The sequence below is a fragment of the Bombus pascuorum genome, chromosome 13, assembly GCF_905332965.1.
Source record: "Bombus pascuorum chromosome 13, iyBomPasc1.1, whole genome shotgun sequence".
Taxonomy (NCBI): domain Eukaryota; kingdom Metazoa; phylum Arthropoda; class Insecta; order Hymenoptera; family Apidae; genus Bombus; species Bombus pascuorum.
The window spans coordinates 7,390,035-8,543,467 of NC_083500.1; the positions used below are offsets into that span (position 1 = coordinate 7,390,035).

Here is a 1,153,433-nt window from a genome sequence, read left to right on the forward strand (position 1 = left end):
CCGCAAGCAGCAAAGAGTCAATGGTCTCTATTGTATCGATCTTTGTACAATCCTACAGAACAGGTTTTGCTCGATGTTATATATTACGTCTAGTGAGTCGAAATTCCTTCAGGATACTTCAATTAAAACATTCCACGAAAGCATTCGCAATCTTTATTGGGCAGGTATTCTTACAAACGTAAACAAATTATCTTTAGCATTTGTTTCTGCGAACTAATTCTATTTTCGCCGAAACTAGCTATTACGATCCACACGAGTCGCAAGTTACAAATCCAAACGTGGAAATATGATAAATGTAATAAGATGTATCGCGTCTGGCTTATTGTTAGCACATAAAGTTTAATAGCGTCATAGTGTGGCTTGAAATTTTATATCACTTTAGCCTAAATACGTCAGCATCGTTAATAATCTGGCATTCCTACTTTATCGAGAAACATGCTGCACGACTTCTCGCCAATTTAATTGTATTAAACGCATAATTGTGCAGGTGATTATGACGGTGGCGTATGCCATATATTTCTCGTTTCGTTTGACGCACGAACTAAATTCTGTTTAACGACGCAACAACCAACTTAATCCAACGGTTCAATTTCTACTAATTTGTCAAGATGATTTCGGATTATTACAATGTAAATAGACGCGACGCGGAACGAACGATACATTGCTTTTAGATTCTTAACTCAGACCATTTCCATAATCACCGGTACAATTATGAACGCGAATAAATTTTACGAATCGGCGAACTTTCTCAGTCTCTGATCAAAACTTTAAAAATCTAAAAAATTTCATATGTAAGGTATACAACATTGCATTGTTACCTAGTATATATGTTACCTAAGGTATATAACTGATAACTTGTAACTAGATTGTATATCGAAGAGCTATATAGCCGTAAATAAATAAATATTCTCTACCAATGACAAACTTAACATAACGTTTACTATAACTATGATTATTCTGTTTACTTTCAAAGATTTTGGAATAATTTTGCATAAACAGGACATAAACCTGTAATCTTGGAAGATCCCAACTGTTGTGTTCTTATTCTTAACGGTTCGAGAATTAGCACGTTTTTCGCAGGTAAACCGTGTTTACAATGATAAGCGACATGAAACGGAATCTGGTTATAAATCAATGACGACAAGAAGCAGAGTCTGTCTGATCGTTGCAAATCACGCTCGTACGTCCTTGCTGGGTTTGCACGACGGCGATGTTCCTCTTCTTTCTACGTTACAGCACATGCACGTTACTTTTACACATGACCGCCCGGCAACAGGTTCCGCTATTAATATCTCGATCGACATACGATCTGAGGAAAAAAAAAAGAAAAAAGAAGAAGAAGACGGTCCCTGCCGAACATTGTCCTACAGATCGTCGTTTTACGCAGATCACCTGCAGATCGTCGAGACGAGAACAATATTTAATTTGTCAATGTCAGATAGTCGGCTGATAACAATGAAAAATTCTTATATACGACGGGACGTAAATAATTTTCTTGTTTTTGACGAAGGTACATCACGTGAAAAGCCTTTTTCGCCGAAATTCTTCGTAATCAGATCACATCCGATGCAATCACATTTGTTAGTCTTCGGTAATATTATGTTAGCGTTTCGTCATAATCTGTTCGTGCAAATTTATTCGAGGATTTTAAGGAATTGCAGAGAGTTGCAATGTACATTCATTTTCAGCTGAAATATGAACATGGGAGGACGGTGCGACGCTGCTAGGAGCATTAGTTATTCTTGAAGATTTAATCGGTAAATATGATGTCGGAGAAAGTATATTTCATGCATTATGTAGCTTGTACTAGCAATAAATTGAGACACCTGCAACAGAGATCGTTTTCATAGCTGTTGTGGATTTTGATAGTACGTTTAGATCTTTAGAAAATTAGTTAATAAAGAAAGAATAATATCTAGAATGAGAGTCGAGGAGAAGAATGTTTCGATAAAATGAAAAATTCCACAACGACAAGATAAAAAAATACCTAAATATGTGGAAGACAATCATAAGTACAAAGACAACGAAATAAAAATTTGATAAGTTCGCCCGTTGGTTTCCTGATTTTGATATTGCGTGACACGTTAATACGACCCGACCAAAAAGGGAAGATCTTCCCCAAATATTTAATAAATCCACGAGATTCTGGAACCAGCCAATGATATAAATAGTCTCAAGACCAAACATAATAAACCATTTGGAGCGATCAAAATAGTCGCAAAAATATTGAAATATTGAAAATATTGAATTTGAAATGATCCAATTCCAAAGTCAATTAGTTCAATCTAAGATCTTTTTGTATTACCTTAGAAACTAATTAAATAGAAATGCCTACTAAACCCTAGTCGATCTCTCTTGTGTCGAAGAAATACGAAGAAACCATCTCAACACCCGAATATTCAACCTTCGCGATAAAAAGCTAGACTTTCTCAAACACGCGCGATATGAAATTCACTGAACCATTGTTGCTTAACAAAACACATGTTCTAAACATCTCGGGCTCGGCCTTCCAGTACAACGCGTGGTTTATTACCTCACCAATTGTTATCCAAATTATAGGTTTTAGGAGAAGGGTCAACGCTTCTTAATGAGAAGTTCGTCGAACTCTGAATCCGTAGATAAAATTGCTAGGCGACGAGAAGCCGGAAGAGAAGATAGAACGAAGAAAGAAAGGAAGAAAGAGAGGGACGCATCGATCGCAATTTTCGGTGAAAAGGCTTGCATTCCGCTGCGTTTGCTCGGCAGGGTCAGGGGCCATCGATTATCAGCAATTATCAGCGATTGTTCTCGCGTGTTCGTTCCACGCGAATTCCGGAATAACGAAGCGACCCGTGGGAATTTCGCTATGCATTCACCGTTTCCTTCCTCTTCCTTCCACCGTGCAAGGATGCTCGTGGACAACAACGCCTTGTCGGTGGAGAAACGATAGAAGCATTGAACTTACTGGCTAGAGAAACCTCGAGGGACCAACGCGCAGTATAACATAGGTTTCTGCTGCTCTGTGGTAACACTATAACATAATAAATGTACTGTGGTAAACAGAACCCTTAACTGGAGATCCTCGTTCCTCGCGTCGTTGTTATTTTGAAGCAATAGGGCTGCTGTAAACGTCTCCTACTAATATGCGATTATGGGATTGCGTGCAAGAGACGTACGCGTAACTTTAATCTGCTCTCAGTTTTATTACCTGGTCATTTAATTCGATGAATAGATATCGAGAAACATCAAATGCTTGGAAGAAGACTCGCATAGATTTTCGAGGTAGTAACATTTTTTTTAATGGTTTTCGTAACGGAATTAGGTAACGGGATACTTTTAAAGATCGCGAGGCACGTTAACTTTGTGGCGTATTTCACGGAGCGAACGTTTGCCGATCGATAGAAAACGAAGTTCTTTGAGGATGCTGGCCTATTCGAATGCAAACGATTCCATAGGAGTTAGCTGTTAATTGTATCAGCGTGTTAAAGGAGCGAGCGAAGAACAGAATGGCCTGCGGCGTGGAAACACGAGTAGAAAACTAGGTAGTAGAATACGGTTGCAATGGGCAGACACAGAGAGCCGGTGCATCAGCGTGCATACAGAAAATATACGATCGCAGCGAAAGGAAATACAATGGACCGTATTTCAGTTCTCTGTAACCATAAATGTCCGAAAGGAAAAATCTGCGCGACTGTCCGAGCGATTATAGCTGTCGTTTTACGTTGGATTCCAGTAAGGGAGGAGGCGATTCATTCCACGGAAAAGTCTGTGAATTAACGAGCAGCGGAATAAAGCGCGGAAGTGCGGCTCCTTGGACCGGGCGTCCATGTACCAGGCCTGATCCATGAATTATTCCGCTACGAACGACTAACTCGATTCTCCTGTCTTGCAGATTTTTCCATCAGAAAGGGATAGAACTCACCGAGACGGGGTTTGTAATCTCTATTTAGAGACAGGCGACCAGTCTTTGTTGGAATTTCCATTCCAACCGTTGCATCCGACTCGTTCAATTTTCTTGCTTATCGATTCACTTAGCCGACAACGTTTCTATTTTTATTTCATCGTATTAAACCCTGATAAAAATACTATACCGCCCCGTTTATTTGTTCGTTAAGCTTTCTTTCACTTTTTCTCGTCTCCGCGTTCCTTCTGCTACAAAGAGGAAAACAAGATGATGGCGGGCACGATTCAGAAGACCGGAGAGGCAGCAGAGGCGCCAGGCGAGAAAGTGAACAGGGTGCTGCACCTGTTACCACCTTACCGTGCCCGAGCATCGGACGAATAATGACGAGGAATAATAAAGATCGCCCATGAATCCTCCTTGCGTTTCCTTTTTGTCTTTTCTCCGGTACCGGCCGGATAGGGAGCGCAAACGAGAGGGAACCCTTGCTTGGAAGCCTTCGAAACCGGGCGCAACCTATAAATAACCAACCGCCTCTTTGCATCTCTTTGCGCTTCTTTTCTTTCTCTTCTCTTCCCATTCCAGCGCGCACCTCCGACGCACACGTTTTCGCGTTCAGAGACCCCGTAATTCAGGTTCCTTCGCACGTACGCGCGTACAATCGACGCAATTAATGTCTCCGACGAGAAAGCCCTCCGCTGTATTAGTTGGAAAAATATATTCAAACGCGGGGGATAAACGCGCTTCTTTTCTTTAGAAATCTCTTCGGTCACTCGATTTAATTCGATGCGGATCGCTACGTTTATTTCGATGTTCGCGGATGAACGAGCTTGGGAGAAATGGATAAATTTACTCGTGCTGTTTGCGTCGAGACAGATTTTGACATATTTGTAGAAAAAGTCTGTTTTTTCCTGGAAAGGTTTACCCTGGAAAAATGGACTGGAAATTTACGAAACGTCGGGACAAAACGTAACGCACAGTGGAGTTCCGTATATCTGTTTATTGGATTGGAAATCTCATTTAAAATTCTTCCGGTTGGATGAACTGAATTTTTGCCATTTTGGTGGCAGAGGCAGTGGCAGAGGAAAGAAAGTGTACCGAAATAAGAAGTATGAAGGTACATCATAATTTTACAAAATGGATTTGTACCACAGAAACCGCGAATCTAATGATACATGTAATATACATAGCACAGAATAGATGACTATTACTAATATGGTAAGAAAATTTGCACAAAAATTACTAAAGTAGTTCATCAATTTTAAGCTCTCTTTTATCCGTCGCTGTATTTGAACATTAGCTCATATTGTGCAGAGATAATAGATAAAGAAGAAAGTTGTTAAACTCCTATTATGAAGTCCAACTGTATAAATTGTTTGTCCTTCGATAAGGCCAAATAAATGAAATTTTATATTATACTAACAACACGATTGAAACTCGAAGAGATACACGTCATCCGATCATCATGAGAGTTCAAGATCTAGAAAACTTCTTGCTTTTCTTGATTTTGTTAATCTTCGTGCAGGAACACTTGTGAATCAAGCATCGTGCTGCTTGGAAATATCGTTTAATCGCGATGTAACCGGATGAGGTTCGAAAGCCTTTCTGGGTAAGACGAAAAACCGCAGGGCCCGCGTCAAAGGTATGTTTAAGTGGAGGTTGCTCGTTCAAATTCATTACGAGGGCCGATTATTTATTAGCCCAGATCGCAGGGAGAAAACGCGGCGGTTTAATGCGAGGTTTAAGACAGAGAGCGAGTTTTATCAATTTCTTCGAATTAAGGGGAACCACGATGCAAGATACTTCACAAAGGCGAATAACGTCCAAGAGAAGCAGCCGTGAACAGATAATGACTTGCACACGTTTTTTAACGACGCTCCAAAGAGGATCATACGACAGATTAATAACCATCGAGGATGATACGTTCAATTAATTTAATTTCACTTACTTCTGAAAAGACTAAATAAATGTCGCTTATAAGCGGAACAAAATTGAAAGTGACATCGAAAGAAACAAGGAAGAGATACAACGTTACTAAGTTCCAAAGTAAGTGAGCGTAATAGGTAAATATATTGAAGTAAATATACTTCCAGTATGTATACGACTATACTACAGTGGTTCAAACTGTTAGCTGAGAACGTATAACATGAAACCGTTAAAGCGTAAAATAATCTGTTTAGCTCCTTAACACTTCGCGCTGTGTACGTTTCGGATTCTAGCCGGTACATATTTTACGATACGCAATATCGTGATACCAATTTAGATATGAGCAACGAATTAAAATTCTCGAAATTTTGAAATCCACATATCTAAAACCCTGCAATAAAAGAAGTAAAGATATAATATAAAAATTATTTGTTAGGATACAGTTGAGAAATTTCAATCAGCAAACGAAAGTACTCATATGTATGCACGTGATTTTAATTTAAATACGAGCGGTGAATTTATCTCAAAATTTGTAAACCTACATATTCAGAACTTTGTGATAGAAAAACTTATTTATTTATCAAAATATAGTTAGAAAATATCAATCAACAAGAGAAGATCGTGATACCATGTTGTAATGTTTATAAGATCCTATAAGTAATGAACGTGTTAATAAGCTATTTCTATCAACGATTCGAGGTCCACGAAACAACGAAGAAATTGTAATATCTCAACTCGAACTTAAGCGTGACGAAGAGATTTACACATACTTAAAGTATCAGGAGAAATTTTTAAGGGCTCGAAAACGAGCAACACGCAAATAGAATGCGCTCGTGAATCAGACAGAAATCGGTAATAATTTTTTCGGCTCCCTAATTTGCTACCTTAATGACTGGACATGATATGCAAATAGCAGGGTGCGAGCATTCGGGCGTTATAACGTGCAGGCGACACGATTTGCCGATCAGGTATACTTTTTGGGTCCGCTGCACTCGTCTACAGGGTGGCAAGAATACATTGAGTGCTATGGGTCAACGTTCCGATGGATTATCTCCGCGTAATGGGACACACGTTCGCGAGATCTGGGAAAGAAGCAAGAGTAGAGTTGAAAAAGAGACAAGAGGAAAAAAAGAGGATTGGTCACGGGATCCTGGTTGAATGTCTGAAAAGGAAGCGGCGAGTGTTGGGAACAAAAACCTTTTACCCAACCACGAATCTATTCTACGAGTTAGAAACGCGAATAATTACCAGGTTAGAGGAAGAGGAAACGGACGGTCAGCCAGCCGTTGAAGTCGAGGCCATCGATAGCTATCGACCAACGTTTCCAAACAATAATTATTAATGATGCCAGGGAAGTAAAGTAACAGTTCATTGATAACATGATGAATTAACGTAGAACTCTAATAGAGCTGTAAGATAACGAATGAAAGATATTTGCAAACAGATACATCATATATGCGCATAAAGGCTGTGAATTATAGGGTTGATAGTAGAAACGTAAGAAATTATCTTAGGACGTATGGAAAGAGCAAAGCTAATAAATTAACAAGCGCTATAATAAATGATCGATGGCGGAGATTGTAGATGTTATTCGCGATCTTATTCTTCACGATGAAAAAGCAGTCGTTAGAATTAATTCTTAGGAGATTTGTGGGAAGAAATCAATTCTTTCGCGTTAATGGGTTTCCTGAAAGTCACGTGGGTACACATTTCGCTACTGATCTAAATTCTAAGCAGATCACATGAATTGCCTTGGAAATAAATGATTATCGTAACTTTTAATTAGACGAGCCTTCGTGTTGGCTTCACGTCGCACAAAAAAGAAATTGCGGAGGAACGAAAACTTGTTGAAACCGTAGAAAACTTCCATGTTAATTTTGAGATTGTTAAAAGTCGATGTCCAGATAGAAAAGAATTTAGGTCGAGGAGCGTTTAAGAGGAACTTGAACCTCGAATGACCGCTTCGCATGAATGCAATCATTCGCATTTCACGCACCGAAGAAGACAAGAGCTTATGTAAATTGTTTTCCCAACTTTTTGCTTCATTGTACACCGGACGGATGTCCATCCGAGAAAGAGTCTACCTTCCAACCTAACGGTTCCTCCGTAAACGTTCGTAGATCGAAAAGTCGGTGACAACAAGAAAACTTTATAATAAATTATATTTTACGATACAGCAAACAGAATTGCTGCAGAGAAATGTTTCGACTTTTATCTCGCAGCCTAAGCAGCTCACATAGAACTGCCCGGATCATACAATTACATATTAACTATCGATAATTACATCTTTATGAGTAACACACCGCGTCCATTGCCTTCATCTATCGATTATTCTATTAATTACGCGGTTGATCGTACTAATAATTTATATCCTCTTGTAACAAACGACGAGCTATCGCCGAGGAAAATCTAAACGAAAATCCTCCGCGTCTGCTAACGGGCCCTGAACAAACCAGTAGAAAAATGAACGTACACAAGGACACGCGTTTACGAGTGCTATAGGTAAAAGTGTCACCAGTCGATTCTTCGGGTCGCGGAGTTCTTTTATTCATTTATTCCGCGCACACCGAGGCATCCTTCTTGAAAGATTCATTCAACATTCTCAACATTTTTACGCGACAGAATCGGAGGCGCGATCGCGATTCTTCCCTGATCAACGAGTAACTCGAGACCCGATCGTCGTCCTCCTTTTCGTCATCGCTATGACGATATTCTATGCTGGCATACGCGCGCATCGTCGATCGAAGGTTTGTTTTTTTCTCTTTTCAAATTTCTACCGATCGATTCCTCGCTCGGAACTATAAATAAACTTAACATTCTTCAGTGACGCGAAAGCAACTCTGTTAACCGCAATAGGCTGTTACATACAGAGTTCGGCCGAGTAACAAGAAACGTAATTTTGTAGCGCGTATCTTTGTAATATGGATGATCGGTTATTTGATCGAGCCTAAGGCTAGAATCAAAGATTTAATCGGATATTTTTCTTCGAAACGATTCGTTTGAAAGGCTAAAACTTTGTAGAAAATTGTAAAAATAATAAATAATAATAATAAATAATAATAATAAATAATTGTAGAAAATTCTCGAACCACTGATAAACAATGACAAATTAATAGCAGAAACGGATGACATTTTTATCGGAACGTGTCCTGTCCAGGGTTTGATACGCACGCACAACGATTTCACGATGATAAATTGTTTTTTTTTAAATAAATTGTAAATTTCCATGAGCTGATACGAAGAAGCTGTTATCAGCGGCCTTGTTATTCCTTTTATCTTCGTTATTCTATTATACTTGTTCTTCGGCGGTTCCCTTTTCGTTATTACCCAGGCTATTTGATCCCACATCTTTAATCGGGTCAACGAGCCGTCTGAATAACGTTGCAAGAATCTTCGCGATTTCAGATATCCTTAAATTCTTTCGATTCCCACTAGCTCGTTCCTGCTTCAGAGGAGACCAAACGTGGTAGAAGAAGCGTGGTCGAATATTCTTAGATATCGTCTGTATTGAAATATCACAGTTGGATATGGTTTCATAGTATTAACATTTTCGTCTGTTTTTATGCCAATACTGTTTCATTATCTGCTAACAATGTTTGTTGAATTTCACCGAGAACGGAGGTCGATCGAATCATTGCCTGACGCGTGTATCATTAACATCGATAAAATTCCAACGGATGTAAGTACTTGCACCTTGCAAGTACGTCATCTCAGATCGTATTGGAAATCGATTACGTGCATCCTTGACTATTCTAATTTATTACTAATAACATCGTGTAGGGAATAACGAACTAGGATTATAAACAGCGTTAATCCTCTACCGGTTTAGGTTACTTAATTTTAATTTAAATTCTATATCTCGCGCGATGAACACTATTCGTAGGAGTCCTGTTGCATAAAATACAGAATACTAATTAAATTTTTATTAAAAATTGCAGCAAGATCATTTTAAACTCTTATCATATATTGTCTAGATGCGATATCAATGGAGACAGAAATTGTTCTTTTAAATGGAAACAAAATTCTTTTTCGTAAGAAACAAGTTACTACATCGAGCCTAGGTGAGAAACTGTACATACGTACATTGTTTCGCGTGGAAGGTTATCCTTGACCCAGAAAGTAGCTAGATTCCGTGACCGAAATTATTGATCACAGCTCTTTGGTATTTCACGGATGAGGCTGAGATTAATCTATATGACGTATTCTTAAGTCGGCTTTTTTGCATACATTTCAAATTCTACAGAAAATTTTGCGTTTCCTATCTCTTATACTCCTGCACGTCGTTAAAGAAACATCGAAGAAGCATCGATAGTATACCGCAGTCGAGAAATGTTTCTGTTCAAAGATACCAATAACATAAATACCGACCGTTGCTGATACATCTGATTAATATAACGGGCACGAGACCAGGTTTTGGGTCGTGTTGAGTCATCGTCGAAAAGGATCGTTCGTTTCGCTGCGAATAATGAACGCTTTCCTGTAGATACTTGTTCGCCCTTTTCTTTTCTTTTATGCAACATTCTATCGAAAAATCCTGTATCAACCACCGTATCGTTGTCAATAAATGAATTTTATGTCGTTATATTTTCTTCAGATTTTTCCTTCGATATTTTTCGAGTCACATAAAGTGACTAAAAAAAAAACAATATTTCTGGAATTCTATGAAAATGCTTTGTCTAAAATATTTTCGTACCTGTGAAAATTCTCGATATTTCAATTTGTACCTATATTAACTTATATTTTGGAGTTTCCTGTATTGTTGTTAGAATTCTGTGTCATGCATTGATTATGAAGGAAAACACAGAGGCGACAGGAAGGGAGTTGTAGTAGGTTGAAGTAGCTTTTTATCATAACTTTCCGTATTTTGATTTCCTGAATAAACTAACGGTATTCTCCCAAACTTAGAGGCAGCGATTAATAATATTCGCTGTGTCGAACATGGAGGTGTATCTGAAAACAGGGTCATTAATCTTCCTCTGGAGCCGATCATAATCAGTTTTAATTTTATATTCCTAATTACGTACATATATGGTGTTTAATAATTACCCCTGACTTCATAATAATTGAACATCTATTTCAAGATCCTAAAATAAGAAATCAATAAAATTAAGAAGTTAATAAACTTAAAGACGTATGAATTATCCTAAAATTTGATTTACGATAAAAATGGAATAGAAGAGACAGTAATGTGATGTCGTCAACTGTAAATTAACATTTAGACGTGTAATTTTGTAGCCGAGTAATTTACGATTATGGAGTTTGGTGACAGACGAAACGCGGTGCAACGATTTAAGGAGTTCGAGCACGAATCTGCATACTTAAACATCCAAACAGTGACGTCCGAAGGAACCCCGTTGACTGAATATCAGCACGCGGAATATGGAAGCCCCTGATTACTTGCATCAAAGTTACAAGGAAGAAAATGTCACGGTATCGGGATTAATCTCTGCTGCGTAATTGGATACTTGACTAATATGGAATTCACACGAGAAGTACTTCTTCCTTAACTCCAATTATTACCCTGTCGTATCTTCCTTATAATAATTAACACGTCGAATGTGTAATCTAATGTCTAACATTCTACGTAATTAATCTAATTCTAATTCCTTTTTATCTGCTTTCAACAGCATCCAGTCATTTTCCTACGCAATAATTAAGGCATTGAATATGTAGATCGAGATCCAACGTAGTAACCCGTTTAATTTCCATTACATGAAACTTCCAATTCTTTATCTCCATTCAGTAACGTCCAATAATCATCTTTTTCTTGTAATTAACACGTCGAGTACGTAGATAGAGATCTAGCCATTTAATTTCTAATAATCGAAACTTCTAATTACTACGAATGATAGAACGATCGATGGTCCGCTCGTATATCATTGTTGTTCGCTACTTTAATCTTGTTCATACACAAAATTGTTATCTTGGACACATGTAAGTATAATCTTCGAATATTTACACACATATTCCTCCGTGTTTCATTATTCTTCTCGACACGGCGGTCTATGCGGTGTCCTAGTAATCGTTTCTTGTATACAAGATCGTTTCCTCAGCTTCACCCGATAAATCTTTTCCAAGGTTTGCCTCGCCGAAAAATACTAACGGTAAAGAGCTGACGTATCCTGACTGTTTGTCAAGCATAAAAAGATACAAGTGTGTAAATTCAATTTGCGTCGTGTAAAAACTGATATTGTTATTAACAACGTACACATCGTTCCCTTAAAACTTCACCGGAATTTAACTCGAAGCTCGTGGCCTCGGGTGTTACACTTGCTACCTTAAATTACACGAAATTATGGTGATTCCGACGAATTTATGCTAATCGACCCGTGAAGCATGCGAAACACGTAATATACTCGTAAAATACGACGTTAGTATCGTGAATCTAGCAAAAATTAGCTCTGCTGCGGTCCTCGAATTTTCATATTTAATCTTGTTCTAATTTTATCAATCAAAAAGAATCTGTAATGGTTTAAGAAGATATTTGACATATTATCAACGGGAGATGCGTGACTCGATGTTTTACATTTTGTAACCACTGACATATCTTTCCAAAATATGCGGGAACTGCGGTAAAATTTGTTTCACAGCATGCCATAAACAACAGTAAACAGTGTGTTAACATACCGATAGCATACCGATAACAATTTTTACGCATTTTGTTCAAACCAAAGATAACTCTTAACGTTGAAAAGATACAACTGATATTACATATATAATACAGATTACAGAAAATAGCTAAAAGAAGGCGGTAGAATAAATCAGTGACAAAATTACGATCAAATAAGCGGTGTTAACATTCTTCTTTGTGAGAGGTGTCGTAGAGAATAGCAATGACGAACGGTTGCACGATTTGTCGTGGAAAAACGTGCTGTTAACGGTATAGAGGGGTAATACTACAAGGCAATAAAGAAATGTACAGAGGTGTGTAAATTATCCGACTACACGTTTCCTCGTACCGATTTCCTCGCCCGCGTAACGTTACTACGGGATTCTTGTCTCCCGTAAGATCGCTCCTCGAACGTTGCAACGGTCGACTGAATTTTTTCGATAGGATGCAAAGACACCTTACACCTTGCTAGGTGTGGAATCTAACCGTGGGCACTCGATACTCGCTGATAGAACTTTCTTTTTAATTCGATTACTTGAAGCTACCTAATCGTATCGTGACTCAGTTGATTATCTGCAACATTATTAATACGATGTTTGATTGGATAATGGGATTTTATCAAATAATGTAACGCAACGTACTTATTAAAATTGAAAATATACTTGTGGGTCGTCGGTATACTTGTTTCAAAGCGACGTAATTTACACATGGAAGCTTCTGTTTTTACAATTATGCGATATCAGAGTGTGACATTTTCAAATCTTCATAATGAAATTTAATTTCTGTGTCTGTAAAAATAACTATGGTATTTGAAACACAGGATTGTTGAAAGAGTCATTAATTTCCATTTTTAGATTTCAAACTTTCACGATGTTTGGATCACATACTTGTAGTTCTTTAAGTTTCGATCTTTATCGTGTTAACAAATAATCTTTGTATGAAATCTATTTCTTTGTTATTTAAAAATGTACACATCTCAAATTGATAAGACAAGGAAATTAAATATGCTGCGCGTTGTTCTGACGTTTCGTGAACGTTCCAGTTCATTTCTTCAGGGCAGAACCGAATGAAGAATTACTTTTTATGTACATAAGGAAAATGAGCGAATTCGAAATGTACGTAACTTTTTACCATCGAGAAGACATAATTAGTCCTGTGATAACTAGAGTCAAAGTAGAATCAATAGTAAAATCAATATCTTGCGTACATCCTGAAGATAAATACGTCGTCACCTCTTTATACCATATCTAAGTAATACATTTAACTTCATAAAAGGTCCCGTTTGGTACATTTTCTCGATTTTAAACAAGCCTACTGTTGGTCACAAGGCCGTCCACAAACTAATAAGGAAATTCACGAAATCTTAAGCTCGAATCGTCCGGATCGCGGCGCCAATTTTACGATGGAGATACAGTTAACCGTTGATTTCGTCCTCCTCTGCTCGCGCCTTACATCCAGTTATTTCCTCACAGCGCCGGATTTCATTACTAAGTCCCGTGTCATCCGATATCCGTCATAAATTCAAGGACACTTCATAACGCTGACAAATTCCATACGATTCGGCCTCTCTGATCCAACCGAAAATGTTCTCCGTATTTTTCTGAAATTTCTTAATTCAACAAGACGTTTGCTCAAGACGGTAGCTCACTCGACATTGTTTATGTCATCTTGATCCCGTCAAAACAATCCAATAAAATGCTGGCTAATTACACGTCCAACGAGGAAAGGAACGACGTAATAAAGAGTCAAATCGTTTACAAGCTATAGTAGGTAGCCACGTTGGGAGCATGTAGATCGAAGATAAAGGACACTGAAATTAGGCGAATTCAAATTTTTGACAAAGGTCTTGGCCCAAAGAATCTGCCTCCAGGAAACCCTACCATTCTCTAAAAGACCAACGATCGATCTGTCGTTCTTGAACTTGATCTTCGGCAGCTTTACCTTTCGCTTCACCGTTGATTCGAGATACTCAATAAATATAGTAGCCTACGTGGGCAGCTGGAATTTATTCGCTGGCGCGAACGGGTCGTTAACCAACGTAAAACGTGGTTCAAGCATCGTTTTCATGAGAGAAACATGAACAGCGAAAGAGAGAGATAAATAAAGAAGCGGAGGATCGACGACTTTGGCTCCTTGAAAAATAACGAAACACGCTGTAATGTCCCCGCTAAATGCTGTTCCATTGGATCTCCATAGCGTCCTCGACTTCCCGACCATGATTTCTTCTTCGCTTACAATTGCGCAATTCCTTTCGCGTTGCTCTCGCTTCGACATTAAAGTTGCAATAGCTAAAGTAAATACCTTAAATACCTTGCATTGTAAATTTTGTCGTTGATAATTTCGTCTGGGTACAATCTAATCTAATCTTTTTTCTCAATTGTTTACTGCATGTAGTCAATCTCTTTAATTGTTTCCACAGTGAAAAATTTCCAAAGAATACTTTGTATTTTTTCTCCTTTCAAATTGATGCATGATCTCCCTGAAAGAAAAGAAAACTGGTTAGTACAAACCGAATGCGTGTTTTTTTGATCTAGAAATTAATTAGTTATCACTTTTTGAGATTCTTTTTTCGAAACTGCAATACGAAACGGTGTAATATCATTACTCTGGAAATATATGCAAATGGCACACGCGATCGTCGCCCATCCTTTTTCTTCATTTTCATGCTGTTACGCGTATTGAGAAAGCAAACTGGTCAAAACTCTTTCCGCATATAATACAATTTGTGTTTTCAATTTTCAAAAGATAGATGATATCTTATATACTTGTTATTAGGAAATAGCAGTAAAGTTACAGAGAGAACTTAGAGGAATAGTGTTCATAACAGCGTTTTTCTTCATTTTCATTTCCCGATCGACGTGGCTTCTGAAACGTCCACGTTCGTATTTAACATCGCGCGCTTCATTATAATTTCCCATTCGAGTTTGGAAATCCCGATAGCCTGGCACTTAGCGCAGTGGAGTACCGTAACACGAGGAAGTTTCAAAAGTAAATAAAGACTGTAAAAGGAAAACGGCGTACGTGAGATACAAGAGCAATCTTAAAAGATTAAAAAGAAAAAAAATAGTAAAAAGGAAGAAGAATAAAGGGCCAAGAATCCAGGCACGAACAGCAGGTTTCTTTTTCACAAGAAACAGCACTCGAGGGTTCATGGACACCGATCTGGAGCTGATAAAAGCTTCGGTTTTTTCCTCTTCTTTTGTAAGCCATTTTTGGCTGTTCCTTGACTCCGACACGCTCCACGAGTTGCTTTTTTAGCAGCCACGTGTTCCGTTAAGAATATTACCATGCGGAGATTCCAAGATGCGGGAAGCAAATGCAATTCTCTGAACTTCAACGACCTTGCAAGCGGGGAATCCCTGCAAGAACGCACTGTCATTGAACTATTAGCGAAATTATTCCTTGAAACAAAATGGAAACGAAAAATATGTTCGGGATTTATAATTTGTGACTTTTTGCAACCAACCAACATTTGTCGCAATTATTAATCATTAGATTGCAAATTTCTGTGGGACTGATACATTTGTGGAGTACCACGACAAAGTGTGAGATTTTTATTATACGAACATTTCTAGACTGCGGGTTTTATACTAATTCATATCTTTATGAATGCTCTTAAATTTCCTATAAATACATAAATATCCATAGAAAAGTTCAATACATATTTTATGCAAATCTTGCCATTATTTTGCGTATTTCCAACAGTACCATCTTCCATTAAACAAATTCCACGTAGTTGCAGTAATTTCGCAATTCTAGATGAATCAACCATACCAAAGTATTGCACGATTAAGTCTCTTTTTTTCGGTTATTTATAGCTCTTCCATTCTGATGGACAGGTGGACAGCGAGAATGATTTCGCTGTCTGTCTTAAGCGCGATGGTACCGGAAGCAAGCTTTTATTCTGTACGTCCGAATGCCCGCCAAAAAGTTACGTAAAATCGGCGGATCTGCGTGATGTAATATAAAACAAAACGAGTGCCAGAGGTTTGCCCTTTACGATGAATCAGCATTTGTCATTACCACGCAACACGTATTTTTCTTCTTTCTTTCGCTCGTTAAGCCATGCCATTCTCAGTGAACAGCGAACAATTCTTGAATTTCTACCTCGTGTGGTCGTGAAGAGGTTCCTTCTGATTCGGATCTACGAGACTGAGTCGTCGTTAAGCGAACAAATAAGAAAGACCTGAAAAAAGGAATATGTATTTCCTTGGCCATATTTCGAAGGAGATTTCTACTCAATGGACGCGATACAAGTAATAATCATTATTGATTTGCGAATCAATCGCAATTCTACAAATTACGGATTTACTGTACAACTTGTAATCTATGGATATCTATGTATTTACAGAAAATCTAAGTGCATAGAAGGCGTAATTTTTTTTATCAAAGTTAGATTAATGTGTTCTATGTTAAGAAGACTGGAAGCTGGATGATTGCATATAATGATATAAAACAGAAAGGAAGAAAGTCAGTCCAGTTCACAAGATATAATTACAAACAATTCACAAATGGATCTTAACTAATATCTTTTACGAATGAAAATTTCTTCGATTCATGTGTCGCGAAATGTTATCGTCACTAAACTATATCATAAAAGATATAACCTAGCAAATACGAAGATGGCACCCCGCTGGGGGTAGCCACCCCATGCTATATTTTATTTTCATTTTTTTTTCCCAATAAATAAGATATAATACTTTACCAAATGTCCTTCAGGACAAATTGTAAAAAGGAAACAAAATAAACTATAAAAAAAAAAAACTAAACTATATATTTGTGTTCGTTGCGCCCTTTGTCTGCGACCAGTATATCTGTTTTTGTCGCACAGTAGTACGATCCCTTTCTAGGTGTGTGCTGCCATCTATCGGTTCGAAATGGAAACTCGAAGTAACAGAAATCACTGACTCGGTACAGGAATATAAACGAGTACATAGCAATCCTATTCTTAGTCAGTGGTATCTCATATTCTGAAATACCGACCTTGAAAAGTTATTAAATAAAATAATATAAGTAAATAAATTAATAATTGAACTAAAACAATACCTTGATATAATCTTAAGCTAGAAAGTAGAATAGAATTGTAAAATATAGTAAATTTATGTAAGATCGTATACACCATGGATTTATCAAAAAAAAATATATTCTGCTTTGAAAATGATTTTATTACATGTTCAAGGAGTTTCTTCCTTAACGCAGCTATGTTCAAAAAGTTATCATAAGAACAGGTACATTTTTGGAAACGATTGGACAACTCTTTGCACATCTAATAAAATAATTAAAAGCAGAATACATTTTTTTTTATATCTTTCGACATCATCACGAAGCTCTCTTTGTGTAAGGTATTTTCTATAATTCTTCAAATATGCAAGATAAAAAGATGGTATATCACTAGATATATATACGGAACATTCGAAAAGAAAGAAAAACAAAATTGAGCTTCATATCCTTTACGCATCCTCCTACAAAAAAAATAAAATAATCAAATTATATCCTGCTCGAAACATCTAACTTTTATGTGAAACACTTTTTATTAAAATCATCATCATACTTACGAAGTAATCCAAGAGGTAGAATCCAAGCTACGTACATCAACCTGCATAATTAATAACTGGTTTGAGAATACAAAAGTAAAAATATAAAAGATTAAAAAATACACATTTTATGTTTGAGTTATATGAAATTACATTTTTCTTTGAAACTAATTAAACGAATCGTTAAGTATTATCGTATTGTAACCTAAGTAAGTTAGATATCTGAATAATTGTAAAAGTATAAAATGCTTTTCAATGTTTCTTTTATTTCTGGGAATGACTATCTTTGGCGGAAATTGTTTTTCAATTAAATCTGCTTGTTTCCTATTTTTCTAATATTTATCCTGATATCTATCCTGATATCTATCCGGAAATTTAGTATATATATATATGAAATCCGCACAGGTAGATATTACGCGTTTACTACACAAACATCCTAGCTGCATCATTTTGCAAGTCAAACGAGCGACTGCTTTTTTTCTTCGAGGACACTGTGGTCAAGTGAAAGCTATCTACCAGAACAATAATTCGGTATAAGCCGAATTTATTTGTTCTCAATAATGAAGGTGTACGCGTTCCTATCTTTACTTGCAATATTGCTCCTCAGTAGCAATGGTATTCTAGGTGAGTACCTATTAAATTGAAATCATTTTTTTAACATTAATACGATAAGGCATAACTTAAATTTCAAAGAGTCCATATTCACATTCAAAGAGGAAAGTGAGAAAAAGACAAATTTATATTCCTTCAGACATCTAAAATTCTAATAAGGCATCATTCTATAGGTCCCAAGATATTACAAAAGTATAATCGGTGAAGTTGCCAAATAGTTACTCCTAGACCTAGAACTAGAAATATGTTGTTAAGGTCAACATTCTGAACATCTTTTTCCTATACATATGTAGCGTGGTCGGTTTTAGTTTTCGGACTATACACAAAAGTATGTTTGATATCATATATGTACTTTGTTTCTATATTTTATACAAAATTATAGATGAGATGTGTGATCATTGCCTGCGTATGCGTGTGTGTCTAAAATATAGCGTATGTGATATAGTTACACTATTATCTTTCTATAAATTAATTTCTATTAATTTCTATTAATTTTTATTAATTTTTTCATTGTTCGTACGCCACTATGAAAATATTTAAAAGAATCCTATCAAAATTCACGAGGAGGTAATACATCGAAAGGTTCATTGTATGATGTCAAACATACTTTTGTGTATAATTTGAAAACTAGAACCGGCCACCCGCTATATACACCATATATATACTGGAAAAAGTTGTTCAGGATGATGGGAAAATTGTAAGAAACCATAAATAAAATTGACGGGATGTAAAATCCAACATATATGGGTAACGATTTTCGTTCACAAAATAGCGCTTCAATTTTTATATTTCATACATTCATTTCGAAATTATGCACATTTCAAGTCGGAAAATTGCAATTAGCAAAAATGCTCCTTTCGGGACATTAAACGTCGACTACCATTCATTCTATGATATCAAAGATAGATAGCTAAGGTATCGCGGTATTTCATATAACGTTTTCTCAATAAAAAAAAGCCAACACCATAATTTATATCTTAAAACAATTATTCTGCATTTGCTTGATAAAATAAAATAAGATAGCAGTTTTTGTCAGCGAAGCTACTATTTTTATCAAATTCTCTATCTACAGAAATATATATATAGATATAAAAATTATATATCTATGTTTATTCGATTAGATTAGGTTTTATTAGATTATATACATATATAGATTTATATGGACATATATAAAATCTTTATGTATAAAGAATGTTTATATATAATATCTATAAATAGATCTTATATAAAATCTTTAACAGATTATACTATATAGAGATTAATCCGGCTGTAGATTACGTTTCTATTATATAATGATACACTATGCAACAAGAAGGGCAATTTAGAATAAGTTTGATATTTTGTTTGATAGCTTATGCAATAGAAATCTGACATTTCGATGAAACCTTTGTTTCGCTTCATTGCTCAAAGACATATAAATAACCAAAAGTGGTACCATATTATTAATGACTTACTAGAAAGTTACCTCGATGATTGAACGTTTTTCATATATATTTACATTAGATAAATAATAATCGTATTCTATCAATGAAAAGTAAATAACAAGTTTCATCGTTCGAAAGATAATCTATTACACATATATACATAGAAATAAATGTTTTGCGAAAAAAAGTTGGAATAAACTTTATATTAAAGCTATGTTTCTTTTTTTATCAAGCTCAAACAGGACCTAAGCATAATAAGGTAGTAACTTGTTATGTCGCTTCCTGGGCCACTTACAGACATAATAATGGAAAGTTTGATATTTCTAATATTGAACCAGAACTTTGCACACACCTCATATATGCATTCGCCGGGCTGGACAGCACGACATGGACCATTAAGAGCCTCGATCCTTACTTAGATGTTACCAAGGGTAAATACATATTGCAAATTACTCGACACGATTAAAAGTATACCTATATATATAAATGACATTTTTGTTCTATGTAATATTCCAGAGAATTACAAAAAAATGACCGCACTTCGTGAACAGTATCCACATTTAAACATTCTAATATCAATTGGAGGATATAACGAGGGTAGTAAAAAATACTCTGATCTTGTTTCATCACCTATACGAAGATCTACGTTCATTAGGAGTGTAGTAGACTTCCTTAAGTACGGAATCAAACATTAAGACAGTTTAATATTTATACTTTGCTGATTTGTACTATAATCTTTAATTTACAGGACATACAATTTTACTGGTTTGGACATAAGTTGGGAGTATCCTGGATCACGTGGTGGTAGTGCACTAGATAAATTAAATTTTGTCAGGCTTCTGAAGGTAAATAACGTAGCGCAAAGTAATTTTATCGAAACTATAGTTTTGCCTGAGCCAGAAATTAATCGTATTCTCTGTTCTAATAGGAATTGAAAGAAGCATTCCAAGAGTCGAACTATCTACTAACAGCAGCTTTAGGTGTTGGTCTAGACACAATCGATGCAGGATACAATATTCCTGAACTTTCCAAATATCTCGACTATATTTATTTAATGGCCTACGATTATCATGGATCATGGGATAGAAAAGTGCTGCCGAATTCACCATTAAGAGGTGGAGATAATCTGGACGTGGTAATGCATTTGGATGGACTACAATAAGTATCGAGTACCGTTGATGAAATATATAGAATGAATAGAATGAAATTTTTGTTTAGGCGGATACACTCAGTTATTACTTAAATAAAGGTGCAGCAGCAAATAAACTAGTATTAGGCTTGCCTTCGTATGGCAGAACTTTTATATTGGCGAACGCATTAAATTCTCCTGAAGAAAGTCCAATGAATCGAACGATCGTAGGAAACGGGTTTCAAGGGCCTTACACTCTCCAAGATGGTTTTATGGGATACAATGAAGCAAGTTTTACTTTTTTAAACTGATTTGATACGTTATCTATTTCTTTTTTATAAAATAATTGAAACGTGTATAATTCCAGATTTGTGAAGAATTAGTGGATTATGGAAGTTCATGGGTACATGGCTGGGATTATGGTAGCTCTACACCTTACATCGTTGATCAGGAATTCGTTATAGTATATGATAACCCCAAGAGTTTGAAAGAAAAGGTTGATTAATATCTATTACAAATGATGATAATAAATGATAGTACTACACGCGTTACATTTATGTTTTACCAAAATTTTTAGGTCGAATATGCGTTGAGCTTAAATTTGTCTGGTGTAATGGTTTGGAGCATCGATACCGACGATTTCAGTGGAAAATGCGCATCTCTGCAAGACTCTCTAGATCCAACAAGTGGCAGATATCCTTTACTAAGATCGATTAACGTGGTCCTATCTGAAAACAATTAGGTAATTAGTAATAAGGATAATGGTAAAGAAGACAATAAATCATTTTCCATCACATAATCTCCTCATAGTCTTATTTTAATAATATTCATATCTTTTATATATTATATCTGAAACGGTTTGGCAATGACGAGTTGGTAATGAAGAGACAGTATTACAAATTTTATAAAGATAAGATTGATGGACTGATTTTTCTCTCTTTATTCATTTGAAAATGTTCCTCTAAAGCTGTTATTATCCGTAATGGAAATATTGACTAATGGCGGATTTTATGTGACAATAAATGAGACTTTGTGTCTACGCTGAGCAAAACTACAATCGCGATCGCAAACAACAACCTCGTTTTATTTATTATATGTATAATTCATAATTATGTATTAATAATTGTATATCAAATGATACGATTGCCCAGGTTTCATCGTGTAAAGGTACTGCAAATGGAGGAGAATGGAAGGATCCACGACACCATCTACCTTACTCTTATGAACAAGCATTTAAACTGAAGTTGAAACATTAATGAATAAGCAAATCGTCCTCATAATATGCGTTTGCAATATATTCAACTTTTAGTTCGTTATACAAAACACACAATAAAAGAAGATTTAAGGAAAATCGACGCGGGAAACTAATCTTAAAATAAAATTTTAAACTAATCATATGGATGTATGCGAGACACTGTTTCGTACATTGTCAAGTGAATTGTAGAATAGCTGACAGTTAAAGAATGTAAAATGTAAAATAGAGAAATATATCTTGCAAAGAATTATCCTTACGAAGAACTTGTCAATGTGTTAAATATCCAATGAAATACTAAGATCTTGATTAAATGTTACTAATTATTAATTATAAATAAGGCTCAAATGCATCCTTCTGAGCTATTTTACTACATTTTATTACATATTAATTTTACTATGAAATTATGCATAATATACAAGCGATGTTTGTTCGTCCAGTCGCGGGGAGACGCGTCTCCGTTAGGTGCGTCAACGGGAGTCGTAAATTCCCGTTACGATCTACGGATCGACACCGCGAGCAGGGCGATCCCCTGATTTCAGTTACGACAATAGGGGTGGTTATATTGAAATAACTGTAGTCTTCAGTTATATATTTTTATTTATTTCGCCACTTTTCACAACACTTGGAACGTATATAGAAATATGTTGTAATGGATACCGGTTAACGCGATGAATCCCGATATCGTGTGAAACTATTAGACTAGCTTGCCGAATGAGTGCAAGAACCGTCCGAAGTATGTTGACGCCAAGAATCGACTGTCTCGTTGGCGTGAATTGAAGTTAGTGCCTCGATGGCTAGAATTATACTTGAATGACTTGCTTAGTAGAAGAGCAGAGACTTGACTGTCTGCGTGGTAGAAGAACAGAGACTTGACTGTCTGAGGAGCAGTAGAACAGTGAGTGACCCATCTCGTCTTATTTAGGAGGAAAGCTCGGTGTAGGTGTACCCTTGCTGAACTAAGGACGCGGATTCGTTGTTCACACTTTTCGGTAGAATAGTGAGGGTAACGATCCGCGATGCCCATTGGTTTTTGGCCAATATTAATACACATAATGCGAGGAGAAAGTCTCCTGCATATTTGGCTCATGGGTGTCCTTGTTCTTGGGAAAAACCCGCCATTTAACGGGACACATCTGCTTTCCCCGTAATTAACAAGAGAGTGCAATAAACCTAATGACTGTTCAAATGACCATCCATAAACCGAATAATATTTGTATGAATCGAAAGTAAGTTGAAAAGATTCGGTTTATGGTGGTTCCTTAGGTTACTGCAGGTCAGTTTGATGAGAGATAGGCGTCGGCGGTCAGACCGAAAGGTACGTCGCACTGACCGTCTAGCGCGCCGTAACAAGCGATATCTTACAATTGTAATATGAATATGTCTAATAATATAATTGTTTATCGTAACACTTATGCACTTAACTACTATCTTCTACACTTCAAAAAGACAATGATAACTTTTAAAATCTTTCTGCATAATATTTTACTCAAAATACGATACCGCGCGAAATGGTGTAACTTTAAGTTTTAGTTTAAAAATATACCACCAGAGTGCGCTTGTTACATTTCCAGGTTCAGGAACGTATTATATTCTATCAGTACCCGGACACCATTCGAATTTTCTTGAAATTTATTTCGATATCCACCTATTTATGTGTGTGATATAGATTGGTAGATGTAGACTTGGTTCCGGAATCGTAGAAGCTGAGAGTTGATTGAACTGATGTCGTGTAAACCGTTGAGATGACTGCCCTAATGTTGTAGGAACAGTTGAGATGACTGCATTATTAAGAGGACTGTTCTAAGGATGTAGGAACAGTTAGATGACTGCTCTAAGGTTGTAGCAACAGTGAAGTTTGCTCTCGTGTTATTACGGAGGAAAGCTCGGTGTGGATGTGTCTTTTGAACTAAGAACGCGGATTCGTTTTTTCACACTTTTCGATAGTGAGGATAACGATCCGTAATGCCCATTGGTTATAGCCAACGTTAATAAATGAAAATATGAGGAGGAAGTCTCCTGACAACGTGGCTCATGGGTGTCCTTGTTTATGGAAAAAACCTGCTTTCCCATTAGACAAACATCCGCTTTCTTCATAATTTGTAAGAGCGTGCAAACCTAAGGATAATTTAAAGACTATCCATAAACCGAAAATATTTTCATGAATAGAGAGTAAGTCAAAAGGATTCGGTTTGCGGTGGTGACTTAAGTTCGTCTGTATCGAGGGTCTGTGTAACGGTGCGTGGGCCTTGGCAGCCAGACCATGAGGGACGTCACACAGATCATCTCACGCGACGTAAGAACAATATTAATTGCACTTAACTTACATTATTATAGAGAGATTTCAGTGCAGGATTAATTTTAAATTCAATAATATTACTGTTACGCACAGATATCCTGCACGTTTTATTAGATACAAAATTTTAGATTCCTAGTCAGAATTTCTTCTTATGCTCATCTCATGCTCAGGACATCTATGTTTTTATCTCTTCTAGTTATTTATAGTTGTACACGTTAATATCTCTATATGTTTATAAGCCTAAGAAGCCTTCCTACCACCAATAACTTTATAGTCCAAAATAATTCATACAAAAATTCCATTGTAGATTTTCCACCTTCCTTCCAAAGGAATATTTGAGAATTATAGTAATTGTACTTCGTTAGCAAAATTCACATCGCTCATCCAGAATTAATTTAGCAAGTTGGGAAGTGTCCTTTTAAATATCTCAACCAGAAGCGGTGCTATGTACAGCGAAGGCTGAGTCACTTTTAACTCGTACATATATTTCAAATTTATTATCCTGTAAGTTACATTTATGTATTATTATTCTATCAAAGTGACCGATTTTATCTTTTAAGTAATGTTAATTTTAAATACGGGGAACGAAAGTCTTTCCATTGGATTTTTACTTTGTCGCTATAAAATATAGTAATAAATATAATATAAATAATACATAAAGTATAGTGAGAGACAAGAATGTTAATTTTTATTCATTTTCTGTACTTGAACTTCTTGAGAAAAATGCGCCTTACACGCTGCATCACGTCTTTCATCGATGTCTATTTTGTCTGTGATCTGTTAGATGTACTGTTACTTTCTATTAATATTCCCGATCGAAAAGAACACGTCGTCCTCATTTTTCAAAAAATATTTTGCTGCTTTCTCTTCTAAAAAGGAGACAAACAATCAGAAATGATGTTAAAATTATGATTCGTACAAAACAGAAGAACAAAACGAAATAGACGAAGAAGAAATATTATACCTTGAAAATTAAAATGTAAATTTGACTTACGGGTACGAAGGATCTCTCTAATCTTAGACAACCCAAGATCGCTCTCTTTTTTGTCAGCCAGTAATTTGCAATCGGGAGCCTCGATTATTTCCAGGAATATCCCTGATTAAAGAGTGGATAACGCCATGAAAACATAACATTTCAATTTGTACCAATCTATCCATTCAAATGATCAAATATGTTACAAATTCTCTATTATTACAATTTTTGTATCTTTACCAAGACCTTCGTTGACTTGCGACGAACAGGTTATGAAAATAAAGTTAATTACATTGATAATTTGAACAATTACTTTGATTTACATGTTTGAGCTATGACGGAGCACAGATAATTTTAGAACGTGTGAGTTTCCCTGCAAATAAAGGAAAATATAAACATAGTCTGAAGCAATGGGCAAGCAAGTGGACTATGGAAAATAGAGACACATTAGAAAATTGGCGAGACAGAGAAATAAAAACTGTGTAAATTCCAAGATGTATAATGAGACGATAATATGACGTGTAATGTGATTATTTGATGTTTTGGAAACAGCGTTAACTCGAGTGATAAAATATTTTTCTACACTTTTATCGTGATTCTTGTGAACTTTTAGTTAAGAGATTGTAAAAATAAAATTATAATAATTACGGCTTTAATTTGAAAGCAAAATCAAATTGATCGCAATTAATCATAATTTAATTATTTTACCCAATGTTAAATTATGATTAAAATTAAAAATTAAAAAATTATGATTTTACCCAATGATCTCAATTCATACTGTTCGCAAGTATCTTGGGTAATTTTAAATTCAAATTTCAGTCATTAACAGCTGTGTACATATTTTATGATATTTTTTAAGATATCCAAATATTATATAAATAAATAATTAATAATATAATGTAAATAAATAATTGTATAAATAAATAAATCCAGATTTTTGTCTTTGGAACGAACACATTTTATATTTGTTCCAACTATTTCTTATTCAATAATAAAACAAAATTGGAAGTTTCATCGTAATAAATATGATAGTAAAAATTAACAACCAGGCAATTATTTTCTATGTTCAGATCGATATGCGTTCAGTTGTTGAATACAATACTAAGAACATAATCCATAATTTTTCCTGTCTTTTCCCTTTCCAATTGTCAAATGACAATTGATTTATTGCTTACAGCTAAACGTAGTCTTGTTCAAGCTGTCTCAACATGAGTATGCGTATTTCAAACATGTTCTAACGTGAGACTACAATTTCGTAATATTCACAAGTGTAGACAAAATTATTTCCTTCGTTATAACGTAAATATTAGTTGTTGTAATTACCATGTATAAATTCTTTTGCTATTTCGAGATACTCGTTTACAAGCATCAGAAATAACATACATTCAATTCAATTCACCGGTACAAATTATTTTTCTTTTCTTATTTATTTAAACTTCGAGCTAATACTCGGTCTTGAACATTTTTTATTTATTTATTTATATAAACTTTATACTAACATTAGTCCACGAATATATTTTATTTATTCATTTATTTATTTAAGCTTCGTACTGCTTCATGAATATTTTAAGCACCTTTTTCGATAAAACAAATTATCGTTCAATCGTTGCTTCAATTTTTAAGAATAATATCATCGACCAACATTATATATATTAAAGATGCGTTACGTTTTGACTTTGGTAATAAATAAATCTAAAAGTTAAAATGTTTCGTGCTATGTTTTCCCATAAAACATTGATAATTTTTGCTTTACTTTCATGAATTCATCGTTACACTCGTCGCGTTAACATGCAAAACATATCGTCGTTCAAAACCACGCAACGTCCTTGTAATTACAGGCATGCACACGATGTGTCGCGCTCGATGATAAGAATTTCAACCATTCTCTCGGGACAAGAAACTCACCGGTAAAAAGGACTCTACTGAAAAAACAACAAGAAAAGAATCGTGAAAAAGTGTAGCAGAACGTATCTGTTGTCGATTGACAATGTCCACTGACACATTCCGCGATAATGCGCGGAAGGAATTCCGTGCTGGAACAATCGGATGTTCACGATTGCTTGACGATAGTTTTTTGTAACAATTTCATGTTTATTTCCGATTGACGTAACGATGTTTCTTTCCAAAGAATAAGCTACCGTCATACTACGCTGCAATGATTGGAGTGCCTTGATCACTATCGTTTGCGACGAATCGTGGTTTTTGTACATCTTTTTTTTGTATTTTATTATCGCGTGAGACCAGGTGTAAACTAGAAATGCTATTTCGTTGCGGTCCTATACATTAAAAATACAACAAAAATATAATATATTATAAATCTTGATATATGAGTAAATAAGTAAATTATTAATTTTTGTATTAATACAAACAAGCGTAGAACTTATTCGATGGAGACTAGCGATGCTGCATCGTTGCAATTTTACATTTTACAGCTACTTACAACAAAATACTATTGATGGCACATATGAAAAGATCTCCATATGATACTTAAATAATATATCTTGATAAAATCAAATAAATCTGCGAATATGTTAAACGATCAGATGTAAATGATCGCATATGAATATAAGTATGAATTATATAAAATACAGGATGTGTGCAAAAAGGGCTAGTTCAAAAAATAAAGAGAAGAGCAGATGATTATCCGAATGGAGAACAACCAACGGGAAGCTCAAAAGAATGCTGAAAATCCGGATATAGGGCGATGGAAAGAACGTCCAACATTTGTTAGGTAAATTAGCGACAATCTGCGTTTGCCAAACCCAGTGACAATTTAGAGAAGGATCGACGCATGCGTTCAAATTCTGACGGACGTATCGGCAGTTCCAGACTACAATGGTGGGAGAATCAGGCACGTGTGAAACAGCTGTAGATTCAATCAGTGTACAGAACAGGTACAAGACGATACATCAATCGGTAGGTTCCTTCCGTCTAAGAAACGTTCCATTCATCGATATCCATTTTCTTTTTCTTTTTTCACATTTTATGGCGAACCACTTATCGCGATACGTTATCAGTGACAGAGAAAGGTGAAACTGAAATAAAAGATCCTGAAGAACAGCGCAATAAAATACTAAGGTGGCACATTCGTGGTAACTGTTAGATGAAGAAATTGGTGAATCACGTGCTTAAACGTTTTCACGTGAGCATCGGTCAGGTGATTGTAAATTGTGTCTTCGCACGTCAAACCGTTTGCTATACTTACTAATTGTCCCTCGAAGATCCGTTAATTGCCGGCTCATTTCGTCGACGTTGAATGGAAAGGGGGTACGCGTTCAATTAATGAGACGATGCAGCTCGCATAGCAAGAAGACACGCCGATGGAGTACGACAGAGAGTCGGTTGAAGCTCAAACTCAAAGTTCTTCCTTCGTCGTGGTCTGCCATTCAAATTGAGTCAGCGGAGTGCGTCGTGTTTTCAGGATTCCAAGTTAAAATGTGCTGAAATTGTTTGGTTCAGGTCAAAGAAAGACTGGCTGAGGTGAAGAAAATTTTAGTGACATGACTGGATTCAGTTTCAAAAAGTTATTGAAGAACAGAATTCCTGTTCTGAATTGGCTACCCCTGTACAGAACAAAGGATGCATTGGGTGATCTGGTTGCGGGTTTCACGGTGGGCCTGACCCTGATACCACAGGTATTTTCCAAAGTTCATGATCTTATCGTCGTGAATTAAAGTCTTATCAAAGTTTCGCGATGTCTATTTCATAATCCCATAACCGATCCGATTCGAACAAGCTTGATATAATTTCAGGCGATCGCGTACGCTGGATTGGCAGGTCTGACACCGCAATATGGTCTTTACAGCGCGTTTGCTGGCAGTTTCGTTTACATAATTTTTGGTACCTGCCGAGAAGTTAATATTGGTCCAACTGCGTTGATCTCTTTGCTAACATACACATACGCGAGGTAAGCTGTCCACGTTCTCGCGGAAACATTATTCCTTTAGACTTAATTTAAGATTCAAGCCTGTGAATGAACCATCTCAATTGACTAACACAATGGTTGAATTTGCGTATATCATAGCAGACAATTGGAGCCATCATATAATATAATAACGGCTGAAAAGATGCTGTTATCCTTTGAAACGCAGTTATCTTACTTTGACTTCCTTTCAGCCTTAGTCTTGAGATCCACCTACTTTAATAATGTTGTACCTTCTTTTATCATACGAATCACGTTTAAAAATACTTGCAACTTTTGACGAATAGCCTTTCACTTCTTACTCTTTGATCCCGGAAACGCGAGGCCCCAAATTACTTCTGTAGCTTTGGCAATCACGGTTCGTTTGTGTTCGAACGTTTAATATTTCTGCTCTTATGGTATTCCAGAGGTATTCCCGAGTACGCTATCCTCCTGTGTTTCTTGTCAGGGATCGTTACGATAGTTCTCGGAATCCTTCGACTGGGATTTCTGGTGGAATTTGTTTCCATACCTGTCGTATCGGGATTCACGTCAGCCGCCAGTCTAATTATCGCCTGCAGTCAAATCAAGAGCTTACTAGGCTTGAAGATACACGGGGAAAGTTTCATCGAGATTTGGCGGGAATTGGTTAACAACATCCACCGGACCAGAATCCCTGACCTGATCTTGTCTTGCTGCTGCATTCTAATTCTATTAACCTTGAAGGTAATTCACCATGGACTCTATCGCTAGCAAAACGAGTTCGTGTGCGCTATGAATACGTAAAAAAGAAAAAAAGAAGATAGAAAATCAACGAGAAAAACGAGCCAGTCATACATACTCATACAACTCCTTTTTATTTCCTTCTCGTTCCAGATACTCAAAGATGCCAAGGTCTCGAATAAAATTTTAAGCAAACTGATCTGGTTCCTTGGAACTGGTAGAAACGCCCTCGTCGTAATTCTATGCGCCGTGGCGTCGTACGTCTTCGAAAGTCACGGTGGAGCACCTTTCATTCTTACAGGTCACGTCGAGGCCGGACTACCCTCCATTACTCCACCACCTTTCTCGATAAACATTGGAAATCAAACCGTAACTTTCCTCGATATATGCAAAAATTTAGGTACCGGTATTATAATCGTTCCTTTGATCTCGATCATTGGGAATGTTGCCATCGCGAAGGCGTTTTGTAAGTTTCCAAGCGATATTTCATTTTCCGATAGCTCTCGATACTCTTCGAAACGCTAATTATATTTTTAACAAAAGCACGAGGAAAGTCGCTCGATGCTACTCAGGAGATGTTAACTTTGGGTCTGTGCAACGTTGTTGGATCATTTTTCAATTCCATGCCGGTCACTGGTTCGTTTTCCAGAAGCGCCGTGAACGATGCTTCCGGCGTAAGGACGCCCTTGGGCGGTATCTACACAGGTAACGATGAAACGTTCACGGTTATAAACGTTCGCGAATATGTGATGCAAATTAGGTTTCCATTATAGGCATTCTAGTCATTCTTGCACTGAGCTTATTCACACCGTATTTCTATTACATTCCAAGAGCGACCTTAAGTTCCGTGATAGTTTGTGCGGTGATATTCATGGTCGAGGTGAAAATGATACGACCTATTTGGAAATGCAGCAGTGAGTAAAAAAAATCACTCAAACTTAATATAAAATAATAATAATAAATGAAATTAGTAGAATTGTAACTTACAATGGGGTGAAAGCTTACAGAGCTATATCGGGGTCATTCGGAGAATGTTGATAACATCGTTATAAACCGTTTCAAAATATACTGATTCAGAAATGTGATTCCAGAACGAGATCTGATCCCGACTTTCACAACATTCTTCGCATGTTTATTCGCCGGTGTTGAATTGGGAATTTTAATAGGAGTGGCAATTGATCTGGCAATATTAATTTATTTCAACGCCAGGCCGACAATATATATCGAATACAGAAATGTAAGTACATAACAATGATTGACAAAGACTTGATAAAGAGATTGCTATTGTTTTAAAAATATCCCCATTTTATTTTCTTTCTCACCGCAGACTCCTACGTTAAATTACATCCTCGTGCGTCCCAGCGCCGGGTTGCTGTTCCCAGCGGTGGATTACCTGAGGATATACCTGTTAGAGAACTTAGCTAATGATCATCATAAATTACTGAAAAATTTCAAGAACACGAAAATCGTCGTACTAGACTGCAAGCACATCGATAAAATTGATTTCACTGCGGCGCATGTATGTATAATAATCTGAAATAGCGGATTAAGAATTTGGCCTGGATTTTACTTCTTCGAGCCTGCTTCTCCCGTTTCTTTCACATCCTTCTTACAAAAAGATTTTTTTTTTTTTTTTTTTCTTAATCGCGTTTACAGAGAAAATAGCAGAGATTTTTATATTACGATGATAATGGAGAAAAGATATAACTCGATTGCTCAACAATCGCTCAAAGATGTAAGATCTAGGACAGATTTGAACACAATTCGTTAATTTGTTCAAATTCCTCGATTTGTAACATTTACAGGGATTAAATATGGTAATGAGAGACTTTAAGGAACAGAATCATTTCTTGATATTGCTACAACCGTCCAAGGAAATCGCACGAAGTATCCAATCGCTCTCCAAAGAAACGATCGATGTGGTCAATACCGATGCCGAGCTCGTAGCTATTTTGAAAGAATTGAGCACGACCAAAGTAGCTAAAGAAATTGGTGCAGAAGTAATAGATATGTCGAATGGGATAGCTATCAGTGCCACGAGAAGTGAACTAACGAGTACGAAGCTTTGAAACGAACTCTAAATTTAAGGCATGAAAATTAAATAGAGATACCGATAATTGGATCTTCAACAAAATATTTGCAATTTCTACAGGCTCCTCTTTTTTTGTTCCTTTTTTGTTTTTTTAATATATATATATATAATATAATATTGAAATTGAATTGTAAGACTATCAACGATATCGTATAAAATCGTAATGAACATTAACGTATGTTTATGATGTATATATGAATTGTATGATAATTCGCAAGTTTTTTTTTTTAACTTTTTATAAAGATATACGAATCGACCAGCAATGATATAATTCATCAGAAATTACTTCATTTTATCTATTTCAAAGAGATTCTATTGACACGTGCATTTCATAATACAGATGAAAGAATAATACTGTGGTTATAAATGCATATCAGAATATGTCGAGGGATTATAATATATTTATATATATATATATATATAACATCTACCAAATATGGCAAGTTTACGTTTTCTTTTGTAAAAACTTGTAAGTCCTCGAAAAATAAACTATATGATATTTCTTAACAATATAAGCAATATTTAAACAAAAATATATATATATTATAAAACTCTTTGCCTCCAAATAACACAGAAAGAAACAATGAAGTAAACAAAATTATTTGCCAATATTAGGTCGTAAAAACGAAATTATTTAACACTGTAACCAATTAGAGCATAAATTATCATCGTAACGATATCACATGTACCTACCAAGGAATCGAATTCAAGAAGAAAGGAAAGAACGAAAATATTTGTAATGCGAACTAAACCCTAAGTCGCCATAATACTTTCGATAGTAGGAACTTAAAAAATGTTTTGCAAATTTGCATCTAATTACACATCGTGTATCGTGCCAATTACACGACGTGAAACGTCTCGTAACAAGCGCTTGATTATTGTTTTAAAAGTACATAGAATCGAAGTAACGAGTAACATCAATGTCTAATAATCATGGTGGATATAAATATCTGAAGGAAATCTAGAAAATAGATTTGCTACTTTCACACTGTTACGTTAGGAAACAAGATGAACTATCGCGTAATATTTCCAACAAATGGCAGTATCATATAAACTTCTTTTTAAAGCTTCTCAACTTTGAAAACTATCTTCTAATAGTGCGAGACATCTAATACGATGTATGTGATATTATATCTAGATTAATTAAAAAACTGACTTGTACGATATACATACATGTACATACATATACATATATAAAGATAACGATGATACAAACAGATGAAAAATCGTAAGGTAAATGTGCAACCACCTTTTTTGTACCGCATAACTGTAATTATCTATCGAAAACAAGAAATAAATGTATATGCATGGTACTGTTCACCATTTTTCTAGGCTTACTGATCCATTGTTTTGCGCATGTTACGCCCCGTGTTTAGCCTGGTTGAAACCTCTTTTGAAGATGCGTGGTAAGTCGTATTTTTTTGAAAATGAGGGATGTAATGCTGCGCGTTAACAGCGTGCATGTTGTAAGTTGCGGATTTCATATCCGACTGTATGGATGAATTTTGCATAGTATCAGTCTTCCGCGAATAATTAATTCCGTAATACATACATTCTTTTGGTGATACCATAGGTATACATTCGGAATTATTTTTCGATACGTCATCCTTCCTGTTGTTAGAGTCCTGATTATTGTGGTACGTAGGGTAGGTCTCTGGAATTCTTTGATAACTAGTAGAATTAAAAGCGCGTGGCTCGTATTTCTGATTCACCTGCATGTGCATATTCGACGGACCATTCTTCGCAATAGGATCCATTGTAACTGCGTATGAGAACGGTACCATTAGCTGACTATCTTGAGAACAATTTTGATACTCATTTGGCACAGGTGTTCGATATTGACTAGCTCTTATGTGAACATCCATAGTATTAGCCTTCATTCTGACACTGTTCGTTTTACAACCTTGCATATAATTGTCAAGTTTTACAGGGACAGAAAAGCTCGGAGCATTTTCCAGAGGTTGCATCGGCTGGAAATGTTTATATAAGTTGCTCTGTACGGACGTCGATACAGGACAATTCATAGAATCCGTCAAATTGTTAGGTGGTAATGCTTGATTTGGAAATGTGGTGCAATTGCTATATGGAGGATTTTGGAATAATCGTGCTGGATACTGTATCATTGGATTCCAGCTTTGCATACACATTGGTGGGACATAAAATAACGGATGTTGCAAGTAACTCGTTTGTTGGATGTTGTTGAAATCCGCGTTGCACATGTGTCTGGAATTCTGAATTGGGATGTTCAAAGAATGGGCAGGATTTATCACATTTCCAAAAAGAAACATATCTGGAAGAGGCAAATTCCACTGATTATGCTGTGTAGTTATAGGATGATTATGAAAACCTGATGGTGGTAGAACTGACGTTTGAGTATTATGCATCAGAATATTAGAAGGATCAGTTTGCAACATGTTTTGGTTTTCTATACTGTAAGAAGAGGTACTTGGAATTAATATATTTTGAGGGATGATTGTACTGTCAGCTGTTTTTCTTGGTACAGTTTGTGCATTATTATACTGATTTAGATAGACAGCAGGCATATTTTGATAGGGCAATCCATTTCCCATAGCGATAGCTGGATTTGAATTATTCTGTGACAATATGCTTTGTGGTGACATATGCGATGTTTGTTCTGGTTTTTGATGTACTAAATCCATAAGATGTAAATCTCGTTCGTTATTTTGACTGCTGGTGGTTGTATTATTATATTGAGCATTATTATTATCGAAATAACTTCTATTTTGTACATTTTGGTGGTTTTCAATTTGTTGAGCATTATTTGTATGTGGTGTATTTTGTAAATCAGAATAAAATGAATTTGCTGGAGGCTTGCTTTGATGCATAGAATTATCAGAATATGATGTTACAGAATGATGTGCCATATTAAATTCCTGAATGTTATCTAAAAATTTAACTGATTTCGTTTCTGAATTACTAGTACTTGTTTTATTATTGCTATTATTATTACTAGTATCTTCTTGTTCAGTCTTCACAAATTGTACTTCAGTTTCATTACAAGAAGCCTGTGAAATCTGTGATTCTTGTGGTGTATGACATGATGTATATATACTTGTGCAATCTTTGGTACTACTTGGAAAAGAATTTAATGATTTTATAGACTGTACATTATTTATAGCAGTTGAATCTAATGCATCAGTCTTTATATTACTAGCACCGTTACTTGTCTTATGTGAGTATACAGTTATCTTTGAGCCTTCAGATTGAGAACGCATCTTTGTATCTGCTGAATTAATACGATTTACTCTATAATCTTTTGTTAAGTTATTATCTGTAATATTCCTTTTATGATCATCTGTTTTCATTTTCCCATTTACATCCTTGATAAGCGTCTGAAATATACCGGAAGATCGCCTATAAATATTAGAATCTTTCTTAAATTTCTGATTGTATGCCTGATCATCTTTAATATTTCGTTCATTGTTGTTCTTTGCATTAGTTAAATTTGCGTAACTTCGTTTGTTTGATACTGGATTTGTCTTTATTAAACTTCTTTCATTTATATTGCATTCTGTGATACTTGAATTCTTTGTACCTTTTCCAGAAACATTCTGATTGGATTGTATACTGCTAATTTGTTTAGTTACTAAAGGTTGTTGAGTTTCGCACTTCTTTCTTGATACGTTCTCAGCTGAATTAGACACGTTAATACTGTTATTAAAGCCAGATGAATTATTAATATAACCATTTTCTTCTGGCTTAGTTGCATTTTTTGAATATCGTTGCTGTGACTTTATTAAAGATTTATTTCTATTATAGTGGACATTATATGATTGAGTACGCGTTACATGAATCTTATGACATTTTTTTATGTCATCTATTTCATTATTTTTTTTGTCTGATTCATTTTTACTTGGTTTTAATTTTGTTGCAACAGATTTGCTTTTCTCATCTAATCCCTCTATGGATCTGCTTTTATTACCACTATCATTAAATGTAGAAAAATGTTGTTTAAAAAACTGTTGCTCCTTCATTCGTGCTCCTTTTCCCGTGATTAAATTTTTATTGTAACTATTGACTTTGCTATATTTATCATTAAGCTTAGGAGTTGTCCCTACAGCTACCTTTTTTGAATCCATAGAAGTTGAAGTTATATTATCATTACATAAATTTAATAAGTCATCCTTAGATTTAGAAGTTTGTTTCGAAGGAGTCCAAGATTCTTTCAAAGAGCCTGCAAGCAGAAGACATTTTTTTTACTGCAAATTCCTTACAATGATATTCTAGTCAGTTTAAGGAATTTTATTCTCACCTGACTGTTTTTTAATCTTTTGATCATTCAATCTTTTAGTATTAATTTTTTGAGTTGTCTTTTGTATACTTGTCTTTGTGTCCAATGGTGACTGACTTTTAGATTTTTCATTATTATTGTTATTATCATGACACTGCTTTGAGTTTACTTGATTATCCACATCACTGTCTGATTTTGGTAAGTTAGATATATTATGATGACTATTATCCCTGATTACATAAATAATACAGATACAACATAGAGAAATTCACAATAAAGAAAATAAGTTCTTAAATTAATCTGTTACATACCATTTGCTATCAGCTTCATTATGTAATTTGTCAGATTTATTATCTTCCTCTTCATTAAGTCTAAATTGCTCTAATTGAACTGTAACAATATCCTCTGTCAAAGACGTATTGATTACCTCCTGTTCATCCAGTCTTTGCATTACCAAAGATTGCGAATTTGGAAATAGTGTATTAGTTACATTAACATCTTCGTTCCAAACAGTCTCCATATCTTTTTGAGAAAAATCAACAGTTTCTAAAGGTGATTGAGATGTATCTTTGCTTAGAGTATTATTGTTTTCATTAATATCTTTATTTAAAATAGAATCAATCTTATTTAATTCAGGACTGTTTGAAAGATTGTTAGTTGAGACAACTTCAGTTTTTTCTTGTGCTCCTTCATTTACTTTAGTTTTGAGTGTGTTATTTACTGTTTCTTTTCCATCTGGAAGTGCCTTTATGCTATAATATAAAAGATGAATACAGAACATTAGGAAATACGGTTATGAATAATTTCCTAATATTTTATGTTTTCTTTGGATATAAAAGATTCTACTATTGATTAATATCACTTGCTTGCAAGGTTATAATTTTAATTGTATAACAAAGGACATCACAATAGCACTCAACGGTATGATTAAATATAACATCAATAGAAAACATCCCACTTGTTTAGATATATTTTATTGAAGTTTTTACAATAAAAGGTATATTAATAACCATTAAAGTAATAATATGAAATGATATAGAAATAAAGAAAACCTAAATAAACCAAAATATATAAAATAGATATAAACGTACTGGCCTGATAACTGAGAATTACTTTTTAGCCACTGCATATTATGCATCTTGCCGATTAAGGCCATCTGCTCTGTATGAAATTTCTTTTCTAAATCTGTATCAGTGGAATCCATTCTACCTATTACAAATTTAGTTACAAAAACAAAATATAATTCTTGACAAAAAAATAATACATTATTTTATTCAGAATTCAGATTAAAGGAATACATGCTCATAAGATTGTAAATGATATATGAATAACAGGTATGATCTCAATATTGAACGTAGGTAGTCACAATCAATAATATTATGAAACAAAATAATAGGACGATGCAAAATATTAAAAATAAAATATATATAGAGTAAATAGTTAAACACATTATACCTCTAATGAATCGCCAATGGGCGATACCTTCCCGCATGTCCTATTGACACAAATTACATTCGCTAAATGACCTAAGATCAGTAGCAAATTTGAAGTAATAAACAACAAAAAAATAATCGTTCGATATAATATGTTACTTCACATAAAGTTCTGAAATTATCCTACGAACAACATACAAAAAGCACGATAAAAATTACAATCACTTTGGTCAATGAATTTGTATCAAACGCATGTTATACATAATTAACGCGAACATTAAAAACAATTACAATAAATACAATTACGACGCAATTGAAATCGAATAGGTACGACATCAATCTAAATGTTAAACTTGGAAATAATGTGATGGTTACATCTACGATAATGATAATTATCCGGTTACCGTATAATTAATCTTCTGATGGCAACCAAAGCATTAAACCAGAAATTTCAGCAGCGTAAGTTTTTCTTCCACTTAATTTACAGACATTAGGAGGAACAACCGACCACAGTAAAGGACGCCATAATACTGATGGACAGGAGGATGCGTAAATGCAAACGAAAGAAAAATTTTCAAAGTGAATAAGAAAAAAGTCTCGTTTATATAGCCCTTTCATTGTACATATTTTTTTGATACTACGACGTTCGATTATCTTAACAATAATTATCGTATATGTGAAAAATTTGTTATTTTAGAATCGTAATAAGCTTTCGAAATTCAAATAATGCCCCCCTCGAAGGACGTTTCGAAACACTAGAAATTTATTGGTTGTCACTCGATGAAACGACAAGCCTAACTTGTTCTTCCTAAATTACCGACTGCAGTAGAAATGCAGTCCCTCTATTGATAAATATGCGAACTGCACTTTCTCTCTGACCATCCCCAACAAACGAAATGCCGATTCTCAGGCTCAGTTTATATAAGATCGTGTTCGGCGCGTATACGATCTTGTCGTAGTCGTAGGGAAAGTAGTACATATGTATTTACCATTTTTACATAAATTTGTTATAAAGCTGTAAAAATTATGATATCGTGTTAACTCAGAGCCTGTAATAGGTTATACTCAGTTTCATAGGCAATCAATATCTCTATCAAGAAAATGACACATACAAATATAATAATTTATAATAATTAACGGTGTGCCCTGTAACACTTGCATTCGACAGAAGTATGTTATCTTATTCACTGTACTACATAATTGGTATGTATTTCCTTTTCATATAACGTTTGTAATCATATAATGTTTAAAGTTCATATTGATATAACAAACAGATATAAAAATTAAATTCGTATGACCGCGTTTATATACTTTTTTAACGCGTGTCCGATTGTTGTCAATGAAAAGGGTCAAGTAGCTATGGCCCTTTAATTAAGTCGGTGGAGTTAAATGGTCTCAGAAGAATGTTGTGAAATATTGTATCGGAACAGGATAAGTGATCAATGATACGTAAAATGGCAAAAAAAGCATCTATAGTTACTGTAACCTTAAACACCGGTGAAATTGAAACTATGCCATTTTGTAGATATGTTATTATCGTTGATAATTATGTATCGTGTGAATAATATTCTTGAATAATTATGATAACGGTGCGATTGCTACCAATGTTATCGTTCTTTCGCTATATTTTAAAATATTAGCAAAAATCAGAAAATAATATTTTCTATTTTCAAAAAGTAAGGCACATTATTTTTTTTTGTTTTTCTACATTTGATTTATCATTTATTTAATCATTATTTTTGTCGACAAATTTTTACAAAAAAAAATCTCTATATGGATACAGATAAATCTGTTTTTTCGGAGAATTTATATTATCACACTTGGAATTGTTTTAACGTTGAAATTATCAATATACATATATTCTTACTTTACATCGAATAAGAATTAGTATTGTTGGCGATTGGTGCAAAAAGTACGAAGGCTAGCTGAGATTTTTCCTTCGGTAACGTGAGATAAATTTTGCACTGTGTCTGGGTATATAAGCAGCCAAAAGGCCTTCGGTTTCTTTCAGTTCCTCGTTAAATCGTGAAATGAGAATACCGTTAATTTAAATACATTCTAGATAGGTTTTTCTGTTGCATTATGATATTACAATTCATGCTAACTCAACAATCATTTGAAAAACATTAGTGAGCGTAAAAAGCTGCGCTTCGGTGAAAATCTCAGCTTCCACCAGTAAGAATTTTGTGAATTTGAAAAGGATATTTGAAAAATAATTTGAATTAACTAATTTTTTGGGCATTCAAGTAAAGATTACTATTTTAAAAAATTAATTAATCTGTTTAGTGTCTAGATTAACCGGCTTCCTATTTTTTATAAAGGTACATAATTTACAATGGCTCTCGATGCAATAGACAAAAAACAATGGCATTCAAAAGGCGGACAATTAAATAAATTTGTTAAAAAACGTATACCTATTACGGCATGGTTACCAAATTATAATTCCGAAAAATTTTTGAACGATGCTATCGCTGGCATTACCGTCGGGCTCACTGTTATGCCACAAGGTCTTGCTTATGCCACTTTAGCCGGCCTAGAACCTCAGGTAAATAATTATTTCCTGAACAAAAATTTACAATTAATTTATTTTTTTAATTTCGTTACTTTTAAAATAACAAAATATATGTGTGTGTGTGTGTTCTATAGTATGGTCTTTACTCTGCATTTATGGGAGCTATGGTATATATAGTATTTGGTTCATGCAAGGATATCACAATTGGACCCACTGCTCTTATGGCATTGATGACTCATGAATATGTCCAAGGTAGAAATGCGGATTTCGCAGTATTGTTAGCCTTTTTGTGTGGTTGCTTACAAATACTGATGGCTTTCTTACGGCTAGGTAATTTGATTATGTTACTCAATATTTATGCAGTATAATATTATTTGATATTTACTTTAAACTGCAAAATGTTTTCCAGGAGTACTTATAGATTTTATATCAATACCAGTCACAGTTGGTTTTACTTCTGCAACATCTGTTATAATTGTTGTTTCTCAGCTAAAGGGACTTTTGGGATTAAAAATCTCCTCTCAAGGGTTTTTAGATACTTTAACAAAAGTATTACAAAATATTCATGAGATTAGTTGGTGGGATACTGGGATGAGTTTCTCTTGTATTACTATTCTGTTATTATTTAGGGTAAGTATTTATTAGTTACATTATTTAAATAATTATAGGAGTAAATTAAGGTGTCTTTATTGTTTAGAAAATGAAGGACATCAAGTTATGTTCAAATAACGAGAAACCAACTAAATATCAAAGGATACTGATAAAAATGATATGGTTATTATCAACAGCTAGAAATGCTGTCATTGTTATAATCTGTTCTACCATTGCTTACAAATTAAATTCTACTGAATATGGTTCTCCATTCATCCTTACTGGTCCTGTAAGATCTGGTCTTCCATCTTTTGGGTTGCCTCCTTTTTCTACACAAGTAAAAAATGAGACTTTAAGTTTCACTGAAATGTGTTCAGAACTAGGTGCATCTATAGCATTAGTACCTATAATTGGTGTCCTTGGGAATGTAGCAATAGCAAAGGCTTTTGCAAATGGTGGTAAAGTAGATGCCACTCAAGAGCTAATTACTTTAGGAATTTGTAATGTTCTTGGATCTTGCGCAAGTGCAATGCCGGTTACTGGGTCCTTCAGTAGATCTGCAGTGAATCATGCTAGTGGTGTAAAAACACCAATGGGTGGTTTATACACTGGAATATTAATATTGCTAGCTCTCAGCCTACTTACTCCTTACTTCTACTTTATTCCAAAGGGTAATGCCATTTTTCTTATTTTATTCATGTTTTATGTATTAATATCTCTAAATTAATATTATTTGTCTAGCTTCCTTATCTGCAGTTATTATATGTGCAGTAATATACATGATTGAATATCAAGTTGTAAAGCTCATATGGAGAAGTAGCAAAAAAGATCTGATTCCAATGTTTGTTACCTTTTTGTTCTGCTTAATTATTGGTGTCGAGTATGGAATCTTATTAGGTGTGGGGACAAATCTTATATTCTTATTGTATCCTTCTGCACGTCCTACAATACATGTTGATAAGTGTAAAGTTAGTAACAAATGAAAAACCATTTAGTAAAATTACAGAATCATGTATTTCTAAATATATATGATTTGTGTACATTTTAGACTAACTCTGGGGCCGACTATCTCTTAGTAACACCAGGGAATAGTCTTTATTTCCCAGCTGTAGACTTCATTAAAAAATCAGTCGGCAATGCCGGTATAAAACAAGGTTCTTGTCAAGTTCCAGTTGTAGTTGATTGCAGATATATCTTAGGAGCTGATTTTACTGCTGCAAAAGTAAGTAATTTAGTAATAAAATTTTATATAGTAAAGTAATAAACTGGTACCTATGGTAATAAGTTTTGATTACAGGGAATAGCAACATTGATAAATGAATTTAACAATCGAAAACAAGGTTTATATTTTTACAATCCACGATCGGATGTTATTGCTGTACTTAAAGGAGCCTGTGGAGAAGATTTCCAATATATTTCTACCCAGGATGAATTATCGTACTTATTATCGACGCACCAAGGTAATATAAATATATCCACCTTAATATAGGTAAGATGTTCGCACGAGAACTTATATTTTTTAATTGTTTTCTATTTTTAGAAAAAACATCACAACAACTGTTGGAAATAACACGAGATAAGTCGCACGAACCATTAATGTTAAGTAGTCCTGAAATCACTCACCGAAGTAGTCGTTCATGCCATGAGCTTAATGAAGTTACAACTACATTGTTACATGCTACAGCTAGTTAAACAGTAAAGAATATTTTCAACTTTTTGAACTTTGCTTTCAACTCCTTTCAAGAAGTGAAATTCAAATTGATTAAATAAGCACTTCATTAGAGTAGTGACATACACATCTCAGAGCGTTGTTGGATAATTTTCAGTATTATTAAATTAAATTACAGAAAATGAAATGTTTGACAATTTCAGTACCAATTAAGATGTAAATATATGTGACTTGCTATACATAAATGAAGTATGTTATATTTCTGCCTTTTTTACACTTGTTATACCAATAAGAAATAAATAATATATTGTGTAAATATTTATGTGTTATAATTTGTACACGCCTATGTAAACGTTTATAAATTACAGTCTTTTCTTTAACGCAATTAATTAATTACAAAGATACATACTTATTTGAAAGAAAGATATATTGCACACCGTCCATTAAAATCGTGTAATCGCTCCATCACCAAAATACTTATTTTCATACTGAAACGTACATGTTTACCAGATTTATCAACAGTATTAATTACAATATAAATTAGATTGTCAATTGGCCAATAATACGTAGCAACATTGGAGTAGTGTGTTGGCTGAATTGCGAATTAAGATAAATATTACAAACAACGATATTACGTTTTAATTTCGATGTCGTCATGTAACGAGTGTGAGGAAAGAAATACGAAACGTTTATGAAATATTAAGTAAAAATCGCTTAAAGCTTTTTGATAACTCTCTCAAACCTGTACAAGAATATATTCCAATCTATAATACAATGTCTTCTGTGAGCATATGAGCAGAATCAGGAAATTTGAATATATTCAAATAGTTTTAATAAAGCCCTGAAACAACATCAGTGACTTTTCCACGATTTCCACTTGCAGAGGAAGTTGTGTTTCTTCTTCCAATTGGACTTTCTTTCATCTGTTGATTTCCCGAATATTTCCCAGCATTAAACCGATTTTTTCCTAATCCAAATGTGTCGTAAGTTCGTCCAGCGAAAATCCCGGAATCCATCGATTTATTCAAGAACCTGTTACCAATATTCTCATTCTGACAGAATGAATTATGTCTGACGCCATTCTTCATCAGTATCATTGGAGTACAGTCAAGATCTAATTCATTTTTCCTGGAAGAATTAAGCTCGTTCCATTCTCGATTTCTCTGTTCCTCGTATAGCTCGTCACTTCTTAATTGCTTATTGCTCACATGCCCAGAATAAAATTCATCGCTTTTTAAATGTTTACTTTTTGATTCTTCTTTCCTCCCTTTGGATGTCAGTTCGAAGCAACTCTTCGAGTCTTCTAATCTACTTGACTTCGATCTAACTAGTGCCCTCTCTTCTCGACACTTTTTCATCTTGGATTGATATTTACTAGAACTCCATTGAGTTTTCTCCTCCATGATTACAATATCGATCATCGAGTCTAGACCTTCGTCGATCCTATCCAAAGATTTGGTTAGTAGATTGGGAGATTTTGGAGCCTCGATGGATCTGGGTCTCCGCGTTACCAGAGGTTCAAGGTTGAAGTCCGTGACATAGAACAATCCACTGTCACTTCCTCCTTGGGACGAGCACTGATCCTTTCTAGCGATATGAGATACGTGATGGAACGACTCTGACCTGCGCATCCTACTTCTCGAGTTTTCTTCTCCGAAAAACTGCTCCTGTTTGCTTAAATTCTCCGAGCTGCCGCGTCTTCCGTAACTCTGAAGACTTCGATGCTCGTCGAAAGAGTTCAGGCTCTCAAACTTTCTAATGTGATTCTCCACTCTACTTTTACTGGATCTTTTCGATCGTGGGCTGGAAGCACTTGATTCGAGGTAATCGTGACTCGCAGATCTACGAAGAAGTTTCCTCTTTTCCACCTCGCTTCTATATTTCGAGCTATGTCTGTGGGAAATTCCGTCTGTTTGTCTGTTACTCGATTTCGTCTCGTTCGTCGTTTTGTTCTTCGTATTGCACGATGTTTCGTAGTTCCTGATCGTTTTTTTCTCTTTTATTTCGTTTTCACTGAAACACCGGAGATCGTCGAAGCTTTTCTTCATCTTACGTTCACTGGTATTTTCTGTTTCCTTCCGGTTGCACTGCTTTTGGAAATGATCGACCTCGGTGTTTTTGATTTGTTCCTCGTATGCTTGATTCTTGCCATTATATTTCAGTCGAGAAGCACTGAGAAGGGAATCGCTACCATCACCCAGTGTTTCGTCTTCGATATCTTCATCGTGAGAATTGAACGCCTCTTCCTGGTCGATAAAGTCACAGTGCCTCACTGCCATGATGGCCGACAAACAAGGCGGTGATTTTCTAGGCGGTTGAGGATGTAGAATAGTCGGAACGATCGCTTCTTCCACGTCAGGTCCCTTTACAACGATCTTCACGCTTCCTTCCACAGAAGATTTCGAAACTCTGCGTGTTTCACCGTTCAATCTCCTGGTTCCACCACTGGAATCTGTACTGTAATCCCGATCATTACCAAAGTAAGTCACCTGTTCACCTTTGATCACGCTTTGGGACACATTAGAACCGGTGTTGGACTTCAAAATCTTCGTGTCCGTTTGATGATCTCTCTTCAAGACTTTTTCGTAAACGTACGTATCGGAATTATTTAACGAAACCTTCGAATTAGTTCTATGTAGCTTCGTCTTGGAAGAATTCTCGTTGTAAAAGTCCTGATCCGCATGATCTATCCGATTCTGTTCGTGGTTCTTGTCACCGATCTCTTGCTCCGCGTCCTTCACGATAATCCTCAGTTCCTCGATCACGTCGTCTATCGTCGTTTCCTGATCGTTGTCCGGAGACGTGCTGACTTTCTGATGATTGGTTCGCGATTGGTGCTTCGTATTCTCTGGACTACTCGATCTTTCTGACGAGCTGATGCCTTCGTCCTCGGCGTTCGAGGACATTTTCGGCGACTGTTTCGTACTAAGCACTGTCATCTTCTCACGATCCTCCAGGTTGTAATTGTTCAACTTCTCCAATTGCATTTGCTGAAGTTGCGTCTGCAGAGCCGAAACTTTTTTACTGAGAATCCTACAAGTTTCCTCGGCACGTACAACTCGTCGCTGTAGGGCGTCCACGTCCACGCAGTTGTGCGACCATTTCTGAACTTCCTTATGTAGGAGATCGTTCAAAGCGTCCTCCTCCCTGCCGTCCAATTCTTTCAGCCATTCTTGAAGGACCTGCGGCTCCAGTCCAGCTTCGCAGGCTTCAGCCTAATGACGAACAGATCAACCGGTTATTCGTCATGGAAATTGTGAAGATATCATCAAAGATTCTCGAATATAATTTATAATTTCTAATCGTAGAAATTCCCTATGAAGCTATCAGTTTTCGATCGATATACGTTACCTGAATGTACAATCTGGTTTGCGTTCGCGATGCAGATTTCAGGAAGGCGTTTAGGAATGAAACTCCTGCGACTCTCAGTGCAATCGCTGCTCTGGGAGCCAGGAGAGCTCCAGCGAGGAAACGGAATCTTCCACCCTCGCCATATTTCAGCCTAAGAGTAGATACAGCTTCCGAGACCACTGCGTGACCACCCGGTGTCTGGCAGACCTTTGTCAGTAACTGGAAGAAGCAAACAATCTCAGAGAAACTTGTAATAAATTCTTGAGTCTGCCGCTTAAACAGCAACTCGTTCCCTTCGTCTATCGCGATCGAGAGTTGCGCAAACTAAATTTCTTGTGAGAATGAAATTAGAACCAGCACGTAATTAATAGTTACGTATGATGGAAAATAAGAATCGCGAGTTTTCGTAGCATTGGTCGACAGGATAACGATCTCTTTATTCTCATTATATTCTCGCTGTGCCGTAACTCTGTGATCACGTGCTGTGGAAGTAATTATCCAGTTCGGTTAGTCAACATCTGATCGTAACCGCGATGCTTGGCAAGGTGCACTTCCTCGGACGGTGGAGGAAATAAAAAGTAGCGGAGAATATAGGGGCGTGTATGAGGTTGCAAATGAAGCCGGCCGAATAACGTTTGGATAGACGATAAAAACTGGTTCTCGACGGCGTACACTCTCGAAATAACGGGGCCCCAGCCGTCAAGTGGACCGAGTTTGCTGGATACGCGCGCTTACGATTATCTGAATGGGTCAGATATAGTACATAAGAGACGATCATCTTGCCAAGTGCCAGAAGCTTGACCCACTCTATCCCCATTGGGTTTGCTTTTTATTTTTCCTCTCCTGTTAATCACACATTCCGTCACAGCTCGGATGCTAACTTTATTGCGCTGGTTAGTAGTACATTTTAGAAGAGATTGCACGCGAATCTATTTGCTAAACGGTCAGAAGGCGATAAAAGCGAACGATAAAGGCACGCGATAAAGCATTCGGCGAAAACTAAAGATATAATTATTATCTATATACGTATATATACTTAATTCCGAGATCAAACCTAAGCGAAGGTTGCGGCGAACTAATCGGTTCAAATAAATAAAGTGTCCAACTTTCGAACTGTTAACACTTGTTAACGTTATGTGACGTTAATATAAGATACATGTACTGTGAGATGATAGGAAGATATGCAAGAATTATGTTCTGAGAGAAGTACGCGATATGTGAAATATACCACACGTACGATTCCAACTGAATTCGTTTTTGATTAACAGTACCGTGGTGCTTGGAACGGAAGTGACGATTGTTACCTGGAGAGCTAGGACTCGGGACCGGTTCAAGCTACTAGTCAGACAAACTGCCAGAGCAAGAAGACCGGGTTGGGCTTGCACTAGGAGCCTCGGTGCGTCGGTGCATCGTTCGGTGCAGGCAGCCAGACATTCGACGCAACCCAACTCGTCCAGTGCAGCTCTTCTGGTACCCACCCTTGGACCCGTGTGACCGGAAGACGGTGGTGAGCTTTGGGCTAACTGAACACCGCGAAGTGTCTCAAGTAACAAAGTTATCCCATCAGCTGGCGGTGAAGCGAATTCCTGAACGAAGCTGAAACATAATTATTTCTTTCAATCGACGATATAATTCATTCGCAAGCGTGATATTTTATTTTTTAGGTACAAGCAGAATTATTTGAGACGTTAGATACTTTCTTCGTTATTTTAACGATCTTTGCTAAAGCCAGAATCGTTAGTAAGACATTTTAAATGAAGTTCTATCGTACGGAAAGCGGTACATGTACTACAAAGTGATACATCGTTGATTGCATATCCTAATACATCTATGGTATCGGAGACCGGAAGTAACGGTATGAACACATTTACCTTGAACACACGCATGTGTTCAGTATCTATCGTGTGCAGTTACGTGTATATATGCAATATAGCTTGCGGATATCATGTCACGTTTTCTACAGTGTTGCGGTTCAACTCCACCCTATCAAGTCCTCGGACTACTAGCATATGTTTCTTATAGTTCTAGAATCCTTATTCCAGGAATTTGGAAGACGTTCTTCTCGTGGATTATTTTCTATTATCTCAATTCTGTCTTTTCGTATGTATGCGTTTCTTCTTCTAATTCTCATAACTCTAGATATCTTTTAGACACTGTTGCGTGATTCTCGCTCGCGTGATGCGCACTAATCATCGCGGACATCGCATTATCCGATTTCTATAACGTTAAGCATATAATTAATAAGGTGATAAATAAATCAACATAAATCGTTCAGGTGTTAACGCGGGTATTTATTTAAAAAGATAGAACGTAGTGTGTCACTGAGCTGAGTGTCACTGCATCAATCAATTCCGCTACTTGATGCTTTAATGTTGAACCTCGGTATGTTGTGGAGGCTACTGTAACAGCCATTGAACCGTAGGCAAGGTGAAAAAAGGTATAATTACATAATTATGGGACCTTACGATTAAGAGAAAAACCAATCCGGTTTTATAAGCGCGCTATTAAGCAAGTTCCTTCGAGGTTGTCAACGGAACGATTATCAGAGTGACGGCGCAAGAACCCGATAACTATTAATGTAATAAATACGAGGAGGTGGACGAGAAAATATACTTCAATTAAATTACACGCTTCTCAATTTATTCTAACATTATTATTAAACATAAATTCCTAGATACAGGCTGTATGAAAAGAAATCCGTTAATCTCACAAATAATTATATGAAATTTCTTTCTTCGATGTGGTTCCTTCCTCTTTCTTTTTTTTTTTTTTTTTAATAAATTTTCGTCGCTTATCGCATGTAAAAGCACCGATGATCGACTTTCGCGTAGCTTCGAGTATCGACCATCGTCATTATTAGTACTTTATACTCGATTATCGTTCGTCTAGAATTCTTGTTAAGATATCACTTTACCACATATCGGATTCATCGATCGTTCGACCAAGAAGAGGAACAACACGATGGTTTCCCTGTACAACCACATTGAACCGGTAAGTATACGTGTGATGGCCTTAAGGTAGACAGGTGCGAAGCCAAGGAAATAGATATTACGACTGTCAAAGTATGACGTATCTACGAAGAAAGTTCGTTTCGAGACTATGTACCGATTGCGTTTCTTCTTTCAGTTGTATGGGATCTTTTCCAGTACGAGTGGGATCTGCTTAATGGACGAGAGTTATCTCTGATCGTGTCACGTTAATTTCCTTAATTATACAGCTGAGACGCGTGTAACATGGTGCACCGGCCATTCCATCAGCTTTATACACCTTGTTGTAGACTGCCTCTTCCGAGTCGTGAGAATTTCCTTGCCAAGAACACTTTTGTCACTTTCTACACGCTTCAGTTATTACGCAATCGCGTTATATTTCGCGAGAACTTTGTAAACTGCGGTAAAATCTTCGTTCTTTAAGACATTGATTAAAAAACGAGGGAATTATCCAGATTTACATAATTAGCGGTATACTAAATTTCGCACGTTCACGAATAACAAGCAAAACAGCTGATTAATCCTTCATAATGTCGACAATATCGCGCGTTCCGTTATTCGTGACTGGCCAAAATGCAGGAAGACAAAAAGATAGGTGCGAGCGATAAATGGACCACATCGACTCACACCTTTTTTCGACCAACGAGAGAGAAATTACGTCAATTACGTATTCGTCACGGTTGCGTATGTCAGTGCAAATTGTCAGAAATTTCTGGTTAAAGTTCAATTCCATTGCCTCACCGAGATAAGAATTTCTATTGCATAAGCATAATGCGTATGTAACGTCATTTATAAAGCACGACAGTGCTGCATTTTTGTTTTGAAAATGATGACTTAAAAAATTGCATACCATTTGATTATTCTGCTTGACTCAAAATCGTGAAAAGGAGATCTAGAATTCAACTGGTTTGTAACTTGACAATTCCCTAATATTAGTAACTGATAAATTATTCAGTAGCTGATACACAAATAACAGCTTAGAAGATAGTTCGTATACGAGTAACAGCTTCGTTATTCGCGCACGGAAATATGTTCTTAAAATTCCGTCGCACGCTGCATTCTCTACGAAATAATGAAAACACGTGTTCTTCTTCATCGGATGACTAACAAAGGTAATTATTCCCGGAGGAATTCCGCGTCCAGAACGTTACCCTGTGTTCCAAATTTTTACCCAATGATTGGACAAACAGTCGTAAATCATTCTGTAGCTCGCACCTACGGGCTTCTAAAAAGAAAAAAACCAGGCTATTCAAGATGAGGAGACGTTCTCGTCTAGACGGTGATTCTATAAACACCGTATATAAGCGCCATGTACGCCGGTTGAATGCATGCAAATGAGTATTAAAACGTTTTCTATGTAACCGCCTATGTATATGCGATCGTCGCCTATTTACCTTAGGGTAAACAAGAGTGAGAAAGAGAGAGTTCTCTCGTCCAACAATAGATGCATTATGTTAGCCGTCGTATTATGCATACCGTGCAGGGATATCGTGGTACGCACGTGTGTAAGTGTACTAGTGTACGTGCGCGAAATACACCGCGGCATTACGATTCTACGGCGCGAACACCGTGGATAGCCTTTGTTGGGCTCGTCTTAAAAATACACCAAGGCCCCCATTTGGATACTGGAGAAAATGAAAGCTCGTGCGTGAACGAGAGTGACGGTAAAAGATACGTAAGGAGCGAAACGTGACCGCAGACCACCCTATGCAACGTTGTTAAACCGATATCAGTATAAATTTCATGATACTTTCCACCGCTGTCCATAAAGTTCGAGACGGATGAAAGACATCGATGATACTCTTCGATGTTCGTTTCATTCGTTTAAATTCACACGAGAATTGCGGTTTATCTTGCAGGTACTCGCAGCTCTACGATTTTAAGAGTGAGTTTTTATTCCGAGATAACGTATTCATAGGCGATCGGAAAGAGTCTCACGCGAGGTAGAAAAAAGAAAGACTAAGGGGACAAAGAGGAATTCGTTCCAAGGAGAACGACTTCGCTATCGAAAACACGCGTTCCGTGAAGACGTCATGCGAACTTTCGGCCAGCAATGGGTGCATTATATTACACCCCGCATTATGCAGACCACGGTGTACGTAAGAATACCTTCGGCGGACGCGGCATGAATACCAAGTGTTCCTTATTGCCTGGTGTGTGGGCACACCCTAAAATTTAAGGCAATGGACGACACAAGAGCAAAAGAAAACGAAAGCCACCGTAACTTGGGACGTTTCTCTTTCGCGCGATATTTTTGGCCTGTGCCTACGTTGCGTAATTCACGCTCCGCATCTTCTTTTTACTGTGTCTTTTTTTTTTTTTGTATTACATCGGAAAGCATCGACGAACAAATCGAGGAAGTTAATTTCACTTAGGAAGCTACATCTTCTATCGTTTTTATTGTTACTCCAAAGACAATAACCGATGAAAGATAACGTCTTATATAACGGAGGCTAATTTAGAGAAGCTATACGTCGAGGTACTACATTACGTATATATTTTAGGAAAATATGTGCTTACAATATGGATAAACGCACGAAGGAGGTAAATTACGGAATATGTATGTACATATAATTCCTATTCCTGTAGGCACCTACAGTAGCACCGGCGATAAAGGCATCACGTTTCTGTCGTAATAAATTATCGTCTATTAGCATGCATGGTGTTACGTCGTAAATAAAGGGACGGATGGAATATAAAACGTTTAAGAGGATTACGCGTGCACGTTTTGAAAGATAAATATCTCTTGTCACCCAGATATTAACTAAACGCACTGTTGCAATTAAATTGAAGTCACGATTGTTGTAAATATAAAAGTTTCGCACGACATAAATCGCGATTCGTTTCGCCTTCACTGTGTCAAAATACTTACTTCGTCATATCTATGCGAAATTTAATTATTTCATTGATGATTGCTGTTCAAGGAAAAGCGAAATTTGGGTTAAGAAAGTGAATGATTGTTCCTTTGTTGAAATACGAAGAAACGGGATTTGATATCGCGCGAAATAAGGAGACTTCCTTGGTTTCCATTAAGTAGGAAGCAGTTACGCATTCTCTGTTACGTGAAACGGAAGCATCGTGGGGTATCGTGGGTTCGGTGGCCGGTCGAGGCTTCTTCGACGCGGTTGATATTCCCCCACGTGGAAGAAGAAGAAGAAAAAAAGGAGGAGAACCAGGCTGGTTTATAAGAAACGTACTGTATAAATTTTACGAACCCTTTTTCTTTTTCTGACGAGGTAATTATGTGCTTCTAAGCGAACTGTAATCTCGAACGTTAATACGAGACACCCTTCATTAGGCCTTATCATAAAATGCAAACGCTTCTTTGCATAATCTTTAAATAATGATCTAGGAGTTCGTCCAAGGCATCATCGCTTCCTAACATTCTGTAAGAAAAATGTAAAAGACTGTAGTACTTTATCGATGACCTGTAAGATATTTTTGTAATCGACACTGAGTTTCCAAATGAGCAAATTTGAAATGTAAATAAACAAATAAATGTAAATAAAAAATTCAGCGTACAGATATGCATTCCAGAAAATAGAAAAATTAATCTGCAATACAAATAAAATCCTGGATGTAACTAAACAAACGTCGAAGGTAGATAAATAAATTAAAAAATTAGACAAATCGTTAGGGGGCATTTGTTTATTCGTGTGGTAGCATTCTGACAAACCAGTTGTGAATATTTGGCAGATACGAAATTCAACGCACAGTATCTTTCATTCTAGTGAAAAGATTCGTTCCGTGAATACAAAGAAGTTTGGTTTTATGAATGGACCAAGGAATCCTTTCAGTGACCGCTATCCGAAAGGCAGGTCCTTTAAACGAGTAATGATTGACGAAAGAAACCGACGACACGGAATATCAATGAAAACGAAGCCTGATTCGCATAGTAAGAGCCAAGACACGCGAGGCTTTGTAGAATGATGAAGAATTCTCTTTTAAAGTTTCCGATATCAGCGTTTCACAAGAGAAAAAAAACGTCTCGTGCTCAGGGTGCACTGGTTATCTCGAACAATTTGTCTCAAATCGCAAAGCTCTTATTTAATTAGAGCAATGCGAACGTCTAATTAAACGCCCGGTCTCAACAGTTAATAGGTGATAATAACTCGTTATGCCTCGGCAATTCTTTTCTTTCTTTCTCGCTCCGCCGAGCATACGTACACTCTAATAACACGTTTGTTTCATTGACGGCTCGTTTCAAGGCACACGCGAATCCTTAAACCCTGCTGATCCCACAACGATAAAGATAAGAGACCGTTCTCGATGAAAGTACATTGCGGCAATAGAAAACTTGGCGGATGGAAAGCAAAAATTCCATTCGACTGCTTGCCATTAGTTTCGTACCAATGATTACAAAGTCAATTATTCCGGCATACCATGGAATAGAATCCTCCGACTTATCTAACCTGTGGATTTGAACAAGAACGTGGAAAAATTCCAACTGTTCGTTAACCCAAATCCAAAGACCGACTATTACCGAGATTACGGATATTCTGTAAATTCTTGCATTTTCGATACGGTTATCCCGAGAACCGTGAACATTCTACGAATTTCACGCCGATATTACAAAAACGAAGGTTGTTCCTTCGCTGTAGATGATTCTTAACATCGTGCGTCCGTTTCTTCGCTCCACATAACACGTACATTTAGCTTTGTAACGAAGTAGAAGAAAACGATAACCTAGCCGATAACGTAATCGATCTTGACGGGCAATTATTACGATCGGTTTCAAAATAAATCGATTCCGCCAGCCGAGTCGTCGGCGGGCAACCTGGGATCACGGTAAAAACGTCTGTTAAACGGTCTAATAAGATCCCGACAAATGATACGAAGGTTCGATCTTGGAAATCGAGGATGCGCCTCATCCAGATCGATTTGCGCATTGAGCACGGTAACCCAGCCACTGTACAGTTATCCGTAATATCGGCATTCGTTTATCCGTGGCCGCTACTCACGGGTTATCTGCTCGCCTCTGCGGTAAGAAGCTTGACCATATTATAAGTCATCCAGCGAATGTGGGACACACTCGCGTCGTCCATATGGCCGTTGAGGTATGGTACCGTTCGTGTAACATCCGCGATCACGCGCATCAACGGATCGGTGACAGGACAAACCGGTGAAAATTGTCACACCAAGGTTGATTCGGGAATTCACGTAACAGGTTGTCGAGCTTGTCGACAAAGTTACCAGCGAAACTCGAGATTTCTCTTTAGACGAGACTAGGAGAAAATATTGGAATATCTGGTTCGAGATAAAGTTTTTTTTCTTATCTTCAATGAGAAGTTACCATGTCTTAGGATCAAAGACATGACATCCTTTCTCTTCTTACAAAGAGACATTGTCAAATGTTTAGGTCTGATCAGGATGAAATTTGGTAGGTTTGGAGAAAAGTAAAAAGTGGTAGATACGTATACTTTCTTAGTTAGTTGTGCTAACTTAAGTTTAAGGGCTGAAAACATTCTCCGACATTTGAGCTCTTAAGACTCCACAAAGGATATCTCTTCCGTGTCTTACTGCGAAAAGTTTTCAATCTCTTTGGCCCATAATGTAGTACCGACTATAATCTAACTTATAACATTCTTCGCTCAAACCTCCGCTCAAACCAATACCTAAATCTCTACAAAGGAGATCGAATATTTTGCAGTCAGACAAGGAAAAGATATTTTTTGTAGAGTCATCGAAAGAGACGAATACCTAAAGGAGAGATAAGTTAACTTGGAAGTACTTTGCTAAATTTTTCTATAGTACATAATTTTACAGAATAGTTCGTCGTTTTCCAGGTGTAACGCGATAAAATGATCACACGTAGTATGTGGTAACTTTAATTTTAGAACGGCTGCAGGGCAGCGCTCGCAAATTACCGCAGTCGCGTGGTTAAACACGAGGAAAAGGGAGACTCGATGTTATCCTTCGCGCATCCTTTTTACGAGAGCTCCTGGACGCGACTGGCATTCTTGCCTCTCTGTCCTTTTACACTCGTCGGGTTGTGTGATTAGAATCATTCTCATCTATGCACGATGCTTCTTGCCGCGCCGCTTCGAATATCCGTTGGCTGGAAATTGTGCGGCGATGCACACGGTGAAATTGCGCTTAATAAGGGTAAACGAGCACGTCGATCGGACAAGAATTAGTTCGAGAATATTGCCTGGACGATTCCTGCATTTTCGCCAGCCTGCCGTTCCTTTTCCTGCCACGTTTCTCCGCGACCTAAATTATAATACGTCCCTTGGATTATTCGTAATCTCGTTCGATCCAAGTTCAGCGATTAATGGTTGGTCTAGAACATAAACTACGAAGCCGGAAGCCAGTCGAGATTGAATTCTGCCCACGAAAAATAAAGTCGCGAATGAAAAGCTGGCGCTAATGGATTGACCAGTGCTACGCGAGTGTGATCCAATCTCGCTCAGTCTGATACGAATCTAGATAAGGAAGAGAGCATTGAAATTGTAACACTAGACGAGATATGGTGTACCTATCGCTTTACTGAATCTTCTATCTTGCGAACTGATACAGATCGTGGAAAAATCAGTGGTTTTCTTAAGTCTTCTATTAACTTCGCTCGCATTCTACTCTATAGAGATGATGGTACTATGGTAGATGTATAGGTAGCTTTTGATTGACTTGTTAATTTAATAATTTGCGAAAGACAGAAATTTATAATAAAAGTATAAAAGTTAATAAATTATACACTGTCAGGATGGAACGACGGCTGAATGAAGCAACGACAGCGTTCGCGTGTTTCCTTGCTAGTTGTTCTATGTGAGACTCGCGACGTCGCAGCTTGAGATCATTTATTACTCCCATTACGTATTAGGGATGTAACAATTTCGACTAGGCAGTGATATAACGGTACGATGATTGAGAAACAAAATTTCTACGATTTATCTTCCCTATACAACCTTGTTAATAGGCACAGAATTAAATATAATTAATCTATGTCTTTTAAATTTTTCAATCCACACTTCTCTAACGACAACAGTAACCAGAGTTGTAGCTTCGTTACAATTTATAAATGTTACAACGGCGCATTTTTAAAGATTTGAATGAATTTCGATAAAGTACAAGGTTCTTTACCTTTCGTTACGCGTCTTTTTACCGTCTTTCGCTTTGATTTCTTTGGCAGGAAGTTTAATGCTTCGCCCCGTAATTGCAGCGTTAAACTTTATTTTCGAAGGAAGTAGGACTCGTTGTATTTGCTTTTTGATGGCAATCAAAAACGGCGAAGCTTTGAGACTATCGATGCAGCCAATTACAGACGCGTGTCTAGCGGCTGTGATTACACGCGCTATGAATGAATAGCAACATACACGCTTCGGGCACTTCGAGACAAACATCGTCGATCTTGCGCCGAGGTATAGCATGAGCCACCGACGTTCATGAACAAATCTTAGCATTTACGTCCGATCTTTAATCACGTTGGCGCCTAACGGGGACGAGACTATCATTTAGCCCTTCGTTGAACGCGATACCAGGAGGAGCTTGATTCGCGTTAATCCTGCTGTGATCACCGTGTTGTCTTAGAAACACGGAGGAAACCCGTTTCTTTGTTGCTCCTATCCGCGGCGAGGTAATATCGCAAAAAGCTACCACATCACAGGAAACCGAGCGAATAACTTTTTCTTTAATGATTTACACAGAGATGAGAAATGACGGATGGATGGTTTTCGCGGCTCGTCCACGCACATGGTTAATTCAATCTTCGGACGAAATGAAATACGGCTATCGAAGGTAGTTAACAGTCGAGACAAACGTAAGAAACGCAAAAAAGAAAATCATCTTTCGCGCGTGCAAATTTCCAGGAAGTAAAGATATTTAATTCATTAGACGCAGATACTTAATTCGTTAACACTGGAATTACCAAGATGGTCAAAGCGATCAATCTGTAATTTTTCACAGGAATTTTTGAACATTCGAATAAATTTGAATAAAGTATATAGAAAACGTAGTTTTTTCTCTTACATTATGTATCTTTATTTTAATCGACTGTAGCGCAATGTTGGTAGAAATCAACAAAGTATAAATATTTTATTTAATCGTGACTAATTGCAAACAACACAGTTAAGTGTTTAATTCGGATATGAGTGATTCCATGAAAGTGCGTGATCAAGGTTTATTTTGCTTCTTGAGGAGAAAAGTTTAACGACCGTCGGCTAATCGGCAACCAAATCGGGAAGGAATTTTTACGAGTTTCAGGGAAGGGGGACTCAGCCATATCGAAATGCTTCTCTTAAAAATACGTATAAAAAGTAACTGTAAATCCGGCCCCGTTCGAGCCGTCCTTCCTGTTCAATTAGTATCAAGTATTTTCGTGGTGTTCTTGTCGTTAGTTCCAGCGGGAGAGCGTAAATCCAGCCGTACGAACGTTTATTCTAATTGTTCACGGACAATCAAGCGCACGTGCTTCCGGGTGTCATGTCGTGCGCCATCGTTCGAAAGTGAAGTTTTTCACGCCTGTACTCGACTCGCAACAACGATTCCCAAATGAATCTCTTCGACGAGCTATCGTGTCAGGAAAAAGTTCCGTGAGCTTAATAACTATGCCTGATAATTAACAGCGTTGTTATTAATTGTAAACGTCCTGGCATTTTCACGAGAGCACGAAAGCAACTTTCAGATACGCAAAGTAGAATAACTGTTTAAATTTCGCTCAATTTGCAATTATAATGAGGCGTCTGATTAATTTAGGAAGTCGGCGAAGATTTTGTAACTGTTATGGAATTCCAAGAAACTGTAGAACTGTACAGTCGTGTTGGAATTTTTCAAGAAAAACAGGTTCATCGTCGTGACAGAATGTTGAACTTTTACCAAAATACTTCTCTCCTTCCGTCTGTTTCAATTTTAAATATTTTTCAGTCTTTGATTTAGTGTTATACAGTGAAATTTCAATGAAGTATATGAACCCATCGAACATCGAGCAGATCATGTACGTAACTAAAGTCCACATGATAGAAGTTGATTGATGCTCTGCCCATATCTATGATTTTTCGTTGATACAATAAAAGTTCAGACAAATGGAGTCACAACAAGTTACAACAAGTATAGTTCAAATAGTATCTTTGTATACGTAGATAATATAGTGGAAGAAAGTGGCGAAAGAATTGTTCGTTAATAAACAATTAAGTCGAGCAGGTAATATATGTCTACCAACCTTGGAAACGCTAGCCTCAGGTCAGCTCTGAGCTTGTTCAGAAGCTCGCTGACCGACGTGAATTGTCTCAAGGTCATCTCGCCGCTTCCGGAAGCGTAACCGGAACTCGAACTGGTTGTCGACGGCAGGGTACCATGCGAGTCTTGAACGCTTCCTAATGGACGCCTTCCCCATCGTCTGAGGGCGATCGCGTAGTCCTCGGCGTTGTACGTAGGTGGTCTTAATCGCTCCTGCAAAGAAAATCGCAAGACTTTAGACATAATTGCTCGTCCGTCTGGCTCTGTATCGGGGCGAAAGCCAGCATAATTGAACAAAGACAGTAGCCTCGAGTCCGCTTCGTCCTTTTACGAGCTCGCCGTGTTTTATTTCATCGAGCGTCGTACAAACATTCGCCGTAATTAAACGCCAGTGATTGAACTACTATCGCTTTCGCAATAACGTAATAACGAAGTAACGACAAACGTTTCCAAGCAGAAAATACGAGCGCGGAAGATCGAATATCGAATAATGTTTCTATTTGTACAGAGAGGGAATCGAGAAATCGTGGAAGTTACAGCCGCCACGAATGAAATATTCATGCGAGGGAGTAGAAGCCAGGCTGAAGTTAATTTCACAGCGCTTCAAACCATAAATCGATAAGATTATAGTGATTATCGCCTCGTGGCCCATAGGTTACGCTGCCGTAGGGACCGATCCCTCGTTGAAATGCGGGATCGATCGTGGAAATTAATTTACCGCCTCTGACTCACGGAATCACCACAAGTGCCTAGAGCCGCCTCTAAATTACGCCTCTAAGATAATTAAAACCCGTATTCTCTTCCTAACTTGCTTCATCGCACGCCTTCGGACGTATTTCGGTCCAGTAGCACAGAATCGAGAACTCAGGTACGATTCATCGGCCGATTTGCTTCGAAGGTCGACCCAACCGCTTCCTAAACGACGATCCAGGGATACGAATACTATTTAACACCGAACAAAACCGCTTGCTCGGTTGTGGTTTTCTATGCGCGGTTAATTGGCCGGTTTTAAACGTGAAATCGAGTTTCTATCTCGTGGTTACCCGCCGTTTGTCCGCGAAAAATTAAGCAGAACCGCATCCTAACGATCCAACGACCCTCTTTCTGCGGAAGATTTCGAGCTGCACCTGGAATACAGAATTTATTTAGATGTAATAGACGATGTTCCAGGTCGTCGACGGTCGCGATCAATCATACGCTCGTTCGTTACTGAAATCGACGGAGGACGCCGATGGACCATCATCGTTTGATGAATACGGGGCTCGCTGGTAACGATGTATCCTTTGAAAAACGATAAAGTAATTAGAGTTCCTTTCCGGGATGCGCGATGCCGCGCGGACATGCACGTAAATCGTCTAACGACGATCATGATTGAGTAGAGGTGTGCATAGATCAATCATGGCTCATGTTTTTTTCATCCGGATGAACACGAAACGGGATCTCACGAGAAGGAGATCGTTAGGGTAGGAAAGGGTTTACTCGTAAGCGTAGCAATTATGCGAGTAATTAGATATCTCGACGAAAAAGAGCGGTGGGTTACTCTGAATACTTGATGGCCTTAGAAGGATTCATGCGAAACAAAACAAACTCACGTACGTAACCTACATACCTGCACGAGGACGTCACGCTTTCCTGATTCGCGTAAGTACTCGATGAGTACTCGCTTGTCAATGCGTTCGTGTCGTTTACTTGGTAGTAATCCACTATTTCGCGTAGAGGGAAAGAAATTCGTCGCTCGTAGAGAATGGAGAACGGCAAAGTTCGTGAACAGAGAATCTCCTTTATACTTGATCCAATTTCAAACTGGCGCGTATGCACCGCGTTTTTCTCAATTAGAGTGAAGACTTCGAACGTTGGTAAAAGTCGCGACTTTCACGAACATTCGAGTACAGTTTCCAATGGGTGTCTAAGCGAGGAACGCTCGACTCGTCTCGTTAATCATCCTATTGTGATGACGTAAATCTCTCATTAGCGGCACCACGTTATTTCTTTTTTTGCAATATTAAGAAAAGAGAGACAACGAGGTCTCTCGATAATTAAGGTCAGGAGTCAGTCGTAACACGAATGGAACACGTCTCAGGAATAAGATACTTTTTTACGCAACCTTCCCTCTCTTCGCTGTAGATTTCTTGAAAGATAAAAAAAAGTCGCATCGCCTTGGATTATCTTCGTTAATCACGTGCCACGCATTTGTACGGGGCACAAAAATAAGGATTTAACTTGAGTGTAAATATGTGCACCTCGAAGGGGTTAACGCGATGCACCGTGGCCTCTCCTCGATATTAATCATATTATCCGTGACTTATTACCTCCCTCGCAGTTTCACGACGCGTATAAATGCCGGCGGAGCCATTACGAACTGCAGAATTCAATGCATCCGAGGTTGGCGCATGTTAATGCATGCCTGCGTATTAAAAGCGTGGCTCGGCTAAGTATAAAGTGAATGATCGGCCCGACGATTCGGAGGCGAGCGCTAATAATCAAACGGTTGACAGGACGACAGCTTGACAAAACCGCGTTTTATAAACGAGCAGGCTGGATGGTATGCGATGCCCACCATTCATCAGCGAAACTACGCGAACGTTTATATTTATGAAACTGTTCGCCTAGTAGATTGTTCCATTTATTTTGAAGGGAAATCGCATTCATATTATAAATCAGCATTCCATGTTTCAAGAGATGCAACCGGGAGAGATACAAATTCGAAGAAGGAAATACTTTTGAACATCAACGCAAGAGAGTCTCTTGGAAACAGAATTGAATCCGATTAAGTTCAGTAATCTTTCTTTCTCGTCGATTTCCCCGATCGTACATCTTCTACCTTTAGTTGATCCATAATTGTAGCGAAAAATAGTGTACAGGAACTTCAATGTATGCATAATATAGCTATTTGCACTTACTGGTTACGACAAATAGATTGGAAGTGCACGGATTATGATAGAAAACAAGCTGTTTCCACGGGCTTAACGACTCATAATTTCCTTCCTTTAACACATTTCTGGGTCGTTTATCGAACGCCAGTTCTCACGGCGTCGTAAACACAAAACGACCGACAAGCGAAATATACGCCTACCTACTTATAGGTACTGTATTTACTGACCGAACGTTGAACGATAAATCGATAACGTTAATCAAAAGCATCCTGTTCATATTCTAATATGCGTCGTATCATCGTCCAGGTTAAACGATTAGATCCTCGTCTTCGTCAGGCTAATCCTTTCGATTCAAGACACACTGACATACCTTTTCCGGTTGTGGACCCCACGGCTTTACCACCAGCAACTCCTCCTCCGCGTTCGGAGCCATGTCCGTCTCGCTGAAACACATAAAAAGAACGAATTTTATTTTTAGACCTATGTCAAGATAGATATCTTCGTTTTTAAGTCTATCCCGAGACAGGCAGACCTTGATACGAGCAACACGAAGAAGGGATTAATGATCTTTAAGATAGTTTGAATTGCTCATTTTAATCGTTTGCTTTTCATACGAAATAAAGTGTTTGGAATTATTAAAAATTGGTATCCGAAATAATTCGGAAATTAGAAGATTAAATTTGCATTGAAATAAAATCTTCAATGAGATATAATTTCTTATACTGGAACAATTAGTCATTTGCCCAGTGCATTAAATTATATGGATCGAATCACAGATTCGCGAGAGTGAAACTTCGATAAAATAAAAATCTGCGAAGCGTGAAATACAAAATCAGTTTGTTACAATCGCTTTTGTTCCTTTCCTTCTTCATTCGATTCGTCGCACATTTTCTCAACAATTTGGAACAATATTCCAGTGTAGCGCTGAAAGAGATAAACTATCCTTTTCGTCAACGTTACGGTTAATTGGCAATTGATATTCTGTATCAGGTGTGCCATACGTTATATGGAACGACTCGAGAGAATCTTATTTGCGGAATTCTTAAACGGTACCTCGCTCATTCGTTCCGCCGCGACGGAGACGAAGGTATGCAGAGGCTTCGTCGTTTCAATCACACTCGTATCGCGTCCGGCCTAAACTTCAGTTCCGCTAGATCATGCCGGATTACACGGTTCACGGCTGCCGCCGATGCAATTTATTATAGGAAGTCGTCCCGGCCATTACGAGGAATTCTTATCTATCCCGGTCCGATCCATCCGTCCTGGACGAGCAACTCGCTTAAGCATTGCCAATTAGCCTAACGAATTTACAATAACAATTATTGTTAATTAATGGCTTTCGCACCTCATTAAGGGTTCACGAGCTGATTAGACTTGCATTAAATCGTACACGACGTTGCCATGGAATAATCATGTTGTTCCGGAGGGTACCTTGCGAATTAGCCTAATATACTGTCACGCGTCCCTTGAGTTTGCTAATCAACCTTCTATGTTGCTAGCTTTAACCATTCAATATTCATCTAACCTGTGTTTGTTAAGTAGCAAGACTCCTTTTCACGGAAATATTCAAATGGAACTCGTAGATTACAAGATTATAATACAATTTTTAATTGATAAATTAACCATTTTTTGAGATATGCAAGAATCTCCTGGGTTCTATCCTCTGATCAAATATTACTAAGATCATACTGTATGGAGAATATCTCAAACATACAAATCACACGTTCTGCATTTAGTACAACTGTTACGTAAAATTTAGACTTTAGAATTTGACACTAGAACATGTAGTTGTACTACCTTTGCTCTTTGTAATTTAATGTAATGTGATTTTGTTCGTAGATGTGAAACTTTCGTTCAATACGCGTGTTTATCTGTGACACTGTACCGAATCCATCGGAAATAAGTGATCAGACCCGTGTCTCCTTCGAGAACCGGTGTCACAGCTCCGTACAGTACTTACTTAGGGATAATTTCTATATAAGTATGAAAAATAAATGTCCCACCGGTTACTGTCTCTATATACTGTAATATATCAGCCGAATCTCTTCAATTCGACGTCACATGGCTGCGCGACAGCGTTGCAACGTACGAGCGAATAATCATCCATAATGGACCCTCGTGTTGACAGGTGAACGGTAAAAATCGGACGACCAAAATATGTCTCTTTGTCAGTCACCACGGACGTTACTTGTTGCGCTCAAGTAGCACGAACATACTAATTTCAACGTAAACGTCTCTCTTACGACACGATGAAGCAACAAACCTTGGACACCCTAGAATTTTCTCCGAAAATAAACTCGTCGGAGCTATTGATCGCGGGCTGGTTAATCGTCAGTGGTTGAAATTTAATAGATTGAAGTATTTATGGTCGGGCCCAGAGTGGCGATAACATCTAACACGCGCAGCCTGTTATTCAGATAATCTTTTACCTGGACGAAAGCGTGGATCGTCGTTTCACGGTCGGGTGCGACGTAATGCAACGCGATTCCGCTTGGAGAAGGTGCGCGATACAGGGACACAGACCGCGCGGATGCTTCGTTTTGTGGGTTAGCCACGATAATAATAGGAGTCACGATCTTCTGTGTATATGTGTGTATGTGCCACGGTCACGAAGCAGTGTACGATTGCGTATCGAGTGATCGAAAGCGGGCCGGTTGCTACTCCTTCTTCATCATGCTGGATCAGAAATATCCTGGTGATGTTCGTCGAGAGCTCGTCCTGACCTTATGGGTTGCCTGAAATCGTGCCGATTCAGGTAATTTCATCCATAAGTATGGCTATCAGTGATAATGACTTGGAAGTATTATAATACTTATAATCCGGCCGGTTGAAATTGGTTTTCAGTGGTTGGATCATCGGTGCGAACGTGTGTCGCCTTTCTGAAATTGTTAAACGCTTTTTTACCAGCTTGATGTCGAATGCATTGTCTGAATATATTACATATTGTAGATGTATTGATCATGCCCGTATTCGTCGTGATTATGCACTGAGTGAAAAGTTAATCATCATATTAAAAATTTATAACATTACTTTTACGACTATTTCAGAGAAATGCTTCGGACGAAGATTAGATCATTCTTGTGCAATAAGTAATAAAATGTGTTTCTTAATGATGCCAGCGTCGTGTGCTTAAAACTCTTTAAACTCGCAGTTGCTTCATCCCATTCCTTAGCCAGGTTTATCGCGCCGCTATATAGAGCATCTTAAGAGAATTAACAATCTCTGGTTTAATATTTTAATGCACGATAATTATCGCAAAACACCAATTAAATCGCACGACGTTTAATTGAATCCAGCGCGCGCGCCATATTCGCCGACCTGTCGTTGTACACGTGTTAACGTAATAACCACATAACTATAATTGTGAACAGGAGGATACCCAGGGTATATCAGCGGGAAATACGAGTTCACCAAACTTGGAAGTGGTTAGGATATACGATTCTACGATTGCTTTTATTATCAACAGTTTATGGTGTGATCCTCAATTCCTGTTACGTGTTAAACAGGATTAATTTATTTCTCGAATTAATTGACAGGGAGTAAAATACCGAGATTTAGTATCACAATCGGCAACCATCGCCGAGGATAACTTCAGATTCTTCACCGTAAATCGATTAGAAGAAAACTCCGTACACGATGAACCTGTCTAAATCAAATTAATCGCGCTGCAGTCTTTATTGTTTCCATTAAATAACATTCAGCCGTTCCTTTTACGATCCGATTTCCAGAGATCGACAACCTTCCTGCTTTAATTTCTGTTCGCTTATAAAATTCATACGTTAGAATATGATTATTTTCTCCTGGTAAACCAAAGAAGAATTCGTGCGTTGAAAAGCCAATTTCACTGTAGTCGCAATAATTCGAAAGATTAGGTGAAAAGACCTAATCTTTACTTCAGCGTCTCTTTCACTCTCAACGAATGATCAAAGGAACATCAAAGTCATACGAAGATGCAGCTTCGAGATCTAATAAAAATTCCTGCAGGTTACAAGTGCCGTCCTGGCAAATCGCAGATTTGATTTCCAGAGGCCGTGCAGCGTCAGCAGCAAGTGCTGTCAACGAATCGCGGCGGATCCAATCCGGCCGTGCTCATCACCATTAATCTTGAAAAACGTTGTTTCACCGGGGTTCTGTACGGTCACGGGCGATTCTTCGCGTGTCAAAGGGGGCCGCCTCGCGGAAACGTCAGCCCCGTGCATACGGAACGCGCGGTTGCGAACGCGTGCTCGTCAGCTCGGCGATCTTGAGCGGTGGTGTACGAGCATAACGTAGTAGCCGAGGTAGCTACGGAGTAGATAGATACTTACTCGAGGAGGACAGCCGAGGCATTGACCCGCGCGCGAGCGGTTAGACACGCATACGCACGCACTTTTGCACGCTTCTCGCTTGCGCGAGCTAGCTTCTCTGTGCGCTTGCTACGCAGTCACGGTGTCCTTTAAGGAATTCCAGCTTTCCGCCGGGTATTCCCCGGCGCGGCGATGTAAGAAAATTGGAGAAAGTAGCGAATCATGGCGACACGAAATTGCGAGACGATTCGCCATGGTGCACACAGAGAGGTTCAATGGCACGTAGCTCGAACAGGGCCAAGTTCACCGGTGATATCAACCAATTCTACTTTAGCGAGCCAGCGGCGTGTCCCTGATGAGGCGAACGTGTTTCTGGAACGCAGGCTTGGAAATCGGGTCGGCGACGTGGAACAGTTGCAACAATCGAATCATCGCCGATGTGCGAGTGTTTCTTTCGCGCGTAACAGTAAAACGCGATTGATTTAACCGATGATGCAGCCTGATTTATAATGACCCTTCGTTAGAGCGACTCTGCACTTTGTCAGACTTTTTCCTCTCGTTTCAACAACGTCGATAAAATAAACTGTCCGGGGAAGGAAACGTTCTTGGTAATTGTCCGACCGCTTAAAATGTCGCCGTGGTGCAATTTGCACCGCAGCGTTCCTTCCAGCAAGCATTCCTAGCATTTTAATTCCTCTAAAATTGCGAACACCGCCAGGATCGGCCCGTTATTGCGAAGACTCGTCTGCCACAACACCATGGCCGGCTCGCCGTGTACACGAGAGGATGATGGTCGCGTGCACCATGCGAGAGCGCACGTTCCGCCCGTGAATAGGTAATGCAATGCTCGAGGAGGCGCCATGACTCGTTCGAGTCGGTGTCCTCGTAGGCTTTTGCCGTGGATCTGCACCGCGAAAAATCCACCGATCGTCGATCCCGCGTCGTTGATCTTCGAGCAGGCCATTAGCGGGATATGCGAGAACATGGAATTTCTTCCTTCCCTACGTAAAGTTCTGTCTTTATGATGGTATACGTTTCTTTTCGAATCGATTGTACTCCGATCGTCCAGATAAAACACTCAATCTGATACGTTCTCTATTATGCCTCTTTTCGTTTCTTGTCTCTCTATTTTCTAGGAATTCTACACCCTTGATTTGCCGAGTTCTTTCATTTTCTCTCACTTAGTAGTTCCACTACTTGAACAATATTCTAGTTACATATCGGCATCGGCATCAATGCTAGTACTCAATTCTATTCTCTAATTAAATACTCGAACTAACATGAAATTTTTCTTCGTTCCCCAAATATAAAAAGAGCAAAGTTTCTTACGAGCACAAAGATCAGAATTAAAACATTCGACAGAATTTACCCAATTCACCATCTTTCTTAATTCCAGAATGCTCCTATATTCTACTTAAAATAAAAATTCTTGTCAATTACAATTTAAAGAAGTAATAATTCTATCTATATTCTTTGGAGCCAGAAAGCTAACGAGTTCCTGGAAATCACGATCCGAGAATGTAATAATCTCATTTATATTCTTTCAATGTTTACGCGTGGGTAATTGATTTGTTTTATCAGTCAATATTTCTCTAGAGAGAAATAAGATAAAGGAGTGGTCCGTACAAGAAGTAGTTCTCCCTCGCAATTACTTGGCGAAATGAAATCCATTCGGCGCACGGTGTTTCCTCGGGCTATTACGACGAAGGTCGCACGAACTGGGGAAGTACAGTTGAATCCATAGAGCCGAGCACATTGTAAGCATCACGGTACTCGTAATGCTTCCCGTCGGCTGTTTGCTCGAGGTATCGGTTATCTCGGGCCAGGAAGGATGAAGAGAGAGAATGCTGGAGGAGGCCGCGCGCGATCGGCAAAAGAGGCGCCACGACTCGATGCGGTTACCTTTATCCGCTTCGAATCCTCCGGAAAAATCACGTCGATCGAGACTTCGGATCGTCGATCTTGACGACCATTAGCGGACTACACGAGAGAGTCCAGAGAAATTTTTTCGCTATGGCACCACGATTCTCCTCTAGACGGTGGAATGCTAACCAACGCCCGGAAGTATAGTCGATCTTCCATAGCTGATCTTCCAGCGACCGAGAAAGAAGTCAATTCGCATTCCCGACGAATTCCCTGTTGGAAAAACATTGTTGGATATTTTCAAAGATGCTCTGCAAGTTTGTCTAACGTAAAACAGACCACGTATAAGTATGCCGTGTTCCGTAACACCTCTTCCTCCTTCCTCTATTTTCTTCTTTTTTTTCTTCCGTCCATAGACAATCTTCGTGAGAGGCAATTCGTAGTCAATTAATGGACCCCATTGAATGCTAATGTGGCGTTAATAACCAAGAAGGATGTGTCGAAATAACCGGGGATCCGTTCCTATCGCAGTCACGATGTCTGAAGAACGATGTTTAAACGTTCAAGATCGGTTTCGGTATTGAAACCGTGATATAATCCTAGTCACGGGGCATTCGAACACTCTTCGAGGTTATGAAACGTGACTACGTAGAATGATGCGGTCCGCTGGAGTTTTTGTATCGCTTTTAACGGGACTGTGACCAGAGGATCGATTGTAAAGAAAGAACGAAAAATAGCGAGTGAAAACTGGGAAAGAACACGGGGAATAATTACCGTTTTAAAAAGAAGTCGTAATATGAGTCGAAGAATCGGGGGTACGTGAGACTTTTCCGTCAAGGAACAGAAACGAAACGTTCGTTACTTGGAACACTGTAATTGCTGAAATTAAGTAAACTGTAAATACAACTACGGGAGTTGCATTCTCCCGGGATACGAAAATGGCGCGTAGAAGTGTTCGCCGCTCGGTAAGAAAAGAACAAGATCCTTAGCTGATGATAATTAGCCCGGCAACTACTCTCTTTGGCATAAAAGGCTAATCTACGATTAACCCAGCCATTTTTTCTGGTCATAACATAATGCTCGCATTGCAGCTCTGGTAATTGTTCGCCATTTTTTAATTCCCACTATCTGCAAATTTAGATCTCGCGGTAGCTGCATTTAACCACCGGTTTGCGCGTCTCGACTATCCGTAATTTCCACTTTCTAAAAGTTCGCAGCCCGTCTGTCCAATTCACAAACGAGCAAACATTATCTCATAAGAATAGGTAGCGCACTCGTCTTTCCTTAATTCTACCTTCCTTTAGAATCTAAGCTCTAAAATTCCATAAAATTCCAGAGGAATTAGGTTTCAAATATTTCAGATACCTTTCTCAATTCGATATTTATTTAGAATCTAATCTACAAAATTCCAAATTCCTTTAGAACTTAAACATGGCACAATCGCGCTTCGATCGCACTGGCATTCTAAATACCTTTCTCGATTCGATCTTTTTTGGAACCTAATCTCTATAATTTGATAAAATTCCTAAAGAACAATCGCGTATCGATGTTCCGATGTTGATATTCTAAACCCGGACGGTCGTATGTCTCAATAAAACGTTTATTGCAAACAATATGTTGCCGAGAGTCCTCCGATGACCGCTTTTCGCGAGGCTGTCACGCGTGACGACGAGCCTGGTGGAAAAAAATTCTCTCGATGACCTCGATACGGAACGAGCGCGAAGGATGTTCCAGGACGCGTGCACCAGGATCTCGGATGGTTGTATTGATTACAGTATTCCGCGACTCGCTACCGTGGTCGAGACACGAGGCGAAGAATTGAAAAAACGAGAGAAAAGAAAGCAGAGGTAAAGGACGATGGGTGGAAACGAAAGAGAAGAGAAGCTACCGCCGCCGCCGCCGCCGCCGCGGTTCAGGATAATAAATGTGAGATTGGATCTCGCTGGTCATCTCATTGGCTTCGACTCGCTCGAGCGAGCAATGATCGAGATTATTTGAATATCGTCCGGTAAATACTCGCTCGGCCAACTGAAAATGACGACCGTAAACACATAGTTGACGATTATAAGCAAGCAAGTCGGACCTCCTCGGGGATCACGTTGGAAACTACGAAGAAAAGTAGCGCAACTATGTGTTTATTTCTCATGATTTTCTTCTTGTTTTCCCAAGGAAAAGTTTCGAGCAACTTCAGCGAGGATTATCTATTCCGGATGGAATCGAAAGTGCGCACGAACAGCGAAATTACCTTGGCGAATGTCGATCGAGATATATTCGATCGACGCTGATATCGCTGCTTGTAAGGATGTCTGAAGCGCGACAAGATTTTTACGTTCCAGATTCGAGCGTGTCTGACCAGTCACGGCCGTGTCTACTGAATTTATCGTCACAGCTTGTGAAACTGAAAATAACAGAGGCGTTCCTCGCTTTCCAAAATTTCTCCCGTTTATAATTAACGATGCATTGTCCAGTTTATACATCTTGTGTGTTCTTTTCTTTGATTTTTTGTTGAACTGGAAGTTGGTTCGAACGAAATCCCGCCACTTGAGGCACGATTGTAGCTGGACCGGGAAGGTAACACTTTCCTCGACGGTGATTTTCATACGCGCGTGCGTAGACCCGGCTGATTGTTAGTTGTTATCGCATTAAACATGACGAGCGAGAGTCTGCGCAACGTGAAATGATACGTTGTTCGTATACGTGCAACAAAGACAAGAGAAGAATTACGACTCCGCTAAGGCTAGACCGTGGATCGTCTAAACATAGAGACCGTGCGCTAACTGCGTTTTTACCATGGTAATATCAACGAGTCAACGATGAATCCGCGTAAACGCTGCCCTCGTCCCGATAAATTATACATTCAAAAATGCCCAGCCGTGCCTGTTTTTAAATATTTTTAGTCCGTTAACCCTGAACTGGACACGCAAATATCCAACCTCAATGTTACGTTTCGAAGAAAAATGTCGAAAGAAATTCTAAATGGGAAGATTGTGTTTAGTGTTTGCAACGGTCAGTGAGCAGAGATATAGAAGACATCGTGATAAAAGTCTTTGTAACAGAAGACAACTGGTCGAGGGTGTGTCTCGTTGGCAATACGAATCTAACGTATGCTATGAATCATAAGCGCAGTAAAAGCGTGCAAATAACCATGTCAATGATCTCGCTACGTGCCGACAAGACGCGTTTAATAATTCGATAGCGTTAAAAATTAGTCCGTAATTTATAACTGTAATTTCGCAAATAAGAGAAGTCTAATAGAACCAAGCTCGTTGTTTGTGTGTTTTCTGTAAAATTTCGTGATAAAAGCGCGGCCCGCAAAGTGTCTGGGCATTGTCTAAGGCTTGATTTACAATTGTGATTTGGCCACGTGAGATCGTGGCTGGCCAAATATTATACAACGCTCCTTAAGTGGGTTGTTCGCGTTCCAGCCCCAGTCACGCTCAAAAAGCTGAATAACATTTGAATGAATTGTATCCGTAGCGTGACCGGTTGCTGGTTGCCAATTAAGTCGATTTCCAGACACGAACTCTGCCAGAAATTTCAATAGAATGTTCATCCGACTAGTCGATTAATTCTTCGAATTCCGAAAAATTGCTTTCACACGTATGTTTCAATACCCATAGAACACTGTCAATAAAAGAATTACACGAATACATGTAAATACCGATGGAAGAAACTACCGAGCAGAATAAAGCGTATCGATGTCTACTCGAACGATCTGAAACCTCTGACGATCTTGAAAATGATTTTCTATCGTTTTCCTAGAACTGGTAGACTATAATCCGTTCCCGACGTGAATGATTCGTGTCCTGATGCTAGCCGCTGTATCCACAGGAAATTGAAGTCATTAATGCTCGACCAAGAGACGAGATACGCCCATTGGTCGTCGCTTCTTTCCACACGAACACGCCACTTTCTACCCGAGGGGCCGAAATGCTTTCCACTGGAATCGCCAGGCGGAAGGCGTTACTATTTTTCTTTTTTCTTTTTTTTCCGAAGATATCGTCGATCAAGGAGGATGGTCCAATAGAGGGATTATCGTTATTAACCCATTAAGATGCGTGAAACTAGTGCTTTCTACCCTGTCGTGTGTCTCCGATCGCGTTTCATGGCAGTTTCTAACGGAAGGCCGTATCTGTTTTCCACAAAAAGATATCGACCACATGGATAATTATTTTTTCCCCGCGGTGAAACGACGAGCCGACGCTTCGTTTTACGCCGGGACGATTTGCAAGACAACTTGCAGCTCCGAAAGGGGAAGTGGTCGTTTTACTTTTGTGACGAACCAGCAGTGCGCAACGCGTTCGTCGTTGTCCTCGCGATTCCTCGCCTTAAGAAGGAACTAATAAATACGAGACTCGGCTCCTAAGTGAAATCTCCACGTTCCTCCTGTATATGTGTAACGTTTCATATCTTTTTCGTATCGCGTATCATTCATTAACGTCAATTAAATTCTATTTCAACGACGCGATGTTTTTACCGATGTCGGTGAACGCGAAGAAAATGGCACTGCTCCTCGTGTTATTTCTATCCAGTGGAATCTTCTATTAAGTGTTTACATAAGATGTTTTCCTTCATTTCTGTGATCGATAATGGAATTTTTCTAGCAATCGTTACATACAGCGATTACAAATATTATTTGCGAATACTCTTATTTTCTAACGAACCGTTTTCTACGAGACTCTACATTTTATCTTTATAGGATCAAATGTCTGTAATCATATGGAAGTATTACTAAATTTAATATACTTTGATCTAATTAATTAATATGTAAACGCTATAATAAATATTTACAATGTTGTACAAATACTTTCTGTAGCGTCTGTTCAAATATATAATATACTAGATATGTGTATGTATTATCATTAATAATTATTATCGATGCCATTAATTATTATTATCCGGTTATCTCAACCAGTTATGCAATTAGCTGAATAATGACGCGTGTGTATATTTAATGCACACACGCTGTTTTCGTAATTATTTTAACTCTTATTAGTTCCTTTTATTGTCCAAATAATTCTCAAACATGGTATATCGACGCTAAATTCTTTCAATATCCATTGAACATCCTTATGTATATTTTGCGTCGATTTCCAAGAAACCGGTCTGAAATACACGTTTCCCGCTACCAGGTTTAGATACGCACACGCGTGTTCGCCTATCCGCGTCTATCCGCCGATGCTTTCGATTTTATACAAAGCTTGGCAGTCTAGTTGAAACGTTAGAAAAGACGAAAACCATTTCGACGTTGATTCTTATTCGGTCTTTAATACGTAGCATTAAAGGCAACTCATATTTATGAGATTAGAGGAAATCCCTCAGCGTGAAAGATATATAATTTTTAGTAAGAAAAGACGACGAAAATAGTTCAATTCCTAGGCATATAAAATCTTCCATACAACATTCACTTCTATGATACTTGATTAATACAAAAACTTCAGAGTAAAAGATATCATTTCCAATAAGAAAAGGAATGGAAAAAGTAACTCAATCCTATGCTATCCAAAACCGTTGATACCACATTGGTCCCTTGTTGATTGGTTTTTAACAATATGCAGCGATACGTAGCTCGTATTGAAAAGATTGAATGCAAAATCTCCCGTCTAGGAAATGTCATTGCCATCGAAGGAAAAAATGAAAAAAGAATAGCTGAATCCCTTGGTGTCAGTGTTTCCACGACGTTAGTAGAACGGTTCGGTAAGTGGTGGTTGGCGAGAGACATCGCTCGATCGGACTGAGCCATTGGGCCCGTCGCGTCGTTGCCTGGCAGCTAGTGTCCATTGTGAGGTCGTGTGCCGTTATGAATCTCTAGTTATAAAACGGATCCTCCGTCTGCCGAGGTCCCATCTTCTCCTCTCGCCGTGAAACGCATAACTGTATCCTTTACACGGGCACACGTGCACCACTGTGTCGTCTGGCGAACGGAAGAGGATCGAAAAACAGAAGAACAAATAAGAACAGTACGAACCTAAAGTGACGTTTGACACTCGGAACCAAGAGAAACCTAATTTACAGCACCTTATAAAACGTTCCCCGGGTTTCGTATCGCTGTTGCACCGTTACGTGCTTCGATTCCTCGCGTTTTGCCGCGGCGAACGTTTGTTCCCGCGGCGACCTGTCCACGGCCGCGCTTCTTGCGCGATTATACTTGCTTGCACGGAAGAAATCTGAGAGAAAATGTGAGGCGGGAAGTTCGTTGAAAATTTTAAAGAAGTCCTTGACTCTGCGTGACAGACATCATAGATGGATATAACGATTAGGTATGATGCCTTTTGATATATTTTCGTTGTTTCTACGAGGGGCGATATTGATAAATAGGAGGTCACGTTGGTAATTAATTTTCGAGGTTTGAAGTTTCGTTAAAAAACCCGTCCTTTGAAATAGAGAACAGTATCATTGATTCGTAAGTAAATGCGATATATCTTTTCTTACGTATGCTTGAAAAATGGAATGGTCTTAACTGAGAACATTTCATAACTTCCACATTCTAATTTTCTATCAGTTAGAGGCAACTGTATAGAGAAAATCACTGATTTTAACGCCCCCACTATCCCATTGAAAAATATCTGTTCACTTAGTATTCGTAAAAACGATTTCTAACTCATTACGTAACATTGAGATAGAGTGTCGCTGTCGAAGATCATAATAATTTCACGTTACTCCTCTCAATGCCGCTTTATCCTGCGCTTTATATTCCTAACGACGCGATGCATACATACTATTAGAAATATAAACCCGCCAAATCACGATATTCCTTTAGTGTCATACAAAATCTCAACAACATTTTATCGTTCGTTTGCCTCAGACATTAAAACTCTAATACGTAGCTATTTTCTTGGCTAGTTTCCAAGTCTGACAATAAGACTGGAGAACATCAAATGACTGCATTTGTCGTGGCGTAACGAATCGCGGCGGGTCGTGAGAACGTTTCCCTGGGACAAGGGGAAACGATTTCGCGTACAAAATCGACACTTCCGCCGGCGCGAGTGTGTCTTTGTTCTGGCCAACAGACAAAGGAACGCGAAGTCACGGCTACATCGACTGTGCACGGCTTGGCCAACCTATGCACACTGTGAACGAGGCTTTAGGAACTCCGTGGTTGGAATGCCGAGTCGCCGTGTGTAACGGGCATGGAATGCGCGAGAGGAAGTCGTGCGCGCTCGCAGAAATTCACGTTCGATCGGTTGAAATTCAGGCACGCCAGCCTCATTTCCCATGCAGGACGAGGGCCACGGCATTGCTACACGTGCTCTTAACTACGTGACGTGTTTACATGGACCACTAGGAAACGACATATACGCACCGTGATCGCGTGAAAAGGTAGCCTAGCGTGATTTATAGGTATTTCGTTATAGGAAGATCCTGCTCTCGGAAGATGCAGTGGAAGAAATAGTTGTCAGAGGAAAGATAACTATCCGAAGCTTGAGCCATCAGAATCTCAGAGTATTTCATACTTTGAATCGCCGGAGAAAAAGTCGTTGGAAGATTGATCGGACATCGATCGATCTCTGACAAAATATGGCAAAGTATAATTTTTCATTACTAAAAAGTGCCGAATCTAAAGCGTAAGCGAATGATAAACGAAACTAATCTGGTTGTCATTGTAGCGTAACAGCTTCTACAATGAATCGTTGGTACAGTAGCAACTAGCTAGCGTGAACGGATCATTACCTCGTTGCCGGTTTCCGATCGTTCGCGGGACGATTTAATGGACCGTTCGCAGACCGTTTGCTCTGTTACAGCAAACCGATCATCGTCCGTTTCTTTCGCCTTGAGAATCCTCTCAAATGCTTCCGGAAGCCGCTGGATAAATAACGTCTCGTAAAAACGGAGAACCTCTACCGTGGTCCATGGCGTCGATCCGCTTACATTTTACATTGATGCAGCAAAAACCAGATACTTTGATTATTCGCTCAACCAGCAACAACGTACACATTTAGGACGCTGCTCTTTCTAACATTCATAGCGATTACACGCTCCATTTTCACGTCTATCGACATTGTTTCGCGTGGAAAAACTGAAAAGGGAAGCTCGAAGAATCGTTTAGAACCGTGACAGGCTCGTTCGATATTTTCTTTCCTCTTGAGGAACGTGACTAGAATTACTTGGATAGAGTAGTATGTATAAGAGACTACTTAATCCATCAACGAAGAAAATGCTTCACCGATGTAGTTAATGAATCACTCGAGCAGACGCACGTCGGTTAAACATCGCGGATCTGCATAGAAGACAATTAAGAGTCGTTAAAATAATTCCGGTTAATTAAATGTTTCCAGTTGACGGACAGACGTCGCGATGGAAAGTCGGTTTTGTTCGCGACTTTCATCTAATTAATCCGACTGTCCCTGTTTCTCGGTGATATATCGCAGTGTGGGTGGAAACACGGAAATAAATGGTTCGCGTATGTTTAATAATGGATCTGAGGCTGCTCTAGCTTGAAACGGTAACGGTGAACGGAATCGAAAATAAGCGTCCCTGGGTGAGAGAAAAAAAATGTAAAGATGTGGCAGGTAATTGGACGCCGGTAATTAACGGATGATAATCACGATAATGATTACGGCGATGACGACGATAATAGTGGTATCGTTGTATTATGCTCGTAGCAGGTAAGTTTACGCGTAAATCGCCGCGTTTCTCACATTTCTTTCAGTCAATCGACTAATTTATGGTTACCGTATCTTCTATATTTTCAACGTTTAGATCATCTGGGAACTTGTTGCAGATACGTCAGTACCTGCTGCTACTAGCAACGGAAGAAGAAAAGAGAATAAGACGACGTACATGAACAGGAAGAAGAGGAAGAGGAAAAAGAAATGTACCACGTTGGATCAATGAGGGGCACTTTCACGATAATAAATATCTCACCATTTATCACGTCAACTGATTACGCCTGGAAAAACGTTACCGATTACCATTTTCAATCATCCTCGGACAGATCGATTTACGATTTTAGTCATTTTAGCCGGTCGATCATTCATCGTGTTAACGGCAGGAGACACGAAGTGAGACGTGCCATTCGAATGGCACAACCGCGTTTAAGAGCCGAGGCGAACGCGTTTTGTCGCGGCAATTAACGAGAAGGAACTTTCTTATTAACTTTCCTCGAAGAAGAGCACCATGGTGAAACTTTTACGCGGCCGCCGTGGCAAAGAATAGAGAAAGAAATTGTCGCGTGCCGGCCGGCTTCTCCAATCGTCACGGTCTATATATTTTAATTTTTAGTCTTACTGTTCGGGCAATCTCTCAAGGATGAACGACAGTCGCATTTGTTTGGCGTATCATCGCGTGCGCACGTATCATATTAGTTTCTAACAATTTAATCAGTAATTTCTTGATGTTACGGGAAAGTGATCGGGCTCGTCGAATGATACCGTTTCGGATAGTTAAACGCCGAGAATTAAACAAGCTGAAATACGCTCGCTAGCGCCGAGATGTCCCTGAACTACTTTCCAACGCGGAATGCGAGGAAACTATCAATTTAAAGAGACATGCTTGAAAAACGGAAATTTATGCAACCGCATCTGATGAGGATGCAAGTGTTTGATAATACAAATGAGTACATTTTAGAAAGTTCGATAAAAATTAAAAATTCCCCTACATTTAATAAACATTTAATTAGTATAACCGACAATTTAACGGCCGTGCGAATACGTAAAGTTCAAGTACCCCAGAAAACTGATTGTAATCTTGCCTCGAAATCATATACAGAAATTTATCATCGTTACACCCGTTATTTCATATCCGGATTATTATAAATATAATTGATGCGTGTTCATTAACTCGACTCGAGTAATTTACATTCCTAGATCTCGATTGCGTTGTGCGTAGAGTAGTATTTTAATAGAGTGGTTTCTTTTTCTTGGTTTTTTTACAAGTGCTTTTAGTGGAACTTGTTTAGTCGCTTTGATTAAAGTTCGTATTTGTCCTATCACCTCCGATCTGAATCAGCGCGCTCGTACTTTTTTCTAAGCGCGATTCCCCAGATATACGTGCGTGTGTGTGCAACCGTTCGTATACCAGAAATTTAATCAATGCGACTGCATGCAATTAAAAGTAAAACGTGTTTTGAACTTGTCTTATCGTTCTCATTAAAATTGGAAGAGCATCGCTGTATTTCTTTACGTTTTGCTTTGGTTAACGTCCGTAGGAATTAACGAGCAACTTATTCTCTCCGATGTGGTAAAAGAATCGTGTTTCTTCAGCCTATCTCCATTAATATTACACTGGTAACATACGGTGCTAACATACAGTGTAGCGGAAGTTCTCATGGAAACAATCCGACGTTTCCAAAATATTCATTACTCGTTTATCTTTTACTTATTAGCATCGAGTATCGTGAAAAGTGTATTCGTACGATCAGTTGAAGCGATTTGTACTTTCAATCTCTAATAACACTCGAAGGAATGTATACCATGAATTTTAATATTCATATTTCAATTTCTCTCTGTCGGATAAAGAAGATAGCAATTAGAGATGTGATACGTCTCTCCGTAAATAAGATACTCTCGTTACCACTTTCTACGATCGTTTAATCCGTATGATAGCTATCTTCCGTTCCTGTATCTGTAATTACAAAGGGGACGATTAACATTCATTCATTAGCAACAGTGTAACAGTTTGCAACCCCGACCTGATCTACGTATTAACATATGTTAAATAAATATAGGATAGGACCGATCGAACGAGTTTCTAGTTTCAACCCTTTTCCGGGATTTAAATTCTATTTGCTCTATTTTACAAGCTTCCCTCTTTTATCGATCGTTCTGCTACACGAAAGACGTGGCTTGATGGAAACTGTACGTTTTATGATTAGCTCGGTATAACGTATGTTGGTGGTAGAATCTGTTTATTAGTATCCGAGGGCATTAAATCGCTCCGTACATCGTAAATTGGTACCAAGTTACAAGTTACGTTTAACGAGTGACCGTCAAAGGAGTCCTCCTCGTGGTCCGTGAAACTACAGCTGCACGAGCACGGAGGAGAAAAAGTGGTCGGTGCGTATTTACGTAAATTGGTGCGTATGCCGGCCAATAAAATCATTACGTTGAAACGGAGAATCTATGGGCACGAAATCCAAGCACCGTTATGTATCCAGGATGGACATCGAGCGGCTGATTTACTTAAACCCGGAATGGCAGTCGTTCTCATTATCGGTCACTTTATTCCACGTGGAAAAGGATGTTGAACCGTACACGTGTATCCTGATCATTTCCAGGTTGCTACTAGCTATATCAAAGTTACAGAATCTCATAATGCTGCTAGTGAAACACGAATATCTGTTTCTTCTTTTCCGTCTAGACAATTTGTTTTCGTTAAGATAAGATATCTATTAGGAGGATCGATTCGTACATGAAATGTCCGTGACACGATTCTTTCACCGTGACGTGATTGATTGGTGAACATTGAGAGGTGAATGTTCTCCGCCTTGTGCCGCAAGGAGGAGAACGATCACGTAAGAAACGCCTAATTTATTATGCCTGACTACTCCCGTATCATTAATTTCTCCCTGCCTAAATAATTACTCGAGTTCGCGTTAGTGGTTCGCACGACTTCTGCGTGTGCACACCCACGCGGTTATGTAACAGCCGTACCCTGAGTTATTAGGCACCGATCCACGGCTAACAAAGAAAGTAATCGCCGCAAAGATACCGCGACAGAGTTAATTGAATCGGAGCAAGGAATTTAGCCGCGTTTAAGGCCTCGCCTCGAGACTCGTAATTCTCTTTCGTCGATTTGCCCAAGTTTCCATTGTCCCACGGACACGTTTCATAATTATTATTCATCGCGAATAGATGGTGAAAGAATAATAGTCCCGATTCCACGGCTTGTTTTTCGAATAGACTCGTTCCGCCGTGCAAGGGTTTTCATTCAGGAGAACAATAGTATTCCAGCATGTTCCATGATTGTGTATGCAACAAAGAGCAGAATATAATAACGTCGGTGTAATCATTCGCGAGAAAACGTGCCGAGTGATTTTGCATTAAGAAAAAAGACGCGGTATTTTATAATTGCCGTAATTGGCACAAAACTAACGATCATCGGTCTTTTTCACGGTGAACATAGACGCGTTCTCGTGCGCTGGTTTATTAGCAGCAGCAGCTCTTCGTCAGGTGTGCGTATGTGTGTAAAGACTAGTTGCCTGATTCGTAGTGGTTTGCGTGTTTCCTTTTTACAGTCGACCGTGTGTGAATGAAATTGCACGACTCGTTAAGGTTTTTTTCACGGTCGAAAATGCATTAGAAGGATCGTCAGAGTCGGAGAGATCCAGAACCGGCGTTTCCTTAAAGGGACGAAGCGAGGAAGTTCAAACGAGATCCTGTCGTCGTCATCTTCGGGAAATGGTCAAAAAATAAAGGACATTAACGTCCTATGTTCGCGTGCATCAAGACATCTTGGATAACATGTCTTATCGGTTCTATGTATCAAACGTAACATCTAATTTTTAAATCAAAGTTTCTAAACAAACCTGTCCTCACAGATATTTCACCACGTCCAATTTCCAAAATTTCCACGATAGTCTACCTTTCGATTATCGCACAGAATCGGATTCGATAAAAATACAAAATGCAGAATGCAAAGAGGTTACCTGAATTTCCTATGAGTCACACGTGATCCACGTTCAACCTTCCCGATGCATGGTTCGAAGCGCACGTGAAATAAAATTTATTCACGAACTAGCACGATGCAGATGAAAATTAATTTTCATTGTTGAAATCGAATGCAACTGGCACGACTTTCGTTCACCGGGGTCTCGTGAGGGAAGAGACATTCGTTGACGCGATCCGCTCTTTAAGACGACCGGAGGTTTACTGACACCGGCGCCTCCACCTGTTCGTAATGTAAGCCAGGTTTCAGTTTATCCTGTGATGCGTCACGTAGAGGGGCAGAAAGGACAAACGTAAAGAGTATGTGGTCGATATTCAGTCGTTTTCTTACCATATATGCGTGTAAAATAAGCACGAAACGGACACTGAATGGTAGATCTAGGTTTTAGAATAGGTAATCTTCGTCACGGACGTAAAACGATTGCAACGGTTATTGCATGAGTGTTATCGCAGAGACTGAATTCACGAACAAGAACTTACTGCTGTATCAAACTGATTTTTAACGTCATTTTCGATCACATTTATTCTCATTCTGTGATGTTTACTTGAGAATATAAAAAGATGGCGATCGTAAAATTTGAAAACGTATGAATATCGAGCTATTATAGATATCGAACTGAAAGAACATCTTTTGAAATAGTTTTATACCTTTATTGTGTATTATTGTTGTACTTACAGCATATTAAACGTTAGAACACGATGACGAAGTAGGAATTTCTAAATAATCAGATGAACGTTCGAAAGAAAGGAATTTTTAACTTGATCTTCGAATTAGCGAATGCATTAGTTTAATACTGAATATGGCCACAAGATGGCGGATGTTACCACGACTTTGATTTGGCGGGAACAGAGATACGTAGGTGAGAAATACGTAATTTTGATCGACGAAAGAGACGCTACTATAATATTCAAATATCAATTATAGACGTGCGAATACGTCGACGAATGTTAAGATGTTGAGATAGAAGTACGAAACTCTAGATTTTGCTTACGATTACATATAAAGTATCTATATCTTGTTTGTAATGTTATACTACAATCTAGGTTCAATTCTACTCACTCTAAATATTGCAATCTTATCTATTCTTGAATCGGTAACGTTGGGACTGACACTGAGATGGTAAGGAAGTTTAGCAAAACATGTGACATACGACACGAAACTTTGCATATCAAACTGTATATATTAATTTATGTGTACATGATTAACTATTAATTATGATTAATGATATAATTATGTGTATGTAATTTACTTGCCCTTTCTTTTGTCTCTTTGTTTCATCTCTTTCCTCATTTTGTCTCCTTTCATCTTTCTTTTCCTTTTTATACCTGTTGACTTCATTCTTCCTCTCCTCTTCCTGTCATTATATTTCTTTCATATCCCTAATAATTCTTTTCTTATCTTTTTTTTTCCTTTTCCTCTTTTGTTTTTGCTTTCCCTTTTGTTTTTTTTTTTTTTTTTTTTTCGTACATCGAACTGTGACTAACGAGATACAATGGTATACGAAAGTATTCGAACTTACTATAGGAATTTTTGTATGAATATAGAACATATTATGTTCGTTGTATGAAACTTCTTGAAAATTCGTTGGCACTGTAATGAGACACGACAATCGTGATCCAGGTGAAAACCTGGAATCAACTTGAAAATATACAAGACATTTACTGCAAAACGTATACTTAGTGAAAAAATAGTACACAACGTGAACACTAGTTTTAAGTGTAAGATTAGTGTCAAAGATGATCTCATAATTGGTGTGTGTATATCATAGTTCATTAATGTACTGTAATAATTAACTGTTTAAACACGTGATGATTTTTGCGAAGTGTAGTGTTTTCAATAAACATCTTGTAATTTTTATATACATTATCAGGTATGTTTCAAATTTTTCCAATCACTGATTATTAATTGCGATAATCATATCTTGTTACAGTGCTAGTGAGATTTCAAAATGTTTTGTATAATGTATATAGTAAAAATTTCTAAAAAGGTTAGTAGGATTTTATTTTAATCTTACTTGCCAATATTATAACCTTACTCCACATTAGAATCATATTTTATTTTGTTCTATGTTCATCGAAAATAATAAAAAGTGATGATAAAAGAATTTTCAATGTTTTAAAACATTTATGAATAATAACAGCAAGTATAAATAACATACACATAGTTAATGAAAGTTGTTATACGAATAACATATGACAGAGACTTAAAACATTTAGCACTTATAACATCTATACGAATAATTGATTATAATCGTCAGATTAACAATAGCATTAATGATTCATAATAATGTATGAGTAACATATAATTAATAAAAAATTTTCATACGAATGAAATATAAATAAAAGAATAATAAATATGTATATACAGGTCTTCTGTATACATATGTATGTGCAAGATATAAACTAATCACAGTTCTTTCGGCCCAGATATTATTTTATTTTGAATTAAAATTTATTTTTCTTCAGCTTTCTATCTACTAATCAGTTCTACGTGCATCTCAGTATTCAATCTAATATGTTATTTCCTTTTTTTTTTTTTTTTTGAGACATAATATGTTTATTGCTGAAAACATATCCTTGAGCATAGATCTTTCAGGAATTTGACGAATCCTATTCGTGCATACGCATCTAACTAGCGACCACCCTCCCCCACTCTTTGCCAGCCGAAATTCGCGGGATAAATCGCGGTTCGGAAGTCAGTTAAGCATGGACAATCAGAGAGATTAGACGTACATTTATTTACATCACTTCGCGATAAATATCTTTGGTACTTTTATAGACATTTCTTTACCTTCAAATTCACGCTATCGTTATTTTCACTTAATTGTAAGTTTTTCTTTAATACTTTATTATAATCTATTATTTAGTTATCTACTTTTTTTATCGTTTTTTTGGTTACCCCATTTGCCGGTAGTTTGTCTAATGAGTTTTCGAAAGACAATTTGACTTTGATCATTGTTTCATTTTCAAATAATTTGCTCTTTTTATACATTTGTATTAATATTTTGTTCTTTTTTTGCGCAGATTGCAATTATTTGATTCCGAGGGAAGCTTGAAAGTATTAGAGAGATGCTGTGAAATTCGAAAGGATGGGATGAAAGTCAAAAGGACGCCATGGTAATTAACGATAAATTTGATAACTTTTCGTCGAAATGAGGTAATATTTCATTTATTTTAATGAAGGCAAACGTATTTATATGTTTGTTTTCTTTTATTAGTTAGGTAATTGATAATATTTATTCACTATGCGATTAACTCCATTTATTATAAATATTTTGTGGTATTAACTTAATTAATATCTAATAAAACAAATTCTAAATTTACGGTTTATTAAGAATACCAAGATGAAAAATCAAGATTAAGGAAATTACTTTTTTCTTTCGAATATATTAAATTATGTTTCCGAAGAAATTGAAAAGATTATTTAATATAAATTTGACATAGATTTTCTCGATTCTGTTTCATTTGAGTAAAAAATTCAAATAACTTTTTCATTTTGTTTCATTACTCGAAAATTGTCTGTAATATAATATTGACTATTAATTTTGTCATTTTCAATAACTTCTATTACATTCGAGAAAGTACGCTATCACAGACAAGTTTGAACAGGTTCTGCGCATCGCGTTTTTTTTCGTATTGCGCAGCTTTGTTTAACGGTTAGAAAAAGTACGCCATGTTACATTAGAAGGAAGTCACGTAATGCATAAAGTATTTGTAGCTGTAATAGCGGACATTCGATTTGGCGGGTAATTTTTACAAATTAATCGTATTATGAAATATTCACATATATATACATATTTGACAATAATGCTTTGAAAAATATTGTAAATAAGCTAACGATATATTTTCTTTCGTATTTTTGGTATGATATTTCCATGTATATTTTCATTCTCTTGATATGATATATGATTCTACCTATTGTAAATAAATAATAATTAATTTGTAGTTCTAAACAAGCAGTATTTTCGTAAACAAACACTCGACAGAAAAAAGAAATAAATTTCTTTTCCCTATGCCCTACCTCTTATAAAGTTTTTCTTTCAGAATATTTTTGTGACCGCGCGCAATGCGGTTGGTAGAATCAGTGCTTGCTGCGTTAAATCACATTTAATATTGACTTAGAGCATAACAACTTTCATTAAATTTAATTATAATAATCAGACGCGAAATTAGAGTCAGTGTGTTCGTCGATTGTCATTTGACTTAAACAGACGCGTCAATAGTCTATTATTCTTTTTTTTTTTTTTGTTACACATTCGTTTTCGGTAGTAGAGTCGCAGGTCTCGCAAGAGGATAAAGCCTTTCCTGGAGCTCAAGAATGTAAGTTTTTCGCACACTGCATTTTAATTTATTTATCGAACTAAAATCTTAAAATTTTGCTATTGAAATACACAACAAAAATGTTTGATATCGTTCAGAAATTGGTAGAGACTCAATTTCTAAGTCTGTTATTATTGTGTTAAAGTTCCACTTTTTATATAGTAATTAAACTTTATTAGAATTTCAAATCTTTTTATTATTAAAATTTCACGTTTGAATAGAGTTTTATTTTTCATTGTTTTAAGTTTTCTAACAATCACAAGTACGTTTTCAAGAACAACTTATAATATTTAACATGTTTTGTTACAGGTTTTTCATAACTTCCATCTTTTTTCCTCATCTTTGGGAAGGATGTAGCGGTGTTTTAAATTTATACATGTAAGAATCTTTGCACATTGTATTTTATTAATTTTTTCTTGTATTTCGCTGTAATTATTATTAATTAAAAACTAAAATCTGGTTTTAAATTTTTATATTAGAATTTTTATTTTTATTCTAATTATAGTTTCTTTTGCTGTTAAAGTTAAATCTTCATAGAATTTCATATTTTATTATGTTAAATTTTTTGATCAACCTTCGCTGTATTTTTCAAAATAAATTATAATAATTCATATTTTGTTAAAGGTATGCCACTTCTTCCCCTTCTTCCTGTTCCCTGGAAAATACCTAGCGGTGTTTCAAAAGCCAAAAATGTAAGTAACTATCTATTTTGTATTTTATTTAAGCCGATTTACGAGTAAATTAAAATATTCTATGCTTTGTTACAGTTTTCGTCCATTGAATTCGACAATTCCAATTTGATGATAGCTTGATGACGAACTCCCTTGGATCAGAACAACATCGAAGGCAATATTCTTCATATCTAACCGTGAGTCGCATGTATTTGTGTTCCTCCGGTCACTCAATCATGTCGAAGGATGAAAGGTCCGAATCGACACGGGTGATTGGTTGTATACGTAGAATTTTTGACGAGCATAGTGACCGCGGGTATTTATACCCGTGAGTAGTAACATTTTTTCTCTATATTTTATTTATTAGTTCAGGATAGGTTTTCTTGCACACCGCGTTTTTAAATGTTGATGATAATATACATAATATATACATAATATCAGTATGATATTTACATACTGTAATATAAAGTATTTTGTATAAGTAATATAATGTTGATAATAATATAATAATATATTATGTTATGAGATATAATTAGTATATATATGCATATGATTGAAAATTTCACAATATATTCATTATAATTATTTATAAAATCAAAGTATTTTGTAGTGAAGAAGTCTGATACCCTCAGACTTCGTTAATATGGGAATTCAATTATGATTAAAGTTATTATAATGCTAATAAAGACTATAAATGATATTTATTTTAATCTTCTACTTTACGATGGTAAGGAGTTTTATTATGCAGTTTTATTATTTGGGTATACACAGTATAATTTCAGTAAAATTCGGAATATGAAATACGAAAGTATATGTTAAAGTATAACTTTGACTCTCCGTTATGACGGATGTTATCAAATTTTACGTGCAAGAAAACACTTCGCGGCAGGCTGATATCAGAATCAAAACAAATTTCGAACGTTTTTTTGTGTTTTCAAAGATGTGTTTTGATAAAAATATCGCCTGAGGATATTTCGAGTAATAGAGTTCATTTAGAGTCATTCATTCATTGATATAAATATTACTTGCATTGAATCTTAATTTATATTTAATAAATATCTGTATTTTTCATTAATTTCCTTCATTTTAGTTTAATTGTTCATCAAAATAATAAAGTAAAATACAATATAGAATTATTAACATTTGAAATGAAATTAGATTGCAAAATCAAAGAATATTAGCCCGTTAGACAGAAAATATAATAGATAGGCTAATCATATTTTTAGCATAGGATTTTCAGATTTAACCCCTTCCATGTTCCTTGTCAGAATCTCATTCACGTGCCCAGGTGCTTCTTGGGTGGGAGGAAGGTAATGGGCATGATGAGTAGTCTATAAGCTTAACAATTTTTTCAGCGACTGACGGTGCGTTAGCGTATCGTGCACGACGTATTTTCCACTGTGTGTGTATGTGGTTAGGCTGTGGAATTGCGTCGTTGTTGCTATTCATTATAATTTTGAAATAGTTATGGATTTAGAAATATGAATCCAATTACCAAATATCAATTGGAAATAGCAGCGTTAATAAATAGGTATAGTGGGTTACAAACATTGATACTACTAATCTCAGTATTTTATTAAACTGCAATGATAATTACATTGATTAAAATACGATGATCTGTTCTAGACAAATTATTTCTTTATATGATATGCATATACATGATTATATACGATTATGGATATTTAATTAAAATTGAAATTTAAATATATTCGGATAATTAAAGTTGAAATATGTAGAATATTTTTATGCAATGGTCGCTAACCATCGTCAGTCGATTTCAGGAAAATGGTACGTACATTAGAGTGTGAAAGTTGTATGCGAAACTCGGGTGTCGGAGGCGTCCCGGGACGTCTCTCTAGTGTAGACCTTTGCTCCCGGGTTATGTGTGAGAACCGTGGAGTGAATGTGTTGGTGTGCTTGTTTTGCCATTTTTTCAGTTTTAAATAGAGGTTTCCGGGTAGGATAGGTAGCATATTTTCTTGTATGGATGTTAACTGTAAGTAGGTAGGGCCGGGCAGGTTGGCACAGTCTTTCGTCGGGTAGGCGCGTTTTCGCGTGCCCAACCTGTTTCAGGAAATTTGATTTGAAAAATTGACGGTGAAGCTGGCATCACGAATGGAGCATACCATTTGTCTTGAGCCTTGCCTATCGATTTTTCGAATATCGCGGTCGTGGTCGCGAATGGGTTCCGAAACGAACGTTTATTGCTCGAGCTTGCACATGCGAACAGACAGCGGTTGCTATGATTGTTGGTCGTCCATGTACACTGGGAATAGCATCCGCGATTTATCTTTTTATTTTACCTTTATAAGTTATTTTTTATTTTGCGATTAGAAAGACTCGAGCCTAGATTTAAGTTACAGCGGGCATTGCGCCCGAAGAAAGAAGAGGCTATGAGCTGAAGAGGCCCGGCAAACTGTCATTCAAGAGGGCAACTACCAATGGTTCTCCATCCTCTGGGTCATCCAGAACATGGAAAGTCATTCTCGTTACTACTTTGTCACTATGCTCGCTTTTAGTATTTGTAGTAGTAGTAGTAGTAGTTCTTTTTTTTCTTTTTTGGCCGATGTATATATCGGTCCACCACCACATTGGGCAAACCACGGTTTTTCTTATTAGTGTCGCGAGAAATTAATTACGGGTTGAATTAGAGTTGCGAAATAACATCGCGGCTTTTTATTAGTGTTGCGAGAGACTGATTACGGTTTGAAATAGAGTTGCGATAAAATGATAATCGTGTTTGCGTTAGAGTTGCGAATTACGATATCGCGATTTTCTTTTGCAATTTTGATTATGAATTTCCATAATTTATAAGAGAGTAATACATATTAGTTTTCTTGTGTCCTTTAAAATTTTTCCTTCATTTAAGATTAGATTTAAAATTGTTAACGTTTCATTAACTTTATAATATTGCAATTTGTACTAGCATAGTATAATATTTGAACTACCTTTTTCTTCATATATGGATATTAGTTTTATTTTTGTTTTAAGAATTAATGTTGCGACCTTCCATCGCGATTGTTTTAATTAGTTTTCTAGTTAGAGTTGCGTCAATGAATGATCGAGTTTTTTAAAGTAGCGTTGCGCTTATATCATGCCCAATCTTCTTCCACTGCAAGCACGTTCCTGCTCCTGTATCATCAGATGCAGTTTCACCTGTAGCCTCTTATATGGCTACGCTGGACCGTTATTAGTGTTGCGAACGTTTAGATCTGAGTGCATAGATTAATAGATATTAGTGTTGCGCAAATAATTCACACGGAAATATTCTTTTCTTCTTCTTTTTCTTTCTTTTTTTGCCAATAGTGAATTAGTTAATATTGCAAATATGATGAAGCACTCATCGCGATTTGATTTTGAGAATTTTCTATTTCATAATTACATATAGTAAATTAAAGTTTGCGAAATAGAATGAATATTCCACTCACGGTTTATTTTCGGGGATTGTATTGAGTGGATATTTTGACGGCCCTTCTGGCTTTTAGAGTCATTTCTTTTTCAGCTCCTTTTATTACTAGAGTGTTTGTGATTGAAAATACTGCTAAGATATGTTTGCTTAATGATAATGAATATTTTTGCCGAGGAATACTATTATTCTTGAATGATGTTATTACATATAAAGTGAAATAGATGTAGTGAAATATTTGAATATCATTTCCGTATACTGTTGTATTATTAATCTATTTAAAAGACATATATAAGTAAGAACTTCCAGTTTATCTTTCTAAAACTAATAACAGTAAATGTCCGTTATTATTGCCTTATTTTGTAATAACTGATATGAATTTATTAGTTTGGTGAAAAAATTATTGTTGTCTTGGTTAAATGAAAAGTCATTTGATGGTTTAGAAGTAAATCACATGGTTCTAATTGCGTTTTTTCATCTTAGTATTTCAATTCAATCTAAGTTCAATTTTTTCAATTCAAATTTAAATCCAAATTTTTATGTTCAAATTGAGGTTTTGATGATTTGATATTTCTTGTGCCTAATGTGTCCTTCTTTCAGCTGCTTTTTTTAAAGTACTAATCCAATAATTAAGTATGTTCCAGATTTATTAATTCGTAGAAAGTGTAAATTATATATGGACTTTTAATCACTATTGGGAGATACATATGAACAAACGACTCAAATACGGAATAATAGGTATTAAAAGAGAAGAAACAAATATGAAGAAATGTTTAATCATTGGTAGTTAATTACATATATCTCATAAAATTGAAATAACTTTTTTGTGGTTTGTATCTGTTTCAGGATTCATCGTGAGATCGACTGAAGAACAATTATATCATGTATCCCACACAATGCTCCAAACAATTTCTCGTTCCTTCCCTTTATGACATTTAAATTTTTGTGTAGATAGGTTTCTTTTATATGGGATCCCTATAAATAGGCTTCCAAATTTTTCTAGTCAGGACTCGTAGAAAAACTGTTGAGAATTCTGATACGTAGGATAAATAAAAGGACCTCTAGATTTCTGATGAGTAGGGTTTAAAGAGATCTCTAGGTTGGTGGTAAGAAGGTTTCTACATATAAAGACCCTTTTAGACCCTCATAGGTAGAGCTTATACAAAATTTTTTATTTTATTTTAATCGATTTAAATTCAAGTTTGTTTCAGAAATGTCAACAGGTACAGTGGGAAGAGGAAGTAACAAGAGTATTTCAAGCTACAAATACGATACGCTTTGGAGGAATCATTTCATAAAATACCCCTTCTCCCAGCCCCTTTATTATATTAAGATATTTGTGTAGTTAGAACTCATGAGAGCTTTGGGTTTTTATTAGGCAAATTAAATTAGATTATCAATTAAGTAAGGGTTTTCTTGAAATTAACAAATAGGATGCTTTCAATGCTTTTAAGTTGCTTTTAATGCTTTCAGTGCTTGCGGTTAGTTTTGGGTTAAATGCATGCATAATTAAAGTACTATTTAGTAATAGTAGTAGTAGTAAATAGTGCTAGTAGTAGTAGTAGTAATAGTATTTAAGTTTTATATTTTTTACTGTCAGATTTAGCTGTTCGCGTCGGTTTTTAAAACGTTTCTTTTGATGTTCCTTTTGCACGACGATCAGAGGTTTGAATGTTTTGCAAACGCATATCAAAAGAAGAATTTTCTTAAACTTTTGAATATAAAATTAGTCAATTTTTGCGTTAAAGGAAGGGTGGATGGGATCGTGGTTAGGGAGGGTCTCCACTCGCAGCAACCTCCACGTGGTGAGACCCGGGTAATCGGCATTATTTCATATATAATTACTAATCGCATTACTAGACATGATACAATTATTAATTATATAACAAATAATACGAGCTGATTGGCTGCGATCGCGATTGTAGTTAAATTATTTATTGTTATTATTAAATATTTATTAAATAGTCCTCATTGATTTCTGTATGGGTAAAGACGACATAGGTTTTCATTTTGTAGTTGTTTTTGAGTAAAAATATGTTCAATAATTTAAAAAGTTGTATTTCTTGAAGTTTATCCTGCAATACTAAACATTTCATTTAATTCTATGTTAAACTGAACAATTATTGCACATATTCATATTGTAATTATAAGATATGACCGCCTGTATATTATACATATTATATTATACCTCCCTTGCATTTATGTACAGTTTCTTACTTTCCTTCATTATCCGTGATATAATAGAAAACTGACTTACCTGTCGAAAGTAAGACTGTCTTGTCCATAATCACACGTGTTGCATCCGCTGCACCTCGATGATAAATCAGATTCTCGATCGGCATCATCGGAGCGACCATGTTCCTTTCGATGATCAGTTACTATACTCCACGTTCTATGGATAAGGTAGAATAGGTAAAGCGACTTGCTTCGTTGGCAAGGTTGCGATCTTGCGTTTCCCATTTTATCAGTTGTCAGTATTTTCCAACGTGTAATTTTTTATTTATCTTGACTTTTATTGCCTTAATCAGTTCTCAAAGAAGGTTTGAAATTTCGATAAAAATAAACTTTCACAATTTGCGATCATACGAAATAAGGTAAGAAAGCTCCTGTTTCTAGTTTCTTCTTATTTCATACCTTTAGAGAGTTTCTTCTATTCTCTTTATTTCATTCCTTTATAGTTTCATAGATTCCCTTCTATTTTCTCAGTTTAATTCGTTTTAACGCTACGAGATACATTAACGATATGCACCGCGTACAGAGTGCTTTTTGTAATCCTCTTTGCTCGCAAGATTTTTCTCTTTATCGATCAGATATCTTGCGTGATACGCCCACATTCCTTGGACAATGAGGAATTTTTCTCGCGCGATGTCTCACCGATATCACGCTATCTCCTGCATTGTCTTTGCCTCCACCAGCGTGTGTTCGTACTTGCGTAATTACAGGCTTGGCTGACCCCTCGAAGGGTGCATTTATAAATTAGCTGCGTGTGTCTACCCTTCTTTCTCCATCGGCGGAAGCGTTAAAAGCACGTCCTCGTAACTTTATTAACATATCTTGACATGCAAATCCATAAATTATCCCCACGACTTTAACACGTGATCGTTTAAGCGATTTCTATATCGTTATTTGTACATTTCTATCGGGTGATATACGTACAGCACCTTGATTGCATAATGTCATCGATGCATTTGCACGTGCACCCTTGGATCGTTCTCGGTTGAAACTTAATTTTCGCTTAATTACGACTCCATTAATTAGAGTAATTCGCTCTACGGGTACAATTATAGTCTCGTTACTGATACCGGTACACTCGTCCTTGCTACGATTCACGCGACATATTATCTTCGTGTCGTTAACGTCATTAGTGTCACAGTAGCCGGTGGCTCGACGATTCCCATACTTGTTGCTCGTGTACTGCCATCATGTACGGCCCCCGTTGGCGCACTCGGATGGAAAAGAACGAGTTCCTTCGAAACGCGTCCTGTCGCGAACGTCCACAGCCATTCATCTTATCCAGTGGCACATTAGACCTTTCGTCGTGCAAATTTCTTTCAAATCGATATAACGGCGTCCCGATGGAAATTTCGAACGATTCACGATTGCACACGTACCACGCGGAACGAATCGAGACGTCTTATCGTTCCATGCCGATTTACAGCGATAAGAATCTAATGAACAGTTGGACGAATCAATTTGTCTGAAGAAAGTAAACACTGTTCGCACCAAGTGTTAAAAGAGGAATTGATTAATCGATGAATGACGAATGACGCGACGAGCGGAACCTCTGTGAACTTTTGCAAAAACCCAGCCAGACGGTATGGCTAGAAAACCTAGTGATCCACTGACACGCGAAAAATCGTTGAAACCGTTATTACGCTGCATTACGAGCTCATTCCGACGCAGGGAGCATTTTTCCTCCGTTTAAGGCAATCGATTTCTTACGCCTTTCTTTCTTTCTTTCTTTCTTAGAACTGTTATCCGTAGTACTGTTCGACTTGTTTTCTCTCAAACGACCGAGATCGCTAACGATTCTGTCTCTTTAGTAAATAGATCAGTCATTCTTTTTATACATGAATCCGATTCATAATAAATCAAACTTCATGGTATAAATATGACGATATCTCCCGATCCTATTTGTATCGTAATATTTACCAATACAACAAGTCGTCAAAAACTGTCTAGTTGAACCATAATCTACGCATTTCGATCGCTCGAACGGTCTCGTACGAGGTCCTCGCCGATGCGTGTCGCCGTTTTAATTGTACTGAATTTCTCCCGAACGCGCGTGTGTGTTAAACGTAAAAAACGTTAGCTCTAAAATCGAATGAAACTTGTTCAATGCTCGAATCCTTCTTATAACTTCCTGTCCACTGGAGAATCACATTTCACTTTCTTCGACGTCTGTGTCACGCGTCACTGCCGCCGACGTTTACCACACACTTGGTTTTCAATCGTGTTCCTCCTTTCTCGAAGTGGCGGGCATTCGCTAATTATATATTTTCTGACGTAGGTTGGAAATTGGCGCGTGTACGCGAACCCCATAGGTATGTATCGAAAGGTCGGTAAAAATCCTTGCACGAGAGGCTGCGGAGGCATTCACCGGGCGGGTTTCAACAGCCGACTGCCAACTCGTGAATGCCCCGAGGTGCACGTGTGAGCATCGCCTCTCTCCAACGAAGCTCCTCTACATCCCGCCTCGCGGTCGCCACCGACGTCCAGGAGAATTCGCGAACCGCGTGTGGGTCAAGCCACGACCTACGTCGCACCGGTGCCCTGTAGGTCGCATAGAATACGCGTAAACAAGGGATCGATTCACTGGGTCAGCTTCCTCGATCTATTAACCCTTCATAGTCGTACGTCGATCTGAACTTTACATTTCGTTCCGCTCTTTCTACTTTCGACAGTTATTCGGTCATTAAAACGAAATTAACTTATTAATCTTTCGTGATTCTACGTACATCTGAACTTTACATTTCGTTGCATCCTCTTTTTCTGATATATGGGATATACACGTCTGCAGTCTTTTATACTGAAATTTTATTCGATACGAAGGTACGTATGGCAATGTAGGTTATTTCAACGAAATTCTTTAATCTATTTACTTTTTATGGCTCTATGGTCGACTGAGTTTCACCTTTCGACTTATTCTTTTTTCTTTTTAGGTACAAGATATATGTACTTTTTTATACTGAAGTTTAATTGATTACAAATACGTTGATATAGATTATTGAAATGATATTGATGAATCTATTAACTTTCCGCAGTTTTGCGTAGATCTGAACTTTATACTTTGTTTTATTCTTTTAACATATGAGAAACGTATACTCTTCTGTATCGAAGCTTAATTCGATACAATTATGTCAACGTAGATTATTGGAACGAAACTGGTTAATCTATTAACCTTTCGTGGTTCTACTATGATTCTACTTTGATATGAATCTTTTATTCTTTTATTTCCAATGTATAAGATATATTCTTTTGTACTGAAGTTTAATTTGATACGAATGTATCTTTGCAGGTTATTGAAATGACATTGGTAAATCTATTATTAATTGATAGATCTATTAATCCTTTGTAGTTCTACGGCAAAGTGAACTTTGGATGTCTTGTATTATTCTTTCCGGTTTTAGTATTTCTTTTGCATTAAAACTTGATTTGATACGGAAATATGAATCACTTGCGATCTTACGTCAAGTTGAACTCTGGACATTGTTTGCCCTATCACTTTTCCTACTTTCAGAATGTAAAATGGATTTTTTGTTGTATGAAAGTTAAACCTGATAGAAGCCAGTATGTTATGGAATCTTGTTTTTTAACGTCTGTCTACGACAGAGGATTCCAGGAATTTATTTAATATTCCTTTCGTCACTGTTTCTCTTACCACCATAATTGTGCAATTACATGTTTAAAGAAATTGGAAGACTCATAGATAAGTTCATCTAGCTCTTACTTATTCATACAATTTTTTGCATATCTCTGATTGATGTAACGAGCTTCTGTAAAGTATCTACAATATTGCGTTTGCGCAATTTCTGCACATTATTTCACTGCTAGATCATTAACAGAAGAAATGAGAAGCAACTGATAGAAATTTCTGTGGATCTTACTGAAGATCGACAAGCCTGATAAGATCGAGATAAACGATCGAGTAAATTGCCGTGTGATTTTTTCAGTGTTCATGAGTTTGTAATTTTCATTGGGGAAAAGGAACGCGATGGGCGTGTAATAGGAAACTGATTTCAAACCTGGTGGTTGGATTAAGGGTGAAAGTAAATTGTTCGTTGGTTTGTTGAAGAATGTTTATTCGAAGAGGAAGCCGGCGTCGATCGCGGTTCTCTCGATTTACAGGCATCGCCTGAATTGCGCTGGAACGTCGAGGTAAAAGGTGAAATTCCAAACGAGTCTTCTTCATCGCGAAACATCCTTGGAACATTAATAAGACGGCTCGCAAAATAGATACTTCCTCGCTGCGTAATTCGCATCCTGCGAGTGAGTCGGATAGATTCGGCTCGTTTTAATATGCGAGAGATTATCCTTACCATCCTCGAAGTGAATTTACAAAAAAAAGAAAAAAATGAATGTTACCGCGTTTGTTGGTTTTCACCGAAGATGAAATCCGTTAGTACCCAGGTCGTGTTGATTTTACTGTGATTTTCTAATGAAAGGTAATCAAGTACCGGTGCGGGATAGAATTGGCAAGAAACGTGGTTTTCACGACTGAAAATGGGTCTGCACTGTAACAGACACGCGAGAAAGACCCCTTTAATCAACGAAGCAGGAAAACCCCGAAGAAAAAACGTTATTTTCACTAAGCGATTTATTATTGTTTGCAGAGACTGTCACTTATTAGTCAGTAAGATCCATCAATCTTTCCGATTCACAATATCGAACGTGAAAGGGCGATAGTATATCGTTTAATCTTTCTCGACAAGTGTTTCATCTTTATCGCTGAATATTTTAATAACTTCATCTTTTAATCTTATGCCATTTTGCTTTCAACCTTACGCTCAACCTTGATGCCATTTTGACTTCGATCAAAAATTGATTCTTCAATTTCGCGCTAACCTAGTTGGATTCGTGCGATGTTCCTTCATCGAAGATCCTCGGGAAGCTAATAATTTACGGTAATTGCACTGCTGTGTTATGCAATCGAAGATTATAAGATCGACACAATCTATTTATATAAATATAAAGTAATATCCGTGATGTTAGTGACTATCGTGACGGTACGTCGAATTTTCTATTTGACGAGTACTAATAACCCGTGTAAATCTCATAGCGGGACCAACAGGTTTTTGGCTGAAATACCATATTTTACCGTACAGTCCTAACACCGAAAACGTAAAATGGCCTACTTATATTATCGTTCATAAATATTTTATAAGTATAGGTATAAGTATATGTTATATAAAACATTTTAAAGTTTCCTTAACGCTATAGTGAGAAACGAATGCCATAATTACATTGATCAAACTTGAAACCAGTACGAAAATGTATATAGAAATTACAGGATATTTACTGCTAACATTGTATTAATAAAAAATTAGTGCATATTAACTATGTAAATGCTTTTATAGTCTCTATGAAATATATATACTTGTATTAAGTATCTTATAACTTTCGTGTACATCTTTAGATTTGTTTTAAACTTTACCAATATAATCTTGAGTCTCATTACAATGCCAGTGAAATTCCAAAATACACATGAAATTTCAGACACACGTATACATATTGATAAAAGAGGTTTCTACGAGTATTTGAATGCTTTTGTAAGTTGTTACAATGCAATAACTTGAAAGTATCGAAATACTTATGGACAGTAGTGTATCTCTAGATTGAATAGAACGTTGCGAATCTCTAACCAAAACAGATCAGTCCGTGTTCGGTGCACAAGATAAGCGATTGCACTCGTGTATCATTCGGTGAAAAGAAACCGTACCTACTTCCGGCTTCTTGTGCAATGTCGGGAACAAGGAAACGCTCTGAACGTACTAATGAGATGGGTCTTGCAATTATTATCGCACGTCGCAGCGATTTGGCTCGTAAAGTCGCATTGCAACTTTGATTCTTTGTTTTCTTCTATACGTTATCGTTCATCGTTTTTCCATTCATTGCTGCAAATGTGTGATCGTAATTATAGATTCAAGTGGTCGCATTTTTCAACTCTGTTACATTGTTAACAAGGTGGAACCGGAGCTCTTGATTATTTATATGATCCACTTAGGAATAATCTAAAAATTTCAAGGCTTCTCTGCTATTACAATTGTATACAATGCACCGTCAGATTTATACGACTGTACGCAATATTTTTAATCGTAAAATGAATTTTATGTTCTTTAGAACCTGTTATATTGATTTCCTCCATACGTATTTAATTTGTTTGGTTGCTTGATCGTATACAATAGAACATAAGATTTATATGATTATATGCCTTTTTTATTGTAAAGTGAATTCTATGTTTAAAGCCTGCTATACTGCGTTCATTTATTTGAACAGGTTTTTTGTTTCATAAATTTATAAAGACAATTGTCTATAAGAGATTTCACTTTTAAGTCACGGTTAAGTAGTAATTTCAAACGTCAAACGAAAGACTGAAATTAAGAATTCCCTATAATTTAATACATTGAAGAAAATTACAGGCACTTAATGTTCCCTTTATTCCGAAAGGTTTTTATACAATTCTCCTATAAAGTAGAGGATAAAATAAAAATTAAAAAAAAAAGCAGTCTTGACAGCCAGTCGTTAAATTCCAGAGAAGAAACATAAAGCAAAGTCGGAGTACAGATCTAAGAAAAGTAGGCATACCGAAAAATACATGAAAATGTAGCACTTCTAGTACGAATGAAATTCAAATAAAAGTTTTTAAGGAAACGTCGTTTTAATCGTGTTAGATCAAATGGAAATAGCGTAAAGACAGAACCAGCATATTGATTCTTCGTATTAGAATCGCGCGAAGTATGTCCCCCAAGCTAAACTTCATTTTCATTTGATAACTGATCGTAACCTTTGCGTAATCGTGTCGTGAATGAAAGCTCGATCCTTTCACGCGAGGTAGTGACCTTTCCGGTTGCGAGAGATCGTCTCGTAGGAAGCGTAAAACGTGGCTGCTGGTTAATCCATGGGTCAGGATGGATCCACCATGTACGGTGATTCTTCTGGGTCAGATTCACGCTTGACCTGGGCTGAACGGATACTTGTAACCATGTATCAAGCGGCAAGAACACTGCTCCTTCCGGATGCTTGCGCAATGTAGGGAACAAGGAAGTCGAGAAGGAAATAATAATTATTACCGTCTTACAGTAGCAAATCGTTGTCCGGCGAACGAACGAATCGTTGGAGCATTCACTGAAACTAAATCGAAGCTTTTGCTTTCGAATCCTCGAATAACAACAACAGATCCTCTACAGCAGAACTATACAGTAGAAATTTGACTTTGTCAGGAAACAAACAGTTTATACGTGTGTTATACATGTATAATTACAGTTAATATTATTATGCTCAGATGAGTGAATTCTACCAGTGAAAGTTCAAATAAATAGAGTTCTATTGTAAAATGTAATTGTTATAATGGCCCAGTAGCAAATCGTTGTCGTATTAAGAAACCATTGGAGCATTCATCGATATACTTTTTTATATTGAAGTTTAGTTCCATACAAATACATCGCCATAGGTTATTGGAATGAGATCGGTTAATCTATTAAATTTTCTTGGTTCTACATCGATCTGACTTTTACGTTCCGTTCTATTTTTTTGTTTTATCTTGCTATTATCATGCTGGTACAGTAGCAGATCGCAGTCATGCAAACGGATCATTGGAGCATTAACTGAAACTAAATGAAAGCTTTTACCATCGAATCATCGAGCACAGATCGCTTCTGTATTAAAACGCGCGCGAAGAAGATCGCGTTGTTGCTTGTTTTGTAACGTTCCCCGATGGGATCGATAGCCTTTCACGTCGATCGCTTCGGAACGATCGATTATAAAACGTTTCACCGTGGTCCATTTGGAGAGTCTGCGCGGAGCTTCTTACACGCGATTTACCTCGAACGTTTTCAAAATTATCACGTGATGAATATCGTGAATAGGAATCCAAAGATTACAAGGTTTTGTACCGGAAGCATAGTGAATCGGCACCATAAAAAGATATTGTTCGAAAATTACAGTGGAAGACTTAGCCCGATGGGCGTTCCCCGCGAGCTTACGTAAAATGAAGATACGATTCCATGAGAAGAAGCGCATGCACAAAAAGGATACGTAAACCGTACTATAATATCTATAATACCCGTGTGACCGTGGTTTGGCATCGCTATGTAGGCAGTACACGGGGAGATCGTGGCTGGGAATTACGTAAGCTTCGCGAGAGAAAGATTGTCCGCTAGAAAGCATGTCAATGTAGCAATCTGGCCGTTTTTATATAGTTTTCTAATAGCCTGTCTCTTGTTCACTGTAATTCTTTGTCGTCACGCTCCGACCGTCGAAACTGGAATAAATCGATAGTTTTCATTCAATAAAATCCCTAATATCAGTTGAAAAGTATTATGGAATTACAGAGTATCGGAAATATCAATTTTCCAGCACGTCGTTCAACCTAGATTTTTTTCAATCGAACGACAGAGAGAAAGAGAACACGGTGAACGGTTAATGCATCGTCCTTCGCCAAAGGCAAAGAATTAAATCGAGTTAAAAAGTTGACGGAGCAGGATCACCGTTAAGTGGAACAAGGTGTCGCCCCGTATTACCTTCGCCGACTGACCTATAAATTTCGCATACATTAAAATATGTTTAGTCCAATTTTTACGAACGAACACACCTTACATCGTCAGGGTACATACGAAAGGCCATCGAAAGGCATGTTAATGGTTTTAAATATCCAAGTTCGTTCAACTATTACGAGGATAGAGACAGCTAATTTTTCAACTTCTATATAAACGTTTTTAATGCTCTCTGCATATGCCTATAAATCACTTCATAAGTCTGTCGATAGATTTCTCGTTATCTTACGATATACTCTTTAACTTACCTGTTTTGCATCGAAACTGTACTAGTATTAATAAGAAGCTAATGATATAATTTGACATAAGTCGTATACATATGCATATTTTCCGTAGTATTTTTCTTTTGCTCGTCGAGACGAGCAGTAGCAAAAGATGGATAACACTCGGTCTAGTGATTGAAGACGCCGATCGTATCGTCGAAGAAAGGTGATAAAACACGTCTTCCCAATAAGCACCGACAGGCGCAATTACGGTTATCTACAGTTAAGGTCAGGGAAAAAAGGAGTTCGGGTCTCGTCGGTCTAGTTTGCCATGTTAGATCGATGCGCGATTGCACCTCTGTACTCGTTCGCTTAGAAAGATGTATCCAACGCGTATGCGGCGATGGCCGAGCTACGCCCATCTTAGACGGTATTATATACCGTTATATTATTTATAACGAGGAAACATATTTTGCCTACGCTTATGCGCCTTCCCGCCCTCTATGCCTGTATTTTCTTCGCTTCCTTCATTCGCCACGATCATACGATCGTACTTTCGTTCCAGTGTTAATTGCAGTTGCAAACACGGTATCGAGTCGACCAATGTTATTTATAAAGCATGACAAGTGTCTCCACCGATTAGTTTATCAACTTATATCGCGGATTATTAAATATCTTTGAATGCGCCCGCCGCTTAATAACAGGGACCCACTTTATCGACCTTCATTTTAATGGTCTCGTTAAATGTACCTTGTCTGTGGTTAAATCTATACTAATTCCTCTCAGTGGTTTGCTGGATTGCCTTTTTTTTGTCAAAGATTTTATATCGTTTTAATCCATTCTTTCCTCCTTCTATTTCTGAGATTATAGATCCATATGTACATGGCATGCAAAGATTTCCGATCAGAATACATTTTTAATTTTATATTCGAAAAATGATATCTAAAAGAATTTTAAATAAAATTTGAGTATAAGAGTATGATTAAGAAAATATTATAATACACAAGCACAGTTAAATGATTGTATAACATTACTTAAAATTCTTTTTAATAATAATAATAAAAGAATATCACTTTTAAAGTATAAAGTGAGAAATCTCTCTGGTCAGAAACTTTTATACGCCACTGTAGCGTTTCCTTTCTAAATCTTTTAATTTCTTCATCTTGTGTCCTGCGTTCAATTACCTCTCACTGTATCCACTGTGACTGAACCTATTTATTATGCTAATTAGAGTCTGCCATGTATGGATAAAACAAAAGAAAGAAACCCAGGAAAAGGAAACGAGGAAAAGCACCATGGACAACTTTTTTCGTAGTCGCCCGCTTTTTTAGCTTACTGTCCGGAATCGCGTTTAAAACTTCACGGGGATACCGTAAGATGGCGCTAGTGAAATTCAGACGGCTATATGTGGTGTGTACAGGCTTTTCAGCTGATGGCTTGTTGTAGTCAAGATGGCTTCCGCGGAGCAAGTCGGTCTGAACAAAACTTGGGAATTATCGCTGTATGAGCTTCATCGTACGCCTCAGGATGCAATTACTGACAATACAGAAATCGCAGTCAGTCCACGAAGTTTGCACAGTGAGCTTATGTGCCCAATTTGTCTGGATATGCTTAAAAAGACTATGACTACCAAGGAGTGCCTGCATCGTTTCTGTTCCGATTGTATTATTACGGCACTTAGGAGCGGTAATAAGGTACGTGCATGTTCTGGAATCATTCTGACGATAACTATTAAATAAATAATCACTCTCGTGACGAAGAGTATCTAGATACTTCTTGTTTCACTAAAAAATTGATGCTATCACTTGGTCAATATCCCGTCACTGTTCCTTTTTTCCTATATATTACGCTTTTATGTAAATACTACTATGTCTTTTTATATGTAGTCTTAGATCAATTATGCAGTCAAATGCTGAGGTAATTTTTTAACGAAAAGTAGTTGCGATCGTATTTTCAATCTATTTTTGTCAAATTCGATGATTTTAGCGCGCTTTTTCAACTGCACCGTAAATAACGCTTCATAATGTGTGTGTAATGTTTGTATCTTTATTTCGATGATGTTAATTAAAGTAGAATGTTCTGTTGATTGTTGAGTTTAGATTCCTGTTTTATTTGATAACGCATAAAGTTGTGTTTATCCTTTATTCTCTAAGATAGTTTATAAGTTATTAGTTTTGAATGTCAAATGAAGTTGATTTGTTTTGTTTATTGGCCTTTGTGAGTTAAGTTACTGGTAGAGGTTAGGTTGGTTTTGGGAAATGTGCAAGATGTGAAATTCTGTTTATAGGAATGTCCGACATGCAGAAAAAAACTGGTATCCAAGAGGTCTCTCAGACCAGATCCTAATTTTGACCTATTGATTTCTAAGATATATCCCAGTCGTGATGAGTACGAGGCACACCAAGAAAGAGTACTGGCAAAACTAAACAAGTCGCATTCACAGGCTGCATTGGTAAATTCTATTACAGAGGGGATCAAATTACAAAGCCAAAATCGTTCTCAGAGGTCTAGAAAGAATGCTAACGAGTCAGAGAATGCTAGCAACGCAACATCCTATAACAATTCACAAAATGCAAGTGCCCCAGCAACACCAAACGCTACAAATGCTGCGAATCAAAGTGACTCGTCTCAAAGTACAACAGGACCTTTAAATAATAGTAGTGGAGGTAATTTAAAAAATTCTAGTCGCACGTAGTTTGTAATAGCTTTACTGTATCTGCTTGGATATAGTGAATAGATGGGCCCGTAGTGAGTAAAATCGCCAATTTGCAGGTACAACATCCAGAAATTCTACCACGCCATCACCAAATCCAGCAAATCAAATTCCCAAACCTCCAAAACGACAGAAAAGTTTACAAAATTCGGAGAATGACTCATCTAGTGCAGAAGCCGAAACCGGTGGTGGTGATTCCATGGTAGACACAGAGGGTGAAGGTCCGAGCGAACCTTTAATGCTTAATGAAATCGAACTCGTCTTCAAACCACATCCTACGGAAATGGCTGGAGATAATTCACTCATAAAAGCTTTGAAGGAAAATAGTATTCGGTACATCAAGACAACGGCGAACGCGACAGGTGAATATTCGAAAAAATCATACGGATCTAAGAAGGCTATCCAGAGAAGATCAAGAAATAATCCCTATTAATTTTTATAGTGGATCATCTGAGTAAGTACCTGGCTATGCGGCTAACGTTGGATCTGGATACAGAATTATCAGAATCGGATAGGCTATTGAATTTTTGCATCTACATAGCACCATCGCCTGGTCAATTAGTGGTTTTAAGCGGATCTCAAACGTTAAGACAGGTGAACGACAAATTCTGGCGCGTCAATCGACCCCTGGAAATGTATTACTCGTGGAAGAAGACCTAGGGAAGGCCTCGAAAGTATCAATCTGACGGGAGCTAACCCATTAAGCTCTAAAAATAGAAAATAAAAAACAAGAAAAAGAAAAAAAATCATTCATACTACGTGAAGTACAGAGAAATACAGAGAAACGTGTATTATTACCTATCAAAAGTTGATGAATATATTTTACTGTACTTCAGTAGCCTTGGATTATGTTCAAGAATCGGGAGAGGTACGAGAAAAACAAGTTTCTCATGATAGTGGGCAGTGGTGCAATTTTTCTCTTTGTGGGAGTGGTTGCTCGTACATTTCCTTCGTGGGGAACAATAGAAGAAGCGGATAGATTTTTAATTGAAGCTTTGTATAACAATTTATTCTAAATGCAACAGAGTTCAGTCCCTCGGATATACAAACTGCCATTCACCCAATTCCATTGGATTATGAATGGATTTATGGATTTTCGTGACGCTGAACCGTGAAATGCGTATAATATTCACCAGACTATGTCCTTTTTTCGCAGGTGTAAATTAATCCAATACGCCCAATTATACAATACTTGAGCAAATTGATGGCCTCAATGGTTAAGTAACTTATTTAATATAAGTCTCCGATCTGCTGTGGACCATTCTGTACAGTTTCACGAAAAAATAAATTAATGTATATACTACTACTCTTGTTAAAACAGACTATTTGAATCGTAGGAGACACAAATCACGTTTTCCTCTTAGAACTGCTCGAAAGTTCTTCTTTCTTGTTTCTTTATCCTTTTAATTCATCGAAGTATGATTGATCAGCTTTACTTCCTTATCCTCCTCAAAATGCTCTTTGATACGAAAATCTAATTTTCGATCACGTTAAAGGTACATGAAAAGCGTCTTTGGCTTAGTAGGCGGAATAATCGATAAGTGCCGACCCCATCCTGCGCCCTCTTGCAATTCCACTGAACCGAAAACAATGCGAACACTCCGCTCGGGTTATGCTACCCTCTTTTAGTAAACGGGAAACCACGTCGAATCATTCGTTATCCTTATGATACCGTATTGTATTATTTTTTATATCAACTATAATTCTTCACTGTTAAACGTTCCCATACCTTTTTCTCTATTCTTGTTTCTTTTAATTCATTTTGACAAAGCGGTAATTTTGATGAATATTCCCTTAAGAGGTTATTGAAAAATATTCTGCGAATGTTAATTTTTATTGCTATTATATCACGATAATACGTAAAAAAGAAAACGTTAGAATTGAGAAGATCGGAATAGACAGAAATAATATACATAATAAAATACACGTAGAGTATCCGGTAATTCGTCACCTAGTACATTTCTCGTTCTTTCGCAAGATCCCCATCATTAATTAATGAATTCATGACAGCGTTAGATTCACACCAATCTACTAGCCCATAATTACAAAGTACGCAACCAAGTAATAATCAAGGCTTCTAATTAGCGTTGGAAATGAATTTCTAGACATATTCTCTATCACGCTTTAGACCTTGTGATAACGGTAGAATCATTAATAGCGAAATGCTAATTAGTCTATTTCTGTCTAAGAAGACTGAATACTGGTAACGAGCGAACATTGTTACGAGTTCTTGGACTATTGCATCGCCTGAGAATTCTACTTTACGTCTTGGTTGCGCTCGTTAATATACAGGAAATTCATGTTTCTATTTATATTCAGAATTGCTTTTTATTTTTCACGTACTCACGAGCAACACCACTTTACAGTTTAGCGTTGTTAGAACGAGACTAATTTGCTTGGTTTCTTATCGAGAAGTATTTGATTGCTTTCCTTGGAGTCCGTGTCCTTCGCTTCTGTTACAGAAGACGATCCATTAGACAGTAAATTCATCGAAGATCTTTCTCTCGTTAGAAAGCTTATCGCTCCGTCGTCTTGGAAATTTTCTCCATACCCTGCTTCTTCGTCTTCGCTCCATTCTTCCAATGAACTTCTCTCAGAAGAATCCTCTTTGAAAATATCTCTCGCCTTCCCTTCCTCGGCGTTATCCAACCTCTCCTTGAGAAGTTTGTAAACCTCGTCCGAGGCGAACCTAAAAATTCAAGTCCATTAGAATATTAGAGTATTAGAGTAATAGAAGACAGTATCGATCCAAGCCTTCCAGGAATTCTTTTTCGATCCTATTATATTGGATATCGTCCCTCCCATTTAGCGTCACGTGTTATTCATTTTCAACGGAGAAAGAAACTCATTATAGTGGTTCACAGTCTATCCTATTTTCTGGTAATGCGTGCAATCCCACCGGTAACGAAATAGATGGAATGACGTAACCAATTGGAGGAATACTAACGGCATTTTATAAGGTTCCTTGTACCAGAGCGGGAATCCCGTGGGATTGTATCTTCCATCCGGAATCGAATTCTCGGTCGGCAATGAATGCAGCTTGAAATGCGCCGGTTCGACCGTCTCCTCCAATAAGGCTGACACTTGTCGCGCGTATTCCTTCGTACCAGCTGTTCGTTCCAGTCTGGGAATTAATCGCAATACAATTTTCTCATGCTTAACTGAATATATAGCGGCACACAAATGTATTTATGTACTTTCTTACTTATCCTATTATAGAAAATTGTTACGTACATATTGTATGTGTTAGATAAAATATTTTGAGATTTCATTAGCACTATAACGAGGCACGATTGTCATGCTAATATTGATCAAACTTGAAACCAAGTTGACGATGTATATAGAAGTAGTAAGATATTAATTGCAAACATATATTTAGTAAGAAATTAACATACAGTATGAATACTCATCTTGAACATATAACAAAGGTAAAGATAATGCCACTGAATGTTGAGGCATACTAATATAACTAGTAATGGACTGTTTAAATACTTTCTAAGTATGCGTCTTGTTCAAGTACTAAATTTTTGCAAAATATATACTTGCATCAAATACGTATATTCTACGAACATTTTCGGGTTTGTTTCAAACTTTCCCAATATTATCACGACAGTCGAGTGTGAATCGATGTCGCCATTTTTAGAATTTAATTTGGTCACTAAATTTCATCGTGTTTCCTCATTCACTTACTTTTGTACCATCTGCCTGGTGAATTCTAGTCTCGGCGTTGGTTTGTAGCTAGTTGATGATGGACTAGTAGAATCCAAAAGACTTCTCACTCTGCCAGCTCGTGGCTTGTTCGATTTTTTTTGGATATCATAAAAGTTTCCAAAGTGCACCGCAGCATCGTCAGGAAGGTTCGTGGTTAATCTAGTATCTTTAGCAGCTTTGTTCTTCTTCGCTAATTCCTTGTCTGCGGCATTGGTCGAGCTTTTCGAGAAGTTGGACTTTTGCTTCCTTCCTTGAGACCTTGGAACGATAATGATTGCGTGTTAAAGTAACAACGGTGTCGTTACGCCGGATGCGTGGATGCGTGTTCTCCACGGACTCGTTTGTTCATCGTTACGTTCGTTGAGTGCCTGTTACTTTGCTCCAATCGTTTACAGGGATCGCGTTTAACCCACTTATACTTGAAATTACACGGCTTGACATTTTAATAAATCTGGACTAACTGCAAGAAGTTACTCGAACGACGTGATAAAAAAGGATAAACTGGAGAAACGAGTTTTCGAAACATCGATTACGCTACTTGAAAACCGCGAGCCAAAGTTTCTGCGATTATTTTGCACGATATAGTTTAAGTAAAAACCGTGACGGTGGAGGGCCATTAATTGACGATTACCGTGAAAGCACATCGTCCAATACAGAAGCTACTTGTTCATGTAGAATAATTTCGCTGCTCTTATAATTAACTTTGTGGATAAGAACGTCAGAAGAAAACAGGACGTGTGGCACAAATGGGTTGAAAAGTACGAAGACATGAAGTATGAAACGAGCCTTTTAATCCAGTGCTACCGTTTGATCATCCAGGATTGACATACGTACCGTTACGGAACATTTATTTCCGTTACATCGGTGAAACGCGCGTAAACCGAGTGGTATCGGTTAATTCATCGTGACAAGCAATTTGCGAGAAATTACAGTGAATAGAGGGAACGTTGGCCGAACACAGGAAAAGAACTTTGCAAGAGTCGCGTTAACTGTTTCGGCGACAATCGCGTCGAATTGCATGAATTATTCATTCGAACTCGAATTACGGACGTCGCCTATGTAGTCAGTATAATGAAACTTTACAATTTCCTGCCAATATGCAGCCGGATTTATATGTAACCTGGGATGAATCGGAATGGAGTAACGATGACCAAGAAACTCGATGTTGAGGTTTAATTCGTCACGCTAATCCATTAGCTGTGGTTTCCATTTGAAGGATTATAACGATTCTTGGCATTGATAGCGGTTTAGGTTGAAAGGCAACAATTTATAGGATCAGCGTCTTAAAAATTTTATTCTCAGAAATGGATAAAACTTTTTGTACGTCGTGTCAGACACGTTTAATGAATGGTATTTTATGTTTTGTGAGAACTTGTAATTTGAATAAGCTAACTTTATTCGCTTCTTCATCAATCATATCTGAATTCTCAGATAAGAATATACAGTTTTACATATTACATTGGTGCACGTGATACGCGTTTCTTTCAAGTTTGAACTTGATGAGCCGAACTTATCCATTTACTTTTAATCTATCAACGCAGTAATTATCAACCGCATCAAGGAGGAAGAAATTTATTATAAATCACGTATATTCAGTATTGGGGAAATTTGCGATTAAAATGTAACTGTACCTGTAATAATCAGAATATGTTTGAGATTGTTATGAGATTTCTGAAGAAAATGGCCTGAAAGATGTTATAAGCGTAAATTTAATATGTTGGGAAGATTAAAGTCTTTCTGTATTTCACCTAGATATTTTTTAATGCAGAAATTGTTTTAAAAGAAACTGTAATAGCTCCATTTCGGGAATTCTCTAATGTTAGAATCTTAGAGCTAATATCTCTTATAAATCTGAAGTAACGAAACTAGTTCACCGTTAGAAAAATGCATTGATTCATGCGGAATTTACTTGGATTTACTTGGATCGCTATCGAAGCAACTACGGGATTAAACTTTTATTCTAAAAAACGACATTTCATATGCACCAGCCTAATAATAAAAGAGCTATACGTAATCCTATAAAATTAATTTGTACAACAAGTACAGAATGAACTGGTTCATTTGTGCCGCTATTAATGCCAGGAAGTGGTAAGAAGAAAATGTAAATTTTGTATCATCGATCACGACCTCCAGATGAGGATTCTTTCATATTAGGTATTTTAAAAATATCTTTTGATTAAATACACTGAAAGCGATTAAAATCTATGGAATTATATGTATAAGGAGAAAAGGGTTGACGCTTGATGGGTTAATTACAGTAATTTTCTTCGACTTCCGCTGTCTTACTCGTGATCACGGTAATTCGACGCGGTTAATTTGAAATTCTTTATCGCGTTTGACATATTTTGATTTATATACGAGTCCTGTAACTCACTTTTGAAATTTGCCGATCAAACATGGTGATACGTACAGGTTATTCGACGTGGTGAATTTCTTTCGACGATGCTCGGAGATCCCTGTCGCTGATTTTACTTCAGATTTATGGAACATATTTTCCTGCAACGACTCGACGAATTTATCCCATTAATCGGATTATAGTCATCGATAAAATGTCCAAAACGTTGATTTTTCCTTGTTTATGGACACGTCATCGTCTTCTTGTACAAATTACCATTCGTTCGAGAGAAAGATTCCCAATAGCCAAGCTTTGCAAGGGAGACGCGAAGTCATGGTTACGAGATTAAGCCGGGGAAAACACGTAGCAGAAGCGTTTTAACGGAATTAGATTGGTATGCGTTGCAATCGTTTTAATGGTAGCTACATCGATAAAAGAGGGTTACTTTATTTTCACGTCGCAAACGCGGTGTACTGCTGACCGCAATTAATGAGAATACTCCTGATCCAGAATCGTGATAGATATTAAATAATCGTAATTTTATCTCGGAATACGATGTAGAATGCGATAATCTAAGAATATATAACCACGAAGAAACGAGACACAGGGTTTCTTTACGATTTGGTTATACAGGGGACTTTCTCGATTCTTTTCTGTCGTGTTCGTCTGATTTATTCGACCTATCAGCTGATTTCTTTCCATCTGTATCGTAACGAATTACACGAGGAGTGAAAGTGTGAAAGAAAGAGAGAAATCATAGTAGCACGAATGTTAATAAGTGTTTCTCCGCGGTTGGCGTAGCACGTGTCGCGCAGATATTCTCGAAACAAAAAGATGGCAAGCTCGTAAAGTACGTTGTCTCGTTTTTATGACGCGTTAAGAAAGCACCATGGAGCGACTGGTCAGTCTACAAGAGGGGGAAAAAAGGCGACAAGGGTGTACTGGGAATGGGGAACGGTCGGGCAGAAAGCTCGTAGCATGTAGTCGAATGCATCGCGGCTTAAAAAAGGGGAATAGAAAGCGTTCGCTTATTTACGATCGAAAAGAGCGAAGGCTCTCCTCGAATTCGTGCATGGCGCGCGAGAAAAGCGAGCAAAACCGCCGCGTGATGCATATCTTATGCACGTGCCTTGGAGAAAAAGAAAAAAGGACCATTGGTCCTGACTCGGCTACAAAATTATTTACTGCCCGTCACATCGAGAAATGCTAAATATTTCACAGGTTCAAAAGGCCTCGCACGACCCTTCTATTCTTATATACAATGGCACTATTCGACTCCTTAGCTTAGATTACACGAAACTTTTTAAAATTTCATGAATACCGTAACAAGACACGACTATCGTGATTATGTTGATCTAATCTGAGGGTAATTTGGAAATGTATGTAGGAAATGTATGTATGTAGGAAGACATAATTTCTTGTCTTTTATAGAAGAACAATTTGAAAATTCAATATTTTCCAACTAGTTTCACGTCCGAAATGTCTCTTCTTTTGATCGTGGAATTAAATGTGTTTTTACGTCTTTTTTAAATATTTGAAAAATTTTTAACAAGACGTCATGAATTTATCACCTATTTGCATAAAGCTCTTGTAGCTTCGTATAACTTTTATGTGTATGCATTTTTAGATTCGTTTCAATATAATTGCGTCTTATTACTAATGGAATTTCAAAATGTTTCATATAACGCACTCTCAAAATATCTCAATAAGTATCTGTAGCGGCACATGAGTTAGAGGACAATTCAGATAATGTTGTTTTACCTCGGAATATCAAAATGGTTAGGATACACGTAATGTAAAAATAAATAAATTCCGAACAAAACAATGTTGCCGCTATATGCAACCGTCGAACAAAGATGAATTTGAATTTTCCGACTCTCCCCCGACTAATATAAATAAGCAGAAGCGATCGTAAGGAAATGAATTACAGTCAATTGTTGATCAGTTATCAACCAGTTATCAACGAATTATCAGCGATCTAATTAACGAGTCATTAGCGATCCTATTTTACGACTTATACACTTTTTTAGCGAATCGGTTAGTACGAGCGTCTTTGCTAATTTATCATTTTAAATATATTCGGCGGTTTCAACAACGAGCAATCTCGTCCATTAAACCTTACCGACCAACCATCCTCTACATATCCAAATACCTTCATGAGCCACTGTACCATTTTTCTTTCTTCCTCCTCTCTCTTCTGAGATTTTGAGGATAGAAGAAACATGTTCGATTGCCATTCTCTACAGATCCCACTCCTTATTGTGAATATTTTTACAATGAAAACGGCTATGGTAACTGTTTTTCCTTCACAGATAATCTTGAAGAATGTGTCTAACCTCACCATCTCGGTTCCAACCGTGTGGCCCCGTTTTCATATCTCTTCCTATCCTAGGATTACGTAAACCTCCTACAACATATGGCGCGTGGAAAAATTTGATTTACACATAAAGGGTGTGTTTGCATAAAAGATATGGTCGTATGTATGGTGCTTATTTCCTGTTTGTCGTTGAAGTTTAATTGCCTCGTTGGCTACAGCGCACACAGTTGGTCCTCGACGCTGGGCAACATTAAATGTTACAACAGCTTGAGCAAGAGATTAAGGAATTAATAGGTTTCCCTTCGCTTTGAAAGATGCTCTGAAAGAGAGCGTTTGATCAGAAGAGGTCGTTTGATCGAGTTCGATGGAATTCGTCGGACAAATATTCGTTCGGGTAACGCCTTGAAAAAGGAACGATATCCGATACGTGGTGATTGGATCCGCGGTCGACCAGCATCCCTACGGGTTCATTCGTTGAAAAAGTATAAATTGTACTCGTTTTTTAGCTAGTTAAACTTTAATTAAATTTCCGTCTACTCTGGAAAGTTCCTGCTTGCGTTTTCCGTCCCATACTTTTACCGATTCCGTGATGCATGAATAATAATGAAATCCGAAACAGTTTGAATCGCTTCGAATCTGTCCATGTATCTGTATGGGTATATTCACATCAATTACGTTGAGAGTGTTCAGTATGAATTCTTAAAACTCGCTGCCAGACATAGCGTTATGCCTTTCGGCTCTCACAAATACCACGTAGTGCTAAATAATCTTAATCTTCCGACATTGAGTAATAGAAGGAAATTTCTTGACATCATGTTCGTAAGTAAGGTAGCCAAAGGTCTTATATCTTGTTCCGCGATCATTCGATTGTTCTTTCTTTACGTAGCTCCTAGATCGTTGAGAAATTACTCCCTTGTGTATACGGAGCACTTGTGGCTATTTTAAATCCATTAATGGAATTGTCCACTTTGTTAAGTCATTATGCCAGTACATTATGATATCGATCTTTTTGGATAATTCAGGTTATCCTTGAAGTATTTCTTAGAACATATACTTCAGTTTTTATTGTATTTATTTCATTGCTACTTTCGAATCTCTGTGTATGTATTTCTCTTTCTCTTTTCTTCATATTGCAAATATTAGTGTGTAATCTATTTTTTCCCGCATCACATCTTTGTTTACCTTGTTAATAGTAATCATAATAATAATAATATGGTCAAAACGAACGTGACTCGAAGCTTAAAACTCTTGGAAGTTCTGATAAGATCTCGATTCTTTAAAATCTTGATAGCCTTAAAAATGTTGATCGTCTTGAAATAGATGTATGTATGGTAATAGCTCAAAGCTTCCGGATTTTCTTTAATATTATACGTCAAAAGTACTGTTCGAACAAAAGTGGGCAAGAAGCTTGTAATATATTCAGTACTCATCAAGCTTTCGAAACCTATCGAAACTCTTGAGAGTTTCAAGATGTTCAAGACTTTGAAGACTTTCAATACTTCGCAGGCTTTCAATATTTCAAGAACTCAAGACTTCTCAAGACTTATCAAGACTTCCAAGAGTTTTAAGCCTCGAATCGTGTCCGAAGTGATTGGGATTGGTTGCCACATATACAATACAGATTTCGGGGCGATTCAAAGTGTTGTAGGTCCTATCAGTATGCATGAGGTGAGCGTTTTTCGCCATCGACATCTGTTCAAGTAGTTTTTTATCGTAAGCCATGCACGAAGAACCGAGGGAAGTACGTTGTTCTACGTTTATGAAAATGACTTGCGTCAACAGATACCGTTTCGAGGAAGAGTGATTCGTTTCACTGTATACTCAAAGGGAAGCGTGTTAGCATAGACATGTTATCGTGGTTTCTGGTAACGCACGTTGAGAGATATTTTTGAAAGGAAACGCGCTAGAAATATCGGTCTGTATGTTAACACGTGTGGTGGAATTTGAGATATCTCGTCGATTTAAACACACCGTTGTTAGAAAGGATATATACTCGTTGTGTAGACAGCATCGGTCGCAATAAAGACATCATTGAATGCTGTGTCGTACGTATAATTCATGTTTTACGAGTGCAACGGCATCCTTGACTCGGTCGCGAATGCACACGGGTATGCAGAACCAGTGTGCTGCCTGATGCGAACACGCTCTGTGGGAAACGATCGGCCCTCCTTTCATATGTTACAAACTATATCGCGTACCGCTGCATCGGTTAATACAGACGGACATTCTTAGTTTCCTCGATGGTGTACCCCAGTTGCAACAAGTTTACAGATGCATAAGTACCCATATTTTTTTCTTCTTTGTGCGTTAAGGGCAACAACAAATCTTCAATTTTACTTTCTCTTATTTCAACAATCATTGGTATTAGTTTCTAGCGAGTTGGAGGAAAGATTCTTAAACTCATTTACTTAGAAGATTTATTAAAGATTTAATTGGAACAATATCTTAATTCATGATAATATCTTCGAGATCCGTAATTTTATGAAATCTGTGAGATTTTCCAATTAAAGATAAGAATGTTATAAGTTTCTTTTCTCAAATTCCACGCTTTGTATTTTAATAATTATGTTTCTCATTAGCGCGGTCCAAAAGTTTTTAAAACTTGTTTGCTTTAAAGACATCAGGCTTACCTTTGAATAATTTTCTAATTTCTACTTTCATTCTACATTCAGCTGGCAGTAGTTTTACAACTTCTGATAGTCAGAATTTTCGATTAGACAACTTTTATTTCAAATATGACACATAGACAATTCTACATTCTCAAAATTTCTGATAGTCGATCATCTCAACATCACCTTAGCTTTTATTTAATTGTCATCGAAGTACATAATTCGACCACGCCTATGCACGAATATCTTAAAATTCTTCAGATAATATTTTTGTAAAACGCTTCGACGCGTTTCTCGAGAAATCGCAAACGATAGAATTTTACTGGAGGGATCTGACACTTTCGTCGTGTTTGCGCGCAAGGTAGCGGTACGTACGCGACGATGCATCTGCAAAAGTCAAAAGTCACCGGAGACCTGTGTTTACCAATCTTAATTAGGGATAAAACGAAAGGGTTGAAAACGGTAGGGTCGCGAGTTGACAAGAATCGGCTTTTCGAATGCGACTTCGGGCGTCTTCGGTGGTTACCGACACTCTTCGTACTACTCTTAACTCGTGCTCCCGCTGCCTCCACTCAGTCGTTGTCGCGCGCTCGTTTGGTTTGGTTCGGGTATTAATGGTGCTTCAACATTCACAAGAGAACTTGACGATCCAGGCCCAATATAAAGGAGCTTGTGCTTGACCTGCATTTCATTCAAAAAGAAATACCATCGCAGCATGTGCTCGATCGCAAGGTAAGATTCATTTGATAAACTTTCTCTTTCAAATATAAATATCTGCTAGTTCTTCGGTTTATTCCTATGAAATATCACTTTCACACATTTTTTTTCGATTATGAATATTTGGTAATTCAAGTCTTAAGTTTTCTTTACGTATCGTGGGCAAGGATGTTCCAGAACAACATGGAACGTTTTCAGGTTCGCTAGACGTAGCAAGTGATTCCCGTTGTTCGAGGAAACGACAAATCGAGCCACTTCCTGTCTCGATCTTTCAAATTTCCTTCGACCACGTTCGTGTCTCGATAAGATATGCGTTTCAACTCTTCTTTCCACGTATTTCGATCGGACAGGATATCGCGTGGAATTTTCGGGGTCTAAACCACGAACGTGCTTCGTGACGCGTTGCCAAAGAATTAACTCGAAGTTCATTCAGTGGCGGACGGTCGAGGGAGGAGTAGTTTTCTCCTGTCGAGCAGGAAATATCGAAAATCCATAATGGCCGGGTAGCGTAATAAATCTTGGGGTCTTCTCTTGGATTTCCCCGATCAGTTTTAACACCGTAATAATGGTCTATCTTTGCTCCTGTTTGATCATCGAAATATATATTGATTGGCTCGTCCGGTTGCGTTTCGAAAGGCTCTTTTCACCCTCCTTCTTCATTTTTTTCTCTTACCCTTTCTTTTTCCACTTTATCCGGCAACCGAGAGAAGCGAACTGGAGAAAGCAGCGGCAAATATTTAGGGATAGTCTCTTCTCGATTGAATTTGTTGTAGGCCACGACGAACGGCGCCGTAGCCTCTATCCCAGCTCGGTCAATATTGACTCTGGCTCGAGCCAAAGCCCATCGTAATAAATTATTGACTTCATGGAAGCGGAGTAGAAGCACGAAGGTCCTGCAGTGATCTGCATTAATCGTTAAGTATCCTTCCTTTATGGCGATATATTTGCTACAGAGCTAGGGAAATTACACGGGACGCGTAAATCATTTTTACGACGGGATTATCGTCATCGCGCAGGACGAGGCAGTCGCGAATATTGATAGCGACACAGGAATTGATTGGACTGGAAAAAGTGGGTGCGTTGAGTGCGTTATGCCCCAGTTTGATGCACCATATTTCTGAAAAAATTTGCAGGATGATTTTACCAGGCTAAATCAGAGATTCGCTGAAATACACCCATTGTTGGTATAATATGATTTCACTTCACTAGGACCTTTGCATATCTTTTTCATCAGAGATATCTATTAAGTAATAATGTTCACTTTAACCTCGTTGCTTACTGTTTCATTCATCTTTCCAGAGCTTTTTATCAAAATATGTAAAAGTAAGTATTCAACAGTTTGGTCTATGATCATTACCAGACATGATGCTGTTTATGTATTTATAGGATATTTAAACGCATAAAATGTATGATATGCAAAAATATACAGAACATTGAAAGTAAAGTATCCATTATGACATTTGAAGGATAAGACAAACGTAAGTTTAGTTTTTCTAGTTATGTTTATAAAAATATTTTTTTGCATCAATTAAGTTGTAGTTGATTAAATCAACGTAACGTTATACTTCAGTAGCAGGAAACGTATTTAATCAGGTACTGAACGTTTCTGAATATCCATTTGCAAAGTATATAACTCGCGTTCCAATGAGCATCTATAGTATGGTGTAATTGACTTGCCGGTGGAAATTCCAGGCGTTCGATCGAAACTCGTTACAAGTTGAAAATGGGGTAGTTAAATTTTCATAAGTGTATCGTAATTTAAGGCTCGTCTTGAAGGTGTAAGTGCACTATGCACTTTTTCTGTTAGTTCGTCGGCACTCGATACGCGATTCGGAGGGGTCGCCCACGCAGTGGAACACGTATACACACGTATACGAACACGAGCCCACCACACACCGTGTGCTCTTCGTTTCTCTTCTGTGTGCCGGCGATTTACGGTAAGGGCACCGTCTGCTTTGTGTGTTAGTCACCGACCGTAGGGGGTGAGAGAGACTGGCAGGACTCTGTTCTAGTAGAGGGGAAAGAAAAAAAAACAAAGCAAAAGAAAGAAAAGGTGGCACACGCGTATACGATCGAACGTGTTTAACACGTATGCTGTGAATTGGATTTTCATTGCTGGATGTTCAGTACCTGCATTGCTCTTACAGAGTAATTATTGTAGCGAAGCTTTTTGCGTATTTTACATGCGCTCTTTCAATATGAATATGAATTATTAACTCTATAAGATGTTATGGATTCATGTTTCCAATAATAGAATCACTCGCTAATATGTGTTACACGTTGTATCGTTAGAAATATAAGATCTAGCGCTGATTACGTTTCAATGATGAGAACTGTAAGATGGAAATCTCGCAATCTTTATACCTGAGTGCATACGTTATTGGATATCTAATAAGTATGTCAAATAACATAGCGTTAACCTTGCAAAATTGCAACACAATGCTAATTGTATCACTGATTTGCATCCATAATAGTGTTATTCAATAGCAATATCGGCATAATAAATATTGTGAAACTGTTTTGCTATTTGAAAATCTCTTTATTGTTTTCAGGGTAGTCAAGTTAATCGTTGAATTAGTACGCTAAATAAAAAAAGGATTTTTCTAAATTGATACCAAGAGTGTTAACATTATATGTCTAATTTTTATTAGGTTTACTAGGTAATAGGCTTTATTATGTATTAGGCTTTAAATTTGTAGTCTTTTATCTCCATAAGAAGCTAGTAAATACTGCTTCTAGTTATTAAATACACTAGGTTGTACATTTTAATAACATGCATATAGATACTACTACTATAAGTCTAAAAAGTATCTGAATGCTTATGAATGATAATATATGTACCTTTCAGAAGTCACATTGATCAACTCCATAAATTGAAAAGTACAAACGATGGTGATACAAATACTGTGTTTCAGATTTACCATATAGGTCATCTTCTTTCAATGAATTCGCTTATGAAAATAACCTGTTTCTTGACTCTTGTAAATTGTTCCTTGAGAAATGAATATTAATCGTGTATTTGCGCGATGAAATTAAGAGAATTAATTGGCTTCTGAGAAAGTCGTATACAACAGATTATACGCTAACAATTAACAGTCCTCTAGTGTATCTCCGTAGTGTTAAGATGTATGGTTATTTTCATCATAGATTATTACATCGAGAATGGGTTCTTCGGCTCCATTCTCGTTTCCTCTTCGTCCCTCTTGCTCTTTCGCGGATTCTCTTGTTCCCGCGATGATTTTCTTAATTGCGCTTAACCAGCCTGCTTAGTCAACTGAATCGATTCGAAGGCTACCATTCCGAGAAGAATAGTTGCCGCTCTGGTAATTGATTGGAGAAAGAAACGGGAATGGATGATTGCGGTTGAAGGTGGGAATCGGTGAGCCGTTAACGTTGCCAACAAACGAAGCGGCGTTTGTCCACTTTATTTGTAATTACTTGTTCTACTTGGATCGATCTGGTCGATCGCCGATCACGAGCAGGATACACTTGAATCGAACGTGCAATTATCAGAAGATAGCGTTGATCGGCTGTTCCACACTATAAAATAAGATTGTTACCTTTGCGTCTGAGGTAGAATAACTAAAATGTAAAATCGACTTATTCTCTCGTTTGCCTTTCAAACTTTATATCCTTCCAATACGAAAAACTCACGACGATATCTGTAAGACTATTTAGATTCTTAGAATATGGAAATCATAATCGTGTATCCAAATCATTTGTGGTTAACGTTAGGTGATCATAATATGTAGAGTTTCTTCTTTTTTATGTGAAACTTCAAATAGAATTTAAACAAGTTTCATTAAGAATTAGCCTGGTACATGCATACTTAAATTTTCAAATTTGATTTTCTTCAGAAGTAAGTTTCAAATGAAAAGATTTTATTGCATACTTCCGATTTATTTTCACGTATAATAGAATATAGAATTAGCATAAGCTCCTGTCGATAATGTATTCGTATTCAATCAGGAATTAGTCAAGTACGCACATTCAATAAATTTTCAAATTAAAAACTCCTGTAGGTATCGAAAATGAAGCTACGCATAAATTATATAAATTATCATTCCATATTTCGGACGTGTTTTTTATATTACCCGAGAAACTAACCACTTTCTTCTTGCACTACGATTTTTGATACATCGTAAAACCTCTTATGTCCACTAGAATTCATTAGAATAGGTCCAATAATTGGCATATGCCGATACAACGAGCAAACATTCGATATTAGCCATTTGAAGACTCATTTAACCACAGGTTTCTCGTATATTTACCAAAAGAACGACAGAGAAAAGGAACAGCGATGGGCGTAAAAATAACACGATCTTCGAAACGGTCGTACGTGTTTGCTCGCACAAGCTACAACCATTTCCAGGCGACGCGGCAGGTCTATTTGTTGAGAGACCCTCGCTTCCATTCGTATAGGAAAGGAGAATGAAGAATAGAAAGAGAGAGAAGTTTTAGGGTGGCAGAGTTCGATTGGGACACGCGATATATTACGTGCTCGGCACGTACGTGCTGACTGCTTCGTACATAAGTAGACATAGGCATAAATAGCAGCATACGATGCGTGTGCAAACGATCTGTGTACACGCCGTCGAAACGAGAAAGTATCGGGGAAGGGAATACCTCGGTGAAGGAGAGAGACGACGAGACATGCGAGTAACGCGAGCATGCACGTTTTAACGATTTCTATGGTTCTAATTCTTCTATTTCTTTTCACTTACCTTCCTGGTTCAAGGGAGTCGAAAGAGCGAGAGGAGTCCCTCTCGAGGCTGTAAACGGCCTTTAGTGGCGAGTGATCTTACCCTTTGATTCTCGGAATCGTTCAGCCCATCGTCAATTCTTTTTCTCGGACAGAGTCAACCGACGAACACGCTCAGTTTCTTTTCTCTGGCTATTAGCATGATGAGGAACGCGTTTCCTTCGTTCGAAACTTGATAAGACCGGCGATTGGTATTGTCAATTTAATCACTGCGCAGGATATACTGGTATTTCCAGAATTACTGGATATCCCATTCGTGCATTTCTTTTATCAACTAAAAGATTTGCACCAATAAAGAGACAGTATCTAAATAGCGTTTATCAGAAGATGGCTTCATATGAAAATATAAAAATTTATTACCTCGAATGTTAGTCGACTACAAATTTGTAGCATACTTGACTTTGCTTCTCGTCGACACTCAAATTACTAGAAAGTGAAAATAGCATCTTATTGCAACAGACCCTTCGATTAGAAAGTGAAATTATTGGAAGTGAGCAGGTGTTTACGATCGTCTGACTGGATATCCACGATTCGTTTTCGATTGTTTTACCCTGTGATGTCTTTGTTTCCATTGTCAATGAATTTTCTAGTTTTCCTTGCCGATGGATTTCTGGCTTATTCTTTATTGATTGATAATTGAAAGATTTGCAGTAACAAGGAGACAGCTCCAATATTTAAATCATATTTATTGGATGAGGGAAGAGGTAGGAGTTCCATATTCAAAAGTGTAAATTTTATTGGAAACTACTACTGAAGAGTAGAACCGTTTCCTTCGTATACCATTCTTTGAATATTTTTACATTGAAAATTGTATAAAAGTTTAAAATATAAAGATTGGAATTTAATTGTACGTTTGTTGGATTACTAAGGATTAATCAACAGATACATATTCAAGTAGGGCGTTAGACGTCTGTGATTCAACGTCTTGCGTATCGTGTGAGCGATTGCGCCAGGAATTTCTTGACAGACGTTAAGTACATACACTCGAGGTTTGAGAAGAGTGAAGGTTACGAAGTCATGTCTTTGAGAGAAATTGGACACCTTAGACGTCTCGTGGCAGTACTTCCCTCTTTCCCATGAACCGGAGTCAAGCAGTGATTACTGCCAATTAGTGTAAAGTAAACCGGGGAGTGTATGCTCCGAAACAGCATGAAGTTGCAAGTAGAGGAGTCTTTCGGTACGAAACGAATCGCAAATAACAGGTTGAGGCTGCGATTCCTGCTACCTTTGAGCGATAAAAAAATTACATAGTAGCAAGGATTATCTTTGCTTTCGGAGTTGAATATAATTTAAGCCAGATGTTGCTATTCTTTAGCTGCATTGTCCAAGAATTTAGTTAGATATGTCCCCGCCTTTGTAAAATTCCATTTATTGTTCATAATTAATTTTTATTTATTTATTTATTTATAGCCTTTTTATCATTAGATACTTGTAGAATATTTTTAGTAAACATGGGGTAGACAGTAGAGAGCAAACTCACAGCTTCAAACTAAAAAAAGGCAGAAGAAAGCAGATTGAATATTAACATGGAAATTTAAATAAAGCTATTAGGATAGTAAGCAAGCAACCCCAAAAAAGCGAAACAATATGGGTTGCCCCTGAACTTGACAGTGATTTTCTTATGGTAATCGGTTCCACCCCTCGAATAGGGGCTGGTATCGATGAATCTGTCAATAATATAGTCGTACATGCTCGGTTCAGTATTAAATTTTATTTCGAATATAAATCACGAAATAGCTGTGTGTATACTTGCAAGCACATTAAGAGGAAACATGAGAAGCGGTAGGAATTCAGTATGAAGTTTGATAGGCCGTAAATACTATGGGTACATCCTTATGATGAATCTGTCCGTTATTGCATAGGCTAGAACTATATAATACACATGCTGTTAAAGGAACATCAATAAAATGATTTTATAGTAATTTTTTATCGTTTCTATCAGATAATATTAATAATTGTTATTACTCCTCGTGATTTTATGTATTTATGAAGAAACGATAATAAACATAAAATATTTTTCAAAAATATAGGTGTATTATAAAAATATACATCATCTTTTTGCAGCACAAGTACTTAATACCTATACTTACTCTAATCGATACGATACCGTATCTTTTTTAAACAAATAATTACACCGACGATTAAGATATTTGAACATACCGTTTACAACAGCATCCCTATCTGTACGTATAAAACAATGGTGGCACGTATTGTATAATTTTATCCTATACGATAAGTCAAAGTTTCTGAAACTTCTGAAGGCACGGTTTATTTGTTTCTTCGTCTTCTATAGAATTCCATTTTATGCCGTAAAGGTAGCGATCGTGCGCGGATTCGGAAAATTCAAGAAACTTCTATCCAGGCTATAGTTACGGTACACAGCATCCTTTAGCGAATATAGTGACATAATAGGCAAACGTCCAGGCCGATGCACCGTTATGCAGAATGGTGCTGAGGTCAAAGAGCCGGCACGGATGGGAGGGAAGAACTGGAGTCTGGGATGCGTTCGGAGTGCATCGGATATGCTCGTTCGGCTGGTTCACTCATGAATATTTGAAGAGCCGAGAGATCATGGGATACTCTGAAGTGTGTCTGAACAAAATTTCGCGCCGCAAAACAAAGCTTCTCGATCGTGAGATCTCTTCACCGGATCATGAAGTTCCTTGCGTATACGTATAGCGTATATGAGTTCGGAGTTCATTTGGACAACAGCAAACAACAATCTCTGTAATAAAACGTAGCAAAAAAAGAGAAGTACAGAGAATTGTAGAGGATGAAGAGGCGGGCTATTTATACCCGTTTAATTCCACTTGCAATTATACCATAGCATTTGAGATAATTGCGATTTATTTTTACCAGTATGAAAATAAAATGGAAAGTTAACTCTATAGAGAGTTAACTAAATAACATTTCAAAGGAACTATTCATTTCCCATTATTCGTAACACGTTTAATACGAAGAGATTTCTAAGATTCTTATCTTCCATGATGAAAAGAATTGAAAAAATATTTGTTTAATTTACTTTTCCCTAGAAAATGACTACAACACACGTTAGATCGTTGTGCAATATTAAAAGTTGAATAACGTTGTCACTGGAGGGCTGTCTTCTTCTTAATACACGTATCGAGTTTGCACCGAACCGATTAAAATTTCACTCTCGTTACGGAATAAAACATCGATAATTTGATGCTATGTTACGAGACGCTACGACAATTCCTTTACAGATTTATTTTCACTTGTTATGCATTATGCAACCGCGACTTCGAAATCACGTTGAAAACGCGCTGCTCGTATTATACCAACGGCGAAACCCGTTTCGCTGGCGTTTCAATCTTGGCCATTGACACTGACCTAATAAGGGTTAAATGGATTGTTCCTGAATGTCCATTGAACGTAGCACGCGTCTCCATTGGGGTGTTAGCCATGTATGCACGCATTTAAATCGCAGTGCACGTTGCCGTTATCATCGTTGGGGGGCGTGTAATGAATCTCCCAGAGGATATCTTTCACGACTGTTAACGATTGATCGATAAATTTCTGTCATCGACACACACGCTCCAATATGGAAACCAGGTGTCGTTTTACGGTCCACATTCGTTGGTATCTCTTTAACCGATCGTATTTTATGGCATTTTATTCTTTGAACGAGTTTTTCACAACGATGCAGCTAATGATTAGAAAAGATCAAGTTATTTCACGATGTTTGATTCAAAATGCTTCAAACGAGTAAATTACATTCCTATAAGGCTTGCGTGGTAATATTTCCACAGTACAGAGGGAATATGCACGTTTCCATTGGGAATGGAAATTATATATTCAAGCGGCGTCGGTAGTCGCCAATCGGCTTCTTCCTTTTCACTTACCGCTATGCAGTTACTTTTGCGCATAATCGACTGTGTCTGGTATCCTTTTCATTATTCCGCTGTGGAATATCGTAAATACCTAAAAAGGAATAAACGCGATCCGCGCTCGCAGCACTTAACACGCCCAGCTCGGTGAAATAACATCTCGCGAGGAAGTCGGGCTATCGTAAAATCTAACATATCGTTAGAGTTAAAATTTATCCAGGAATTGCATGGAAACTACGAATAAGGGGGTCTAATTTGGTATATTTCGGGAGGAAGCGGTTTCTAAATTACGCTGTTTCGTAAATTTCGGACACCTTCTCGGTACACTGTTCTATAAATTGCAGACACAGCTTCTTGCGTTCAACATTACACGCCTACCGGATAAAATATCTGCAATCTGTGTGTACTAAAACAATCGTCAGGGACTGTATCGTCAGTATGATAGAACGATACTTTACTGTTACAGACTACCAGACAGAATAAAATTGAAGAGATAAGTCGTACGAAATCACATCGTAATTTCACAAATTATATTTGACAAGATTAATTACTAAATGTAATACATATAGCCTTGAATAGGTTACTCTTACTAATATGGCAGAAATTATTTAAAAGAAAAATTATTTACACAATAGAGTACCGATTTGAAACATTTCTTTGTTCATCACTGTAATTCAAATTTGTTCAAAATGTGCTGTATACCCTTATTCAAGGTTCCCATTCAATTTTCCTAACGTCTCGTATATATCTGCCTCTTATTAAACGTCTGGTCCCTGGTGCATCGTTGGAGAACGTTTTTTCGGCGATTTACGACGGTTTCGCACGTGACCAGCATTCGCCTGTCTCTCTATCCGTCAATCCTGCTCCCAGCATCGATAAATCACGTTTCTTTCGTTTTGTTTCCGCGAGAGCCACTTGCAATTGGGACGTTTCATGCGGGAGGGCGGCACACTCTCTCTTTTAGGGGAGAACGAAGAGACGAATAAAGGGAGCCACGCCAGAAGTACTCCTCAAAATAATTGATTGTCCTAGAGGCAATCGCTGCGGATATTTGAGGTTAGTAGAATGAATGTTGCGCCTGCTGTGAATGATATGCGTTGTGTGTTGATTCACTTGCATTCGTTCTGGTGCATAATGATCATAGCACTTGAGTGAATAGTGCAGAATGATTTAGAAGAGTTAACTCTCTGCTTTGTAGTATCGTATTGTAGTACATTCATAGTATGAATTGTAGTTACAGAATTTGGTTTCAATTGTAACTTCAACTTCATTTTTTCACAACTTAATTACATCCTGACTGCTCGAAGTTCGAATAAGGGAGACTGGAAAATTACATGAAATATATACAATATGAGAAATACGAAGAAATTCTATTCCTTTATCTTTACATCTTCGCGAACATATCATCCAATAGAAAAAAGCAAGTGCTTACTCCCATTATATTTTACTAGAACACGAAGAACGCCTTTAAATGATTTTTTCGCGTTATTAGATTATCGTGAGAGCACGGAGCGACGTGACTTTGAGTATCAGATCAGTGAACGATCACTGAGGTAACTGCTAGAAAAATCGCGAAGGAACTAATTCGATTACACGAACGAGAAACGGCGACCGCACAGAGAGAAAGGGAATCCATCCATGAAATGAGGGTGAAATTTTACGATCGAGGTGCCATGGTCGGTTACGAAACGTTCCCATGGTAGGTAATAGTTAATTTATTAGACGAAGTTATGGTAACGGTTGTTGGATCGTCAGGGTCGACGAGGTATCAGCTGTGCCACTGTTAATTAATCGACGAAAGTGATTAGTTGATAGGCACTGATTTTCTTAAAAATCGCGGTTCGCGCATTTGCGACCGGTTACCTGTAAGCTGTATGCTGTACACGTGAACGTAGCCAGATTAATGACCAGGGCCTATTAAGTGAGATTGACGAGCGTAAGTTTAACGGTAACCGTTTGACGCGTGAAAAAAGAAGCCAGGCATCGTTGCATTACTCAACGCGAAAATTAACCAGTCCTGTTTTACGCCCTTCCTGTCCAGTACCGCGATTACGCAATAAAAAGAGCCACGATCATTTCCTTGGCTCGGGTTAACGCGCTCGATGCGTGCCACGTTCGCGCTCTTCCACGTCGACGGCTGTTTACTCGAACGATGTTTAATGATTCCGTCAGTCATTACGCCGTCCGTCTCGAGAGAATAATATTTGTATAACTGGAATTACGCAGCTCGTTAAAATTCAACGGAAGCCACTGTACCGTGTAAACTACTAAACGGAACTGCAACCAGGTGGAAGGTTATCAATGTGTAATTTACATAAGGTGGAAATTTTGCGAAGTAAAATGTGTTTGAAGTTAAAACAATCATATTTGAGCGTCACAGAATCCACACTCAAGGAAACGTGGGGATTTAAACAAATAGGTAGTTAGTTCACAGTTAATGAACTTTACACGATATCATAATCAATTATTAATTATCGAAACAAAAATATTATCTTATTTTTGTAAATGAGACATAATCCACTAAAAAGAATAATTTTAAGAAAAATGAATTTATCGTTTAGTTTGTCGTTCTTCAAAAACAGGCTCACAAATCTAGGTTACTTGCATAAGTGAATTCTATAAACATTAATGTCTCTTTAGACACGAACAGATCTCAAATATTTGAAATAATAATTAGAATTTACAGATACTCCGCTTGCAAATGAAATATCGTTGGACATAAGGCGAATTTTGTTGTATCATATGAAACAAAAGAACACTACCACATTAGTCGACTACCTTATTCTCGAGAATTTAGTCAACGATCTCGCTATAGTTTCACTCTTAGTAAATTTGGGAACCGTTTACCACGTTGCGTGATAAAATTAAATAAAGTTAATTGTAAATGGAAACATTACACGCGGCTTTCGTTTCGTAATCGTTGTCAAAAATTTCAGAGCATGTACAACCTTCATCGATTTTTTCCCTCTTCGATTATTACGAGGGATCATTATATAATGCTCGGTACGTGGCGCGTCGCGTATATGCTCCGCAGAGTACTTGACGCCGGGCCTAATGCTTCGAAAATTTGGCGGGGGAAAAAAGGGTCGTTTACGCGCAGCGTATACCGCCATACGCGTCCAATTATCGATGGTAACGCCGTTTTCGGCTTTGCCCCACTCCCTCGCCCCTCTGTCAAGCTTTTTTCCCTCCGAATTTCTTCTCCCTCCGTTTGCACGAAACATGTAATCAAAGTTTACTGCCGAAGATACGTAATGACAGGGTTAGTGCTAGCGCGGAATTAACGATCTGGGAATGGAGGTTTGGGGCAGCGCACAAATTTCGTGGCCTTGCAATTACGTTTCACGTGCCCTTCCGCCATAAAGGCGAACCGACTGACGTAATTCGCGAGCTTTTACTCTCATCTTTTATTCCGTAATCGCCGCCATCGATCTTTATTTTCGTCGGCATCTTGCCGAGCCGGTAGAGAACCGGGCAAATCAAGTCGATTACGCTGCCTCTTGCCGATCTCACTTTGTCATGAGCGACTCGATTAACATCCCGGTTGTTACGCAATCCGATGATGAGACAACGTACGTTTGTTCGGAGTTTCTTTTCTTACCAGTTATATTAGTCTCGATTGGAAGTTAAGATCGTCACAGCATCCGCGATTCGGTATAATCCGACGATTCAAAGAGAAGTACAAATGGCTTTTGTTGATCGTGATTGGTCGGAATAGAGCTGGTTTCAGCTGGTGGCTAAGGTGAGGCTAGACACTCGAAAGTCCTGTGCCTCGTTTTTCTCCACGTGATGGCTGAATGGGGCTCGCATTAGGTCCTGCGGCAGGAAGGCCTCTCTTACCGACGAGGGTAAGAGAGAAGAAAAGAAAGCAAAAGGGAGGATGCTTGAGACAAATGGAGGGGGCGGGGATGGAAATAAGGGAAAAAAAAAACAGGCAGCGGATGTTTCGGACGCGGCTGGTTGCTTTAAGTTCAGCCCCTATACATATTCTCTTCCTCTTTCTCCCGAACGATGGTATTCCTTTCGATTCCTTTTACTTCGAACCGACCACACAGTCTCTTTCTCTTCGCCTCTTTGTTTCTCGCTTCTGTCCATTGTTTCCACGTCTTACTGGCCCGCGAATCGATTCATCGCGCGCGGTCTTCTCTCTGGCCATGAGATCGAATCGGTGGTCGGTCGAGCCACTGCGTCGCGATTCGCCGCATTCTTTCCTGCAACCAACCGCGCGTGTAGGTGTTAAGTATCAGAGACTCTCTCTCGCAGGTATACACCTCGAAGAAACGATTCTTCGCGGTTCTAATCGCGATCCCATGCCGGAGGATACGTTTTGAAAGGAATTCGAGCTGAAGAATGCGTCGCACGTGTCTTACGTTCAATAAGGAAGTATCACTATGGCTATGGGAATGGTTAGAAGACAGAATAGGGTGGGTCGTACCGGCGGAGAATTGGATTTTCAGGTTTAATCTAGCGGCATCTACGGATCGGTTAACAGGTGCTCCATTATGGAGCGTTTCCAATCCCGTTTTCGCCTATCCGCTCCCGGGGACAATAATTTCCAGTTAAATCTTCCGCTATTATGAGGGTCAGGTAGCGGCACGTGCTATTTCGGAGGCGTAATATATAGGAAGGCCGAAAGGTGTAATTTTAGGAGTTTGATGATAAATTTAGAACGGCCCACCAGTTGATGTCTCACTTGTCTTGAGATACTTAGCGATAGCTGCAGCGATAAATGGGTGCTCCTTTGTGGAATGGGAATTGCCGGAATCTGGATAAAAGAAAAGCACCGACTATACATATATTCTGATAATACGATGTATCGTGTCAACGTAATTTATTATAGCAGGGATTTATAAAAGGGTTTAGCTCTGAAAAGAATTTTAGGAAAGATATATATACGATCGGTTTGAAAAGTATGCACCCAATAAATTATTTTAAATTAACTAAATATTTCGTATACAGTTTTTAAGATATGTATAATCGTTCGCTATAGATTCTATTTTATCTTCAAACGATGAGTTCACAACTGTGAAGTACAGTACAAAGTATTCGTTGAACATAGATCACGAATTATTGTTTTTTCTTCACTGGCGTGTAATTTTATACAAAATGTTATACATGTATTTGAAATAGATTGAATACCTAAGATAATACATTTGTGTGTAACTGTAGTAGAAGCTTTTAAAGAACACGGTTAATTTAGTTCTTAGAGGCTAATTAGAGGAGATACAGAAGATGTAAATTCAGACTTTAAAGCGTTTCTCAATAAAACGATAAGTAAACTGAAACAAATTAAACTATCATCTGCTTAGCATAGTTTCAGGATTCAATTTTATCAAACGCCTAGTTATCTCGTATACACTGGTAATAATTTTCATGGTATATCTCGTGCTTTAATCGATTAAGGAAACGCGAATATTCGAATCGCGCCAAGAGAGACATAAAACGCGCGTTAAATTTTCTTATAATGCCATAAAAAAAGAGCAACCGTCTCTAAGGAAATAAAAACGACGTTATATTATCTACCAAATAACTTTCGAAGATATTTTTGAACTTCATTAGTTCTATTTTCGCTGTTTCCTTGTATCTTCTTGCTTCTCGTTCATTCTATGGTTTCTTTCGTTGCTCCAGGACATCGAACGTTGCTCGAGACTTTTATAGAGTTTATACGCCTTCCACGGAAGATATTCCAGGTACAACCCGTTCTGCTTCCTGTTCTTCCATTCTCTAGATTCTAGATTGTTGTTACACGATTTCTTGAAAAGGCTCGTCGACGTTGCTCGGTTTTCTTCGATTAAATCGTCAAACTCAAACTGTACGGAACTCGACACCACGGAGCAAATTGAGTTAGTCTCGGGCGCTTTACATAAGGAGATACTCGTGGAGGATACGTAAATGATTTAGTTTCTAATTATGCAGTTCAAGGTCTCATGAGAAAATGAGGTTTCTTTATATTGCCCTCCTTACCTTGCTTCAAGGGAAAAAGACCTGGGAAGTTTTAAATATTTCTATCTATCTTAAAAAAAGAAGAAAGACGTTGGATAAAACATGTTAAATAAGAAACCGCACGAGTTTAAAGATTTTATCTTCTCGAACCGGAAATCGTACAGCTGTAGCAACCAAAAATCTTGTACTCCCACAAGGGATAAATTGCCTGAATTTCTATGAATTTCTGCCAGAGACACGTGTTTCATTCGTAAAAGTTGAATCGCACACAAGTTGTGTAATCCACGAGTAAGACTATACAGCATTGTGCGATCAATGTAACAGAATGATACACGAATACACATGGAAAAACTAAATTTCCCTAGTATACAATGAACTACATACCACTGAGGTAACTTGACTTTCTTATCATCCCTCGTACGATCCATTGCTGGGATACTTCTATTAATTACATGTGGCTGGTAAAAATTCCTGGTATTTCATTGGCCGTGTCGAGAAAGTGTTTGGAACGAGCTGTCGTACATTGAAATTCCTGGCTTTGTGGAACGAAAGTGCATTCCCCTGGTTCTTTCTTCGCTTTCAGCATTCCTATCGGATCGCTGTTCTGTCACTCGTCGGAGGGAATCATCGGTGTCTGAATAGCGTCGAATGGTCGTTCGAGGAACTCGATCCTGGCCGGCAGTCGAGCGAGAAAACGGAAGCTCTCCTCGCCGAGAAAGAAAAAATAGAACTGACACGAGAACGAGATTCCTGGGATCGTTGCTGCTTCCTCGTTTTATCGACCCAGCCCGACCACATCAGATTCCGTTAACAGTGTCGCCGGTTCTCGATGCACTTCTAGCGATTATTGATATGGAAAGGCCTTTGCCTTCCACTATACGCAATATTCCCTTCACGCGCGAACGATCTTTTTTCTACCTTTCCTTCTATGCACCCCCCAGACTTTACTCATAGCGAAGTTAGCAAGCGTGAACCTTCTCTTCACGATGCTTCGCTGTTTGACAGTGTAATTCAGGAAATAATTGTTTTTATCATCAAAACTTCATAGACGTGTAGTGGTTTTTAATTTTTTGCGTAAGCTTTCTACAGACACTTTGTACTTTTTATAAGAGATAAATGTTGCCAGCTGTGTTAGGTATAATATTTAAACTTTAATATTACAGCGTATTCGAATTTTTCTGGGATTGTCGCTATAGAAGGAACTAAAGATTAGATACTAAATATCCTATGTTATCAAAGATAAAATAATTGCCAGCTGGTAATGATTCGTCCTTTTTTTCGTGACAGAATCTACCATCGAAACGAAACGTTATGAAAGGATTGAAGCGAGAAGTACCGTTGCGAGATATTATAATACATGATAATCGTTAATGCGATCGAATGAAAAGAAGCAGTGGTTTAAAATTTAGAAAGGCGAAACGACGAGGAACGTGTTTACGCCAAATGTACGTGAAGGAATCCTGCGGCGCAGGTGCTAGGATAGAATTTTGAGAACCACTGTTACTCCGTTACTCGTACAAGAAGACACTTCCTTAGTAGTCTCGGAGCCGAAGTGGAGCCAATTACAAGACTTGCGCCAAGAGTCTCGTTGCCTCGGAGCCGATCGTCTGGCGAACAAACTTGCTTCGCCAATTGCTCGCGCCAACGCTTTGACAAATTCTCTCGGCACGGAATTATCTTGTTCACTGAACAAGTACAATAGAATCGACGATCGTTTCGCGATTGTTCCGTAATTAATAGTCGATCGTCGATTAATAACGTCTCTCTACCGTGTCGTTATCCGTATCGTTGAACGCAATGTTGGGAGCTTTGGTTTATCATCCGGTCGTATTAATTGCTTGCAATTAGCTAATTAGCGAATCGTAGGCCCTATAAGTGCTTAACTACGCCAATTAACGTGCTCACCGGTGCAGTAGGAGAAGATGAATAATGCCGGATGAAAAATATGCTCCGGTATCTGATACCTGGTTATGTAACAGGTTCCTCGAAACGTTCAGGATGTTACACACGCTGGATGAATGCGTCAGATACAACGGCGATAGATACTGCGGACTCTTATAGAGCAGAGAAGGGAGAGAAGGGCTACGTGACCAAAACAATGGCCCCCATAGACTGGGTCTCTTCCTAGAGACACAGTCGTGTATTGTTTGACGTTTAGTGTATCCCCTTATTTTCCATCCTATCCTCGTTTCTTTCAAACTCTTTGTATAGTCTCGTCTTTCTTTTCTTTCAGATCTTTTTCTTTTCGATCGTGTTTCAAGTTTCTTCCTTATTTTCCTCTTTTCCCCTTTTCTTATTTCGTTTCGTTTCGTCGTTTCCACGCTTTCTTTTCTTTAGGAAACTACAGGGTCTCTATCGTATATCGCTTTTGATAGAAGCAATATCGGTATATTTTCCATCGAGCGACCACTTGCTCCCTTTGAAGTCTTGGAAGCCGTAGATTCGCGCCCGAGTTCTCGATACGACGTTTCGAGCCACTCCAACCAGCTCTATTGTGCCTGTTTAGGGTGCGCCAGCTTCGGGTAAATTACCTTCAGGGGTTTCTCTTCAAGGAACTCGTGTTTCTTAATGATAGCTTAATTTCGTGCCGTTTGGGGTGCGCTTTTTTCCACGGAATCAGAGGGTAAATCGAGCTGTATATTATATTTCAAGTATCGAAGGGAACTCGCTGCGATCAATCTCTGCTACCGTTCTCGGAATATTAATCGATAATTTAATAGGAATTCCTAGGGGAGGTTTTAAGCGTATCTGTCTGTTGGATTGTTTAGGGAAAGTTTTCCTTTAGTAGTTATTAAAACTTGGTTTTGATAAGATTGTCTTTTATATGCGTAAATAGAAACTTGGTTAAATATGTATTTATTTCATAATATCAATTTAATTATAACAGAAACACATCGGAAAAATACATGAATAAGTCACATTTTCTACTTTTTATAGAAAAGCAGTTTTAAGATTCACCAATTGTCAATCAATTTCATATTACCAAAATTGTATTTATATTTGTTTTTGGTACTAAACAGGCGATTTTTCAATTTCTTAACAATATTTTAAACGTTGCACGATATTACAATATCGAAGAATATTGTTTGTCTTTGGCCTCCATGAAACTTGATTAATTCATCAGCTACTGTTTAAAAATATATACTGAAATAAGTGTAAAGTGTAGAAAAATAAAGTAAAGTATGAGAGAGTTAAAGAATAACCACGTTTTAAGGTAACGGATAGAAATGACAGAGGATTTTTTTAATTGGAGAATACGCCATAATAAAATTTTACTCGTCTTCGAGAAACGTTCAAAGGCAAGTCTGCATATGTCAAGTGGCAGTAATTGATGTCAGTGAAACCCCTCCGTACGTACACATGCGATGTCCTCGAGAAGCGTGCGACGCGGGTGGTGCGGAATCTAATGGCGAGATATACGTTTATGGCTGGTGAATTTACGATCGATGTAAATGCGGAGGGAGGCCCTGTCCCTCTCGAGCTCCTTCTTCCGCAGGATCGTTGTTTGCAATTCGCCGCACGTCACTTTCACGGCAGACAGGGTCTAAAGGCTCCTTTATCGCTTGAGATTCGACGTAGATATCGTCGTCGATATTATCGTCCAGGATATCATACTACATCTTCACGACTCTGTTAATCAAATTATTATGGAATCTTGCCGATCATCACTACGATACACTCCTCGTAAACAAATTACTTGGGAATTTCGATTTTTATGCAGATGCTTTTTTTTCTTCTGATAGCTATCTTTTTAAACACTTTTTCCAATATTTTATAAGCAGCTGCTGCTTCGTAAAAATCAAATGTTTTAAAATTTGAAATTATTCATTTTTTGACAGAGCATTGAAATTTGGATAAGAAACATTAAAATCAACTGTATTTTATAAATTTTGGATATTTCGAATATACAACACTGGCTATAATTATTCTTCACAAGCGAACTGATAATTAGAAGTTCATAAATTTTATAAGTTTTATAAGCTTTTACTATCTTGCTGGCTTAGCTGCTGCGATCCTTAATAGGTAATACGATGGTCAACTAGACTTCCTTTGGATTTTGAACATTAAAGAATAAGCATAAGACTGATATTTATTTGTTAATAAATCTGTAACTTGCATCATTCACAAATATTCACACTATGTGTACAATAGCCAATACCTTTCTTCTTCTTTTTCTTCTTCTTCTTCTTCTTCTTTGATATCCCAAAGAAGAAAAAAGGCGTTGACCATTATGTTGTAACAAATAAACATAAAACTGCATAACCAATTATTTCCACGGAAATTCATAACCGTAGATGTCGCGATCACATAACGTTAAGTTTATGTTCCAACAATTTCATTATCCACATTTTCCGTGTATCTTTCTTTCTTCCAAGCAATTTCTTAGTGAGGTTGAACACGCAGAAGAGGTGGTTTTGGTCGCGTTACCCGGCATTCGCCCATAGAACGAAATACATATTCCGGGATTCGTGGCACGTAGTTGGAAAGCACAATCCGTGACCGCCGGATGCTTTCAGACGGTTTTCCACGTAGCGAACAATTTTACATGACGAATAAGTCGGCGGTTGGTGAATTGCATGCCTAGTCTCGATAGTAAATCTTTGTCGCGTCCAACGAAGGAAAAGTTTGGAGAACTTGCATTTCTCGTACATTACACTATAGGAAATTTATTTCTGCCACCATCCAAATGGCCGAGCTAATGAACTTCTCTCCCTTACTCCTTACGATTCTACATCGAATTTCGTAGTTCGTCGAATACGCGCAAAATTCAATTAAACGTTTGATTTATCGCCAACTGTGCCTGTGTTCGTTCCTTCGTGCTCTTTCCAATCTTCTGAAGTTGCAACGAAGCCTCGTGTATCGAAATTGCTTTAATCCTTTGCAAGACTAATGGGACAATATGTCTTGAAGCAAGTTTTCGAACGACTGCTGGCTTGTTAGAATTTTCCTCTCTTCAGTGAGGTCTGTGGAAACGTAGAATACGTAGGCAAATGAGATTGCAGATTTCGTTTGAAAAATCAGATTCGCAGTATTCGCGTGTTCTGGCATAATATAGGTATTTCAATTACATGTTACAACAATTTTCTCCTTTCTATATCTCGCATAAAATTCTCTACTTCTTTCTTTTAATGTGTTTTCTTTGAGTACAGGTTTTACAGTAGTGCCTAGAGGATCCATGTCTCTGCATTTGACGTATTGTATTTAACCTGCATCTGACATACTGCATTTAACTTGCATTTGACATATATAGTTAGTTATTTTTATACCGCTTGTGTTTTTATACATCATCTTTAATGTGATGTCTAGGAAAGCTTTCAAAGTACGAGTTTCACAGTATCCGCGGTTCTTTGTCCCTGTATCATACATTTAACATATCTGCTTCCTTATTTTTATATCATTTGTGTTTCTGTATATTACGCCTAGTGTGGCGTATAGTAAAAGCTTTCATGAATCTATAATATACGCTGTGAAACAGCTTTTGTGTTCTGATAAAGTTAACCGTAAGAAGTACCATAAGAAGATGGTCATTTCTTCCTGATTCCTGAATTACGACTTGGAGAACCGGGAAGAGATCGACTTACAAAAACGTCTGCATGCAGAGGACACGATCGACTTTTCCATCTCTTCCTATTGCCTCTCCTCTTTTTGTCTCCATCTTTCTACGACTTCTTGGCAATGCGTGCGGATTTAATGGGCCGTAAGGGAGGGTTCACGCTATATAAGGCGACGTCTGCGCTACGTAGAATCGATGATGCTCTCCCACGGTGCGTATTCTTACTTCTTCTCACTCTTTTTTCTTCCCTCTCATTCCTCCCACTTTCATTCTCCCTCGTTTCTCGACTCATTAATCAATGCTGGCGTAAAATTACTCTTCATTTCTGATAGCGACCTTGTTAATAGCAGCGAAGCACGATCGATCAGCGCAGATCGTCACCTGATTAGGGTAGATCCATCGTAACAAGCCGCATCGAAGAGAGCCCTTAATAGGTTTCCCGAGCATGAGGATGCCTTTTCCCGACGCTAATCACCGCTAGATACCTTTCCCGGTTACTATCCTTTCGCGATACACGGAAAGCCACCAGAACTCTAACCAGTTACCAGCGAACATCGTTTCTTTTGGGTTTGTAACGTTGTTACGTTCTTGACCGTAGGTCTCGTGGCAAGAGCGGTTGTTTGAATCGAAATTTATGTACGTATCTTCGGCCGTCGTTGAGAGAACTATCCCGACCATGCCTTCGAACAATTCCAATTATATGGAGAGTTGCCGACCGCCAGTCTTCTCGTCAATTGTCACAGCTGAGTCGATACCCTTACGGACCACAACGTTCGTTAATGCATTTTCTCGAAAAGGGGATGTGATTCTGCTCATGGACATTAGACCGAGTCTCTCGATTCGCCACCGATGTCCAACGAAATACGTGGAAATCTTGAATTCTCTCTAGAACGATCGAACCGGTTGTCGACCGGTTTGCCGTTTAAAATATATAGATCCTGTCTACGTGCAGAGGGGAAGAATTCTCGTTTTGCTTATGTTTGGCAGGTGACGAGAACGTACAGTGAACTCGTGACATACTTTGGTCACGGTCATGGTTACCTCGATTGTTATTTTACCGAAAGCACATAAAGATAGTCGAGGTATTTTCAAGGACGTTGCATAGAGAAACGGTGAAAGAGGCAGCTGAATGATTTACAGACGTCGCGGCGGCTCGATGCGATGCAGTTCTCGGCGGAATCGCGATCTCTCGCGTGGGTAGAAACTATCGCGAGAATTATTTCACGACGTGCCTCCGCTCGACCCCGCGACACCGACATAATTGAAAACTGGTGAAACGACGGTCCAAGAATTTGCATGATAATTCCATCCCCTTTGCTGCTTGTGATTTATGTCAGCCGTTTAGGTGGAGAATGCTCGCGTGAGTTTTGCATACCAGAGAAGTAACGTCGCCTAGGGTAGATTCTAGCCGGTGACTTCGATGCCTCGCGAAACCCAGTTGCGACTTTGTAAGAATTCTTTTGTGTGTTCATTGTCAGCTTCACGGAGGTATTTTGGCTTTAGGGGAGAGAAAAATTCGAACGAAAGTTTGCGATTTATTGGTCAATGATAAATTCGTGTAGAACAATTTTGGGGTAGACGGATGGTTGTTAGAATTCTCATTATGTAATTTAAGTCTTAATAGCAATTGTAAAAGTTATTTGATTTTTTATTTGTTCTAAAATTGCAAAATTCCAAAGGAGGATTAATTGGTGAATTATTGCGCAAAAGCACCCGGATAACGAATAGTTTTCTAATCATTCCTAACCTATAACCTCGCCATCTGTAAATATCCTAATACGTACAAACAGGGATGTAAATCCGTGCTTCTTACAAGATGGTCGGCGAAAAATCATCATGGTTCGCTACCCATACGAAGTGCATCACGAAGAGGTTAAGGTTAAAGGATCTATTCCACAGTCGGAAGGAAGAAGTTAATCGCTATAAAATGTTAGCCCGGCGCGGTCCAAACAAATTCGGTGCATTGAGATTTATGGACAGCACGTCCGCCTGTTTCCCTAGCCGATGCACGAACGCGCAGCGCGGTGTTCGCATATGAGTACGTGCACGTTCGAAACCATGCTCGAACGGAAACCAATAAATTATTTCAGTCACGTTGAATCGAAGCTGAATTCCACCGTAGCACGCATTTACCGATCACTGTCATTTGCCTGTGGCGAGCCGCTTCCACTTGGACATCTATCAAACCGCGATCGCAATTAATTTTTTACACGTTGCCCCGCGTGATTACGGGTCGTCGGTGATAATAGGTTGTCTGTGATTGCACGAGTCACAGGAAGAGGACGGTTTCTAATAGACACACGAGAGCCATTGGTACTCACACACAGTGACGACGTACCTGGTCTCTCGATACTTTGTAACAATCAAGCACTTTTCCGACCATGGTTATTCCGTGGTGAATAATGGCGATTCATCTTCATTGACTCGCGATTGCCTTCATCGTTTCTTGTATTCATTCGGTTCTTTTGCTTGATCTGGTTAGATAGTAAATTGTATCAAGATGAAGCAGCGTAAAATCGCTTATCCATCGCACGAAATCCTTAACTAGCTTTCGATGGCATGCGTCGCGGTTTCGATAAGAACTAGGCAGCTGACCAAGCCGCGGATCAGGGTAATTTGCCACGATCGAACGATCCACGCGAAGCTATTCGATCCTATTACCTTTATAACCTGTGTTTCTTGCTTAATCTCGTCACGTGCGTACAGATGATTTAGTATTTGTTTGGAAATCCTGCGTATCTCCTATCGAAATTGCAGCCAGCACGCGGAATTCTGCGCGATAACACGTAACTCGCATTACCGCGATATATATCTTGGATCTTGTTCCATGCAGTACTCTTCGAATCATCCTAATCTCCGTTTTCGACGATTTTATCGCACCCTGTTCTTCGTTCCATCGCTTTCCTCCTTTTCTTCGATTGTGCATGCGTACTACGACCGCTGAAGAGTATAGGGACACTTGCTTCATTTTGTTTTAACGTAATCTAATTTAATTACAGAAACAGATAGAAAGACTTTATTAGAACCGACATATATGATATTATGTCGATATACGGTAGAAGATTCGACATCTGTAAATATTAAACATTATGATACATTTTTGTCTTTTATAAACATAGAAGTCTTTTTTTAAATTGTTAGTGCGAGCTATCATGGGTTATTCTAAGAATAATGTTTCAAACATTCGAACACTTCGACAAGTCGAATATATTTAATTTTCATATATCGTTGATAAAGTTTAAAGTAAATAATTAAAATTTCATGTGATCATGTTACTTCCACAAGAATTGATTATTTGGGGGTCGTATAATAGGAGTCTATTGATTTTTTCTCCTACATATGATTTCTCGTTTATATAGTAGGAGTCCACGTTCAAATAAGTGGATTCAACTAGCAAGAGATCGGATATTCGCTAAAGTTTGATTTAAATAAATGGAATTTATGCGAACAGAGTTCTACTGCATTGTTAATCGAGCAAAGTATCACATATTTATGAACAGCAGTGTAGAAGCATCGCTTTCTACGACACGCGTGTGGCTGTGTCTGATTGATCATGTGCGCTTGAGCCTCACGCGCAAGCACGTGTGCCGTTCGCACGAACTCCACGACGAGGGTGCACACTTGATACGAGCCTCGTGGACACGAGTCGGAGTCTTTGTAGTCGACTATGGTCAGCCTCTCTGCACCGAAGATCACCAAGGTGAACAAACTCCTTTGTCCTCTCTCTCTCTATCTTTATCACTCTTACACGCTTTTGTTTCTCCGTCGTGCCACGGATTAATACTCTGTCGGGACCACCGAATGATTCTCTCTCAACCACGGGATTAACACGGCCACGGTACGCGCCGCCGACGAGCGTGAAACCGCGTTCTCGTGTCGATGACGAACATCGTCGTGGTTTATAGTCTGTTTCACGCATCGCCATGGAATCTTGTGAATTATACTCGAAGTTTTTACTCAGCCTGCAAGTATACAGCTGGTCGAACGCATTAATTTCACAGCTTGATAATTACACGCAGTAAGGTTTCGAGAAATCTACGAGTTAAGCCGGAGATCCACCAGAAAGCTAGGCGGATGATCTATGCTATACTAAGTTCAAAAATATTTCTTCGATACATACACGTATATTAGTTTATTTTTTGGTGGAAACGGTCCTACGCATATTGTTGGGAGTGAAAATAAGTGGGCAAGTAGTAAAATAGATATCAACGAAGTTTCATTAAATACGTCTTATTTACAGCAAAAATTAAGTTACGCTATACGTTAAAAGTATTTGGTTCAATAGTTCCATACATAAAGTTGGGGACAAAAACAAGTAGACAGATAGTAGATATACGTACAATGGATAAAACTTACATACATGACACTTGTATTAGTTTGTTTGAACTTCATTTATACTACTTCCATCACCTGTCCACTCACTTTTGTCCCCGACTGTACGTATTGAAGGGGATATTTGTCAACTTGGTCATAGGTTCAGCTTAGCTTCCCAGTGAATCTCCGGCTTTACGCTTCCTCCTGAGTTAAGCTCCGTCAGTATAATCGGAAGGAAACCACCAGAGTCCGAGAAAAGGAACGTCCTTTTCACGAACTCGGCATTTCTGGAACGGAGAGACGGCTGGGAATCTCTCTTGCTAAACTCTCCAGGAATCTGAAATATCCAATGGAGCAAAAAGTCGTTTCCTGGGACGAATCGTTCTCGTTTCACATAGTTTGCTACCGTAAAATCGAAGTTCTCGAAATCGTACCCCGGAGCGTTTCTCCCTGTAGACTGTGGCTGAGCAATTAGTCTATCCGTGTAGCCTGAAATCACGAGATTAAACTCGGTTCACAGTGAGGTTGACAGTGAATGAATGACAAGGGACCTCGTTGCTTGTTCAGGGATAACTCGTTACCGTTTTATAGTCGGTTGGACGAAACGTCTCGATGGATACAGCAGGAAGTTACACTCTTGATCCTAAATCTTACGATAATGAAGTAAAACTGAAAGATCATTAGGAAATTATTACTTTAAATCTATTAATTTCGATCTAACCTCCCATTTAGAAGAGGTATATCCGATATAATCTGCTTCGGCAATTTGATCAATTATGTGTAATAAAATTAAATTCTTTTTACTCGTTCACATCCGCCGCAATTACTGCCTTGATCAGTTTTAGTACTTCTATAATTATTGCTATATGTATTCGATTCTTCTCACTTTCCTGTATAATTATCGGCAATTTTATCAGTAGATTCAGTTTATTCGTCAGAACATTAAATGAAAGTAAATACATTATTATTAGTTCATTATCTTTTTATAACTCTTGGAAATAGTATTTGCACTAAATCAAAATACAAAGCATGTATTCACAATTATTTCAGGCTGCTGAAGTAGCTACAAAAACAAGACGAAAATGTGCTATAATACATTTTTTAAGAGCTACTATCTTTCTCCATACTTGATCACCGTACCTTTCATATCTTGATAAGTTAGGACTCGCGACGCGTATCAAGAATGGCTCGCGTGGATGCGTTGCATCAACTCGAGCGAGTCATTCAAGGCGAGATGAAGGAAACGCGGGACGTGTACGGGTGGCGAGTTGGCTTTTCTCGCAGTCGAATGTTAACTCGACCAAGACAGAAATTACAGGCTTGCCGGGCCATTACAATCCTGCGGCAACCACCGACGTCTCGTCGTACCTGCCTACTCGTTCCTCTTCCTCTTCTTACCCTCTCGCGCCCGAGCGCAAACGCATTCCGCCTCGCGGTCAAACGAATCGGCCAACTGCCGTGTTATTCTCTCGTTTGAGCTTTCACGTGATCGTAAGCAATTTGTTCTTGAAAAGTAGCTCTTAGAAAAAGAGGTGATCCAGTCAGGCTTATATCGCGAGAAAGTTACTTGGTATAGACCACGGTCGCGTTATTGAATCAATCAACCAAGTCTAACACTTATGTGGAAGGATCTCGTGTTAAATTTTACGTTCGATGTACAAAAGCGAATAATTGGTGTCTGTGAGAAAGAAGACACAGGAAAGTTAGGTAGTCGATGAAACGGGTCGATAGGCCGGTAATTATGTGGTAAATTACAAGAGCGCCTAACAAGTACACCGAAAGAGAGAGTCGACGTTAGTATGGTGCACTTGGTCGGGTGTCGGCTAATGACTCGAGCTTTCATCTTCTCTGATGGAAACGTTACGGTTCGCTAGAACGAAAGCGTCGTAGATTGCTTCATCGGTTTATTAATAGACCGGTATGGTTCTCCAAATCTGAATATCTATATCCACAATCTTCGGAATTTTTGCTGTCCAAATCGGGTTGAATGATCATGTAACGTGTTGCAAATGAGTTTTTTTTGGCAGTAGGAAGCGTCATAAATAATTTCGTTAGTTTATTAGTAAATCTGAATACGTTTTAAAGTTTTTGGGTTGTTTGTTTGGTTTCGAATCTTTTCGAGTGCTTTTGTAACATGTTACAGATGGGGATGTTGGAGATATGAAACTTTGTAGATTATTTTATCTACGTTTTAGAGTTATTGAATTCTCTGTAGACTTGAAACGTCCCAAATGCCTATGTAACACGTTACGAATGAGAATTTTGACGATACGAGCACCCTTGAAAATCCGAAGATCTACATTTTAGAATTTTCGGAATCTTTGTGAACTCGAAAGACATCGGATGACTTTGTAACATGACTCAAATTGGAGAACTTAAATAAAGCGTAAACTCGTAGATTATCTTATCTATTCTTTAATAAATCTCTATCCTTCTTGAAATCTGAATAAACATGTATCTTCGTAGACTCGAAAACCTTAGAACAATTGTGTAATGTGTTACAGATGGGAATCTCGGTGATACAAAGCGCTGTTCGATATCCCATCTCGGCTGATCGGGTCAGGTTGAGAAGCCAAAGTGAATAACCCGCAAAAGCCGATCCGGCTGATGATCATGAAGATTAATCTCGGTTCACCGCAACATGCCAGTGTTGTTGCTCCTTTTCATTTTTCATTCCATCGGTACGACGACGTTGCCCCGTGTCTCTTTTTCCGTTTCCCCCAGTCGTTGCTGTTGATGCGTATTGAATCGTCGGTCTTTCTCACGCGTGTACAATATACACTCGTATGCACACGCACGTGCTACTCCGCCGATTGCACGCCGCTTCTCCACCTTCTCCATCGACCTGTCTTCTTCCACCTCCGGTTCTCCTCCTTCCCCTCTTTCTCCTCCTCCTCCTCCTCCTTCTCTTCTTCTTCTTTTCTATCCTCTTGCCAGTTCTTTTTCATCTTTGCCTCGCCTCGCCCGTTCGGGTCGTGCTCTCTTCACCACCGTCGATCCTCGACGCTTGCTCTTCCGCGTTCTTCTAACCTGCCAATCGTGCGCTTTCGACGAATACGTCCAGAGGTAATGGACTACCGATCGGCACACACTCGCTCGGTCATCTTCCTGCTGCTAAGCGGAATCGTAATCGCGACTGAAAACTTTTTGCCACACTATGCTGCGAGTACGATTCGAGAAGAGTAATGATGATCGCCCTGTTGGGCATCATCAGACCTTTTGTTATTGTTACTTACTTATCGATGAGAGGATGTTGTCTTTTAGGCCGTCCTTTTGTGGCAAGGTGATTTATACACGTCGCTATTAATAGTTAAGCTGAACGCAGATCGATTTTACAATGGTAATGTTGTACGTATGATTTGATAAATTAATATTTGTGATGATTCAATGCACAGCAGAGTGCGGTTGTGTTATTAGGAATATATATAATACTCGATGGTTTATGGTTTTAATAACCATAATAATAATTATAAATGATGCGAGTTGGACGCGATTCACGTCATTGATGTAAGAAGATCCTGCAGTAGGATCACTCAAAATTTCTGATATTTTTCAATCTTTTTCATGCGTCTGTGCGATTGTGATTAGAATTTATAGTCAGAATATGTGTGTATGATTATAGTTAGAAATTATAATATTATAGTAAGAAAAGTTAAATTTCTACAAGTGACAGAATTCAATCAACAGGGATTATAGCTATATCGATACTCCTTAGGGAATATAAATTCATCAAATCTCACAGCATCGCCATTGTAAAATCGCATCAACTTGAAGGACGCGCAAGCTCGCTCCAATTCCCCTATTGCATTTGCTAAATCTTCTGCTTACTGTCGGGACGATGGCCCCTTATCACTCTCGCAGGCGACCTCACTTATTTTTCTCGAACAATGAGTTTCATTGAGGAAACAGCCCGTCCGCTCCAGCCAGAGTACGTCCTGCGTGTTTTTATTATACTAAAGATCGACGCAGATAGAGCTAATAAATGTGACGAGAGGCTCGAGATTCGAGGGAATCGTGTGAATGGAGCTTTGTTACGAACGCAAACTCGTAGATCACCCGAGACAGATATATTCGTCCTAATGAAAATCAGTTAACGAGTCTGTCGACTCGGAACGTCTTCGGGCTTGTCTCTAGATCAGGATTTCTCAAACTTATATGAGTTAAGATCCACTTCTGAAAGCGGTAATTTTCCGCCATCCAGTCGGAGATTGCACGAACTCTAATTTCTGTCGAGAGTTGATTAATATGGAATTTAAATTTAATTTGTCATAGATCCGTGAGCCGAGAGAAACTGGCCAAAAATATAACATATTTGTAATCCTTCGTGCTTCAATCGTGTCATTAATATGTTGAGTTATTTACACAACGTATTGTTTAGTTATCGTGAAAGTTAAAAATTTGTGATAGATGTAAATAGTAATTCTCGCGTGATTTTTATCTCTATAGACTTGGAATTGTTCATCTGACAATTCTTGGTGAGTAGAAATCTCCTAACGAACACGCAAACTACTCTCATATTTTTATACTTAACGCGACCCTCATTTTAGGAATTTGTGTTATAATTCGATAAGGGTAGGATGCTCGTCAAACGATACATATTTCTTACTGTCGACGCCTATTTCGCCTGCTTGTCTCAGATCTCACGATTTCCTCTCTTACCTCTCTGATTCGCGCGCGTGACACTTGGCTCACGTGCACGAGCGTCTTAAAAAGAACGTGCACAGTCGAGAGAATAATTTTACAACGAGGGAAATGCCTGGCTAGCATATTAATTTCGCGTGACAGGCGTTCCTCGTGCTTTCCTCCTTCCGAATCCATGAAAAGTCAAAGAAAGGAATATTTATTAACTCGTTTTGGCTCCTGTCAACTTGGTCGAGCGAAAACTACCTTTGTTTTTGCTCCCTTATCCATCATTTCAGATAGTTTGTTGAAGAATCGGTCGGTGATTCGTTAGGGAGACGTCAGTATTTACTGAATAATGCATGAGCGGTGTCGCTGGATACGTTTGAAATAATAACAGGAAAATTGCACTGGCGTCAAACGCGCAACTTAAAATCAGTAAAAATATCTCGACCGATATATCTAAACGTAGGAATATATTTATAAACGTTCGAATGGTTACCTTTTTCGTCGAAACTAGATAGAAATTAACAGGCAGAGGTGAACACAAAACACGGCGATACTATTAGTGGAATGGAAGGCACGTTTCTCGATGCTACGCGCGAGGCATCGGTTTAGAAAAAGAAGAGGAACGGCTGGTGAATAATTAGCAAGGTCTTCCCCCGCGTGAAGCGAGTAATTAAGAGGAAAAGGTGATTTATCGTTGGCGTAGCCGCCGTACGCGACAGGCAGCCAGGCCACGGTGTCTCGATGGTTTAAGAAGCATCGTGTGTTGGTACGCGAGCTCTGCCGCGGAACATCGACGCACGTCGTCGTTTTTGTCCGGACGCCTCTCTGCTCGTAAAATTTCAAGTCGTCTCGTTGCCAGAGTCGTCACTTTTACGGTCAATGAAATTCTTCTTTTGCTCCTTTTTTCCTCGGACGTTACACAGCGAGTTTAATTTACGATCTGCCAGGTGGCTAGCTTAGGGGACTAGTTTCGTTCTTTCTAGCTTTTTCTCAAGAGAGAAAACGTTTCAACTGATAGACGAGGTCATGGCTGCCGAGCCGCTTTTTCCTCTTTTTAGATCGCGCGACTTGCTAGCCAGTGATGGATTGTCTTTTAAGCTGACACGGGTCGGAGATACGTCGCGAGATCCGCTAGTCTTTGATATTCTCCAGGCGTCTTCTATGCGGCCGTATCGCGTACCGGAACTCCAGCCACCGCTTTGCTCTGTCTTCCGTCCGCCAGACTTTTAGCCCCTTTACATTTATGGAAAGCGTATCTCGCCAAGCGTGGATGAGATATCTTGCGTGTACTTACATTAAGATGCACAATGGCGAGTATGTAAATGGGAAAAGTTCTTGTATCTAATTCAACTTAACTTAGTTTGTACATTTTACTCGAAATGAACATTTGGAAGTTTTATATTTATAGCACTTCAAAGTACAAGAAATGTAATTGTAGATTTTATATCATAGGGAAGAAATAGATATAAGATTTTGTAATATATTAGGTTGCCCCAAAAGTTTCTTTTCTTTCATAAGGAAATAATAGATGCACAACATTTGTTGTTTTATATTATTTTATTAAATTATCTATAGTCCATTTTGTAGTAATAGGACAACAGATGTTAACAAACGAACGGTAAATATTGAAAAGTTCTTCCTCAGTCATGTTGTTTTATTTATAACATTACTATATAAAATGAAGTATTTTGGGCTAATTATCTCAATGCATCCATCTATGCAAAGCTCTGGAAACAGTTGGTTCTCGTCTTAATTTTTGCTACAGTATACTGCCGACTTTGACGTTCCAGCATATGATTATCAAATGCTCGTAACAGCATTTCATACTTCTAAAATCAATTTGGTTTTCATCACCTTTATACATGAAACATTCAATCACAAACATTAGAAAACGAACACGTGAAATATGAAAAACATCTCAAATATATCGCCCATAAACGCAAAGAAGTTAGTTCGAAAATCTCGTAAAAGGAAGATTCATAGCGGTGTCTGCCGTTCTGGTCCGCAGATACGAGATTTAATAAACGCATAATTACAGCGTAAGAACAGCATAAATCACAGGACTCTTTTCATTCATTTTATTACGTTTTTGTCGACAACCACAAGATGGTCCACCGCGTACTTTTCCAATTACGCTATAATCTTTCAAATCCTCTCGAAGCCAGGTTTTTACGCAACGATATGAATATTTACAGCGGTTCATTTGAAATTGTAATTGACCATTCTTCTCGTTTCAGATTGCTGAGCTGTGCGCTGCTGCTCTTTTCGGGCACCATCGTCGTAATCGCATCCGAACAAGCGGTGTCCAACTTCGAGACGGTTCACACGAGCAACGCGGCGATCTTGAATCGGCTCGGTCTCGCGCCGCTTCAGATCCCCGATGGACATCATAAGAAACGTCTGGCTGGTCCCGAGCCGCCTGGACTCGGCTCCCAGACACGGATCCACCAACCTTACAGCCGTCGACACGGACATAGAGACAGCCACGTCTACATCGTGAAGCTTCCTGCCAGTCCGCCATACTACACGATCACGAAACCGCACAAAACGGCGAAAGACGACAAGATAACCAAGACTGGGCCCAATTTCCCCGTAGGATTTCAAGGAAACGGGAAACCAGCGAAGATCTATCACTGGAATCTTCCTGTCGTGAAGAAGATCGGCGAGAAGAAGAGATTGTACTCTCAGCTGAAGCTGGAGCAGGCTAAGAAGAAGATGGACGTCACCAAGAAGTATCAGAACTCGAAGAATTTTGTAGAGACTCGGGGCAGTTCGAAGATCAGTCAGGATCTTCCTCGTCAAGAGAATAAGAAATATTTTGATAACAACAACGATAAGATTAACGTTCGTCAAAGTAGTGACAGTCCATCGAAACACGTAAGAAACAATGATAAAAGGCTCAACTATCCGGATCACGAAGAGAAGAAAAACGAATCGACGAAGAAAAACGAATCAACGAAGAAAAGCAGCACCAACTTAAGTAACAAGACCTACAGGCTGGATGATTCAGGCGTGCACAGGATTCACCTGACGAACGAACTTCACGGCTCGAGGAACACGGCAAAGGTGAAGAAACACCGGAAGAAGGCAGCCATGTCGTACTACGCGCCAATCACCGGCAAATCCGGCTCCACGAGCATCCACAAGAACTTCCCCGGAAATGGAAAACCGAAGGCGTTCTACGTGATGGAGAAGAGTCGCAAACCCGTCTACTATCATCCCTTGTTACCTTAATCTCGCGTCGCGACGCCAAGAATCTGTGTAATCACGTGTTAACGGCCCGTGAGCTTGTTAACTTAAGTTAGTCGCGACATCGCGATGAAACAAGAGCAAGGGCCGTCGTTTCGTGGGACGATGACGAAATTTTCAAAGGACTGAGAGAGAAAGAATGATCAAGAATGCGTGTGTGAGAGAAAAAGAACGAGGGATGTTCGGATGGAGTCGTCCTTGCTCGAAGCCACGCGTATCCTGCAAAAACCGTTCCACTTTTGTTACAGTTGTTAGAAGTATTAGATTAGGTTTCCCGAGACTTTCTTTGGAAAGGACTTAAATTTAGGATAGTTTAAGGAAAGTTTTGCAAACGCCTGCGACTGAGTTCGGTGGTACGCTCAGAGATCTAGATTAAGTCCAGGGAAGTGATCGCTGGCGCTTCTTCCTCTTTCACGAGCCAAGCACCGACGATCGCTTCCTGTTGCTACGTTTAACTTGTATAATATATTTTTATAAGTTTTAACAGATACTTTTTCTATCGTATCGTCGATGTGTGCCGTTTTTTACAACAAAGGAGTAAGCCATCATGACTGGTTGTCTTATGAGATACGTAAAAATTATGTTAACAATGGAAACAATAGAATAATGAATTTGCAGTCTCGTAAAGCAATCGGTCACGAGCGAATTTTTACGAAAGACTGGACAATATACCTATATATACCCCTCTCGATGGGATGCACATGCCTTTTTCTACGTATAATCGCGCAAGGATTTTTACTGGTTCTTTTTTTTTCTTTTTCTTTAATAATGAATTGCAGAGGCGCGAGAGCAGCAGACATTTTTTATATTCTTATATCGTATGTTATAGAAGGAAGCTCAATTGTATCGAACCATGGCATTCAGTGTAGTGTAATAAAAGTATTTATAGTACTTTGTACAAGAATGCGTTGGCTGTTGTGTGTGCCCGTTGAGAAAAAATGAAAAGAAGAAAATCGACGAAGAATAGTACTGTTTATGCCGCGAGTGTCAGCCGTTTAGATTCTTGCTTAGAATGAGAACCGCTCTTAACCCGTTACAGCACATTTGCGATAATATCGAGCCAACAACGAACCCTTTGCCCCGAGGGCCACATTTTTTGATAATTGACCATCTAACTTTGAAATGACCAGAGTGCCTATCTTCCTTCGTCCAACATCTCTTTTTTTTCTCTCAAGCCCTTTAACCAACGTCTTGTTTGTCATCCGTGACGAGAATTAGCCCCTCGTATTCTGATCTAAGAATCATGTAGTGACTCGTCGTAAAAAATTAGTTTATCCATAGGTAATATCATTTCGAAAATAGAAAGGTTTAAGAACGACAAATCGTTTATTTCAATGTAAAAGGTTTAACGTGTTACGTCCGTATTTTTTAAACGATATGTTCTATGCAAATAGGAAATTTATTTGAGAAAAGATACGCGAATTCCTGGAAATATCATTGAGGGAAATCGCGAGATTGTATTGAAATTCCATTTGAAGCCGGCTTTTCCGGGATGTCTGGCGGTAGTGTTATCGCGATCTTTGAATTCAATCTCTTTGAGCAAGTAGCATAGATCGTGAGGCATCCCCGTAACCAGACAGGATATAATCCCGAGTAGACTCGCGTCCCAAGTCAATATTTGTGCTACGTGAGAAGGGGAAACATATGAAACGCGTTTTCTGGTCGACGCAGCCGACTGGTAAGAATTCTCGAAGAACACCAACATTCCGCTTTCTTTGGTAAAAAGATAGAGAAAATGGAAATTATCGATTGGAACTTTCGTATATTTTTCACGTATTTACAAAGTAAAAAAAGGAGGAAATTTTTGTAAAAAAAGTTTAGAGATAACGGCATATAAATTACGACTTTACAAATAAATATATGCGATTAAGTACATTATGTTATAATACTAAATGCTTTGTAATATCATGGTTTCACTCAAGATATAAAACAATGGGTAGTTATATATTAAATTATTCTAAATGGTGCTTGAGCAAATAGTCATCATGATTTCTTCTGCATAATCAGCTAGCTATATATAAATTATATATACGCATTTTTTAATTGATTAACGTATAGATAGACGCATATAAGTATTGATGTTCTATAAATAGAAACTATACACTTAAGAGTAACAATTAAAATTATACATCTACTCGCAATAGAGTCTATATCTCGAGCAACCACAGCGATAGATCTTAATTATGCAGAGTGGAATCAATACCAGCATACTGAATTAACGCAACATGAAAATCAGAAGACATTTAACTGCAAAAACGAAAAACTTCACGGCCGTTATGTTTACGTTTCTCATTACGTCGTTTTATCTTCCACACTGGTCTTTATCGTTCATTTCTCGTTTACCATACAGGGATATTTCTCCTCGATCTTTTCCCCTCTACTTTAAAACGCAACTTCCACCACTGTACCTTGTACAATCAAGGCATCGAACTTGAAAGCAACGTATAAGGAGAAAAAAAGATACAAATCTCTACCAAAGAGATCGCATTAGCTACGCCAACGACGTCCATCATCGACGTGATGAAATTTTTTAACAGTCCGTCTTAGGGAACTGGCTCCACGGTTCCCGCATAATCATACGCGTAATAACCTATACTCTTAGATGTAAATGTAACACGGTATAAATCACTAGTCAGCCTATGTAACTTCTGTATCAAGGCCGTAAATACGAAAGCTTGTCGCTGTACGAATATACATGTTTCAAATCCCGTTCAGACCGACCAAGTTTCTTGAATTCAGGCGATTCAATGAATAAAGAACAAGCTTAGAAACTTGAAAGAACATTTCAAGGAGGTATACTATTTTGAAGAAGCTACGGTTTGAGAATCTTTTCATAAATAACTACAAAATGAGGAATTTAGATCTTGTAACTTTTGGCAGCGCGGAGATTTCATAACGATCGGGTCAAAGATATAATTTCGAGAAGAACGTTAACAGAGGTTTCAAGATAATACATTCGTTCTAGTAACATAAGTCAGTAGTATGACGCGTTAACGCGATATTTCGCGCATCTAACATCGTAAGAAAATTAAAAACGAGGCTTTGATTTCTGAAAGTCCAATAGTATATCCCCTGAAATCTAGCATACTACAAGTTCAGACGAGGAAAACAACTTCAAGTTGCCTGAATTCAGATAAATGCACTAATCTGAACGAAGCGTAAGCGCGAGTGTAATTTCTAAGCGTTCGAGCATCACGATTCTCTGGCACTCGCAGTTATACGATTCGAACGAGAATAGCGAATCGATTCCTCTCTCGTTTCATATTTCTCGTGCATACGCTCGTCGCTTCTCATCTCTTTCGCTCGAATCCATCATCATCCGGCAATCAAACCGACGATTTGTAGGATTCGAGATAGCCGTGGTTCGTTCCATGTTTCGGTAGCAACTAGCTGCCCCGTGTCTTCAATAGTAGGAATTATCTTGCCGGTAGTCGGGGTACCGGAAAGCCTGATGTGCCCCTGCGGTTCCATCAGACTTCAACAGAAAGAAACTGGTAGGCTTGCCATTAAACGTGTACGGGCCCTTGTCCAGGTTGTTGACCAAATCGTCCGCTGGTTTCTTGGTCGGTTTTAAATTGCCCTGCCATTGATAAATCGATGTTGGTTTCCCATTGCTCACAAAGTCCGCCGAAACGCTGTCCAGATTGGTGATTGGGCTGTCCGTTGGTTTCTTGTTCGTCTTCTTTTGCCATTGGTAGACCGACGTCGGTTTCCCGTTGCTCACAAAATCGATGGGCAGCTTGATGAACGGGTTAACGGGTTGCTGGTAGTTTGGTTTCGGCCTTCCGGGTCTCGTGTACGGGACATGCGGCCGAAGGCTGGCTGTGGAATAAGTGGGCGGTTGCGAGATATAGCCTAAACCTGGCACGAACATGTACGGCGTGGGCGGTAGCCTGATGTAAAAGATGTTGCTTTCCTCGTATCTATTCGGATCCGACATGGTTCGTTCTTCGGTATCGAAGTTGTTGCTGGGATAATCGATGTCATAGGGGACGTTAGAGAATGGAAGCTGTGAAACGAGAGGATAATTGACGAAGATGGCTTTATGCTTTCGATTCTTCTTAGTTGCTTTGACTTCGTTGGATTGCTTTGAGAAACGGCCAACCTCAAGCTTGCCTTGATTATTATCTTGAATCGAGGCTAGCAATGAGGATTTCGACTCTTTCGTTCCACTGTCGGTCTTCTCTGATTGCTTTTTTGTCGACTGATTCGTCGCGTCCTTGCCGGTGACAATCCCGGGTTCCGTGGAAACTGGAACCGCGTCCTTGTTCCGAGGGAACAATCGAGCGTCATTCAGGGTGTCTTGGAGCGGCACCGCCGCCGCCGATGCCACCGCGCAAACCAATAAAATCGCCGAGATCTTCATGATGACTGGAAAAAACCAAACGATTTCATTGTTTTTACCTTGAACAACTAGCGCGATTTGTTGAAAAAATATGCTTACAAAGCAAATTTAATAAGAGGTATTCATGGGAAATGTTTAAAAAATCATCATCGCATGTTATGAAAGAGTCCACGCTCAAAGTATATGTTAAAACAACATTGAAAAATGATATTCACGCAAAATATCTGAAAAATCATTTTCGCATCTGTTATTGGAAAATCTACGCTCGAAATATACGTCAGAGAACGTCTGTTCGATTCTCATTGCCAAACGATCGTTCGATGCAGCTATTGGAAGAAGAGGCATTGGAACTACATCGACCATTCACCAAGCATCGAGCAAAGGCACGTATAATCCGGCTTATGAGTACTTACGAGTTGCCTTATTCCCGAGCAGAGAATCTGATTAAGTTATTATCCCTGAATACTTTTTCGCTCTTAAAATATCGCGCTAAGCCTTTCATACGGGCAACCTTCCCAACAGTAGATACAGCCATCACAAACTCGCATCCTAAGAGCACGCGTTACCTCCGAATTAAACCGACTAATCGTTTATTTGGCGGGTTAACGCGACAAGCGGATGACATTAAGCATGCAAAACGCGATCCCGCTGAAAGATAGGGTGGATGCGAGCGAATCATCGGCGAACGAGCCGAAACAAATCGTCGGCTCGTCCGGTTGAAAGTGCCCGAGGACAACTCGTTTTCTCGGGAACGGTGTGCCGCAGTATGGAAGCTCTTCCTCCTTCGTTGCGCGGCACCGGCTGTTCCCCGTAATCGACATCGAATAAATCACGTAGCCCCGTGGCGGCAGTAGGGAAGCGCATATAAGCGAAAACGTAGAAAAAAACGAGACACTGGATGCGCACGCGGGGAAAGAAAACACCGCCGCGACGGGGACAAATTCCGCGCGCGTGCATTCCCCGCGTCAGGCTTTCTTCTCGCGGCGCAACCGTAGCGCGAACCGAAGGGAGAAGAACAAGAGCATCAGGAATGATAATTGAAAGCGGGTTATAAAATCGTCGAGTCACGCATTCCTGACCAGAGAGAACTCCTCCTCGAAGACCTTGCAGAAGGTCGGACGCACGGAGAGAGAGAGAGAGACAGACAGACAAACAGAGATGGAGATGGACCGAAACAATCCATTCAGTACGGATTTCGTAATAGGGTTTCTCGTACGCGTCGAATGTTATTTAGCAGATAGATTTGGCTATTTGATTTTGCTAATTCTTAATTGCTAGAGATTTGTTACCGCGATGATTTTGATTTAGCATCATGCGACTTGCTGATTGAATCGCCTCTAATTGCGAGAGTAACCGCGTAGTAGCTTCTGCCAAGTGTAGGGTCCGCTATTTCTTACCGCGATGACTCGCGAAATATCGCATGTACCGGTTGTTTATTATTTCGCCACGTTGAATCAGTCGGTATCTTCTTTCTTTTTTTCTTTTCTTTCTTTTTTCTGTTTATTAAACTATACAGGTTTTGTACGAGAGCGTGTAATCGAAGTGGCAGGGGTTGGTTAATAGTCTTGAATTAGAACGTTTTATCCTCGGTTCTGCTCTCGCGTTTCCATCTTAAACGGGTGTCGAGTCGATTGATTCTCATCTTTCACGCCGCGCCAGATGGATATTAAAATCGAGCAATTAAAGTCAAGCTCGTCGGCCCTCGTGCAACGCGGATTTATGAGCGTATGGATGGTAGAGCGGCAGTGCGATGTAATTTTCTCGGGAGATATTCAGATTCCAACGAGTATAATTAACGGTGTGACTGATCGATTTAAAGGATAATGGCGGCCCGTCAGCATTTACGATTAAGTACCGGTTGATTGTTACGCGATACCTCGTTATTACCAGCGTCGGGTTCCTTTTTCTCGAACCGCTGTTAGTAAGGTAAACCAACTACCTTTTCCCTGGCGGATGATGCAGTCAGCCTACAGAGACCTGTGTTATCCGCCAGTGGTCTTGTTTTATACCTGTCTTCGCTCTGTACACGGTGGCAACACGCTCCATCTAACTTCGCTCATCCCGCCCAGGTTTTGCATAAAATTTCAATTCATCATTTCCGCAGGAACACCCCGTCCGATAGAATTTTTCCTTTTTACATATGCTCTTTTATACGGAAAGTCCTATGACATCAGCGGTTTTCGAAGCGTCAGATACAGGACGGAAGGATCTTCGAACTCTTGCGTCTTATCCTTTCTTATCATCCTTGCCTCCTGTCCTCTTATACCATTCTTCCTACCCTTCAAAAATGTTCCAGGTGATTTAAGGAGGCCCTGGGTACTTATTTCGAAGAGTATTAAGGATTCTCGTCGATCATCGAAGATTATGACGACGAAAATACTACTAAGCCGAATTACATACGAGATTCAGACCTGTCTAAAGTCGAGGACTCTTTTGGAGACTTCAACGTCCGCACAGGTCGTTTTTCATCGCGGCCATTTCGAGCACACCGTTATTTTGCCGAAATGAACTGCCCGAATACACAGATGCGCGTATCTTTTTACGGGCATCTTTGTCAGGAACGATACAATGTGCTCGTGACAGGAAAGACGAAACCAAAGTCTTCGCGTGCACATGTGCTCGGTGAGAACGTCCGCGGGATAAAGGTTCTTCGACATGGCGTACAGCTCGTACCTTCGTCACGTATCATTAGGACTACTCTTCGGCCTTTAACTCCTGGTATTGGATAAATTCTCTTGTAATTCTTTTTGGAACTTCGAAATAGCACGTTCACTTTATATGTTACGCTTCATTTTATATGTTAGGAATTGGTAAAGCAATGTTGCTTGGATAGCTTCTATAGCTTTAATGGGATTTATGGAACAGTCAATTATCAATTGGCCACTTTTATAATGATTAGCGATGCTTCGTTTTTTCTCCGAATTACATTAAGGAGTTCTTAAGATTGTATAGTGGTAATGATATAGGATTGTACGATGACCATTATCGTACACATTTGTATTGTAGCGAAGATACAGATAGTATAACTGAAGATGTTGGATAAATTCGAACTCTTTTTGAAGCTGCGAAATAGTACTTCCGCGCTTCACTTTATCAAGTTAAGAAATTTATAAATTGATATTGTACCGCTTAAACGGGATTTATGGAACAGGTAACTATAAAATGGCCACTTTTATAATAATTAGCGATGCTTCGTTTTTTCTTCGTGTTAAATCAACCAGTTTTTCATTTTATACAGTTGACCATCATCGTACAGATTTGTGTGATAGTAACGATCTAAGTAGTATAGCTGTAGATGCTGGATAAATTTTCTTGGAATTCTCTTTGGAATCTCGAAATAGCTCGTTCACGCTTCACTTTGCAATTTATAGAGTGATATTGTACCGCTTCGATGGGATTTATAGAACAGGTAAAGCATAAACTGGTCACTTTGATAATGATTAGCGATGCTTCGTTTTTTCTCTGAGTTAAACGAACGATACTACTTGGATGATGTACACCCGAAGATATGCCATTTCCGCAATTTTAATGAAACTTGGAGACATCTGCACGTGCTCAGGATTTTGACCTAGCCAGACGGATTCTCCTCGTTAATCGGTGGGAACTGCAGAGTTGCAAAAAGTTAGAAAGTGGTGCGGTATGTAAAGTCACCGGGTAAAGTGGGGATAAACGATGCGTTATCAGTGGTAAATGGGCGTAGATTATATGGAAGGAGGCTGATTTTATCGACTTTGTCGTGCCATTACGCGCAGTCGAGCAATTAATTTATCGCGTGGAAGATGATTTGGCATTCCTCGATATGCCGTCGTACTTTCTTTAGGAAGATCGAGCTTCTCCTCGCCGGCCATTCGCTCCTTTTTTCTGTTGCTACTTTCTCCCTAACCCTCAATTTACGTGGACGAAGAGAGAGGGAGCAATGGCGAAGTAATGGCAATCCCATCGCATTGTTGACCCGAATAATTGCATGTTAATCGCAAATGCGCTCTTTGAAGCGGAAATCAGGCCATTTTTTCCATGGATTTTGACAAGCGAACGTGTACATGCATCCGGTGTAAGGATAGCTGTCTAATCATTGTCTAAGTCATTAAATCAAAAATACTGCTGGGTGACTCTTAATTATTCGAGTTAATGTTGTTCATTTTTGCAGATCAGTTTGTATAGTTTTCAGATGTAGTATAACATAGTAATCGAAGTAGCTAAATGACAGAAGATCTAAAATTAAATGACAGAAAGAGTTGTGTCAAAATGTACTTGTTTTTTTTTATGAAATTCAAAGAAGTAAGTCCGAACTGCAGGATGGCGGTGAAATTCTAACCAATCCCTGTCAATTTATGTAGTTCTCCTTAATAAGACATATTATTCATTTTTCAGTGTATGTACTTGGAAGTTCCATCAAATTAGAAAAAAAGAAGCCATTTGTGTACTCTACCTTATTTAAGTATTTTTTATAGATAAGCGACATTCTCCCTAAGTAAGGATCCTTAAGAATTTAAAAACGTACTACCCCCATCAAAGACTCTTACAAATTTCGAAACTTAAAATTCTAATAACAAAGAGCCCTTAAGAATTTGGAAATTGTAAAAATGATTAAAATTATGACTTTTTTACGGTTAGACAGTCCTTTATAAACACTGTACGTCTCGGTGGTGCGCTGAACTTTTGTTTTACGGGTTACGGGTTATTTCTGACACTGGCTACGCGAGTTAGGGGGCTCGTCGAATGGAAATGGACATGGAAAAGTGGCATGTATGCAACTGGAAGTTGGTTCCGCGATCGAGCGCGAAAGGCAGCTTAAAAAGGAGATACTTAAGCTTTAACGGGTTTTCGAGGGAATCCATAAAGTTGGATCGCGCGTACGCCTCTTGCATTTCTCTCCTCGCGGCGATTACGCGCTCCTGTTTCGGTTTGATTTTCATCCGGTATGAATTTTCGCGCAATTTGCGAAGCTCTTAATTAGACTTCGACGGATAACGGTGGGTAATTGCAGTAAATAATTTTTAATAAACAACCGCGGCGTGTTTCTCGACGCAATTCTTCTCTTTTTTAAACGTGGCTAAGACTCGTTTAAACTGGTCAAGTAATTTGAATTATGTATAAAATATATTCATATAAGTAGAACAGAATCAGGCTTGAATTGAAGTGAATTGACTCCAACCAATAGATGTGTAAGATTTTTATCACACACTTGCTAAGTTCTCTTATACGTATAATTTGATTAGTGAAATTTCACAAGCCAGTGACAAAGTCACGAATCAGAAATTAACAGCACCAGATGGGTAGATCCTCTTACATAATCAGAACAAGTTTGATACAAAACAACTGACATTTTAAGATTACATCATACAAACTGTAAATCACTCGATACTCTACTTTGTTCAATAATTTTGAAGTTATAAAAGAGAAATCTAGAATCTATATACAACTAATCGTTTATCTTAATTTAATAATGTTATTAATAAATCATTACGTAAGAGGGTTCTGGAATTAGTAAAAGTTAATGAAATTCGCTACGCAAACACTGTTTAAAATACGTACATTTCGGGTGTCAAAAAATAATTGAGAATATCTTAACTTCACTTGTCACTTGTATTTTATACTACTAGTAAAAATATTATTATCGAATTAGGAAATTTTATGAAGCTTAAAAGCACGACATAATAGAAAACTACTGTTAATTCTAAAATTACCAAACCAAACCTACTTATATCCAGGCAAAAACGTAATTCCATACTCTTATTTATTTTGCTCGTATCAATTTAATTTTAATTAGCTGTATATAAACTATCTAGGCACACGTTGACGGTTTTAAATGTTTGACATGTTAAAAGTATTAAAAATAATTTATTGTAATTACCTAACGAGAATGATAGAAGTCGTTGCTCCGCTCTGTGGCTCGCGATAAATTCGTTGAAAATTAATCGAGTTTATTCGAACCTTCGTCAGGAGGTTCACGCGAAAGAACGACCCGTATTGTGGTCCATCATTCTCGTCTCTGTTCGCTCATGCGTTTCTAATTAGCCAATTTTACGCTACTGACTCCTAGTACGGTAAATATTCTCGCGGCGCACACATCAAACTCTGGCAGGATAGAAATTTTCATACTCTGATTCGTTTGATGCTCGAGCAAATGTGAATACATGTTGTAACAAAGTCCTTTATTGCGACTATATCGCAAACAACCCTGTTAACATGTTTTGTTCGACATAAAGAATTTATTTCTTCATTTAAAAGACCTGCCAACAAAATAATTCACCCGCGATAAAAATGTTGGGCAAAAATTCTACTCCGTTGAATGTTACGGTATTCTGTTTGTTCTTAGTAATGGTTCCGTTTCTTAACATGAGATTTTCGAATTATTTATTAACGCTTGATCCTAATCGCTACTTCTGAAAGTTAATTCAAGGGTACTCGGGTAACTATGCTATCCTGTTATAAACTACACCGTTAAAAATCGTATCGATATTTCGTTACTAGATCGCGTTACCGGAATGCAGGAATTTTATATCCGTATTTCGTTTTTAATATTCGAACTTCATAGAAATTTGATAGATTTATAGTGTTATATTTTAAGGAATGTTCGAATGGTTTTTGGTAAAAATATAATATATATTTTTTTTTTTTTTGCGTATGTATATCTATCATAAATATCCACAGTCTACTTATAATATAAAATAATACACAAGATAATGTTTCTTAAATTTCTTTAACAAATATAACAAGTAAATGAAAATGAAAGCTTCTTTTCCCCTCATATTACGTACTTTTTCATATTGCATTTTGATTTCTTTGGTAGAAATTTTATACTTCAAAAGATAATAGTTCTTAGCGTTAAGCAAAGTCTTACAGGGAAGACTGACAATGTAAGTTAGAACCATGGAAGGAAATAGGAAATCGTAGGATTAAAAGCATCGTGCTAGCGGAATTCGAAGTGTTTGCGAGGTACAAGAGGTGATAATTTAAGTATCGCCAATTTGAGCGTCATCGAAGGTCGCACGTGGCTCTTCTAACGAGCGAGTTTGCTAGACTTTCTCATAATTGCACCGGCAGTCACGAAGGCTGCAGGTGATTCTCGCGAGATCCCAATCATGTGAGTCAAGGTATTCTGACTTTACACAATGCTCCCCTCTCCTTTACGTTGTCTTACATACACGTAAATTCCGGATTTCTGAGACTCGGTCTAATTTCCTAACTGTACACGATTGTTCTTTTCGGAATGCAATCCTTCATCATCCTGCCATCAATCTATTCACGCAAAATATCCGTTAGAACGATCGGATCAACTTCTTCTGACGAGAGCATGTGTGTAGAGATTCTGACGCCGATTTAATCTTTGCACAATGTGACAGAGTAAAGAAAGACTCGAGCAAAATATAGCGCTGTTAATTTCACATTTTCACAGATTGCTGTGGATTTCCTTCCATTTCTGTGGGTTTCCATTAACTGAACGTTAACAAATAATTTGCTTTTCAACTGTATATAGGTAAATTGTAAAGTTTTACGTATGTATTGGATATATATTGTGAAAGATTTTTTCACATTGTCGTGATTCATTGTGAGACTTCGCGTCTCACATTCAAGCCGGTACCGCGCACATGCCCTAAAAGCTTGTATATTCGGATCTATATCGTACGTAGCGAACCTGTTGGATGTTACCACACAAAGCAATCATTAACATTCTGACGCCAGAAATACAAGGAATCTTGAGGTTAAAGAAATAATTATTTTCTCCTTTATTTTAACCTCTTCGCTTTATTATTACACCGTAGGAGGGTTAATATCTTAATAATGCAATACTTAATATTTATTACCTATATAATAGTACATATAGTACATATTGCAAGGAATCTCGAGTACAAGGAAATAATTATTTTCTTCTTGGTTTTTAATTCTTCGTTCTATTACACTGCAAAGGGTTGATGTCTTCTCGATAAAGATCAAGTATTTCGTTAGAAAATATAAATTTCTATAGAAGATCTAAGTTAGGTTTTTAGGTATCTCTTTAAATTGTCAAATCATGCTTGCCGAATATGCAAGCATGATAGAATCCAACTATCTAAAAATCATTGGATATCTAAACTCGCGATAAGATCGTTTCGGTAGATGATCCTCTAATTATACTTTGAACAGGATATTATTAAATAAACTCAAGGTATTGTCCTTTTTTTTCTGTCCGTTGTGGATAAGTACCGTAAGGAATCCCTGCTCGAAAAATTGGTTATCCTCTAACTGTAACGAGATCGTCGAACATTTCGACGATGTAATAATACAGTAGTCTCAATACACAATGAGAGCCTGGACCCGATCACGCGTTACGAAAACCGAATTAACCTCTTTCGAGACCTTAGCAGATTCCGGTTCTTTCGCCGATTTGTGTCCAACAAAAAGCCTGTTTTCATCGATGATGGCTCTCCTATTATTAACGTGGACATTTACGGTGTCCAAAAAGTTAAAGGTTTAAAGAGCGGGAAATATCAATCCGATGCAGGTGTCAATTATTTGGCTGATCGATGCATGTAAAAGATTTCTCTGGTCAATAGCAACCGTTAAATCTTGTCCTATTATTATTAATTGTTTTCAATCACATTGAAAAAGAATCATAGAAAAATTAAAACTTTGTCAGCAGTCGCTATAAATAATTTTTATACAATAAAATATTTGATATTTGTAGGAATAGAATTTTTATTCATCTTTAATGTCTGTATAATATTTTCCAAATTTTTCGACGAATTGTTTCAGAACGAAATTATTGTAAGAGTTGCGCTGGAAAAATTGTTTTACTTTAGAACCGATGATTTTGATGAATCTGGAAGAATGGAATTAGTTAATTATTCTGAAAATGTATAGAATTATATGAATGTTATTTCGATTATATTACGTTTTCATTAAAAATTTAAATTTTCCTCAATCGCAGACACATGATCAAATCAATAGACTAGAATACCAATATCGACCATCATGATTAATCGGAAGCTAAAACAGTAGAAGTTTAGAAATAATTTGCATACCTAATTAAAAGATTCGACGTTAGAAAGTCCAGTTTTGATATAGTGCATTGATAACCTCAGTAGAGCGAGACGCAATTAAAAACAACTGGACTAACACATTCTCACTGCGCACTCGCTTCAATTAGTATTTACGGCGAAAGCGTGTCGCAAAATTCAAATGTGATTAAAACGAACGAAGTATATACTCAGAGAAATTAACGTCTGACAGATTACCAATCACGGTGAATTTCTAATGACATCAGGAATTATGGGGAAATTATACAGAAACGAAGGATCGTCGAGATAAATTAGAAAAGCAACGTGACTAAAACAAAATCACTAACGAACTCAATGAATCGATTTCTTGAAAATAAATGATTTTAGCAAGAAACGGTTATATCTATCAATTGAATGCAAAATCAAACGGGTTTTCATGTGGCTATATATAGACTCCCCTTATCCGGTCACGTTTTCATTCAGAGGAAGACAATGAATCACATGTCGTATTTATCCGCCGTTCATAGCATTTATTGTAGAGAAAACTTCACTCTACACATTTACTACCGAAATACTGCTCTTCAAGAAATGCATACTATTTGTTTAGAAATAAATCGAAGAAATTAAATAATATTGTTTGTTTTAACACACTGTTTCTCGATTTATTTATTTCTTTCGTCCAAGTACGCATAGAAAACGTAACTGTTGCATTAACAGCGTTACTTACAATTAGATAAACCAATCAACGATATGCGAATTAATGAAAGAATATCGATGAACTTCCATGTAACTAATATTTTATCACATCGAATATTGTTTTCGGATTAACCGATCGCCCGTTTATCCGGTTAAAGGGAGTATCCTCTAAATTACCATCGAACAAAGAGTCTTTGGACAAACACAGTCGATTGATCTTTTCATCGTCAAACCACGTAAACGCACGTCCCGTTAGAGTTGGCATAAAAATGAATGCGATTCTTCAAAATGTTGCATCACTGTGAAGAGGCAACGGTATGCTTGCAAATTGTATCGCACATGGAACTATTAATTCAAATAACATTTGGTGTATTTACCATCCTATACATCTTAACTCTCATACGGTCGTCATTTAAACTAACGTTGTGAGTCTTCATGCTTTTTTTGATCATTTACATTAAATAAAAAGAAAACATTCGAAGCAAGTATAGAGATATTAAAAATATATTATAATATTAAAAATTCATTTATCACAATAATTAAATGTCTCTCGGAAGCATATTTTTCGCAATGTGCATGTTTAAACGAGGTTTTAATATCTTTTGAAGGAAATTTAAATCGTCTCCTTTTTTATAGTCTGTGAGATCCAGCCACGTTTAAACATCTCGACGAACGATCACGTTTTATTTGTTCATTGCGAATTTCCTAGTAGTCTGATCCTCGATTAAACGTCATTTTTAATCCATTAGATCGTCAGTACGTGTATTTCATCATCGTCATTCTAATGTCCACGCCGATTTTTTCCTATCTCTAACGATCTCGAGAATCGTTCGACCGGTGATTCACTTGCGGCTTCTTTTCTTTTCCAGAGGTTGCACAGGATAATTCTGGAATCGCAGAGTGTTTCCTCGCCGATTGCCTCCTTCTTTCCTCCTTCCTTCCTGTGAAGCACGAGCGACCGGCTCTTGGGTGTGTGCTGCCATTTGTATTCGGAATCACAAGGAAGTGAAATCTTAAACCGGTCGGATGCGTTGTTAGGCTACGGGCGTGCGAAAATTGTCCGCCCATTGTCAATCACCTCACGGACCATCGACAAACTAGGAACAACCGATCTTCTCCTCCTACCAGATTTTTCGACGAATAAACGACAACGGAAGCCGCTTTCGAATTTTTTGATGGTTTTCGATTTACATGGCGAAAGCGGAGCAAAATTTTGGAGGGAACTGGGTTAGGTCTTTTGTTCCGATTTTCCTTCTCTTGTCATGCAGACGGTGCCTTTGTTATCTTGGAATCTTTTTTTTTCGAGGGTGGACATAGGATCCAAAATGACGGTCGTTGGTTCGTACGACTTTTCAAATGTTTTGTCCTTTCCAATTGAACAGTTTGTAACAATAAGAAGTCAGCTCTAATATTTAACGTTGCATTAAAATTCTGATCTTTAAGGTATTTTATCCTGTTTACTGCTTTGTATCTGACGCGATGATAATTTTTATCATATTCTATACGCGTGTTTTAATATTCAATGTTCTAATGAGTTATTCTGATCATCTGTAACTCGATATCAATTTAGAGATAAATCGTATTTATTAGAAAAGAGAGAAAACTGTAATTTCATATACCTTCTGCTTTAATATCAATATATAAAGGCGCAAAAGTTTATTATCGCGGGTATCAGTTGATCGTGGATATGTCGCACGTTTCAAAAAGTGACTCGTTTCTGATCGATTTTAAGATTGGTGTTCGTTGACTTACTCACAGCAATTACTTCGATTTTTAAAAGAAAGCAATTGTACTTAAGAATAGAAACAATGTCGTGTTAAGTACCATTTTTTTACAAAAGCCCGTAAGTACAATGCGTTTACGACTTCACGGTGCTCGTTGCCTCGCCATTCTCTAATTACGATCCTCCAATTATTTTCAACAGCGTTAGCGGATGTTAGAGATTGTAACGAGCGGCTATAATTCAATGGCTCCCGTTTTATAGAAGGAAAATAACGTTTGACTGGCTGCTTAGAAATATGGTATGCTCGTAAGGTGTCGATGGTCTAGTCAACGAAATTCTTCGCGTTTTTCCCATGCCATACTCGCTGCTCGAATAACGTTCACGGTGGCTGCTCGTATCGGAATACCAATTAGTAGCGGTGATAAAGTGATCGTGATCGTCACGCGCAAGCTGCTCGAGTCGCTTTGAAAAACGTTACGTAATCATCGATCATACTTTTCTTTTATTTGTTTTCCTTTTTCCTTTTTTCATGATCTGTTTCTTTACTCTCAAGTTGATCTTCTTCAGAGAAAATTGAGACATCGTATGACATGAGTTTCATTCAAGTCTCATCTCGTACGTTGATCGACAAAGGACTCGGGTTAAATGAATCAGCGATTTGCCTTTTATACGGATATTACCATCGAACAGATTGCGTACTTCTCCGTCGGCACAGAATATATTATCTCTCGAGGAAGTAGACGGCGTCTGGTTTAATCGCCATTGAATATTTAGAGGCGAGCTCCTGCGATTGTCGCTTAACGATCCTTCATATTAATCCACTAAGGACCAAGGTTGCATTGGTTGCAACATTTTATTTGTAATTTCTTTTTAGCCAATTCACATTACTGAACTCTATTGAACTCTGTTGAACTCTATCGAACTTATATTGTAATTATAAGAAGGAAGTCCAAGAATTTGCTCGATATTTTTTTATTACTTCTACTTCCTTCTAGATTCTAGATCCTCCACCTTTATGAAATTCGAAAAAATTGAAGTATTTTATAGCGCAATAAAAAGCAATATCTCTCTTCACATTATAGAATTTCCTTTTGTACCTGTGATTCTTAGATCAGAGATTCTACAGCTTCTGCTTTGCTACTGCTATTATTCTGTATTTTTTTCTTACTTTTTCTTTCTCTTATTTTCTTTTTATCTTGACGACTATTAACTTACTTTATTTGTGTTTTTTTCCTAATGCTACTTCTACACGTTACACGTTATTTCGTATTGTCCAGTCCTGAATGAATCAAAGAAGTAACATTGCGCGTGAAGAAGAGGAAGATAAATGAGGTCTTCTCGTATCGTAGAATTTCCGTACGGTTTCTCTGAAATGGACGTGGTACTCGTGGAAGTTCCAAAAATTACGAACATTCCCTCTTAACTCGAGCAACGAAACCTGTGTCCGGCGCTTCTCTACACGGCTTTTCAATTAGTCATTAATCCTTACGCGGTTGAATGTAAATGGGACCGTTATACCATCTTCTCGAGTGCAGACTAATTTATACTGTTGGTAGAATGGATAAACGATACAGAGCGGGAAGTTGGTGCAGAAGCAACCTGCTATATTTTTGCGTTATTTTTTTGATGATTGATGAGGTCTGAAAGATTCCGCGAGAATTTCATAAATTTTACATCATGACACCTTTGATTTTTCTGAATTCGTAAAGGTTGAAACGAATAAATTGGGCCTTGGCCAAGGAAGCGGTAACCCATTGGTCGTCTCATACATTTCAATTAGCCGTCAGCTATTTCATAAGCGCCACTGGCGTGCAAGATAATCGGCACGTCTCGATGAACAGACCACCGCGTTACGTACATTTACCGCGGCATCGCGTTTGAGTGTAGCGGTCTTCATACTTCATGATCAAGCGAGATTTTATATTAAAAGATCGAGCAAATGATATATGATGATGGTTAATCGTTAAGACAATTATATATACGATTTATTATCTATCGGAATTTATTTATTTATAATTCAGTGTTTATCTTTTTAATATTAAAGATTTCTACTAATTTATGACTATTTATAAGGATTATATCAGATGAATAAATAAATTGTAATAAGTAGGTACCTTGAGGCGTGCGTCTTATTTAAGATAAATTAAAGTATAAAAGCACCGCAAAGCAGTTGTCAAGATTCATAAAACGGATGGGTCACCGATTTTTCCAAAATGAATGAAATTTCAATTCATTAGCCGAATTCCATATGGATAGTATTGTTAAATGCCGTCAATGGTACTGAAGATCAGTTTCTTCAAATTTGTACCTGGCAACTTCCTGACCTCTGTGAATCTGCTAAAGCTTCCTTTTGATAGCGAATTTTCTGGTAGACCAACCTGATCTACAGACAATATCCAACCCTTATTACTAGTGTCCATAATTTGTCACCTCGTGGACATGGACAAATTTTCCAGGAAGAAGATCCTAATAATGGAGAAAATTCAAAAAACATTCCAAAATGGAACAATAACAAATAACGAAGAACCAATAGTGAAGATCAACGCAAGAGTACCAAAGGAGGAATTTCAACGATGAAAAAAAGACATCGCACAAAGATGATAAAGAAGAAGTTCTTAAAGATAAAAAGAAGTTTGGAAAAAGGGACTAAAAGGAATATAGAGAAAAGAAGTATTGTAAGGACATAAGAATTATAATAGAAGGACAAATAGCAACATAAGGAATCAGAAAGGAGACAAACAAATAAGGAATAGAGTCGAATTGAGGCAATAAAGAGAAGAAACATAGTGCATAAACACAAAAAAATCTAGGAATAAAAAGACACAATACAAAGACACAAAAAAGTTCGGACAATAAAAAATAGACTCTCTAATATGACATAGAAAAGGAATAAGAAGAAGAAAAATGACAGGGCACGAGGACATCAAAGAAGTAAGGAAGATTACTCAAAGACACCAAGAAAAGAACGTTAAAATGTAATAAGGCTAAAAAATGGATTCCAATGATAAGAAGGTGTACATAGCGTTAGACGTCAACAGTTACTATCTAACATAGCAGCTTGAGGTGTGATTGGAATACTCATTAGTACACGCCATGTAACCAAACTACCGGTATATCAAGTTTTCAAGAAGTTTATACCGCCCCATTTTACTCGCTGCTTGGATCTTTGGAATTCAAGAAAACGTCGGACAGTTAGGTCTAGCCTGACTGAATCGTAAAACTATTCTTTCGTTAACTGCATCGGGACTCGAGAGAGAAAGTAATAGATCTGGAGCTTGTATAACATCACGTAACAACCTATATTTCGTCGGAGAACCGTACACTGTAATAATAGTAACATGTCGTAAGTATAACATTTTGAAAAATTACGGTCTTAACTATTTTCATGCTGGAAGCGTTTTGTGCGCACAATTTGCATTCATTCGGTTCTCGGCGGCTGTTTAATTAGAAATACACGCGAAGCTTAAAAACTAGAGAGACCGTTCAAGACCATCGATTCTACCGGTCATTTTCCTATCACGTAATGTTCACAAAAATGATAGTCTCGTCGGTTTCATAAATTCGTTTGGACGATATCGTTTCCGCGTAACACGTGTAGAAGCGGTTGTTGAGTCGATACTTTCGTGTCACATCGTAATTTAATCGACGATTTTATCGGTCGGTGCGCGAACAACCTATTTCTAGACTTCGGTAATATCACGATCTTAATTACGAAAAGCTCGGGCGATTCCCGCGACTGTAATCCCGTCCCATTACCGTTCGGTTGATGCATTCGTCGATCGAGTTACGTTTCAATGTGCGCGAACTGGTTCCGCTAACTCCCGTGGATAACTTTAGACATCGACGTCATTAATGTTAGACTGGAAAGCACTTTCCGTGACGCACAAGTAGCGCAAAACGAAGAAGAGAGTCGCCTTGGCGAGCGAACGAACGTCCTTGCCATCAAAGTCCACTCGATAAAGCTAAATCGCCCGCAAAACTATCTACCGTGTCGACCATATACGTACGCGTTCAAGTAATACTTCAGTGACAGAATATGATTCAAATTTCACAAAGATGTTTTTTGAAAGAAACGTTTTCCAAGAATTGTCGAACGACAGTTAGACGAGCACGTGAAATGGCTTGCATTACCGGATCGTGGACGATTTTACAACTGTTATTCGGACCTTATCTCAACATTCACATCGTTGACGAAATTCCACCTTTCAAAACCAGTGCTTGATGCGATCTACAGGAAAAGAGATTACTGGGTTTTCAGGACAAAAATTTTATTCGAAGACTGCATGAAACTAATTCTTAAACTCCATTAGATAGATTTATCAATCTACTGGATTGTATGACGAAGTACATTTTGTTAGAAAGGCTTAAAGTCGATGCAAAAAGTATTTTCACATTTTTTATCAGCTTCTACATTTTATTCATGTAGTATGCAATTTTTTTAATCACATGAAAGTACTTTTGTAGCCACTGTAGATCTTTCACAGATAGAGTGCAATATTGACGTGAAAAGATGCAGCTAACAGAATATCTTCAACCAAGTTCAACTGATTGGCCTACAAAAGTGAAATGGATTGACGGTATAGACCATACTTCCTCGGAAAGTTTGATGAACCATATTCTGTTCTCAAATATATGGAACCCTTAGTAACGATGAACACACAATGTTATGCAGTCTAAATCATAAATAGAATCATAAAAGTCCAAATCATAAAATAAAATACACCTAGTAATCTAGTACATTGTTGAGATAGCGAATATAATCTAGCATCGAGCATTAGGCCTTAGGCTATGACTACAATGGATACGTGTTCTAATAAATACAGGTGCAAAGATGATAAATCACATACTCTGTCTTTTATAGAGGAGCAATTTTAAAATTCAATGTGTCGTCAATCAATTCTATATGAAACCTATCTTTTCACTTATTTTGGGATTAAATACGTGGTTTTGTTAGCTTCTTGAAAATTGTAAAGATATTAATAACATTACAGTTATGCAAATCAACATTAGTTAAATTAAACTAACATAACAGTCAAACTAATATTTGTTTCTTACAAAACATTATCAGATTTACCAGCTATTTTAAAAAGGCCTATATCATCTGTCGGATGATCCCCTGCTTCGTCAAAAATTGTCAAAATACTTCTGCTGAGCCACCAAGTGACATAAAACTCAGAAAACCAACACAATTGGATTTATTGCGTTTCCCGTACGCGCTGTTCGTATAGATTCTCACGAGTACAAGCATTTCTTCAGACATATTTCGTTAGTTCGTCAAAGCACGAATTCGCGTAACAACAACCCTAACCCGGTAGACAAAAGAGCCATCATCTTGTCTCCGATCGAGTCAATAATGTCAATCTATTGAAAAAGCCTATCGTTCTTTTTTCCATCCAACGTGGGATCATAAACGATGCACCGTGTGCATCGTGATGTCCACGCTCGATTATCGAACTCCGATTATGGTAATCGTGCGCACGGTGCTTAATGCTCAGGCCGCGTCTCTGGGGAATTTTTAGAAAATAAACAGAGAGGAAACGTTTCCTGAAGGAGCTCGTGTAAGGAAGCTCGAGGCCGAGCGCCAACGTACTCGAAAGATGCGCCAACCCCCCGTCATCTTCTGCTTCTTGTAACCTCTTCTTGTCCCGAAGCGCGTCTCGCGGATGCTCAGCTCACGGGATCCTCGTGTAACATTGTGGCAACAAGGAAGTCGCTGTTGCAGTCTCTGAGAATTACCGTTTCGCGATAACGTCCTCGAATCTCGAGTGGTGGCAACATATCCACCCAAACGAAACGCAGAAATACACGGTGAACAGTAAATCGAGCCGGTGTGCGAACGCGCGGCGTTAACTTCCGATAATCGCGGAAACTTTAACGGAACGGATAACGAGCGTGGTAAAACTGCAACGATTTAACGATCTCCGGTGGCGATTAAACGGCGCGGCTACGCGTATTCTACACTCTCTTTTGTGTTTTCATTGTTTACGATCTGAAATTACAAAGTGCGCTTTGTAAACGCATCGAAGAAGAATGTTTTAATAATAATTGAGAGATGAGATGGGATTGCGCGATTTTGTTGAGAAAAATTAAACGTCGCGGTCGATGGAAACTGTTATAATTTCCTTATACCACCTGAAACGATTCTTTTAAATTATAATGTTGTAAATTTTCAATGTTCTTAACGAACTGTTATAAGTTTACTATTATTATCAAGACAGATAACATAGTATTTCCGTTTCCTAGATTGATCTTTCTATTTTTAACCATGGTATTTCATTTAACTGTAATTAAATTCGATCGAATTGTGGAAGGTTAGTAGATGTTAATGACTGTTGGCATATACTCGATGACTAACGATTTCGATAATTATTCTATCCTTCCTTTAAGAAGGCTCAAAGTCGTCTCTCCTCCGGGAGGAAATCGTGGCCTTCGACTTACGTAAACGAACGCTGTTTGGCCCAGCGAGTCTTTCTACGTATTCGCGCCGTATCGCGTTGAGCAATTACTGTCGAGCAAAGTTTGTTCACACTACCCACCTCGTTTGCCTTTGGAAGAACAGCGGGATCCACAGAATAGTGTTTGATCTATAGAGGTTCGATCTCTCGTGTCTCTTGTAGAAATTTCTGAAAAGTGCACCCGTGAACGATCACCAACGCGGTCGCGATCTCATAGGTCTCGCGCATCGAACGAACTTTTATCCCGACCGAAAGCTTCCTCTCAACGCTATCAAACCTTTTCTCCTTTCTTTTTATTAATTTTTCTTCCGGATTTTCGTCTTTCTTGCCTTCACACTCGATCGCTACTTTTGGTCACTGGCTACTTTTGACCGCGTTTTACAAGTTCACCGACTCCGTGAATCGCGATCTGCTATCAGAATGAAGGCTTTTCTTAAGGCCGTCTCGTACTTATGTCGCTGCCCCCACTATGGGGCAACGCGCCGCGAGCACTCCTCAAGCTCTTCAGCTTGTCGGGGCCCGAACAACGATGCCCCCCTCTGAACATAGAAAAGGAAATACGTGCCAGAATGGACGACACACTTTCGTTCGTTCTTTCGTTCGTTCGCCATCGCTTTTTCGACGGTTCACTCTTCCTCCTCCGGACGCTACATCACGTTACGGTCTTTGCTCCTCGACGATAGGTATCTTCGTTCGGCGACGAAATTTCATTTGGCAAAATTGCAACGTTTGTTCACTCGACGTTACTTAACTTTTAGCCCTTAACTTTTGCCTTAACCCCTACATTCTTTTGCAAATGTGAATAAAAAGAAGCTAACACCTCCGTATGCAAAATCAAATAATTTTCTAGACACTACCTTCCTCAAAAACAGGTGACTGATCTTTAATCAATTCGGACGCGATTCAATGGTCCTTCTTTTTTTTTTTTTTTTTTAGAAAACTTAAGTTATATATAGCATATGTAACACAGGGAAGACTTCTTTTTTTTACGAACCGAGGATCGCAAAACAATTCCTCCCATGTGGCTCATAGTTCATTGTAAGTATTCTTATGATTAACAATCAGATCGTCTAATACGTGCTGCGTGCAACATCCGTAAAATGCCGAATAGTTGCCATTCTCCGTTGATGAAGGTCCATGATAAGCTGCGAAAGAAATAGATCCTCAATCTTTGATGTATAAACGTCTTTGAAACCTCCATTTCGTTATTTTACGATCCATCGTTAAATCGAGTCTTCGATCGAGTTATTTTCAATCAGAGAATTTTCAATCAACGAATTCTCCATCAGAAAATTTTCGATCAAGGAATCTTGTATGAAAACCACTTTCCGTCCGATCGTTTCGTTTTCATTTTCAATATCCCTGTGCGTGCACGCGCGTCATTGAAGACCGCGAACGATTTTTCTCCTGTAACGATCAATCACGTATGATCCGATGAATTATTCGCGGTACTTTCTCCGCAGACCTGTTGATAATCTAGCACAGTTACGCAGCGTGCAATCCGATGGTGGCACGAACGCAGTAAGAAACATGTGTGTCATGTCAGATTGAATATCTGCTCGCGTGAAATGGCTATTCGCGGGGAGCAGCCGCGAATCCGCGAAACGATCAGGCTAGGTTCAGCGAAATGGAACAATATAGAGCCTTGTAACGCTTTCTAACTGCACTTGTTCTTCCTTTCAAGAATTCCGATGGGTGACTTCGCCTTTCGATTGTTGTTTTTTGTCCGCTTGATTGGCTTCGACTGAATTATTTAATTCTGAATAAAATATCTAGCTTTTAAAAACCGTGCATGTAATATCAAAATGATTTTGACAAATAGAGTAAGTTTGAAGAAGATAGACGAATAACAGAACAAATCACAGTTTTCATTCTTTATCAGAAGACCAATTGTGTGATTAAAACAATGTTATTGTACCAAGTCGTATTTTTATTTACATTTTTATTTCGGGATTAAATATATTTCTCTTTGAATTTTTGAAAGATGAACAAATATTTATTGTTATTACTAGACTGCGAATATTCGTACAAATTCATATTTTTGCGAATATAATTAAAAAACTGAAACTGGATAAGAGATTGTTTTATCCGTTAAATATTATAAAAGGTACTCTACTTTGATTATTTTATATATTTTTTCCTATTATGCGCATTCTGTAGAATATTACACTTTTAAATTTTTCATAAATGCATAAAAATCAGCAATGTGGTCACTACATTATTCGTCATCTTATTGTGTAATAAATTTCAGAGCTTTTCATCTGACTTTTCTCTTCAACAATTATTTCTCCATCTAGTTTAACTCGTATCAATTCCTCGTAACAGATAATTCTACTACGTGTATATCAAAGTAAAATGAACAAAAATAATATTTTTCTGATATTTTTAGCATAAATCTAATAAGTAACACAATCGAAGGAGAAGTCGTAGGAAAACACCCAAGGAATAACTTTCGAGGTTCCAATATTCGCTGGGAATTTCGTCCGACATTTCTGTAAAATGAGAATGTCACGGTTCGTTAATGCTTCACGAGGGTGGTGAGCCCGAGGCAGGTCGTACGGTCGATCCACGTAGCACAGTGATAATGATGATGATGATGATGAATCGATTCTAAATCGGTTTCGTTGCGTCTCTAGCCACGATTTCCTCGCTCCTTCATTTTATCGCTCAACGAGGGAAACTACTCTTAGAAACTTTATAGATTCTTACGATCAGGTAAGAAGATTGTAAATTATTCGCGATTTCCCCCTTTTTCTGATAATTGCTGATTATGCGGTACAAAATGGTTAATTCTACGATTTATGTTTTCTTTCTTTTTTTTCCACGTAAAAAGATAGAGATCGTGGAAAGATTCATGGTTAATCGTGAATTTCAAGAAAAGTCAACGACTTGTCCAAGTGTTATTCTTCCTCTATGTGCGCTCAAGATCACGGGATTAATCTTTATTTCTTTGACCCTCCACTTAAAACGGAATGCGCCAGTACTCCAAGAACGATCCAATCTTGCAGAACCGCCAACGACAAATGCCAATCGCAATGGTACGACAACATTCCGCTCCATATTCGTGATCTTCCTGGGATTCAATATTTTTCATTAATCCAGGTAATATTTTTCTTTGATTGCTTCTGAAAAATTGTATCGTTTATGAGTCGTTAACGCTATAAGCCTGAATGTGTACTCGTCAGACGGCGTCGTGTGCGTATGAAAAATTTAAAGGTGCAAGAATTTATAGAATGCGAGAAATATGAAAATAACATAAGGGAAAAACAATGATAACTCACATTTTTTTCATATAAGAATTTTTTGAGATCTGGTACCTTGCCAGTCAATTTGTCAATTTGCCAAAAACTTGTTTATGACGTTTCCTTAAGGAATATTTGCATTAAAAGTATTTCGCGATTTCAGATGTGTCGATTATCATACTTCAGATATTAGGTGTCCTATTAGTTTATTCACAAAACTCCATGGTTTTGTCATCAGTTGCTAAAAGAATTATATTTTTAAACAGAATAAATTGATCCCCTTTTCAGCTATGTTATATTTAAGTATATCATTTTAACTACTAAATAACATAAAAGTCAGAAAATTATTTAAACGAAATTATATAATTATTTTAAATTATTTACAATTATTATTTTAATTATATAAATTTATACATAATACAATTTTCTCTATAATCTTCGTATGAGATATCATAATATTTAGTAAGTGATACAGATGCTTTGATACGTGGCTCTTATTTCTTTAATCATATTCACAGAAACACAAATTTGCATAAATATCCTCGATCTGTTCTTTTTCTTCCTTGTTTTTTCTAGATCAACTAGTTTTTAGTATATTTTCACGCCCTAATTTAAATTTTATTTGCACCTCCTAGATGTAGAAAATGGTTGATAAAAAATATAGATTAAATATTCAAGTGTGTCATCAAGATTAATAATTAACAACTAAAACAAAACCTCTCGTGCTAGTACTTGACTGGTGAATGACTGGTTTTCAGCTTTCCTTCAGGTTTATCCACACTTTCCACATATATTTCATCCCGTGCTTGGAAATCAGCAACAAGTAGTCGAGAACGAGGTCTTTAATTACACGTTAGCACCGTAATCAGCGGCGGAACAGTTGTAATTGATTTTCGTCAGCAGCGTGATTAACCGCGAACGAGCGTGGTGTATTTAATTTTGGTTTACAACAAATCACTTAATAGCCGGGACGACCATTTCCACTGTCGCTGGATAAAATTACACAGGCAGCCATATGATTCCACTTAATGCTCTGAAAGCTAATTGATTACATCGCGTGTAGGTTATGTAACGGGTATATACCATTAATTCTTCTCCCCCGTGGATTTGAATCCTTCGTCAGGTTCAGGACGTGTTTCAATGATTCGATCAAGATTTCGGTAGTTTGCGTTCTTATGAATTGTTGTGCCCTCGAGCACGAGTGTCGTAATTGTAAGAATTGCAGGAAGTGAGATCATTCTATAATAATTGATTTAGCTAATAAACTAAATTTAATATAAAAGTAATTTAATTTTGCGAAATCAAGTAATTTAGTCTTCGGTGAAATCTCTCTTCATAAATGTGTCATCATGTTTTTATCATCTTCATGCTCGAAAAGCAAATATGCAAAGCTTCGGAAACCTTTCAAAGTCCACACAGTACCTTTGATACAGATACAGGTAGATATGTATAATTCACGGCTAGATTTTAGTTATACACGTATTTAGATCGAAGTGTATAAGAACTTCGTCTTGTAATTCTAAATTTGGTTCTAAACAAAAAATAAGCAAAAAAAATCGAGCAATATGTTTAAAACCAGATAATTTAACTAGTAGGATGTCAGTGGCATCCCTACAGTTAATATGAACAATTTCGTTATTAATAAAACATATCGTGTATATTAACAGTTCGATAACCATAATTTTCTATGAAATTATTTTTTGTTTATTCTTTTTCGAACTATTCTCAGATTGGAGATAAAACCAGTTAAATTGTAAAATTTATTTCTAAGACCTCTTTACGTTTACGACTTACTTTGGTATATGCAAACGAAGCTTATCAAGGGTTTGCTACAACGTAAAGACCTATCACACGAATAAAATGATAACAGTATTGAGCGGAAACATTGAAACGTTTAGGGTGAAAATAGGACTGGTATTTTTCTTAGACTGCTAAAAGGCTAAGCGAAAGCATTGGTGATAGCATCAAGAAATTGCCGTTTACGGATGAAAGCGTCGCATATTCTCCATAATAACGATAGCATGACCACGGAGACATTAGAAAATTTACGACGAACAAGAATTTAATAACGACTATGTGTATAAATATGATGCTAATTAAACCAGTCGCGGTGACGCTTTGCTTCCTTCGTTAGTAGTCTCTTAGACGCTGTGGGAATGTATTATTCTTAAAACGACAAAACCATTCTTCTTCCGCATAGAAACAATTGAGATTCAAGATGTTAATTCAGCATGTAAAGTAAGTCTTTCGTCTTTCTGTGAAAGTTGCGAGTTGAAAAATTTGAACGAGCATTATTAACAATTCCATTATTAATTACAAATAATATAAAAAATATTTTTAATAAATTTTAATATGTAAGAGTAACGCGGTGAACTTAAATTTCAGAGATAAAATTTGAACAAAAAAAAAAATAAAAATGTTTTTAATAAATTTTAATAGGGCAAGAGAGAACAATAAATTGAAACTTTAGAAACTAAGGATCTTGCTTTCTACTGAATTTCAAATAAAAATTGCATCTTTGTTTGGAGATTAATAGAAATATTATTCAGAAGAACGATTGTACGATGGAAATTTCAAAGTTCAAAGGCAGTATATCAAAGAGAAAATTCAGAGAATATATGCAATGTTTTGTTACAAACGAGTACTTATCTTCCGTGTGTCGTACATAAATGGGGAAATATAAGTTGGAAAATTGCTACCTTCCTGAAAAAGAATGTGTATCAGCATCAGGGAATCTTCGGAGTGACTCGGTACCGCGCAAGTACCGTGATTACACGATGAACAGATCTACATATCTGAAGCTATAACACAGGTCTCTATTGTGAGTCAGTCTCCGTGTAGGTTTGTGCAATTATGCGAGTCAAGGAAAGTGGAGAGCCGCTTCTATTCATTTTCCTTACGATTGGGATTCCACTTTTAGGAAACTTCCTAAGATTCGAAGCGAATTAGTTTTAAAGTTTTATTTATTCTTCTATTCTGACATATGTCTTTATTGACAATTAATAATACAGCAGTACACATGCCTATGTAATATAATATCTTGACTGGTAATTTCCAAATTAAAGATGTTATTCCATTTATACAGACATTTTCATTTAAAATCATAGATAGTCAACATAATTCGAGTTTATTAATTCTCTCCACTACCTATAATTTTTCATACGTATTTCACGGTTAGATAAATGGATTTAATAGTCAACAGTTCATTTAATCTGTCGCTAACTAAGGATTTAATTTCAATAAATGGATCTCTACCGTATTGTCGGTTCCGTAGGTGCTGTAGAGAAAGTATTAATCTTTTGAACCCCTAATCGAGCTTGCCTCGATAACACAGATATTTCATGCTATGTAATCCAACATTTTATAAGACATCGTACTATAAAAATTCTTTCTCGAAAATGAACAATTTATAAAGAGTGCAGATTAACAAAATAATTAGCAAAGAAGATTTATCACTCATATTGTCTCGATATGATTCCTTCAATTAATACATTAATTACCATACGAATTATATATATACATATCTTGTCCCAAGACCCGCCATATGTATAATAATACTACATTATAATATTTAATTTTTACAAAATGTATTATATTTCTTCTCACAAAGTACTAAATTATTCAATGTTAAGTCCATGAAATTTATCTTACTGTAATCACTCTATAAAATTTAATAACATAGATTATTGATGGCCACTGCGGCAATGTGTTGAAATAACCATCGATTACGATCCAGCGATCTTGTAGCATTCCGTACAACGCGTCGCGACGCTTGGATCGCTGTTTCCCTCTCGAGCGCTGTTCACGGCCAATTTCTATCCGTAACGCTTGGAAAATGATCACGTTCGCACGCGAGTCCGTCGTGCTCGTGCACGCTTGCCCACAGTAGATTCCACGCGTCGAAGAAACAGGAGCACCGGCCACCACGCGTTATAAATATTGATCGTGCGTGCGAGGACTGCCCGCTCGGAATTATCTCGGGCATCACCAGGATCGATCACGTTTGTTAATCACGTTCTTTCTCACCGACAGGTAGCTGCTGTCGAACGCTACACTAGCCAGATCCTCTAGTATATGCCACCTGTGCCAGTCTCAATGCACGTCCTCACATTTCATTCTCTTTCTTCCTGTTTCTTTCCTGAGACCTCCCGCACAATCCATCTAAGTTATCAATATTAACAAGTTTAGCGATACAATGGAATTCCACTTTATCTTGATGTATGCATCTTCGAGGAAATCGTTCTGTCGGAGAGACGAACGCGATTCTAATAGTTTGGAAAATACACAGTAAGGGATCGTTTGTTCGATATATAGTAAATGAAATGTCAGCTATTTTTTTATTAAATGATTGGATTCACTTATCTGAACCAAAGATCATAGTTTGTGGGGAGCATTTATGGGAAGCACAGAACTTCAGTTCTATAGGAACAATTTATTTTTAGATAAATGGATTCAGATAAATGGAGTTCTATCGTAAAGTAAGTAAAGTTCCACAAGCTGATTGCGTATGATCAATTGTAATTAGTATAGCTTATATTGACCAGATCGTATAGGAATTCATTAGTAACTAATCAATATTTTTGAGTTGAAACAAACATTATTAGTCTTCCAAGCATCATCAAAATTTCACAAACAATCTGATAATTTGACAATTTATTTATTTATTTAAAAAATTATGCGACAAGGCCGTAGTAGATCAATCGTTTCTCGGTGTGCTTATAATAATCTGAAACTTCTACCAATCAACTTTCCGAGATCAAGAGAACTCGTCTAGTTGCTAGAAAATTACCATACTCAAGCGAATAGGCTTACTCGAAGTTGGTTTCCAATTTTTAATCGCAGTTTGATAAATGAAGTGACTACGTAACGATACTGCGAACTATAACGACTTGCAAGAAACGTGGTTCTGTGAGAGAGTCGATATAAAAGCAATTATTCAGAGGCAATGATTCCATCTTAATAAGTCGCTAATTAGCCGGTTGAATATGTCTTCGAGACGATTTTGCTTTCGTGAGAAATACGTATGCGCGTTTCGTAAAAGGAAACGGTAGCCACGTCATGTAAATCGTTGTTTACTTTCTTCTCCGCGCCGTTGCTTGGAAATTAATTAAGACCGTGAATGAATACGCGGACGTCGAATCGCTCAGGTAGGACCGTTTTTCGTTTACAATGGACACGACTATACAAAAATGTGTTGCTTTGAAATAGGGCTCCTGGGAATTAGGTAATTTCGAGCAATTAACGAAAACGGAACATTAACATGAGTCGTGCATCCGACCTAACGGTAATGAGGAACCCACAAAAAAGAAGAAAGGAATTTATGGGAGATGGAAGAGGCATTGTTGTTTCCACGGTTTGAGTTCGAGTTCAATAGCAACTAGAATTTCAACCCTTTACAATTCAAGTTATAGTTGATATCTTGTTCCAACAGATTCATATCCAATAAGTTATTTTTACGGTAACTACATTTACATCGATGCATTTTTATTAAATTTGTAATGAACAAAAGAATGTATTTTATACGTATATTGTAACTGAAGAAAATTTAATTGAAATAGACTAGACTAACTACGATTGGAAAATGATAAATGAAATAGATTAGAATTGAATGCAACAGGGTCGAATCCAACCTATAGGGAAACTTAAGAAAAATATAAAGGCAATTTCTACAGAATTAATGTTTTATCAAATAGATTAAATTTTCCTTCGACTCTAACTTTTATCATCCATCAAATAGCTTCACAAATCATTTTTCGAGAAATCTTCCTGTTTTTCTGCATGAATAAATTCCTTCAAGTAATTTTTGCACATTTTAAAGGTATTCAGTTTCTCACCATTAAAAGCGTTTTATAATGACCAGAATAGATGATAGTGAGATTATATATAGCATATGTAGTGAATGGGATCTGAACATTCCAACTATGGTCTAACATTTTTTGTCTGGTCTTTATCGATACATTAGGTTTAATGTTGTCCTGTTAAAAAACGACGTCTTCCCCATTGATCAATTCTAGATGAACCTCTTTGATACAGGTAGGTAATGTCCAATTAGAAACAGTATTCACAGTTTGTAATAAATAATTCTCCAAGTAGTAGAATAGATTTCTAGGAATTCTACAAACTTTCTAAACAACCCACCATAGCTTCATAGAGCCAGTAGAACAGAAAGCCTCATTAGCAAACTACGAATATTTAAGTATTTATGGGAAAATATATAAACGTGAAAAAATGTACGAAATCTGCATAATACTATATAAAAACCTATAAAATACTCAAATTAATGTAATAATATTTAAAAGATGGAACACAGCTCCTTAACTTGTGTTCGTAATATTGAATTATTATATTAATATCTATATCTGTATTAAGATTGACGTATCACTTGTTCAATCACGAACCTTTCTATCTCATCACGCATGTATTATCTCAGATGTTTAATACGCACATATCAAACCTAACTAATTATTCAACCAATATTTATGCCGATTTTGTACGACATAATAAGATTCCATTTTCCAAACATTCAACTTGTGACAGAATCCACCGGTGAACTAATTTCGCTGCGTGGCGTGTTTAGCAATGAAAAGCACAATTAGTTCGAAAGCCATAGAAAAGTAAAAGTCACGAGTGCATCACCAAAATAGATTAGAAACTCGCGATGGAACGTTTATCCCCGTTAGAAAGGATAATTAACCCGCGTGTTGCGTTTACGCGCAAAAATTACCAGCGTATTATGAAAGTGGAAAGAAAACGCGCGGGATACACTCCGTAGGCGTGCTGTATACGCGTTGTATTAAATTCTCTATAATCGAGCACGTCGTTTTACCATTTTTTCTTTACCATCGCTCCCGCTAATCAGAATAACGCCATAACTGGTTCGTGTAATCGCCGCGAGTAGATCGTAGCCAAGGAGACGCAATGGGGCCTCCCCAGCGACTACTAATTATTCTATAAATGAACGGTTCACGTCAGACGATTTGCGTTTAAACGATCGCATTACTTCTCTCGCGAAAGCGCCGTGGACGTTTCTCTTCGATTACTTGATCAAACAACAGGCAAAAATGGCCAAACAGAAACGACACGATATCTCTCATCCTCGAGAAAGAAACGCCTTCGAAACGTAGGATGTCTTGGCATTGAAATTTGCCAACTCGAAGATTTAAAAAAAGATAAGGTTTTATTACTGTACATAGATTTTTTAGATTCTTAAGCTAGCTATTTTCCATAAAATGTCCAAGTGCGACTATGGCGCAACTTTTGCCTTTCTGCACCATTTTGGATATTATATATTCCTATGATTATTTCTTCTTCATTGCTAAACTCTCTTACGTTGAACGTAGACCTAAATGATTAATTTTAAACTTCATTAATTGAACAGCTCAGAAGTCACGTTGCTCAACTGCGGAAATTAAAAAGCACAGAAAAATGATATTACAAACACTGGTTTTTAAATTACCTTAGAATTTCTCATTATTTGTGACATCTTCCTACGATAGACGAATTTATAGAAGTAGATCTTTGTTTCTTGAAGATTGAACATGAATCGTGTATTTATGAAACAAAGTTCAAATGAAATTAAGAAAGCGGAATTAATTAGTTCTGGGAGGCTGAATTAATAACTTAATAATACAAGAATAATAATAATAATTCATAATAATAATTCTAATAGGTAAAAAAGATAATCTTGTATCATCGTATGAAGATTATAAATTTTATGCCGTATTTTTCAATAAATTGTTAACATTGTACATTAGTACTCAAAAGAGAAATATATCTTGATAATCGTTAACGAGTCTCTTCTAAGTTTGTAGCAGTAATGTATTCTGGATGAAATAATATTGAATATTAAAAAGGACAATTGGGTATATTGGGATATTAGACTCTGAGAATAATGGAACATGTCACGCTGACCCATTGTGAATCGGATGGATTTTCGCAGATGGTGCTAGATTTCACCCTAGTTTCCGCAAATCGTTTTCATCGATACTAGATCTTTCCTAAAATCTATCCTAGATCTTTCTTAAAATCTAGCCTGGATCTTTTCCTCGTAGCCGTGCTCGACGGAACGAACGTTTCTCTGTTACGCTTGCAATCAGATAAAATCGAGAGCATTCCGTACACGCGTCACGTTCGCCAGGCTTTTAATCTCTTTGTAATCTGCGGGGTGCTCGAGAGGCTGGCAAGGAAGAGGCAACTTGCTAGTCCGCTTACACGGCTAACTGTAAACGGTGGCTGCACTTGCGTCCGCGTGCATCTTCATTCCACCATAGGATGGAACTATCGTTTCTTCGTCCACCGTGTCCAGGAGTAACAGGTTTTATAAACGACGATTTATCTGTGCGGACGGATTCTTAATTCCGAATTCTTCGACTCCTATACATACGTCATAGGTAGATCGATTGTCTCGCTAATGAGGTGCCATGAAGATTAATTTCGATCGATCGCTGTTTACCGATCGGCGATGTTTTCACTCTGCGCAACTATTTTCCGATTGGGATCGATGACGATGGAGTTGATACGTTCAATCGTTCGCTATTATACGCTTAGAATCGCGACCATGAAAGTAGGGATATTAGGAGAAAGTACGGGGTTCTGTTTGCGTTTGTCGTTAAGCCATTCGCGACGGTATGTATCTTGCTCGCATAGACCTAAATCGCGATCGATAGACGAACGTGACATGTTTTGACGGTCGACTGAAACACGAAAGGTACGGTGCCTGCGTGTTTGAGCCATTTTAAAGGCAAACTGATCGGCTCAGAATGATTGGCTCTAATTTTTCAGAAAGGAAACAATTAAGGTCCGATATTATTTAGTCCCTCGGAAGCTAAATTGGTCACCTTCACTTTCTGTTCATTTCTTTCTTGGTTTTGTTTCTCATAGAACAAATTACTTACGTTCATAAGTTTACTTATTGCATGAGAACGATATAAACAATAGGAAATTAAGAATGAAAATGTTTAATACATTTAGAAGAATTCAATGGCAAAAGAATATTTGTAACATCATCGTTCTCTGTACTTTTCAGCTTATGGAATCGACCAATGTGAATTCTAAATGGCTCGTGTGTAAACGATTAAATTTTATCGCACATTATATAGAAAATTATATAGAATTATATATATAGAAAAATATTCGTAACGGATAAAAATTAGTTTGTAATAACTGCATATCCTAGTTATGAATAGAAGACTGCATTACATACGTCTGTCGAATAGTTTTAGATACGATACTTCGAGTATTGGGTCAAAAAGGATTATGAAGACAAAAGAATCTGAAGATCTCGGGCCATATATACTTAAACCAATGACGATTAGATCGTCAACGTTAAGAGTTACGAATCTCTCACGATCGACCCACATACACGTCGATTGATGTTTGAAGGAAACATTGAAACGAATGAAACATCTAAGATGATCGTTTATGGTCTCACGACCGTACCGATTGCCACAACGAAAGAAGTTAGAAGCCGTTCGAACGATCGGGAAGTGAGTCAGTGGCTGATCAATCGCGACACATGCCGTAAGAAGAACCTATCCTTTCTCGAATCGAATCGAATTCGACGAAGGAGATAGGAATGTCGATCTAAGGCCACTTTGAGATTTTCTAATAAATCAGGGACATCTGGATATGTAGTACTAGTAAGTCAGGAGCATGTGGACTTGTGGACACTTGCTTGCTCTTTTAACAGAATGCAATATTGTTTCGAAATTATAAATAGGAAGGAAGAGCCAAAATGATTTATCCTTATAGCACGATAAAATGTACTTCAACAGTTTTATTATTTAAGGAGTCCGTTATTCTCAGATCGTTTCAGAGATTCTTCCAAATTAATCCAAAGGCTATCGTGACTCTAACAATAATATTTAATATTAATTAGTTGTATACTTAACTTTAACATATCATCGATAAGATTTTAGATGATCAATGTATATTTTGTAGAAGTTATATCCGAAGAAGATAAATAATTTAGTTCTTTCATATAATAATAAAAATATTCGTTATCGATGAATGGTTGATAAATTTAATTGTATTACCTTATTGCGTATGTATGTACTAAAAATTTTTTGTATGGACATAAGTTTCTTATTTCGCCGTTATTTTATATATCTTAACAATATTCATTCATTGCTATAAATCGATCAATTCCGTGACCGATGGAAAGTATCCAGAAAAGTTGAAAATGGATTATCGCGTGGAAAGAAAGTTTAATCTACTTCTACCGAAGAGGAGGTGCTCTCGACCATTTGGTCACAGTCGATTAGTATCGTAATTACCAACACTGGTTCTCCATGATTTTTTTGTTCTTGAAGGTAGCCCACGGCGAGTAAACTTCACTAATACGTGGATACCGATCTATTCGAACAAAAAACACGTTCATCGCGTTCGATTCGCTTTCCATCGTGATCCACCCACCTCTCGGGTGTGTAATGGATACGAGAAGGCAAAAAGAAGACGGTTACTTTCTTGTCTCTGTGCACGGTACTGTTTCTATTCGTCACACGATGAATCCTCCGCGTCAGTGATCGCGAATGAAAAAGCTGCGGAACGATCGAGTTAAACGGGTCCCTGTACGTGCCGCGATAAAAAAGAGAAGTTGGCTTGAATCGTAACTCGATGAAGAAGTGAATCTATTCGGCAACGTGGATCTCGTTACCAACCTGACGAATCGCGCCGATTTCGCGAGAAAACTTTCACGATTTTTAGGTTAAAGTTTTCTGCCCCTTGGGACGCGTCGCGTTGTGCACTTTCGAATAACTTTCGTGAGAGACAGAAGAAATTGTACGAGTGCAGCAGGTATGAAAACGATCGAAACGAAGTCGTAAACATTCGTTGGAATTTTCAATATTGCGTGCAAACGAAGAACTACACGGGACGTATTACATTCTGTCATCGAACAACTGAAAGTAAGATCTTAGCCTCAAGGAGAATGATTGCCGTTGCGTCTTACGAGTCGATCCACGATACCAGCTACCTATGTACTTACTTTCCTCGACACGCGAATTGCGTAATTATCGTTTGCTCTTACTACTAATGCCCCGAGATGAGATTTCGAATCGGATTCACAGGTTATTTCTGTCTATGAGATCCATGTGGTGGTTCGATGAAACCCTTAATTTTAATAAAAAGCATAGGATGAGAAATGATCTTAGAATTGATCCGTTGCGTGACCACCGAAATTTAGCGGGCAAATGGAAGAGGAAGAAAAAAGGATTCCAGCTGATGAACCAATGCTTAGAGAAATTCGTATAACTGTGCTCCGCAATCTCTTATTCCAGATGAAAAGAGAATAGACCGAACTTTCATTAAGGAAGAGGGTATAAATTACCACTTGGAATTTCTCTCGTTTAGGATGTTGGCGATCGTATCGGGACGGGCGTTAATGCGAGCGTGCCGTTTTCGGCGAAAACGTAGAAAAAGTGTGAATAATAACAGAGAAGAGCGGAGAAACGAATCGCTCTAGCAACACCCAATTTATTTAGTCTTGTCCAGAAGAGCGTAATGACTGGCCGCGTATTTTGAAGACAATTAACCTATTTCTTCTCCGATCTCTTTCTTCTAGGTGGCTAAAAACACGTACCATGAAATGCTTGTCGTAATTGAATCGCCACTCGTCGCTCAGAAATCGTAACGAGAAAGTCTGTCTCGTAAATGGTGAAAACTGCCTGCGAACGAACGTAAAACGATTTATCTATTTGGGAATCGTCGATATGCAGCGTTCGTGACATAACAAAGTTCTTGGAATTAATTGAGATTCGCGGATGCAAACGATAGGTATTTTTCGTGCGAATTTCTTCCATGAACACTCATCAATATTTCCATGATGACAAACGTTTACTTTCGTCGAAGGAAGGATCTATGGTAATTTAACTGAAGAAATGACAAAAACTACAGAGGAAGAACACGATAAGCTACCTATTCCTATTTTTTCTATTTCTTTATTTTCCTATATTTCTACAGGAAAGTAGTTTTAAAATTTGGCACTAAACGTATGTTCTTTCATAAAAATTTTCAAAATATTGCTCGTCACGATATTACAACATTGAAGATATTAAAATATCATTTATTTTAAACAATTACACCTTTGACTCTCTCAAAATTCGACCAATCTATCAACTATTTTTAAAATACTCGAGACTCTTATCTTTGAAAGATTTACATCTTTAGATTTGGAAGGTTATCTGCATTTTCGATCATATTATCTTAAGAGTTTTCTGTTTAATCATAAAATGACATTGGAATCAGAAAATCAATAAAACTATACTTGTCATGTTTTTCTTGGTCATATTCTTCGTGTAATCGTCATATTATTTCTACGGATATATGATTCTTGTTAACCGCGTAGATATTAGACAGAGATGCGAAAATATCGAAACTGGTTACAGTTTCTGCGAATGGCCTTGCTTCTCATTACACTCGTGCCAAGAGAAGCTGTTTATTGAGTTAAGAGGAGTTCAATAGGATTCGAGAGGCCAATGAAAGAATCATTGCACGTTAGTGCAGTATTTCACATAAAAACAAGAAAAAGTACAGACAGACTCAGCTAGAAACGCAAGCGGGGTGAAAGTGATTTTTTTTTTTTAGAAATCTTGGCAATCGATCTCGCCAATGGCAAACTGTCAAGCCGATTGTCTGTAAGGCGGTTTATCTTGGCGTGAGAAAAGCAACTGTATGAGCAAGCCAGGGAATCGCAATTGCATAATTGATCACCACTGATTGCTTGAGTTTATCTCCTTGAATTTAAGTTCTTTTAAACTTGCCGCCTTTTCTATTAGTGTTATATACTTATTCTGAAATCTTAGTAAGGAAATTATTCACTTAATATCAAACATTTTTGGAATCAATATTTAATTTTTAATTAAAATTCATTAGTCTTTTCTTCGTAAGATTTGCATAAATTTTTAGAACGTATATTTAAAGAATCTGTAAATTTACTGAAAGTTTGGAGTTTAAAAGTAACACCATAGTATGTATCCTAAAAAAATGTTAGTATGGTACTTATACTCAAAAGCTTTATAAAGTAAAGAGATTTATGGTTATCTTTTTTATATACAATTTGAATAAAAGACAAAGCTACGTATTACGTATTCTATCGGTACATACAATCCTGTTCAATAAATTTTTCAGGACGTTCCCAAGTCTGCTGCGAATTTTTTTTATTCGATATAAGATCGTAATCTTTATGTCAGATTTGGCTCATGCTAAAGAAACGGTATATCTAGTATGCATGATTGTATGAAGGAATTAAAAAAATTTGTTGTAATAATATAACAAAATAGTCAAGTTGAATCAACAGCACTAATATTTTTGCATAAGTTCAAGAGCAGTTTTAAAACGATCATTTATAATAAATCATTAATAATAATCAAAATTAAAATTGTACATGATATGTATATTGGATGTGTATACATAATTTCATATGAGATCTCCAGTTTGCCAGTCTATCTTCCTTATCCTCGCATATCTGTACTTTCTCATCCTTACCTACGTTCGATTATCATGAAAACATTATACGTTCGAATTCGAAATTCAAAGATGCGCACAAATGAAATAATCCTGGCTTACGAACGTTTTTCGAAAATGTATTTAGAAACGTAAAATGGGTCACTTTGTGTAGCTATCTCCTTTTTATAGTGTGGTCTGGACAGTCTATATTGTTTTCTTATTTACTATGCACATGATAAGTTACCGGCTGCATACACAGCATAGTCATTGACTGATTGACTATGAATAATTGATATTATTTTGCGAAATAGAAGATCTGTTGTTGTTTTACGCGACCATTGCCAGCCACTTCGTTGCGTGTGAATTGAAAAAGCTAAACCCAACCCACACCAAATATATTGATGATATTCATTTTTAATTGAGTTATAATAGGTATTTCTTACAGCCTCACATATGCAGTTGTGCACGGGGCTTTAAGCTTGTTAAACTCTTATTTATATACATATATGTATATATGCATGGATGTATTGAGTTCTTCGTTTTCAATGATGAGTTGAATATTAATTCCTATGTTCGCCGTAGCAAATCGCAGAAGACTTAAGGAACACTGATTTTTCTCCAAGTCGATATTTCAGGAACTCAGATACGAAGTCTCATTTCATATCACATCTATCCTGTTTGTTGTCAGTCAATGGATTACCACCACGTGTTTAGCGGTAATTTGGCGCTACTGTAGAGCCCAAAAATGGCACTAGTTCATCGTATTAATAGTAATTTTGGTTTTGTATTAAATACATTATATTGTAAATCTATAATAAATATAAAGAGATTTGTAACAGAACACAATGTTGTGGGATGTTCCGATAAAACTGGTATGCTTTCAGAAAGATAATTTTATAAAAAATTATATTTCTAATATCATAACCTTACTTGCAAGATCATAACTTTCAATGATCGTATTATTTTCTCTCTTGTTTTTTTTTCATAAATGTGCCTTCAACTCTATATTAATTGCTTCTTTTCCTTCATTATAATTTAGTTATTTTTTTATTCGTTTCTTATTTCATTTATTAAAGATTATCTTACTAATTGAAGCCTTAACATTCATTTGTATAATATAATATAATTGATAAATATCTAATATTTAATAAAATAACTTAATAATATTTTATAAATAACTTGACACATATAATATAACTAATCTCACTTAGTTAAATAACATAACAAGTGTTATCAGCATTGTTATATGTATATTGTTCAATAAATATCAGTATTTAAAGCAGTATGAAGTAACAAATATATTTTGTAGGTACAAATAAACTTAAAGATTATAAACCATTTAACGAAATACTTCAATTCAGACAGAATGAAGCAAAAAAATCTATTTTAATAAGGCTATATGATATGAGATGTATTAGTGATCTTGAAAGTTTTTGTAAATCTTATGCGACTATTGTAAACATTTTTCCTTATCGTACATCAAATGAAAACGTAAGTGTAGACATGTAAAATTTTTATTTCATAGATCTTTATTTAAACATTATAGTACAAAATTTAATGAACTTTATACATAATTACTCTCAATGTAGCATGATTATTTATAGAATTTTGTATTAATGGAATTGAATTCAGCTGAAGATGTGAAAAAATTTCAAAATATAGCTATCTCTAAAGCAAATACAGAATATGCTCAAGGTGTGACACCATTATTTTCATTTAAATCACGGAATAAATTACATTTAAATAAATCAGAACACGATATTAGAACATATCCTAACTTTCAAGCTCCAAAGCCAAATGATATCAAAAAATTACTGGAAGAAGTAGATTCTGTAATATATTAACATATTAAACTAAATTTAATTTTATGATTATAAATTATATATAATAATAAAAAATGTTCTAATGTTTTAGGTGTCAGATCAAATGATATCCCTATACAATATTTCAAAAATTACAGATTTAGACATAAGATTGAGATTTTATACCGCCGATCAGATTTCATATTATTTATCTAGGTTATTTACCAATATAGATGTGGTACCATTTGGATCCTCTGTTAATGGATTTGGTCAAGTGGGATGTGATCTTGATTTACTATGTAAAATTGTTACGAACACTGATCAAAACTTTGTAAATATGAAGGAGTAGTTTGACATATATATAATTATGTTATCAGTTTTGTATATCTTTGATAAAAAAAATTGCTTTGTTTTCAGAACTTGAAAAAGCTCGTTTTTATATCACAAGATATCTCTCTTGCAGAAAGGAATGAACAAAAAGAATTCTTAGATATAATAGGTACAACAATGAAAATATTTATTCCTGGAATCACTAATGTAAAAAAGATTCTTGAAGCACGGGTCCCTATAATTAAATTTTATAACATAAATACAAATATGAAATGTGATCTTAGTGGCACAAACACGTATGTAATAAATATATATTTTTCATCTTCTTAGGGTGTTACAATAGTTTTTGAAACTATTTGTACAGGGTTGCATTACAAATGTCCGAGTTGTTATATGTGTATGGACAATTGGATTGGCGCATTAGGCCACTTGTTTGCACCATTCGTAAGTGGGCAAGAGCTATGGATTTGACAAAGGAATATCCAGGTCAATGGATAACAAATTTTTCCCTTACTTTGTTAATTATATTTTATTTACAAAGGAAAGATATATTACCATCTGTGAACACTATAAACTGCTTTGTAGGTAAGTGTGAACATTAAAAAAATTCTTTATATTCATTTATGGTATTGTACTTTTTATTTCTCTGTTTGCAGAACTCAGTAGGAATAACAAAAAAGTAGTAGACCCTAATTTTAATTGGTTTATAAGTTGGGTAAGATCCATAAAGCGTATCAATAATGAAAGTTTGCGCGATCTTTTATTTAATTTTTTTGAATATTATAGTACTTTCGATTTTAAAACGCAAGCAATTTGTATAAGAGATGGAAGATACAAACCGAAAAATGATTTCTCGCCTCTTTATATTCATAATCCATTTAATACAGCATTAAATGTCAGTAAAAACGTTAACATAAATGAACTAATGCGTTTGGTAAATTCCTTTCAAAAAGCATTTAATATGATGTTAGATTCAGATGAAAGAGACACTCTTTGTAAACTAATTAATTTAGGACCAAGAACAAAAACTAATTATAGTTTTAACAATCAAAAAACAGAGATAGGACTTGAGGAAAAGCTCCTTCCAACCGTAACTAATATTAATGGTTTGGAAGAAATGCAAAGGAATATAATAAAGTAATAATAAATATGACATTTCATTTTAAATTAATTTATTTGTATCTGATTTTTCTAAATTTCACCTGTCCTGTAAATATAATTTTGATACTAAAAATTTTGAAATTAGGAGATGGATAATGCAAGAATCATCATCACGTATTTATTTTTAAATTTAAGTAGATGTACGAAAAATAGAATAAGTATTTGATAGAAAGACTTTGATAGTGAAAAAAGAAATGAGGAATGTAAATTTACTTCTATAATACTATCATAGCTAATAAATCGTGCGTTATATACTTTATTAAGATACAAATGACATAATTCAGATTACAATCTAAATACTATATATAATATAATATAATATAATACCATAAATAAATATATGTATAATAATATATTACCATATGTATAAAACGGATATATTTTATCGAATAGTAGTCTATATAAAATCAACAAGTTTTTATACTCAAGCAAAAAAAAATTGTATAACGTCTTTATTTTAATATTTTTTATTATACCCCCATATCTTTTTCTTAAATCTTATTAAAATTTGGAAATATAAAGCAAACTGTGCTGGAAAAACGTGTTGCGCCAATTCTACAAAAAATAATTGTATAAATAGCTTGTTATAGTAGTATAAACTGTACATACAAAATTGTAGGACTTGTAATCTAGTAGGAAAAAAAAATAGAAGGATACGTAAAATCATGTTAGTAAATTCACTGCATCGGATAATGGAAATATCTATCGACAATTAAACGATTTTTATACTTCATAACTTGTATATTTCTCTATATTATCAGCAATTCGATATTTTTCATATATAATTAATCGTGTACACTTACTATAATTATAACTCATGATCTGTACGAAGACCGTGATATCTTAATTTTTTAACGATTGTATTTAACTTTCACGAGGAACCTTCGTTTTTCGTGGAAGCTGAGTATTGTGTATTTCTAGTGAAACAGTCACTTCAATATTTGACACGTGTATGTAATTGTAAAAACATTTATCGCAATTATACTCCTATATAATTGAAGTACAATTGCAAACGATGGATCCTCGTGTGTTTGGCAAATTACAAGTACACTTGTAATTAGGCTGTCTCTTCTTATCAGGACAAAATGCTGTCACTTCGATTTTTCATGTACAATCGATGATTCGTTCGTCGTTCAATTAGAGAGATTAAGTGTACATTATATAAAGTACCTTGAATTTGTTATATATAAATTCTAATTCTATCTGTTTTTACGATTCAATTTCAATCGTTCACTTTACAAAATCCATTCCTCTTAATCCAATCTTAATTTCAAATTAAAGAAAACACATGATTTGAGCAGTATGGGAAATTATTTCCTTCATTTCCACTTTCCTTCTTCTTCCTCTGCTTCTTGCTTATTTCCTTCTTATACTTTTTCGTAGTAGGAGTAGGAGTAGTAGTAGTAGTAGTAGTAGTAATAGTAGTAGTAGTAGTAGTAGTAGTAGTAGTAGTAGTAGTAGTAGTAGTAATAGTAGTAGTAGTAGTAGTAATAGTAGTAGTGGTATTAATTAAATCGTAACTGTATGTATACCCACATATAGTTTATCGACGTATCCCTATAATCCTATTTTGAGCCTCTGAATGTTTATGCACCATGTAAGGATTGCATCAACAGTAAGAGTATCATTTATTAATTTCTTTTTTTCTCTTTTATATACGTATATGTAATATGTATACTTTTTTTACGTATTATTTGACTATTGGCAGCAATATTATGACCTTCGGCGCTTTAAAGTGCAATCAAAACGCTGTTCGATAAAAAATTGAAGACTGCTCTACGTTGAAGGCTGGTTGACCCTGAAACAACTCTGACTAGACATACATGGGAGTAGAAATTACTCGATCAATTATACAAGATGATTATATAAACGTTGAAAACACTTCTTGGTCCAGACCGAGAAATAAAACATTCGAAAAATTTACAATGTCTCGTAAAAGTAAAAACATGCACTTGTCGAAGGTGCTTTAATCAATGGCAGTTTATAGCGATAAACGATTCCTAATTCGTAAGATCATCTTCGTCTGTGGTATTATATACATCACACGAAATGCCCTTTATGTTTATTATAATACCTCTAATAAAACGCTCAAAATACTTGGAACAAAATCCTCGTAGTACCATTTTGCGTAACAATGTATTATTTTCTTTCTACCAATAACAATGTGTTATCGATCGAAAAAGTACAGTCCTTCTGTAATACTTTCCCCGATGTATGCTAGGCATTATTTTGGAGGGTATCGATTCCTTCCCGGATAACCAAACGCAGCCTAACTACTCAGAACAACCTAGTAAATACTTTTATTTCGATATAATTTTCCTTCTACTTAACATCTACTTTTGCACTTTGGCCATCCGGGCTGGATACCTCTTGAAAGAAAGCTTCTTTGAAACCTTCACCATGGGTTCCCTTGAATCATTTTAATTTGTCTTGCTCTTTCGGTGATGACGATGATGATGCACGTGACGATGATGCAGGTGTGACCTTGTCTCCTGTACGGCCGCCACCAGTGTTCTCACGGTTTCCTCGTGCCCCTCGAAACTGTCCGTTTTCTTCAGCTGGCTAAGAGATGAGGTTCCCCCCTCGCTGGCCGTTACACTGCGTTTGCTTTTTGGCCGAGGAAATGTTTCCCAGGAACGCTGCTTCTGCACCAGAGACGACGACTTCGGTGTAGGCTCGATCAAAAGAACCATTGTTTTCCTGGGATCCTGCGCGGATTGACCTACCGTCCCATCGATAATACTCGATCGCCTGCTTCCCGAGCCGGTGGTACTTAGGCTGTCACAGCTCGCACGTCGACGTCTCCTCACTTCCGTCGAGGCCTTCTCATCCGCGTAGAACACATCCTCCGAATCACTAGCCGGATACACCTTGGTTCTCTTGCCTGCAGGAATCGATTGCTCGTCGGGAACCGCGTGTACCTGAGCCTGAACTCGTTTCTTCACCTCTCCCGTGCTGGACGCCTCCGAAATTCGTTGATATTCTCCTTCTTCCCCTGCTAGAAGTATGTGAATGATTTAAATGAATGAACTAGGATGATAAAATTGAATATGTCGCTTCATGCATCCTTCTTTGAGAAATTAGTTATATTAATGTTTCGGAGAACCGATGTTGTAAAATTAAAAGAAACAATGTAGCTAAAATATATGGTTTTTAAATGATGTTTGATATGAAATGTTTGTTCTATCATGTGAAAGAATTTGAAGAATTTGGCATGAGAGATAGGTAATTAAATGATGAATTGAATTGAACCGTGCATTTACACACACATTGGTTTAATTAAAATTTTCATGATGTGCATCGAATGAAAAGAATACTCGAACTGTAACTTGGAATTCATCCAACTCATCCATCATCCATTAATACCCATTACATTGTTTTAAGTGGAACAGTATGTAATAACCGCATCACTTGTCAGTACGTTTGCTCCGAAACGAGCCACTCTGTGCATCAACTTATACCTTAATTAATTAGCCGGCGTGACTTTGAATGAAAGCGATACTTTGCCGCACTCGTTCCTGAATTGGGCGCGATAGTACAATAATTCTCGTGTACATTCATCAGGGTTTTATTTACATCGATCATAAATGCTATCTACATAATCCTCTGAACTATCGTCAAATTTATAGCATCAAATTCTTTCTAGCAACATTATTTACTCGTGCATACAATCCTCACAGATCTATTCTTACCAGTCGTATGCGACTGTGGTTGCTGGGAATCCGTGCACCTTTCTGGTTGATCGAGTCCCTCGGCAGAATTATCTCCACTGCCACCCTTCAGAGATCGATACAAAGATCGTACTTTGCTGGCAGACCAGTGACCAGGCGGTGTTTTAGGCTTCGTACTATCGGGAGACTTCCTTGGTCGTCGGTTCTGACTGCGATCACGACTTTCCTCTCTTCCTGGCGATTTCTTACGATCTTCTTTACTTCTAGCTTTTTCGATCAATTGGCTAAGCATTCCTCTTTTCGAGTCCGTTGACTTGGCCGTGCCATAGACAACAATGTTCCCACTCGAATCCAAGACAGCTTCGACATCAGCGGAAGGAGTACGGCAACGTGTTGGTAACTCCTTCGTTTCTAAATAAAAAATTCACGTGGATCACGTGATAATCTTGAAATTGGAGTATATTGAAATTAAGATTAAATTAGATACCTTTCATGTAAAGCGCATTATCTGCACTAGTTGCAGTAGTACGCGAATGTCGATGATCCTTGGTCGGGGCTTGGGTTTGCGGTTGCGGTGGTTCCTGCATTTGTAAACGTGCCAAGTGATCCAATAACGCCTGCAAATGCTGATTACTAGCTGCATCAGAGGCTATCATGCTTACTTCACCAGCACTAACTCCGGTTGCAAAAGATTTTATATATGGTTCTAATTGTTGAGCAAGATTCTGCAATTGTTTTACCTGACTTCTCAATGATAGGATATCGTTCATCTGAATGAACAAAAGAATTCATTAATCGACGTATCTTCAAGACGTTCAAGCTTTGCCAATAATAAAATCTAAATAATACCTGAGAATGGAATATTTCTTTTTCTATGTGAATTCTACATAACTGTTCATCCCAAAGTGTATCGAACACGTTTCTAAGACGTTCTAGTTCCATCTGATAATGCTCTAATTGTTGCTCTAGCACCCGACAATCCCTCGCCACCTGTTCGTAACGTATGCCCAACGGAGGTGTGTTAGCTCTTCTCAGAACTGCCACATCACGATGTAATTCTTCTAAACGTTCCTTCACAGTGAGCAACTGCTGATTCAATTCCTTCAGCTGACTATCAAACGTTCGACAGTGACTGGAAAACGGTCCACCGTCGGTCCCGCTCTTGGTTGGAATCCTCTGAGCAGACTTGCTGCTCTGCTTGGAAAAGAAATATCTCACGTAAACTCTGAGCCATTTCTTCCCAGAACGTCAGACGTGTATATAGATATATACGGGTCTGAATAAACTGTCTGATACTGACTACCACATCATCGGCTAAGAAACTAACAAGAAACGAAACGTTTTCACGTCTGCCGAGAACAGTCAATTTGCTACAAGAATGACTGTATTCTAATCTGGCTACTAACTACCACCATACGATTAAGTACAAGCCACATCATATATCGAGTAAAATCCTGTAAACAAAAATACTTACACAGAAGTGTGCGCGAGAAATGCAATGAAAAAGAAACTTGTAATATGAACGTAAAGATGGAATTCGTAATCGAGAGGTGGCCAGGCTAAATGTATCTAAGTACCTGAATCACTGGCGGATCCTGTTGAGCCGTCGTGTGAGTTTGGTCATATAATGATTCCTTCTGGGACTGACCGACGTATGGTTGCAGTGCGCGAGCAAATTCATTCTTATAGTTAGTCTTCAGATGCGCAGTCAGCAGAGGCGGCCTCGATGGATATCCTAATTGCGCGACTCGACTTAGTCGTTCCAACATTGGATGGGCTAGCTCGAGAAATTGATATTTCGTCGCGCCGCTAGTAAAGGCAGTGCATAGCATTAAATGCATCTGCAGCACAGGAAGTGCGCTACCTAATGAAAGCAATTGGCTTCGAACCATCCTTTCCTTCGTTTCAAACTGTCGCTGCAATTCTGTCAGAGTACTTCCGTGCGTCTTCGTTATGGCCTCCTGCATTCCCTGACAGAAAGAATTCAATGTCCTTTTTTCGGAATCCAAACTATGTCGTAGTTCATCCAATTGTGATTTTAAAGCCAACACTCCGTCTCGCACACCAGCTTGCAGCTCACAAATGGAATTAACAGCTCGTTCCATCTTCTTCGAAGCCTGTTGCCAGGCACTTTCAATATCAACACAGTGAAGCCTCGCATCCGCAGGAGTGTCGCGAAAACAAGTAGCACAGAGCATGCACTTGGCACTTTGACTATACATTATGTATTGTTCTCCATGGGTCGGGCAACGACGTTGTGTATCCTTGGTGCATTTGCTCATATGTAACACCTCGTGTGTGGAGAACATCTTTGCACGATGGGTATTCTCCCTGCAGTGTGTACACAAAGCTTGTCCTATATTCAAAAATAGTTTTAAGTTTCAAGGATAAGATAGTAGGATGCTTATTGTTAAATTTATTATTGTTTGCTACTTACCACATGTTGTACAAAAAAACATAGTAGACTTATCCCGTTTATCACAGTTGGCACAAGGTGGATTCTCAGAGTTTGCCAACTCAACTAGCTGACGTATCAGCTGATCAGGAGGTGGTTGTTGTGCTCCATCTTTCAACTGTGTCTGTTGCCTATGAGCAGTAATGTATTGTAAATTTGTGGTAACAGGCAATACAAAGTGTTAGGAATGATATGAAAGATACTTTAACTCTTGCAAAAAAATATTATCATAAACTATATAGAAAAATTCTCACAAAAGTCATATATAAAGAGAAAAGGATTTCAAAGAATCATTACAACAGAATAAACAATTACAATAAGATGAATCTATAGAATTCCATTCTGAACGATAAATCAGAAACACGTACACTTTACAATAAAGAAATATGTCTAAACAAGTACTTGCAAAACAAACATAATTTACAACTTATACAAATAATAAAAATAAGTTTATCTATATGGATTTTATTTCATATATATTTCAATGAAGTTAAGCAAAACTTATCGTACTCATATATTCTATGCCACAAACATCAAAACAATTAGGAAATTTCATTCTTTAAACCCAAGATTATTGAAACAAAAGTGTACGAAGCAAAAGATCATCGTGGAGAAGGAACTGACAAAGACATAACAAATTTTGTCATTATGTTAAGACACAAAATTTACACAGAGACAATAGAACTAATAGGAAATGTAATAACATGCACATAGTAGCCGAACCTAACCCAGACCTGGGATCGTCACCCACCCTAAGGACGCCATGCAATAACAGTCGTTGTTATCTACCCGCAGATGGGACAGGAGACTTTTCCCTCAAGATGAGGGCCACAGATGCAGCGGGCACAAAAGGTGTGAAAGCAGGACAGCAGACAAGGCTCGTTGTAATAGTCATGACAGACACCGCAGATGAGAGGATTCCTAGGACCGCCACCGGTTACACCTGTCGTACCGTCATTCTCGCCGACGTCGATGCCGTCGACCGTCGTCCCCGCCGAGTTCGCCATCGTCGGCCAAACCAACGGCGGCCACCTGGAAACCAGAATCCAGAACGTGCTTCACCGACCACCACCTCAGTACCCTCCTTCATTTTTTTCTTTCTTTACGGTTACTTCACTATCAAAATTAAATCACTATTTAATAAAATCAAATGAAATGCAACATGCAACTACTTGAAACGATAAAAAGAAGGAATGTTTACCCTAAGACCGTTGGCCCGCCCGCCGCAGAAAAACCTGATAGGTAGTTTATCGGCTCGTCATTCTGACGTAGTATGGTGGGCGCAAACCCCCAGTTTGCGCCTGACGATCGACTCTGACGTCACTGAAATGGCACCAATCTCACCCCCTCCACTAAGGATGATACATACACGTAGAAAAGAGGACGGGCTGCTGCTGCTGCTGCTGCTGCACGCGATGCTACGTGGTAAGGGTGCACCGGCCTGCACACAAGGTAACTATGACGTAAGTGTGCAGGGGTAGTGATGCACATACATGCATGCACTCACAATGGATATTTAACCCTTTCTCCTACAAATTTTCAAATAATTTTATTGTTTCTATAAAAAATATGTTTGAAAATTTGGAAAATCTGTTTATGTAGAATCTTATTTAAGCATTGAACATTTTTAAGAGCTATCTTTGCATATAATGGATAGGTGAGTAGTGATGCACGTATGTACGCCCACTGATAATGGGTATTTGACCCCTTTTTCTACAAATTTTCAAATAATTTTATTGTTTCTATAAGATATATATTTGAAAATTTGGAAAAATTATCTACATATAAAATTGTCTACGTTCAAAATCTTATTTACACATTGAAAACTCTTAAAAACTTTCTTTGCATTTAATAGATACTAAAACAGATGTGTATATAAGAACAGAGAATTTAAACTCTCTGTTAATAATTATTATTATTTATTATTATACTGAATAATAATTCATAATAATCGCTCGAAATTTACAACCTGTAATTTAATAATCGCTTTAAATAAAATAATAAATAATTATAGATATAATTTAAATAATAAATAATTACAAGTTTCGTTATCATCTACAAAATTCTAACATTTTCAAACACACGGTAATCATGAGACACGATAAAGCAATCGATAATGCATCGTTCGGTGATATAAGATACTGTAAAAGTTGTAAATAGCAAAACTTGTAATAAACGGCATTTTTCGCGTGTTCCAGAGCTTCAGAGTAATATCTTCTGCCCATGAGCAAATATGAGTACCATATTCATCTTCACTCATAAGTAACAACTAGGGTTACACATGGCAATAAAATAGTGCTGCGTTAACTGGCCGGGATTTTGCTTTGTTAATTGGCCATCGCTATCCCCACTAGTTCTTTAAACTGATTCCATGCCTTTGGTTTTAACATATATGTAAAATAAACAAATATGTAAAAAATATATATGGTTATTCGTATCTCAGTTGTCTTCTATCAAGAAAAGAGATACTTGAGATTTTCTGTAACTAGTTAAATGAAATCCTAACCTATGACCAGAGTCAACTACTGTATACATTTGTAGGCTGGATCTATATGGGTGAAAGCAGCACCTCGACGTTCTCACCCCTCACCACCGCCATCATTCGTTTTCTGCACTTCTGCAGGGACCTACATACACATTGATATATGAGCCCTTCAGAAACCACATTGATCAACTGTATAAATGGAAAGCTACAGAAAAGTAACGATTAGTCTACTAACACAACTAATGAAGTGTAACCTAAGTAGAGATTTGTTTCATTCGCTAAGTATTACAACGAGTATCATATTTTGGATATTGTATATATATTTTTTATGTTATATATATTTTGTGCATTTTTATAGTTTTAAATTTTCTTTAAGTAGATCAAAATTCGCAGTCTACCGATAATATTACAGATACTACCTTCTAAGTTCACCTTAGAATTTATTTACATTTATTTTTTGAAAATTAAACATTGATTACTTATGTAATGGAAATAGGAAATCAACAAAAAACAGAGTTGATCAATCTGACTTCTGAAAGATTCATATACAGTAATAATAAGAAGAGAATCGTTCAATCCTCATTATGTATATCACGACAGACTGCGACTATTCAGATACAGTTTGACGAACGATGTCCGATAATGATTATGCATTTGAGAAAAATATATTTTTAGCGATATCACGATATCTTTTTTCATCGTTATAGTAATCTCATTTTCATGAAATTATTGTGAAATTTATGAAATACTATCGAAACATAGCGGTGAAAAGGTGAACTAATTTCTCTATCTGTCCTTGTCACACACTAATGCCACAGACGAGGTACAGAATAGACGTGATATTCAATGCATTTTCGTTTTGGAGGTCACTCTACCCCCCTAATATGTTCTAATCGCATGCGACGTTATCGATTCAGTATAATAGCGGTTCCTATGACATTACAAGTAGGGTGTATAGGACAAGACAATTTACTCTATTGTACTCCAACTGTATCATCATACAACTGATCGAAAAGGTAATTTCGTGCAAAAACTATTGGCGAATTAACGCAAACCGCTCGTCTGCACCGGTCCAAAAATTAGGCTCGCAAATGCGTCGGCAAACGCGCGTTCTTTACACCGGACATTACAAATATTTTGTAAATAGCTTACAAATTATAATTTATACAGATTATAATTTACGATTCGATTGTGAATGATTAATTGGATTTAAACAGCTTACAAATTATAATTTATACAGATTATAATTTACGATTCGATTGTGAATGATTAATTGGATTTAGCATGACTAATCGTTTCTTTGACTAATCGTTTCACCGATTCTATTATCCTAGATCTTATTAGGCTTGAATGTCACTTGTTCATTTTGAAACAAGTCCCTGTCTGGAGGTTACACTGTCTATAAATGCATACACCAAGGCACCAAACCTTCCACTTCGACCGTAAAATATTGAAAAATCACAAGAATCATTGGAAAATCCAAGAAACGACAGAATCCTACGAGTTCTTTCAATCCGCAAACACTACATTCAAGTATAACATAGTTTTAAGTAAAATAAATGTAAATTTTATAGTATATTATTTCTATTACATTGCCTACGTATATATAATATTTTGTCACATACATAATATATACGGCATTATAAACGATATAAACAATACATCTACAATATTATATACATTTAAAAGTGTTATACCATCTAATATAGCATAGCTTATGGGTAATATATTACGCTATATTATAAAACTAAATTTAATGTAAATTACTGTATATTCTCACAATTTCATTGAAAAAATCAATATCACAAAGAGAATCCTCCTGTTTTATCATTCGCCTTTAACTGTCGTCACCCTAAGCCCTCATCCTCGCCATCTTCACAAATTAGAAGAAGGGAACATACAAAAATTTCGAAATATATTTTTGTTTACATATTAGATGTAAATGAACATCCAAAGTAGGAATAAACAAGTAAATGTTTATAACTAACGCAAAATATTTAGAAATACGAAAAATTTTCAGAAACATTTACAAAAACTTATATAAATTAATCAAACAGTCTTCCTCTCCCATTTTAATGATAGTCATATCGTCTATATTTGTCATGTGACACATCAGCCCCTCTGCTTCTATTATCAATCGTACACTCTGCCTTTGTCGCACACTGTGACGGTATCTTTCTATTGCCTCCCCTATCGTTTGTTCTTGTCGCACGCTATCATCCTTCCTGTCTGCGGTCGTCATGTACTGCCATCTATTAGGTAGTGAAGGAACTGAAACTTGGAGCGTTTATGGATAGATGGCAAAACGTGGCATGTCCGAACACAAAACTGAAGCTTCAGGATCTGAAATGTGTGTTGGATAAGCCATGTTGTGCCATCTATCCAAAAACGACCTAAGTTATAGTTCCTTTGTTATGTAATAGATGGCGGGACGTGGCATATCCGTAGACAAAACTTGAGCTACTGGGTCTGAAACATGGGTTGGACAAGCCATGGGGTGCCATCTACCTTAGAACGCTCTAAGTTTCAGTTCCTTTGTTATGTAATAGATGGCGGGACGTGGCATATCCGTAGACAAAACTTGAGCTACTTGGTCTGAAACATGGATTGGACAAGCCATGGGGTGCCATCTACCTTAGAACGCTCTAAGTTTCAGTTCCATTGTTATGTAATAGATGGCGGGACGTGGCATATCCGCAGACAAAACTTGAGCTACTTGGTCTGAAACATGGGTTGGTCAAGCCATGGGGTGCCATCTACCTTAGAACGCTCTAAGTTTCAGTTCCTTTGTTATGTAATAGATGGCGAGACGTGGCATATCCGTAGACAAAACTTGAGCTACTTGGTCTGAAGCATGGGTTGGACAAGCCATGGGGTGCCTTCTACCTTATAACGCTCTAAGTTTCAGTTCCTTCGCTATGTAATAGATGGCAGCACATGCCTTGATTGCAGATAAGGAGGGTGATAGTGTACGACAAGGACAAACAATAGGAGCGCCGGTAGAAAGAGAGGGCTACAGTGTGCAACAAAGACAGACGACACAATTGTAGAAACAAAGAGTACAGTGCGCGACAAAAATGGACTATACGGAGGAAATGGGCAGAGCTATGGTTGATGATGAAAGTGTGGAATTCCTTTCAAAAATCTATTTTATCTAATAATGTTGGGAAAATCTACCGTATATATCGTAATATCCAATATAATTGACAATTAGTTTTAACTTTTTTACAATACGGATATTTATATAATATTAACAAAGGTCTACAAAGAAAAAATAAATAAAAAATACAAAGATATGATATAAAGATATATACTACTTACAACATATATCGCATCGAGGAGGAAACCATTACTACATTAAGAATAATGTGCAGTAATAAAATAAAATATAATATAGTGTTTCTTATTTTTATTATATAACTAATATGCTGTGACATATATCGTATTCGAAAATATTAAGGTTTGCGTTGAAAAGCTGATATGCAGTGGTAAAGTAATAAATCGACCTATCCTTAAATCTAGTTTCAGTTAATTAAGGAAATTTGTTTAATTTAGTTTATTTTTTAAACCTATTTTCTCTGTATTAATAATAATTGAAATAAATCACAATATTTATCAGATTAATTAAACTATAAATTTATGCAATATTTATATAGGCAACCACCATTTTATTATTAGATAAAATAGGTTTTATCGAACAAAACAAAATTAAACTACAAAGCGACAAATGCTTTATCTATCCTTGCCTTGCTATTTTATACTCTGGTTAATAATACATCTCATTACGAAATTAAGATTTAAATTAACTTCCGGAATTGTAGAGAAAGAAACGAAGGACCAATAAGGATCAATGACAATTACGACAATTTGTCATTTGCAATTGATCCTAAATGCATATATTAACCATAAAAAGCGAACTTTCCAACTTGATTTATTTAAAAACAAAGAATTTTTTAATAAAATATTTATCATTTCACTTTTCTAGACATCAGTATTAAAGACTAGAAATTAACGTTATTACAACGAGGATACTGATTTTTTGCTCGTATTTCCTACAATACCTATACAAATTTCCTAAAAATTGAATTACAACAAATTGGTACTAATCAAACAAAGAAAGAACGTGTTATCCGTAACTGATAGTATATCCCATGGAAATCATAAGTGTCTCTTTAATAGCGGGATGTAGCTGTTTCTCTATGTATCTGGTCAAAGCCTGGCTGGCACCGCGTAAAAACACATCTTCCATTTCTCTGGCGACGTGTTCTTTCGACTGCCAACTTCTACTATCGTTTTCTAAGTCAATTGGGAAAATATTATCCAACGTTTCATCGATATACAAATGTCTGGTTTCTTTCGGCGCATCGTTTTCACTTATGTGATAGCTATTTTCTCTTTTAACGTTCGCCTTTGTTCCGTTGTTGTCGTCTAAATTTTTCGGAAGAATCTTCGTTATATTGTTCAAGTTGCTTTGCTTCGTTTCATGTTGTTCGGTGCAATTGCCAGTTTCGTTGGTTTTTGACCGTTTACTGGTCAATGCTGTTGCGAAATCTTCAGGAGTAATTGTCTCCGTAGATCGTAATATCTTTATGGGATGACTGCTGGCTTCCTGACCACTTTCGAAAGATCCTGGAAAGCGGCGAACGCTCGAGGAACTTACGACAACGTCAGATTCAACCAGGGCTCGCTTTTCTCTTGGTGGAGATTTAGTGAGCCAAATGTTTTTTCTCCATATTCCTAATTTCGTAAGAGGTGCGCTTACGATACGAGACTGACGAGTTTCGTTTGGTATAACGATATCTACTTCTTTTGAAACACCCACCAATTGACGTGGTTCCGCTGCTTCATAGTCATCGTGCAATGTTAGTGGCAGAAGCCCATACTGCAAAAGATGAAATGTTTTATTCTTGATACAGCAAAAATTAAAAGTCAGTTATAGGATAACTTATCAATTCCTGAACACTTACAATGGCTATAAAAAGTATTTACATATCATTGTATTTATTTATTAAGTGCAGAGTATATTAAATTCTGCATCATTTGGTAGTACTTTCGTATAAGTACAGGACTTGGATATTACAAAGATGAAATGTAGAACTTGATAAAAAAACGCTCCAGTGGAAAATAAGGGAATGTACCCATAATTTTTGTAGCCACTGTATTATAGAAAACTTTTATGGATATATTGTATGTGTATTTCTAATACATTATAAAATTTCATTCTCTCATTTCATCTGTGAAACGAGACACCACTTTTATGATTATATTGGTAAAGTTTGTTGCTAATGAAATTTCCAATTTTTTCCTATAACACAAATAATATATTCAGAAAAGATTTCTATAAGTGTTCGCGTGTCTTTTTGAGCTACTATAGACTACAGATATTTACGCAAAGTCATAGTGAATTATGAAAAAGATTAAAGAAATGGAATCTAAGCAACAATATGTTGTTACGTATTGTATGTAATCTCTATATTTTTGCACTTTTAAGTTTCCCATAAATACATCAATATCCGCAGTCTACTTATTAGAAGCGAAATAAATGAATTACCTCGTCTCGAGGTGGATAAAATGGAGGCCACTTGTCTTGTCTTTTAATTTGCTTGTCTAAACGCGTAGGGCGACAACCGTAAGCGTAGATAGAAGCAAATCTGGGCTCTAAGAAACTGGACTCCGTTCGAATGCGCATCTGTCCTCTACCACGAGCGATTGGACTTGTTAAAAAATCAACACCTGCTCGTCTCAATCTTAGAGTCATCGTACAAGATTCAGCCGGTATAGGTGGCTGATGATCCCGTGGCATTAACGAAACTGTCCCAGAGACGGATAAATCATTAAACATCACCCGAGTCTGCAGAGAATTGTTGCTAGGCTCGTAAATACATTTCTCGACCCTGGCCCACGGATTTCCGGTGTTTCTAGCACCTTGTGGCAACTAAACAGCAGAGAACTATGTTAAGGAGGGATCAATGTTTAGAATTCTTTTTTAATAATAAAGTTTAAATATAAGTTTCCCCCTTAAAGCTTCTGACAAATCACAACAGACAACTATTCCGTGTGTATAATTTATTAAAGAAAAAAAATTCAATCTTTCATCCGAGATTTCTTTTAAACTCCTATCTTTGATGTAAATTTAAATGCAATTCGCGTAATAAATATTACTTTAACAGCAATCCGGGAGACTGACATCTCAAGTGGTACAGAACGGAGTTCTTGTTGATAAAACATTCCTGCTTCCTCCTCTTCAAGTCCTTTCCTTCTGCTCGAGTCTTTGTGAAGTGCATCTAGGGCACGTTCCAATCTTCCACCGCAGGCTTCCCAATTGCCGATGTTCGAACGAGCAGAACTGATCGATGAATATGTCAGTAGCAAGATCACTGATACCTTAAAGGCTGACACCATCTCTGTAAACGACGGAAGAAGCGAAGTAGCAAAATTATAAAATAATTTCGAACATTTATGCAATTTTAATGTCACATAAATATCACTGCATACATTTCAATTTCAACATGATAAGACTGCAACCGTAAATCGTAACAAAAAGAAAAAGATCTGCAGATTGCCAAAACATAAAATACTCGAGGCGAAAACTGATAAAAATTTAGCATTTAAACGAGGAGAAAAGTAGCCAGGTCATTGTCCTTTCTATGTTTCTGTGATAAAGACAACTGCAATGACACTTTAAAGGCTCATAAAAAAGCAAGAAGGCGCATCTACGTGTGGTGGCATCATTAAAATATCTCAGTAGGTATATCCTGTAGAAACTCAGTGAATTCGAGCCGCTGAAACAGAGCATGAATGCGTCTTCCTTCCGTCTATTTCAGCGACAATCGAGTGAAACCAGGAAGCACAATTTGGACGCGAACTGCCTCTATTGTATTTACCGATTATTATTAATTCTTCCGAGTAACTATCGGATTAGTCGCACTGATATTCCAAAACGCTAGAATGTATTCCAATTTTTTCCTTAATATCTAGTTAAAAAGAAATACCATAAAATAAAAAAAAATCTACGAAATTTTGTAAAATGTTATCAATTCGTGAAAATACGAGTTCCACAAAACTTGCAACTGAAAAATCTTACATAAATTTAATGCTATCAAACGCTTCAATATCTGCAATATTCCTAATCCATAAAAATGCAATTTTCACTTTTGCCAATTGGGAAATCTTATACAAAATCAATGCTATTTAGTATTTCGTACAAAACACGTTGGCTTTAGTCTTACAGATTGTTGAATAGTGGACGATGTTATAACACGAAAAACAATACGATTTCCCAGCACAGATGCAACACGAGTTTCTCAATTTCCTAATTGACCGATATTGAAACGCTGTAGTGTACGTAGGCGTAGTGTTTCATTCGGGTACACGCAACCTTTTTACGGGATCTCAAGTACGAAATCTTATTGTTTAGACGGAACGTATGAATCTTGGTTGGCAAGGTGAATAAGGCCAGCACCACTATTTTCGTATGCTAATGCGCGATTCGATGTTGATTTCATCTGCTGGTGCTTTCGCGCTCCGTTAACCGGCATTCTAATGTCGATTTTGCAATTTTTTTGCCAGGGAGTATTCGTATCTTCGTAGTATCATCTTTTTTACCTTATTTCCTGTGCCATAAGCTGTATATTTCTTTGACAAAACTTTGAAGAATCCACTTTAGAGAATACTATTATTGTAAATTCTAATTATCTATATGAATGATCAGTTCCAGAAAAAGAGAGAGAAAGATTCAGTAAAAAAAAAAAAAAAATAGAACAAACTTGGACAATTATTTTCATCCAGATTTGTTCTCAGATATATTCTTTATATCAGATAAAATTGTTAAAGTATACAACAACAAATGCAATTTTTATTATCTGTAATTAATGTATAATATTATATATAATATTATTATATTAATTAACATAGGAATAATTATTAATTATTTCTGTAAAAATTATATACCGATAAATATCAAATGACATCGAGAAAGAGTAAAGTAAAGTGTAAAGGAAAGTGCAAAGGTTTTCTCTCTAATATAAAGTAAAAAAAGAAAGAAAGTATATACTTTGATTATTACCAGCGAAAAGTAGCAGCTAAAATAGTGCATGTCAAAGTAGTAAGAAGTATGAATTAAAATTTATACATATACGTATGTACTTACTGAAAACTCGATATTAAATGACGAAAAATTTCGTACAAATTTTCTGATTATTCCTTCAGGAGATGGGAGTACTCAGCTTGCACCTTTGGTGTAAGGCAGATCGAATAACAATGAAAGTGGCTAGATACGCGAGGCAACTCCTACTCTTAAGTCTTTCTTTCTTTCTTCTTCCGGTGATGCGTGGAATACACTCGAAAGCAACGAGCTTGATCGCAGCATCGCGTGAGATTTATTCTGTAAATTAACGATTTCATAATTCACAAATGAATCAGTAATTATGGCATGGTGATCTTTAAATAAATAAGCATTTATACGCTTTAGTATCATGTAAACAAATTCATATGTCAATGCAATGTAATATAATAAATAAAAATATTAACATATATACATTAATTATATTGAAATGTTACTCAAATTTTTAAAAAATTGAACTTGCGATTTTTTAAATCTACGGTTTGATATTGTATAATATCGTATTCTGATTATAGATATCAAACTCACATTAATACAAAAGCATAAAAATAATTTCGTATTGTATTTCATATTTCATACTTCAAGTGATTATAGTGAAATTAATCGGGCGAATTATAAATAAATTGAAATTGAAAGATACGCGATCGATGCGACCTCAAACAGTCTATCACGGTATCCCTCTATTTCTTAATTGAGAATGGAAATAAACATGATGCATCAACTTGCTTATTACGTGTGCGATAGTGCGAATTATGCTGCAATTACGAACATTCGTTAGATATCATGTGTTTATAGGAAAACGTCCAAGTTACTTGTGAATTGAATCACTTTCAAATTCCTAACAGAAACACACGAACAGTTTTCTAGGTTATGTACATAAAATGTTTTTTTCTAAAAGGAATTTGTGTTTACTTATTATAATTTTAGGTGAGATATACATATATTTTATTGCACTTTCTATCATAATACAATTTCAATCTTCCCTATCTGCTTAGTTCATGTAATAGGTGTTTTCGCACGAATGGACAAATGCGAGATGCTAGAAGTAATTTCGTTCAAAAATTCTGATCGAGAACCTGAACCTGATACTGGAAACATCAAATATGAAGAAGAGAATAAAATTATCGAAGCGAACGTGACAATAAACAATTCAACTGCTAATGTGACTAAAGTCAATTGCCTAACGGATAAAATCTATGGACCAGTAGAAGTAACATAATAAAATATTTGAGAATGTTAAATTTAAAATGGAAGGGAATAAATTACAAGCATTAACTATTTCAGATTGTTAATGCAACCAGATTAATGAAATTATTAATCTTAGAACCTGGACCATCAAACAAAAGTAGAAATGATAAAGAAGGCAGACTTTTACCAGGAACTTGTGTGATAGTATTATTTTATGCTAGATGGAGTATATTCAGTAGTCAAGCTGCACCGCACTTTAATGCATTACCACGTTCATTTCCACATATTAAGACAGTGGCACTAGATGCAATTAAATACCAGAAGTAATAAGTATAATAAAGTAAAACAATTTATTTATATGATTAAAAGAAGTCTATAAACATTTTGCGTTTTCCATGTTTTTAGTTTTAATGCTCAATATGGAATTGTTGGAGTCCCAACATTAATGCTTGTTCACAATGGAAAACCTGTAGCAAAATTTAATTACACTGTTTATACATTGGAAGCTTTTGCAAGATTTATAACACAAATAACTAATTTGCAACCAAATGGGTCATTATATGTTACATCTTTGGATTTTGCTGGCCCTGTTTCTAGTACACCTTCTAATGGGACGGATTATTGTCTAGTCCTTTCATGGATCTTCATTACTGCATGTGCTTTATACTTCACATCTCAAAGCAGGTGGTGGCAACAGTTTGTAGAATTAATTCAAAATACATGGCGTGAAAGTAATGCTCAACACGAGCATGCTGATTAGAATATAAAAAGGGACTATCTTATATTCCATACAAGAAATTACGATATCAGATACAAACATAAGATCTTATTATTAATTCGCATGATATTCTATGCGGTATAAATCTTAAAAGAATGTAAATATACTTCGATAAACAAGTAAAGTGTATGTTATTAAAAAAAAAAACACGTAATTAACAATTCTTTTACCTTCTTTCAGTATTCATAAAATTATCTATGCTACAAATTTTGCATTTTGCACATGAGTAATATATATTACGATCAATTTATATATTGTAATAAAAATATTGCAAAACTTAATTTTTAGTGATAATAGAAATTATAAAATAAGCTACGGGAAGTTTCGTAATTGTGAAGTTCAAACGGAACTGAACACACCGCGCGCCTTTTGTCAATTGAGCATCTAATTTATTTCCAACAGTTTTCAATTGTTTTAACATATGTCTACAATTGCAAATGGTCTGACATTCTCAAAATAGGAAATACAATAATATTATGGTAATTCGTGTTATATAATTATAATTACTATGTTGTATATGATAAAGCTTGAATTTGACTTCGATAGTTCTATACCGAAACTCGCATGTAATGGCCGACTTCGCGATTCACTTATCACATCCCTAACTTCATGATTGTTGTGTGCGGCATTTGTTTGCGCTGAAGTTCGTCTCTAATGAGTTTTGTTATCGCTGTTATTATAAGAAATAGATGCTGTTTATTTTTATGTAATATAATTGATCATACTTGAGTAAACATCCTATGGAAAATCAAGTCTCCTGAAGAAACATCATGACATTATTCTGTATCTGGACACAATTAAGAGATTTTACTGATTTTTGTGATTCATCGTCAGGTTAGGTTCTTAACGAGAAGCCGGCTTTATTTTTTAATTAAGGATAGGGATAGGAGAACGTAAAAAGACCCAGTTAAGTTTGTAAAAGGAGTAGAGGGTCAGGTTAAGGTCAACAAAGACCCTCTACGAGGTCGGCAGTAAAACGATAAAAATAATGGGCTCGTTGAATCTCATTTGCCCGATGTGCTGCGGCGAAACGTTTAACAATCCACAGTCATTAAAGTATCATTTATTAAGCATGACGGACAACCTATATTGTCCTAGTTGTTCGCAGCGATCTGACTCAGTAACGGCACTCATTCAACATTTGGATCGATGTGGACAAAGCGTTGAATCAGAGGCATCATCTGAATCAAAGTATGAGCCTAAGGAAGAAACTCAACAAGAATCTCAACCGGACACAGAAGTGCTAATGGTTGGCACCAAGTAAAACTATTTTTATAACTATATGTGTTTTAGTATTTGCTCAATAATTTTAATTTTAGGACACAAATGTCGAAGGGATAGATCAAAGTTTTCTAGCAACTGTAAATGATAGTGGAATTATGATAGTTGGAGGACCTCAAACTATACAAGTTGATGAAAATGGTGTGTAGAAATTTTAATTTAATCTATGTTAATTATATTTATTTGATTATTGTTTCTAATAAAAATATCAGGAGATATTAAAGTCGTAGAAAAGATGGAAACTGAAGAGACACAAATGGAGCAAAATTCTCTGGAATTTAAGATTACAGAAAAAGTTCCTAATATCACAAGCAAAGCAGAAGAGAAATCTTTATCTCAAGATCAACTAGTAACAATTTCAACCACTTCAGAGACAGATGATAAAAACAGAAATAAAAATGTAATTACTATTTTACCTGATGGGTCAGAACTTTTAGATGGAGAAACTGGCGCTCTGATAAATATGGATCATATAAATGATGTAGGTGAATTAGATGAAGATGGACTTCTACATGTTAAACAAGAACTTTGTGAGGTATAAACAAGGAAGGCATTATTTATTAGCATGTTTACAAATGAATAAATTGTATAATAGAGAGAATATTTAATTATTATAGATAGAACCAGAAGCAGTTTATAGTTGTACTAGTTGTGATATGAGCTTTAATTCTGTTGTGGAACATATAAAACAATTTCATGATGGACAAGAAGTATTACTTGAAATAGCTGATCAGTTAGATGATATACCTACAGTACCTGCAACTAACACCTTACATTCAGAATCAGGAAATGTAATCAATACTAGACAAAGACAGAGTATGAATACTCTGCGTACAGAAGAGTGTGTAGACAGTGAAGGAAGATTATATACAAGAAAAGTAGTACAAATAGAAAGATTCTGGGATAGAACTCCAGCACAAACATCACTTCAATCTACTAAAGCACCAATGATTGAAAAGTTCTTTTCTAATGTAGAAGGAGTGAAAGTATGACAAATATCTATTTCTTTTTATAGTATAAAAAAAATTTTATATTTTTTGGCATATATATATTGATTATAGGTACGAGAAAAAAGATTAGCTGCAACACCAATGAGAATGTATAGATGTAATCAGTGCCTTCAGCAGTTCTCCAAATTAGGAAACTTCCGAGTGCATGCATGTCTTCACGGCAATAATCGTTGCGATAGTTGTGACCAAACTTTCGCAACACCGAAAGCATTACAACTACATGCAAAGGTACACGAAGGTGAACCTGATCCAAATCAAAAAACTTTCATATGCGAAACTTGTGGTACAGAATTTTGTTCGCACAAAAGCTTGCGCTTGCATTCTCGAATGCACGCGCCGGTCAGAGCAAGGCACGTTGATGCACCTGAAGGAACACCTAATGCAACATTTACGTGTCCCGAGTGTGGTAATATTTTAAATATTTAGTTTAAGAATATAATTGGTTTTTTCATCTTAAAACACATTTTCATTTAGTCAACTGTTAATTGTTCATAGGTAAAACGTTAGCGGAATCATACAAAGAAGCACACATGGCATTACATTCTGGTGACTCTGTAACTTGTACTGTATGCAATAGAAAATTCGATTCTGCTGATAGTTTAGCAATGCATGCCGCAGTACATACAGAACTAAGCCAACCACATTCGCCAACACCACCTACTACTGAAACAGCTACAACTGCCGAACCCACAGAAAATCAAAAGCCTTATCAGTGTCAACATTGTGGTCGAAGATTTACAAGACCTCACGAGAAAGTGAAACACGAACGTATTCATACCGGAGAAAAGCCACACGCATGTGAAGTAAGCATAGTATAAGTAATATAATTAAGATGTTGTGATTTCTATTATAGTACTATACAAATACTTTATTATTTCTTAGGTTTGCGGTAAAACTTTTCGTGTTTCTTATTGTCTGACTTTACACATGAGAACTCACACTGGTGTCAGACCATATGAATGCCAACATTGTGGTAAAAGATTTAAAGCTTCTTCTGTGTACAATCATCATTTACTTACACACGGGGAAGAACGTGCTTACACGTGCCCTTATTGCCCAAAAACTTTCAAAACACGTGTTCAATTAGCAGGACACAAAAACAGCCACACTAAACCATTTCGATGTACTGAGTGTTCCCGTCCATTTGCTTCCTTGTACGCCGCACGTGCTCATATACAAACTCACAAAAAAGACAATAATCTAAAATTCAGTTGTTATATTTGTGGTGCATCCTATGGTAGAGCATTTGCATTGAAAGATCATTTGAAACAACATGGTCAAGATGTGATAGCTCCACCGGAGCCGGTAAGAGAAGAAGAAATTCATGAAGGAGAAGATTTTTTACTTGCAGAAGAAGAGGTTGAGGATGATGAACTAGTTATTCCGTCACCGTTACCCGTTGCGCAATCATCAGAAGCTGATGACACAGAATGAGACTATGAAAACTAGTCAGATATTTGTTACAAAAATTGTAGTTTAACATTGTTCAATATAGCAAAAAAAGGATAGTGACGGATAAATACCTATTTTCTGTAGTGTTCAAAGAATATCAGCAAAATTTGTATCCGTGCATTGAATATTATAAAATTTTAATTTTTATGAACAAATGACATTCTAATATGAACTGCTACTGTGACTAAGTATGATAGTATTCATTTGTAAATAACATGCTAGGAATTTGTATATCCTTGATGGTATTGTGTGGATAGAACTTGTTAAATACGAATAACGATTGTATGAGAGACTAGTTTTATTATGCCTGTTTAATATATTAAAGTAAAAAAATCTATATTATTTAATTTATGATATATTTTAACAATTCAGTTCCATTATTAGTTGTGTTCAATACTTCAGACCTTTCTTAATTTTTATTTTCATTGTTATTTATTAGCTATATAAGAAAACATATAATAAAAAGATTACAAAATATTACTTTATTCTAACTATAAAGGAATGAAAATCTGATGAGAGAGAAGGAAAGAAAAGATCAAAGATTAATTTTAGAATTAATTTAAGTTCTAATGATGTTAAAATTTGTAACAAGAAATATAAATGTATTTGTAAAAATATCTTATGTAAAGATTAATAATTTCAATTACTTTTATTCTTTTACTATTGAAAATCAAGTAAAATTATTTGCATAATTAAACTACTAGCCTACTTTTATGTATTTTTTCTATAAAAAAGTTACGAATCGTAACGTTTATCTAGATAATTCTAGATATGACTGACTGGAAAATAATCTATCAAGTACAAACTATATAGAAAGTATGATAAGAAATATATAATACAATGTTCTTCATTATATTATATATTGTTATGCAATTACATAAAATGTTGTACGAGATATCTTTATTTAAGTGTGCCAAATTTATATGCTTATAAATAAGCAAAAAGATGAACCAATTTATATACATAAAAAATTTATCACGCATCATTATATAGATATTTACATAAAATTCGCGTGTACTTATATGTACATCTTCGCAAGCAAATAAAATACGATTATAAATCGAAATATGGATCAGACGATAAATAGTCATTATTTTTCATAAAAAAAAATATTCTTTTAAACATTAGAATTTATCAGAAATTAGTTTGAACCAACATGACATATTTTGGATCTTACTAAAGAGCTAAATAAACAAGCTTGCTCTTAATGTTAATGTACCATCTGTTGCATTTAGATTAAACTCTTGGAATTATGATTAAACCCTCAGTACCTTATTAGAATTCATATAGTTCTTATACCTTAGTATATTAAATGATATGGATTTTTTACATCTGTTGAATAAGACTTGCATATTAGACATACAGTGGAATTATCATATGAAGAATATCTACGAGTTTATAACTACCAAGTCGGAAGTATGATTTTGTGTTTTAAAAATCATCCTGTTATTATATTCACTATGAGTGTAATTGATAAATATATAAATTCTTAGTGGGAAAATGTCGACACTAGTAAGCATACGTTTCCTTCAGAAATTTGGGAAATACGACCTACATTGGAATTAATCGGAAAAGTCATCAGTGTTTTACCAATTATCATCATTGGGTCCTTAGCTAACGGTGGATTAATCTATGTGGTGCTCAAAGAAAGATCATTACGCACTACGACAAATCTCTTGATTGTGAACATGTGTATCGCAGATTTTGGTACGTGTTTGATTTGTCCGTGGATGTTTCTTTGCATTGATCTGTTCCAAAATTATATTTTGGGAGATATTGGCTGTCGAACGGATGGGGCATTAGTGCATGCTTTAACATTAGTTGCAGTTTTTAACTTGAGTGCAATCAGTTATGATCGCGTTTCGGCTATTGTTCTTAATTGTTCGGGAAAATTATCAAGAAGGTGATAAAACGAAGTACTAATAATATCAAAAACATACAAGAAATTGTATACATTTTTATATTTCATTATTGAAGGATGATGCATATTTTACTTTTCTCCACTTGGATTTGTGGAATATCTGTTGCTATCCCTTTAATCTATTTTCGACATTACTACGAAAGACAATGGAAAAATTATTTAGAAACGTATTGTACTGAAGACACTGTGCTTGTCTACCCCTATTGGCATATCTTTGCCAGTTTAAGCGTTTGGGCACCATTGGCAATTATGGCAATATGTTACTCAGCCATTCTTATAAAAGTATTTAAATAATAAATATTCCTTACATGTAATATAAAAATATAGATAAAACTCCATTTTTATTTTCAATTTCTAGTTAGATCGCTATGAATCACAAGCTCTGAGAAGTAAGTATCCTATTGTAGTAAAATATAAAAGAAGAGTAGCACGAGTACTGGCATTAATAGTTCTAGCATTCATTGTATGCCGCGTACCATTTACTGTGTTAATAATTCAAAGGGCACAGTTATTAGAAGAAACGCCTAAAATAGGACAAGCAGAATCTATGTACCCATTATGGTATTTATTTCAAAATCATTTCATTAATAAAATATTCCTTCAGTGTAGCGTATAATATTTGTATAAATTTTCATAGGTATATCAGTAGATATTTAATACTGCTTAATGCAGCAATAAATCCTTTATTATATGGTTGTAGTAGTAGTTCACTAAGAAAGGAATTAGCATTGTGCCCAGCTACATCTTGGTTAATCCACAAGAAGAAGGAACGAAAATCGAAATCGTGCAATGTTTCACGATTAAAGACACAGAATTTCCATGATCTAAGACCACGATCTCCTTGTGTACGAACGAATTATAATTACAGAGATACGATACCGAATATTTCATCAACTACTATATAAGTAAATTTAGAAATCAATCTACTTTAATTTCGATATGCCTTATATATTTTATTGAGAAATATAACAAGGATATGATGAGCAGCATCTAATATATCAAATCCCTTATACGGATGCTCTTTTTATCTATTCTTATGTTGCATACTTACATTTCAAAAATATAAAATAGTAATGCAAACAGTTAAACGAAGTAAAAATGGCAGTTTTAAATATAAAGCACTTCTCGATCCAATCGAGATTCAATCTATTTTTGCACAAGTAGAAAATAAAAATGCATGTATACCTAGATATCTGAAGTATTATTATTTAATCGCTACATTTTTAAGACTGTCAGCTGTAAGTTTTCCACCACTGGCAGTAAGTAAAACGTTTCCACTCCAAGATGCCTCTCCACTACCATTTACTACAAGATCAACCTGTATAAAGAATTAAATTCTGCTAATTTAAAAATATATAATCCTTTTTACTTTATTAAATAAAAAATAATAAACGTACCTGTAATTTTTCCCACACTTTTTTCTTTGGGTTAAGTACATCGTCTGGCAATCCATCTTCGTATCCATCAACAATGACTTTTTCACCTGGTTTACTATCAAGTGGAGGTCTCAATGGTTCAACTCGCCTTACTGGTTCATCCCTACATATTAAATTATGATTAGAGAAATTATTTATGTAATAAAAGAAATTTATTGAGTCAACTGAAACATACACAGAAGCACATAAAACCATTCCATGAGATTGGACACCTCTTAAATTTGCTGGTTTCAAGTTTGCAAGGATAACTACCATTCTGTCTTGCATCTCTTCTATGGGTACATAATTTACAAGTCCACTGATTATTGTACGAGGTCCACTAGCCTCTCCAATATCAATTTTTTCTATATAAAGTGAATCAGCATCAGGATGTTTTGATACTTCAACTATTTTTCCAACTCTGATGTCTAACCGAGCTGGTGTTAATTCCTCTACCACTTCTAGATGTTTGATATAAATATTATAATATTATATAAATTTACAATTTGCTTAATGTTCATATTTCATATAAAAAATATTACTTGGTTTTTGTGGAGGATATGCTTTACTCAACAAACTTTTTAATTTTGGATCTGCTTCAAATTCTTTCCTAATTGGATCTAAAAGTCTATTAATATAAACCTCAATCGCACTTTTCAAATCTCCAGGATGTATTTCTTCTTTAGCAAAGGCATTCTCTAGATCCTCAAATGTATCAAATGATATATCTCCACCTAAAAACAATAAAATTTATATTACAATAAATTTACTAAAAATTCCAAGAATAATAAAAGTGACACAAACCAAATTCAGCTGTCCTTTGTATATTAAAGGTTTCTCCCTCTTTTAATAAAGGGTATATTACATGTTTAGCAAATGAAAGAACTCCATTGTCATTCACATTACCAGGTTCACAAAATGCTTTTTTTAATTTCTTTTTAATAGCTGCAGCATTATCCAACAAATCAATCTTTGAATCTTCTTCAGAAGAAGACATTTTTGATCCTGCCAAGCCAGGAACTAAAATACAATTTCATATATTGTATACAGTAATCTTAAAGTTGTTATATTTAATGGTTTTATATTGCATACATACTCATTGGATTCATTAAATGGATACGTTTTTCATATCCAAGCAATGGCAAATATTTTTCTGAGAAGGTAAAGATCTTTCTTTGATCTAACCCACCAAATTGAGCATCGACTTCCAAATAATGTTCATCTAAAGCTTGCAAACCTGGATACAACAATCCAGAGAGCAAAGGGTTTGCAACTTGTTTAACTACTTCAGCACCTGCTTTTTTTGCATCATGCTCAGTTACAACAGAACTTAAACGATACACATCTAATGTATATTCCCTATAATATATTTGATTAATAAAAAATGATTAATATAGCGCGATCATAGCAAATTATACATGATTATTTACTTAGATAACTGATAATCTGTTCCTTTAACAAACTTCAACTTTTCCAGAGGTACATCTATAGACCTAAGCATAGCTTTGATTATTATTTCATAATATTGAGTACGAAGTTCTAAAAGTTCCCATGGTGCTTTCATGTTATCCAAATACGCATGAAGATCAGCAAATAATACAGTAACCTCTGCACCAGATTTTAAGAAATCTGCTATTTTAGATATTGGTGTAAAGTAGCCAATATGAGGTTTACCAGTTGTAGCAGTACCCCAATAAAGCTTCAAATCTCGTTGTTTGAGAATACTTTTAAGTTTCTCATCACCAAGCCACTCAGCTAAGTTTCTGGTGATGAATTCATACTTCTCCTCCCATTTTAATTCGACCATGTTTGTTGCTCTAAATAAAATACGAAATTAAAATATTAAAATTACGACAACATAATTTAAAATAACAATGTAACAACAATTAGAACAATTAAGTAAAATAACACACGTGTTTGGCCACGTGTACAACACGTCAAATTCTTAGATTTAACCTCGTAATATTTTATTACAAGTTTAATTTCAATATTGATTTCATTTCGACATTACATAATCAGACATAATCATTACAAAATCAGATATTATTAAGTAAAGTATAACAAACTAATACCAACAGTATAACCTGATAGTGACAGATAATTGTAATTACTTATTTTACAACTATTCGGAATGAATGAATTAAAAATAAAAATTAAGAAACAATTTATCTACTTATTATAACCTATATGTTTTAATATTACAATTAAATTAATTACATCGCGTAACTTCTGCTAAAGTACCGGAATTTCGCGACTTGCAAAACTGGAAAGAACTGATAAATCGAACGCATGCGACTGAATGCGAGTGCGACTGACACTGACACTCGACATATGTACAAGTAGGTTGTACCCTACTCTTTAATATGCGTATAATATATAGGCAAATGCAACTTGTAAATTCGCGATAATGTTACATCATTTATTTCTTTTTAATATTTAATAAGTGTAATACAATAAACAGCAAAAATGTATAAATATTTAAACGATTAATCTAATATTTCAACTTTCTTTATTGTCATTTCCTATCAACCTAAATTTTTATATCTTCTTTCTCTTGACTAGTTTCATTGCTTTGTTTTGACGTACTTGGTTCCAAACTAACATCTTTACTACTAATACCTAATTTAGTAATGAATTCATATCTTTCCTTAGCAACCTTTTCCAATCTTTTATAAAAAGTTGATGTTACAGTAAACATACGTTTGAAATCACGGCGATCTAAGCGCAGTAATTCACATACTTCTAACGCAATTGCACTTTCTAATCTTCTTCGATCGGGATATATTAAAACTGCTTCACCGAAATAACCTCCATCCTTCTCGTGACATATCTTACGAAAAAAATTAACAGTTTTTCTTTATGTATCTGTCATATGAAAGAAAAACGATTTTTCATAATCTATGTCAATACTGAATTTTATATACTTCTTTTCCATTGAATGTAATAAGAGCAACGGTTCCACTGACTATAAAGAACATACAGTCACCGTCAGTTCTACTTTTATATATGATATCTTCATTTAGATAAATAACCGGTTTTAAAATTCCTATAAACATTATTATAATCATAAAAGAAAATCAAACAATTTTCAAAATAAACACACAAATAAAAAAACATACATATGTATATATTTTTTTATATCTTACCCATTAAATTTCCAATAATGCCGCGTGGTAAAGAATGTAAAATGGTCGCTATATCTACTAATCCGCGGCTACCATGGATCATGATTTCTTGATTCAAATGATCTAAATATGAAAATGCAAATAGCAAATGAAATACAAGCTATATACAAACTATAATACAAGCTATATGTATGTATATTAACTTGATAAAGTTCGGGATATAGCATTCTCTTTAAAATAACTGCCCTGAAAACGATACTCATAATAAGCAATAAGCTTTTTCTTAAGGTTCTCTGGAAGTTTCTTTTCGTGAATATATTCTTTCACTTGACGCATAATTCGTTGATATTTTAATTCTGGTTCAGCAGCCGATTGAACTAATTGTAAAACTATGACTGTTATAATATGAAAAACAATTAGATATTTGTTCTCAATGCATAATTAAAAATTTATTATGTTACAAAAAAGGATTACCCATAAAATATATTGTACATCCTTTTCCAAACAATAATAAGATACAACGTATTATTGTATCCGATTTACCCAAGGAATGGAACTCTATGAAACTTGATGCAAAGAAATTGCTCATACCTATGTGATAATATGTCAGATAAATATCAAAGTCGGATTTCTGATACAATCCGGTAGTAATCAGAAACATATCTGAATTCTGTAATAGATTGTAATTTTACAATAAATCAGTCATTGAAGAGATAAAGTAAGCTTAAAGTAAAAATGAATTTATACCTCTTTAGTAACGCCAGTTATATGTGCAATAATAAATGGAAAGATGTGTGTTATACAGCTACACCAATGAAATATTAACAGTACGAAAAATGCTAACCAGATGGACTTCTCTTCAGCGTGAGAAATTGCAAAATTCTGAAAGATATTTCTCTTTGTGTATCAACATAATAATTAGGTAATATATACACACACACACATATATATATATATTTTTCTTTCTCTTGTGCAAAGTTTTGTTCACACTTATGACTATTTCTTACTGCAATAATTTGTCGCACGTAAAAACGCAATGTATAAATACGTGCAATTTTTATAAGCGGCAAAATTTCAGGAATTAATAAAATAGAATTTGAATTGGGTCCAGGAGGTAAAATATGATCTTTATAAAACCAAATGTATGGAACCGACGATATAAAATCGATAAAAAAATATCCTTTCACGTAATGCCTATATAAAAACAATAGTTTTAGTATTTCGTTAATTATAGTAAAAAAAGAATCTTAATGGATTACCGGATTATTAAAACTGGATCTAGAAAAATTTCATGACCATCTTGTGATTTGAAACCTGTTATAAAATTAAGTACAATATCAAATATGCAGATAATGTATGCAGGATGTACTGGATCCCAACTTTCTGGACTAGAACTTTTAGCTACTCTCTGAAACGCCAAAATGTATGGTACCATAATGAACATATACAGGTATATAAATGTCATTAGGAGGTCCCAATAATATCTACATAAATATAAATACACGTTACGATTGTATTTCATCGCAATTTTAAGAAAACTGTTTGAAAAATTAAAATTACCTTAAGTCACTACAGGGATGTATTACCCACCATGTTAAAGAACGTCCATGTCTTCTCTTTTCAAAAGCAATCGCAGCTAGACTGCGTAAGAAATTTCGTGTTAACGGATGATCCACAGAAACAAGAAAAATTTTCTGAAAGCTTCGTTTCCAGCGGGTATAAAATCTTGCATTTGGCGGTAATTTAAGTAAATTACTGTCGGATGTTTTTGGTAGTTCACAGATATGGATGTCTAACAATCTCTTTGGTACTCCTCGTTTAATCTTCATCTCATAATCCTTTTAACAAAGTAACGTGTAGTGCAATGATATAATATGATTTCTACAACTATAATGTATCTTTATAGAGAAGTTACTTTCAAATCCAAATGTAGACAAAAGATAATAGCTTACTTCTGTCTCTTTTTTTTTTCAATAAAAGAAATTGAAATATAAAAAAAGGTAACATGTCGGATACAGAAGAAATTTTATGTAAATTATTTGATATTCGAAATTGGATTCCTGAATTTTCAATTGGTAAATCCATTTTCTTTTTCCTCCTTTTAATAAATAGACAAGTAAACACATTATCGCAGAAACGTACAACTTCTTAAGCGACGTAAAAAATTTATATATTAATTATACTTTACACATTATTATTGTTCTACACTGCAACTTAGACAATATTTACATGGAGACCCAGATAAAATATCTTAGGTATAGATGTGATATTATGGATAAATCGTGTACTCATAAAATCTCTTAATACCACAGAACACACACCAAAATTATTTTATACAATGATGGCACCTTGTTGTACAAAATACAGAATATTATATATCGTAACAATTTGACAAACTTCTTACTGTACATATTAAAGCATAAATCATAATGTCCCTACGTTTTATTGTAAAATAATTTCATTCTAAAGTCGTAATCTATACGTTAGTATGTACAATAAATTATGAATTTACGATCGATCAGTTTTGAACAAAACAAGTAAATATTAATGATGAATCTGTTAAAAAATGTTCACAATAATAAAATGTTTGCACCCCATATCCTATTAAAATAATTCGCTCTAACTAAATTTCTCCAACAACGAATAAAGATATTCCATAAATAAAACAAATAAACGTCCATAAAAAAACGGTATGTAATAAAATATAGTATAGAAAAATATCTAATGTACAAGTTAGTAAATTTATTCGCTGCTGGTGAAATGGATTGTATGTGGAATGTAATTTTTTTGATACCTATAAGCTATGTCGTTTTCACTATTAGACAGTAAATTCTTTTTTGAAAAAAATATTATGCTGTTCTAAATACTCTGCTTCTTTCTTTTTGTACTTCAGACGATGTAAATCAAGCAGATTTATGTTTCCGAGAGACTTTAATAATTTCTTTAAAAAATGAACCTATGAAGGAGACGGAACCAATAGGCGGTTATTGTATTCTGGTAGAATCCATCGGGCCCAAAGCTCGGGAATTTTTAGTGCATGTGCAATCTTCAATGTCTATTGATGGTCATTTCGGTGGGTCAAAAATTATTAGTTCAGCAACGTCGAAATTCCACTGCCTGGAAGAAAAAAGGACAGAGTTAGTTAATTTTAATAATAATTTTAATAATTTTAATTTAATGTGTTTCTATAATAATATTAATGTTCTATAATATTGCAGATTCGTATACGAAGATGGACTGCATGAAAAAACAATTTTTATAGGCATTGAAGAGAATTGTTACTCTGTAAAATTGACACGCACTTGTCTGTGCGATAAATCTACTGAAACTAAAGATTTATCCTTTTGCGCTAACAGAAATCTAATAAGTGAAGGAGTAAATATATTACTTATGCGATATTTGGCACTTATAAATTATGAGGGAACATTAACTTTTGAAAGCATTTCCATAGATGGAGATCTTGCTGAATCTAACTATGTAAGAAAATATGAACGAGTACCGATAAATTTAAAATAAATAACGAGATACTTTCTCTATTAGATATGTATTCCTGCTGAACGTATGGAATTAGATGGACATTATTTAGATGTTTATACAATCGAACGTAAAATATGTAAAGAAGATGGAACTATTCATACTATAAAAACTTATTTAACTCCGGAAGCTAGAATACTCCGACATAATTGGTTGGATGTGCCATATGTATTGAAAATTAATCCATTAGCTGATCCAGATGTCCGAAGTAAAACAATAAGGATAGAAACGCCTCTAAGAGATTGCTGGATAGAAGATATTGAAATGTTTTCTAAATATTTAGATATGAAAGTAAGAAAGTAAAATATTAAGTATTTTTCCTGTGGAATAATTTATCAAAATAAATTGCATATTTTACACTATCAATAGTTTTCCAAAATTGCTGAACAAACAGAATATTTGGCTGACCATCCAGAAGTGAAGCAATTGATCGCAGATTATGTTCAAACACTATTAGTTGGTAATCATTTTTTCAACTGGGGAAACATTGTACCAATACTTCTCAAACAGGTCAAATGCACAATATTTTACGATAATGTATTAATGTTATTTATAAATTACTGGTCTCCACAGTAAAACCTGAAAATGTGATAGACTTTACAATACAACATTTTAAAGCGTTTGCAAAGAATCCAATGACCTGGGAGACCAGTACATTAAAAGAAGATTATGATAGTAGTGTAACGTCACAGCTAGCAGAAAAGAAGTTGGATACATTTTGCGGTATCTGTGGATTTTATATAGATTATACCACATTGAAGAAATTTTCTTCCACATCTTTTATAGAGGAATGTCATGAGATGAAGGCAAATACTTTTAATTATATAACGAAGACAAGCTCATTATTAAAATAAACAATTAATTTCAGAGTTCTGACGGCTTTACAAAATCTATCTACTCGGAAGATTCAAATAATACTGTATCTGATAATCAAGAAAAATTTGATTTATCTACTCCAATAAATTCTATGCCTGATATCTTACCGCAATTAAAGAGAACTTGTGATCAATGTCAAGCTATTATTCAAGTTTGTGGAGATCATAAAGTAAATTTTATATGTATTTATAGTACAATTTTATATCGGTATTATATTTATAAAACAATCATATAATTCTTTAATTTTCAGTCTTATTCGATATGTCCTGGATGTCTTAAAGTATTCAAAATATGTACTAAATGTGCTACTATTGATCAAATACTACAAAAGCTAAAATAATAAAACACATAGTTACACATTATATCTGAATTTATAAAGAATATTTTCTATTAACATTAAAGTTTACCTGTATCATTTTCTGCTAGGAGATATATCTTTTTGCGAGTTACATATAACACAATTTTCCTAAAAAATAAGATTGAAACATTAAAAAATTGAGAAACTTTTTTAAATTACTTAAATTATTTACTAAAAGTAAAATACTTACCACTACCTCGAAATTTGGTAGACAATCTTCATGAAACGAATGTTTACAATAAAATACAACTAGATTCCTTGGTTCTGTAATGAATAATATATTGAAATTAAAGTAATACTAATAATATATTTGAATAATTCATATTATTTTAATAGATACCTCTTACAATTATTTTCCTATGACAAGCTCCACACATTTGGTCATCTAAAGAATGTGACCATAATCATTAACATAAATGAAATTTTTGCAATCGTTTTATAATTACAATTATTTAATACCAACCATCTATAAATATCCCTTTTTGATAACATTTAACTAGCCTTTCATGTAAATTGAAATAATCATTGGATAACATTTTTCTACATCCTTCTTGTACTGACACTTGGAGATTGTAATCACACATCATCTTAACTAAAGCTTTCTTTAAACCAGGAATTTCTAAAGACGGTTCTATTCTTTGTACCATAAGTCTAGGATCAACATATGTGCCTATTTTTTGCAACAAAAATGTAATAGCCTCTGAAAGAAACAAATCAATTTAGTCTGATTAAAAAAATATAATTTTATTATTTAATAATAATTTTATGAAATGTTAAAAATATTAGCATTTCATTATTACTTACTGGGCTTATCCAGAGAATAAATAATCAAATCATTCCACAGTTCCTCGTCATCGTGTTCTTGGCAAAATGCGATCGCACTCTGCATATCGTTTAATTCTCGAGTCATAAGTGCTAAAGCTTCAGAAGTGTTTCCAATTCTACCAAGTAGATATACCATTTCTGGATAAAATTTTCGCTGACTACAGATATCTAGTGCTTGTTGTATTGGATAATTATTAGAACGACGTAGAAGAGGTAACAATTTATCTCTTGAATAATTGGCATAAAGCTGGACTAGTAATCCATGATATTTATCTTCTGTATCTTTTTTATTTAATTCATCTAAATACTGTTATAAGTCATCTTTGAAATGTAGTTATTATGAAAGGGAAATTATTATATTTATTTCACATCTGTTTTTTATATCTTACCAAGTATAAATATCGATGATTATGCTGCAATTTTTGTACAACGATATCAGATGGTACTGCATCCTTTTCTAAAAAAAATTGTATAGCACGTTCCGCATCTAGATCCATTAAACCTTCTATCATGTCGTAAACGGTATTATACAGATGGTATTTTTTAATAAGCTGAAATACATCCTTATGTCTCAATTTTAAATACATGGCTAACGCTTTGTCGTATTTTTCATCATGAATATATAGGATAGCTAAAGCTTCTAACAGTACATTTTGTCGTTGATTATCAACGATAAGATGTTCCAAAACACCATTTACAACAGCTGCAACTTTATATAATTTAGGAGACCATTCTTTGACTAGTTGAAGAAATCCATCAGGATCCATTTTCAAATATTCATAAAGAACCATTTCGTAAATCAATGGATCTAACGTGACATCGCCTCTTGGGAGATAAGAAGAAATAGACCTCAGTTGGTGAACCCTTGCAAATTTATATACCTGCAATGAAATAGTAATATTCAATAGAACTATGAGTGAAACTGGGACATTATAATGTAAAACATGACACTAACTTCTTCCTCCCATAATTTTTTATCTTTTCCTAAAATTTTAGAGCAGAGTTTTCCTGCTTCATCATATTTTCCACAAGCTAACAAATGATCTAAATATATACGGCCAACATAAACAAAAGTGTACTTCTTACAATCTTTGCCATTATCTAATGTTACTGCCTCTAATGCTTGTTCGAATTTTCCATGACTCAATAACCACTCAATTCTGTCATCCGCATCATATAAACTAGCTACAACAATATCTTTTGGACTGACAATAAAAAACCTAAAAATAATCATATAAAAATAACATCAGTTTTGATATAATAAATTTAGTAGAAATGAACTAAATACCTGTTTTCCTCTTTCAAACAGTCTAAATGATAATCATTACAACTATATTCTTTATAACCACGAAGTGTAAGCGAATTTGCACACACAAGAGTAAAATCATGATACTTTGGTTCAACAACATGTAATGTGGGCCTCTGACTCTTTCCATCTTCATCTAATTCTTTCAAGCAACCTAGTAATACTAACTGATTTTCTAAAGGTGCAATACCGGAAATGTAAAAGTCCACTTGGAAAGTTGAAACTAAAATTAAAGTTTTATCATTATTGTCTACCATTTCTTATATATTTAATAATATCTTTTTTATTACATATAAAATGTATACCTGGATCTACCACAAATTCCGGTAGGTCTCTGTTAACCATTTCCTGTATCGACCTCTTTCTAATTTGACAAATTCGCACTATGTCAACCCAACCAATTAATAGTGTTCTATCATCTGACCATCGAAGATTACATCTGTAGTGTTCTGGTAATGCACTGTATAGAATATGGTTAAGAATTAATTTAGCCTCAATAACATATAAAAATTTTGCATACCATTTTCCTACTTACTCAGTAGATCTAGTCCACTTAATGAGACCTAATGAACATTTGGCATTTAAATCATAGATTCTGACACCAGTATCAGATGCCCAAGCCACAAAATGTCCAATCCATGCAATTGATCTTACTCCTCCTTCCGCATCGCACAATACAGTTAGTTTCATTCTGGATAAAAATGTTTTTTCATACAAAACCAATTTATCATCCCCTAGAAATAATTTTCATCTCTGAGAAGCTAATTTTTAAATGTATTTAAGAACTAAATATATAAAACAAAATAACCACCTGTAATAAATCTCCTTCCGCTACAACTTTTATAATAATTTGGATCTATAGCTATACTTTTAACTAATCTACCCATGCTTATGTTATGATTATTCTCTGTGCTATAAAGACCATATATAAAAACTTTTCCATCATCACTACAGGATGCAATGAAATCTCCATTATGGTCTATAGAAATCTGATTGACAGCAACTGTATGTGCTTGTAAACTTTTAGACTGTATATTATTTCCTTGATGATCTAAAAGATGTATCATACCCCAGTGTGAACCCAGACATAGGAACTAAACAAAGATTAAATCACTGTAATAAGCATTAATGTAGCGATAGTAGTATGTCATCATGCAAAAGATTAACCAAGATTTAGAATTTTGACTATATAATGTATACATTCTACTATGCTTAACCTTCATAACATGACATTATTTTTATCATATAATGTTTACAAGTAGTATTAATTATATTTCACACCTTAGGATGTACTGCAATGCAACTAGCTGCATCATTTTGTAATATATGTTCTAAATCGTTTCGTACTCTGACGTATTTGAGTCTAGGTTCTACCTCGTCTACCTCAGAGTCTGAATCATTCTGATTATTTTGTTCTTCCTATAAAATATAATTTTACACAATTAATAATCTCCACAGCATTTTATTAATAAAGAATCATAAATAATACCTTATTCGAGGTATTTTCCATGCCCGTTCCTTTAATTTTTTGATTATAAAGAAGCTTACTAATGTTCGTAACCACGAAATGTCAAATCTTCATATACAGTTATATATCATAAACTTTCTTTTTTCTAGTTTCGTTTCGTTATTTTCACTTTACATTAATTTACATTATGAAAGAATCATTAGAGGAATTAAAAATGTTCAAAAATACATTTTCAATAAATAATTCTGTAAAACGATAATTATACAACATACTAATACAAATACAGTGGATCTTTTCTAGTAAGGTTAGTTTCTATATTACCAAATATTAGTACAGTTTATTTCACTATGATGAAAGATCAATGTCAATTAGTGTTGGGTTTGAAGATTGTTATTGTATACAAAAATAACGAAAACACTGTTTCTCCTTGTTAATTACTCATTGTGTTCTGCAAATATATTGTCTTTCAATAGAAAATAACTCAAAATGTCCAGAAATAGTAACAATTGTAACGATAGTACGTCGTCTACACGATCACCAAAACAACGCAAAGAGATTCTAAGGAGGATTATAACTAGAGCACAATCTTTACGTATGACTTTTAATAATATGCATTATAGAAAAATTAAATATTATACGCAATGTAAATTTTTTAGAAGATGCAGTCAATGCTGATACTATATACACTTTGGAATTATGTATGGAAGAGACAGATAATATAAACTCTGAAACAACTTTAGAAGAAAAGAGTATATAATTCTTAAACGTATTGTTCTTCATTTGATTTATTTTGATTTTTTCAAATATGTTATTTTTTAGTGCATAATCAAGAAGAGGTATTAATGGATTCAGAAATGATGAGCATATCTTCTAACATTTTAAAACAATGTACAAGATCTTTGACAAAATTTGTATCTTCATATAATCAAGCAGAATTTGCTGAAAAATTGGTATGTGTTGCATCAATAAGTATTTTTCTTGTTAACAACTATTGTTCTTAAATAAGTTATTTATTAATTTAGGTGGAATATATGAAGAAACGTTCTGATATTACATCAGAAACACCAGATTGGTCACTTCTAGAATCACAAGTTACAAAATGTTTTAAAAGAACACCACATTATACCACATTATTAGGTTTTTATCAAATTTTATTGTTACAATTTGTATGACTAATATTAAGAAGATATTGTATTTTTATCTTTCATATTTCTAGGTACTTTGGTACCATTAGAAAGGAAAGAAATTAACAAAAGAAAACCAATAGTTAGAGAAGCTCAAGCACAAATAAAAAAACCAGATAAAGTAGTGGCAGTTGAAAAAGAAGAAGAAAGTGCAGAACAAACTGTAAAAATGAACAAAATCATCTCTAAATATTATAAAACCTACTCCAAACCTCTTGATTTTTTTAAATTAATTTTACATCCAAATGATTTTGGAAAAACTATTCAAAATATTTTACAAATGTCCTTTCTTGTCCGAGATGGAAGGGTAATAGTAACAAAAGGTAATATTAGTTTTGACAATTACAAACTATGATTTCTATTTATTAAATTCTACTTTGTCAACAGATGAATCTGGAATACTTGTTGTTCAACCCTGTTCTAGAGACATGACAACTGAAGTAATGGCAGGAAAAAGGTCTAACATTCAAAATGTGATATATCTAAACATGGAACAATGGAAGGTAATCACAACTTCATTCATGTTTACATACTCATGTAATTAAACGTTGCTCTAAATAATTTTATATTTCAGATTTTAAGGGACACTTATCGATTAAAAAAGCCGATGATTAAATCTGACACTGAAACATAATAATAATTACTCTTAAAGAATAATAATTTTTTATAAAATGTAAACTATCCCCATAATTAAACTAAAAAGATTATACTTCTTTCTGTGTTTGGAAGTAAACTAATTTCCCCTCCCTAATTGGAAGAAAAATGCTTTATAAAAACGGAAAATTGTTGAACTGTACATTTATCTGTATATTTTTGTAAAACTTTTATTAATTCCTAACATATCCTATAATGTTAAAGTAAATGTTAAATAACAATATTGATTTCATTTGTAATGAAAACATCTGGAACAAAATTATAAAATTTATATAATATTTACGATTATGTTCATGATGTTCTCGACAAGTTTCTATACTTTTTATGTATTTTTGAGCGAAAAACAATCTTCTAATCCCCTTTTTGTAATGTTCAAAGATCCCAATACTTTTGGATGAAAGCCAATATTTGTAGATAAAAAAAAACAAGCCTCTATTATTAGAAGATCGTTTTAATTATTTCTTAATGACATGATTATGATGACTGTGAATCAAGTTTATTATTTTGCCAACGATTCTGCTTTTGCTACTACTTCTTCAATCGGTCCGACCATGTAGAACGCGACTTCTGGTAAATGATCGTACTCTCCACCAAGGATTTTTTTGAATCCTTTAATAGTTTCTTCTAGCGGTACTAATTTGCCGGGATGACCAGTGAACACTTCAGCAACCTACACACAAATGATCAGTTAACAGAAACAATACATTATGGAAGATTAATATTATAAATTATAATGTATGTACATACCTGGAATGGTTGAGACAAGAACCTTTGGATCTTACGAGCACGCGCTACAGTCAGTTTATCTTCTTCCGATAATTCATCCATACCTAAGATAGCAATAATGTCTTGAAGTGATTTATAATCTTGTAAGATTTTCTGCACACCGCGAGCAACACTATAATGTTCAGCACCGATAATGTTAGGGTCCATAATACGAGAAGTGGAGTCGAGTGGATCGACAGCGGGATAGATACCTATAGTATTGAAATAATTATAAATTTTTATATAATTTATTTTTATCAGTTATAAAAGTAAGCGGTTATAAATACATATACTTACCCAATTCGGCAATAGCTCGAGACAATACAGTCGTAGCGTCCAAGTGAGCAAATGTGGTTGCTGGAGCAGGATCTGTCAAATCATCAGCAGGTACATAAATAGCCTGTACAGATGTGATAGATCCTTTTCTTGTTGTTGTAATACGCTCCTGCATGCTACCCATATCAGTTGCCAATGTTGGCTGATAACCTACAGCAGATGGAATACGACCTAACAAGGCCGACACCTATAAAAGAGAACGATTTTAATAATAATAATAATAATAATAATAATAATAATAATAATAATAATAATAATATTCAAATTATAATACATACTTCAGAACCAGCTTGAGTAAAGCGGAAGATGTTATCAATGAACAATAATACATCCTGTCCTTCTTGATCTCGGAAGTATTCGGCAACGGTTAAACCAGTTAAAGCAACACGAGCACGAGCACCTGGTGGTTCATTCATTTGACCATATACCAGAGCTACTTTGGAGGTTTTATCTTTCAATGAAATGACACCAGACTCAATCATTTCATGATACAAGTCATTGCCTTCACGGGTTCGTTCACCTACACCGGCAAACACGGAATAACCGCCATGGGCCTTTGCTACATTATTAATCAGTTCCATAATCAATACAGTTTTTCCAACCCCGGCACCACCAAACAAACCTATTCAATTAGCGATAAAAACCAGTAACAATTATATATTATAAAAGTAAATCAAATTTTGAATGATAAAATGTAAATCTTACCAATTTTTCCTCCCTTAGCATAAGGAGCAAGAAGATCTACGACTTTTATTCCAGTTACTAAAATCTCCTGTTCGACAGACATTTCTACAAATTCAGGAGCATCTGCATGGATGGCAGCAAGTTTGTCAGTAGGAATAGGTCCACGTTCATCAATTGGTTCACCAATAACATTAATAATGCGACCCAGTGTCTCAGCACCAACTGGAATACGAATTGGATATCCAGAATCCAGGACAGTTTGTCCACGAACCAAACCTTCAGTACCTATATACATATAACTGTGTTTCAGTAAAAGTAAAAACTATTTATATGAAATATCTTTTACTAAATTATTTCTTTTCTAAGTTATAAAATTACAACATGAAATTACCATCCATAGCAATAGTGCGCACTGTGTTCTCTCCCAAATGCTGAGCTACTTCAAGTACCAGCCTGGGGGTACGATTTTGAACTTCCAAAGCATTAAGAATTGGAGGGAGATCATCATCAAATTGTACATCAACAACTGCACCAATGACAGCAACAACTTTTCCTTGTGCACCAGCCTTGGATCCTGCAGCTTTTGCATAATCTCTGCCTAATTATAAAAAATTATTTCTTTTAATATTTGCTTTGCATATAATTGAATATTGCTTATATGAAACTTTTGAAATTATATAATAATATTTTATAAATTAGACAATGACACAAAAAAATCATAAATGAGGTAATCTTTACTAAAAGTTTAAATAATATTAGATAATCCTTATGAAGGTAAGTTACATAATACAAACTACATGTGAGTGCTTCATAGAAAACCAAACTATTTTATATTCTTCATTATTTCTTTATTTCAGATCTAAATCTTATAGTAAGTACTATTAATTGTTTACATGTAACTATTTAAAACAACGTATCAAGACACCAAGATTCCCTCTAATCCACGAGATATGACTGCCTAAAGCAATCAAAAAGACAAGAAAGATTTCTTATGATATAAAATAATAAAATGCATCAACTAGAATTCGAATAAGGTTTAAGTAATAATATTAATAATAATCGTAATCGAACTAATAAATAATTTTGATGTCGTCAAAAATTAATCGATGACCTTAATGCCGCCATGTTGCACAGTAGAGTTACCACTACAGTTTGATCAAATAATATGTATTATATAATCAATACAATACCTTTCTTTTTCAATATTTAGCTGTCAATCGAGCAAAAAAGAATTACTTTCCGTACAAGCATGAAGAAGGAATAACGAACTACGTGAAGTAATAATGAATAACGAGTATCATCAATAACAAGTAAAATACAATTCGGTGAAGCACAGTGTTGTGATCTGAATAAAAATGAATATTAATGAAACTTAGGAGATAATTTTTTTGTACTCACTATTTACTGATAATGCCCCGGAGATTCTAGCAACTTCATTTTGAAGAAGAGTGGGTTTGACGGCCCTTAAGGCGCCAGCAGCTGCTTTCGATACGACGTTCAACATTTTAACCGGCCAAGTGAACAAGAGCGACCGGAATGGTCTCTGATTCGTATGGACCGTGCCCCGTACTAACGGCGTATGCGCATACACAAAATTCTACCTTTGCGCATGTTTCTAGCGCAGCTTCATTGCACGATCATATACACAGATCTAACAACTCCCGTGGTGGAGTAAGGCTCTCAACGTCATAAGATGTATTTTACAAATCAACTGATAGTTATAGAGCGTTGCAATCTAAAAGTAAGAACAACATATAAAATGCCCCGCAGTTAGCGTACAAACTTTGCCAGTATGTACTATTTAGTTCTATAAGTAAAAACAGGTAAAAATGAGACCAAAATGAAATATGGAGAGGCGAAGACGGTGAAATTGGAAGTAAACGAAGTAGCAATATAAAAGTAGAATGCTTTTGAAAACACCATCTTTCGCTGTAACATTAATAAAAGATATAACTCAAACTCAAAATATAGCAAAAAGTCCATAGATGCTTCATTAAAAAGTTATAATAAATATATAATGTTGATATAATATTTGATATAATCGATATAATTCTTTGTTACAACTTTTTAATGAAACATTTATGGAGTTTTTGCTATATGACATTTGAATCTTATTTTTATTTATAGAACACAGTTGCAAAGCTTGTACAATAAATTATGGAACACTTTATATAGTTATACGCCACGGTCGTGTGTATCCTACCCATATGTAATTTATACAAATGTATTACATATACGTAATTCAAATTCTTGACTTGAACCGCCATACTGCTTACCGAACAAATTGAGAAACATTTGTCGTTCACTAACTCACATTTCCATTCATCACAGGAGTTGCTCGATCATGATTCACTATCAGATTGTTCTATCCTCTCTTTAAGCCGTCTTCTTAAAGAAATATAGGTTTCCCTTTTTCCTTTAAGTTACAATATAATTGGGAGAAATTATTCGTTTAATAAACACTCGACTTGCATTATGTAACTACACATGCGCTATTAGCAATCTGACTTGTATTCTATTCACTGGATCATGTGGCGTGTAATTTCGTAGGAAGCCGGTTAAATTAAGTTTAGTTTATTTTGATATTAATGAGTTTTTAGGAAAATAAGTACAAAATGGTTGAAGAACAACAGAAACGAGTCGAAGAACATACTAGCAAAATAGTCGAAGAAATTGATAAATCAATGAGAAAAATGAAGGTGCTTTGAATTTATAGTATTTTTAGGTTATTTATAAGAATATTTTATAAGAAGAATTTATAAAGAATGATGGGAAGAATAAATTAGTAGACTATATAGAGAATTTGGTATTCAATTTTAGGGTGATGCATATAGATGTGCTGCAATTTGTTGTGATAATGAGACCTATAGTATACAACGAGTGCAGAACTGTGTAAAAAATTGCAATAATTCACTGGATCAAGCTCAAGAATATGCTAGAGAAGAACTGGAAAGAGTTCAAGTACGTTTTGTCGCCTTTTTTCTCTAAATGAAAAGTCTGCAAATCAATAGAATATTTAATGAATATTATTTTTTAGAATCGATTACAAAGGTGTGTTATGGATTGTAATGACAGAATAAAAGATGCGGCAGGTCCAAATCCATCACAGCGTGATTTGGAAAAATATAGTGAAATATTTGATAAGTGTGTAACAAAATGTGTAGATAATTATTGTGAAATATTACCTACCTTACAAAAAACAATGAAAAATGTTTTATCTGAGAAGAAATATCAACAGTAACATAAATAAAACTAATGAATTGCAATCTAGAGATAATAAAGTTATTAAATACTAAACTGCCAATATTTTATGTATATTGCATAGAATTTTTTTTAATTATATATAAATACAATTTTTAGTACTACTTTATAAAAATATCCGTTTCAATAATATGTACTTTAATTGCTTTTAAATATAAAAGACAACTATATGTAAACAATATTTTGTACACAAGGAAATAGTGAACATAATGAATTTTATGATTATTGTATTTATTAATTAATACACTTGATGATTGCAGTGGTACATTTTCATTTCTCTTTTTATTCTTTTCTCTCACTCGCTTTCACTCTCTCTCCCTCTCCCTCCCAGCCTTTCTATTTTGTTAAACGTAATAACAAATTCTGTGTTGCAATTAATATCATTTCTTTATTGTTACAATAGACATTACGCTTATTGCACACTTTTTTCATGATATAAAACCTTTACACCACTCTCGCTCAAAATACAAAATAATCGGTCAAAATGTGTTGCGTAAATTTTGTTCTAAACTGTAGGTAATCTGCGAATAAATTGTTTAAATAATAATAATTTAAATATAAATATCAACACAACATAATTCAATTGTTTCTTCACGTGTACAAGTTCCTATAAAATTAGCCATTGGGCTTAGTATTCATTTTCTTTCGTTTTTCTTTCTGAATCATTGTAACATTCAATTCTTATCATAGCTGCAAAGATTAAGGTGGCTCAGTGCACTTCTTGTGCAATGTAAGGTATGAGCGAAGTGCCTCATTTTTTTGCAATAAACAGCCCTTTGCTGATATGCAAACTCGCAAAAATTCGACGAGAGTGATTACATTTCAAGTAACGACACAACTTCTCGCTTATCACCTTTTTTTGTCTTTTTTTATATTTTTTTTTCTTTTTTTTTTTTTAATACGCGTCTCAAATTCCTAAATGCGACTCGTACATGTGTCGATTATGACTCAATGTCGTCAAATGGAATGGCATGAGTGTTTTTTTTTGTTTTGGAAAATGTCAATTTTCTCAGATGTCTCGAGGTATAAGTGAATGCTGCGGTATTTATTTCGCACCTGGCGTCGCACGGATTGAGAAAAAAGGTCTATGTAACATTTTGTATCCCAATCAGTCAGACTCTTCGGACTAGATTTTTTTTTCTTTTAATAAGATTGAGATTACGCGCTTCTTTATCAAACGCTGGTCATATGTGAATAACTGTAGGTACATCTGGTAGAAAAAGAATTGAAGGTACAAGGTGAATGTAAGTTATGGCGCTGTGGCAACAAATTTGGCCAGTGCGTTTCGCCCTTATGAAAATTTGAATTCCAATCGTTCGCGCATTATCCTCTTTTTCTTCTTTTCTTTTCGTAGAAACTCAATTAAATTCGACGATGGTACAAAACAAGACAAGTACCTACATATTCTGCTTTAGATTTTGAGGTAATCAGATATCACAAAATACAAAGAACAGTAGTTAATTTTTTTAGGAAGTTCCTGCTTTTTTTAACGGTGCAAAAATTGGAAACGTTGGATGAATTTCGTTTTTGAAACCGATACATAATTTTCTCCATACGATAAACTTGATTCATAAAAATTTAACTAATAGAATTCTCAAAGCAGAATAGAAATCACTTTGATTCACCGTTAATTAAATTGTAACTTATTTTAATCTCAATTAAAGAGCAAAAAGTTGCTTTTGTTTACATCACAGATAGGTATTTGAAAATACCCATCCTCATTAAAGCCCAATGCGAAACATATTAGAGTACTGGTCAAGTTTGCCGGAACACCTATTCGAAAAATTCTAAATAGAACTGCGTTTCTTGGTCCTATCCTAAGCTATCACCGATTGTAAATTAGTTTCTTCGATCTTCATTGCTTAATTAATATCGTGTTTAATTGTGCACCTGCAGAATGGAACATTTCAAGTATCCTATCAGCAGGTTCACCGTACTATATGCCTATGATCGCGGAGCAAAACAGTCGTTTTCGTAGCTGTGTGCAACTAGTTATTCATTTTTCACAATCTTCAAGATTTCTGTGTGTCTCTTCGTTCTTTGAAATAGATCTCAAGTTTCTCAGAAAATAGTATGTAGTTGTTAACAACATTCTGCACTGTATATTAAATTATAGGCATTACGAACTCGCTGCGTTGCTTACCGTATCATTACCGCAACATCGCCTAATATGGCTGACATAAGGCTTGACCCCGTCGTTACGAACTTTCCCTCTACTTACATGGATATTCAATTTGTACTTTGAAATTGAGTCAACTATTTGTTTCCTTCGTGAGCTTTGGTCGAATTCAGTTCCCACATAGTTACTATGCAACTTGACACGAACAAAGAAAACTTGGATAATGCTTACAATGCTTACGGAGAGGACGTACTTATATACTATTTTTTGGATATTACACATCGATCAGTTCGAATAGTTACACAGGTGCTTATTGAAAAGGCAAAATAACGTTTATTGGGGAATTTCAGTCACTACATGGTAACTGTTTCAATCAAAGCACAATTTTAACCCGCTTATAGAAATTCGAACGCCGCGGGCAAGCCTTTCATTTCAATTAAATAATAACTTTGTTAGCCGACCTAGCTAATCTGCATTTAAAAAAGAAACATCAAACAACTAGGAAGAAAAACTACTGATTTTAAAGAAGAGAGTGCGTACTTTTAGGTAGAGTAGGTAAGTATCTTTGAAGTCGATTGAATACGTGAGAATCTTCGGTATATTTTATAATTTTGAACTTTGTCGTTTGGCACTCGAGCCTTGAACATCGCTTATACATATTTTATAATCATAAAATGCGTCAAAATTACATAATGATTTTAATGACGTGAAAAAGGAACCATTTTAAACATTTCTTTCTCTACCACCTTCACTAAAATTTTTATCAAAAAAAAGAATAATAAAAATTTCCTATGTACTACTAATTGTTCGCTAAATTACAATTATAATGCGCAGCAAATAACCTCATCAACTACGACGAATGACTCTCACGCATTCCTCAGGCTCCTATCACGAACATGTTCTTTTTTTCCTAAACGTTGGGGCTATGATGACCTTTTTTCACGTTGGAAAAGAAACTTCATTGGAGCATTAAAAGCTCCAAAGGAAAAAAATATCGAAAAAAAATATAGTCGTCTAGAAAGTAACAGAAATAACGCGAGCAACCCCTTTGCTCTTCGGTTTACTTTGCAGAAAACCAAGTCGCGCTTAAAAAAAGGCTTAGAACACACTTTGAATATCGATCCCTGTAGGCGAATGAGACAACTCGCATCCACTAGTGCATGTATTCACCCGCTAACTCTAAAAAGAAGAACAACACCGTGTTCCCTACTCTCGCTCGCGTTTAACATCCCTTTTATAAAATAAAAATGGAACATCTCGTGCGTTTTGAAATGTATCGTTAACTGCGTTAAATACGAAAAGATAAAACATTTTTTAGATCACATAATTGAAATTTACCATTTTCAAAAAGAATTTTATAGCATTCGTAATGTTAAACGTACGGATTCTGTTATATTAATGCAACTTAACGTCGTGTGACAATCGAGTAATTTAAAATAATATCTTGTATTTTTAAATAACCATCATCTTCTTAAATTTTACTTTAAGTACGTCGAGGGATCATTTGTCATTTGGTCGTTACCATCAAGAGATAACGAAATATAATCGAAGACCTACAACTTCACTTTTACGCATCATTAGTTTACAAAATGTGCTTTTGGTTTCTTTTCGAGTTATTTCAAATAGCTGCTTTTTTTTTTTTTTTTTTTTTTTTTTTCAATTATATAACTGGTGCCGCACGAGTCTTCCCTTCTTAATGTTTTTCTTAAATCTCATAGTATGTTGTATGCGCCGACCGATAGCTAAAATTTGAAAGTCACATTGTGCACCGATAACTATACATCACATATAAATCTGTGACAAGAAAAAACTAACGAGCTAACAGAAAATATACTAAGCACTTTTAGAATATTAGCGAATTAGAAAGTGCTATTTTTGCGATCGGTCCACGCACAAGATATACTAATTAATAGCTGCTCCCAATGTGAAAATAGTAGAATTCTAACATAAATCAGATTTGCCTACATGGATCATCTCGACAACAATGCCTTTGTTAGACTTAGTGTTTCACAAAAGGTTTAATGGTTTACCAAAAGGTGTAACCGCCTTCTGTTCCCCCTCCTAGGAAATTTTTCTTTTGCGATATAGCCACGCTGTGACTCGCCATTGCAGCTAGTTGGGCGGCATTTGGAACTGTTGGGGGTGGTGGCAAGACAGGTTGTGAGATACTATCAAATCGATTAGTAGCATCGAATCCATTCTTCAAAAGAATTTAACAAATTAGTATGCTTATATTATATATATATATATATATAATAAATATAATATATATAATAACAAATAATATGGAATAAATTTTAATTACTCACAGGCATCACAAGTGTAGGGGGCCTAACTGGAGGCTGCATTGCTGCTGCAGGGTAATATGCTGCAGCTGCAGCTAATGGTGGGTAATATTGCAATGGTCCATATGCAGGATAACCCGTTAAGTATCCTGGGTATCCTTGACCATACATTGGTTGATACATCTATACAAATTAATTACAAAGTTCTGAAGAAAATTTCTAATGTATCAACACATTTTTCTTAGATGATGAATGCAACAAAGTCCTCACCATCGGATGAGTAAGAGTTTGATCATACGTCGGCGGCGGTGGTCCTTGCGCTGCATAAAGTTGTGGTTGATTAGGAAATACTCCATACGGTGCGGCACCTGCAACTATATTGTAAAATTCGCATGTAATCGGATCATTAAAACCTGACGGAATCGACACATCGAAACACAGAGATGATTCTCTTACGTGTACTACCGTAGGTAGCAGGCTGTGCCGGCGCAGGGACAAAACCTGTTGGTGGATGAGGTGTCACCGGGTATGCTGTAACACATGCAATGGAAAATGCAAGTCCGTTCAGTTTGTTGGCCGTAGGTTCGATCTAAGCCAACGGTACGTGGTACCACTGCCAGAAAGGATAAGAGAGAACATGAATTATCAAACAATAGGAAACATCGGAACTCTTCATTCACTTTCAATCCTTTCACGCTATATACTTCACAAGTTCCTTTTCTGTCTCTTATTGATCGTATAACTCATATCCTCAGCATCGAAACGTTTTTGACGCTAATCTTTTTCTATTGTACATTATTACTAAGAAACTATTCTTCTTCCATCTTTGATTAAAAATTGAATTCTAATGTATAGAATGCGTCAAATACGTCTTGATTCCAAAAGTGGTACTCCCACACCCAAGTATATCTTACACATGACATACACCGTTTTTATCAAGGTACTATTCAAAGCTCAAACAATGTTAGTCACTAAATAATGGTGAAAAGAAATAACCGAAAAAACGGTATCGTTGCCTTCTTGTTACCTTTAGAGTTTACAGCAGTTTTCGCGGTCTTATATATTCATACAAGTGGAGAGCAAACGTTGCAATCGAAACGTGTCAAGAAAAAAAGGAAATCAACGAAGAAACTAATAATGCATGTCCGCGTAAACTTCAGTGGTACAAGACAGGCTTCGTAGTAAAAACATTTACGACTCTTTCGAAAATCCATCATCCATCAGTGCTTCCCTTTTTACATAATATCTTGAATAATATCAGCGACGCATAAAAACACAGAGGGTTGTAGAAAATTTGAATTTCAGGGATTCTCGAAAGAAGCGTAGTTGAAAGCGAGACACTTGAGAATAGCTTAGCAAACTATACTTCTGGTACCTTAACTGTGAATAAATAAACAACAGCACGTATATATATATATGTATATATATATACACATACATATATATATATATGTTTGAAATTTTACATGGAGCAATCTGTGGTACATCTTGTCACTAGTATAATTAAAATGAAAAAAAGTCTCGGACAATGTTTTTTATTTTCTGTTTGTTCTTTTTCTTTTTAAAGAAACAAAGAACCGCGTTGAAAAAAAAAAGAAAAATAAGAGAAGAACGGGAAGGTTCTTCGTCGAATTCTTTTCACCTTCTTGAAACATAATACACAGAAAAGTTATACAAACAAGTCTAACAATACAGCCACTACGGGTGTGATATGTAATGTTCGACAGTCAAAAGAATCGTCAGGCAGTCAGTCAAGAATTTAAAAAAAATTAAGAAAAAGAAAGAAGAAGAATAACAAGAATAAAATGAGAAACTATTCTCAAATGAAAACTCGCGTTAATCGACCTACCTTTACTTCTAAACTAAGATATACGAAACCGATCTCAAAGCAAATAGCGTTACGCAATCAAGGTAAAAGCCAAATACATTCGTCTAAATAGTCGAACCTCTGAATATTCATGAACTGATATTAAGTGTTTGAAGAGTTAAATGCATCAGATGATTTCGATTGAAAAATGTTACTTTTCAGCATCTGTCTCGTATCTCATAGGAAAATATGCAGGGGAAAAACCTTAATTTCTTCGATTAGTTCTCCTGATATTGAAAAGTGTCATAAAATTTAAAAATAAAGATATAAAGTTCTCGACAAATTCACAAACATGTTTGAACACAGTTATGAAACATTCTGGTTCGACTAGATCAAAAAAGGAAATAAATGACAAAAAACAGAGCTAAAATAAAGCCAGGAATAAATAGGGTAAATGGATTGTTCCAAAAAGTGATGTTAAAAAACAAGCCCAGTAATTAAAAATCGATTAAGTGAGACGGAATTTCTTTTTCTCTTCTCGTTTTTTTTTAAAGGTAACGGTATAAGTAATCCAATTAAATTGAATTCTCATTCGAATTAACTAAGAAATCGTCATTGCTTTCGGGCGGTGAATGTGTAATTTATACAATGAGTACAGTGGTACGATGAAAAAGGTATACATATATATATATGTCCGTAATATGTACATATATATATGTATATGTATATCAAGTTCCACACATTCAAAAAGTTGTGACAAGATTCAGCAAACCACAAATTTCTGCAAATATCCATAAATAAAGATCAAACATGATTAAAAGTTCTTTATAATTGCGTAATATATATTATTAATTGGGCGCTGTTCGCGTAAACATTGCCACGAGCAGATTTTCGTCATCGGCCACGTTCAACTCTCATTTTCGTAAGCAAACACGAGAACGCCCAATTTTCATGTTTTTTTAAAAGTAAAGACTAAATTATGCCCTGTTCCATAGCCATTTAACATACGCAAAGCACACACAAGAAATATGTTATTCTCTTATTTCTTTCTTTTAAAGCAATAATTATCTCCATATTAAAAAGACAAATGCAACGCATATGTGCTTCATTTGGCGTAGCAATCGTTCATTTGTCATTCGAAATTTCTTGTTAATGCAACAAATTTTGAACGTTAACGTAGATCTAGAACGCGTATGATAAATAGCTCAAGCCCAGTAGCAGTGGATGGACATGTTGTACTCTAACATAGACGTCAGCCCACACCAAATTGTCCATGATAATTGAACACTGGTCCAACGCATGGAAACGAGCACTCTCCTCAAATTATGTTATATTGCACTTTATACAAGCCTATGTGTAGGATGATACCGTTTCCTTCATCCTCCGCGTAACTAGAAGCATTCATACAGTTTGTGCATTTTCCCATTTGTAAAAGATGAGGCTCGTTATATCCATTACTTAGATCAGCCTTCAATCGAATAATAAATTTATGTGTCAGTGCCACGGTGCAAACAATCATCGAATCCAATAACAATTGATTATAATATTAATATGCTAGTACGAGTTTACTGGGTAACTTGAACAGTGTTCTTTCTTTTTTTTTTTTTTTGTTTCTTTTCTTCTTTTTTTGCTTTATATTCACCTAATTCCTTTCTTTCCCTTTTCCCTCTTTCTGCCTCTCCCACTTTTTCATCCCTTTTCTTTCTGCTCTTTATTCGACCCGCCTTTCTCTCGTACACGCACGCATTCCCTCTCATCTCCTGCTCTCTGTTATTACTTTCGTAACCTAATTTGTCCCAATGAGCATATTCGACCTAATTTGCCATCAGAACCAAATGGTCTATCGCGTTTTACCCGCTCACGCGAGAAACTGGGCGAAACCTGCCCATTTTGTTTCGTTATAATCGCGATTCATCTATTTCATTCTTTTTTTAAACTAGACGATTTTATTCATCGAAATGCTTCGGTGGAACAGTTTTTGTGCCTCAGAGAACCCAGCGACCGAGGAATGATCGAAGATTTCACTTTCACTGTATTCACATAATATTTAGCAGAATCTTCAAAAGCAAATATTTTTTGAGAAACAATAACTATATTGAAATTATTGAAAATTATATTAATAGTGATAGCTTAATTATTGTTATTCAATCTCTATTAATTGGTCATTTTCATAAAAGAACATAATAATGTACTAAACTAAGATTATTTTCAATATATAACATGATCTAATTTTATTAATCTCACTTTTCCATGTTTCTGTTAAAACAACGTGTATTTAAGATCATTTAAAAATATTTCTATATTTTGCTCAATATTTTGATATTTTGTTCCACTTGTTAATGTTACAAGCTTTATCATCAGGTGATATCTATTCATCTGCTATTCTTCCCTTGGTTTCTAGTCTCGATATAGATTTAATCGACTTTTTATCGAACATGTCTAGACCGCTGGGTTTAAGAAGGTAGAGACATTCTTATATTCACAACTCTCGATGAATATCGTTGAATACTATATCATATTTAAGCTCACTATTAACAGTATACATGATATATTCTGCCAAACATGCACATGCAACTCAAAAACGCTCGAGAGATTCCTATGACCTTGTAGCAACAATCCGACTGGACCAATTTCTTAATAATTTCTCAGAACTTTCGTTGAAGGAAGAAAAGCAATTTTTAGAGATGTTAATGAATTCGATGGTTTGTTCACGACAGGAATAGGAACGTCTCTGTGTCGTGTCTAAAAGACCATTTATAAAATTCCTCAACTACACGATTAAAAACCGACGAAAATAATTCGTTCGATTCCTTCTTAACCATTTTCTATTTTTCTTCAGAACAGAATGTTACAGTTTATTCGTAAGAAAAGCTTATATCTGCAAAAAAGAAAAGACATCGACCATTAGAAAGTTAAGAAGGCAACGAGCGAAGGCAAACATAAAAGATAGAATTATGAAAAAATCTACAACATGTTATGAACATGCATTACGTTAAAACGTGCGAGCAACTTCTACATGAAAAAAAAATTAAATAAGATATATTTATATTCTTTCTTTTCTCGATCGTTTTTTGATCGGATATGAATGAAGGAATAAAATGACTGTCATCGAAGAAGCTCACACGTCACGCGTCTTTCTAGCAACGCATTCCAAGCATGCAAACTAAAATACAAATATGTAAAAAATGATCAAAGCTATGTATATATGTATATATTTGCACACAAAGTAGGTAAGGAGGCAAACAAACATAATTTCGCTCTTGAAATTTTTTCGTTACATATTACATTCATCTAAAAGATATCTATGAAACACGCTTCATCGTTTTGTTTCTGTTATTTTTAATCGACGAAGCATGTTTTTATTTTTATGTCATTTTTATCAACTTTTCTTCCTTTTATAATTTGATCGTGATTTTATTACGTTCCTTTCTTTTTTACTTTTAAAGTTATTACCGAGAGAGACAATGTTTATTTATAAGTTACATATATGAATGTATACATACTATACATTTTTCTTTCTTTTATTTGTTTCTTTCCAATTAAACGGAAATAAACTAATGCGCTACTATTATCGAAGAAAGTATATTTTTCCCTTGTATATCAACTACAAGTAAATACGTGCAAAACTGACCACAAGTTTCATCTTTCATATCATTAATTAACTTCTGATTTATTTCATCATATTATTAAAGGAATAGAAAACGATAATTATCAAATATTTTAACAAATATGTACTTATTTTGTGTTTCTTTTCATCTTGAGAAACTTGTAGCCGGAATCAAAGCAACATGCACTATTGTTAAAAGTGAGCTACCAAGTTTCTATTGAGTAAAAATATTATAAATACGCTGAGCTTAAATACAGCATTCGTGTCCACCCCGTTGACTCACTGTGAAATCTTGCGACGCATCATTTATAAAAGAATTTATTTACTTTTTTGCATTCTTAATTTATCCAAAAAAAGAAACGAAACCAAATATTGTATATATACTGTAAGAAACTTGAATTCTCTCTTTAATAAAAGCCACAAGAGATACAGTGAGTATTGAAACAAAGAAAATAAAAAAAAAGAAAATATAGAAAAAGAGAAAAATAAGCAATCAGCCAATACCACGATTTCATTACGAAATAATTGTACACCCATATCAATATCTTACGTTCATATTGATTTGGATATATAGCAGCCGACGTCTCCAATTCAAAAAGTATAACTCTCTGATCATGTGTTAAAACTCATTCACAAAAAGACTTACAAATACCATTGATGATCCTAAGCGATCTCTGTTTACGAGGGTATTCGTTTTCTAATATCGCGAGATGACAGTTTCGCTCAAAACGCCTGCGATAAAACTTTTTACGCGGTCGGAAGAGTACGTATCGTTGTTCAACTGTATACAAGTGTGCGGTACTCATACACTACGCTTCTGCTTTCTTTAGATCGGCAGATTTTCAACAAGCAATCTCTTAACACATGGAACGGATTTTTCGATCCTTTTAATACCTGATGATCGTGGATTAATAACCAACGTAGGCCTGGAAAAATGAGGAAACTGGCATTAGTCTATCAGGGATTGATTTTAATTCACGCGGCATTCCCACAATTTTCTCACGATATTTATAAAATATATATTCTTCACATGATTTCCTTTTATAGTTTTACAAACCAGGCATTCCACGATCTCTTGGTATTACGGTTAGCTAATAAAGAAATTAGTGATAAGAGGAATATTGGAAGGGGTTGGAGACAAAATTTGATCGCTTGAAACATCGAAGGCGGGAAAATAAGGGTGATTCGATGTTGAATATTTTTGTTCGCTTTCTTTTCACTTTTTGAATCAGGAGGCGCACGGTGCGTTTATATCTTCATATATATATTTGGTAGAATATATATATATGTGTGTGTATGTGTGTGTGTATACGTAATATATGTTGGTATATAAACACGTAGTGAGTTAGGTAATATATAGAGTAAGGTGAGGTTAGATACGTGGCTTAGGCTGCGCGAACGCCGGTCTCCGAAGCTCCACCTACTGACTGGGATCAAATCGTCTTTGTAATGGTCCGCTGCAAACATATTGACAGCCACAACTGTAGGCGCTATCCTTCGGTTTTTTAGCGGCTATACCGTCACGGTAATATGCTCGCAGATTTGCACCAGTATAATCCTCAATTTCTCGTCGTAATCATTAACGGTGTAATACTGATCTACTTACAGACTAAACTTTTACACATCCCTTAAACGCTATTGCTCTGTAATCATACATTTGCCTTAGGAACAGAGCGGACTGAATTAGGAATAATCACATAAGTGTCCGAGCTGTTAATTAAGTACAATAGTAGATTACTATAAAATCATGTAGTCATGGTCCAAGCTGTACGTCAATTAAATATTTCCATCAGCACGTAAAAGGCTTGGAAAGCCAGTAGTAATATTAAATTACATACCTCACTCGTACGAGTTATTAAACAGCATCTTTATAAAAGCTTCTACTGAACATTATAAACAATCTATATATACTGACACATTTTTGGAGGTTATGGAAAAAGATAACTTAAAACGCTCCTCTATGGAATCTATTTTATGATATATCAATTGAAATTAAGACATCTCATAGATGTTAAAAAATTATAATTTGAAATTAATGTTTGATGACTCTCTTAAATATATAAAATGTTTTTTAAGGTATAACGAATCTTAATTCATCAAAATTATATCATTCATGTATTTTAACTATAAATTAGAAAAATAATATAATTGTGTCAGAACAAAATTATCCATTATTAACCTTAGTATATCTATAAGCACTACAAAATAAAAAAGATATAAATGGCTTCCAGAAGTCTGTTGTATAATATTACACAATCTAACTTTATCTTTTACCTTCTTTTCTTAAAGCTTCAATCGAAACTGAATTATTTAGGGAAAATTAAATTATAAATTACAATATTAATGTAGATGTATATCATAAAAAGAAATATTATTCTTTCTTTGCCATGGCAATGTTACCAATGCTTTTAAGTTCCAATTACCAAAAAACATAATCTCTAATAAAAGGCTTGACACAACTTTTGTGAAATATGAAAAATATTTATATTCTTCTATTCAGAGCTTGATAAAATGTAAAATTTTTGTTTTCAGTAAGAACGCCATAATACATGATAAAATTTAGTAATAATGATATTTTTGAGCTCAATAAAATTTTTCTTGAACGCGTAAAGCGTACATTATTCGTACATGTATACTAAATTCTTGAATACATACAGTAGTTTGTGGAATGTAACATAGAAATAAAGTTACATGTGATACGAAATTAATAATATTGATAATATTTGAATGAAATTATATCGTTTTAGATAGCATACGATTTTTAATAAAGAGTCATCGTGAAAATTATTCAAGACGAACTTTGGAAGCCATTTTGTATTTCCCACACACAATGCGGTATTGATTTATCTGTCACTGGGCAGAAATTCAAGTTTCTCTCATCGCATTAAAACGAGACTTTATATGTGTAATAATGGTACGAGTCTCGATCGAATTTAAACGTGCACCATTCTTCACAGGTGTCGGATAGCATTGCTAACATAAAAAAAACTCGTCGTCGTACGAGTGACAAGTGGTATTCTCGACTTGAAAACACGAGATATTCTTAACGTGTATAACACATATTGCTAGTCGTATTACACGATTACGATATATAGTTACCTTTCTTGTCGGTCATTATTGCTTAATGTTTCACAAATTCTAGAAAAAAAATACGTTATTCTTAATTAAATCACCGATTTAAATTACAATACTGAGGAGACAAGCAACGGCTGTGACACTTGACGTACACTAGCGCCCTTTATTGAGCCTTCCCGTGGCTCGCTCGATGCTTCGCTTCCATTGGCTTGAATCTTACATCACGCTGTCCAATCATTACAAAATAACCCGCTCATAATTGGGCGGTAAAAATTCAATACATTTTATTGTATAATCATTTTTCCAGTAATTTAATATTAAAGCAAAAATGACTTGGACATAAGCCTTTATATCTAAATCTAAGTAAAAAGATTTCATAATAACTTTTGGAATATCTTTCGCAATAATTTTTTAACACGAAATATTTGAAATTACACTCGATCATTTAAAAATAATTATTATTATTCAAATGTTCGAAATTTGAAAAACAAGCATTTTTATTCGTGTTTGTCTTCATTTTATATTCCATAAATCTTGAACAATGGCACTAATTCTAATTTAATAAAACAATTATTTCCTTTGTTTAAATATACTATAGCTCACATATATTATACCAAAAATTGTTTACACTAGATAGAAAATTACGTAAATTAAAGATTAATATTTTGTTAGACAAGAACAGAGGATAAAATTCCTCTCTAATGAAAACTATGAAATTATGTCGCTTGCATTGAAAAGTTAACCATAGTCGTTATACTTGTGAATGTGTAAATTGTATACAGCTGTACAAGTGTAGTTCTTGTGTGCAAACTTATTTGATTCAAAGAGAAAAGTTGTTATTTTTCATTTAGTAAGAGAAATTTATTCTGCTTCTATTTATATTTTATAATTTAAAAGTATATTTAACAACTTCATACAATCTGATTATATCACGTATACTTTATTGTGACATTTGACAATAGTTTGATAATACATTTGATAATAGTCCAAGTATTATATATTTATTATAAGTATTTATAAAAAATGGCATTATAGAGAGTAATTATTAATATAACGATATATAATGTTTATTTTGTTATCTATTTATTATTAAAAAGATAAGGAATATTTATGGCTTTAGCTGTATAACCTCTCAAAGTAGTTTATTAATCACTTGTGGATATTATTCCAATTAATCAATTCAAACACAATTAATTTGTAGAATTTTCAATGGCCCATGATAAAAAAGCTGTAAGACGAAGTCGATCACGTGAACGAGATCGCGAACGTGAAAGAGAACGAGAACGTCGAGATAGAAGACGTTCAAGAAGTAGATCAAAGGATCGGAAAAAAGATAGGAAACGTTCAAGATCGCGTGAAAGATCAAGGGAAAGGGATAGATCACGTGAAAAAGATAGAGATAGATCAAGGGAACGGCGAGAATTTAAAGACAAATCAAAGGATGACAAAAAGCGTAAACCAAGTCCTATATTTGTCATAGAAGACGAAAGTAAGAAAGAGAACAAAACTGAACCAAAGAAAGAGGAGGAGGAAACTGATGAAAAACCAAAGCCTCCTCCAAAGAAAGAACCATTGAGTTTAGAAGAATTATTAGCTAAGAAAAAGGCAGAAGAAGAAGCACGTGCTAAACCAAAATTTCTAACTAAAGAAGAACGTGCTACTCTAGCATTACAAAAACGACAAGAAGAAGTTGAAGCAATAAGAAAACAACAGGAGGATATACGTAAATCTTTTCATAGCGAAAATGTTGGGAAAGATAGGGAGTGGGATGAGAGAGACAGGTATATATATATAAAATATTTATTTATATAAATTAAATTCATAAAATAACAATTTATATTTCATTACAACTTTTCAAACAGACGTAGAGATGGTCAGCGTACAAGAGAGGATGAAATTAAAGACAAGGATAAAGAAAAAGAAGTAGAAGCTATTAAGGAACGTTATTTAGGATTAGTGAAGAAAAAACGACGTGTTAGAAGATTAAATGACAGAAAATTTGTATTTGACTGGGATACCTCAGAAGACACATCTGTTGACTACAATAGTATATACAAGGAAAGGCATCAGGTACAATTTTTTGGTAGAGGGAATCTTGCTGGAATAGATATTAAAGCACAAAAACGAGATCAAAGTAAATTTTATGGAGAATTACTAGAGAAACGAAGAACAGAAGCTGAAAAGGAACAGGAAAAGTATGTATTCTTTCCTAAAAGTACAATTTATTCATGTAAAAATATACAATTCTTTCATTAATTTGTATGTTCTTCTTTTCTAGAATGCGATTAAAGAAAGTGAAGAGAAAAGAAGAGAAGCAAAAGTGGGATGACAGACATTGGTCAGAGAAAGCTCTTCACGAAATGACAGAAAGAGATTGGCGTATATTTAGAGAGGATTATAATATTACAATAAAAGGAGGACGTATACCTGATCCAATTAGATCATGGAAAGAATCAGGATTTCCAAAAGAAATTCTTGATATCATTGATAAAGTGGGATATAAAGATTTAACACCTATACAGAGACAAGCTATTCCCATAGGACTTCAGAATCGCGATATCATTGGAGTTGCTGAAACTGGATCTGGAAAAACGCTAGCATTTTTAATTCCATTATTGTTATGGATTACTAGTTTACCAAAAATTGAAAGATTAGAAGAAGCAGATCAAGGTCCTTACAGTATAATTTTAGCACCAACTCGGTACGTTTATTATCTATATTTTTAATCCTTTTAATTTACCAGTAAGTATTCTATAAATTACATTTTTCCAGTGAGTTGGCTCAACAAATTGAAGAAGAGACTAATAAATTTGGGCAACCATTGGGTATAAGAACAGTTGTAGTTGTAGGTGGTCTCTCAAGAGAAGAACAAGGATTCAGATTGAGAATGGGATGCGAGGTACTATTTATATATATTTATAATATAAAAAACCATTTTCTATATCTTAAATTAACTTCTACTATTACAGATTGTTATAGCCACACCAGGACGATTAATTGATGTATTAGAAAATCGATATTTAGTTTTAAATCAGTGTACTTATATTGTATTGGATGAAGCTGATAGAATGATAGATATGGGTTTTGAGCCAGGTATGTTCTTCAAACTACTAATTCATCTTGTGTATAAGGTAAGTAAATATTAATTATCAAAATCATCAATTTTTAGATGTCCAAAAAATTCTGGAATATATGCCAGTTACAAATCTAAAACCAGACAACGAAGACGCTGAAAATGAAGAAAAACTTTTAGCTAATTACAATACAAAGAAAAAATATAGACAAGTAAGAAATAATATCTAATATTACATTTTATCTAAATCCAAATATATATAATGAACAAAATTTGTTGTCTTTTTAGACTGTTATGTTTACAGCAACAATGCCACCTGCAGTAGAACGATTAGCTAGAACGTATTTAAGGCGACCTGCTGTTGTATACATAGGCAGTGTAGGAAAACCAACAGAAAGAACAGAACAAATTGTACATATAATGGGTGAAGCTGATAAGCGCAAGAAATTAATGGAAATACTTAGCAGAGGAGTTGAACCACCAGTCATCATATTCGTTAATCAAAAGAAAGGAGCTGATGTTCTTGCAAGAGGTTTAGAGAAACTGGGCGTATGTTTGAGTTTTAAATATTTTATACTACCCTAAATTCAGCAAGAACATATGCTATTTATATTGTAAAACTCGACATTTGGTGAAATATTTTATTTCATTTTTCAGTATAATGCTTGCACTCTTCATGGTGGTAAAGGACAAGAACAAAGAGAGTATGCACTTGCTTCTCTGAAAAGTGGTAGTAAAGATATTTTGGTTGCCACTGATGTGGCAGGTCGTGGTATTGATATTAAAGATGTGTCTATGGTCATTAATTATGATATGGCTAAGACTATAGAAGGTAAATATACATTATTAAAAGAAATGGAATTGTGTGGACAGGAATATATGTTACTTTTCACGTGTTTGTAGACTACACGCATCGTATTGGTAGAACTGGACGTGCTGGAAAAGCTGGTCTTGCCATTTCATTCTGTACCAAAGACGATAGTCATCTGTTCTACGATCTGAAGCAAACTATTCTTGCAAGTCCTATATCTACTTGTCCACCTGAATTACTAAATCATCCAGATGCTCAACATAAACCTGGAACTGTGGTTACAAAAAAACGTCGGGAAGAGAAAATATTTGCCTAAAAAGAAAAAGAATGTATTTGTAAGTATTTGTTTACCACTATCATGTACGTTTATTTCTTATACGCAAGTACATATTTTTTCATAGAAAATAAATAGAATATGGACAAAGTATATATGTAACAGAAAAGTAAATAGATAAAAATAGAAATAAATACATTTTAGGAAAATAATTTTTGTTGTTATTACTAGTCAGTTTATGTAAATTAAAAAGTTGTTAAAGTGTATATTTTAGGATAACAATTAAAAAATAGGTATCTTCAACTATCGTTTTGAAAAAATAAATATATTTATTTTACATGCATTGTACCCTTAGATAATTTTAAAAATATACATGTTTTCATTTATTTAGAGTTGTTAAATTAATTCATTTTCTTAAATGAAATTATTAATCAAATAACTATAATCAAGGAAGCGGGGCAGGTGGAGGAGTATAGTCTTCATTGACTTTACACTCTTCATCCCAATTATCTGGAATCATTGGTTTTAAAATCTGTACGAACTTTTCAAGAGGACATACTGTTGTACATCCAGGAACATTCAGAGGATATGGTTTATATTCAGTGCTATTTTTTAAGAACATCTAAAAAGATAGATAGAATGTAAACCAGTAATAAAAATGATTTTTATATTTAAGATTTGTTATGCTATAATTTACCTGAACATTCCATTCACCGTTTTTTTCATGCAGCTCAATCATTACCATAATATTATAATGTGGGATTTGATTGTTCCATACATGCATAAGATCCATTAAAGTTACAATAGTACTGTCATGACCAACATACATAAACATTTTTCTTTCTTCAGGTTCCAAAATATTATTTTTTTTCGCTAACATATCGGTAACAATCTTTTTTAGAAAAGGTCCTCCTTTAAGTTTCTTAAGATCATCATTATACACATTAAGTTGAAAATCGTATAATGTAAGTGGTATTAGTTTATCAGGATAATAATCTTTAGTCCACTTAGGAAGAGTCAAGTTCATATGTTTCTAAAGCAATCAATTTGCGTTATTAATACAATTTTTATAACGTATAATTTCCCATTTTTGTTAGAAAATCAATACAAACCTCTGCTGTTAATGTTCCGTAAAGTGAACTCACATCACCAGGAGTTGAAATCACCATACCCGTTAAATTCGTTAATTCTTCGTAAAGTTGTTTATTTTCGTCTTGAATTCGTTGAACTTCTGACAAGTTCGTAATTGTATGTCGTAATTTAGTATATTTTGGACATGTATCCCATATTAACATTAACTAAAAATATAAAATTGTATAAAATATATAATTATTTAAATATTTAAATAAAATGTGTACCCTATCTTCTGAACGTGGTTGGTAAAATAAGGTAACAGGTTGCCAAGCTAAATCACATTTAAAAGACTGTTTCTCAGTTGGTTTCCACAAAGCTGCTGCTTCTAACATGGCAGACATTTTTGTACGGTCAACAGCAGTGGATTGCAAGTAAAATATGTTAGGGTTATAAACTGGACCTAAAAAATTATTGTACTGTTTCCTTAAGAAAACACCTTGATTGTATTGATTTCTTCTTCCTTCCTATATAGAATTATTTATGTTAATAATAAAAATGTTGATATAGTAATAGAAATCGTATAAAGCATTACATTTGTTAATTGACCCCAACCATAAGGCTCCATGGAATTATTTATATGAGGATCATTTGGATAAGTGTCTTGTGGTGCTCTGTCTCCGTGCCTCATTACCTGAAAGTTTATTGCCATAGTCAGAGATTTTATATCCCTTTTATTGATTATGTGATAACATTAATCAAATTGCAAACAGATTTGGCTCAAATATGGAAGAAAAAAGAAATGTTCTTTTTCATTTAATCTTTTTATATTTACCACTGTTACTAGTCGAAGGGTATCACTTTCAATATCTTTATTATCTTCATCATTACTTGTCTCAACGTTTTCAACTGGTGTAGGCAATTCTAGAAGATAAGAACATACGATACTTTAAATTATTATTTCAAGGACATTCTGAAACTAAACATTTAAACACTAAAAATAGTCACAATTGCAGAAATATCGATAAATTGCAATATTTTTCATGTTTCTTGTCACGTTTAAAGACAAACACATTCGTTCACAATTTGATACGCGATATTTGGAAATTTACGAAATATGATTCGCATAGGTATAAAAAAAAAGATTACCTAAAGTTAAGCAGATAACACTCAGGAAAAGAAAGAGTTTAAAAACAATCATTATCGAATTATAATTTTTTTCCCAAGATTTCTATTAACATTTGAACCTCCACGAGCTATCCTGTAAACAGAACGAAAGCATACTGGTGCTTAAACAAGTGTCAGCAGATGAATCCTATATCCCCACCATGTGAAAATCGGTATTATAAAGTATAATGTTACTTGCAATAGTTTTATGTTGTATACTCAAATGTTCAACATTTATTTCATTCATATTAACTATACTATATAAGTGTAGAATATTCCCCGCACGTACTTCAGATACTTCACGTATCGTAATCACTTCGTGAAATCTAAAAAAAGGCATAAATTAGTAATATGTTAAAAGAAAATCCTACAATTATTTTTTAATAAACTAAATATTTTGGTGAAATTACGAATACGAAGTACTGTTTTCACTAATTTACTTTAATGAAGTTTAGTCAGCGAATTTTTAATCTCGTTTGAATTTTTTACAAATAATATATACATTTGAAGGAAGTACAAAGAAAACTATGCGTTGTTATGCAATAAGCACATTGACTTGCAATAATTTGTATTGTCATGTTATACTATCTTATTCTTGAATTTTATGTTTTATGAAGAACATGTATTAATAAAAATATATTGTAATATATCCTTGAAAGTGAATAGTATGAAATTAGAACAGTTTAAAAATATTAGAATATATTATTCTATTGTATGAATTGCATCGAAGCATTGGAGTAAAAGGTGTAGTTTTCGGGTGCTGTGGATTTAATCTTACTAAATAATAAATTAAAAAGTAATTGTATAAAAAAGAACAAATCCAATACTCGAAACCGGTACTAACCCGTTTTTAATGAAATGTAAATCATAGTGTCATTATGGTAACTGTTAAACACTGCTGACTATAAGAAAATATTTTAAAAAACATTTTATACATAATAGAATCGATACTCAAACATGCGAAAAAAAAACATAATTGTCAAATTTATTAGAAAAGTACGCGGATAATGTTAATAATTGTATTGTAACAATTGTATTGTACAATTGATAATTAATGATAGTAGATACTTATGTAATTCTTGATTAGCAATTGTAACTTTCACCTTGATCGTAGTTAATGACTATTTCTTGGTGTTAATATTTTACGAACGTTAAAAATGACTTTTCAAACTGTTAATGTTTGAGAGAACGAAACAAAGAAAGAGAAATGTTAATCAGAATATTCCTTTAAAGTTTAAATACATTTTCAAAGAAAATGAAAGTTCAAAGACTGAAGAAGATAAATTAAAATGTTATGCTCGTTATAAAAGGAGTACCGATCGAAAAATTATATTTTTGAAATTTTGTTCATTGGAGTATTATTATATCAACATATGTAAGAAAACGAAAAATACATTAATGCGAGGATATAACAAATGTTAAATCATTGTATTTGAATCCGAGAGACCTTGCCTACTCTCATTTTAGCGGAATTTGTCTACTACATCAGTCTCTTGTCATTTTTTATTGTCAAGGCAACGACATAATCAACCAGGATATTCATTCGTTTTACCGAAATATCTTCCAACCGCGTTATCCTCTGAACAAGTTTTTATAGGCATCTACGAGGATTGATTTCCCTCAGCGCGATCTGAAAATTCTTAATCGCTAAGTAGAAACCTTTAAAATCAAAGTTACGTATGCAAGCGTCTTCGTGAAGTTAAGAATCATCAGAAACGTCGAAGACGTGATCTCACTGAAAGGACCTGGACTTGTAGATACGAAAACCGCTTCAGCCGTGGATCGCATAAACGAGGGTAGTCAAACGGCGGTGTCGAAACCCCGGAAATCCCGTCGCAAGAAGCCAAAAAACGCTACAGCCAATTCCAAGGTCTTTTTTTAAACTTTTTGATCTATTATTTTTTAATCTTCAATTCTTAAATTATTTGTTGATCGAGTTCATTCCCGTTAACTTCTTTCAATATATATAATACGAACGATATATTACAATACAATAAAAAGATTTGTTTCTCAATATAACATTTATAGAAATCGTTAGTGGAGTTGAAGTATCTATCTTTCTTTCATTTTTTATTAATTGATATTTAGATGATTTTTATTATATCATGTTAATTAAAGGCAAAAGCTATGTCAACTCCTTGCGGCGAATATCGAAAGGAGATCCAAAAGTGTAATGTCCAAGCTGGAACACAAGTGATAAATCAACAACCATGTTCCATACCAACAATTCAAAATCAAACTACCTCGGCGGCACCGATGCGACCTAGATCTGTCTATACGGCACATAGTTATCACGCACAGACAGATGAAACTAATTTCCAGGTACTTTACATAATAATTATGTAATTGATTACTAATCATTAAAGATAATTTTCATTCTTTAAAATAATTCATCTTTCTTCTTTAGCGATACAGTGAATTTCCCAAGTACTTTGAAGCACCACCGTCGGAGCAATGGGGTGGATTAGCCGGTACAACAGCATTTTCTAATTCAACAGCACTTTGGCGACAACCACGAAATTCTAAAACCATTGCACCATATTATGAAGAGACGTGTCTCTACGCAGAAAACTGGAGAGAACATGATACTGATGCTGCTATTGTAGCTACACCGCATGGAACAATTTCATTGAGACTTCACAACAGAATTCGGGTTGATATGACGATCGATCGTGCAGTTAGAGTAATTAATTTTAAGGTATCTTCTTTTTTCTATTTTATAACAAAATTCCTGTTTCAAGCAAATCTGAATAACATAATTAAACCATTTGTATAAAAACAACATAATACGAGTTCATAGTAGTGCAGTAACACAAACGGAAAGCAATCTCTAATACCTACATGATTATTATCTGAATTGCATTTATCGTCAGCGTAGAATAATATTGTACTATCGTTGAGCGGTTCTGGAGCGGCTGCGGCATTACTCCATCCAAATGGAAGAATATATCAGTATGGATCAAGAGTCGAAATCCTGGCCCATGACGCCCATGGCAATAACAAGTCAGTGGTATCTGTAACATTATTAAAGTATCATTAACAAGTATTATTATCCTTCATCAGATACGCGAAGATGTGGTATAAAGGGGTGAGCTTCACTTCAGAGCAGTGTGCTCTAGTTTATTTAGTTGATACGGCGGGGACAAGAACAACTACGGATTCATTTTCAGATATGGGTCAGGTATGAAAAACAGATATTGTAAAACTGTATAACTGTACTAAAAGGAAATGTTTAACTTTTAGGACTTTTCCCTTAGTGTTTTTTATTCTCGTTCTCGACATGGTGCAGCATGCTTACAAGAAGCTGCAGCAGCTTTAAGTGCTGCTCAATACTGGTTAACTAATGAGGGTGTAGAAAATTGGATCATTAATAATGTTAGAGTTTCACAAACACCTGATGGTCTCGTCAGGTAATTTTATTCATGAAAATTGTAAGAAAAAGTAATTTATACAATAGCGCATAAGTCAATAAGCACATAAATCTTTATTTATTAGGATTGCACGAAATAGTAACAAATACCAATTACGAACATCGCCTAGTAATGGAACAGCTTCATTAACAACACCATTTTTACATTGTACGGCATCTCTTGGTCAAACTTCCCATCTTTTTGTGCGTCGTGGTGAACGACGTATGCATTATGATGGAACTAGTTTTATTGTACGAAATGCGGGTCACAGTGCTGGATTCGATGATAACAATCAATTGAAAGTTTATTAAGAAAATTTGACATGAACTTATTACCGTAAGCTTTAGAAATGTTTATTGGCGGCAATAATGACACTTACATTCAGTATATAGATTTAATTTTAATGCCGTAAATATACATAAAGCTACATGAAAATGAAAAGTTACATCTTTGAAAATTAATCTCTGATAAAGTAACTTCTTCACGAAATCTATAATACATTTTACTCAGTTTTTAAGTTTAGAAATTTAATCCATTTTAAAGACGTTTAGCCATTTAATTGAATTGTCTTTACTTAAAGTCTGTGCAAAACACAGTTACAGTAAGGTAGAGTACAATATATTCTACAAAAAGTTTTCTTAAAATTTAGAATGATTGATATTTCCACTGACTTGTTCCTTGTACTTATTTTGTATACTTCCCAATAAAAAATAATTTATCAAATATCATTTAGTTGTTATGCTTTTTACATAAATTATGAACATGCGCATACTGTATTCCATACTATTATAAAATAATACACTTACGTATGAAAAATGTATACTTCATATCTTCTTCTCTTCTTTGCTGTTATGAATCTATTGGTAACTCAGAATATGAATCATCACTTTCTAATACTTCACCTTCTTCAGATTCACTTTCAGGTTCAATACCATCAATTAATGGTCGCATTTTGCGTTTGGCAGGCCCTCTTCTAGAATATTGAAACATGATATAATACTGATATAATAATTTAATAAATATACAATAAATGTATTATTTGTACAACAAATGTACATACAATTGAAATTTTGTATGCTCGTTTGAAGATTGTCCTTTTAAAGTAGAACAAGATGGTTTTTCAAAATCAATTGTATTTTTCTGTTGATCCCTTCTCTGTTCTTCAAACTCTTGAATATCATTAATGATTTCCTGTGCTATATTTGAATTGAATAATTTTAAACTAGCATCTGATAGATTTATTAATTTTGATGCTTCTTTTTTCTGTTCATAAGCTTTACTAAGTTCATTAATTTTTGACAATATTTGATTCTTGTCACTTAAATCTTTTAGTGTTGGTAATATAGAATATGGATTAAAACACTGTGAATTCTTTACGATATATGGTTTTTCCATACCATACTAGAAATACAAAATTATATGTAATATATACATATAATTTACAAGCACTATTTATATATATTTAAGAGTTTTCATCAAATTTACCTCTGAATCAAAAAGACAGAAATGAAATGCATTACTTGCAATTAGTTTACACAATATATAATTAGCATCTAAATGTTCTGCTTCTTTTATTTCTGCATGAAGTTCCAGAATACTTTTCCAATCATCTAGTTTAATTTTAATTCTAAATTGATCTATTGGCATTTTGAAGTATACTCCATATAAAAGATATAATCCTCCAATACGTTCTTTAAAACGAGGGGGTAGAAGAATAAATTGTTTACATATATGTAATGCTTCTTCGCAAAATTCTAATAGCTCCAAAAAGGATGGACGGCCCCTAGAAATATAAAGAAAAGATTTATACAATTTTAAACAATTATCATTTACTTCAATGATTCAAAATGCATATTCAAAATAAAATTATAGCAAAAATAACCATAACAACCAAATTTAGTGAGATTTAACCTCAACTTACACAAAGACCAGTGAAAACTTCATTGCTTTCCAGATATCGCAAAAAGTTTCAAATCTAATGTTATCTGCACGTTCAAACCGAGTAATTAATTGTTCGCAGTCTTCTTTGAAGCCGTTCATAAACAATGATTTGTTTGTTGCCATTTCAGATCTTGGTAACACAACTATTATTATGTTTAATGAGTACGATAATAAAAGGAATATTTTCTTAAAGACTATAAATTATTATTTTAACCTTCTTTGATACGAACTTCAACTTATTTGCATTTGAAAACACTTCATCAACATACAGTATTACTTCAAGTTATGTGTGATCGAAGATTTTACCTTGCATTATGACCACTGCTATTGCCTCCATTTCTTAGAACTGCCTTCGTGGAGCATACACTATTGTACGTATACTATACTATATACATATATACATGCATGAAACTAACATAGTCGCACCCTTGCACTACTACTTATGACCAGTTTCGCCCCGAACTGTGATTAGAATATAAGATATGTCGTAATTTGTATGTAACATATATATAACATCTGTGAATATTCATAGACAGTTTATTTAAAAAATGACATAAAATGGAAAATAAGAAGACCAACTGATTACAGAGTCGTTTTCAGTCTTAGACACCACATCATTAGTGTATATCGAGAAAACTGCAATACTTTTTTTATTATTATTACAATTTACATATACGATATATTATAAATCACTATAGACATTATACCTAATTGAAAACGTGCTCAAAATGTCTGTTTAATGCTTTTTTTTTAATGATATAATAATTACAAATTATACAAATGTATTCATTATACATTAATATATATGTACTGCACGAATTATTTTAAAGTTGAAATTTTATGGCGTAATACGTTTAGGATCACGAGGGAACATCGAGACTTTTCTAATGTTGTCTAAGCCAAGATATAACATAACAACACGCTCCAATCCAATACCGCCACCAGCATGAGGAGGGCAACCATATTTAAATGCATCAATATATGATCTTATCTTTTCTATGTCTACAATTAAAAAAAATATGTTACATTATTACTGCAAACATATAAAAATATAAAATATTCCTACCAATTTCATGATGCTTTGCACGTTCTGTAAGAAGTTCAGGATCATGAATACGTTGCGCACCAGACATAATTTCTTCACCGCGCATGAACATGTCGTAAGAATTTGATGCTTTCTATAATAAATGTAACATATTTAATGTATTATTGTAACGCATTATTCTAAAAATGGGTATTCTAAGAGCTTACTGGATTATTTGGATCTGGCATGGTATAAAACGGTCTTACTGCCAATGGATAATTATCCAAGATGTAAAAATCCGTATCATACTAGAAGTAAGACAATATTGAGAAAAGTAGATTCATACTACAAATAACATTTTGAAGAAAAACCCACTTTTGCTTTAACAAGTTTGCCTAACAATTTTTCATCCGGCGTAGATAAATCGTCTTCTTCGCCCAAAGTTACACCAGCTTCCGCTAATAATTCAATAGCATCCTTAAATTCTAATTTCAAAGGCGGATCTAAAAATTTAAATGGTTCGATATTATACTGCTGACGTACAGCCTCGATTTCGGCAGCGTAACTGAAATTAAATATAAGATTAGTATTTTACAATTACAGAAAAAGCCTTTTACATCTTTTAGTCTACTTTACTAACTTGTCACGAAGACCTTTAAACATCTCTACAAATAACTGTCCAATAGTATCAACTACTTCGTGATAATGGTATTTAAATGCCATTTCTAAATCGAGACCGACGAATTCTGTCAAATGTCTATGAGTATTTGAATCTTCAGCTCTAAAAACTAAGAAATTCCCATACATAATATATCTTCAAAAAACGAAATGAAATTAAATTTTTTAAATTAAACATTACCTGCTCCTGTTGTAAAAACTTTATCAAAGTCAGCAGCTATTGCCATTTGTTTATAAAGTTGTGGAGACTGTGCTAAATAAGCATTTCCTTTAAAATATGATACTGTGAACACATTTGCACCACCTTCACTTGCAGCAGATATAATTTTTGGTGTATGAATTTCAACAAATCCCTATAAACAAAAATGTGTAAATAAAATTCTATATGCTGTTTATGATTTTGCAGAATTTATTACTTTACTGACAACCTACTTTACTTGTAAGTATATCTCTGAATAATTTACAGACACCTGCTTCTATTCTATATATAGCCTGATTAGCAGGAGTCCTTAGATCCAAGACTCTGTTATCTAGTCTAGTATCTTGATTCACTTTTATGTTCAAAGCATTATCATCGGCTTCCCCTACAGATCTTGAAGCATCTTCAATTTGTAAAGGCAATTGTGGTTTTGCAACACTTATTACAAAAACTTTTTCAATGTGAACTTCAACATCTTTTTGAGTACATGACTCAATTTGGGAAGGAACACATTTTACAACTGCTTCTATATCCACAATAGATTCTTTGGTAATGCTACAAAATAATTTTGTAAAATAAAAAGTAACATTAATTTTTATTAACTCATTTACACCACTTACTTGGATATAAATTTAATCATTTGTTTGCTGACTTTTTCATTGACTGCAACTAAACCTTGTATTGTATAAGATTGCTGTCTTAGAACGATAAAACACTGTTTACCTATAAAGGAGAAATATTTAACTTAATCATATAAATATTAAATGTTCATGCCTTATTTTTAAGTGATATACCTTTAGCACGACTAGTATGTAAACGTCCCCTTAACCATATAGTTTGATTTTCTAAATTGGGATTCAAATTTTTAACATCAGTAAATTTCCTTTCTGTGTGTTTTTCTTTACTCTGTATCAATCCTATTTCTCCATATTTCCCAACTGATATATCCTCTTCCTGAACTGCACCTTGTTGTACTTGCTATATATAAATTAAAAATGCTTTATTAAAAGCCTACACATCAAATTTTAGAAAATAATTTTTTTTATTAAAATATGTAATGATTTAACTTACAATCTGAGCTTTACGTTCAGCTTTCTTTGCTGCTTTTTCTGCCTCTCTTTGCTGTTTCTTAAGAGCCTTCTTAGAAAGCTCATCACTTAAGAAAGAAATAGAGAAACTTAAAAACATAATTTTGAAATAACTGTCTTTTAAAAATAATAATTTATCTTACCTATCTGTGGTTAAATTAGCACGTTTATCTTCTTTCATCTACAAATGTGATGCAATACCATATTAGTTTAACAAAATATATGGTTAAGTATATTATATAAAGAAAAAATAGAATAGATACAGAATGAGTAAAAATAAACGTTAGCTTAAAATTACAATCTGAAATTTATTAAATTGAAAATACGCACCTTTATTTTATTCAAACTTGAAAGTAGCACGAAATTAATGACAAATTGACAGTACTTTTCTTATCATATAAGAGTAGAGGTTATCTACATTGACTATATTAAATACACATATACTTATTCAAAAATTTGCCGGAAGTGCACCTCGCAAGTGCGTTCCGAAATTTACCATTTTTTAAGGATAAGTTTTAAGTAACAAGGATACAAAGATATTACATAATTCCGAAAAGTTGTTCATTTAACATTCACGCTTTCAAATAAATGATTAATTAGAATATTATATCATAAAATTTTTATTATAGATGTCCAGACGAAGATCATGATTGTCGAATATCTAATGATTTATATTTCTAAGAATAAAAGAAGGATAAGGGGACAAACTGTAAATTAACTTTATTTTCTTATGTCAGTAATTTGCAATGACGTCTTGTTAAAAAATTATTAAAATATGGATTCCTTAATGTAAAATAAAAAGATTTTTATCTAGTCTATGACATTAACAAGATTTAGGTGAGGAATATGTTAGAGAAGATGAGCTCGCATCGCAATCTCTTTTTAAATAAGGAATTAAAAGTTCGAGTTCAAGAAACAATCATTTTTGCTCCACCATCTGCAGAATCCAATAAAATAGATACTTGTTCTTCTGGAGATATTGGTACAGAATCTCTAATTAATGGCCTTTCATTGGTTTTCACTGTTGCTTGTTGCTCAGATTTTAAAGTTTTCACAGCACTTTGCATAGCATCATTCCAGTTTCCCAAGCCCAGCCTTTTATCACCTGAAAAAACAGGAGCTCGAGATTTGCGAGCGAGCATCACCTTACCACAGGATATTAAAACAAATAACAAGAAATAGGTGCAGTGGCATTTTTATATCTACAATCATCTAATGAATTTTTTTAATAATTTCTTTTGTTATCTACATATATAACGTCGAAAATCATATTACATATGATAGGTATGAAAAAATATTTTGTCGTCTTTATTTCTTACTTTTCAGTTTGTCTGATGAATCATCAAATGATGGATCTTGAATATTTAGCATCAAGCCATTACCACTAAGATACAAACGATTGGGAGAATTAGCAATCTAAAACAAAGATTATGTTTATCATATAATTTTTCGATAATTCATTACAAATACAGAATTTTTCTATAATTACCGTGCGAGAAATGTTTTGTGCTGCACGAATTTTTCGTAATTTTAAATAACCTGGGTTTTGACTAAGAGCCAAGCCAAGGTACACTGGAGTTAAGGATATTTCCATTCAGAAAGAATATATGCAACATTATAATTATTTATATTGTTTTTTAAAGGATATCATTTTGGCAGCTTCTGCTTCACCCTCTGCTTGAACAATTTTTTGTTGTTTCTCCTGTTTTGCTTTTTCTACGAAAAACGCAGCTCTTTGCGCCTCCTGTTGAGCAACTTGCTTAGATTCTACAGCAGCTGTATATTCTTTACCAAAACTTAATTCAGTTATTGACACATCATCTAAGACAATATTAAAATCTCTAGCACGTTCAGTTAATTCTTTTCTTACTAAATTTGAAACCTGCTGTCTCTGTGTAATTAGCTGAGATGCATTAAACTTTGCTACAACTGATTTTAATACTTCATTACAAATACTTGGCAAAACCTAAAACACAAACGATTATATTTCAATAACAATTTTATTGGAATTTTAATATAAAAATATTTTGATATTTTATACCAACCTTTTCATCATAATCAAGACCTAAATGACGATACATTGCTGGTAACATAGTTGCATCAGGACGAGACAGCACACGAAGAGAAATATTGACCATTTGTAAATCTTTGGATCCTGTAGGGGAAGATAATTTCCTAGGCCTACTTCTAATATCATAAATAATTGGCCAATGAAACCATGGAATACGAAAATGAAGACCTTCAGTTAATATATCTTGTTGAATTCCTCCCAAACGAGAGAATATAATTGCTCTATGACCAGCTTCCACTGAAATAAGACATAATCATATAACTACAGATGTTTAAAAGCAAATGCTTTTTGCTTTAAATTTTATTTTTTTCATTAGTTTCTTATCAAATTTTATATATATATATATATATATACATATCGATAATAATTTGTATATATTACTTATAATATATAAATACTAATTTTTTCTTTTTTCTTCAGTAAATTATGTAAACCAAACCTGTATACATAGATTTCCAAAATCCATAACCAGTCACGCCGACTGCTGCGAGGAATGAAGCCGCAATTCCCATACCATTAGGAGCTTTAGGCAACTTAAATTCGTTCATTTTATTGTATAATATTATTTACTGCAATTATATCTATATTTTCTCACGACGACCTAAAAATTAATAATTTCTAAAAAATATATTTTACTTAGAGATCAAAAATGCAATAACGACCTGTGAATGAAAAATACTAGGCACGAGCCGGGATTCACAGTGAAGAACGATACCACAGAGAGCTTACATACTTACAAACCATAAGGTGGCTATACTATATGTATATGATTTGTCCCCTATGAAGCCTTATTTTCAAGTGACGATGACGAAGAATATCTTCGTTTATTGCAATAGATAAAACACTAAATTTTCTAGTCACTCTTCTCTACTGTCTCATTAATAAAACAATTTACTTAATAATAAGTAAAAAATAATATCGATATGAAAGACATATATAATCTATTACTTGACTGACACTAGTCAGCAATAGTTATAGTCGCAGCAATCAAATTTTGTTTACGTTTACTACCTCGTCTTGTTAGACAGACTATAAAAATCATATGTCCTAATATGAGATAATTTTTTTAACTTTTATCTAATCGAATTACTTATATTACGCAATTTTGTCTAAACCAAATAGCCAGAATAAATACTATAAAAAGACACATAATTTATATCTCTGTTCATATACTTCAACATCTATGTATGTACGTTTAGAATTTAGAATTACGAATATAGTCACATGAACATGGCGCTGTGTTATATGAGGTAGTGAACTGTCGCTGAACTTTTTTAACAAATTTTGTTGTATTTAATAAGACTAATGTTAAAAATTGTTTTTGTTTAGATTGCTTTGCCGGCGAAGCATCAATCCTTGTACTTTTCGGAATTTATATACCTCCAGGTAACTTATTACATAATGTGTAACCTTCGCGGTATTTAAATGTCATTTATGCTTTTTATAAATGAAATTATGAAAGTAATTTTTTAGCCCACGAAATGTTGCCATATCTAAACCACTGTTCACGGGAAGTACAATTTGCGAAACTCATGATGAGAAAAATATGCGCCTTAAGAGACCCATGTCACCACATTTGACCATTTACCAAATTCAATTAACAGCTTTCCTTTCAATTACACATCGTACAACAGGCATGATATTATCAAGTTATGCCATGTTGCTTGGTATAGGTAAAATTATTATTTATCTCTGCAGAATAAAGCTAGAAATAAAAATCTGTAAACAAATAATTTTTGTTGTAATTGCAGGAACATTACTTATTCCAGGTGGTATTCCTTGCCTCATAGAAATCATTACAAATTTAGGTTTGTCTGCACCTGTTCTTTTCACGGGCAAAACTTTGCTCGCTTTACCTGCTACGTATCATGTATTTAATGGATTTCGTCACTTGGTAGTTAAAGTTTCTTAAAAATTATTGGATTTATATATGTTTCTAATTAATATTTTTTGTTACTAATAAAATCTTATTTATAGGCTTGGGATTTAGGAAAGTTTCTTTCAATTAAGGAAGTGTATTGCACTGGTTATGCGGTAATTGCATTATCAACAATTTCTGCTATTGCTCTTGCTGCAATGTAAATTTAAATAATTGTCACATTGTGATGTAATTTCTATTGAAAATTAATTGTACTGTTAGATTAATGTGTTCCATCTTGTACTTTCGAAATTATATCTAATTTATGACAACAACCAAAAGTAGATATTATTAGTAATTAATTTATAATAGTAAATACAAAATAATTTACGAATGCATGAACTGATTTAAAAATTATATTTTAATATATGCAAATATGTGAATAAATATATCACACAAAACCTTCAAGAGATGAATCAATAAATTTTTTGTAAATTGCCATAAATCGTGCGACAAATGCCTCTAAATGGAAAATTGGTTTTGATCCTCTGTGCATTCTATGTTCATATTCTGCTGCAACTGTTGCAATTTCAATTTTTAGCTGAAGATCACAATTTTTTATACATTCTTGTAAAAGACCCTTAAATATTAAATCACATGGTATAGCATGTGTTAATAATTCATAGAGCCTGTTTCTTATTGTAAGAAGCTTTTTTGGATTCTGTTCACTGACCATCATATTTGCTGTATTACGAATATACACTTGCCAATCTGGTTCTGTAATACTTTGGTCTGCAGTAAATGGATATCTAAAAATAAAAAGTGAATAAAGTGATATACTGTTTTAGTTAAATGTATCAAAACAAATTTATCGATGGATGAATATACTTACTGCTCAACTTTACAAGCTTCAAGCATTAATATCGCTCGTCTGAGATTTCTGCCACTACATTCAGCCAATCTTGTGGCCAGTTCATCTGGTAAAGTTAAACCTTCGCGTTTACAAATTGAATGCAAAATATCTTTTATATCTGATATTGACGGTGCTGGAACTCTAATCCCCAAACATCGTGATCTGATAGCTGGCAGAACACGAGATGTTGAATTTGCACAAAGTATTAGCCTACATGTAGTAACATATTTCTCCATTGTTCTTCGAAGAGCATGTTGTGCTTCTTTTGTAAGTTGATCCACATTAGTCAGTAATACCACTAATAAAAAAGAATGGTTATTAAAGAATGCACAAAATTAAATAATGATCAATTGTTAAATGAAACTTGAAAATTTACCTTTAAATTCTTTTTGTCCACTGGGATCTATTTGATGAGTTTGAGCTGTTGTTTTTACCAAGTCCATCACTACTACCCTATCATGTATACCAACATCGCTTGGGTTTACTTCAATGTGATAGTTGCTACTTATTGTTGTTATCTCTAGCTTCTTCTTGGAAGGTGTCTGAAATCATAAAGTTATCATTTTCAGAATCGGACTAAATATATAAAAATATACCTTACTTCAAATGTCATAGTTTCCATTCTTAATCTGTCAACACCACTTCCATATAATTCTCTTATAATACACATTATACGGGTCTTCTTTCCTGCCCCTGATGGTCCATAAACTAATAAATGTGGAAAATCTCCTTTTTGTATCTAAAATTATAGTATAAGTTATTTGAATTCATTTATATTTAATGATATTACAAATAAGATAAATAACATCGTACTTGCAGTATAACCTATTTTCTAACTTACTATTTACTGAACATACTTTAACTATATTTTGAGGCAATATTACCATGTTTTTTAAATATTCTGCTTGTTCTTTATGATAATCCAATTTTCCAAGTGCTGTTGGACGATATTTATCTACCCAGAGACTCATATTTGTTTGAAGAATGTAGGAAAACAAGTGTTGTTATTTGAATTCTACTTAATTGAAGACGTAATAAATGATTATTAAATATTATATTAAAAGTATAAACACATTTCGAACATTCACTCGATTATTTAGCAGTAATTTTTTCTTTTACTTATGTATATGTGTGTAATTCTAAACAAAGGATTAAATGATCCCGGTAAATATTGCTTCTACGACGCTATGAAGTAACGAATTAAAAAGCGCGCGAAACTGTGAGCTACTGTTTTACACTTCTTACAACCCTATAATTAGGGTATATACATTAGATGTCTTTTTGTTTAATTAGATAGATCAATAGATTCAAATAGATCACTAAACAATTCCATTTCAACTTTTAATTAAATTTTATCTTTTATTTGTATATTTTATTATACAATATATGTTTATTTCTAATAAAAAATTAACACACTTTGGTAGACACATTGTAAAAAACAGATCAGTATTATCGACAATGAAATAATTACATACTCCAAGAGTATGTAGATTTTGTAAAAATGAAATTACATACGAAGTAAACTTAATCATAATATCATACTTAAAAGATCATTACTAATAATGGCAGTGTGAAGATGCTATGATATGCACTAATAATATAATTTATATGCACATATAAATCAATGAAAACTGTTATCATGTAAAATGAAGTGAATTTTTCATTTAAAACTACAATCAAATACAATCAAACACAATCAAATTTTTTATATAGGGTTAAGTTTGGTTGATAAAATAGAATGAACTCAATTTTGAAATGAGATTTGAATAGTAGGTTCTTAAATGTTTAGAAATAAAGTTGAAGTAAATTAGCATACTTCAGCAGAAGATAGAGTAGAATATTTCAGACTTCATTATCACATGCTTTCAAGGATATGTACAAGATACACAATATATGTGTACTACATTAATATTTTAAGTGTATAGTGCACCAATATGTAAATGCTCTTAATTCATAGAATCATTTTGATTATAGAAAATATATAATCTTATCTCAAGTAATAATTCCATGAAATTTGCAACAATTTATAAGTAAATTTACTTAAATTATATCATGCAAGCAGGTCGCATGATTTATAATTGTGACACTTTGGATAAATGTATTGTCCAATATTTTTTCCTTTGTCTTGGATATATACAAATAATGTTTAAGACTATTAATATGACTTATACTTATTACTTAAGCTTGTTCAAAATTATATGGCCAGTAGATAAAAACAATTAGTGTATACATAAACAGTATGAAAGTAAAATATCTTATTCACTTACATTGATTTTACTAGGGGTGCAAAATGCACATGTAACCCTACATGAAATATTTAATTGCTTATTGTATTAAAAATAAAAAATATTACGTTCGATATCTCAAAGTATATCGAATAATATATGTTTATACCCAAACACCATGTGGATTTTTACTCGTAGGTACCGCAGTCTCCAATTGTCTTGGTGAACCTATCATTTTACGCGTACTACCAGGTTTATGGGTACCTATATGTAGAAATCGATAAATTAATTAACATTTTCAGTTATATTTTAATTTAAGCCACAAATACCTTCAAATAATGATTTGACTTGTTCATCTTGACAAGCAACAGCAAGACTTTGTAAATTAGCTTCTTTCATATCCGCTACTAATCGTTCTACTTGTAATTTTTTCTCAACAATTGCTGACTCTAAACTTACTACTTCCAATTTTAATGTTTCCGCACATTGGGAAGCTAGTTCAGCAGAACGTTTAGCTTGTTCTACTTCATTTTGAAGATGTTCGACTTCAGTAATGATTTTACGTTCCATTATTTGTCTTTCATCTGTTTCACGACTTATATTATGTTGTTCTATAGCAAGTTCTTCCATAACTAATCTGCAATGCAAAAGAACACAAATAACTTTGTGCTATATCAAAAAAGTTAAGCTTATAATCTTTTACCTAATTTTATTTTTGCACTGAAGTAATTCTGTCTCACAATTCGCAAGTTTTGATCTCAGTAAAGTAATTTCTGATTTTAATGTCTTTTCTTGTTGTCTAACTATTTCACTTTCTTCTTCGACGTGTGCTAGTTCTTTTAGCTATAAAAACAAACACTGTTACAATCATGATAATTATACAAAGTATTTTCATACTGTATGAAATACATACCTGTTCTTCAATAAGACGTCCTGTAGTTTCCATGCGATTTACTTCCTGAGAAATGAAATCCATCTGATGCATTTGTTCTCTATTTTTAGTTTCCCAATACAATATTTCAGCATCAAACTGAAGATAAATTATGAAATATATGTTTAAAAATTTTGTCACGATTAAATTATTAAAAATATAACTAAATATATAATTACGTAATTCGTACTTTAGTAAGATCCGCTTGCTGTGCATTAATAGTATCGCGTTGTTTATTGACTAGTCTAATAAGTTCAACATAGCGTTGAGTGTAAGCAACTGTAACCATATTTTGAGCTTGACCAGATAATTGGTTTACAGATTGAGCTTGCCCTTTTGTTTCTTGAAATTCCTAAACATACAAGAAAGATTAACAGCATTAATTGCAGTAACTATATTATTGTTATCATTATACTATGTCTACACCAACATATTGATCTAGCTATCTATATCTGTGTATACCAATGTATTGATCTATCTATCTATATTTGTGTATATATTTAAAAAATATCTTGTCTGTAGAACCTGAATAAGATTTCTCTTTAGTTTGACAGAATTACTGGAAGATGGTTGATCTTCTTTATGAACATGAGGACTTCCAATATTTGTACTAGATTGAAACTGTGATCTTCCAGGACTATTTAAATTAGGTGGTGGAGGATCTCTGTATGGGGGTAAAGTTCTTAAAGGTGGTGAAGCTGGACCTGGAGGATCCCTATAAGGGGGAACTTCACGCACTTTCTTTTGTGATAAATGTGTGTTACTTTCACTGCTACTAGCACGGGTAGGAGACTGAGCTGGTTTTTGCATATTTTTTCTTATATTCAATTCCTTATTTTTTAAATGCAATGTAGGTTGAACTATGGCAACATTTTCCATCTGAATCTAAAATATAAATATAAAATATGAAAAGATATTATACACAATTAGTTATGAGAATGCACAATATAATTTAAATACTATTTACTTCTGTATTATTTTCCATAACATGTCCATGTAATCCTCCAAATGTTAATGATTTTCTGATGTCACGATTTCTATCAAGACATCCTTGTAAGTCATCAAATTCGGAATTTGGAGTTGTGGTATTCTTAGCATCATCTTGTGCACTATTATGATCTGAGGCAGAACTCATCACACCATTTGAACGTGTACCATGGTTTAAACGAGTTCCTAATGAACTAGAAGCCTTATTATTTTCTGGGGTAGAACGTCTTAATATCAATTGAACTTCTGAAGAATATTCTCCCCATTTCATCAGAATCTTATTAAAGAAGATTATATTATTATACAAATCCTATATAAGTTATAAATTAATTATTTAAAAATTGAATGCATTAATACCTTTAAAGGATTCTCATATGGAGCTAAAAGACGTTCATTAGTTCTCCACCTTTCTATTAAAGTAAATCTACCTGTTTGGCCCGTTGCATGGGCAAGAGCATATACTACATCCTAAAAGTTACATTTTATTATACAGACTATGCTTCTATTAAATTATTAAAGTATGGAATTCAGTGTTTAAAATTATAAATATTACATAATCCAACGCAATTGTGATATTTAAATAAACATTGCTAACCTGACATGTAGTGGTTTCTGTAACACCACATACAATACGCTGTATTCCTTCTACCCATACTTTTAACTCCATAACGTCACCAATTTAGAATTCCAAGATTAAGTCTTTGCATTGCAAAATTTTGTTCCTGAAAAATGATAGACCACCCGTCAAACTTAAATTTACGTCGTATCATTAGAGTGAATATTTCACGCAATAAGAAAGTCAATGATTACATGCGTTCACTGATAATTATTATCAAGCTTCATTAAACAAACATGCTTGATAAAACTTAAGTAATATTGCAATAATTCGTTGCTTATAACCTTAACTATATAATTATCAAAATGACAGATTTACGTCCATGTTAATGCAGAAGATAGGTAAACGTTTTTCTCTACGTTCATTAACAGTTTGGCCACTTTGTTAGAAAATTAAGCTTTTTTAAACGATAATTAATCGATATGCACCTTTAACAGACAAATGCATTTCTTTTACGTATCCTCACTTATACAATTCATAATATTTGATACTAAATAATCAAAGAAATTTGATAAGAAACATTCAGCAGTACACGTAATTCTAATTTTACTACATCACACAAGAGGGAGTTGAAAACATCCGTATAGAGAAATGAGTTATTCCTTTCATATCACAATCTATTCTAATTAAGAATGTGGTTTTCCTCGTTCAATGTTTATTGTTGACATGTGATGAATTTTATATGATTAACTTTTTTATAATACCTTGTATATAGTTTGAAATATATAGTATAAATAAAATGCCGAAAGTACGCAAGGAAAAAACAACTCGTATCCATAAAGAAGTCGCAAAACAGGGTATGATATATCTATAATATGTATTTTTCTTATGAAGCGATCAATTTTTAATGATACATTAATTTTCCAGGAATTTTATTCAATACGAATATTGGACAACATATTCTAAAAAATCCCCTTGTTATTCAAAATATGGTTGAAAAAGCGGCAGTTAGGTCAACAGATGTTGTATTAGAAATAGGTCCAGGTACTGGTAATATGACAGTAAAATTACTGGACAAAGCTAAAAAAGTAATAGCATGTGAATTGGATGTTCGAATGGTAGCTGAGTTACAGAAACGTGTGCAAGGTACAATTTATCAGTCAAAATTACAAATTATGATAGGCGATGTCTTGAAAACAGACTTACCATTTTTTGATTTATGTGTTGCCAATATACCATATCAAATATCATCACCTTTAGTATTCAAATTACTTTTACACAGGCCACTGTTCAGGTATGTTCAGTTTGTTTAAAAATTTATTTATTGATGTTTAAGAAATTATAAATTTTTAACATATAGAGAAATACAAGCAGAAATGGACTTAGCACATTATTTTCTACAGATGTGCCGTACTTATGTTTCAAAGAGAGTTTGCTGAACGTTTAGTAGCTAAACCAGGAGATAAATTATATTGTCGTTTAAGTATAAATACTCAGTTGTTAGCACGAGTGGACTTGCTTATGAAAGTAGGGAAAAACAATTTTAGACCACCACCAAAAGTAGAGTCAAATGTAGTTAGAATAGAACCACGTATTCCACCACCTCCAATTAATTATCAAGAATGGGATGGTTTAACACGAATTGCATTTGGCAGAAAAAATAAAACTCTCTCAGCAGCATTTAAGCAAACTACAGTCTTAACAATGTTGTTGAAAAATTACAAGATTCATTGTAGTTTGAATAACAAGGTAATCATAGATGTAATAAGTATTACAAGAATATTAGTTTAAATGTTACAAAACTTCTTATTTTATGATATGTAGGAAATTCCAGAGGGATTTAATATTAAGGAAATGATAAATGATATTTTACAAAAAGTACATGCAGAAAATAAACGTGCAAGAACTATGGATATAGATGATTTTATCAGGTATGCAAATGTTATATGAATTATTTTAATAATCATAACTATGAGATTAATTTTTGTATTAAAATTTTTAGCCTTTTACATGCGTTTAACGCGCAAGGAGTGCATTTTACATAAATAAAAATTTGATTAATGTAAAAAAATTGTGTTATGTTTTGAGAAAAATATATGATGTAAGGAAAATACAGATTTTTGAATAATTTAAAAGTATTATTTTCATTCTCTCACATTTTATACCTCGGAACATTACTTAAAAAAAAAAAAGAGGAAACAATATTATCTGTTATAAACTAATTACTTTATGATTCATACATAACATGTATAATTTTACATATAGCACTTCTAAATCTACATACTTTACAAAAAATTATATCTGTGTAAAGTTTTAATTAAATTATTAGCTTATAACATACAAATATATTTACAAACATTCTTTGGGAATTAAAGTCGTAGGGAAATATAATAAAGATTGTTGTACCTTTATGAAAGTAATAGTGATATATATATATATACATACACATATACACACGCACATATATATATATCTAAAATTATTCAATATATATATATATATATATGTTCGTACGTGTTTATTCAGAATATTTTCTTTTCCATATATTGCCAAAAATTTAACATAAATTTTAACACATAAAGTTTGGTCGCATCTTTTATGTAAACAATTTATACATTAGAAAAAATTATAAATAAAGCCTGTAATTTTACGTCAGTACTTTATACACAATTTCCATATATTTTACAACACATGTGGAAGCCATTTTCATTAAAAATATAGAGAAATAAAATAATATTTCATATAATGCAGTATGTTTTCATTTAAAAATGTTAAATGTCTCTGCACCCTTATAACCATATTGATGATGATGAACAAATGAATATATTCAAAATTGATGTGAATTCATCATGTTTTATCGTTGTTGTATTTCGCGTGCACATGATAGTTTAAAGAAATTCATTAGTAACTTCCAATTAAATAGGTAATCGTTAAATGGTTTTAATTAAATTCAGTGATATCGTTCTGAATCCAAGCCAATTAATAATCAAATGCATCGTTATTCTCATCGATTTTGATTTGGCGTTACCCTGAGATCTTTTGTAACCCCTTGCAAATTTTGTAGGAGTTGCACACGTTTATTTCTTTTTCTAATTAAATCATTTTTCGAATCGGAATGTTTCAATATTGTATTTCAATTTCAAGCTGGATGTCGTCGAGTTAGTCGAGATCGATTTGATGAACTATGTGTTCTACTGCTAGATCGTTTCCTCTTTTTACTTTTATGCCTATCTTTATGCTTCGATTTTTTTTTACGTGCATACGATTTACTTGAATAATTACTGCATTGACTGTGCGACCTAAAATCTCCATCGGAATCTGAACTACTTAGAATTACTTCTCTTGTCTTGGATTTAAATTCACGATCTTTTCTTAACATGTCTCTGGCTGTCCAAGAGCTGTCATTATCACTCATATCTCGTTGAGATTCTCGTCTTCTAGAACTATCTCTTTTTTCTTTCTGGGATGCGTAAGAAGATACACTGCTACTTCTAGATTCAGATTGTCGATCACTCTTGTATCTTGACTCTTTTCGGTGAGCTTCTTTTGTATCCGATACTTGCCTGGTTTTACCTCTTGTTCTAATTACCTTCTCACTTCTGTTTATATCAAAATCACTTGAACTAGTGGCGTATTTCCTTTTAGATTTTCGCAGTGTACGAGATTTCACATTCTTCACAACTTCGTCCGAATCAGTACTATTACTACTGAATGATTCATCGTCTGAATATCGAGTTTCTTTCTTAATTAAATCTTTACGAACCCGTACAGTACCTTTCGTAGAATATTGTAAAGTTCTCGATTTTTTTTCATCCATAGGTTTTGATTCGATCTCGTGAGAACTGTTGTCACTACTACTACTACTTAATCTTCTTTTCGACATCCGTTGAGTATTCCTCTTCGATGTCTTTTTTCTAGCGTCACTTTCGCCTGAACTGGATAAATTCCTACTCGTTCGATTACGAACTCTTGTTTCTATAGATCGCTTGCGCTTTCTACTAGTTGTACTTCTTTTCGTATGTTTTCTAGTGCGACTTTGATATTTTCTGCTTCTTCTGAAATTGTAATCGCTGTCTGAATCAGAATTACTTTCATTAGATGATGATGCCAATGCTCGGTTCTTAATACTGTGAGATGTACTAGGTTGGACAATATCTTCATATGCAGCAGGTGCTGGAACTCTAATAATAACATTAAAATAACATAGCTATGATTTCAATTGATGTCAAGTGTTCTAAAATAAAATATTTTCACTTACTGAGCGTTATCATTTGATATGTGAGAAATGTTTATTTCTTCAGGATCGGATGAAAGTAATTCTATAATTTCTGGAGTTCTTTCGTGACGAGGTTTCACATAACCAATCACTTCGCAATCATCATCTGATGTGGAGGAATCAGAGGAAATAGTTAATACATCTGGTACATTGTATGGGATTTCCAATTGGAACGTTTGTGTTACAGTACTTGGACCTAATTAAAAAAATATTTTACATTTTAATTTCATGTAAAATAACGATGTGAAACAAAGAAAACCAAATGAGAGTTTTACCAGGCATATTAATTGTATGTGGTCCTACACTAGGCATATCTGTGTTCATTCTAAGGTCGATTGCTTCATCTAGAACTCGGACATCTGAATCATCAGAACTAGTGCTAGTACTGCTAGATGCAGGTGACAAAATATGTGATACATATTCATTTGACAAACCTATAATGAATATTACTAATTTTAGAAAGAAAGAGTGTAAAGTATCACGTATGATATACAAATAAGTAATGGAACTATATCACGTACCCTGTGGTAAATAAGTTACGGATTGATCATAGCCAACTAAATCGAAATTAGTTCGCGCATAATTAAGTAATTCATGTACAAAGTGATCTGTGTATGTGCTGAAATGAGGGCGTACTAATTCCCGAAATTCTGGGCTTCTGATATCATAGTGACTAAGAGCATCCAATATGATACTTAATACATATGCAACAAGTGAAGAATTGTTATTGAGTAATACTTGCAATTCTCTATTTAACCATGGTATAAGTCTGTTTAATTCTCTCGGTTCTCTCCTTTGACGGAATAAGAAAACGTTATATTGATTTTTCATGCAAATAATGTATAGATAGTACCAAGTATTAATACTTACCGATAAAAATCGGCACTACATTCGCGAAAGCGGCCAAATACATCTGGTAATGCAGTAGCCCAAATTCCGAGCCTATAAATGGTGCGACGATAATCGGCTGGATTTACACGTCTACGTAAACGCTCTCCTATTGGAACTTGTGGTGCTATGCTTGGTAATTGTTCTCTTCTTGCAACCTGTTCTGGATTAAGCACTATTTCATGTGGACGCCTGTGATGTCCTGTCATAGTTGTTCTATAATGATTTAATTTATTTGTTTATGACATTGTTATATATTTAATATTAGATATTAATCTTGGATTAAGATTTACATGATACCTATAATGAAAACGATGAGTGCCAACATCCATAGCATGACCCAACTCAAAATTAAGATCAAAAGTGGCAAATTCTCTAGGTACATGATACTGGTCATAATCTTCTTCTGATCTAACATTGTGTATGATGGATTTGAATGTTTGTTTACATAATGGACATTCTGTCTTTATTTTAGACCACTGAAGTAAACAAGTAAAACAAAATTGATGAAGGCAACTATCAGTGAATGAGGTATTCACTAATTTGCCCAAACAAATGCTACAATTTGGCGGAGGTGACACTGCACCATCACTCCGATCACTGCTATCTGGATTCTGTACAGGTGCTTCTGATTTAATAGGTTCTTCTGCACCTGCGGTCGAATCTTTTACTTCTAATGGACCTTCCATTATAGATTAATATATTTGTCCATTTATTAAAAGGAACTACCCTGAAATACATTAAATCATATATGAATCTAACAAAGTTAACATTAATATACTTGTATAAAAAATAATTCCATCTATAATATAAGATATTACATATAAATTAAGTATATACACTATAAAGTAAAATTAGTAAAATTAAAGTAAAATAAAACTGTAAGTTAAATAATGTAACTAGTGATATTAATAATTATCCATTAATTTATGAAGTCTATACAAGATATTTTACATATATCTAATTGTTATTATTATTACAGTTTATAAATATTTACTGACTACGATAGGTTGTTTAAAATGTTACATAAATAATTTTAGTTTACGATAAAAATGAATAATTAACAAAAATACAAGACTGTATATAAACTCTATTACGTCGACGTAAATGTCATACGTACGTGTAAAAATATCAAGATAAAAATTTTTTTCGTCTTAAAATTCATTGAAAAAAGATAAGCTTGTATTAACCTTCAAGAACGTATTTCTATTAAAACAAGAAATAAAGTGAAGAAAAAGACGTCATACGGAAAAGAAAGAGGCGTCATAAAGCTGTTTTATAATCGGTATGTTTCCATTTTATTCAACTTGTTATTGATTATCGATGTCACTATTTTTTTTTATAAATCATACGGTTCTAGAAGTGTGAGTTCTTACCTTCGAGAAACGAGAAGGAAATTTTAATGTCGGCGTTCAAACGAAAAATAATTAATATTTCGACGAAACTATCTTTTCTCAGGAACGGTACTTTTACAGCAACCCATGATCGCAGAACGGAAACTGGTGTAGCATAATGCTATGAATGAGATATTAACCGAAGGTAAGAATTATTATCATCAGTGATACCTTCTTAAAAAAAATTCCTAGCAGGATGAAGACAGCACATAAATACACGGTCTGGTTGAAATAATATTTATTTGTTCAAACTTTATCTTTAATATTTTAAGTTATTAGTATTAACTACTTATATTGTTTATTACCTCATTTATAATAATATAAAAATAAGTAATAATACATATAACTGTAAATTTTTGTTAATTTGCTTTAACTGTATCGACTAACTTAATAGTAGTGAAAATTAAGTAATACCAATAGTACCAACATTTCAGTATCGTCAAATAATTTATTGCACAAAGACAAAAAAGCTTGAATACTTGATGCTTCTTATTCAATTTGATCGTGATTACGTAGAATTACCAATCATGGTACAAATAATACTTTTATCAATTTCTTTTATTTATTATGTATATTTGTTATTTCTAAATATTTGAAAAATCGAATAATATAAATACTCTTTATACGTTGTTTTAATGTACTGTTATTTTTCTTATACATTAATAATATTATATTTTAAACAAATGGTTTACGTACATAATTTGTCAGAATCAACTGATAACTATAACCAGTTTATTTCTTAAAATATTATGTTGTAAAATGATGGAGATAAAATAAAAATAATTCTTCAATTAAAGAAAACCTTGTACGTATCATGATTGTAAGATAAAGCTGCTATGTTAGGAGATTATGTTTCATATCATTAGCCAAAAAGAAGAATGGGAGACATACATATATAGTTCGCAAATAATGCTTTATAATGTCATTACTAAATCATTCCAACTGTCTTACTAAGATATGTATTACTTAAAGAACCGTAGTTATTTCACTATTGATAATATATAGATTGCAGATTTTTATGCAAATTCATTATTTTGAAAATATAATTAAAAAGGTAGAACCACGGTAGAAAATTTTACCTACCAAATATTATAGAAAGCATTATACTTTGAATACTTTATATATATTTTCATGCGTATTCTGTGTAATTTTGTACTTTCAAATTAGTAGTTTAAGCGTAGTCTAATAATATAATACTCAATAGATTATAGAGACAAAATGATGAATATATTTTTACGAATATTTTGTTAAAATTAATTAATCCTTTTGGTACAAACTGTAATGTCTCCTTAATTATCCCTGAACCTACAATAGTGCGTTATTTGACCGAAGTTTTGCCTTATTCATTGACCGTTGCTATTCCTATTAGTTTTTGGAAGTAATTTCGTTCAGTAAAACCGAATATGTCTGTTTTAATAAAATGTCAATTCCATATTTTGTACTAGGGTCTAAGGTATTACACTTGCACATAATGAGGAACACTTAAGATTTTCTGGAACTCTATTTTTCTTAAGAACTGGTTAGATATGGTCCTGAGCCGCGGTCAGTTAACGTGAAATTACGGTGACTCTGATTTCGTGAGGTAAAAATAGCTTATTGTTACATAGTCGAGGAGTAGCGATGTTCATTAATATTACCGTAAAAATATCCTGTATACAAATCTAAATTTTTTTATGTAACAGGTACATTAATGTGTGACAATAACGGGTATTTGCGTCTTACCGTTCAATACTAGCCATAGTTATGTTTTAATCTACATATACATACATATGTATTTTTATGACAACGTTATTCAATAAAAAAGAAAGAGGATGGAGAAAGTATTACATACATTAAATACAAAATTAATTGCTGCAAATAAACATCAAGATTTGATAAATAAATACAAAACATTATGTACAGATGAAGAACGTATAGTATTTACTCTTAATGTTATGCTAGAATATAATATAATTCCACAAGCTTGTGGTGATATGAAAGATGCAAAGGAATCTGAGAAATTGAGAGAACAAGGTAATAAACTATTTGTTTCAACGCCATTGAAAAATTATACATGTGTGGACGCATTAAAATTGTATACAAAAAGCATAGCTTATGCTCCTTATCCATCTGAACAACTTGCTGTGGCATATGCCAACAGATCTGCTGTTCTAATAAAGTTACATAAATATGAGTTATGTATTCAAGACATAGATAGAGCATTAGCACTCACATATCCAGATAATTTACGTGCTAAGCTTTGTATAAGAAAAGTTGAGTGTTTAAATGCATTGGAACATCCTCATATGGAAGATGCCATAAAAGAAGCACAATATTGGTTGGAAAAGATGTCTTCAGATGATATCAACCAAAAAAAATTAAGTGAAAAACTAAATAATACAAAAAACAACTTAGCATCTCAAAAATTGAAGAAACAGAATACCATAAAACAACCACCGCTTCCTAAGATAAAAACTCATAATATTGAAGTTCCTTGTGCTTCTGATGCAGTAACTATAAAGTATAATGAAGAATATGGTAGACATATTGTAGCTACTCGTAAAATAAGACCTGGTGAAGTAATTGCAGTAGAAAAGCCATACTCATTAATATTAACACCTGATAATATACATACACATTGTTCAAATTGTTTGGAGGTGTCTTGGGCCAATATACCTTGTGAGCACTGTACATATGCTATGTATTGTTCAGAGGAATGTAAGGTTATGGAATGGAAGAAGTATCATGATGTTGAATGTGCAGTATTTCCTTCTATGTTAAAGATGAATTTTGTCAAATTAGATCTGTTTAGTTTAAGACTAGCTATTCAGGCTGCGAGAGAAGCTACAAATATACAAGAACTAAGGAAGGAGTTAAAAGAAGTTGATAGTTGTGTTGGTAAATAACTATACACATTACCGTGATGAAATTAATATGAGTGTAATTTTGTATTTTCTTACATTCTTTTCAGCTTCTCGAACAAAAGGTTTTTCTAAAGATGGAACTTTTCCTAGTGATAAATATAGGAGTTTATTAGGTCTTGTGACTAATACTGAAAAACGTTCAGTACAAGATCTCTTTAGAAGATCTTTAGATGCAAGCTTTATTTTATATTTTGTAGCAACATGTACTAATATGTTTGGAAATCCATTAAGCAAAGATTTATCTGTGTTAATAAAAAATGCTGATGTTACATTTTTTGGTGGTCTTATTTTAAGACATCAGCAACTGATTCCTAGTAATATTCATAGTGTATGTGATATTCATATTGCTTTAGTGCAATTACTTTTTTGTCATAAATTATTAATATTTGGTTACTCGGAAAGTTCGTGCCGATTTTCGGTAGATGACATTAGGACATAATAGATAATTAATGTAAATGACTATTTGCAGTTCTCTGAGGAATGTGGATTAGAGGCAGTTGAACGTGGTGTTGCAGCTATGCCATTCTGTAGCTTAATTAATCACAGTTGTAATCCAAATATCTTAAGGCATTCAAGGTCTAAATATATTGTTATCTATGCTATATATCCTATTGAAGAAGGTGAACAGGTATATATATTTAAGTGACACATAAATAGTACATTATGATACTAATGTTTTGCCATTCACAAATTTTTTATTCTTCTTTTTAAGTTATATGATATTTATACTCAACATTATGCTATTACACCAAAAGCCATGAGACAAAAAAAACTTTTGAAACAGTATTATTTTAAGTGTAATTGTCTACCATGTCAAGAGGACTGGCCACTATACTATAATCTAAAATCTTTCAGAGTAAGTTATTAGTTAATTAGGTATATTTTAAAGTATTACTTTGTACTATTATTTACCTCTGCGATTTATTATTTTATAGAATTTAGTTAAGAAGGAGGAAGATAAGAACAGGATTAGGCATGTGTTAAGAAAATTTAATAGATATGTCAATATTGCAACAGAAGGAAATATATCGGATAAACATATCGTTGATGATTTGTTAAAAATGATTGAAGTACTATATGAATTGGTACCAATGCCGTGTGAAGAAATGAATAACGTAGTAGAAACTTTGAAGCGTGTCTACGATTTAAATGGAAATCGGCTTGAAATTCCTGAACTGTAACATCTTATATGATAAAATTTATACAAAACAAAATTTTAATATGTTTTTACAGAGAAAATAAATGTGCGTTTTAAACTATATATTTATAATAATATATACTTATATTATATATTTGTATATATTAAAAATATACGTGCTATGAATACGACGTCAATGTGTATTTGATGTCAATAACATTTTATATATTGACATAAAATATGTATTGTATTATTTTTATTAAGTACAAATTGACAGAGATCGAGAAAATAAAATACCTGTAAAACTATACAAATGTTATGATGTTTAATTGCCGATAAGGTTGGATAGTAACTAAAATAATGATTAAAGTATGTTCATTGAAACCGAATAATTATATAGATATTGCAATAGTGTTCTTACTGAGCTTCAAAGGGAACAGTTTATAGCATATATTTGAGGTAGTGAAAAAGGTAGAAAGTGCATAAAAAATTGGTATAAATTATGAACTTTCAAAATACTGAATGTCAATTCCTCAAAATATATCCTACGTATTAGGATCTACCTTGCTAGCAACCAACTGAATATTGGTAATAAAATCGTTAATCCTATTGAGTGATATATACTATTTGTACCACTGCAAGTGGTACAAACTGCTTGGAAATGATTATGGAAGTAAGTAATTCTCCATTCAACAGCAGGATGTACAGGACTATGTTTTTCTAAATACATCATTAATATATTTGATGTACTGACACCTATAAAAAAAAGTGCGTTGTTACATTGTTTATTAAACAGCTTGTTAAACGATAAGTAACTCATTTAAAAAATTATATTTAACAAAATTTATATAAATGTACCGAGAGATGTGGTTTTGAGATCCTTTAGCATAGAATATCCATCACCACCGCTTTGCAAGAAGTCAGTTAGAAGTACATTATAAGTTTGATTTTTTTCAAGTCTGTTATATGTTGGAACATCACAGGATGCACACAATACTTTTACTGAAACTACTCTTGAATTTTTTGGTTGAGTTAAATCATAGACCACCTGTAGTCATTTAAATAAAGTAATATGATTAATTACTGTTTAACAATGTTGAATTATTGATTTATAATAATAGCTACAAAGCTATGTATATTTAATCACATACTTGAAGTCCTGAAACTTGCAAAAATGCTCCAAAGAGATTAGCAGTATTATCCTTGTCTAGATTGTAAACGCTCCATTCTAATACAGACAATAACAATTCTCCAGTCATTGAAGCTTTTACGATAGTGTTATGAAAGGGTAGCACGTTAAGAACATCACCCATGGTGACTTTATCTTCATTGCCTCTTGTGATAGAACTTCTGATACTGCCACCATTATGAATAGCTATTGCAGCATCCGTCCAACTGGATTGGTCTGCATATTCACCAACATTGTAATCAATCATGCTATCTGTGATTAAATTGCCCAGGTTACACTCTCTTAGTCTACAAATTTTACTATCTCCTTCGAGAAGGACTCGTGTATTTCCGACTATTCTTAGGCTAATATTATCGATAGCATCTCTCATCTGTTCTAATTCGTTTAAAATATCTTTCGCCTATTACGAAATAAAACAAACAATTATATAATTAATATAATTTCTAGTTTGTTTGATGTTACTGGTTCTATTTAATTGATGAGTGCACATTGTTGAATGTATTGTATAACATGGTTTTTCGATAATAACAAGCAATAATTATTATTAATCTGCGGATTTGTTATAGATCTATAAGGAGATTCTACTCTTTTAATCATATTCTCAAGAATATGAATTTGCATAAAAATTCATAGTCTAATCATTATTATAAAAGTACATTGCGAAAGTCATGATATGTTAAGAGGAGCATAGAATCCGTGTGAGTAAAAAGATGTAGCCGAAATCCTTCAAATAAAGTCAGGAACAAGGAAAGTAAATGTTTTGGGAGAGACAGAGAATATAAACCACCTCCTCTGGTTACATACTCCTAATACATACTTCCTATAGCCTGATTAAAGAAAAATAAAATTTCCAAGGCCGAAGAATGGTAGTAGTAGAGATGATTAAAATAAAATCGGTATAGAAAATGAACCAATTACTTGATTTTTAAATATAATTTCTACACTTTTTTTAGAATCACATTGTAGAGATGATACATCTATTTAATATTCAAATATAACTTAAAAAATAATCTTTTATTTTAATAATTGCTAACAAAAAATTGTTCTACAATATCTCTTAAAGAAGTTATAGCATATGGCAACAATAATAGCAGAGTTAACAAAATTTTATGAAAAACTATCGCATTCTATGTATGATGCAATGGAATTTAGAATAGTTTAGCGATGAATTTTTCTTGTCTATAATATTCTGTTATGGACAGGGCTAATATATTAGGAGCATATCTAAATCGAATTGGTAACTTCTATTTTCTATCTTTCTCATATAATAGTGTGAACCTTGTCTGTGACATCACACTAGAAATTCAACGACTTCCTCGAGTATTCTATGTTCCTGTTAACATTTCTCAATTTTCGAACTAAATTCGAACACTCAATAGATGGCACTGATCTCTAATTCTTTCTTATCGTTATCCTTGTACAGTTTATCGGGACGTGTGTATAAAGGTATTGCTGCATTAAGGAGCTATAGATCTACTTTTCAATAATTTGAGAAAACTAATAAGAATCAATTCAATATCAACCAAAATCAAATTACTTTTTGAAATGTCAATTAATTAGTCAACCATCGGTTAAAATGATAATAATAAACTTGTGTTCTTTTGAATATGAAATCTTCCTTCTTCTTCCAATAAATATAATTAAAATATTAGAGCTGCCTTTTTATTGTTACAAACCTTACATACCTATGTTACCATATATATATATATATATATATATATATATATATATATATATAATATAATATAATATATATAAATATATAATATATATATATTTGCATCGATAATGTTGTCAATTTCATTACAAGATATGGATTTATATAATTGCACATCAAAAGAAGATCCGATTTCGATATCAAATAATGTAGATGACAATAATTTCTGTTATATGTATACAAATTTAACGCTCACCTGTTCAATACTGCTGTCTACAAGAATAGGATTGCCATTAATATTAGTCACTTCTCCCTTGTCATCGAAGGTCACCGTAAGATTGCCAAGATACTTAGTATAAGCGTAAGCTTGAACCACATAAACCTTTCTTCCACTTTTCTGTATTACTTCTGTTGGATATAAACCTTCTGGTATCTCCAAATCCGGTTGTATGCCATTATAAAGGAAAGTATTCGTGTGTCCACCGATCACTATATCGATATCTTCCACTTCTCGACCAATCTTCTTGTCCATCTCAAATCCAGAATGTCCCACAGCGATCAATATGTTCACACCCTGACTTTTTAATTGTTTTGCTTCTCTACGAATGCTCTCCACTTCGTCTAAGAAAATCACGTTTTCCGTGCTGGCAATTATCTTAGTATCTGGTGTTAGATAACCGATTACGCCGATTTTCACTCCATTTACGGTTAGAATTGTACTGTTTTTTAACTTTGTAGCTGCCAGATCTGGTTGTTTGCTTAAGTCTAGGTTGGAAGTGACTATGGGGAATGAGGCGTTCTGGATGAAAGGTATCAAACCTTCCACGCTATCGTCGAACTCGTGGTTTCCTAAACTCTGTAATTTTGTGACAGAAAAAAATAGAGAACGATAAAAGATCGACGGTATGGATGGATAGTACGGAAGTATTTTCACACGAGATACTCTACCGTGACATTTGGAGCTAGAAGATTCAAGAATTTGGCTACAATTTTCCACTTGTACACGCTGAACCACATAGATCCTTGATAAGTATCGCCAGCGTTGAGGAAGAGACATGGGACCGACGAGTTTCTGGCTTGTCGAACCAGAGTAGCTATTCTCGCGAATCCACCATAGCATTTGTTCTCCTCTGCTTCTTTCTTCGAGCAAATGCTTGATAATCTTGATGTTTGCTCGAATCTGTGAACATTAATCGGGCAATTTTTTAGGCTAATTGACAGATTAATAGCGTAATTAACAGGACATTTGTTCAAGTTAAAAGAATGTATCTGAGTCAAACTGATAGTCTAATTTTCCTTGTAATTGGCTAGATTCAATTATGAATAATTTATAAGTAATCTGCATTTGAAAACAGACTACTCGACTCGTTATTAATGGTGTGATAAACAGTGGAATATAATACCAAGTATATTAAAACACAGTACTTTCTAGACTGAGAGATCGAGTATCATCGAAATTAGAAGATCATCGCGAAAACAAACTGACTTTTTTTCGTATCGCCTTCATACGCGAAAGTATTTCACTGGATAATTAACGTGAAAACTAACGTTTAAGTCGCACGTGGAGTATTAGTTATCGTTACGTTGTTCGTAATTAGCGTCGATGCGTTGCGATTGCGTAGTACCGATATTTTGACCATTTGAATATTTAGCTGAAATAATTTGCGATGGAGCGTATTGAAAAATTTACTAAACGTAGCAAATAGCGATAATCCGCGAAAAACAAACAGACTGTTAGACTGGGGATATTTACGCAAATGCGCGTCTTATTCGTATTTCTACGTCTGGAAATTTTTAGAAGATGGACGAACATAAAATGGGACGATCGAAGTGAAACGATGGAGAAATACGGCGATAAGAATGCTACTCGATGTCTGTGCATCTTGAAAACCTTTCGCAACATCTATCTTTTTATCTTATTTCTTTTAATTGCGGAAACAACAGAGTTTCCGCTGTTCGAACCAATATAAAAGTCGACTAATTGCGATAAAATCAATCTCTTATCTTATTCTTTTTCTTTTTTATAGAACGATTTTTACAAAGATAAGTCTGATAACAGGGAAACGTTGTGGCGAAAGCGAATAATTTCCGACGATTATTACTATGAGACAATTTGCGACTGTAGATGTTTCTTATTTTTACTCGTTCGTCTTTTTTAAAAATAACGAAAATAAAGAAAGAGGCAAAAGTAAGAAATTGTGATAAAAATTAATAATCACGCTAACTATTAATTTGAACAAATTCAACATATACGTACGCATTTTTTTTCTATACTTCTTCCTCCTGTAAAGATACGAAACGTATCCTCTTATGATATCCATATATTCTTTAGAAAATCAAAGATATCTTTCCTCTCGAATTCTCCTTTTGTAAAAAGTAAAAAAATAAAAAAAGAAATAAAAAAGAAAGAGAAGCGGAAGAAGAATATAAAAACCAGTTACCTCGAATGCATATCATTGGTGTGAACGATTCGAAGGGTGAGTCCCTCAGATTCCTGGGGTTCCGTAGGCATAGGGTTGCCGAGGACTTCACTGGAGAACGCCAGAACGGTCGTAATCATGATCCAAGCGACGAGCATTTTGTCACACGGCTGTTCACGCTTCGGCTGCATTCTCGTCCAATTTCACACTGTTCCGTTAACCGGTTGTTTTAAATGTAATAAGGCAAGCGACTTGGGTATCGTGGTGGCTATCAGCCAGAAAGAATGGAGAGGAAGGGGATAAATTGGTTCACCAATTGCGACCTTGTCCGATTCGTAGTTTCATCGCTGACTAATATTCCTTTCTTTTCTATTATTTGTCCCGTTTTTCTCCTTCGTTTTAACGATCAGCCGTTTCGTTTTAAGACAATCCATTCATTTTCCGGATCATTAGGTTTCTCGTTTTCGAGGAAGTCGCCAGGATCCTTTGTCTGGATTTTCTATTAAACCAAGAAAAGAAAAAGATGCATCATGACTATCCGCTATCGTCTAGCTCGTTAATTTTTATTGTAAACGAGATTTTGTCATTAAATTACTTCTCGTTGAATACCGCGCAGAATTCTCACGTAACGAGAAATAATCTCCACTATTTTAACGAACTTACATCTCCTGAGGACTGTTACAAATTATCCATCATGTGTTTCTCGGAAATATTATTTTGCGCACTTGTAGTTTTGTCATAAACGCAAAAAATCCTAGAGCCTAATCGTTGATAGTAGAGGCACAATTTTTAGGATGGTTTTGTAACGAGGACATAGCGTACGTATTATAATTTGCGGACAGTATTATCGAAGATAGATTCATTTATGGTTTAGCGAATTAATTAATGTTAGTTATTAATTAATAATAAATGAAAGTGTTAATAATGAATCAGCTGGATCGAGGGTACTTGGGAGGAAAGTCGCGAAAAGAAGGTAAAGGACTTAAAAAAGTAGTTTACCGAGGTGAACGACGAGGCAATAATTGCATACTGTCATTCACGACACGGGTAAATATAATTTCCTTGCACAACACTCCTTGCACAACGGTAAATGACTAAAATGTCCTTTCGATAATCAATTACTTATATTCCGATTATCCGTGTGAATGCTTTACTATCCAATTCTGTTATTTGTCTTCTGACTGAATCGTTTTCAACCGATACATATTTTTCTATCTTAGAAAAAGCGTGGCATTTTCGTCAAATTCTTGCATATTCGAAGATCTTCAAGTTCGAGAGAAATATGAAAGAACCGTTTCGATAATCGTACGATAATGATTTCTTAAAACATTGACAATTTTTGTTTCTCACCGAAGTGAAAGCGAGATCGAGACAAAAAATTCGAAGATCGAAGAAGAGCTAATTTGTCTACTTTTAATTTTGCGATACAGAATTTAGACGAAGCTCGATAGAAATTTTCTAGCCGTCTAAGCTGTAAGTTGTGCCGCTGACAAAGCAAGTATTGATTGCTTTATCGGATCCAGAAATTGTTTAACGATACCTGACATTTTTTGAGGTACCTCGTCGGCATGTATTTATTATTTATACTTCTATTTCACGCATGTCGAGATTTTTGTCGTGAGTAAGCAAAAATTCCACTCACACGCATTATGCGTAATATACACCACCGCTGAAAAGTATCTGGGTGTCGGTATATTCCTGACATGATGCATTTTGATTACAGAATTACGGCGAATCAATCTGCAATGATTTTATCCTCTACAGTTATCGCAGCTACGTGTAATAGTATTAGGCTATCCTATAAGTAACGTCGGCTTTTGATTAATAATTTACAGCGAAAAGAATTTTGAGTCAAACAACTCATTCAACGCTGATTCTATTTACCTACTACCATTGAATATTTTACTAGACAATTTTCTTTTAAAAATGTGTCTTTGATATTTTCTCACGCTTAGGATACGACCTGTATTTCAAGAACGTTTTTAAAAATATTCTTGGTTGCACTGGCTTTTTAAAATTCGCATAGTATGCAATTTTGTAACTGATACACATTTTATAAATTCTATTAATATGAAAATATTCGATTGCTGCTTTCTAAGAAACAAAGGAAGAAGGCCTTATAAAATATATCGGCATTATCTAAGGTAAAATAAGAAACGATATTACTTATGACGGTTGGATTAAACTGATTTCCGAAAGCCAATATGTAACATTACTATTGATGTTTGTTATTGTAAAACCTTGTAAAATTCCGCCAACAAGTTGTTTGTCTCCAAATTCTTCAATTTTTGAATTGTACATCAGATTAAGAAGGTCTAAGACTAAAATCACTTTCAGAGATATGGTGTGGAGTGCTGATAAGGAATATTGTAAAGCAAGTCCACTTTATGGTCTCACGGAGGCTGGAATTACAATAAATTTATCTCCCTCTTTCTCTGTCTCTTTCTAAAACGATTATTGATTAATTATGCTATATAATTATTATACAATTAATATACTATATAATTTTTACATATATTACACCATATAACTACACATATAATTATATAATTTTACATACATGCATTATATAATTAAACACTAAATAAGTTTTTAATTTTTTACTAAATATAATACAACCGGTGATACTGAAACAACAAATTTGACAATTTCAAAAGTAAAGTGAAAGGTAAGAGGAAAACGCAATTTAGCACTGTAGTCTGATTCGCAAATTCGAAGTTTCATAAAAAGGTAGTGACTGTTGTTTCTAATTATTGATTCATAGTTAATTTGCACGCTTTGATACGGTTGCTATTACTAGACTGCTAGATTTTTATGCAAATTCATACGTTTGAAAATACTTATAGGTAAAAAAGTACAGACTGTGTAGAAAATTGCTCTATCTACCACAGTACAAAGTACACCATGTTGAATATTTTACATACGTTCTGCGTACTTATCATGTACATTTTGTGCAATTCTGCATTTTCAAATTCCCTCTAAACGTACATGTAAAATGCATTTCCTACAAATGTATACGAGGAAACGATTGACCTCAATTAGCTATGAGCGTTTCACATTTAGGACTTCGAAAGGTGGCACTTGCGATAAATACGGTTACATAACGAGTTATTTAGCGTTGCATTAGAAAAATGATAATGGCAAATCACCTACACAGCCTTGTTTTGTTTCACGTCTAACTGATACGCTGTACTGTCTCATATTGGAAAAAGTCGATCAATTATACCCGGTTTGTATTAATTTAACGAATGTAACTTCTGAATGAAATGACCTTCGTATCACTCGATACGATTTAAATACGGCAGATGTCTATCTATTACGCGTTTTCTATTTCCTCATCGAGTTCCGTTCAATAAGAACTGGTTTTCATTTGAACAAACGAAGCCTCCGTTATTTCATTTAATTGCTACAGATTAAAAAACTGGATAGCATAGCTATATATAACTATGTTTATCTTCTCATGGGATCACAGAATAGAATCTATCATTAAATTTTCAAACGTAGAAGTTTCATGAAATGATTTGAATATTTACAGAAGACTTTCATGAATATATCATCTGTTTTATACGAAACGTTTTGAAGTCTCACTGGCATCGTTGTGAGACTCGAATACCACAGTTAATACTGGGAAAGTTTGAAACAAAACCGAAAGTATATATAAAAGTACGTGAATAATTGATTATACATTAATAGATCTCGATATTCTGTGCGAACATATTTGATACTTGTAATAACATATTTAAATACCATATTTAATATTTGTAATAACACATTTAAATACTATATTTGACAACTTGTAATAACATATTTAAATACCATATCTAATATTTGTAATAACACATTTAAATACTATACTTGACACTTGTAATAACGTATTGAAATAACATATTTAGTAATCGCAATAAATATCTTGTAATTTCTATATACGTTCTCATATTGGTCTCAAATTTTACCAACATAATCGTATTTCATTACGGTATTAATAAAATTTGAAAATGTTTTATATATAACACATACACAATATGGAGACAAAAGTTTTCTATAGCAAGTTCTTTCCTAGTATTATACTTTCGTGAGCCAGCGAATATCACGCAAATCGGAAAGAAATTCTCGCTTCGAGAGCAAGGTATAATATGATTTTGTTTTCAAGTCAACAATCAACAGTCAGCAGCGACAATCTAAAATATAAAATGAATCGCGAGACAGTTTAAACTAACAAGCCATTAAAACCACGGTTGATAAGAATTTCGACAAGTGTCTACGACGGAAAGCATACTATTAGATTAAAGATCTTAAAATATTAAAGCGTAATAAAGATGTGCGTGATGCCTCATGACAAGTGATAAAGGGTGTTCTTTATCATTGTTAGATGTGTTCGGGATTTGGAGTGGTCGTCAGTTTATGACTCGGACATCACATCTTTTTTTGGGAAAATCCGAAATGCCTATCGCCCCAAGCTGTAAATTTTACGATGCAGACCTCATTAAGGGGCTAAAGAATGTCTTAAGTGCCCGATGGGTCAAGGAAAAGCTAAACAGCTGGCAATGCCAGAGGATATGCACCCACAAAAGTACAATTAAACCATGGAAAACCAGGGGACGGAAAGTCAGAATATAAGGGAGAGACAGAGCTTTTGGTGAGAGGAGCAACAGCATTCTACTACAGTATTCATCAGAGTGTCGTACTGTTCTTATATACTAAAACTCTTCCTATATACTAAAAGTGTAAATAAATTACCAAACCATACTAATACTCGATATATTTAATTTACCTCCACCTTGAGCGTTAATCTCATTCAAGGTTCGCGATATCAACCGATCGGTTGAACTTGATCGATCGCTATTTAGTCGAGAATTCGTAACAGAGTGAATGTGGAGATCGAAGGGGCTAGTTTCTAACTATACATACAAAGATCACGTAAACAAGAAATAAGCAATTTTTTAATTTAAAAATCAATTCTATGTTCCCAAAATTGTCATCTCAATTGATTGTAGAATTTAATGTGTATTTTTACGTCCTATCAATACACGATACAGGAACATTTAAAAAATGATTCTTCATTCGATTGTTTATAAAATTTCATAGATTTGTTAGTTATTTTCAGGAAACTTATATTTCTGAATTATAAAAAAATGTATTGTTCGAAATGAAGAAATTAATAAAAATGTACTTGTAATGTTCCTTTCGCGTGCTGTTCATATAATACTAGATCTATCTAAATGTATTATATATACAAGATTATAAAAATAAATATGTGTACATAAACGTATCTCTGCCTAGATAAAATTCCACGTTAATTCTGTTAGAAAACCTTGAATGTTTTCAGCAATCGCGAAAGATAAAAATCTGAAGCCAATCGTGTCGATTGACATAAAGACCTAATTGATAATATAATTCTGACAAATGCTAATCTGTCTATTAAAGTTTCCTACGGTAAGTACACAAAGTTTTTCCTAAGCCGCTGTTTGTACCTTGAAAAGTGAAAATATACTAGTTAGATATTTTAACTAAAGATAATAAAAATACCGCGCCAATCATACCGCGTTGAACCACATGATCGATTGGCATCAATCACGAGTCACTCGAACGAAATTTTAAAAGGATCCAAAGACGTACTATATCTTACGACGTGACAACGATAAATCTTCACAAATCACTCGATGTCCATGTACCACCTGTCATCTTCGCCATTGTTCAACAAATTTCCAAATTTTCACCCCTTTTGTAACACGTAATTCGATTTCGTCGTATACTGTACTGAATAGAAAAGATTTAAAGAAGAATGCTCTATCGAGGAACGATCAGGCATCCGGTGCGCGCTTATTCGAATGCATCCGACTGTCGAACTAAAAATATCTCACTCCTCGTAACGAGGAGAGATCCTGATGCCAATCACTTACCGATGGATCTCCTCTGAGCGATGAAAGTTGGCCGCTGGTTACACAACGATCACACGGCTGACTCGAGCACGACGTCGAGTGCACGACGGCGATGAAGTTGCGTTTCCGCTAACGAACCGATTTTGCCGAGCGACCGACGTCGACTGAACACGATCGTCGACCGAAAACCTCGAGCCGCCTCAGTTTGTCCCCCGATCCATCCACGAATTGCTCCTCCGGCTTGTGGATTTCAGAGTAAACCGGTTGAGACGGTGGCAAATTCTGCCGAGTGCACGTGGTTCTTCCTCGACGCGGAGAAGATGGGAATGCAGTTTTTGGAAAAATCTGTTTGACGTGCAGTGAACGGTGAACGATAAACGACGAACGTGCGTGAAATTTGAATTTTTCTTGTATTCTGGCAGTTTTTAATTTTCACCTGTAAATTGCGCGTGGTTGTCTTTTCAAGGGATTTTTAGAATCACGGAATTCAAATTTGATAGGGAGAAATTAACTTCGGTTCTGACTCTTAAAAATGCGAAATTAGATAAGGGGATTATTATGGCCAAGAGAGTGGCGATCTAATTAGCTTGATTTTCTCGATTAACAGGCTAACTTTCCAATTCTCGTAGGCAACTAGAAGTTAGAAGTTAGAGCAGTTAGAAGTTTAGAGGCTGAGAATCGTAGTGATGGAAGTTCGTCTATCATAGTTATTATTCTATGAAGAGAATTCACAAATTGCCGATACATTATTCATCGATAGATACCATAAAGCTTTAACGTTTTGAAGTTACATATATTACGTATGACATTATTTAATTTAAAAACAATCTGTTAAAATTTGTTTGCTAGAGCTGGAAAATATACAAAATCATTAGCATAATAGTTTTCGTGCTGATTTTGTGAAAGTTTGAAAATTATCCAAATATATATATACTACATAATTTCTTAGTACCTTCCTTTCGAACGAGCGATCGATTGTGTCAGTTCAGCGCTGTAGTTTTTGGCAAGCTGGTTGGTTGGTGATTTTAAAGTTCAATGGTAGACTTGCGAACGAGTTTGTTTGATCGATTAGAGGTAGTTGAGATCGTCTTGATTTTATTCCTTTTCAGAGCTAAATATATACGTTCGCATTTGACTTTACCTCGTGAACACGACGTGATCATAAACTATGCATAATGCATAACGTATAAATGTAATGGAAATATATATGGAATAAAAATAGAAAATGAAATAAATTGACCAGCGTACGAGCGTATCTATTCTGTTGGCACATGGTCTTTATAAAAATCGCTCCGATTATTCTCAACTTAATTGTCGTATGCATACGATCTTATCCATGATAAAGCGTCACGTCGTTCGATACGATCGCAAAAATATTTCTGGTTGCAGAGTAAATATGCGATAATATCATTAATTCTCGTATTTTTATTTCGAGTATTAAAAATTTTCCACTTTATTAAAGATATATCTCTCCTATTGTTCGTGTTATCATCTCTATAGATACAGAATAATATCTCTCTTCTATACTATTTTTCATTGCTACTTAATTTTGAAAGGAATAAATAGCTTCTGACACCATTTTCTTTCATCGTACGGCTTAAACGAAAAATAACGGCCGTTTTATCTCTCGATAGCTCGTTATCAGATCGTTCATTAAATTTAATAAATCTGGAGGCAACGAAAATCCAAATGATTTGTCAATAGATCTCACACAGAGTCGTCACGCTTCGGATCGTTTTCTGTCTTTCTTTCGTATTTCCTCACATTTCTTATATTCCTGTCACTTCGACAACGTTAAACAGGAACTTGAACAACTTGCATTCGTCTGTTTCGAAATTTTGCCATTTTAATAGAAATTTGAAATTATATCAAAGAGTCAAGGAGAACTTTTCTGTGTTTACGTAATGCCACTTTTTGATCAAACAAGCGCATCAATAACACCTTATTGTGAATTACGGTACACGAGGATGATAATGCACTCATCTTCCGGTAGAAGATTCGCCTTACGGATCGTTACTCGATCACAGTCGCTGCTTTATTAAGCGACATGGTCAGAACTCGAATATAGAACGATTTTGTCATCGCGCCAGGATGCGCGGCATCGACTAGCGACGTTTCTTCTCTTTTGACTTCGTCTCTTCTCACTTCGCCTCTTTGAGGCAAACAGAGGATAGTTAAAGATCGCGGCTGAAGATACGACGAGTGGCAATTCTCGTCTTTTGCGAAGAAGTAATTAAAAGATTATTTCCCTCAGGAAAGCAATACTCTAGCATCTATCACTTTTGTTCGATCCACTATAATTTTTCAAAACGAAATATTCATCGTACTAAATAATTTTTGTCAGTATCTTGTAGCTATATATGGTAGAATTTTTTTCGATAAATATTTCGATCTTCGTAAATGTTCCCCGTGTATGTTCGCATAATCTTTGTTCAACGTATTCCAATTTCTTTAAACGAAATATTCACCATATCGTATTGTATATAACGTTATGAAAGTTATTTAAAGATTATAAATTATAAATTTTATCATGAAAGGTAATACACGAATAAACTGATTGCTCAGTTTGATACGTTTGAATCTGTCAGATAATTTTTCAGTTGTATGTCGTATTAAAGTACTTTTTCTTGTTCGTCAAAATGGTTAACCACGTAACATAATCACATAAAAGTGATAAACAAGTCACCAGATATGGAGGTATCATATTTTTCCTGTATGATTTGCATTTGCCAACTTCGATTAGGGTATATGTATATATTTCATCAATGCGACTATCTCAAAAATGACATTTGAGTATGATAGGGAAATCGATGAATTGGATGTGTGACGTTCAAAGGAAATGACCTCGTTGGTTGCTTAGGCGTAGCGAAGAAATAATAGAAAAAATAAGAAATAAATATACATTAGCAACGATAACGTTGACGATTGTAAAACCTACTGATTGTGTTCTTATCGATAGTAAAGCGTGACTGTAAAAAGCTTCGTGTTCTCGCATTGATATACTTTATACGTACATACATATTTGCATGAGGAATACGCGAAAACACGGATTTTACATTACTTTTAATCGAATTTCTGTTAACTGAGTTTGCCAGTGTACATTATCGTCCATAACGCTATGCGAATTTTACCTGAGGAATTAATGGTAAATTAATAATCGAACCAACGTTTATTACGTTTTTATGGAAATAGCAGAATATAAATTTGAATTGTTAACGTTTGATATTAAACATATATTTATCATTAAAATAATGATGCGTACATTAAGGTAGTTGTTAACACGAAAGAATTTTCTTGATTCGATTAAAAATTTATAAAATTACAAAATTTGAAATGATAGACGTTGTCAAGTTACCTAATAGTTAAACAAGATTTCGCAATAATTACATCGGTTTCATTGTTGTATATTGTTCTTCAAAATTCAACTTAATTGTTATAATATTATATTTTATGTAGCTAAGGCGATTACGAAGAATAAGATCATTGCAAATTGAATTATTTGAATTATTTTAACTGTATGATCAACACACTTATCGTTATTAAAATACCACCTGTATTTCTTTTTTATCGAAAATGCCTTCGTTCTAAATAACGATATTTGCTCTGGTACCGCTTTTGTTTTATATGTTCAGTCATCTTATCGAAATATTTCAAATACCAGTTGTATCAGCAGCATTACTTAAGCATGTTATTAAACAGATATAATATATGCGTAGTAATGAATGTTAAACTAAGTACATTTTTTTGCAAAACAAGTAAGTGTTGGAATATTTTTGAATTTGTAATATACATAGCGTTTCTCAAACGTACATATGTAGATCTTTAATCGATCAAAGACATTTTAAATAATTGAATTTCTTCTTCCTTGATATATTAAAAATTTATTATATTATATATTATATTTATTATATTAACATATTTATTAAAAATTGTTAGTTTGTTTAAGCCAGTTGAATATATATATATATTACTGAAGCAAGAAATCGATTTAAATCACGATAAGGGAAAACGCAATAGCGAGCGATTTTGCAAGGGTTTCAAAGTTACAAAGTTCGTTAGTTGGTTAATTGGGCCGAGTTTTGAAATATACTGTCTGATGTATGGGAGATTTTCCATGGATATAATTTATCGAGGTCGTTTCGCCATCTGTTTTATACACGGAGTTATCTTTTCTATCGAACTCGCAAAAAAAAAAAAATCGTACGAATAACTTAACAACCAGTTTCTACATGAGTAATGAAACACGCGATAAAGAGTACATTAGTAACCACGTAAAAACGCATTGACGTAATAGACTCAAGCTTATACTTCAAGAGCACCGTAATTAGAACACGTTTACACGGTAATCGTTAATATAATGCCTAATTGACTGTTCGAATAGTTTTCTATCCCTTACGAAGCGTATATTTTCAACAAATATCTTGTCGATTAAATCTTATCAATTTCGATGATGACCATATTATATCATGTCGTCTCCTCCTCTCTCAAATCTTTCATATAACTAGCAGAAAGTTCCTACAAGTGTCCGAATACTTTGGCGATACGTGTAACTGCGAGGACGGGCAAGGCTGATATTTCTCATTTCGATTTTTTCTGACGTTAATTAACTTCGTACCGTTTAACGATTAACAGAGGCATCATTCGCCTCCATTCGGCGAGATGATCGACGAAGAATCGGGTTGTTAGACACTTCGCTTTCTGCTACGAGTGATTTCAATTGCTGGGATACTGCTTGTACAAAGAACAAGAGCAAACTGAGCCAGACAAAAAGGATTCCTAAGGTAAGAGAGCCAATTGTTCGAGGGCCCGTTAGTTCGAAATTCTTTTACCTGCCACCATTCTCCTTTTATCCGCATTTATCCATATAAGTCAGTTTCTTTTTGCCCTAAACTAGTTAATCTACCTTCGACGAAGCCTTCGTGGAATCGTTGGTCAGACTTCAATCGAGGCAAGAATGTAATCGTGTAACCTTGATCTTCACGCGCAACAGCCGCTTCAAAATTTATATTCTTAATTCTTCTTTGATACACTTCGTTGTTAATTGTAGGATAAAGTTTCAGCATGTTTTGTGTTTCTTAGTTTTAGGATGATGTTAATCTCGGAACGCTACAGTAGCTACACTGTACCACTTACTAGCTTTTGTTTTACCCATTTTCTGGAGAAGCTCTTTGTTACTTATACTTCCTGTATCCTTTTTGCAAGTATACGATATTATTACAAATTGTTTTACAGGTTAAAAGTTATCAATGTTAATATACCATTTTGCAGTGATATTCTATGACTAACAGTTTTGACAATAGAATTTCAGAATAGGTATGTTTGACGCCCGATGCGAGATGTTTATGGGATACATTTCATTACTCATATTTTACATTCATTTTATTATACAATTTGTTATTAGTCAGCTGTAAGTCAATAATCTTACTATGAACTCTTGTGAAATGTATTAATGATATCAGAGATTAATTTGTAACGTATGGTAAAATGGTAAAAATTGTTTATACAATAAGATTCTACAAGCTATAACTTGTAACTTGTAAATTTACCAATGTTATTAAGTAATAGCTTGCCATGCAAGAGGATTCTGAGAAAGTAGAATATTTCAAGATTAATATATAGTAGATACAAAAAGAATCTGCATGTCGCTGTACATATTACGGAATTTACATAATTAATTAGTTTATATCAAGTATAATCGAATTTTGTGTCAACTAGTAGTACTTTCATGTATATTATAAAAATTTGATACTACGAAAATGAAACGCAGAACTTGTTAAAGGAACCTTTCACTGGACGATAATGGTACGTGCAAATCCTTTTTATAGCCACTCTAATTAAAAAATATTATTCGAATCTTACTTATATATCAAACACACGTATTTTCGACGTTTTCTGATGATATTTAATCGACAGAGACGTTAACGATCGTCACTAAACAATGTCACTAAGCGTATTTATCTCGACGAAACGATACGGCAATACGCTAAGCATCAACGAATAAGACTGTCATCCAGGATCCCGAGACAAATAATGTGTTTCTCGAAGCATTCCACGTGACTTGTTAAACAAGAAAATCCAATTGCAATTTAATTAACCTACCTTCCACTGATTCTATTGATTGATAAGAAAAAGAACCTTGAAATAAAGAAACACAGCAATCTATATATACGTTGGCGTATCACGCAAAGACCTCAACTTCAGAGTTTTAATCGCTAAGAACAATATTAGCGATCTTAAGTAAAAATTTCGAAAAATTTCCGTGTTTACACCGATACGAACGTTCCGAGTAACACAAGAGACGCGGAATTTTTTATTGTGTTTGTTGTATAACCAGCATTGTATTATCCTGATAGTGAATTTGTCTGGTCGTGGAAGGAATGCAAACGTGGTCCCTTTCGTTAGCTAGACAGTTGAGAACGAGCGTTCACGACCGACAGGTGCGTTGCGTGATTGTTAAATTTTCTATTAATCGCGACGCGTTTTACGGCTAATTATGGCCGCGTTTCGGCAAATCGACCGATTGCGCGGCAAATTGCGACATTTCCGCCGAGAAATTAGATTGTGTCAATTATTTCGCGCTCCCTTCCGTAACTCTGTTCCCATTGTTTTGTCATCTGGAGTTTTTCTTCTATCGTTGCCCGCTGGTTCAGCCACAAATTACAACATTCGCGTACGATGAAATTTATACTCGTGCTTAATATTAGGTTGCCGCATACAGTTTGCCCGCCGTTTCGTTTATATACAGAGTGTGTCCTGGGTGGTTTTGGCAAAACGAAGCTGTATAGCGTGTTCTACGAGTAAAACTAGGAAACGGATGTCGTATAAACACAAGTTCATGAGTTTATTAAAGATGACTTTATTAAAGATCAGAAAAAAAGTACGAAACGAGTCTCTCGGAAGGCAAACTGATCAACTCCGCTTCTCGTAAGTTTCTCGATTTCATTACATGTTTGGACACGTGATTGATATTGGACTTGGCAAGAAAAGGAGCTGTTTGCTTCCACGAGCTTATTTATTGCAAGAAAATATACATAAATTAGCGTGAATCGCCGGATATTAAAAAATTGTAACTTTAAAAGCAATTTCCTTCGCTTCGTAATTTATGGAGTTAATCAGTACGGCTTCCGAGCGGTTGATATAACAATGAACTGATGCTTTATTCGATCGATGATATTTATGTTAATGATGTTTATGTTAATTTCGCTTCAATTTGTGATACCTGGTATGAGCAAGTTATCAGTATTAAATATAGAATTGTTATCTAATTCTCTAGAGCTGACAGAAGATAACAGTGAAATATCTTAATTGTAGATGTTTATGCATTTATGGAAAATTTTCAAATATGAAAAAACGCAAAATGCAGATAAGAAATTTCTATTTAGGTGTTGTTTGTTTGGTTACTTTAGTTTTACTCTTGTTTAGTCTAGTTCTACATTTGTTTAGATCTACGGTTTATCGATCAGATATTCAAAACATTGAATTTTATAATCATAGATCTGGTAACCAACTTTAAGCTTTTCTTAAGCATTGCAAAACGGTATAAGTGGAGAAGATTAAGTAACTTTGAGGCTGTAAAAAATATAATATACATCTCTTTTTTAATAACGGATCCGGAAACGTTTGTAAAAGATATGATAAAAATATATCTAAATGGATGAATGTAAATTGAATCTGTAAAATATACTTCTGCAGCAACCTAATATTTAGTATCTTGTACAGATAGCATAACGATCTTTGTAAGCTATTATTACATCTCGTAAATAAGTCATCAAGTCACGTTGCTGTTCAGTAATCTAAACGTTTTATGGCCGAGTAGTCTATACTTTTCAAGGTAGAAATTAATTGTTGAAATTTGTGGAATGTAGGAAAAAAAGAAGAATAATACGTTGCCTACAAATATGCAGAGCGTCACACATAATTGGGCTAAGCCACGGCGTTCAAACGGTAGAAGATAAAAAAAATATTAGAAAAAGTTAAACGTGAAAAGTTCCAGTGAACGGCGCAATTGTTTCGTCCGAAAATGGAGACGTTTTAAAAATTTCAAAGCCACCTCTACCTTTTTATATGGAACTACAAATTTTTTTATACACTATTCGACGCATTTTTAATTCTCCACAGAAATGCATCGAGGTACATCCAAGTCAAAAAATTAGTTTAAAGGATATCTTAACTTTAACTTGTAAAACTTATCGTATAAAAGACGAGGAGAAACGGTACAGTGCTTTTATGTTCGTGTTTTCCTTGTCTTGCATACGCCCAATTTGATGAAATCAACATCGAAATATTTTTTAGACTATCATTTTAAATATAAATATCTTTTGAAATGGTTCTTTTGCGGATAAAAAAATGTATGCATAGTTCCATTTTAAAAAAACGTAGGTGACCTTACAATCTTCGACAGGCCTTCACTTTTGAAGAAGCTAACCGCACCACGTGATGTATCGCTCGAAACTATTTAATTTTTCCTAATCAGGTCCGCTTCTATTTTCTGTCGTTTTAACGCTACGGCTTGGGTCAGTTTTCCGAGACACTTTACATACAATGTTGCGATGAATTAGACCATTAATCATTCCGTCAATTGTCCCTCCTAGCGAATTAATTAATGTCAAATTAGTTCTGTCAACGGCGAATGATAAATTCGCTGTACTGTTACGAAACAACGCGATAATGATATCGCGATTACTTTAACCTAATTACACATGAAAGGCGGTTGTTGTTTCCGAGGATCTGAAAGGATTGAAAGAATAGGCTGCTTGTCCACTTTATCGACGTTTAATCTTTTCAGAAGCCAAATTGATCGCCACTGTTTCTTCTGCGTCCTTCGATTTCATTAAACAGGTATCATTTTCAATTATTTTAACGGTTACTTTTGAAGAGTTATTAACGACACACAACGATCTAATCGCTCGAGATTTAATCTGAAGCCAACATCGTTGTTTCTCTCTTATCATTATTTTTCAATTTATCATTCAATTTGGTTTCCGAACAACTTAAGCGTGACCAATAATCAAGATTGTATCTTCTGTTTATGTATTTCAAGAAATATTTGTTTTGACAGTATGTGTATCTAGAAACCACTTTACACACAAGTAGCCATTTAACAGAAGACTTAAATTAAATGAATATACCGATAATATCATTTAGTGTTCCTACTTGCTAGTTTACATAGGTTATCTACTTAGGCTATTTACACCATCGATACGAATTCATCCTTTCATTAGCTTTGACAACGCAATGCACCCCAAAAAGGAACTTAACATTATGAGAACCTATATAGCCTGAATTGCCACGTATTTTTGCACAATTTTTTTTTTATAGTTTATTTTGGTTTTTACAATTTGTCCTGAAGGACATTTGGTAAAGTGTTATATCTCATTGGTAATAAAAAAATAAAATAAAAATAAATATAGCATGTGGGTGGCTACCCCCAGCGGGGTGCCAACTTCGTGTTTTCTAAGTTATATCTTTTATGTTTTGTACAGTGATCGAAAAGATTCAAAAGGTTGCTCGGAAAGTTCGTTGCGATTTACATTTCTATTCGATATACATTTATCGAATTATATAAATGTCATTTCGTTCCATAAAGTTTCTCCATCTTTCGCGCAACTCCAATATTCCATCCTTCCAGAAGGTCTCAGGTTTTTTGGCGAAAAACTTCCCAATATGATTTTTTATGTCGACCAAAGAATTGAAAAACGAAACGAACTTTCCGAGCAGCATTTAACACGTGTAATATATTATTAAAAATCAACAAACATATTCAGAGATGTTTCTAATAATGTTTTTCGACGGAGAGGTGCTAGGCAAAATTTACTATTTTATTAAATTCCTTAAAAATCCGAACGAACTTTCCAAAACAAACAATATTACGTCTGATATATTGATAAAGGTTTGGTATTATTCAAGCATATAATGTAAAAAACACATTGATAACGCTTTGTTTATAACATCCAATGCTCCTTTTTATTGTTTTATTTAACAGTAGTTAACATTTTTGTATGTAATACGTGAGAAAAGGAACCTATAGACAAGCTTAAGACAAGATATATACAATTTCTATTGTCGAAAGTGTATCCAAACACTATACAACAACAACTATTCATACCGTTTAGAATGATTGGATATGTATTCTTTGATTTTCGTTCGTAAGAAGGTCGCATAGATCGACGGTCCAAACTAATATTGGTTAACGTTACGTTCGAACGTATTCCTTCCAGATTCTCCTTTCTCTTAAAAGTCGTTGAATAAGACTCGACGAAGTTTCACGTTTCAATGTGCAAACTTGAAAGCTCGAGCAGTGATCGCGAGAGTCTTCGTCGTAGTGCCTAATATCGTCTAAACCGTGGTACGAACTAGTTCTCAACTATGAATGCAGGACACGTTATTTCGTTCTCGTAGAGAAACTCGAGGGAAGCGACTTGGATGCGGTAAAGAAGATTCCAGAGACGTAATTCCTGGAGGAAAGCCGCGACGTTCCCGATGCACGAATTCAATCCACGATGCTTCCGTTTTTGCTGTTACCGTTTCTACTTCAGATATGTTACGGATTCACCGGAAGGGGACTGTATTATCCGGGACGATCGGATTTATTCGAGTTGTCGGTGATACACCTAAATGATTTCCACGCGAGGTAAGCCGCATGCTTGTCTTTGATAACACGCGTTTTAATTGTAAAACGAATTAAACTTAGGTGATTTCTTTTTTCTGGCTATTTTATAAAATTCATTCAATTCAATTCAATACTGTAGGAGAGCTTGAAGGAACTTGAATAAAATATAACGAAACGTTTTTCGCGAAGCTATCTCTAGGATATCTGCCAAAAAGTCATCGAAAGAAATTAAATATGGTTGATAAGATGGCAAACTGTTTTTAAATTTGTTTGTTAAAATCGTCATATTTAAACAGCAAGTTTGTATAGTAGAATATGTAGTAAATGGTAAGATGCGTTATTCCTATGTCTTTTAAGAAGTAATTTCGATTTAATAATCTGATGATTTCCCAGGAAGGTAGTGCGCGTTTCTTCTAAGTACTGATTCAACCTTGATTTCCAATTATTTTACAAAATCCATATACATAGTTACTATAAAAAAACCGAACAGCAGAATACATATTATATATTCAATGAATGATAATTCAATGAGAACGTGAATGACGTTGCGAATCGAGAATCGAAAAAACTGGGTCAATGGAAACGTTTTATGTTAATTAATGTTAATGTTGCTGTTGTATACATACTAAGTTTATTATTCTTGGTAATTGTTTGCACTGTTAGGATGTAGAGGAAATAGCGTATTAAGTATTGACAGGGAAGCCGAATTTTTCTCAGATCTGCTAGGATTAAGTTAGTACAAATTAACTAATTAAACGATTTATAAGTTACAACTTATACTTAAAGATATGTAATATATTATTGATATATCATTTATATATTAATGGTATTTGCAATGTATACTATTGATATTAGTGATTAGTCTTGAACAGAGAAATTAATATTATAACGTATATTATATTCCGTATATTTCACGTTCTATTTTTGTACACTGTGTGTATTCTCTGCATTTTTACGTCAAAACATAGACATCCATATCTACAAACACGACATGAAATTTTATTACACTTCCACAAACAATTCCAGATGATTCACGGTAATTCGCATCGGGTGATGTTTTCAATACAAAATGATTTGTTGGATTGATCATATTGATCGATTGTAAACACGTCGATGGTTAATATACGATGCATAAATAACATCGATAGCTGACGTAATTAACAATTTTATGATCGAATGACGATTCGCATTAAAAGAGAGACACTACGCAGAAAAGGAAATGAAAATTGGTTACATAATCGACTGGTCGATCAACAATGGAAACGGAGTTCTAAAAGCGTGAGCTGCTTGATTTCCGAGGTCTTAGCAAGTGAAATCTCAAGGTCAGGGACGCGATGATTCGGATTAATCATGACAACTCTTTTTTACTGCGTTCGTTTTTCTATCAACGAGCTTCGTCTTGCTCAATATTGACCCTCGACGCGAGTTTGGAAACATTTCCATTCTGTTCGAGTAACATTTGTACTCGATTTGTACATTTATATTGTATTTGTTTTTCGGAATTCAATTACAGTGTCATGAAAGTATTGCGAAAATATCTGAACACTCGCCATGGAGAACTTTTATCGCCATATTGTACGTATTGTACATTGTACGTATTGAAACATTACGTAATTTCATTGCCACTATAACGAGACGATATTGTCTGTTCATAAAATTTGAATCAGTTTGAAAATGTGTACAAAAATAACAAGATAGTCGTTACAAACGTATATACGGTAAAAAATTAGTACACAAGCTGAATATTTATTTTAAGCGTATAATTAGCTTCAAGGATGATCCTGAATATAGCGATTTACTAATACGATGAATAATTGGCCGTCAAAGATAATAAATAAATCATGACATTAAATATTTTGTAATTTTTACGTACATATGGAAATTGCTCTGATATTTGATCGATATAACGATGACAGTCGAGTCTCATTACAATGCTAATGGAATTTCAAAATGTTTTACATAACACAATATACGCGTTAAAGCTTTCTGTGGTAACTATTAAAATACTATTAAAGTACTTTCTATCTATCGACATCATCTTTTGCGAACCACTGTATTGCTCAAACTTATTCACGAAGGAAAATATTTTCTAGGTTCGAGCAAACAGGTCCTCGATCCGAAGCGTGTCACGAAGGCGAGGAGAAGGATTGCGTCGGTGGAATCTCAAGAGTCTCCACGGCAGTGAATCGTTTAATGAATGAAAGGCCGAATCCAATTTTCTTGAACGCTGGCGATCACTATCAAGGGACACTGTGGTACAACGTTCACCGTTGGAACGTGACTGCTACCTTCATGAACATGTTACCGCACGATGTTATGGTAAGACGGCCTCATGAAATAATCACGCGAAAACAAGTATGTTGAGGCCGAACTATCGCCAATTATCAGTACGAGAGAAGAGATTTTAAATACGTGATAAGGAAAAAACATTTTGTTTTTTTCTATTGATTCGAAACGAAACTTGAAGCGCATCGTGATAACTAAAGACAACTAAAGTAACAAAATGATAATCATCCCAGGAAATAAATGACAGAGATGAAGATAGAGTCTTTCGAAGAACGATGTAAAAGTGGAACGAAACTGAAGAGACGATAAGCTGGTAAAAAAGAATAGGAAAAGGGGTTTCTTTCCGCCGTTGATCGGTCGATTGGTTTAATTGGGTCAAAAAGTTAACAATCGATCATTCAAACGTGGCTCGTTCTCGTCGTTAAACGAAATTTAATGTTTGAAACCGATGGAGCTGAATTTATCGTGTCAAATTTGGTTGATGAAGCCACGGGAAAACATGGTTTCGCTCATCATCGTGTAACAGTCTGTTAATTAAATTGATCCAGATATTGAGTACGAGGATCTACGCGACCGAGTCAGTAAGTTCCTGACGATCATGGAAGATTATAGTTTTGTTGTAAAAGAAGGTCGATTGATTGTAATTGATGATAATTGCGGAATTGGTAAATGGTAACTTATAGATAATAATAAAATACTAAAATAATAATAAAATAGTGATAATAACTACGTAAATGTTGATAACATATATCTCTGTATTTGATAATATAAAATCTGATATGTAAACGTGACATTGTTGAATCGTACCGATAATAATCGATATCAATGTTATCTCAGTTTATTTAGATTTCGAAGATAAAACCATTTAATAAAATAATAAAATAAATCGTAGATAGAATTCGTACTTACAATTATTAGAAGAAAGGATTATAAAACGATTAATTTTTCAGACAATAGGAAACCATGAATTTGACGATGATGTCGAGGGTGTGGTTCCATTTTTAAAAATGGTCAAGGCACCTGTAGTAGTCACCAATATCGATGCAAGTGAAGAACCAACGATGCAGGTTAGTACATTATAACTAGGATTTACATTGAAATTTCAAGCTTAAAGCGCGAGTGTTGCTGAAATATTTTTAGGGACTCTATAAGAACAGCACGATCATCGAAAGGAATGGCACGAAAATCGGAGTCATCGGCGTTATTATATCGACTACGGACGTTCGTATCGAATTTTAATTTCACGTTTGATTAATCCTTCGTCGACGTAATCGAGCGAATCATGAGTTTTTTTAAAGGATAGAATGCACTTGCAACATTAAGGTCTCGTCATCTCCCAATATTGACCAATTAACTGAAGATATTTTGTTTAAGATCAATATAGAAAATAATAATTCCAAGTATTTTATCGTTTAACAATACTAAACTAATAAGACTAAAATTTAATCGATGAATTTAATCGAAATTCCAAACAGAGGAAACGCTATGTATTTTAAAAAGGTACTTAAAAAAATTCAAGAATACCTAGATTTCGTTTTTGAAAATGTTCCGGAAAGAAATTTAACAGAAACGAGAAAGAAAGATTGTTTTGTGTTAACTGGCAGATCATTCCGATTTTTACTTTATGCTAAATAGAATAAACAAAAGTTTGATAATTAAGTAACGAAATAACTGAAAGAAAAATTGTTTGCTTATTTAAATAAACTAATACAAACGACATCTTCAAAACAACATCTGATAAAATAATATATTAGTTAAATGACTATTTTCTAAATATTTTATTCGACTAGTCTAACATAATCGAATATGATCTATTGTATTTGAATAGTTGAATGATCTAATAGCTGAAACTTATTTCACATTTAACCAGACAAACCATCAGTTTTATTCTTAATCTGTCTCCATATTGCTTCTCTTATGACCTTATATATGAACGAGATAAAAATGTTCATAAAAGTCACTATTAAACTATATTTTAATTATCGATACGTTTAAACGGATTCCAAGAAGCACGGAGATAATTACACGAGACAGAAAACGGGAGAAGATTACGTTGACGAAGGTTTAACCGGAAGAGTGATTCGACGTTACTCTGGTCCTTAATTGAAACTTACAAATTACCAGACAATTTCCATTACCGGGAAATTAAAGTTTCTGGATGAGGTGGAATCGGTGAATGACGAGGCACGGAGATTGAAGTCCCGAGGGATCGACATTATTATCGTTTTAAGCCATTGTGGATTGGATGTGGACAGAATAATGGCAGCCAAGTGTCCTCTGATCGACCTTATCGTTGGTGGACATTCCCATACGTTTCTTTATTCAGGTAATTATTACATTTGCAAGTATTCGAAAGTATTCTGTTTATCTCGATTAAGATAAATATACTTTTGCTTTTTGTTAAAACAATAAATAAATAAGGATGTCAAACTGAAGCTTGGAGTTTTATTTTTTTGTTAGAGGCTTTATAAAATATTATTTTATTACTATTATTATCGTTATTTTACCTTCAACTACTACTCTGAAAAAATTTTAAATAGTATTACTATTAGTATAGTTATAGTATACTATTATTATTATTAGCATATTATATGTATATTTTATCAGACCATAGCGATCATTTGCTGGAAAATCTTATTTCTATTAATTGTTAAGCGCTTGCGATGATAAAATACTTATCATTTAGGACCTGCCCCTTTCATTGACGAGCCAGAGGATGAATATCCCGTGGTGGTGGTTCAAGAAGAGACCAACAGAACGGTGTTGATCGTTCAGGCAGCTGCTTTCACAAAGTTGGTAATTTGTTCTCGATAAAAAAAGAAACTGCCTGTTGTTTCGTCTGCTTCTCTTCTAGAAAATGAGGAAGTGGTTTCCTGTTTGCGCCAGGTACCTGGGGAACTTGACGGTGTGGTTCGATGCGGATGGCGAGGTGGTTGATTGGGACGGAAATCCGATTCTCCTTGATTACTCTATCGAGGAAGGTAAGAATAAATCTCTGCTTTCATTATATGTACACATTATACTAAACATTTAGGGGATGGTTACTGTAAACGGTCTTTTTGTATTAATCAAGCGAATGAAAATAAAGGAATCTTATAATCTTGATGGATTCGCGTACTATTCGTATAAATTATCTATACAAAATTCCAGTTCGTAATTTTAAACAATTATTAATTATTAATTAATTAAATTAATTTTTCATTAATTGAGAATGTGTTCTTTTGTGAAACGTAATTAGACGATCACTTATCAAAATTTTTCTCCAGATCCTGAGATGCTGAAGGCTTTGGCACCATGGAAAGTAAGGGTGGATGAAAAGGCAGGAACGAAGATTGCTCGAACGAGGGTTTTCCTCGACAATAAATGTCGCAGAAACGAATGCAACCTTGGAAATTTGATCACAGACGCCATGGTCGATGCTGTATGTCACAAATATTTCGTTTGTCCCCTGGAACTAACGATTAAACAATTATTTTGAGACAAATTAAAGTGATGTCTATACACGGATTTTCTAATGAAATGTGTTTGCTAAATGATCGTAGTATGTGGAGAGAGCAGAGAATAAAACTGTGTGGACATACGCTGCAGTTGGTGTTTACAATCCTGGAGGAATACGCGCTCCTATAGACTCCATAGGTCAAGATATCACTTTTGCCGATCTGATAATGGCTCAACCTTTCGAGAACACTTGGGACATTCTCGAATTAAAAGGCAGCTGCATTCTGCAGGTATAACATTTTATCTTAATTCACATTAATTTGAAGAAACTTAATATCGGTCGGAGCATGTACCGTAACTGGAACTGCTTCAATTACACAGCAATTAATTCGGTGAAAAATATTTCGAATAAAAGTCGAATGGTTTCGAGAAAGTATAATTTCACTTAATTAATTTGTTTTGTAAGTAGACACGTGAAGTGTCCATTTACGGAGGCGTAATCACAAATCGTTTTTGAAATTATAATACAATAAATTGTTAATATACGTACGTATGTAATCTTCTGCTAAATTTTCTAAATGGAATTCTATTGTAATTATATAAATATATAATTTCACCGAAAAGGTTCTTCCAATTACGTGGTCCACCCTGTGTGTGTTCATTATTAGAAAGCTGTGGCTTATTTTAGAGAAGATCATACGAAACAAATGAATTTACTTTTTACAGAAAGCGTAATCAACTTTTACGTTTTTATGTTTACATACTCTTACGTTCCAGCTCCTATCAACGAGCACCGTTTCTACCGATGTGTAATAAGTGCTGCCATGCGCTAGGCGCTCCTTCTCTTTCCCCTGTGTTCTCCTCAAAGCCAACTAACTTATATATAGATATCTGATAAATATTTTATTAATATATACCGTGACACTATATATTTAATTTAACCATTTCAGATCCTAGAAATGGAAGAAGATATTTTAATATGGTCAGGCCTAAAAGTGGTTTATAAAATAAAAGGAAATTCCAGGAAGGTGGAGGATGTCAAAATAAGGTGAGTACTTAAATTTTCACCGATAACTTCGACAAATCTTCGTAATTCGCGTATTCTTCCAGATGTAGAGCCTGCGAGGTACCAAGGTACGAAGAGCTGGTGTTAGATCAGTGGTACAGAATTGTACTTCCAACCTTCTTAGTCCAAGGCGGGGATGGATTCGTCCCATTCGAAACCTGTGGTAGAAATCACGAAGTCGGTTACTTGGACTGGGTAGTATTGTCTAAATACATGAAGAAGATCAGTCCTATACTAACTGGACAAGATCGTCGAGTGATCTTTTTAGATGGAAATAGTTCTTAGTTAGTTCGGTAAATATTCATTTTCCTAGCAAAACAATAGGTAAGAAAGATTCAAAGACTTTCTAGAATCATATTTCGCAAACTGATGTTAATATCACAGTATTGTAAAGTGCATTTAATCTAAAATGAACTTGTGCAATATAAATGTAAATTTAATAAAAATGCTATTTCATAATCTCTCTTGTTCATTCGCTTCATTCCTTCGATAATACACAGGATGGCTAGCAAGGTACTAACTGATAAGGAAATTTAATTACTTGAGAACGCTAAACAGATAACTTTAATCTACTTCTTTTTCATGTTATGAAAAATACGTTAAGCACATTAAGGGAGAGAATTAATGATAAAACGATTCAAAATGTCCAACATTCTTGGCAATCACGGTAGTGAAGCAATTTTTGGAATAAAGATTTAAGATTAGATTACTTAATTTCGAAACTTTTAATTTTATCGAATTTCATTACTAATTAAACTAAATTATCTTAAATTTTGGCAATCTGATATAAATTATCATTTATAACTCGAACGATACTTAATATTTACGAGCAATAGTCCCTAAAGGATAATAAATCTTTAAACAATAATAATGATATGAATAAAAAATATATAAAAGTAGAATAATAATAACGATTATTACTATTAAATACTCAAAGAATACTTAAGAGCTAAAATTAGTCAGTAACCGGTGTCTTGTCGCTCACCCTCTATCTTTCAAAGCTGGAGAAAATCGAATTACGACAGATCGATCAATTTCGTTCGATTTCAACGAGGCATTCGCTAAAAAGCTTTTAATGAAAAAGCGACGACGAAGAGGTCGCGATATCGTGGTATCGTCGTGAAAGCAGGAAACGTCCGCTCGCTTATCTCGCGGTATCTGGACATCGCGGCAGGTGAAGCATTTAAATAATATATCGAACAGGTGAAATAGCAGCTGTTCGTCTGCATCGCCCTCCGCCAGCACGCGTGAACAGCTTTGTAGTGCCGCGAGAACTCTCTTTTTTCGCTCGAAATTCGCGTTCCACGTTCTCCTCTTACTGTGACACAGTTTCTTCAGAGTCCAGTCTTTATCGTCTTCAAACACGGTTTCCAGGAATCTGGGAAAGATTATTAGCTTCCTACATTTAATTCATAGCATCACGCCAGTTCATACAAGTATTAATAATTCACTTGTACATTGCATAAAAATTAATTTCAAGGCTATTCCAATGTACGATTCGCGTAACAGTAATTCGCAAGATAAACGTCAAGAAACTAGTACTTGTAGCTTCGTTGCTTTGTTCCATTTTCCCAATTTACGAACCTGATCAATATCCCATTCTAACACGCGAATATCCTCTCTTATCGTAATACGTAAACCAATCTTCCACGAACAAGAACAATACAACAAACTAAATCTCGCAACTTGGAAATGTTCCCCAAGTTGCTCGAGTCCGAGCAACCCTCCGATCGTTTACCTCCAGCTAACCATCATCCACTCTGCTCGCCAACCAATCCCATCCCGCGGCTCAGCCAAAACACGTTGTCAGTTTGAAATCCGCGGTCAGATCGAGCCATTTGCTTGCATCGTGTCGCGATTCATCGGTAGCTGAGTTCCTCTTAGGCTCGACTTGGCGCAAAGAGGGGATCGCACGAGTATCCAAAGAAAGGAGGAGTGGAGCCAGTAGCTATGTATCTACTTATCAAGCAGAGAGGAACGGAACCAGTATCTGGCAAGTGGTAGGAAAATGTAAGCTGGACGACCGAGTAGAGGGGAATATAGAAGAAGATGGTATTAAGACTCTCGTGTAAGAATGAGAATGAGCGAGAGAATCTTTAGTTGAAGGGGAACGCAGAGGGTGAATTTGAGGAATAACGCGGAGGAGGGGCCGAGAAAAGAGAAAAGACGAAGAGGGTTTCATCGAAGAAGAGAGAGAGAAGAGAGAGAAGAGAGAGAGAAAAGAGAGAGAGAGAGAAGAGAGCGAAAAGGAGGGGATGGTCGGTCGGAGGGGAGGAAAGGCAGCTGCAAGCAGTAGTCGGTGCAAGGGAGAGATCGCGTGAGGGTAGAGGGAGACGGGACCAGTGTCATGGAGGCAGGTCTGCCTGGTGGCTGTCCGTCGACCTGCTCCCTTGCTTTACCTGACAGCGCTCGCCAGTGTTTCGAAAGCCGCGTTCACCGATGGGTCGACTCGCGATCCACTCGTGAGCTCGTCAAGCTCGCCACGCTCGGATCGTCGACCCCTTTTTTTTTTTTTCGAAAGAATCAACGACGCCGGGACCCGTTCGTTCGTCGTCTAACTCCAAGTGGAGCCCGGTCGAATCGACTTGGAAAACGGAAGCTGTGCGTGTCTGCCGCGGGAGAAGAACACGTTCGAGGGAAACGGAGTGGGTGAACACGGAGGAGCATATAGAGGGCAATACAGAGAGGGAGAGGTAGTGGAGAAAGAGGGAGGAAAGTGACACGTTGCGATACGATCGATCCAACGACCAAGTTATACGTGCGTTTTAAACGAACACGCTCCGAAAACACGATCGGCACAATGTGCTCGTGACAAGAGCGTTTTTTGGAGTCTCTCCTGTGACCGATCGTGTTCCTTTTTTTCTTTTTTTTCTTTTTTTTTCTACAAATTAAGTTAGAAACAGCGGGTCTTTTCGTTGCTTGTTCGTCGGTTAGAGAAGTTTGAGAATATTAGAAAGAGTGGAGGAGAAGAAGGAGGAAGAGAGGAACGTATAACAGAGACAGTGAAAGATACAGGCCCGGAGGAGGAAACGGATAAAACGTGGGCGTTGAGTGATTGTTGTCGGTGCTAGTTTCCATTGGGAGTCATGAGAGATACCAGCGATATGATGGAGGACTCCTTGTCCGAGGTATGTAATAGCTGATAAATCAGTCTTGTTTCGTTTTCGGTTCCCTCGTGTATATACCATGGTCCTGAACTCGTGCTGTGCTGATTGAAATTAGAGGGATTCTGTGGCACGAAATAAGAGGACAATCAGAAATAACAAAATTGCCCCGGAGGTTTCAATTCCGGGAAAATCGAGTTTGAAAAGTTACCAAGCGGACGTGCATTTGTCTAATCCCACTGGACAGGAATGGAAAATTGACAAGGAGATTGTTCTACATGCGACAACTAGTCGGGTATGTAGAACGAAGCTTTTTCGTTTGAGGCTTTGTTTTCGAGAAGATAACGTTCGAACGTGTTTAACCGAGAATTAGCCTGGTACACGTGCATTTTACAAATTTTCGGATAAAGTGATACATGGAATTCTGGAAGAAATTTCGAACATAGCTTTAGTTTAAAGCTTCGTTACGCAGAAGATAAAGTTTGAATATGTTTAACCGGGTTCGAACTAGTCGGTTTGGACGAGAATTAACCAGGTACATGCTACTTGACAAATGTTTAAATTCCATTTCCTCGAGAACGAAGCCTGACATAAAAAGATCTTATTCTACATTTTCCGCTTATCTTCGCATGTAGAATAATCTTCCATCGATGGTCCATTCCTATTCGGAATTAGTCAAATACACGTATACTCGACAACTTTTCAAGACACAGGATTTCTAATTTCAATTGTACCGAATTTCTAAATAAAATGTGGAATCACAGCGTACACATTGTTCGCTCGTTTTTTGGCTGTTACTCGTTTTATTTAAATTATCACTTGACTCGATATCATTCTTTGACATCGCTAATCCAATCAATTTCTGTCTTTTGATCCGTATGCGGGCCACTAAATGATTTTGTCCGGAGTGAAAAGGTTGAAAAGAAGATAAGGTTCCTTACATAAATTGTGTATAACGATCGTGAGGTCTTGGATATAAAATAGAAGGTAAAATGATCCAAGATCGCGGGACGTTCGCGCGAGAATGTGTGGACGTAACGCGACGATTTAGAAACACCTTGTGCACCGTGTAGTGGCCCGTTTATGGGGTCCCGGAAAGGAAACGCGTTCCAGCTCGGCCTGTACGCTTCAGAATTTCGTTTGTACTGGTGCTTCTACTTTATCCGGAGTTTAATGCCGCATCGTGGAAACCTCGAGAACGCTTATTTGCATTTTACACGAAAATTCGTAGCTTCTTTTTTCTTTATTCGTGTCTCTATTCGTGACGGTTTCCACGAAATTCTGCGAACATTTCCTTGGTTGTTCTTTTTTCCATTGTGGATAGAAGAAGAAAAGAAAAGAACGAATAGTCGATGAATATTCCTTCGATAATTGAAATTTAACTCTGACCTGGTGGTTCTCCAATTTTTTATGTCTCAATCTTTCTTTAGTTTCAAGAGAGAAAAGCAGTTTTAACATTTAACGAATAAGCGTTCTTTTATATTTTTCTAAAATTTAAGAAATTATCTAGTGATAGGAAAGTGCGATTCAAAAATGGCCCGAAGAACACCAACTTGAGACATCAACAGTTTCTAAGCATATTTTCGTACACTCTCGCAAACACAAATTAACAAACAATGACTCTTTAAATTTGTATTGATACGTCAAATAAAATGTGACGTGTGCACTTGAATGATATCAAGCATTTTGAAAATCACTTTGCGGTAAAACCAACGTTCACTGTTGCGGTAAAGAATCGTATCTGTCAACAATGGTAGGAAAGGTTTACTTGATTGTTTCAGTACAAATGAAATAAAATATAAAATCTGCATCGCGTCAAATAATTACGAATAATTATGTACATCCGACCTATGATTTTTCAGAAATCTAACAAAAGCGAAATCCTTCATCTGTGAAGGAATGTTAGAAGATTAATATACATATACTATTTTGTATAATGTATGATGAATAGCGGATTATCATTGCAGATTTATACTTTTATGAATACAGCTGAAAGAATTTATAAAATATAAAGAATACCGGATATTTTATCTATATTTTCCCGCGTATTATGTATATTTTTGCGTCTTTTGATTTTCCTTGAACGCATAAAAATTCCCGTTCGGGCGAATAAATGTCAGAGTAAATTACGGCATCTGTATATAACTCGTCCGTCTACAGCTTGTCTATAGTTAGTCGAAATTTGATTTAATTTCTCGCTGTATCGTGCCATGAAATTTGCTATGTATCCGCGAGATCATGAATCCAGTGCCATTATCGGTTATGTTCTCTCGTGTCTTCCTCACCATACGTATGTAAATTTGCATTCGTTTTATGTTCAGACACTCGTCCCCGTTTTCTATAGCTTCCCTTATATGCGCATTTTATTGGACTCTTTCTCGCCGTCCTTCCACCCAGGGGAATAGAATTTGCTCTCAATTTTCTCGACTCTACTTCGTCGAAGATGGAACAAATTTTCCTTTGACCAGATTGCCGGATATACAGTGGCTCACGAAGGTATTTCAACGCGTTTGGGAATATGTTACGTGTGTTGCAGGAAATATTTGGAAGTTTCATTAGCACCGTAACGAGTACACCGTGGATTTTTATGAAAATTTATATTTTTATGGATACAGCTTAAAGATTCGTTTCACGCGTTAAAAGCCATGACCAATACTTTTGTTATTACTCTACTTTGGATATTTTATATATCTTCGTTTACTGCAGGCATCTTGTACGTTTTTACAACTTCGGTTGCAAATGGATTTTGCATAAATGCATAAAAATCCCCGGTCTAGTAACGAATTTCAACTGTCGTGATTGTATTGGTGAAATTTGAAAGCAATATAAAAATGTGTATGAAAACTGTAAGACAAGTTATGTACGATAAGTTGGGTTTCATATTTTCCTGCATCAGCAAAATTGTCTCTTTATTTGGCTTTGAAGCTAAATAAAATTTCCAAGCTGTTTTCGTCGTAGCAATAAAATATTTCGAACGCATCGAAATATTTTATTAAATGTGTCTTAATAATTACGGCATTGAATTTCGGCAAAATTTCTTCGTCTTATTAGCCGTTCTTAAAAGACATACGTACGTACAACCTAATTGAATCTCTTCATCTTCTATTTATATATATCTTCATCTTCTATTTATATATAAATTGTTCTGTGTACTCGTTAAGCGGCATCGAAATCAGAAAATCAACATTAATGGACTTAGCATATTCTTCGTACGTGATCTTTATTTGCGATCGAATGCACGAAAAATACGGGAGCAAAACGGTTCTCGTTTGCTTCACGAAAACCGTGTACCGTTAATTCCCTTCAACTTGTTCCGTTGTAGAAAAAAAAAAAGAAAGTGGGTTCGAGAAGCGACGTTATTTTTAAAGCTCGCGACTAATTAAAAAGTTCAACCTCGCGGCGACTTCTTTCCAGCGTGGCTTGCCACGCGAGAAAGCACTGGATCAATTAAAAAATTTCTAACGTTGCAGTAAACAGCTTCTCTTTTTCTCGACGAAAACCCAGCTGAAAACTCGTCATTCAAGGAAAAAACGTTTCAACGCGACGACGCGAGTAACTTTCCTTTTTCCCACAAAACCCTTCTGCTGTAGCAAATCACGATGTAACACAATCTTGCTTCTCATAGAATATCCTGTAGAACGTTTACAATCGCTTCCATTGAAAACCGAGTAACGATTCTCGCACGAGTAACAATCGGGGAATGTGGAAAGATAAGACGAATCGAGAAAGACAATCTAGTCCCGGAGCAGAGATTAAGCAACGTGTAATGGACAGATTCTTATGCAAATTCGTATATCTCGGAATGTAATGAAAAAAAGCAGAAGCTTGGTGGAAAATTGTTTTACCTACAGTTACAAGCATTGTAGGAAGCACTGTACTACGGATTCTTTATATACTTTTTCGTATTATCTGCTCCTCCGACAGTCGTTAGATTTCCTTCAAAATTGGAAAAAGTTAAGTTGCAAAGTAGGAAGTTTAGTTTCGTATTTCGAACGCCTACGTTCGCTTAAAGGTATTTTGTGAATGCTTACAGTTATGCTCGAGTTACTGTTCCTTGATGGCACAAAAAATAATTTCTTCCCTCTAACGTTTCGGTCGAATCATTATTCATGAGTACTCAACGAACCTGCGAATAATGCAACAGTATGCAAACACAGAAAAAAAACGGGGCCACTTTGCACGACGACAGAAAATATTTCGCCAAATAAGGTGCACTTTAAACACGAATCCGAGTTTCTTTATTTTCGTGCACTGTAACTTTGCCTTTCTGGAACTTGTTACGTAGACTACGGATTTTTCAATTTTCAATTTATGTCACATATACAAAAGATTTTTGAATAAATGTGGTGCTGTCGGCGCATGTGTACGCGTTTCTGACCCTGACTATACGTACGTGTAAAGAATAATAAAGCTACAAAAGGGTACAAAATAAATATACGAATAAATAGTATGGAAATATATGTATAAAATATTCAAAGTAATTTACTGGGGAAAATATTGAAGGAAATTCTTTATTTAAGATTTTTAAATTCAATTTATAGTCGAGGACTGTAGGCTGTAACACTGTAAATATCAAACATCGAATGTTTTACGAGAGAGAAAAAAAACTTCCTCATCCTAAAATTATTTTCGAAATTTAATTTGTTTCCATTACTATAAAACTTTATGCGTATAGTAATTTACGCGCGTCATAAAATGTTCTATTTTTGCGCTAGTATAGACCAAGTTCATCGATAAAAGAATTAATATCTGTAGAAAAGCCTGCGTGTACCACCTCTTAATTGTAGAGGAAATTGAATGTGCCATTCATTTAAATTTGCGAGCACTGTAATAAGTAGCAGTCCTGTTTGTTTCTAAATAACTCGTATAAAGGACGAAAAATATATTTTTCCAAGATGATTCTTTACGTTTCTTTTTCAAAAGAATATTTTATAATGTTTCAAGCAAGAATTGTTACAAAATCAGTGATATTTAATGTCCATGTGTTCGGGCATATTTATCGCTCAATGGCACTTACATTGCATGGCACATCGTTTTTCAACATTATTAGTAATTATTTACAAATGGAAATTGTTTTTAAATTTTTTCATTTCTGCTCTTACAGCGTTCCCGACAAGCAACCCTCGTTCCAATTTAGTTATTTTCTTAGAGATCGTGATTCTTCGTTATTTGTACGATCTTTCGTGCGAATGGTCCGATATCGCGAACAAAATTTTACAATTCACGCATTGGGAACGGTTTTCAAGACTGTTTGCTCGATAACGTAATAGTTGCATGTTAAGGGTAGAAAATCGCGTTTGTTCCATAAATAGAATGTTAACGTTTAGCGGGTAATGCGACTGCATCGATCGCGAACGCCGAAAGGAAATGTCGGTCGACGTGTATCGGGCTTGTCCGCCGCTAATTAAAACGTTAATGGTACTCGGCGCATACCAATTAAAGTCGATGCATTCGCGTCGACTGTATTAACAGTAATTTCGTGCGTTTAATAATCGTCCTGTGCCCGAAGCTATTCGCTCTCTCTCTCTCTCTTGCTCTCCCTCTCCGCCAAGAGAACTGTTTCCCTCGAAATTCTCTCCTGTTCACCGTCGCTCGAAACGCGTTCTGTCCGCTCCCAAAACGTTCCACTTCTGTACGAAACTTGCCCCGTGCTGCGATTCACAGTGTGGCGAAGCTCGTTACTCCAGACGAAATTTTAATTAAAGTCGATGGGAATCACGCGGGCCCGTTAGAGTGCTACGAATTGCTAAATAATTCGCTGCCAGTTATTTCCGAGACGCGAATGCTACGAGATGATTAACGTTGCTACGGTGGTTTTGATTAGGGAAAAGAATGGAGACGAGGTCTCGGTTGAGCTTTTCGAAAGCCAAATTAACTTCACTTGGTCGAATTTTCCAATTTCATCGTCGAATTACCATCGACTTTTTAAAGAATGTATGAGAGACTCGTCGTTGTTCATGATCGTTGTTCGTTATCATCTTCGAAGATGTAGAAGGACAAGTTGAGACTTTATGAATCTGTTATTTTTACTTAGACCTTATTTCTCGCCGTTGGCGATTATTACCAAACAAACGCGATTTGACGTAAGAAATTATGCAAGCGCTGTCGTGAGTGACAAAGTTCGAAAACGCCTCATCGTCCTAATTAGCAATTCAATTAACCTAACTAACTACGCTTTAATCGCGTTACGATCCAAACAATCTAGCGGAATGAACGAGCAACGTTTCTTTATCAATTTCCAACAATTCCTAGCCAAAATCTTGTCATTCTTCGGATATAATAATTAATAAATCTTTCCTGTACATCCACCGCGTCTTTCGATCAATTACTGTAACTGATTATATTATTAATTTTTCCAATAGTCTTCAACAAGCTTTTCCTCTTTACAAATATAACATCCTTTTCGATTAATCGTTCTTTTGGCAATGAACAAATTAGACTCACATCTCGTATGAAAGCAATCGGTGTCTCGATACTTACGAACACGAGCCGTGTACGTCTTCATAGATTTCTGCGCAAATTTAATTGAAGGCCAAACAAGTAGAACTAATGCATTTCTTTTTGTTCCATTTTACCGAAAATAAGCCCTCTACGTGTACGAGATATATTTCACCCTCTTCGTCGTTCGCTCACGGGAAGACTTTTTCGCGGAATTAATGCCGGGATTATCCTATCTCGCTTCGTACGAAACAATTGCGCCCGGTTAAATTACACGGGACAAAATCGCGAGGAAATTTAAATCCCAGAGCGAGCGATGATATTCTTTTCTTCTTTTCGTTGGATCTTTGGATTACCTCGAGCAACATCGTGATACGGGGTCGCGCTAATTAAAACCTCATTTCGCCTGGAAACATTCAGTGCTTCCAATCTTCTCCAAACTCACCCTTTCGTCGAGGGGTGGAAAAGGGAGAGAAAGAGAGGGAGGGAGAAAAAAAAAGATAGTCAGGTCGACGTGTATTTTCTTCCTCGTCGTCGTCGTCCTCGTCGACGTCGTCGCGGTTGGTCCACCATTCTGCAATTTCCAACGGGGAACTTTTTATCCACAATTTTTCTATATCAGGCCTTGAGCGAGCGTCAAAGGGGGGGGGGGAAAACATTTTCTTCGTCGTGGACGTTTTCAACGTTCAAAAAGAGCTTGCCCGCGACGGCGGAAGGGAAAAAGCGCGTTGCAATTACATAATTCACCGTCGCATCAGAATCCTGATAAGATATAAAGCGCGATTACACGCCTGCTGCGGCGTAAGTTCGCGCTGCCAGATATTACTTTCCGCCGCGCACTCTGCTCTTTGAACTTCTCTCTTCCGGCTAGATATAGTTATACAGAGTGACCCAGTAATCGCAGTACAATCTTTCTCTATGTGAAAAAATACGCAGAAAACGTGGAATAAAAATTCACACGGTACTTCATTTTCGACGAAATCGAATTCACGTATCAAGACCAGTGTACGAAGATTATTGGCAAAAATATGTCGTGTTGTAACTATTTGTTGATTTTGTAATTTCGACGTTGTTCGATCGAAGTTGTTCTAAGCTAGAAAGAAGTACTTTAATTATATTTACGTAACTGGAAAGAAGACTAGATGCAAAGATAAAGAAATATAATTCTAGAAACAGCTGTTGCATTTATGAAATTCTGTAATAAATTGGTGTCCTAAAATTGTGACAAACAATATTTACGAGATGTTCATAAATATCAGGATATACAACGTTTAGTATCAAGATCGAATAAGAAGAGGTAAGTTGGTAATATAAAATCGATTGATAAGATATTGCATTTTAAATTTGTGCCTCTGTAAAACATGAAACGTGTGATAATGTTTCGAGTTTATACGATTACGAGCACGATGTTTTTCTACTGTGATTTCTAGGTATGAAAAGAAACAAATTTTCAAATTCCATTTTCTCGAGAATGAACCTTTTCGAACGAGCAAATTTTATTTTATATTTTCGACATTCTTTTACGCAGAATCGCTCTCTTGCCAATTGTACCACGGTTTCTGGTCCACCCTATATATACTCGATGTCGATCTTTGGTTAGATTGCGGTTTTCCACGTAGTTGAAAGTTTAACCAAAGTCACAATGCCTCCGACTGTTGGATCGATTCGAATTTTCCCAGTGTCTCCTTTGCTACGGGACCGTTCTTTTCCGATATCGGGATAGAAATTGTCTAAATGCGCCTGGCTCTGGGCAATAATGTTTCTTTACCAGCGTTTCATCCGCTCTCATGGTGGAAATGTAGCTATTGGATGAATTGATTTCCATTGGCTTTGAAAATCAATTTCGTTTGAAATTTCAATCCCGTTTCATTCTTTTACGATACTTTAGAAGACACTTCAGTTGTGATCTTTTGTACAATAATTTACTAACTAGTAATATCAATAAATTGAGACAATTAGAATTAATAGACAAATTACAATTACAAATTAGGAACAACTGAAATTTATGATCCACTAACTCTAAAAGAAAATAAAATAAACTGTCTTTAATTACTAACTTGTTATTAATTCGTACATTTTAATAAAATTTATATATAATTCATGTTCATTATATAATTGATACATATAATTCACATAATATATTGTTATCGTAAATCCACTAAAACGATCAAACATTTGCAAACAATAGGGTGTATTATCCAACCTTCCAAATTGTCAAGTTAGAATCAATTGTGTAAATCGTTCAGGTTCGTTACAATTTGTAAAATATTTTACAATTTCAAGGAAGTCTAGTGACGGTCCCCTTTGCCTTTTCTCTTTCTAAGAATCGTTAACGGTTCCCTGGATACGGCGTGGAATCTAAATTTCAAATGGAATCTTATTTCGCGATCGAAAACTTTCCACCTTTTTACACGGCGCGAGTATCCCTTTGAACTTTGCTCCCTGTTCCATCACGGAATTGTCTCGTGAATTCAATCCGACTACTACAGCTATCTTTCACCGCTTTTAATTCCATTTGCTCTTTCTTAAATACAAAGAGACCATTTCAAAAATTGCAGCATGTATAATTTAATTGTAATTTTTTAAGCAATGTTTTTCGTACAGTTCGATAAGACATATTTAATGTTAAATAAGTGAACCTTGTTATAGTAAGCGAAATTTCAAAGCATAAAATTTGTATCAAAAATATCCTGATATAGGCGAAAGATGATTTAAGCAAAAAATATATAGGAAAGATACAAAACGCGAGAAGAAAAGTATTGTACGTGTAGTCACTTCTATGAATTTTTCCTAATTTTTTCAGGAAATTCTACGAAAAACTATGAATTTGTTACTTTGACCATTCTAATGTCATGATTTTGATATGTAAGACCTGGCTTCTAAGTAGATATGTAATTACTTACAAAAATATAAAAATACACCTTATTTTATCGAGAACAAATTGCGTTGGAATGTCAAATGTTGCTCAAACCGCAAAAAGTTAAGCAAACCAAATTCCTAAATTTGAGGTATCCTTTAAATTTAATCGAGGTCAAATAAAACCTCCATTCGATCAAAGTTTCAGTTTGCTCGATGTACAACAAGCCTGCAAATTTTTACGATAAATGCCCTTCTCTTCTTCTTTCTCTCTTTTTTTTTTTTAAATTGCTGCCGTATAAAGCCGGCTATTTGTCGAATGGATTTCTCTGCCTCTTTCACCAACCCCTAACATTTTCTCTTGCTCTCCCTCTCTCTCACTCTCTCTCTTTGTGAACTTTCTCTCTTACCGTGAAGAGTACATTATTCGAGATACAACAACGATCCTGTTAAGCGTCCCGTTTTATCGGTTCTCGGTGTAAAATCGATTTATAACATGCAAAACGCGGACGGCCCGTATCGGTATCATATTTACGATGTATGAATATATCGTTTACGAGCCGAACCTCCGCGTTTTGTTCGCCTTTTTATGGCCACCTTGCACATCCGCGCCGCGTAAGAGTATCGATATTCGATATTGCTACCTGCCGATAACTGCGTTTCAATAAAACGGGCAGCGCATAAAAACGTTATAAGCGAATTATACGACTATAAGGGAAACACGTTTCGTGCCTTTATTTCCATCAATTAGTCGATTATCAGTCCGAAATAGCGATTCTACGTTGCGTTACGACCTTCTGTTCCATTTTACGCGCGCATTCGTATTTCATCGTTTAACACGTTGGCTATCGTGCCAATTTTATTCTTATATATTATTATATATTTTCGCACCCTGGCAGCCGCAATAGATTAAAATATATTACAAATACTGCGCCATAATGGCCATCTGAAAGTACAGAAGAAAAATAGTACCGGTGTATGGCGTAAAGATGATGTACGACGGTAAAGTGGAAGCCGCAGGCCATTCAAAGCCAAAAGAGAGTAGATTTAATAAATAGTAATAAATAAAATAAAATACTACGTGATAACGTTTAATTTTTTCAAGATGTCATATTGCATTTTTCCATACTGCTTTTTCCTCTCGACATTATCTAAAATCTAAGTTCCTGGTAGCGCGTGCTTCGCTTCTATCTCGTTGTGTGAAAACTGTATCGTTCACATTGCTAGTAATTTTGGAGCCTAAGACATTTATTTTATCTTCACCGGTCTGTATAATTTAACGTGGGTTATCGATGACCACCGGTGGCGGACAACGTGTTAAGCAGAATTTTCGTCCGTGTTCGTAATTTCCTATCTCTGCAGGAAATCCTTTACAATAACACCGATGGTAGCCAGTAATTCCTGCTTTTATCTCCTCTGTTTCTTTTTTTCCTTAGTGTTCTATGAATTTATATTTTCATCCAGTCATCCAACTATTAATTCAGCACGTCTTCGTATTATCGCGTACACGTATCTTCCACGTCTTTTTTTAATTAACCTTACAAAGTCCGCAATACGCATGAATTTTTATTTTTTCTCTACATCGCGGAAGACCGTTTCCTACTTCCGTCTTGTATTCCTTTTAATTATGATTCCCGCATATCGGTGTTCGTAAGCGTTAGGACAGTTGAGAAGATGAAATAAGCTTGAAACGTCATTAACAACTTATTGAATATTACATTAAATCTTTATGATTCTATATATAGTACGTACTTCATGAAAAATCCATATATTCTATAATAAAAATCTCATAAATGATAAGATAAAAATTCGCATTGGTGTTATTAGATTTCCCACTGCGCTTCTTATTAATCTACAATTCCATGAATTCTATAAATGATTCCATGAGAATCAGATTTTCGAATCTGTGCGAACTTCGTTGAATTTCCTAACGAATTCGTTTAAACATTTCTTAATTAGATTCAACGTTTAACATGCACCAGTCTAATGATCTTTTACTATAATATATACACGTTTGCGATAGATGTGTGATTTCTATATATATTTCCAGATTGGTTTCAAATTTAATCAATGGTAGTCGAGTAACGTTACGTAATTGCGTTAATGAAATTTCACAGTGTCTCATAAAGCATAGATAATAAAGTTTATAAAAATGTTCTATGTTTGACGTCTAAATACTTTGACGAGCCACTCTACGTGCAAATATTTTTAGAGGACCGATCTCATTACTTTTCTGACGAACTTTGTATATACAGACACGCATGTAAGCACAAATATAAGCACGAGCACACAGAGGGAATAAAATTCGATAATTCAACAAGAGGAAATACAGTGGTCGCCGATAGGATCGTTTATTGTATCATGTCAATATTTTTCCACCCCCTCTTCCGGCTTATCGTTCCGCTACCTTGCCAGCAAAAATATCGGTTTTCGATAGCAGACAGTGCACCGACCTGGCAGCATTGTAGTTACAAGAATTAAACGATACGGAAACGCGTGAATAAAAAATCAAAATCACACGCCCGCGCGCTCGCTAACCCTTCAACGATCGAAGCCTTAAATCGCCATTTGAAAATTGCGAAACGGATATATAGAATTAATACAATTAATATATATGTATAATATATATTTTTCTTATTTTCACCATTTTAACATATAATAATATAATATAATAATAATTTATTGTACTCTAAACTACATGTCTATTACACGAAGATTATCTGGTTTTTTATCACACAGTTTAAACTTACAGACCTATGTACAAATAGTTATTTATCTACGACTTTTAATGAGGAGAGAATATTTTGAATAAAAATAACCTAATTAACCGTTGTTTTTTTACGATTAATCGATGAAATCATTAGCACTACAGTGACCTGACTATATTGAAAACTTAATTCTTATAACGAATCATAGAGAATTTTAAAAGAATGCCCGAGATATTTCCCTGCGTTAAATATAGATCTCATCGATCCTTACGAAATAGTACTATTTTACCGCAAAGCTGAAAATTAATAGACTTTGTACTTTACCGTAAAGATTATTATGTATAAGAAATTTCATAAAATTCAGCATCCAAATATATAATTTGAGTTCCTAATAGAAGGTAGAATTGAAAGGAGAGTGAAAGAAGGCAAACAAGAGTTCGCTGCAATTATAAAATCATTGTGTTACGTTAATATAATAAAGATGAAGAGTTAAGGGTTACCGACTCGCTAATTTATTAACTGGCGAATCTGGAATTTTTCAGCGATATTTATTAGGAATTTTTCAATTTATTCGCGTCAATGGAGAAAGTATCAATCCAATTTCACGTTGTATTAACGCGAGTTAATTTGTTTAATTTATATTAATGTTCGTCGAGTGAACGACCGGAGCGTTATTAAAATTCCTTTTGTATTTGTAATTTAGATCGATGACGGGCGGAGAGGTGGCCGGAAGTAATTTGCGCCAGCATTTTATGGACAAATTAGTCGCGTTTATCGGGCATTTATGCGCGTTTAAAATTGATAAGTCTGTCGAGGGGTTGTTGGCCATAACGAGGCTAATTTGTGATTAACGTTTCACGGATAAATTAACCAAGCTGCGTAACGAGCAGAGTGGAAACGGAGATTGAATGTTTTGACGTGTTCCATGAAAGTGGTCCCGGATATTTGCTTTTGCAACAACGAAATTATTATCGAAGATAATAGGGAAAAATTTACGATAAGGACAATCATGCATTTACGTTTACGATATACATTTTTGTCGATTTTTAATTTTAATATCACTAGATGACTAAAGAGAAGTATTTCAGTACGAAATAGGGAAATGATAGGGTAAATTCGAAGATGTAAAATTATTCAAAATTAGACGATAAATTCACAACGTTTCGTAAAAAAATAATTTAATATTAGTCCATTAATTAACTTCTTAAACGTTCAATATGACTACAATACATAAAAGATAATTTTGAATTATCAACAATCTTGATATTAATAAAAAAATTGGAAACGTAACAAGCATAGTTTTGTTACTTCTTTTCGCTTTATAAGCGAAAAAAAGGGATATTTTAAAATACGTAGAAAAAGAAGCTGCTTAAAAGAACCTGTTAGATGCAAATCTGGCGAAGTTTTAACGATGAATTTTAAACGATATTTTTGTAAGAGGACAATTTTAATAACATGATATTAACACGCCGAAGATTAAAATTGCTTCTTCATTAAAAAACGAAGACTGTAACTTATCAACGTTATTCAAATGGAATCTTTAATTAAGGAATTAACTGAGTCTACAATTAAGAAATTGAGAAAAACTACAGGCACACGCGAGATTGCTGTTCGCTCATGTAGAAAAGATCAATCGACGCTCGTGACTAATGGAGTATCGCAAAAAGCGAACGACTGCAACGGCTTGTTAGCTTATTAGCCTTTTTCTTTTTTCACTATGCTAATCTATCTTTCCGTGCGTTCGTTTTCTACCTCGTTTCAGATTTTTATTTAACGAGCCGCGGTTTGTTACTCTTCACCCTTTTGTTGTCTCGTTGTTTCATCGCGAAAACGTGTCGGTTTATCGCGTGAAATATGGCAGAGAGTTTTCAACGTTGCTCTTGAAAACATTCGACCACCGCGACGTGCCTTCTTTCGCGTGCTTATCGACGATCTTACATATTTCGCGGTGCATGATTTCAATTTATTCTCGCGCGCGATCGTAGTAATAATCGTAGCAATAATCGGGCGAAAGTTTCCTACGAGATTCGTTCGCAAATACTATATTTAGTAAATTACGTAACTGGCAACATGCTATTTAAACCTAACTTTCACGTGATTCGTGTTTTTATCGAATCAGATACTTTCCAAGATTTGCAGATTCTATCGAGTTAAGTGGTTCGTTCTACATTTTGTCTCGAGATGGAATATAGTTCAGACTAATGCAAATTGCCTGCCTTTCTAAAAATAGATCACAAGCCACTGGTTATATTATCGTCCGCAAGAATCGGAATAGTTTGGTCGATTCGTGGTAATAAGTTGAAGAATCTGGAGCGTATCCTCTCCAATCGTATTCTTTGTTCCTTAAAATCGCATTTCTGATGTAGCTGCATCTCTGTCCGTGTCAAGGCCACAATTAACTACGGGCTCTGAAGCGAAAACCGGGTCAGAGTTTGCAGAGGAGCTTTATTTACTCTGCGAATCAATATTGCGGATGTGCTATTAATCTTCCGAGCTGCTAACACGGTCTTGCCACAAAGCTGCCTCTAAACTCAGTTGAAATTAAACGAAGAAACTGTGTTCTTAACAAAGAGCCGCGACTAAAGCGAAGGAGCTTTGCGAGATTGCAAGGAACTGTTCTGTTACCCTCGTGTAATAAAGAGAGACGAAACGTGGTGAGAGCGAAGAAAATAAATTTCCTCGAGTTTCCATCGCAAACAAAAGTTTGCTAGTTTTGCTTTTTAAACGCCTCCATGGGCGTTACTCGTCTATTTTCTATTTCCTCCACGGTCTGCTTGATCGGCGTTTATTACCCTCGTTCCGCGAATAATCTCCCCTTCGTTCGTAGCTGGTGGATGAAAATATTCTTCCGTCGTCCTTTTTCCACATTTTTTTTTTTTTTCTTATTTCCCTTCGGCCCCGAGCATTCTCAAAGGGACTTCTCTTTTTTGAAATTACAATGAACCAGAGGCTTTAGTACGTGTGTATGTGTGTGTACGTGTATCAGAGCGTACGATCGATCCGATTCTCGTCCGCGTTTAATCGCGCATAAATTGAGCAATCCTCTTTAATTGCAGCCTGAACGGACCGTGGAAGTTGTTCCCGCATCGCCAGGATTTACATATTCGAAGCTACTTTATAGGAGACGAAATCGCGTTTCCTGGTCGGGCAACGTGCTGCATACGCTTTTCACGCAAATCAGATTTTACCCCTTTTTATCTCCTTTTCTCTACGCCACGAATCGCTTATTTTTATTGTCGTTTTCGAGAAAGAGTCTTGCGTTCATCGCAGTTTGATGGGATTCTTCTTTTTCTCTTTTTATTTCCTCTTCTTCTATGCGAAGAATTATTTTCATTCTCGTTTCCCAAAAATATTTGCGTATCCCTGGTAATTCGACGGGATGCTTTCTTTTTCTGTTCTTTTCATTTTTCTACGTGAACATTGATTTGTTCTCTTTTTCGAAAAGTATCTTTGTATTCCTTTTGTATTTCTTGATGGGTTTCTCCTTTTTCCCCCTTTACCTCTTTTCTTTCGTACGCGAAGAATCATTTTCGTTAGTTTCATTTTCGTGTTCGAGAAATATCTTTGTATCGCTTGTAGCCCGATAGGGTTCATCTGTGTGATTAAAAACCGACACATTTGCATATGGAGATTTATATACGATGCAGGTAATTTGACGTCCTAAAATCACGTGCTCGGATCGATTAAAATGCATGCACCTCGAGATTCCACGGTCTTCGTGCACGATCTTTTACCTCGTTGGTAAAAGACGATGACGAGCATCATCAAATTTTTTGCGCTGCCTTTGAACCTCGTAAACGATCCCCTTCACGATGGTTCGCGTGGAACCACCCCTTTATCTCCCTCTTGGATAATTATCTTGCAAATTCTTCGCGTCTTCTTCAATGTAGAAGATACGCTTCTAAGCTTTAACCCTTTTCGTTCGTTATTTCATAAATTTAAGTGCGTCTTGTCGAGTAAAATCCGCCTTATAACTGCAAAGGTTAAGAATTTTTATTATCAATTTACGAAAACTTTAATACTTTGCTGTTGTAATATTACTTTAGATACGAATGCCTTGCTCGTTGAAATTAATTTTGTTGAAATTGAACGAACGTTAATTAAAATTGAACTCTGTCACATCTTCTACCGAATGTATTAATTCACTCTAATAAATTACATTAATTATACAAAAATGGAAGAATTCGTTTCTTCCAACTGTAATCCAAACAACGTGGTAAAATCACTTGTACTTATGTACTGTAATGATTAATGCTGATTTCTCTTTATTATATCGGTAGTTAGTTCGTGCATGTATTACGTAATCACAGTCATATTTATACTTCTTCGATCGTAACGATCTAACGACGTATATCGACCATTTCCGTGAGTGTCTTAAATTATTGTAATTCGTTCTCTGCAATAACGAGATAACGCTCCCGCACGCGAAATATGAAACATTCCAACATTATGATACCATATGTTTTACTGCATACCTTAGACAGCAAATTATTCAGTTCGTCGAGCATTAGGGTTGGTCCATTAATATCTATATAATTTTGCATATAATAGAATGTTCGATTTTATTATGTGAATCTTCCAATCTTTCTTTCCTTTTTTCAATAAATGTTTTTTATCTTTGCACGTATATCGTCAGATATTATTCTACAGCTGAGAATTTTCTCTTTCATATGTGATATTGATTCAATACCTACATATATGAATTTCCTTTCATTGTGTTTAAGATTCAGTGATGTTGAAATAATTAAACATCGATCGTTTTATATACAGACAACCTAGCAGAAAATTGAAAACTATCCTCGTGGGTTTAATTCAATGATCAGAGACTGTGACTCGAATGTCCACCAAAAAAAAAAAAAAAAAAGAAAAATGTCGGAGAGCTTGGAATTGCTTGAAAATGAATATTTGACAATTTCTATAGAAGACTATGGTCAAACGGTTCAAGTTTTATTTCTTTTCGTTTCGGTCCTTGGAAATTTACAGGAAGCTGTTTTTCAGTTACCGAGTGACCACTTTATGACTAACCTTGGACCCTAAATTCGGGAAATTTATTGCGAGCACAATGAGGGTGCGCGTATCTGGGAAAATGCGTTCATACCCAGTGACCCAGAGAAACCGGACAATAAAGAAGAAAATAGTCGACAGTAGTGGGTTACTATGTTGCATCGTTGGCACCAAGTGACTTTTCCTTTCTACCGATAACCCTCGCCAATTTTGCTAGCACAATATGGCTACCCTTGGTCACCAAAGCAAAGTACCTTCCTGAAAATATATTGGACTGGGTCAACACGTTTCAAACGTACACACTAATAGCTATATTTATTACTTATATATAAAATAAAACGTTATATGAAACTGAATAATTGTTAAAAAATTATCGATATCTTTAAGAACTACAGCCTCGTTTGAAATTCTATATTATAAAGAATTTACATATTCAATGGTATAATAGATTCATCAATTTTGTGTAATTAAATTAAATTTCTCTTCTATTTATGCAACAAATAGATTGAGTCTAGTATAATCTATATATACCTATTTATCTATCTACTTTCTATCTACATTCATAGTTACTTGTATCCATCAATGTTATTCAGACGAATACCCAAAGAAATCGACATATATATTAGAGGCCTTAATATTATGGGGTCAACGCATAATTATCAATTCATTATTTTTGTATAACTCTTGCAAACTTTTATTTCGATCATTATTTTGCACCAATCCGAAAATTCCGACCCATCGATCGTTTTTCTAATCTAACTTATCACCTAGAATCTAGCTCTGAGAATTTGTGGCAAATGTACATCGTGTGTTCAAATGTTTATGGTACATACGATTGTGAATATACTCGAAGCTGTTGAAAGCGTTTCAAATGTCGTGACTAGACCCGTTCCGTTTAATCTATCCACAGATGTGCTCGTACTTTTATAAAAGTAACACGACAATTTCCCTCAGAATGTCGCCGCTCGGTTAGTCTTGTTCTTGCAAGCGGTCTATTTGGTTTTCTTCGGCTTTCTCTTTCTTCGTACCCTTTCTTTTTGCGTTTTTGGTCAGCTTAAGAGATTTCACGAGCAACGTTTAACTTGTGCCGCCTAACGAACGGACGCTCCCACGTATCGGCGGCTCTCGATGCAAGGATCGAGGGATTTTATGGTAAATGGAGTGGATAATTAAGCGTTTACCGCCGAGTCAATCGGCATCGTGGAATTTTCTTCTAAATAAGCGTTATTTCCGCGGCGATAGTGACAACGTACGGTCGTCGATTACGAAGTACTACATTAACGAGACCGCCACACCGGTCGACCGGTTTCTCTGCGCCTTTGCACGTTTCAATTTTTAAAAATTATCAACGTTCTGGAAGACAGGAAGCGCCGACAACCGCGCGCAATCTCGTTAAACCCCCTGACGGATATTACTTTTTTTTTGCAACTGTCTTCTTCCCTTTCATAACGAGGATGTCCTTTTTTTCTTGGTTTGGTACAAACGTGGTCAATTTTCGTGCGTTTCACGTCTCTGTTGCATTCCCTCGGGGACGGTTCATCGCATCATTTATTTTATGTCCGTATTAAACAGCAATCTCGTCCGAGTTTAACACTTTTGCGTATAACGTTAAATTCTTCCTATATTATCGCGTTTTCAACGTGAAATATTTATATTACGAAGTGGAATGTTGTAGTTTATTATTTTAAGCTATTCAGAAGCGAATTTTCATTAAGGCCTCAAAGAGAAATGATTTTTTCCTATTTATTTATTTTTTCTTTTTTTATTTGAGGTAACGTACGTGAATATTGGTAAATTAGAATGTTCATGAATTTATATAAAATTTGAAATTGTAAAAATGCACAGAATACACATAGTATATACAGTGATTCCAGAAATGTTCAAATATATTAAATTTTTGTAATCACATGTATTATCCAGTCGCATGAAACTTAATGTGCTTGAACTTAATTAATATATAGATGTAATTAGATATTAACAATAACGTACAAGTACATTTTGTGCTCTCTGTAAAAGTCTACATATAAAGCACCCAAAGTATAGTACTCGTTATAATACTTGGTGGTTTCATTTTTAAAATTGTATTCGCAAAAGTATATCATTGAACGTTAAAGTTAATCCTGAAAGGATTTTTAGGTCTAGCATTGAAAATTTAGATGATAAATAGAATGGAATCGACGAACCATAAAAAGAAACTTTTGATTTCAGGAGATGATGATGGACTACGAGGGTGACGGAGGGGAGTTGGAAGAGCTCATTGATCTGGCAACCGACGTAGCGGATTCATCCCCGACAATTCGAGGTAATTAAACTTTCATTCTTCACCCCACGTTTCCCTCTCCCTTTCCCTCTTCCCTATAGATAAAGAAGAGACCGCGGTTCAATGAACAGGATGTTTTCGTTTAAATAGGGAAGCTTTTCAAGGGGTCGCAATTAGGGGTGCAATTGAGTAAAATGTACACGAATCTGAATTTTCCTCCAACAATCGTGGCACTAACAATCCAATTAATTAACAACGACTGAAAAGTCACTCTGATAATACTGATCTTTCATAAAATAAACTTATAATAAATTGTCCAAGTATAATAAATTGTATAGTAAATTGTTCATGAAGTTCACGAAGTCTATTGCTCTGGTTCTTTAAAAGTTTCCATTTCCTTCAAGTAAACGGTTGATTTTGGAATATTCACAACTCTAGATAAATTGTGAATAAACTTTTCATTTTATACGTGAAATCCCAAATTGCATCTTTGTTTCCTCCAGATGAAATCCTGAAGCTCCCTTAAAAACTCCTTCGAGTAAATACAGTGACGGATAAAAGAAAGTTTAAAATGATAAAAACATTATGAATTTTGATAGCTTCTGTACTGAAAATTCTTTGCCATATTGATAACAGTGAACCATTCTGTGTATCATATATATATATATATACATTGCTTTTATCAAATATAAATCCATTTTGTAAAATTATCGTGTCTCTCTATTGTCTTCTTATTTTACAAACCTTATCGTGTACTATTGTATAAAGCTACAATACATTCCATTGTTTTATCTCCTTTATATCACTCAACGATTGAAGTTTCAAAATGTTTCATACAACGCGCATAATATATTCATAAAAGGTGTCTTCTATTGTTCAAATACCTATACGAGGCTGTGTGTGTTTCGTTCGAGAGTTCTCTTCACTTCAGCTAACGTTATTATCCCTCGAGGCATTCATAAAGCTTGCAAACAAGTTCCTTGCAATTCAAATGCTCCTTCGAATATCCTCGTTTCCATTTCTATTCCTAACTACCCTCTTGTTTTACACCCCCTTTCCGTCCCGGTGAAACCAGTGCATTCGTGCAGTTTATTTGCTCGTTAATTAGATTGTCGTAGAATAGCGGGGTAGAGAAAACGGCATTAAGAGAGTAGGTTCGCGTGTAACGAGGCGGAATAACGCCGAGACCTGTGCGGTGGATAGGCTGGAGGAAGAGGGTGGATGGGTGCTCGCGGGCGTAAGGGGTGGCTCTCGAAAATTGTTAAGCTAAATAAACGTTCAGCTGCGGAGAAAATTGGTAGAAACGCAATTACTGTGCTATCCAGCACAAAAGGGGAATATTTTCACCCTAATATTCCCGAGACAGAATAATTATTTACAGCCGCAAGAGAAAACTGTTTGTCATGGTCTTTCACTTTGTGCTGGCATAGTCATAGAGAAAACCACTTCCAGGTAGCGTCTTGTAAGTGTATCGTTAAAATGTTTCGTGTCAGACCCTTGATCGGATAGGTTCATTCCTGGAGACGAGAATGGTTAGAAAGAGGATAAGTATTCTTGCGTGGAAGTCTGTGATGTAAGAAAGAATGTGACGGTTATGGTTAATTACTTTCGGTAATGTTGGTCGAAGGATGAAAGATCGAGGAATCTTTCCTACCTCTCGCCTTGTAAGTAAATTCTTCTTCAATTTACAAAATTTAAAAGTCATCACAGTAATATCTCTTCGACATAAATATATGCAACATTAGGATCGATCGATAAATGATTTTTGGAAGTATCTTTTTCAATATCTTTGTAACGACTATTTCAAAACAGCGGCTATAATTGCAACAACTCAAAAACATATAATCCTTGTTCTTCTTCCGACATATTGCGTACAGTTCATCAGTATCAGTCGTCGAAATTTTTCATCGTCTACAAATATTTCTATCCTTTTACAAATCCTATTTTATATATATCTTTCCAAAATTGAGAATCTTCTCTTTCATACATGATTTCAATGTCTTAACTTTCCCATATAAAAATCCCATTTCATCGAGGGATTCAACGAAGCACGACCTATGTGTCAGTCACGGTTTCTTAATAGCAGTTAATTACTATAACTCCAACAATTTCAGCCATAAAACAAATCCCAAATAAGGTGATAAAACTATTCTAAAGCTCGCTAGAAACGGTTGCCCGAACGAGAATGGCAATTTTCCACAATTCTACAAAGAAAGAAACTCAAAGAAATCCGTTCTGGACCGGTCAGAAGGGACGCAGAAGATGCAATAACATCGAGATTGTCAAAAGTGGAGCCGAGCTTCCGTGTTCTCGGTCAGAAAGAGTCAAAGTCCTCGAGTCGAACGGTTAAGGGGCGAAGGAAAAAGGAACGAGGCGATTCCCTTTTTGGCGAAGAAGAGATTTTCTCGCGCGATTATTTCGAGCAGGCGAAATTGTCCGGATCCCAGGATTCGTGTAATTACGTCCTTGGTTCTCGCGCGATGACTTTACGACAAAGTATACCTTTGGTTTACCACTTTATAATCAAGCAACCTCGCCTGTTCCCCTTCCGCGATTTGAGCTGTCCACTTAAACGCGTTCGGTAATCGCTCCTAATTACCCGGTCCTCCTGCTCGGCCTGTCTTTCACTTTCGAATGGTGGCTGGTGGATTCCTCGAGGCAACGTGGAACGTTCGGTCACGCGATCTTCCCGAAACGATCGACGATCGTATCGATCGCGACTACATAACGTTGGAACTGATACCGGATTGACATAGCAAAATAGAGCTGCTTGAACATCGCTAAACGTATTCAATCTGGTATCGACGGTAACATCTGGTAACATGTATCGACGTCAGCTTTTAAAAAGTATTTCTCAACGACGTAACGAATGTTCTGAAAAATTTTCAAGTAAAATCAAGTGAAAATAACTATTGCCAATGTTAGTCTTGAAGATAGGAATCGTGGAAATTCTTTTGCAACTGAACGTCCTAGGCTTCAACGTCTTAAAATTCGATTTTCAACATTGCACTCGTTGCGTATTCCGAGACACATCGTTAGTCTTAGATGTAATAACAAAAGAATGAGAGAGGGTCGTATATCATACGTCCGGCAAGAGAAAATAATCAAAAATGAGCGAATGACTTGAATAACCCTATGATAGGATTATTTGAGTTCACAAAAAGGTATTACGTAAGAATTAAACTTCATTGAGACAATTTTAAACGAATAAAAAATGCGATGGGGAATTTAGTAGAATATTTAATAGAGATGCCAAAATTAATTTGATTATTTATAGGATTGTTATTGTAATAATTTTTGATGGGCCACTATACAGTATGATATACGTCGTAAAGATTTTAAGAAGACCCCAATGATTTTATAAACTTATTTAATTTTCTGCAAGTGTTTTAATACTGATAAATTGCTTGAGTATCAATATATATCGTGTCACTCCCATCGCTAGTTCCAACTTCATTCCGTTTCACGACGAGCTACCAAAAACTTCTGTTTTTTTTAGATTCTTTCTGGTTGCTTTTAATTGCTTCTACCGGTCTCTCCGGTCCATCGTCTTCGATCGATAATTTGTAGGGTCGACAGGGATTGCGATCGAAATTTCTTTCTTGGTTTCTTCCAATCGTCTTTAATTGCCTCAAACGGTAATTATTTCAAGCTTCTCATTTCAACCTACCGCGACAAGCTTCTTTTATGCCCTGTTTTGCATATACAAAAAATTGTAGCTTAATAAGGTATGATCCAATTCAAATTACTATATTCCAGGAATTAATTTTAGTTTTATTTAAAACTGATCTCTAAAATGATCAAACGAGATATGCTTTTAGCGTTAATAAAAGAAATTGATAAAAAGAAAGCTTTGTCCGACAATCTTCGAAAGCTCGGTCTCGAGAGGACTGGAACTTTTACTTTCCACGTGATATAACCAGTCTAAAATTACCTTTGCGTCGCTTCCTTCAGCATAAAATGATTATTAGCAATCATCTTGCACATCAACTCTATCAAATCAAATTTATTTATACGATTCTCGATTCTCTGCCAATTTACGAACGTCCTCGTGAATTTCGTTCCTATGGGCTTCGCCTTGTCACGTAAATAACTTATCGATGCGTCTGTAGGTTTGCTGTTCGTGAGCTCACGGTTCGTCGTCTCGGCTCTTTTGTCAAAGAACAAAGGTAATCGAGTTTCCCCAGGAATATGGGAAATTTGTTGCTCTCCAGTAGTCTCACGCGAGACAGAAACGTTTCTCGATCCCTTTTCGAACCGTACCTGCTTTCGTAGGATGCGCAGAAATCCTAGAAAATTTTTATTCCAAGGGCCACGGGGAAGGGTCGTGTCTTTTCTGCCAATAATTTCCCCCCCATCATCAATCTGCCTGGGAATTTCGATGATTTTTCTTTTTCCGTGTTTTCTATGGACGGCTCATTATTTCCATATACGTTTGATAATATAAAAAAAGAAAGGCATGAATTTTTTATAACTAATTTCGATAAGTAGAGGAAGATTAGTAGAACTCCTCTCAAAAATAAAATTTTCGATTCGTTTAGGTGAGTTGAGTTTGATAAATTGAAATTCAGAATAGTCGAAAAGAAACATCGATCCATTATCAAGTTCTTACGCTTCGTTAGAATAATCGAAGCTCGTCTGTTTTACTGAAATTAATCAAACAATCGCAATTTGATTAATCTGGATGTAGGACGTCATTTCATAAAATTTATATTGAGTAAAAATAAAATAAAATATATTCCGATTTTATTTGAAAGTTTAATCTATTGTCTAATTAATATACTTCACTAGAATTATTAATATTTTATTTTTCATTCAGCTAGTCGAACCTAAACAACTTGACTAATCTAAATCAAGATTATTATTATACACCAAGGCCACCGTATATTAATTTATCAAGATCTCGATAGCCTGCAACACAGAATCGATCGACCTGATTCTAACACATCTCCGCCATTAATCGTTGCCCCTTAACCGCCTGAAATAAATTTTCAACTGGCTCGATCGGGCTTCTTGGTCTCGTTACCATCTCGGTATCGAGAGTTAAAGCGGCTCCCAGTTTCCGGGACAACATCAGGACACCAGATAACGACATCATCTTTCTCTCTCTTTTCGACTGTTTCAAAGTCCATTTATAAGATTCATTAAAGTTTTGCCGGTCGTTACCATTAATCACAAAGCGGTGGGATGCCTGTTCGTGCGCTATACACGGGGAAAATAACTTTCCGCTTACGGGCGTACGAATCTACTGACCCCTTTTTGAAATATGAATTTTATATGCTAATGGCGGCTCGCTTCGGCGAGTTACTTCGGCCGCTTACAACCGTAGGCGTTTCAATCTTCCGACGAAAATTCCGGCAGCCGAGCAATTTCTGTTCCAAGGGGTGGCTGAATAATAGAAAGAGCCGTACGGATCGAATTCGCCGCGATTTACGATCTATAAATTTCGTTTCTCTCTTTCTCTCTCGCTTATTTGTAATCCGCGTCGAAATTTGTTTGCGATGAAAGTTTTTTGGTAGAGGCGAGACGTTAGAAAGACGAAAAGTCTGTGAAGCCGAAAAGAGCGCGGGAAAGTCAAACCTCCGTTCCATTTTTGTCATTCGAATCCCTCGAAACTCTGGCAAATAACAATTCCAGAGTATTGCTACGATATGAATTTGTCTTTATTTTAATAACAGCAACAATATGGTTACGTTTGCGTTTACATTTGCTGGGTTGATCGTTTAAACTGCTACGATCTTAAGACTTTAAGATCATTTTACGAACGAGCAGGGAAATTGAAGTTTTATTAATCGAAAAATCAAGTTTCAACCCATCTCTACGTCTTGCTTTTCCCAATGGAACCGCTAATCTTTCCCGAAGAACGTTTTCTCTCACCCTAGGAGAATTTGTTCCAACGGTCTTTACGTAATCTTCGATAGTCGAAGAATCTTTAAGGGTGTCATAAGTTGACAGAAGACGTCCGGGCTTATTCTTCTTTCCCATCAGGCTATCATCATCCGTCTTCTTGACTTCCTAACGATGAGTGGAAGAACATTTTACATGGACCTTATGAAACTTTTATCCATGGTACACCTTCCTTCTTCGCGAAAAGGGAGATCGTTCCTATTATTATTCAAGTTTGCTATACACATAACTCGAGGTAACCTTTATATTTTTATTATGTGGGTTGATTTGGGAAGCGTTTATTCATGAAAATCTAATTGATCTTTCTATTTTAATGTCCCTTGACTTGAATCAATAGAGTTCAAATGGGAACAACTCGTCAGTTTCAAAGTCAATTACAGCCATTTTTTAAATGTTCGATAGTACTCGAGGAAATTTTGAATTTGATTGTTTATGTATGTATGGAAGCGTCAAAGGAATTTTTATGTATTATTTACAAGAAATTTAAAAGTGCAAGAATGCACATAACCCTTGTGATAATATCTAATAGATAAAACAAAAGTATAAATTCCAAATATTCGCAGTCTAATAACGATTTCAGTGAAAAATATATCACATGAAAGTTGAATTGTTTCAATGGTGATGTAATTTGATTTGCTTGAAACTTATCGATTTACCCAGTCTATAGAATAGTTTCGTTCTTGTTCGCCTGTTCAACAATAGAACGTTTGATAGACTCAGTTGGTAATAGAACCGTTGAAGGAGGTGATCCTATAATTGTTTTAAACAGTATAGATCATATCCGTGGGACATGGACACGTTGTTTACCCTTCGAGCCCTTTAAATCTCTGACTAACCTAACTCAATCCATACAACTTTTCCTCGTCTCAGAGACCATAGAAAGGAGACATTTAAATCTGGCTATCCCTGTGGGAACGTCCGGCGTCCACGTCCCGGGGGTTTGTCGTCCGGTGGGAAAAAAACAATGAACTCGTTTCTGACTGGTCCAGACTCCGCTCTGGTGTCGATCGTATGAAAGGAAAAAAGAAGAGAGCGACTAACGTTCGAGGCTTTTTAAAAAACCAAAAGGAAAAAAAGGGAACGATTTACGTATCGAGAAAAAATCGTTTGGTTCGTGAGACATGATCTCAACTGGTTCCTCTCAAACAATTTTCTTGTTAATCCACGTACGCGAATCGAGATTGTAATTGGGACTCGTTTGACCGTTGCATCGGCTTGCCTAATTAATGTTCGTCTAAATTATAATTAAAAGTATTATTTACATATATAAAAATATAATTTTAATTTTAAATTGTCATCACTGCACTTTTTAGTAGTAAAGTGATATAACTTTTTGTAGTTATTGTATACATTTTGTACTTATTGTAGTTATATGTTGTTACAGTCCCATAACTTAATTTCAGTATGTTTACCGAATCTGAATTTAATTAATTACTTTCCAGTGTGTATTTAATTAAATAATAATAAAACTTTCATTCAATTTTCAAATTAAAGGACAGCAAATTCTAGTTCAAGTAGATTATTAAAATCCTTGGCTTCTGTGATTTGATCAATTTTGTTTATCAGATCTGACTATGTTTTGCTGGAAATGGTACAAGTGCAATTTCCAACATTCGCCAAGGATATTCCCTCCACCCTCTCGTTTATCAAAAGCAACATCCTTTACCGTGCAGGAAAATACGATATATCCATACAAACACCATTTCCCTAAACGAACGCAAATTCTGCTTTCCAACTATCCTCCCAACCCCAACACGTTGTTACATAATTCATAACAAGAACAGACTTTCTTGTTCAATCCTCTGGCTCCTCATCCCCTGGAAAGTAATAATTCTCAACTTATTTAATCTCCCTTATTCAGATATAATACACTTTGTAGACTATCTTTTTAATTCTACGAACTCTGCGTAAATATTTATATCTAATTTAAATAAAATTTTATTTATACCTTATCGTTGCACACTCCTAAATGTGACATTTTCAAACATTCGATACTCCCTACCCGATGTTCACTATCAGACTTGATCTCCTTTCTACCACTTCGTCCTCCTCCAAACACCAATTCTCCCATAAATTCCCAAGGAGTATCACCATGATCGTTTAATCACGAACGATGCTTATCCCTAAGAGTGCTTTAAAATATCGATTTAGATTCACAAATTATTTAATTTTCAACTTAGACCCAACAATTTTGTGATCCAACTATTCACCTGTAGAAGCACATCTGTTTAGAAGTGATTTCTTAAGAGTCAAGAATCTCATATTAAATATCCACTGCGAAACCTAATTTCATTTTTTTCATCATTCCATTCTCCTCGAAACATCTACCAACTCTCCCATCAGTTTCCCAAAAGGTATCCTATATCGAAATATCGTTTAATCGAACACCATATTCCGGATGTCCACGGTATCCACGTTCCCAGGAATAGGTGAGCAACGAACTGGCCCTACCTGACGTCTCGTCGAGGGTTCTCAGAAGGGTGTACTCGTACAGGGGTGTGTGTGTGTGTGCGTATATATATATATATGTATATATACGCACAGAGTATCGTTGGGCACTATTACAACGAATAAGAGAGAAGGGAAGAGAGTAAAGGAGGCTCGTGCGAAATTCGATGATTCGCAGGAACGGATGACGGGGTGTGTAGCGACAGGTAGTTCCCATGGGAGGTTCATGGCGGAGGATTCCCACAGGAACGAGACGCGAAACCGGGCCACGAGACTCGAGGCGAATTCCGGTCGGCGATTCTCTTTGATTCTTTCGCGAGGCTCGCTTTTATCGAGTCGAGAATCGAGTTCTATGGCTTTTCACGTATTCCGCTTCATTTATGTGTTCTCTCTCTCTCTCTCTCTCTCTCTTTCGATCTCTGACAAAAATTTATCGGCAAACTAAGGATTTTTATGCATTTATGGGAGACTTAAAACTGCGAAAATGAATAGAATCGTATAATCATAGAATCGTGAAAGGACATACAAAATATCTTAAGTATACTTGCTCGTTGTAACATTTAGCGAGTGAAACAAATCTCTGATTAAGTTTTATTTCCTTAGCTGCGTTGAGAAAACATTTAATTTGCATAAACGTTCGCAGTCTACTCATCACGAATGTTTAGCTGTCCCTCAGGAAGTTTGTTCTGGTTTTGCATAAATCATTTAAGCGATCGTTCTCTTTTTACCTTCCTCTCTTTTCCTTGCTTTTTTTAAAATCAACGTTTGCGAACTGGGGAAAAATTCTCTTCTCTGTATAAACGATAATTCGTGGAAATTTGCCAGAGGAACGACGTACAGTCGCTCGTGAAAGCACTGGAACATTTAACGTAGAAAGTTTTTATCCGTATATCGTATGTGTTACGTAAAAAGTTTTGAAGTTTCATTTCGATTTATTGAAATTTCTTCACCCGCAGTTTTCGTATATATTTATAGATTGGTTTCAAATTTTATCAATACGACCACGATAGATGTCACAACTAATTCGACTGCAATCGACAGTTAATAGACTGCAGGAAAGGACACAATAAATCAAATTTCATATCTTCTACGGGGAAGCAGTCAATCAATCCCTTCTTAAGGCGATTTCCAAATTATCTTTTTATTTCGTGCTCTAGAAAATTTTCAAGTTATTGCTGATCATAATAATTACACCTTTGGTATCTTCCAAACTTATCAGTTTCGTTTTCAACGGTCTCACCTTTTAATTCAACAGACTGTTTTCTTTCGAGATTACCATATCAATTAAAATCTTTCTGTTTAATCATAACTTAAGACCAAAGTCAGGAAATTAACAAAACTGTATCTATTACATGTTTCTCCTGCGAACCTCATATTCATATAGAACTTCATAGAATTTTCCTGCAAACGACATGTTTGTGATTCTTCAGGATCGCGTTTTTAATGACTGGTTGCGCTTCCTTGAGAACAAACGTTTCGTAAACATAGCAGTACAACGAAGAACCACAAACACGTCATCTAATAACTATCCTGAAGCTTCAAAATCTAAGAAAGTTTCTACAAGTGTAATACTTTCACGAACCACTCTCGAAAGACAAACTGCAAACTGGATTGCTAAACTTTCAAAATCCCATACTTCGTCACTACTTGCCCCCGTACCTTTATACATACATACACACGCAAATGCATTGCTGAGTCTCTGCGCAGATGCCGCGGAGAGGTTGCTGACGTTACTGGGCGTGGACGAGGATTTCGAGGATCTGGTGTCTTCCTCCGAGGACGAAGGTGTCGAACTGGATGATCTCGACGAGGACGAGGAGGACGAAGACCAGCGCGAGAACGTCAGGCTGTTGCATCAGTTGGCCGCTTCTTTGGCCGAGGAATTGAAGCAATCTCATCAGAAACAGACTTCGAACAGGCTCCTGGCCAGAGGTGATCCCTTTGATAGGGATCGAATGGAGCTGATTGGGACGAGTTACCTGGAACACAGTTGCCTTGATGAGGTCGAAGACCCGAAAGGAAGCAGCTGTTATCGAGACAGCGTGGCCGATAAGTGTCAGAGACAAGATTCGTCTCGTTCGTTTGGCAAACAACACGCGATCTTCGAGCCTTATCAATGTTTGGAGGGCCGTTTGAGGATGGACCAGGAGAGAGATGAAGGCAACAGCGACGTCGAGCAGGTTCCAGCGTCCTGGAATGCCGGCTGGGATGCCTGTGCTACGGAAGCCCTCAGATATCTCGTGGAGGACGAGGGACTGCCGCCTCATCATCCTACGGTCTTGGCGATGAAGGATCATCTGGAACTCCAAAGGGAACGCGCCTTTGCTCGATACACCACGTAAACGAGTCGCTCTGATTTTTATCGGATGAGGTACTTGTTTTTTTTCTCTTTTTTGTTTATTCTTAAAGGGAAGCCCGTCTGGCTTTTACCGATAGGAACGCTCCCACTGATGGAGAGCAATCGCGAGCCGAACAGAATGGAAACGAGGGGGTATTTCCTGTTCGGAAATGGAGGTTGAAAGATGAATGTGGGTATGGATGATCGGAGGTGGCCAGATTCTTGTGGAATTAAGGAAGTCTTTGGTAATAGGTATAGTTATGGGTCCGGGGTGAAGGAATTTATAAGAGGATTAATAACTATGTACATTATCGGTTGGGAAGTATTAGGCCACTTACTGAGTGAATTTGAAAATTAATTGGAAGATTATTAAACGATGAGATTGTTAACAAGTGATTAGTAAAGCGATTAGCTTTGAAGATTGTTATTTGGTTTGGAACCTACGTAGACATATGAGATATTTTTCTAAAGTGCAAAATTATCTCAAGTTCGTTTCGTATATAACTTTTTTCTTAATAACGTGTTAAACATGTCCTTAAAATATTACGTACGTATTAAAATGTACTTTGTACGAATATTTCTTATAAATTCTCAAGTACAAAATCATGATCAATTAGCAATTTTCTTGATAATTTGAACCAGCTATCGCATCTTATATCGAACCATAAAGTGTCCTAATATATTGATCAACTCCATAAAATGGGAACTATACAAAAAAATAATGATGTTACAATCGCTGTCTTTTAAGTCATATTATTATTATAACATCTTATAATAAATAACTAATGGAAATAAGTCGTTTATTTTTCGAAAATCAAATACTAATCACGTATTTGTGTGACAAAATTGAGATATTTAAATTACTCGATTTAAATAATTTAGATAAAAGCCGGAGTTGATCAGTTTGGCTTTCAAGAGGCTCATTTATGAACAGGACTGTATTTACCTACTTTTCAAGAAAAACTTTTCAAGGAAAATCTAGAAAAGGTTAAAACGTTGATATTCGACTTGTGAGATATCTTGAAGTTTGGAGTTCAGCAGCGAATTTCAATGGTTATACACTGGAAGCCTCGTGTCCCACATTCACTTTTCAATCATCTCGAGTGGAAGCTTCGTGATCGTCCGCACCTTGGCGATTTTGCTCGAGCAGAGAAGTTTCTGTCACAATAAAAAGAAGGAAACATGACGAAACGAAGAAGGAGAATCTCTTTCCATTCAGAATAAAATGCATTCACCGTGTGTTTGTAAAGTGAACGACGCTTTCATACGGCGCACCGTGAGAGAGACACTGTGCTCGTCAAGTAGATTCGAACTTCTCCATAGATTTTTCTGGAGGATGTGGCTGTGGCTTCGTTCCGGGCAACTTTTTTTCAGGACGAGTTTTCTCGTCGAGCAATTACCGTGAGAATGTCGCGCGACTGATTTCTTCATAGCTTTGTCGCACGTCAAAAGTGAACGCCCGCTCGTCAATCCCTTTCTACGACCTTTCTCCTCACCTGAAAATTAAAAATTAAGTGTTAGATCGTGTAATAAGTTCGTTCGCATTTCCTTAACAGAGCACCAAACTTTTATGTAAGATTACTTTTATATAAGAGCTATTTAATCGCCGATCTATCCTTTGCAATTGAATCGAGCAACTTATCATATTCATGTAGTTATTTAATAACTGATATTCTACTCACATTCTTGATGTTATTTAACGATTAGCTGTGAACAAAATTTTCCGAGCACCGAAATAATAGAAGGAAACAGGAATAATTTCACGAAGATCCAAGAACGTTGTTCTTCCTTCGTTACTATCGTTAGATAATAGAATTATAAGCAATATTTATATTATATCACTTGTCATATATCAACCAGCTAATATAGATAACGTTTATATAAAATTCCTGAGAATATTCATCAGAAGACAGATGAACTTGTTACACGATTTAATAAATAATCAACCAAAAATTCTAAAAACTCTAGGCTAATTAATACTAAGTACTATACTCTTTGAAGAGTTGAGATTCACGTTTGACGAAGGCTTCCAGCGACAAAACGATTCCGTTTTTTACTAGGCATTGTACAGTCACTGATATATTCCGTTTCTGGCTAAAAGACGATCGTGGATCGATAGATCTGCGATTCCTCAGGTTCCTACATCGATGATACAGCAGAAGGAGGATGAACTTAACATCCAATGGCGCGTACAGATTCACGTGTTTGCATTCAATTACCAAATCAGCATACTTTTCTTTTTCATTAATTCGTCCAACTATAAAGCGAGCCACTTTTTTTTATCATTTTTTTTTCTTTAGTAGCACAATTTTGTACTGGTTTTCATGTATTGTCGTTAATAATATTATAATCGCCATCCTTACTAGCATTATCGATTATTTTTCTTTTCCATTTTTTACTATTATTTTTTTTTATTATTTTTTTATATTATTTATTGTACCCTTATCGTGTTAGGCTAAGGAAATAAAGTTCTCTCTTCTCGCACGCTTTCGATCCATTGGACGTTAGATTCACTCCACGGAAAACGAATGTCAATAAACGATGTCAATAAGAAGGGGTTCATACGCTGGATCGATATGAACGAGAGAAAAAAAGGGCTGAACATCCCATGGGGCAGAATTTCTTAATTAATGTCGACAAAGAGAAACCTGTAGATTTTTATCGTGTATCGCTTTCGACTTTTTAACCCTTTAAAGTTGCAAAGAATGAAATATCATGTTAAACAATATATTAAAGAGTTAAATTATTTTTAAGGATACGAAAATAATTCGATCGATCGAATGATCAGGTCGATTGAAGAAATTTTAAATTTGATAAAAACGATTCTCTTTTATATTTGTCTTTTTCCAGAAAAGTGAACAGATACATTTCATATAGTGTCATGCACATTTCGACTATTTTAAACAATATAGTGATCGTGTTATGTTCTTTCTATTACCGCGGATATTTATATACATATGGAAAATCTTAGTGTTCAAATATGTACATAATGTTCAAAAACATATGAACTATACAAAGTGATATTTATTATGATATTTATCAAACTATATAAGTTCTATTCCTTTGGCTTTATTGCCCAATCCAAATTTGCTTGAACATCTGCAGTTTAGTGCGTCAGTTTTATCGATATCGACTGATCTTGCACATTTGAAGGGTTAAAAAGCGAGGAGAGACGTCCGTTGAAATCAGAAATAAATACTCCTAGAACAAACTTGTAGGTTATTTTACCGTAACCGTGTGATAATTCGAAATTATCAAGTTTTTTAATCGTTCGAATATTGTATCGCATTTGTGCCTGTTTTCTCAACATTTTCACCAAAAGTTTACCAAGTGCCTCCGTTTAAGTCAGGCTCGTAAATCTTGACTCCATAAATAGACGGTGGATTTTTATGCAAATTCATATTTTTGAAGATAAACATGAAGCAAGTAGAACTCTCGGTAGAAAATTGTTTCGCCTGCCAAATATTATAGGAAGCAGTATACGTTGAACATTTTATACATTTTTTCATATTACGTGCACTCCGTGCAGTTTCCATATAAACGTGTAAAAATCTGCGTAAGCTATAATCGTAAAACTTACTGTAAATCCTAATTTCAAAACAGAAACGCTCAAGAACTTACGAAAGAAAAAGGAAAGGAAAAACAGTGCAATGCAATGTTCGATCGATTCCGATTAAAAATTCGTATACGATCGAGGGATCCAGTGTCGTCGATGGAGCGACGAAAATATTTAACGCTAGCTAATATCGAATTCTAAAAAGACAGTTCGTCGATTAGATAGGTTTATAGAATATTTCTAGGTGATTAAGTCAGCGACGAATCGTTCCTGGTGTACGAGGACAATTGTTAAACGTCGACATTGGATCGATGAAAAAGTCGTAAATCGGAGCATAAATTGTGGCGAGTGATTTTCGATCGACGATCGAACCTCGATCACGAATCACTCGTTCGAAGAATCAGAGAGAATTTTCTGCCACGACCATCGATCTCGTGGACACGACGTTCCATTTCGTTTATTTTTACGCTTTAATCTTTACGATGCTATGTTTCACTATAATTAAATAATTACTGTGCATGCAGTTTCATTGAAAAATTCGATTTCAATCTATTACAATCCGCTATAACTAGACTGCTAGAATACTCGTGCAGCTTTATACTTTCACACACATGATTTAAAAAATGAAATCGAAGAGAAGAGATCTTTTCTACTTATTAAATATTGAAACAAATATTTATACTCTTTATGTATCTTTACTATTTATCGTACATTTTATGTATTTTTAAATGCTATGTGTATTCTATGGACTCGTGCACAGTTACATTTTTTATATATACGTCTACTTATAATTTAAGTCCACTTATAATTTATATTTTTCAACGTAAATATCGAGGACGACTGGACGCACTATTATTTTTGTAACTAATAAAATTGCGAACGAATATTTCATGTAAAAGCAGTTTGATTCCATAATGGGTGATTTAATGAAATACTCGAATGTTTTTCAAGTTCTTAATTACCATTTTTTTTAGAATAAAATTATTAATAGCTAGTTGCACATTCCAATACGAGTTTAACAATATGTGTAATATAGCATTGAAACCATTGAAGATGGCAATTAAGAGAGAAATTCAGATCTTTAATTAAATTAGCTTTATGAAATCAAACAACTTTCACTTTCATCGAACATTTTTCCCTATCTTGGATAATTTGAAATATTGTGCGAATATTAAAGAATCTGTTTTTTTCTTTAATAATCGAGATTATTCAAAAATGGCTGGAAAAATGAATCACGCAGCGTGAAGATGAAATCGCGTGCCTCCTCTGAACGACAACTTCCTTTAAATATTCGCGATGAACACGTTTCCACGAGATCGAGCGAGGATCGACTCACCACTTGTACATATGTGTAATATATCGTTTTAACTTATATACGACTATTGTTACTTTTACAATAAATCATTGTAGATAACATTGACCAGTAAATAAACGAGCGCTAAGTTAATTAAACTCTTTTTTCATAACTCCATTCCACGGTGATTAATCATGCATCGTTATTAGACTACAGATATTTATGTAAATTTGCATTTTTATACACATAATTTACAAAATGGAACTTACGTAGAACATTGTCTAATTTACTGGATATCGTAAAGAGTGCTGCATCGAATATCGAAAAGAGTTTCAATGTTTTCTACATTTTTTCATATTACGTGTACTCTATGCATCTTTGTATGCTCAAATTTTCTATGAACGCATAAAAATCCGCGGTTTGTTTTCTACAGTGCTAACAAAACCTCAAAATACATACACTGCTGACTATAAGTATTAGAATATTTATTCGTTATATTTATCAGAAAAATTAAACGAATTTTATTTCACGTAGTATTCCACGTTGCAAGACGCGTATGTGTGGCACGAATAAAATTACAGATGCATAATAAAATAAGTAGAAAATAAAAGTGAAAGGCATATATGTATTTGTATCAAATATCATCAACTGACCTAATTCTTATGGCCGTCGGTGTACACAAAAGGTTTTCACGGTAAGTATTGAACTATCATACCTTTCTCAAGCAGAGTACCTCCAGAAATGACATTGTAAGCAACGATCCCTTGTCGTCGAAAAACAATTTTCCAGATAATTTGTCTTTTCATCTGCCACAAAGGGACAGACGAAGAGAACGTCCTTTCAGGTTGTCCAGCTCTCGAAGAAGTCGAGAAACGTGTATATTGTACATTATCGAGATTTCGAAGGGATCCAAGAGAACAGAGAAATCCAGGAAGCTTCACGGAGGCTGTGGGCTGTGGACACTAGAAGAACCCATAGGAAGGCTCTATCTGGCACGCGACCAGGTTGAAAAGGATCCCATGGGCAGGTTTATCGTGGCAGCTTGCCTCGGGGATCTCTCTACGCCAATGGGGCATCTGGTGTCGGTTCGTAGCACATGCCATGCATCTGCTCCGTCGAGGTACTTTTGTTGTCTTCGACGTTCGTTCGGCGAAAATAAGTCCAAGCTGCTGTTACCAAGGGAATCTATGCTCTTTCTCACACCGAATCGTTCCTCCATCAAAGATTTACCGATGCTGATTTATCTTCACTCGAGATTTTAATTAGCGATCGATTAAAGAAACCGTTGGTCTCGATTTGAATCTCCCGCCGATTCTAATCGATGACCACCTTCGTAGCATTTTCGAGCAGCAACGGTTGTCAGATGAACGAGACTGATTTTGTAGGGTGGCAAGGAAAGATCATATCAAGTAATTTTTCGTTGAAAATTGGAAGATCTCGTGGATATATACGAAGATAAGAATTTAAGCTCTCCTAATTGGACACGTTTCTTGATTCTCTCGAAGGACATCGTATCTCGTATCTCGAAGATTGAAATTCTCAGAGGACGTTCGATTTTTCGATATCGCTATTCCGAAACTTTTTATTATCGTTCGAAAATTTTCGTCTGGCGATTTCTGTTTCAAAAATTTATAAATCTTACGGGTACGCTTTGCGAGAGTTTTAAGTTCTTCTTTGGAATATAATTGGACATGTTTCTTCATTTTCCTGGAGAAGACGCAAACTTACGTATCTAGAGGATTTAAATTCCCAGAGGGGACAATAAATCCAACGTCCAAGTTCTCGGAATTGCCATTCCACTTTGCAATCTTCATTGAAAGTTACGAACAACCACTTCTGAAACTTTCTGCTATCGTTCGAACGTGGCAATCTCTATCGAGACTTACGAAGTCCGATAACATCACTTTTTCCACTCATCTGACATTCAATGTTCAAATAGCCTGTTTCATAAATATTTCTCCGAGACGCGAATTCGAGACGCGAATTCGAAACGCCTTCTGCACGATCATTTACTAACTAATTCGATTCGATTACCTATAAATAAATATAAATCTACGTGTCTCCGTGTACTGTAAAACGCTGTAGCTAACGCTATAATACCATGAAGGAGGATTTACGAACCAATTGCATAATTCATTCTATAGCGTACCCCGCTATAGTCGAAAATCCAAAATCGAATTATCCAAAAGGGTGCTGATCGTTGGCCTATGCTTCTCGCGAGTTTAATTCGCCCCCTCTTAATTCCGACGATCTCTAATCATCCCCGGGAACATCCTGCCGGGTGTTCGAGCTGGCTGATGCCTTTTTTTCCACACGAGATCGTTTCGATTTTTTCGACTGGCTACAGTGTGGCCGTGGACGAGAAGGCAGAGGGTGGTCGAGAGGGGAGCGAACAGCTGTTCCTGGTTGAACCGTCAGGTGGTATCCCCGTGTTCGTCAGCTGCGGGGGTGAAAATACGAGAAAGGGTTGCGAGTAGACTCGTTTCTGCCGATCGGCCACCGAATTCCCCGAAATAGGTCGATTGGAAAACTTGAGACACGAATATTCGTGGGATCAGGATTCCTTCGTTTGTTTTTTTTTTAATATCTTTTTTTATATCGACAGCGGTGTAAAGTAGCTGGTGGCAGATGCCTGGAACCTGGAAATATAGAGTTTCATGGGCTCATGAATGAAACGGAGTGTGCACGTTTAAATTCTTTAAATATTCTTGGATACTATTTGTTGGTTGAAACGGTTAGGGGATTGATTCTGTTAGATCGATTATTTGAACGATGGTAAAGACATTATGGAAATATCAGGGTCTATGAGTCAATAAGCGAAATGCTACAAGCTTGGATCCTCTTAATAGTTTTGGAGATCACATTGATTGAAACGATTAGGAAATTGATTTCTAAAATTATTTGAATGAAAGCAAATATGAAAACATAAAGTTTCATGGGTTAATAAGTGAAACGGAGTCTACAAACTTGGATTCGTTGAATAATTTTGCATATTACATTGGTCGAAACGATTAGAAGATTGAAATTATAAAAGGATTCTATCGGCCCAACTATGTATATTTGATAAATTTGTATCAATTCATTTATATCGAATTAACACTTTTTACAAAGATATTCGAACAGACCAGAAGAAAAATAGTTTCAAAGGGCATCGAACAAGAATATATGAACCGCAGCTACGATATATAATCCCGTAATTATTTCAATCAATTTACATTCAAATAAACAAGAAAAGATTTTTGGGAGTGCAAACCGACCAATGCAACGAGAGATAAATTGTTTCTCCTGATGAACCTAAGATGTTGAAGAATTGTATACACTGTTTTACAGGTGCAGCACATACTTAAACATTTTTTCTCCCATCTCGAGCAGTTGTCTCGACAATTGCGTTCATTTATCTTCCATGGAGGGACGAAGATGTTTGTGGCTTCTGGAAAAAGAAGGTAAATACTATCGCTATGAAACACGAAGAAGCAAACGATAAACTCCTCGTCGTTAACTAAAGGTAAATTCCATCAGAAGCTTGGTAAGGAAGTTTGTTTAAAAGATCGAAGGCAGATCTGCTGATGCATTTACCCTTGTAATGTGCTAATTAAACTTGGGAACCGGTTACCAACATTCTTTCCAAGACCAATTGCAGTATCAGGACTGTCGATATCGAGTTGGTTTCCTTGTTCGTATCGCATTTGACGAAGCGTGCGTGTCTTCGGCTACATAAAGTTAATTAGTTCAATATTTGATAGCGGACACGCTGATAGCCAGAGTAATTGAATGCGTTATCTCGCTTCTCAAATTTTTTCAATTTTTTAAATTCCAAGTTATTTCGTTTGATGTTACGGAACTTGGCAGATCCTTTGTGTGGAATTTTTGTTGCCTTTCACCGAACGTTTCGAGCTTCGTCAGCCAAGGATCGAGGAGCCTAGGTGTGTGGCACGAGCCAGGCCCTAATCAAAGATCACTGTTTCCTGGCAGATGTTTCTGATTTTTCAAAATGTGAGAGGGGGAGTCACCTTTCTTCTTTCTTGATATTTTCAATGGTGATCTTCTTATCGCTTTTCCTGGAAATATTGGGCATAAATTAGCTGTGGAATTTTTAAAATATTTAAAGACGCTGTTGAATAACATATACACCGTTTCTTTTGATGGCTTATATATATATAGCGTTTTCTCCTTTCAGCGATGATTTCCTTTTATTTATAGTAGTCTAATAGCCTACGACTTTTCATACTGTATAAAGGTACACATTTAATAAAATCTGACCATCTATTTTTATGTAATATGAATTTCAAAATATATCGATTACCGAAGAACGCTGTCCATAGACCGCAGATACCTATGCAATTTTATGTTTCTACAAACACAATTTGAAAGATAAAATCTAAGCAGAAGTTTGTTCACCTGCTAAATACCATAATGAGTACTGTACTTTGGATGTTTTCTGTATTTTCACATGTTATGTGCATCTGCCACAAGTGCATACGAATCCACAGTCTATAGACTATTATGGCAATGAATATTTCGAATAATAATGCCGAAAAATAAACGAAGCAACCAGGAAACAATGTTGAAAAATGCCACGTTGCGGTGGAAAGGTGGGCCAAGCTTCACGACACGGTTAGTAGAAACTGGCAGCAGATGTATACTTCCGGCAGCTGTAAGAGTGGTGTCGTGTGCCTTTATGTTGCACGCGCCGATTGGCCATTAAAGAATAGGCGCAGCTGGGGGATTTGATGATTTCGAATGGAATCAATTTTCTGACCCAACTGATCAATGTATCGTCCTTCGTCTGTAATTTTGTTTAAATTATTACAAACATTCCTTCCGAAATTCTACACGCTCGCGATGAGAAGTATGTCGGTATAAATTAACTTCTCAAGTTTCCATAATTAAATTTCAGACGAAATAATTTAGCGCGTGGATGCTACACGGGAAGAGAGAGGGAGGGAGAGAGAGAGAGAGAGAAAGAGAGAGAGAGAGATAATACAATATACGGATGGAAGTTTGTACAGAGACACACGTGATAATTTATACCGGGTTTTTATCGCGCCAATGGGAACGTCCAACTTTTTTTTTAATATCTTGCAACTCGCTGCACATGCTGGAACCATCTGTCGTTGAACAAAACTTTTCACTTTCGTAGTTACGGCCGCGAGACTTTTATTGCCGGCGTACGCATCACATTTTGTGTTTTAACATCTTCATGCTTTGCCTCTTTTCTCGAGCTGCGAGGGAAATAGCTTTCGCGTTACATTCAAGACCTGCAGAAATATGTCTGAATTGCATATTAAGCTGGAAAATGATTGTAGTAGTGAATCAGAGAATTTTTACTGGATATAGAAACTTTTAGTTGTTTTCTTGGTAGGAATTATCAAACTCGGTACAATTATGAATCTGTTGTTCTTATAATTGCTACAAATATGCAGTTGTTTAACGTTAATTGATGATTGCTGACAGATGATTAATGTTATCCTTCGTTGAAATGTAGATTCGTCGATACTAGAAAATTCAATTATTTGAGATTACAGGTAAAGTACTAAAACTTGCACCAGAGAAACTATAACAGAAATACACGAAAGAACATGTGTATCTGTTTAAACGTTTTGCCAAGAAAAATCGTGCAAATCCTCAAGAATGTAGTCTCGTAACTCTACAGAAAGATTACAAATTAAAACAAGAAAGGGAAAGAAATTTTGTAAGAGAAAATTACGAAAGTGTAATTATTTATTTTTAACATATTACTTACTTTTATAATAGTCTATGTTAATATACACATTTAGATGCACGTGTTACAAATCAGTAGTCATAGTGTTAAATTCTGCTTCTATAAAATTGGTTGAGACGACTAATATAAATTCATATAAATGAATATGGAGGTACGAGTTAAGATCACTATTAAATTCCTGTAGATATAGGGACATATAAATTTTAACTCTGTTGGAATAAGCTTCAGAAGCAACTTGATTCGCCTTAAAAAAATCGAGAGAATTAATTTGGACGGTTTCTCTCACAGAGAAATGGCTGAAAGATCCCGGAAGATCCGGGCATATTGTGCATGGAAACAGCAGCATCTCTGTCCAAACTATTCTACGCTGTAATTCGAGTGATTTTATCTCGTGTCTGCATCGACGTGTTACGATTCTCGGACGTGGCAATTCAGCCAATTTACTCGATTCCCCCGACGTTCCACAATGGCTTGCCAGAAGTCCCCATGACAATATCGTGGACATCGTGGAATGCAGACAGATCGAGCTGAACCGACACGTTCTCCACGCGAATTCACTGCCTTTTGTCGCAATATATCACTTTGCGGACCGCTTGGACAGTAATAGAAAAATTATGGCTGCGCAAATTACGTAGTATTATAAATGAAGCAAATATTTATGAGATATCGATAGAATTCCTCGAATATTTTTCTAATTTTTCATAGACGAGATAATTAATATTTGAATGTTTGATGATTCAGATCTTGGAGATGAGACAGTGATTTTATGACAAGATATAAATTAAAGAAATGTTTATAAAATATCCATCAGAATACTCTTAAAATATATTTCTGATTGATCACTAAATAAGTTATGATTTGAAAATGACTGTCTACCGTGACTATGACTTTCATCTAATGATCCAAGTTTTCATTATACATTGATTCTGCTTTGCATTTGCGGATGCTTGTCACGTGGAATTAATGCACGGTACGTGTCTCGAATAGACGCTGGTTGCCCTGAAACCATAGAATTAAGCAACATATCCCATCGTCCAAATTGTATTATATTATAGTGGCTATAAAAAATTAGCATATACGTTTGTTTTCCAAGAAAGCGACTTTTTTAAACAGGTATTACATACCATTTTTGACAGCATTTCAATTTTCTCTAGTCATATAGAAGTACTAAATGACACGAAATTTGATATATTTGAATCTAATTAATTAATAATATCAATGTTATAATAGATACAACAAAGTATAAAAGACTTTTTAAAATAAAAATGCTTTTTTGTAACCACCGTATATAGAAAATAAAAAATTTGTCCAAACGTTTGTCACGTTCGTCGGTAAACGTAATTCTCTTTCAGAGTTTTGATTGATGGTAATTCTTGATTAAAAGATTAGCTTGCTTGTTACGTAATAACATTTAGAGATGAACCTGGGTCGATGTCCGATTCAGAATAACCTTCTGTGCAGAACTTCTGTTTGTTTAAACTGCCATTTGGAGCTGCTTTGCTATACTGGATATCGGAGCCTTTAATTAAACTGTCTGTAAACCTCGTCCTTCCTGTGTTTGCATCGTAGATGCGCATAGATATACTTATGCAAGCGAGTTATCGGCAAATCGACGTTAATTGCCATTTGGCTTAACTCAGTGACAAGACGCGCAATAGTTGGAATCTTCAAGCACGTTTAATGTATGATATCTTTTTTGATTTGTCAAATGAGATTTTATATCTGTTATTTATCATTCTAATAAATTCTTTGCACCTTGATGAAGTAATATGCAATTATGCCTTCCACTAATATTTATGTAACTCTTATTCGTTATTTCCCTGCTTGATCCTTAAATTCTAATTAATGCAATGATTAAATCCACTTATGTAACCTCTATCGTGGTATTGCTCGTAAGAAATGACTTTTACCAATTTTTGCAGTAAATGTAATAAAAAGTATGTGAATCAATAACGAATCAGTAATTAGAACAATTACTACGCTTTTACGAAGTCTCTAGAGTATAAATGTAAAAAAATAACTTAAGCGTGGTTCCTTTATATTCTAAGCGTAACTAATTGATTTTGCATACCTTTAATCAAACATTATTGTGTCGTATCATATACTTTTTCTATTATCTTATACCCTGTGTAAGAGCTAAAAATTCAAGTGCAATTTTATAATTATTAAAGAAAAAATGCATAAAATATCTAAAGCGAAGTTTCAAATAGTATTAAACATATAATGCTAATACCTATTAAAGATTTAATGCAACGCGGTATAATACTTAATACGTAAAAGAAATTCCTACTTAAATATCATTTAATCGCATTGATGAAAATATGAATTAGCATAAGCATTCGCAATCTGGTTATGAAACACGATACATCGATTGTTTGCATCTCCATGGACAGGTAAGTGATGAATTCCACTGTAACACGAAGCACCGAGGAAATCTTTGCAAGTTTAAAAAATCGTTGGCACGCGCGTAAAGGCCGGAAGCGGGGGCTCGAAACCGAGGGTGCAAACGAAAGAGGTGGACTCCACGTTTGTCTCTCGAGCCCTCCACTAACTTTTTCCCCCCATATGGCCGACACATGTGGGTTCCCCATGAGCTACGGAGGGGGCAAAGTAATCGGGAAACCAGCTGATGGTCGCCGTTTGTTGGCCTTCTTCAGTTACTCTTGGACCGTGCTGTGCTCCGAATCCGCTTTCGCGGCGTTCCATCCAACCGTCTCCGATTTCCACGATAAATTGCGGCAAGTATCACCGTGAGAAACGACCTTAACCCGTTCCCTAACTGGATCCACGAGAGGAAAGACGGGACAGAGCAGCAGCAGCAGCGCAGGACGCCGATATAATCGAGGTGAGTTCGATGAAATCTCGACGACGCCATTCAATGCAGAGCTTCGCTCTCTGATCCGCTATTTACTCTGAGTCAAACTCTGAAATTTAATTAATAGTTACTTGACAGTTTCCATGTTAATATATCTTATACTCAAGTGAACGTAGAAGTTGGATAATTGGTAGTTGTTTCAGCGAGGCTTCAATTAAATCTGAACGTTTAATTTCCTGCTAGGTCGGCCGATTCGATCGATGTTTTTGCTGTCGGTATTAAAGATAAGAATACGCTCCAACGTGCAGAGATCCTCCATCAAGAGTCGGTATAGTTCAAAGCTTAATTGCTAGCCGTTAGGCGGTTTATCGAGGTTTTTCACTCTCGATAGCGCAATTAGCGCTAATTAAACTTGTTAATTGCTGCTCGAAAGTTTAAGACTGTGCTACGAAGGCGTTGGGATACGACACTGGAAATATCGTCTAAGAGAGAAATAGGATTTTATCGTTCTGTTATGAAATCTCGATAAATAATTACTCTTACAAGTTTTTTCAAGTTACCTTCTTATAATTGTACAATGGCTAGAAAAAGTATTTGCACTGTATATATACTTATAACATTTATTACAGCAAATAATTAGCTACAAGTTTATTAAATTTCGTATACGTGCCTATAAAAGTTTGGTACTGCGAAAATGAAGTACATAAATAACGATAGTATATTCCTGATAAATATTTTATTTTATAAATATTGTTCTATTTGAAAATAAGTATAGGTGCAAATACGTTTCATAGTTATTATAAATTGATTTTATACTGTTACCATTTCGGTTACGTGGTCTTACAAAATTCCTCAAGTCAAAAGCAAAAGTATTTTTAAAGCGTTGATAGATTTAAATTAAATCTCATAATTCTTAAATTTGAATACCGTTTAGTAAAGAGCTCCGTTTTGCTCAATGATTTATGAGGCCGATGATCGTAAAAGCCAAAGAAGAATATCGTGTATATCTTGGCAAATTAACTGATATTATCAAAGTTTATCACGCACTTGCAAACAATCGTGTATCTGTAAATTGACACAATCATTAAACAAATATATACAACCATAACACTCAATTCTCTAATTATTTCAATCAATTTACATTCATACAACCAATCAACGATATTGGAGGGACCGAATGCTCGAATATAAAGCGGAGCGAAATAAAAATGGAATAGAGTTTACGTAATAAATGAAGACTCAATGTCCTATTTTAACTCGTTCGTGTGTTTCGTCGACAATATTCTAGGAATTTGGCGAATAACTGTTCTTCCATGACTGTTAGCCAAGTTAAAACGCTCGTGTTCGCGAATTTTCGAAGAAGATAAATGTTTATCGTTGCTCAGAGCGGAAGTGGAAAAAGTTAAAGTGGCTGCCAGAGTCTTTCAAAACTTCCTATAGCCCGTGCTTAAAACTTCTCCAGTATAAATAGAGGGGGAAGATATTCCAACTTTTTTCCAGTCATAAAAGTAGCAATTCCTGGGCTACAAGCTCATCAGAATTATTGTTCCATCTTATTGACGATCAAATAGAAACTTTGACGATATTTCTACCATAAAATCACAACCTTCCGGACGTTAAACTATTCTCGTTTCTTTTCAATCTTGACAAATCTGGGAAGAAGAAAACGTTTTTAATAGAGGAATTCTTATTAATATTCAAGCACTATAGTACTTGATCGTATTTAGATTAACATACCTTTTGTCTTTTGTTATGTAAAGGCACGTATTCTATTTGACAACAATGAGAATTTTATTTATTTTTCGAGTGTGTAATATGACATAGTACTTTATGGATATTTAATTCAGCTTGTATTAACAATAGATAAATGTTGCTAAACTATGTGTCATAATAGGAAGGTTATGACTAAAAGTAGTATTCAACGCCTTCTTCTGACATTTATAAGAAGCTTTAGAAAGCTTTGTATCACGAGATACGACTGTAATAAGAACGAATGATAAAATCGTTGCAGGTCAATTATTCGTAATCTTGTAACGAAATTATATTCTCTTAGAACTAAACGTGAGACCACATACTTTTGCAAAGTGACGTACGCAATACGTAGAAGAATTAATGTTTGATAAATTTTTTTACTATTACATCGTACTTTAATGTTAATGCTACTCGCCTGAATGAGAACTCGAACGTTAAACATTAAAACCGCTTTTCCAAAAATTATGCACTATAAAATTCAATCTAGAATTCTAACTGTACAACTGTCCTATTACAGCGATGCGACTAAAACGAATAAGTTTAAAAGAAGACAGCGAAAGAAACGACTACATTTTCATTTGCGATAAAAAAGGTAATAAAAAGAGCTACTCGAAGCTTCATTGTTTTCGACTGTCCATCTTACTCTGTTCCAGCGGTCAGCGAATCGAGGAACAGTGAAATGCTTTTTAAAAGTTGCAGCCGTCGAGATAAAGCAATTCGCTTTCAGCGCTTTTCCACGCAATCGAGTCGAGTTGTTCTGAAAACTCTGAATGGTAAAAAAGAAAGGAAGAGAAAAGAAAAGAGAGAAACGAAGACAATTGAAGGGTAGTGCGCGCACGCGCGCGTGTATGTGTATGTTCGTTTTCGAAAGTGTAACACGTTCGAAGGCCCGTATTTTGGCCATTGAACCCCGCCAGTGGTTGGCACACGGGGGTGAATCTGGCGATGGGGGATGGGAATCCTTAGTAACAGTGTAATCCCGAGTATTGATTTCGAGGGGCTGGCTTTAGGCTTGTGTTACATCTGTATACACGGCGTCCTACAAACATCGGTCAACCTGAGCAAGCGACGAGAGATCGAGAGGCGTGATCAAACCGACCGCTTTTCCAGCGTGTCGAGCAAATTACAGTAGCTAGGAAAATTGCTAATAATTAGCCGAGCGATCCGAATAATAGCGGAGAATTTGTTAGGGAATTAATCGCTGCCTTAAGCCTGGTTCAGATTAGCCGGCTGAGTTATACGAATTCAACTCGTAGTCGAATAATCTTCTTCTTCAAGAGAATACAAGTTAAGTTGTAAATTGTAGCGACATTACATTACTCAGGGAATAATTACAGCGTAGCTCGTCAAAGTATTTCATTGTTTATCACTGAATATTTATCGATCATTTATCAACTGAATATTCGGATACATTATACGTCTCATGCAAAACTTTTTGAAATTTCATTAGCATCGTAGTGTAATACGACTGTCATAATCATATTCCTAGAACTTTTTAATCAATTTAAGATGTATGTATAGTTAGAGAACGTTCGAATATACACTTACAAACGTGCAAACGTATGTTCAGTAAGGAAATTAATATACAGCATGAATAACCATTTTGGATGACAATTCTAAGCCAATAAGGAGAATGCAAGTTGCTGGAATTTAAATTACGTGGATTCAGGCGAAGTAACTTAACTAATCTGAGAGAGACTTTGAATTCGAGGAAAGTCGAGAGTTTCGAGAGGATCGTCCGCCGAGAAAGATGGTAATTGGTAATACTTTAGCGTATTCGTTGAAATAAAGAGGGATAACGAAACGAGAACGTTAAGAAGAGAATAGCGAGGATTTTCCAGGATTAACTGGGACGATTGTAATACAATTGGGCTCGTGTTTGCAGAATAAAAGTGAATTTTAATTGGGGCTGAGACGTAAAAAGAACGGCCCGGTGATTTAGATTCCCTTTCGGCCGATGGAATAATGTCTGGCGAGCTTAAGAGCTTGCACAATTTAGCAAATGAAAGCAACGAGCTTTTAAAATGGTTTGCAAGAAAGAACTCTCTCAAAGATGAAACCTTAAATGAGAACAAAAGACGAACGAGCGAGTGTATATACTTTTTAAAAGAGAGTAATCGTAATATATACTGTCGCTTAAAAGTGTCTGGATACCTGCTTACTCTTGAAAAGATACTTTTACTACGCTTTGACTGCTACAAGCTGTAAGGATTTTATGTTTTATAATCATCGTACCTAAGTACAACAGTATATTATAACCAGATTTAATTGATTTTCCAAGTCAGTACACAGTAATAAAAATAACATTTGTAATTGTCAATCTTTATATTGAACTGTATTTTATTGCTTGACAAATTGTTTTCGTTTAGATTCAGAGAAGAAATTGGATAAAACAGGATGAAATATCGAGTTAAGGAAATTTCGTTAAGAGAAAAGAATTTTCAAGAATGCTAGGTTGTAGGAAATTATTAGACAATTTAAAAGTGCAAAAATTCACAAAATCCACGTTATGTGTAAAAATATACAAAATATCTAGAGTATATATCTATTAGTATATATAGTGAGCGAAGCAAATCTTTATGTAGATTCCATTTCCAGGGTTATTTTAATAATAATATAACATTTAGAAGTTAGAAAAATCAACTTTAAAAATTAAATAACTCGTGTCAAAGTCTTGTGAGCGATTTACGATCCGACGATAGCAATTGTGAGTTAAAAATGTTTTTTTCTCAAATTTCAGATGATACCGGATTCGGAAAGCATTTGTCAGACTTCCGAGGCTGCGGTTAGGAGTACAGACGTATATCACAAGATTAAGAACACGCCGGAAGGGGAAGCGGCCTCGGTGACCGCCTGGAAGCGATATCAGCAACTAGTGGCGATCGTCGAGTCCAGGGGAGGAAAGTTCAACCGGAAGTCGATGATCGAGGCAATCTTTCGCGGAAACGATCTCGTCTACGCGAGCCATTGATCTCAGGATCAATATCTACGTAGATCTACGTTGCAATGAATTTTTACCAAAGCGAGCGGATTTATATTTATACAGTGGCGTGGAACAATTTGAGTTGTAAAGATACGATTTGTTGCCTTGTAATATTTAGTTACACGATATCGATAATTGCACTGCGGATCATAAAGCGTTCGTGGCAATTTTCAAAGTACAGCATAGAATGCATGCAATGTGCAAAAAATATATCAAAGATACGGAATATAATTCCTAGTAGGTGACACGAATCTCTACGCGGATTGTTTCTCAGTAAGTTTCGTAGTAGACTATGGATGTTTATGCAATTTTAGATTTTTATAAAAACACGATTAAACGAACCCAAAGTAAAGGTTCTTTTTATTCGGAATACTTTACTTTGGGTATTTTATACATCTTTGTACAAAATGCATAGATATCGGTAGTATATACCGTGAGCTATGTTCATAAAAATATAAAATTGCATAGAAAATCCGCACTCTGTGGATAATATATTGCGATATTTCTTAAAATACTCGAATAGTTTAGACAGCGATAAGTTAATTGATTGCTCGCTAGAAGTGTTACTTTCAAAGCTTTATCATAGTCGTTGTATTTATAACGATATGCTCTAATTAATCGTTCTCTGATTATATACTCTAATTAATTGAGACCATGGAACCAGCGAGCATCGACGAGCGTTTCTCTGACAAATTGACACAACGATATACGTTCGATTCTCTTCGATATCAAAATGTCGAAAATCAATTAATCGACGTAGCAACGTGACAATAACGCGATCTCAGCTTCAACACATACTCACGTATCTCCTTTTTACTCGAATGGATAACCAATCACTACGCCACTGGCGAGAACAATTAGAGATACGATTAACGATGCCAAACCGTGTATTGCTAGTCAACGTTAGAGTAATAAAAACACAGTATGTATACAGGTTAATTAGTTAATTAAACGAAGATTAGGACCTATCCGAGGGCGCGCACGTGTAATCTCTGCAACAAGTCAGGGAAAAACAACTATACTGCGTACACACGTGCCATGTAATTGCAGTCAGATTGCTGTGAGATTTCAGGATCGCCTACGATTTTAATCACTAGTTAAAGCTGTGGAAGATATTTATCTACTCGAAGATCGAGACTCTATCGTAATTTTGTAAACTTTCGTAATTCTTTTTTCATTTTTCCGTATTTTTATAAGAATTCTATCATAGAAATAAATTCTTTCCTTTATAAAGAATTATAAGGGTAAATTATGAGATCTTCTATTTATTATGTTCTACACTACATATGGTTTTTCTTTCATCTTTTGTTATTTTTTATACGACAAGTTTGACGAACTTAAAAGTTATATCAATGCTGCGTTTTTTTGAATTATCTAGATCCAATCGTGTCTTTTGATTGTTTTAACGAACATCCTAAGTTTGAAGAAGTTGATTGGATCATAAAATTTCAAGAGTTGTCAACAAAACTATGTCGAAATACTTTAATATTTTCTTATAGAGAATAAAATAAATGTATCGATTGGTTTATGACAAAACATCTAGTCCCCTCTAAGAAGACATCTAGAATATTGAAAACCTGAAGCCAATGACTTCATGGTAAAAAATCATGAATTACAATATTCTTTATTTTCATTCAACTTTGAAAGATTTTCTTTATATCGATAAAGGTAACCAAGATATTTAGTGATCCAAGATAAACGAGATTCGCTCTCTTTATTCTCGTTATTTTTTGTCAATTTATTATTATTCTTTATTCTCTGTTATGTCTGTTATGATCGTTAATTATTCTCTGTATCGGCCAGAGCTGGGAATTAAACGGGACAAACGCACCTGCAAACACACGTGTTGCCACGTACACATATATGTATATTTAATGAATTAAATAATACCGTACAAAATGTACAAGATATATACAAAACGATCTTTATACAATAATCGAAGGCGTTGAACATGTTGTTTTCAAAAACATCTCGTGTTACGTAAATGGCCGATACGGGATTGTGGGAACAACGGGAGCACATATTTTACACATATTTTACACCATTCCTGTTTAGACATCGTCTCGTATCTATACGGATCGTAACTCAGCCTCGTTGCAATTTCGATTCCAGACCCATAAGTTATTACGTCGGCCGGTCGTGATTTATGGACAGATGACGCACCGCAATGTATCGTTCTATTAAAACGCAGAATCACCGTTTCAAATCAGTTTTTTCGAATTTTCCTTTCCATTTGTTTCCCCGTATCGCGTACATGCTTTCATACGATTTTTTAATCGAGTTTTAATCTATCATCGTTTGAAATATCATTCAGGCAATTACAAGAAAACCTGCGAAGGTATAAAGGAATCTTCTTGCACCCTGTTTATATTAAGCTTTGGAAAATCGATAGTTATCGAACAGAAAATGGGAAACTCACGATTTAATTAATTTTCCTTTCCATTTGTATCTCTATATAGCGCACACGCTCTCATACGATCTTTAAATCGAACTTCGATCTATCCTCGTTCAAATATCGGTAATTAGCTGCTGGAAAGATTTAAATGCGTCCTTCCGCGTCCTGACTGTATTTATTCGAACCTTGAAAAGCCAATAATTATCGAACGAGAAAACAAGAAACTCACAATTGGATTAATTATCTTCTTTAACCGCGCTGACTACATTCTTGCAAACTTTCCAATCCGGCTACTTCCGTGTGGTTGTTATATAATTTTCTAGATCTTAGGCTTAGAGGAACTGCGGGAGATTACCTCGCGATTTCTACTTAGGCACGACCCTCGCTTTCGTAAAAGAGCAAATTTTTCTACAGCCTTAACGATCTTCTTGTATAAAGAAAAATTCTGTACATTTTACAAAATCGATTCTATATATAAGATTTCTAATGCAAGATCAGTCCTAATTTTTCTAAAAGAAGAACACGTCTCTTTGTGAAAGAATACTTTGTACAGTCTTTCCATTCCTCTCGTGCCAAAGTCTTACGCTTTTCTTCAGAAATGACTCGCCATTGTTTTGTACAAGATATACCTTAGCTTCTTAAAAGAAATTAATTATAATATTGGCTTATATTACAATGAACACTTTGTACAATCCTCCTTATCCTCGTCTTTCACTCTATTGTTAATTCATCCAAGATCTTCTCCAACCTACTTTACTAAGATCATTGGCTATCATGCTATCATTGCTTTTAATCATTGACTTCACCTCGGGGCACTGTAAACTTTCCATTAACTTCTGTATGTTTCGATAGCGTGTTTGTATAGTAGACCTGAAGAAGTTAGTTTCAAGCGTAACAATTAGACTACCCTGATTATGATGTAATCAGTCCTAAATTTAGGCTAAAGATGCCACCCTAAATTTAAAATTGGTATCCTTTTTAATTTTACTGGTCAAATTCTATCAAGAAAAGAAACAAACAAAAAAGGAAAAAGATGAAAAATAGGTCAAAAAATTAGAGTGCACTAAAACGCAGATCGTTCTCTTCAAAGAAATTTCCACAAATTCTGTCCTTCAGAATTTTCATATAAATTCAGTAACGAAGATTTTCTTGAAGTCAGGTGCAGATCCGCCAATGTCGTGCCTGCAGATGTCCCCATTGTCCAGGTAGCTGACGTCCGAATTTTTTAGAGTGCTCTTCAAGCTCTCGATCGAAAGATTCGGCATCCTCCGATCGACTGTGAGCTTGTCGAGATCGTTCATCGAGTAGCCGGGCCCTATTCTCGTTTTCTTCAAATGATACGACTGTATGCTCGGCTTCGTGTCTATCAGGTTGTTCCTCCTCTCTTCCGTCCCGTTCTCGATGATCCTCGGCGTGAAAGATCGCATGTTGACCTTTACCTCGCTGGCTCTCTTCGAGGGCAGCAGCTCCACCTGCAAAACAGCACGTTCTCACGATCCTCCATTATGCAATCGATGAAAGGCCAATCATGTTCTCGATGAAGTAATTCCAACGATTCTCGCACTTTTCGCCGACAATGTGCATGGGTAAAATGGAGATCGTTTTATTGGTTTGTTCGCGATGGATTTTTCAACGAGGTTTGGTGTAGACTTTTAGGTGATAATTGGAAACCTGGTGGTAATGTGCGATGTAGAAGATTATGGCAGTTTGGTGTAAGTCTAATGCGTTCGTTGTTAAGTTGCTCCACTTTTGGAATTGTATATTTTTTAATGTAAAAAGTGACTGTATCTTAGATCTGGATGATAATGTTGGTGTCGGTAAATTTTCGTTGCCAATTATGTTTAAGCGTGATTTGCTTGGAATTTCAGATGATAAATGGAAAGTTGATGATTATGTGCGATGAAAAAGACTGTGACTGCGCTATTAAAATGTTGGGAACTCTACTTTTAGGGGTATACATATTTTTTTCTTATATCAGAAACATTTCATCATGAGGTTTATTTTAAGCTAGTGTTTGTTTCGGCACATTTTCGCTGTGAAGTATAATTCAACGTGGTTTGCGTGGAATTTCAGGTGATAAATGGAAAGCTGGTGGTGATGTGCAATGGAGAAGACTATAGCAATCTGGTGTATGTTTAACGAATTCATAGCGCGCTGCTAGAATGCGGCTACTTCGCTTTTGGAATTGCATATTTTTTCCATTAGAAATGGCTTTATTTCAAGCGGTAGTATTGTATTTGTTTCAGCACATTTTCGTTGCCGACTTTGGCGTGATGAATGGAAAGTTGTGGCGGTGGTGTGAGATGAAAAAAATCATGGGAATTCGGTACAAGTTTCACATTTACGGCTACTAAAATATAATATATGGGCATAGTTTTCACTTCAGGAATTGCACCTTTTCTCCCATTAGAAAAGTGTTGAATTGAGTTTGAGTTTAACCGATGATGTTCCTTTTAACACATTGTTCGTTACTTTTGCTATGAAATTTTGTTAAAGCAGATGTACTAATTAAATTAACAGTTCAAATGACGTATGTGTAAATTGCAGCGAAAACGTTACATGGACTTTGGTAACTACGACTTCGAATTCATCCCTTTGCACTTCAACGAAATATATAACAAAACTTTTTGAAACTAAAAGTTACGTTTTGAGAAGAAGAAAGCTATAGTACCAATATAAATACTAAATCCAAATTGCAAAGATTATTATACCTTTCTTTTATTCCATTTCCTAACTTATATCAATGAAAATAAAAGGAGATAAAAATTAAAAAGAGAAAAAGGAATAGTGTTTTCAAAAAATGTAAAAATAGAGTACAAGTTTATAGGTCGCTCAAATTTTCGTTTATGAAAATTGTAAGACGCTTTAGGAAGTATGAAAGGGTGCTGCTGGAAATGTTACCTTAGTTCCCTTACGTTGAAAGTATTCGAAATCGTCGTTGGCCACGGTGGTAACGGAGCAACAGCTTCTGCTTCGACTCCTGCAAGAGCTCATGGTATCGAAATCTCCATTCTCCAAATCGCAGCTCTCATCATCGGAAGTCTCATAACCATCGCCTTCCTCCTGAGTCTCCTCTCTCTGAATATTCTGCTGTTCTTTCTTCTGATCTTGCTTCCTTAAGTCGTACGTCCTCGAGTCCAGCGCTGATCGATGGTACCTGAAACATTTTCCATAAAAAGTATTCATGCTATTCTTATACAGATCCTCTTGCACGATAATTTAGAAAATGATAATATTAGCGAATTGATAATTTGCAAGTTTCTGCATGATTTTACAATATTTCAAAATAGGCAATAGGTGATTTTATAAAATATATTTATAGAAATATACTCGCATTATTATGAAATAAAATTCATTATTAGTACTGATGATAGCTCGTAGCTAGATGATTTGTGAATATTTACTAATAATGCTAGGCCAATTATCCAATAGAATCCTAGGAAGCTTTTCAAACTTTTAACATTTATATCAAACAATCTTTAAAACAATCATTAAACATTTGTAAATAGTCTCATGAAACTTTGCTTATTCCATTACTAAACTTGTCATTAGAGTTTAAGAATTGTTTAATATTGGTAACTTGTAAGTTGTAAACTTTCGCTAATAATATTACTTGAACAGTGCAAGAGAGTCTCGATAATACAATTTTCAAAGAAATCAATAATGTTTACGATTGGCATTTAGCATGATCGAAGCTCTGATTTCTCCTCAGAGCGATTCTAGGGCAACGTGGCTCTTCCTGCAGATTGTTATCTAAGCCAATGATCAAATTTTCCAAGCCAAGTGCGCTCCTTGCGTGCCTTCTCGGAGGTTCTTCTCGAATCTCATCTAGACTCTTCGTAAACTTCCTTTTGCTGCAAGGATCATCCAGCTGGACTAGGTTTTCCATATTCTGACCGAAGACGTCGGTACTACCAATTTTTCGACGACTGCCGGGTAGCTCCTGGAAAATCTCATTTGGTCTTGGACGTTTGTTCTGTTGGTCCACGGTGCTCTTTCTCGTTGTTTCCACAACGTTTGCTTCTTGGCGTGGCTCGAAGGTCGAGCTGGCGTAGGAAGAGAGTTCTGCGGGGAGAGAAGCGTAATTATTGTCCTCGTTGAGAGATTGTATTCTTGGGTAGTGCTGTATCCCCATCGTTATCGTACCAGTTTTGCCTGCAACATCATTTCCATTGTCTTTTTTTTACCCTTCCAGGGCATTCGTCGATGAATTTTCTTATTTAGGAATTTTTTAGGCTACACGGAAAGATTTATTTTAATTAGAGGTTGCTCTTTGAAAATAAATTTCTATAATTATAAAATTGAAAATTATTGAAAATATGGCAATATCAGAGAGATTGACTTTGATTCTTCTAATATAACTGTGTTACGTATTATCTTATTGTCTGGCCTTCGGTGGTTCTTCAATTAAGATCATTATATAGTCAGAATGGAAGAATTCAAAAATTGGGAAAGTGTGAAAGACTTGACGCATAATCTCACTAATTGGCTTTACTGATTCTTAAATTAAAATCAGTATAGAGTTAGGATAAAAGAATTCAACGACTGGCTCACTCACAGACCCTATTAATCGACTGCATAAATTGAAAATTACAGAAAAATAATGATTCTTTATCATCTAGTTTATCATTATTTATGTCATCTGCTTACGAACTCGTTTCATCGAACAAATCGTTCTTATGAATTGGATATTCGTGTACTTATGCGACGCAATTATAAAACTAGTAAAAAAGGTGGAGTTAATTAGTTTGTGTTCCGAAAGATTCGGTTGAAAAAGTACGAGAGAATTGATTTTCAAGGGCAGGAGAAAAGTGTATCGTCAGAAATTCTAGAAAACGTGACCGAGAATATCGATTTCCTACTTGCACAGTGGCCCATAATTCAAGGTATTTGTGCTATCGTTCGCGAGGAAACGGCACTTTCTATCGGCGACGGATTATCGTCCTACGAAATTCCTAACGCGTGTTAACCGGGTCGTGCGATGGTTCCCGATCAAAAATTCAGAGCATGTTCCGAGTCGAGAGATAGTTGCCTATAGGCAGCTATTTGTCCCTGGTATCCAATAAAATGGCCCCTTCGGAGAATTCGTGATTCTCTAAAGATTTTTCAAAGTACAGATAATGCGCAAGAAACCATTGTCGGAAGATTCAGGAATTTTTAATAAATATTCAGCGTTGCAACAGCACCGGCATTGTTCGCTAGATCAATATGGCTGTGAAGCCTTCGCACATTTCTATAAATAGGAGTGGAATCCATTGGTGGAAGTTGCTTCGAAATAATGAATATTCATCAGAATGAATGAATTGTCTAAATCATTTTGGAAAATGATTTTGGAAATGTATGTAAATAAGGAGACTACATAAGTGGAGTACTCTGGCAGAGTATTGAAATTTGGACTTGTCACGGATGCGTGCGGATACATTCACGTAAAGACAATTTTTAAAAAATTAACCAACAATTATCCTTGTTATCATCCGTAAAGGAAATTATTAATTTCGTAATAATAATACGATACTTTTAAAATTATTCGAATAAATAATAATGAAACACTCGAATAAATAGAAAGCAGAATTTTAACGAATAACGAACGACTTTTATCCGGAAAAGATTATTCTGCCCGGAAAGAATTTGATAATTATTTCGACTAAATATTTATTCCAAAAGGATCGAAATAATGTTCTAATTAAAAGTTGTACTCTTAACGCTTCGTAAATTAATTTAATCGCGATTAGTTTGATACACAAACCGTATCCTCGTTTCAACAATAATTAAAAAATATATTCTTTGCTTTTGAAATTATACTACGAACCACATAAAGTGTATTGTGGTCACGAAAGTATTCGAACACTTGTACCCACTTTTTATAAACATATGTGTGTCATACTTCCATATTTCGTATTAACTGTAGTTTTTATAACATATAATAAATCGCGATAGCCGGACATAGAGCGTGTCAATGGGCAACAAGCGTAAATGTCAGCACTAAAGAAATCCTACATAAGCTAGCTACCGCTAAAAACAACGAGAGAAAGAGAGAAAGAGAGAGAGAGAGAGAGAGAGAGAAGAGAAGAGAGAAAGAGAGAAAGAAAGAAGGAGAGAAGAGGCAATAATAGAAGGAGCAAAGGAAGCGTGTCAAAAAATTAGTGTACACTCGCCTCTGTTCTGATGATTGTGCAACCGGCCGTAGAGGCTTCCGTTAGTCAAGGGGAACTTGAGTCCGTGGTTCAGGTTCAACTGCAGCTTATACTCGGCGTCCTGCTCGAAGTGACGAAACTTCCCATCAATGCCGCCTGGAAGCGTAACAGAAATTTTTTCGTGAAATCGTCTAGAAACGGGCCGTCAATTTCTCTTCTGTTGTGGCCGTTGCGCAAAATTCGCTCACCTCGCGATCTATATTAGTGGAGCCGCAAAAATGAAACACATAGTGAAATCAAGCGTCGTGGTTCGACGTTGACCGGCTATAAATCATTTCGCAGACAGAAATATCGGGACGATCGACGATCGAGAAACGTTCGAAGTATTATTTTATAGGAAACGAGAGGAAAAAAAAAAGAAGGGAAGAACGAATAAATGGCGCGAGTAAAAGAGAAATTAACCGCGTATCGCGCGGTTACCAGGATTGCGAGATGACGGGCTGTCGCGTAACTGATATTTCTCCTTGACGATTACGCGTTCGATGCAGCTCGTTCCCACGCGTGTACTCTGGGTCAACACGTTGCATTTTTCATCCTACAATCGATACCATCCTCGCAAGAAAATATCGTAAAATCGAGTTATCGTGTCTTGATACAAGATTTCTTGTAAGCATCAGCTGTACCATAAGTACAGAATTCTATTGGAACACTCGCTGATCTCGTAGAAAATATGATAATTGGACAGTCGATATCTACAGAGATTTATATATTCTTATCTATATAATTAAGGATTAGAAAGATAATTGCTTTACTTATCAGTTACGCTATAAGCATTAGGATACCCACGTACTTGTTATATTTATTGAATTCCAAATTTCATTTTATTTAGTATTCTATACGATGCAAGTGCAATAATAGATTTATAATAAAATAATTAGAAACTAATGACAATGAAAAGCATTCAATTTATATCTGCTAGATATCAATAATATTTGTGATCGACGATGTACCATCTCATAATCTATGCATTTTAGCACATTCAAGTCCCCCATAAATGTATAAAAGTCCACAGTCTAGCAATTAAATTAATTTAATTTATCAAAGAAACGACTAATCGATTAAAATGTTACATCCGTGCATGATCGTGATCCAATAAGCTTGCAGAAAATCTCACCTGAACTCAATTTATATTAGAACAGAGAATCACGTACCGTGAGATAATCTCCTCGCGTGATCCTGTTTCGTGTAGACCTTCGCCACGTAGCGACAGAACATTTTGTCGAACAGCGCCAGAAACACCGGCAGCAGGGTGTCCTTTACCAGAGGCAACCAAGTCGCCAGATTCTGGGTTGTGCAGAAATCCCTTAGCAGACCTGGCTTGATAGATATGACCTGGTAGGAGAAAGAAGATTGTTCTATGTTATTACCACGGTCCATTGTCTCCAGTGTCTCCTACATTCCTTTTTCTTCCAATCTCCCTCTCTTTTCTACACGCGATCATTTATTTCTGACTTTTGTTCAAAACCTAGAATTTTCTTATTCGTATCCTTCACTGGTTATCCCAGCAAACGAATAAGCGTAAATATTCAAACCTTTGGAAGTGTTCATATAGTTCTCTTATCGTACTCATCGTACATCGAGATCGTGCTCATGTACTGTTATCATAAATCCACTAGAGTGTCTTACGTTATGTTTTTATTCTTAAATAAAGGTTCAACCGATCTATATTTATACAACATTTCTTCTCAGGTACAACCATAACATATATCAGCATCGTTTGGAAAAATTGGAAAAACACTCCACACACATATTTCACCCTGTCGCATTTTCCTCGACTACGAATCTCATCTAAGAAACTTAAATTCTTCTTTGAAACTTCCATTTCGTCGTGCGATCGCGAGAAATATATTTCCAGGATTTCTCTAGGATTTTCTTAAGCCACGAAGGGATAGTTTATTCTCTCGATCGATGAGATTTCGCCAAGAAATCGTGTCAGGAACGCTACACCGTGGCTTTCGCCGAGCGAAATATGCAGTGGAATGCAATTGGAATCGCGCGCGGCTAATTACTCGGCTCGTCTGCCCTCGACGCGTCGATAAACAAGCGACGCGCACGCTTCTGTAATTTCGCGGCCATGCTAATGCAGCCGCGGAAAGAGCAAGAAACCGAGAAAAGGGTGCGATGGAAAAAGAGGGAACGAAGGAAACGTCGAAACGCGTCGCCTTATATGGCCGGTGTGTTACTTTCGATTTTAGCCAGCCGCGAGCGGGAAATCTCGCAGTGAAAATTGCGTTCGGTCGCGCTTTCAGAAGCGCGTTTTTTTTTCTTCATTGCGTGGCTGGCGCGTAAATAAGTATGCCTTGTATACCTTCGATACCTTCTCCGCGTAATAGCGCGTGAAGGAGAAACAGGGTTGCGTTGCAGTGGAACTCTTTGTTGAAACAAGATTCTAAACCTACTGCGATCCTTGAATTTTTATATTTCAATTTCGCTCTCGTTTCAGCAAATAGACAGTATTTGTAACGTTCGGAGCATATTCCATATAAGACTGAAGCGAGAAATCATGCACACCGACGAGAGTTTACAAGGTCTTCACGTTTTATTCAAGCCGCGTGGAAATATTTTTCGATATTAAGAAAATACAATTGGATTAAAAATAAGCGGAAATGTGATATATTATTCTAAACAATCAGACTAACGTTAGACCATGTGCGCGTGACCATGTTGTATAATCATCAAATAATCTGAGAATCAATCCGTATCGTGTATAATGATAAACATTTTTAATGCGGCACAGGAAATATATAAAAAAATAGTATTTCAAAAGATAATTCTAACCTAACGTTTTAATATCTTTAACACGCTTAATATAATCTCGGTAGTTTTCCATAACATATTTTACGATCTCCTTGTATCGTTTCTCGTTTCGCATTTTGATTTTTATATCCACTTCCTATTTTCCTATCGGATAAATAAAATTCTATCTTGAAACGCAACTGCAAAGAATAACAGAGCTTCTCCAAAGATCCTGAGATCCCTGAAAAACAGATGTCCGCTATTTTCCAAGCTTCCACCAAACAGTTCCAATACGTAGCTCACGTTAACAAACGCAGCACTCGTTGCAAAAATGAGAATGGTCGAGCGACTCATGAATATTCACCGAGCTTCGTTCCGCGTTAACATTCGAGTCGAATAGTTCGCGACTGGATAAAACAAGATATACGAGTACGACCCTTCGTACGTTCGACAAGAATATAACCGCGAACAGCTGTGGAAAAAGCGGCAAGAAATCGTGGCCGATTACGCAACAATGAAAGTTCATAGTCGTATTTCGTATCTCTCGGCCAGTGCAGAAGTTAATGACAGGATCGACGTAAGAAAAGGTTTCTAGTCGCTTGGGAAATCGCGCCGCGATTCTAGACTGGATTTACATGGAATTATATGTGCGATATGAATTGCACGTGGTCACTCGTGCATACTGGTTAATTTGATGAAATTACACGGATAAAATAAAAATAACAAAAATATCGAAAACGTTTCAAAAATGATTCCGAATCAGTAAAATTCTTCTAAGACACATTTTAAAAATTGCACACTCGTTATTTCTTTCGTTCGTCTAACTCTATGTAAATTCTCACATTATCTAGTTAATCAATTTCTCAATTTTTCTTAATCTAAATTTGTCATTATATTAAATCATTTTTGTTACTATAATATACGTACATATTTGTATCGTCGTTTCCCTGTAAATATACAAAGGAAATAAAATAATTTTGAAAAATCTATCGAAAATATCGCTCGATAAATTTGCTCACTTAGATTATTGAATTTGGCGACGCGGCGAGAGAGTGTCTCTAGCGATTTGAATTCTGCGCGGCTATTACGCGCGCAATAGCTGATATGAAATCGAAACTAGTATACCTTAATTAGATAGAGGGGAAACGTGCGTAGCGTTGGGCGCACCGAAAGCGACTCTCCCGTGGAAAGGGAAACCTCGAAATATCGTTCTATTAACACAGTGAAACCGTTTCATGGACGATATAATTGAATTTCGAATTTCACCCGGGAAACTAAGATTTCCTTCGCGTGATTCTGTCAAGAGGAAAGAAAACGAAGAAAATAAACCGCGTTGCTTTTTATGATACTTTCAGGGTTACGAACATCCTTATTTGGTTTATTGTTCTTATGTTCAGACTTTCTATCGGGCCATTTAAGAATCTAGTTGTTCCTGTACGATAATTCGATAATTAATGATTATCATATGTATGTTTCCATTGGCTGGAAAAACTAATAACTCAAAACCAATAAATCAAAAACTCATCGTTTCAACGAATTTATTTTCTAGTTCTAGCGCTGAAGCTACTATGTAAAATTCATCATATTTTTTTAATGAAATATTCTAAATCTCTTCTAGAATTTCTCTTTATCAGAAGATAAAAGCAAAGCTCCAACAGAAAGACGATCGAAAACTGGTTTCCTATTAACAGGATTAATCCCAAGTTAATATTGCTATCTAATAATTATCACCTGTATGTTCCCAGTAATTGAAGAAACAAAAAACCAAAAACTCGTTTAGGATAGAACAGGTTATGTCTAGATTCAGAAAGGCCACACGAAGATCACCGACTTGTACATATTATCAAAAAATCCATCTCCAACGACTGTGACCAGACAATTACAGTAGAATAACCTCTTCTATACTGCTCGACATACAGAAGCCATCGTGCCTCAAAATCAACAATACTTTAGCGAGCTACACCATAACAATAACAAAGATAAATTGTCTGATAAACTGACAAACTGGTTAACCGAGTAGTTACTATAGTCGCTAATAGCCAAAGTAGTTGATGCGACTATAAGCAACCCAATTAACCAGCTAACTGTATTTGACGAGTATACTCGTCGTCGCTTGCATTTATTTATGCACTCCATGACCTAACCCAATGAATGCTTTTCACTATGTCAGTAACGATCATTTGGTCTAGAATATTTACTGTCCTTGTGAAATAGAATCCTGTTTTCTAAAATTATGATAAAATTACAATAAAACAACTTTATAAACCTTTTCCCTCCTACGCCGCAATATCGAACATTTACCCTATTTCTTGTAAAGTATTTTAAACCGTTTCTCTACAATTTCTCTCTGTCACAAAATAAAAAAGAAAGCTTCGGTAGAAAGACGATCGAAAGCTCGTTCCCCATAATTCGATCACGCCCCTGCTCTTCAACCTCCATTACCCGACAATTACAATACCCACGCAATCTCGAGCAACAGATTTTCTGCTCCGAATCTTTCGAAGAATACTCGTTGGCGTACTTTCGGCTTGTGGCATATATTTAACACGTAACTAGCGTCGTTGCACGCGTGCTGCACAAGCGAATCGCCCCGGTTCGCGCGATTCCACAATGAGGGGCGCGTCGTATACTTCTCTCTCTCTCCTTCCTCTTATCTCGCAATCATTATCTTGTCTCTGTCCATGAGCAACGCGAGTTTCTCCAATCAATTTCAACGGTGATTCGCGTTGAATCCTGAACGAACCTTCCAAGCATTTTACGCTATCGCTCAAGAGTCTAGATACCTGCTTACTTTTGACAAGATACATTTTTAATTACAAAATCACGAACGAATCATATTACAACGATTTATCCTTTATAATCAGCATAGCTACGGTAACGCACAAAAATATTCCGACACCTGTAGAAATCTTTTATGAATACGTGTATTCATTAGTATGTTCATTAATATATTCATTAATATGTTCATGTATATATTATACGAAGCATTAACACTGTAACAAGACTATAGCTTGGATAATAAGTTCATTCACGTTTTCTTAAAAGAGTACATGGACATGTTATTACATTCGTATAAATAATCTATCTATATAATCTATCGATATAATCAAGGAGTAATTCATTTATCCCATTTCTCTATAAATATGCGTTTCATAATAAATTTCACAGAAATCTCGTATCTTTAAATCTTTTTAGATAATTTTTATAACATCCTTCGAAATGATGGATTGTTCCAGTGTTCAAATACACTTTCGCGAATCGCTATATGTATGTAGTAGTAGATATACATACATACGAGTATGTAGTAAATATTAAAACATATTGTTGCCATCTTTCTAATAGGTGATCTAGATTTAAAGCCATAATAAATACCATAAAAACATAATAAGCATTAATTCATCGTTAATTTGTACACTCTGATAAAATTCATATATTGTTACTACGAATCGAGCAAAGTAGCCGGATATTTATGAGTAATAGCGTACCTTGCCTTTTAATTGTTCGACGAAGAACGCGGGAGAGTCACGGTGCTCGACTCGCGTAGAATTCGAGCGAATATATCTCTGGCTTTCTCGTTGATCGAGGTCGGTTCGGTTGACAGCGATTTGCTTCGCGCGGGGTGTTTGAAAGGAAAGTGCAACGCGAGTAAAAAGACCGAAGGTCTGAAAGTTGAGTTTATTCTGTGCCAGTGTCGCCTGGTAATCGCTTATGCTTCCTAGTCATCGTGAGACCGAATATTTCCTGATCGATGCGCTTAGAATTCTTTTCACGTTCGTTTTGGAGAGCGTGTTGAATTCTGACATGAAAATAATATACTTGTAACACTTATTTTATAATAGATTACAGTGGCGAGTATATTAATAGATCATGGTAAATTTAATGTAATTTGGTTTATGACTATTAATTAATAATTCTTGACAATAATCCAGTAATTATTATTGAAAATATCGATTTAGAAGCTGATCTATATTAAATATAGATTTTACTAAACATTGTAATATAATTCTATAGTAAAGGTTTGTAATAATATCTTATTATATTGTAAATATAAAGATCAATGAACTTTAAAACATACCGTGAAATTTGTTATATAAAGCAAAAAGAAAATAATAGTGCTTCAAAAGTACGAGAAATGTATTTTTAAATACGCTGTTACAGAGAAAGAAATAGAAGTAAAACTTACAATATAATTAGTTGAGTAATTAGTATACGTGTAAGCGTTTCCTATTTATGTACTGGCCACTAAATATCGTGGATGCGTTTATGTAACGCACTACATTGGAACGTTCAAGTATTTGTATAAAATCATTCGGAGAGATACGATCGTAAAAGTTAATGAGAAAAGTAAAATCGGAACAACGTAAATATTCGTCGACAGCAATAAATTGTTACGAATTAACGTATTAACGTTATTAGTAGCAGTTAGACTTCGAAAATGAAATTATGGAAGATTCTTAACGAGAAATTACCACAAAAATTTTTTTATACCTTATAAATATATTTTAAAAATCTCATCGGTTTTTATAGAACGAAACGATTTTCGTCGGTTTTTATGAAAAATAAAACGAAACGATTTTTCTCTGGACGAAAGAGATAGAGAGGTATGGAGGAGATTTCAATGCATGGATCGAAGCAACCTAATTCACTGTTGGTCGCTGTAATAATCAACGAGATACGTCACACGAGCGATTATAAATATTAATGAGTAAGGTCAGGAGAAGTTTCTCTAGCGACAAGCTTGCCATCCAACGAATCATAATCGAGTCTGATATCGAGGTCGTAATCCATATTAAGCTCACACTTTCGAATATACTTATACATTATCGGTCGTGTGTAATGATACTAGTTTTTTCTGTTGCTCCTCCTCGCGTTCCTGTACTGCTTTTTTAACGCTGGAATTTCCTTATTGATATGATTTTACATGGTTTCTTTTATTTTAGTGAAACTACTTCTTTAATATCCTTAACATTATTCTTTTTACTGTCTCTCTTTCTTGGTGACCTTGTTCTGCTTAAAATTTTTTTATCGTTAGGAAATATTCCACCTTAGTCTTCTTGCATTATTCTTTTTTTCATTGCTGGAATTCTTCTTTAACGCTGATTTTTATTATTACTATCTCCTTTTCCCTGCATTTGTATCGCTTTTTCACTACCAGAATTTATAGTTTTAAAGTCTCCAATGTTCTTCTTCTCATTGTCGCATTTTATGTCTCGATACTTCTACATCGTGCACTTTTATTGCTGGAATTTCCTTTTCAAGAAAACTAAATATTCCGCTTTTTTGCGATTACCAAGGATATGAACTCCTATTTCTTTCGAATGCCGTGGAATATAATTTTGTATCTAATTTAATAAAAACTCATACATGCATTCGATACGAAAGGAAAGTCTCGGTCATTTGTCTCCCTTTCTGAAGTGCTAACTTTCTCAATGATGAACGGAATTCCGGTGTGAGAGGAAGAGAATAATACCGGAGACTCGTTCACTTCCGGAGGAAGGGAATTCGAGCTAGGTTCCGGTTTTCAAGGGTACCCTTTCCTTTTTGTAATCCATTTAAACATAAAGAAAACATTTTTTGAAGTATTTCTGCTATCTAAAATAACCTAATAATTTTAATATTCCTGACTCAATCATCTTAATAAATTCAATAATAACTAGAAATTAAAGATATGTTTAAATGTCATCGAACAAGTAGATCATCATAAAACGACCTCTATAATCGAATACCAATTTACCAGGCTGATTTAATGAGCGAATTAAACCAACGATCTGCTCGTGTAATCGCAAGTAGGTTTTTAATAGCGCGTGACAAATAATATAATCGGAAATAAGCCAAATCATGCCCATTACGAAATCATGCCCGTTACAGTCAATAATTCAACTCACGCTACTAATCGGTCGATAGAAAGATAAATTGAAAAATATCACTTATTAAATCAGACAGAACTTTCTATAATTTTTAATTTCCTAACTCTGCTGCAATTCTTGAATTTCTATATTTCAATCTTACTCTTATTTTCGAAAACTGCTTTCCTTGTCAATAATAATAAACGTTCAATAAATAATATTTTTGCAAGCTTCTAAATAGTTCCTCGCCTTCTCTGAAAACCATTTTCGAGTTGCGTCACTTTTGAAATACGTGTGCCATACTTTCTAACGTTAAAAAAGTTACAATTACATTTAAAATAACTAAAGGTACGCAGCGAAGTTAATCCGAGTCTACACAAAAGAAAAAAAGAAGATAAAATGTAAAGCAAAAGGATATTTACCAAAACTGGAAGATATTGAAAGACATAGCAAACGAAGAGAATGCTGTAAATCGTTGATCTTCCGCTAGCTTCGTCTATCTGGACTCTCTTCTTTCGTAAACAAGCTCTGCTGTTAGTGGATCCACTGGTGCACGATCCACTCGAAGGATCCCAATGTTGAGGATGGCATTCGAAGGCTCCTGAAGAATTCTTCGAACTCGTTTCCGATAGATCCGACACTGATTTCAGCAACTCGGCTTTCGGTGTACGACAGATGTTCCTGACCAAAGCCATCAGCAGGCTGACCACAGTCGTCATTGCCAACAGACACCGTAGTGAATTCATGAAAATTCCATATTTCAGAGAGATCTCCTGCGCTAGGAAGACGCAGAGATCTGGTTCGAAGTTGAGGACTCCAGTGACACCAACGCAAGCGCTGATCACGCTTAAACTGACCAGATGATACTTAAGATGATTTTTCGTAAGATTTAATGCTTCGTCGCCCATGCTTATCGCGGTGAAAATTGCGATTGAGGTCAGTGTCAGTTCTTGAAGGATGCTAGACGAGTTTAGCACCCAGACTAGGGTCGAGCAGAATTCTGTGAAATAAAATAATAATTATGTAATTTATTAATTTATTAATTAACTCTGTTTACATTAAATCTTATCTCTTTTCACTTATGCTTCCACTTTTACCACATGTACCTACTTAGATACACGTGTTATATTTAAATCCTCTCTCATTCTTACTTCATCCTATTTACACCTTCTCCTCAATCCCTTACTTTACTTAATTTGCTTTCTACTGCCCGTAGCCAATTAACTACCATCTCATTTTCGCTTCATCCTAACGCCTTCCCTAGTGCTCAAGTGACACTGGTAATTATGAAACCTTACAAAATTGTTTTATCGCGTAGAAAGCACTGGCAACGTTAAAAAATCATACAAATTGTACTTTTTCGTTGTGCAGTTTTACATAAATCGTGTATTTAATTTATTTTGTGTAAGTATTTACAGTCCAATTAATCGTACAATGAATAAGCAAAGTTTCCTAATGTAATAATTTCAATAAAAAGTTTCCTTCACCCCACGCTTCTAAACAAAATTTTCTATAAAAACTTTACATAAAAGAATACTAAAAAATTAGAACGAGTTTTAGAATTATTTTGCCGAGTTTCCAACGCAACAATTACCCGTTTCCAAAGCTTTTATTATATTTAGAAAGAATGCATTTAAGGGATAAGATTGCCTATTCTCAAGCCTCTTTCAATCGCTTTCTCTTCAGACACTCCTATCATTTTCTCTTCCTACAATAATGATAGAGCAACAGATGCGTAACTTCTTGTTTCATTACCTCCAAAGTGATTAGTTGGCCGAATGAGAGTAAGAATGGCATACAACAGCAATCCAAGCTGGTGAACCAAACTCTGCGAGAGAATGGCTACCGTGAACACGTCGATCTTCCGTTTCGCCGAGGATGGCTGGTTCTGATAAATCAGAAGCGACCAAGATAACAGCAGGATGCATATCGGAGAACCTACACAGGTGGGCAGCCATTCTCCTACCTCGCTTCGCATCTCTGAAATAAAAAGACAACCTTTCTTTTAATACCAGTGCGAAAAGGAAAGAGAAAAATTAGCATGCCATTTTAACAGAAGATGTAAATAATTCACATTTTAATAAGATGAAAGGGAAGTGAGGTGGAACGTCTATTCTCTCTGTCAAGGTTCTTTCCATTGACCCACGGGGAAAGTATAGAATTTATTGCCAGACTTAAAAGAGGCTTTTGAATATATTCAAGTCTGAATTTCTTGTAGTTTCTGAGAAAAATTATTTCTTTTTATTAACTGTTATGTTTTAGACTGCGGATATTTGATTATATGAATTATAAATACACAGTGTCGAATAAAAGAAAGCTGAATTGATACCGACACTATAAATTTTAGTAACCTTTTGTATCAACAATCTTTTATCATATTGATGATAATCACCTATTGCATAGTACTATTATATTTATTCGCTCTTTAATTAAATGTAGATCCACTTTGTAAAATTATAGATACCATCTCTACATGTATTATACTTCTCATACTTTTTATTTTATAAACTTTCTCTTCTCTCCCATTTTAATTAAACACATGGAACCCAAGTGGACGAATTGCGTTACTTATATTTTTGTGCTTACGTATCTTATGTACACTCTCTGCATTTTTGCACTTTCAAATTTTTCAGAAATCAATAATAAGTAGTGATTTCTCAATTTACTAATATTATCGATAAATTAGTAGACAAGATATACACATGCGTAAACGGATATTTAATCGAAGATATGTGTACATATATAGAATTTACATTCGAATAAGATGAAAGGAAAGTGAGATGGAACGTCTATTCTTTGTTAAGATACTTTTCATTAATCTACGGGGAAAGTATAGAATTTTCTATACGAGGCTTCTGCCAGGCGAAAGAAGATCGAACGAGCCGAAAAAAGAATCACTTCAATTCATCCAATTAAGTCTTTCACGCGAGGTAATTTCGCGCTAATCGTCCGTCTCGATCTCTACTCCCAGGAGGAGGCTCGAAACGGAACGAACTTTACAACCGGTAAAATGAAACGAGCAAACTATTCATTAAAATGTACTCGATCTGTCCCAGTTTACCAGAAGTGGAGAGATGATCTCGGATATTCGTGTGATTTTAAATTCGAAAATAGTGCCATAAAAGGCACAGGAAACATAAATTTAACAATCGAGGAAGATTAAAGATCGCATCATTTACTTCTCTCAATTCTCTCACTTTTCAATAATTTGGAAACCAAATTTATCGATGAAGAACCAACTATCTAGGTCGTTTAACAATTTTCTATTATTTCGATGCTTTCCAATCCAACAAGTATCCTGCATGAAACCAATAAAATCATCATAACTAATTTTACGACTTTCAGTACTTTCCAAATATTCAGGAATAGATGGATAGCAAGAATACGTATTTAATCCTGAAATCAGGTAAAACAAAAGTTACTTGATGGTATATTGAATTTTAAAATTGCTTCTCTGTAAAAAGCGCAAGACTTATGTTTCTTTTTTATTTTTCATTTATTTATTCGATTCTTGCTTCTCGGCTTTGAATGGTACGCCATACACCAATACTATTTTTCTTTCATGCTATGACATTTATCTCTCTAGTTTTTAATACTAGTTTAACACCTGTTAATTATCCTATTATATCACGTTTCATCTTCCCTGCAAACGAGGCTAGAACAGTTAGCTTCCAAGAATTTGGTTGAAAGATGATGAAATGATTGGAAAATGCCACAATAATCGACGGATAGACAGAGACAGAGAGAGGAAATAAAAAAAAAAAGAAAAAAGGAAAACGCAAGGGAAATTACAGGTGGAAGGAAAGGCTGGTTTCTTCGGTTCGTTTCAGAGGCAAGGTTCTCGTCAGTGAGAGTGGCAATGCCTTAATCTCGATGAAAGCTCTCGCAATTAGCGTCGTACGCGTCGAATTATTACATCCTCGTGCTCGAGGAAGAATGGCGAGAATGATCGTTAATCAACGAAGTTATTATCGCGAGAAGAAGGAAGTTCTTGATTGGTTTCACGTAAAATGTCAACGATAGTAAGAGAGAAGGATAACGCGAAGAGACACCGGGCAGATTATGATTTTTCTTCCTCGTTTCAAGTTCCAAGTATTCAGCCACGGACTCTGCTTCTTCTTTCGTCTCAACTCGGCTCCGCTTTGTAACTTTCTATTCCGCGTGTGGCCGTGGTCTAATTTATTATTGGAAACGAGTCGAATTTTAAAAGATTCATTCGACATTTCCACCGAATCACATCGCTGAACATTTTTCAGTTCATGAACTTTATCTTATTTCTATCAATTTTAAACAATTCAGTAACGTAAATCATCGATGACCATCGTGTTGAAAATCACGTTTACTAATTAACTAATCAACGTGTTAAGGGAGTGTACGAACAACTTGAAGATACGAGCCAGTAAAAAATAACTTTAAAAGTATTTTAAACAGCGTGGAGAGCAATATTCCCAAGTTGAGTAACTCTCTCTTTAAAAACGATGAAGTGTTCAACGATTAGTTGCATAAATTCCCAAGTTTTGCGCAAGTCGTGCTATTATCTTTTTTATCGTCGCTATCACGTAAACTTCATAATTTTACCGGGTTTTCACCAAGTCAGAGATTTTCAACGATTGTTACGCGACGAGGAAATTTCACTTTGGAGCTGTCAGTCAAGCTGAGGCCTCTTCGAGGCAATTTCTTGACGGAAAGACTTTACCGGGATCGCGGAGGTTTCCAGGAAAAGAAAGAAAAGAATCCCAGCGAGGATCGAATCGAAACACGCGAATATGAAGCGAATGGCTCGTGAAATCTTTCCACACCCTCGGTTACTTTCTCGTGGTCCTTATCTCGTTGATCAAAAATTGTAAATATGTATCTTCCATCTCCTGTACCTCCGAGTGACCGGCTAAATACCTTTTCCTCTATATTAGTAGATTGGCAAAGAAAAAGCTTGAATAAGGAAACATGAATGTTTTTCCCGACTGACGACCACTATCACCCCTTCCACTGTTCAAGCCTTCCATCACTTGTCTTGCTGGCTATCACCCTTTCTACTTCTCTTCCCAACCCCAATCTTTTATGCTAAAGATTTGTATAAAATTTCATTCATTTACCCTTCAAGATACCCGCACTGTTCTGCGGATAATTAACAAAGAGGCCTTTAAGGGAACAGATTTTGTCTATAGTGGAAGCGTAGCAACTAACAAGTAAATTTCCACTCCTCCCTCTTGTCTTTTATAGTTTGCACAGAGAAGAATTTTGAATAGTATATGAGAATAGTTAGTAAAATTGGTACACTAAAAAGTGCAGCAAGAGAATAGCAGGAGTAAGAAAGTATGAAATTTGGAAGCAAAGAATGCTTTCAACATTTATACGTATTCAAAACAGCATGAAGCAGATTAGAAAGGTTCTCGTAAGCTTATGAGTCTCAAATGTTCGTGGAGTAGGTCTTACGTTTTCATACTGAAAATTTACGAGACTGCTAACATCATATTCGTGCAACGTGCGATATTATAAGGCGGAAAATTTCGGTTATCCTTGTAAGAAATCGCTAAGGAGAACCGATGCAATAATCTTAATGCGTTAGTTGCGTAAGTAAATGAAGAAAATAATTAGCGAGGTGAAAATTTCAAGGAAATCTGGCTACTGGGGAGTTTAGTTTGTATCAAACTTGATACAGAATATTTAATAATTCTTTCAAAGTATTTAAGTGTTGTAATATTTAATGATCGTCTTTCATATGTATGCCTAAATATCTTGTATGTAATTAATTTATAATTAAAGTTATATAACGATGATAAATATCTCTATGTAACCATGCCTTTCTATTAATGAAAATGAATATCAATATTGACAAAAACATTTGTTTAGAATCAAACCTGTTAACATTATGCAAAAAAATTTATTATTATTGTTAGTGCGTGAAACTTGTTTCTTGTAAAATTTCGTCAGTAATAATGTAGTACAATTATGCAAGAAGAAAAATAACGTCTTTTTTATAAGACCATCTTAAAAAATGCGTTTCTATTACTAATAACTTGTAAAAAAGTAACTTTTAATAATAAAAACAAAAAGAATCTGATACCGGTAATTTTAATTAGTTTGATGGTTGAAAAATTTTAAGTGGCGCTTGGACGAAGTGAAATTAGATTCAAAGTAGAAAAAGTCACGGAAACCAGGTTAATTTTCCTTCTACTGATAACAATGTCGTTCGAAGGAACCAGTCTGAAGATCTTGTCTCCATTATACTCGGTTCTTTAGCTCGATGTGAACGTCATTCTTCCTGCTGTTTCTGCCGGAAGTAGGTTACGCCGAAGAAAGTCCGCAGAATCGCGCGCGTCTGTATGGTAATGCCATAAAAAGGATTTACTTTCGCAGGAATTTGGACAGATGCCTCGAGATTTTCGTTTAGTTTTTGTTTTAGAGAAGAAACAGGTATTTCTTATTCTATTTTCTCCATCCTTTCACAACTGAGTCCTTTTTAGTCTGCAATAAAGACCGTTTTTTGATTATTCGTTAATAATATAAAAATAATGTAAAAAAAGAAGACATGGTGTGCATTACAATTTGAAAATTGGATTATGTTATAGAATTATATTAATATTATGGCAGAAATCTTACAAATCGTAAATTTCCAGTTACTAACAATAATAATAAAAACATTTGGGATTTATAATGTTATGGAATCCAAGATCATAAAAATACATATAATATACAAAAATATATAAAATTTCCAAAGTATAGTTTTGTTATAATATTACTTATGTTCCATTTCTTTGACTATATTCGCAAAATACAACACATATATACAAATTTGGATAAATATCTATGGTCTCATAATAAAACTTTCTCGTATAATATTAGTAACAGGTTTAGTACTAAAACTGGTGAAATTCTACAAATATATGAATTACAAATCACCTGATTATTAGCCTGATTATTGTATTTCACTGATTAAAATTCTGAACAAGAAGTCTATACGCTATACATTACAACCAACAACTAATGGTTACTCTATTCACTTTTATTATTATCAACAAGTTATTCGTTAATAAATTACTGTTCAAGAGAGTCAGCTTTACCGAAAAGGAATAGATTTATAGTTTAGCTAATAAATGACTTACTAAAACGCAGTGTTGCGTGCACGCAAGTACAATGAAGCGTGAAAGGATTAAAATTCTATGTTCAGAGAAGCTAAACTTTTAAAGAACTTTAAACTTTTAAAGGAAAACTTACAATTCTATTTTCGTAGAAAATTAAGTTTCCGATAGATAATCTAAAGAAAACGTAAAAAATTCCATTTCCGTAGAAGAAAGTTAAAATTTTAAAGGATTTAGAAAATAGACAGAAAAACGAAAGTCCAAAGCACTCAGGATTCAAATTCTTTCGTTAAAACGATAAAAAAATACTTCGAGGTTCATCCAAAAAACCAGTTTATAGCCTAGGATTCCTCCTGAAAGGTTCAAATGTTCCTCTCGAAATGTTAAAAAAGAAAACATCCATCGAAGAAGCAGTACAAGTTTAAAAGCCACCGCTTCCTAATCACGTGGATTGTAGCACACATAGATAGAGGTACACGTTTATGACCAGCATGCCGGTCCATGGACTACGAGAAGCAGCGGTGAGAGGTGTGTCGTTCGATTAGACTGGAATGCTGGGAGGTGTGTAGCATCGACCAAGGTCAGAAAAAACGCTCGTCATCACGAAGCCACATGAGATCATCGAGGAAGACGTTAATATCTGCTAAGCTTGACCCTATTCTGACCGAGAGACAACCGGTACTAACAAAATAAAATTCTTCTCAGAGATCTATAACTATTCTAATAAAATATCAAAACGCGAAAGAAGAACATTCTAAAGAGTGGACATTCGTTAGGTTTTTCACTGTTATTTTAAAGCTTGGCTATGAAAGGTGCGATAAATCTGAATCACGCGATCTCTGTCAATTTCTCCTGGTCGCGAAAGGCATCACTGGATAGCTTGTAGAAGTACATAGCTAACACTTGAATGCCATAAACGCGTATTAAATTTTTAGTAGCAGTATCCTCCAAGTTAAAGATATCTTTGGTATACGAGTTGGTGCAGCTTTTTATGGTAAATAGAAAGATGTGTCTGAATATTTAAATACTTTCTATAATCTCTATATGTATAATAACGTGCGATGAAAATAATTGTATAATCATAATGTCCTAAAATACAGGAAGTGTATTTTTAAACTCTATGGGTAGTACAGAGTTTAATATAATAAAGTAATTGAATTTTCGCATATATTACAGGAAACGTATACGTACACTTCTTATAAGACAATAACTAGACTACCAACTAAAGACATAATCGTAATTCAATCTACATCAAAACCACTCTGCATTTCCTGCTAATTCCGTTACTCATTCGAAACTACTATTACATCAATAGTAATTTCCCCTATTTTTATAGGTTTTACGTAGAAAAAAAACTTCTGTTAAAGTATGAAAATTTTAAACCTAATATTTTTTAAATTCCTGACACCCACGAAGCACATAATAATTCTAAGCTCGTTTCGTCTTCCCAAGAAAAGTATCAGCCTGAACTTCGCAAACAAAAATAATTTTCATTTCAATCCATCTTTATCTTCCCCCGCGTCGAATATCATCGAAGAACTTGGTCGACCAATTTAACTTCCTGAAACTCCAATAGACGTTCCTGAATAGCGCAATTTATCGGTAGCCGTTCGAGATTCAATTCGAAGTATCACACGCAGCATTCGCGAAGCCAAGGGAACGGCAATTCCCGCAATTACCTCTAGTAGGATGAAATTACGTTTCATGATTGTGACCTCTGGCCAATTAGGTCTTCTCTGTCGAGCAATCAACCAGCCTACGTGAAAACGATATTTAGTGTCACGAGTATCATGCCCCCGGCAAAACTGGATGCTCTAACTCGGTCATGTGAAACTCTGTCGCCCACTCTTTCACGGTGTCTCCCGTTCCTCTATGCTTCTTTATCTCGCGTAAGGAATGCTCCTTGTCTCTTCTGGGGCTTGAAAAGGACTCTGGCCTCCACCTTGAAACCGTTTCTCACGATGGTTATGCGCGATCCACCCAACAGGAATTTTGTTTTGCCAGGTAAGACGAGAAGAGGTAAACGTATGGCTTCATCCATGTACGTACACGCGTACGTTTCTGAATTTGGTGGTTCAGGTGGAAACTGGTTCCCAGAGAATTTCTCTGTCGATTGGATGAATTAATGCTTCGACAAAGAGTCGACTTGTTTTCGAAGGAATCTTGATTTCGATGAACTCTTTCCGAAGAAGAATAAAAATACAGGCGAATCGGAGGATCGTGTACTAATTTCTAAAATAGCAAGCAGATAAAGTATGCAGCTGCCGCGATGCGTTTAAAGATAATTCCAGCAAATTAAACAATTAGTTCTTAGAAAAATTTCTCCGCCGATTGGATGATTTGACGCATCGATGAAGAGCCGCCGTGTTTTTAAAGAAATCTTGATTTCGACGAACTCTTTGGAATTTGCAAAGAGAAATGAAAATGTACGGTATAATCGCCGACCGAAAGCTTGTCTTTCTAAAGAAATTTTCATCTCGATAAATTCTTGCGAATCGAAAGAAGAAACAGAAATTTGGAGGAAATGACTCTAGCGAATTGTAAACTTGATTTCAAAAATATTTCTTTGCCTATCGAATGCATCTATCGAGTTAACTTCTCATCAAAAAGTTTTTATCTTGATCAAGTTCTCCCTTCAAGATTACCTAGCAGAAGGAACATAAAAATACAAACGAAGATCCCAGGATCACGTATCAACTTCCAAAATTACAAGCAGACGGAGCTGAATGCTCAGGGACTGCGACATCAGCTCCAAGATAATTCTAGCGAATTAGAACCCTTCTAATTCGAGTTGTTGGCACCGGCACATGGGGTGACTGCATCGTGGTCGAAAAGTAGGTTACGAATACCGGCGAGAAAGTAACCGAGAACCGATCTGTCGTATCGTCGAGAAAGATTAGGCGCGGCCGGTTTGCATCGGCGATCATATTATCGGTTGAACGTGGCTTTGGCCACTTCGTTGGCCGTCTCCGAAGATTCAGGACGGCCTCTGTACGGCTTCGACTGCTTTGATGCATCGATACTTTTTGTAGCTCGAGCCACCGTCAAGTACGTGCGTGCCAAATTCCATTCGGCCAAACGCAACCGCACTGCCTATGTTCCGCGTTGTTTCGAGGTCAGGGAAAAACGGCTATTTCGCGAACTAGGAATCTTCTCCACACATTATCGAATTTCTTCGGATACTTCTTGTGAAATTCCGTTAATATTATTAGCAAAATTTTACAAGTCACAACCTACAAATTAGAAATAAAATGAGAAAACTATGATAATCAGTTTTTGTAGACCTTTCCAATTTGAAAAGGAGGACTTAATACAACGTGGTTGAAAAAGAAAATAATAGCCGAGTTGAATTGAGAATACAAAGAAGACCCTTAGGATTTCTAAAAAAATATATCATCTCTCCTGCTATTTTTCTGTTTAAGTGTGCACATAAAATTATTTTACTACCTCAGAGTAGCTATTCAACGGTAGAAGTCGTAAACCATAGAATCGTCGTTAAGAAAACAAAATTAACATTTACTAGAATAAGATTTTATTAGAATTGGATAATCAGGTGACTTGTAGTTCTTGAAACTTATATTTGTAAACTATAACGAGTAAATTATGTATATGTGTTGTATGAGGGAATTTATTGACACAGTTAATTCAATTGTGTAAGACAGCTCTACTATACACGTTAATGCAAAGACTGTCAAAATACTATGAAAAACGTAGCTAATATTAAAAAGCTAGTACTAAAATTTCCAAGGCAATTTATTCAATTCGCCATTACGTCTTCCTTTTACCAGAAAGCTCTTCAATTGACGGCTTCTAATTGTAAGTATTAATAGATTAGTGAAAAAATTGTCCGTATGAATATTTTACGAGGTTGATTCGCTATTTACGTGGGATTGTACCGTAAGAAAAACTTGTTTCTGTCTCGTAATAGGAGCTAACAAGAATATCTGATTACTTCCTTGTTATACTCTGCGAACTACACGCGATTATTTTTAAAGTTTCGCAAATCCAAACTACAAACCCTACGAGCCAACCAATTTAAAATCAGACCGAGATAAAAAGCTAAAGGAGTAATATCCTGCGAATCAGAATTCCGGAATACGACCGAATTAGAATTTCATCGCGGAACGAGCATAATTTCGAAATTATAGTACTAGGGTCGGCGTATCCGATTGAGGACTGCATTTACATTGTTATGCTCATTGAGCGAATTAATGCACCGTCCATAAGCTGACGCAAGGACGCGAGGCGGAGATGTCCTTGATATTTTACAAATCATTTCCGTCGTTAGCCAGAAATAATCGAAAACTAGGAAAGAAAAAATATATCGGAAAAGAAAGATGTAGAATAAATAAAAATAGGAGAAAATAATTTGGTACTCACTGCAGAGTGTCAGTGATTATGCGGAACTATCGTTGCCGTGGAATGCAACCGCATCGCTATTCAGAGCCTGCGGATGCGCGCGATCTCGATCAATCGGATCCTCGTGGCCGGTGCGACGCGATTTCTACGTTTTTGTTTCTGCCTCAGGCATCCTCAGCCTCCACTGTTCTGGTCCAAGTAACGCGTGTTACGATTATATCAAAGATCGTACAAAGTATTTACAGCTCGATGATCACTTCTAATCCAGGAAATGATACTTCTCTCTGTCACACTTTCTCTGATAAAACTTTACACTAGAACAAAAATACTCGAGTGTCCAATTTAAAGAATTGTAAAAAAGAGGAAGAGAGTAATAATTTTTTGAAAGAATAATTCCCGCCAAAACGCGACCAAATCGGTTTATGCACACCTATTGTCGGCTCTTGATGTCAGCACGGAGTACGAACACTGCGGAACATTTTTCCAAAAAAACAAACTATCCAAAACAGTCACCGTATTTGTTTCGTGTATATCAATCGATTGGAAACTTTCACTGTTTGGGGTACCTTTAAAATTTCACTGGACCATCAGATTTTCGCTGCAATATGGGCACCGACCGTTAAATTAAATTTCCAATTAAATCGCCGATCTTTGTCTCGTGATCGACGACTGACCATTGACACGCATGAATGACAAGTGAAATTGTTTGAGCTGTCGTTAAACGTGGTATGTAAAGAACGGGCGCGTCTATACGATACCAGCTGTCGAGCGAGCAATATTGCCGCGAAGAAGCCCGGACCGGGACTGACTGGCCATAGGATTCATTTGGGTCAGCAGCACAACGTAGTATAGCGAAGGCAGGGCTCCGACTATACTATCTGTTACACGGCGAAGTGAAGGTGCAGTGCCGTGTGTTACTATAACGGAGCTATCCTCGCGGCGCGGTTCGATTCTTCTTGCGATCCCGCGATTCGACGCTTGCCCGTTTCTCGCGCTAATAACTATCACGTGAAATTCGACCAACTTTCATTAAAAGAAGAAGAAGAAGAAGAGAATAAAGAAACAAAGAAGAAGAAAGATTCCACTATATTTTAGACGATTTCGTCATGTTACGAGAACCGCAGCGTTTATTCACCACGGTTCTGTAGTTGTTAAAATAAAGTTACATAAAACGAACAGTTTTTGTCTTACGTAAAGGTAGAACTTTGACTCAGACTCCTTTCAGATGTGCGAAGACGCGGGATGATACAGGAACGACGCAGGAAAACGAAGACATGGAGCTGACAGGAACGTAGTTAACATTTTATTTGTATTTTACTTCTAACTGTTTAACAAAGTTGCTTTGGCTCACTTCGACGAGTCATTATTTTTTAAAAGAAAAATATATATGTATATCATACATAACTGCCTCTCCCTTTGGAAAAATATTCTCTGCAATCTCGCGAGGTATCTTCGATTTGTCACATTTGATCAGTCGATCGAACATCTTTAGGATCGATAGTTAAGGGAAGTCTTCGGCTTCAGCTCGACGTAATAGGAATAATCGAGCTGCAAAATAACGTAACGATTATTTACAAAGGCTCTTTTAAAGGGGTAAGCGTTTCCTCGATATAGGATTGGACATAGGGGTTGTTTCCCAGCTGCCTTCGCGGTTCCATTGTCTACTAGATCCCATAGATCGATCATTTGACACTCTGCTTGCCTGAAACACAAAATTTTTATTTGTAACATTAAAAAAACATGATTATTAATTTCATCGAGTTTTAAAGTTATTTCATTACAGGTTTGCGAAACCAAAGCACAGCGATTCCTCCAACACGACGTATCCAACGTGAAGATTCCTCAGAGTGAAGTACACGGATGTGACATCTTTTCTGCTGAAGATCTCGTAAACTTTCATCGTCCGATCTCTAGAACATAAAACCGGTGATAATAAATACCAAGGCAGATGTAACGATCCAGGGAATGGCAAGCTTATGCACCTCATCTCTTTGCTCTCGTAGTAAGGGTTATTGACTATAGGCCTTCCCGTCGAGAGCATTAAGTTTGCCATCAAAGACATCTTGCCGGCGAACACAGCGTGTTCAGGCGTGTTCTTCTTGATCCACTCAAACAGTTCCTCTTGCTCGATGTCGCTGTACTCGCCTTATTACATATATCATATTTTATACGATGAAAGATTAAGTAATAAACAGCTTGTTTATTAATCTTCAGAGGCTGGGAAAATTTTGACTCACGCGGATAATTCACATTTATTGCTTTTCATAAAAATTATACTTATATATCGTTATTATTCTGTCAAACTATATGAACGATTTTATTTGTTAAGAAAATATATTTATTACTAGACTACGGATTATTATGCATTTATATTTGTATTTCCTATATATTATTTTATACATGTTTTTTCTTGTCATAACTTTTAATAGGTAAAATAAATCTCTATATAAGTTCTATTTAATTGTGCTCATAAAAATATAAATTTGCATAAAAAAACTGCAATCTAGTTACCACGTGCAGGTAAGAAGCTTTTTTTAGTGGGTATTTCGTTTTTTTTTTCGTTAGGAAATAAAATACATATTTAAGTAGTGAAATAGTCTGTAAAAGTTGCGAAGATCAACATTAACAATCACAGTTTAGTTGCAATTTCTTTCTAACCAGTTTACATTATTAAATTACGTTATTAATACGTACGTTATTACGTAGATAACCATGTTCTTTTCAATTAAAGAAATATTGTCCGTACCTAACAAGTTTCTACAATATATCTGTTATATCAATATATTTTTTGTAATTTGAAAAAATAGTCTTGTTTTATTTATATTTTTTAATAATGTTCTTATACATTTTTACACACTATTTCATTACTTGATCGTTAATTGTCCCGTAGAGCCTGATAATTACCTATGATACTTCGTTCTTCCTGCAGTCTCTCTAAACCATGATAAGACATCGCGGATATCAATAGAAGAGTAAGAGCAGTCTTAGTCATCTCGTTCTTCAAACCAAGCTTTTCCAAGTATCTATTCGCGCAAACAGTGCCGGCTATTATACAGAGATGAGGGTTCATGAACAGCTTGAGTCTCATAATGAAAACTGCCATGATGATGAAAGCTCCGGTCTGCAGGCCGTTGTAAGCCATATCCGCCTCTATGCATTTAGGGTATCCTTTGATTTTGTAATTCCTGTACCAGAAATAGACCGCCAGCATTCCAGCCAATATAGCAGACGGCAGAAGCAACGTTTTTGTGATCGCTTCGAAGCTTCTGTATTGGAGGAAATCGAATTCGGGAGAGCACGTGTACAGCATCGTGTGGAAGTCTTTGTAACTGGTCAGTTTCGCTTTGAGTAGGTCGAACACATGCGCGTTGTCCTCGGATAACGAGGCGGAAAACGATTCTAAGTACAGCGTGCATATAATTGTGAGAACGATCTCAAGAATCGTTTGGAGCTTTATGCCCATGAAACGAGTCAGCCTCTCCGTTAAGCATACGACGTTACTGATGAGTAAAAGATTGAAGTACAGAGAATACAGCAAGGGGAAACCATCTGTGATTCCCGTTGCTAATAAAATTGACCAACCATGAACTTTAAAAATACATTTGTAAAGGTCGTTTGGGATTATTTTCATCCATTTTAATATCAATAGAGCAACGATTTGTGTAGTGAGTACAAAATGTGAAAATTGCCAGCAACATAAGCTAATTACCGTCGCTATACCCATTTTCTGAAAGAAATAAATTGTTTGTTACTTCATACAGAATATTTCAGTCCTGTGAGTGTTTGATTAATATTTCTCAACACACCTGAAGTAAATCTTTGGGTACTTTCTGAGAATCTTGCAAAGTGCCCGCTCTAATAATTAGAGTCAATCTATACATTTGAGAAAGTAATACAGGGTATGCGAAACTTTCTCTCAGTGGTGGAGTCCATTGGACACGGGTACATTCGTTATGATTATAAAAGAATAGAAGCACTGCTATGATTCCACTACTCAAACTATTACCAAGGAAGGCAGCATAGTAGAACAGTACAGCTGCCGTAAATATAGTAAAAATCCAAACGATTTGTAAATAAAAATAAACTGGAACACCAAGACCCTCGCAACTAGTCACTGGTGGCAAACCTTCTCCTCTTTCTATCTGAAAGTGATTCTTTTCTAGTTCTTCCGTAGGAAATGACACTCACATTGAATTTCTCAATGCATACAGAGTCTGTGTACCAAATATTCTCTATGTATTATTATAGTATTTGACTCTGTATACAGTTCTAACAAACATGAATCTCACTTGCCAACACTGCTCTATGGATATAATCCCCAGATTCTTGGCACAATGATAAAGATATCCAGTTACCAGCTGTAAATTATCAATTCTGTTTTATACAAGTCGACTTTTTTAACCCTGCTACGACCTTAAAATTTTTATTTTCCTATCTTGCTTATATTCCAATAAACAACAAGATAATGTTTTGAAATGAACTTTAACATAAACATCACATAAGACATTTTATATTTTTTAACCATAGAAAGACACGATTATGGCCTTCTTGCGCAATTAAACTAATATTATACGATTATAAAAATATGTTAGATTAAAGTAGGGATTAATTAAACCAAGACTAGATAACCAATTATATATTGGTACAATAAAATGATTCAAGAATTATTGTACAAGAGAGTCTAGATAAGAAAATAACTGGAAGGACGCAGCAAAGTTAACCTAACCGAAGAAATAGATTCATCGTCGAATACCGAATAGAGAATAATACCTCTGGCAGCAAGCTATACTTTCTAGCTGCATTAATGATGTTTCCATATTCCGAGATATTATCATGACTGATTTTTCTAAGTCCATCCATGAACGTTTTCGATTCCGCGATAGTCTTGTAATACGAGTAATACATCCCCTGAACAGAAACAAAAACAAAACATACCTGTTATCTTCGTGAATAATTTGTCAGTTTCTCGAAATCGTTCGAATCTCGTACCATTTCCGTGCGGAAGGACATTTCTCTCTCGATTTCGGACAGATGCGAGAAATGCCGGTCATTTTCGAACAGCGTCGACACATGCCACCAATGGAAAAAGCCAAATGCCAAACCTGTCACGGCACACGAGATGATTTTATGATAACGCTGACCAGGAAACCACACCAATTAGCCTTTTCCCTTCGCAAGGAGGCCTGTACCTATCAAATTCACCGCTAACTCGTACAAATTCACTGGTTTTCGGCGAAATTTCTCGCCGCTTTTACGCTTCCTGTCACTTTCCGTCGCCATCTTTAAGATCCGACTAAATTCAGTCACGTGACTGCATGGAACTATCAGCGCGCCATCGATCGGAAATTTCAAAATGCCTGTCGATCGGTCAAAAATTAGTTTGACTTTAATCGATTTTCTAATAAAGAAGGTTACAAGGAGAATGTCAACTTTAATTTCAATCTCTTAATAAAGTTATAAGATGATTATGGTAGGTGTTTATATACGCGCGGCATATATATTAAATGTAGAATATTTCAATAATAGTGGTAGAAATTTATACGTAACTAGCTGCGGTTTGTTATTAAGGAAATTAATTTACTATATATTTATATTGTTAAATTAGTGTTGCATGGTGAGATATTGAGGATTTTGAAGGTTATTTAATTTTCTAAAACGAAAATGAATTTCCCTTGTGCGAGGCAGTTTCTACGGCCCTGGATGCGCGCGTACAGCCAAGCGTGCATTGGCACTCCCGTTATCGATCAGTCGCGTGTTAGTCCACCGTGACATGGAGGATCTTCTGCTGCAGATCGTCCGAGAATCAAGCAATGCAAAATTACAAAATTTGCGGAAGTCTGCGCAAGAAGCGTATGGTGAGTCGATTTAAAAGATTCCTTTTATATATTTCTTATGATTAGATGGTCATACTTGCTCCATAAATTTAAAGCTGATCGATACTTGTAATAATTATACTCGCCCTACAGTACCTTATCCACCATTGACTTGTCAATTATAATTCTCATATTAAGATCATAAGTAAGATTCTGAAACAAACGATATATTTTACTTTATTTGTTTAATTAATTTAACATGTTTGTGTAGACTTTCTGGACAAACAGCAGGGATTACTACGCGATCCACCCCACGAATTACGAGCAAAATGTCTACATACCTTTCAGCTAGCACTAGAAACGAAGAGGAGCAAATTCGTTGCATTTGGTCTGTCGGGATTACATGTAAGTATTTCATTGAATTCCTCTTTCTTCTTTTTGTCCGTATTGTGCCAGTTTAGTATCGTATACATGTAAATGACGCATTCACCCGCGGGAAGGAACTCTGCGATAAAGGGTACGATATCAGTGACCAGCTGTAACATGTTATTTCTTTACTGTTCTTCGTTTTAATCCGAGACACATAGTTACTTCACAGTGCTGTTTTTCAATAGACCATGGGTATAAGTCTAAAGTCAATTAGAATATTTTATTCAAATTTCGTCATAATTGGACCGCGGGTTTTTATGCATTTATACAAAATTTAGATTGATATAAAATATGCAAAAATATGTAAAACACTCCAAATATATTATTCGTAATATTTAGCGAGTGAAATAAATCTCGACTTAGATGTCTTCCTTTCATTCATAAAAATACACATTTGCATAAATATCCGCAATCTACTCAAAGTAAATAATCTGTAATTAATATAAACGTTTTGAATTCAGAAAATGTTAAGGGACGATAGATTCCAGTCACCGTACGAGCCAGAGGATGATTCTCTTTGGCTACCCGCGCAAATGTTGCACGCAATGAGTTCCATGTTATCCCAATCTGACGACACGCAGACGGACATGCTAAAAGTGAGCCTAAATTTAACCCTTTTTTAACCCTGCTGCGTTCTTTGCGTTATTTTTGACGCATTTTTCTATCGGTAATAAATTTCTTAAATCCGAGGAAAAAATAAGATAATCCTATTGATCCAATCTTTTACAATCTTTTAACCAACGATTTTGTTGAAGTATTAAATGTATTTTTGTTTATTAAAACGGGAGCGTGGCATTCAGACACAAAAATTCGAGGACTGCAGCAGGTCTAACACTCAACTGGTATCGTTACTGAATTTTAAGACATCTAATTTTATTTTTTATTTTACACTCTACGCGATAATGGCAATCAATGATCTTTATCGACTAAAGTGCAAAATAGAAATTAAAATTAAGTAAGTTGCGATTGTCAGTCACGATTCTGGTCGAGGATTAAAATTCATCGAAACTAATTAAGAAATATTCCACGACATATTAATCTGTATAGGTTCTGTTACAAGTTGCCTGTTCCTCTTACTGGACGATGAACGGTCGTTTAATAATCGCCATTCTCACTACTTGCTGCGAGGCTTTCGAAAATGGGAATCAAGCGGTGAGGACCGCGGCTCAAGCTGCAACCAGTCAAACGTTACGGTCTTTTTGCCTATTCCTAGGTAATTTCATTCAATGCTATTATCCGTAGTACGTTCTAGAATTTCGTGATTGTCCTTGTGATTATTTCTGGGATTTATCAGATACTCCATCGTGAAGTTCAACGAAAGTTTGATCAATAAATCTCTGCTCGCGTGACTAGTGAAACGTTCTTTGCGAATTCCGTGATTGATAAGCTGTTTCCTTTGAAACACTTTCGAGGATTTTTTCTTGAACGTTAGTAAAACTCATTAATAGGATGTTTGCTTATGTGAATTTGCATTTTTACGGATGTCGCTAAACGATAAATCAAACTTGAGCAAAGCATTTGAATATTTTCGATATTTAGATATTTTAAACACTTTGAATATTTGTATATCTTATGCTTGGATATTACTACACTATATCTATACATACTTTGGATATTTGTTTGTATTTATATTTATATTGAATATTCTATATATTTTATATCATTTTTTATATTTATGATTTGAAATTTTTTAATTTAAATGTATAAAGATCTACTCAGTATGCTATCAATCTTCGCTACTAATTAGTAAAAATATCTTACTTTTCACAGACGAGGAATGTCAAGAAATGGACGAGAATGCAAAGAAGAATAAGAATTTATGGGAAAGAGGTGTCTCCTGTTTCAACGAAGCTCTGCCAATTCTTCAATACATCTGCAGCAAACTGGACGAAGCTCAGAAGTAAGGGAAAAAAATATTAATTTTATTTGAATACACATCAATTTTAGGAAACCTTATTACAGTAATGGAAGAAATGGAAACACCGTGGTATTTCTGTTGGAATGTCTGCATACCTTGATATCCTCCTTGCCGCAGAAAATTCATACGAACGCACATTTTACCACCTTCCTCTGGCAGAAATTCTGTCCTGCACTGATAGCTTTCCTAGGTACACCGAGGGTCGACAAGACGTTCACGTCTAGGGAAGGAAAAGAGAACGAAATTGGAAGAGGATCTGGATACTTGGCCACTTCTTTGAGCTTCGATAGTCACCAGGCTAAAACTGTTTATAGGTACATAATTTTAGATACAATAGCTATAAAATTTAATATTATTACTAGACGGATATTTATACAATGTTACACTTCTCTATTACAGTGTTAGAATATTTACTATGTCATTGATATTGGAATACATTAGTTGCTTCATATATTAAATAATTTAAAGAATGTAAAAACACACACATATATATATTACATTAAAGATTTTTGACAAAAGAACAAAAGCTTTAAAATAATAAGATAAGTAAGTTATTTAATTCATTTGCAAAGGAAAGTAGAATAAGAATGTACTCACTTTATATTTACATCTTTAAACTTCCTATAAATGTATAAATATTCGCAGTCTAATTATGATTCATAAAAAATTTGATGTTTAAAATAACTTGAAAGTGAAATTTGACAATTTTTATACTTATAATAGCATTGGAACAGAATTAGTTCGATTAGTGGGCTGCGTGGGACCCCTTCGTCCAGTTTTAGAATCAGTATTTCACAGAATGTTACTGTATCCTCCACCTCAGCAACGCTTAGAATCTTTGAAGGCTTTGAAAGAGCTTTTACGAAGTCCTAGTCGAATCGTTGACTTTGCCGGTCCATTATTGGTGGAAGAAGATAAATCTAGTCATATTCAGAGCGACATGGCCTTGATGAGATTGTGAGTCACTATACACTAAAGTCCTTCATCTAAAATAACAGGAGTTTATTAATTTGATAATAATTAAAAATATAGATCAATGGATTCTATCGAAGAATCAACAACTGGTGGTTTAAGTACATTGCACGCTAGTGTATCGTGCGTGGTTGCAATGCTCTCCGCTCTTCAGGAATTATGCGAGGGGAAGGCTATTAATCACACCTACACGTGCACGATCAATAGCTTGTACGAAGACTTGGAATCCTGTGACTACAAAGGACCTTTGACTTATCAGTGCATGGCACGGTTGCCGAAAACATACAGGTGAATTTTAATACTGTAAAATATTGTAAGAAACACTGTGCGATTTAAAGGATCACTATCTTTTTCGTAAATTCTCTGCCGAATAATCACTCTGTGAAACCTTATAAAGTATAAATATTACCTAATGTAAGTAATGTAAGTAATACCTAATGTTCTTCAATGATAACCAACAAGTAATCATAAATTTTTCCCTCGTAAATTGCAATTACACGATTAATTTCACAATTTTACATTTCTTCATAGAATTACTAGACAGACAGATGTTACTACGTTCCGTAAGCACTAAATTAACATTGAATAGGTTGATAAAGTGCTTCGTAGATACATTGTTAAAAAATGTAATTAGAAAAGCCCATAAAAAGCTCTTTGATTTGCTTTCAGAGAGCAATTGGAGCTCATGAAGAAGGGAATAGGCTCCGATTCTGACTCCTCGGGGCACGGTCCATCGGAAGATGGTGATTCCACGGACACAGAAGGTCCACAGAACGAATCTGACGAGGTTCAGGAAGAAAATAGCTTGGAAGACAACGACTACGCGATAGAGAACGAAAGGGAGAGATTGAGATTAGAAAAATTACCAAAGTGTCTTCACGTGGGTCGTCAGGTGGCTGATGAATGCAACGTGGATATGGAAAGACATAATGCTAGAAAGTTCGTCAGGACATTGAAAAGCGACTTGATTCCTATGGTTTTGAGTCTCAGAAGCAATATAGAAGTCGACGAAGCTCTGCAGAATTTTGCTTCGGAATATTGTCAAGGTACGATAATAGTATACACGAGAAATTGATTCTTGCCCAGAATAATGTTGATTTTATCGTATTTACTGACGGATAATGTATTGTCTGTTGCTTCCCGAGACCATGTCCCAACTTTTTGGTAATTCTTGAATTCTGAATTGTGCTTTCTTAGAAAAGTATTAAGATTTTGATGCGAAATATTTGGTTACTGCTTTGAGAGTTTTCATTAGGCAAAATTTTCTATTCTTTATAGAATTTTGTAGCGACTGTGATAAATGAAAATTTGTCCGTGTTAAGTCTAGAAAATAGAGTGGATGTCGCAATAATTTTTTATATTTCTTTATTTTATCTAACGTTGTTTTTTCAATATTCCTTTTCGTCTTTAGTAAATTGTGGACGTTTACGCATTTACGAGAAATTTCAAGATATAAAGACGCACAAAATGCACCAATGTATTAAAATATACGAAATATTCAAAGTACGATATATAATGTTACAAATTCTTATAACATTTAATGACGAATGAAAGAAATTTCCGCTTAAAGATTCTATTCCCTTAATTCTAATAATTCTATTCGTAAAAATATAAATTTGCATGAACATCCACAATCTTATTATTATATGTGCTATTTATAATTCTTCTAATTGCTACTTATAAGCTTCGTCAGTTATCATTTAATTCTGCTTTATAAATTCCAAAACCAAGAGATGAGACGACATTGCGTTTACAGGAGTTTTCACAGCACAACAAAAGATGCAGGAACAGACGGACACCAGTACAGATTCATGTGCCTTGATTACGATCATGAACGCCGATGGAATTTACTTGGCCACCTATGCGGCATTATTGTTGAACTTGAAGTTGATTAGGATTAATTACTATCACGAGGATAATCGTCAGGTCCCCATCAGTGAGGTATCAATGACGTCTAGCACATAGTTTAAATGTTTTTCTGCAAGTGTGATAATTTCTCAAAAGCTCCTGTCGCATTTTCTAGGAACAATTTGTGGAAGAAGTACACGGATCTGGAGTTCTAGTCTATCTTTCGGCAACCTGGTTGTCTGAACTTTACCAACAAGTTCTGGCATGTAATTTACTCGAGAAATGTGGCTATAATCCGCACTACACGGATAACAGTGCTCTGATAAACGTATTAACTGGTATAAATCAATTTTCTATAATCTGAAACGAGATTGTCTGGCCATCGAATTAGGACCATTAAAAATTTCTAACAGAACGAATAAGAATCTTGTAATGATAATTTAAGAATTTTCTAAATATTTTCTTTATATATATGAAACAATGCTTTGTACCAAGTATCGTTTTGGTAAGTATCAAACTTATTTCCAACCCAGGACAATTTACTCTTTGCGATATAATACTAAAGTTTGGAGAAGAGAAATAAAATTTTGGTACGTGTCCTTGATTCGATGGCCGAAGACAGTAAATCCTGAAAACTAATAGATACATTTACTTTCGTCAGATGTTGATGGGATTCCTGGAAGCCAGAGAGGCGGACAGCTTTTGTCTGACTACATACGATTAGAAAAAGCTCAGCTATCTCGAAGCGAACCAACACCGGAAGCGGAAGCAGGAGCGAAGCTTTCGAGAAGAGTATTGACGTGTTGTTGGGGAAGCATGATGACTGTGTTGACGACAGGATTGAATCCTCCTAAGGAACAAAATAACAAGGGAATACTGAGCAGAGACGGTGGTAGACGAGGTATCAGGGATACTGTGATCTTGTCGTTGGAAGGTCTTCATAAAGCTGCAATTTTGAGCAATGTACTTGGTCAGTATTATTTCTTAATAAACTGTTTAATAAATTACTCTAAATATCTGAGGATGTACATACAAATGTTCCCAATACATATAGCGATTCCAGCTTTTATTTCTTCCAACTTTCATTTCCGGTTATTCTCAGCCAAATTTATTTTCTCGTTAATTAGGCCTGCAGAATCGTTGTGGTTCTATCTTCGCTCTGCTGGTGAAAGCAGCCTGTACAGAGCAGTCTATTTCGAAAATCACGAGGACGAAGGACGTTCTGCGCCTGAAATTACAAAACAGAGCAACTAATATTCACACATCACACGCGTTGAGTATGGACGTACTTCTGGGCAAGGGTTTAGAACTTGGAAGTCATGGCAGCGATTGCTGGCCTCATGTTTTCACGTAAGACATCGCTAACAATTGAAATATTTTCCAATTTCTATCCAACCTATCGAATTTATAAAGTACTGGTTAATTTTAATTTATTAAATATTAACGCCAACTGATTAAGTAGCTTTATACTTCAAAAAGGTGTTCTTTGTACGTGAGCAAATTGGAACATGATTTCTTTGGAAAAAATCAGAATCCATCGCTTCCTAAGACTCAGCAGAAGAAAGACAAGAAAGATAGTTCGAATGGAGATCCAAAGGGAAGTCAAGATAGGCTAAAACTTAATTTCAACATCACCGAGGAAGAAGAAACTTGGTAAAGCGTATAGAAAATTTTGATTCTCGATGAATCGACTAAACTCTTCATTACTAAAAGACAGTTTATTATTTTAGTGTCGATGTCTATAGTTTTCTATCCAGTCCATACACACAAAACTCCAGTACAGACACAATCCCAGAAATAATCCAAGAATCGAACGCGGACAGTCAATTTAATGGAATACTTCCTGCCGACTATGCCGCAAAAATTATCTGCGTTTTATCCCAACAAGTCGACAGGCTATTTGAAAATGCTGCGCTAAAGTTGAACCTTAAAGCGTTATGTCTATTCTTGTCTGCTCTTTGCAGAGCTAGCAAAGCTCAGTTATTCAAAACCACGGATGGTCTCAAAGACAATAAGAGGTTCTGGTGGAGAAGAAGCAAACCCAGAGAAAACGAAATGAATGTGCTGCTCTTGGCTCGTTTAGGAGAAGTTATGTTGAAGTGCGTGAAGAGTGGAAGGCCCCTGATTCATATAATGAGGGTGAGAGAATCTTCGTCCATCCTTTAAGAGCTGTATTTTTGTGTCGTTCTCGACAGAATCGTATTTTCCTATTTGCTAGAAAATCTCTTCAACTTTTAGTTTCGTGATTAAGTAGAAATCCTACTTAAGAGGTGGTTAATAAGTTGAGATATCAAAAGTTAAGTCTTTATAGGTTGAAACTAAAGCGAGATTGAAATAGTAAGAAATAAAATATTCAGGAATTGCAGCAGATTCAAGATTTTATAAACAAGATGTTTCTAAATTGGATATGCGTATTTCAGGTTTGGAGTATCCTAGGGCCACACTTTATGGAGGCAGCTTGTCACAAGGACCGTGGCATTTCAAAAAAAGCAGTACAATGCATTCACGACTCGATGGCAGCTTTGCTGAACGAGCAAGTGGAATTGCCTCATTTCCATTTCAACGAGGCTCTTTTCAAACCTTTCGAGAACCTATTGTGCCTAGAACTATGCGACAGTGACGTTCAGGATCAAGTGAGTCATTGTTTATCTTTAACCTTATCATAGTGTAGCTGGAGAGAAATCTCAATATAGAGCAACAAAGTATTATTATATACATTCAAGTACATTGCTATAAATTTCAAATCCTAAATGTCATCATTAGACTGCAAATATTCATGCAAATTAATATTTCTCCAAACATCATTAAAGAAATGGAACCTAAGCAGGAATTTGTTTCATTTATTAAGTATTATAATGACTATACTATTTTACACATTTCATACATTTTTGCTATTCTATGTATATTTTGTGCATTTTAGTATCTTTAAATTCCTCACAAATGAATAAAAATCCACATCTGATCATCGCACCTAATATTAATATACATCTTCTATAAAAAAATGGGAAAATTACATATTTTTTGTATTTGATACCAGAAATGCAAAGGGTGGGTCCATGACAATAAAGAAATAATTATTTCCTAAATATTCTAAATTCCCCGTTATTTTACATTATTACAGAATCAAAATGAAAGCGTTATAGATTTTAAAAAATCGGTGAAAGCAATTTATTAGAAAATAATTATTTCTTAGATAGTTCATTTTCAATATTTGGTTACTTTAATGTATTACCAAAGCGTTAAGTCGATCCAAAAGCTCTTCGCCATAAAGAGAGCGTAATTGTTTTCCAAATTCTTCGCACTGAATTCCCCCTCATTTTATTAAATCAGCAAAGGCTTAAATCGACGCAAAAGAATTATAAATTCCTTCCAGATCGTCAGTTGCATCTGTGAGTTCGTCGAGACCAACAGAACCGAGATTCGATCAGGCTGGCGACCTCTTTTCGGAGCGCTACGTGTAGCTTCAGTTGGTAATTCAGATTCTGTCGAATCTGCGCCACTCCTGGAGGTCTTCAGGGTCTTCCTATCCACGGACAACACGCTTGTATTCGCCAATGCGGCGCTAGATTGCATTCTATGTCTCTTGAAGCACGTCCGTGGAATCGGTGACACGGAGGGTCACCAGGATGATCAGGATCAGATCGACGTTGCAGAATCCAGAAGAATGAGACTCTGTGTCGAAAGTTTGAAATATCTTCTCAGCTGTTCTGACATTCTTGCATCGATGTATGGCATGCCAGCTTGCCCGATTTTCCATTCAGCTCAAAGAATCCAAGTTTCGACCATTCCTCAATACGTCGATCCTACGATACCCAATTCCGAGCTGATCAGATTCGATAAACACGCTGAATCGATGCAGGATACCATACCTGAAAGACCACACGATGTATTAATGGATAACGTTCATACAATTACAACTTTGCAAAGTATGGACAAGCCAAGTGGCATTCTGAGAGTCTGGTACATTTTGATCGAAGGCCTAGCAAGCGCTACCATGATTTGTCCTAAACGTTATCAACCTCACGCGTTGGAAACCTTGTTCCATTTACTGAGAGACACGTTGAATGTTCCTGGGCCAACGTTTGGTTTATACTGTGTCAATCACCTGCTTCTGCCTATGGTGCAGAACTGGTTGAGGAGGACGTCGAAGATCTTCAGAGGATGGGACAATTTCGCGCCTAATTTTAAACAATGCTGTGGACTGACTACGGATTTGGTTGTTGATTACTTAACTCATTTACAAGGTAATTAACATATCATCTACCTTGTTACGTTCTCTCGGTTATTTTCTAGCCGATCTCATTTCGCTCTGATCAAAAAGTATCTTGAGTCATCTGGAAGTGTCTTAAAGAATAAAAAAGCTGTCGTTGATATGCAGATTTGTAGATTTCTCGTTTCAATTTCACGTTAAATTTTTGTCTTCTTTATTGAAATAAAAGCAAGATTGAAATAGAAAAATTCGAAGATTGCAGCAGGGTTAATAACACGTGATGCTTAAAGCAGAGAGAAGAGACAATTTCGACGAGATAAATTTATAATTTGCGTTTGCAAATGGATTTTAGGACCCGAGGTACTTAGAAACAACGCCTATTTATCAGCTACGACGTTGATGTTGAAGCAATTGTTGCTAGTAATGGCGGAATGCGTGGTCCAACCCACGGAGAGTATAGCTCGTCTAGGTTGCGCCTGTATTAGGTAAGTATCTTTTGATCGAAACCTAGGCCTGTAAGAATTGTTTAGAAGTTTGAAACCTGTGCGAGCTGGGACATATGTACGCACAATATATTAACACGGATCGAGATCAAAGTCCTCTATTCGTTCCAACGCTTGATGACTCACTATCGAATTAAGATCACCGAGTCGCAAAGAAGGCGCTCCATTCTTCTCACCGTTGAAAATCTAATTTAACTCGAAGAATCGACCTGTTTCGTTAAATCAGAAAATCTATCAAACGTTCATCCATTTCGAGGATCCATTTCCCATCACCCGTTACCGACACACTGATGCTCGTACACTAATTAGGAAGATCGAACGAAAACCGAACGAGGCTCCAAAAAGATGGATCAGAATTTAAAGATCAAAGATTCAAGACTTAACTCATTTTAATCATCATCGCGAACTAATCTGTTTTACCAAATTAAAAAAGGAAAAAAAAAAAGAAAGCGATTAAATGCTACCGAACTTACACCCATGTTAATTATAAGAGTCTCCAGTGGAAAGTGGAGGAGCTTGGAGAAGTACGAAGATCGATTGAAATCTCCTATGATGATTGAAAGAATCGAAGGAAAGGAGAGAAGGTTCGAAGAGGACGAGGATCGATCAGAAGAGAGAAAGGGTGAATCATAACGCGGAGGTTCGTTGGAATGTCCATCGACGGAGGTTAGATATATCGTCGTTACGGGCGTAGCGTGCGTGTAAGATGATAACGAAGCTTGACAGGCTGTCCGGTGGGATAAGGTAGCCACCGACACTCGACACCCCCGGAGCGTCGTGTCAGCGACTCACACAAATCCGACAAGAGGACGTATACAAGCGACAGCCCCCGTCTCTTCCGTCTATCTTGCTCTAACTATGGGCCGGATGGATCCGTTTGTCGTTCGTTTTCTCCATATTAATGCACGGCACACATCGACACGCGTGTAATTCAATCTTAGCCGGGGTCGATCGCGAAGTATCGATGTACAGGCGTGCGCCGAGTTTAAAAACGGGACAGGTTCGCGGGCAGATAGCTAGCCTGGCACTGAATGACGAACGGGATCCTGATCTGAAATCTTAGAGTCACCCACTCTTGCCAGCAACCTATATCTAGTGTTTGCGAGCGGAGAAATTAACCCTTTCGCGAGTTAGCCATTCGCGTACGATCTTTTTTCCCGTTTCGTACGAGTCTTACAAACTTGTCGAGTTAAACAAAATTGTTAGGCACGATCTTTGTATTCAAAGATATTCTCGTTCTTCTCAAAGTGATCTTCAGTGATCAATTCGTGTAATGATATAGACATAAGAATTAGAAACGAGATAAAGCAGGAAATATGAAAATGATACGACGATAAGGATTCGGACATCGCAGTGGCCGTGTTGACTTTTTAATAAGGAATTTAATAAAGAATATTTCATCCCAGAAGAAAACTTATCAATTTTTTAATTGGAGTTTGTAGCGTGATTTGAGGCGAATGAATTTCTTTGTTGCTACCGATCTTTCGGGTAATTATTCGAGCGATTGTTTCAGAAGATATCGCGCTTTGAAATATATATATAACAAACAAACTGTTATATAAATATATGTATAACAAATCGAAGATGTAATGTAATTGTAGATTTTTTCTCACGAATTCCAATGACATGATTCTAACCGTTATTTTAATTATCAAATAATTAATCAGCCAGGGTAAGACTTTCGAGGGTTCCTGAGCGAAATATTTTACGTGTTAAAAATTATACCAAGTTTCTGAATACCTGGAAGGTTTAATTTTTAGGATTCTTCTATGATTCAATGCGATGATGTCTGCAATGTCTGCGCAGGCACGTTCTAGTGAGCAGCGGACCGCTACTCACCCCAGAACAATGGGAAGTTTGCGGCGTCGCCTGTTACCGCGCTTGTTCAAATTCCCTGCAAGAGTTGCACCAGCTGACCATGGCTTTCTCGCCGAGATCCGAGTCCTTTTACGGTGACGTTGCACAGGTCAAGGTTGCAGCGCGACGAGATGCGACCATCGAAGAATCAGAAAGGCTGCGACAGCTCGCTGCTCAGGTAAGTTGATTCGTTACGCTTTTTTATTTAAATATTCTTCAATATGGAAGAAGATATTACCACTTTCCTGGCTGTTTGACGTTCGTTGTGCTTCTCTGTGTCCTCACAATCGCCACCAAGAGTTGTCAACTGAACGTGTTCGTTCGATAATCGCCAAAGCGGTGATCGATGATGGGTAGATAGAGAACCTTTATGACTCGATGTGTTTCCTTCTTTTCTCGTGAATCGAAGGATTTTCAGCGGTACGGAGGCAACTCCTATATATAAAATGTATCTGTTGAAAGAGAAAGAAAGATTTCATATCGAAGAGTACAAGAGCACAGAAGTTACGTAGTAGTCTAGTTTGAAAAACTATTCGATCGGCCAATAAGTTTGTGTCACGATTCGCTTTTACTCTTTATGAGATATTCTCATACTCTTTGGAGGATGAAGAACGACAAGATTAGAAGACAGAGCTATAAGATTAAGTCCACTCTAGAAGAGATACTTGAGTGGTAAATCAATGAATATACTATGATACTATGAGTTTCATAAGGAAAATACAATAACAATTGCTATATACAGTATTTGTTCCCTTTACATTGTAGATATTTTATCATTATAGAAGGATTTAAGAAGTTTCCAAAAAAGTTTCAATCTTGAAGATTCAGTCTTAAATAAACAAGAACAAAATTTGTGATCCGTTAAATGAAATAGAAAATTGATCGATGCAACAGGTGTCTAAAATCTTGAATATTCCACGATCGACTATCCATCGATATTTAAGAAAAACTAGGAATGGAACCGATGCTGAAAGCATCTAGACAATACAGAAATGAAATACGCAAACTTGTTGGGCGATCTGAATGCCTGATTTTTAGTTGGTTTTCGTTAGTTTACTCAAATTATTGGAGAGTGGAGGTGTCTCCTTATTGCAGTTACCCTTCGATTGGCTGTTTCTTTTTGTCAACATGTAGATGGTTATTCGTGATTTACTTATTCGGCGAATGAGTGAGAGAGTGTTTCTGTGTAACGTAGAAGTTAAAAACGCGTATGTCGAGAAAAAAAAGATTGCCTGCGAGAGAATGTCACACGTGGTGCCCTCCTGACCTGACTTGCTCCCAGGTGAGCCAGCTGCGCGAGGTATTGTCTGCGATCAAGAGACAGAATGCGGCGTCACTGCCGACGACACCTTTCCAGGATTCGATGACCATTGAGACGACACTGATCGACCAGCACACTACCTCCTACTCCGTTGGTTGTAGGCAGCACACGACACCCCTCGATTACACTAACACTACGTCGAACACGGGTCCCCATTGGCTTTAGCCGCCCACGGTAACTCACGTCATGGATTTTAAGAAAAAAAGAAATCAATGAGAAAATATTTAAAAATTAAAGGAAAAAAGAAAAAAAAAGAAAGAAACGATAGGAAAGAGCAAACAGACAAACGAATGTAATCGCATCGATTCTTCTTCTGTCGACCGATGAAACGATGAGAAACAATATTTTAGAGAGTTTTCGATTCGCGACGATTACGATTCATCGCGGTTTTGACCGAGACGAGAAATATACTCGTGACGCGTGGTCGTCGTCGACAGGCCTGCTTTCGAGAGCCACGTTTTTCGCGACTCGAGATTCACTGCAACCGCAGCTTTTCTGCCTTATCTAGTTCCTTACGAGAAACTTTTTCTCCTCAAGCGACATTGTGATCGTAAATCTCGTGTACGATTTTGTTTTAGAGCACACCGAGTTTGTGATCTATTTCTTTTTTCTTTTTTTTTTTATAACGTATGATAGCTTTCGTCGAGTAAAATCCAAAAATACTAGGTTTCCAGACGCAGAGAAGGCCACCTTAGTGGCTCATTCTACTTGAAAAATCTATGATATGTTGTAAAAGAAAAAAAAGTCAGAAATTCAGTGTGCTTTAAGACGAGGTTCAGCCTAAATGTTTATTCTAGACACAGATTTTTCTATTTTTTTGCATCGACGTGCCTCGTAAATCGTGCGCTTTGCGTGTATTTATGCTGTCATCTGAATGGCTGATGGCAATACGGTGGCGTAGAATTAATAACCATACGATACCGTTGCTTAAACGGTTCTTTTAAAATAAATGAGCGAGAAGATGTCTTTTAAACTGTTTTTATCCGAATTCTATGCCATTGTGCAATGCAATTAGATGTTTGTTAAAAAATGCCAAACTAGACAGAGAGAGAGAAAGAGAGAGAGAGAAAATAATGAGAAAAAGATCTTTGTACTTGAGACTGCGTATTGTCGATACGTTCGTGGTTTTAATGTATTTTTGTACCGCTCGAATGTGTTCGATGCAGAATGTGTCAAATACAGATATGCTTTTATCATTCGCTCTGATGCGTTCTTGTATTGCACCCTTATTCCTTCATCGGCCTGCGCGATGAAAATCGTATGGGAAAACAGAGAAAAGGATGGGAAAGAATCAAAGTAAGCCTGTCGACGTTGATACGACGCGATTGGTCATCAATCATCTCGTTTAGACGTTTGCACTCGCTGGTAGAAGGCACAGGTCAGGCTGCAGAACCTCTTCGACGAGGTCCTTTTCATTACAATCATTCGATCACCACGGTTCCTGAAAAATTTGCCGAATATTTTTATTTGAATAGATTTTTCATCGGGAAGATTTTATATTAGATTTAATATAGATGTATTAAGTTTCTACTTGCACTTACAGACCTATCAATTGCAGATACAGAAGATATAAATAATTATTAGAATAAAGGACCCCGTCGTTGGCCGAGATATCATTTAAATTTAACTTGGCACGGTCTTGCGTATCACCATTAAAATCCATGGCTTGAGTCCATGGCTAGAATTTCACTGTCACATAATATGTACGTGATGAGATATACGACACCTATTCTAGAAGCTGCAGCTTTCGTAGAATGCACACATGTTTACTGACCGACTGAATTAATCGAATCACGTTAGGTTCGAGTTAGAGCCCGCCGTATCTCGATGATCTTTCGATTATTCACGAAAATACGGTGAACATCGCGTCACGATGAACATGAACATCATCTTTAGTCACAAAATCACGACCATCATCTGCAACTGTTTTTCAGACATCACGCACGATTGCTTTTGTAGCTTCTCGAATCGAATACGCATAAGAAAAACGAGAGAAAAGAAAAATTAAAAAGACAAGATCGAGAGATAAAAGTTAAATTAAACGTACGAAGAAAAAAATTTGCGTTTGGCAAAAGACGAAAACTCGTGTCGAGGATCTACGAAGAATCGTGCGATAAAAATTCAATCCTGTTAGGTAGGCATATTGAAGAAAGATCTTGTGCCTTCAGGTGTTCCTCCTGGAGGAACAACGCACCGAAGATACTTCGAGAAGATCTGACGACAGATCCTACGTTTTCCTTCTGTATCCACCCTCGGTGGCTTCCACACTCAATCCCGACCTTTATATCGTTAGAGTTCAGCTCAGAGCCTTGATTGTTGGCCTCTTGGTCCATCAGATGCTTCTTCATTGCATCGCCATTATTCTTTTGCAAGGTCCTGACTCGTCTTTCCCTAGGTATGTATTTTTCAAATAAATAACAACGAATCTTTCTAATCAATCTTCTTAACACGTTCGCTATCGCAGAGAAAGATTATAAATTTACATATCAAATTTCACGATAGCTATTCAAAATGTATGGCAAGGAAATTAAGGCAAAGATAGAAATTTGAAGAATATCTATTTTCAAATATCATAACATTACCATTATACGAATAGTAATTTATTTCTTAAATTAAACTTATTATTATTAATTTAGAAAAGAACATTTCTTTAAAAAAAAATAGGTATCAATAAATGTTATGTGATAATAATTATTATTAAATTGGCATATTAAATAATTTGAAATATAAACGATTATCCCTACAGCGTATATCGTTACAAGTTCCGATATTTAATGTTTTATCGTGATTAATATACTTCTGTTACGAACAATAACATTCTGAGATTTCTTTTACAGCTTAGAATTGAATTCAAATTAACTTTAAATTTAATTTTAAAAAGCGAACGTGTTGAACACAGTTAAGACACAGTTACAAAATTCACTTCGATTCCAGTTTGTCTAACGTCATACCACAATCAGCAGCATCGACATCGACAAAAACAGTGATACCAGGTTTCCTGTCTTGTCTAACCAATCACCACATAGACATTTTTCTCTCAGCTTTGGATCTATCTTACGCAACCGCTTTAAAATTTGACTGTCGTCCTGGATTAAAATTCTTGGTCCAAAAGGTAGCTAATCTGCCTCAACCAGCGAATCTCTATCGTCAAGCTGGAGTGGCTTGGACAATCAAGATCGTCACTCTATTCGAGCTCTGTTTACACAAAATAGAAGACACGCAAGCTAGCCTAGAAACCGTGAAAATGATCCTCGCTTCGAACTCAGGCGACAGAGAACCCCTCAAAGAACCGAGTCTTCGAAAACTCTCGAAATATCTGAAACAATTACGGACTACATTCGAAGAACTTTGCGAAAGTTACGTGGAAGTGGTTTTGGACGAAGATGGAAGACACACGAGAGTAGATAGCTTTTCCGAAAGGAAGATATTTTTGCTGATAGCTCAACCGGACGATTTTCCAGAGATCACAGGAAAAGAACCGATCAGTGACAGAGTTCTGGCTACTCCAGCTCCCATCGAATTGCCCGAAGGTCCAGACGATATAGAAGATGGGGAAGATCAAATGGATCAAGAATATCAAGAAGATCAGGAGGATATCGAGAACTATAATCCAAATTTGGACGACGAAAGTGGATTGGAGGAGCTTGGTCCAGAGTGTGAAGACGATCCGAGACCTTTTAGGCTGTCCGACCTAGCGGTGGAGTATTCTACTGATTCTGGTCCCCAGTCTGAACCGGAAACCGATGACTCTAGACCAGTCTCTAGATTAGGATCGGTCACAGAGAAGGCTGTGTACCCTGATAGATCCGGCGGTACTTCCAGCGAAGGATACATAGATGGAAAATACAATTCTACTACACCAGCACCTTCACGATTCATTAATACCAGAGATAATTTATATTACAAGTTTGATTCTTTAAGAAGAACCGAGTCTGTCGACTCTTTTGGGACTTCTGTGTTGGAAATAAAATCTACGAACACTGGCTTGACGTACGACGAAGCTGATTTGTTCAGGAAATCAAAGTTGGAGAGAAGAAGGAGCGATGCTTGTTTGTTGGCTCGGAAAAGTTCCTTGAGATTCGTCGAGCCAGTTGAAACCGACGACTCTGAGAGATTCGTGAGGTTCAATCCTAGGAATATTCGATGTAGATCGGTGATGGAACTGAGAAAAACAGCTGGGTCCACGGTGTCTGAATCGTCGAACGATCTTGAGATGTCTCCGCGTGTTTCCTCGAAAATTGGAGAAAAGGAAGAGGATGATTTACCTAAAATTTTTGATAATATAGATGAGTTGCTCCGTGATTACGAGAGAAGCAAACGAGGCTTTAGAACTAATCCGTTTTTAAGAAAGGATGGCGGTGATTCTAACGCGGAGACTGAAGAGATAGCAAGTCAGGAATCTGCCTTTCATAAGAAGAGTAATGTATGCAAGGATAGCGAAGCTCACAGGAATGCTTGGGCAGAGATGCTGAGCACAGTTTTGGATTGGACTCTGGCTTTATCTGTAAGTTGTAAACGCTTTTTTCAACTTTTTCGAATTTTTATAAACGAGGATTTCAAGTGCGATTCGTGAACAATGCTTATGTATTTGTGAAATATTTCAAGGTACAAACACGCATTGAAAATATATAAAAAATATATGTACATATTTATATAAAATTTAATAAGGTATATATAAAATATTTAGGATAGTTCCATTAAATGAAACATGAATATTTAACGATAAAAAATGTGTCTTTATGTAAAATCGTCATTTCATAATTGAGAACGAAAAAATTCAAATAATAAACAAAATAAACGTTAAAAAAATATAAAGTAATATTTTTAATTTTTATTTTAATTAAATGTCGCGAGTGCTAGAATAATTTGTTTTAATTTTTAAGAATAGTTTCTTATATAAAAATACTTCCATATAAAATGAAGGAAACATTCTCTATATAAAATGTTCAAAGCATAGTTACGACAACACCTGCGACAATATTTAACAGCTGAACGAATCTCTACCTGGATTTCACTTTTTAACTATATTCGTAGAAATATAAATTTGCATAGGTATGCACAGTTTACCGATGAGGCTAGCTTGACTGCTGCTGAAATATCAGAATACATTTTCCATATTGATTTCCGCGTATTTTCCACTACTGACGCCCGGAAGCCTCGATTATAAAAATTCTGCGATATCACAAAGGCCTGAAATCCCTGATTTTAAACTTGTTGTTATTCGAATCGGCGCCTTATCTTATCTAAAGCGTGATGTTAAAAATATTTTTCACAGGATGATCAACTGATTCCGCTGCTTCCTGTTTTCGTCAGCGGTGTAAGAGTGTTGACACGGTACGCGGTCGACCAGGTTCTCAAGCAACGACTGTCCACGCTTTTTCATCGAATCGCGGTGTTATACGGGTTGACGAGCAATTAGGAACAGCTTCAATACATCTGGGAACAGATGTATTTTCACAATTCATTCTGAAGTTCTTTGGTGCTAATCGAAGACACTGAATGTTAATCGAGTGTCTGCAGGAAATTTGAGCGTTGAAAGGATGTTTGAGACTGTTTCTCAGCGTTTACAAAGAATCTATGACTGTTTGAAGAACGTAACTGGTTTCAGTCAATATATTCTCAATAAGTATTAAATCTTCCACTTTACGACGAAGAAGAACGTTAATAGACTGATGACCAGAGTCAATCTACGAGTTTAAGACGACAGATTGTTGTATTTCAGGATGTTTTTCAAGATGAGCAACCAGCGAACGATTTTAACTCTATTTTAAGAAGCTGTATTTTCCACATTCATCCTCTTGCTGAAGTTTTAAGGACCATTTCGCATGTCATGATCATTAATCGACTTGGAGAAAGAGATCGGAAATTTGACGAGGGAGTAAGGTATAAAGATCCTTTCTTCATCCATAATTTTCACCAAGAAGGGAAAAAGAGATAACAAGGATTCCACGATTCTCGTGAAGATCAAAGATCACTTCGTTACGCGACTAACAAAGTCGCACGAAAAATTGAACCAACTTTGAGTAGTATAAATAGGAGCATTGCGTCCATAATTCTCTTCAAAAAAGAAAGAGATTGCACGATTAGCAAGAAGATCAACGACGATTTTGTTACTTGGAGAAAAATACCAATTCTCAGTTTCACAAGGAAGCGAATGATTTTCAATTCGTACAGCGGAATCTGTTACATCGTGCATATATAAACGATAATATAAACGTTATGCATGCGTAAGCGATGAACGATATTGAAAAAGGAGGAAAAACGAGAAAGAGGTTCCATATCAAGGGATCATCATCTACGTCATCTCCTTAGAAGTTCCACGATAAAGAAGATAAAAGATCGTTTCGTTTCTTCGCAAACGAATATAAATTCTCAACTTCACGAAGAACTGAGCGATTTCCAGTTCGAACAGTATAATCAGAAACATCATATACGTAAGAAAACAACGTAACTTCGATTCATTTTTCAAAGGAAAGAAACGATGTCCCCTTTTCATCGTGGAAGCCTCGCCTATCTCTAGTTTACCGCTGAGACGCGTCGACACGGAGAGACAAGGATTTTATTTACGATCCACTCTGCACGCACATCTTCTCGATTCTCATTTTATGCTCTTTGCGCTTAACTGTAGTTTGCGGTCCAGTCGCAGAGTCGGATGTACCGGGATTTTACATCCATCGGTCGAACACACGCGTCGCGACCAGTTCGATACATTTCGTTAGCTGCCACGGAGTTTACCTATGGATTTTTCGACATTTTTAACAGAATTCTGCGATTTTTCCTTCTTTTTTTTTTTTTAACGAGGTACCAACGATTTCTAACGAAATTCTATAATTTTTCCAGCTTCTATTTTTCTTCCTTTTTTAAGAGAAACTAGCTATTTTTAAAAGAATTATAGAATTTCTTTTCTTTTTTTTTCACGGAAAAGGAGGAAATTCATAAAAAATCTCAGAGTGATTCTTCTGCCTCAATATATCTAAAAATAAATCTAGAACTTCCAAGAACAAGGAAGTGCATTACATGTTTCTTTCTAGATTTACTTTTTGAAATATTTCTCACTCAACTATATTCCATTTTTTCTGATTCATCCATGAATTGGATACATCAGAGAGTTACTGTTACTAGTATAAAAGACGAGAACGTAATTAGCGAGTTAAGAGTTAAAGATCGACGTTGATTTTGGAAGTTAGAAACAGATTGCCTAGGATAGAAATATTATTTTTCGTGTGAACAAAATGAAGAAAGAGGTTCAGATTGATAGAAAGCTTTCTGATTTTGCCAAAGAGTTCTTAAATGCATCGTAATTGAAAACAATCGTAGCGAAATGAGACGAAAAATAAGAAGAAAAAGAAAATGAAAATGACGTTATATTTTCCTGTAAATAGTAAGTCTTGCTGCTGGTTCATGGCGATACGATTAAACCAGACGGGCTAGATATTTTTATTGTTAATTTTTATCGTTACGATATTTAGCCGACGACTAGTAAATGATTTTGAGTTTCGTTTATCGCTTCGATATATATTATACATATATTTTGTATATCGTTTGTATGTTAAAAACGAGAAGAGAAGAATTGACGATTGTTGTATAAATCGATCCATTGCCCCCTCGAATTTTCTAATTCTGTCCTCAGATAATTCCATCGGTGTTGTAAGTATTGTTGAGCGTCAGATCCTTTAAATGATGAAAAAAAAAAAAAAATAAGAATGTGGAGGGGTTACTTATTGATAATAAAACGTGCCTACGTAGAACCCTGTCTTCTTTTGTTTTTTCTTCTTTAAAAAAACAACACACACGAAAAAGAGATAAACGAAATTTACTCAAAGCCGAATAATTTTCTCCGTGCGAGAAAAAGAACGAAATGCGGACAGTATTGACACATATAGTATTTTTAATCGAGATCAGCGTAACTTGAGCACGATAGACAAGTAAGAGATGTATGAGCGTGAAACGTTCGATTATTTCAAGTTAATAAAATTGTACTACCGAATCTATCGTTCGATATGAGGGCAACTGATTGCAGAACGTTACTTATAGAAGATAAAATGAAACGAAACTGCATCCAGTTTTCCTCGAGTTAAAAAATTTTTTTCCCTGTCCTGCACGAACTAGCACATTAAATGATTATATTAACTTCTAACTAAAATTTTGAAGAATTTTTTGTATAAATATTCAAGAACTTTTCTCAAAGAACTCTTATACAAATTTTGGAAAATTTCTCTGGGAACTTCCATAAAAACTTTAATAAAAATCCTCCCAGAAACTCGTAATTTCCATCCAGTTCCAAAACTTGTGTCGACCAAGTTAATAGATGAAAGAACAGTCATACGATTACCTTCCCTTCGAAGCTGGATGTACTTCGAGAAGTATCAAAGGTGTCGACGATTTCCTGCGAGACGAAGTGCATTTTAGTTCGTTTTAACGGGCTTAGGAAAGGGCGGGAGAGTCTTGTCTGCGGTCAAGTCATCCTCGTAAAGAGGGAAGCTTATGAGCGACGGTCGCCTCGGCTTATTCCATGCTTTTATTCCTGTCCCATTCGGCGAGGTAGTAAACATCAGCGAAGAGGAAGCGGGAAAGCGTGCAACCTCCGAAGAAGATGACGAACGCAGAGGAACGCCACGTTTCTTTGGTGAAAGTTCACGCATAGATTCTGTTCCTCCAAGGACTACGCCTTCCATGATTATTCTGTGTCGTGGAATTTTTCAATTCTTTTTATTTAGAATTTTGTATTATGCAATGGCTACAAATAATATTTGCACACCTCCTTCTTTTTCAATGAAACATATTCTATTAGATTCTACTATATCATATTCATAGCACGAGTTCAATTTTTGTAGTCGTACGAAAGTACCACTAATGTATTTCGACCTAATTAATTAGTATGTAAATGCAATAACAGACACAACGGTATGCGAATGCTTTTTGTAGTCACTCTATATCTTGTTCCTTGAAACGAAGGAAACATAATTTTTAATAACTTACCTGCTCGAATTTTTATTTACGAATCTCACTCTTGCTTTAGAAAAAGTACTTTCAATATTTTAACAAAATTTTTATAAAAATCATCCGAACATTTTTTGTCAAAACCTAGAAAATGCAACAAAAGTAAGAAAAGTAAATAATTGCGTCAAATGTGATTCAAAGAATGCAATAGAATTAATTGTGAGGCGATTGTCCGAGCTTGTAAAATGTTGGGATAATTATTTATGTGGAAATGCAAATACGAAATAGAAAACAATAGAGCGAACAAAGGAAATGTTGGAAAACTCAATCGAAAGAGGAAAATGGATGTGAATTCCTTCGAATCTGGTCATTATCCACTGATCATAATCAGGAAAACATCCTATTTGTTCTCTGCGCGTAGCTTGGCAGCAGAATCGTTGGATAATCCATTAATTCTTCGTTCAGACAGCAATTTCGCTTGGAACTCGACGCTTAAGTAACTTTCTAATCCTTCCAATTATTGCACAATACAACTCCGTTTTAGAATTTCTAAAAACTTGCATTATCGATTCGAAACTCGATTTTTTACCACAATCATCCACTCGATTCGATGAAGTCAATTTTAAAGAAATCTTATCGCTAAATCTTAATTTTCATCTTACACGAGGAAGATATACAATTCAACTCAAGGAACATTCAGAGCCGAAATATTCTGTTTTACTTCGTAGAAAATTGTACAAACGAGGAATGACGTTTTTTAGTCGGCTCGTAAAACCGATGGAAAAAAGAGTGGAAAACAGGGTGGGCTGGAAGTAAAGGGAGAGAGGATGGAACAGTGACGTAGACCGCAACTATCCATTCGTTCGTCATTTCCAGTATGCTTTAAATATTAAATAGAGCTTGCAGCGCGCTCGTAAAAAGGATTACCCGTGGCCTCTGTGCCCTCTGAAAAAAGGGAGAACCACATACCTCTGTGGGCAGATGTGTATTTCCATGCCGTATCAAGGTTTTTCTACTCAAATTGCGAAGAAGATTAATTCGTTCATCCTATCTTTGTTACATTTTTCCTGCTAACGACAGGAATAAGAAACAACGAACGAAAAATCGTCAATGTTCTCGATAACTCTTTACTAATGCTATGTCTATATTCGTTGCTACGTATACGAAGCTTCCTCGTGATGGATCTAGTGAACGGGGGCATGCAGGAACCTGTTCAGGCAAGATTTTATTTCATGGAAAATATCTGTATTTACAATGTTACATGACTATCTTCCCACTTTGCGGATACACGTACGCGCTGGCTCAATTTACAGTCGCGTATCGAGCCCTGATCCCTCTACGCGCTCCAGCGATGCTTTTTCTAAACGATCGAGTTAGAGACGCTCTTAGAGTCGAGATCCTTTCCTAACACCTCGAGACTTTCTCACGACGACAGCGTATCTACACATTCGTGTTCCAGTTCTCAGTCACCGTCGATACCAATCACACTTTGTGTGACCGCGAAAAATCGGCCATTTCTTCGAGCACTACCACTACTAATCGCAGAGGACATCACCAAGTTCCTAACACCTTCGCTCGACCCTTCTCTCAACTCCCTATTGCAAACATTATCGTTTCATCGATATCACATATATAACATTTAAAGTCACAGACTCGTTTACAAATTTCTTCAATAAGGTCTCCATACATCGTTCCTTTGTTCGTTCTCTTCGCCCATAACTCCGATCTCCAGCCTGTTGCTGCTGATCGTCAGATTGCTGCCGGCGATTGTCACCTGTTCCTCGCTCAAATCACCATGCAGATGTAGATGAATCTGGTTCTGGTTCACCGTGCTGTACAACTGTGGATAAAGAACCATTGGCGCTGGACTGATGTAATTTTGGCTTGGATTATTATAATAGCCTTGGTAGTTTGGATTGTAATTGTGTGAGGCGACCGGGACCGGCGTAGCTGGTCCAGAGGTCCAGGAACCGTAGTGGTAACCTGGACTTCCGCTGCCTGTCCCACCGCCCGCGAAGATGTCTGGATCGCTGGTCTTGCTGGGTACCAATGGCAACGAGGTCGACGAGGTTCCGTGACTTGGATACATGGAGACACAGTTCGGCGTGTACGTGTCCTGTTGACTGTCTGACGGAAGAACTGCAAGATTCGAGACAGACTGTGCAGTTGTTGTTAGATATGTAAGTTTCTGCTGAAGGAATGGATACGAGGAGACTGTGGCTGAGGTTGAAGCGTGATTGAACCGAGTAAGTTAGTCAGGTGGTTTTTATACAGAGGATATTTCAGATATTTCGAGAAAAAAGCATAGACGTCTCTGCTCGTAAATCAGAACAACCGGTGATCTCGAATTGAACGTGTTAATTAATTCAGATCGTTAGAGAAATAATTAGTTGATTAGAATTTTGTATTGTACGAGATAAAGATACAAGATACACGATCCAGAGGACAATTGCGAATGCTATTTGCAACAATTTTAGAGAAAAATAATGGATTAATAACCATACATATTGGTACTTCTACAATTTTCTAGCACGACCCTCGTTGAATTAAATAGCATAAAATCTAAGTCTGACTTAGTAGCTAGTGTGTGCATAGTATGTATGATGTAACATATAGAGTATAATAAATAGAAAATGAAATATGTAATAGGAAGTATAGTTGAAGAGGCAATGCAGATATTATCAAAAACGTATTAATATGAATATTCCTTATGCAAGTATAATTGATGAGATTTTCCTTACAATGTTGAATATGAGTTCTTTACTCATATCAATCTAAGGTTTCAAATATGGAGGTTTAATAATTTCCTTATGGTTTTTCAGGTTTATCTAGTTTTCCTATACCTGAGTGTCTTTGTATTAATGAGCAAATGTGAAGGTATATGTATATCTAGAACTGGAAGTGTTTGTTAAGTGATTAAAAGTGATCTGTTTGAAGCGATCAAACAGGTGTCAGCAATTTCGCTGTAATAACAATTATTAGCGACGTATCTGAGAATCTGACAAAAATAACAAGATTATACGAATTATTCGTATCTTACTGGTGTTAACAAGTGGTTACGTCACACAGAAGAGGAAGAACGCTTTCTTGGAAAATCTGCGTCACAACAGCGTAGAGATACATATCAGAATTTTCCTTTAGATATTAATGCAAATCGCTGTTTTATATTTAATCCTTTTACAGTGTAATAAAGTAATGAAAATGTTTAGAACGAACAATTTGAAGAACGATTATTCCTTTATCTATAGTTTTAAATAAAATTTAAAATTACTATAGAATCGCTATATCTGGTGGCTTGATTTCGTGCTATACAGTGAAAAGATTGAGAAATATTTTGATACTAACCAGTGGGTAATGGTACCGGTTCCGTCGTCGGATGATGAGAAAGCGCTTCCCCTGGATACGAAAACGCTCCTCCAGGAATCGGCGAAAACGAGCCACCACTGCTTACTGGTGGAGCTGGATAAGAAGATGCTGCGGATGGGTAAGTCCACTCTGCAGCAGCCGTACTTGTATCTGCAACAAAAATCATTACGATCCATTAGAAAAATTCTTTAATAATCATACTGTGATTATTTATGCGAATTCGTATCGTTATTAAATTTGTTATATCTATTATATTTGAATATTTTATATATTCTTGCCTATTATGTGCATTTTATGTATGTTTGTACTTTTAAATTTACCATAAATATCTAAGAGTTATATATTTCTCTATATACCTTTATGTATCATACATATGCAATCTATGCATATTCGCACCTTTAAATTTCCCATAAACGCATAATAATTCGCAGTGTATCAACGATATTTCTTAGTATACCGACAATGAGTACAAACGTTGGATACTTTCAACTCACAAGACGGGATTCCAAGGAGAAGACTCATAGGCGATTGACTCGATTCTACGCACTGTTTGTAAAATGGTAACGGTGTTCTGAGTGAGTAACTCTGTCAGATTAATTAAAATGACTCACAGAGTCGAAGTATGCCGGAAGTCTAAATGATTGCTACAAGTACACGTTAATTGGTCATGGGTATTTATACAAATTCATATTTTCATGAATGCAACTAAAGAATTAGAACTTTGGGAAGCAGAGACAGACACTCATTTCGTTCATTAAATATTATAACCAGCCTTGCGATTTTAATACATTTAAAAATGCAGAAATGCATAGTATACATATAGTGACAGGCAATAGTATATTAAATATCTAAAATATATTTGCTGTTGAACTGAATTGTGAAAAACAATCGAGATTATTACTATCGAAATTTTATAAAATTCAAAGAGGAAACACCGCTGATTACTGATTAATTACAGATAATTTTTCATTTTCATATAATATACAAAAGACAAGTGCATTACTCATGAACTTGGCTACTCGATTTATAATTTAACACTTCATACTCTAGATATTTTACGTAGATACACTTCTTTTCATATTATCTTCATTTTTGCAATTTAAATTTCTCAAAAATGCAAAAACATCTGAAATCTATCCATATTAATCGGACATTTAAAAAGTACGTGACTTTTCGCAGGTCCAGCGTAAGAATCACAAGGTCTACGTCATTTATACCAAGTAATTATCCGATATTAATTATCATCTCTTGAAATATTTATCGCAGAGTTCGCGACTTCCGTCGGACGTGCAATGAATTTCCAAGTACCTACCTCCGCGGTAATGACGAGACGAGCAACCGGTAAAAGTTACGGAAATACAGAGAGGAAAATATCGCACGCTGAGTCAACGATGATTCGGCAAAACTATTACTCGCCATTATTCCGTCGAAGCTGAACGCGACTGACTTGTGATTATGAAATACGTATTCGCCAGAGATCGAGAATAAAGTTTCACGAAAAGAACCAACGTCGACACACAATATTTCACTCCCCCCATTTTTTTATTCTTCCTCTCAATTGGCCGTTTCAGCTTTCATTCGACATCTGTAACACTATAGTCTGCTTCCTGTTGGCCTTCGAGTATTTATTCAATGATTCGATCATTTCTATTGGTCGTTCTATTTTATTAAAAAAAAAAAAAAAAAAAAAAAAAAGAAGGAAAAGATTATAAAACGTTACTGTATCGCGTACGATACGAGGAAACGTTTAGGAAGTTAATCAAAGAGTTCAAGGAACTTGTCTCACGTTTGCAAAGGTGCATACGTGATGACTACAATATGAGAGTCGTTCACTAGCGGGAAGACTCGGTGGAAAGCCCGGACATTGATGATTCTCGGCGGATAGTCGTCGGCCCGATGACAAAACACGCTTTCTCAAGGGCGCGTTCGTCGCCCAGCCACTTCCAAGAAGAACTATTACGAGGAAGTAATTTCGAAAACCCGCGATTCTTTACTGTCAAAAATTTTCGAAATCTTCTGCGTTTTGTTCACAGAGTCATTTCCTACAAATTGCAATTTAGAATTTACATTGAGCATATAAATACATACATATCCATTCAATTATAGCGTTAGAAATATGTCAAAGTAGATGTTGAGGAAATTTGCAACTAACGGAAAATAGTTAATTTCCACTATACCTGATTTCCAATAAAAATGAAAATACGACGAAGTTGCGCCAATTATGCATTACCGTAAATACAAGGAAAGATCTTCGAGTCAGATTTCACCAGCTTGGCAAACTATGTTTTACCTAAACGTAAAAAAAAAAAATATACGGTTCTTACGAAATTAGGTATTCCACTCTACCAGATATACCACAAGATTTTCCTATTTGAGTGAAAACGGCTGATTCGGCCGAGCAGATCGCGTAGCTGCAGAATAAAGTCGAATTTTACAGAGATTTGACTCCGATTTCCCGCGACAAATCGATAGATCCGTTTTACTTGGTCGACGATAAGCGAGAAACTTACATTTTACAGCGCGAATGGAAAGCAGGAGAACCTTTCGGGTCAAGGCGGGGAAGTCGCCGAGAGAATTGATTAGAAAACCGTCGATTTTAATAGGCGATAAATCACGGGTTTCGCCATTGACTTGAACTGCACGCTTCGTAATCCCGTGTTGGATTATGAGGGGCTGCTGGCCGCGCAAGAAACAGACGGCGGTTTTGTAATTAACGGTTGCTAATTCCCTCGTAAACCTACGGACAGGCCTTTACACTCCGCGAGTCTTCCAAGTCAAATTATTTAACCTGTCGAGGCTGAACTCAATGGCAGCAGCCTCTTTAAAACGTTTCCTGTATTTTACTTTGTTGCATTAGAGTGTCGTTTATCGAGAAGTCTCGACGTTTATGGCTTCCGTGAAGGATTAAGCGAATCTCACGTTTTCGAGCTGATCGCTTCGGCACTCGAATATTATCAGTCTATAAATTATACGACTTATATGACGTATTTTGAAACGCGTGGGACATATTAGAATTAACACGCTGGAATTTGTGAATTTTCGTAGTGGAGCTAAACGTCTCAGTGTGCTAAAATATTCTCACAGTCAATGAATTATGAGCTATATAAATTCGCAAATTCTTAACTTTAACAATTGCAACAGAATTCAATTTCTGCGAACTTGTCATGGGACAATTGGCAACTAAAAATATACTTGGATAAATGAAGTTCAGATAAACGGCTTTTACGCAAACAGAGTTCTATTGTAATCGCGAATCGACTAAAATCTTATTCCAATAAAGAAAAAACGTTCTACTGGATTGCGATAAACACGAGCTCGATGAAATATTATAAAAGTCTCGGAAGCTAAGCTACTTCCTTTCCGAAGAATTTCCTTGTCAGCTACGCTTTGATTCTCGAGGAAGGCGTTCGAACCGCCACGCCGTAAGATCAGGTCGAGGTCGCGGGTGGAAGATCCGCTAGCAAAACTGTCGTTACGCCTACCGACCGGAGAAGGTCGAGGTCGTTTCGGAATTCTCAAAAGGGACCGCGCACCGTGGGGATGGGGGCGTGCGGGTGATTACCGAAAATGGCCGTGTATTTGCCGCAATTACCGGAACAACGGTAACAAAACAAAGCACACCAGCATGGGTCGACCATCTGTTGGATAATAGTCCATTTCGAGCCTCTTCAGGGAACAGGCTAGTTCTATGAATCATGAAAAAGAGGAGATCGAACTTGCCTTGAGATCCGACCAAGGAAGATATTGATATTTGTATCAGGTGGATATTTGATCATTTTCTACTCATCCTTATTCACACATTGTCGATTTCTTGAAAAAATTTCATTTACACACTGAACCACGGTACCTGAGATTAATCGTTAAAGGGAAAATTTCTATAAATTACGGAAAAAAGAAAAGGAGATCGAACTTGTCTCGAGATTCGATCAAGAAAGACATCAACTGTGTATTCAACCGTTTTGTATTCATTTTTATTTACAATATTATCGGTCTACTGCAAGAATTGAGTCATACACTGAACCACCTTGGCAGATAAAATTAATTGTCAAAGAGAAGGTTTCCATAAATCAGAGGAACAAAGAACAAAGTTGTCTCAAAACCTCTACAAGCATAACGTCGAATGAAATATTCATTTCATTGGAAACATCATTCTCTATACGCACCTGTCCCTGAGCTTTGCATTGTTTCTAAAAATACAGTCGTACACCGAAACATCTTCTGCAAGATCAAGTAGATCAACGAATGATAGATTAAGAAGCGGAGAGAGATCACTGGTATGAGATGAAATCGTGTTATTCTCGACACTCGGGATTTCATAGTTTCATCGTTTCAACCGCAGACACCAGAGATTTGCAATGTTGAGTGAGGACAACTTTGCGGATCGAACTTTCCCATAGACCATTTCCATTTATCGGTGATCTCGATGTCGTTACAGGGTTGGTCACCGCGCTCGATCGACAAGCAGACGACTCTTTGAAGAAATCATAAGGTGTAACATCGGCGTTGATCCTGACCAAAGGAACGCACGAGTCCTGACCAAAGGAACTCTGAGTTGTTTACTACTTCCTTCTCTTCGTGTCTCTCTTCCTCCTTCCCTGGATCTCTGTCCGTAGCTCTGCGGGTGTGAAACCACAGTGAGGTGGTTTTGGTGCTTAGTCTCTCGACCAGCCATCTACTTAACGAACCGTCCATCGACCGCCGTCATTTCGTCGTTTCTCGGTTTCTCTCCCACCTAACTCTTCACCCCACACCGAGCTTCATGCTACCGCTAGCCCGTTCCTTCGATCGGCTTCATCATCTTCTTCTTCTTCTTTCAACGATCGAGTGGTCTGCCGATCATCTATTCCGCAAAGAAAGTGGCAACACGATAGCAGATACTTTGGATCGTTTCCATTGTTGGTAACTAACAAGCAGCATAGAGTAGGATATAGTAAGGGTTATTTTAGTCGCCTAATCTCCAACGTTTGAACCGTCTCTAGACTAATGGTACGTAACGTCCTAAGATAGCTTTTACAGCGACCGTCGAAAATTTGAATTTCTCTAGCATCGTTGAAGCCTGTCGCAAGATAGGATTCTATAGGGAGTGACACTACGAGATTATGATTAAAAAGCTGCTAAAATTATATCGTTCGTTGTTTTGTTAATTCTTATACAATTTCTCCTTTTTGATTCGGATAACTCTACCTTACCCTCCCAGAGAAGTTGGGACACTTTTGGAGTTTCAAAGTCTAGAATACCAGAGACAGGAGACAAAATATCCAAGGAAATTGTCCTTGACACGTTTTAGGCTGCTGCTTTGTGCACCCTAACCTTTGGCCTGCGCCAAGAATTTCAACCAAGCGAACTCTCTAGTACCAAAGTGCAGAAGTATGAACGTCCACGTCTTAGCCTGAAAGTACTTAAGCTTCGAACGTATTTAGAACATGGAACATTTTGAAAGCGGAATTTTAAATTGCAAATAGGTACGAACTTGCTAGACTCTGGGAGTTTTTAGCCCGCGTAGAAAAGAAGGTGTGGGTTTGAACAGAGAATATTTTCATACCAGAACTTGGAAGTGGAAATAAATGCTGCCTTGTCAGAACTTGGAATTCTTTAGTCAGTGGACACGTTGTGAGAAGAGAGTTTCGGAATCGAAAAGAGAATGAACGTTACGAACAACGTCGAACAGACGAAGCCGTGGGGCTTCGTTTCCCACCGAGATAGATGCTCGTTTGGTCGTGTAACGTAAGTCGATATTGCGTCGTCTCGATATTCCTGCTCGACACGAATGTCGACACACGCTAACCGTACGTGTATGACACATATCAAGAGGCCGCGTGTACACTGGTAAACCCTGCATAACGTCTATAGAGGAGAGAGAGAAGTCTTACGCATACGAGCGGCCAGGAAACTCTTGTTGCCTTGCGTATCGCTTACCATCAGCGATTTCTTCTTATACACCGAGTATCCTGTCCCGAGGATAGTGTTTCCCCTCGATGACTTCGGGATCGCGAGCAACCGACTACCAGCACGATCGCTATTTGACGTCCTTGCTAACTCAATAATCTACGAGGAAAATCATTCTTTCCATTCCTCTCCTAATCTTCTGACCTTACAACTTAGAATCGGAACTACAGACCGATGTATGCAGCCTATACTCTTATGTCACTCTTATCTATTGTAAAAAGGAATCAAGAATTTCAAATTTAGAACTAGAGATCGATGTAGTATATCGTACGTGTGTCTTGTATGATGCGATGTACCTCAATAACTTTTTCCAGATTTACCACGTAAAAAACGATTTATTTCACGAAATTCACGCTGTTCGTTCCAAATGTTGCTTAAAAGTGAAGTATCGAAAACCGTGTCAAATTAGTGACTCGCATCGATCAACTTGTGCGACGCGAGATTAGATTCAATCTTTGGATACAATAGAAAAGAAAGCTGATAAAAAGGATTCTGATCGATCAGTCTTAAATGACGTGTAAGAAGAGTCCTCGTTTTACCACGTGAAGATTGTTGACTTGAAGAGAGAATTTTTAGAAAATCCTATCGGAAAGAGTGTTACTGTGTATTTCTAGATGCGTATCGTTGTGTCTCTAAATATCCTACAAACGCGTAGAAATCGGAAAGTGTGGACAAAAAAGGATAACGAATCCACGATTGATACAACAATATTCGGTATTATTCTCACACGATGTACGACGATTGAAGTTGCAACACACGGAACGTGAGAAAATAAGAACGAATCTGGAAGAAACGCGAGACGAATGGCGAAGTTGCCGGTAATTTGCAGAAGGACCATCCACGGTTCGTCAATCTCTCAAAAGTAGGCGGCTTTCGACGACGGTTTCAATGCCCATCCACTGCTAATTTCGTTCATCCTGCTTGCGTTTTCGCGCTGTACTCTCCGTTCTTCGTTATTTTCCATTCATCTCTCCATTCATCTGCTCGAATCGTTCTGAAAGAAGAAAATCTGTTTAACAGGGCGTCGGCCGCAGAAGAGGCGAGTTTTGCACGCACGCATCGCCGCAATTTGCTCCTGAAAACGAACAATAGCGGCACAAGGGGTCTCCGGCGCGTTCGACTGCGGAGAAAAAGATCTCGGGACTCTGTTCCACCTTTTCTCTTTTTTCTTCGTTCCGCAGCCGCTCCTTCTGTTTTTCCCCTTTGTCCCGTCGCCTTTCAGGAGACGCCTTTCGCAACTTTCATTCGAGCCTCTTCCACACGCGCCGCGTAATTTCGAGGGTGAATGAAGAGCATGAATGGAGAGGCCCCATCACCGGTGTGCCCGGAAATTCACGGGCCCCGTACTCCATTTCGACCGATTATCATCGGTAGACACGCGAATTTCCTAGCTTCTTCTTCTTCTCATCCTCTTTGGATCTTCGAGTCGATGCTTTATTTCTCGCGTTATAGTTGTATGTTAAACGCACAAATAAAGTAATTTACGTCTTGTTTTCTCAAAGTCTTTTATGGGTATATGTATTATATATGCTAACACTTTTGCGAGCGCGAAGTAAGAAAGTAAAACTTTCTGAAATTTCCGTCGCATTACGGTGAAACGCGACTATTATGATTGCATCGATATTTGATAATAATTGAAAATTTTGTGAAAGTTTGACAGAGGTCGACAGAGTATTTGAACAATGATTCATTCCATTAATAATCCATAATATTCATTGGTGTCGTTACTAACACCAAGTATATGTTTCACTCAGCCAAGTACGCTATATACGTATTAATGTTTTACGAAATGTTTTAAAACTTTTATGTATTTTACTCTTGCGACAAAGTAAATAAAATTTTCAAAAGTTTCGTACAAGACACGTAATATATTGTTGAGAATCTCTTACGATAAGCGTTCAAATGCTTGTGTAAATTACCATGTATAACATATCCTCTTTAACTATGGAACTATATAATTTGATTCTTAAACCCTGAGACACTCTGAATAATCATGATTATTTTTAGTTCGACGTTATATCGAAGACTTGTACGACACAAAAATATAACAGTCGTCAATTACCTTGAAGAATTTCAAAGAAGATGTTCGCGTGCAAGCAGAATACTTTGCGGGTTCGAGCCACCATTCAATTTGGCCGAATGAAGAACCAAAAGGAGCCTTCCAAATCTCCATCAGATATACATTTTTGCTCAAAATAAACAGATTTACCTTAAGGAACAAGAAAGTATCTACCTTTTATGCTGTTGCAAGCTACGAAGGAAACGCGAGATCGCGAGATTTCAACGAAAGCGTCGTCGATCGGTGGTAATCAATTGATCACGGGTCGATTGGACGGTTGATTGACGTTCAATTAAGGTTCGACTGGGAAAAAGCAAGTCGAGGTAAAGACTCGTCTGGACATCTCCGATACTTGACTTAGTTACCATTTGTCGTGGCGAGCTCAAACGAATCGTCAATTGTTACCTCGCTTTTTCGCATTGTCTGTCTTCGAATACACTTTTTCACGAACCAACGACGCTCTTAGAAAACTGTTTTCCAACTTTCTTAAAAATTAATCGACGTCCGTGCTGGATTTCCGATCGACATTTTCGCTGAACTTGTTTTTACGCTATTTCGTTCTTTGCAGAGATAATTATTATTATATCAGGATTAATGTTTTTGTTCGAGACGCCGAACATGTTACAGGCGATGAATTCATCGTAGAATCGGCTAAGTGATAACAGATAGATTCATTTAAAGATACAAAGGATACGTTGAAATCTGAGAGGTACGACCACATAGATGAAATTTCTGACTGTTATAGGATGTTCTTCGCGCAAGAAATTAAGTGTTGCTTGAAAAACTTGTTGGAATAACGAGTAGTTCAGCAGATAATTGCATGCAAAACTTCAAATAGATCACCCTTATATATGAGACATTGAGATTGAAAAGTGGACTAAGCCAACGCTGAATAATCTGAAAAGAAATACTATACGATTGACGATGGAATCATACAGATCTTTTAATATGAATCGAAAGAGTGTAGCGTAAAACCCTTAGAAATATTTAAGAAAAAGTAACGTGCAGTAAGTGATGTAGGAGCTAAAGATGTGGAGCTAATACGTTAAGTAACGTGTATAGTAATCTAAAACGCAATAAACTGCACGAGTCAGAATTGACCCGTGTTCGCCGCTTTATGATACGCTTTATTGGAATGAATTAATGCTATATAAACTGTTGTTCAGAAAAAGCGTGGCTTAATGGATTTTGCTCTCAATGTAAGCACATACATACTTGTGTATCGAAGAAAATGAATAAAATTCATGGCCAGGAGGTTCCTTGCGGCGAAGACTGTATGGTTCGATCGCGTTAAAGAATCCTCACCCTGATGTTACAGTTCACGCCCGCCGGCGTAATTCAATTTGGCCCCGTATTGTTCGACATCTAACGAAGGAGAGGAAAAACGAAGAAAAGACGGAGAACTGATAGACGACCAAAATCGTCTGCAGGTAAAATGAGAGGATCTCTCGAGATCGGGACGAAGATCCGTGCCCTCTCGAGCGTGGATCACGTAACTGCCTCCACCTCTTCTTCCTCTTCTTCTCCCTCAACTTATTCTTGCCTTGCTTAGTCTTCTCCTTCTCCTATTTTTTTCTCCTCTGCTTGCTCTCCTCTCTCCGGACACGATCCAGCCAATGTACCTGAGATGTTACGAGTACAGGAATTTTGTGTAACGAAAAAAAAGCTGGCCAGTATGGGCTTCCTTTCGATCCTAATTCGTCTACCTTACCGGTACTTCCGTTCACCATCTCGGTGGTTCTTCTCGTGCTTTTCTTTCCTTTCCTCTTTCCTTCAAATTCGTTTCACTTTTCAATTCTCTCTATACGTACGTCTCTTTGCTTTTTTCGTAACGTTCGTGTTATATTTTTCCAATTGTTGCAGATATGATGACAAATTAATTTCATTTAGATCCTGGTTGAAAAGCTTCGTGGAAAGAACAATATAAAATAAAATTGTATGTTTGAGTAACGTGATACTTGAAAAACTTTGTTTTATGCCTACAAAATACAGGATATTGTGTACTTTTCCATATTTATAAAATAAACGAATAATTATTTAATCGTCTGAATACAAAGTATACTAGACATTGTACTGTATATATGTACCGTAACTCTATTTAATAAACTTAAGAATTTTATAATTTAATATAATATTATTTGAAACAAAAACTTGCAAGTTATTTTACACAGATAGTATAGTATATCCCATATTATAAAACCTTCCATAACGTAATTGGCTGAATTTATAATTAACCATTTCTCCATTTTATACGGTTGCTAAGCTTTATTGTAAGTTAATAAACGTAAATATGAGTTTGTTAGCGATGATTCTGCGAGATTAAGATTTTTGCATGAGAGTCGGGCAAGTCACCGAGATTAATGGCGACATTAGCATCCCTGGAATTTCCGGGCTTCGAAATCGCGTCGACTATGTAAAGTCGGTCTTGAAAGTGTCGTGGGTGGTCTTAGAGCGGAGACTTAGTCACAAAAGCGGTTGGATTTCAACGAGATCTAACAAGAGCATCAAAAAGAAGAAAGGAATGATCTTGTTAAAATTATACCGAAACAATTTCCTTAGCTATGTTTTCGCGTAATAAAATCATAAATTTTTTTGATAACACGAACCTTTATAATTTCATTTTATTTAAAATGATCAGAATCAAAAACTCGATGGCAAGGTCGTGATTAGAATCAAGAATGAATACCAGACAGCTGCGACCGGTTGAGAAATAGTATGGTAATTCGTTGTGAGGATTTCTGCGAACGGCGGGACATTACGAGAAACGTGGTGGGACCTTTAAATCCTTTTGCAGAAGCCAACATCATTTACGGTTTGGCCAAGTAACGGGGAGGAGCGCGAGACGAATGGAGAATGAGGCGAGGAACTCATTATTAAATAGAAGCTTCTGCTTCGTGCGAGCGTATCTGATCTCTTACTGTAGGATACAAAAGCTCTTCCCTTTTTAAGCACTGACACTCCTCTCTTTCTAATGTTTTGTTATTTTTAAATTTATCAAAATAAATATACAATAGGATATTAACTGTTGGAACGTCGATTACTGCAACATCGATTAATGAAAAATCTGAAAGTGGTTTCTTGCGAGCAAAGTTGGAAAGCTGAACAGAAACTGAGGAAAATTGGTATATTATTATGTGGATTATCTTTTTTCCCTATTTAATATTATCTAATATTTAGAAAGCAACGCGTGGAATATGAAAATCAAACTATCCAACTCTATCTCTTGCCAATTGCTCAATTTTATTGTCCAAATGTATAATTAGTATCGAATGCCTGAAAAAATATATATGTAGTCATAAATTCCAGGGTGTATTTTAAAAGTGATGTCTCTTATAATCTCTGTAAAACTTCTCGAGCGCTCAAACTTTTGTACTTAAAAAAAGTCGATATCAAAACAAATAACAGTTGTAAAAGTGCAGCGTGTGAAAATTTGCAATTTCCTTCTAGGACGCGATGCACCAAGAATTCCTCAAAAAACAATCGAAACACTCGATTCAATGAGATAATCCTGGAACAGTCTCGATGCTTTTTATCTTACGACGAAAGAAACTGTTCCAAATAAATGACTGTTAATGGTAAAACGCGAGATGAACGTGGTCGGAAGTGCAGTTTTCCGTTTCTTCAGTCGACTAAGCGCTTATTATTGCAACAAGCCTAGCCGTCTTTTTATATCCAAGATTTTCGAGAGTTTTTGCTCCGATGTTTCGGTAGGATGACGATCTCGGGAAGCGGGATCCTCTGGATCGTGAACTGCTTTCTCGCTTCGCTCGTCCGGCTCAATTCTTTCTACGTTTCGAGCCGGCGGATCGACCTCGATCGATTTGCTCGAGATTGTCCCTCGATCATCTCTCAGATCGATTCGAACGAGTATCCTGATGATTGCCGGACGCCTCGATTTTCGGCCAGTTCATCCATCAGCCAGCCAATCGATCCACTTCAGAAATTTTTATCCACGCTGACTTTTGCAATTCGTTTACAAAGCGTGTCATTATTTAGAGAATATTGTTTCATGGAAGTTATCTTTTCTATCGATTTAATTGTTTAACAGTGGATTAAAACGATGGCGTGTCGCAATAATTTTGCTGTAAAATTTGGTCCTTCCAGAGCTGAATTTTCTTGATTTGCGAAACACAAATTCTTCTTATATTTCGTATATATCCATATTCACACGTAATATCTGTATATTTTCTGATATTTCTTCTCTTACAAAAATTCTATTTTCTCTAAACGTCTCTAGAACTCAGCTACATTCTTAAAATACCCACAAACGAATTTTTCAGTGGTAAGCAGTCTGGGACAGCGTACGTCGAACGAGCAGAGAGCGTCGTGGGAAAAGCGTGGATGCGTTCGGGGCGAAGGGTTCGATTCAATCCACCCTCCTCCCAAGAGTAGCCCTCGTGCCAAAACTCGTCTATCACATCCTAGATTCTCAACTCTCTCTTCCTTCCTCTCTCCCTCTCTCTTTCTCTCTCTCTATCTGCATAATCAAATAAATTGTAGCAACTCTCTCTAACAAAGAACAAGAAAAAAAAGAAAAATAGAAAACGGGATCTTCCGATCTTGAACAGCAAGGATCTTAGATAATAAAGACAAAATGGAGACACCAAATAATAAAAAGTGATTACGCTCTGTCGCTTATTTGAGTCAGTTTATCTACTGGATGGAGCGATCAAACGCGATCGAATCACGAGGAACCTACTTCCGGCTATCTCCGGAAAGCACCTCGGTTGGATCCTGAGCATTTGAAAGGGGGAATACGTGGAAACGAAACGTTCCATTCGTCCCGGTTATTATCGCGGTCTTGGCCTAGCGGTCACCACGGGTTTCCTTGAGTCGTCCGCCAAGTGCGCGCCTGATTGGACGGACACGAAGGATGTCGTGTCACCAGGATACGCGATAAACCGACAGGCGATAAAGTTCACCGAGCACCGCAGCCCAGGGATTTCTGAAATTCCATTTTGCGGAAGCCGAGGATCTCGTCCAGTTCTCCTTCCATCATCCTGAATGTACTTATAATGGCTCGCAAAAGTATATCAACACTTACAGAAAGCTCTTATGAACATATATTATGTGTATTACATAAAACATTAAAAAATTTCATTAGTACTGTAATGAGGCAGTATTATTATAGCTGTATATCGGTAAAATTTGAAACCAATTCGAAGATACACGCGGAAGTTTTAAGATATTTATCGCAAGCACGTACTTTGTAAAGGTCGCTGTAGTATTTGAACAAGTATTCGATTAGTCGCTATATTAACGAGCCACATATTCAATGAGACCATCCTTAGCAGTAATAATAATAATACTGCGTTTAAGAGCAGTATTCGTATTATATGCTAATTCTTTACTAACCGTATGTTTGCAATGAATGTCTTGTAACCTGTACACATTTTCAGGTTTCAGTTCCAGGTTGCAAGTTAACTCTTTGATACTCAAGTTAAACTCTTTGATACGTTTTATATGTAATACATGTGCAAAGTTTTCTACGCCAAGTGTTGAAGTAGCTTTTGTGAGACACTGAAAACCGAAAAGTACTTGAATCTTTCCTAAAGCTGTTTGATACTTGGAAAGGGAACTCGTTGAAACTTTTCATTCTACGGATCATTTTTTCTTAACGAAAGGGAAGATTCCATTGAGGAAGTATGATGTCCTGTTGCAACGTACGAAGGGTGCGTTTGCATGAATTCAAAATAGAGTTCAGTGATTGGTCGACTGCGAGCAGGGAAATAAGTAGCAAGGCGCAACAACGGTCGTAGCTGTCTGGGACGACGGTGGCGACGGATTTACGAGTTTAATTAAGTTCTGCGGTCGCGTTCGTCATTTCGGTGAGCATCGAAGCCTCGTTTGCGACCAAGTTTCCTTACCTACACGCGTCGTGACTTATAGTAAGCGAAAGGAGCGTTAAAATTCCCACAAATATGTACAACGTATACGAAGCAACTTTTTCAACTCTTACGTAGCTAATGGTACGATATGTGTCAAGGTAACTCCTAGAATATTATTGGGTTACTATAATTTTTCTCACGCAATTCACCTGATGAAACCCAGAACCCAGTATCTTCAACGAACCACATTTCAGATTCTGCAGTTCACAGTCTGCAACGGTACATCGACGTATTTCAATATTAATTAATATTAATTCAATATTAATTAAAAGCGATTATATTAATGTGGAAAGGAGAATTCGTCTCTAAAAAGCTAAAAAAACGAGGCGAAGAATGCTTGATGCATTAAAATCTCCACAAATTTGTATATACCAGGAAAGATATTTTCTGACAAATAAGACTACGAACGTCGATATTTTCTTGAATCATTGTGAAAACAGGAGCGAGCCAACTTTCATAGTTAATGATGTACTTACAGAGGGTGTTGATTGCACGTTTCCTAATGTGTCACGGATCCTTTAGAGTTCCCGCGGCAAGTTTAAGCTTGTACGTTAATAACCTGCTGATAGAGCATGATAGGGGTTGGCGTGTTGCGAGGGAGACTCGCGAAAGGAGTGTGTGTGACACTTTCCTAATTGCCTGGCAACTTCTCTCCCTCGCACCCCTTTAAGAAAGGTAACCCTTTCCCCGGGCAGACCTCAGACGCTTCGAAGGCGCCGACGTGACGAAGAAATTTAATCAACCACACGTGATACCAGCCGCGAGAATTAAAAAGAAGTACCGCGTTCGAGAGAATGGCAACTGACTTTCCAGATGAAATTCTATGCGAATCCGGCCGCAGCTTGACATTAAACGACAAAGGCCTCTGTTCCTTCTCTTTCTCTCTATCTTATTATAGTAGCAGAGTACCGTTTAACGAAAATTCCCAACCATCCCAAGGAGGAATAATGATTCCATACAAGCACGCACTAGCCTTCCATTAAGCCCCGTCGGACAAAATCTTCGTTCACCAGTAAGAAACACGACAATCATCAGTAGGTGGAGAAAAAGGCAGAGAAACGAGCAGAAAGGTAGCCGTGTTCTCTGCCACGAGTGGAGGCACGTGGGAATCGCGAGATTCGAAAATCTTTGCCTCCTTCGTTTCCCCTTTGCTTCTTCGACTTTTCTATCCAATTACCGGTAGATAGATACACAAATATATTTATGCGATCTTTATAATCGAAGCTTCCAAGTACGAGTTGCGTTTCTGAGGAAAATAGAGGCCACAAATGTAAAATATCGCGAGTGACGTTTCCTGCCTGATAAATTCTATAGCGAAATTATCTCTGCATCTAATCTTGAGTAATTTAAATACACGTTTCTGTCACTTTTTGGCATATTTAGGAAATATTGTTGGCATTAATGGCGAGGCTGAATTAATTATGTTAAATCAACGTAATAATTGAACCAATGTTATTTGTCCCTTGCAGAATATCGTAGATTTATTACCTACATATTTTCAATATGTTGCGATCTATCAGATTACTCCAACCACGTTTTCCAATCATTTCATTCTGATACTCTTCTGTCTAGTCATCGAATGAAATAAAAATCCGAAAGTTAATCATCTATCTTATCGTGAAATTAAGAAATTTGCAAAAAGTGGATCACTTTAATCTTTAAGGAGCACACTTGTGAAATATCTTGATGCGACGACAAACTGTTCCTCTCCTTTTTTATGCATCTTGCCTCGAAAGAATCTTGACTAGAGTTTCGACACTAAACGGTAGAAGACATCGTCTAACATAATTTAACGTAATTCCTTGCTGTTGCCTGTTTCTACGTTTTCTACGACGCGACGTCTCGAAGAAAACAGCCGAGCGAGCAAGCAAGACAGATCCACCGCTTTTGGGTTGCGACTACGAGTAAACGTCGAGGCAGACAGAAGAAGTCAGCGGAGAATATACAATCAGCGTGATTGTTTGACACCCCATAATCAGCATCCTTACCCCTACTACGTCAACAGCATCTTTGTCTCTCCTGTCCTCTTTATTTTCTCTTCTCGCCCCTCTCGTTTCGACCAACAGGCAAGAGGACTTGCAACCTTCTTCCTTCGATTCTCTGCACCAGCTCTTCAGGTACTCGGCCCGCTTGCCACTGGCGGAGCCTTATTATCCCGATCACGACTCGAGATGAGACTCCAGGGAAGAAGACGAGAAACGGACACGGTTATATTATAAGAGACAGGAATAACGCTCGCTTCCCTTTTTTCTTCACCTGCAGAAACCTTCTAGCCAAGATTGTTGCTGTATGAGCTTGTTTCTGGTGCGTTTATGACGAATAGAAACGTGTACTGTGTTCGAGATTGGAAAGAAGGTTGGCGAAGGGAATGCTACTCTGATTGGTACACTGGCTCATGAAAGTATTCCGATACTTATCATAGGAAACTTTTATACCCATATCGTATGTGTTATATTCTGGAATTTAATTAACACTGTGATGAGAAACAACTGTCATGATTTTAGTGGTAAAAACATAAATGATTCCATTCGTTTCAATTGCCTACTTAATTTATCTAAAATCTTGTCAATGAAGTTCCAATTGAATTATTATAGTTGTCAATATACTATTGTCAATCCATTATTTTCCTACAATCCTTGCAAACAATCGCCGAAAACCTTTTCTCTGTATTTTGAATCGTTACCTTGCATACAAAAATTGCACCGATTAATCGCTTCTCTGCGGTGGTAATCTATGGTAATTCATATGAATTATCATATTTTCTATGAAACCAACAGGTGTTCCAATATTTGTAGACAGTGATACATGTCTCTTGTCCTTGTGCCATCCTAATAGCCACAAATTTCCTAGCCACAAACAGTTTGCATCTCGTTGTGATATTTCATACAGTAGAAAGTATGTACTGCCATGTTACTCGTTTGCCGAAAATTCTATAAACAGAAATTCTATCTAACCTAATAGCTAGAATGCGTGTTTTGATTTATAGAAAGTTTAAATGCGCAAACATGGATGGAACGCGCACAATACTTGCAAAAGTATGCGAAATATCCAAAGTGCTATCCTCATTGTAATATTCAGTGGACGGGATGAATCTTTGCCTGAGCCCTGGCTCTTTAACTGCCTCCATAAAAATCTAAATTTGCATAAATACACGCAGTCTACTAATAGCGTTGAAAGTTTCCCCATCTAGTCAGGCACGGCGCTTTGATTCATAGTTCGTAAACGTGGCTGGCCGAGTCACGATCGACAGTGATCATGTAGGTGAGATTTAGAGAGCAATCACGCGAAGGAGAGACCGGTGGCGGTGCAGAAAGAGAGACGAAATGGCGAAGAAGAAGAAGATTACGAAGAAGATGGGGAGCAAGAGGGAGGAATAGAGGTTCGATTCAACAACGTCTGGCATCGCAAGCGAACCGAGCCCGAAACAAAAGGAGGAGTTCGTGCCAGCAGCGAACGGCAAAAACAACATGGATCCAGCTCTCGATCGATCGATCGCTTCTCGATCGATCCCTGGTATTACGCAGACGTGCACGTGAGTCGTACGTGAGTGCACGGGCCTGTCTTGTAGGTTGTACCGACTGTAAATTCAGTGGGGATCACTGAATCGGTGGCCTGCCTCGAAAACACCGAAGAACAGAGAGACTCGGCTACGATGGAAGGAGACGACGAGGAGGAGGAAGAAAATTGCATCCACCGACGCTCATTTCGCACTCTGAGCTCATTCGTACGTGTGCCGGCCCTTACATCTGCTCATTAGGCGTGAAGAAAGAGAAGAGCAAGAGAGAAGAGATGAATGAGCGACTGGTAAAGCAAGCATTTCGCCTGAGATTTCCATTCATGTGATAGGCGTGAAAATACTTATATTATGGGCGAACGATCCCGATCGTGAGTCGAAAAATGAACTATTTTCCAAACCCTTTGAGGAATCGCCAAAGTAACTTCTTCGTGATTTTATTGCTTGTAAAGCATTGGCAAATAAAAGTCGTAGCACATACTTTTATTTTTCAACGAAGGGTTCTTTTTCGAAGCATTCCTTTAATTGTATCAAATTTTTATAGTCAAATCCGGCAGTCTCGATATTGTAATATTACGAGTAAAGTTTGTAAAATTGTTAAGAGGATGAAAAAGTACATGTTTCGTGCCAGAACTAAACACAGAAACAAGTCCGATAATATGATATTAATTGACAAAGTGCTAAATCTCGAAATCGTTTCCCTGCGAAAGATAGAAAGTGCGACCTATCGTGTACTTCGCCTGTAATCTTCATATAACATGGTTTGGTCACAAACGGTGGGTTAAAGAAAAGATGTAAACCACTGTCTTGCATGAACCAAAGAAGAATGGCGAGGGAAAGTTCGCTTCCCCAGATGAGGTAATTACAATGGTGGCCGATCCAGGAAGGTGACACGGGTGCAGCAAAGTTGGCCCGGAAGGTAGCACGATCGACGGAGAAGGTAGCGGAGGTCGAAGAGGAGGAGGAGATTAGGGCAAAGAGAAACCGCAACGTAGCTTCAAAGAGGTCTTGCCAGCTAGGGGCGCGTCTACTTAACTTTGATCAGGTCGAGACCGCTGATGCGAGACGAGCCATGCAGAAATAAACTGGCCGCCGAGTTTCCCGCCTTTTTGCATCTTGAATTATCGACTCTTTCGATACCTTCACTGGCCTCGAAATATTTCTTAAAAAGTTACCGCTTAACCTTGTCAGATCAATTTAAACGATTTCCAGAAATTTTCGAGAATTTTTTCCATCTAGAGGCTATGATTCATGCTAAATGATGAGAAAAAGAATCAAACGGTGGATAAATCTGTTTACTGAACGCAACGAGAATGTAACAATGCGAGGACAGGACACTTTTGCCTCGTGGTAGAGAGATCCAACGGTGAATCGTGGCGGAGATCAGCGAGAGAAGAGATGGAAACGGCAGGTTGAACAGGTCGTTATTACGTTGAATTAGAGGGTGCAGAGCCGGAACGAGGTATGAAACTATTACCTCGCGAAACGGCAGACCTCCCCTCCTCTTGATCCCTCGCCATCGCCTCTCCTCCTCCCCATTTTGATAGAGGAGAAGGGGTTGGGTGGGGTTTGTGCGTAGTTTCGAGTCGCTCCACGAGCCACGAGGATGCTGGTCGTGAGCGAAAGATGATGATGCCCGAAGAGTATCCGCTATCGAAAGGAAAGGAGCAAACAGACCGGAAGACACGGCCTCTATATTCTCGCACTTACTCGATCGAACTAGCGTTAGAATCTAAAAAATGCGAAAGAGAAGTGGAGAAAATTCACAACTCACAAGTTAACGAATTTCCTTGCATGGCTGGAAGGAGTTTTACGTGACTCATAAGATCGCATTAAAAATATGACTACAATTGTGCAAGTAGCTCTGATAATTAATTAGCCACGTAGCTTGGATATTCTGATTCTAACCGATCCGTTTCGTCTATATTTGTAATCCACTGTATCGAGAAATCGGAGAAGACTGTCTTATATCTGTATCTCGATGAAACTAATTATAATTTAGAAAATAAGTTGTTATTATCAGAATGCCAGAATGATTCGTGAAATTCAGGAGCGTTCAAAGCTTAACACTATGTTACACTAGCGTCAGGTGTGTGTTAATTCCTAGTGCACGATATTGTGTATCTCTTTACTTATTTATTAGCTCTACCTTCCCACTTCAAATATTTTGGGATATTAAATTGTCCAACAGACACGACCTAAACCATACTTTATTAATTAGTGTCCTGAAAGTTACGCTACCAGCTATATCGAAGCGCCAAGTATAAATTTCTCACCGCCTCTATTTTCCAATTATTTTAACAGAAATTTGTCATTTTATTCACATTATGCAGTCAAATATCATGTATGTAATATACACATATATACAAAATTCGCATCTTACGATATAAGATAGCAAATAAAGTAAAATCTATCCGAATCTTCCAATAAACGTAACATCGCATAGACGTCCTAAAACTTATGACACAACGCTATATGTTGGAAATTAGTCTGCTGTTACAGCGTTAAAGTCGACAAAGAGGCACGAAAGCTATAGTGAAAGGTGTGAGACTCACCACCATGCTGAGGACTGTGCTTGTAGCAATCTTGATGAGCCGAGGAGCCACTATTAGCCCCGAGGTGTGTACTGGAAGCAGGCGATGCGGTCGGATCGGTGTTGTTGGGGTTGGTACAGGCACCACTAACCGAATTCGCGGTGACGTTGTTGCCGACGTGATGCTTATTCCTCCTGTACGGCTCTGGTTCCCGTAGGTAGGGAGTGAACGGGCTTGGTGCGTCGGGAAAGGTCCCTCGTGCCAGTCCAGGAACTCGGGACAATGCGGGAACTCGCGCCAATCCAGGAATGTGTGTCTGCCCTGAAAGATAAATAACACGTTTCTCTCCAGTTCTTCTCCAATTTTAGCATTGTATGCGTCAATGAATTTATTTATATCCTAAACGAAACCGAAAACAACTTTAATCTTACTGCATTGTTTCAGTCTTTTTCGATCCAAACTTGCGAATTTTTCTAATCGTAAGATTAAAACATTTTGTTCCCCAAACGAATGTTGTTCCCCAAAATCTGCTATAAGTCACATACATTCAATGTTAAGAAGATGTAATTTGAAAAATTACCGTAAAGTTGCTAGAAATATAAATTTCTGTACTATTTGTGAAATGTAAAAATGCTAAAAGCATCGTCTGCTCTATTTCAAGAATTTGTTAATAGATAAATTATTAGAAGGAAAACTGTAACAGCTACGTTCCAAGAAACTTTAAACCGGAGAACTGGTCATTCTTATAAACTCACCATAACTAAACTAAACTAATTAGTAAACACTCATATGGTAATTTCTCCAATTAAATACACATATAATGTTCGACGGAAATTACGTGCGATTAAATTTCCACTTGCAAAAACGACCAAGCATTTCACATGTATTAACGATTATTTATGCAAATTCTTCCTTTTGAGTAAAATGAGAGAAAGATACTATACTTTGAATTAACAACTCAAAGTGTAAACATCGAGAGATTTGAAGAAGCGCGCAAAGACGCAAGGAAGATTGGATAATCTTGCTATCCAAAGCAGGGATGTTCAGCATCCTGGACGAAGAGGGACAAGGAAGACATATGTTTGTGCAATTAGCCCAATAGAGAGGGATAATTAAGAAATTCGAGTGGCTCGCGTCTCGATCGACTTCAATAGCATTCCTCGCACATTCCAACCACCGCCGGTGAATTGATGGAGCTCTGGCAGAGCCAAGTATCGCGTTGCCTGCATAGTATACACAGCGAACATGGCGATTCTCTATTGGGGCGGATCGCAATATGCACGCAGTCCGTGTGTATCGTTATACGGCGATGCACATTATGCGCCACGTGCATAGGCTCGAGTGTTTACGTAATCACTGAACAGGACATTCAGTGGCAAAATCACTAGGCTATATAACCTCTGGCATTTTATCCGCGAAATATCGATCGTTATAGGAAACTCTGGATAATTTGTCTCCTTTGCGTTTCCTTGAAAAAAGATCTTCTCGTTCCACTTTTCGCTCGAAGAGCACACGGTTGCAGAGGATCGGCGTCGATCGAGAGATGTAGAGCACGTTCCCCTTTCCTCTCGGAATCAGAAGAGGAAGCCCAGAATGGGAGCTCGCGAGGCGCAAATTGTTATTCTTCCAGTGAGAGAAGGAACGAAAAGCAAGACGAGAATAGTAGTTGAAAGAGGAAAGAAAACACGCTCGGCTGTGAGAGGAAGAGAGAAACTTTGGCCACGAGGGCGAACGACAAATAAAGTTCGACCGCAAACTGCACGAAATTGTCGGTGAGCCCAGATGGTCAGCTCCGGTGCGCCAACCGATGCCTACAAGATTATTCCTCGCTACCGACTACCACGATCGCCGGCCCAGGAGAAACAAGGGAGCTCTGTGTTCAGCTCCTCGACCGGATCCCACGACTTCTCACGTACCGGACGCTCGTAATGCTCCAAACGTACCGGCCGACACTCTTTTTGGATGGCTCGCCGAGGTGTTTCCATTCAAGAGGAGCAAAGTAGAATGGGATGTAGCGCGGCGGCGGATAATTCAGAATGGATCACGGATTGCGACGGAGGAGAGCAAGGCAGCGCGCTTTCGTCCTTTCTACGACGAGGCAGAGGTTTCAATTACACCTTTCAAGAGATTTTCCCTCTGAACTCTTCTCTGAGAGATTCTTTTCGATTTCTCGCTGTGTCTTCAAGTGTTTGATGTTTCTATTAAAAAGAAATAATGTCAGGAACATGATTATCGAATAGATTACAGGAACAAGTGTCTTGATACGACAATATGTATTTGGTCAAGTTTTCATGACTACTTTTCTCAAGATTCTTTTCCTGCAATCTCTTTTGCTTTATTCGATGTTTCTATTAAACAATGTTTCTATTAAAGAAGAATGAAGAGAGGAGCGTAACGACCGTAGAATATATCAAGAGCCAAAGAAGCGACTTGCTATGACAATAAGTTTTTTTTATTATATTTTATATCAATTTCCATAACTTTTCTTCGGATTTCTATGTCTCTCAACAATAGTGAAAAAAATGAAACGACTATAATCAGGATCGTCGAATATACTAAACAAGGACGAAAGAAGTGAGTTGATACACGAGTCACGGTATTTAATTAGTTTCACGCTTTTCACAACTACGTAAGGGGATCTAACACACCTGAACGAGGATTGTTCTTCGATCGATCCAACATCAGAGCACCAAGGATCTCTTCGAATGTTAGATCATCAAGGCCTGACTTCGCTATCGCGTCGTGCCTGTTCGGGATATCTGAAAACGTACCTGCTATCCGAATCTAGAAGCGGAAAGGCGGTTAATTACAATAAACAAGAACGATCGTGATATAACACCTTCACCGATTGCCCCTTCGCCTGTTCGTTGAACATGGTGAAGCAGAGAGACAGAGAGAGAGAGAGAGGGAGAGAGAACAATAATTCCAATCTCCGCAGCACGAGTGGTGGGCTTATCTAATCAAAGTGTGGCAGCCCCAGAGGACGGAAATAGCGCGGCTTTTTCCTCCTCTCTAATAACGGGCCCCTCCCTCCGCTCGTCTTACGTCCTCCTTCGCGTCGTGGTCTGCCAGCATTTCGAGAATTTTACACGAATCTTTCCTCTTTTTTCCTCTTTGCTTTCATACAAAACTATTTTTCTCTCTATTTGCTAGATTTTCCTCCTTCGTAAAAATTTATCGCAGAAAAGGACCTCTTCTTGGAAGGAACGATAAAGAAAATTCCTACTCCTCGATGGTATAGGAAATAGGTCAGTCTAGACTCTAGACTCTAGAGAAATCGAATATTTCCTTTCTTTTCCTTTTCATTCTTCTACGAAGATACTCCTCTGTTTCTCTCTCTCTCTCTCTCTCTCTCTATTTGCTAGATTTTTCTCCTTCGTGAAAATTTATGGTAAAAATGATGCCAATCAGCTCGGAGCAGTCGAGCCCCGTTACTTGAAATAATTTCGTTATTTACCTGACCTGACAGTACTTTGTGCGATTTATATTTTCGTACTAGCAAGCTTTATGATAAATGGACACAGGAATAGTGTAAATGTAAGAATCGATTTGGAAAGCAATTATTAGAAAAGATGCAAAGCTTATCGAGTAGGACCTTGATGATTAGCGAATGAACACCAAAACATATAAACACCATTTATCGCTGATCCACTACAGATAGGTATCATCAAACTGTTTCTAAGCTAACTGTACTTTAATGATGATTTTCATTTCTTTTTGTGCTTTAGAATTCTAACCTACTGTCAATGAATCGGTAGATACAAAGAACGACGATACTTGGACGAATCGGTGGATACAAACAAGGAATTCATCGAGACAAGTGATCCAGTATCTCGATCTAAGGATTCTTTCCAATCATCCGGTAATATCTTTCAATTGCGATCTCTGTATAGTTTCAATGGACGGCTACTGGCAGTAATATCGTTCGATAACGCGCGATTTCTCTCGATCTATCTGGATGAACCTGCTTCCGATTCGCTCTAAAATTCACCATCTCCCCGAGAGACGTGCTTTTCCAATCCATGATCGTACCGATTTTGATATTTATAAGCTGTAATACACCGCTGCAACCACGTTCTAGTCTAGTTGTTTAAGAATTCAAATGGATTTTTTGATATTTTGAATCACGGTTGCAACACTTAAGTCTGGAACGAACGTGTATGGCTATGGAAAGGGCTTTTTTTACGAGGGCAAGGGAAAATGATTTCGAGAGAGACGAACGCGTCGTGTATTCCTGTCTAATCGAAATTCCAAACGCGGAGCAATTACTGGACAAGCAAATTCAATTTCAACCTTTGACTGACAGCGGCCGATCCATCGATATTGTTTTGCCGGGAACGTTTCGATGATTTTCGGCCACGGTGACGGCTACCCGGTAGCCACTTTGTTTCGTCCCCTTTTCTCCGGTCGTTCCACCCGATTCATGGCTACCTTTTCCATTCGTTTTCGTTTCCAAGCATGATCGAGAAATTGGTTGAACGTTTTCCACAGTCGAGGAGGAATCAGAATGAGAAACTAGTCTAATGATACTTTACATTGTCGTCGACGTACGTTCTCTTACTATCAGCCTGTATGGTACATCGATAGGAGAGTAATACAACTGTAAGCATCGATACTCGAATAGAAATTGTTAGGGAAGATACGAAGGTTGTGTAACTAACGACTATTTGCTTTCCTTACTCCAGATTTACAAGAATTATTACTCTTAGAACTGAGCGACTGTTGGAATGAAGCTGTCACAGTTCGTCGTTCGTAGTTTCTTTGGAAATAACGTATACATTAAGAAATTGCGTAGGTAGAACGAGAGGAAATTTGTAATCTTCTCCTAAGCAAGTACGGTGGTAAAATTCTTGCCAACTTCCTTTCTCAAAGTTCCTAACGCGTTCAAACGGTTCTGGTCAGGCTGTCGCAGCCTTGGAAGTCCGTTAATCCGGTTACGTGTCGTTCCAGGCCACGGTGGCCGCGTTTGCAGTATTTACACGCGCTGACGGGCCGGCGAATTACAGAAATTGCACGATTACCAGCGAAACAGCCGGTCGAGGCGAGACGGGAAAAAGAGGGACCAAAGCCGAAAAACGGGGCGGGCAGGGGTGGTGATTTTCGATAACAAAAAGCTCACGATTATCCACGCAATAATGATAGCCGGCAGGTGTCTGCGGAGCGGCGCGCTTCGCATCGTTGCGAGGACAATGAAAGCGCCGGTTGTTTTGCCCGACGGCGCTCGTACGCTGGTTGTTACATAGATTGTCCCTGGTGCGTGCCAGGGCCAGGAGGAGCCACGCCATCGCTGCCCAAAACTCGTGTATGCAATATGTCGTGATGCGTGTCCTGTCTCGAAGCCGATTCCTTTCATCCGCTACGGAGTCCGACCGGCGATTGCCGTCTGGAATAGTTTTCACGCGTCGCGCGTCTGTCTGTTCTCTGGATGATGCTATTCAAACAGTCGATTAAGCGCTTGAGCCGAGGAAGCTTGGATCTCTGAGAACTAAAGAAGAGATTGATGGTTTCAGAATTGTCGAATTGTTTCTGTCTTGTCCAATTATCCACTTGGATCTCTAAAAGGTCCAGCAGAAATCGATGATCTCTAAGCAGGTATTTAATTGTTTTACTCTTCGGTGGATGATTTCTGATATCGAAGCAGCTTGTTTGCCATAAAAGTCGATTATCTTCTTAAACTGAAGAAGCTTGGATTTATAGAAACTAGAGAAAAAAGTTGACGATCACTCGTCTATTAAATTGTCTAATTGGTCATAAAAATTAAACAGGGTATCTATGATAGAACCTATTTGAGAAATTAAGCTCGAATATCTACGTATAATTTACGTTTTTTGTTACCATAAATGATTTTTTGATATTCCGTTGATTTCCATAGGTTACTGGTTAAAACAACGAAAGAAAAAAAACATCAATTTGCTTGTTTTGACTTTTCCCGACCGAAATGCATGCGATCAAACACGTCGAGCGTGTACAGAGAACTGTCAGTTTTTATATATTAACAGATAAATAGTTGAAAATTCTATCCTATCTTCGAATCTGATGAAAATCAAATCCTAAATAACTTCGATTATGAGAATTTTATGCCTCTACGGGAAATTCAACGAATATTATAGATTTCGACGCTTAGTGTTATATCGATTGACCGGCAGAACGTGAACGAGCTATAAAAACGTTAGAAAAATCAATCACGCTGGACCATTTCGAAAAACAACAGCGGTGAAAAAAAAATCTGCGAGACCGACGGGCACGCATCGTCCTACGCCTATCAATACTTTATACAACAAATGCGAAACGTCCGCAAAAAGCTGCCGTATTCGTGGTCGACTCCGCAGCGGCTATTAATCTGATATCGAAATAACAGGCATTTTTTTCTACGGATGGAAGCCTGAAATTGGTGGCACTCGCTTAAGCTGGAACAATCGTTCTGTATTTTTTGAATTTCTCTCTCTCTCTCTCTCTCTCTCTCTCTCTCTCTCTCTCCTCCCGTCGACGAGAGCATCATCGAAAAATATTTATGGAAATAAATTTACATTTTGTGGAACCATTATGTGAAACCGGTAATGGATAATCAAAAACTGCTAAAGTTTGAATATTTCCAGATTCAACGAAGTTATTTTCAAATAATTGCAGGAATAATCATTGTTTTCCTGCTTTTCACCTTTCCAGTTGTCTCTGTGGTTTCCGAATATTCAATATGTGTACGTACGTTTCTCTGCTCTGCAGATGTCAAAGTGAGAGAAACGCATCAGAAACTTCTTAATTAATGTTCGCTCGATTAACGTAATTTTTTATACCTATAAAATATCTGAAAAGATTTCCCAGTAATTTTCTTCCTTTTTTTTAAACTTAAAGAGACATATGATGTTCCTTTGGAGGATTTCATAGTGTTTCTTAAAACGTACCAATGTTCCCTGTATTCCCTCAAACTAAACAAAAATGCATCAACTCGTGAATTAATCTTCGCTCGATTAAGACAAGTTTCATAAAGGATATCTGAAAAAATGTCCCTTCTTCTTCCCAAATTCTAAAAAGGCTATGAGTACAGCGTATTGAACGATGGTTTCAGTTATTTGTATATCAAGCCGGTATCGCAAATACGCATCATACGACACCGTTATTAAGCATGGTCAAGCATCGATAATTAACGGATATTTTTCGAGGTTTTCATAGTATATTACGGTAAGTGGATTACTTTTCACGCGGCAGTGTGCTGGTAAAAGCATTGTCTATGTAGTACAGCTTGGTGAATAGCTAACCCAAAACACGCATACGCGCGGTACGCACGTCGACCACTGCATCATCGCGCACCATCTGCTCGGTAATGACTTCCCATTACCGCGTATAGGGACTTTCGTTGAATTATCGGTACATTTTCAGGGAATCCACGGATAGTAGCAGCCGGTGGCCGCGGATAGATCTCGCGATCCACGGCCTACCAGAGAATGGAAAGTGTTTGATCTACTCACTCGTTTTGGAGCGCGGTTCTCTGGGTCCATCGACGGTCACCTTGATGGCTCTCGTATACGTGGCCACTTGGGGTGGTGTCGTTGATACAGTAATTGTGATGCTGAAACTTTTTCCTAAAACAGAAAAATCGAATATGATAAAAGAACGATATGTATATGTAGCTCTCTTAGTTAAAAATAAAGTATCAAGTCAAGTACTACTCCTTTGTAAAGATATATTGTTATTACATATGTAGCTAGGATTCTGTCCAGTTTAGGACCAATATAATAACTGTCCCAAGATTCTTAACGATGTATGTGGAAATAGTTAAAGTTCCTCTTTTTGCCCTTTAAGTGAAATTATGTTTTACAGGCTGTTGCTAAATATTTTAAATTGAACGGAGGAAAATAAAGATGACACAAGGAAAGTAATAAAACCTCGGTCTCGAAATGGCAAACAGGACATTCTTAATACGAGAGGACAGTGTAATAAACGAAGAAAATATGAGAATGATTCTTTAAATAAAAAAGCAATAAAATATCTGTTTAGAAGAGAAATTTATCACCAATCGAATTTCACAGTTAAAGAAATCTTATAGACAAGAAAATATTGAATGAATCTTTTTGTATTCTATAAAAGATGCCTAGTTAGAAGAACAATTTACTATCGATCGAAATGTAAATTTACTGAAACGTACGAATAATATTTCTCATATTCAAATTCAAATTTTGTATAATATACATTCTATAATAAGAAGTAATAACATTTCTAGTTAGAAGAGGAATTTATTACCTATCGAATTGCAAACAAATTCGCGACAGACCTATATTCTGTGGTCAGTGGTGCCACGAGCGAATCTCGATCTAAATACTTTACGATTTCGTACCGCAATTACATCCACGTCCATTAGGTTTCGAGAGACCGCGAGTTTCTTAGAGCGCGCAGACTCTAAAGCGGGAGAGAAAAGGACGTTCCGGGGGTGGAGCACCGGTGTGCATATATCACCGACGAAGGTCTCAAAGTTGAAGGTCCGGTATATTAATTCCCTCTCCATAAACGTCCGTCGCGGAGATTGACTACACTTTCTTAAACGACCCATCGCACGCTAATATGCATTTGGTAATTCGCTGCCTGTTCCAACGAAACAACCCCTTGTCTCTTTCGGATGCTAAAGTCAACTGGATTATAGCCGTGGTTCTTCTCGAGTTACTTTGTGTCGGCACGGTCCACTTAAAAATAGATAGCCTTTATAGGAAGGAGGTGTTGATCGTCTTGTTGCAATGCTTTCAGTCTGGGATAAAAAATAAAGGTGATAAGAGAGAAAGCCCATGTTTGGTTGATTTTCCGATTTCAATGTCACCTTTATGACTAAAAAGATAAATTTTAATGCGATAAACAGTGGCTCGCGAACGTATTTGAACAATTAATACAGCCAATGTTCACGTGTAATATCATGTATGTTATATAAAACATTTGGAAATGTCATTGATACTGTAATGAGACACGGCTGTCATGATCAAAGGTACCTGTAACTGTTGATAGCTTTCAATATTTTGATACTGATAAAAAATAAGGAAATAATTTTTAAGACATGCGATGGATCGACGTACAACGTACTGAAATTTAGAGCTACTCTCGCGTAGAAAGATTAAGAACATGACTTAACATCGATGTCTTCTTTCCGTAGAAATTCAAAGTTTCAAGAAAAGAATTCTACGATCTACCAAACCATCGACATTTCAATGGAACTGGAAGAAGATCTGGGGCATGAAATTCGACAAACAGCCGAGAAAATACGAAGAAGACCCTTCGTTTGCGTTAAAGAGAGGATATCTAACGTGTCGCGGACATATAGTCGTTTGTGTTGGCGTAAACGTCAACGATTTGTAATTGTCTCCCCTTGGTGCACCCTGGTCCACCTCGCTGTGTCTGTCAACATGATAACCGGCATCAAACACCCCCAACCCCGCCACCCCCGGGAGCTGCAACTGACTGCAGAGAGGCACGGCGTTATATCCTAGTTATAGCATGCCCTCTCCCCCGCGTGCAGCCGCTCACCCTCCACCCCTTTTGCCCCCATTGCAGCCCCTGAGCCCGCGATGCTGTCGCTCTCGCGCCCGTCATTGCATCCTTGTTATCGTCATCGTTTCGGTCCAGCGCAAAGTGGCTCGTTTCAGAACACCAAAAATCGCGCGTGTCGCGGTTCCTCTTTCTGGCTTTCGCTTTAAAATCGATTAGCCGCATCGATCGCATTCGCGCGCCGTTACGTCTGTCTTTTCGCTCTTACCGCGGCCTGCATGACAACGTTCGTCGTTGATGGATCGGACAGGAAATACAATTTTTTCGACGGTTGTAAATGTAGCAACTTTGTCTAGACAGTAAAGCGTTCGCTGTTATGCTGGACGCTACAGAAAGTTTCGACGTTCCTACGATTTTGTATTCAAGGATACGCCTTGGGCTCGAAGAACACCATTTAATTTCAATGTATAATTTACAGAATCCAGATGGTTGCAAAAGGATGCTATTATAAGAAAGTAAAAGAGGGTTGAATGTAAAAGGGGGAAAAAAAAGCGTGAAAAGTATCGGAAGCTGACCGAAGCGATATCGTAAGCGATGATAGGAAGGGAATCCGCGCACGACACCCGAGTGCCCCTTTCCCTCCATCGTCCGAGTCCATCGCATTTGGGGCTAATAATGCCGCACGGCCGATTTCCCCCACCGATGGCCGGACCTGCGGTTAATACTCGATGATGGGAACGGTCATCTGCAGAGACAGGACACCCAGGCTGTGCATTCGCGAACGACGGACGGACAGACCGACAGACAAAACCGGGCCACGCGTATGTGCCACCTATATAACGTGCACCACATCGCCGGTTATCCAGCGCGACTCCGGCTCGCTTCGATGTGTCGGTGCGTTTCCAACGGTGCCGAGGATGAGATGAACGCCATCCCAAACCGCCCACACAACCATCCGAAACCACTCGAAACCGTCCGTTAATACTCGTGGCACCGTGATGGAGGGAGGGGGAAGGGAGAGCAGAGGGACGAGGTCTCTCTCGCGTAGGGCTAGGTAGCTACTCTCTCTCCAAGTGGGAGAGCCAGGAGCTGGGATGGAAAAGCGAAGGGTTCGGTGGAACGGGGACGAAGGTCCCGAGTCTCGCAACAGGATGTCTCTGCAATTGTCAAATAATTACTATCGGTGGTAATTTCAGCCGTGTCGATATAGACTGCGGTATATTACTAATTATAGGCACGGGGCTGCCTCGGTCCCGACGATGATGGAACGCCCGTTTCAACCTCTGTAGCCCCTCTCTTTGATCCGGCGCTACCAGCCACCTCTCTTTCTTTTCGTTTACGATCCGCTGAAGAAATATCGTGCCTTCACGGAAGGTGATAATTGCGAACATCTTACTAGTCTCTTGCTTCCTTTAACTCTTTCAACAACGTTGATCTTATATATTTCGTGTTTCTTTTAGATAAGATTTGTTGTAGTTACCTCGTTTTGTTGTTAGAATATATTATTACTCGATCTGGTCTGACCAGACTACGGTGGTCACGTTTGGTTCGGTTTGATGAATTCTTAATATTCATGTACGAGAAAATTTCAAGCTCGACGCTTCCGAATTTTCCGTCGAATTCCTTGGACGAATCGGCAATATCGAGAGGGGAGATCGGAGCGGTGCGGTAGGATTCAATCAAATTAATAAGTCGCGGAAACAAAACCTCGATGATAGGAGGGTAGGTAGACTGGCCGGTCGCGGCCGGTACGAGGGTGGTTTGGTCAATCGTCGAAATTGAGTATTACGGATTATCGAGGAGAGATAGTGAAAAAAAATACCAAAAACTAGACAAAGGGATCGAAGGATTCCGGCGAGGGACGTGTCCCTTTCGCTAATTGATTTCGGGGATAGCGTGTCCGGTGTCAGGAGGTGGATGGAACCTCGCTGACCCTGCACTTCATGATGAAATCGAATGAAACATAAATGATGCTATCGACGGGCGTACAGCTCGAGCGCGAGCAGTCCGGCTCGTTAATTCATAAATGCATCGTACGGTGCGTGGGGTGCAAAATGCATTTGTAGAACCCGATGAGTTTACCTGCTGGCCCGTAGATAATCGTCGCCCGATCTACGTACACGCGCGTCCCTAAAATCTGCGACTTAATCGGCGTAAAAACGGATTATTTAAAAAGCTACCGGACGATCAATTCATTCGACAATCATTTATTAAAAGCTCGGTTCCCGTGAAACGTGTAACTTTGTTCGCGGCTGACACGATTTAATTTCCGCATTGAAGCTTAATCTATACCTTTTAAAGCAGTTTAACAACTGCGGTTTTCCGAACAGCGAATTAACTAACGTAAAGTGCAAACGGTAAAGAAGATATTTAACATTTCTAATTAACTCTCAGACTATTCGTTTCTGTCTGCTTTAATTGTGGCGCTTTTCAAAAAAGGGATTCGAAGATAAAATTATTAACTGAGTAGATTGCGTCGAAAGCTTTAGTTTTACTTTTTTAATATTAACTATGCTTCGATTGATACTGTAACGCTTCTTAAGAAATTCCTTTTATGCTTACGAAATATGTATATAAAAATTTTATAATAAATCTACTATATGATTAGAAAATACATTAAAGTTATGTGCAAAAGTTTCCGGATAGATTTTTCACTTTGTACAAAAACGATATTTAAAGGTATCTGAAGTAATGTTAGGTATAAAGGTCTGACAAGTAGAAGAAAACAGTACGGCAAATAAACATTGTCACATAACTGTATAATATTAATTACGACCTTTCTTAATATTGCTTTTGAAATAGAAACTTTTGCATCATAAACCCATACATCCGTTCCAGAGAGCTTCAGGATTAACTTTTGAGGCATATTAACTAAAGAAAATAAGTATAAAGTAAATTAGTAATATAAATAAACTTAAAACTAAAAAATAAAGAAATTGATATTTGTGTTTTACAGAAACAAGGTAGGAACATTGATCGGATTTGCTTGATTTTCGAGACTTAGCCTCTTTCTCTCTGGCCGACGGACGATGATTTCTGATTAACGGCCAGTTGTTTCGGATGCTAGGTCGGGGCTACCGGCGGACATCGAGTAATGACTCTGGGGGCAGCGGGATGCGAGGGAACTCGCGGATGCGGAGGGTTTAAAAGCGAGAGACGAGTCAAGCGGGGTTGAGGCCAGTTGATGACGATGATGATTACAATAACCGTGCTTTTAGAGGGTTCGAAATCACGGTACATGCCTCTCTCGTACAGATAATTTACTGGCTGCTTTTTCAACGACTTACAAAGCAAACTGCCACTGACGATGACACTCGAAACCTCAAAACTAACTCACTCTATTGGTTCGTTTAATCCGTTGCTTCGAGCTTTGATCATTTATCTTTAATCGTTGATCTATATCTTCAAATCTAACCGTTGTGCTTTTTAACGTGGAATCTTAAAAAAAAGTTTACATTTAGACATATAAAATTTTAGTTTAGATATTTCAGGTATAACATTATAATGTCGGTTTACATTTAGAGATACGAGATATTAATTTCATTTTTATATCACTATGAAATCTAATGGCGTAATAAAGATTAGGTTATATCTCATGTATGTATTTGAAAAAAAGGATGAGAACCAAGAAAACTGTTTAGGAGACTCACCCCTGCCGCTTCTCCCAACGAACCTCAAGTCATTGAACTTGGCGACTTGGTTCTTCATCAAGGTTGTGGAATTCCTTAGTTCGGCGCAACAGTTCTCATCGTTACCCGCTCGCACTGTCACTAGAGTTCCATCGACGACTTCGCCCAGGGCGACTACTTTGAACGCCACCGGAAGCGTTTTGTTGGACCGCCAGTGAGTTGGCAGTTGACTGCATAGAAAATACGGTGATCCTGCAAAAAATTATAAAAGCAATTAGTATCTCTGCTGAAGAGACAGACGGAATAGAATTGGTTCTGTTCCTTCAGATGCAATTAAATTTTTGTAACAAGTATTACTTTACGTACAAGTATTACTTTTAATGAATATTCTAAATTAATATTTGGGAAAAATGATATTTTACAATTATATAAAGATTTTTACATTCTTAAATTTAATTCATCTAACTCTATTCTCGGTCGCCATATTTAACTGTATACTTGTACAAACATTATTCTTGTATTCTTCTAAAATATAATTAATATGACTAAGAATCTACATAGAAACATTATAAGTTTTTATTAACCTGATATTTCACCAGCTGCATATAGAAAATTTTGTAATAAAACTATCCGTGCCCGAAAATTCAACGAAAAGTTTCGCAATAAAATTTCCGTTACGCGTACTGTTTTCCCGCTCCTTCGAATAGAAGACAACGTCAAACTTTTGACCAATCAATGATCGTTTCTTGGAAGCCATATTAAGATTAGAACTTTCACCGAGTAAACTATAAAACTTGTACCGCAGAGTACTCAAAAGTGCAGAAAGAAAGGAACAACAGAAACCTTTATCCATATACTTTACAAAGAAATCATTTAAATCTTCAAAAACACATTACATATTAATGTAAATCTATGCAAACGAACCAGAGAATTTTACAAACCTAGTAATCCTAGTTTACAAACAATATGAACCTGTGTCATTTACATATGTACATATGTTTCACATCCATCCATACATCCTCACAAAAGCAAATTACTTGAGTCACTAGAAATATAGCGTAATAAATTTACAAAGTTTCCATAAACGATCAAAGGCAGATTAATTTCAATGTTAGAAATATTACGAACCTGTTCGAACTAATTCGCCAGGGTGTTCAGCCTGTGCCTCGCCGACGAGTCTCTCGGTCCACCACAGCTCGCCGACGGCGGCACCCTCGCTCATCTCGCCACCTCCTCCCCCGGCGTCGGCGTCGTCGGCCTGCTGGTACCTGGTGTTCACCCCCTGGAGAGGCGCCAGTGAGGGGCCGCACGGGCCGGCGCCTTCGTGGGATCCAACGGTGGCGTAATTCTCCCCGCAGCCCACGGAACCCACCGGTAGATGCATCCCATCGGCCAGTAGCCGCCCCTCGTCGCCCAAGCACGCACCCTCCGGGCAAGACGTCGTGACTTCACTTGCCTCCTCGATCTATACACTCCACCGGAGCCTGCTATCTACTTCCTGGCTGCTACCAGTAACTCCTCCTCCAGCAGCTGCTTCTCCGCTTCTGGTCCACACGATGGATATCCAGGATACTTACCGACACATTCATCGTATCTTATAACACGTACGAAGTATCGTCGGCGTTCTCGAAATTTCTCCGAGTTCCATAACGACAGCTCTTAAACTTACTCGTTTCCCGCCAACGCCATGACAATATTTATCGAATAACAACGTAACACCTCCAATCAGAAACTGTTTCTCCCCTCTATTGCACTTTTAGTCCGCGAGGTGTCACTACAGAGATCGATGCACGATCTATCAAGGATTTATTATTAAACTATACGATCACTTATTGATGACGTAACACGTTTTTACCCGGATTGGAGGCTCCTACAGGTTGCTGGATGCGAGGTACGTCGAGGTTTCTGAACCTCTGGCACCAGTTGGTCTAATGACAGCTTAAATGAGAAGCTTTCACTTTCGTTTCGCGAGAAAGATTCGATATTGTGCGCAGACACGATCGTAGACGAGGCTCGTTTGTAGATTCGAGAAAACACAGTACATCGAAATAGAGGTTGGAAATGAAACACAATTACAGGAACGTCAGTCGCGGTCGACGGTGCGCGACGTAATGCCGGCGGCGCGGCTTCAGCCGCGTGTTCCGCGTAAGCGGCCCGGGACGGCCTAAGCCTTGCAATTCCAAAGCTCCCCACCGTCGACATCGTCCTCCCGCCGCGCTTCCTCTCTTCCATATCCCCACTGTTAGATCGCCCGCCCTCTGATCGAGTGCACTCGTTCTCTGACCAGTGTTCGCGTTTTCATATTTCTCGGCTTATTTATACGCAGTCTATTCTCTCACGCGAAGAGTTTTTCACCAGCTTCCGGCGAATATGTCGCATTGTTCGACTACTGGGAAATTGTGTTAGTCATGGCAAATGATCATATCAATTAGTAATCGATTGCATTTGATCAAATGGTTTTAATGTACTCAGTATCTTAATATATCTCAAACTGTTAATTAGTAAGTTGTAGAAGTATGCGATTAGTGCTCGATTCTCTAGGAACAAATGACTTACTTTCATTCGTTGTAAGATGACATGAATAATAATATATTCCAAGGTAAATTTAAAAAGCACCATCACTTTTTTACATATTTACACATAAAGTTATTCAATGTAATTGCTGAACGTAGTACGTGCATTTAATTTTTTATATTTAATCAAATTGAATAAGGGCGTACAAATTAGGTTAAGTAGCGCCACGCACTAAGGAAATGGGATTTCGATCTATAGGCCGTTCGATAGGACTGTGCGATTCTCGAAAGCGTCAGTGGCGTTGGTGCAATTTAGTCGGCACAAGTACGTGTTCTAAATTATGGTTGTAGCTTTGAGAGAAAAATTACAGAAATCATTTAATATAAAGGAGTGCTGAATATTGCATAGTAAATGTCATCACTGTGAGCTTTAGGTTAGTTCGAAATGAAATTGAGTCGTAAAGTGCACGTTAAGGTGGCGTTACAAAGTGATCATTCGTTTTCTTTAACCTTTCGCATAAACCTTTTAGGTATGATCATAAAATATTAAGCATTACTAGTATCCATATTCAGTTTGACAATGCAGTAATGAGGTTAGTTTGAAGTAAAGTTGAATCATAAAGAATTGAAAACAATATCCATCCGTTCACTTTTAGGTACCTCAGAATGTAAAAATCCAGAGATACAGTATATTAATCAGTTATAGGAGAAAAAGATACATTGAAGGCCATTTCGATATCGTGAAAGGTAAATCCAACCTGTTTCATGGCTACAGCAAATTTACGGAAAATCCCATGTGTCATCGTAGTTGCTATCTATAATTGTATCCATTTATAAATATATTTGCATATGCTAGTGAGCTCGATTTTGCAACTGATCAAAACCCGATTCGACCAATCACGTAGTATTAATATATTTAAAACATATAGATGTCGTTGATGTGATATTTGACGTGGTTGAACTAATTCATGCTAATTAGTCACTTCTCTATATAATCTTTTGGCTAGTTGTAACACCGATAAGGAGGAAGTATCATCAAAACTCCGTGTGTTATCGTGTTTTTTTTCAAAGCGGGCCAAGCTTTCAGCACCCGCAATTTCGTAATCTTGCTGAATGGCGTTAAATGCTCATATCCTTTTCTGAAATAATTGGTAGGCAAATAGTCGGGGATTCTAATAATTCCTAGTATATAACAGGATAATATTTGCATGCACTATCAGGAAAGTTGTTTAATCTTCTGGGAAGCGAGGGAAATTCAAATGTTTTTTATCATGGCTGGCTTTCCACCTAACCTTTATTCTGATGTTTCCAGATTAAACAGAATCCTATAAAACCTCAATGGCGAAAGTAAACGAAGTAATAGAGTACATATTTTGATGTTTATAAATTGGAGAATGCATTAAAAAATGATGATAATTAATCATAGGAAAAAGGTGGCTTTTCTAAGTTAGTGAGTTGCATCTCTAATACTTATTTCAATATATCGTAGAATTGTATAAGCCCCAAGTGACGAAAACGAACGGAATAATAAAAATTTTTGATTTTTGTAGCTTGAAACTTGGACAAAAGTCGCTCATAGGGGTTGAAAAGAGTGACTTCTCTAGATTATAAGATCCAAGTGGCAACTCAGTGTATAAGCAAGGCGTAACAAGTGTCTGTGTGACGTCACGCGGCTTTCTGGAGGCGGAGCCTGTGATCGCGGGAGCAGGTGGGGGTGGGACTCTCCCGCATCGTGGATCGTTTGCCCCACCCTCGGGATTTTGTTCCTTCGTACCACCGCCACCTTCAACCTCCTCCTTTTCTCCCCCGACGTCTCTTTTACTCTCTTTTGAACTTTGTTCGGTGACCCCCCCACCTGTCTCTACTCTACCAAGGTAGGAAGCTGTTACCTCTGATATCCATTGCAAGATTCAATCTACCAGGAACTTTGTAGAATTGTATCTTTGATCAGATATCTATCTTCTACACAGATGCCAAACATTATTACTAGGCATATAAGTTGGCTGGTAATGATAATTGATAGAGTTTAGGTCTGGACGAATTCTCTTCAGATATTCCTCCTTACTTCAATTTGAAAATCACTGGTTGTTTTTCTAAATTGTTTAAAATCATGATAATAGTTTAATGATCTTTGTATATCTTGAAAATTCTTCAAAATGTTTCGAGTAAATTGAAGTCTAGAAATTTAGATTCGTCATCCGTAGGTAGGTACTCCAATTTGAAAAGCAATAGTAGTTCTAGAATAATGTATCATCATAGATCACAGTAATAGTTTGATAACTTTTACATATTTTGAAAATTCTTTATAACTCTACTATTACATCTTCTAAAGAAATTCAGCTATCAAATTACTATCTATGTGTCTTGTATACGGCTTTTACAGTTCAATGAAGTACTTAAATTTCTCCCATGTCGTTTCAACATCCTATAATCTGACCGATCCTTTTCAATTTTCAGTTGCAAGAACACCGAACTGCCACAAAATACTCGAGTAAGCTGTAATCAAATAACCGTTGACCCTTTGAAGTTAACCGGTGAAGTCAAACGATCCAGCCCGACGACGCACCGATATTACTTGATACGTAACTTCGTTGAAGTCGGAAAGAATTTTCCCGGAATACATACGCGAAAAGATGGTGTAAGGCGCTTTAAAGGTCTCCGGTCGGCGTGTTCCCGCAACGCTACCGTTTATTGCACTGTGGTCTGCTAAAGTGCAATCGAGGAAGCAAAATGCGGTTTCACTCGTTCGTGCGGGGCTCGCAAGAATGTAATTAACCCCTCGGAAGTGGCACGGTGCTTCGACCCGTGGCCGATTTTACCTGCGTTTTCTTATCTCTCTGTCTTTAAAAGTGAGAAGCGCGGACGAGGGACACCTCACCGATCGGTTTTGTCGGTTCACACCGATCTACCGCAAAAATCGGGTCTGCGTGTCGTGAAACCGCAATTACTTACGCGAAAGACGCCGGCCAGATCTATCACAGTTGTCACGTGTGTTTATGGTTGTTTGGCCATGATGTAATCCCATTGTTTTTTACTTGATTTTTGTAATCTGTAAGTTGAGACTTTTTCTTTTAATTGAACAGTTTGCTTCTTTTAATAAGAAAATGTATAAATAACGTGGTAATTCAATTCATGGTTAGAAATGCTTAATAGATAGAATAGTTAGAGATTGTTATTTGTCTTGTGAATTAATGATCAATTAAGATGAGATCTTTTGAAATAAATTTTCTTTGGTAGCATTGTGTTGTAGTTAGTATATTTCTTTTAACAGAAAATTGTACAAATCGTGTGGTTATAGATATGTAACAGATAGCGATTATTACTTATCCTATGAATTAGTGATTAATTCGATTTTTTTAAATGAAATATAGGAATTGTGCGATATTTTCGAAGTAACGTCGGATTGTAAAGCTCGTTATGAGGTGGGCCAGATAACAGATTAATGGGCGGAGGGAAAGCAAAAACATTTTTTACGCTTTTTATCAGGATGGTGGCATCGCTTGGAAACGATACCGGTGGCCAGCGCCACCGGAAGGGCTTCGTAAGACACACTTATCGACAACTCGATTCCCAGAAAATAGTGTCTCATGAAAAGGGCTTTCCCCTGATAACTTTGGTAATCGAAGAATTCTTAATGCGATATGTTTGAACTCATTAATCATGTACATGTCGAAATAATCTTCCGAAGATTTGTCCACGAAAATCTGCTTCCTTTAACTATGGAATTTTGTTTCAATTTAAATAGAGGTTTTCTAAATTCAACAGAATCTTGTTAACTAGATAAGAAACTTTAAATTTTATTATGAAAGATAGTGAAGAGAATTTTATTAATATTGTGTAAAGATCTTTTTACGGGGTTAAATTTTGTCTGAGAAAAGGGATCGTACAACCGGACGTAAGTTAATCTGCCTTTTGCGTAAAAGCCGAGCTAATGAACTATAAATAAGGGAGGAATACTTACGGCAAGTGGACAGCCGCACTTACTGACCCTTCGTAATTAAAATCCCGCCCTAAATCAGGACTAGGGACGCGATTAGACGACCTCTCTTCCTCTCTTCTGTAAAACCCAAATCTGCGACCCTTAGCTCCTTCGACCCGTTCTCCCTTCGTTCTTACGTTTACGCACTCTCGGATCGTCTGAATAGGTACCATCGTTTGTTTTATTCCTAGGTATTAGGCATGCAGGTATATTTTATTCGATACATCTTTCATTTGGAGAATCTAATAAATTCAGTTTTAATTCTACTAGATTGGTTGATTTTACTTGTGTATTTACAACTATATTTTATTATTTATACTTGTGTACTTAAAACATAAAGTCCACAAAAAATCGATTAACATTGCTTGAAGAACTATCAGCCGTTGGAAATTTTATGAAGAAACTGTTTCATCATAAAGCATATCTTAGATGCTCTAGATTGTTTAAGTTACAGATAACAAAATTAATAGAGGTAAAATTAGTAGTTTGTTTATATCTCTGTAAAACCTTTTCTCAAGAGAAATGTCCAATACTTTGAATTAGATTGTAGAAATACTGAAAGAATATTCTAGTGACAATTTACAACAATGAATATTATATTGGATATTATATTGTAAACTAGGCAACAGAAATTTCTATAAAAGTCATTGATTTCATTCTTTTCAAAGAACAGAAACCTAATAACAGATAGAACTTTGTGAAAAAGTTCAAACTTTATAAAGAGGAGGAAGATACTATTAATGTTGCATTTAATAAAGTTTAATATTACCGTGATCCGACGATAATTGTCTCATGGTACTGGCAAGTATTTCGATTAGATGAAACAAGCAAAAGTGGTAGGCCTTCGTGACTATGTGGAACAATTCATGCCGTTTCCGTTTCCGTCGATGCAATTCCGCTTCCGTTAATCCAATTGCAAAGCGTGCAGCTAATAATACTCGCTAGGGTGGCCACGCGATTATAGGAAGGGGATGCAGTCAAAGAATATAACAAGCCTATGAAAGAGGGTGGTCGATTTAGAAGGCAAATGACTGCATGATTATCATTATCGTAATATTTTTAATTCCACCGACAGCTGTTCTTTTTCATAGTTATCGTATTCGTGATTCTCTTGCATATTACTTTACATAATTCTAAGAAGAATATGAAGCGTGTAAAATAAAAATATCTGTATCCTTATAATAATGAATATATGCATTATACCTACGACGGAAAATTTAAGCAATCAATTTTCGAATTTTCCGCTTTAAATATCGTTACTCTTCTGGCATACATTCTCTTTTGCAGTATAATTAGTCCAAATTTGTGAGTCGATTTAAACGTAAATTGAACTAAATTTGATATTTGGAGGAAGGTAGTGAGAAGGTAGAAATTAAATAGACGAAGAGGAAATAACGCAAAGGGGAATGATAATTATAGGTATGACAAGCTGAAATCTCGACTTCTGCCGTATGAAACGAATGAGAGGATAGGGCACACACACATAGGTACTATTATCTCCCACCCTTGCACCCCTTCTGGCTAGCCATACTTTCCACGACCACCGACGTAGATATGTACATCCACCCTTGTATAGTCCGTTAATAAGCTTAATAAACCCCCTGTGCGACTACCTCTCTCTAGTGTCCACTGTATTCTAGATTCCGAGGATACAGGGATGGCTCTTGATTCTCGGTCTTCGGTAAATTGTGTTTGGTATTCTGACCATCCATCCTATACAACGGCCTTACAGAAAGTACCTTCGAGCCGAATTTTCATCAACAATTTTACTTTATCTTGTTAAAAAGTAGAATCTATCTTATGGACACTTTTTGTAATATATAAAAATATTTTCATCGACTGTTATATCTCATCTTGTTAGAAAATGGAATCTGTATTCTTTGAGTTTATCATATATAAAAATTGTTAATTTGTTTTATGCGAGAAAAAGGTGATACTAGTGATAAAATTTTGAATTTGAGAGAATTATAGATAAAGTTAAACTTTAATAGAAAATTGCACACGCTTTCAAACGTTACAAAACATTATCATACATGCATTGATAAAGATTTAGAAAGTGTACCGAAAGATTCTTTATTTGAATAGGAATCTTATGTATTTCTTCTTACAGTCATTCTGTTTTTGGAAAAGCGTACTTGCAAGAGTTTTTTATTGAATTCCTCATATATGAATGTTTTTTTAACTTTTCTCTTATCTAGGAAATAGAAACTACAATTATTTTTCAATTTAAAAATCTTCATCTCAAATTTCGAAACTGGAAAAGAATTGAATTCAAAGAAGTGTTAAAAATTCCTCCAAACCTTTAAAATACAGGATAAGATGAGCTACAAATAAGAATGCCATTACTTTTTTATTTCAATATCTTTACTATAAGCTCTATAGAATAGAAATAAGTTGGATCTAAGATTTGTTCAGACCTCCATAAGAAACTTATGAGGTTTAAATTAAAACTTGGGATATATGTGCTAGAAAATAGGATGCTACTATTATTCTTCCATTTGGATATTCTCATTCTAAACTTCACGACGTGGAAACAAGTAGAATTTAAAAAACGTTAAAATTTTTCTATGAACTTCCTAAAGTGAAATATAGCTGATGAATGAAGATGCAAATATGTTAGACTGAAGTATAGTAATTTAATCGTAGAAGACACTACATGATGGAACTAGACCGTAGAAAATCGTTTGTGCCTCCCTGCGCTTACCAGAACGGCAGTGTAAGCCTGGTGCGGTCCAGCTTTGAGGAGGACATCAAAAGGATAACAATACAGATGTGAGACATACCCTGTGCTTCATCCTGTTTGGGGAAACGAGCTTTAAAGCATGAGCTTTACCACTCGTTTCGACGAAGGGATTGGAAAGCGTAAATTAAGAACATCGGACAGTGCATTAAACGAATTTGGCTTGACTTGGAACTGAATCATATGCGTATTAAGTACAATCAGTATGTATTAACTAGATTTCGAGTTCATAAACAGTTTTTCTTTGGTATTAGCAAGGAATTAACAATTTGGAATATTCTTTGATATTCTCTAAAACGATTACATATATTTGTAGTATTTTAATACTGTTTAAAATAAAAATTATAATTATTTGTTAATGTAGACTGATTAAATTAGGGTTGAAATTTAATCTAGACTTGATATTTTGTTGAAGATTTATTCGTTGCTTATCGACATGTTGAGATCAATGATAGTGTTGGATGGTATAGATGGTTCGTTTTTTATCAATTATGTCGATAATAAGAAGTGCAGCTTTGTGAGTAAATTGTACATATAAATTGTCCGAAATTCAGAAAATCCTTATTAATAATGATTAATTTCAAATAAATTTCACACCCAGTGTAGTTTTCTGATATATACATATATATGATTCAAGAACTCTAACTGTTAGTTTCTTAATATTTTTATATCATTTACGACGTTACCGATTTAATGTAAAATTCCAGTGATACGAATCACATCAAAGAATGCCAATAGCACAAATGCGGTGCAGAATAGATCTGTTACTTTATAGAATTTCGTGTTTCATGTTGTCAAATATCAAATTTTGTAAGAAATCAGCTTCGCTATGTCCTCCACAATGGAACAGTGAGATTAGGTATTATATTTAATCCAACTATCAAAATTAATAAAATCACTAGAAGTAAAGCAACAATATGTTAACGCAATTTAGTAATGTATCATATTATTTCTTTATAAATGGATATCGAAATACACGAAAATACAAATAGGATTCAGGTACTGTTAGAATATGATACGGTCCTATACCAACATCGCCCTAGTGGCAGCTGTACGAACTAAAATATAAAGTTACATCATTTTACGCGTTGTCATATTGGAAATTGGAAGGAACTGGGGGTAGAGTCAAACAATTATGAATAATTATAGCAAGTATAATTAACATACATATAATTGATGAAAATTGTCATACGAATGAAATATAAATAAAAGAATAATAAATATGTATATAATATATGTATATACTCTTCACATATACATATATATATATATGTATATGTATATACTCTTCACATATACATATATATATATATGTATATGTATATACTCTTCTGTATACATATGTATGTACAAAATATAAGTTAATCACAGTTCTTTCGGCCCAGATATTATTTTATTTTGAATTAAAAATTATTTTTCTTCAGCTTTCTATCTACTAATCAGTTTCTACGTGCATCTCAGTGTTCAATCTAATATGTTATTTCCTTTTTTTTTTTTTTTTTTTTGAGACATAATATGTTTATTGCTGAAAACATATCCTTGAGCATAGATCTTTCAGGAATTTGACGAATCCTATTCGTGCATACGCATCTAACTAGCGACCCTCCTCCCTCACTCTTTGCCAGCCGAAATTCGCGGGATAAATCGCGGTTCGGGAGTCAGTTAAGCATGGACAATCAGAGAGATTAGACGTACATTTATTCACATCACTTCGCGACAAATATCTTTGGTACTTTTACAGACATTTCTTTACCTTCAAATTCACGCTATCGTTATTTTCACTTAATTGTAAGTTTTTCTTTAATACTTTATTATAATCTATTATTTAGTTATCTACTTTTTTTATCGTTTTTTTGGTTGCCCCATTTGCCGGTAGTTTGTTTAATGAGTTTTCGAAAGACAATTTGACTTTGATCATTGTTTCATTTTCAAATAATTTGCTCTTTTTATACATTTGTATTAATATTTTGTTCTTTTTTTGCGCAGATTGCAATTATTTGATTCCGAGGGAAACTTGAAAGTATTAGAGAGATGCTGTGAAATTCGAAAGGATGGGATGAAAGTCAAAAGGACGCCATGGTGATTAACGATAAATTTGATAACTTTTCGTCGAAATGAGGTAATATTTCATTTATTTTAAGGAAGGCAAACGTATTTATATGTTTGTTTTCTTTTATTAGTTAGGTAATTGATAATATTTATTCACTATGCGATTAACTTCATTTATTATAAATATTTTGTGGTATTAACTTGATTAATATCTAATAAAACAAATTCTAAATTTACGGTTTTTTAAGAATACCAAGATGAAAAATAAAAGATTAACGAAATTACTTTTTTCTTTCGAATATATTAAATTATGTTTCCGAAGAAATTGAAAAGATTATTTAACATAAATTTGACATAGATTTTCTCGATTCTTTTTCATTTGAGTAAGAAATTCAAATAACTTTTCCATTTTGTTTCATTTTCATTCATTTTGTTTGTTTACAAATTATCTGTAATATAATATTGACCTTCATTTCGTCATTTTCAATAACTTCTATTACATTCGAGAAAGTACGCTGTCACAGACAAGTTTGAACAGGTTCTGCGCATCGCGTTTTTTTCGTATTGCGCAGCTTTGTTTAACGGTTAGAAAAAGTACGCCATGTTACATTAGAAAGAAGTCACGTAATGCATAAAGTATTTGCAGCTGTAATGGCGAACATTCAATTTGGCGGGTAATTTTTACAAATTAATCGTATTATGAAATATTCACATATATATACATATTTGACAATAATGCTTTGAAAAATATTGTAAATAAGCTAACGATATATTTTCTTTCGTATTTTTGGTATGATATTTCCATGTATATTTTCATTCTCTTGATATGATATATGATTCTACCTATTGTAAATAAATAATAATTAATTTGTAGTTCTAAACAAGCAGTATTTTCGTAAACAAACACTCGACAGAAAAAAGAAATAAATTTCTTTTCTCTATCCCCTACCTCTTATAAAGTTTTTCTTTCAGAATATTTTTGTGACCGCGCGCAATGCGGTTGGTAGAATCAGTGCTTGCTGCGTTAAATCACATTTAATATTGACTTAGAGCATAACAACTTTCATTCAATTTAATTATAATAATCAGACGCGAAATTAGAGTCAGTGTGTTCGTCGATTGTCATTTGACTTAAACAGACGCGTCAATAGTCTATTATTCTTTTTTTTTTTTGTTATACATTCTTTTTCGGTAGTAGAGTCGCAGGTCTCGCAAGAGGATAAAGCCTTTCCTGGAGCTCAAGAATGTAAGTTTTTCGCACACTGCATTCTAATTTATTTATCGAACTAAAATCATAAAATTTTGCTATTGGAATACACAATAAAAATGTTTGATATCGTTAAGAAATTGGTAAAGATTCAATTTCTAAGTCTGTCATTATTGTGTTAAAGTTCCACTTTTTATATAGTAATTAAACTTTATTAGAATTTCAAATCTTTTTATTATTAAAATTTCACGTTTGAATAGAGTTTTATTTTTCATTGTTTTAAGTTTTTTAACAATCACAAGTACGTTTTCAAGAATAACTTATAATATTTAACATGCTTTGTTACAGGTTTTTCATAACTTCCAACTTTTTTCCTCTTCTTTGGGAAGGATGTAGCGGTATTTTAAATTTATACATGTAAGAATCTTTGCACATTGTATTTTATTAATTTTATTCCTTGTATTTCGCTGTAATTATTATTAATTAAAAACTAAAATCTGGCTTTAATTTTTTATATTAGAATTTTAATTTTTATTCTAATTATAGTTTATTAGAATTTTAATTTCTTTTGCTATTAAAGTTAAGTATTAAATTTTGCTATTAAACTTCATAGAGTTTCATATTTTATTATGTTAAATTTTTTGATCAACAATCGCTGTATTTCTCAAAATAAATTATAATAATTCATATTTTGTTAAAGGTATGCCATTTCTTCCTCTTCTTCCTGTTCCCTGGAAAATACCTAGTGCTGTTTCAAAAGCCAAAAATGTAAGTAACTATCTATTTTGTATTTTATTTAAGCCGATTTTGTATATTTCATGATAATTATTATTAATTAGAAAATAAAATTTGATTGAAAATTTGACAACTTGTAAATTTTTCATTCCTAAATTGAATATTATTAGAAAAAATGTTTATTTAGTAGAAATTAGTCTTTTATCATTTCAAACTTATAAAGTAATTAACATCGTCATTACGAGTCAATTAAAATATTCTATGCTTTGTTACAGTTTTCTTCCATTGAATCCGACGGTTCCAATCTGATGATGGCTTGATGACGAACTTCCTTGGATGAGAACAACAATTTCGAAGACAATATGCTTCACATCTAATCGTGAGTCGCATGCATTTGTTTTCCTCCGGTCATTCAATCATGTCGAAGGATGAAAGGTCCGAATCGACACGGGTGATTGGTTGTATACGTAGAATTTTTGACGAGCATAGTGACCGCGGGTATTTATACCCGTGAGTAGTAACATATTTTGTCTATATTTTATTTATTAGTTCAGGATAGGTTTTCTTGCACACCGTGTTTTTAAATGTTGATGATAATATACATAATATATACATAATATCAGTATGATATTTACATACTGTAATATAAATTATTTTGTATAAGTAATATAATGTTGATAATAATATAATAATATATCATGTTATGAAATATAATTAGTATATATATGCATATGATTGAAAATTTCACAATATATTCATTATAATTATTTATAAAATTAAAGTATTTTGTAGTGAAGAAGTCTGATACCCTCAGACTTCGTTAATATGGAAATTCAATTATGATTAAAGTTATTATAATGCTAATATAGACTATAAATGATATTTATTTTAATCTTCTACTTTACGATGGTATGGAACAGTTTTATTATTTGGGTATACACAGTATAATTTCAGTAAAATTCGGAATATGAAATACGAAAGTATATGTAATAGTATAACTGTAACTGTCCGTTATGACGGATGGTATCAAATTTCACGTGCAAGAAAACACTTCGCGGCAGGCTGATATCAGAATCAAAACAAGTTTCGAACGTTTCTTTGTGTTTTCAAAGATGTGTTTTGATAAAGATATCGCCTGAGGATATTTCGAGTAATAGAGTTCATTTAGAGTTCATTGTTATTCATTGATATAAATATTACTTGCTTTGAATCTTAGTTTATATTTAATTAATATTAATTAATATATAATTAATATCTATATTCTTCATTAATTTCCTTGATTTTAGTTTAATTGTTCATCAAAATAATAAAGTAAAATAAAGTATAGAATTATTAAAATTTGAAATGAAATTAGATTGAAAAATCAAAGAATATTAGCCCGTTAAACAGGAAATATAACTGATAGGTTAATCATATTTTTAGCATAGGATTTTCAGGTTTAACCCCTTCTGTGTTCCTTGTCAGAATCTCATTCACGTGCCCCGGTGCTTCTTGGGTGGGAGGAAGGCAATGGGCATGATGAGTAGTCTATAAGCTTAACAATTTTTCCAGCGACTGACGTTGCGTTAGCGTATCGTGCACGACGTATTTTCCACTGTGTGTGTATGTGGTTAGGCTGTGGAATTGCGTCGTTGTTGCTATGTGTAGAGGATTACAAACAGTGATATTACTAATCTTAGTATTTTATTAAACTGCAATGATAATTACATTGATTAAAATACGATGATCTGTTCTAGTAAAATTATTTCTTTATATGATATACATATACATGATTATATACGATTATGGATATTCAATTAAAGTTGAAATTTAAATATATTTGGATAATTAAAGTTGAAATGTACAGAATTTTTTTACGCAATGGTCGCTAGCCATCGTCAGTCGATTTCAGGAAAATGGTACGTACATTAGAGTGTGAAAGTTGTATGCGAAACTCGGGTGTCGGAGGCGTCCCGGGACGTCTCTCTAGTGTAGGCCTTTGCGCCCGGGTTATGTGTGAGAACCGTGGAGTGAATGTGTTGGTGTGCTTGTTTTGCCATTTTTTCAGTTTTAAAAAGAGGTTTCCGGGTAGGATAGGTAGCATATTTTCTGGTATGAATGTTAACTGTAAGTAGGTAGGGCCGGGCAGGTTGGCACAGTCTTTCGTCGGGTAGGCGCGTTTTCGCGTGTCCAACCTGTTTCAGGAAATTTGATTTGAAAAATTGACGATGAAGCTGGCATCACGAATGGAGCATACCATTTGTCTTGAGCCTTGCCTATCGATTTTTCGAATATCGCGGTCGTGGTCGCGAATGGGTTCCGAAACGAACGTTTATTGCTCGAGCTTGCACATGCGAACGGACAGCGGTCGCTATGATTGTTGGTCGTCCATGTACACTGGGAATAGCATCCGCGATTTATCTTTTTATTTTACCTTTATAAGTTATTTTTTATTTTGCGATTAGAAAGACTCGAGCCTAGATTTAAGTTTCAGCGGGCATTGCGCCCGAAGAAAGAAGAGGCTATGAGCTGAAGAGGCCCGACAAACTGTCATTCAAGAGGGCAACTACCAATGGTTCTCCATCCTTTGGGTCATCCAGAGCATGGAAAGTCATTCTCGTTACTACTTTGTCACTATGCTCGCTTTTAGTATTTGTAGTAGTAGTAGTAGTAGTTCTTTTTTTTCTTTTTTGGCCGATGTATATATCGGTCCACCATCACATTGGGTAAATCGCGATTTTTTTTTATTAATGTAGCAAGAGAATGATTACGGTTTGAATTATAGTTGCGATAAAATGATAATCGTGTTTACTTTAGAGTTGCGAATTATGATATCGCGATTTTCTTTTGCAATTTTGATTATGAATTCCATAAATTATAAGAGAGTAATACATATTAGTTTTCTTGTGTCCTTTAAAATTTTTCCTTCATTTAAGATTAGATTTAAAATTATTAACGTTTCATTAACTTTATAATATTGCAATTTGTACTAGCATAGTATAATATTTGAACTACCTTTTTCTTCATATATGGATATTAGTTTTATTTTTGTTTTAAGAATTAATATTGCGACCTTCCATCGCGATTGTTTTAATTAGTTTTCTAGTTAGAGTTGCGTCAATGAATGATCGAGTTTTTTAAAGTAGCGTTGCGCTTATATTATGCCCAATCCCCTTCCACTGGAAGCACGTTCCTGCTCCTGCATCATCAGATGCAGTTTCACCAGTAGCCTCTTGTATGGCTACGCTGGACCGTTATTAGTGTCGCGAACATTTAAATCTGAGTGCATAGATTAATAGATATTAGTGTTGCGCAAATAATTCACACGGAAATATTCTTTTCTTCTTCTTTTTCTTTCTTTATTTGCCAATAGTGAATTGGTTAATATTGCAAATATGATGAAGCACTCATCGCGATTTGATTTTGAGAATTTTCTATTTCATAATTACATATAGTAAATTAAAGTTTGCGGAATAGAATGAATATTCCACTCACGGTTTATTTTCGGTGATTGTATTGAGTGGATACTTTGACGGCCCTTCTGGCTTTTAGAGTCATTTCTTTTTCAGCTCCTTTTATTACTAGAGTGTTTGTGATTGAAAATACTGCTAAGATATGTTTGCTTAATAATAATGAATATTTTTACGGAGGAGTACTATTATTTTTGAATGATATTATATATAAAGTGAAATAGATGTTGTGAAATATTTCAATATTATTTCCGTACACTATTGCATTATTAATCTATTTAAAAGACATATATAAGTAAGAATTTCCAGTTTATTTTTCTAAAATTAATAACAGTGAATGTCCGTTATTACAGTCTTATTTTGTAACAACTGATATGAATTGATTAGTTTGTTGAAAAAGTTATTGTTGTTTTGGTTAAATGAAAGGTCATTTGATGGTTTTGAAGTAAATCATATGGTTCTAATCGCGCTTGTTTCATCTTAGTACTTCAATTCAATCTAAGTTCAATTTTTTTAATTCCAATTTAAATCCAAATTTTTAAGTTTAAATTGAGGTTTTGATGATTTAATATTTTCTTGTGCCTAATGTGTCCTTCTTTCAGCTTTTTTTTTAAGTACTAATCCAATAGTTAAGTATGTTTCAGATTTGTTAACTCGTAGAAAGTGTAAATTATATATGTGGAATTTTAATCACTATTGAGAGATACATATGAACAAACAAATCAAATACGGAATAATAAGTATTAAAAGAGAAGAAACAAATATGAAGAAATGGTTAATCATTGGTTGTTAATTATATATCTCATAAAATTGAAATAACTTTTTTGTGGTTTGTGTCTGTTTCAGGATTCATCGTGAGATCGACCGAAGAACAATTATATCATGTATCCCACACAATGCTCCAAACAATTTCCCGTTCCTTCCCTTTATGACATTTAAATTTTTGTGTAAATAGGTTTCTTTTATATGGGATCCCTATAAATAGGCTACCAAATTTTTCTAGTCAGGACTCGTAGAAAAACAGTTGAGAATTCTAATACTTAGGATAAATATAAAGGACCTTTAGATTTCTGATGAGTAGGGTTTAAAGAGATCTCTAGGTTCGTGGTAGAGAGGTTTCTACATATAAAACCCTTTTAGACCCTCATAGGTAGAGTTTATACAAATTTTTTTATTTTATTTTAATCGATTTAAATTGGTTTGTTTTAGAAATGTCTACAGGAATAGTGGGAAGAGGAGACAACAGATTATTTTAAGCTACAAATATACGATACGCTTTGAAGGAATCATTTCATAAAATACCCCTTCTCCCAGTCCCTTTATTATATTAAGATGTTTGTGTAGTTAGAACTTATGAGAGCTTTGGGTTTTTACTCGGCAAACTGAATCAGATTATCAATTAAGTAGAGGTTTTCTTGAAATTAGCAAACAGGATGCTTTTAAAGTTGCTTGCAATGTTTTTAACTTGCTTTTAATGCTTTCAGTGCTTGCGGTTAATTTTGGGTTAAATGCATGCATGAGTAAAGTACTATTTAGTAATAGTAGTAGTAGTAGTAGTACTAATAGTATTTAAGTTTTATATCTTTTACTATCAAATTTAGCTGTTCGCGTCGGTTTTATAAACGTTTCTTTTGATGTTCCTTTTGCACGATGATCAGAAGTTTGAATGTTTTGCAAACGCACATCAAAAGAAGAATTTTCTCAAACTTTTTAATGCAAAATTAGTCAGTTTTTGCGTAAAAGGATGGGTGGATGGGATCGTGGATAGGGAGGATCTCCACTCGCAGCAACCTCCACGCGGTGAGATCCGGGTAATTGTCATTATTTCATATATAATTACTAATCGCATTGCTGTACGTGATACAATTATTAATTATATAACAAATAATACGAGCTGATTGGCTGCGATCGCGATTGTAGTTTCAGTCATCAGGTTGGTTGATTCGTTTCTCCGCTGTAGTATATCATAGATGGCGTAAAAATCAATCTGATTGTTTCCCAGGTCGGTATTTCAGAATCCGAAATACAACGTCCCATTTAGTGTCGTCATTAGAATCTTGTCTCGTCAATGACCACAAGTTTATTCAATTGAGCACTAATTAAAGTTTTGTTTAAATAAATATGATGCTCTAAATATACGGTTCAAATGGACTTTTAATTAGAATCGTCGCGTCGCGATGTTATAAATAGTACAGGACGTAAAACAGACACTGATTTTTATCTAGGTCGATATTTTAGAACATAAGACACGGAATCCCATTTAATGTTACATGTATCCTCTTCTTAGTCAGTACATCAATGATGCTTATAATCCTGTCGGTAATATAGGAAAGAGCTAAAATGAGAAATCTTTTACTTCCTTGCAAACAGTTTTCTGTTAGAATTACTGCCGGTATAGCAGTTGATTATCTTATCTCTGAATGATGCGCTACCAATGGAAATTGCATTGAATTATGCAATTTTCGTTCCACTTTACGATGTCGCTAGGGCTTTTATCCGGTCCATCAAATACACTGGTAACTAATTTCGAACACTCAAACTACCAATATTTCAGAGTTTCGATATTCTTATTTCCTAATTACAATAATTCATCAGTTTTTATTCCAACATATAAAATAATTCTACATTCGTCAGTTTGCATCAGTTACAATATACCTATTAATAATGGTTATTCTTCATATTGCGAGTTAACTATGAAGCAACCCTCTCCCCAGAAATTCCATCCCGTATCATATCACACAGATTGTACCAGGATAAAAAAATGAGATCCACGTCCGGTTTAGTGCACTGCAGTGTCCCCAACAACAATAATAGATTTTCTGGAGGACACACCTACTCCAACTAGCGAGTGCAGTTTTTCCTTTCTGTGGAGAGAGGAGCACACTAAATCGCCGGATCTCCCTGTCCTGTCCTCCCTCTGTTTCCCTCGCCGGGGGCATAAGCCACATTATACGATATCCGAGAAAATCGAGAGCACATCCTGGCCAAGGAATGCGTCGCTGAGCCCCAGGGCTAACAATGGGGGCCAGGTTTTGCACCATTATGTCGCTGGGGGATCGCATTACCGACCGATACGATCGCGCGCTTTCAGCAGCTTTCAGATCCTATCTTCGGGTATCTTTTTCTCTCTCGATGAACGCAGAGGCTGGCCGGAACCACTGAATTTCGCAACGGTCTTGAAATCGAGGGTAATTACGCAGATTTACCCTCCTCGTTCTTTTTTTCCGCAGCTTCTTTTCGAATTCAGCTTCTCCGCCGTCTCTTTTCATCCGTCCTTACCGATGTTTTTCACTAGGGTGAAGTATCAGCTGCAATCGTTGGTTCATGTTAAAGGTGCTGTTGTAAATTAGAGATGTTGAACCAGGCATTTGTCCGCGAGTGTTTTATAACAGAAAGTTTCGTATCGTACGTTGTTCATATCCAAGCGTGAGTTTTCAAGATGTGAGTTAATTGAGAATTGAATTTTTCTTCTCATTCTTTAGAGCAGTGTCATGTACAAAGCCATATTAAAACCCGTTTGGACCTATGGGACCAAACTATGGGAAACAGCGAGCAACTTCAACGTAGAAATTCTCCAACGATTTCAATCAAAAACTCTAAGATCCTTAATAGATGCACCTTGTTATGTTACCAACGAAACAATACATCGCTACCTTAAGATACTCACAGTCAAAGAAGAAATATCCAAGCTCAGAAACAGATATAATATAAGAGTTAACAACCACCAAAACCCATTAGTTACCCAATTACTTGACACGACAAATCAGATCCGCAGATTAAAAAGGAAATACCTCTTAGATGGAAGCATTAGATTCAACTAGAATCAAATATACCATAAACTTTTATAATCCAAGTTACAGTACCACGCCAAAAAAATTTACTTAAAATTCTGTATGAGAATTGATTGTAAATAATCTACTAAATAAAAAAAAAAAAGTGTAAAGTTCTCTTTATTTGGGATTTGAATTGGACAGGTTGAGTTGGTTTCTGTTTGCTAGTAACTAATTCCCGAAACGATCTTTCTGAAGGAATAAGTCATTTTAAAGAATATTGGACAGGAACTATAAAGTAAAGTTACGATAGAATTAACATTACAAGTCAAATTATTGTTAATGAAATTTCGAAATTTTCTGTATGGCATATATAATATATTCATCAAATGTTTATACAAGTATTGAGAAATTTACTGTAGAAAATGTTTATGTATATATTGTATATACCATGCAAAACATTTTGAAATTTCATTATCAGTGTAGTGAGACGCGGATGCCGCTGTTGCGATTATATTGGTCAAATTTGAAATTAATCTGAAAATGCGTATAGAAAGTGCAAGATATTTATAGCAAGCATATATTTAGTAAGAAAGTAGTATACAGAGTGGTATAAGTAGTCTTAAGCACATGATAAGTATTAAATATAATCCATTGAAAATTGAGATTCATTAATATAATGGATAATTGACTGATTACTTTTGTGATTTCTTCTGTGCTTTCTGTTTCTCAGTACACGTATATACATACTTGTACTAAATATCTTGTATCTTGGGATTTATCTTGAACTTTACCAATATTATCATGATAATTGGATTTCGTAACAATGGCAATAAAATTTCAAAACGTTTCATATGACATATATAATTTGAATCTATTACAAGCGATAGTAGATTACGAAGAGTATATTTATAGAAAGTTTGCACAGTTGTTCGAATTGGGCAGATCTCTGCGTGTATAAGCATTCGCTGGGTTTCAGTTTCTTTTGATATTGTCGGATCGTCAAATAACTGTGAAGTCGGCTTAAATGCGCCTCTGTATTTTGCTGCAGGGGAAACGACATTATTGGGCGATGCGATCGCGCGCGCTTTTAGCAGCTTTCAGATTTTATCGGTGTTATGCATGAATAGTCGATTTTTTTCGGCTCGCAAAACCATAGAGCAATTGGTTCGCAACCAGAGCGAAATACCGGAGAGCATGCCGATCGGTCAGCCCGTCTGTGTTTCCTCTGTTTTCCACCGTTTCAATATCGACACGGCCTCCTCTTTCTCTCTTGTTCAACGTTCGATCTCGCTCTGATCTTTCGAAGGACTCGATAATCGCGCCAGAACGAAAGAGGAACTTTTTCCGGGGCAATTTTTCGTTTTCGATGGATCATCCTTCTTCGATCGTTCGACACGCGTTTCCACAGTTTCATTTTCTCCCTTTTTCGAATTTTTTAGCATTTTTGTAACCACGTCCAGATGAGAAGAGAGCAGGTTAATCCGTTAACTAGCTCCCTTTGCACAATAATTTAGCAGCGAATAATATTGCGAGCCGTAGACTTTCTCTTTACTATTTTGCAATTTTTTAACAAAAAATCTTATTATCAAACTCGTTATGCAAGAGAATTTGTTGTTTATCGCTAGAACTACCGATCTTCGATATTTATTTCAATATGTTGTACGTAGTTGCTCGGAATTAATGCAATGTGATGAAAATAAATTTTTGTTTCTGCGAAAATAAATATTAATATCGTAATGCGCTTGCAACTTTTTAATAATTGCAAAGGTAAAAGCCTGATACCTCGTTGATTTGTTTCGTTCATTAATAATAACCGGACCTTAAGTAAACTTTCATTCAATTAACTAGAATGCATATAAGTGAAGCTTAACCGTACGTTCAAAATTGTCAATTCTCCTTTTACTGCCAACTCATTATCTTTGTTCTTTTTTGCTACGAAAACGATAAGCCTTACTAATTTATCGATAGTTTGGTCGGTCTGTGGTCACAAAGCATCGATAATTGTTGGTTCTGCGGGATGTCCAGCAAGAAATCACGACATCACAGTTCATTATCACAGTTTTTGCATGAATTTCATTCAGCCGTGAGTTTTTCCACTACTTTTTCCGCGAGTTTTTCCGTGAATTTTTCGTTACCTTCGCGCGTGTCGGCGATCCTAAGGTCTCATCCGGTGCTCTTGGAGAAGAGAAAAAAATTCTCTCCAGCCGCAGGGACTTTACGATCCTAATAAAACAGCCGCAGCGGTGGCTGACCGGCGAAGAAGGAAAATCGCCGACATGTACGCACCTTTTTAACCCGAAGAATCCCATAAAAATTAAAAGCATCGTCGGTACACCGAGGCCCATTGTCCTGCGGCCACGTTCGTTTCTCTTCGCAGGTTCTAGTATTTTCTTCTTCCTTGCGGAATCTTTTTTTCCGAGCCCGCAGCGCGCAAAAAAAGGGAAAAAAGGGAAAAACGAGAAACCTTCCGAGAAAGAAGTGTATGCAAGTATATGCGCGGAAAAAGAAGCTGAGACGTAGCGAAATAACACGTTGCTTATCTGACGACGAGTAGTACGTAGCAAAAAAAAAAATAGTGAAGAAAAAGCAGACAGATTGAGAGAAGCAAAAAAAAAGAGCAAAGGAAGTAAAGGAGAGTGGCAAGCAAAAAAAAGCGAAGAAGAACGAGTTGTCTTTTTCCGGACTGTAAAAACGAAGCAATCGTCGTCGCTGTAACTCCGTAAATCGTCGCCTGGGTCGTATATCACCCAGTTGAAAAATAATATCCGCGCTACCCCCCCCCTCTCTTTTTCGCTACTCTTTCTTTTTTTTTTTTTGCTATTCTCGCTTTTTCATTCTATCTTTTTACGTTCGTTCTTCTTGTACTTTTTTTTCGATTGTTTGTTTTTTACTCTCTTTCGTATCGTTTGCACGTTGCCAACGAACACGTCGATTTCCTTTTTCTTCTAAAGCGCCGCAATCGCCCCTTGGTTCCAGCGCGCGACACTTGAAATTCTAATTCATGCAAATTCACCGTCTAACGGAGTAGAAATGTTTCCCTTGTATTTTAATGAAAATTTACCGCCCTTTTCCCTCGACCCCTTTTTCTCCTGCAATCTCGAGCCCCGTGGCCACTCTCTTCGACGAATATGAAACGACACCGCGCGCGTGCCGGCTCTCTCGCGATCCACTGCCACCGTATACTTGAATCAATTTTCGCGTTCGTTCCGAAGGGAAAGTTCGCGCGAATACACCTCCACCACGCGACACGGCAATTCCAATTTTTTTACCAGCGAATCCGTGACTATGTAGTTTTCCTAGCTTCTCTCCTTGTCTTCGAATTGCAATAAAATGTAGTATTCTACCTTTGTTACCGGGCGAATTTTGAAGCTTCCATTATGTTCGAAGTCAGAACAGACTGTGTAGATTTTTTTGCTTATTTTCTTTTTGTCTCTGAATTGTAATATAAAATGTTGCCTTTTACCTCTTCCTACTTCTCTCTCTTTCTCTCTATTGGAGTGAATTTTTTAGAAAAGGGCAATTTTGATATTTCTATTACGTTCAAGCTCAGAACCGTAATGCTGTACCGTATGACGAACCATAAACTCGTCATTTTGTTTAGGACCGCAAACGATGGATTTTGGACCTTTCAACGTCTTCAAGATTAAAAGATATGAATTTAATTTTTTCATATTATTCAGGATGAAAAGTGATGAACTTTGATCTGTTCATCTAATGAATTTTGAGTCTCTCATTTCGAGTATTTCATCTTATCCAACTTCAAAAATATCAATTATCGTATAATTGGTTGCTAATTTGTTCAAGTGAAATATCGTTTGGACTCAAATGGTCGTGGCAAGATCCGTCATTTTTCTATCCAGCAATTTTCGAAATATTGAAAATGTGAGGATGTTGTTTGGTCTTCGAGAAATAGAATTATAAACGCTGTTGTGCCGTACAATCGATGAAATTTATGAATCTTTCTGCTAGATATGAATCTATTCGTACACTGATTTCTCCGTTTCATATGTATGAAAATGACTTTGCTCGTGAAACTTCGAACGCGGTATTGCGCGAGGAAGGCGAGTGGAAAAAACCAAAACGATTCGGTAATGCCACCAGTGACAATAAATATTTTTCGCGACTCGTCTTTGTAACTTGAAAAGGGGCCAACCCTTTCTGCCTGCTTCTGTTTCTCTTACTTCGAAAGAAATCACGATAACATCTGAACTCTCGACATTTGCTACACAGCATTGTGTCTCCTTACATTATTACTGTTTCGAGCTACTTACAAAAAAAAAAAAAAAAAAAAAAAAAAAAAAAAAAAGAAGAAATAAAAGATCAAGTAAACAATTCCCAAGATAATCGTGTTTTCTGATCGGCAGAATCAACAAAATCAGCATATCTTTGGAACGAAATCAGTGTGCATTTTTTCGCCAGAGCTAGACATGCAAATGGCTTTTGACCGAAACGAAGTAAGGCGGGATGAATTCAATTCCCTTGGATGAAGAGATACGCTTTTTATGGGTGTCACGTATGCTCTGGAAAAGTTCTAATCGATCGACAGCTCTATTTCAAACTGTCCATGTGTGAACGTGTGTACACGTGTACGTACACGTATTCTACACGTACCATAGATACGTATATATAGAGTTGTTGGACGGTACGTATCCGCGGGATCGTGTTTAGAACCAGTACGAAGAGGAATCGAGTGATCTACTGCTTTTAGGTTGTGTTTACGCGACGATCAGCGCCGCCAATTTCCCCCGGAGTTTCCACGGAGAAAGCTTTCGAAATGGACGTGCAACAGCTGTTACCGTCACTCCTGATGGAAACTGGCACGCGTTACTCGTCTGTATAACGTTCACGAGCACGTACGACTTATGCCTGCTACGAACGACAGTTATTGATTGTTGCACGGGCGTCCCTGGCCTTGCACCAGTCTTGCTTCAACTTTGTTACAACTCTCCATAACTATTTCTTTTTTTCTCCTTATCGTGCTTCATCCATCGCTCCAGATGTTTCTTTTCTTTTTCCACGATTCGAAAATACGGCCGGTGATGTTTTGAACTCGCAAATAATTTTCATTTTCCTTGCAATCGCGCGTTCTTATTGGTGAATAGTTTATTCTTTAAATGAATGCTTTCAAGTTGGATCAATTTGAACTGCGCACCTTTTCTTGTAAATTCTTGATTTTACATTACGTTATGATTAAAGTAGATCACCGATGTCAGCTTTTAACGAGCTTCTAACAATATTTTACAATATTCTTTAGTCGAGTTCCACGGAATTTTGGTCGATCTTAAAAGAATTTTGAAATTTTGAGATTCCTCTTACATAAAGCGTGCTATTCTGCGATATTTCTTCGTGTTGAAAATTAAGTGGTCAGAGTTGCAAGATATTTTAGTGAACAGATGACGAGGGATTCTTTGGTATCGCCGAAACCTGTCGAAACGTTAAAAAGGTCCAGAGCTGTGAGACGTATCCGCAGCGGTTAGCCTAAACGAACGGCAACGAATCGAGAAACCGGATGCTGTCGGCGACCCTCGCTGACGATTCGCAGACACTTTCGAGAACAGTCAATGGCCAACTGTTCACGACAGTTGCGACAACAGAGGCACGCGCGTCTTGCCGAAAGGAGACCCCCCTGCGACTCTTATGTCGTTCAGCATCTCGAGTTTGGACCAATTAACTTGGCCATTAACTAACTTTAACTATTTTCGATTAATTTGCTGAAAAAGTGAGGGGAAAAGTTAATATATATTATAATAACAATTTATTTGACTGTATAATGATTCGAAATCAAAGTATGTTTCTTTCAACTCCGATTTTCGCTATCTCCTCTTCCATAAAATATTTCTATTCTTGCCTCGTGTAGTCGTCTCAACATGTATTCTTCGATTTCCTTTCACTCGTTACTAATAGCCTAATTCTAGTATAAAGATTTATTCGATTTTCATTCGTTTCAACGATATATCGGAAATAGAATTTTTATAATTGATCCAACGGAAGTCGCGTCCTTAAAATGAGTTCCAAAATTTCGCCAGTGTTTCAGCTAGCTTCTTCGGATAACCAATTGATTTTAATTCGATTTGGTAATCAAAATTTTTTAAACAGCGAAAGCCTCAATCTCTAATACATTGAAAGTAAGTAAAAGCATCAAAGCCTACAAGCGAAACTGCAATACCTTTCAGAATATCGTCCAGTGTCGGTTAAAAAAGCCATCCTCCCAAAAATCTAGAAAGAAACGTTTGGAAACGCGGCGGTCGCTTTCTTCGTGATTCGATTCGATGGTTTTACGATGACTGGGTTTGGTAAACAGGTAACGCGAAAGGATCGTCCATTGTCCTGGCAGTGAGTAGCGATCAGGACGCGGTGTTTGTAGACAGGGCCCAGTGTCAGGCCCCCCATCTATGCTTTTTTTTTCTCCACCCTTGGTCCCTTTCACATCTCACTCTCACGAGTTAGGCTCCGGTAGCCACGGCGTTGACACGCAGGGTGACAACATAAATATAATGTCACGCTTCTGCGCTCGCCAATGGCGAACTTCTCGGGGATCTTCTTGTTCGGAGACCAGGTTCAACTGGAAAGGTTTGGGGGATCTCATTCATCGGGGAATACATGGAAGACGATTTTTATGGGCCACATGAAAAATGAGGTTAGCCGTTTATCGCGTCGGGCCTTTCTGCGTCTTCCTTGGTGCGTGTCCTGGAGAAACTAGACGAAGTGCCTCTCAATATTTTGGCACTCCATAGGTTCAGGTTCTGATGTATATGTTCAACGTTTCTCATGGTGCATTCTAGGAAGAGAAGGTTTTCGATTGAATTTTAGGTTCAGGAGATGGTACAAAGTATAGGAGGAAAGGATTCTCTTGAAATATGCAAATATTATAATTGTGATACCTATAGATATCATTTGGTGGTTATCGTATTAGATTATATTTTGTTGTGTTGATGAATATTATGCATCATTACATTATACAGCTCGATAAGAGTTGGTAATTTGCGATTACATAATATGACGAAAATGTTCTTTACTTTCCAACGTGTTTAAAATTTCACAATGATTCTCTGACCATAAACTTTTATGAAAATAATTTGTGTGGTGCGAAAATCATTACAAATCACACGAACATTTGTAGGAAATTTAGAGATTGGAAAACTTCAGATAATACGTATGCTATACAAAGATATAGAAAATATTCGAAATTGATCAGATCACATTAATTGTATTCATGAAAACATGAATTTTCATAAATCACATTTACATATATCTGTTATAGAAGATACGATAGTTATCATAATATCTCTTTCGTAGAAGTTCAAGCGCGAAATGAGTATTGCAAAGAAATCTGCAACAATTACAATTATAATTATAATTTATGTAAATATAATCGTATAATGTAATTGTACAAATAATTAAAGTTATAATGACGATAGTTTTGTAGGATTTTTTTTTTACAAGACAATTGTAACGATTATCTCAAAAAAATTGCAATCTTGATTCGATAAAGTATAGTACTTTTGTATTCTCCACAGTGGTAGTACCTCTTCTATGAATCCTCAAAGACTGGTGCGAAGAGGTTCCAGCAGTCACGCGAGTCTTTGTCCTCTCTCCCTTTTCCATCATACGAGCACTCGATGGGCATTATGGGGGGTACCGCGGGATGAAATCTCGTGAATGGTCCGGGGCCCAATTATATATCCGGCCTATTTAAACTCGACTCGGTGAAAGGTCGGAGTTTCTTTTCCGATTCCACGGGGGATCAGTTCTACCGAGAGCACAATGACGTCCGTGACATCGTTTACTCGCACCCCCCGTGGTTTGCCACGGGACCAATAGGCCCCATGCCGCAAGAAGGACAGGCGTCGTGACATCTTCATTACCCTGTGGCCATGAGGCCCAGTTTACTTGTCTCGTTAAGGGAAGAATGAAAGTTTGGTTATTAAATATTAGTACTGAAGTTCGCACATTATATTATAAGTATCGTGTTATTAGATTTTGCATGTTTATGGGAAACATAACCCTTGGTGATGCTCTTACCGTTGCAATCAAGTTGAATTTATATTTTCCTTTTCTATTTTTTCATTCTCTTTTTTTATTTTTAGCATATAAACCTTGAGTAATATAAAATAGAATTTTTGTATCAATTTGGAAATTTTAACAAACTTTACGTTCTATGTCTTACTTGTATAACGTGAAAGTACTGTCGATGGAAGTGACGTAGTATGGTCGTGAAATCAATTTGTTTGTAAAGTTCTCATATGTACCTCGAAAATCGAAACAGTAATTTAAGATACGTAGGTGTAATTTAGCAACTTGTTCAGGATTTGTGGTGTTAATCTAGAATTGTATCTTGCTTTGTAGTACATTTAACTCTCTCAGCAAATATATTATGAATACATATTCAGACCTGTAATCAGCGTATTACATAAAATTTCGAAATTTAATCATTTTATTAAGAAACGATAGAAAAGTTAGTTCTTTGAAGAGTCACTCGAAGACTTTGGCTAACAGAATGCTTTCGTTCTAAAAAAATTTGCGATAAATGGGTGAGTAGAAGCCAGCTGCCATCGATGCTCGAGCCGATAATAGACGAGCGTCGCCTGTATAAATACAGAGCGTCCAGTTTCTAAAACACGGTGCTCGAGTTGCATCGTTCTTTGCAAAAGCGCATCAACATACTTATCCAACATCTCCATTTTTCGAAGCTTATATTGGTTTCCAAGCTTATATTGGTTTCCAAGCTTATATTGGTTTAGAACCTTATATTGGTTTCGAACCTTATATTGGTTTCGAACCTCGCGTTGTCTTTATTGTCGATTTGCGTAGGTCGATCTATCGGTAAATTATCTTCCCTGGTGATTTCTGTCGAGGAATAGGATGACAAAGATATAGCTTCTCTTAAAAGCCATAAGACAGTTTCTATATTTGCTGCAAAACTGTAACAGATTAAAAGATGAATTATGTTGTGACAGTTCATTTAACTTAGAAAACAAACGGAGCTTACAGCTACAAAAAGATACTTGTGCATACCCTCATTTTCAAATGAAGCACTTTTTTACTAGTTTTCTACATTTAATTTATATAGTATTAAATTTTTGTAATCGTATGAAAGCACTGCCGAATGATATAGAACTTAATTAATTAGTTATGTAAACGCTGTATGTTACAAATTCTATAATGAATATAATGGTGCACAAATATTTTTTATGTTACTAGTATATTAGGAGGTTTATTAAAAAATGTATGCAATTCAATACGAATAGTATCTACAACTAAAGCATAAAGCTATAGTATCAACGAAATTGCAGCGTAAGGAGTAGGAAAAACTTTATAATTCAGTCAGAAACTTTAACTTTTATTCACATATTTTACAAAAATCACCAAATATAAAAAAATATATCATTGTGAAACCAAAAGAGTAAAGACTAACAAATATTTATGAAAAAGTATGAATTTCTTACTTTGACCATCCTGATAATTCTAACGTTAAAGTTCATAATTTATATGAAATATCAAAAGTTTGTTAAAAATAAATGGACTGTATCCTAGGACTTTTTAGAGGGAGTGTTGGTTGGAACAGGAATGGTGAAGGGAGGGGGGCTAAGTATAAAGAGAGAGGGTTAAAGGCGACAAAGAGGGTTCGTGGTGCGGTGCCTTGGTGGCCACGGGTGTGGTACAGCTTCCTCCGTAACGAGGGCCAACCTTTATGACCCGTAAAGATACGTGCCGTCCAGTTTGTCCTCCCCTTGCTCTCCAACTTCCCTCGAAGCCATTGCACCCCTTCGAGTTCCGCGCGATAGCCATACGAGGCCCGGCGTGACGTTGAACTCACGTAGGGATATTTTCGACCCCTTGGAGATGGCGAAATCTCCAACAGAGTCTCTCCATATCCAACCAACCCTCTCTCGATCGACCACACTCTTTTCCTACCCTCTCTCTAGCGAGCATCGAGAATTCCCCCGGGGACAGTTTTATAATGCCGGCCGTGATTGTGCGTGATTGTTCGAACAGCACCGACCTCGGCTACGAAAGGATTTTATTTCCGTTTTCAGGGTTTCCTTTAATTCAGATCCAGGCTGAAAGGTAAAATGGAATTATCGGGTTGACTAACGAAAAAAGTCTTTGCTTGTTTGTTGCTTTCTCTGGTATCGGTGGCAGTTTTGTAGAGTTTCAATAGGAAAGCGATGTTTGTTGCGTCTTGGTGTTTCTTTGACGAGGTGGTAGAAAATTATTGACAGAAGGGGATGATTGTTGTTTGACAGTCAGAAGAATATAAGGTGGGGTATGATTAAGTGATTGATATTTATGGAAATTCATTCTTTAATTATGGAAATAATTAATTTTAAATATTACTTTACTTTAAATACTTTAAATATTAAAACGACTACTTTGCCCTCGAGGTTGTTTTATGTCTTTGTACATTATCTTCCGAATTATTTTCTTATTTTTCAATTTCCTATAAACGCACAAAAATCCGTAGTCTATCCATGATTAATGCATACCGTCGAAAAAATTGAATCTAAACCGAGATTCTTTGCATTCTTTGAATATCGTAACGAGCACTTGACTCTAGACGTTTCATATGTATTTACGTATTATATACGTTCTTTACATTTTGCACATTTTTTTCGCAAATATATAAACATCCACAATTTATTAATGATGTACAGCGTTTTACGAATCAATGTGAACGCTGGTTATTTTATCGTATAGAACTGTCTTCTACTTCTTTCGACCGGTGTATTTCCCAACGGCTGACAAACCCGACGATGGCTAATTCGCGCGAGGACGAGAAGCACAGGCGAACTTGTAAAAACGGGAAAAGGGACGTAATTAAGCTCTATGCATCGTTTCCTAGACGGAGATCCATTTCCTATCGATGCATCGGGATTTACAGCGCCTTGCAGCCTGTAATTTCGGGCTGGACGTAGGAAAGACGGGAATGCGACGACGTGGAAACAGGGTCAAAGGGGGTGAGGTCGTTCTACCATGAACTGGAAACTCTACGCGAGCACCCTTCGACCTCTCGCGAACCTTCGACACTCAACTCTCTCTCTCTGTCTTTCTCTCTCTCTTTCTCTCTCACTCTTTTCCCTTACCCTCCTCTACAAGAGCGGCTAATTTTGATTCACGATTGCCCTCACAGCTACACACCCCGCTACACCCTTTCATCAGCCAGATCTAGCTCTCATACCAACGCAGCAACCCTAATTTTCTCAGCGCCTCCCGTGCGTCCCGCAAGGAAAAAATTGCTAATACTTCACCGGCGAATTGAGAAGTTACTGCTTCCCTGTCTTGCTGCCTTCTCGTAGAGAGCGTTTTCAGATACGGTGTTCTTCACTCGTGTCCTTTCTACGGCATAACGATTTTTATTATTATTTTTATCGCAATTAATTCTTCCGTTATTACAAAACTTTCAGATTCGCCAATGAATTGGTTCATTACAAAATTCGTATTTCTTTATTTTACTTTATTTTCACCGATAGGTACGGCGCGATTCCCGATACGATGTTCTAAACCCAGATTGCTTTAACTATGTCTTTTTCAAAGAATGATGATTTTTAGTTGTAGTGGAGAAATATCTAAATGTATAACAAGTGAAGAAGATTCATATCAAATCCATAGAATTTTACTTCTGGTTACCTAGTTACAATAGGGTCATCTTCCAATTATTTCGATCAGTATATGTATCAGTATATGTACATACCACGTAACAATTCTAATTCTCTGAAATTTTTCTCTTCTCGAGACATTGAACGCTTCAAGAAATTTCCAAGATTTCTCATACTATGTATAAACTTGTAACGCCACAGCTAGAGAATAATTCAAATCATGTTGATGTTTTGCTTCGGAGTATCAATATCGTTAGGATACACGTAATGTAATAATAAACAAACTTCGGGCAAAACAATGTCGCCGCTACGTGCAACCTTCGAACGAAGACGAATTTGTATTTTCCGACTCTCCCCCGGCCAAGATAAATAAAGAGACGCGATCGTAGAGTTCAGTCATCAACCAGTTATCTAGCAGTTATCAGTTAGTCGCGCGAAAGAGTATCTACGAATATCTCGATATCTACCGAGTATCGATCAGTTATCAACGAGTTTTCAGCGATCTTATTTTGATTATTTAATCATTTTAAATATACTTGACGGTTTCAACAACGAGCAATCTCGTCTTATAAATCTCACGATCAACCATCTTCTACATAAGCCTCCAAGTTGGTAACCCCGATGTGAGTTGAACACGACTAACGAACTGCCACACACTTTACTTAGTTTCCCAATTTTAAATTTCTTAGAAATGCACAAGAATCTATGATCTATTCATTACAGCATCATTCGAATGACACGATCCATAGTAGCGTACTTTTTCGTCGTCTAATTCCCTTAAACAATGTATATACACCATACAAAAATTCTTATTCTTCGAACCTCTCCTCCCTCAAGACACCCAATATTCCAAAAAATGTCCAGGAATGACACGCACCTAAGACTAAAAAATCGATCAAACGAATGCCAGTACTAAAACTGCGCAACCGTCAGCCGGTCGATCGGTTAATTAGCGAGATATTCAGCGGGTTTGAGTGGACGGTGTCGGAAAGAATTTCTCGAGGTAGGCGAGAAGTATCGGAGCGTTAAGTCGAGACGCATTAATTGGAGGATGTGATCTCTGGTCGTTAGTCGAAAAATCCGTTTATCCGCGCTACACCGTGCTTCCTGTTGTGCAGAAAACTTCTTTTTTTCCCCGGCGTAGTGCCCCTCGCGCCGCCTGACAGCGGGTGACGGGAATATTCCAGCGTCAAATACATCCGCGCTGTTGTACGCGCGCACACGCGCGTGGACCGAAACAATCCACTCCCTCCCCCCCGACACGCAACGCCGAATGTCCACCCCCGTGTCTGTACGTTGGCTCGGCGTCACGCAGACCAGCAACAGGGCTACGTGGTGGTACGTACACGGAAAGCAACGCCGGTGGAAACAGGGGGATGGCTTGGTTGAGAGCGGAGGTATTGAAATTAGCCGACCGGTCGCTAGTGATGGCCGTTCGATCCTCTCTGTATCGCGAGTTCAAGTAATTTAGCGAGTTCTCTCCACGCTCAAGTAATTTATCCCCGAGCGTACCGCTCGCTTTCAATGTTACTTTAATTGGAAAATTCTTGCTGATCTTGCAAATATACCCCGGGATATGCGATAGTTGTTCCAACGACCGATTTTTGATTAATCGCTACACGAATTTTTGATCAGCCATGGATTCTGTGGCTTCGAGCAGAGGCTTTCAGCTTCCTTTTTTGGTTGCAGTTTGAGTAGGGTAAATGTGCATTTGGAAAGCTTCACGATCTGTTTCAGCGATTGCTTTTGATTAATGGCTGCAGGAATTTTTTATCGGGTGGTGAATTCCAGGTTGATTCTGTGGTTTTAAGCAGAGTCCAAGACTTCTTTTTGGGATTGCAATTTGAGTAGTAATAAAGTGGATTCCGAATGTTTGATGCTATTGTTTGGGTAATTACCGTGGTAAGAAGTTTGCTTTGTTCTACGATATTCCATTAAAAAATTCAGTATGTTTTAGAGGTAACTATTTATTAATTGCGCACTAAAATAGCTGTTGATACAAAACGTTATTTCTATAGAAACTTCAAAATCATATTTTTAGTCAAATCTTTGCTACGTCTTCTTTAGGATTTTCTCTAATAATTGAAGAGTTCTTACCCTTATTGTCGTAGACGTATCAACTAATTGTTTATACCTACCTGATATCTAAAATGTATATCTAACCCTGGATCTATTAACAAGTAAAACTAAAAGTATAGAATTTATCAGAGTTTAAAATGTAAGATACAAACAAATTTCACAATGTAATAAGAAGACAAGTATTCATTCATATAGTTTACTAAAACTCAAATCCCCAAAAATACATTATTGCAAATTTATAAAATTTCTGTGAAAAATTATAAATCGATTCCAATAGCAGCTTTAATGTTAAAATGGGCAGCGTCAATGACTAGTATCCATATGCTTTACCAAAAATCGTATAGATGTGTAAAAATTCCATAAATCCATAAAATTTCTATTTCCAACATTAAAGCCAACAATACAAGATTAAAGCAAACTTCTTTCCATATGTGTACCTGCATACTTTACAAAAAATCATTTGGATCTTGCAGAATGCACCGTTGTAAATGTACGAAATTTCTGTAAAAAATTATAAATTGTGCCGGGTAATTTTAGCGTTAAAAGCAGCAAATAATGCAGAAATAGAGAATCAAACCTTTACTCGTAATACATACTTTATCGAAAATCAAATTCGAATTCCTAGAAACGTTGTATAATCTGTAAAAGTTCTACGGAAAGTAATTAATTATCCCTGATAGTTAGAGCGTTAAAAAGAATGATAGAACGAACCAGGTGATTCTAAGCTCGTCGAGGCCATCGCTACCGGTGGGTCGGTCGTGTGTGCCGTGAACGTGCTCGTCGATGGTGGCAGGGATCGGGATCCGAGAGGCCTTGCATATATTCACACCGAATTAAGTCACCAACACACCGGCTACTCGGCTGGCCACACTCTTTGTGCATCCACGAGCCCTTTCACGCACGCAGTGTCGTCCTGAGCGTTGACCAGCCGGCGGATCCGCGCGTGTATTGCGCGCGAGCAATCCTCTACGTGTGTAGAAGAACGCGAAGCGACGCGGGCGCGGCCAGGGGGCGGCATGTTTGAATTTGGATGGTGGTGGTCTGGCTTTGGCCGGAGAGAGGAGTTACTGACAGAGGAAACAGGATGGCGAGTATAAGAGAGGGAGACAGAAAAGGTTGCGTGCGTCGCATGGTTTACTTTAAAACGTTCATTGTGGTGTATTTCCTTTCTAGCGGGGATGATATGAGGCTGCCGGGATTTCGACGCTTTCCACCTAACCACGATCTCTTCATTGATTCCGTTGCTCAGATTTCTGCTTTATGTTCCTGTTTACTTCCGTCTTTGATATCCGTTTGGGCGACAAGAGAGAAAACTAGTTGTTGCTTTGCTGGTGGCTTTGAGGAAGGAATTTTGTAGTGTATGATGTAGTTGATGTTTGATGGTTTGATAGCATTTAAGACAAGGCAAAGCAGTCGGTGGTTGAGGCAAGAATTTTTTGGAATTTTTGATAATTCATTCCTCTTCTGTTTTATTACGTGTTGTGATAAGATGCTGCAGTTGGTACTTGAGAGATTGATAGTTTTAAGATGAAGCAAAATAATCAATGTTAGGAAAATCAGGCGTGACAGAATTCCTCGTAATATTTAGGTGGTATTCAATGTTTTTTTCGTTTAATACCCTGTGATAAGTACTCGAGGATTTGGTAGTTTTAAAATGGAATAAAATAATTGATATCTGGTAATTCATTTTTCATTAATTTCATCTTTCATAATGGGGTGTAACATTCGAAAGGTTAATAATTTTGGAACGAAACGATCGACGTCGAGAAAAATGATTAATAGATGACTTCTTCATGGTATTAGCTAGTAAATTTTCCTTTCCTTGCACATCAATTCTTTATAAGAAGAACTCATGATCGTTTCCCAATGCCGAAATGCGTTTACCAACCGATGTCGGGAAAGGGTGTTCTCGCAGCTGGCATCTTGGGACACGTCGCGCATTCTAAATCGCGTATTAGACGAGATTATTTGATTAGCATTACTGTAAATCTTCTCAAGGCCCTTTATTGTCCCGTCAATTTTCACAAATAAAGATGATATATTCGCCCTAGAAACGAGTCCCTTAAATATATATCATCGTAACCTGAATTTTTTCGTTTCTTTTTGAATCTTAAGTAAATTTTCGTGCACTTCTTATGCAGTAAAACGACTAAAGTTGAGGAAATGTTCGTAACAGTTGTATTTGCTTTAGAAAATAGTTCACTTGTAAATCAAAAAAACAAACTTCTTTGGGTTTATTTCTTTACGACTGGTCGTTAAAAAAATGGTTCAGGTTTGAGGGCACTGAGGCCAAAAAACTGCCCTGTTTTGGTCAAAAATTAGTGCGGATGGGACTTGCCAGAGACCTAAACGCGTAAAACATTTCCTAAAGCACGAAATGGAAAAAAGATCAGGCCCATTAAAATATATGACACCGTTATTACAAACAAACCTCCATTTGGTGGACCCTTGATCTAAAAATACACGAAATGGTATTCCGCTTTTTTGTATTTTGTGTTTTGTTTTCTATGCCTGCCACTGGCCGTTTTGCATCACCGTCGACCTTGTAAAAGCATAAAAATCAACCATAGTGCCCGGCAACGTTAGCCAAAACTGGGTCATTTCCGTCTAAGAAAACTTTCCGACTTCCTTTTTTCGACTCGCCCATAAAGAGAGTTTTTCCATTACAGTTTCAAGAGCTTTGGCTCCTTTATGTTATCTCCTTATTGTCCTCGTTATTTCTTATAATTGTTTGCGATTTTACTTTTGTTATACAACGTTCTTTCGTGAGCTGGTTACCGTTTGCTGTACTTTTAAGGTACAGGGATATTTCATTATTTTATGTAAGACAATAAATTAATACCAACCATTAGGATGAATAACGTAAAGACGGTTTTCTTTATTGGTGTAGAAAATTTCCTTCAATCGTTTGTGTGTTATGATATTTTTGACGTCTAATATCATAAATGAAACGACTGATAAACGTAATTTATGTAAATAGATTTCGGTAAGAAAAGAACATTTCGTGTAAGTTCTGCTGTAATAAAATGTAACAGATGTACCCGGAGATTCCGGTTAGTCTTCTAGTATCAACTAGAATATTTCTAAAATCTTGTAGTGGAATACGAATAAGGATAGGTCATCTTGCGTATCGTAGTATGTATGACCACATCTAGCATATTATCGTTTCGAGTAATATTTCCTCGATTCTACGTTCATTATAAATTTCTCAAAGGACTTCACAACTTTCCACACGTCACTTCAATTGAAATATTTCAAGCATTCTTCAAGCATCGTTTTCTTCTTTCCAGTTTCTTCAAGCTTCTGGTATCCTTCTCCTAGCTCAAACTTTCTCCGCTTTGTTTAAAAAATGTGCGCGTTGCAGAGTCCTAAAAAGCAACGTTCCTTTCCGAGTGATTTGCAAGGGACTGATCGATTGTCAATAACCCTAAAACGATAGGATAAAATATCCGGTACCTGAATCGTAGAAAACACAATGTGCAAAACGGTAAAAACGTAGGAAGTCGGCATAACGGATACTCAGAATGACCTACATGTACCAAGTCGAAAAATGTAGGAAGTGTAAAAAAGAAAAAAAAAAACGGTACTTCGAATTTTTAGCCCTTTCCCCTAAAAATCATAAAAGTGACTTAGGTGCACCCTTTTGCAAAAGATGCCATCGACTTGACCTTTTTACCGCTAAGCCTTTCGACTGTACTAAAGTTAATCTAAACTTCGGGAACGGGGCGAGAAACAGCAAAGAAGCTGTCGAGGAAGCAGTAAAAAAAAGCGCGCGAGATGAGGGCCACCGAAGATCCCGTAAGTGCTATATAACTTTTAAAAGTCAAGAACACGAAGGGAAGGGTAAAAAACTTGGCATAAATTCATAAAGTACCGCTACGTTATCGTAAAACATGGCTTTCCGCTATTTTGCCACGTTCGAATACTTATACCTGTTTCAAATACTTTTACAAAAGAAACGGTAAAAATTGTAGTTTGAAGAATAAGATTCGAGAGGGTAAGATGGAAAAAACGGTACATTCTATCACGTAGAAAAACCTTTGCTTTTTTCGATGGTGTGTGATAGAGACTGTGAATTTTTGTCCTGGAGGATTTTTAACGAAACCGTGGAGATTTTTTCGGTCGAAGGAACCGATAGAGAGAACGAATTTTTTCACATCTTCGCTGTGGATTTTGTCTGTGAGAAGTGAAAAATTGTCGAGATGTTTTGTTGAAAAGATTTAGAGAAAATTTGTAAAATACATCTTGGTTGGGTAAATGCAAAGAGGGAAATGTGGGAAGAACTGGTGGTTGAACTATTTGTACGTCACTTAACCGTAAATTTTGGCGAATCCGTTATACGTGTTAGACCCTTCCCGTTGTACGCGACTCGAAACAATCAGGTTCGTAGATCCAAATAATTTACAGCGACTAATAATTTTGAAAGGTTGTAAACCCTTTGTGAAAGTTTTGAAATAATTATTTATTGTTTGACTATTAGCATAGTTTGCCTCCACTAGTTACCTCTTTAAGACCTTGAGAACCCTTTCTTGCCGTTGGCCTGTTTCATCTTCAGGAATATAGAGATGATGCGCTTGACATTCTTCTTACATCGAAATTTCAGCTGCATATTGGGAAAGTTGTACATATTTGAATTTTTTTTAACATTTATAACGAAATATTTAAAGCTTATGTAGCGAATTATACAATATCACAAGGTAACTTGATAACTTGAAGAAAATGATTGGATTACTATAGTTTTTCTGATACAACCGGGCCTATCGGCATGTAAGTAGAATTGTATATCCAATTTTAAAAATTATGATTAAGACTTTCATTAGGGTGTATACTTATACAATATAGTGTATTATAATTTATGGTTATCCTTTAAAAGAGTTCATCTCGAAAGAGCTACCATATGAAGAATTAAGGAGTGATAGAATAAATAAGAGAAGAAGAAAACTATACGTTAGATTTTCTATTTATTTTATACCACAACAGTTTGAAAATTCAGTAAGTTGTCAATTTAATATACTTTATACTTGTCATCGCTTGTATTTATTTAAGCATTTTACGATCAGACTTCGTGAGAGATTTCTAAAGCCTAATTACAGACAGATGGTTAATCCCATGTTATAGAAGTTACTCCTTTATTCGGTTTTCAGGGCTAAACTGTACCTTTTCTCAGTTTCTAATTTGTAAAATATTAGACGTTTTATAGTTAATACAATTTAATGTGTCAAAGACGTTAGAATATCTTTTATCCTAATAGTTACATATGCTGCATTTTTATATGCCAAAATTGCAATGATTCAAATTTTCCGACAAAATTACTCTAGGACTCTTGAAACTGGTAAATTATGAGAAAAACATTGCTGGTCACAATTTTCTCTTTTATGACTGTTAGGAGTACCGCTACTCTTTCTTCCTTCCGTCACTCACGAAATCCTATTACGTTTATGCACATTAGCATTGTGCAAAGGGGCACTTCCTGCCTTCGTATCGTCACAACGGAAACATTATCAACGAACAATGGACCAAGCCGATGCAAATAGAATGCGAATTGGCTGTTTGTAGTTTGAGAGACATTCGACGGTAGCGAAGTACCGCTTAAAGAAGGGACATTCTCGATTCCAGTAAGGGTTTTCTATACACGATTGTTACCTTTAGAGGCAATCCAACAGAGAAACACCGTACGGTAGTCCAGTTTCCTGACCACTCTCAACTACGAATATCGGTCGACTCGTAAAATCTCAGTTTACGAAGGATGGAACAGCTTGCGATCAGGCTTGGTATAACTAGCTTTCGAGGGAAGAGTAAAGAAAAAGAAAACGATATTACGCAATCGTGGAAACGCTCGTTTTCTATTGGCATCCTCAGTTTTACGAATTCGGAGATTGGTACTTCGAAGCTCAGTTTTCCTATCTTTTTTTGGGTATTCTAGTCTTTCTTTGTAAGGGAATCCATACAAATCCATTAGGGGTATACGTTGCGTTAATTGGACTTTTTAATCAATTTGCATTATTGAATTTTGTTTTCCTAAGATCGTGGATAAATAGCAAGGAGAGTTGCACAGATTTCGTTAATATTCTTTTATCGCTACTGCTTGTTCTTTCATGTAGATAAAAGAATGTGCGAGTTACCGAAAATTATAAAAAGAAAATTAGTTGCATCAAAAGCCAATACAACGACATAGTTTAATCCGTAATTGCATTATTTGAAATAAAAATTTAAGTGCCGTTGTAGTGTTTCAAAGGACAAAACACGTATTTGTAAACTCTGTGCTATGATAGAAAAATAGAAATAATCATAACACAATTCTAATTTCCCCATATAAACGCTCGCAACTACATATCGATCATTCAAGTACTTAACAACTGCTTCAAGCTGAATCTCGTACAAATCGTAAAAATCGAACATACGATAAACTTTAGAATGCATCCAAGTTCTATGTAAATTCTTTGATCATGCATTCCTATAGCTTCACAAAGTGTTACAAACGCTCCCTAAAAAAAAAAAAAAAAAATCACTGACAGATCCGTCGAGATCCGAATGGGGAAGCAATTAGCCTAGAAATCGAATCTGTCGGAGCGAAGAACGATCGGGTCGATAGGTGGGTATCGGTGTTTTCCACGGTGTCAGAACCGCGTCGTCCCCTATCGAACAATCTTCTTGGACGCCGTAGGGGGAGGTGGTAGCCAGGCGGTAATACTTGACTGACGGTTTTATTTGAAGTCAGCTCGAATTACGAGATCGATGGACGCAGTTAGCAGAGAGGCACGAGGGTGAAAAGCTCAGGTCGAAGGAGATTTAATACGATCAGCAGCGCGCGCGGGAGTATCCGTCTACCAACCCCCGTCCGCCCTCCGCCCACCCCCTCTTTTCACCGCCCCTTTGCACAACGTTCTGGCGTTCTGGACTTCATCGTCCAGGTGCCTCGTTGTCATGCACTCCCTTGTACCGTGTACCGTATCGATGGGGTGTGTGGGGGTGGAAAGGGGTGTCAGGGGTTATGTCGCAGGCCGCGCGGACGTTCATTAGCGGCTGCACAGGGTGGATCTCGGAATTCGTGTAGCAAGGCCTCTCGGGCGCACGGGGGTGAAAACGAGCGCACGAGAGCAAGGAACGAGAGGAAGTTGGACAAGGAGGTGGAGTACACTCCACTCGACGTAGAGTTAATCCACGTGTGAAATTCGAGCGACCTCTGACCCCTACAAGTACCTCTCTTTCTCGTTTTCTCACTTGGCCCGCTCTGTCCCTCTCTCGCCCCCGTTCTCTTCCACCTCTGTTACTCTTTTTTCTGTCTGATACCAGCGCGCGCGATCGTGGCGACTCGCGCGTCTCCTCTTTGTCGGCCGATCGGGCACGGAGGAATGCTTTCTCGCACGAAATCTGTGCCGGAGAGAATTTTTTTCACACACCGGCAAATTAAGTTGGAACCTTTTTGCTGAAACGAACTTCTTGCTGATGATAGATCGGGCTGCGCGTGCGGTGCAGTCGGCGAAATATCCGAATCGCTCGATATTTCCAATTCAAATACTGGTTGCAAATTCCCTTCGTATGAAATGCTTATTTTTTATGACCAAGTTGAAGGTACGAATTAGGGACCCGATTTTAGGAATAAATAATTCATAGGTTGAAGAAATTTTACTCTGGAGAATTTTATCGGTTCTAAGATTCATAATTTAGTTCGAGCGTAATTGGTGAGACTCACTGACATATGAAAGACATTACCTTCTGAACATTACCAACATGAAGGATATGAAGGATTCGACGTGGAAATAGATAGTTGGAAGATGAAAGAAACTTGATTGAATTCGTCAATTTCGAAAGGATCCCACAATCAATCTGCATAGATCTTACAGATGTACAAATAAATAACTGAAAGATGAAAGAAATCGAACTTGAGAAACTTTTATCGATTTCACGATTCACAATTTTGCTATAAAGTTTCTTATTCGGATCTCGCAACTCGCATACAATTTCTGGTTCGCATTGTTCGCTTCGAGAGCAATTTGTCAAACTTTTGGAGGAATCTCGAAGAAGATTGAAAGGTTTCCCGCGGTTAGGATCATTCATTGATGTCGTCGCTATCGATTATGTTTTGCGTACTCGAGATCGGTCTATTTATACCGTCGGTAACCATTTTCGAAGAAGTCTCGTAATTTGCCCGTGGCATCTATGATGCGATTATAGATGGATGCCGGAAGACCTTTGGGTAGGCGCGGGAGGTGGTCGACTCTCTGTGTAAAGCGGGGTCCATTGTTGCATCCATTGTACACTGTAAGTAGTTGCGAACCCCTCGGAGTTTTATAGCTTCCGACGTAGCTTGGAAAATTCATCTTAGTTTTTGAGGGCTAAGAAAAATGGCCTACAAATCGCCGTACTTTGCCGATCGTTGAGGGTGTTGTTGTTCAATTTGTGGTACTTTTCGATCTCTATTAGAAGAGAGGAAAATGTGGGTGTTAAAGTAAAACTTTCATTTTGAAACCTTGGAAAACTACGGTTTATTATCCACCATAAATTATGTTGGGATAATGCTAAGACTATATAGGAATATTGCTACTAGGAATATATTAAAATTCGTAAAATTCTACGATTTTACAACATTATTTAATACTAACGCAAATATTGTATATAATAGACATGATAATACAAAACATTAAAATTTGTCACAATTTTACAACGAAAATAAATATCCCATTGCTTATGGCAGGTAGTGCATTCCTCTGTTAAAAAATTCTGCCAAACTATTCGTAAAGCCTGCATCCATTTCGTAATCCACTGCTCAACAGCAACCCACTGATGTATATGCATCTATGAAAAATTCAAAGCTTTAAAAATGAACAGACTGAATCAATCATAAAAAATATACAAAATATCTAAAGTATAGTATTCATTATAATATGTTCAATACAATCTCTACATAGATTTTATAATTATATTCACAGACACATCAAATTACATAAACATTCGCAGTGTCATCGGTAGAGCGCAGATTTTTATGTAAATTTGTATTTTTCTAACCCAAAGTCTGAGTCTGACTAGAAACTTATTTCATCTACTGAATATTACAATAAGTATACTATACCTTGGATATTTTGTATATTTTTGTGTATTATCTCCACTCCATACATTTTCGTAATTTGAAATTTCCTACCAATGCAGAAAAATCGGCAGTCCATTCGTCGGAAATCACCGACCCCTTTTCTCCAAAACCGACCAACCTGAAGAATGCAGGCGAAACGCATTGATCCAAGTAACCGTGTTATAATTTCTCGGAAAAAAGTTGATAGGTAAAGTGTCGTGTAAGGGTAAGGCCAGACGAAGGATGGCGTTGGACGGTTGGAAGCGATTCTGGAAGGAAACCAGGACAGGGATACCGCTGGTAACCGAGTGCTCCGCGCCGGTTAGCTTATTGGGAAGCCGATATCTGGCCGCAGGGAGGTTAGAGAGAAGGCTGGGGATGGAGAAGAGACTCGTTCTGCTGTATCCAAGAGGAGAGGGTTTGGTCGTGTGTGGAGTATTGGCTCCTGAAACTAGGGAATACCGAGGAAACGAGTTGTGTCGTATAACGGGGTTGTTCGTTCTCTCTTCGTCCCACTTGGCCCGCGATAAAAGCGTGGGCCGGTTTTCGCGTAGAATACACACGGAGTATCGTATCCTCCGGTTTTCCCCCTTTCTCTTTTCTTCGGTGGCATAGCGCGCGCGACCGCCCACACCCTCCGATCCATATATTTAAAACAAATGCTATCTGATGCGGCGCCGCTTTGTGGAGGCAAGATGAGACCAAGCTTCATCCCTTCGCCCTCTCTTTGCTCTTTTTCTCCCGTTTTTCCGCTCCCGTTTCTCCTCCTCCTCTCTCTCTTTTTCTCTCAACGATGTACGTATACACGTACTCTCCTCTCTTCCCGGCTCCTCTTCGCCTCTATTCTCTTTCGGCTCGCTTCTATCGCTGAAGCAGGGGTGCTTCCTGCGCGTCCCAAGTGCTTCCTGTTCGCTGCATCCGACGCGTCCTGTACGAGCACGTTCCCACAGAGATATATCTCTTTCCTGGTCGTCGTAGAAATTGCGCGGCTAGAGACAAGTTAAAACCACCGATTCGCCTGCAAGACTGGCTTGTAATTTAATTGATGCTAATCGAGAAGTATACGTGCATGCTTTTATTTTCGTTATGGAAGAATGCTACGAAAACGTGCAGCAGGCTTCTTCAATTTGGACGTCGAAGTGGAAGAGAAGGAACAGGAACTGCGGAAGTTTTTTTTTAAGAGTTTCGTGATTCGTGGTTTTGATTTATCTGCATCTACATTTTGGCCTTTTGGTATTTTTTAAGCAATTTGCGTGTTCTACATACGTAGAGCTTCCGGGTATTAAGAATCATTTCATACATTTACAATTAGGTACCCGTCAGTGAGAGACGTTTGGTAGAGATCTTTTTTAAATAATATACTCCATACATTTGGTTAAGATTAGTTTCAATCAGTTAGAGATTAGAGATTAATCGAATGTTTGGTTCTCTTGAGATGGGGATAAACGAAGAATTTTATTCTTTGCGATTGTTAACATGTAGTAACATCGAATTCGTCTATGCTTAGCATTAGGTGGTTACTCTGCTATAATTACATCGCAAAATAAAACATTCCTCTTTCTCGTACTAATTTCCTCAGAAGTGAAGTTGTAAACAGGGGAATGCTTGCTCGTCAATTAATTAAATATATGTGATAATATCATTCGCTGCAATTACTCGCTATGTTATTCATTAAAAATTGGTCGATACATTATTCAATCGAATTATTCATTGTGTTGTTTATTATATATATCCTATAATATATAATTCCAAGATACATTCCTGTACGTGGAAGCGCACCATAGCTATTCAATTTTTCATTTCGGTTAATGATTATGAATTAAGCTACATTTATTTGTACAATACGTTCGCTATTATACGTATGTAGGTGATTAAACCACTTGTATGGAGTAAAACTGGATGAGGGACGATCGTGGAAAATCTGGGCAAGTTTGAGGATCGCTGAGGATCCGTGAGAGCGTAGGTGTCGCGGGTCTATCAGCCAATACGCGAGGGTTCTCCTATCTCCGCCAGTAAATCCGGCCGTAAGTTAAACTATTGGGGAATCGAGGCGGTTCTCCCGGCGCTTCCAGCCGCGTACTCGCTTCCAGTAGGGTCGCGGAAGATCCTCTAGAATCAGGTTTACGTATATCTGCTTGCCTATCATCTCCATCACCATAGATTGCCCATAAAGAACCCCGGCAATCCGTGGTTATACGCGGAGAGGGCACCGCCGACTTTATCCATCCTCTCGATCCTCCGATCGAAACTTTCTACGCTCCGTATCGACCTGGCTGTCTCTTTCTTTTGTCCTCCCTGCAATCATTTCGTTCCTCGATTGACTTTCAGCCTTTCCCTGTCGCCATCATAATATTCATGACATCATTCTATCGCGTTAACGACCCACCTTTGTGATTTTAGGGTACCTTTTGATCATTCAATCCTGGAGAAGAAGAAAAGAAATGTAGGCGCAGCCTTGATTGCTTTGGAGACACACATTTTTAAATATCCATAGAGTAAATTAAAATCTCCACCAATGCAATTATTTTCAAAATTTTCAAATAGATTTTTTCCGAAGCTCAGATCTTGCCCATCTTTGCGTTAGCTCTTCGTTACTTCTGCTACAGTCAGCATGCCGATCGCTCACAGTTGACAATCAGTCACATCGTTGTACTGTATTTTGGGATTATATTGTATTATTGCTACATTATCGCCACTACGTTATATTATCGTTGTTATCATCTATAAGCAACGCAACACATATAATAAGTGTTACGCTTTAAAAGAAAAAGGAAGAGGAAAAAGAATAAAAAAAGAAAAGAAAAAAAAGTGAAACTCAAGTCTGAAATCTTTGGAGAAAAATGCTACGCGCGATGATCGACGAAACGTGGGTGACGGCATGTCGAGCAAAGTCTGACCCTCCTGCAGGGGGGCCTGTTGCACAAAACGGAGTCTTTAAGTCTGCTTAGCACGTCCAACGGGTCATGTAACGCGGGATTGAAGCGTGACGGACGCGAGACAGCCAGACACGGTACCATAAACGCATTACAGCTGGAACGAATCATCTCTGTTAGCCTCGAAATCGGGAAAACTGTCGTGCACCGTCACGCGACTCGTACTCTTGCCTCGATTCCTCTCATTGTCCTCGGAACAGGCCAGATAAATGGCTGAAATTTGCGACGTCGACGATGACCGTCGCAAGCACCAAACGAAACAAAGGAGGCGTGATCTCAACCAGTAAATATATGGATGTGCCTGGTTGATAGGTTTTGCCAGCCAAAGGTACCTTAGCTTCTATCCCTCTTCTCATGTTTCCTTATTCGCTGAGGTAAATCGCAGTAACTTCATTAGGTATGTTATAATCGGATTATGCTAATAAAAGTAGTGATTTATAACACTTCGATGGTCGAAGTTGTTAATGCCGATTTTGAACAAATGAAATTGTGTTTACGTTAAGAAATTATAGAGAATAAGGTACTATACAGTAGAATCCAAAATGCTGTACAGTTTCACTTTAACTGAGACTATTTCCTGTTATATTTTAATGTTATTTATTCTTTGAATACCGAATATACAATTTTGTAGAATATGCAATTTTGTAGAATATGCAATTTTCATTCCATAAGATAATTAATAATATTAATTTAGAAAGAAATAGTACATATTGAGCATGAGTTATGGAAATAAAGTGTTTCCTTTTACCTGTCGTATAGAACGAAGAAGAAATCCACCGTGTAAGATAATCTACAAGAAGATGATAGTTTAAGAAGAGGAATTTGAATGGAGCAATTCTTATATTGCAATCTCATGAGATTAATCCTTACAAGTATTCAAAATTGATATAAAAGGGGTAATTTTCTATTGAAAATTCAGAATTTCCTAAAATTTTTCTTGGAAGGGCAATATACAATCATTTTCTTTCTCTTAAAAGTTATGTTATAAATCTGTCTAACTTTATTTTCTAATCGTCGTAAAGTCACTTTGGAAAGTGGTAACGACAGCTGCAGCCGTAGCAAAGGCATATGGTCAAGGAAGTAAAACCCTAAGAGAATACAATTGAGGTTTGGTAGGATGGGTAAAAAGGGAGCAGAAGGGGCGTATTGTTGGTTCCATAAACACCCGCAAAACCCAACCTCTCAACCGCCTCGAGGAATTTCTGTATTGCGGATGACTGATGGTTAAGAATTTAGTAACGATTTGGCCCTTTGACATGTATTAGTCCATGCTACTTGTCATTCTTATTTCGTAGAGATAGAATTCATATTTATATCATTCAAGAATTCATATCATTCTTATTTCATAGAGATTTCTAACACCACTTGCTCGTGTTGTTTGCTGTCATGAATGTTACATGAAATAAATACGGTAGATCATTATTCAAACTATTCTGATCATGATAATAAACATGGATTTTCATACAAGCAACATTTTATAAATAACATCATCTCTACCGAAGATTTATTATTATTTATGAAATAGTGTTAGAAATTTGTTGTCTGAGAAGTTGTTCTGTTCCAAGTAGTTTTTGCAGACATAGAGTATTCAATTTCTTACGATTAAAAATATTCTGTAAAAAGTGGAATAGACAATAATGAAGCGAGCAGCAGGAATGTGTGATTTCTATCCAGTAAAAGTCAACAGTTTTGTATATTACACGCAACATCTATGACAAATAACAAACAACATTCGCAAATTTGTATTATTCTTGTATTCTATCGTCGCTGCATTATCATCATCCTTGAAAACACTGCAGAATCCAAGAAGAGCAACAGATATTCAACATGGTGTCTTTGAAACTCGGTACAATGTACCAATGAACCAATAAAGCAATTGGTCAATAACGTGACGAATCTGCGTGACGTCGCGCGACTATTAGTTAAAAGTCTGGATGTTCCACGGGAGGGCTGTAACTTTTGTAGAAAGAAAACGAACTCGGAGTATATATCCAACGAGACAAATTCCAGAACGAACGACCTCCTGCGAGTTTAGAGGTTGAGCTGCGGGGGGTTGGCACCCATAATGAGGACGTTTTTCCAAAGTGTCTTCCTCTGCAACGCCGTATTCCTTATTTTTTTTCTTCTCCCGCTTTTAGGAAAGTCGGCTGCCAGAAGAACTGATATTTCATCGTGCCGATAACACTTTTGCCTTTGTTCGTCAAATTTGTATCTGTAAGTGTCGACCCATCGTTTGGCAAGCACGAGGTTTTCTTCGTGCAGACTGTGAGGTTTCCTCCCGGCGCAGCTTCCAACGCAGAAACCTTTCCGGCACTAGGCTCGACTTCTCTTCCTTCCTCTGTTTTAGTTTTTCGTTCAAGAAAGGGAAAAAATTCTCTTTTGAGGATAAGACCCGAAAACTGTGAGATCATTACGTGATCTGGAAGTGGCTATTGTGATGGAATTTTTGAAAATCGGAGGGTCGTTTTTCTATTGTCGACAGGTGTAATACAATACCTATATTTATTAGCTTATTTCGAAAGTAATACATCTTTTAATGGATCTTTTGATGCTTACAGTAGGTGCAAATGATTATTTATTTGCCAGTAATCGATTGAGAAGAGAATTTAACGGTTTAATAGGGTGAAATTTGAAGAAATTGAGAAAATTCAGCATTGAATTCAACATTGCTTCAAATTTGAGGTTTCTTAGCTCGACGCCGCGTTTTCAATGCGTTCGCCGATCCAAACAGCGATGACACAAGCGTACTGTGTACTATTCTAAAAATATGAAAACCAGAATAGCCCAGCCTGTGGCAGCAGTGCGGTACTCCGCTGGTGGATGAAGTTTAACACGAAAATAACTTGTTGCGAAGAAGTGTTACTTTTTCAACAAACTAAAGACCCCTGTTTACCTCGAAACAAACATACCAAAACATACCAAAAACCAATGTATATATGTATAGCAAACTATTAGGTATACTTCCTACTCCCATATGGAAGCAGACATATGTAAATTTTTGAAATTTTGTTCAGACTAGCAAAGTTACCCGAATTCGAGCATCTTGAAATCGTTCCTTTCGCGAATTAATGGAAGTTTAGTTTCGAATATATAAGATATATAAGATATCTTAATATACGATGTATAAAATATAATATACGTACAATAATATACTAGTTTCTACTACATAATTACAGATATGCACGAATAAGAGTGCTTGATTAGTGAAATCTCGCAAATTTACAATCGTACGGACGTGCTATTATATATTAAAAATTTCATTTTCCTATATTACGATTAAAAGAAATGGAACACCCTCGTCGGAAGCTAATTACGAACATGAAAAAACAGTTTTCCATATTCGGTCTTTGGTATACCACTCTGTTTACTTCTGTTACACAACTTTTCTTGCCTCTGAATAAAGATAGATACGTAATATTGCTGCAACTGAAAAGAAAATTGGACATTTTCCTGGAAAACTGGTTATGCACGTCGAAGAATAAGCTTCCCACATCGAATTGTACACTGGAGAACAGTACGAAAAGTTATTCCGAGTTCAGAACGAGATACTCTTATGCAACAATTTAGCCAACAATGGTCAGCAGGTCAGGCCACGATAGGTCGGTCTGACATTCAGTCGAATCTTTCGGCAATTTGTTCTGGTTTTTAGACTTGGTCGGCACCGTATTCCCTCCTCGACATTTTTCGCCGCTGTAGGAACGCGCTTTCGCCGCGCAACAAAGCTCGACACTCGGTTCCGCTTCCTTTCCCATGAAAGCTGTCGACTTCTGTGTAATCAAACGCGACACGCCCCCTTGAAACTTTTCACTCCGAGGCAAAAGATTAACGCGCGAACGAAAACCGTGGCATGCACGTGCATCGCTGCCCCGACAGCTAAGCATTTGAAACGCGTTAGGGAATCCGTTTGATGACACACATAGCGCGATTCTTGAAACTGGCACGGAATCTTTTCTCAGTAAGGTTTGAAAAGTTTTCTCAATAGCGAATCTCGTGATCGATGGTGTGGTGGCTATGTGCCTTCTAGTTTGCAAACTGTTGACCAATACCCATTATTTCGTGTTTTAACGTGAGAAATAGAATGTTGGATTCTTAATTTCAATTTGAAAGTTGAGAAACTCAAATCGTGTATTATACGAAAGAAAAGATGGTCAGTTTTAAAATGATATACAAAATGATCTACGAAAAGATAACAGTATGCATTTATATACGTAAAAGTTAAAAGATCCAAATGATATACGAAAGAGCAGATGCTCACTTTTGAGTATGTATAATATGTATAATATGACGTACGATATGATCTGCAAAAGATTAACGTGCGAAGATTAACGATACGCACTTGTATACGTAGAGATATAAACAACTCAGATCATATACGAAACAGAAGATCGTCAGGTGTAAAACGATGTATAAAATGATCATTTTCGTGATCGATTATAAAGCTATAATGGTTGACATGTATGTCAATCTCGAAATGAAGATGACACACAAAATATGCCCGAAATTCTCAGGAAAATTTCAAAGCAGGTGAAATCGCTTCTCCACCAAAACATCCTCATTCCCCGAAAACCTCGTCAGTCTTGCCCAGAACTCTGCTGCATCCTACTCGTATCAAAGACAACGAACCGTGGAGCAACAATTTTTTTCCACCGCTCTGGTCTCCGTTTCCTATTACGCTCGTATCATCATCATGTGCACCGAATAAAATTCTAGACTGCATACGCAAGAAACATGCAGAAGCACATAAAAAGAAGAAAAACAAATAAAACGAGAGCGAGGGAGATAGGGAGAAGAGGAAGCAATACGCAGCAGCGCTCGCGAATAAAGGAAGAATGCTCGCTTTCCCAGAAGAGACAGGTAGAACACGCGGTGATTTCGAGCATACCCTCGTTTTTTTTTTTTTTTTCGTTTCTCTCGTTTTTTTTTTTTTTTTTACCAGGAGTGGCGTCCAGCGCCGCGAGTAAGCGGAACAAGAGGGTGGTCGCGGGGGTGCGTGGAACGTCCATTTATCCCCCGTTTTGTCGAGCAGCCTAGCCTCTAGAATACGGCTTTATTTACCGGGAGTTTGCGTTTTTCCAGGACGTTGCGTCTCTCTGGTCTCTGGTCCTGATCGCGGCCCACGCCGCGCGTGGAAAACGTGTTTATTATGCGATCTGGCCAACGCTGACTTACACGTCCACGGCATTGTCGATGTGAGTTGGCCGCGTGGAGGCGAGACCCGTCCTCTCCTCACAGCTCTCTGTTTGCCCTCGCGAGCATAAAGCAGATTTCCCGTGATTTATGTCGGGTCACCAAACAGCCAGCCCCCGAGAGATCAGCTAACTTTCTATCTCTCCCTCTCTTTCTCTCTCATGCTCCCGGTGTCCCTTTCTCTCGTATTTTCACTCCATACAGCCCCTATACTCGTGAAAACGCCTTTGCATTCTCCATTCATCCGCGCGCGGTTTTCACCGCCTGCCTCGAACTCATTCATGAACAGAGGATGGGAAAAATACGCGTATCTGATTTTTCTGAATCTCGCGCGACTCAACGCGTCGATTCAACGCGTGTCTGGCTTTGTAGCTAAGTTTTTAGAGTTACTCGTTTTGGAAGTGGCGGAGGATGGCGAAGAGGTGGTTAGTTGCGGATGCGGTTTTCATTAGCCGCATTGTTGTACGTTAATAAATAATTTCCATATAGTAGGTTTTTGTATGTGTACACTCCTACCATGCTACGAGTATTCAGACACCTGCTAGTATTTTAGTAGCTGGTGGTTTGGCTGCTACTAAATTGAACGCTCCTCGCCACGTTTATCCTTCAGTTACTTTATTCACATTCCTATTTATTCGTGTATGACGTAAAATTTTCAGCAAATTAAAATTTGTTGGTGTCTTTCAATAAATATAACGAATGTACGCGTTGAGAATTGTTACGAGATTTCCTCCGCAAGTTCGTGATTTCTAGTTGGTATTCTAGCGCGTTTAAATCGGTGCTTACGTAACTTAAAAGTACGTCTCTTGTGTGTGAAGAGAAAAATTTTTGTAAAAAACATGGGAAAGGTTTTTTTTCTTGTGTTTCTTCTATAATAGTATGTTGGAAATAGCTTTCATCTTGTTAGGGACGACGTTAGGAAGGATGAAAAGCAGCGGATACAAGAGGGATGATGTTTCGTGAAAGTCATTACTTTTCCCACGCGTTTCGAAGGACGAGCAAAATGCTTAACCTTGGCCATGACGTGAAGCTGGTTATTCCTGTATTTATTACACTTAAAACTCAATCATGTCAATGACAATCGACTGACCGTTTGTCAGTCACGACCCAGAAAACGTCCGTACTAAAATCGGTGTCACGAAAAACCTTTTCCGAGTTCTGCTTACTTGAGTTTGATCGTATATTTTATGGAACAATAGTCGGGTATGGTAGTTTCCATTCTCTTCACTTTCCATCATCTTGATTCTGTAGAGGTTTATGTGTAGAGGATGGTTGGTCGGTGAGGTTTAATGCACGAGATTGCTCGTTGTTGATAAATTAGTATACAGATAATGTTCGCAAAGACGCTCGTACTAATCGATTCGCTAAGACAGTATATCTATAAGTCGTAAAATAGAATCGCCAATGACTCGTTAATTAGATCGCTGATAATTCGTTGATAACTGGTTGATAACTGATCGACAACTGACTGTAACTTCCTTGAAAACTTCCTTGTGATCGCGTCCGCTTATTTATACTGGTGGGAGAAGAGTCGGAAAATTCAAATTCGTCTTTGTTCGACGGTTATACTCTGAGTTCATTTATTCTCACATTACGTGTATCCTAGCGATGTTGATACTCCGAACAAGACAATAACATTATTTGAATTGTCCTCTAACTCATGTGCCGCTACAATTCTAATTCTCGTCCAGTTTCACAGCAATTTCATTGTTATTTCATTGTTATAGAATTATTAAAATTCGTTATCGTCTTATTTCCTAGGTAGCTATTCCCTTAACTGTTTACATTAAGATTACAGACTTATAGACAGACATGAAGTAGTTGCTAAAGGATCAGTATTTTCATAGGATACTTGAGCAACATCTTAATCCTGTGTCCATGTCCTTTTTATTACACAAGATTATAGAATGGTGGTGCGATATAACATTGTCTAATTGCATATCCAGTAGAAATTTGTTATTTTCTACCAGAGGCAAATGTGATTGAAAAGTAAAAAGTGGAAAGTTTCTGTGCGAACTTAAACAAAAATAGATTAGCTACGATATAGCACTGGATGCAGGTAAGCAAGGCTCTGCTAGATATAGAGCGAGATAGTGATGTATGAATCGGCTATTTTGTAGTTTTGTCTAATAAAAAGAGTATGAGCACAAACGCCACTTTTATTCTCTTATAAGAAACTTGTTATTTTGTCAAGTACTTGCAGGCGAAAAAAGTTGTTAGATCTCCAGGGTTGCATACTTTCTTAAATATTAGAAGTGAGTTTATTCCGGAAAAAATCAAGTGATTTCGTACGTTGATATACTGGTTACAAGAATAAATATTTATACGTATTACGAAGTTACGTTTCATTGTACTGATGATGGAGGCTCTTCGTTATCTCGTTCGTACAAGCGAAATCTCGCTGTAACGACCAGAACAACGTTCAGCGAACTCTTGCAATTTTCTTCCATATAATCCTACAATGTCGAAACTGAATTCCGTGATATAAATTGATCGAAAAGAAATTATAATTAAAACGTTGCGTTAATGCAACCCTTATTGAGTTAACGGAATATGAATCGTGTCATTTTCTAGTCTACTGTATATGTATATTTTGAAGCAAATGGAGCATCGTAGAGCGATGAAAATTTTCTTCGAGTATCTCAAAGACGATTCTGGATTGCTCAAAGTAATGGTACACCATGGTTGGTAGAAGCGTTCTTTCACGCATAGTGGATGGTTCGACAGGTAAAGGCAGGTAGGATCATGTAATTGAGACGTGTTCGATCCTTATTGAGAACACGTCGTCGGGAATCCGAGTGACAATCATTCGTAACCTTATACGGTGTCCCGGAGGACAATGGCACCGCCCCGTAGAATGCAAGCGTCCTGGTGCGAGCGATAGCGAACGGGAGAGCATCTCTTCCGGGACATTCAGCGAACTGGGATGCGCAAAGTGCGGAATCCCACGGGACGCGTCGATCCGGCCGAGCGTTTTCTCCTCTCCCGGCCTCTGTTCTGTTTCCTCTCGTGGAAACCGTACAAAAGATTCGAGGTTCGGGGGTGTATCGTGCCTTCCTCGAGCTGTCGCGAGAAAAAGATCGAGGTGTTCATTTGTTAAACTCTACCAAAGTCGTATTTTTTTTTTTTTTTACCGATCTATACCTGAATCTTGTAATAGAGTGAAATTAGGATGAATTTTGTTATAAATCTGCGTGTTTGGAATTCTATTTGCTTTACCGAAGAGATTTGGCAGAAACTTGCGGTTAGATGACTGTTGGAATTTTATGTAATGGAATTTATAGATTCTTCCTTAGTTGTGTTTTTTGTTATCAAACTGTACTTTGATCTCGTAATACAGTTAAGTTGGAATAAATCTCGATATAAATCTGTGTTTGAAATTTTACTTTGAAGAGATTTAAGAAAAAGAGATTTATTGAATCACTGTTGGAATTTTAATGAAGATAATGGAGGTAATTGTTATAAATGAAAATGATACTTGACACATTCATAGTGTATCTTGATGTTAATACGAGTGGACTATTTTCTAAGATTAGTAAAAAGCGCTTCTTTGTACATAAATACATTACTTATTTATCACTAACTAACATTCTAATTATATAATAGAATTTTACAAGTTATAAATTAGGAATTCTTCCGCAAAAACACAGTTCGACATCAAATCAGATACGTTTTGGCAAATATATTTCTCGAATCAACCGATTATCTCAGCTCACATAAAACTATAAACAAGTACAAAAGAATCGTTTATAATCGACAATTTGTAACGCGTTAATACGATAATAATAATTAATAAGTTATTATCGCAGAGGCTGTTTCGCTTCCTGAAACGTGTTAATATCGCAATAATCCTGCCCTATTCTAATATAAAGCAGAATCTTCCAAAACGAGTATCGCGCCCCTTTACAGCCCTCTTACTCGGCAATGTCTTACAAGGTCTCGATAATCCAGTTGGCGAAGGCTCGAAATTACGCCTTCATCCCGCCTTCATCTCGCCTCAGACCCTCGTAAACTTGATTCGAAACCCGAACTCGAGAGAGACCATTAGGTGCTGGAGAGAAAACGCAATTGAGTCAATGCTGTTTGCGTGCCTTTACGATCCTGTGGGTCAGAAAAACCGGAGGATGACAGGAAGTCCACGGAAAACCCTCCGGTTTTTAGGTCACTGGGTCTTCCTTTCATGCCATTGTCGCACAGATTGACGCGAATATTTATGCCTGGCATTCGTGTCCTCAACTCAACCATCTTTCCTAACGAAGAGGATGCGAAAATAAAATTCAGGCGGGTGGTGAAAGAGAAAGAGTCGGACGTCCTCGTATTATAAACTTGTTCATACTATGAGCCACAAAGAGAGAGCTCTCCCTTGGTAAATCATAAAGGAGAAAACACAGCGGTCGAAGAGAGCATGCCACCGAGTCGAGTTGGAACTTTTCGGAATTTTTGGAAAAACTTTATGACGAGTCTAACTGTTTGTATTTGTCCAACTTATAAGGGTCGAACGGTATCTCTGTCCTCGCCTATGCCAGCAAGGGATGCTTCGGTGACTGGTGCGAAAATTTATGACGAGTCGTACGCCCTGACTTGTTTGCCGCATTAGAAAGCTCCCGTAAACTTTTAGGGGCCAAATATGCCTCTTTATTTGCCTGCTTGGAAATTATATGGCGCGTGGCCTGCTTCCGCGACCACCACCGGCCACCGACGCTACCCAACCAAACCAAACGAAAAGGATAATTTACACGGAGACGCTGTTCACCAACGACGATATGATTTTGTCGCACGCGCGCCGTCGAAGCTTGTGAAAGTTTCGTCCTTGGTAAACGGTGGCCTTGCAGGCGACAACTCGATGGATAATCTCGTCGTGTGGCTTAAATCACCTTTAGACTGATTTCAATGCTCTTGAGATTGGAACTGTGTCAAATTTGAAGGATCCTGATTCGTTCAAACAATAACTCTTGTGTGTAACTTTTGGACGTAGTTCTTGAACACAAAGTGAAAAAAATTTGGATGTAGTTCTTTTTAGTCTTAGGTTATTATAGTAGAGCATTATATACATTGCTCTGTTATTTATGTATTTGGTCGTACTAGAAATTTACTATGTCTTGTCTCTTTTCGTAAGCGGAGAAAACAGGACAGGTTATAATTTTTTATTATTTATATACTTTGCAGTCTTTCTTAGAATAAAAGATATTTAACAGAAATATTTAGTTAGATGCGTGATTTTTCAATTTCTCCGTTTTCAAGCATACAATCTGCCAAGATTAGTTTCTAATTCTTCCATTCGAAAGTCTTTGGATCATCTTTGCGTCCCGTAGAATTTTGGACGCGTGGTCTTTTGATAGATCGAGATTATAAAAGAAGAAGAAGAAAAAGAAGAAAATGAAAAGATCTGGAACATTTGGATCGGTATTAGGAAACAGGAAATCCCGTAATCCGATTCTTCGACATGTCTTCCTTCTGTTTCGCAGGGTGTATGTTTGTTGGTGATTCAGGTACCTAAAACCCAAATCTTGGCCGATGGCCGACCTACGAAATTAGACATGGGTGGCCAAGCGTTCTGCTCGTCCTGATTTCGCACGGTGCACCAAGATTTGAGAATTTCGTTCGGCCAATAGACGACTGCCACAGTGTGACGAATGATTCGCAATCGAAGCGAAACGCAGTTAGTCCTTTGCACCCTACGCGTGCCTTTATTCGTGGCCCGTGCCACTTTGTGACCCAGAAATCAAGTGAAACGGAGAGTTTTGAGCGTAAAAAATATCTATGTTACATAGATACTATGTATAATTTGGGAGATACGATTTGAGAGAAAATTTTAGCACCTAAATGACAAAATGTTTTGATCGACGAGTTAATAAACAAATGCAATGCCGGACAAATGAAGAAGTAAAATACGCATGTTGTTATTAATAAAATTAGTAACTTATAGCTCGAGGCATACATTTTTTATTATATTGGTAACATTTACTGACTTTTATATAGTCCAAATATTCCACTTATTCGTTAGATACATTTGTCAAACGCAATTTTGTTTCGTCACATTACGGTGTTTTCTTCGTTATTCCTATCTTACAAATGTTCGTTTGGCCGACACCATACATGTACATTAATGAATAAAATAATTAGACGTTCGAATCCAAATTGTTACTTTCAATCTCGATCAACCGTACATTTTTGTTACGTTAAGTAAAGAATTGTCTTTTTGTTTGAATTTTTGAATAATAAATGATCTTAAATTGATTTCAAAGGTCAACGTTTCTACACGTTAGTTTAACGCGACATATATAATTCCATTTAAAAGGAAGAAATTTGCTTTAAAATATGAAAGGTACGTCGAACAAGATAAAATTTCTATACTAATATATCAATAATATGATAATAATAAAGAAATAACAAAGAAATTCAAATAGAACATCTTGTACAAATTCTGAAAGCCTCAGATATCATAAATATTCCTAATAATTATCCCGACACAAATTAAACTACGTGACCCAAAGAAACATTGTCGTTCCATTGAATATCACTTATTTTAATCCTTTCTATTCTTTAAGTTATTATGAAGAAACATAAATCTTGGGTAGTGACTGGGATTTTAACGACGACACTATTGTCTTCGTTAGTCTTTGCGTTATGTAATTTCCGTTTAAATATCGACATATTCTACGTAATAATAATAAAATTAGAATATAAACAACATCTTAAATGTATAATTATCCCTGCTATTTTTCTGTCTGATTAATTTCGTGTTCAGAGAAACAGGAATGAAAGAACAGAAAGTACTTTCAAGGATATACATTACCTGTAAGTCAAATGGGTTAAATTTATTGTCATCGATTCGTGTAAGGTCTGAGCGTATTGTCTGAAATTCCCACTATGGCAAAACGGACCACAAATGGAGTTTCTAAATATTTAAATTATTCGTAATTAGAATAAACAGGTAGGTTAATAGATTTAGCATAGCCTACCTGCATAGCCATTTTTACATGAAATCGTTACATTTTTCGTCTCGCTTGAAATCCAAATACTATGGAGAACTTCCGATGCTCTGACAAAAAAGAAACACATTTTCTTATACATTATTTAACGCATTTTCAATTCTCTACAAAAGCGTTTCAGGTATTTGTTTGGAAAAATAATTGATTTCAAAGATATTTCAACTTTAATGTTGTAGACTTGTCGTATGAAAAACACTACTTTAGACTTATGTTTTCCTTACCTTTTATACGATAAGTTGCATTGTATTTTTTGTATATTTATTGTATGTTTGTGGAATAGGTGCTATTGTATACAATTCATAATAATGATTAACTATTTGGCAACTATAAACAGGTAAATTGACTTTAAAGGTTTTGCCATATTAATTAGCGAAAGGTTTAAGGCTTATTTATTAACACCATTCGCAGACCTGTTAACGTTGTAAAAAGAAACAAAGGAACTTGCAAATTCAAAACTACGCACATTGATTATGTATTCTTTGTTCACCGCAAAGTGTCGTGCAAACAAAATCACGTCCGACATGATTGTAATGCAATCGATTAGGCGTCTTTTATTGCTTTGCGACGAAAGAGGGACCACTCGCTCGTGGTCGCGAATAAAGACATCCGATACCTCGATCGTATTTTTCCAGAGGAGATAATACAATTTATTGCCAGCTAGAGATGTAATTGGGGGTCCGCGGATCGATGCGGTAAAAAATAGAAGACGCGGGGGTCGATTCGATGTTGCATCGACGCGGTGCAATTACGCTCCCGCGATCGGAATGAATGTCGAGAAATTGGACATTATAAACAGCTCGTTGGCCGCGATGCTTGTTAGCGAGAGTGAACTGGAGAGAGGTGTGCTCCGGTATTTCGGTGCTGAGGTGCTTTTTTTTCATTTCCTCGCTGTTTTTTTGCCTCTCCGTGCGATGCGTGGCATTAATTGTGCGTCGTTCGATCGCGAAATATCGGAAAATTCGGCGGTGAAAAACGGACAAAAATACGAGAGTTTTCGGGGTGGTGCGCGGCAATCGACAAAATTGAAAGTCGTAAAAAATCCTACGTCTAATCGTTATTTTCATCGGCCGTCAAAACACAGAACGAAACGTGACACGCGTTATCTCTCTGGAATATCGATGTCGGAACAACGACAAAGAATCGGCTGCAGCGCAGCTTGTTATCCATAATTAGGCCATAGGCAAGGTAAATAGCGGGAGATTCGGGTATGGGGTGATAATAAAAGAAACAGGGACGGGTGGAGAGGGCGAAAGAAGGGTCGTGCGTTTATGCGTGTGTACGCGCGCGCGTGTGGAGAATTTGAAGAACATGGGGTGGAAATCGCACGATGACCGTGGCCAGAGGTTTTCGAGAATGGTACGGTGGCTCGTAGCTGGAGCACCACATATGGGCACCCAGGAGTATTAGATAATGGTGTTAGCTCTCCTCCATATATATCCAAGCTAGCCTCTGGCACAGCCCTTAGTACAAAGAACCCCATCTAGCTACCAAGGGTAAAATGCACGCCGCATGCATTATTGCTGGCCCCGTTGCTGGATGCCCTTTATAGGGGCCCTTGATTGTGTTTCAAACTTTAGTCTTAACTTGCCGCTGCATCCTGAATGCAAAGGGCACCCTCTGTCACCGCCACCGTATTTGCAATCCCTTTTGGGGATGTCCGAGCTGTCGGTGAATTGCGCTCTTCTTAAAGGAGAGAACCGATCGAACCGATCCGGGATATTGCGACACCTGTGTACCTATATATTGCCACTTTCGAATTTGATCGAGAGAGATACACACGCTCTCTCTCTGTGCCTCCTTTTGTCCCTTTTTCCGGTGAATGAAATTTCGAGCTTTATCCCGTCTTTCTTCCTTTTCTTTTCCTATTTTTTCTTTTTTTCTTTTTTTTTTTTAAGGGATCCTCTCTGATGAGATGGAGTTTATATTACGTTTAACACAAGAGATTTATAAAAAGCGTCATTCGAGGATACAGGTGGCAAGATCGATGAAATTCATCGAGGTTCTTACTTTGTTTCGTAAAGAATTAAAATTTACGAATTTAAAATTCATCAAAGTAGTGATTAGAAAATAATGAATTATTCGAAATTGAAGAAATTATTACAGGTAATATGTTATGTTTCAAGATGTGACGATTTATAATTCTTGAAGATTTTGATATATTCAATATGTAGAATATAATAACCGGTATGATAATTACAACCGTGTCTCATTACAACCCCATTGAGGTTTCAAAATATTACGCATAAAATATACAATGTGTACGCAAAAGTTTTCAAATGGTAAGCGTTCAAATACTTTGGCCAGCCTCTGTAAGCGTCCTAATACTTATGTACTGGGATGTACGCGTGTATGTGTGCGCGAGCGCACGTGTATACGCCAACACTCTTACTTGCTGCACTCTCACCCTTCGTACAGCCGTATTACGGTCGTCGGGGGTAAACCACCCTGGCCTCTAGGAGCCGAGAGCGGGAGCCCGCAGGGGTACGCCACGACAACCCCCGTAGCAACCCCTCAAAATCAACCGAACTCTACTCCCCGCGTTCTCCTTTCGGTCACCCCTCCCTCTTCCGCCCTGCTTCCAACTCCTGATCCATTCTGTAGACGTTAATACCGCGAGAGGTATCCATCCGTGCCCTATTCTCGCTTCGAAATCTACTCCAACCGCGCTGCTCGTGCTACCCTTCCTGCAGGCATTATGGGCTAATATGGACCTTGAGACCAACCCAACGACTTACGTCGACCGGTCTTTCGATCCTCCAACTTTCTATTTTAAAGGGAATCGCGTGCCGGTGGCCTGTAAGGGGTTGTTCCTATCGGAATTTCTCGATGCGGAAGATCCGCGGTGTATTTGGTTTTATTAGATTTGTTTCTAGCAGGATTTGAAGGAGTATTGATGCTAAAGTTCGTTTATTGAAATATCGGAGGATCTATTGTATTATAAGATCCTCCGTGTCAACCTAATACATCAATGATTAATGTGTACATTGTCGTTCATCCAGGTTATATAATTCGCATCATTTTTTAAAGAGATTCTCTAAATTAGGAAACTGATACAACACGTAATTTTTAGAATTTATTATGTCGCTTTAATCCTTTCAAATGAATTTAACAAGCTTTTGTTCTGTTGCACGTACAGTAGTTGCAAAAGGTATTATACGCTTAGTTTTCAATGATTTTTGTAATCACATGGAAGCATCATTAACTGATACGGGACTTATTATAGATTTAATGAATAGTATATAAATGCAGTGCTGTACAAGTACCTCTCGCAGCCACTGTATACGTGTCGACCGTTGTAATCCTGCGTGAATATGACATTCTGATTGATTAATCGTTTCCTTGATATTTTATATCACGATATTGCTCGTCACGTTTCGTTCGATGGCCCGATACTTATGAACAGGATTGTACATACACACGTACATACTGATATAGTTTGTAGTGGCGCGTGTGTAACACGTACCAACGCGACTAGCCGCGCGTGGTTCGCGTACAGTAAATGATGTTAATGGAAAAAGATTTGTTTTTCCTCTCGTTCTTCCCCTCCTCCTTTCTGCGTTTTATTTCTTTCCTCCTGTTTGCTCCTTTTTCCGCTCGCGAACTGCGTGTTTGTACTCGCGGTTAATGTATTCCTCGTGCCGACGGATTTGCACTAGCAAATGGAATCGCTGATCGAGCCGCCCCCCTCCCCCCTCCTCTTCTCTTTTTACTGTTCGCTTTTTTTTAACACTGGTGAAACACAGAACGCGCAACGTTCATAGAGGGGTTGTTTTGATTGAAATTTGGAACGAATTAGTAGAACGAGGGAGAGATACTGGGATCGATACTGGGTTGTAAAGTGTACCTCGTTGGAGAATCTTTTCTTCTGGAGTTGATCGAGCCAGGGATATTACGGATGTTTGCCGTCGTAAATTTCGCGTGCTGTACACACACGTACTGGGGTTAGCCGTGGCACGTTCAACGAAAGGGGACCACTGGACCGGGAGTAATCGATAAATCTGCCCTCCAAAGAAACGACCATCGACTTACAAGATTTCGAAACGATCTTCGCGAATGGTATGGTCACGCGTAACTTCGAGAGATAATAAGTGATTTCTTTCTTTAAATCAGACTTCCTTAGCCCTTTAAGTCGACGAATCGGGGGATAAGGCGACTGTGATCGTTATTTTGTTTGTTATCCGTTGCGATAAGAAAAGTAAGATCGCAATCACAGTCTTGTTCTCCTTTCTTGTATTCATTTTTATACCGTATCTCATCATACTCGTTTTACCCTTCTCAGATAATACCTATCTACCATTTCTTGAAAAAGCTAAAGAAAACTGAAGTTTTATTCGCGATACTGAAACAAGTAATAAGCATCGTTAACCCTACTGCTATCCTTTGATGTTTTATATTTCTATCTTGTTTACATCTTAGCGAACGAAAAGGATTTGCAACGTAGGATTAAAACAAGAAATCACGCATGTTTATGTATAATATCTTTTAATACGTATCTTTAAAAAGATATTAGTCAACAGGAAGGTACATACTTACCGTCTTCTTTTCCAATAATCTTCATTTTGAATCTTTGTCTTTCGATCTTCCCAAGTTTCTCGCGTTACATGGCAAACAGAAAATTCGTGTCTATGTACGCACATGCTTGCCCGACTCTTGCATCGGAGAGTGGAGTGTGAGGAGGTTATAATCTACGTGAGAACCTCTGCGGGGTAAGTCTCACCCCATCCAGTCATGTGTGATGGACCTAAATGGATGAGACGCACCCCTGCAGCGGCTGCTGGCCTATCGGCTGTCCATAATTTTTGCTGCTATTCCAAAGGGTAATATCTAGAGGGTGGGTAGACACAAGGGGGGAGGGGGAGGGTTTCTGCCTCCGAGAGGATAGCTACTAAGTACCCTCTTGCGCGACATTAAAAATGCCGGCTGCTTTTGCACGTTCTAGACGAAAGTCTCCCTTTCCAGTGATCGCGTCTCTATTAGCTCTCTCGCCGATTTTCTTTTTCCCCGGGACTCCTTCGTTCGCTGCTTTGAACGTCGATTGATCATCTGGTTGATGTTATTAAAGGGTGAAGTGCCAAGGGAGAGGTCAGAGGGAGACGACATCCTGGTTTTTATTTTCATTTTCTTCCAGTGAACTTGTACCGCTTTAGTGTTTCTACCCGTTCGAAGCGTTTCCGCTCGATCTTGGAAAGGACCGCTTCTTGTTTCTTTAGGACTTTGTTTTATTTTTGGAGAGAACTTATTCTTTGAGTTTGAATGTGTTTGGATTTTAACTTTGATCTTTCCTTTCCTGGTGTTTTTCATTTAGAATAATTAACACGAATGTATTAGATTAATATAAACATTATTTACAGTTAGATGTAGCAGTTGTTTACATATCTATGGGGGCTACGAAGATGCAGAGACACGATATATAAAAATATATCGAATATCCAGAATAAGCAACTATTTGTTTCTTAGAAAGCACGTGGACCTTAACCTAACTTGTACGCAGTAATATACGAAAAGATATCGGCACAGAATAATCGATCTTACAAAATTCTCTTTAAACTCGAAAAAGGATATGGACTTTTTATCACACTTCGTCGTAAGGTATGAACTTGAAAGATTAAACGTGATTATTCGCTTTATAGATTCTCTCCTTTGAATAATTCTTACAAGAAACTAAATTCTCTATTTCAATTCTGACTATCTTATAAATCTATAATTTCTATTGTCTATTCTATTATCTATAACAAACTAACTTCGTCCCAAAGCAAACGTTGCTATCGATAAAAGTAACTAAGATGTTTAGAAATACAAGGAACTCTCAAAACGTTATGATACCAACGTAACGTTACCGATTGTAACAACGTTAAAAGATAAGTCACGCGAAATCCGAAACATCGCCAAACTTCCATGAAATCTTCCCAACGATCCATATCCCGTAAAAGACAGAGGTTTGGTAACGCTTCTTGACCAAACACGATCCAGTGCTTGAAGTATCGGTCGAAAGACTAATTCGAGAGGGTGTATATAGGGTAGGCACGTTATGTAAAGGAGCGCGAGGGACAGAGTCGCCCTGGAGATATTACGTAGGTTCATTTCGACAGTGAATCGATTTGGCAAATTGGTCAATCGCTGAGGGGTCAAAATTTCAGTAGCGACTGGGAGGATAGGGTGACGACGGAAAGGTCTATGGTGAGGAGGGGAGCAAAGGGTGGCGGAAGGGAGTAGAGACGGTGTAAGGAAATTGTTCCGACGTGTCCACTTCCTCTCGGCCTGATGAGTTCCGTTTTGCCCTCTGGGTAGTAGGCGGCGTGCTTTCAAAAAGAATCAAACCTTGGACGGTCAGCTGGATCAAACTTACCTCGACCCATTGATTTATCGAGATTTCAACGTTTCCTCACACCGTCCACCATTCGATTAGCTATTTTTCTGAGATGCGACCATGCCTCGAACCGATAACCGGTTTCGCGTTTTTATTCCCGTTTCGCTTTGACGGCCATGGTAATTCCAGGAGGATCGTAGCTTGTAATCTCAACGAGGTATCAAGAAACTAATCAACGAATTTTATATTTCTCTGTAATTATAGTTTTCAAATAAGTAGAATTTAGATGTAATCCTACTTATTCGCAACTTGTATCTAAATCCTACTTATGCACCATTAGCTTTTTTAAGATACATCATTTAAAAAAATTGTGCGAAATAATAGAAACTTTCTTTGAAGTTAAAAATGGCTCTTGGCTGCAGGATATATTTAGTAGACAATGAAGAAATTAATTATATGCATTGTACAGGAAATTAGGGATCCGTGTCACAGATAGCTGTCACATTTATGCTGTCTTTCTATAAAACGCTAGTTTTGCAAACATATAATTTCTGCACTGTTATCTATTTGTTTTATGCAGTAAAACTAATCATATCAATGATCTTAGCAAGCAATATATATATATTTATCCCTTATAAACATTACTGCTGGCAACGTCGTCAGTCTTTTTATCAATTTAAAATGAATCTCTTTATTTTGTTCCAGTTATAAACGAAGAAGTAAAAGATCTGAAAATGGAAAGCTCGTTAAACAATAAAATAGTTTTACCAATTTAATAATATTCTAAAATATCAATATAATATAATAATATTCTATCTGTATTCTATAATAATATTTTAATAATATATAATATATAAATGTATAATAAATATATATAACAAATCTAAATATATAAAAATATAATAATAATTAAATAAATTTTGTAAATATAGATACATGAAATCGTAAATATATTTTATTCGGAACAAGTAAATATTCGGCTAGTTTCAAACGGTTGCCTAAGGTAGATTATAGATAATTGTGTATGCTTAGTTATCGTTTAAAAGAGGGAGGGGCATGTTGTGGGTGTTCAATGACATTACTGAGTTTAAATAGTGGTCCGGCCATTATAATCCGAGGAAGACTACGTTCAGGTTGCAGTTCACTGTAATCTAGCCCAATTATATGCTAGAAATTGGAAAAACAAATAAAGAAGCGGGGTAGAACAATCGATGGAGAAAGGAAGTGAAATATAGGCTGTGAATTCCTATAATCGCAAATTAGAGAAGAGAAGAATATTCAGCTTATAAATATGAGTTTTGAAAAGGAAGTTATAAAATAGGTGAAGTACTGGTAAGTTTACTTCACAAATACTTGGTTTAGGGGATTTCGAGGTTTTCGGGTTTCCTTGAAAATAGGAAAGGAAATTGTAATGGAGGCACTTCGTGTATAAATATAAAACGAAATCATAAAAATTTAGACAGACTTTTACATTGTGACGACCACAATTGTTACCGTACACCATTTACCGTTTTCGGATTACTCTTTGATTACTCTTTCCCAAGACTAACAAACCAAACCAAATACGAATAAGACCTAGATGTTGGCTATAGGAAATAGCTGTAAAATCGATGATTGCCATCATAAATAACATATCCTCTTACAGACCTTTCCTTTATTGAGGGGAAATTAGTTAATGTTTCAGACCTTGAACACAGTTGAGAACTTTGAAAGTTATGTGCAAATAAGCTGAAAATAAAGTTGCCTGAGTGCGGTTTTATAATTGCGGGACATAGTGTTTATTGATTTTTACAATCGACTGAAACTAATCGCGTTTTTCTCAAAATATTCGGAAAATCGTATCCGATGTAATCCGTTTAACTGCTGAAAAGGAGACAGGTAGAGACTAACGTGTAAAGGCGAACTGCTATGGTTCACTAATCCGACAAAAATATACTTTACCAATGGAGATGAGGAACCGTGGAGGAGCCGTCGAGGAAATCGTAGAGGAACGCAGCGCGTTGACAAATTGCCGGGCAACTGGTATGGTAATCCGATAATAGAGAGCGCAGGTTGATTCGGGACTAACGAGATTAATTATCTTGTTTGATCTTGTGACACTGGCCCCGTTAATGCAGTCGCGCGTGCCCACCCGCCTGCCTGGCTGCTCGCCTGCCTGCTCGCCCGCCTGCATGTCCAGTGACTTGTGCCTCGCAGTCAGAGATGCTCGTTACCACCTTCTACTCGGTGCGCTCGATGAACTATGCTCCTATCGCCGTGCTCTCGCGACTGATTTCACTTTTTTACTAGGTTGCCTTCTCCGACACTTTACCCCGTTTCGAAATGTGGTAAAAGTTCATTTACCTCGATTTGTAGGGGGTGAATTGTTCATAATACAGTAGAACATCGCTGTTCATTATCTATGATTTTTCCTCGTACTTTATTGATCATATACTGTCTTAGTTTCTGCAACTGTCCTAATACTTATGAGTAGGAAGCGTACATCTATTTCATTAAGTTCTGTAAAAAGGAGAAGAGAGAGTGACGCATTACGTTTAAGAAGAAATCGAACCTACGTTCTTTCCGCCTGAATGAACCGAAACCAAGCCACATTAGTTATCAGTGCCCATTAATCGCTTGGAAGATTTCTAAGCCTTCGATTAACTTGATCCTATCACGCTACGAATCAAATCAACCTACATTCCTTCTACAAACTTCCAAACAGTGAACGATACGTTGAACCGAAGGTCTGAATTATTATTACCCTACACTTTGACTATTCAGAAAATTATAAGCGTCTAAGAAATTCAAACTATCAGAAGATCGAATTTAGAAGACAGAAACCACGGACTCTTCGCGCTCAATCATCGATCGTCGCTCGGCGGACTGGTGGTTGTTGCTGATTTAGGAGTGGCCGGGAGAAAATCGGTGGTTTCCGCGAAACGATGCGTCTTTTCAGCGGTTCCCCGGTGGCAATCGGTCAAACAACTGTATGGCGTGGAAATATGCTTGCAGCCACAGGCATTCTCTCTCCTCCTCTCCCTCCCCCTCCGCTTTCTCTCTCTCTCTGTCACTTCCGCTCTCTCCTCCTCTCGTTGTCCTTTCATTCCCTCTCTGTCTCTGTCCCTGTGTGCACACGAAACGAGTGCACGAACGTGCACGCAGCCCGGGCGCAGGTTCTCTTTAATCCATGGCAGCGTGCCGTTGGCTGCGTTGCTTCCTGACGGATCGATAACCGATAACAACCGGGTCGAAGCATTGCCATGCAAAACAGCTCGTTAGGCGTCTCCTAAGGTCTCGCGCGCGTGTCCGCCTTTATCTTGAAAGACGCGAACCGCCTCGAGATGTTGGTTGGCGCCTCTCCTTCCTCTGTTTAGTTTCTTCTCGTTCGCCGATGGTCGTCAAGGAACCAGGACGATACCCTTCACAAGAGACAGGCTTATTATTCCCGCGGTCTCCTTCGAGGAGACTCGTCCCCCGTCCAAGGACCTCGTGCAATCCTCGACACGTTTCGCGGAAACGGAAGATGGAGGCAATTAGTACCGCCTTTCTACAGCTGGACCAGGCTCCCGTAGTAGTTTTCAAGCGTTTCGAATAAACGATTCAATGGTTCGTGGAGGGGCTGGTCCCTTTGCCGGTCTTCTTCCCTTTTTTCTTCTGGTTAGGATATTTGATAGATTGATGGGTTTCTTAATGAGCGACTTTTGGCGAGGATCGAGTCGAGTAGGTTTCTAATGAGGCTTGCTTGTGTCTCGGAATGTTGGAATCGACAATGGAAGATTGAGATTGGAATTGTCGTAGACGGTTATGTCGTGGTTTCATGGTGGATAAGATCTGCTGTAAGGATGTAGGTACTTGCGCGAAGGCAGACTTTTGTTACATACTAGTTATTTAGTTAATTATGATATAGACAAGGCAGTTATGATTAGTTAGTCGACATGGAGCTACACGATTCATCTTATATATTATTATATGTGTATATTATTACATGATATGTAATCATTGATAATTCCGGCATTAAAGTATATAACTGTTTAGCGATTTATGAACCGACAGGTATCTCGCAACTTCAATTTCTTTCTTGTTAAAAAACGACATTAAATATTAAGGAAAGGTAAATTTCAGCGTAGGAACAGGATCTAGAAATTCCCATCGAGAGAATTCATCAAAGAACAGAAGACAAAAATTTCTATACAAATCCAGGTTTCTCACCCGTTGCTAATAATTGACGACTGAACAGGATCTGAAACTTTCAGAAGTCAGAAAAGAACCAAGTATGATTTCTAGAAAAGTCCAAGATCTTCGTCTGGCGCCAAAAATTCTTGGTCTGATGAAAGGAAAGGTAGAACAAGGTACAAAGTACTCGAACGATTTGATCGTGTCAACATGCCAGAGGATCCTCCTCCCGGTGACGCGGCGGCAGGATCGTGAGGACAGAGCTCGAGGGTCCTAGAGTTAGGCAATCAGCGTTGATGAGGGGGCTCTCAGGGGGTGAAGGGCTCGGACAATTAGTAACCACCCTGCCCCCGTATCTTCCCGCACCTTCGTCCTCCGATTCAACCGGTGAAGCCAGCCAACAACGCGGCGACCGCAGCCGCCACGCATGCGAAAGAGCCTCCTCGATGCTCAGAGAGAGAAAGAGAGGAGAGAGAGAGAGTGACGGCGTTTACGTCTGCACGCCGCTTTGCGTAGATTACGCTGCTCTAAAGGGTTCTCTTCGTTGCGCTGGATAATGTCAGCACCGAACAGAGTGTTGGCAGAGTTAAGAAGCGAATTTTCGACTGCCATGGAAACTATGATAAGAGTTTTTGGTATTTGATTGCAGGGTAAGTGGTTGGAGGGTCGGTGAGAGTGGAATTGTGTTTCGAAAAGAAATTATCGAAAATAAGATACGAGACAGATAACTGTAGCGTACGATGAAAAGAATTGTTTACGTTTCTCTTTTTGTTTTCACGCTAGTACGCTACGTGAATTACATTAAAGAGTTTTAGAGAATTAGAGAAAGTTAAGTATTTTTAACGGAAATTTAAAATAACAACAATACTTTTTCTTACGTTTTTCAATAAGTTTTCTTTATTTGTAACTTTAGTACATATGCTTATTCTTCAATAGAATCACCAAATCCATTTGAATACTTATCGTAACGATATATGAGTTTCCGTATGACATCGTGACTTTTGCCGCCAATTCGCGTAATCACTATCGTCCTACGCGGTCCCTTAAATCGTCGTTTCTTGCGAAGCATTATCGACCAAACAGATCTTTAAGTTTTGCAAAAAAATGATAATGTGGCTCATTTGATGCGTCTATCCATTTATCTCGATCCAAGTGTATCGATTATGTGCAGTGGATTATGGTCGTTAATTGACTCGCTAAATACAGACTAGGAGTATTTTATAAACATTCTAACAATTTTACTGTGATCCAACTCCGGATATTTACGTATTTACATATGTATATAAAATATGTGAAACGTGCGTGTAACGCTCGTTATGGCATTTAGCAGGCGAAACAAATCTCCGTATAGATTCTATCTTCTCAATCATATTGATAAAGATATAAATTTGCATAAAGATTCAAGATCACTACGCTGCAAGTCCACTAATGCAGACGAAAATTAGAGAAGAGTTCTTTTCATCGGGCGCAACGAACCGAAACCCTACTTTCAATCCCGATATTTCCCATTTTAAAACAACTGTGCGTACTTTGACGACAATTCTATGATTTCCTCGACGTCCGTATATTCCGCTGATCCATTAGGAAGAGCTCGTATCCAAGGGGCTCGTCAAACATCGTCCATTTCAGAGGGCTGGGGTTGAAAAATCGCGAGGCGAGGAAGTCCGTCCCGATGAAAGTCGATTATTCCGCCGGTGATTCGGGCGCTGATTTTTTTCCTCTCTTCTGCTGCTGACTCAATTATTCGTCGCGATTCTTTGAGCAAACATTAGTTAGCACCGACTGGTCTCGCGCGCGCACGGATTGCCTCCGATCGGTTTGGCTCGGTTCATGCGGCGACCCTTCATGGTTGCTTGGTTCTGTTGTCTACTCGTCAACGAACAACCCTACGGCGACAGGGTGTTAACGCGGTTCTCATTTTCCTCCGACTAATCCTATTCGATTTCCCAAAGGCAGACTATCTTCTACCAGAACATATTTTGTTTTCTATTTACTCGTTCGTTTCGATTCGTTCGACCAACAATGTACAGTCGGCTATGAAAATCTCTGTGCATTTTACAAAAAGGCTATTTGTATTTAACTCATCATTTACTTAACCCAGGGCAAAACAAGAGTTTATCATAATGTCGTAAACGTTTGAACTTGTTTATGTTTTATGAAATTGTAGATTTTTAGATTAGGTGGAAAAATAGCGATCAGAAATATTAAGGTAGTCATTGACACTCCTTTTCATAGCCAGGTTGTTAGAAAACAGAATTCGGTAGTGAAAATGGGTTACCCTCTTACATTACGGAATATTATGCAACACGGCTGAGACACAATGTTAACTATGTGTACTGCTCTCTCCTGTAAAACAGATACTTGTATTTGTGTGTATATTTACGTGTGAATAAACAATTCTTGAAAATGTATCCGTACTTCAAGGGTTAAATAAAATTCCACTATTTTAGAAAAGAAGGTAGTAAGAATATGAACCTGATTATACCGTGTAATTAGAGCGTAATTAGCATGTAAAAATATATCAAACACCCAAAGTATTCAATGCAATATTAGCAATAATTTTGAAACACTTCTTTACTTGTGTTCATAAAAATATGAATTTGTATAAATATCTACAGGCTAAACGTAATGTGTAATTTGAAACAATAAGATTGCACAAACCTTTCGTCTCTGTCTGTCATTTTTTAATTTTTCCATAAACTTACAATAAAATATGTTGATGTCTAAGACTCACGAACAACTCTCTTTCACGAACACACTATCACAAACGACCATGATTAGATGTATTTAAAAAAAACAATTTGCGCTTTGCTAGACAAACATCTTTAACTCACAAACGATACATCTTGTTCTGTCTCGGCAAAACATAAACCTTGAAAATCTGCTTTGACAGTGAACGTTAGAGCGCGATAAAATAATAGGAAAAAAAAATGTCTGGATGCTATCGAGATGATTCGGACTAGTCTCCCCGCAAACATCGATCTCCGAAAACGACAAGCCCGCGTTCGGAATCCACCGAATCGGGCACACTCCCCTCGCTTTTTAATATTCATCCCATTTTCCCGAGGCATTCGTTATCAGAGTCGATAACTCGGTCGGTCGCTTTTCACAGGGAATTCCGATGGTTTTCTTCGGGGGAGGGACACGCGTCAAGAATTATATTCCCCCGACGAGGATTGAGTTATACATACCGTGTCACCGAGATTAACTGTCCTCGACTTTCATGCACCGGCCTGACAAACGTATCCGGGCAACGATCGAGCCATAAAACGAAAACAACACATGCCAGACCCGAAAAAAACTAAAAAATGAAAACGAGGAACAAAAGAAAGAAGAGGAAAAAGTGAAATATAAAAAAGAGAAAAAAAGTGACCGGCACATAGAATCTCCCTTGTCCTAGGTTATGTTTCACAGTGACATAGTGGCGGCAATGGAGGCTTCGCCTATCGTAACGCGATATCCGGTGGAAACGTCGAATTTGAAGTATTCGCCGTGGCGTTCGCCGCACGGAAATTACCGGTGCCCCAAATTTCACGACACCGCCTTTTTTTTCCACGTTGAACGATTACTCTCTCTCTCTCTCTCTCTCTCTCTCTCTGTTTGACAGCCGCAAGAGCCAGAGTGAAAAAATGTGTGTGGCAAAAAAGTTTCGTTGCTCTTTGACTCTGCCGGTTTTTCTCCGAGCACCATTGAGAGTCAACGCTCTCGTGTTCTCGCTGGAAAACGCCTCTCGATCGACATCGAATCTGAGGATGAGAGACACTGTCGTTCTGTTGGCCTATCGCTACTAATACAGATCTCACGCACTCCCCTCGATATAAACCATTCTCTACCCTTGTGCACGCCGTATGGGAACCCATACGTGCACACGCAGGAACCTTGAACGACCACGCCAGAACGGCTATTCAGATTTAAATCGCGGCAAAAAGAATATGGATTCCCCTTACTGCCCTACGAAACACAGTTTCACGGCTCAGCCACGATCACTGCAAGACGAGTATTTAGGGCAGATCGTTTTCTACAGGGGCACCTCGGTTTTTGCTCGTCTTTCGTATTATGCTTGTTGTGTTTAGTGTGTGTGATAGGTAGACCGAGCATCTTTGTGCATTTACGATAGTACAAAAATACACACAATATGGAAAGATATGTAAAATATCGAAGGTATAATATACTCGTTATAATTTTTAATGGGTGAAACGAATCAATTTTTGAAACATATTCACAAAGGTATGAATATAATTCATGCTAGAGTCTAGTGATAGTCTTTGTTATTAAGTTGTGTTCTGTCAGTTATTAGGTTGTTGCATAAATTTTGTTCGCTTCTTCTTTTATGCAAGTATACAGACTTTTATGGAATTTCATGTTTCTGTGGGCAGAAGTAAAACAAATATCGTTCCACGGTAACAGCTGTTTAATGTAACTATTCGTTAATTTCGACGAACAATTTGTCCAAGGAAGTATTAATAAGAAGGCTGGATGAAAAGATAGTTCTAATAAAAAAGGATATATCGTTCCTGAACAGAGAAAATGAAATATTAGTAATAACAAAGCTGTCAAGTTCCTCGTTTAATTATCGTAATTAACCTTTATCGTTCGTCGATTTTGTGACTTTAGTGATTCGTTACTTCATTTTCACTTTGTCCCGAATTGTTCGAAGATTTCAGGAACGAATAAATATATCTTAGTTTATGGTTGAATATCTTTATTTTGGGAGAATAATTTTTATTTTATTATTATTAATTATTATTATTATTAATTTTGATTACTCACAGTGGAGCATAAGATGATTTAATTTCGAAATGACGATTGCAAGAGATTTTACAGATATTTTTGAGAAAATCAATCATATCGCGAACACACTCGGAGAATAACATCTGAATAAAAAGAACAAGTTAGTTTGGAATTGTCACATCCGTTGTAGGTTTTATTTGACTTACCGCGTTTTTATAGAATAACATCTGTTTACATTAAATTAGATCTCTGCTCTTACAAATAATAACGGTAGCTCTGTCTTTTTATCTCTCTGAATAATCTTTCCTCGCACGCAGACACGAGTCTTATTCACACGAAATTAAACTGTACATATGTAATATCCTCTTCCCTACAATTATTGTCCATGTACTATCTACACTTATATACAATTTATTTGTACAATAATCCTAATTAAGTATCATTTTATTATTCACAGTAATACACAATAATTCACAGTGATAGCCTTTATCACCGAAAATATGAAAAAATAGAAATTACTGATATTGGATTAATGTTCGATTTCTTTAATTAATGTCAATCTAAGAAGTATTTCTTGTACCTCTGTATCGTCCCCGTACAATCAAACACTAAATCGAATGTTGTATCGTCGTTATATCTTCATCATTGCCAATTTCATCGAAAGGAAAGTAAACAAATCGAGTTAAATTTAAGTGAAAGGAAACAGAAGTAAACAATTCACAGACACTATATGAACGACCGGGTAGAAAAAACACTTCGCCAAGAGCCTGGATTAACGTTGATCGCGTTTCCTTTCCACCGAAGTCACTGTACATCCACCGACGACGTAATCGACCTAAGTAATCACTAGCCTTCCATCGGAAATTTTTATTCTCGTTTCATCGAGCTTCCGTTCTTTTTTCGCCCTAGTAAGGCCTCCATACTGGTTTGGTCACGGCCGGCGAGGAGATCTTGGTCGGAGATGGGCTCCTCTTTGGCGACAACGACCGCGAGATCAGGGCTGTTGGCGCCTTGAGCTCGTTTTTCATACCCTGGATGGCCTTTCTCGATGGAATCCTTTCAGAAGGCGATGACGCCGCTATGACGATGGATGTTGTTGGCGGCAAAGTGTTCAATCTGATTGGCACGAACGCACTACGTATTTCTTCGGCTGCTGATTCGCTTCCGGACTCGCTCGGACTTTTCGGTGGCGTTCTAGACGGACTGTTCGGTATGGTCGCTGATACGGCCGTGCTGCTAGTTGTTTTTGGCGGCAGCGTCGCGTACTCTGTCGGATAATTTACGTGGTCATACGGATACGACGGTAAAACGGTGGGCGGGAAGGTTGGTGGAAACATTTCCGTTGATGGCATCGGAATAGTTCCTGAAGAAATGCGTAAAAAGAGAAGAGGTGATTAGTTATGATTTTTAGGGAAACTGAAATGACGATTTAAAGAAGAAAGTCGGCGAGTAAAGTGAATGAGATCGTGATTAGTAGCGATCTTCAGAGAAACTCAACTAGTGATTAGTCGCGAGTTAAAGAAGAGAGTTGGTTGGTATGGATCCCGAGGGAAAACCAGAATAGAAAAAGTGAAGATTAGTTGTACGTTTTGGAAAGAAGAAATCTTTAGAAGAAAGTTTTTTGATAAAGAGAGCCAAGTCAGGGGAACCAAATTCATTGATGGTATGTCGGGGTGTTTTTTATAGAGACACAGAAAAGGAAACGGTGAGGGCTAGTCGTGGTTTTTAAAGAGACAGAAATATATGGAATTTTAAAGAAACTGGTATGAAGAATAGAGTCGAAGAGGACCAAGTCGCTGAAAATAAATGCATCGATGGGACTGGATCGGAGCCTGGGGAAAATGAAAGACGAGAAAGGAAAAAGGCGACGATTAGTCGTGATTTTTAGAGAAGCTGATGTACTACGAAGAAGGAGAGGAGTTTGGTGGGTGAAGAGAACTAAGTCGTATTGTTATTGCGTGGATGCATGGGGGTCGTAGGGGTCCGTTGTGGGAAAAGGGAACCCACCCTCGGTCCAGCCACGAGTATGAATCATCGGCAGGCGTCGCGGACTCTGGCGAAATCGATAACACGAACTCGCTCTCGTCTGAACGCGTGTCCGCTTTCGAGGCTTTTTTTACTAGTCGCAGTCAGAGCGATTCTTTGGTTGTGTGCATTGTTGCCCTTTGATTGATTGCGACTCAGACGAGGATGAAGGGCTCTGATGGTAGCGATTAGAAACGTTCTGCGTGGCTAGTACTTTTCATCACAAGATGATGGTTCTTGAAGCGCATGCGTTTTGTGACGATGTATAGCATTTTGATGCAGAAACTGATAAAAACAGTTTTGCACCTGTTATCGATAGACATTTTTGTGCAATCTAATCTTTATCTGATCTATTTGAAGTGGCGATAAAACATTTGCATAAACTCGAAGAAGGAGAATTTGCTAGTAAGTTCTTGATCCCAAGAATTGACGAGCAATCGGTGGAAGATACGAAAATACTGGGCATGTAAGGATTGAGGAAATACAAGCAGAAAGGCAATTATAAAATGAAAGCTCACCTTTGAGGAACGCAGGATGGGGCAAATGCCACGCGTGTCCCAAATACGCAACATCCACCCAAGGATTCAGCAACCCAAGTCCAGGGAATCCATGGCCGTACTGATAATCTGCAAATATCCAAGAAACATATTTCTTAGCACGATCGAAGCTTTCGAAAATAAACTAAAGATGCGTGCTTTCGAGGCGATTCCTTCGACTCTATAAATAAACATCCAACGATCAAGGTTCCCCAAAACGCACGCTGTATCAGCTACGTTGTAACCTTGACGAACTTTTCTCCCTATCGATTTTGGTATTTAATTATATCTAACCTTGTATTTCTTCAAAATCCTTCGGTGGACAGATGGGAATTGGGAGCAAGGAAAATCTGCAGGAGGTAACTCTTCTTTTATTAAGTAGATCTGAAAAGAGAACGAGGATCTTACTAATCTGATCTAGAGAAATTAATTAGAAATCCAATTGAATAATATATAGGGAATTCATGATTTTAATTACATTGCAAGAAGGATATTTGGCTCGTTCTACTCAACACGCGATACGTAAGTGTATTTTCCATTTAACTATCTAAGTAATAGATCCGACCATTTTGATTAATAACACGGTATATATCTACAGCTTCAAACGTGAGATTTAAATCATTGCCGTTAATCCAAACCTGCATTTCTTTCGCACATCGTTCTTTATATCCTACACAATATTTCCAACAGATTCACGCGATCGATATGTTTCAATGAATCGAAGTAACTTAACCAACTCGAAAGAAACTTCCATCGACTTGTTTGTTTCGAACCTTTTAAATTCATCTAATTAATTTGCACATACTTCAAACCAAGTCACTTATTTCAAGTCCCTCCAATTCAATTAACTTGCCTAATCTGAACGAGATTCGAGCAAAGTCCACTTGCATCAAGCTTTTTGACAAATCTTAAAGAGTCTTATCGAACTGACAAAGCGATGTGATGGCAGAGGTAGAAAAAATGAAGAAAGGAGTTTCGGAGGGATGGAGACCAGTCGAAATGTCGTAAAACTCAGATTAACGATGCTCTCCGGAGGCGAGTTAGCGATCTCTGTTTACAGGATCGGCGCGTTACGTTGGCTCGTTACGAGCCACATGCTACCGCCATATGCGGCGCGATAAACAAACGCATAAACGCGGTTCCTTTGCAGACAACGCGTCCACGACGTCGTTTCTCTACCTCCCGTGGCTTCGTTCGTCTCTTTTACCTCGACCTGCACGCCGCCTCCAATAAACACAGACCAACGGTACAGTAGTTAGCGTTCTACAAGCCAATCCGGACTCAAGCTTATCTGGGGAAAATAAGCGAGGATGTTAAAAGGATGCCGACCGAGCCGCGATCATCGCGGCTTGAACCGATGCCAACCTCCGTTTGGTATACGGATACGATTTTCACGCGTTTGGCCGCGTATACGTGTGCGTGTGCGCGCGCGCACAGCCAACCTTATGCACGTGCACGTGCAAACGGGTCTGGTAGAGGCTGCGAGTCTCTGCGACCGCCGCGCGCGGCCCGCGGTTTGAGGTCCACCGGATTATTAAACGCCTACGAGGATCTCGACACCCGTTTGCGGGTTCTATACCGGCCACGCGATAGTCCTCCATGCGGAATCTTTCCTTTCACCTTCGTGAGTTGGATATTTTTCTTTTTCTTTATATCCAGGATAAAGAAATCAAATTCGGAAAAGAGATTTCTGGATTATTTGTGGAGAATCTTCCAGAAAAGGAAAAAAAGAGACCAAGGATTCTTTCAGGCTATCGTAATACATACGGTTAATGCGTGGGATTGGCGAATCAAAGCTCGCGACCCAAAGTTTGAAAAAGAAGAAAAATATGAAAGAATGCTTCGATAACGTTTATATTTAATGAGCGAAATTAGAAAAGCAAAGTCTCGAGTCAAAGAGATCAAATGTGTTCTAGCACAGAAATTATTATGGCCAAATCATTAGACTCGATGGATGAGAAGTTGCAGGAAAGAAGAGACAATCCTCCGAAGATTTCATGTTTAATAAGCAAAATTAGAAAATCAAAGTATCGAATCAGAAGCATTGGAGCTTGCATGAAAAAAAAAAAAAAAAAAAAAAAAAAAAAAAATCGTTATTTCGCATTTACGCAACTTTTAAACGAATGTTTGACAATTCTCTGGCGATCTCGTATTTAACGAATTACACATTTAGAGAATCCAAGTTTTAAGTCAAAGAAATCAAAATTGCGAACAAGAGAAATTGTAATGGCGAATCTATTCGGATTTTTAGACGAGAATTTGCAGGAAAAAAGGAAAGAAAATCTCTGAAAGTTCGATTCTGGAATCGGGAAAATATACCAAAAGAAATGAGAAAAATAGAAACCTTTAAGAATGTTGCATCTAGCAAAGAAAATTAGATTCGAAGAAATCGTAGTTTGTGGAAAAAGAAACTACCGTGGTGAACTTACTCGATTTGGATCGTGGTTCCCTAGGCCCATCCACGGTGACTTTGATCGCCTTCGTATAGGTGGCGACTTGGAAGGGTACCGTGCTGATTTGTATCGTCAGGGAAAACGACTTTCCTGCAATTAGTTAAAAATGATTGGAATATAATTTTTGCCAGGTTCCAAAATGATATAATTTCTTCAAGAATATTTTGTCTGTGTCCCAAAATAAACTAGAAGATTAAAGTAGAGATATAATCGATGAAACACCGACCTCTTCCGCTACGACCAACGAATCTGAGATCGTTGAACTTGGCAACTTGGTTTTTCATGACAGCCGTGCAATTTCTCAATTCACCGCAGCAATTCTCATCGTTGCCAGCTCTGATAGTCACTAGAGTGCCGTCGCTGACCTCGTCGAGGGCAACGACCTTGAAAGCCACCGGTAGCGATTTATTCGACCTCCAATGCGATGGCAACGCGCTGCAGAGGATGGCCGGACTTCCGGTCCTCACCAGATCTCCGTGACAAGCCTGCAATGTCTCATGAATAGCGTTGAAGTTGTCCATTCCTAACGGTCCTTCCGGTAAATGCATTTTTTACTGAAGTAGTAGATGCGGATGACGACAAAATACTCCAAAAAAGAAAGAGGGCGTTAAATGTTAAAATCCTCGATAACACCAAGTATCTCCTTAACACACTGAGTCCAAATCACTGTTGCCTATTACACTCAAGCACGATAATAGTTCATAAACAGCAACGATTTAGCAAAGAAGAGAATGTCTCTGTTATTGTTACACACGCAATTCAACTAATATTTTTAAGGAGTCCTTCGTAGAACGACATACACTTTGGATCGCAATCGAAGAAAAATGATACGACCGACCGAGGAAAAAGTTCCACACTAAACCGACGCGCACTCGATGCCGGCTGAGCGGATTCTAGTTTTTCGCGGCCGCAGCCGCAGCTATTTAGAGGGGATTTTTCTCCCCTCCAATTTTTCCGGAGCCCCACCCAGGCCAAGCGCGTCGACCAATGAGGACGGCGGTCGTGTTGTGGCCTCCGCGGCTCGCCGCCTTCGCCCCTAACCAGGCTTAGGGGTGCCTTGCGAAAGGGGCTGCTAGCCTGCTGCCTCTCTTGCCAAGGATGGCTTGTGCCTCCGCTCTTCCTTACCGTACTCATCGTCCCACTCTCGTCACGCGTCCCTCTCTATCCCACTCTTTCAATCTACCTGTCCCTTTCTCTCTCTCATCGGCACGTTCCGCTTTCTACTACCAGCTTATCTTCCTTCTCTGTCACCCTTGTGGTACCATTTCGGTTCCAACCCTCGCTCTGTCTTCCTCAGTCTAGTGTACCCTTTTCTCTTTGCTTTCTCGCTCAGTCTTCTTGCTACCGTCTACCTTGGCCGGCCAACTCCTGCCACGCTTACGTGACGATGTGAATTTTCACGCGCACGTGTTCGTACCATCTCTCCATGCTCCTCCACGTTGCACACGTTTCTTGACCTCGAAGATGACTGTTGCGAAGGACGAAACATTTTTTCAGGTGGTCGCTGCCGGTATTGTTCGATGAAATTGAATTATGTAAAATTGAATTATGTATGTATTTAATTCTGTCAAGGGATGTAAATCGGCTGTAAGTATTAGGGTTTGTGATAATACCCGAGACCCTTCAGTTAATCGGAGAACAGAATGGTAATGGGTACAATAGTTCAGTCTCGTATTTATTGTACATGGTTTTAATTATGTGATTTTGTTATTATGCTTTTCTATCGGAATTTTACCGTTATTACAGTTCAGATGAGAAAAGGGTATGTAGATCCGATTCATTCATGGTTTTGTGGTCAAAACTGTATAATCTTGCGATTAACACGAGGACCTGCGCTTTATGGTTTGTTAAACAATGCGTCAATTTAATCTTTGATAACCTCAATAAGTATAATGGATTTTTATAATGGGTAGAACATTGTTTCTTATAATATGTGGACAAAAATGAAGATCATCCGGTACACCAGGCTTCTCCAACAATAATACTAATGTCTTTTTCAACAAAAGAAACAATTCTCTCGTTTAAATTTTATAAATTTTCTTACCGTTATTAGTCCTACTGATTTCTTTTATTTCTGTCTTTTCTCCTCGTAAGATAATGTTTCCTACTCTGGGATATAAGAATTTCGTTTAATCTGCACAAATACTTTATTTATAAAAATACAATTTCATGGAAGAACCCGATAACCAATTTCAACATTCAGTAATCAATTTCACGTTACCAGAAACAGTCTTTTTAATCGGTCGTGGAATTAAACATGTATTCTTGCATCCTGTTGAACAATACAAAAAATGATTCCACTAGTTGCTTCTTTATAAAGTTGCTTGGATTCGTCAGCTATTTGCAAGAAATTTATATTTGAATGCAATAAGTCGTTCGAAATCAAGCAGTTAATATAACTCCGCTTTGTTTTTGTAACAAAAATGACAAAGAGAGAAATGAATTTTTAATAACGCTGCTACGTGATAAGATTTCTAAAAGTTGCAATTAAGTAGAATGCAAAAAAATGAAATTGTCAGGAATTCTGACCGACTCTTACACAAAGGCAAGGTTGCATGGGTGGTTCGCATAATTTACTGTTATAAGGGATTGACAGCAAATGAATTTCAATATTTAGACAAAGATTCATGCAGGCTTCCTGTAGGGATCGACAAACATATTAGCGGAGCCTAGAAATAAAAGAAAGACGGAAAGGCGGTGGTTGCAAAAGATTTATTAGGGTGTTGAGGTTCATTTCACCGATTTTCGCGTCAAAGAGGCGCACCAATTCAGCCCTTTTGGCGGAAACTCGAAAAGGACAGGCCGTAAAAGACAGACGTTGGCTATGCACGAAATTCGAATCGATCTTCACGGAATCCCAACTCTGACTTTCTGGGTCAGCGTGTCGTTCACGGAGGCTTTCCTGCGAGATTTACAACGAAATTGCACTCGCAGCCTCTTGCCGCCCCTTTTTCGCCTCCGCACGCTGCACCAAAGAGGAAGAGTTTAACGAGGCCGGATTAAATTTCCGGATCGCGCGATTTCTCCACCCGTCTCCTATCCTTCCCTCTTTTTATTTTCGATTTTCGGCTCTATCCTGTGATCCAGGGTGTTTGATAACCCCCTCCTCGAGCATTTTTCCGACGATATACTCTATAGTGAATTCGGCAAAAGAATTTAATTTTGATTAAATTCAGAAAAGAATTTTCATTTCAGGCTCGATCACCATGATTCTTTTAGAGCCCTCTTGGTATAATTAAACTAGTATTATTATCATAATTATCGGTATTTATAAATTCTCTTATATAATAGTAACGTTTGATGACAATAGCAATCGTGACAAGTAGTTTTAATTTGCGAGTATTTGATTATCCTGTATAAAATTGAAAAATTATAAAATGAAAGTTTAAAGCTAGTAATGTTTTCTGTCCGTTAATATCGTCAGGAAGCCTCAGATGCAACATCTTTCAGAGTTCTGTATATAACGAAACGTCAGTAATTTTAGAGACGAAGACAGACAAACGGGGATTGAATGTTAAAGTTCAGCGTTCTCTTTTAGTGTTTCCCAACAGTAGACAAAACAGCAATATCTATCAATGTGATGTTCGTACCATAAATTCCGGCCGAAAATCGATGCCTAGAATTATTACTTTCTATGGGAAAAGAGCGTACCCATCGGTAGTTCTTCTGGCAAAAGAGAGACCACGAACCATAAAGGTCCAGTTTCGAAGCTTTTATGTTACAACCGACTAGCTCTTCAAAGGTTTCTCCAGGCAATATCTTGGTAAAAGTGCGTGGAAAGGCTCTTTTCAATTTTCACTGCTTTCTCGCACTTATAGTCTCTCCTTGAGCAACAAACAATTTTCTTATAGCTTTTACACCTACCAGTGGGGATTAGTGCGAGATTAACCCCATTTTTTTTTTCACCCTCTCTTCGGTCGCGTCGTTTTTTCCTTTACATCTGCGACGATTGAAAAGTTCGAAAGCTTACACCGATGGTTTCTATTTTCTCCTGGGTTTCCCGGATTTAGTCGGAACATTTGTGATAAAAAATTGTAGAATCAATAATACATAAATACGTAGGTCCTCCATGAGGGTCGATTTAAAAAAAAAAAAAAAATATTTTGCGGCATTTTAACTCTCTGTACTTGGAGCTGTGAGGGTACGATTTTTTCAGTACCAAGGCAGGTTGTCTCAAACGAAATTACTAAGCAGGAAATCTCTATTTAAAAATATTTTCTCGTTTTTTCACGCGAATGATTCATATATGGACATAGCTGGACATTAGATTCGTATCCGAATGTTATATTTGGATAAAATTTAAGTGTCAAATGCGCAGACGATATTAATAACTCGGACGAATCAGTAACATTTTGAATATCAACCTTGTGAGAAATTCATGGGAATATTCCATTCTAGGAGAAAAGTCCTTCTAACGGTAATACACTTAGAAACGTTATAAAATTTCAAAATGTAAATGTATATTGATAAATTCACGCATACGTGATAGAGATTGTAGCGGCACATGAGCTAGAGGATAATTCAAATCATGTTGTTGTTTTGCGTCGAAGTAGCAATATCGTTAGGATACACAACGTAATGACAAATAAACTCCGTGCAAAATATTGTCGCCGTTACGTGCAACCGTCGAACAAAGACGAATTTGAATTTTCCGACTCTCTCCCGATCAGTATAAATAAACGGACGCGATCATAAGGAAATAGGTATCTACGAATATCTGCCGAGTTATCTATCAGTTATCAGTTAGTCGCGCGGATCAGTATCTACGAGTATCTACCGAGTATCGACCAGTTATCAACGAGTTATCAGCGATCTTATTTTGCGACTTATACACTGTCTTAGCGAATCCGTTAGTACGAGGGTTTTTGCGAACATTATCTGTACTTATTTGTTTAACGTTTTAAATATATTTGACGGTTTCAACAACGAGCAATCTCGTCTAATAAATCTCACGATCAACCTCTTCACAAGTCCTTTACAAAATTAACGTTTCTCAATCGTAACGAAGGACTTTGGTTTTCGACGATCGAATTGACACGGAATAGAATCTCTTGCAAGCAGAGAGAGTTGCTATTTTGCTCCAATGCCATAGGCATTTTTCTCGTTACAAATTACTCTCTACAAATTGCTCTCTACCTATCTTTCATCCCCCAGAAGCATTCGTTCAAAGTCGCGTTCCTAATACGTCGAAAAGAAGGCGCGGAGCTCTTCTTCGAACAATGCGTGTCTGAAAAAACCGGCGCATCGACAGCAACAAGAGTTGCAATTAATTAATAGTAGACAAAAAGGAGCTCCGGAGAAGAAAATACAACGATGCGAGAGGCATTTGGCGTAACGAGCCGGGCCGAGAGGACTAATTTCTTAAAACGCGCCAGCACGCGTTGGGCGTCCGTTTCCTCGCCAGTGACCAGCAAAAGGCAGCAGCCTTTTTTAATAAAGCCTAGTGCCTGGGCTTGGACAAAGACAATGACTTGCATGCATGGCATCAGGCGGCACCACGGTTAGACGAATATGGAAAAAAAAGATAGCAGCATGAAAAGATGCACGGCCAATGCCGAAAGGGACGTCGTTTGATCTGCTCTTCGACGCCTCGTTTCACGTCCAATGAGTACCAGCATCCGTTATTCGGTGTATATATAGATATAGATATATATTTCATAAAGTAGTACTCGCAGTTTGATTAACTTGGAATCGCGTTGGATTGTACAAAGCGGCGTAGAAGAGAGTTAAAAGACTGGATTACGACTGTCAGCGACCGGTTTGAATTTAAATGTTACTTTGAGCAGCGGCACACCGGTGCTGCCTCTGTTTTGTAGACATCTCTGTTTTCAACCGCGTGTGAAAACTTGGTTACACCGTGTGTTTTAATTCCTCGTGTTCCCTTGGTTAAAGCGACCGGCGTTGGGTTGTTAAGCTTCTTTTAAAGTTAAATTGTGCAGCTCACCACTTGCCAAGCTACTATCGCATTCAGCTACATTTCGCCAATTTTTATGCTTGAATTTATTATAGATCTAGGGGTCCTGTAATTCATTCGATTCTGTTTCTCTGCTTGATTGGAGAATCCTGATCAAAAGAACATCGATTGATGGAAAGTTTACGGATGGTACCTTGTAAAGAAGAGTGGACACTGAATGAAATTGTTACATTTTTATTTGGATCTTTTTTACCGGTTTGATGTTAATATTAAAGTTACTCACAGCCAGCAATTTTATGAGAATTCTGAAGTAGAAAACAGCAAGTTCCTGTTACTAACGCGAGGATAATAATTTAAAAACGAAGAAATTTATTATTTTCACTTATTGTCGGATACCTTTTATTCATGAAAAATGTGAAATACACAAAGATTATTATCGAATACCAACACCAATATTTAAATGTTATCTGCAGCTTGATAATATCCATTGAAACATAATTTTCAATTGACGCCATACAGCCCCAGGATAGCAACATGGTTAAAAAGTGAAAAGCACGGGATAGTTCAAACGTTTTAACGTATTTTGAATGTAAAATATTCTAAATAAGACATTCTAACTATGATCTATAACTACTTATAGTTACAGTCATAAGGGCGACTGTAAAAAATCAATAAAAACGAATAAAACATTTTCAATGATAAAAAAAAAAGGGGAACAAATCATCGCTGTTGAAAACACAGTAAAAGAATTTCACGATCGCATCGTTCAAAATCTGGTGGAACTTGTTGCTCGTTCTCGATCGTGTGGGGGTGCAATTAAACGTATCGTCGCCCCTGGTTAGCGATATAAGGTGAATCGCGGAGTTTCGGATACAGGAAGAGAGAGAGAGAGGATTAGAAATGGAGGGAGATGGGAGTTGTGCGTTTCGACGTTGCTACAGCTTGGAGAACGATGCACGAAAAGGGGTGATGGCTTGTGGGGGAAGAGGCAAGCACACGGGGCACAGAAGTTAACACGGGAGTGTGCATTGTGTGTGGTGAGCGAGCCGGAAGCGTCGCCATACTGCGTATCGCCCCGTGTCGCTTTTGTTTCCGCTCTCGTTGCCCCGATCGTTTTCTGCCCTCACACATGCCACCCCTCGCCTCCACCCACTACGCCCCTTTTGTTTCGCCCGCCTCGTCTCTTTCGCGAATCTCGCCCAGCCTGCAAAAGAGAAGAGGAGAGGAGAGGAGAGGAGAGGTTGGTGTCGCTAAGTTTGTCGGCCGATAAAGGGAACTGGTGTGCCCTCGTCTCGCGTGCCACCCCTTTTCTTTATTCTGATTGTTTGCTTGCGGCACGGAGACTCTTCCTAGATGGTGAGATTTCTCTTTAGGAAATATTCACGATTTGGATGTTATTCGGCTTTGGCAGTAGTTTGGGAAAATTATTAAATATTCAATATTTTAACTTTGAGTTGTAATGTAAATACCTTCTTACATATACATATATTACCTCATAAGATGTACGAAAATAGATCTTTGTATTACAACCCTATATTTTAGAATTTTGTGATCTTCTTTCTAAGATATTCCTTAAAAGTTTTTTGTTCTATTTACGATATTACTTGAGTTACGATTTCTTTATGTTGTATAATCATGTTAGGTTCGAAAGACAACAAGTGTAAATGTGATGCCGCGGCAGATGAAAAATGTGCAATATTATACGATAGTAGATGGAAGAAAATTAAAAATTGGTACACTACGAGTATTAGCAACTGTTACCATGTTGGTAATATCTATTTTCGAACATATCCTCTATCTATAATGTGCAGTCTTATTATGTTTGTGTATATATATAATGCATATTTATTAACTTGCATCGAACTAAACTTTATTCCGAATACGCGACCCATCTTCGTCGAATCCATCGAAACCACAATTCCTACCGCGGCTGCCAAATTCCACAGTAAAGTGTTAAAATCGACGGGAGATCCATGGTGAATGAAGCTTGCGTGTCAAAAACTCGCGTCGCGTATGTACGACCCCGGGATTGATTAAATAATAAGGTAAAAGCCGCTATTACTATTCCCTGTATCGCGCTAAAACACCGTCCTTTGATACCCATTATTACCGTCTGGTTACCTGCCATTAATACCCGATATCGATGCCTATTAGCCAACGCACCTAATAACCTACAACCAAACTATAATGCTCTCAGCACGAGGCAGTTCAGATTCCAGTGTAGCCGTGCCACATTCTCGGACCAAATGCCAGTCTCGCTTCCCAATAAACGTGTCCCCGTAACGCCTCCACCTCTTCCTCCCCCTCCCCATGTACCCTTGTGAACCGACCGGCAACCCCCTCTCAACGCCGATCACCCCTCTGTCGTCCTTAATTCGAGTCAAGATTACAAATTGATTCCGTAGCAGTCTGTGTATGAATCAGGCGTCACGTGTTCGGGACGCACCCCTCGCTCGTCCACCCTCTCCTCCCTTCCCGCTTGCTGATGGTCGCGCACGGGGTGCACGCGCGTACACCTACACTAAATCTAAACCCGCCAGGGTACGGCGAGGGACGGGGCTTGTACCTACTACCCCGTTTCACACCCATATGTACAGCTTCGATTCAAAGTTCACTCCATCCGGATGTTTCTTTGGGGTTGCTTCCAAGTTTCGGTGTAATAGTTTGGATACTGGTATCGGAAATGGTTGAAGCAGAGTATGACGTTCAGATAGGGTCGGGTTGGATCTTTCTTGAGGCGGTAAGTTTATCCGTGATTTGTTGAGAGTCTTTGGTGTTAGTATTGGTTATTACTGATACTGTTTGTATTTAGAGCGAAAAATTGGTGAGATTTAAAAATTCGGATTACACATGCAAAATATCGGAATTATAGTTTGAATATTGGAAGGTGATTAGCTCGATTCCTGTGGAATTCTATTAAAGCTTCCTTAGGGGTTTGTATGTAATGGTAAGGTTATCAGTTATTTCAGTTTAGAGTGGAAGATTTTTTTTAGAATCAGGATTGTGCATATATAGTTTCGGAATAGTAATTTTGATATTGGTACCGCGGATGATGGGTCGTAATTTGTGCAAAATTGGGTCGGAGCTCTTTCAAAGGTTCACACGTGGTGATACGATCATCATTTTAAGAACGCAAGATTGATTTAAAATTAGGATTATAGCTTAAGAATAATAGTTGGAATTTTCGAAGTAGTTAGCTATGACTATCAGCAATTTGTATGGTAGTGATAACTAAGGTCTTCGAGTGTCCTTCTTAGAATGGAAGATCGGTCCAGAATAAATTTCACAATAATTATATCCAAGAGATCAAGCTCCAAATTTCTACTTAACTTATCTTACTCGATCAACGAGTTAGCATCTTCTTTTTAAAAAATTCCCCCTACTTTTGCTTTCCACGTGCAAGTAAAAATTTCGATGGGTCAGCTCTCAGGAAACGGCGCGTGTTTTTGAGATCTCGATACGTGCGTGCATGTCCTATGATCGATGCCCCGAGCTATTATTACTTGCAGCCCCTTACGTAGCATTGTTACAAACCCCACGCAGGCCTGGTCGAGGGACACGGGGCAAAACGGGAGAACGATGCGTGTGGAAAATCGGCGCTACGTGACAAATCGTAATTGAACAATTTTAGTTTGACACGCGTGATGATTGGACACCGTCGAACCTTGGATCACGACCATCGACGTTCACGAGCATTCGTTGTTTCTTAATAAAGCAACATCCGACGCTATGCGATAGGTATCGTCTCTGTGGACGCCTGTTAATTGAAGGGGTGGTAATCCGTAATTGATGGAGGGTTGAACTTCGATTAGCTCGAGGAAGGAATTTAAAGTCAAGATATTCGAAACCTTCGATTTCTACTTGTAACCTTATGCACATACGTACACATACATACGTAATTGACTGTTATCTTTATTTCAATCTCAGTGTTTGTTAGTGGGAACATTGAATTGCATGCAGGCTCTCATTCGTTAACTATTGCATGAAACGAATAAAGGCGTAATTAATGGTAAAACAAAAATAGGATAATAGCGATGATATCTTTCGGAACGTCTGCGAATTTTCTCAAAATTTACTTTTTTAAATAATTCTTCCAATTTTTCAACGACCCAGTCGTGTATTTAAAACTTACGCTGAGATCTTTGTAACTCAAGACGTCAAACAATAAAGTTTTAATAACGATTTTATTGCAGCATCCTCTAACGTTCAATACGTATAATTATATACATTATGTAATATCATTACTATTTCTTTCTTTAACTTGTCAAAGATACAAGTGGTCATATAAACGGTAAAACTACTTAGGAAGTCCTCATTTCCATATATTTACTAAAAAAAAAAAGAATTCCTTCTTTTATCCTAATGTAGATATGTTATTTTTGCTTCAAGTATATGTACATCCCAAGAAAAATTATAAGCAATGTCATTAATGTCCACTCTCCAGCGTACAGCTCTCTACGTTTCTAAATTACGAAATAGCGACATAAACCAGCGAGTAAACGTTGTTCGCACTTCTGGCGAACGTTTAGGAGCCACCCCATAACGAAATGACCGTCGAAGACAATGTAATTCGGGACGCGGCTCATCAAACTCGGATGAGACAGTCTTGGAATCTCCGACACTATTACCTCATTAATGGTCCTTCCTTCCATCGCTTCCGACGATGTAGTAACCCTTCGTCGGTCCGTCACCCCTTTAAGTTCTACTGCTAAGTCCTAAGTAAGGTCACCAAGCAATTTCCGGTAGCCATCTTGGCTAACGGCCGCTCCTGTATTTCCTGAACGCATCTGTAGAATTCGTGGAACATTCCCTTTTGGGCCACCGGTGATTCCTGAATTCGAAAGGATCGCTGTAGGGGATGATTCGGTAAAAATCGTACGTCGATCTTTCCTTTTCTTGATATTGCTTAACAATTGCAATATTCTAGAAAGATATATTTAGATAGATGTTCTTTCTTCTTTTAATATCGCTTTGTAGATTCTTTTGTAAAAATAACATGATTACTCCATCTCTAAAGTTAAGCATTTTTCTTGCCTTTTTAAAGCTTTATTTTACGTGTAATTAGGCTTTCTTTCAAGTAATACCGTTCGCCCCAATACGTTAGCCTTTGTCATTTTTCTCGTTGTAAGTATATCGTTGAAACGACCAGAAACAAAAATACAATAGTTGCGTCAACTACGTTGCTTATTATTAAATAATGGAAACGATGCATTGCACATGTCGGTAGAAACGAAAGCGTTGAGTTTTCTTAAAAGGTGGTATACGATTACTTGTATATAAATAGGTACAAGTTTTCCTCAGAATTTCATTTAATTTATGAAATTATTTCATAAATTTCATTTCAGGTATATTTTGCCTAAAATTCTACAAGCTTTTTAATCTCATTATACTTTCTCAGGTATAAGATTTCATTACACGATATGACTATGTTAATGTGGAAACAATTAGTATATATTTTACAAATTGTGTAAACGGTATTTCTATTTATACGTTGCCATTTCATTCAGTAATTTAGAAAAAGAGAGGGACGAAATCTCGGAAATGACAAAGTTCCCTCGAAGAGAAATTAAAAAATTACGTGATAATTTATTTCGTAACTTTCGGTAATTCCCTTTTTTCGGCGGAATTTCCAGTTTGCCTAGAGAAATATCAATGAAATCGGCATGTCGTGCTGCTAATAGACTCGAACGGTGAAAGAGAGAAGAAAAAAATGGGAACACGACCAATAGAATTAATTGAATATCGGAGCAAATATTAATTAATTACATTCATTCGGGTGAAACGGGCTTGGCCGGAGGCAATCACAGCTTGAAAGACACCGAAAAAAAAGGGGGTGATAAAAGGGCGGACAGGGGGCGGAGAAGAGGGAGGGTGGGGCGAATGAAATCGGGGGCATGGGTAAAAATTCGCGATCGAACTTGCGCGGCCTCGAGCGGCGAATGGTGTTTTTCGCAAAAAGTAATGACGGTAGAGACGATAATAATCCGTTTAATTGGCGCACCGACCAAATCCAGGCACAATGGGATTAATTTGAACCAACAGCACTGTTCGCAGCAGTGGCCGCGCCTCTCCACCACGCATGATTTATTTTATTAGAGTAGCTGCGCTTCAATCAAACAGGCTGGCCATCATTAGAATCGCAAAATGCGCCGTTCCAGAGACACTAATGAGACACGGATTAGCGGTCGCGGATTTCACTGAAAAAAAGAGAGAAAGAACAAAAAAGAGAGGAGAAGGAAAATATCCTCTCGCAGTTCGATGATGGAACGAGGAAATTGTACTTGTTTCCTCTTCTCTTTTGTTTTCTTTCTCTTTTATCTTTTTTTTTTAAGTTCCATTATTAAGGGATGAAAATAGAGGAAATTGCGTGGACTTTCGGAAAATCTGTAAAATTAACTTTATACGGAAAATCGTGATTCGAGGTTCGATTATCTTATGGATCGTTTGTTTCTTTGCCGATCGATCGATGCGAGTTTAAATACAGTTGATTTCGAAGCGATGGAATTTAGCGTAGATTCTCAGGCGAGGACTTTTGAACGTACGCGAATATTAATTCCATTTTAAAGCTCGTCTCCCTATACGGATCGAAACTACCTTCTAAGACCGATGCATATTTCATGGTATTACGTAGCCTTTATAGGAACCTTGAGTCTGAAGACTCGCTTGATTTATAATTTAACGCCTGGCTCTTCTTCTGGATTAATATCGATTGTCTAGCGATGCTTTAACGAGCATCGTGATACATGAAACTATCCCTATCTCTTTGTTGTTTTATCCTTTCATCTTTCGTTACTCCAACGATCTTTTAGAACAATTTTCTCATGTTGATGTTCAAGCTTTTTGTTAACATAAAATCTAAACACGCGTATTCATTAAACAGAACCCTACCAGTGCATGAAAGATATACTTACACTATATACTGTTCAAAATTATGTGGACACTCGCTTACTTTTGACAAAATGTAATATTGTTTCAAAAATACAAACGGAAAGATCGAGGATGTTTTATACTTATGACACGATCGGACTTATCTTTCAGAGTTAATTAAAAAATTGCTATTCGTAAGTATCAAAAATTATGGAACAGTTATTATCTAACGAGTTCATTATTCGTTCAAACGTCCAACTATAGACATAATAGAGATGGAGAAAATTCTCCCAAATTAATAGCAGTAACATTAGTCTACGCTTTGAAAAATTGTATATCTATTTTCAATATATCCACCGATAAGATTTTAAATAAACGATTTATATTTATACCTATACGTTGATTGCAGAAGAAGATTCCATACGGAACCAATGTTCGATAGTAAACGTCAGTTGAGATTTTTAGTTTGCCATTATTTCATTTACATCTTTATGATTTATTGTTATCATAATACGACCAAAGTGTCCACATACTTACCACCAGCAATCTACGAGTAAACGACGGAAGCTTACAGAATAATCATCTTACAGTTTCCACGTTTGATAGTAGGAGAATCGAGATCACCATTGCTTCAATACCTTTCTCCATTCAACAAACTCTCCTTTCCTTCTTTCATTCGAATACACCCTCGGCAAACAATCCACACAAGGCTTTACCCTCTCTAATTCCTTAAGCATCAACTTTCACCCTACAAGCCGCGGAACGCAAACACGACGATTCCGTACCATGGATTCTTACCTTGGCACAAAATTCTGACTGTTCGACAAACATGTACAACCTACTAGCATCATTGTACGCTACTCTTGAGAGAAGAAAAGAGGAAGAATCATGTGAAAAGGATGACAAAAACAGTCGTGACGGGATTACGAGAACAGAGAAGTCTCTGAAACGATTACGAGAGAAGGAAGAAGATAGACTGTCAGAGAGTGGCAAACATTTATCGAACGTTAGTCTCGTGGCAGGAAAATCGTTCACGTCTCTGTGGTGCACAGGCTGCTTCATGGTGCCCCGCAGATAAACGTTTGTGTGTGCAAACATAACCAGAGGGGTAGACGCGGTAACCCCCGTGTCTCGTTGGGCAAAAAAAAATTATTCCCATGACATACCTCGACGCGGTCTTTGTGCTTTCTGACGTGTTAATCGTATAGGTCGTGCACCGGGGATGAATCGTCTATCGGGGATGAATCGTCTATCGGGGATGAATTATCCGGGCTGGAAGGAGGAAAAAAGAGAAGAGGAGCAGATGCGTGTGTCGTCTGGCAGAATCCCCAGAACACGCTCGTGGCCATTCGCTCGAAAATTCTCTTCTCGGCACACTCTTCTCCAAACTTTTTCCCTTCCTACACCGTGTCAAGTTCGTTGAGATTTTTGAAAAATTTCCTCTCGTTGGCATGTTGACCTTGAAGAAGGAATTTTGGCGAATATAGCGTATAGAAAGAAATTATAGTCATCTTTGATTACGACGAATATAATCTATCGTTTAACGCGACACACGATTTTTTCTTGATGTTCATATAGTCTATAGATCGCACGATAAAGCATATGCTAATAGCTACTTCTATTGCGCAAACTTCGTTCGTGCTATATAGATGAGGAACGTTGAAAAATTTTACTGAATTTAAATCGAGACTTACAATTAGAAGAAAACTTATCATTGTCTTATTATCGTTCATAATTCTTCGGAATAAGTCCCAACTCTCAATCAAAACACCAATCACTTTTTTATTAAGTTATTGTTCAAACATTACAACTGTAGACCTTTCGCATTTTACCAACCCTCAAATAAAGTTGCTACCCACGAACTTAATAACCCTTCAAAGTAAGGTATCTTCGTGAATGAAATATCCGTTTAAACGATTAAAATATTATTTTAATACTTCTCGAAGAATCTAAAATTACTATTGCACGATCTATGAAAATTGTTCGCCTATAGCACATGAGAAATGTGCCTTGTTATGTTTTCCTCTTGTCCATAGAGAACTTAAAGTGTTTGTACGAAAGGGTTCGACATAACAGAGTTTAGTAACTCGAAAAACGATAATCCTCGAAGAAACTTCAGGAGATCAGGTGCAGTTGGCAAACGCGCACGATAATCTGTTTGTCCAAACGTTCATGATCCTCTTCTTCGGTAGACACATCGGTATAGGCGCGTTTACACGGCGCTCTGAAAACTAATTCCGCCTCTTTGAGGCTTCGGAGATAGTTTGGCGAAAGTTTAAGACGAGGTTGGCGTACGACCCCAAGGCAACGAAGTAGGTCCTCGAGTAGCAAAGGGAGAGAAACCCTCGAAGGTTGACCAACGTGAGCCATCTGTCGTTACGAGGGTGAACCAGAGCCACGTGTATGTGTAGGGGTGAAACGAGGAGACACGTTTCCTGGAAGATGTATCACCGTGAGGGTGGAAACGTTGTAGAGGCGTTAAACGCTGTCGAGGGCTTTTATTTATTCGTCTAATTATTCCCGGATTCTACGAGTATTTTATAGAAGTTAAGAACGATGCGTTTTTGTTTAATTGGTTGAGAGTTCCAACTGACAGAATGACGCGGTTAAAAACGAGGAATCTCTTCTGTCTGCTGATTCGGGAATTTTATCGTATGGAGATAGAAAATGGCGAATTCGAATGGAATCATTCGAAAGTTGCATCTTTTAGCGATTGAAAATGATGAATTGTTTTGTCTATTCGTTGGAGAAGTATTTGTCAAATTAGTGGAGAATTTCATTTAGCGATCGAAAGTTTACGAGCATCATGACCTATATTTTTTGCAATGCCGCGTACTCGCTAAATTGTCGTACTGCTGTATTCGTTGACTATTATCTTAATTGTCTATCTAAAGGCACAAAACTTGAGATAGGTTAGTGAAAAACGAGTTTTATTGGAACATTTTAGGTTATTTCTTTTAGGCATGACGGATATGATATTTTGATACTATATTTTCTGCAAAATACGTATTTTTCTATAGTGAAACAACAAACGAAAACTGCACCACGTAAAGAAGGATTGTAGTTTTAGATTAGAAAATAGTCTTTAATTTCAATGCCATTCGGCTAAACTTTCACCCATGGTATCAATTAAAGATTAATCAAGAAGATTTGATAATGTTTTACGATATGAATACGTGTATTATAGGATAGTGCGTAATGCTAATAATAATTATTGCACTATGTAGTTTTAAAGATATGTAGTCAGTTATCTATCGAGTATTTATTTTATTATTTTTATATCGAGTATTCTTATTTTGCAACTTATACACTGTACGAGCATCTCAACTACATTATTTATATTTATTTATTTAATTATTTTAAATATATTTGATGGGTTGCAACAGCAAGTTTTCCTTATTCTAACTACCAATCCTCTACAAACCTCTATAAATACAATTCACTACGAACCAGAGCTATAAAATAGAAAAGGACATAAACCTCTATCCTGACCTAGCAATACCCTCATTTTTCCTTGTACCTTCATTTAACTGCTACGAACTCATAAATGTAACAAAAGCATAAACGCAGTAAGATGCAATATTAACTATATAGTTGGCGTTCCTAAATCAACCTCAGTCTCACTCGAACGAAACCGAAAGTAGAATAGCTAACTACAAGACCGCAATGTTCACCATAAATTGTAGGCAGAATAGCTGACTGCGAGACCGCAGATCCAGTACTCGTACGTTGCAAAAATACGTTATACTTATCAACCTCTTTTCAATAAAAAAAAAAAAAAAAAAAATAACGGAAAAGCAACCTAATAGGAAAACTTGGGAAAATTTTTAGGGGATAGAAAACCACATGGTACGATGCTGTATTGATCAATGGTCACTGACAGACACTTAGAAACTAAAAATAACGGAACTGGAGAGATGAACAAACAAGCAAGCAGGAAGAATTGAGAAAATTTTTTGGGGATCGTAAACCGCATGTTACAGTGTTTTCTTGATTTACGAGCTAAGTACTGACAGACGTCTGGAATTTGAGAATAACGGCACTAAAAAAAAGGGAAAAAAAGGAAAAGTAGGTAAATAGGAGAAATTGCGAAAATTTTTGAGGACCGAAAATCACGTTGTACAGTGTTTTCTTGATTCACGATGAAGCAACTGACAGGCATCCAGAAATCCGGAATAACGATACGACGGCTACTTCAAAGTCGCGCTCGTTCTCGCGGAAGTGAGAGCACTCGAAATCCCTAAACATCTGTCAGGTATCACTCCCCCTAGTGAGCCAGTGTTCGCGTTAAATCAGGTGAACGAATCATACAAAGAACGATCCGTACCTCCTCTCGAGGACATCATCGTCCAAGTTCAACACCGCGGAAGTCTTTTTCCACATTTTTCTCTTTTTCTTTTTTTTTTTCTTTTCGACCCCTGACGTCCTGGCTTTTCTTCCGTTCTATACTCGCGTGTCGTTTTTCCACGAGTCTCGTAGCTACGATGAGGATAAAAAATTGCTTTCTGGGATATGATAGGTAATACGAGAATGTGCTTTTGCGATAGAGAAAGTTGCATCGTGCGAGGTTTTATTGATTATTATTTTTAGAATGCACGGAATGGAAAGTTTTTCAAATATTTTTAGGTCGTGCATGGCACTGGATTTTAGAGAAAAATAGAGATCCGAAAATATAGGTTTCTTAAGATTTAATACTGTTAGCCGCTGCAACATGGAACTCTTGCATTTTTGTATGCTTTTTATATACTTTTAGTGTTTAAGTAGTAGATTACTGTTAAACGATTCACCATCTTTATGTATTAAGATAAATTCATGATTTTAGATACTTTGACGCTATTATTAATCATCTTCGGTGTCAATTTTGAATATTTAAAAATTCTTCCAATCTTATAATTTGCAATAACTGTTACAGTTTTAACTTTCTCATGAAAATATCCTTTATTATATCGAAACAGTGACAAAGTTCTAGATATCTACATATCAAAATTTCCAGACAGGAGATCTCATTTACTAGCTTCTATTGGCTCAGTACAAAGCCAGAGAGCCGTAGGCGAGGTTATAGCGATAACAGAATGGTAGCATTCGAACGTTCCACGCATGCGCTTCCAATTGTGCCATTTTTAACACAACTTTATCGTCACAATTTTAGTTTGCCTGTAAAATTATCTTGTATGTACGCAATCTGCCATATGTCCAGAAAATGACAAAGTCGTTGATTTCTATACAAAATTCCCAGATACGAAATCTCATTTATCAGCATCCATTGGTTCCATGCAAAGACAGAGAGTCGCAGGCAAGGGGTCGCGGGTCCTAATTGGTAGTCACGGCTCGTCCCTAGCTATCGGCATTCTCGTACAACAGCACCGCCGCGTAAACCGGTAATTCTATTGCGTATGAATCGCGAATGCCTGGACCTGGCCTCCACGGTGCGCGTGTTGCAGCTGCATCGTCCTTTCTCTCGCAAAGCCCGTGGTGGGCCCCCTTCTCGTCGGAAGTTATATCGAGTAATCAGCGGCGCATTGTTTTACGAGCCGGTGAATCGGAACGACGATTGAAACGGCGATCACGACGCGCAATGGTCAACCGGACTAATCTGTCGGCCATAGAGAAATCGGTCTGGTTTGAAGAGGTTTTTTTTCCCAAGCTACGACCACCGGCCTCCAAGTGGCTGGCCACCGGCCAAATCGGCGAAACTTTTTTCCGCCTCTCGAAAATTCTGCCCTGTTTGAAAAATGTTTCATCGCGGAAAAGGGGTTGAAGAGAGAGAAAGAGGGAGAGTTCACCCCCCTCTCTTGCCGGGTGACTTTTTCGGACTGACGACGAGCCAGCCTGAACACCCTTCAACAGGTGGTGTTTAAGTTTCTGGAATTTAATAAGCCGACCCCCAGCCGGAGCGGTTCACGTTCCTCGCCTGCGTTTGTCTCTCCTCTTTTTGCTTCCTGAATTTTAGTTGGTCCTTGGATTCACGAGGGGGAGGGCTTTAAGGTTATATTGACTGGAAAGTTGGTGATCTCCGAGCTTGGTTGAAGGCGAGGTGGAATACATTATCACGATTCAAGCCTCTAAGTGACAGTTGGATTGTTGTTCGTGTGATTGTGGGAAGTTGAAATGTATAGAGATATATATTGCATATAACGCGCAGACGTGTATGAAATATTCAAACTAAGTACTTGTTACGATATTTAAAGAGGGAAAGAAATGATTAATTTCCAACTATGTTTATTTGTGTTCGGAGAGATATGAATTTGCATACAATTTACATGTTGAGAGTAACATAGAAAGAGTTACTTAGCCAATAGATGCGATAAAATCTCAGACGGTAGAAATACTAAGGGATCATTAAGCGATCATGCTGAAAATATTATCATAATCCCAAACAGGCAACTTAAAAAATACACTGACAATCATCAGAGGTCATTTTGATTTTTATTTCTATTGTTTGTGTTTGTATATCTTTCTTACTAGTTGTCTCGAAATTAATTTTTATCATGGCATCGTATGAACAACATATCGATCCATTAAACCTATAGGAATCTTTTGCTTTTGGTTTCTTGCTTAATGTAATAGAACCGTTCGTAATAAGCATCCTCTCGTCGTCTTAAACAATATAATAGAAGAAAGGTGTTGATAAAAAAGTGGGAGTAAAATATTAAAACGTAAAATATTAAAATAAGAACAGTTTCTCTTATCTCTTTAAAATTCGAACAATTTTTCTTCGCTAATCGATCGATGCACGACTAAATAATTGAAAAATCGAAAGTAAAAAGCAAAAAAAGAAGTTGGTTCTCGGTAATTAGTGTTTTCATTGATCAGCAGGTTCTAGCGTGGTAAATAGCGGCGGCTCGTACGTCGCAATAATAGTCACCAGGCAGTGGATTATTTTATTTCATTTTACTGTGTGGCCATCGTTTGTTTATTGGCCTCGACTCGCATCGATATTTACGCGAGAAATCGTAGCCAGTAGCGTGTACAGTGTACGCGCGCGTTGCTTGGTAAAACGCGCGTCGTGTTGAGTCGTCGGATCACTTTGAGGATATTTGTCGGATCGTTGGCCAGACAGCGGTCCGTCTCGCCGTTGATTAGCGGTCGAATCAGTCGTAATTGTCTGTAACCGAAACAGAATTATCGATCGGTCTCCCTTTCGACCCCGAACCGCCCCCGCAAACGCTTCCTGCAAGTCGCGCGTCCCTGCGGTGTTGGCTGATAAAAAAGTCATTAAATCCTTGCCGCAATTATACCAGAAAATATACGCGTTCTCTGCCATCCAGTTTTTCCTCGCCTCTCTCAAACACTAGTTAACACATTTCGTACTGGTTACAGCAAAATACGTCTTTTATATCTTTGCGTCTATAGGGTACAAGTATATTGTAAATTGTAAATTGTTGTTTCTAGACTGTAGATTTTTATGCATCCATAGATCACCTTTATATACTCTTATTGGTGTGTTAATATTATAGTCATATATATATTGATTACAGATATTTATATAATTACAGTGGTTAGAAAAAGTACAGGTAAGCCATCGTGTTTACTGTAGCATTTACGCGCTAATTAATTAGGTCTGAGTGTATTACACTTTGTATCATTTAGTGGTACGTTTGTAAAAATTCGATACAATAAAAATGAAACGTTGAATCTTGTGAAAAAATGCTGAACGCTTAATTGGAAAATAAGCCAATAAGCCAATAAGCCAATATGTTTTGCAGTCACTTTATAGGGTATTTAAAGACAGAAATGCATAAAATGCATTGCACATAATATGCAAAAATACATAGACAAAGTTACACATTTCGACCTGGTTATGTAAAAATACATCGTTTTCATGTTATCAGTTTTCTGTGTTTATGTGATATTGATCATTTCTCTACAGTGTAATTCTTGAATTGTGGGTTTCATGCGCTTATGGAAAATTTGAAGGCGTAGAAATGCATAAACTATACGTGGTCTAATGTACAGTAAGTGGTCGTTATAATATTTACTAGTGAAACAAATCTCTGTACAAGTTACATTTTTTAGTCTTGTTTGTAAAAATATAAATTTGCATGAATATCCGCAGTTTAAAATATACGAATTTTATATATAAAAAAAGACATATTTTTACGTGAAATGAGTTAAAATCTGGGGTATAAGGTAATTTAGTGGAGTGGATGTCAATCTTTTGTTCTTTAAAATAGTAAAAGAGTGATAGAGGATTACTATGAAACGTTATTTTTATTCTTTAGTGATTCCGTAGAAAAGTTTCAGTAGACAAGCTTCAAAAATAAACGAAAGAAAAAGTCCTGGAAAACTCTTGATGTTATGGAATATTTAAGACAATTATTAATGTCTATTTCCTATGAGAAATAATTTCAATTATCGATAATAGCACCTATTACTGGAAGTATCTTCCTTATATTAGGTACTGAAAATTGGAAATTTAAATCGGTTATTGGAAATTCTTCATCATTATATTACACACAAAGTTAATTACACATCAAAGTTAATCATATGCGTTATTTCCTCAGCCCGCTGCCTTCTTTAGATCCTTTCAAATCTGGTAGTAACTACTAACGGATTTCTTAAGATTTCTTAAAGCTATCTATGCACGATTCTCTGTCTCAACTGCGTGCTAAAGCATTCCACATTTGTCTGTTTGAAATAAGACTGCCAATTAGATGTAGGAGTTCGCAACAAGGTTGAAAGTGTAACAAATCAGATCAGAAATTCAACTATGGTATCATCCCTTAAATCACCTTAGAAACTTAGAGACTTAGAAATTACCTGAAACGGGTCCCTCCTTCTTCATCACTCAGCCTCTCCTCAGCATCCCCGTGCAACCCGAAAGAAAGCCACCCTAGTTGGTAGGTGGGAAACACAGCGCGGAAACACGCGAGCGCCTCGACAATTCATTTAGTATCGGTCCGTGGAAACTTTATAATCACCCTGTACAGAGTCGCGGAGAGGCATCGCGAGAGGGTAGTTGGTGCCCGGAGGGTTGGTCGACGGTTTCAGCGCGAGGGAGCGGACCGGCGATAGCAGGGGGGGGTGTACTGGTCTGACCAGGGGCGGTGGGGACGGACACATATACCTACCCGTGTTAGCAACCCCATTGATCTGGCGGTGGACGCGGCAAAAACGAGCTCGAATAGAGGAAGGGTTGGGGGTTGGCGAACCGTATGGGTGTGCTGGTGGGAGGTGGTCAGTACCAAGGGATGAGGACGGGGTGGTCGAGAGTGGGTGGCGGTTGAAAATTTGCGGAGTGCCGAGCTGCACTGCCAGAGTAACCTCTTCTCTTTCTAGCCCTCTTCATCCCTCGTTTCTCTATCTCTCTCTCCCTCTCTCTTGGTCGGACCAGCAGACCGGGTACCCTCTCGTTCCTCTTTATCTCTTTATATCTGGCCACGTCTCACCGTCTCTCTCTTCTTCCCTGGCTGCCACGCTCGCTGCCCGTTTCACTCTTTGGACGCGAAGCTTTCGTTGGTCGTAGCCAGTGTGGCGGATCAGTGTGCCGCGTTACGGGTAACTATACCCATCTACTACTCTCTCTCTCTCCCCTCTCTATCCCCCTTACTCACTCTCTCTCTCTCTCTCTCTCTTTACGTATACACAGGCCCCGTGTGCACGCTCACACACGTCGCTTTTGGGGGGGAAGCGTACGTAGTACAGGCCGACTGCAGCCTGGTGGAAACTGGTGCGGAGTGGCAACGGTGAAAACGCGGCCTACCCATTCGTCCTGTCGAGATTCGGTCGGTTTGTTGGCCCCGCGATATATGGATGGATTCTGCCAGCCTGTACTTGTACTCTCTTGCTCTCTTCCCACACACGCGGCAGCACACCCTCGTCCGCTCTGTCTCTTCTCTCTTCGCTCGTGTCCGCCACGATATCAGCCTGGAGAGACTATCTATTTCACTGGGTTAGCGTTACGCTCTACGGGAGTGTATGCACCTTCTCACTCTCTCTTTGGTCATCTCCGAGAGGATGAACAGACGCGATCTCGTGCGTTGCTGCTTCACCTGCTAAATGTCGGGAGGTGTGCGGATCCATGGTCGCTTCGACCACCCGTTAAATGGATTCTCGATCGTTCGGCGAACTTTGATCACGCCGAATTTCAGCCAGTCCCGGCACTATTGAAAGGCAGGAAGAATTTGGATCGGTGTACATTGTGGATGCTCCTGGAATCTAGGGGAAAGTTGAGGTGGACGAGATAGGACAAAGTTTAATTGCTTTACCTTACCTTGCATACGAGCTTACATTCATTATACAGGATCGGAACTTTGCGTTGTCATAGCGTTAAAATTGTAGCGTTAGATTAAAATTTGGAATAAATTCAACAGTGATTTTGTTTGTCGTTCTTGATCTCTTCTTTATATCATTTTGATTTTCTTTTGTGCTCTTTTATATTCGCGTATACGAGTTTCCATAGTAGAAGACTTCAAACACTTGTTGCTAAGGAAGTAATAATAATTCCAACGAGAAAGAGAAATAGCGTTTATTGCTGATGCTTCCGAAAGGATGCGCGAAATGAGCGGAATATTTCAGCCACTGATAAACAGGAAAACTCGCGACGTGAGTGACACAGGGGAATTCTAAAATGGAGCGAATTTCTAAATTTTTGTTCTCTCTCGCGTTCCAGGCTGCACCAATGGTTATCACCTCCTTTCGATTAAGTCTCGTAATTCTCGTATCTCGCTCGCTGTAAAATGAAATATTAATTTTCACTCGTTACGGCAGTATTTCGCGCAACGAGCAGCTCACAAAAGGAGCGCGTGTAAATTTTTAATGGCTCGTCAAAAAATTCCTCTAGCCCCCTGAGTCGTACATGAAAAATTTCCAGCAAATAACCAGTACCTCCTCCTCGTATATCAAAAGTTATTCGCGTTTAATTTCCCGTATCGGTGTTTAACAATGAACGCGTTATTCGTCGTTAAAGAGCGTTCCAGGATCGGGGGGTGCGGGTCTCGACTCGCGAAGAAAATCGAATCGCCCCTTCATTATCCCTCAATTTCATCCACGCAAATGCGGCGGTGGAACGAGACGCGCGCGGTTGGACGAACGAGAAGGACGAGGAAGAGGGCGGCGAAGGAAAATCAGCCGGATTGAAAAACTGATGGAATCGACTGGTGTCCATCGGCTGGTGGTGCGTTGGTCTGGGTCACAGAGGCGAAAGGGAGCGAGAGAGCAGGAATTAGCCGAACGAAGACGGATAGAAAGGACACGGGCTTGGTCGGTCGTATTATAAAAATCCACAAAATAACCGACGCGGTGGCCATTAGCGATGCTCTTTTAACCCTCGCCATTCAGTCTCGCCCTCGTGATGCGTGTAAATTTTCCAGCGGTGGTCGCTCTCTGGCTACATTTTTCGTCGAGTGCCACTGTGTGTATTGCGGACCCATAGCAACCTCCTACCCCTCGGCGAGCCGCGCGCACACCCCTCACCCATCCAAAGGGCCCCCCTCGAATCACCCTCCCGGTGGTAATCCGACTGGCTAGCCACTCGCGCCAACAAATACCCTCACCTTCGGCCACCCACTGCCACCACTACTGCCTCACCCCCTTTCGTGCGCTGGCTACCCCCTTCCCGCTCTTGCTAGCTAGCTGACCAACCCTCTCGCTTCAACCCCCGCGAACTCCCATGCCTCGACCACCCATACCCCTCTTTCTCTCTCTCTCTCTCTCTGGCGCTGCTGCTGGCTCTACACACTCCACTCTCGGCTTGCACACATCGTGGACGCGACTCATCCCATCCGTGACCCAACCCGCGGTACACTCTCTGGTGAACCACCCCCGACACCCCGAACACCGCGAAATGCGCGCCGTTGGCCTCGTACACGGGCCACCACACGTCGACGGGAAAATTTTTCACGGCTACTTCCGCCTCTCCAGAGAAGGCCAGCGCCGCTAGATCGACCGGGATCCCGCGATCCGACGATCAACCTAACCTACTCTCTCTCTCTCTTTCCCCCTCCCTCCCTCTATCTCTTTCTCTCTATCTCTCTCCATCTCTCTTTTTCTCTCTCTGTCTTCCTTTCCCCCGTCCCCCTGGTATTCGATGGCCTCTGCACCCAGCCAGGAACCAACCCCTCTCGCACACGATAGCCAGCCAGCGGGACACGATTTTCGTCGTAGCCTGTCTGACGTTGTTTGTTCGACGTCGTGCACGCTGTTTGCTGTTTTTTCCTGTTCTTTTGCTCTACCCGCCCCCGAACTGTCTCTCCTCCCGTTTCGAGATTGCTTCTCTTCCATTTTTCGACCTAGCCGGTTATGAATCGGGGATGAGAAGGGGAGTGGTTTATCGGTAATGACTGACGATCAGTTCGTTGTGGAGATGTCGGTGTTCCACTTCTTTGGTATTTTGGGGGTTGAGCAATTTTGGGGTCTGGTGGGAATTTACGGTTTATAACGTTGGCCAGGAATTAATTTAAAAACTTCATTTTTCCCCTATTTCTTTGTGCTCGAATATTTGTACAGATTGGCCAAGGAAATTTTAAAACTATCAATTAGTTGAGCTTAGTCATAAATTTTATTGCTTTCAGTTGCACGACTGTTAATTGCATCTGACCGGTTTGAAAGATCCCTTCGTAGGTACGTGAGGGATACAGTCTACTCGAGGAAAGTGTAAAAATAAATAAACCTCTGTTAACTCCATAAATTATCCAATCCTCAAACCAATTGGAATATTTCATCCATTTGAAAACTTCGTGTTTCCTCTGTTTCTTTATACGGAAAAATTACTATCTACTCGTAAGTAGTTAAAATCCCAGAGAATCACATGATTCAATTTCACAATCCTTCATCGAATTCTCGTTGAACAATTCACAAAATATGTTTTATGAAATTGAAATTCATGCTGGAAAAGACAAACAAATTTTTCAGGCGCGAAAACACGTCAGGTCGTCCCTTAAATATCCGAATAGTATATCTCGCGATGTAGACGCGACCATAATGGGTTAAAGTCCATCGACGTGGTTGGCTACGTGACGAGCGCGAGCATTAACTAAAAACCGAACCGAGTGGTTCGCTCGGCGAACCCACGATGGAAACGATGGACGAGGTATGGCGGCCAGCGGTGAGACAAGGATACTAGAGGACCGTGACAGGTACTGCGTTGGACCTCGCTTTAATGTACAAACCGAGCACGGTGTGTACGTGTACACGAGACCGAGCGCACGCTGTTCGACGCTGGAAAATGCCGATCCACGTTCATCATCCCCTCGCAGCAGCCATCAATGATAGTCTGCCATAATTTCGCAGCCGGAGAAAGAGCCCTTAATTACATTTGTCACTTCAGCGTTTCTTGCGCCTCGATGGTAATTAATTTCGCGAATGGAAAATTACAATTTCGCTCGGATTAAAGCTTTGGAGCTTCTATAGAAGCGTAGAGCAAAAGAGCACAACGTGAAGAATTTTTACTTTTAATCCTTCGATCCATAATGTTGTCGCTTGGTAATATGCCTGTATTTTGTAGTACTAATAGTACTTAAGTGTACTTAATGTATATATAATACTTAGCAATACTCGTGTGATATTTATTGCATTTTCTATTTAAGTATATTCACACTACAGAGAGTATAATGAAAAACAATTTCCTGTTCTCTAATGGTGCATACTTGATGTTCAATTATTTAATTGTTTTCACAAAAATAAATATCGACGAGAAATTTAGAAAAATGATTCATACATTTATAAATAAATATTCAAGTACCAAATGTATACTCCAATCAGATAATTAAATTATTGTTAAGTTTCTGTTTATTTCGTGATTATAAAAGAAATCCTTTAAACAGAGTTATAATTATCAATTCAAACTAACACCAGAAGGCTATAAGCAAAATTTCTAATTTATTCAATTTACTCGATTCATCCATTCGCTGTATAAATTTCATTTTCAATACAATTTTTGAATTTTTATAACTATCCGCGTTGTACGTGTGTAAAAATTCGATAAAATTATAAAGGTGACAAGATATGTGGTTAAATTAGGGTGTCGAAGGATGAATTTTATCGATCATCCGCACTGCACTGTCTATCGAGGCCATTAATACTAAATTCCGGCCTCCGCAATCAACGCGTCGCATGAAACATGAATAAAAATGATGCGGTTCGACCGATTAATCGCCAGCAAGCCGCGGCAGTGGCCATAAATATAGGATACGCGAGCGGCGGATCATTCGTAGGCGGATAATTGGTTTTTTGTTTTCGTTCTAGTTCGGCCGAAATTAAAGTTTCATTTTGCTAAAGCGGCAAACCGTACAGCCGGGCAGAGAGGGAAGGCCGCGACGGAATTAGAGATGAATAGCTGTGACAGGGCGACTCGTTCACCAACGATAACACATTGCGGCGACGAGTTGGTTCGTTGGCGCCTGTATCACGGTTTACGTTTTGGTGGTCTTTACGGGTTCCATATCACACGGTTGTTTGTCTTCTCGTATCTAACAGTATCGCACAGCCACACCGTGCCACGCCGCCAGAAAATTCTTGTTCAGAAAAGAACTATTCTCACAGTTCGATATCCTCCGCCTTTATCTTTTGTCGTAATGCGTGTTTATGAAGATATACCGACGCTAGAATGTTTGGCATTGCTTCTGATATTCACATAGTTCGAGAATGGTAGAGAACAAAGTAAAAAGTTAAAATTTCTTTGTATTTTTAGGATTTTCAAATCCTCAAATCAATCGGTAATAATTTTTGCGGGAAACTATACCGCTTTCGCCAGAATCTATCGATAATCACTTGATAAAGTATTTTCTTCGTCAATTAAAGTTACTTACGATTTAAAAAATTCGACGTCAATGTCTAGGAACGTTTCAGCTAACTTTGAGAATCTTTCGTTTTATTTTCTCCAATATTTTATTACATTTTCTATTTTAATTTCTTTATTTTATTTTCCCCTGTGCAGGAAATTATACTTCAACATAACTATATAATTAGAATTCCTTTCCAGTTTTCAATCCTCAAATTTTTCAACTATGTCCTAAACTATCTCACTGTACATTTTTTGTTTCACAAAATATACTCTTCATTCTCGATTCACAATATTCAGCACACTAACAGTTAAGCGATCTTCTCGTCAATTTTTCTAATTCTGTTTTTTATTTTTTCAGATATCCAGAAAGAGAGACGGAACGCGAACGATAGAGAACCATTCACAACTTCAACAGTTAGTTAACTTTTCCTCCAATTTTTCTAATTTTCTTTTTTTCTTTTTTTCAGATATTCAAAAAGAGGGCAGGAACGTGAACGATACGGAACGATTGAGCGACGTTTAAAGAAAATGGCTGTAATTGACGGCGATGGGCTGCGTACGGGCGCAACGAAACCTCCTGCCAGTTCTCACGGGCAGCGACAGTTGTATCGGAAGGCAGCAACAAACTGCAGGCGAGGTATGTCGTATCGCGCTCCACCGACCGGTTAACCGGCAATTAGCCGATCTCGCTCGTAAATGTAAATTAGCGCCGGTGGGCCGAATCGGTGGCCGAAAAAAGAGTAAATTATCGCGGCAGCTGAGCGGATGCCCCTAACACGTAGCGAGGAACCGGCCTTTTACCCCGGCGGACGGCCACATGAACGATTATCCTGACGCTTCTAAAATACCGTTTCGTCGACGAGCAATTTAGATCATTCTACCGTGTCCAGGAAATTATTCGTAAACGTTTTGGTTTTTGGTACTGGTTTCGTTGTTACGTATGTTGAAGTTTGAAGAGCTTTGGAGAAATAATTTATCGTCTTCGAAGTGGTTAGGTTCTATCCGTTATTCTGAAAAATATTGTTTTCTACACTTTTGCAGCAGATTATTCGTAAACGCGTTGGTTTTTGTTAGATATTAATTTCATTGTTGTATGTCGTTAGATTTGCAGATGTTTGTAGACTTTGTTTATCTTATCAATAATTACTCTGGCGCTTCTAAAATACAGTTTGCCGTGTCGTGTCCAGGAAATTATTTGCAAACGGTTTTTGGTATTAATTTCATTGTTAGATTTTATATATATTGTTGGGCTTGAAGATGTTCGTAGATATAATTTATTATTATTATATATAACGTGATCAGATCCTATCGATTCTCAGGAGTTTTGTTAGAATCTAATCTTAAAGTTAATAACCTTTGGAAGACGCAATGTTTGTGTTTAAATAATATTCAGTAATGTTTATTGAACAGGAACTACAGGACCTGATGTATACACGAATTGTTGATCGTTGGCCAGTTACTCTCAAACTAGACTAGGTAGTGACCCATGGTCCCTTAAACACTTTGGGCCCCATTCTCTATACGGGAGTATGACCTGTGTAAGTGTCCTGTTCAAATACCTGTGTGGATGTCCGCGTATCTGTACTTATTCTTAAGCGTGAAATATCTTTGTATTTCAATAAGTTTTCTAAGATTTCGACTCAGGCGGAGCTGACGGTACAGATTCCGAGGCGCTGATAGGCTTCCGGTTTCTCAGACGTGTCCTCCGTGTCTGGATCTCTGCGGGTATTCGGATAAGACCTTTATTCTGACGTCTTTATTGTTGACCATTGTAAATGTAACTAACGTAGAGCAGGCAAATGTCGTTTACGAAGAAATAAATACAAGGTACCTGCATATATTAGAATTGACGCAGCAGCTGTTGCCCAAGGGTGCCACAATTGTAGAAATAGAGAAATAAAGACTCTTTCTATTGGATTTAGTAATATTATAACTAAAAACAATGACAAACTTTGATAAAGAAAAATCTATGTATTTAGGCGTAATGGAGAAGACGATTCATTGATGAATTCAGCACCAGATCGTGTGGTAAATTATACAAACCCATATTCTTATGGGGATAATTAAAAAAGTGGAATCTAGGTACAAGAGTTATTTTATATATCAAATGTTATAGCGAATACCGTATTTTGCACTTTTCGCATTCTGTACATTTTTGCATCTTCAGACTTCCCATAAATGCGTAAAAATCTATAGTCCGTTTATTACAAATTGGTATCGTTTTCACATAGATCTATATTTCTCTCGACACTGATAACTTTTCAGGGATAGTGTTCGGGATATTTTTGGTTACCCATCGACCTTATGTCGTTTCTTCGCGGCCGTTTAATAATTCCCTGCAATGGCAGCGTTGGTTGGCAGCTGCGTAGTGAGATGCCGTTCTTAATTAGCGCACGTCTTAAACGTCTGTCTCGTACAAAGGGCGCTGAAGTTTCCCAGAAGTGCCGAGAGTCGAGGTCGCGGTAATTCGAACAGGTGCGTTGCCAAACTTCGGGATTAATTCACGGTTTGATTCTCCCTTTGTGGATCACTGTCTCTAAACACTCTTCGAGATCCAGACTTTTGATCGATCCCGGGACTCCATCGAATAAATACGTTTTTGTCGAGATTAACTAAAAAACAAAACTTTGTTGTGGTTAGCGGTAGAAACATCAAATCTATCAAAGGGACAGATTTCTTTCCTTTCTTTATTTTCAGTAATTAAAAGTATCACGCAGCTTTTGACGAAATTAATATAGATTTTTATTGATACCGAAACATAATTATTTGTATTTATTTGATTTTTATTGCATCGCTTTAGTTACACTTATTCTTATAGAGCATATATTCATATTTATATTAGAGAGTGGTTTTTCTAGTGCTAAAAGAAATTTATGGAGTTTTCTAATTTAAACGCAAATATGTAGTCTGATCCGGAAGTAATGAGGCTATTTCATGGGTAACTCAAATTAGTAACTTTGACGGAGGATCGGGGAACAAATAAATTACTACGTTCTATGATTCTCATTAAAATAATCAAATTACATTGAACTTAATTGCTTTTGTTGATATAAAGTGATCACCAGATAAGTAATTGCGTGTTTGGTGCATTATCACTGCATTATCAATCGATGAATTTTTAGCAGAAAAGAACGTTATAATAGTATTGCAAACTCCCTGTTATTCTTCAGTCTTCTTCTTATCCATTCAAATTAAAAATTACCTTAAACTCATCGTTATTTTCGCATAATTATAGATCTTTAAAATTCTATGACCAAGCGAATGATTTGCATGTCAAACCATCAATATCTCCACTGATGCTTCAAACAATTGGAAAAACAACTACGTTTAAACGATTCTCAAGGAAGCTAGTTGAAGGATAATAACTTTTGGTTGTTAAACATCCAACGATACGATAAAATCCCTTGTAAATACTTTCACATGTCTATATACGTTTTCATATGTCTAATAACAGGCTCGTATGTCCAATAACATATGTCCAGTGATCTCGTTACTTTTGAACCAAACTACGTACCTTGTAATCATTTGATTCGCGCTCTTGAACCCTTTTATTCGATAAACTACACGATCTGTCAAGTCATTGCATAAATTCGCAGAATCTGGTGCGTTTAAAAAAAAAAAATCGTATACCGGTTCATAAAAAGAGGAAAAAGCTATACAAGAACGATGTCGAACGAAACCGCGAAAAGTTAATCGAACAGGAAGCAGTAAATTCCAATCGACCTCGTTGCTACTTCGATCTTCGGTCAAATTCACAATTCACGAAAAAAAGAGAGAGAGGCAAAGACTGAGAGGGACAGAGAGAGAGTGAGAGAGGGAAGGAGGAAGAGAGGAACAGGGGAGGGATGGAAAACTGGTGTAGGAAACGAGGGGTGGGTGGCGTGCGCGGAGTCGACGGACGGTGGAGATCAGAAAGCAATTAGAGCGTCCAACGCGATCATGGTAGCGAAGAGTGCTCGAGCCGCGTCAACACTACCGGCGGCGCAAATTGTAGCCCCGTCCCGAAAAAAATATGATACCCATCAAGCCACCGCGACGTTTTTATCGCCGGGGAAAAAATGTTCTGGCCGCGAGCGTGCTGCTCTGGCTCGTACTAGTCTATGCCAACGAAATTTCCGAGGCTTCGTTTTTTGTCACACACCGCGACTTCGCCGCTGCTAACGGCGACCGAAAAAAGGCAACGGACAAGTCACAAAAAAAAAAGACAGAAAGAGAGAGAAAGATAGAGAGTCAGGGAGAGAGAAAGAGAGAGTCGTAGAAGCAGAAACGCGGGAAACGGAGAAAGAACGAAAAGAAAAATAGAAAAAGGGGAAAAATATGACGCGAGAAAGAAGGAGATGGAACGAGGTGAAAATCAAAAAAATACCTGTATGTACGAGTGAAACGGAAGTATATAAAAAAGAAACGGGAGAGACACGGAGTAAGAAAGAGAGACGAAAAGAGAGAATTCGCTTGACGTCACGCACTGGTAACGGCGCTTTATCGAACTCTCATTACCGCCGGCAGGGAGGAGGCGGTGGTGTACGGGGGTGTTATAGGGGGTAGGTTTGGCGGAGAGTGTGTTTTTCGGCCTCGTGTGGTCGGCCGCCACTCCCTCGTTGCACACCAACGTTGCCATCCCCCCTTTCCTCTCGCATCTTTCCGCCCTTCTAGCCTCACCCATCCCTCTCGTCACCCCTTATCCATCCCTCCCCATCCGCTCCCCCTCCCCGCGTCGCCCGCCGCTAACCCTTTTTACCCCTCAGCCTGCCCCCCCCGCGACCCTTCGTCGCGTAAACTACCCCGCGCACTCCTCCATACCACCCCACACGACCGCTGGACGCAATAATAAACAACCGCCGGTCGCTATGGCGACGCGTCCATCGCGCGCGAACAAAACACTGCACCCTCTCTCTGTCACTCTCACCCCCTCCCCCCGTTAGCCTGGTCGCCCGGTTTTCTCTCTTTTCACCCTCCAACACCCTCTCTTTCCACCTGAAATGTGCTTCTTTCTCTGATCCATTCGGCTACTGGCCACCTTCTTCCACCACCCTCCCCCTTCGCTCTTCTCGTGCATATACACGCTATTCTTCTCTTTCTGTCTTTACCTCTCTGTACACCTCCAATCCCTTCGCAACTATTCACCCCCTTCTCTCTTTCCCTTGTACATCGGTTAGATCGACTCTCTTTCTCCCTCCCACCCTCCCTCCCTCCCTCCCTTCCTCTGCGTTTCGTTGAACTGATACGCGCTAGCTGGTCGACGGGTTTGTCGTTCGCGCTGTTACATGCGTGCATGAGCCGAGCGACAAACCGGTCCTGGAATTACATTAAAACAATACCATTCGGGTGGTTAAGGTTTTGCGGGATGTTTGCCGTCCCCTTGTCCGGGGCTCACGGATTTTTCGAGGCTGATTAACGTCCGCGGTTCACCGTGGCCCACGACGAACCGTCATTCGTCGACGTTTAAAAATACGCCACCTTTTTTTTTTTTACACTCTCGCTGCTCGATGCGATGGGAGAATTCCACCCGCTGCGGTGTGTCGGGACCGTGCTCCGTCTCCAGGGTGATGTTTACGAACGGAGCAATTTCATTTTGGCCTCATTTCCGCGCAATAATTGCAACTGAAGCTCGTACTTTAAAAAAATTAATTAACATTTCATTTTAATATCGATGGTCAGCGTGTGTCGTCTCGTTCTCCCCCCTCTCTTGTCGTGTTCCCACTGGCCGGACAGAATTTTATTGAAAATTCCTTTGGCCTCGAAAAATCATTGAACCAGGGGCAACTGATAAATGAATTGCAATTAAATCAGCAGATACGCGTTTACGTTTCGTCGCGCGATAAATAAAATACCGGATTGAAACTCGAAATTGCTCGTCGATATATATTTTTTCTTTTTTTATTTTTTTTTTCCGGAGAAAAAAAGACGCTCGCAAATTGACGTTCCACTGGCTGATCCTCGGGAGAATATCGGTTAACGATCGACGTTTAAAAATTGCATCGACGGGACCGTTGTCGATGCGTAATTATCAAGCCGTTGTTCGTTTATTATGACGATACGCGCGCGCCGGCTCGTAATGGCGCGTGACGAAAAAGGGGGTTGCGCAGCCCCTGGTCGCGCGAAGGGCTATAAAAGTACATCCGTGTCGCCATCTCTGGGTAAAACGGCGAACATACCTGTCGTTTTGTCTGTGAAAAGCCAGCACGAAAGAGCGCTCAAATATAAATAGTTTTATTTATGCCATCTGTGCTTAAAAATTTCAATGGCTTGAAAAACTGGGTTGGAAAGAAGCGTGCGATTTATGTAAAATTACCCGTCACCAATGCACTTATCGTGTGTTACTAATTCTTCTCGAATATCGGTTGTAAGTCTCGTCATAAAAATTGCTATAAAAGTTGTTCATAGTTGACAATTACTAGCAACTATGAGAATATGCATCTTCCTATTCGACTATTAACGAGTGAATCTGTCAGAAGCGAAATTGATCAACTCCACTTTTTATTCGTTTGCGGATTTCATTGTATATAAATACGCGTTTAATGTTTATCTCTCGAGAAACAAATATCTCGTTCCACAAATTCATTCATCGCGAAAGGGCTGACATAGATGACGGTAAATTCTAAGTTGAATTTAAAAAACAGTGTTTGTAACATAATCATCTTTATTGTTTTCTTGTATTTTATAAAGTATATATCTACTTAAACTATTGTAAAATTTCCAGTGATATAATTTTCTGTGTTTCTCTCTGTAATTTCGTATTTTTACCATTGAACATTTTGGATGTGCACGTTCATATATATTATGCGGCCAAAAACATATCGAATTGTAGATGATTGCGGATTTGCAGGTCGATTAGGTTCATGTAAATTCACGAACCACTTGCTATTGCTAGTTGCTATTTGATATACAACTTTGCATAGCTGAGATTGGATCACGAGCATCGAATATTTCATTTCGCAATGACAAAACTGATAGTCGTCTGAAAATGTTTTCTACGCCTGTGTTATAATTAAAATGAAAACAAAAATACAATCGTTGATATACCTACAGTGGCTACAGTGGTTGGCAAGAATTGAATTTACATACTAATTAAATCTAAGTACATTAAATTTCGTTTCACTTGGTAGTACTTTAAAACGAGTACAAAAATTTGATACAATAAGAATGAGACATAGAACTTGATAAATGAAAAACGCTTCGTTCAGAGAAATTAAGGATATCATCGGTACTCTTTCTAATCACTGTAATTATCTTAATGTAGAAATTAGTAAATGTGAGACATTTGCATTTTTCAGAATTGACACAACCTTCGATAATTAAATTATTTCGTTATTGACGGATTAACGTTTAACAACGAATCTGGTCACAATTCTGTAACGGAACTTCTTCGCAGTATCAATTTTTCATGGTCGATAATTCGTCAAAGGGCGATCTCTTTACGCGATGTAAAAACACAGCCAGACGTCTTTAACGATTCGAGTTTTCTTTGAAGCAACCGCCATTCTCGGTGCCCGCGTACGACCATCTCGCGTCTACTTTTAGTCGTTCAGGAAAGATCTGTGTCTCTTTCGTTTTCTCTTTCTGGTACACGGCTATGGTTCGTTTTCGTCGCACCCTCATAGTCTGGAGGCAACCTCCGCCCACCAAAACCGCAGCTCCCGCTCGGCCTGTACACCCTCACCCGCCACGTCGCTACTAACCGTTCAGGAAATGTTTATTCTGCCCTTTTACCGGTAGTTCCAAAGGATTTTTGGATTTCGTTGCCAGCCGCAATTTGGAAGTCAACGACCATCCCTTACGCTACCCTCTTTCGAAACTTTCTTCGATGTTGAGGGTTCTGTTGCGCTCCATTCATTTTTGGTCGATTGACTTAGGTAGAGGATTGGGTTAGGGAGGATCGGAGAGAGGAAAAACTGGGGATTTTGGAAATTCATTTTAATTGTCGAATGGTGCTTCGATAAAAAAGCGAAACTAGATCTTAGAATTTTCAGTTATCTAACATAGGGTTTTAATATTTGGGATCCGAACGATTATTTGGTTAAATATTTAGTTATCCGAGTTTGTTTTTTCTATTAAGCGGATCGTAGAAAATAATTGGAAGTTTTTTGACAATTTTTTTGAAATTGAAGAATTGACTCGATTTTAAAGAAAATTAGATTGCAGACTTTTAATTATTTGGGTTTAATTTAAAATCAACTTGCATCTCGATTGATTCTCCTAAGTGTATTGAAAGAAATAATCAGATGTTTTGAAATTTATTCGAAGATTGAAATTTTCTTTCAGATGAATTGGACGTTTTATAAATTTATTGAAATATTCAAGATTTCATTCGATGATAGAAATAATAGTGGTTGCAGGTTTTTAAGTATATAGACGTAATGTTTCATTTGAATAATTTCCATTAAGTGAATCGCAGAAAATAATCAGGTGTGTTGAAAACTCACATAAAAATTAATAAGCTGTTTCAAAAAACAAAGAGGACCAAATTATGGACCAAGTATTTGAATTTAATATTTCAACATTTTTTTCCATAAGAAGACTGAATTTAATTTCCGTGGATAGAACATGATTTAATTAATTCCAGAATAGTGGTGGCTGTGCCTGTGAAAGTTTGCTTAGCTGGCTGATTCTCGTTCCAAAGGCTTCTTCGTTAATTTATTCATTCCTCTCGGTACGTCGATGTGAACTTTCCATTTCCAGGAATTGCGGAGATGGAAAAAATTAGTAACGGCGGGAAAAATACGGGTTCATGTTTTCGCAAACGTTGGTTCTTGGAAGATCTTAGGTTGGAATCGGAGTGAGAAGAACGAGGATGCGCCGGTGGGCTGGCCAGGCCACAGCGCCGCCCCTCGACTCTCGACTTACTTTTGCCATCTTGCCTCCGATTCTGCGGTTAGCCCCACTTCGACCAGAAACCAGGCAAGCCGCTTGTACTCTTCGCTGGCAAACTGGCCCCGTGAATCGACCGTCCACGATCGCGTGTCCCGGAGAGACCATTTTTTCCATCTTCAATCACACTGTCGCTATAAACTCAAAAAATTTGTCTTCCTCGCTGTAAATATTTCTCTTTGCTGAAATTTTGCCGACCCTTCTTCACGTTTGCGCTTAACGCCTTTAATTCTTCACCAATATGTTTCGATACTTTTCAATGAAATACTCATCATATCATGCGGTGGCTATTAGCGTATTTAAGTAAATCACGAAGTCGTGGATCTCATGGCAAACGTTTTCCTTATAGAGTCAGTTAGTTGTCATTCGACGATAAAACGACTCTTGTCGATGTTTAGCCTTCTTCGGAAATTCTTCAAATTCGAAAAAATTCTCTGAAGACTTTAATTTTTGACCAATACATTTTTGGTCAATGAGTTTTATTATCCTATTATACAATTGTAGAGTTTGCAGCAATAAGGAGGCAGCTTTAACACTTTTTGGAAAACAGAGAAAGAGATAGATTTTGTATTAAAAAATGCAAAATTTTATTACTAGAAATGTACTTCACTGACTATTAATTTATTAATACATTTGTTAAAAAGTGATTCGATTTTGATTGATTTTAAGTTGGTTTTTGGTTGCCCAAAATACTAGAAAGCCACCTTCTAGCGTATCTGCACTTGTATCGTACAAGAACTGTATTTAATTAAGTCATAATGTCCTAAAGTGGTGAAACGCAACTATTTAATTTTCATTCGGCAGCATTTCAAAATGTAGACCGTTTCTTATAAATGAAAGTTGGCTTTCGCTACTGAGATATGTCTGAGAAATTGATGAGAGCAACGATAAAAATTGGCGAGAGCGTGTTGGGTAACAGATCTCGGTTTTCGAATGGCAACGATTATTCGGTTCACGCGTTATTTATTTCTCTGGTATGGAATATAATCCGGATAATGGGTTGGCTGATGAGCTGCTGAAGCAGACAAACGCCAGCCGCATCGAGCTACTGGCACGGAACGGTATTCTGGTATTTTTTCTTTCATTGAATGCGCAGGAATTAACGCGGTTTCCCCCTTCTCCCTCTTTCTGTTTCTGTGTCTCCATGGAACGCGGTATTCGCCAAACGAATCACAGATCCACGTTGATTGCCTTTAGTGTCACTTTCGAAATACATTGTTTCCATCAGCATTTCCTTTTTTGCACGAGAAATAAAAATCGATCAATATTCAGCTTCACCGTGTGACAAACACATTTTCTAAATCTCTTTAAAAACCCATCCTCTTATACGAATTTTCGGTTCTACGCGCTAAGAACATCTTCTAATTACAAACAAAGATTCAAATTTCATTCTTCATTATTCGTGATTTTCAGACAATGACGTACTGTTGCAAGATACTGGCTCTGATTGGACGCGAAATGCATCGAGTAAAGAGAAGGATATGGTAATTGGCAAGTAGAAAGAGTTCATCGTTTTTCGACAAGGAAAGAAGGATTTATATATCTATGAAGGTTATATAGAAAGTGTGTTGAATATTCATCCAGAATTTACCGCGCCTTATACATATTCTGATCTTACTAGAACTCTTTTTTCATGACAGAAGATAAAATCGTATAGCATCATGTGACGGTGAGTAAGCAAGTTAAAATACTTCTCTTACCATTATGCTGTCTGAAATGTTATTTTCTGAACAACGAACAAATATATCATCCTTCTTTTTTAAAATCTCCACCACATCATTCTTAAAAATATCTCCTGTTTCAAGCCGTAAATTATTCATGTTTCAAAACCGTAAAGACGGTTTCACTTACACGATTCTCTTCTCAAAATCTCCATGTGTAAACACTAAAAATATATCCTGTTTCTTCTTTTCCTAACATCATTCATGTTTCATGATCAACATCTTTACATCTTATTTGAAACTTCGCTAAATTTTCCCCAAAATCACTCGTATGTCAAGATCGAAAAGATTATACCACCTTTTTCTCAAAATCTTCATCTCTAAAGATATATCTCGTTCAAAACCTCAGTCATTTCTAATATTATTCGCATCCTAAAAATAAAAAAAAATGATTTCGATTGCATCATTCTCTAGAATTATTCATATTCTGAAAACCGAAGAAAACTACACCATCTACGCCATCCTTTTCTTAAAATCTCCGCCTCGCAAAACAATAACAATTCAAACAATCCAAACTACTCTACTAGCCTCTTCTCAAAATCTCCAGTTTTCAAAATTCCTCATACTCAAAATCTTATGTATCCTTTTGTAAATCAAATAAACAATCGAATCTGCGCCGTTCTTCGTCCAAAAACTACTATCTACCCCCTCCTCTCCCCAAAACCGTGCCTAAACAAAAGCCATTAACAACTGGCAAAATGGAAAAAACGTTTGCAGCTCATTCGGCCTGACATTGAACCCATTAGCGTGAAAGTATCCGAGGTCAGCTCGTCGGTGCGTCTACCCCCGCGTCGGTAAAGGAAACAACAAAATTTGGCGTGCGCGGGGGTGTATAGGGTTGGTTTGCATGCGCGGCCGCGCGCTCACGGCCATAATAATAATTTTTACAAGCCCGCGTGTAATCAAGGCTGCGTGTTACACATGTTCCGTTGGTGGCTGCCCCTACTCGCACCGCGTACGTCCCCCGTCTTTGTCGTTGTAGGGGTGGTCGTGGCACGTGGTAGGGGCGGTTGATCGCGGGAAGGGGGCGCGTACGGTCGACGGAGGGGAGAGAGTTCCAGTTCCAGTGGGGCGGTCGTGCTCGTTAGAGCGAAACTACCCTCTACGGGATAGAGACGAGGCGGCTAACCCCTCTTTGGGGGCGAGAGAGGCGACGAACGAGGGAGGGGGCGGCGTAGTATTCACGCGGCACGGTTGCTGTTGGTGCTGTGCTGTTGTTGCTCCTTCTGCTCGTGCCCCGGTACCGTTCTTCGTGTATTGTTGTCCAATCGAGCGTACCGACGAACCGGTTTCGAAGCACGCGCGCCGCTTTCCACGCATGGTACGCCGTAACTTTTTCCTTTTTCCGATCGTGCTACGCACTACGCCGCCTCGTGACACGTGCCGTTGTTGTTGTTGTTGTTCGACCAATGTGCGTATTTCGATTACGAACAGCTTGGTGAGAAGGTAGAAGAAGATGTAGATTATGGTGGATGTGTTTTAAGGAACCAGTGTCTTCTGATCGCTATAGGATTCTGTAGGTTGAATTTGTTGATTGAATGGGGTGAGTCGTGTATTAGGATGCTGGTACATGTATGTCAATTTTAGCGAAACATGCGTTGCTATTTGGATTTTTAATTGTTATTCAGAAATACTCTGTTTAATAAGTGGAAGAGTTATTAATAATTAATTGATTAAGTGTTGCTACCAGTAGGTTCCTTCTAACGCAATGATCTTAAGAATGCTTGGCTTCTGAACAGTAGTATTATTGGTAAAATGTGCTGTTGTTACGATGAATATTACGTTTTGCGAGATATTTTTCCAAGACACTCTTTGGAAATTGTCCTGGGGAGCGGATATTGTATATTCAAAATTTCTTTGTACGAATGTTGTTAATCGTTCTTTCCTGTCGATCCACTGGTTTAAGGAACGAGCGTCTTCTGATCACTATAGGATTGTAGATAGGATTCTTTGTTATGGCATGAACCACGTAATACGACATAAATAAATTTTAATTTTTATAAAAGGTAGCTCGTGATTCGAATTTTTAATTGCTACATAGAAACACTGTTCAATAACCATCGTGGAAGAATTACTTTATCTTAAGAAGTTCTTTGATGTTTCATCAAACTAGTGATTCATGGAACGAGTGTCTTTTAGATACTGTAGAAATCTGTAGCGGTCCAGAAATGAAATACAATTGATAGAGTAAAAATAGGTATGCTTTAATTTTAATGAAAAGTCTCTTACTATTTACTTGAACTCTGATTTTTACAAAGATATTTATCACATTTATAAATCAGATTAAAAATGTTCTTAAATATATAATTTTTCAAAATAGAATAACAAGTAAATTAATGGAAATATGTAAGAATTTGCGGTAGGAAAAATGGGAAAGTTACCGCGTGTAGAATCTTGACTGCAAGGGGAATAGGGCGTCGGTGGTCGGACGCGGCGATCACGCGAATGGGCTCGATCTTTTTGTCGCGTTTCACCCGCTCGTTTTCCATGTGTCGTTCGACCGTGTGCTCGTTTTACGAGCATCGATTTCCGCGTAACACGGTTTTTCGATGAATCCCGCCGCGTTGCGTGATCACGTTCGCTTCCTTTAACGACACGTGCTCCGGATTGCGTTTCCATTAGTCTCGTTATCATACTCTCGATTCCTACCGTTCTGTCTCAATATTTCCAACTATCCATACACTGTAAAACTATCTTTCCTTTTGACGAAACAGTAACTTCGATCAAAGTTAACGTTCGAGATCGAAATAGTTTCAAAATATTTTTTCTAATGCAAATTTCTGGATATTACTTGTAAAAGAAAGCCGCCTTTCGGATATTGCTACTTTTGAGATTTGAAGTATATATACCTCGTTAATAGTACACGGAGCACGTGCTTCATTCGAACCCTAGAAACTATCATTAATCGATAATGGAGCTATTAATTATTGTCATTATTGTCACATGGTCTGCTGCGCTAATCTAGCGATCTGAATTGACTGACAGATCTCTACATTTGTCTCGAAAGCTATAGCAGACGTCTAAAACTCTTTCTAATATTCTCTTTTTCGTGTATTATTATACATTATAGAATTTCATGGAAATTCTTCAGTTACTTTAGTTATTGTTAGATTATACATGACTGGCACTTTTGGAGTTTGTGCGTTTTGATAAAAAGATATAGGAAAAGAAACAAAATAGTTAGTATGACAAACAGACACTATTACTTAAAAAAAAAAACATCATCAACATTATCTAAAAAAAAAAAAAAAAAAAAAAAAAGAAAGAGGAAAATGAAGTAGCCGTATTTCAGTAACTTGAATACTGGACTACTATATCACAATACTTAATCGTTGTAACACGTAACAAAATATTAGTCAGATGGCATCTAAATTCTCGAGAAATTTTAATTCTTCTAAAATAAGTCACCTCTAACACCCCGGAAATATATAATGGTTACTTGACATCCAAGTTAAGAAAAAAATTCAGTTCTCCCAAATTTTAATAAACCTTCGACATATCAGTGTACTAACAATTCGATATTCTCCTCTCATATCTTCCAATCATCAAATTACACATATACATTATTGAAAATTGAACACCATAGGAGAATTATTGTATTTAAAATAAACAAACGAAATAAACAAGTTCCATAAAAACGCCAAGAAGAATAAAAACAGTAGACAGATCTTGATCTTACTTTCACCGCGGATGAATTTCAATTTTCCTAAAATAAAATACCAAACGCTCCTTGCTGCTTCGGTACGCTAACAATTCGATATTCTTCTTTGGTATCTTTCACCATTCGTTCCACATTATACACCACTGGAATTAATGCCATAGACAAATTGTTTTGTTCAAAATAATCGAATCACGACCCGTGAAAACAGTAACGAGGGGAAAATCGACGATGGTAAAAAGAAGTCGAGCAGGAATATTCCGTGGTTGGCCGGTCGCGCGCTGATCGAAGCGTGACGAGCGGTAATTGAATGTAGGTATGGCATTTGCATTGACAAGCTCCAACAGAGATAATTCGAATCTCGTCGAACGCAACGGTCCACACGGGCGTTAGGTCGTTTGTCAATACGACGACGGCCGTCCGGTTTCCACGTTTCCACCGTATCGCTGTTTGTCACCGTCTCGTCGACGATCGTTCGCCGCTGAATACCGCTACTTCTCTGCCAGTTCGCGCGATTCATTCCGCGAATCTCGTTGCTGTTATTCAAATAAGCGACAGACTGTTGGACTACCATGGCGCCAGGCTGCAACGTTCCGTCGTTTTCGCTCTGATTCCGTCAGCCTAATGCGCTTCGATGCTCCACGGTGGTTATATTCGTTCTCCTCCCATTTCACGGTTTCAGATCAATGATATTATATTTCGATACGTAGATATTCTATAAAACATACACCTCGCTATAGAAATTCAGAGATATGAAAATTCGGAATGTAAGAAAGTTCGTTCTCTGTTTTAAGGGTATTATTTTTATTACAGTAGACATTCTGAGAAATAAAATGTTTTAATTTAGAAATATTGAATACTGGGATTTGAAAAACAGAAGATGTAAGACAATTGATAGCTAGCTTACCTTATAGCAAGATTCTGTAATTATTTATTACTCATCCAGCAGCTTCGGTTCTTAGTTTAAGCGCAGGAAGTAGGATTCCGCTTGATTTCCTAATTTGGAAAATAAAAATTTTAGTACCAAAGCTCTTCTGAAGAGTATGAACTTGCAAAGCAAGAAAATTTTTAATTTAAAAAATACGAGAATTGAAATTGAACACTGAGATTTGAGAAGCAAAGGCTCTAAGATATTTGAACGATATTTGAACGATATTTGAAAGATATTTGAAAGAGGCTCTAGATCTTAACATTCAGTGAGATTTCATGAGCAAACGTGTAATTCCAATTTTTTTCTTCTTCGCAAAATGTAGAATATCTGTTTATTTTCGAGGAGATAGACGATTGTTCGAGCAAATGAGGAAGATTGATGGGTAGCGGGGGATCGATTGATACGATGTGGGGGAAGAAGCATCGAAGATCGAGGAGGGAAGTATCGATCTTTCGAGCGGAGATCCGCGCGCGTCAATCGTACGTGTTTGCCTGGCGGCAAGTCCGCGACCGGCTGGCTATCGTCAGGATATATTCGCACAGGAAATGGGTAGTTCCATTGTTTGCACGTTCGTACAAACAGTGCAGCTGCGAGGATGCGCCGACCCAGCGGTTCTCTCTGTTTGATTTTCGAAAGTGAAGCTTCATTGTAGCGTATGTCGGTGCAGTGTATACCGTCGTGTCTGCTGTTTTCGATCGACCAAGCTAAAGAATCGAGAGAACACTTCCAAGGAAACGTCTGTGACGTGTCAACATTTCGATGACGTGCCGATTTTCCACGAAGCTTCTGATTATAACGAGCCAAGAAAGAACCTATCATCTGTGATTTTGCGAGAAATTCTAAATCAAAAATTTTCAGATATCTTGTGTTCTATACTCATCTTCCAATTTTTTAATTTTTATAATTAAAAATTTTAAAATTCAATTTATTATACAGTGGCTACAAAAAGTATTTGCAGGTTATCTTATTTTTCAACGGAGCATTGTTTTTATCAGGTTTTATAGTTCATCTTCACAGTATTGAATTTTTATAGTCCTATACTACTAAATGATACATAATTTAATTTACTTGAACTCAATTAATCTACCAGTCACTGTATAATTTTCGATTAGGTACTGAAATTACTCAATTCTATATTTATATCCTCTATTCTTCAAGTTTCGATATCTATATCATATTTTTCAATTGTCATCAAGTGGGATTTTCTTACGTTGTAAATTCTTATTCCCCCGAGTTTCCATAATGAAACTTTTGTTTTCTAAATTAGTGGATCAAGAAGAATCTTTTATTCGCGTCGATGCTGCATGATCACAGTTTATCGCAGTAATCGTTATGATTGTTTGGAGTACAGCAAGGACTTCAATCCTCAATTTCGTATTTTACGAAAATTGTTAGATCACTTTCCTCTTTGCGGTTGATTATTGGATTTTATCCTACGGCTAGTTACCACGAAGAGTACATATATTCAGTTCTATATAATTTACGAAAAGCGTCAGAAAATTTTATTTACTTTTCGGCTTTGTAACTAACTGTTTAATTCATCTTACTACCGATAAACAGTAATTTTTACGTTTTACGAATAGCGTTAGAAAATTGACGATTGACGATTTAACTCGTCATCCTACTATCGACATACGATATCTATTTTTCTAGTAAAACAATCCTGGACACCTCCTAACGTCTGAAATAAAGAGCGATGAGAGCGCGAGTGCACCGAACGTCAGAAATCCGAGTTAGCAGCGTCGAAAACCGCGAAACCGGGAAACCACTGGGCTTTGGGTTTCGAGTTGCCGTTGAAAAACACCAACGATCCCGCTAATCCGGCTGGAGAGTCCAGTTACGCGGGTGTTCTCGATATTAAATCGCGGGGCCCTCAACCTCATATCGGCGGGTAAACGAGAGACGAGGGAGAAACAACGGCGGGGAGGGAGAGGGTGGAAACTCTCTGGCAAACACCCGAGAACAATGATGATGACGCTCGGTCCGTCTCCTCATTAACTTTCGACTAATTAAACGCAACGACGCTCGTTACGAGGCGAGACGACGGTCGGCGCGAATTTTGGCGCACGCCACGACGCGAAAGAAAAAAGTCGCCGACCGATTCACCCGGTGAATCGATCGATCGATCGAAGTCGTCCCCGCTTCGGTTTCGCTCCGCTCCGCCCCGCGAGCCGTCGGTCCGTCGGTCCGTCAGACGCACGCGAGCCACACCGCAAAAGGGTCGAAACGAAAGGGGTGGGAAAGAGAGGGCCGTGAGTATGAGAAAGAGAAGGATAGAGGTTAGAGAGAGGGTTAGGGGTCCGGTGGGAGATAAAGCGATAAAGAGCAACGGAGGAGAAAGAGAAAGAGGGCCAAGCCAGCCAGAGAATGTGAGACGAAAAGAGCCAGTGGAAGAGAAAGAGAGGATACGCTTGTGCGACGAACGGAGACGAACGCTCGCGGAAGGAGTGGGGTTGCTCACGGGGTGTGAGAGGAACCAGGAAAGGGGAAAGGGATGCTGCGTGTGTTGGCATGGACCAGTGCGTCAACGGCTGTTGCCTCACACGAACCGCCGAAATTATAGTTAGTGGCCCCGACGGGTATTTTCAGAGACGACTGTGACTACCAAAACACGCCAGCCTTCTCGGATTCTCCGCCAGCTACCTCGGAATCCCTCGTGTCACTGCAACGTTCCAAGATATTCTTCGAACATTCGGAAACTTTGCGGATTTTCAGACGCTCTGAAGATGAAAATTGTTTAGAGTTGAAGTGTGCTGAATTATATCGGTTTCTTTGGTGGGATTTTGGTGTACATCGTTTGGTGGATAGAGAGTTTGCAGGTTGACAATAACACATCGTGAACTTGTATCTCGTTTATACTGGACCGATGACAGTAGAGAAGATTGTGGTGGATGGAAGCTTTGCTGTGGAAATCGAAGGTTCCATGAGAGTGAGGTTTTGTTGCGGTGAAGATTGTGATAGTCCGTCGGTTGCTGCGGTGAACACGGCCAGACAGTGAGTGCGATTCTTTCAATGGAACTTATATTACTTGGTGATTAGGTCCATGAATATGCTCAAGAATTTAATCAAGAATCTCTTCTCGCTTCTTCGAAACATCTTTCGAATTCTCCACGAAGGAAGATTCTTCTTCCTCGATGCTCGGATGCGTCATGGATTTGAGAAGAAACGTCAAAAATCGTTTTAGCAATATAACAAGTTTCGCAATTAGTGCGAATGATATTACCGTGATACTTTCAAGAGTCGATGGAAATATTTTCCCCGGAAGTGGAAACACGAGAGTAGCCCAGCAAGAGATTTGAATGCGAAGTTAAGCGAGAATCTTATCCGTCGCAGTGTCGTTCTTTCAGGAGGGTCGTAAGATTCTTCTCCCCTCTATCTTCATTAGCATCGTGCTTTCATAATCTCTAATCATCATCTTCGAATCAAAGGACTCTTTGAAGAAGTCTTCGAAGAACGTTTCTTTCAAAGATCTACATCAACAAAGTACATTGGTCTGATTATTTATACACGGAATTCCTCAGCCTTCAAACTCTTATCAAACAATTGCATACCTCTAATCTACTTGTCATCATATCAAACATTGGGATTCTTCGACAACAGTTCCTCTTAAAAATCTACCTTGACAATGACAATTATTCTAATCTACATCCGTAGACTACTAAAAACAGAAGACTCCGTCTCAAACTTTCGTCAAACAGTTCCATACTTTATTTATCTAATCACCACCCTTTCAAACACCGAGAATCTTTGACGAAAGTCTCTCGAGAATTCACATTAACAACTCTAACCGATTGCTTCAATTATTCGTAGACTCGGTCTGAAGACTTTTGTCTCAAACGTTTGTCAAACAACTTCGTGTCTGTAGTCCGACCGACAGATTTTGCATACGAGTTTCTCTAAAAAATCCGCATTAATAAAGCGAATTAAGCTAATTACCTACGATGTGCGAAGCGAAGACTCGTTGCTTTCGTGTGTTCAGCTAAGGAGTGGAAATCTGCGAATAATCAGGCGCCGATCGCTCGTTATCGTGTCCGATGGCCTGGTGATCCGCGACATGTTCCGATGACAAGTGGCTGATTAGGAGCGGCGCCGGAGTGTCTGAACGATTACCGAATCCTGCTCGGTATCTGACGGCGCTATCCTGGCCTGCCACTGACAGAACAACGTGGTAACGTGCCACGTGCACTTTGACACGCGGTTGTTACGTGCGTAGGGGTTGGATATCCATGTGGCGTGTGGGGGTTGCCTACCGGCGGGCGTTCTTTTTCCCCTATTTTTTCCGTCCCCACCACCAGCCCGCTCCAACCCCTCCTGGAACCACCTGGATCCGGTGTGTCAGCCCCGGTGACGTGCGCAAAAATTACTGAATGAACGGTGACGTCACCGGCCGACCCGCGTGAAAAGTGTGCGAGTCGTTCCTGTCCGTGTCAACCACTCGTTTCGTCTCTTTTTCTCGTACGTGGCACGCTCGCCACCCTCTCTTCCCTCTCTTCCCTCTCTTCGTTCGCCGTCTGTTATTCACCATTTTTCCGTACCAGCTTCTCGTTTCGCGTTTTATCAGCGGCGACGCGATCGGTTCAGGGTGTATCGCGTCGGTTCCAAGCTCGATCGAGCCGATTGAAGGGCTCCAGGCGAGATAAAGACCCTTGCTAGCCGTCGTTAAATGGATTAGAAGCGGAAGGGTTGGTCGCACCGGCGACGGCACTCTACCCTCTGCCTCGAGACTCTCCTGGGACCAACCCTTTCTCCCACAGTTTTTGATCACGCTAACTGGCCTCGATCTTGCCCTTTTCGAAGCGATGCTATTTCCCGAGTCTCTGCCATTTGACTTTGACCATGGTAAAATGTAGGAATTTTGGTTTCAATGTTGGCGGATGCAGATAAAATGATTGGGGAGGTTTGAGAATGTTTTATTCTTGAACGGTGTAGAGATAGAGATTTGAACGAGTTGCCAAGTATAGTATTATAAGTTTCATATCTTAAATATAATACTACAACCGATCTTAAATGTTATCACACGTAACGCAATTTTTAATACAGTAGAATTTCGTTTATATAAACTCTATTTAACTATATCAAAATTTAGGCCTACTTAATTACAATCATAGATAACGGGGAGAACTTCACTAAAGTATAAGAAGTTGAAAATATGTGTCTTCCGTGTTTGGCATTAGAAATGCAGGAAATCTGGAGGATGAAGAGATGATTATTTTCTAAGCAGCTTCTTTTCTGTATTTTTTGTTACATTTCTAAATCGTTTGTTTTGAATTCATTTTATTACATGGACCAACGCTTAGAATTTTTTTTAACATCTCCTTCTCTGTATATCCTAGTCTAGAATTTTATAGAAATCCTCTTTGATCTTTTATCAGTATATCACGGAGTAAAAATATTTGTCAGTTGGTATTTAAATTAATTAATGTCCTTTCAATATTCTTTTCGTGTTATTCTTCGTAGAGATTATCAAAATACGTAAATTGTTGCGTTCAAAATTATAGAATCTATGAAAGTAGTAACCTGCAAAATTCACATCATACACAAATTATTCTGTCTAAAATAATCGAGTCCGTGAAGATAATAACTACGGGACAATTGTCTTTTTTCCCTAAGAATCTCCATTATCTACCTTTAACCTGAATTTTTTTGGTTACAGGTGAAACCAGGAGATTGAAATTTGTCTTAGATGCTTCTGGTGATTGCATTAGTCAACGCGTGAGTCTTCGTTACCGCAAGATAAAATTCCCTGTAAATAGTGTTTCTTGAAGAGTGGGCCGTTGGAAACAAAACTTAACAAGTTTCAAAGATCCAAAAAATCAAGGAATCTCAAGATCAAAAGAAATCAATTTGGAAGATCCTCGACTCACACCATTAGAAATTAACTTAAAAGTTTTGATCTGCAAGAACTTTTTAAAAACTACCAAAATCTCCCATAATCTTCCACAAACTCTTCAACGTCATTATCGAAGCAAAATTTCCGAAAGAAGTACGGAAGTGCTAGAAGAAAGGATAACACGAGTACATATACAAAGAATTCTTCAAGATTGCCAAATGTTATTCTGATCTCGCCGTTAAAGTAAAATCTTCGAGAGAAGAGGGTGTACCAAAGTAATCGAAGAAAGAATCGTCGAGCGTCGGGCAGCGCCATGTCAGGTCGCGAAGCCTGACCCAGGAAGAGACGTACCGGGTGAGGATTCTCGTAAGAGCCGAGAAGTTCCAGCAGTGAACCGAATGGAAGGATGTATCATCCGGCGTTCTGACTGCCTATGGATATATTCGGCCGTTGCAACGGCGGCGGTGGCGGAAGCACGGTATCCGGAAGCGGCGCTGGCTCGGTGAGGGGGTCCAGCAACGAGTCCAGCTGTGGAACAGCGAGTGCTCCCAGCGAGAGCGGCGGAACCAGCGACAGGATGCAGTTGACAGGAGCCTCGGCTCCTGGCGCTGCCGCCTCGCCGGAGTCGGGTGTTTCTCCTTTGACCGATGCTTACACCAAGATGACCAGCGACATCCTGGCCGAGAGAACCCTCGGTGACTTTGTCAGCGAGCACCCTGGAGAACTCGTTCGGACAGGTATACGCGAGAAACGATCGGTATACTGTGGATTTTTACGCCTTTATGGGAATCTTTATCACACACCATGTCTTCATTTACGTGCATTTTTATCGAACTAATTTTTTCTGCACTAGAATCTTTTACTATATATCAAACGTGTTGAATGATTTTGTTTTGAAAAGTGAATCCTACATTGTGTCTTATTTTGTTTACTCTAGTTTTAGGATATAAAACAGGCTCTCTTTTGTATAAAAATTGAGTTTAGTAGAAATGTAGGTGGATAGAGAGACAAGTTATTGATTAGGAAAATGTGTAAATATAGGTGGAGTCTGCATACTGGGTCGAAATTGTTAGTTGGAGTTTTCTGTTAAGTGATCAACTTGTCTATGATTCGGATCGTTAACGATCCAGATAAATGTTCTGTCACACAGATAATAGAACCTAAGTAGGTTTTGTATCTTTAAATTTCCCGTAAATGCATAAACATCCGCAGTATTCTGTTAGAATTCGCCCGTATCTGTGCTCTTAATAATAGATTGTAACATGTAATATGTTTGATGCTTAACGATTCGTATCACTTAATCCTAAAAAGGATACAAAATACGCGTTTACGTAAATGTTAGAAAGATTCAAATTATATGTGAAAGACAGAGTTTCAAGCTTTCAAAGAAAAAGAGACAGAGGGGCAAGATTCAAAGAGTTAACAAATTTTATTTATCACAGTCTACATGTATAACTACATATAAAGTTAGTTTTCAAATAGACAGATAATAGAGAAGCTTTTCAATCGAAAAATATCTTCGTACATGTCGTTTAACCATAATTAGGGAATTAATTAATATAGATATACGAGAGGCGATAGATGTCTGAGAATGTTATGTCCCTGGTTTAGTTGCGAGGTCAGGTATATTTAATTCCATTACAGGGTCCCCCCACTTGGTCTGCAGCGTATTACCAGCTCACTGGAGGTCCAACAAGACCCTTCCAGTAGCCTTCAAGGTGGTGGCTCTAGGCGAGGTCGGCGATGGCACTTTGGTCACTGTTCGTGCTGGTAACGACGAGAACTGCTGTGCTGAGCTGAGAAACTCGACCGCTCTGATGAAGAACCAGGTGGCCAAGTTCAATGATCTTAGGTTCGTCGGGAGAAGCGGCAGAGGTGAGTCTTGGAACCAACTAATTTTTAAAACTCTGTCCCTTTGACAAAACGTCAAATGCAAACGACCTTTTTCCTCCTCATAAAATTTGAATATAGGAGATCCCGTTAAAAATGAAAATACCAGGCTACAAGTCACGTTATCTTCCTTTTTCAAAATATATTTCCATAGTTGTTCACGGCAACGCTATGCGATAGCCAAAGCGTTCTCAAGAAAAAATAGCAAAAGCAATCGATAAATATTAACAGTCTTTGCAAAATGAAACACCAAGAACTATAAGTCCTGACGATTGTCCGTGGAAAATTTGAAAATACGAATTCATCCACGAGAACTTGATGCACCAATCAAACAACATCTTCGAGAAAAAGGTATAAAATACTCCTGCAAACTCTATGTAGCCTCCCTCTAAAATTCAAATTCAAAGTATACTTCCCTTCTCACGAGAATATTCTGCAGCAGTCAAACAGACTTCGCAAGAAGAGCCACGTAACTCGTGAAATTAGTTCGCAACGAATCCGCCCCTTTCTTCTTCATTCACTAAACTACGGAGTTGTTGATCTTCGCGTTGACACGCTGCGTTACGGGAAGAAAACTGTGGAGGAGGGGTTTGGCGGGAAGGAAGCTCAAAGAATTCGGCCACGTAGTAAGGGTAGGTCGCGGACGCCTTCGCGACGACCCTCGTTTTTCCTCGAGGAAAAGAGTCCTCTCGTAAGCGGCCGCGACGACCTCGAAAATTGGACGTTTCGCAGGGGTTGCCGAGTCGTTGATTGGTGTGCCAACCGAACTCGAGGAGACGACGACGTCGTCTTGGGGTGGGTAATGGGTTTTATTTGTCCGCACCACCGCCGAGCAACCTCCTCTTTACTTTCCTTCGTCGAAGTCTCGCCCCCTGAGAACAGGCTCGTTTCGCGCGGAAACGATGAGAAGGGGCTTGAAAAGAGCCGACGCCCCTGGAAACAGGGACGGCCGATATTAATTGAGGTTTCACTTGGATTTTAATTAACGTTATTAGGGTTGTTTCGTGCCTGCCGATTAGGTAATTCCTTTGACCTACTTCGAACATCTCTGCGAAAATCTTTCGTGTTTTGCTTTTTGGTTGTGCGGTATATTGGATATTGAGGCAGATTCTTTCTATCGAAAGATTTTATTCTTTTCAATTAGCACACGTGTTACACGGATTACATGGAGGTTTGAGGTTGCAAAATATCCTTTTATTATTTATATTTTATATATTGAGGATATTTATAAATATTAAGCTAAGATTATATTCCGAACTACTTGTTCTTAATGTGTCCTTGTTTTACTTTATTAGAAATGTTCTTTCATAGAAAAAAGGAGTGTGTCATGGAGAATTTTGCTAATATATTTTTAAATAGAAGTGTTTTCCGAGGAATCACTGCGGTTATATTAAGATATATTGAAATAATTGAATATTAAGTTATAATTATATTCCGACATATTGTTAACGTGTCTTCTTTACCTTATTAAAAACGTTTCCTTCATATAAATGCTGAGAGTCACAGGTTGTTTGATTACTATAGAAACAGATGACGTCTTCTCATATGCAGACATTTTTCTCACGGATGAATGATAGAGTTAATTACTATGATTCTTTTCCAACGTCTCAAGTGTCAATGACTAATATATTCTTATTGTCAGTCGCAGTTAAGATAGTTTATTTTGTATTGAAATCGCAAGACGAATGGTAGAATAGATTTAAAGGCTGAATTAGGGTTGAAAATAGGGGGAGGGAGGACGTTCGAAACCATGAAATACCCGAATTTTCTATCCGACAACGAGGGGGTTGAATCCACCCTCGAGCTCACAGAAGCGCGCCAGTCATTTGTCTGGGATTAGCTCTCAATTGTTTTCGTCGAGCGCGGAATTAACATAAGCTAGGATGAAGAATGTAAGAGAAGTGTCTCTCGTCAGGATTCCTGCGACTCCCTGGCTCCTTGAATATTCCCTGGGAGAACCGATGCGCGCCAAACTCTCCAGCGAATCCCTAATGATCCTACCGTTTGTCGAACTCGAAAACATTCCTCTGTATGCATGTGACGGAAAGGTTAGCTTTCATTCTGTTTCCGGAAGGTTCGAAAACTATTTTGCAATGGAAACGTCAACAGAATTCTTTCCTTTAACAATCATGAATATTCCTTTGTATGCCTGTAATAGAAATTTTAGGTTTCGTTCTCTTTCTAGAAGAATTGGAAATTATTATGGAGTGGAAACGCCGAAGATAAATTTCTTGGAAGAAATCGTCCAAAAAATTACGACACGTATTCTATGGTGTTTAAAATTAAGTAAATTTGTACAAGATCTGACGAGACTCCGTCGCTAGATACATAGGTTTATTCGCGAGTGGAAAGTTGAAGGGTATCCGTCTGCTCGTAGGGCTGAAACTATAAGCACCCAAATGATCTATCTCGTTACAGAGCTTAGGGTTGAAGGGGGTGGAAACGATCCAGACCTTGCCGCGATAGAGCTGGCATTGCAGACGAACGTGCGGGAACAGGGCTATAGCTTATCATCGATATTACAAGATTCTGGCGCGACGTGTTCTGGTTTCTTCGAATCTAGACTATTTTAAGAAAATGGAAAATTAGAAAGAGGATGGTAGAGCTGTCATCTATCTGTAATACGTATGAAATTTAGCTCGTATTACAAACAGTTTTATTGATATCACTTTTTGGTACGCTTTTAATCATCATCTTATACGAATAGAGAATTCTGATTGCTAATAATTTTCTTAATAATCTGCATTAATTATTCCGTGTATGTGAGACTGTCAGGTATTGTAGTACCTATGAATCATTACGTGTAACGAACACTTGATACTCAATAAACTTTGCTGTTAGTGCTCGCTCACGTGTCTCAGTTTCACTAAAAGAATAGCATCTGTTAAAAGTTTTAAATGATACAATTCCAATAATTATATGCAATTACATAATATTTCGCAAAAGTTCGCACACAATGTTCGCATATTTATATATTTCGTAATTTCGTCGGATTTGAAGCAAAACGATAATTTTGAAGGAAAGGTGGACCGGTTTTCGCTGACGGCAGTTCATCCTGACCATAATCAATTCGTTATCAGCGTACAATAGCACATTTGCGATTCGTTTGGGAAAATTGAAATTAATTAGTTAGCTCGACAACGGCCCCGCAACAATCTACACCGTTCTGCTAGCCGTGTACACGCATGGTTCACATTTTCCCTGAGAATCGTATGTTAACGAACATTATCAGGAAATCGATCTCTACGCACTTCTGCCTATCCTTTTTTTTCACTTACATTCATCCACACTTGGCACTAGTTCAGTTTAACTCTTTAATGTTTATCACATTCGATTCTTTACTTGTTTAGAGTAGTTTCTTCCATTCCATCGCACTAGCAATTCATACATAAATTTCAGAAAAATTGCAGTTTTAATATTTAAAATTTCAATCTTGAAGCTTGCTCAGAATGATTAAAATTGTTGTATATTATGAGACACCGTTAGCTCCTGATATAACAACGAGAGATTGAGAAAATATCATGTATGTCTAGCAAGAGAATTCGTTTAAATTGAAACTGTTAATTTCTCTATTGCAGTTAACTAGATTCCTAGAAACGAGTATCTAGCAATAAATATAGTAGCGAATAAAAGAAAGTTCAAAATTGATACTTTAGGAATCGTGAAGAAACCGCGAACACTGTTGCGATTTGATTTCTGATAAGAACGACGCTTTTCGGCCAATGATTGGCATAACAGACTTGGTGGCGATTGGAATCGTTTGCGCTCTCGAAGGGATTGGTCGAGAAATTGTTTGAAAGGACGATCGTCTCGTTTATAAAGTCCGGTCACTACATTTATCCTTTAATTACTGCCTCTGCTCGCCAGTGAGGTTTCATTGGCTAACCTAGGCAGGTGTTACCTTACAGATGTCATCACGTTTAATGGAATTACAGAACAATTAAGTAAAATGTTTAACATGTTGGTGACTAAATGTCACGTATACCTCATCCCTTTCTTTACAGATATACTACAAATTTAATAATAATAATATTTGTACTAAATATTTTTTATCGTACTACCAACTTTTATCATACATTACACTCATTTATTTTGAAGTATATATTACATTTTCTCGTTGCGCGTATTAAATATAAACTGATTTTGTAAAACCGTGTCTTTCTATGCTTCTTATTTTATAAACTCTCTTTCACCCACCTCTGTGTGTTAGGTCATTAATTGAATTATACATTACCGAAACCAGAGACAAAGTCTCCGGAAAATTAGAATTTGAGTTGAGCTCGAAAGCGATATTCGTTGATTGAACATGAGATCGCAAATGACAGGGGATATCTTCGGAATCAGACAAGGGATGTTTCGATAAAACGCTCGTTAAAGAGGGGACAAAGTTGCGTTAAAAAAAAGTGGTGCCACGCAGAACACGGTGGTTGCACACGCAGAGGTTCACCGCAATTCCACGTGCACCCTCTTTCACTCTTTCTCTCGCCCTCATCGTTTCTCACCCCGAGTGGATCGCTGATCGCGTGGCTTTTTCTATCCCACCCTTCCTGACGCTTCTACACGATTCTAAAAGTGAATCACTGTTATCCGCCATACGAGTTCACACAACTCCTATCACGCTATCGCATCTAATTCCTTTATAAATAGCAAACATTCCTCCAAAGAGAAGAGAGAGACGACAAAGAAATAGAGAAGAATTATGGTTCGAATTACATTCAATGTCTCGTCGTGATTATTTCATACTTATCGTTAGTAAGTTACATTCAAAGGATATCCATAATTTAGTCATATTATTGTAAATCTTTCCAATCAATAACGCGATTATCCCCTTGTTACATGTATTTCTATTAAATTAAATTTTGATACAAAATAATTCGATTTTATATTATTCTGCAATTGCTTCCCTATTGTTTCATACAACTGCGATTTTAGGGAAGATTGCAAAGGATTCACAGAGGAGTTAGGATAATGTCTTAAATTTTTAATAAAACAAATGGAATACGAAACTTACGTACAGTGTCTGTCTGGGAAAATGGTGGAGTTTCTATGAATGGATTTCACGATATTCACCAATGATTTCATTGATTATTAACAATATTATCGAATTTTGACAAGTTACAAATTAGAGATTAGAGATAACATAGTTCTTTCCTATGAACTTATGATTTTACGATAGACTGGACAATCACCAATTCGAAACTCGTAAAATTAAACTAGAAAAGAATAAAACTTTACAAACTCTGACTCGTAATTTATGAAGATAGATTCGTGACTTGTAAAATTTCACCGATAATATTAATTCGTAGTCATAACTTCAAAATGCCAGTAACAACTAGATAGAATACATACAGTAGATAGAACTCACGTAACAACTTACAAAGATATAGACTTATTATTTTTCAAACAGACTACTACGTACTCTAAGTCATAAAATTTTCGTTCTGCGAATTCGAGGAAATGCTTTGCAACTAGTTGAAACTTCTTTCTTTAGACGATTGTAAGATTATTACTCCTGGTGAAAGGAGGAAAGAAAGGGAGAAAGTATCGGGGGAATAATGGCGAGTGTCGAGCGTGGCCACACGGTGGTTCACCACGCGAGCTTCTCGTTTTCGAGCGGGGAATCCCGTCAGTTTGTTGCAAGTCACGGCATCCTCCATGGCCGAGCCCTGGCAAACCTTTTCACCCAACTGAAGTTAGTGGTTCCACGGGCAACCCTGCACACGTAGGTATCACCCTTGGTGCCAGTCGCCGTGGAACCATTAAAGGTCACCCCCCATAACTTCGCCCCTTCTTTCTTTCCACGTCCTACGATTCTCGATGAGCAATTCCCCGCCACCCAAGTTCGATTTTCAAACCGGTTCATTTACCATTCGGTCGTTGTAATTTAGAGAACGAGTTATCTGGAACAGGGAAAAATATATCATGCTTCTGTTTAGAAATTAGAAAACAACTCTGTATACTTATCTTTCTTTTTTTTTTTTTTTTTTTTTTTTTTTTAGTAAAGAACTTCATTATCGAATTGTTTGGAAAGTTTGTAGCTTTTTGAGAATTGTGTTGTGGTAGATTATGAGAGATTCGGAAGAGGTTAGATTATTATAGATGTTATTATGAATTTTAAATAACATTATTTTGTAAAACACGACAAAATAATTTGTGCGTATCTGAAGATAACGATGTCTTGGATCAAAGAGAAAGTGAAAGAGGTACAGAGCAAAAATTTATCAGCTGCCCTTAAACTTTCACGAGTTATTCGGAGTAAAGAGGGTTGTTTTTCGTCGTTAGGTCCCTAATAGGCTTTTTAACATAACTGGACTCAACCACTCCCATAGGACGATCGTGTTGGTTGGTCACCATCACCGTCGACGACGCCCTCGATACATTACCGACGGTTAATTTGGTTACTACCAGAGTTTCGGTCGGCCAGCCACGTTTGCGAACTTCTGTTTCAATCTATAATGATAAAAAAAAAAAAAAGACGACAAAATATGACGCGACGAAAACTAACATTTTTATATCTCGTGGTTTCAGGGAAGAGCTTCACGTTGACCATCACCGTGTCCACGACGCCACCGCAAGTTGCCACGTACACGAAGGCCATTAAAGTAACTGTGGATGGGCCGCGAGAACCGCGATCCAAGACCAGTGAGTATCACTGTAAGCATTGCTGTTCTTATTTATTATTTAAATTACACTCCACTAGTGCTAACATCGGGCATTGAGGTGTTCTATCAATTTTTTTACGAGAAATAGTTGTATCGGTTTATTGGAAATTATTTCTTAATATTTCGAGCTATCCGCGATCCTTGAAATAATTTTTAATTCAATAGCAAATCGTACTTTTCGCTACTCGCAATTTATTCAACCATTCTCAAACCTATCGGTCAACGATTTAATAACCTCTTCACTTGATTCTTCAAAGTGACTTGTAAAAAAGTGACTTATTTACGGGTGTCAGTTTTATTAACATCTAAATTTTTCTTAATTTCAGTGTTAACGTTTATGTGTTACGATTGATTCATGATTTAAGAGAAGGTTTAAGCTTCTGAAAAGCGTGTGGATGTCAAAATTCACAGTCGCGTGCAAATCTAAATTTCTCCTGATCTCATAAACCTTCAACCTATTACCACCAGCTATCTCGAAACTTTGCACAATTTTTTCAACTCTTCGTAATGTTGCGACACGCCATTCCCATAGCTCGTGAAAAAAATTTGAGACTTGGTGCAGGTCGCGTAACTCGCTCCGACGGGAGGCGTCGAAAGCCGCAAGTTGGAAATGGCCCGGAGGCGGCGGTGCGGTTCGCTCGTCGGGCTAAGTTTCGCGCAATTGCCATTATTTATAACCGCGGCCGGCCGCCATAACATTGATAAAGGGCTGCGGCGTTTAGCCGCGGAGATATTGTGCGTCGCCTGCGAAGTTTGCCGTCTCGTTGAAAGAGGAACTGCCGACCAGCCGGCTCCTCCTTCGAATGCAACGCGTTCGCTGCCTTCCAGACGCACAATTACCACCCCTAGCCGTCGGTTATTTCGTGGCGACGTGTGTCAGCTTCCTCGTTCCTTTGGAACGTTTGCCCAACTTTACACGCTGAATGGAACCGGTATTATGTCAGAGAATCGAAATTTACCGACCCCTTCGTTGTTTGTAAATCTACGCCCCGACGCAAGCCACCGAGATTGAGCTATCGAAGTTGTAAGGGATGTGAAAGGAGAGGGGATCGTCGGTTATCGATGGATGTTTCATTAGGATTTACGAGCTTTTGGAACTTCTTCCTGTGTGTTTGCATTTTTCTTTTTCCTTTTTTTTTTTTTTTTTTGTTCTTTTCCTTCCAGTTTCCTTTTCTGTTTTCTTTTAGGATTTTTAGTGGTACGTTAGTTCCGTACGATTGTACATCGCATTCGTTGGAGAATATTTTGCCCGTTTGTCTCTTGTAAAACATGTCTTTACTTTAATCCACGAAGAGCCAAAAAATAGTTTATGGAAATGTCGTAAATACTTATATTTCTTTAAATTTCATCAAACTGCAGATTTTAAATGGGTGAAACACGGTACCTAATGAAAAGAATATTATAGAAAACCTTGGAATTCTATTTCACAGCTACAATTACAATAGCTAGGATTATTTCAATGTACCTACATGTACTTTTCCTTTTATGTGGATACTATTTTACATTTCTAATGAAGCATTCCTACAAAATATGGACAGTATATAGGGTATAGAGGATTCCTAGCGCTATTAAGTGCTAGACTTCTCTTGTATCTACAAAGCGAATTCAGAAATCATACTTTAAGCCAATTCTTGCAAGCATTTGCACTCTTTACACGTCGAAAATAGCTGATATAACATTGTTTTATATTTATCATGCACATCCGTTCGCCTGTTCGGACCACCCACGAAATCGTCATAAAATACCTTAAATTCGTGTATCGCAAAGTGTACGCGGAGATTATCAAAGGTTCGTAGTTCATCGACTTAAATACATAAATTTTATTTGGATTATTAGAGACTTTATGGCAATGTAGATGGCCGTAATAGAGAATACTATAAAATAAGCGGCGCGTTGCATCTGTTAGAAACAAAATGTTTTCTCCGAAATAAAGGGACCTAGTCGAAGGGACGCGGCTCGAGATAAAAGGGTTACGTGTTGTGGGTGGTCGATCGGCGTTTCTTTAAACCAACCGCTTCCTCGTCTTTGACACGCTCCCTAATTTTATTACGTCTACATCCTCCGACACCGGTGAAACGAATTCAGAGACACGAGTATTAACTCTTTTTGGTTTCGTTCCCTAAATTAAGAATTATTAGTTCTTTGTAGTTTCATGGAGGATCAGACTCGACGTTTTATCTCATTCGATTCTTCTCAGTTCTAATAAATACGAACTTTTGTGTTGTAAATGAGCGTAGAAGAAATATTTCATCGTAGATATGTTATTGGTTATCAAAATGTAAAAATTCATAGGAATTATGAACAGATGTTGAAAGCCGAAATATTACCATTACTATACCGGAAATATATAGAGTACCAACCTCGACAATGATTTTTCCAAGAAGCTGTAGAGTTGAGAATATTTAACTTAATCGACTCGTAATAGTAAGATATTCTATTCGTACAACGAATGAATGCTACAATGAACAGTTTCCGATATTAAATCGAGATTTTTAACAAGGAAAGCAAATGCTAGAAAAATCACTATTTTACATTTACCTTAGAATTTGTCACTGGTTGTATCATCATCTTACTATCGATGAACCGATGAAAGTGAGTCATTTCTTTCTTCAAAATTGAATATTAAATACCTATCTGTATAACGAAATTAAGTAATCGATAAAAATTGAAGTTGATCGGTCTTCTGATAAACTCGTACGATGCCCACACAAGATTCACCCTCCACCCCCCTTCTCGAAAGGGCTATAAACAAATTTCGTATCCTCGCCGTGAATCATTGAACCCTTCTTTCGCTCGACCAGCAATATATCAGCCCTATGAATTCTATCCGGGGTCCTAGAAGGAAGAGGCAGATCCGATGGCGGAACGAACGCGGCGGCTCGTTCGAACTCGAGGCGGGCGCCGCTCGAGGGTCGTAATTAATTAAACAAGCAATTCATTACACATTCTACCCTCGTCCCATAGCCAAAGGTGGCCGCCACAGAAAGAGGATGCAGGGCTAAGGAAATTGATCGAGAGTAGGAGAACGAGAGAGATAGAGTCTGTCAGTGGCGCGAAGGTCGCCTCTGGCGGAAGTTGGAAACCCGAAATCCCGAGTTGCGCACACACCTTTCATCGGAGCGATCCGCTTTTGTTAGAAAATAGCACGAAATGGCCGGCCCCCGTGTCGTCTCCGACGTGTCGAGAGGGTCGATCGGGGGCGACGGAACGAAATGAGAAGCTGTCGCAGCCAGCTGCTAACTCTCGAGAAATTCCCTGGCAGTCGCCGGTCGCAACGCGTAAAGGGGTGTCCGATGAAATCGATAGTAACGAGTCTGGAGAAGGTCCGAGTCACTTGCGAAATCCTCGTGGAAAAATCTGTTGCGGCCGCTGAACGCTTTGAAGTGGCTCTTTGAATCAGGTCTGCTTGATTCTCCGATGAAGCGAGCTTTGTTGATCTTCATGGAGGTCGAGGTCTTTTGTTTCTGGTTAAATCGATACTGATATCTTGGAGACGGTGTAAGAAAATTTAGTTCGATTCGACAAGGTCTGTGAAAGTAAATTGGTAAGATTCGTGGAAAGATCTGTAGCGATGATTAATCGCTTCGAAATGGGTCTTTGGATCGGATGTGCTTGATGTTGGATGATGAAGGGAGGTTTGTCGAGCTTCTCGAAGATTGCAGTCCTTTGTTTCTGGTTAAATTCATAATGATACACTGGGGATGATGCGAGAAGGCACGAGAAAATTTGGTCAGTTTGACAGGTTTGACCTCCATGGAGGTAGATAGACAAGAATGTTATTTAGAAGAATGTCATAGTATGACAATATTAAAAAAGACCGTTTCTGTAGTATCGTACTGTGTTTTTGTGTTTCCTATGCGCCATTACATCTTCAAATTTCCCATAAATGCATGAAAATTCGCGTATATCTGATTCCCACAAATTCTTCGAACCTTCTGCAATTTACGAAATCCTTGCAATTCTGTCCAACGTTTGACGTAAGGAAGTCGTCGGCAAATTTCTTCGTGTTGGAAGTTTCACTGCGTACGAAGGATGGTGTCGGTCGTTTAACGATAGATCTCGTTAGCCCTGGCCCCTGTTCCACCGTCGCGCCCCCATTGTGTCCCCGGGATCGTGCAGCGTACCCTATTCAGCAAACCGGCGGGAATTTCGGGTTGCCGAGTTAGAATTAGGGCTTCGATTGGATTATCAGGACGACGTGGGGATCTCTGTCCCTCGCTCCATCTCTCTTCCTCTCTCTCACTCTGTGCTCCCTCCTGGCTCTGGTCTCCGGTGCCTTCTCCCGTGGCGCCGGTGTTGGTTCGTAGATTTCGACGGTTCACGTAGGAAAGCCAGGTCCACGTGTGGTGCCAGACTGGCCTAACCTAGCCTGACCATAGTAGCAGCAGCCTCGTCAGATAGCACACTCTCTCGCCTGTTGGGACGTCTTTAATTGGGTTGGCGACACCGTCCCGGGGAAATAAAATGAATCGCTGCCTCGACCTGTCTCCTCGACCTGTTCACCTCTTCCCTGTATTCGGTTTTACTCGTTCGAAACTGTGAGCTCGTGTACCTAGCTCGTGCAAGATGATCGGAGAGAGAACACCGGTTGCCTAGGGAAATAAAAGCCGATAAATGAGAATTGAGGGACTTTTGAGAGTATGGACAGTGGGCACGCATTAGTGAAGAGCTGTTCTCTCTGTTTCCCCAGAGAGAAAGAGAGAGAGAGAGAGAGAATTTTAGTGTGGTCAGATCGAAGGTAGAATTTTGAAGTGCGATCTGAAGAAATTTCCGAGCTGAGGCGTAGTGCTGTTTGGTGAAATTTGATGAATTTAGTTAAGAATGGAAGGAGGAGGTTTCTTTCCCCTGAAGAGTGCGTAGGATAGGCGAAGCGTTCTTTGGTGACGAATTTATGAAGCATAGGCTTTATTCTGTTTTAACTGTCTTGCATATCTTTTACATACGTATAACGACGAAGAAACGTATAATAGTTTCTTTCATATCTGAACGATGATGAATAATATTCCTTAAATCAAATAAATAAAATATTCCTTATTCGATCCTTTTATAAAATATAACTTCCGCGTCTGAATATTAGATAAATTCTAGTTTATTATCTCTAAAAAATATCTATGTAACGAATTGCTTCCACTGACGCATAGAGTTTCATAAGTAACTGTAGTAAAGAGTAAATAATACAGAAGCGATATAATAAAGATTGTAATTAAAACAGAAATTTTAGTTCCTCGTCAAAGTTAGTCAGGATGAGGATTCGTTAAGGTTCATAAATGTTTCAATGGTATTTTGTTCAGTTTTTAACGAAGAATTCATATCTTTTAAATAAAAGACATCGAAGAGAAGAAGGATTGATGCGGTTACCGGAAGTCCAGTGGACAGGCGCACGGTTGATCGCAGTGTTGTCTCTTTTAGGGCAGCAGCAGCAGTTCCACGCGTTCGCGTTCGCCTCGCAAAGAGGTGGCCCGTTTTTCGCCTCGCCACTGGTGGATCCTCTGCAACCCTTGCCGAATCCCCTGCAGCCGCTGCCGAATCCATTGCAGCCACGAGATCCGTTGTCCTCCTTCAGGCACGCGATGCCAGCCAACTGTCAAAGTAAGTATTCGATCCGCTTATCTGCATGATGAATGTTGCTCCTCCGTCCCTGTCGCGTCATCTAATTCTAACTTTGATCTTAACTTTCCAGTTTTATTTTCTTTGAATTTAATGCTCATGATATTTATAGTACTAATTATCGCTTCGCTACGTGTATTTTCATTTAGGTATTGAGCAGACTTGATTGACAGAAAAATGCTTGCGATATAAAGCTTTCATCGCGTTTCAATATTTCTATTTTGCAAATCGCTTTCCATAAAAGCTATTATGTAAATGTAGCCCTACGCCGTTTCTCAGATTTTTGTTAAAATTTCTCTTGCTAAGATGATTAGACATGTGGTTTGACCTGGCTCTAAATATCTTTAAAAGTAATCAAATGAAACAAATGGCTATAGGGATACGAGGATGTTTCTCCGATGAAGGAAACTCTGTGATGGATTTAACTCTATGATAGTGTATGATAATAAAGTAATTGCCATATATACGAGCTTTTACGTATTAATAATTTCGATTAACTAGTAATTAATAAAAATTTAAATTAATTAAATTAACAAATAAGTAACCAAATTAATAATTTTCCAGATACAGTTTGCCATTTATTTACAACTTCCTCAAGGCAGCCTGACTAATTTTAATAGAGATTTGCAAGGAGGAACTTTAAATATCGTTTCATAAATGACGATTACAAACTAAATTCAACTTTCCATCCCTTCTGATTGATAAAGGGATGTGTGAATTCCTTTAATTTCTCACCTCGCTATATCCTTCACTAAAGAATACATAGTCGTAATTCGATGGTCATCGTGAGAATAATTGAATCGTTCTAAGAATAATCGAAAGATCTTTAAGAAAATACAAAAGCCTTCTCTCGATCTTTCATAACATCAATTCGATCTAAAAAATGAAATTTCATCAACAATATCGTAAGAAGTGACTGTCTGGAAGCTGGGAATATTTCCAAGCAGACGCTGCCCTCCTGGTCTCGAATACAGGAAGGGAGAAAGAGAAAGAGAGAGAGAGAGAGAGAAAGGTTTAGGCTTGCGAGAACTAGCTTCTCGACTCTAGAGGCGGAAACCACAAGCCTGTTCAAAGCTAGATTAAATATTATATTAAAGGGGTTGCCACGGGAGCGGCGGCTGCCTCGTCGAGGATGGTTCGTCGTTTTGGCCTGGTAACCCCCGCGTTCTCTCTACGTTTGCAACCGGATTCGCGAATTTCTATGTGAAACATCGCGCTTACAGTTTCATCCCCTTTCCTCCCTTGCCCCCTTTTCTCTCAGAAAATCTCACGTTCCACCAGATATGATCTCGCGGAAATAAAGCGAAATTTTTCAACCAAAGTTCGAGAGATTTTCATATGTTCGCGGATTTATCCGCGCAATTTATTATCTTCTCGCGGGAAGAAACCCGTGTGGAAAATATTCGGCGAAGATAGAGATAGAGAGTCGATTTAATGAGTCGCCTTCGGATCCAAAAGCGATAACGCGGCAAAATTCCTCGATAAAGTATCAAGCATGCCGGGTATTTCCTTTATTAACTTTTTTCCCCACATCGGACATCGATAATTCGCATCGGCGTTTCTCGATCCACCCGTTGCTCCTCCATCTTTGCCGCGAATTTCGTGACATCCGCTGGCTGGTAACTTTCGTCGATTAACGCCGTCCAGGGCTCCGTAGACTTTTTACTAGCTCATAGTAGATATTCTATATAACTTGATGTTTCATTATGTCAATTGTAAAGACTACTCTTATCTATGTTTGTCTTTGTCCAAGAAAGAGGATGGATATTCCAGTGTTATTAATTTCAGTACACCACATCTCAGTGTCTTTTTTTAGACAATATATTCGCAAAATTGCTACAACAGTATTTGTAATTATATGGTTCAAGAGTTGGATTTAATTAAATCATGAAGTTACATGGAACCTAAATTTTCATTCAACAATAAACGAAGGATGTGGTACATTTCTCATATTATTGATTTGACGATGTTGTAAGTCATACCTTTGAAATTAATAACTGTTGTTTTTGTTACGAGCTCTTCTATTATTTACTGTACATGTTTATAATATTCACAATCTTAGGGTGTTGAAATAAGATTTTGATGTTTCTCAATCGTACACTGATATTTTATAATACACATTAGGACAAGAATCATCGCTCAAAAAACATTGTTCTAAGAAGAAATGTTAATTTGTATTTATTAGGTATGTTGTAAAGTAGGTTGATCATTCCGCCGACAAATTTTGCTCGTACGTTTACGACTTATAAATTGATGTGAAACGTATGCACATTTTAATCGTCAAAGTATAAACGATAAAGAATTCAACTGATAAATTGTTCTATTATAGACTGCACCTTAGTCGTGTTACAGAATGTACAAGTGATAGATAGGAAAATTTGCAAGAGTTTTTCTTCTCTAACTAAATAATAATCTTACAAAAAGCTAAATAATAAATCTTCCTATATTTACAATAAAATAAAATTTGATATATTCAACGACGAAGACTTATTAATAAAAATATCGGTCGAAACGATAATTGATCTTATCCTTCCAAAATATATGAACAACTTTTTGATCAATCTAATATTACGGTAAGACACCATCCCTAAATATCTCGAACTAATCGAAGAAAATGAAGATAGGAGGTAGAATTGCCGCTAAATCGAAACTGCGAAATTAGCGTCGCGTTAATCAAAGGTTTCTCCTTACGTCGCGATATCAGCCCCAAAGGAAGCTTCCTTTCTCCCTTGGCCCGGTGAAAATTGAACGAACGATGTGAAAGCATGCTGGCTCGCGCTATTTAGGGTTAGCCTCTCGTCAACGACGGCCCAGTGGCGCTGGTCGAGCTCTCGGTTATTTGAGTTGGCCGGAGGTACGCGCGGGGGATGACCAACCCTTTGATCTCGAACGCGCCCTCCATCCCACCGTTTTCTGTCCGGCTGCACCCCTCGCGCTTCCAGAGCTTTCCGCCTTCAACCCCGTAACTCATTGGAAAATCTATCGGGTATGCTGCCTATATGCCGCAAAAATAAATCCAACCCCGAGGGGGCGCAAAAGAAGCTTCGATCCCCCGTGTATATTCCCCGGCAAACTAATTCGGATCGACGAATAATCTTCTCTCGTTCGAGCGTTTTCACTCTTTCGTTTCCTCTATATTTTTTACCTTTGCTACACGGCCTTTGTCAATTTTCAGACTATGATATTTACCTATACAAGGTGTCTTGTAAATGGGGTACAACTGGAAAGAGTCTGATACCGCGTCACCGATATGGTTGCGTAAAAATTAACGTCGAGGATTTATTTCTGATAGAAGAAAAAAGTGAGTGGAAGATTAATTTCTAACGAAAGTAAAAACTAAGTCGAAAATTAATTTCTAATAATGGAAATTTTGTTTCTTAATTGGGAGATTTAATGTAGACAATAGGAGTTTGTATTTGATAAAATGTGAAGTATTTTCAAGAAATTTTGAATTTGAAAAGTGTATATTTTAAGACTTTTAAAAAGTGAGTTTGGTTTTCGTGTATCATCAACACCAGTGATTTTATAATGCTTTTCCGTTATACATGAAGCGTATCATTCTTAGTAATTATGCTAATTCCGATAGATGATTCCCTGGTTAAGCGTCTTCCATAAAGTTTCAGTAAATAAAATAAAACCATTAAACTTGTTCACTGTAAATATTTGCTTGGTATACCTGCACTTAACTGTTATATCGGAACTGAACAAATTAATATCTCTATTTACTACTTGTTATGCTTATTTTACCGTGTAATTGAGAACATACAATAAAACAGAATATCCACACACGGTAACTTTCATTGCTTTGTAATAAAAGGAATTTAATTTCATGGAAATTTATTACAAAGAACAGAATCATGTATTCAATAGAATGTAAAATATTTTCCACAATTTCTGAAGTAATAACATTTGTCTTTATGAAATTTCCTCTTTCTTTGTGTCCTCTAACATTCAATACGTATACGTAAGTACAGATATTAATTTATAGCGAAGTTAATTAAGTCCAGGTATAATTATGTGCACGCTTAGATATCCAAAATGAATTTTCACAGTTAAGATGTTCGAAATGAATTTTTTTCAAAAGTAATAGCTCGCGGAATCGTCCGATTTATATTTGGCTTTACGTTTTTCGTCGTTATATCGATGCGATTCTTTGGCATCCTGTTGCCTGGTTCGCTGCAAATGGATTTGCTTGGAAGATATTTAAGTTTGGCCTCGCTCGCCTTTGTGCTTCGCTCTTTTATCAGCTTTGCGTTATGTTTTCGATCGAAACGGGGCTTGGACGACTAGTTGGAGAAAGTGTACTATATTATGGCACCGCTTCTTACAAGTTCGTAAATGCTCCTCTGTTGGCTTGCGCTCCTCGTTTGCTGGCTGCTTTCAATGTGTTTTCCTGCTGTGCTAAGTACCTCCCCTTTTCAATTCAAGTTCTATTTGTATAAAGTACTACGGTTTGTTTCTTGATCATTTAACTTGGACCTTTGAGAACTTCAAACTTCGAACAACAAACATTCAATAAGAATGAGTGTTTTAACATAAAACTCGTCGAAGTCTTCGTAAAATCATATTATCATAAAATCGTCATGATCATAAAATTCAATATGATATAAGAAAAATTATTCTCACTTTATCTCTCGATTTCATTTCTTGTAAAAAGGAACATGTTTCATAAAATATAATTGTTAATCCTTTCAGTGCTCGGATGTCCGACGTCGTTTATGAATATTGCTTACATCGGTGTTGAAATTACACAAAACCAAAAATGCAAAGTCCTTAAAGTTATTTATTATATATCTTTCGTATATCAATCGTTAATCACATACGTTAGAAACAATAGATTACATTCTTTATATATACACACAAAATATTAAATCACAATAAACACAAACATTTTATTACCATCTCTCCTGTGACACACATATTCTCTATAGATAAATATTATTACACTATCGATTCGTTCACAAACCTGTAATGGGCATTCAAGAAATACAAAAATTCAAGAAAACGTGGTGTTATCATTTTTCATTCGAGTTGAACGTTTAAAAACGTACAAAAATTTAAACAAAGATATAGCTCGAACTAAATTGTCAGAAGAACTTGTCCCTATTTACATATTCGTCGCCCTAAATGGTTTCGAAGCGTTGAAAGGATTAACTAATCATTTGATTTGCCTCGATCATAAACGAAGGACGCGTTAGTCGAGATGGTCGAAAAGGATCAAAAATCGCAATTGTGATACACGAACGAGCATGATCTCCTCAGACATGTCCCAGTTCGGTCTGACTGCAAGCAATTCATGGGGATACGGAAGCACGGCTGGCTACGCTGGTTATCTTCCCGGCCCTTTGTCGTCGTGTGCGGCACAAGCGTCGTTCCCACCCCCGCCACCGCCACCTCCACCACCACCCCCGTCGTCCTCGTCGTTGGCGTCTTTCGCGGGCGCCGCGTCTATGAACACGCCAACGGCGCCCGATTCGACAGCGGGATCCACTGTTACTTCCGGTACCGGTGCAGGATCCACGGCACAGCAGGATGCGTTCTCAGCGGTATCATCCCGTAAGTCTTCAGTTCTCTCTTTCTCTCCCTCTCTCCCTCTCATCAGAAGATGTTTTACGTCCTCCTATCGCGTAATTGATTCATCATTGATGCGTCGTTTTATCAGCACGGGAATTCCTTTGAATTCATTGATATTATCGTAGTACAGCGTGCTTCTTTGGGAAACGTGGAACGTCGTGTTAAATCGATTTTTGAATTTGATTTTAGACGGTTTAAGAAGCATTAGCATGGCGGTTCGTTTCAGAAGAAACGAGGTTCTATTCATAAATGTAATTTTTGGATTAAATTTTTATGAATCACAGTCAGTGTTTTTAAAGTAGATTCTTCATTGCCAGAGATCTTTATTCCGAAGTAATTTCATTTGACTCATCGTGATTTTTGGAATCTTTTTAATTATATGATGAAACCTTTCAAATAATTTTTGATCTTGGAGAATAGAAAGAAACTAAGAGACTAGCTGCCAATACGATTTGCCTTGCAGCTAAAGATTCTTTAGAAGCAATAGCGCGATATACTGATCAAACTATTATTTATTTGATGAGTTATTCTGTACTAATTAAACTGATTGATTAAGACTTTCTATCGAAGTTAGTAATTCAAGGTATAAAGTAAGAATTCTAGCAGGTATTTTTCAAAGGATATTTTTCAACAAATTAATGACAAAATCTTCACAGCTCGTTTTAGTTATATGTTATACTTTGCATTTGATAGGTTTATTTCATTTACAACGAATAGTTGTCCAAACGTACGTGAACCAAACGCACGCTTACTTCCTGTCAAACTATCGTATTAATAGTTGATCGTCTGATGTTTACAGTACGCACTACAGTGCATTTGTAATCGATATTGTAGCGTTACGCAATCAGCGGCAATCAATGGAATTAGTTTCACCATAACGTCATCAACGTTTCCAACAATTGTAAACAGAATAGACGAAACTCAGTCTGAAAAAATTCAAACGTGCGTCTCCGCAATTTGAAAATTAAAGTACCTATAGGATGAAAAGAAAAAAAAATCTACAGGATAAATCAAAAAGATATGGACCATCGGTAGAAATAGTCGAATTACGTCATCATTATCACTGAGACTATCGGGAACGAAACTGATCTACTTGTCGTTTTATTAATTTGTTAACTTAATTACGCTAGTATACACGATTGACGTTAAATTCTTATGAAACAAATGATTTACCTTCGTATCATACATTCATTCGTCGCAAGAAAATGGTAAGAAGATTAGGTGGTAGATTCTAACCCATAAGTCCAAAATAAAGATTAGTATACCTTATCGTAGCACAAAAAATCAAACCTGCTATCATCTCCGAGACAGCGAAAACCATGCTCTATAAAACGCACTTTGTTTTGAGTCGATATTTCGATCGGTTGCCGAGATACAGGGCCCGAAAGCTGCTTGGCCAATACACGCGGGGAAGATGAATGGGCCAGTCATTGCCATGACCTACATTTTTTCCTGGAAATGCGTACGCGCGATAGTAAATAGTAAAAAAGCCGCCGACTCGGCGTCTGCACTGACCAGCGCACGTGACGGGAGCTTGTGATAGGTCAGTGACGAGGTGCGAGCGAGAGGTCCGAGCGTACGACAAGGACAAACGTAGCGAGATATTAAAAATTATCTTGCGCTTCCAACAACGATATCTCGGGAACCGAACGTCCGATCCGCGTGAAACAAAAATGCATTTACAGGGGAACGTCCCAAGTATATCATTGTGTTGAATTTGTTAAGAAATTTGTATTATTTCTATTCCGATAATTGATTGAATTTCTAGTAATTTCAGTAGGGTCTTTCGGGATTCTTTAAGGTTTATTATGATATATATGGGATACTTTGGAGTAATATTAGTTATGTTTTACGTCTTTTAGTTAAAGAAAAGTGTCACAAGCAATTCACCACGATGGTTTCGTTAAGAGATTTTTATTAATTTCGTTATAACGGTTGATTTCATTTTTAATAATTGCAGTACGGATTATTGAGATGTTTGAGGGCTTACGGAAGTTAGTATGAGGTAGTTTGGAGTAATATCTCGTGTATTTATGTATTTTCTATTTATGAATAATTACACCTGTTCTCACCATCATCCTCATCAAACTAAAAAATTAAACTACAGATGACAATCTCTCTTTCCCTACAAAGATAACGGTCCCAAGCTTTAAAATCTCATACTTAATTAACAATTCATTATTACCGTCGTAGTCTTTCGTCAATAATAAATCCACCAATTATTTTAAACTGTCTGCTTCGAAAATACCCATTGCGATTCTGTATTCTCACCATCACTCTCGTTAAAAATTAAACCACAAAAGCGAATTTCTCTTTTCCCCCGAAAACAGTGGTGCCAGACTCGACGACGACGGGTCAATCGGATCCCTTGGACCCTCTGAGCAGTCTAATGTCGGGGACACCGAGTCAGAGGTACCAGGACTACGTGTCTCCCAGGTCCTTATCGACGGACTCGAGTACTACGGAGAGTCCTGTGCACGAGGAGCAAGGCTTCGGTCAAAATTACGGCAACTACTTCCCAACGCCCGGCGTCCTGCCCAGCATCCTCTATTCCCAATTATACGGGAATCAGTTTCAGAATTCGGAGAGTCCCGAGCAGAGAGCAGTGGCGGACAGTTGCAGCGTCAGACAGGAAGAAGTCAGACCGGACAACAACGTCTGGAGGCCTTACTGAGAGCCAGACGAATCGTTCCCGTGATAATTCTGATTTTAGAACTTTTCTCTCGTCGACTGTCGTGGACGATAACGTTGAGATGAGCAAACTGTGATCGGTGAAGATGGACGAGGTGTTGGTCTCGAACAAGCAAACGAAACTAGTTATTAGTGGGCATTAAAAAAAAAAAAAAAAAGGGAAATCAAACAAGAGAGAACAATCCGGTGCATGTTCGAGGATGACGAAGAAATTTGCCTGGCAGCGATTGTCAGGAAATTTGGTTTTTCTTCTTTGATTTTTCGATTGGTTCTGTTTTCCTATCTTTTTTCGTTTGGCTGGTTATGTCTCGACGAATCGAAAATCTGTAGAGAGGGGCTGATTTGTAATTTACCGAGTGTGTGATGAGTGAACGTGCTACTGCTGGCCCACGGTGATGGTGACGATGATGATGATGTATATAGAAACATTGTACATAGATAGAGCATTGTCGTTTCATCGAGTCATTCATCACTGTCGACGGACTGCGCGACGTGTGACGACTTGTACCGGGTATTTGCCGGATGCTTGGTCGAGCTCCGGATTATCCTGCACTCTGCTTGTCTCGCAGATGAGAAATTGGATATCTCGTCTATGACTTTTCAAATTTTTTAGCTTGGTTAGGTCCATCTTAGGTTATGCGATTTTTGTGTAAGAGTGTTCATATTGCTTTTCATCTTTTTTCCAGCGATATTGGGATACGAATTTTTAATTAATAGTATATGCAATATAGCGTCTACGAACTTCGAATCGAACAATTTCTGAGTTTTCGTAGTTTTCAAATTGTTTACTTCGGTTCTTTTACAGTTCGAACTTTTCTCTGTCTCCTCCTTTTTCTTTTTGTTACAATATTAGGACACGGATTTTGGAATAATTTTGGGCTAATAACATAATTAATGCAAAAGTGTTATCTATGAATTCGACAGTATTGCAAAGGAAAAAATAATTTTTTAATCTTCTTTAAATTCTTTAATATACACATATCATTGTCGATCTCTAAAGTGAAAATTTTAACACCAAGCGGATTAAAGTCGATGTTTGACCGTAGATAAAAGTTCTCAGTGCAAAGATTAAAGTCTTCTTTCATCTTCAAGATAAGCAGATTTTCTATAACTCGACCAATTATCAAATACACCCAATGTAACTTTTATTCCTTTCGATTATGTTTTCATAGTATAACGCGATTTGATCGATTTGACTGCGGGCTCGTGTGCAATATCGTCGATTCACGATTCTCGCAGAAATTTCATTGCGATACGTCGGACGAGAATCGAGTATCGACCGAGAGTCAAGAGGATAAGAATATATCGATTCGTACCTCACGAACGAAGGAGAAAAATCTCGCGATTCAACGAAAGAGAAAGAAGCTCCTCGCTTTCACATCGAAATTCCCCTCCATGAAATGGAACGCAAAAGAAAAGGTAAACGAAAGCTCGCGTTATAATGTTTGTATAAATATTATGACGCGATTAATCGATTAAACGTCGGTAACGATTTATTCGTTTTTTTTTCCTCTGAAAACCGACGACGTCTACATTCTGTCCCAACCCCTCAAAAAAAAAGGAAAAAAAGAAAAAAAAAACGATGATTTCAGATATACATATCTACTGACCTATTGTTATCGTAGTTTTTGACCGAGTCGAAATAAAAGTGTATTTCAAAATACGATAGACCACTTGGGTGTTTTTTCCGGTCCACTTATATTGGTTCTCTTCCAAAATTTTTTGTTCGTTCTTTTGAATATATTTTCTGGATGATTTTTTGCTTTATTTTGATACTTCAAAAACATTTTTCAAATTTTTTTTACACAATTTTTACATTTAGATCTGAAAATATTAAACGTAACTTTTAATAGTAATTTCTTGTTTGGAGAAGTTTCTTTAGATTTAACGTTAATCTTTTTTTAGATTTTTCTCTGGCATTCTTGACATGTTTTTGTATTTAAATTTTAAAGCAGTCGTTTGGAGTTTGTCGAAGTAAAAGTACCAGCTTACCAATAGCAATTAGTGCAATAATTTTACTTGAATTGTTTACTAATACCCAATCAAATTCTCCTGTTAATTATTGCAGCAACTTCAAACGACGAATTCAGAAGCCTCGAATTAATAGAAGTTCCAGTAGGAATTAAAGTAATAATTTTACTTGTGTTTTTATTAATATTTCTTGCACCATTTTCTAATACATGATCTGTATCATTATTTCGAGTCTTTCGAATCAGTGGTATGAATGTTCGAGTAAAAAAAACATTTTATTTCATAAACTTTTCCACGGCAGTATTTTAAGAAAAAATTAATCTACCCCTGTTATAAACGTAGAACTTCTTTTATTGGCATAAAAATTAATTTAAACATTTTCTTACTAGCTTGGAATCTCAGAGTACCAGTTTTACCATTTCTAAAATACATCATAAACGTATCTTAGCTTTCCAATTAAAAGTAAAAAATTAAGAAGACTAAGGTTGTTCCAAAGGAAAATCTGTTAAGTAAATGATAAACTTATCTAAAAGTATAAACTTATCTACGTTTAATATATTCTCTTCAATTCTCAATCTTCTTTTATTATTAACATAAATCAACAATATCAATAATGGAGAGAAGAACTAATTAAAAAATTCATCTATTAAAGGATCACATCAGGAAGTTTCCTTCTCTTTCTAATTTTGTTGTCCATTATTATGAAACAAGCTTAGCTGGGATCCGTAGTGGCCAGAGCAACAAGGGTCAACGATGTTGGTACGGTAAAAAGTACATAAGATCGGTGCTCGTAATGGTGGTTCTGTCAGGTAAAGGGTGGCGCAGGTAACGATAGGAATCTCTACAAAGCTTCCCTAAAGCCGACAGTTCCAAAGGATCCTCCACCAGGACGATGCTGTGCGTGTATGTAAATTGGCAAAAGATTTAATTAAACGTAGTCCCCGGGAGGAAGATTCTCCGTTGGTTTTGCTTTCTACCTCCGAGCGGCTCTCTGCTAACGAACACGCGTTTTGAATTTAGTATTTCAGAGGTTCGGTTGCCTCGCATCAACGATCTCTGTAATTAACTCGTTCGCGGATTATAAACCATCTCTCTCAGCTGACTGATTTTTCAGAGAAAATTTGGGACAGGGGATTTTATTTAATTCTTCGTATCCTACCTTTCATTATTTTTCACAGTCTTAACATTTAAAAAGTTTCTCCTCTTTTTAACCCTTTGAAATTTGCTCCGATCTGTCTCATTGTTCGGCATATTTTTATTTGTACGTTTTATGTCGGAAGGTATTATTAAATTTCTCTATGTGTAGAATATATAAAAGAATGGTAAACTAATTACCGTGAATATGCAATAAATCGACTACTTCGACGATCTTATAGTACAATTTCTAAAGTACTAACGATTCAAAGCTAATTAAATTGTAAATATGAAATGATGCATATATTATGTTAGGTAAAGTATCATGCCATTAAATAACGACATTATACACATTTACATTGTTATGCATATAACAGTATAAAGCGCCGCAACGACGTGATTCCTGCATAGAAGCAAACTTTTCTGCCAAAAGCTAACCAGTGGAGACACTGAAAGTATCATTCGAAGCGACCAAAGTATCACCTCCTCTTACGCCTATATCATCCCTCTATCTTCTCATCTTCACACTGTAATACACCCTTCACAGTGTTGATCATAATTAACCTAATAATCCATTATTATTAAACCTAGTAACTCATTATACGATATTAGAGAGAGATACGATATTAGTAGAGACTTTGAAAGTAATATACGAAAGATTAGTAGCAAGTAAAGTACCTTTCGCGCCTCTACCGTCATCTTCCCATCTCCTACCCGCCCCATGAAACGCTCTCTAATTTATTCCGCTAAAAAGAGCGCGATTTTGCCGCGTGTCGCGCGCAAACCAGCCACAGAAGAGCGGTGTTTATCGGTGTTTCGCGAAGGTAGCCCCTGGACAGACAGTAGGGTGGCTGGTCGTCGCACAACTCGTCGTTTATACGCGGTGCCGGCATAATGGAGCAGCGTAGAGCGGACCACGGATAATGGAGTATGAAGAATAGCGTGTGGTGAACGTCGAGGATAGTCTACAACAGCCCTCTTCATCCTCTCGTTTTTCATCCTTCTCTTCTCCTCTCTTTTTCCCTCTCGCTATCCATTCTTCTTGCTATACCAGTGCTGCAGTGGTTCTTAACCGGTGTTGCATAGAATACATAGCGTCCCTTAGAAACTTGTTACAAGTGTACCGCGAAACGAAGTATTCTTCTAAAAGAATCGTTCTAGTTTACAGTCTTTACGTTTATGCATATTCGTATCGTTAGTTTTTACAACTATGCGGCTGTTTATGCATTTTCGGGAAATTTGATGTTGCAAATATCTAAATGTACGTAGTACGTGTATACAATAAAAATGCGTAAAATATCCAGCGCGGAGTATATACTATGATATTTAGCGGACGAAAAAAATTTCTGTCGAAGTTCTTTTTCTTTAGTCTCGTTCATAGAAATATAAAATTGCATAGACATCTACAGTCTATTTACGACTTGGATGATTTTGGAGCAGTGAAAATTTTCCTTATAATTTCTAAACTGTTCCGCGACTACGAAAAAATTAACTCATTGACCGCCATTGACCATCATCGATGAATACACGTTATTAAATTTTTTAGATTGATAGAAATAGGATAGATCTTACGTTAATTGGCAAATTTTCAATTTGTTAACAAATTTTAAGAAATTTTCGGCAATCTGAATGATATAGATAACATTGTCAGGAAAGGGTGCGCATATACAATATAATATTTTGCAAAAATTCAATGTTCTGGCGTAGCGTATTTCAATTTATTGCGACTCCCACGACAAAAAATATGGAAAATTCACGTGGCAGTCAACGTGTTAAGAACCACTGTTCTATACTCTACACTATCCTCCTATCTCTCTCTTTCATTTGCAAAAAGAGAAACAGAGAGAGAGGATTGGTCGCGCGAGAGACACGGCTCGTTGGCTCGACCAGTTGGCCATGCCGATTTATCGCGCTGCAGCCGAGCCGCATTACCAATTCCCGGTAAATTCACGCGTGTCATCGCACCGTGACCCGTGATTTTTCTTGGACCCTCTCTGTCTTCTTGGAGAACGCGCGTGGTGTCGTAAATCGATATATGGAACAAAGAAACGTTCGATCGGAGCAACGTATATCTTTGGATGGGGTTATTGTTTCGAAAGGGGGCTGGAGAAGGGTTGCTTCCTGTTCTCGATATTGGGATGTGAGATTTTGTTTTCTTGTCGAGGAAGGAGACTGTAAATCCTCGACCGGAGGATTTCCTTTGTGCTGTCGATCGTTTATTAATACCTTGACGTTGGGATCAGTATCTTGTATGGATCGTGCATGATAATATGAAACGCTCGTTTAATTCGCTTTTCGTTCGTTAAAGTGTTGCAAGATAAATATCCATGAAGACTCTTAACGTTATTTAGAAGTGCTATTTTCCCAAAGTTCTATGTATATGTGAATTTCTAGAGATTTACAAGAATATCTCTATCCAACTTCATAAAATGCAACTTTCGGTAAACCTTCATCTCTCCCTGCAAAAGTTCATTAACAGCGTCCTGTATGAATCGTGTATAATAAGGAAATACTTGTTCGGTAATTATAATTTTCTCCACAAAATTCCATGTCACTCTTCTAAAAACCAACAGATTCTAATAAACATTCCCCTCCGCTAAAACAATTTAATTAACCTCTCGCTCGTGGGGTCAATATCTTGCATGGATCACATATGATAATGTGAAAAGTTGTTCAGAAATTGCAATCTCCTCCTCTAAATTTTTCCATCACATCACGAAACAGCTTCCAATCAGCAACCATCTATAATCTCCACCGCAGGAGGGGAAAAAACACGAACGAAAAATGCCCTAGAGCCCCACATACAATGTGGATCGAACGCAGTGTACTCGTACATAGTGCAAGCATTACTCTTATCCTCCTTTCGTCCATGTTCCTCTCTGTCTCACCTTTCCTACGCATAGAGTGCACGTGGCGTTCACCGTAAGCGTTCGTTCGGCTTGGCAAGCGGGAAACGAAGGGGTTGGGGGTGGTTGCAGAGGAAGGGGGTGGTCGTTACACGCACCGGTCACTGCCACCCCCGTGGCTATCGCCAGCCGAAACCCCCCATGCAAAATCACCCTTTGTCCCGGTCTCGATGGGAAATTACTTTTTGTCCGTCGATTACGGGGTGAATTTTCGGACAACGAGACCCGATCATTTCGAACGAGATACGGCTTTGGTCCGAGATATTCGCGAGAAGGGGTGTCCCGGCTTCGTTACCACCACCGCTCGTTCCCTCTTTCTGCTTCTATTTCTCGTTGGATAAATCGCGAGGTCAAGTAACGGTAACTCGATAATGGTCCGCTTTGAATTTTCTACCAGCCCCTTTTACTACATTTCCTTTCATTTTTATTATTTCTAGTTTTGTGCGTCCGGTGAGAATTTGATTCTACAGCTTTTGTATTAGACAAACGAATAGCTCATAAGCAATGGATTGATTTGGTAGATCGAGGAGTATAGTAAAACGATGATACCACGAACGTAAGTTTTTTTAAATTTATATTTACACACAGAGGAAGATGATGCATTTTTTTCGATGGAAAGTAAGTTTTTTCGATGAATGTTTCTGAACATATGTAATGATATTCCCGTAACAATGGAAGTAAACATCATGATATCATCGTAAAAATCACCTGCATGTTTGCGATAAAGCCTGAGACCAGTCATTTTGACTGCTTTCATAGATCGAATGTTAAACATCCCCCAAATTGTGCACTCGTCACTATACGTAATCAATTTTAGTAGAACGTGGCTCCAAAATTGAATCTCACAAACGCGTACATATCTCAAAGAGTTGGCAGAAGGGGGTGGAACGAGCTGACGGATCGCGGATCGGCCAGAAATAAGTAAGACTTGACGAAGTGCGCCCGCGGGGCTGCAACCCTTGATTACCGAGATCTTCATCTACATGCTAAACATCGTTCCTCAGCGCCGTCTTGAATACTCTTGTACTTACGTATGTATCTAGATTCAGAGAGTCTGGCTTCGTCCGCCCCCTGTTCACCCTCTGTCTTCCTCCGGCGAGTTCTACCCTCCTTCGCTCGCTGCCTGCGAAACACATTCACGTACCATCTATATGATGTTTGCTTAGATTAAATTAACCGACCGTGAACTCATCTTTTGTTCTTCGTACTGTCGACCCACCCCCTCCATCCCCTGCCAGTTGCCTGTGAAAGAGGGTGAACTGAGAGAAAAAAAATGGGAGCTGCTCCTGAGGGAAAATGCTTGAGAATGCTTGCCTTCACGTTGTATTTTAAATCGCTGTAATTTTATTTTCAGAATAGATACGAATTGGATTATCGTAGCGTTATATGTTATAGTATGTTGGTTCGGTACTATTTCTCCTTTTTTGAGCTGGTGTTTTTCTTCTTTTCTTTCTTTTCTTTTCTTTTTCTTCTTTTTTTTTTTGATAGAAATTTTTTGCGAGTTAAAGGGTGCTTAGTGAGCAAGAAAAAAGGGTTTTCTTCGGACAGCGCGCCATCCTTCTTAGTGGTGCGACAGGGTACTACAGGTTTCTTAAAAGGAGGCGCCACTTCTTTAAGAAAGTCGCCTTATTCTTTTCCTTTCTTACCGACTCGCGCTCTTCAATTCTTTCGAGTTTCTTTGGATCGCGCTAATCCATTTGAAATATAGAATTTTTGTATCTTCCTTTGGATATTGTTCTGAGAATTTCTAGTTATCCTTGTTCCCTTTTTCTATTGACCATTTTTTAATTATACCGTGATGGATAAAACGCACTTTTAGGATGTTTGTTGTTCCGTTTCATATTTCTTAAAACTGAATATAGTTTTTGCAGTGTTAATAGAAAAATTGAAACGAAAGTGTAAAGACGTTTTTACTAACGAAAGAAATTCGTTTTCAGGTGCTTCTTGCGTCGTTCGAAGCTGTTCTTTACCGACTCCTTCGCGAGCTGCCTTACCACGAGGGTGGAGACTACTTTCTTAAGGGCGGCCAGAAGAAAGAGGGTGAGTCTTCTTAAATGTCTTTGCCATCTTACTCGCTTGAGGGCGACACTGGTATCGCGTTTTGAAAAAGAACCAAGAAAGTATTTCTCCTAATTGAACTCTTTTATTTTTTCCAGTAATAAATCTTTATAAAACAATTGAAAAAAAAAAACGATGAAAATAATGACATCGTCGAAGAGCTTCATTTTATACGATCAAGCTTCTTAAATGTGTAGGACAAATTTTCATTATTTATTAACTTTCTCTCTGAAAATAATTGACTGGTTGCAATATTTAGTTTTGATGAAGTTGAAGACAAATTCTGAGCTATTTCTATAATTCTAATTATAAGCTAGGATGTATCGATATCGGAGTATTGCGCGGGGGAAGAAAGATCCGTTGTTAAGAAATATAAGAGCAGCATTTTCCCGTGAAATTTGCATTCGAAACGAGCAGGTAAAGTACCCGAGATCTCGCGAAGGGCCAGACACTCAAGAGCTCCCCTCCTGACCGGCTTCAAAAGTGCTCCCAATTATTTTCCTCCCATCCGTCGTGATTTCTTCGCCCTCTTCTCGAATTGATGTTCAATTTTTTATCTCCCATTGCCTATGCAAATACACCGGCGACTCCTTACCCGTATAAAGACTTCCTGCTTCCTCTGCAAAGAAATTAATTTCCCTCGTTAGCTTCGATCTGTCGTTACCTCATGTATTAACCCTTATAAATCGCATTACTTTTTTTGTAAGTATGATAGACATATCTGGCACTTATCGTGTCAAAGAAACGAAGTTCTAAAAGCCGAAATATTCTAAAAAATTCTACGGAAGCCTGTAATTTAATTCTTTTGGAAAGGTTACAGGTATACCTAACAAAAAATTCGTCATTTTAAATCCCGCGAATAAAATTCGAAATTTTCGTATCACAAACGGCTCCAAAAAATCTTACTTCCCTAATAACAAACGATGGACGCTATATTTCCTCTTAAACGACATCCACAATGTTCAATCACCTCTTTACCCTTTCCGCCCATTAAGCTTTACGAAGTTCATTAATTGTTTCGGAAAGACGATAGAAATATGTAAGGACTCGTTATCTTAAATCGCACAAATATACTTCGAAATCCTCTGTACGTAATAACGGACGATAGACGCGATATTTCCCCTTAAACGTCATCCAATGTTCAGTCACCTCTTTACCCTTCCCATGCATTAACCCTTACAAATCCTATTAATTCCTCCATCGCCACCGTGCAGTCTCCGCCAGTCACAAACATCCCCTCCTTCGTTCTAAAGAAAAAAGAACGACATCGAAGCCAAATAAAATAAAAGAAACAGAATAGATATCGAATATTCGGTCGGTTCCGCCATCGTGGCCGAGTGAAAGTTGACGAAGAACACGGGTCAAGGAGAGACAAAGAAAGGGAGAGAGAAAGAGAGAGAGAGAGAGAGAGACGACAACGGACGGAATACGCGGCGGAACGGACCTAAAACAGTACAGAGAGAGATCTCGGCGAGTATCTTGGCCGGGTCTCGCCGGTAGCTAGGCAACCCACCCCGCTGCTTGATCCGCCGCCTGGTTTCTCCTCACTTTCACCCACCCCCGTTCACCCCTAGCGCCCCTAGCTCCTCCACGATGCTCTCTCCGCTCTTCTCCGCCGTGCGAGGCTTCGTCGTCTCCAGCTCGCTCTCTCGGAGCCGTCGACGAGAGCACAGCGACCCTCTTTCAAAATCCCCCCTCCCACCGGTTCCTTGGAGGCCCTCATCCCCCATGGTTCGCCATCCAGCCCATCCGCCACCCCTTTCGGCTGTTCTCTCACCGCGGGTGCGCGGGATCCCCCAGCCGCTGCCGCAACGGCCACGCTGGGGTACCTCAGAACCCCAGCCTTGCTACCCACCACCTCTCTCTCTCTCTCACTTTCTCACTCTCTCACTCTCTCTCTCTCTCTCTCTCTTGCTCGCCCACCTCTTCGAGGTGCCAAGACTCATGAGAACTCACCCAGAAAAATTCTAGTCGATCCGAGAACCGACGACGCCTCCTCGCTCTCCTCGTTTCCTCTTTCTATCCCTTCCGTACCACTTTCGACGTGTCTCACCGGTACTACTGTTGTATGTAACCGGGAATTTTATAGTCTGCTGGGTGATAAAGGTGGGATTTTAGGTTGCAGGTGTGGACGGATGACTTCGAGGTCGTTTTGGGTTAGAGGATATTTTTCGGTTGCTTGTTTTTAATTTTCTTGGTTAGTTATATCGATATCGTTGGATTGAAACGAATTGCTCCTTCGGGCGATTTTTGATTGCATTTTATATTATTAAAGGAGTTTAGGTTTTAATTTCGTCTTGTATTTTACAATCTTTCTATGTACATTTTTCTGATCTTGGTTCTTTTACCGTGTCTTCGTGATCGATGCATGGGAATTTTATAGTTTTCTGGTCGATAAAAGGTGGATTTGGCGTTGTAAGTCTGTACGAGTTTGGAATTACGGCGTATTTTTTGTATTAGTGGTAACGTTAGGTTGTAATAGTTTGAGTTTAAATCGCCTAATTTTGGAATTTTTAATTTTACGAACGAGCTGTGTCGAACGAAAGTAAACACTATAAATTTTATCACCTTAACGTGAATTATCGTGAATATTGGAAACTTTAGAAAGTTCAAGATACAGAAGAGTTAACAGAACCCTTTAAGGAACCTCTTTGTCCGACTACTTATCTACCTTTTCTACTTACCTCTCGCGTGTAGATATCACACGTCTGCTAATACATTTTTAATCAGCGTAAGAACCTTACTAAAGCAAATTTGTTCTGCAGATAATCTATCGTCAAATATCTACCTTCGCCAAACTTTCATTTTTACAAAACCACCCCTAATCCCTACCTTTACCTCTTACATACCTTGAACCCTGAATGACATTTTTTAAAAATACCATTTGCATTACCCCCAAAAAATCTGCTTTATCCTTCCACGCGCGCAATATCAACGATTTTCTACAGACTTCGTCCTTAACATCGACGATCCTCGACCATCATCCAGTAACTTTTCAAACTTCTACGTTTCTATCGAGCGAGCAAGCTTTCTTTTTCTTTCTGCTCTCTCGCAGCACGGTGCTACCCCTTCATCCCAGACTCTCAACACCCTATTCCTGGAGGAGAATTCCTGGAACTACTCGCACGGTTTCACGACATTCCCAGGTGAAACTCTCACCCCCAAAGGAGAACCAAGGATGGGATCTCGGTTCGCCGAGGTTGGTCGCGTCTGGAAAATCTTAACACCCTTCGAGGCACCATTTTGTTTTGCGGTTGGAATGCGCGGTACGTGCGTGAACGAGGCGGTTCTGCGCATCGTCTTGCGGTTGGTTTGCGGTCCTGGGGGTGGCTAGGCCCGATCATTGGCCGCGGGGGTGCCGGGGCTGGTTTTTGGGGGTGTGGTGGCACCTTGCGGTTTGAGGGCTGATCTGCCATCAGCAGAGGGCGGCTCTCTTATCGACCTTCCATTGGCTCCCCTCGACCGCGGTATCCGAGACCAAGAAGTCGACGAAGATGTCAATTCGCTTCACGTTGATTCGTATCCCTCTAGAACTTTGATCAGGGTGTTACTCAAACGGGACAAGATGTTGTTTGTTGGTATGGTAGCTAGCAGGCGCGAATTTTATACGTTTTCCTTTGGGAGTCATAATGGATTGAAATGTAGTTTGCTGCACCGAAATATTTAACGCTAAGTTTACCAGGCCCGGTCAAATGGCCGATTTGAAAACTTAATTTAAAATTGTACATCCATTGTACATATAACTTTATGTAAATTCTTATATTAGCAAAAATTGAGAAATTAATTAATCAGACAATGTAAGAATTTATATGAAGTTAAATGAAAAGAAATCACAATGAATGGTCAATTTTGAATTCAATTTCGAAGCCGGTCATTTGACCGGACTTGGTATGGTTAGTGTTAATTTTACAAAAATATATTTTTCTTTGACAAAATTATGTAGATTATTCACATCGTTAAAAGTTGTTTGGTTCGTGAAATTTGTATCATTCTAATTATTCTAAAAGGTTAGTAAAATGTGGGTCACTGATGTCCACCATAGCCAACGTATTAATAGCCTTCGTGAATAAATGTTGAAGATCTATGGAGGATGTTAGAGGGATTGCGAGATACAGAATGGGATAGGAAATGGTCTTACGTGTTTTATTCATTTTAATGTTAGAATTCATTCCATTTACCCTGACTTGAAAAATTGAACTTTTGAATAATTACCGTCGCCTCGGTACACAATTAATTAGGCCAATTGGAAAAATTAATTACAAAGATACGAGATTATATTCACGGTGTAGAACTTTTATTAGTCAACGTACAATGCACAAAATTCATATATAACATTCAAGGAATAACCGTTTGTATTACGTATCGTATAAATTCACATTATAATTTGACTCGTTATATGAATATCTTTTCCTATTTGATCTCGTAATTAGTATTGATAAATTCCAAATATATAACAATATTTTCATGATTTAGAATTTTTATTCGTAAAAGCGCGGTATGGGGAAGTCATCTTTACACAATCCTCACGTAATGAAATCATTATTTGTATGAACAAATGGGCATGGAAAAAGATCAATCAAATGAATAGAGAAATCAAAACAGTAGCTCGCGCATAAATATCGAAGCTTTTTAACCGGCGGTCGTGCTATATTAGTCGGCTGGTGGTGCTGCTGGCAGCGAAAGCAACCCTCGCCCAGGGGGGAAGCTACCCCCGACGTTTAATTACGCGTCCCTCCGTAAACCAGCCGAAGGTTCCCTTTCATTAAGGCAATAATTTTAATAATTTTTATCTTTCCGTATAATCTGCCTAATTAAAATTACGCTTTGATCGCGCCGCGCCTAGCTAACCCTCTTTCTTCCGCTCATCTCGGAGGTATTTCGAGACGCGTTGTAATTTACATCCACGACTATCCTGTAACCCTAATCTTCGTGCCTTTGCACTATTTCGGGTGTCTTCTTTAATTTTTTAGTAGACGCAGAAAAATCATAAAATATTCGGTAATGGTATAATAAAAAAACCTCCGTCCCATTTTAAAAGAACTATGTAAAGTGCATGTATCTCAATTCTACTGATTTATCGTACCAACGTTGCATTAATCAACGAAGCTTACATTCCATGTTTTTACGTTTCCAAAAATTGCTTATTTCTAAAATCTTATCTCTATAAGAGTTGGAAGTATGGTTTAAGTATACATTGTAAAATGAATATACAAAAATCCATGTATCTTCTTTAATTCTGTTAATCTGTTATATCAACGATATATTCCTCAAGCAACAAATCGTACACCCCAAACATATAAATTTCCAAAGAAAGGAGAAAAACAGCTTGCCAATAAAAAATTAATAATCCATCGTGTCGAATCAATTCGCTAATCGTATCGGAGAAGGCTAAGAAACGAAACGAAAGACGTTCCTCTTGCTAAAATCGAGGCGAAGAGGATCGTCAATACGTAAAATAGAATTCGTTCAACGAGAATCCTCCGTTTGAAAGTCCACGAAAGCCTGGCGAAAAGAGCATTGCATCAGTCGGGTGATGTCTTTCGGGAACGTTCGAGTTCCACGCTATCGGGGCGCGTTCGTCTAACGCTTCTCATTTTACTCAACACTTTTCAAAACTTCTCATCCTTCTTCTATATATATATGTATATATAGATAGATAGATAGATAGAGAAATATATATATGTTTCTCTTCTTTCGCCTGTCTGTTGGCCTTGGCTGGGCTCGTTTTCTCTCGTTCCTCGTTTCTCGGCTCTTTTCGCAGCCCGTGCAAAGAGACGCAAAGGGCTGGGGCTTGTTTCGTTGCCGCCCTTGCCAGAGAGCAAAAGATAGAAAGGAAGAAACGCGAATGCAAGAGGAAGCAAGAGGAAGCGGAAAGAGGTCGTATTCAAATGTTGATGAAATTGACCAGACAAGCTTTGATCTGGCCTCTTCAAATATTCGCCGAAAGATTGAAGTGAACATCTGAGGAGAGCGAAAATTATCTTGGACGGTCTGCCCGGAGAAATACGGGTATCTCCACCCCCAAAGCGACGGGACGTGTGTATGTTGATTATGTTTCCTGCGAATTTGTTACTCTTATGGGTGCGATTACTCTCACGGAATCGTTGTACTTTCCTACGAGAAGTTTCGAAATTTGTTTGATATAAAATGAAATCGAGAGATAAAAATTTAGCTGATACAAAAAGTCATGCAACTTCTCTCAAGCATATCTTGATTATATAATTTTTTTTAATGTACAACAATAACAAGAAATCAAGATTTATTTGAAATAAAAAGACAATACTAGAAATATTTAAATATCTGTTTCTTGGTATTTCTCTCAAGTTTATCTTAAATATGCAGTAAAAACAAAATAATCATCTTCATAAATTTATCCATCTAAATCCGTGCATTAGTTTCAATATACGTTAGATGTGTAATTTATACATCCACTAATTCAGCCGCTCTAATGCCAGTTCTGTTTATATTTATCTCTTACTTGGAGGTTGATCTCGAATATAGATATAAATTAAGCAACTTCTACTATCGACATCCAAATTCCTCCAAACTTACAATTTCTATAAACCGAAGCAATCAAACCACAATAAACTTATCGACGTCCACACATGAGCAACAATGACAATTATATTCTATCTCAAAGATTGATTTCTAACTAGATGTTTTGCATAGAAATCAATCTTAAATATCCGAATGAAATAACTTCCACCACCGACTTTCTAATTCCTACAAACTCGCCACTTCTTTAAATCGAAGCAATCCAACCACGGTAAACTGATCGACATGCAAACAACAGCAACAACGACAGCTATATTCTCTCTAGCAGAGGGTGAAAAACACTCGTGCGCGGCACGAAGTGGCTGCGTGTCCCAAGAAGGATCAAAGCGGCAGCGTGGAATCAATTTTTAAGAAAGAAGATGTCGACCGGATGTTCTCGAGTCTGCCGCTCAAGCGGGGGTTGACTGCACCCCCTCGTTCGTCCTCTCTCCGCCGTTTCACGGGCTTGCTTTCATCCATAGTCCATAGCCGAGCAGCGAGAGGGTGGTTTTGATTTATGGAAACCGGCCGGCAGATTTACGAATATCAAATTCGCGTTTAAGAGGGTCGATGCCGCGGCGAGGGTGGCTCACAGCCACCCCTCGCTCTCATGTGTGTACATTACCGAGTGGATTTACAGCCTAATTCTCCAAGAAGCTATATTCCTTCTCTATTTTTTCTCGTGCCGAGAAATCTCCAGCTTTTGTTTGACGTTGCTCTCGAACCCTAGCTTTTCTAATTAGTGACACAGAGAACGTTGAACGTGTGTGTGCGTATATTCGTGCGTGTATTCGTCGGAGGAGAAGTTTCGGTAGTTCCTTGTTCTGTCTTTATTAGAGAACGAGAGAGTGGCGGCTTCGTTCGCTGCGTTTCCGGATCGATCCAGGTTACGCGACGAGAACAGAGATTAATTAACCGAAGAAGAGGTTCTGATAGATTCCGTGATGAATTTTGGACAATCTCGGAATCGCTAGATTGATGTTTCTTTGGCAATTTGATTGCCCGAAGGGAGGTGAGAGAGACTTTTGGCTTTTATTTTATTAAGGGGTTAATAACGAAATTGGCAGATTGATGTTTCCTTGGGAATTTGATTAGTTTGAGAATGTTTAAGTCTCTTGGTTTTTAATTTATCAAGAGGTTAACAGCGAAGGGTGATATTGACAGACGCAAATAAAGTAGCTTACATGTATCGTTTGTCGACATTCGATGTAAAATTCCAAAGGGTTAGCGTATTCTAATTTTCTGTCTTCCATGTGTATTTCATGCCTCGTTGTTTCCTTGTTATTGTCTTTCCCTAGTATCTCTGCAATTATTGTAAATTGTGCATTTGTTTCTGCATCATCAGAATTACCGTTTTATACATTGCACAAGCTATTTTTCTATCAACTTTTTCGCTCCTTTTGCTACAAATTTCACACGTTCTATTTAAACGAGAGATTTTCCCTAAGAATTACTTTTAAAATCTTTATTTCGAAAAGTAAGGATTACTCGGATGTTTCCTTATATTTTACAAAGTTGACAGAGCAGCGGCTCAAGTAGACGAAGCGCGAAGGATAATTTCGGAGAAATTGCACGACTCTTTCCCCAGAAGAATCTCAACGTATATAAGAAGACGGGAATAGGAGCAGAAGCATATTCGCGGCCCCTTCGCTTTAATATTTAAAGTCGCATCTGAAATATGTCGATTCTGGCACATAAACACGGGGGTGTCGGAGGACCTGGTTCCCTCTTAGGGACGCTAGAGTGTCCTGGATGATTTATTCGTCGCGTTACTTCCTGACCTGCGAGGTTTACCGTCGTCGGAATTTGCATTCTTCTTGGCCGCGTTTCCTGTCGGGGTTGGGTCGCGCAAGAGGCTTCTTGGAACTCTAAGAATCACGTGTCTTTCTACGAGTCAACGCGACCAACGAGAATCTTTTATGCCATGTATATTTCTCTTTATCTACTGTACTTAATCTGTCATTTTTCCTTTACATTTCGCTGGCCTACTTAGGCTTCGTTTTATCCAAATTCAAATGTTTCTTCTCGAAACTTTGTTTTGTTCGAGGATAGATTAGATTTCTGTCGACGAAGGTGTTTATGCAGTGGATATGAAAAGTATCTGCCTGTACCTTCATCTCACAATGAAATACTTTTTATCAGGTTTTGTATTTCAAGTTTTTGTACTGTTCCAATTTTTATAATCTCATAGAAGTACTTAATAAATATGTTTGGATCCAATCAATTAATATGTAAATGTCATGATGAATACAATAACGTAGTCACTGTACATTCGCAATTATAAATTATAAATTGTGCAATATTAATGTGTACTATGAATCAATTTCGTTTGATTCTTCGAAGGATGAAGAACGTGTAAGGTACATACATTTGTGTTAGAATTCATAGAAGTATGTCAATGTAGATTTATTAGTGATTAAATTTGAAGTTAATCATTTGAAAATACACGTTGTCGACCACTGACAATCAACATTATTTCAACGTTTTATTCTCAACCACAACTCCGACATTTCTGATATTCCCCAATCTCTACAACCACTCTTACCTCTCGAAATAACTTGCCAAACCATCCGACACCCCATTTGACCATCAGAAGCCATCATTCACCTCCGGTAACAGTTAAAAGAAAGCAAAGAAGACTCTTACGGAAACGATCGAACGGGTGGTTATTAAATAACGTTGGCCTAACGGCTTCTCTCCTCCTCGACCAACGAACACGGACGCACCAGAGAAAAGGGAGGTAGAAATAGGGAAGGGGGGGTGGTTTTTCGGCCAAAAATACCTCGCACGATACCGTGCATTCTTGGCGTGGGAGTCACCGCCGCGGCCTTAATTAAAAATCCAACGAGCCCCCAAAAATGAGCCGCTTGGTTTCGCGAAGCGGAAAGAGGCGGTGAAAGGGGGAGAAAAATGTAACCGTGAAACGGTGAACGAGATAGAGAAAGATAGGATAGGGTTAAGGGGTTGGGGGTTTAAACGTCGGTGGGACGGGGGTGTGCTCGTACGTCGAGGCAGACCGCATTCTTTCGTTTAATTCCCGCGAATTTATAGAAGCGAGAGACGACAAACCGTGCGCCACAATAGCTGGCTGTACCCGGGGCCCTTTCCGTGTTCTCCCGTTGCAGACGCACCCTTAAAAAGTATTGCCATCCAGCGGGGGTGTAATTGGATTCGACGCCGCGTCGTAGATGGGTACGCGCCTTTATTGCGTTCTCCTCGCCTGCACCAGAGCTCGATGACTTTCACGTAAGCAGGAAACAAGGTGCAGGAGATTCGAAACGTTAGCTTGCCGCTCGATTCCCGTTGGTTCCACTGATTTTTTCTTCTTATTCTTCTCTTATAGTTCTTTTTCTTGTGGAGAGCGGAAATTTCTACAGGAAGTATTACGAGTTTCTTTTCTTCTCTCTTTTATGTTTGGGGGATGAGATAGATAGAATTGGAAATGGGAAAAGTGGAACATGTGGAAGATGTGATCAGAATGGTTAACACGTTCACTACCAACTACGAGATATCTCGTAATCATATATATTTATATAATGATATATAAACTTTATGAAATTCCATGTTCTCTTTAAAATAAAATCTTAGCGTCCAGAGCAATATGCTCTAAATTTGCGTGGCAGTGAATGGGTTAAGGGTTAGGCGGAGCAGGATCTTGATTATCAGAACATCGATTACGAGAACGATTCATTATCGAAATACCGATTAGTGGAAAATTTGGCAAACGAACATTTGCATAAGAAAAATTGAGAATTAATAACAGAAATTAAAGGAAATTGTTAAGCTTTTATTATGAAGAAACTCTAGGTTTTCATTTAATATGAATATGAACTTACTTATCTTATTGATTATCCAAACAACGTGTACCATAATTAATTCCACTCCCATTCTTTCAATTCCTTTGTTAATTTTATAGAAAGACACCAAAGAAGATGTCGATTTTTATCTTTCAGTGTAATCACTTCTTCAAGAAACTTGTAAATCCAACGATAACACTAATTAACTTCCATTTCACTAATATTTAAAACTCAACACACTGACAATCCAATCTCCTAAATATTTTCTACAAACATTTTCAAAGATGGCCCAAACTATAGGAAAAGGCGGTATATTTTTTTCATTAAAAAATTACTAAACGCAAAATGAAGTATAACTACATCTTCGTTATTCGTATTAGCTCTCAATTTACTAATAATTCAAACTCAGAACATTAACAATCCAACAATAATCTCCCTATTCGAATATTTCCACGCTAGACTTCTCTCTTTCTAAAAATCAGTAAAATAGTAGGGAACTGTAGCAAGCCGTCCCCTGGTAATTGGGAAAGAAACGTTCGACTGGCGTTGTCAGTTCCGTTTAGCCTGTTATGGGGGGCGGGTTTAACCGAAAACGAGGGTAAACGAGGAAGGAGATCGGGCAAGCAGTCAGGCAGGAAGGCAAGCCAGCTAGGCGGCTGCTCTGAAATAATTAAACCGGCGCAAGTTTTTACGACAAGGTGTTCATTACGGTGGGTAATTAAGACGCCCCTTAACTAGACCCGCTAACCACCCCCGGGGGTGGTAAACCAACTTCTCCGCCCGGGGGGAAGTCGGCCGACGTCTTGGAAACCGACGGGGGATGATGGCGTAGGAAAGTTTTCCCGTTTTTAGAAGCGGACCGACTATTATCGCCGATTATGTTAGCCGAGGGAGATCTTCGAGGAATCGCCTTCACGGTAAACTTGCTTTTCCCTTTTTTCTTTCTTTTTCTTGTTCTTCTTTTTAGCGGGGGGCGGAGATGGGGGAGGTAGAGAAGATTAGATCTTTAATGGTGTGACGGTGTGACAAGTCAATCGATGCTTACGCATCGTTGAGAGATAATAATTGTAATCAGAGGGATGATTTTGAATTTCGCGGTTGTGTATCTTCTAATCACCGTGAATATTTATGCAAATTCTTGTTTATATGAGCACAAATAAAAAAGCAGCATTTAGGTGGAAAATGTTTTTGCCAAACTTACGTTAACAACATAATTGAATACATACAGATTTGTCTACAATTGAATAATTAATCGAAAGATAAAATTTGCAATATTCTACTTCGCGTATCTTATACGTCTTTCCATATATTACGTACACTCTATACATTTTTGTATCTTCAAACTTTGTATATGAATACTCGCACAACGATCCTACTAATCGCGATCCTAAAACGCTTATATATGCTTCCAATTGGTACGATATAAAGTTTACCGTTATCAAATTCAACAGATCGATTCGAAAGACCTTGGAAAACCAAGGATCCCATTTAGAGAGCGAAGTTTGGTCGTGGCGTCTTCCTGCAGGTTCAGCAGACAGGTTTCTTAGTATGTGATAGGTATTAGCGAGAGGATTGAAATATTGGCTAAGTCCTCGGTAAGCTACACCCTGGCCGGGGAATTACTTTGGCCCTGCGCCCGCATTAATAAGTGACCGTCCCCGACAAACAGGCTGATCCCTTGATTTCAAGACTACCAGAGTCCAGGATCTGGTCGGCGTTAGCATTAAACTTTACTGCGCATCACGGTCTGCTTTTAATCTCGGATTAAGCGTAACGCTTCATCAGAGAAATAGCCACCTTCTATCTCGATTCTCGTCCGATCGCCTGTGTACACCTGTCTATCGATGATTATAACGTTTGCTCGTCAGTTACACTTTCGCTCGAGTGTCTTCCCGATCGTTTCTGGTGGAGTTTTATAGTTGTTGCAAGGGTGGAGTATTTTGTCGATTGACTGAGCGATGAATTGTTTTTGCGAAAAATAAAAAAAATCCAGAGTTAGGTAAGTTGAATAGAATGTATTACATGGTTTAGTGATGGCTTTTTTTTAGTGGTTTTGATGTAGAACGGTTTGGGAATAATTTTTAACTAAAAAATGTATCGTAGTTGGGCATAAACATAGTATATTGTTAATTCTAGTATTAATCTAATAAATCATCCTAATAAAATCTCCCACATAAGACAAACTCACCAAAGGGCCCATAATTCCTTCGAGTATCAAAAAGATAAACTCTGAAACAATAGCTGCCTCGATCATAAATCTGTCAGGCGAGCAGCTTCCCATACGATCTTCTTTCTCCCCATGTATGACCAAGAAGCAGGAGAGAAGAAGCTTCTCTTTTGCTCGCAACTCGCGTGCACTTTGGCTTATTAAGGGCTGATTCACCCTTGCCACCACCGCCCTCTACCGATGAACCTCGTCCTCTCGGCTGTCCCACAACCGTCGTTCATCACTACCCTCCGCGGAATGAATTACGCGACCCCGAATCTAACGTTTGCACTGGATGCATGTATCAGGATACGTCTCAACTTCGCCACTTGGAGATTTGTTGAATCGCGTGCAAGATAGATGTCTGCAAATTTTTGATAGAGTGGTTAATAGTGCTTCAAGATATTCTGATTGGCTAGTTCGTAGTATTGTATCGATCCTGTTCATTTCTTATTTGTAAGTTTTATTTATATATAATAATTATAGCGTATATGTATAAAGTATAAGAGTATAATACATATACTTATTATAAATATTATTTATGAGACAAAACTTCCCAGTTCACCCTCGTACATTTCAAAGTATTTAATCCCGGCCACTCTAAATTAAATTTCCTCGGACATCAATAATATTTGAATCTTGAATTACAAAGGCAAACATTGCGAAAGAGTAATAAATAAAATCTCCTATATATACATATGTATGCTCTTTTATCTGCATTCTAAAGCACAGATTCCTATACTTCCTTGTATCTAATCACCAAAAAGACGTTTACACTTCAATCTGTTTGAACTACTGCGCAGATTCTAAAATCTAAGGTACATTTTCTACTCATCTACCATTCCCTATACCTCCTATGTCTGACGAACGAAAACCAAGCGAATCGTCGATGCACCCTTTCCCGAGTCCTCTCGCGCCCTGCCTGATGTTTACCCTTGCCTGGTCTCATCGTTACGCGATGCGACGGAGAAAAAGGAATAGAAAGCTCGGGCGCGAAACCCATGAAGAATGGCGACACTCAATCACGACTGGAAGACAACCGCCTGGGAGGCGAGCGTCCGAAACAATACGAAACAAACGGCCTCCGGGGGCGGATATTAGTTTTTCGATTCCTCGAGCCCCAATCGACGACTCCGATCCTCCTCACACCCACTTTCCGCCCCCGCGTTTTCAGCACGCACTCCTCCGTGTTATTTTTCTCAGTCATATTCCCAGCTGCGCATTTATCACTTTTAAACGAGCTTGGGAAAAGAAGTTACGAGCTTCGACTCTCTTCCTCTTCTTTAAAACCGATTCTCCGATTCTCCTTTCCCCTTCTTTCTCTCCCATTTTACCTCTCTTTTCTTTTTTTCCCCTTTTTCTTTCTTTCTTTTTTTCGAAGCTTCCTACGGCGCCTTTGTTAGCGTGTGTACGCGAGTGTCCATTTCTTTTTGTTTCGTTGTCGTAATGGAACGGTGGACCCGGGAAAGAGGAGGAAAGAGAGTGTGAGAGAGAGTGGAGACAGGTTCTAGAGAGCGGCACCTCGGAGGGCCATAATTCTGCCACGCGAAATTTCCAACTACAGTGACGCGACCGTGGTTCAGTGTCTCCGCGTCTCCTCTGTTTTGGTTCTACATGCGATCCTATACGAGCCTTCGCGACGATTCCTGCGAGCTTTCTAGTCATGGAAGGTCGGGGGCGTCGAAAAGAAATTTGGTTGAGAAAAATCGATCAGAAAAAATACGGTTCAGAGGAAAAGAATGTGTTGGAGAATTATTACGCATGACAGGAAAGAAGATTTAAGGAAATATGGGTGTTTTCAAGTACCCTTCGCTTTTGGAAATTTTTTGGCCCCGTGATTTGTTTAATGATAGTTTTAGAATGAAGAGAAGAATTGAAGAGATTTGGAAATGATTCTATATTTGTAAAAATCTCATAAATCCAGTACCTGCAAACGTCCCTCCACGTAGCATAGGACAAAGGAAAAATGGTAATTGGGAATTTATTCACTATCTCTTCGCTCGCGATTCCTAATTTCTAAAATTTCTAACCTTTCACCTTTTATATTTCTCTCGTCACATAGACTTTCGAAAAATGATTTATCAAATAAAATACATCATTGTAGGAAGCTAAGAAGAATTGTTACTTAATTTTATCACGATTATACAGGGTGCGCCGTTAGAATCCGGACAAAAGAAGTTTTGTGCAGAAAGTTGTTTATTTAAGTCAATACACAAAAACACATGAAAATGTTGTTATATCTCATTTAAAGGGTCCTTGCTGAGAACTTTTATTCTATGTAACCACCCTCTGCCTCTATGACCTGCTCTATTCTTGCTCTAAAGCGCGAGCACGCTGACTTCAACTGGTCGCGTTTAATTGTCGCGAATTCTGACTCGATAGCAGCTCGTAGGGAGTTGACGTTGGGGTGCCTGCATTTATTAGTTTGTCTCTCGATAACGCCCCACACGTAATAGTCCAATGGGTTTAGGTCGGGACTGTTAGGAGGCCAGAAATCTTTCGACCAAAACATGTCCACATTGTCAGAGAGCCAATTTTGAACAAGATGACTTGTGTGAGCAGGTGCGCCATCTTGTTGAAATAAATACGGCCTTCCAGAAGCCGTAATTTCCATCCACGGCTTTATTACTGTCTTCAGGACCTCCAAATAAACCTCCTTTGTGATTCTTTCGCCTTTTTGGAAGAAGTGCGGAGGCATGACGTCGCCCTCACTTGAGACAACGCTCAAAACGTGAACACTTGCTGGAAATTTGGTTTTGCCCACAACAGGAACATCTTCGAGATTGTGGGCCAGCCAACGGTCGTTCCTCCGATTCACTTTGGCATCCACCCGGCGCGAAGACTTTCTATAATCGCCGCTCTTCTATCGTATTCCGGGTTTTGCTTAACGAGTTCTGTCATTTTGAGGTTATAGAAGACTTATTGACATATTTAACTAACTTCAGAGTCAATCAGCACAAACATCTGAATTCTAATATGGTGGGAACTACAAATTGAATTCTGTCCGAATTCTAACGGCGCACCCTGTATAATCTGAAATCGATATTGCAAATATCAATAATAATATCTTTCAACTGTAGTAAAAACTATTCTCCTGAAGTAGCAAAATTCTGAGTTAACGTCTTTCCAAATTCTTAGACTATTCTGTAGAACACACGTATAATAACTTCAATCTTTCGTCCATAGTAAGTGTAAGAAATAGTATCAAAGCATGCAAAGCATTCGTCACGAAAGTTTAAAAAATATCACCAGCAAGTGCCGTAATCAAACTGCAAACGGATTGTCCATCTCTTATTCGATGTATCTTCGTTAAAGTTCCTGAAGATTTTCAAAAGAAGGGTCAGGGTGGCGTCACGGTTGCATAAGCGCTGTCGTCCCGGGCTGCAAGCCGGCTAATGACAATTTAAATGCATGGAATTAACGTGGCCGAAGCGGGAGGAGCGCCCGTGGCGGTCACGCGACAGCCAAATAATATCGTTTCATCCCCTACGGGACGCGCGTCGATTCGACTAACTAGAAACCTGCCCCGCCGACCGACCGCGACGGTTCACCGACAAAAAATAATCTCGAATCGACACCGACACGGATTTTTTCTGGTCCTGGATCGACCATCGATGTGCGAACGTTTGTTACGAGAGAATTTTCCGGGCGAAAGAACGGGACGAGTTTATTTTAGGGAGAATTGGAATTATTTTTTAATAACTTGGGGATTGAGAGTCGCGAAGTTGATTGAAAAGCTACTCTACTCTTTACTGTGACTTCTGTTAATAATTTTTAAGTATTTCTCATTTTTTAAATGTTAATTTGTTTGAATACGTTGATTCACGTAGCAAGGGTTGGAATTATTTTTTGATATCTTGAAGAGGGGAGGCGATTGCAAAATTGATTAGGAGTTGAAGTTATTAAAGCAATCCTCGCTATTTCTATAATCTTCTACTAGTTTCCTTTCCTTCCTTGTATCCTTTCTTTTTAGAGAATTGCGATATCTTCGTAAAAAATAATTTATAGCGATCTCTAGTAGTATAAGTGAGTGATATGTCAGACATGACTTGTCGTTAGAAGCTATCGCATAACAAGAACAGATAAAATTGAATCGGTTTCGTTAAAGTAAAAAATATGATTATAATAATCTGGGTAAGAAGTATTTTTGCCGAAAAGTAGTAGTACAAGTCGATGATGTGTCGGGCATTCGTTTGAAATTAGAATTAAAAGGAGCTGGGCGGTATAAATTACTGAGTAACAACAAAAGGCTGTAAGAAAGTTTTCCTGTAGTCCATCTTGTATGAGATATCATGATTGAAAACAATTAGATACTAACGTGATTTTATATCAACTTTCTAAATCTTCTTCCTTTCCAATTAATATTTTTACCTTTATACATAGTGGAAGTATCATTTTAGAGCTGAGAATTTTCTCTCTCGTATATCTTCATAATATTTACAATATTTTTCAATATTTAGCTTTGTAATAACGTGTTTAGGAATTGGTAAAATATTAGTCGTTAAAAGTTGGATATTTCGTATGAAAAATACAGGAGAATTTTCTTTCATCGTTGATTCTTTCGTTTTTCATCTTCTACCAACGTATATAAATCAAATAAAATACACGAAAAACGTTTCAAACTGTAAATCGTTCAATAGAATAAATTTTTAGCCCTAAATAACTACTAAATATAATCCAAGTCGTCTTTAACAAAAGACACCTGAAACTCGTTAAACGCCTCGTTCTCGACGCCTCGAATTCCAGTGGGGGCGTCGCGTTCGTACTTTCTCTTTCCAGTGGTAACTTTTAATTCGATCAAATTCACCGAGCGATCGGGCCGAAACACAGGGGAGCTACCGAAGATGAAACGAAACAGCCAGAGCGAAGGCTGCGTAACCGAATTTAGCGATTTTTAATTCCCGCCGGCGTGGCGTAGCGGGGCTTGGCCTTCCTACAGCCGATACTACAAGGGGCTGGAATCACCCTAAATCGCTAATAAGGCTTCGCAAACCTCCGTACATCCCGCCGACAGGGATTCTCGGTTCTCATTCCCGATGCTAATCCTCTCGTCTGATCGGAATCCCTGTGAACAACATTCTCCCCAACCGATTTTCCAGATTTTTTTCTTATTCAGCGTTACTTCAGGAGCAAGACGGGACTTTTGTTGCTGCAAATGCGGTTTAAGTCTTTCATCTATTCGTCGTTGTATTAAATTAAATATACCATTTTAGAAATACAGAAATCAATTTAAAGGAATGCCAGTTTCTGGTTTAGAAGATTGCCAGGTTTATCGAATATTTATGGAATTAGAGAACATTTCTATTGATATAGTTGTAACATTAATTTCGATTTGCAACAGTAAGAAAATTAATAAGATGTTCGACATAGATACGATGGAGGAAGTGATTCCAAATATTTAACTGGTTAATTTTAACAAACTTATATCTTGAAAAATAAAATTCTAAAAGATCCCTAATCGAATTTCGAACCTACGGTACTGCGTATTATAAAGGAAATCCTAAAATATCATCTACTGCACATTTCTTTCCAATGCATTATCTTATGTATATTTGAAAGCCTATAATATCTCTTACTGAACTTCGTAATAATCTATAAAATTTAATTTTCAAAAGTCCTTCAGAAATGTAAGAGAAATCACAATGTTCCTTTGTGCGTTGAAAATCTTGTTCGCTTCCAATTTTTTCTGCATTTCATGTCAAATACGGAAAAATATTTCACGACGGACAAACGAAATTATTTCGGTCGTCGAGGTGATTCTTCGGTCGTTCCACTGATGGAGAATGGCTGACCGCTTCGAGGCAGAGATTTCGGCGGTTTCGCGGAATATTTCTAGGAAGAAGGAACGTTTCATTCTACGAGGCAACACCGACGCTTTGAGATTAAAGGTTGGCCTGCGCCGAGCAACCACCGAAACGCGGAAAGACTGCGGATGCAGTTGCAGCGAGAAAATTAATTGCGCTGCACTTGTGCGGCCACGAATTACGACCGATGTGTATCCGTTTCCGGCACACGTTGATGCAACAAGATTTGTTCATCCCGTTCAAAAGCATCTGCAGCTGCATAGACGATATTTCACGAATCGCGAATTTTTTAAGCACAGAGAATGAAGTTACAACTATGAAAATCATAGGTAAAAACACGATGAGTCCGTTTTTATTCATTCGTTGATATTAATGTCGTTTTACGACTAAACAGGAGGATTTTAACGTAACGTGATTAAAAACCAAAACAACTGTTAAGTTTAAGAATTTGGTCTTAAAAATTGCTAATGAGTGGACGAAGTTTCGTGGAGGTTAAAGATGTACTTATTAATATAAGCAATGTTTTAGTACCTTTGATATTCTTGTATTTTGACGTGCAATATTTTAAACATTTTGAAGAGAAGGAAAAGGCACGTAGCTCCATAACCAAATATAAAGATAATTTTGGCAACAGGGGGATGATCAACAACGTATTGAATTTTAACATAATTTTTAAAATATAGAAAATATCAATTATTGTGTTCTTCCTCTGTTATCTTTGCATCTGACGTGGTTTCTAATCTTTTCATGGAACACTGCGATATGGAACATATTTTATAATGAAACATTCAGTTTCACTACTAATATTCCAAATACTGTTCGTAAGATGACTTATGTCTCTTATCGATATTAACTCGTACTATGTAAATGTATTTCACGGCGCGAGTATTGGCAAATAATTTGTTTAAATACATCATATAATAAATAGCATAAAGCGGGATACGTGGAGTATAGGTCACTGTGTGTCGTAGTGCAAACTACGGTTGAATCCATTTCAATTTCAAATTGAATATATTAAACATATACAGAGCAATGTGCAGAAATTCTTCAAAATTCATTGAGAAATATACAAATTGCATTAGACTGATTTGCTAATATAAACAAATCGAATGTTTCCTACAATTCTGTGCAAAATCCAGATGTCAAAAGTATTCGACACTTGATTTTACTAAAAAATAAAGGAACAAGGATTGAATGCGAAATTCGAAATTGCAATCGGAGAAGAGAATGAGAAATTTTTCGCAGGAAAAAGCCGCGAAATGAAGGATCGGAAGGGTAAACAGAAGGGGAAGAATTTAACAAACTGATTATACAATCAACATCCGCCGGTGATTCAATAAGTCAGAGAACCACTGGGTATTGATGCTCGATCAGCTCAGGCCCTGGAGGTTTAATTAAATACAACCCCCACCCCCTCGACTCTAACGTTGCCTCGCTGTGTAGCGCGTGTAAAACGAGCGATATTTTTCACGAAAACCACCTCGCCCGACGATCTCGTATCTAGCCTCGGATATCACGAGTCAGACGTCCAGACTCGATCGAATTATTAAGTCTTTTCGTCTGGATATTCCTCCATTTCGTAGTTACTTTGTGTACTTTGAAATTCGTTGATGAAAAGGAAGCTTTATTCTGCGAAAGATTCGAAGATTCGCAGTATCGATAAAAATGTAAATTGTAAAGAAGAACGCATAAAAAATAAGACAAATTGTGGAGGATGCTTTTTTGAATATTCTAAGCATTGCTGATAAACTTATGATTGAACTTTCGTCTTTCTGCGTGTGTTTCCATCGTGTATAATACTTCCTACCCTCTCATATGAACTATGACATCTTCGATTTATGTGCACTTTATTTTATTTGCACTATTATTGAACATTATTCGAAAGAGAAGCAATAATAATCGTAGTAGCTGTGTAATACTATTAGCGAAAAACGTTTCATATTGCATATTGGTAAAACTCTTGTTTCCATTGAAAATAACGAATAATTTATTCCACGGAGTGTTAAAAATAAATCCTTTAATCCTAAATAAATTATTTAAAATTTTGCATAAAATACAGCATGAAATATTTGTGCTATTTAAAGATATACATACATGTATCTGAAACATAAGAATTAAGACATTGCTTAAAAATATATTTCTCAGAATGTGCAATTCACCTTTCCGCCACCAGTTACATATATGTGTCATTAAAAAAGTAGACTGTTTCTCAAACGACGTTAAAAAGTAACTTCAAAGTAACATTTTTCGAAAATTTTAATACATGAACATGGACTATAGCTTTCCACGACCACCGACACGATAAAGCTACCCTATAATGGAACCTATACCAAGTCAACGAGGCAAACAGTAACATACCGATATAGGAAGGGAGTTTTTCCATAACGGAAGGTGTGATGGGCAAATTAAGCTGATCGTGTTACGATACAATCCTGTCGTACCTATGGACGCGTGACGTTGGTAGCAATGTTGCTGGCGATATGACAGGCGCGCATGGCACGGAGTGTTGCAACACCCCCCGCGTCAAGAATTCATGCAGCTCCGATGGGGGACCATAATTAACCGAATACCGATACTCACCAGCTTACCCGACTCCATCTGCGACATACGCCGCCTATATATATATACACACACCTATATATACATATAGACTCGTGCGTGCATCTATATACATATGTGGCCGGACGCGTAATTCTGCGTGCACCTGTTCGCGCGCGCCAACTATGCACCTGAACGCGCGCCACCGCTGGAAAAGTGCCGAGCCTATAGCCACTCGATCGCTACCACAGCTTACTGTACCTATATCGAATTATTTCGATCACTTTAAATAATTTATATAATAGTGTAGGATTATATACGATGGCTATAAACGGTATCCAATAAAGTGTCTTTTTTTCTTTTTTTCTTCTATTAGATTCTACGTATTTTATTTTCATCGTATCAAATTTTTGTGGCGATATGGAAATACTGGTAGGTGATAATATATTAATATGCTTGGATTTAATTAATTAGTACGTAAATGATATAATAGGTACAACGACGAGACAATATATTTTGAAGCCACTGTACTACTAATTTTAAAATTATATATAGAATTATAACAATCGACTTAATGTATCGATCTTAGTTCTTTCTTTGTTTATGACATTTAGACGAATGTTACTGCAATAAAACACGCGTCAAAAAACCTCGAATCTTCAAAATACCAAATATACTCCTGCTTTTATCCTCGCAAATCAATCTGCGATTGCTAATCTTAAAACCGCCCTAATCCTCGTTACTCACCCTCATCCACCCTAATCACTGGCAAAGTCCAAACACAAAGTCCCAATTGCATCTTCTCGAAGCAGGAACGAGGACGAGAAACGAGGGAGAAAAATGGAGAGCCTAGACACCGATTAAAAATTCCGTTTGCCCTCCCTAGGCAACGCGTTTTTCCGCCAGTGTGTAACATCTGCCGAGTTACAAATAGAAGAAGCAACCACCCTTTGAACGAGAGAAGAAGAAAGGGAGAGCGGAGCGTCTTTCTCTGATGCGCTTCCTCGAAAGGAAAGAGGACCGAGTTTCTCACCCCCCGGGAACGTTCCTTCACTCACCCCCTCGTGGAAAGCCTCGCCACTCGGCGACCAAACGGAAAGAGAAGCTTTCTATCGGCGAGACGGAGAAGGGTGAAAACCCCCGCCCCTTTACGGGTCTGCCGGCGGTGGCGGCGGTGTCGTATCTTGGCCTCCGTGGCGCGCCGCTCTATCGACGTACAGCCACCCTCGACTCGCTTCCTCTTCTCCTCTCTCTCCTTGTCTTCCAACCCTCCCCCTGACCCAACTCCTCGCTATCTAGCCACCTTTCTACCACCCTTGCCTGCACCTTGTGTGCAACCCGCGATCGAGATAGAAAACAACTCTAGGGTCTCTGGACCTCGCAAGTTTCTTGCGAGGATTATCAGCATATATGGATATGTAGGATTTTTAATTGATTTTTGTGGGATAAGATGTGTACGATGACTTAGTGATTCTTTACGTGTATTGTCTTTTTAAATGTGCATGTTGAGAGACGTTGCAATAGCAGTGGTATAAGAAATGTGACTTTCTGTAATCGAGAAAGTAAATAGGTTCAAACGAGCGGCAATTGAATGGATGTTAAGAATTTCTAAGGAGAAACGATATATAAGTAAGTCGTTGATCTATTCTCAAGTGTGGATCTTAAGGGACAGTTTTATGACAGTACAGGTATAAGAATGTATGTTTTTAAGTATCATAGGTTTTTGATAATTGAAAAACAAAGTAGGTTTATTACGTTTTTAAGAGGCGACAATTGGACGTTAAGAGATTTTCCTATTTTGGTGGTTTGAGGTTGTTGAGAGATGCATGCGAAAGAAATAGAGAAACTGGTGTATGATACAGGTGTTTACTCGTGTGTGGGAAATTTAAAAATGTAAAATCTCGCTGTAATACTTGGAAAAAATCTCTGTGTAGGTCCCAAATCTCCAAAATGGATTTTCTAAAACCTCTAACAAATCTACTAAAGATAAAAAGCATAACTTACTGTACATTGCTTGTTAGTTTTTCTTCCATAAACTATGACCGTTACAGGTACACGTAAACTTTTGGCTAATAATGTAAATGAATATCAAAGTGACAAACGAAAACTTTGTTCATTCTATGTATCGAAGTGATTGAAGAATAACAAAGATGAAGTACGAGCGAGGATGAACGGTGATAAACGGAAGTCACGAGAGCAAGATCAGCGGTAGATGAAGAGAAAGAGAGACAGAAAGGGAGAGAGAAAGAGAGAGTGCCGGTTGGAATTGGTGAATGGAAATGTGGCGGGATGAGATGTATTATCATGAAATCGCGTTATTGAGATCTCTGTGGGTGAATTAGCCTCCCTCGATAGTTTGCGATGCACGGAGCAACGTCTGTATACATTCCCGAACATCGGGGATTTCCTGTCGGTTAGTTTGACACGACGGAAAATAGGTATCGCGGAATGTGGGAACCAAGGAAGACTGTTGCACCTACCAATCTACGATTAGGCTACGTTATATCTCCGACGAGTCTATTATCCATCGCTTCGTATCTTCTATATAATTAATTAATTAGGGGATAGAGGTGTTACGAGTCCAATTTCAGTGCTAAGTACGGTAATTAGAAAATATTTTGATAAATTTTTGGAATTATAGTATTGGATAATTCCATTTTATTCTTTTCTTTTCTTTCTAATTTTTAGAGAAAAAGCAGCTTAAAGAATTTTATTTTTTAATTATCTGATTATAATGGTATATTGAAGAGAACGTAATTGGATCTCGAACCTCATTCGTTATAAAAATAATAAAAGTCGCGTGAAATTAACTTACTTAACTTTTATGCGCCATGCACTTTAAGCCGTGAACAAATTCTCCCTAATTAGTAGTATGAGCACTTGCAAAAAGGGTAGACTATAACCCTTGTAAAAACTTTTGTTAGAATTTAATCTAGAAGTTAAGGTTAATAACCTTTGGAAGACACAGTGTTTATGTTGAAGTAATATTCAGTGATGTTTATTAAACGTAACTACAGAACCTGATGTATACAAGCGTGTGCAAGAATTGTTGATTGTTGACCAGTTACTTTTAGATTAGACTAGGTAGTGACCCATAATTCCTTAAATACTTTGAACCCTACTCTCAATATAGTAATGAGTATGACCTATGTAAGTGTCCCGTTCAAATGCCTGTGTGGGTGTCTGTGTATGGGTACTTATCCCTAAGCGTAAAATATCGTTGTATTCCAACAACTTTCGTTACAAGATTCTAATTTTACTCATGAGAAATAGAAATAGAAATCTTGGACGAGCGATCTTGGCAATTAATTTTCAACGACGAAACAAACGTGTCCTCAATTCGAAAATCACCAGCACATCTTAAGAAAGGCTGATACCCTAATTGTTAAAATCCTAATCGTCCCTCTAAACTATCAACTGCTAACAGGACATTTATATATCAATTTACAGATTCTTTGACTATCGCTTAACAGTAAGCATAGTTAGAACTTAGAAAAAAGAATTACGCTCTGATTATTAATAATCAACCTTCGGAACCACCAATGTCTAATACAAGAACTAAATTATATATCCTCGAACTATCTTCTAAGAATATTTCGAATTTAAATACCACTTTTGATACAAAGAATGTAAGTGAGCACCGTTTCCTGAAACAGATTCATGCCGTCATTGCTAAAATCCTATAATCAACCTCTCCGAACCACCAACTCCACCAAAAGAATTAAATATCGATTTATAGATTCCTGGATTGTCGTCTAAATGTAGTTAGAAGCCATCGACAAAGGCGAATGCACGTAGAATGGTATCGATATAAGCAACACCTAAGCGAGTACGTGGAGCGAAAGGGTTTCGCCCTTCGGCTAGGTCCAGCCACCTAGAGCGTGTCGTGGGCTTTCAGGGGCCGAGGATTCGAAAGAGGAGGAAGACAGGGTGGAAAGGACGGGGTTAGCTGTCAGGGAGATAAATCGGTCCCGGCTTAATTAAATCTTCTTCCGTGCTACCCGGCCAAGCCAGTGCCTGCTGCCGGACACCATCCTCGGAGGGTCCAATTGTTTCGAGGATATCAACCCTGATTTAGGAGCACGCGTATTCCCCAAGTACATCGCGAGTACTACCTGACCAGCACTCGTGATCCTTATGGAACCAAGCTACTCTTTTCTCTCGACAAACGTCCGCCTGTGTACTGCGTTTAAACGACGTTTAGTTTCCACCATGCGTGAGCTTGATGCCTGATTACGAGATTAAAGAGAAACTAAAGGGATTAAAATGAAGATAGTACGAACAGAAATTAAATTCTTTACGTGACGTTTGGTTAAGTTAAAGCGGGAGTGTGCTGTTGCGATTTTCTTTTCGATAGTACGAGTCCAATAGCTTTCGCTACACGAGTGAAATACATATCAGGGATAAAAATTCACATTGAAAGTTACGTTTTATCGAATTAGAATCTTATAATTATATAGTTATATAAAAGTGAAGAGCCTGGGAAATAATTCAGTAGTATAGATCAATAACGTCTAATCTAGGAAAGTAACATTTGACAGGAATGAAACTTGAGTTTTTGCAAGTTGTACTTACAATTATTTACATTGGATTTACTTAATAGTATGAATCAGTCGTGTTTATTTCAGGAAGAAACTAAAAGCGTGATGCGAATTAAGATCAGCAAGTTACTGAAGACATTTAAAGAGAAATCAGTAGTACAAATCAGTCACGTCTGATCCACGAGTAGAATAACAAATGACAGGAATGAAAATTAATCTTCAAAATTATGTTCGAGTTCATTGGAATCTTCATTAAGCTACTGAAGAGTGTTGGAAAGAATATTGGTAATACTAATCAATCATGCTTGATCCAGGAGCAAAATATCAGCTGACACAAATAATAATCAATCTTCTGAGTTACATGCATTTGATGAGCAAAATTATAACCGGCACAAATAATAATCAATCTTGGTTAAATTACAGAAAAAATTAGAAGATAATCCAATAGTATGAATCAATTATATATGATTCACGAACTAACTAACCCTTGGCATAAGTAAAAATTAATTTCCCAAATAATACCTAATTATATTCGATTTCAATGAAATTGAAACTGAAGCACCTTGAAGAAAATTTAGTAGTACGAATCAATCATATCTCTGCCACAATCAAAAATCCACTCTTATGTGTAACCGCATCGAATATAACTGACAAAATCTTGGCAACTAATTTAGTAGTACGAGTCAACCATGTTTGCTCCAAGAACCAGGAAACAAATCGCGCGAATAAAAATCAACCGTCATATTTACCTGCATCGAATACGAATTAAAGAAGCTTTTAAAAAACATGAAGTAGTGCGAGTCAATCGTTTCCGGCTCACAAAAAGCCTTGCTACTTTTTCTACCGGTAGAAGCTGAAAACAGGTGAAAGACGAGGGTTTCCCGGATGACAGGTAATAAGTTCACGCGTCTTAGGTAACGCGGTTCATCTCTTTGTGGAACAAAGTCGTCGAAGAGGTGGAGGTTTGACCTCCTCGAAGCGTGTCGTTCCATAGGCAAGGTGTATCGTTACTTGGCGACGCTTTGAGCCAGTAGCAAGGGGTTGGAGGAGGTCGACACAGGCGGCAGAGATGCAAAGGGGGTTGCTCTTAGCCGCGTTAATGCCTTGAGAGGGGAGCGTTAATTAATAATTGCTCGAGGGTGCCACCAGGTCCCTGAGGAACGACCTAGACGAAGATAGAATCAAGCACGAGGATCATACGTGTTGGAAATCATCACTCCTGAATCCAGATTACCGATCGTTTGTCGATCGATCTTTTATCTTTTCTCGGTTGAGTCTTATGCTTTGGTATCTTTTAATTTTCTAATTTGATATTTCTTATACCGCGAAGATTAAAATTTTGAGGGCTGTCCAATTTTTTCCAGTTCTTGTTCTAAAATTAAATTGTAGGTTTCGGTATCGAGAAATCATTTTCATTTGGAAAGAAAGAAGTTTTCCTTTCTACTAGAAAGAAAAGATAAAACATATTCTTATCGTTAAATAATATAATTGCTGCGACGGATTTACTTTGGTAAATAATTTCCAAACACAATTTATACAAATATCTCTACAAAATACTATTACAGGACTAATATTAATACAAGAATTCCATGTCGGGAATGAAAAATTCACTCTGAAATAAGAAAACAGGGACAACAATTTCTCGATGAACAAATAAACTCCTCCAAATATTCCACCCCCGGATCGTTTAAATCTCCAAGAACTTACACCCCCGCCAATACCTTCGATTCCCAGAAGCTAAACAGCTAGATTTCTGTTTTATTTGTCGGTTCCAGGATACGGTTTCTCCAGTGTCCATGAATTCTGCTCGCGGCACTTTATATCCGCGAGCTTCCAATAAACCGCGTCTTCCCGCTCGTTTCTCTTTTTTTCTTTCCTCCTCCCTTTAGAAAAGAAACCGTTTCTTTTTCCTCTGTCATGCCTCGTGCACACGTTTTCCAATCTAACGAGCGCGTTTACACGTCTAAACGGCCCCATCAAACCGAAACAAATCTTCCTTGGAATCCTGACTCGGTAATCCTCGCCACGACTAGAAAGGGCAGAGGGACGAACGCGAGCCACGATTGTGTGCGAGTCTTCTCTCTGGGCCTACGAGCGCGAATCCGTAAAAGGGGTGGCTTGCCGAGAGACAGAGAGACGGAGAGACAAAGAAGCAAAAAGACAGAGAAGCAAAGGGAGAGAGAGAGAGAGAGAGGGTGGCTTCGTGTATAGTTTCTCTCGGGGCTTGAAAATGTGACGACGACCCAGCCGGCCGAGATATTAAACTATAAATCCTTATCCCGCTACGCGGACCCGGACCACCCCACACGCTCGACCAGCAAAGTTATCCTCTGTGTCGCGGTACTCTTGCGTGTTCACCGGTGGATTCGTGCACAATGGATAACGCCTTTAAGTCTTTTATGTTAGAAGATTTTTTATTTTGCATGATCTGGAAAGATTTTTTTATCGGAGAGTAACAACCTCAGCTCTAAAGTGATCTCTGGCGAGATTACTACGAATCTACGAGTGATAGGTAGATTTTGGAGCTTCCAAGGCAAGAAAGTATTTTGACTTTAAATAGTTTGAGAAGATTTTTCGGTTGGAAAATGGTTTAAAAAAAAAGACTGGAATAAAAAGTTATGTCGCAATTCATTTCATTCTTGTTGATGCCAATATTTAAATATATCAATTTTTTCATACTATAGCCATACAATAATAATGCACTGTATAGTTATTATCTATCAATGGATAATATTTACCCGTAACCCTACGATTAAATTATATTTTGCCAAAAATAAATTCTAGTACTTTTGAACTTGCTAAATTTAATGAATAAAGTAGCAACATTTCGTTAAGCGAAGTCTCTCGATCGGTCGTGTAGCAACATACATTTCAAAAGGGTTAGATCTCCTCGATTGGTCGACGAAAGTGTTAACAACGAAACGAGGACGAAGTTATTTCGAAAAGGTGAATCTTCCTTGTGGACATTTTCATTTTAATCCAGGCAGCACCCTTTCGATCCTGGCGTTTATTGGCCAAATCTCTGGCAGCACACGCACGTCATTAAACCGCGCTCGGACTATCGATATCTATGCCGGACTCTAGTGCGTGGATCGTGTTAAGCGAATAAAAAGCCTATTGCTCTGAAATAGTCCGCCCGGTAATGGAGGAAGTAATGTCCGTGACGAAATGGTTTCATTCCGCATCCGGCAGGGACGCTTTATTCTCGTTACAAAATTGTGCGTTCCTTCGACGGGACGGATCTAAAATTGACGCTGACGATATTCGAGTAATTGTTCCGGGATGTTTCTTTTTTATGACACGAAGTTTCCTTGGATCGAGGAAAAAATATCGCTGGACTGCGAATGCTTATGTATTTACGAAAAAATCTGAAGTTTGGAATTTATTAAAATCTTCGAGATTGTTATTTCGTTTCGAATCTTGGAATATAAAGGAGTTACATGTTGTATATCGTGGTACGAAAGTCTAGTGAATTGTGAATAATAAAATATGAAAATGTATGTATCAGGACATTTACCGAAGACGAGGAATTTATTGATTAATCTATGAGATTATTTGGAATTATTCATTTGGAAATTTGAGATGTAAGAATTTATGAATTCCCATAGCTTAAGAATCTCGTGAATTACAATTAATAGAGTTAAATACTCTTCTTATCTATATTTTTTACTTTCCATCAATAATGAATGTTTACATTTTGTGTTATTACATTCCCATCTTTGCTTAAGCACCATCGTTTGCTTGTATTTAGAGAAATATGAATTTGTATAATCTACTATCTAATAATAACGTATATTTATGAATTTTCCATAACGAAAAAGATTTTCCATTTGCAAGAAGGTTACATAAAAAGTTAGACGATGCTTTAACACATAAGTGAATGTTAAAATACTTCTAAAGTCATCAAATGTTGTACGAAATTCAAAGACCAAGAATAGTTTGTTTCATAAATAAAGACAATTTATTTGCGATGATTAATGATGCAGAATACTTTAGATCGTCATTTTGAATTTGTTTGGTCGACGAGGTCTCAAACTCTGAAAGCGTGGGAGTTGAAACATTTAGACGCCGGATGCGAGGCTCTCGTCGACGGTATAATCTCACCGGAAGTCCCTAAGACTCGCAAGAGTGCCGCAGTACGGTTCGGTAGGGTGGCCATCTGCGGATATTAAAGGAAATGGCGGTATGATTAGTCGAATACGTGCGCTGGTTTCGTTTTAAGGAAACACCGTGTAACCTCGTCGATATAATTTTCCCTATTCCACGAAACCTTCTAATTCTCCAACTGCGAGAGATACATCCTGATCTACACATTCTAACTTCTGCTACAAATAAATTAAGACAGCCTAATTTCTCTGGCTGATAGTAAAAAAAACCACGCTGTTTTTGTTACATCTATACAGACTGTAAGATGCAGATCAGATAAGAAGGATTTTTTAAACTCGTAAAAGGACGTTACAAGAGTAGTAACGTTTAAAAGATATGAATGAAAATCAGTGAATTATATTTATAAAAAGTATATTCAAGCTTAGACTGCCGGCTAATTTTTCATCATACAGTGAAAATTTATATTCGTTGATTCGATAGGAATATGAAAGTGTAAAAATACACGGAATGCATGTAACATCGAACAATATATAGAAAATCCAAAGTATAGTACCCATTATGATATTTACTAGAAACAAATTTTTATTTGGTTTCCATCTTTTCGCCTGTGATTACAAAAATTTGAATCCGCAGCCTAATAATGAGTATCGCTTTTAGCCATTAGTTTCTCGCTAATTCACATATTTCACTGATATCTATATGCTGTTGCTAGAAATCGAAAAAAGTGTTTAGATACTTATGCAGACCTGAACGATTTTCTAAGTTTGAAACCAACAAATCGTCAGTGTGAAATCCGCTTCTGATTTAACGGGACACGCGAACGAAAAGAGGAAGCTCTCGCTAGTCAACGGAGCGAGGGAGACATATTCGTGTGTATGCTCGATTAAAAGTTTCGTCACGCGGCGGTCGAGTACTCGTGAATCGAACTAGCCACCCACCTCGACGCTTTAAAATTCGATGGCTAGAAATTCAGGCCTGACTGTCAAACAATTTACCCTAGCGCAATTTTAGTCAAACGCAATGGTCGGAGAATCTAAAATTCATTCGATTAAATTCAGTCGATATAACGAACACGAATCGGGTGCCTCGATCCTAGTTAAAACATTGATCGCATGAATCTGCTATACATATACATATTTCTCGCATGGCGTATCTGTACGTCACCTCCAGGCAATTACGTAAATAACTCTTGCGTCATATTTGTCGCAACAAATCTTTTGTAAATGAATGTATTCAGAAATAGAGAATTTGTAAATGCATTTGTTAGGTTGAATAATAAATCCATTCGCGTTTCTTAAAAAAAAACACGTCAAGCGTTACTACTATCATATGAAATGTATGCACAACGAAGTAGCAATTCATTTATCTAATCACCGTATAAATATAATATATCTATCATTTAAAAATTTAGTCGTATGTATATTTATATTCTTGCTACATACGAGTATATATTATATTTTATATATTATTGTCATATCTTTATACGAATCGTTCAAAAGTTACATCAATCAACCCGATAAATCGTAAAATACAGGAAAGTGACGATAGAAATAAAATATTTGTTTCCTGAGACTCGAAGCTTAATCGCGTACTTATGTAATGAAATTAAGGAATTAATGATGTTATCTTCATGATGTTACCTTACTGTTACAGCTGCATATTATATTTATATTCTTTAAACGATCTTTAGAACATCCTTTAATACGCATACACTATCGAGAAGCGAAGAAACTTGTTACTTAAAATCTCATCGCTGTGTTATAGTTTGAGTTCGGTACTTGACTTTTATAAAAATCAGCTGCTACCTTCAGCAACTTTTCTTATATCTCAACGCTAGGATGTTTATAATGGCGATTATCGGAACGCTGGACGTAAAATTTATTTGGAGGGGATAAATATGAAAAGTTAGGCGACAGAGAGTCGGAAGAATCGCGACATCGTAATCCTGGGCATTGCCGGGACCGCAAATGACCAGCCGGCTGTGTAACTGCTCGGCCTCTCCCATTTTCAGAGGGTTGTTTGCTTGATTTAGAGGCTTGAACGTAGCTCGACTCGACCGAGGAACAAGCCTTTCTTCCTGCTCGTCAGCGGTAACTGCGCTTCGAACGAAAATACCATTCTCGATATCTACTAAAAATGTCCAGCCTAACGATAAATTTCCTCTTACGACCAGCTACCAAATAAAACACCCCGAACCAACAATGTTTTTTCGCTCTAAGGGTTGTTCTCTGGAAGGGTTGTAACTTGGAAAAGTTGCAGTGTGTAACAGAGTACACTATAATTGAAAGTATAGAAAAATAATGATTTGGAATTTATACTCATTTGTGTCATCTGCTTCAATAAATAAATATTCTTGGAAATTAGATTTTTTTAAAGAAAAATACTAATTTCTTATTTAGGCGATATAGACCGTACAGACAGACGCCTGGTCATGGAATTAGGATCATTAAAAGATTCCAAAATTTTCCATCTCTTTCGTAACATTTATTAACTTCTTAACCTGTATTGGTTATAGTTCGTATACTTAATCTTGTATGCTGCAATAATCTTAAATTTGTATCATCAAATTGGGTAATACAAGAGCCAAGAGTGAATTCGATACGTATGATTCGAGCAGGCTTTTAGTATTTTTATTAGCATCAAATCGAGTGAATTACGCGTTTATGAAAGTATTAGGTTACTTTTTGATAAAAGTAACTCTGTAATTTGACTCTGTCACATAGTATATTATGCAAATTGAATAATTGCTATGCATACATAATTGTCCACAGTCTACGTATTTAATAATAACTTGAATAATTATGGCACGGTGTAATCATTGGAAAAATAGATACAATTTTCCCGTATAACCGTAATTCGATAATCATATCCCTTCAAAATTAAAAAGCTTGCAAAAAATGGAATTAGCCGATTTAATTTTCTCATTGATAGTTCCCAGGTAATTTTCGAAAGGAATTCGCAAATGTTCCGTGGAAAGCGCGTTTTCCATAGAACATACACAAGGAAAATGGATCGACGTGCAAACATTTCGGTTATTTACAAACGGATAGGTTCCCGGACCAGTTCTCCCCTCTCCTTTGGTTTGTCTTATAATATTAATAAGGGTAGTTTCCGGACTGGCGTGCTGCGGAATCATGGAAGGGGCCTGGTAAGAGCTATGCTCGCTATGTCCGGCAAGGGTGGTATGTTGTAGATAGTCGTCCGCGTAGCCCCCTAAGGGATGAAGTCTGGACCTTGTTAGAACGAGAATGCTAATTTATTAGGGCGCGCCTGGAGAACGGGGAATGCTTGGTGCCGGCGATTTTCACATGCTTCTTCGAAAGAAAATCAAACGATTCTCACCCACGAACGAGAGCAACAAGCACATTCGATAAATTTCGCCTCATTGAAACTTGGAACTACTTACAATACCATATAATTATTTAAAAAATTTAATTTCGATTGTTGAACAAAATTAGTGTCCTACGAGGGATGTTAAATAAATGAGGATTAAAGAGAAACATGCGTGTACTTGCTTCGAATACAATGGAGTAATTTAAAATCTTAATTAATGGAATAATAATAATGTCGATCTTATGATGGTTTAAGTAAATGTTACGTGATATAACAAACTACATTGTCGTTAAATAATGTAGGATACAAGATGATTCTAAATTGATCCACCAGTAGACTGTAATCTGCTACCTTTATAAGAATTAAAACTAGGGTACAAGAATATTCCATAAGAATATTTAGAAGATTTCATTTGCACATTTTGGTAAAATTCATACAACGTTGCCACAAACAATACCATACTCCTAACATAAAACAGAAGAATAAACGTACTAAATTCTAATATCAGAATTCTGCTAATAACAGCCTTCTATACCCAACAAGCCACTTCAACTCTCGTAGATCCCCACGATACTCAAGCTGTAAAAAAAGAACGAAGAAAAACCAAAAAGCAAAGTCGAGTAACAGAAACTTAAGCCACGATCGATGTTGATGGGTCCAAAGTTCACTAAACCTGAACTTAAGAAACCTACTAATAACCGAATATCCAAGTTTTCCACGTTTAATAAACCGTCGCGCGTCAGCTCCTCTCGACCCTAACAATATTCCAGGATCCCTAAAAAAAAAAGTGAAGGAAAAGCAAGAGGCAAAAACAAGTAAAAGAAACTAACAATAAGACAGGATCGATTCCGTTGAGCCTAGAATCCGGTAAACCCACAAACGCTCAAGAATCCCCTTGATAACTAAGAGTTTCCAGTCAGCGAAGTTCAGCTCGCATCAACGCCGATGATAGCCAACTTGGCGAAAGAAAAATCAAACAAAGAAAAAGCAAGAAAGAAATACGGAAGAAAAGAAAGTAAGCCACAATCAATGGTGATGGGCAGGATATCGGAAGTTATACTTTTAATAAAGAGCGATCCTCGCATCCGAGAGCAGCATTCACCGACATCAGCAGCCTCTCGGCATCAGCGATCCCTGGCTCGGTGCTTGCGGGGGTGGGGGATGCGCGAGCGAGCGCCACACGTGTCTTGAGGGTGGTAATTACGCGGCATCTGCAGCCAGCCCACACCAGCCTGCCGTCCGCCAGTTCTGCCTCCACCTCCACCGCCTCCTCCACCTCCGCCTCCGACTTACTCCGCAACCTTAGGTGGGCTGCCGGGTGGATTTGGCCGGAGAGGCGTCGAGGGGGGTGACTAGAGGGATGAGGCGAAGGGGTGGCGAGGGATGGGTGGCCACAGTATTGATTTTGTCCAAGACAGCCGACGCCGCCGCCGCCGACGCCGCGGCCAACCAGACCCACCTCTGGTGGTACCCACTCGGCTACAACACCAATCCCCACCCCACATTCCACCCCCGACTACTCTCTCTCTCTTTCTCTCTCTCTCTCCCTCTCTTTCTCTCTCCGTCTCTTTCTTCCTCTCTCTCTCTCTCCCTCCCTTCTCGCTCTCTCTCTCTCTCTCTCTCTCTCGTATTCCTTCTCCTTCGAGCCACCCTCCGACGACTCTGTCTCACCCTCCTCCGAGCTGTCTCTCGACAGGGCTCGCCTACGACTCCGCGTCGACTACGTATGTACGTGTACGTCTGTCTCTTCCGTGTTCCAACTAGATGCTGGATGTAAGATGCGAGCTCGGTTGCCTGGCTGACTGTCTTCGTGGAACAGTGCCTGCGGTGAATAGCGAAAAGGTAGCGACGCAAGTGATCAGAAAGGTGTCCTTTCTTTAGGTACCACTTTTATATTGCTCTTGGAGAAATGTATCTACTACTCGTGGTAGCTTGGCACGGCTCTCATCGGATACATTCTTCGGTTATCACGGTGCATGTCGAGTATCAGCCCGACTCAATGGAATAAATCACAATGTTTTTTTCTCGTTATACTATTACGTTGCTTTGTGCTCGTAATTATTGGTAGATAAGCTTACAGACTGTGAAGCACTCGTCACGCTTCTTATACTTGTTTATTCAAGTTGATGAGATACAAAAAGAAGGATTGGGGTGGAAATTTACCTGGATTTTTGAGACTGGTTGGGAAACGACAGGAAAGGGAATTGAAATTATTAGTCACGTAGATTGGATGTCTCTTGCCGATGAAGGATTTTCTCCGTGAAAGGTCTTCGAATTTCTATGCATCGATCTCGCTCTTCTTTGAATAAACAGAAATTGTTCGAACGCTTTAAGAAAGACTAGGATGAAATTGTAACGAGAGATTGTACATATAAAGAAGAATTTTTTCATGTTTTCCTGAAACTCAAGATACCCTGCCAGTTACTTTGAAATTTAAGAAAATGAATGAGAGGAAAAGATGTTTAGCTCGAGAATGATTTAAAGCTCGTGTAAATATTATTCCACGTTCTCTCCTCTGTCACGAGGCAAACCTCCTTAAGATTGTTACCTACATGTGACATCGGATGCAAATACAATGCACCCTAATCGCCTCACAAGGTGATAAAGTTTTTGAAACTAAACAATTACTGCGTTCCAAAGGTATCTCGAAGCGATGGAAAGAGAAAAGAGGTAGAGAAGCTGACGAATGTCTTTAGAATTTACGAGTCCTCCACCCTTGGTCCAAGTAACGATAGTTTAGAAACTTGACGATGGCTGGGCGACGGGGCAGCGTGAGAGCCGCGGCATCTGGACGGTAGTTAAAATGCATGTAGTCCTCCGAGAGTCTCGTATTCAAATACAGGATCAGTCCTTCTTCGACCTCTCCGTAACTGATCCCGATCCCGATCTCGATCCCGTGTGCCTCAGGAGAAGAAGAACTTTTCGTCTTGTTGGGAGGGTTCCAGGATCCGCTGCCTCGACTTGGATTTTCCCACACGGGTCCGGCGTAACCCGTCCCTTCGCTTTCTTTGGTCTTTGTGCATCGCTCGTAAAAAATCAATTTCGTCCTGTAAAACAACGACCCTCGAAATTAGTATCTATTCTAAACGTCACTTTTACAATTTATTACGTATATATCGGAATTTGTTTATAAAAGGACTAAGGCTTGGAAGGAATAAAGTACGTATGAAGTATGAGTTACTGAATCCATTTACGGAAGATGATCATCGATGAAATCAATCTTATGCCAAGGAAGCTAGTATGTTTCATACAGTAGAATTATAGTTTTCCATTATCCTCCAAAGTAAAATTTGTTAATAAATACATTAAAGCGATAATCGAAAATATATGTAGACACCCCTGTCCATATCTTGTGGGATTTGACTTGCTGATTTTAAACGTAAGTCTTAATAAAGCGTGTAAGTCTGTAACAAAATCTTTAAAACACAGTATAATTTAACATTGCGGTTAACAAGTATCAATTTCACTTTGCCTTGCAATTTATGGTCAATAATGTATATGGAACAGTTCAAAATTGATTAGAATTCTAGCGAAACCATAATACAAGTGTCGAATATATATAGCGACTCCAAAAAGTATTGGCAGGCACCCTTATTTTTCAATAAGCCGTTTCTTTTTTCTTATCGAATTCTATACTTCATTTTCATAGCATTAAATTTTTGTAATATATGAGTGCTACCGAATGATACGAAATTTAATCTACTTGAACTTAATTAACATGTAAATGCTCTCGTCAATAGATACAATGACGTGTCAATACTTTTTATAGCTACCGTATATCTCACGGGACAGAATGTTGCTTTATTTTTTTACTTAGGCTTGATCCTCGATAAATTAAATAAATGAAGACCTCGATATCCTCGCGATGATATCAGCAAGGAACCCTTACAATCGAATTTCTCTCACGTCCAGCGTTTTTACTTTCTGAACAACTGGAATCATCACCGTATCCCTATCCAACGAGCACGTAAATCCGTAAAAGGAAAATAAAAAAAGAGACGTATGGTTCGCTCTGCGAAAGACAGTGACTGGACACGATCGAAATAGGGGGCGAGGGGGGCGAAGGAAAGCAGCGAGAGCTGTTTCGTCGCTGCCCGTTTTTATCGTCGATTCCCGACTTCATCCCATCCGGTCGGGTCACCCTCTCCTTACCATTCGATATTGTATTCATAGGCGGCGTTAAGAGACAGAGATATCGGGGTGATTCACGAGCGCGGAACCGGTGGAATTCATATTAGGAGAAAAATGTCACCCTTCTTTCTGGTGCCGTTTCGCCACCCTCCGCAACTAACCAGCTAGATGGCCACCGCGGTGGACATCGTTTCGCTTGTCCTACGCCGCATCGAGATATCCGCGATACAAGCCGGTGTATCGATTGTTCCTCCACCCCTTTCCCCGGCGACGGTAAAATAATAAATAGAATCCATGTAGCGGTTGCTCGCGACCAGTCAGTTACGCGGCTCGATGGAAATGGTCCGATGTTGGGATTCGCTGGCTCCTTTGTGCGGGAATTGGCTCTTAATAGAAGGAAATGGTCGCTGGAATGCGCCTCTTTTTAGAATTCCTATGGACAGTTTTTTATAGGATTCTATTTACAGGACTTTTTCGAAGGAAATCCGGAGATTGGAGAATCCTGAAACTCCGAAAATAATTGAAATTTCAAAATCCCTGCAAGGAAGCAAAAATACTCGAGGTACAGGCTCGAGATGCTTTGGATAAACTTGACCAATGTGACTTTTTTGCCTCTACTTAACACGAAATATTCTTTCCGGTCTGGAATATAATTCATCTCTACAGTTTCTAAGTATCGCATATTTACTCTCATAGCTCATTGGCAAAACAAAAAGGATTGAGAATTAGAGAATTCTGAATCTCAACAAAATAACTGAAACTCCAAAATTTTTTCAGCGCGCCGAACTATTTAAAACACGCTGATCTTTGCCTCAGAAAATTCCAAATAGTTCGTCCGAACATTGTTCATAGAAATCGCTTATTTTTACTTCGTTTCAAACGTCACTTCAACTTTCGAATAAAATCTACCTCTATAGTCTTTTCTGATCTATTCTGCTACCGAGTAACAAGGACCAAAGACAGAGAAATCAAAGGAAGGAAAGACACCTCAGAACACGGAATTGGAAAGACTGGAAGGCGGAAACGCAGGTAGAGGATGGCACGAGGCACACGGCTCGCGAAATAAACGAAACATAAATGCCCCCGGGGCTTTCAGTCGTATCGAGTTGTTGTTACGTCGGGGAGTTCATGAGGAGCAAAGAGGATCACGCGATCCAGATAAAAGAGCAACGCCAGTCCACAGGACCCTCGCATGTATCCAGCTTAGCCGAGACCGCAGTTTAAGGAGCTTTGGCTTTTGTTTAATCCGGAGTGAGTAAAAACGAGATGAGGAGATCCTACGGCCCTCCAGTCACTTCTGGTCCTTGATTCGCGGCGAAATCCCTCTCATTGAACGACGCCGCCGGTTTAAGGATCAAGAACCGGAAGTTGACAGCACCTCTTCATTCTAAGATCCGTTTTCTTCATCTTTTCTTCTTCCTCCTGTAATCCAGGAATAAATCAGACTCGAGCTTTTATAGATTTTCATAAATTATAGATTAACGATATATAATACGAATGAATAATACGAATAATCGTAGATTATTGATTGATATAGATTATTTTTCTGTAGTTACATAAGTTACATTTATATCGTATATTTTTTCGTTTTGAATGGAAATTTTGTTTCATGTAATGGAGCGGTACGGTTGGTATTTACATAAATGTATTCGGCATCTACGCCAGCGAACTTTACTTACATCTATTTAATATTCACTGCTGCAATCCCCATGGCTACGTGATATGCCAATTTTACTCGGCTTTCTGATTAATAAACTTTTCCATGTCTTGCTCTATCATCTGTTCTATCACCTGTTCTGTCTTCTATAGAACGTCGTCAAAATTTTCTTTACCTATATACCATAAATACGCTATACATATGTTGCAAATATGAAATGTTCTGTATAATAATATTGAATGGATGATGGAAAATTTAAAGAATGATTATGCAAGTTAAAGCGAAACGATAATCGATCGAGATCGAAAAATGGGATCTGATCTCATTATCAAACAGGATCTGTGGCCTGTAACTTATAACTTGTCAATTATAATTAACATTATTAACTGATAAATCGTTGTGCAAGAGGAGTTAATATTTACCTCCTATCGTGATAACGAAGATTGACAGCGAGGGAGAAAATCGACGAAGCGATAGATTAGACCGTGTCCATCGTAATATCTCTATTTATTGCGTCATCCTAATTGTATTCGTAATCGTCGCAGCTTCAAAATTTCCATAGCCTATTGCTCGCTCAACGAGCCAAAGCTCTCAAGCAACAAAAAAGTCCGCGATTACCTTAAAAATCGTGAAAGATACTTGGCGGTCGGCGGGTTGGTCTGATTAATCGCGGTGGAAAGGGTGGCTCGGTCGAATATTCCGTGACATGACGGCTCGCGTCGTGTTTTCTCCTCAATTACGTCAATCCACTCACGACCCCCGCGTAACGGAGCGACTACTCGAATCGAAGCCCTCCGGTTCGGTCCTTAATCGGTCAAGTGATCGTAGACTCCGCCCGACAACCGGCTGCTCGGCTGGCTGACCGACGGTTAGACGAAGACAGAACGAGCAGAGGCAAGGGGTGTACACCCTGGACTGGGTGAACGCCGGCGAAACGGAGGCAGAAAGAGAGAGAGAGGTCAGGAGAAATGGCTAATTCCGGATATTTATGTAGGGGGTAAAGTAGGGGTTGTTACGAGCCTCGAGATCGCCGCTATAACCCTGGAGAGCCAGAAGCGACCAACTGACCAGAAAATTAACCCTCCAGTCGATCGGATGGAGTCGAACCAGCGGAACAGGCCGATGCCTTGACTATCTCGCGTCAAGCCTTCGACTTTTTCCACTTTCCACGCGAAACCTCGTGGTCCCTTTGAATTATCGACCAAACCCCCTTTTGGATGGCAGCAGCCTTCCTTCTGGTTCCGCTATCAGGCCATCGTTTGTCCGGCAAAATGCTATCGTGTCCCCCTTCCTGCCATGGGGACTCCTTCGATTCTACTGATTTCTTGATAGGCTGTTGGGGTGGGTGCACTCGTGGAAACGGCGCTTGTGGCTTTCGCTGTACGATTTTATAGAGCGAGAGAGAGAGAGGTGAGTTTCGAGGAGTTGAAGATGCAGGAGAGTTTTGGGAGGATGGATTTCTCGGAAGTTTCTGTTGGTTATACGAATTGTTCTTGTTGAGAAGATAAATCGTTTTTCGATCAAGTTGTTGGTACTACTGCATTTATCGCGTTCGTTTAATCATCTTACTGATCGATACTGTTAGATTTTAGTAAAAAGTAAGATTTAGATCAGCAATTTTGTACGGTACGTTTCAGAATATTTCCATGTACCTGTCAGGTTTAGGGTTTCAACAAGCAGTTGATACGATAGGAATTCACTGATTCTCCGCAATATTTATCAGGCTCGTGTCCAGACAAATGAATCGAACGAGCAGAAGTTCGACACTCTGAAGTATTAGAGTATTAACTAGAATTTCAAGTACATTGAATTCATATGAACAAAGTTTTACTGTATACATTTTATTCTACTCTTTAATACCTTGGATCATTTAATTCTTATACATTTGTGCATAGATATATTCGCGACTGATGATACCATTTTAGTAAAAGTACTAGGATGTAACATACGAAATATCCAATTTCTTTTTGTTCCTGTTCCAGACCCTTTTTCCTATCGAATCTTGATATCCTTTCATAGATCGTTTGAAATAAATTTTCTAATTTTTTCTAATTTTCTAATTTTCGAAGTTTCTAATTTTCGAACACATGCGTCTTTCTAGAACTCGGTGGTTTCAGATTACAACCTAATACCAATACCTTAAGATAGCTTCATGACACAGCTTGATTAAAATAAAGATCTTTCTGATAGAAAAAAACATGGACAAGTGGCAACTATCGCGTAGAAAATCGAACTAGTCACGGAATAACGTATATAAGGCAAAACAGAATTCATTGAAACAAAAAGAAGAACAGAACGATTACTATCGAAAACCGAAGGAAAAGCAGACACGGGTTAATCGGAGGCAGACAGTGCGAATCAAGCGGATCGTCCGGATAAACCAAGGCGACTCGCGCGCAGACACGACCGTGCCAGACCAGCGTTCCCCAATAAAAGTCAACAAAAGACTAACGATTCATTCGGCTAATGGAAAAGTCCGAAAACAGAAGCGTACCATCCACCCCCTCGCTTTGCCTCTTTCCTCGGTCGCCGCCCCTTGTCGCCCTCCACCCCGTTTCTACCGTTCATAATTAAGCAGACTTTTAGCAGATTAGATCCGCGATTTCGCGCACGCCTCGCTGGCCGTTCCGTAAGTTGTCACGACGAGAGCCGCGGATTCTTTTTCAATCTCGACGAAATACCATCGCATGATATTCGTTCATCTTCTTCTATCATCTTCACGCGAGTTTCTAACATGATTTTGCTCGTTATCTATTTCTTTCGAACCAGCAACTTTCCTTATTAAGGAATTTGGAGATTTTTACATTTTTTTTTTTTTTTGTTGAAAAATTAGGGTATTTTTTCAAGCAATTCAGCATATTCTTTTGTTAAAGAATTTGGCAATTTTCGTTCGTAAATAAAAATTTTATTACTTCGGGAGTTTTTCAGAAACTGGAAACTCTTTTTAAAACGAGCAATATTTTAAACAATTCTTCGAATCTATCGGATTAAACATTGCCTAAGCCTTCTTCAGTTATTTAATATTAAAATACTTCTTCTCAGCTATCGAGAAATATAAAAATCAGCGAAGATGAACTCGTATCTTTCCCTTATCGCTGCTTCGAATTGATAGTGGCACAACGAGAAGAAAGTTCTACGCTATCAACGCCAAGCAACGATATGGTTCTGATATGTTAAATTCTACCACAACCTTCTTAAAAATTCCGTAAAAATCGCCCAATAATTCCACCGTCTCTTCGACGGGTCTCAGGACGTGTAGAATGTTCCATCCTCCGTCCTTTACCCCATAGAATTAATTACCGCTGCCTGGAAGAAGAGGCCATTTCAAGGAGGAACCAAATCTCGAAAGAGGAGTTGTGGAATCGTTGTCCCGCAGTCGCGAGATCTGTCTTAGTCGACCTTAATCCGCTCGACTATCCGCTGTAAGACACTAGACGAGGAAGAGAAGCGAGAAGAAGAGAAAAGAAAGCAGGAAAAAGAGGCGTTTGCATCCCCTTAATCTGGCCTCGAGTTCTCTCGAAGCGAGCTAAGCCCCTTGTCGGCATATTGCGACGATTCGCGGCTATAAAAACGCGCGAGAGGGTCTCGCGAGAGGGTGTCGGCGAAACGAAAGGGGTTGTCGGCTTGGCCGAGTGACAAATGGCTCGGAATAATACCAGCCAGCCCGAACGAGTCGGCACCCAACGCCCAACATCCGCCGCGCTGGTTCCCCTCAAGCTCGTCTCGGAGGAACCGTGGCTGGCCCTCCGGGGCTTACTCTGACAATATCGTTAAACGATCTTCTTTGTTTTCGTTCCGTTTCACCGACACCCTGCACCCCGCCATCGATCTATAATCGTGTTGAATGCTGATGAACTTTCTTGTCTTTTGGAAATTGATTTCAGTCTTTGACGATAAATAGAGGTTGGCGAATTTTGCGGATGTTTGGTATGTGAGAGGATGGTACACTAACTCTTTTTCGCTGTGGATTTGAAACGATGGTGCGCTGTGATAAATGTTGCAAGATTTTAGAAAAGTTATTTCATATTGGATATAATTATTTAGCTATTTTTAATATGTGCTTCTCGTATGATAGACTTTGAAATAGAAAATGCCATAATAATCTATATATCGCCGTGACGATTATAAATTTTAACGATTTGTAAATATGAAAATGGAGAAGATAAGTAGAAATTGATTTTGCCCTCTAAGTACGTGCAATTATCACTCATTGCCTATACACTTATCTGCTAATTAATTAAAAATTAAATCCAACAGCAAAAAGAATTTAAAAAATCGAAAAGGTGAATAAAATACCATATTTACTTAATTAACAGAGTTTTCCAAGCAGAGAGTTATATTTTGAAGATATTCTGAGACGTTGGAGGATTTCTGAGCTGTGATCGAGATAGAGAGGATTTTTCAGTGGATCCATCCCTGCCGCATCACCGTTTTTTCATTAACTTCCCCTTAAAGAAATTCGATTCTTCGAGGGAAAGGGACAGAATGGACGATCCAGATTCGACTGCACGGCGGCTGGACGGAGGGGAAGAAGAGGTCGGCGAGGACACAAAGCTACTTTAAATAAAGGAACGCTCCATCCATTGAACCTATTGTCAACCTCTGACGTTGACTGAGCGAACGGCAGGTCCACAGAATCCATCATCTCCATAGAAAACCTTAATTATTTTCTGATGAAAGAAACCCTCTCTCTGCTTCGATTGCTCTTTTGCCTTCTTCTTCTCCTCCGCCCTTCCCTCTTCTTTTTTTCGTTCATCTTGAACTTGGAATTTCCCCGTTGAAGTATCGAAAAAGTCATGAATTGTTTATAATATTATTTCACCTTGTATTTCTCTACAGACGTCTCTTCGGTTAAAAATTCTTGCAATTGCCTCTCTGACCGTCATAGAGAATCTAATTTGTCTTTTCTAAGATCTTCTGCACTTTTAAAAAATTAGACTTATTATTGAAACTGGTCTACCAATTGCACCAAAAGTATTTTTCTGTTAACAGTAAATAATCTTTCTGTTCTTTTAGTTCTACATACATGAAATTATTTTCTTACCCACTAAACAAATTCTTTCTCTGTAGAAAATAATCCCACTATCGAATTGATCTATAAACTACTGAGAAATATCGAAGGAAATTGTAAGATTGTCAAAGGGTAGAATTATGAAATTGGAAAATCGTAAAAGACAAGTCTGCACCTTAAACCGCGTAACTCGTCAATTAACCAATATTATCAATCGCTGCGTTACTATACAAGACATCTTTAAAATTCTTTTTCTTCCCTACAAACGCTGTTTCAAAAACCTATCCCTTCGATTCTTTCCACAAATCCACCACAGAAGCTCCTCTAAATCATATCCATCAACGCGATAGTAGAACAACGTTGACTTTCCCTCAGCGATAAAAATTTCTCGGCGCAACATTTTCCGGATCCGGCCTTTGGATCGAAAGTTTGAGGTCCCATCGTGGCTCTGGAGTGTTCGCGGGTCGTGCGTAGGTGGCACGACAAAGCAGAGATGAAAGAGCGCTCAGCCCCTTTCCGGTGGCATTCAAATGTGGCCTTTCTAACCATGCAACCCCATATCTCCCGCATCCTTTCCCTTCTCTCGGTGGAAAACGTTTCGGGGAAAGCAGGGGCACGTCGACCAGCAACAGCAGCCCATCTCCGCCGGTCCGCCAAACAAATGACGCTTGAAACAAACGAAAGACGGCGACGGCGTTTGTCTTTTGTCCGTGCTGGCACGCACGGAATCCAACCGTGCCTTCGCCGGAGGGGGCGGAGAATAAAAAAATATCGCCGCCGGATTTTTGTCTCGGTTAGCCAAACGATTCTGCTTAATGGTTCGCGCAAAGCTTCCCAAGAGGGAGATACCAGCCTATGGATTCTTCGATGCCATCCCCTTACGTTCGTGTTTCTAATTTTTGACGGAGCACTCGTGTGTTGCAGACAAAACGTGAGATTTTCTGGGAGAAGCATGATTTCTCATTGAAAAAATTTCTGGTCTTCTTTTTTTACCGTTAGAAGTTTTCCTTCGAATCTCTTCTATGTGCGTTTCCAATGAAATCTGAATTTTTCAGGGAGAAGGGATGTTTGTAACGTACGGCTTATAACTAAACTTTCAGCGAATCTTTTTTATGTTGGTAATCTACAAGTTATTTCTTGAATCCACTCTCTCGATCTTGACAGAGGATCTGTGTATCGATTCGCAGCACTCTGAGAACAACAGAGTTAATAAGTCAACATGCACTGAGCTTACTTTTCAATGTTAGAGAAAACCCTTTTTGAAGATTGAAAAAGAATTGATTTCTTCTACTATTATTCCATTATATCTACTATGCACAATGTATATGCACAAATAGGAAACTATGAAACAGTTGATAGTAGATCTTTAAAAGTATTTTTATATAAAATTGTCACTTTCAGGCCGTTTAGTTGTATCCAGAAAAACCGCGAATTCAAGAATGAAATTTCGTAGTAGCAACGATTAACAAACGAAAGACTGAAATTTGCCTATTCGTTGGATAGTTAAGACGTCAGCCTGGAACATCTTGGGTAGCAAAACGATCGGAGACGTTGATCGTTTGAGAAGGGTGAACGGAGACACCGTTCACAACGGGCTTCTCCCTTTCTTTCAATACCTTAATGTCAGCGAGCGTTACGAGCTTTTGTCTCCGACTCCCCCGCCGCCGGTGCAAAGGGGTTTTCACCACCGCTTGAATCCTACTCGAGGATGAAGCTTTATTTAGCAGATGATATTTACGACTTCCAATCCCGCGCGACCCTCCCAACTTTTATATTGTCTTTGGCGAAGTTTCGACGCTGTTGCCTCGGTCCATCCCCCCATACCTCTCGTTCATCGATTCGTCTTCGGGCTTCGATCCCTCTTTGTCCGACTTCGTGCTGCGTGACGATTCGAGAGCTGTGTCAGACTATGACGCGAAAGTAGTCACACTTTTTGGATGGAAAAAAATTCGAACACTATGGAACTTTGCTGGAATATATACGCCAAAGACTGAAGCATTCTATGTCTTTTCACAATGGACGTTAGACCATTTCTCGTGTATTGCGGTGCAGTTGCACGATAATCGATTACAGTTTTAACTCTGTACAAGCTTTTCAATACTTGAGAAATTTCTGTGATAGTTCTCTTCTAGAAGTTTGAAAGACAGTTTGATGTTTATTCTCTGGTACATTTTGAAACTGAATTATCTTTCAAGAATAAATAAAGAATTAATTAACTGTTTGAGATTTATATAGTGAGAAACACAGATAGGAGAAGTTACCATACCAAATTAAGCTTAATTCGTTTAGAATTATTATCTGAAGTAATAATTTTGAAAGCGAGGAAGGTATTTGATTTTTAAACAAAATCTCCGATTTTCGATTCAACTGTAATTCTTTCTTTATGTTTTTTATATTCTATATTTTTCTATTTCATCGTGTTTCTGACGTTAGCAATTGATTGAAACCCTACTATTTCGATATGTTGTCAGCTAGCTAGTCAAAACGATGCGATGTCTCGAAAAAGCACGACAGAACCGTCATCCGATCCTCCATTTCCGTGAAGCGTTTCCAGCACTCGGCATGGAAACAAATATGCGTGCACGTCTGTCTTATCGTCGAGCCACCCTTCATCCGAGATTGTCATCCGGGTTACGAGCAGCTGTAAACACCAGTAGCAAACATAATATAACGAACGCTTCGGGCTATGCGTGAAACAAACCTTCTCTCTTATAGTTATTCCTGCGTACGGATTAATCCCTTCCGAAAAAGGCTCCTGTGCCTTCCTGAACGATTGTCGATGAAACTTGTCGAAGATACTTCAGTAACCTTCGTCTCTTGATTTATAATACTTGAAAAATCACTTGGGGAATTTTGACGAGCGAAGAAAATAATATTTTAGATTAGCAATTGTATAGAATTCAATTGTTTATATAGATTCCATAGTTGAGGTATTGGAAATATAGCGGAGAAATACTTTATTATTCGAGAATTCGCTAGATGAATACACAATAGTATTGGAATCTCAAATTTATAAAATATATGTAATGTAATGATAGTGAGACGATTTTAGAAATGGAATACGCGTATTATCGTTATTGACTAAGATAATTAAAATAAAAGATCACGGAAGAAACGAGGAAAGTAAATCATTGGTCCCTGTATCGTCTCATTAGTCATCTTTTCAGCTTCGTATGCTAGAAACACGTATGTAGTAACAGGCAGCATTAGTCAGACGCTCCATAAATCCTGAAACAAAGAAACAACTGTTAGTAGCACGAATAGAAGAATTATTCGTATTTACTAGTTATATTTCCAACCATTCATGATGGAAACTAGTAAGTAGTAACAGACTGTTCGGGTCAGACACAGTACTAAGCAAATCTACCTTCCTAAAACGAATTAGAAACACGATAAACGCCGCGAATGGATAGGAAACTTCCACAAGAAAAATCGTTTGCTAGCCATCTTTCCAACCACACATGGTAGAAACTCGCAAGTAGTATCATATAACACAGGGCAGACGCATTACACAGTAAATTCACCATACTAAAGCGAATTGAAAATACAACGGATAGCACAAATAGATAGAAAACTTCTACAAGAGGAATTATTCGATAGCCATACTTGCAACCACGCGTGGTACGAAGAACTCGAAAGTAGTAACGGGCGGCATTGGTCAGACACGATGCTTCGTCTACACTGAATCACTCTTTTAAACGAATTAAACACACAACAAATGGTACGAATACGTATAAAACTTTTATAGGACCGTTTGCACTTTTACGCGCACTATGGAAGCTCGTAAGTCGTAAGTAGTAACAGGTGGCACTAATCAGACGCGTCACTTAAGTTATTGAGTTCTCCAGAAAGACCGGACAATGAATCGACCTTTTCAAACTGAATTAAAAAGCAAGCATACAAACCCGAACAAGAAAAACGTGTTTGTACTTCTGATCTGTAAAACAAAGCTACATTTCTGCATTGTAAACGGAGAATGAATTAACAATCCTGGCAAATGAACAGCGAACCTATCGAAAAATCAACAGAACCGAATCCAAATTCCGGAACCTTTAACATTTCATACCGGATGGTAAAATCGCGTTGGAACGCTGATCCCTTTCTTGCTGAAACACCCACAGATCCCGCCACCCCCGATAAATTATATGTCGATAAATTAAAGCGTGCCGGACGTCCGCCGATAAAAATCGAAGATGCGAACCGACCAAGCCGATGGAGGAAAGAGCAAAAGGCCGGTGGTAACAGCGATTCATTTTTCATCGACCTAACCGAATTTGTCGAACTCGGGAGCCGCGCCAAGGGTGGGATCTAATTTCAGGGCCATTACGATGTATACGAGCTTCACCACCCTCCACCGACATACTCTATCCCCTTTGATCGCCGTGAACTATCATTTGTACGAATTACATCGACCTGCCTCCACTATATCTACGATCGTTTATTATTATTAGCATCGAGCCAACGCGTCACGCTTTCGGGACCGAAGGATCCTCCATTAATCCTTCCGGAAATCTTTGAGGAAACTTGGAGATATAGGAAATCGAAGTTTCCTTGTTATAATGCAGCTTTCGCACAGGTGAAACGTACAAAATTATTGGCGCTGTTGGAATATGATACTTGGAAGACCTCTGGCAAATATTTGGAAAATTATTGACCTTCTTGGAAAATAATTTTTAGAAGACTTTTCGGGAAAATATGTTCGATGATGTTGAAATACATCGAATTCGATAGTTCCGACGATATTTCGTCTTTTTATAAAGAATTTTTTGTACGATGAAAGTATTCCGATATTCCGATATTCCAATATTTAAATATTAGGTCATAAATTATTAAAAGTATGTAAATATTAAGTAATATATAAAATACATATGTTTGTGTCTTTTTTTAATTAAGATAAATATACTTCCACACGTCATCGCAATAGATTTAGTTTTAATGGAAATAATGTTTCGCTAAGATTGATGTACTAAAATTTATAAAATTCTCAAGGCTAGTACGATCGAAAGAAAATTTAGAAAACTAGCGGTAAACAGTACGTTCATTGGTAGTGTCCTTGGAAAATTCCATTTTTATTATCTCTGTAGGGAATTTATCATCGTGTATCATAAGTGCATACAAACCTGAGAACCACATCGGCATTAATTTAAAAAATCAGCAAAGACTCGAGATCGAAAGATCTGCCCTTTCACATTTCAGGAAAGTAGAGCATCCGGAAGAAAATAACTCCGGCGTGAATAAATGATAGGAGCCGAAAAAAGTTGGCGGGCATCCCTTCAGCCGGCCAGTTGGTTGTACGTTCGCGAGGAGGAGCTGTCCTTTTAATACTTTTTGTCCTTGCAAACCCAGCAGCAGCGCTCTCCTTGCCGTCAGAAGGGTGCATGTTCGTTTTCTTTTTCTCTTTCCCTCCTTCTTTCCTCTTTTTTTTTATCCCTTGCCTGTTCGTTCGTTGTCAGCCTCTCGCAGCCCGAGCACTTTAGATAATAAGGCCAGGATGCTCGGGCTCGGACGAAAGGGTAAATTGGGTATTCGTCCGAGGAATTATCTCTCTAATTTCTTTAACGTAGCAGTCTCTCACCTTGCTCTTATGTATGCGTATAATTTTCATCGTCGCGGATCGGGGCTTGCCTCGAATCCCCGCCATCGCCAGCCAACCCACCCAACGATGCTCTCTCCTCAGGATGAAAGGGTTCATCTACCTGATGGAAAAGATCAGAAGAAGTCGAGAAGCCGCGTTAAATAATTCCTGATCCCTCCTTCGCTGACCCTTCCTGTACGCCTTTTGCACCCTTTAATCAGGCGCAACTGTCTCGTCTGCATCACTACCGATCGAAAATCTTTAGCCGTCTTGAAAATGTATGAGGTACTGCGATTAGAAGAACTGATGGCTAATCGATTTTGTCTTGATCAGTGTTTTTGCTAGATTTTGGTAGTGTTGCATCGTTTCAGTATATAGTTTATATGAAGTTAAATATCAAAATCGGTGGAAATGAACAAATTAACCAATGTTAGGTTAATATTAACATTGCCAGGATCCTCCAACTTTTATATTTTATTCTTGCTACTGTTTCAACCAGTAAGAAGAATATTTTAAGATACTTAACGTAAAATCGGACCGGGTAATCATGCACATTTTTCATATTTTGTCCAACCTGTGAAAATATTTCTTAACGTTAAAAAAATAGAATTCAGTCGAAAATGACCGAGAAAACGAAGCAGGGATATGACGATAAAAATAACTAATATGTACAGAGCACTAATGTTGACGATTAGCAAGTATTAACCAAAGAATGCATGCAATTTAAATATCATAATCTACATAAAATCCTAATATTCTGTTAGAAATAAAAGATCCTAACGCATCTAGGCAATGGATCTACGTACAACTTCAATTCCACACTCTATAACAAATAGCATCTTTCGAATTCCCAGATACCATCCAATTTATCAAAGTCTCCCAACTTTCGTCACCTCGTCGCATTTTACCCTATACAATCCACAAAAGGCTCATTGCCAGTAGCTACAGTCTTCCATATAGAACAAAGACAAAGTTTAGTACCTCTGAAGCGGAAAACCCTGACCAGTCACGGTTTCTCTCGTCTGGATCGAGATCGGTGAAAGAGAGCCGGCCGAGAGCCGCAGGCGGCCACACCGCGATTGAAAGAACGGCCCCAATCATCGACTCTGGAAATGCATTTTCCGTCTCTCTGGCTTCTGTGCCCGACGCCGTGGCGGCGGTTTTCGGGCATAGCTTCATACGGGCTAGCTACGGTCCGCACATCGGGCAAGAGGAGAGGGCCAGTCTTTGTCGCTATTTCGGGGGGATGAACGAGCCGGGGACACGAATACGTGTTCGATCGATGAATCACTCGGCGTGCACCGTTGACGTTGACGCGGAACGAGAGCGCGACACGCAAACACACAGAGTGAAAGGGAAAGAGAGCGAGAGAGGGAGATCGAGCACTCGTGACGAACGATGCAGCAGCACCAAACCGGTAGCTGAAGGAGAAAGAGAGAAAGAGAGAGAGAGAGGAAGGAAGAGGAGCAGAGCTACTAGTGGGTGGTAGTAGAACGGGGGGACGGGTTAGAGGGGGTTGGATGCACCCTCTCTGGTGTATGTACGGTGGCAGCTCACCGGTTGCGGGTGTGGAGTATGCAGGTGCGGGTGTATTAAAAAGCGGGGGTGGCTGCGGTCGCGTACCAATCACCCGACGGGGATGAGGGGGTGGCTCCGTGAGCGAGAGGGGGATCGAAAGGTGGTCTGGTCCAGCTCGATGGACGGGGTAGGCACGGCAGAGAGAGGGATCATACAGAGAGACGGTTTGTTCCGAGAGAGAGAACACGCCCGTGCCACGCAACCCCCGTGAAATTTTAATCGTGTCGTCATTGGGGTAGTTTGTTACGATAACCCGACCAGCATGGACGTGTACGCTAGGGTCTTTCGACGAAGGGAGAAAAAAGAAAAAAAAGAAAGAAATAAAACGTCCTGAAAAGATCGAGAGAAGAGAACCCGAGTTTCTGTATTAGTCTCTTTTTACAGATGGATGGAAAAACGTTGAGACTGTGTCGTAGTTTTCGGGAATGTGATAGAAATCTTTGAAGGTAAGATTTCTTTTTACATAAAATTGTCGTTTCTTATGTTAAATATTACGCGTTAAATATCGTTTCAGAGATTTTGTAAAAAAAATCTGTATCACGTGTCTCTATGATACTCGCGCCATTTTTATGTCTGCATGTAATTTACACTTCTCATTCATTAATGGGACTTCATCATATACGTGAAATAAATAATGTGGAATATAGAAACCATCGCTGGGTGTCCAAATTATTTCATCATGCATACATAGCAATTATTTAATTTAATTCATTTATTATTAATCCATGTCACAGAGCCAAATTCGTCAGGAAATTCCTTTTATGAAAGAACATTCGCATATTTCCATAATCAGGTAATTCGCTCAACTTCAATGTTACTGGAAATTTCTATAGACTCATCCCCAACCATATTACTTGATTTGCAGATAAAAATTCAAAATGTTTGATAAAATAATCCGATCATAAGATGTATACAACGCATAAACATGTAGACAAAAATACGAACTATAACCAAGGAATAGGAAGGCGAGACACAAATATACCTTAAATATATAATACCTTATCAATTAGTAAAATTTCATATACATGTATATGTATGTAGGATTCTAACATAAATAGGTCGTATTTTTATATGCGTTGTAACATAAGTAATAAAACACGAAGAATTTATACTAAAACTCAAAGTTAAAAAGCTAGATGGTCCTAATTCGATGGCCAATTGACTATTGAAAACTAAGTAACTCTAATGACTTTTCACCATTCCATTTCGAATCTCTGTGCTATTTTTACCGGGCTTGTTGCGGATATTTACCTGTGTCGTAATTAGCAACGTGGACGAGCGACGTTTTCATCGTTTGGGAACGCGTCGCTGCACCAACGCCGCTCACGGTTGAATACATCGTTTGAAAGATTCATGGCAATGCGGTGTGCCGGGCATTATTGCTCATTTGATCGGGCGGCGCATCCGAAAATAATGTAGAAAATTGTTTTGCGGTCTTTTTATCTCGATTTCAACCACGTGACACGGACACAGAGAGAGAGAGACAAGGGTTGGAAGCGAAGGGCGTGTTGGTGAATGTTGAGGCTATGTGCAGAGAGAGACAGAGACAGAGAAAGAGAGAGAGGGTGAGAGAGAGAGGAAGGGGTCGCTTTGTGTGTCCCATCAATCACGCGGACCTTTTCACCGAGCGGATATCGGGCCTGGCCGTTTTTGCGTGCGGTGCATCCCGCTCGATTGCAATCGTGGCGAATTATTGAATCTGCTGCATATCTCGTCCGTCCGGATTAGGTTGGGTTAGTTGGCGCGCGTCCGCGACTTCGCCGATTTTGCCCCCGCGAATCGGCCAATTCTCACCCTTCCACTGAAAAGGATATCGATCCGCGAAACGTGACGGGTGTTTGCGAAATTTTCCTGCGCTAATCAAAAATCTTCCAATAAATCGATAGAGTTTCCAAACGACCCGGTTCGTTTTCCTTTCCTCGAGTTTTCGAGGAGTTCGAATTTTTAAAATTTCCTCTCCGATGGAACTAACGAATTTTCTCTATCCCAAAACCTCGTGAAAGTAAAGACATCTGTTAAAACTTACTAGGAACCAATTATCCTTTCCCCGTCTCTTTAAGTTTCCGAGGAATTCGAGATTTTTTAAAACTCTGGAAGTTTCCTTCGTAGTGTGTCAGAAATTTTAACAAAAACTAATTTTCATACAACACTGTGTCCTACGAATGATAATTGTCAAAGACGTTTTAAAAGTAGTCTCTAAAAAATAAATAGATTTCCTATGTTCCAAACCTTCGCCGAAACAAGAAAATATTTAAGAAGTTAATAAATACGAACTGTTATGGAACGTTGTTCCTTGCTAGCAAAACAGTCCTACTATAATAAAAATCATGATCTTAAATCTAAAAAATGTATCTTGTAAAATCAACGAGTTATTACGTAGAATATCAGAGCTTAACAGATAAAAGCAGTACTTACTATTTGAAGACCAGGCCAGGCTGGTGTCGAATAGAATGCTGCGTAAGAAGATGGTCATTCATGGAACGGATGATATTACTTTATTTGATGATGTACTTAAACAGTGAAAGAAACTCATCGTCGAGGCCAGTCACATCGACTCATACTTAATTTTCGTTACGTACACTTTCTGACGGTCGATTAATGTCTCTCATAAAAGGAGGCGAAGAAACAAAAAGGAGATGGGGTAGCCTAGAGACACGTGACTCTGGCCTGGACTCTTTAAGTCAGTGATATTTACAACGTCACGGGTTCACAGTTACCGCGACGAGAAAGAATCGAACGATATCCATCACACACAGACCTTGATAATAACTTAACTCGTCGGAGTTGAAGTTCCGCGAGATTCTATCAACTTTGTGTCCATTGAAACGAAAATCAGGAATGGTATGATAAAGATCGTTCGAAAAAATCGATTAATCTCACTCGAAATGACAATGGGTAGCGTTTCACACGTACGCGAAATAGTAACCTAAATAATAATTGGACGCCGCTTATATATTTACATACTATACGAACGTAAACCCTGGTTAGTCCTCGAGTCCATGATAATTCCTGGTTCCAGGACCAGGCTCTGAGCTTTCCACGAACTTTGTTTAGGCTCATCTACATCGATACAAATCTCTCTTGTAATCACCTGGCCGTACGACTGTCTAATATTAAAACAGACCCTAAATCAATCGAGGCAGATCTGATTGAAATTTACAACAAGACCATCACGTAAAATTTCGATATTTATCTATCGAATGCAGAATATCCTCGTTTAATACGGTCTCCAGACTTGTCTAGGCTTAGGGCTTCTCTCTCTTCTGCTTCGTACGCCTTCCCTCTCCACGTCGGTATCGTCTTCTTTCTTCCTGGTGGTAAGATCTTGTCCTACGTTCTCTTTATCCTGTCCTTTTTTTGTACTGAGATCCACAGTGCCTTCCAGACGAATCTTCAGATCTCTGCGAGGAATCTCATCGTTCGTGATCTCTTGATCGTTCGAATTTTCTATACTAGGTCTTAGGTGAACAGAGGCATCTTGAAATGTGACGTCAGTAGTGTCTTCCAGGTCGCTTCTAATGGGAGAGATCCTTGGAGAATCCTGTTCCGGAAGAGACTCGTCGCTCCTCACGCGATCTCTGTTCGCATCATTCTCGTTCCTATCGTCCACTTCTATGCTTCCGTCAGGACTGTCCAGACCTGATCTACGAAGAACATCTTGATCCTCGTCTCGACGTTTTTCTTCCTTCAACGCGGATTCTGGACTGCTACTGCTGCTACGAAGTTTTCTCATTTCTTCCACTCGCGCCTGGTCAGGTCGCTGGAGCCGTTGCTGGGCCATTCTTAACGCTAGAGCATGCCATTCCGGCTCTAAGACGTACTGTTGCGTGTGGTAGAGTGGATTGTAGAGCCAAGAGGATTGTGGCAGCAACGGGGCGAATATCGATCCGAAGATAGACCCTGTGGCCCCCAGAAGATGAAGACCTATCATTAAAGTGATTATATCAGTTCTATGAATTCTTCATTTTTTGTTAATTTATTGAGATAAATTAGAGATTGAAGTTCAGGGATAAGATTTAAATTGGAGGTCGAAGTTTAAGAGGTGAGATTTGAGTTTTGTAAGTATATTTTAATAGGCAGTTGTAATCTTCGACTCGCGTAAAACAGATCAAATCGCTAATTTTCGACATGTTGCTCTTTTCATACTTTTATAATGGAAGGCTTGTTGTTAAATCCGAACTCTTTATTATATAATTATATAATTGACATATTTTTGGTCGTTCGAGTTTCGATCGTATCTTTAATAGTACGTTGCGCTTTAAGGCAGACCTTTTTAGGTGTACCTTGTAGAAGTAATTTGGAATGTTCACCAAACTCAACTTCTTCGGGTCTGCCCTGACGAAGTGAACTGAAGCATTCAAAAATACGATCAGAGCCCGAAGAACCACCAATGTGCCATCATCGTGAAAGTTTAAAATCTAAAACTATATGACTTTTTATCTATTCCCTGTTTATCAGCGATCTAACCACACCATGCAAACTGAAGGTTAAAAAAATAATTGTCGTTAGTTTTATAATGTTAAAAATTTGGTAGAAGTGAATCGATACCTTGAAAATGTGAATGATGTCCAGAGGGACTAGGCGTAGTAGTGGTGGTGGTAGGTTCCGCCGGAGGCGTTGGTGCCGCAACAGTAGCCGTCGTGAGTAATCCAGGTCCAGGATTACCAGGTGACGTGGTCGGGGTCACCTCCCTGACGGACACGCTGATTGGACCCAAATCATTCCTGGACGGTTCTTTAAGAAACCCATTGACCAATCAATTTTCATCTCTTTGCCAAACATCTATAAATCATCTGACACTATTACCAAGGTCTGATATACTTTTTACAGATCGTACAAACAAGATCATTGGGAGGAATAATTTGATTAAATCTAATTCTTTCTATCATTTGAGCGTAATTATTCTTTTTGCCATGTCATGGCCTTTTAAGTAAACTACGGATGTTTATGCAAATTTATAAATTTATTATCTTATACAAGGATTTATACGAGCTGTTAAAAAAAGTCCAATAATTGATATAATCGATATTAATATAAACTATTACGAATAATCATACAAAATGTATAATGAGTGATCTCATCATCCATATAGTTTATTAAAATCATTGAAATCTTGAAAAGTCTTTAAAAATATCCTTTACGAATTGATCATTTAAATCGCGCTGCTAATTTCGGTGTTAAAACAATTAGAGGGACACGCAGACAAAGATAGTTGGTATAAAAATCAGAATCACACAGAGAAAACTATCTTCTAATTATTTCGCGCAGTATATTTTGTACATTACGCGTTATCGCGTTAAATATTCCATAAATATATAAAGGCGCGCTTTATACTTTCGCATATTATGTGCATCGCTGCAGCTTGCAAGAATCCACAAACACATAAAGATCCGCAGTTTATTTATAAGACGATAAAGTTAAAAACGGCTTACCAGAGTTAGGTCCAGGAAGTCTAGGAGATCTTTGCTCGATGCTGTGGTGGAAGGGATTGAAGGCCGACGCACCAGCTGCCGGAGGATGTGTATGCGAATGGTGACCGGGAGGCGGCGGAAGACAGTGCGGCGGAAGAGAGCCCCGAGGTAATCCACCCCACCCTTGGCTGGCTCCTTGCTCCAGACCCAGGTGTTGCAAGCCTGTGCAATCCAAGAGATCTAAAATAATGTCTGTCAGTCGCTTGGCTTTTTGGCCAGCGCCTTGGCCACCGTTTCTTCGATCGATAAAGGCCAAAGTCCTTCTCAAAACGAGAAAAAGCTGTTTTCTTGTTTTGTAAATTATTCTTCAATTTTGGCATTTTCCAGACGTGTTTGGTTGTGTAATAAATTCATTCACATTTCTTTAGATGAACCTAAGGAAACGTATCTATGTATTATTTTATTCTATTATCCTCTGCAAGTAGATTAAGTGAGTTATAAACTGCGCGCATTTTATCTCGCAAAGATTTCGTCCTTTTACGAACAGAATTCAATTCTTTAAATTATTCGACAATTATTCACGAACAAAATTTCCGCAAATATTAGGACAATTGATGTTCCGATATTTATAATACAGTAAATATTCCATTGTTATAATTTGGAACATTGTAAACGTGCACTGTGTATCACGAAGGAGATCCAACGACATGTATACTAAAAAACAATTCTTTTACTAAACATTCATAACGTTCGTCTTTCTCTCATTATACTTATTAAATGATACAATTGTGCACATTACATATGTTCATATTATCATATGTTTGTAAGCCACGGCTAAAAATATAGATTAGGAAGTGAACGAATTTATTACGCAACGTAATTACTATGTTATACTTTTACTTTCAAACGATATCAGTTAAAGATTTTTATATTTTCAAAGAGTCAATTTCGTATCCAATAAAAAATTGAACGCCACGTTTAAAAGGAATCAATCTTGGCCCAGGATGAATATAGAACGTGAGGAACGACCGCAATAAATAGCAACGAGACTGAAAAAGAAACGCACTCTGGAGGAGATGTGGAAATGTTATATAATGTCAGGTGGATAAACGATCGCCGGATGACAGATAGAGGTACAGAAACGCTTCTCTTTGACGTAGCGAACGTTTGACGTGGATGGACAGTTAAATTTATCCAACAGAGAATAGAGAAACGATCGATCACCTTTCTTTTTTATTTCAATTCTAGCCGATACCGGGCGACCATGGGAATCGTTCACATATGCAGCTATACAATTAAATTCAGGACATCACAAAGCTTAACCTATTCCAACGCAATTACCCTTCCCTCCAAACTTCCATTTCCTTCTTCTTAAACAGACGGAAACCAAAATTTAAAAAAAGAAGAAATTAATCCTAATTAAATCCATTACATCGTATCATCGAAAAACTCACCCCCCAGAGAATACAAAAATAGATAAATATTCGATCCTGAAACTAACACGATAAAAACGAGGAAAAGTGGAAGCGTTAACAGAAACGATCGAGTAAAGAAGTTAGGAAACCGCGGCGGAACGAGTTGTAGCTCGCGAACATGGGTGGCGGACGTTTGGGGGTGGAAAGGAGTAAAAGTGAAGCCCGTAGTCATCGGTATGGTATCGGTTTTTCGAAACACCTTGATCAATAGCAGATTATACCGTCATCTGTGCGGGGCAGTTTAAAAATTCCGTGAAAGCTCCGAAGCCACCGGCTTCAGGGGTAGGGATCACAACGGGGGTGACAAGTAGGGGAAGTCTGTTAAAGAGTGGGGAGGGTTGTCTGGTCACTGGAACGTGGGCGTGGCGTACATAGCTCGCGACCATCGCTATTGGCTGGCATTGAATCCCCTCCAACAGTTGTATGCTTGGTAGAAGGGATGGAAAAAGCTCGGTAGGGGTTGAAGGGGTGATTTTTAAGCTCTCTTTAAGCCGAGCTTGCCAGAGAGGACACCACTATCTCGCGTTCTACCACATCGTCGTGGAACTACGAGCAACCCAGCTGGAAACTCACAGAGGAAAAGAGAGACAGAGAGACAGAGAGAGGGGGTGGAAGGTTGTAGGATGCAGCTACTTTATGAGGGGATTAAGAAAACGATAAGAGGCGCGCGAAAGCTACGCTGTGAGCGAGCTTAAGGAGGCCAAGGGTTTCCTGTACCTGATGCGCTGTAAGTGACGACTTTGCTTGCCTATTCTCTGAAAATCCACCCTCGAGTCTTCGCACAGGAATTCATATTTATTTTAAACGAAGATATCCTTAAACCTTCGAACGTATTAATAGAAACCTTCATAGCATTTCATATTTCTGTATGCGAAAAGGTTCCAAAATCGTATACTTGAGAGTTTGTAAACTTTTATATTTGAAATTTTCCAAATCTTTATATTCCTTATATTTTCCTAATTTTCTGTGTTCGAGACTCCGCAAAATTTTATTTTTTTTTTTTTTTTCTTATACTTGAAACTGCAAAATTTCATACTCGAAAGTTCCCAAATTTTTATATGTGACATTTCGGAAGATTTCGTATTTGAACATTTGCAAAGTCCTCTCATCCCTTAGAATTAAGGGAATTTCGGGTCTCCTAATCGCTGATAGAACGGAACAGGAGAGTTTCGGTATTTGACAGCGGCGCGTATCTGTTTCAACCAGCTCGTAACATACTTTCAATTTAATAAACCCCCAAAACGGCTGGCACCCTTTTCGGCGGGGGAGAGAGTTCGCGTGCCAGGTTGGAGGGTGGCGGGCGATAATTCCGAAAACAAATGAAGACTAATGAGGGGAGAAGCCAGGCGAGAGCCTCTGAAAGAGTCGGAGGGAAAGAGACACAACCACGCCAGAGAGCTGAAAGGGTTCAAGGAGCCGCTACCCTTTAAGGGGTGAGAAATGTTAAGCTTAAACGTTACGGCCCTAGGGTTAGTTGCCTTTATGTGTACCTTCCACCGGGGTACAGAAGCTTTAAGGGATGATGTATTATCGAGCAGCATGTTCAAAATGTGCTCCGCTGTTTTAACCACCCCACACGTCGGGTTACGCGTTCGTGTTATTTCTCGATACTTGTCGTGTTTGAAACTTGGCCAGAGAAGCTTGCGGTTGTCTAATTTTTAGAGCTATAATATCGTCTAATGATTTTAATAAAAGATGTAATTGAAAACATAGCGATAACCTTCGCAAAAAGTAGTTTATATTGGCATCTAGTAGTATGAGTCAATGATATGACAGACAATCGTTGAAAGTAATGATTAGAGATAATTTGTTGGAATAAATTAATGTATAATAAGGGCAGGTAATGCAGACAGTCTCATTAAAGAGAATCGTGAATGAAATATACTGATCGAGTCAATTCCGTTAAAATTGAAAATGGTAGAATTATGATAATCTTGGTAAAAAGTAATTTCTACCACGAGTTAGTAGTAGGAATCAATGATATTGAAAATCAGATATTGAAAGTCGGATATTGGAAATAATAATACAGAAAATAGCTATGCGTAATAAATTACTATATAATAAGAACGGCTTACACAACTTTGTTGCAGTCTATCGCGTATGAAGTATTCAGAGAACTAGTAGTATGTATCGATGATACGTAAGACACTCATTGGAAATAACCTTGTTATATCAGTTTCCGAAATGTTTCCCTTTCTCAAAATAAATTTAAACATATCTAATATATCATTTCACAATACAATAATGGTAATTTTAATCCCTTAACATTTACATAAACATCTACATGTGTTCTTTCCAGAACTCAGTAAAATATGAATCCTTAAGAATTTGACATTTCATATGTTCCTACCTACTGAATATACGATTAAAATCTACCCACATAGAACATACGCTACGATTGAAAATACAATAGAAAACGTTAAATCTCCTTCTTTCCTTAATTGCACAGCGATTAAGAAAACAGAAAACGAACAAGAGAAAAAAGTACGTCGCCCACCCCCAGATTCTTTCCATCTTCCCTGAAACTCTAAGCCATGAGATCCAGAAGCGAATTACGTTTGTCATAGCTAGAAGAAAGAGAAAGAGAACGAAGGAGAGGAGAATGAGAGCCGTCGGGAAACTTAGGGGGGGGCGGCGTTTAAAGACGTTGGGCTAAAGGGTGACGGGCAGGCTCGAAAGTAAAGAGTAAAGCCGGTTCCGTTCGGGTTGCTCGCTTAAAACCCCTCCGGGCGGCAACCAGCCAGAGATACATAATAAATTAATTCGCGTATTTTCCTGTCCTCCTTATCTATTCAAATCTATGCAAAACAGGAGTTAAAACGCCCTTCTTACTGCTAAGGCGTTAACCCTTGTGTAGCTTGCTCGCTCAACCTCCCCCCTCTCTCTCTCTCTTTTCAGCTTCTTCTCTAACTACCCCCGCCGTCCCTCTAACCTGCCGCCGACCCACCACCCCCAACCCCCGTTTCCCACGTCCTAGCCTCTCGCTACCGACGGTCGGATGTCTTTGCACACCCACCCTTTGCGCCCGTTCTCATTATCGCGTCGCAGCAACCCCTAAAATGCCACCCTGGAAAGGTCCCTGGCACCGATCTAAGCTCTGCGAGGAGATATTTCGAGAAAGGACGAGAAAATTGCTGTCTCTCTCGCTCTCACCCTCCGCACACCAACCTTTCATCCCCTCTCACCCTCGGTGCCTGTTTCCTTCTCTTATTTACGCTTGCATCCTCTTTGAAGTTACGGATAAAAACGGCCAACTTTTCGTAACGTTCATTGTACAGGTTTCCTCGCTACCCTTTCGAGTCACGTCTATCCGTCGTATTCTTCGCTCGTTCTTTGACTAGATACGGTTATGTACAAGGAAATAGAAATTGACGAGTTTCAAGATGCTGATTCCATTCCAATACTTTTTCGGGTCACGAGTGACAATCTCTTATGGGAGCCTCGATATTTTAAGAAGAGAGAGACGCAAGGTATTTCTGAAGAAGTCAAAGCTGGCTAGGTTTTATATTTTAGTCACATAATACTAAATTAGAATTATATTACGAAATATTATAATATCCAAATTATTCGTCTGCATAAGAAGGAGAGGTTGCAAGTAATTTAATTACAACAAAAGAGTTACAACTCGAAAACAGGTTGGGCGACGCTGATGTAACCAAATAGCTTTCATTGGTTGCAATTTGAAAACTAGAAGAGACGTCAAATAACATGTATATCGACAAATATCGAATGAATTCAGAACTCGTAAGGAAAGAAATTATGCAGAAGTAAATTAGAAATTGACAAGGTCGTATGTAAATTCATTAAATTCATTTACCGTCTTTTTGTGTTTACGGGTTCTCGTATCATTATAAGATAAAAGAGATAGAGGAAACGATAGAAGTTAGGGAACGAAGAAGAAGGACAGAGGGTATCATTAGTTACCGTCGCCGCGACCGAAAGTTCCTGGTCACCAGGGCTGATTAAAAGACGGGACGCCCCAGGAGGCTCTTGCAAGACACGCAGGAGGGTGAAATGTGACGCGAATTTAAAGGATCCGCCGTGATTTGACGCTGGGGTGGACAGAGGCAACCCTTAAAAAGGGAACCTTTAAGGATCCTGCACCGCACTCGTCAAGGGTTACTCGCTTCTCCGTGGACGTGAAAGGATCCTTTAAGAAGGACTCGGGTTCCGTCTGAAAATCGACACCCTGCCTTTCGATTAGGGGTTGGTTTCTTCGGAAACTCGGAACTGAACTAAATAAACTAATTAAGATATTCTATGGAATATTCTATGAACGATTCTATAATATTTTGTAGATTCAACGTAGAAAAGGTGTGTGAAATTTGTTGGAATTTGTTTCATTGTAAAATTAATAAAACTTAAATTGTCCACAAATATATATATATATATATATATATATATATATACACACATGCGTATAAGTCAACGAAAGGCGCACAGCAGTTTCCTTGTCGTTCACACAGTGAGTTTTATAAGATTAAAGTTAAAAAGGTCGTTCCAAATAATCATTTTCGAACACGAGTACAATACAACGAATAAAAGAGCCGATGTTTTCACTTGAAAAAACTGTCAATGGACTCGAAAATTATTTCGAAGGAAAAATATTATTAATTGCAGTTCTAGATCGACAAAATTTCTCCTGACACAATTCTTCGTATCAAAAAGGCACAAGTAACTAAAATATTAATGAACCCAAAATGAATGAAGCTCCTTATATATTATAACATTCGTTTACGTATATCTGTGCTAAACTTCTTGTGTCATGATTTACGAAGTCATTTCTAGCAGTTCGTACTGCAAAATCCTGTAAAGTGAACTTGGCAATCAGATCGTAGATCTAAAACACGAACCACCTTCCGTTTTCAACAATCGATTAGATATTTCTCCGAGAAAATTCGCCATATCGAATTTCCAAAAGAAGCAATACACGAGAAAAGGAAATGAAGGAAAGAGAAGAAAACGAGCGGTCCTCTTTAAAGAAAGCTCGCGAAGATCTACTGTAAAACGATCCGTGAAACGAAGGCGCGCGACAGTTTTAAACTGAACGCTCCTAACAATCTCCCCCAAATGAGGTAAAGGCCACCTTATTGAAACAGGGGTTGCGATTTTTCCGGCGCAACCCCCAACCCCTGGTAGGCGGTTAATTGACACTGGAGGGTGGAAAGAGGTGGAACAACGGAACTCGGGGTGAGTTGGGAATCGAGCTGCGCGAGCTGTTCTTGTTAACTCGAATCCCTGGCTGTTCTCGCGATTTTTCATCCCCTTAGCTAGATTGACAAAGACGCCCTCCCGGGAGCCACGTGATCGGCCTGTTTTCGTTCTTTGGACAATCTCAACGAGGATCTTCTCGCGTGTTGCCACTCACCGAATACATTAATTTTCCTCGTGTTTCCTCCACCCTATCGCTGTCCGTTCTGAAATTCAATCGTCCAGCTGTGCAACAACCTGATCGCGAATCGATGATCTTTGAAGATAAAGAGATTCGAAGAAAAATATCAAAGATAATTAATAGCTAGAAATAAGATGATTATTTTTTAAGAATCCTCTAAACTTTGGACCGTTCTTCTTGCGTGAAAATTAGTTTCAACGATGAAACTTCAAATGACGAATCGATAAATCCTTGAACAAAGATTTATCGAGTTTCTGTTAATAGTTGCAGAAAAGAAGAATCAAATCAAAGATGAATGAAGAATTAAAAAACACAGTCAGTTGCATATATCTCTCATTTACAAATATGAAGACACCTGGTTACATGTGAGATATGATGATTCATCCGAATTAATAAGAATTAACAAAAATTTGCATTTATATAAGTTAACGGCGAAGAAATTTGAAGAAGTTATTTATTACAATTAATACTGCAAAATCTAGTACTATAAGAGGCACACGAATAGTTTAACAATCGTACATTGGTCTTCACGATCCTCTAATCGCATTGAATAAATGTTGAACGAATTAGATGCAGAACACAGAGAAGTTCTCTTAAAAATCAAACTATAATCTCGGTTCAAGTAACAACAAATACAACAGAAAAATTAACAGTATGAATGAACGGTATGATCGGTTAACCAAATGCAGTAATCAAGGAATGTAGTGGATATAAGTGAAAGAAAGAATTCGATCTTATCACGCATGAAGATAAAAAAGAGGTTTGATCGCAACATCGAATATATGAATTCTTCATTTGTCTGACGTTCTATAATCTTAAGCAAGTAATAATTACTTTGCGAGCTTTTAATCATTTTCTGACAGTTTAAAACTAATTTAGATAATAGTTCTCAAAGTTTTTAACAATTAAAAAGCGAGATAACAATCCCAAAGCTTTTAATAATTTTCTAGTAACTTCTAAAGTTAACCTCACTCTTCATAAGCGTTCTGATACTTATAAGCGAGAGTTAAATTCAAACACAGTTGCTACAAGTATCCAGATACCGACGAACAATAGTATACGTCGCTTCTTGAACACCTTCAAAGAAACAGGACAAAAGAAGAGAAGATTCAAGGATGAAATAAAGACAGACTCTGTACCGGACTTCGATGGTCCTTAGGGATAGCATAAAATTCGAGCCTCCCCTCGAGCTAGGCCCGAACGAAATTTAATAACATCCCCCTAGTTACACCTCAATGGGCACCTTAACAACCCCTGGCTCGGTGTAGCCAGCCGTCTCTCGCTGCTTCTCTTTCCCCTTTCCTCTCCTTATCAACCCCCGGACGCGGATATCTAATAAACCAGCTCTTGAAACGCGTCTTTATCCGAACAACGATAGGCTATAGCCTCTTTGGTGTTGCAAAGGGTAGGCGAAAGTTGAAACGCTTGTCCGACTGACCCCAGCGGCGAACTGGACAGAGGCGCAACCTATGCGCTGACCGTCGAACTACCAGCGAAAGGGTTGAAAAAGTGGTGGACACGAGCTTGGAATAAACCGATCGATATGAGGGTGATGTCGGTCGCGACTGCGACCCAGTTACGCGACAGCGCGTTTCCTTCGAAGGAGAATTGAATTTGTCGTGGAAGGGTGGTTAAGGAACTAGCGAACGAACATTCTTCCTCGTGGTACGTAAGGGTTGTGCTTGAAATACAAGGGTGAAAACGCTGTTGGTTAGAAATCGAAGAAATATTTTTCTAGAAGCGGAAAGTCGAGACTTTGTGAGCTGAATATCGAGTGTGATGAGACTTTTGACAAAAGTACAATTTTTTTCACGCATAGCTGGTTGTCGGATTTTGTCGCAAAAGAATAAAAACACTCGCGTGTAATCGTGTTTTTGGATGATGACAATTTTCCTGTAGAAGACTACTACTGCGAACAACTTTTGGATAAAAGTGGAACTTCTATATGGTGGATTATGAAGCTCCACTTCAAAAGAAATGCAGGGACTCGTAGTCTATTTTCGAACGAGAATATCTTTAATGTAGGACGACGCTAAAATCAGCACACGTGGCAAAGTGGTCGTTGAAACTGTTCCCCGCGTCCGTCATGTACATTTCGATACTCAAATGTGTTTTTATAAAAAGAATATTGAAACAGGTACGAAGATAGATCAGAGAACAGTGATCCTATCACAAAACCTTAAATACGAGCACGACCAAACTTATCAGGAGTAATTCCAACAAAGTTAATCCTACCTAGGGCAAGCAAGTTCGACAATGGCAAAAATAGAACTGACGAAGTCGTTGTTCCTCCACGTCGTACCCTATCCTCTTCTATTTTCCTGCCACAGCCGGCGTTCTCCGCAAAATATCCAACGCGGCGAACTTCCATCGCGCAGCTCGGTAATTCGATTTAGCCGTGCTGTATAGCCGCGTTACGACACGAGACTGTGCGACACTTCCGCTCAGCGATTACCGAGGAACAATTTTATGCAGCCGACCTGGAAATTGTTGCGTCCGTCCTCGTTAGCTGAAATTACTATGGGAAATCTGAAGGAAAGAAGAAGAGGAGAAAGTCGACGGGGGCGCGGTCCTTGATTGAGTAGACCACGGGGGTGGTAGGACAAAAGGGACGGTTGGAAAGGGTGGATAGAGAGAAAGAGAGGGAGAGGGAAAGAGAGAGAAGGGGATGGATAGGAGCGCAGAGACGAGAAATCGACGGCAGGACTGCTACTCCGCACTACCCCCGGGGGCAGGCAGGGGAGAGAAGCTCCGTTAAGCCGCTTATCATGCCGAAACAATACACTGTCGGTGCACCAGTATCAGTAGCCGACCCTCGCTGCTCGAGGCTAGTCCCATCAAAATTTCGAGCTTCGAACGAATTTGAATTGGAATCCGCGCCGCCAAACTAGCTCGTCGAATGCGCCGCCACCGGAAATCGCCGCTGCAACCGGCCGCTCGCTCTGGCTTTCTCGTGCGGTAATAAATCGACAAAAATAGATGCTTCAGAGATGAAACTTTTTGTGTTTGAGATAATAGAGACTTGTGGTATCGAGACATTAATCATATTCGATCTTTTAAAGATCGGGATAGAAGCCTGTGATGCAGTTGCTCGTGTGATGATAAATTGACAAAAATGGATGCTTCAGAGTTGGAACCTTCTACTGTTGAAAATAACAAAGACCTGTGGTACCCGGGATTAACCATATTCGATTTTTTGTAGGCCCAAGATGACAGATGTCTGGAAATATATGGATTTTAGTAATTCGTCTGCGCACTGGTTACAAATTGTTTCGTCTATCGAGAAGTTACTAAACATAAAAAATCGAGTTGATCTTACTTATTCGTTGACAAGCTGCTCGCAAATTCTTCGCCTTCGTCTACCAAACAGAACCAAACTTAGAAAATCAAGTTCGATAGTTCCAATATTAATTTTACTCGTTTGCTGATAGCCACTGGCGAATTTCACCACAATTTACCAAAACGAATCTAAACCTAGAGAATCCTCGTGACGATGAAACCACCGAATGTTCCTTCCGTTCCTCTCCGACTGCCAAGGAAAGTCAAAGTATGAGCCTAGCGGCTGTTTCCCTCGAAGACGATCGGAAATTTCAGTAGCGCGAGAAGTCGCTCGTCAAACGGGGCGCAAAGTTTCGGCGAAGAGTGGCGTCGACAAACGAAAGGCCGGGGCTTAATCAGAGTCTTCTCCACTTAGACGCCCCGTGGCAAAACTCAATTTTGAGTCGGCGCCTGCCGACGCTCAATTTTGACACCCTTCGTAGCCACCAAGCAAGCCAAGACTGAGTGGAGCAAGCTTGCCTTCGCGACATCGGCAAAGGGGATGATGCAGGGTTGTAAACTTAGTTATCCGGTTGGAGCTGCAGACGAGCTACGAGGTGGATGCTGTACTATGTGCCATGCCGGCAGGTAGCATATCTGGACGGAGTGTTCTATCGGCAGACACTTACCGGACAACTTGAATCCCAGAGGATCCTGAGGGTGGCCGAAAGGGAACGGCCTGGGCCCAAAGTGGAAGGGATGAAAGGCCTGGTGTCCTGAAACGCAACATGAATTCGTGTAGTGTATTATAACGTGTGTTCTTTTTCTAATCTAAAGCGATATGGGGCGAGACAAATCACTGACTTTCGTTTCTCATATTTTTTTGCGGACTTCTCAACAGCGTTTAAACATCGTGCGATGTAAATTGTCCACTTGTTAGCTGAGCTCTTTATTAATCATCGCTACAATTTGTTAACATTTTTAGTTGACCAGTGACTTTAATTCTTCGTATTCTCTTCGCAGATTATTGCTGTTCTCAATATCTCTATCAAATTTGATGTTTTTACGATGTAAGCTATTCGATAATTGTTACTTGAACTCTCTATGAGTTTGCTACAATTTATTATGACTATTACGTAATTAGTTATCAGTATTTCTTATTCAGTGATTTGACCTGTACTATACTAGTTGCAGTTGGGAAGTATTAGCTAAAGAAATTGTAAGACAACGGCTTAAGGTTTGATGGAGTTTTAGTGAATATCAGTAATTTCGGAAGATGATTTCTATTTTTCTTTTCTTCTTCTTTTTAGAAATTTTGCGCCTAAAAATGAATGGCGTTAAAAAGAAATGCAACTATTAAGTACGCGCAGTAATAGAAAAAAGTAGGATAGTTTGTTAGTTGGTGAGTTAACTGTTACTTGCGTTTGTAAATTATTTGCATCTAATTAAGTGCAGATTTCCATCCAACAAAATTCATATTTATATATTTAGGAGAATAAAAGTGTTCGAAAACGTAATTAAATTTTTTTTAAAGAATTAGCTTTTCTAATTTGTACTTCGTAATAATCCACTCCAAATTTTCAAAAATATAAGTAGGTGATTAAACTTCTATTGCGTCTGTTCAAGTTTAAAAGCTGAGTTACCTACTGCTGGTAAAACTCTGTAACACTTACTTGTCTTTGACCTGGGTTCTCTTGGTCCATCGACGGTGACCTTGATCGCCTTCGACAGAGTGGCTATTTGAGGTGGCGATGTTTGTAGCATAATCGTCAAGGTGAAGCTCTTCCCTGGAACAAAAGTAGAGACTTAAAACAGGATGTTGGCGGAATTATCGCCAGGCGGTAAAACGAGATCACACTCCAGTTTCCTAACAACTTCTTTCGATCCTAAAGATAATAAAAAATTTATGCAGTACTATTATTCAAGATAAGAAACGTAAAAAGGACAAAAGCCAAATCCAATAAATTTTCTGAAGCTGAGAATTCTCGGAATTCAAAGCGAATTATTGAAAGCAAGGTTTGTCTGTTCCGTAAGTCTGATTCTACTTACACCGATTCTTCACACGCTTTCACACTATTTCATTGTTATAAATACAAGAAACCTCGTTTATAGTAAATATGAAATTAGTACAAGAAATTACAAGTATAAATAGATATAAGAGTACAACAATTTAAATATAAGGATAAATATATAAGAATGTTGTACAAAATGGATGTACTTCTTATACCCATTTCATGTTTATACAAAATGATACACAATTAAATAAGTACATAGAACTACAAACTCTCTTTAAAGTATATGGTACACCTCTGTGAAACACATTCTCACTAAAAAACATGTTTAACTTCAAATAAGAAAAACGATCACCAAAAATTCGCACACAACCAAACCGAATTCTCCGACGAGGAGGAATACTCAGAAAAAAAACTTGGGAATACTCCCACACAACTTTCATCGAAGCGCAACAAACATCCCTAACGACAAAACCACCCCTAGCACGCGCCTTGCCAACGCGTTTTTCGCGAGAAACGCGGCCAACTGTTCGCGAAAACGGCGACGCGCGTTCGCGGGGTGCGTTCGCTGGAAACAAAACACAAATGTGCCGGAAGTAAGGGGTGAACGAGTGGCGCCGCTGCGTCGATGTTTGCCCTGAATCGGCCGGAATATGTTAATGTCGAGGGGGGAGGGCTAAACGCGAGCCCACCCCCGACAAATGTACACGGCCGTTTGTTACGCGCGATTTCGTCCTCTCCACCTTTTCCACCGATACCCGGCCTGTCGACCGGTTCGATCGCTCGATCCACGGCCATGATGCCCCTGTCAAACCTTCGTCGAGATGCAGCCTGTCGCTTCAATCAGCGGCAGCTCGATTTTTCTGCCTCAAATTTTGTCGTCGACATTTCGAATCCGCCGATGCATTAACAGATTATGCTTGTAAAAGGTATCTTTTGTGAGATAGAAAAGATATACATTTTGAAGTTGAGAAATGCTTGTTCAAAGAGGACTACATTTTTGCTGTTTCTTAATAAAATGAGATGCGTTGAATAATTAAATTGTTGGATAAAATGAGCAAAATATAATAGCTTTTATGGAAATTTAATATTAGAACTACCAAAAGCGTCAAAGTGTTCCCAGCGGGGTTTCGGATTTTCCTTTTTTATGATTATTGATAATATACAGATGAGTTTGTTAATATTAATATTGAGTTTTATTTAGATGATGTTTAAATGATAAATCTATATAATCATGTGGTTAAACTAAATAAAATATCTATTTAATTTCATCAATATCGCTTGAATTATACCGATTTATGTATGGAACATTTAATATTGAAGGTTCTTAATCTTTAATCCTTAACCCTGCTACATTCTTCTGGTAATTATCAGTCCAATTGTATTTTTATAATGTTAAAGAGTATCTATAGTTTGTGCAAGACACGAAAGAACTGTTAACAGTATAACATAACTTCTCGTCCCAATTTTATATTAAACATTTTCCTAAATGAAATTAAAAATTTGTCTGCTTATTAAAATAAAAATGAGACTGAAGTATAAAAATTGAAATATTGTAACAAGACTAACGAGTCGCGTGTATTTTTCTAATTACCATACGAAGACCGCAGATGAAAAACATGATAGTCATATTTTCTTCTTTCGCAGGAAAGCCATTTCGAAGTTCCAGCAAGTTGCTGACCAATATTACAGGATTTAAACGAATGTTACACAGTTGTTACCCAATTCCAAGCCAAAACTATTATTTCATTTGATTATGAGATTAAATCCAATTCTAAAGAACATTTGTGAATGCAAGTTCACATTTAACATTTGCCACATAAAATTATCAAGAATGAACGCGTATCCATAAAAGAGAATCACTGTTAACTATCAACGATGTACCAATATTCACTAATATTCACTAATATTCACTCGTAAAAGTATTTTACAAATTAAACACACGAAAGAAGTGATCATCGATTTTCAACTTTCAGCCAAGATTTTTTAACGTCGATTTGACGATCAGCTGGGATACATCGACGGAGGGTCAGAGGCTAAACGATGAAATAAAATCTGGCACTTACGCGAGTTTTCGTGCTACGAGCGCCGAGTTATACGGCTTATAATGGGGTCGGCGTGCATACACGCACGCGGTTGCGCAGTTTTATTTTATGGCGGCGTGGCTTGGACGGCAAACGACCGGGTTTTTACGGTGAACCACGACATTTAACCGGCTTACCGCCGTCGTCCAGCGAAATATTCAACTCCGGACGTTTAACGTCACCCAGGAAACGTTCTGCTTCTCCACGTGTTCCGTTTCGTGATACGAACATTTTTGTTTCTAACCCTTTGAAATACTTCAATTTGCTTCGTAAAATATTTGTGACCAAGTGACGAACCTGCATTCGCAACACATTTTTTTAAGTACGATTGGATCGTGATATTTCAAAATAATAAGATTATACAAGTTGCTTCGAATCTCAGAACTGGGATAATTTGTCAAGAAAAATTTAACCAATTTTGATGTGGAAATTTCACTCTTTTAGGTATAATGTTATCATAAATGACAAATTGTTACTGGATATGTAGATTAGATATATATCGAAATTATTCAACTTATTTAGTATATCAGAACTAATTCACATAGTTCCTTTTACAAAAAGATACCTTTATAAATAGCAATGGTGCAAATAAAATTGCTCTTGTGCACGTAGAATTCTCCTCGCTTAAATGCTATTGAAAGTGTCTGAAACCTACACAAAAATCACGTGTACGTTCTCGATCATTATATTTCTTCAATTAGAGATAAGAATTCTATGTAGTTGTCGAAATAATTACAACATAAATTATATGAACAAACCAGTGGATAGAGAAGACGTGTAAAAAGATTAATTAACAAACTCTGCTACTATAGGCTTCGTTCATGCTCTTCAATTCCAGTAAAAGAACGAACAACGTTAAAAGCGTTAAATGAAAGAATTAAAAATAGAAACTAAATTAAAAAGAAAAAACTTTTCTAGTTGAAACTGCTCTAATAGTAAAGTAATAAAAATCCATTATACGATACTCTTTCAAATGATTAAACTTTCGACTCGAGTAAAAAGCGATGACAAAAATTCATCGATGCTTTTTAATCTCTGGAATAAAATAGAAAAAACACAGTCGGGGTGAGGAAAAAAATTATTCGAAATAGAATACAGAGATTTCCGAGGGTGGAAGCGGAGGGCTAACAAGGCCAAAGTTTATTGCCGGTGCGGTGTCAGATTCGTGATGGCGGTGGCGGCGCGAATCGAGGGTGATGGCAGGCGTTTTGAGGGTGTTTATGAGGCATTATGTGTAACTCGCTGGAAGAACGATCCTCCCCCTTGAGGTCTGCTGCCCTCCACCTGTCTACGCTCGCCGAAATCGTAATTCGTTACGTGCTAAACGCTGCCTTTCCACGCATCAATCTGCGCCCTGTTGCAGCCTTCTGCATAATTTCTCAATTCAGCCTACATATCCTCCAAGCGTTCAATTTCTCAGGCCATATTGTCTATGAAAGTTATCTTCCTTCTTTTTTCGAATTATTTCTCATCGAGTAATAAATTCCATTTCTTTAAAAATCGTGGTATTTTTTATACAAATAATAGTATTTTTAATTCTTAACGAAGTAACAGAAATGGATAAGCCTTCGCGTTTCTCACTCAATGGAAGTAAATATTAATTTTGTAAGTTAATTGAGTTTGGTAAATTACAAAAGAGAGAAGTCAGATATCAGCCAGTTTGAAATCTGCAAAAAATATAAAAGCTATTCGAACTATATTTTCTTCGCAACTGTTTTTTAATCTTACGACTCGTCAACGTGTCGATTAGATCGTTGTTTCTTAAAAACTTCGCAACGTAAAATGCAACGAAAAATGGCATTTCCCTGACTGAAGTGATCGGCGAGACTGAAAAGTCTTCGTTGGGAATAAAAAGAGGGCCAGTCGATAGAAGCGTACACGAGCCTCATTTCGCCGCGATTCGGCCAGTCAAAACGTCAGAATCTTAAAACACGACAAACACTCTGAAATAACGATCCGAGCCACCCTCGGCTACGAGCTTCGCCGGTAAACAGGGGAGTTTTTAACACTGCATGATCCCTGGGCAAACTTAGGGTGTACGCGAACGTTCTCTCGTGTCTTCTCGCGGTGTGCAAATCCCTGTCGTGTAAATGGACGTAGACTATCGCGAGCCCGTAAACACGCGGCCATTATGCTTTTTTCTTGCCGTCGGAGGAGAAAGAATCTGCCAGCGATTTTTCTTATCGCGGTCGAAATACCAAAGCCGAGGGACTCCGTGGAAAGTAATTTCGTCGCGGTTATCGAGGCTGAAGTGAGCTTTTATCTCGAACGAAAAATGTCTGGAAAATGAGCTATTGCTAAACTGTTTTGTGAACTAAATGTTTGAATAAAAATTAATCAAAAATAGCAATTAAAAGTGATTAGAGATAGATATTTGTGAATATTTACCATAAAAAATTTTTGCGTCCACATTGCATCCGTTATGCAAAGCATTTTGAAATTTCATTGTCTATCATAATTATATTTACAAAATTTAAAACCAATTTGAGAATTATTGAAATATTCAAACCACTCTAAATATTAAAGATAGTTCGGATTTTAATTTGGAGCTCGAAAAAGATCCTCCAATCCACATACATGATTTCGCATCTATCCACAGAATTCTATCTTCCAACGTTCAAACTTGTAAAGAAGTTTACCTTTAATTACCAACAACGCTACGTAATATACCAGCGTTTGTTAGAAACGATTCGCGAAGAGGGAACGAGCGTAGATATACACCGAGACAAGCTACAAAGGGAAAGAGAAAGAGAGAAAACGAGACGAAGCTGGGCCTCGTTCACGGGTAATCGAAGCGCAACGATAGCGCGAGCGAGGAATCTCTCAGGCAGGACACGTCGACATCGAGTCGAGGATTCATCGGAGCGAGAGCATGGCGCACGGTTGAAAAGGGCCAGGAAAAACGTGGAGAGCGTGGAATTAGCATATGTAAAAAGAAACAGAAGGCCGGGTCCAGGCGCGTACGACGAGAGGAGCGGAGACCAGCAGGAAAAATAATGTTTAATCGGTAGAAAATCTCGGTGCAGTCATCCGCCGTAGAACTGTTTCTCCCTCTCGCTGGCCAAGCCCTCCCATCTCGTGTCTCCTGCGTGATCCTTTACTTGAGAGAGGGCTGGATTTTTTAATTTTTAATTGGGAAAAAACGTCGCTGAGGTGGTCGACGAAATCCACCGAATCCCTCTGTGAATTTCGACGACGTTTCTCCAACCCTTCGCTCCGCACTGCCGATTTCTTGGTACCAGACAGGTCTTTTCACGGCTTATAAATTTATTCGTTCGATACGAATCTGATTAGGTACACGTCTAAATTCGTGGTGCAAGAGAAATCAGGATGATTCTATGATTCGAAGTAAAACGAAAATCAAGAACGACGTGATTGTATTAGGGGGCTCATCTCCTTGGAAAATTGAGTTTAAAAATTGGAAGGCTCGTTATAAAAAATGATCTCTTGAATATATCTATAAATCTGATCTTGTTCTATAAAATTCTGTTTGTCATGGAATCTACAACTTTATGATTTAATGAGGCATAATTCTTCTGCGATGTAACTTATAGAAACATTCATAGAAATCATGTAATACGACGAACACTTTGTTCAAATAAGAACAGAGATACATTGTGCAAAAATTAAAGATGTTGAAACTTTATTTTGCTTTCCTGAAAGAAGCTCATAGGAACAACCTTCAGCCGATTGTTTAGTCCCATCTAGTTGGAACTATAGCAAATTCGCGTATAGTTGAACCACGAAATTGAGTCTACGGTATATTTCTAATCGTTGGTTACAAGGAGCAAGTTTCTTCGGAGGAATTTACTTTGGCAGCAGAAACGAAGGGCAGGCGATTAATTAGAATAAGAGGGTGAGCGGTGTAAGTCACGCACGATCGAAGCGAAATTTCGGCAACGATGGTCGCAACAGCTGTTCCATGATCGCGGGAGTGGCGAGATCTGGAGGTCTATGAAAAAGAACCTCGACCCTCTTCAACGTCGACCGATCTTTACGACTTATTAAATCATTTCCACGCGTTTCTAACTTTGCTGAAGAGTTGAAAGTTCAGAGGAATATAGTCGAATGAAATGAAAGTTCCGTTCAGCGTGGAATCTCGAGCAACAGGAGTGTTTTACAATTCCACAAAACGGTAGTTTGAAGGTTGATTGATAAAAGGAATATTTCGACCACTTTCTTCTTGAAAGAATTTTTGAGAAATGCTGCGATGAATAACAATTGGAAGAAGAATTTATAAAGAAAACTTTACCCCTTATGAATTATTTCATCATGAGACATGTAACCAATCGAACCGGATCGAAAGATCGAAAGAATAATATGAATCACAATCAGAAATAACAAGTTACAATGAATGACAATTTAAAAACGAATGTTTAAAAAACATTATCACCCACAAAATCTTTTAGCTTTTTGACAGAAAGTAAAAAATCTTTAGAGAACTTAACCATATACGACAGTCATTAAATTAGCCTAAAAATAATTACTGCTAATAATGGAGAATATTTTTGAAATCCTCTACGATGAATGACAATTGTACGTAGAACCTCCAAAAGAGCTTACCACCTTCCAAATGTGGAATCAGCTATCCTAAATCATGATCTAAAACACCCCATAATAATAATAGGGAAAAATGTTCTAAAAATACTACTCTGAATTTCTTCGAATTGCAGAGTTACTTAGAATTACACGAACCATCTACGGTTCGTATTCAATACTACCAATGACAATGACCTCGCCGATACCGATATGAAGAATTTTTTTGGAAACGTTCCAATCAATAACAACTGTCCAAAGAAATCTTCAATAAACTCTAGCGCCCACGATCCCTACCACCTTACACGCAACGAGTCAGCAACCCAGCTCGAAGATGATGAGATCGACGAGTAAGGGTTGTCGAGAATCGCATGAATCACGAGCTAAAACAGCCCCACTAACAACACTAGTGGTATGAGTAGCAGGAGGAAGAGGAAGCAACGAGGACGAGTAGCGAATGCAATGCGCGAGGACATCGGTCAGGATCTGGCCTGTCGATAGTTGGAGCTTTGCCTCGGATTCTGCCGCCTCCAGCTCGGGGCCCGAGCACGTCATAAAACACAGGTAACTCCGGTATTTATGTCCGTCGTTTTTACGGGCGTCGCTGGCCACCGGCTCGCAGAGGCAGCCGAATCGCACACACGCGCGCTCGTCTCGCCGCCGCCTCGTGACTCTCTCCTAGGCAACAAGAGAGAGCTTCGCGCTAATCCCTGTCGGGAACAAAAGGGGTGGCCGAGTGATATACGCCTCTGCGCCGCTATGATAATATCCCCCCTGTCTCCACCTGCGAGCGACCGGGACCACCCTTTTGTTTCGCGACTACCACCCCGGGTGCTCGACGAGACTTTTCTCCGCTAGAACTCCCACGTTTTCTGACACTCTAAGATTCGTTTCAGAAGACCTGCAGATTCGAGAATAATCGTGAACCCGCTGAAAGATACTCGAAACTTTGCAAACTATGGGGATGAGATGGAAGAATGCTTGACAAATATTGTGACAGATTTATTTGAGATGCGATCATCGATTCGTCGGTTGACTTTAATAATTTTTCTCAATTTTTCTATCGTCCCTGATTAATAGACTGCGGATATTTGTGCATCCATGGGAAATGTAAAAGTGTAAAAGTGTGCAGAATGCACGTATTATGCAAACATATGCGTAATATGTAAAATAATATGATCGTTATAATATTTTGTAAGTAGAAGAAATTTCTATACAGACTCCGATTTTTTAGTTAAGTTCATGGAAATATGAAATTGCATAAAAGTTTGCAGTATACTGATTATTTAATGACACGTGTGTTCTATGCTAATTTTTAACTGTGGAAGTTAAGGGATTTTTCAAAGCTCTGGAAACTATGGAGGACAGGTAGAACTCTATCTGAGGTATATTTATCGATTGTTAAGTGGTTTCGCGAACATTGTTACATACATATTATATGTATACAGGGATATTATCAACTCTTCTATTACACATCTTTTTTAGGTTGATGATAGTTACTCTGGGATATTAACAGTACACAAAAGTTTATATTCGTTAAAATCTCACTTAGGTACTTCTCTACAAATTTAGTTAGCTTAGAACGATTAGGATCAATGTTTAAGAGGAATTACATTGTTTTTCATGCTTCAATTGACGTGTCGTTTATGCTCTATAAAGAAGTACTTGAGTCTAATAAATGTAAGGATTCTTTTCTTAAAAGAATCTATTTTACATAATATCAAAGAATCTAAAAGATATTCTGTATATTGTAGTCATTTATAGCTATCGCCAATTATATAAAATTATCACACTTTTCATACTGCTAATGTTTCCAACTTTCTCCTATCCATCACCATGTGTGTGACGCTTTGAAACTATTGTAATTTACATTCAATTTCAAACTGCGAAATATATAATGGACACATAACTGCCACGCACTTGAGAGATAAGGTTACTCTATAAGAAATGTTTTACATTTTTTATAATAAATTTTAATATCTACGTCATCTAGCGTGAAATTTAAACATTCAAAGGCATCTATAGTATCAAGGAATACTAAAATATTAATGGTACTGTTAGTTAGGTGTTTCCTGGAGAAACGATTCTTTCTCTATCGATTAAAAGGACTGATTCGAATTTTTGCGAACAATGGTCGGTGGCTCGCCTTGACTAAAATCATTCCTCATCCGCAGTCGCAGTATTAAATTGGCATGGCGAAGCCCGCGAGCGAGCACGGAACAAATATTTACCCCAGAATGGTCAGTGAGCGCGGGCCACGTGCAAAATAACGGAGGCGAAAAAACGGGGAAAAATGTACACGGAATCCGTATATGAAGCGGCCGCTGCGACTCGTCTCTTCGCGGTATTATGCGCGATACACGACGTGACTCGCCTGCAAACATCATAAATTTTCCATTTATTTAGCAAATCTGTTTACCCGACTCCGTAGATGATAACGATTGTTATCGGTGTGTTATCGGTGATCGGTGATCGGTGATCGCATATTTTCCAGCAGACCGCCTGAAAAACGCGTGACCATCGACCGTTTTGTTAAAGTACGACGAACATATCACGGTCACAGGTGGAAATTATTCTGTGGAACAGGAAATTCGAAAATTTTCATTCGTTATACGAGAACGATTATTCGATGAAACCTTGCTTCGTTGTTTCAGATTGAGGTGGAAGTAACGTCTGGTGTTTTTTTACAAATTTTTCATTTCTCCTGCTTTCCCTTTTTTTCGTATTTTGTTATCGATTTCCTTTTGAAGATGTAAAAAGCATGGTAATATTTGCTTTATCTGGCATCGTGTTCAGTTTTAAAAACACGATAGTGGGAATACCAGAGGCTCGAGTCTATAACTACATTAGCTACTCGATAAAACAGACTACGGTCCATCTGTTCCTCAATTTTTCCAAATGAATTATTCAAGCCAGATTCTTCAAATCTGCCAATTCCAATATTGCAAACAAAGTTTCATGAAAAATGGAGATATGAACCTGAAGATTTGCTAAGATCCAGTACGATAATATTTTTCTGTTTTATTGAAATAGGGACAACGAATTACATTAATAGAACAAATTAAATTCGCAGAAGACATCTCTATGACAAAACGATTTCCCTGAAATTTCATAGAACTGTAGGCTCTAGATTGAGCAAGAAATAGAGATAAAAAAAATATTGAACGTACTCCTGAAGTTACTTTACACAATTACAACGTCGAAGAAAAGAATTTAATAACACGAATTATTTAAAAAAATTACAAATAATACATTGCGTTAATGCGACCCTAGTTTTAGTAAGTTATCGAATTTATTCTTCAATAAGAAGCCAAAGAATATTTATTCTAACCGGCAAAAAATCAGAAAAAAAGATTCGCGTGTAACTAAAATCTTGGACGTAAAGGGAGGAAAATTTGCCTATGTATCGCAGCGTGGATGAAGAGGAGCTACGTTAGAAGGGAATATTTCCGGCAGATTGGAATATCGGAGTTTCCCGGACACGCGGAAAACAATCTTGCATGATCCGTCACCCTCATAGAGGTTCTAGAAGCAAATCGTTGCGTTCGGCTGGTAGTTAGGGGCTGCCCGTAATACAGTAATGAGGGCTTACTGCCATGGAAACCAAAGCCGCTTACAGCCAACCACTCTACTCCCAACCACCCCCTGCCACCCCTTTGTCTCTCTCCCGCTCTATCACTCTGACCCGTCCTATTCTCTGATTTCCTATATATCCGCGATATCCTTCTCATCCGACGAGTTTCGCGAAAAAATTGTGAAAACCGTTCATGGACGTCCATTGTTTCTTCACGTTGCGTTGGTTCGTTCATTTTTTCCCTCGCATATCAGAAAAGAAGATCGAGGGAAAAGTAGTAAGAGGTCTCATGTTTCCTGGATGCTGGTTATCTTCTGAGAAAAGTGAAATTTAGTTCTGCATGCTGGTCGCCTCTGTTGGTACAGCTTGTCTTTAATCTGAATTTATCTTGTACCTTTGAGTGTTTCGGCCGTGTCTTGTACACGATATGAACAAGATTTGATGGTAATTGCGTAGTTGGAAAGTAAATTGTAAGAGAAGGAAGATTTTACTACCCGGCCTTAGGTATTCCTCGTTTTAAACTCACTATGTCGGAGGCAATTATCAAAAATTCAGAAACTTACATAGGTAATAGATAGCAGGGAATAAATGTTGAATTAATAAAAGGTTATATACATCAAATGGATAAATAGACTGATATATAAGAAGAAAGAAGACTTAAAATTTAATAGAAGACTAATAAAAGAAGCGAAGATATCTTTAAAATACATATATTCCAGACATAAAAGAAGATGAACATCGATTTTGATCATTTTAGTGGGCATTCAAGTTGTTCAATTTCTTCGAATAAACCTTTTATTCGTTCGTACTAAAAACTCATTCCTGAAATAGTCAAAATATCTGTCTGCTAGTTAACTACAAACTTTCCTTTGTTAATTTCTGTAGTAACAAGAAGATAAAGAAAATTTCTGTACCTCTTGTCACGCCGCAAATAGCAAATTTTTGCAAAACCTCCCTCTGTAACGTTTCGTCGTACCTGGAACATCTCGTCGCCCTAAGCATCAAACGAGAAACGACTTGATCGTACAAAGTGGCATCAACCCTCGATCTTTGATTTCCCGAAGGAAGGTGGAAATATTTGGAAATTTACTTGCTCCGCTGGCCGATATCGTCGTCGACGATTCGGGACAGGGGTGATCCATAAAAAAGGCTGGCATTTAAACCACCGTTTAAGGACGATCGTCGATGTGTGCGTGTCACGGTGAACGGAAGAGAGTCGATATCGCGCAGACCCCGCAATTTCCTTTTCCAATTTGCCATAAACAAGTCGCCTCCCCTCGTTAACCTACGCTCGTGACTGCTCTCTTGAAAGTTGCTCTCGCGACGGTAAGAAAGAGGATCAGGAAGAAGAAGACGAGGAAAAGGGACGTCGTTGCGAGTCGGTCGAATTAAAGGAATTAAAGGACGCCTCGTTACTCGTATCTCTCGATCCTTGCCACCCTCTTAGCCGGAAAAAACAGGCCAGGTCCGAAGGGAGAACGACGAAACGCAGGGTGAGCAACTTGCTTGTTCTCCTTTCTTAGCTCGATCCTTGGTCGCGAGAGAGCGTTTGCATTAAGAAACCGTAATGGCAGTGATTATTAGGGTGCATTATTCAACTCCGACCTATGGGCCTCTGATTATTTTTTTCTTTCCCTTCTTATATTTTTTCTCCTACACCCGCCCACCCCCACCACCCCACCTTCTCCACGTTTGTCGAAGGAACAGCTGAATTATTGAGTCGCGGGAGGCGAGAATTAAAAAATCTCCGCGACGACCGGCCGAGATATCGAGAGTCACGGAGACGACGACACTGTTTGCCGGTTGAATTAAAAATGAGGATGAAACGGAGGGGCCAGCTGGCTCTCCTCGCCTCGCGTCCGAGGAAAAACGAGGCCATCAGTCGGCCCACCACCTTAATGTACCGACTACTGAATGATTTAAGACGCCGACCCCCCCTCGAGAAAGATTCGCCGAGCTGCATCGGCTACGGTTGATCGAATTTTTTCAATCGCTCTTCCTCGAGAGGCCCTCGCTTAATTGTCTGCCCGCCTGAAGAACGCTCAACGGAGGGATTCTTAAGGGAAGTTGGAAGAATTAAGAGCTACATTTCTGAAAATTCTTTCTTTCTACGTCTGTTTCATTAGATCTTTGACTATTTGTTCTGGTATATTTCTTCGACTATGCTCACTTTTTCTTTTTACCGTTAGATAATATGACTCACTCGTGTCGATCAACCCCGTAAATCGAAATGCATAAAAAAATGAAAATTGACAGAACTATTTTTCTTAAATTGACTTTAAAATTTGCGATTATTCATAACGTGCCTTTGCGATAAAAGAAATTCATGGAAGTGAGAATTCTTTTTTAATGTGTTGAATATCGATTATGTGTCTGGATAAAGTGAAACTGATAACTATATGAGAGAGTTTATCGATTTGACTTCTACGTCGTTCATACATGAAATGCCCAATTTTTACGGGTTCCTACATACTTCACTGAGCCGTAAAAAATATTCTAAAGCAACTTCTAAAGGAGGATTTAAATTGTATACGAATTCTTACCTTTACAATAGTGTACGATAATACAAATTTATCTACAAAGATAAGAAAATTTCTCAAGAAAGAATATCAGAAAGTCGTTGTAACAAAATTGAACATTTTACACGTTATAATCTAATATATCTATAACATAACATATGTGAATTTATTAAGAAAAGGTAAGTCGAAGATGTAGAGAATTGAATTCCTATAATCATTTTACGATATCTCCTTCGCCTAAGTCATGACGTAAATTTGTTTTTCTTATATAGGGAAGAAGTAGAGGAGTATAAAATATGGAAATATCTTACCCCTTCCGCTTCTACCGACGAACCTAAGATCGTTGAATTTCGCCACCTGGTTCTTCATAACCGCCGTGGAATTTCGCAATTCCGCGCAGCAATTTTCATCATTTCCGGCACGCACTGTCACCAGAGTCCCATCACCGACCTCGCCCAGAGCTACTACCTTGAACGCTACCGGAAGTGTCTTGTTTGACCGCCAATGTTGCGGTAGCACCGTACAAACCACGTGTGGCGAGCCTGTTGACAATAATCGCCGAATCATCAACAAATGAAATTCTAACACAAAACATAATCGTACATTAATTACTAAATTAATAAATTACTAAATTTAAAAAATCTAGGTTTTCACTGATATACGGTACTAAAGTCCAATAAAATAGAATGCCAAGATTTTTCGAACAAAAATTATATTCAATTCTATCTCTACGCAGAAATTCCCCAGTATGCTCCGAATCTTAAAAACTAACTATCAACCCATCCGACAAAAACTTAAACAAGAAGTAAAATTAAGGAAGCTAAACATCCACTGGACAACGAATTTGTAAACTTTCCTAAACGAAAATTAATCGATATTTTTTACCTGTTCGCACAAGTTCTCCAGGATGTTCAGCAAACAGGCCATCCAAAGTCCTCTCGGCGAGCAGGTCCGCGGTGAGTGCATAATCCGGTATATTATTACCACCAGTGGATCCTTGTGGAGGGACCTCGTTGGCCAGGTGCATTCTTCTCCTCGATGACGAGGTCCTGGTTCTCCTAATTCTCCCGCCACCGATCTGATGCGTCGAGTTCCCTTGATGGTCCTGATGACCGTTTCGAACCAATCTCGGATCCGGATAATCTAAGCCTAGAGGCCGATCCTCGGGGCGTGCATCTCGTAAAGGATTCGTCATGAGAACAGGCTCATTGGACTCTTTTCCGGAAAGATCCTCCTCGCCGACAAACCTCGATGAATTCGACTCAATTTTTTTCTGCTCGATCGGCCAGCCTTTCCTTTATTAACTCCGATCCATCGCACACTCTATCAAAAGTTGAACAGTTTATCTTCTTTATTTTTATTTGTTATTGTCAAAAATGTATCCAACGACTAACGATATCCAATGATAATTAAGTCCTGTGGTAAAATTGAACTAATAAAGCAGGATCTCTTTTCTTCTTTATTTTGACACGTAGCCTTTTATCTTTTCTATTTTTGTCTTTTATAATCAAAGTGATAATTAAGTAGTTTATTAAGATTGGACTAATAGAGTAGATCGATGACGGTCATTATTTCGGTAGCAGCTGATTAAAGATACATTTCCGGTTCCTTCGGTGGCACGCGCACAACTTGGCCGGCCCCGCGTGGCCCAGGATCCTTTGATCCTTATTTCATTATCCCGCGACAGGGCCGAGGCAAGAGCATCCGTTTGCAAATTCTTCCTCTCGTCTCGATTGCCAACTCGCGGAGAAAATTCGTTTTATTGAAATCGACGTCGCCCCTCGTTTTCTCGTTTCTTTGATCGAAATGCACCCCACTACGTGATTCGACGGAAGTCAAACCAACCTTGACTATCTTCTGCTACTCGCGTTCATAAATGAATAACAACGATTCACGATAATACACTCACTGTGAAATCTGGCTTCCAGTGTTCCGCGGTCGATCGAAATTACTCCACGTTCATGTCACATCAGCACTTCTGCCCGACCATCTAACAGGTGTTAACTCTGCACCCGGGATCCTCCGAGCCAAACCGCCGCACAAACCTCACGTTCGCACATTATTTTTCCGGAGAATTCTAACTCTCATACACCAGATTTTATTTCAAACGACAAAATATTCGGGGATCCACTTTTCGAAGACTTTACGAAAGATTCAGACATCCATTATTATACATAGGAATCATCAAATCAGTCACTACACAACACGTTTCTTCGAACAATAATAGTCACGAATTTAAAATCAGTTCAAGATCTTTAGTCTCGCCAGATATGTTTCGTGTATTCGCCGACGATCACTTCCGCTGTCTCGATAATAATTCGATCCTTTTCTCAACAGCATGACACTTTCTTAACATTTTTCAAGACATAATGACGTGACAGGGGAGAACTATAAATTTCTTCGACTCTGTTGCCTATCGGCGATGAGGCACAGGACCAGATTTCGAGAGACACTTCTTTGTGGCTGACGATTAATCAATTGTTTCTTCGGTAACGCTTCTTGGACAAGGGAGGTTGCAGTTGGCGCGACGATGGAAAATTGTAAATTCCACCGGTTTCGTTGGCTGTCAGCGGTGAAGCACAGGACCAGAAGGCGAATGATACTTCTTCGTGGCTGGTACTTCGGCGGGTGGCAGCGGCAACTTCCACGGGGAAGTAGGATAGGGTGTTTAACTCGCGCGGTCTCGTTTCGGTTCGGCGGTGGAAGATGGCGGCTTCTGCGGTGGAGCCGCGCGGTGTGGTTGCGGTGTATTTTTGAGGCTGCCGCCCCCAGCCACCACCGAGACCACCCTGGCTAACCTACCCCTCCGTGCCTCTCTTCCACGCCGCCGCCACCACCGCCTGGCCGTACTAAGCGACTGGTGGGGGTTGGTTTTTCCAAGCGGTGGGGAAAAATCTCTCTCTCCTGCTGCACCCTCTTCCACGATCCTGATGCTATACTCCTGCTGATCGCGACTACCCGATGACAACACCCGTTGCTTCTCTTTTCCTCTCCTCTGTTTGTCACGCGTTTCGTAGAACAATGGAGAAATCCCTTTGGCCCCGAAAAATTCCCTTCGATCAACACACAGAATTTCTTTCGCTTTCCAACCGCCTCTCCTCTCAGCGAAATTCGAATTTACTTGGTCATAATAGACGATGGTTAGTCACGAGGTCATATTTAATCGAAGCTTCGTCTGTTTCCGCGTGTCTCGATTTATAGGATCCACACCATTGAATTCGCACTGAGAATAATTCCTGTCCTTGAGATCGTTAAAACGATTCATCTTTGTGAAAACTGACGGCTCTTTAACTGCACATTACCCTTTTCGATGTTCGAATCTTTTCATAATATCACCTGCTCGCGTTACAACTTTCCATAATAACACTTGCATGTAATATCACTCTGTTGCTTATTTCAAAGTTGTCCATGGAGTTCGAGTTCTTTGCTTAAGAGTCCCGTAGATCAGAGCGACAGCGAACGCTTATCCAAAACACCACGCGATTGCCAAGCGCGGTTTCGAGGTCCCGAAATGAAGGAACGAAATAAAAAGAAACTCGTTCCTGGTCTGTAATTACTGCGCGGGTCGGCTAGATCGTTTCCACGTTGCGGTCGGCCGGTACACCGATAACGAGGTTGCCTTTCGGCTTCCTTCCACGCCTCTCGTTCGATTGTCTTTTTTTCCGGCCGTTTCCTCGTCGAGTCTTTCCTGCTTCCGTCGTTCAACGACCTCCCCGCGCGAGACTGCAAAACGACACTGGGAAGAAAGGGAAAACAAAGACGGCAGAAAGGTCCCTCGTGTAGTTGCGTTTAGCACCGAGAAATACGGGGGTTGCGCGATGCTTGGGGGCTCTTCGAGGGAGCAAGGCGAGCAACGAAGACAGGACGGAAGGCTGTATTGAGGAGAAAGAGGGGAATACTTTGTCTTAATGTCCCCGTCATACGTGCACCGACGACCGTTGCAACGAATCTTTCCAGATTGCTAGGGTGGATCTTCGAGTGGTCGCAATTATCGTTATTGCGACGCGAGAATAAAATGACATAGAACTCGAGGAAATTTCAGAATTAATAACAAATTGGAAGAGGGCGAAGTTTACTCTTGGCGATAGAATCTCTGCGCTTCGAGAATTGGAAATTAATAAACTAAGAAGATTTTGAAGAAGTGAATTTAAGGAGACTTAAAGAATTGGTGACGAATTGGAATGAGGTGTAGTTTATTCTTCGTAGAAAAGAATTTTTGTGTTTTTCGAGTAGGAAACAAATTAGGTGGAAAAAACAATTTCGTTTTTTCTTCTTTTCTTAATTAAATTGGAAGTTTAAGGAAAATTTGAATATCATTAAAAAACAGGCTCGAGGAATTGAATACTAGCTGATAGTGTCATAGCATAATTCATAGCTGTTGAAGTAATTACTTCTAGAAAAAGTGCACATCCTTTTTTTATACCCGTAACCTGGACAACCTGGACAATTTAGTGAAGCAAAAATTTAAAAAAAGGAGAGGCCTATATTATTGTGCTCTTGAATATGAATGTTGTTTTGAGTTACAAGGTCCATAAATAAAAGACCTATGAGTAGATTTTTATGGCTGTTTCTTGTAACTTTCAGTTAGAACTATACGTCAAAGTTAATTTTTTGGTGCTGTCCTTTGTTATAAATGCATCAACATGCTCTCTATCGCTTCTATTGTAACGTAACATTGCTAAAGTGAGGATGTAGATCAGCATACACTATAGCTGTACTTATACTTATTTCAATATATATTTCTACTACAAATTCATCCAGGCGTGCCTCTATCAGATAACCTCAACGAAAGCAAAAGGCAATTTGTATTTGGTTAACACAGAAAGACAATATTGTCTTTTTCAAAATTAATTCGCGAGTTTGCAAGAAATTTAAGGAGCCTCGCAGATGGATTCGAAGAATTAGATATCAATAGGTGAAAGATAATCTAGAAGAAAAAGAATCTCGTATCTTCTTTTAAAATAAGAAGTAAATTAAACGCGAAAAATAAACGAGACACGAGTACATCGTCTAAGTTGAAGGATGATCTACCTTTTTTGAAATTACTTGCTTCTTTAACAAAATAAATTCGAGAAGTTGATTGTCAGTATATAGGAGATGATTCGGAATAAAATGCAATTTGAATATCTTCTTAGAATAAGAAATAGATTAAATAAAAAAGATACACGAATGCATCATCCAAGCCGAAAAACAATTTTCTTCTCCCAAAATTAATTACAAGTTTGAAAGAAACTTGAAGATAGTTAAAAAGGAGGTTCAAGAAATGAAATACCAGTAGATAGGGGATGATTCAAAGCAAAAGGCAATCTCACCACTGGAAATTAAACTACGGGCCACGAGAATGGCATCGCGTTTCTCTTTCGACCGACGACAGGAGACTATCGATCATGACGGATCTGTAGCAAGTTACGAGGATCCCTGAACGGGAGAGAGCACCCCATATAATCCTACACCCCTATGGGTAACAATGCAACGCCTCCGCGTCCCTAAATTGTCGAGTTCCCAAGATGCATTTCGTCATACATTTTGGCCCCCCGGGCGATACATCGCCTTTTTTTGTGTTCCTGCTCGACCCGTTATTTTCGACACCGTATACAGTGAACCGAAAGAAATGCAATAATTTCGCGATCGTCATTTGGTCGACTAATGAGGACGTTCGATCATTTATAAATATATTTCGTAATGATACGCGTATCGTATGAAATTGAAAATTAATGATCACCGATCGAACGAACAAATATTACAAATTTGTGTGAAAATCAATTTGCGAAAAATATATTATCTACCTATCCCTTGGAATTATTCAGTTTTCCTTGAAAATTCCCGAGGAAATGTTACTATCGAAGAGACGCGTCATGCGTTGTTCTAAAATAAAATTCTTTGCGCGTTCGACGCGCGAGAAACGAAGGAAATATTTCGAAAGGAAAATCGTCGCGTCGAGGGAATTTCAAAGTCGCGTATGATCCTCGTGGAAAAACGTGAATCGAAGACATAAGAGCCGAGTACTGGTGGGATACGCGTGAAACGGGCGATGGATAGGATATTTAGCAGGTTTCGGATATTTCAATAAAATCGTGGCTCGCGCTGCCGTCAGTTTTTCACAAAAAACAGATATTTAATTATATTGTTCGGTTCGACGTGATTTCGTGTAATTAAATCCTGTCTCCATAAAATTACCAGCCGAAACAGCCAAGCGACAATATTTTTCAATTAAAAGAAAAATATATTCGATTACGTGACCGGTGTCCAGTGCGTTTCGACCGGCGTTTCGCACCTCCCTCGTTCTTCATTTTTATGATCCTCTCTCTCTTTTTTTTTCCTCTATTTTTTTATTTGTCACGAGTCGCTCTCGGCCTTTTGACGGTAACGATATTCCATAACCCGCATCCGACACGGTCCACATAATCGGTATCGCGGCGGTGAATGCTGGACGATTATCGACGCACTTTTCCGTACAAATTAATTGGCCCAATTATCGACACCGAACAATTACCTACTGGCGACCAATTAGATCAACGCCGGTCGTTGTTCCCGCGCTGCCTGGCAAGAAATAATTGGTGCTCACGATTCCCCTCTCCGCCCCCACTTTTGCTCCCCGAAAAAATGAAAAAGTCGTTAACCAAAAACAAAAAAAAAAGAGAGAATAGGAAAAAATTTACACTCTCCAAAGCAGAGGGGACAAAGAAAAAAAGTGGAGGGACGCGTGGAGACCGATACAAACATTTAGGAATCGATCTCGATCGGAAGACTCACACTGTAACGAACCCACCCTCCATTCATCCACTTTCTATCCTTCACTTCTTCCACCAACTGCAACTCACGATAAATTTAACACGATCCGCGAACGATCCACGCAACGATACGATACGACACGATACAAGGCATCTTAACTCGATTCTTCGACTAACGAGTGTCGTGACACTTTGATTTTCACGGCCACGAGAATGTTTCTCATGAACGAAGACTGTCGCGTGTTGGAATACGGAGTAAAAGGGGTGGGAAAGGGTAGGAGAAGGTAGGAAGAAGGGTTGAGTTGTAGAACGGTGGTAATCACACACGGTTAGCACATGTTAGACGGGGCCAATTGTCGAAAAAGGCCGCAGCTCGTCCTCCAAGACGGCCACGTCTTGGGGGGACTAGGGGGTTCTTGTAGGTGAGAGGATCGTCGCGGGGGTGGAAAGGGGTTGGAAACGATAGAGGCGGCGCCGGAGGCGGGCCGCAGTTTTTCACGAGTTTGCGCATGCGGCTACTTTTATACCCCACCAACGTTGCCGCCGCCTTGGCGTTCTTAAAGGCTTCTTAGGGTGAGTTTTGTCCCCTACAACCGCGCCACCCTCCGCCAAGCCTCGCGCCAGCCACCGCGCCGGGGGGTGGCCGGGCTTTACGCCGTTTTCCAAAGGGTTGCACCCGCGGACACGATGCTTGCGGACGATGACAGTCTCGGTGAACCTCCGGAAAGTTGAATCTTTTTGTCGATCGCCGACTCGATCGAATCCATTAATCGTGAAACTCGTTTCAGCTCTGGCACGTGTCGCGAGGTCGAATATACCGGAATATACCGGATGCTCTGGAAAATTAGATTAAAGTAGGACTACAGGTGAAAATCGTGACGAGACTATGGATTTTTATACATTTATGGGAAATTTAAAAATGACAAGACATAATATAGAAAAATATGTAAACTACGTGTCTGAAATAGAATACTCGTTATACGTTTTAATAAGTAGAATGAATCTCTACTTAACCAGTTAGATGTTGCGACCTCTTCAAAAAGTGTGTATCTAAAATGTGTGGGAAAAAGTAAACGATGACGAGTATACTCGTCGAAAACAGCTAACTGATTGGTTAAGTACTAAGTACTTTGGTTGTGTCGATAAAAATATAAATTTGCATAAAAATCTACGTGCTAATAATTATAATCTCGTCTTTTATGGAAGAACAATTTCAAGACTTTATGTGCTGCCCATTCTACGTCAAAACTATCTTTTCATCTGATTTTGGCATTGAGTATATGTTTTGCAATCTTGAACGCTTAACAAACATCAATGATACTGATTATGCAGATCAATATTAACATATTATTCTTTCCTTAGAAAGCACCTTTCACATTATTCTGTAATGGCTTATATCTTCAAATCTATCGAGTTATTTACCTTTTACTTCTTCTTAACCACCAGTCATCAAGTGACCATACAAAAAGGTTAGAGAATTATCTTTATGTCACTGTCAATGTTCACAATATTCTATGTCGAAGGAATTAAATCACATTGTATTGCGAAGTAAAATTTAATAAAAGAGAAGAAAAGTGGTATAATATTTCTGGGATGTGGCTTGTCTTTATATGATTGACAGCGTTCTCAATATTCTGTCTCGAAAGGGTTAAATCATTCGACCCAAGGGATCACGTGTAAGTATCATCGGCACAAGATTCCGTGCTGCGAACTCGTCGTTTATCCAACGTAACAAGATTGTCGAGAGAAACCAAAGGAGTAGCGCTAAGGAGCTGTTGGTCCGGAGGTGGGTGAAATCAGATTAGCTGACAGACGCGTATTCGGGGCTTCTCACCAGGTACCAGTGGACATTGCATACCTCGCTGAAACTGCATCGTCTGATTATTATCAAGCTATCGGATAGAGGAACCTCGCAGTTACTAGAAAAATTCTGGAGCCGTCGAACTCCTTATAAAATTATGAATATTCTTCGGGAATTATATTTCTCAATGTCAGAGAAAAATAATTTCTTAGCACATTTGACATCATACGTCCATACATTGTCAATCGTAAGGTGCGAAAACACTTAGTAGTTACATTTGGGTCCACCTTTATCTATCATAAGGAGATAGCATTAATAATTGTACATTTTGAAGAAAATTTTAAGAAACAGTACTTGTAATTCTCGTTTTTCTTTTTACATTTTAATTTACCCAGTTGATCAACATTGTCTCTGAACGTCTCGTTAAGAGAAGTTAAACGAGTGTTGTTTCATCTAATACTTTACGTTCTGACACGTATACATGTTGCAAACGAAATAACAGATATACAATAACGTAGCTAGACAATATAATAATATATAATAATATAAAAATATAGAAAAATAATAATAAAAGTATAGAAAATATCGTCAGATGTTCTAAATACTTACCTAAACGACAGTGCAATTAAATAAAATATTCTACATTCCGCGAACCATCGACCTGCATTCGACGAAAGCTAATGAAAGTAGCGGTGGAGTATTGTTTTACCAAACCATTAAATCTTAGAAGAATCACCCAACACCGTGATTTCTCGGTATAACGCGTTCCTCCTCTGTATCCGGAGGAAAATTGCCAAAGGAAAATGCGGGGTCTCATTTTTCGATAGCTCGAGACGGTGGTGTTTTGGGGTGAGAAACGGAAGGCCGGAGGAAGAAAGACAGCCAGGTCGCGGAGAAAATAAGAAAGCAAATTACCTAGCAGTCACCTACCCCTCGGGGTGAGGTGTCGATATGACATGTAGGGAGACAAGGGACCTACGGCTGGCAACCCCTGGGGTTTATTACAAGGGTGGAATCAAATACACCGGGTGTCAAAAAATGAAACGCCACCCTACCGCGTTCTTTCTGCACCCTCCCATCAGAAGCTCGTCGGGGGATGAGGTCACGGTAGCTTACGGAATGGTGGCAGGGGCTGCAGTTGTAACCGAGTCAGCCTTGGATGATTCTTCGCGGGTTAGGGGCTGCGGATACCTTCTTCCTGAATCTTTATCTTGAAGTTCTATGGTAAATTATACTGGTGTTTTCGAAGCAAAGTGTATTTCCAGATGAAGACCACGTTGATATATAAATATTTAAGAACAAGTCTTTGTCGGTCTTCTGACATTGGTGTCATTTGGCGACTAAAAATGTACTTTATAAAATAGTTAAAAAAGGGAACAGATTAATATATTCGAAGATACGAACCTCTTCGAAGCAGATAATAAATCTACGATGATTTGTGGAAAACAATACTTCCTTAATTGATCACGAGGCGTGTTTGACGTGTAACTTGTTGACAAGATATTACATTTTAAGATTGCTCTCCTTAAAAGACTATCATGATTTTTCGCCTGACGTTCAATTATTTTTCTGTAAAAGGTGAGAATTTTATTTATCACTATTTTATTCTGTGGTTTTCAAACAGTCGTTTTTCCTTCTCCTATCCTCTTTTATCCATAATCCAAAGCTTCCAGTTTGTGTAGCAACTCATTAACAATAATGTTAAGCGTTTAAATCTACGCGAAGAAAGTTGCGCGTTTCTACTCTTATCCCCATCGAGAATTTTATAGAAATAATCAATTCTGTTTCCAGCTTATTACGGAAAATCGTTGTCTCTCGCGAAGACATCGGTAGGGGCGGGATCTAAGGGACGGTGGTGTTCTCCCTCTGCATCGTCACCCCATTCGCCGGCTTCGCGCTCTTGTTTGTTTCGTAATCTTTAAGATCGGAAGGGTTCGAAGTTCTCCCAGTGCCTGAAAATCTATTGTCGAACTTGCTGCCCCGTTCCTCTTGACACTTCATTGATAAAGTCCATCAATTACATCGACGAGTAGCCACAAGAATTAAATTCCAACCATCGTGACAAAAGTCTGAGAAAAGTAAAATTTTCCTTCCGCGTAAAAAGTTTGCACGAAGAAGTGCGTACCTTTTAACATGATGGACGATTTATTCTCATCTTCCAACGAAGAAACTTCTTACAGGACAAGGGGAAGAAGCGAACAGTGATTAAATATTATGACCAGCGCGATCTTCGAGGACGCATCTACGAAAAACGTTACTTAGGATAATTAAAAAGACTTTTTGTCGGTGGAATCCGCACTGTGGACTGCGTCACGGGAACACAATTTTCCCATTCGAGTACCTTGATCGCTTTAATCCTATGGTGTGGAAAGTTTCATGTTCAGTTTCACAGTCAGCCGTCTATTACGTTTTCCGCTTGAATTCTGTTTCAAATAAATTCGAAAACAACGTAAAAGAATCTCCAGATTATAGAATATTCTAAAGTTCTAGAAGATTCGCGATCTTTTCTTCTTATCCCACAAGTTAGAAAATTAAAGTAAGCGATGTTTAACGAGTCGTCGTCTATTATATTTTCTTCTCGAATTCTAATTTCCAATAATTTTGAAAATAATCTACGTGAATCATTAGAATATAGAGCATCGTAACTTTCTAGAAGATCTCTGTGATTTTTTTATTTCGCTCGTTTGTTATACTTTCTATTCGAATTTTATTTCAAATAAATTCCGAAATAATTTAGAGGATTCACGTAGATTCTTTCTTCTGTGCAATACTTTTTTCGACATTCTAGGAGTTTGAAAGTTAGAAACTAGACACTTACATAGCTGTTCTTTGACAATTACAAGCACGATCTTCTGGCAGTTAGACTAGCAGCCGGAATGATCCACGATGAAAATGTCTCGTAGACGACGGTAATGTCGCGTTGGACGTAGAAACGAGGGTCCGTTAGCGTCAAGAAACGACTCGTCACACGAAGGGTGCACATCCACACACCCTCTTCAGCCAAGTTTCTCATCGTTTCTGAGCAACCTTCGATTACCTTGGTTACGTTAAAGTTCTGCCTCCTACGAATCAACCTTATCTTTCCTCTGAACTTGCTAATTACACTTAAAATTGCAATTAAATACAAGAATGATCTATTTAAGTGTATAATAATCTTTAACTCTATGGATTTATTTTAGCTCACATTGATACGTTCAAGTATTTCTTTACCGATACGACAATCATCATTGATCTAATTAATTCAAATTCGAGGTTGTTCATACCCTCTCTTCTTTCCTCCTCTTCTCTCGCTTGTCATCTTTGCTACCTTCCTTCCATTCCTCTACCTTCCCTTGTTATCCTTCGTCTTTTTCCTTTTTACCCTGTCTTCGCCTTCTTTCACCATTCCTTCTTTCCGCGTCCTGTATTCTTCCCCAATTCCACCTCTCCTTAAAACTTTCTCACATTCGCAAAATTCGATTCCCCGAATTTACTAGCATTAATTAGTACAATACCGTTAACAGATTCGTCAAATAAAATTGTCAAATAAGCCACATCCACTAATCTCGCGGCAAGTAACCCACGAACTTAATAATAGACGTATAATTTCTCCAGTACAGAAATTAACGCGCGCTTCTCACAGCAATTACAAAGAATCCGACCGCCTTATGTGGAGAATTATATGGGTTAGAGGATAGCCGGAACGCGACCGCTCCTTAATCAGGGTAGTTCTGTTACCCTGTCCCTCGGAATCATCATCGTCTCTGACCAAGAACGACCCAAGAGAGTGGCGAGCCGGAGCCGGAGGCGATCCAATGGTCATTTCCATTCGCTCCTTGCAAAGTGGTATCATTTCCCAAGAGGCTGGGGTCCGTTGGTCTTCAAGGTCCTGCGGCACAGCTGCCCTTTCGCTCCATCGAGTACGATACCGTCCAGTTGCGAGGTGCGGATCGATACACGCAACGAGGAACACAATCCGCGACAGAAGTCATCGTTGATAATGGAATTGCCCCCTCCCCTCTCCCCGCACGTGATATCCTACACGAAGAAAGAAAGAAGCAAGTGGAACGTTCTTGAAATGCGATCTTCCGCCCGGAACTAACTACAGATGCTGTAATTTTTTCCAGATTCAACCTACTGGAATTATGGCCCGGCGATTTGCATGGAAATGGGATGTCTCGTTTCACGAACATCTTCAAGTCGAACCTCTTCCACGGCACCTGGTAAAAGATTACGATATTAATATAAAAATTAGATTGTTAAACAGATCGATTGCTTGAAAGGAAAGTGAATATTATAAGGAAATAATATTCCTGTATAGGTTAAATTTTCTATTTATTTTTTCTTTACTGGACAGCAGTTTTAAAATTCAGTACATTGCGCTTCTATTTGATTTTGAGGTAAAACATTTTCCCATCTCTTTAATAATTTAAAGAAAGGTATTTTTCATGGTGTTAAAATATTGTTCTTTCCACTTTCAGCCATTTTGCGTAAAAATGATTCTCTTAGTCGATATAGTAAAGTGACATCGAGATCAAATTGTCGTGTAGTTTGCTGGGATCTTCAAGTGATAAGGCCAAGAAGATGAGCTTTGTATTTCAATGTCCCCGCCGAATGGCTTTAATAAATAGTTATTAAATCATTTTTCACTTCACCATCTTTCACTCGAACCTTTCTCACCTAAAAGAGAAGATACGATATTGATAATACAAAAATTAGACAATTGATCGAATGGATTGTGGCGGAGGAAGGTACTTCGCTTCCTGTACGAGAAACGAAGTTTTCCTTGCTTACTTGGTATAAACACACTCCTACGGTAAGTAAGAAACACCTAACAACCAGAAATACTATCGATTAAATATCAGTCAATTGATAAAATAACTCATTCTCTTTTCGACACTTTCGTTGTACTTTCGCTGCAGTAATTACTTTCATGCAAAACAGTCATACGCCGTCAGTGATACATCGTCTATCGAAGGAAAGAAAGAAAATACTTGTACACTTAAGTTACTAGTTTAACTTTTTAATAAATAAATTATACGCTAAAGGTTGAACCTGCTAAATAAATAAATAAATAAATAAATCTTCAACTCAGATTTTTCCTACGACAGGTAAAAAAAATTGCCATATCAATACAAAAATTAGACGATTAATCGAATCGATCGTGTCGAAGAAAAGCGATAGGGCTAGGAGGAGTAGTTTCGAATAGCGAGGGCTTCCGCTAGTGACAGTTTATCAAATTGCAGGGCAGCCAGGCTTGCCCCTAAAGGGATGTAAGGGTCGTAAGGTGGAACGGTGGTTGGGGGTAGCTTATTAGAGCCACGACAGCAGCCCCGGCTCCACCTTGAAACCTCCAACCAACCGCCATCCTGCCGTGAGTCTTACCACCTTGCTTCCTTCCACCCAGCCGTCGCCTTCCTATCTTCAACCCGGCTACCTTTCGCCCCTCGCTCTCCTCACCATCTTCTCTTCTATATAGTTCAAGCAGCGTAGAAACGTGGCTCGACATAAAGGGTCGCCTGGGACCGTCGTACTTGCCGCTCGTCTTTAATCTACGAGGTCACCAAGCAACGACGGCGACTGCCATCCTCCCGAGCAAATGAGCACGGCCTCCGCGAGACTGTGTTCGAAAGATTCCGAGTGTTCAGCCAGATTTAATATTCGCCTCTTTCTTCGCAGAGGAATAATTGTTTCTCGTTTAAAAAAAAGAAAAAAAGAATGAGAATTTGAAATTTTACGAAAAACATATCATGTAAAGCATATGCTTTGTATATGCAGAATATTATGCGCGGAGGATATTTATATAGGGTCGATTTGAGACATCGAAAAGATGAAAAACGGTGTGTATGAAAAAATCGACTGGCCCAATTTTAAAAAAGTTATTTTAGTTTAAAGAGTGTCTACTTAATTCTGTCCACGACTGTACAGTCTGTAAGAGCGCGGTGTTATCGAGAATCCCAATTTGGGATACGGAATAATTTTGCATGAGTTTGTCGTTACATGGTATAGTTGGATAAATGTATCCTATATTTGCATTATAAAATGTACAATATACAACAATGCGATATTGCATTGGATAATGTGTTATATTAAATAATTTATTATAATTTGTATAGTATAATCTAAAATCTGTACAAATCTTCATCATCTCTTATTCCTATACAATAATTAATAAATTATCTATGACTCGTCATATTCATTTTTCTACGCGTATCTTTTAGGTCACAAAAGTGAAAGATAACTCATATGTTGAACATTATAGCGTGTCGATTCGACGCTGACAGAAGTATCGACACACGGCCCTGTGGGATTTGTATTTCTTCACGCAACAGCGAGGCCGGGCGTGTAGCAGTCTGATTCAAAAAGACGGACTGACGCCAACTTCGCCGTTTCTCTCTAGGGGGTAGTTTTAAAATTCAATCCCCATACGAGGTCTAAGGGGCCGTACGCTACACGGTGCTCATATCAAACCGAGGGATCAATAGGAAACCAACCTTGGCTAGTAGTAGAATTATCGGCGATTCTTCGTGAATTACATCTAATGGATTCATAAGGATCCCTGAAACATCCCGAAACAATTATCATAACGCTATAACACAGTGATATCATTTAAATGCTTCTTTCCTTCGACGAAAGTGCTAACCACTAACTGTTTGGTAGGTTTACACACAAGTCTATAAACGATACTTTTAGAAGTCAAACTGATCAATTACATTTTTATATAATAAAATCCATAGGTGTGAAACCAGCGTTTATCTTAAACAATAAAGAATTTTTTCGGAGATTTACTAGTCAGAAGGAAGTAACATAAATAATTGCAAGTTTGAAACGACATTTTTATTTGTATTTTATACAGTCGATCAGCATGGCTTCTATAGGACATTTGCGAAACCTCGATCATTAAGAAATTATGCGCAAAGGATTTTGGAACACAGATTCTTTAGAACAGAAGCTTCGAACAGACTTCTTGGAATTTTCTATACAAACCACCATCAACCATTATAATTTATTATATTACCAAATATAATTCTTCCAAATAGTTTCAACAAATTCTTATACTGGAACCTTGCACGGGTACAAAATTCTGATCGATCAATCGTTTCTACGATATTTTGGATTAATCGTCGCCGTTTCGTGCACACCCAGCAGGCGTCCTAATACTTCTGGACACCATTGTACGATAGGAGGTACTTTAAATTCGTTTGCTAGCCAAACAGAGACTTTCAAAAGCTTCATCTGTATATCAGCGAACGTATTCATAGACTTTGTTTGACAGATCGCCTTGCTCGTTCTTTTTCCTTTGTCAGGACGGCGCGACGCACGATTCTCGTTTACCGTGTCCTACCCTCACCCCCGAATGTATGTCTTCGCCCGCGAAGGGAATCCTTTGATAATCCAGATTTATCTATCTCTGCCGATAATATCAGCTACTGCAGAGAGCATGGCGACTTCCGGTGTTTTCCATAAATCAAGAGACTCGAGAGTCTACCGCCGCGACGCGAAAAATTGATCGGCACCGGGGAAACCGGTTTTAAGTTTCGATGCGTGTTGCTTCGCTCTAGCTCGCGCGCGCCACGCTAATCGTATCGATCCCAGCACTCTTAATCCATTAATGAACTTCCCGGGCTCGTTTTACGCCGGCTACCTGGGCTTTTCGCGCTCGATCCGTTACATCCGACGTACATGTACCGTAGAACTGTATCCCTCGATCGACAGACGTGAAACGAGCCGACCTGTTTCCCTCCTGCCTCTTCGAATCGCAGGTGCTATAGCGTTCACAGTTTTCTGTGAAAGCCGATCGATGCAGTGATCCAACTAGTGATTTATTTATCTTTTTATACTTCATCGATCCGTTTCAAATTTATTCCGCCCTAGTGTAGGTAATTCTTTACGATTCTCTTGTTTCCTAGCGAAAATATAATAAAACCGCTCACAGTTTTTATCGCCTTACCGCCTTTACACACTTTCTAAAAGTAATTCGTTTGTATCTTTTACTTGTAACTTCTGTACCTGTACATTTTCAAAATATTTTGCGTAACGCACATAATATATTCATGAAAGGATTCTACAAGCATTCGGATACTTTTACGAGCCACTGTACACTTTGATTTACACTTACAGCATTATCACACATTCTACGCTTTGCAGTATTTTGATTGCCTGCGTAAGGGTTAAGAACGAAGCAAAATCTGAATAAAACGGTGTCTCTTAGTATAATAGCGTAATCTTCGCGTAACATAGGATTGGAAAAGATCGTATTTTCTCACGATAATTACGTTAGCAACCCCTACCCGCCGCAGTTCTCCCTCGTACGTTCAGCATACGGGGATTGACTGAAATCCTTTTTTACAGAGCTGGTAAACAAGCGATAGGTCTCCCGATGCCGACGTCTTCCGCGACGACAAATTCCTCAAATATTTATCTGTCTTCCCCTCGGAACCCTTCAATCGTCGCCGCCCCAAACGTCGCTTCCGTTTCACGCTCGCGGAGTATGTCAATCCTGACGCCTATCGACGTATGACAAATACCTCGTCTCCGACTGCTTGCACTCTCTGTCAGCCTTGACAACCGGAACAAAAGGAGACTGTGAGGGAAGAAAAGATTCGTAAGGGTGTCTGTCGCCAAGCCACCGTGGCTTCGTGTTTCTTCTACTTCTCAGCAGTCGCTCTCCCACTCGGAAAACGCTACTATGCTGATACATAGTTTTCTTCGATTGGTCCTATAAGCGATGCGGTTGTTCAGTCTGAGAGTCGAGTCTGAAAGTCTGGAGTTTTATAAAATTGGACTAGAAAATTTAATAGAGAAGGATAAGATAAGAAGTTATAGAAACAGAAGAGGTAATTATCTTATTTTCATTTAGTATACGAAAACCAGCGGTCACGTTACTTGCGAGACGACAAAGTATATTTGATACTGTAGTATCGGGAATACTACTTAATAATTAATTTAATGATGGTTTATTTACAAGGAATGGATTGATACAGATGTTGATTAGACAGGAAACGATGGTTATTTAACAAGAATTAACCACGATGTATGACGTACTATACTTTAGACAACTCAATAATTAATTTGCAACTCTCGTCACAACGGATCCAACGCTCACTCTCTCACGCGGACCATACCCTCTCCACAACGCAACTCGCACTCTCTGACTTCTCCATTGACACTGCCAGTGAATTTGTCTTTCTGTCCCTTTGTCTTAGTCTCACCACGCACGTGTTACGCAACCGCTCGTGGCCAGAGTCGCGTAGGCCTGTTTTCCACGAAACTCTTCAGCTAAAGGACCGACGACACATTGATGGGCCTGTCGGCACTTCGGCTCGCGACAATGTTTATGGTTTTCCCGATATTTTTAGGCTTTTTTGTCCGCGATGCTACAATACTATACATATACACTGTGTTCTTTTAGACTGAAGTTCTATTAGATTAATACTAATAATAACACTCCACAAAATTCTATATAAACTGCGACTATCTTTTTATTAATTAAAGAATCTAATATATATCTACCCAAAACCCGCAAAAATAGCTTTATACGTGGGAAACTAAAACCGAAGAAGCGATGGATATACATATAAGTGAAACTATTCAGAACGTTGATTTTGATAATACATGTGATTGTCTTTTCTTCGGCTATTTCCTCTATTTTCTTGCTTCCTTTTACTATCGATCACTAGTTTGTAAAGCGCAAGAAAACGCTTTATCTTCGGCGGCGTATCTTCAACACGTGGGCATTCGGAAGCCTCTCTAACAAAGCCGGAGAAAATGCCTCTGGTCTGTCCAATAGATTAGGCCGCGTGTTTCTGACACGCGGCGCTAGTTCGCAATTAATTTATTTTTCCCTAGTCGGCCGTTAATTGTTAAACTTAGATGGGCGGTCGTCGGCAATCCCGCAGCTAGACTTGCAGACGGAAGAAAAGAGAGGAGACGCGTCGCGGGACCAAGGAGCGCAAGGAACCGACAGCTTGAAAGGAAAGAGAAGAAGCTAGATATTGGAGCAAGAGGGAACGATGACGATCGACGAAGAAGGAGACGACCGACGCTCGGCTTGGGAGGGTAGAAAATTTGTTAGACAGGGTGCGGACTGGGACGAGAGAATCGAGAATTTGAGGAGGGAATGGAGGCAAGAAGCCAAGGCGCGACACGAACACCGGATTGGGTTACCGGGATAATTAGAATGATGATTAGGAGCAGAGTACGCCTCGTTGACCAATTCTTTCTGGCGCCCTTCATCCGGACGATGTCGCCTTTGAAAGATCAGCTTTCTTACAAGGGGTCACCGGAACTGAATGGGGTGAAAGAGTAAATAACGGGACGATTATCGAATCGACGATAGAACAACATCCACAGCGTGTCTATGGTATAGCAAAGGACTTCTCTGCATTTGCAACTAAGAAAAGAAATATCGAAGAGGACCGAATTAGTGACACATCATAGATGAGTTATGTAAGAAATCAGGCCTTTTTCGAAGCATGAACGCAACAGCTGTATAGGGAGAAAGGCTAAACAACAGGATAGTTACCAAAGTCAGGATGAGTTACAAAGAAGGAGAAACGTCGAAACACATCGAATTCGTGGATGGAGTGCGTTCAAAGAACGAGCCTTTTTCGAGGAGTGGATGAGTTGAAGAAGTAAACAGGTCAATCATCGAGTTGACAATAAAACAACATTCTAAAAATTTGACTGTTATAATAGACAATATTCTGTACTATGAATTATGAGAAAAAGAAGGGTGAAGTTGACCGGATTTATGACACATCATGGAGGATCCGTCAGAAAATCAGATATTTTTAAAAATAACCTCGTCGGCTCCTTTACAATGGAACGCTTATCCAATTACACGAATGATATACAAAGAAGGGAAAAAACGCTGAAACTGACCAAATTCGTGGCACATCGCGGGCAACTATCAAGACGATTGGTGAAATCGCTATTGTCAAGCTTCGACGGCGGACGTTACAACACCCCAGTGACACATTTTTATGCGCCTCAGCGTGATTGGTCGTTCGAGTTGAATCCCCGTGAGATCACTTGACTGAATACGGGTAACCGTCGTAAAAAAAGAAAGGCTAAGACATATGGCATAGACCGGAATGTTTGGATTTCTGAATTCGGTGATTCGTAAGCAGCGCGAAGGTTTTCGAAAGGAAAAAGGATATGAGAGATGGTCAATCTCGATTTTGCTGCTTCTTGTTTTCTCGGTTACGTTCTCCATACTCGACGCTGCTTAGCTCCATCCGCGTTGAAGTAGACGTGAATATTTGATCGGCCCTTCAACCTTCGCCTCCTTCGCCCTCCCACAAGCTTCGCCTCTTACCTAACCCTCAGTCCCAGCTGCGGTGAATTATTTAACGCCCCCAGGGATACCAGTTACCAACGTATATCTATGCGTCAGTCAGATTCTCAAACTCTTTTGTTCGTACGCTATTGTTCGTATGCGTAACCGATTACGTAATGATCAATACTAATTACTGTCGTGGACTTTTCTTAAGGTTCATAGTCGTGGAAATTATGGTCGATTTTTAAATTAATTAATTTTAGCGAATTGCCAATTTCAATTGATAAAACGTAGCAATGATACAATTGTAAAATATTTTTCTTTGATATTATAAAAAGATAGGAGAAGATTGAAAAGAAGGAAGATGAAGATTTTTCTATCGAAGTACATGTTCCTTCAGAGTTTTCTATTCATTTGCTTTCACGCGAATGAATATGCGGTAGCGCAAGTTTGAAATGTTTAATGGTCATTCGTTTGCAGTTGAATTAGATTGGAGAGGAGAAAACAAAGGGACAGTGTACTGCGACCCACGTGGAGATATTTGGAAACCTGTGAAGAAACCACGATCGATAAACGATTTACCAATTACCGATTACAGTGTTGATAGGTAACGATTCGAAAATCGAGTTACGTTCATATACCGCAACATTATTACACCTATCAATTTATAATAGAGTATTAAAATTAAAGTACTAATAATTTAATTACATTGAAGAGTTCAACTTTTGTTACATTTCCTACCTTACCGAGCAACGCGCTTTTCTATCTTCCTTACCCTTATCTTAAAACAATAAATGGTATATTTTATGGTATATTTTGGTATGATATAAAAAGAACAAATTATGTTAAGGTGAAGCAATAATCAAGGTTACAGTGCTTCTGAAATCTCATTGTATGAGTTACCAAGGAAATGTATTAACCAAAAAGATGATTCAATAAGATTTAATTTCAAATTTTAATTTCAAAATTAACCCACCAGGGTGCGCTTCACGATAGACCGATTCATGTTCTATCTCTCTTCTTTTATTACTACTTAGGGAATCGATAATCTTGTGTACGATAAATTACTACATGTCACATCTATTTTGTATTTTGGTTGTGATAGAGCTAAAGAAATTTTATATTCAATGAACCGAAATACCCATGATACGAAGAAAGATATTTTGTAATTTCCTCTACGGTTTGAAGGATTAAACCTAACATTTATGCGGAATGTGATACCATAATCACTAGGTTAGAAAATAAAGTTTATCAAAATGACACTTTTATAAATGAAGTTCATCTCCTATAAGTATCTAAATTTTTCAAGTATAGCTCCACTCATCTAAATTTTCAATATACATAAAGATTAAAATTTATCGACATCGGTAATCAACTGCTATTGATATCCACTCTAACAGCAAGATATAATTGACTTCTAGAGCCCGGTTTATTATCCTCATTTCGTTATCTCAGTTTCCACTAACAACAGAACGCATAAAAGCAGAACTGTGTTTAATTAGTATGTTATCTTTGATCGGATAAGGTGATGTAAATTTTACCTGCGTGGCAAGTAACAAGTGGCAAATGAGTTTAGTCGTCATTTATTGTGCCTGATACAAAAACGCGAAAATGGCGGAAGGCTCCGAACTGCTGTATTTTGATCTTAGGCTAGTTCACGATCATTTTGATCGAGCGCTCTTACAAGACGACGATATTGACCTCAGAGCCTATTTGGATGCCTACAATGAACTTTACAAGTAAGGTGGCAAGAGATTGTATTTTCTATTAGCTATAACCTATAATCAGCTGGAAGTAAACTTTGCATCTAATTAATGGTCATTTATAACTTCCTCCTAAGCCTGAATTATTGTCGCAATGTCAATGACATACGTAGTATTCATAATTTGTGTAATATCTTTTATTGATCTAAATTTACAAATGACTGTCATTAAATACTTCCTACCAGCTGTTTTCGTTTGAGAGTGACATACGAGTAATGTTATTTCTTGTTCGCAGATTTTTTCAATTAATGGGCAGTGTTTTTGGCTTTGTATCCTCTGATTTGAAGGAAAAGATCCAGGTATTGAATGATTTGATAAACAAGGATGACCGGAATTATACCACGATAAAGTCTATGATAGAATATGAGAAAGAAAACAAGATTTTGGACAAAGGAGATCACTCAAACGGTGCTCGAACGCTGTTGAGACTTCATAGAGGATTAGGTATTACAATGTATGAAAGTTTCTCTGCAAAGATGTATTGTGTTCTATTCACTAATATCTTCTGAATTTGTAGATTTTATTAGAGAGTTTTTAAGACAATTGGGAGAATTGTCGGACAGTGATAAGACATCCAGCTGTTGCCAGGATGCTTACAATAAAACATTAGCTAAGCACCATCCATGGGTAGTCAGAAAGGCAGCGGTAGTTGCCATGTATACAATGCCTACCAGAGAATTATTATTCAGAAAGGTATTTATGTTTTTATATAAAAATAATAGATCATTCTGGATTTTAATCATTCTTTTTATATCTCTTTTTTAGGTCTGTGGTACAGATGTTCAAAGAAACGTCGATGTTTTGCCAAAAATGTTGGAGGTAACCACGGATGTATTCAATCGAACACATAATCTCTATGATGTCCATCAACTTCACAGTTTACCATAAAAATGCATTTAGGATACGTATAATATTGCACCCACTTCTTGTTGTTCGAGAAAGTACACAACACAAACATTCCACATCCAAGATGTGAATCATTGCCAATCCCATACATTGAATAGCAACTATATCGATGTCTTTTGTGATATTTCTTTACTTATTATTATACACGATCGCATTTATGATCACCGAAAATGTACAAAATGCACTAGCTTAGGTTTTCATGTTAATCGTACTACATCATTTTTTTCAAAACTTACTTAGCGTGATTTATAAGAACTCAATGTAGCCGCTGGGAGTTATTTGTCGATTTTAATATTTATGTTATAATATCATATTGTGCAATAATATCAGTTAAGTCTGTCGAGGAAACTAAGTCTTTCTTATTGACCTATCTATTTACAATAATATTTTACAAAACGATAAACTAATGGCGTTTTCTTATAGTTGGGTAATCAATAGATATTGTAGTGATCATTAGACTGTCAGTCATGATCCATGGCATATGATCACTCACTGTTAATAATAGTCATCGGATATTAGCATTCCTGAAAATGAAAGTTCATCAGTAGAGAAAATCTTAACTGGAAAATGATCTTCCAAATCTTACCAGCAATGCTGGCGGTGATGAAACAGATAATGCTGCCACCCACGAATGCTCTCACGACAGTACTGGCCACAGATTCCTTCTTATCAGGAGCTAGAGAATTCATCATGCTCATGGTGATTCCCACTGAGCTAGGATTCGCAAATCCACAAATCGCAAAAGTAGCGATGGCCTCGGTTCTACCAAAAATTCGACCTTGTTCCTTATACTTTCCTAGAGTTTCGTAGGCCACAAACTCGTTAACCACAGTCTTCAGACCTATGAGAGTAGCCACGTCGTCACATTGATCCCAAGGCACTCCCATGATCCAACTAAGTGGCATGAATACTTTCGAAAGGATCAACTAGAAAAGAATGACCCCAACTTTCAGCAAAACAGAAAGAATGAAATTATTTTGAGTATTTTAATGTTTCCTCACTTCCAAGGTCAATTCTTCGTAACCAACCAGTGACCCTATCCAAGAGAGCAGAGAGTTGACCAACGCCATAAAGGACACGAACGCGACAATGTTAGCGATTATGCCTAAAATCAGAGGAATCGCTGCCACAGCTCCTTTGCTCGCAGCATCGACTAAACTGGAGTCCTTCCTATAACAAAGTTTCCATGATAAATAACATTTCGTTGAAGTATTATCACCATAGTATACCATATTGCAAAGAAACTCACGATTTTTCTAATTTAACGTTATGGGAAGTGACTATGATCTTTTCGGTTTCCGGGTAAAATAACTTGGAGTAACAGAGAGTTCCTGGTGCTGCCATCAAAGTGGAGGTTATCAGATGAGCAGGATTTGCACCAAACTTTATGTACGCGGCGAAAACGGTTCCTAAAAATTATAATTAGCATCTTCTCGATAAAGGGAATTAATCGAACATTTTGTTTAGTCACCTGACACCGTGGCAAAGCCCGAACACATAATGGTGTGCAATTCCGAGGTAGTCAGTTTGTTCAAATAAGGTCTGATCATTAACGGTGACTCCGTCTGAAAATAAATATACAGTCACAATATCCAAAAAAATACCAGTCTACCTTCCTACCATTCCAAGAAAAATGTTTCCAGCACATGTTACTGATTCACAAATCGAAGTTCCCACGACACTCTGTAGTATTCTACCTAAATTGAAAATAAACCATTGCATGGTACCTAAATAGTAGAAAATCTGGATGAAGAAGCTGAAGTAAAAGATCACAGGCAGCACCTGAAATATGAAGTATTTTAGTTAGCGAGGATAATTTATTTTGTGGGCTAAAAGAGGGAATTCACTGACGCTGAAAGCGAAGACACCATCGGTGACTAATTTGTCGGAGTAAATGAAGCTTGCACCGCTCTTGGCGAAGTTCAAGAACCCCTCTACTTTGTTAGCGAGGCATTGGAAAATAGATCGACCCAAGGGCCATCGAATTAAGAAGAGACCAAAGAGAAATTGTAGAATCAATCCAGACAAAACGGGCCTCCATTTGACCTGAATTTGTAAAGATAATAAATATCAATTCTTGGTCAAATTTTTCCGATTTTTATGTGAAATATAACGTGTAATATTAAACGTTTGTTTTAATAGCGGCGAGCATATAAATGGGAAGGGTTCTTATACAAACTATTATATTTTATAATTAGATTGCGAATTTCTGTGCAAATTCATACCTTTATGAATACAAACAAAGAATCGGAAGCTAAATAAAAATTTGATTCACCTACCAGATACTATAACGAATACTTTACTTCGAATGTTTCGTATGTTTTTGCGTTTCATGTGCATTTTAAGTATTGTTACACATTTACATATTCTTTAAATACATATCTGCACCATTACAATATCGTTATTACTTAAAATAGAAGGCCGTTCTATATTTAAAGTGCTTTAGAATATGAAAAACAGAATTTTCAAATCCAACATTACAGGGGAAAGATAGAAATGAAACTTCCATAATACGACTTATTGAATTTAGGAATAAGTATTCTATTTATATGCTCGTCATTATATCTCAAGATATAAGATAAAATTTGATGCAAAATTTCGATAGTTTATCGAATTGATAGTGTGTGTATTAAATTGTAATTTTGTAACATCTGATATGCGATTTACTTACGCGACCAGGATGTTTGGAGAATATGTATCCGATAGCGAGCAATATAATGATCCCAAGTCCACTCCTTAATCTCTCCCTCGAATTAGCAGTATCAATAATGAGAAATGCTATGATTCCAATTAAGAAACAAGCATAAATTACCGTCTGAGTAATAATGCTGCCATATCTACCAAAAATAAAAAGCAAACATTCGGTGTGATTAATTGAATCATTGATAATATTACCGAGCATTTATTAAATCTAATAGATTTTTACCTTGTTTTGTTGAGATTTTTAATGACGTTGTTGAATGGGCGACAACAATATCCGAGAATTAAGTGCCCTAAGTAATGATAAAAAAGTCCGCCATAAGTGATCACTAATAAGATGATTAGCAGTCCGTAACCATCGCACCAATTGAAGTAATTCTCGTCATCTGATAAAAGTCTGGATTAAATAAAAATAACAAAATAACAGAGTTTTCAGAATCGTGATTACTCACTGTTTTTTTTCCAGTATAATGTGGCAGAAACAAGATAAATTAGTACCACGACATTTAGTACAGTCAAGTACAGACACTTGAACAGTAACTGATGTTTTGAATAAAAATTGTTCAAGGCACTGTGTCCTGCACGCAAATAACCAGCTGAATCTTCTGCCCTTTCCTGAAAGAGTAAACAAAAGTTGAAAATATAAGTCTATTTCATAGTCAAAGTGATAACGAAAATAATATTGCGCTAAATACGAATATAAAAAATTCTGCTCAGTTTTCGCTAGTACTCTAGATAACGAGAAACATGACTATCAGTGATAAATACTTGACGAAACTTTTAGGCAATAATTTATCTCACTGAACAATAGCATTCTTTTAACAATCTTTTATCATTGTTATTACAGACGAAGAGACGCAAGCGCGCATACCACGTTTCTTGTCATTTCCTCGCTTGTCAGATGTCCAATCTCAAATGTGTTAAACTCGTTACTCTGTAAAAACAGAGAAACGTGCTAAAAATAATCGCTTCAGGAATACTAATCACTCTCGGTTGAAATATCGATGGAATAATAGAATATTTTCTATAATACGGAAATAACGTTTTACGATAATACTTTTCAGAAATTAACTAATTAATCTAAGAGGAAATATTTTTAGCGAAAAAATTATAGAAAATAATAGGAAATTGTATAGAAGAAATGAAGTATAAAATATCCGAAATACTTGAAATAATTGAACAGAAGAAACTAAATATAAAATACCTCAAACCCGGTATTTATGGTCCCAGACATATTTCCAACAGAAATGTGGTGTCTTTGTCAGGCGCAGTTTGTTACTAACTGGCATAAAGATAACTAACGCATTGTGATCGAGAAAAAAAGCAATTATTTCTGCAGAAGCGGGGTTACCTTAGTTGTACAAGCAACTGATAAGTGGGACAATAATTGCTTATTTCGATACCAGATAACACAGATAAGAGTAAGTCAACTAATTGCCGAATTTCGCACAACACATGGTTTAATTTTCAAACAGTAACTTTTTCTCAAAAACACACAAAAAAAAAAGATATATATATGTATAAGAAAAAGAAGAGTAAACTGTTCTTTTTATCAACACGAGTTATACCGATCAAATTATATCACATATTCGATCATAGCTTTTACAATACGTAACACACAAATTATATAATAATTGAACGTCAAATTATAGAATGTTAAGTAAGCAAAAATTTTCAGTCACGATGCGTCTTGGGCAAAGAAAAGAATTCTACTATGTTAACGCTCGACGGATCAGAAATACTGCGGCATCGATATCTTCTGACGCGTGCACTCAGATAAGCCTCTTGCATCACTGAAGATGATATGACTATTAATCATTACCATCAATGGATAGTAGGGGAAACATTAAATTTCGAGTACAAGATTTTACAATTGACCTCGTTTCATACGATCGGCCTCGTTTCGCGTAGGGGACACGGGTTAAGCGCGCTAATTATCGTAGATTTCTACCTGCAGCGCCATAAGACAATGGATTGTCACGCTTATCGTACATGTTGTTACGTTATATGTTACACATTATACATGCTTGCTAAAATTGACCATCGGTATATAGTCCATTATTGTAACCGAAGCAATTTTTGAATCATTTTTATTTTTCATTTTCATTCACATTATACAGATGTACATTCCTTAAAACCGTAATAGATCCAAAAAATAAAATTACGCTATAGAGCCACACGATATTATTACCATCGAGTTTGATCTGTGAAAAATGATTTGTAGGAAACATTAACTCCGTTTTATAAAATTTTATTTTTTATAAAATTACGAAGCGGTCTTACGTACACAAATGGCCACCACTATATGCAAGTATCTTAAAATAGATTTTTTTCAACTTGAATTTTTTTTAATGGCTATGAGTCTTCGGTAATTTGAGAATTATCTTAGAAACAATGAAAGTGCGATACTTTCAAATAAATTTCATTCGACAGACTATAAATTCTCGATGGCTCAAAAATCACCTGAACGAGAGAATACCTTGAAACGAATTTCTTCCGACAGCCACGAATTTTCGGTAGTTCGAAAATTACCTACGCAACACCAGAAAAGGGCGACAATTCTGAGGAGTCGATTCGAATGCCTCGTTCATCCAGCGAGCCCTACGAGCCCTGAATTCGAAAAGAACCCGTGAATTTCGAGGAGACAGGGCAATTGTATCGGCGACAGGTCGAAAAAAATTCCTGGCTCTTTTTCACACGAGTCTGGTACGTAGCTGTCGGTCACGTGACGACGCGTCGTCGTAACGGATCGTGGGTGAAGGCGGACGCGAAACGCAATTTAACAGGGTGAACGTCGCGACGGCTGTCGATACTTTCTCTTGCGTGGTCCATCAAAATTCTTCCGCCGTGTTTAGCCACGCACAAGTCGTTGGCGGCCTCCGCGTGCACCAGCAAACCGGAAAACCGTGCTCGTAATCGACGATATTTGCTCGCAATTCAGATTTAAGCCGAGAATCACACGGATCATGACGATTCTACGATATTCCGTGTAATGACTGACCGAGAGGAAATTGCGAGACGCGCTTCCTCGACGATAAAAATAATTATCGTGCGCGAGAAGTATTGCGTTAATCGTACGGCGTATACCTTGAAAAAGATATCACCTTCGTCGTAATCACTTAATGACGGACACGTGAATAATTGCAAAGAAATTAAGGGAATTCACTGCCAGTTACGTCGATTTCAAGAATCGTTCTTTAGATTTTGCGTTCTTTGTTGGTGCGAGGTAATGAGATTGTTGGAAAATAGCGAATTTCTGAGAAATATCTTAAAACCCTATATTAACTTTAGAATTATCAGAGTTGATAAAGTTACCAATTCGTAATTTTTTATAGAAATTTTACAGATTTACAATGATGCATTTTTCGTAATTTGAATGATTTTCTATCTTCGTATTTGGTCACGGAGCTGAAATATGCGTCTCCCTCCAAAACTTTAAAAATATTGCTCTCCGTAATATTAAAATATCGTTTGTGTTAATAATGATAATAATTATAATTATTAATTATTTTAAAAAGACTTATATCTTTACAGGTAATATATTCTATCTATTTTCAATTATGTCGTATTAAAATTCTTCTATTTAACCAGAAGGCGATATTAGAATTAGAAATTCAACAAGAATATCCTATTATATTTTCTCCTGTAATCTTCATATATTTTTTACATAACTTCTAATACTAAAGTTAAGGTATTATGTAATTGTGGAAAATTACAAAAGTAATTTGCAAATACCTTCTAAGAATAACATTGTTCCTTTGATTACTTACTAATCTATGTAAAATTCTGAAAACACGGATACTACGGAACTTGAGCGCATTAAATATTCACTCGCGCAAACAAACGCTTTATCGCTGACCTCCGAGAGGATTGCGAGTATGTTGCCACTAGATAATTAGTCACTCCTGCACGCTGAAGCTTTCACCCATTTATTTAGGGAAAGGTTGCGATGAATGTATCGCCTGGAGCGTAAGTCAGAATGCCATCGATTTCAATCGTCCCTTTTTTCTTTGCCTGAGATTTCGATCAAATTATATAACGAGGCTTATTCGTCCGCGTACCCGAATAATGGGAGAGGCGGATTTCTTAAGCGCACGTGGACCGATCGAAGGTCTTTCCAGAAAAAAAAGGTCGGTTCACGAATAATATAACTTCGAAAACCTTCAGAATTGATTTCAGAAGCGATTTTAAATAGATTCGCAAGAAAACAGGAATACGCTAAAGAAAGCCCTTCGTTGACAAAAAAATCCAATTAGTCAAGATCCAGGTGATCTGTTAACCACGGGCTATTTGTTAACGCTAGAACTACCAATTAAAATGATTGGTATCAAATTTTTCTTTTCGTAATTATTGAAAATTATTGTAATTTTAATTTTTACTTTCATCGAAGCAGAAACATGACTACATATACGTACTTATTTATTTAGTTCTAATTAACTATATTTAACATATTTTGGATGCATGGTAAAGATCGGTAGTTCTAGTTTAATTAGTCTAATCGTGCAACAGGGTTGTTTCATCTCTATATAAAATAAATTGTATCACGCTTGAAAATCCAACTACTTGAAACTGATTTGTTTTCGTAAATTTTTAATTTCACGATTATAGGAAGTGATTAACAGATTAATTCGGCGGAGCATAAGATTAAAACGATGTGGATCAGGAAGATGAGTCGCCTCTTATCTATCCGAGACGCGACGGGAGACGAGACAGTCACGAGTGACGAGTCACGTACAAATTTTTGTAGGAAACCAGGCCCGCGTGTTTTTCATGCGCTATCTGACACCCTAACTGCGGAGAATGTGGTTTCCTAGACAGTCTAGGTCTAGGTAGACAGTGCTTATACAGCGACTGCGATGCGTCGTAAAAAGCGGAAGTTAAAAAATAGAGATAAACAGACCTTGATCAACGTCTACAAGAAGAGTTTCTTCTTGATCGATCGTTTCATCGACCAAACAAACAACAAACGTCCATTCTATTAGGTCATTCTCCTAGTATCTGAGACATTTTTAAGCCATTTATTTTTTGAAGATCGTACTCCCTTTCAAACTAGACATTTTTATTTGAATAAAATTTTATGATGTTCGATGCACGCCTTTGTCAATCTACTCGGAGAAAATAAATTCGAAGGGAAAGTAAAAATTCAAGAAGCACGAGGGATGAAGCGAAGCATTAATAACAAATTGATAGGATTTTTGTAAGGTTTGCGACCCCTTGTTGAGCAAAAGAAGACCATTGCCCTTCTTAATTAAAATGCCCCATCTACCATATCGAAATTGAAGAAAACGAAAATTTTATACCATCTTTGTTTTTCTTCGTTCGATTAAAAATATTGAACCTGTATACCTTCTGACGTTCCTTAAAGGTGCAGAACGCAGGCAGCTTCAATTATTTCAACGTATCTTGAAAAGTGAGAAAATGCTAAATTTCAGCTAAGGAAAATATATCAGTTTGTAGATATTTTAGAGAAAGGAGGTGCGAGTTACCACAGACATAATTAAATTACTGTTTAAAGTAAGAATAGAGACCGGATTCAGGATGATCTAAGAATTTTCCCCCGACCATCAGTTTTTCCTTAATCGTTCGATAAATCCCCGAGAATGTTCTTTCTAAGAATAGAGAAAACGAGTAGACTGAAATTATTTCAAGATAGATGGGTGCGTCAAACGAACGATTGACGTACGTTCCCGCCACTCAGGCGCAATTTGCATTTTTCGGAGCTATCCGCTTCGCCGAACTGTCTACGGCCTTGATAATTCTACACACCTCCTCTATTTTCCTGCTCTACGTAGTAGAAGTTAAGCAAGCCAGTTTTAGGTCCCTGGCACGGGGCCAAGCCCGTTGAGAATAGCGAAATCCGAAGAGCATAACTTGTGGATAAACATCGGCGTTACACATGCTCCTCAACTTCAGCGCGGTGCAGCACGTCGCGGCATCGCGTTGCCTCCCGGATCGAAAAATCGTCTCCAAGGAACCTCCAGTGCGAGAATTCACCAATCTTGTCCTCTAACTATGCTGTCGTTAGCTCATTCCTTAGTAGGTTAAACAAAAATTTCGTGGAACACACAGTTGTCGTCGATGAACCATATTACAATTTTAATCGAATTTGGACATTTTTAAACAATGCATTATGAGAATAACGATGTATAATAATTACAATTTCCAAAAAGAGGAAGCGACTGTGCAAAGATGTTTTCAATGTTCTCTCATATTCTAAATTATTTTCGTTCATGGTAATTCATGAAAATTTATGAAAAAGATAAATACGAGGATAAAGCAGTGTATCGACAACCAATTGATACAATTCTCGTAAGGTTCGCAAAAAATTGTCTCTCTTAATTAAAATAACGCATTAACGATTCCAGTTGGAGTTCACACAGTGGCGCACGAAAGTATTGGAATAACTTCGTTTGATATTGGCCAGCTCAAAATTAGGTTCACTTATTCACTCGTATTAAATTGATAATAATATCGTATTTATCTTTGTCATCTTTTTTTCTTGCGTTTGTAGAAAACGATTTATGAAAACACAACCTTAATTAAAGATTCGAAAGTCGCTGAACGTAACAAATTGAAAAGATACAGAGAGTCTGGGAATGCGATGCCGGAAGATAAAAAACAACGTTGACTGCACTACGATCGGAGACTCGCCGGATTCTGGTACATGGATCTGGTTCAGCCGAACGTATCGTATCTGATCCAAGTAAACTGCGTGATTCCCACAGAGGAATTTAACGCGCGGAAGTGCGTAGTTGCTGGCCACGATGGAAACAGTAAACCAGATGGCCAGCCAGTCCTAGAAGATGAGAACCGAAGAAAATTGAAGATTCTTCCGAGACATCTTCCTGTTCCTCTTATTTCGCGCGATTCTGCTGGAACATTTAAAAAAGAAGAATCCCCCAAATGCTAACGACAGAGCCAGGAACAAGTTTCGTTGCGACGATCGTTTCGACGAAATCCTGAGCGATTTATCATCGACGACTCCGATTTAAATAACGCCGTGTGGCGATTGTAATGCATTTTTAATTGGAATATTCGTGTCTTGTGACTTCAAATTAGTCGTGAATGATTGGCCTCATTGATATTCCTCGATACTCTTCAGGAATTGCATCGATTTAAATCCCTTCTCGACACTCGCAATGCATTTTTAATTCGATTCTTGAATTATTCCTGCATTATTAAAAAGTATCGATAACGTTTGGTACGGGATGAGAGAGGGGAAATGTAAGTACGCATTAAAATTGGAACGCTCATGTTCCTCTCTTCGTGGTCTCGGGCACGTCTCGTCGGAATGCGACGAATCCGATCCGTCGTCTTTCGTCGCAGCACGCGACTTTTCTCCCGAGGCGGGAAGAGTCGGATTCCGTCCTTTATCATCTCTGCGTCAGTTCCGATGTTCTGTTATCTGGGCTGACGATCATCTTCCGAAAGCTTGGTAGCCGCTGGAAATTAATCTCCGCACTGGACACGCGTTGAATCGACGGGTAGGAACAATTTGCGCTCTGACAGCGAATTTATTTTATCTCTGATCTCCGACTAACCAGCCTGCATCCTATAAATTACCATCTAATACGAAATGCTGCTTTTTATATTAAATTTATCGATCGGGACAAGAAGATCGATAATGACGGACGATAATAATAAATAATATTTCCTTTAAAAAAGGGGAAAATGTTTGAAAAATGCGAAAGTCCAAAAGGTCTACTACTGCTCAATAATACACGACTAATTTATTACGCCTGTTATACAAAACATTTTGAAGTTTCATTAGCATTGCAATCAGACACATTATTATATTGGATAAAATTTGAAACCGCTCTGAAAAAATGTACAGGTTACAAGCACGTACTTTGCAAAGTATTATCAAAGCGTTTGAACAGTCAACTATTAATCACTTGGTTGGTAAAAATGAAACGTCATTTATTCGAAGTTTAAATTTAATGAATCTAATACCATATATTCAACGATCAACGATTAGCAGGAAATAATTGACTGTTCTCAAATACAACGAATAAACTGTGGCAACTTTTATATACATTTTCAAATTGCATTCAAACTGCGCCAACATAATCGCGACAGTCGACTCTGATTACGATGTTAATGAAACTCCAAAATGTTTCATCTAACGCGCGTAATACATTCATCAAAATTTTCTGTGTTAGGTGTCCGAATACTTTCGTCGGTCACTGTAATTATGCATGATGTAACGGTACCTGTGAAATCCGTGATCGAGAATCGTCTAGGAGCGTGATCGTTCAAGTTGAATATTTTACTTTCGACCAATAAAAATACTAAAATATTACGAAAAGGGTGGACGGGACACCGATGTTTTCGATTTCATAAGATTCCACGTGCGATGGTGAGGCGACGGAACGAGTGCACCTATGCGTGGGTGCGATTGCGCAATACAATTCGAAATTCAAATTTTCTTTCCACGAAGCCCGAGGATCGAGCAGGCGAGACCAAATCTCCTTCTCTTGCCGGATTCCAGGTATATTCCTTATCTTGATAGTTGTCTGCCTTCGTGAAGGTGGCAGAGGAAGAGAGATGTATCCGAGTCATGTAAATTGCACCATTTCCATTTTTTCCTTCTTGTCTACGTGTTCTCGCGCTGCCTTCTCACCCTTGACCGAGCTGTATCACTCTTAACGTTTCTCTCTCACTATTATTTTAGCATTTTTCAATTTCAATCGGAGAAATAATTCGACAAACGTGGGCGACGCAAATACGTCCATAGTTTTTCCCCGAATTGTGACCAGTTGTTTGACATCAGGATATCAAGGAAATCTGACCGGTCGTTTGACGCCAACGTATCAAGAAAATCTGGCAACTGGTCGAAATCTCAACAGAGTTTGGGTTCACGGAGAAAGTCATCGAACCTACATCGCATTCTGTCTAGCGTACAGCTCGGCTACTATTATCGATGTTTTTCTGCGTCAATCGAACAATCGATGATTCCCCCGAACTGGCGTAAGAACATATAAGTTACAAGAATTACGCGAATTGCGTAGAAACAGATTCTGATAATTGTACTGCGAGTTGTATTTTTATATCTTGATCTTACTTTTCTTTTATCAAACAAGAAGATATCTAAGAGATAGTTCATACTTTTCCATAATTTCCTGAACTGTAATCTCCTAATCTACAAGCTTTCTATCAATTAAGCGAAGATGATTAAATTCTCTTATCACAAAAATATGAAAGTGAAGTTGAGAATATAAGTGTCTTTCATAAAGTATATACATATTTATTTTAGAACAAGTTTAGAACTAGGCTAAAAAAAGTGACTAAAACTCACTCGCATTTAGATTGAAATGGTTAAGAAATTTGTTAAGAATAAGAAAACACGATTGGGTCTAAAATGATTAAAAGGACGCAGCAAGTTTAATTACATTTGATGCTTCCTGAATAGTAAACTTTCCTAAGAACTTACGCTACCCCAAATCCATTACTCTTTTACAAACTCGCTGACCTGAAATTTCTACTGACTTGAAAAAGCACCCAGTCACGAATGGATGTCTCCTAGGATGTTAATCGAACGATCCAGATTAATACGACACAGGGTGTCCACGGGCTAGTTCCGAAAGTGTTCCGCTCTATTCCTCATCCCTATCCGCGACGCAAGGGGCCTGACAAGGCCGACAAATAAGTGTTACGATTGCAAACAACAGTTTGATGGCGAGGCAAGGCCCCGCGTTATTTATTTTGGTACGTCTAGACGCCAGATTGTCTGTCCGTACGTCCAAATCGCGACGGAGGATTCGGAGGTGACGTCAGACGTGACTGTATTGCATCGTCGCGTCGGAGAGATTCGACGATTCGGCTTGTCTCTCTTCGCCGGATCAAATTGCATTCTCTTTCTCTTTTACCCGACGTCTGCCATCTAACTTCTCTGTTGTCCGCCAGTATCGTGTGGCCTCCCTCTTTTTGTACATTTAAATGCGTGCACGTGTCTGCGTGTGCGCAGCGACCTGCGATTATATGCACCCGTGATCCAAACGCATCGGTCAACACAACGGCTATAGTCGCTTGCTGTAGCTCCGGGGGTGAATAAAGTATCCCTCGCATTTTCTTTCTCTTTTCGTAACCCTGTTCATTTGTTTACGATTCAGGTGATCCTGCCGCTGCCACATATCGATTCGATTCCAGAAAGATCACGTACACCCGGCTAAATTTACACCCTTTTGGTAGACTGGTCCGAACGCACGATGCGTTCGACGAAAATTTGATTCAGAATTTTCCAGGCATCTTCTGATGTGAAGATGTGTGGGAGGAGGAAGAGGAGGAGGAGAAGGTGTAGTCTAGCAAAGTTTATCCTGGACGATGGCTACCTGCCAAGAGAAATCAATCATTAATAAAGAGGCTTTCTTGTTGCAACACATTTTCAACTCGCTTTAGACAAACCAAGGGATAACCGAGGATAACCTAAGATACAGAATAGAATCTAAATTTATCTTAATTCCGAGAAAGATTTAGCATGAAAATTTATTCTATATTATTCTAGCATTCTTGTTAAAAGATACATTTCTGCTGTTGCAACATACCTTCAACTTGTTGCAAGGATAACCGAGAATAATCTAAGATACAAAATAGAATGCAAAATCTTAACTTCTAGCAACTTCTTTATCGTTCTATCATTCTTATTCAGAAATATGTTGTTAGTTAACCCTACCTAGTCTGAGAATAGATATGAACGACTGTTGCGAAGAATTTTAGACGGGAACCATTTCCGATAAATCTCGCCCTGGCGCACTATAACATATCACAAATGATTTATTTCAGAAAGCAGACGGTCGCCTGGTCGATGTCTGTCCAGCAGAGAGACAGTCACAGCAGACAGGTTCAAAGAACCGAATCCTTTAACCTAATTTTCAGATTCGGTCGCGTCACCACAATTTACGTCGTCCGTCCAAAAAACAAAAGATTCACGACCTTTCTAATTTCTCTCGTTTGCAGCCAAATTTATGGATTTTCACACGGATCCCGGCGACCGATTCGATCACGAGCACGGGTTTATTTTTCGTCCCGCTCTGTCTCTCCCGGTCTCTCTCAGTCTGCGCTTGTTTTTTCCCCCTTTCCTCGTTCCCGTTCTTCTTTTTGGGCCCCGTCGTCGACGTGCTTTGCCACGTATTTTCACGCACGCACGCGGAGGCTGCATTTATTAAAAGCGATACATTATGATTCAAAGATCATATCTTGGGATTCGTCTAGACGGTGGAGAGGGAGACACCCTATAAAGTCGTACGTGGCTGCCCCTGAAACAAGCAACCGAATACAAGGTGCCTTCTCGTTCATTTCTTCTCGCCTCCGAGCCACCGTTTTTCGTTTCCTTCTTTTCTCTCGCGAGCCCCTTCGTCACGCCAGTCCGCGTTCCTCTCGAACACGTGAAAACGTTTCCCTTCTCTTCCCAGACTACGACAAATCGTTTTATCGGACGAAAATTCTTCTGAAAATGTCATATGGGGCGAATTCACGTTCCTAGATTTGTCATGGTATACTGATCCTGGATCGTCGTCTGCATCTGGCGAAGAATTATTGCAAGTAGTATCTGTCTGCATCATATCGAATAGAAGATTTCCCTTGCTAAAAATTGGGCCTGTGAGATACCTATTCCGAAATTTCGAAAAGAAAAGGGGACGGACAGGAGAGAGAAGAATCGTTGGACAAAGGGAAAAATCGACCAGACGAAGAAGAAGAAGAAGATGCGAGCGCGATAAAGCGTCACGGAGATCGAGAAAAGGCAGTCGTCCGCGGGATTTCGGCGAGCGAGGGAAAGGGATTACCACACGCGCGCGGCGGGTGGAGCGAGAGGAACAGACGCACGGAGAGAAAGAGAAAGGAGACGAAGGAGAAGAAGAAAAAAGCGAGTGATCGTAGTAACACCGGCGCGTCTCCTCTCGCGGCTTCGTGCTTGTCTCGGAATTAGTGAGTAGACAGAATTATGTCCGTGAGCAGACCAGCTCGGCTCAGTTGAGACTTACTGCTCAGCCCGTGCACACGTATGCTACGAATCTTTCCTACTTACATATATACCGCGGCTTCCTGATGCGATTAGACTAGTCCGCGATCACCCGCCACAGAGTATCACGGACCAGTTTATTTAACACTTCTTCGTAACGCGGATACACTTCCAGCGTCTTCCGTCAACGTTTGTCCATCCATTCTCTGGGTCACTCGCTTCGACGAGAAGAGCCACGCGGTTTTCAGCGAACTTACCTCGTCAAAACGATTGCTCACCTTTCGGGGGTTGTGAATTCCCTCGCGCGATAAAAATGAAAGACTCCATTCAACGATAACAGTGGCTACATTACCGTATCAATGAACGAAGTGGTGCCATTTTCTGCCTTCGTACGATCCTGACAGAGAGAAAGGGACAAAACAAGTGAGAATTTCTCAGTCTGAGAAGAAGAGTTTGATGGTGGTCGTCATGGAATTCTCTGGGTTCTTCGTATTGTTGTTGGTCGTCTCGATTGCAAACAGTGTCTCGGGCCACCATCATCACCGCAGTGTGCACGCGGACGACAAGAAGAAGGGAGATCTGATGGACCACGTGAAAAGGTACGCGGCCAGTGACAACGAGAACGTGGTGCTCTCCGAGGGCGACAAGAGTAAGAGTCTGAGGGGCGAAGAAGCTAAAGGCACCGTTCCCTTCAGCGAAAGGAGGCTGGAGAAGATGCTGGAGAAAGCTATCCTAAAAATAATCACTGGCGATCTCAGCACGGGTGACATGTTGCTATTAAAAAGCCTAAATTACAGTCTGGAGGAAGTTCTGGCGATTCGTGAGAGGGAGCTGAACAAGAAGAAAGACGAAGAACTGAGGAAAAAGGAAAATATAAAATCTTGGTCGAAGGTGTTGTACGGAGATGGAGAAAAGAAAAGTAAAAATTGGAATAAAAATTCCATGGGCCGTTCGTCTTCGAAGAACCCTGATTTTGAAAACGTTAAACGAGAAGATAAAAAGAATCGTCACGTGGATAGGTCACCTTCTTACAAAGATTTCGATTTTGAGGCGTATAATCGACAGGCGATTCTCGATTACGAGAACTTACCCTCCAACTTAGAATTTCAGCAATCCTGGTCGGAACCCACGGTTGTCGACTACGAAGAAGCTACCAAAGCTTCCAAGGAACAGGACATCGCAAATAATCTTCATCGTGACTTTGACAGAGCTATGGAGCCTCACGTGGTCTTCAAGATCCGATACGACGACTCTGAGTTCGATTCCAGCTCAGGTTCCGACGAAAATAACAAAAATCATCTTAGAATGCCTAAACATCACGTTTCGATGATGAGACATACAACTTCGAGGAATACTGGTAATTCCTTTCATGCATCCACATCGTCACCGCTCTCTTCAACTACTGCTACTACTGTGCCTTTGGTTTATCAATTGAGCAGCACCAACATAAAGGGTAACTATCTAAACAATGATCCTATAGCAACCACACTTTCAACATCGAGTACCGTCAGTACCACCAAGAGTACCATTTCAGATAAAATTTCGGAAGAGAAAAATGGTACAGATATCGTCGTTCATGTTACCAATTCTACTGATAAAATAGAAATTTCAAAAAGTGTAGAGAAACTTAGTGAGAATAAAAGGATCAGTGAATACGAAGGACTCGAATGGGTCGAAGATGACGTTTACAGAGTTATCCCTGAATTCGTGGATTCCCTTGGTTTCGAGAATACCGAGGATAATGAGACATCTGACTATGAAGATTCTATTCACGATTCCCGACTAAATTGGAATCCGGAGGATAACGAAAATGATACGTTGGGGTATCTAAACGACACTCCTGATTCTGTCAAGCTCTTCATGGCCAACAATAACGTATCCGCCGGCAGCCTTCCCTTGGCCAATCTGTCGTCCTACCTGCAACTAGCCATTGCTCATCGACGAGGGTAAGTGAGCTAATCGATGTGTTTTATGATTCGACGTTTTCCTAATCTATGCTTCAGTTCACTATGCTCTTGATAATTAAAATATATTTCTATTTAATTAATTCAGTACAGATTCGATTCATGGGGGAAGATTATAAATTTCAATAATCACAGATGGCTCGATATTTTTTTCATTCATTATGTTCCTTTTTGTCTCATTCATTTTTCACATTAAATGTTGTTTATCGTGTGTCTCGCTTTGCAAAAATGTCTAATAAAAAAATCTATACAATGTGCTTTTTGTGTCTTTTAGAGGAAACCTAACCTCAAGCTTCGACAGGTAAGCTTCACCCTGATGGCACTATGATCTGATGCTTTTTGGGTAAGGGACTTGGTTTACCGAGCAAGATGGACAGATAAATTCTGTCGAACTCTTTTTGTTTTGCTCCCCCGGCCGACAGGCTGCCTTCCTTCTGGCTTGGCTTGCATAATCTAAAAATACATTCTCTCTCATCACGATTATCTCATTGCTCGTATTGCATGAGATACGATTTATTGCGATAACAACAGGAGATCTATTCTCCACAGAGGTATGTTGTGTCTGCATGAAAAGGTAACACGCATTCTTCCCTTCTTACTCTTTCCCTTGAAACCAAATCGGCAATCTTCTCTTTAATTATTGTAATGAAAGAAAAAGGCAAACGGTTTTCCAACGACGTAACCCAGACCTGTGCTCGTGAATACTTGACGACAAAGGCGTTCTCGACGAATCATTGCCCCCGCCACGTAAAAATATCTCGATGGCCCGTAAAAATACCGTGATGAAACGAAGAACCACGAAGCGCCACTGAATTTCTACGCCTCGGGCTGACCAGCGTCCGCTTCTTCAACTGCTTCGCCTCCCTTTTCCTCGCTGATATTTTTCTAAACAAAAAATTCAAAAATTAATTAGATATCGTTCAAATTTTTGAGAAAAGTATTAACAAAATTTTACACCGAGACAAATCCAGTTACGAACGTAATCTATTTTAAAATGTCAAGATTTCGTAATAAAATTAATGATTCGTAATATCGTTTAGAGATTTCTGGTATCAGAGAAAAATGATTTATCGACCAGAGTGATCGAGAAAGATAGACGCGGGAACGAAAAGCAAGCCAGGAAGGACGCGCTGTGGAAATTCCGCCGTGGACCCTAGCTATGTTTTTAAATCGCCCTCCTTCTCCTCCACCACCTTGGCCTCTGGTGCGAAGGCGTTTCTTTTATTTTATTAAGTCTAGACGCGTAAATGCATTCGTGTCGGCACTGGCGTAGCCTGCTGAGAGTCCTCCGGTGTACCCGTCGTTCCGCTTCTTCCTCGGGACTCTACAGGGTGATCTGGACAATCCACCGATACTGGAATCCTCTTGCTCGATTTCAAAGGTTAGCCTGGTTTCAGTCGAAGGAAAAGGAACAGAGTAATCGCAGTTACTTCATCTAAAGAATTATACGTGTTACTCAACGATAACAACGTGGATTAGGGACGCAGATCAAGGGGAGAGGCTGATGTAAAGTGGTTCTATAGTATCAGACGGATTAATTTATTTCTTACAATGTCTACAGTAAAGCGGACGTGGGTTAGATCGCAACGACACAGCAGCCTTAAGTTGAGCACCCTCATAATCACCGGGTGTCTAGTCAGACTGCAGTTAGGACTGCTCTCTTATGAGGTTATGTAATACATTTTAATTTAATGCGCTGACCTTGTCTATGCGTCTCTCTTCCTATGCCGACAAAGATGATGCGAGATACGCAACGGAGAGCGAGGAGGAAGTTTTCGTCAGTGGCTCCCCACCTCACCGCCAGACGATGCAACGTGCATTTTTTGACGTCGTTAATCAGGTCGTCGTTCACCGTTCCGCGATCTAACATTTTCTTCAGCCTTCTGACCTCCGCCACCTACCAATCTTCTCGCGTTAATTTTTTTCGTCCAGAACAGCTTCCAAGTTTTTTCTCCTAAAAGTTATGAAACTTTTTATAATATTTTAAAGATTATTTTGTAAAACAATATTCGCCTCGTTGATCGAAGACCTGTCCATCTGTACAATAAGTTCTTCGTAATAATAAAAATGAAAGATCCTTGAAGAAATTGAAGAAATCTTCTTGTCTAGATTTCCACGTGCCGACGCTACTTCGTGTTCGTCCGAAGGCTGTTACAAAACCGGCGTAACGTAGTCAATTTTCTTAATACGGTACTCGGGAAGGATCACTGGATTCATTCTCATGATGCAACGGCCTCCAGACACCCGAGTCCTTCCCTTTCCCAGACGGCAGACAGACGTGACACGTACGCAACGAGACGCTGTAGAATGCGTGACTTGGACGTGGCTAGATTAAGGAGCATGTCTAGAATGGAATACAACCCATCAAGATTTCGTGGCGAGATTTCGTCCAAATACTCTCATCCTTCTATCTCTTCCGCTTCCCTAAAGGGGTTCCTCTGCAAAAGAAGTGGGACAAGTTGAAACTCGTAAAAAAGAAATTTATTTTTTTCACGTTTCCTTTTGCACGTCTAACCCCACGTGGTCACCATTCCCGTAACCTGACCAGTCGATTGTTTAGGAAAACTACTTCTGGTTGTTTGTCGAGCAACAACGAGGTCGTTGACGCGCGATTGGCTGCGCTTAAAGGTCCAAGTGGGCGTCCAGTGAAGCAATCCTTGCCAGTGACGTAGAGAAAAGACGCTCCTCCTTTTTTTCCTGCCGGGTTTAATGACTTAGAACTTCCATTATGCAATCCCGTAATCTCACCTGATCGTCGATGCAAGTTCTACATAGATAGACTTGAAAGTCTTCTCTTCTGCAAGTTTAATTAGTAGTTAATTAGTACTTATCGTTATCGTAACAGATTGTTCTCTGTTCGATGAAACATTCGAAAGTAAAAATTCATTTAATAGGAGATATTAAAATTCGAGATATAAAACAAATGCATTAACACTTCCCTGCTAGACGAGACGAATGAGGTATATACTAGTGCTCGTGTCGGCTGTCTAGTCAATGTCTAGAACGTATAATAAATATCTGTGACCCACACTATGGGCCCTATAGGTCACTGACCACTGTCCATTAGTCTGCCTTGCTGCCCGGAAAGCTTGCACGTATCTCCAAGTGAAAATTTTTACGTCGTCATCATCCGACACGGAATTCTTCGAATATTTCTGATTCTTTTATTTCACTTTACTTTCTAACCCAATTTCTCAATTTCTATCCTCGATTCAATCTAAAACTTCAGTTTCTATCTACTAATAGATTTAAATTGCAAACTCTCCCTTTTTACTGTTTTATTCGAGTATTTATATGCAGAATTTGTCGGCTGCTGTGATTTTTTTATTTTCCAGTTTACTTTTTATTGCTAGTTTACATCGGTTTATAAACCTTTGTTTCTGTGTGCAGCCAGGGTGAAAAAGCCATCGAGGACATCAAGACGCGGGTTCTGGCTCTCACCGGAAGATTCAACCTCAGCACCGACGCCAACCAAGTTCAACGCGAACGACTCACCATGTTTTCACCGACTTGTAAGTTACTTAACCTGTTAATAGGAATTTCTTAACTATGTAATCACGGATTAAAAATTTAATATAGATAAATCAATTTCAGTTAAGTTTTCAGGGTTCGAAAATATAAATGCGATGCAAATTATTTTTAATTTTTAAAAACGAAATAACGTATTAAACAATAGAAAATCTATAAATAAATGAAATAATGCATTAAAGAATAGGGGATCCATAAATAAAGAAATTATTATATCCGACGAGCTATCTAGTTAATAGACTATGATCTCGTTAATACTCTAAATATTTTTCTGGTATAAAATATATATGGGTCTCTTCCACCAGGTCAAATTCCACGGAACACGGATCAGGATGCCTGGACGGACTCATTCTCTATGAATATGCACTTTCAATTGAATTTGACTTCTAGCGACCACGTGGTCGCCGCTAAATTAAGAATATTCAAATTACCACAAGAAAACACAACATCTTCTTCAGAAAGCACATTCGACGAGGAGGAGGAAGACGAGAAGAAGATCAGGATATCGGTCTACTATTACACGAAAACTTTGAAGAGGCATCGATGTAAGTTGTGGATTGATCTATAACATTAATTGAATAAAAATGTATTATTAACAGCGAATAACAATATTAATTGAATAAAAATTTGTATTAACAGCGAAGAAACGCCTGATGGATTCGGTAGTGACTCCTCTCACATCCAAAGGTACCCATTTGGCGTTGGATGTGAGACAAAGTCTTCGATTCTGGAGATTGAACCAACGCAATTCTCATGGAAACGGAAGTAACCATGGGCTGGTAATACAAGTTGAAGATCAAGATGGCAGGCCGCTGAAACCGGCTCTATATATTCAACAACCGTCTTGCGCGGATCAGGATTCAGATCAGAAGGCATGTGAGTGTGTGCTCTAACAATACTAACTCCGATGTGACAATTTCGATTGCCTGCTTGCATACCTGCGTGACACTTAACATCGTGTGCCATAACAGACTTGAATGCCTTAGATCATTTGAATAAGTTAAATGATTCAAATAGTCGCGATTTTTGACTATCGCGACTAATAGTTTGCGAGTTTTGCTGTATTGGCGATGCTGTGTGGTTTTTGTCGTGATATCACGCTGGCGCGCAGCCAGTTTCATCATATTGAGACTAAATTTTTATTTCATAGATAGCTACATTTTTCATAATGTAACAGCAAAAATATTTGTAACGCATAATTTACTTGGAGTAGTTATTTAAATATTTCGAGAGATAGCTTTAAAGATTTAGTCTTAGTATAATTAATGACATTACCTATTATAAAACATATTTACAACAGTGTCTTCTTTTTCTACAGACCAGCGAGTACCTGCACTCTTCGTACGAGCCTGTACTCGTTACGTTCGCATCGTAAATGGAAAAACGGAGACGTACGTCAACTGCAGGCATTAGAGTGGAAGAGAAAAACACTTACATGCTGTGAGAAAATAGACAATCATTCACGTTGCACTTTATCCTTGGAAAAAAACAAGGATTATTTTTACGAAGACCATAGAACATAATCCTTGAACTGTTGCTCGATTCAAACACATACCAACAATAAGTGTGAAATACACTTTTGTAGAAAGAATAGTCGTCATTAAGGTGCGACGTGTTTGTATCGATTATCGATCATAACTACATACTTTATAAATTAAGAAAATAAGTTAAGAAAATGGAAAAAACTATTTTTCCATTGCTATGCAATGCATATGCAATTATTCTTGCATAAATGAATGCATTAAATTCATTAATGTAGTCAAAAAGATTTTAATATTTTTTATACAAAAATCATATTGACGACATTCTGGGGTTTTTTCTTTATTCTAAGCGCGCGCAATACAAAATGCAGACAGATGCGCCGTCACCACTGTAATTAGTTTCGTAGTAGTAACGAAGTGAAAAACGCGCGAAAATTGCATTAGTGGCGAACTGGTGAGAGAGTGAGTATAATCCCAGTAAAAGTTTTTTTATAGACTGCTTTTTAATTTAAACAAGATGTTAACTTAAAGATGGAATGCCGTGTTATTTAAGTGCAGTAGTGGTAAGTTGTATTTTATGTTTTTTATCATTTCTTGTAGTATGCGTACAGACCGTGGCTTTTACGGAAAGAACATCGAAATACCCGTTATTATCCGAATAATATTAGAGTAAAATTTTAGTATGATTTAATGATGTACATACCAGTGAAATCGAATCAGTAGATTGATTAATATTAAATTAGATTAGATCATGTTAGATTATGAAGTAGGTTACTCTCTTGACATGTATGCATGTACACGTTGCACATGTATGTGTAAGTAATACACGCATACACATGTCATGCCCACGACTGATGCAACCAAATGTAAGAGCTTAGGCATAGATATTTATGTTTTACGTTAATTAAGCAGCACAAATCCGTGCTGGATTTCTATTTCTACACTTTAGGTGGGACCATATATAGAATATTACAGTTTGGTACAAGCACTAAGTACTTCACTATGTTGTAATGGCCCATCTGAAAGATTATGTTACTTACTATTATATGCCGTTGTTGTTTAACAAAGAAGACAACACATTCTCACAAATCCTACATAATTCTTGTACATAATGTATATTTAATTGTCTAGTTGTTCAAAAATAAATAGTTTGATGTCGAAATTTATAATGCTTTTATATTGAACGCATTTTAAGTTTGACTCCTACCTTTTATATGATGAATTGTCTTTTAACTGTTTAATATTTTCTTTTAATGAAAAAAGGTATTTTTTAAGAAATAGAGCTTTTTGAAATTATATAATGTTCCAGTGTCTAAACTATTCAACTTTGTGTATTAGCTTATTTCTTTATTAAAAGAAAGTATTAACTTTTAATCTAAGTAAGTCTTTTAATAATATTTTATAAGTCTTTTAATCTAATTTTATATTTTGGTGTATTGCTCCTTATCGAACAAAATAAATTGATTCTCTTATCATGGTTTATATCTTTTGCAATGTTTGAAAGTATTTTAGATTATTATGTTAGATGTTATTTATGTAGACCTTATATGCAGTACAAAAATGTCTTTATTAAAAATTTTCATTTATAGGAAAATTACATTCAACATTTACAAAAAATGATCCTTAACCGGATCATATTCGTTGTTAGAACACAAAATTTATCAACAACATCTTTAGTTGATTCTCGCTTATGTGCTCTTTGTTGCAGTTAACAGAACCAGTTTGATAACATTAACAGAGTATGAATCCATATAGGAAACATAGACTTATTAAAATGCATCCAAACTAATGAGAAATAAATAATTATATGTGTGTGACGTGAAATGTCTTTCATAATCAACACCCTTTTCTTTAATATCGTTTACTTATAAGGAATATTAATATAATTCACTATGCTTATTTCACAAATCAATTCAATATCTCCGATGTAATCACTTAAATAATTTTTTACTACTAGTATCACTAACGCAATAGTCCTCGCGTGTCTTAACCTTATTTTCAATATTGTCTATGTTAACAAAAGTCTATCAATTCAATAAGAAAAAAAAGAAGGAAGAAAAAAGAAAGGAAATAAAAATCCGTTTCTAAATGATTTCGCGGATTAGAACGTCATCATAGAGAGTAGAATTATGCGTTGAAAATATAGGAAAACACTCTTGTCGGGCTTGTTGATACATTAATTACAGATTATACGTAAATTCTTGATGATCCTTTATCTTGTAAAAACGAATCTGACTTGAAGAATTCGAAATTCTGCAACTTAGTTAATCCACTGTTTTTTACGACGCATCCAAATACTATTAGGTTGGTAGCTTTGAGTTGCGATGTACCGTGAATTTATGCATCACTAATGACGCTTGGAGGGTACGTATAATTTCTCAGTTCCTTCAGGGACTACTAGACGAGTTCACTCTCCTCTATTCTTATGATAAAATGAACACAAGTTAGGCTTGTTCTTTTCGTGTATCGTGCAGCGAGTCATTGAAGTTCTTTGAGACCAGACCTTACTGATAAATCATAATGATCTTTCAGGATCTGGTTTAGAAACCTTCATGTCGAGGCAGTGTATTGTGACTTTTTTGCCCGGTCTAGCTGTCGCGATCTAGGGAATCCAAAGTATCATTACTGGATGAATGAGTCAAATCACTCAGTTCATCCAAGTGTTTCTGCTTCTTGCGTACGTTCCAATGCAAACACTCTGCCAATGAATCGAACCAGTCGGTAATTTGGTCCGCAGCACAAATGCTGGGCACTGGGTAGATGGATGTGGTTACTCTTAAGCTGAAAATAGTAGAAAAACATTAAAAATATGTAAAAAAAAAAAAGATATATGATATGAAAACATGATAACAGTGATAAATAGTAGCAGATGAAGCATCGATAGTACTTTCAGCTTGCAGTACAGCTAACGTCTCGTTTCTAGGAAAATATCATATTCTCTCAGCTATGTAAGTTGATTTACATTCTGGAAATCTGAGAAACAATCAGTTGTAGCTGTAAGGAAACTCTCCAAGTGAGTTGAAACCAAAACCATGAAATTAAAATCTCTCTTCATGAACCCGAAACCATGGAAACATTGAAAAATGAAACGTACTTCAGAAGGAAGAACAAAATTCAAAAATGTATGAAGGAATGTCGTAATAAGTTGCAATATTTTAGAAGAGCTCGAATTTTTAGAATTGGTGAAGATAAGAAAAGACAAAGTCTTATAGTATTTAATAGTAGGACGGACCTGTCCCCGTAACGTAGCTCTTGTTGATTGCGACCATCAAAGGAGACGTAAGCTGTGCTACAGTCCCTGCTGTTAGCCATTATCTGTAATAACAGCCAAAAATGCAGAGAATTAAATTCAGAAATTAATTGATCTTTACCTATCACCGTGAAAAAGTTCCTGCCTATTTCTGCCATCGAATGATACCCATGAGGTGTTCCTGCTATCCGGTGAAACTGAGATCTATGATAGAAAAGGACTTTCAGTTAATCTTCAACAATGGAGCATGATATCTTTTAACAATTGTTTTTTCTTTATCAACAGAATGTATTGGGTTATGACAAATTCATTCTGTTCTTACACACATGTTGCATATGTCGCGATAAATATAAAAACAGAATGAATCTATGTTACAACTTAGTAAGTCTAATTGATGGTATGTAGTGTACATTCTCCAGAATATATGTTGGAACAATGGTTCGAAAATTTGTTCAGAGGATAACAAAGCAGCGCATGGTCTGAGAATGCGGGCGATATCCACCAAGTTTCCTTCTATGGCAACGTCATAAAATACTGACACCACTATGATAAGGAACCTTTAGTGACCCACGCGGAAATACTATTATGTTAACGCTACATTAATTTTTAGAATCAGAGTTTCCTAGCTACAATGATTATAAAACGTTGAAACGCATTTCCCTCAAGAATTGGCTCACATCCAGAAGCTCTGATTTTAAGAATTCTGCAGCACCGTGATAGCTTCAAATCTCTGATTAAGACTCCTCCTCTACATTATAATAAACATCGACTTGTATTGTACAATTGCAAATCTGAATTTACGTAACTCTACGACTACAGTATCGACTATCACTTTGAAGTTTCTCGATTCTAAAAATTCTATGATACTGGACTGTGAAAATCTAAAATCTCTGATCAAAACATTTCTATAGAATCTCTCAATTAATAAGATAGAATCTTCTAGAATAGAATCTTCCAACAAAAATAGATTATTGCAAATAAAATTTCATGGAATTCTACGATTACAGACTAGTAATCAAATTCTCGTACTGTTACGAAATTTTTCCGAATTTACGTTATCGATTCTTTTTAGCAATTCAAGACTTTTTGTACCGAAACTTGTGTTGACTATAAAAGGTGTCTGGCACATTGGTAGGATAGTGAAAAAAATTCGGAAATACCTTCAGCTCGACGCCAGCGGGCACAACGATCGGTCTGAAGGACAAAGAGTGAGGGCAGATCGGAGTGATCATAATCGCAGGTACTGAAGGATGAATCATGCTAGCTCCAGCCGCAACAGCGTACGCGGTCGACCCGGTCGGTGTGCTTACGATCAGGCCGTCACCCTGCACACTGGTCACGTGTTTGCCGTCGATGAAGAGGTCGATGTTCGAGAGGTATGGGGACGGGCCTCGATCCACGACGACCTCGTTCAGCACCAGCAAATTCGTTGGTGGTTTCGCCTCCTTATTTTCTTCTCCTTTCCTCATGATGATGCATCTCAGCCTGCTCCTCAGGGTCAAGGCCGCGTGGCCTAAAGACAAGACAAACGATCGTCAGATTTATAACCCGCTTTTTATCACATTGTCAACTATCAAGCACAGCTCTCGGGTGTTAATAGGTTTTCAATAAGCAACTTAATTATTTCATATGATTTGTTTCTTGTCTATGCAAATGTTTAGAAGAATATATCGAAGAAATAAAGAATATTAAATGCTAGGCTAACTTGGGCGGAGAATTGATTTAATGATGATGTCAATGGTTCCAGTCATAAATATGATGTTAATAATAATAATTGCTATATAATAAAATGATCAACACGTTTATTTTACTTTTTGTATTTCTCTAAATCCTTCGTTTTTTGTCATGTTTTTAATGTGAATAACGAATGACCACGTGAAAGAATTGCTAGCAATGTATTGCACAAAATATATCAAGAGTTGTGCGTTTTTGTTAAACATTATCAAGCCTTGCGCTATCAACAAGGAGGAAAGCAGGAAAATAACGAAGGACGTAGATTATCGCTATCTCTGAAAACATCGTTGAGAAATTATACGTGCTTACCTTCTAGTACATTTGTTACTTGCTCCTGGAAATTATCGAACTCAAAAGGCGTGAGAAATCCTAACGACCCAAGATGAAATGCCATGACTGGTGGTACGGATTGTTGAAATAATAAACTAGCATATAAAAGAGTTCCATCACCTCCCAGGCACACGATGAAGTCGATACGATCCTTGAATAAAAACATATAACAATGATATATATAATATAAAATAATACAATAGAAACATATTTTAATTATTGAGAATTAATAAGAGCAAAAATAAACGTTTTATGGCGGCTAAAAATGATTACCTGAAGGTCATCCGTGCCATCTCTGAATGTTTGTAGCCTATCCCGAACCTCCTGAAATCTGAGGTCCCTAGCTAAGGCTGGATCTTCCAGAACAGATGCCTCAACGAACACTACCATCCGTTTTTCCTACAAAAACATTGAAACATAAAATTTCATGGATTTTAAACATAGACAATTTAAAAATGGTCGCTGGCCTTTAGATAAGTTGGTCATTAGATTAAAAAAAACGCGTAACCTCGCTTCTACAAGGAATATATTACAAAGTTATGTGACTAAGAGTAGATAAATGTATGAAAAAAGTCGTGCAATCACGTGATTCAAATCGATAGACCAGGGCACGAGCTCAGAGTCTTCGCAAAGAAACTAGTCTGACTATGATTACACAAGTGAAAGTATGATATCGTCTAAATAATGTATGCGGACGTTCGAATATAGTTTTCCTCTTTGTCCAGTAGATCTGGTCATCGATCTCAATTTATGCACAATGACTTGCACAAAAATAATGATCGAACAGACAAAGAATCGATGGAATTTTTTCGCATGAATTATACAATAGACATACAGAATGGTCAGACAGGAGAGAATAATACTTACTTCTATTAGCCACGTGACCAGTTGTACAAACGGTGGCAATACCGAGTTATCACGGACCTTCTTGATGACTAGAACAGTAAGTGGTGGTTTATACCACGTCAACCTCTGAGAGGCTGGATCCTGAATGGTCCTGCAATAAAATAAACGGCAAATTTGTTAATCGAATTCTATGAAATTCTAGAAGATCGTTCAGACGATCAATATTATTGCCGATATTTAAGGGTTTCAACATTGTATTGACAATATTCGTATACGAATTATCTAAAGATTCTCTAGAGTCCAGAAGGTCTCTTCTGAAGGATAATGTTGAGATAATTAATATGTAATGTCTATTACGTAGGATAATTTAAGTACCTTAAATATTGGCGATGATATTGACAATAATATCGTAGACACAAAATATTGGCAATGATATTCACAATAATATTGATCGCTTAAACACTTCTTAACGATAAAATATCAAGAGATTCTTCTGGAGGCTTTATTATTACAAAACTTTAGTCTTAAACATGACATGGTGTAATTAGTGATAATATCGACAAGTACTCACGTAGAAGTTTTATGCTCTGATTGATAGGAATTTTTTACATTTCAGAATGAATTGGACTTTTATACCTAATGAATATTGTCAATCTATAAAGATACGGTGGGTTGAACTCTTTAACATACTTTACGAGCTACCGCGCGCGACTCGAACTCTTTTTAACACTTAGCCAACCGAATAGGGAAACCTCCCTTCTGTGAAGAACATCCCTGCGTAAGCGAACGGGAAGATCTCCCTTTTTTACTTTAGAGACGCGTTTTCATTTTTGTTGTTGTTGTTATCAGTTATTGTTTATCCGAAATTGTTCCCAATTAATTGCGCCACTTTTTCTACTTTTATAAAGTATAGTATATAATAAAATACACGAATTTAGTGGTGTTAAAATTAATTAAAAAATTACACTATCAGTTATGACTAAATAAAGTTATAATCGAACGATACCACACTGTAAAAAGATATTAAAATCCATTATGAATTTGTAATGTCACGTTCAAGTCGTGTTATCTATCTTTAGTTATCTTTAATGTTTTTAATTTTACCCATATTATTTTATACTTTTGAAGTATACTTTTAATTTAATCTTTTGGATAGACAATATGTGAAATCGTTAAATAAAATCATTACTGCAAAATATAATTAACCACTTAAATAATTTCTAGACTTCTTTGTTTTTTAAGTAATGAAGATTAGACCTCGATACTTGGAAAAATATGCAGTGGACAGTGTATGGGTTGGCTTGCATAGGAGCGCGGCGGAAACGTATAGCTCGCTGTGGCGCGCGGTTGGCTAAGTGTTAACATAAAGGTAATCGATTGCAAATCTTATCAGTAAATTAGGGTCACGGGGATCAAATGTATGATTATGTATATATTTTATGATCGAACGCGGTCATTGTCTTGATTTTATATCGTTCATTACTGCTACCGATTCTTGAAGGTCCACGTCAACAATGTTTTTAAAAACATTTAGAAAAAATGATAAGATATACAAATGAAAATAATGTAGAGAAACTATTTCGTAGGGAATATACTTGCTCATTACTCAACAGAAATATATAATTTAATATGTAATTTGACATATAATTTCTAATTGTGGTAAACCGAAAATTCACTTCTAATGTTTCCACTTTTCTGCACTGAGTTTGTTGTGTAATTTTTAAAGTCAACTTGTAATGTTTTTATTTTTCTGTGTCGAATTCGTTGTGTAACTTTTAATTGCCAAATCACATAAGAACAAAAAATTCTCACTGATAAGTAGTCGCGATAGAAAACCGATGATAAGTGTCCACAGATGTGCGTGACTAAAGCGAAAACAGACGTAATTCTTGATTTGGTAATTCACTGTCAAAGTATGAAGTTTGTCAGACCTACCTGATTGATCCGACCATGGTGACACTACACTGAGAGTTGTACTCGTACTGAACGTGGACTGAACACAGCGCTACGTATTTTAACGGTAAACAGTTGGGCGATGCGCAAGCGCACTAGACCTTTCATATGCACGTGAGAACATCGTGGGGCGTTCTTATATGCAGAATACTTGAAATGACGCGAATAACTGATACACGTGCATGGCTTTATTTGTTACCGTACCTTCATCAATTTCATTATTATTCAGAGAAATTTCATTAATTTAAAAAATATTTAATACACATTAACATTTTAATCGTTCAATAATGATCGTAAAGTTCAACTACGATTTATAGTCTTTGGTTACATTTATTGAGATATAAAAAGTAAATTGATTGAAATTTTGACATAGTAAACAAATATCGCGTGCGAACAAATTTATAAAAAAATTTTTAATTGATCATTACAAAATTTTATACGTTCGATTTATCGATATGGAATATAATTAGTTAAACAATTTTGACAGATCGACCTTCATACTAATTGTATGTGTATGTAAATGGATGAATCGTCTTAATTTTCATATTAAAAGTCCTTGAAATAAAAGCTTATCTAAGCACACGAATCGTGTCGATTTACGTTCAAAAGTAATGATATGCTAAAAAGAATCGTTAATCGACTTCTTTCCCATTTACGCACATAAACTGTATATGTTGAGTAATCACTAAATTATTATAATCATGTTAATACGTGCTAATTTTAATTCATGAAATTTATGAGATTAAATATTGTTATGTAAGGTTTCTGACAATGATGTGTACAAAACATATCCAGAATCAAACGCAGTGCATAGTTGTTTCTCGATACTTTCGTTGCATAATGTGATTGTCACAATGACAGCAACATTGTTAACATAATATTACTTGAGAAGATCGAGATATCCTGCTTGATACTCAACTCTTTCGCTAACAACGTATCTCTTGAGTTTATAAAACCGCTTTCTACTTCACACTGGCAAAACAACGCTTAGGTTCGCTTAAGAAGTCATTGTCACGGATAATTGGGTCAAAATACTCGCGTGCAGCATAGTTTTTATTTGGTACGATCTCTTTTGCTTCGTAAACTCACCTTCTAATTAACCGAGACGAAAAAAAGAGCAGAGGAAGATACTTTCCAATTTCGTATGATTTTTTAAACTTTTAAATTATCGAGTCATTTCACAGTAAAGTCGTTCAACATTATACATATACAGTTCACATGCATAGCACGAATAACATTAAAATCAGATAAGGTTTATGATAATCAGAAGAATTGTAAATGGAATTATGAATAACTATGAGAAAAGAAATAATCGGTCGCAGTGAGTCGGGAAGCAACTTTATTTTACCGTATCAATGTCCAATATTGGATAGAATAAAATGATATATTTGAAAATTCTGCATTTGGTCGACAAATAACTTTCTAAAGTAATAATGCAATATTTGGCACCAAATTTTTGGAACTTTTCAATGAAAGAATTTAAAAATTATCAGGGCATTCCTGCCCTTTTAATTTAAAAATTAATATTATTAATTAATAAATTATTATGTAATTTAAAAATTTAATTTAATTTAAAAATTCCGTAATAATTTATTAACTAATAATATTAACACGTTGAATGCCATGGGATTAGGTATTCCCATGGTGGTCACCGGTGACCGGAGCACCAAGAAGAGTTTTGAAGAGAGAAGAACAAATGTCAATAAATATAAATTTTTTATCATTACCATCGTTACTACAATGGTGTGACGAAATTAATGTAGTATAAAACATATAAAAATAGTTTTATTTATACATAAAATATAGATCTATTATGTGAGCCTCTCCCCCCCCCCTCAACCATAAACCATCCATGAACAATAACCCTAAGGAACGTTTCGACTTGAAAGCTATTTGGAAACAATTAAGGGCCTTGAGAATAAAGTAGTAAATGCTAAGTCTTATAACTTTAGGTTCTTTAGGATTATTGCAGGTACCCATAGGTATGTCTTAGGACATAATATCATAGAACAATTATTTAGCAACGCGAAGAAACAATATGAGGTAATTGATAATCGCAAAAAAATAAGTGAATCGAGCGAAATTGCACTATAGCGTTATGGGGAGAGGGGGTTACCGGTGACATCAGTGAAATAAATTCATTAATGATGATTATATACAGTAACCTATCTCTTGTAGATAATATTTCAACATTATATGTATCGCATAATAAAAACTTCATCGTGGTGCCACGGTCAAACCTTGCAAAACTGGCGTGACATTCAACATGTTAATGGACCGATAAATGACAAGTTGCAGATTATGGATTTCTACCGAACAATTTTACTATTTTAGACAATTAAACGAATTGTGATTTGTAAAATTGACGCGTAGAGTTTACACGCTTTATTGTTATGCAAAACAATCTATCAACACTGATAAAAAAAACTGATAACTGTATCAATTCAGGTATGCAAGAAGGCCTAGAAAGGTAGAGCATAGCGCCAGAAAATAAATAATATATTATTCCTCAATAGAATTGACAAAATTTTTACATTTTAAAGTTACATATGTATATTATATTATTTATGGAATGATGTAATACATATTTTCGAAATTTATATATGTACTCACATGATCATTGCTGAATTCTTCATGATGCGCCCGCATGGCCCAAATTGTTGTATGGGACTAGGTGCATTTAGACTTCTAGTTCTCCTGCAAATAAAAAAAAGACCGAGTAAATAAACAATTAAGGGCATCGTTATGACAGTCACGAAGATTTTATCATTCTTATCTAATTTATCAATTTTCCACTTTCCATAAGAAATAACACAATTCTGTTATTATCGCCTTAAAACGAGAAGAGATCTCTATATTTTAATTATCTTAGAATTTTGTTATTAATGAAATCTTTAACGAACTAACAAACAAGCACTGACGTCAAGACAGAGAATTAATCGTAAATATTACATGAAAAAAGATACATTTGCATGAATGACTTGATACATGATAATTGAAATAGCTAGAAGTAGCGGTGAAAAAATGGTGGGTAACTAATCGATGACATAGTGAATGAGATTAAATCATTAGTTATATAATATCATTAAAAACTAAAAACCGATGAGATCCTTGAAAACTGAACGGCCAATATATTATAATAGAAGCGGGCAAATAGACATGTACAATATACACATATATGTGAAAATATTAAAATGCAATATTCGAGTACATGAATATTGTGTTTCCTTTTTCAATTCGACGTAATGTATATACATAATAAATAAATTAGACGGTAATTGCTTCACGTAGAAACTTAACAGAATTGCTAATTCATAACGTTCATAGCTGTGACACAAGATTATAAATCTTCGAAGAAAGAACAGTGTCTACCTGAGCACTCTGCTCCGTGGAATATTATCTGCCGATGATGTGATCGATTCGTTCCTAAGACGATCAAGTATATCGCAATTAAAATGAAAATGGTCATTGCACTGAATATCCAGTAAAGGTGAGACTTGGTCTGCCATTTTGTAAGACTTTTATCGAATTAATCAGTTCTACGTTAAATTTAATTCCTTTCTCAGATCTTACATAGAAAAGTCCATTTAACTTATCTTCTAGCTTATTCCTTATTCTTAGCATCGATATACATATACACATATAACGTTATTCAGAGCAGAATACAATGTTTAAATATTCAGTTGGATTAGAAGTGTTCCACTCTGTTGTTCCCCTAAATATGTAGTTGGCGTATAACAGTTATATCATTTGATGAAACTGATATATCATTCGATACGGCTCGAGTAACCGCTAATAGCAGCAATTTTTCTTCATGATAGAGTCGACGCAAAAACCTTAGTAAAAGCTTAGTCGCAACAGTAGGATATCATTCACCTGGAAACATGAAGATTCTCGAAACGTTGCAAAATCGTCTTTGTTTTGCGGAACTATGCAGTCATTAAAATCCGAAGGTCGGCTAATGTGAAACTAATGTGATGTCCCCTAAGCGAGTTACCAAGAAATAGTAAGATTTACTCTCAAGGGCGCGTTCTTGCTTTGCATCGAGTCTCTCTCGTCATATCCTTTTCTACTAATTTGCTTAATATCTACAGTATAGCACTGGCAAAATTATGTGTACGATGAATAAATTAACGGTTCTAAATGATTTTGTTCGGGATTTGGAGTAACCGTCCGTTTATGACTCGGACAATACATCTGTCCTTTTTGGGAAAATCCGGATTTCTTACCTTTAACCTCGTTAAAGACCTAAAGAAAAGATTCGGAAACAAACAAAATAACAGGATATGCGCCCAAGAGACTATACAGTTACAAGATTTGAAAGAATAGATTCCCTTTCTATAGAAACCATGGTACGAAGGAAAACCAGGGGGCGGAGAGTTAGTTTATAAGGACCAGACAAAGCTTCTTGAGGAAGTCTTACAACAGAGCGTCATACTCTTCATGTTACTCAACAATGCAACTAAATTAACTAAACATAACATTATTCTGCATCTTAACTTGCCAGTGATTCTCTTCGTGTATATTAAAGAGTGCAAATAAATAAACTAAACGTACTACTATTCGGTATCTTTACTTCGACCTTGAACGTTAATCTCGTTCAAGTTTCGCGATATCAACCGATCAGTTGCGCCTGATAATCGCCAATGAATTGAGAATTCGCAACAAGTTTTACGGCCTTTCTCTTTTTCGATGAATTTTAATAATTAAATCTGCAATGTACGAATTATTTAGCGGCGACGATAAAAGATTTTAATTTGTTAACTCCGAACTCATGTTGAAAAATCCTATTCAAAAAAACGAACCATCAATAACCATCTTTCGTGCATTATTTATTTCAATTTTGTTAATCGACGCCAATGATTCTATGTGGTATAGAATCGGCGTCTCTCTCTTAATATTGTCGAGAGATCGAGAGATCTCGAAGAAATTCACTGTTTCACAAACACGATCAAATTTTCACATCACTGTCACCGTCCAGGACCAAGGGAAGTGATATTAGTCACAAGCGTAGCATTATATATCAGCGAACATTTCTCTCGAAGGCAGTAACTTTTTAGAAAGGACCGAATCCCAAGGTGGCTGCACGCAGAATGACGATCAGATCGGAGGTAGCCAACAATTATGGGATTCTTTCCACGGAACCGTCGGTATACCGTAAACTTCACGGTTCTTGTCGACACTAACACTAACGTTACGTAATAATATCCAATTATATCATAATATATTGTCTTATCTTTCAACGAATCTTCGATAGCACGCTTCTGTATAAGCGTGTAGATCATAATGCTGTGTCATTGATCTCAAATGAAGACGGATACTCGAACCATTAGAACCTAAATTATTTAGAAATCAAAGACAAAAATAGTAAAATAAGAAGCAATCTTTACAAATTATTATGAGGATCTTTCGGACATCATTAGGTAACTTTTTCCTCTCGGTTTCACTCGGTCCAACTATTCGACACACAACTTTCTCTCAATTGATTGAGAAACTCGAAGAGAGAAAGACAAGTCTCAAGAAAAATGAACACGCTGGATGAGAAACGAAGGAAGAAAAGAAAGAAAGAGAAAGAGCCCTTTTGTTCGCCAACAACGATCACGTATCCCTAATCGTGGCTTGGCCCAGATTGCCGTGCATGGAAAGCTTGCAAAACACCATGATCGATTTTCTTTCCCAACCTGTTGTCGGCTCTCTCTTCGACTCTGATCTGTTAAAGGAGAAAACGATCGGCTCACGGCTACGTCCGGTTCGGTAATCGATTGCATCGAACGTGAATTTCTGAAATTCCGAATGCGACGGTTGTAAACGGGGCCGCTATTGGCGTGTAAAGGCTTACGGGAGACCATAGGGCCATCGGTGACCGACCTACAGGCTGCGAAAAATGGAATGTATCTGGCGAAACGTGAACGCGTTCTCTCTCACAAAAGAAAGGAGCAACAGAAAACACTCCCAGTGTGCCGATTCCAACAGGTATCCGACCTTTTTGTACGCGTGTGCGAAACGAGGTGCGATGCGTGCCCCCTTAATGATGCCTACCGCCCGCCTCAACGTCATCCTTCTACTTGGAATGGTCTACTGCGTTGCCATGCGACATAACCTAGGACAAACAGTCCCGTTCCTTTAGATTTAGACGGTGGAAAGTTTGAGTATAATGTTTGAGTTCACAGAACGTCTTTTAAAAATATATATGAGTCACTGCAGTTTAATTCTTATTTACATAAACGATTATAGTTTATACCAATTAAATCACAACTTTTTGTGATCGTCTTTAACTTTAATTCCCTGTTTTCGTGGTCAACGACGAAATTATGCAACGTTGTAGTTCTATAATTTCTGTATCGGTTATTTTTGTTAATTAATCGTTAAACGCTATCACGCCTGCATCACGAGCCTCTGTTACATAAACGACAGATTGCAAAAAGCGAACAGTGTTTGATATCGGCACGAGCACATGTCGCCGCACGAGATTTAGGTTAACCAACACCTACCTCCAGTCCTACCTTAATTCAGCGTCGTCCATGTTGACCGATTTGCAAAACAGACGCGCTGTTTCGTCGAGGTTCTCAATGATGTACACAGAATATGTTCAGATATCAGAGAAAAGGGCTTGAATTGATGCAGGCACGTTTCGTTATTAAATAAAAGTTAATAAATAGAGGAAGCTCGTTGACGCTACGGGCGGGTCGACGCTGGCGTCGCGACGCCTGACGTACGCCACGCATGCTCTAACACTATGGACCAATCAATTGCGTACCGGATATACGCTTATGTTCTGATGATTTTATTTAACTACTTTTACGCAATTTCGAGTATGAAAGTAACAATGTGAAGTTAACACAGAAACGAAGCAAAAAAGATAATCGAATGGAGTATTAAATCAGTTACATTATATTATACGTATTACTTCATTAACAGCCAAATTTGCATTAACATAAATTGTGAATGTCATTCACAATGTTTTTTAATCAATTTATGTTGATGTAATCTGTTTTCTATTTTCAATTTATGATAAATACATTACAATTTCTTTTCTTGAAAATTTATGATATCACACAGTAATCGTAAATGTATATGTAATTATTACTTAATACTTCTTCACTTTTTCCAGACTGTATTCATCGATTATTCGACAAAATGTATAGTTTATACGCCAGACAAATTGTCAGTTTGCACAGGCGTCGCGATGAAGTGTCCCTGACTAACAAGAATGTTGAGCAAGCAAACTTCGCTCAAGTTTCGCACGAATTGGAATCGGATTACGCGAGGTCCCAGTTTAATTACGAAATTGAACAGCTATATATGTACAGGTTTCATGATAGTCGCGCTGTACCATTCGGTTTACTTTTCATTTCCTTTCCAACAAAATTCACGCTCGCTTTATATACATAATTATATATAACAAAAAATTATTCTAATTAATTTAATTCTTCATAGTTTGATTTGCCTTCTACATAAACCTAAGATTAAAAAATTAAATAGTCAAAAATAAAATTAAATTTCCGGTACCGGGAATCGAACCCGAGCCTCCTGGGTGAGAGCCAGGTATCCTAGCCACTAGACCATACCGGATTTCATACTACTTCACGGGAAAATTTCGAAATTTAAGGAGATCCTAATTGATTATTTTATATATTTTAATCAATTAATTGTAATTAAATTGTTTGCAATCACTAGTTCACTACCACTATTCAAATTTTATCCTAAAACTAAGTCTCATATTTATCAATGTTTTATCAAATTTATTATTCTCGCGTATTTATCATTCTTTATTAAATTATAGCAGTCCAAGAAGGAATTATTTCTCCATTCCAATCTTTCAAAGGGTCGTAATGTAATTTACTCACGGCCAAGTACCGGAACGTTTCCTGCGACGCATTTTCGTATCCTTGTCGTAGTCCTCGAGGAAGGGCACGTTCATGCATGTATCGTCCATATCGTCCCCTTTATTCCTGACGACACATCGCCAATCGAGCATTTCGCTCACACTTCGACGTCTCTGTTTATCTCCCACCATGTTTATTACCCATGTAACATCTTTTTATCTCGAATAGTTTTAGTAACTTCGTGCTGAATCATGCATCTTATTGCATATTTTCAATAATTTGCCAGTTTAAACATTTCCCCGTCGGAGTAACACATTTTACACAAATCAAACATTTAATGGTTTCACGCACATATTCAACACTTTAATAGTTTTAATATCTCAATAATTGTTAAATTATTTTTACGTTCCTTTGTTTTATAGCGTTTGGTACAAATTTTACAGCGATTTTTGTGAAGTCATACACACCTCTGACGATTTTTGTCACACGCGATCGACCATGACGGATCTCCAATATTAATCAACTACCTATCACGTGATACTTGATTAACGCGCCACTTTCGAACGCCCTATGAGGCACCGCTTTCTTTCTTTTTTCGTTTGCGCAACGAAGAAGATTATTATGCCAGCTTAGACTTAACAAAGAACGAGTTGGAATAAGGAAAAAATTTGTTAGATTGAGTTTAGTTGATATTACTTGCACGCTTATGCAAATGAAACTTTGCAGGCGTTGCGCAATTCCCACTTGTCGCTTGTAAGTTCGCCACCATCTTTTATGCTTGACGTGCAATTTGCACAATTTTCAACGTTCAAACGAATGACTATTTTTTCAAATATAATAAGCAATGACTTTTTTTTGGCACAATTTCCATAAAAGATTCAGTTCTTTCAATTCAGAAAGATTGCACTTAGGAGTAATTAATGGACCGTTGAAAACATTTGTATTATTCATCGTTTTGATTTAGAATTTATTAAAACGTCTACCTCAGTTTATTTGTTTGGTAACGATCCGTTTTCTAAACTGGTAGTATAGTAACAGCAAAAAAATGTTATAAATATTATGCAATATATACGATACCTTATTTTATAATTTATTATCGTATCGAAGGTTATATGTAGATCTCAAACTTTTATGTAAATATATATTCTGATGGATGCGTGTGAATATAGAAATAAAATACATGCATAATACTCATTTTAGTAACAAAAATTATAATAATTACGTATACACGTAGGTCGTAATTAGGAATCTTCAGATCACTAATATAGTTTATCTTATTTTTTCAAACTAACTTTAATTTGATATCGATGGTTATGTCAATCGCAATTAGGGATCGATCGCTCAAACAGACAAGAATATCCTATTTTAAATTGTCTCCAATTTGGTATTAAAATTTACATGGATTGCGACGAGAAATCGGTCAGTTTTTCGAGATAATTTTCCTTGATCGCACAAAGTCGCTCGTCGATCGTTCAAATCGCGAAATTACACACAACTATTTTTAAAAGAGAAAGCATACTTACAAGGCCGGGAATTCTAGCTTTTAAACGTATCGTCGCGAGTAAAGAAATGTTTGCGCGAGCGCCTTCGCTCGTTTGAGATACATGTTCGCAAATAACAGTGCTTCCTAGGGAGACATTTTGATAGAAATCGAACGCGTCGTATAGAAACGAGGTCTAGAAGCCGGAATTCTCATTCTGGTGAATGAAACGATCGCGTAAGTGCATACGATATACAATAACGAGCGTACCTCGATCGACGACTGCTCCGATTTCACTGAGCAACCAAGACTGTACTGGCTACAGCCTCTGAAGGCACTTACGGCTTTCTAACTCACACACGTCCCCACCAATCTGCACCAACTATCGAATGTACACGCAGTACACGATAAAAAAAACATGTAGGGGAAGTGGCGATGGAAGTGTGTTCAATCGTGGCCATCAACATTTATTGTAATATTATTCTGCGATTGCAAAGCTTCAGCAACTTCCAAATTTTTATTGAAAGGGACCTGTGGTACGATACATTGAATATTGATTAGATAAATGAATATTTGATCGTAATTGCTAAAATAATTCATTATTTTATTCCATGATTGTATATTTCCTCGCTGAGTTTCCATTCGCAATAAATTTTCAGAACGATTCAGTGAATGTTGTTAATTAGGCCCTTGCGTTTCCGCAACGGACCCTAACAAATAGCAGACTGTATTGAATAGAACATTTTGGCGATAGTAGCAGCATAGTACAGTCGGATTGTAAAATTTTAAGTTCAAAAAAACCTCTAAACTGCACTTCTTACATTAGTAAACAAAGATCTTATTGGGTGTGATATTTCACCAATTTGCTATTTGACATAAGTCAAAGAGTATATCGTATATAATGTGTTTAATTTTGTTTAATTATTGGTTATTATCAAAGTGAGATTTTCTCATGAAACTCAAGTTAATTTGTTTTCAAAGATTCCGAGTTCATATGTACGTACTTGTTGCTTTGCGCCTGCGTTCCATATGTTTTGCTGAAACTTTCAGATAACATATGCACTTAGATACCCTTTTCACGACATATCCCTTTGTTCTCCCTTTGTTAAAAGAGAAATGCTTGAAAGAAGAAAGGTTCCTTTCATGTCTCGGCACTAAGTTAAGCTAATCGCTAATCGTGGTAAAAGCGACAATGAAAGGCGAACGAACGATTAACTGGTTCATTTTCAAAGAGAGACCTTACAGCTGCTCGACAGCCTAAATCGAATTGAACTCGACCTATTTCTATTATTCTTTCTAGAATCTAATAGAATTTTCGATTTTTGATTTATCATATTAACAATAGATATTTACACGTATGTATGATGTCCAATTTTATCTATTTTCACTTTTCAACGATCAGTTTTATTCATTTTTTGTTTAATAAAGAATCACATCATATTATCCAATTCTACAATGGTTTCTACAATTGTATATATCTTTAGATAGAAAGACAAGCTCCAAGAATGAAATTTCCTTTCCTTTCATGTCCATTGTTTTTTCCTCGATTGTTTTCCCTCCGGCGTTATATCTTGATAAGAAAAACCGCAGTCGACTTCCGGTCGTCGACTTCGTAAGTACAATACTGTTTATTTCTGTCGCCTATTCTGTCGGACGGTTTTGAATAGACTAAAATATGTGTATACCGTTAGTTTAAATTTAAGAAGACACGAAAAAATAAAAGAAAAATTTACTCGATATGTTGCATTTGTTTTCACACAAAGAACAACTTGCTGTCGATTATTCATTTCGATCTACTCTGGAAGTAAGCAAATCCACGTATAACTACTTGGCAAGCCTTCAATTTCGATTTTCATGAAAATGAAGCCTACAACGCAATCTTGTTATTTTTGGTTTTCGTCTTATCTTGAGCTGTAAAATTTCCTTGACTTCGCTTGTAACAAGAATTTAAACCCACGGTGTATATGTCAATAAAGCTCCATCGCGAAGAAAATATTTCTCGCGAATACGAGGCGCTCCATTCGATGCTTCATCGATTGCATAATAAACAGTGGTACGTTCTGCGAGAATATATATAACAAGCAGGTCGTAAGGCATAACTGTAAACCAGTTGCGTGTAATGCAATTATGGTATGAAAGTGATCAAAATTTATTGCGGCCGCCAGTGCCGGCGTTGCAAAACCGATGGGGCGAGAAACAGAGTGAAGTGTCCCGTGGAGAAACAAGCGTTTCATCAGGGCCGTACCGACTGTACCATTATTTCCACTTTCTTCTCGATATGCGACTAAAAATAATAATTTATGCTTTTTACGAAATGTTGCTTTCTGTTAAGATACTTTAGATAAAGATAGATATTTTTGATACATACAGTGACTTATGAAGATATTTAAACACTTATCACATAGAAAGTGTATAAGTATAATATTTTATAACATATAAAATATTTTGATATTTTATTAACACTGTAATGAAGCACAATTGCCATGATTATATTGGTGGAAATTAAAATTCGTGTAAATGAGGAACGACAGAGGATTGAAGGAATGAGAATTGAATTGTTTATACAGGTGTGTCTGTGGCGATTGAAGCGCGTAAATTAAAGTAGTTTTATGGTGTCACGTAGAAAAGCTGTACATGCACTATGTGAATCGTCGAATAGGTAATAGTGCCATTTGAAAGTCAAATAGAGAGAAGTTTGAGAAATTCGTGATCTATGTATACTAAAAGTTACCATTTCTATTTTATTTATAAATTTAGCTTTCTGTGTGCTTAGTATTATTTAGTATTCTGTATGAATCATAAAGTGGATAATAGAACTGCTCGAAAACTGAAGAAAGAAAATTTTAAAGAATTGGAAGTTTCATTCTTAAATATAGCTTTTATACTGTTTGAATCATTGAGTAGTTAATAGAATCGCTTGAAAAATAAGAAGAGAAAATATTGAGAATTGTGAGATACTGAGTCAGAGAATTATGGTTTGTTATTTTGTTGTTAAATATAATCTTCTTTAATACTCTACATGTTCAAGAAAAAATCTGCCTGCGACATTTCTATAATAAGATCTAACAGACGAACGCTTTCCACAGGAAGATAATGCTCGGACTTATTATTTTATGCATTTCATGAAATAAAATACTTTCTCGCGGAGGAATACAAAACTGGTGGCTTGAGAATGATATTGTGGTTAACAGTGAGGTTACATCCTTTTAGAAACACGCTAAAAGTGGCGAGTAAGTGGAAACGAACGTACAAGCGATCATCGCGTTTCCCCCGGTTAAATTGCCACGATGAGCAGGAAAGTGGAAAATTATGCAAATTTAACGAATGACATCGCTTACAATTGAAGGAAAATGTGTTATAAAAAATGAAACTGAATGAAATAAAATTGGGATTAATTTTGAGGTATAGTAGAACTAAAAATGACATATATTGTTCACATAATCGAATTTCTGTGTAATCAAAATCAAAATTTAATGTGAAGGAAGACTATTTATTTTAAATTTTATATACTTTAAAATTTTAATATACCAGAAAAATAAGAATTAATAAATTCAATATTATACTGTACAATTCTCTGACATACGGTAGAATTAATGTTCAATATATCCTGCTCTATAAGCGAGAGCATAGTTGTGTTCGACTTCTGATCATTGTATTTCTGATTGTTTTTGTATTTTCTAATTTTGTATTTTTTCAAAAATTCTATATTAATCGTTTATCTATATTAATCGTAAAATATAATCTCAAAATAGTAAGATAGCTGATACCCAATGACGTAAGAAGATCGTAAAAATTCAAGCACTAAAATATGCATTTTCATTTCAACGGTATTTATTGAAAATTTTATGCAACTGTATATATGTAGTACTTTACTACATCAGATTTTATACATACTTACATATACAATACTGTATATACAAACTTGAGCAAAAATTCTTCGTATAGAACGATGAAAGGTTATTGCCAATGTTTATATAATTATTTTGTAATTCTAGTATTTCTAAATATAACAGTATAAAAATACTTGGAATTTCATGACCGTATCTTCACTAAAGTAACCTACGCGCTACAAGAAGCACTGTTGGTGTAGTGGTATCATGCAGGATTCCCATTCTTGCGATCCGGGTTCGATTCCCGGGCAGTGCAAAGATTTTTTTTTTATCTTTGAGAAAATATTTTTAAAGAAATATACATATGTCCTTCCAATATTGTTTATATATAAATAATTTAATGTATTAAAATCATGACATATTAATTTTTTCTTAAAAGAAAATTACTTGACAATTTCTACCACTACACTTGCCATTTAAATCCATATTTCTACGTTCTAATGTTAAAATTGAAAGCAATACTTCATATCTTTCATCACTACTACACTTACTATTATCACTTTTATCACTTCTATGTTCTAATGTCAGACTTTAAGCGAAAATATTCGAATAGAATTTTTAGAGTAAAAACGATGACTGTTATCAATTTCATTTTCAAAAAGTTTTAACCAGTATTTCATAGCTTTTATCACTACACTTGCCAGTTAAATTCGTACTGCTATATTTTAATGCCACGTTTAATGCAAACATATTCTACTATTCTGCGTTGATTAACTTCTGCGGATTAACTGAAAATACTTTGATCGTCGTTATCACGGTAATTCGACATGAAATTTTATCCGCAATAGCCCGGTTAACTTGGAGGATTTGTTTTATTACCGATAACAGTACCATACCTGATAATTTTATCGATACTTGAATATCGTTTGAGCAAAACCGCCCTACTCAGCACACTGCCACTACGTTGCATCACTATATAACGGGTACCACTATACTGAAACGACTCGACAACGTACATTTTCGATCGGCGTTTTGCTGAACAAAAAAGAAAAACAAAAATTTCCAATGATAAGACGGAACCTTAGCGATAACCCAACAAACATAGATAAGAACGGAACGTGTTCGTGTGCTTTACCAGTGCGTTATGATTTTTGACTGACTTGAGGACTCTGAATTCACAAGCCACTGTCCCCTCCAAATTTATTCTCAGTTTCCTTATCTTTCTATCACAAATTAAACACGTGATATATAAGTTCAAAGCAACTATGAGTTGGTCATAGTCGTGCCATATTGACTCGAACGTATTCTCGAAGGAAGACGTAATTTTATATTACAATGTAAGTATCGTTATAAAGGAATTAACTCGTCATTTGAATGATAATTTCTTTATTTAAAGATACCTTATCTTTTAACACGTACTTTTGTTTTTATAAGAAATTAATTATGTTATATTTACACTTGTAATACTGACCTAACTGAAATTGTTTTTGTCTTTATTAAGATAATTAGTTCGTATAATCTGAGTAATATAGTAATAGTTCATGTTCAGATAAACGAATTCAATCGGTAGAAATTCAATCATCTAAGGACTGACTAGAATTGAGATCCAACAAATGAAGTCATATTGCAACTTTTAATTTCATAATTATGAAAGTTTCTGTAAATGTTAAAAAGGCAACAACCGAACTAACAGTGAACAGATTAAAGAATCTAACCTAATCACGAGTATGTTTATCTAGCTAATGAACAAAGCTTCCAATCTGACGATAGGTTTATTGTTAGTCTTATCAGGTTTCATGTTTATTTTATAAACATTCACTTATTTTAGTATGTTATCAAACATCATTCGATGGACTTTCCGATTTTCCAATAAATACGATTATTACTAGGCTTGTTCCAATTATCTAAGAAAATCAATTGGCACTAATTCGTGACACATAACTTTCAACATTTCACTAATGATATTAATTGAATTATACAAGATAAACTAAGAATAAGTGAGACGAATCTGTATTTTTTTTGTAACAAAATTGTCGACATGCTTTTTGGGTATCTTCTTACTTGGAGTACGATATAAAATATCTTTGCAGAGAGATAACCTCGGCTAATAAGATATAAATTTATCATCTATCGCTAATAAAAGTTACCGATAATTAGCTACTAGTTGATTTGCTTTTCTATAAAACTTTGTTTACTATAATTATGAAAAAAAGGAAATCATCGTTTAGTTACTCAGGTACACATAAACTGACAAAAAAAAACTATTATCGCCGAATGGCGACAATGACATTATGATCTTGAAAATGATAGTAGAGTATCAACAAATATAGGCAGATCGATCGCGATCTCGATCCTGCATGCAAGTTACCATGCTTGGGTAAGTTACGTAGTAATCATTCGCATTCTTTGAATAACTTTTTACATAAAAGCAGAAGCATTATTTAATCAACATTTTTTAGTCTACATTTGTGAAATATTACAGGCTATTTACTTAAATATTTGTTGATTTTGTAAATAGTAACACGTAAATGTATATTCTCATGTTTGTATAATGAGATACTTAAAAATATTGGCAACTTTTTCTTTTTTCAATAGGTGGTTCACAGTCCCATCAACTATTATAATATAACAGTTACTATAATAACACAAAGAATTAATTTGCATCAACTATTATAATAGCTATTATAATAATATTAAGAAATATACATATGTATATTATGAAATAATAATACAATACATTTAACGGTTAATTAAATGTTCAGCTATTCTAGATGAAACTACGTAAAACTATTGTTTTTAGTTGATTCAACGTTGTTTTATAACGAGGAATCGTAACGAGGAATCGTAACGAGGAATATGATCTTTGAACCAGTTTGACGTCGATGATTGTAAATGAAAGTAGCTAGAACGACTGTGAATTGGATTAACTTTCTTGATCCGACAGGACTAACTTGTTCTCGAACGCTTGGAAACCAGTATCCTCAGCGCGTGTCAATTGCACTGCGAGAAAGTTCCTTCTAAGGCTCAAGGTTAATTTGCAACATTCGGTCGATCGAAAGCTAGTTTCTTTTTTAAAACGGTCACGCCAGATATGAAAAGCTACACTATGCTTCATAGTATTTAGCAAATAAAGTGATCGTATTTAACAAACAAACAGACACAAACAATTCGATGAAGAAACTACTATAACGTATCTAAAACTGATATAAAAAGCTACACTATGCTTCATAGTATTTAGCAAATAAAGTGATCGTATTTAACAAACAAACAGACACAAACAATTCGATGAAGAAACTACTATAACGTATCTAAAACTAATCTAGAACTAATTAGAAAGCACATGTACAATAACAGACGAAACAAATTCCATGCATTAAATTATAGAAATATTGAAGTAACATCGTGCAGAATGCTAAAGGAGGAAGGGAAGCAACTCAGGTTAGGAAGCGTTCTCGTGTGTGTTACGAGAAAGCTTGTTTCTTTACGAAAACAGGAACAAGAGGAATGGATGTGCATTCCAAGCAAAAACTCAAACATTATAAACGTATACAGTGTCATGATATGAGTTTCAGATGAGTTCAGATAATTTTTGTATTTTATGTTGCAAAAGCAATATATAAAAGAATATTGATTAATATTTCGTATAAAGACATGGTGAGTAAATAGAATACCAATACATATATATAGCAAAATAATATTAATTATGTTTCTTTATTTTTTTGCTGACAGATAGTGGACCCATTTGGATTCTAGCAGAATTTAAAATATTGCTTTTGGAATATAAAGTGAAAAATCTGTCTGGCCGAAAACTTTTGCACATCACTGTACATAAACGGTGCGTTACACATATATCTCGTTCAAGATATTACAGAACACAAAAAACACAAAAGATCATACAAGGACTCTTTTGTCATGCTGATGGCGCTAGTTACAAGGACAAGAATGTTAAAAAGTAGAAATCTGCGTTACCTTCGCGGTTCCACTGCCTCCAAGTAATCGACTGTTAACTCGCACCGCGTGTTGCTTCAAGAGAAAGAGAAATGGTTAGATATCAGCGAAGAATAGATTAGTCAATTAACATGTATGAAATTCTTAACATTTTGAAGAACATTCAATGTCAGCTGTTTCAAAACTGAATCATAGAAATTTTATATTTGTACGAGAACAATAAGTAAATAATGTATACATGCAAGGAAAGTTAGAAACATTGATATTAAAATAGATATAAAAATGATTTATGTTATTCATTCCGTCTGCTAATAATATAGAGATCTCATTAGTGTTTGAAATTAGGCTGTGGGTCATTAACAAGTGTGTATATCATTTGTTGATAAACTATTGATTGAGCGCTGATTAGACATTAATTGGATATCAATAATATGATAATTCTAATATTATGGTCACGATGTGCGTGCATTTATATGTAGCTTTCCATTGTATGCACTATTCCAAAATAGAGCGCGTTGTTACAAATAAGAATGGCAAGGTTTCGGCCTTGGCCTGGATCGATTAATTCATTTCTGTGAAGGGTTTCGATCTAAGCTTGTAGTACGTAGAAAGTATTAGGACTATAAAAAAAAAGAAAAGAAATTAAGATATTTGATAGAAGATAAACATCTTTGTTATGATTTTCTGTCATATTTGAAGATCACAGATAAAAGACATAATAAGTCTACTTTTATTGGTTTTCTGATTTTAGAGCCAGTTAATTATTAAAAGGATGTATGTTAATATGAAATATTCGAAATGAGGATAATTAGAATTTACAAATTTTCATGGAAAACCAAAAAACCAATATTTAAGTGGGATAATATTGTAGAATATTATAGTTAGCCTCGTAATTGGAGCGAGGATATTCATGCATATATCTGAAAGTGTGTACAAAAGTATATTCAAAGTAAACTATACAATATTTAGTAAGTGAAATAAACCTCTGATTGAGTCTCATTTTTTTAATTATATAATAATAATACAAATATAAATTTGCATTGAAGTCCTCAGTCTATTTATAAAGGCCACCATCTTTTAAATGTTCAAAATCACAAAATCACATATTTAGAAAGAAAATAAAAAGTAAATAAAAATCTAAAACCAAATAAAAAGACAATTTTGAACTTGGTTGAACGTATTCATTGAATATTGGCTAGTATTCTTACAAAAGGTAAAAATATATATATAAAAGAAAGGAAAAAATAAATCATGGACGACGGGTCAGGAGTTGAACCCGAATCAATTGCTTGAGAGGTAAGAATGCTGAGCATTACACCACGATAACATTTTGAAAATAAAGTCAATCTCACATTGTACCCTAATGCTTAATACAAATTAATCGATATCGTAGCGGGTTTGAGTATTCTTTGGCCTTGACTTTTACACCAACTGTAAAGAAATTTCGTGTCCATGGATGTCACGGCCGTACCGCACAATCAATGAGCGTGTCTCTTATTTTTAACACGTCTTCTACAGGCGCGCTCCTTGCGGGTCCGATAGACGTGAGTGCCAATTTATTTTCGGCCAGCCGGTTCTATTAATTATACACGCGACAAAGATCAAATACTATTACGATACGCGAATTAATACGTGTAACAAACAACGCACATTATAATCGATGACGTAGATTCGCACACGATTCATGAAATTTAAATGATATTCCATAATTGGAACAACCTATCGATCCTAAATTATAGATCGTTCTTGAATCGATTAAAGTTCACCAATCAATACATAATCGTAATTTATAATCAAACCATTTCTCGACTTTAATCTTGCGTCAATTATTTTAACAGAATATTAATTGGTTAGTTTAACAAGATATTGATACGAACACTACCTGAACGTTTGCTGTTTATCGTGCATCTTGATGACAATCGTTTTTTTCGGAGCATTTTCATCCAACTCCAGATCCACCATTGCTCTAGCCAACTGTAGATCTCTCTCATTCATCCTGTTCAGCTTTCTATTTTTTTCCTTTTACTGTATATCTATCACCGTGAAAAATAATTGTTGGTGTGGTGTATTTGATTGGAAAGACAACGTTGACGGATGCACTATGAATCAGCAGAGGATCTAGTTGCGAGAACTACACCAAGAGATGTCTCGTTGCGTACTGAAAGCGAACACTCACGGGCTTAACTTTATCGAGGTTGTAACGCCTATGGCTGCTACTCTAATGGAACCCTCTTTCTCTTCCCTCCAACATACGTTTCTCGCCGCTCACCGAATACATAATATCCTCGTGTTAATACCGGCCGTACAATTCTATTATCTTCGGCCGCAGTCGCGGCGATCTACTCTTTCGCGATACATGCTTAGTACAACCGTCTGTTCCACTTTCGAATCATCACTGTACTTCCCGCTTTATTCCCTATTGGTTCTTCGATTCTTGTCCGGGCGTCTACTCACTTAGGTGATCAGAGACAAAAGAATGGTAGATGACATTTCATGGTAGTCCATTTGTTCAACGGTAGTTCATCGTCTGCGTAATATTCTTCAGTTGTGTAAAGGCATAATGGAAATTACTTCGCTATGAAATTCTGCGCTTTTGTCTAGACTGCTCGTTGAATAATGTAAATAGAGGTTGTGAATGCTTTTCAGACGATGCAGTTTTACAGCAGACGATGGTAGGCTTTAGTGTTTGATTATTTTCAACATTGACAATTCCATATCAAAATATGTACAATTAATTATTTACAATTATTGAAGTTCTTTCGAAGAAGATATCTCGAAATTGTTTATCTAATCACGTAATTAGAATTTACTATTCTACTTGGATAAATTGTATTCAATTTTCATAGGACTGATGCAGAATGCTATAAATAATTGTTGTTGCAGTTTTTATATTTCTAACTTGCTCAGATAATATTTTACTATTTTTAATCTATTTATTTAATTAGATATGGTTCTGCATTTTGTACCTCGTATATGATTTTATTGTATATATTCATCAGATAAAATGTGTTTCTATATCCATGGCTTCAAAACTCTAAAAGATTGTTCTTTATTTTATGCTAGATGGCGATATTCCTTTCTTCTTATAGTTCCTTTCAAGCTCAGTCGGTAAACTTCATATTGTACGTAAAAGAAGAATTTTGGTACTCGTGTCAGTCTTTTTTTATAAACTTGAAAATCTGGTGTCAACTTGAAAATATGCAAGACATTTACTACAAAACATATACTTAGTGAAAAATTAGTACACAATGTGAACAATAGTTTTAAATGTAAAATTAATGCTAAAGATGCTTTCATAATTGGTGTCTGTATATCATGGTTCATTAATGTACTGAATAATTGACTGTTTCAATAGATGATGATTCTTGCGAAGTGTAGTGTTTTCAATGAACATCTTATAATTTTTATATACGTTTTAAATTTTACCAATCAGTGATTATTAATTGCGATAGTCTTGTCTCGTTACAGTGCTAGTAAGATTTCAAAATATTTGTACAATTTACATAATAAAAGTTTCTAAGAAGGTTAGTAGCGTTTTATTTTAATATTATAACTTCCTTTCACATTAAAATCATCTTATTTTGTTCTATATCGATTGGAATTAATAAACAATGATGATAAAAGAATTTCCAATGTCTTAAAACATTTATGAATAATAACAACAAGTATAAATAACATACATATAATTGATGAAATTTGTCATACGAATGACATATGAAAAAATCTTATAAGTGTTAAATGTTTTGAGATTTTAAGGCGATTATAATCAATTATTCGTTATAAGTTATAAGTGCTATAAATTATAAGTTAGATGTTATAAGTGTTAAATGATTTAACATCTATACGAATAATTGATTATAGTCGTCAGATTAACAATAGCATTAATGATTCATAATAATATATGACTAACATATAATTAATAAAAATTGTCATACCAATAAAATATAAATGAAAGAATAATAAATATGTTTATGCAGGCTCTTCTGTATATATACGTATGTACAAGATTAATCACAGTTCCTTCGGCCTAGACATTATTTTATTTTGAATTAAAAATTATCTTTTTCCAGCTTTGTATCAATTAGTCACTTTCTCAGATTCATTTTTGTTCATCGAAATGATACTAAATCATTTGTATTTTCTTTCTATAGTTTCTAGGTGTATCTTACTGTTCAGTCTAATATATATTTTTTTTCTTTCAAGGTATAATATGTTTATTGCTGAAAACATATCCTTGAACATAAGTTTCTCAGGAATTTGACGAATCCTATTCGTGCATACGCATATAACTAGCGAACTGCCCCCCTCCCACTCCTTGCTTGACGAAATTCGTTGGTAAATCGCGGTACGGGGTGTCAGTTAAGTGTGGACAATCAAAGAGATTAGACGTAGATCAATTCGTGTCACTTGGCGATAGGTATCTTTGGTACTTTCATACAAATTTTTCTGCCAAGTTCAAATCCACTCTATCGTTATTTTCATTTAATTGTACGTTTTTCTTTAATACTTCATTATAATCTGTTATTTACTAATCTTCTTTTTTTTAATTGTCTTTTTGATTGCTCCATTTGCCGGTAGCTCGCATAATGAGTTTTTGGCAAGCAATTTGATCTTGATCATTGTTTTATTTTCAAATAATTTGTTCTTTCTACATATTTGTTTTAATATTTTGTTCTTTTTTTTATGCAGATTGCAATTATTTGATTCCGAGGGAAAATAGTAGAAGGATGCTGCGAAATTCGAAAGGACAGAATGAAAGTCGAAAGGACGCCATGGTGATTAACGGTAAATTTAACAACTTTTATCTCGAAATGAGCTAATATTTCATATATTTTAAAGAAGGCAAACGTATTTATACGTTTGTTTCCTTTTTTTAGTTAGGTAATTGGTAATATTTATTCACTATGCAATTAACTCCATTTATTATAAATATTTTGTGATATTAATTTAATTAATACTTAATATAACAAATTCTAAATTTACGGTTTATTAAGAATACCAAGATGAAAAATTTTTCATTTGAGTAAAAAATTCAAATAACTTTTTCATTTTGTTTCATTACTCGAAAATTGTCTGTAACATAATATTGACTATTAATTTCGTCATTTTCAAAAACTTCTATTACATTCGAGAAAGAACGCTATCATAGGCAAGTTTGAACAGGTTCTGCGCATCGCGTTTTTTTCGTATTGCGCAGCTTTGTTTAACGGTTAGAAAAAGTACGCCATGTTACATTAGAAGGAAGTCACGTAATGCATGAAGTATTTGAAGCTGTAATGGCGAACATTCAATTTGGCGGGTAATTTTTACAAATTAATCGTATTATGAAATATTCACATATATATACATATTTGACAATAATGCTTTGAAAAATATTGTAAATAAGCTAACGATATATTTTCTTTCGTATTTTTGGTATGATATTTCCATGTATATTTTCATTCTCTTGATATGATATATGATTCTACCTATTGTAAATAAATAATAATTAATTTGTAGTTCTAAACAAGCAGTATTTTCGTAAACAAACACTCGACAGAAAAAAGAAATAAATTTCTTTTCCCTATCCCCTACCACTTATAAAGTTTTTCTTTCAGAATATTTTTGTGACCGCGCGCAATGCGGTTGGTAGAATCAGTGCTTGCTGCGTTAAATCACATTTAATATTGACTTAGAGCATAACAACTTTCATTCAATTTAATTATAATAATCAGACGCGAAATTAGAGTCAGTGTGTTCGTCGATTGTCATTTGACTTAAACAGACGCGTCAATAGTCTATTATTCTTTTTTTTTTTGTTATACATTCGTTTTCGGTAGTAGAGTCGCAGGTCTCGCAAGAGGATAAAGCCTTTCCTGGAGCTCAAGAATGTAAGTTTTTCGCACACTGCATTGTAATTTATTTATCGAACTAAAATCTTAAAATTTTGCTATCTTAATACACAATAAAAATGTTTGATATCGTTCAGAAATTGGTAGAGATTCAATTTCTAAGTCTGTCATTATTGTGTTAAAGTTCCACTTTCTACATAGTAATTAAACTTTATTAGAATTTCAAATCTTTTTATTATTAAAATTTCACGTTTGAATAGAGTTTTATTTTTCATTGTTTTCTAACAATCACAAGTTTTCTAACAATCACAAGTACGTTTTCAAGAACAACTTATAATATTTAACGTGTTTTGTTACAGGTTTTTCATAACTTCCATCTTTTTTCCTCTTCTTTGGGAAGGATGTAGCGATATTTTAAATTTATACATGTAAGAATCTTTGCATATTGTATTTTATTAATTTTATTTCTTGTATTTCGCTGTAATTATTATTAATTAAAAACTAAAATCTGGTTTTAAATTTTTATATTAGAATTTTAACTTTTATTCTAATTATAGTTTATTAGAATTTTAATTTCTTTTGCTATTAAAGTTAAGTCTTCATAGAGTTTTATATTTTATTATGTTAAATTTTTTGATCAACCATCGCTGTATTTCTCAAAATAAATTATAATAATTTATATTTTGCTAAAGGCATGCCACTTCTTCCCACTCTTCCTGTTCCTTGGAAAATACCTCGTGGTGTTTCAAAAGCTAAAAAGTGTAAGTAACTATCTATTTTGTATTTTATTTAAGCCGATTTCTTATATTTCATGATAATTATTATTAATTAAAAAATGAAATTTGATTGAAAATTTGACAACTTGTAAATTTTTCATTCCTAAATTGGATATTATTAGAAAAAATGTTTATTTAGTAGAAATTAGTTTTTTATCATTTCAAACATATAAAGTAATTAACACCGTCATTACGAGTAAATTAAAATATTCTATGCTTTGTTACAGTTTTCTTCCATTGAATTCGACGGTTCCAATTTGATGATGGCTTGATGACGAACTTCCTTGGATCAGAAAAACGTCGAAGACAATATTCTTCACATCTAATCGTGAGTCGCATGTATTTGTTTTCCTCCGGTCATTCAATCATGTCGAAGGATGAAAGGTCCGAATCGACACGGGTGATTGGTTGTATACGTAGAATTTTTGACGAGCATAGTGACCGCGGGTATTTATACCCGTGAGTAGTAACATATTTTGTCTATATTTTATTTATTAGTTCAGGATAGGTTTTCTTGCACACCGTGTTTTTAAATGTTGATGATAATATACATAATATATACATAATATCAGTATGATATTTACATACTGTAATATAAATTATTTTGTATAAGTAATATAATGTTGATAATAATATAATAATATATCATGTTATGAAATATAATTAGTATATATATGCATATGATTGAAAATTTCACAATATATTCATTATAATTATTTATAAAATCAAAGTATTTTGTAGTGAAGAAGTCTGATACCCTCAGACTTCGTTAATATGGGAATTCAATTATGATTAAAGTTATTATAATGCTAATAAAGACTATAAATGATATTTATTTTAATCTTCTACTTTACGATGGTATGGAACAGTTTTATTATTTGGGTATACACAGGATAATTTCAGTAAAATTCGGAATATGAAATACGAAAGTATATGTTACAGTATAACGTTATGACGGATGTTATCAAATTTCACGTGCAAGAAAACACTTCGCGGCAGGCTGATATCAGAATCAAAACAAGTTTCGAACGTTTCTTTGTGTTTTCAAAGATGTGTTTTGATAAAGATATCGCCTGAGGATATTTCGAGTAATAGAGTTCATTTAGAGTTCATTGTTATTCATTGATATAAATATTACTTGCTTTGAATCTTAGTTTATATTTAATTAATATTAATTAATATATAATTAATATCTATATTCTTCATTAATTTCCTTGATTTTAGTTTAATTGTTCATCAAAATAATAAAGTAAAATAAAGTATAGAATTATTAAAATTTGAAATGAAATTAGATTGTAAAATCAAAGACTATTAGCCCGTTAAACAGAAAATATAACAGATAGGTTAATCATATTTTTAGCATAGGATTTTCAGGTTTAACCCCTTCCATATTCCTTGTCAGAATCTCATTCACGTGCCCCGGTGCTTCTTGGGTGGGAGGAAGGCAATGGGCATGATGAGTAGTCTATAAGCTTAACAATTTTTTCAGCGACTGACGTTGCGTTAGCGTATCGTGCACGACGTATTTTCCACTGTGTGTGTATGTGGTTAGGCTGTGGAATTGCGTCGTTGTTGCTATGTGTAGTGGATTACAAACAGTGATATTACTAATCTCAGTATTTTATTAAACTGCAATGATAATTACATTGATTAAAATACGATGATCTGTTCTAGTAAAATTATTTCTTTATATGATATACATATACATGATTATATACGATTATGGATATTTAATTAAAGTTGAAATTTAAATATATTTGGATAATTAAAGTTGAAATGTACAGAATTTTTTTACGCAATGGTCGCTAGCCATCGTCAGTCGATTTCAGGAAAATGGTACGTACATTAGAGTGTGAAAGTTGTATGCGAAACTCGGGTGTCGGAGGCGTCCCGGGACGTCTCTCTAGTGTAGGCCTTTGCGCCCGGGTTATGTGTGAGAACCGTGGAGTGAATGTGTTGGTGTGCTTGTTTTGCCATCTTTTTCAGTTTTAAATAGAGGTTTCCGGGTAGGATAGGTAGCATATTTTCTGGTATGAATGTTAACTATAAGTAGGTAGGGCCGGGCAGGTTGGCACAGTCTTTCGTCGGGTAGGCGCGTTTTCGCGTGTCCAACCTGTTTCAGGAAATTTGATTTGAAAAATCGACGGTGAAGCTGGCATCACGAATGGAGCATACCATTTGTCTTGAGCCTTGCCTATCGATTTTTCGAATATCGCGGTCGTGGTCGCGAGTGGGTTCCGAAACGAACGTTTATTGCTCGAGCTTGCATATGCGAACGGACAGCGGTCGTTATGATCGTTGGTCGTCCATGTGCACTGGGAATAGCATCCGCGATTTATCTTTTTATTTTACCTTTATAAGTTATATTTTATTTTGCGATTAGAAAGACTCGAGCCTAGATTTAAGTTTCAGCGGGCATTGCGCCCGAAGAAAGAAGAGGCTATGAGCCGAAGAGGCCCGACAAACTGTCACTCAAGAGGGCAACTACCAATGGTTCTCCATCCTCTGGGTCATCCAGAGCATGGAAAGTCATTCTCGTTACTACTTTGTCACTATGCTCGCTTTTAGTATTTGTAGTAGTAGTATTAGTAATTCTTCTTTTTCTTTTTTGGCCGATGTATATGTCGGACCATCATCACATTGGGTAAATCGCGGTTTCTCTTACTAGTGTCGCGAGAGATTAATTACGGGTTGAATTAGAGTTGCGAAATAATAACGTGGCTTCTTATTAGTGTCGCGATAGAATGATTACGGTTTGAATTAGAGTTGCGATAAAATGATAATCGCGTTTGTTTTAGAGTTGCGAATTACAATATCGCGATTGTCTTTTGCAATTTTTATTATGAACTTTTAGAACTTCCTAGAGAATTATATCATGTATCAGAATTTAGCCTTTTCTATTGTATATTGTATAGATTATAAAAATATTAGTTTTTAATTAATTTTATAGTATTGTAAGATGCAATATCAGAATATGTGAAGTACCTTTTCATATAGTAAATAATAATTTTCACTGAATTCACTTTAAGAGTTAGCGTTGCGATAATATTCCATCGCGATTTCTAATTATGTTTCCTTTTAGTGTTGCGATAATGAATGATCGAGTTTTTTAAAGTAGCGTTGCGCTTATATTATGCCCAATCTTCTTCCACTGGAAGCACGTTCCTGTCTCCTGGATCATCAGATGCAGTTTCACCAGTAACCTCTTATATGGCTACGCTAGACCGTTATTAGTGTTGCGAACATTTAAATCTGAGTGCATAGATTAATAGATATTAGTGTTGCGCAAATAATTCACACGGAAATATTCTTTTCTTCTTCTTTTTGTTTCTTTTTTGCCAATAGTGAATTAGTTAATATTGCAAATATGATGAAGCACTCATCGCGATTTGATTTTGAGAATTTTCTATTTCATAATTACATATAGTAAATTAAAATTTGCGGAATAGAATGAATATTCCACTCACGGTTTATTTTCGGGGATTGTATTGAGTGGATACTTTGACGGCCTTTCTGGCTTTTAGAGTCATTTCTTTTTCAGCTTCTTTTATTACTAGAGTGTTTGTGATTGAAAATACTGCTAAGATATGTTTGCTTAATAATAATGAATATTTTTACGGAGGAGTACTATTATTCTTGAATGATATTATATATAAAGTGAAATAGATGTAGTGATATATTTCAATATCATTTCCGTACACTATTGCATTATTAATCTATTTAAAAGACATATATAAGTAAGAATTTCCAGTTTATCTTTCTAAAATTAATAACAGTGAATGTCCATTATTATAGTCTTATTTTGTAACAACTGATATGAATTGATTAGTTTGGTGAAAAAGTTATTGTTGTTTTGGTTAAATGAAAGGTCATTTGATGGTTTAGAAGTAAATCATATGGTTCTAATCGCGCTTGTTTCATCTTAGTACTTCAATTCAATCTAAGTTCAATGTTTTAAATTCAAATTTAAATCCAAATTTTTAAGTTCAAATTGAGGATTTGATGATTTGATATTTCCTTGTGCCTAATGTTTCCTTCTTTCAATCGTTTTTTTTTTTTGTGTGTGTGTACTAATCCAATAGTTAAGTATGTTCCAGATTTATTAACTCGTAGAAAGTGTAAATTATACATATGGAATTTTAATCACTATATGAACAAACGACTTAAATACGGAATAATAAGTATTAAAAGAGAAAAAGCAAATATGAAGAAATGTTTAATCATTTGTAGTTAATTACATATATCTCATAAAATTGAAATAACTTTTTTGTGGTTTGTGTCTGTTTCAGGATTCATCATGGGATCGACTGAAGAACAATTATATCATATATCCCACACAATGCTCCAAACAATTTCCCGTTCCTTCCCTTTATGACATTTAAATTTTTGTGTAGATAGGTTTCTTTTATATGGGATCCCTATAAATAGGCTACCAAATTTTTCTAGTCAGGACTCATAGAAAAACAGTTGAGAATTCTAATACTTAGGATAAATATAAAGGACCTTTAGATTTCTGATGAGTAGGGTTTAAAGAGATCTCTAGGTTCGTGGTAGGGAGGTTTCTACATATAAAACCCTTTTAGACCCTCATAGGTAGAGTTTATACAAATTTTTTTATTTTATTTTAATCGATTTAAATTCAAGTTTGTTTCAGAAATGTCTACAGGAACGAAGTATTTCAAGATACAAATAGACGACACACTTTGAAGGAATCATTTCATAAAGTACTCCTTCTCCCAGTCCCTTTATTATATTAAAATATTTGTGTAGTTAGAACTCATGAGAACTTTGGCTTTTTACTAGGCAGATTAAATTGGATCATCAATTAAGTAGGGGTTTTCTTGAAATTAGCAAATGGGATGCTTTCAAGTTGCTTGCAACGCCTTTAAGTTGCTTTCAGTGCTTTCAGTGCTTGCGTTTAGTTTTGGGTTAAATGCATGCATAATTAAAGTACTATTTAGTAGTAGTAGTAGTAGTAGTAGTACTGCCACATTTAGCTGTTCGTGTCAGTTCTTTAAATGTTTCTTTTGATGTTCCTTTTGCACAACAATCAGAGGTTTGAATGTTTTGCAAACGCACATCAAAAGAAGAAATTCCTTAAACTTTTTAATGCAACATTAGTCAATGTTTTCGTAAAAGGAAGGGTGGATGGGATCGTGGATAGGGAGGGTCTCCACTCGCAGCAACCTCCACGCGGTGAGACCTGGGTAATCGTCATTATTTCATATATAATTACTAATCACATTACTATACGTAATACAATTATTAATTATATAGAAGATAATACGAGCTGATTGGCTGCGATTGCGATGATAGTTTTTGTCATTCGATTGGTTGATTAAGTTCTTCGGCATAGCAAATCGCAGGGGGTGTAAAATACAACTAATTTTTTTCCAAGTCAGTATTTTAAAACCTAAGATGCAAAGTTTAATGTCACGCCCACTGATAGGTTTTCGTATTTTAAACATTCTACGAACTGTAGATGGGGACTAAGTGCAGGTTAAAGAGACTGTTGTGCTTGTCGAATTGCATGCGACAAGTGCATTGTAAGCGAATCGTTGCACTGATTGCATTATAATACTTCGAGGTCAGTCGTCAGCGAGCATGCTTTCGATTTCCATTCCTATCCGCGATTAGAAAGCCAACAGCATCTTAATTCCTTCTAATGACTGCGAATATCATTACGATTCTTTCTAACGAACAACTACTATCGAAACCTGACTTCTTCCTATTACGAGTTATTAATGACGCTCGTTAAAAACCAGTTAAATCCTTTTTTTCTTGAAACAAAGTTCCGCCGGAGAAGATACTAGTTTCTCGACTTTCGAAGACGGTGTCATCGGGACGAAATATTGTATTCATGCTAGAAACGAACGTTTTCAATGTTCAAGTGGCTCGTGTATCTGAACGTATCTGAACGTTTATGGGAACCTTTTATGAATATATTATATGTATATATTTTATGAATGTATCTCATGAATATATTACACGAATAGGTATATTTTATGAATATATCATGATAATTGAGCCGCTCTGAAACCACGCTGATCAACTTCATGAATAGAAAGATACAGAATAGCAATGATGTTACAAAACTGCCATTTTTTTTTTAATTTATTTTAGAATATATTATTATTGTAATGTATTATTTATGTAATATTCTTGCAATGATTAATCTGATGTAAGTTATTCGTTTCTATCGTATTATTATGTAATGAAATAAAGAAATTGGTAGGAAGTTGAGTAGCTTCTGAGAGGCTCGATTGTAATCATGTCGTGCACTATGCAAAATCTTTTATATAACATCCATGGCATAGTCATCAAAAGTTTTTAGAAATGTTCAGACACTTTGTCAAGCCATTGTAGTTGCTTTCGTTTCACTGGTGATCAGATAACTGGAGAGTAAATAGCGTCGCGGTAGGAATATAGGTATATTCGAAAAGCTAGCCATCGATCGATAGATCAGGAGATCGCGAATGTACCTGTTTCGCTTTGAATTGGTTCACGTGGCCAATACCGGCAACTATCAAGGCCAGTCAGTCACTCGATTACGCGCGTTTCTTCTACACCCAACGTGAAACCGACAGGACACACGAGCCTTCTCTACTCTGTAATGGACGACCAGGCATTAGTTTACGTCGGCTGTTTTTACCACACCTGGGACACCTGCTCGTTCGATCGCCGTGAAAAAAAATTTCGTGCCCGTGAAAAAATTCTTTATGCTAGCACGAAACCCGGTAAATGGTCAACGAACCCGTCTAACGTACTTTCCTTCGATTTTTCACTTCGACTCCGACTGATGTTGCGTAGGTGATAGCCATTTGATGAACTGATAGAACACCAAAAAAGAAAAAGGTAATCGAGAAAGGTGGGTAGAACGTGTCGTGATCGCGCGGCAGTGATTAACAAAGTGAACACGAGCACCTTATCAAGGAGACAAATTGCATTCAGCGCAGGTGTGTCTTCCGAACGTGTATGCATATGCATCGAGTTGCTCGCGATCCAACGAGGAAAAATGTAAATTATGATAAGCGTCGTGATCTTCGTGACGACTGTATGATACTCTAGTTTCTTGTTTCTTACTCGTGTATCCTACATTCTTTTCTCTTCTTTCTTTTCTTTTTTTTTATTTGTGTTAGTTGTAGAGTTTGATGGCAGAGTTTAGATTATCAGACGCAGAGTCGTGTACTCTTTTTCCAGGAGGCTGTGTTCAGGTGCTCGGCTAACGACATCGTTAAATTTATCGCAACATTTGACTTCATTAAAGCTAGCAAATAAATTATCTGCCGGTCGATTCCTCCCTATGGAATATTCTATTTTTCCCGGGAGCGCGTGTGCGAGTGCGTGGAATGAAAATTACATGGGGAACGTAAAGTGGGCGGTCCTGTAAACGCAAGAACGAGTTCACCAGCAGGCCAAATAAACGAGAGTTAAAGAGTACCGGCATGGAGGACAGTCTGCGATCCTTGCAAAAACTTTCTGGCCTTCGAGCCTGCAAATTAACTCTGTTTCATCGACGACCGTTCCTTTTCAATCTTAAACTTCTACTCTTGCTAGAGGAGATATGGCGAGGTCATCGTCGAATCGTTAAATTGATCAGATTTCAGAGTATGCGACTAGTTCTGATCGTAGAATCAAAAATTCGAAAATATCTAAAAGGAGATAAAGTGCTTGAACCTCACCAGGAACATCGAATGACAATGCAGAATTAGTTTTTTTCCTTTCGCAGCTGCAAGTAAAGTACTATCAAACTTATTAAAATGACAGGATTTAGATAATTTGTTTTTGCAATTATTGAAAATGTATATGTGCTCTTGACAAAATGATTTTTAATTTTCATTGAAATAACAGGATGGAAATTAATGAAATAGCAGGATTTACTTATCCATGATTTTTGGTGCACCATGAAATTGTAAGCAGCAATACATAAAAATTCTATGAAAATAAGTCTACGCATATAGGAAACACGTAAAGATCTAGCTGCGGCTAAATCCATCAATATATCCATTTAATATTTTAATCGTGACTTCATTATATTCCATCAAGAGTAATTCTCGATTTCTATCTTCCTTCCTCAGGCGTTTCTCGGAATTTTCCACTTTCCTATTGTAATAGAGGAGCGTGCTAGAGATACAATAATTTTACAGTGTCGATGGTTACACAAGTCTCCTCTCCTTCTCTAAAGTTCACCTCAAGAGACCTGCTAATCTTCGCTCGCGATCTTACGAAAACACGCGCTAATTAGCGGAGCGCGTGGCTGGTCGCGGACCCAGATGGAAAGAAGGAAAATCGCGTGGGTGTTCGTAAAAGAAGAGCGTGTAAAAGAACACGAGAGCAGTTGATGGGGGAATAGAACGAAGTATAAAAGTATAAGCTATGGAGTGCACGAGAAGTGCCAAGGCCTTCTCCCCGTCCACTTTCTAACGACAATCACTTTTATGTAACGGCCATTATTCGTCCTTTTTTATTACAACAAACGTAACATACAAATCCGCCGGAGTTGTGTCTGTTCTTCTATTATAATATTTATTGTTATCATTATTTAGGACAACGAATACTTCAGCCACTATAGGATCGTATGTATTGCAGGGATGATCTCTCTTTTTTATGGGGGTTTCTGTTACGCAGCCCCGTATAGGGGATACATGTATACAGCCTTTTCGGATTTCTCCGACCAGGGACTAGAGGACTCTTTGGCGATCGACCGGTTTTACAGGCTGCCAGTGTGTTTCCGCGGAACAACGTCCGCTCCGAGTTTTTCCACTTTTTTCCGGCAACAACCCCTTCACTGCCCGGATGACTTCTCACGTTCGCCCTACCGCGTTCAATTGCTACATTTTTACAGACGAGCTCTGCACGTGTTTCCTCTCGACGTGCATGCGCGGCTATTATTCGCGAGCGAAAGAATAAGGAGATAAGACATCCGGGCACAGAGGGTTGCCAGGACACACCCTGAACACGGTCGTCGGCTTGCTGACGCGAAAACGATCGAGCCTTGCTGGAGGTTGTTTTACTGCAGGTTAACTATTCCCTCGGTGCACATTGCGAGTGTATAAATAGAGAACATCTTTATTATTGATTAAATTTAATATGTAATCATCGTTCGATAATTAAAAATAAAATAAAACTTTGAAAATCGTTTTAAGTACAAAAAATATCTCTTTAAATTCTGTATTATGGAAAATCATAGAAATGTAATTTTTCATGTTACCAATTACTGAACATAAATATCCTATTTATACATTCGTTATATGTCCTCGAACTCTTCATTCGTTTTTATTATACCTATTAGATTGTTCGGAAAGTTTGTAGCCTTTTTGATAGTAAATATATTCTTTATTGTGTTGATAGGATTAGGGAACAATTTTATTTATCTTCAATTTCTATCAAGTATTGAAATTTTTAATTCGAACAAATGTTGTCTCTGATTGGAAAAAGAAACCAATTAATTACAAATGTTTCGTTTCTCAACAAGATGATATCGAACTTTGGCTGGAATATTTAATATCATTTACCTTATCCACGAAATATGACATATTATCAGAATTATTTATTGTTCATTTTATAAAATGTTTCCATTGTTAAGACAGTTTAATCCTTCTAAGACTTGAAGCAAATCACTGTGGAAAAAGATGAATGATTCTTTTATAAAAAGTGGAGGTACTTGATGGTGACAAGACTGGCCATATGTTGTTCAATTTGTATCTTACAAATTTTACTACAAACTATCCAATTGTTTCGTATTATTTTGTTATAATTGTCTTATAATTGTTATTTATTTTATAATATTTTATTGTGCTCTTTGGAAAGTGTTTTTGGAAGTTGCGGTTTTTAATAAGCGACTCGACAAATTTACTAGCTGATCAACGAAAAATTTCGATTAGATTTGCAATACGAAAGTTCACCAAGGCTCGATCAATTCACTGTCGTTTAAATTAATCTTCCCGCTGTTAATCGTCGTACACATATTTCCATTATACTTCCATCAGCTTACAGGTTTCTACACAAAGCACACTGATTTTTCGAATTATCGTACATTGTCACACAATCGTACATACGGCTTCCTATGTGATACGCGTATACGAAGATACGAAAAATAAATGGATTCGACCTTTGATTAGCGAAAGGCTATTTTACCTAGAAGAATTAATTTACTGTATAAAACTATCGTCGAAACGTATCCAACATCAGTCGATCGATTCTCACAGAACCAACTCAATATAACTATATCTTAATAATAATATATATATTTTTTATACACATGTAATAAATAATCGCTTTGCAGATCGCATAAAAGGTAATTCTAATGTAACTTTTCTGCGATCTGAAATAACCGAGACACGAAACAGAAAAATTATATCGATCTCTGTAATCTTAAAATTAATAAGTATATACAGATTTAATTATTTATATTTTTCTATACATTTTTATATTTCTTCTCGACAAAAGCAACATAACACTTTTTCTTTTTTGGCACTTCGTTATATAGTTAGCGCTATTTCTCGATGATAATTCTATATCTCGTGGTTATCGATAATCGATAGGTTGCAGGTGAAGGAAATCGTCTCGAGAAAAAAATCTCGTCATCGTTAAAAGTCGTTCTTCTATTTTTTCCGTTTGGTTCCTAATGCGATTATTTTTTTGCAGAACAAAAGAAAAGAGTCACGAGATACACGGTTCAGGGGCCGTTCGCATGACCTAGTTGAACTCAAAGAGAAAAAGAAGAATGAGAAAGAGAGAAGAGCAGAGGAGAAACAGGAATGGAAATGTTCGTCCCGACTGGAAGAGCAAACGGAAGTCGATATTAGTTCACGCACCACTCGTTGAAACGGATGTTCGAGATCCGACCAATAGCTGGCTACGTTCTCCCGGCTTCCGATTTTTAACTAAATAAATTATTTACAACAGCCATCGCTGATCAAACGACGGGTGAATTAAATGCGAATTTTATTCGTTCAGGTACGCGTGGAAGGAAATGTCAGGTTGTTTGAAACATTCGTAGCCTTTTCACGATTGGAAGATGACCATTTGTTAGAAATTTTTGTGAGATAATAGAATAGATAATAAATGATAAAACAAAGTAATTATTTTAATTGAGCATAAATAATTCCAATTAATATGTTCAATTACACCTGTATCATTTACATTTATTCTAATCTTTATAAAACCTTTTTTAATGGCAAAAAACAGAATACTTTAGAATCTTTCAAACACCATTTGAAACAACTGGTGGAAAATAATTTAATAAATAGCAGAATATTATCACAAAAAGAAACAATGCATAGATTATTTAACAAAATTCTAGTTCTATACAAATACATCATTTTCCAATCATTGTTGAATTTCATTTTTACAAATTTTTCGAACAACCTGAATATAATTACTTTATGTACAAAATTAAAGGACCCCTAACTGTTTACGGTTTCCAAAACTTCGTTAATCTATTTATACAACTTAATAATTGCAACTTTCCGGAAGAACTCTTAAGAACTTAACTCTCATTCCATTCAACGAAATACGTAAAACTCCTCAGGATGGTTCACTCTCTCATTCGTAATTCTCGTATCTCCGGACATTAACGATTCCACGAGTCTTGGTCGGTTAATCGAGAAATCGAAGACCGCCTTCGACTTGCATTCGGCAGGTGTTTCGTGCGCGAGAATCGCTTGGTGAATGGAAATTACCGGTTTCTCCTATTCCCTCTCTTTTTCTCTTCCTCCTCATCTTTCGATTCGATGCGCTCTTTATCCGTGACGTCGAATCACGTTCGTGGACTACGCTAGGCTCTGGGGAATCTTGTACAAAAAACGGAACGAAAATACAATAAATAAGAAAAATTGACAAAACCGCGCTCGCAAAAACCTTGTATTTCTTCCTGTACTTTGCCAGGCATCGTCGATGCTCGTGTCGCGTGGAAACGTCTGATCGGAACCTCGAATCGAGCACAGTTCAAATCCTGGAGAGCAAAAAAACCAGCTGCTCCAGGCAGCGACTTTCTCTCGACACGAGTGTGACGATCCATCGCAGTCAAGCGAGCGGATTCGCGTCTAAACTGATCGATATCGATCCTTTCTAACTTCACGATTCGGTCTATAATACCTGTAAATCTACGGAATCGGAAATCGAAGTATCAGATCGGGCGCATTTCTCTGTGACTCTAATCACTCAAATCTAGGACAGAGTATGTTCCTCTGAAAGGCCTGCTTTCGAACATAGAATTTCTCAGCAGAGACATATCAGAGCCTCGGACACCGAAAACTCGAAGACACCATCTTCTAATACAATTGAACTAATATTATTAGTGGAGCTTCGTAAGTTACATATGTAACAGCAACATGTTCGCTAACAAAGAAAATTAGATTTTACGAATCCACAAGTCATCTGATCATTTCACGTGATATTGCAAAGGAAGATTGTAAAGAAAAAGTGTATAAGCAAAACAATTTGCTACTTGTCAAGTCATTAATATTATCAGTTAGTAAGTTATTGTGCAGGAGGATCTAGGACTTGTAAAGATGAACCTCGAACACAACCATTACTTTAAATAATGTTTCTTTCTCGTGGAAGATCTTATGTGAGGCGTGTCGTTGCCTTTGGAACTCGCAGCATCCTTCCACGTAGTACTTCTAGGAGGTGTCACAGCGTCACTGAACCTCGTTTTGGTAAGAGGAGTCTTCTGATTCTGATCTTGTTCAACGTCTCCCTCGAAGAATCGACACATTTCCCTGACGGGAACGGCCCTGGCTCCTCTGTTGAGATCGTGAAGCGATCGGGCACGTTGCTTCCCTCTGGGACTCGGTTTCGAAGACGTTCGACCGAGATCTTCGGTGCTTCTAGCCAGTCGACCACCTAGCCTAGACAGAGATTCGAACAGAGTCAGCTTCTCTCGTACTGGCACGTAATGGTCTACCCTTTGACACCGTTCCAAGAGTCTGGCCACGTCTTCCTCGCAAGGTGGTTCGGTCAGAACCGACAGAGAGGTCGACGACCTAGGCAGAGCCGTCGAATTGTAATTCTCCACGAGTTTCGAATTCTGCGACAATTGTCGAGGCACTGGAATCCTCGAGGATAATTGGGCCAATCGTTCCTTGCGTTCCTGAAGAGTCTCTACAGTTGTATTAGTAAACTGCTGTGTTTGAAGCAATTGACTCTTCTCTCTGATGCTCCTCCTCTCTCTTGCACGACTTCTTCTCTCATTCATATCCATTCTAAGTATACCAGGACTCGCGTTACCATTTCTGGGACTGTTATTATTCCTCTTATCATCCTCATTCCGATGATCGTCTTCGAATCTGACTAAGGAAGACTCGTTAGGCTTCACAGGAGGCAATCTGATGATGATGTTCTTCTCATTTTTTAATCTAGAAGTTTCATAGCCACTATCGTTGTCCTTCTTTATGGATGTTAGACAATAGCTGTCATTGTCGTTGCCAGAGTAGAATCTACTCCTCGATTTCGAACCATAAGATTTTAGGATATCGTTGTTGTTCTCTTCAGCTCTGTCTTTTCGTCTCCTAGCATCTTCTTCTAGCACTCTTCTACTTCTAGCTTCGTTCTCTCGTCTTCTAGCTTCTTTATACCTTTGGATCCTTTGTTCTCTGGTATCTGGTTCAGGAATAGACACTGCTGAGTCCACGGAATCCACGCTGGAACGACACACGCCGCTCCAAGGAAGACTGTCGTCACTTCCCTCGCTGCTTTCGCTGCAGCCCCAGGTTCTGGTTATCGGCTGGTCCTTTGTTATTATCGTTGGAATACTTCGAAAATCGCCTAACAGATCTTCGTCGCTGGAGTTACTACTGGACCAACCACGTAACTCGCTTCTCGCTCTTCGTCTGGATTCTTCTAAGATTGTCGTGGTTGTTCTAGGCTCTTTCTCTGTGGGAGAGTCACTGGTCCAGCAGCGTAACTCGCTTCTGGAACGTCTTCTGGATTCTGTGGGACTGTCGGGTAATGGAACGGGTCCCCTTGGACAGATGGTCAGGATTTCTAGGAAGTTTAGACAGCGTTGGGCTCGAAATGGTGTTTGCCTGACCAATTCTGCTGCGATTGCTCTCACCCAGGACCAGTACACGGGCTCTGAATCCGCCTGTAAAACAGGAAAGTAATTTTGTCTTAACAAATATTGGACATACTTCTTAGATATCTTCCTCAATACTAGATACATAGATTTTCTGATTTATATATGGGTCAATGTAATTTCTATCCAGATGTCTCGAATGTAATTCGAATTCCAGTGGAAATTTGAAGTGAAATTATTTGTTATTTTTCCAGTAGGATTCGAAGAATGTGTTCAATATATTTTGTGTAAATATTATGTAATGTATGTATTAATTATTAGTCCATATATTTGAAGAGATAGAACCTAAACAAAAATTCGCTTTATACATCGAATGCTATAAAAAGTATACTTTCAATACTTCATATAAAGAGTTCACTTTTGATGTTGCATTCATTGAATATTATAGACTATACCTTTGATGTTTTGTACATGGTATTATAAAATGTGAGAGGGATATTTATGTGTTTGAATCGTTTTACTGGTGTTAACGAATGGTGTTCAGTTGACGAATCTTTTCCTTTTCCTCGTTCGTACTTCATGTTTCTCATTCTAATGTAGCGATCGAAATTCTAGCCACGTCCTATGTCATTCGTTTAATGGGTCTTAAAGAACCCTCGCTACTATATAATTATTCTTGAAATATTCAAGGAAACCGACGTTAGGAGTCTGTTAACCGATTGTAAACTCAATTACAGGCTATTATTAAGATCTGTGAATGGCGACTCAGGCTTTGTTGCTCCGAGCGAGACGCCGCTGGATGACCGCGCGAACGTCCTTTGAGTCAGTAAGGTAACGAGGCGAAGGAACTCGTTTGCCAGGAAAGGAGGATGGTGGGACTCCTTGACAATGCCGGGTCATGGGAGAGTGGCGCGCGGATCTCCCACGCGTCCGCTTATCGTCGTGATCGCTCCGGCGGATTTTGACCTTGCCTACTGACCTTATTACCTTCCGCACCCCGTACGGATACGAGTTACGTCACCTGCTCGCGTCCTTCGCGTCTCTTCCTTATCTTATCAATCGACCTTTATGAATTTTCCATTGGTTCCTTTCAAAACCTTGATAAACTCAATTTTTCATGAATTTCTCAATTTCATTACATAGCTACACGATTAATGTTCAATTCTTAAGAAATAAATGACATTTATACAATTGCACATTAATCATGTATGTGGATAATAAATTGGCAAATTACAAGAAGAGTTGATTAATTTAGTTTCTGAGAGGTTCATCTACAGTGACTCATGAAGGTATTTGGATACTTACAATGGAAGATTCATATGAATTATGATTATAATGTATTATAACTAAACTTTTTGGCATTTCATTAACAGTAGAAGCAATCTGGAAATATACATAAACGTGTCCCCTAACAGCATTAGTGAAATTTCAAAATACCTCGTATAACACATGTATAATACATTCATAAAATACTTTACAAGTGTCCAAATACCTTTTCAGCCATTTGAACTTGGATTTCAACCAAAATCAAAGAAAATACATTGCTGGATACAGATAATTAGCGCAGAAATTCAAATGAATTGAAACTTTTGATAAACTAAGAGTCGAGATAGATGGTAGGATTGTATAACTAGATAGAAATCGAGCTGCAGACGTTGGCAGAGCGTAATTAGAAATTGCGGCGTTTAGCAAAACAGGAGCTTTGACCAAGACGAGAAAGTGTTTGCGGCCGAGGAAACGGATCGTGCCGCGGATAAAAGCCATTTACATGTAATTACATTGCGTGTTGCGGCGAATTATTCTATCTCGCCTGTCCACTTCTTCTTTCTTTCACGTCCAGGTTCCTGATACTGTTATGCCTCGAATTACATACCGACAAAAAGGTCGAAATCTTGAAACATCGATTCGAATCATTTAACATCTAACGTCAAAATAGAGTCAAGTCTCCGATTTTTAACGTTAAAGCTGTCAAACTAATCAAAATGACCGGTATCACATTCTTATTCTGATATTAATGTGTACTTTTATTGAAATAGGTATAATCATAAGATATAATTACGTGTATTCATCTCATTTTGTCATTTCTACTTTAATAATAATTAAATATGTATGACATATTTAGATACATTTTATACTGTACCTACAGTGGTTTGAACTGATCGCCAACATGTTTGCTGATAAATATCTTTAACGTAGGACGTCCAGTGTTCGTAAAACATAAGTTTTACCAAAAATAGAATTTTCGTACAAAGCTAACAATTTGTTTTTAAATAAAAGAATAATTTTAACGAGTAGTATTCAGTGACTGTAAGTGAACCAATTAGATACTGATTCAGGTTTTTGTGAGAGTTCCATTGAAGTTTAACATGGACATAAAATAACTTTCCCCTGACATGTCTTAAACCTTCTAATACCCTCCAAAAGTTAAAGAACGTTGGGATTAATATCAAAAAATAATTTCCCTGCCTCTAAATTCAGTAGTCAATAAAAAACTGAGAAGTTACCCAAAAAGTGGCGAGAGTGTGGCCCTGCGAGTTGCTGAGTGTGAACCCAAGAGCCAGTGCGTGTGGTTGACATAGGCTGGGTGCTGCCTGTCGTAGGTTCAATGCCCTCAACGGGAGCCTGGGAGTACCCTCGACCCAAAGCCATCCCATTCTGATGGATACGATCCGTCTCTCACCTAGGTCCTCCACGTACAGTTCGCCTGGAACAAACGGGAGAGAAAAAAGAAAATTAGACTCTTAATACGGATCAATCAGTGCCACAGCCCAAAGTGATTCGAATTATACTGATTGTTCGTGCAGTACTTGCGGATATATGCGGTGTCCTTTCGCCCCAATCATATCTAATTAAAAGTACCCTGTCGATCGTGCATAATTTATCCGTAACTGAAAGTTGTCAGTGCGTTCAGTTGACATTCCCTTTGACTCGTCGGTTGACTATGACTTCAATTTAATAATGTGTTTCGAGCTTTTCCTCCGCCCGAACGCGGGCGGATGAATCGCGTAAGCTTAGGTAATCAAAAGATTGACGTCATTCAATTGAACGGCGTAGGAGTGAGGATGGTCTATACGTATCGCAGGCACCCTAGGTGCTTTCTCTCTTTACGGTTCATCTCCCCTTTCCCCGGCCAATTACCGTCGGAAACAGTACCTAAACACACCCACGTTTCGTCGACCATAATGACTATTTCAGCCATAAGATAGAAATAGATGCCGGGATTCCTGCTACACCCTTGTCGTCGACGTCTTCCAATTTTATGACGCGACGCCAGTAGGGAATCTTCTACATACATGTATGTATATACAGGTCTGTTTATAGGTATTGAGGTATTCGCTGGTTTTATACAGAAAATGATAATTGGTCCAGATTGTTAGAGAAACAATTAATTTAAATATACTTGAATTATTTTGCGATGCTTTTTAAAGTAATTTTTTAACATTTTTTCTTTATTTGACGTCTACATTGATCGAATCAAACTCAAATTATTATGATAGATTATAACACATACTCGTGTTTCCTTTTACATGAATGTTATAGTAGGTGTAGGTTAATATATAATTTTTCATTGTAAAACATGTAGATATCCATATTCTTATTACTTTGAGGAGGTAACGGCGATCAAAGTTTGATTGTGAATTTGAGTCACAAGTTATATTGATTTGATGTTTAGTAAAGTAAACTTAAGCTTCTTGTGTGAATCCGAGTCACTGAGATAAAATAATGTATCTAAACGCGACAGATGATTCGAGATAACGTTTAAACATATTTCGATTTGTAGAGAGTTTTCACAGCTACAAAATTGTTGTCTTATAGAAATTTTCGAGTTGTCGAAGTTCGATTGTATTATCTCGCCTATTATATCGAACACTCGGCGCAGAGTAACACGAGAAGGTGCACAAAGTGGTTGAAAAACGAGTCACCGGCTAAGTACATCCATTAACCTTCCATGAGGAATTCCTTATCATGAGCGAAGGACGTTCACAGGTAAAATATCGGGAAGGACGCGATGGACAGGATTCCAGACATTTTTCAGCCCAATAAGGAAGTAAATTGGCGCAGAGAAACTACGTGGAAATCCTTCACCTGCATTCCTGACTGCCTGGTGTACGTCCACGCGGATGGATTCGACGACCAGCCTACGCTCGACGACCTACGACACACGCCCCCACCTGGTTTCCACGGAAACCAGCTGATGGTCACCGAATAGCCCGCGATCATTTCCATATTCGCATCGATTGCCATTGCTAAAGATAGAAACGTCGGGGAAACACCCATGATGACACAAAACATTTTTAATGCTTTTTATCTTACAGGGTATAGAACTGCACAATTTAATAAATTACATCGGGAATATAGCTTCGAGAATGGTGTAAGTGCATTACTTTGCTAACAGAAGAGTATTTATGGAATTCTGCGAATGTAGAAGATATAGATTTATAAATATTATAGTATATATCGTTTATGTAATTATACAAATCTATAAAGTTCTAATGAAATAAAAGTTATTGTTGAGTATTTCTCTATTTTAAACTCTGCGGAGGTTGTGATTGATCTGATGGATATTGATATCTTGTGCGTTCTTTAAACTATGATGGGTGAAATTTCACCCTTTGTGAATTTCGTGAGTGGAATAAGTATAAATGTGGTGGATTTCTACCTTTTTTTGAACTCTACATCGATGGATATTTATACCTCGCTTAGCCTTCGACAGAAGCTATCAGGGGTGAAATTTCACTCCATGCCATTTTTGTTTGAATATTGTCGTCTCCTAATAGAATTGCCGCGATGTTATTTATAACATTCGCAAACAATCACTTTTTTGCTTTTCATTTAATATTGGGTAATAATAGAGTATTGGATTTATTGATTTCTAGAATAAAAATATCGTACTGGGGTAACATTGTATCCATAATAAATCAATCTAATAGATAGCTTTCAAGAGATAATATTACGTCTGGATAATAAATTGATGTCTTTTTTTAGAATTCGGAGCAGTTTGAAACAATAGGAAATTATTTTTGACTCAATCGTTAACTTTAGTTGTTCAGTTGGAGTAGAATTATCATTCAACTGTTCAAGTTGTTCATTTCGAAATATTTAATAAAATTCAACATCTTTTGCACAAAAGTTACGTCAAAACTTTCAATTGCAGTATTTTCCCGTCACTCGGTATTACATCGATAAAGTGCGAATTAAAAATCGTAACGCGAGTTCTGTGCTTGTTCTTCTCGCTCCAACGACTGTGGAAAACTGCACGCGCGTCCGCATAAATTATACTGGCACAAATTACTGCATGATGTCTGTAAATTATTACGAAGTGACAGGTCTACCTATCAGAACGCTGTAGTGTCTCGTGTGTAGCAAATCCTCGACCGTTTTTGGTCCTATTCCGCGAGAGATTGAGCACGTCATTATCGCGAAAGTGTCGCCATGATCGATCGTATTCTCCACTACTAAACGTCGATGGAAAACTAAGCCAACGGAGTTTCGCTCGCATGAAAATGGAAAATGAAAGCAGCTCCGAGCTACGCTGGCGTTTCTGGAACGAATTTTCTAATCTTGCTCCAGCTGAAGCACGGTTCCGAATCGCTTGGTTCGAAACATTTCTGCAACGGTGAATCACACGTTGCTTTCAAGGTCAGTTTATTTGTCGGATACAATTACGGACTACGTGCGATTTTCCAAGAACGGAATTACGAAACGTGTGAATCACCGTTGACTTCGGTTTTTAGGCGTCCATCGTGCAAACAGAAAATTATAGCCAGAGTGTTTCTTTTTATTGGTAGCTCAAAAATGAAGAAACATCTGTTTGAGGCTGGAAATCGGCGAATCGTGTTTTCTGCCCGAAGAGATTCATTTATGAAACCTTTTGAACCGAGAAATTGTGTATACAGTCCGCCACAAATGTCTGTATACACATCTTACATTTTATGTATCCGTTCTATCCAGAAAAGAAATTTTCATTTCGGTTTAACATTGCAACATCGTTTTTAAAATGTTCAATATGATGCAAAAACGTATATTTTATTTTAAAACTCACAAAAAGATGGATTTTGATAACATGAAATTGATTATTGACTTTTAAAATCGTTCAATTATTGCGTTAAATTAATACAAAATTTGATGCAAAAATACAATTAAAGCAACCTTCTCTGTAATGCACCAAATTTAAAGAATCTATGTAAATGTCTATGATCGATATATATATGTATAATATATCTTTCTATTCAAATGGTTGTATTTCGAGGGCAGAAAACATGTTTCGAATTAAAGAATCCTAGAGAGTCGGCATCCTCTCTCTTTCTCTCACGGTCCATTAAATTTGAGAACTAGTATATACGCTAGGCATTTGTGAATGGCTCATAAATAAGGCAATCCTCCTATAGACCCGCATCCTGTTGATCCAAAAGCTCTTCGACGAGAGTGTACACAAACCAGCAACACTTCTTGCCTTATTTCAACGAGCTGAAGGTCTCGATCAAACACCGTCGTTCAGGTATCGCTTAATCAACCAAAATTGAACGGCAGATCTTCAATTTGACAAATATGATTCTTCGATTCGATGAGGAGAGAGGTGTATGAAGTTGGATATTCTTCCCTTATGACATTTGTTCAAGGACAGTCCCTTTTCCCATTCACGAATTCTTAATACAAAGATGTATGAATATTTATGAACGTAGGGAAATGCTGAAGCATTGCATTGGTTGGTTCTTTGCGTGGAAGAGGCTTAAACGTGCCTCGACGTATGTTTTATCTGTCCCTCGTGGCTGGCCCACACCACAGTGGCACGTTTCACTCAGGAAACCGTTTATTTCCTCAGATCCTAGGATAACGCATGACTGTCACGTATACCGGGTGACTCTTTCAAAAATCGATACCGTTAACTTATTCTTTTCGAAGCACAACTGTGGGAGGTATGCCTTTGATCTTTGAGTTTGCATTCGTGATTTTAGAAAGTCGATCCTTTTCTTGGAATATAGTATCCTTTGAAAATTTCCGATCACTTCTGATATTTGTGACTTGTAAAAGAAGATGAAGTTAAAGATATTGTAATTCGTTATATTAGGAATTTTTGTCACAGAATTCTCCACTTTGAAATTACTTTATTGAAATTTGATTGTCGAAGAGACACTTTTCTTATTTTTTCTATCGTATAGAAGTCGAGAGTTAAGTCTCGGCTTAAGGTCTCTATCAAATTATTGTAGCTTAAGTTTGGACGATTCGATATCTGATGCAACATTATCAAATCCTATATAGCTAACAATAATTTCAAATAGAGACCTTAAGCCGGGACTTAACTCTCGACTTCTATACGATAGAAAAAATAAGAAAAGTGTCTCTTCGACAGTCGAACGGAGTCCGTCGGTCCCACGAAGATCAAAGGAACGAAGCTTCCGTGCTTCCCTCAGGAAGTACCGTCCTCGTTTTCCGTTGCCTCGGTCAACATCGAAAATCCTGTTTAACAGTCCTCCATTTTTCACCTTGTTCCTTCACGCTCATCTGCCTCCTGTCAGTCCCAGAACGTCATCCTGGTTAAACAGGGCCCCAGACCTTTTTACCACCATGGTCCTGTCCCCGCAAACACCATGAATTATTTATTCACTGATGAATCGCCGGCGTGAACGCCCTCGGTTTTCCTCACGTTTTTCTTTTTTTCTTATTTTTCAATGCATCCACGTGCAGTCCCTCGTATTAAATTAGCATTGGGAATTGAATCGAGTCTAAAGTATAATAATATATAAAATAAGTAATATTTCTGAAATATTATAGTTCGGGATTTTAATGTTAGGTAATGAGGATCTTTTCGAACACTATAGCGTTTGATTAGTTTCGAACGTAACTTTCACGTCAAGAGCGAATAAAGTATGATTTCTATCGTGTTCATAGAATAACTTGAATTATTAGAAAGGTAAAAAAAGAAGAATAGATAATTCAAGAACGTACGTATAATCTGCAGAAGATTATTTTTCGTCCAAAAATAAATTGAAAATCTATAATAAAATACATTCGTTTGAAGCCTAGAAAATTGTACTCGAAAATTCATCGATATCGCGCCAATTCTTAACTAAGCAAGTTCAATCGTACTTTCCTAAAAAATAAAGCCCTAAACAACAAATTTATCCTATGTGTTTAACTTACTTTTACGGGTACATCAATTTATCAGTCGTCCAGTCGTATATTCAGTCAAAAAGTTGTAAAGTCCACGTGTTCACGTTGACAGGTTTTCAAACTCGACTGGCTTAGAAACAAAGCTCCGTTGACAATATTCTATTTCACATTTCCAACTTATCTTTGCACGTATTATATAATAAAATAACCTTCTGTCTAATTATATCGCGCAATCTTCCACGTCTTATATTATTATTGCTACTAGTTAACAGTCACGTGGCGCCAATGTCGCATCGCCGATAAGCGTTAATGAGCACGTCAAAGTTGTGTTTCTCCGACTTCTTTCGATGATTTGAGCGCGACCGCAAACCGGTAGTTCACAAGGAAGGAAGTCTGCATCACTCGGAGGTGAAATGCGACGTGAAAGTGGCAAAGCTGTAATGTTAGGACGGAACGAGCGGTGGACCAGGACGGGCTGTCACGAGACCGGAAGCTCCGCTAGGAACCAGGAAGCGGAGGTGGGAACCATATGCATTGACAGTCGTCATGCGAGTCGTACGGAAGATAAAACAAGCAAGTTATAATAAAAACGGTCACCGTTATTGCGTGCTGTTACTTTCTGGTGCACAGAGTTAACCGTGACAGTATAATCCAGCTAGTTCATGAACCAGCGCTACTGTTTCTCTTCGGGCATACCTTCCTCTTCATCATTCTCGTTACGAAACCTAGCGTTTTCCCATGATTAATACGATCGAATTGGGTCGGTATTTATCTTCATTTTCTCACAAGCACTGCCTCAAAACACGGTGCATTGCTTCACCGATTATCCTGCTGTTATACGAACCGCTATTAATAAGACTTTCGTAACCGTCATAGTCTACCCTCTCTAAAAACACTGTCATAATAATTGGTCCCTCGAACTGAAATGCATCAGTGAACATCAGTTCCGACTATTGCTGCATACCGCTAATGAGAACCGGTCATTAAGGTTTAGCTGGTCAAAATCAGAAAACCACATCGATTTCCATTGACATTCCGTTTACGTTCCTTCGCAATATAATTTAGCAATATTTTGGTAATACCATTTAACGCAGAATTGATCAAATAAGTTTCCAGTCTGTCTAATCGCAATATAATATGGTGATATAATATCATTTGTACATAAAATGAACCAAACAGAATGATTTAAATTTAACTTCGCTGAAATTTTTAATTTAAAAAAATTATCTTATACTTCTCCAACCAGCTTCGAAAGAATTCAATTCGAGAATAAGAAAGTACAATCTTTCCCCTTTAACGTAACTCCTTATGCAGGTTGTTATATAATATTTTCTAGTCAGTTACTATAAAATTAATTATTTCTCATTATAAAATACTTTGTTATATACATCTCTACATTTCGCATGTTCAAATTTCCAATAAATGCGTAAAAATCCACGGTACAACAATAGCAGCGGAAAAATCAAACTGTAGTTAAAAAAGAATCTATGATAACACGATACACGATAAAAGACACTTCAAATCACTTACCTCCATAGCTTCTAATCTCCGCGAAGGCTTTAATACCGTCGAATATTAAATTATTATTAATTATTGCAATCGTTAATGAGCAATTACCGAAGATCTTTGTTTCGGTGCGCAACGGAATATCTCGGTGCAACGTTCGCGAATCGTTACGTTGGCTATTATGTAATCTCGGTGCGCTTTGGCGCCGGGTACCTCGATACTAAAAGCACACCTGTGAGTCACCGTGTGTCTCGTCGAGCGAAACAAACGGTTCGTTAGTAGTAATTACGCGACGAACCCGTTAGGTGCGCTTACGAGGGACCGTTCTTTTTTTCGCGGGACTATGTTTGCACCAAGTGGTTCCTCTGTAACGATGAGAGATTCAGGACTAACCACGCGTCCTGAACCCTTTACATTAACGTCTAACAACTCTCTTAATGAATTCTCAGCTTTTTTCCATACTCTATTAGGACCACCTTTTCCATCCAGTTCTTTCCCATGTGAATGTCGCGCCGATTTAAAAGTCTACAAGCCGAATATGAGTTGCTAGCTAACGGTTAGTTTTGACTTTTCACAATCCCTGCACAATGGGTGGTAAGAACGCCTGCTGGAGAAAGTCGTAAAGAGACTTCGGGGGGGGACGCGAAGCTTCCTTCGTCCCTTCGTGTGGAAAAATTCTCTGCAAGGGGGCTCTTTTCAAGATGCGCCTCTCCTTTCCTAGTTTTCCACGATTTTCATGGGTCACGCCGCGGGCCATTCCCTCAACGATCGAGTATTGTGTTTGGAAATAAACAGCTCCGGGTGTGACCTCGTTGCAGTTTGAACATTCTGAATGTTCAGATATTCGGTTGTAACATATTGCACTTTGGTGGGTTGTTATTAGACGCTATCGTTATGCATTCATGAGAAATTTAAATCTGTGAAACAGAATGCGCGTAATATGTAAGGATAAATAAAATTTTAAATGTTCCTGATGTTACGCAGAAATGAATATTTAGATATTTTGTGATGGTTTTACTTGCCTGTAGTATATGTAGTATAGTAGGATAATTGGTAAGAGAAATGTTTTAATATGTTCACAATCCGGGACAGAAAATACATCCAAGAAACTGATACAGGTGTTTCATCGATTAAAATGTTGCATAGATTATAACTATATTGCGGATGTTATACAAAATCAGGTTTTCGTGAATACCACTAAAGAAGCAGAGCTTAAATCGAGATTTATCTTACTCTCTCTAAATATTATAACAGTTCTTTACTTCCGTGTGTATACATTATGTGCATCTTATAAATTTTGATACATTTAAATTTCCCATAAATGAATAAACGTCTACTTGTAACATGTTGTTATATCAACTCCTTAAAATTATTTTTTCTTTCCGATAAATACTTTTGTACTTATAGAAGCATCATTGAATATCGGCTTTCAGAGCTGAGAATTTTCTCCTTCGTATAAAGTTCGGATTTTTTAACGCCTACAAATATATAAACGTATACTTCCCAAGTTACAATTCAGTAAAGTACGAATCTGTAAGAATCAAACACTTTATACGTTACAACATAACAAATATGTTAATATATTCCTCCGTGAAAGATGCATTTAAGTATTCATTATTCCCTGGTCGAATAAGCGGAAAAGGGTTCATTAATTATTTCGAGGCACGTTTCGTTTGATTCTAATCCGACATTGAGCTTTTTATACCGAAATGAAAAACTAGCGATTCGAGGATTAAAATATGCGTAGAAGGGCACGGAAGCAAAATGGCCGAGCTGTACCCTTCCTTCTGCTCATCAATCTTCGCATGGAAAACATGACGATCGTCTTCGAAGCGAATCATTTGTTATCTAGCTTTTCGTCCCCTTACCTTACACATTTAATGATATTTAATCCTTCTTTCTGTACTTCCTACCATGAGACATTTTGTATCGTCGAGATTAAGTTTGTACGTATGGAAAATGTTTTCCTGAAGATTAAATTTGACAATATCACTCATTAAACTTCGTCATGCCGTCTATTATCAACCACACTGATAACTGAAAAAGAAGAGTATTATTAAAGAAGAAGAAAACTACTAAAAAAGAAATTAGTTATAAAGGGTGTGTATTCAAAAAGATTCATAATGAAAATATTGATCATCACGGATAATTAAAACGTTCGTGTGACTTTCTTAAGAATTTAAATACGGCGAGATTAACGTAAAAATTATGGGAAATGAAAATTTAGCATTTGTGGAAGATCACACCTAGACAATTTTTTAATGTATGCATTATTTTGAAAGGATCCGTAAATGAAGAGGCTGTAACTAAGAATTTTTTAATTCTAAAAGTGACAGTTCTTTCAAATCTGAAAGAAGTTAAATAATCGCCGAGAAAGTGCATCGAATGATACGAAGATTACTTTGATCGAATATGTAATATTTTACAGAAATTACGTACGGTTGAACTTTTAGCGACAATCTACGTAAAGAGAACAACATTTCCTTTGATTTTCTCTTACTTCGCGCTTCGTTATTATTTTTTCGGTCGATCGATCGATGCAGCGTTTTCCAACCGGAAAATTATGCGATAAACAGCCGAGGATTGTCCGACGAGTGACAAAGGCTATTGTTAGCTTCGACAATGAAGAAGAGGAACAATCGAGAGTGACAATCGACAAGAAGACGTTGTAGAAGCTATCAGACTTGGTGGAGATTTAAACAAGAATTCTTCGTAGAGTTCTTGTTGTTCAAGTTTGAGAATAGAGACAGTAATTGGAATACTTGGAATCTACAGGAAGAGGACGACGCTGATATCAATTTTGCGTTTGATTATTACGGTTCATCCTGAGTTTTTTAATCTTAAAAATTCCTATCAGAAGATTCTCTAGATTCCTCTGTAGTAGTTTTATTATAAATACTATCGTTGTACGTAGCTATGAACTACCTCACGAATCAGTATTTTCCACTCCTGTCTTTTATCTATCATGTTGTCTATTTTATATTTGCCCTTGTTTGCTTTTTCTTCTTATTTCCTTTTTGTTGCTATCTTTTGCTGTTGTTGTACCACGCTTTTTGTAGCAGAGCATTTATCTCGTTCATATCGATAAATTACTATTATTGTCGTAATCTCAAATGAATTTCAAACCAGACGATAATCTTGAAGTACAATCGCCGATCAACAGAGGAAAGATTTATTGGACCCAGGAGAAGGAAAAGCCGACAGAAGAAGTTCCCAAGGAAAAGGCGACTTTCCCACGAGGCTATTCGTTTCTCGGTTCGTTTACAAGGAAATTTCGCGTTCAATTACCCAAGTTTCGCGCTGCTCGAGACGATTCGCTCTCGTGGACGATGTTCTTGCTAGGGGACTCGCGAGGAAACACGTGTCGTCGTTCCATGAATGCTTCTTCTGTCTTCGCGTATCCGTTACTCTCGCGCACACTCCCGGCCTTTCTTCCTCCTCTTCTTGATCTTCTCTTCTTCTTTTTGCGCTATCGCCCCACAACGCCCACGAATCGCGTCTCGAACAAAGTGCGCCGGGAAAAAAATGATGCGCAAGATCAAAGGACGCGAACGCAGAACAGGGAATTGGAGGATCGTGTTCCGGGAGCGTAGATAATTGCGTCGCAACGAATAAGTCTGCAGAGATCAGAAGCTGATTAAAAGGAACGCAGCGTTTGATTGGTTATATATAGTATTGTGGAGTCGCGTTTTCACGTAATTGTAAAAATAGAGTGCACGAATTTTTGTCATTATTGGATTTTTTTTATAAACCAATCGAAGTTGTGTTTTATTCGCTCTAAAAGGTATTGAGTTACCTACGCCAGAAAATTATGATTTTAAAATTGGTGTACTAGAATATACTTCAATTCAGAAAAATAGAAATAACGTTAACACGCTTTTAAAATACCCTATGTTACAAAAGCCACATACACCATACAGCGATGAACCACTTGAAACGATTTAACTTTGCGTAATGAAATTTTTATACGTTTCTCATAATTTTATTTCTTCTATAGTTTCAGAGTTATGATTTTGTAATCGATATAATGTCACGTGACTGCGCAAACAGAAGACGTTGAGATCAAGTGATCCTATAAGTCATTTGTGTATTATATATCTAACAAAATATAGATGTATTATATCTTAAGTTACGATCTTCCCAACTATGAGTTACTTAGGTTTAGCAAATTTTGTACAACGAAGATTCCTCATCTCTGGCTCATCATCTCTGGCTCTTCATCTCGACCCTTTGCAGAGTCTCATTACATACTTGGAAGTCGAACGTTTGCGCGGCGCTGACGCGGCTCGATTCGCGATTAATTGCTCTTATCTATTTATACCGCGGATTTTTATCGGTAACGAAGAAAGGAGGGCCGTGAATAGACGATGACTCACGGTAAACATTCACTTACCCTTCTGCAATGGGGAACGTGTCGGGGATTCAGAAACGTCATGGTATGTAGTTGAAGAAAATGACGTGGCGAGAAGAAAGGAACTGGCAACACGAATAACGTGTCTTCAGAGGAGGGGAAAACGGTAGAAAGAGGAGAAAGGAAATCGATTCGAATGTTCTTTTCTCCGGAACAAATTTCCATCAGGCAAAAAGGAAGGTGGTTTTGCCACCATGATCGATGAACCTCATCCCTTGATATACGCCGATGAGCAAAAGTATTGACACGGACTTCCCGTGTAAAATGTTGTCTTTTTGTTAATAAAATGTTAATAAAAAATACGATTTTTTATTTAATTTTTCGGTTCTTATTCGGTATAAGTAAGTCAGTACCTATGATTACTATCCTGTATAGCATACATCAAAATCAATGTCATTGGAGCTTATTTTCCTATATTAAATAACTATCCATTTTTGCATGATGCATAATTTTTAGGGGTTAAAGACAGTTATAATATCGATCTCGATTTTTTAAATCATTATCCACAATTTTTATTCTGAATAATAGTTATGACGAATCGGAATTTTTACTTTGATTACAATTTTTTTATCGGTTGTCGTATCGTGTCTACAATTCGTTTATACAGTTCGTTGTTATCAAGTTTCATTGTAATGTGTAGCTGCTTAACAATGATAAATTATGATATACTTAAGCTTTAGATTGAAAGAATATATCGCATAAAGAAATCTGATAAAGAATCGCGTATTATTTACACTTAAACAGGTTTCGTAGAAAAATCTGCTTTGTGACAATTATTTAACAGCGATTTAACAAATCGAGCGACGATGATTTGCTATGATACCATATTAGCAAACGTTCAGATTCAATTGGAAAATTCGTTAGAATCACACGAGCAGGGAGAAAGATACGATTGTCCCGGAATGATTTATCTTCACTACGAATAGAGAAATGATCGACGATCTTGGATGACAAAAGGATCAACCAGCATCCCCATTCATCGATGAAAGACACACTGTACAGGACAATGGTTCTGTTTACCCAAGAAATTATCAAGATCCATTTGGAAGGGTCGTGGAAGAATTGTCCTGTACGATTTTCAGCAGACACTACCATTTTGCCATTCGATCGTCATTTGGTTGCTTCATTCTTGATGATTATTTTTGTTCCCTGCCGAGAGATTTCGTGAAACGGTTGAGGACAGTGTTATTAGAATAAGAATCGTCAGACTCATGTTTTAAAAGCCGTCGACGTTCTACTGTTCGAACTTTTTGTATTTTTATTTTAACGTTTCAGTTTCTAAGCTTGAAGACCAGAATCGACTAAATTGCAAACTGTATATATGTATATACATATGTATATACGTATACTAGTTGAAAATGAGAAGCGATTCAGAGAATGATCATGGAGTTTTTACTACACTTAACGAGAAAATTAAGTGTACATGTGGTGAAATTAATTAATTAAATTCTATCAAACTATATGATACGATCTGAAATTGGTTTCTGATGCCAGTCTTGTTTCACTACAATGCTAATGAAATTTCAATATGTTTCTTAGAACGTATACAACATATACGGTAAATGTTCAAATTATGATTCGTAATGGGAATGTTTGGAGAAAATTAATGGCGGAGTTTGATTGTTTATAGGATGCGGTTTTGTTGGTACTCTGATTTCGTTGACACGATATTGGCTGAAAGCGAGCACATCTTGCGGCGAGACCACATCTGTCAAACGTTCCTACGCTTTTTCTTTCAGATTCAACTTTCCCGACTCGCACGAGTACGCGCGTATACGCGACTAGAGCACTCTCGAAGTCCTCTCTTTTGCCCCGAGAGTCAAGAGGGCTTTTCTTTTCCTCCCGATCGATCGTGTGACCGAGCCGATTCGGTCTTTTTTTTTTCTCTTCTTTTTATTTTCCCTCTCTTCCTTCCTTCCTTCCTCCGGTGCACAATTCGAGTGCATTATGCCCGGCGAAACAATGGCACAAAGGTCCTGGCGAGCTCACGCGCCGGGCAGGATCTCTCGAGGAACAGCTGGCGCGAATTTTGCCGTAATTTTTACAGTATCTGTCGTCGAAAAATCGTTAAAACGCCGGACATCTGGTGTTAAAAAGCGCGTTCCTCTTTTGTTTCACCATTTAAACTACCTAATAATTTTTATTTGCTCGTAGGAATTGCTATTCGGTGTATCTCGAAAAATATTTCAGGAAGAAATATATGGCATTCAGAAATGCCATTTTTATTCAAATAAAATTTTACAATAATTGTATGCCAAGCTAATTATCGACTGTTTTATACGTTAACAGAAAAATGTTAAATTATGTTAAATTCTATAACATAATTCTGCTCTGTATCTTTATTCTGTTATCTGAAATAATTTTTACGCTTTATGGATGCTTAAATTCAATCTCTTGAGATTTGAATTATGCAAACACAATTTCTCAATATTTTTCAATATTCGTATTATTATAACCCCGGAATTCCTGTTGGGAAACGATATTTACATCATACATATAAAATTTCATCAACACTGTAAGTCTAACAGAGAGGAGAAGATTAATAAAAGATTTTACTAGACATTTGTAATAATTTTCTTATTAAATCTTCTGAATGTATTAACTAGAAAGCGAATATACAATGCAACCAATAAGAATGAAGCAATTAGTATGAATAATACCAACAAAGAGTTAAATATGTTATTGCACCTCGCTTACGAAAAACGTGCGATAAAAAATGCATACATTAGTTATGCTATAACCAAACTGTATTCGCGCAGTCGTTAACGTGTTAATTCCATTCTTTATCTAATGTATTATTATTACTAAATCACGAATACCACAGAAAGATCGTAAATAAGAATATTAACTGTTGCCAGCCTGGCAATGATTCAAAGCTATACCTTTCCTGCCGCGCAATCATTAACGTTCTCAGACAGGGGAACAATAACCTACTACTTCCTTAATTAGAGCCGAATAACTGCGTCTTGTTGCATAATCGACACAGTGCGCGCGCGCGCTACGTTTCAACGCACAAGTTCATATTCTCACCATACTGCAAGCAGCATAAGTTACAATACGTCCAGAGCTCCATAATAGTGGAACCATGATGAAAATCTTGATCGATTTTCGAATAGAGCGATGTTTAAAGGGGCACGAGCAAAATGCCCGTTTTTCAAAAGGGAGAACTTAAAAGCATCGCTGAGAAACGTCTCGAGTTACGTACGTACCCGCATGCACCACACCCCCATACAGAAACATGGTGTCCCATGGCATGGCTATTGAACGTCTTAATAATATCGTCGAATTTATCAAAGAAAAAGTAGGTCGTCGGTCTATTCTTTCGGTCTCACTAACGGTTGACAAAAGTTTAGCAACTCTATAGTGTTGGTTGGGTGCATTGTGGTCGTGTTTTGGACCAGAATGACGAATGATTCAACGAGAGGGAATCAGACAATTAATCATGGACCAATTTTTGCGGTCCGAATGCTGAAAGGCGAATAAGAGATATTTCTAATAGAACTAGTTGGTTGGAAAAATGCGCAGTCACCTATGGTTGTCTTCAATCTACACCTTGTGGACGATATATTTGTATTGGGATAAAGTATATATGTATCAGTCTAGACCTTTTGGTTTTATATTAATATCGAACTACCGAAATGCTTCCATGAATTTATATATCACAACGAAACGTCATAAAGAATCATAAATTCCAAAGTGAATTTAAAAAATGATTTTCTTTGTATCACCACCTTTTCTGCTTTTAAATTTATGGAGTTGATTAGTATGCTTTAAGATTCCTCTTCTTTCCTAACTCCTTCACGCTCGATGTTGCGTATAAGAAGCATTATACTTTAGCACATTATTAATTAACAAAAGCTGTTTCTAATTTTGGTGCATCTTCGTCATATAAAGATTAGAAAAAGTGTGTTCCTTTTATTAATAGATGACAAAATGAGCCTCTCCACTAATTTCACTTCATTGTATATTTTTTACATCTTTAAAAAATGGAACACAAAGCCTCATTAAACTCATGCAAAAAATGAGAATTTTTCTCTTTATAATCACTTGCTAAAACAATCTCAAGCTTTACTCATTTTCAGACGTCTCCGGATGGTACACCTCTTTAATAACAAAGAAAGTTTTTTGCTCCTTCCCCATTTTTCATGCAATTCCTTGTGAAATCCAATTTAACTGGTCCAGGCTCTTACAAAGGAAACAGAAAAAGCTTCTTCTTTTCTCAAAACGTATACGTTACTGTTCATGTGATTGGACGCGATCACTGGTCCCGATAATTTGCTCGGTAAATTGCTGGGAAGAAAGCAAAACGAGAACGCGGCGAGCCAATGAAGAAGCCCCGTTCGTTCAGCCTTTCGACACGGTCATTTTCCGACCGGTAAAATTTCCATACAAACAGCGGACCGCTGCAGCTTCGCAGCAGGGTTAAAATTAACTGACTTTCACACTATGCGTCTCTCCGTCTCTTTGCATACGTATTGCTAGTTTAGAGGCTATTACTGTGATCATTAGAGCGACCGTTGGGAATAGCCTCGGTGCAGATCGAATTTCAGCTGAACTTTTCGTCATTACAATAGTATCATTGCCTAGCTGATACTTGGTATATTCAGATCCAGTCGTACATTGCTTATAATTGGTTCAAAGTCGTGAACATTGAAATTAAATGCATATTACAGCTTAACCCTCGCCCTTGTGTCAATTTGACACACTTTTCAGATAAAATACTATATTATTTCGGTCATTTATAGAACAATTTTTCTGAAACTTGTTGACTTGACGTGCGAATGAAATTCGATATGAATCCGATACGCGTAATGGTCAAAACAATTAATTCTAAATTCTATAGATTAACAGATCAATAAACGACACGGGCTTGTCGGACGATTTGGAACTTTGTTAAGACTGAAATTATCTAAAATATTCACATTTTCGAATGGTCGCTCAGTCTAATTGGTAATCGTGTTTCATTCACGTATTTTTACTTACCGATTGGCCAATACGAAATTCGACCAATAGAATAGCCATCTCTTAACAGCGTGTCATTGTAATGTAAATGAGGATCACGCGTACACGAACCACTCTGTAGCAGGCGATATTTTTGCCACTTTATTGGCGTAATTTCGTAACGGTACACCAAAAGGGTTGGCAGACTCCGTAGTTGGCCCATGTGATTGCACGAAATTCGACTCGATATACGCAGCCCTTGAACCGGCTACCCGGTGCGTCGTACATACCAACCATCACAGAAAGAGAGAGAAAGGGAAGCTTTTGATTTATGAGAGCCTGGCATCAATTGTGTGCAACTATGTGGCTACCCCTTTAACGCCGCTTTCGTCACTCCCTCCGTGCGTTCGATCGCACGATCCACCGGGGGAAAAAGGACGGAGTCGAGCGTGGAACGAGCGTGGAACGAGCGATTCTACGGGTTACTTCCGTCTCCGGTTTGCAAGTTTGTTGCAAGGGAAAGAAAGAGAGAGAGAGAGAGAGAGAAAGGAACGCGGTGCTACACGCCTCTTGGGAACGGTTTGATAGCTTACTTCGTGTGAAACAATGAAATCGAATGTTCTTTCCTTCGATGAGTATTCCAGAATTTTTTCAGATTTTTTGGAAACTTGGAATAGTAAGAAACATAGACGTGAACGTAAATGACTCAGCTGGAAAACATGCTTGCCCATGGATGGTTGATTCTCCCGTCTCTATACGAAAAAAACAAACTTTCATCCGTATGTTGTACGAGAAATCACTGAAATTCTAAAAAATGCATCGGTTTAAATGTATAAAATTCTTATGAAAAATTAGGAATTACACCAGCGACATTGCACCACCGATCAAAGATTTGGAACCGCTTTTCTAGTGTTACTTGTTTTGTTAATTCGCACTTGTTGAACGTGCATGATACGACTACCCCAATTAGGGTCATGGAAACTGTATATTCACGTTTCATATATAGCTACTATTACGATATCGCAAATAGTATGTAGAAAGTTTCTCTTATCTTTTTGGGTCATTTTATCTGCTAATTTGAATTTTTTAGCAATTTGTAACAAACCCACAAGCGTCCTAATACTTGCGAATAGATGCTTATACATATGCAAGGCAACAGTAGAACTATAATATTTTATACAATGTATGTACGTATATTTATATACATAAATGTTTAACAAACATTAAGATAGAAGTATAAATTCAACGTTAATCTACATTTTAACATGCATTATATATATTGATTCACCTCCAAAATTCACACATTCATAATAGTCATTAGTAGTTGCAGTATTAAACGATCTCTAGGTTGACCTCGACTGTTTGACAAAGTAATTCCAGTTACATGGAAAAGACGTTATCAACTGGTCGACAAGACGTTCGATCGACGAACCCTTCAGAAAGGTTCGTGGGGTGTCAACGAAGAAAGATGGATCTTCCTAGAGTGAGGTGTTGCGTGAGAAAAGGGTGTGAAATGTTGCCATGTCTACGTGACTGCACGCTATGGTTCCTCCGAGATCTTTTGTAAACGATTATGATTTTCTATCGCCTGTTCCTTCCACTAGGAAGCTGCTACCAGATATCAGCGCACGACTTGATTTTCCAACCCTTTCGCAGGTTCTCCCTCCCTCGAGTTCTAGTCGTCAAACTCATTTCACCCTTCTTTTTCTGGGTTCAGAAAGCGGTGCAACATTGCGGTACTGTGCAAACATCGACGCGAGTCCTGATGGAAATGGAATTGTTGAAGGCAAGGTCGAACGTGGAGGAACACGCGAGAGGCACCGTCGTGGAAGACCGGTTTCTTCGGTTACCCTACTTTTTTTTAGGCTACACAGAATCACTGACCAAAATATTCGTTCCTATTGACTCTTCGACGCGAGCAAAGAAACAATTTTGTGAGGGGCAAGGAGACTTTAGCAGCTCTAGGCTGTTGTTTGCTTTTTTCACCGAAAGCTAAACCGCCGCTTTGTGAGGCCAGGCTGGCTCGTACGACAAGCCAAAATGACGACTAATTTGTTATCCTGTTATTGTGCGGCCATCCCTTGAAAAAAACCCTTTTGCCTTAGATGAGAAAGTAGCACAATGTCCAACTTTTGCCTTCTCTTCTTCAGTTCAGAGGTTAGCTTTCTCCTTTGACTCTGTTCGTGTTTATATTTTTAGAACATTTTTTGGATTTACATATGTGTATTACAATTTGTCCGAAAGTATTCTATTCTAAACTAGAGGAACAGGAAAAAAGACAATGTCTCTCCAACTTTACTTTTTCAACTTACAGATTGGCTCATTTATTTGTGACTATTTCTTCAATTTATATTTTTAGAACGTTTTGGTATCATCGATAGATTAAAATTGATCTGAAATTATTGTTTTCTATTGAACAAGAAGGAAAACAAAATAAAGAAAGGAAGAAAAGAAGTCGAAAAATCGAGTTACCCGTTTATCACATAGATCTCTATGGTTCGTACAATTCACCTCGTCAGCCAACATCCCTGACGACTCAATTTCTGCGACGTGACCCTATAAAGAAAGTAAGATCGAGATAACATTGTCGTCAGATTTTTCGTGACGACCATTGTGCTGTACATCTGGTCAAAGGGTTGCACCGCCATTACGTCGATTTCATCCCTCGAGTCAGAGGACCGACCCTACTAAGAAAGTACCTACGCGACTTCCTAACTCTCTCCTTTCAAAATTAATCGTCGCTCTGGAACCAATTTTTCCTAATATATATATATCAATAGTGTATCGAAATACGTACACAATTTTAATTTTTTGAGAGAATCTTATTATCGCACAGAAATAAAAATTCTTTCTGTATTTGCTCTCTCACTATAAAATAAAATATTCAATATTTGTAACTATTCAACTATGCTTCCACTATGAGTAAGCAAGGTTTAAGCATGAAAATTTGCCATTTCGCTGGTCCTAGGAACGGAAGCAAATTCAATTATTCTCTACAGGTCACGTAGCACCTTTTCTCACCGTGAGCTTTTTACCGTAGAACGTAATACGATGCAAGGTATTATACCCCAGCTCGAGGAGGCCTAATTGACCCCGAAGGGTGCACACGTATCGCGACCGTTACACCCTGACGATGAAAAATAAGCCCCTACACAAATTGGCTGTCGATTTGAGGGAATCTTCGAACCTAACAATTGGATGACGAACCTTCAATGCGTAATCCGCTTTGCCGAAGTGTGAAAACCGGATGGCCTTTCGTCCACTCGCACTTAACCTTGTTTGAAGCACAGCTTCTTAATCTGTTTTACTTGTAAGAGAAAGAACAGTATGAATATAAGAATATGAAACAAAGAAATAGTTCGATCAATTCAGCTTCTCAGAAGCTAGAACGACCAACTCTATTTCTTGCAAATTTCAGTATGTTATAATATAATGATAGATAATTCAGAATGAACGATTTAGGAATTACTAGGTTCGTATGTACGAAATGTCGTTTATTATGGTGATAAGCAATATTTTGAGAATTGAAGAAGATGAACAAACACGCGCGTAGTTCCAAAACCAAATAGAAAGACAACTTTAGTAACGATCTGAATTGATTGAATTCCAAATTTCTCACAAACACACAAACATCCACAATCTACCCGTCGTGCGTTCCTCCATGGTATTTCCACCAATAAACATTAAAGTTTGGGTTTCAAGAGGTTCATCAGAATAATTTTCATAGTGTCTGGCCTCCATCCAGAACAAGCAAGGCACAGCTGTTGTAACAGTAGATAACCCAGATCTGTCGAATATTTTCGTCTGGACGAAAAAAAACGCTTTTCTCCGACGTATCTATGTACGGGCGTGCGTGTGTACACGGATTGATCCCCGTAATCCAAACTACACAGTGCCCCTATAATAATTGTCACGTGACGACCCGGTATGTTGCCAGCTGTTGCTTAAGTTTCGCCCTGCGAGAGAATGAGCCACGTTTTGATAATTCGACAAGGCTCTGTCAGCCCTTTCTCCATTTCTTTTTTCTTTTTATAATCCCGGATCGAATAATTGCGTGAAAGTCTGCTTATGCTTTCAGTAAAATATCCCTAAGGGTTTCAGTAGCAAATCTATGCACGCCCACGGTGACTTCCTAGTTTCTTTTTCACCTTCCTGCTCTATGCATCTCAAAATATCTCTATACAGATATCCAAAATGTGTTTTCGAAGCTTGTCATATTAGATATTCCTTTATATTAGAAAATAATAGAACTAGTAATGTCTTAAATTTTTGGTATGAATCTTTTAACCATAAGTTTCGTAAATTATAACCTAAAATTCTTCAATATAGATCTCTAAAATGTTACTTCGGTATATCTCACGGAAGATATTTTTGTCATTTTATTTTAATCCATTTTCAGATTCTCAAGTATAGAATACAATACGAAGCTCTTAACTTGAATGCTTTTGTCCAACTTGAAATATCTCCATACAAATCCCTGAATTGTTGTTTCGGGACTTTTCACGATGTCAGACATTCTTTTTATCTTACTTTAGTAAATTTTCAGATTCTTAAATCAATACAATAAGACACCCTTTGGTCCAAGACGGCTTTCTGTCTTGGCCATTTTATTTACCAGCTGTCAGTTTCTCACCTCTCGCCCGCTGTCAAAATAAGTAGTCAGCATCGGAAGTTCCATCCTGTTCGCTGTTTCTTTTCGAGAACCAGAATTACGCATAGCGCAAAACTGGTCTCCCTCTCTCTGTCTCTTGTCAAAAAATCTGCTGCACGATGCACGTGTGTGCTCGTGTCACTCGTGTTACTCTTGCAGACACTGTTTGACGTCATCACCAGGATGCCTGAGCGGATCCTGTGAGAATCGTTGACAGATCTTCTCTCCAACCCTCCTTCTATATTTTTCCTCTTTTATCTACTTCATTGAAGTTTCTTTTCCAGAGAGAATAATCTCTCTATCGAGTAAATCCACTTTGATACCTTAAATAGTCTGTACAGCAACTTGTTACATAACTAATTGTGTCACTTATCACATGAACTAATTACTAAAATTCTGCAACATAGCGAAAAGCATATTGCATCTGGTTCAAGATAGGCCATTCACACTGGACGGCTATTATTGCTTTATTCAACAATCTAAAGAAGAAGAGGTCAGTGACCCCGACTGAATAGTCACGTATTGTATGTTTTAAAAATTCATGCGGTACACTAATTGAAAATCGTGTATGTATACAGTGACGAGGAAAAGAAAGTATATAAAATAAGAGACGTAGAAAAACACTATAATTTTACAAAATGGATATTTATTTAACATAAATATAATATGTACAGCAGATGATAATATATACAGTAGATGTCTGTTACAAATATGGTGAAAAAATTGCCATTATTATAAAAATTACTAAAATTCACAACGTATCAACTCTCAACTTTCCTTTATACGCCACTGTGTGTTCGAAGTTCAACTAGTGGCTCATAAATATAAGATCGTTAGAGTTCAGTGAAGTGTGCCAGGAACTCATCTACAACTTCCAGTCACCATCATTATTGACGTAATTGTTCCCTCATCGATCGAGTCTGTATTCTTGAGTCAGCAGAAACTCCAGGAATCTAATTAAAGCTGCGTCCACTGTTGGGACGAACTGTTGCTTCTAACGATGTCGTTTAACCCTAAAGTAATTCTTCAAGGGTTCAATCGAGGAAATGCAAACCATTGCAATCATCGACTAACGTTTCTTTAAACGTGGCGTGCATTGAATAGCCTCGCCCTATGTTAAAACGGCGTACCCTAATTTCGAGAGACGTTAAAAAAAATTGAAATTCGAATCGCGATTGGAAATAGCAAGGAGCATGTAGCAAAAGACATCGCCCGCAGAGCGTTGCGACAAAACCAGGGGCGTAACGTGCAAAAGGAAAGCGGCATGCAATCGTGCAATCACGTCGATCCAACGCGTCCAAGCCGGCAATTATTCCGCCACGGCTCCCGTAAGTTCGCCCGGATCCCTTCGAGCGTGTCCATCCGACTAGAAACGCCAACTCGGCCGATCGCTGTTAACCGTCGTTCCCTTCCACGTGCATCGCTCCTTTTTCTTTTGCCTGTCTACGCGCGATTAACTGGCGATTTTCTTCTAGTTAATGAAACAAAAAAACCTACAAGATTCGCGGAAGTGAGATCCTCAACGTTGAATCTTAGGAAATATATCGAATCAGTAGGTCGCGAATATGTCGTGATTCAATGTATATAATTCAGACGAGAATGTATATAATTTCTTTAGTTCTTACTGAGAGGAGATTATAAAGTTATAAAATGGCGGTGAAAGGCACGGAGAGTAGGTAGGAAGAATTAGTGACGAAGATAATCGAGACGGAGGATTGAAGAAAATTTGAGATTGCAGAATGATGAAATCTCGTTGATGAATGCAAGAAGTATAATAGATGTGAGGCATACAATCATTCACAAAATTCGTTCATCTTATGTAAAAGGGTTATTCTCATTAAGATAAATCGTGTCCATTTGTTAGAAGCGAAGAAGATGAGTTCAGGAAAATTTGAGATTTCAAAATGATTTAAGAAATCGTTAATGAAGTAAGAAACAGATACGTGCATGCAACATGCACGAGAATTTTCGTACATTTTATAAATAGCTACTTTTAATCAAATAAATCACATTTATTTATTAACCCGTCCAAAGTTCAAATTCTTCTTAGCCTGTGAAAGAAGGTTTTGTTCCTTAATTTGTTAGCAGTAAAAATATTTCTTCTGATGGTTTTGTAAACAACTGATGACTGTAAATAACAGACTTTTGAGCTGAGAGTAGTCTTATTAAATCTTATTTTAATTTCAATAAAAATACTCTTGTCGAAGAGCGAACAAAGGCTATTGTAACTTATCGTATACAGGAAAACAAATCATAGAAAGAAGTGGAAATTACAAAATCCTAATAGAAGACACGATAAAAAATATAAAGAAAATTGGTAAAAAATCTGTAAACGAAGTAGGGAATAAAGGAGGTAGGCAACGCGGAAAAGAAGGCGCTACGCTCGTGCGCGTAACGCGCAGGAATTACAAGGCTTACTATCTTGCATGGGTTCGTATGGTTGTTCCACTTATCTTTCAACATAGCGGAATGCCTGGCTAGTTAACCCACAAAAAGTGTAGCGGTGGATTCGAAGTACGCGCAGCCTTGCTGAAATAACGAGCACGTGCACTCTCGGTGGGACGAACGAGAATCGTGAATGGAAACAGAAGAAAAAGACCATCTGAAATGGTTATACAGCTCCGCCAGCATCGGTCAGTCTATCATTAATCATAAAAATGGAATTATTAACCTCGCATTGTTGTTAGGAATCTAATTGTTCCTCGCTGTTCTTCTCTCGAGAAATTCTCTGTAACACGGTCTATCGCGCTCCCGGCAAAAATGCATTTTAAAGCAACCAATTTGCGCAGTTATTAAGGTTAAAACGTACATTCTTCATCAGTTGGATTGCCTATAACAGGGTACGATGAGGTTATTTCAGTCATGCCGAGTAATTTGCAAAATTTGGTTGAACAACTTTTGAACGATCTATATTTGAAAACAGATTATTTAACTTGTTAGCAGCGGCGTGATAAACGGTGAAATATATCGTGTACATTGACAGCTTGATGGCTGGTTTTCTAGGAGGAAATAATTTCTACTCCTCGAGAAGAAAGAAGTTTGTTCACCTAGTATTAATATTCTCAGTCGTAATTATAATTTAGTAGCGTGTGTGCATTATCGTATTTGTGGAAGTTACTTGTGTATTTTATTGGTTCTTATATAATACCACCTCGCTGATTCAAATAACACAGTGATAGAGTTATTCGCATCATTTTCTCGTTTTTGATATTGTCTCTTGCGGGATATACAGAACGCTATATTTTCTCATTCTTACATTGCGTTACAGACTAACGGTCTGTCGCGTGATATGCAAGTTTGATTATTCTATGCAAAGTTCGAGATTGAATTTTAATGTGGTGAAGCTTAGGCTTCGATTCAAATTCAAATAACTATGTATCGCGTTAAAACAATCTGTTTTACGGTCTGTGTTCCAGTTCACCTCTACAAGAGCTGACCTTGGGGCCATGCCTGAGTCGAAGAGTATCGATCAAACGAAAGAAAACGATATCACTGCGAGTTTCTATATCACGATCTGTCGCCACGGTAACCGCAAACCTATGTACTCGAATATTCCCTAATCACCTTTGTGTCGTCGTTATTACTATAAATCGGATAAATATGAGTCATAAACAGCTCATATAGCGAGAAAAACAAGCAGTATTTTGTAATCCTTGAAAGAATTATTCGTCTAACTAGTTAATTGATGTTTAACTTTAAGAAACAGAAGAATTGAAGTTTTTTATAATAATGAAAATAGAACATCGTATCATATGTAATAATGGATTGACTTACATCATTCTGATTTTCAATCTGTCATATAAATGAATCACGCGTCGACTATACTTAAAGCATTCTTTCTTCTTGTATTCCAATACGATGCTAGGAAAGACAGTAAAATAAAAGAAAATAAAATAGTGACGACAGGGAAAAATTGATCCAAAGTGGTGTTCGAAGGTTGGAGAGACAGTACCATGAGTGTCGAAAGGAATAGTGGAAGAAGCAGAGATAGGAAAACAACACGAGGCATCCATAAGCGACCACTGGGTCACAGCAATCGGTGCAACGTCCTGACTTGTCTCCGTCTTCTTTTTTTCACACTATACACACTCTTTTATCTAATATGTGTACACTTTTTTCCTCACGATCTTTGGCATCCCTTCCAATTCATCATTTCTACTCATTTCCCTCGAGGCAATCTAATTTCTCTTTCTCTTCTTGGAGTCTTTCATAGCTCTTCGTATCTTACCTCATTGCCAGTTAACCTATTGTGTACATACTCACAGGCTCAAGAAAATATTGGAACACTTGTTGATACATCTTTCATGAATGTATTATGTGTGTGATACGACACGTTTTGAAATGTCATTAACACTGTTATGAAAGGCGACTATCATTATCACACTGGTAAAGCTTGAAACAAATTTGAAGATAATAATAGAAAATTAGCACAGAAAACGCTTAAACTAAGCGTTAAGTGAATTGTCTGTTATATTGATATAACTTTGTTAACTGTATTTGCTATATTAATATAAATTTATAATATTAATAAATCGCAATATTCAGTGCAGTTATCTTTAACGCTTATTATATGCTTAAGATGGCTATTAATATAGTATACTAATGTTTTACTAAATATAAGCTTGAAATACATAAATATCTTACGATTGCTATGTATATTTCATATTAGTTTTAAATTTGACCGATATAGTCATGACAGCCGTGTCTCATTACAGTACTAATAAAATATCAAAATATTTTATACAACTCGTACGCTATGTACATAAATGTTTTCTATGGTGAAGCTTCAAATGTTTTCGTAAGCCACGATATAAGCATATTTTCGGTTCATTTTAAATCTCTCAGCAGGCACGGAAGTTCCATGCTTGTTTACTATTTACTATATACATAAAACGAATCAGTCGACGAACAGCTGACTCGTCCTCCGACTGCAAATCATTTTTCTATTGATCTTTAGCTGCCTACTGAGTTGGCACGCTTTTCGAGGTTGATTCCTTTGGAAATGGTCAACGCTAGATATGCTCAACACAACAATGTTATGTAGTATAGGTTGTGAGGGAATTGTGTCGTGTCAACGTTAGAATTTCTTCCTTTCTATCAATATTTCAAACCTTTTCTCATGCAAATACAGGTTGTAACACTCTTTTAAAACCGGGGAAACACATGCTTGGATATTTTGAAGATATAGAAATTTCTCGTTATCCTACAAAGAAAATTATCCTACTTGATTCTCCTACAAATATATTTCAATCACGAGTGTCTCGAATTTTTTTCATTGGTTCCGGAATGAAATTGGAAACTTGTGAAAACTTTCCAACCTAAATTGTGCAATAGTTTTATCATCTTTTATTATAAATTTCCTGTATTTTAATGTACTATACTGTCTAATTCATTAGCTTAATTACATTGTATGCATATCTCGATCAATTCAATTCAATTATCTATTTGAAATTGATCTTTCTTTGTTAACTTTTAACTTCATGCTGGTAAAAATTCATCATGATGTGAATGATCCAGACAATGTTAATGATCCGAGTAATACTCTCATTTTAACGCACCAAAAGTTTAATGTCGTATTAAAATTTCAAACAAAAAGATTAGTAGGAAACCCATAACAATTACTTTAATGTTTCTTCAAGCCCGAGAAGCTTGTTAGAGATAGCAAAATACAACTGGGTTGAAAATGACTCGAAGAATGAATTAGAATTAACGAGTAGTTAATATCTGTCAGTGACAATTTTGAGGAATTTCTAGCACGAAGATTCTTCTCTTACGTCAATTCCCTAATTCCCTCTCTGTTAATCGGGTTTATCTGTGACGCACAAGCAGTCGGAAAGAAGAAAAAAGGGAGAGGGCCATTTCCTGTCCACGCATTATCCCCATCAGCTGAGAAGCCAAGCTAACGCACCCGAAAATTCCACATCGCCCGTCGCGGCTCGTCAGCTTGTCCGTTTCGTTCCCGTTATCGCGTCTGCTCTATCATTATTGAACCAACGCCCCACTATGCAAGATGTTTCCCATCTACATAGTTAACCCAATCGTGATGAAGTACAGTCAACTCGGACAGAAGCCGCGACAGAGCTGGAATTCCTCGTGGAACTTGATTAACCGCGGATCTGATTAATCACGACGTGTCTTTCGATCCCTTCATCCTCAGTCCGACGATTGATCCAGACGATTGGTGAGAAATTCCGGTGTAAAGTGGAATTTGATCCATAAAGAACCAATATTGCGTTGATACGATTCGTTTTCAATTTTCTTTTAGATAATATTTACATTTTACATTTATATTTTATAATTTACAATTTATTTGATTTTTATATCATGAATTCAATGATCTGTGTAATATATGTCTGTATTTGATACTATTTCTCCTTGCATCTAGACTTTTAAATTTTAGTTGTGAGAAATTATTATATAACTATTTCTGATTCTTGTTTGGGTAAACAATATCAATAAACGATAAATAATGTCGCGTTTGTGCAACTTTTACGCATTAGTTTGCTGCGTAGTCCTTAATGGATCAAAACCAGCCCGTCACAGAAATTAATGGACATCAGCCGCGCTATCGTGTGCAGGGGCCTGTTGTAGTACAGTCCACTTAACAATTTCGCGTTCTTTTCGGAGCAGAGAAGAAAGTTTTTCCTCGGAATTAGCGAGCTCAATGAAGCATTTGCTATTGGGTGAGAAAGTTTAGAACTGCAGTCGCCTTCGCAACGAAACTAGGGAAAGAAATTAATGGACATAGAGTCCGTTTGCTCGATGAATTGCACTCCGCTTGCCGAAGCAGTTCTCGAGTTCTTTTCACCCTTTATACTATGAATTACGTCACTTTTAGTACTCATTACTATTTTTCCTCTAAATGTTTTTGGACTTTTCAAATAATATGTATATCAAGTATAAATATATTTTAGAATTATTGCAGCATAGTTATGCAGTATTTATATTATATTTGGATGATCACATTTATTTTCTAAATTTATTTTCGTGGATAAAGTATTTGAAAATTTGAGAAGAAGAAATCTGAAGAGATACAATAGCGAAGAAAGAGTGACAGAAGAACAGCAGGGTTAATCGTGTGACTATTAATTTCATGATCGAAGGAAAAACATTAGCAGAAAATGTTAAACCGAGGGATATCAACGAGATAGTTTTCTATTCAAACGCGTTGCTGCTTTCTCTTTCCGCCGGGGCCATCGTTCCACGTGACGCGAGCAGTCTTTATTTTCTCTCTCTCTCTCTTTCTGTCTCTTCTCTCCGCATTTTCTTGCAGCGGCGACAGACGCGCGAGGGCGTCTAATTACACCCACTTGAGACATTAATTAATTCGTGGACCGGAGAAACACGTGCGCCGGCAAAAAGTCATGCGGATGCCTCATGTCGTGGGGAAAAGTCGCAGAACGTGTATATTGGAAAAAGCTCGTCTGGATATTGCGGGAAAAAAATGACATCTGTCAGGCGAAAGTTACTTGATTAATCATGGGTGATCGGAACAGAAGTTGTCCAAAAGCTTTGTTCTACTTTATAGAATTCTTTTCTTTTAACTATCAATAGATATTAAAATATACTTGCAATATGTATTTGCTTATCCATTATACTGATATAGTTTTCTATAAACATAATTTCTATGACACAAAACTGCAATAAAAGACTTGTGGCTAAGTATGTTACTACCATACAAGTAAATATGACAATGACATACAAGAACTTGTAAATTTATTCATTTATTAATTGACCATTTTTAGCATCGTATATATCTTCAAGAATAAGAATATACTTTATATAGAAAGTGCAATTTTTACAAATATACTTGGTGTATGAATTAATATATTAGTATTCTCATTACTTTATAGACAGACTCTTATGAACATACTACCGTATAAGTATTAGAATCCAACTTTTATGGTTTCAATTTCAATGGCTTGCCACTTCACGCAATTAGATTCTCATTTTCTACTTCCCAGTCATCAAATTCATTTCTCCATAAAAGTAATACGTTCTGTTTCCTTGTTCCTATTTCTTATTGTCGATTCAATTTTATGAAACGATCTTTCCCTGCTAATATTTTCTTATCTTTCCTTCTCCACTTCCTGATTTAATTTCCTATCCAGGACGTCGCGCACAGTTTTGACAACCTAACGAGTCTCGCGTGTGTCGTCGTACGGAATATTTTTACCTCATGCAAATCATTTTTTAGAAAGTCCCATAGCGTCCCGTCCGTTTCCAGGCAAAACTGATCGCAGTAAAATATGATATCCAAGCCGGTTGGAGTAAGAATCGCGGCTGGTGAAATTCAGCCATCCTACATAGTCGGTGTCAATGGAATTAACGAGCTTTCCGATTCTCGACTTCCCTCCTCGATTCCATAGAAATTCTACAGCGTCATAAATATCCAGTGTTCTGATATTCATTCTGAAATTATGTAATAGATAAGCAGGCAGAAACATTACTAGTATTTCGTATCGAATTCCTTCGACGATTTCAACTTAGTTAACACGTAATGGGAATCTGCAATTTTATCGAATACATTAGTAATTTGTTAAGAACGAATTGCACAATTCCTCTTTGTAACTTCATTCAGATACGATCGGATGATATCAACGCGGACGTGGATCCTCTTACACGATTGAATTAGTATTATGTACTAATGAAATTACAAGCTAGAAGTTAGCATTATTAATAAACACAATAAATAAAAATTCCTGCATAATATTATTAAGTTTGGTTTTCTATTCAGAATTATACAACGATTATCCATAATGAAAATAAAATTTAATAAATTCTATATTTTTTCGATAAAATTTTCTACTGTATAATTTCTTTTTATTATACAGTAAAATCAATCACATTGAATGTTTAAATGCATTAAAATGTAGAACATAATGCACATACATAAATAACAGTTTGAATCGATTACAAGAAAGCAAAAGTTTTGATAAGAATACAACTTTATGTATTTTTGCATATAAGTTTCCTCGTCTCTAAATTTGCATGGAATTGCATGCCTTTCTCGACCAGCGATATAGTTTCAAACCTGTTGGTGTAATTCATCGAATTCTATCAAAGTTATCGATGCAATGGCGTAATTCCAAAATTATGCAACAAAAAAAAAAAAAAAAGAAAAAAAAAGAGGAAGAAAAAGAAAAAATGGTACAGGGAGCAAACTTCTTGGAACAGCTGGAATAGTGAAAGTGTACCAGACGAAGGTGCATCTTGCTTTGTGGCACGCGTTTCATCGAGAAAATAATAATTCGACTCGGAAGAGGCTACGCGATCCAGTCGGTGAACGCGCGCACGATCGCGGCGTGCGCCACGATCATAGATCCTGGATCACGTAGATCTAGCCGCACGACTCGCACCGAGACATTTTCACAACCGCTTTTCCCTCGCAGGACTGGTTGCGAATCCGGGCGGCCAGAACCCGGTTCTATACGATACAACCTCGTAGAAATCCGGCTTAAAGGGGTCGACGGAACAACTCGCCGATACTATCGGAGAAAATCGTTCGCCGACAAAAAAATATCGACGTTCCATGTTCTAACAGAGCGATCATCTGAATTATATTTTTTAGATAAACGATAACGATGATGATTTCTGGATTGTTTCTTGAACGATTGCTGCTGTTGATTTTCATAATTCTCGTATTACGAAGTTTTTTATGATACGAGCTTCGTTTTATTTTCAATAACGTGGCAGTTCTGGTTTGGAGCGCATCCATATGTAATTCGAAACAGTTGCTTGTAGACGCTTTTGTCGAGACTCATCAACTACGCGAAGGGAACACGGTCCAGCGAGGCGTACGTTGAACGTTGAATAATTCCGGATGCTTTATCATCCGAGGTTGTGATAAGAAGCACGGAACAACGAGATAATATACAGTTCTGCGTATAACCGCCGGCTCTTCATTGTGCTACTATTTCTGTTCGAGAGATCGCGTATACATATGTACGTAAGTAGTTCTTCTCCGCTTCAACGAGCTCTGCTTATGTAAAATCCATTTAGATTAGCCTTATCGCAAATAGTATACGGGTTTGTCGAACTGCTCGGTTTTGTGTACGTCGTTGCAAGTTCGATCAGTCTAATCATCTAATTTTTGTTCTCTTTTTAATTCATCGGGAAAACATTATTGAGCAACAAACTTGGAAGAAAATATTACAGCACAATGGAACAGATCTTTTTACTTATTCTTCAGAATATGCTGTAAAATATTTTTGAAATTATCCTTTCCAGTCTTGTGACGTAGAAAAATTACAATTTTACTTTTCTAAGTTTTGCTTCTCTTAATTTGTGGGGAAAGTAATATTACGATTTTTATTCGACCACAAATATTCAGAATAAAATCCTCAAACTAGTGAGATTTTTTAAATTACTTCTTCTAGGTTTGCGAAAAATATGCAATTTAAAGGGTTAATTGTTTCATATTCTTGCAATGATTTTAAAGCAATTTGCGAAAAAAGTATTTTATCCATACTTAGCAGAGGAATATAGAGCAATTCGAGAACCCGAAAACGATCGATAATAGGGCTCACTCGAAAATGTTAAGTCGTGACCGAGCAAGTTCGGTGCAATCACGAACTCTGGAATTAGAAAGTGAATATTATTAAATCCTCTCCTCGGCTAATTGTGATATCGATGCGGCGAGAGATCATCGTGAAATAAAAAAACGGTCACGTCCAGTTTTCACCGGAACGATTCCTCAGCTTCTCGATGCGATCCGCGATCGATTTATGATCGATAGATGGATGGCTACTAGTCGAACGGCATTTCTTCGGTGAAACGAACATTTTTCTCTTCGTTGGCGTGTTCTTTGCGCGAAAAATTATGGAAAACGTCAATTCTACGCTCCAAGACTCGTCGAGCCTCAATCGATTGCTTTATCGAGTGATCGACGATTATCGAAAATGATCACTTGCAAACCTCGCTAAGTCGAGTAACCGAAGGAGATCAACTTCGCCACGCCTGCTGTTTTAATTATTCTCTCGTAACTGGAGCGATCTTCCGATCTAACCGCTGCTTTAATATTAATGAAGCAACGAGGAAAGAGTTTTGCAGTACTTTGCTCGAGAACGAATATATCAAAACAGAGAAAACATTGCAATACACTTTCATATTATATAGAATCATCCTTTCAATTTTTATGTACTGTGTTATATATTTTCAAACGAAAGAAACAAATTTTGCAATACGCTCTCACGAGTGTATAACCAGCCACAAACATTCAATGTTCATATTTTGTAGCATATATCTCTATATGTTAGCGTGATGAGTAGGCTTGCGAATTTTTATGCAAATTTATATTTTTGTGAACACAGTTAGTGAAATAGGACTGAAATAAAACCCATAAATTAAAAATATATATATTTTAAGATTTAGAAAGAAAATAAAATTTTTTAAAAATTGTAAACATTCGAGATTTTTTTATGTTAGATGTATTTCTAAAATCAGGCATCGTTCTCCTTTCTTTAGGCAAGCTCAGAAGCAGATGAAAGTGAATTATTGAAATCGCCCACCATAGCGGCGCCCACGTTCCTCTGAAACACCTGTTTACCTACGAATAACACCGCAAGAGGAATCGTTCCACTTCCTCTGCCCCCGTTTTCCACGACTTTACAAACATTTTCAATCTGCGCCGCGCGTTTAAGCGCTGTTCACATGGTTCAATTTGAATATCACCGCAGTTTCTACTAATCGAGGAGAAAATTTTAAGCTATACCTGTAACTATATTATACTATCTTATTTAAGCCTTGGAGTGTAAATATGAATTTTTATTTATGTGTTTTATTTCATACTGTTTACCACATAATGTATTTCAATTATTTTTAAAAAAATTTATGATAATTTTAACTTAGTAGTTTCGAACACTTCATAGGAATTGTTTTTAATTTTCTTTAGACTATCTTTAGATTATCCATCGAAAGATCACAACGCACATGAACGACCCACCTTTGCGATCTAACGTCGCATTCTTTCGGTCATTTTCAACCAATTCTATTTTTCCAACATTAACAAATACCTCAAGGTTGAACGTAACTTGTCGTTTGCCGAAATAAGAATAAGATTGAAATATAAAAATTCCAAGATTGCAGCCAGATTAAGAGTATAAAATGAAATATTACACGAGAGATAATTTTACTCTTCTTCTAGCGAATAAATCAGTCCAAGTTTAATCTCATTGTTTTCCTCATGGGACGTGTGTTTGGTTACGCACAATGAGGAGCGCTCTACGGACAGCGCAATGATACAGAGAACCTCGAATGGTAAATGGCACGACCGGGTCGACTATTTGAATCCCGAATACGTGTAAAAGAAGACGGTCGAGCATTTAGTGAAAGGCAGAACGCGCGTCTTTCGTGGCCGAGATTCGATTCGATCGACGAACCTAAGTCACGGTGTCGTTCCTCGCGATTTGCAGTCGATCCTCTTCGCACCGTTCGCCATGTCATTTGCACGATCACCTCCGTGTCCTTTTTATTTACACCCGCGTTCATTTGCAGTGGCTGCAAAAGATGTTTGAATACCATTCTGTTTGTTACTTGATTTGTTACTTAATCTAGGACCAAGTATGTTAAATTTTATATCATTAGTAATACTATGATATGGGATGACAATGTGGTATTATGGCAATGGAATGTAGAACCGGATAAGAAAATGCTTCACTGAGAAATAAAGGTATATGTGCAATTACTTTTTGTTGGCATTGTACGTCATGAATAAAATTTTATTAGGAAAATAGAGGAGCTCGTAACAAGAACAATCCTCGTTTTCCTGACTTTTTAGATAATGACGTACTCCAGTTGTCAGGAGACTCGCAATATGCTGGAATTAATATTATCAAAAATTACCTATGTTTTGTCTCAGGATGAATGAAACGTCGAATGAAAATTGACTGATTCTATAAAATCATTTATTAAGATTCCACAATTTCCTGGTTCAATTAAATATGTTTCTCATAGTTTCATATACTTTTCTACTTCAGATAACTTTAATCAAACTTGTGTCGAGCCTTATCAGTATAATAGTCGAGTTTCATCACATTACTAATGTTGTTTAATTGTGTTTAATAATATTTATCAAAGATTCCTAGAAAATATTGCAGTATTTTTGTGAGCTGCTGCAAGAACGGATATACTCGTGGCAATTGTGTAATATGATGAATATATCAATAAAAAAATGGAAATGTATCAAACAAAAATGACAAGTGTGGAGGAAGTTTTTGTTATGAATTTCAATTATTATATATCATGACGTTTGAATAGTAGAAAACGTGCTACATCTTTCTTTTTGTTTGTCGTTAAAGGACTTCCCATTGGTTTCTTGTTCAATAAAGGTCCTCCATTTTCCTTCAACAAGAGAAGCTTAAGGAATTAATTCTCGTAAACGTATCAGTCGGGGCAAACTTCTCACAGGAGGCTAGAATTGAGTTCATGAAAGGATTCGCGGACATTCGAAGAAACTCGACGAATGGGGATTAAACATTATCTTCGTGTATACATCTTAATCCCTGGTCGTAGCGGGTTTTCGTCAATGGCACTTGTGAACCGTGCTTAATTCGACGCTGTGACCTAAATTTCAATAGCGTGCACAAGCTGGCGTCCTCGCGACGCAACGGGAATTACGATACAGTACATTCTACTCGCAAATACCAATTCTGACTTCCTTAAATGACATATTCGAGTCTTCCTTCAGACAAAGGATATTTAAGAAAGATATTGTACTATTAATTTAGAACTACTATCATACTATTGATCAAAATACTATTTAACATTTCTATTTATAATGAATATGCTTTCAAATCTATACAACCCAACTTTAAAGAATAGCAGCCAAAGGTATATAAAAAAGTGGGAATTTTGCTTGGTAAAATAATTCGCACGATCACAGATCCGTTCTGATGCGTCAGAAGTGAGGAAATTCGTAAGGCATTAAACATCTTCCCTGAACGGGAAGAAATTACATGAGTCACGAAGATGCACAATACCATAGTTGAATCTCACATAAATTTTTCGTTAACTAAATGCTACACTGGCATAGTCAGAAGATTGAAACCAACAGAAATTCATCAGATTTATTAAGAACATAAATCTTCTCACAGGATTACAATATTATCCTAAAGAGGAAACATACGTATGTCTCCAGTAATATCTGTCATTTAAAATGTAATGACAGTCAAAAGTTCTTAAACGTTGTTGTAAATGGTCCGAAACGATGAATAGAATTTGAAGATCGTCAAAATTATCGGATTCGAAGGAACAGTCTCTCGAATTCGAGATAGATAAGAAAATGTGATCGTGAATAAAAACACACTTAAGCTTCCTACATTTGCATATTTACATAACGTGTTGAAAGCCAAAAGGTATTTGACGGTCATATTACACGATGAAATTTTCAAAAAAATTCTTAAATTTATCAAACTCGAAGGAGAGGAGTTTCGTCTTTCGAATTCAAGGTCGATAAGAAATTGAACCGTCATACCGAAGCATACACATCCGAAAGGATCGCGAAATTCGAGGAGAAACGTCCCAGTCGTGTTTCTTGTCAACGTGGACGTTATCGTGGAGGCCGTGTCATTGAGTTGCAAATTTATTTCACCTCGACCATTGGTCGGATATTTCATGAGCGACAATTTATTTACGGCAAGGCAACAGCCACTTGCGTACAGCCTAAAAAATCTGGAGATCCTGTTTCCCGGCTCGCACACGCGGACCTCGAAGTGTGAAACGTGTGTCACCATTTGCGGACACTCGTGCGAGTTCCGTGGGGTTCTTTAAGGGGACCCATTGGCTATTTACAAGAAGTGCAAAGCCCCTCTGCACTACAAAGAACGCTCCTTTATGCCAGGACTCGCGTTTCGCGAAAAATCCTTCGAGGGGAACCGAAGAGAGGAACTGAAGATGCTTCGAAAAATGAAATGCAAGGGATTCAAACTCCCCTTCTGCAACATCTATACACGGTTCGTTCGAACTTGGTCGGCTCGAAAATTCATCGAGAATTTGGAAAATTAGCGTAACGCAATGCCCTAACATCTCGTATTCGCGTATAAAGAAACTTTCCCTTCGATTAACTTCGTTTCTGCACGATTAAGTGCCGAATTTGTTGGGTCGGCCGTGTCCGGGAAAAAATCGACGGGAAAAAGTATTCTTTGTGAAAGTAAAAAATCGAAACCACTATCTTTTTGTAACGGTAATGCTACAAAAGTCATTGGGATATACGGGGTGCTTCGAAGAGTTGCAGTCAAAGTTGAGGACCATGTGGTACTCGTCAGAAGCAAAAGTCTTGATAAATATGTCTTCATATGTCATTGGTTTTATAAAACGTTTCCGAGATGAGCCTGTAATACCATAAGAGAAGAATCTTTTTATTGCGTGAATAATGTTTTTTGCACTGCAGACAGCCGATCATAAATTCGTTCACTGCCATATGCCAACGATTAAGAGATACAATATTGAAGGGTAATTTTCTAAGTTGTGGAACATGGGAAGCAGGTCGAATTTTTAGATTTCAGTCAGGAAAAAGAGTTTTACAAAGAACTGACGATAATCACTATGCAAGTTGTTAAAGAATAACTTTCCAAGAATGTACTGTTAGTCATATCATTGCGTAGAAAATTGTGTATGACCAACTGATGTTTCCTTATCATATGATATTCGTAAATAAATAATTCGCTGATGGAGATGTCGAATAATTATAATGATATGTGGACCCACGTTTATTAAAAGATTTTTACTTCTTTTGATGAGTATTAATGAGTGCTATTTGACACGTTACATTTCGAAAAGTCAGAACATAGTTTGTAAATAGAACAAGTAAGGAGTTAAAAATTGGAGAAGTTTCCGTTAGAAGAGAAAGGGTGTTTGATAATTGGACGTACAGGGGGAGGAAGACAGGTAGAAATTCAGTGTGGCGGCGTCAAAACCAGTACGGATACGTTGATAGACTCACCTGCTTTCCTTTTACTGTTTCTTGACCTGCCGTAAACGATGGAATTTAGGTACTCCACTTGTCAGTCACAATTAACCACACGGCGCAACAAGCTTTCGCGCGATCCTCCCACTTTTATCTCAACCCTGAACCTACGCGATATTCAACGAAGAGCTTTCCAGGTATTTTTACCGATTTTTCCATGTGATATCTTTTAGAACTCAGAATATCGTTCATTAAGCCACATATCGTGATTGATATTTGAAATCGAATGGTATAGATTAGATAAAACGTTACAAAACAAATAGTACATTATTTGTCTTGTACCTATAAAGATTAATTGGAAACCGTTGCGAAAAGTGGAATTATGACTAGCAAATGCAATTTCATTCATAATGCGTGTTATACATATACATGTATTTATAGAATTAAAATGATATGACGAAAAGAATAGAATAAAATTCAACGTAAATTTCGTCTGAAACATCTGTTCTAAACTTTCACATACCTATGCCTAACTACTGAAATAACCACATTCGGATCCTACTCGTCAAAAACTACCTACCATATGTTACTAAGATAGATCAGAAACTCGGTGTGCCGTAAAATGAAATTCAGCCGTATTTTTACACGGAATGTGTTTAAAAATGAAGAAAATCCGTCGAGGAGACGAAGAGTTTCCAGAATTTCGTTCGACCTCGATCGATTCATGGTGATTAAAGGTTCGTATAAATTCTGTCATCGAAACCGGTGAAATTTCCTCGGGTGTCGTCAACCCTGACATTAAATCATGGACGGTGTCAGGGCTACGATCCCTCGGATCGTAGAGCTCGTATGCGGAGAAAAAGGAACGAGAAGCTTCTCGTAGTGGAAGCCGACGCTAGACAGCCAGTTTTCATGTTCCCCAGAGTGGATAACCGCGTAAAAGTATCCCGTTACCACGGTAGCCCAGATACCGGATTACGGAGCACGAATTGTCAATCGAATCGTGAGAGGTTGCGAGTTTCCGTTGCGGAAAAAGCCGACCATACTAGTCGCCCGGGGGACCGCAAGAATTTCGTGATACGCTTTTTTTATTATGCTAAGACAAGTGAAGGAATGGCGGCGCTTGGTGAACGGCTCGTGTTCTTCCGTTATATTCAATGTGATATTTCTATGTTACATATTTGCAAAAGATTCGTGGAATATTAATTCTTTTAACGTGGATTGAAATCTTTCTTCTCTAGTTATGGCATTTTCGCGATATTTGAAAAGATTTCGCGAATATTAATCCGTTGAACGTTAGTTGGGATTTTTCTACTCTCTTCGTGATGTATCTACGTTATTTGAAAAGAATTTCTGAATGTTAATCTTTCCAATGTCGATTAAAATGTTTCTTCTTTCGACATGACATTGCCATGTTATTTGGAAAAAATTCCTGAATATTAATTGCAATATTAAACGTAAAGAAGTCGTGAACATTAATATTATTCCTTTTGACGTTGATCGAAATTTTCTTACTTTCCTCGTGGCGTTTCTACGTTATTTGAAAATTCGCAAATATTAACACTTTAATATTAGTTGAAATTTTTCTACTTCTACGTCACGACGTTTCTATGTTACGTAAAAAGACTTCCTGAATGTTAACTATTACGATATTGTTTAAAATCTTTCTTCTTCTGCCATGTTTCCTCGTTATTTGAAAAGAATTCGCGATTGTTAATCATTTTAGTCTCGATTGAAATCTTTCTCTTTTCGTCACGACTTTTATATATTATTTGGATAACATCCATGAATATTAAACCATCTATTGTTGATTAAAATCTTTTTTCTTTTATAATGACGTTCCTACGTTATTTGAGAAATATTCATGAATATTAACCCTTTTATTGTTGATTAAGATCTTTCTACTTTCGTCACGGCGTTTCCACGTTATTTTGAAAAGATTCATGAATATTAACCTTTTTATTGTTGATTAAAATCTTCCTTCTCTGAATTGAATTCACTTGGAATCGTTTGAAGATCCAAATGCGACAATTCATATCATTCAGCTGATTTGTTACAGACATTAAAAATGGCGATTCATATTTTGCACGATATTAAATATATTTACGTAACTGATTATGTAACGGATTACACGTAACAAATCATTCAGGATAGGAAAATAATAAACCAAGCATTTGATAATCACATAATACATAAACAATATTATCTGTAAATACAAGAATTTCTAGTGCAAGATAAGCAATTTTTCAAAACCAATATACAGATTCAGAGCGTTAAAACAGCTAATAAACGTATTTCACCGTTATCGCATGATAAATCGTCAGAATATCACGCTAAATCATTCCCGTAAGCTATTAATCAGCGAGATACGTAAAACATCGGGTTCCTTTCGATATGAGGTTTATCCAGAAAATCGATAGATCCGATGAGCGAAATCCGCGTGTTTCAGGGAACGGTTGAACATTCACTTTCATTCGAAACAGCGCCTCGAGTTATGGCCCGATAAGATGAATGTTGTAACAACACGGCCCAATGAATCATAACATCGATAATATAATGAGGATCGAGCATAGAAGGCCGGTGGTGAATGGTGAGTTTACGTTTTCGCGCATCCAATCGACTGGTAAACAACTACTTCCAGCCCAACTAACGCCATTAGAGTCACATTCAAACCAATTTAAACTCAACCGAACACGCTTGCCTCGTATCTCCAATAATTAAATTCCACGCGAAATCTTCAACCTAGAGGAGTTCAACGATCCCTAAAAACATTTATTCTCAAGGCGAAAATCGTTTATCACGCAGGACTTCCTTGATATTATTAATTAAACACAGTCGAGACTAGATAAGATACAAAGCAGATCCGTTACGAAGAAACTAACCTCTGATTTTCGTTTCCTGTGGGTCCAACGGTGGAAAACGTGGGTGGTTCTGCTGTCCCGGTTTCTTCAACAAGACACCCACGACCTGCGGTGCCATCATCATCTTGACGAATCCTCTGTTTCTTTCTCCCCTTTCGATCAGTTTCGTCCAGTCATCGTCCACGATATTTTCGATCTTCGTTTCACTATTAACTCGTATATCCAAGATAAAGAAAAGAAACAACACCAACTGCCTTTTTCTTAAACGAACCAAAATAAAAAAGAAGGAAAAGCAATTGGAAGGCCCCAAAAAAGATTCTCGTTATCTGCTGATCACTTTTTTCACTGGTTATTTGACCGAGGATTTAATGCTATGTCTGACTGGATCTGAAATTAAAGCGGACGGGGCCAACGTACGAGGCGCACACCGGGAGAGCAGCTGCCGATTCCGTTCAGTTTAGACCGTCTGTCGTTTTATTGGCCAAGGCGACGTGTCACTTTAGCGAGGAACGAGGCGCCAGACTCCTTTTCCACTCTCTTTCGGCCTTATCACTCTATCTAGTTTCTCGCGGCGCACGCGAAGCTTCACCTTATCGCATGACCAAACGCTACAACGCACTGTACAATCGATTCAGCCTCTTTCTGATTCTATCCTCTCGTTTCATGCGAGCTCGCTACGCACTCTTTCCCTTTCATTCAAACTCCTATTCGATTGATAACGTCCCACTCTCTCGACCTTTTGTCTCTCGCGATCGTATCACCTGTTGACACACGCGGTCAGCAGCTTTCGCCTCAACGGAGCCTCCACGTTCGACGACAATGGCCGACCGTAATACACAGCCTGCAATTATTGCAGCCAGATAACGCTTATCAAGCCGGCGCGTTCGCCTTCGAAACCGAGTTAACGAGTATCACCGGTCAACTCCCTCGGTCTGCTGGTTTCTCAACTCCGAAAAACGTATTCTAGTTGCGTGATGAAGCCTTCAGTTTTAAGGTCAACTCTTTCGGCCCGCAGATTTTTTAATAACAGAAACGTTGATTGTGATTTAATTTCAGAATCCTCAATTTTAAGATGAACTTTGCTTTTGGTTCGCCGACTTTTTAAACGCTTTAATTTAAATCTAATTTTAGAACCTTCGATTTTAAAGGTCTACAACTTTGGTTCACCGTCTCCGTCTTGATAACAGAAGCTTCGATTTAAATATAATTTTACAATCTCCGATTTTAGTTTGAGCCAATTGCTGACTTTTTAATTTCACGGATCTTAATTATAGCTTCAATACAAACTTCGGTTTAATTACAAAATCTTCACAGTTTCAGTACAGTTGAACGCAGAAACCTTGGACTCAACTGGCACCGAAATTTTAGTAATATTTACGCGTATACTTTAGTATAATAATTCCTTGTTGCGACGATATTTCGTAGAACAGTCTTCGTTTCACAACACTAGGTTTTTCGCTTAACAACCAGTTACGTACGTTTCCATCGAATCGAGGCTAGTTTCAACGACACTCGCGATTTCCATCACAGTCACAATGTTCTGTACGTAGTTGCAAAAACGGAGGAATATATGGTCTGATTAATCCGATTTTCTCGCCGAGTTTCCCCCCCAACCCCCCGGCGTTGTCAACGATCGTTCACGAGCCAGGAGGCTGTTTAATTAACGCGTCGATGAGGAAAACACGAACACATTTGGTCGCAATAGCAACGTAAAAACGATCGTTGTCGATCCAGCATGGCGCGCGCACGACCAACGACTAAATAGACGGCCGAGTGCATCGAGCTTGACTGCCTCGTGTTCCCCTTCCATCGCCATCGTTGGTTTCTCTTTCTCCCTCTTTCAGAACCAACCCTCTGTCGTTCTTCGTTCTGTTTACACGCATCCCTCGAGGATAGGAGTGGCACGCTAATTTTTCAACTTTCCTCTTTCTTTCATGCGATAATACGATAACACGTATGAGATTGTTAAACGAGTCTCGTTGAATTCGATCATCGACTCTGTCTCTTGCAAGTTTCTCGATTTTACTTGCCAAATACGTGTCCAATTATACACGAAGCATCGAATTTCTGAAGAAATTTCTTCACTTGCACGAGTCTGTTTATTGGAAGGTGTTTCCTGAAAAATGTATGAATTTATGGGGTTAGTCGATATCTATGATTTTTGAGCAGCTGTAATATGAATGACGAAAAGGAATAATATTATTAAAATCCAAAATCTATTCATAGATATATCGTTGGCCATTTCTAGAGTTGTGTCGATGTTGAATAAAAGAACGATGTTTACAAGTATGATGAGTAAACTACGTGCATGTACGCAAATGTACATTTTTATGAACTAAACTAAAGGAATGAGATTTGTTTCGTCCTTTAAATATTATAACGAGTACTTTACTTTAAGTATCATGTAAATCTTTGTATATTATTTGTGCATTTCGTACATATTTATTTGCATCGTAATTTCATAGCATGCATAAACATCAGCCGTGATTAAAATACATATTTTGATAATCCTGTTATTTTTCAAGCAAACTGTACATTTTCTATGTGTTTCTGAAATCCTTGGAGAATCGGTGTAATATACTAATTTTCAACTTCTTCCATCCTTCATATCATATGCTAAGATTTACGATATTGGTAACATGAATAGCGAAAAGAAAATATTAATGGTCCAGAAACGTTGGATTGGTTTAGTGTTTGGTGAAACGTCATTCTTATCGGACGTGTCGATAATAATACGAGATAATGAAACCATTGACGCGTTTTTGGTGAAACAATAGTGATAAAGTCGTAATACTTCGATAGCTGAAATTTGGCTCTTGGAAGTTTATTCTTACAACATTAAAGTCACAATTCATTCCCTTAGTAAACCTACATTTAATCTTCTTATTTCCATTCGATCGAACACGTACTCTGTTCTATTTTTTAAGCGAGTAAAACCACAAACTTTTGTTGAAAGGATGCCAATAAGATCATGAATTTTCCCTCGTGCAAGTTCGTATTTAAACCATCAGAACCGCAATTCACCCTTTTAGTAAACCCACGTTTGATCTTCTTATTTCTATTCGATCGAACACGTATTCTTCTCTATCTCTCGAGCGAGTAAAAGCACGAATTTTCGTTGTTACTCTGAGCTCGTGATATCTCAATGGTTAAAATGTGACTCATGGCAGTTTATTTTCAAACCATAGTTTCTTTTACGATCATAATTCACCCTTTGGTAATAACCCTCTGTCTGATCTTGTTTCCATTTGATCGGACACGTATGTTTTCCTATTTTTCGAACGAGCATTATTCCCGTACCTACAACTTCATCATTTTTCAGGTTAGATAAATATTATAGATCTCTACCCGGTAGGCTTCTATCTGGATCTCGTTAAAGCGAAGTGTACTTGGACGTCAAGTGAATGGCCCGCGGAAATGGCTATCGGCGGGAACGCATGACGTCAAAACGTCTCAAGACCACCGTCTGCGAATAACACGTGAAAAACGAAAAATACGGTGACACACTTTCACTCGTTGGCTCGCGAGGGCTACCTGCGAAGGGGCTCCGTTGAAGTTCCGTCTAATTACGTGCAAAACGACACGGAACACCGGATATCGATGGAAGGAAGGAGCTGAGTCACACCCTGATCACCCTCACTTTTCTGGTGAAACTAGATAAGTAATGGACGTAAACATGCGTCAACTTGACGTTGCAAATATTGAATTTTAATGGAAAGTTGGAAAATTGATTATTTGACTCATCTCTTAGACATATTTCAATCTATGAACAATATGTACATATATATATTTGATACATTAAAATTCTTTTACTGTATTTATATTTACATTCCCTTTCTATTTTATTTCAATTTTCGTGCTGTGGATTATTACTTTCTTCGAAATAAAAATAATCCTACAGCGATGAAACGAATATGAAAGTAACGGAAGATGCTTCATGCTTCAAGCATTATTTGAATTATAAATGAAAAAATATACAACAACGAGTCGAATATGAAGAAAAATCTTCATGCCTCGAACGTTAATTTTATATTTATAAATAATATTAATTTCAATTAATTAATAATATTAATTTTATAAATAAGAAAAATTTCAGACTAACGAGACGAATATGAAATTCACAGTTACCTACCAGTAGGATATGAAAGTCACAAAAAAATATTCGGTCGTCCACTAAGCAAAGTCACCCCAACAAAAAGGGTACATAGGGTACCATCCCTAGTAGGGATGGATGCTTCAGGTATCGCTTTTACTATCTTCCCGGCTCAAATACTATAAACTCCGAAAAATGTCACATGTCCTGCCTCGTAGCGGAATTGTCGCGACGACATATTAGTAACGTGCTATTGTCACCGAGGAAAAACGGATCAGAGGGGACGAAGAGGAAGACGAAATTACTTCGCCGAGGGTTACCACAATAATGCCAGGTGAAAAAATAAGATGAATCGGACTGGTATCGATTCACATCTCGTGAGATTAGAAATTACATGCAGATCAAACTTCTCCTTCTATTTTCTCTGCGCATTAAGACATACATATACGAGGGAAATATAAATTTGTGAATTCATATTCTGTAATAAAATCAACAACCCGAGGAAAATGAAAAAAAATTGTAGGGTAAATTGGGGTTGAAGCATTCAGCATTTTTGTACTGTTTTTTTCCCACAATATTTTATTATTTATTTACATTAGCCTCGGGAAGTAATTTTTTTGGGAAGCTTTTCTCAGGTAGATTTTATAGGTTTTCAGTGAGTTTAGGCTTGTGGTATAAAAACTTGAAAAAGATAAAAAAAATGAATGACATTTGTAGCGCTATGTACGATAAATGTTTCATCGAATAACCAATACTTCTGTTAGTAACTACGATACATTTTAAATATTTAATTTTTCACTCTCGGTCTATTCTATGTTGGGGATGCATATCTTGAAAAATATCGTTAGTAATAGTTGTATCTCGTTCCTTTTTTAACGAAATATTCTCGATATTCGTTTTAACATTATCGATCGGCAATGCAACCGAGCACGTCAGACGTAATTGGACAATGCACCGATCCATATCGAGGTTGCATTGTATCGATAATGGTGCCCAGCGATTGAGACCTCTCGAATGTCCCCTGCGACTTGATATCAGTATTCTCGTCGCATATTTACGGTCGCACAAAGAGACACGGAGTATATTGAGGCTCGTGGCCATCGTCCAATCGTGACACCTCGTGAATCAATACGAATAATGATGTTAAGGGAAAAAAAGGATAGAAAAAAGAAGATATTTTTATCCGACGTGCATCGGGCGGAAAAAATGCGGCTGCTGCGATGAAACGACTGCCCAAAGCGAAAGTCAGAGGAGGAAAGAGAAAAAGGGAAAAGAGACGGCGCCAAAAATATCTGACGCGTAGCTCGCACACGCGACGTCGTGCTGTTCTGATTCTTAACGCTGTAGAAATGAGCGTTCCGTGGCTTGAAATAAAATTGAGCTTCCCCTGCTGGCGATTCTCGGATCGAAAGAGTCTCAGTAACGATAACTTTGATAGACAACGAAATGGGAAAATAGGTGAATTTGAAGTTGTTTGATGTTCAGTTGAGTTAATGGATCGTCAACGTCAATTCGATACGATTGACTCGTATTTTCTTGCAGAGTATATACATGTATAGCTTGTCTGACACTAATAGCAATGGGATTTATAATTTTTTAAATGTAATTATTAGCGTTGCTTTAAACTTATGTCTAGATATACGAATAGCAACTTTTCGTAAAAATCAAACATGTACACATATGTGTATACTATACAGTTGCTAGTATGTATCTTAGTACATCTGATTTCCTTTGTACGATGATTCACCTGCTCACCTAATGCAGTTTTGTTGCAGTTCAGAATCGCTGAGTGAAAAGCATAACGTAACAAGTCTTGATCATTCATTGCATTTATATAATTTAGCCTCGTACAATTACTTCCTACTTCCAAGGCTGAAAATTCCAATAAAAGTTTCCAAACGTTACAGACCACCTATTTTTTAAATATCTTCATATTTACATCCTACTGATTGATCTCTTCTTTTCGACCATATCAATGCGGTCTCATATGTTTTCGAATTTTTCATTAGTTTTTAAGAACACAGCTCAAGTAGAGATTCGAGTTCCCGATTATTTGATTAAAAATATAATAAATGTTTATTTCTCGTATAGATGTTTCCTTTTCATTTCGTGAATGTATCACGCTATAGGAAAGTGGATCAGTATAGGAAAGTGGATTTCGTCGATCGTCAATTATTCGAGTATTAATCCGGAGGGAATTGATACGGGCGTCTAACTACGTTCTAATCGACTCGAGTATCGTTTGAGTCGATGAGAACCAAGTTTACCGCGGTGCTTAACCTGACCCTACCTTGATCGATACTCACGTAAACGCAAGCTGGACATATACCGACCAAAATGTCCGCAGCTACCTAAACCGTGGCTTCACATAGGTATATGGGTCTCGCAATCGGTTCAGAAAATAGTACTAGACGGATCCTGAGTCACGATATAGATGCAGATTAACGTAAACGCGTGCATGCAGACCATGCACGGTTGCCACACAACCCGCTTAATTAAACATGAGTATAAAGTGATGTTAACACCATGATGACCGGGCACGCTACAGCAAGTACACCCATGTATGTTGTACACAATGTGTACAGCATTTATCGAATATGTTAGAATAGTTTAGATATTCCATTTTTTAATCAAACTTTCTCCTCAAATCTATGACTCCGAATGAAAATTATAATACATTAGATATTATTAGAACACAGCTGATGGAGATAGAATGGTATTTAAATATTTTAGTATTCAATATGCATATTTATATTTTTCTACTTCTCACGTAATTCACAATTTCGTGAATGAAATAATCCATAATTTTTTGAAAGAATGTAGCTGAAGGTATATAAACATACAGAAGAGGTGAAAATAGAGTTACTAGAAGAATATAATTAATGTTTTGATAGAATTACAATAGAACATTTCAGTTGTCACAGGATAAACTGATATGTGCGATCACCGTTAATGTGTCTTTTTATGAAAGAGTTAATATTCATTTTTCTCTAACAAATTATAAATTACAATAGCCTCTTCGGGAGAAACCAGTATAAAAGTTTTCTATAATGAATGTTCGAATACTTTTGTGAATATGTATAATCCTAAGAAGCAATAGCCGCATCTTAATAGTAGTCAATATGCTAAGACAAAGAACCTTCAAATGTTCCAAATTCTGCAGTTTTTACAGACACACGGGACTCACAAAATTTTCTGCTAATTAAAGAAATATAACATTCCAACATTTGAAACATAAAAAAGTCGTAAGAGCGACTTAACGAGTGCGCAGACGACTTACTAAGCGGACGTCTAAATTTGGCGCATTTGTCGGGGTGTATCTCGCTGATAGGACGTATATGAATTCTGTTTGTGGAATTTTCTTAATCTCTTTCACCTATGCGTTATAAAAATATCTCTCGTTAATCTCATGCTTAATCACTTTATAAAAATCATTATCAAATCAAATTGAAAACATCTATGTCGTTGAAATAATCATTTTGAAATTGATATAAAAAAGATGATTTAAAAAATAGAAAAAAATTGATATTACAGATCCGGAGACAAGGGAGAAATCATAGAATTTTGTATAGACTTGGAAAGAGTAATCGGGGCTAAAAATGTAGTGATGCAAGCTATCGAATGAGTAAAGCGGGAAACAATATTGGCGGAACTGGTCAGGTTCGGATTTCGAAATAATTAATCGACGTATTATAATTGATCCATAAAGACAGGCTGCCGCAACACGAGCGGCGCACGTTTCCTCAAAGGTGAAAGTAAAAGCGGCCCAACACTTAGCTCACGCTGTGTAAAACCGCACGTTTTACTCAGCTCTTATCGATCCGCGCGTTTCAACGTTCCTGCTGCGGTGACAGCAATCACGAGACTTCACGCTCTCCGTCTGATCTTTTCCGTGAAATCCGAATGTCCCTCCTTCGTTCCTTATTTTTCATATTTTTAGCGATATTTTTTCAATCCCGCTGTTTTTTCTATTACCGATAAATACCAATATTGCGTCGTGACTGGCGGAAATGGAAACGTTGCAACGGTCAGGGTCCATTTTCATGTTTTGCTATCGCGTGTAACGCTCTGACGATCGTTTAATGTCTCTCGTGTCAAGTGTATTAATAAAATATAGATCTAATTGTAGGGAAATTCGATAACTTTGAATATTTGAAGAGTGCAAAGATGGAAGAAAGAAATAATTCAGGAAATGCATAAATGCGTCGACTCTACCCACGTAAAATATCTTCGTTATTTCATGTAATAAGCGGCAACATTATTTATGAAAGTTATATAATTGAAAAAAGAATGCTGGTGAAGTAACAAGATTTGCCCGATTTAATGGAGTACTAAGAACGAATATTTAAAAACTATCTATATTTTAATACGTATCTATCGAAATATGATTTTCATTTTGTGTCATACACACCCAAAGCGAACTGTAGCATTAATAAATATAGAAACAGAAATTGTCGCGTTAATAATTATACAATCTAATAATAAAATTTTACATAATTAGCCCTCAACTGGTATCGTTGAATCATAGGCGACCACGATGATTCCAATTACGGTCGAGTTAGCTTATTTAATCTTAAGGGGTATTTAATTTTAACTATACCGAAAATGGTATTAGGATAGTCTTCATGGCATAAAAGATAGGATACAAATTCAATTCTATATAAAATTTCATCAAAATCCTTGTAAGTCACTTAATGATACTAATCGAAACTCAGAAACTAAATGATACCAATTGACGACATAGAGGCGCATCATATACGTCACTAGCTTGAACGATTAGCTTGAGGGACATTCTTTCCAAATTTTTGAACTGGTCAGATAGGATTGACGAATGTTAGGAATCTCATCGGTTATCTAAGGACTTTGTAACATTCTGTGACAAGGCACCAACGAGGAAAATTTTCACGATAAGTCGAGAAACACTGTTCCTCTTCTCTCGCTAATGTATTTTTACTTTCGTTGACTCATCGGTGAATTGCAAAAGCTTGCTTCGAGACCAATCCTCTTTTTAGTCGGGTTATGAGCAAATTCTCGAGACCTAGAATCCTACGTTCTCCGTATTGTTCCCGAGTATTTTTTAGATCGTTATCGTGGGATGCACTCGACGTGGAGATTGCACGCTTATTACTGTCGATGCTTTCGCTAGCAACTCGTAAATTCGTAACAAAGAATCCGCGAGATTGCGAAAGGAGCGTCGAAGTAGTCTAATGAACATTTAAGTTTCATTACTCGCAATTCTGCTCAATTTCCCTGATAGTCGGACGATGAAATTGCGGAAATTCAAGAGGCTCAGATTACCATGCACCAATTCGTATCTAAATCTTTCTAGATCAAACAAATCAAAAATAATAATGAAATTCTGTGTTCCAGAAATTCAAAAGACGTTGAATTAGATATCTTTAATTTGTCTATTTGATTTTATAATAGGTTTATTTGTATTTATTATTATTATTTGTTTGTTTAAGAGTGTATCAGCGATCTTTAAACAGATCTTTTGCATAATTATCTTTTACATAATATTTAGTCGGTTGATATCTACTTCAAACTGTTCATTATGTCTTTTGCAGTCGTGCGTGTATTTAAGAAAAACTCAACATGCAGTAATACCAGCTTGCTTTATAATTCTTCGTATTTAAGTTATTTTTCTTCAACTCATGCATGATTACAAAAAACCGAATGGATACTGTTGGGAGTAAATGTTTTCTGGGAAGACAACGAAAAAAGCAAACATATGATAATTAAGATTTTTAATTGCTATATACGTAGCATATTTATTGTATAATTTTATATCAGATTTTAATTTCTCATTTAAAAAATCTTTGATGAGAAAAGTATTATTATTAGAAAATTAAATAATATGCAAGATATATTTAGCTTCTCGAATCGTGCAGATTTTGACAATATTTAGGATATTTCTACTTCTTTAGAAAAAATTAATCTATTTCTGTCTTCAAAAAATTCTTCCCTCAAGAGATCAAACAGGAACAAAGGCTTTTTAGTAAAAACGTAACAATTTCTTTCAGTTTTCATTCTTGTTCTTCGATACAAGGGACTACTCTCAAATTTTCAATTAATCGAAATTGCAATAATCGTTCTGTTAATCGATGTCTTGATAATCAAAGTTCCGCAGAAATATTATTTTGGTTTCACATTGGAGGGAAAACTCGTTTCCTACCAGAGAAGTGGCAGTTGTCAAACGCACTCACCGACTCAAGCTTGATAGCGCTGATGAACTCTGACACACGCGGAACGTGACTAACCCAAGAGTTAATCAGCGAGCCACAAATCTTTGTTTAACTTATGCGGAAAAGATTTAATAGAGGCGCAAGGTGTTGATGCAATTTCTCCTCGCCGGATGATGAACCCACGCGCCGTTTTGCTCGTTACATCCTCGCAAACAAATCGAGCCATCACGACACTCGAAAACGGCTCAACGATGAATCATTGCGTTAACTAATTGAATTGTAATCGGCAGAATGCAGAAATAATGTATTTTCGCGAATCGTTTCGTATTACTAACATTCATGCAAATTATGTGATTTGTGTACAATAGTTTTATTAAATTCATCAAATGCATCGCACAATTTTATACTTTAGAATTTTTTGGAGGGTTTACCCATAGTTAAGTGGTAGATATATACATATATCAATACAGTACAAATTAGGGTTTCTGTAGTAAGCTTTTATCATTATCGTGTTATTTCCAACAATACCGACTGCGGATAGAATAAGATTACAACACTAGCGGCGGAAAGTGTAACTAAAATATATAATACCACCACTGCATAGACTACGTGCATAGTTTGTCGACAGTCAATGGTTTTGTACTCTGTATATATTATGCACATTGTTCATCTATTTTATCTCCATTTGTATTTATAGTTCGCGTATTTAAAATTAGGAACTAGTTGTACTCTTAAGTTGCATTCATACATTTCATTCATTCATAACAATTTTGCATACTCATCTGTGATTCGAGTAAATATATGCATGGTAATGTAGTGTTATAATAGAGTTCTTCTATGCCTACAACAAATGGCTGAACAATGATATTTGCTTTCCTCATAGGAATTTTTGCCGCTTTACCGATGGAATATAGAAATATCTCATATGATTTTACCTACCGAGTAAGGAACGTACTATTGGTTTTGTCACGTGCTTTCGAGGGCGACACAAGAAGCACGAATTCTTTTCAATTAAACGTATTTCATCGAAGTATAAGATAATTAAAAAATACTACTGAATACCACTTTAAAATATTCGAATGTCCTTCTCTAATGAATCCAAGTGATTCTTAACTCATTTTATAAACTAATTTCATCGAATGTAGGAACAACTTGCGAATTACATTTCAGAAAAAGATCGAACAATCGTTTCCACGACTATTGTTCGTAAGAGCTATGTGCTCTTTAATTCACTATAATTTATCCTCTTGCTGGATATTCAAGCGTTAACAAATTACATAAACTATAAGTTTCCTCTGCCCGTGGAATAAGGTCCTTACTGATTAATGCAGACATTCCTATGAAATTCTCTCGTTGGCCTCCATCTAATTTCTGAATAGCTCCGGCCAGACATTGTTTCAACGGAAAGGAAATCGATGCTCGAGAGTCAGGAAATCCTCATTCATCTTGCCCGGGTAATTAAATGTGGAAATCGGCTGTCGCACGTAAAAATAGAACACCGAAAACTGCGTTTTCACCAGTTTTATTATTGCTAAAAAATCAATTCACCTCGAGATTTAACGATCCATGGAAAAGGAAGTGGAATATAGATGGATGGAGAGTCGCAATCGTTCCACGCGACGTATGTAATGATTCAGATGATCTAGTTTTAGTGGAAAGAATATAAAGTAGCCATAAATTAAAGTAGCCATAAATATTCAGTAGCAACGTTGATTAATCTTTAGATTTTAAACTTTTACGGTGACTGGATGACGTATTTGTAGTTCTTGGGTTTTTAGTAGTAAAAAGCCGAAGAACCACGAATATGTCATCAGTTATTGTAGTCATTAAAATTATGTGCATTTTCAGTCGATTTTTATCAATTTGAAATACCCTGACATGAAAACATGTAGAATTTCAGCTTGCAAATGCTATTTAATTCATCTGGGAGCAATGAAAGTTTTTTGAATTTTCTGTTATATGGTTGAGATTGTATACAGAAATTTTTAATCAATTTTAATACATATCTAATTCCAAATAAGAATATAATATTGTTAATACTAAATTAATTAATATAATGTACTGAATTTCAAAATATCTCTCCTATAAAACTTAAAAAATGTTGCTTATTATCCCCCTGTAATCTTTATATACTAAAAGTAGAAGGAATAAAAGCAAGTATAATGTCAAGTTCAGCTCAATATAGAATTACAGCAAGCGGTTAGAGAACGCTAAATAAAAATAAAATCTTTTAAGAATTTTAATTAGGATAAGCAAAACGATCAAAAGATAATTAAGGTTATTCCAGGAAGAAACGACAAATTAACCTGGAAGTCCAGGTTGCGCGAGCACATGCATATTTGCATATGCAATAGGGTAGCAGAGGCTCGCTATGTCGACTGATTCTGGAGCACGAAGAAGAGGCGCGTTGAGTGGATACCGAGCCTCGAAGAGGCAGGTGGCTCGACATCTAAACGAGGATTTTCTCGACATACATATACCCTAGTCGTTGCGTTCCCGAAAGCTAAATTTTCTCTTTTATCGTTCGAAAGAAGCCAACTTGAAGGATCCTCTTCTCGTTTGAAACTTCTTTTCCGGCTCGTACACGAGACAAGATCTCGCTCCGTTCGAACCGCTGCATCTACGAAAGTTCTGTCTTTTACGCGACGTTACGGCGAAGAAGTTGAAGAAGATCACGGAGAAGTAATTCGACTCGAAACGAGCCGTGAAATATTTTCGCCACACCACCGCCTTCAATTCTATTTCAATCTCCACACACAGTCAAATACTGTGCGTATATGTTCGTTTAAGAGGCGATTCACTGATTCTGTGGAATGCTTGATTTTTAATTGGCGAACGATCCGTGGGTGTTGTTCGTGTATGGAATAGGTTGGTTTAAGGACTGCAATTTTCAAGAACGAATGTTCTACGAGATCTCCAGCGACCTGTTTATCCGTTCTTGGGGATGCAATTCAGGGTAGCCGCATTGCGCCACCCCCTACTATCAGTCAGGGCTGCTTATAAAAGGTATGCTTGTAATTTTCGTTCCGCGACGCGGTGCACTCTGCGGTTTCCGACTGGCCGGAAGAACGGAACACCGGAAACACCATCGTCAACGCTCCCTTCTTGACCGTTAAATCGCGTTACGTAACGATGCTGCTCGAGCATCGTCCCTTCCATTTATTTATATACTTCGAACGCGACATTCCAGCTTTTGTTCGCAAATGTATTCTCGGTGGAAAGCGGAAATACGGTGAATTGGTGAAATTAATACGGCTTGAAGGTATACCAAATGTTGGTATTGATCGGCAAAACAGGAATTTGGCATGTTCAAAGGGAAAATAAGGTGATCGTGCGTTATTAGGAACGTAGAATATCAACTTGGAACTACTTCTTCTTTTGCAGTTGCAGCTTCATTTTTACCAACACGGTAATTATTACGAGCGTTTCAGAAATCAAACCGATCAACTTCTCCTTTTGTAAATCCCTCGATCTGGTCATCCAGGTACATAATAAACCTTCGATTCTCAAGGAACGGGTGATATACTTCCATAGGTTCACTTATTTTATGGATACAACAATAAGTAATAGTAAATTCCCAGAAAAATTGGAAAAAGTATTTAGAAGATGTCGTCGATTTTCCTTGCTTTTCAATTTATAAAATTAGTCAGTGTAATTTCTGAACGGACCATAATAAGTGACCAAGAAATGTTGTTGCACGCTGCTGTATTTATTATAGTAATTACGTGTTAATTAGTTAGATCCAATATACTAAATTTCGTTCCATCTAGTAGTGTTTCTAGATATAAAAAACTTTCACGATACTGATATAGTTAGAGTACATTTGTGGCTCTTCATATCTCGATCGTGTTTTAATAGTTTTTCCACCATACGAATTGTCAGAAGAAAGCGCGGTGTGTCGTTAAAGGCAAGATCGAAATCCGAATTTTCACAAACGTGTCATATGCATACATGTTCTCAGTGGTAGTAGTAAGCGTTCAAATACTGCATCTATTTTAACTCGCAAAAGATTAAACAACACGTACGAAGAAAGATTCTAGGTAACTTGTGGAGAAAAATCTCGTGGAAAAAATTTGTCAGGCATGCGATATAGAATTTTAGTACCGCGTGGAAATGTCGAGAGAAAAAAGGATTGGGAGGAAATGGTAACAACACGACCGAATCTGTCAGCCTAGTTCTTTGATCTACGAGGCCAGTGTAGTAGTAGCATTCAGTTGCAACGGCGTGAAAAGTCTCTCGTTCTCCACGCTGACTTCCCCTTTGACGTTGTGTACGTATATGTGTGCACAGCTTCGTTTCCTCCCTATCCCCTACCGTGGTCCTGAGCGCTTCTCGGTGAACCAACCCCCACCATCGGATCGCGGTGTATCGAACGGTCTATGACGTCATTGAACTTTCTGTGACGTCATGCCAGTGGTTCTCAACACCCACGAAACCCGGGAGGAAAGTAACTTTTCTCGGCCGTGTCATCGACCAAGCTAGAAGCCTCTTCGATAGCTCTCCACGATACAAACTGTACCGAAACGAAGCAATCGTATCGAGATTAAGCGAATCGATCGAACGTCTCGAAGAAAGAATGGAAGCACGTTTGAGCACCACCACGAGAGCATCAATTTTCGAAGATGAGTGTTGTCACTGAAACTATTAAGCCGAGATTGATGCCCTATTGAGAGGACACAATTTCGTGGTAATGGGTTTGTGAAGGATTCATAGGGGGGCGGAATATGTTTACTGAAAGCGAATATTCTCCTCTTTGGCGATTACGTTTTAATTAACCGGCGTATGAAAGACAGAAACGGCAGGCAATTGAAAAAAATGTGTCAGTAATGCACACGTGTACGGGAAAATGTTAAAGGTAGCAAACGGAATGGAGTAACAGATATGGAAGGAACAAGTTAGAGTAACTGTGAATCATAGAATTTGCAACGTACGTGGTATCTGTCGTCATCCACGATAATTTCGATTGGAACTCGCGTGGGCAGTCTGTGTGCACGTGTTTATCAGAAACGGTGGTTGAACGAGGTACCGGAGGATGTAAAGGTAGGAAAGCAGTGCCACCAACCCCTGGGGACCATTGATCTGACATTCCCTGCGGTGACGTCACGCTCATCCAATAGAAACGGGTCAAACGTCACGAAAAATGGCTATGCTCGTAGGACGTTGGCTACGATTCAAGGATGTCGACTTTTTGTATCGTTCTCGAATCATTTACCAAGATGAAAAGTCGCTGTATTTCACTTTCATCAATTGACTGTCGTCACCCTGTATAACTCCATATATAACTAAAATTTCGGGTTTTCACAATTCGAACGCAGTCATATTTCTCAACTTTTTAATGTATCGGCTCTTTAGTTTCATAATTAGTTAAATTACAGCTTTGAAGATGTAAAACGAAAATAATCTGACTCACACCATTATTGATTCTCAATCTTTCAATCATCGTCAGATTTTATCATTGTTATTCGTTACGAAGTCGATGTAAACTTTCGCGATAAATTATTTGTCGCAAATAGATACTCTTTCACGATACCACTGTTATAATCTGATACATGACTTATTAATGTCAGCGCGTTTTGTAACACAGCAGTCGTATAAAATGTTCTGTGACAAAACTGTTATACATTAAAATAAGTCACTACTTTCCATTATTCTTTATGCTTTAGTATTCATTATTCTTTGGTATCTTTATTTGTTGCTAAATTACGTTTCTTTAGTATTTTTTGTGCATTGCTTGGAACGAGCAGTTATGTTTCCTGATATCACATACGATACACCCTTTGCTGTAAAATAATGAACGAAACAACCAGACGAATTCATTGAAACATTTAAGTTTAATACAAGAGAAACTGCCACTGTCCAATTTCGTTTTCTATCAAATTGCAAAGCGTCCCTGGTAGACGTACACCGGGAGATAAAGGGAAAGAAGAATGGAGTAGTGTACTCTGGAGAGGTCCTCGCAGTAAAAGAGAAGACTACTAAATTGCTTGTTTTTGGCAGCGTGACTTGCGAGGAGGTAACACGCCGGATTTTCAGAGATATTATTACGTAACGACACTCTTTTACCCCTAGCTTAGGCGTAGAAGAACCTCTGGGCACTTTTGTTCGGAGGCCTCGTTATTTCGAGGAGACGTCAGAAGCTCGTACTCGTTACCAACCCTGCATTGAAACGGCCGGGTTGCGACACATAAACCGGAGAGAGAGAGAGAGAGAGAGAGATCCACGGATTTTTTCGGTGCGCGTGATCTCCGGGTGCGTTCTTTTGTATCTATTTTTTCCCGCTTTAATTCATGGAGTTGAAGTTAAAGGCAGCGTGCCACCGATTCCAAATCGAGAGGCAATGCCAGTTTTATGGCTGACGTTCAGTGGTAATCAGCAAAATATCAAAGTGACTCACGCTCTTCTGGACCGGCTTTGCGAGGGCGTATATCTACTCTGACCTTTTGCCTGGCTCTGGGATCAGCCAGTTTTGTACAACTAACACGATAAAATCCGATTTAGTATTACGTTGTACTCGAGAATCGTTAAGTAGATAAAATCTGCGACGGAACTCCAATTTGGGAATAATGATAACGGGGAAACCTTTAATAAGGAGAAACGAGGAAGGAAATCGACGAAAGCATGAAATTATATACAGTAGATTTTCGAATCTTGGTAGGAAAACAAGGAACAGTATCTTGTACTATTTTCTTTCTAAACCTCTTCCAAGGCAGAATCATTTATTTTCCAAGAACTCCTCAAGGCTGGCTGCATACAGGTGTTCCTTGATAAATTGTTGATGAATTATTTAAACGGGGCATGGAACATTCCGAGCTTCTTCTCACAGTGGATCGCAAACAAGGTACTCCTGTATATTAGGTTTTCCAGACCATGCGCTCATCAATGAATGGCCACGACTAGTTAATTAACCCATCGCGACCACGTCTTTAATTATCATATGCTTGAATACCAAATAAAGGGGCGACCTAACCTAATTCCATTCCACGAACGAATCAGCGAAAATGTTGGCCACGAAAAGGAAGCTAGGCCAGTTAACGAAGGAAGGAATTAGAATCGTCGCTTTTACACACGGGAAAATAATCAGCCGCCTAGTGAAAAGAGCTCGGACGCTTATCTGCGTCGATTCAGAGTTCACTAACCCTAATATTGCAGCGGTACGTCTACGGTTAGATGGAACTGGTATTCCAAAGGTAGGCAGAGAAAGGGGAGAGGAGATAGATGTAGAAAAAAAAGGGGCAAGAAGAGGTTGGGAACCAGGTGGAAGAGAGAACCGAAGAATAGACCGACATCAGCGAATCTACCGAACAGTCATGCGTTGTGGGTGAGCAACGTGCTCGAGGGGTTTGGGGGAAGGAAGAGCGCAGATTCCGTCGTTTCTTCCCGGGTGGTTCCATCCCTCCTCCCTTTATCGATCCTTCTCCAGCAGAGCAGTAGCGCAACATCGTCGCTAGGAATCAGCAACGGGGACCATGTACCACCTCAGTGGATACCCCGCCACTATGCCGATAGAAATGCTTCGATTCTAGCTTTTACGTGCATTGCGTCACGCACTCCCTAGTTGCATAGTCACGCGTATGATTGATTCGATGAATCCCTTACTGATCGGTCAGTAACAGTCAGTGGAATATTTCAAGCAAAATTTCATAAAAGAACGTCGTAATAAGGTTCAGGGCTTTATTGCCATAATTTGTTACGCGGGTTACAGATTCGGTAGTTTAGGGGTTGAGGGTAATTGATGGAATAAAAGTCATAATGGTATATGTCAGAATATTGAGAATTTGGGTTTGGCTATCTATCTCAACTATAAAGGGTATCATCCCTTCAGTTTCATAATTAATTAACGCGCAACCTCATTCTCTTGTCACGATACGTTTTTACGGTCTGAAAAAGTATAATGAATTTTTATAATTACAATGGATTGTCATGCATCGTTATGATACTCAGTATTCACCCTTCGATTAATTATCGTCAGAGTACCAATTGTTACAGGTTATAAGTTCGCTTAGATTTAACAAAATTTATTATCAATAACCTTTTACAATAAATTCCAGTACGTTTACCAAAATTTATTAAAAACCCTCAAGCACTACCTTAGAATCTTTTGTATAGGATAAATCTCGTGATAGTTATCGTCAGAATTTATCATTATGGGTCATATATTCCCCTATAAACCTGATAGATTCCAGTAGATTTAACAAAGTCTCTCAACAAACACCCTCTCACAGTACCATGTTTAGAACGTATTACACAAATGAAAGGTTCCCACCAATCCTTGTCAAAATTTATTCTATTCCAGATTCTAAACCTACGAAATAAATTCCAGTAGATCGGCCAAAATTTCCGACAAATCCCCCTTCAATAACCTAAACCTACTCGGGTATAACTCGCCTGGAATATAGCCAGAGCTCTGCACCCGAGCCAACGCCAAGAAAGAAACTCGGAAGGTAGGAACGCTCGCACAGGTAGAACCGAACCTGTGTAGATGCGCAGTGCATGGATGCGCCTTCGAACAGCAGCGGCGAGAATCGTGAACCAGAGTCGCGTAGTTGCAACCCTGCGGCTTCTACGCGCAGGCGGTCGAAGTTCCTCGAAGACCGCCAAAAAGTATCGAGGTCGGCCGGCTAGTGGCGGAACGGGCCGAGCTGCGGCGGAAATTGCCGGACCGCGGCGAATAGCCACGAGCAAGACCCGTTGCGCGGTTTGCCTCGTTGCAGGCGCACAGTGCAACCGCCGGTAGAAGCAGCCTCGCAGTCGCTGCTCGGCGATGTTTCAGCTGAGCTGAGCGCACGAGGAACGCTCGTGTCGCCGGCGCTGGCGTTCGTCTCTCTTCTCGTGCTTTTTCCGCTCGTTTCTCGGCTCCTTTCCATTCACCTTCACGCGCACGTCCCCGATTAACCCCGTGGACACCGGGCTCTGGCGCGATCCACCATCGAACGAAACCACCGACCACGACGTAAGTGCTCTGTGACAGTTATCACGGTGTTGCTTAGATACTATACTATACTCCCATTTTTTTCGCTGTGACACGATGTATATCATACGATTGATGTTTGAGAGTCGAATTGAATCGGGAAGAGGTAGGCAGTGTGAATAGGAGCTGTTTGGTAGAATCTCGTTTGGTGAATTTTTGGTGGAATTGCATACGAGAATTGGTTTATTACGGGGGATCGTTACGTGTGTCAATGGTTAGATTGGAAGGTTGAGTTAAGCTAAAGGGTGGGTTTGTGTCAGTGTTTGTTAAGAATTGGCGGCTTTTTTGCGATGTGTTATCGCTGGTGCCTTCGACCAATCGCCGGTTGTGTTTACATATGCGGTCGAATCGCTGTGCTCTATCCTTGACGATGAACGGCCTTCGTAACTTCGCCTCGTAAATTCGCACGGGCTCGTAGAAACGTGTTGTCGAGCCTAATCAGGTAACCGCTTGCTGAAAATGTCGCGACGATCATGTCGAACGATATATGTATTTCAACGGTGTACATATCTTGTCAACCATTGTTTATCAAAAATATACGTGTTACAGTAATCGAAATATTACTACAAATTGAAATAAGAAAGTAGGATATTCAAGTGTAAAAATAAAATTCTTATTTCTGACCCTTGTTAACATTTCGATAATTTAATGGATATGGCAGTCGCAGCGGGACGATGACTAGTTGTTTACCCGTTTGTTTAATTAAAGGCTTGTATCCGTAATACGGTAAAATTGTGCACGAAACCGCACGTTATTTCTGTCTGCCCAACCCCTCTCAGCCTGTCTAAAGTTACACGTTCGCTGCAATTCGATAACACTAGGCTAGCGTACTCGAAACGTTAATGATACTACAATGGAGCTTAATGAATGGTCGATTCGTGTTCTATTCGAAGCGTTTTTCCACTAAAACGCGTATAGGCGTCGATGACGTTTCGCGACCAAATCAGAAAACGACCCCCCGCCCTCACCCCCTCTTTGTATGTGTGTGCGTGTGTGTTTCTCTCTGTCACGGCATCAGGTTTCGCGTGGAGTCACGTGAGGATGAGGGAAAAGAGTGGGCAGATCGATTCTAATCGTGCAACACACGGCACAATCGAAGTCGGGCCAACGGTGAACAACAGAGGGAGGAAAAGTGGCATAAAAATAGAAGTCAGAGCACAGGACGTGTACTTGGCCGTGTAGCCTATGCGATACGATGTTATCCTGCCGCGGTGGGTGTCCTTGTTCTTGCGACCGCCATTACGACATGTCAAGGCGAGACGCATATGTACGTGTAATATTAGATCGAGCACGATAATCGTCGTGATAATAGCGTAATAATTTTTAACAGCGCGGTTCGACCGTTTCTCGACGATATGCTCTTCCTTGCGTCCCTCCTCCCTTCTTTTCTCTTTTTTTTCCTTGGAATGTCTGGAGAAATTTGTGTGGAATTTACTATATATATATATGAGATTGTAACATAAAACGTTTAACTTGTAAGGATCGTATTTTGTTGTATTTTAAGAGAGATACAGTTAATTTAGACAGTTGAAGGTACGTATGCAATAAAGAATTCTTAGTTTTGGAATGATACGCTATGATACATTTGCACAGGTATTTATTGAAGACAAAGAAGATTTAGAAAAATGATACAAGAAAATTCAATTTTTCACGTATTAAGAGCTAGTATGCATATATGGTGTTATGTGTCTCCTTCTTTCTCCTTCTTTTCTCCCTCTCTTTGGAATTTCCAAAGGAATTTATTCAGATGTTCGTAGAGTATTGAATGTTGTTTCTTCTCACTATAATAGCATACAATTTCTAAGAGTATTTTTGGTTCGACTGCTCCTTGACATTTCCTTCTTCCTCTCATCTTCTCCTTCTGTGTATTAGATTGTATATAACATTCAGTGATTACTTACAATTCATGCTTCATTGAATTTTAAGAAGGGTGACTTCAAGTAAAAAATATTAAGGTTATACATATGTATGTGGAAGAGAAAATTCTCCGCTTTAAAATGGTATGTAATAATGTATCTTCAAAAACAGAAATGTTTATTCAAAACGAATGACGATTGAGAAAATTGATACTATAAAGTAGAACATTTTATATGGTAGATCTTAATACTTCTAGCGCTGTTTTGTTCTCTTTTTTTTATTATTTTTCATCCTCTTTTCTCATTCAAATCTGCGTCAATTTTTAAAGAACTACAAATTGTTCATATCACACTGCCGCGTTTTCTCACTTATCACTTCATTTTTTCCCGGCTAAAAGGCGTAAAAGCAGAGCCGCAGTATCCGTGTAGCCGTGCTCGTTGGAGTTTTTTTCGGAGTCTGCGAAAAAACGCGTGAACTTGCCCTTGCTCGAAAAACAGCGAATCCCAAGGTGGCATGCGTTTCTACGGTGTCGGATGTACAACGTCAGTCAATATATCGACTCATTTCCGATAATGTATTGCCACTCGAAGCGATAACACGTACAAAAGCACACGCTTAGATTATGTTACACGTACACGACACGTCGAAAGCGCCTTGCCTCGTATCGAATTTCTTACTCTTTTTTTTTACCTGGTTTCGAGATACTACAAACCATGTACCAACCTTTTTTAAAGGCTCGTTCAATTGCTAGTAGAACAACGCGCGTTCTATTTGATACGTTTTCTTATCTCGAGAGAACGGTATCGAGTTTCGCGTTTACACTTTACTCACTATTATCTTTACTACGGTTAGGAAGACCGCGTCCTTTTTTTTGCGAGCTTTGTTCGATTTGGAATTGTTCCATAGTCCACAAACACGGAAATGAGTATTTGCGAAACACAGAGAAAATGAGGTGTAAATAGGTTAAGTTAGATTAGCAGATTTCTGTTCCCATTGGTCAAATGACCCATTATTTTTAGATCTATTCGCGAAACATGAATATAATCACTGTTTTCTGTTATTATTGATAGGACAAAATGATTCGTTATGACATGTATTATTAAATCGTTAGAAACAAATCTCGCTACTTAGTAAATATGTAACAAATCTTTAGACTTTACAAATTTAACTATGTTAGTAATAGCATAAATCTGTATAAGCTACATCCACGATCTAATCGAAATCGTAAATTAGACCATCGCAAATTTTCCATGTTCGAGACGTCAAATTGACAGAAATCTTATGAGATTTGAATTTTGTTTGGTCCAGTAACTTACTTTAAAATTAGAACAAAAGGAATTATTGGTATTCCTAACTCGGCTTTCTACGATTACGACTCCTTTTTTCTGCCTTTGATCTACTTTTTTCATAGCTGGATTCCTTTCTGATGGCGCTGCACTATTTTTTTTCATGGTTGGAAATCCTTCTTCATTTCCTCCTGATGCTTCCTTCTTTTTTGCTGTTAGAATTCTTTCTTCAACGTCCTTGCACTATTTTGTGTAAATGGAGTTCCTTTTTATATTTTTACGTCTCACTTCTCTCTCTCTTTTTTTTTTTTTTAGCCGTGGAATTCCTTCTCTTGTTTTCATGTTTTCAGCTACTTGTTTTAAGGTTTCTGCGCTGCCTTTTTTAATTGATAAATTTCTTCCTAATGTTTTCACATGATTCTATGACTAGGATTCCTTTTACCCCTCATTTTTGCACTTTCTTTTTTTAGTACTTCCTGCTTGGTGTCTTTATTATCTTTTTAGTTACTGGAAAATTCTTTTTCATTGTTCTAACCTTCTTCCTTTCTTTTTTCCATTGAAATTTGTCTCAGTACTCTTGCATCCTTTTCGTTTCTTCAATCTCTCCTTCTTCTCAAGTTTAAAAGTTCTATCGATGCTAGAACTTTTTCTCTATATTCGAGAATCCTCATCCTGGTAGAATTGTTTCAAGGAATGCGGAAATTTTTCCAAGTCCCAGTTTCATCATGACAGAGCGTATAGCAAGAACTCGGGTAATAAATTAGTTTCCCCATTTCATTATTCCTCAACCACCTTGATGATCATTATCCATGATAGCAGAATCTGGAAGAGTAGTGCTACAACACTCCTGAGATATACAGCAATCAGATAGTTGCCAGGAACAATTTTTGAGCAAGTGACCCGCTAGTAACCACTGGTTGACCACAAAGGATGAACGTCGTTCTTTTCAAGTAATCGACTAGAGGGTAATTGATAGCATATATCAGTCTTGGACACCTTGACAATGGCAGAAAAATCGAACTCGAGAATGGAGGTTTCCCTTGAAATATTTGCTGTCATCCATTCTTCCATAAACGTAATCTGATTAATACAATTTATTTTAATCATCCAAAAGATGTCTATTTTTTCTATAAATTAATTGGGTACTTCATATTTGTGATTCTGTATCTTAATAAGAAACACGTCAAAAATCTCTAGACAATTATTATACTAGTTTCACAGTTGGAAGATGTATGTCACAAAGACATCAGGGATTGGTATTTAGATATACGACAGTAACATGACAAAATATAGCAATTAATAAAGCTAATACTATATGATTTTTAAAATACAAATGCAATTTAAAGTTCCTAATGTATGTGCATTGAATATCAAAGTTTTATTAAAAATAGGAAACGTTGTAAGACCTTTATAGTACAACGTTCATCAATCACTGGAGATGCTGCATCATCTAATCCTCTTACTCTTCCGTAGATGATTGATAAATAAATCACAAAGATTACAATGAAGCAACGTAGCTTCAAATCTTCTATATTTATTCAACCACTTCGATGTACAAATTAATAGGAATCTAGGAAGATTCAAGTGATTCAGAATCTCGAAGTTAGACGAAGTACTATATCCCACCCTAGTTCCAAGCTCCATTAAAACCATATAGGATCTTACATACTATTATCATTGTTACTAAATCAATGGATACTAGCATTACTCGATGTTTTAATTCAAGATCTCAAGATACCACGAAGACTACTATTATCCTAACGCCACTGATAGAGACGATAGCAGCATCTCGGGTGCAAATTGCAACGATGCAAGGGTACACGACCTAGCCACGGGTGACGTAACAGCTCGCGTATTTCTAGAGCAGCTGGTTAAGAATAGCACGGCAAGTAGACGGCTGAATTAAATATAGTCGGTGAACGACCGGCTAGCACAGTACGAAATTTCATTGAAGTCACGGAAATCTGTCAAGAACATTGTCCAGCTGATAGACAAATTTTTTCGAACCACCAAAATAATCAATACGTGGGATCAATGAAACGTCGATTGTCATAAGGGGTTACATATGAGACGCTGAGAAACGACGCTGATCACTTTCGTAAACCTTAATGTTAGGAAAAATTACAATTACTAGCATGATTTTTCAAAATGTACCTCGAAATTCGCGATTATTTATACACATGTACATACGCGTTATTTATACATATTGTATACACACATATATATATTTCTGCGTGTAATAAACAAATTCATAGAAACTAGTACTCTGCTTCCTGAGGTGTTGAATATTAATTATGGATCTGACTAATGAAATTGTGAGCATCCTGCAAAATGGAGTTGATCAGTGACTTCTGAAAAGCACATATGGTGATTCTAATGAAAGGCTTCGAATTTTTTTGCCTTTCAATTTTTCCAATAATCGAAGCATCACGGAGGAAAAGATAGGGCATTGGCATATCTTCCCTTCCTTTTTTATTTTTTTACTCTAATCACTTGCAACAGAGAACTGTTTCATTCCACATATTTCAGGAAGACATTAACGAGGATTATAAATATCGGGAAACGGGGGAAGAAATACAGATGACAAGGGACGTGGGATTGTAAAAAACGATTTGATGGAAAACCAATACCCAATAGTCATCTCCCGCTGACCTAGAACTCTTCCAGCTCGCCTGCTGAACTTTTATCAGTACATTGAAATTCTTCGCGAAACATATAAAAATTCCGATCACTCTATAAAGAATCATTCCCGAGGTCTGCACACAGCATCCAGTAAATTCTTCCTTTTACAGACTTATAGACTACAGTGGCTAACGAAAATATTCAGATATTTACTACAGAATATTTTCTGAATATATTATGTGCATTAAATGTCGTGACCAATATAAATGAGACACGACTATCGTGACTATGAACAGTAACGTTCGAAACCATTCTGAAAACATGTACAGAAGTTATAATACAAGACATTTATTGCAAGTATACACTCAGTAAAAAATTGAGTAGTAGTCTTAAACATACAACTAGTGCTACAGATGGTTTCACTATACATCATTTTCTTGTTCGCCTTGTTAATAAACTGCAGACATTTATGGAAAGTCATATTTTCACAAAGATAAATAAGTAAGTGAAATTTAGGTAGAAAATTTGTCTATCTACCGAATATCGTAACAAGTATTCTACTTTGGATATATTTTTACATATTAGTTCATTTTGTATATTTTTGCATCTTCAAATTTCACAGAAATATGTACAAATCCACGATCTACTTATTAACAGCAAATAATGGATTGTTCAAATACTTTGATGTCTTTGCAAAGTCTATGCTTGCAATAAATATCTTGTATCTTCTACATGCATTCTCAGTTTATTCACAGTTTCAAATTTTACCAATATAATTACGATAGCCGTATGCCATTACAGTGCCAATAAATTTCAAAATGTTTTTTATAATATATACACATAAAGCTTCTAGGAGTGTTCGTATACTTTCGCCAGCCACCGTATGTACGAGTATGTAGAAGTTTTTAACGTTGAAGAGTCAGTGTTGCGACTAATTAAGCGTTTCGAACAAATGATCCATTATGAGACTGGGAGAGCTGCGTTTCTCTTGTCAACTGCATTCCGGCCAATTGAAATGGTAGCCGCGTCGTTTCAATATCCTCGATGAAGTACAATACGCCGGTACAAGCTATTGTCCGACACGGTAATAATCGGATGCGATGTCATTAATTAATCAGCGCCGAAACGATTTCCCTTTGACGCGTGTTTCACTATACAAGACGCAATGCGTGTACATAGTTGCGAACAGTCAGACAACTCGAAGGAGTTATTTTCCAGTGGTGTGAATAATTATGAATGGCTGGATTAATTTTCCTAAGGAGCAATCGATATCGAGAAAGCAATCATTATGAGGTCGTCGAATACAGCGATGGATAAAAGAAAATTTAAAATCGATACACTGTGAATTTTAGTAACTTTTGTAGTAGACTAATTTTTTTACCATATTCCTTAACAATTGTTTATTGTGTGGTGTATATTATATTTATTTATTGCACTTATTAGATATAAATTTGTACTGCCTTCTTATATTTTTAATTTCAATTTTATATTTTTAATAATTTTTATATTTCAATTTTGCTTTCATTTCAGCAAAAAGAGAGAATTTGTAATGTTTCAACATGAAATTGAAACGAGGCAACATGCATACCAACTTTGTGAAGACATTTTTTAACGTTAGGAAAATATAATTAGATCGAAGATGATCGAAAGAACGTAGCAGGTTTAAGTATAACGATGAATTTAATTTTTTTTTTTTATTCATCCACTCGATTCCATTTTTCTTCTTGTCTTGTGAATATCGATTTTAACAATATATAACATCCATACAAATTTTCGAATTTCTCTGTTTTAGATAATCAATCATGCCGGTGGTGCCAGCTTTAGCCGAGGGTGCTGGCCAACTGGAGGACCTTGACGAACCTCCAGAGCCTCGTGTTCGCGGAGGAAGCGGAAGAGCCAGCCTGATGAAACCCCTGGTTGTTCTCGCGCTTCCTGGCATGTATCTCTTCTACAAGTACAGCCAATATAGAAGGGAACAACGCGAACTGTCTCGAAGGCGGGTCACCGAAAGGGAGCTTCAGCATCTTCATCATAAGATCGTAAGTAATTTGGATTTTAATATTAACGTTGTGGAGTGGCCCAGTCCAATATTTAGCGAATTTAAATGAAAGATGAATTTAATATGAAAATGTAGAGTACGGTACAATACAAAAGTCTTGGACCATTTATTAAAAAGAAAGATTTCGTTATTACGAATGAATGTAGGAATACTCAAGGACTCTTTCGTACAATAAATTATCAACTGACAATGCAATCAAATATTTAAAATTCTTGCAAAAGGAACCCCCTGTGTAGGTATATGGTATTGTACCTACGAAAGTCTTGAACCATTTATTAAAAGGAAAGATTTCGTTGTTACGAATGAATGTAAAGATACTCGAGAGTTCTTTTGTACAATAAATTACCAACTGACGATGCAATCCGATATTTGAAATTCTTTCAGAAGAAGCTCTCTGCGAAAGTGCACATCATTGTACAAAAGTCTTGGATCATTTACTGAAAGGAAAGGTTTCGTAATGATATATAAATGAATGTAGGGATTCCTTTAAATAATGTATCAACTAATGATATTTAATGAATTGATAAGTTACAAGTACGTAGATGACTATGGCTTCTTACAATCTTACGTCAAATAAGATCCTCAAATCCTTGCAATTCGTAAATTTCATTTACTGTCACCAAGTCTTTGATTAATTGTGCCTACTTTTTGAACAAGTATTTAATTTATAATAATTAATACTGTGTGTTTTTAAGAATCTTTTAAATCAGAAAGATTTATTTCTACGTAAAGAATATTCATAAAAATATCACCTAAATCATCTGTACATTTAGATACATATACAAAGAATATTATCGTTACAGATATACCAGTAAACTACACTAAAAATCGGAGAATTTATAAAATATCTCCTATTCCTCTTAATAATCCTTTTATGCGACTCTCTGATTCCACCTGTTGTGGTTTTTCCACGGTTCTGTCGTCTGCATAAAGAAAAGGCGACTTGATTTCTTCGTTCGAAATAGCGCAGCTTCGTCCAGTGTTCATTATATTTTCATCGAGTTTCGGCAAGTGAAGAGAAAGCCTCCCCTAAATATCCAGAGCTTCGTCGATTCTCTTCTTTCAATGAACCTGTGCCCTTTCATATAATCATGTTGCATCGTTGTTAAGAAGCTTTCAAGACATTCTTGCGATGATTACCTAGGGCGACAGCTGGGAAGAGGCGTATCTAAACACACGATATCCGAGAAAGTAGACTCGAAAGGATGAGACAGCCTTTACTATAGGAAAGCAAGGGAAAGGGAAGGAGGGTTCAATTACCCGAGGTTAACGCGATCATCCCTCACTCTAAAGCCTCTGTAACACCTCCGAAAGGCTAAAGTCATTTATTACTGTATATTTTCAGCCGTATTGAATGTCCTGCTTTGCTCACAGACCTGCCTTCAATTTTATATCCCAACACATACCCTTTTTACTTTCTTCCGTGTAGTTTGTCTTCTAAAGTATTTTTAGGATTTACAAGCATTGCATTAAATTCATCTATGTCAATTTTCTATTTATATATCATCTATTTCGAAAGCAAGACAATTTTGGCTACAAACTCCGTAACACACAGTCGATCTGAAATAATGTAAGCTCTTCAGAAGATTTTTAAGCATCGCACTAAATTGGGTACTCGGAAGCCAACAAAACTGGCAATCTATTACCAGGCTAAATGCCAATAATTAATCAGACTTACTTTTTCTCTTTGAATCATTTTAATCGTGAAAAACAGGCCACGATAGTCGCACACGCTGAACAAATATCGATTTCAGTATACCCAGCGTACTTAATCTCCCAACTTAAGACTCTGATTTGTATCACGCTCCGATCGTACATCAGAGATTCGATTTCTTCTCTTCCTTTAAAGAACCAACGATATTATCTTGTGTACTCTTGAACTCACGCCCAATAGCGCTTTATGAAGGCAATTTGTCCAACTCTTAATAGGCGAACTGAAGTTTCTGCATCCGGAGATAATTATCGTAAGGTCACCTTGGGAAATTGTCTTCATCCAGCAGAGTTGAGTAGGTCAGTCGCAGTTTTGGCATGGTACGTGGAAAATGAAAATGGAAAAAGTGTCCCTGTCAGGATGGATGCCAAGCAGCAATATTCACGGCCTCTGGATCGGCGACTGGTCGGATAGCCTGGATATTTGGTTCGGTTACTATGGCCAACATTTCTGTCCCACCTAACTGGAATTTCTCGAATCCATTTAGCCACCGTCACCACTCTGATTTACTGCCTGTCTCGATTCCTCCTGTCGGTGACTGGAAACAAGGATATGATAGGAATATTCCTATCGGTTCGAATGTTCGATTCGTGAATATTACGCGGACTATTCAGCTGGTAGAAAAGGGAACACGGTAAGATAGGGTTATTCGAGACAAGTTTCTATATCTCAAAATTCAATGTTCAACCTTTTTCAGGGAATAGCGAAGCTTGTTGTACGTTGTGAGAAGAATGCGGATTTTCGCCCATTAATGGAAAATGTAAAAGCGCAAATTGTAAAAATTTCATATATACTATGCAAGAATATTGTAAAGTATTCCAAGCAGAGTGTTGTAACGAACATAAGTGAAACAAATTTCTACTTAGATATTATCTCTTTGATTATAAAGATATAAAAATGCATAGAAATTCGCGGTCTGACTATGAAGAATTTATTTGTCTGTAATATTTAATAACGAAAGAATTAGAAAATATCGTGACATTTTCATATTTGTTTCAAACTTTATCGATTTAATCGTGATAATTGTGTCTCGTTGTAGCGTTAACAAAATTTCGAAACGTTTCGTACAACACAGATAATATATTCATAAAAGATCTCTATAATTGCTTGGATACTTTCGTGAGCTACTTTATCTTCGTCATTTCTTCCTTCCCTGCGTTTGAAGGGAGCAATTTATGAAAATGTATCCGCACTTAAAGGGTTAATCAGACCCTTCAGTCACGAAAGTTCCAATGGAAAATCGAATTGGTCGTGGACCCGTTGCTGGAAATCGCGTGTCGGTAAACGACGACTGGGAGAGCCTTGGAATTTTTCGAGCTTATCGCGATATCCAGCCTGCTGCGACCTTAATAACCAACCTCGGGATCATTAATGACTGCAACGAATCGTTAGATTATCGGCACTGTTGCTAGTGCAGGTCCTGCTTTTGTAATTTTTGAAATATTCTAAACGCGTTCGCGTGCGAGTAAACGCTCGAAACCGATGTCTATGTGTATGTAGTGATCGAAGAATCGGTCTTGACCTTGCATGTGTAGACACCCTGGCATTGATCATTTCGCCACGTGAATTATCCGATCGTCAAATAGAACTTACAGTCTCTCATTATCGAATTAGGACCAGTGAAAACTTCAAACATTTTTCCTACTTTTAATCGGATTGGGACGTGTAGATAGTTCAGGATAAATCACTTAAGATTAGAATCTTAAATGGTTCAGTTCTAGAGAGAAATGTCTTAAAGAGAATTTAAATGGGTTTCAGGGGTAGCGAATTTTTGTATAATAAATTTCTTTATAGATCGGTGAATAGATATCATTGTCGTCTGAATTATCATTGTAATGTGACTAGTGAAGAACAAATGATGTAACGTAATTTTAAAATACAGTTTTTTAATGAAAATTTACCTTGTTTTACGAAATGGATATATAAAGTAATTTTCACAGTGACTGGCTGTCTCTTTTGCTACATTTTCCTTGGATTCTTAGGACAAATAATGTTTCCGTTCTTAATGGATCACATTTTCATGTAATTAACAAATTCCAGTAATAAGAGGATATGAAGGCTCTCGCGATATATTGGTAAATTCTGATAATAAAAAAGCATTTATAGCCATTTATAAAGATAAAGTTTTTAGTTTTGGAGACGTTTTAAGCAAGAGTCGACATAGCTTTTGGATCTCGAAGCCATGAGACTTGATCCTGAAACCTCAACCTTGACAGTAGCACGTGGAAGTGGCCAGGTAAAAGTTGCTGGAAAGTCAAGTCCTTCTTGCTGGTTCGAAGGACTTCGTAACTCAACTGGCAGCTAGACATTGTGCCAGATAAGGTGCACGCCAACTCCGCGTTAAGATCGCGATCACCTGGTGTACGTGAACCTTAACGTCGTTCGTCTGACCTGCCGGAATACCTTTGCTACGCGAAAAAAGGAAAAAAGTGGGTTTCCTTCCCATTAACAGTCGACCAATTATGTATTTGCAAATTCTTCTTGCCACTTTCCATTTCGATTGGTCATTAATGAACTAGTTTCTTTTCTTCTTTTTTTTTTTTTTTTTCAGTAAAGTAATACTTCGTAATTGCTTCAGCCTTATTCCAGAGTTAGAAACTACTAACATTCATTCCAGTAACGCGTTTAATAAATTCACTATTATTAGAGTGCGACTACTCATTGTTGAAGTCGCATTTCGTTGAAATACACAGAAATTAAAATGCAACAGTTGTATCAGTCGCGCTACTTAAATAATTGAATCGATGCACCATATGCAGTAGTGAACGTATCAATATATAATAACTACAGTATCTTCTGTCTACTGGTATTTTTAACTTTCTATGTCACGTTGAAAACATTCTACGTACATTCTATGTAAAGAAAGTAAAAGATAGAAACCAAAATAGCTATTTGATTGAGTGAAAATAACGAATTACGAATATGTAAGAAATATTTATGTTTAGAGTAATTGTTATCGGCTCTTAAATATCTAAAAGAAGATTGGCAATAAAAATATTCCACTGACATAATTCAATACTTGAAGAGTTCAGATAGATACATCCAATTAATTTTCTTGAAAAAACTATACTTCTTGTTGCGTGACCACGTCCTATGTTATACTCCCTCGTCTCATTGCATAGAATTTTCCGTAACTTAGGAATTTTCTTAATCTTAACCTGCTGCTCGATTACACAGAATCGAAACCCTGTAACTTCGTGTGAATAACTAGCCTCGCAATATTCTTAGCGTTGAAGTTACATCTTGTCGAAAATTGCAGTTCAAGAGGGTCTCTATTGTGACCTTATCCGAAGCTAGCGACGTAACGCACGGGTGGCGCCAATGAACTCTCCCTTTGTGACAATGAACCGGACGGTAGTGTATATCCTATGCATGTGTGAGTCGTGCCATTTTTAGAGCGCTTTCGTGTTAATTTCCTCGAATGAAACCAAGTTAATTAAGGAGAGCGAAGCGGACGAAGAACAAAGAGAGAAAAAAGAAAGGAAGATGAGGAGGGGAAAAAAAGTGGAAAGAATGCAGCCGACTGGCCAATGACCTGAAAGCAGTCCAGCTTTAAGGGTTGATAATACCATTAGACCGACCGCATGAACCCCCATAATGCGCAGACCTTAGAAATGCTGATCGATGCAGCTTTCTGCTTCCGTTAGATTACGAGGCTTGTTCACTTTCCAGAACACAGGTTTCGACGATTATCTCTATAATCGATCGACGTTAACGTATTTTAGTTTGGTTCTCTTTTTTCTTCTTTCTCCTTTTTTTTTTCTTTTTTTTTGACAAGAAACAAGAAAGATCTTTAATTAAACGAAACAGTTAGACGAGTATTTTCATCGTAAAATAAAAAGGCAAAGGAAATATCGATCGTGCAAGAGAACATGCTCCATCGTGGAGAGTATCTTGAACATTCTCCATTGCATTTTTCTCCTGTCTCGTGCTATTGTTTTAAAGCGATGACCGGCGAAGATCGGCCTCGCTCCTTTTATTGGATTCCAGGCAGACTCGAATACGCTCCAGTGGGGTTGCTCGCAAGAAAAACTGTTGCTCGAACGTCCCGGGATGAATATCGCCGGCTGCATTTTCTCGGTACTCGTTGAATATCGCATGTGTTCACGCCACGTTCAACCAAGCTCTCTCGAATACCAAGCGCATTCTAGCTGATCCATTTCTTTTTCTTCCGTATTGCATGTATATTTTTTTTATCTTGTACAATTATTCATGAAACGTGGGTAGTTTCTTTCCATTTACAATTAATTAAATGGCTGGGGACATTTACATAAATTCTTAGCTCTATGTATATAATTCGAGAAGTGGAATTTAAGCAAAAATTTATTTTGTCCACTGAATGTTATAATTATTATACCTTGAATATTTGATATGTTTTCGCGTATTACATACAATCTCTGCGTTTTCGCATCCCGAAATTTCTCGTAAATTGATTTATCGCTGAGCGCATGAGTGTTGGAATGGGAGTGTGAAAAGAAGAAAATAGCAAGAGTCAATGTGTTGATTAATATTTTAAAATAAGAATTTTTTTACAGCGTGCACAATAATGTAATAGCGCAAACTGTAATGCATTCTTCTTTGGAAGAGTATGGGTTAATTACTATTCTCTAAGTAGTATATGTAGTTCCATTTATGTATAATGGAATCCTATTCGTCGATAGCTCTCAATGGTGCCACAAAAGCTATATGTAGCATGTAGCAACCCAGTATTCTCCTTAAGAATTACCTTGGGACGTATCGTCATCCATTACAGTCATTCTTTCTATTTCTCAACCTGTATGTAAAACTTCTTTAATCTACGATGCATCAAAACACGTGTTTTGATATTATTGTTAGGCATACGTCTTGGATACCTGCCGTGTCTGTACAAAATATCATATTCGGTACATACAAATACTTCCTACTGCTCTTTTTTATTTTTCTAACTATTTTATCCTGAACCTATTATTTCCCCCATATCACATTTGTCTCATAATATGAAATATGAAATAAAATCTTAAATTCAAGATTAAATATTAAATAAAATTTGCATAAATTTCCCAATAAATGTACATCAAATATGTTTTGCGTTGGGTGCTTAATACTTATGTCCGCCGGTTTATTTTTATTATTTTAGCGTTTTTAAATAAACAATTTAATTCAACGATTAATAGGAATTTCTAATAAAGCGAAAGAAATTGATAGATCGATTCAGGTTCGCATAGAACAGAATGGTTCGGTAGTTAAATATTCCACAAGCCTAATTACTGCTGGACCTAGCTCACAAAGCTTCAACAAGCTCTCAACCGTGCACTTGGACGTTGGAGTAATCTTAAAAATTAACGACGTTGTTGTAAAGGATGTTCGCCATTTATCTTCGTGTTTCTGTGCTGCGGTTAAAACGATAAGGGTGGTTCGTAATGATCGTCAAAATGACATTATCCACCTGCATGCATGTACTTTCCTTTATATTCCATTAAAGCAACACTTGCGTCAGTTGAATTTCCACATTCGTAACGAAGATTAAATTTATTTAAGCATCTGACTATTATTTCGCTGAATTTTCCACGAAATTCATACAAGCTACTTTGATGAAGTACAAGTCAAGGGAGATCGACACGTATGATTCTTAATTTATCGCGTTTCTCTCATAACTCTTAAAAATATCTTTTACAAATTTTTCAATATTTAAATATTCGCTTGTAGAGCATATTCGATAACAGAAATTTAAAAATTCACCAGCAAAAATGAGTCGAGCTAGATATATCGTCAGATAGTTGAAAAATACCCATAAATAACGATGAATATTATATTGAAGCACGAAAACTTGAAAACTTTTCTAATATCTTTCTTCGATACGTGTTGCGGAGTATTTTTGAACGAGAAATTTACCCTAGGGAAAGAAGAGGAAAGTTTGTTAGCTTTCACGTGGATGGAGGGTAATCATGGGACGTTTAAAACGCCCACGAAATCGGATTACGAGTTTGAAAGCGTTCTTCGTTTCGGATCTCGCGACAAATAGTCCCACGCTACTTGTGTAACCGAGCATTTCGGTTTAGAGTTTCTGTTATCTAACTCCAGAGGATTTTCCAGTTCCAATTTCGTCAGAGTTTAGAACCTGCATCGAATATCTTCGTTGAAATTTTTGGAATAGACACGCTGCGATACATCGACGGGTATCGAGTTGAAATCGTAAAATTTCACCGAACATAACTTAATCTCCGACTAAAGCTTGGAATGCAATTCGATCACTAACTGAAACTACTCCGTATAATTTCAATGTTTATCTAATCAGTTAAATTCACTCTTGTAGTCTTCTGATCTCAGATAGATTTTCATTCGACGTTATTTTTGGGCTAGATAGTTCCGCAACATTTTCTGATACGAGATAGAAGCAAACGAATTTTTAAAACGTACCGAAGGTTTTATATGAGATTTCACAATCTGTGAATCTTAATATTTTGTTATATATCCGCTGAATTCATTTTGTGCTATTTCGCAATGAAGTAGTTGTAAAAAGCCTTTGAAACTATAAGCAAAAATAAATCATGAAGGTTTTTAAAATTTTCAAAGCGCCTTAAAAGTTTTAGATCGAATCGAGTTTAAATTAAATTTCGCAATCACCGGATCGTAATGTCTTTCAAGGTATCGTCATATTTTATTCCATATTATTTCGCAGATAGATTATGTAAAAAAGAATTTCCAAGTTAAAAGCAAGAGGGAAAGGATGTCGAGTTTCTTAAAATCTCCAACTCTTGGAGCTTGCTGAGAGTTTCGGATAAAATCGCGGAATCGACACGATAAAATGTTGTCTAATGGAGATTCGTTCAAGCTGGAAGACATAATTCGGTGCTTCCGTGACGATGCAACTCTCCCCGTTGTTATTAATGGCCGCCGAGGAACTTCCTGCGAAATTGCAACGCGTGAGTGGATTCGCAGCTATTGTTTGGTTGCATCTTCAAGGATGAATGAAACTGTACCGCGTATAATTCACCGTAATGGAAGGAAAACGGTCGGTAGAATGGAATTGCGAGACAAAATGGGTTTGGAATAGGGTGAAGGGATGAGAAAAAAATATCATAATTATTCCGAGCGCTACAATTTTCTCAAGCTCACCGCAAAACTGGTGCATTGGAGACCAATTAAAATTAACCTAACCTCGAAAATGTCGAGGCTTTAGAAAATCGCGTTTCGTCGAACGAAGCTTTTTAAATCGGAAATTCATCTCGATTTCACGAGTTCGACGCCTTTCGGAGAATCAGAAAGAGGACAGAAATAGCGTGGAAAAAGACCGAAGCTGGGAAGCCCAGTGCAATTGAAACGAAGAGTTTAATTACTGGGAGGCGAGATTTCTGGACGAACTACAGCACACGGCAGGAATAGAATAGTCATGATATTTCAGTCTGCCTTCAGGCTTAATGAGGCTCCATGTATAAGCAGACTGTGGCGTAATTTGTCTTCGTGGTGGAATATGGTAATACCATAACCGTCGTATCTATAATTAAGATTATAGTAAGGTAGGGTTATTTGAGTCGCCTAAGCTACAACATATTGAGATGCAATCTTGAAGTTTGCACAGATTATACAAGTTTGTATATTACGAGACACCATTTAATATACGATAAAAGTATAAGGAAATACTGTGTTCTTTAGGTGCTGCAAGAAAAAATACTAAAAATGAAAAGATGGCGAATTTTATGCAGATGCTTTATTTAATTGTGCAAGCAACGATGGTGTTGATTTAGAAGATGATATTTTTTTAAAATAGTTCTTATGCAGACGATGTGAATATTAAAGCAACTAAAAGATAGAAAACCTTAGGGATCGATACTGATATTGAGCATGACATTCATGCTGCTGGGGAATGAAAATCAGAATTGTATGGAAAATAACAGACTGCAGACATTAGTTTTTGCATAGATTTCACGGTGAACAACGTTGTTAAATGTAGCGTTACTTATCTTGTTTTATGTTCAATGACTAAAAGCCAGTCTGTATTACACTACCTATTACACGGTAAAGTACCTCTTCGCCTACAAATTTAGAGCGAACTGTTTACTGTTACAAGCGTCTTTACGCTGATAGCGGAGCATGACAACCTATTCTGGCGAAGATGAACGTTTATAGACTGGTCTCCAACCGGTAGCAACCTCCAGAGACTTGTTACATTTTCTGAGCGTTAGGCTGCCGTTTCGTTTCAGAAAATGCATTAAATGGACCATGGAGGAATACACGAAGCAACAAGATTTCTCAGTTTTTTCCCTCTTCGATTTAAGGACGAGGAATCTGTGATCTAAAAATTTCATGAAAAAAGCAGAGAAATCTTTATCTCACGCGTGCGAAGTCACACGGAATGACATACAAAATTATGAGAGCAACCGGATAAGGAGACTGAAAAAGCGGAGGATGAAGCGTGACACAAGGGATGTGGAAACAAGTGGTGGCACGTGACGAAGGATCACGTCATTTATGGAAAGCGTTAATGAGGCGTTACTGCCTCGAGCGTCACTGCCGGCTGCGTAAGTTTTTCCTTCGCGGAAATAATCACGTGACGTCACCAGAACATACTCGACATTGTCACACATTAATCTTCCAGCACAGTGGAATTGTACCATTGTTATTCATGTAAAAAAGTCTCAACGGAATAAAGCACAGAGCTCGTAGAAGTCAGTGGGATTTATTTAAGAAGCTAAAGAACACGCAGCATACCTTCTAACGTTCTGCTGCTAGGAGTTAGTGAATATTCTAACCGACGAAATGTTCTAACAATGCTAGAAATGTGCTCGCATTCGCAAAACCATTGGTTTCCGCTAGCCCACGACGCAGTACAGGGGAGGGTTTAATTTATGACACCGTCGAGATTCAAGGCTTCTGATAAGAAGACTGAGAAACACTCTATTCCATTTATCTTAGAATTGTAAGAATTGTCCATACAATTCCACAAATTTCTATGGAATTCCATACAGTTCTATGCAGTTTTGTATAATTCGTCCAAGACGTATACATATATCGTATACAGCTATATAGAATTAATAGAATAACGTACACATATCTCACATGCTCTGTTCGTATTTCCATAGAATTCCATAAAGTTGAATGCAATTTCATACAGTTTTAAATGTTTCATTCAAGCAGTATACCGCACTCAGCTATCAAAAATTTCTGACATATACGTACCTCACACAGTATATTGGTATTTCCATGCGAAAGCTGTCTAGAAGGGTAAAATTCTCAGCCTCGAAGGTACATAACTCATATTGTAGAAACATGATTCACTTCCAGTTCCGTTAAAAAATTAGATTTCACGTGGCGTGCAACACGCCAGGAAACGCTGAGTAAAGAGAGGGTGGCCGAAGGGGTAGACAACCCCTTGGACACACGAGCTGTTCCAGGAACACAATCGTGTACAGACGGAAAGTAATGCAGCGGGGGCGGAATAACGCATCGACTGGTATCGTACTGACGTGTTCATAATCTGAGCCGCCAAGAACAAAGGAACAAAGGTGGAAATCGATACCAGCGAGTTCAGATAGGCGCCCTGTCTCTGCTCTGGAGAGAGGTTCCAGACATTTCGTGTTTCGTTTTCTATTTCCGCGGGGGACAATGCACCTTCATCGATGCTGGATCGAAGCCTCGATACACTGCTGTGATTTGAATGCAGCCGAGACTGCGCCAACTAGACTTCATTCCATTCCATCGATTTCAACACTGTCACTGACAGCGATAGTAAACCCAATAACGTTATGATGTCTCATTGGAATCAATTTGCTGAGAAATTTCCGGATACTTTTCATCGATGCATCGATGCAAGCTTTTTGTTATCGTGAATATTTTTTATTTTATTATCCAATACATATCTATGTCTCCACTGTCACCAGATATGTTTTATTACTTAATAATTACATAATTATTGGATTCGTTAATATTTTGCCAAGAATAGCGCATGTAGGGTGAATTTGAGTCCCTGTAATGATATTACTATCATCAATGTATATTATATTTAAAACTTCACTTATTGGATTCCGCTTCGTTTTATTCTGGGAAACCTGGTCGCTGTGATGAACATAGTCAGCGATTTCGTTAGAATATATCAGGCATTAATATTGTACTATATTAATGTACGATGGAAATTGAATTTTAATATATATATAATTTTTATACGTATGACGTATATGAAATACGTCATGAATTTCTTATTTATAAAATCAAGATAATCGCTGTTCTTCCAAGTCCTTATCATTATATCATTTCCATGTATTTGATGTTTTATTTTTTTCTAGATAGCTATTATGTATTGATCATACATCACAGATCTTCGTAAAGAAGGAACATATTTTTGAATAGCAATTTTGTGCCTCACTTAACATTTAGCAAACCCAATCTCACCTTATCGATCCTAGTAAGAAATTTCTATGTAAGGAAAAATATGCGACCGCTGGTATTTTGAGCTTCTCGGAAATTAGTCTCGAAATAAATTTCAATTGGCTCAGTCAGAAAGCTAAGCATAGATTTAACGGATACAACATTAGACTCTCTGGGGGATATTCGAGGTGGAAGTGAAACGTGTCTTAAAACCACAGAGAATTTCCCCGCCTCCTAGATATTCTCTTGTCGTTTCACTTATTGAGTCGCCACATAAATAACCTGTGCTTTTCGCGCTTCTGGAAATCTGTGCAGGAAATGGAATTTCGACTCTAAAACCAACATCGACTCTACACCTCCACTCACCACTACTGAGATTTCCTACTTTCTTCACACGAAATTCGAATGTTACCCTAAAATAATAAAGAGACGATCAACAGATCAGAATTTTGTGCTCGAGCAAGATCAACGATTCAAATGAAATTACACCGTTTCGGACGAGATAATAATTCTATGGAAACTTAAGCGAACTTGACAATTAATTAAGAAATTATTCAAACATTTAAGTTTCCATAAGTATTCCGGTACTTATAGTCTGGAGCGTACTTTCCAACACTTGGGCTTAAGTTCATTTTGTAGGTGAATCTCGTGGAAGAATTTTTAAGTTCACCTAATTGGAACGTCAGTGAAAGAACGGACTAGCTTACGGAAAAAAAGTGGAGTTTCTTCCGGTAATTCGAACGTCTTCGATCGGACTTTGAATGATCGCCGTCAGCGAAAGTTTAATTAAAGAGCCATTAGCGTCCATAACAACAGGCGTAATCGGTTTCTCGCGCGAAACTCGGCTTAGTTTTCTACAGAAGGTGACGAGAACACAGCTGGTCACGACACTCGTGGGATTTCCATGACAGCGGAGAGAAATGTGGTCGAACGTGGACGATGCACGTTCGTGTCCGGTCTTTACAACCGGTGGTCTTTCAAGACTAGGGTCATCTATAACCCTGGCCATAGGTCGTCGATCGTTATCGACCTGTCAGTGGTGAATTTTTTAACGCACATGCCGGGTTGACTGACCGACAGTACAGATTGCAAGATTTCGCGTGCAGGTACACTCAACGCTTATAAGTATCCGGACATTTTGATCGATTCATAGTAGCAGCGCTTACGTGAATTTTCCCAAAGTGTACAACTAGTGGTGAATTAATGAATAGGAGAGAAACTTGAATCATCTATTGATAAACGTAGATGCGATATATTACAATTAAGTACCTGATTTGCTAAATTCATTTCGATATCCTATCTACTGTGATTCATAAGAGTATTTGAATATTTTAAATATATTACACAAAACTTTTCAAAATTAAATTAATGCCGCAATAAGACTAATGTTGATAATTGATACAATCAAATTATATGATATTGATAAAATTAGAAAGCAAGACAAGTGAATAATTACTTTAAACGTATGATTGACATTAAAAATGACCTCGTTAAATACCGAGACGCATTATTTATATAATTAATGTTCAAATGTGAAGGTTTATCGATGTAATGAGTAATATAAAGGACAATTGAGTGCTTAAATACTTTGCAACGAAATAATGATTAAATATTTAAAATTGGCCGAAGAAAAACAAAGATGGCACGCAAAAAATGATCGAACTTCAGATTTCTTCAGTTTCAAAATAATATGTAGATGGTATATAGAATACTTTTGAATAATTTTATACATACATATAATACCCATTTCTGAGTTTAAAAAATCGATCCTTCTCTTTGGTATCCACTCGTCAAAAATAACAATACTTCGCTTGAAAAAGTGTCATTCACTGTATTGAAGATAATTCGGTCGAGGTAGTCTGAGGAAGAGGAGTCGGACAAACACAGTTCACCACTTTACATAAATCATTTCATCGATTCCTCGGAATTGCACTCTATTGTGAGCTACGTCTACGATTCATCTAAGTGCACCCTCGACTACTTCTCAAGACACGCTCCTCGAGTTTGCTTGGATTCTTTTTTCTTTGGTCCACTTTCTTCTATTCGTAGCTCAGCTAAATCGTTAACAAATTTCAACCGGTATTTGGATAATCGTTTTAGACCACCGCCGTTACGTAACCACCTTACGAAAGTCTCCACTATGCGCTTCCATCGACTTTTCGAGAGCACTTCAGACCACTCGAACTCTGGATTCGTTCGAAAATACCAGATACTAGCTGATTCGATGCACTTCTGGGTAAACATTTGGATTTGAGAGTGGCAGCTTTTCGAAACTTCTGTTTTCGCGCTCGGAATACCAAAAATTTTCATCGGAAAGTTCAGTCGTCCTTGAGATAAAGGAGAGGTTGGAAGAATCGTTAACAATAAGCGTTGTAAGAGGTTCTCGTTAATTTTTAATTATCAGGAAGGGAGAAACTAGGCTGATAGCACGATGCAATTCAAGCTGGTTCGATTTCTTTCGTGCTTGGAAATGACTGCACCCAATCTCCACACGAAACCGACGTGGAAAACGCTGCTGGTGAAAAACTGAGAAAAACATTGTCTCGCGTGGATGCCTGGATCATTGGAAACTATCCACGCTCTCTGTGTTCTGGTAAAGGCAAAAAAGCTAAAGGAGGATAGTAACTTCCGCTTCTAGAAACGTTTTTGTTGACTCGACGAATTGGAAAGTCTTTGACGCCAACAGGATACGTTCCAGTTTTATAGGAAACTTTTGATTTCTTTGAAATACATCTGACAAGTGATTCGTCTATAACGTAGAATGTGAAAGATTTGTTTGTTGATACGTTCCTTTTTATTTATAAATATTTAGAGATTTTGGAGTATTTCTAGTCATTCAGTTACGTACAAAAAAAACTTAGGTACTTTATTTCATCTAATAAATATTGTAACAGGTACTTTATCTTGGATATTTTGCATATGTATGTTTTTTACATTATGTACATTATGTGCATTTTTATATCTTCCCATAAATGTACTCCTGTAAACATCAGTAATTTAAAAATGACTTCTGTTGTGCAAATATCATTACATCATCGATATTTTCAGTCGACAGAAACAATCTCGTCATTAACAGATAATAAATGTCATTCACAAAGAATGTTAATCAAAATTATATTAGAATGACTAAATTATTCCTATCAAATGAAGGTCTAGTCTAAGTTAAAATTTCTTCATGTTTTTAATTGCTCAGTAAAATCGTCGCTGATATATGAAATACTTTAGAGATTGGAGAATTGTTTGATATTGTTAGTCATCGAATATTATAGATATTTCTCTTCTTATTTATAACTATCTTCCAAAGACTACATAATTTTTGAATATCTCTGACCCAGTGATATTACAATACAGCAAAAGCTCAGAACAGTATTGGAGATCATCCAATTCCGTTTTTTTTTCATGATCTTCGCTCTTCATTGTGCTCCTGTTTCCGAATTGATGAATTGTGAAACGTTTAACACAATTACTCCCACCTCGGGGAGTCGTTCCAATCCTCATCGATTGTCTAAAATAGAAAATAAGAAGACAATCGTCCTTGGAATTTCCATATTTCGTGAGTAGCCAAGGCGCATCGGAAATAATGCTAAATTGCAGACCATTTTGCCTCGTGTCCCCTATCCGTGGTCGTAAAGGAGGGAAACTACGCGTACGATGGTAGTCAACTTTATTGACATTCTTCACAATTGATAACAGGAACCTTTATATCAATTTTCTTGTCTATCAATCTATCGATTTTTTATTTTCTCCTACGAAGAGATTGTTTTATAAAGTTTCTTGCCATTTTCGTGAGAATGCTTTGCCATTTCTCGATAATATTAATCCTAACTTCGAGCATCGATTTTCAGGATCATTATAATCTATCAATATTTATTTCCATATTTTTCGTCAAGGAATTATTCCACGACATTGTTTCACCATTTCTGTGAGAATATCTTTACTGAATATTTTTACTTCGATCGTTTCTAGTATCGGTGCTGTTAAAATTTGTCTACTTTTAATTTTCTCCTACGAAAAAATTATTCCACGATGTCCCTGCCGTTTTTTATGACTTAATGAAATTAGGATGAACTGTGCAGTTTCTTGTGAATATTGTCGTTACACTTTGAGCGTCCAGTAATTATTTAGAATCTTTGTTTTCTCTCTTTTCTCGGACTATACTCAAAGAATTGAGACTTTTTGCTCGTCTGGTTCATCCAAACTAGTATCATTTTCTTATGTATCCAGTTGCATTCCTCGCGAAGGGTGCTTGCGCATTAGTTCTTAGATAAAACTTCCCTCTGACTCTAGAATCCACCGCGAAGCCCATTAAGACATCAGGTGTCCACGTGCAATGTGCCTGGATATTTGGATGCCATTTTGGACACTGACTGGCAGGGAATCCAAACGGATTTGTCACGGATTCCGCATAAAACATCCATGCTCTGTTATGTCCACAGACGACTAGACAGAAAGAAATAGCGATTCATGAGGAGAAATTAAATTATGGAAGGGATATAGTGAGGTTGTGATATAAAGCTTTAACGCAAGAATTTTTCCTTCCAAGAGTAAAATTCTTCTTTTTATAAAAAGTTACTGGCCATTTTTTGATTTATCTTTTTTTTATTTTTTTATTTTCCTGGTGCAAATATTTTGAAACTGCCCTGCATACCTATTTTTGGGTATTTCTGTTATTTGTCAAAATCTATAGAATAATTTTAAGTATTAAAGCTCCAAATGTTGTGTTTTACCACGATTCAATATAATTTAATAAGTAAAGTTACTGTTTGCGATAATTATAAAAAACATAACAATGATATTACTATGGTGAAATTTCCTTCATGATAGTATTTAAGGGTTGAAAGGGCCTGAAACTATGAGCTTCGGTCCTCGAAATTGATAAATCTTAACTTTGATTTCATTATATCTCTTAAGCCAATCTTTTTAGATTATTTTAGACTTTCGGTCTAATAAAGAAGAATCTTAATAAAAAATGAGTTCATAGTTCGCAGAAAATTCAGTACATACTATAGTGGTTGATGAGTCTCGACACACTTCTCCGAATAACACTGTCCAAATTGCATCCAGGCTGAATAGGTTTGCCACCGTTCGGATAAAAATCGACATGACCCAAGGGATTTGGGAAGCCAAAGTTTCCACCATCGGTGTGAATCACGTCGACGAACATGGCGTCAGTCTTTGTCAGATGCCCGTCTCCGCCCGTGTTCATGTAAAGAGGATAGGCTGCGTCCAATCCTGTGATCCTTCCAACCTGAATTCAGATTGAACGTCTTTGGTGAAAGTGAAATTTCTTATTACTCTGGATAAGCGAAATTTCCATACCTTCCGCGGAGCAAGAGCTTTCCCCATGAAACCAGCGATCTCGGCCCCCAAGCTGAAACCAATTACGTGCAAGCTGGCTAGGGATATCGCTCCCTGAGCGTCTAGCCAATTCACCAGACGAGCGACCTGAGGTCCGACTATTCTCGTGTTTCGAACCGCTGTCACGTACCATGGCAGACCGGCCAATTTGGTCCAGTGCACTAAGATTATATTGTACTCGCCTCGTTTCAGGTAAACTGAAAGATGGCCAGTAACTTTTTATCAGAAGGAAAATTGTATTCTTGAAAGTAAACAAGGGATCTATTGTATCTTGGTGATTGAGCTAGAGCCACTCAATATTTTTGAAATTTTTTTTTATAGAATTAAAAGATGCAAGGAAATTCTATGGTAATAATAATTTGGATAGCCAAAGACAATTTTCTATTTATGATATATACAGGGTGCGCCGTTAGAATCCGGACAAAAGAAGTTTTGTGCAGAAAGTTGTTTATTTAAGTCAATACACAAAAACACATGAAAATGTTGTTATATCTCATTTAAAGGGTCCTTGCTGAGAACTTTTATTCTATGTAACCACCCTCTGCCTCTATGACCTGCTCTATTCTTGCTCTAAAGCGCGAGCACGCTGACTTCAACTGGTCGCGTTTAATTGTCGCGAATTCTGACTCGATAGCAGCTCGTAGGGAGTTGACGTTGGGGTGCCTGCATTTATTAGTTTGTCTCTCGATAACGCCCCACACGTAATAGTCCAATGGGTTTAGGTCGGGACTGTTAGGAGGCCAGAAATCTTTCGACCAAAACATGTCCACATTGTCAGAGAGCCAATTTTGAACAAGATGACTTGTGTGAGCAGGTGCGCCATCTTGTTGAAATAAATACGGCCTTCCAGAAGCCGTAATTTCCATCCACGGCTTTATTACTGTCTTCAGGACCTCCAAATAAACCTCCTTTGTGATTCTTTCGCCTTTTTGGAAGAAGTGCGGAGGCATGACGTCGCCCTCACTTGAGACAACGCTGAACTTTTCTCGCCGGAGAAGGAGAACCCTTCTCGAACCACTCTGAGGCTGCGTATCTCTTAGCAATGTCGTATACCGTCGATCTTGGGTAGCTAAAGAATTTTATAATTTCGACCGGCGTTCTCCCGGCGCGAAGACTTTCTATAATCGCCGCTCTTCTATCGTATTCCGGGTTTTGCTTAACGAGTTCTGTCATTTTGAGGTTATAGAAGACTTATTGACATATTTAACTAACTTCAGAGTCAATCAGCACAAACATCTGAATTCTAATATGGTGGGAACTACAAATTGAATTCTGTCCGAATTCTAACGGCGCACCCTGTAGTTTATGATATACGTCGTGTTGATTCAATGGTCAATATGAAGTAAGATTTCATTCCACGATAGCATACGATTAATATTAACTAAAGTTAATATTAAAACGTTTCAAATGCATAGCTTCTTATAAATTACCGTTAATGATGATATAATAAATCTCGATTAAATAAGAATATATATTGGTAAACTAATTCTATATAAATTTCTCAAATAATTATTATGTATGTATCTGCATAGTTTAATAGTTTACGTATTGAATAATTTGTTACAGTCCAGGAAAGAAATTTACCATCTATATGATGTAGTTTCATAGATGAGAAATTTAAATTTTAGCACGTGGCCCTAGTTCAATGGCCAAAGGCCATACATATGTATACATATATTTTTCTCAAAAGATATTAGTCATCTGATGGATGTAGTTCAAGTTCAAGTTTACTCGTTTCAATTCCACTGGTATGGAAACGAGTCGCGGAAAGTTCCCAACGATTTGGAAACTTGTCTGTGGCCAGCACAGTAGAGTTCGCCGTTGAAAAGGAGCAGAGTGAATGTCATAGTCGGGCCAGAAATATGGATCCCGCGTGTACGGGGAAGTTTCCATAGTGAAAGGGTGAACTTTCAAGAGATTCACGATTTATCATCCTGTCAAAATGTCTTACAGTGGCTTGTCTGCTTGATTCTTGTAGCTACTAATGTCCCCAGCCTAGTTCCATCAGTTTCTGTCTACCAAGCTCTGTCTTGGCAAATCTGATAATATACGTATGTATATCGGAATATTCCACGTAAATTCATTCAGAAATTCTGTGTCTGCAAAACGAACACTTTGCTAATCGATAATGTTCAATGATCTAAATTTAGTCGTTACGAGACGATTACTAAATACGTCCAATATAGCAAAGTAGGATTATTCGTGTCACCCAAGCTTCGACATTTTAAAATTCAATTTTAAACTTTGCACGTAATGATCAAACTTGTTGTATAATATTTCAATATTATTTGACCCAATGTATGCTAATTGTTTTATCGCAGTCAGTAAATTTCCTGAATTTTTAGATACAATTTAACTTAATTTCAAAAAGTAAACTTTCGGTGAATTTGTTGAATTGTAAAACACAATTTCAAAGTAAAAAATTATTAGCGTAGGAAATAAATACTGAATATGAATTAAGGAACGAATGTATATTGTTAGATATTTTAAAGTTTAGGGGATTAATTTTAAACAAGAAAACGGACCATAATAATAATTCGTGAGGAGGAGGATTTAATTAAAAATGATTCCACGGTGACTATAACACGTGAATAACTTGAAAAGTACCGTCTCTTATTGCCGTGGCACTTCCTGCCCTCGCACTGCCGCTATATCCGTGAATGAAAATTACTGTTGGATATCTGTCGTTAAAATTACTCTTCCGCAAGGAATACGGGTCTGAAATATTTAACGTCGTCCCACAAGTTGGATTCCTCCTAATATAACAGAGAATAATAATTTAGATGAAGTTTGAAGCTTCTTCATACCGTCGTTAGTAGAATATTTTTATTTATATCGTAAAATTATTACTTGAAAATTTGATACTTAAAGATAGTTAGTTAGACATTTATCGCAAGTCTACACAATGAACTCTATATATAATAATTTAATAAAACAATTTTCTATTCTCCTACATTGTCGCTAGTAAGATTGAACAAGTCCTAAGAATTTTTTGATTAATTACGGACGCACCTGGTAAAAAGCAGGTACTCTATATCTCGGTCCACGTCGATAGGACAACAATAAGAACAGGTACCAGCTGGTAACGTCGTGACGTGCAGTGGATTCTCACCTGGTGGCAGAAAGCGAACGTAACTTGAAATGTTCGTTGTTGTTTTTGCATGGCGACGCTTGGCCTCGACCAATCGTCGTGGTCTTCGTCATTGAACCTGAAAATGGCACGTGATGTTGCGTGCGTTACCGATTCCACTTCACGATCTAAATTCTCCTCTCTCCTGTCCGGTGCTCCTTTCTCCCCGAAGAGAAATTCTTTCACTATTTCCATTAGAGATACAGTATGATTTGTAAAAACAACAAATTTATAAGATAGAATACGCCGATCGAGGAGCATCGTTTGGAAGATTACAAAAATCTAAGTTTCTTACATTCCAGTTTGATGAAACGACGAGGTTGAAAGCGTAACTCACAATTACGGCTATCTCGTTAATTGAGACTGCCACGAATTTTTGTATTCAATCAAATTTATTGAGAAGATATCTAGCTGCACGCATACTCAAAGCAACACTGGAAGCACTAAACTTACTAACTTGGACCTTCGCTTGGAAACAAATGTAATAAAACTTAGCGCACTTGATACATTTAGCGAACGTTTCTCTTCGCTATTGCAAATCACATTGACCATGAATTCCTTGTATCCACTCGCGAATTTATCGTTGTTTCATCAAGTCAAAGGAAGGAAACGTCACGCACACGATACACAGTGACAGATGCAGCGTGGTTTATTATTTCAGTGGAAACCATAAACGACGAACGTTCACAAAGCGTCGCAAGCCGGAATTCCATGCGCGAATGGAACGTAAATCAGCAACGGCGTTTATGGCCTGGTAAATTTTGCCACGTCGCTTACCGTCCCGAGATACTGTCCGTAATTTCGGCCGAGGACGAAGGATACCCAGTGTTTCTGTTCTGTCTCGTTACAGGCCGATCTATCGCGTGATCCACTATCGTGCCTCCTGGCGATTAAATTTTTATCGAAACGGACCGCACGGACGATGAATGTTTCTCTAACTTCAACCCTAGACTTACCGAATAATAGATTGTCTGCGAGCAGAATAAACGTGCAATAAAATGGTTCACCTTGATTCCAGGATCGCTGGACGACGAAGGATTTTGTGTCATAGTGAATTGTCCTAGTCCAACGATATGTCATTGCGTAACTTGTTTAAGTTGTTTTTTTATCCTACGTTAGAGATACAATTTCATTCCGTTTTGAAGTCGAAAAGGTTTTGGGTTGGTGGAAAAAATAGCGTTGATTTTTCATCGTATCGAGAAAATCAGCTTCGAGCTGGATCATACGTCGCAGTTTATGGTAAAGTCGTTTTAGTGATCGTAGTGATTAGACATGGAAGAAGATGAAGTCTAGTTTTGATTAGTTATGCGATATAAATTTTAAAATAGGTATAAACTAGTTGAAATTCTTCTTCACGTTATTAAAAATGTCTGTCCTCTAGGCATAGCACCAGACTATCACCATTTTTTTTTTGCAAGATTATTTGTATATTCTATTCTGTTCTTCTCTCTATCAAAAGCAACTTCTTCCTACGACGGTGATATAAATAAGTTTCCAAAACGGTGCGACGATAAAAAATGATGGATATTACATAACTGATTAAACAAATTGTAGCATAACAACATCGTAGTAAACTGATCCTCTTTTATGTCTACAAAATTGACAGTTGATAGTTTTTCACAAACCTAGTCTATCTAACTCTGACGAAGGTTTCTTCAACGACGGTGAAAGTGTTCGAAAGTCTAAGAAGAAGTTAATCAACTGCAAGTATTGTTGCGACGTGACGATAAACCGAAGTGTGAAAAGTCAAGCGAGACGGAATCGCTTCGAGGAAACTAAGCTGTCGTAATATCGATTAGTACTGTTAATCTAATACGACACAGTGGCTTGATAGCCGTGATCTTGTTGTAACGTGAAATTATTTACTACGACCATCGCGATAATACGACAGCGTAACGTGCAATCGTTATTCCACGTGATAACCGCGCTCAGGCGAATTTATTAGTCGATTAGTAGGTTTTTTAGTAATAGTATCTTAGAAAGCTAGTGTATAGCACGCTCTAGTTAATGCGTTTAATTTATGGTAATGGATTCCCATTGAATCTCGTGTAGTTACCCACTCTTCGAACTTTAAAGTGAAAGTACAGCAGTACATAAGTTACATGTGTTGGTGCATTAAACACTCCCCTAAATCGTTTCCCAAGAAGTTTTCTGTCCTAAACATTCTAAGTTGTTTCGAAACGTTCTAAATTGCTCAAAGTTTGATCATTCTATTTTGAAATGTCCTTAATTGTTTCCCAGGAAGTTTCCTATTCTGAAGCTTCCTATCAAAAACTTTTCTCTTATTAAAAGACATTCAATTAAGGTATTAAACAGTTACAACGATATTTACGAAAGATATTATTGTATATATACACTGTCATTCATAAAAATCAGGAAAATTTAGACTACACACGACTATGAACTATCTATTAAAAAAGAGCAGTAATGCAATTTTACTGTTACTATATACATTGCATTATTACATACATATATGTATCGTTCAAATAGCACCGCTTGTATTAACACTGGAACTCTCTCTATCAATTTAGAAGATCCGACTTATAATTCAGAAAATAAAAAGAATCTGAAGATAAAGAGTGTGTCGAATGATAAAATAGTTCTATAAGATTTGATAATTATGATACAATCCCCACCTTCAATATTGGATATTGTCTTCCAAAGATCAGTTTAATCCCGCAGGTATGCTATTGTGCAGAACTACGATTATATAGAATAAAGTGGTAACAGTTCCATTTTTATGACAAATTTTATTATTAAAATACGCTTCGTCGAAAATAGGCAAATGGATAACTTTAAACATTAATATATTTCAACTAGGAAATACGGCGGATGAATAACATTTTTTAACATACAAAAGGTACCGAAATTTCCACAGACATCGTATTCTATCCGTGCAAAGAATCATTCAGGGCCTCTTTTTTATATGGAACGTGGCCGGCTAAGGCAATACGCCGAAAATTTAAATGGACGTCATTATTCGCCTCCTTCGTTCCGAATACGCGCACATTAGAAAAGTGTCTCTTTTAGAACAAAGAAAGAAAACAGATACTCTACCACTTTCAGCTGCATTCACTGCATTTCATTCGAACGAACTATAGAACTAATTAACTAATTAGCTCGTGGAATTAACCGAAATCAATAGAAAAGGATTCACATAAACGATCATAGAACACTCGCAAGGATTTTAACGTACGATCATTATTTATTGATTATTACCTCTTCTGATGATGATTACACGACACAACAAAGAGGTTAAAAAGAGTGGTATCATGTCGATAAAAGAAGTTTAAAGCAAGAGGATCACCGAAAGAACCGGATTTCTGTCAGCGATAGCTGCAGAAGCAAAACTGGCAGAAATCGAGAGTCGAGATCTATAGCAGCTCGGATGGAGGATCTCGAGCATGACGTCAGCCTCGTTTTTCTTCCAATTTTAGACAATTTCTATCGTAAAATTGTTCTGGGCCATTAGTGTCCAGTGAACAATTCAAAGCAATCAAATTTACGGGGATATTTGAGCCTAAAGTGTCATTGTTTACATTCCTTTGCAACCTTTTTACGAAGAAGCCATAAAATTTTATAGCGTCCATTATATTATTTGCGCATACATCTGTTTGCGTTTTAGAAATATTCATTAACATTTTGAAGCAAACATAATCAGAATTGTATCAATTATATGTCACTTAGCATGAGTCTTGAGAATAAATATAATTATCATCGAATGTTCATCTAATTCTAAGATTGTAATGGACGAAAATCCAACACAATAAACTATTATTAATAGTATAATAGTATGAACCTTGGAAAAAATAAGAGTTCCATTGGCTAACAGAATATTGACCAAACGCGTGGCTGACGCGAGCCAGAATGAAATAAAAGTGAAAATGAATATTAAAAATACAGAAAATGACACTTTTTAAAATAATCGAAGATCGTTTTTCGATAATTATTTTTATCTGTTAAATAATATATCCATCGAAAATACGCGCAAAGATTGAAAATGAATAGAAAACCGATTAAAGTCTTAATTATCGTCTCGTCTACATTGAAAAATACGGTTCTGAGAAAAATACATTTAATTAAAGAAAAGTGTTGCATAATTACCACTAATCTGTTGATCTAAACTCACACAACATAAATACCTTTCTCCTGTTTGGAAAAAGTCTTATACCACTGATTTATTTTCTCCAGCAGCAGTCTGTCAACCGGAATCTACGATCATTTAGATACGAGCTTGACAAATTGACTCTTTCGTGAAGATTTCATCGGTATGAGAAAATATGTATATAGACTATTGCTCGATCGATTTGGTGTACGCGCTATAACAATTACCGAGAAAATTGGAAGCAATAAATTGCAAACTAATCGAATGCTTGATGGACTTCTTCACTCCGATGGAAACGATTGCAAATACGCTGCCGATCGGCTCTGTATCGAATAGAAATTGCACAATTTCCTCGCGGTAATTCCATTATCCTAACGATTGTAGAATTTTGAAGAGTTTAATCGACTGTGATTACACGCTACGAACTACTTTCAGAAATTGCGAAACTACCCAAAAGAACAATAACCAGCAATGGGATCAAGTTTATCGCGAGTCAGTTTCTTGTGATAATTTCCTATTTATAATACCGAGTGCGAACAAAAATTGAAAACACGTTGTATATAATCTCCTATACGAATCATTTAAATCAATCGATATCGATCAAATCGATCAACTTCATTCCTTCAAAATTCCTCTATTTTAATAACAATATACATAATTAATGTTCAATTTTCCAGAAACTTATCTATAGGTTAACCGAAAACGATTAACATACAATAGCTTTATAGTTTTTGTACTCCAACTACAATGTTTTCAAATGTTAAAAATTATCGCACGTAGTCGAACCCTATTCATGCTTGCTTTGAAATTCGAAATCAAAATACCTCATAAATGAAGAAAAATAAAAAGTAATATCTAATATCTAGTAAATCAAACATCATAAAGTGGAACTTCGTATTAGGATTACGATTGGTTCGAAGTCGTGGAAATACAGAACTCGATCACATCGCTAACGATAACGATAAATAAGATTGGAACTGGCTCGAAATTTTGCTGACGATAAAGCAGATATTCGAAATTGACTGGGACGAAATTTCCGATGTATCGCCACGAACATTGCCACGTACGATTCGTTGCGGCAATCCTTACAAAATGCCTGACATAAAACCTGATTGCGAATGTCGCGGAGGTTTTCATTTGATGTCGGATGATCCTGCTAGAGGACCGTCCGGTTGTTCCGCACGTACGTGTATCTGGGTCAGGGTGCTTTCTAGATATTAGGGGGATGATGCGCAAAATATCCCCACCACCGTGCAACATTGGTACAGCAACTTTTCACTGTGACGCACTAGCCGTGGACCATCTCGAATCACGGGCCGCCTAATTTTCTATTTAAACCTCACTCAAGAACGTCCCTTTCAATCGACATGCTAACAATTTTCCGGGGGACAGTTTGATTTCTACGAAATTCTCTTTGCAGTCTCTCAGGAACTAAACTAATCAGCTTATAAACTCCGCAATTTTATTATCCGGAATTAATTTTCAATGTCTGGAAAAGATAAATGACTTTCTATTTTATTTATCACAAGGAAACAGTATAAATAATTGGAGATACATAGCTAATATTAAAAAAGTAGGACTAAAGTTTTGCAAATATCATGCAAATAAATAAAGTCAATATTGATAAAGGTTATCTTTGTCGTGAATCCTTTAATTTTATTTTGGGCGTAAATAACAAATGAAGGGAGTTGTAGTGACAAAATTTTGCAACCGTGGAATCTAATCAGGTAAAGTGGTTTGTAAAAAAAGAAAAATCCAAGGGAACTGATAAAGACATAACATATCGATCGATTCCTAGTACGCGCGGTGCAATAATAGCACCGGAAACTATTATTGAAGTACTATATCACAATTGTTCAACCTTCTACGAAAACGCCCAGGCCTTCAACATGTTTGTTCCAGAGAAAAAAATCGATTCACGTTAGTTGTTAACCTGTCACTTTCAGCGAAATCTCTGCTAAAAAATATGTTTTTGTTTCAGGACAAACTATTGACGAAGCTGGAAAAGAACGAACCGGAGTTAGCGTCCTCTCAGGAAGACGAGGTGAGCATGTAAACGATTCTCTTCAATAGATCTTTATCTTATTTTTTATACTCTATACTTTTTAAAAAATATTCCATTCCAACATTCAAATGTCTAATTTTCTTGATGTCAATAATCACAGACTTAAACATGTCAGTCGAATGTCAATCGTTTTACCATTATAATAATTAGGCTGTGGATACATATGCATATTTATGGTTTTATAAATATAACTTAAAAAATGGAATCTAGATAGACATTTGTTGTATGTATTAAATATTATAAGTACTATATTTTGGATACGTTATATATTTTTGCACGTTATGTATATTCTATGCATCTTTTGCACCTTCAAATCTTCCATAGGTGCATAAAAATCCGCAGTCTAGTTATAATACAAACTACAAAATTCCACTTTTTGCGAATTATTAATCCTTGGCAAATTTCAGGAGAAAATTTCCCTTCTTTTATAAAATTCCACTTTATGCTGCAAATTTACTTTTTAAAAATCAACAGTATAATTGTAATACAAACTACAATATTCTTTTTTTCACGAATTAGCAATTCTTGATAAATTCTAAGAAGAAGTTTTACCTCTCTCTCTGTGAAGCTTCGCTTAATCTTCACTGCAAAACTACTTAACAAAATTTTTAATTTTATCGACTATCAACCACATTACAAAACTCGTAATGATTAGTAGTGCACGACCTTCCCCCGATCAATCAGATTTGAAGAATTCTCGGCCCACTCGGCAGTTGGCCATAAAAATCGGATATTTCGATTCAGTGGAAAGCTGCAGAAATTACCACTTAATTCTGGCGTAGAATGAAAGAAATTTGCAGTGAAATTCCGAGGTAACACTCGATTTAATTAATACCTTTGGAACACTGTGCGGGAGAGGTCCCCCCGACTGGTTCCAATGGAGATTAGGTCAACTGCATTTTCTTACGCGTTTGCCTTCGCCTTTTTTTCTCCAAGGTTGCTCGAGGTAACCTCGTTACTTTCCTCCTTATTGCCAGGGGCAAGGCATAATCAAGCCTAATTCGTAATTTTGCCAGAAGGAGAGACGGTGATTGGCGAGGGAATGAGATTTACGCGGTACCTTCGCGAGGAAAGAGAGCGGAATAAAAGAAATCGTTCTCTTTTGATGTCTGGGGAAAAATTTCATTGAATCAATCACGATTGACAATGAGATTTCGATTATTTTTACGCAGCATCCCTTTTTACCTATCATCTCTCACGGATCTGAATTAATCGAGAAACGTTGCTGATTGGAAAGTTCTGTTGTTAAATTATGTTTTTGTATATTTGTAACTTTGTCTGGAGATTTTCGTAAATAAATGAGACAGTAATTGACTACGATTGAAGATAGTACGCGACAAGTTGTCTAGTTTTGACAAGGTGTAATTTAATTACGAAATTACAAATGGGAGGATCTTAAATGATTCTATTCTTCATTAGATCTGTTAACATGATGCAATTTAATTTTGGAAATTAATATGCAATCGAAAGATCGGCAACCAGAGACGTCAAACATTTTGCAACAGTTTCGTTATTTATTCTAGTTCATCAAGACCTTTAAGCTTTTGTTAATTTAATCAATTAAGTGTTTTATAATAAAGTATATTACAGATGCTATATTTTTTTAGAGTTACAAATACAATTTATAATGAAGAAGCTGCTTTTATATCATTTCTTTGATAGATTGGTGGTTTGTTTAAATTATCAAATTATCAAACGAAAACTTTTTGATAGGAAAATCGTTCAGTACATTAAATTAGACTACAAAGGTACTGAAAATGTATTTTGGCAAGAGAAATGAAAAATTCGATAACAATGAAACAAATGAATTCCCACGAGATAAATGAACAAAATGAATAGTATTAATATCAATGACCAATTAACAAGAATTTCAGTGAAAACAGATTTCTTTCTTTTCAAACAATAAGATCGTCAGGGTCTTCCAATCAACTTTATATCAGACTTAATTTTAGTTTGAATAAATTTTGAGGTGAACGAACGTGGACTATTTCAGACATTAGGGAAAAAATCGTTGCGCGAGAGGAAAAGCTTAAAAACAGGCATTTCGAGACTGGCCTCGATCTTAAAAACTAAATCCGCGTTATTTTGAACTATGCAAGTTATTTTCAACGACGACAGAATCGGAGTGGAGAAAAGGAAGAGAAGCTGGCAGGTACAGTGACCCAGAAAGAAATTAATACACCAAACGAGCGACGACACAAGGGCTGCAGAGAGAATTTTCGACGGTCAAATGGACGCTGCATAGAGAGGAGAAGCCTTTCTGTTCGTTCGAAAGACAGCCGCTGGTCCAGAAAAGTTGCAATTTCCGAGCGAATAGGCCGCTCAATGGGTTGAAAAAGTCGATTAACGAAGCTGACAAAGTGGTTGCTACGACCCTGCGACTCCTGACATGTTCGTCCACCCTCGAGCAGCTATTAATATTCCAATTTAATCGACGCTTCATTTGGTTATGTCCATTACAATCCTCTAGGTCTCTGAAGATAACGCCTCAAAGAGGTAAACAGGGATATTTTATTCGTAATTATGCTTGGAGAATTTTATGTTATTATACGAAGATGGATAATTTATTAAATAAATAAATTTGTCATGTGAAAGAATTATTCTATAGATATCATCAAAGAACTGATCAACTTGATATTGTTAATTTTATTCCAAGTATCTGATGTTATTATGTGACGATGGAAATTTCGTTTTTTAGTGAAATCATCTTGTAAATTCTAAATTATTAAAGAATTATCTGGACTCGATTCTACTGACTAACGAGGGAAATTTCTTGTTTAAAGAAATCATCTTGTATCAAAGTGTCATCGAGCAGTTGGTTCGAGATTTAATAAAGACTTAATTCTAATGATTGAGAGGAACGATTCGTTGATAGGAAGATTGATTACTTGAATTTCTATAAAAAAAGGAGTATTTTCCATTTATTTAAATTCAAGTGGACCATGTATTCGTATGAACTTCGAGGTTTCATGGAGTGACATAGTTTGTGCTAACATTGCGAAACGTATTTTGAATAATATCTATATTCCAACACCACTCTTATTATCAATAAAAGCTGTCACATTAAATATGAAAAATAAGAAATAGAAGATCAAAAAATTGAAGTCTTCGAGGGACGCCAAACGATCATAAATCATTCACGAACATTAGGAAGATAACTTTTGCAAATTGCATCGTACGAGAGAAAATAATTGATTATTATGTTTGTAGAAAAACAAAGCACACAGGCTTTGTTTAAGTCGGCTGGTTATATAATTTGGAGACAGTGGTTGACATTATTACCGTCAGTAAGCAAATTAGTTTCCTGAGAAGATAAGTATCGCTGTCATTAAACATGGTGCTAAATAAACGATTCGGCAAACGATAACATTCGAAGGAGTTACGGTAATTATCTTCCGTGCATCTGTGTTGTAAAATAATATTTTTTCAACTAACATCACGAACGAGAGGATTCTTCCATTATCTGTGGCTATGATTGCGACAAAGAACATAAGAAAAAAAAAGAAGATAGGAATCGTAGCTTCTGTGGAAAAATAAGCGACAATGGAGGTAGCTGATAATGACACCCAACCATCATTTCCTTTTCAGCGAATCCTTTTTCTATGCACCTGTGCAATATCTGATGCATCTCATTCCATCTCCCCTTTTCATGTAATCACGTCGTGACTATTTATTCGACGGACCAAAAGCGAGAGAAACAGTGTCGAGTGTCGAGATATCAGTGAATATGAAGTATCTCCTCGTTTGCAGCGTGGTCGCTTTGCTGGGACTCTCTGTAAGCAAACTTTTCCCTTTATTGATCAAGCTTCGAGTACAGAAGATATTATTTTAATTATTTCTTCAATTCTACTAACCTTTTACATCCATTTTTTATACATGTAATTTGGGTCATGTATATACCAAGGTTGCACGAATTAAATTAAATTGATACATTAAACTGACGAATTGATAGCAATATGAATAGACTTAAAATCTACATTAGGGTCGTATAAGGAAATCTTTTATACAGAATCAATGTACTCTTTGTAACATGTTGACATAAAAATTAAGAGAGGATAATTTAAAAAGGTAGTAATAAACATTTCCTGCTTTTCTACTTGTAACTGGAGTACTTAGTCAATAAGTAGACTGCGATATTTATACGTTTATAAGATATTTAAAAGTTTCAAATTGTATAGAATACACAGAATATACTGAAATGCATAAAGTGAAGTAAATTACTCGTTGTAGTATTCAATGGATAAAACGAACCTTTATTGATTCTATTTTTTTGTTAGTTATACTTCATAAAAGTGTGAATTTACATAAACATCCACAGTATATGGATTTCTATATAAATTTTCATTTTTATGGACATAACTAAAAAGATAAGAGATTCGCTTGAATCTTTAAATATCATAAATCAATACATATCTCGTTTTGAATGTTTTATATTATTATCTACATTCTAGTCATCTTTTTTATTTGTATTTCCAATGTATTTACAATATATTTCCAAACTTAAGTAAGCCTAGAACTCGAGATGTGAAATCAATTTATTTTTGTCAAATCAAGAATCGATTTATTTTATCTACTCTAATGCCTCGCTATATCATGACCCAAATAATAGCTGAAAATCCAAACTACCTAAACTAAACTATCTCCAAAAATAATTCGAGGTCCTTGGAGCTCCCTCGGAGTCTAGTTCCTCCAGTTCTGCCAGCCTTTACAATGACCGAGAGAAACGCAGCCCCCAAGATAATTCTCAAAATTGCGGCCCACCACCGAATGGATCACCATGCGGGCCACCTCCAGGATCACCTCCAGGACCACCCCCAGGTATGTCTCCTGACGATATGGCCCAATCTGGGCGCGCAATGATGTTTCAGTCTGGATCCTCTGGATTCGTGAATGGAGATATGAAGAGAAGCAGAAGGGCTACTCAAGTAGATAGAGACGGTGGTGGAGGAAGAGGGCGAGGAGGTGGTGATATGGGAGGTAGTATGGGTGCTGGATTTGGAGTTCGCATGGGTGCTAACGTTGGTGCTGGAGGTCAACATGAAGGTGGGTTAAGAAGCGCGAATAAAATACAAATTGACACTAGAACTACACCAAGTCGAGAAATTATATTTGAACACTTGCCATAGAAAAGTTTTATTTCCCTTTCTGCACATGATGCTTTTGTAATAAAGTTAACTAAATTGTTGAACAACAATTTGCTTATTTATAAGCTTGTTATCGTGGAAACGATATATAAACATGAAAAAGTATATGATAATTATGTTTCTGTGTTGATAAAAATGAACATTCATTTTGTCAAATGCATTTGTGCATTTTTTATTAATTACAAAGCAGATAATTTCGTTGAGCTTGGTATTTCTAGTGATAATAATGAGGATTATAATGTGATTGAATGTTTTTAGAGCACTATTATGTTACAGGTGGTATGGAATAAATAAATTCACGAACGTCGTAGCTTTAAGGTGATAGATACATGGAATTCTAGAAATGGTTATGAAACTGCTGATGTAGTGTAGATTAGCACTTTGAAATAAATCAATTGATAAAAAAACAACTTGTCTTTGAAATATCATCAACCAAATTTTTCCCTTGGATCCTGATCCTTATGTAAACTGTCTTCTTTGAGGAAATTTGTAATCTTTTGCTGGATAAAATGTTACTTGTTTAGCCACTGAAAGCCTCTGCTGACCAACCAGAAACTCCCAGTGGGAGTTCATTGGATTTATCTTTCGTTTCCTCGTGCGAATCGTTCGATGAATCCCGAATGGGGTGAAGAATGATCAGGCTAATGCGCTTTGTCGAGATTAAATTTTAATTACTCTTCTTTCCCTTCTCGTAGTGCGTGATCTGTGTGAATGCCAGGGCCACGATGCAAACTGCTCCCTGTGGCCATCGGGTTGTTTGCAGGTAAAATGATTTTTTCTCTGCATCCTTCTGTGCGTACTATATCTTGCATACTATACTACAATATTCTCGCATTCATATTTATATATATATATATATCTTCTCTGTCAATGTAATCATTCATTCTAGATGTCACTGATTGAAATACTATTTGGTAGTTTTTGTGTCAATTTAGAAGAATCTTCATTATCTCGACATTATCTCGTTATCAATAGGACAAATACATAAATGAGCAATAATAATTTACAACTAAATTTAATTACGTTTACTACATTTTTCTTTGAATAATTTTACAGACGTTGCTTCGTCAAAACGATACAAATGGCAGTGTCACAGAGACTTTTACCACTGAGATGCGTCATATGCAGAGCAAAGATACTACGTCTGAAACAAACTCTCATCCCTCGGGACGTAAGTAGTACAAATAATGAACATTGTTTTCTTCCAGTTCTCACACTCTCTTCCTCTACCCACCTACTATACCCACTTATCTACTACCTACTACCTACTTATCTACTACCTACTTACCTACCACCTACCTAGGTACTTCTCACCCTCGTCGAAGAACACCCTACGACATGTTGTGCTTTACGATTATTTCGTGATGCAATTTTTTCACTCGGAGTTTCATAAAAACGTATACAACCAGAATAAAATGGTCTTCGTGCTCGCCGATGTGATTGCAGGGGTGTAAAATCGTCGTTAATTGGAGCGAACTGGGAAAGCACTCGTCGCCTTGCTAGCGAGGCCAAATGGGCTCGTAAGGCATGACGTATGACTATTCTTTTTTGGAACAGTTTTAATAAATATCATCCCGACTCTCTTTTCACACCAGCGGCTCTGCAATTAATTTCGTGAAATATTAAACACGAACATGGGATACCATCCGTAAATTATTGGTTTTGTTCGTACAACCTTGCTAAAACCGATATTTCGTTTCTATAATATAACTTCAAAGCGATTGCTCGTTGGCCGTATTCGATAAAAATGAATTAATGAAACTTTCCTGAGCTAGTATGATAGTTTCATATGAATGGAAATTTTAGACGATGTGAATTGGATATTTTATTAATTTCTGAATATTTTAACAAACATTTGACTTTCAAGCGCCAGATATTGTATGTGGATGGACCAAGTGCTTGAGATTAGGATGTAATTAATTAATTTACTTCAAATTGAGGTTTGAATTAAGGATTAAGCGAACGACTCATACTACTTAGTTTGTGTTTGAGGGGCCCTTTTTGCGTTACATTCTACTTTCGTAGTTTTAATATATCTATATAATCCTAATTTTATTTTAGCATTAAAACTTTATTTCGCTTAAAACATTTACACCTTCTCATCCTTCCTGACATACTATCTACATCTTAGAATACCTTTTATAATACCGTTTATAACACTTTTACAAACTTTAATACATTTTTATAACATCTTATGATAAATTTTGCAATATCTTATAGTACTCGATGTCTGGAAAGTCTTGGGTTCTGCCACAAAGCGCGTCAGAGTATAACATGGGGACAGGAGTGCCAGTGGGAGTGACTGGACCTGGCGGTAGATGGGTCGCCGGAAATGTGCCAGCCTCCGCCTCTTTGTACTCTATGGCCAGTGGTTCATCCTCTATTTCCGGTTCGCTACGTTTCTAACAAATCACAAAATGAATTACCTCTTCTATAACATTATCTCAATGTTTTAGGAGTGTCTTCCGTATCTTCTTCGAGTTCGTCTTCTGCAAGTAGCACTGGAAGCTCTAACCTTGGAAAACCTACGAGGGTGAGGCAACCTTCTGGCGCGACTCTGAGACGCTCGCAGACGCAATCCATGAAAATGAGAATTCAGGTTGTTTAAAATTGTTTGGAAATTCTAATAATCGAATTCGTATATGTATATTAAAAAATAGAATAACATAAAATAAATATTGATAAAATGTTAGAGTTCAATTTGTTTCGTTTATTCTTGTTATTAGGAGTATCAAGATCCGATTCAGCAGGTCGTGGAAGAGGAAGAAGTGATGAGGGAAAATCGGGATCGCAGGTTGCCGCCGATCAAGGAATTCCAGAGGGACTATCGTGCAGGAAAAGCATCCACTAGAATAAGGTAATAAATTATTGGATCTTTTATACAGATTTTCGATCTTTTCTTCATGAGCATCAAGGTTCTTCGTTTCGTACGCATCAATTGGGATTTCAAATGAAATAATGATCCATACAGTTCTTCAAATAGCAATTCTTTGACTTCTAATTTCTCAATAAATATTCACGTTTATTTAAATTTTCGCAAGTGTCTAATACTTATGCACAAGTTCGTATCTTGTAAAACTGCTTCGTGAAAATTTAATTTGTCTATTACTAAATTTATTTGCTATATAATATACGATATATACCTTCAACTTCTACTCGCCAGATGTGCTCAAAAAATCGTGACTCAATTGGAAACGTCGCCGACCCCGAGAGATTCGAACAACGTGAACAGCTCGACGTCCTCATCATCGACGAAGTCCACGTCGAAGAGGCCTCAGTCAGCTCCGAAGCTGTCGGTGGTTCAGGAGATTCAGAAGTCGAAGAAGGAGAAGGAGAGGGAGAAGGAGCGGGAGAAAGCGGAGAAGGCTCGTCAGAAAGAGGAAGAAAAGGCAGAGAAGACTAGACAGAAGGAGGCCAAGAAATTGGCCAAGGAGGAGAAGAAAAGAGCGAAGAAGGAGGCGAAAGCAAGGCGAAAGGAGGCCGAGGAAGCCCTCCTTAGAGAGTAAAAGTAGTCTTCGAGTCGAATAGGAACGACAAGTAGAAGTTCACAACGATCAATAGAGTATTCGAAAATCCTCAACATAGGATTTTCAATGCAATTGATCTTGATCGCGCTCGGGGCCCGTTCAAGCTGTATCGCGAACGCGATAGTTATTAAAAAAGAAAAAATGAAATCAAAGGATTCACGAGCATTTTGTAATTCTTAGAGTCTAGTTAGTGTTCTTCTCGAGGCACGTGCGATCTCTTTCGATTCTTTGAGATTGAAGAGTGTACGGTGTCGCCAACGATAGCGTTTCATTCCGGGGAGGAAGGGTCTATTTATCGACTATATTAATCGCTTTATTTGACAAACAATTAGGATAAGGCGTTTTAACATTTTATAAAAAGACGCGAGACGTAGGTGTGGCTTTCGCGAGGCAGCTTGAACCAAAGGCAATCCCGAGGGACGCGAGGAACGTATAGCGGCGATATAGAGACGTATATCTAAGATAACCTAGAAGCGGCCAAACTTAGTAACCTGTCATATCGAGTTATCGCGGACTAATAATACTAATCGATAGGAAGACTCGAGAAAAGCGTAGCGCTACGTTGCTATTATTTGATTATCGCGTAATCTTTACCCTTTATCCTGGGCGTTTCCTTTTTGTAGGAACAGTAACCTCGTGACGTTTTGTCGTTACTTTTTTTATAGGATCATCCATCGAATCATTCTCATCGATCTGACTAAACGTAACTTGAATCGTCGGTCGTTTTAGCGGTTAACGAACACACCGATCCGAGACCTATTTTTCGACTCCGCTTCACGGACAATACTTTGAGAAAACGTAGTTTAATTCGCATTTAAATCTCCCCTTTGTCACATTCTAAGAAAAAAAAAAAAAAAGAAAGAAAAAAGAGACACGTAAGACAATTCTTCATCAGTAGACTACGGATGTTTATGAATTTATGAAAAATTTGCAAAGTGCAAGAATGTACAGAGTACACTTTATATGCAGAAATATATAAAGTACAACATAAAACAAAAAAGTACTCTTTGTAATATTCCGTAGGATTAGAAAGACCAGTTTTTTAATTATGTTTGTAAAAATACGAAATAAACATCCGCAGTTTGCTCGTTAGCAATCTCCGATCATTCGATCATGAAATTGATAATCCTGTTCCTCCAATCGATTTGTAGTAATCATCGTTAGTTCGTTAGAAACTTTAACATTTCCTGTTTCTGTTCTTCATCCCTGAAACTACCCTAAAAGAAAGAACAAAAACACGAAAACATGCTAAAATTTGGGATAATTGAATGCGAAAAAATTCCCGCGGTATTTCATCTAGTACTGATTAAAAGTACTAATTTCGACAGCTAAAGAGATACATATGTACGTTCTTTTTCACTTTCATCCCTGCCGATTGAATTATTTCACCCTTTTCTTCGCGCACATGTGCGTGCGTGTATGTATATGTGTGTGTGCGCGCGTGTGCGTGTATGTGTACATATTCGCGAGACGAGTACTCGTTTCACTTCGGGGGAGACGAACAATTTGCGTAAATACACTACGATAAGCCTAAGCGAGGGTTCGACTAATCGAAGAACACGCGAAAGTGTGTCTACGACGGGATAGTAAAAAGAAAAAAATAAAGAAAATGAAAAAAATAATGATAGTACAATACCGATAGATAGAAATGACGAAAGCAGAGTTTCGAGTGCAGTGCGTGCCTCGTTTATCGACTTTTCGTGATTACCGTAGATGCGTAGCGTTTTATCGATTCATTTAATCCTCTTCTCTCTCTCGAGATGCGGCTCGAGAAGCTTAATTAATCGATGAACTATAACTTACAAAACTATTACCCTTCGTCACGTTACACTAGACGCTATTTCAGAGATCCCCTTTTACCCTTGTAACCCTTTCACTGGGCGGAGGCAAGGTAATTACTCGTTTCACAATAACCAGTCGTGTGTGATGATGTTTGTCCATGTAAATTCGAGAACTTGTTGGATATTATTCTCTAACTTGTATTAAAAACAGCTTTGACTAAATTCAAATAAGAAGCTAAGAATTTGTGATTTTATCCGAAGGTTAGAGCTTCAGTCAAAGGGTTACGGAGAAGAAAGACATACAACAAAGAGAGAGAGAAAGAGAGAGAGAAAAAGAGTAACTGTATACATATTAAATATTATACGTAATGTCCTACTATTCCCAGATAAGAAGAACGAAAGAAGGAGAGAAAGTAGGTTGAATATCACGAGTATACGATTCACGGTTACGAGACTAATCCGCGATTAAACCTCTTTGAAACTGTTCTCGCCCTCTGCCCCTTGCCCCCATACTTTTTCAACCCCTCGGTTCGATGAGCGATACTGGATAAAATGATGCTCGGGGTAGAATTAATAATATTTGAATCGATATTCTATATTATTATTAGACAAGATGGCACTTCGTCCTTGCTACGAGATCGGTTACTTGGAATTTCGAGTTTTCGTTTTAGTCTCACGATGATTGGAAAACAAGCCAGCATCGCTCTGGAGCCAGCTCAAGCAGCCAAAAATCAAAAGCAATTTTTTACAGCGCGCGACAATGATTTACAAAAAAAAAAAAAAGAAAAACAACGCGATATCAAAAATATACGAAAATGAAGAAGCGAAGCGTGCAGATGTGAGAATCTTAAAGAACAAAGAGAACAAGGGTTGCAGACATTTATTATTAGTAGATGATAATCTCTGGAAAAGAAGAGATTTGTCGATTCATTTTTCCGATACGAATTCGTTTATAAATTACACCCTACTTCGTTCTTCTTGTGTGATTTTGTTACGCATGAAACGTGCGTTGAAATGTTGTTCGTCCTCCTCCAACTTGACCTAATTTATGCACTGCCGGTAATTTTTATTTCTTAACGATCGAACTTGCGAGGGAAAAGTGACTGTTATCAAAGGGCGTGTTCCCAGGAGCGATCATTCGTGGAATTCGAACCAGTTTAGTCGACCGTTATCTTTTCTATAAAAAAAAATCGATCACGTTCGACGAGGAGAGGGAATCGCCTCGTTCCGATCAGATCATTTTCATTCCCTTTCTTTTCCTTTATCTTTCTTTCGTCTTGCGTAGGTAAGGTTTTTCTCACAGAGCAAACAAACGGTCTCTCGAGAAAGTCTCCAGTTTTCCTCTGTTCGAACGAGCTCGTGCAAGACTCGCGTACAGACGAATCTCGACGAGAATCAAACTGCGTCCTCTCTGTAGCGATAACGAGGAGGAATCTTTTGTTGCCTGTTGTTGGTGAACTTTTAAACGGTAAACCTATTCTATGAATATCAATAGCAACATTTTATCCACACCGAAGCACGGGAATATTTTAGTTTCATTTCAATTTCAATACATCGTAAAGCGAACCACAAATTGTACACAATTCCTTTGTAAAGAAATTCCTGTTTCTTATTTTTCTTTGATCTTTACCATTTCGAGTAGAAACAGGCAACAGCAAGCATCTTCTGTTACCCGCAACAGAAGCGAAGAAATGTGGAAAACATCTCGAGAAACGTGGAACGTTAAATATAGAATTGTTTTTCGCTGTTGCTTCAGCGAAGATGCAGAGACTCTCCTTTGATTTAATCGCGACGCATTCGATGGAATGTGATGAAGAAACTCGACAGACGATCTTTATTGTATCCGAGAAAAACATCGCGCACATATCAGTAGTGATTAATGCAATTTTACTTGGCGTCTTTGCTCGAACTTCAAATGTCGAATCGTCTGGTTAACATGTTGACTGCTGATGATGCCACGTTGGCGTCACGCGCAAATTATTTTCAATTGGCGTCGGAAAGCGGTGGATGAGTTTCAAGAAAAAAATTTCAGTCGCTATAAAGGGCAGTTAATGTGTTAAAAACCCAGCGAAAGGTCGGATCTTTATCGTCAGGCTGCGAACAGTGGAGTTTAACAACGTCGAAGACGCTGCCAATTAGCGTGTAACGTAGACTGTCAATTATTACCTGTTACATCGGTTTCATCCGTAAACGAGTCTCGAGCATTTTGGAGAACAAGCACATCGTGTGGTCGACGAATTCTCTGAGTAACCACTCGAGCGCCACTCGAACTCTGTTAAGCAGAAGCACGCTTCTTTAGGGTTCAATGGAGAAGTGTCAAGACTACACTGCGGATTTTTATGTGTCTATGCGAAATTTAAACGTGCAAAAATACATAGAATAAATATTTTAATTTATCATAAATATTTCAACCACTTAACGCACATGACATATGAGAACATGGATTTAAAAGCTACGATTATCTTATATGTGCATTAAAAAATTGAAAAAAAATACATATATATCTCATAAAATATATAATATCCATTTGCAATGTAAGAAATTGAATGATTCGCATTAGTAAGCCCGAGGAAAAATTGTGCGTTAAGGAATCAAGTATTTTAAATTCTTATAAAAGTTATCCAAAAGTGACATCGATCAGTCCCATAAACTGAAAAGTATTGGGAAACGATGATATTATAAATACTGTTTTTTTTAAATTTACTTTAGAATTTAGCGTGGTTTGTATTATTTTCTTGCCATAGATGAATTATAGAAGTAACTCATTCGAATTTGGAGAGTAACTCATTTCTCGAGAATTCAATGTTAATCGTCTACGTATGCGTCGAAAGAAATTAACGAGAAGCGAAGTTGATCACTTTGGCATTCCTGCTCAATTCTCGTCTCTAATTAAGTTCATAAAACATATAAATTGACATAAAAATCCGCGGTTTAACCGAGAGAATCTTCACGCGTTCACACCACGGATCGTTTCATTGCGTTCGCGAGACTTTCTCGAATCGAATAACGAAAAGAAGTGATGGACAAGCAACAGAAAGAAGACGAGGAAGATGAAAGTGTCGAGGAAGAGTGATTGAGTAGAAGAGATCGCAGAAACAAAGAGAAGGAAAGGAAGAGAGTGCGTGCGTGAGAGAGTGTGTGTGTTTTCTGCCATCGTAAAGTCAATTTTATCGTGTACGTATGTATATGTATCGTCTGAAATGCGCGCGCGCGCATCCAATAAAGCGGACGCTGCAGGTAGGATATTTTTGCTGAGATTCAGCGGACGATTCTCCGGTATACGTGGCCTGAAACTCGAAACAGACGAGAAACGAGGAAAGAATAGAATAGACGTTAATACTGATCGCCGAAGTCCAGCAATTTTATTATTGCCATAGTTTGATCGTAGAAGATTAAGTGTCTTACGATCTGACTATAATTTGGACTTCTAGCGTCTGATGTGTTTGTATAAGATTTTGGTCCTTAGTTTTGTGATCACGAATTCTACGTCTTACTCGATCCACTGATCTGAAAGCAAAACGACCGGAAAATACGATGCACAGATAATGATTCGCTAGCCTTGATCAGTGATACGATCGATGCTGTATAAGGAATGAAGAAACAAACTAGACGAGTTTAACATCCTTTGGCAGTGTGATGAAATGACAAGAAATTGATAATGAACGATTATAATAAGCAATTATTTCTTTATCGTCAAGATCTTTTGGAATTCATTACTTTGGATGGATTGAACCTTTTAATAACACGATAGTTTAACGAAACATTCAGAACGAGCGATTTAAGAAATAATTACACATTTGTTTATCGTCAAGATTCCTTGCATTTATAGAACCAGATACAAACACTTCTTACGAGAAACAAATATTAACAATTGCATTAATAAGTATATTTAACGTGTAAAATTTGCAGTACCATATTTCATAGTATTTAATGGCCTCTCTTATGTTACACTGTGAAAGGCTTCAGCTACGAGAGTTCATCACGCATGAATGAACGAAAGAATCATCTGAAAGAAAAAGGAGAGCAAACTAAAATACCTAGAGACACGAAAATTGTTGGCAATAATATTCAACTTAAAAAACTTAAAATAAGGAAGCAGGGAAAGGGAAAGTGAGACGAGAGAGACGAATCGTGCGGCGTCTGTAGTCGATACAGCGTGACGTGCATGTATCGCGTTCAATGCGTACAGAGGACAACTTTATTGTACTTTATCGTGTAAGAGAGATTTGTAGAGAGTTTATATTAGGCCAATTGTCACAGCGAGAGTTCTACGATAGCGATGTTCTTTCTTCAACAGTCGTGGCCAACTATTCAAAATCGTTCCCAATCGAAATGAAATGCCGTTTTGCTTCGCGTCTGATCTACCGTTTTAATTAGCTCGTATTATTCTCTTTCCCCCCTACCCTCCCCCTAGTTTTATCCACGAAGCTTGCGATCGATTGACGCTCAATAATCGACGAGAAAAATTGGAGAAATAGCATCACGTGGACGAAGCAAAGTGCTAAAAGTGACGCAGCGACCTCGAGCAGCCCAAATAGTTGGCCACACCTACAGCCACAAGAGATCATGTCGCGTTCCAGCGTAATACTCGCGTAACAATTGCCTCGACGAGATGAATTCGTATTCGTATGGCCATTAAGACCATCAAAGGATACCTCAAATGTCAGTTAAGAACGTATACACGTAGTAATAATTTTCGTTCGTTTTCAAGATACCTGTTCTTGGCCAAAGATAGATTAATAGAACTGTGTTTAGTATCAATTTAGAGTAAACGTGATTCGTTTATCTAATAGGTGATTTTCTATTATTTTATTTATTTTATTTGGAAGGATTCATCACAACAAGAAGCTGGTTCCTTGTGTTGAAAAATCAAAATTTACAGACTTATATAACTAATTACAATAAGAGGTTGATTAGAATAATAATATTAGAATAATAATAAATAAAACGCAATGGAACTTTGCTTCTTGGTGAATCATTTAATGGATATCGTTTTGAACGCGTGAAGACTTGGATAGAGCGAGGTTCGATAATTAGATTCGTAGATTGTCTGGTTTCTTTTTTACTGTGCGTTTTTTAAGTAGAATCAGACGTCGAGCTAAGAGAGACGAAAAGAGCGTGGACAGACATTTTGGAATGGTAGATTTTATCGATTCTATTTTTCCTAGTTTCGTTGAGACACGCGAGAAGAGGTGGAAGATAGTTCTACAAGGATTGTATTACGCGACGTGTTACGATCTGTACGAATAGACGACGAATATGAACAAAAATCAAATAAAACGTTACAGTGAATGTTAGCTAATCCCTTCCTATTTTTTCGTTACACCAATCTAAGAAGTTTCCAACTTTCCCAGCCAACCCCAGGGAAATAATTTTCACTTAAAGATATGAAACTTTGTTTGCAAATATTATATTGCAAAATTGTAATTGTAAAATCGTCAAGTTTAACCTGAAATATGTAAAAGTATTTCTATTTAGATTTCATCTTTCTCACCAAGCATATATTTTACGTTGCATTAAATATTTGCTTGTAACTTTCTAAGAAAATACTCACTTTTTTCTCTTATTATAACATTACGTTATTTTCTTCTTACTTTCACTTACGCACTTATGTCCCTGTAATTTACCCGAAAAATTGGAAATATTCTATATTAAATCCTCCTGATCGTTCCCTATTCTATCAATCATCGATCACTGATCTACGATCTAGGATAGTCAAGATCTTTATAATTGAAAAGATAAAACAGAGTTCTACACGATCGACTTAATACAGCCTTTTCTCAATAGAGAGCGCTCTAATCCGAAGCAAACAAGGTAATTATGCACTCAAATTGCTCTTTTATTTAGTCGCTCTTAGCATGAACACCTATCAACGTCTCTTTCGTGACGTGACACGCAACTGTCAACAATGTATCTGACTGATATGATAAAAATAAGGCTTGTCACGTTATACATCAGTTTCTTTCACATTGGGATCGTTAGAACCACGCTCAAAGAAGGTATAATAATTTCATCGATTTCCGATTCGTGCATGTATCTATTTTGTAATCGTCTGCGACCTTCCATTAATCATCAAAACAGCCGACTTCTGCTGATGACAACATAATTCGAACTTATCTTTAAAATTCTCCAGCTTCTTTATATTCCATACATTCCCTCTCATTCATCTCGTCAGGCGCTTACAATAATTTTCATGCGTAGCAACGATGATTCTCCAGTCAGAATATAAAATTTTGTTCGCAGTCAATTTCATATCTTATCAGTATACAAAGTGTAAGTGCTTCGTACGTACATCGTGAATAGAATTGACCGAATAACTTTTAAAACAGAATAACTATTTCAGAACTGAGCCAAACAAAGTGTTTTTTTTCTTTTTTCTTCTTTTTTTTTTGGGGAGTAGTTGAAAGAATTAGTTGACGATTAGTTAAATAATTAAATGACTTGTAATAAAATTTCAGAATATTGCGATCGGCCGGAGCTGCGAGGATGAAAGTAAAGCTTACTTTTTACAACATTCTTTATCTGGGCTTGTAATCAAAATTTAAACAACACGTTTTATGTTAGTTATGTGTTAAAAATTTTATCAAAGTCGACTGACGCGGAAGCAAGCAGCAAATTTTCAGCACGTATATAACTGACATACCTCTTCAAAATGTGTTGTTTAAATTTTCATTACAGACCCGGATAAAAAAGTAACCTTTGCTTTTTTTCTTCGCGATTCCAATAAATTTTCAAAATTTTAATTCAGTGTATTCAAAATTGTTTTACATCTCATCTAGTAAACTAGTCCTTCCAGCTGGTCGAAAACAAAATCAAGTCGTTTGTTCCAATTTTGAAGAAGTTATTCTATTTTAAAGAGTGTGCGTTTAATTCTGCTCACGATTGCATGTATACGTGCATAGATTCCCGAAGGACCGACGCTCAATCGTTCCATAATTTTTAACGAATCACTTAATTCCTCGGTATTCAGATACTAACCATTGGCGGGAATTAGCTGACGGAGAATTGGAGGAGGCTTTATCGTACAAATGGAATGTGAATACAGCGAAGAATGTGATCATTTTCGTGGGCGATGGCATGAGTCCTGATACAATTACCGCTAGTAGAATATTTCGTGCTGGTGAGACCAGCCGTTTGTCTTGGGAGACTTTTCCTCATATAGGAATTCTTAAGGTCTACGTCCCACAATCTTCTATAATCGTAGTATAATTCTATAATGTCGAATGTATTCTATACACATACAGAAAAACTCTTTTATAATCATATGATCATAAAAGATTTTATAATATAAAAGATATCGTTCATATAGAAAATTCTATAATCAAATAATTAGTTAAAATTTTATACTATAGCATATATTCTACGTATAGAACATTCTCCTGTAATTATAGAAACATAAATAACTAATATTAAAAATAAAATATGATTAAAATATATTGAAATAGACGTACAATACTGACAAGCAAGTACCAGATTCAGCTTCGACAGCAACAGCTCTATTCGGCGGAGTGAAGACTAATTACAACGTAGTCGGTGTGGATGTAAATGTAGCAATAAATAATTGCTCTGCAAGCTTAAATGCTGACTACCACGTGGACTCTATAATCTCGTGGGCGCAGGCGGTTGGCAAAGACACAGGTCAGCGATAACAAATGCCAAGATTGTAAACGATAAGTTGTCGTATTAGGTTGTTGTCCAACTTTTCGTTCATATATAAATGCCACTAATATTATTAATGAATATGACGTTACTATGTAAGTCGATAAACCGCGCTTCTAATGTCGACAGAAGAATATTTTCATAAATTTTTTAATGATCCGGCATTGGGGAAGGATTCTATAGTACCAGTTTTGGCACTCATAGTTTTTATCTTTTTCAAGTAAAACAATTTGCGGAGGGAAAAGATTAAATAATTTTGAGATCGTAGGAATGCTATAAGTCGCTTCTTAATAATATATCTGAAGATTTTTCTATCCACATGGATGGATATCATAAATCAAAATGCTAAGAATTTTAGAAAATATTTATTTCTTTATTGCGAAGATTTTTTCGAATATTTATTGTGTTTTTGGATTGATTCAACCTTTTAACAAAATGATAAAATGACGAAGAACTCAGAATAAGCGATGAATACAAAATCAAATTTATAGAAGGTGCACTGTTATGCAACATATATGCTAATGAGGACGTTTAACGATTCTAAATTAAGAGTAAACTAATCTAACCTGTAATCTTTTACAGGATTCGTGACAACCACCAGGGTGACTCACGCGACTCCAGCACCTCTGTACGCGCACAGCGCGAACAGAAAATGGGAGTGCGAGTCGAAAATGCCGAAGACCGCCAAAAAGTGCAAAGACATCGCCAGACAACTCGTGGAGGATCAGCCAGGGAAAAATATTAAGGCAAACTATAATATATCGCGATTGTACAGTAAAATGTTTCACTTCAATTTAAGAGATTGTTAAGTATATTCTTCGTCGTTTCCTTCGGTACAATTGCTTAAAACGTTCGACAGCGACAACTGAAGATTACGATGAGAAATGTTAATTAGAAGTGTATTTGGTTTAGGTAATCATGGGAGGAGGTAGACAAATGTTGAAATCCAATGCTACAGGCACTGATTTCGATCCTATAGACAATTGGGCTGGCCAAAGAAACGATGGTAGAGATTTAATAGAGGAATGGAAGCGGGATAAAACTGATAGAAATCTTCCCTTCGAGATCGTTCAAAATAACGAAGAATTGTTACGCGTGGATACTGATAAAGTTGATTATTTGTTGGGTATTTTTGCAAATGGTCATATCAGTATGGATTGGAATAGAGAAAAAGGTCCCAAAGGACAGCCAAGTCTTGAAGAGATGACCGTGACTGCCTTGAAGATCTTGCAAAAGTCGAAACATGGCTATCTTCTTATGGTTTAGTTCTTATCTTCTTTTTTATATTTATTAGATTAAAAAAAAATATGTCGTTTTGAATAGATATATTAAATGGTAATTTTTAGGTCGAGGGCGGGCTTATTGATTATGCTCATCATCGTGGCTACGCTGCACAGGCGTTGCTAGAAACTGTTAGGTTCTCAGACGCAATTAATGCGACCTTGGGCATGGTTGACACTCAAGACACTCTTATTATTGTGACCAGCGATCATACTCATTCTATGAGTTTTAATGGCTACAGCAATAGGGGCTCGCACATTCTAGGTATTTCTGATAAATCCTATTGTGTTTTTTAAACCATTTCCGACTCAATTTTATCTCCTTTATTGTTAAAAAATCCATTAAATTTGTAGGAAAAACGAAAGAATCGTTGTTTATATTCATGAATCTTTATTTTATTTTTGTGGCAAAGTATTTTTTAAGATACTACGAATCGTTTTATTTATTAAAACTAATTAAACTTTTTTACTGAAATACATTGTAAAACTTTAATGTTAAATACATTTCAAATGAGATTTTAATATGAATTATTAATTCATTCGTCTTACAGGTATAGCTCAGAAGTCCAAACGCGATGGAATTCCATATACAACACTGACGTACAGCACAGGGGGGCCGAATAACATGGCGTACACGACGCTCAAGAATGGTTCCATCGTCAGGATGGATCCTTCCGAAGAAAATACAACCGCGTATACGTACAGTCAACAGGCAACTATCATATCTGACGAAGCTTATCACGGAGGCGGTGATGTCGCTGTCTATGCAATAGGTATAACGCGTCGATGATTTATATATTATATATATAAAAAAAGTAACGCGATAATTATTAAATTAATCGACAAACTTTTGTCATTTAGGACCGTTTGCACATTTGTTTCATAGCGTGCACGAACAAAGTTACGTCGCCCGTGTGATTGCACACGCTGCTGGTATGCAGCCGAAAGCATATGGGAGCGCTGGAAAGCAATACAATAGTCTGGTTGACGTCTCCATGTACATTTGCTTCATTCTCTTACTTTTACTTCATTGACGATAAGAATAGATTAAACCGCAAATGCGTACAATCTTAAAAGAAAAGAAAAGTACAACGTCTTACGTAAGATGTAATATATATTTAAAAAAAAAAAAAAGATCAAAGTTACATGTCTCCTTATCGTACTTAAGTAAGTAGGATAGCGAATGGCCGCGAAAAACTTGGATCCACTTGATCACAGATTACCCTAATTCATTTTAGTGGACACATCAAGTCATTTTGACGAGCGACAGCTAATATAACCTTACGATATAGAATAAATCATTTTCTCGCATTATGTATACATATATAACGTAGTATATTTTAATATATATCTTCTCCTCTTTTATATACAACTTTTATATTAAAACGATTTTCAGTCTTCTGCCGTAGAGGATAACCGCGATATATTATCCAGGTAACTATTAAATTGCATTTCATTCACATGTGTACACAGCATTCATATGGCGCCTATAAAATGCTAAGTAACTCTCGGAAGTTGTAATTCGAGAAAACGAAAAGAAGTTAAAAAAAAAAAAGAGAAATAAAAGGAAGAACAACGATTATGCGTAGATAAAAGCAATACATATGTTGTACAAACTTCTTCAAAAAAAGAACGTATTCGTAATCTGAAGTACGTGGTTACAAACTGTCTATCCTCTAACGTTGCAACTACGTTACTTACGCGTACGATTACATGTATCAGTCCGATAATAACGAAATGTAAAAAAAAAAAAAAAAAATATCGTAGAACTTGTGAACCAATCGACTCGAAATTCTAGACTAACTAGAAAGCCATCGATGGACAATTAACATACACATGTATATTACAGAAAGAGAGAAAGGAAGAAAAAGAGAGAGTGAAAAAGGCAGAGTATGAGGGAATAAAAAAAGGGTATGAACAAGCATGGACAAACTAGTTTCATGCGATATACAGAAGTAATATGTAAGCTCTATCTGGCATCGCGTCGTTTAAGTAATCAAATGCGACAATGGGGAACTGTAAAAGAGACCAAGACTCTCAATACTATCTGGTCTATTATCTGATAAACAGTCTGATCGCAGAATGATGGCTGAGATAGGCAACAACAGCCGGAACATGATCATTCCATTTTGATTTTCACACTTTTACGACTCTCCTCGGCGCTCTCGTGGAAGAGAATCTTGAGCGAGATACATCCGAGGAACAACAGGGCGGAGATCAAAAAAATGAAACCGGGCGTGTACTTTCCAAAGACCATCGCACTGGCCAGCCCGATCAATTGGAAAACCAATAGCAGAGGGGCGAAGTACACAGCTAGGGTCAAGAACAGGCGGCTATCTTGTTTTCGTTTCTGTAGCCTGGTCATTCGGAATCGTGGAGTTAACTTGCAAAATTCGGCGCTCTTTGGTGGCTCCGTTACTTCAAACTCCTTCGAAGGAATACCGCGTATCAGCGACTGTCGGAAATTCCTGCATAAGAAGAAGATCCTCGCGGTGATGAGCTGAAGAAACTGGCCAAGGCAATGGTGCATCTTTTGTGCAACTGGATGCGATTTCGAGTTACCAAAGGAGTAGAGCAGATATGGAAAGAGATTTAGGTTTTGGCAGCAATGACGAATCTTCTGCATCGAGGCGTGGCGAAACAGCATCGGTGGTCCACTGTTACTTCCATCTGTTAAGAATAAAAACAATATATAAACTCACACAGACTCTATTAACAAACTAACAATGATATTATCGGAAACGATGCGATACGATCGTACTTTGCAATTTCAAAGCGATTAATTTTAAAATTGTTAATTAATATAACTTAACCAGGTTCCCTTACCTTTCAGCATATTGGACATACGTCGTACCAGAGTTGGCTTGCCAACGACGTCTTCCGTCTCTATCATTCCTGACACTTTGGTCATTTCGCTTATCACAATGGTAGAAACAACAACCGTAAATTACTTCAGATATTCTTCCTTCAACTCTCCGATGATTCGATCAGACTGTTATTCGCACTATTTGTAAATTTTCTCTGTAAAATGACAATCACAACATTATTATCTTTCATGGTTCGACGTGAGCCGAATTTTTGTTAGTATATATAGCCGGGAATCTCGTGTCGCGAATGAAAACTTTGATGGACTTGGACGCAAGTTCTACCTCTTCTCCTCTAGAACCTCTGCTCGGGACGAGAATCGCGAAGGAACTCTTTGATCCGCACTGAACAGACCTTCGACTTTACCAAAGCCGAGTGGCAAAAAGAGACAAATGCCACGTTTCGATAGCCCTTGCGACCCGAGATTAAAGCTCGAGCTGCTTTTTCAACAAATATCTCGACCAATATCTCCACCAATCAAATCGTTTATTTTAACCCATTAAGGGCCAATACTACGTTAACGTGATATTACATTTGCAACTAATTTTTAATCAATTACTGAATTCTGTTTCCCAATGTAGTAGCTATGAAAGGGAGTTGCAAAAATTTGCTGAATACTTTCGCCTTTGCTATTTCTTCCATTTCCAATTAGATTCTATAATTAAAAGGACTACTGCTAAAGTAGACGTAAAGGAGTACTGCTATGAAGAGATGCTTCCACTTTCCAGTAATATGAGTAAACCAAGACAAAATTCAAATAAAAATCAAATAACTTTTTCAAACATGCTACAAGAAATATTAATAATAATAGACTCTTGCACTTTTGAATATAAAACTTATACCTTTCTTTCTCTTCCAGCAAGTACAATTTAGATATTAGAGCAAACTGTTCAGTTTTCTATTTTTAAAAAAAATCTGTAGTACTTAGAAACTTAAGAGCGCGTTAGCCCATAGCCAAGCAACATATATATTATGTACTTTATCATAACGTTATAAGTATTTCAATTTCTTTGATATTCCGTAAAATTGCAAAATCTAGGTGACGAAATAATAATGAAAAAAATATTCAGTGAATCTTTGGAAACTTCCATTCATCCACAATGTTAAGAAAAACAATTTGATAACGAAAAAAAAAAAAAAAACTGAACTTTAGCGTCAACGCAACTTCGACCCTTAAGGCGCATTCAGGCGCTCGATATTATTGTCAATATTATTTCGATGTTTAAAATTCAAAGATTCTACATTGTACCGGCTATATATATTGACCGTTTAGACAATCACCTCTTATGTACGATAATGTTGAAAACCTAAATATTGATCTAAATATTGGCAATAATATCGATCGTCCGAATGCTCCTTAAATCGACCAACATCGTACCATCCAGACGAAATTCCGAGATTCTCATTTATCGATGGGCACAGGACTAAAGAAATATTACGGAACGATTCACTGTTTTGCAACGACACAAACTTTATGATACACTCGCCGATCAGTTGACTGATCATAATATACCTCTCCTGCATCACTCCCGCGCGCCCCTTATCACAGTAAATTGGCCGTGTTTGTAGGTATATAGAGTCAGTGAACGCGAGCCTCAAGGGTACTGCGAACGTGCGTTCCGTCGTGTGCAAATTTCTCAAAGCTGACGCATAAACCCCCTCGATCCGTATACATATCCGCGTAACCGATTTCCCTATCAAACATGGACTGAACGAATCGATACGTCGATAACAATCGTCACTGTGAGCTGATGGTAATTGAAACTTGAGGAACAATGTATTATACATTAGTGAATGACAATACGAAGCTGCTCGATAATTTTCTTTCTCATGGATACATACATGAGGTTGATTAGCGCGACAAAATAAACAAGAGGGATAAAAAACTCGTTGACTAGCCCTTGACGATGTACGCTATGGTTACCTAGATAATTGTACTTAGAGAGGAAACGATGCGTGATTGTGGTCGACCATGAGACCAATTGACCGCGCTTGAATTATCGAACGATGGGGAATAATGAATTAAACGAATGTTCTCCTGGAAAGTTCTGTGACTTTATTAACTCACCTCGGGGATTGCTGGCGATATTACACGAACGTTGAGTTAGTAGAACCTCGTAGAGCGTTATCAGTGTCCATATAACCCATTCACAATTTTCTTCCAGCGGTTTCTTCGTTCCTTCCTCGTCGAAGGTCTAACTATATTTCTTGTAAAGATTAAAAACGAGCGGATATTCACGGAATATGCCCATCCTTCGTTGCTTTGGCGACTATATTCCTCGAAAGATCAATAGAGTCGCATACTTCTTCTGTCGAGAGTTAGAGAACAACTAAATCCGGTTGGAGCACGACTCTCCACTTCGTTCGAACACGGCAAAACACAAACAACGACTATGCTCACCAGGCGGAGTGGGGCGCATCGTTGAAGCCAGCACGAGCAGCGACCTCACGTTTCCTTCGAGCAACCGTACCGCGTCCTAACAGCTGATTGGTCGTTTACTTCAGCTCCGAAAGTGACTCAACCAATTGGCTGGCATCATAAAAGAATCTACGGTAGGGCATGTGTAGAGTAACAAAGCCGTCTAAACGGAAACGCGAGATTCGTCACGTAGTTACATCACGAGGCTTACACGTGATCTTTTGAAATGTTCTGGCCCTTTAGACGACCTCGATAGAACGTCACTAATAACGTTCGTCGTTGTGTCAAGGTGAGGTATTGGGAACAAATTTACTGATACGTCCGATTGTTGTATCGACATGTTATACAGGGTGATTCCCTCGTTAGATGCTCCAAAAGGAGAAGCCGATGTTGGCTCGGCGTCTAGCGATGATTCAAAATTCATATTTTTATGAACACGAATAAAAAGATGGATCGATGACAGATAGTACAAAGAATACTTTGCTTGATATTTACCTAATATATTGTATGTTTCTCACATTATGTAAATTCAGCATAAGTTCATTTAAGTTTCACATAAATGCATAAGTATTTACGGTTTGCATATCGTCATACAGTAGCTACAGAAAGCATTTGTACATACTCTTTCATTTTTCAATTAAATGTTTCTTAAATAAGTCTTACATTTCATTTTTACAGTACTCATTTTTGTAGTCATACGGAGATGCTATTAAATGACAATACTTGAATCTAATTAATTGATATATATAAATGGCGTAGTAAATACAATGGTGTACAATTACCTTTTGTGGTCACTGTACGTGTGCATATACGAGGACTGAAAATAAAAGTACGAAAATAAAAACAATTTCCAAAATGAATCACATACAACACAGGTGTTGACGCTTTTGTCGAATGTCGAAATACTTTCCGAACAATAGTTTCTTCTTTGGGCCCAACAGCAAGAAAATCTTGTATTTATGAACATAAGTCTGAGATTATTGCTATAACGTGCGGCTTCTTTTGTTAGGGATAAAGTTCAGTTAGACCCTTTTAGAAAAGTATTTAAGCAAAGACGAAGCTTAAAGGATATTGATTTATCACAGTTCAAGTTTGGTAAATGTTTATTTAATGACGAAATTATTGCTTCGGTGGTAGGAAGATCTATGGATTATTCCGAATAAAGGTTAACTATTCCACGAAGTCGTAAACGTGATTCGAATATAGTAACGATATGTGATCATGACGAAAACGACATGGCCTAGCACGTGCCATCGTGGGTGAACGCCATGCGTCGCCCTGTGGCTTGCAAAATTCGTAATTATAATAGTATATCAGAATTTGATCTTCGACCTGGTACAAAGTTCACAAGTGTGTTTATTGAAGTATTGGAATTAAATGTGCCATGTGGCATTAACTCGTATCAATGTCATTTGCCATCCAAATGTATCACCGTTATCTGTATTGTCTCCAATTTCTTTTCTCATTAAAAGACTTCGTCGTAAAAAAAAAACACGAAATCCATCGAATTTCTTCGATTTATTTCCTGAGGAAGCTTAATATTAGAACTACGTTTCTCAAGGAAGCTTCTCGAGTAAGTCTTTCGAGTATAATGCATATTTCTAAAGTACAACTTTCTTCGCGACTCGCGAAACTAATGAATTTTCCAACTACTATGTAGAAACATAAACTCGACGAAGCGGAGTCAGTTACCTTTTTACTCTATTTCCTATCTTCTACATTTTATGTTTCTATCTTATTCTACTTCTTTTCCTATTGCAATATTTTTTTTTATAGTATCAATGGGTCATTAAAAAGTTCGAGCACATCACAAAAACGGTTTGCAGAGATAGACAAATCCGATTAAAACAGTTATTTTGACTGTACAAAGTTCGATGTGTTTCCAACTTGAAAAAAGTATGGCTTCTAAGGCAGTGTGCAAAGATATGAAAGTCAAGCATCTGTAGAATAATAAATAATAAATAAATAAATCTCGAGAAGCAATCAGCTGATTGAGTACAGTGTATATAAACAAGAGATCGGCTAAGATAGGACGCTGTTGGAGCGGCCATCAAACCCAAGTGTGCAATAATAGGATCGTAATTGTGGCAATAGGTTGATATGGGCGAAACGGTATAACACGAAGCAAGTGTAAGAAATTTGCGCTGCATACTTTCAATTGTTGCGATACGATTTTGAATATAGAGGGACCATATTACGTAACCATATTCTAATATAGATCGAGCTAAACATTTATAAAATAACAAAAGAGTGGTAACATTAGAGAATACTTGAACTATACTGAAAGAAGCTTCTCAAGTAAATGTGCGCACTTTTATCCATAAATTAAAAAACTAATGGACTTGATTCAATTATCGAGTATATTAGCAAGTCATTATTTCGCCAATCGTCAGTTGTCAGAGACACAGCTTTATCGAAGAGGTATGCTAGCTCTTGTCTACGAAAAATTGTGTCATTGACGCTGATAAACGCTAACGTTATGTAACAATTCATTGATCTCAGACGTAGTGGCAGTGTAAAGCTAGGTAGAAGAGACGGAAAAATCACATGGGCGGTTATTACAGGAGCGTAGACAGCGAAGCATCCGCTCGCGATGCGTATCCAGTTTTCACGCTCTATTCGCGTAATTATAGTAAGAAAGTGGAGGCGGAATACTTTGTATATAGTGAGGTTGTAAAAAATCGGTTAGTAGACCGATATATAAAGTGGCCGTAAAAATTATATATAATACTCTTATCTTCCAGTTAAATTTTTATTTAACTGGAATGACTGTAACTCGTTTATCATTTATATTCTGGAAATACCGATTATATGATACATCATTGAACTCTTGACGATGATAGGAATTGAGAAGCTAAAATCGTACAACATTTCAGACTATTTACTGTATCATTGATATCGAATAATTCTCAGAATATAAAATTAAATGTATCAGAATCTTTTATGAGATTATACAAAAATCACTAGAAAAACAGGGCAAATTATTTACTTAACCCATTTACATGAAAAAATATATACATATAATTTTCTCTGGGTTGTACGTAAAAATTACAATCTTTGAATTTGACTTTTTTAAAGGAACGGGAATTGACTTATTAGGTACACAACCTAATATTTTATGATCTCGCTACGTATATTTCTTCCATTTCGATACACGCGTGTACTCGAGTAGGATACTTGAAAACAATCCTACGAAAGTCCGCTAATTTTTTAATTTTCTATCGAGTAATCGCACTTATGTGTGGACGTTGGCCCATGTAACGACGAGAGGTTCCGGCGAAACTTGGACTCCATTTATCTACGCTTTTTTCTAGCGTATCTTCCTATCAAGAAACGTGGGTGAGCGAAAAATTAGACGCCAATAACCCCAGTCAACGATTCTCGAAACTAGTGGGCGATTCCGACGATAGATAATCTTTCGTTAAATTGTGGTCGTTCTGATTTGCATTCTTAATAGTTCATTCGCTTGTTATTGAAACGTATCGGATATGTAATATACTGCGATCAAACGATGTATATATAAGAATCATAAACAACCTTGATGATGACCAGGTTGATTCTCAAAGAGATCTTTGGAACTTTCCTATTGCCTATGCAAATATGTACCTAGTAGTATAAGCGATTGTGAAATTTGCAATTTATGCATAGCAGCAATGAACTAAGCAGATGTGTATATTAAAATTCTAATTTTAGTTCTCATTGTCATCATCATCAACTACCTGAAAATTTAATTCGTCATGTGAATTATCTATCTGAAAAAGGCGAAGTAAATGACGATATTCGACACGGTACTACAAATTACTTCAGTTTGGATTATGGAATTTGTTGGAATACAACGGTATTACACGCATAGGCACAAATACCCTTACACAGACATTTGAACAGGACACTTACACAGGTTATACTCATTACTGTATAGAGAGTGGGGTTCAAAATATTTAATTCAAAATATTCAAATGAAATAAAGTAAATTACAATATGTCACTCACTATTAACCATTAGCTAAAAAGGTAACAATTTGTTCACGAAATTTTACATATAACATTCAGATTACGGTGATTAAAAAGACATTCCCTGAAATTTTGTAAACAGTAAAAAATGAAAGTGATCTTTAATACTCGTTTTATTACGAAGGATTATTTAAAATAGATCAATTTTTATATTCTTTTTGAGTAATGGATATAATGAAGTCGTAAATTAAAAAAAGATAAATTTCATATTACAAAAACTATTTATGAATTGATATTTATAATTTGTACTTGTAATCTTCTATTAAGATCATACTATATCAACACCTTACCAATTTCTGTTTTAAGTGTTGCAATTACTGCTATAGTTAATTGATAAAAATGTTCCTGCAGCTACAAAATAAATTTATAGCTCTGAGTGAGTCGATACTTTAAGTTCTTGTCGAAACTCGAGCATCTTATCTCGATAATTCAAATTCCTGTTTCGGCGATCAAAACTCGTGTTCTTTCAAGTCTGATTAAGTTTACAATCTCGCTATATCCTTTAGTATGTATTTAGTATATATCAAGCGTATATACATGCATGTATATCTTGAATAGCCGGGAAATTCTCGAGAATTCTGAATCGATAAATGTCAAGAACTTTAATTCATTATTAAAAATTTTCTATCATTATTAAACGTTTTCTATCTTATAGTAATATTACATAGCAATATAATGATCAAATATGATCCTTCTCTTAAATTTTCTAATCGATACATATGAAGGAGTCAGCATTTGAATTTAGTATATTAGGTTAAAAATGATTGAAAGGTAACAATCATGCGGCTGATTACGTTCGTATCTAGTCAACGCCAACGACGATAGGCTCTTCCAGGAATTTCGTAATCAGTAGCAATTAAACAGCAGCGATATTGTCGCCCTTTTCCTATACATATTCCTATACCTAATCAACGCCGAGGACAAAAGGCTCAGTCCTAAAATTTTGTAATCAATTTAGATGTTAATGAATGGACAATCGCTGCACCAGCATCCAAGAGCAAAGATCATCGAGAGAGTTTCATAGATTTGGGTCGCGTAGCGCTAGACAAAATAGTAAATACATACGTAGATTATGTAATTGCACACGAGACGCTGTCTGACTTATTTCGGTCTTTTGAGTGCGATAGTATATATGTACTACATTGATTAGATAACGAGCAGTGACACTTCTAAACAGTATTGTTTCCATCACATTACCTCGACAACATCCGAAAAAAACTGATTATACATACAAACCAAAGAATACCGGATATTGCTCCCTTTTTCTTCTTATCTTTGTTTGTTTAAATTATTAAAGGTATTACTTTATGTATTTCGTTGATTTTTCTTTTGTTAAATATACAAATAATTAAGACAATAGAAGAAGAGGAATATTGCACTTGCAAGACTGTTGTTATTTTTTTTATTGTTTTTTCTTTTCTTTTTCTTTTTTTTTTTTTTTTTGAGGCGATGGAAGCAACAAGAGTAGAAATGTCGAATAGAATTTATAGAATTTTTATGAATGCTCTATCGAAATTTCAATTCTGTCTGTAATATTCATTTTGAAAGATAATTCGTCAGATAGAGAATAAATTCAGACAAATGAGGAAACGGGATATTCATTCAATTTTGAGCGCAAAATTTCATTTTGTTCCTCTTCTAAACATTGAAAATGGAGTAGAAATTTTATAATTTTTACAGATTCTTTAGAATTGGTGATTTAAAGGAATTTCAAATTTTGTTTTCGATATCTGCTTATTCTTGGAAAATAAGTCGCAAGATATAAACCAAGTTGAAACAAAAAAAGGAAGAACACAATGGATCTAAGAAAACTCAAAAGTGAAACAGAAATTGCAGAATTTTTATAAATTCGTTACATTTAATCATATAAAGGGATTTTGAACTCTGTCTCATTCTGAAGCGATAACTCTGTATTAATAACATATCGCTGTGGTCTTATTGTCGCGACAATTATGCTTTTTATGTTAGATGCAACATTATGGTAACCTTGAGCGCATACGTTATTATAATCGCGATTTTTTTTCATCACGGTTCAGTCGTATTACGTAAAAATTAGATACGCAAATTAATACTCCTTAATCACGTTATCATGTATTAACTCCATGTTTTCTATTATCGAGTCATTCTTTTCCTCTCTCGTTCTATTCTTAAATTTTGTAGCTCAAAACAACTGCGAAAGTTACGATTGTATCATTACTGGTAATCAGATAACTAAATTAAATATCGCACTTTAAAATGAATAAAAATTACATATAATCTACCAATTTCGAAATCTCGACAATTGCAACGATAATTGCAGTCGTTCATAGGTTAAAGTGGTTAACAACACGTGTGAAATTTTTGAAATTTTAGTGCCAAATCATTTGATACATAAAAGATATAACTTAGAAAACACGAAGCTGGCACCCCACTGGGGGTAGCCACCCACATGCTATATTTATTTTATTTTATTTTTTTCTATTTACCAATTAGATATAACACTTTACCAAATGTCCTTCAGGACAAATTGTAAAAACCAAAATAAAATAAAAAAAAAAAAGAAATCATTTGATTGACGCTTCTCTTATATAATTCCACCAATTTTCTCTATTTTTTGCTTTGTGGAGTTAATCAACTTAATAGATAAGCGCCTTAATTAGAGCTTAAAGATCCCAAGATATAGAAAGGCGTTTTCGCAGGATCAGTATTATCTGCAGATCGTTATTTTTCCAAGCAATCGCTGATAAGGCGTGATAAGCAGCGACTGTTTGCCTTCTCCGTGCTTCTGCACTGACATTTGGAGAAATTCTCGCGTTTTTACTTTTCTCCCTCTTGTCTTACTTGAACGTTCGTATCAAATTCGCATTAAATTTGCGTGGTTTCTTGCGCGGAATTTCGCATGCTCGATATGTATCGTCGCGGAGGATAAATCGCAGAAGGTGAAATTGCATAAAGCAGTGGCCGGAAAAAATCGTTCTGCGATTGTTCATGAAACTTTGTCGACCAGTCACGAAATATTTATTTTTATTTAATGGAAGAAGAATTCGATTGATAAAAGAGGGACGTACAGTTCTTCGATTCGTCTTTGTTCATTCTAGAAGGCACTCGTTGCTTTTCTTTTTAAATAGAACAATTCGTCGGGGTTACGTCATTTTTCTTTGCCACGTGTGTCAAGCCGAAATACAAATTCTGTTTGATTAATTACGCGTCATTGATACCGTTATCTGTTATTAGCTCTGTACTTTCAGAATTTTATTGTCGGTCTCGTTACCTTACAAGCATAAACGGCCTCAGACGGAGATTAGCTTTGTTGAGGTGAGGGTATGGTTAGACGGTTAGGGAAATAAAGAAGGGTTATTGCTCCCTATTTTAACCGCAAGTCGAGCAAATGTATTTTTAGAGACTAACCTCACAGAGCCTAATAATATTAAATACAAGAATACTTTTATTTAAATAAATTGAAATTATTTAATTGTTTTAAATTTTCTGATATGTACCACACGATATACGTGGACACTTGCAGCGGCATCTTTGATTTTACTTGATGTCTTGTCACTTTAAATTGGTTTTACAGGGCCAAGGGGGACATTTCTAATGACTAAATTCAAAGTGCCTCTTTACTTCACCTTATCCTCTGATAATTAACAATTTCTTTGTGTTAGCACTTTACGTATGTTACCCATAATGGTTTCCTAAGTATTTATGTCAGCTGTATAAAATTAACAAGTTAGGGAATAAGAAACATAATACAATTATAGCTTTTTAAATAATTCATTGCAAATATATTACAAAATATATAAACATATATTTAAATAAATGAAAGATCGAGTTTTATCTGCAACCATCTAAGAGATGGCACGTACAGGGCTTCCCACAGACACACTTTTCAACTACATTGATGTATAAGTTTTCTTTTTCCCTGAAAGACTTGTTTCTTCTTTTTTTTTTTTTTTTCAACGCTTACAGTATTTTCTACAAGCATTTCTTTCATTTGTTATAAATATCCTCAAGTTCAATGAATTTTGCAGTCGACTGGCATTGCCGATTACCAGATCTCTTATCCTCTTACCACGAGGAAGTTGCCGCGATTGGTAGAGAATTTTACCACAAGTTACCGACCACTAACGAAGTTTGCCAAGTGGATATTTAAATTAGTTATATCGTTTCGTCTCTATCTGGATGTGGTTTCTTTCTCAGCAGTGTCGCCTCTTGTTTTATCTCTACTGCTCGACAAGACCTCAATACCTTATAATCTCAACAAAGTCTACTTCTCGTTTCAAGCTTGCAATCCTCGAAAATTAAAAGTACAAGTGCACCACATTGACCCATAATGAATATATAAGAATATATATCTAAGAATATAATTGTATCCAGAAAGCAAGGCCCACTGAACTTCTTCTACCTGATATTCTACCTGGAAATATCTTTCAGGTCGACATGTTTCACAGAACAAATAAAGGAATGAACTTCTGGGTAATAGTTTTTCCGTACATACACCGGGAATCATCGTACGGCATGGGATCATTAGCTGTTCGCGGTCAACGTCTCTGGTCTCCCCTCGCACTCGGTTTCAAAGCCGCAGAAACTCGTCTATTCCCGTGTCGACGATTTTCCACGGTTCTGGTGTGCTTTTTCGTCCCTATATGTGTCGACGGGTCGACGAACGGCACATGGATACGGCCCTGGCCAGCCCGCAAACAGCATTTTTCCACGACGACTCGGTTTACGCTCGCGGTTAAAAAGAATCCGCTCCGTGTTGGTCGCGCGTCGCCACCCGAGTACCAACAGAAGAAATGGCAGAGACTAAAGACGGGCAGAACGAGCAAGGGAGCCGCTATAGCAGGCAAAAATCAAGAGATACCGAGCCAAGTTCCGGGAAACGGTTATATCGTATCGATCGTGTAAGTTAATCGCGTGGATTGGATATTTCATGGCGGAAAAATTCTTCCAAGTTTAATGTGTATACCTTCCTCTTTCTTCTTTTATCAGAAAATAGAAGATGATGAGGAAGCACGAGTAATAACCGTGAATGTGTTAATACCCTCTAACGTCGTTTAAAATGGATGGAAGATTGAAAATTTCAGTCGAAGCTGTCCGTCGAATATTTTAAGAAGTAAAAATTACTTTAAACAAGGTTTTTCTTTGTTTAAAGAATTGAAGCGACGAAAGACGCATGGTAGATGCAAGTATGTGAATATTTTGCATGATTAAAAATGCAAGGAAGGATCGAAAATATAAATCGATAACATGTATTTGGTACTGTATAGAGCAAAGATTATTTTAGATTTCTTTGATTCTCTTTATTCATTTTTTTTTTTTTTTTTCTTTTCTTTGGTCGGAGGTAGCGGATATATAATAACTGAGAGTGCGTAAGCAATTTCTGTATAATATATAGAATTGCAGGACAAGGACACATGCGAGTTAATCGCGTATGTTGGATATTTCAAGAAAAAAAGATTAATCATGTATTATGCAATCTTCTCGTATCAAAGAATCAAAAGTGTGATTGAAAGATACAAGTATAATATAGACATTTTCTATGATTAAAAATGCTATCTCGAAGGAAGATTAAATATTTTATCAAGTTAAAATTCTTCCAACTGTTGTGTTTACGTTTTACTTTCTGAACACCTTAGCTGATAACGAGGAACGTGTCATAACTAGAAACGTGCAAATATCCTCTGCGATAAAAATCATAAGTAAGTTGTAGGAATTACATACTTTAAACAGCACGGATTATTGTAAGTTTATTCGGTCCTTATCTTTCCAGAAAATTTAGTATGTCATAATTGAGAATATTTTTTACGATTACACGTAAGTTATTTGCGTAAAACCGAATATTAAAAAGAAAAACACAGCTATCACTGTATAAATTTATCTGTATTTTTTCAGAGAACCACAACTTGATGGCAAGGAACGTGTGATAACAACAGACGCTGAAACATGTTCCATGATGAAAAGTGTAAGTTAATCAAGCGAATTCGATATCTTATGATTACACAAAACTCATTAAGCTTGTCAGGATTTCCATTTTTTCAGAGAGTAGTTGATGATAATAACGAAAGATACGTGGTAATCATTTTTCCACAATTAAAAACGCAAAGATCACTGGTTACAGTCAATAGCATAGATATTTTTGGCATAAAATTAACTAGTTTACAGATCCTTGTTCGTTTGTTGGAACTTGTTTATGCTCATCTAATTTGCATTTTGTGATAAGGAATCACTGGATGTATTTTATTCTTTGCAGCTTTTTCTCGAGTGCAAGTCTCGAATCAGCTGATTGACAGAATCGCTAATTATTCTCTAAAATAGACGAGGATCTTTGGAATTCCGATTAATCCATGACCTCGGTTACTGGAAACGAGCTTCAGCGTGCTCTAGTAAACTTTAATATTAGAACTATCAGAATCATGAAAATGTCTAATCAATAATTTTTCATAGGAATTTTATAAATATACAGCGGTAAATTTTTGAGAATTTCATACAAAATATTGACTCGTTTCGTATTATATACCTTTCCAAAATTTTATACATTTAAAAAGATACGTATTTAGGAATTTTTTGCGACGTTTTATAAAATCTACAGATGAAATTATTATTCTTCATTTTACATTATAGTATCTCTCTACATGTACTTCTCATTTTAATTCTTTTACACTGTCAGCCATAAGTATTAGAACATGCTTTTAGTGCAAATTCAATATTTTTTCGCTCCTTTTATTTTGTAGTTTTTTTTTTTTTTTTATTATAAATTCATCATTTCATTCGCGTCATACGACGAATTAAAAATTATAATGGTGTATATAAGAGAAAATTTTCTGGAATTTAATTTACTTACACACACACCCCCACATATATGTGTATATCTCGACCTCGAAAAGTATCGTCACTTTAATTTCATAATTAATTAAGTTATCACTTTATTCTTCGTCGCAATACGTTTTTATGACTTGGAAAAGTACAATTCATTTTTATCAAATTTTAATTTATGAAAACTAACAGCGAACTGTCTTACAGTACTATGTCTTTCAAAAGTCCGTATGTGTCTTATATCGAGTAACATTAAATAAAGTAAAGTTTATGAAAATATTGCGACAAATGCAACTAACACTTATTTTTTTTATGGTTTATTTTTGGTTTTTACAATTTGTCCTGAAGGACATTTGGTAAAGTGTTATATCTCATTGGTAATAAAAAAAAAAATAAAATAAATATAGCATGTGGGTGGCTACCCTCAGCGGAGTGCCAACTTCGTGTTTTCTAAGTTATATCTTTTATGACTAACACTTATGGCAGCGTATTTTAATACTATCATCAGCATGACAATATTGTACAACGCACCATTCCCAATAGTTCTAGTGTTAGAGACACTATAATCTTATATATTTATTATTTTATATGTTTTATTGAACTCTATATATTTTTTCTCCAGATAAAGTATTAAAGAATTTTATATTTTTCTACCTATATAGAATGTTTATTCCGCTGTTTATTTATTACGCTTCGATCTTGTTGCGTTCTATAATTTCCGCGTAATTACAAGTTCGTTTAATTCTACAGAAATGTGAGAAATTTTGCTGCCTCAGCAAGAATAAATGTGTTGCTCAAACATTCATATCATATAGTATATGATATTATACGATATTTGTACGAACATTGGATCATTATATGATAAATATAAATAGTAATTACTTAACTTGCAATTAGTGCAACCGTTTAGACATAAAAAGGAAAAGAGAACATGTAGATGTAGACGCACTTAAAGGCGTCATACAACATGCGGAAATGTATATAGAATATTATGCAATTGTGCATAAGATTAGGTGTTTCAAAAGAAACATATGAGTTATCTGGATATATATTCATTTGATAATCAATTGCGCACACATTTAACATAATTTTGCAATAATTATGTAATATTCTGTTGCAATATTTATATGATAACTTGTATATCTTATGAATATCTCGTGAATATATTGTGTTAGATAGAAGAAATTATAAGAAATATGTAAATATATTATGATCTTATAATTTAGTATAGTAATTTATTTCTGTTGAAGTGATCGCCACATCTAAGAAAACTCTACATCTGGTCTTCGGTTTTCTCAAGCGCTGAGACCATCGATAGCGCATAGACGAAAGAATGCGTCCACGATAGACCTTAAGCGGTACATGTGCGACGTTGGCTTCGGGGGTTCTTTTAGTCTCAGGGTAACATTACTAGCCTGCGGACCTGGACCAGCTTACATTGCAATCCGCACTTTGTACTTTAATATTCACAATCACAATATAATCAATATAATATAATCAAAGAAACGCGTGGGTAAAGTATTGTAAGTATATATAGTATTGTAAGTACTTACAATATACTTATATTGATATATATATATATATATATATCATATATATATATTGATATATATCAATATATACATATACTTACAATACCTTACAATTTACCCACGCGTTTCTTTGATTCCACATACATCCAATAACCTTAACAATTTCAAAAACGTTTGCTTCATTATGTGTAAACACGTCGCATTAAATTCTAAATTATAAACTCTGCATCAATTGCATCCTTTACCATGTCACGTAATTTTAAATGATAGAGAATTGGTTCAGCAAACGGTTGGGTTTATTAGTAGCACAGTTAGGTGTTTTTTTTCGTACAGCAGGATTACAAGAACTGTCTGGACCCGTCTCGTACTATTTAGGAGGAAAGCTCGGTGTGGATGTTCCCTTTTGAACTAAGAACGCGGATTCGTTGTTCACACTTTTCGGTAGAAAAGTGGGGGTAACGATCTTATCTTTGCATTACAAATTATTTAAGATCTAGTTTTATGACTTATTGTAAATGCGTTTATAAAAATAATTTATAAGAGTTACGTTATAAAAGTGTCGTAAAAATTCCGGCATCATATATATATAAATAAGAAAGTATTATATCTCTGTATATGGCGATTATTATAAAGTAGAATTATGTAAATTATTAATTTATAAGATAATTGTTAGATGCGCAGCGTTACAAAATTAAGATACCATAATCATAGTGATGCGACTGTAAAATATATATAATTCATGTGTATACATTATTAAAAGGTCTTAATAAACATTAAACTATAGTTAATTAACTGTCTAGTCATTCCATTACCTGTCCGGCGATCCTAGAATGATCAAACGCAATCCTGAAACGAGAAGCAACATTGAGAAGCTTTAAACCAAAGTACAGAAACGAGAAGCACGAAAAATAGTCCTAATCACAATTAAAATAATTATACGTACGAAAAATTAATGTATCTCACTAGTCTGCGATGAAATTATGCAGTGTCATCTAATAAATGGTGAGGGAACTGAAACTTAGGGCGAGCGTTCATAGATGGCAGAACGTGATACGTCCAAACGCAAAAATCGACCTCCTTCGTTCAAAACGGCTGTTGGACAAACCACGTGCTGCCATCTATGCCGAAACGTCCCAAGTTTCAGTTCCTCTAGCACCTAACAGATGACACAACGTGACACGTCTGAACGCAATAAACGAGCTCCTTGATTAGAAACGTATGTTGGACAAACCATGTGCTGCCATCTATGCATAAAAGCCCCAAGTAAGTTTCAGTTCCTTTGGTGCGTAACAGATGGCACAACGTGACACGTCCGAACATAATAATCGAGCTCTTTGGTCTGAAACGTCTGTTGTACAAGACATGTTCTGCCATCTATGCGGTAGCGTTCAAAGTTTCAGTTCCTTCTTTACGGAATAGATGGCAGAACGTAACAAGTCCGAAAGCAAAAATCGAGCTCCTTGATCCGAAACGTGTATAGGACAAGACATGTTCTGCCATCTATGAGTAAACGCTCCAAGTTTCAGTTCCGTCATTCTCTAATAGATGGCATAACATGACTTGACCGCAGACAAGGAGAGCTACAGTGTACAATAAGGACAAACGATATAAGCGGCGAAAGGAGAAGATACAGAATACGACGAAGACAGACATCACGGGGGTTGCTAGAAAGAGAGAATACAGTGTGCGACAAAGACAGACGACGCAAGTGCCGGTAGGAAGAGTGAATCTTTTTCTTTTTTTCTTCCTCTTCCTCTTCCTTTCTATTATGCTAGTGTAAACATAGAGGAAACATAAATTAATTCTACTTCAATTAGAACGAATAACGAGTTGTGGATGTAAAACTAGTTGTTGCCACGTGTAAAAAGTAATTCAAATATTCTCCTATAATTAAACTACCATTAAATGCAAATTAACTAATATCATTAATAACTCGGATATCTGAATTTATGGCATTTTTCATACTGATACTTTGTTCCTTTCAATATATATTAATTACATTTTTATATTATACTTTATGTCTAATTTATTATTCCATCTGCTAGGCCAGAAGAGTAATTTAAAATGCAAACTATGTTCCTAGGGCTTGCATAATATACAATAATTGTTTTATAATCATTATTTAATCCTAATTTCATTAAACTGTTAAACAAATAATACAAGACACTTTAATACAATTGATTCTTCTATCCGCAAGTGTCCTTTATCCAATCCCTTCCTATAGCTCGTTTCATATTTGTTAAGAATAAATTACATTATATTTACATTTGCAACAAGTGAAATCGATTTAATCTGTAATCGATCAATTGATTTGTTCGTCTTAATTAATTTGCATTTTATTCTACTATAATTATTTCTTCGATTTATTATCTTCCTTTGCATTTTACATAAAAAATATAAAAATTTTCGACCAAACCATCAAACGATTAGCAGGTCAAACATCAACAAATTTCAACAAATCTTCTAAAATCTCTTACTTTCGTCTGTCCTTATGTCACGACCACCGCGATCAACCGTCATACGTCCAAGATATTTTCAAAATAACGTCGCTGGAGTTATATTGGAAAGTCGAAGGACCTCAAGGAGTCGATGTTGCGCAGGAGAACCAGTGTTTGCTGCCGGTAGATCAATGAAAAGTTTGATTCACCGAGGGTATTCGCTCGTTTTTCGTCATCGCTATCGCTGCACGTGATCTGACCCTTCCTCTGGATCGATTCGACCCACCTCACAAGTGGCTGTCGTGTGTTTCAGCCTGCACTCCAACTTGATCATCGTGTTGGCAAAATGGCAAAAAGGAATAGAATATTTAATTAATATTTATCTATATATGAATTGTCATTTATAAAGTTTGTTCATTTTTCTAGCATTTTATATGAATTTTGCAGATGCACTTTTAGCATTTGAGAGTGCAGAAGATTTTTGTAGTCATGATAAATGGAGGGTTTAAAGAAGAGATCAGTAGCCTTCGATCAATCATTTGGAGTCAAGATAACGGAATATTAAAAGCAACACGCTGTTGTACTTTTTATGTTTACATTTCAGATAGAGTAATTGAATATTGACTCACTTAAATTTAATTTACACTGAAGAAAATAGTATTTAAATAAAATTACACAAATACGTAAATAAAGTTGCAGAATTCTGCTCAAATATAATTTCCTTTTCTACGTTTTACCACTGATTATTCAGCCATATTATCAATATTGTTAATTCTCTATCTATATTAATTATTAACTCTTCATCTATATTAACAATAAAATAGTATTATAAAGCCGATATTTTGATAAAATCGCTTATGCATATTCTCCAATTTATTTTATTTATTTATTTTATCTTCTATATCTTCTTAATTAGATTTAAATAATCTCTATATTTATGTGATGTATCCTTCTCATTTAAAGGTGTAGAATGTACTGGCAAAGTTTAGCAGTTGCTATACGCCGCGTATTTAGTAAATATTATTGTGTATGCCAAAACCTTACGAAATACAAATGTTTTCTTATTTCAATAAATAAGTATATTAATATTAAAACTGTTAACAGATAGCTATGAGCTAACCATGCTCATGTTGCCAAGCGATTAATCAATGTTATTCATTAGATTATGTTTAGTAAATTGAGCGATAAACCAGTTGATAAACCGCCCAGTAAACAGCATGCAAAAAAAGAAGAAAAAAAAAAGAAAATAAAGAAAACGAAATGAGAAAGAAAATAACTAGTTCGCTCATGTCCTTGTCATTACGTAAAGCTTTCGATAAACTGAATTATTGCGCAAAATCTTTCGATAACTAATCGATAACCAAAGCTTGTCGCGCCTCGTGAAGATTTATTTACAAAATTACGATCTCGTGCTCGATTTGATTGGAACTCGGTGTTTATTGGTTCAGTTGGTTCATTGAAAATAGATAAGAATGAAAAGATTCTGCCAGTATGTACCATCTTTCTCTTAGACGGTGTAATTGTGTTGTTTCACTACCCTTCGAGTAACTATTAATTAAACCAATTTGTAATTAAAGTTTCCAAGCGATATAGTAACGGAGAAAACGGCTAGAAGAGATAAATGACACGAAGATTGCTTCAATGTTTCTGTGTACGATGCTTTACGATGTTAATTAACTGGTGAAAATTCCCTTCGAATTAATTCTGCCCCTCTTTCTATGTGTATCATATACTACAATGTTCTATTTGTCATTTTTAAATCGTTTCGCGTACCTTTACTGAGAGCACGATCTATAAAATAGAAGTAAATTAATTTCGTACAGTGGTTTGTAGACACTGAGATAATATGGGAAACGTTCTTCGTTTAATTTAGAAATACCGTTTACCAGATACTAATTTACAATATAAAAATTATCAATATTAAAATATTCTTTGCCTGAATAATTAAAGGATACTTGTTGTTGGGAAACACACATTTTTAAACACTCATTTCTAGTCATAGAGTGACATTGGAATGAAACAAGTGAATAAAAATGTGAGTCATTCCTCGTTGCTTGTGAACTTCATTTGGTTTGAATTTGTATAGTTTATTGATGGTTTTCTGTAATATAAACTGACTATCGTGAGTATATAGAAGCGAAGTATTTCATGCGAACAGTTGCTGAATAATAAAATTGTTTTGGAAGCTGCTTCGACTGCAAAGTGGTTGCTTTAGAGAAAGAATTTCGAAAATATTTTGTCAAACTCTGCTTTCAGCAGATCTTGCGATCTTGAAATTCCTTTGGAATGTCAATTCGTCTATTTGCGATTCAACTTTTCCTTTCGATGATACGAAAGTATAAAAAAAGCATATCGATAGCTGTGTCATCTTCTTTCTTGCTCCAAACGAAGAATCTTTTATCGTGGACCTTTAACACAACGACTTATCTTGTTAGAAAAATATCTGATTCTATTTTCGTTTCTTCGATATCCAGAATATTTGATGAAATGATAAAATGCTTCTCGTTGCTATAAATATTTTTAATCTTTACTTGTTCGAAAGCAAAATCACAGCTACATAAGGTGTGTGTTTCCGATACTCATTCATAATATAATAATAATAATAATAGAGAATATTAATTAATAATTAATAATAATTAATAATAATAGATAAAATTATATAATAGCTTTCTTTTCTCTTACATCCATACAGCAGGTATTTTAATACTAATGACCGTACGATAAATTTCCCTTTCTCTCAACTTTCCTCAAACAATAGTACGTTTTTTTTCTTTCTACTGGTATACATATATCACTCTTTTACACAATTTCTCTCTCTCTCGCACACGCATACACGCACGCATAAACATACCCATACATGCTTCCATTGTTATTTATTATTCTTCCTCTATCGTCATCGATAATCTTCACAATAATATATATTTCTATTTATATATATATATTCATATATATATATAATATAGGCTCGATAGTTATAAGGCAACCTCAGTTCATCGTCGCTACATCAAACACACACTCTCTCTCTCTCTTTCTTTCTCTCCCTCTCTCTCTCTCTCTTTATTTCTTTCCAAGTCTCTCGCGATGATCCATCGAGGTTGGTTCACCCTCTGAACGCTCGATCCTCTCGCGATCTCGCCGCCTTCGGTCCTCGCCAGACCACAAAACGCGCTCGTATCGCGATTTACAATAAATATTTTACAGCTTCGGTTCAGGTTCTTCGTCGTTCTTCGCGCGTCTCTATCACGCGCAAAAGAGGAATTGAAAGCGACAGGCGCTCGAGAGAGAGACTCTACATCGTTTATGGCACTCGTTTAATAATGGCTCGGCTCTCAAGCAGCTTATCCACGATCCTCCGCTTCTCCTCGAAGCTTCGACACGTACGATTCGTGCGATCTCTCGCGAATAGTTTGAACAATCTCGCGATTACCGAGATAAAACACCGAGAGATCGAAGTTTGGCGCGATTTTTGCTCGATCGCGAGAGGACAGGGACCGTTTTATGACTAATCGACTTCGTTGACACGCGTAACCTTGCTAGTGGAATGATATACTAGTAGAGACTAATAGGGGAAAAGATTGGGGCTGAGTTTGGGAAGGCTCGTCCTGGATCGCTGAGCACCCGCTTTTTGTTGTTGAACATCGTGAAAGCTTGATGGCTGATATGAATTATTGAGAATAATAAACGCGGGAGAATCATTGCTATAACAATGTAGGAATTTTCAAAACTCTCCTGGTTGTTCTTGGAATTCGACGTTCCATATAAATTATTAAGAATATTGTTAAAACGTACAGAAGAATTTTTAGGATTTTCTTCGTACTTCTTAAAATTTCATTTTTAACATGAACTACGGTGTATGAATTGTTAAAATACGTGAGCGAATTTTTCTGTAGCAGTACAAGGTTTAAAAAAATCCTACTCGAATTCTTTTGTAAATAAACGACTGTCTTTTATAATAGAACCTTTCGAATGTTAGGAATTTTCAATTGCTTCAATTGTAAAAGTGTCGAATTTAAAAATCTTCAAACGAAATTTACAGAAAGCGGGTCTCCAAAATGACGAGCTAAATTCTCGTCTTCGTGACTTTCGACTCACGACACGTGGAAAAAAGTGTCTAAAAAACGAAGAATCCTTATCAGTCGCAAAGTTTCTAACTCCTTTAATCGCACGTACAAGCATCTAAAATTTCTATTGGTGTATAAAATTCCAAACAAACTAATATTATCTCCGATATTGTTTATAAAATAATGACAGGATAATTCTTGGCGACTGCGTTTCCATTTTCTTTCTTTCTTTTTTTTTTTTTTGTTTTTCTTGTATTTCGACGCGCTTCTTTAAGGCACTAACTTCCTACGATCGTGTTTCACATCGTTGCAGTGTGTCTTTTTTTTCTTATTCTTTTTATTATCATTCGTATTAAAAGAATTTGTGTAAATAATCGGTCATTGTTGCTAAGGCACGGTCCTACAAGTTCGGGGAAAACTCTAAAGGCACCCTAGCGCGTCACCCAACGCTCGCACGCTTACATTTCATCCCGGTGGGATTATGCACACTCTAAAAGCTACATAGTCGATCGTATTCCTCGAGAAAATACGCAATTCACTGTCTTCTTTAGGTCCGTCGTGTTACTCGTCGATCGTCTTTTTTTTTAATAGGGGGGAAGCTCCAACGATACGATAAATAAAGTCGAAAATTTGCATAGAAATTGTTAAAATTGATATCCTATAGGATATTACAGAGAATAATAAAATTATAAAATATTAATTTTTTAAATTAATAGATAAACGCATACTGTGATGTTTGGCAACTTTTATAGAGACGAAGCTTTAATTGATATTTTGGAAAATGGAAAAGCTTTTTCTACTCAAATTTGCTGTATACGATCGCTCCGATATTAAGACGAATGAAAATATTTTTCCAGTAGAAATCTACTTTACCAAATTAATGATATCGTAACATTGCTGAGTATCCCCTGGGAACAGGAACGCGAGAATTCCTATCGTTTCCGATACGCACCGCATCTAAAACGCACACCAGCCGATCTTCTATTTCGAGCATTCGCATTTTAAAGTATACCTTTCGTACATGCTTCTCCTTTAAAACTCCTTTAAAATTACAGCAAGCAACGGTTGCCTGAAAAGCGAACAAGAGTCACTGAATACTCCTTGATCTGTGTTCGCCCTGTCTCGTCTTGGCTGGCAGTCTTTTTGTTAACTCTCAGTTTTCTTGCAGTTTTTTCTTTTTTTTTTTTTATTACTTTATATCCTTTTTTATCAATACTGTTTGTAATACGATTAATGAGAAACGCATACCCTCCTAGTCGTGGCACGTGTCCCGAGAAAGCGTATAATCTTTAGTACGAGTCGTTACCATTTCGGCTATGCAAGTTCCTTTGTCAATATAAAAGAGGAACTAAGAAAACAATTGTGAGTTCTTATTAAAAGAAAAAAGAAAAAAAAAAGGAAAACTGAACAATCGTAGAAAAATCATTGCACCATTGACGAACGATCTCTTTGCTATATGTTTTCATTTTACCAATTACCGTGAATTTTTGGAAAATTCTTCGGCGTTAATTAGCAACGATCATCAATGACGCGATGGACTAGACACAATGTTCTTGTCTTTTTAACTCGCCTTTCTTGCCGGTGATCATTTACATAGAAAAACAACAGTCTGAATTATATAATCCTGGACTCGAGTTTCAGTAAATTTCATTAGTAAGTTCTCTGCAAAGAGATTCGAGCTTTTCCTCTCTCGCGTGTCAGTTCTTTACATATATTAACTATCTATATTCTAGGAGCTAAATCGTCGTGACGACTAATTTCGCGGAGGGTACGCGAGTGATACTAGAAAAAAAAAAAAAAAAAAAAAAAAAAAAAAAAAAAAATATGAGGAAAACAAAGAAGGAAAACGAAATGTACAAGGTCTTTTTCTATTTTAAATATTATAGTTTGTCTTTTATCCTCGCGATCTAAAGCTATAAGATAGACTTGTCGTTCATGTTTATTGTCTACGGTTCTATGCCAGGTTTCTTCCGTCGTTCCATAGATCTCTTTCATTACGAAATCATTCTGTGACACGAAATTCATTCAAAATTCTTCAAAAATTCTCCACTTCTTCGCCCATCGCCGAGACGATTCGAGAAGGATCGTGAAAATATTAAAAAAAAAGATCGTCATTCAGTTAATAAATATCTCCTCTGGTAAGTACGAAGTCATCGAGTTTGACTGAACAGTTCCATTCGATGCATCGACCGATATATATGTATATATATATATACATATGCTGTTTCGATCCGAACGAGAAGACACACACGCCGCCAAGAGCTATCGATTTCTCCTGGTCGATAGAACGGCTGAAGATTAATGACTAGGCCGCGGTCGGGGTCTGCTCCTAATCATCCAGCCTCGTCGAACAAACGTACATACGCGTCGTGCGTATCGGGCATGGACAATCGCGAGCGAAATTCTGCAGGGAATGTCTACAGGGTGCATAAAATTGTCTTTTTTAGTTTACTCCTCCCTCGGTCCTCTTGTAATCAGATTTCATCAGCGAGATCCGAATTTGTCGGCTGGATTCAGCCCCCCGCTGCTTCCTTACTCTTTCTTCGGCTTCGGGCCTGGACTCTTCAAGGAATGTCTACCGGGGACCAGAGAATTGTCTTTCTTGAGTCTTCTCCAACGAGTGGTAGCTCCGGTGAACGTCGTTATGTATCCATGTGTCGATACTTGTGAGCAGACATCTGCGCTAGGCCCAGAACAGCGTACTGACACTGAAGACAGTGGTAGTGTGTCTGTTTACCGGAATGCTGACATTGGACACCACCGCAAGGCTGACTCGGCGTGAATTTCTGAAAACCGGCCGCCGCGATACTGTCCAATTTCGCATGCTGTCGCCTGTGAGCGACCACTTTGTTCGTATCTGTGCAGACAAAATCGCATTTCAAACAGTGAAAGTGCGAAGCCTTGTTCTGCATCGAGCCTAACGAAGAGGTGTAGGCACACTGTGCTCTTCCACAGGGAACATTGGCTCTATATTGTTGAAAATCACCGCCCATTAGAGTGTCGAGACGCTCGTGTCTCGCCGTGTGCTGAACGAAACGCGTTTTGTCGCAGAACGAGTAGCCACAGTCTTGACGCATGCAGTGGAAATGTGTCTGGTGCTCTCTGTAGCCGCAGTGCGGGTACCTACAGTCTTCGTTGAATCTGAACCTGAAATGGAAATTAAAATTGTTACTTACGTGACTTATCACGGGAAGTAAAAATTTACATCCCGTTATTACTATTTCTCGTTATGTCTAATATTATTATTAGATATTTTAATTATTTGTATTAAATGGACACATTTAACGGCCGGACGAATTTTCTCTGAATATCATTCTCTTTTCTATTGTATATGAAAAAGTATCGAGGCTTTCAGGTCGAAACTGATTGGTATAAAATTCCATGCATTAAATTTGATGAAATTAGAATAGAAATATCTCGTAAGCGTTAAGTATATTTCTAGACGCTACTATCCCGCTCTAGATGACCTTGAAATCTAAGAAAATGATCTGGAGAAAAAGTATGTGTTATGCTTACATATGGCCCTTTAAATAATGTGACTTTGTCCTAAGGATTTTTCTCGTAAAATTAATTTCATAAAAATTTCATAAAATAACAAAATAATTAGATATTCCTACTTACACATCTCACCCTGTATTATAAAATAAAAAAGTAAAAACTTTAACTTAGGAAAGGCATAACACAGACCTGACGTATCCCTCCGGTACAGGCTCGTCCTTCAGCATCCGCATGGAATGATGAAGCCTCTGCTTCTTCGCCTCTGGAGAATTACTATCAGGTGGAGACAAGGATCTCTTGTTGAGATTAAGATTCGCAGCTAACGAAGCTAAAGGATTTTCATCTCTGGTTGGAGGTAGAAAATTGGTCGGAGGTAAACCTGGAGCAAACATCAGCCCTGGTCCACCAGTGTACATGCCGCCATGCTGCAGGAAAGGTGGCAGGGCTTGGTTCATCAAGGCTATCTGTTGATTCATAGCAGCCATTACAGCAGGGTTAGGAAAATGGAATCCGTGACTAAGGTCGAGTTCGAAGCTGGTGGGAACTGGGGATTGTTGGACACTGGTTGGCATACTCGGCTGAGACAACTGGCCATTCTCGTTGTTATCCATCACCGAATTGTTTCCATCGTCCCTTGATACTTCACTCGGTTCTCTCTTAACATTGGGAACGTTCTGAACTCCCACATCCGAGCCACATCTCGTTGGCTCGATTTTCACCTCTTTCACTTGGGTCTGTTGGCTAATTTGACCCAGAGTCTGCTGCATCTGACGTTGCATCTGATTCTGGAAATTCTGAATATTCTGAGCCATTTGAGCGTTCTGTGCCATAAAGTCGTGCTTCTGCGATAATTGCGCCAGATAGTCGTGTTGCATTTGACTAGGCGCTTGACTGGTTAGATCGTGCTGCTGTTGACTGAGAATGGCGCCTGTAGAATGTTTCGCTATGTGTGCCACCAGTCGGTCCAGTTCGGAGAATGCTTGATTACAGGCGTTACAGTGGTAATGGTTTTTGCGCTTTAATTTGCAGAAGGGCCTGCTACAGCTCTGCTCTGGTCCATACAGTGTATGTGGCGACGCTGAAGACGTGGATGGAAGAACCGGCGACTCTGCAATGGAAAAGTTTAACGTAAATACAGGTGCGAATTTTGAAAAATGAGAAAGGTGAAAGGCGACGACTGATTTACTATTTACTGATTACTAATCGAACACAATTCAAGGCAAGAAAATTGGTCGTCGAAAGAGACACGAACCTTGGTGCACGGAAGTTCGCATGGATAGCACGACGCCCGGAAGTGCGGGTTCACTCGGCGGTCCACTGACCGGATAATAGGTGCCAGCCGCCCTCACCACTAGCAACAATCAACCAAACAACCAACACTTCAAATATACCTCCCACTATAATTACAACCACCTTGTACAATAGATACATCAAACGCAACAAGAAAATATAATGTACATAAAAACAAAAATAGGAATAAAATAAAGGATAATTGGGAAATGTATTGTAATCCTTTCGAGAGCAGCCTAAATGAATTGAATCTTCAGGGGAGCAAAAGTATAGTTTAATTTCTTTTAATATTAATATTAACCGACTAATTTTCATTCGTCGATACTGTGCTTAAAATGTCCCAGCTGCTACTTCGAGATATCCGAAGATATAAAAGTTTTACATCTTAATGTTTTTTCTATTCAATTCATAATATTTAGTTATTATTCCACACAGTCTGAGTACAATAATTTTATTTAAAAGAGTAAAAACACGGGGAACTTCAAAAAAGAAAAAATGCCAGAGAAGACACTTTAACTAAAGAAAGGATTTGTTATAATATCGAGCCCACTATGTTATGAGGCTAAGCTTCTCACTATTAGAATACAATATTAGAAAAAAACTTGATATGAAAAATTTGACAAGAATCGTTTTGTTACAAGTGGATTGTGAATTTTTGATGATTTAAAGGTGTACAAATTAAAAATGCATAAAATGCGGATAACGTGCAAGAATATATAAAGTATTCAAAACATGATATCTATCATAATATTCAATAAACAAAACATTTATCTATCCAAATTTCATTTCCTTAATGGGATTAACTAAAAATACGAATTTGCATAAATATTTGCACTCTAGTGACGAGCTTAACAATTCATAGTGACATCGAAAGGATTAAGGAGTGCTGACGTGTGTCGTAATATACGCTGGAGTGCGTGTACGTGCAAAAGACATGCATTGATTGGATAACTGTCTCGGTAAACATCTCAAGTAACTACCAAACAAAACTCATCTATAAAACAGTACTATACAGGTGCACTGGTTCGTGTCCATGTTGAAAGTTACACTTACCGGTGGTCTTATTAACATCTGGGCTAGGGATCTCCGATTCCTTTTCGTCCATAATTGATCTGTTCTCCATGTCACTGGCCAAACTTTCCTCAGGTTTTTCGATTAATTCAGCCGGATTCTTTACTTGAATCCTCGGCTTCGTTTCTTGAACCATAGGTTGAATTTGCGTCTGACATTCTTGGTTCGACGAGCATTCAGGTCGATCGTCGTGACTACTGTGCTGTTTCTCGTGCATTGCCATCGTCGAGTATCTGACGAAGGAGTAGCCGCAGTTCGGCCTGGTACAGTGAAAATGCCGATTAACGCGATTACTGTGACAGCCAGCCAGTCGACAATCTACCATCTTATCGAAGAAGGCAAAGCCGGGCGGTATGTCGACGTTATCGTGAAAGTCTTTGCTATGCATCAGTAGCTGGTCGGGTCTATCGGTGGAGAAATGACACCTCAGCTGCGAGCAGTGATGGTGTCTCGTTGATCTGAGAACACAAGCCGGATCTGGGCAACCGTCTGGATTGTAGGTGGAGAATCCTTCTGGTTCGCCAAGACTGTTCGAAGGTGAGATACTTCCTTCTCTCTCTTCGATCATAGGATTGGGTGTCAGACTAGGCGTCTGAGGTTTGGGTAGCTTGAAACTGGTGAAGATCGCTTGTGGAGAGTCGTGAGTATGAGTAGCTGGGTCACCGCCGGACCAAATTTCGATAACCCTATTTTTTGGAGGCCTGCCTCTCTTCCGCCTGAACATCGCGTCGATATTAGTCAAGTGCGTTAACGTAACATCAGAGGATAGAGCGTGAGAAGAACAAGAGAGATTTAACTGTCGACTATATTCATGAATCTTATAATGTTGCAGTCGACGGAAGGGTTTATCAGTCGAAAGGATTACTTCGCGACAGTTCTCCCAATTACAATGATAATGTTTCTCTTTATCGGCATACGGACAACTGTCGTCGCAGCCACCTTCCTCGAAGAAGGCATCGGTGATACGCTCTTGAGTCTCGTGCTCTCTCAAATGTTCCCTGACTTCGCGAGGATCCTTCAGAGCTGTACCACAGCGATCTAATCCGCAGTGGTGATGCTCTCTACCTATGTGACAGGGACAGTCGGCTGTCGCAGGTACCAGATACGCGAGTTCTGTGGCAGTAAGCTGCTGACTCTGTTGCTGCTGTTGATGCTGATGATCCACAGTCACTGTGGAACTTCCACTAGCAGTGACCGTGGTTGTTGGCGCGGTGAGATCCATCGCTAGGTCGCTACCACTCTGAAAGGAATCATCCAAAGAATAATACGACGGCGAGCCTCTATCCTCGTTCGAGCTTTCGCCATTAAGACTCAAGGAGAGACTCTGCGTGCTGAGATCATCCGGTGGCCATGATCCTGGCGGTCGAATACCGCCAACAGCGTTGATCTGCTTGTACTTTCTGTAAGCCAATTCCGTCTCATGACGCTCGTGTTTTCGTTTATGAGAAAACAGCTGACCGGATGAATGGAGAACGTAGCTGCAATGAGGTCGTATGCAATGGATGTGATTGCAGACGCGTGAGAAACGACATTGCTCGAAGGGACACGCCTCGGACTTCATGAATTTCTTGAACCCGTCGCGGGATAATTGCTCGTCTTTGATGTGGTACGATTTGTGCTTGTCTGTAAGAAGAAGACGGAGAAAGGAACTTATTAAAGAAACCAGTTAAGGACCTTGGGCTAGATTGGTACTAGGTGTATTAGGTGCATTAGGTGTTAGGTAGATCGGAAAGTTCTGTCGTTTTTGATCTTTGAAAGGATAGAAATGAATTGTTTTAGTTGAAATGTCTATCAATCGTTTAATATAATATCTATTGTTAATTCATTTACTTCGTTGTTGTAGAATTTGTTATATTTCTTGTTGATATATTCTCCCCTCGGTCTCATTTAAAGCATGAAACAATTCTCGTGTTAGAAAGTAGATCACTGTAGGAACTCTGGAACCCTCGAAACGAAGTTGTAATACATACATGTATCAGCAAAATCTGGCGACAAAACTTTTCGATCAACCTAAACGGTTAACTGTATAGAGATATCGGCAAGCAAACAGAAATCGCTAATATTGTCACGGTAAACACAACGAATAATCTAGGAAAGAGAGGACTATAATTTCTAATTTTAAGGGAGAACTGCGAGTAGTTCTTTACCCATGTCAGCCTTGTTCTTGAAGGTGAACCGGCAACCTGGTCGGCGACAATGGAAGTGCGTGGTCCGCTGGCCAACGAAGGGACAGTGATCGGTAGCACAGCTCTCGGTAGCGCGAAATCTCTGGAAACCTTCTTGTATGATAGCCGAGTCCTTGCGATGGTAGTTGGCGTGCATCTGCACGTCTGATGTCGATATGTAAACCTTATCGCAATTTTCGTGGATACAGTGGTAGTGTGTCTGTTTTCTATTGTGGGGGCAAGCACGACCCGGATGCCTCTCCGAGCAATCATCCGTCGGCGAATACCTCATGAACCCGTGCTGCAAAGATTCGTCCCTCTTTTTGTGCCACTTGAAATGCCTGATCATTTCCTCCTTTTTCACAAAGACCCTACCACTGCAGTCCAGACAGTGAAAATGCTCTCGGCAACCGAGCTCCTTACAATACGAGCTACCGCATTCTTGACCCGACGTGTACCGCCTCACGTATCGGGAGTAATCGATTATCGGTTGTGACACAGAGCTTTTCGAGCTACCGATCAAGGTGTCCGCAACCGGAGACATGCTTTGTCTCAATAATGCTGAAATCAGAAACCAAAGAGACGAGGTGAGGATTACTCTCGGGCTGAGGATTTACGGGATGATGATCAGCAGGATCGAATGTACGGAACTTTTTCTTTTATATATAGGGAATTTCACTTTGAACTGGCAAGTTAATTCTTGAATTTTTCGATAGTAGATTCGAGTGGTATCGTCTGCTGTTAATAAAGAATCGGATGGTTGGTAAAGAAGCGTTCTGTAGTTCATGAAGAGCTTCACTGTGCGCGCTTGATTTACCGACCCTATCTGCGACAGTCTAATGTGGTTAGTAAGAAGTAGAGTTTGTCATTGATGTAGACGTTTAAAGTGTAATTACACGAAGAAATTGATGGATATTACAGAAAAGAAATTTGTCTTTCATTAAATGTCAGCAGCAATTAACGGTGACATGATTAATATTTAAACGATCAACCGTAACGTTTAAGAAATCATAAATATGTCCATGTCTTTTAAAAAACCTTTGGTAATGACGCCGTAGTATCTCAGATATGAGTTATAGCATAGCCTTTCAAAACCAAATGAACAGAAGCGAAATAAAAACGAGTTTCGTTGCAGGTCCTACAACTTCAAGTCATTAAATTATCAATTAGCAACAGCTTGTTTAAGATTGACTTATTCTAGTTAATTAACTAAAGGACCTTATGGGATACTATTACGTTTTGCCGAATTTTCAATGAATTTCGAAAAATATTATCGATATAGGGATGCAATATGGCCTCGTGTAATTTATATTGAGAACTTGCGAACTGTAACTTGGGACAATGCGGACCGTCATTATTAGGAGCACTGAAGCACTAAGTTACTTTGTACATCAAGTATGCTTGCCAATTCTTTTCAATTGGATATTCTGATTTCGAAAGCTTGAGGACTTTTCTTCCTATTATTTTGAATTTCATTTTCGAGACAAGATTCGCTACATTTTATTCTGAATCGAACTATCAGCGATTTATAATTGCAACACGTGATTGTAGTTTTATCTGACTACCTCCAAAGTAAAGTAAAAATGATAACAAGTCCATAGACCTTAGGACATCTTTTAATATTTAATTTAAGATATTCTTCACTATTTGGTAATATGCCAAATAAATAAAAATTTGTTAGAATTTTTCAACAAATGCGAATGTGTTATAGTCAATCTAAAAATGTACTAATCACTATACTACATCATGTCTACAAGACCAACGTACTTCTGAATCTCTAACAAGGTTCTCTAGTTCCATAGCAGTCTCGTCATGACGCGTTAGAAGTTTCCAGGATGTTTGTCGTGTTCATACGGTTTAAGTGACAATAACACGCTCTTCCCAAGAATTTCGCGAATAGCCGCGAAATATATGTATAACCACCAGGAGAATATATGGCAAAGACCCCACCTCTGTTAGCCGGAAACCATGGTCCACGTTCGGCGTGCCCTACCAAAGGCTTGGTTGATTCCAAGAAATTCCTACTTGTCGACTGTGCACGTTTGAATGCGTTCAGAAACGAGTTTAAAAATTGTCGAATATTTCTCTTAGGGGTTCCCCCCATCGGACCCTTTGGTGGGGATAGGTACCAGCGAAGTTTTATGCGCACGTGTGTACGCGAAAGAGAAGAAGGGTTCCCCGTGTGGCAGGGAAACGAAAGAAAAAGGAACAACGAGAAAAGAGACGAAATGGTAAAGGTTGCGAGGGAGAGGCGAACCATTATACATACTTCCCATACTTTCATATTACGTTCTCTCAAATGCACGAAGCTTCTGGATCGATCTCGTTTTTTCGTGAATGAAATCAGCAACGCATGAAACTACGAGTACGAAATTGAAGTCCAGAAAATTTATCCCATAAGAAGATTGCGGAAGAAGAATGCGATAAGCAGGTTACAAAGTTGCCTTTGTATTTGATTTCGGAATTAAATATGTTCAAAATTACCAAAATATTAGTGATAATAGTATTAAAATAACTTCGTCAATTAGATTTAAGAGATATTTTGTCACACAGACATTTTTTGAGACATTTATTAATCCGAAAGATCGTTTTCGCTCCCAATTATGGTATATTAAAATTCTTCCATGGTCTTCACATTTAACAAATTAAATCAAGAATTCATGAAACTGTGATTACAGAATTAGGATTCTAAAAATGGCACCATACTGCGATTTTCTCGCGAATAAGATGAGCATATCCTTCTTTAACGGGGTTAGGCCGAAGACAGCACGTGCTCAAATTACGAAATTTACATTTCGCTCTGGATGCTTAAATTAATTATCCAGTTTAGCTGAACCGGGAACGTTGATGCATATTGTTGCGTAACATTCGGTTTTGACTGTTAATCTATCCTCCGGTGCAGTAATTATGTAACACAGCTGCGTGTTTTGTGTAGCTCGTTAGAGCACCTTCTGACTACTAGCCGTCGAGGAAATTCTTATTCGCGCGAATTTACAGCCAACAACCACGAAGTAACTCATTACGTGTGAGAAAGATGCAAACATACGAACGTTGGGGGTCAAGGCTCCTCCTATCGAGTTGCTATTAATTAAGAATAAACGCATAGTATAGCGAGTGCTACCGAGAGTGTCCATGATTCTTCTTTAATATCCGGGAATGTTAGACATTTTGTTGACGCCTAATTATGCGTACCGCGTCGCAGGAAGCGTGCCAAAACGGCTGCTAGGCATCGAACGAAACCTGGCCTTGGATCTTGTTAAAAGATACAATGATGTATATTCGATCGTAAATTTGATCAAACAATTGAGTATTTGCTTCGAAATGTTAAACTTGAGAGAAAATATTAATAAAGTAGGCCATTGATCTCACAAATCTCCTTATCATGGTATACGATGGTCAAATTTTTCGAATAATCGAACAAGTATAATATATTAAGAATTATTTTGTGAACATTAATATTAAATGGGAACTAAAATTTCTAAATGAACATTGAATAATCTCCATTACTGTCTTTCGTTTATTCTTAAAAAACATTTAATCATCTTTTATGATTCATCATTTTTATGATTATATTGATAATAATATGAATATGCATAGACATCCGTAGCCTATTTATTTATTATTCTTATCGTTCTATTTTCCAAATACTTAAAGTTATTGATCCTTCTTACAAATATAGAAAATCCATATTTCGTCAATTCTTGGTGTAAAAGTTGCGTTGGAAACTAGTATCGAAGCGATTAAAAACTGTTTCAGGCTTAAGACGGAAGGGAGTGGCAGTGTCGTCCATACGGTGGGACAAAAATTCTGACAACAGTGCGCAGCGAAATGAAGAATACGAGAAACGTGACGGGACTTAAGGGTCAAATCTTAAAAAATATGAGAAATTCACGGAACGACACGCGCAATCGGGATCCCTCTTTTTCTACCCCTTTGCACGAATATCCAACAGCTTTCAAAGGCTGAACCCTTTTATTCGTAGTTCTTGAAACTCGTATAGACTGGAGGGGAGAGGTCGATCCGGCTGTAGATGAAAAACCCCGGGCCCTGATCGGGGAGTTTAAAATTTTCAAAAAGCCCAATCCTGAAAAGAAGGCCCCGTATTTCAGCGCGCAGGCTCTCTCCTTTTTTATCATTTAATCCGCGCGCTGAATAACCCTTTATACGCGTCCCGTGATCTGGTGAGCTGAAAATCCTCGATCCGAGCACGATCTCCAAGCAAATCTACACGACGTACTTTCAAACAGGCTTATATGTTACGGAAATAAACAATATTTCAAATATTATGACATAAATTTTATTCTCACAGCCAAGCAAATTTTATTTTTATTTAATTCATCACCAATTATCATGATTATCTTCCCGGTCGATACGTTCTTGGCTTCCGAAACTTTTTGCAACTCACTTCTTTCGTATTACTCACAAACTCTCATTAACTGTAGTTTTAAGTTCTATATATAGCGAGAAAGATAGATGTTAGACTCAATTTTTACCAAATTATCTATAAATGAAATTTGAATTTGTAAAAGAGAGCAGACATTTTTGTAATAAAAAGAATATTTTGTATAGAACATATAACATAAACTACAGAATATTCGAACATTTTTTTTCTTAATGATAAACATTGCATAACAATTTTGTAATTTAAATTTGTGGAACGTTTCTATAAAGAAAGAAGGGGGAGGGGGGTGTATTAACATAACCTACAAAATCGCGTGTTTGGATAATGCGTCAAGTGCCCGCTGCGTCGTAGTCCGTTCTGCGCGGCAGCCGCGGAGGGTCCATTGAACCTTTTCCTTCCTTTTTCTCTCTCGAGAGGTCCTAAATACCGACAAAAAAAATCCCAACGGGCAACCCCCCCTCACGGCTTCTTTACCCCTTTTTCGACGGCCCTCGTCACAACATTGTTTCCGGAAAAACGGCTCCGTTAAAGGAGTAACCGGCCAGATGCGATTTAATGAGCTAGAATAGAGATGCTGCGTCGATTTCACGGACCTCTGGGGAGGAGTGGTGCGGAAACGTGATCGATGGGAATATTTTGACGTTGCACGCCAATATTTCTGAAACTTCGAGAAAGGATCGCGTTAATCTTCCATCGATCTGTGTAGGAAACTTTTATCGATTCTTGGAAAGTGATCTTTTCTTTTCAAAATTATCGATAGGAAGGTTCTTTCCGTTTTCACTGTTTCAAAAGAGTACAATATGTTATTCAATCGCAAGAAGAAAGAAGAAGACAACCTTCGAAGCTCACCAAAAGTTTCCTCGAACGTTACCAAACTACAATTTAATAAAATGTTGTTACCATCGTAATTATCAATAAAAATTCTCTTCTACTGAATAAATAACAAACGAGTTCGAACTATCTCGCTCTGAAGGGAAGGAAGAAGAAATCTTTCGAAATTCTTTCCTCAGAACAGTTGATCCCATCGAAATTATCAATAAGAATAACCTTCTTCCGAGTAAGCGTCAAAAGGGTATTAAAAAATGCTTAACTCTAAAAAAGAGAGAAAAGAAAATATACGAAGTTGTCTAAAAGTTTCCACGAAAATACGCAAACCATGGTTTACCGAAAAGTTGACCCGGAAAGGGTGCAACTAAAATGGCGCAGCGTCTGTATACAGCGCAATCATCAATCCGGTCGCAACCATGAAAATCGTGGCGCCAAGAGGGTCACGCAAAGCAAGCAGACGAAACGGGAAAGTCTCGGACGAAGGTGGAACAGAGGATAGAGATGGAGAATACAGTGAGAGGAAGAGACCAGCGGACACTAAACTATTCTAAGATCCCCTGCGAGAGAGTGTCGCGGACTTATTGTCTCTTAGCGAGCACGGCGGCGTTATTTCTGTCAAAATTACGTTATGGTCGCCATTCTGCTGTCCCGTTTCTCTCGGTGCTATCCGTTTAGCACCTTCTTTCATGCCGTACCAGCTCGTCCCTTCTTCTTCTCCTGCTTTCGAATCTTCTTCGTTGTTGGAAATCAAGTTTCGTTCGCGACCAGAATAAACGGCGGTTACACGCTGCCATTATAATTAACGCGATTCCTACTTTAGGGAAGAGACAGCAGCGCGGTAGTTTCCAGAGGACTGGCGAGATTCTTGGACACGCTCCCTTTCCAACCGGCAATTTACGAGCTTCCCTTCATGTTCTGCCGATAGAATTATTCCCGCCTTTGTCTACTCGTTCCTCCTAATTATTACTAGCGAGCTGTACCGCGAGATTTATAGACAGTATTTATAGATCTGGGCGTTTTGATATCCGTGGATTCGCCAATCTTACAGCCTACGTAGATCGTGTGCGTTCATCCTCGAATATCATATATATTTTCTTCAGAGGCAACTTGAAAGCTTGATTGGTTAGAAATAAATCAGCCGCCTGTCAAAATTCCTCTATCTATCATCTGATCTGCTCATATATGCGGATACGAACAGAAGCGCATGATTTTCTAGAATTAGACTATGATTACAGTGGATGAGTGTTCTGGCGAACTGTCATTCTGATGAACTCAATACGTCGAAGCAACCAAATATGCATATAGATTCTTACGAGTGTATGCACATCCGCCTTCAGATGTTTCATTCGTTAGTAAAGTAATAGTAGTTAGTAAGTACGTAGTAGTAAAAGTTATGAATATGCATGTAACAATCATTAATGCTCTGAAAATGGAATTACTCATTCGCCAGCTTGTCGAAATCCCTCTCTTCGTCCTCCAATCAATTCACAATACGAACAGAAGCGCATAACTTCCAACGATTAAGGCGCAGTCAGAGATCGCTGGCGCTCAGAAAACAAAGTTATCCAACGTCTGCGTGTCAAAATTCTTCCTCGCATCCTTCAATCTGTTCACGGTATGAACAGAGGCGCGTGATTTCCAAGAATCAGAGCGTAAGGAACTCATTACCTCGTTCGACGAAATTCTTCCCTTTCGTCGAGGTGTTTAAATTCGCGTAACAATCGTCGATGCTCCGAAAACGAGATTATTCATCAACGGCGATTATTAAGCGACTCGTGAGGCTTTCGTGAGGCGCAGCGTGCGTGAACGAACGCGCGCGCGTACAAACGGTCGTTAAAGCAATCGAGCCACGTGCTACGCGGCTCTCTCTTTTTTCTCTCCCTGGTTCTCTCTTCCTCCCTCGACGTGGCCGTTTCTAAAGGCACATTCATTAATGTCGCGTATAGCTGGTATCGTTTTACCCCTCCGGCGAGGCGCGGAATTTTTTTCCTCCATCTCTCCTTCTCCTTTCTTTTTTCATTTTAATCTAGCCTGCCTGCCCTCGGACGTATGGATTTTTCGGGCCACTGTTACGGACATACTACTTAGTGTCAACCGACCACCCCTCTTTCCGTACTCCTTTCTACGCGGCGCCCCCTTCTTTTCACGGAGTCGTGGGTCGACCAACCCCTTCCTCTCTTTCTCGCTCTACTGTTACTTATGGCGGCCGCGTTAAATTTAACGAGGGGAAACCTCTCCGTGGAATATTGGAGAACAATGATTTCCGAAATTATTGACCGAGCGGTCCGGTCGACTCGAGTTGGTTTTTTTCTTCGAAGCACACACACACAACTGCGATATGGAAATACTTCTTAACGTTGATTCAAGTGCACTGGACTGTGTATGAATTATGAAACATCGAGGACTTTCAGTTTAATCCCTGTGCAGGCAATCAATGCTACACGGTCGTCCAACAAGTGCACGAGTGTGCATGGCTAAACGTAATATCCAAGAATATGTAAAATATGCAAAGTACAATGCTCGTTACAATATTTGATAAGTGAGACAAATCTTTGCCTATGTTACACTTAATTATCTTCAGAAAACTCTTGCATAAATCTCTAAAGTTAGTCACGCACTCGCTGATTACTAAAAATGCAATTTATACGATGTATTGTTACTAGAAAATATCGAAGTTGTTGAAAGAAATGAATAGCTTTAGATCTTCAAGTATTTAATTAAATCAAGACTCATATTTCTCACGTTTAAAATTTAGTAATTTAGAAAAAAAAGCCATGGTTTATATTATACATTGTAAAAAGAAAGGGAGAGTACATCTATCAAACTACACGTACCTATTAGCGCGATATTCGAAGGGGTTCGTCACGCGCCCCTGGCGTTTAAAAATCCTGGCAAAGGATAAAGATTTTTCGTTTCAAAGGAAAGGCCACCCTTTTGCCGGTGTTTCCAGCGTTGCGAGGGTAAATTGAGTTCGAGCGAAAACACGCGTACTACTTATCGCCGCGACCCCCGAATTCACCCCCGGTTTCTACGCCGCCGCCCCAATCCGACTCTTACGTGGGACGCGCGTAAACTTTTCACGAAGGGTGAAGAGAGCGCGCGCGTAATATCGGCCATTCACGTGTGAGCGTATCCTCCTACCCCTTAGCACATATACACGCGCACCCTGTCCCCACCCTAGCTGCCAAAAATAAACAGAATCGAACCCTTTCTACAAATTCAAATAGCCAGAGGAGGGTGCCCTGTCTCCTCGCGCACCCCATTTGTTCGACTTTCGAAAAATTCGGCCTAGGAACCACGTAAAAAGAAGAATAAAGACGAGGAAAGAAAATAGCCACGGATCGACGATCCGCTGTCAAAACACGAAATCCGATGCCCGATCGTTCGCCATCACCCCGATTTTTCATTCAACAAATTTCCCAAAGCGGCAATAGGAAAGGGGTGACGAAATGGATCGGTAATAAAATAGTATCCGCGGTGAAATATCGAGCGATCGATTGAACGCTGTTTACGGAAACACGATAGCGTTGAACCGAGTCAATTTTCCAGGGGTGATGACGTAAATGATTAATCAGCTTTGAGATAATTGGGGGAAGAGGCTGCGAATGAATATGTTTGTTTTTTTTTTATTTTTATTGCTGTTCTAAGTTTTAAGAGCAGTTTCTTGAGACACAATCCTTTCCCATAATATTGTTAAATATAATCTCCCTTGTATACGAAGATATCATAATTTATCTGCTGTCTCCGTGTGAAAAGATAATTTTAATAAAACGTGTAATTTGTTTTTACTCCATACGATAATGTAGTTATATCAAAATTAATAAACGTTAGAAATATTTATATTATAAAATTCTAATTATATCTTCTAGGTCCTGCCAAAGATACATATTGGCGATTCACAGATGAAGGGCCAGGATTTCAGAGCCCTCGTTTTCCAAGAAAACTTTAAGAAACCATTATATCTTTGATTAAATCGCACAATCTCAGCGACGACACGCGAAACAGGGAAGTCAGGGGCAACATCCGAGTTGTCGGACTAATAGAATTACTTAAGATAATTGAGGGAATTAGTTAACGCAGCGGACCAAACGAGTTCCAGATTGGCTAAGCAACCGTCACGATGGAATTGCGAAATTATCTTTAAAGAAATACGTCCTTCCTGGTGAAGGAATTTAGTTTCACCGCATTGAAAATAACTTCGCCCGTTCGATTATATTGCTGCTGGCTTGAAACGAAGATTCATGACAAATTATTAGAGCGTGTGCTCCAAAGTTCCACAAAGTCCCATAACGCGCATTGATTTACGAGATCGCGTGTCCGATAACTTTCGAATATTCCCCGAGAGCGAGTGGCTGTTAGCCTTAACAAGGCAGTTCGACGAGTGCGTAACGAGCGAGGACTATTATTAAGTGCACCGCCACGCTCTATCGATGCCCGGTGGCGTTTCTGTCTCCGTTCCGAACCACGACAGACTGGATCTACCCTTCCTCTGATCACCTTCTTCCGGAAAAACCTCACATTTTTAGCCCTTTAAAGAGCCTCACCTCTTTCAACGACCAATGAATCAATTATTTACATCGCAGAACTCTTTCCTTTCATCTTGTCAATTAATAACATAATTTATAACGCTGCTAATATCTAGAACGAAATTAATAACTACTCAAAACTTAAGAAAGAGAAATTTGATTTAGTATCTAATTAATAGTTTTTGTGTAATTATTTACGACTAGATGGTGAATTATTTTCAGAAAAATATAATTTGTATAAATATCAGCGACATAAAAATTTCATCAATATAATATCAGCTGCATCGTGCAGAAGACCCATTTGCGAATTGACACAAAGAAAGAAGCGGCTGAACTATTTTTCGGAAATTAGATTTTAATCTGAAGGAATTACTCTAGAATCTATAGAACTCTCAAGAGCAAAGTGTAACTATGATGTCTGAATAGCGAAGATATAGAGAATATTCATGTCTCAATGTGGACGAAGGGTGGCTGCGAGCGTAGATATATAGAAAGGGTGGTTGAGGGTTCTCGAGGGTGAACAGTGGTAAGAGAGAATTTTCAAAGAGCGCAGCGAATGTCTAACGAATTTTAAAGTGCGAATAAAGACCGAGTACTCGAAGAATTTGGGAAAGTGTGTGTTTCTTACGACGTATTCAAGTACGTGTCCGTACGACAAATTTTCGTTTCTTGCAAAATGATGATAAATATTACGATTGATTTTGATAGGAGTTTGATTCGTGAGCTCTTTGATCATGGAGTTATTAAGTGAAATATGGAGTCGGGGAATTGATCCGACGACGAGCAAGCGTGGGAAAGCGAAATTGAAATTGGGGCTCTCGTTGACCTCTTCATTGCTTGGACTCGGTCTTCTTTCTCCTCGCTTTTTAACTCGATCTTCTTAACTCTTTAATTCATAATAAGTCGTTTCCTTCGACTTGCACTCCATTCATTGCATTCGAATGTTTCTGCTCCTGCTATAAAATATTCCGTCTGATTGTTACAAGTCAAAATCATTCGAACGATAACTCGATGACAATAGAATCTAAATATTCTTCTCTCTTCAACCTTTCACTTCTGCTTCATACGTGGTAATTTAACAATATGTATATATAACAATAAAATATTTCTGTTCTTATTGAAAATGTTTCTGTTAATTGTTGAAGACTTAAAAGCTCCTGAACGCTATTTTCTTTAAATGGTAACTCGATGACAATCACATTTTCTTAAGTGGTTTCAATTCCTTCAACTTGTGAGTTCCGTGCGTTATAAAAATTCCAATAATATTATCAAATCTTTTTATTCTCAGAATGTTCCTCTGCAATGTTAAATATTTAAATGATTCAAGACATTTCGCTTTAGACCTAAATCTTCTTAACACTTTTCTGCTTAATGAATCATTTCCTTTGACTAGTGCTTCATATATGTAGATATGCAGGAAATCTAACAAAGTTGTCTGATATTTCTGCTCAAATTAAAAATATTCCTTCTAATTGTTGAAAACATAAATGATTCCAAATATCTTTCCCTTAGATGCGACAATTCGTTGACGATAGGGTTCAGAGATTCGAGGCGTTTCTCTCTTCTTTCCCTTTTTTTCAACGATACAAATGCTACCCCGCCAGAGTGCCTTGTCCGTTCGGTTCGTCGATCGGCTATTTTTCAACCAGCCATTGGCAGCCCGGACGATTTCGAAAGACCGAGGGTCGGCGTCGGGGTAATTAAATTTAGAATATTTTTTAAATTTCTCCGATTCCACTCGAATGATTTGGCACGTGGTCGCTCTCTTGTCTCCGCCTCGTATAGAGAAGAAGAAGAAGAAAGAAGCAGTGAAACCATCAACGGATGGAGGGGAAAAAGCGCGAAGGGAAAACAGAGGATCGATTCTTCGCGAACCTCTTGCAAAACCTTGTTGAGTGCTGACAGTAGCGTAACCATCGATTTTGCAAACGGAATTTTCCCTAAACGAAACACCTGAACTACTTGCGCAATATCAAACCAACGAGCTAATAAAAGAATCATCTCACGCGACTTTGCGAATGACTCACTAACACCTACACGATTTGCACTATTTTCACGCGTTACTCTTCTTCCTATCTTCTAGCCAATTTCACAGACACGCACTAGTTTCATTAATTCGAAAGGAGCTCGTAGCAGAATCACGTTTGTTGGAACGAAATTCTAATTAAAATTTGTTTGTTCCGTAGTTGTAGTGGTGGTCATTTTCTCGTATAAACTTCACGAGTTTAAAAAAGATGTTACCGTGAGTTATGTGTGTACATATTGAATTCACTTATTTGAACGTAAACTCATATTATGCGAATGACAAATAATATACGTATATAGTGAGAAAAATTGATGGACTTCCATTAAATGGACTCCAATTCGTTATACGAATTCGATACTCCAGGAATACTACGAATAACAGAGGATGATACAACCCTCAATCATGTAATATATCGCAAGAAAATCAGATGATAAATTCTTTCCAAGAAGATTGAGAGTTTATTTTGAAGCAGGAGGATCAATGAAGAATGCGGTAAACCTCGACTATGCAATGTATTGCAATAAAAAAGGAATTCTGGTTATAAGCTAGAAGAATCTTGGAACTAAGTACAATCTCTTCATTTCGAAGATTGAAAACCCGTTTTGATACAGTTATTGATATATTTCGTTATTCGTAACGAAATATTAATTAATATCTATCTAGCTAAATTCTGTTCGAATGGAATCCATTTATTTGATTTCCTATTGCATGACTAAAAAATAACAATGAAAAAGAAACCCGATGAATCACTATTATACGAACTCAAACTGCAAGAACCTTCGCCTCCGGACAAGTTCAGAGAAATGGAATTCCTATTATAATTTAATTCCAAGTTGCTGCGGATAATATTCCCTGAAATCGAAATTTCCTCGGGGAGAACGATGTGTCGAACGATTCGACTGCGGTTGTTTCCCGTGCCCCCTGCAAGACCCCTCTGTCACGGCCCTGACCCTCCGGAGTTCTCCGGCCGTTTTAGTTCTTGGCCTAGGGCTAAAACAATCGGCGCGGTTCGTGGTCTTGGTCTCGGTCCTCTTGCTCGGTCGTTTCCACCGACGGTGCGACGTTCTCTTCTTTTTTCTCGCTTTTCGCCAAGCGCGAAATAACAGAGAAGGCGGGCAGAGGAGGACGGGACGAGTCGGCGGCCGTGCAAGCGAGAGAGGAAGAGGCGGCGGAGGGCCAGCTTCAACAGCTAACTCGAATTACTAAAGCGCCGAAGAGCAACGGCTTTAAGCGACTTATGGCGAACCGAGAGGAACGACGCGGGATAAAGCCGGGAAGAAAGCTCGATTTATTAACGACACGACGCGACGCCACGCTCTCTCGCTCTCTGTGATTTTCTCGACCGGCGAGGAAATTGATTTACGGGGTTACTTCCCCGAATCATCGTACCACCGGCCGGAAATTCGGCCAAGTTATGGACAACGAAGGTATGCGACCGTCAAGAGAACGTGGTTTTTTCATTCTTTGATGGAACGACCATCGAGAGAACGTAGTTGTTTTCGATCGAACGGCCACTACTTAGAGAAGGAAAACTCAAGCGTAATGGATACTAATAACACGATGAATTATTAATCCGTATACTGTTAAGATCTGTATCTTTTAATTACGGATGTTTCCCGTTTCTTCTTGCGTGAATCCTCGCCATCAACGTGATTCCATTGCGGAATGTGATTTGGAGAGGGAGAGGAAATGAACTGCTCGAGATAAGAATTGGTAATTGATTGCAGATCAAAGAGATTTTTATGTGCTCGGTGGTGTAAAGGAAGATGTTGAAACGGATTTTTGATAGTCTGTTGAAGAGTTGAGATTGGAAATGATTTTCTACCGGAGCAATTAAAAAAAGAAAAATTCTAAGTTAATTAGTAGCAAAGACATTATTTTTTAAATAGACGATGACAGAGTTTGTGTATCTATTTAGAGCAAACAAGAGATTCTAGAGCTTGAATAGAATTCTGAATCACTTCTGATATATCTATTTATTAGTCATAGACCATCGTTTGATCTATGATATATTCAAATCTTCAATACGTTGAATGTATTAGAAACGTACAGAAATTGCTTCAAATAATTCATGGACAAAAGAACGAGTCCCTTAAGAAAACGATCATGAAGTTACCCAATAAATAACAAAGAAACAATACACACGCTTCAATAAATTACTAACTTCATAAAGATACATTCCTTTAAATTCATTCTAAATTTCGATTACGAAGAATTTCATTTGATGGATAACAATCTTCCATATCAAGTGTGGTGTTCAGAGAAGAATCGCGAAGTTTGAACACAGTAGAAAGCAAATGAAAATTCACGTAGTGAATAAGAATGTTCCATAGTAAGCACAGTAATCAGAAAAGAATCATGAATTTCAAGTACGTGGTTCATGTATGGTACACGAAATTGTTTCTTGGTAGCTGGCCTGTCGTCGCGTGCTTAAAATGAACGAAATGGCCCATTACTGGGTCTGGTACAGTGGATAAAGAACGAAGGTATACCGAGTAATCCAGTAAAACGCAGAAAAACACTTTCTCAACGGAGTTTGCCCCTTTTCTTCCAAGAGCGGCTCGCGATCTTCCGACCCCTTTTCCTCCCGTTTCGCGATTATATTCTCGAAATAGTCAACCGGATGCCGGCCGACAGCTCGCGGATATTCCGTATATTTCTGGCTACGCTTTTTCCAACGAAAACGAAGAAAACCGACTGGGTCGATTTTGAAAGAAACAATCCCCTTCTTCTCATTTGAAGATACACGTAAACCATATAGATAGGAAAATGTATGGAAAAAGAAGAAATGGAATGAGAGTTTGGAAAAGAATCTGTACGAGTTTTATTTGCAGAAGAATCATGGATTGAAAGATTCGATCGACACACCGTGTAATTTTCTTCTCTCGATTCCAGTTCCAAGCTCATCCATGACGATGGACTCATGGCTACTGGATGTCTTCGTACGGACACGCGATTCATCTGCTCGGTTCATTAAAGAGATACAACGAAAACGAAGACAAACCATGAAATCAGAGTAGAAGATTGAGGAAATGATTAAACAAAATTACGAGCAGTGTATTTAATATGCTTTCGTTTTGTGTTTTTTAATGTGCTAATTGAACGAATGTAGAATTCTGCTTGAAAATTGCAAATTGAAATCCCAGAACCCGTAGGTGTACCCCGAGACTTCACGTTTTATGCGGTTTAACGTGTGCAAAACTGTTCGAAGGGTTTCGGATTAAGCGCTTTCCGCGTGGCTGGACGAGCATGGCGTCTGAATTACTTCGTGAAAATCGATAATACACTCCTCTCCATAATGCTGTCGGCGTACGGCAGCTGTTAAAGTGTTTGACAAATCGCCCCTTTGTACGAATCCACCCATATCGGTTCAAAACTGCTTGGTGTATCTAACCTCGATTTTTACTTCCCACTATAACAAAAAAATCGTATTTTAAACAGAAAGGATTCAAAGGAACGATACTTTCTTTGCGAAATGCAGAGTGATTCTCGGTCAAAAGATTTCACAGTACAAAGGGAAAGCTCCAATATAAATGACATTTATTTGAACGAAACTGTACTGTCCGATTAGATGGACTTTTAGAGGCTGAATCTACTTGTTTGCGTGTGAATTCCTAGTATAAGAAGAAAAATCATAAACAGTGGAAGGATCACTTTCAGTGTATGAACTCCAATTACATAAACTATCTGTTCTTCCAAAAGTCCATATAAGTAGAATTCTACTGTAGTGTCTTCGACAGCATTTACTAGCAGATAAGTACTTTTACATCATGTCTATGGTATCAACGAATACGAGGCCATCGTTAAATGATTTTTCCATCGTATTAAGAACACATTGGCACAATATTAGGGAGTTCACCGTAATGTCATCTTTTTTCGAAGATTATAATATAGTTACACTTTTCATGTACGCAAGGAACGTTAAACTATCATACAGTTTCATAAGTAGAATATAAGAATAATTTCAAGTACCAGTACGCTAAATAAATTGATATGGACATATTTGGTCCCTAATAAATTGTTCGGGAAAATGATTATTTAATATCAGATCTACTTAGTCATACAATTATATCATTTGTGGATCTTGGAAATGGGCGTCCAAGCAGGATCCCACGCGTTACGAAACCGCCTGCATAACAATCGACCTGGGATCGTTGGAGTTCCAACGAAAACGCTGAGGGATTCGCGAACAGGGTCGGGGCAGAGAGAGAGGGATCGTTTTGCTCGAAACCGGAATATTTCTTCTCCCTTTCCGGTGATTCTGGAATCCGAGACGGACGCTGGCCGCGCGCGCGTTCTTTTTCTCGTTGTCCGGCGTTCCCTTTTTCCTGACGGGATTCGACGGGTCTTACGGGGCCTGGCCGCGGGGAAAAAAGGGCCCCAGCTAATTAATAGAGCCGGATTGAGGAGCCAACCGACGCGGAGGATCGACGACTCTCAGGCCCGTACGAAAAATAAAATGCGCCCCCTCCCCCTCTCGAGTAAATTAACAGAGTGGAGAGCGAGCTGCCGCGAGCTAATTAATAGAGCAGCCAAACGGGAGAAGAAGGGAGATGCCAGGAAGCAAGAGAAGGATATAGTTGGACCATGGGGTATCTCTGGTCTTCTCGTTCCTCTCTTGTCTATCTCTTTCGTTTTCGCCCCTTTTTTGCGCACAAGCAACCATCCAAAGGATCGCGGTCCTTCGACGATGGTCTTGTTTCCCTGGGCCACGTTCGAGAGCATGCTGGCTCGCCTTTTATGAATCGATTCGATTTATATTCCCGCGCGTATAAATATTTAAGTATGTAATTAAACGGCTCCTCTGGCTCGACCGCGACCGTTGAAAACGCGCTGTAAAAGGAGAAACGCGAACGTAATGATACGTCTGTCGATCGATTACGAATGGAAATCTCGCGCCAATTCCTAGGCATCCGCAGAGTGAATAATCGTGAATAATTTTCAACCGCGCACGGTGGTTCGCTCCCCGTTAAGACGGATTCGATGTTTCTTCTCGATACAGTCGATTATCGTGCCGACGAACTATCATGCTTATCGCAGCAACGTGAAATTCCCCTCATTTGATAGTCTTTCGTCCGTCCGAGAATAACTTGACGAAGAGAAGTAGCAAAGGTAAGAAAGACGTTGGACTGTTTGGAAAATTTGTAAGAAAAATTTAAAGACAATTTACGAGAGTTCAAAACAATCGAAGAATCACCACTAAGAATTCTAGTGCACCAATAGAGAGAAGAAAAGCGGAGTTCTGCTAAAAATGATAGAGCGACATACCATTTGTATGATACTATGATAAGGACTGACTTTAAGGCGATTATTTGAAGAAATGTATAGACAAAAGAAACGAATGCGAAAATCGAAATGATATGGAAGAGGATTCACAAAATCAATATTTTATTGAATAATATATAGTCTCTTTCGATGTCTTCCTACTAATCAAGCTGTTCTTCACTTCTTCAAAGAATCATTTGTCTTTCTCAATATGAATTCCTCTAAACAGTTAGTGCAAGCTTTCAAGTTTTACAACTATTCTAATTTTGTCAGCTCTGAAAAATTTGATAAAAGCAAGACTACGTTATAGTTAAACGTTCCAACAAATATCGTCTTATTGAGAACCGAAACCTTTTTAACCAATCGAAACTGGTCTGTCTTTCGAATCAGAAACGGTATTGCTTCCAAACTTAATATTTAAATACTTGACAGAGAAACTCATGATTGGGCACTGCGAATATTTATGCATTTGAAGGTATAAGATCACACATGATGCACACAATATGAAACAAGAATATATAAAATATCCGAAGTATAATGTTTTCTATAATATTTGGTAGGTGAAACAATTTTCTACCGAGTTTGTACCTTCGCTGTCAAAAATATCAATTGTATATTCTCAAAAGCATGAATCTGCATAAAAGTCCGCAGTTCGTTCGTGATAAATTTCTTCCAATTCTACCAAATAAAGAATTCTACTAAAACCTATCCTGACGTAGGATATATTAACTATTGAACGCTATACAAGCTTTTTGAGCAACCTAATAGTTTTATTTCTTTGCTTCTCCGTTCCTTCGCTATAATTAACGCGAGAGCAGACCAGGGAGGCGAGCGGGGGTTGAGAGTAACAGGGTCTAAGATATCTGGCAATAAAAGTGGCGAGTTCGAAAAGGGAATTGCGAAAGCAAGTGCGAATGCCGCAATGTTAGTTGGCCGCTTGATTGGCCCCGATCGCCTTTGTATCGGGAAACAAACGATTGGCAATCGCATGCCGTCCTCGAAACTCAGGAATCCATCGTTGCTCGATCAAACGATACTTCGCCCCCTTCACGCCTTCTTCTAACCCCCTTCTACGATCAAGCGTATTTCAGATCATGTGCAACACGCCCCTCTGCCCCGTTTCATCCACATCATGCTTCGTTTCGGTTTTGCCCGTCCTCGTTTTTTCCTGGCCGACGTTTCGCGATTTTTCGGCCGCCAAGAATACACGACTTTATCTCACCGCGCAGCCGATTAACTAATCGATCCTTCTAATTTCGAGCTGTCGCGAACCTTGAAACCGGTATCTCCGATCGAGTTTTTTTAGCCTCAGCCAGTGGAAACTCATTATACGATTTCAATATAACGTCGCGTTATTTTTAATAGTATTCTGTTATATTTTTATAATAAAAGAATCTAATTTTATCGATAATATATAGCGCGCGAGCCGGTCAAGTTTTTGAAATTCTTAAAGCGTTAGCGAGCTTTGATCGATGCTGATTGCCTTACATGCGTATGATTTCATCGATCTTCTTTAGTTTCTGTTTTATGCAATTAACTGATTAGACAAATTAGGCGGCTCGTATACGTCATCATTACTTATTCTCGTTACTGGCTGATCAAGAAGTAAATTTCATCATAGATGCGTAGCTACTATCCGCGATTTTAGCTATCCATGGAGAACTGTGCAACCTATGCCGCGGATTTAATTTGATTCGGCCATATTCCAGAAAGTCTCAACGGGCGGACATAGTCGAATGAAATAGCGGGATGATCCGCGCGCGGAATTTCCAACCGGATCCGTTTTTATGAGAAGTGAAAGAGGGGGTGGGTGGAGCGCCACCAGTGCGGCATTTTGCGGAAAAATGTGTTTCTTTTGGCGGTATGCCCGATAGCATCGATGGGCCAAAAGCTAGTAAGGGGATCAGCGGACACCGCGCGCTGAAAGAACGAAACGAGGAGGATCCTCGCGGTCGCGGCGCAGGAGAATGAGGAGAGGAAAGAGGACACGGGGGAGGATGGAGAAGAGCGAAAAATTAGGGACGGCATTCCGTTTGTGTACCGATGCATTTCGGTGACCGTTCAGCAGCCGTGGACGTTCCTTTTAATGCGATCGCGATTCCGCGAGCAGTAAGAAATTAATAAAAAGTTGAGGAACGATAAATTAGGCCGGCGACGAGACGGCGCGAGAAGCGGCTGACGAGGGGAGGGAACACGGACGCCGCGGAAAGAATACCGGTGAACGAGAAGGGGACCGACCAGGCCAGTCAGGGCGATAATAAATTTCAAATATAAATAATAAAATTTCCAATCTGCCTGGCTTTCGAGCAGTTTTTTCCCAGGGGACCGACTATGCATCTAACTCGACCGCATTGTTTCGCTTCCACAGTGAAATTCGCTGTTCTATCCTCGCTTAGTTTGTCCCTTCTCCGAATTCTTTTTACTTCGCTGACAATGAACGAAACACGTCTGAGATTTTCGGTGAGAGTTTCATTAATTCGCTCCACTTCTCTTTTTTTTTTTTGCGATCAAGGCTGTGAACATACAGATAAGCGGTTAGTAACAATATTGGCATGCGGAGCATTGGCATTGGCTGTGCCATCACTTGCCTTGCCGCTTACCGCTCTGTATGTTCACGTTCTAAGAAAGTACGAAGATTTAAATAAAATTACAGGTGAATTATAAATTTGTTGAACACAGAGGCTGTCTACGTTTTGCGATATACCAAGTGCATTTGAATTTACGATCTCCTGTGGCTGGCGAGATCAAAAGGGTCTTTAATTATTTTTTATCGCGCCGCATCCACCTCGGGGCCAACCGAGTCAAAGATCTCGAACGCGGTCCTCCTCAAACAGTCGCAAGGAATTTCAATCAGTCCCAGACGGTTCACGAGTGTTAGCGAAATTAGAAACACAATCGGTCCGAGGGCCGAGGTAAAAGGGAGAGAAAAAAGGGTTGGAAAAAAGAGAAGGAGAATAAAAAAAATAGAAGAACGACGCCCATGTCGTAAGAGTTTAATGTTTATGCATGGGCTGCGAAACGAGCCGAGCCGAAGAATAATGCATCTGTAACCAATTATGCGGAGAGGGGTCGGCGCGAGAGAGCCAGGCGAGAAGGAAACCAGCGACAAGAAATCGCCGGTATCTACTTGTCAAATATTTACTTAACCGTTAATTCGCTGAATTTCAACCCCCTTATTCGAGTAATGGCTGGCGCCCGTAGATATTTCTCGGAGATGTTTTTAATCAACCATGAAATTCGCCTACATGTTCAGGGGTGTCCCTGTTAAATATTGAGCTGCTTAAGCAATCATTTCTTTCACCGTCTTGTATATTGATCTTTCATTTTGTAATATTGAAATTATAATATTTTCTGTACTAATTATTTTTTGGCACAAATAGTGTAATATATTATCATATAAATTGCTGTACCTGTTATACTTTTTATACAACACTTCTTGGACATTTTAATGTTAAAATAACATTGGTTATTTTGGTATACATAATTTAATATCGTTTTAAAGGAATGACAAGTTGCAGAAACATTGTAAAAAGCCGGGAGCATTTTTGGTATATATGTAGTACGAAATAGCTTTTATTAATAGGAAAATGGTATTTCCTTGGTCACTTCAATTTTTTCGTTAAGGATAAACATAATTCTATACTACAGAGAACGTATACATCAGCTTTTGGTTTACCCAATATTTGGATACGTACTTTTAGAATACAAGATACTAGTACAGTATATGTGAAAAATATATGATACTGTTTAAAAAATGAAACTTAACCTTCGCATATTCCTTGCACGTCTATCTACACTAAACTAACATCAAATTATCCTCGTTAATACAATTCTACGTCAACTCATCTTATATGTGAAACATTCCTTTCAAACACTAAATAATTTACGAATTATTTGTCACCGTGTACGCATAAACCAATCTATAAATAAACTTGCATGTCAGAAAGGAGAAGATTACCGAAAATCCGACTAGTCATTCACATTTCATCTCAGAACTACATTCTTCCGGAGCGAACAGCTCTTGGGACTAGTGTAATTCCTTAAAAATGCAGCTCCTCAAATAAAAGGAAGCGAGAGTGGTCCCCTAAATCCGTTTTCACGGCAACCGCATAAGTCAGGAACGATTTTTCTCAAAGCCTGGCTGCTCTCTTGGCGACTGCGTTATGACATATATATGGTCCTTAAAGGGGGGCCCATTGGTGGGGGTGGTGGAACGTCGGGGAACGATGGTAGGGAGAAACGACTATGGAGAAAGAAAGAAAGAGAAATAAGGCCCCGAAGGGTCCGTGGCTCCGAGTATATGCAGAGAACGCGGTGCACCAGTTATTTATTGTAGCTCCCGTTTATGCTTTATTTGTTATTTGCCTGGTCGGCTGGCTCGGCTTGACTGCCAGCCCACGTAGGTGTACGAGAACCTCTACGAGGGTACCTTATCTACCTTCCAGACATGCGTTACACAGCCGTTCGTTCGCCGAGATGAGCCAGATTCGCATAATTGGCCGCTTAATACGGTGCATTTTTATCCCGGTCGACGAACGTGCAACCCCGCCGATCGAATAGAATTTTTTCCTCCTCCTTCTCCTCCGTCTGTGCACGATGATTAAATCCTTCGCGGGTCTGATTTGTTAATCACCGTAACACGAAGTTAATGAGATTTTCTTGGAAAGCGGACAGATATACGATGTGGAACACGATTTTCATTTTTCTAGCGTGTCTAGCTACTTATACACTTTGATAACGAGTAAAATCGTGCATCGATTGGAAACTCTTATCTGGATTAATAGAATTTTACGTTGTGTCGAGAATCGATATTTGAAACGTGCGTACTACACGAACTACGTAACATGATCATAAAGAACAGTAAAGTGGCACGGAGTTGTTCAATTAATGCTTATCGCGCACTAACTGTACGTAACCGGGACAATTTTCGGCGGATGTTCGGTATATTAATGCAACAGAAGGATGCACGAGATAAGTCGGGGATCTGTTAATTAAATTGTATTTGATACGAATTAATGACCGCGCGTATCATCGTGCCTGTTAAACCATCCGTCGTAAATGATTGTCGAACAGGTGCAGCACGGCAGACGTGGTTCACGGATGTCGGCGGTAATTGTTCCAGTCGTAAATTGCTTGTAATTGTTTAAAGCCCGTCCGTGGCATTCTACGTAACGCGTGTTCGCTGAAATTTCGATGCGGACCGTAATCGAAGGCTGGCGAGCCGAGGGCCAGCGGGTCGCGGATAATCAATTAAGCTTCGTTTGTACATCCAGGGAATGGTAGTCGTATATAAACGTGCAACAATTGCTTACAGAGCGAGGGATCTTCGAATCCCTCGTAATATCTTGTCATCGTTGACTACATGATAAAGATCAAGATAACGAAACTACATGCACTGACAGCGACTTGATATCTCGCAAGCTTTTCGATCGCATTTGTAATGCTTTTACCTTTATGAACGATGTATAAATATATAAAGACTATAAAAAAGAAAAATGATAAGCGATTATACTCATGTTACCAAAACTATCGCTTTATTTCCTTGTGATATTAAATACGTATCTTTGCATTTAAAAAATGATTTTTTACTCGATCGTTATCAAAATTTCACAGATTCGTCACCTGTTTTCAAGAAATTTTAGCTCGCCAGCGAGTTGTCCGCAATCAAGAAATTAACGAAAATGAACTCTCTTCATACTAGACATTTAAGATCATCATTGAATCATTGAAAACGACAATTTGATGTATCTTGAATCGCGCTTCTCGTTTCTTGATTCTATTGCACATTAGAATTACGAGTTCATAGAGTACACGATTGATATCGCATTCTGAAAAAACGAATGACTTACTTCGATAAGTAAATTCGTCGCGAGAAGATGACATAAATAATCCTATTCTAGGATAAATTTAAAGAAACGGTGTTTGTTGGAGAACGTCGATGGAGAGGAAACGACGGAAGCGGTAAACTATCGTGGCGACTGCATCGATGCGTTGCACACACGCTCGCCGATGGTTAAGTCATCTGTGGCGTAAACGGCGCTCTGAAGAGCGCACGTAAATGCAAGGTGGTGGGTAACATGAACGTGGAACAACGTGGTGAAGAGAAGTCGCGGACAGTCCAGAGAGGTAGGAACCGAGATGGATAGGAGGGCGAAGGAAAGCACTTCCCTCGTTCGAAGGAGACTCTAAAAGATGGTCCAGCGATGAGACATTGTGACACGAGGGGCAAGAAGAGGGCCGGGGTGGGGAGGGGCGGGGAGGGGGGAGAGGGGCTGAAGACACCGCGAGAAAGAGAGAATAATGCGTTAAAGCAGCAAGCAGCAACTACTCTAATTGGCCACTTTGTCCATTTATTCGATTTATTTAAATTATGGGACAATTGACAGTAGGCATTCTATTTTTTAAATCTCCCCGGCCAACCGGTTGATTGGGCGAGATTGGCGTGAGACACTGGCCCCACAGATTCCCCAGTTGTGGGCTTAATCAGCTTTGATTGCTGCCCTCTCTCTCTCTTTCCCTCTTTCTCCTTCTGCGCCGCCGCTCTCCCTCGCTCTTTCCTTCTTTCTCTTCTGGCCATCTGTCGCACCGTCTCTGTCCCGCCGACTCATATTCTTTCTCCCTCTCCCTTTTTTTTCCTTTCTCGTTGCGGGGCGAGTACAACGACGAACCCGAGCGAACAACGCACAATTTTATTTTATTCGGTTTGAACCGCGGATCTCGCGACGAGCTTAATATCGTCCGGGAGCGCGAGAGACGTTGATTGGCCGATCCGAAATTGTGGGAATGTGTCTCTGGATAACAGAGACACCGAGCGAGGCCGCCCACTCTTCTCTTTCTTTCTCTCTCTCTCTCTCTCTCCCTCACACACACACACACCCCTCCCCCTACTTCGGCCCTCCTTTGTCAAACGATTACCATAATTTCCGCTGTCAGTTCTGATTCGTTTCTTCGTTTTCAACTGAAAACCTCGTCGTCGAGCGCGCGACTCGACGCCCGAGTGCAGACATCGAACCGTGTGAGCATAAGCGAAAGAGAAATAGGCGACAAGGAATCCGCGCATTGCTAATAAAACGAAGGAATCAACGAGACACAACGCAATAGGTAGACAGACGTTGAAGCTGGCGTATTTATAAACGAGTATCGACGGGATTACGTAACGTCTCGATCCTATCCCCGCGATGTCCTATAATTAATGAAATTCTCATCGAGTCACTGACTTCTCGATTCTATAGCCAATCGATCGTGGTGCTTCGTGGCCGATCTAAAATTAACTCGTGTCGTTAGAACGTCACTGGGACCTCTTTTGCTAGGGACTTTTTCGTCTCGTTGCATGCAGCTCGTTTAGGAATCTCTTTGCTCCAACATCTGACGTAACCTTTCTTCTAGAAACGTTCTTATTCATCAAGGAATAGCCTAACTATATATCTTAGGTAATCGCGACGATACATCGCACCATTAGTCTTCCTCTAAATCGAAAATTCTGATTAAAAATCCACAAAATCGCCGTGATATCCTCATTTTATCTATCGTCAATAATCAAATTTAGAGACAAATTTAGACAATTACCCACTTATCGTAAGTAACGAGGATAGGATCAATCGTATTACCTAAGGAAAATTTCTCTAATAAAGCCTATTAAAAATCGATGGAATATCGATCGAAATTTATAAAATCTTCATCATCCAAGAATAACCTAACTGTACATCGTAAGTAAACGCGGCACGATCCATCGTATCGTTTAACGAAAATCTTTAACGATAAAGTGGCGATAAAAGGCCTCGTTAAGAATCGATAGAATTTTTCTAAAATTCTCATCATCCCTATTATCAATGACTATAACGATATTTCTTCATCGATATGTGACATAATTTTTTTGAATGGAGTATATTGGGGTGGTGGGTGTGTATGGGGGACCTGCATGAATCCGTTTCCACGCACGGTCTTCCTCTCTTTCCCGATCGTCCGCGGCCACGCAAACCCCCTTCAGCCCCCTCGTGGGACCCACTTGCGCTCATCCCATTTCCTTGATAATTCCCATAATGCTGTGGGCGGATATTCCAATAAAGGGGGAAGAGCCCCAGGCCACAAAACGCTGAAAGCATGGGACACGACTCGTTTCGTCAGGTTGCACACGATTTACGAGCCTGCACCGATTCAATCGAATAAATAGAAGGCGAGACGCGTGTGCGTCCTTCGTTTCCAGACGAGATTCACGGACCGGTCACGTGGCCGTGGGAATTGATAATTGGTCCAGGAATACGGGACCATTCGTGTCCAAGACGATTTGAACGATTTCACAAAAACACAATGTGCTTTAAAATCTTGGAAATCGTGATTCGGAACAACGTAGGAAACGAACTTCTGATACAGTTTCTATGATCCAAGAGTTCATGACAAGAACAACCCTTGTACATGTTTGTCTTCATCCAGGAGATCAAAAGAATTTCTCTTCGATATATTTCAATGGGAAAATTTTTGTTAATAATTTCCAATGTATCTGTAATTGTATCCAATTATAACAAAGAGGTGAAGTTGTCGATCTCGTAATGTAAATTCTATTATGTTGAAATCTAGCTTCTAATTACTAGAATACGTTGTTATCAAAGAAGTCGAAAGATCCGACGAGAGTAGTTCTTGTTATGAACTGTCCAATTTTGTACAAGAAACTTCAAATCACGGACTCGGATACTCTTTGGTTATTCGGTGTCGAAATTATGAACCACCTGTTGAGTCTGACTCATCCCTCTAACGAAGTAAATGCAAACGTACTATTGGAAAAACGATTGAAGCTTTCAAAACCCTTTCAAACGATTTATTGAGATATAAAACTGCGAACGAATGAGCATGACCTTCGGTGTAACAAGAGATTTTTATCGAAATAATTGAAAAGAAATAGAGCAAATGGATGGATTTAAACAAATACGCGATATCCCAGTGTAAATAAACGAACATTTTCATCGAATGTATGGCAACAGGATTTTATCGCAACAATTAAAAAACAGATCAAATAGGCTGATTTAAACAAGTATGCGGACATTCGAGTGTAAATGAATTAAGACTTTTATCTTAGGTGCGATAACAGGTTTCTGGTTCTGGAATAATTAAAAAGGAATGGGACAAATAGGCTGGTTTCAAGCACAGATCGTTGTTGATTTCAACGTGCACCGCTCGCGACCCCTTGCCTGCCCTCCGCCCACCCCCGCGTCGCCGACCGACCGATATCTTTTCCTTTTGTTTTCCCCGTTGCACCTTTCTTTTTCTGTATCCCTCCCTTCCTGTCTGCTTGCCGGTTGGCGCAGGGTCGTCGAACGGCGGAGACTCGATTTGAATCTAATTACGATCCCGATAATTCCGTAAGGAGGCGGAAATAGTAACTCACCGGAAACCTTCGGGTCAGCTGCCTCCACCTTCATCGCCGCCAGGCTCGCTATTGTCGGCGGTACCTAAAAGAAAATACATTACGATGTACAATGCACCAGCATGCTCAGGGCCGTGCTCGCGATGGGGACGAAAGGGGGGAGTCGCCCACGCAACACGAATGGGGGAGAGACGGAGCGCGCCTCTATGAATCCGCGACACGTGTCGTTAAAAAGTTGAATGCCTCCAAATTATCCGGGGTACGAGATCTTTTGGGAAAACCTGGTTACCCTAACTAGGAGGCTGCGACTTTCTACGTGTCGATCTGCAGGGTGTCCTAGGGTTTAAGTAAGGAGGGCAGTTTTTATTTCTCACAGGATGTAACCTAATGGCAAGATTAGGGAAAGGACGATCCATTATGATCGTGCATCGAAGGGTATTATGACACGATGAAGTTTATTTTTAGAAACTAATATAGTAGGCACATTTGTATTGGTTATAATTTTGAAAAATTGGTTTACGATTTAAAAAACTTCTTGTCTGAATTATATGAGTCGAAGAGGGAAAGTTCTAAGCACGGTAGGTTATGAAAGCATTCGAACACTTATAAAAATGTTTTATGAATATATTATGACATATATTATGCGTTATACAAAACACTTTGAAATTTTATTAGCACTGTAATGGCACCCGACTATCATAATTATATTGATAAATATATATATATATATTTTGTTACCCACACATAAAATAGTGAAATTCAAGACGATATTAGTATTAAAATAGGAGCATTAATTCTTTGTATTTCGTATTTTCATTATAATTTCTTAGCGAAATTGTAAACGACCATTTATTATTTAGCACTTTATGATCATTTTCAATGAACATCTTTTGATTATAGCCATAGAACGCAATGATAAATTTTGCCTGTTAAACGATAGGGCATCCTGCCCTAAATAAAGGATGCTCTTTGAGAGGCTTTTTTCCTTTTATAAGACCGGTACACTTTGGTGTAATAAAATAAATCTTTGAATTGCCCTAAATTGAGCTCCGTGTGGACCATTCGTCTCCCCTTCTTCTTCGTAGCGGAACTTTCATTTGTCTAGAATATCTTCAATTAAAGATGGTTTCGTGTGTACGATAGGTACTGTGAGAAATTCCAAGAATTAACCTTTAGTCGGCGATTTTTCGCGATGACAGAAATTGCGCCTTTATCGTTACGACATCCTCTCTTCGAGACGTTATGCGAAACGGAAACGGCTTCCGGTTCCCCAAAAACTTTCAAGTACGAGGTATAGGGTCGTCGACCTTCGAAATGCAATGTGCAAATGTGTGTCAAGAACAACTGCAGGAAAATGCGTTTCAAGCCACGTCTTCGATTGAGATTTCTGATTTCGGAGAACAAATTCATTTTATTAGCGATGTTTTCCTTCACATTTATCACGATTCTTCTTCTGTCAAGTTTACAGACTAATCCTTTAACAGTTTCCTATATCTCTATTTATCAGATATAATAAATATGTAAAATGTCAACTCTTCCTAGGAAATAGATATAAATAATAGAACGTATGATAAAATTTAAACCTTTATATCATTTTTTACTTTTATTGCTGTCTTTGTTGCATATATTTTCGTTTTATGTATTTGCTGTATATCCTAGAAATTTCCAAATAACACACACACACGTGTTACACCTCAAAAGCTTGAAAGCAAAATTAAAAAAATTATCATTGGTACGTGTAAAGATTTTGTCAAAATATGAAGTCTCTTTGTTTATTAAATCGAGAATGAGATTGAGGCAGAAAAATTCGAAGAAAATTAAAATATCGTCAGGGGATAAAAGATTAAATTTATAATGCTATATTTGTCTGTTTGGTCAAGTCTCTCTCGAACTACATTGTAAAAGGTTTGAACGTGGGACAAATGAAGGAAGAGAAAAAAATCAGAATAACAACGGTGTGATGCTCGAAAGGGACGCCAGTTGTCCGGAAGCCCCATCGCGGTGCAAATTATTCGAATCCTGTACGATTTCCGAAGCCGTATCTGCGATGCCGATCCGTGGCGTCGTTGAATTTATAAAGCGATTGCCACATCGTGTGTTCATCGTGTTTGTCTTGCGTGTCTTCTTTCCCTCCCGTTTCCATTTTCAGCCAAAGGGGTCGATTTTCTTTTCTGTTTCTGCTTTCCCGCGGAGAGAACGCGGCTCACGTGCACAGCAATCGCGTTCCACCGATCCCGTGGCCAACGATCCACCATTTATATTCTATGCTCATAATTATCGTCGACCTTCGATGCCCAATATTACGGATCGCTGTGCGGATCGCATGGCAATGCGCAGCAAAGAATGTTTCGCGGCCATTTTCACGGGAAATCGATCGATAAGTCGACAAATTCAGGGAAGAGCACGGAAATTCCAAGATTCTAAGCTTGTTGACGATTTTTCAACGCGCACAGAGTGAATACTTTATCGCGAATGACGCGATGCACAGTATGTTTCGTAACCGTTTCTACGGAAAATCGATTGATGCTCTAGATTGTATAGGGAAGAACATTTATTCGATTCTAAATCTTTCGATGAGTTTTAAACTCACAGACAATGCATATTTATTCGAATTCTTTTTTTTTTTTTTTTAGTAATTCTAAGAGGAGAAAATCGATGGATGAGTGAACAAATTCGGAGAGACGCGAATAAATTTTAATATCGCGAACATTCCGACGATTTATCGAAGCGCAGAAAGCGAACGCGAGTATTTCAATTTTGATTTATATGTTCGTCGTGGACAGTTTAATGACTAGAACGGGGAATAATTAATTAAAGTTTCGAGACCTTCTGCAGATTCCACCGAGTAGTTGCGTTCTATCCTTGGGTGATTCACGTCGCCAGAATGCCGCGCAAACGTGACAGAATTTGACTGGTAGACGGAATCACGGATAGCATGAGAATTTTTGTCGTATGAAACACTCGGCTAATCCGTGTCATAAAGCGTGTCCCCCGGTTGCTTCTTTCCTTTAATGGCCAGCGATAATGTTTGAAAAGAATATTCAGAAGAGAAGACAACATATGTATGTAAGATAACCGGAAGAAGCGTGCGACCGCCACAAAGGAGAAAGAAACCAGCGAAAAGGAACCAGCCCCCTTTCCAGACATCGAAAAGTCAGTACGTGCGCCACAAAGCAGATTTCGATTGCAGAGTGGCCCACCATAGGGGTTTTATAGGGAGTCCCACAGGAGGTACTATGCGAAACTCGGTGTATAAGGAAGAAAGGCAAGAGAAGAAAAGGAGGACGAGGAAGAGAGCCAGAGGAAGGAAGCAACGATCGTAGAAACAAATAGAAAATACTATACAACGGTTACGTGTATACGTATATGTATGTGCATGTTGGTTAAGAAGACGACAACGACGACAAGAGAGGAGGAAGAAGAAGATCGGCCACGAAAAGAATGAGCGAAGAATCGAGCAAGAGAAAGAGGAGAGGGTAAAAGAAGAGCGTTCCAGAGTTAGAGGGAGAGAGAAAAGAGAGAGAAGAATACGGAGGGTAGGAGGAGCGCATGGGGGGAGGGCGAAGAGGGAACCGGGAGAGTATAGAGGTATATGAGAAAACAATAGAGCTGATTTGCAAACAATAGAATAACGTTAAGAGTCGAGTATTATACGCCGTTGTTACTTCTTGTGCCATAACGCCAGAGAGCATATGCCCATTAATATTCAAAGGCGAAAATAATGTAAACGACACGACAAAAATCGGGGGAATAATTTCAATTCTCCCCGTATGGGATTCCATCGTGGCGATACACCGAGCCTCCCGGGCCATTTCGTGTCTCTTCTTTGGCCACGTACACATGTATATTTAGCTCGACTTGCACACCGCCGCCCGGTACACAGCGAGAACGATGCAAACGCCGACCTATCGTTTCCCGTGAATTTCCCTCCATTCGAACAGTCATCGCCATAAACAGAGGTTTTCTCGCGAATCGTTTGAATGGGGTGGTTGCACGAGCGGTTTACATTCTATATTTAGAGTCCCTGGTCATCAGTTACATAGGAATTTGCACCACTACATTTTCCACGTTTCCCAATCTTTTTAGTAAAATCGTTCAATTTATCGTTTTCGTGCGTTCTTATTTCTTAAGATTATAGGAATATACATCGCACGAGTAAACTGCTTTCGTGTTCGTATAAATTCAGATTTTTATTTAGCATTATTAAAGTTTAGAACAATTGCAGATTTCTTGTTAAGAGGATAGATTGTATAAAAAAGCCGAAATTGAGAATTATTTTATCTATTAACATATTGTGGTATCGTATCGTATTATACGTTGAGTAACTTTTAGTAATTCTTCGATTGCTCCCTAGAAAAATCGATAAAATCCTGACGTAACATATTCATTTATAGCTTCGCGGTTCTCTATTGGGTTCAACTTTGTACCCTTTATGGCATTCTGTAATGATCAGACTACAAAAAAAATTTATCCGTGCTAAGTGTAGATAATAAAGTGGGTGACGTAATAATTTTCAATTATTCTCTTCTATTCTATCTAATTTGGTTTTCGCTCTGTGTTTTTTTAAATATTGGAGCTGCTTCCTTATTGCAGCGAACCCTACAATTCTATCTACAGCATCTGCGTTATTCGTATAATTTTTATCACAGGACAAAATACTAGGCTCCTTATTGTTAGGCTATTCAAGGTGTGGTGCGAATCTTTATTTACTCGCAAATACTATATGATACTATATGCATGAAGATTCTTCGTGATATTCTCGAGGCTGTTCCAAGTTACTGGAATAACCCGTGTATAAAACTTGTATATCGAATGTAGGGTGTGTCGAAGGATGGCGTAGAATGTTAATTGTTCTTTTAGAAAGTTAATTCCCCGACGCCTGACGTAATGTTTCTTCTCACCCAAACCGAACCATCGGCGATTTTTTCTTTTTCCTTGCGTGGCGATTTGAACAATCCTACTTCAGACGTTTTATTAGTCATTGTGAAAATGCAATCACATTAAAACCAAGTTTCTTTTCGTTCAGGTCGGTCGTCCATCATTTTTCGAAGCGATTTCGAAGTGAACTCAATTTCGAAGCGATTGTTAGCAGCCTATACGCGATAAGATAAACCGAAGAATCTGTCCAAATTTTATGGTGACCGGGCTTTTTATCGTTGGATAAAATCGAATTGCTTGTCCTTTTTTCCTGCCCCTCGAAGCGATTCTGTACGCGTGCGCAGTGCGAATCGAGGGGAAAGGAATCATTGTTCTCTCGATTATTTCATGGGAACACGTCTGAACGAATTAAGGTCAAGAATCAGGGACTCTCGGAGATTACAGCAATGCATATCGAGGGACAAATTATGATTAGTTGGTTCGTGGTTCCAGGAACCCCTGAATTATTCTAGCGTAGCTACGCGTTTCCCGCTGGAATGTCACAGACTTTTACGAGTCGTCGACGAGTCATCATTGAGCCATCAAAGAGACACGATGATTCACTGCCCATCGTCGCTAGAACCTTCTATTATTTTTCGTCGATAATATTTTCCAATTATTTTTAGGCGAACTACGATGTTTTAGCCGCTCGGAGAATGTTATTTTAAAACGACGAAGGTACAATAGTGCGCAAAAATTGTTGGCTATTTACCGCTGCTCTTCTTAATTAAAATATTCCACTTAGCATCTAGTGTTTCGTTTGTCAGAAAGTAAATCGATCAACTCTATTTTTTGATGGTTTTTTCAGTCTTATTACGTATCTACACGATTAATGTACGAGTTTCAAGAAACAAATGACTAATACGAGTTCATGGCCATTGGATCGTAGTTTCTCTGGCTCGTCAATTTTTTTAAAAGTATCTTAATAAATTGTGTCAAACTGCGTATCGAATTAAATATCCAACAAATATAGAACAATTTTAGAGCGAGCCAAAAAAATGGATGTCAAAAACGTAAATAAATTTAGAACAGAATGGCTGATATTTTTGTCATCGAGAGACCAGAAGATCGTACAATATATTGCTTACCTCAAATTAATTAATATTTTCTTCATCAAACGACCAAGTAATTTTTGAACTATTTTTTCGAATAAAATAACAAAAATTAAACACAACATCGAGTATCTTTGTATTCATTCATAATAGCAAAACATTTTGACAGATGGCATCAAACCTGTGCACAGCAGGTACTGTAGTTCTAAACCAGATCTAAAATATGATGCTAAAATACGACTCATTTCTCTATAGAACTATTCGATTGCCATCGAAGTAGTTGAAGAAACGAAACGAGAACTAGCTAACGATGGAAACGAAACGATTTCGCGCAGAGTCAACTTTGCATACATCATCGAATCATCAATGCAGCCTGCTGTAACATGTTCTTGGATGTAGTTCAATTTCACGGAACAACGAACCGCGACCAACTAGATTTATATTGCATCGTGGTAAATTTTCTACACAAAAAGACATAGAAATGAAAATAAACTGCAATTCGATATCTGCATCTCTGGCTTTTTCGCGGCAGAAATCTTTTCCTGATTTCATTTGAAGCGTAAAAAAAGAAACCTGTTGGGATTTGTAAAAACATCGAAGAAATCGCAATGAGAATAAATTAGTTGGCAGATTTGGTTTACAAGGGAAACGGCAATCAACGGGTCGAGTCAATTAAGGAAAGCTTTTAAACCGCGAACAAGATTTCACGGTGAATTAGTTATCTCGGGTATTGCGTGAGCCAGTCACCAATAAATTGAGATAATTATTTTCATATAATTGGCACGGCGTGTATGGATCTTGGCGTTGGTCATTAAAGTGGAAACAAGTTGAACGAAATCCAACCGCTGTAGCAGATGCTCGCGGCATGTTGACAATCCGGTGTCACGTCATCATCAACAGGCCCGGTGTCCACGAGGTCTACTATAATCGATCTACGTCTTCGAGTCACGAGTTAAGCTCGATTCACAGTGGGTTAAGTATGAATAACTACACCAAACTATCTCGTTTCTTCATAAAATTATACATAGAACGATAAAAATAATCGGCTCGTTCTATTATTTTCCTGATCTTTAATGCATCACATTATTTCTGTCTATAATTAAATAAGCTACGTTGAGCAAACGAAAAGCGCTTTGTCGTTTGTGTGAAATTTAATGAACGTTTAACGAATATTTTTCTTCGTTATTTGGCTAATTTATTTTTACTATTTTTTACTTATTTCCTTTTCATGTTTGTAACAATTAAATACTTCATTCTCAAATTTTGAAATACTTTACTGATGGAAAGTGTAGTATCAAAATTTAGATGTACTAAAATGTATATACTAACATATATGTAAGGTATAACATCTTTCATTGAATTTTAAAAATAACTTTTTCACTTTTCATTAAGCTTCGAAGAAAATTCTGAAGAAATTCCAAAGATTACATTTACCATAAATTCCACCGTAAATGGGTTTCTTGAGAAAGAAATAAATATACTAAATTTAGAAAGGAATTTTGCCAATTCTCGTTACATTTAAAAAAGACATTTTTAAAGATCCCATTTACGAAAACTTCCACTGTGAACGTGCAATCTTTTAAAACGAATAAATATGCTAAATTTGAAAAGGAATTTCTCCAATTTTCATTACATTTAAAAACAAATTTTAAAGATTCCATTTACGAAAGAAATCTCACTGTGAACGTGTTCCTCTCGGAAAGTATCCGCGGCGACGAGCACGATGCGAAGGAAAAGAAGGAAAAAGGAAACGAAACAATCCATTTCCGTCGCGAGGGCGGAGAGAGAGCAGGGGACACGGCGAAACGCTCCGCGGGAGATGAAAGGGACCCTCGTCTAATTAATTTGTTCGACTGACTCACCCTCGGCTCTTCAGGTTCCTCCCTCCTGACGTTCTGGAAAAGGACGCTGCCGATCTGAACTTGAAGATTTTGCTGCAACAACTGCGCCAATTGCGGATTCTGCGACAGAATCGCTGGATTTTGTTGCAATAGTTGAGCAACTGCCGGATTCTGCACTAAGATCTGGCTGAGGGGTGTGTTAGCCATCGCGTGAAGCGATTGATGTTGTTGTTGCTGTTGTTGATTCGATTCTTGTTGCTGATGCTGTTGCTGCTGCTGTTGTAAGTTTGGTGAATTGGCATTCGAAGTCTGACAGGACTGAGACAGGTTGCTAGGGGGTGGATTGTGTCGCGGTGGGCTTTGGGGGGTGTGCGGAGGCGTCGGAGGACTTCCCGGCGCCATTGACGATGCATCCTTTTCCTCTTTCACTTTCACCTTCCCTGTAACAAAAATTTGCATCATTTGATTAGCATAAATTTCATAATACTACAGATTGGGATAGTGTCATTATTGCTTCTTATGATTAAGATGATTAATACGAGAGGATTCTTTAAGAAATTTGACTGACTGGTCAGTTAACGTCACTTTGAAAACTTCTTCGAGGATAAATATAAATTAAAAAGTTTCACTCTTAAATGTTAATGTAATTTTAGTTAATGTCACTTTGATAAGTATAATTATGAATCGATTAGTGCATTAACCCTGCTGCGGTCCACTTATTTTTATGTCCCAGTCTCATTCTGTTTTTTTAAATACGTCGTTTCAGAAAAGATTCTCGCATAAAATTGAGAAGAAGTATGATGGACGACACTTTCCTCAAACTTGACAAACTTGTTAACGGTAGACAAGCACGACAAATCGAAAATGATCCAAAAGAACGCAGTAAGGTTAACAGATTCAATAAGATCTTCCGTAGAGGTCCAAACGTTCTTCTTTCACCTATCGGATTGGCTCTTCGACCTGCTTTCAGTGACACTTCGAACAGACTGACGGAGCGACCTGTATTTTCCAAGATTTTGGAAAGCAAGGTGGGGAACGGGTCTGTCGATTGGTCGAAAGCCGGAACACGGTTCAACGAATAGAAACGCGACGACTTCGTGGAGGTAAAAAAGTGACTGAGGGGAAGTTTTTTGCTGGTTGAGGCTGAGAGTCGTGAAATTGAGACGTCTCGATAGTGAAAAAGCCGCAATCGACTGCGGCAAGCAGGTACATCTGCTGATTCCCTCGGTTACGAATTTTCATACCCCTCCAGATACTTTCAAATTGCGTTTAAACGACAGTTATAATACCTTTTAAAATATATCTTTTATTTAAATATTTTTCTTCTGTGTTTCTGCACTGTTTCATATTCCTAAAATTATTACAATTTTTCGAAACATCATTATTTCGTACATCATTGGTGTTATTTCTTTTTTTGAAAGCGTTCTTTCGTTGTTTTCCATTGTTAGAATTCCTCCTTCTGAACACTTTCATGTTGTACCATATAAAGATATTCCTTCTTTTATTCTACCATATCCTAACGTGAAAGAACGAACAGTATTACAAAAATGTTGCCACTATTTTTCCTATTGGTCACGCTTTTGAAAATCCACTTTCATTCCTGTCAAAAATTATTCAATTTCTTGGAAAAACAATTGTTTACAAATTCCCAGTTATTAATAACATAGTTGGTGATCAAAATCCTGGGCAAAGACAGCTGAATGACTGCTCGTTCTTTCCCAAAGAGAAGACAAACGAAGACAGCGCATCCCAAGGAGGGTTTAAATCGATGGAAGGAGTTAGGGCAGCGTTTAATACCCCCGGGTGAGAAGTCTGCGATTCAGGTAGATCCAACAGGATTTATTCGCACCGAGGAGGATCCATGAGAACATCAAACTAAGACTAGGAAATTTCTACCTGCAGCTTTCGACCTGGCCAGTCGATCTCGTGGCCGCGAAACGAGGAAGAAAGTGAACCAGGTGAACCAAAAGAAAAAAAGGAGATTGGAAAAATCTGAAAAGGGCTTTAAAATTTCGTGAGACCCCCTTCTGCTCGAATCGATGACGTCTATCGAAATTACGCAACCCCTTAAGCTTCATCTCTACCATCCCTTATTTCGTTTCTTTTATATCGCTTCTAGGATTTTCCTTCTCTACAATTTTTACCACGGGACGATCCTAGAGTCGTTTAACGAGACGGATATGCGGTTCCGTCGTCGACGTCGATGAAAAATGACTATTCTCCGAGATAATTTAGGAGACTGGCGCGGACGTGTGGGAAAATACTTTTGAATTATTTTTAGGGTCCCGACGGATTGACTGGCTTTTCTAATTGAATGGAGTGGTATTTTAGTATTCTTTTTTTTTTAAATCAAAGGTGAAAGATAAAAAAAATAATTTTTCATCGGCTATACATTTATGAATAAAGTTAACATGATATTTAACCTTCAATCAAAGACAATTCCGCATTGAATGTTTATTTTATTTCCATATTCAAACAAAGAATTTTAATATATATATTCTGAAAGAATGATATTTTTTTCATTGCCATAATCAAATGGAGAATCCTAAGAGAGTCAATATTGATTCAATACGTACCTTGAATTTTAGAAAGCTTATAAATATAAATGATATATTGATACTAAATGCAAATTGGTATTTTTAAACTCACTAAATATCATAACAAGTACTATATTTTGAATGCATATTTTTTAAAATATAGATGCTGAAATATATGACAAAGGAGCATCTGTAGCTAATATTCGTGGAACTTTCAAAAATTAAACAGACAAAGCTGCTTATTGCTTTCTTACTTATTGATATCTGAAGTTTAAAAAAATGTACAAGGTGTATCTTGCTGTTGTAGGCGATAAAAAAGGAGCGACTTGGAATGATTTCGTACACGTTTCAACGGTAAATGGATTTCTACGAGGGGATACTCCTGAAGAATCGCATGCACGCTCGCGTTATGCTTGTATCCCGAGCCGGATCCTTAAATTGACTCGATTTTTAAGGTCCAACCCGAAGAGGAGGTTGCGCCGCGGGGATCCTGTGTTTCTTTTCCTTTCGCGACGTTCTCCCTTTCATCTTTGCTCCACATATCGTCTTGGCCAGCCGATTGATAAAAATCAAGCGTAAGAAAAAAAAAAAGAAAGAATGCCTGAGAAAAATGGCAAAGGGGGTTGAGGGTGGCGGTGAAATCGAAACGTCCAAGAAAATAATTGACGCAGTTAACGACTTAAGAAGAAGATTTATAAATCGAAACATTATATATACACTTGGAAGAAACATGATTGCACGTCGACCCATTATTTGAAATTTTGATTACATCTTAAAGATTTATAGATGTTGATGATTTTCAAGACGGTAAATATATACTTACGAATCAAAAGTATCTGGACACTTGTCCGTAATATAACGTAGAAGTTGGAAGTAAGAACGATGTACTGATAAATGATTACATTTACAATGAATCGCTGTTTTCTAATAAAAAAATACATCGATCAAAGATTTCATTATTACACTATATATTACTACTGATAAATATCTTTGAAGAATATTAATTATTTAATTCAACAGTTCAAACGAATCGATTCAACGAATACTTCTACTACTGACTGTATGTATTTTTATTAAGTATACGACACTGCTTGTAAAAGTATTAATTTCATGCTAACAGAATGTAATTTCTCGAATCAAATAACAATGCGAAATAAACGCGGAACGAAGAACCATGACGATGACATCTGACCCGTTCACCCCTGCACGAACATTCCAAAGAAAAAAAAAAATAGAAAGAAAGATGAAAAACACGAAAAATCTTCCGGATCGTGTGCACCCATTTTTACGAGATACTTAAGCCTTTAAACGAAAGCTGGCTCCTCTCCGATTTCCGAATTCGCCGGAGAGAAATCGGTTAACCCCCGATCGACGTCTGGGGTCGCGCGATTTTTCTCAGGGGTTAAATCGACCGTGGCCCCCAAAAACTCGCGTTTTTTTCCCCCTTCATCCACTCCACGAGTTCGCAGGTAGCCGCAGCTACCTGCAACACGCGCGTACGTCCGCCAGTAACCCGGAAAAGAATCCAGTAAAGAAAAAAAAAAAAAAAAACGGGGGAAAAAGGTGGAATAAAATAAAAGGCAGAAAGGGAGGTAAGCGCCGAGCGGAGAAAGGGAGAGATTACGCAGGAAACGTCGGAAAGGGGAAGGAAAACACGTAGTAGCTGGCCCTTACAGCTAGAAGAAACCCTCTTTTCTCTCTCGTCTTCTTCGTCTCTGTTCCTTTTACGTGGCCTCTGTCGCACTCTCTAGGGCGCAGGGGGTAAGAAAACAGGGTAAAAGTGAGTTAATAGTCGGTAAAACGGTATTCACCCCGTGACCCGACGGGGTTACCGGCTTCTTTAGGGCTGAGCCTCTTTTTTCTTCCTTCTCTTTTCTCACTGTCGTAAGTTCCTCTTCCGGAAAGGGGTCGTGAACGGGACACGCCGGAGGGATGGAAAGGGATCATCGTTCCGTTTCGTAACGGGAAATGGAAAACCGAGACACGAGACACTCCTTTCGCTGAGAAATCTGAGTAATCGTTCCGGGTGCGATGGTTCGTCGAGTACCTCGCAAGGGACTTTGGGTATTTTTTTCTGGGCAAACTCTCGCATAGCAGCGTGAGAGAAAATGGTGAAATTTTAGAGATTCGCGAGTTATCGGTCAATCTACCAGCAGTCGGGACTAGACGGATTTCCTGAGAATTTAACGATTTTTTTTTTTATACAATGACTCACGATAGAAAGTTCATATCGCTATATTATGTGTGCTGGATGAAACATCTTGGAAACTTCGTTAACACTGTAGCGAGGCAGAACTATCACGGTTTTCTTAATAAAGTTTGAAACGAATCCAAAAATATATGGTACAAGTAACACGATATGAAATATGATTTTTAATGTGTTTCTTATCTGTCCGGCGTAAAGGATTGAACGAAAGTTGAGAAGTAAATACGAGCGGTACAAGAGAACGGAGAAAGGGTTAACGAACGGACGTAATAAAGCGTGTGAACAGTAAATCGAAGACTCTCCGTGGGAAGTGGAGACGCGACGTTGGCCGATCGCGAAATCCGTGTCGCGATTTCCACGTATGCACGTTAGGCATGCGTAACGCGAGGAACACTATAAACGCTCGCGTGTTTCATTACACGACGATACGCACGAAATTCGATTCTAATGGGAAACAAGAAAGCCGAGAGGCCGCGGCCACTCGTAATCCGACGTCCTGGCGCGTTTCAAATACCTAAATCACGAATAACGACGCGATTCCTCGTAAAACGGAGTGGCCTGGCTCTCGACAGAGATCGCGCCGGACTTATCGCTAATTGCGATATTACCGCGGGGACAACGATCGTTTTTCGCGCGAGCCATCGAAACGCGAGGATTTCACGCGTTCCTGGAATGCGTCGCATAAAATTCCACGACCCTGTTTATCGGCTGAGTGTCCTCCCTTTTCCTTCTTCTTCTCTTTGCAACAGTCGCGCTCAAAACGGCACGCGGTATCTTGGCGATCTAACAGTTGGAAGAATCGCGAATTGAGACATTTTTATCTGTCCGATAAAACGTCACTCAGGCAGGAAATCTTAATGATGACGGTTGGAATTCAAGAATCGGGGATTTTTACGCGAAACGATGGATAGTTTTCGATCATCGAATTCATACTATATCGGGAATTTCATTCTTCTAAGTATAATACGATTTTACGTTATGTGGACCCATGGGAAAAGATGCGGCCAGTCTACTTACATCGAGTTTTAAATTATGGTGCTACTTGGTGATGAGAAGTATTTCGATATTTCTCTCCAGTTGGGAATAAGATTTGTTAAATCTAAAGAAATCTCATACCGAACCAATGGTGTTATATGACAATCAATATCTTCGAAACGTTTAAGAAACTGACGACCATGTACATATATTTAATACTAAAATCAGATAAAAAGGAAGAAACTGCAGATACACAATTAACTCATTGAATTTTGAAATAATTTTGATTAACTCCACGAAGTGTATTTACCAAAGCGTATTTATGCAACTATGTCGTAGCTGTAGGTACATTTTCAATTCTGTTTAAATACCATGATTTAGTCATAAGCATATCGTATGCACATAATAAATAGATAAATATGTTATTTGAAAATTTTCGACTTTCGCTCTGTTCGATATTTTTGATACTTAAAAGTCCCTGTCCCATTCTTCTGCGTTTTTCATATTAGTTTTATATTAGTAGACAGACCTAATATTTTGCAAGAAATCAATCGTTAAATGATTTAACGCAGCTTCTAAAGGACGCTCTAGAATGCTTGATAGATTGAAAAATAGAAAGATACATTTTTATCGTGGATGTTTTTCTCGGGTTTCGAACGCCTCCCAGCTGTACGTTTTCGAGACGCGGGTATGGTACGGGCGAAGAACCGGCTGCGAGAGGCTTTAATGACGGCAGTCGATTCGCCTCGGTCGATATATCGTCGTCGGCGATGACGAGCCGATGGAGAATCGACGATTTATGAGGGAGATTCGTCCGAGGCCGACTTTTCCATCGCGATCCTCGCGGGCCTCGTGTGCAACTCTTTGATGGATCGAGTCTTTTATCGCGCGACCTTGAACCCTCAACAGGTGTCGGTACCTGGCCACCTCGAATCGATTTTCATTTTTCCTAGCCGCGAAATTATTGGATTATATCCCCCTTGGCTTTCGCCTAACAAATGAACCGTCCATTAAGGCGTTCCAACCTCACCGCGCGCTTTTTCAGCTTCCATGACGACCGATCTCTTTCTCTTTTCATGCTCCATCTTCGGATTTCGATGCTCTTAATAAAAGAGTTGGAAAAATTCATCAGCGTTGAAATATTAGCATTGCTCTTCCTACGAAGGAGATTAATGTTACTACGTTCGTGTTTCTGTAATTCTTCGCAAGTCTCTTCAATTTCAGACGAGTATAAAAGAATCGTTGATACGCAGAATTTCCGATCTTAAGCGTACGTCGAAGTTTTCCTCGGAACGTTACAAAAATCGTTGCTTGGTAAAAGCTGGAAAGTAGAATCGTGACATGAAAGAATCGAGCAATGGAGCAGGGTTGAACGAAAGTCGACGTAACGTAAGTAGACAATTAAAAAATAGTTTAAAAATAGCTTAAAGATGCTTCACAAAAAATTTAGCGAATTACAAGACCTACGAGACAAATTACTAAGGCTGACTCAAATATCCTACTAACTCGAATAACTCTAACTCACCCTATAGGAACATCGCGATAGATTAGAAGACGACCAAATCATAGAAGCCTCATCTTGCTGAAGGGACTGAACCACGAAAGGCAAACTAGAACCTTGGGGTTCTCGGTTTCTCGCGATGCCGATCTCGCGAGATTCCCTGGCAGAAAAATCGCCACGGGGAGCGAGAGCCGCGTTCGAATTAATGAGCCATCTGCGTAATTTTTTAAGCGTAGGCCTCGCAGCGGCTTGCGAAAAACGAGGATTCGTCGGGGGCCGGGTGTAACGTTTCCCAAATTTTAATATTTGACCGTAGCAAAGAGGGAGAGAGGAGATGCGTCAGCGGCATGGCGGGGGCAGGGGGTGTAAAAAGAACGGATAGGAAGAAAGAGACGGATGTTCGTGGAGAGGTAGAACAGATAGGACGTGCGAAGGCAAGGAAAGGAGGGTAGAAGAAGCGGAGCTGGGGCGAGATAAAGACCGAAGGGCCCCGCGGGGCCCATTTTTAACACCTAACAGAAGTCAAGATGCCCGGCCGTGATTAGCGTTCCGCCGGGCCACGATGGGGCCTCGGACATTATCCTGTGAGAAATTGGCGGCCGTTCGTTCCTTTGTTCCAGGCGATTTTTTATTGACTCAAATTCTGAAAAAAACACCCGGGTGGAAGGCGAGCAAGCAGCAGCGCGGCCAACACACGAGGACGAACACGAGGGGATGAGAAAGAGGAAAGTGGGGGGCAACAGGGATATGCCGGTTTAGAATCCCGCGGTGCCCCACGAAACGCGACGGTGTGGGAGGCGACGTCCACCGGGATCAGCGGCAGAGATAGAAGGGAGGAAAGGGGATGAGGGGAGACGGGCCAACAGAGAAATATAAAGACGGAAAGACACCGCGAAACGGGGCACAGGGGAGAGAAAGAGAGAGACAGAGAGAAAAAAGGGGCAGTGAACAACTGGCTACGGTCGAAGCCAGAGCTGCGCTCATTTTTTCTCGCGACCGAACCCGAAAACCCTTTTATGCCCACCCAAGATTAATTATCCGCCGTACTCGAAAAATGAAACGGCCATGAACAAAGACGAGCCGCACCGAACCGTGCCAGAAAACGCAGCCTCTGTCCCGCTCGTTCGAGACCACTCTTTCTCTCTGTCTTTCTCTCTCTCTCTCTCTCTCTCTCTCTCTCTCTCTCTCTCTCTCTCGTCGACGTCGTTCGATACGCGCCATTAAATTGGAAGGTAAACGATTTTCGCTTAATTATTGACCGAGACTTGGCCCTTTTGTTGTTCATTAAAATGGCAATAGTAACAATTGTGACGAGAATTTTGGCAAGGGAAAGTCGTGTTATGCGATGTTTGTACAGAGGAGAGAGTGGAAATATATTATATTTGAGATAGGGCAAAAGTACAGGATACCGAGATTTCAATTAATGATTGGATATTAAGGGAAGATTGTAGCAGACATACACGATGAGCGCAGTTTCGTTGATTTCCTGATTTTAATGTTGTTCAGTGGTTGACAGAGCGCACTTTCATATGGCGCGCTTAAAAAGGGGAACAATCTTTCCGGTGCAGAGATATGTCTTTTAGCAGTAGGCGACAGATGCATGGAATTTTGTCAGAAAACAGGATGCAATCACATAAACTGATCAACGAATTAAAACTCAAACGCGAATGAAACATTGCAGCGAGACATTCATAGAGACAAACTCAATGTTCACAATGCTTATAATGAACGTTCATTTTTACGAAATACCTATAAATCAGCGAAGAATGTCGCAAAGAATCTTCCACACAATAGTTGACGATTAATTATCATTTAGCTGAATCATTATCGAATCATTAGAACAAAGTGTATTATGTTACAGCAATAAGAGCCCACTGAAAATAATTTCAACCCCTAAATAAAAACCATACTTACTTAAAAAACAAAATTACTCGTAACGCATAAATATAATGTAGAACGAAACAAAGAACAAATACTCGCGAGTCGAAATTGACGCAGCGTTTGCTATTCGAGAAGGAATTCTGCGATACAGCGCGGAATAACGTAATCTCCTGTTTCTTCATCGACATGAGAGGAACGGCCGTGACTCTGCGCAGGCAAAATGCAGCCGGGGGGCGTGGATAGAAGGGGGTTAAGGAAAAAGGGGGTAGGAGCTCGTTAGACCGAAAAATTCCACCGGGCCCGATTTGAATATCGCATAATGTCGAATTAATGCCGGAAATTCGACTCGGTGGGGCCCTTCGCGACGCGGTAATGGGTGGGGGCCCCGAAATTTCGTGGCGACCCCCATAAAGCTGTTTCGCGTATGGAAAACGTGCCAGGGCAATAAGTCTCCCTTCTCTCTCTTCCCATCCTCGTCTTCCCCTTTCCACCACGATATGACACTTTTAAAACGGATTTAAAACGCAGAAACCCGAACGTTCGAGGCGCGAGACTCGTTCTTCTACTTTTTCCTCCGACGAGATAAGGGTGTTACTTAAACGACCGGGATATTTCAACAGTAAATGGACCATGATGTGACTATATTTTGCGCATGGTTGTTGTAAACGTTGGAATCAACGAGATTATTGGCTGAATCAATTTGATTTTGCTGATAAGTTATCGTTTCTAACAAATTATTATTACTAGACTGCGGATTTTTATTCGTGGGAAATTTGTACGTGCAATTATGTACCGAATGCACGTAGTATGTAAAAATATACAATCCAGTGTATAGTACTCGTTATAACACTTAGTAACATAATTTTTTACATGGATTCCATTTTTTTAATCGCATATCATCATAAAAATACGAATGTGTATAAATATCTTCTATATAATTATTAGCAATAATAACGATTCAGCAGCAATGTGCATTAAAATATTGTCTGACGTGATAATTACATGAAACTACAACTTATCGAAGCTACTTTTAAAAGATCTACATTTTTGCACCTGGCACGTTGTTTTCATATTAAAATCAGAAAATCAACGAAAATTACGTTTTATCATATTTATTACGTTTTACGTGATTTGCACATAGCTGTTTCGTGAAATACAGCCACGTGTACATGATTTCGTATTTGGCAATGTAGAAGGGTATTATTCTATGAAATATGTTCGCGTGTACATAATGTCGTGTTTGAAAATGTAGGCTGGTATTATTCTATGAAATATGATTATATTATAGAACGTGGTTATCGCAATATTGTTTCACGAAAATCTGGCCTGCTTAATAATCCTCAGGGGCCTGATTTGGGTTCTTCGGGGCCTGTCGAGGCTTTTCTGCTTTTTTCTAGAGCATCATGGGTGGGGGAGGGGGAGGGCGCTCTTCTCTCGTTCTACTCTTATTTTATCCGAGGTCGGGTCCCATCCGCGCGTCCTTTCTTTTTGCTTGACATAATTTAAAATTTATGAGTTCGAGAATCGGTTATGCGCGGCCTCCGCTTGCTCGGCTCACTTTTACCATCCCCCTTCCACGTCCCTGCACCCCATTCCGCCATCCCACCCCCGTCGAACCGGCGAGGTTTCGCCGCAAAATTTGAATATTAAGATTAGACTAGCTTTAATGCCGTTCCACTCTGTATTCGGCTCACCGATACACCGAGGATTCCTCGCGAAAACGTTTTCATAAACTACTATCCATCGCCATCCTCTGCTCTGCCTTATTTGCACATCGTTCACTCCGGCGGACAAGTGTTGACTATTGGAAACATCTGAGTTCGAGATTTGCAAACTTTCCAACTTTAAAATTCAAGGCATTCAAGGATAATTCCTTTTATCTCAGTGTCAATGGGAGACACGTCATTAGATGTTCTTTTATTGGAAATTGAAAAAAAAAGAATTCTTCTTTTTTAAGTAGTCTTTTTCGATATTCAAGCATAGGATATTTGGAAATTTAACATTGAAGATTTCTCAGAATAAATTATTTTACAGCCAACGGCAGACGCCTTGGGTAATTTCTTTTTTCTCTTGGAAATTAAAAGGAATTCAATACGGAAATTTTGAATTGAAGACGCTTGAGAATAAATTATTTCTAGCACAAGACACGTCATACGATATTCTTATATACGAAATCGAAAAAGGATTTCGATACTTAGCCTCTTTCCATGTATTCCTCTCTATCATGCAAATTGGCTATCGAATCGCGGATTCGTCGAAAAGCGGCGATTGTTTTTGAGGTGAAGATTAGGTGGGCATCGGAAAGAGAGAAGTTCATTAAGATCGTCGAAGCCACAGTCACCGTATTAGGTTCGACAAACTGGTTTTCGCGGGTCTTTTCTGTACCCTGCATCATCCGGCGTATCGGGATCGAATAAGAGAGCCATGCGACTTTGCATGGCCCTTAACCCTTTGTTTGAACACGTGCAACTAAGATTACGTGAGGTTTCCCTTCCATCAACGAATTTTCGATGCTTAATCGTCTTTTAATCCTTTGAGGCTCTATGTCGAAGTATACTTTCCATTTCATTCGATTCCTTTTAATTTTAACACATAAAGCACGTTCTTCTATGCATAAATAAATTTGAAATGCACAAAAGACAATTTTTCTATGCAACAGAGGAAAATTTAAATGATAAACGATAAGACAGTACATCATGATATTACGAAACGAAATTATATTGATAAGTCAACGAATACGTATAATAATACAGGTGCGCAGGTAAAGTAAGTAAAAATAAAGGTGTTATATACCTACTCATAGATCATTCAAAGCTTCATTAAAAGCTTACCGCACCCTCATTATCCAAAAATGATACCAAGATGATTGTTATCAACGTGGTATGAAAATGACCAATACCAATACGGTACCAATCTAAAACTTTTCTTCGACTGTGAAAGTATAAAAAACTTCATAGAAACCGTAACCAAGTTTCGAAAGCAGATTATTAAATAGGAAGCAATAAACATAATTCTGATCACAAAGGGTTAAATCGACTGCTACTTTATAGTGAAATTTTTAAAAGCGCCTCAATGGTCTGTCGACTTCTAAAAATGAACGCCCACGCTGTCGCATGATGAAAGTGAACGATTAGTCGACACAGAAAAACGAAGGGCCAGAGAGCCGCGTTAACCTAATCCGGAATGATCGTGCTAATTCTAGCGGGCTCTAGAAAATGATATAGAAAGGATCGGGAGGAGGCGGCCGATTTAAATATAATCGGTGATCCCATTGTTTCCGTTCGATTCTAAAACCGTGACGCGTGACCGCTAATTTGCCAATTGCCTGTAATAAATAGTTGGCAAATGCCTGGCGAAATTTTGTGCAATCGCCAAGTAAAAAAGCGTGTCACGCGTGTCATTGTGACCGTTCTCACGGAATGCACGAAGAAATCTTCGGCCGATCGATCGTTCCGTGTGTAATGCTCGTCGATCATCGATCGTCCAACAGACACTTTTCACCAGGACTGTACGCAACACTGGCCATGTGTTTTCGAGTCTAGCACGCACTCCTACGAAAGGGGCGACACGTCTGCGTTCTTATTTCCCCTTTCTGTCTGGTGGAGGCGAATTTTGCCGGAGAAACGGGCCGCTTCAATCCCGAGTGATTCGTAATTACCGGCCGCGTCAACAAACAGACACGAAAATTTTATCGTCTAAATGACTTTCCACGGCAGTCTGAGAAAATATACAACGCTACAAACGCTCGTTCTATCGCGTTCGAAGGAAGAGAAGAAGAGAATTGGAGCTCGGAGATTATTTCAATCTTCTTAGAATCCGATTGTGCATACGACACAAGTTCATTTACACCGTTGGTTATAAATGTTAAAAAGACACAGATTTATTGTCAAATTTTAATAAATTTCAAGTTTGTGGAGAAATCACAGTAGAAATTCCAATAAATAAATCTTACTGTATATTTTATGTTGTAAGGCACAGATATTAAGGACAGAAAGTAACGGATTTATGTTAAAATAATTAAAAAATAAAAAATAGTAAAGTAGTCAATAGTCTACTGGGTATCCTTAGATTTGTTTAATATTTATGGTGTATTTAAATTCATGGGAAGTTCATACAATAGAAGTTTACGAAGTTGTCCCACTACCAATTATTTTATCACGCGATAAAATTTCTTGTTAAGTCAAACGAAACCAATGCAAAACAGTCCAGTTAATCGAACATCAATTAATATTTCTAATAAATGATGTTCGAATGAACTGTAATCGAACAAAGTTGCTTTCTAAATTATCCCAATACGAAAGACGTGTACGCAATAAAAAGCAAAAATGAAGCAAGTTACTCGCTTCACAACATCAATCGTTTCGTCACACATTAATCGAGCCAGCAGACTAAAAACCAACGATCCACGATAATTTCAATAATCGCCGATATCCGTCTAGAGACCACCGTCAGAAAAAGCTCGACAACCTTTCTGCCCTGGCCTAGAGGCTGCGCAAACACTTCCCCCGATCCGGGTCCGACAACGCAGAAGGGTTAGCATTACTCATCCAGAAGCATCGTGGTCGCGCGCTGTGTCCTCTTCCCCTGCATTAACATTATCTATCAAAGAGCAGAAGACACCGAGCGAAAGAGAGAAAGATATGAAGAAGGCCGCAGAAGAAGCGTCAGGTTGCCTGGTACACACGCATACCATAACGTTTCCTCGAAAAAAGGGGGCAGAAACTACGTCGAAATCCTGGTGCTGTCGTTGTCCTCGTCCGGAACGAGGATCGGTCTGCTGGGCAGAAAACGGACAGAGAAAGAGAGAAAGAGAGAGCCAAGCAAAGATTCTCCTCGGCTAGGAATGCCTGCTGATGGATTGGTCATCCGTGATTAATTTGACAAGCTGACTTTCTGGTTTTCGGAGACTGACAAGGGGCAGCAGGGGCCTCCGCGCCGCGGGGCCTAATGGGCCCTCTCGTTCTCTCTCTTTCTCTAACGTGGGACGTGTTCAGGTCTCCCTATCTCGGGCCACGAATCGATGAGTCCAGCCAGTGGGATTGTTTGAAAAATTAATCGACCCTCCGCGCCGGCCCTCCGTGGAAACGCTAATGGACACGGTCGTCTTTTCTATCGTTTATGAAGCCCGTTGACCCGACACGTTTCGCCCATGGGATAACGAGGATCGCGCTCTCCCTCCGCCAGAAATGTCGCGGACAATGGCAACATCTTATTATTCTCTTTCCCTGCTTTTTCCAATTCAACGTGTTTACCAAGGATCCGATTTCTGTTACCAGGCTGCGGGTGTTGCTATGAGAAATTACGATGCAAAATTGTGTAAAAGTATCATTTACAGACTAGGAAAATTAATAAACAAGCTACACAACAAATAAATTGGAATCGAAAGAACGTGACATTTTGAAACTTTTGTATCGAGAAAAAAATTGGTTAGTTAAATTCTTAGAAATTATAACGCTCTATGCGCAATTACAACGAGCGTATATTAAATAAAAAAGATCTAAGAATACGAAGACACACGAAACAAGTTGATTTTCTGACAGTTAACAAACGTTTAATTGCTTTATTTCCTTAATGTCGGTTCCCTTTTCCCAAAGAGCACAAAGCGTGAATTTTATAACCGCCTCTTTGCACCTTATTGATCGTGACACGCGAGACCACTTTATCTTTACGAATACCGGTTTCCTTTCTAGTCGATCTTTTACGCGAATGAAGAAAAGCAAAGACAGATAGAAATTCCAGAAACAAGATCTACTTCGATACAAGTGTTCAAATACCTTCGCCAATGACTGCATGATTTATACATTTTACTAACAGTTTCCTTCTCACAAACAAATAAATGAATGAAAATGCAATAATAAATGAACAAAAAAATCTTTACCTTTGTCCAGATATACTCGCGTTTCGCTACACTCCTCTGCTTTCTGATCGTAAATCACAGCTGCAACGATTTTTATCGTCTCGTTTCGTCGAATCCTTGATAACGTAATCATCGACGATCGATCGGCGGTGTACTCGCGTCGAGCAAGCTGATAAGAATCGATAAAGGTGTCTAAGCTCAGCCGTGGAACGCGTTTCACGCGAAAATCAAGCAACTCTCTATCTCGAGCCGATCTATCGAGGATCTGGGAGAACCTGTCCGCCGCGCTTCACTGATTTACGCGGGAGTTCGCATGCGTACGAAGAACGTGGAAACGCGATCGTATACAAAAGACGGGGTGGAGTTCTGTCGGATAAGATCTGGGCAAAATGCGGAGAAAGATCGCCACGAGCCATGTAAACCGGGGGTGAAGCTAAAATAGCGAACGAGTGGAGGAAAAAGCCGAGAAAGTTTTATATGCAAGTTACTTGATCTCGTGGAATAATCCTTCAATCGAGACGCTTAGAAGCAAAACGAAAGTTTTGGAATTTTTGAACTGAGCACAGAAATGGTTGCTTGTACGAGGAAAAATTACGTCGCAAGTAGCGTTGTATGAAAAGATTATTTGCTATGAATAAATATAAGTTGTATAAAAGCATCATTTAGGATGTAGAAAAATTAATTGCCAATCGAACTATAGAAATCAGAATTATGTTGTAGATAATTGTTATGAAAATTAATTGCTAAGCAAACTATAGGAATAAATCGAAGGCAAAGAAACACAGATGTCACAAATTGTTTTCTCTATATTCGATAACCTACAAGCTGAAAGATGACACTCGTTAAGAATATGGTTTGTAGTATACATTATATGAAAGAGAAAATATGTACAACGTAATACAAACACGATTTATTCTGAATAGCAGAAAAATATCTCTGGTTCCAGATACATCAATTATTATTTACAGAGAGTTCCAAGTCAATGTAGTTTTGTTAAATGCAACCATATAATATTTTTATTATTATCGTGTTTTATTAAAAATCCCAAAACGAATGCAACGATATGTACAGCGAGTGTGTAAGAAGAGAATATTCGCTGGAGAAGCAATAAAAATATTTACATCGCGTTTCGAGTGAGGTCGGAGGAAGAGGAAGACACGCAGGAGTGATCGACGCTGGACCGGAATTAAACAAATAATCTCCCCCATGCTGGAACCAGGGAATCCGTTATGGCACCAAAGTGCGCCCCGGTAAAAAGGATCCCATTGAATTCTAAATTTAAACGAATGTCCGAGTGTCAGCGGACTGACATGACGGGCAAAATAAACAAGATGCCGGGTGGAGTAGAAAAAAAGAAGAGAAAAACGGGAGAGGCGGGAATCGTGGAGAGTGAAAAACCCCGGGCGCGGTCTGATATTCGTTTCCATCTTTCATCGTTCAACGCCCATTGACCTCGATGATCGTGTTAATTTCGCTAGAGAAAAAGAGGACGAACGGCAGCGAGGCCCTCGCTTTTTTCCCTCGTTTTATGGAAAGTTGTTAATTTGACAAAAAGTCGGACAATTGGCGGTAATTCTACATCCTTCGTCTTTTGTTCGTTCGCTCGAAATACTCGCGCAAAAATTAAAATAGGCCAGAGAGTACGAAAATTGAACAGTTGCTCGATTCTCTACGATCTTGAGATAAAACCAACTGATCGCTTGGTTAATCTCCGAACAATTCTCTCGTGTTAGAACGAGAACGATTCGAGTGAAACGTCAAGTATCGTTCTATTCGTATTTTGGATTTCGTCACACATAGAACGATTATTTAATATTTCTTTCACGTAAAGTAAAGTAAGCTGAAAGTATGTATTTTTTTGTATGTAATACTTATACGATATTGCAAAATTGGACTAATATCGTTAATGAAATTTGAGAAATCAGAAATGTCGAGTTGTTAGTACCGAGAAATTTGACGCTAAAACGAATGAAATTTCCTACGTAATTTTGTAGGCAAAATTTTACGAATTATTGTAAAATTACAAAAGGGAAGTTTGCAACCTCGTCGATTCACTGATATTATTAGTTAACAAATTATTACGCAAAACAGCACAGGAATAGAGAAAAGAGAAATCTTGACGATAAAGAAAGAATTATTTTCTGAATCGTCCATTCTCAATTCTTCGTCGTTTTATTACACCGTCAAAGAGTTAAATTTCATTACGCCAGAAATGCAGGAAATCGTGACGATAAAGAAATCGTTCATTCTCAAACCGCCGCTTCATCGTCGTTTTATTACACTGTGAAGTGCTTGATATCTACCGAATCCTACTGTAATTCCACGAAACCAAGAATTCTCACGAGAAACACAAGCAGAAAAACAATTCGACTAGAAATGGTCGTACCATCCTCAATAAGACCTCTTTCTCTCTTAGTCTCTGACTCAGAACTTAATTGACGAACAGAAAAAGAAGATTCAATTGACCCGGAAGCGGACATCACCAATAGACTCGACCAGAAGACGAATCACACGCGCTCCTCTCCTCCGCGTTGGCAACGTTTCGATTTTTCCATAAACATCGCGGATGTTATCGAGCACGTAACGAAGAAAAGCAGGAGATGCAAATGTATATACAAGAAGGAAGGCCTCACGTGTTCAACAGAAGCAGGCCTAGTTCGGGACGTGGCTCGTAAAGGCTTTCATAAAAGCTTCCATAAAACGTTCCGCGATTCCAGTTGACGTCTTCGTGAATTCCTCCGGTTTCCTTCGACTCACCGCGCGTTGAAATTCCAACACATTAGACCGCACTTGTCACTGTTTCCCGTCGTTTGGAAGAATGATTGATTGTTCCACGACCAAAGCTAATATATCGATTTATTATTCGATGTTTCTAACAAGCTTTTGGAGTATTAATATCTGTTTGATCATATTAGTAATCGTTATATATGTTGGCGATTGGAAAGTTGAAATAGACGGAATGTAGATTCTGACTGGGGATAGATAGATTGCGGATTTATATGCATTTAGAAATTTTTAAGTGCAAGAATGTATACATATGTATAGGCGGAAATAAATAGAAATAAGTAGAGATAAGAGCAGGATAATGTTATATTTCCAATGATAGTGGGATATTTGTGTTAAGATTGCGTAAAAAAGTATGAATTTGCATAATGGAAACACTTCTCTTGTTGGGTTCAAAAATGGGCCACGCGTGTATTTCGTAACGATTAACGTGTTAGAAATGTCTCTTGAGAAACTCAATCACATTATCTGAACCTAGGAATCTAACGAACAGATAGTGAACATTTATACAAATTCCTACGTGATTACGAGCAATACAAATTTTCAGGATCACCTGAATCAAGATTTGTTCCACCTACGAAATACTGTACGGATGCCTTACTCTGTAGACATTGTGCACATTCTGCAAATTTTTGCGTCTTTAAATTCGCCATGAATGCACAGTACATATTGCGATCAGTTAATAACCTTCTCAGTTTGCAAACGTGGAAAGTTCCACTACGTGATTTCATCGTTTCCAAACTTAATTTAAACAACGCGAAACACCACAGAATATATCCTTTACTCTCTTCCAGGTGACCATGATACTTCGGAAAATTCGCAGAAAATCAGCCAAGTAATTACGGTCGAACTATCGACACTAACGTTAACTATCCTCGCGATAATTCGAGTTTGCCATGGCAAACGAATTAAATTCGACTGTGGTGGGGGTAATAATGGGCCACGCGGGGCACAGTCTCGCGATTATTCCGAAATCCTTCTTTGTGAAACGGTAGATAAGGGTTAACGTATTTCGGCCTCTCGAGAAGCGCACGGTCCCTCTTCTCCTGTTCGTTTTTTCTTCTTTCACAATAATGCAGAATTCGTTGAAGGTTATGAGAGAAAAAGAGAGAGAAAGAGAGAAAGAGAGAGAGTGAAGGGATTCAACAGGTCGCCGATCCCAAAGGTTCTCGACACCTCCTGTCATCCGGACCAGGGTCCCTTTTGTCTCCCAACGAAGAAGGAGCTCCGATTTCGATCTCGTGGCAGACCTACATCGCGCTATTCCTCGGTACATACTCTACCTACGTGCTCAAGTGGCCTACACGTGGAGACATAAAAGCTCGTAACCAGAACGATCTCCCCCTTCCGTTTATGCCGCTGATCCAGGGCCCACCAGAGTCTCGAATTAAATCGGAAGCGATTCGTAACGCTCGTTGAAAAGCGAGCCAGCTGATTTCGAGTTTTCTCCGGTTCTTCTACGCATCTGGTGGATTTCATCGTGTTTTATACATATTTTTTTAACTGAAAGGGTTTCGTTCGTAATGGACGTTCTTAACCGAATGTTGTCAATGGAAGATCGTAATGAAAAGTTCTCAGTGAAAATTGTCGATTGAAAGTATTTTTGTTAAATAGCGAACTGACTGATCATTAATACGCTTAGTGCGGTATGTTCGTAATTAGAGTAAATTGAGTGTTTTTACGAGAAATTAGGGAGTATAGAAACGTATAGTTCAGAGTGTATGCAAATTGTAGACATTTGAAGCAAAGAACAAGCTATGATATATAGTAGGTGAGACCAATGTGTATTCAGATCACATTTCTTCGTGAAATTGTAACGTTCAAAGTCTAATTATAATTAATATTTAATGCAAATGCTAGCACGCTAACGCTTCTTCTCCTATACTATTCCTCCTCTAGCAATTTACGTTTGTTGTATATCGGCTTCAAAGCAAAAGCGTGACATCTGTACAACAAACGTTGTATACTTCAAACTTTCGTCATCGCTGAACAAACCTCTTGTCGAAGTTCCAAACTCTGTCAACCTCAAATGGAACTTCCCAAACTGGTCAAGTGGCAGTCTCAATTCCATCGTCCAACACACCAATCCGACGCGTCTCTCAATTTTGACGAATTCAAAATATAGAACGCTGTATTACGCATCGATGAATCACTTCCCACTTCATTCGTTGTATATTTTCCCGAGTAACAGCAATCCAAAAGGTGCGCATAAAAATCTCCTAAGTACATTGTGTCCCAACAGGTGTCCAAAAGCCTTCTCGTGGCGGGATATCATTTTCAACAACAGAACGACCGAAGAAAGAATCGCGTTATCAGTTAATGAATCTTCTCCCCGTCGAAATGAGCGCTGGTCGGACCTCGGGTTCAGTCTCGTCCGAGAGAGTCTCTCTCTCTCTCTCTCCTCTCGTGGGCCCCGACAATAGAAGCGTCCGACGAATTTCGAAAAGAGGCAAAATAAAAAATGATCCTTCGGGGGCCGTGGCGGAGGAAGAGAAGGCGATCGAAGCGAAACAACGACAGAAGGAACGAAAGGAAGAGCTTTCTCTCTCTCTCTCTCTTTGGCCGCCTGCATGCCTTGCTCGCCGTCCGTCCGACTGTCTGTCTTCTCTTTTCATCCTTGCTGCCTTTTATCCGGCTGGAATGATTAATGGGTTCACGGAGGCATCGCTGTCCTCTACCCCACTGTGCCTTCAGACTAGCACCAGCAACAGCACACGCGGCTTTTCTGCTTTTCTTCGCGCCGGATTACCCCGTCCCTGCCCGCTTCGCTCCTCTAACACGATTCAACCGTTGCTGGTTGTTCGTTCACGCACCCCCGAAATAAATAGTGCGATAAATATGCCGGTTTAACACGTTCATTTCGCTATTGAAACGCACGAAGCATCCGTCCTATCCTCTTTTGGACCACATGACTCGATATAAATTTTATATTTCGATAGATGTTATTAAAGTACAGGTCAGTTCTCGAGTATTTGGTTCTGGCGTTCAATAGACCTAAATCTTACTTTTTACTTACTTTCTCGTACGCTTCATGCCTTTAAAGTATCTTGAAATCGTAAAGGAGGAGATCGCCGAAGGCATTTAGACGCGAAGAGCAAGCGAGGAGAGTGGTAAGGTTAACCATCCCACTAGGGTGGACGAATTGTTTAGTTTCGATCTAGGGAGAGATTCATAGCGCTTGAAGGAAATTAACGAAGCGTAATAAAATAATCTTGCAGTTATTTTGGAAGTGGATGAACTCACTGTAATTCACATCGCTCAACCCTCCATATCTGAATTAAAGTAGAGAAATAATGCAACTTCAGGGGTGAATAGTCATAATTTAATACGTATATCTCAAAGTATTTAGGTTGGAACGATCTATAGATCGATCAATAGTCGATGTTCACTTTATCGTTCTTTGCCTCGCGACTTAACTCGTCACGGTTCTTTCAGAGAGGGAACTTTTTCCCCCGTTTTTTTTTCTTTCTTCGTCGGAGATAGCAAAGGATCTTTTCTCTAACTAATTATTAGAATTATTACGTAAACTTGCGCGCGTTTTCTAGGTTAACGTGAATGGTTAATGTATTCCTGACGGAAGAAATGGATACGCGGTGTATTCGAGGGAACGTCAAGGTTCATAGAAAAGACGGACGTCTGAAGAGGCAGAAGAAACCACGGTGTTCCTTTTTCCTTCGCCTCTCTACCGGCAAGCCGATTCACCGCGGCGACACGCGGTTTCTGTTCGAGTCGCTTTTACATGATAAATTATGCCCGATTTTTTCCGTATCAATCCCTAAGATACAACGCAAGAGGTAGTCTTTTGTTCCATCGTGTGTCTGTGTGTAGGTGGCGAAACTTGTGGGAGACGAAACATCGAAGAAGATGAAGAAAAGTCAAAGGGATTCTCGCCGGATCTCGCCTTCGCTGTTACGCTCGTTCTCGTTTCAAATTTCATTCGAATCATTCAAGTTATCTTAACTGAAGCAACTTGACATCGTTTTACCGCTGTGAACCTGTTACTTATTTTACCAGGAACATCCTTTCGAGTTTCTATTCTTCTTCGCGTTAATCTTTAATTAATCGCGTTAATAAATTTCTATTGGCCGGTCGAACTGAAATTCGATAGACAGCGAATGAAAAATATAAATGCACAGTATGGATTTTCTGATTTTCATGCCACTTGACGTATGTCGACGGATACATTTTAATATGAAATATGTAGAAAATAGGAAAAGAAATAGGTGATACGTCTACCAGCCTTTATAAAAGAATCAACAACATAATTAACACTATGACAGTTATTTAGGACAATAGTAAAAATATGTATTTAATGTCAAATTCAAATAAGTGGTCCTCCTCATCGTTTTACGTTTCGTTCATTAGAAGAGACGCTTACAGAGATAGAAAACTTGTGAGATTAGAATTACTTTTGAATTAAATTTCAATTAGGCATAGGTTAAGTGTAATCATCGAATTACCAAATCTGAAACTTCGTGTTTTAGTTTTATCTACTCTGTTCGTGATACCAGCCAATACCATCTTCGTCGCTAACTGCCACTCGAAACAACATCCGGTATTTGAATCTAACGAATTCAATGATTCTAGGTCGTTCGCTAAATTATTTAAATTCAAATTCCCGAGAATATTCTTGAACGATGACTGACAACCGTAGTTTCTCGACAGAAATTAATTTCTTTTCCTCTTCTTTTTCTCACAGGTTGGTTCTGTTGCTTCGAGGTTAATCCTCAATCTCTAATCTTGTTACCGGCTCTTGATGAAGAAATAACGCGTGACAGTGCTTCCATTTGCCACACTCTCGAAGATTCTCAAGCAAGAAGAAAGGATAAGAGTAGATGTGTGTCAGCAAAGATTCCCAATTCCTGACGAAAAGGAGAAGGAGAAGGGAACACACTCTGGTGACGAGTTACGAGGCATGTCGCATTCGATTTCACGCGGTCAGTTTTCTGGTAATTGGCAGGATGGCGTCGTACAACGGACCGTGAATTTAATCGAATACGACGAAAGATTATTCTCAAACCGGATGGGACAATGGGACGATACAAAGAAAGAGTCAATCGACGCGATATACGATATACTCGATCGACCAATAATGGACAGTCCTTCTATGTAGTACATCGATGTAAGATTAACTTACATAATGTATGAATATTATGATGGAAGGTTTACCATTGAAACGATGAGTCATAGCCGAAGAATTTTCACCAAGTGTTAGAATTCGACAATCGACGCCACTTTTAACCTACTCTTCTCGTGTCATCTATTAAATAAATTTCGTGATTGATAGACTGTACATGTTCAGGCGTCTGAGGGGAATTTAAAAGTACAAGAATTAATTCACGTAATGTTCAAAAATATGTGCAATGAAAAATCTATAAAATATCCATATTCTACTGACCAACGAAAACGCTGGTAGTGTTTCATGGATAGAAAGGGGACGCAGTAGCTAACGAGATTTAATTATTTATACCATTATAACAAACTATTACTGATACATTCATATAAATAATCTAATTATCGAGCTTTTGTACTCATAGATACATAATGATAATAAATTGTATATAGATGGAATATTGCATTGTGGTATCTATCACATAATAGATTGCAGAAGTTTATACAAATTTAGAATTTGAAAAATATCACTACAGAAATAGAATCTAAGCGGAGATTTCTTCTATCATGGAAGATATTATAAACAGTATTTCACGTCGCATGTTTCATGTATCTTTTTTCCTATTAGCCGCATTCTCTACATTTATGCGCCTTTCAATTTTCCATCTAACCAAGAAAAATGCCGATGGCGTTTCATTGATACAAAGAAGACGCAGTAACCAGTTGCGTCTTTGCGAATGAAGAAAACTCAATTCGCCAGGAAGACGTTAATCTGGCAAGGACTTCGGCTATGAATCAATCAGCTCTGGCAGAAGGTAATTCAAAAACTCGACGGCTAGTATCTTCGAGGCAAAAGCCGGACGAAGAATAGCGAAATTGACTCGTTAGTCTGCGGCGTGGACGAGGGCGCGCGCGCGTGCGCTCCAACTCGCTCGCTCGCGCGTCAAGCCGAGGCGTACATACAATACACACCGCGAGGAATTCGTGAGACTGTCAACCCACGCGAGACGCGCGGCAACGGGAAACGATGACGCTGGCTGATCTCAAAGGCATCCATCGATCGCGAGGCAGTCAACGGTTCGCGCAGTCCGACCGACTTTATGAGTTATAAGTCGGCCATCTTGCGAGAGCCATCGCATATTCACGTGCGCGCATATGCGATGCACTGGCAATATGTAAGTGCCACATTCTGTTCTGGTGCATACGTACAGTCTAATCTAAAAACTAGTCTGCACGCCGGTCGTCACTTCCCTCGTTGCTAATAATTTTCAGCGGCCGAGGAAACTGGAGCGGCTGCTACGGTTTCTTTCGCCAACATTTCGATTCTTTCATCATTCGGTATCGGAGCGTTTGACTTGAGAAAGTTGAATACAATCAGAACGGATGGAACACGAACCACGTACCAGAGTGACTGTTTTACTCGTCGTTCTTTTCAAACGGAGGGAACATCTCTCGAACAATTGAAGCAATAAATTGTATTCAGCGTTTTATTAAGAATAGAACATCTCGTTCTTCGGCGCAAGAAATATCCTGCCTATACATATACGGGAATTTAATATAAAAACTACTATAAAGGGCAATTTAAAAGATCGTAAGTCGATACTACGAGAGCCATTAAATTATCTAAAATGCTCTAAATTATATGGTAAGTATAATTGCGACTTCTCCATTCAACCGGTTGATACGACTATAAATAATGAAAAGAAAAGACCACTCTTGCATAACTGCACCGAGTTGCTAAGATAAGATCTATTTAAAATTCGAATTATTTAGATCAGGTTCAAAGTTGTCGGAATAAGAAGAAGAATCTTTGAGAAGGAGATATTGTCAATTAGAGCGAGATGGAGTCATTTCGAATTAGAAGCGCTATTTAGATTATGCCCAAAGTTGTGAGCCAAAGAAGAACTGCGCCAACTTCGATTATCGGACAACAAAATTGTACAAACAAATTTTACAAGTTCTCCTATTTGGTGTAAAATTATACAAGACAAGTTTACACCCTACAATTCTCAATTTGTCAATTCGTTAATATCATCAGTTTCTAAATAATAGCGCAGGAGATCGGTTTAATAACAAAAGCAGTCGATTCTTTCTCGATCGATCAGAGTGGTTTCGCGGTAACCTCGTTTCACTTAAGAATCTATCGGAGAGAATAACCAGTCGTATAATCGATAAGCCCGGTTACGATAACAGAAACAATGAATCTCCATAGTTGAATTAATCTGACCAAGCTAATTTCACGTTAACGCCGAGTTTTTCTTTTTCTCTGACTGGCGATAAAACGACGTTAAAAGAGCCGAGGTCGTGAATACCGTGCGTTTGAATAAAATTGATTTTCCGCCAAGTACGATCACGAATGCCAGCCAGTTACAGTTGTCAATTGTTCGTAGCCCAACCCCGAATTCGATGCCAACCAATCGTCCAACGTGCGACAGTTGCCTCGACTAACGATTTCGTCGAACACCGAGAGCGCCTTTAATTTCTCTTCAGCGAAGAGTGCGAAGTCCTGCCGCGAATAATAACGATTCGTGGAACCTGACGCGACCACCATCGATGCTCTTCCAAACCGATGGTATTTCGTGGGATCCTTGAAAATCGAGGATCCAACCGTTTTATCCTTTCCCTCTCTTTCTCTCTTTCTCTTTCTCTCTTCAGCTTCGAGCACCGCCCACGCGTTAATAGCCTCTAGCTGAAGCTCGTACAGCGAACGACAAGTTCTAGTTTGTTCTCGCAAGACGGTCGTTAACAACTGTTAACCTGCTTACTTCTAATTGCTCGCTAGGTGAGTCTTGGATAGAAATAAATGTACGTGGTCGGAGAGACGTTTGCAAATAACGAGCTTGGCCTGTGATGGAGTTACAGTTGTAATTCGATTAGGACGTTTGTTAGTTCGCGGATGTTTATACGTTTATGGGAAACTCAAATGGTATACCGATAATAAATAAATTGAAATGTGTATGATATATTGTACTAATATAATGCGAATGGTATGCAAAAAATTTGATTCGGAGATTAGTTAGCAGATCGTAGATATCTATAGGCTTGCGAGAAATTCAAATGCTACACTGACATTAGGAAAATTGATATAGTCACGTATCTCATATCTATAACAGATGCATAGAGAACCTATTTTTTTTTCTTTTTTTTTTTTAACTGTACATTGTAAGTTAAAAGAGCAAGATCAGCAGGAGGAAGACTTACCGTGAGGCTGATGACCAGTCGGAGGGTTCAGAAAGGTCGGCGGTAGCTGTCTGCTCACTGACTTGGCCAATTCTCCTCCCGCCAGCCCGTAAATCGCCAACAACTCTTGCATAGTCGATTCAGCGTACTCCCTCATTCCTTCGAAGGGTTTTCTCTCCTCGCACTCGGTCTCACCGTCACCATCCTGCCCTCGATCATCCTCGAACGGAGTATCGTCCAATCGTCCCGATTCGGTATCCAAAACGCCGCTTCCACTTTTCTCCGACGATTCTGAGTTCGGACTTCTGGCCTGTGGACGATCGATACACGCCACGTGAATGAAATGACGCGAATGAATTCTTATGCAAGTTATTTTGTGCGTGTTAACCGACGTGCGATTCCACCAAGCACGCTAGACACCACTGGAAGTCGTCATAACGTTTGACGTTGCATCGAAATTTTCCCGTTGCACGCCGATAAGCGTTGTAAAAGTAAACACAAAATATTCCGTTGCGCGCGTATTATATAAACGGTTAATAATGCAGCTAAGGAAATGGCACTTGAACAGAAATTTATCTCACGCTCTGAATATTATATGTAATTAGTTTCTAACCCTTAATTAGTACCGCTGATAATAACACATATAACAGGTTGTGTTTTAATGTAAGGTTACTTAATTTCAGGTTGTTTAAATTAGTATTTTACATCCTACTTTGTTTTTTTCTTCTTCGTTTTATTTTATCCCCTTCCTTTGGCAAGGAATTGGAACATTATTAATTGAATAGAAAATATTCCTAGACTGTATGAATGCTTTTTTAATTATGAGAAATTTTCAGATGTGAAAATATTCAAAATTAGATATTTGTTCATACGTGTTCAACGAATGAAACAAATCCTTTATTTAGGTTCCATTTCTTTAGCTATGATTATAAAAATATGAATTTGAATAAACATCTTGTCTAAATAAAGTCTTGATATGCTTCATGAAAAGCACAGCAGTCACATTGATCAATTCCGTAAATTAAAAAATAGAATAACGTTAGAAACGCTGTTTTCTAAGTTTACCATTACTTAGTCATCTTCATGAACGAACTCGTGAAAATCATTTGTTTCTTGATAATTCACTGTTAATCGTGTACTTAATCAATGAAAAGTAGAGTCAAGTCAATTTCGCTTTTAAGCCTGCTGCGTTCTTCGTATCATTTTCCCCTCAGCTAACGTTTTCCCGTTACCAAAATGTGTCTTAAGCGTAGAGTAGATACGAAAGACCTGTCACCGATACGCATAAAATATGAATAGCCAAATTTTGAGGAACAGCGTATGTATTAAACAAGAAACACCATAGACGAAGATGCTTACCTCGGTACCAGGGGAGTAAAGTTTCTGAGATCTGAGCTGTTCCAGGATGAACTTATGCCTAAGTGAATCCCCACTGTCATCGTCAGCCTCGGAAGATGGTGGCCTGGTAGCAACGGACAGATCCATGGGGCTGACCTCGTTGTTGTTCAGCCTTTGCTTCGATCTATCCTCCGCTGGCAACAGCATCGTCTTCCTCTCGTATTCCAATATCTCGCTGGAACTCTCCTCCAACGTTTCCAACTCATCGTCCTCCTTTTCAGATTCATCGGACACTTCCACCATCCGGCTGCTTATCGGCTTGAAGTTCTTGCGCTTGTTACGCGGCTTTTGGATGCTAGTGATCTGCAGCTGGGCCTGGCCCTCGTACTGGGAGTCGCTGTCCTGATCGGCGGTCCCCCGCCGGGTCGTTGCGTAGTTGTACACCGAGTCGGAAAGCATCTCCGCTGATGAGAAAGGAACCGGGGCATCAGACACCGAGGCAGGTGCAGACTCCGGGTCCTTCGACCCGGGAAAAGCGAGGAATCTTAGCTCACACTCGACTCTCCGCTGATGGGAAAGTAACCGGAGCGTCAGAAACTGATACAGGGGTGAATATTGGGTCCACGGACCCGGGAAAGCAAGGAATCTTAGCTCACAATTGATCTTTCGTTTCTTTAATTCTTTTTAATCATCCTCGTTTGGCGAATTATTATAGCTTCTATTTATTATAAATTACTTTTTGATTTTGGTCCAGTGAAAGATCGAATATCTTTATGATCAGAGAGATTTACTTCTGATCCAGTGAAAATTGCAATCTTTGTTCAGTAGAAGATTCGATTTTTGTAATCCGAGAGACACACGATTGGGGGAATCGATTTGCTTTAGGGCGAATCCAGACCCCGTTGCCACGATCGGTCTCATCGAACAGGAAGCAGTTCGAAGGACCAAAAGTTATTTACAAATCGCGAATCGAGCGATCTCTAACTGGACACAGGTGTGCTGAAGCGCGACGAATCTAACTGTTATATCCGATACTCGATGTATATTTCGTTTTAATCGTTTTAATCCTAATCGGTCTTATTAATCGAATTCTCGATGCTTTATTCTACTTCTCTGTTTAATCCAATAGAAGATTGAATATTTTTCCGATCGAACAGATACAAAGGGTGGAATTCAAAGGACCAATTCGTTAATTACGAATGTTACTTGCGAATCTCGAATCGGACGATGTTTAACTGGAGGACGCGAAGTATGTTGCAGCGCAACGCGAAGGCCGTTCTGCCCGCTTGTCGCGAATGAATTTTTAACATTAATTAGAATTCAACCGGTCCGTTAATTGAACGTTCTTGGAATCGTTGAAGGAGCCGAGCGCGGCTATTACGATTCGATCAAACGGGACGGCGCATGACGCAATTGCAAGGCTGGCTACGTTTCCTCGCTAAAGTATCGTAACGAGGGGTTGCTGTGCGGTGATACATTAGCAAAAGGGAGTGTCTTACTGGGGCCATACGGGCTGGTTACGGCGGACATCTCGAATCTCCTCAATCGGCCGGCTCTTCAATGCATTCTGAAACAGAAAAACACGACCAAACGTCATTTTCATTTGTATTTTACACCTGGATGGTTTAATCAAACTAATTTTTCTTGCTTTGAATTGAACTGAATTTGACAATGCATAATAGAATTCTGATATATCGCATAGTTTTCATCACGATGGTGTTTCGTCATTTGATATTTTGATGATGCAAGCAAATGAACGCTTTAACCTGTACGTGTATGTTATATGTATACAGTTAATTGGAATTGAAGCAATGTGATCGTACTTCTGTCTTATTAATATTATCAAAAACACTTGCGTGTTTCTCAGGTAATTGCGGAAGCGAAGAATCTGATAGCAAGTATTTTCACTGATTTCGCGATTCTAGTGGTTAAGGAAATTACATGTTTATTTTATGTAGCTTTTATTTTTGTTAATCACCAATCTTTCTTAAATTAATCATCCTCGCTCTCATGTCTTACAGATGCAATCCAATAATCCGATATATTTGATAGTCCAACACATAGTTTTATCAGTTCATTTCTGAGAAGTGATATTTTTCAAAGAAATCTATTTGCATTATCAGTAATTAACAAAAAAAAAATTTGTTTGCAACAACCTATGAAAAATTCGATCGAATACAAATCCATCAAGAAACAGAATACGAACCACGCAAAATGTTAAACGTGGCTTACACTGCAAAGGGTTGATATTTTCAGTTTCTACCGCGAGTCGATGTTTCCCCTAAATTTGGTTAATAAACTACCAATTAGAATAAGGAACCGTGGTTCCCGGCACAGCTGACACAATCGTCGGAACGTGGAAAGAATTCCCCGACACGTCTCGGTTATCTATTTCTGTGTCAGTGCGAAAGTGGGTTAAAGCAAGTTCAGCGAAACCCCTGTGTATTGCCCGGGCCTGTTACAGGCTGCCGAGTGCCGAACCAAGAACCCGTCCACGTTCGCACCACTGGAACGAGACGCGAGAACAAGGCGAAAACAAAGGCACGTCGCCGTAACAAAAGCTACGCTGATATACGAGCGCTGCTCGGTCAGCCGAGTAGACGGGCCTGCGATAACATGAAACGAGGGACAATTCGTTTCTACGTTGGTGAAACCGCGTCCATTTTCGTAGCGTCTCGATGCTCCTTTCGAATTAGCCGTCGATCACTGGCGACCGCCGATTCGTGGAACTTGAGCAATTGGAAACTGGATAGTTCACGAGTCAAGCGTAATTTCACCCTTGAACATTCTTTCCGCTAAATTTTTATTTCCATTGAAAGAAGAAATCATCGAGCATTTAACTTAGAAAGGGTTGGTTAATATAGCAGAGACGGTAGGCATTTACGGGAAACTTGGAGATACGCAAATATACGGAATGCACGTAATACGAAATGATATTTTGAAGTTATATTCAGAAAAATATGAACGACCCAGTTTATCTATGAAGGGTGAAATATTCGTAATTAACGATCACGTACAAACCTCACAGGGATACGAAAGAAATTTGTTTCACGAGCCGAAACGTAGTCTATTAACGTGGTAGATAATTCTGTGATCTGCGATGCAATAGAGGTGGTGTGATATATAGATATTTTCAATTCACTATCTCGATCTCAATTATTACATGGAATTGTTAATGTGGAAGCAATTAAAAGCCAACAAACTTGTTTGCAGGAATTGAATTAGCTGTGGCAGTCGTTCTTCTCGTTTCATCATTCGTTAATCATTTATTTCAGGCTGTTGATTACCAGTTAGCTCTCTCAATCGATTTGGATGACTCCGCCGGAGGCATCCATGGCTCGCTGCCTAATTCGGCCTGAAAATCGTTAGTTCCGTTTTTGCCTGGTTCATTATCGGTTATTTATTTCCGCACTAAAACTGCCCCATTAAAGATCCCCGACGAATATGGCAACGCGACCGTTCAGCTGCGCCACAAGAAACCATTTTCCCCCGACGTGGTCGCTCCGAAATTCCATCTTGCCCTCCGCGACAAGAACATCTTCCATTCTACCGTAGACTTACGGGACAAGACACGAGCTGTCATTCTTGATCTACTTGTTCACTGACAAACTCAACCCTGATGCTGGACCCACGTTACTATTCGCGAACGGTACGCAAGCAGTTCACGAACTATATTTGTTGGCGTCGTGGTGGCTTCTGGCACTTTTGCCACCAGCGTACAGTAAGTAAATTCGTCAACGATTCTCACCGATATTTCCCTCTACCTACGATTTCTTACTCCTACAATACTTTATATAATTTCAATAATTTATGCACATAAAACGAGATCTCGTTTATTAGAACGTTTAATTTGAATGACCTTTTATTCGCATCAGATTCAGGTATTTGCGGTCTGCTTTAAACGGCATTCGCGATTCTCCTTTCTCGACTTTCTTACGCATTCTCGTCCAATTAACCCCTGGACGACGAAACTGGTTTCGTGATTAAGGAAAGGGTATCTTATCTCCGTTTCTTCGACATAAATGACGCGATGCTTGAAATGTTTGAACGTCATTGATTATTTGAAGAAATGAACTAAACAAACATCGCGTCGATACCGGGTCAAATAAAAATTATCTTCGTGCGCAGACTGTAAATGGCCAAAATCCAACGGCCAATCAAAATCTAACGAACTATTCAGGACTTTCGGATTAGCCGAAAAACCAGTACACGTGGAAGGTATTGTGTTCTAGTCGACTGAACAAAAATAATTCCATCTAAGGTGAATTTCCCTAGTGGGCACGGCGGAAGTTGAACGCGATTGGAGCGTGCGTACTAGGCGGGCCACGTGAGTCTGTTCGAAGCGTGGATACAAGAGGCATTCTCAACGGGGATGTAACACGAGTGGACGATATGTCCGAGCGAGAGACCAGGCTCTTTTTTTGCTGACTATACACAGAAGGGATAATTAACATCTGTTACAGTACGTATAGCGAGCGGGCCGCCCCGTTTCACCCCCACCATCGCCAACGGGGCGGACCTTGAATACATTATCACCCTGTTTGCACATGTACGTACGTAGAACCGGGCCGTCGAATCGGAGTGCAGCGCGATCGACCCTGAACAATGGGATCCGAGTGTCTTTGTCGTCGCTGCGCAAGGTACATCTTTTCTCTTCTCCGTGAAATCCTTCCATTTTTCTACCCTTGCGCGCTGCTAACACGTTAACGCTGGTAAAATGGTTCAAAGAAGGTACACGGTCCAATGTTTCACATGATATTGTTGCAGAAGGTGTGGGAAAATGCAATATAGTATTTACTTGTAGCGTATAGTGTCGCCGTGTAATAACTAGGCTAAGGATGGCGTAAGAGCGAAGGAAGGATGAGCGAAGTACGTGGTTAGAAAAATAATAAAAATAGAAAATTCGCGTTTCTTGGCTGCGGGGTGTAGATCGGATAAATTATTATTATTATTATAAACGCTATTATGCAATGGAATATTTGGCAATAATGAAATGTCCTGGTGTTTTTTTTTTTTTTTTTATCTTTTTTAATCTACCGCGGTTCCCAAGACAAGATACGGAAAATTCGCGTGGCAGTCAACGTGTTAAAGCAACGTTGGAATTGAAATTAACTAAGCCCAAGTCTGACGTGATTCTTAAATCTTTATGTTTTAGTCTTATTTGAATAAGCAAAAGCTATAGAAGAAAAATGATCAAAACAAAGAATAGCTAGATCGCTGTTAATTAATAAAAGGAACTCAAAACATTAACAAAAGGATTTCAAAATTTCTTTTCGATAATCTATAAACATGGAAGGAATTTCGCCTGAGAACTCATTGTCTGCTGCGTCTCTTCTTTCGAGGAAAGAGAAATTCCTGGTTCGTTGGCCTAGATTCTTGGGGTGCCGGTCTCGAATCCATCGAGAATAAAAGTCGGAAAGTGTCCACGGCGGGAAACCTTGAAATTCCTCGGACTATTATTCGCGAACGGCTGCAAAAAGCCACGACTGAGCTCCTAATGATTCAATTTGAATGGAAGACGCACGCGCGCGTGGACTGGGGGGTGATTAGGAAAAAAAAAGTCGAGCAAACGATTCGCGCGTTACGCCTCGACGATGATGAATTCAGGCTGGTTACCGCGAATGGAAGAGCCGGTTGGGGCTGGCTCGCGATGCTCCATGGATATTGAGACATTTTCCTAGGACTTGCTCCTTCCTTTTCTTTCGCCGAGGCAAAACTTGAAACCTAGAATCCTTAATGAACGTTGTCACACTTGAGGAAACAACTCGGGAATAGTGTTTCTTCGGGATTCTGGTTTTTATACGCTGTCATTTACGAGATAAACTTTATTACTTAAGTTAGAATTTTCTATCAATTAACCCGTCTTTTTGCCAATAGCAGATATAGTTGGAATTTTTTCAATTATTCCAAGAAGATCGAAAAGAAGAAAAGTTACGTTGACCAATTCCATTCGTTAAAATACAGAGAAATGTTCCATCGAATTTTGAAAAATTACTCTTTCTTTATGCTAAGCTCTACGAATTGGGATAGATATAGACAAACAGCAACGATTACAAATATCATTCTTTCGAGAACTCTGAAACTTATGATCATTCGTGGCGTCTCTCTATGACAAATAAAAGATTCATCATTCATTCATCGATTCATCAAACATCGAGCACTAATTACATCGCTGAAGGCACAAACGAAACTTCACGTTTCAATCTCTTTTTAAGCTGTTTTTTTTTTTAAGCTGTTGCCTAATCTTATAGAAATATTAAGAAGCGTTCGAAAACTTTGTACGATTCTTTGGAGGTGAGGAATTTAGGTTTGGATACAAACCATCCAATTTACCTACGGAAGACTAATTACGTACTTGGTTAATGAAATTGAGAAATCCACAAAAAGTGGACTTAATCAGTTATCTCTAGAGATATTCATATCTGTCTGAAGATTGTAATATTCGTAATAAATTACTCGGAGCGTAACCATCGTTGCCAGTTTCCCAGTAAATCATCTCGTCGAGCGAGCAGATCACCGCCACTACCCTTGGAATCTGTACAAGAAACTGCGTCTAACAGACTCAACAGACCAGAGACTCCATATATCGTAGCGAAGAAAAATTGAGTAGAAACAGGCCACTGGGCGTTCTGATCCCGAGGGAATTCGATCGAAGGTCAACGTTCGCGTGCAACAAGATCGTTCAAGGTGCGTTCAAGCTAAAGCGAACGAACGCCATAGCTTTTCCTCCGCTTTGCTCGAATTCAGTAGCGACGAATCGTTCACAGGCCAAATGCGATTAACACCACATTTCGCAATTTTTAAAATTTTACCGTCGAAACTGTCGATCGATGCTTATCGATTTTTTTCTACTTTTTCTTGCACAGAAATTACCATAATCAATAATATACCGTAACTGGTATATTTTTGAAACATGCGATACGCAACTATCTAACGAGGGGCGTCGACCTCTTTTCCCTTCGATCGTTAAACGAAAAAATAACGGCGACCAAAAAACAACGATAGCTGTGAATGTCCTGCTGGAATAAACTGTAATATATCTATTTACGATATACTTTTTGTCGAGAATTTTGTCTGGTAGAAAAAGCGATTGAAAATCGATGGTCTAAAAGACACTGTAGCAGAGAGGAGCGATCACGAATTCTGGCAACGCGTGTACGAGGGAAGCCAGAAGAGACAGTAGCAGAGTCGTGAGAGTGGTGGCTACACTCGACATAGCTCGACGCTGATGCCGATACCAGAAGCAGGAAAACAAAAAAGCAGGCGACGTAACGCGTTCGTTCGTCAAACACTTGAATGTAATGTTGCCAGGCCTGGGGGCTGGACGGGCCTCGTGGCTTTTCAAGTGTCTGCTGGAATACCGGTAGATTATTCAAATTCGCCAGCGACTTAAAGCCTTAAAATAAGCGTTGCTTATCTCTCCGACGTATTTCCTCGAGTGGGTCTCGATCGTTCGGGAAAACGACGTTTGCCTCTGGTCCGCGTGTAATTGTTTTCCTGAGACTTTACTTTTTTTTGACATTGCTTTCGAGTATCAGTATGCTTGGCGTAAAATTACTCTTTCGAATTTGGTCGTCGTGAACTCGACTTTCCGATTACTCTCGTTCGATGTGGATCGTACACTTGCTATTATAGAGTGGATATTTATACGAATTTACACTTTTATGAAAATAATTGAAAGACAAAGACATAGATAGAGATTTGGTTTGTTTATTTAACATTGTAAGGAGTCCTGTATTTTGTATATTTATGTTGCTGCACATCATGTGACTCAGATCCATGACGAATTCATTAATCATATTTAATCGTTGTAGGATGTGACCTTTTGCAATTTTTTTTAATTACAGGTCTTAAGACATTAAATATTCTCTTGTTTACCAAGATGATGATCCAGACATAAAAATTCGAGGATTGCAGGCTTAAGATCTCGTTGCGCTTCGATACTCGTACCCTAGAAACGACAAAGAATTCTCGAATCGGCCCGAACCTCTGTGTTCTGGTCCTACAAGATAAAAGCATCTGGCCCTAGAAACACTTGCCTATCTGTTTCAAACTGAACAGTTTTTAAAGTCACTGTACCGGCGAATAGCAGTTCAAAGCTAACCATATCGCTAAACTGCTGACATCAATCATCTCTCCATTACCTCAACCAGTTCAAACGGTATTCGAAGCAGTCGGAACCGCGTCTCGGACAGGGACGCGCGTGGTAAAACAACGGAAGGCACGTAGAAGCGGCCAGCAAGTGCAACAATCGTTTTCTAACTATTCTCTCGACTTCGCGGAGACGATTCACGTGCGCGCACGATTAGGTGGATCGTGAAGACGACGAGAGAACACCAACCATGCTTCTTCTCTTGCGAGAAACTCGGGGAAGAGAAACGAGACGACGAGCTACCGGGCTAGAAAGAGGGCGAGTGTGTTCATAAGATATGGTGTGAAACACGAGGAGGCCGAGATTAAAGAATGAAAAACATAGAATTCTGAGAACTGGTTGAAGTCATAATATTCGTAATTTCAAGCTGCGCCTTGTGGCGACCGTCTTCTGCGTCGTTGAAATTAATGTGAGCGGAAATAAAATTCCTCTCCGTCTCGCCCCGTGGTCCCTTCCACGCGCGCGCGAGCTGCCTAACGGCTTGTTCCCTCCTCTTCTTCTCGCTTTTCTCTACCGTATAGCCGAGCGACAGAGAGGAAGAAAGGGAGAGAGAAGGAAAGAAAGAGAGAGGGTATACGACAAGTGGAGGAACGTTTAAACGGTTCGAGCGGCGTGCAAATAAATTCGCAGCGCCACCGCCGCCGCCGCCGCCGCACCGGGAGAGAGAACGATGTTTGCCTCCAATATTTGGATTTCGACGATGTCAAAAGAATTACTGACATCGAGCCGCGCCGTGGGAGGGAGAGATTCACTTCGTTTACTCGTTCATGTCGCGACCTAATTAATAATCACGCGAGAAATACGGGAAATATAGAGGAAGTTGCGTTGATAAAATATAAGAGCCACTTGCATATCGAACTCTAGCGACATACGCACACGAATGTTCTAATATTTTGAAAACGCTATACGACTATCGAATAGCAACAGGGGAAATACAAAGGAAATCTTTCAGGAAACTATGAATGGTACTTGTGAATCGAATACTGCGAGGATCTGAGACTTTAAAATTGGTAGGATAGAAGAAATAGAAAACAGAAAATATACAACGAGTAGAAAAAATGAAAGAAATGTTTATTCGTTTTCCTGATTGTTATACTTATAACTAGATCATTAGGTCATTATAGCGACGACGTTAAGAAACAGGAAAAATAGAGAAGGAATTTTATTTCTTAAGAAATCGTAATTACTACTACTTGTGAATTAAACAAGACCAGAAACCGAGACTCTACGATTACGTATGGAATAAAAAATGAAATATTCAATGAATAAGGAAAATAAAAAATGGAGAACGCGAGACATTTGGCATACTTAATAACAGCATAAGAAGCAGGAAAAATACGGAAGCAATGCCTTTTAAGAATCTGTGATTGCCATCTGTGAATCTTGGACTAATAGTCCAAGGATACCATAATTCTAAAGAATGGAAGATAAGACACGGTTACTCGCTCAACAAATTCGCTCAACACCTCGCTCAAGTAAAATTGTTATCTGTGAATATTCATGTTTTCTATGAATAAAATTAAGAAGGTGAAACCTCTGTACGTTTTCCCGTGCTCTGCACATTTCGTGCTTTCTAAATTTCCTAATACTTGGAACTTTATTCTCTATGAAATTGCAGTGGAACAAGTAGTTTGTACATGTAACTCGAATGCATTAATTCTCCCACTACTCGCGACTTTTCGTTCATAAAATAAGAGTTCACATCCAGGCAAGTAGAAAGAGTCAACAGATGTTCGCCTATTCAAACATTTATAAAGAAAAATATTATTCAAATAAATTGAGTTTATTTCGTTCGAGTAAACATATACACTGCATTGCGAATGTATTAAGAAAAAAAAACACCGTTGTCCTAACTGTAAGAAACCGCGACTGTAAAATTAGTTGTGGAACGGAAAGCGAAACGAATCGGGCGAATGGAAACGGTAATGAGGATGGAAATTGAAAGAAATCTTAGAAAACTGGATGGAACTACGTACATGCCATTATAACATAACTCGTGCGTCGGTAATCTCTATGCAAATGATCGTGGTTCGAACAAAACCCGTCGGGAGCTAGCGAAACGCGATGGCAAAGAGAAGAAGACTAGATGGGGGCAGGAAACAAGGGCAAACGCTTCGAAGAGGACGTGTCTCGTTTACGGGGATTAGGATAAAGCTACGAAGGCCCTTCCTCTTCTACTACTCGGTTCCCTATGTTCGTCCTTTTCTATCTCAGCTTCAGCTGGCTTTTTATCTGACCAGCTTTTACATCCTTCTCTTTATTTCTTTCTCGCTTTCACGCTGTTCTGGTTCAGCATTCTCTTCTGCTGCTCTCTCTGTGTTCCACGTAAAACGCCTCGAATGCCGGCGGCGCGCCGTTAAAAATAGAGCACGCAACGACTTACTAATCTGGTTAGGGCTACTTAGCGTAACTCCAACTATTTAGACCTGGATACGGTTACGGTAGTTAGGCCGCCTCTATCGGCTCTAAGTAGACCCAACGAGGACCAGAGGGAATCACCTTCTATCCTCCTACTCTTTCTTCTTCTTTCTATTTCTTTTTTCCCTTCACTCTTCTTCGTTTCACGAAACACGCTAAAACGTCTTAATGGCTTCGCTGCTCGCGCGGAAAAACGCGACTTCCACATCTCTCTCTCTCTCTCTCTCTCTCTTTGACCTCCGTACACTGGAACTGGGGTTATTCGAGCCAAGCCGAGATTCAACCTCTTAAGACACGTTAAAATTCAATCTGCAACTTTGTATGCTTGTTTTATATCGCGCGGCACCATTAGTCTTAAAATTTGATCTTCATCAACTTCGCATGCGGTAATTAAACTTGTCGTAGCTATATCATGAGACAACATTGATATTTTAATGTAACTGTATGTAACTGATATTTTAATGTAATGTAATGTAATTTCAGATTCAGCAATTGTTTGCTTCAGCGGGCTGGCGTTACATAAGAACTAACTCTGTGATAGAATAATTTCCAGGAATAAAGTGACGTATCCACACTACTGAATTATCATAATTACAACTGAGAATATTAAAACGTTAAAGAAACTTTTGTGCTTTTCACGAGTGGAATTATATCCACGTAGCTGTTAGATGTAAATACACGATGTGTTTCTCTGTTTATCATACTACCAACGAACCAATCCAAGCCGGTTTGAAAATGTAGATCGCTTAAAAATTGTACGTAAATAGATTTAGCGAATTACAAGGCAAATTAGCTTGATTACTCGGCTCAAATAATTCTACGATACTTCACTACTATATTTCTATAGAAATAATTTTGTATATATATGTGTGTGTATGTATATCTGATTTGTTTGTTCACGAAAGGAATGTAGATGTTTCGATTTAACGAGCCTGGTGTAAAAAGACGTGAAAATTGACCGGTTTCACGACTTCAACACAGAGGCCCGCCTTTTTTCGGGTTTCAATTATTCGCGTTTAATGGAGGCGTTGTTATCGTGACCGACGATTCGATTTCTGCATGGACGATGCACGTCGCGGGCCTTCAAGGCTAATTAACGAGTGAGCGCCGGGTAATTAATCGATGGATGGACCGGGGAACGTGCGGACAGGGAAGGCTTGGCCGTTTCTACCTCCCACGAGAGTCGTTTTATGATCCTCCAGGTATACAAACTTTCGATATTCTTCGAGCAAAAATCTCTACGTACACGAATCGAGCCAGGATTTCTAGACTAAACAAATAACTCATTATCCTCTGTTCTTTAAACAAAAGAAGGAAGATAAGAAGCTGGTCGCGGTGAATGGAAAATTTGATACATTGTTGAACCTAAGAAACTTCCGCACGAAATATCAACGCGGGAAGAACGAAAGTAACTTTCGTAAATAAAACGAGTAATTTTTTTTATAATATAATCCTCTCGATAATAATTTTTTTTTTAGTAATAGGAGAAAAATGGGAGAAAGTTGATAAGTTGTTAATGGGAAATTCAATCCGGTGGACCAACTTTGGCAGCTGCGCTGTCGAACACAGGCGCGTCAAGAATGAAACCAAAATTCATGAATTTCCGTAGATGGGGAATCATTAATTCTCTTCTGCTCTACAATTAAACGCTGAATAATAGAAAGAAGATGCGTGGGATCGATGATCGCGCGCGAATGATAAAAATATCGAACGTGAAACTAAGATTATCTGCAGATATCTGTATCTAAGTTTCCTCTCTGCTCTAAACAAAGGAAGCAGAATAGAAGGAATCTAATGAACGGAAAATTCGAAGAGTAGATCAATTTATATACGATGACACGTATATGAAATATAGATACATTAAGAATGAGATCATAACCCATAAATGCTGGTACACAGAACGAATAACTAATTTCCCTCTCTTCTGCGCGAAACAAAGAAACGAAAAGGAAACTGTTGAATGGAAAATTCGATGCGTGGATGAACGCTGACGGCCCATGCGAAATATGCTCACACGTGCTGGCGCAGCCGTCGCGACCCCTGTGATCTGTCCGAAAACGAGATTTCGAAAATCCGTTATTTAAATAAGGAGGGTCCCGAGGGTACGGAGTATAGAGGAACCCGCGACACATCAAGAAAGGAAGAAAGGGAAAGAGGATGAAATTGAACACACACACACACGCGTGCACACACAAAGAAAGAAAAAAAGGCAAGAAGACGAAACGGGGGATGGAGAAAGCGGGTTGAATGATTTTATAAAATTAATAGTAAAGGGTAGCTCTGCATTTGCTATTATGCGCATATGCAAATAGGACGGAAGGGGTGGCGGGGTTCTGGATGAATTCGTGGATCGAATCCACGGAAAGGGTATAGGAGGGAGGGAGAGAGTATGATGAGAAGAAGAAGGGGGAAGAGAAAAGAGGCAGTCGGTGAAGAGAAGGGACGAGCGTGCAGGCTGCAAGGCATTAAAACTTCCGAGATTTATAGTGGCACGGACTGGTCTGGTCTCGCTCGATTCGGGGTAGCTTCCACTAAAAAGAGGGGGGCCATATTGCTGGTAACGAGCAAAGAAGGGGCGGACTATCGGGGATGCGTAATATTTCGTTCCAAGGATTTTAATGCGCAAGTACGGGGCGACTTGTATAATCCGGACTCCTGGCAACCGTAGGGGGACCAATCCTTTATACTTTTTACCTCTATTGCGATGCCACCTTCAATAATTCCTTCGATTATTCGATCAATCCACGATTCGAATTCTTTACATTCTGCGAAGAAGGAATACCCTTTGCGTTAAAAATGATTTTTCTCTGAAAGGAAGATTTCTTCGAATCTGCTCTTTAACAATCGTGTAAGAATCAATTTTCTGTTGCGATATAACTTGTGACGATTCTTTGCATCACTCTATCAAACCTTGGTTTGTGTTTCTTTCAATTCGTAACGAAGGAGAACTTTTCTTCCGCACGAGAAATACAGTTCTTTGACATCGTCTTATTTTTCCAATTCATCTTTCAACGACTGTGGAAAAACCAATTGTCTTTTCATCTCGGTCGCGATATGACAATTCCAAGGATTCCTCGAACTACTCTTCCAATTTCTAGTTATTTCTATTCCGTAAAGAATCGTTCTTGTAAAATTATACACCTAGCAGTGTCGAGAAAATAAAGTCGACATTTGCAAGTTTTATGAATCTGCAATGCAATGAATCTCAGTGCTGAAGATTTCGATGAAAAGTCGCAAGCGTTGGTTATTCGATCGGAGTTGCACAGAGTCGTGGCACCCGACGAGCTGAAATATAGTCGGTCCGACACCAGGGAATCTCTGGTGAAGAAAACGATCGTGTTGCGAGTTGCCGAAGAAAGCGAGCATTCAGGCTCCGCGCGTTTCTTCAGCCGAGGAGACGTTTCGTCCATAAAAAGAGACCCCGCTGGAAGCGCCAATCGTTTCGCTTGGCAAGTGTAACGTTTACAGGCTGCCTCTAATTGGTGTTCGAGGCTGATGAACGCCAATGAAACATGGAAAAGATGGGAACGTACGATACACGTTTGCTGTCTGCTCTGTCTTTCTCTCTCTCTCTCTTTCTTTCTCTCTATGAGTTCTGTGCCGTGTAACTCGCAAAAATCAAACCGGCACGAAGAGAAACGGTTTTACCAAATACGCGAGTCGCTAGAAGACGCTAGACGCCATGTAAGATCGGCCATTTATCCGCGAACATCTTGTTTCGTTTTCATCTGAAATGTAAACGCTCGTTTATGATTGTCGTTCGACGACTATTGATTAATTATCCATTAGTTTACAACGAACATTATTTTTTCGAAAGCTCTCGTCGCTTTATTACGAAGCTGATAGCAAAATACAAGGAACAGAGTGTCGAAGTGTTACGATCTTTGATGAAACTCGAAGAGAATTTTACAGGACGTGGCCTGTCGTAATCAATTCCAAACGCTGTCGTCTTTGAAGGAGGAAGAGAAGCAGGTGTTTCTCGATAATCTATTATCGGCGCTCAAACAGATATTCAAAAAGAATATCGCGGACCGTCGTCATTTTGTTTCATCGACTCCTTTCTTTTTTTCTTTCTACTATTGAACAAACAAGCAATAAGAACAACTTTGTCTGAAATCACCTCGGCCGATCGTTTTTGCATGATCAAGGAGATGAAATATATCGCGTAAACGAAAGATTATGGAGGAATCGAAGAGGGAGGAGTCGGATAGATGTCCTGGAGATCGCTGCGTTACGTTCTTACCAGATGTTTTAGGCTGCCTGTCAGTCGAGAAGAGCATCGACGATCCCGAAGGCTTGATTGATTCCTAATAGCGCGACCGACAAGAAACCAATCGAGATGTAACGCTCGTCCACGGCTAATGAATAATGGAAAAATTTGCTCTCCTTTCGGACACGGCTCATCCGAGCACGAGTTTTCTGAATTATTGGTCGATACCGTTAACCTCGTTCCAGTACACTTGCTCGTCATTTTTCCAGTCTCTATTTTATGTTAATAACTTAGAAATACAACTACAAACTCTCATCACTGGTTAATTAGAATCGCTTAAAATTTTCGACGTTTTTCGTTCTTTTAACAGAATTGAGAGACGTACAGGAATTCTATGGGGTTGACGATTAAGTGATTGCGGATTTTGTCATTAGGTGGTATTGACTTAGTTGCTAACCATATAGTATCAGATTTTGTTAATTACTGTAAGTTGTTTTATATATGTCAGTATTTATATTTTCTCGTGTTCCTTTTCGCTACAGCTGATATCGTTTCCAGCGTGTTCCACATTCTGAATTTTTGTTTTCGACTCGTATAACGTAACGATGGCGAGTAACGAGCAGCGACTTACAGGTATTTCCAATGGCTCTCAGATCATCCGAGTGTTATCTGATCGTGGAAAATAATAAAGTAAATAATTGCGATTTATATTTACATGATCATTTACGTATTTAGGAACAATCTAGACGATCAATCATAATTTGCTTTTTTATCTGTGTATGTTTCAACGACGTCTCGTAGTTGGAAAAATGAAATTTCTGCGTGTGGTCTTAATTCCACGATCAGCGGCTGAATATGTTTCTCCGATAGTAATCACGATTTCATTCGTTTTCTTTCGCCAATCACTAAATAACAGTCTGCAGAGTTACATGTAACATACATTACTACTGTACGTACGATATTATGTAATTGTAATAAATTCTATCAACATTCCAACCGCTCGATTCTACGTACACCTTGAAAAGGTCTTGTACAAACATCAAACCTTACACAGCACAGTAGCTTCGAAGAGCGTTTTAGCCTGCTCCAATGATGATGATCGAAGTTGGAGACTTTCACGAAATAGATCACCGTTCTATCTCATTTCATCTCATTCAATAGAAGCGAGGCTTATTAGAAATTTTCTTCAAATTCCGAGTCGTTTAAAATACAAGAGCCGAACGACCTTGTCCAGTCCAAAACGAGAAACAAGCAGGTATAAGAAGCAAAGGAGGAGGAGGTGGAGGAGGAGGAGGAGAAGGAAGGTACACAGAGGGAGCGTATGGAATTCCCTCGAAATCCCGGCAGCTCTGACATAATGAGACATCGAACTCCAGGACGAGATCGTGGTCGTACGAAAAAACGCGGAGAAGAAGCCTGCAGAAAAAGCGAGCGGATCGTTTCTGCACGACGAATCCTTCTCTCTGGATAGAGCCGCGAAGATCAGAGCCCCAGAGGGTTTTGATCGCGATCGAAGCTCGGAAACAAAAGGCTCCCGAGCAAGGTTTCAGCAAGACCGTTGAAAATCCCTTGGCAGGATCGGAATAAGAGAGAGCAGAACGCTCGGTGAGGTCTCGAAGAAGAAATTATGCGAAAGAAGGTGGACGCTGAGATTCCGCGAAATCCAGCGTTGTATCCACTCGCATAAAATTTCGAGCGAGCAAAACGAGCCGAGTCCGAGACACGGGGCGCCCGCGTCTCGAAGATAAAAGCGAAAACCTTTCGGTCGAAATTCCGCGAAATCCGGTAAAAATTGAAAGCGAAAGGCGGTGGACAAAGGAGCCGAAGAGGAAAGAAGAAGGAAGAGAGAGAGAGAAAAGATTCGTGTGTCCTGCCGATGCGTTGGTTTCTTGAGGCATAGAAGGAGAGAAGCCAAGGGGGCCAGAAGCAGCGAGAGAGCTTCTTCTTCTTCTTTCTGAAGAAGAAAAAGAAGCTCCGAGGGGGCCCCGTGGAATGATGAATCGTTTCTATTAAAATACTTTTTCGACGGGGAATACAGAGTGGGCATCCAGCCTGCGGAGCCGCGAGTGGATTTATTTACATATTTTCAATCTGGATTAAGAGGTATAGAGCCGGGCCCACAGGAGAGAGAGCGCCTTCTACGCGCTTTAGAACACGCTACCAAGCTTTCCCCAAAACCTTCGCAGTTCGGCTTTTACGATTTTTATGAGCTTCCATCGCGACTCTTTTAAAAACACTTCTTCCAACATTCGTGGATTCTTTTTCCATATATACATGTATATACACATAGTTATTCTGTTTTAAAGATTGGTCTTAATCGTTCATTTAGGATACTCCTTAGTAGATTCTTTTAGCAAATTGAAAGTCAAATTCATGGGTGCCAAACAAGAATTTTGTAGTCAAGTAGTAAAAAGTTATTACGAAGTGTTTCTTTAGTTTGTAAATACGAAAAGAACAAGGTTGAAGACCACACGGGAGATACGTGACGAGTCCACCTTTTTGTTGATTTCCTGACTTTCATGTTTTACTTGGTAAGTAAGAAGAAGAAGTATTTGAACAACTACCATTAAGCTAGTAGTTTAGTGGCTACCATTGAAAAAGTCAGAAGTAACATTTCCAGTACAGTTTACACAATTCATCATTTCTCTTATGATCCCTTTTCCATAAATCGTTTCGAGATTAAAGAAAACTAACGTTATTTCTTTTCTCTCATTTCTTCGTAGTTTTGCTTTCCTTCGTTCAGCTTGAAATGCCTATTTATTATTCCCTAACAGCTTGTACAATATAATTTTGTTCGAACGATCAACTTCAAATATTTCAACATGTAAAGAGTAAGAGAACTGCGAATATTGCAAGAACATGGTAAACAATGATGGTACGAACAAAAGATGGTAAACGATGTTACCACTTAATTGGCAATAGAATGGCAAAGAATATTAAGCAATTAAAAAATGCCATTGTGGAGCATAAGGAGGTGATTATCATCGAAGAGTCGAAACAACGGAGGATTTTACATTGCGAGGATAAGACAAATTTGGCCGAAGAATTTCGCCTCGAACCTTTTCCGTTTGAACGGCCCTAAATTTATTCGAAGCTTTGGCTGACAAATTCGAGGCGTCTCGAAGCTGCCGACAGAAGCCGAATTCCGTCGCGATGATGGAGACACTTAGGTGACTGTGAACGATGCGAACACTTGCTCGCCTGTCTCCTGCCTACACGTCTTTCTTCGCCAAACGATACTTTTCACGGCGTGGGTTCCGTCGAAAGCGGAAAATAGCCAACGAGCAAAACCATGGGAACACGTGAACAATCCGGGAAACCAGTTTTCCACGGAGCGGCAAAATCACAAACGCGATTCGATCGGATTTCTCTAATCGAACAAGACGTAAACTGGCTGTCAGCGATCGATTACACCTGGCCACCGGGACTCGACTTTCGCCTGATCGAACTTAGAAAAGAAACGTCTTACTCGAGTCTCCGTTTGACGTGGAACAGCGAAGAAAATATAAGTAAATCGATCCTTGAACAAAGTATTGGCAACGAGATAGAATTGTTAATTTATTTAACAAGGATACGATGATCGGGTTTGTTAGTAATTCATGAATCTGCTTGAGATCATCCTCTCTGAGGTCACAAGGGAACTTTTCGTAATGTCGGAGAGATTCTACCAATTTTCCATCCTTTTTATCGCTGTTGCGACACGAGATTACTTGATTTTTCATTTTAACTCCATCCGAGGTCCTTAAATTTTTTCTCAGAAAGGATCTGCGATCTTCCTGAAGTTCGTATTGAAAGAGAATTTACCAATTTTAAATCCTCTTGCAATTACAGTGATTTAATTCATAAGATTATTAGTATGAAACTGCCCTGTTCCAAGATGATCAGATTTATATATTTTATAGAGCTCTTCCGAGATATTCCAACATTCCGAAATTCAAAAAACTCATTTGTTTCGTTATTGTATTAATGATCCAATTCCACACAAAAATTGACTAATTATATTACCAACATCCGAAGATTTCTTGCAACTAGATCGCTCCATCGATTTCCATTTTCTAAGGAAAAAGAGAGAAATCTTCCTGTAGTTTGTATCGAAAAAAATATACAAATTCTAGTGTTTTATTGCAAACGGTATAAGAATATTTTGCGTAAAACTCTGTTTGCAGCTATGGAGGGACCGGAAGTGAATAGCGCAGGCTTCCTCAAGGGGCAAGGATTTCGCTTGTTCGCATCAAGATTCGCTTGGCTGGCTGATTAATTGGCTCTCATTAACGTCGCGTCGAGTCGCCGTTTCTTAAGCACGTGCATTGTCCTCCTGGTGTTAACGCACGGTTGTTGAAATACAACGAAATAATATTCCTCGAACACGCTCGAGAAATATAGAAAATAAAAATCAGTACGAAGACTGATAAGCATAGAACTACAAACATCTCTTTTCTAACATTTCTTTGATAATCTTTTTCTTTAGAAGAGAACAAAGGAGCAAGTTTTCAGTATCATTAGTGGAAGCTGAATTGTTTGGTACTCGTCTCGATCGAACAACCATGCTCGTGGTCCAAGAAATGCGTCTTCGTCTCTCGAGGGATTAACGCCTTGACATCTACACGTGTTCCAGCGTCATCCGCTCGTGCTTTTCTCCGTCGAGCTGGCTGCGAGCCGATGACGAACGATCCGCGCTTCAGATTCTGACGCCTCGTTTCGGACTGCGAGGAAACCCGTCTTTCCATCGACTTTGAGGACCAACACTAAGTCTCTTTCAGCTTTATTAATTACCCAACTGTCTGGCTCTAATTACGAAGCGATTCTTCCACCTATTTCCAAGATATTTCGAAAATCCTGTCAACTATCGTCTTGTCGTTCAGTTTATGACGACCGACTAGTTCCGAGTGCAGCTTTTCTATCAGCAAATTAATAGAATACGATTTCAGTCACGTTTCAACCAGTTCAATTCGATTCATTTAATATGAAGATTTCATTAGACGTTTCATTCGTCTCAATTCATTCAATTTCAAGGTGTCGATTCGACGGTTGAAAATATCTAAGCTCAACTAGAGGTAGTTTATTGAAATTCTACAATTGTCACGCAGGTAAAGAAATATTACTTTATTAGTAACTAGTTATTAACAACAACCGTCGAATGATCTGTTCGATGTTCAATCTCGCTCTTGTTTCAATCGAAACGAGACTTTCTTAATCCTTTTCAGATCGCTTTCATACAATGATTCTTTCATGCCTCTCTCCGACTTCAGCTCTAATCAGAAACAGGATTCTGTTGACAACGACCCAGAAAATGCACGTGTCTTAAGAAGAAACGGGATAACAGATTAAAAAGATCGGATCGCCGATCGATGAAATCAAGAGCTTTCGCTTTTCTTTCCTGTTTTCCCCACTAACCCACAGCAGTCAACATCGCGTCGTCTTTATCCCTCGCCAACGTAAAGAACCGGTTTTTTCAACAGTTCAAAGACACTTGTTTTTTTTTCCTGTGGAGGGAACTCGCGCCACCAGGAGGACCGTTGCACCGTGAAAATGGTGGAAACAGTCCCGCGATGCTTCGCAACAATGGTGACCAACGCAAGTTGGTGATCGCGAGGGGAGGCAAAGGGGATGTGATACACCGAGAGCAAGGCAGAGATTCGAGGCGATGGAAATTGTACGTGAATCCTCTGGATGGAAGCGACGCGGCGAATGATAAATGAACTCCTCTTAAACCGCGAGCTCTCATATCGGCCCGCTATTAACATAGTGCCGGATAAAGTAACGAATTTAAAAGAAATCCAATATAAAAGCCACGGGAATTCCATCGGAGATCTTATCCTGGCGGAGCTCTCGCTCGCCGCGGAGACTCCATTAATCACGCCGTTCTCCTCTCCTCTTTCTCTCCCGCTATCCCCCTTTTCTTCTCTCTGTTCGCCCTGGCCGTTTTGCCCCCACCCTTTCCTCTTTCTTTCACCCGCCCGCGGTTCATTTGTCTCGTATTAGTCGTTATTACGAGAGCTGAAAATTCAAATGGACGATGGATAATGGCACTGGCCGGTTCGGAGATAATGCCCCTTCTTCTCTCCCACACCCCCCTCTGGTCAACTTCTTGGCCAGGTTTCTCTCTCTCTCTCTCACACACACGTACGCACACACTGCCTCTCTTTTTCTCTCTTTCTCTCCGTCGATGTTCTCTGTCCGCGTTGGCCTCGCGATACCACGAAGCAGATCGAAATCTGCCTTCTTTTCTTCGTACGCCGCCGAGGAATCGAACCGAGACGATTTTGGAAATGGAATTCTCCGACTGTTTCTCGATGGCCACGTTCACCCCTCAACGATTGCTGTTTCCTCTCGTTCCTTTTGCCATCGCGCATTGGGCAACACGTTGGTTGGCAGATCGTAGAATTTCAGGATTGAACGTGAAGTAATCGCGACATAATGAATGAAATTTAGGCTACTCGTCGAGATTGTTGTAATAAATCTATCACGTCACGGTTTAATTCGTATAATTACGTTTTTCATACATAACGTTGCGTGGAAGAAATGTCGTGTTTTAAACGAGTTGTCCACTAACTTAGTAATTGATACATTTGTTTTTGACGATACCGGTCCTAATCTTGGTGCGTCACGCCTTCCTCGTGAATGCATAAAGAGAAACGTGTTTCGATTGTTAATAACCGTCGAGAGAAAGTATTTCCTTAATGCCCCAAAAACATCCGATCTTAAAATCGTCAGTGACGAACGAAAGAAACACGTTTGTAACGACGAAGGTTTGCAAATTCGTGAACGATACTGAAACTACAGTGAAACAATCCTATTTCTATCAATCATAAAACGAAGAAAATAATCTTCATCCCATTTCTTCACCGAATAGAAGAAAATTTGCATATTCCTACTATCAATATCATTTCTCGTGTTATATTGTTCTACCAAAATAGACCGACAGTAAAGTGGAATAAGTCTATCCCTGTCAGACCATCTTCTCCACCAGTCCACAAAGAAGATAATTTTTATGTCGTTTCTTTACTAAGAAGAAGCAAAAATTTGCTTCTGTTTTCGTGGTTCTAATATAGCAGCGATGATGTCGAAATGAAAGTAGAATAATTCCATTTCTGTCAAACGGTATTAATAAAAGGAAATTACTTTCGTTCGAAAATGTTGCGTAGGAACTAATAGAAGTAAAGAAACGAACCGAAAGAAACAAGAATGATCGGTTTTATGGCGTCGAAACGACGATCCGGATCTGGCCCAAAGATTCGGTCGAGGAGGAGCGATCGAAATGGTTCGACGTTTGCATCTGCCTTTGCAGTCTTCCTCTCGTTAGCAGCATTGTAAATTCTACCCGCGGTTTTATTGAAATCTTTCGAGAACGCGTCGATTCGTAATTGCGGTGGCCGCTGCCCGCTCGTAAATTATCCTGAAACGAGTTTTTTGTACAATCAAGTATGATCGACTGGGCCACGTATCACGTTCCTTGCCTCATGATTGTTGAAATTTATCGTTATACGGAAAGACTCGTTAATAACGCGTCGTTCGAACAAAACGACCACGAATCTGATAATCCTTGATAATCGGATAAATCCAGGTGACTCTGTTTATTAAACTATCGTAAGATATTAATGAAAATTGTATATGCATAAAATCAGATACGACAAGTCGATAATTTTAATTTTAACTTTCTCCAGTTTTGAACGTACAGTAGCTACAAAAAATATTGTTAAATATTTTTATTAATAGTACTCAACATTTATAGTCATGCAAAACAACTACCAAATGATCCCAAGTTAACATCCTAAGTTTCCAAAAAAACTGTAACTCATCGATCCACGTACGTCTCTTTGAATATGGTATAAGAATACCAATTATTATTAATATTATTAAACGCAATACAATATAATATCAATGATAAAACGTCTCTGGTCGGATGCCTGAAGGAACTCGAAAACTGGACAAAAGATCAATAAGATTTGTATTCCATAAGATTGCATGCCACCCGGTATAGTATAAGTCGTTCGTCACATCATTGACGTTTTCTAGTTTTCAATTGAATAGGTGTAACTACCGCCGAAAGACTTTTTAACATACGTATGCTAATATCTGACAAAAGGCGGCCTCCAAGAATAGCCGGCAGTTTTCCTTCTGTTACCATCGAACATAGTATTCTTCTGTCTAGCTAATCGATAATTGTCTAGGAACGAGCACGAAGGTGGAATTGCATACAGGATTCCAGATCCACCGGAGGCGAGCATTCGCGGTTATTGCTTTCGAATTCTTCATATCGTTCGCGATCGACTCATTGACATTTTCGTCGGGTTCCACTCGTTGGAATTCCGTGTCTGTGCCCACGTCGCCGCGTTTCTCGTACAATGAAAACGCGCACGTAGGTTACACTTGTGTTGTTACGTTGCTGTGCGCTCGCGCGGTCAACTCGCGCGTTTCCTCTCGGTATCATCTAGTTCGAAATCTCATGCGGTCCGAGATATTGCCGAGATACCTGTTCCCGCTTTTATTCCCCTGTTGGTATTCCTCTATCAACCTGTAACCTCAACTTGTTACGCTTTTCTATCGACTTTTGAGTCTTTTTATTTGAGCCTTTTATTTGTTGCCGTTCCGCGAGTATAACCCTTTGTCATACAAATTTATTCTCTTTCTTTCTTAAAATGTCTTTCTTAAAAATATTACTTCTTTCACTCCTTTTCTGTAATTTTTCATATAACGTGGAACATGTAAAGTAAAAATATCTTGGTGTGATTGTTATTCTATATATATTTATTAAATTGGCGATTATATCGAGATAACCCGGTGATTGCAGAGAAAAGAGAAAAGATCAAGATCACGATACCAATTTTTCTGTAGTTCCCTGCTTCCGAGATAACTCGTATTTTTCTAACAGTACAGAATCTTACTAGTGTGAGTGATTTCTCGTTCAAATTTTATGTTAAATGTCTCAAAACATTGGAGACCTGCCAAAATGAGAGTAAAATTGAAATATAAAGATTCTTAACAGGGTTAAGGCAAAGAGTTAAATTCTTTCACAGGGAACAAAAACTCCTTTCCTTTAAGAATCCACGATTTCGATTTCTTTACAAAAAAAAAAAAGATTGCGATCTTCAATTTGCCAAAGAAACGCTATCAGACGAGGTATCGCAATTCGGAACATTCCATGTTTCATGTCTGAGAATTCAGCTTGAGAAGGGTAGAGCGAAGATTTCAGGCGATAATTACCGGAACTCCGGATGTCATCAACGCGCACACGTTGCGTCGATCGAACTTTCCCTTTCCGCGATCGGTCACGTGCCTGTCGAGCCCTGTCGATCAATCGATACGCGTGCGTCCCAGTCCACCACGAGGCGGAATATCGCGATAAAAGCGAGAGAATCTCGTGCGTCATCCGGTGAAAAAGGAACGAGGTGCGTTACTAGTATAATTATCGTTCTGCTAATAATAGTTGCGCTACCACACTAGTTCGCGAGCGGTTCTACCGGTTACTGTACCTCTATTGCCGATACTACTACCATTAATGGCTAAAACTTACGGAATGACTTACGCTAGCCGCTATTCCCGACATCGTTCCGCGGCATCGTTAGAAATTGCAGTACTTGTGCCGGTACCAAAAGGATATCATGTAATTGATTGTTAATAGGTTGGTAACTAAGCTGTTGCTAACATAGTTTTAATTTTCACGACATTGGTACTTCGCTAACTGGTCGCGAGTCGGATGCTTATCCTAACAGATATCCTGGCAAAGTGAACAAATTATCCGGTGAATTATTCCGGCAGATATATTTTCAGCGAATTTTAGACATCTTTCCTCTCCATCGTGTAAGAGCGAGATATGGATATTTGAGATATTTGAACACCTGACCAACTAATTCATTTTTTGTAAATATCGCTCTTGTAGATGTGAAGGATTAATGTTCGACTTTCAAAAAATAAATTTCTGTAAACTCATTCATCGTAAGAGCAACGACAGGTTAATTTAAAAAACCGGTGATTCTTATTATATTTGTCAATCTGGGCAATTGGCCAATGTAGTTTTTCAACGATACATTCGTTCATTTTGCAAGTCACAGGTGATACGTGCTAATAACTGCTGCATGACAGCGACAAGTTTGAGGGTAAAAAAGTCAAGCTCCTTTTTAAATGTCAATTTCATACAATTAACTTATAATCTTATTCAATGCAAAACTAGAAAATTACGCAATTCCAGCTTACTATCTACGACTTGTCACTTGTCAATTTCCTAACATTATCAATTACTATACATCGATATATGCTTAACTATATCTCTGGTGTTTACTCTCGTGTAAAATAAAATGGATTAATCAAGTCAATTTCGACAATTTACGTTACGGCGACGTCTAATTAACGCGCCGCTATCGTAACCCACAAATCTCTAACTTGTTTGCTCGTAAAATCATAGGAACACGATCATGTTTTTTAAAGAAGTTTGCGAGTGAATCCGAATTGTCGAACTTGTCGCATCGCTACGGTTTTCAACGCGCCGCATAAATATTCCATTCTGCAAGAAGATCGAATACACGTTGAACGGTGTTGGCCCGGTGTAATAAAATGATAAATGTCTCGGGGATTGGTTCCAGGAGAGATCGACATTCCCTCCAGGAACGACGAAACGGGTGAATGAAGAGGCATCGCACGCTTGGCATGTTCCGCGTGTCCGCAGCATATTCATCCGTCCGGCAGCCGGTCATATAGAATCGTCGATTCCGCGGCGAATGCCGGAGAGCGTTGATAATTTATTTGTGAGACGTTGCCTCCCGTCGAACGTGTCCCACCTTCGCAATCGTCCGACTGACCGTCGACATTCTGGATTTCGCGCCTTTTTCGTGCGTTCCATTGTCTTTCGCCACAGGCGAACACGAACAGAGAGTGCCGAGGGAGGCAACTCCGCCTTTTTCGGCGATACGACACCAGCCACGGTTTGCCACCGATCATCGTGATGTTTATTAAAACGAGCAGCAACACAGGCGCGACACGCGGGTTGCAATTGCTACCGGACGCGCATTTTTATAGCGGGGGAAATGTCACGTACCGATCGTGCGCTCGATGACGCCCGTTGTTCCGCCGATCGCCGCGCATCGGAACTCGAGGGAAATGTCAATGAGCCTGCACCGAGCAGCTGGCATATCCGGTTCTCCAATTTTACCTACAAGACCGACCTCGCCGGACTTTGCCGAAAATATAAGCGTTCGACGAAACGTTCGAAGCAGCCATACACCGAAACCATGACATCCATCGATCTGAAATTCGTTCGACCGTTGTTTAACGTGTTCGTGATAAGAATGCTAGCAGCGGAGCTAAAAAGCCTTGCGCGTAGTATAGGAGGTCAAGGGATGCGTGTATCACTGCACTGGAACGATCGTGTATAAAATGATGGCGCATGACGTCGCCGAACGTGTTATGGAAATACGGCAAAATCTCCGAATTTACAATTGCACGCGTATAACGTTGATAGGTTTGAAGAGAAATAAAATACAAACTTTCTAAATGTCCAAAGATAGAAGATTCTCAACACTCAAAATGTTCAGACGAATCGGGTTCGTTCGATGCTGACGATTCTTCATTTTCACTGGCCGATTTCGCTTTTTGTGTAGTGAACAATTTCACATTAACTACGTGCATGATTAATATTCGAGAAACTCATGGATTTAATTAACGTGGCTTCTCGGAGCGTAGAACTTTCAGCGTTTCGTTTTATCATCAGTTATTATTAATTGTATTAACATAAATTCATCCCGTGCTTATATTTCTTACTGTAAAGTCAAAATTTGGAAGCGATAAAGGCAAACTTTTTATCTGCTAAGTTCTAACATATTCCAAAGTGGCAAACAATGAACGATCATTAAATAATTCAAGATTCGTGCCAGGATGGCTGCACGGAGGAGAGGGTTGTAAAGTAGAAAGTGGAAGTTTTCGAACGTGTCGCGTCGTTTTCGTTGACTTTGACCGATAGCCCAGCATGGGTTCGCGCTCTGTTATCTTAACGCACGCGGAAAGCGAAACGATACAAAACGAGAACGAACCACGCAGAATAATTAAATAAAACAGAAAGTAGAGGAAGGGAAGGTGCGACGAGAGAGGGTAAATCGCTTGGATGGAAATAAGAGACAGGTAATGCTTAGGGGTGGAATTGTAGGGTGAGGCGAAGAAGCGGAGGAAAGGGGGGAATCGAGGGAATTGGAGGAACAAATGGAGTTCGACTTTTCTGTGACAAACGAGCGTCCCCGAAATGTCAATCAAACGACCGTACTGGCGCATTCCGAGCCACTCCACCTGATTTGGTTAGACGTGCAGATATCGAGCAGCTGCGTCGCTGTTCACAAGTCAAGTCACGTGGAATTCGATCCACAGCACTGGCCGGTCAGTGTGTGCTCTTTATCAGCGAAATTCTGATAAACCTCGTCACCTTGTCTCGCCTGGGAACCTTATCGAGATGATTAAGAAGCTGCGTCTCGGTAACATTGTTGCCGTCGTCGAATTTTGATATTTCAATCTTGCTCTCGTTTTAGCAAGGAAAAAGACTTGTAGTGTTTTAAGAAAATGTTTAAACGTAAAATTAAGACGAGAAACAGTAGCAATTTTTTCGTATTTTACCGCAACATGAAATTTATCGTATTTTTTCATGTTACAAAATATGGAATATAACCAAAAGGACATAACAGAGTTAGTGTAATAGAGCGCCTTTCTCGCGGAAGGTCCCATGAGATAAAATAGTGAATCGAATAAGTTATTGTTAATGATTGTTGCATTTCAATGAAAATTATTAAATTTCGCATAGTTTTTAAATATTTGGTTTTCCTGCTTGGTATAATTCTACTTTACCCTACTCTTTGTGTTTTACAGACGATTGCTAAGTATTTTTTGTTCGGATGAGAGAACATTGACGTTCACTCGTTGACACGACGCGACGTTTACTTCAGGAAAAGCGTGTGTTCCACGTGTGCCAATTCTCGGTAGATTCGTAGTGGCATGACAAAATACGACAAACCAGCGTAATATTTTAAAATATCAGCAGTAATAGCTGATGTGTAAGACCGTAACAAAATATGTGCTTCATTGTATGAGATTTAAGAGAAGCATATTTCGTCGCGAACAATTTTGGAGCAGAATGGTCGGTATATTTAGACGAAGACGGACAAACTACAACTAAGCAGTTACACGAGGGATTTCAACATCCAGCACAAATGTCTCTGTTCATGTAATAATTTTCAACTCTGGTACATCTTAACCTTGAATCATTCGATCCAATTGTATTTTTCTCACGTCAAGAAATATCTTTTTACGACTACATACATTTCCAGATTCGTCTCAAATATCAATCATAATATAAGATAATGAAATGATATAATTATAATCGTAATATCTCCAGTCTCGTTAGTCGACTGCTGATTTTTATAGATTTATGGAAAATTCGAAGGTGCAAATCTGCACACGATGCACCTAATATACAAACTAGAATATTTATTATAATATTTAATACATGTAACAAATTTCCATTTAAATTCCATTTCATATGTTCACGAAAAGATATAAAAATGAACAAAAATCCACGATCTTCTCACTAACAAGATTAAGATCCACCATTCGTTAAGATTTACCAACTATACCTGGTTATTCGATGGAATGATGCAATATAAAGTACAACCCCCCTTCTTCTATGGTGTCACCAATAATCCCATAACCAGTTCATCCGATATTAAACCTCAATTAAAAAAAAAAAACAATAATTTAAAATATTTCGTACAACGCGCATAATATATGGCTAAAAGGTTTCACCGTAAAAATTCGAGGATCGCAGCAGGGTGAACGATATCGTGAGGGTGGAGCAGTCGTTGTTAGCTATTATATATCTTGTGCGATTGGAGATCGTTGGATGGGAAAAGTCTCGCGGGAGAGACGGAACGCCCAGTTCTACGAGATCAGGATTGATCGTTACATTTATTCGTAAACGGTGGAGACGCGATGGTCAATCAATAAACGTCAGAGTGTGCAACTTCCGAGAGGCGTTTTCGCCGCGAAAGCGATAATTTTACTCGGGTTCGGGTCAAGGTACATCGTCGCGCGCCACGGTGGCATTCGACCACTTTAGAAAGTCGACGCTGCCAGCCCCACGACGATCCTCCGCTCGCCGATATATAAATATTAATAACTACAATATCGTAATTTCAGAAACAATGCGCGACACGGCCACACCCGAACACCGCGGCCTAGTTACATGCAAGCCACGACATTAAAAAGTTGTTCCCTCGTGGTTCTCTATCCGCGTTACACCTACTCGATCCCTGACTCCAGCACTTTTGGTATCGGCTCGATTTTTTAAGCGATAATATCGTCAGAATGCTTTCAATTCGAAGATCGACAAGTTATTTCAAAGCACGATGAATAATAAGTGAATAATGAATAACAATTCGTTATTTATTTCGCGTGTCGAGGATAATTTCCGATATTATAATACTAAGAGTAATTACAAGGGAAATCTAGTTATTTTCCGACAAATTTCACCATTCATTTTTCATCCATAACATGGTCAAAAGCAATAAGAAACGAGGAATCGAGCGTTTAACGAATTATAGGGAAAATAGATTTTTCGTTATCGACAATTGGTTTTTAATTGACGAACGTTTTAACAGAGTGTTCTTAATGTGAAAAACGTATCATAGTTTGAATTAAGTGGAACAATTCTTCATCGCGTAGTTTACTACCGGGAAACTAGAATTTCACTGATACATCGACGTTTCATTGGTAACACGTTAAAATAATTCCATTTTAATGATCGACAATTTATTCTGCAGCAGTGTGATCCACGAGGGACGATGCATATCTCGATCGTGTGATATACCGTAAATAGATCTTTCCATTTAAATGACCTATTTTTAATGGATATCGCGAAAGAATATTTTTACATTACGATAAACATCATTTTGCAACGTAACGTTACGAGGCTGTTGGCATAACGTTTTAATCGTGGAAACGATGCGAAGCAGATCGAGCCGCCAACACCGTGAATTATTGCGTTCCACTTTGTCCTGTAATCACGATTTTTTCATTCCGTTTTTGCCAGCCGCGAAAGATTCCGAGCTTACATTGAAACATTTATTCGTTTCGATTTCATAAAGAATTGCGTAGTTATTAGATAGGAGAGCGAGATAAGAGACCCATATCTGCGAGTCGTGAATTGTAAAACATCTTTTTGCCGAGTTACGTTTAAAAATACTAAGTGCTGTATGTTCACTCGCGGCTGTTTATTTTTTTCTTTTTTTTTTCTCGAGTCTTGTCGCACATTCATGATCGTGGAAAAATCAATTTTCGAGGTCGTAGAAAATGGTGGTACTGCAAATTAAATCACTCGAATAAGGAAACAATACTTACGTTTAAAAGTATTCGATTTTTATACGTTCACGTTAATTTTCAGTTCTTATATGTCGAACTATAAACACATCAAAATTTGCAGTCCTTATATGGATGACTATAAACGCCAGATAATTTGCAATTTTTCTATCTTGTGATTAATGTGACAAGGAACGAGGTGTACCGTGTTCGCAACCATACCGAGAAATAATTTATCATTTTTCTCCTAGAGAGGACTATATTCGCAAAAAAAAAGAAAAAGCCAACGTAACGCAGGATATTTTATTAAATAAGAATTGAACTCGGGATACAGAAAGCAAAATTGTATCAATAGCTTAGTAAAGCAGGTATTATCCATTTTCGAAAGGTTTCATTATTTGTATAAAAATTGAAATTTTTTAAATAATTTTACGCTTATGACAACTACGTTGCGTACTTAAAAACGAATCGTCGTAATTTGTTTAATAGATTTATTTAGGCGAATTAATTGTCAACCGCGTTGAACAGAGAACAAATAGCAAATATATAGGGAATTGCAGGAATTATCAGGCTGACACAATGGTCATGAATGTCACAACGATGTCAGTGTTCAAGGTAAGCAGTCTACATGAATAATTAATTTCCTGTATTCGACAAATAAGCCGCTTCCCCCGTGGATTACAAATAAACTGAATATATCCAACGATACTCTCGTCAATTTCGTACAATCAGATTAATTTCTTTTCTCGTTTATCGTCTGTCACATCCGTATCATCGTGGTTTTCGTTAATTTTTACATCCATCTGATTATTGTTTTCATATTGTCGTTGCATCTGTCGTCGTGCGACTCCACGTACGTTATAACATAATTTCATAACATAATCGTTGTTCGATTGCGTTATACATCACTGACAGGGAATCCACAAACATCTACTTAATATCTTTACACGCGATACGAACAGGTTGCAAACGTAAACTCATAAATTTCGCAATTTTTATATTATGAAACAAAGCTTGTTGCTGATAAGTGCTTATTTCTGGAAGGTTTAATCGAAGACAGGAGGGAAAGGAAATATTACAGCGATCCTCGGGTTTAGAGAACGTAAATAAATGAAATTTATTCGCGTTCGCGGATTTGTCGGGAACAAGCGTTTTATCGCGGAGGATTTATATCGCGGCCGGTCTCTCGAGGAAATTCCGCTGAAAAATGTGCCGCGCATAAATACCGAATCAAGAAACTAAATTCCGCCTGGCGATTACGCGAGGAAGTCGACTTCCGTGCGTGGGTGGCTGTGTATCGAACAATTAACGCCACCAGCCGCAGATAAAGCGACTAAGAACGGCTTAGAATACCAGGAGAAATGTTTTCCTCCACCTTCACGCTTCGAAAGAAACGCGCGATTATCGATTAACAGTTTCTCCTGTTCTCCTTCGATTATTCGATCGTGACTATGAGACTATCTTAATACTTAATACCTTCTATGGCTACTACATGCTGTTCTATAAGAACAATACGTCTTTTAACCGTTTAAACAGTAGACTTAACCAGGAAGCAGTAGAGTTAACCGGTAGAGCATTTCTACAATCATGGAATTCGAAATTAATAAAAATAGATGAATATCGTTTGAGTGGATTTTAGATTTTGTTTATGTCAAAACGATATAGTTTATAGCTAAAAGAAATAGAAGGTGAAAGGAACAGGAGATTTATGGACTGAAACGAATCATTACGTTCACACGATTGACAATCCGAATGACGGGTTGATTTGTTTTCGACATTTGTTAACGAGTTACGACAACCAAATCTTTTTCATAAACAGTAAATTAAGGTAACACGTTATTGGACTCGTAAAATATTGCTCCGTAACTTACCGATTCAAATAGATGTCCTTGAAAAAAAACTTAAACGTGTTGAAAACAAGTTAGTCATCTTCGTTACTCAAGAAATAAAATACAAAATTTAAAATACAAAAATTAACATCAACAGCGTTAAAATATTCTTTCATCCGAGTGGCCGGGAAGGTTAACGTTCAGCTGGTTTATTTTTCGTCGATCCTATCAACGAAAATGCAAGTGAACGAATGACGAGAAAGAAGAGTTACACGATATTGTCTTTGCTTCTGGGCGAGGGATAAAATCGAAATGATGAGAAATTGCGTTGTAACGCTTTGTCTCCTTGCTATTTTCACGTTAAACCGGTTAAAACGGTAGAGCCCCATCGTCGACTGTCCCCTCTAAATGCCTGTCATTTGTTGGCGCGAGCGTATACTTAAATTAAATTAAATCAAGAACATGTGACCACGCGGCTCGTCGTTCTGCACGGACGATTAAGAAACGTTATTCCACTAAATTCCTCACGAATCGCCGTCCAGTGGAAATTATTGAGACATTTCGTCTCTAGTATTTACCATAAAATCTATTTCCCATACGTAAAAAAACGTCTCGTTAATGACGAGCTAATCAAAGAAATTTGGTACGTCGAAAATAGAAAAACCAAGTTCATTGTACTTGACTCGTCAAGAACCAAGGTTTCATTTGCTACTTTTTCCAATCTACGCTATTGATTCGAAGTTTTCCATATTCAAGTTCCAAGAGAAAATTCAAGGACTGGTTTAACATTTCTGTCTTCTTCCACCTAGATTCTATAACATTTGCGAAACTTAAAGAAGTAAAAGTATTTACAGTATAATAACCAATTTTTTTTAAACCATAGAAATTCGTTTACGACCATAATTTGTAATTTAGAATAATTTGTAAAATATCTATTATTTAAATACATCTTCGCGCTCTAACGAAACGACAATGTTCCGCATAACCCATTTTTACGCCCCATTTCGCTATTTGCTGCCCAATAACTTAAATATCGAAGAAAGCGCGAGAGACAGAGACGAATACACAGCTTTCCACACCGAAGAATCAAAATACGTTTTTATACCCCAGCAGAATATTCCATTCGCCCGACTTTTATGCATAATTTCACGATTCGCTGGCAAGTAACCTAAACCGGCAAGGAAACGCGAACAACGGAAGTAGTCTTCGACACCGAAGAACCCGTTCACGCCTAAGGGATCTACCATTACAGGAAGCGGGAAGTTTCCCTCTCTCAAACACGAGCTACGATTTCCGGAGACGTTGGAACGGCCGTCCGTTTTCGGGAACAGATCAGACGAGGATTCACGAAGCGAAATGAAGAAGCACCATCCGCGGAGACAAGCGGCGGCCGGGAGAAATCGTAAATTTAAATTTAGAGAGAGGCTGGTGCAGGCGCGCGCTCGCCTGCACACCGCCCCCACTTTTCACGCGGGCGTCTTCAGATTTCGCCGTTTTCAAGCGCGAAGAGATCGGTTGGGAAAAAGTGTGGCGGTTCTCTCGGTGCGGTGGCTGCGATTTGAAATTCAAAATGTAGCGCGAATTGACCGGCTTTCGTCGTAAATTGTCCCGGGCCGCCGTTCGGTGGAAAAAGTTGTTCGGATATTTAAGAGGAACACGCGAGGGCCCGAGCGCCTCCAATCGCCGGTCCTCATCGGATCGTCTCAATAAGGAGACGAATAGGTCGTTCTGGCTCTTGGTCCCAGGCAAAGAAAGCGCCGTGCACTCGTCTCTTCTCCCTTTCCAAGCTTCTCTTTTCCTTTTTCTTACTCTTTTCTTTTTTCTTTTTTTTTTTGACTGGGAGAATTTCGATTTGTTGCCGCGAGGACACCCTCGTGGCATCGCGCCGATTTTGGCGCAGATATCACGTTTCCTTGGACGGTTCCGTGCGCGGTGTTTGGCCCAGGATGATTGTTTCTTTCGTTTGACCGAACGATCTGCGAATTGGGAAGCTTCTGTGTAATTTACGACAGAGGTTATTGCGAGAGCTTGCGAAGATTTTGTAGGTGCTGTGAGTCGTCTTTCCTTTGGAGACTGGTTTAGAGAACTTTCGTGTAAATTATGGTACGAGAACGTTAGGAGATCTTGCAGACTGTTGTAACTGTTCTTTCGTCTCGTAGATCGATTTGAGATTACGAGACTCGTGCGTGAACCACGATATGACATCGTCGTGAGATTTTTCGAGGATCTTGTAAATCTGACTGTTCTTTCGTTCGGTAGATCCGTCTCAAAATTGTGAAGATTTTATGCAAATTTTAATAGAAATTGTAAAGGTAAATTTCTATTTGGATGGTAATAAAAATCGTTCTCAGCCTTTTGACTTTGATACGTAAATCTTTTAAGATTCTAGAGCTTCTACAATCTACGTCAATCATAATTACGTGACTCTTTTTTTCATTCGATCAGATTGATCTACCAACTGCGAATTCTCTCCGTCGATTACGATAAAGATCGATCAGAATTTCCACGAAGATATTCTTAATAATGTTATTCCCCTCGCATGTAATAAATCTATTTTAAAATATAGAAGCTGTCACACGAATTCTGATAAAAATTCTCCCAAACTTCCTTCGAGATTTCCATTGAGTAAATAATTATCCACGATATGGCAATCACATAAAGATTGTAATTGAATCGTTTACAGGACTGAACACAGGAACTACATCATTGATACTATTACGTCAGTGACGCGCATGAGTAACGGTACACAGCTTATAAAAACATTGGAGTTAATCCAAACAGAATAATCTGGTCGATCGACGAGGTTCGAAAAGAGGCGTCGCGTCGCGCGGATAATTTTTATCGTCACAGGGTTTTTTAATCGGATCTCCGGCCCGAACGTGACGCTGCTCGCACGCGATATCGTTTCGTGTCCATGTTCACGCGGCGTTTCTTTTCCTTTCTTTCCTTTCCTTTCGTCGGTATTCCGCAACGGTACGCGAGAAACCGGAGAGTTCGACGAGGGGACCGGAAATTAATTGCTTGCACGGCAATCGATCCCTGATTATTTCGTTACGTCGTACGCGAGACCGATTACTGCTGACGCGGAAAAGTCATCGCCCCCATCGACTCCCCACCACTTCAAACGCCTACACGCCTCATTTTTTTCGATTTTTCGCCGAATAATTTCCTGCCGATTAAGCGTAATTCGATCGCCGAATTAAATTCGTGTTACATCGTGCACTTAGAAACTGCGCCGAGATATTTTATAAAAAGGATCGAGTCGCAAGTTTTCACTCGAATCGATACAACGTGCATGCGTGTATTCGAACCTTGATCCTCGAACCTAAGCATCGCCGATCCTTAAAGACTATCATTTTTCATCGTCTCGAACTTTGTTTTTATATTATTCTTCTGTAATAATACCATCGTCGTGTTATTTCTAATTACTATCTTTTTATGCAATTACAATGGTCAATAAAGACCAATCGTCATACAGATTTGTCTTTGACATTTCACGATATGATAGTCAGACACGTATTCGTAACGCTATTATTCCACATCGGCAGTTTTCTTAAATAAAAATCAGGAACCGAAAAGCTAAAGCTTGTTGGACCTGTTTGTATATTGGGTTGGCAACTAAGTAATCAATATCACCTAATCACAAAACCTGCAATCACTTGGTTGCCAACCCAATAGAATATTGAAGCTGTCTGTATTAGCGTAGAAAGATACTTCTCTATAAATATATATTAACGTATGAAATAGTTGGATCTTGACGAAATTCTTTGGGATAAATATAACGAAATGCTTTGGTACTAAATGTTTGATATATTGATCATTATAACGTGGGAGAATAGAAGATTATCGGTGATCAATATTGGTGATCGATGTAGTATCGCTGATGCAAAGCTGGATCGTAACAAAAACAGTTTTCACAACTTTGACAAATGAATTGCAGAATCGTGCAACTAGTACATCAGTCGTGACATCGCCTGATTATATTCTTCGCGTGATAATATTCTTCTGTGTTTGAACAAAGGTTTACAACGAACCACGGTGTTCAAATTTTGTGCATCGCGAGGAAAACTAAAGAGAAATCTTAATAAACCGGAGCTTCCTAATAAACCTAATAAATTTCGTACTCGGCCCGCTCCACTTTCTCACGAGCGCGAATACCAAAAATCCTTCTCGGGAAAGTAAGCAGGTACAGCCGAAATATTCTCCCACGAAATTCTCATTCATACTAAAAGCCAGCGTCGAATGATCGAACATATTGTTACGTTTCACAGAAACAAGGAAGCGAACGAGGTTTAACATTTGCTCGGATGAGAAAAATCCCTCGGGTCGTTCCGCGCGAAGAAATCGGCCGATTTCGCGGAGATAAAAGGCCGGATCGTGCAACAGAGAATCCAGCTGACCTACTTGCCACTTGCATTCTTCCGTTGCAGTGTCTCTGCGCGCTATCGTCGCCGTTAGCGCAGGTACACGCGCGATATAGCGCGTTCCAAGCTCGTATCGCGTATCTCGCGTTTTACGATCCGCCATGCACCGCGACCAAAAAGTCCGTTTCAAGAAAACTGGAACTGAACAGTCGTTGGAGAAGTCGGACTATTCGATCGATAACACGCGGCCAGCCTGTCGCTTTTCTTTCCTTTGTGTATATAAACGAGGACGTTTTACTGCCGCGATTTGTCCGCCGTCACCGCTAAATTTCTATGTCTGTTTTATCAGTTCGCCTGCTTTGTTATCCGTTTAAATGGTCGAAAACTAATCGGAGACAACGTTCCAAGTTTCGATTACACGCGTTACATTTCCTGATTATCGCACGAGGGCCTCAGGGCGGCGATTTCGTTTTTATGCCGCGGAATGGCGAGTGACAAACGAATTCAATTTTTCTCAATTCTCTCGATCTTGTCATTTGTAATGCTACTTTGTGACAGCGTCGTAAGTCATGGGAGAGTTAACAGGCTCGAGATTTAGTATAAACGCGCGTTATGATTCTAGAATGAAGTTGATACACGTTAACCGTATGGTTATTGTGTGAAAGATTACATCGTACCGGTTTTGAAAATTTTACCGGATATTAAAATTTCATGGGTAGATACCTCCGTCTTTCCATAAACAGAAGCGCGAAGTTCTACGCGATTAACGATCAACTTGTCAAAAGCAACTGGTTCTGCTTCTATAAGCTCGTTAATTGCAACAAATATAGTACAAATAATTGTACATTCAAAGGTGAATTTTCTACGCCAAGTAACTTTACCGTGTCATTACTTAACCGACGATCGCTATACTCGTTTCCTCTTTTCTCTTTTCAGTAGAAAAATATGAGAGATTATAGTACGAGATAAGAGTTTTAATCGAGTGTGCTAAGTATGCATAAGGTAAAGTGTCAAGCTGGTGAAACCAGGTGAACCAAATATCGAAGTCGAGTGGGTCCTGCGGCGGTCTCTTCCGAGCAATCCGATTAACGTCACATCTGGCCAGAAGCGTGTGTTGGTGACTTTCATAAATATATGCCTCGTGCTGCATAATCATAAATCTAATGGCGTGTCTTGTCCGTTCCATAAATGACGCCGCTGGAATCCTCCGGGTGCAAAGACCCCCTATACGAATTCTTGTCCCAGCTTCGATCGAGCGCCACGAATTTGGATCCGCGAAATCGACTTTCTAATCCTCCTCCGAGACCTCCAACCTCCCACGCGTTCCTTGCGAAACGTCCCTCTCGTTCATTAGGACGATAGAAACATCTTTTTGGTTTCTTAACGAAGAAAGTAATAAGAGATTCTTTCCTAATATTTCGTGTAAGAATTTTGTCGATTCTATAGACTGTTAGGCAATCAGCGATTATTAACTAAAATTATTATCTTACGATAGGGAAATAAATCTATTGTTATCTTTGACTTTTGAATTCGCATAGACAATTCATTGCAGCTATATAGAAATTTTGATGTGTTAAAAAATTCGTTCTCTGATTTTCTACATAGAATTTTTGTCAATTCTATCGATCAATGATTGATCAAAAATTATTCCTTTCGCTGATAATCAAATCTAACGTCGATTCTAGCTTTTCGATTCGTACAAACAATTCGTCACAACCATACAGAGTTTTTGGTGTTCTGACAGGGAAACAGCTTCTTTTCCAATCTTCTACATTAGATCGTTATCGATTCTATGTGATTGTACCGGTCAAACGCTATCGAAGAAGTAACCAGAGAATGTAGGATGCTCTGAAAGGAAGCTCGATCTAAAATTGTTCTGTGAAAAATTTGCTACACCCGAAGAAGTACTCGATATATCGACAAAAAGAAACAATACGTATTTCTAGGTATCTACTATATCTGGTAAGAGACTGTATCTACTTCAAGAGACAACACGAAGATGACGAAGTTTCATGTAACCTGTCAAACCACATACTGACGATCTGATAAGATCGCAACAACATCACGTAGCTGTTGCAAACCTAAGAAAACACCAAGAAGAAATCCTAATATTTGTAACGTTAATACTCGTCCATAAGAATCGGCCAATTACAAAAAAAAAGGAACAACGCGAAGCTAACCTAAGAAGTAGAAGAAAATAAACCAGAGTCGACGTATAAAGTCTCAAGATCTGGAAGAAAATCCGCTTAGGAACAATGCAAGGACCTGGTCGAGGTCCCCGTTGCGGAGAAAAGCCGACGTCGGATGGCGGAGAACAGCGGCAATCAGCTGATCCACTTGGGACCAGTTCTCCGGAGGAGAGCAACGCTGGAACGCGGTGTGCGTTCGCAGGTAACGCGACTGAAGCCATGCAAAATAAGTTGTGTAGGTGAGGCAGACACGAGAGGAGACGTGGCAAGGCAGAAATGCGCTAGGGCGGGAGGGGGAGAGGGAGGAAGAAGTCAAGGAGGGAAAAAGAGAAGAAAGGAAAAGAAAAGCTGGAAACGAGGCTGTGCTGGCGGGGACAGCTGGCGACTGGAATGTGGGTTAGGCTGCCCATAGGTGGGCCGCTCTAATTATGAATTAATTCCTGAATAACGGTCGAACCCGTGCGACACGAGCTCGCCGATGAAAACGCGATCCGGAGAACCGGTCGCACACCGTCATCGGCCCCGGCGCTGTCCTCTTCTGTGCTCGTTTCCTGTTTCGTTGTCACTTCCTCCATTTTTCTTCGCCGCTGTCCAGGAAGAAAATTCTTAAACCTTTCGCGCAGCTTTCTCGAACAGATTGAAACCAGATTCGGCTTACAGTTTTCGATCTCTCACTTCGTCAGTGTAGTAAGATCGTTTTCTGTCATCTCCTCCATTTCTCTCGGTTATCGCTCAGAGAGAAAATTTCTTTGTCTTATGGAGACCCCTTTTTTTGGAGAGGTCCAAGAGAAACTCTTGGTCCTTCATCTCTTGATTCTTAATTCGCTAGTATAGTAGGAACTAATCATAGATGGTACATTTTCATGAACATAATTGCACTTATGGTGTCGTCCAATGTGTGATTTGACATGTGATGTATATATAGGCGCGACCAGAATGTCTGACAGTGAAAATACGAAATTGTAAAGAGAAAAATGTTAAAACGTACTGTGATAGATATTCTGATTTATGTTGATGTAATTGAATTCATTAGGTTTGGTTGATAAGTGTGATGGGCCCTTATGCTTATGTATACAGCCAAAATGCTGCGGTTCTGTCCAAGTGTATAAACAAGTTTGGAAATTTTAACAGTAATCGCACATGTCGCAACAAGGCTGCGACATTACCATGTTCCAGCAGCGAGAAAATAGAATACAAAAATCAGCTTCTGTAACAATATACCAATATATAGTTGAAAAGGAACGTTAATATGTAAAAAGTGTTGGCAAATCTCGACCTGCTTTCTTTCCATTTTACTCAAAGAAATTATAGGCACGAGAAGAAAAGCAAGGACACACATCGAGTATATTCATCTACGCTACTTTAACTTCGTTTTTTCGCTTTCTTCGCACGAAGTTGTATCTAAGATGGCTAAAGACATTTATCAAACGCTGCAGTAATTTGCATTATGTATTTCATTTCATCCATCGCATTTACTATTCCAACGTTATGTTACCAATAAATGAACAATGAAATCTACTAACTCAGCTCCTAGACCTAAAACACTTCGATTACAATAGAACCGTTTCTAATTACCCACTGCCAGATTAATTCATAAGCAGACAACGACTGACCACTGACGTCTGCCTGAAATGTCCTCGATATCTATCACCTAATATGATACAATAATCCATCATCATCTATAATCTCGCAACTATCCTGATAAAATCTTTTCCAATTTCCCAATGCCCTGTCAAGTCGTAACCAAACACACTGGGCTAACCATTGGCAACTATTCCACGAATCAATCACAAACAAATCTATTAACTCAGTCTCCTAAACCTTCAAACCGTTCAAACTATAGTAAAAAACCTTTCTTAATTTCCCAATGGCAGATTAATTCGTAACCGAACACCATGGCTGACCATTAACATCTGTTTCAGGAATGCCGTGACAAAAACTGCCTAAATTGTCCCCGTTATCTATCGACTTGGAGCAACTTCCCCCGACCGGAATTAGTGTTCGAAACCCAGAGACCCAGGAACGCTCGAGTCTGAACGTAGGGAATGAGAACCGAGGCCGTTATCGGCTCTTATCAGCCGGCTTAATTGCGCGGTGTAAAATCGTGCGAAGAGCCGACCGCACGAGGGCTCGACTTCTTCGAGTCTGTCCTATCATCTCTCCCCTATAGAGGTGGTATTCCGGGTGTTCACCGGAAGGTCTCGAGTCGAGTGGTGGATTTCGAGGGAGCCGAGCATCCTGTCGTCGTTCGAGGATCGACTGACAGGGAGAAGCACGCGAGCAGCAAACCGCCTCGAGTCGCCATGCCACGAGGTGATGAATGATTTCTTTGACTCCAGAACGCGGCATTGACTTGTCGGAGGGATCATCGTGACAAACGATCTCGGATGCGACGCGACACGCTCCTCCTCTTCGCGTAATTAGACATCGTCCGACATGATTTCTGTTACGAATCGCGGAAAGAAACGAATTATACAGAAATGGTTGAAAGTACAGTTGCTTAAAAAAGTAGCGAAATATTTATGGAAACAGTTTATGAGTGTGTATCATGTATATCGTACGAAGTTAAACTCGTAATGAGATTATATATCGCATCATGATTGCAGCGGGAAAGTTTTCAGTTTTTCAAAATTTTGAACAAACCTGGAAATGTCGTGGAATAAATTTTATTATAATTCAGGCATGATACGTACATAGAAGATACAAGATAATTGATTTTTTTTTTTTTTTTAGTAGCATGTTTTACAATGGAAATATCAATCTTCAGCCGCCAAAATCATTATTTTAACGAATTCATGCATACTGCGAAACTTTCTATAAGAATTTTCTAGACATTGCGAATACTCTTTCATTTAGTAGTACGATTTCAGGATTGTGGAGCGTTTATGTAAATTGCGACAGAAATCGTTTTGGGTTTTGATCAAAATTTTCCTTATTTGACAAAAAATTGCAAATATTGTACAGTAGCATATGTTATAAAAAAAGACACACATTCGACGTGCCTCGAAAAAGAACGAGGCTGATGCTTCACCTCGATTCATTTGAACCGAATGGTTCGATCTCTGGAAAAATTCAATCTACTGGTTCGATCTACGGAAAAATTTATTCCAGTGATTCAATCTATGAAAAATATCGGTTTATTGGTTCGACGTATGTAAAAATTCAACCTATTGGCTATAACGCGAATTAGGAATATTTAAACCGATAGCTGGCCGATTACCAACGTTCCGTTATTAATCGGTTAGTGGCACGTGATCGATGGAAATCATTAATTCACGTGTAACTGACCCAGTCTAGATTTATCTCGAGCGATCTTAATTAAACCGTAAGTAGTACCACGGGCTCGCAATGGCGTTATTGATACACGTTTGACAGAGTTGCATGCAGAATTCTGCGTTTCGTATCGAGCGGTGATAAACCGACATTCCAATCTCACTGACATACGAGATCCAAATTGCTAACAATTTTTTATTCCTCGTGTATCATTACCCCACGCGTAATTTGACTTCAATGTTGCCACAACGACGCACGACAAACCTTTTTACTTTCTAGTAAATTCCTCGCGACACCTTCGTTTCTGAGATACATTGCCCGATTCAAAGTACAGACGGGTCGGATATTGGTTTGTCGAACGAGCTACCACAAAAGGAAGAAACACATTGGCCTGGAAAAAGAAGAACGAAAGAGGCTTGACCAAATGGATCGACGATTCAATTTGATAATTATCGTTGCTTAATAACCAGAGAAGAATCGCATAGGCTGTAGATCTTGTTTCGCTGCTTTCCATTTCGTTCGTTGGCCGAAAGGATCCCGAAGGGATTCTTGCCTCGAAGGACAGAAATATGCGCGAGCCACGCACGTCTGCTGGAAAAGGAGAGGAAACCGGCCACGGTGGAGGGAGGCAGAAGAGCAAAGTCACCGATTTAAATTGAAGTCGGGGAACACCCGCGAGGGAGAAACATTCGCTGGCCTATCGGGTTTAATAACACCCGGCACCGACTCTATCTGAAATTACGGATGGTGCTCCGATCTCGGCCTCTTTCTGTCTCGTTTCTCCTTTTCCAACTCCGTTCGAAGATCGCCACGATACGCTACAACATCGGCCGTGGACGGTCTTTTTAAGAAAACAACGTACGAAGAACGACTGTTTTTATTTTTCTCTTTGGAGATTGACGTTTTCAGTAATTTGCGTGGGTTGTTTCAATTTTTAATCTACAAGAGCACGATATACGATTCAAAGTCGGAATGGACGTTCTTTCGTAAAAAAAAAGAAGGAAAACAAAGACAGAAAAAGGACAATTCTGCGGAGAATGATTCCTTTTTTCGTAGTATCTTCGAAAATTAGAGTTTTCAGTAATTTGCACGGAGTGTTTTCATTATTCTGAACAAATTGCAGGAACATATACCATAATCGAAAACAGGTTGCACACGTTCGTTGAAGGAAAACGACGCAAGGATAATGACATTTTTTACTTATTTTCTTCTGAGTTTAAAGAGTAGCGTTTTGAATAATCTATACGTAATATTCTTCGTTTTTTTTTTAGAGAAACCGAAGCAACATAATTTGTAAGCGAATATAAAAGGGTTTGCTGTGAACGCCTTACTATCGAGTTAGAAGGGAACGTAGAAGAAAACGAGGTTGAATTATGTCCGTGATAGTGAATTTGATATTTCAAATTACGAAAGATTGATTATGATATAAGTAAAACGGCAGTAACTAAACGGAAAATTAATGCAACGAATTAAGAAATTCAACTGCCGATAATCAGAAAATTTATTAAAAAATTCGCAACGTAATGTATCAGCTTCTGAAATGAGAATTTAAGTACTGTAAAGAATTACCGACTACCTACTTATTAAATTAGACAAATTTAGAGAATCGAAACGATATTGAAAAAATCGTAAAGCAGGATGGAATTGAGAACGATTAGTAGACGAGGAAAAAGGGGGAAGAAGAGAAAAGCTAATGAGTAATGAGACTTACATTCTCGATAAAATTAGTCGTTATTTCCGTAAAATTTACATTCGCGGGAGCAACAACGTTTCTTATCTATATTTATAAGGCAGGTATTACTGAATTCTCGCTTCGACGATAATTGAAAAGCTGTTGAATTAGCTATTAATTCCTACGGTCTAATTTATGCGTAAGGAGCCATAACTATTCATAGAGAGCGCGGCGATATTCCATTACAGTCTGACAGAAAACTACAATCCGTATTCTCTGGTTTCGACTCGCTTTTTTTCCTCTTCTCCTCTTCGTCCTACCTCTCATTCTCTTACCAATATTACACGCGTGTGTTTTACTCGCGTAAATTTACATATACGCGTTGTAACAATCATCGAACGCAACGTGGAACAAACGAAACACGAATCGAAAAGGAAATCCTTTCGCTCGTTGAATTAATCGTTTCAAACGCCCACGAGCAAGCGTCACCTATTTATCAAAAATCACAAATACTCCGTTTATCTCAATCTTAATTTATAAAATTGCAATTCACAAATTGACTCATTAAGAACCAACGTCGCATTAATTCAACGTGTCATTTGCAATTTTATTGTTTCCCGCCACTCTGATTATATAAAAGAATTCCAAGGATTTCTTCAATACTCTTTTCGTTAACATTCTTTCCATCTAGATTCTACGATTTTACGATGTCTAAATTGCTCGGTTCCTGATGAGGTAGCTGCCAAAACTTTCCAAAACGCGCGTAACATCAGGCATAAAGAGAGTTCCGCTTAATGTTAGAAACACCAGATTAATCAAAATGAATAATTCGTAATTTTTCAGGGAAATTTCATCCACTTTGGAGCGACGCATTTTCGAAGGTTCGATCGGTTTTTCCTAAAGTAGAAGCTTTCTCCTACACGTTACGCCTTGGTTTCTTTCATACATATTTTATAGCTTATTCGTTCGTAGTTGAAGCGTTAACGTCAGATTTTTCAGATCCGGTACGAAACAGAAACGGGAATATTCATGGACGAGACGTCGACAACGTCAAGCGAGATTTGCATCAAAGACGTACGCCACGCTCGTAAATCCTCTTCTCGGCACACACGGCTCGCTCTCGATGGATCTGTGCCTCGGCCTAAGTCACCTAATAGAGTATCCAGCGGTGGCGGCGTGGAAAACGACGAATACGAAATCGATAGAGTGTGTTCTCTCTCGGTGCGACAAAGCAACACGAGATCCTCGTGTTCAGCATCGCGGCGAGGATGCACGAAGAAGAATAGACGCGACGCCGGCACATGTGGCCGTCATTAGTCATTCGAAATTCTTCTGTCTTCGCTTTTTAATTCGTGCATCGAGATCGCCGCGGTTTCACGGCCGCGTCGAAGCACGGCCCGAGGGTAAGAGAAGAAGAATACGGCCGAGCAGAGTGAAGCACACGCGTAACGACAAAGACAACAGAAAAGCAATGGGAAGAGAAGAAGAAGAAGAAACAGAAGAAGACGAAGAAATGGGAGAATGGTTGTAAAGGGAGGTGAAGAAGTGCACATTCGGACTGGAAGGTTCGAAGGGAGGGGGGAATGAGAGAAAATCACGCGTGGTTCGTCATAAGAGGAATTCCTTTAGCGATACTGGGCCCTCCATCTCCTCGTCTTCTTCTTCTTCTTCTTCTTCTTCTTCTTCTCCTTCTTCCCTTGTCCCGACTGTTTCGTCCCTCCCGTCCCTTCTGGCCCACAGACCCCGTGCTTTTTTACTGGTTTATGGGATTTTTTTCACGCGGACCGCCGAGTCGTACATCAGAGAAGGCTGACTGAGGTCTTTCTCTCGTTTGGATGCCCCCTCTTTCTCTCTTGCACCGCGTGTACGCGCGTTCCATCGCCTCCTTTCTTTCTTTCTTTCTTGTTCGCGATCGTTTTCTCTTCCATTCTTTTCTTTACTGTTTCTCTGTCTGTATGTCTGTCTGTCTCTCTTTCTCCGTTGATCGTGGTTGAAGGGTCGTGTGCGTGTTGCCGTGAGGGAGAAGGAAAGAGGAGACGAACAATAAAAAAGAGCAAATGCCAGCCGCCATAAAAACAACTGAAAGTATTAAAAACTTTAGGCCTTTTACTGCCGAGCTGCCTTCCCGACGAAGGTACAGTCGGACGTATACGAACGACCCGCCTCGAGAACGCTCTCTCTGATGCCTTCTGATCTTCCCTTCGTTCCCCTCACGCTTTGTCGATCGATGGTAATTGAATAATTGTTCGGAAACTTCCGATCAAACACCCGAGGGCCGTTACTTTAACTTTCTGTATCTCACCATCTCTCAATATTTTCATCGTTACCGGTTCGCGCTTGTAGGAATTTATATTTCTGACGATCACGCTAATTTCGTTAAACGGATGTCGTAGTCTATAGTCTCGTTAAATGATAGCTCATTCGTCGTAAATAAATAAACGAATAAGTCACAGGAATGAAAGAAGCTGGAGAAGAACGATTTCCACTGACACGTACAGCGAAAGGGATTCGGAAGCAAGAAGATTATATTGTAACACGCCGGTGCGAAAAGCAGGCCGCTTAATTCGATTTTATAGATTACAGGCAAGAAGTTTCGCCGGTCCAATTTACCAAACACGCAATGCGGCACACGTAGCCCGTTTCTTTGAGGATCTAAAGGGGCCAGAACTGTCGAGAATTCGAGCGATTCGGAACGCGTTAGACCAAGAAGAATTCATTTCCACGCGAAACCCGATCTATCGGCCGATTCTTCTTATCTTTTCTTCTTCCCGCGAGGGCACACGCGAACAACAATTCGTGACCCGACAAAACCGTGAAACAGAGGGAAAAAGAGCGTTCGCCTGGGTGGCGGATAGTGGCGAATATGGAGAGAGAAAGAGAGAGAGAGAGGGAGAGACGAGGTAAGGCGGGTAGGAGCAGAAAGAACGAATGACGGGGGATGGAGGCTGCGCCTCGTAAAATTATCGTACTTTAATAAAACGTGTCGTGCAAAACGCGAGGATAACGAGAAAATATAGGGTTCGAAAGACTCGTGAAATTTATAGAGCGATCGCCAAGTCCGCGAGCAAGATGAACGAACGGAGAGAGGGCGAGAAAGAGAGAAAGTCACATTTTGGGATGGTCAGGCCGGGTTTAGTTCGGAGGCACAATAAGATGCCGAATAAATCAACGGAAATACCGTGAGTATCGAGCTCGCAAGTCGATGTTTTACGATCGAACGTGATCGTCGAGCCTTGAATCCACCATCGAGACCAGAAAAGAAGCTTGGAAACAAGTTTTACAATTTCCCCATTTCCTCGCTCGTGATACGCGTACAACACGAATGGGATGTTCTCCCATCCTCTCCACATCGATTCCTCTTCACCGCAGTCATCGATTTCAATAAATATTTCATCACATATTCCGCGAACGATTACAGATTCATTAGATTATTTTTACCGGCGTCCAAATGAAACGTGCGTCGTCGTGTAAGATCGATTTACATCTTGTCATGTAAAATAGGTTAAGAAACGTGCTAATAGAGGATCCTTCCTCTATGTTGAAGATCATTTTCTTTTTTCCTTTTTAAACTGTCTTCTTTCTCTGTGTACCTGCTCTATTACTTTTAAGTGATTCATAAACTGCAGTTACTTGAAAATGATTTCCTTCTACCATTTCTTATCGTCTTTCTCTTTGATAGAACCATCATTGATTCTTCGATAATTCCAAGGATAAAACGTAGAAACTGTGTCTCTAAACGAGGAAAGAAACGTATGGAAAAGCCCGGGTATTCGGTGGAAATTTTTTAATCGTTGCGCGAGATCAGATACTTTTTAAGTCTAATAAGAAAAAGTACTCTTATTCTATCTTCCCTCGGCAAATCTTTTCTAATTCTCAAATCACTTAACTCACCGATAATATCAAACACGAAAACCATTTTTATTCGTCGCGTCAGGCTAATCTCTTTTTAAAGCGAATAAAGAAAACATAGCAACACGAGAAACTTCACCTTGATGAGACTTTCTTAACCTTCAAATCATCCGACCTGTCAATAACCTCAACGAAAGCCGAGAACTTTCAAGCCATCCTTTAAACAAAACAAAAACAAAAAAGAAGGAAAAGAAATACTCGAAACGAAGAAACCAAGAAGAGGAAGGGAAAAGCACCTACTCAAATCCCGGTCACTGGATGGAAATTTTTAATCGCAGCCTGAGATCAGCTAATTCAAACAGCGCTAATTTGCGCGGGCAGATTACGCGGGACCGGCGGCGATAACTAAACAACAGTGTGAAAAAAGGATAAGAAGAAGGAAGCGGATCGCAGCGGAGGCAGAAACGGGAGACGGTAGCGCGACATAGTGGAGTACGACGTTCGTGATTCTCTAATCTCTGCAAACCATCCCCCAACCTCTTCTCCGGCTCGGAGTGGAGGAGGCAAGAGTCTTTGGGTGCCCCTGGAGGGCACCTCGGCTACGTTGTACCGCACTGAGAGGGCCGCGGCAGCAGTAAATCTCGCGGACAAACAATCATAATTTTCGAAGAGCTAACAAAAAGCAAGAGACTCTTTAAAGGGAGCCGATGCCAGGCAACATGAAATGCGGCCGCCTCCGCGCCTCCAATTGTTTCGAGGTTTTCTTTCCTCCCCTCTTTCGCCAAAGCCACCGCAACCTCCTCGCCCTCTTTTTCTCTCCTCGTCCTTTCCTCCTTTCCACCAGATTCGTATCCGCGTGTATCAACAAGTGTGCACTCTTCCCTCGTTGATTTCTTCATTCCTTTATCTAGAGTCTTTCTTGCCAATTGTCTTTTTACACCGATCTCTCCTCTTCGCGGTTTCTTACGCGTGTCTTTTTTTTCTTTTTTTTTCTCTTTTCTTCCTACGGCCTGTTTACTTTAGAACGTGTCGGTAGATCGATCCTAAATGGCTATATCGCGAGGGGTTTTGTCGGTTTAAAGGGTAATAAGAAAGATTCCTTCGAGAAGAGTCGCGGGCCTAATTTGGCGCAGCGATCGGACGAGCAGCTGCTTCTTGCGATTTACTTTAGGAATTCGCGGGGTGGATTGCACGTATTTCGAGGCTGAAAAAGGAAGAAGGTTCGCGCAAAACCTTCAACTCGCACGCCGGTTTTTAGTCTCTTTACAGAGGAGAGTTTCGAGAGAAAGAGCGGAAAAAAGATCATAATTCAACCTTGATGTTCTCCTCCGATTCTTCTTCGCGTTTGTATCTCTTCTGTTTTAAATATTTTCTTCGTAAAGAGCGTGCAATACACGAAAGGCGAGAAACGCTAAAAGCAAACGTATAGAAACTATATATACGTACGGTATTTGATTATATCTATTGAAATAGAAAATCCATTTCGATCGTATAGATCATCATTCAAAATCATAATAATTCAAATCATAATAATCGCACAACACTAGAAAAGAACACTATAGATTTCGGCATACGACCAACATGCTTGTCATCCATCGTGAATCGAAACGAAGAAGATACGTCACGCTAATCCTTCTAATATTTCCAGCAAACATTTCACCATAGATATACATATGGTTTCACTTACCAAATCGATCGCAACTACGCGAGAACAGAAACGAACGATAGACTCGCGAGGCCAACGTAAACGCGATCGAATCCGATAAGTGCGAGGGAAAAATTTCCAAACGACACTGTATGGAACGTGAAAACACCACCTGTTCCAAGACTCTTTGTTCTTTTTTCTTTCTCTCGAGACGGCAAATTACAAGCCTCATTTTCAACGTCTCAGCAGTGGTTGAAAAGAAAAGAAGAAAAAAGAAAGCGAAGGAAATCTACAAGGCGGGATGGTTAATTCTCGGTGTGCACACCTTTATCGAACACGAAGGAGGAAGTTCTGAAAACGAACAGGGGCAGTGCTTATCGAGGGCCGTGATTCTGATTACAGGCTCTCGGGACGAAGAAATCGTCAGGCATGGTTCGCCATAAAAATTCACCCCCGGCCAACCCCCGGCTTCGATATCGTGTTTCTTTCCGTGGTTGGTTTCTTAAAATCCCGCTAAGATAGCATCGTCGCGTGAAATCAGCCAACGTTTCTCAGTTATTTTCACCCGGCCAGACCGTGAGCAACGCTAATTTTCCGCTCTAACCGAACGCGATATTCTCTTACTGGCAATTAGGTGTATCTGTGCAGGTCGAGAGGATTCACGCCATTCGACAGCTATGTAACATGTGCGTTTTTAGAATATAATCCTGAGAGTCGGATGAGCTCGGTCTCGCGCGAAGGAATATTCTCGTAGTTGAGTGTCAGCCGCGAAATTTTTCCTTCTGCTACGAAAGAACAATGCGTCCGTGCTAGCTAAATCCGGCCTGTGAAACGCGCACCTCTCAAAATCCGAGGCTAAGTGGCTGCCAACTACTTTACAGCCCTCCCCTGCAATAACCCATCACTTCCCTGACATAATTCAAATACTTTGTTACTGCAGGCGCGCGGCAATGTTCACTCGCTCGTATAAATTATAAATAAACCTGCTCCGCGACCCGTTTTAATGGCTTTCCCGAAACTCAGCAACGGAACGTTCTGCTCGCTAACGATATTTCTACTAGACGGAGGCAGACGATATTTCCGCGCCTTTTTGCTTTTCTTTCGCTAAAGCGCGACATTATTCTCGACGATTCTTCTAAAGTCTAGTTAGAGGGTAAGACTCTTCAGGTATTTACCTCGACTTCTCTCTCTTTCTCTCTCTCTATTTCTCCCTTTCTCAACGAGTATCTCCGTTTCCTCCGCTTCTTGTCTCTCGTTTGGTGAACATAGTAGCGCTCTCCCGGCGATGAGATCCCCGAATTCGATGAAAGGTGGATGGGTCTGACGATAGTCGTTGGTCGTAACTTCCTTACGTCGATTTTCCTACACGAAGAGGGAAACTTCACCCGATCGCGTGTCGTCGCCGTGTCTCATCACTCACGTATAGTACGGTGGCTCTGTCTAAAGTTTCGTGTGGCGGAGTGTATCACTTTGGCATCGCGTTAACACCGATCAGTTCGAACCGACTGAGGTTGCGAGCCGGGTATCGATCACCAAGCTTGTCTCCGGTAATCTATTCCCTCGAGTCACACTGGTCACGAAAAACTTGTCACATCGATCGTATATTTACACACTGTCCACGAAGAGAAAAAAAGCACTGGCCCTGTTGTTTTTTTCTTTCTCTTTTTCCCCCAACAAGTTGCACTGTCATCCGATGGACATCCACGAAACGGATCACTTAATTCGACGTAACACGAACGACGACTCCGGCGACCCTTCGACGACGCCGTGGAACCGGAAGTCCCCGGTACCAGCGCGAATTCACGAAGAGAAGTCGAGAATTGGCGGCGCGCGATGATGCCACTGTCCTCTCTTCCCTAGCTCGGCTCTCTCTACTCACGCCCGAGGGGGTGGGGAGAGGGTTTGTTTGCCAACTGGTGGTGGCAATGGTCCGCAGAGGGTGGGGTATGCGCGCGTCCACCGGACGAAACGAGCGAGATCACGATAAGACGCAGAAACGTACGAGGGGGAAAACGTTTCGCGTCGAAAGCAGCGCGTTCAAACAACTCGAAACGTTGGAAAAACGTCCTCCACCTTACCGGCGATTCTTCTGGGGGGTTGATCGCGACGTATCCGCGGGTTCTCCACCCGTGAAACTCGCTACCCGGTGTGCCTTCCACTCTACACCGCGGAACACTCCACTCCGGCTGGTTGGTGGGGGAGGCTTAGGTTGACCAGAAGAAGAAGAAGTGGGGGTGTTCCGTGGCTTCCGTCCGGAGGAGGCGGTCTGGTTCCGTGTGTCTAGCTGTCCACTGACCGGGCTGATAGGCCAAGGCGATCCTGACTCCGCTCGATCCGAGGGAGAAGGAAAAAAAAAGGAAACGTTGGCACGATCCTGCGAGACCGCGCGCGGCCCGCTGCTAAACCGACGGTTCAACCCCCGTTTTTCACGGGGTTATTAGAACAACGTCGGACGATCCGTAGTCGAGAGAGAACGCGTGAGAACGTAGAGGCGTCCGAAGCAGAGAGAGAATCTTTCACCGAGCCCAGAACGTAAAACAGGCGAGTGCGCGTGGCTCGGCTGGCGCGAGATGACTGAACCCCTCCGAAGGGTAAGAGAGAGACAGAGTGGAGGGGAGCGGTGCCACTTCTCTGCCCCTTCCTACGCCGCTTAGGAACGAACGCTGCGGTTCGTTGTCCCCACCAAAGCTGTCCTGGAACGATGCCCCACCCCGTCAGACGGAACGACACGTCGGGTTCTCCCCGCCTCCGCCGTCGTTCCACCTCGCCTCTGACACCCTCTCCGCGTCCCGGTTCCCAACCCAGACAGCTCGCGTTCTCCCCACGCGGTTTTCTGTCTTTTCTGTCTCGCTCGCACCCGAACCAACGGACTGCGATGTTCGCCGCGCCGCTGACTGAACCGGAGCCTACCGAGAGAGAACCGCGGATACACGCACTCCGCGAGGCTAAACGAGGGAAGAAAAGAGAAGGAACCGTGTGTGCCACCGCCGCCACGCACACAAACCGCTCCTACGAAGTTCTTCTGCTCTTCGTCTACTGTCGTGGCACTCGTCCACCGGCTGGCGAGCGGCGTGCTGCGCCCCGGGGCGGCTTTCGATGCGTCGTCCACGTGCTTCTTCTTATCGCGGACTCACCCTCGAGTCCGTGCGAGTGGAGGGGGTTTGTGGGTGGGCCCAGAAATAGGCTCGATATTACGAGAAACACGTTTGTGTTCTTTGGAATTCGCAGAAGCAAAAGTAAACTGATTTATTGTTAGATTCTGAATTATAAGGAAAATTACGATCGTCTAGGGAGAAAGTACAAGCACAGTGGAACCACGTATAATAATATCCGGACTGATCGGAGGGAAAGTGGTTTGAATAACCCGACGGTTTCAATAATAGCACTTTATCAGTTTGAATAATGGTAGCTGATATTCGGAAAATTGAAACTGACCAGACGTTTCTGTATCGTGTTCGACTGTTCTTTCTTTGACATATGGAATTTATTCATGATGCCCAACAAACGATTGCGTATGTCCGTTATAGGAACGTTCGTTTAACTACGCCTGGCCTCAGTTTAGATAATACAGACTCGGTTACGTGTTTGTATATCGTAACCTACCGTATACACACGGAGTTCCTTCTTGGAATTTCTATGAGAATAACCAAGCTAATGTTTTCCAATTTAGTCCATGTATAATTACGACGTAAAAAAAAAAAAAAAGAAAAATACAATAGAAGCACAAATATGCAATCGTTCCCTCATCTGATTTCGAAAAGCAAAAGTTAGAATTCCTACGTCTAACGCGCAGCCCCTCGATACCCCCCGATGTATCTCTAAACAAATATTTAATAAAGAAAACAAAGAACGAAGGGGTCGAAAGAACGATCTCTAACTCCGACACAGAATAACCAAATATTTTTCGAAATTCGTGCCGAGGGGTTGGGAATATCCACGCGCTTTACGGCGAAGTCAACTTACACCCCGCGCAGAATCGCCAGGGTGCAGTGTCGGCCAATGACGTCACGCAAGCTCTTCAACAACCCTCCGTTAGACCCTCCCACATTTTACTCGCTGAAACGGGGCGCCCGTGTCATCGTCATCGCTTATCGGCGATTCGTTTCACAGGGGTGACGATTACCCCGCTCTCTTCTCGGCTAGTTGTTAATTGAGACAGAGAACACTTAGAAAAACGCATAGTCTCCTCTCACTCGGGAAAATTAGGAAGTGGCTCCTTATCGATCGATACTCTAATCTCTCTATCGTTATCTATTCCTACGTCCCTTGTCCCTTTTTCGCATACATACGATCAATATGGCACAGATAAATAGCATAGATAGACTTTTCGAGTTTTAATGTTCAAGTTGTTTAATATTTCCAGTAATTAAATCTGGCTTGTTGTCAAATTTCGTATCATTTTCATGGGCCACTTTAGAATGATCTAGGTGATTTATTTCACCGAGAGAAACGGAACGACATCTCTTCGCTTATCCGATGCTGCAACTTGGAAACTACGATTCGAATCTTAAAAGTCTCGACGATTGGAGAAATCATTGGAAAATAAAATTCCGCGATGCACGAATAGGCGATTCACTGTACAAGTGAAACCACGAAATCTTCCTCTGTATCTGATCGCTGGGACATGGAAATCGGAAAATTGCAGCTTTCCATGATTTAAATAAGACTCTAATCGATGGTACAAAGAAAAGTATGAGTAGGGCGTAAGCTTAAAAATCGAAATTGATATCTTGAAGGTTTCACCGCCTAAAAATATAATTACAAGATGAAATTCGAAAAAATTTGAATAAATCTGCGAGTTTGGTGGGACAGAGGGGACAGGAGAAATAAAATTCTAAAGGATCAAAAGCGCGGACCCTACGAGTCGTTAGTTTGTTATTCCATGCAAAGAAGCATTCTCCCGTTTTCCATAGTTACAGTGGTGGAAACAAAAGAACGGCAGGGCGCAGGCTCGCCCTTCAAAGGGAAGCTACGAGAGCAGGGGTAAGCTCTTGTCCAATAATGTCGAGAGTTTCGCCACCCTCCGACCAACGTGGAACCTCCCCCTTTTTTCGCCGCGAGCCCCGTATGGACGAGGTTTGATTCTTGTAGAGGTTCAATCGTAAACATAATGGAGTAACAATGTGCCGAATTAACTGGCGCTGGATGAAACAAAAGCGGGAACGAACGATTAAAAACGATCCGGAGCCAGTGTTCCCAGGAGCCGGCTGGCTTTTCTTTTCGTATTCGGTACAACCGACCATTCACGGGTCCCTTCCAACTTTTAGATTGACATTTCCGAGCCTATTTACATCGTGCGGGTAGTTTATAGCTCGGATTAAAGATAATTAAAGCTGAAAAGAGTCATAAGCGAAAATGGGACTCATTCATGTACCCACGCGGTCATGTGAACGTTCTTCCTTTTCGATTCATCGGTGGTTCGACATCCTCGTTCGTCACGATTACGGCACTTCGCCAATCTCTTACGTTGATATTTCTTGACGTTGTGCTTCGATCGCTGAACTTTATCGTCAACCGTAGTCGCGATGTCTATGAAAACAAAGAATCTGAACATGCTCCTTGAGAACTACGATGAGAAGGTTCGCTTCCTTTTTAACGGCCACTTGAGTAACTGTGTTCTTTGTGTTATGTTTCTCTATTGTTGAAAGATAGGTATATTATGTTTGAGGAAAATACAAAGGGATTGCTATCGATACCCGTAAAGTTTCGTCCCGATTTTGTGTCAAAATTTTGCTCAGGAAAGAAGATTTATATTTGTCGAAACAAAGGTGTGAATTGAAACATAGAAATTGGAAGACGATAGCAGAGTCTATCACTGTAATTTGTAATACCTTGACGAATATCAAATATTCAAAGCTCGTAAATGTATGATTTATATTTATTATTCTTCAATTTGGAGTACTGAAACTAACATATTATGAAGCAAGGAGTTAATTCCCTTGCGAAGAATATTCAATCTCGAACCTGCGGTAATTTTAAATTCCAATACAAAATTTATATAATTTTGGTTCAATTTAAATAGAAAAAAATAGGGTTCATCCTGACACATGTCGGAGGAGCCTGAAAAAATGCAGACAAAACGCAGCTGACGTATACTAAACACGAATTACAATTTCGCTTGGTAACTATAACGGTAGCGCAGATTCGAGACGATGAAACGAAGAAACCAGGAAATTAATTTCGTTTCATCTTGGCTGGTGGCGTCACCTGCGCTCCGAAGGATTCCCACTTAATTCCAGGGTTGTTTTTCACCCCTTCGAAAGGTCAGGTAGTCGATGTTTCGTGGAAACTAGAATGTGGGAAAAAGGAGTCGCGGCCCGTTATGTTCCGCTGGCGAAAGGGTTGCTGCGTAACCCTTTGGAAATGGGTCAGGATACCGGTCCCTGATCGTTTCCTTAAAGACCCGTTTAGCCTCGTCATATAAAATATCGTGTTTCTTCAAATCAAGATTTACCTGTCGGTTAATGCACTTACTATATCGTTGCGGGTATATGCACCGTTTAACTAAAAAAAATGCTTGATTTATTTGATCGATTCAATGATGTATGTAATAATGGTATCAGAAGAAGAAAAATCGAGCGTTTGTGTGTCATTTAATACTTTGTCGATCGATAGAAAAGATTTTCTCAGTTTGAAATATTTTCTTATCTTACTTATATATTTTTATTTTTTCATATAAATATAACATATAAATTTGGTGAGATTTTTTAAATTTGTAATCGTAATACACGGTCCAAAACGAAACATCGTGGCTATTATTATACAATTCACTGACTACAAAAGGTATTAACATAGCATTATATTTGCCATAGCATTTACGTATTAATCAGTCAGCTCCAAATGTATTAAATTTCGTATCGTTTAACGATATTCCTTTCGTAGCCACTGTATGTACGTCTTGCTTACTTTGTAACCCTGTTGACAGACTTCAAAATTCCGAGTCACAGTTTTTTCCTTCCTAACGCAGAAACCTCGTTAGCTTTACCGAAGGGTTTCGAATATCCGGAAAGAAGGGGTTTGTACCGTTTCGACGTTCATGTGAGAAAACCATTAGCCGAAAAAGAACCTTTAAATAACGGACTACCGGATTCAGCCGCCGTTGCCCGGAGGGATGGATCGAGAGAAAAAAAAAGAAATATCGGTACTTTCGATTCCAGGTAGTCGGAATTTGATAGAAATGTTTTTTCACGTTAAAGAATAGAAAGAAAGGCAGAAAGACACTAGCACGTATCTGAAAATGTCTCGAGAAATAAATGAAAATTTGGACATTTTTTCTTCCCCCTTACTATGTTTATTGTAAAGTAATGCAACGAATTTTTCAATAGTATTATTCTTAATGATCTTTTACTTTTGTAAAAGTTTCCCATAAAATGCTTCTTCGCGAGATTAGTATTGGCTTTTAGTGAGGTAGAAATATGACTGTATTATCCCTGTTTATATTTATCTTATCATTTTATTGTAATCATTCGCGTGTAGCATATCTAGATAAACGTTAAAGATCCAGTTCTAGTTCTAGTTAGTTGCAGTATTAAAACTGGTTGTAGAAGATGAAGTAGAAACCAATTTAGAGGCTCGTCTTATTGAACGTCTCTCGACCAACGTTTGATTTCGCGAATCTTCCTCAGGCGTACGTGGTCTGACGCTTTGTTGGTCTACAGATGGTTTTCCACGAAGACAATTAATCTATTAACTAGATAATCACTTCTCCGATCTTTATCGTTCAGGGCAGACGAACGTTCGTGGCACGCGAAGCGACGAAAGTTCCTACAAGAAAAAGTTTCGGGAAACGTCTACTCGATGAAGTTTCTTTAATCGACGAGAAGGAAATTAGGCAAAGAACGAGAAAGAAGAAAGGAACGACATGCAGTGACAGCTGAAGGATGCTCGACTCTGAAAAGGAAAATAGAGGGTTTCGGTCGGTGGAAAAAGGGTGAGAAGAATTTAGACGCGGAAACGACAGGGTGGCGAGCCGTGGAAGAAAATAAAAAAAAGAGAAGGATGCAGCAACCCTTTCCTCTTTCCTGGCTGTCGCACGGAACCACGGAAACCACCTTGGAAATTCTATTCTAAAAATACCGTAGCTACGCGGTTTCTCCGCTTTTTTCGACCCGCTCCTTCTCTTCGACCCGCTTTTTTGTCTTTCCACCCCTCCATGGAGATGAGCATCGGCCATATGGTCCGCGAGGGAGAGATAAAAAATTCATATTTTCACCGCTCGAAGGGCCGAGCTACGATATTTTTAAACTTTGTGCCGCGCCGACTGAGAACATTCAACTTTCTTTCGCGCCTGCCATTTTCGTGGAGAATTTCTCTTATGCACTTTTACGAGCTTTTTGTTGAAAAAATTCCGACACGGTGGCTATTCGTATGCGGAATATTTTTATGCTTAGTACGTGGCAGTTATACGCGTATACGCGAAGAAGGAGAATATTCCTCCGAGTATCGAAGAAAATCAGAATTCAAACAAATCTTGCAACATTGAAGAAAATCAAAGCCTGAACCGAACCTCTTCCGACTATCAAAGAACATCGTCAAAGTCCAAACAGATCTTTCAACATCGAAGGTAATCGTCAGAATTTGAACGAACCTTCTTCTACTTATCAAAGAACGTCATCGGAATCCAAACAAATGTTGCAACACTGTAATAAGTCGTGGAAATCTAAACCTAAACGGGCCATTCTTCACCTATGGAAGCACGTCGTCAGAATCCAAACAAATCTTCCAACATCGAAGAAACTCATCGCTATCTACGCAAATCGATATCCAAGCTCTGACGCTAATAGCTGTATTGCATACGTTCATGCATTTATTGGAAACGTAAAAGCGTACAGAATGTACATAATATTCAAGAATACGTAAAATATCCAAAGCGAGGCCTTCGTTCTAATATTTCAAAACGGAATACAAATTCCACTTTTATAGTTACACTCGTAAAACTATGAAATTACCTAAAAACTCTAAAATAATTAAATATTTATATTCACATTTTGCTCGTTTCATCGATCGAAACAAAGTTATACTATTTTGGAAGAACGTTTAGCATAAAATTAAACGAGAAAATCACGCGTACCAATGACAGTTTTCCCGCGTTTCAGAAACTTCTCAACGCCAGAATCATACGATTACGTTGAAAACGACCGAAAGAACACGGCAGGGTTAAAAAAAGGTCGTTCGTTCCGACTAGACTGGATGGATCGCGTCTGGATGTTCGATCGGCTGTGTGCGCGCGCGTGTCGTCGTCGTCGTCGTATCTACGAGCGTTGTACTTGAAGGCAATGCATTGAGCAGCGCGTACATACTCGTCCGACATGGAATGTGGTCCGGTTGCCGAGCGTGCGCACGCGGCCCGCCGTGCTATACTTCCCGTTTTTTATTGCCCCGTAATGCATTAGCCATAATAGCCGTACGCACTTAATGGACTGTAGCCTCGTTACAGTATGCCACGTCGTGGGTGGATACGCTGCCTGACCGCTTCTCTCAGCCCGCTCCTTTCTGCCCGCGGTACGCGCTCGCGTCTCCGATACGGATTTCCACAGACCGGTTGCCCCCTTCGCTTCCGCGGATTTCGTGTTCACGGAAACGCGCTTCTACAGCGGACCGCCTGCCTTTTCACCCACTACGGTGCACCGATTTCTTCCATTTTTTCTACCACGCTCGATCTACTACTTTGTAAGGGATACGATTCGTGAGTATGTTCGATGGAATGCGTTGCTGGTGTTCCTTGATACTGGCTGAAGTATATATGGCGCAGTTGAGCAGATTTAGCGAGCTCGGTGCAACTGATACGGCGGACACAGGGAATTGAGAAAATGCAAGTGATGAAGCTGAGATAGGGGATCCTGAGCAGACGATACAGGGATATGGTGTCATAGAGGAATACAGGCAAATCGATAATATGAATTATCGACGAAGGGGAGGGAATTGTACGAATCTATCGAGCGTCGCTAATTTCTGTGTCCCGATATTACGCTCGTTTCAAGAAGAAGATTCTCAACGTTTCGGAAATATCTTTATCCACGGAATTCAGAATCTTTACGTATCTTTAGGTTTAATTAATTATCTTCGGTGATAATAGAATAATATACTTGCGTGGAAACTGACTCCAACAGCGTGATAGTTGTTTCGTCTAAATTAAAAATCATCTAGGCCCATCATTCTTTGCTCGAAGGAGAGCGCAAATTCGACGACTCGGCAATTTAGTTGAAAAAGAACTCTTGATACTTTGAGAGAAACTGTTGCGTAAAATTGAAATAAATGTTTATTGACGTGGACAGTGAATAGGGAGCAGTCGAGAAATATATCCTCTTCTCTTGTTCTTGCTATATATATCTATTCTTCTCTGCTATACAGCGACTCTAAAGTATTCCTAGAATAAAGTCGCCATCAATTTCATAAGAATTACGATGTGGACCATGAGTTTATTGGAATTTAACCAAACACCGGTGAAGTATGTGATAGTAAGTACATTGAATGGCATAGTAATGAAAGCTGTGAATGGAGGGTGCTGGTATGGTATAAGCGACAAAAGGAATAGAGTAGATTATAACGAGTAGAGAATGCAGATCAAAGGGAGCAGATAAAACGCAAAGAGAGCAGAATGAACACGTGTATGTACCATAGTCGGAGAGTTTCTAAGATGGCCAGAGGCTTCTTTTCGAAGTTTATTTGTGTACCGCGAGTGGTAATGAATAAATACATTCCTGTCTTGGTACATTGTCATTATTGTTCCGTTTTATGCGCTCTACGCCAACTGGCAGAGTTCCCTCCCGCCACAATGGCATCTAACTCTCTGCCACGGCCAGCGTGCAGCTAAAGTGTACGCGATGCCATCACGGTTAGTAAAAATAGTTTACGTTCGTGCAATCCGGGGAAGCAATACAGCAACCCGTTCCGAACAACCCATTACCTACACGTTATCCTCTATTATTCGCGAAAAAGAATCATTCCTGTTAAAATCGAGAGAATAGTACTCTCGAGGCCAGTCATGATCCTATCAGTCGATAATCACGTTCATAGTAAACAATATTCCTAGTCCCGCTCTTACTACCAGATTGTTTCTCGTAGTCTATCGACTACCATGTATGAGATACGCCAGAAGAGGATATTGGCAATCTTAGGTTGGCGTGGAAAACCAATATTCCTGGAGACAGCACAGACTCGAGTGGCGAATTACGCTGCTCGAAAGCTTCCAAGCAAATTTCAAGTTGCACTTGTAATAAATTAATAAGGCTGATTCTTGTCTCATTAATTCGAAATTAACCCTGCTTTCGTTCATTTTCCAGTCAAAAAAATATCTCAAGTTCGAAGAAAATATAGAATTCCTATCTAAATCAATTAAATTCTAAATCACGTTAAACAACGTATTATAGAATAAAAATATCGTAGCAGGATTAATGCTACAGACATCGATAATAAAACATCGAACGTTGCTCACACCGCAAAGAGTGTAAAATCGCGATTCTAATCGATAATCCCATTTGCAATTTCAACGATTCTGCGTAAATTCTCGGAACGAGATCATTGACGATAAGCTTGAACAGAGTTGAATAAGGTAAATACTCGAATGTAACTGTACAACGGGAGGAAAGTTAAAGTTAAAGGATCGTGGAGGGACCCAGAGCAGCCGGAGTTTGTTACTCTCTTCACGGGTGGAAGATATTCAGAAGTCTCGGCCGCTTTAGAGGCCTGGCGCGAGCGCGTGTGCGGCACAGAGAGCAATCGCTAGGACTGGTTTTCAATATGACTCACGCGTGTAACACCATTCGATCGTGTATTGGTGTGCTCGTATATCAAAACCAGTAGGCACCCCCGACATTGCACGATCAAATACGCCGTTGTCCGCCGGTGTATTCGTACGTGGCGAACGTTAAACTGGTTGTGTGCGTGCGCCTTTACGCTGGCGTGTACGCACGGGTTCGCTGCCTCTCCACAAACGGCGTGTCTCCGATTTTTCCAGACTGGCCTTAAGTCTAAGTCGTTCTATTTAAGCGAGCGCATGGAATTAAGTAACAAGCCGCTGTCTTTCAGCGCCACGTCCGTCTCCTTTCTCTCGCTCCGCTATGCAAAATCGTTCCATCTTTCTTCTCGCCTCCCTCTTACGTGTACTACACGTATTATAGCTACGTTAAGCAAGCCGAAGCTAACGTCAAACCCGACGGCGGTATGCTCGCACACGCAGAAAACGCACGTCTACGGTCGGTGGTTCGCGACCGATCGCTTTCCTACCAATTATCTTCGATCTCCTTTTCTTCGAAGCCTCTCCGCGCGCGCGTTCCGCTCCGCGCGCTCGAGAAACCGTGAACTCCCTCGATCGGCCGGATTCGTCGAGTACATGAATCACGTTTAATCCACGAGAGACCGGGCTTTTCTGCCTTGGATATCGCTTCGGTATTACGGGACGGCCGACTATATGCACGAACCGCGAATATTCAACCTCATTATGCGTCTTATATTTCTTCCTACAGCGACGTTTCTTAATCGAGGAATTAAGCTGATTGTCACGGTGTTTACGCTCGTGCAAATAAAATATACTTAGGATAATTGGAATTCGTATTTCTCGCAGAGCGATGTGTATAATATACTCGTAGCTATGTAAATAACGACGCGCGGAAATAGATTGGAAATGAAATCACTTCTCACTTCTTTCAACTCATTTAAATGCTTCTTTTTATAGCACGTAATAAACATACCGACGTTTGATTGTTATACGTAAAGAGAATGCGGATGTTTAGGCAAATTCGCGTCTTTATGAACGTAATTGGAGGAATATATCTCGCACGGAGATTTGTTTCCTCTACTAAGTATCATAATCGATACTTTTGTTACTGTGTCTGCATTACGTTATTGTTTTTACACGTCTAAAATTCAACTGCTACTGCAAGCAAGTTAGAAATGAGTAGCATCGGATATCCGCTATCTAGGAACGCGTGATCGGCGCGAAAATATTTTACATAGTAGGTCCAATCTGACGATCCTGTTGTAATGGTTCGCAGGATGAATCCTCGGACAGGATTCTCAAGTTCAGCTTTTCTTCTCGTTTTCTTTCGATCGTATCTCGACCGTGGCGTCTCTTCGCAAAAATTGTCGAGATATGCCCAACGTTTTAATGTTTCAACATTATCACGTCGTATCGTCGTATGTCCACGATATTCGTTATCGATGAATAACGACTTAGTGAACAACGTAAGTTAGTGAACATACCTCAACAAACACATGCGAGTACGCGAATAAACTCGGTAACGTAACTTATCGAAATAATAATAATTACGACAACCGGTTAGTTGAAATCTTATTTTTATTCGCCGTCAAGTATTTCCATCAACGATTAACAAAACACGAATGTTGTTACGATTATACAAAATTTCACCGATTGTAAAACATTTCCTAAATCTATAAGAGCACTTTAAAAACTCACTAATAGCGATAACACGCTGACAGTTAACACATTCGCATGACGTCATCGATGGTCATCATAGTGTTAATGATGCATGTATTTCGAACGTAAAGTCACGTTAAAGAGTTGTCAGTGGAGGTACACGGTCAACAAGGCAACACGAAAACAGGATTCGACGCTATATTTGTCTAGGCTCCGATTCCCCCACAAAGCGAGAGGAAGGGATAATTATTTTCTCGTTCGAGCTAGGAGAAAGAGAGCAGAGGAATGGAGGAAAGCTGTGTTAGATTTGACGGGGGAACTTCCAAGTTAATTAGAACCTCTGTTGCCTTTGCGACTGCCAAGACTTAAGAGTGACCATGCTCGTGGTTGGAAAAAGCGACCGAAATCCAAGATTTTTGCCCCGCAGTCACGGACACCGTTAGAAGCGTTCTTGGATCGCAGATTTAGATCCGTTTTTTGCGATCGTTAGCCACCGCGGCCTTCCACGTTCTGTCGCGGCGAAGGAGAACTCGATTATTAATTTAATTTCTAGATCCCGTTCAGAAAATTCCATTCTTTCGTCTCTGTTCCAGTATACAGTATGCCAAATAGATCGCGATGAATGATAACGCGAGCTTGTCGTATCGCTTCAAATGAAAATAAAATGACAGGTTCGACTAGGATACATTTAGAAATCGATTGGGACTAACATATTTCTGCTTTGCGTATCTACAGACAATCTTTGCGAATCTAACAAACTTCCAAATCTCAAGTTCCAGTTGATTCTTTGTACGCGGAGAACGATTTAATACTTCTCTTTATCAGCCTGATAACTGAGAATTGTATTTATGAGAACAAACTTGCGATTGTGTGTTTATGATCGAGAAAGATTAGTTTCTTTATTTGCATATCTGCTCTTTAATGTATCGAACTGTAGCATAAGTTAGCAAACGAAGCAAAACGAGGCAAGTATATGTCATGACGCATGATCAATTTTCTATAAAAATCCTCCGTCTAATTATAGCGTTTAAATGTACATTGGTCAAGTCCGGCTACGTTAAATCTCGTACATTCACCGCGTAACTCCAAAAATTCGATACTATAAAAATGAAGTGTGCCATCTAACGAAAAAACTTCGTTACGGATACCTTAAGAAGTCACTGTGAATCCGAAAGTACCAATCGCTGGAAAATAGGTCAAGGATTGCGCAGAATGTCGAAGGAAGTCTATCGGATGGCACTGTCGGAAACGTTCCTTCTATGAATGCGTGGGCTACAAAAGGTACCCCGAAGAAATGAGCGTAACCTCGTCGGTATGCAAGTATTATGTGTCTGGTGGAAACGGGATATCCCCGACCTGACTCGGCAAACAATCGATACCAGAGCAACGGAGTCGATACTCGAACGTACTTACGCCGTGCTCGTACATTCACGCACAACTCCACTTTCACGCGAGTACTTGCGGTGAAAATTCAGCCTGGCCCAATCGCCCAATGGCCTAAACTAATTCCCATGACCACCATCCTCGTGCAACGTTATAATTCAAACATCGAGCGCGATCATAATTAACGAAAATATACACTTGGCGTCTTTTACGTACGATGGAACTGCGTTTCTTTGAACTTCTTGCAGGACAAACGCTTTATGCAACGATAGTAAGTCGCATAATATCGTGGATCTTCCTCGCTGTTATTTCTCGCTCGCGCGATAGGAGCTATCGTTCGGATGAGTAAATTCGACCAGTAAATGTCGAGTAAATCGGTAATTAATCAAAAATTTGTTGTAATAAATGGAGCTGCACTGTAGTATCCTTTTGAAGGTGGAAAGTTTACGCCGTCCAGACGACAAGAAGTTGGAGGGTTGGCGATTTCGCAGGACGATAAATCCGCGAGCAAGAGCGAACGATAAAAGCCACGGCACGCGTTCGCCAAAGTGTCCGCGTTTTATTACGATCCATCGAACAAGAGAGGTCGGTTAATCGCGATTTTCGAAATTAATTGCCTCGTAACGTTTGTTTCCCGAAAGGCACATAAAACCGTTGGCTGGTGCGCGTCGACGGGCCTCGAATATAAATTACGCGTTCCTTGAAACACTTGTACTTTCCTGTCCCTTTGGCCACGTCCGTGCTTCCCTTCGGGAACACACGTGTACCTGCCACCAATAACATCCACGAGTACGATCCTCTGGCCCTCGAGAAAAAGTACCCCTCTCCTTTGCCCTTGTCGTTACCCTCCCACGTGATTTACACAGACGAATTTATAGTCTTATTCGGCGGGGAGCATCGTTACAGTCTGCTTCAAAGTTTCCTCTTCTGCTCACGATTCTATGTATACACCGTGACCCTAAATCGTGCGGTATAAGCGAAGTTCGAAACGAAAGAAAATTGGAGAACGATGAAAATGAGAAAGTTGGACGCGAATTAGATTCCTAGCTAGGCACAGGTACACAAACAATCGAAAAAGTTCAAGAATTAACTGAGCGAACTTTTAAATTTGAGCGTAAAAGTTCTATTCCACTTTCTTTTTTTTTCTTTTCCACTTATTTTTCGTGCTCGGCATAATCTCCATCCAATTATCTATTCTTGCCCAGCCGAGAATTAGTTAAACTCGCTTTTAGAACCTATGTTGATGAGAATTTTTTACTTCCCGCGGCGAGCTCTACAAGCTTTTCAAGTTTCAACCTCTCTTTTTTTAACACCCTGTATGTTCCCCTTGTGCTACACTCGGCTTTCGCCAACCAACTCGATAATTAATAATCCTGGGACGTTTATCCTCTCGCAAAAGAGGTACAGAGTATGCTATTTAATCGTTGTTTCGTTTTACAAGAACAGCTGCTAGACAGATCCGAAGCATGTTGATTCCATCGAATTTAATAAGAAGGAAGACAATGACAGGCAATGAAAGCAGCAACGCTTCTACACAGATTAGTCGACTATCGAGTCAAGGATCTCTTGACCTATATCACGCCTATCCTCAAGGTTTTCACTGTCTAAATGCGACAAGTTCGCAATAAAGATCACATAGAAGGGAGATAAAGGTAGTCTGTACGGATACCGGTATGATGATATACAGGATACAGTAATGATCGATAGTACTTCTTTCTAGCAGCATATGGACAACGGAACTCTACTTATCTGGATCTATCGAGGGACAAATAGTTTGCTGATTCTATCTTTCCACTATCTATCTATTTTTTATGTAACAATTATTATTCCAAACATGTTTTAAAAAATCGAACAACGATTTACGTTTAAGAAATTTGCGAAAATCGATTTAATTAGTTAAAAGAGGGAAAGTCTTTGAAATTCAAATAATAATGAACGAAGTTCTATCGTGATTAAACGATAAAATTTCTTTCCTTGAAAGGAAGGCAAGAATCACGAATTTTTATTAATTTCTACTAGTACAAAAGAGGAAGTCCTTCGATCTTGTCAATTTCCAAGGCTCGCGACAGCCTCGCCGACGAAACGATCCCATACGTCAGTCAGAGGCCTTCTAAGCAAACCGGTACACCCTGTGTAGCAAGCGTCTACACGACAACACAACAACACCACAAATCACACTAGCGAACAATAAAATACCAGTAGCTCACACCCACCACGTGTCTCTCTGCCTACATCGGCGCGGAGAACCGTATCTCTGTCTTACTCCCGTTCCCTTCTTCTCTCTTCCTTCTCGCTCACATCATCGCCTTCTTTTCTCTCTACCTTTCTCTAGAAATTCCTTCCCGTTTTTAAATTCCCGGAATCGCGTGCTCGCCCATTCACAGCCACGAGTACGACGACGAGAGGAGGAAGGTGAATGAGGAGAAACGGCAGGAGGATGAATCGAGCAACGTTCGATGGCCAGCACCACTCGCCGAGTAAACGATACCGGGACATTTAATTGGCAAATCGAGGAAACAACGACAAAATTAAAATGCAACGTCCGACACTCCTCGAGATCGTTCGCGGAATATTTTTACGCTTTTCCTTGTTTTCCCGGCGAATTTCGGCAATCGGAATTTTGATGGAAATTAGAAGTTGCGAATGACGAACGACTACTTTTCAAGATCGACTAGCATAACGATTAGACAATTACTTCGGAGATTGAGTAGCGTGAAATAATGTGCGAAAGTTAAGTGAGCGTAGTATTTGGATAAAGAGGATCTGGATAAAGAAATTTGTACGTTGTTTCGTCAAGGTAGGAAACCAAATGCTTTACACGAAAGCTCATTAAGCATACATATATTCGAAACAAAGACACGAATGGAATTTTTGGTACCTAAGGGAATAATAATATATTGTAATATGTTAGAATTTAATCTTCAAGTTAAGATAACTAATCTGTGGAAGACACAATGTTTATGTTAAAATAATATTCGGTGATATTTATTAAACAGAACTACAGAACCAAATGTATATAAATGAGTGATATGCTATAATTAACAAAGTATGCAGGTAAAGAATTTATGGATTGTTTACAGTTGGCAGATTGTTTACTCTCAGACTGACTGTAGGTAGTGATGATCCCTTAAATATTTTGAACCCCACTCTCTATACGGTAATGAGTATGACCTGCGTAAGTGTCCTGTTCAAATGTCTGTGTAGATGTCTATGCGTGTAATGTCGTTGTATTCCAACATAATAGCGTAGATTTTGTTAAGCTTCGAAGAGAAATGGTATTATTTTGAACGATTGAAAGGGACATATCCGATTTAATAATTATCAAGCATAATTCAGAAACTGCCATCAATTTTACACAGTTTCAATTCCATTTAGAATCACGCCATTCGACTATCAAATATGTATTTTTCCATCGTTTTCATAATAAAAAAAAAAAGGATAGAAAATATTGCCGCAATATGAAAATATTAAAAATATTCAGGCACTCTCTAACTGAAAGTACGAAAATAAAACAATAACACGTCCTTGGTTGGACGTATCCGATTTCTAACTATTCGATATCGAAATATCCTTTCTACTCGTAAAGCGTCGCTCAAAGTGAAAGGTCGACAAAAATCTACTTATCTCTCGTAATCTTCGATTACTAATTTATTAGAAACGCGGATGATTCGAGAGTTTTGCACGGGGTCTCAGCGAGTTTCTCATTTTAGACGGTAGGAAGAAACGCGAAGCTAAGCGTGAAACAGCCAATATTTCACGGTTTACGTGCACATTGTGCGCAATGTGTTAAACAGCCGGCTAATAAGTTGAAACGAGACCCGGTGGGCTTTGTCGCGGCCAAGTACGTTGCATTAAAAGCTTGCCTTATAGTTGCATTCCGTTTGTCATGAACTTTCACATTCAACGACACGTTTTCGCATCGTAATCGTTATTCCCGTTCCAGGCTGGAATTCGTCGATCGCCAGGCCTTTTGCCCGTTCTTCCGATAATCACGCTTTCTACTCGCGTCGCTTCGTCAATTAAGATTGTTTAACGTTACTGATGATATACCCCCTCGATGTGCCTTTACCTTCCCCCTCAGCTCGCATATCGTTCCATTCTTCGATCGAAGCAACCGAGACACTCGCAGATATTCCCTGCGCAAGCAGCCGAAATACCATTTTCTGACGATTCAATGATTCGACGCAACGACACGATACAATGAGTCGTCCGATTCATCCAATGAAAGCCATGGTATTCGAGCTTCATTAGAAGATTGTTGTCATTGTTGGCATTTTTTCAAATTCCATCGAGATCGTTTATTTGATAACAAAGATCATATCGATGTTAATCCTCTATAATGGCACTTGATTTCCATTGCAAGATTGTTGTCGGTAATTGAACAAGCTCTCATTGCATGAAGCTTTTTTTTCATTTCATCGAGGTCGTTTATTCGATTCCTAACTAGATCAGACCGACGTAAAGATGATTATTGGTAAAAAATTAAAGACCTTAGCAGAGTCTAGAATTGTCTTTAGGTGGAAAATCATGTATTTCTATAAGTCCTGTATAATAACAATTTTATATACATATTTACGAGTTAAATGAAGTCTAGCACATTTTATCTTAGATTGTTCCGCAGATGTAATCCAATTGAAAATTGTCTTCGTCCTGATTTGAATAAATCAAATTTAACATCAGCCAAGTAGCATTATCGAAAAATCTCATTATTCAAGAATTTTTCCTAACTAACAGTTTTTTGAGTATGGAAAACTCTACTGTACTAAATAAAAATTTTCTCTCAATTTTCCCATAAACTTCTCAAACAACCCGAAACAGATGGCATCCGAAAAGGAGCCAGTTCTTTCACGTCTTAACGAGATACGCACGACCGACCTTTTACTGGCCAACACTCTCCTTATCACACGGATCCCTCGCAATTTCCTTTGGCTACCCACTGGCCACGGGCACTGGCTACTCTTGCGATTAATGCCCGCTACGATATCGATAATCGATAGCGGCGAGTACGATTTATGACTGAGAAATTTCGAACGTCCGAGGTTTTGGACAAATAGGTTCGACTTTTTCGTCGTCACCATAAATTTTAACCGTGGAATGAATAGAAAGTTCCCCTTGGTGCTCTTCTTCATTCTTTTTTTTTTTTTTTTTTCTTTGCTTTCAGAGCGTTTTTTGAGAGGCAGAAAATTGGGCGAGAAGTGGGTCGTTCGTTTTTTCTTCGTCTAGCGGTGGCCACTTTTGGGGCGAAGTGGATGAACCAGGGAAATTGGGGAACTGGATAATGTATCCGTTCGTGGGATGAATGACTTGTTTTCTCAAAGTGTGAACCGGGACTCTGGTGCTCTTTTCACCAAGTACCTATCTATTACAAATAGCTGAATCGCTCCAAACTTTTTGTAAAAAATCTCTTTTAAAATTCTTCTGTTAACCCTTCAGTGAACGAACTTCTGTTAGGTATATTTTTCATAAGATAGTTTAGTATATAAAAATGTGGTAAAGATCGAAAATAGAATCAATTAACTAAACAAAAAGCAATTTATCCTTCAGAAAACAAAGGCACTTTTAACATTCTAAAAAATAGTTTTAATATAAATATCGATAATAATTATTTCGTGGCTTTCCCCAAAGAAATGTTTAATTCTCGTTGAGTCATAGTTGACTATAATCACTACAGTTGGTTGAATTAAAAAAATTAAAATTAAGTGATCTAATTTTAAATTCTTATCAACTCCAATGCGTTAAATAAAAAATATCTGGAATTTATTCATGTGTATAGTAGATAAGAAATCCATATCCATATTGAAACTAAAGATGTAATGATTTATATTTTGCAAGTATGTGACGTGTATGGCTTGTTAAATACTACAAGTCATTTTTCTCAGATCCATCACTTTTGACCAGATACGCCTATTCGAATTAAAACACGACAGAATGATTCAGTGATGCTCATTAAGAATTAAGAAACGTTTAAAAATTAAGAGAACACGTTCGGACAAAGAATAAGAAAAAATTGAGGAAAAAAATAAGAAAAAATATTTTACCATACAATTTCATAAAATAAATTTTAAAAAATGCAAAAGGAATAAAATGATGAAATTCCAAGCTAGAACCTCCGGTTTATTCTATGCAAAAGATATACACAGTGGCACGTGACTTAAAGAGCAAGAAAATTCTCCGGGGAATTTACTAAGGGATCATCTGTGAAATTGAGCCGTTATAATACCTGACCGTCCCCCTCCACGTGATCCTGGGGCACAGTCCAAGGAACGCTGATCCTGTTCAAGGACCCCCCTGGTCGTCGTTGAACCCCCGGAAAATCGCCGTACAATGGACACGGAGACTCTCGAAAATATTTTGACAGGTTCCGATCGATGATTTTCTTCGAGCTGACCTCTCGCGCCGAAAAGCTTGAAAAAGCCAAGGCTTCCACGAGAAGGGGAATTTTTCGAACAGGGGAATTACGATTTCACGGCGTTCGAGCTGAGATAATGGTAGCAAAAACAGGCAAAGAGAAAAAAAAACTTGGCCACAGCCATAAGTAGCTGGCGATGGTAAAATTTATGACGAGCGGTTCGTTCACTGGCCACCGTGCGAAAATTGCTTTTTCTATCGATTACACTGGAAGAATATATGGTTCTGAAAAAAAAAAGAAAAAACAGACAGTTAGAAAGATATTAAGCGCGCTTTTTTAAAGGCGAAACCTCAAAGGGCGCTGTCTCCTTTTTTGGTAAACGAAGATGTGCGATTCTCGATCTCTCTATAGAGGAGAGTGGTTAACGCAATTTTTTGTCGCCAAGAATTCATGCAATAATGACGGGAAAGTGTGAGATATTTCTCGATTCCATCTAGCAGGGGATGAAGATGTTACGAAGAAAAAAGGCGACGCAAAAAGTTGACCAACGAAGGAAACGCGAGAAGAATATGACAGGTATATTTTTGTTGATTTTCTGACTTTTATATCGTCTGGCGGCTACAAAGAGATATTTTAATACGAAGCAATTGGAAAAGATTATAACTTAAAAAAAATGATAGATAAGTTGCAAGATCTACAATAAATCCATATTTTGTAAGAAACTAATTCTGTAATAATACTAATTTACGTGCTGTACTAACTCGCATAATATTAGTTTCTATAATAAATTGATATTTCTTGAAATATCGAAAATCCTGACAAAAACACGTTTTGATCTCAAAATTAATCGGTTGACAACGTGTTGAACCTAAAAATTATTCTCCCACAAAAAGCAGGAAACGTGACTTGCCATGTTCTTCAGCCGTGGTCTTGATTTTATTTTACAAAAGGAAAGGTGGCGAATAAAGTAGCTGGAAGAGAGGAGACTTTTGGGTGGAACGCAATCAAGCCCTCGAAACCGAGTCAGAGGAGGCCGTGAAGAGGAACAAAACGAGGAAAGGAGAGATACATCAAGCATCCAGCCGTACACATTACGAACGTGTAATGAAACAGATTTTTCCATAGTTCTCTCGAGTCTCGCCTCGGGCGAAACGATACAAGGCGTACCGTCCACGTCAAAAGCTAAAGTCGATATCTCGACGACGAGCTGGTGGATCGAGTTTAAGAAAAAAAATTGATGGCAATGAAAAGGGAGAAACGTGACGAATAAAAGGATGTCTCGTTTGCGCGTTCAAGATCGGCCGAAAATCGACGAAAAATTCGCGAAGCCGGGGCGTCTGGCCGGGGCCCATAAAGTGTCGAGCGTAAATCACTTGGTTTTATGGTGGTGCACGTTCGCCAACCTTTAGCTGATGAATTCCTTGCTCGGCCAAACTCGCGGCTAGTGGTGAAATACGCCGTGCTCTGAAGGATCCTCGCCGGTTCTTCGTGGAAAAAGGATCGTTCGAAAAGGCCTTCGTCTCGCAGCATTTCGCTTGATCCGCCGAGAACTCGCATCCAGATTTCTATCGCTTCTTTACCTGATCTTTGTCGCCTCCTTTTTATTTAATTTCTCGATTTTTTGCATCTTCTATATTTGTCCACGTTTCGTATTTATTCCAGCTTCTTTGAAAGAGAACGTCTTCGTTCTTTTTTATTTTAGAGTTTCGCTTGATTCCTCGAGGTTACATACCTCGTATCCAGGTTCCTAACACTTTTTCCTTCCTTTTCTCTACGTCACTGTATGTCTTTGTCGCTTTCTTTTTATGCAATTCGCGAGAGTTCTGCGTTTTTCTATATTCGTTGACGTTTACGTATTCGTATTAATTGAACGTTTCTTTAAATCCTCACGAAAAGAAAAATTCTCACATCGAAAGTTCCAAATTGAGGATAACGTAAGAGCGTCTTATTAATGTCCGTATCTTCTCGTGTTCGTCCACGTTTCTACATCCTGCGCTTAAGTCGATCAAACGAAGTTTGCGCAAAAAGAAGTTGAACGATCGCGATAAAAAAAGAAGCCTGAGATCTGTAGTAGCAAGGTGACACTATCTACCAGCGTCTTTTTCGTCTGGAATAGACGAGAGAGGGAAGAGAAGAAGCCGGAAGGAATCTTTTTAGGTCGATTAGAGAGAAGCGAGAGAACGAAGGGGACTAAAGAGGTGTCGGCGACAGGCTCCGCCGTTTTCTGGATCCGCCCTAACGGCGTTCCGATTATACAGATATTCAAATGAGCCCGTCCCCGTTGTCTCTGGCCGCAACAGTTACGTATCATCGAATTATTCTAATTTCCTGTGGCAAAACAGCCGGCAGAAGTTGCCGGAGTTCGCGAACCTTCGTCTACTTTGCCGTCTACGTTCGGTTCTCCGTCGCATCGGGGAAAAAGGAACCGGTTACGCCCACTTCTGGGGGTGTCACGGGGGTTGGCTGGCCTATCTCAACCCTCCTCGACCGCCTTTACCCCTTGCTGGGGCTCGCTCAATGCTGCGATGGTGGTGATGGTCGGTTTCCAGGTTCCAGAGGGCGGACAACGCATCCTCCACGCGCAAAATCCGAATAGCCCTTGCTCATTCGCGGAATTCTCAACTCCGCGTCGATTCAGGGTTGGTTTCACGAGGGTCGATCATGCGCAATCTGAAGAGTTACGGTGATTCGCGAGAGTAACGCACAGGGCGCGTAAAAATGTTTCTATCGCATCTTTCTTAATCTTATCCTTATCTTCTTCTTATTTAACTCGTTAAATTTCTACATTTTTTCAACGTATGCCTACATTTCTATATTTCCACGTCGATTGGACGTTTCTTTAAAGAGAAACCAAGTAGTAGTAGAAGGCAAGATAACGGTATCTATAAGCGCTTGTTTGCTATTCAGCATAAGAATATTGCAGGGTGGAAGAACAAAGAATACGGTAGCATTTTATTAATGGGATTTGCCTTTGGATTTTACCGGACGATTATGGAGAGAGATATATTTCTAGGAAATCTTAGTCTTATCTTTTTTCATCGTTGGGAATTTCTGTCCTCTGGAATATCGTCGAGTAACATTCGTGTAACTAAAGCTACGACTCTTGGTTCAGGTAATAGAGACTCCGCTATTTTATAATTCTAATTCCTATACCTGAGACTGGCCATTAAGCTTGTCCATATAAACCAAACTCATACTGTACTTCCTAATTCTACATTCACTACACGAGTCAATTTGAAGAACTGGCGGGGATAGCAATGGCCATTTAACGGAGCAAAGTGCCAACCGGTCAACGCTATACTGTCAAACGCAACTCCAGATGCAATTGCACTTTAACGAAACGAGTTTACGAAACGTACCGAGTCCTAACGAGCATCGTGAAACTTTGCTAAATCTAGTGACTATCGGCGAACCGATACGAGGCTCGTCACAGTCGCAACGAAGAATGAAGAATCGTGGCGACCATATGGGCAGAGTGCACGGTTCACCGGTGGAATATAGCTCGTATGACGTCACGTACGCGGCCGGATGCCGTGAACGTGTCACACAGCCCGCACGGCTCCACGGAATAATAAAGAAAATCGAAATGGGAGAAGCTAGAGGACGAGGGACGGGTTGGGAGGGAAAAACGCGGTGGAAAAGGAGAACTCGAAGGAGTTCCTCGTCGATTCTCCAAGGGAGCTGGCCGATCAGCGCGGCACGTACACGTACACGTGTCCACGTGAGCGTACTCGTCGGATTTATTTGGAAATCCAGATAGCGGTGGGAATGCGAGCCGTTAGTTTCCTTTGGCCAACGCTAATGAAACGACCAATGGGACGAGGAGAAGGGATGTGGCACTGATGGTTGCCACCAAAGTTCACTGCTCGCGATAATTATCCATTCTAATGATGATGGATGTCTTTATCCGTGGGCTTGGTGCGATTAGACGGGTTAATGGCTCACAACCGGTCGAATGGCGAACATCGACCACCGAACGCTACAGATCGATGCTCTTGGAGGAAAGTGTGACGGTCTCTCTCGGATCATTCCATGCGCTTCTACAACGGAATTTTGATGGAGAAGCTGGTTTTTCAGCGGAGATGTTTGTCAGTCAGAGAACTTCGATGAATTTACGTTGGAGCATGCGTTGCGAAGTTGATCGAGAAAACTCTAATTCACGAACGTACAACCTGTCGCTTACATCGTGCGTCTTCTTCGATCGTGTCTCGTCTATTATACTCGCAATTCATTTTATTTTCGTTTGAATGTTTCGTTTATACCGGCGAATGTAAAATACGTTTCGCATGTTCGCTAAAACATAGATTGCGATAAAACGCCTACGATGGGTCGTATCTCAAGTACCTTTATTATAACCGATAATTACACGAAATACATTACACAATTTATTTTGTAAATGTTCTTTGTATCCTCACTCACACGCGCATTAAAATTCCCACAGACGAACAGAATTATCTACGCGGGAACGTCGAAATTTCTCTATCATCGTAGACGGAGTAATTTTATGCAACTGTCGCTAATTAGTATGGATAATCAGTTAGAATCGTCTACCCTTTAATCCGCAAAATTCCAGGAAGAACGAAACGCACTTCGCCTTCGCTGTCGCCAATCTCCGATTCTCCAACAAGAAAAACCGAACGAAGTCACCTGTATAAGAACGTATAAAACTCCCTAATATCATTGACGAAGGAATTCTATCTGCGTGCAAAAGGAAGAGGCGAGGTCTGGTCCATCCAGCTCGAGCGAAATTCTTTCGTGATAGACAATGAAAATCGGGCAGGACCGCAAAAGAAGAAGAAGATTGGAGGGAACGAGAGAGGCGGAGAGGTCCGGTCTCCGGGCAGCAACGTGTGTCGTTTCTCAGTTAAGTCTCTCTGTGGTTTGAAACACGATCGGCCTGAGAGTGTTCCATCATATGTGTCTATAAAACAGCTCGCTGCCACACGATCGTGTGGGTGCGTGCGTGTGCGTTTGCTCGACGTAGCACGTCGGTGTGCCTGGTCGACTGTACTTGGACTGGTTTCTTAGAAGGAATCAGGAGATAATTAATTGTCCTCGCGAACCGGGCATAACGAACCGCCGCTCCTCAACCTCCTTCCACCCTTTGGCCAGCCTCTTTTGTGCATAAAACGTGGCTGGTCGTGCGCACAAAGGGCCACGAAAATCTTCTTCTTCTTCCATATCGCTTTCGCCTTCCTTCGCCCTAGACACCCTTTTCTCTTTTTAAATGGAACCATCCTGGAATCTTGCCTCGCTCTCCTCGACATTTCGCTCTTTTTCTTCCATGTATATATTCCAACTTTGCACTTGTATAGGTAGTTTGAATAATTAGCTCGCTCTAGAACAGTGTAGGCTTGTACCTTCAGCTAACGTTCGTATTAAAAACTATGCATTGCTCTGGCGTTCTTGAACTTGTGAACCTTGACACCAGCTCGATCCCATTCCGGGCCAGCTCGCAATCTCTCTGACATTGGTCGGTATCCTTTTCAATACTCCTTAGGTCAGCAACTGGAGAACAGTTGCATGAAATTCGACAAGCTGCGAATAATTCGCAGCGATCCTATGTTCAAGCTTGGAATAACCAGAATTTGGGAAATAAAAATCGCTACAGAAAAAGGGAACTGGCTATGCGAACTAGTTATGAAACTGACATAAGCGTGAATTCAGCAGAGAATAATTCGACAGAGTTTCTGGGAAATAGAAATAATTCTCCGCTATCTTCTCTTCGATTTTTGAACAATTAGAGAACTAATCTCCAGTTTGATAGAATTTAATATATGTAAATAGAAAATAATTCGATTGGATAGAGAAAGAAGATTGGCTAAGGATAGGTGCAAGCAAGGAGGGAAATTCGTGGTAATCGAAGTCGAACGGAGAGCACGCACGTCGACCTCGAAGCTTGCACGGAACTCTCGACGGGGCCCGGTAGATTTATTTTTCCGGCACGGTCGCGCTCGACTTTATCTCGCGGCGCGCGAACAGAGGCAACGCTGACCAAGATTAATAATCCTGAAATGGTCATGGCGACCGATAGCTTCGCTCTGTTCGCCCCGGTAATCTGGAGCACGGAACCTGATTCCACCTAGTACTGGTATTTCGATAATCTAGAAACCTCGTGGAACAGAATTTACGTCTCTGCCGGCGGTTATTGCGGATCAGGTTTGTCCATCTAGCTGTTCAGACGTGAAATCTAGATCCGCCACGCGAGCTCCATGTCGTCTACGATTCTACGAAAGTGGAATATGCTCTTCCAAAAATGATCCACCTATCGACTCGTCACGATAAATCGATCGCGATTTTATCATTCGTCGCGATTGTTTTCGTCCGACCGCTTCGAATAATCTTCGATCCTTAACAGAGTTCTATTTTAAGATGTTCCAAGATGTGTTGAGTAATTTTCCAACAATATTTCGTTTTATACGATAAAAATTTATACACGAATTATGGCATGAATAGGTAAATTTATGTTTGACATGATATAAATTATATGTGGTGACTTTCTGTTCTCATAATTTCCTGATTTTTCACTTACAGCGCACGATCAAACTAGTTATCATGGCTAGAGATAACGTAAAGACGTGTCGGTTTGTACGTACATAAGTACCGTGTTACACGCAGTGAACGCGTTAAAACAAACTTGTTCGCTTTATTATCCTAAGAGTTTTTCTTCAAGTACGTTCACCACGAAACTTTTGAAATCTAGTTAAAAAGTCTCAGATCATTAACCTATCCGCCAACTATTCTCAAACAAGTTCCACACTACCCTACGTTCTTAACGATTGCTAATTTTTTTTTTTTTTTAATGAAACTATGTCCAACCTTCCTCTTGAAAAATTTGATATTGTTAGTTAACCGTCGATTCCTACACGAAAACGAGCCGGATCACGATCGCTCTATGATCCTAACGATTACTAATTTCTCACGGCTACGAAGCATCTGAAACCGCAAAAAAAACCTTTACCCTTTAATTAAGTGGTACTAATCTAACTCAGAGACAATCAATCTAACGCAGATACAATCTACTTTATCCGTAAAGAATGAGGAGCCTCGGAATACGTCTTTCGTCTACAAATCGACAGAGCCGCTAATACGATGTCTGCGAACGAAAAAGAAAAAAAGAAAAGAAAAAAGAAGCGTTGGAAGGATTTTGTCCCGGGGCCGAATCACGATCCCGTTCAGCGTCATTAATCGCACACGCAGAGAGTTATTAACGCGTTGACGAGCAAACGTTCGTTCGATCTTAATTGCTTGTGTTCCGTGGCCACGAGTAGAGTAAGTCATTGTCGCGGTTTCAACGCCACAGAGAATATCGGCTGCGGAGTTTCGGTATCGGCCTTAATGGACCCGTTATTCGCGCAACTTGTTAGATCGGTCGCAGATCGTGCCCGATGGGACCGCTTACATCCGTAGATTTATGACGACTACCGCGAATTTCGAGGATATCGTGACTGGCTAAGAGTCTGCGGATACTTGGCAGATATCGGGTCGTGTGTCTGACCGATCGCACGCTACGATCGCCACGGCACCTTTCCTATCAAGAGCAATAGGATATCGAAGTTCCCTGGCTTCGCATTCCTTCCGCCCGACTGTCAAACGATCGTCATCGAACCGCTCGACAATAAACCTCTCTGATTAACAGATTTTTCAGATTTTTTATAAGTTGCTCACTTATAGGGAGACTGCGTATGTTGGTGCGTTTATGGAACGTTTATATACGGAATCAAAGAAAGTAAAGTATTCGTCAAAATATTTTTATAATATTTAAATTTGTGTTTCAAAAGAATAAGAGTTCGACATTGAACGTGGCCTATTATGACACCGTCTACGACCGCAATTTAATCTCATCCCGATAACGTGTACGTTACTTGCACAGATTTCTTGTCAAGAACCATTTACATTCTCGTATCGACACATTGAAGAAGCGTGCTTATAAATGTTCACAGCTTTCGTCGAAGACCACATGGGAAAGATACGATAATCATCTCTGTCGGTTTCCTAACTTTTAAGTCACTCGGTGGCTAAAGACGAGTACTTCAGAATGGAATGTTTGAAAGGGAGAATAATTCTATAGATATAGAAATATCAGTCAGAATAATTAATATGCCTAACATCCTTTGAAATATCCACAAGGACAAGAGAACAGATAATCCGCTTAAAATCAAACGAAAAAATCGCTTAGACGTGGAATTACTTCTTACGATATATCGAATTTCTACGTAAAAGCACTTGTACAATATTCTTCCGTATAAAAGTCTTGTTAGAAATTATGACTCGTTGTATTCTTCATGTCTAGTCTTCGTTATTATCGTTGGTACCAAGCAATTTGATTAAAGCGAAGCAGAAAAGCTAGTCTAATCAAGCACGACTCGGAACGTTGGTATAAATATAAATCATCGGTTCTTCCGCGTTCGAGAGATCGCTAAACATCTCCGAGAGGAAAGCCTGTATCTGGCACGATAGATCGGTGGTTGCTCGTAAAATAATTCAAGCGAGCACACCGGGCCACGGGTATCGGCCTCGGTAAAACGATCGATTCCGTATTATCTGCCGTTTTATCCGACGATTTATCTAAGCGTGCCACTCGCAGCGGATGCAAAGTGGAGCAAACCCGGCTCGACAGCAATATCTCCACGGGTATTGCTGTGCCCTGGACAAACTGGATATCCAGTTTCCAGCATTTCTCGCTTCTCCACGCTTTCGAGGCCCTAATCCCGAGCGTGTGTCTCAGCCTGCCGACCGAGAGCAGTAAAATCGCCGCGGTATGTATATAAGACACGGCCAGGTACGCGGTGAAGAAATAATTTCATCACTCGGCCATGCATGCGAGCCAACAAGGAGAGACCAACACACTGAGAACCAGAATCACCCGGTTGTTCTTCGGTCCGCGGGAATGCATCCTCGCGGATCGACTTCGAGGCCCCCGGCTATTCTTTTCAATCCGCTCTTCTCGCTTTGCAATGTGAACGACTCGACGCTTTGTTTCCTTTTTCAGAGTAGCTTGCAAATTTTCCAAGTTTTCGAAAAGCTTTTGATTATTGTAAGAATGGAAATGAGAGGAAGATACGGTGACACGACGAGAGGCTCGAAGCGCTCGATCGAATTTCAACGCGATATCGTGGGCTCGGTGTGAGTTGAATTCATGGGATACGTTCAGCGAGGTAGAACCGTTTTCAATGATCGCGATTGAAAATATTCGAACGAAGGATATCATAGATAGGCGACACACGTCGTATTTGATAAATTAACGCGCAAAGTTAATAAACTAGCGTGTAAGAGAACTCCGGTCTACGATGTGTCAACGTCATCGTCGTAGAAGAAAGAATCGTAAATTAAAGATTCAAGGAAAACTCCTTAGAAAAGCTGACGTAAGGAGCGAAACCTGCAGGTACGCTAGAACCGTTCGGAAGCTACATTCTGACAACTCCATAAATTGAAAAGTATAGGAAACCGATGATGTTGCAAATATTTTCTTCAATGTATCTTGCAATTTACTATCATTTATGTCGTCCAGCTGTAATAAATGAACTTGTTCAAGTCAGTCACTTGTTTCTTAATAACAGAATATCAATCGTATACCGACGTATAGAATAAAATCATAAAATTAAGAAAAACTACTTGCCATCAGTTTGGCTTCTGAAAAGCTCCAACTTTTATTTCTATCAAAAAACCCAGCTACGACTCGACCATTGTTACGATAACGAAATATCTCGATAACGCTACATTCGCGTAAAATAATTTTAGTTTCGTAGAGTATGCGTTATTAAAACGAATCGATCGTTGTATGTAGCGAAACATGGTTGTGCGTGGAACAGCCCGATTCGTTTATACGTCTCTACTCGAATAGCATATTCCTGCAAACATTTTTCCCTGACGATTTCTCTAAATCCGGCGGGTAATTCTGAGAGTCGTAGGTTCGCAGAATTCTCGTCAAGAGGGTCACAGGCATATTTTTTCGAGGCGGTAGAAGCGCGTGTCCGCGTGGAGGAAGTGCGTAAAACGCGCGTGCATTCCTTCGATTCGGACGTGTAAACGCGCGCTGGAAGTGCGTGCGCCTCGAATCGAATCGAGATACGGACGCGTGTTGCGAATGCGTGTGCCACGGGGCCCTGTGAGGGACGTGAAGGGGGGTCCGCGGGGTTGAGAGCTTGTCGGAGCTCTGGTTTCGCCAGCCCGGGGCTACCTCGAGCCGAGGAGAACGGTCAAGAACCTAATACACCTAATACGAGTATTAGGCTGGTTCTCTCCGTGCCCTATAAACTTCGATGCGTACGCGCAGATAATTCTGTTGGAACCAGCTCGCCTCCTCGTATAGACATATATATCTTCAGTAATTAAATCTCCGTCGCGTTATAAATTAGTGGCGAAATTATTCAGGAAAGGAATTCCAAGCAGCTTCTAATTCGAATTCAAACATATTCGACGCATGGAGATGCGAATTCTTCAATGTAGGAAGAAATTTGCATCACATAGTCGATGTACTTTATACGACGTGGAGAAGTTTCAGTTTGAAGTTAAGAAGATACGAGAGTTGTATCGAGGCGAAATATCAAGCGGAAATTTGACGAACACGACAGAAACGCGCTGAAACATCAGTGCATAGTGCTACTCGATAATTCAACTCGCTTCTCTGTACACTGTTCAACCCGATAAATGTAAGAGGGGGAAATATACAGAAAAATGTCATTACGTTACAAACATATTTATCGTTTAATTTAGAATTTAATATTTGCAATTGCTTATATCGCCTCACTGCGATGAATAAGTCATTTGTCTTCTGAGAAACATAATAGTAATCATGTACTCGGATAAAAGTGGAAAAAAAGGATAATTGTAGGAGTTTGGCTTGCAGGAGGCTAATTTAACGGTGGAAATTGTGTGGTTTATCGCGTTTTAAATTGTTGATATTTCTGTCGCGATCTATATCGTAATTACAGAAGCATCTGAAGCGATGCTAATTCCTCCAGCAAATAGCCAGATTAAAGAGGCTCGAGGAATTCTTTTAATTCCACGGCGTAGATTATAAGCAACCGGAGGCTAATTAGCTCGTTGCACGTTCTGAAAGCCGAGCAAATTACGTTTGCCGAGGGAACAATACGAGGTGTTAATAAGAGCTTACTTCGTCAAAAGAAGATCCGTCGAATGCAGAATTCTTGGAAATCGTGGATCTTCATCGACTCTTCTCATGTGAAATTCTCCGTGCCCATCTGTTTCCTTTTTCTTCCATGCCAATTTTCAGGCGATTCCACGGAAATGGGATTAATAAAGGGAAAGATTCAAGGCTGGTTTCTCACGATTCGCAACTGGAAAGGACAACTCGATTCGAGCTGATTATATTAATATATTAATAATATCTGTATTAAGAATGTACTCTTGGTACCGGTTTCCAAGACCGATAGAATCTTATTTCACTTTTTCCATCTGTAAAAATTAATCCTCCAAGAGTGGATGCTGGGTGAATTCTGGCGCGTGTAAATATAATTTCCCGTTTCTCACTTTTCGTGTTACATTTACACCACCGTGTATAGGAATTTGAACGTTTCGAAAATGTTGAAAAAGAAGATATTTCAAATGAAATATTTCTCATCTAATTATTCTTATCTCGATCGATTAGTACCGAAATATTAGTAAATGAAGAAGTAATAATTTAAAAAGATGGAGGAAGAATTCTATTCCAACTTTGGAATAAAAATTCTTTTCTAGTAGCTCTCCGCGCTATGTATCGCTATAAAATAGAATACAACCGACGATTGTAGAACGTACAACCAAACGTCCATCGGCACGAGGTTGAAAAAGGCTTTTCCGAATTTTAAAACGTAGTAACGTGTTACAAATGAAGGCAGGCACATAATCTTCCTCGAAGAAAGAAAAAAGGAAAGAAAAAAAGAAGAGCATTAATAGGCATAATCACCGAAACTCGGAGAACAGAGAGGCAAATTCTCGAGCGAGGAGGAGAGGAAAAACGCAAAATGGATCTGTACACATCTGGCGGAGAAGTGTGAAAATGATGCTAAACAGGAACGTTGGCACGATAGACACGAGTCAAACAGAGCAACGAACCAAGAAACGAACGTCTTTATTAGGCGGCACGGGGAAATTTTCGAAAGTGCTTACGGCTCCGTCGACATTTCTTCCTCGTTTTGCGCGTGACTGAATGCGCGGGCCCCGACGTATATATACGTATTTCCTGGCGGTCACGCAGTCGCGTGAAAACGTGTCGCGAGCAGCCACACGACCACGGTAATGGTACGGACGAGCCAGCTAGCGCTGGAACGAAACGGAGTGTGTCGAAAGCGCGTACAAAGTATCTCTAATCGTCCCATTGTATCGTTTCTCCTTTGTCCATTCTCGCGGGTGAAAGCTTCGTTAAAACCCGATCGCTAATGCCCCTCGCTTTTTTTCCCGACGAAAGAAACCGGCTCAAGCTGTACACTCGGGGTCAGATAAGAAGACAATGCTGGCAATTCATCTCCTACGATCTGGACCATTCTCGTCTGCATTCTTTTTTTTTTTTTTTCTTTTTTTCCTTTCTTTCTATATTACAAGTTCGCGATGAACTTTGTGCTAGAAATCTCCTAAATGTCTTGTCCTTATACACACGCTGCACCAGTGTTTCGCGATCATTTTTCAGGTACTATCCGCTTTTATAATAGTCGAATAACCTGCGACTCTCCTCGTGAAAAAATCTTTTTAATCTGTTACGTTTTTTTAGGCAGCTTGGTAGAATTTATTTATTTGGCTGAATTTTTTTAACCTGAATTTTCTTAACGTTCGGCTCGAAACTAACTGTACAACGCAGTAGATACTTCAATAAGTATCTCGGAATCGTGCATAATCTTTCTACTTTTTAATCCTCCACAGGCATCCTGGGCAAGTTCTTTCGCAACGAATTTTTATTTTTCCTAAATAACACTTTACATATTTGGTTTGAGAACTAATTATATAACGTGGCAGAGATTTCATTAAGTGTCTCAGAGTTTCCTTCGATTTTTTTCAAAGCCTACAATTATAAAACAACCAGACGTGCGCATAAACGATCCAGTTCCACCACGCTCGAGGGATAAAACGTGGCAATTTATATTTATTTGATGTAAGTAATAAACGCGATGTAGCCGCATGAAAATAAATAAACGCTAAAAGTCTTCGACTAAAATTCTCCTGCTGATTGCTACATATACTTGGCAATTTCCCTTAGCTTCGTGTAAAAACAAATTTATAATAAAATATGGCAATTTACTTTGATCTAACGTATACGTTGTACGACGTAGCTATATTGAAATACACAAATGCCAAAAATTTTCCCCCTTTGAGAGTCACGACTCACAGTTAAATCTGCACGCCTGTGAACTTAAAATTTTCACCTATTTCTCGCTCGATAGAGAATGCGAGAGTTTGGTAAGAAAGTTGGTCGAGTTTTGTGTCCCAAGTTGATGAACAGAAATACCGTATCGTCCGAAAATAAAACGGTACTCGCCGAGGCGGACGCGTAACGAGGCAAAATGCAAGCTCCGGTTCGTATGACAAACGCGGAGAAATTTCCAAGAGAGAAAAAGGCGGCGGAGAACCTTAAAACGTGTGGTTCGGTTCGGTGGCGATGTGACGAGCACGTTGTTGAGGCTTCTTCCTGTCGTCAGTCGACAGGTTAAATATAGACGACCGTCGCTCATTTCCGCAGCCGCGCATGATTTCTTCGTGAATGGAAGCATGCCCGCGGAACTCTACTCGCATATAGATCGCCGGCTGCCAGCTCGTGGAAACACGGGCGTCGATATTTTCGCGCGAAACCGTGCCGCTTGATTGTTTTCATCCCGACCGACTTATTCAAAGCTGATTTCCAGCTGACGCTGAAACGAACGCAGCTGCCAGGCCTGTCGTAATTAGTATTATGCTGATTAATCGGGCAAGTGCAACGAACGCTTACGAGAGAGGAATGTCTGTTCCTTCTGGAAACCAGCAACGACAGCTTCGCGTGTTTCCGATACTCTTAAACGACGCTTTCTGTCTATACGATGGATTAATCATGTGTCTAACAATAAGTCATCTGTCGGTAGTTGATGCTAATTTCTGTAATTACGTGTTTGTTACTCCGGACGTAAAATGGAAAATACTGTCTTCCGATCGGTGATCTTAATCCTTCATGACAGAAGGTGGGCTGCGACGATCCAACGTCTGCAGACTTACGACTTATTCCAATTCTTTCGAATGTTTCAAGAATTTCTCGTAATTATACGGTTCATATTTTGATCCTAAAACCGGGAATTCTACATCTTCCAATCCTAACGCTGGAAGATGGGTTAGGAGAATTATAGCGGAGCGAAAGTACGGAGATTTCGTTTTTTACGAATTTTGTGTTAAATACACGTTCGATATTTCGCATCTAAAAATCAAAAACACCGAATCTTCCATCTCCGATCTTCAACGCCAAAAAGTGTGCAGAGACTATCGAAAGTCTGCAGACTCGTATCTGATAATCCTCTTAAATATTTTACGCTGGATCTTCCAAAAAATTGACTGAGACGATTAAAAGCCCAAAGGCTTCAGATATCCTTGTGTTTCCGAGCGTTTCGCGAATAAAAGTTGAAAGATCTCTGTGACTTTGCGAGATCTAACAGGATTACGTTAGGAAACTTCGTCCGGGAATTTCGTTTTCTGGGTCGTCTAGTGGACGGAAAGGAGGCCCAGGAAAACAGGGGGCGGAAATGTATGGCGACGATATAGTGGCGCGTTTTCTTTCCTCGCGGTGAATTTTCGTGGCGAGAATTGGCGCGTGTCGGCCAATTGAAATGCACGGGACCTCACTTCGGTTCCAGTACGGCGAGAAATTCTTAAATGGCCGGCCCGTTGCTGCCCAGGAATGTATGGAAATGTTACGTACCACCTCTGTCCTTTATTGTCCTACATGGTGACTGGTGGCGGGTTAGGTAGATATATGGACTGCTGCGTGCGCGTACCTACGTGGCCGGTCGCTTATGTGCGCGTGCACGCGCGTGCAAGTGTGAAAAGATAGATGAACGCGCGTATGTGTGTGACGCGTGACACGTGTTAATCGTGCCTGTGAGGTCCCAACCCTCCCCCACCCGCCTCGGCCAGGTACACACCGTGTACGCATAAGTATAACTCCGATACGAACGTTCCTTAAGCCTCTTTCGTACTTTACATTATCAAATATATTCGCAAGTTTCTAAAACTCGATCGCTTCTTTAGATATCTTCTTCGTCCACTCATGGTACTGTTTATTTGCCGCGAAAGCATTTCAAGACTGCGGATGAAGTACGCGTCGTGTCACATTTTCCATAGGATATATTCATAGAAGAACAATTTGAAAATTCAGTATGTTGTCAATTAATTGTGTATTACCAAAATCGCTTTTTTATTGTTATATCTTCACCCTTTTCGTAACTTCAAAAATGACAAGTAATCAAGATATTGAAATATTGCTTGTCTTAAGAGCCACGAAGTGGCGTTAAAATAAAGCATTCGTTTGGTATGTACGTAACTTACAGTCTTTAGATGCAGTCAGTTCGAAACAAAATATCCACTAAAGATTACTCTGTTGAATTTTTCACAATTAATTAAAACGCAATTAGTTATAGCGAGCCACGTGGTTATACAAATTTGTACACATCAACTTCATATAAATCGAAACAGGAATTTGTCGGAATTGCAGACAATTTGGTGATCCACTGATCGAGTTTGATGAAGCGTAAACGGGGCATTATTCGAGCACGCGTGTTCGAGTCTTAAGGGTCGGGACGCTACTGGTGGACACTTCTCGGGTCTGCTTTTTAATTTACGACTCTCGATTTTTTCGTGATGGTGCAGGGTTAATGAAATTGATGCCACCACGCTGGTCGTGCATCAGATTAGCTCCGGTAAACGGTGATTTAGTGAATTAGTGATATTTAAGATTATCGGAGTAGCTTCCACGGCACGGGCCACGTCTTCACGCGCGTGTGTTCCACTGTCACAATGTCCACCATAGGATTCTCGTAATGTACGACGCGTAATCTAACGAATTAATGGGAATTAGCGGGACGAAACGACGTTCCTACATCTTTCCTCCTCGAACCAACGATATTTTAGGATGAAACGACTGGCATTGAAAAAATGAAATAGTATCTCCAACAACGAAGGCGTTTGGAAAAGTGTACTCACCGTGACCGTGACGTATGCAAAACGAACCCCTCGCGTTGTTTAAAATGTACGATCATAAATTTCTTTTGTCGTTCATGAAAGCGGTGTCGCAATCGTGCGCCACCATTATGCCTGAATAACGCGAGCAAGAACGAGACAATAAAAACTCGTTATATAGGTAGAAAATACGTGGTTCGTAGTTAAACGGGAATAGTAGTGTTCGCATTATCCTGGACACGTTATTGGAAATTATTATCAGCTATCCGGTTGCTGCAGTATTCTACGTTTCTAGTTAGAAAAGTGAAACGTTGCTCCCAATGTCGAGCACAAATCTTATAATGTTCAGCGTGTATACGCTGCCAACTATTCTCCTATAATCAATCTTACTCGATGACCTAATGTATATTTTATTCTTTCATGGAGAAAAATCTAGTCGTTGATAAAAAATTCATCAACGTTTTTCCTTCTTTTCGTTATAAGTTGACTGCTCGTTTTTATATATTTATGGAAATTTCGAAGCTGCAAAAATACACGCAATGCATACGACATGTAAATATATATATAATGTAATATATATATATAAATGTATTCAGCGTTTAATCTAATGTTTAGTAAATGAAACTTTCTATTTAGATGCCATTCCTTCGCGTTCTTTATGCTTATAAGAACGTAGAAATGCATAAAAACCCACAGTCTACTTAAAACGACTCGGTTTCTTTATTCGAGTTGAAAAATCGCTCGCGTGTTGGCCTGCTTAGGCGTAATACTTATTGTTAATTCAACGAATACCAGAGGGTACTTCGGTCGGCCGAGGAAATGCAATATTTGCTGGAATTCAAGAAGCACAACGAGACACTCTCATAAATATTTAATCGGAATAGTTGACCGAAAGAGTTGATCTACGACGGTGTGCCACCCTGTCGCGGATCCGCGGCAAGCAATTATTTTTCAAAACAAAATTTACGACAGCGGCGAGTCACTCTTGCGAAATGCGCGGCCATCCGTTATTGTGCCAACAACGACGCTAAACTATTTAACAACAGGCTCGTTTCGCAACGATTTATCTTGCTCGCGCGATCGCCAAGCTTAGAGGCGACAAATTCGACGTCCCCCAGCGCCCAGTAACGCGAATAACATCGGATTGGAACACACCAGTTCTGGCCGTTTGTTTCTCTACCTCAATAGAAAGGAATTACCATCGATATCGTTTCTTTCGACCGGACAGCTTCTAGCTGGCTAACGACAAATTGTGTAAAATTGAGAGAAATTGCCTCGATTATGTCTACGCTCTGTTTCTATTTCAATTCCGAAATGTTTTTACATATCGCAAAAATTTCGAGTTGTATTACGACGATACAAGATTTTTGTTTTATTACAATGTATTCGAACGCTGTATTATTTTTATTATTCCAAATGCAGCCTGCGTTTATGTCGTAAATCAATATGTGTCCTTAGATCGATATTTTTACAATTGTTCCCACTTTAATTTTAAAATCATTGTTCGATCCTATTATAGGACTGTTCGATCGTGGCGAGTAAATAAAAACACCTTTTCAACCCAACTTTCCTACAGCATTCTCTCTTAATTTAGATCGGAAATTTTTATTGGATCTTATTACAGGATTCAGTCATTTTGTCGTTTCTGATGTCTTTGCTCGTTGAATCTACGGCACGCGATATGTTCTCGTTCTTTCGTTATTACATTAAAGGTTAACAATATTTCATAACGCACGATGATTATTCTGTACAAAGTTCAAAGTTCAATTTCAACATACGCCGAAGTTTCACCCAGCCAAATTATCCTGCTTTACCCTGTCACCAACTACCAAGCATATAGATAAATCACGAAAAACGCACGTAAAAGCTTCGTTTATCTCAAAAGGGAGTCGTTAAACATCGATTAAAAAACAAAAATATATTTGGGGAGGATTTTCGATATGAGCTAAGTGGAGGCAGAACGGAACTGAAACCGGAATCCGGCCGATGCGAGAGAAACACTGGTAGCGCCGGGGACTGTTGAAAATCAGCTTAAACTCGGCTCATTAATTCCGTTTTACGGCTTGTCCGAGGGCGCGGGCTCCGCGAGCCGTAAATAAGTCACGGCGATCCGATCGAAACGATAGAAAATCAAAGCACGTCTCGTATGACACACATGTTGCAACCGATGGAATGCAGGTATCATACTCTATCAGCCAGCGCGTGCCCTGTCGTGTTTCTTTTGTGGAAATCGATTGGTAGGAGGGAAAACGCGGCGACCGAGGCGAGACAGTTTGCGAAAAACCGTGACCTTTTTCGGTGAACGCAACCCAAGTTGCATTCGGTCGCCGGACGACGATTTCGCGACGGACAAATTGCAGCCGGTTGAAATTGAATACCGAGTAGGCCAACGGGGAATAGACCCGGTCTCAGGGACGACAATGCGATTGCCTGAGCCCGATGCAGCGATTGCAACGTGCATCGAGATTGATTGGGTGTAGACAGCCGCCTTTTCACGCGTGTCAACGCTTTCGTTTTGACAACATTACTATGCCTAACATTACCGTGAATTCGTAAATAGCTAACAGGTACATCGGTGTTTTATTAACTGGCCGTGGATTGGCATGTAATTTGCTTGGTTATTGAAGCAGTTCAATAAGACAGAAAACGATGTTTGTTCCTGTTTTGGTAATATTATTGTGGCTTTGAATTTCTAAAGAGTAAGGAGATACAATAGCGCTTTGTTAACTAACCACAGCTTGTGACGTTATTTTGTCATACTGAGAGAACAATACGAGTAATTTACAGGAATACGTTAGAGTCCAGATGCGCAGTAGTATTAGTCGTCACTAACCGGCCATGAATTTACATTTTATTGGATTAATTACCGAGAGAAGAATATTTGCAAAGAATTCCAAATATCTTAAACCAATGAAGATTTAATTTCAAGGAATAAATTCTAAGAAGAATTTCCTACAGAGTATACGCTATATATTAGCCAAAAGTATGCAATCGCTTCTCTAACTGTACGATACTGCATTCCCTAATTTTATCATTATCGGATTGTTACACGCATATGAAACGACCAATTTCCTTCTATTTATTTTCCAAACCTTCTATTCTAAACTAAAGATCATTTTATGTATCATTCTGAAATTGAGAATTTTTCTTTCACATATTTCTTAGAATCCTGTAAAGTATGAATTTATTAAAAAATATGAAACGACCAATTTCCTTCTATTTATTTTCCAAACCTTCTATTCTAAACTAAAAATCATTTTATGTATCATTCTAAAATTGAGAATTTTTCTTTCACATATTTCTTAGAATCCTGTAAAGTATGAATTTATTAAAAAATATGAAACGACCAATTTCCTTCTATTTATTTTCCAAACCTTCTATTCTAAACTAAAGATCATTTTATGTATCATTCTAAAATTTTTCTTTCACATATTTCTTAAAATCCTGTAAAGTATGAATTTATTAAAAAATATGAAACGACCAATTTCCTTCTATTTATTTTCCTAACCTTCTATTCTAAACTAAAAATCATTTTATGTGTCATTCTAAAATTGAGAATTTTTCTTTCACATATTTCTTAAAATCCTGTAAAGCATGAATTTATTAAAAAATATGAAACGACCAATTTCCTTCTATTTATTTTCCAAACCTTTTATCCTAAACTAAAAATCATTTTATGTATCATTCTAAAATTGAGAATTTTTCTTTAACATATTTCTTAGAATCCTGTAAAGTATGAATTTATTAAAAAATATGAAACGACCAATTTCCTTCTATTTATTTTCCTAACCTTCTATTCTAAACTAAAAATCATTTTATGTGTCATTCTAAAATTGAGAATTTTTCTTTCACATATTTCTTAGAATCCTGTAAAATATGAATTTATTAAAAAATAGGAAATTTCACATACAGATTCTAAACTCTTCCTAACGAAACAAAATTCTGAAGCTGACATATCTCCTAAATCCTTAGATGCAATAAAACGCATAATGATCCTAAACTTTTGACCTCATTGGCCATACACTAATGTGTATACACGTACGTACACACGTATTTACCTTCTCAGGAAAATTATTGCACGCGTATCGAATATTCTATCTAATTGTTATTCGAAAACACTCGTAGAATTTATTTCTGATTCGGAGACTATCGATGCTACCTGGATGGAGCTGTATCGCTACCAGTTACTATAACACTTTTATAACTTTCTACCAGATAAAATCGTTTAACAGGGTTGATTATCAAAGAAATACGAGTTACATAGATGATCTGTCCAAAAGAAATCTCTAACGATCACGGTGCTTTAATAACTATATTCTAAGGATGTAGAGAACGAGGTCTCGAGATTTTCAGCATTTTTTAGATGTAGATAGAGGAGTTGGTTGGAAGGAATTGGGATACACTGGGTTGGAATGACGATACGAGCACGCGAATCAACACGCCTCTTTCATGCTCAACACATCGGCGACAATGGAACGCAGAACACACTGGCACGCACCCACCTGCGTGTGCCACGGACGTACCAACATGTGGATGAACGTTTATTGCGATGTATGCGAGTTTATTTGAGTTCCAGAAGCGACTGGTTCCGAGGCCTTCGCGTACGAAACGATTCATGTACTTGACATTGAATTTTGAGGGCTTAGAAGGGCGTTGACTTTGAGAAATTGTTACCAGTATAGATGGAAATTGGTCTAACGATACGAAATAAAAAGTTTTCATGTTTTACGAATACTTCTTTTTTAGAGGAAAATTCTGTTTCAGATTGTTTCACGAATTCCCTCGTTGGAATTTATATTAATTCTAATGTTAACGAATCTTTATCTTGTTTCAATAAATGAAATGATTTTTGACTGAAATGAATTACAACGAAAAGATTGTACGAGTATTTAAACGAGAATGAATAACAATAATCGATACGTATGATGATATAATCGAATACTTAATTGTATAGAAATAATTAAATAACTATTGGAATAATTATTGAAAGTACATAAATAATTTGAGAATTAATTAATAACTGAAATCTTTCATATTTTTCTCCTAATTGCAGAAATATTCAGTTTTCTACTATAGGATTCCCACAAAATGTTTGTAATATCTCTATAAAATTACGTCGGAAACGAACCGCAGAATACACAAAGACTAGAAAGCATACGATGTATTTTTTTCTAAGCTGGAAACTATAAATAATTGTATAATTAAGTAAGAATTAAAATTCTTCGTATTTTTCTTCTCATCTTAATTACAGAAATATGCGGTATTCTACTTTACGATTCCCATAAAACTTTTGTAGTCTCTCCATAAAATTAAATCGAAAGCGAACCGCAGAAAACATAGAGACTAAAGGAATATACAATTTATTTGTGTCAAACTGGCGGCTCTCGATTCACAGGCTTGGTATAATAAACAAGTTATTTCAGAGTTTTCGTATAGGATTCGACGAATTGGAAAGTGGTTCCATTTCTAGGAATCCAGCCAATACACAAATTACGACTTCGACGGTGTATCGACTATTGACCACGTTATCAGGCCGCCTCCAAGGACAGCAATAACAAACAAGATCTGCCAAGACTTAGGTTCTTAAAGATCGCTCAATAACCAGTGTAATTCGCGTTCGATTAAATCGCGATAACTCGAGAACGCAACGCCGGAACCACCCACGCGATACCGTTCTGTTCTATCAAGATGGTAGCTGTTCGGCTACTGATTTCGTTCTGGAATATTATCAGCTCATTAAAATCATTTTTATTTGCTCGTACACAGTGTGCTATTAAACGTTCTATTATGCGCGCCGTGAATTTCATTGTACACAATGTTTAAACGCGCTTGATATATTTTACGATAACTACGAGATTTAATAATTTTTAAAATACTTCACTCTTTCGTAACGTAAGAAAAATCATAGTGAACTGTCAAGTATAGTATTATAAACTTCACGCCTTAAATGTATCATACCTAACGCTATTGTTAATCTTATTATTATTAATCTCATAGAAAAATAAAAATATCTAGTTTTTGTATCAGAGTACGGTCTAATTAACGTTATTAATGAAATTTTACAAAGCCACAATTATAAGTTATCAGCATTGATAAATTCTTTTCCGAAACAGTAACAGGTTTAATAATAAAGCAAATGTGAATTCACAGAATCATTTGAAAATTGTAAAATTCTAAAAGAGGAATATAATAACTTAATTATAGATAGTTATAATTAATTAATAAATAGTTATAATATAACTTATAGTCAATTCGCTATTGTTATTGGCCAATTACTGTGCGAGAGAATTCAGAAATACACATCTTAATGACAAAGAAATACGTGATTATTTCCCAAGTCTTAAAACTAATTATTTTCATTCTGAATTCATCGTCATTTTATTACACCGCGAAAGAATTAGTTAGACATTTGTAATCTCTATAAATGTGGAAACCAGACTGCTGGTTTTTATGCAATTTCACATTTTTCAGAACAGAGCCAATTTTTATTTTTTCGCTTTTTTTTTGTTCGTATTTTTAAAGTTGTCATAAATACACGCAGGGATCCACATTATACTTATCACGTAAGTTAGTATCTAATCGCATCCTTTAAAAATAAACCTCTATCCTTATTAATAAATTTCCTGAAAAAATATTGCATTCTAAGCCACGGAAACATGTCACACAAATTCCTATTTGTAGTCGTTAAAGTGCGCGATAGTAAACATCGAATTTCGCAGCGATACAATGTCGACGTCTTCGGATAATAACACGCCGCCATATTGGACACCACGAGGGTGAGCGTTCTCCACCGTAGAATATATCAAAAAATCTCACTTACCATGCTGATATGGTGTCCGTGATTGCATCACCTGGATGGTCACCGTTTCTGCGCTGGTCGACGAGGATGCACAAGTGGATCGGATCGAAAAGATTTCTAAAAGCAACACTAAGAATTAGGATATACGCGAACGAATTTAATTACGCGACCCGTCACGCACGATAACCGATCGCAAACTGAAACGTAACGACGCGAAAATCTACGACCTATCCCGAAGGTTATTCGCTGCGTCGTTTAACGACGAATTTCTAATATTATTTCCGACGACCGTCTTCGGTTTACTTCGGCTTTCTTTCGGCTTTCTTCCTACAATTAGAAAGAAATACACGAATTATATAATTCGAAGCACGCGGTATTGCTACTCAAGTAAAAATAATCGAGTAAATGTATATTCCGGTAGATTTTGCGTAGAAAAAGTTGTATGATCGATTTTGTAAAATATTGGTGAATATTGGGAGGACAAAAGAGGTTGTAATTAACGAATGTAGATTAATCTATGAATTTGATACATAGTGCGAGACTGGAAGGATGAAATGAGACGATTTTTAGTTGTTACTCGTTTTCTTAATCCGTTAGTAGATCTTCAACATCTCATGCTTATATTAAAAGACTCTTAAAGTAAAAAGGAAAATTTAATTTTCTTAATAATTCTTAAGAACTCTTAAAAAAACTTATAAAGTGTTGATGGAAAGACAAATGATAGAGAATTGCTAAATTAATTTATGCATCGCGTACGTATATAAGAGAATTATTGATTATTTAACTTTCCAAAGAGGTTTGTAATCCCACGTTTACAGTAAGGTTTTTAAAAGGAGCGACAATTGAATCTGTGAATTACTTTCATCATCTTAAACCTAATAAACATGCTTTTGATGCAGTAAGGCAATTCCGAGGAATTCTTGAATCTTTTTATTCTCTAACCTGTACCATTGTACATGTGCCCACCTTGGATTATTATAGAAAACTGACTTCACGGCCGAACTTGTGAAACTGAGAAGCGGTTCCTAAGTGGCGAGAAGCTAATTTGCTTAAGGAATTACCCAATGTTGATCGAGTACTTTGGTGCAACCCTTCGAAGCTGGTGTCGCCTGTTTGCCAAAGACCCAAATAGGCAGAACAGTTTCTCCCACGTAGGTTTCCCACCGCGTGGGAAGCCGAGAAGTCCTCGACTAGAATATTTTCCAGACTAGCAAAATTAGGGTAACATCTCGCTATTGTCGCTCTTGAAGCCAGACGGCTGGCACCGATACGTAGTGCCTACTTCACTCGATAAACAAACGTTCTCGTCCAGGACGTAACGCTAACTGTAAGAAGATCTTGACGATATCGATGGGAAGACAAATGATTAGATCGCGGAGTTTTGTAATTAAAACAGCAGAATCTCGGTAGAAAATTGTTTTACGGTCGAGTATTTCAGACAGCATACAATTTGCCTATTTTATATATCCTTTCATATTATGTGCATTCTATGCAACTCTGCGCTTTCAAATTTCCTATGAATGGATAGAAATCCACAGTTTACAAATGATATGGTAATCACTGAGTGTGGTAAATGAATTCGTGCATTCCGTGCACATACATTCACATTTACCGTGTACATACTTTAAGCGAAATTGGATAGTCCATTTTCATCACCCAGAGCCCGCTAGCGAAACAGACATTTCTTAAGACGGCACCTCTACTGAATCCATAAAAAAATCTGGTTTTACAACGCAAAGATAGCGCCGCGTATCCCACTTAATCACGTTGTCATTTTCGCGAAGGGTCAGGAGATCGACAAATCATCTTCATCGGCTGACACACGGACAAGCGTTCGGGAAGGTGCGATGACAAGATCTTTCTCGATATCTCGCGGTTATTACGTGTACAGAAGGCGAGGACGTGTTCGTGAAAACGTTCGACGATCTCGTATGCACGGGACGTTCCAGGTTAGCGCGTGTCCCCCTCGCGTTCGCGCTTCCAAGTCGGCCGTGTGCACGCGTGTCTCCTCCCTTCGTGGACACGCACACGTACGCGTCTCGTGGAGAGAAGCATGCCAGAAAGAAAGGAAGAGATAAAGAGAGAGAGAGAGAGAGAGAGAAGGACGGTGGAAGATGAAGAAAAGATAGGCTGTGTCCACGCGAAGATCAGCCGCTAGAAGCACGACCCGAGGAAAAACTGGCAGCTCTACGACTCTATTCCCCCTCCTTATCCGACTTTATTCCCACGAGGCCGTTTCAACCACAAAGAGCAGATAGACATCGGGAAAAACTTGATAGACTTTTATAAATTATTGGCCGGAGTACGAAGATGATTTAGAAAGCGTTCTTCAGCTGCTGCGAGCGACGGAAGCCACGGTATCGATCTTCCAGGTTTTCACAGTGATAAATTGCGATTCGTCGAGTGGAGGAACAGCGTAATCGTCGAAAGGGTGGGTTTAATTTGAACGTTCCGAGTATCCGGTACGTTCCTATTGATTGCGCTTCCAAGATTTAAATCTGTTACTTCGAACTCTTCTTATTGTCGTTTATTCGTTTAAAGCGGACGTTTCATTAAAATCACCGTGGGTACTTAGATTTACAAAACGCACAGGCCTCCGTAGGCCTTAGCCCTGTCTATAAAAGTTTCCGCGATCATTACGAGACACCCTACGATTGTTTTATAGCGCGATAAAACCACCAACGTCTACCGTGTCGTGCGGAGGAACGTGCATCCGTTGGTGTGCGTGCATCGGAGCGATCTACACGAGCTGCTGCACGAGTCCACGGAGGAAACACGTTCGGAAAAACTGGCAGCTCTCGTCGTTCGCTTTACAACTCTATTCTCCCGGCCACCCGTTCCCTTTCTTCCTTCGTTTCAACGCGCCACGTTTTTGCCAGTGCAAGAGCGCGCGCGCGCGCCCGCCACCCGAGGATACGATTCGCTAACACGAATCAGCGAATCGTAATTATACAGGCGATGCAGTCCGACCGGGCTTTTGATATCTCAGTTCTTCTTGCCTCACGACTCCATCGATTTCCCTGAATTTTATTCAGGCGAAGATTATTCAGCCTCTTTTCGACAAGATATGCTTCGCTTGAGTTTTGTCGTTTGGCAGAAACTGCATCATTATGCGTGATGAATCATAAATATATCGTCTGAAACGTTAGATGCACCTCTATCATAGAGATAGAACATTTTTGGCACCATCTTCGAAAAGCACTGTTGCATTAAAATTTGTAAAACATTTTGTTCTACATTTTTACGTAAGGAAATAAAAAGATAGCCAATTTTATATAAATCCTGTTGCATATAAAAAGTATAAATTTCTTTGTAGAATCTAACTGAGAAATTCCGAAAGGGGATAAATTCGAAATTTCGAATAATAAAATGATAACAATAAGATAATAGCGTAATAATCTGGAAATAAATATGAGTCAGAATTAATCCAGTCTGCGGCGTTCAAGGATAATTTTCGAACCTTCTTTATCTAGATTATTCATCTAATCGATTCGACTTCTAAAAGTCACACTTTCAGGTAATCGGACATGAAATATTCCAACGTTCTTAACGACGAAGGAAAAAAATATCCGGCCATGGTTTTTTCAATAAAGTCGATTCGAGCAGCTGCGCTGAGCGCTGGCGCGGCTCCCTACCTGGCCAAATAAAAGAGCAAGATTTTTTTACGGGTGCAAACGAAAACCCTCGGGATCTCTTTCTCGATGGTCGTCGATATCCGCCGCTAACGAGGTCGTCCCAATTAATTCCCAAGCCGTCGTCAAGGTGGTCGATCGATAATCGAGACAGTCGACACGCTGGGTGAAGACGAATCCGGCGGAAAGGGAAGGAAAAAACGAGAAGAATATCGGCCGAGCTTGAAGAACGAACAAAAGTGAAAAAAGAAGATGATAAAGCCGTGTGCGCGCTGCCTCGCCTCTCTTTCTCGTTTATGTAATTATAGCGGTATCTCGTCCACGATATTGCCCAGCATTTACTTTACCCGATGATTAGCAAATTGCCGGCAATAAATGCGTTTTAATTGTCAACGTGGGTAAAGAGCGCCGACTATGACGTTAGCCTTATTCCTATTATATACTCGAGCAAATCTTCCGGCTGTTAATTGAAAATTCTTCATCGAACAATTGATAATGCTCTGTTTTACCTCGAATCAGAGATAAATCTTTATTATTTACAATTTTGTAACAATAGATAATAAATAATTTTCATTCAAAATCTGTTTCTATATTGTCAAACTTAGGTCTAAGAGAATCTCCTATTTTTCGTACATCGAAACAAACGAGTTAGGCAATGATTTCGGCCGAACCAATACAATTTAGAATATTTTCAAAGCCAAAAAAATTATTAAACACGGCCAAAGTATATTAACTATCAAAGTAAACTTATAATTTTCTGGACGCTAAACTGCAATGAAGGATCGACTGTCCGCGAGGAAAGGGGACAACATTGCGAAACTGCAAATCGCTGGCTGACACGCGTGTCACCGGGAGGGAGAAGGAGCGGCTCGAAACGATATGTAAACGAGCTACGAAGCCAAGGACGATAAATCACCAAGAAAATCGCTCCTGAAGTCGACCGCGTAGGGTAGAGGTCGGTGTCGATGACACCCGCCGATGGAACCCCGGTGATACGACGATGGAGACCAAAGTACGCGCGCATATGCCCGAAAAATGAGCATCCCTTCGCCTGGTGGGGATAACTTTACGCCCGTACTCCTCGCCAGGAACAAGCCCTTCCATGAACACGCGTCGGAAAGTGCGACGACATGCAAATTCCTGGCCAACAATGGGATCCCTTCGTTGGAAGTGGGTTGTCCTCGTGAAGAGGGGGTAGCAACCCCTTCTTATTCGGTTCGCGTTAGTTTCACAGAGACATTTTCTCCCTCATTTCGTAAATTAAACTCAGATATGAAAATACTGTGAAGATTCCTAAGAAATATACTCGGTATATCATATACATAATGAATATCTGTGATTATCAGAGAGAAGATTAGGGAAAAATCGAACGATGTCGAGGCTGGTTCGCGAGAACAATTTTACTACGAGCCCGATCACTTCATTGATCTCACAGCATCGCAATTATGTTTCTCAAACATCTCTAAGAGATCCAAGAAATCTATCATTCTAAGAAACTATTCAGAAAATTTATTATTCGAAAGGAGAGAAATTTTTCTATTTCCCATCGCCTGCATCCGTATACTGGATCAAAATTCAATTCAATCAATTTACACAAACATTTCCCAACAAAGATATATATATATATATACACACACAAAGAAATATATATATGTAACGATTTAAAATTGAAGAGGACAGAAATTTCCCACTTTCCTCCGTCTCTGTCGATGTCGGGGATCCCAGTATATTCCGTGTACCGGTCGGTCTTTCCGCGGGATCATCTGCATATCTAAATAATCGAACGTAGCCATGTGTCGTGGAGCGACAAAGAGAAGCAGGCCTTTCGAAGGAAGAGGACGTATGGCGTGTGCGGGGTTCTCGTTCGTCGGTAGCTACGACGCACGGTCGCCTGCTTTGCATTGCAAATACAGCCGCGGTCCCCGGGGTTCCTTGAACCAGATCCGATTGGCTCAGCCAGTACCGCGAATCTAGATCTATCTCTCTTCATTGGACCTTTAATCCCGCGGACGCGCTTCATTGATTGTCGATTGAAAACCCCGCGCCACCCCATCTCGTTGCGCTTCACCTTTTGTCTCCTTTCTTTCTTTTTCCTTTTTCCCTTTTTTTTCATTCTCACCTCTGTCCTTGTCTGTCTCTCATTCTACGTTTTCTAAGTTTCGCCTTTTTGTTATGTAGCACGAGAAAAATCGTCTCGCACGAATCTACCCCTGCGCGATGTTGCTTCATTGTGCGACACGCTGCCATCGGGAGCAGCTGCGCGCCTTTTTACGAATACATTAACGCCGTGGTCGGTTGATAAATTGTTGCTTAACGGGAACACGGCTGCGGCGTTCGCACCTCGCGAGATAAATCGATCGCCGATGTCTGACGTCGTCGCTGCGAGCCACGGTTCCGCGTTAATCGAATCACGCTGGACGAACGTTTATTCGCGATAAGTGAATTTTACTCGAAACGAGTCGATGTAATGGAAGACCGAAAGACAGGAACATTTGTTTCAATTCTACAGAAAGTGGGACGAGAGAGTCGTGCAAAGTGGCGAATAATAGAATAATTTCATCAGATAAAATCGGAATATCACGAATCTCGCTTTCGGATCAGTCTTAAATTATTCAAACGATAGGAAGCTTTTCGAGCGACTGCGAATCGTAAGACGAGTGTTCCTTCAATTTTGACAGAGCTTTCATTTAAAGACTTGGCAATAGTTTGTCACAGCGTTATAAATACTTGGATTTTTCGAATTCGAGACAAACTTTGATAAGGTATATTTGTGAAAGCGAATTAGCAAATGGAATGTTACGCAACTCTGGACATTACCTATAAACTATTCCTAATTTCTCATCTCCAAATTTTTCCGATCGTTGTTAACGTGTCACGTTACATCCTCGTGAGAAAGTATCAAATCAACGCAATTCAAGTGTCAGCGTTTGCTACGAAGAAATTCATCACCGGAGAAATTAGCGTTCTCTTTGCAACAATTTTCTCACGAAGAATCAGCCATTTTTCGAAGTGCTTAACACATTTCCGTTATCAAATCGAGACGCCGAATTCAAAGGATGCGTATACGCGTGGATGCGTGTACCCGATGGAACCCCACGCGAACCCAGCGTCCTATGCTAATCAGCCGATAAATCAGCGAAGGACATCTCGGGTTGCCGATTCATTACGAAAATGGCAGCTGCCAATTGGCGCATGTGCCGATTACGCAGGGTAACTTTTGCCAACGAAAGCAGCTCGGCTTAAATAGAAGCACGGAGGTTGTTCGATGATCAATGAACCGCTTCCGTGGGACGGGCATGCTAAGTAGCATCCGCTTTGCATCGCTTTGAGAAATGAATTGTGGCCCGTTGGTACACACGTGCTCCACTTTCTTCCGCTCCATTGTCACCGCATGTGTTTGCGCATCTTAAAAATGTACATAGTTCGTGCACAGTTTATTTATTCATATGGAGTAACATTCTCTCGATTACGCGTAGGTTTAGTCAGTAAGTGTCCGGATAATTATAGAAACCCTTTATCAATGTAGGTTATATAAAACATTTTGAAACTTCGTCAACATGTTACGATGGAAAATCGAACATAAATTCTTCGAAGATGCAATTTGTTTGAAATTTCTTTTATTCACTTGTTTGTATTATATTCGCTTGTTTCTTAATCCCTTTTCTTTGTTTTTTTTTTTATTTTTCTGTTTTTAGAAGGCAGTAAATTACCAAATGATTAGCCTGCATGGTTTTGAATTTCCATTTGACGAAATAGATTTACCTTTGCCGAACCATTGGCTCAGCTTCCTATATCCTGGTGCACATGATTAATACTTCTAGATAGATATACATGTCTCAAAGGAACATTGCATTTCTTTCACCGGTAACAAGTATCTAACTTGATTTATGTTATCTCGAAACTCATTCGCTGTAACAACTTATACGAACGTTCCAAAAGTTCCCAATAGGAGATTTAAACAATGGGCCAGTAATTCACGAAATTTCCAACGATTGCGGAGGTTATCGATTCCGATACCGGAACACCGGGACCGGAACCTCTTTCTCTCTGTCTCTCTTTCGGCGTGTCACATCGAAGCGGACAGATTGAGCGATAATGGCGAAAGAATTCCGTTATCGAGCGCCATAGATAGGGAGCTGTGACTCGAATTCGACTCACGGCGAATTGAAATACGAGCGTTGGCCTTGTCGCCATCGCGAACAGTACCGGAGGACTTTATACTGACCGAGCGAGTTTACATCGCTCGGCGGATGTGTAAGCTGGGGCCCTGTGTGGGCAACCGCCTCCTGCATTGTACCTGCCCGAGAACAGGCCGCGTGAAATGTCGCGCCGCAGGTAGACACCCGGCTGACTTATGATCCGTCTGGGTTATTAACAGGTCGGATTCTGCGTCTGAGAGGTGCGAGATTTTTCAATCGCTCGGACACTCTCCAGGAAAACTACCGGCAGAACTTGTCCATGTTACACGAGCACCTGAGAAGTCCATCTAATCCACTGTACTTTTTATTGACCGAGTGAAAACCATTTTAGAAAAAGAGGATTTTAAATTGAACAATACGTTTCTCGCGTTCGACGATAGGTCGCCTTCTGACGAAATATCCTACAATCTGCGTGTACTAAAATGATCGACAGCGACTGTAAAACATTTCTATAACGTTACAGGTAATTCTACCTTTGAAACGTTTAATTTTAATTACCACAAAGAATTCCATCGACGTATTAACGGCTATGGAATCAAAGACGATTACCTGTCGACTTATCGCAGTGTCCTGACAATCGACAAGGCCCTGGTCACTCAGACAGGTGAAGCAATCCGTGTCCCTTAGAAACTGACCCGTCGAGTGACCTGCCAGTCCCACCTGGTGCAGCCGCAGAAGCTACCAACGCGGATATTGTTGCGGCCAGGTGCTTTTGTCGGCTCGACCGTTTCATTATACCTAGCCACAAGATTATCGCGTGCCTCTTTTAGTACGTAATGCTCCTTGGAATTAACGCTGTAACCTATTCTACTTAAAAGTTCCTGTAGTAAATACCTTTGAGCATCTCGAACTTCCACATACATCGATCGTTGAAGCAACAAAATGTCAAATTGCGAATCTTTTCCAATAATGAGTCTTGAAATTAATCGCCGGAAAATTGAAAAAGGCGATCTATTCTACTTGAATGGAACAATTGGCAAATACCTTTTAGTACTTTATATTTCAACGTTCGATGATCATCAGGATAACAAAATATTCTAACACCTTCTGCTTAAAAACCCAACGTTTGACCCAGACAACTGATGCTTTTCGATATCCCTTTACTCAAACTTCATCCAATGATAAACAAATCGTCAAATTATGCTCCTTTTCAGGTACGTAATATTCCATGAAATTACACGAAACCTATTCTACTTAAAAGTTCAACATTTAACCCAAACAATCGATACTTTCCAACATCTGAAATTTCAACATCCAACGATCACCAAAGTGACAAAATATCGAATCACGTGCCGGCTTTTTAGAATCATATCGGTGCAACCAAGTTCCGATCTACTATTTCCAATGGTGATCAAAGTGACGAGGTTTCCATCTATCCTGACTCACACAGCGAGCGTGCGTGGAAGGACGCGACGACGAAGAGGATCAGGAACGAAGAAGAATACTCTGGGAGAAAAATACCGAAGGCGAAACGTAGAAGAAGGTGAGCGTGCAATTGCAGAAATCCGAACCGCATCGGAGCGTACGGTTGCTCGCCCACGCCACATGCTCGCGTTATCTGGGCCTTCGGGGCCCGACAGAAAAGGGGCTCCAGCTTGCTGGCGATGCGAGACGAGCGCGGCAAAGGGCGAAGGGAAGCCCCCGGTGAGTTTCCAGGGATCGCATGGACGAGAGCGCCGTCAGGACGAATGGAACCCTACGGGTTCGCCGGACAGCGACCATGGTGGTATCGCTCGAACGATATCAACGTCGCCTCGCGCACCGGCTATATCAATATTATGCTTACTCGTTTCTCCGTAAAACGTGCCCCACCAACAGAAACTGTTGCGTCTGCAGGCCGCGGACCGGATACACGGCCACTGCAACCACCAGCAAACACATCCAGCGAAAGAAGAAGCGATCTTTGGGAAATTAATCGTAACCCGCGGCGTTATCGTTTCACGCCGGATGTTTCGTTGATGAATGGCTGTGAAGGGATGATTAAGGCGTGAAAGGATTTTTAGATACAGTAGCGGACAAAAGTTTAAGACGAAATGGAAGAAATAAATAATTGATTTACTTTCCATAAAAAATATAAATACGGTGTTCTACTTTTGGTATTAACTAATTGTACATTTGTTTGTACACTTAGAAAAAAAATTTCATTTTGATATTTTGCTCAATAGCTAAGTTATAAAAAAGGAACGAAATCTGTATAATATTTCGTCGGTCAAAAGTTTAAGACTATACAAAAAATATTAATTTTTGGTTAAAAAATATACACAATTTTTGTTTAAATTCAATATTTTGTTCAATATCCGTTATTTCTTATCCCTTCGGTACATCTTCTTGGCATAGAATCTATTAATTTTTTATATTAATCTACCGTAATATTATTCCAGGCTGTTTCAATCGTAGAGTAAAGTTCATTTAAATTTTTCGGTTTATAACCTTGTACTGTCTTTTTTATGATGCTCCACAAGTTCTCGATTGGATTAATATCTGGTGATTGGGACGGCCACGGCAGCACGGTGATATTTTCTTCTTGAAAAAACTGTTTCACAACCCGAGCCGTGTGCTTCGGATCATTATCATTTTGAAAAATAAAATCATCACTCATATTGTTGCGTGCAAAAGGTAACATTGTGTTCTTGAGTATGTCCTTGTATTGAAAACGGTCCATAATTCCATTGATACGACATATCGGACCAGGGCCGCTTCGAGAAAAACACGCCCACACCATAACGTTGCCACCACCATGTTTAAGAGTTTTTAAAACGCACTGTGTTTTCAAACTTTCGCCAATTCGACGTCTAACGTACCGTATCCCGTCAGAACAGACGCGATTGAATTTCGATTCGTCAGAAAACAATACCTTTTGCCAATCTTCACTTGTCCAATGCTTATGAGCTTTAGCAAATGCAAGTCGTCTTTTTCGATTCCTAGAACTCAGCAGTGGTTTCTTTTGGGGTTTTCGTCCTCTTAAGTTAAAGTCTTCTAATCTTCTCCTAACAGTTCTAGCACTAATTTGTGTATCGTTTTCATAGTTTATCTCCGCAGCAATATTATTTGCACTACGAAAACGATCCTTTTCGCTCAATCGATGAATCCGGCGATCCATTTTCGGTGTTGTTTTCCGTGGTCTTCCGTTTTTCGGTTGATCGCAATACATGCCTGTCTTTAAACATTTATACCAAGCTTGTTTACAAGCTGTTTCTGACCTGTTCACTATATTTGCTATTTCGGTGAAGGTTTTACTTTGCTTTCGCAGCCTTACGATTTGTTCCCTTTCGTTTTCAAGTAAATTCTTTGATTTACCCATAGTCTGTTCCTACCTAAATGAATTTTAAGCAATAAAAGGTACACTAAACAATGATTTTGACATTCCAGAATCAAAATGTTCAAAAACTGTACTCGTACTCACGTTTTACACAGATCGTCTTAAACTAATGTCCACTGTTTCCAAGTGCTAGGCGGTAACTAACTGTTGTAACTCCTACATTGTTTGTATTTAACAACTGACTGTCTGAGGTTACGAAGGTCAAACATACAGCTACGTTATTCCAAAGAGACAAACCGAATAGAAGAACAATATGCGTATAAGATGTTTGTAATCCGGTTTACAAATCATCGTCTTAAACTTTTGTCCGCTACTGTACGTTAGAGGTGGTTCTAGTCATTTTCATCTTGCATTTGTGACTATTAGATTTTTTATCTAGGTATATTATTTTATATGATTTAGTTAATTATCGTGACTAATACATCAACAAAAATATGTGGAATTTTCATAGTACTTTTGTTAAGATAGACAGTGCTTTCGGTCGAGTCAGGTAATTTTTCAAATCTTCACAGATAATGGTGAAAAATAAGAAGCTTAGCGATATGTAAATCATTTTCGCAATGGAAAGAATAAAGAGAAAAAAAAGGACACAAAGCTGCGGAAAGTGCATGATCTTTCTTTTAATGTTCGCAGTATTTCGCTGGTCTTCATCTCTTCGTACCAATTTCCTTCGTGAGGAAATATATATTTTACAGGCGATAAACTTTCTTAACAGTGAAATTAATTTTATCAATTTTCCTGAATTATCCTTTTCAGAATATTACAATCCTTAATCTTGGTGCATATGGATGATCCATTTCCAGCTGCCAAATTTTTCACACGGCTTTCGTCAGAATTCTGGAAGCCAGCAAAGGCATAGCTCGCGATTGCGCCAGCCTCGAATGATTTATTCGATCGCACCAGTTGCTCAATCATCGAAACTCTCCGCGTTCTCATCGTGCGTGCGCTATCGAGGCCTGTTTCATCTCGTCTCGATCACCCAGATACGTATACAGGGTGAAACATTCGAATTAATTCTGTATAAGTAACATCTATCTTATAGTAGCAAGCTGGCCACGAATTTCCTGGTTTTTTTTTTTGTCTTTTATAATGACAGGAATCGAAGCTTTTATCTGATAAAAGGAACAAATTTACTCGTACGACGAAGGTTTCGGTGAGTGATCGGTGGCACCTGGTCCCCGTGGCCTCACCCTGTATATATCGAGCACGGTGATCGATACGAAATGTCATTTACCATGCAGGAGTTCCGGGAGCGGACGAAGAGACTTTCGAATTTAAATTGCGATCGGTTTCGCGAATCCACGAGTCATTCGGATCGTTACCTCATCGCCGGCGGATCGCTCGTCTTAGCCAGACTAGCTTTCTAAATTCGGCGCTAACATCGGAACCTGAAATATTCCCAAGCGAGTCGGAACGAATCCGCACAGTGCTGAAAAATGTTGTACTCTGAAGCAGCGCTAGTGACGAGATCCGAGACGCTTTCATACGACGCTAAACGAGTCTCGACAGTCTTGAAAATCCACGAATCTCAGATTTAAAGCCAGCGATGGGATCTGAGACTCCTCGAACTGGTTCCGAATGAATCTTCGTAATCTCGAAGAAGTTGGAATCGTTTGGAAGTCGAGGCGCAGCGGAAGAAAAGACGTTAATAGTAAACAGACTAGACTAGCATTTACGAAACTCTGACATCTTGTGGGCCGCGATCAAAGTCGAAATCCGCTGGCCAAACACGTTTTCCAATGGGAGCAGCTGAGCAGACGCGACGAGTCACGCGATACAACGTCGTCGAATCGATTTTTAAAGAACGTAGGAAGGAAGGCGTGCCTGGGAGGGACAAAACGATCGACCTGATCGATTTCCGAACCGATTTCCAGCGTCGCCAAGTGTCGTCGACGATCGTGAAATTCGCAACGGACGGATCTTCGGCTCGTAGAAGGACGGAAGGTAGCCGGCTCCCTACTTTCCTTTTTTTGTTCGGACCAGAGGCCAGAACGTATAAGATTTCCACGCACGACCCTTTCTAGGGGCCGAAAACTCGCTAAATGCGTCCTTAATGTGACGACAGGAGCCTCCTGCTCCGCTTTGCGGTTACGCAATTTCTTACTGATGAATAGGAGCTGCGTGCCCCTAGGACACAATGGCGACCAGCGTCGAAAACTCGCCGCCAAACCGGAGATAAATAAGCGTTACCTGAGCCTGAAATGTTCGCGGAACTTTCTGTCCGCTTTCACGGCGAGAATTGATCGTGGATCGATGAAATTTTGATGACTACTGTGACGTGGAAGACGCGGATGAAGGATTAGGATGTTTAAAGCCAGGATTTCGTTCGTTTCTGAGTTTTACTTTCGAACGTGGGCGAAAATAAGCGCGAAAGAAGAGACACGCGAGGCTTTTCGAGAATAAAGCGAACCGATCCTTACACTGAACCTTTTATCTGCGAATAAAAGCAACTTAATCCGTGATTAATTGGCGAAACATGAGAATTCGAAGTTAGAAGAGAGGATCGATATAGCGATGATTAAGATACGTACTTCGAACGACGCGAATCGACCAGAGACTCCTTCTTGGAAGAATCTTACTGTTTCAGAAACGAAATTCGTTCTGCTCTTCTAGAGAAAAATGGGTTCTTGTCACTTACGAACAACAGGGACACACTTTTCTGACGATTTTGTATAAAGCACATAGCGCATTAAGATCGGAGACAAGTTTTACCGAAAACAAATACGTACGTACATTTGTTACTCTGTACAGAACACACAATCTGAGATCCGTTTTACCGAAGACAAATAAGTTTATCGTTTATAGGTTTAACGTTGTCTGCGTACAATAAAAAGTGTTGCGTTTACTGCTAAATGCAGTTCCGCTAGCAATCGGTTATCTATCAATTAAGCAGCAAGCGCGTTAAAAAGGGAGGAACGAGATTCGAAAGGAAGTTTCAACAAAGATTTTCGACTGTTTCTCTAAGTCATCCGTTCCATGCACTTGGTCGCACCTCCGCCTTCGGTGCAACACCCGGTAAAGGACTTGTAATCTTCGGTTTGTCGCAGCGCCACTCCTTGAATCGTCGTCGAGCGCGAAGAAAGAACGATTGCTAAACGGGCGAAGGGCACGATGACGAGGCGAACGTTAAGAGAAACGAAACGATAAGACTATAAGACGGAGACAAAGAAACGTGGCGAACAGGACGCAACAAACGCAATAAGAGAGGACGAGGAACAAGTACGAAGATAGGGTACGAGAGTGAGAAAGGATCGGAGAAGCATATAGCTGCCGGTGAAAGAAAAGAAGCAAAAGCGTTCCTCGAATCGCTTCTTCGTTTCGGCGGGCTCGTTCCACGAGCTGGCGCGCGCGCACGCGCGCACACACCAGCCCCCTACTCTCCTTTTTTAATTTTGAGAATCCAGTTAGTCCCGAGATACATCGAGCAATCCTGGCTTCATTTGAATAAGCTGTGTAAGTACTAGCAGCCAGCTTGTGGGCCCCGTTACAGGGGCCAACCAACAGAGCTGCAGAAAAGAAGGAAGGAAGGGAGGGCAACGAAGGAAACGAGACAAGGAGGTAACGAAACGCGGCTTGGCTCGCCTGTTCGACGAGGATAGAAATAGTACCACGGGGAGAAGATCGGGGATGAGGGGAGGAGGCGGCATATCACTTTACTACCAAAGGTGCTTTCACGGACAGGTGCACCTACGTGCACCAACACCGCCGCGAAGGAAAAAGGCTCGGGCATTATACATTATGATTCGTCATTTCGGAATAACAACGAAGCGTACCGGCGCGCCACGCCCTCCGCGCGAGGAATTCTACATTTGGAACACGTCCACACGCGGAAAGAAGGAAACCTCCACCGCGAGCCGGGCCCTCCTTTCCTCTCTCTCTCTCTCTCTCTCTATTTCTTTTTCTATCTCCTTCGCTTGTTTTTCTCGCCTGATGGCGGAACAACAACAACAGGGTAGGAAGACCACGCTGCTTCTTATTTTTCCGATGGACGAAGATTATTGGGGTAATTCATCAGTGGCGAAAGTACGAGTTTCGCGTGGGTTTGTCAGCTGCTCGCGTTACCATCAGATCACGCCATTTTGGTCGTAGAATTCGCAAAACATAATTTGGAGTAACGTTTGCTTTATGGAGTGGACGAACGATAGACGCGAGCTAGACGATCCGAGCCCTTCGCTATAGATTAAAGTAAAAATAATTGACAGCGCGCGTATGTACGGTAGAATTCCCTCTGTACGAACTCCATTCGTTTGAACGAAGTTTTAGACAATGCTTGGTCGAATAAATTTCTGTCGCTTGAATCTACTTATCTGAATGTGAACTCCGATCGTATAAACCATTTGTCTGTCGAAAAGATCGTGTAAACAGATTTTTGCTACAGTTATTTACGTATCGATTATTGTGCGCCGCTGCTTGGGTGCTGGATTTTAAAACAGGAAATACGCTGTCCTTCGTGTGTCATCGCAATTACTGTACACTGTAACGGTTTATATTTTTCGATGTATACATGTCACGTACGCGCTTAACAGTGAAAGGGCTAATCAATTAAAATAAGCTCCAACATCGTAGAATTCAATCTCGAATTTTCCGTACAACGATCAAGCTCTTTATTGTATATCGGTCAAACTGATTATCGTATAATGATAATACCTTATTAGTGGACAATATAGATTTAGTTTGAACGATAAAGGATATCAAAAGCAAGAAAGTGACTCGAGTAAACGAAGGATAGGAGCAAGAAGAAGGCTATTTGGTATTGAAAGAAAGTAAAAACATCGTCTATGAAGCTTCGTCTCTTTGAGCCTGTATTTGCCACGTAATTTATAGTTTTTCCGTGTAAGATTCGCGTTAATCAATCCATTTCACCGGCTAGATCTCATCGGGATCGAATGGCCGCGTGCACGTGCATGAAAACACTTAACGCAATCATTTCGATCCTCTTAGAATTCCCTCACGTAGGCCGGCCTCACGTGAAATCCGATTTCATGGTCGTCGATTATGCTTCGATCGGTTAATTGAACGGAATCGAAAGGGATCGTCACGGGAGTCGGTTAAACTGTCATTAAAAGACTGTCCATTAGCAATTTCTCGATGCTGCTCACATTGCCCGCTAGTAACATTGTGAGTACAATGTCTCGCGAATATATAATTCGATATAATTGAATCGTGTCATGTATATCCTTAGGTTTTAACAAATCATCGTCGTGATATTTTTATCGGTGTATTTCAGCGAAGAAGAAACAACGTGCCTATACAAAAATTATGTAAGTATAATAAACGTTGACAGGGCAAACAGTTGGCTCTACAACATTGTAGAAGACTCGCAGAAGAAGTCACAGCCAGACAATAGCACAGCCTACGTAATTACGTTTTGTGAGACAAAAGAAGAGAAACCCGATGTTTCAAAACCTCGAACGCAATTATACGTAGCCGATCATAGTACGCAAACGACGAAACAAAGGATAGTTTCTATCCGTGCTTTCACAATTTATCGAACATCGTCCAAAAATAAGATTTACCCAGACGAATACGGTTTCCCCCGTTCTGGAACGACTATTTAGGTGCTTTCATCGGAGCTTGTTGTTTCACGTCGCGTCCCGGCGTTAGCCCGGCATCTTGGATTTCATACGGAACGTCAGACTGGCTGAGTAAACGTCCCTCAACGTCGATTCCCGTCGTCGGAGCGTTTCCTGTCGCCGTCACGCTGTCGAAGACAGGCCAAATAAACAGGCCGTCACGATAATCTCGCGCTGGAAATCCTCGCCGATGGTATTTGACAAAAAGCAGCGAAACGCTCCGCTGGCAGACACCGAACCCGTGGTCCAAGACTTGCGATCGGGAAAATTGGCCAACGAGTGCTCGAAAAATGATTGCCGAGTGCAATAAAGCGGCGGCCACGGTATTCGTTCATTTGCCAAGCGATACGGGACACCGAGTCGCGTTTAAATTCGAAGAGCGCATTCGAACCGCGATCGACAGCGGGCAAAACGAGCAAACCAAATGGAAGATGAACGAAGACGAGAGAAGAAGCGTCTAGAGAAGCTAAAGGAGAATCGGTAGAAGAAGGAGAACAAAATAGGAGCGAGGAGAGTGAGAGAGAAAGGGAGAGAGCGGTGGCGCGAACTCGGGTGGAAAAGGAACCACCCGCGGCTGAAGAAAAGGACGCAGAAAAGCGAACAAGGGGAACGACGCGACGACGACGACGACGACGACGACGACGGCGACGACGACAACGACGTTGCGATGAGAAGAAGAAACGAAGTTCTCTCTGGTCCCCCTTGAACAGAGTGACCAGCGAAAGGGTGGAGGAGGTGACGCTGGTGGAGGAGGAGGTCGAGAAGGGAGGGAGGATGAGAAGAAGAAAATGAGCGAGACCGTGAGCGATAACGCAGAGAAAGAGAACGAGGGCTTCGGAGGGAGAGATGGTGTGTTTGCTCGCGTTTGAGGGGTGGAGAGAGGGAATAGAGGAAGCGGAGCGTGAGAAGGAGATGGAACAAGAGAAGGAGGAAAGGAAGAAAGGAGGAAAGAGTAGCGAGAGAGCAGAGGGAGAGCCGAAGGACGAGGAGAGGCTGCAAGAAGCGAGTCGAAACTGGTCGCATTCCGCGGGACAAGAGCCGTGTGGAAGAGACGGAGGGAACGGGACAAAAGAGGATCACGCGGGTGATTACAACATTAATAAACAAATGAGCCTCGAGGCGGGAGAATTTGCCATCCAATCGGGTTCTGGAGGCGGACACGAGGCGGAGCCACCTCCGACCAACCTCGAGGGCCTCCGGAGGACGCTCTCTCCCTCTCTAGCTCTCTCCTCCTCTCTTTTACTCCGTGAAACCGAGTAAGCAAACTCCTTCTCTCTTCCAAAGCTCGCTCTACCCAAAGACTATAGCTGCACTTTTACGTAGACGACTCGATACGCGCGCGTTCCGATCCGGAGACAACGTTCTCCTACCGTCGATGACGCTCTTCTTCTTCCTTTTCTTATCCTCCTCCACCTCTCCTTCGTCTTTCTCCGCTACTTCTTCCTCCCTGTCTCGATTATTTCATCCCTGTACAACCGAGGATCGGCCCTTTCGAGACTCGCGTTACGCGAAATCTTTTGCAATTAGATTTCTTGGAATACGTAAAGAACGAAGAATACGAAGAAGAACGTTAAAATATTATGACACCAAAAGTATTCTAGACGACAACTCTATACATTTTTTCCACTATTCTGAATTTAGAGAAAGAGAGTTAAAATACTTTTAGTTACCCTTCAAGCGCAGGATATTTTGCAAAACGAATGTAAAACTAATCAAAGATGTTGCAAATGGGAAGTCTACCAATTTTCACGACTACCTAAGATCTAGAGAAAGGAAATTAAGAGATTTCTAGTTGCTTCTCGAACGTAAAACACTTTGGTACACGATCATCTGATATATTAAAATATGAACGAACGATTGATATTTTAATTGGCAAAATTTGGAACACAACTTTGATCGGATCATACGCATACAGAAAATTATACAATGGATAACGTTTTGACTATTATTTTAAAACTAGAACGAGAATTTTCAAGCTTGAAATATTTCTCCAGCACAGATATAAGTACATCAAGTACAAGTTGCAGATTAGTAGTGGTAAGATTTGGAATATAATTTCAACGCAACACATACAGACACTGTTTCATAGGTGTTTATAGGTCATTAATTTAGTCGTTGATCGAGTACCGATCGATGTCACGCAATCCTACGTGGCAGTATAGAAGTTTTGAGTAGATATGATACGCGCGGTCTGACAGGCACCTTCCCAGACTACTCGCATGTAGGTTAAACGCTGGAAATTAATCAGTCGTGGACATTCTACTCACGACTTTGGCGTCGACACGCGCTAACGTGTGTCGCTGCATTCTACCAATATTCCTTTGGTAAACGCAAAATGGAAAAACGTTTTTTCATTCATGATTATCATGAACAGGCTATTCTCATTCTTCCTTCAAACCTTAAAAGGAAAAAAAAACACCGCGATTTCGCTAACTGCCAAATCAAACTCCGAGGGAACAAAAAGTTCTCTCGCAATTCCTATAAATAGCTTGGATCTTTGTAAATTTCAATCCTACGCAATTTCTCGTAGTTACCAAACTAAATAAATTATGACGAATAAGTAGAAGTTGTACGCAATAACTACACATGTCTTACTTCAACGATAAATAATAGAACAATATTATATAAATAGAATATTCTGAGTTTGTATGTCAGTAAAAGCGAGAAATTGTCCGCGATCAAGAAGATTATACAAGTTTCGATAAAGTAGCACCATAGGTACAAGTCGGAGATATTTGCGAAGTATACGATGATGAAGCTATAAATATAAGAACATGCCAACTATAGTTTACTCGTCTTCGTTCCAAGGATATTTCCCTCCAATACCGCAATTAAATATCTGAACATCTACAAACGGAGAACGGTCGAGCTATCGATGACTTCACGGAACAATTTCACTTCTAAAGATCGACGATTCTTTGCGACAGATATTTATCTCTTCGAAAATCGATTGAACAAAATCGTAAACTCGAATGAACGGTTCGGGAAAATATTAAAAACGCTTGTTGTATTTTTATTACACAAAATTGATAGAGAACGCTGATGTTTTAAGCGATCCTGAAGAACGAATAGGTCGGTGAAATAGTAGAAACCTTGATCTTGTATGGAAGATTGTCTGGCGGTCGGAAAAGGAGGTCCGTCAGGGAGCGGAGCGGCGCGAGATCGCGCGAGTATTGATCGTAAATCATCTAGCCCGGGTCGAATCGCGAGGGAGGACAAACGACGTGAGAAAGGAAGCGAAATAGCCACTCGTTCGTGGATAACGAGCGTTATAGTCGGCTCGCAAAAGGGTAGACGGGACGAGAGGGTAAAAGGTGGACGAGGAGGTCGCCGGTTGAAATGGAGGTCGAAGAAGTCGAGAGCCAGGCCATGCCTCTCCTTAATCTTTCAAGGAATTAGGCTGCGGCCGCGCCCTTTCCTGCATTCGAAGAGTTTCAGCTTGCCGGTGCTCACGAGCATCCTCGTTTAACCGGAAGTGGCCCATTACCCGACTACTTAATAGTCCGTGAAAACAATAGAATTACGAGCTGGCTCGCGAATCGAATAAAAATCGAACGGTGACTCGAGAGGTTTGAGTAAGTACGGCAGGCAGTGGTCCCACACGGTCACCGATAAAAGGAGGAAATTGAAACGAAGACCAGCGCAGTCTAATCGTTCTGGAAATCTATCGCTGGCTGGAAACGAGGCGTTCCGGAAAATTGCTTGTCCCAACCCTGTTTCCATGCTCCTCCGGGCTTCCAGGCACGCACCATTGCGCGTCACGTTGCGTGCAACCACACGTGACCGACCGTTCGTTCCGGCCTGTTCTTTAGCCACTTTGATTGAATACTGCCGGCCCGATGACGGGAACGTCGTCTTACGTACTTATTCGCGCAAATTTCACGCGAGAAATCGCGCGCTTCGATTATCCCCCTTGCCTATTTTCTCAATAATCTTAAAATCCCTGCAAATCGTAGAATCGCCGAGACAACGATGAAAAATTCTGCTTACGATTAAACGAAACGATAAAATTTTCTGCGGATAGCAATGGTGTATGATACGAAGTCTGTGCGCGGTAGAAGCTTGGAAAAAAAAAAGGGGAAGAAGAGTGGCGAGTAAGTACGGTCGTTGTAAAAGAGCAAAAGAGCGCAGGTCGATTCTTATTCATCGATTACGCGGTAGCAGGCTGGTTGACGCAGCGAGGGAAGGGTCCCGGGACACAATTCCGGTAGTGATAAAACTCGCGAAGAGTCTTCCTAATTCGAGACGTGGAAGCGCTCCCCGTGTGTCCTTTTAGCATAATCCTTCGTCGACAAGGGACCCACGGTGAGTAGGAACACAGGAGGCAGCTCTCTACAGAGGCAGGACACACACGGGGACCGTAGGATCGTCTCCTTTGGTAACGTGTCCACGGTCAATCCACGTCTATGTGTCGTGGTGAGCGGGCCGTGCAAGCCCTTGGCGCATCAGCAACAGCACCAGCAGCACCAACGGCAGCCAGCAACGTTGGCCATCGCGTTGTCTGATCATCCTCGCCCTAATGAAGGCTGGTTTATCTGAAGGCTTTCGATTCCCAGTAGAACCCATACCACACGTATGCAGTGGTGGTGGTGGACACCTTCGCGGTGGTGCTAGCCACCAACTCGTACATCCTCGGACAAAAGTCAGAGCCCGTTTCGAGCCACCGCTTTCCAACAGAGCGAGATAGACGGACGGATGATCATCGCCAGGGCAGGAGGATCGCGACCGTTTATGATGAAGCGTTTTCTCCGACGAAATATCTAACCAGAGAAGGTGGGTAAGCTTGAATGCGATGAATGGAAAATGAAGGGAGTGATACATGGACCCCCTGGTACGAGCAAATCCTGGATCGATTAAACACGTAGCCCCTTGAAATCAAACTGCACTTTCGGCGTCACGGTTACTCAGATTTTTAACTGGTAACGGTATCAGCCATTTGTTCCTCGTAAATATTTTTGCGACGTAATTTTCATATACTTTTCCTAGTCTTATTAAAAATGAATATATACTTTGCTCTTTATTCGATGGATTAGTATATGGATGAATTCTTCTTCTTCTACTTCATCTTCTTCTTCTTCTTCTTCTTCTTCGAGAAAGAGAGAGAGAGGGAGAGAGAGAAAGAGATTGATTCGTTTGAGAGAAATCGGCTCCTCGAGCGAAGTGTAATCGATAACCTGCCAGTGTTTTGGCGGCGGCTGTACGCGGTTCAGGCCACCCAAAGCTGGAGAGGACTCGAGGTGGGTGCTCCCTGGAAGGGAGCGTGGGGAAGGGAGAAATCCACGATGTTAATTTTAACTTAATTAAGGCTTAATTGAGAGGAAAACATTATACTCCGCGAGCGCGACATTGCCCCGAGGGGCTTCTGCATCTGCAACGCAAATCCGGATTTGAAATTTCAAAAATCGCGCCCGCCCTGCCTAACCGGCCCCCTTCCATCGCGCCATCGGCCACGGGGGTGCAAGATCGCGGATCGTGGTCAATTAGAGAAGGTGAAGGAGGCTGCTCCGCTGATACAGAGGCCACCGGCCGATCGGGGAAACGGAAAAAAAGCAAAATGATCGCCGTGTGACGTTGGCAGCCTGCACGTTTAATGGATTTATTTAAATTCGCCCACTGGCTGAATCCATGCTAATTTCTTTGCCTCTGTTGTGAGGTAATTTCGACCGACGACTCCCTTTTGCCGATAATACGAAGAATTTGGAACAATTCCGTGGGAAGACCAGTAGCGACGTAGTAAATTACCTTCAACGAGATAGCTTTGTAGTTGTTGACAACGTAATAGAAGTAAGGGCCATTTACACGTATCATAAGTACAGTCATGCGTTTAAGGACTTTTGAAAAGGCATTCTCGTCGTACTATCTCCCCGTGTCGTATAGAAGGCACGTACGTTCTTTGAATGGGCCCTGGTTAATTCGAAAACCTTATTCGATTCCCCGGTCAGTGTCCATCTGAGAATTTAAACAGGTCCCTTCCCTGGCACGTGTTCGTACCAACGCACGATCGGCCAACCATTAATAAAGGAAAAAGATAGGGAACAGTTTTTTGCATTCTTAAAACGCGTAATTCATTAATTCTACGTAGAAAAAATGTTCGTTACGGTTATCAGATACTCCCGAAACAAGTATAGATCGTTTATCATACTGAAAGTAATTTCACGATCGAGACATATTTTCTTTTAAAACAGAAATCGTTTCTTAAAACGGTACGGTCGATCGGTGAAGGGAGCAAAGTCTACCGCATCGATAAAATTCCATCGGGGTCAAAGACAAACAAACGATTCCAATAAACGAAACGACCGAGCACACAGAGGCGCGCGATCACGGAGGAGTAGCTCGTAGAGGGTGACGTCACTTCCGTTTCCTGGTACGCCGCAGTCGCGTCGAGAAACACTGTCGTTCATTTTAATCGAGAAAAACGGAGCGCGATTCGACGAACCACCGCGATAAATATCAGATCCAGGCACGATCGCGGCCTCCACTTTTCCAGTCATGACTTTGAAATTAAAAGTGGCTCGAATTTATGTTACCGCCGGTGTACAGAGCCCTGCGCTAGTTTATACGTCGTAATAACGCTCCGGGCCTCTAATCTGTTGCCGTTCATTTGCCACGATACGGAAAAATAATCGATCTATCGACCATTCTCGAGCTTTCTCAAAAAATGACCGCCAGATTCCTAATCGAGTAAATCTAAACGTTTCAGTTCCTAAATTTTTTTTTAAATATTAGCTATGTTGGAATCGACGATCAGAGTGTGAATGTTCAGGCAAATTCGTATTCTCGTGAAACCCGAATTACGTCCACTTTTCAAATACTATTACCAGATCTTCCCACGAATGCATAAACATTTCAAGTTTATCTTCCAAAATGAAACTTAAGGAATTTTGTTCTACGTATACCGAACTTCACCTTACATATCGTTAGTGGCATGTACTTTCAAAACTTTCATAATGAATCGTTGAATCTGATGAAAAAAAAAAAAAGAAAAGGAAAAAAGATGGTTCATTAGAAAATAAGAGTACCAGCTTCCTATAGCCACAGTGCGTTTCCTTTGCCCTAAAGATGACAAATTTCTGGCTCTGATTATTAACTCATTTGGTATGGCGGACAACGATCCGCGGAAGAGAATTCTTTTGGATTTCGTTGTATAACAACAAAGAGAGTCTTAAAGGGTAATTTACAGGCGAGTGGTCGAGGTTCGGCCGCGATCACGGTGCAATGCATACGTAATAGACTGTCATAATTAATGAGGCGGTCGATTAATCACGGGGCAGATATAAATAACAAGAAACCCGAGGGGGATTTGCATTTTGCGCGAACGACGAGCCGCGCAAAAATTCCGCGCATTGTTCGAAACAGTTTTTTAAAACGCGCGCCTGCCGTGCCAAGGTCGCCGCTGAAAAACCATCGCTGGATATTACGTGGGTTAACTGAGATATACAGATATACGTCCGCGAGATATTCAAAAACGGCTTGCACACGTGGATCGGCATGACGGATCGGTGGCCTCTCGTGATGAATCGCTCCGTTATAATTCCTGACTTGGACTGATGATGAATTCGCCCCCCTACCCCCTTCTTCGCTCTCGTGACCCCCCTCCTTCATTCTGGTGACCCTCCCTCCCATCGACAGCCTCTGCTCGACCACCTTTCCAGAGGTTTTGACGCGATCCTCCACCTAACCATATACCACAAATATGGATACAAAGCGCAAAGCGTAAGAGAAACACGTGGAAAGTTCATTTTTCTTGATTCTTTTATTTCTATGTCATTTAGCGCTAATTAGAGTTGTTCGAAGATGTAAATTTCCTAAAAATAGGTGATAAATCTATGACATTTTCGAAGAGTATATTTGGTATCATAATAACTGATATTTTCAAGAGGACAGTTTTAATAATACGGGAGTGATTGTTAGAAATGATTGAACAATTATAGAAAATTCCTTGCTACTTTGTTTCTCTGTTCATAAGTATTTGGATACCGTGAAATTATGTCAAGCGCACAAAGTATGCTTCAAACTCCAACGAGCCTCTAATATCGATTAAAATTAGTGTAAATAAAAAAGTAATAACCGAAAATGGATGAAGATTGATTGTGTACAAAGACATCTGTGAGTCAACCGATTTTAAGTATACCTAACTATATTTATTCGATGCTGAGATCATCCTATTTATATTCTTATTTTCACAAAACATTTTCCAATGACAAGAAACGGAATACTCCACAAACATACAAAACCGATTGAGAGTCATTTCTGAGATTATTTTTTCGGATAAATTATCATGAAGCTACGTAACAAATAACAAAGTTGCAAAGAGATACAGTGTATGTATGTATTGTTTAAATATCTAATGATAATAATACCTCCAAATTTTTTCTAGAGTTCGCTACAAACTTTTAAAACAAACCAGTAGTAACGAAGGCGAGGCGAGTTCGATGGATTTAGTTAGGACATTTTTTTTTAACGAGTAGGAAGGTTTAGAGACTGGTTTCGAACTGGCCTTTCACTATACTTGCATAATTTTTCAGGTTCTCGAATCCAGAGGCTACGAGACTTCGTTTCCTGACATTGTTCTTTCGACATCCGCATGATGGATAATGTACTAATTTGAATAACTCAAAGGGGAATTTGCCAGTTCGAGTCAGACGCGACGAAAACATTAGATCCGGAAGGAGATTAAAAAGGCTTGGCTAAGTGTAACGTGAACGATCGATCCACGTACGAGATCCCGTTGCGTGTTTCCGAATCTAGCGAGACAGTGTCCTCGATGTGACAAAAATTGTCACGCAAAAGAAAAGTTTGAAATGGAGTAGCTAAAGTAAGGAGAATGTTACGAAACTGTAGGAGCCAATATTCCATCAGAGCTATCTACCCATACAAACAGCGATGTTAGCTTATACAAGTCATCTAAACTTCCACGTCTTAAAACACAATTTTTAATTTTACACAAAATAACCAGATTTCACCAAGTAACATTATCGTCGTGCATAAACAAATTCACGAAAATATTCCAACACTTGTAGATACCTTTTACGAATACATTACGTGGGTTATACGAAACATATTGAAAGTTCATTAGCGTTATGAAACTCGACTATCATGAGTGTATTGGTAAGTACAATGAAAGCAATACAAATTGAAACCAATCTGAAAATATATATTACGAGTTGATAAAAGTATATATTTCTCAGAAATCATAAAAGTATCTAAACAGTCAATTATTCGTTATATTAATAATCCACGATATGTTTAATCAGTGGATATGTAACATTTATTGCATGCCTAAGGTGATTATTCATGCTGTGCATCGATCTTTTACTAGATACATATTTCCAATAAATATGTTGTAGTTTCCACGTACATTTTCAGTTTGATTTCAAATTTGACCAATACAATCGTTAAAATTTTCGTCTGAGTAAAAGTTTTCTACGATAAGTGCGCAAATACTTCCGCAGTGTAGATTTAATTCATTAGTCGATCAAGTTGATCGGTCGACTCGTTTCGATCGATAATTCGCTTACAGGTATAATAAACTTGGACAATCCCGAGGCTTGTCTCTTCTCTTCGTCGTCGCCTGTCTCCGTTCAGTGTGCTTGGCCGTACTCCTCGCGATCAGGAACGAGCAAGGCGGGTGTTTATAAGCGGTGCCAGCCCTGGAATTCGACGTGTTTAAAAATCCATCCGTGCAACGATACCACAAATAACAATTCGAGACGATCGAATGAAACACGACACGCGATATTCTCTGTGAATGACGCGGCTGACAGGCGCGGGTGGATCCATCCGGAGGCCCCCTTTCCAGCCATCGAACGCGACGATTTAGGAGTCGTTCGTCCTTGTTTCTTGCGCGCCACCGCGCCGGCTGGACGTCGTACGCCTTCGAACTGCCAATAAAATTTTTTACACGCTCTGCGCGATGCGCGGGACGATAGCCGGCGCCAAAGAAAAGAGGGCTTAAAACGGGCGTTCGTTAGAAAGACGGCTTCTTCAGGAATCGATGGACAGCGAGCGAGATCGTATTCAAATGCCGGATGAAGAGCCCGGCCCTTGAAGATCGATGGCGATATGTAAAGGAAACACACGGACACGTGACTGAAGAAACTGTCGGCTCGCAGGGACTTAATTCCCCGTGTCACTGCTTACTTTTGAACGGTTCTCGGTAGAGTCTAGAATAATTTATATCGATTATTAAAATGTCGTGAGAGGAAGAAGAGATATTCTTCCGAATCCAAAAAAAGGAGAGAAAACGCGACGTAAATAAACGAAAGGTTGTCTAAATTGCGGATAGATTTCCAAAAATGATCCCAGTCGGAGCCTGTATTGCTTTCTGGAGATACGACGGATGAGGAGATTACGGTGGACACAACGAGAAATCGTGAGAATTTCCAGGGGGATGATCCTATCGATTGGACGCATACCAGGAGCAGAGATAACCAGGACGGATAGGCGAAAGGATCGAATAAGAAGTCATTACAATAGCTGTCAGAAAAAGCCGGGGAGCCGCTTATTAACGTGAGATAGTTGGAAGGCATCGTTCCAACGACTGACTCTTTCTTTTCCTCTTTTCTTCGAGGGGAAGCGGACGTAGGCCTTCGAAAAAGGGGAACGCATCGATCGTTTCTTCGGTTTAGAACAATGCTAAATAATAACAGCTCCGGCCGAGAAAATAAGAAGGCGAAAGATCGAAAAGCAAAACGGGGTGAAAGGGTGGTTAGAGGGGTGGGGAAGGGGGACATGTTGGACGAAAAATTGGCAAGTGTACCCCGGAGTCGAGAAGCGGAGGCAATACGAACGCGAACGATGGAACGAGGGAACGAAAGCAGTTCCAGGAGAAAAGAGAAACAGAACGGCGGGGAGAGGCGAGGAACAGCGGCAGGGGGGAGGCAAATTCGTAACGAATTCTTTTGTTTCGAGCACCCCGAGAAAAGGAGCAACGGAAGAGAAAACGATCCCAGACTACTACTCGGTGGTGGTAGAGCGACTCAGCGACGAGGAAAGAGGAGAAACGAAGTTCGGGGCCCGTTCGCGTCTGCGAAACCTTTTCTGCAGCAGCCGTGTATGCAGCCTCTGCAAGAGTCACAAACCCGGCACTAACACTCTTAGACGGATACCAAGTCGGTACATGCGGTGAGGTTATGCGAGTGGCAGGGAGCACGCGGACGCGAACGCGCGCGCGCGCGCGCTCGGGAATATAAGGTTTTATTTTCGAAATTTATGATTGTCAATAAATTTTAAAAGCGTTCCGTCTGGAGCCCTAAGGGCTGGCAGGGCTGGCCAGACCGAAAGTAGTCGTCGAGAGGGCCAGATTCTCCTCTCTTTTCTACCTTCTCTCTTTCTCCTTTCTCCACTCCCCTCTCCCTGTCTAACTATGGATGCTCTCTTTCCTCTTTCTTCTTCGTTCCTTCTTTTCTTCTTCTTTCGTTCTTCTTTCGTCTCTCCACTCTCCTCCCTCGTTGTTCCCTTCTTCGGTTCTCTCTCTCTCTCTCTCTCTTTCTCTCCACCTATATACACCACATCTCAGGCCCCTATGGGGATTCGGGTTTAGCGGTTAATTGCGTTTGGTGCAACCCGCGTGGATTTTACAACCGCGATTTTCATCCTTTTTTTCTCCCTCCCGGACTTTCGACTGGCTGCACTCCTACTCTCTTCTACCCCCCTTCTACTCTCCTCCGTCGTTCGTTTCTTCTGCTTTTTCGATGTTATTCCTCCGTGTTATTCCTTCTCTGCCTCCCTTCCTCGCCTTCGTCATCTTCGTCCACGCGGTCGCCGTCCATCCGTTCCTCGTCTTCCACTCCCGTTTCGCTGGCTTCATCGTTGTCCCGGAGACGTTTAATTGTTCGACTGGTTCTCAAATCGGTTTCTCGCCGCGGTGTTTTTAGGCCACTCCCATATTGCCGCGTTGCATCCCTCTCGACCCACCGCGATTTTCCATCTATTTGCTCGGTTTTTTGCAGCACCGCTAAAGATGAATCCCCCGGAGACGAATTAATGAACGTAGATTAGCGCCCGCCATTATTTATGGTACCGTGGAAGCCGATGCCCGAGCTTTTATATTCTCCTCGAAATCCTCCATCGCCTCTTCACCGGCGAGCGTTCACTCTCACGAACCACCTCTCTCCGCTCCATTTTTCGTCACGAACTCCCCTCGCCCTCCGTGTAATTTCTTCGTATACGAAAACCGATATTTCACGGCTAATCACCAACATTTCGGAGGCGTGGAAAAGACGTTCGTTATTCATCGAGTGTCCCCCCGGGACATGCCAGCGAACCAACCGACGCGTGTATCGAACCTGTGCGATCGAACGTGTCGAGCAGGCTTCTTCGATTTCGATCGTTCTTGCCCGATCGCCGACTAAAGATCCATTATCTATTCCTCCTTATTAAGCTGAATATTTTATCGCTAGCTACGACTTTACTTTCTCCAAAGTGATCGCATTCCGCTTTTCGCTCTTACGTTTCCATTTCGTTAAGTTCATTTTATCGTAACTCATTAGCGCTATATATCTTTGTCTCTGGTATGTTTCTATATCTGTGAGCACGTCATGACATATAAATCAACGATAAATCTGTCTGTCTCTTTCTTAACCACTAGCAAGTTTCTTGCGGCTTTGTTACCGCATACAACACATACTTGCAGCTTCGTACTTTCGATTGTTCGATTTCCAGCGGACAAGCAGTCGCGGCCATCTTTTTCCAAAAGGTGCGCAAGATCGAAGGACAAGGCTGATCAATCTCTGAGGTCGACGCGTTTTACGTGCCGGCGATGTGTATCTCGATCGAGGCAATGATCAAAGATCGCCGGCCTCGTTACCAGCCGTTATAAGGACGTACGAAACCGTACTGTAAGAATAATTACTCGTAATCAAGCTCAATCTAATGCTTCGTAGGATGACTTACGTCATTTTTTTCCCTACCGATCCCCACCCCTCGCCATACTTCATCTGGTCCCGCTGTTTCCTCTTCTGCCCTCTAACACACTCGCATTAATTACAAATCGTCTCTTGCCTTTGTCGATCTGCTCGTCGTTCGTGTTTCTTTTTAATTTCATCTCCCTCTCAATAGCATCGTTAATATCTTTTGTCGAGGTAGGCGCAAGCATTCGCGAATCATCTTTGCTCGCGAAAACGATCGAAGCCTTGTCGTATCGTGGTCCGTTTAGCCTCAAGATTCGCAACTTGTCTCCTCCGAACGCGTTCCGTCTATCAAATCGGTTTACTCGAAATATCGATCGTTGATTTTGACGATCTACGGACAGGAGATTACGAGAGAAATCGTATTTTGAGAAACATTGAATGGATACGTCTCCGGTGAATCTTTTCGGACTAATTTCATAGATGATTCTATCCATCAGGATTGTTTGAATTGACCAGATTGTATCTGAAATCGTCGTTAAGAGTCATCGTTGCGTTAAGATTTCATTTGCAATTCTTCTCTTTGAAACTCTATATAAAAACATGGAATAGGAATATTAGTATCCTCAGCGGGATACCTGTATTATCTTGTTTCTATTTTCTTTGTAACCAAATAACGTTATTGGAATCAAATAATCCTATCTTGCTGTGCAACGTGAAATTTTCCAATGGTGCGCGATGCGGTAGATAGAAAGAAGCGCCGTTGTCCCTGTCCTTTTTCTATCTGTCTTCTCGTCAACGAGAAGACGAAATGAAACGACGAAGAAGAGGACGAGGAAGAAAAAGAAAGGGAAGAAACCGGCCGACGCGTTTCTAACCGATTTTTGTTCCCACAATGTTGAAAGGCGTCGAGTCATCATTTCGAGTTCAGAGAGATGAAAGAACATTATTATTCCAATTTTAAAGGATGCCTCGGAACCTGAGCATCTCGACCGCCCGATGGATCTCTCGCTTCCATCTTGGCACCCCTTTAAACATCGATCTCGCTTCTCTCTCTCTCTTTCTCTTTCTTTCTACGCGTTAACCCTTTCTGTTGTTCGTGGGCCCATCAGGACCGTTTAAATATCGAACGCGCAGTTACTTTTATCTCGTTGTCACTTTATCTCGACACGGACAAGGTCCCGGCAGAATATTCTCTCTGTCGAAGCCAACAATACGTCGATATCCCCAATTATCCCACATTCATAGCCTTCTCCTTCTCTATCCTTCTTTCTCCTTCGTTTCTTCGCTCGAAAGTCTAAATTCGCGAGTCCTAGCCGCAGAAAAAAAGAGTTCAGTGCGCGAGGCGAAGGAGAAACGGAGAAGAAAGAAAAATTTCGGGAGCTTCATCGTGTCGTATACCGGGTGCAAGATAAATCGTTGGTCCGAAAGTGGCTGTCAAAGGGATCTGTCAAATAAATTTCCACGGACCGCTGAATACTTCGTTACCGCGTTTAAACAATGTCCAGTTGGATAATAAATAACCGGGAACAATGCGGCCGGTGAAGTAGCTCGCAATTACGAGTCAATCAATGCATATTCATATTCGAACGAGCGTTCCTGGAATACAAAAACTCCTCTCTTTCGTCGTCTTCGTCTTCGTCTTCTTCTTCTTCTTCTTCTTCTTCGTCGTCGTCGTCGTCGTCGTGTTCGTTTCTTTTTCCCTTTCGCCTTTGGCTCCTTTTCTGTGGCGCACCACGTCGAGAGCTGGCTGCCCACGCACAGAACACAGAGGAGAAGAACGAAGGAGAAGGAATAAGGAGAACGCGTTAAGGGAGGACGCGGGATGGATCAGAGAGCATGGAGGGATCGAGAATCGACGAGCGATTCGAGAAACGCAGCGGAGAGATTCCATAACGTTGCACAAAGAGAGCAAACCGTACGGAGAAATTAATAAGCAGCCGCGACTGCTAGTGCTCCGGCGAAGAAGAGGGAGCTGGGTAAACGAGCGGAGAGACCTTTGTACGAGAAGAGAGAAAAACAGCCGAATGGTTTCGCGTACTGTTTCTTACGGAGCGCGCAACCTTGGAAATTTCGTCTTTCTTCAACTTGGAATTCCTCTTTTGAAAATTGACCGATTTAATTGGGAACGGATCCTCTGTTTCTCTAATTAAGCGACACGTTAGATTCATCATCGTAGGACCATAGTAACCTTTCTTAATTCTCGACGTGAGAAACCTTGGGAATTTTTCGTCCTCGTCGAAAGATTGCTCGTTCAAAGATCGAACGATTTAATCGCAAGCAGATCCTTCGTCTCTAGAATTAGGTGACACGTAAGATTTCGATACGACGATAATCTTCCTTAGTTTCCAAGAAGGAAGAATTTTCGGAATTTCTGTTTCATCGTGAGATTCGTAATTGGAAAATGGAGCGATTTAAAGTAGGAAGTAGCTTCTCTGCTTCTCGAATTAGGCGACATGTAAAATTGCGAAAGTACTTCATCATCAGCGGGTCTAGGGTAATCTTTCTTAGTTTGCACGACTGGAAGCCGCGGACCTTTCAACGTTTAAAAATTAACACGTCTTTAAAGCATGCTCGTCAAACCACGCTCGAGTTAAAGCGTTAAGGAACGATAAAGGTGAAAAATGGAGTTCCCGAGGAGGCGCTCGTTCGAGCCTGAGCTCGAGCAACTGGCAATGAAATAAAAGGAACACGCATCTCGCGAGTATTTAGTAAATACAAGGAGGGCACCAATGGTTTATCGAACCAACTGTCGATTTATCGGCCGGATTACCACGAATCAACTCTAATTTCATCTCAACCGTCAAACTTGATGACACGCGAGAAAATGAAACCGACTGTATATATTATTTTTCAACCGGTTGACGTCACGCAGCGCTCGTTTCCATCATTATCAATATCGCGATTATTCAGAAATAGAATTCGTCGAACGTTCGTTGCCACGAAATAAGATCGAAACGGAGATTGAAACAACATAGTCTAATAATACTTTGATCTCAATGACAATCTGTGAAAAGATCTAGGGACCCGGTCTGTCGAAGAAGAAATCGGACATCAAAAAATGATCCAGCGGAGCTAGCTAATATTTCGTACACAACCATACCAAAGGCTATGAAAACGGATTCTTCTTACTCCTTCTTTCTTCAACGAACACGTGATCCTCGTTTGTAGTGGCCCAAACCCAGGTACAGTCCGATTGAACAAAGCCTACGTGCTAAACGAGTCCAAATGTTCAACCGTTGTATCGATTTAAGCGAGCATATTGTAAAAAAAAAGAAAACAAACGAAAAAATTGAAGCGTTTAGTACAATACGTAACTTCGTCGAAGATTAGCACGACAGAAGAAGAGAGAAAATGTTGATATTAATGGTGTGTCAAGTCGTTCAGTTTCCAATATCTCTATGCTTCTGATGGAATCGTTATTTTGTTACCGGGGAATCGTTAAGGACTCGATCGAGTTAATCGGTAAATACCATGAGAGATGCTTTTCAGAATGAGAAAGAGGGAGATGATGAGAGAGGAGGAGGTAGAAAAGAGGAGGTGAACGAAGAGGGAGAAAGAGCTGGGCCTTAGCAAAGGCTGATTGGCCGTGTAATCCCCATTAGGCTCCACGAATCGATTCCCGTCCGTCTGCGTACGTTCGATATTCAAATAATCGAACAATAGGGCCTGCCGCTCAAACGCCGCTCTCGACTCCACAAGGCAAAAGAAACAAATTTAAATAATCATAATCACGATAATGCCCCCGAGGACCGAGCAATGAAAGAGGACGCTTCGAGGCGGGCGAACGCGACCAATAAAAAGAGGAACGGAGAAGTTCGGTTTATTCGTCGAGTAGCGAAAAAATTAGGGGGCATCCTTTCCCCTTTTCTTCTCTTTCGTGCTCTCCTTCCTTTTCTATGGAAGCACGCGTGTCGATGATTCTTTCCTCGTGAGTGATTTCGTCCAGATCACGTTCTCGTTCCGCGAGGATGAGATTCCTGTGGAAACTGCCAGCTTCTCCATCTCAAACAACGACCACAGACAAAAAACGGGACAAGCAATTTTGAAATTCGATAATCACTTCCACGTTACCGAAACTGACCTCCTAATTGGTCGTCCAGTTAAATGAGTATCTTCGCACTCTGTTCGACGTCGAAAAATGCGATCCTTTGATTGATCGTTTAGAAAGCTTCGTAGATTTGTCATCGCCTATCCTCGGGAAACTTTTATTTGCAAACTTAACAAGCTGTTCGAAATCGAGTAATTTAGAACAATTTACTCGTTCGCCTCCTTCTCGCGCGCTCTTCGTCAACGCTTGTACGCCATTCGAACTTTGACCCGAAAAGACCAAGTACCTGAACTTGTCGATAACCCAGATAATCTTCCTTTTCCTTCCTTTGAATAATTAAACTTCAATCGTTTCGACGTATCTTACAGAAATGAAATTCAGTTACGAGAAATACTTGAGTCGTACAATGGAATCGTTCGCATCGACGATCGTCCAACTATTCCGTGCGATGTATTTTAAAAACATCCCTTTTCTGCAACTGTAGAACTTGAAGGTGTCTGCAAGTGCAGAATGCTCTTGGTTCGAAATATCATTTTACCTTCGCTGGCCGACCTAATCCCGATTCCCCTGCACGTTACATTAACATACATATAAGGGACGTACGCGGAGATTAAATCAACGTGCGTGTACTCATATCGACCGCGTGTGTGAACAACCATGTGGGTCTTGGTGGGTTGTGGCGGGGGAGGAAACAGGGAGACTGGCTCGAAAAAGGGTCCATGGGCCCCAACCTATACGTCTCTCTCCCTCTCTCTCTCTCTTTTCTTCTCCCCTCTCCCTTCTAGTCCGGGGCCAGGAGTCGTTCATTTTTTACTTTCAAAAATCATGACGATGCTCATTTTTCTGACTCGTGAAGAATTCTTCAAACTGACGTGTAACCAAACGGGGCCTCGGGTTTTTCGGTGGGCGGGAGGGAGGGGTGGAGGGGGACGACGAAGGCTCGAAATCCTCCACCTATGAGCCACGATTCCACCGGGAATCCTTTCTGTAACCCCGAGCATTCTTTCTGGCTCGTTCCTCGAAAAATCATCCGACTACGTCTTGTTCGAGGATTTTATTATTTTACAAAACAATCTGTCGGGGCCAGCTGGCCCTTCCAGCCCTACAGCGAATCTGTGAAATAATTTTCCTCCAAATATCTAGTTATTTGTTAATTACGACGGACCAAGAGCTATAATAAGTATCAGTACATAGTAGTGTTTGGTTTAATTTTGTTTACCGTTTCGTACATATTCGTAAGTCATTTTGTAAAGACATGCAGCGATAAAAACGCAAGAGTAACCGGTAATCGGTAGTATTTCGTAGATAATGCAAGTCTAGTACTATTTTTCATAAAATACGTCCTACGTTTACCATTGTAAGAAATTCATTGTGTTTGCTCGAGCGATTCTGGCAGAGAATAGAATTATATAGCTCGATTAATTATGAAACCAAGAGAATGATATTTTCATAAATTGAAACACGTGTGTAAAGATCGATTTTAGGACAATCGTTAGAAGAAACATAGCTGAACGAGGTTTAAAAATCAGGATGAGCCCGGATTTATTAATCGCTTGGAAATTAATTCTTTCCAATTTAAAGGTCGATAATATTTTTCTAAATGCAAATTATTTTCCTCCGGTGCGGTTGGATTAAAGGAAGGACTGTAGTGTGCGAAATAATTTCAGGATTCAATTTTCATCGAGACGAGAAGGTTTATTAGTGGAACGTATCGCGTTAGTGCCACGCAAACGTTTAACTCGAGGGGCCGTGTGGAACGAAAAAAAAAAAAAAAAAAAAAAAAAAAAAAAAGAAGAAAAGATCCGAGTACGATCAAAGTATCGTCCAACGATAGAAACATGGAAAAGTAATCATCTCGTGAAAACGAATCCTGACATGGTCTCGAGCCGCGAGGGTCGAAAGTATACAGAATCCTTAATTTTCAATCTAAATTCTAATAAGGCGGAGGCCGCGCGAGCTACGATCGCGGGGCCACGGTTCATTCTCTTCGGTAGCATCGGTGAAATTACAGTCGACTCGGTTCTTGCAACAATAAGATGGAATACACGCACGATCAGAATGTCGTTTAAAAGCTTGCGGTAAAGTGATTACACTGGGATGTTAAAGTCTTGGACCGCGAGCGGGGCGGTTCTTGCGCGCTTTACGCGTGTACACGCGACCACTCGCGGAAAATAAAAGACGAAACGCAGCCGACTGACGTTTATAGCTTGTAATACACGATCATCTATTATTATTATCTCGTCCACGTCCCACGATCCGTTCTCTAGTCTCTTTACACCCCCCTCTCAACAACCGTGCTTCTTGCATGGTTTCTCGATACACTTTCAATACATGAACGTTCCCCTCGCTCCGCTTTATTGTACGACTGTCGATCACACGATGGAATTCGCGATGGTAGCCTCTGCCTCTCTCATGACGATTGATCACGGATTCCACGGGGGTTTCGTCAACTTTAATTCATTTAACGAAGCAGCGTACACGTACACACTATCGTCCTCTCTTAGTTGAAACCGCCTGTTCATCATTGAAAAACTGAAGCTCTATCATTTTCTTCGCGACATTCATGCTTTTCCTTCAATTTAATATATTTAGTATTTACGACTGAACAAAGTATTTACAAAATTTCGTTGTTTCGGAACGACTATAATTTTTCTTCGAAGGTTACCAACACGAGTCCGAATATTTCAATATCTTGAAGATTGAACAAATTCCGGGTAAGATCTTGACTAAGGAGGACAATAGGTTTTTCATTAGCTTTCGTACGTTTGACGCGGGTTACAAGAAAAATCATCGTTCGAATTTTGTATTCGTGTAAAATGGCGATTCTCGAGACGCGACAGAGATTTGCACAAACAAGAGAAATGACGAATCGACGATTAAACTTCGATCCCACGGCCACGCGATCTAAGATTCATCGGACGAAATTTGGAGATCACATGGGAGATTCTGGGTAAAATGCGAATGTGGCTCGCGAGCTCATTCACGACGTTCGTGGAATCATAACGACAAGAAATACGAGATTGCTGAACGATACGATCGTTGAAGAGAGACTCGAATTAGCTTTAACTTTTCGTAGGTGCTTGGTACTCATGAACGGGGGCGTACTCGATGAGATAGGAAAGAAGGAGAGGCAAGCAACTGAAAAGTGGAAACGCAAGGTGTTAATTAATCACACGTTCTGTCGGTCTGCGGAGAAGATGATCGGGATCGGGAAAGAAAAGGGGAGAGACGGCGAGCGGGGAGGGGGGAGGAACAGTCGAGTTGCTGTGGTAATGCAGGCATTCGGTTTGGCAGGCGCAGGGAACAGGGGAAAAAGAAGAAACGGAGAAAGAAAGAGAAAAAGAAGGGAACAGTAGGGGAGAGACTGGAGCAAAAGGCCAGCGAACGAAAGGAAGAGAAACCAGCACTGACTGCGCTTATAATATAATATTCATATTTCGAACGAAAGATCTTATCTCTTAAATGAATCGAACGCGCTCCGATTCGAGATATCTCGAACTGGAGAGCTCCTCGACGCATTGTAATGGCCACGGAGGCTCGGGACGGTTCTCTGTATGCGTTGAAACTAATACATCACGACCAGACAGTCTCTCTCTCTCTCTCTCTCTCTCTTTCTCGCATCCCTCCCCCTTTTTTCCTCCCTTGTAATCGTTGCTCTTATTTCACCGTCCACCTTCTTCGCTCTCCTCTTCTTCTTCGATTTCGCCTCCGTGCAGTGCAACGGTACAAGTTCGAAATTATTATTTCTTCGGTGCGATCGAAATCGACACCTCGATCGCGTCTGATCGCGTGGATCTTTCTTGGAAATTGGCCTCTGCCCGTCTTCGTAGCCCGTTTTCACGGATCAAATGAAGATATCTCGTATGGCGGAAATGGTTCGACAACCAAGAGAAGTTGGTGAAGCTCAGAAACGCCACCACCACCGGCTTAGAACCACCAACGGTCGGAGGGTGAATTTTTCATTTTTCTTCTTTTCTTCCCCTCCGGTTAGTCTCTGAACGAGTTGGAATGTATTAAAGGAAAGAAGAAGAAAACGTAGGAAGAGAGGTAAAAGGAGAGAAAAAAAGGAAGGTACAGACGAGAAAGATTCTTTGGAGAGAAAGAGCTTTGCTCGGTCAAACACCCTGCGCGTATAGTTGGCTCCCTATGACTCTGGAGTTTCGAGGAGCACTCCGACTCTATCTGACCGGCCAGATCTCAGCGCTGCTGGAATGATTTTCGAAATATGATTAATTGCCCGACCATGGCATTTCTCCCGAGCTGGACTTCCAAAGCGCGCTTGTCGGAGATTTTTCTGCTGGTAACGATCCACCTCCATCGCCGAACGGGAATACGAATTCCTGGTTTCTAAGACGACCACGTGCTCAACTTTTAAGACGGCTGGTCCCACCGTCGAAATGTTATCGGATACTGAACCCACTGACATCGACCGGCGCTTAACACCATCCTTGCGTCGATACGAAGATTTGATTCATTTGAAACGACATATTTTAACATTTATTTTAATCGAATTTTACAACCTTGAAGTTAGATATCAGTAGAAAATGACAAAACGTAGCAATAAAAAGGCACCTTCGATATTTCAATCGTATTTATTGGAAGAGAAAGAACGGCATAGATTTCATACTGAAAGGTGTAAAAGTTTTACTACTACGAGTATCAGTTGACTATCTCGTAACAAGTTCGAGAAAGTACTTGCAACTTCCACACCAAGGATACTCAAACGAAGAATAACGATGAATAGCAAAAACCGAGGTCGGAATCGATCAAAAGTATCCCACAGCCTGAATAAAGTATCCACGGATCTGTGGATAAAGTCCGAATCAACGAACCGACTCTTCCTAATAGCAATTTTCAACGTAACGCTGAAACGAAGAATAACGGCGAACGGTAAGGGCGGAGGTCGGAATTGATTAAAATTTCGGGGCAAGCCTCGGGCGTTCCAAATCGACGCGCACCCCAATTCAACCCCCGAGTCGCCGCGCCAATTACGAGAGGTCTGGCTGGCGCGAGAGCGAACAGGAGAAAAGAAATTCGAATCGCGGCGCAAATGCGTGCGCCTGGCCAAGAACAAAAGGAGAGAGGCGAAATACGAAGCGACGTAAAAGCAGGCCAAAGGGATAGAAAAGAAGAAAGAGAGAGAGAGAGGAGAAAGAGAAAGATAGGGAGACCTTTATCTCCCCACCCCTTGGGCCGCCGCTGGACCTTTACTCCCCCACCATTCGACGAGCCTCGGGCGGGATTTTTAAATTTTGTCACGTTCAAGTTTAAACACAGTCATTTGTTGCGATCTCGGCCGGCCCAGTACCTATGCCTTTTGCCAATGCCGATCTTGTCTCTCCTCTGCGTCGTCTTCTTCTTGTCCCTTCTCCTCCCCCGTTCTCTCTCTTGTTCCCTGATTTCTTGATTACATTCCTCCTTTGTCTCCAGAATTCATAGCTACGCCTTTTTCGTCGTTTTAACACGCTCGCCTTTGACGCTCGTCGAACGAGCTTATCCTCTTCGCTCGTATCTTCATGCAGACTCGTGCAGCGAAATCTACGTTTGTAATTGAGCAGACCGCGGATTTTTATGCAAATTCGTATTTGCATGAAGACAAATGAAAGAACGGAGTGGAATTCATGTAGAAATATCTTTACTTATCGAGCGTTACAACGAGCAAATCAACTAATAGCAGGCGATAAAATCGTTATACACGAGGGCACTGATCCGCGTGTGAATACGAACAAGGGAGCGAGGAATCGTTTTTGGAAATCAGATTTTAATGCGAAGGAATCGGTGCATCGATTAACTGAGTTCGCGAGAACAATGTTCAACTATGTAATCTCGTTTTGGAGTAATTTATTAGCCTTGTAAATCACGTTTTTGAAGAAGTCTGTTTGTCGGATTGATTCGAACTACGTTCCCGTAATTCGTGTGTGGCTCTGTCGTCGTTGAGAACGCGATACTCGAAACTTGGGGTCTTTTTTCACCCGTCTAAAACCGATCTTCCATCGCTGGCTGGAAATTATGCTATTTCGAAATTATAACATCTGCAACCAGGGACGGATGTAGTTTCGTCGTGGCCATTCGGATCGGACGAGCGCATCTATAGGGGACCATTGTTTTTCTGAGGCAGGTAATAACGGGAAGGGGGTTTAAAATCGATCCTCGAAAATGCATTTCGTTCCTCTCCGTGATCGAGATGGGTTGATTAGCTAATCACGAGCCATAAATCTCTGCACGCGATTCGCAATGTCCAACATTGAGGCTCTTTTTATCGAATCCGATCCAGAACCTGATAAACCGTTTCATCGATAAGCGAACGACCGTGTCACGAATTCTTGTTAATTAATTCGACGGAATTACTATCGTGGATCGAAACTACTGAAAATATAATGACTGGAAAAAAAATTGGAATTTGATACAATTCTTATCTAATCTAATCGTTGGTTAAAGTATTTAAATCAGAAAGATGTCTGCAGCTCGTCTATTATTTACTGTCGATCCCTGTTTTTAATTGAAAAGATAAATTCACACTCGTGATTTTCCTACAGTCCATCTACCATTAACAAATGGACAAGAAAAAAAAAAAAAGAAATAAAGCAAGTACGAGAAAGATTCATCTTGGAAATTGAATGACGACGTCGAAAAAGTCGGAGCAGCGTTCTCTCGCGATTCTCGAAAGCGCGCTTGGGCACCGTGCTCAAAGAGAGGCGAGGATGCAAAAGAAGTAAATAAAGAGGAAATAAAGAGCGGGAGGCAGAGGTTAAAAAAGTCGAAAAAGAAGGAAGAAAAGGGATCGAAGGTTCGAGGAGGAGGAATCGCGATACCATAATATCGCGGTTATACCAGGGTCTGTCTCTTTTCAAATAATTCAAAAACCGGCCGATCGAACATATATTCCTGAGCCGACTCGCAGCTCGCACCGTGTAATTATCGTAGAAGGGCCCAACAGACCCTGAATCGCTGAATGCTCACAGTGGTGATCAACCTTCGACGAACGACGATCGTCGACTGGCCACGCCGCTGTTAAATTGCTTAAACGATAAGCCCAATTATCAGTATCTGCACTAATAGATCAATTATCTTTGCCGAAGGCCTAGCGATCGCGTTAAATCGTTACCGAGAGAGTCAAGAAAACGTCCAGCTTTCTCAAGCGATCTAGAGGCAACAACGTTCGAAACGTTCCAACAATTCCAACTCGAAGACCGATGTAATTTAATATATATCGATGCAGGTTAAAACTTCTACTCGCGGATCTATTTACGACCTATTTAGCGAATAGGTTTCACGGTTCTTTATCACGGCCATTATCGCCATGTAAATCATTCCTCGTACCGATAATTCATCGTCCCTCTGTCTTATTCGTTACTGTTCATCCTCTATAGGATTAAAGATGGAACGCGAAAATCTGTAATATACATATATCTTTGACGAAGGAAAAGGAAACATAAGCATTACGCGCGGGAGGTAATACATGACACGAGAGACTCGTACAGAGACTTGGCGAGCGTCAATTATTCCCACGAAAAGGAAGATTAAATAATAAATACCGGTTGGCAGAGCACGAAACAATGGAAGCACAACCGAAGCGATAAAATTTCAAGATCGAGCCCGGCTAGAGGGGCAGTAAGAGAAAGACAGAGAACGTGGAGGATCTATGGATCGAGATTTCGCGATTCGCACGATGCCGCGCGGCTACGATCTGTTAGATCATATTATACGTTTGTCCTTTACCTTCTCTTCGGGGCGGTGCAAGGATGCAGCTGCGGCTCCCTTCAAGGTCTTCGCCAGCCAAGATGTGTTCTACACGTGTAGCCTGGCCAGATTACCGTTTCGCCTCTCTTTCGACAGCGATCCCGATCGATCCAAGTCCGCGAATCAGCCAAAGCACATTCACTGTCAAGAAATCTTCGAAAGGTCGAACACGAACAGTCTCGAGAAAAATTTATTCAGTATGTCTCCCGTGAAAATAAACGATAAAGGATTCCGCGTGGCGGACATTGTTCGATCGTTCGATTAACACAGACCTACGCGATATATCGACGTTTCCCTGTTCATCGTCGATTTTCATGCTTACTGTTTCGCCATTATCTTATCGCTGAATGAATTTTGGCCTTTTGGTTTACGCGCGTAAAAATACACGAGTTTCCTTATCGTTAGATCTGGCGATTTCAAGATGATTAGAAGCAATTTTCCACCAGTCTCGAGACGACCGATTATCTAATTTTGGATATAACACGAGAAAAAATAGTATTTGTTTCGTAGATTACGTTCGAACTTTTTGTTTTTATACGACGAAGCAATTTTATTGAAAACAACCAATCGCGTGTTATCTAGCTTTCCTTCCATAACGTTTCCTTACGTATTAGTACGTATAATATTGAAATATTCGCATCAAAGACGTTGATCTCAACCGCTATCGAAAAATATTAATTTCGAGAGCATCGATTATCGTGTTTTAGATATTAGATACGCTGTTGGTTTTTTCACAAAATCTCATAGATTCGTCGTTTATAATCGAAAAGCTTATACTTTCGTATCGAATTAGTTGCTTTTCTTTTCATCTATGTTATATCAAAATACACCCTTTAACCATTAAACTGATTCTGCCCGAAATCTTCTTTTGCATTTACGTTTGCTTTTTGTTTTCACATTTTGTTTTCCATTCTATAAAAGATTAAAGTACGAACAACAGCTGAAAACGATCTTCGGCCGCTCATTAATAAAAAGAGAAATTCATATTCGTTAACGGAGATGCTCGAAACAGAGGCAACGTGCTCGAGAGAAATATATGAATGGGGTTTTCGATGGGTTTCTCGAAAAAGCGTCTGCCTCCACCAGACGATATTTAAATATAGTACACTAATCTACTGCCTGAGCCTCGGTTAAATCGTTGCCGCGTTTTTCCATACAGTTCCCACGACAATATGGCGTGTATTTGGTGAAAAACAAAAAATTTCTGAAGGGTTACGTTCTTAGAGGCGAGGCTGCAGTTGAATCAGGATTTCCGGCGTGACAAAAACTGCCTTTCCTTTGCTATGCGTTTTCCACGGGAAGGGAGACACCGGTAGGCAGATGGAATTAACACGAAATCAGGTACCGAATGCATCACCACGTGGAATGACTCGAGACATCCAGCATGTTACGTGGGAAAAGGGAAAGCACGTGAAGTGTTATTTGTCTCTTGTAAATCGAGTAAATTGGAGGTTGACGTGTTGAGGAAAAAACTTGTTCTCTAAGGGTTAGATAAATCAGGGGTGAATATTTTACGTTTACTATCTACGTACTTCCCTCAAATTTATTAGAATTAAAAATTTTGTAACGAAATTCACAAAAAAAAGATATAACAATTTTCTATATACGATTCCATGGTTGAACATTGTAATTTGCTCTCTACGATATTATCGTATCTTTCTACAAATTTTTAAATTGAAATTCAACATTTTAACGTAACACTTGCCGTAAGCTGGTGTGAAAATTACTGGAGGATCTGAAGAAGATCGAACCCTAGTATTCTCAGGATTAAAAAATGAATCAGAAACGTTTCCTCGAAAAAAGAAAAAAAAAAAAAAAAGGAAAAACTGTCGATCAAAATCAGTTGCAGCGCATTACGAGAATTCACGAAACGATTAAAACCGTTCTCATGCCGTTCGATCATTAGAATTTTCACGCTGCCATGGAACTCTTTCACGAATTCCTGATCGATGAATCCATCGAAGAAAGAGTTCTCCCTTCTCGTTGAAAAATCCCGCGATAGCGATTCGTAGGACGCGTGAAAAAGAGGGAAGAAAATGAAGAAAAAAAAGACGTAATCGAGGAATTCGAGAAACGAAGAAATCTCGAAAAGGTCGATCCATAAAGGGAGAAGAGAGGTAGAAAAAAGCGAAACGAGCGATCAGGTACGAAGGTAAATACAAACGGGAATGATTAATCGATCGGTGGATCGTAGTCGGCCCCCTGGAGTTTCCCCGATTTCGTCGGAACCCTCTATCATGCCCCATGCAGGCTGGCGTTCTTTTTTTTTGCACCGGCCACGGAAATACAGGCGCAAATTACCAAAACAGAATAATCCAAAAATATGCTGGCCGCGTACGACGACCGGAAATTACTGCTCGCAACCCTTGGAAAGCGCCAGAGAAACGCGGGGGTTGCTTGTCAACCCATGAAATTAGCTCGTTTCCCACAACCTGTCACGCCCTCGATTCCCAACTTTAGGCAGGACGGAAGATTGGTAAAAAAGAATTCGAAACAAGAGTCCATACTTGGAAGATATATATAGACGTAGGTGTATATATGGCCCAAGCATTCTGGTGTTTTAGAATTTCTTCGACTTTATAATCTGTGATATATTTCCTTGCTGACTGCAATCATAAAACTACTGTGGCCCTCCGTTTTTTTTATGATCCAATCTCATTCCTATTCATTGTTTTAACAAACAAAATAAAGAGACTTCATTTTTTATTGTTTTGTCGCCGTGAAATAAAATATTCAAAGCTTACGACATTGATAAATCTGTTTACTGGACAGTTAATTAACGTTGCCCTTGCGATATGATCTCTCAGTTCTTACGTCCTACGTGCTCTTCGTATTTTCCATCGATTTCATCATTTTAATCGGCTCTTAATCATTCCTAATCTCTCTCGATTAAAATCGCGATGTTAACTCTGTCAAAACAGATCAGTTCTAGAGAGAAAAATTTACAACCGTCAATTACAGAACCTACGAAACGCTCGCAATCCATAGACGAAACGATCTAACCAAATTAATCGCAATAGGTAATTGCAAAACAGGTACGTGGCTTCTTACGTTCGTTGCAAATTATCCAATTTAGGCATATAACGATCACGTTCGCTCTCCAATCGTAAAAGTAAAAGCCGAGTGGTGCGAGGAGAAATCTCAGGAACACGAATCACCGCGGTATTCCGAAATCTAAAATTATAAAAGAGTGCGATAAGTGGGCCGGGCCATGTGCGCGTGCCTTTCTTAGGAATTGACTGCGAGTCAAAGAGGGAAAGAGGGATGCACGGTGCCTGCTGTTTCTCAAGTCGCTATCTCATCGACTTTGGGTGTCTGAACTCCGAACGCCACCAAAAATGACGAAGACGACGAAGAAGAGGATGCCTCTGGTGGGTGATAGCGCGGCCAAAATTACCACGTTCTCAGTAACTTCTGCTCGATCAAAAGCGACCAACGAGCAAACTGCGAGGGCAAGCCATAGAATTAATTGAATCGCCTGTCGGGTGCTTGTGAAACGAGGCTTCGAGTGCCACGGCAAGAGAGAAAATTTACAGTTGGATCGGAGAAGCGAAGGATTTCTTGAATCGGAAGAGCCACTAGACCCAGCACGAAAGTGAGAAGTTGGCGCGGGGGTGTTCGAGAGAACGAGGGGAGACGCCTGGAATTTAAAGGGCGAGACAGGGTGCAACGAACTCTCGAACCGTGGCCTGGCTCCAGTGACTTTTGTCTGTCGGAGGGAGATCAATTTTTGGGACCGTGAGACGAATCTCAAGACACGTTGCTTCGCTTGTAGCAATTCGTTCACGTTTTACCAACATATCCATTTATGTCCATCCAACATGCTCATTTACCGACAAACGCGTTTTCTGACCATTCCAACACTTGTACACATTTTTCACGATTGTATCGTGTACGTTGTACGAAACATTTTAGAGTTTCATTAACACCGTTATGAGACTATAATATTTGAATAATCGATCGTCCATTATGTTAATAAAGTGAAACATTGAGTGAGATCATATTCGACGCTTATTAGGATGATTGTATACTAACGTTTTCTGCATATGTATTTACAATAAATGTTCTGATCACGTTGAAGGAATATGAAACACAATAAAAGTGTCCCAATGTAAATATCAAAAATCCAGTAATACGACCAATATTTATTAAAACAGTGGGCAAAAAATAATTGATTAGGCATTTGATATATGAGATATGCCGAACGTACGAATTCTTGACAGTCTAAGTGTTCCAAATTCTTATCGTTCTTCGAACGTTTCATTCCACGGAACGACGATTCGCCAGAATACGCATCCGCTGTGATCACAGCCTCGCAGAAATCAACGTAAAACCAAGAAAAACGGAAAGTGTAGAGAAATAAATAGGAGGACGACTGTAGAAATCATTGACGAGGAAAAGATTCTAGACGATTTTTCTTCCTATCTTTTTCCCCGAGACACGTGTATCCATTCAATGCTTCCATTATCTCGGCCTATTTTTACAGTGACTCCTACCTTTCAAAGAGCTGGATCCTTTCGTTTCGTACACGGTTAGATCCATAGACGACACTAAGCCGATCCACGATCCCCGAAACAGGATTTTTCTTTTTTCTCCTCTATCTCTCCTTCTTCTTCTCTCCTCTCCTTTTCTACGGGGCCTTGGTAAGATCTCGGGAATTTCACGCGAGTCACGTTTCGAGCGGGGGATCACGCCTCGGGCCTCTGACTCGAGATTTTTCAGACACTCCGCCCGTGAACCGTCCCTCTCGGCCACTCGAAGTTGTCCGAATTCAATTACCCAAACAACAGAGCCTCGTCCGGCAATTCGGTGACGAAGAGACGCAACGAACATCGCGTCTCCCTCTAAATATTTGCCCGCGATAATGGCTGGCCTTTGAAGTTCGCGTGGGAGCACCACGAGTTTCCCAGCGATCCACGCTCTAACCAACCTCATAGAAGCTTTATTATTATTAGCGTAGACAGAGTACACGAACATTCTTGAGAACTATCAGTCTCCCGGCTATTGCCATTGAAACACTTTGGCAGCTCGATACAAATGGAACATGCCTCGAATAACTAAACAGAACCACCACTTCGGAGAAACAGCTCCACATATACGTACGTCTGCAATGTCAAGCAGCTAATACGACGATCGTAGCGAATGCGTCGGCTGATTAAAATCTGTCACTTTGGAATTATAAACTTTCTGAGGCTTTTACCGAGTTGTCGAATCTTGCCAGCCACGTCGATCAACCGCATAAATAGGGAAGTAGAAAGTAGGAAAACGATAATGTTACGAGCATTGTCTCTGAAATTTACCTTACGATCGGAATTTACCATTATGCAATCTTGCAATGTATGACCTAGGAAGGCAAGTCGTTCGTTGATTAAGAATAAAAGGCGAAATTTTTTAACTCAAGTCCATATATCTTTGTATCTAATCAGTTAATAAAAATGTTAGATCGAGAATCGGAATGGAAGTGTTCAGAATTAGAAAATATATCAGATCGGAATATAAAGCGTCGTGAAACAGTTCTTCGTGCTAACCGCTGCAGTGGCGATCCTGTTAAAAAGAATATGAAACAAAAAGATCAGAATTTCTATAGAAACTTCCTGGCCAGGCTAAATAAGCAAACCCGAATTTGTCGCCGTCTCTTGAAGTCGCACTCGAGACCTATAAAGGCAATAATATCCAAGCGTCGCAATTTAACCGATCACCCTTTCCGTCTCTCTCGCAGCTCTATTGGAGCAAACAATACGCACGGCCGAGATACCGTCCCTCCTCCCTTGGCGTTTCGAGAACTACAAGAAAAACAAACTCGAAAATCCCATAAAGCCATAGAACGGCGTGCTCACGGGGACCTATGAGCGCGGGAAATCGTTGGCCGCCGATGTTAAAGCGAGATAAGGACCGCGGATAATATCGAAACTCGAGCGGAACGACGTTCACGCGTCGCACGCACACACGCGCGTGCAGCACGCACAAAGCACGCGCGCGCCCGCCTCGAGCCCGGCGTATACAGCTGTTACGTGGCAGCTGATGGAAAAAAAGGGGTTAAGAACCCCGGATAGTTCCGACGGAAGAAAGGAGAAAACACCGGCAAGAAGCAGAGAAGGGGGCATCGAAGGAGGACCTTTACAGGGACGAAAAAGAGGTGGAGAGTGGGAGAGGCTGAGCAAGGGGAGAGAGCAGCGAGATCCTTTGAATCACCAAAAGCAGAGGGGTACGAATGAAAGATCTCTGCGAGCAAGCTTCGCGATTTTTGGATTTCCGCGTCTTTAGTAACCCGAGAAGCGAAAACAGTAGGGCAGGTAGGTTCGGAGTAGAAAGGGTGGGACGGTGGGGAGGCTCGAGATCGAGGAGGAGGAAATCGAATATCCCTCCTGTAAACCCTTTGAATCTGTCGCGCTGTTTGAATGAGGAAGGACCAGTTGGGGAAGACGTACAGTTGACAGAGAAAGGGACGAAAAAGAAGAGAAAAGAAGAAAAAAAAAAACAAAATTGCGCAAGATGTCATCTCATGGCCATTCTAGAGTTTCTTTCTCTGTCTTTTTCTTTTTTATTTTTCCCCTCTACTTCACAGAGGCAGACCTTGGTTGAACATTGTTCGTCGTCGTGCGTGCGCGTTCTTCCAGATTTGACGGAACCCTCGCGCGCGTTACCTGCTTCGCTCCACCAGCTGTGTTTTCTCAAGGGATTCCGAATTTTCGAACTTACACAACTCGGAGCTCGCGCGTTTCGATACCGAGGCTCGTTTTCTTTTTTGGCCGGTCCTTCGAGCCGGTTCTCGGCACCCTACCAAAGCCAGCAGTGGCTTTTGATCGGGTTTGACGCTAGATCGTGATACTGTCTGCGCGCGGAGATGCCCGATCCTGCGGCAGAATATCCTGGTGCACGCGGTGTCGGTTTCGTTCGTGGCGATCGCGTTCCAACGGAACGAAAGATCGAGCCAGGATCCATTAACCTTTCCTCCCCTAACTCGTCTTCCTTCTTTTTCTCTTCGCCACTTGCGTTTCGTTGTTTCCACTCCTCGAGATTATTTCCGAAAGAGCTATCGGTGGAACGATCTGACGGTCTGATGGATTACGTTTCACGATTCTGATTTAATAGTTCGCCAAGTAAGAACTGGTTAAATTAGAATTTTATTGTTTCCAACAGTTGATAGTATTTGTGTGGTTAAGGATTAACGCGTTCACTGTGCATGAATGTGAATGTAAGTTACACGTATGGTACCGGCACGAACCTACAACATGGCTTAAAAGTCACGAAATTGTAGCAATAATTCATACGATTCATGCAATGTCGTAGCATATAGAAACAGGTTTTGAATAAAAATGACTTTATTGGTATATAGAATTGTATATGGTAAATAAACTGCTGATATCCATTCGCTAAATTTTTTAATGTACGTAGTGAACATAGCGTGTAAAAATATATAAAATATGCAAAGTAGGATGATATTTAACGAGCAAAATGAATCTTTGTATAAATTCTTCGTGTAGAAGTCTCAGCATGTCATATCGATTCTTTATATGGAAAAATATAAAATTGCAGAGAATTCCTTCGTCTGGTAATGGTAATGGTTAAAAGGAGAAAAAAAAAAACCCGATAGAAAAGTTGAATGTCCCGTGGCTTTTTCCCATGACTCAGGTAGGAACGAAGGTACGTATTAGAGAATCCTGGGGTTCCTTGCACAAATCCAGGATCTTGTCTTTCTATTTGAATAAGATTCACCCTGTTTATCATTTTCTACGATTTCAACCCTCAGTCTCACCCTTTCGGGCACGGCTGCGAGACGGGTACATGGTCATAATACGTAAAAATCCTTTCCCAAGGGGTGAAATGAACTCCCCGCTTCTTTTTTCACCCTTTTGCTCGTCAGTTTCTAACGTCAAATTAGAATTTTGTACGGACCGGCTGGATAAAAATTCGATTTTCACCTGGACCCCGACCCTTTCCTTTCCCTCCAACATCCCCTAACCCCCAGGCACAGTTTGTTAATTTTAAAACGTACAGATAATAGGCTTTTTTCTGGTCTACAAATATACTTCGAAAAAATAAGATTACTGTGTTATTTCGTATCCTGTTACGAATAAATTCGCTAGGAGATTAAAAAGTTATTAAGAGAAACGTAGATATACGACTACATTAGGATTGCGTAGAAAAAAGCCAATTATTTTCAAAACTTCTGCAAGAATGATCGCATCGGAACGATTATCTCAAAAGTGTTTCATGTCTATTATACGTACAGAGATATGTATTTCATATTTGTGAACGTAGACGAACAAAATTGGCTAATACTTGATGTATCAACGTAGGCTGTTCTCTTTTTTCGTATCAATAAATCACATCAAATTTGCCTTAAGGTTGTTTAGATTAGACGTTGGTTAAAAATTATTTTTATACCCACTCGAGGTTTCAATGTTTCACTTGTTGTTTACTTCTATATTGATACATCGAATAAGTCTCATGAAATAACTTGAACTTAACCACCGGACGAAACTGTAAACGATACTCCTAGCTATTTCTTTTATTCGCTTGATTATTAAAAAAAATCGTTTCCCTCTCAGGCAGCGATCGACAGACTCTCGAGATTCATCAATTTTATCAACCCCGCCAAAAAGAAGAAAAAAACCAAGAACCTAGAAACCTTGATTCGGAAAGGGAGACCTTTGATGGTATAGATTCACGTGAAAAAGGAAAAGAATCGGTTTCTCCACGGATCGAAAGAAAGTTAGACGCGTGGAATGACAAATGGATTTCTGGACTCGATTATACTCCGCTAGAAATCCACGGGAACCACGTGAGAGATTTGATGGATGGAGAGGCGCGATCATGTGTGGAAAATTTGCGCCGCGAATCGCCGGTTGATCGAACTTTTCACGAATGGTTCGTGAACGAATCTCGATAGAAACGATCTGCGAATCAAAGTCATCGGGTCCTTCTACCCCTTTTTTCTCTTTTCCCTTCTCTTCGTCTGTCTTTTGCCCTGGCCGAGTCTCTGTCCTCCGCCAGATCAACCGGACTATTTATTTTCGGCGTGTCAAAACGAGTGACTGATGACGACACGATGCTAATTCCACCATGTGGGAACCGATCGTTACCAGATCTCATCGCCGCGGAATAACAAAAAGGAGGACCCGTGTGATTTCGATCGTGAAAAAAAGGAAAACGCGATCTGCACGAGTTAAGCTTCTTGGAATATTATCCGAGGAATTTTAGCGGTCTCATCTTAATTAATTAGTGTTGAAATTTTCCAACAGATTAAACGATTAAGTTAACGTCAGACGGAAGCTACTGACCAGGAAAGGAACGCAGCATTTTACAATGATATACCGATTTATGAAAATGACTGAAGCTTCACTGTAGAAAACGTTCGAACATTTTGAAATTGCATTAATACTGTAATAAGACTGTCGCGATTATATCGGTAAAATTCGAAACCTGTTCGAAAACGTGTATAGAAATTGCAAGGTATTCACTGCAAACGTATGTCTAGTACAGAGGCATGAACGACGATCTTACTACGTATAAAAAGTACCTACAAACGTTCGAGTACCTTCGTGAATCTGTATATGGAACGCTAAATGCAAATTTAATTCTACAAAGTGATGATTAAAAAGTTGCAAGTCTCGCACAGGTATGCGTGTTCCGAACTGTTCCCCAGTACGTCATCCTCGTTAGGAACGCAAGTTTATTTTATTATTTAATTTGTACTTTACAATTTATTCAGCTGGACATTTGGTAAATTTCTCAAACTTAATTGCTAAATAACATGTGGATGGCTACCCTCAGCGGGATACCATCTTCGAGTAGGTCCGCAAGTGAGAAGATTTTCCGCGTTTAACGCGGCCCGTCGATGTTTCTCTGTGCGTTCCAATAATCAGTAACGAAAATACCAACGGAAGAGAAGTTATTACGTCATACTGTTTCGAAAACATCCGCATGGATACAGAAAAAACGAGAATGATAAAAGAAGGGGAGGAATCGCATGCGAGCACTCCCTCGGCGAAAAATCGTAAAATACAATTTGTTAAGATAAACAGATTGGTCCATAAACTCACGAATTCTGACGAATTGGCTGACAAGGGTCTCCATTAGTCGGTGTTCGAAGGAAACGGCGATGAGCGTGACCGAACCCGTCGAAGCATCCATCAGATGGTGGCGGCCGTCTGAAACAGAGAAGAAACGATCAATTTCTCGGTGAGCAGTAAAATGCATGTTATTTCTCGTAAAGTGGCGTCTATCCGGGGGAAAAAAAAGCTAGCCAGCTTCGTGTGTTGTTTACCGGATGGAAGAAAAAGGCAAGGATACGTGAGGATCCGCGCCGGCGGAGAGAAACCAGAAAATCAAATATTGATTCTCAGTTATGAGCGTGTAAAGCGTCACGCGATGCCGGGCCGCCTTTATTAAGTGATTACTCTCATTAGCTTGCACGCGATGCGCTTTGTGCCGGCCGTTACAAGCCGATGAGACACAAAATGGCGTTCACCGTTGCTCCTCCTTTCGACCACCAACGAATCCAACGTTCGTCCCCGCGACGTTTCCACGGGAAATTCGTCGAACGAAACTCGAAACCTACCACGAAATTAACCATCCGACGATATTCAACGACAATCAGCAACAACGTTCCATTGTCGAGAATTTTGCTCCATATACGATCCCCGTTACGTTCTCATGAAAAGCAATTTCCTACCCTTTACGACCTATGCAAAATTGATCTTCCAAATGGCAGAGCAGGCGTTGCATCCCTCGTCACCCTGGCTGTGATCCGAGAACAGCTATGGGCGTCATTAAATACTCGAAGTGGAAGCTCCTGCTCGGAGTTATCTATCCGTTCGAGAGAAAATGCTACTTATTTACTATGCGTTTAGAAATTTACTACAACTTCGTGGATAAGCGCGTTTTGGTTAATTTGCACTTTCTTCTGTGTCCACGTTTAGATTGTTTACCATCTTTCGAAGAATCTGAACAAATCCTACGTAGTTGATACATAGTTGTCGCAGTCTGCACGATGTTACACGGTTCTTGTACACGTGCATGAATATCTGAATAGCAGAGCTTCGCTGGAAAAATGTACAATTAGAATAATTTAAGATTTCACTACTTCTCAAGTGAAAAATTTAGAGAGAACGACCCTCGACGAAAGATTGAAATTAATAAGAACTTCATTTCGAAGGTTCGCGAATAGAAGTTCGTTGAGAATGTAAACGATCTAGGATGGTCACTTCTCTAGAGAAAAACGCTCCGTTCGAATACGAAGTTGAAGCTTCTTCTACTCGATAGCTAGCCAAATGTTCGATCCTCGATCCTTTCCCAAAGTACCTTAAAAGAGCGTTGCATTACGATGAATTACAGCATCCAACGAATGCTATAAATAATCGTATCGACTGGGTCTTTGATCTTACCGAAGGGAGAGTTAGAATTACGTAAGAACTATTGGCAGTTTCGATCTCGTACGAAGCTACGGCGACAGTCGAGGAAAGAGTAAAAAAGAGGGAAAACGAAGCGTGTATCGACAGAGTTCATCGATCGACCCGCGAACTGATTAGCCCGAGGAACTCGTGTGCAGCTCTGGTCGGCTTTTTGCGCGGCGATTTTCACCGCTGCTTATTTTGCCTGTCTCTGTCTTTCTCTGTTTCGCGCAGAGCGAAGCCGAGGTCCCTCCTCGTGTCCCCTCTGTGTGTTTCACGATCGAAACGACGCACGCTCTTGTCCATTTGCTCGTCATGGTTTGAATTCTTACCGACCGTCCGACCGGACGACGAACCAGCCATTTGGAATTCGATCAGAAATACTTAAGGTGGCGTCTGCTGCTCTCCTCTGCCTCCTTTCTCTCTTTTATTCTCTGTCGTTCTCTTCGTCTTTCTACCGGCCGTAAGTCACCAATCAACCCCCACCAAAGGCTTCTGGACGGCGTCGTTCGACGTCGGTGGACGCACGGTTTTGGCCTCCGCTCTATCGAGGCCCCCAGCTCACCACCGATTCCAAAGGCTTCCGAAAGAATTTAAATTAAGCCAGCCTGGCATATCGAACTGGCTAAAATTAATTGATTTATGGACGCGGCGCAGTTCGACTTCTACCGATGTTTAGTCCGTCTCGCGAGGACGCTCCGACGGTTCCGGATGACGGCCAATTACCGGCCAACCAACGAGCACGCGCAAGAAAAATCGGTCCACGTCGTGTCCTTTCGCGTGGACACGATCCAGATCCCAGGGAGCATTCCTCTTCTTACCGACGCCACTTCGTCAACGATCGCGAGCTACGATGCTCGAAAGCGAGTTCAAGATTTGCACGATCGAAGGCAGCAATAAGGAAGCAGCTCCACCTTTCGGTAATTCGAATGAAAATCCATTACTACCAATATTAGTCGATTATAGCGTGTCGGCAGAAGCGATTCGATTTTGACTGACTGTGAAATGGTATTTTTCGGTTCGTTCGACATTCTTAAAAGTGTAGCTGCCTCTCGTCACGGCAGTATCTTCGACCGAGGAGAAGTTTATAACAAGGACAGCTACGATAATTCGTACGTGTACGTATTTCAAAAGTGCTACGACTCGAAATAATTGGATCCTGTGTTAGAGGAACATCAAAACCGTGAAATGTGGTGGAATATTACAAAAGTAATATTTCACCATTGTTTCCTGGAGTTTATTTGCTAATTCTTCCTGGTTTACTGAATTTGATGGAAAATGTCGTTGACTCCTTATCGTAGTGGCCCCTTCAATTGAGCTATATGTCGTCGTTTTCTTTTTTCTTATAAAAATCGTTATTCGTCGTGGGTGACGACTGTAAGTAGTAGATATTTTGTATGGAAAAAAAACACGTGTTTTAATGAGAGGCGATTCCGTGGACGAAACGGATACTTTCGATGAACCTCGCCGAATACTGATTGTTTTTTCCGTCAAAAAGAGCCCGTGAACTTTCGATGAAAGGTGGAAGCTCATCAATAAGTTATGCACGCGTGCACATTGCCCTTTGAAGTGCCGCGCTCCCGGGCTTTTAACCTCGCTCAATACAATTCGACGAGTTGAACGATCGAGGAAACTACGATTCGAACGCCGAGAAATTTCCGACAGGTAGCCACCCCCGATCGTTTCAGTGGCGATACGTGAGCTTGTTTGTAATGATTAGACACCAGATGAGTGAATAATCGTATATTTGGAAAGCGGAAACAGCGTCCCAGAAACGTGAATGTAATAGAAAATTTATTCGTTCGAGTATTTAACTATGTTACTTACCACTTTACCATGATTATAGCGTTATTGAAGAAAAAGGACGATATTGTTGAAAAATGATATTTAAAATTGCCAGACTATTGGAAGCGATGAAATTTGAGTGTTAGCGCCACCTGGTTGGTTGAAATTCGTCACTCAAAGGTTTCTTTAGGTCTACTTATTACAGGGATCTGTTATCCTTCAACTGCTTTGGACGGTGAATATTATCTGCTGGTAAAGTAGAATCCATAGGAAACTATGGAATATAGTTTCAGTTCGATCATCGACTGGTTTGATTTTAAACACCATCTTCTAACCACCTCTAAAGCATACGCATTCGATATCGAAAATTGTGCGTATAATACGTAATCATTGACTAATAATAGGATTGCTGTATACTCGTCTGTGACGTAATTGACAGATTGGAAGCGTTTGATTTTCGCGTTATTAACATTCATCAAGCACAGAATAGATGTGACGTTAAATAGGACCTCGTGTTGCACGTTCTGAAATACCGGCTTTGAAGGTAATCGGAGTGCTTTTCACGCCCTCTGCGATTTATAACGTCGCAACGATTGTAATCCTCTAGTCCATTTGAACGAGCCCGGTTTATTCAAAGACAGATTCAAATAAATAGAATTCGACCGCATATCAAAGACAAATTATTATGTAGAATAAGTAATTAAATTAATAATTGAACTAGAACGATACTTTAACATAATCTTATACTAGCAAGAAAACGTATTAGATGTATTTATTTAATAATTAATCGTTGAAGAATAGTATATGCTTAGAAACGATTTATTTTGTAATGGAAAGATCACTTTTCATGACAACGATAAAAATCGTCACCTTTCGACCAACCTTCTAAAACCTTGTTAAGGATATATCATCGAATACATATATGAAATATTCGACTCGCCTATTTTTGATTGAACGTAGAGATCGAAAAAGACTTTTCCTTACTTATTAGCGATTTAATCATTAATGTATAACATTGAAGCTACTAATTTATGCGCGTGTCACCTTTATTTCGTAGATACATATCTCGTGTGCATTTGTGCCATTGAGTAACGTACCTCGTTTGTGTTTTCACACAGTGTTATCTACGAACGATAAATTTTATGTTTTCTATTTTGCCAGTTCTGAATTATTCAGGTAAAGATATTTATGTTAAAATGTATTTCTTAAATATATAGTGACAAAGAATATTCCAGTATCCCTGTATTATCTTTTTCCAATTGATTTGGAAATTTAATCTAGACTTATTTTACATTACGCGATTTTGACGGTTTATTTCTATTAGTTTCTCAATTTTAATTATGATTCTTACTTTAATTAGTTTCTTACTTGAACTCTAATTTAAATTCACTTAGAGTTTGTAATATTTCACATTGCAATAAGTACGAATTTGGCTTTGAATACATATTAAGTTTTGCGTTTGCCTGTGCATAAGATACATACTTGTTAGGGTATATAAACTTCAGCTTTAAGTAATTTCAAGCATAGTATTAAACTTCACTATGTAGACCTACGAGCGTGAAAAGAAATTAGACTTTGATTTCATTCTCCATCATTCATTCCTTCAAGATTCCGTGATTTTATTAATGCGAATGATAAAATAAATTTTAAAATAAGTGCCCATTTTGTTCGACTGAAATATTGACACTTAAAGAATCGGAGGTTTTTTAGTTTCATGGATGACCGTGTTTTTCATAATGTTCCACATTTATTCTACGGTATACAAGATCGATAAAGCTAGAATATAAAAGTAGCAAAGACTATTTATAGAGGCGGGTTGTACAGAGTTTACATAACTTTTTATAAGTACTTTAGAAAGAATTTCAAATAGAATTTATCGATCTTACTATCGGAAGGTACACCTTCCTCTTACCATCAACCAGTACTAAAAGCACCAATATCAAATGCACAGGGAGAGCGAGGATACACGAGTTTGTACACTGATTAACAAAATACATTAGCAAGTAGTTGGCAAACATTTCGACCCGGCTAGCCACCAAGAGGAGCAATCCGTCTATCAGCAAAGTTTTGTCGGGGAGATAACTTGTTCGAAGGACTCGAACTCGCCACGGCAACTCGGTAATTGTAGTTAACGCAATTCCCGCGCCAGTTCGGACGTCTTAGGCGTAACTTTGTCAACCGTGAGGAACGAGAGTCGGCTAATCCTATAGCAAACAAGAGAAACCTGTAACAAAAGATCGGTAACGGGCCCATCCGCCACCTACGGGCTATGAAGAACCGTCGTCAGCTCAACAAGTTTGCGCAGAGCAAAGGAATAGGACACGTATATACAAACACGTTAGTATCTCGTAGCGATACATACACGAGCTCCAGGGGTGTTGCACTCGAGGGAAACAAGAAAAAGACGGAAAACCACGGTGGACGAGAGGATGGTTAGCTGAAACGAGAGTTTCATGAATGTCCATTCATTGAAAAAGGCCCCTTCAAAGCGTTGCGTACTCGGAGGTAGCAGCTCTCGCGGACGATTCCAAGGCTCTGAAAAGGGAAATGGAGAAGGCCAGTGTGCGATGTAGCAAGGGAACCTTTCTCTCGGAATCGATTGCGCTTACGCTCGTGACCGCTCGGGCTAATTCGGCCACCATCGGCGATTCAAATATGTTCGATTACGCGAATGACGCGGTAAACACGTGATTTTGGAGTCTACTTAACCCTCTTCTAGCGAAATTTAATGGACAAGGAGAAGAAATTCCAGAGGAACCTCGGCACCTTGAATGAGAACCAAGGGAAGAGAGAAAATTTTTCAGAATTATGCAGATTTAGTTTTAGCTTAAAAACGGCGTAAAAAATATCTTGTGGAACAACAGATTGTAAAAATTGTGAGGTCACAGAGGTTCCACTACGTATCATAATCGATGTATTTACGAGATTAACGAGAATTAACCGGTCTAGCGATAACATGTAGGTCAAGTAGATTACGTTATCTTCGATACGAAATACACTGATTGTATCTGAGATTGTTTTAAAGTTAAAAGACGTAATATAAATGTATTCATTGATAACTGAAAGTAGCAAATTTTTTATATATTCTATACGTTTAGAAAGTTGACTATTTATACGAGTGCTAAATTATATCTGGTAAATCATAAACTCACGAAGGAAAAAACTCCGATAAACTAAACTTTTGTTAAGCGCGGAATACAAAAGCAGTTTGTTATTACTACTTTTTAAAATCCGCACAAAAGGAGAAATAATATTGTTAGCTTGCCAGAAGAATGGTACAACTAGGAGAAGTACATTTCTCAACAAATTCGTTTGAGATAAAGAGTTATTAATAGCTGATCGTTTAGCGATGTCAAACATAATTCTCGTAATTTTCCATTTTTAGCCCATAAAACTTTTTGAAAGCTTTGCTCTCCTAACACGGAACTCAATTATTTTGAAGCACGTCATCATATTTATCGTAACATTTAATTAAACTGATTCAAGTATACCAAATTTCGTATTATTTGGTAATATTTTCGCATGATTGCTAAACTCTGATACTGTGAAAATGAAACACGTATATAGAACTTGATAGAAAAACGCTTCACTGGAAAATAGGGGTATGTGCAAATATTATATTTTTTGTAGCCACTGAACAATATGTTGAATATGAGTTCACATGATTGGAAAAGTTAATTCGAACTCGAAAAAGTTCCTTCTCTCCCTTAGTTTATATATCTATTTATATATTATTCTCTGTGTCATCGATGTTGCGATAATTGTTTGTGACAGATGCTAACATTTGCACACGGGACAACTCGTTAGTCACATTATTCCGGGTATTCTCTGGGAATTATTGTCGTGGCACTTAACATGTGCCAGTATATCACTATTGGACTATCAAGACAGAGTAAACCTTGCCGCCCGTAAGTCACGGAGTTCCTTCGGGAGTTGCACGCCAACTAGCTACGATAAGAGATAGCTTCAACGTCAGTTGTTTTCGTCGAGGGAAAAGAAGCCAGTAGAATTTCGTTCCGGTGTCGAACATGAGCTAGGTATCGAAAGGAAAGATTGGATACGATGTTGCAAACTGAACAGCTCTGCTTGTAACATGAATTTTCCGAACATCACGAGTAAAATACGTCTACAAAGTAAAAAAAAAAACTCTAAGATAGAGGATTTTCTAATGCGGGATCCTACTTGAGACTTTGGTCCCTGAAACTTTTTATAGTCATGTTTTCTTGGAAAGAAAAGAGCGTTTTCGTGTCAGACGCTGTTACTAGATCATAACTTGTCCAAGAATCTCATTTTCGAAAATCCCCTTTCAAAGAACTTGTTCGGCGGTAAAGAAGTTTTCCGTTTCGCTTAGATCCCGTGATAGCAAGTCGAACACGTTCAGTCGGCGGATCGAAGTTAATTGGCGAGAAACGAAATAATGCAAGTTTCCGATAGTGTTCTGTCGACGAGTTTCGGCGCAGTCCAGACACGAGTACCGTCTCGAGAGCTAATTATGATAAAGAGCAATAGCGTTATCAGATTCCTTTATCCCGAAAGAAACTTCGCCAAAGTCTGCAGACTTAATTATCAGGTGAGGTTGAAGACAGGGGACTTGGTTCAGAACAAAAAAAGAAAAAGGAGGAAAAAAAAAGAACGACGGAGTCCTGTAAGTCGCTTTGACATTGAGAACAATGGAGCCAAGGTTTCGTTTCGTCCATTGGGGGAACCAAAACAGCTTCGAGGTTCTAGAGTTCTCTGTTCATCCAAGTTGGCCGAAACTCGGCAACGGCCGGCTAGAAAAGACTGCCCCACGAACTACAATATCCCCGGGGAATCCAATCAGAGCGAGGAGGAGCTTCGAGCATCTAACCTCCGCCAAGCTCTCGAGTACAAATCTCGAGCACCTCTCGAGCTGCTCGACGAATAGCTGGAATAAGATTTACAGCGTCTCCAGGCTGAAAGAATCCCGCCTTCTATTCAGGGTGGAACTGTCAAAGTGTAATCAAGAAATTTTGATTACACCAGCTTCGGAGATCGATTTGATCCCAGCGAAATCAGAATCGTATTCCCATCTCCGTGGCAAACGTCTAGGATCCAAGCCCGGGAATGTTCACCACGTGACTGGAATACCTGTCGCGTCGCTCGGATCGAAAATTTCTTAACCAACGAACGAAACGCGTCGGGATTGCGACGAACGCGAATCGGAGACACGCGACAAGGGTGCTCTCATCGCGGAATAATTTCATTCAATTCTTCGATCGATCCCCTTCTGCCAGCACTGCCGAGCTAATACGACTGAGCGCGCCGCTGATCTATATTTCTGGATTGTATTCCGCCGAGCGACATTTCCTCCCCGCGACCGCCATCGACACCGAACTCTGCCCCCGCAGCAGCTCACGATCGATTCGAGTTCCATCGAAAAGACCGTGGTACAACGACGAAGACAGCGAGAGATCGAAGTAACGTCGAAAAAGAACAAAAAAGATCAATACCCCACGTCCCACTTACTGACCCTAACTCTACGAGGCTACCCCATAAAGGCGGCGGGTTCTGCTTCATCCAGCCACCCTAGAGACAGAAAATGGGGAAAGGAAAATCGAAACGGGTCATGCTAGAACCGTGTTACCAAAGATCTGTGTATACTGTGGATTCGCGTTATAGGGTAGTTGCTTGCCGTTACACCGTCGTCACGCGATTCAATCACGTACCATAACGTTCGAAAGCATTAGCATGCACAGGCGTCTAGATTCCAAACTCGTTTGCAAGCACCGTTCCTGGCGCTAGCAAATTCCACGATACACTCTAAAGTAAAAACGCTGAATTCCTGAATTTTTTTATTTGTTATGGTAGATTTTTTACTTCGATATATGATTCGTAGGAATGTGGAGCGTGTAATTTTCATCAACGATCGGGAAAGGAATGTTCGATGCTTTTAATTGCTTCGTGAGATCCAATATACTTCTCATTAAATATTCTCGACAACGCTATCGTAGTTTGAAGATTGATACGATTTAAAAATTCGGATTTGAATATTCGAACGCGGACAACGGGGAGATATTAGCGTCAATAAAATGTCCGCAGGGAAGACCTGTCGCGTATCAGTTATATCATACTATAATGAAATCCAATTTTGAAATTTGTTATCTTTTATGGCCGCGCACGTAGACGACCAACCGATATAAATTCCACACCGACGGCGTAACAAAAAGGGAACTTTCCAGTATATTTAAACATACGCATCAGAAAAACCTTCGCTGTCGGTGATATTCATGCGTCGTAAATATTCGCGTTCCGACAACGTGATGTTTCGCGCTGTCTAATAATTCATTGACGAACCGTTCTATCGGTGATTCAACGTGGAAACAAACCGAGTTTCATCTTGTAACCAGCTGTCGCTTCGGCTTCTCTAATTTTCCGCGTTTCAGGCTCTCGCCTGAGCCATGGAAATGCAGATGGTAGATTGGCACGGTGAAATCCTTACTGCAAAGCTAGAGATCAGTATGGACTAAATCACGGGAGACTCATGGCTTTGCAAACGCAGCGCGGAGGATCAAGAATACGGGGTCTGTCTCGTGTTTGATCACCTGTAATGACATACAGAGAATACGAGGATAATATTTACGAATGTCGTGTGACAAACGGAGACAATTATTTTGGACACATGAGACAGCGCGCACACCTGTCAGCACAGAATGAAATGGAATGGAACGGGCGAGTTTGCGCTCGAGAATGTCACGCGAAAAATGAAGACAACTACGGAAACGCAAGCGGTGAATCAGCACGTTCCGCGACACCGTGTCAGTATCAATTCTTTAGGACCTAAAGAAACCGAGACACGATGGGAACAATAGGGCCAAACCGTAAAAGCAACACGCTATCGATGTGTCACGTCGTAAAGAGACTAATCCGACAAAGTTGATCGATCGTCTTAATGGAATCGCGCGATGCTATTAGATGGTAAGAGAAGAAAAAGAGATATTTTCGTCTGTCTGCTTTCGTGATACCCAACAAAGTATCGGAAACAGTGACTGTCGCCTGACGGTTCGTCTCTTCCAATCCAGCATCTCTTCGCGACTCGTGCGCGACCCCGAAGAGAGTGTATCGAATCGAGGATCTTCGCAAATTTTCGGGGAGCTTCGTTCGCCCACGGATTCTCCCGGGCAGCCGGCACGGCTCAGTATACTGCGTGGCAGCCTGGACCGCAGGCGCCTCCAGTCGAGGGCGCGTAGTTCGCGGTTGCGTGTCTGTGCGGACGCACACTAGTGTGCTTCCAACGAAAAGCGCCTGTACCGTGCTTTTTGGGACGCACTCACTTTTCCACCGTGCGCGTAGTTTGTCGCTCGAAATCGACGTTTCGCCTGCGGTTCAATTCCACGCCAATCCATCGAAACATTGTATTCGCGAGTCGTCAAATTCCTACTGGAAGGGATAAAGGACATTCGATAAACAAACGGAATTATCGAGAATCCGTTTCGAAACTTGGTATCACCTGCGACCCAGCAGCAACTGATTGCCAGCTCGGCTCGATTTCATTCGCGTCTGTCTAAAGAAGATGGAACTACCTCCGAGTCGGTTGAAAAGACGCAATTTCAGTGACCATGGCGTTGAAACAGTTGTACGAAATTGATCGTCATTGGTCGAGAATCGATCGACGACGACATTCGTGAAAGTCATGGGTACTCGTCTCTCAATCAGGTCGACTGAACGCGGTTGGCCAGCCGTCTGAATATCGTCTGTAACGTTTACACGCGGATGCTGCTGCTGGCTGCGATTTGTGGTGCACCGACCAGTCGCGTTTGTGTGTGCCGTGTACGCGGAAGATGTACAACGCATAGACCGTTGCTGTGATACGCTGTCCCGCGCGGTTCTTTGCTGTCGCTGCTTCCAAGTGGCTGGTACACGGCGTTTGTGGTCGAAAGAGTAAAGAGATTAGCGGACAGAAAGAAAGACAGGGAGAGGAACAAAGGGGAAGATATAGCGTGCTCGGGGAGAGGGAACGGAAGAAGAGAGAAAGAGGGAGCCTGGAGAGAGTAATGATCGTGACGACGGTCGTACGGACAAATGAACACCTCGGCACAGCGTTTGGGATATTCCAAGTGAGTAACTGGCCAACCGAACTTGTAACTTTTAGATACGTACTCGCTTAAGAGCACTCGCTTAGTCTGGTAGAAAGATAGTTTCATTAAAGAACTTTCCTTTATTTCTCCTCATCCTGTATTTTCGCAAAGTGGTCTTCTCTTAAAACCCAAGTAGGGAAGGGGCGGGGGCAGGATCATACGAGGTACGACTCAGAAGTTTCTAAAGGCTAATCGAAAGATAGAGGAAGAAACGATCGGATCCGACAAGTCCCGTTCGATCTTAACCGAGTGAATTTCATTTGCAGAATCGTTTCACTAAGCGAAAGAAATTCTTCGAACCGAAAATTGAGATGAAGCCCATTTGCCAAACTGGTTCAACGAATCCCCCAGGGAAATTCGATGAATTTTTTGGCCCTCCCCTCGCCACCGTCGCGCTACTTTGCAATTTTCGTTCCACTCGAGCTCTCAGCCTTCTTGGCTCCTCTCTGAAGCCACGATAAGGAATCATTCGAGCGTGTACATTCCCCTGGCTACCGCATTTGGCGCGAAATCCAACATGCGGTTGGCACTGGACCGACCGATGCCGCGCATTCTCCCCAAGCAGGGGCTAGGTTCGTGCTTAACGAGAATTTCTTGGTGAAACTTGTCGGCTGAAATTTCTTTTCGCCTCCCAACAAACTTGGTCGTGTTTGAATGTGCGGCAACACACACCGTTAACTCGGCCTTCCTGCGCACCCTGCAACGATGCGTCGTTCCTTCAAATAGCCGCGCAGACCAATTATGCAACGATGATCGTTAAAGTGAATCGTTCGACTCGCTTTAATTTTCTTCCTCTTTTTCCTTCGCCTGAATAAAGTAATATATCTTACGATATCGATCGATGTTTTTCATACAGGAGAAACCAATTTCTACAAGAAGATTCGTGAAAAAAGAAACAATCTGAATGGGTGGATCGAGATAACGAAACCCACTTGGGTTTTATCAGTGCGGCGGGAAAACTTCCGGAAAAATAGGAATTGAATATCCGGACCGAGGGAGATAGGAGAAGCGTGTACGAGATAAAGATATATCGGAGAATAAAAGTAAATCCTACTCAGGGACCTTCTCTTACACCTGTACGCGAGGACCGACAAGTTTCTTCGATAACCCGGTGGATCCTAGGCGAGGAACCTATTCGTCTACCTTTCAATCCAACGACGGAAACGCATTAATATTGTGGTTCGACAGGGTTCTCGAAATGTTATTACATTATTTATACGATATAAACGGTGCAGTTCCCGTCAGAACGGAGGAAACAGGTTCGAAAGAAAGTCGTTTCTCCTTTATGTTATTTTACGGATACCGTCGTAGCTAGAAATTTGCGGATAGCTCGTGGCTTTGTTCCTCCGATAAGATTTCACTTTCTTTTATCTTTCATCGAACAGCCGGATGTGTAACATTACCATTTATATGGAAGAGTCCAGGGGACGAAGCTGTGTGTCTCTGGACGTCGACATCGAAATCCAGACAGAAGATCCGATACGAAATGGAGAGAAGTGTCGCGAACAGAAGTAAAGAAGCAAAAAGGTTTGGAGACGACAGGAGTAGGTTTCAAATGGTACACGACGAGAGATAGAAGGAGAGGGACTCGGGATACGACTCGCTTTTTATCAACGTTCTAAAGTGCACATTTCTGTAAGACGAATCGCGAGTCGAACGTGGAAAAACCTGCCTTCTACTTCTTCGTTGTATCCTGCTCTTGCCCCTTCCTTTCCCACCTTTCCACGGAATCGTGTTAAGAAAAAGAAATACGCGAAGCAACTCGGCTGTCGTTCGCGAGATCGGTTAGAACATGTTCCCTAGTTCGTTCGCGTTACGTCGTCGAGACAAATTTTTCGATTGCTTTAACTTGGTCGTACGCGTTCGTGAACTCGTAAGCGCTCGAGCAAGTTGACATTAGCATTTAAATGGCGGAGAGAAGAAGGACTACGGGCTCGTCCGCTACTCGCGGACTACGTGTCGCGGATTTTACGGGAGAGTTCGTACGTGCAAAACGAAATCCAACGGAAGAGAAAGAGAGAGAGGGCGAAGATCGACTAAGTGGAGGACGTGGGACAAGATAGAGGTCGCAAAGTAACCTTTACGACGTTTTAAGAAGCGTTCATAATGACCGTGGTTACAGTATCCAGTTACAATGGCTCCGACCGTTGTACCGTATTAGCATTTACACGAAGTTAATTGGCTTTATCGTGGCCCGTGGCGCGAAGATAAAAATGTACGTCGCCCTGAGAATCCATTAAACGAGAAACTCAGGGAAATTCGGTATCACTGGTGGTTCTTAAGAAGCAAAAGCAGATACGAAAGTAGAAACCGCTGCGAGGAAGCAGACTATCGGCATGTCGTAATTTTCGTTCAATGTTCTCCTTTGGTCGAACTGGCTCCCTGTAGCTCTGACGGAGTCTGGAAGGGGCTAAAATGAAATCTAGACGCAGCTAAGAAACCACGAGGGAAGGGAGAGAAACGTGGTGGTGAAAGAACCAATGATAGTGACGGGACCGAGTTTATGGTGAAATTACATCCTCTGTTCAATTAAAATCCAAAGCTACAACAACGAAGAAGGTTTTCAATGCGTACAATTGTTCGCGAAATTATTCGAATACTTACAGGCACCCTTTATGAATATATTATGAAACGAGACTCGAGTAGTCAACTATGGTGATTACGTTGATTAAGTTTGAAGTTGATTAAATTTGAAAATATACACAGGAACTACAAGATATTTAATACGAAATCATAGAACTACTCAAACAGTCAATTATCCTTGTAATTACAAGGCTAAACATTCAGTGGGAGTATTTCTAAATAATTTTTTACTAAATATACACTTGCAATAAATATCTCTCGCGTTATCAAACTGATCTTGCCTCGCCATAATGCTAAATGTTAGAATGTTTTATATAACATGCAACGTATCAGTGTACCTTATAAATAAATATCGCCATTTTCACGAGACATTTCTTTCACTGTCTTCGCGATTCTTAACCCACCAATTAGCCTGCAAGCGTGTATCGTAATTCCCTCGAAGGCTAGCGAATGTCTCGCGACGCGGTTCGTTCCATCGCTAGCGAAAAAGTGGGAGGAGGTCAGAAATGGTAGCAGAGACTATCAGGTGGGAAACAATGGATAAGGTAGAAAGGAAAGCCACGGGTTGGGGAGGGGGTGGTAGGCTGCGGTGGGAAAGGAGGGGAATAGGAGATGTAACTGCTCTTATTTCTTCTCGCTGCCGCCGTGGCCCAGGCGGGAAACAAAAGACGATCCGACATCAAACATTCAAATTAGAAAACTCCCCCGCCGGTTCGTGGGCCGGATTACCCCCTTTCTGTTTCCCCCCTAAAGCATCAAGCAACCCCTCTCTTCTGTGTGTTTCCGCAACCCCGTCGCGCCGCGTTAAACCTTCACATCCTACTTTCCACGAAGCCACACACGATTCCAGCGGTTGCTACAGTTGCCTGAGCCACGTTTAAGCCTCCCAGCCTACTTTCGTAAACCCGCCTACGATTTCGGCGAGGCTCGAGGTAGATCGTCCTTGTGCACATCGCCGCTGGTCTTCTCTCACTCTCTCCCTCTCACCTTCTGTTTCTCTCTGCGTTTGTGTTATCTCCCGCACGAGCACGCGTATACCTACATATATGCACCTCCGCGGGCCTATACATATTTGCTCGCGGTCAGAGGGAAGGCTCGCGGCTGCGGTGTTAAAACAAGGAACACGAGAGTACGTCCCACGCGATCAAACAGGGCCACGGTATTAGCAGCCATTTCTTGCGGAGATTAAAACGACGAAGACACTTTGTCTCTCTAACCTTGGCTATTATTAAAATTACCCTCTCGCGTTCTATTTTCGGCGGACGTTATATTATACCTGAGGATTAGAGAGTCAGAGATGGGTGGTTCTTATGGAAGTGGCTACAGTAAGGATTTAGTGGTAACAGGATTTTTTGCCTATGTAATCTTGTCTGGATATACGTAGATCAGTTGATCTGACAAAAATAGCTAATTGCCACAGGTAAGTATATAGATGTAATAGGTCGAACACTAAGTGACTTCTGTCCTAAAACTCGCAAGTATTGGTATACTTGTTGATATTTGGCACAGATTAAATTAAATCCTTTTCGTTTACTTGATTGTAAATCTGTTATTTCATTCTCGCCATGAAGAGAAGATTCTCATCTTATAACGTAAAATATCAAAGTAGTGTAAAAGTAAAACTTGTTGAAGTTCTGCAATGAATGCGATGAGTAGGTGTTCCAGCAGTTATAACTGGTGCTGGAGTTGCTGTATAGATGTACTCGTATTGTTCGGTAGTGAATGTAAAGTCGATTGCATCAATCATATGTTGTAACATGTTCAACATAGAGCATTGTATGACAGGTTTTAGATACATGCTGTTATACGATTTTTGTGGGCAAATTCCGTTACGTAGATTTTTGTGGGATTTATTACCATGCGATTTTCATGTTCGCTCGGATGAAGAGAGATATGGGAATCATTTCAACACGGATGACGAAGTAAAATATGTTACGTGAGGAAATCGGACGCAAACTCTTTGAAGAAAAGTCATAAATTAATTTTTCGATGCAATCGATTTTTGCGCATGAAAGGTATTAACAATAAAAAAATATGTTTCCAATACAAAATATGTTGTTTATCTTTCATGTATCAATGATCGTTACAGCTACTAAGATTTCTTGCCAACAGAGATGTATTTGGAAGAGTGGACATTCTTAGGTGTTGGTGCAGATAGTAAAACATTCATAAGAAGCTTATAAGCGCGTAAAAAGTTTCATTACTTTTCGCGAGATCCGTAGAAACGCGGCCTGCGGAGGATTCCGGGACGTAACTCACGTTTGTGGCTTTAGCCCGAAAGTTTTGTTTCACAGAATGCGTACAGACTGCCGTGGTAACGTTTCCAAGTGTATTTTCCTGCAAAATCCTGAAACTTTTTTACATTAGCGGAACACATATCATAAATCAAATAGGAAATTCTGTAACGGCTTTTATCAAAATTACTTATCGTGAAAGTCTATCTGCCAAGTCACAATCTCACAGAATGTCGCACAATACAAACGTATTTATCGAAAGTTATGTTGGAAAAGTTGCTCGAGTTCCATTAAGGAATACGATAAAAATTCTCCTACGGCGGATAAAGCAGGAAAGAATCGAGATGTTCGTGGATTATTTCCTTGAAAAATAGCGAAACTTTCATTCGAACGAATATTTCGCAAACACAGGCAACGAACGAAATTTGGTGACACTGGCGCGGTTCGCTCTGTATATCATCCCTCGTATGAGAAATAAATCTGCGTTCCAGATGCTTCCGCGCACGGACAACCTATCCTGGGAAAGTTTTCGCGTTTTCAGCAGAAAGGACCTTTCCCGAGAAACCATTCCACTTTCCTCCTGAGAGGCCTACGCGGTGAAGATGTATTCCGTGACAGGTCGAACCACTTGATGCTAGGCCGAACCCCCTCGTATCAGGCCAGGGAATATATTTTATTTAACGGTAACCGTTACTCGCATAACCCATGAATTTCTTGCCCTTTTAATGGAACGTGAAATTTTTGATCGTCCTGGGACCCTGTCCTACATACTCGTAAAATTCGTCTATCCAAACCAAGGAATGCTTTTTCTACGTGAGATACTAGGCAGAAATGTAATATTTTTATATTCAAACTTGTTCTTGCGTCTACGATAGCTTGCGAAGGGAAATTTATTCAAACAACATGTTTAATAATTCGATGGCAAGGGAAATAACGAGGAATTCTGAAGAGTCACCGACGAAGCGGTTCGACCGGCCGCGTCTGACTATGTACGTTATCATTCTACTTCGAAGTGCGCGCGACGCTCGAATTTGTATAATTTATAGCGGGGCGGGAACGATCGCGAGTCCAACGTTGTATGAAAACCTATCCGCTGAAACAGCCTTTATGGCTTTCGCATTTAAGAGCGCACGGTACCCAGGCCAGTAGTCAAAGTCGATTAAGTTTTCGCGCGGATAGCCAACGCAGCCCGGTTTGCCTGCTGCTGTTTCATTTCTCTGCAAAAAAAAAAAAAAAAAATTCCTAAGCCGCGCGCGCCCGGCGCGTTCGATAAAAGTAAACGTTACGTGTAAGCTGAAATTGACTTCGCAGCTTCGTGTGAGACGTGCCGGTAATTAGTTCCGTCGAGTCTAACGTTCGTTCCCAAGCCGAGGAGGGAGACGCGGAGAGAAAGGGAGCAGGCCGAAAAAGAGATGGAGTAAAAAAACAGAGGAAGTTGGAGCGAGCACAACTTGATATACGTTTCCACCGTGAGGCGGAGTTTTAAATGAGATTCAGAGCGAAAGAAACGAGAAATTGTAGGTTTCACGATCGAACGCTTGGCGAACGGTACATCGAGCATTGGCGCGAACGAAATTCAAAAGGAGAAAGCTCCTCCGCTGCTTGCAATTTTTCCCGAGGTTTATCCTCGTCGCGATTTCTCATTGTTCGAACCCTCCTTCGGAGCCTCGTTCTTACACGCACAAACAAAGAGGAACGTTCCGAGAAATACAAATATCTGGCGTGGCAGTAATTAAAAGGAATCCAAGATACGAATGCACTGGTCGTCCGTGCTCGTTCCGCAGATGGAGCATCATTTCCTTGCCGTTTGTCGAGCCTGCAATTGACCTATCTTCCATCCCTTCGTTTCTTCCCTTCATACTCTACACTCTTTCTGTCCCTCCCACAATTTTTCCTTTTTTTTTTTTTTTTTAATGACTGGGGCCGAAAGAACTCGTCAGTAGTCAGGGACGTTCGTGAGGATAAGGGGAAAAGATAAGGGTAGAACGTATGCCTCCTCCTATCCTTTCCCTCGCTCTTTCTCCTTCCCAGTCACCCTTCCCATCAAAATGAAACGAATCGAAGTATTACTTTGGACTCGTATCCCATCGAATTTCTTTCCAACGATTCTTTTCTTTCTCGCATTTTCGTTCCTCCATTTAAATTATCGTCTATCGAACTTTCCCTATTTTTACTCGGTACGGGACCAATTTCGTATTTTACATTCAGTCTTATTCTCCCGCGAATTTGGGGGGAATACTCGATTGAAAAATACCAGCCATTCTCCTATTCGTACTCGGAACCGCGGTCGAGTATTTGTTTCGTTTCAGCCTGTTGGCATCAGCTTTTCGTTGGAATGAAAATTTAAAAAAAATACATATCTATAGCGAGCCAACGATTTCGATGGAATCCACGATTAACCTATTCTCTGGCCATACTTTCGTCGACACTTGTCGCCCTCCGCTAGATCCCGAAATCAATTGAACCCCTGGCGAAACTAAACTCTGTCAGATAAATGCAATCAAATTCCACTGAAAAAATATTACCGACGGATATCCTGAAAAGGCTGATCCCACGCTCGC

The 1,153,433-nt window shown here is 38.0% G+C and overlaps 56 protein-coding genes, 8 long non-coding RNA genes, 2 other non-coding genes and 1 pseudogene across 142 annotated transcripts in view; 35 read left to right on the forward strand and 32 right to left on the reverse strand.

Moving 5' to 3' along the window:
• The first annotated feature begins 18,348 nt into the window (after positions 1-18,348).
• LOC132913516 (probable chitinase 2) lies at positions 18,349-22,633 on the forward strand. The gene is made up of 9 exons (XM_060971924.1): positions 18,349-18,574; positions 20,220-20,417; positions 20,503-20,662; positions 20,735-20,831; positions 20,915-21,121; positions 21,205-21,402; positions 21,483-21,611; positions 21,693-21,857; positions 22,267-22,633. Exons 1-8 carry the CDS (start codon positions 18,511-18,513, stop codon positions 21,855-21,857), a joined length of 1,218 nt encoding a protein of 405 aa, XP_060827907.1. The 5' UTR covers positions 18,349-18,510; the 3' UTR covers positions 22,267-22,633.
• A 2,061-nt stretch (positions 22,634-24,694) lies between these two features.
• LOC132913518 (uncharacterized) lies at positions 24,695-28,362 on the reverse strand. The gene is made up of 2 exons (XR_009659397.1): positions 25,661-28,362; positions 24,695-25,535 (listed from the first exon to the last, which is right to left on the reverse strand). It is a non-coding gene; the product is annotated as an uncharacterized LOC132913518 (long non-coding RNA).
• Positions 28,363-28,538: 176 nt separating this feature from the next.
• Positions 28,539-32,870, forward strand: LOC132913515 (sodium-independent sulfate anion transporter-like). Its single transcript, XM_060971923.1, has 10 exons — positions 28,539-28,781; positions 28,861-29,274; positions 29,392-29,546; positions 29,969-30,266; positions 30,417-30,729; positions 30,807-30,968; positions 31,037-31,177; positions 31,355-31,500; positions 31,591-31,782; positions 32,069-32,870. Exons 2-10 carry the CDS (start codon positions 29,140-29,142, stop codon positions 32,330-32,332), a joined length of 1,806 nt encoding a protein of 601 aa, XP_060827906.1. The 5' UTR covers positions 28,539-28,781; positions 28,861-29,139; the 3' UTR covers positions 32,333-32,870.
• On the reverse strand, positions 31,439-38,848 carry LOC132913511 (homeobox protein 2-like). Of its 4 annotated transcripts, XM_060971912.1 has the most exons (6): positions 38,445-38,848; positions 38,063-38,102; positions 37,699-37,816; positions 36,919-37,359; positions 36,629-36,837; positions 31,439-36,550 (listed from the first exon to the last, which is right to left on the reverse strand). In XM_060971912.1, exons 2-6 carry the CDS (start codon positions 38,097-38,099, stop codon positions 33,690-33,692), a joined length of 3,666 nt encoding a protein of 1,221 aa, XP_060827895.1. In that variant the 5' UTR covers positions 38,100-38,102; positions 38,445-38,848; the 3' UTR covers positions 31,439-33,689. The 4 variants fall into 4 exon arrangements, with proteins under 4 accessions (XP_060827895.1, XP_060827897.1, XP_060827896.1 ...); XM_060971914.1 differs by lacking the exon at positions 38,063-38,102 and having other exon boundaries at positions 37,699-37,812; positions 38,445-38,847; XM_060971913.1 differs by lacking the exon at positions 38,063-38,102 and having other exon boundaries at positions 38,445-38,847.
• A 59-nt stretch (positions 38,849-38,907) lies between these two features.
• On the forward strand, positions 38,908-43,130 carry LOC132913514 (sodium-independent sulfate anion transporter). 2 transcript variants are annotated; one of them, XM_060971921.1, is made up of 9 exons: positions 38,908-39,243; positions 40,362-40,585; positions 40,687-40,882; positions 40,962-41,182; positions 41,250-41,814; positions 41,885-42,111; positions 42,192-42,365; positions 42,441-42,603; positions 42,684-43,130. In XM_060971921.1, exons 2-9 carry the CDS (start codon positions 40,376-40,378, stop codon positions 42,833-42,835), a joined length of 1,908 nt encoding a protein of 635 aa, XP_060827904.1. In that variant the 5' UTR covers positions 38,908-39,243; positions 40,362-40,375; the 3' UTR covers positions 42,836-43,130. The 2 variants fall into 2 exon arrangements, with proteins under 2 accessions (XP_060827904.1, XP_060827905.1); XM_060971922.1 differs by lacking the exon at positions 38,908-39,243 and adding an exon at positions 39,817-40,286.
• Positions 42,914-93,016, reverse strand: LOC132913512 (uncharacterized). Of its 4 annotated transcripts, XM_060971919.1 has the most exons (7): positions 79,930-80,133; positions 62,248-62,492; positions 61,565-61,637; positions 58,305-58,534; positions 47,468-47,759; positions 46,164-46,382; positions 42,914-46,027 (listed from the first exon to the last, which is right to left on the reverse strand). In XM_060971919.1, exons 3-7 carry the CDS (start codon positions 61,625-61,627, stop codon positions 43,643-43,645), a joined length of 3,189 nt encoding a protein of 1,062 aa, XP_060827902.1. In that variant the 5' UTR covers positions 61,628-61,637; positions 62,248-62,492; positions 79,930-80,133; the 3' UTR covers positions 42,914-43,642. The 4 variants fall into 4 exon arrangements, with proteins under 4 accessions (XP_060827902.1, XP_060827899.1, XP_060827901.1 ...); XM_060971916.1 differs by lacking the exons at positions 62,248-62,492; positions 79,930-80,133 and adding an exon at positions 90,603-93,016; XM_060971918.1 differs by lacking the exon at positions 62,248-62,492.
• On the forward strand, positions 47,059-48,789 carry LOC132913519 (uncharacterized). The gene is made up of 2 exons (XR_009659398.1): positions 47,059-47,369; positions 47,432-48,789. It is a non-coding gene; the product is annotated as an uncharacterized LOC132913519 (long non-coding RNA).
• On the forward strand, positions 73,839-77,122 carry LOC132913517 (uncharacterized). Its single transcript, XR_009659396.1, has 2 exons — positions 73,839-75,949; positions 76,066-77,122. It is a non-coding gene; the product is annotated as an uncharacterized LOC132913517 (long non-coding RNA).
• On the forward strand, positions 83,961-84,960 carry LOC132913626 (uncharacterized). The gene is made up of 3 exons (XR_009659414.1): positions 83,961-84,268; positions 84,578-84,646; positions 84,893-84,960. It is a non-coding gene; the product is annotated as an uncharacterized LOC132913626 (long non-coding RNA).
• Positions 93,017-100,745: 7,729 nt separating the features above from the next.
• On the forward strand, positions 100,746-103,351 carry LOC132913758 (E3 ubiquitin-protein ligase RING1). Its single transcript, XM_060972291.1, has 4 exons — positions 100,746-101,014; positions 101,608-101,986; positions 102,093-102,395; positions 102,476-103,351. The coding sequence occupies exons 1-4, from the start codon at positions 100,772-100,774 to the stop codon at positions 102,691-102,693; spliced, it is 1,143 nt and encodes a 380-aa protein (XP_060828274.1). The 5' UTR covers positions 100,746-100,771; the 3' UTR covers positions 102,694-103,351.
• A 984-nt stretch (positions 103,352-104,335) lies between these two features.
• LOC132913585 (uncharacterized) lies at positions 104,336-107,161 on the reverse strand. The gene is made up of 5 exons (XM_060972016.1): positions 107,138-107,161; positions 106,376-106,530; positions 105,724-106,002; positions 104,981-105,157; positions 104,336-104,722 (listed from the first exon to the last, which is right to left on the reverse strand). Exons 1-5 carry the CDS (start codon positions 107,159-107,161, stop codon positions 104,410-104,412), a joined length of 948 nt encoding a protein of 315 aa, XP_060827999.1. The 3' UTR covers positions 104,336-104,409.
• Positions 107,162-113,586: 6,425 nt separating this feature from the next.
• LOC132913694 (uncharacterized) lies at positions 113,587-147,899 on the forward strand. Its single transcript, XM_060972199.1, has 2 exons — positions 113,587-113,737; positions 145,010-147,899. Exons 1-2 carry the CDS (start codon positions 113,721-113,723, stop codon positions 146,004-146,006), a joined length of 1,014 nt encoding a protein of 337 aa, XP_060828182.1. The 5' UTR covers positions 113,587-113,720; the 3' UTR covers positions 146,007-147,899.
• A 975-nt stretch (positions 147,900-148,874) lies between these two features.
• On the reverse strand, positions 148,875-168,667 carry LOC132913695 (uncharacterized). The gene is made up of 2 exons (XM_060972200.1): positions 168,303-168,667; positions 148,875-150,392 (listed from the first exon to the last, which is right to left on the reverse strand). Exon 2 carries the CDS (start codon positions 150,385-150,387, stop codon positions 149,425-149,427), a length of 963 nt encoding a protein of 320 aa, XP_060828183.1. The 5' UTR covers positions 150,388-150,392; positions 168,303-168,667; the 3' UTR covers positions 148,875-149,424.
• Positions 168,668-185,605: 16,938 nt separating this feature from the next.
• LOC132913613 (poly(A) RNA polymerase, mitochondrial) lies at positions 185,606-188,209 on the forward strand. Of its 2 annotated transcripts, XM_060972059.1 has the most exons (7): positions 185,606-185,778; positions 186,216-186,397; positions 186,511-186,738; positions 186,821-187,039; positions 187,126-187,334; positions 187,403-187,623; positions 187,695-188,209. In XM_060972059.1, exons 1-7 carry the CDS (start codon positions 185,652-185,654, stop codon positions 188,177-188,179), a joined length of 1,671 nt encoding a protein of 556 aa, XP_060828042.1. In that variant the 5' UTR covers positions 185,606-185,651; the 3' UTR covers positions 188,180-188,209. The 2 variants fall into 2 exon arrangements, with proteins under 2 accessions (XP_060828042.1, XP_060828043.1); XM_060972060.1 differs by lacking the exon at positions 186,511-186,738.
• Positions 188,210-189,405: 1,196 nt separating this feature from the next.
• Positions 189,406-197,609, reverse strand: LOC132913612 (RING finger protein 207-like). 8 transcript variants are annotated; one of them, XM_060972052.1, is made up of 10 exons: positions 197,046-197,609; positions 196,895-196,952; positions 195,527-195,766; positions 195,115-195,357; positions 194,308-194,456; positions 193,448-194,226; positions 192,720-193,064; positions 192,358-192,640; positions 191,892-192,281; positions 189,406-191,197 (listed from the first exon to the last, which is right to left on the reverse strand). In XM_060972052.1, the coding sequence occupies exons 4-10, from the start codon at positions 195,330-195,332 to the stop codon at positions 190,620-190,622; spliced, it is 2,742 nt and encodes a 913-aa protein (XP_060828035.1). In that variant the 5' UTR covers positions 195,333-195,357; positions 195,527-195,766; positions 196,895-196,952; positions 197,046-197,609; the 3' UTR covers positions 189,406-190,619. The 8 variants fall into 8 exon arrangements, with proteins under 8 accessions (XP_060828035.1, XP_060828034.1, XP_060828039.1 ...); XM_060972051.1 differs by having other exon boundaries at positions 196,895-197,609; XM_060972056.1 differs by lacking the exons at positions 196,895-196,952; positions 197,046-197,609 and having other exon boundaries at positions 189,406-190,844; positions 190,926-191,197; positions 195,527-196,096.
• Positions 197,610-200,725: 3,116 nt separating this feature from the next.
• On the reverse strand, positions 200,726-205,549 carry LOC132913391 (uncharacterized). The gene is made up of 5 exons (XM_060971700.1): positions 205,461-205,549; positions 204,960-205,193; positions 202,973-203,214; positions 202,362-202,745; positions 200,726-201,692 (listed from the first exon to the last, which is right to left on the reverse strand). Exons 3-5 carry the CDS (start codon positions 203,210-203,212, stop codon positions 200,937-200,939), a joined length of 1,380 nt encoding a protein of 459 aa, XP_060827683.1. The 5' UTR covers positions 203,213-203,214; positions 204,960-205,193; positions 205,461-205,549; the 3' UTR covers positions 200,726-200,936.
• Positions 205,550-205,616: 67 nt separating this feature from the next.
• Positions 205,617-207,045, forward strand: LOC132913394 (thioredoxin domain-containing protein 15). 2 transcript variants are annotated; one of them, XM_060971706.1, is made up of 4 exons: positions 205,617-205,859; positions 205,940-206,142; positions 206,217-206,443; positions 206,526-207,045. In XM_060971706.1, the coding sequence occupies exons 1-4, from the start codon at positions 205,814-205,816 to the stop codon at positions 206,878-206,880; spliced, it is 831 nt and encodes a 276-aa protein (XP_060827689.1). In that variant the 5' UTR covers positions 205,617-205,813; the 3' UTR covers positions 206,881-207,045. The 2 variants fall into 2 exon arrangements, with proteins under 2 accessions (XP_060827689.1, XP_060827688.1); XM_060971705.1 differs by having other exon boundaries at positions 205,618-205,859; positions 205,928-206,142.
• Positions 207,046-207,443: 398 nt separating this feature from the next.
• LOC132913388 (zinc finger protein 260-like) lies at positions 207,444-210,796 on the forward strand. 2 transcript variants are annotated; one of them, XM_060971696.1, is made up of 7 exons: positions 207,444-208,147; positions 208,218-208,320; positions 208,404-208,714; positions 208,797-209,165; positions 209,241-209,595; positions 209,685-209,992; positions 210,072-210,796. In XM_060971696.1, exons 1-7 carry the CDS (start codon positions 207,887-207,889, stop codon positions 210,621-210,623), a joined length of 2,259 nt encoding a protein of 752 aa, XP_060827679.1. In that variant the 5' UTR covers positions 207,444-207,886; the 3' UTR covers positions 210,624-210,796. The 2 variants fall into 2 exon arrangements, with proteins under 2 accessions (XP_060827679.1, XP_060827678.1); XM_060971695.1 differs by having other exon boundaries at positions 207,445-208,147; positions 208,392-208,714.
• Positions 210,797-211,299: 503 nt separating this feature from the next.
• Positions 211,300-213,752, forward strand: LOC132913392 (neuropeptide Y receptor type 1). Of its 2 annotated transcripts, none has more exons than XM_060971702.1 (5): positions 211,300-212,057; positions 212,135-212,544; positions 212,619-212,844; positions 212,921-213,123; positions 213,200-213,752. In XM_060971702.1, exons 1-5 carry the CDS (start codon positions 211,959-211,961, stop codon positions 213,465-213,467), a joined length of 1,206 nt encoding a protein of 401 aa, XP_060827685.1. In that variant the 5' UTR covers positions 211,300-211,958; the 3' UTR covers positions 213,468-213,752. The 2 variants fall into 2 exon arrangements, with proteins under 2 accessions (XP_060827685.1, XP_060827686.1); XM_060971703.1 differs by having other exon boundaries at positions 213,263-213,752.
• On the reverse strand, positions 213,745-219,111 carry LOC132913389 (tyrosine--tRNA ligase, cytoplasmic). 2 transcript variants are annotated; one of them, XM_060971698.1, is made up of 15 exons: positions 218,663-219,111; positions 218,362-218,586; positions 218,110-218,296; positions 217,850-217,984; positions 217,577-217,772; positions 217,124-217,225; positions 216,902-217,023; positions 216,720-216,807; positions 215,408-215,813; positions 215,074-215,336; positions 214,782-214,997; positions 214,520-214,711; positions 214,174-214,438; positions 213,960-214,101; positions 213,745-213,880 (listed from the first exon to the last, which is right to left on the reverse strand). In XM_060971698.1, exons 1-15 carry the CDS (start codon positions 218,929-218,931, stop codon positions 213,767-213,769), a joined length of 2,922 nt encoding a protein of 973 aa, XP_060827681.1. In that variant the 5' UTR covers positions 218,932-219,111; the 3' UTR covers positions 213,745-213,766. The 2 variants fall into 2 exon arrangements, with proteins under 2 accessions (XP_060827681.1, XP_060827680.1); XM_060971697.1 differs by lacking the exons at positions 216,720-216,807; positions 216,902-217,023; positions 217,124-217,225; ... (3 more) ...; positions 218,362-218,586; positions 218,663-219,111 and adding an exon at positions 216,195-216,421 and having other exon boundaries at positions 215,408-215,794.
• A 136-nt stretch (positions 219,112-219,247) lies between these two features.
• Positions 219,248-225,690, reverse strand: LOC132913387 (vacuolar protein sorting-associated protein 41 homolog). 3 transcript variants are annotated; one of them, XR_009659372.1, is made up of 15 exons: positions 225,491-225,690; positions 225,283-225,420; positions 224,813-225,095; positions 224,537-224,735; positions 224,307-224,461; positions 223,984-224,224; positions 223,651-223,915; positions 223,085-223,576; positions 222,675-223,002; positions 222,334-222,570; positions 222,211-222,255; positions 222,061-222,134; positions 221,920-221,978; positions 221,620-221,843; positions 219,248-220,219 (listed from the first exon to the last, which is right to left on the reverse strand). XR_009659372.1 is itself a non-coding variant. In XM_060971693.1 (14 exons), exons 1-13 carry the CDS (start codon positions 225,509-225,511, stop codon positions 221,925-221,927), a joined length of 2,532 nt encoding a protein of 843 aa, XP_060827676.1. In that variant the 5' UTR covers positions 225,512-225,690; the 3' UTR covers positions 219,248-220,219; positions 221,920-221,924. The 3 variants fall into 3 exon arrangements, 2 of the variants coding, with proteins under 2 accessions (XP_060827676.1, XP_060827677.1); XM_060971693.1 differs by lacking the exon at positions 221,620-221,843; XM_060971694.1 differs by lacking the exons at positions 221,620-221,843; positions 225,491-225,690 and having other exon boundaries at positions 224,813-225,052; positions 225,283-225,411.
• On the forward strand, positions 221,253-221,852 carry LOC132913397 (uncharacterized). Its single transcript, XM_060971714.1, has 3 exons — positions 221,253-221,473; positions 221,542-221,681; positions 221,763-221,852. The coding sequence occupies exons 1-3, from the start codon at positions 221,272-221,274 to the stop codon at positions 221,850-221,852; spliced, it is 432 nt and encodes a 143-aa protein (XP_060827697.1). The 5' UTR covers positions 221,253-221,271.
• Positions 225,691-225,922: 232 nt separating the features above from the next.
• LOC132913393 (EP300-interacting inhibitor of differentiation 3) lies at positions 225,923-227,585 on the forward strand. The gene is made up of 7 exons (XM_060971704.1): positions 225,923-226,061; positions 226,126-226,218; positions 226,289-226,419; positions 226,492-226,606; positions 226,686-226,976; positions 227,041-227,156; positions 227,228-227,585. The coding sequence occupies exons 1-7, from the start codon at positions 225,956-225,958 to the stop codon at positions 227,285-227,287; spliced, it is 912 nt and encodes a 303-aa protein (XP_060827687.1). The 5' UTR covers positions 225,923-225,955; the 3' UTR covers positions 227,288-227,585.
• A 155-nt stretch (positions 227,586-227,740) lies between these two features.
• LOC132913390 (ATP synthase subunit beta, mitochondrial) lies at positions 227,741-230,671 on the reverse strand. The gene is made up of 7 exons (XM_060971699.1): positions 230,491-230,671; positions 229,484-229,690; positions 229,114-229,377; positions 228,687-229,030; positions 228,370-228,595; positions 228,055-228,284; positions 227,741-227,977 (listed from the first exon to the last, which is right to left on the reverse strand). Exons 1-7 carry the CDS (start codon positions 230,594-230,596, stop codon positions 227,807-227,809), a joined length of 1,548 nt encoding a protein of 515 aa, XP_060827682.1. The 5' UTR covers positions 230,597-230,671; the 3' UTR covers positions 227,741-227,806.
• Positions 230,672-231,411: 740 nt separating this feature from the next.
• Positions 231,412-233,843, forward strand: LOC132913396 (protein FAM136A-like). Its single transcript, XM_060971713.1, has 3 exons — positions 231,412-231,791; positions 231,913-232,053; positions 232,130-233,843. The coding sequence occupies exons 1-3, from the start codon at positions 231,708-231,710 to the stop codon at positions 232,331-232,333; spliced, it is 429 nt and encodes a 142-aa protein (XP_060827696.1). The 5' UTR covers positions 231,412-231,707; the 3' UTR covers positions 232,334-233,843.
• Positions 232,564-245,430, reverse strand: LOC132913395 (DAZ-associated protein 2-like). Of its 4 annotated transcripts, XM_060971708.1 has the most exons (6): positions 245,271-245,429; positions 237,214-237,288; positions 237,028-237,131; positions 236,782-236,940; positions 236,503-236,672; positions 232,564-235,651 (listed from the first exon to the last, which is right to left on the reverse strand). In XM_060971708.1, coding segments are annotated over exons 1-6 (525 nt in total). In that variant the 5' UTR covers positions 245,287-245,429; the 3' UTR covers positions 232,564-235,650. The 4 variants fall into 4 exon arrangements, with proteins under 4 accessions (XP_060827691.1, XP_060827692.1, XP_060827690.1 ...); XM_060971709.1 differs by having other exon boundaries at positions 232,564-236,672; positions 237,223-237,288; positions 245,271-245,430; XM_060971707.1 differs by having other exon boundaries at positions 232,564-236,672.
• A 539-nt stretch (positions 245,431-245,969) lies between these two features.
• On the forward strand, positions 245,970-250,079 carry LOC132913614 (probable ATP-dependent RNA helicase DDX23). Of its 2 annotated transcripts, XM_060972061.1 has the most exons (11): positions 245,970-246,096; positions 246,448-247,027; positions 247,109-247,441; positions 247,525-247,947; positions 248,019-248,145; positions 248,216-248,339; positions 248,416-248,531; positions 248,608-248,868; positions 248,977-249,151; positions 249,223-249,469; positions 249,855-250,079. In XM_060972061.1, exons 2-10 carry the CDS (start codon positions 246,456-246,458, stop codon positions 249,444-249,446), a joined length of 2,355 nt encoding a protein of 784 aa, XP_060828044.1. In that variant the 5' UTR covers positions 245,970-246,096; positions 246,448-246,455; the 3' UTR covers positions 249,447-249,469; positions 249,855-250,079. The 2 variants fall into 2 exon arrangements, with proteins under 2 accessions (XP_060828044.1, XP_060828045.1); XM_060972062.1 differs by lacking the exon at positions 245,970-246,096 and having other exon boundaries at positions 246,301-247,027; positions 249,223-250,079.
• Positions 249,473-254,624, reverse strand: LOC132913616 (prostatic acid phosphatase-like). 2 transcript variants are annotated; one of them, XM_060972063.1, is made up of 8 exons: positions 254,484-254,624; positions 251,625-251,968; positions 251,311-251,399; positions 251,071-251,169; positions 250,763-251,002; positions 250,517-250,702; positions 250,102-250,437; positions 249,473-250,026 (listed from the first exon to the last, which is right to left on the reverse strand). In XM_060972063.1, exons 2-8 carry the CDS (start codon positions 251,674-251,676, stop codon positions 249,850-249,852), a joined length of 1,179 nt encoding a protein of 392 aa, XP_060828046.1. In that variant the 5' UTR covers positions 251,677-251,968; positions 254,484-254,624; the 3' UTR covers positions 249,473-249,849. The 2 variants fall into 2 exon arrangements, with proteins under 2 accessions (XP_060828046.1, XP_060828047.1); XM_060972064.1 differs by having other exon boundaries at positions 250,763-250,998; positions 251,091-251,169; positions 254,484-254,618.
• Positions 252,819-255,363, forward strand: LOC132913586 (uncharacterized). The gene is made up of 8 exons (XM_060972017.1): positions 252,819-252,954; positions 253,298-253,512; positions 253,761-253,964; positions 254,050-254,340; positions 254,521-254,645; positions 254,706-254,823; positions 254,886-255,052; positions 255,138-255,363. The coding sequence occupies exons 1-8, from the start codon at positions 252,819-252,821 to the stop codon at positions 255,361-255,363; spliced, it is 1,482 nt and encodes a 493-aa protein (XP_060828000.1).
• A 243-nt stretch (positions 255,364-255,606) lies between these two features.
• On the reverse strand, positions 255,607-257,448 carry LOC132913617 (snRNA-activating protein complex subunit 1). 4 transcript variants are annotated; one of them, XM_060972065.1, is made up of 6 exons: positions 257,420-257,448; positions 257,300-257,339; positions 256,974-257,136; positions 256,538-256,835; positions 256,113-256,453; positions 255,607-256,025 (listed from the first exon to the last, which is right to left on the reverse strand). In XM_060972065.1, exons 2-6 carry the CDS (start codon positions 257,328-257,330, stop codon positions 255,902-255,904), a joined length of 957 nt encoding a protein of 318 aa, XP_060828048.1. In that variant the 5' UTR covers positions 257,331-257,339; positions 257,420-257,448; the 3' UTR covers positions 255,607-255,901. The 4 variants fall into 4 exon arrangements, with proteins under 4 accessions (XP_060828048.1, XP_060828049.1, XP_060828052.1 ...); XM_060972066.1 differs by lacking the exon at positions 257,420-257,448 and having other exon boundaries at positions 255,607-255,748; positions 255,859-256,025; positions 257,300-257,345; XM_060972069.1 differs by lacking the exon at positions 257,420-257,448 and having other exon boundaries at positions 257,224-257,353.
• A 268-nt stretch (positions 257,449-257,716) lies between these two features.
• Positions 257,717-260,429, reverse strand: LOC132913354 (aspartate--tRNA ligase, cytoplasmic). The gene is made up of 12 exons (XM_060971636.1): positions 260,313-260,429; positions 260,126-260,163; positions 259,966-260,050; positions 259,689-259,872; positions 259,515-259,617; positions 259,128-259,449; positions 258,877-259,048; positions 258,658-258,805; positions 258,393-258,582; positions 258,245-258,325; positions 258,060-258,171; positions 257,717-257,995 (listed from the first exon to the last, which is right to left on the reverse strand). The coding sequence occupies exons 2-12, from the start codon at positions 260,161-260,163 to the stop codon at positions 257,832-257,834; spliced, it is 1,599 nt and encodes a 532-aa protein (XP_060827619.1). The 5' UTR covers positions 260,313-260,429; the 3' UTR covers positions 257,717-257,831.
• LOC132913355 (prohibitin-2) lies at positions 259,987-262,943 on the reverse strand. Of its 3 annotated transcripts, XM_060971639.1 has the most exons (7): positions 262,493-262,943; positions 262,028-262,290; positions 261,631-261,948; positions 261,472-261,549; positions 261,302-261,398; positions 260,126-260,163; positions 259,987-260,050 (listed from the first exon to the last, which is right to left on the reverse strand). In XM_060971639.1, exons 1-6 carry the CDS (start codon positions 262,599-262,601, stop codon positions 260,150-260,152), a joined length of 879 nt encoding a protein of 292 aa, XP_060827622.1. In that variant the 5' UTR covers positions 262,602-262,943; the 3' UTR covers positions 259,987-260,050; positions 260,126-260,149. The 3 variants fall into 3 exon arrangements, with proteins under 3 accessions (XP_060827622.1, XP_060827621.1, XP_060827620.1); XM_060971638.1 differs by lacking the exons at positions 259,987-260,050; positions 260,126-260,163 and adding an exon at positions 260,678-261,087; XM_060971637.1 differs by lacking the exons at positions 259,987-260,050; positions 260,126-260,163 and adding an exon at positions 260,678-261,102.
• Positions 262,944-263,136: 193 nt separating this feature from the next.
• On the forward strand, positions 263,137-264,379 carry LOC132913359 (succinate dehydrogenase cytochrome b560 subunit, mitochondrial-like). The gene is made up of 5 exons (XM_060971644.1): positions 263,137-263,303; positions 263,383-263,439; positions 263,527-263,726; positions 263,805-263,947; positions 264,031-264,379. The coding sequence occupies exons 1-5, from the start codon at positions 263,278-263,280 to the stop codon at positions 264,133-264,135; spliced, it is 531 nt and encodes a 176-aa protein (XP_060827627.1). The 5' UTR covers positions 263,137-263,277; the 3' UTR covers positions 264,136-264,379.
• LOC132913356 (replication factor C subunit 3) lies at positions 264,310-266,030 on the reverse strand. Its single transcript, XM_060971640.1, has 5 exons — positions 265,709-266,030; positions 265,426-265,563; positions 265,201-265,366; positions 264,804-265,122; positions 264,310-264,720 (listed from the first exon to the last, which is right to left on the reverse strand). Exons 1-5 carry the CDS (start codon positions 265,793-265,795, stop codon positions 264,363-264,365), a joined length of 1,068 nt encoding a protein of 355 aa, XP_060827623.1. The 5' UTR covers positions 265,796-266,030; the 3' UTR covers positions 264,310-264,362.
• A 1,025-nt stretch (positions 266,031-267,055) lies between these two features.
• On the reverse strand, positions 267,056-270,110 carry LOC132913351 (ras association domain-containing protein 8). Of its 4 annotated transcripts, none has more exons than XM_060971628.1 (10): positions 270,012-270,110; positions 269,563-269,689; positions 269,325-269,435; positions 268,948-269,244; positions 268,506-268,865; positions 268,171-268,332; positions 267,963-268,079; positions 267,753-267,892; positions 267,379-267,686; positions 267,056-267,313 (listed from the first exon to the last, which is right to left on the reverse strand). In XM_060971628.1, exons 2-10 carry the CDS (start codon positions 269,632-269,634, stop codon positions 267,213-267,215), a joined length of 1,668 nt encoding a protein of 555 aa, XP_060827611.1. In that variant the 5' UTR covers positions 269,635-269,689; positions 270,012-270,110; the 3' UTR covers positions 267,056-267,212. The 4 variants fall into 4 exon arrangements, with proteins under 4 accessions (XP_060827611.1, XP_060827612.1, XP_060827613.1 ...); XM_060971629.1 differs by lacking the exon at positions 270,012-270,110 and adding an exon at positions 269,868-270,005; XM_060971630.1 differs by lacking the exon at positions 270,012-270,110 and adding an exon at positions 269,778-270,005 and having other exon boundaries at positions 268,719-268,865.
• A 48-nt stretch (positions 270,111-270,158) lies between these two features.
• Positions 270,159-271,634, forward strand: LOC132913357 (probable dimethyladenosine transferase). Its single transcript, XM_060971641.1, has 5 exons — positions 270,159-270,380; positions 270,451-270,817; positions 270,927-271,272; positions 271,348-271,454; positions 271,526-271,634. The coding sequence occupies exons 1-5, from the start codon at positions 270,323-270,325 to the stop codon at positions 271,566-271,568; spliced, it is 921 nt and encodes a 306-aa protein (XP_060827624.1). The 5' UTR covers positions 270,159-270,322; the 3' UTR covers positions 271,569-271,634.
• Positions 271,635-271,727: 93 nt separating this feature from the next.
• LOC132913348 (E3 ubiquitin-protein ligase Topors) lies at positions 271,728-276,223 on the reverse strand. Of its 3 annotated transcripts, none has more exons than XM_060971619.1 (7): positions 276,064-276,223; positions 274,988-275,417; positions 274,670-274,903; positions 274,321-274,592; positions 274,075-274,233; positions 273,782-273,995; positions 271,728-273,704 (listed from the first exon to the last, which is right to left on the reverse strand). In XM_060971619.1, exons 2-7 carry the CDS (start codon positions 275,374-275,376, stop codon positions 272,663-272,665), a joined length of 2,310 nt encoding a protein of 769 aa, XP_060827602.1. In that variant the 5' UTR covers positions 275,377-275,417; positions 276,064-276,223; the 3' UTR covers positions 271,728-272,662. The 3 variants fall into 3 exon arrangements, with proteins under 3 accessions (XP_060827602.1, XP_060827600.1, XP_060827601.1); XM_060971617.1 differs by having other exon boundaries at positions 274,075-274,248; XM_060971618.1 differs by lacking the exon at positions 276,064-276,223 and adding an exon at positions 275,808-275,832 and having other exon boundaries at positions 274,075-274,248.
• A 617-nt stretch (positions 276,224-276,840) lies between these two features.
• LOC132913349 (SET and MYND domain-containing protein 4-like) lies at positions 276,841-280,165 on the forward strand. 3 transcript variants are annotated; one of them, XM_060971622.1, is made up of 7 exons: positions 276,841-276,886; positions 277,535-277,658; positions 277,764-278,958; positions 279,032-279,312; positions 279,454-279,612; positions 279,697-279,840; positions 279,920-280,165. In XM_060971622.1, exons 3-7 carry the CDS (start codon positions 277,893-277,895, stop codon positions 280,163-280,165), a joined length of 1,896 nt encoding a protein of 631 aa, XP_060827605.1. In that variant the 5' UTR covers positions 276,841-276,886; positions 277,535-277,658; positions 277,764-277,892. The 3 variants fall into 3 exon arrangements, with proteins under 3 accessions (XP_060827605.1, XP_060827606.1, XP_060827603.1); XM_060971623.1 differs by lacking the exon at positions 276,841-276,886 and adding an exon at positions 277,285-277,459; XM_060971620.1 differs by lacking the exon at positions 276,841-276,886 and having other exon boundaries at positions 277,285-277,658.
• On the reverse strand, positions 279,961-297,274 carry LOC132913350 (protein 5NUC-like). Of its 3 annotated transcripts, XM_060971626.1 has the most exons (8): positions 291,289-291,678; positions 287,555-287,790; positions 285,410-285,887; positions 283,917-284,148; positions 283,225-283,824; positions 281,274-281,711; positions 280,981-281,170; positions 279,961-280,878 (listed from the first exon to the last, which is right to left on the reverse strand). In XM_060971626.1, exons 3-8 carry the CDS (start codon positions 285,577-285,579, stop codon positions 280,682-280,684), a joined length of 1,827 nt encoding a protein of 608 aa, XP_060827609.1. In that variant the 5' UTR covers positions 285,580-285,887; positions 287,555-287,790; positions 291,289-291,678; the 3' UTR covers positions 279,961-280,681. The 3 variants fall into 3 exon arrangements, with proteins under 3 accessions (XP_060827609.1, XP_060827608.1, XP_060827607.1); XM_060971625.1 differs by lacking the exons at positions 287,555-287,790; positions 291,289-291,678 and adding an exon at positions 297,127-297,274; XM_060971624.1 differs by lacking the exon at positions 287,555-287,790.
• LOC132913353 (apyrase) lies at positions 295,799-309,125 on the forward strand. Of its 4 annotated transcripts, XM_060971634.1 has the most exons (13): positions 297,562-297,704; positions 300,053-300,105; positions 301,666-301,897; positions 303,970-304,195; positions 305,113-305,229; positions 305,303-305,383; positions 306,287-306,488; positions 306,849-306,954; positions 307,049-307,143; positions 307,429-307,583; positions 307,705-307,890; positions 308,551-308,648; positions 308,711-309,125. In XM_060971634.1, the coding sequence occupies exons 3-13, from the start codon at positions 301,767-301,769 to the stop codon at positions 308,949-308,951; spliced, it is 1,638 nt and encodes a 545-aa protein (XP_060827617.1). In that variant the 5' UTR covers positions 297,562-297,704; positions 300,053-300,105; positions 301,666-301,766; the 3' UTR covers positions 308,952-309,125. The 4 variants fall into 4 exon arrangements, with proteins under 4 accessions (XP_060827616.1, XP_060827614.1, XP_060827617.1 ...); XM_060971633.1 differs by lacking the exons at positions 297,562-297,704; positions 300,053-300,105 and adding an exon at positions 295,799-296,048; XM_060971631.1 differs by lacking the exon at positions 300,053-300,105 and having other exon boundaries at positions 297,551-297,704.
• Positions 309,126-310,990: 1,865 nt separating this feature from the next.
• On the forward strand, positions 310,991-346,737 carry LOC132913358 (uncharacterized). Its single transcript, XM_060971642.1, has 3 exons — positions 310,991-311,794; positions 330,985-331,078; positions 341,099-346,737. The coding sequence occupies exons 1-3, from the start codon at positions 311,753-311,755 to the stop codon at positions 341,731-341,733; spliced, it is 771 nt and encodes a 256-aa protein (XP_060827625.1). The 5' UTR covers positions 310,991-311,752; the 3' UTR covers positions 341,734-346,737.
• Positions 346,738-354,610: 7,873 nt separating this feature from the next.
• LOC132913270 (uncharacterized) lies at positions 354,611-361,103 on the forward strand (annotated as a pseudogene).
• Positions 361,104-361,697: 594 nt separating this feature from the next.
• Positions 361,698-389,274, reverse strand: LOC132913263 (uncharacterized). Of its 3 annotated transcripts, none has more exons than XM_060971463.1 (8): positions 388,482-389,274; positions 378,778-379,002; positions 377,445-378,022; positions 369,592-369,772; positions 368,402-368,536; positions 365,918-366,401; positions 365,162-365,403; positions 361,698-363,718 (listed from the first exon to the last, which is right to left on the reverse strand). In XM_060971463.1, the coding sequence occupies exons 2-8, from the start codon at positions 378,998-379,000 to the stop codon at positions 363,402-363,404; spliced, it is 2,160 nt and encodes a 719-aa protein (XP_060827446.1). In that variant the 5' UTR covers positions 379,001-379,002; positions 388,482-389,274; the 3' UTR covers positions 361,698-363,401. The 3 variants fall into 3 exon arrangements, with proteins under 3 accessions (XP_060827446.1, XP_060827445.1, XP_060827447.1); XM_060971462.1 differs by having other exon boundaries at positions 365,148-365,403; positions 388,482-389,273; XM_060971464.1 differs by having other exon boundaries at positions 365,148-365,403; positions 365,918-366,311; positions 388,482-389,272.
• On the forward strand, positions 386,031-390,460 carry LOC132913272 (uncharacterized). Its single transcript, XR_009659350.1, has 2 exons — positions 386,031-386,105; positions 390,244-390,460. It is a non-coding gene; the product is annotated as an uncharacterized LOC132913272 (long non-coding RNA).
• LOC132913264 (C-mannosyltransferase dpy-19) lies at positions 389,742-393,805 on the reverse strand. The gene is made up of 9 exons (XM_060971465.1): positions 393,650-393,805; positions 393,450-393,562; positions 393,231-393,368; positions 392,750-392,818; positions 392,267-392,602; positions 391,365-392,187; positions 390,443-390,605; positions 390,242-390,370; positions 389,742-390,162 (listed from the first exon to the last, which is right to left on the reverse strand). Exons 1-9 carry the CDS (start codon positions 393,738-393,740, stop codon positions 389,949-389,951), a joined length of 2,076 nt encoding a protein of 691 aa, XP_060827448.1. The 5' UTR covers positions 393,741-393,805; the 3' UTR covers positions 389,742-389,948.
• Positions 393,806-394,191: 386 nt separating this feature from the next.
• LOC132913262 (brefeldin A-inhibited guanine nucleotide-exchange protein 3) lies at positions 394,192-415,318 on the forward strand. 3 transcript variants are annotated; one of them, XM_060971459.1, is made up of 22 exons: positions 394,192-394,315; positions 394,545-394,678; positions 395,164-395,298; positions 395,750-395,915; positions 396,473-396,602; positions 396,650-396,934; positions 397,344-397,577; positions 397,653-397,880; positions 398,262-398,638; positions 399,349-399,533; positions 399,616-399,778; positions 400,102-400,410; positions 400,568-400,790; positions 400,920-401,093; positions 401,171-401,579; positions 401,861-402,073; positions 402,814-403,684; positions 404,003-404,135; positions 405,960-406,188; positions 409,500-409,726; positions 410,266-411,835; positions 412,607-415,318. In XM_060971459.1, exons 1-22 carry the CDS (start codon positions 394,231-394,233, stop codon positions 412,748-412,750), a joined length of 6,624 nt encoding a protein of 2,207 aa, XP_060827442.1. In that variant the 5' UTR covers positions 394,192-394,230; the 3' UTR covers positions 412,751-415,318. The 3 variants fall into 3 exon arrangements, with proteins under 3 accessions (XP_060827442.1, XP_060827443.1, XP_060827444.1); XM_060971460.1 differs by having other exon boundaries at positions 399,361-399,533; XM_060971461.1 differs by having other exon boundaries at positions 396,665-396,934.
• A 2,159-nt stretch (positions 415,319-417,477) lies between these two features.
• Positions 417,478-454,840, reverse strand: LOC132913266 (protein lozenge-like). Of its 2 annotated transcripts, XM_060971467.1 has the most exons (7): positions 453,798-454,840; positions 452,691-452,921; positions 447,042-447,155; positions 442,227-442,337; positions 439,600-439,899; positions 419,617-419,787; positions 417,478-418,410 (listed from the first exon to the last, which is right to left on the reverse strand). In XM_060971467.1, the coding sequence occupies exons 1-7, from the start codon at positions 454,051-454,053 to the stop codon at positions 417,941-417,943; spliced, it is 1,653 nt and encodes a 550-aa protein (XP_060827450.1). In that variant the 5' UTR covers positions 454,054-454,840; the 3' UTR covers positions 417,478-417,940. The 2 variants fall into 2 exon arrangements, with proteins under 2 accessions (XP_060827450.1, XP_060827451.1); XM_060971468.1 differs by lacking the exon at positions 442,227-442,337 and having other exon boundaries at positions 453,798-454,838.
• Positions 454,841-455,194: 354 nt separating this feature from the next.
• On the forward strand, positions 455,195-458,918 carry LOC132913273 (uncharacterized). 4 transcript variants are annotated; one of them, XR_009659353.1, is made up of 4 exons: positions 455,195-455,268; positions 456,495-456,632; positions 456,733-457,056; positions 457,640-458,918. It is a non-coding gene; the product is annotated as an uncharacterized LOC132913273 (long non-coding RNA). The 4 variants fall into 4 exon arrangements; XR_009659352.1 differs by lacking the exon at positions 455,195-455,268 and adding an exon at positions 455,536-455,929; XR_009659351.1 differs by lacking the exon at positions 455,195-455,268 and adding an exon at positions 456,202-456,333.
• A 6,593-nt stretch (positions 458,919-465,511) lies between these two features.
• On the forward strand, positions 465,512-809,181 carry LOC132913274 (uncharacterized). Its single transcript, XR_009659355.1, has 3 exons — positions 465,512-465,574; positions 465,858-465,925; positions 808,208-809,181. It is a non-coding gene; the product is annotated as an uncharacterized LOC132913274 (long non-coding RNA).
• LOC132913084 (segmentation protein Runt-like) lies at positions 526,334-532,080 on the reverse strand. Its single transcript, XM_060971042.1, has 4 exons — positions 531,403-532,080; positions 531,153-531,266; positions 528,706-528,813; positions 526,334-527,525 (listed from the first exon to the last, which is right to left on the reverse strand). Exons 1-4 carry the CDS (start codon positions 531,722-531,724, stop codon positions 527,068-527,070), a joined length of 1,002 nt encoding a protein of 333 aa, XP_060827025.1. The 5' UTR covers positions 531,725-532,080; the 3' UTR covers positions 526,334-527,067.
• LOC132913268 (protein lozenge-like) lies at positions 570,381-603,774 on the forward strand. 8 transcript variants are annotated; one of them, XM_060971469.1, is made up of 7 exons: positions 570,382-570,811; positions 579,511-580,424; positions 581,332-581,562; positions 588,106-588,231; positions 593,634-593,828; positions 599,109-599,402; positions 601,751-603,774. In XM_060971469.1, the coding sequence occupies exons 2-7, from the start codon at positions 580,121-580,123 to the stop codon at positions 602,092-602,094; spliced, it is 1,494 nt and encodes a 497-aa protein (XP_060827452.1). In that variant the 5' UTR covers positions 570,382-570,811; positions 579,511-580,120; the 3' UTR covers positions 602,095-603,774. The 8 variants fall into 8 exon arrangements, with proteins under 8 accessions (XP_060827460.1, XP_060827452.1, XP_060827457.1 ...); XM_060971474.1 differs by having other exon boundaries at positions 588,106-588,219; XM_060971471.1 differs by having other exon boundaries at positions 570,382-570,784.
• Positions 663,469-698,335, reverse strand: LOC132913701 (uncharacterized). Of its 2 annotated transcripts, none has more exons than XM_060972210.1 (8): positions 698,007-698,335; positions 692,139-694,976; positions 691,565-691,795; positions 678,202-678,315; positions 677,218-677,304; positions 666,425-666,625; positions 665,541-665,726; positions 663,469-664,916 (listed from the first exon to the last, which is right to left on the reverse strand). In XM_060972210.1, the coding sequence occupies exons 2-8, from the start codon at positions 692,446-692,448 to the stop codon at positions 664,210-664,212; spliced, it is 1,836 nt and encodes a 611-aa protein (XP_060828193.1). In that variant the 5' UTR covers positions 692,449-694,976; positions 698,007-698,335; the 3' UTR covers positions 663,469-664,209. The 2 variants fall into 2 exon arrangements, with proteins under 2 accessions (XP_060828193.1, XP_060828194.1); XM_060972211.1 differs by lacking the exon at positions 698,007-698,335 and adding an exon at positions 697,747-697,848.
• On the forward strand, positions 712,451-714,062 carry LOC132913635 (ceramide-1-phosphate transfer protein). Its single transcript, XM_060972103.1, has 4 exons — positions 712,451-712,784; positions 713,044-713,252; positions 713,326-713,501; positions 713,574-714,062. Exons 1-4 carry the CDS (start codon positions 712,657-712,659, stop codon positions 713,694-713,696), a joined length of 636 nt encoding a protein of 211 aa, XP_060828086.1. The 5' UTR covers positions 712,451-712,656; the 3' UTR covers positions 713,697-714,062.
• Positions 713,825-718,328, reverse strand: LOC132913634 (solute carrier family 28 member 3). 2 transcript variants are annotated; one of them, XM_060972101.1, is made up of 12 exons: positions 717,619-718,328; positions 717,286-717,348; positions 716,867-717,029; positions 716,641-716,800; positions 716,386-716,551; positions 715,566-715,760; positions 715,335-715,496; positions 715,186-715,279; positions 714,964-715,123; positions 714,716-714,884; positions 714,301-714,640; positions 713,825-714,238 (listed from the first exon to the last, which is right to left on the reverse strand). In XM_060972101.1, exons 1-12 carry the CDS (start codon positions 717,646-717,648, stop codon positions 714,210-714,212), a joined length of 1,731 nt encoding a protein of 576 aa, XP_060828084.1. In that variant the 5' UTR covers positions 717,649-718,328; the 3' UTR covers positions 713,825-714,209. The 2 variants fall into 2 exon arrangements, with proteins under 2 accessions (XP_060828084.1, XP_060828085.1); XM_060972102.1 differs by lacking the exon at positions 717,286-717,348 and having other exon boundaries at positions 717,619-718,314.
• On the forward strand, positions 727,689-736,515 carry LOC132913636 (uncharacterized). Of its 3 annotated transcripts, none has more exons than XM_060972104.1 (6): positions 727,689-730,319; positions 730,612-730,638; positions 733,728-733,849; positions 734,171-734,410; positions 734,505-734,741; positions 735,184-736,515. In XM_060972104.1, the coding sequence occupies exons 1-6, from the start codon at positions 728,830-728,832 to the stop codon at positions 735,276-735,278; spliced, it is 2,211 nt and encodes a 736-aa protein (XP_060828087.1). In that variant the 5' UTR covers positions 727,689-728,829; the 3' UTR covers positions 735,279-736,515. The 3 variants fall into 3 exon arrangements, with proteins under 3 accessions (XP_060828087.1, XP_060828089.1, XP_060828088.1); XM_060972106.1 differs by having other exon boundaries at positions 734,505-734,737; XM_060972105.1 differs by lacking the exon at positions 730,612-730,638 and having other exon boundaries at positions 727,973-730,319.
• On the reverse strand, positions 730,386-733,731 carry LOC132913637 (uncharacterized). Its single transcript, XR_009659417.1, has 2 exons — positions 732,039-733,731; positions 730,386-731,222 (listed from the first exon to the last, which is right to left on the reverse strand). It is a non-coding gene; the product is annotated as an uncharacterized LOC132913637 (long non-coding RNA).
• Positions 736,890-762,581, reverse strand: LOC132913632 (NAD kinase-like). 9 transcript variants are annotated; one of them, XM_060972094.1, is made up of 9 exons: positions 762,426-762,580; positions 760,565-760,618; positions 746,073-746,156; positions 741,528-741,657; positions 740,934-741,059; positions 740,640-740,811; positions 739,757-740,109; positions 738,718-738,800; positions 736,890-738,127 (listed from the first exon to the last, which is right to left on the reverse strand). In XM_060972094.1, the coding sequence occupies exons 1-9, from the start codon at positions 762,536-762,538 to the stop codon at positions 737,935-737,937; spliced, it is 1,308 nt and encodes a 435-aa protein (XP_060828077.1). In that variant the 5' UTR covers positions 762,539-762,580; the 3' UTR covers positions 736,890-737,934. The 9 variants fall into 9 exon arrangements, with proteins under 9 accessions (XP_060828077.1, XP_060828075.1, XP_060828076.1 ...); XM_060972092.1 differs by lacking the exons at positions 760,565-760,618; positions 762,426-762,580 and adding exons at positions 751,307-751,919; positions 753,036-753,154; XM_060972093.1 differs by lacking the exons at positions 738,718-738,800; positions 760,565-760,618; positions 762,426-762,580 and adding exons at positions 738,579-738,661; positions 751,307-751,919; positions 752,809-752,937.
• Positions 750,960-751,031, reverse strand: Trnae-cuc (transfer RNA glutamic acid (anticodon CUC)). The gene has a single exon. It is a non-coding gene; the product is annotated as a tRNA-Glu (tRNA).
• Positions 756,841-756,911, forward strand: Trnag-ccc (transfer RNA glycine (anticodon CCC)). The gene has a single exon. It is a non-coding gene; the product is annotated as a tRNA-Gly (tRNA).
• On the reverse strand, positions 775,158-825,330 carry LOC132913265 (uncharacterized). The gene is made up of 3 exons (XM_060971466.1): positions 823,578-825,330; positions 783,675-783,874; positions 775,158-781,239 (listed from the first exon to the last, which is right to left on the reverse strand). The coding sequence occupies exons 1-3, from the start codon at positions 823,678-823,680 to the stop codon at positions 779,686-779,688; spliced, it is 1,857 nt and encodes a 618-aa protein (XP_060827449.1). The 5' UTR covers positions 823,681-825,330; the 3' UTR covers positions 775,158-779,685.
• A 17,107-nt stretch (positions 825,331-842,437) lies between these two features.
• On the forward strand, positions 842,438-893,090 carry LOC132913269 (fl(2)d-associated complex component). Of its 2 annotated transcripts, XM_060971479.1 has the most exons (11): positions 842,438-842,784; positions 850,098-850,227; positions 850,360-850,606; positions 877,253-877,315; positions 883,176-883,243; positions 883,537-883,651; positions 884,701-884,869; positions 884,937-885,079; positions 885,207-885,337; positions 885,644-890,322; positions 890,359-893,090. In XM_060971479.1, the coding sequence occupies exons 3-10, from the start codon at positions 850,370-850,372 to the stop codon at positions 885,984-885,986; spliced, it is 1,269 nt and encodes a 422-aa protein (XP_060827462.1). In that variant the 5' UTR covers positions 842,438-842,784; positions 850,098-850,227; positions 850,360-850,369; the 3' UTR covers positions 885,987-890,322; positions 890,359-893,090. The 2 variants fall into 2 exon arrangements, with proteins under 2 accessions (XP_060827462.1, XP_060827461.1); XM_060971478.1 differs by lacking the exon at positions 850,098-850,227 and having other exon boundaries at positions 842,442-842,784.
• On the reverse strand, positions 865,432-872,335 carry LOC132913247 (pancreatic lipase-related protein 2). Its single transcript, XM_060971419.1, has 6 exons — positions 872,174-872,335; positions 871,049-871,148; positions 870,644-870,792; positions 867,998-868,233; positions 867,683-867,926; positions 865,432-867,118 (listed from the first exon to the last, which is right to left on the reverse strand). The coding sequence occupies exons 1-6, from the start codon at positions 872,244-872,246 to the stop codon at positions 866,883-866,885; spliced, it is 1,038 nt and encodes a 345-aa protein (XP_060827402.1). The 5' UTR covers positions 872,247-872,335; the 3' UTR covers positions 865,432-866,882.
• Positions 893,091-893,602: 512 nt separating the features above from the next.
• Positions 893,603-897,872, forward strand: LOC132913275 (alkaline phosphatase-like). The gene is made up of 8 exons (XM_060971481.1): positions 893,603-893,787; positions 894,759-894,961; positions 895,234-895,426; positions 896,030-896,193; positions 896,360-896,707; positions 896,794-896,992; positions 897,279-897,500; positions 897,589-897,872. Exons 1-8 carry the CDS (start codon positions 893,697-893,699, stop codon positions 897,759-897,761), a joined length of 1,593 nt encoding a protein of 530 aa, XP_060827464.1. The 5' UTR covers positions 893,603-893,696; the 3' UTR covers positions 897,762-897,872.
• LOC132913276 (uncharacterized) lies at positions 897,099-902,011 on the reverse strand. Of its 3 annotated transcripts, none has more exons than XM_060971484.1 (3): positions 901,661-902,011; positions 899,554-899,748; positions 897,099-899,397 (listed from the first exon to the last, which is right to left on the reverse strand). In XM_060971484.1, exons 2-3 carry the CDS (start codon positions 899,636-899,638, stop codon positions 898,847-898,849), a joined length of 636 nt encoding a protein of 211 aa, XP_060827467.1. In that variant the 5' UTR covers positions 899,639-899,748; positions 901,661-902,011; the 3' UTR covers positions 897,099-898,846. The 3 variants fall into 3 exon arrangements, with proteins under 3 accessions (XP_060827467.1, XP_060827465.1, XP_060827466.1); XM_060971482.1 differs by lacking the exon at positions 901,661-902,011 and adding an exon at positions 900,971-901,135; XM_060971483.1 differs by lacking the exon at positions 901,661-902,011 and adding an exon at positions 899,877-900,245.
• A 19,049-nt stretch (positions 902,012-921,060) lies between these two features.
• On the reverse strand, positions 921,061-1,083,458 carry LOC132913708 (uncharacterized). 4 transcript variants are annotated; one of them, XM_060972223.1, is made up of 11 exons: positions 1,083,438-1,083,458; positions 991,954-992,021; positions 990,476-990,918; positions 989,138-989,426; positions 963,105-963,523; positions 955,295-955,358; positions 928,851-929,429; positions 926,686-928,326; positions 925,595-925,693; positions 924,532-925,450; positions 921,061-923,991 (listed from the first exon to the last, which is right to left on the reverse strand). In XM_060972223.1, exons 2-11 carry the CDS (start codon positions 991,982-991,984, stop codon positions 923,487-923,489), a joined length of 4,989 nt encoding a protein of 1,662 aa, XP_060828206.1. In that variant the 5' UTR covers positions 991,985-992,021; positions 1,083,438-1,083,458; the 3' UTR covers positions 921,061-923,486. The 4 variants fall into 4 exon arrangements, with proteins under 4 accessions (XP_060828206.1, XP_060828205.1, XP_060828204.1 ...); XM_060972222.1 differs by lacking the exon at positions 1,083,438-1,083,458 and adding an exon at positions 1,040,558-1,041,983; XM_060972221.1 differs by lacking the exon at positions 1,083,438-1,083,458 and adding an exon at positions 1,040,558-1,041,983 and having other exon boundaries at positions 990,476-991,021.
• Positions 931,561-1,153,433, forward strand: part of LOC132913737 (proteasome subunit beta type-3) — a 341,911-nt gene continuing 120,038 nt past the window's right edge. Inside the window, exon 1 of the mRNA XM_060972268.1 lies at positions 931,561-931,565. Coding sequence (XP_060828251.1) covers positions 931,563-931,565 — 3 coding nt within the window. The 5' untranslated portion in view covers positions 931,561-931,562. The remainder of the gene's footprint in view (positions 931,566-1,153,433) is intronic.
• Positions 1,145,111-1,153,433, forward strand: part of LOC132913638 (uncharacterized) — a 52,229-nt gene continuing 43,906 nt past the window's right edge. The window contains exon 1 of the mRNA XM_060972107.1: positions 1,145,111-1,146,034. The gene's annotated coding sequence lies outside the window, so the exon portion shown is untranslated. The remainder of the gene's footprint in view (positions 1,146,035-1,153,433) is intronic.

Excerpts from the sequence above, each read along its gene's own strand:
- LOC132913516 (XM_060971924.1), top strand. The coding sequence starts at position 18,511 with ATGAAGGTGTACGCGTTCCTATCTTTACTTGCAATATTGCTCCTCAGT. Across the intron at positions 20,832-20,914 it reads ATTTTGTCAGGCTTCTGAAG|GAATTGAAAGAAGCATTCCA; the intron begins GTAAATAACGTA and ends CTGTTCTAATAG. Across the intron at positions 21,122-21,204 it reads GTGGAGATAATCTGGACGTG|GCGGATACACTCAGTTATTA; the intron begins GTAATGCATTTG and ends ATTTTTGTTTAG.
- LOC132913515 (XM_060971923.1), top strand. The coding sequence starts at position 29,140 with ATGACTGGATTCAGTTTCAAAAAGTTATTGAAGAACAGAATTCCTGTT. Across the intron at positions 29,275-29,391 it reads GCCTGACCCTGATACCACAG|GCGATCGCGTACGCTGGATT; the intron begins GTATTTTCCAAA and ends ATATAATTTCAG. Across the intron at positions 29,547-29,968 it reads CTAACATACACATACGCGAG|AGGTATTCCCGAGTACGCTA; the intron begins GTAAGCTGTCCA and ends ATGGTATTCCAG.
- LOC132913511 (XM_060971912.1), bottom strand. The coding sequence starts at position 38,099 with ATGCGGGAAGGTATCGCCCATTGGCGATTCATTAGAG. Across the intron at positions 36,838-36,918 it reads AATGAAGCTGATAGCAAATG|GGATAATAGTCATCATAATA; the intron begins GTATGTAACAGA and ends TTATGTAATCAG. Across the intron at positions 36,551-36,628 it reads AAAGATTAAAAAACAGTCAG|GCTCTTTGAAAGAATCTTGG; the intron begins GTGAGAATAAAA and ends TTCTGCTTGCAG.
- LOC132913514 (XM_060971921.1), top strand. The coding sequence starts at position 40,376 with ATGGCTCTCGATGCAATAGACAAAAAACAATGGCATTCAAAAGGCGGA. Across the intron at positions 40,883-40,961 it reads GATGGCTTTCTTACGGCTAG|GAGTACTTATAGATTTTATA; the intron begins GTAATTTGATTA and ends AATGTTTTCCAG. Across the intron at positions 42,112-42,191 it reads TACATGTTGATAAGTGTAAA|ACTAACTCTGGGGCCGACTA; the intron begins GTTAGTAACAAA and ends TGTACATTTTAG.
- LOC132913512 (XM_060971916.1), bottom strand. The coding sequence starts at position 90,805 with ATGGGAAACGCAAGATCGCAACCTTGCCAACGAAGCAAGTCGCTTTAC. Across the intron at positions 58,535-61,564 it reads GGGGTCCACAACCGGAAAAG|GAGCGATTAAGACCACCTAC; the intron begins GTATGTCAGTGT and ends TTTTCTTTGCAG. Across the intron at positions 46,028-46,163 it reads AAACCAGATTGTACATTCAG|GCTGAAGCCTGCGAAGCTGG; the intron begins GTAACGTATATC and ends GTTCGTCATTAG.
- LOC132913758 (XM_060972291.1), top strand. The coding sequence starts at position 100,772 with ATGGCTTCCGCGGAGCAAGTCGGTCTGAACAAAACTTGGGAATTATCG. Across the intron at positions 101,015-101,607 it reads CACTTAGGAGCGGTAATAAG|GAATGTCCGACATGCAGAAA; the intron begins GTACGTGCATGT and ends TTCTGTTTATAG. Across the intron at positions 102,396-102,475 it reads GACAACGGCGAACGCGACAG|TGGATCATCTGAGTAAGTAC; the intron begins GTGAATATTCGA and ends TAATTTTTATAG.
- LOC132913585 (XM_060972016.1), bottom strand. The coding sequence starts at position 107,161 with ATGATTGATGAAGAAGCGAATAAA. Across the intron at positions 106,531-107,137 it reads TTGATGAAGAAGCGAATAAA|GCTCGTTTCATACTTCATGT; the intron begins GTTAGCTTATTC and ends CTGGATTAAAAG. Across the intron at positions 105,158-105,723 it reads ACCAGGCAGATGGTACAAAA|ACTGGAACGAACAGCTGGTA; the intron begins GTAAGTGAATGA and ends ATTAATTCCCAG.
- LOC132913695 (XM_060972200.1), bottom strand. The coding sequence starts at position 150,387 with ATGAAGATCTCGGCGATTTTATTGGTTTGCGCGGTGGCATCGGCGGCG.
- LOC132913613 (XM_060972059.1), top strand. The coding sequence starts at position 185,652 with ATGGCACTAGTTCATCGTATTAATAGTAATTTTGGTTTTGTATTAAAT. Across the intron at positions 185,779-186,215 it reads GGGATGTTCCGATAAAACTG|GTACAAATAAACTTAAAGAT; the intron begins GTATGCTTTCAG and ends TATATTTTGTAG. Across the intron at positions 186,739-186,820 it reads TACTGGAAGAAGTAGATTCT|GTGTCAGATCAAATGATATC; the intron begins GTAATATATTAA and ends CTAATGTTTTAG.
- LOC132913612 (XM_060972052.1), bottom strand. The coding sequence starts at position 195,332 with ATGGCGAACTCGGCGGGGACGACGGTCGACGGCATCGACGTCGGCGAG. Across the intron at positions 194,227-194,307 it reads GTTTTTTTGTACAACATGTG|GACAAGCTTTGTGTACACAC; the intron begins GTAAGTAGCAAA and ends TTTTGAATATAG. Across the intron at positions 192,282-192,357 it reads TAATGCGCTTTACATGAAAG|AAACGAAGGAGTTACCAACA; the intron begins GTATCTAATTTA and ends TTTTTTATTTAG.
- LOC132913391 (XM_060971700.1), bottom strand. The coding sequence starts at position 203,212 with ATGGTGTCAGCCTTTAAGGTATCAGTGATCTTGCTACTGACATATTCA. Across the intron at positions 202,746-202,972 it reads TCTCCCGGATTGCTGTTAAA|TTGCCACAAGGTGCTAGAAA; the intron begins GTAATATTTATT and ends TCTGCTGTTTAG. Across the intron at positions 201,693-202,361 it reads TTTATCCACCTCGAGACGAG|TATGGGCTTCTGCCACTAAC; the intron begins GTAATTCATTTA and ends CATCTTTTGCAG.
- LOC132913394 (XM_060971705.1), top strand. The coding sequence starts at position 205,814 with ATGTTTTTTTCTAAAAGGAATTTGTGTTTACTTATTATAATTTTAG. Across the intron at positions 206,143-206,216 it reads AAATCTATGGACCAGTAGAA|ATTGTTAATGCAACCAGATT; the intron begins GTAACATAATAA and ends TAACTATTTCAG. Across the intron at positions 206,444-206,525 it reads GATGCAATTAAATACCAGAA|TTTTAATGCTCAATATGGAA; the intron begins GTAATAAGTATA and ends CCATGTTTTTAG.
- LOC132913388 (XM_060971695.1), top strand. The coding sequence starts at position 207,887 with ATGGGCTCGTTGAATCTCATTTGCCCGATGTGCTGCGGCGAAACGTTT. Across the intron at positions 209,166-209,240 it reads CTAATGTAGAAGGAGTGAAA|GTACGAGAAAAAAGATTAGC; the intron begins GTATGACAAATA and ends TATTGATTATAG. Across the intron at positions 209,993-210,071 it reads AAAAGCCACACGCATGTGAA|GTTTGCGGTAAAACTTTTCG; the intron begins GTAAGCATAGTA and ends ATTATTTCTTAG.
- LOC132913392 (XM_060971702.1), top strand. The coding sequence starts at position 211,959 with ATGGATTTTTTACATCTGTTGAATAAGACTTGCATATTAGACATACAG. Across the intron at positions 212,058-212,134 it reads TTATAACTACCAAGTCGGAA|TGGGAAAATGTCGACACTAG; the intron begins GTATGATTTTGT and ends ATAAATTCTTAG. Across the intron at positions 213,124-213,199 it reads GAATCTATGTACCCATTATG|GTATATCAGTAGATATTTAA; the intron begins GTATTTATTTCA and ends AAATTTTCATAG.
- LOC132913389 (XM_060971698.1), bottom strand. The coding sequence starts at position 218,931 with ATGAAGATTAAACGAGGAGTACCAAAGAGATTGTTAGACATCCATATC. Across the intron at positions 218,297-218,361 it reads GATCCAGTTTTAATAATCCG|GCATTACGTGAAAGGATATT; the intron begins GTAATCCATTAA and ends GTTTTTATATAG. Across the intron at positions 214,998-215,073 it reads CCATTTAATGAATCCAATGA|TTCCTGGCTTGGCAGGATCA; the intron begins GTATGTATGCAA and ends ATTGTATTTTAG.
- LOC132913397 (XM_060971714.1), top strand. The coding sequence starts at position 221,272 with ATGACCTGGGAGACCAGTACATTAAAAGAAGATTATGATAGTAGTGTA. Across the intron at positions 221,474-221,541 it reads TAATTATATAACGAAGACAA|ATTCAAATAATACTGTATCT; the intron begins GCTCATTATTAA and ends TCTACTCGGAAG. Across the intron at positions 221,682-221,762 it reads AAGTTTGTGGAGATCATAAA|TCTTATTCGATATGTCCTGG; the intron begins GTAAATTTTATA and ends TTTAATTTTCAG.
- LOC132913387 (XM_060971693.1), bottom strand. The coding sequence starts at position 225,511 with ATGGAAAATACCTCGAATAAG. Across the intron at positions 225,096-225,282 it reads GCATTGCAGTACATCCTAAG|TTCCTATGTCTGGGTTCACA; the intron begins GTGTGAAATATA and ends ATCTTTGTTTAG. Across the intron at positions 222,135-222,210 it reads TAGGAAAATAATTGTAAGAG|AACCAAGGAATCTAGTTGTA; the intron begins GTATCTATTAAA and ends TATTCATTACAG.
- LOC132913393 (XM_060971704.1), top strand. The coding sequence starts at position 225,956 with ATGTCCAGAAATAGTAACAATTGTAACGATAGTACGTCGTCTACACGA. Across the intron at positions 226,062-226,125 it reads AACTAGAGCACAATCTTTAC|AAGATGCAGTCAATGCTGAT; the intron begins GTATGACTTTTA and ends TAAATTTTTTAG. Across the intron at positions 226,219-226,288 it reads AACAACTTTAGAAGAAAAGA|TGCATAATCAAGAAGAGGTA; the intron begins GTATATAATTCT and ends GTTATTTTTTAG.
- LOC132913390 (XM_060971699.1), bottom strand. The coding sequence starts at position 230,596 with ATGTTGAACGTCGTATCGAAAGCAGCTGCTGGCGCCTTAAGGGCCGTC. Across the intron at positions 229,031-229,113 it reads TGCTAAGGGAGGAAAAATTG|GTTTGTTTGGTGGTGCCGGG; the intron begins GTAAGATTTACA and ends CTAATTGAATAG. Across the intron at positions 228,596-228,686 it reads TTACTCAAGCTGGTTCTGAA|GTGTCGGCCTTGTTAGGTCG; the intron begins GTATGTATTATA and ends TCTCTTTTATAG.
- LOC132913396 (XM_060971713.1), top strand. The coding sequence starts at position 231,708 with ATGGTTGAAGAACAACAGAAACGAGTCGAAGAACATACTAGCAAAATA. Across the intron at positions 231,792-231,912 it reads AATCAATGAGAAAAATGAAG|GGTGATGCATATAGATGTGC; the intron begins GTGCTTTGAATT and ends ATTCAATTTTAG. Across the intron at positions 232,054-232,129 it reads AAGAACTGGAAAGAGTTCAA|AATCGATTACAAAGGTGTGT; the intron begins GTACGTTTTGTC and ends ATTATTTTTTAG.
- LOC132913395 (XM_060971707.1), bottom strand. Across the intron at positions 237,132-237,213 it reads TGCTACCTACGGTAGTACAC|TTGCAGGTGCCGCACCGTAT; the intron begins GTAAGAGAATCA and ends TTTACAATATAG. Across the intron at positions 236,941-237,027 it reads AAACTCTTACTCATCCGATG|ATGTATCAACCAATGTATGG; the intron begins GTGAGGACTTTG and ends TAATTTGTATAG.
- LOC132913614 (XM_060972061.1), top strand. The coding sequence starts at position 246,456 with ATGGCCCATGATAAAAAAGCTGTAAGACGAAGTCGATCACGTGAACGA. Across the intron at positions 247,028-247,108 it reads GAGTGGGATGAGAGAGACAG|ACGTAGAGATGGTCAGCGTA; the intron begins GTATATATATAT and ends CTTTTCAAACAG. Across the intron at positions 248,146-248,215 it reads GATTGAGAATGGGATGCGAG|ATTGTTATAGCCACACCAGG; the intron begins GTACTATTTATA and ends CTACTATTACAG.
- LOC132913616 (XM_060972063.1), bottom strand. The coding sequence starts at position 251,676 with ATGATTGTTTTTAAACTCTTTCTTTTCCTGAGTGTTATCTGCTTAACT. Across the intron at positions 251,400-251,624 it reads TGTTATCTGCTTAACTTTAG|AATTGCCTACACCAGTTGAA; the intron begins GTAATCTTTTTT and ends CTTATCTTCTAG. Across the intron at positions 251,170-251,310 it reads CCCTTCGACTAGTAACAGTG|GTAATGAGGCACGGAGACAG; the intron begins GTAAATATAAAA and ends ATAAACTTTCAG.
- LOC132913586 (XM_060972017.1), top strand. The coding sequence starts at position 252,819 with ATGTTTGAGAGAACGAAACAAAGAAAGAGAAATGTTAATCAGAATATT. Across the intron at positions 252,955-253,297 it reads TTATGCTCGTTATAAAAGGA|AAACCTTTAAAATCAAAGTT; the intron begins GTACCGATCGAA and ends ATCGCTAAGTAG. Across the intron at positions 254,341-254,520 it reads TTAGAGTAATTAATTTTAAG|AATAATATTGTACTATCGTT; the intron begins GTATCTTCTTTT and ends TCGTCAGCGTAG.
- LOC132913617 (XM_060972065.1), bottom strand. The coding sequence starts at position 257,330 with ATGGAGGCAATAGCAGTGGTCATAATGCAAG. Across the intron at positions 257,137-257,299 it reads AGCAGTGGTCATAATGCAAG|TTGTGTTACCAAGATCTGAA; the intron begins GTAAAATCTTCG and ends ACATAATAATAG. Across the intron at positions 256,026-256,112 it reads GAGCATACAAAATTTCAATT|AAGAGGGCCTGCCAAACGCA; the intron begins GTATGTACATTT and ends TCAATATTCTAG.
- LOC132913354 (XM_060971636.1), bottom strand. The coding sequence starts at position 260,163 with ATGAAAGAAGATAAACGTGCTAATTTAACCACAGATAG. Across the intron at positions 259,618-259,688 it reads ACATACTAGTCGTGCTAAAG|GTAAACAGTGTTTTATCGTT; the intron begins GTATATCACTTA and ends TCTCCTTTATAG. Across the intron at positions 258,806-258,876 it reads AGTTTTTACAACAGGAGCAG|TTTTTAGAGCTGAAGATTCA; the intron begins GTAATGTTTAAT and ends GGAATTTCTTAG.
- LOC132913355 (XM_060971637.1), bottom strand. The coding sequence starts at position 262,601 with ATGAACGAATTTAAGTTGCCTAAAGCTCCTAATGGTATGGGAATTGCG. Across the intron at positions 261,399-261,471 it reads CACAAAACATTTCTCGCACG|ATTGCTAATTCTCCCAATCG; the intron begins GTAATTATAGAA and ends TCTTTGTTTTAG. Across the intron at positions 261,103-261,301 it reads TTCATCAGACAAACTGAAAA|CTCCTGTTTTTTCAGGTGAT; the intron begins GTAAGAAATAAA and ends GCAAATCTCGAG.
- LOC132913359 (XM_060971644.1), top strand. The coding sequence starts at position 263,278 with ATGAACATGGCGCTGTGTTATATGAG. Across the intron at positions 263,727-263,804 it reads TGCCATGTTGCTTGGTATAG|GAACATTACTTATTCCAGGT; the intron begins GTAAAATTATTA and ends TTGTAATTGCAG. Across the intron at positions 263,948-264,030 it reads TTAATGGATTTCGTCACTTG|GCTTGGGATTTAGGAAAGTT; the intron begins GTAGTTAAAGTT and ends TCTTATTTATAG.
- LOC132913356 (XM_060971640.1), bottom strand. The coding sequence starts at position 265,795 with ATGAGTCTCTGGGTAGATAAATATCGTCCAACAGCACTTGGAAAATTG. Across the intron at positions 265,367-265,425 it reads TGGAAACTATGACATTTGAA|ACACCTTCCAAGAAGAAGCT; the intron begins GTAAGGTATATT and ends TTATGATTTCAG. Across the intron at positions 264,721-264,803 it reads GAAGCTTGTAAAGTTGAGCA|ATATCCATTTACTGCAGACC; the intron begins GTAAGTATATTC and ends TTTTATTTTTAG.
- LOC132913351 (XM_060971628.1), bottom strand. The coding sequence starts at position 269,634 with ATGGAGTTAAAAGTATGGGTAGAAGGAATACAGCGTATTGTATGTGGT. Across the intron at positions 269,436-269,562 it reads CAGAAACCACTACATGTCAG|GATGTAGTATATGCTCTTGC; the intron begins GTTAGCAATGTT and ends TGTAACTTTTAG. Across the intron at positions 267,893-267,962 it reads GACGTCTTATTGAAGAACAG|CTAAAAGAACTAGCACACGT; the intron begins GTATGTATTTCA and ends TTGTTTTTATAG.
- LOC132913357 (XM_060971641.1), top strand. The coding sequence starts at position 270,323 with ATGCCGAAAGTACGCAAGGAAAAAACAACTCGTATCCATAAAGAAGTC. Across the intron at positions 270,818-270,926 it reads TTACACAGGCCACTGTTCAG|ATGTGCCGTACTTATGTTTC; the intron begins GTATGTTCAGTT and ends TATTTTCTACAG. Across the intron at positions 271,273-271,347 it reads ATTGTAGTTTGAATAACAAG|GAAATTCCAGAGGGATTTAA; the intron begins GTAATCATAGAT and ends TATGATATGTAG.
- LOC132913348 (XM_060971617.1), bottom strand. The coding sequence starts at position 275,376 with ATGGAAGGTCCATTAGAAGTAAAAGATTCGACCGCAGGTGCAGAAGAA. Across the intron at positions 274,593-274,669 it reads TGTAGTGCCGATTTTTATCG|GAGAGAACCGAGAGAATTAA; the intron begins GTAAGTATTAAT and ends ATTCCGTCAAAG. Across the intron at positions 273,996-274,074 it reads ACATACAATTAATATGCCTG|GTCCAAGTACTGTAACACAA; the intron begins GTAAAACTCTCA and ends TTTTTTAATTAG.
- LOC132913349 (XM_060971622.1), top strand. The coding sequence starts at position 277,893 with ATGGAGAAAGTATTACATACATTAAATACAAAATTAATTGCTGCAAAT. Across the intron at positions 279,613-279,696 it reads CTATTGAAGAAGGTGAACAG|TTATATGATATTTATACTCA; the intron begins GTATATATATTT and ends CTTCTTTTTAAG. Across the intron at positions 279,841-279,919 it reads ATAATCTAAAATCTTTCAGA|AATTTAGTTAAGAAGGAGGA; the intron begins GTAAGTTATTAG and ends ATTATTTTATAG.
- LOC132913350 (XM_060971625.1), bottom strand. The coding sequence starts at position 285,579 with ATGCAGCCGAAGCGTGAACAGCCGTGTGACAAAATGCTCGTCGCTTGG. Across the intron at positions 283,825-283,916 it reads TTCTAGCTCCAAATGTCACG|AGTTTAGGAAACCACGAGTT; the intron begins GTAGAGTATCTC and ends ACAAAATTACAG. Across the intron at positions 281,712-283,224 it reads TAGACAGCAGTATTGAACAG|GCGAAAGATATTTTAAACGA; the intron begins GTGAGCGTTAAA and ends ATTTCGTAATAG.
- LOC132913353 (XM_060971633.1), top strand. The coding sequence starts at position 301,767 with ATGCTTCCGTTTTTGCTGTTACCGTTTCTACTTCAGATATGTTACGGA. Across the intron at positions 304,196-305,112 it reads TGTTACCGCACGATGTTATG|ACAATAGGAAACCATGAATT; the intron begins GTAAGACGGCCT and ends TTAATTTTTCAG. Across the intron at positions 307,891-308,550 it reads AAGGCAGCTGCATTCTGCAG|ATCCTAGAAATGGAAGAAGA; the intron begins GTATAACATTTT and ends TAACCATTTCAG.
- LOC132913358 (XM_060971642.1), top strand. The coding sequence starts at position 311,753 with ATGAGAGATACCAGCGATATGATGGAGGACTCCTTGTCCGAG. Across the intron at positions 311,795-330,984 it reads TGGAGGACTCCTTGTCCGAG|GAGATGATGATGGACTACGA; the intron begins GTATGTAATAGC and ends TTTTGATTTCAG. Across the intron at positions 331,079-341,098 it reads TTCATCCCCGACAATTCGAG|ATGCCGCGGAGAGGTTGCTG; the intron begins GTAATTAAACTT and ends GTCTCTGCGCAG.
- LOC132913263 (XM_060971462.1), bottom strand. The coding sequence starts at position 379,000 with ATGCGAAGCGAGGTAGGAGAATGGCTGCCCACCTGTGTAGGTTCTCCG. Across the intron at positions 369,773-377,444 it reads TTCAATATCTTCCAGTTTTG|GTCATATCTATCAAGCCAGG; the intron begins GTAAATATCCTT and ends TTCTCCTACCAG. Across the intron at positions 363,719-365,147 it reads TTCAACGTAAGGGAACTAAG|GTGGAGCTGCTGCCCTCGAA; the intron begins GTAACATTTCCA and ends GCTGTTTTGCAG.
- LOC132913264 (XM_060971465.1), bottom strand. The coding sequence starts at position 393,740 with ATGGCGACGGAAAGTGACAGGAAGCGTAAAAGCGGCGAGAAATTTCGC. Across the intron at positions 393,369-393,449 it reads TGTCCTTCCGCACGGAAATG|GGGATGTATTACTCGTATTA; the intron begins GTACGAGATTCG and ends GTTTCTGTTCAG. Across the intron at positions 390,163-390,241 it reads TGCTTTGGTTTCGCAAACCT|GCAAGCAGAGTGTCAAATGA; the intron begins GTAATGAAATAA and ends TTTGTGTTTCAG.
- LOC132913262 (XM_060971459.1), top strand. The coding sequence starts at position 394,231 with ATGGAGGATCTTCTGCTGCAGATCGTCCGAGAATCAAGCAATGCAAAA. Across the intron at positions 403,685-404,002 it reads TTACTTAACTCATTTACAAG|GACCCGAGGTACTTAGAAAC; the intron begins GTAATTAACATA and ends AATGGATTTTAG. Across the intron at positions 404,136-405,959 it reads CTAGGTTGCGCCTGTATTAG|GCACGTTCTAGTGAGCAGCG; the intron begins GTAAGTATCTTT and ends ATGTCTGCGCAG.
- LOC132913266 (XM_060971467.1), bottom strand. The coding sequence starts at position 454,053 with ATGCATCTACCGGTGGGTTCCGTGGGCTGCGGGGAGAATTACGCCACC. Across the intron at positions 447,156-452,690 it reads CGTTGGGAGAAGCGGCAGGG|GAAAAAGTTTCAGCATCACA; the intron begins GTGAGTCTCCTA and ends TTTCTGTTTTAG. Across the intron at positions 419,788-439,599 it reads GCACAGTCCTCAGCATGGTG|ATACAAGTACGGCTGCTGCA; the intron begins GTGAGTCTCACA and ends TTTTTGTTGCAG.
- LOC132913084 (XM_060971042.1), bottom strand. The coding sequence starts at position 531,724 with ATGCATTTACCGGAAGGACCGTTAGGAATGGACAACTTCAACGCTATT. Across the intron at positions 531,267-531,402 it reads CGTTGGTCGTAGCGGAAGAG|GAAAGTCGTTTTCCCTGACG; the intron begins GTCGGTGTTTCA and ends AACTAATTGCAG. Across the intron at positions 527,526-528,705 it reads CCATCCTGCGTTCCTCAAAG|GAACTATTCCGATGCCATCA; the intron begins GTGAGCTTTCAT and ends GCATTTCTTCAG.
- LOC132913268 (XM_060971469.1), top strand. The coding sequence starts at position 580,121 with ATGGATATATTCGGCCGTTGCAACGGCGGCGGTGGCGGAAGCACGGTA. Across the intron at positions 588,232-593,633 it reads CAAGACCAGTGAGTATCACT|TGTTGTCTCTTTTAGGGCAG; the intron begins GTAAGCATTGCT and ends GGTTGATCGCAG. Across the intron at positions 599,403-601,750 it reads GTTCTCAGCGGTATCATCCC|TGGTGCCAGACTCGACGACG; the intron begins GTAAGTCTTCAG and ends CCCCGAAAACAG.
- LOC132913701 (XM_060972210.1), bottom strand. The coding sequence starts at position 692,448 with ATGACGAATCCTTTACGAGATGCACGCCCCGAGGATCGGCCTCTAGGC. Across the intron at positions 678,316-691,564 it reads CGTCGGTAGAAGCGGAAGGG|GGAAGAGCTTCACCTTGACG; the intron begins GTAAGATATTTC and ends CTTTTGTTCCAG. Across the intron at positions 677,305-678,201 it reads AGAACCCAGGTCAAAGACAA|GACACCAGGCCTTTCATCCC; the intron begins GTAAGTGTTACA and ends GTTGCGTTTCAG.
- LOC132913635 (XM_060972103.1), top strand. The coding sequence starts at position 712,657 with ATGGCGGAAGGCTCCGAACTGCTGTATTTTGATCTTAGGCTAGTTCAC. Across the intron at positions 712,785-713,043 it reads GCCTACAATGAACTTTACAA|ATTTTTTCAATTAATGGGCA; the intron begins GTAAGGTGGCAA and ends TCTTGTTCGCAG. Across the intron at positions 713,253-713,325 it reads GAGACTTCATAGAGGATTAG|ATTTTATTAGAGAGTTTTTA; the intron begins GTATTACAATGT and ends CTGAATTTGTAG.
- LOC132913634 (XM_060972101.1), bottom strand. The coding sequence starts at position 717,648 with ATGTCTGGGACCATAAATACCGGGTTTGAG. Across the intron at positions 717,030-717,285 it reads AGGAAATGACAAGAAACGTG|GAAAGGGCAGAAGATTCAGC; the intron begins GTATGCGCGCTT and ends TTACTCTTTCAG. Across the intron at positions 714,885-714,963 it reads AACGTTAAATTAGAAAAATC|GAAGGACTCCAGTTTAGTCG; the intron begins GTGAGTTTCTTT and ends ACTTTGTTATAG.
- LOC132913636 (XM_060972104.1), top strand. The coding sequence starts at position 728,830 with ATGGTGGTCGTCATGGAATTCTCTGGGTTCTTCGTATTGTTGTTGGTC. Across the intron at positions 730,320-730,611 it reads GCCATTGCTCATCGACGAGG|AGGAAACCTAACCTCAAGCT; the intron begins GTAAGTGAGCTA and ends TGTGTCTTTTAG. Across the intron at positions 733,850-734,170 it reads CACCATGTTTTCACCGACTT|GTCAAATTCCACGGAACACG; the intron begins GTAAGTTACTTA and ends CTCTTCCACCAG.
- LOC132913632 (XM_060972092.1), bottom strand. The coding sequence starts at position 751,476 with ATGGTGGGAGATAAACAGAGACGTCGAAGTGTGAGCGAAATGCTCGAT. Across the intron at positions 741,060-741,527 it reads TGGTCACGTGGCTAATAGAA|GAAAAACGGATGGTAGTGTT; the intron begins GTAAGTATTATT and ends ATGTTTTTGTAG. Across the intron at positions 738,801-739,756 it reads CCGCTGGCGTCGAGCTGAAG|ATCTCAGTTTCACCGGATAG; the intron begins GTATTTCCGAAT and ends TTTCTATCATAG.
- LOC132913265 (XM_060971466.1), bottom strand. The coding sequence starts at position 823,680 with ATGATGATGGCACCGCAGGTCGTGGGTGTCTTGTTGAAGAAACCGGGA. Across the intron at positions 783,875-823,577 it reads ACAGGAAACGAAAATCAGAG|GCGAACTGTACGTGGAGGAC; the intron begins GTTAGTTTCTTC and ends CGTTTGTTCCAG. Across the intron at positions 781,240-783,674 it reads ACACTCTCGCCACTTTTTGG|GCGGATTCAGAGCCCGTGTA; the intron begins GTAACTTCTCAG and ends CCTGTTTTACAG.
- LOC132913269 (XM_060971479.1), top strand. The coding sequence starts at position 850,370 with ATGCCGGTGGTGCCAGCTTTAGCCGAGGGTGCTGGCCAACTGGAGGAC. Across the intron at positions 877,316-883,175 it reads CGTCCTCTCAGGAAGACGAG|TGCGTGATCTGTGTGAATGC; the intron begins GTGAGCATGTAA and ends CCCTTCTCGTAG. Across the intron at positions 883,652-884,700 it reads AAACTCTCATCCCTCGGGAC|TACTCGATGTCTGGAAAGTC; the intron begins GTAAGTAGTACA and ends AATATCTTATAG.
- LOC132913247 (XM_060971419.1), bottom strand. The coding sequence starts at position 872,246 with ATGACATATCGTTGGACTAGGACAATTCACTATGACACAAAATCCTTC. Across the intron at positions 870,793-871,048 it reads GAGTACCTGCTTTTTACCAG|GAGGAATCCAACTTGTGGGA; the intron begins GTGCGTCCGTAA and ends CTGTTATATTAG. Across the intron at positions 868,234-870,643 it reads TGCCACGGCAATAAGAGACG|TTTACCTGAAACGAGGCGAG; the intron begins GTACTTTTCAAG and ends GCCATCTTTCAG.
- LOC132913275 (XM_060971481.1), top strand. The coding sequence starts at position 893,697 with ATGTATCTGACTGATATGATAAAAATAAGGCTTGTCACGTTATACATC. Across the intron at positions 893,788-894,758 it reads TAGAACCACGCTCAAAGAAG|ATACTAACCATTGGCGGGAA; the intron begins GTATAATAATTT and ends CTCGGTATTCAG. Across the intron at positions 897,501-897,588 it reads TGTCGCTGTCTATGCAATAG|GACCGTTTGCACATTTGTTT; the intron begins GTATAACGCGTC and ends TTTGTCATTTAG.
- LOC132913276 (XM_060971484.1), bottom strand. The coding sequence starts at position 899,638 with ATGACCAAAGTGTCAGGAATGATAGAGACGGAAGACGTCGTTGGCAAG. Across the intron at positions 899,398-899,553 it reads TATGTCCAATATGCTGAAAG|ATGGAAGTAACAGTGGACCA; the intron begins GTAAGGGAACCT and ends TATTCTTAACAG.
- LOC132913708 (XM_060972221.1), bottom strand. Across the intron at positions 955,359-963,104 it reads AGGAACCTGAAGAGCCGAGG|GTACCGCCGACAATAGCGAG; the intron begins GTGAGTCAGTCG and ends ATTTTCTTTTAG. Across the intron at positions 925,451-925,594 it reads GCGAACTTCCGTGCACCAAG|AGTCGCCGGTTCTTCCATCC; the intron begins GTTCGTGTCTCT and ends TTTCCATTGCAG.